Source organism: Colletes gigas, unplaced genomic scaffold (assembly GCF_013123115.1).
Source record: "Colletes gigas isolate AHSC1104 unplaced genomic scaffold, ASM1312311v1 Colletes_gigas_Sc00022, whole genome shotgun sequence".
Lineage (NCBI taxonomy): Eukaryota > Metazoa > Arthropoda > Insecta > Hymenoptera > Colletidae > Colletes > Colletes gigas.
Window position 1 is genome coordinate 182,758 of NW_025106651.1, and position 1,104,165 is coordinate 1,286,922.

A 1,104,165-nucleotide genomic window follows, 5' to 3' on the forward strand; every position below is an offset into this window, starting at 1 on the left:
TCTACTCGCTGTCGAACTCGTGAAAAAGGACACGAGAGATAAAGTAAAGACGAGAACGAGAGAGAGAGGGAATGAGATACGTAAACGAGAAAGAGGCAAAGAAGGAGAGGACGAAGGACACGGCTGTTGCATCCTGGCGTAGGAGTGCATCAACAGGATCTCGCTGGACCAAGTAGCTCCCGCAGTGGTGGGGAGAAACGAGTCTGTGGTGGGGAATGCCGATCGGGCCGGTGGTGGGGGAACGGAACGAAGAGAAGACGAGTGGAGCTCCCTCTGGCGAAGATCTCGTGTCAGTCGAGCCGTGTGCCGCGTCGCGGTCGTGTTGTGTTGAAGTGCCGTGTTTCGCGTAATCGCATCGAGCACGAATGACGCTTTGTTTGCTGTGATTACGGGCGATGTGAGTTCAGTGAAGCCGTTATTAAAGAGATTGTCGTCGCGGGCATGGTCATTGAGCAGTGAAAGAAACGTCCACGCGCGATCAAAGTACGAAAAACCAGGCTCATCGTTTCGGTCGGACCGCGTGCTCTCCCTACCGTGTTGGTCTTTGCTCTTTTGGGGGGTTTTCAAGGTTACGCTTTCATTGCCGGCACGAACGATCCGGGCCGTTGCTTCTGTCTGCGGTTCTGCTCGTTTTTTTCTGTCATTCGCGCGCGCAACGGTCCTCCGTGCGATCGAAAAACTCGTGGAAGACGGATTCTGACGTTGGCCTATCGCGTGTGGCGCGGGGCACGGGGTAATTTCGGTGAGTTTTGTGCGTCGTCGGTTTACAGGTTGTTCGTTCCGGTGTGCCGGGAACAGTGAAAATTGTTCGCCGGCAGTATTGCCGAACGGAGCAGATGAGATTCAACGTCGATGGTAACGGTGTCGAAACGGAGCTGATCGTAGTCGTGCGACAGGAATCCCCAAGGTCACGGAGGAAAAAACACGACAAGACATCAGAATCATAATAACGACAGAGGATAAAACCTAACTTCGCGAACCGTTTCGTATTTACGTGGGATCATTAAACAAGACTCGAAAAGAAAATCGCGCGTATAACCTCTTCGCGTCTCTTTGTCTCGGACCGGTGCGTCGACCCTTGAAAAATTTTTACGCGTAAAAAGCAAGGACAACGAAGCGACGAGTGTTCGGGGATACGGAACAAAAAAAAAACGAGAAAAAAAGATTGATTTCTCGTCGCGCGTGCGGGCGAACGAGCACGTTGCCGTGTTTTAAAAGCCCCCGTCGGTGTTTCTAATTCGCGACCCCTCTGGCCCGGACCGACGATTCGCGTACGTTTATCGAGACACGTGTACGAGCAGTAGTTTCGATCGCGTTTCGAATGATTGGCCTCCTCCCCCGCGTCGGTCTCTGCTCGTTCGACCCTCGCGGTGCTTCGTGAAATAGATCGAGACAGGGACACGGAGTACGATTAACCGCGTTTCTTCGTTTAATTCCTACCTGCGCGTCGAGTTCCAGTGAACCGGAGTGGCCTGGGCACGGAAGCGCCCCCCGGAAGATCGTATCGACACATTGGGCCAGTTCGACCGTCCTCGCCTCGTAATGAGCTAGAGTCGAAGATCGAACGTGACTAGCGACCCTCCAATCGTCTATCGGTATTCTCGGAGGAGCCGTTAATCGAGGTGCCGCCCGTTACAAGAAAGAAAAAGAAAAACCCTCGATCGATTCTATACCGAATATCGTATGTATGTGATTCGATCGTCGTAATCGCGAACGGACGTCGATTCGAGGATGTCGCGGCGCGCAGCATCGGGATATAGCGCGTAAGGGGTTAAAGAGCACGACAGAGGGGGCGATTTAAAAAAAAAAAAAAAAAACGGAGTCGAACACGCTGAACGTAAGGAAAGGGTGTGTACCTCGAGGCCCTCGCGGTCCCCGAACACCGACAGACATGACCATGGCCAGCAACATCGTGGTCGAGTGGCTGCGTTCGCTTCACCTCGGCCAGTATTCCGAGTCGTTCATCGACAATGGCTACGACGACCTTGAGATCTGCAAACAGATCGGGGATCCCGATCTCGACGCGATCGGGGTGTTCAATCAGACCCATCGCGCCCGGTTGTTGCAATCGGTCAAGACACTGCGCGAGGAAGGCGCAGCTAGCGTTTACTTTACGCTGGAGGAGAGCAACGACTGTCTGTGCGACAACGTCAGCTCCAAGTCCTCGAGGACGTCCTCCGAGAGACCACCCAGTGATAAAGAGGCGCAGAGGGCCTCGCCGACCGCCAGCTCCTCCAGCGGTGGTCAGGAATTAACAAAGTTCGCGGACGAGTACGAGGAGGGAAAGGCGGAGCTCGTCAGAATCCCGAGGATGCAGCTCAGGATGTTGCTGCAGGAGAGGCTGAGACACGACGGCATCAGGCTGGCCTGTCAACCGTACACAACACCGGTGAGTCCAGACCTGTCTTTGTTTATTCGTAATTTTGCTCGTACCTGCGCGGTACGTTTAAGAGGAACCGGTCATTTACACTCCGGGACAAAAAGATAGCGCAGATTAAAATTCCCATAATTTTATTTTTACATTGCAACTGAAATTTCTCCCTGAACATTATTTCAGAATAGGTTTATTAACAGGTATAAGTAAAATCAAATTGAACTGTCCATCTAACTTTAAAGAATTGTACTTTTGCTAAAATGTAGCGAGACAAAATAATAGCACATAAAAACTTAAAATATTAACAAATTTATGAACGATATTTTGTATTTAGTATTTTTTTGCACCTCTTTTAGAGTTAATAACGGCAAGCACGAATTTTTAAGAAAAATCGACGGGGTGTATTGTTAAAATCTTTCGGCGAAAACAACATTTTTTCAAATTGTTCTAAAAAAATTATTTTCAATTGCAGGGGTCAGTTACAATCATTTTTGGTGAATAGACATACCTTCGAAATCCTACCCATTTTCTAGATAACAATTCGAGAAGGTGTGAAATTTTTCAACAAAATTAAAAAATTTGAAATCATTCTGGAAAAATTATTTTCGGTTGCAGGGGTGAATTACAATCGTTTTTGGTGAATAAACATAGCCCCGAAATCCTGCGCATTTTCGAGAAAAAAATTCAATACGGACGTCACTTTAAACGTTAATAACTCTTTAACGGAGCCTCAATCAGCAAATTAGTATCCTTGATTTTCGTCTTATTTTGGCCTCTAGAATCTCCCATTAAAATTTTTCCCAGGGGTGGCTGAATACCCTGTATATAATTATGTTATGCATTCTATTTTTTTCGTTTACTCGAGTGTAGGAATTAGTGGTGAAGATGTCTAAAAGAAAACACGAATTTAGAATTTCCTAAACCTCTTTTCAAACATGTGATTAATGTACGCGTTGTATTTTTCCCCCATTAAAATGCGTCTCACATTCTTCACGTTAATATCTATACCAACACTGCGCAATTTGTCTTGCAGTCATCTTTGAATTTGATGCCGCCCTTAGTATTGCCCGTTTATGGCGAGCAGATAAGCTTTCCGGACGCCCGGAATTTCTTTTTTTCCCATAATTTTCTGGATCTTTTAATAAATTCATAATCACTTTGCGACTTCTGTTTGTAACTTTTGATATTTGGGCTACTGAATACTGCTTATCCTTCAATTTCAGTATGGTCTGTATTTCACTAGCACTGAGTTTCTTTCCTCGGCCCATTTTTATTAATATATTGCCTCTTTTAACCAAAATTAATTACAGAGTGTTATTACACACTTTAATAATTATAATTCACGTTCGACGTTTGTTATTCCGTAGCTCATATACAAAAGGGAAACGTAGATTTTGTGCTCGTGCTATCATTTTGTCCCACTTGCGTACCACAATATTTACGTTTTGTTGATGATATTCAGCACGCTGTACGTACAGACATGTCCAAGACTAGTAGTAACATAAAATGTGTATTTCAACCAGTTTTTAATACAAAACTATAAAAAATGTAAGATGTGCTATCTTTTTCCCCCGGAGTGTATCTTTCTAAGGAGCTTCGGAAATAAAAAAAAAACATTTTATAAGAAGAAGATTGCGCGAGAGTAGCGACGCAAGATGAACGACGCGAAATTCCGCCGGACGTTTATTATTCGTCGAAATATCTCGTGTATCTTGTTAATTTGTACGACATCTTGTTAATTCGGTGTTTCCGTTGGTACAGAGAAGCGATTTGTTGGATTATGTCTACCGGTATGCTTTCGTCGTTTTCATTTGCGGGGAGATTTGTCGAAACTGGGACGAGTCTGGTTCCCAAGCGTGGATACAACAAAATATTGGAAATCTAGATTACAAGGGGTGGATACGAACGAGACGAGGTCTTTTTGAATGAAATTGGAGTCAAATGTAGGGCATGATGAATCGAAACAAATCCAACATTATTAGCCTATGATTAGCTGTTTCGAAATGGCTTTGTATGGGAACGTTCGATAGATTGATTAACTTTGCTTTCGCTCCAAAGTTAGTCTCGATCAAAGGGATGAAAGAATTTCACGTCTTTGTTCTAGAATCGATAGTGCAACGAAAATATTGAATTTTTTTTCATCAACTGCGAATTTTCGTTTTCGAAATTTGTATAAAACTATTCAATGGATTTAATCAAAATGTATTTTTAAAATAACAATAGTAGATGAACCGTTAGTAACCATGGAATTTTCGACTATCGTTGCTTATTTTATGGATATTATTTCATTATTCTAATATTCTATTCGCAATGAGAAAATTAAACAAATTTAATTCCATGTTAGACACTCTTTTCTGATGATATTGGAGCATGCAAATTTAAAAGTTTATATATTTTTTTCCATTAGTTCGTAGTTTGAAGTGTTGAAAATAGCATGAAAGTGGTCCCATATCGAAGTTCGTATTTTAAACAAGTTATAGCCTGTTAGCGCCAGCGGTACACACGATCGGATATTACATTATGGGATTTTAAATGCGTTTTCTCGAAACACTGTTTTCATAAAACTGTGTACACGATAACTGCGAAACAGGTTAAATTGATTACTTTTGCAATTAATACCAATATTCCTTATAACATTCTACGACAGTTCACGAACCATTTTTCTTTATTCAATTTCGTTCGTTAGTCATTTAAAAAATAGGCAACGAATTTGTCCTAAATATCAAGTTTCAAATTAATATATATGTCTCTCGTAAACAACAGTATATTCGAAAGTAATAAATATAATTCTTAATTCCAATAATTTTTACATTCAGAACGTGTAAAGTATACGAGATTGCAGGAACAATATTTTTAATATTTTTGGATGTATTAATTAATATTTGTGAAATCGAAAACAGATCAAGTTATATATGAGAGTATATACTTTTTAGTGGATTATTCTTCATATTTTAAACGACAGGTATAGGAGTTCATAAGGTGAAAATTACATCTTGTAGAAAACTAGATTATTTTTATGTACTGGAAGGAGCTATAAAGAATGTCGCTGAGTGATGTTTACGATGTGAGAGAAATCTGTCCATACGGTCGTAAATTGCATCTTTATGATAGCAATATTATTAAATATTAGATTATACGATGCGAAATCCCGTGATAGTGATATAACAAAATTCTATTCAAGGAATTCGTTTTAGCGTCACAGTTTAGTGGCAAAATAAGCTTCGTTGAGATTTAATTTATTTAAACGTATTAAATATTTTTTATTCAACGTAAAGCAGAAAATATTCAGATAAAGAGTTAAAAATTCTGAAGTGTTTAGTGTTATTTATCGCGTTCAGCTATATCAAAGCTTATTTGATTTATTAAAGTTTAAAGCTCTTTCAGCAGAGGAAATTTTAAATTGCTCTACTTTAGTTTCAAAATGTAGGGCAATCTTGTGAGAAACATCTTCAAGGAGAACGACCATGGTTGAAGTATTGTGAAATTTCACGCGGAAGTCAGTTTATTAAATATCTATGTTCGTCCATTCGTTATTATCGAATAATAGGTACAAAGTAAATATTTATTTTCATGAGTGTTACGTACAAAACTCAATCGATGATGTATATTTCGAGTTAGAATACGGTACATGAATATTAAAAGTCCGTTAGAAAAGTTTAGTTTATCAAATGGATTATTTTTCGATGGAATGTCTGTATAACTAGCACCGTTTATGTCCACTTGCAAATATTAAGATTGGGCTGCGAACCGAATTATTAGATTTTGGAACAACTATTCGAGTTAGAGGTTCTTCAGAACTGAAGATATAATGCAGAAAACTTGTAAGCGTCGCGAGACACGCCCCGAGAACGCTGGTAATCCTGTGATTCATTATTTCGTTACATTAACCAACGCTCAAGATAAGACAAACCGCGGTGCGAAATCACATATTTTATGTATATCTTATCAAACGCTATGATATAATTAACGAGAATTTCGTTAAGGAGCTACGCTTTCGAACGAGGGAAATATATACCAGTGCTCTAAAATACTCGTTTATTTTCACGATTCGGCCATGACTTTTCTTAACTGAGATAACGTTTAATTTTCAGCATCTCTGTACACAATTTCGTTTTAAAATTATAAATTAATCGTACAGAACGCTCTAGTCGAAATATTTCAGGAGTTATTATCAATTGCTACGATTAGTAAATGTAATTAAATTATATTTTAAGAAGCTACTTATTGGGTTATTAAAATTATCGTGCTGATCGTTTCGAAACGTTAAATGAATTTCTTTCGAACGTGGCTTCGGTATCGAGGAAAGTATTGAAAATTTTAGGTATGCCAAACGTGACCATATTCAAGTGGCCGTGTATTTTCAGAATTTTTGATATTGCCTTTCTCTAAAAACAGAATCTCATACGCAACATATTCTCTCCGCATTTTCCACTGAATAGTTAACGTATGAGAAATCTAGAATTTTTACGTGCATTCCTAGAGATCCGTTAAAATTGTTTTCTTGCGCAGTTTATTCGCTCACATAACTTTGCATAATTATCTCTTAATTTACTTTACGCTGCATCCTTACAAAAACCTGCAAAAACAGCAGTACCCCCTACTTTCTGCATTTTCCGTTAAAAGCAGCGTCATTTGGGCAACGTACTTGTTTTCGACTTCTAATCGTTAAGAAAATTAATAGTCACAAATGAAAATTATTAATCTTCGAAGATCGTGTTCCTCATTACTAAAATTGGAGCAGAAATGTTATTTTAAATATTTTCGAAACTCGTTCTAATTATTTACTTTGAATTTCCCATTGCCGCGTACATTTATATACGATAATAACACAGAAATATTTTTGTTTAATAAATCTCTATTTTCTGGCGTTCGCTAAAAAGTTCCCTAGGAGCAGGGAGGGCAAAGTTTGAGAAACACTGGACTAGGTTTACGTTGTCGTGTCGTTGTCGCGATTGTAAGCCTGGTCGGTTGTTTCATCGACTTGGAAACAACTGCAAAGTTCAGTGTCGTCGCTAGTGATTCACACAACGCGGCGACACCTTTCCCGTATCCAGCGTGCGTTAATTAGCGAGCGTCGAGCCGAATGCAGATGGATAGATAGACGACTTATATCGAGGAGCCTTTGGGTAGTTTTATCACGGGGGATAAGTCAAGCTGTTATTTACATTCGCGTCGCGACGTTACGACCCCGCGTTTACGTCGTGGCTCTTATTTCACCGGTTTATTGTCGCGGGTGCTTAGCTTATTGGCGAAGGTGGCGCTTATACAAATCGCGACGGGCGTCGAATTTGAATGATAAAGGGCCAGCTCTAGCGGCGACTGTAAATTACGCGGGAATTACGATTGGTTCCAGGGATCGGGAAATTTGCGAACACGCGCGTTACGTTTCGTTATGAGTCTTGAAATTTTAATTCCGATTAAACACCGTCGCGCGATGATTAACGTCGAACTTATCGAAGGTGCATCGAAGAATTCAAACGTTTTGCGCCTATGAAAAACAGTATTTAACACCGGGCTATTATTGAAATCGCCATCTCGTATAACTCGCGAAGCTCCTGAACATTGCTGATCGATAAACCAGTTGGCGAAAGTGCAAATTAAAACGCGGGAAAATCTAGGAATTAGCCGGTTAAGGGCGATTATCTGCAGATTCGCGTTATCTTCAGACGGAGCTGTTTTAATACGCAATGGGGCGTACAAAAAAGAATTGAAGGGAGAAAAAGCTTTCGTAAATTGAATAAGGTTTAAAATAATTGATCTGATAAATGTGATTAAATTTTTTCTATTTAAATATAATCCAAACAATCGAGAAGAGTTTAAAATTGAATTGTGAGTGGAAATATTTGGGAAAATAATGTGAGTAATGTGAGAGTTATTAGCGATTCGTGTTTTAATTTTTGAGATTGCCTGGAGTAATTAATTTTAGAATCGACGTTAGAGTGGTGAGAGAAGTATAATTTTGGTGGAGCTTTTGTGAATATTGTTTTTGGGCTGCAAATAAGGTCGAAACTTTATAAGAATAAAAAATCGTATGCGTCACCGTCCACCAGAAAAGCCATTATCCTCATTTCTCATAAATGTTTTGGCTTTAATTTACCAGACACGACCGATGAATTAAATTCGGACGTTTGAAATGGCTAAAGAGTATTCATAATATTTGATAAATCAGATAAATGTACATTGTATTTATATCATTAGAATCTCTTTCCTTCTTGAAAAGCGAATTCGAATCAAATTTTTAACATTTGCAATATTCGTCAAAATATGAATATGATATAATTTTTCAGCGTATATTCCTTTTAAAGGATAGTCGTGGAATTTATGCATCCCATGGAATTAATTACTTTCTGTTATTTCCCTCTTCAAGTTGATGTATTGTTACGTTATTATGTTTTTAACATATTCCGGGAATTATTTAATATGCCGGTAGGTATATTCGCGAGCCACCCCATTCACGTTACAAACGCCTGCTTCAAGTAATCCTTTTAAAATCTATCAAATAATTATTGGATCGCGATGAATATTATAACTATATATCGCATAATCCAATTTTGGACACGCACGCGTACGAATACTTTCCGTTGGTTTTAGGCACTAAATCAATTTCCCTGATCTTTATTTGCACAAATTAATTTGTACGCGGAAACGTATTTCGTTTATGTGAAGTAAAATTTCGAGTGTAGAAGATACGCTTAAATATATTATATCTATCTTTCATTAACTTCATATTACCATATAAATTGATATACTGTGTAATTTTGCCGGATTCAGCTACCGTTTCAATATCACAGATGGAATGCCAGCTTCGATATCGTCGACAAATTACAGACTTTCTTAAATAAAATTGTCTGCACATTGTTCGTAAAATCTTACGTTTTAAAATGACGAATATGTTCCAGTCAACAGTTTGTACTTTAAATATTATATTATTCAATGACGCAATTCTTTTATCAAGTAATTAAAAGTGTTTGTTTATATATCATTTGGTACTAGAATAAATTGTCAATTTCAGATGTAATGTGCGCAGGGGATTTACTATAATCGAATATTAATCCTTAAGTGCGTTTCCCAAAGTTTAATACACCACGTTTAAATTGCAAATATGTATTCGATATTGTGTAAAAATAATTTAAAAGGTTCGACCTATATTTTCGTACTTTTTATTCGAAAAAATGGCTTGCAGCCAAATAGGGGAAATAATGATAAATGATCATAATAAAGTAGCTACCTTCTAAGTTGTACAATACAATTTCCAAAATACTTTACTATAATAACGCTCCAAATATATATTCAGGTTATAACATAGTTTAAAAATTCGTAAATATTACCAAAAAATATTTAAAAATTCAAAGTGATCGGTATTCGAAGTGGCAAATGGGAGGGATTGGAAATTAAAATACATAGTTGTACGATTCGAAAAAATGGTTTGTAGCCAAATAGGGGAAATAACGATAAATGATCATAATAAAGTAGCTACCTTCTAAGTTGTACAATACAATTTCCAAAATACTTTACTATAATAACACTTCAAATATATTCAGGTTATAACTCAGTTTATTAAAATTATACGTAAGTAGTACCAACAAATATTAAAAAATTGAAAATAATTGGTATTGAAAGTGGCAGATGGGAGGGATTGGAAATTAAAATAAATAGTTGTACAATTTGATGTTGATTAGTTAATCTACGATCCAAGTGATTCGGTTGAATTTAATAACGACCGATCATCGTGGGCTGCGTGTATTTTTCAAGGTATTAAGAAAGCCCGCGTGTATTAGTCTCGTTCTTGGTGCTCACGCACACTTGCACGCAAATGACCGCGGCGCAAGAAAAAGGTAATAAAAGTAGCCGTTCTCTCTCAGAGCACGGTGGTCCGGTCGTCACTTGCTCCTTTTTATCCCTCCGCGCGCGATACACGCGTTTTCGGGCGTGTGTGCGCGCGCGTGGTAGATCCCAAGCTCGCGAATGCATCGATCTTCGTCAAAATGATACTTACCACCTCCGGCTTGGACGCATACTTTCGTATTTATTGGTTCAATCCGGAAGGTCCGATTTGTAGGGCGCCTCGGTCGCGTATCCGACCAATCAACATTCCAAGCATAGGGACCACGTAGCCAATTACGGTACCCGCGATACAATCAGCACCACTATGCGCCTATTTATTTGTTCAGTTGCTCGTTTATGGTGCAACCAGTAAACACGTCGTGAATATTGCATCGGGTACGCGAAACATTTAAAGAAAATTTCGCTTCGGAGAACTCGAGCAGCCGCACACTAGGCTACGGGGAGACGTAATCGAGTCTTCCTCTTGAGGAGCAGGTTGACCTTGGAACGTATAATATGGTTTCAACGCCTCGATACCGCTCCGCGATGAGTTTCAATTCTTACCGACGCGAAGATCAACGTTGTTAACCCGTGATCGTTACACTTAACCCCTGAAAGATCCCACAGGGGGGTTCCATCCGGTCGTATCACACGCTCTATTAAATATTTGGTCATTCTGAAAGTTTTTAATAAAATGAGAGAGACAAGTACGGTTATTCGTGTTAAAGAAGTTTGAAAAAATGGAGAACTTGTAAGACCTTCGAATTGTGGACAGATTCGCTTATTTCATTTTTGCCCTCTTCTGCCTTTTATTGTTTACACGACGGAGGATGGTATATGTTTTATGGAGTCATTTGTGGCAATCCCGTCTAGAAATTCAATCCACTCTAGACCTGGTTGAATTACACTACTCGGTACAATAACCATCAGAATTTTCATCACTCTCGATCGACGTTTCTTTTGGTTTGATCTTTTATTCTTCTCACAGATTCACCTTTCTTCGTCTCGCTTTTTATGCTTCCATTCTTTGCTGGTTGCAGTCGTCTCTTTCGCAGTCTTCTATAACTTTTTGCTGTTTATTCTTTCACGTCGATAACTTTCTTTTGCTTATATTTCGCTTTCCAAAACCAAGCGCCGACAATAAACCATGCTTTACTGTATCACCTGATCTGGATCTTCTTAACAGAGTCTTTTTTGATATTCCATACTCTTTGAACGTGGCATTTGGACTCGTTCCTTTTAGTTTTAAAAATGCTTTTCTGAGTTATCCTTCTGTTCATATTGCTCTGGCAGAAATATTTGCTTTCCTTTGATACACCCTGTGCATGTCCTGAAAAATGTTAAGTTGGTGGATAAATAAATTTTGTCCATGCACGATGAAAATAGGGAAGACCAATGATAGTTAAAAGTACGTAATATTTTTAAAAATTAATAGGAAAAACATTAACGCGAAAATCCCTCAACAGTACTTCAAAATTGAATTTTAAAGTTTGAAAATTGTTTATGTACATAAAATACATTTTATAATATCATAAAATTTCGAACTCCACAACATTTAACACGATTACACAGTAATTCTTGCGCGATGCACAGTTTATTTTAACGCGTATTAAAAGCATTAATAATAAATATAATGCATTAAGCTCTACGGTATAATGAATTTAATTTTAATCTATCAGCAGTATGAATTATTTTCTTTCTCCTCTTTTTTTTATGAGAAAATTATTCCTAAATTTTTGAAGTACTGATATAAAGTCTCGAAATAAATCTTTCGAAATTTGAAGAAGCATTCTGTTCGACCAGGAGTTTACCGAAAGAAAACAAATGGCTACAGGATTAAACTGCAGGGACTTAAGTAGCAGCGTCTAGCTGTCGAAAGAACAGCAGGACAAAATAATAAATCAGAATGAAGAAACTAAGTAACTATATTAGAGAAGAGTCGTACTAACGGTACACCTGGGTTCACGAAACTGGCCCACTTTTATTGTGAAAAAATAAAACGAACTATGCAAACAATAGCAACACGGGCTGACATGCGACTAGGAGTTAAGAGAATACCAAATGGGTCAGCTCGGTGCAATAACCCATTTCTCTACGGTATAAAAAAATAATTTCTCTTGGGTACCCAGGACACAGGTGTACCAGTTTCGGGGTTAACCTTCTGGCTATTGCAGACGCGTGTAATGCGCGTTGAGTCGATCAGTGCACAAATCCAGGTGAACGCTCACGAGCCACAGTTGGGCAAATTTTGCTTTCAAACGGCGCGGCGGTTAGAACTTTTGTATTCGTTCGAAAACTAGCTTTCGTTTACGTTTCGTTCGTAAAATCGTTCATAGGTTGGAATTATTTAATAGATTCTTTTAAACAGGCACCCAGGCGAGTAAATGTTATTTTAGAAGCGAATCTAAAATTTGTATTTGCTGTTTGCATAAATAGAATTGTATCCTTGTAATTATACAACTTTTAGATTTAAAATTATTTTTTGAGTTTGAAAATATCTGTAACGGATAAACGCGCCAGCCAAATAGTATTCTGTTGTAAGAATAAATTTTATTTCCTTTTCGTCTCAAATTTGAAAAATTGAAAGATAAAACTTTATTTTTAGGCTAGTGTTTTTGGGATGAAAGATCGTCCATTATTCGTTTGGCTATCGATGCTTTTGCGTGGGTTGTGTTTTGTTTAATTTGTATTCATGGCAGGAACATTGAATGATTGTGCAGCTGAATTATCGCCTGCAATCATGATTACCAAATGATTGATGAAGTGGATTTCTGATATTTCAGGAGAGAGTAGTACAGCGGCCAAGTTCTTCGTATGGTACAACTGTACGCAGACTGGCGGTAATAGCGTTTAAATATTTGAACGAATGTTCAATCGATATCCCTTAGCCTACCCCCGTCACAGTTCTTTCCGAACCGTTCGTTCTCTTCTTCTTTCCTTCCCGACTCGTTCTACCTTGCAGTCGGCTGGTCGAGCACGTTTCAGTGAAATATCAAACGCGGCGAATGAGATTCTCTTATTCCGGAAGGAGTACGGGACGCCGGAGGAAGCGTGGAACGGCAAACATTATACTTTATTCGACGACAATACTGCGTAATTGATCGAAGATAGTTGTGTTTATCGACGCTGTTAAGCTGTCGTTTCGTAGACGGTTTGTCTGTGTTCGACAATGAGTTCCAATCTCGGCTACAAGTACATATTTCGGTAAACGGAATTGAATTTGCCCGGAATACGAACGCTTTTTCGAATACGTGATTTTGGCTTAAATTCAAAACTCTTTGATTACGTAACTATTGGCTTATAACGGCAGCTTAATTCAAGATAACATTCTACAAAAAAATTTAAGGAAATAGGACATTCATTTGCCTCTTATCGTTTACAGTGTATGAGAGTTTAATATAAAGAGGATTACGTTGAAATATGTATATCTCTTTAATATCTCCTACAATGAAAATACTTTTATCGTGTACTATGCTCCACAAAGTTATTCGACCGTTTTAAGAAGCATTTTGTTAAATTTCTAAAACTGTGAGAAATAATTTCAAAATAATCCGATATCAGATAATCTGGTATATCCTATATAACAACGGTGGCCAAACCGCGGCTCGCTAGCCGCATGCAGCTCTTCCAGACAATTACTGTGGGTCTTGTATGCTTATCCAATTTATCAAATCCAAGTATCGTTTGTAATCAATAAATCAACGCTTAATGGAATTGATATAGAGTACAATTACAGAATCTGAACCGAATCTTACTGCTAAAATAGCCTGTGATTTCTAAAATTAAGGTTAAACTTGAAATTCATTTCTGTCAAAATCAGTAACGTTACCCAATACGGTTAAAATTTTATATGAGATATTTTCTGCATCGTAACGATCGATATAGACATTTAGGCAGTTTCTTTTTAGACATCCTCTATATCCAACATGTGGTTTAAGAAGGTAATCAGAGAAATCTTGGATATTTGATAGAGCCATTCGTTGCACAAATAAAAGATTCTTGGTTTTCACAATAAGAGCCATTAATAATCCTTCCTTATTTTCTCTGCTTCCGCTTTCTTGCTTCAGTGACTGTTTCTTTTAGCATTTCGACGATAAGATTCCTCCTCGCGATGCTGATATGTACACAACTCCCCTCATCCTTTCCTCATTTTCCCTTTCTTTCCACGAACGAAAGGAACCGTAGCGTTTTCCGATATCTCTGAAAGGATACGATCAAACAAACGTTAATTAAGTTGCATCGCTGCGAAACGTTATAATAAAACATTGGCAACTTTTATACGGTAAGAATTTATTCTTATCACGCGAACAAAACGTCATTTATTATTAGCTATCGAGATAAAAACATGGCCAAACGCTGTGATTTTCATTTATATAACGGAAAACTTTTTGTCTAGGTAAACTTTTATTCGTGTCACTTTTATTCCGCAATAAATTCCTATCTAAATAATCTTTTTTTGTTAAATCGTTCTTGATGAGGAAATGCCTCACAAACACATTTTATTTGATATTTTCAACTTTCTCTTGTGCGAATACGAATAAAAATTGGTAAAGAAATGTATTCGAACAAAACTCAGTTTTTGCTTCCACCGTGATTTAAGGGCGTTTTTGCACGAAGGGTCGAGTCAAGTCGCTAAAACTGGGTTACTGAAAATACTTTTCCCTCTGTCTTATCATTTGCAACCGCTCTCCGTGCGCTTTTCATTGTTATTCTCTCATTTTCATTCCGGTTCATGAGAACGAGACAAGGTTCGCGCGAGCCCCTGAAAAATGTTTAACATCTGTGCTGTCATTCTGGCGCGTTCCTATGGTAATCCAGCCGTGAAGTAGTGCACATACAAGGATTCTGTGGGCCGATGCGAGACACAGGGGGAACGGAGACGAGGATAGGATTACGCCAGGTCGACGGTGTGCGTACACATACACGTAAGTGTAAATCGAGCATACGTTTGCCAGAGATACAGAATCCATCTGAATATCCATGATGAGAGTAAAAGTCTGAACGAAAGAACCCCTCTTTGTTCCTTCTCTCCTTTTCCAATCTCTCTTTTACCCTCCGTTTGTTTTTCCCTTCAGCGTACAGGCGGTCAATGTCCATCTTGACGATTTTATTTCCAACGCAGCCTTGTTTCCGTCCGAGTGTCGTTTGGACCACTTGATCGTCCGACTTAAACAAACAAGCAAGTATTTGCACGAATCGCGGCGAATCAAACGTAGATTCGTCCGATGCTTTCGAGCATCCGTTCTCTATACAAACCCTTCCAATTTTCCAATTCCATTGCACACGTCTATATTGATACGAACAAAGAAAAGACGCTGGTGATACCTTTTATCGAAATTATTGGAAACTATTTCGTCACGTACACTTCCTGGCCAGCGAAGATAATGAAAATCCATTTATAGCGTGTCGACCTGGCGTCGCTTCTAGATGATAAGTTAATCAATAGGAACAAAGGTTCTTACGCTAAGATTGACAAACGAGTATTTCATCGATTACGTATTTATCGGTTCGCGCGACACACGGTTGGAACGTTCCTCGAAATAAAAATTTATGTTCTGCTATCGTTCGAGTTCAGAGTGCAGCAAGGTCGATCGTTGCGTGTTAATTAATGTGTACACAGCCTGGTAGAATTAGTAATGCCTCGTTCGAAAATGTCATTAGTCGTTCCTGACGGTCCAAGTTGGCATTTTCAGGGAATAGCAGCGAAATCTCGCAGTCGTGTAATGGTCTACTTAGATTAGGAACGCAAATGCGTAGAGAGGATGTTTCTGCCGGAGGATTTCACGATATATCATTCTTCGTCAGTTTATCCAATCCTCCATCTATCTGTCTCTCTTCTCTCGGTTTATACGAATCTGCTCGTGGAAATCGAAGGCAGACTATTCAACTGCTGGCTTGAAACTTTTCGAAGACAAGGTTTCGAGGGCTCGATTACGGGTAACTATAAGCGTATGCTGGGGTAGGTTATTTTTATCGGGTCAGGATGCCGGAATTGCTCGGATGCTCGAAGCTCGATTCAGAACGGATTTTACCCGATTAGAAATTAACGTTCGACTCCTTCATATTCCACGTGCCAGCTAAAAACTGGAACGCATAATATATTCATCGACAAATTTGGATTTGTTCGAACCTCTTCCAGAAGTTTTAATTATAGATTCTTGCAATTGATCCGATTTTACCAATGTTTTATACAACATTTCTAAGTCAGAGAATAAGTGTTCCGCGATTGCTAAAAGAAAATAATGGACAGAAGAAGGAATTGGCTTGATGGCACGGATAGTTTAATTGGTCGAAGCAGTCGCCCGGCAAGCGAAAAATACGGATTCGAGTCCCAATCCAGTAATCCGATTGGCCGGTTCTTTTGTCTCCTGCAATAGGTATATTGTTGTGTTAGAGTTCGATAACTCGCGATGGTTTGGGTTACGTGTCCGTGTGTGTGGGTCAATCTGTGTTGTTTGTTTCAGTCGAGAGAGAGAGTTCCGAGTGTAGAAACGCGAGTTCGCCAAACATTACGAGTATCACTGTTCCTTGATGAGAGTTGTTCTATTCTCGAGCGTTCTTAGTTGCTCCGGAACCGAGTTTTAATGGGAAATGTTGATAGTTCGAGCGGGTGATGAATATTTCTATCGGTCGGTTTGTTGATCGGGATGACGGATCCTGCAGACGCTAACTCGAGGAAAGTTCGTTGAAATTCAGTGACTCGGTACGGATTAAGTAATCACTGTTAGAAACGATCTTAGCTAGGGACACGTGTTTCGACTGTGTTTATGAGTTAATTGTGGACGCGCTAAACACGAGCCGGTTTGAGCAATAAAGTAGATTAGGGTTAGGGACAGAGCAATGGGAGAACAGCGCCCGTGACTCCATTTTCGTCGGTTTCTTATCTAGGTACAGTCTTGCCTGAAAACTACTTAGCGTCAGTTTCAAGACATCTTCTTTCGACTTGGCCAATTTATTGGTAATATTTTATTTGACCTATTTTTCGTATTACACCGAGTTTTATGCTCTGGCAGACTATCTGCTTATCTTTACAAGGGGCGTTCAAAATTACCACATTGCTCCTCCATGCAGGCCTGCAAACGTTTTATCATTGATCTTATCCTTTCGACTTATCCAGGTGTTACCGTGGCCAACTGGCAACCTCGTTCATTTCCCTGGCGGAGCATTTCAACATTGTTAATGGACACTTCCAGAGTTGCGCGAATTGTATTCGCAAACAGCGAAGAAAAATTTCAGACCCGTTCGTAAACTTCCATTTGCGTTACGTTCATAAATTGAAATCCATTCGCGGATACTTTAAAACCGAACGAACGCTATTTCCGAATAAAATTTGCCCGATTCCAGTTTCAGATGACCACACAAAAAAAATCCAATGAATTCAGGTCCTGGAACGAACGTTACACTCGTTGGAATTGGGAAATTGAATTTCTATTCGCGTCGACAATAGTTGCGGAATGGTCAATTTCATGTATTTGTTTAAAGTAATGGAACTACAATCGTTCTTTGGTAGGGTTTTCTTTAATCTTTTACATGGACGAAAGTGTCCCTTTAAAAAAAGAAAATCGTTTCGTTTTGATGAATAATTTTTGTTCATATATATTTTCATATGCAAGGATAGGATTAAATAAAGTAAAGAGCCTTCTTTCTAAGTTGTGGCTATTTGATAATGATCAGTAGCAAATTACCTTTGTTGAAGACAGAAAACTAGTCGCCTATAGTGTAATGAAGGTATTCCTTTAGAAAAGAGGAGAAAATCTATCCACCTCTCTCATATGCATCCCCTTGATAGAATTAAATAAAATAAATTTGAACCTCCCTCCTATGTCGTGGCAATTTGAAAATGATCAGTAGCAAATCATCTCTGTTAAAAATAGAAAACTAATCGCTTGTAGAGTTGTGAAAGTTTTTCTTTAGAAAATAGAAAAGAAGAGAAAATCTATCCACCTCTCTGAAATGCACCCCCCTCGATAGGATTAAATAAAATAAACTTGAGCCTTCCTCCTAAGTTGTGACTATTTCAAAATAATCAGTAATAAATTATCTTTGTTAAAAACAGAAAACTAGTCGCCTGTAGGATAAAGAAAGTATTTCTTTTGAAAATAGAAAAGAATCTCACCTCTCTAATTCTATTTACCATCCTATTTAGAAAATAGGAAAGAATCTCACCTCTATAACCCTCTCGATGGGATTAAATAAAATAAATTTGAGTCTTTTTGCTAAGTCGTGGCTATTTGAAAATGGTCAGTAGCAAATCACGTTCGTTGAAAGCAGAAAAATAGCCGCTCACTGTTTGCGTAAGCGAACGAATCGGTCGTTGAGCATCGAAGAAATTGAATCATGGTGTACAGAGATATTTTTCCCTCCCCAGCTCATACATGCAGCTGCAGTTAAGTAGAAGCATTAACGTGCACAGTATTCCCCTGTCGGGTCGGCGGGTTGGCACGCAACGCATGCAGCGCTATCTAGGCAACATTAAGGACTCGCCGGGTTGTATTACGGTTGCCTGGTAATAAACATGTTTAATTGCAACGCTAATGGTTAAGGCGGGGGTGCAACGTGTCTCTTGTCCCTGCAACAGTCTAAACCCATTGCGTCGGCTTTGCTTACCGCCAGAATGCCATCGTTACCGTTGAAAGGAAAGGAGGAGGGACATTGACAATCGATCGTGATGGAAAATACGATCAGATCGATCCACCCGCCGGCGCGTTCGTCTTCTAAAAGCTTTATCGCCGCGATATTTCGTCCGTGATCAGGGTTTATTGGCCCGCCGAGAGTCTGTATTCATGTAATGTTACCGACACTAGAAGTTTCCTGTGAGTATGGTTATAATTGTTCCGGGGAGAAGCTGCGATCAATTCCGCGGTCTGGCGACAATAAGAGCCGTTTATAATCAACCGTTGTCTGTGATACATTATCGACATTGTGTGGATTCGCTCTTCTCGCCTCGCGTAAACGATTCATCGTGCAGGATTGCGCAGAGTGTTCATTCGCAATTTTTTTAGACATTTTTAATAGTCTGAAATATTAGCACTCGATAGGTATTGAGAGCAATATTAAAAATAGCCAAAATAGAGTTTACTTTTTTTATTCGAACTAATCGTGTCGATTTCTCGATGAATATTGAAAATCTATTCCGGAAAATAGCTAAGATTTTCCACGCTTATTTAGAAAGCTATTCCGCTTAATTAGAACAGGAGATTGCAGCACTTGACATTAACCCTGCGAGGTATACGCAATTGCGAGAGCTAGGAACATTGGTTTTTGGTATTCGTTTCTCCCACTCCTTTCCAAAAAATTTATCGTTGGGCTGCAACGGTATTTCGTGCAAAAAAGCAATAAAGGCGGTACATTATCCGCACTAGGTAAATGTCCTAGTAATCGGACGGTCAAAGAAAAATAAAACGTTGCGTTCCCTTGAAACTAATTAAAACGATCGCGTTTGTTATTGATCTTTTTAAATTCTTTCCTACAACATTCGTTTTCGAATCCTTCTGTTTGAACAAATTATTTTAATTGATAGGAAATCAGAAAAATCAAGCGATATCGGATAAAGTTTTTTTCTTTATTATTTTAATTATTAAATGTATACAGCTGTAACAACACAAATATTAACTTGTAATAAATCATGCGGTTCCTATTCCTCGGTAAGTTTAATCGCTTTTCCAATTTAGAGCACACATGCATGAATAGTCATAGAAATGCAGATTTTGGACCGGACATGTGTATAGAGCAAATTCTCTGATTATTATACTCGTGTAGATTTACCTTTTACCTTCGCGTAACTTATTATTATCCTCTTCTTTAGAACGCGTCGACTCTTCTGAATGTTTCAGACAAAGGAGAAATATGTAACGCAAACTTTGTACGAAATTTTCACGCGAATTCTTCTAGACGAAAGTTTATTTCAAAAATCTGGCAAACACTACTTGACATGGATTCAGTTTTATTCAACTTTTAACGACATGTTGCTTGGATGAAGTTAAAAAATTTTCTAAAGGTAGAAAACTTCAAAAACACTGAGGGTTTGCACCTTTAATAACGACGCTCTAGATGCATTCTCAACATGATTTAAATTAAATTTAGTTCGGTCGTATCGGTCATTTTTATGTCAGTTTTGTTACATATTGGTAAACTTTTGAACGAACTCATATTTTATGCTGTAATAAAAATAAAGAAGAGGTAATTTGTGCAGCCCTCTTTTCGATATCTACACGATTCGAAACACGATTCGTTTGTTTAAAGCTCGCTAGAGTCTAAATTAAATTGTAATTCCTCTCAAGATTCAATTAAAATTCGAAATAGTCGTAGATATTCGTACGTCAGTGTTTACGAATGAATAAATAGAAATAATAATTCGTGCAGGACCAAATCTCGATCGAGTACGCATTTCACGAACGTTTCCGGAAACATCTGTCTCTGGAACGAAGGAGCAAAGATACTCGAATCCCAAGACTTAGGTGCTTTGGCCTAAGAATTCCTCTCCGTCTCTATCCCGTTCCATCCTCGATACCACATTAAAAATGCTGTAACTGGTAAATAATTAAATCGCGACGCGCGGCGTGCAGCTCTGCGAGACGACTCGAAAGCACGACGACCATAAGTGATTTCGCCTCGCAGTGGTCGACTGTTATCAAACCGAGTATATCGGTAGCGTCACGCGCTGAATGCCGATAAAATCGTCGGCAAGTCACCCTTATCAGCTGTAACCGATCGATCAGCCGAGAGGGTAGCCCACTCCAAAGCTCGGACCCGCCGTGAAACAAAAGCATAGTCTCGTTACCGAGGATTAAGCAAGACCGACGAAGGTAAAAAGCTTCGTGAACTAATACCCAAAGAGGGTGACGGCGGAGAGAAAGGGGGAGCGTGCTAGGATAGATTTCTTTTAAACAAGGATTCCTGGACTGGGGGGTACGATCAGTAGTCGAAAATAGGCTTAACGAAGGGTCTAACAGCTGCCTGTTTTTGATCACGCGCCGGTTAATGAACGACTGTGAGAAAAAAATTAGTATGTACGACTTGATTTGGCGTGCTTGGGAACTTTAGAAAACTTCATTACACATTAATTTCAATATTAAACACAGCAAAGCTAACTTTCCAAGTCGATGGATATTTCGTCGGGGTAACTGAACTTTGCATTTTATTCGCGAGGAATAAAAGTGGTGAAACGATGTCATAATTGCGGACGAAAATAAATTTAACGCCTTTCGTTGTCGTAAACAAAGTGTTGAACCCAGCACGAAACACTTGCGATCTGCTGTTAACACACGGTAGAGAAAATATTCTTGTTCGAAGTTTGTCCTAGTTTATAACAATGTTGGTTGGGAACTGGGTTGAAAATGTCAAAAATCGTGTAAAGTCTATAATTAAAATACAGTTTTAGTTCGATTGTTTGCCTCTTGACTTGGAAAACAGCTTCTCGGCGGAATAGTTTGTTCCAGTTTTCGTAAGGAACCTGTACATCAACTTTGTGATTTTGGTGCTTCGGTCGAGAAACAAATGTAAGGACGAAGACAAACACAGCTTTAAATTTCAAAGTAAATTTCGAAGTTGAGATGAATTTTTAGTACGTTCGCTGTAATCATTCGCGAAAACTGGGACAAACACATTTCGTTCATCCTATACGCGATCAACGCATATTCTTTCCGGTGCTTTTGATGAGGCGCAGTAAACATTCGTTTGTACGCAGAGATACTATGTTAACGGCTTTCTGTGAGCTTGCACGTCAAAAGCGACCTCAGTGTTCTATTCTCTCCATTGCTGCCGCGAGAACGCTGCCTTACAGGAACAAACTCTGACTTCCTGTATTATTCGAGCTGTTTGAACCATTATTATATAGAATGTATCGGGCAATTCCTATATCGTGAAACGAGTACAATGGAGCCTCAATTATTACAAGATATTGAGTCTGAAAGTTCCGTGCAACAATGTTATATCCATACTTGTTACTTAACAACCATCCCCTACATTTTTAATCGTGACCTTATTTGATAAAGATTGAAACTTGAATTACAGAATGGTATATCGTATTGAGAGAACAGAGTTCTTTTCTATTTCGCGACATATTATATTATTATTATTGAATTAAATGTTATTAAGTACCAAAAATGACCACTTTGGAACGTCGTTCTCTCGACTTTCGCGGAGGAGCGCGAAGATGGTGCGACGATTGGATTTTCCGTGGATCGAGCGTGAGAATAACAGTAAGTCGGGAATCTTTAATGCCATTCCGTTAACCGGTCATGAATTATTACTGTTTCCACGTAGTTTCGTACGGGCTGCACAATATATCACGCCTCCTTAACTTCGTTTCGCAGCGAAGCTTCGAGCAAAGACTCAGCTGCTGCTGGATATCTCTCTTACCGGGGGAAGATTCCCTCCGATTTGCGAACGAGGCAGATTTATTTCTGCCTAGCGGCCAGAAAAACGGCGCTGCGAAAATCGTTGAAACTGCACCGTTCGTATATGCAACCTTCATCCTTCAGGACGACGAGAGGAAGACGTAGAAACGACATTACTCGGCTTCCAGTGACCGAGATCTCTCAAGTTTCTGATTACATCCGTGACTTTCCTTATTCTTTTTTGGAATCCATTTTATCCATAATAGAAGGGCGAAACGTTCCATAACGTTTCACGGACGAATTTAAAACGAATCTGTTTAAACGTGGATTATCGAGTGTCCAGAAAAGTTGGGCAATTGGAAATTTTCGGAGAAGAGAACGCTCAGAGTAACTAATACGTGCAATTTCACTATTACCCGAACGTGGCTCGATTACATCTATTGCCCGCTATCGATCTTCCCTTAATAATCTCCTTCGCCGTTAATAAGGAACACTATAGAAACACGTGTGGGATCTTCCAGAGATCTTCCACAGGGTGTTCCGCCACCCCTGGGAAACATTTTAATGGGAGAATCTAGAGGCCAAAATAAGAGAAAAATCAAGAATATAAATTTCTTGATTGAGGCTTCGTTAAAAAGTCATTAAAAAATTAAATTTAAAAATTTTATATCATTCTGGAAAAATTATTTTCGGTTGCAGGGGTCGATAACAATCGTTTTTGGTCAATACATATATCTCCGAAATCCTTCGCACTTTCGAGAAAAAAATTCAGGAAGGTGGACAAATTTTTCGACAAAATTAAAAAATTTGAAATCTTTCTAAAAAAATTATTTTTAGTTGCAGGGGTCAATTACAATCTTTTTTGCTGAATACACGTACCCCCGAAATCCTACCCACTTTCGAAAAAAAAATTCCTTACCGAAAATTTATGTAATGTATGTTTAAAAAATCGTAACTTCTGGACGGATCGACGGATTTTAATGATTCAGAATTCAAACAATGAAAAATCAGCGAAACTTTAAACGTTATTGACTTTTTAACCAAATCTCGATCAACAAATTCATATTTTTGATTTTCGAACACCCTGTATACTTCTTAGTTCCATTCACTTATTTTTATTGAGTGTTCTGTCACTGATAAAATATTTCCTGTGATGAAAATTCATTTTCAGAATCGTTTGTTTCATAAATTGTACACTTGTGAATCGCTTGAGAATTTAGTACAACGTTTATAAATACATACAAATATTTGTACAATATATATAATTATTATTTTAGTTTTGATCACTTTCGATACTTTCGCGAATAACTCTATGTTTTCTTTCATTTAACGAGCATTAAAACGAAATCGATTTCAAACAAAATTGCCCTCAAACGACTAAAGTTCTTATTCGTCGTCTATGTTCCGTATGAAAAGAATTTCAATGATCAAAGTAATGAAATTTTCAAGTACAGGGGACGGTTAGAATTTTTTAAAATATATTTTGCTACTTTCAGTTTTCTCGGTACCCTTGAACGTATAACTTTATCATGAGCGATTGAATGCTGACCGGGTCTTTATATAAAATATTTGTGCCTCGGTTTTCCTGTCCAACAAATACAGATACTCGCGGAAAACTTCTCGCGGTTTGACACTTATATCAAAGTTTGCGAGTCGGTTCGTAGGAAAGGAACCCATAACGACGCAGACACGGAATTCCAGTTGCGGAACTTTTGCCATGCCGCACACGTAGAGACTTCGTTTCGCGCGGCTCATTCTTATAAACGTGCCTGTATACTCAAAGGTACAATTAATTCTGGCGAACAGCTGCCACAATTCGTGGCTCGAATTGACATTGTCCATGTACGGCGCGCTTAATTTCAACGATATGACGGCACACCGAATAACCAATTAACGAGAAATGCTTCACAGGTCATTCCGCGGGAAACAAGGGACACGCTGGGGAAAAATACGCGACGTTATCGAACCCTGCCCTTTTCGTATTTATGTGTCACACGATGCGAATACACAGCACGGAATTCGAACAATTTCTTTCGGGGGACGAACATTGCTAACATCGGCATCGTTGCATGACTGATTATTATTTTAAGAAGCAGTCTCGAAGAAAAACTATTCAAGATGCTAGCTTGACTGAAGAATTTTTAGATAAACATTTTTGTACAAATTTCAAGTCGATTCCTTAATTGCATTGACATTGACTCCTTGCATTGTTTTTTCGAAACGCTAACTAGGTTTATCAGAGACAGGAGATCTTTAAAAACAGATACAAATAAAGCAGAAAAGAAAGAGCATATTCGGAATTTTGTAGAAGAAAAACGATTCAAGACATCAGCTTGACTGAAGAATTTTTAGATAAACATTTTTGTACAAATTTCAAGTCGATTCCTTGATTGACTTTCGCGTAATAAAATGTCGAGTGTTTTAAAAATTTCCTGATTTTTCTTTGCATTTTTGAGTCTGTCCATTTTGTCAATACTCTTCTTGCATTGTGTTTTCGTAAGGCTAACTAGGATTGTCAGGGAGGTCTTTGAAAACAGATACAAATAATCCAGATTTAATTTTCCAGTAGTAGGCTTTAACTGCATTTGCTAATTGCATTAGTATTCTTTAAAAAATGTGGAACGGTTGAAGTGCGGTGCATTAAACACACTTTGCATAAGTGCTGCATGACCGTATGGCGGCAGGTGTTGATTGCGCTCACGGCGGAGGAACACGGAGGCCGATTTCGGGCGGTATTGTACCCGCGAGGAGACGGTAATGGCCCTTTAACCTGTAACCCCGAAATGATTACGGACTTAACCGATGTAGATTACAATAATTTGTGCGAAAGAAGTGCCGGTTTCTCATCCTCGGATCAACCCTCGTTGTTACCATTGGCAAACCTTTGCCACGCATTCGTTACGGTTCTAATCGTTTACCGAGTCGCTTCCGGCACGGTTCAAGCGTTATCTGAACGTTTTATCTGTTTTGAAGGTTCGTATCTTGCCTGAAAATTCTCGAGGGAGTAACCTATTTGAACTTCTGCTTCGGGCATTTCGCACACTGGATATATTTATGTGTACCCGCATGACTGATAAAGGCGATTGAAACTAGATTCAGGGGCCACTTCACTTTACAGTGAAATTCATATTTGCTGAATCGTAGGAGCTCCTTGGTTCCTATACATGTTGTCTCGATAAATAATTAGATCCGTAGTTGGTCTAAAGTCTCTGGTAGATACCCAAGTAGTGGGTTTGAGGACTTTAGTAGAATATCATGGATTCCTAGTTCCTTCCTTAGTAGGTCTGTAGTCTTCAGTCGAATCACTAAAGTGTCTAGGTGTACTGAGTGAACCTCTATAGCGTGACTAGTCTCTAGTTAAAGCAGTAAATCCTAATGGTTAGGTGCTCCACTTGGCAATTGGATCTCTAGTTGGTCTAAGATCTCTAGTTGGATTGCTGGGATACCCAATTAGGTAGTTAGATAAGGTACTTAGAACACTTAGTTCCTAATTAAAATACCAGGGTGTCATAGATAGCTCTCAACTTGATCATCGAATCCTTAGTCGATCCAAAGTCTCTAGTTAGACTGGTAGAGTATCTTAAGCAAATATTGACCGAAATAGTTGGACTTTTAATAGGTCTAGAGTTTCTAGTTAAACCACCAATCTTCTGCCGTACACATCCAAGTTGGTCATTGAAAGTGTAACTTAGTTTTGGATCTCTAGCTGGATCATTAGTGTCAGAAGTGGCACTCCATAAAGTAGCTATACCTCTAGTTGAGATTTAGATCCCTAGCTGAACCTCTAATCTACGGTCTCTACTTGAATCGTGTACTGTGCACTTACGCGAAGCATATTTGATTTATTATAATACGAAAATTTCTAGTAGCAAATATTGGCTGTATGGAACTTTTTGGAGAACAGCGTATGTTTTTGAAATTTCGTTTAGAATTTCTAACACACAATATTATTTTAACGCCATTTAATTTCACGACTTTTCTTGTAGTATACGTGCAATGAATTTTACAATATTCACTTCTATTCTTATTGTTTGTTTATACATGAAGTGTTGGTAGATTTAGTGTTAACTTTTCTTAATGCTTGGGATTGATAAATCAGAAATACGTATGTTTAGAATTATAGTCCGTAGAATTTCGTTTAAGAATAGAATTCAAGGATTCAGAATCGAATAATAATAAAAATTGAATAGAATGGTCGCTTAAAATAAATATTAATCTTTATTCCCACCACGTTCTTCAATTTCGTTTACCTATCCAAGTCACTTTATACGTTCCGTCGAACGTTCGGATGCCTCGGTTCACTTCTTACTCTTTGACCGATGAATCGCGCGAACGGTATGCGGATGGAAATGATATTATCGCGGTAAAGCGTTCTGCAGGCGATAACTTCTAACTCGATGGTTCGTAAATAGCACGGCCACATAGCGTATTTTAAGAACAATGGCCTAATATATTGGCTACGTTTGCGTAAACACTTTTCTTCGTTTCCGGGGGCTACTAAGCAAGCCCGATATCGGTGTATCGCGTATGTACCGTAATAAATCGCGTTTTACAACTACTGTGTACGTCACGGTCGTTCGAAATGGTCTATCAATGCGTGAAAAATGTTAAACAGTTTGTTGCGTTTATCCTAATGGCTCTTGTGGCGCGAACCAACCGTTCAGCCGTTTGTGTAAACACGCAGGATTTATATTTCTATCTCACTTTGCTGTTATGCACGCGATTATACAAGCATTGTATAACTCACTATCTTTGCACTTCGGTTCAATCGTTGCTCCAGCAATTGTTTCTCCATCTGATCGCAGTGACGGAATCTTATCTGATGCACATACTCTTCTAGTCAGATAAATCTGTATTTTTGTACAGTGGGCTACGCGAAGCGTTGGAAGCTTTTCTCGTGTACAGTGCTGCTCAAAAGTTTGGAGCATCCTTCGATCTTTCGAATAAATTAATTTCTGTTTTCGATATTCATTTCACTGAACATATCCTTACGTATTAATCCTTTTATGTATTGGCAAACAGATTTCTAGAGTTATAATTGACATAAACAAAGTATTATTAATATGCATAAATTCGTTTACTCAAAATGTTGAAAAGTAATAACAAGAAGAAGGTGATTTTATTCAAATGAAATATAGCAGACGTATAGTTTAACAGCGTTCATTGTGATTCGTTCCATGAACCGGTATCTAGAGTACAAGAAAAACAGAATTCTAAACCATAAATCGTGTATCTTAGCATGGGTTTTTCGAACGCTTTTCACGTCAATACCTTTTGTATGATTCTGAACCTTGGCGAAAAACCGGGCAGAATATGACATCACGTTTGATACGCGGCACGTAGATCGCGCGCCGCCTCTGGAAGCGAAGTTCCCCAATGGCATGTATTAAGGGGTGAGTCTTAGACGGTTATGTAAAGGGGAAGGTCTCGTCGTTTCCCTTGTCATGCGATAACAAATGAAAAATTCGCCGGGTAGAGGGTGTCTGAAAGTGGTCCATCGCAATCTCGAAATCGTAAACGGGGATAATATTCTTTGAACTTGTCGACGTATCTGCTGGCGTGCAGTTGGCTGGACGTACGACATGATCGCCAATTATTTATTTCAGACTTTAGGATTTTCGAGTTGCACTTTTTTTCAATAACAAACTACAAAGAATAGAGGGATTCAAAGGAGCAAAGGAATACATTCACAAAATTTTCATTGCGATATAAATAGTATTGAAAGACTTGTAGAAATAGTTATAACAGTAGGAACATCTCAGCGCTGAAATGTATTTATTCTATTCTGTTATTTTAACACTGTCCATAGACTATCGATTCAGCTTATTTTTATAGTTTTAAACATTTTCAGTGACTTATTTTCCATCATTTTTGTTATATTACTTCCTACCTGTCCGAACTATCAATACCTATCAGTTTCACCGAAGGTACTGCGCTAGTACGCTACAGTAACCACGAATATATGAAACAAGCTGTCAAATTTGATTTTTTCGAAAACGTAGGTTCACGCGAGAACAAAATTTACTCCACAGTTTTAAACTTATTTCTGCACGAAGAAATACCTTGCTCTATAGACAGAGTAGGTCAGCTAAAGCGTTACTTATTTTCTTGGGAACTTTTAGAGATAAAAACAAAATTATTTTTCAGCATTTTATGGGTCGGTAGAATCTTTTATGTAATGTATGAAGCACCACTCTCAGCGAGTAAGAGGCTTGTCTTTCTCGGGTTTTTAAATAGGACGGTATATAAATTTTTATTATTCTGGGCAGCTCCTTTAACGACAAATAATTTCCTCATAAAAAGGTTTTTATGGTTTGCATAGTCCAGAAAATATGATGAAAAATTTTATTCTAAACAAACTGGTCGTGTTTCATCGTCAATTTAACGTTTGCATAGTGCAAGATACTTGTCAACATATTTTCAGTTTTCTATAAAATGTTTTGCAAGTAACACGTACGAACTCGATATTCGAAAAATTGGGAAATATTGTGTACACGAGGAGTAGTTCATTTGTAACGCAAAACCATTCCTCCTTGATGCCATAATACGGTTTAATAGGGTGAAATCGCCCCTTGAAAAGAATGCAAATTTTTCATTCTCGTCGAATATCTCGGCGAATATAGTACGGCGAGAGATATCGAAAAAATGTTTCAACAAAGGTTTTATCTTCTTTTTGCATGTACGAACCCGTGAGCAAACGATTATCGAAAGCCGTAATTTAAAAAGCATGGATTTCTCGATGATCATTCGTTCGCAGTTTCGCGGATATCAGAAAAAAAAATGTGTAACTTCTATTGAGACTCTTTTTATATCCATTTCATCGATCTGTACATATTTTATGTGTCTGGAAAAGGAATTTCTATTTACTTTAATATACTATTCTACTTAAAATCCTTTTCAAAGTTTATCTTTTTGTTCTTCAATTTCCTTCTCAAGGGTTAGTTTATTTTTGATTGTTGTGAAAATAGAAAACCTACGAATTTAGAAATTAATAGTTACTGCTCTTTGAACAGTATTTTAAACATTATGCTCAGAGACTCTCGAGATTGACGATTCACTTATTTTAAGACATTATAGCATAAACCATAGCTTCATAAACACTCAAACTCGGTGTCTCCGATAGACAAAGCTTCGCATTACGAAACTTTGTTCCATATTTTCGATTCATTTTCTCGTGTACCGTTTGCACGGCCAGCCCCCGGAAATTACTCGAGCCGGAGTTGTCCGGAATGAAGTTACGTGGACAAACGATTGTTTGTTGGTTTCTATTCCGTAATAGATACGTTACTCGTTAAAACAAATTTCCTACTTTCGCGTGCACGGTCGGATGCATGAAGATGACGCTTATTAGAACGGTATTGCATCGCGGTTTCAATACAAGCTGTCCACTGAACTTTGCACGGCATGCATGGGATGCAGCAGACCGCGGGGGTAATTAAGGTGCACGGTAGATATAAATTATAGAGGAAAAGGGCAGTAAGGTCCCGCAGACCGTTTATTAATTTGTAATTGCGAGAGTTCCGCGTGTAGCTTGCCGAAAATTACAGGTCTGTTGGGACTCATTGCTACTACGAAGATTTAGTACTAACTAGACAGCTTCTTCCGGCCTCCCTTGGTTGCATGTAACAGAGCACAGCCGGGTTAATATCAATACGCCGTAGCTGGCCCCGTCAATGCTTTCGCACGCTACGTTGCTGCAAGAGAGCCTTTGTGCTACCTGTCGATCTCGTTCCCATGTCGTTACCGGTGCCCGTGCTACATCATCGGAGCCGATTAACCGGAGCATTCGAACGTGACGACTTTTATGTTTCCTGATCGCCACGCTAACCCGGGGGGGCTGGAGCAACGAAACAGGCCGAAGTTATTGTGCAAGATGGCACGTCGTGACTCGACACGGATAACTGGCCAGGCTCCATTTCGGCCCTCGCCACTCGTACAATGTTGAAAAATTAAATGCCACGCGTCACCAGGTAATAGTCGCATACGTCGTTGCCCCCTCGAAACCTCGGGACCACCTGTCTCGAAACGATTTTATTCGCGAAGTCCATTTCGTGAGCCGGAGTTCGAAGATAGCAACACTGTACCTTGGAATTTAGGATTGCATGTCACCAATCACATTGTTAATTTCCAAGTCCCAAACCAGTATCAACAATCGATTCAAGTTTTGTCGATAACCGTGATTTAAAATTTACTTTGTTACTGTGATGCCCTCAGGTTTGCTAGGGGACTCATCGGTAAAAAAAACACTAGCAGAACAATCTAGTATTTGCGAGAGAGACGAGTTGAGCGTAGCCCTCTGTTGGTGAGCGCGGGAAGTATCACCACATTACTCTAAAATCGAGTAAATTAGAGTCCACGTATTACGTTCGCTTTATCGTACGATTTAATTTGCAACTTTTAAAACTTATTTAATTTTTAGATAATAACGAATAAGATTATTTGCGAACGTAGTAACTGTAAAGGGATTTGAGTTTGCCAGTTTCATGGAGGGTTCAGTCCTGATCTAGAAAATAGCACTCTCGATTGTTTTAGACGCGAACGCACCGAAGTGTTATAAGAATTTGTTTTTTTACGTCGATCACCGTCACCGGCAATAAATTGTACGCAGCCCGTAGGACATAATCCACTGGTGTCAAGTTTGTTGAACGCGATGACGATAGAAATTCTCTGCCGCTTCCCATCCATCGGTTTATAGAACTGCTTCTCTTGATTGCCACGCACTATATCGGCGTTCATACCGCGTCGCTACACGGGTATTTGGCGGCGAATTCTACGGTAGAATCGTCGATGTCCTCTGTCAGGAAAATTGAGTACTTTCAACCTGTCGAATGTCCATCAATAAAATGCGATACAATTATTCGATTACCGAGTATGTACACCGATTCCGTGCATCGTTGGTCCCCGTAGCCATTGACGTTCGATTCCTCGAATTTTCTAGTGCTCGTTTTTCGAATCAACACATTTCTCGTTAGAGCCAAAAAAACGAATTCTCAAGATCAGATGTTCAAGAAAATAAATTTACATAGGGCCCTTGAATTTTAACGAGGCTGTGAAAATAAGTTCGACAAATTATAGGTGTGCTGGTTTCCAATTGTCTAAAAACAAAGTTTCGTTTTCGCGTACAATTTGTTCGCGGTTTTACAAAGGATTCGTCGTCGTTGAACGAAGGGGTTTCGCGGTGATATTGCCGCGGGTCTGAGTTAAAAATCTATGCCAAAGTCGTATGCGTTTTTCAAAGTCTGTTCCGTGTAACTCCTGATGAAGCGGCATACATTACGGGCGAAATTTATGTGCATGAAAAATTTGAAGCACGCCACCGCCGTTGTCCAATACCGGACTACGGAGCAATTTGCCGTGTTCTAATATATGGATTTTATGCTACCGCTGCCGAAACGGTGACAGAAATGTACCATGAGGGATTAAATAAATGCATAATGTACAATGTAAAATACTATACAAAATTATGTGGCATTACATATTTCGAGGATTTATTTTTTCGAGCAACTTTTAAAATTCTTCTTCTAAACGTCCCTTTAGAAAACCTGGTGTTCCTTTTTTTTTTATCTTAGAGATACTTAAGATTGTTAAGTTATTTAGTATATTCTACAACATTTTCAGGAATATTTACAATGGTATTTAAATAGGTATTTCGTTTCACACAAAATAGAATATATTTTGCTCTGTTGAATATCAGTTGATAAAGTTTTCCAAATTTGTTTAAACTTCTCAGCGCGTATAATATAATAATAGAGATTATAGAGAGAACATGAAATAAAAGACTTGAGTTGGTGTTTGTACGGCATGGTTAAACTAGGCCAAATACGAGAGACACATAATTGTACTGTTCGAACGGTGAATATGTTCTCTGTTTTAAGATTTGTCATGCGTAATGTACTTATTATCATAAAAATTAAAATGTGCGTTTAAAATGAATTTTTCTTAATCCTTTAATACAAACGGAAGCAATTTGGAACATAATGGAATACGCCATTTTTAAACCGTTCCTCATTATTTTATTCCATTGTGAAAGGGTTAAAGTGTCTGAAAATTATTTTCCCACGACGGAGCCTGCAGCTTTAAATTTACATTGTTGTAGTGAAGTCAACCAAGCAAAGCACCAACGCTGGTACAGTAGAACCTAAATAATTGCTGGAAAACGGAGTTGAAAATTCCTACGATAATCGAGGTTCGTGCAATAATCAAAGTAATCAATCCAATCGAAATAGCCTTCTCTAACACGATATATATTTACGAACCAATTATTTTAATCGCTGGTAATCAATCCATCTACGTACTTATTAATTTACTGTAACAAACGTGACAATCGATAATCGAGATTTTATTGTACATTCATATTTTCGTAAATTCTGAAAGACTGTTTAAGTAATAATAAATATACATCAAACGCTTCGAATGGAAATAATAATTATTCTAGATCGAAAAATAATCGATCAAATATAATCGTTCCGATAATTTAGCTGGAGGACAGAGTATGAAACGCTTCGAATGTAAATAATAATTGCTCTAGGTCGAAAAATAATTGGTAAAAAATAATCGTTCCGATAATTTAGCTGGAGGACACAGTTTTATCTAAATAATTATCTACGTAAAGGTTTGTTCGAGGCTATTCAAAGAATGTCCAACTCAGCACCCGATAAAGCAGTGAAATCGAGAATTATAATGAAATATGAATATAATTTCCCATAGGATAGGGCCGTTAATATCGTTTCTCGTCTCGACCGCATTTTCGCCCTCTCATTAACGGTGACGCCTCAACGAAAATGTCAGTGACTTCTCCAACCACTACTTACCGCATCTCTGTCTTCCACGACGTTCTGAAGTTTTACCATTCGCTCCCTTGATTTCGTTACGACCATTCCCCTCGCATTATGATGCCATAACCGCAGCTCACCCGTTTTAACGAGTTGAAGAAGTCGTCTATTCGAGCGATTCTTAATCCGCGTATACGCTTGTCTGATTAGTTTTACAGTGAGCGGTCAGATTATTAGTTGCACGCGTCGAAAGCACGTTTTAAAATACAGAAAACAGACCTCCGCGATCGGATTAAAATTACCTTGCAAAAATATTCTCTATCAACAGTTTCTAGATCGTAATAAGAAACGTACAAAAAGTATAATCGATGAAGAGCCAAAAGTTAAGCACCGTTGCAAAAAATCGATTGCATTTCTGCCTGACGTTATTTCCGATAATAATACTTGCACGCGTCCGCGTTATAAACGTGCTCGTATTGCACGCAGCTGGATATGCAATTACGTCTGAAAAGTTTGGGGTCGCGCATCGTTTCATACCTCTGACTAAAATTGTTACACGAAAACAGCTTGCTCTTTGTTAAATTGTGCGTGCACATCATTTTCCAGACGTTAGAAGAATACACAGGAAATTTTGAAAAGTCTCGTCGTACAATTATGTTTATTATAATTTTTCAAAGTATTCTCCGTCGCGGCTTTTGCACTTTTTCTTGGCCGTTGCAGTACACGCGCGATTCTCTGTAGCAATCAACTGATTTACGACTGCGAACCAGCATTTTTTGCTTGATTCTTGATGCATGGAAATAATTCAAAGTCAGAGAAGCGAGGTCTGGACTGTATAACGGATACTGAATTCTTTACACCGTGTTCGCGTCACTATTGTAAAAGTGTCTCGTCGTCGTTGGAGCATCATAACGATACAATTTATTTTTGTCACCGGTTATAATAAAATTTCTCAATTTCGACGTTTCTTGCATCCGCCTCGAGCATATGAAATATTTGTTAAATACAGTTTTTCAATGCAAAATTAAGCGCCAGTCTGGTGCATTAATTCTTTAATGCATCCTCGAGTTGCCTCGTACAATATGGAGAGTTTGTTCAATTAAATTTTGAACGGCAGGAACGTTTTCCGGTATAACCACTTACGTTGGCCTGGCCAAAGTGTGGATCGCTCTCTAAATTGAAATCGCCATTTTTAAAATCTGTGTACGATCGCTCAATAGTACTTAAAGTAGAGAAAACGTCGTGAAACGTTAATAACATTGTCTTGTGGCCAGCTTTAGTCGATAACTCTCATTTAATAATGCAAAAAGACTCCATAATCACAGTTCCTGATTTTATTTAACGAATAAAAATACCGATCAAAATTTTTAGACCATTCACAAAAAAGAGAAACGAAAATTTGTTACCACAATGTTTACGTAGCATGAATTTGTTATAAGATTATTTTACAATTTTCATGCTTGCTGTCTCGTCGCGTCGCCTCGATCGATGTTGCTATATTTCAATTTGCTCGCGTTGAAACAAGCGTAACAGTCGGTGGAAGTTGCCTAGTCACGGCTCTAGGCTGGCTGCAAGCAAAATTGCGTCGATTCACGATCACGCAAACGATCTTTGAAACTGGACTTAAAGAAAACAAAGTTGTTCCATTGGACGATCAAGAGCTTAGGGGTAGCACAATGAGCAGCACAGGTGCGGAAGAGCAGCTTGCCCGATTTGTTGGTGCACCAGACAGATGGTACGGCTATGCAGCCGGCTCATCAAAGTCTTTTATGTGCATTGCTATCTAAAGCTTCGCAACGGAGATGGAAAGAGTTCGAGACAAAATAAAATACACACACACGTAGACGTACGACAAAAGAGTAGAGGCAAAAAGCAAAACATTCATTTTTAAGTTTTTGCCACTTTACTTCCGTAGACTTTATCTTCATCTTAATTGCTCGAAGGCAGGAAGTCAATCGTCAAGGTTCGTTTCGGTTGCGTCCTGTAGAAAATTGCAGTTTAAATATTATACAAATAATCAACGGACTTCACGACCAATTTTAAGTAAAATTGTACTTTTTCTGCTCTGTGTAGTCATTGCTACGAAGCAGGGAAATGTAGGGCATACGAAGAGCAGCTTGAGTGGAAGAGCATTGTACATTGCAACAAGCATCTACGTAGGCACATGTTTGTTACAAAGCTGTACATTCATCCACTACTGTCTCGCTGTATGAACATTCTTATGACTCGTTATATTTGATCGTTGTCTGTTTCAAACACGCATCGTGTTTTCAATTCTCTGTAAGTACGTTTTCATTCGGGCGTACCCTTCAAAGTTAGGAATGTCGAGAGCTTTGCGTTTTGTGTTCGTAATTTTATTCTTGTTGCGATTCGACATAATAATCGAGCAATTAAATTTTTATACGTTCGTAGCGAAACATTTCATTCAACGACCCCATTAATAATACGCATTATTTAATTCCAAGTATTAGATACATCTCAAACTCTTTCCACATATTTCGCGAGTGAATTTTTACCTTTGAACATGCTTCCTTTGCTGCGACACGCAATAAAGTAGCTTTCTAACTCCGTTCACTTTAGCAATTTGTCCCTTTGAAATTAGAAAAAGTACCTAAAATGCAGAACTTGGCAACTTTCGTGACTTTTGTTGGCTCGCAATTTCTGCGATAAACTACTTTCATGTAAATTTTGAACCGCGAATATTTTCAGCGCCGAGTAAAAATTTTTTATCTTCTGCAGTTCGCTAAGAGTCTTTTCGTAAAATATTCTTTACTTTTTCCTTAATTTAATTTCTCTGTTTCTTGTTTAATTAAATTCGTGTGTTTCTTCTTGTAATTTAATTCCAGTGCCATTTTGCGCGGTGTCCCACGCGCTGTACCATAATGTCACGGGATCCCATACATCACGCAATCATATGATGTATTGTTCCTCCCGTCTACCTTTCGCGATGAACGCCATAACAGTCGCCTTCCATCTATGACCATCATGGCGAGGCATCCTTACGAGAGTTTTATATGGTTTTCTGTCCGAGTGATAGAATAGACACGGCCATTCGCTGGGTAATTGATTTCCTCCTTCCTGTCTATGTATTCGACAATTGAAGACCTTCATACAATACAGCCACGTTTTTACGAGCGATTACCTTGACATAATTTCCCGATAATAATTTTCAATTGCTAAAAGATCCATTGTACACGCTATAAAATGAGTCGTTTCATAATGAATACGAGGAATGCAATAACCAAAGACGATTGGAAAATAACAGAAATTTTAAGGGTTGTTTTGGAATTGAGGAATTTTAATGCGAAATAAACCAAAACACCTAAGAAGTTGGTGTTTTTGATCTCATTTCAGATCGTCCTATACGTTCCGCGTGACTGTACTTTTGATTTTTCTACTTGGCATTCCCGTTTCGTATATCCAGAGGCGATGGAACTGTGTTATTCATGAAACTCAGTTTTAACGATCAATACTGTGTCCGGTTTTGTCATATTTTTATATGTTAGGTTGGATCGTTTGCTACTAGGCGAGCAACGACAGGTGTACGAGTTATTGCTCGCTTATTACGAGACTGCAACGTGTGACATTCGTGCATACAAACTCACATTTTAAAAATCAATAAACAACTTGTTGTGTACTCGTCGATAGCAGTGTTTGAGAAAAGAGGAGGAGAATTTTTATTGTTTTTTTTGCTCGTTTAATAAGATCGAGTCGAGGCTACATAGGCAACATCCTTCGTATTTTCTTGAAATTGCATCGTCGCGATTAGCAACTGCAGTAACCAGCTGGCAGGTGGAAGACTGTTTCGGGGGCCGCACGTGCGTAAATAGCCAGAACAAGCCGCATCTCATTCTGGTCCTCGAAAACACCTGAGCCGTGAGCTCAGCGACCGGGGGCATTAGTCACGCTTAAAAGGAACGCCGCGCCGTAGCCTCTGTTGCAACCAAGTAATCTGTGATCTTCCTTTGTCTCGGGGCGCTCTTTGTTCTTAGTAAAGAGACGTAATCAATGTCGTTGACCAGTGACGATAGAATTGCTCCGATGCGTGATGACTTCATACGGTTCGAACCATGCACTTAAACAACACTGTCGTTATTGATTTCGTTCGAATTATCTTCCTTCCAAAAAATTATTTTCAAATTTTTTTATTCAAAATTTTATATATGTAGTATATATTAGGTGTACAAATGAATAATACAAATTATTCTAAGCAATTATGAAATCAATTTTAAAATTAATTGATTTTCCCGCTCTTTTGCGGTTATACAGTGTGTTTGGGAAAAATTTTTCAAATAGTTCTAAAAAAATTATTTTCGGTTGCAAGGGTCGATTACAATCATTTTTGGTTATTATACATATCCCTCAATTCCTACGCATTTTCGAGAAAACAATTCCTTACCGAAAATCTAACGTGAGGAAATCATGCGAATCTTTAAAATGTCATAACTCCTGAACGGATTGGACGATTTTAATGTTTCAAACGGCAAATAACGCGTATTTTAGTGAAGAATATGTAGAAATTCTAAAAATATTCTGAAAGTTGATCCTTGACCCCGCAAAATAAGAAAAACCCCATAAAAATGCTCCAATTTTCAGACAGCCATAACTCTTACAATAGTGAATATATTTCAATGAAACTATTTTCTGGGATAGAGCTCATGGGTACCTACAGAAAAGTATTAAACAAAATTTCTGTACAGTGTCAAACAAATTTATTAAAAAATCGACAAGGGATAGGTGCCTAAATTTCTCGGCGAAAAAAAAAATTTCAAATCTTTTTAAAAAAATTATTTCCAGGTTCTGTGGTCAAATACAACCATTTTTGGTGAATACACATACCCTCGATATCCTACGCATTTTCGAGAAAAAAATTCGAGTAGGTGGACAAATTTTTCGACAAAATTAAAAAATTTCAAATTTCTCTGGAAAAAATATTTTCAGTTGCAGGAGTCAATTACAACCAGTTTTTGTCAATACACATACCCCCGAAATCCTACGCACTTTCGAAAAAAAAATTCGGGAAGGTGGACTAATTTTTCGGCGAAAAAGAAAATTTCAAATCGTTTTGGAAAAATTATGTTCGGTTGCGGGGATCAATTACAATTATTTTTGGTGAATAGACATACCCCCGAAATCCTGCGCATTTTCGAGAAAAAAATTCAGTTCGGGCGGAAGTTTAAACATTAATAACTTCTTAACGAAGCCTCCACCAACAAATTGGTATTCTAGATTTTCATCTTATTTTGGCCTTTAGAATCTTCCATTAAAATTTTTTCCAGGAGTGGCCGAACACCTTGTATAGTGTTGACATATATCTATTTAAAATGACATATAGTTTGATGTTCAAAATAACAGATGTATTCAGTTTGGTAAAGTCGAAAATGGCAACAGATATCCGAAAATGGTTTGACAACTTTATCGTGTTCAAAGATGTACATTTTTTCCGGGATGGAATTTGTCAGCTGCCTGAAAGATGGCTTAAAGTTATAGAAAGCGAATACTTTAATTGAACAATTCAATTTAGTTTCTTCTAAAATAAATATTGAATCTAGCTGAAAAAATTGGATTATTCATTTGTACACCTGATATCAAATTATAATCCTTTAAGCTCCGCACCGGACGATGAAAAGAAGTCGTACGAGCGATACATTTTTCCGGTTTCAAAGGGACGAAAATATTGATATGAATTTTAATTAGGAAGTTGTTAAAATGGAAAGAAAGAGAAAAAACCCGGAAAAGAAGTTCTTACCGGCGAGCGTGATGAATGAGGAACAAGACAATGAGACAGTAGGTGAGTGAAGTGTGCCTCTTGTTCGCGTATGTAGGTTACAAAATGTGTAAAAGGAATTCACGGTGACACAGAACCGAAGTAGAAATTAAGTTTGTTATTGGAAAATGCATGAATGGCACGAGGAATCGAACTTACACAGAGGCAGGGCCGAAGTATCGGAAAAATGGTGTAAAAGAACGGTCAACGTTTCTATTCAAATTCGCAGCATTCATTGCCAGTCCCGACAAACTAATTTGTATGAAATTTCGAGCTCTCGGTTTACAAGGTACCAAACGTTGGAGTTTTAACAAGTCGAGCAAAATGAATCGAACTTGTTCTCGATATCTGTGCTCCAATTCGAGATAACACTTTGCGATTCCATTTTTACAATATCGAACGTTTGAAACAAATATTATTACCGAACACGAAATAATATTCCAAGTCGAGCTTTGTATCTTCGATCTCCTGTCTCGTTCTCCGGTTCGAACGAAATTCTGGATTTTCGGAACTTTATTCCGAAAAGCATTTGTTACAAAAAGCACGAAACGCTGTCGAGAAAGATAGGAATGGAAATAAAGTTTACGACAGTGTACGGTGCACGCGTGCTGTGGACTATCGAGCAACTGCCGCGCAATTTCTACTACAAATTACATGACAATTTATTAGGATCAACTCAGTTGCCTGTGCACGTCCAAACTTAGTACATTTGTTGTCCAGAGAGACACGCAAGTCCTTCGATAATATACAAAATTAATCATACATGGAAGATATAAATACAACGTTATTCTTGATATTTGCCATTAATTTTCTAGCAGTAATCGTTAGTTCAAAAACATACGAAGAATTTTGTAATCTTAGACGTTTCAAACGAATTTACCAAAGACGAGAAAATATAATTATATTTAAACCTGCAGTTGTATGTGGCTACTCTTCTCCTTTAATTGGATTTATATTCAGCGAGCAATTTTCTACCGTACTTTTTGCGAGAACAGATGATTAGATACGAAGGCAGATGCAGAATTATACTGTGTAATAGGAAAGATAAGTACGAGTTTAGCATGGGACATTATTAGAAGATAGCATGGTTCGTACGGCGTCCAGTCTTCAAACTGGTCGTCCAAATCGTCATGTTCGTAATAGACCCTGCTATCGGAGGGAAAATCAAGATGGATGCTCGGATAAATGGGCCGACATTAGCTGCAGAGCTAAATGAAGAACGTGGGATCGCAGTGCAACCAAAAAACTTGCGAAACGTACTGCGACGAGAGGACCGCGGTTGACGAGTAGCTAAAATAAAGCCGCTCGTTAATGATGCAAATACAAGGAAAATTCTTCGGTTTACCAAGGGCTGTATTTCGAAGAAAACTGAGTACGGAATAAACATCGGGTATTCCTATAAATTTTAATAATTTCAAATTACGAACGAACGTGTTTATTCGATCGAACTTAACGTAGTTTTATTTTGCACGAATTATGAAAATAAGTAAGCGATCGGGGATTATTAAATTACTTCTTAATTTCTCGGCGGAGATTCAGTAAATAAATATTTCATTCGATATTTTGGTTGGTTCTCCTCGTGATAACAATATTTAATTAAATAATTAAATTTATCGTGTACCTGTGTGATTATATGCAATTATATTTCATACCTTCGTATGAAAAAATCTTATTCTTTCTTTTCGACTTGTTGCTATCAATGTATAATTCTGATCGAATTTGTATCGTTCATTTTTACTCGAAGACTGGGAAGAACATTACATGGAAAAAGTCATGGAATAAATATCTAATTTATAAAACAGTTGTCGTTTAAAAAAAAAAAAATTTGATATCCATTCAAAAATATTACATACGTAAAAATTCGACGTACGTTCTGGTTTTGTTCGTCGCTGTAGTTCGTTACTCGCTCAGTATAACTCGTCGTATCAAACAAGCTTCCTATGAAAAAATCTTATTCTTTCTTTTCGATTTGTTCTCATCAAGGTATAATTCTGATTGAATTAGTATCGTTCATTTTTACTCGAGGACTTGGAAAAACGTCGCTGTAGGAACATTACGTGACAAAAATCATGGAATAAATATCCAATTTAAAAAACAGTTGTCGTTTAAAAAAAAATAAAATTTAACGTGCATTCGAAAATATTACAAATTCGACGTGCGTTCTGTTTTGTTCGTCGCTGCAGTTCGTTATTCGCTCAGTATAACTCGTCGTGGCTCGTAGTCCGTGTAGCCAGCACCTAAATACGTTAACGAGAATTCTTTCTAAGGAAGCGTACGACTTGCGTTTATCTGCCGTGTTGGCTTGTATTATTTGTCAAGTGGGCGTAGAATTTTTTTCGCTCCGTTCTTTTGCGCTATCCCCTGATGCAAAGGAGGATTGCGTGCCACAAGGATAGTTAGAGGGCAAAGTGGTTTTGCTCATGAAGCTAGAAAATGAGGGCGAGCGAGAGAAGAGCGAAGATACGTGTACAAGGAGCATGCAGACATGCAGGAGACCTCTCGTGTGACTCGGAGACCAGGCCGGATCACACTAATTAAATCATACTCAGTGCTATCATACTGGTAGGCTTCTACACAGCGTATGAGCTGCCTTCCTATGGTTTTATCTTTTGCCGTTTACACCGCCTCGTCCTTTTGTTACTTCTTCTTGCTTTATTTTAGATTCTGTTCCTCGCTTGTATAACCAGCCATCTGTATAGGTGGTATTCCATGTACTTCGTGCCACTGACCCTTCTATTTCGCTGAAAAAAAATTCGGTTCGTGCTACGGAGGCCCAAAGAAATACTGCGATCTCTCGTTAATGTTCGCTCGACGCGCACGTTATCGAGGGAGGCAAACATTTTAACAACTCTTAAATAACTTGCTCGAAAACGTACAAAAAGCATACTTTAAACTGACAGTATTCACAGCATTAATTATTAAAATATTTTTCATTTTTTCCCCCTCGAATACCCGTAGGCGTTCATAACATTTACTTTTAATACGACGCTTGAAAGAAATGACGAAAGCTGCTCGCGGCAAATACAAAGTCACAGACAGTGTAAACAATCGCGCGAAACACGGAAATTAAAGTCTTCATTGACGAATAGCGTCTGCGGGACCGCGTGTATTCGTTCTCATGACTTTTTCAATTAAAACATCGCTAGCGGTTAAATAAGCCGAGCAGCGGGGGCTCTTATGTACCTCGCGCGCTCTCCCCTCTGGCCGAGATTCTGCCTGAATCAACTAACCCAAATTAATTAGTTTTAATAATTCATGAATCGCATTCAAATGATACGTTTCCCTCTTCCCCGCCCGGTTTGTGTAACTAAACGTGGCCATCCATGGAAATTACTACATTTTTCTGTTGATTGACTATTCATTTCGGTTGGTTTTTCTATCCCTCCGCGTCTACGTTCCCGGCTTCCAGAGTACACGCGAGTGTCGTGCACGCTGACATTACTGCTAATTGGCACGTAATAAGCCTATCAAACGCTTATGTTTTAGGCGAAACAACCATGAAATCTTCTTAGTCCTGTTAAACGATTGGCGTCGACGATTTGACTCGGTTGCAGTCGCGATGTCGTTATTGTCCCTCGATTATGGAGTAGAATTTTTAAACGATTTTATAATTACACTTTGTCTTATTAAAATTGTAAGGCGAAAAACAAAAATTTATGTAGCATGGACGGTAAACAATTTCCCATACAGTATGTTCAAATGTTTAGTAAATCAATATTTATCAAGTGTCATACTTTTAATAACGCGCGTGGTTCCCTTTTTGTCAATATTTAATTTAAATATTTACATAAAAAAAATTTGTTTTTAAAGGAAAAAATTTTAAAGGATTTTCTGTAAATATACGCACGTATAGCTAAAATGTATTAAATATCGTTCGGATTTATTTCTGCGCATTGATTCAACGAAAAACTATGAAACTATTTCGAGCAAAGTAGAATCGGTAATGAATTCGAGCCAGGATATGGCAGACATGCGTTTAATGCGTGGACTCGCCGAATGTAATTTAGCCAAAGCAAGGAAGTCTGTATGCAGATCGTTTCCCCAGTAGACGTCTGCCGAGTAAGAAACCATTTCAGAGATTACACGAACGTCTTTGAGATACAGGTTTGTTAAAAAAAAAAAGATTCTCCAGACGGTGGTAAACCAGTCAATATCAGAACTGTTAATCTCGAAGAGTGGATCCTGAGTCATTCGAAATAAATGATAACAACAGTATTCGAAGAATAGCGGCAGTAGAGAATGTTGGATACCGGACTTTGCAAGCCTAACTGCTTTATCCGCGACATGTTCGACAAGTACAGGTACTTAACGAAGACGATCTGCTTGTCGGACTCAACTTTTATACTTGGCTCCCGCAGGTGTCTGTCATCGATCAAGATTTTCTGTTCGTTGTTTCCGTTATCGAACTCGGTGATGGTCAGTTTCATGATACTCGTCACAGGGGCGAAGAACATTATCGAGCCACAAAAATTGAGTGTAAATTTATGGGTAGGGATAATTGGCGATAATGTGATGGAATCTGGTTTTCTTGATTGGGAGAGTAACTGGTCGATTTTATGTCAATTTCTTGTGTAATCGATTGCATGAATTATTGGAAGAAGACTCATCGGATATTGTACGTCGCGTGTTGTTTATGTATGATGTTCCAATCGAGTAATCAGAAAATATATTTCTTATTTATATAACCTGAATTTTTTTGAAATTATCTACACACTTACGTACATATAAGACGAAGAGCAAAATCTATAGAATTTTCACAGTGAGAAATTATAAATTATAATTGCATATAAACGAACTTTTTGAGCACTTTTTATTGCCAGGTCTTCCTAAAGAAAAAGATACAGCAAATTCAGATCAGTTTGGTGTTTAAATATCCAGAAAAGTAATAGAAAAATCAGGGATAAAAATTAACGACTTGTAATAATTCGTGGATCGTAACGAAATTGTACGTTTTCATCGTATTTAAACGCGGAGAATCAGCCATGAAACTGTACATTTTTCTGTTGATTGAGTATTCATTTTGCCAGGCTTCCACGTCCCTCGGTGCTTCCGGTTTCTAAAGTACACGGTGACGCGGGGTTGACGCGAGTCTCTAATGGAACACGAGTCACCGAGTACAGCGTATAGCCACCGAAAAAAATAATCTCTTGAAAATTCTGGCGCGGTGTACCGCGCGAAAATTACGCGGCCAACGAAGCGTGCCGAACACACTCCGCGCTCGTATTTCCATTCAATGTCCGAGCTCCAATTACGGGGCGCAATTGCACGCGCCAATTCGTACTGCCAAAAGAACATTTCTTCTCCCTTGCGCTCCGCGTCCGCGTCTCTCGATGCGTTTCGCTCCCACCGATATCCCATTTGCTCTGTTTCGCTCTACACTTTCGAATTGAATTCAAAGCCGTTTCCAAGATCACCTCTCGGGCGGCGCTGAATTTGGTATAATTAATTGTTAAGTGGCTTCGTGTGAACGATGGATACTGAGAACTCCGGGGAATGCTCCTTGACTAACAAGGGAAGTTAGGGAAACCCGGGAAATTCAGAAAATTTTGAAACATCGCCGCCCGCGGATAGCTGGTTCGTACTACCGAACATTTTCCGTCGATGCCATAATACGCCACGAGGGGGTGAAATCGCTCTTTGGAAAAAGGAAATTGGTTACTTGGTTGCGGAGTAGCTACAGAAGTTGAAAGAATAATTGTTTTTCCTAAATACTTGCAAACCATTTTTCGTGTCGTAATTATCACCAACAATTGAGTTTATATCTTTCTTATCGCTATATTCTATTTTCTATTTAATGAATAGGATGGATTTTGTCCATAGCATGGATTTTGTGATAATTCTTTGTACGCTGTTTTTCCATACTTCCCGCGAAATTAAAATATTTCAAATCGTTCTGAAAAAAATATTTTCAGTTGCAAGGGTCAATTACAATCATTTTTTATCAACAGACATACTCCCGAAATCCTACTCAGTTTCCAGAAAAAAATTCATTACTGAAAATATAATGTGAGGCCAGAAATGGTTCCTCAATCATATCTTTAAAATATCATAACTTCTGAACGGATTGGACGATTTCAATGTTTCAAAATGCAAACGACGCGTACTTTAGTGACGAATATGTAGAAATTCCAAAAATATTCGAAAAGTTGATCCTTGATCCCGCAAAATGAAAAAAACCCAATAAAAATGGTCTAATTTTCTAAGAGCCATAACTCTTACAGTAGTGAATATATTTCCATGAAACTTTTTTCTGAAGTAGAGTTCGTGGGTGCCTATAAAAAAATATTAGACAACATTTCCGTAGGACGTCAATCAAATTTATGAAAAATGGAAAAAGAATTTTTAAGAAAAATCGATAGGGGGTAACTGCTGAAACTTTTCGGCAAAAAAAAAATTTCAAATCGTTCAAAAAAAATTATTTTTAAATGCTGGGGTCAATTACAATGATTTTGTGTGAATATATATACCTTCAAAATCCTTCGCACTTTCGTGAAAAAAATTCAAGTAGGTGAACTGTCGACAAAATTAAAAAATTTCAAATCGTTCTGGAAAAATTATTTTTAGTTGAAGGGGTCAATTACAATCATTTTTTATGAATAAACACACCCCCGAAATCCTACGTACTTTCGAGAAAAAAATTCTTTACCGAAAATATACTGTGTGGCTGAAAATGTTTCCATAACTTTTTAACGAAGCCTCAATCAACAAATTAGTATCCTTGATTTTCGTCTTAGTTTGGCCTCTAGAATCTCCCATTAAAATTTTTCCCAGAGTTGGCTAAATACTTTAAATATTTTTTCGTTTACTCGAGTGTAGAAATTAGTGGTGAAGATGTCTAGAAGAAAGCATGAATTTAGAATTTCCTAAACCTCTTTTCAAGCATGTGATTAATGTACGCGTTCTATTTTTTCCCCACTAAAAAAAAGATGCAGCTATTGTATACAATTTTTTATAGAAATGAATATTGTCTAGTTATTTTTGAACGAAGTGCTCACATCATCTTGGAAGTCAAGTCTCACCCTCTTTGCTTCTCCCCTTACATTGTTTCAGGAGATCCCCGTCTCTTCCAGGGTATGTAGAATTTTTGAAGTGAAAGGAAGTTTTAAAATATAAATGGACTTCCAAATGCAGTTTCGCAGTACTCCGTCTGAAAGCCAGTATAATTTTACGGGAACGAAATAAAAAACCTTAAAATCGAGAACATTGTACATAATATTGAAGATTGCATCAGTAACTAGAAACATGGAAAGTCGATTTCGTATCCAGTTTCGTATAATTTGAAAACTGGTCACGAATTTATAAATTCGATAGCAAGAATTTTCTAGCTTTGAAACCCTCCAAATAGGTAATTCGATAATAAGAGTTGGCTCGATAATGTTTCGTTTACACAGTATTTGCATATTCCTTGTTACCACGTTGTTTCGAGTTTTCCTTTATTCCGTTCCAACGTATGTGCTGCAGCATTTGAATGGTCAAATATGCATGTGCAGATGCTTCGATACATATAACAGCCGTTATACTTTCCTTCGATGTATATTCACGCGCACCTTATCGAAACGCAACTGATTTTCTAAGATTTTATTTCCTCGGTATGGTTATAAAATTGCACCCGTTTTAAAATAAATATCTCGAACTATAATAGAATTCATAAAGTAGGACAAAATATATAAAATATATATTTATATTTTTAAAAGTTGGTAGAAACGAGATCCAAGTATACTTATTAAAATTTCTTCTCGCAGATTATATGGTTTAAAGTAGCTATTCGCCGCAGACTGTTTCACTGTTTTTACCCCGAGAATATTTCCGTTTTTCTCACGTGGTTCTGAAATTATTCCGTACGTCCCATAAGTGTCACAACAGGTTTCGTCGTTCTTTTATCCGAGAGGCTCTATTTTCACAATACGTTCTCGCTAACGGACCAAAGTTGGTTTTTCTCATTCGAGTCTCCGCCAGAGTTTGTATATTTAGGATTCACTACTGGACCTTTATTTTTGTAATTAACTCCACGATACGCGTAACCAAAGCCTGTACTGCGTTTCGAAACGTTTGAATATACTCGTCGAAGGGGCGTGCACAAGCAGAATTCAAAATTTGTCGATTTTAATGTCTCGTCATACCACGTCGCTTGAATTTCACTTTCACGTTGTTTTTTCCTGTTTCGTCGGCATTCTTATTCCGTACCCGCAACGGTGATTCGTTAAAAATAGGGAGATACGAATTTTGTGTCGAATCCAAAAATACCGCGCCGTCTATGCTCGAATCTGTCGCATTATATCGGTGTGCACGTGCCCCATGTACGCGCGGACAGGAATACCGAGATGCCAGGGTGTACGCTTCGGATTCGGTGGCTTGGGTAAACGTCAGCTGTCAGCGATGTGCATACGGAATCTGTAGCAAAGAGAAAGGCTCTGGCTGAAAAGAGAAAGCCATCTTGAATAATGATCGGGAAAGGAAGACGCGTTCGCTGCACAAAGTATTTCTGCATACCTTTCTTAAATTTTTTTCTTTTCAAAGGACGCCATGTCAGCGAAATTCCTACAAAGTATTCTATATCTCCCTCCTACACCAAGATCTCACCACCAAAATCAAACAATAATTTATACATTTTTTATTTGATAAATATGTACAGGAGTGTCGTAGTTTGATGTATTTTTAAAAGTATTCTTGACATACGTTGCAATTGACAAAAGAAGATTAAGAACATTATCTACATAAGTCTATTAAAATAGCGTATTATTAATATTTATATAATAGTACATAGTTTGAATAACAGAATGGGTAATGTTCGGGCATAATATTGCTCGAATATGCACGGCTGAAACAACATCAGTCTAAATTGTGCATTACGATTGGAAATTGGTCGTATATTCATTATAAAAATATAATGAACATACTGTCTTCATTATCGGAACTAATTGGCAGCCACGATTGACCGTGCAGGAAAATTATCTGATGGTACTTGCTTAGCTTTGGTTTTGATTTTGGATTTTCCATCTAGGAACGAGCACATTAACATTATTTATTAGTTTTATGGTACCGTTGGCTTGATGGTCGCATCAAATGTACTTTTTCTAGAGAATTATTCTGTCTAAGGGGAGAATAATCTCAGGCATCTGCAAGAAAAGCTTGCACCTTGAGACATGTGTTTACCAGACCCAGTCACTTTTTATTAGAAACTACGATGTAATTTATATGTCGAAACATTAGGCTACCTAGGTTTACGACCTAGGTTTTATTATCCCCACAAGGCGCAGGTTCTAGGCCGTTTGCCAGACTCCTGTTTGCCCTTTCTCAAGGCATATACTGGTCAACGCTCCCGAGAAAGGAACAGTGTTACGAAGATGGTCGATATAACCATTATTTGAATGCTTCTTGATTTGGGTTCGTTCCACTAACGATTCGACGTAATCGAGAACAAATACAAGAAAATAAATACTTAGATAACAAGCTTCAATAAGAAAAATTTCCAAACACATTTAGGAAGGTATAAAGTTATTGCAAGCTTGTCGAAAATGACATAATTTACTATAACTTTTTAACGAATCGAAAGAGTAATTCTTTTTTTCCTCGAGTGCTCCTCGTCAAACGTTCGCAAACGACTGATTTATCTTCCATCGACGTTCCCTACAATGCGATTATAAATTTACAAACTCCCCGTTATACCGTTTACAAGGTTCAATAGCAGAAAGGACTCGAGGGAGGCGAAAAAACAGATGTAAAATTCGATAGAAATAATAATGCTCGAAGGACATTGGAGTTTCGTTGTTGTAGCCGAATCAATACGAATTAGATTCCATCTGACCAATCCGCTGGCAGACCCTTCCCGTTTCTGCTCGTTCACAATGGAATGCGCCCGCGGTATTTCAAGAAGCAATATTGTTTCTTCGTTTAATTGTCTCCCCGATGGCGACGGTCGATTTAAGAAGGGAATTCGCCGGCGACGATTTACCTTTGTCGCTCAGTGACGAAAACGTCCGTAACAGACGCGGTATCCGGGGCTACCTCGCGCCTTGAATTCCACCTGCAGCCGTTCTTGCCCCCGGAACACGCGGATCAAGTGCATCGGCGGTGATTCGTGGTTTAATTGGTCACCGGGTTCTCGTTGTGCCTTGGAACGCTTCCTCCGGGCAGTCGGAGCTCGTTTCGGCGCGATCGCTCCTTTTGTTCTTTTCTCTTCTCTTTTATCTTGTCCCTTCCTCCCTTCCAATATCGCGGTTTTTCTTCCTGGCTTTTTGTTGTATTTTTCTGGCTGGCTTGTTCGCAAAAGTGCCGCTACGCGTACTAGCGAACCGACGCAGATCGTTCCCGATAAAAGTTTCAACGGATATTTATGCGTTTCGGCTCTTTCGGAACCCACTTCGTTGCTTCCACTTGCAATACTCATTATTATATAATATGTTAAACATTATGTTTACTAATCCAAAAATATAACGTATAGTATTCTTATACTAAAATACAGGGCAAAATAACTTGCTCCCAGCCAAAGAAAAACAACAAAAGTGGCCTCGAAGAGTCACCTCGAACTAGCGATCTTGATTTCACGTGTATCTAATATATACGTGTACACGTGTAATTAACATATTCGTATCTTAATCCGTGTACTTTTCAATACACGGGTACACGGGTATTGAAATACACGGATACACGTGTATTGAAATATATGGGTACACGGATCATAATATCTATACATGTATCCGTTTATTGAGGTTCACGGATACACGTATCGAAATGTACTGTTCCACATGTATTACCCGTACCGCAAGTTTTATTTTATAATTAAATATCAGAATATTTAGATGTGTAAATTGTTTGTGAAAATAAGAAACATTATGGTTTTGGTTAATAAAGTTCAATTTATTAAATTTTTGTTTTGAGATAAGAAAACTAAGGTGTTAACATTCTCTGGAAGCAAACGGTTTTTTTTTTTGTTACAATATTTCCAGCCCATGAAAAGCATCGTTCCGACATCGCCGAGGTTGCTGGAATTGTTAAATATTTTTTGGCAACTTCGGAAATTGCTGGATATTTGTTTGCCCTAGCTTTCCACCATTCAAATGGATTTAAATCAAAGCGTAATTGTGGCTCGGTCATATATGTTTCAATTTGAATATAAACATCATTCTTATCGGTGATTTCGTTGTATAAAAAAAAAACCAAAACAAAAATTTTTCTTATCTCAAAACAAAAATTTAATAAATTGAACTTTATTAACCAAAACCATAATGTTTCTTATTTTCACCTACTACCCAGTAAATTAAGTCTCATAAACAATTTACACATCTAAATATTCTGATATTTAATTACAAAATAAAACTTGCGGTACGGGTAATACATGTGGAACAGTACATTTCGACACGTGTATCCGCGAACCTCAATAAACGGATACATGTATAGATATTATGATCCGTGTACCCATATATTTCAACACACGTGTATCCGTGTATTTCAATACCCGTGTACCCGTGTATTGAAAAGTACACGGATTAAGATACGCATATATTAACTACACGTGTACACGTGTACACGTGCATCTTCAATACACGTTCAAAATCAGAAACTCTACCTCGAACTAATAATTCCCTCTTCTTCTTACTTAATTGATTCACACACGTATACAAATTCTGTCAGTGAGAACTGTGAAATGAGATAAAAAAGAAAAAAATGCCCAAAGCAAGCATGGAAAAAATTGAACAAATTGGAAAACTCTACAGTCATGACAATTTTCAATTATGAAAATTTCAAAAAAGTATTCTGTTAAAAGTCAACGATCTATTTGAATGTATAATGTCTGATCAACCAATACATAGTGACTCCAAACAACTTACAAGTAACGATGCAAACGTGCAAAAAATATTAACTATGTCTGTGGATAAAGGGATATTGATGCATTTAATGACAAACTGTGCTTGATGTTCGAAAGGGTTCTACAAGAATTCTATAGCTATTCCTATGATAAAGCATTGAATATATCATTGAACTATCAAATTAGTGAACTATAAATTCAACTCACAGATTTAACAATCTAAACAAAGTTATGGACGATGATATGTTCATTACAAAGCTAACAAAGCAGGCGAAAGAAAATGTTACAGGTGTAACAAGGTAGAACACGTGGCTCGAGACTGCAGAAACAAACTGAACGAGGAAAATAAAACAAAGTACTTCAAGTGCAACAAAGCTGGACATTTTTGTTTCTCTGTAAAACAGCTTTGTATTTATTTGTTTTCAAGCATCTCAACGTTATTATTGGCGTATTTCTACGCATCTTCACCTCAAGAATGGATACGAATGACTGCCTCATTGCTCTAATACGCCACTATTTCAATTATAACGGGGATTTAATCGTTATTCTAACTGTTACGAAAGGAAAACAAGTGCTTTAGAATGCTGCTAATCCGCTAGATGTAATAGCATTTGATGTTCAGCTACGTTTTATTATGTTTCTCTGTAAAACAACTTAGTATTTGCTTGTTTCCAAGGAAAATTGTAAGTATTAAACAATGTCAAATCTGTGAAAAAACTAATCACACAGAGCAGGAGTGTTATTTCAGAAAAAACTATGCCAAAGAAATAGATCATTCAGCCTCCAGGGATAAAGTGGCATATTTGACATTACAATTAAAATTTGAAGAGTAACCATTTGCAAACATTAATCAAGTTGCATCTTCTTTCACGTAGATCAATTTTTGCACACTCGTAGATCTACGAAATAAGGGCAATTAGTTTGCACATTTTCCCTCTTGTAGCCACCTCTGTATACGTTACTCGTTATTTGTTAGCGTCGCGTCTCCGCAGGGTAGGCGTAATACGAAACTCTCCGCAAGGGGTGGAGCCCCTAGTAATACTATAAATTACCTATTATTTACACGCGGTGCGAACCGATCGCTATCGTTTCGGTTGATTATCAACTCGGTCGGATTTACGAGTGTGATTCGAGGCTGGCGAAGTTTAAATTAGAACAGGAACTCGGACGACCCCACCGAAGTCGTTCCAGGGTTTGGACCGGGTAAAAATATTTGCATTTTCATCGAAAATATCCCGCGTACGTGGCTACGCGGGACGTTATCGGTTAAGGTTACCATTTCCTATGAATCAGTTGACGAAAATACAGCGACAATATTCCGTGATAGACGACGCCGCGCGAGGGGTGCACGCTCGATTCATTGCGGCAATAGTCACGCATCGTGGCGAGGTGTCACGCCACGTTTTGCTTTGAACTATGGTCTCGTTCCTTTCTGCCACGGATGAGTCGTTACCATGATTCCCCCTCGTTCGCGTTCAACCTAGTTTCCCTGCAACCACGGAGAACCCTCCGGTTCTCGATGGCACTCCCGGCTTGGGGGTCGAATAAATCACCGGCAGTCTAAAAAATCTCACTTACGATCTCGCTCCGATGCAAAGAATTGCTCGCCTTGCTCCTTCCGCGGTGCTCGTCCCTTTATCTTTTCCCTTTCGCTCCAGATTGTATTTCGCCGGTTGGCTGAGGTGGAAAGATAAGGTGTTAATGTTACGGACCGTTGGGACTCGAAGAGCAACACGGATCCTCTATCTTTAGAACCGTGTTTCGAAGCGATAATTGTATGAGTCTTTGTTAAGAATTTCTTTGGAAATTAGTTGAAGTGTCGGGTTAGATTGTAAAGCAGTGGTTGCTGGTTCTCGCTCTTTCATTGCAGCCCGTGGGCCAATGATACGCTTCTTCTTTTCCTTTTACGAACTATATTCGTCGTATTCCCTTGGCGTGCCACGCGGTCGTTAAACGAATACAAATCAATTAGAGCTTATATTACTATGAGAATCGTTTTCGCGAGACAAGGATGCAATCTCTGAAAATTCATCGAAGATTGGAATTTCTACTCGTGTTTAGTCTTTATAAAAATAAGCATCGTAAATACAAAAATTTGTATTTACTTATATATTTCATTTATTTTTGAAGCAATGAATAAAAGCGCAGCGTTACGTTAACAATGATTTAGCTAGCATTTACTGAAACAATCGCTCATCGTTAAGCTATTATTAAACATTCAGTTGCTTGGTGCGTCGAGACAATACAGATGTGGCAATCAATTTTGACACGGTTAGTTAATTAGTACTCGAATTAAACAGACTGAATGTTCACATTTACATGACAATTGGGTTACACTGGCTGCAGTTCTAGTGGTCTCTTTATTACTTGGATGGTGGAAAAGTGACAGTGGCGAAAATAAACATTTACAAATCGTCTACTGGTAACTGTTTATGTTTATAAAAGACTTAGCTTTTGTGTCAAACGTTAGCGTAGTTCAGGCTCTATTTATCTGAATTTATGTGACCATATTTTGATAAAGAAAACTAAACTAAACTATTTATTATACGTCTATGAAACAAGCTTTCTTTGAAATATTCTCCCATACAAAATGAACACTTTTTAAATAAATTCAGGCGTCAAGGTTAAATAACTCTTTTTCCTAACGATTCTCTTCGTATAAAATGAAGGATGTCGCATTTGGAAAAATTATGAAAAGAATCGCAGGGAGAAGAGGGGCCGTTAAAAATTGAAATAAGCTTGGAATTTTTGCCGGTCGTTGAATTAATTGAAAATCCTGTTGTACAGTGGACGCCAGCTGAAAGGAAGTTGTACATTGGACCGAGTTACGTCGCGAACGTAAGCGTTTCTTCGCTTCCGTAAATGGGGAACCGAGGATCGAGTGGGGGGACGAGTCGACGACGATATCTGGTTTTGCGCGCGTATATACGCGGCGGTCCCCGTCGCCATTGTCCTTTTTCTTCGCCGGGGCAGACCGTCGTTTTTCACTCGTTTTAGAGTCTTTTGCTCGACTCGTTTCTCATGCTCGCCATGAGCAGGCCAATCGCTACATGGGCTAATTCGGCCCCTTTCTTCCAGTATACCTACTCGTATTCCCGATCTACTTGGCCAGCGAAAGGGGAGAGCCGGACTTAAGCCCGTTAAATGGAATTAATAAGCTTTACTATGCATGCACCAGCCCGTGAAATACGATACCGGCTGGTGGGCTCGTTAGAACGACCACGGGAAGGCTTTGTGCCTTCAAGGCTAACTCCCCGCTCTCGCTTCCACTAAAACTCCACCTTCTGTCTCCTGCTCCACCCTCGATATATGCAATTCTGCGCAAAAATCTTGGCGCTCCTTGTTGACTTTACTCTTGCCACGATAACCGAACCAACCAATTACTCTTGCCATACTTTCACTAAAAATTGTCGTTGAAATCGTTCTCTAAACCTTCGTTCTTTCAACGATTTCACGTTGACTCGAGCTTTGAAAATCAAAAAGGGAACCGACAATGTGGCATCTGGTGTGCATAAAAACTGCAATAATCAAGGTAACTCACCTAATTAGTTACACAGAACATACTGTTGTCACAGGAAACCGTTCGTGGTATATCACGAGACGGAATCCGTTAACGGTTCAGCGTTGCACACGTCGTGGTTTGCACACGGCGTGCAATCGCCCTTTTCGGTTAGGGCGATCGTCGATTGTTAAATCGAACCGTTCTTAAGACGAGCACCGTGCCGTGCGTTCATCAGATCGTCGCGAGTTCGCGTCCAGACACAACGCAACAGATCATTATGTGTTTCAACTTATATAATAAAGTCTTCTGCTCGTTATCGTTATATGTGCCTATACTTTCGACCACAGTGCATCTCCTATTGCTATCCCATTAACAATACATACTCTCACTAATGCCTTTAATCTTTCTTTACTCTACTTGTCGACTCCATATAATGAACAAGGTTTCCATGCAATAATCGAGGCTAAAAATTGTTGTTGAAAACGTGCTCTAAACTTTCGTTCTTCCAATGATTTCACGTTGACTCGTGCTTTGAAAATCAAAAAGGGAACCGACATTGTGGCACCTGGTGTGCATACACACTGGAATTATACAAACTGCAATAATCAAGGTAACTTACCTAATTAGTTACACTGAACATACTCTCACTAATGCCTCTAACCTTTCTTTGCTCTACTTGTCGACTCCATATAATGAATGAGGATTCCATGCAATGATCGAGGCTATACTGTACGTAGAGTGTAACACGTGGCTATGATTAATAGAAAATAATGATTCGATAAGTTTTTCAGAGCACATGCACTAGCATAAATGATCAATAAATACACAATGACTTCAAATAAACTCGACTAGACTAACTAGAGACCTATAATACTAGAAACTGCGGATATCACCGTCAGGGAAAATAGTAAGCTCTAAATCTATTCAATAAAACTCAAAAATTTCAAATGGTAATTCAAATTCGGTCCTTTATTTAACCCATATACACGTACACGGTTCGATTTAAAAAAAAAATCCTGTACGATTACTATGTGCGAAAGCGTCGTTACACTTGAAATACGAGGTCATTGGACCTTTTTGTGCAATTAAACTTTTCCCTCTGCCATTTTATTTCTATTTTCAACGGAAACAGACGATTTCGAATTGCGTGATCGACCCGTATACGCAAACGAGTTTTTCCGTTTCGCTGATAATAAATTTTTCATTCCACAAACGTTTACAATTTATTAAACGATAAGTCAGGATCGGGCGGACGTATCTTTTCAAATCAAACGAAACGCGTTTATTAAACGTGCCTACCGGTGCCAGTGCAGAAGCGAACCTAAGTATTTTTGATGTTTCTAAAATGCTGGCAGTCAGAGGACAAGTTGTTTAACAAACTGGCACGCTACGGAAAGGTCTACAAGTACAGCAGAGAAATGCTGGAGTACTGTACTTGGCGTACAGAAGCATGCTTGAAATAATATGTTCTTTTCTGTGTGATGTAGAGACTTTCAGTCGAGTGCAAGGAGCCATCAATTTAAGGTTCTTCAAGAGCATAATAGTTGCTAAAAGACAAGAAGCAACATACAAACTTTTCTATTTACTTTCCAGTAATATAAAAAATTTTCGTTTAAATTATCTTTTTGACGTAGAGACATAAATATATTGAACGAAGCAATTACATTCATTTTTTAATTTTACCATTAATTTTATCGACGATCATTGGAATGAAATTTAGTCTATACTTTTTGAATAAACAAAGTTCCTGAAGACGGTCCTCGACACGGATCAAAGCGTCGAACGTTAAAACGTTAAAATCGAAGGCTTCTATTTTCTATTCGACATCGTTACTTTGTCGGAAGTATATTAATTTATGTTGTTATCGACTGGAGGTGTATATCAGGGACGAGAGTGATGAATACCGCGAGCGAACGAGAAACAGCGATAACAAGTGAGATGTAATTAACACGACGCGAGCAGTTGCAGAAAATTGTGGGTTTAACTTTGCGACAAGTTCCGCGGCAATGGCGTACCCTCCGCGGCGGGGCAACTTTTCCTGTACATATTTTCGCCCGTTGGCCGCAGTTTCGAGCACGCAGAAGTGGCAACAGTTTTAACTGGGTTGCCCCATATAAAATATTAACTAATCGGGAGCATAATTGATGCGAGAAAGTACCCGCGGCCGGTCGAAGAGCGAAGACAATCGGGTCACCCTCGAACGACTCGCATTACCGAGGGATTACGATCCGACCAGATGACTTTTAATTCTAACCAGCTTAGGAACTTTTCTCATTCCATGGTGCCGCGAAAGCTGCACCAGTTTCTCGCCCAGCGCGGCAGTTTCATTCGCTATGCAACCGACGTATTTCAGTTATCCAGCCGGTCCAGATACGCGCTGGCGCCGATTGGACCCAGGAATTTTCGTCTTTCAAGCAGCCGCGAACTTTGCACCGCCACGAAATTCACGCGTCGGAGGGAAAAGCAAAGAAAGTTGGTCCGCGATACAGAGTCACGTCGCGATTCCACCTCGGTGAAAGATGAATCGTTTTCTGGGGGTTTTTTGCGCGTCGCCTCGTCTGGTCTCGATTCTCTTTTCTCGCTTTACAGCTTTCTTGCCTTCCAACCTTTCTCATCGGATAACCCCGTCGCTTCCTTAAGACTGGCGTGGCTGAATTTCGAAACTTTTTCCGCGATTCCGTGCCCCTCGGTCTAAGGCAAATAAAAACGGAAATGTATGAAAATTGGATAAAGTCAGCCGTCCTGTGGATGGATGTACGGAGCTGTCTCTGAAAAGAGCACCGGAAGACGTCACGCCCCCTACGTGTTTGCTTGGATGTGTACAATCCCGTAGAAAAATTTTAAATACAGCCCCTTTCAATTTTAACCTTCTTTTCTATTCGACGATATAAGACACGGTAACGAGTCATTCAGACCATTTGTTCAGGTTAAATGTTTTCGTCGACCACTCGTGGTCATCCTCAAAAATACTACAAACAGCCAATTCACTTTAATGCGCTCACTGTCGAATCAAAGCTAAAAACCAATTGCAAAATTTCTCACAGAGAATTTTTCTAATTACATAATGGTAAATCCTGCCACCCATATACAGGGTGTTCGGCCACACCTGGGAAAAATTTTAATGGGAGATTCTAGAGGCCAAAATAAGATGAAAATCAAGATTGCCAATTTCTTGATTGAAGCTTCGTTAAAAAGTGATTAAAAAATTTCAAGTCATTCTGTAAAAATTATTTTTGGTTGCGAAGGTCAATTACAATCATTTTTGGTGAATAGACATACCCCACAAATCTTACGCACTTTCGAGAAAAAAATTCAAACAGGTGTGAAATTTTTCGTCGAAAAAAAAATTTCAAATCGTCCTAAAAAAATTATTTTCAGTTGTAGGGATCAGTTACAATCATTTTTGGTCATTAGATATACCCCCGAATTCCTACGCACTTTCGAGAAAAAAATTCCTCAACGAATATATAATTTCTGAACAGATATTTGTCCGAAATTTCATGCAAATCTTTAAAACATCATAATTCCTGCACGGATTGGACGATTTTAATGTTTAAAAATGCAAACGATGTGTATTTTAGTGAAGAATATGTAGAAATTCCAAAAATATTCGAAAAGTTAATTCTTGACCCCGCAAAATGAGAAAAAGCCCATAAAAATGGTTCAATTTTCAAACGTCCATAACTCCTACAATAGTGAATACATTTCAATGAAACTTTTTCCTGGAGTAGAGCTTATGGGTACCTACAAAAAAGTATTGCACAACGTTTCTGTAGGGCGTCAAACAAAATGACTAAAAATCAAAAACGGATTTTTAAGAAAAATCGACAGGTAGCTGCTGAAATTTTTCGGCGAAAAAGAAAAATTTTTAATCATTCTAAAAAAATTATTTTCGGTTGTGGAAGCCAATTGCAAGCATTTTTGGTGAATACACATACCCCCGAAATCCTACTCAGTTTCGATAAAAAAATTCGTGTAGGTGAAATTGAAAAATTTCAAATCGCTCTGGAAATAATATTTTCAGTTGCAGGGGTCAATTACAAGCATTTTTGGCCAAAAGACATACCCCCGAAATCCTACGCATTTTCGAGAATAAAATTCAGGATAGCGGGCAAATTTTTCAAAAATTTCAAAGCGTTCTAATAAATTATTTTTAGTAACAGGGATGAATTGCAATCATTTTTGGTGATCAGACATACGACTGAAATTCTACTCAGTTTCGAGAAAAAAATTCTTTACCGAAAATATAATGTGTTGCTAGGAATGTTGCCCTGATATTTCACGCGTATGATTAAATCGTCACTTCTGGACGAATTGAAGTATTCTAATGTTTCAAAATGCAAACAAATCGGTATTCTTGATTTTCGTTTTATTTTGGCTTCTGGAACCTCTCATTAAAATTTTTTCCCAGGGGTGGCCGAACACCCTGTAGATCTAGCTGGTCAGTTAAAATGTTCAAAACAATTTTTTATTTTCTCTGTGACTTACATTATCCACGATTACAATAATGTCTACTCTTGTCAAATGAAAAAGTAACATGGTTCCCGATCGAATCGTCCTCGTGTCGCGCAAAACGAAGAGTTTCGTGCCGTAAACGGGAAACGACAGCGACAACGCGACGAGCACTTGCAGCGATCTTCTTTTCCGCGTCCCCGGGACCCCACCCTCGAAAGTTTCCGCAAACAATTGCGTAAATATCGCGAGACGTGTTCGCGTTGCGTAAACTCGGCAAGGTGTACGGGCGCGCGGGGCGAAGCGTTTATACGCCGGGCGGCGCAAAGACCCCCTTTAATCCGATAGATTAAAGTTTCTTTTGAGGAGGAAGCGCGAAGTCACGCGGAAGGCAGCCGCGAGTGAAAGATGAGAGGGGATGGCGACGTTGGAAAAATATCACTGGCGACTCAGCCGCGCTCGCCTTACTCCCGCGCTATCGATTTCACCCCTTGCAAGCTCGTACGTTTTGCATATCCCCGCGCGAACGTCGTGTTTTTCTCGCCCTTGAGAGAATTATTTCTTTCACCTCGGAGCGGCAACGGTGCGGTCGAGATTCGCGGCGTGCTCCAAAAACGGTTACAGGGAAATTCAAATTTACGGTCCTCCCTCACGGGGGTGTGAATTCGACCGTGCTTCTTGTCCTCCTTCGCGAAACTTACAACCGGCCGTTTGCACACGCTCGCGATTCCTGATCGCGGAAGAACGTCAGGTTGGCACGGGGATGTCGCGCGATAGTGCCAACTCACGTCGAATCGGGTTTATACAGCTTATTTATACCGATCTCGTGCCACCCTTATTTGGTGTGCCGCATAAGTGTTGGATACACGGGATGCAATCGAGTACGGCGCTTATGCCGAATGTGCACTCTCGCGTTTTGCTTGTCGTGCGCATCCGGGGAAAATAAATTTCTTCTCACGGGCCAACTTCGATGTAGGGTGCCTTGGTAATACGAGAGGCCATTGGCTGATCTGTAACCGAGCTGACTGATTGCACTTGTCGCGATACAATTACGGTAATTGCCGTCTAATTGCGGTGTAACCGTGATCGTAAATCTGTAAAGCGTGTAATAACTGTCCAATTCTCGTGCAATTACATCGCGATTAACGGTATGATTCCGGGTAATCGTTACGTGGCAAATGTAATCGGATTTTAATAAAACATTAAGAATTATAAAAAAAATAATAATGTTGACACTGATTCTTCGCTGATTAAACGATTCTCCAAAGTTCTAGTCTTGAAATGGAATTTTTTTAAATAGACTTTTTTCGTTGTTAGCTAGAATTACTCTGCGTTGTCTGACACAACCCACAATCTGTATTCATACTTTTGTACCAAATTATTCTATAATAAATAGCTGTGTCTGCAGCTTCGTTCGCTTCAAATCTGATTAAAAAAAGAATTAAATAGACATAGATATACAACTCGGGGGCCAAAAGCCTGGGGTAGAAAACGTTTTAATAAATCTAGAATTACAAAGATTACGAATTACAATACTTGTGTAATTATTAGCTTTCTCAACAGTTCATTATAATTTCTAGTTTGCAAAGTTCCCAGAAGCTTTCCATCGGTTGTCTTTACGAATCCACTGTTACAGCACAACACTTTTCTACCACATTTTTACGTCCACCGAGTCTAAAAGCCCAAGCTTTAGTGGACGGTAACACGGCTAGCTATAATTAGTACCCGAAATGTTCTCCGTCGGATAGTTTTTCACGTCGCGAACTCGCAAACCGCTGGCGCAGTGTTAAAAACTTTTTCGTACACCACTTCCGAAGTATGTATACCGAAAAGTTGGAGAGAATGACCCTGGATGGTATTCAGATTTACTATTCGGAATGTTTGAAGAAGGTTGTTTCGCCGTTGGTCAGGATTTCGTTCGCTAACGACTAATACCATTACGCTAAAGAGCATTTTATTCTCGTTCGATAATTATCCAACGCGAGAAGCAACTTGTAATTATTGTTTCGCCATGCAGATCCTCTGCAAGATTTTTGCTTGTCGAGTAAATCGCGTTGCAGCGAATATTTTAATTGCTAAATAATACGGGTTTTCGATCTACGTGGGAAGCAAACGCGTACCGGTGCATTAAATTTCATCAGGGTAATCGGTCGATTGAACGACTGTTATCAAAATACGTGAGTTAGTATTGGATACTTGGCGTTACAGTATCCGTTGGAGTCATTAACGAGCGGCGATGAGCAAAGTTAAAGGACTCGTCGTTGCATCGATGCACCAATAACAATAACTCGAGTCCCGCGTATCTGGTTATTTTGCATATTCGAATAATCGAGTACCGGTTTCTCGTCGCGATGCTTTTCCCTCGCCTCGACTCCGACGGCCAACGGCTTGTCAACTTCTCCGAAATTTATTTGCTTGCTCTAGCGACTCCGTCTAAGCACGTTGATTCGTACATCGGGCGCAAAACCTTGGGGAACTGTGAGATTTACGTAGCGAATTCGTAGGTGGTTTTCACGTTGGGTCCGGCTATCCGCTATTGATCGACGTACCGTATCCCGGCCCTGTATAGGGCACCGTAATTGGCAATGCCATTACTTTTGTATTTCAGCAAACATAATGCGATTATGTGCTTTTAACGCGCGCGTTAGACGTTCCAGCGGAACGTTTATCCCAACAAAATGTAAATTTTCAGCGAGCGGATACGTTGGGGGATTAATTATTCGTAACAAGCCGGCATAAAGGGCGTAACACCTTTTCCCCGCGATAATTTCTCGTTAGTTATAAATGAGCACCGTCGAACGGAGGATGAAAATTACGAAATTGAGAAATCGTTTTTCCGCGAGTATAACGAGTCCAGCCGAGCAACGTCGAATCGTAAAGTTATCAGCCAGCGGCCGCGGCTACGGTGAATCTTTCCGAGGGAAACTTGAAATGAAATCATTTAAAACCTGTCACGCGCTGCGTTTCGTACCGGTCGGCCATTGTGCGGTTCATAAAAGGATCACGTTGGACTTTCTCACTCAGACTTCATGCGGAGTTTTCTAACTTCAAATTCGTTATCGTTGCGTTTGTGATAATCTGTCCGAAACTCCGCGGCTAAACGTGGCTCCGAGTCCGGATTTACTTGACGGTATTAAGTTCGTTCGTCGTTACCATATCTCCTCCCAACAATAGGCTAATCTTCAAATCCATTTCGTTTGGTCTTCATACTCTCTGGATGTTGCGTCAAAGTTGCTTGGAAATCACTTAATATAACACTATTCGAGGAAACAGATGATCCCTCGAATAGGGGAGATCAATGAGAAGAAGACTTTTTCTCGAACTTTTATTCACAGAAATCATGCATAGCAAGATTGATATTAATATTCTATAGTGAAAAGTAAATATTCAAATCCTCCAAAGACTCCATATGAATCTCTTATACTCTCTGAATGTTGCGTCAAAGTTACTTGGAAATCACTTAATATAACCTATTCGTGAAAATAGGTGATCTCTCGAATAGAGGAGATCAATGACAAGAAGACTTTTTCTCGAACTTTTATTCATAGAAATCATGCATAGCAAGATTGATATTAATATTCTATAGTGAAAAGTAAATATTCAAATCCTCCAAAGACGCCATATGAATCTCTTATACTCTCTGAATGTTGCGTCAAAGTTGTTTGGAAATCACTTACTGTAACACTATTCGTGGAAACAGGTGATCTCTCGAATAGAGATCAACGAGAAGAAGACTTTTTCTCAAACTTTTATTCACAGAAATCATGCATAGCAAGATTGATATTAATATTCTATAGTGAAAAGTAAATATTCAAATCCTCCAAAGACGCCATATGAATCTCTTATACTCTCTGAATGTTGCGTCAAAGTTGTTTGGAAATCACTTACTGTAACACTATTCGTGGAAACAGGTGATCTCTCGAATAGAGATCAACGAGAAGAAGACTTTTTCTCAAACTTTTATTCACAGAAATCATGCATAGCAAGATTGATATTAATGTTCTATAGTGAAAAGTAAATATTCAAATCCTCTAAAGACGCCATATGAATCTCTTATACTCTGTGGATGTTGCGTCAAAGTTGCTTGGAAATCACTTAATATAACACTATTCGAGGAAACAGATGATCCCTCGAATAGGGGAGATCAATGAGAAGAAGACTTTTTCTCGAACTTTTATTCACAGAAATCATGCATAGCAAGATTGATATTAATATTCTATAGTGAAAAGTAATTATTCAAATCCTCCAAAGACGCCATATGAATCTCTTATACTCTGTGGATGTTGCGTCAAAGTTACTTGGAAATCACTTAATATAACCTATTCGTGGAAACAGGTGATCTCTCGAATAGAGATCAACGAGAAGAAGACTTTTTCACAAACTTTTATTCACAGAAATCATGCATAGCAAGATTGATATTAATATTCTATAGTGAAAAGTAATTATTCAAATCCTCCAAAGACGCCATATGAATCTTATACTCTCTGGATGTTGTGTCAAAGTTGCTTGGAAGTCACTTCATGTAACACTATTCGTGAGAATAGGTGATCACTCGAATAGAGTAGAAGTTATCAATGAGAAGAAGACTTTTTCTCGAACTTTGATTCACAGAAATCATGCATAGCAAGATTATTAATATTAATATTCTATAATAAAAAGTAAATATTCAAATCCTCCAAAGACGCCATATGAATCTTCATACTTTAAATCTTATCAAAGACAAATATACAATCGTATGACGACTAATAATTACGTATTTAGGAACGTAAATCCAAATAATTTTCCAATGGAAATTCATAGATTTGAATTAACACGTTGACTGCAAAACACCTTGACACCAAAACCGTACAATTTTTCAGAAAACCAAACTTCGATTTCAGCCAGATTCAATTTCAGAATGAACTCTTTTAGTCCCATAGTGGGAAAGTCTTGTTACCTGCATATGGGTGACGTGGCAGTCAAAGTGTTAAACATGAAAGCACCAGAAATCTTGACTCTCTTCGAAATCGAAGACATTGAAAATATATCAAGTGAACTAATTATAAAGAAAAGTTAATTTAATGTTATCGTTCTTTGTCACTAACTCGAGTTTTCCTTTCTGTTTCAGGTAAGTCACGATACCTTCTGCTTTCAAAAGAGTTCCTTATCGCAGGTATTTATTATAATAACTGATTGTTAAGTATGCAGCTTTAATTTAAAGTAGAAACGAACAACAACTTCCGTGATCGATTAATCAAACCTACAGTTTTCCTTTGGTTCTCCTGAACTTTTCTCTTTCTGTTTCTTCCACTATCGGGTCATTTTATAAGCTCGTTGCGCAATTATGTTACTGTTTGCATTACGAGTCCGTATTGTTTACGTTAAGAATCGTTTCTCTCATTATTTCTTCTGTTTGATTCTCCCGTGCCAGAGACGAGAAACCGTGCTTTTGATACGGTTTGACTTCGTTTAAAATTTAGATTATCTATCCCCGTAATCAGACGGTTACGAAAATGTTTCGAGCACAGAAATTAATTAAAATAATCGCTTTGATCTTTAACCTTTTACGTTCGTTTCTGCAACATCTCATTTTTACAATCAATTTCTTAAAATGGGTAGAATCATTCGTTTTGTATGAACGAAATTAATTAAAGTTCTTTAGATCTGTTACTGCAAGAAAATTGAAGCTGTTTGCAATACATTGGAAATGCTAATGCATAGTAAAATAGCATGCAAATTTTTAATGTTAGACTTAATGATGAAGTCACGCATCATAAACGCAGTGCACATACACAATTATGGTTGCTGTTCGTAAACCTCTATCTCATTAACGAGTATCGTAACTGTTCGCTCTTACTCATTAAGGTGGAAGCAGTGCAACTTTTAATTATAATTAAATTCGTGTTTGCTCGTTAAAACAAATACACTCAATTTTCAAATTATGTAAAACATTGTTTTATACCCGTGAGCAATGTTAAGAAGATATCAATTACTGTACGGCGACTGCGATAAATATTATGTTTACTGTTTTCTCTAACGTTTATATTGGAAACAGACTAATCAATCGTCTTCGAACAGCGTTTGTATTCGATATCCCATCGATTGGTTGTTTCGACGTACGAAGTTTAGATAGTTCTGTAAACTACATTTCTAACTCGTACTCCTACGCGTGCTTGTTAAATCCTCACCAACAAATTAACTACGATGGAGTACGTGTTAGGATTGGATAGGAGACGGAGTAGTAAGACATCCTGATTTCTCGTGCTGCTATATTTACAAGAATATATAGACATAGCCGCGAATAATTTGACTCATATGGATGCTGAGAACTTGTAGGTTTGGCTGCACCTGTTATCTCGTGACGAACTGTAATTTACTCGGAGATTGACTGAGATTGATTAACGTTTCCTCCCAAATTCCATCTTTGCGCGCAATATTATATAAAATAGTAATACGTCATCAAATTTTCACATATTTCAATTGGGAGTAAATTTTATTAATACAAATTAGCGTATAAATAAAAATATGGGACGAGAGAAATTTTAAATATAATAGAATTTTCTTTAGTTAAAACTGAATGAAAATGCAGGAACGTTCGTATATGGCCGTTCATAGATCCAATATAATATATTTCAACGGTAGTTTCCAAATACAAAGCGGGTTACGACAAGAGGCCTAAGGCTGACAGTAATTGACGCTAAGTGCTGAATACCAAGTAGCTGAGAACTGACTTCTAGCAACTCGACAGCAAGTATGATATGGACTAACAATGAGCACGTGATTGATTGTGAGTTATGCCTAAACCAATACTGAAACGAGAGTGATGTTATCTATTGAATCTGTTAGTGCTGTGGAGCAAACACAAGTCAGCGATCCAACGAGAAGGATTTGACATGCGTTTCAAAGAACAGAAAAATTAAACAATAATTAACGTTTTTTCTGTCGCTCGAATTTTTAAAAATCAAAGATAGAAGAGGAGAATTTTTGTATGAATTTAAAACCAAACTGTGCGAGTCATTATATTAGTCGTTTTTTATTTAATTCAATCATTATATTTTTTAGTGTGTCTAATTGTATTTTAATGAACTTATAAAGAAGGCTTTGGAAGAGCGAATATTTCATTCTGTTAATATAGCTCTGTCATATGGAATTATCTACTCTTGCTTTTTTGTAGAAAAAGGAATGCACACATGTAATTTTGTGCACGAAGTAAGAAATCTTTAGGAATATTATCGTCATTTTTATGAACAGAAAAGCGATTTTGAAGAACGTGTTCGAAATTGGAACGTTCTTTGAAATAAATTACAATATAATGTACTTTAAATACATCCATTGAGATAGCAAAAAACCAGTAATATGAAAAAGGTAGAAAGAATTTAAAGAAATTAGTTACGAACCCACTTTTACTAGGGAATCATAAAGGATGTCGGTTAGAATTTAGTACTGAATTTAAAAGTAGCAATTTCATGTTGCATGGCCACATCTGGTTCAAGATTATACAAGGTGAAGCAATAACTTTGTTAACCAGACCGCGTCTCTGTTATTTTAACCGATAGGAAAAATTGATATTACAGAGGTTTATGACGTCCCGTAACACGATGAAAATAATTAAAATGGATGAAGACGACATGCTGTGCTTCAGAGCAAATCTGAAATTGTAAAGGAGAAATAATGCACTGATAAAAGGAACAGATTTAACAAAGAGGAAGATCGATTTCAGACTTATTATGAAACCTCCATTTCGTAACATTTGTACGTATAATCCAGTTTTATCACAGATCAGTCGTAAATCAATGTATGATCATATAGTATATTCAATAGGGATTGTTGAAACTACTTTGTGTATGTAGCGTCAAAGTAAATGTCAAAATAAACATAGAAGATAGCATAAATTATAATAATGGTTAGGCTCATAGGATAGAGGATGAAATGCCCTTTAAAATGAGCGTTCGTACAAGCCGATAGCGTAATTAGTTCCGGAGATATGAGGATTTTAGTTTCAAGTCGACGCGGTGGCTAGTTCCGGAGATATAAGGGATCGAAGCGTTTGTTTACGTTTCATTGAGATCAATGAACTCGCGCGCGTGACCATAGTAGACAGTGCGTAGTAAATTCTTGGAAATACTACGACTTCCTGGTCACGTGACTGTCTCGACTCACGCGCGAGCGAGAGGTACGACGTGACGCGTCAGACGGAGACAGAGATAGTCAAATTAAAAAAATACACTTTTCTTTACACGATGATATTTCGAAAACGGAAAGTCGGATCGATAAAAACCAAAAGCCATTTTAAAGGGGAAGGTTTACCGCTGCTAACGATGGCTTAATAATGGAGAAAATATTAATAATTTCGAAACTGCGCGTAATTAAATTTTTAGTAATTTTAATACACGCTAGTAGTCTGTTTTAACACGGGAAGAGCCATAGCAGAATCTTACAAAAATTACGATATCTCCAAAACGGTAAGTCGGATCGCCAAAAACCAAAAACCATTTCAAAGGGGAGGCTTTACTGCTTCTAACAGTGGCTCAATTATTATGAAAACACTAGTAGTTTCGGAACTGCACGCGTCTGAAGTTCAACTAATTTTCACAATCATTGAAATTTATTAATTCACAGAATATTGACTATTACGGGTAACATTCACTCATTTCTTATTTTTTGCTGCGATAAAGTGTAGGTAACACCAGGTAACACTACGCCCTGTCAGCTTTCTCTCAACTATTTTTAATACGCGTAATTAGACTATTCTATGACAGTGGAAACTGAAAATTCTCCCTTTTTATCTCTGCTATACATATATTTCCTATTCACACCGGAAGCTAACTAGAATTTGATACCAAAACTTTGTCCGGTTTTTTACAAAAAATTATACATTTTTTTACCGATCATATCGTGGTAGATTTAGTGTCAAATCAGCTCTCGAAACTTTCCACCGTCAGATGGAATTTTCTGTTTTATTCTATTAAACTCTCCGATTACTTGTTCGATGGTATTGTTCTATTGTCTTTGCACGTAACAGTTTTTGGGGCCTGCGAGAAAACGCACACCGCGTATCAGATGAATGGGGATCCGTTGAAATGGCAGATAGCGGAGCACACGTGCGTAGGAAGTCGAACGCGTTCGACACTAATTACGCTTTGACAACGTTCGCACAAATTTATACGAATTCTAATTAAAATTTCATTTCGACGTAGCGAAGTGTAATAACCGCGGATCCGTGTCGTCGTGGCGCTTTTTAAGCTGGCGGCGGCTGCTGCCACAGTTGCCAGGCGAAAACTAATTAAGCTCTCGTTTAGTTACAAACGCGAGTCGCGTTTTAAGCGATCGTTGCCATCGACCTGTTCTCTACGCTAATTTCTCGAATTATCGACTGACAAACCCTTGATCATTGGAATTTTTATCTAAACATAGTGCTCTTCAATCGGGGGCATCGTGCTGTTGAAATTACACCTAATCCACGCGATACACGATAAACTAATTCCGCTCGAATTTCGTGCAAATATGCATGAATATTTGTTCACAGTTTCATCCTTTATTTCTCAATATCAAATCAACGATATATTTTTGTATTTATTGAGGTAAAGGAAACAATAATTTGTTCTTCGATACTCTCCAACAGGTGTATCGCAGAGATAAATTGGTGTTTACATTAAAAAGGTAAATTTCTTATTCGTTTCCATCATTCTTATCCTTATTGAGTAATCATTAATTCGATAAATATATCGTGTTATTATCTCAGTCATTGTTTTAGTCTCATTATTGTTCGATTGTTATTATATATTGTTATGTTCTTAAGGGGCATTCCATCGAGCCAATAGATCAATTTATCTAATCGGATCGCCGTGTTCCGTGCCGATAGATAAATTTGTCTGGTCGATTATCGTGTTGATCGGATATAACTTTATAGTCGCGTAAACCGTTAGAATTTGTTCGATGAGAAAAACCGCATATAAAAATAAATGCAGTGGTTTATTATGTGGCTCGAAAGAACGTTACATCGTTGGGACTTCGGTGTACAAGCGTGTCGATTAATCGAGGCGATTGTGTGTCGCGTTTCAGTTTTATCGTGCTCGAGATACATTCGCACTGTGGTGCACCGCGGTCGATATTTGTAAGGGATTGCACTGTATTTCATGGACAATGGCCGTGTGGCAGTGGTGAATTAGACGGTCACGTCGTTATCAGTGTGTTTCTGCAGCACTTTGTGCGTTCACTACCTGTGGATGCTGCACCAGGATTAGGAGACTTTAAAAGAAATGTAATATAGGAGGAAGGCTGTTCGGATAATCGACTCGATGAACAATCATTTCATAAGAATTTTTCGATAGTAAACCTCTCTACATTCCATTTCAAAATATCAATTCTCGTATTTGTCCTACATTTAAACCTTAAAGCTACGTATTTAAAATTATTTACCAAACTCTCATCTATATTTTCAAATCAGTGAACATAAATGGTCAAAACTTCAGGATTTAATTTTCACGGTTAAATACGAAAGGTAATTCCTTAATGTAGAGTAAGTTTTAAATGGTAAAATACGACAGATTTTTTAAAAAAAGCTTCACGCCAAAACCCTTGCTGCAGTGTAACGTGCACTGTGACCGGCGAAGAAAAAATGCAACGCTCGGTAGAACATTGAAAACCTTCACATAATGCCTCATTTAACCTTTACTGCGTAGTTTCCAGACCTTTTCTGCTAGCGCGAGGAGTTGTTTCGTATCTTTTGCAAAAAGAAAGAGATCTTTGAGGGTTGTTTTTTGTACTCGCCTTATTACTTTCCTTTCCTCGTTCATCCCTGACATTTCACGACTTGCTAAGGGGCTAGCGATGCAATAAAATTTACAACACAGCCAATGCGTCTGTCCACGCTTCCATTGTTCTTCTTCGACTGAAATTTTATTCCAAGACAGTGTTAGAAGCGCACAGCTACGTAGGTGGATCGAAGTTGGAAAATTTGTACTTTTTCGATTCCATGTTATTTTACGTCATTTCCTCCGGAAGTCCTTCGACGCCTTACAGTCCTCTGCTTCAGGATGTCTTTAGAGTGGCCTAGATACAAGCCCCATGTACCAGGCGCGCCTTGAAGTAGACGACAATAGGGTGTCGAAATGCTAACGCCCTGCGCGTCACGACCACCAGCCATAAAACCGGAGACTAAACGCCTACAAACACGATCTATTGTCTCCGATGGAAGCTGTGTCCAGGTCTGAATGTTCCAGAGACACGTTTTCTTCGCAGACGCTCGAAAGTAAGTTTCTCCGTGGAAGGAATAATTAAAATAAGCCCCTGCGGTTAATCGATTGGAATAGAAATAACGTACGTAAAGGGTCACGTGGTCGTGGAACTAGACGACAAACGGATAAAGACAGAAACGGCGCTCGTGGTAGGTGAAAAAAAAAGAGGAATCGAACACACACAATCCCAAAGCTGCAGCAACGAATTTGTATGGGATGTCGAATCGTCGCGTCACTGCTATGTGTTTTAATTTGACGTCACTCAGCACGTCAGTACCATCTGGTGTTGCGATGCTTCTCGTCGCCTCTCGTCGCGTCTAGGCCGCGCCAGTCACCAGGATTTAATATCAAACCACCCCCGATTTCACCCTCTCGCTCGCGCGGACCCTTCTAGCCCTCCCTATTTCTGTCTCCGCGAGGCAGACCGTCGGATTTTCTGCCAGTGCACAACAGTAAACGCTGCATCGATGTACCCTGCATATGCATAATCGAACCGCGGAAAGGAAAAGTGACGTTTATGAAAACTCGATGACGATACTTTGATCCCGTGTCCTCGGTTTTTTCGTTGCTCTTCAGTCGTCAGTGACCCCTAAATTGGGACTAGTGGTTATTTCAAGCCATTTTCCAAGCGTGGGTGTAGCCTAAAGGTAGTACCTCTAAGAAACGAACTTTCAAAAATTTATATAATCATCGATTTTTGCAAAATATTGTTTGGCAGATCTGTTTAGCTACTTCCTCCGGAATGAATCTCTTATCTTTTTCCCCCGTAACCAATGAATAAATAAAGTATATGAAAAATCGAGGAAGGAAGAAACGCGACAAACCCAACCGTTGCAAGTTATTCGACGACAGAAGAAATCGTAACGACACACACGGTGCAACGATCGATGTATATAAATCGTTGACTGAACAATGTATAGAAACGAAGGCGTCGATACACTCTTAGCGACCGGAACGGATTGTTTAAAATGTGTCAGTGTCACGTGCCGGGGACGGTTATAAAATATTCCATCGAGATCGAGACGTAGGTTGAAAAGATTTCCAAGGAGCCTGCGCGGTTAGCTCTGCCAAATATACTGAAGCAGTAGAAAAGTATAGTACGTAGCGGTACGTGACCCAGGCTGGCCGATTTATCGATGTCACGTGCGGGGATCATTCTTTTGGCGAGATTATGGCCGTCGAACGCATTCGACGTTCACGGAACATTTGTAGGGTGGTTTGTATTTTAGGATGGTCGTATGTGATCGCGTTGCCTGATAAGCTTTAAACTGTAAAATTTATCGTCGAGCGGAAACTCTGTGGTTCCAAGGCTGGGGTTTTGTGTTATAAGTAGCCAATTGTAGGAATTGGCCGCTTCGACGAGCTCGATCACTGAACGGTTCTTTTCAAAAGATCACTTCACGGCAATATCTTCTCGCAAGACACTTTCACAGTGATTCTTGTTTCTCTTTGAAGGCGTGTGGTTTATCAGAACTGCGGATCCACAGTCTCAAGATCGAGTTAATAACAGCTTATGGTTGTGTACCGCCTTTGTATCGTATATTTTTTCTCTCTAATCAATATTTAATTTCTTTTTGCGTACAACGAATGCACGTAAAAATGTATTATTATTGTAACGAGGTAGGTAATTACGAAATTTCAAACTCGTCATCCGTGAGAAAGTTCGGAATAATTAAAATCGCGAAACAACGTTAGTGCAAGATTTATGTAGAGAATTAACGTTGTTTTACGGGGTTTCAATTAAAAAGTCGTACCGTGTAGCGGAACCGAAAATTTTTGTCAAAGTTTCCCGTAGCGTTTTCTTCTCATTGAAACATAAACAGCGAAACAAGAAACAAGTTCAACATTTCGAACGGCTAAAATATTCTTGAAAATTGAAGTTAAAATATTACGAATTATTAGATATAAAAATTCAGAGATTTTAACTTGGAATCAATAAGATAAATCAAACTCCATGGAAAGTCACTTGTAGTTATTTTATTAATCATTAAAAATATATCAAATGTATCGAAGACAGAAACTATAATAGGAGAAATTTTTGGTTGCAAAATGAAATGGTAAATAATTGAACTTATGAACTACGATTGTAAATAAAGAGCAAGAAATGCATTATTTACGAAGTAGACATAAATATATAAACGTCCAGTGAAATCGATTAACAATAGAGCATAGAGCTGTTGAATACAATAAAGGAAATCGTAAGAAATATGACGTCTCGGCTTCGTATCAACGCATAAATCATGACAACATAGCTCTATGGAATGTCAGTAGCTTGCTGAAAGTTCTTTTATTAACCGCCGTTACTCGTATATCAGATTGCAACGGACGCCTTCAACCGTGTCGACTCCTACTAGTTTCTGGTTCCCAACAAAAGTTTTTATAGAACTTTTAGCACTGTATCTAAACTTGGTCCAACCAAACTGAAAACTGACACATGGCGCTGATCTGTCGAGCAAAGTTTGCATCATCTTCCGTGTCTCGGTCAGAACAGCCATCTTCGGTTATTCGAAGAGGTATTCTGTCGGTGAATGTATTCATTCCAGTCAATTTAGTTATCTTTAGGCAAAATTAACATAAACAAAGAGTAGAAACAGTACGATAAAATTCAATCTCGAGTTCCAAGATCAAAATGAGTTTTCACAATAGGTTGTTTCGCAAATCACGGTCTACTCGAGCGCATAGGTTTCAGATAAATCTTTCTTTTTTTTTTAACGATCCACGCGTCTTTGAACGATGCAATAATGATGGTGTTGTCGCGTCGTAACAGTGCACTCGTAAAGCCAGCGGATGTAGCTGTTCATTCTTGAGAAATTCGAATTTTCCGTTTATAGCCCGGTGCTATAAAGGCGCAGTAATTGGACAGCAATTTGTTCGCTTCGCCTGTACGTTTCCCAGTCTTTATCAATTTACAACTTGCAGGACCAGCTGTAAATACATAGAAAACTTCCCCAAACGACATCCGAGAGAATCTTTACGCTGGCTTGAGAAATATTTAATTGTTTGAGAGAAATAAGACACGTAACTGTGATTTGTATTAGGCATCTTTCTTTTCTTAATTCATTTTATACCAGTCGAAAAGAACTAAACACACTATTTGTATATTTCTGATGGCAATAGAAGTCTCTGACCAGCGAAATGTGATATTACCCTTCTCGAATGGCCGCCAATTGGCATCGTCTGCATATATTTAAACAAGTGAAACCGCCATATGGTGTCATCCGCCGCGAATGCGTTAAGTAGCCAGGTGCATAAGTCCGTATGGGTTGAGAATACTCGGAAACATTCCCCCATCCAACATACTCGAAGCCCGCTAAAACGAACGTCGTTAACACGGGAAATGATTACCCGACCGGGCAATGTTTCAAGAAATATTTTCTAGAATTCCGAGGGTCGCGCGAAGAGTATCTAGAAACGGATTCCGGCGAACGTGTTAAGTTTTCGCGACACGGTGGGTAAAAAGTTTATTTTCATTTGATCCGCGACCGCGCGCTACGACCACGCGGTATTATAACATATTTGCATCGAACCACGAACTTCTCCTGGCCGTGACGCAAATGGTACTCGAAGTTTTTCCAGCGGTTACTCGTCGCCAAAAAAAAAAAAGTCCCACAATATGCACCCTCTTATGAACAGCGGGCCGTAAAATGTGGGTGACAGACGCACGGGCCGTAACGAATGAAGTGCGCCGCTGTAAAAATGTGGTTTTATAGAAGCAACTTCACATAATGTTTAAGTAACCTGGACGACGCATCGTCCGCGCGGAAGACGGCTCGCCGGGGCTGAAAGGAGGAGGACGGGGCGTCGGGCGAAAGAGAGAGAAGAACCTCGTGTGGGTGCGCCCGTAAAAAGGAACATCGTGCATGCGCCTGCACATCGTAATATCTGCCTCTTAAGCGTCTATACACTCGGTCGAGTTCGTTTTCTTCTCTGGTACCGACGTCTCTCCCCCTTTGGCTTCTTTCCTTCTGTCCCTCTTGCCTCTTTCTTTCCGCTTTCTCCTTTTTCGTCGCGTCTTGACTCTATAAACCGGCCATAAACCCTTGACGACAGCCTGGAATTTCTCGGCGTCACGATTTTACTGAACTCTATTGATCACCATAGCTCACAAACGCGGCAACGGCCGACCGATACACAACCGACGATTCCGCGCCGGCAGTTTTCGTGCCGTTACACCCTCGGATGTTTCGCTTTCGCGACCGCTTCCGGTGCTGTACGCGCCTCCTTCCTACGCCGAGATTGAGCTGCCTCGACGTTAACGAGCGCAGTATAATTTTTTAGTAACGACAACGTTTGCGTCGAAAGAAACTGCTAACATTTGGCCCGCCATTTTGGTGAACATTCTAGGGACGTCTCTCTCTTGACGGATTATTCGCATCAACGGTTTTGGAATTATTTATATTTGAAAATTGTTCTCCGTTGTATACATAATAAAAAAAAGAACACTTAAGGTTTTTTTTTAATCATTAAAAAAATATAATCAAAAATCTTTCTATTTTATTCTGAAAGTTACCGCACAACGTTTGCAAATTTTGTACACACTAAAACTGATTTAATTGAACAATCATTAGAAAGTCTAAAATTATCCTTGTAACGTATTGTAATACTTGCTAAATAATGTATTTATTTACTTTCACATCTTCTTGCTCTTGTTTCAGTTCCCTTTTTCTTGGCATTAGATAAAGGAGATAGTTTCAGAATTATTTTGTAAACATTATAATGAACAATTTGGCCAATATTATCATTGTAAAACATTCTTAAAGTATTAAAGCTAGTCGCAGAATTTTTTCAGTATTGTGAACACACTTTAATATGTAATATTTATTCTGTACGTTAACTTGTTTACCTCTTTTCTCATTTCATTTTCAATTCCACGCAATGGGAATAATATACCAATTCTTTTAACATTAATTAATAAATTGGCGCGACTCGACCCAGAAATCATTGGGCTTTTCGAACGAAGCGACGATTTTGCACGTTCTTTTCCATCCCAGGCATCGTGCTCATCGTGTCCGATTATCGTATAAAATGCACTTCTCATGCGATGTAACCATTTTCCTCAAAAGTGGATTTTATTTGATTCTTTGAAGTAACAAAGTGCTTATCTTCGTTCGTTTAAGCTTTTGAGCGTCACTCGACTCACGCAGAGTTCACTTACCCGATTTTTTACTTTGATAATCTTCACTAAGTGACGAGCGACCGAGTGAAGTGACTAACGTTCACCTGCGAGAATATTTCCCGTGCAATTTGATCTGGATTAATTGTTTAACGATCCCTTTTAAAATTTCAATGTTTGCAGCTTCCATCGGCTTTTTCTCCTTCGCTCAATTTGATGTTGCATACCACTAGCGTTGAATTTTAAACACCAATGTTTTATCAAATATGTTTTTATTGTCTAAAATTTTGTAGAAGAATATTTTGATATTCGAAATTATTGAGATGGTATTTGAACAGTTAGTAGTCTTTGATTCTCCACTTTTCGAAAGTCATAAATTCTTATGCGTAATAACATATTTCGAAGAACGCGTATATACAAAATGTTTTATATGCATCGTGACGTAAATTAAGCATACGGGTCCCATAAAGACCTCAGCACCTGGAAAATCGCTTTACTGCCAGCTATATCATAAACTGGAATTTTTGGATGGCTTTGCACCAGATGCACCTGGGCCTGGTACTCGGCAGAAACATCGAAAGCAACCATAACACTCGTAGCGTGATATTTACATTTATTCGTTGTTATAAAAATACACTAAATTGTTGTAATCTTACAAAACGTAAAACACATCAACAAAGAAACAGGCTAAAGACTTTTCTTGGATTTCTGTTTATTATATTAAAAATTTCGAGGAGAAATATTTCCCTTCACTTTCAGATATTTTTTTTCTAGCAAACTTAATTATTTAGTATTACATTTTTGTTCAAGTGTGTACTAGACGGATTGAAGCGTAATAATAATAACAAACTTAGTATTTTTTACTGAAATTTTAATTTTTTTTGTTATACCTTTATTTAGAATCGTATTGGTTTACAAGAAAATTATGGAAAACTTCTTCCGTTACTGGAACGCATGCTACTCGAACTAGCTTTTAGGGTATTAATTTATCGGACCAACGGCGACACTTCGTGATAAAGGGTCGACCATTGTAATTAATCCCAACTCTGTGCCGCAACAATATGTAATAATGGAAACTAACCCGTTCAGCCATACAGTTTTGGCAATAAACAGGAAGAAGATTAGAATTCTATTAGGAGCGTTTCATTGATGTAAAGCGAATTCAATTGTTTGAGTTTCAAACGCAAACGAGTATGATTCATGCCGGTTCGTTAGAAATATAGTTTAATTATCACACGAGCATATTAATTAACTTTGCCGTTTCACACGCAGAGAATGACCATTGGCGTAATTCCGTTGAATTTTCGCCACGGTGTACGTTTTGCTTCATTTGTGATATACCCTGCTTTGCTATATACATATATACTCCGATTGTAGTACGTTAGAATAATAGCGCAATAACATGTACAAATAATCTCCCCTCTTCGCGAGTCTGACCAGATACCGAGAAAGCGATGATTAAAAAGCTGGAAACTTGTTGCAGAATTTTCTCGTCTCATTTTAAACCGTTTGAGGTTAAAATTTAAAAAGAATAAATATTTAGTATTACCTTGGAGTTTCGAGCCACTGCTGCGTACCATTAACTTTGGATAACGACGGATCTTCTATCGATCATTTTTAACGCGTACCAGCAATGTCCTATGAAATATATGTATTTGGACCAATTGTATTCCACTGCGTGCGCAATAAACGCTTCAACGATAAATTCATAGACTCGCAGCAGATTTCGTCAGTCGTGATTCAACCAGCTTCAAATTCGTTTCAAACTCGTGTCATAGTTATATTTACGGTCTTCCATAAATCAACACCCCATAATACAGTCTATCACCTTTCATCATGGTATAACGTCCATTTTAACTTACGAGGGAATCCCCTGTGACTAATACACTTCGATTGTTATTAAACATTCTACAAATATTCGTTCGCATAATCGTTGCACGACATTATTCGAACGAAATATTTCTTAAAATGTTAATAATACCAGGTGTGCTGTCGCATTATTGCAACAGAGGGAAACGGTTATACTTACGGGTTACACATTTAATTCCGAACGTTATTAAGAAACTAATATTCCGGCGTACCGAAAGAATACAAAATATTATTTCCGCTCAACGGCCATCTTTGTTAAACCTCTTAATTAGCAGCCGCGCTTCAACTAAGTAAGCCGCTTAAGAGCAGGTGGTACAAATGCTTCTTAAACCGCAGCTACGACGCCACGCTTAACATCCTAATGTGGATTTATATTTAAACAGTCTTTATGTAAATTTCTCTTTTGCCGAGAAACGTTCGTTGGTTCGGTTTATTTCACCTGATCGATCCCACTTGACATGTATATTCGTGCAGGCGTACGTAAGAAATTACTGGGGCGTTAAATTAATTTTCGAGTATCGATAATATACGTAGAATTTTATTTTTTCGTTTAATCTGCAGCAGACGTATATACAAACATTAATCTGTTCGTCATGAAGATTAATCCACATCCATTTGTAATTAATATCCTAATACTAACTTTCGAAAAACATTTCTTAGTATACAATAGAATTATTAAACTAGATTCAAGCTTTGTTATTAAAACATTAATTTACGGATGTTTTAATAAACGAAAAATAAATGCAAGTTAGTTTATCTACAAATATTAATCTGTTCATTATGAAGATTAGTCCTCATCCATTTGCAATTATTTTCCTAATACTAACTTTTGAAAAACATTTCTTAGGTATACAATAGAATTCTAAAACTAGATTCAAGCTTTGCTTTTAAAACATTAATTTACGGATGTTTTAACAAACGAAAAATAAATGCAAGTTGGTTTGTCTGATCGAACAAATCTAAGATTTTCAATTCGTTGATCGGAAATGAAATTTGTTCCACTGTGGTTGGCGAATAATTTGAAGCCGCGATGGGTGTCGAGGTGTGTATGACCCCTTAAAATAAATCCAAAGGCTAATAGAATGCATTGTTATTCTCATCCTGGACGCATCCTCCGCGTTCGTTGTCTCACTTTCCCCATTCACCGATGTGTTCGCGATACGAACACTACTCGAACAATGCCCACTGAAGGATTTTGTTGCGATTACGAGTTTCGAGCATTCCAGCTCAGTTCCGGTTCCTGAATCGGCCTACTCACGATCCGCGGGCAGGCATTGTTTGCGGCCAGAGCATCGCTCCGCGAATAATTACGCATTCGACAAGAATGTGAGAGAACGGCACGATTGCTCGGCCACTGTTCTCGTTGCGGCCGGATTACCTGCACGCAGATCTCATGCGTTTGCTATCGTTGCGTCGAAAATCGGCCGACTGACCGCACTGACGCACCGACGATCCTAATTTCGCCGAATAATTCGCACCTATAACCACACGCAGCTATGGCGCTAGACGTCAGCCGCAATTTTCGTCGTTCTCATAATTTACGGCCGAATCTAATTGCGGCGAAACGATTAAACGCGAGCGCGTTTCGACGCCCGATTAATATTGGAAGCTCGGACGAGGCGCGTTAAAGAAGTCGGAAGATTGTTTTTGGAACCGGAAAACACGATTCTAATAAGAAATTATCTGCTGAAATTTCCTTGTTCTTTCCACACCGTTAATTAAATGTGTGATTGAACGGAAGATCTGAAATGTTTGGGGCCTTGTTTGCTATTGAAGCATTTCAGAGACGCTGGGACATTCAATAAGCAGTCGAGAAGTGCTTTTCCCAGGGTGTTTTTCCATCTCTGAGAAAAATTTTAATGAGAGATTCTAGAAGCCAAAATAAGACAAAACTTATGAATACAAATTTGTTGATTGAGGCTTCGTTAAAAAGTTATTAATGTTTAAACTTCCGCCCGAACTGAATTTTTTCTCGAAAATGCGCAGGATTTCGGGGGTATATCTATTCACCAAAAATGATTGTAATTGACCCCCGCAACCGAACATAATTTTTCCAAAACGATTTGAACTTTTTTTTTTCGCCGAAAAATTAGTCCACCTTCCTGAATTTTTTTCTCGAAAATGCGTAGGAATTGAGGGGTTATGTGTATTCACCAAAAATGGTTGCAATTGACCCCTGCAACTGAAAATATTTTTTCCAGAACGATTTGAAATTTTTTAATTTTGTCGAAAAATTTGTCCTTCTACACGAATTTTTTTCTCGAAAATGCGTAGGATATCGAGGGTATGTGTATTCACCAAAAATGGTTGTATTTGATCACAGAACCTGGAAATAATTTTTTTAAAAAGATTTGAAATTTTTTTTTTTTCGCCGAGTTTAGGCACCTATCCCTTGTCGATTTTTTAATACATTTGTTTGACACTATACAGAAATTTTGTCTAATACTTTTCTGTAGGTACCTATGAGCTCTATCCCAGAAAATAGTTTCATTGAAATATATTCACTATCGTAAGAGTTATGGCTGTGTGAATATTGGAGCATTTTTATGGGGTTTTTTTTATTTTACGGGGTCAAGGAGCAACTTTTCGAATATTTTTTGAATTTATACATATTCGTCACTAAAATACGCGTTATTTGCCGTTTGAAACATTAAAATTCTTCAATCCGTGCAGAAGTTATGATATTTTAAATATTTGCATGAAATTTCGGGGAACCATTTTTAGCCTCACATTATATTTTCGGTAATGAATTTTTTTCTCGAAACTGAATAGGATTTCGGGGGTATGTCTATTTGCCAAAAATGATTGTAATTGACCCCCGCAACTGAAAATAATTTTTCCAGAACGATTTGAAATTTTTTAATTTTGTCGTAAAATTTTCCAATCGGCATGGAACTTTAAAGGTTAATAATTTTTTAACAAAGCCTCAATCAACAAATTTGTATTCTTGTTTTGGTCTCTAGAATCTCCCATTAAAATTTTTCCCAGAGATGGCCGGAGACCCTGTATTGGATTAGGTGGTCTACCACCACAATAGTGAATGTATGCACATTGTATTAAAGCAGCACCACAATTGAATAATATATAGTAAAAAGAAATAGAAATTGTCTTAGATTACCTTTCGTAACCTAGTCGGAAAAATTATTATTGCCATTGAACATTACAATTAATACCTTGTACATTCTTACAGTTATTTTGTACATTTGTCAGACACTCATAGAATTGGTGAATTTACGACGAATTCCAGGACGATCCTTCCACCTGAAAAGCAATGCAAACATTCGAAAGACTATAATAAATATCTCTGTCACTACGCGAAACACGTCGAGGCTGGATTAGATGGAGTGTTGTAAAAGCAGATCTATTCGCCTAGCACCTCATAAATGTACTTAAACCGGTCCTGTTGGTTGTAAATACAGACGAACATGATGTAGAAAATTTTGTGAATACTCCCATGCCAAATGACGACACCTATTGAAGGTATTATTTCTACTCATGTCAGTTTACAGTCTTAGTAACATTTGTAACAGCTATTTTTTAATTCATAAGTCACATATGTATTTTCTAATACCTAAAATTCGCAATAAATATGTCGTAGATTCTACCGAACGCTATGCACAAATAAGATAAATGCGACGACATTCTTGTTAAGGTGTACGAAAAAATCTTAATGATCGTGAAAAAGAAAACGAACAAGTCTTAATAAATATGGACCGTGGAATAATTCGTTCGCAAATTATAAAACGTTGAATTTTTATTTATGAGGCCAATTAAAGAACGTGGTGTATAATGAATCACTTGGTACGCCAGGAGAGTTAAAGCAACAAATTTCATACTATTTACGAAACGTATGAAAAAGATGTTCGTCTTTGAACGAGTATAAAATTGTCCGAGAAAACGTGCTAAGTATAACTTATTGCCCCTAACAATTCGAACGCAAATGTTGCTCGTATTTGTTAAACTCCTTTTGGTCGCTTTAATGTCTACCGTATGCCACTAACGTACGGCGATAAATTTTTTTCATAACCTGCATATTATTATACAATGAAGTGACCATAATTGCACGGAATGTGGGACTTATAATAAATTGTCTTCAAGTATTCGTTGCGGTCTATCGAGCGGAACATATTTCTCCCATGTAACATGTTTTCGTACGATCGGAAAGAAAGATTTCACGATAACGATTTATAGGAAAAATAAATTATAGATTATAGAAAGAATTCTCTATTGGATCGTTAAAAACGACTTTCTGAATTTCGATAATATATCCACGTTTCGACAATGGTATTTAGAAATTTCAAAAATAAAAAATAAAAATTCGTGTTATTAAAATTATAATAATTATGTCGAAAAATAGACGATATTGAAATTTATTTTAACTACCCTCGTTTTTGACGGTAGATTTAAAGTGTACAATAACTGAATTTCGATAATATATCCACGTTTCGACAATGGTATTTAGAAATTTCAAAAATAAAAATAAAAATTTGTGTTATTAAAATTATAATAATTGTATCGAAAAATAGACGATATATAAATTTATTTTAACTACCCTCGTTTTTGACGGTAGATTTAAAGTGTACAATAACTGAATTTCGATAATATATCCACGTTTCGACAATGGTATTTAGAAATTTCAAAAATAAAAATAAAAATTCGTGTTATTAAAATTATAATAATTGTATCGAAAAATAGACGATATATAAATTTATTTTAACTACCTTCATTTTTGTCGCTAGATTTAAAGTGTAGATTAACGTTCGCTGTTATGGCTTCTAAGAGAAATTCTAGATTAAGCCATGAATTGTACTGTCCAATCGAATGCGGCACGTTGAGAAACGATCGGTCACTTTACATGTTACGTGGCATGCGTGTAGCGACACATGTTACATACTTACACGCTACAGCCGCATTCTAGTTCCTCTGGCAGTAATCGTGCGTATAATTACGCGTTCGAGAGGAATGCGAATAACCTGTAACTAGACCGTATGCAGTCGTAAATACCGCCGTAGTTCCGGACGTAACGCGTTACAGAAATCTGCGAATTAATTGTTACCTGTTCATTTATTTGCAACGCGCGCGCCGAATGAATTTGCAGCGTTCCTGTAGTATGTCTCGCGAAATTACGAAATTCTCGAAGGGAGAGAAAGAGAAAGAGAGAGACAGAGGAGAGAGGCGGGGTTATGTGCGTGTTTGTGTGCCTGACTAATACCAGGAAGAAATTTTCACCAAGTTTCCCTCTGTTCGTGACAAATTGCACATTTGCAATAAAAGGTGTACTCCGGTCTGTCAAAAGCAGTCTTCATTCTTCAACAAATTTCAACTGCAATTCGCACCAAAATTCATACCAATGAAAGATTGGAGCAATTTTCTGAATGTTCGCTCCTTTTTATTGCGTTCCTATTATTGAACTTCAGCCACCCCTTGCAGTTTTCAATACCCCGGGAGCTCAACAATGCAAATAATTTTACTTTATTTGCAATATTTTCTTCGAAAGGAATCGTTCAGTCGAAACGTAAAATATATGAATTTACTTGTACAGAATTGGAGATTCTTGGATTTATGATTTTCTGAGTTTCAGATATACCCTTGGAATGCAAAACTCTATATGTATTTATTTTAGCAATTTATTAGAAAATAAATTCAAGGATCTTCAGTCTTCCGCAAGTGTATTTATGCAAAAAGAATTATTTTCGAAGAAAATTTTATTCAAACAATTTAAATAATACCACCGATAAAATTTCGGAAAGCGTATGAAATGAAGGTTTAAAGGTTAAATAAATATTAATTTCACACGCGTCAACGTTGAAATTGAGAAGTTGTAATTTCCCTTCCTTGTAATTATTTGAATAGTCGTGACGACTAGGAGTATATTTATGGTCGATGCGTGCCCAAGTATTGTATTTAGTGGGTTATGTTAGCCAAAGGTGCAAAAACGACCTCTTGGAAAATATTAGCGTCCTCAGATCCAGGCCGCGAGCCTGTCTTTAATCCACGATGGGTTCCAGCGTCCATTACAGATAATGATTCCTTCATTAAAATCGACGTCGATAATCCAGACAGAGGACCGCGCATACCGATGGAGATAGAGCCGTGATCGGGCCGAGAAATTTTCCTCGCGTCGATTACATGCACACGGCAGACAGCTAGACAACAGGTATTTTAATTTAGTCCACGGCACGGTCATTCGACGATTCAATTAAGGACAATAAACTCGTGTCTCCTTCGTTGTCCTCCGTTTTCACCCCCCGTGGAAAAAGGATCGGCCATTATCACTCGACTAACTGCACTTCAGAACTCGTTCAATTCACACTGCGGCTCTTTTATCCTTCAGGGGAGCTGATTACCCTGCAATTTTTATTGGAACGACTCGCGTTACAAGTTTAAAACGAATTTCACTCGAATCGAAAACAACAGTAAGTAACTTTAAAAACCAATTATTTCGTCGTACTACACGAACACCTGCAGTTCCGTGCACGCGACTGCATTATTTATTTGCTTGGAAACGATTGGAAATAAAACCATACAGTATTCCGTACAGTATCTGTATTTAAATTATCATTAGAAACAATTTTTACAGCATTTTAACTGCATTATTTGTTTGCTTGGAAATGATTGGAAATAAAACCATATAGTATTTGTATTTCAATTATCATTGAGGATAATATTTATTAATTGCATTGTGTTTTCCACGATAAAAAACACTGTTTAGATATCATTTAATATTTTATTTGAGGTGCTTCAAAAAATTCTTGTACCGAGTAGAATCCATACATGGATGGAAAGCGTTATAATTTAAAATGAGTATAATTTGGCCTTCCATGTACTTTGATGTATTTTACGTTCACTGTGTGTGTGTTTTATAAAATTAAATTACGTGACACAACGTGAAAGCCTTGTAACACTTTCTTATAAAGTGAAATCAAACGGATTAAAGTAGAAAGCGTGGATAAGCGATTGTAAACATATTATCGTATGATTTTGTACACTGCATCGGTTTCCGATTAATGCAGTTAATTACACCTTGGAATAACGTTGTGGGGAATCTGGTTCCAAAGATCAAAGGAAAAGGAGTCAGAATACGGATTGGAAGTCATAAATTCATCGATTGCGTGATAATAATTACCCCAGGTTATGGCAAGCGAAGAAGATTGCATAAATCGTTTGAATAATGCAGGAAACAGTATCAGATTTCACTTTAACGAAAATCTGCTCGATGTTATTTATGGGCTGTTCTAAGCGGAGACTAGATATATCTCTTTTATACCTATTAGCAGTCTACCGGTTAAAATTACCAGTTTTCATGCTTCTATTTTATCGATATAGCTATCACTCGTTAATAAAACCCAAGCACAGTCGAGAATATATCATTGGTTGACTATAATTGGGGCAAATACCGTAATATTATAATACGAGTTAGACCTAGCGATTTATGCATGATCATCGATGCATATGACATGCACTAATCGATTATTAATTTATAAGTAATGGGTTCCAATTAATAATTCATCGCCACGAATGCAAATTTATTAATCCAGTTTTTATCCTTAATTATTTTCTACGTTTGCGAGATTCTTTGCGACCAAATCGAACGATAGAACTCGTCGAAGAGGATGATTTCGTTTTGTTAATATAAGAATCCTTGCGTCTGTCGAAAACGCCATATAAAGAGCGTAATAAATTTCACGATAATCAATCTTCCTTACGATGTTGCTCGAGCTGCTGTTAGACCACTCTGCAACAAGTAACGCTGGAAATATCCGAAACAATTATTTACGCGAGAATATAGACGATTAATGTATCTTTCCGCGGTTCTTGATCATACTTTTTGGAGAGCTGGTTCTATCGTTCATCGGAAAGTTCCATGACTTACAAACGCTGATAAAAATTCTCATTTATTTCAGGTAAGTTCTAATAGCCCCGGCTGTCTGTTCTCCTATCCAATCTTCGAAAACCGCGGTGAGTAAAGATATGATCATTTTTCAAAGTAAGATATTGCCGGCGAAGTTCACGAACTTGTTCGTCGGATTCAGTGTTTCTGGCGCTTACGAGAGATTCGCGTGTACGTTATCGAGCTTCATTCTAATCGTCAGCTACCTCTCTCTCTCTCTCGATGCACGAAGACCGGGTTTAGAACGCGGCCGTTTTTCAAGGAAACAACCGTGAACGTGAAATCGAGAGTCAACCGCGACAGAAGTTTCATATTTTATCGTTCGTCGGTTTACGTAAGCGCGAAACTACGGTCGCGCGGTTCTGTTACCTTAACGATCGAAACTTTATCGGGCATTGATCAACCCGGGCAAGGTCTAATTAATATTCATGACTTACTCGCAAAAGACACTACGGTTAATGTATATTTAATTAGAAAGCAGCTCCGGAGGATCAGTCAAGGTTTTGCTCGAGTAACGTCGAAGATTCATCGATCCCGTTCAAGATTTATCCTCGCGTTTCATTTATGCATATCGCGTGCACTTTCGTTGAAATGCTTTATCGTATATTCGAAAGTATCGATTGGAATCTGGTCGACGCAATTACCATTGCATCGCAATGAGCCTCCTATTAGTATGCGGAACTGTAATCGCAATGTGCCATTTATAATGCACGTTTCAAAAAATCGTATCGAGTTCCGGCGAAGGTCGTGTGTTTTCTGTGAAAGCAAACACTGGTATGAAATCACGTTCCATTCGACGTTCCACCGCGCAAAAAGCGAAATCTTTATTTATACTTCGAATGTTTATTTGCACGGCAACGTGAGGGGAATAGACACCGGCAATTTTCTTATCCAAATGAAACTTTTGAATACGAATGGAAAGATAATGCGCTGCGAAGCGTTGTAATTTCGTTCCACGGTCCTTTTATTTTTTCGTGGCACGCGTACGTAATTTATAGGCATTGTGGTAAATTTTATAAAGGAAATTTACATTTTATTTTCCACCGTGAATGAAATTATTCATTTTCATCGAGATTTACTTCGTATCTCAATACGAGGCAAATTATTACAATTTTCCATCGCGTACAGGGTTGTTTATTTTTGTGTTTCTCGAACAGAGTACGTATGGAATTTTATACATTATTATTTCAATTCTTTGTTTTGTTATTTAAAATTGTATCTTCTAGCAAACGAAACTTTTATGACTCGATGAAAGTATCCTGGTGATTATCGACACAGAGAGTAAACATTAATAATTACCATCTAAAGTTTTTAATGAGATTACGTTTCCCATGCATAATATTTAAAATTCCGCCCATATTTGAAGGGGGAGAGTTTCCCGCTGAATCTATCGGATAATTAAGTCGATTAAACATTCGTTTGCTGCAAGAGGTGTGGTCCGTTGAAATAAATTGCACAAAGAGACGTGGTGCAGCTGTGAAGCGCTGTTTGTAAATGTAACGTATTACATCGTTATATTTTATTGTGTATTTCGTGTCGGTGTACAAACATAACGAAGCGTGGAAGCCACAAAGATCGAGTAAAAAAGGTTGAGGAACGTTGACTTACACGAGTAACTTACTGGCACCCGAGCGCAAATATAGTAGGCTGTTCTCGTATCTTTTGCTCGCAATGTTCACGGAGGGTCTTCGACTGTTTACTTTTAAACTCGTCACGTTGTTCATGCTCAGCATTTAGGCCCAACACAGGCGTGACTGGTGTCGTTACGAGTGGGTTAAAATTGGCCTCTAAGCGTCGCACGCGCGAAGGAACTTAGAATAGCCACGACGTAGCGCAGTTTGTTCCGTATTTATAACAATCCCTGACACGGTACGGAATAAAGATATCATCAGGCAACGACATAATCGTCCGGTGTGAAAGGAGAATTCGCTACGCTCGGATCTAGAAAATTGCCAAAGAACCGTGACTCGTCTTACGCGACTATTATCTCGAATACGGCTACCATTGTACGAGTTACGGCTTCTAATATCTTGGTAATATTGGGCGGATTACTATCCTATCCTTTTAATTTCTTGGAGCGTTTACGAGGCGCGACCACTCTCGAGGAGGCATAGCAAGCAGCTGAGCGAAATTGCTTACCAGCCGTTATTCGATACGCTCGATTTCAAACGTTCCAACGATGGAACGAAGGTGTAGCATAGACGGCTCTACCATTATATACAACGATTATTGCCCCATCGTTCGTGTACTTTCACCGCGCCATTACGGAGTAACGTTAAATAGAAATTGATCGTATCCTCGCGATGTGTGTACTAATTTTGCATGCAGTATAGAAGATTAATTGGTTACTTGCGTTACATCACTTGGAAGATTTCATATTCTGTGCGTTGCACAGTAATGCCTCGGACGACGACCAAATGCGTGGCTCCGATTAGTGACTGATCGAGAGACTGTGAATTCATATTTATAATATCTTCACGATAGTATTGTGAGCAAGTTTTCTCGATGAAATTTAGTTTTCAAGTAAATAGAATTTTAGATTCATTCGTGATCGAACGTTTTATTCATAAATTGGAAGACGCGAAAATTAACGCACGTGTCCGTTGTTTCAATTTGTGGTTCACGAATTTGCCCAACTCTTTTCGCCGCAAATCTGACGTTTCTGGGTTCTCTGGCCACCTGAGAGGTTTCGTTGAAATCGATGCTCAACGCCCCGTGCGGTTCCTTTATAAGTATTCTGTCAAAATTTCATAAGGAGGTAGCAAATGAGAAGACAGTAAGCCCCCCCGGATCGATAAGGAAAACGAGAGGGAGTGGTAAGCTGTAACGAGGAAAGCAAATCGCGTTAGGGATTTCAGACTTCTCGGAAAGCGATGAGCTGTCGAAAAATCGTGATTGGTCCGTTCCAAAGGAATATTCGTCGGGGGGTATATCTCGTGAACAAAATCAGTTCTCGCTTTATTGTCGGCAACACGTGTTGCACGCACACTTGGCGGTCCACTTTTAATTTGTGCACCATGCATCAATGTCAGGTTCTCGGCTATTCGTTCCAGCTGCTGCTTTTGCGCCTGTGGACACTTCGTCAGACTCTTGCCAGTCTGGGTGGACCAGCCAGTTTGTCTGCATGCCATCCTAATAACGGGATCCACCAGGGCTAAGGACGCGTTTCTCGATCCATCAATAGCTGTTGCATTCTCCTTTAAGGCCATGCTTTTACGGATCTTTCAAACGATTGCCATCGGTATCTTATCTCGAAGAGGTTCACGGATAGACAGTCTTATTTTAATAGACTACACGGTAGAATGTTCTTCACGATTTTCACTAATCTTTAACCAACGTCGACGATTAGAAAAAGTCTCGGATCTTCGAGGTTTATCGTTCGAAAATGTAATTTTGTTCCGTAAATACGCCGCGCGAGAAAAATATTACTCAGAATTAAACTTGGACGCGTTGATGTGAGATGAATTTCAATTAAAGAGAAATTAAAACCTGATTTCAACCGCGGTCGAGGATAAATGCCTTAGATACTTTGATATGAGATTCATATTAATTTAAAAAAGTGATTCGAACAAAATTACAACGGTGATTCAAACGTGACGTATTCATTTACGTAATAATTATGAAGAGCGTTCCTGTCCGTGATGGATTGTACATTAAATTTAAAACGTAGGAAACGTAAATACAAAGCGTCGAAACATAGTTTTAAATTGTAAACGCGTAGGATTTTAGTCTACATAGTTTTATTTCTCTTCGAAATTTGCTGAAATTCTTTTCGTAATCTTCGTTCATCCGGAAACTCGGAACATTAATTATTATGTATCCTTAATTAGGATCTGACATTTACTAAAGGGACGTATGGAAATTACTTAATTGACGATACAATGAAGCTTAATGCCTGGCGAATAATTACTACCTTGCCTAATCGAGGCTACGCGTCGAGTCACGTCACTATATGCATACAATATTAGGGTGTTCGAGAACAGCGGAAGAATATTAGGGTCGATTATTTAATGAATTATTACAATGGTGTAACTACAATGGAAATTTAATGGACTGGAAAAGGCACTTATAAATTACAGATGCATGTATACTAGTGTGATTCACAACCTTTGGTCTCTCCTAGTGTTATATCCATATATGAAACTTTGTTTTATATTCTAGATCACTTTTTTTTATTTACTTTTGTGTTGTCTCAACAGAAACTTAGACAGATACATGGAACAATCGAAAATTAAGTACTTCTATGCTATTCCTTATTAATAATTGGACTCCAAAACAAGAATGGTGAAAAAGTGGAGGTAAAATGTGGTAGTAGCGATTATTTTAAGATGCATAGAATTCTTAAACGTCAAAATATGCAACAATTCGGAAGGTTCAATGGATTCTATAGTCTGTGCAGAAAATATTGTGCACCCACACCAGACACGAGCCCCACTCTCGTGTTATACCAGCTGGCCTCTCTGCTTGAACGACAGAGTGTTTCAGTCTCTCAAACACAACTGTGGAACAAAGCGAAGAGACTAAAGTAGACTGATGGGGTGGCCGAACGGGATGGTGGGGATAGCTGTACAGTGACATAGAACGGTCAATATTTTCTGCCCCGTGGCATCTCGAATGTACAGTAACGCGAAGAATTTAGGCACTTAACTACTTTTAATCCTGGCCATTTATATCAATTTACCTAACGACGTAAACTGTGATTCCTCCTTCAAGACGCTTCCCCGAGATTCTCGAGTTAAGTAGAATTTGACGAACTATCAACAAGGATTCAATTCACCGCAAAAATTTTCATAGTAAAATTGCGTCGATTTTAAATTTCAAACAAAATTCTTGAAAAATAAATAGAAGTGGAGTTTAAATGATCGACGAAAGTTATTTTATTAAATAACACAAATAGTTTTTTACTGTATAGTCCATAAAGACACTTCATTTATGATATTTCAGAGTTAATTCAGGGCTGTTAAACTTTTTTAGAGATCGTCCGATCGAAACTATTTGCAATTTCCACCTTTTTCCATTTACAAACACGTGCTATGCAGGTTTCTCGTGCCGCGGGAATCCGACATTAAAACAGACATTCGCGTTTACGCAAAGAAATTGCTGGAAACTGTTTCTTCGGTAGCAATGCATATCCAATGAGGACGTCTCACGGTCCGTCGAAGTTGTTGGAAAACTTTTAAAAGTCTCTCGAATTTTATAACGCGAGGCAACCATACAGTTCTAAAGTTTTTGCACCCCGGGCGAGGGAAACGCGTGTCATAATCGTATCGTAAACAAGGCTCTCGTCGTGTCTTCATAAATTAAAACGCGGGAAAGTTAAATCAGAGATCGCGCTGGCACTTCGCGCCCCTCTAACTAATTTAACAAGTTTCCTTCTTTTACGGGTGATTGGATGAATCCCTGGGTCACCTTTACTGCGGACGTTCACTCCCACAACGCAACAGGGCGGTGGTGGTTCCATAAATCTGATTTGCCATTGTTTAAAGCAATTGCTGTTCGCTGGAAAAAGTGTCCCGGTCTGAGAAACAGACGACACGAGTCATAAATTTTGCAGATGGCTTTAACTCTCCTATTTGAGGACGGAAGACTGCAATTATTATTAAAAACAGCGCTAGGTCGTGTTCTGTACTTGTGAAAGTACGAAGTTCTGTTCACGTTTTATCAGATAAAGAGATCGATACATTTCGAATAGGTTCAGGAATCTTGTAAATATTGATTTAAGGAAGAATATTTTGCAAAGACGATCGAGTTATATTTTTTAATTTTAACAGAAAGACAGCCTTGTCGAGGAACGACGAGAAGGTCAGCGATGAAAAAACAGATCAGAGAGAACGTTGAGAGTAATTTAATGATATCGCGACTGGTTTTTGTTAACTCGGTTAAATAATGGGGTATGAAATGTCAATGTGAGCTGAAACGCAGAATTCTGTGTACAGCTCGAGCAGGCTTTCTCTCGTCCAATCCCTCGACTCTTCCCTTTCTTCCACGACCTCGTGAGTCTGTCTTTCTTGGCACCGACGTCTCCTCTATTCTCTATCTCTCATTTTCGCTAGTTCTCCCAAGAAGCCGGCTATTTACTGACCGTCGACGCGGGTGGCACTGTGGTTTTCATGATAGCAGAACCGCAAACGAACCGAACCAACGTCCACTTTCCATTCCGCGCGACTATATTCTCGGAACTCGCGATGGGAATTCTTGATATCCTTTGGAAGGATCGATTAGCTGAAAATGAAGAGGTACACGTGGCGGCGGATGCTGTCGGTGCTCGTTATTAATTTCGCTGACAAGAAACGAAATCGTTGCGTTACCGAAACTTTTCCCCTACGAAACGCGTCTTATTTATCATGATTTATCGTACGATACGAGCAATGGTAATTTATTAACCAGATATCGTGTGCAATAATTTCTAAAAAGTTCAGTAGCCGTTTTAATCGATCTGAAAATGAACTTTATGCAAAACGTTCTTGTATATATTTCGATGGTTCGCAATGTTTGTTTATAACGAGTTTAACAAACGTTCAAAATGAAGTGCTAGCGCCAGCTACTCAAAGCGAAGGTATCAGCGTCGAAGCTGCTGTCCAAAAATAAAACAACGATCAGGCGTTTGAATTTAACTGAGCCAACACAATGGGCCGCAATCTTTATTGCCTTTCATCTTTGTACAGTATAAAATATCCGCCTCACAATGGCCAGCCATCTAGCGGTCCGTTGCTGCGTGAAATGCGAACCTAAACGACTGGCTATTCGTGGACTGGCGCGTCCTATCGTTTCCTGAATTTTCCACCGGATCCATTTCGGTGCCTCTGACGCTCTCATCGCCTGCTTAATCTTCCCTCTGTTCCAATCTGGGGCCATTTCTTTTCCATTCCTTCCGTCTCGATACACGAACATTTTCTTCCGCGTGATTGTAACATCATAATGGACGGTCGGTTCGACTTTGCCCCTCGATTCACTCAGGGCTCGCTTGTTCGTGTCACATAACGATGAACTTTTCGTTGGTGGTGGATTGTTATTACGGTACGTATTGTCTGGACGTTTCTTTCTGCACGAACCTCGTGGGAAATGGAAAAGGGGGAATTCATTCTAATTGTATTCTGATTATGATTGAAAGTAGAATAGCACTTAAAATATCTTCTCCATTTTTCGATCTCCAGAGAATGTTTCAAGGCAGACACATTCCATTCCTATTCAATTTTACAGCGGAAGCACCGAAGGTTTGAGTCTTATAAAATACTGGATATCAGTGCTAACTTTGGCACGTTTGCTCTGCAATTGTTGAAAATATTTTATCATTTATTAATGTCAATTTTATTATCGAGTATTTTAGTGAAACACTTTTCTGCTCCGCGGAAATCAATACACGTAGCTTTATATATATTCTCGTCTTTTATTTATATTCATCTCTGCCGCTTCTAGTATTACAATTTCTAAAATTTGAATTTGTGGAATGGTGAGTTTCGGCTTTATCAACTTTTGCTGCGTTTGTTTGAGCAGGGAGAATGGTTCGCGAAGAGATGGTCCCGCAGCAAGTACCGAAGTAAATTAATTAACTGGCTGCAGTTAGAATACTGATTAATCACTTCACGCTTGCTTTCGCAGTGTTGTTCATTCTGTAACAGTCCCAGTTGGGTTCTAACGGCTGTTGTCGGCTAGCGTTACATCCGTAGGCTGGATCATTAATCAACAGTCAAATCACACTGCGAGTAGCGATATGCGCTTCATCTCCTAACCAGCGATTATCCCCGCGAGTTTTGATACGCGTAACAGTGCATGTTGAATCCAACGCAAATAATTCCTAAACACAATGCTGGCGTTCAAACACGTTGTTGTTGGTTGATTAGCCTCCGACGGGGTCAAGAAGTTATTCTGTTCTTTGTTTCTGCAGCCAACCAGCAATGTTAATATTATTCTTTATAACTCATTGATTTTAAATGAATATCAGAGTTAGTGCACGAAGAACCTTCTTGAGTTTGTTTTCATTGACTGCTCGAGTATTTGCCCATAAATTAACATCCATAACAGCTTCCTTATTCATACTAGTTATATTGATGATGCTGATACAAGACTCAATTAGAGTTAGAACTTGAAAATTTTTGGTTTTTAATACTTCAGTGATTCCAAGATTTATTAAATATAATTCGAATTCTTTACTTCGTGCCTAGAAATGTTTTATAATTTATATTTCATTTCATGTTCCTAATGTTTGCTTTATTCTCTTTTATTGATATAGAAAATTGAATTAATCTTTTCCAATGTGACGTGTGTTCTTTTAAAATTAAATTACATTGCACAAAAAGAAACTAACATTAAATTTTTCATTTATGGTTGAAAATAAAACGATCAACTACAATTCTTCAGTTTGTTTTCATTGATTGCTCCAGTCTTTGCCCATAAATTAACATCCATAACAGCTTCCTTATTCATACTAGTTATAGTGATGGTGCTGATACAAGACTCAATTAGAGTTAGAATTTGGAAATTTTTGGATTTTAATATTTCAGTGATTCCAAGATTTACTAAATATAATTCGAATTCTTTACTTCGTGCCTAGAAATGTTTCATAATTGATATTTCATTTCATGTTCCTAATGTTTGCTTTATTCTCTTTTATTCATATAGAAAATTGAATTAATCTTTTCCAATGTGACGTGTGTTCTTTTAAAATTAAATTACATTGCACAAAAAGAAACTAACATTAAATTTTTCATTTATGGTTGAAAATGAAACGATCAACTGCAATTCTTCAGTTTGTTTTCATTGATTGCTCCAGTCTTTGCCCATAAATTAGCATCCATAACAGCTTCCTTATTCATACTAGTTATAGTGATGGTGCTGATACAATACTCTATTAGAGTTAGAATTTTGAAATTTTTGGATTTTAATATTTCAGTGATTCCAAGATTTATTAAATATAATTCGAATTCTTTACTTCGTGCCTAGAAATGTTTCATAATTGATATTTTATTCCATGTTCCTAATGTTTGCTTTATTCTCTTTTATTTATATAGAAAATTGAATTAATCTTTCCCAATGTGGCGTGTGTTCGTTTAAAATTAAATTACATTGCACAAAAAGAAACTAGCATTAAATTTTTCATTTATGGTTGAAAATGGAACGAGCAACTGCAATTCTTCAGTTTGTTTCCATTGACTGCTCGAGTCTTTACCCATAAATTAACATCCATAACAGCTTCCTTTTTCATACTAGTTATAGTGATGATGCTGATACAAGACTCAATTAGAGTTAGAATTTGAAAATTTTTGGATTTTAATATTTCAGTGATTCCAAGATTTATTAAGTATATATTCGAATTCTTTACTTCGTGCCTAGAAATGTTTCATAATTGATATTTTATTCCATGTTCCTAATGTTTGCTTTATTCTCTTTTATTGATATAGAAAATTGAATTAATCTTTTCCAATGTGACGTGTGTTCTTTTAAAATTAAATTACATCGCACAAAAAGAAAGTAACATTAAATTTTTCATTTATGGTTGAAAATAAAACGATCAACTACAATTCTTCAGTTTGTTTTCATTGATTGCTCCAGTCTTTGCCCATAAATTAACATCCATAACAGCTTCCTTTTTCATACTAGTTATAGTGATGGTGCTGATACAAGACTCAATTAGAGTTAGAATTTGGAAATTTTTGGATTTTAATATTTCAGTGATTCCAAGATTTACTAAATATAATTCGAATTCTTTACTTCGTGCCTAGAAATGTTTTATAATTTATATTTCATTCCATGTTCCTAATGTTTGTTTTATTCTCTTTTATTGATATAGAAAATTGAATTAATCTTTTCCAATGTGACGTGTGTTCTTTTAAAATTAAATTACATCGCACAAAAAGAAAGTAACATTAAATTTTTCATTTATGGTTGAAAATGAACGAGCAACTACAGTTTAAAATCGATGAAAGATTAATTTGAGACGCGTGTGTAAAATCTAAAATTGAGTACGAGAATACAATATCACGCGTGTATGAGGTTGATTGGCCATGTTTTCTACCTAGTGTAACAGTTTGCTCGACGAAGCAATCCTCAATGAAGAGACCACAGCGATGAAACGTTTAATCGCTTTGGTGCCTAGCCTTTGGTTATTTTGCGTTGCCTGCAATTACGATTAATTTCGATCAGTTAATCGGATTATGAACCATATTGGTTACATGCAGTTATGTGGTGTACCGTCTATATTAGTTGGAAAATTGAATCATAACGACGATTATTGATTAGAGTCTCCTTAGTTTAATCGGGAGATAAAATCATCATCTAAAACGTTATTTACTTTGAATGCTTGACGCGTTCTTGATTATTGTTGTCTAACAATTTTTTAATTTCGTCTTTATAAAGTCATATTGACTTTGAAGAGAAATATTGAAAAATTCTTTCCCTCTTAAAACATTCTGGAGACTCGGGAGAAGGTAGAAACCGCTTAGAGCAATAACAGGAGTAAAAAAGACGAGACATGGCTTTCCGGACGAAGTAAGTAAATATTTTCTCTATTTACGAAACAAATCAACGAACATACAATTTCTACTAATTATCAATATTCATTTCTATTCACAGTGATTACACTAAATAAAATGGAATATATTTATTACGCGACTGAAAAAGAATCGATCGAACGTTTTGCTTTCTTTATGCTATCCTTCAGTCAATAAAAATAGTTGTTACTGTTCCGTTGTAAAACACGCTGTAAACATCGGGGAATAATATTTTTCGCTCAAAGTGTCTCGAAAACGTGTAATGGTCTTTTCTGCGCCTGGCTCTTTTTTTGGAAAAAGAAGAGTGAAATAAAATAACCTAAAAATGCCCGCTCATTCAATTGCTTCCGTACTGGTTGGATTTCCGACCGTATTCTATCAGCACGAAATCTAAAATGAAAAAGTTCATTCTGAATTTTCCAATTTATTTCGAAACGAAAAATCGTACTTCTCGCTTATGCTGCTTTGTACAACGATTTTAGTAAAATTTTTGACACGAGGGGATCGGACGAATTATTTCTAAATTACTCAAAATGTTCGGAAAGGCACGACAAAATTGACAGTTAGTTTAAAATATTTTAACATCTTCTTGACATATTTCTGTAAGTTTCTTCTGTTGGGTAATTTTTGTTGCCATTTTTCTTTTCTTTCATATTTTAGATTATGATGTGTGTGTATTCTTATAACATAATTTCTCTGATGATCGCTAAAAAATTAAAAATTGTAGTTTCTTCGCTCAACACTTCGTGTGATCAATCTCTGACAGAATCCAATTCCATTGTAAATGTTGGAAATTAATCACATTCGACTATGTTGCACAGTGACATCGTTTTCGAATAGAGTTCCGATCTTACACGCGACGTATGTTTTCCACGCCGCGTTATCCACTGTCCTTTGTATTTAGAATTGTTGTATAGAACTCACTTTTCATCATCGGTAACAATCCAATCAAGAAATGGGTGCTCTGCTGGTCTCGCTATGAGGCACAAAATGTTCGTGCGTTGTATACAGTTCGCCCACTGACAGTTCATACGGAACCAATTTCCCAACTCTCGATACTATTCCAATCATTGCTAAGAGTTGATGCATTACTCGTAGAATTCAGCTTTTCCGCTACTTTCTCTGTGATTACTCGTACTTCTATTTCGATTAGAACTTTTAAGGCTTTATCGTCGAACGCCAGCGATCAACTGGACCTCGATTCGTCAGAAGGGTCAAAAACGTTCATCAGTACAGCTCACAAATATTTTTAATTGCCTGTGTATCTGTATTTTAATTTTGCGAAGATACATTGAGAAGTTTGCGCACATACCCATAATCTCATAAATATAATTCTTGTCAGTAAATCTGTTCTCAGTTTCTACGTTGAAATGAACTTAACGTGGAATCAGTAATTGTTAAAATAATGTTAGGTTCGTCATCTTCCATATTGCGACAAGACTGAGTAATAGCGTCGTCTCTAATGTCAACTTGTAACTAGTGAAATAACCACTATTATTCTTGTGGTAGAATACTATCTAAATACTGCGATACCAAGGTTTACGTGCAAAACACAAGTTCAGATATCAGTGTTCATTTCGTTTAGGACAAGAAACGACATTGTTTACGGGATGACCTGTTGGAATCTGGGCAATAGGAAAGTAAATTGAATTATAACGTAGCAATATAATGTAGTCGCAGTTGCAAAACACAGGATTACAACAAAGTGTACAAGTTGGTAGTAATTGATGCTAAGTGCTTCCAGCAACTCGAGATATTCAACACCAGAGATATTTGAGATTAAATGATCTCTCCTCCTAACTTGGTCTGAAAATCTTTAATTGCTATATTATTATTATCCTATTTTATTTAGAACTAAGTTATTGACTTACATTTTCTCTTTCTTCATTTATTTTATTTGTAACAATATCATCAATTTACTAAGCTTTCGGTATACAAAGCATTTCATTAGAAACGTTTAATTAACCCTCGATTATCGTGTGCTGTAAACTGTGAAACGAAAAATAGAAAATGTTTTTAAGAAATGTACTGCTAGGGGGTGAAATTATAAGCAAATGTAACGATTACGAGAAGAGGTTGGTTAACCAACTGACCTGATAATAAAAATTATTAGCCAACGAATCCTCGGTAATCAATATTTCGCAACGAATATGCCTACCAACGAGAATCACAGACCGCAAGCAGTTTAAGCGACTTATTCAATGCAGCCTGTCCAAGTGTACGGATACGTGTATGCACGTACACGCGAATGTAGTTATAGCGAACCGTAATTACGTCGCGACAGTGTGTAATTCGTGCATACTCCCCCACGTCTCGTTCCTGCCACTTTTTCTTTTACACGCGTAATTGCCTTTACGCTCCTATAATTGGCCCGGCAAGCCGATAGAACGAACATTCTTGTAATCACAATGGTGCCGTCGCAAAAGGCTGAGTCTTGGCCGGAGACACTTTCATTAAGAAACAAGCGGATCTTCTCTCTCTGGGTCGGTCTTCCCGCCACACAAGGGAAGTTCGCATTTTTTCCACAAAAGAAAATAAGCAGCACGCCGACGGCGTTGGCTGAGCTCTGGTGGAACCGCATTGACGATCCAAAACACGCGATTTGGGATTTCTAAATTTGCAAATCCCCACTCGGAAATTCTGCACAATTTTCCTTGAAATCGGTCTCTTTTCTCTCAGCCGTTTCATGGTATTTCTATTCTGAGCAAAAGCAATCCTGTCGAATCTTATTTTGTAGATTTTTAATTTCTAATGTCTGAAAATTCTGTTTATTTTGTGATTTACTCCGTTTTGTGTTATTTTTATTCCGAGCAACTGGGGTAAAGAATCTGTAACAGCAATCCTGTCGAATCTTATTTTGTAGATTTTTAATTTGTAGTATCTGGAAGTTATTTTGTGATTTATTCCACGGTATGTGAGCATGCAAGCTCTGTAGAAGATAAAAGTTGAATAAAAATATGAGTAAACTATTCGAAGGACCTTTCAAAATTTAAATTTAAATTATACATGCCTCGTTTCATCTTTTGAAACGGAATGAGATTTAAAAAAATTTACTAATAAATTACAATTTAAATGTTCTTTAAATGCTCAAGTGGGTAATCTCGTAAATTCTTGAAGCGCGTGAAACGAAAAAGATCGTCCAACTTTAGTTGAAACTCGAGTGACGAGTGTTTTCTTGTGCATTCGAGGAATGGCCATCCTAAATGACCGCTGGGTTAGGGTCACGTGGATCGAGCCGGGATGAAACACGTAGGTGGAGAGCGTCTGCCAAGTCCAACTAGTGCCTCCCAGGTAAGTGGTCTTCGTCTGTAAATGGCTATCTCTATACAGAAACCCGTGTAAGTATACATTGCCCTGCAGCCCAAATGTTTGCGCGCACGTGTGTGCTTAGACAGGTAAAATAGCCATAGATACGAATGTTAATGATTAGAGGTGTTACAGTCGCAGACTACTTCGACAGAATGCATTTTCCCTGAACTCGAATCGTATAATCGATCATAGAAAGAGACTTGTCTGGATAAAACTGATTAAATAAATAAAACGAGCAAACAAAATACATTTTTCAAACGAGTTTAACTTGTAAATAATAGAACATATTAGGGGGCAGGAATTCAAGAAATACTTTCGGAATGTTTCAAGAAGAAATCACGAAGAAATTGTTCAGAAAATTCTTGTTACGCGACGGTGGAACTGAACATCTCGAACGATTCTTTGAACGTTTGGAATTCGAAGTATCTCGTAAAGAATACATTCTACGAAGACCTTCCCTGAATACTTTTGAGCGCAGGATGACGAGAATCGACCTGTCCAAGGAAGTATGTGGCTCAATTTCAAACTGGATGACCGAAATATTGAATGGTTCACTATAGAAACTTACTAAACAGTTTCTCGACGAACGAATCGCGTCGAAAAATACGCGTCAAAGTACTATGGTATTTGTTCATGACAGATTGACTTAAATTCGAATCATGTTTGTAAAAACTTAACGAGGTACTTGCTCCTGAATAAATTGCTAGAAGCGTAGAATCACGTACGAGAGATCACACGGGCGTAAGCACACAAAACGAAATACATCGTCGGACCACCTGCTCGCAGAGCCAAGCGTCGTTTCGACGGAATTTGGCACTCTATTATGTATAATGGGGATACTTCAGCTTCTCCCTCAGACGTTGTTTGCCGTCTACCTATCCGCCTGTTTCTCGACATACGGGAACGCCGCCATTTAAGGTCAAGTCAACGAAAGAATCGCCTCGTAGCGAAGTGTTTGAAGACATTTTGGATTTCACGGTCGCGAAACAACGTTGTTGATCGTAACGGATAATAAATACGAACGAAGACTGACAAATAATCTAACAACGAGCGCCCACGCGCAACGCCTACGAGAAAAATAGAATACCTTCCAAAGAAATCCGAACTTTCAGTCTGCAACTACTGCAATCATCTGTTATCGACAAATCGCTTACTCTTTAAGCGCTGGAGATTTGAAACGCTGGAACAAGAATATTGATTTCATCCACTGTTTTGACGTTCTAGAATTATTTATTAGATGCCTTCCATACATTGGGGCAACAGAATTTTGCAAAAATTATTCTGGATATATTTTATTTGAGTAAATGCTTAGATAACGATATTTATTTTGTATTAAAATCAGGTTTAGCGAGAATTAATAAATATTAACACTTTGGCTGCCATGTCAGGATGATAGGATTTTCCACTGTGGGGCTAGAAAAATTAATTTTTAAGTTGAGGTGTCGAAGGAAATAAATTTGGATAGGATTTGTGAATTTTAGCAAGGTTATGAAAATAAGTACTCGAAGAAATTTTAGGTCGTGTGCTTTATAATTGTCTAAAATCAAAATTTTTTTCATTTGTCAGTGAGCATATGAATGAAAGATTTGTTAGAGTAAGAATTGATCGTGGTGTGTTCGATTCCATCGCTGCAGGCATCGAATGCTGCCGAACTTTTGAGCATCCAAGTATCCGACTCGGCGACCAAAGCAGGAAGAGTTCCCCTCGAATGGAGAACTGGTGGGAGGTCTCCGAAGTCGATTCTTCGGTTGACTCGACCTTAGGCGCATTCGTACGACACTAGCCTACCTGGGATACACACTTTCACCCGCGTTGTACGAGGGCCACGTTTTATTGCGAACACTGTTTGCGTTTCGCATGCAAGTGGAGGGACGTAAAGCATCGGCGATAGGGGTCTTGCGTCATCCATCAGAACCTGATCAAGATTATCCTGTGACCTATCGCGCTGGACTTCCGTTTTCTGTTTTCTTCTATCAAGTTCACGTATCATCGAATCTCTTCTTGATAGTCTACCCATCCTTTTTCGGGCCGATAAAGAACATATTTCATTGCTTTTAATCTGATAAATGCACAGCTTTTAAACGCCTGATCTCTCCGGATATAATAAAATTGCCAATTTATGCGCTCGAACATCGCGATAAACCACTTCAAAAAATGTTATTATACCAACAATGGATACTGAAACCCTGAATGGCATTTAATTTGAATTTTCTAATCCCTAAGGTTATTTATAGAATTTTTACAGAGACAATAAGAAGAAATATGAATGCCTGATCTCTCCAGATCTATTATAATGATATTGCCAATTTATGTGCTCGAACATCGCGATAAACCACTTCAAAAAATGTTTTTATACCAACTCTGGGTACTAAAACCCTGAATGGCATTTAATTTGAATTTTCTAATCCCTAAGGTTATTTATAGAATTTTTACAGAGACAATAAGAAGAAATATGAATGCCTGATCTCTCCAGATTTATTATAATAATATTGCCAATTTATGTGCTCGAACATCACGATAGAGCACTTCAAAAAATGTTATTATACCAACTCCGGATACTAAAACCCTGAATGGCATTTAATTTTAATTTTCTAATCCCTAAGGTTATTTATAGAATTTGTACGGAGGCAATAAGAAGAAATACGAATGCCTGATCTCTCCAGATCTATTATAATAATATTGCCAATTTATGCGCTCGAACATCGTGATAAAGCACTTCAAAAAATGTTTTTATACCAACTCTGGACACTAAAACCCTGAATGGCATTTACTTTGAATTTTCGAATCCCTAAGGTTATTTATAGAATTTTGACAGAGACAATAAGAAGAAATATGAATGCCTGATCTCTCCAGATTTATTATAATAATATTGCCAATTTATGTGCTCGAACATCACGATAAAGCACTTCAAAAAATGTTATTATACCAACTCTGGATACTGAAACCCTGAATGGCATTTAATTTGAATTTTCTAATCCCTAAGGTTATTTATAGAATTTTGACAGAGACAATAAGAAGAAATATGAATGCCTGATCTCTCCAGATTTATTATAATAATATTGCCAATTTATGCGCTCGAACATCGCGATAAACCACTTCAAAAAATGTTTTTATACCAACTCTGGGTACTAAAACCCTGAATGGCATTTAATTTGAATTTTCTAATCCCTAAGGTTATTGATAGAATTTTGACAGAGTCAATAAGAAGAAATACGAATGCCTGATCTCTCCAGATTTATTATAATAATATTGCCAATTTATGTGCTCGAACATCACGATAGAGCACTTCAAAAAATGTTATTATACCAACTCCGGATACTAAAACCCTGAATGGCATTTAATTTTAATTTTCTAATCCCTAAGGTTATTTATAGAATTTGTACGGAGGCAATAAGAAGAAATACGAATGCCTGATCTCTCCAGATCTATTATAATAATATTGCCAATTTATGCGCTCGAACATCGTGATAAAGCACTTCAAAAAATGTTTTTATACCAACTCTGGACACTAAAACCCTGAATGGCATTTACTTTGAATTTTCGAATCCCTAAGGTTATTTATAGAATTTTGACAGAGACAATAAGAAGAAATATGAATGCCTGATCTCTCCAGATTTATTATAATAATATTGCCAATTTATGTGCTCGAACATCACGATAAAGCACTTCAAAAAATGTTATTATACCAACTCTGGATACTGAAACCCTGAATGGCATTTAATTTGAATTTTCTAATCCCTAAGGTTATTTATAGAATTTTGACAGAGACAATAAGAAGAAATATGAATGCCTGATCTCTCCAGATTTATTATAATAATATTGCCAATTTATGTGCTCGAACATCACGATAGAGCACTTCAAAAAATGTTATTATACCAACTCCGGATACTAAAACCCTGAATGGCATTTAATTTTAATTTTCTAATCCCTAAGGTTATTTATAGAATTTGTACAGAGGCAATAAGAAGAAATACGAATGCCTGATCTCTCCAGATCTATTATAATAATATTGCCAATTTATGCGCTCGAACATCGTGATAAAGCACTTCAAAAAATGTTTTTATACCAACTCTGGACACTAAAACCCTGAATGGCATTTACTTTGAATTTTCTAATCCCTAAGGTTATTTATAGAATTTGTACAGAGGCAATAAGAAGAAATACGAATGCCTGATCTCTCCAGATCTATTATAATAATATTGCCAATTTATGCGCTCGAGCATCACGATAAAGCACTTCAAAAAATGTTATTATACCAACTCTGGATACTGAAACCCTGAATGGCATTTAATTTGAATTTTCTAATCCCTAAGGTTATTTATAGAATTTTTACAGAGGCAATAAGAAGAAATACGAATGCCTGATCTCTCCAGATCTATTATAATGATGTTGCCAATTTATATGCTCGAACATCACGATAAAACACTTCAAAAATGTTATTATACCAACAATGGATACTGAAACCCTGAATGGCATTTAATTTTAATTTTCTAATTCCTAAGGTTATTTATAGAATTTGTATAGAGACAACATGAAGAAATATGAATTATTTATTTTGAGGAAAAGGAAACAACATTAGATGTGCCATTCTTTCCAGGATATAAAAACATTTCGCGATCCACGGAATGTGTCAATAATTGCAACAAGTTTTAAGCTTCCCCCGCGTCACGTTCGAACACAAATGTCTGGAACGTGCGCGAAATTACCAATAACGTAGAATTACAATCATAGCCGGGCGATCTAAACGCGGTACGACTGCTCAAGCTCCAGAGAAAAGTCGGAAACTGGATTATCTATTCGAATCGAGCAGCAATTTCCGCTGGATTACCTTTGGTCGCAATCCGCTACGTAACTATGGAACTCGTAAAAGATGCATCGGTACCTCTTGGCGCGTATTGCGTTCATCGCGTCACGGCTATCAAGTCGATTAGAGTCGGACGTTCGACGCTTCTTTGTCCAAAATAGCTGATTCGTTCGACTCGATTTTACCCTCGAATTCCAGCCGTGTAGCATCGCAATGCACAGTCTCATGACGCCCTGCCGCGTTGGTGGTAGTTTCTTTCTACCCTCTGACGATTCCCCAAACCCTCCTGCCATCCCCCTCCTCTCGCCACCCCCTCGAAATAGAATGTTTCGCACCAGCAGAGGAACCCCGACCGACCTTCCGGAAATCAATAGTTACGCGAAGGACGAGCCCACCAGGGGTACGCTCCCTTTGCTCTGTCAAATAACGCAGAAAAGTTGCCCGAACAATCGCGAGCCGTTAAAAGACCCAAATCGTCAGGCACTTTCCGTTTCTTTCGCGATCCAAATTGTACGTTAATCGCGATCGAACGTCTCTTCCTAATGCCCTCTTGGTACCCTCACGCAATACTAACGTTTCAAAAATAAGTGTCTCCCAATTATTACCATCAATTCGACTCGTTTCAGATCCCATACTTGAAATTATAGGAATTTATGTTGAATTTTATTCATGCAATGAAAAACTGTAACACTTTTTTTGAGATCGAAACTGTGATTTTAGACAATCGTAAACTATACAAATTAAAATTTCTCTTGTTAATTATTTTCGTAACTACATTAAAATTCATGAATCCTATTCAAATTTATTTTCTTTAACATTACAGCTTGAGATTTAATTGTTTTAGTTTCAAAGTAAAAAGTCTTGTCACCCATATACATATAGATGACGTCAAAGTGTTAAAAGAAAAATCTTATATGTGTAGAATAAGAACCTACACTCGCTGACAGAGGGCGAGCTCAACCTGTACCATTCTCACAAGCACTCGATCATCCACCTATTCCTATTATATACTCTCCTTGATTCACCATCGAATGTCTCGATATCTGACACAGAGACTGCTAGAGTTTCTTTACTGATCACTAATTTCTGAATATTTGATTCTAGAGGTGGAAAGTTCTTGATTCGCCAATTATTTGAATATAGTCTTGTACGTAATTGTAATTTGATCATTTCCATCTCTTCGATGGAACGAAGATTGAACGACTTTCACATTAGGGGTTGACAGTTGGAATCAACATTGGATCAGGCAAAGAGCCCCCAATGTCCATCGTCTCTAACTTTGAAAGAGATTATACTTCGTTAAGAGATTAGCGCAGTCCCGCGTCTCCGTTTCGATCTTCTTTAAGATGGTACAATTAATGATGTTTAAACTTTTCTAACTGCCGTCGGAATTTTACGGTAGAGAAAATGCCCGGAGAAGTTTAATTAAACTTCCTTGGAAGACGGAATACCTTGAATTAAAATGTGATAGCGCGTAAAAACTTGGTTAGGTAATTAAACGTCGAGACAAATTTGCGAAAGGGATCGCCGTCTGTTCTGTCGATAACCTTAACAGCGCTTAAGTGTCGCGGATGACCTCGTTCGAACGAATAATTTACACGAATCTTCGTTTCGCTTGACGTTGTAGGCCAAAAAGGGGGAGCGAAGATGTATTATACTCGTTTCAGAAAAACCAGTTCGCCCCGGTGTGTTCGATATTTAAATGTCAGGAATTAATTGCAGTTGAACACGACGCTTTAAATCTCGTGTTCATTGAAGGCACCCTTTCTTAATTAAGATTCAAGTGGGACCTTTAAGTGCAGAACCAAGTCCAAATATTACTATGTGGAATATCCATTCTGCTTGTACGTTACGCTGAGAAAGTGGACGAGGGAAATCGTACGATTTCGAGGAACAGATTTGTCGTGTTGCGTGGAATTATAATTTTTTAAACTTAAAACGATTCTATAAATGCGAAAAAATTAATAAATGACAATAAATGTGGTGTAATTCGTAATACGAACAAATAGGTATAATCATTCATTTAAAAATAAATTGACACTGAAGGATAAATTGGTTCACGAGAGACTTTCTTTTTGGTGGTAAAATTTATTCGAATACCTGCTGAATATACTTTACACGTGCTATATGCATTCACACTCCATGAAAACATTTCAATAATTCTGCATGTTAATTGGTATTATATTTCTGTGGAATCGCAGCATGTTTACCTGAGTAATGAACCACGTTTTCATATTTAAATTACATATTTATTTCGTTAAATGGTAAATTAATAAGAGTGTTCTTACTTGTGTACGAGTCTGAATGCCTTTTTTTAGTAACAGTTCCAGTACGCAAAACGGGTAAATTTATCATATTAACGCAGAAAAAAATTAATTTGCGTTCCAATCGAAGTAATCCTTTCATTTGAAATTTGTTCGATTTAGATTCTTTATTCTCACTTTATCGAAACGTTCGGAACGTATAATTACACCGACCGAAGTCGTAAGATGCATCCACGTATCTGCGGAGATCTCGTTGTCTGCATTTTCTTCTGCTTTTGCCGTGCCGAACACGAGAAACGGACGACGTTAAACATCAGAGATTCTCAGTCATTTGAATACAATGTCGACGGCCCATAAATTTTTCACCATAAATTAAAAGGCAGGTAGACAGAGCACCCACGCTCTCTCGATTTTTCCGTCCGTTATACCATCTCGGTCGTATTTTAGTATACACTGGAGAAATAATTGTCATCTGAGAAGGACATTTTTTTTGGTACTTTCTTGGAAAAGTTACTTCTCTTGCGTCAATTCCGTCTTTAAATTTTATCGTTGCCTCGATACTCGCAGGTATCTTTCGTTCTTCGACTTCGACTTCGACTTCAATACACTTTCTCTTTAAATATTTCAGTCGCGAATGGACCGTTCCGTGTATCGTAATTACAAATATTATCTCTGTGATTGATAATGAAATTCGATGATCGACGACGAAAAATCCAAATCAGATCTTTGTTCTAGAAACAAATTGTAACTCGATTTACAATACAATTAAATGGATTTAAAATCAAAAGCTCCTGTTCACATTTTCTATATATTTTTCGCGATGTATATATTACCTGAAATTGTACAGAATTCATAACGTTAGGTAAACTAAGAAAGCAATTTAAAAACTTCGAAATGTATTAAATATTTTCCCAGTCTTTTCGTTTAGAAATTGCATTTCCATAATATTAGTATTATTATTAAAAATTCCTTTATGGTAAAATAAAAAATTGAATTGAATTAAGCCACTTTCGTGAATCGGAGACTGCACAAAGCAGCGAATCGAAAATTATGCAATAATTCGAGGATGAACATTATAATATTAATTTACGGTTTGAACGGCTTCTTATCCGTAAAACTAGTGTTCATCCGCTTGCGAACATTCTTGCACAATACGCATTTCTACTTCTTGGGAAGCGTATAGACACCCACGTATTGTGCAAGCCGAGACGACGAGGCAAGATTTTTCTCTCTTGTTCCTGACAAAAGGTTCATGATCCGAGATAGAGCGGTATAATGTGACGTTCGTATGGGTGGCCTGCAACATGGGAAACGATGAGAGTTATGCCCAAGAGCATTGTCAAGTCTCGACAGTTATCTACATTGCAGTCTCATTAGAGTTTGATGCTTAAAACGGCGCCATTCACAGTGGAATTCAAAAAGAAACGTTCAAACTAAATTTTAAATTTCCCCGGGTCCACTGTCTATTTTCTTCTCAAATCGTGACGTTTTCGTATGAAATCTATTAAATTTCTTGGATAGTCGCGAACACAGCAGCTTGGCGAGGGGACTCGTTGGATAAAAGCTCGTCCACGTGATGTTTTTCGTAGATTCCATCAAATCAAAACAAATAACAGGGAACGTGTTGGGGAGTGGCTGCAGAATGCCGCGCGGCTGCCACGCGAACAAGTCATGCGTGGAAACGTGTTTCGCGAATGTGGGCCCGTCCGTAAGATTTCAATAACCATTCCATAAATAGCTCGCGGGATTTCGAGGTCTTCCCTAAAACCTCCGTCGACTTAGTCTCCTTCCGCACGTACGTTTCCCCGCGTCCCATTTTGGCAGCGCGCCCATGTAAATGAAAACAAGTACTTTCCCCGCGTGTGCCGGTTTTATTGCCTTCTTGATGCATGCCTTTATAAGCGGAACGAACGGTTATTACTCGGGCAACTAGATCTATAGATACACGCACGGCATGTATTTAGAAACGAATTCGTGTGTCGCGGAACTCGCGTGCAATAACAACTTTATTTTATAAGGGCGAACCGTGTAACTCGATCTATCCGATCGTTTCTCATTATCGATTGTTCCTTCTAACGCTCATGCCACGGACAATCTACGATCGCTCGAGAGATATCTCAATCCATTCCAATTTCTCGCTTGCACCGCTGGAATCTTGTATCGAAACTTTTTGGAAATCAATTTTTACAGCCACGACGAGTGGTGAGTTCGATGCAAGAACACTGCCATTTCTATAGTTGTTGAACTCTGATTATCAAAAGTTTTTGTTCTTGCATTCTCTGTATTGTTCTCGCGAACAATGATTTATTTGATCAATTTTATTTTGGATCACATGCACTCTCGTGAAATTTCTGTATTTTTATTTTAATATGAAGGTAGTATTTGTATTGTTCTTGCAGACAGTGATTTATTTGATCAATTTTATTTTGGATCACATGCACTCTCGTGAAATTTCTGTATTTTTATTTTAATATGAAGGTAGTATTTGTATTGTTCTTGCAGACAGTGATTTATTTAATCAATTTTATTTTGGATCACATGCACTCTCGTGAAATTTCTGTATTTTTCTTTTAATATGAAGGTAGTATTTGTATTGTTCTTGCAAACAGTGATTTATTTAATCAATTTTATTTTGGGTCACATGCACTCTCGTGAAATTTCTGTATTTTTCTTTTAATATGAAGGTAGTATTTGTATTGTTCTTGCAAACAGTGATTTATTTAATCAATTTTATTTTGAGTCACATGCACTCTTGTAAAATTTCTGTATTTTTCTTTTAATATGAAGGTAGTATTTGTATTGTTCTTGCAAACAGTGATTTATTTAATCAATTTTATTTTGGGTCACATGCACTCTCGTGAAATTTCTGTATTTTTATTTTAATATGAAGGTAGTATTTGCATTGTTCTTGCAAACAGTGATTTATTTAATCAATTTTATTTTGAGTCACATGCACTCTTGTAAAATTTCTGTATTTTTCTTTTAATATGAAGGTAGTATTTGTATTGTTCTTGCAAACAGTGATTTATTTAATCAATTTTATTTTGAGTCACATGCACTCTTGTAAAATTTCTGTACTTTTATTTTAATATGAAGGTAGTATTTGTATTGTTCTTGCAAACAGTGATTTATTTGATCAATTTTATTTTGAGTCACATGCACTCTTGTAAAATTTCTGTATTTTTCTTTTAATATGAAGGTAGTATTTGTATTGTTCTTGCAAACAGTGATTTATTTAATCAATTTTATTTTGGGTCACATGCACTCTCGTGAAATTTCTGTATTTTTATTTTAATATGAAGGTAGTATTTGCATTGTTCTTGCAAACAGTGATTTATTTAATCAATTTTATTTTGAGTCACATGCACTCTTGTAAAATTTCTGTATTTTTCTTTTAATATGAAGGTAGTATTTGTATTGTTCTTGCAAACAGTGATTTATTTAATCAATTTTATTTTGAGTCACATGCACTCTTGTAAAATTTCTGTACTTTTATTTTAATATGAAGGTAGTATTTGTATTGTTCTTGCAAACAGTGATTTATTTGATCAATTTTATTTTGGATCACATGCACTCTCGTGAAATTTCTGTATTTTTACTTTAATATGAAGGTAGTATTTGTATTGTTCTTGCAAACAGTGATTTATTTAATCAATTTTATTTTGGATCACATGCACTCTGGTAAAATTTCTGTAATTTTATTTTAATATGAAGGTAGTATTTGTATTGTTCTCGCAAACAGTGATTTATTTAATCAATTTTATTTTGGATCACATGCACTCTTGTAATATTTTTGTATTTTTATTTTAATGTGAAGTATTTGCATTGTTCAACTAACAGTGGAAATTATCTGGGTTAAGTTATACGGTTTGCCCAGTATAAATTTTGTAATGTGGCTGGGGTGGAACCGGATGTATATTCTGATTTCGAGCGGGTTATACGTTACCCTTGCTGCTTTGCTATACCAGAATGGACATGGGGAGAGTTAATGTTCGACGGTCCAAGAAAATTTTATTGGAAAACTCAGAGAAGCGTTTCAAAGTATGAAGATCTATCGTTCTCGGTAAATTTTCTTGTATTCCCGCGCCCTTTTCGGAACATTAGCTCCGTGGTTTGTCTTTGGTTTCTTTTTGCTTCGATTTTCTTTGCCTTTCTACCCCTCGATTTACATCGTGGACGAATAAATGTTTTATTCAGCTTTTGATTTTGAAAATATCGCTTCGCGAATAGAAATTACTTTATGGATTATACACTCTTTCATAAATGCTTTGGTTCGAATCACGTTATCGTAAGCGATACGATTTTTAATTAATTTGTTAGGCCAACAATATAAAAATTTTATCGTGTCCCGTAACTAGGCCAGCTTGCATCCGATCATTACTGCAGCGTGAATTCCAGGAGTCCCATTATCGGGACACCCAGGTATTTTCTAATTAAAATAATCTTGTTCGAATAAAAGGATATTAGATCAACTTATTTTAACAAATTGAACGCAGAGGGGATTTTGCAGACAAGAAAGTAAAAACTGCATTGATGAAAATTGTTTCGATTAATTCTGTTTGGCAGAAGGAACATTTTATTTTCCTTTAATTGGCCAATTATTGGGGACAATTGCCCTATTAATTATTACTTTCAAACACACACACACACGCTCGCTGAATTCCATAAGGTCGTAAACCTTCTTCGCGAATTACACGGTGCTCTGTCATGTGCGAAATTTCTACCCTACGAGCAATACCACCCAGACCCATTAAAGGGAAGGCACGTGTAAGAGCAACGACCCGCTCTTCTTTCCGCCATTAAACACGCGGTCGATCTACTATCTGATAACTTTTAATATCCGTTAATGATAGCGTTACAGAAACGATCATTCGGTCATTATAATTTATGACACTCGCATATGACTTTTGAATATATATATTTATCGATACCAGTCCCCCACCCACGTGTTTAATTCGTTCCACTCAAATAGAATCGTATAAATATAATATAACGTAATTTCATGACGAGTTTTGGATGAAAGGAGCCCGGAATTTTGTACTGAATTTAACGTAATTTTACTGAATGAAATAAAATCAGTACTCAAGAACATCTACAAAAAATTCTAGAAAACTGGTGCGCGTAAAATGATACGAAATCAGTAGTTTAAAACATCCCTTCCTATTTATTACATTAATAAAAACTGCGTTTTCTAACCCATTTATCATTGTATGCTAAATCTCGCCTTGTAAAGCATTTTACAAATAAAACACACTAGTCACGCAAGATTAGGTTGACGCGTTGCGTGTTGATTATCGTGATAACAATATACACACATTCGCAACACTAGGTCATTACACAAGTTGCAGAAGAAATTCTATCGGTCTCTTTCTGAGTGAAAAACTGCCCCGTAATTGAATATTGCTCGATGGGCAATCAAAAGTATAATATAAGATCCCTCGGTCATCCTAGCGTAAAATTTATGCTTTTATTATACTTGGTTTTCCGAAGGTTTCACGTGAAATTTGAATACCAAATTCATTCCGTTCTTGTCGTATCTACAATTTCTAGATTTTATACACAGGTTCAGTATTCGAACCATGACATATTTCTAATGGAAATTGACACAAACCGTACAGTATAGTAAATATTTTGAAATTGTCGTACGTATCGTCGTATAAAACTAATTAAATTATTAGATTTAATAGCATATTTTAGGTCACAAAAGTATTCGAATTGTACATTTAACATTAGTTAATAGCAACATTAATTGGACTGATCAAACGTTTAGTATGAAATTGCCCCTCCTTTTGCTGTTATTACAGCTCTAAAACGGTTTTTCATAGAAAAGAACTTTGATGTAATACTTATGCTTATAGACTACCATAAATATTTCAACAATCTTCTGTTTCAATTTTTCCTTCGATGTAGTAATTGTATTTCTTAATTTTCTTTCCACCTCATCCCATACGTGTTCAATGGAATTGAGATCAGAATTTTGTGCTGGATGTGACAATGTGTATGGAATGTTGTACAGTAACTGTTCTTGAATAATTTTTGCCAAATATTTCAGATCATTGTCCTACTGGAATTAATAATTTTGCGGTAGACCCAATTTACTTAGACTATCTTTTAAATTTTCAAATATTTCATTTTATCTACAATCCCGTCGATGAATGCAAGATTTCCAACCCTATTTGCTGCCATGCAACCCCTCACCATCACCGAACCACCATTATGTTTTACAGTTGGCTGTAAATTCTTTGATTGTTCGGTGTCCTTTGTCCTCCATAAATTTTTGCGGCCATCACTGCCAAAAATATTACATTTGCTTTCGTCAACGAACAATACTGTACTCCAAAAAGAATAATCTTTATTAATATATTCTTTGACATATTTGAGGTGTAGTTTTATTTTTTTATATATAAATTCTGGATAAATATATTGTTTAAACTGCGTTGCCACTATTGCAGCGAATTTTAATGCACAAGTAAAGGGACCTTTTTTAACTTCCCGAATTAAAATTGAATTTGAGAGTTTCTTCGTTATTAAATTTTTTAAAAATATAGCAAACAGTGGATTTACTCCTGTCTATAAATTTTACAATTTTATTCATAGATTTTCCTTTTTTGTACCATTTTACTATCGGTTCCCTTTCTGACTTGTTCATTTTGCAAAAATTCAATTTTAAATAAATTGCATCGCGAATTTTGAACAGTGTTTCTCCCAGACCAACTGTGTATGAATTGTGTTTGTGTTTATTCGCCGCTGGCTCAAAATATTATTAATACGACGGTTGTCCTTACAGTTCGAATACTTTTGTGACCTACGATATGCTATTAAATCTAATAAAATTGAATTAAATTTTTACATATTATTTTCACATTATCCTCAAACGCGATATATACGGAAATTTCAAAATATCTGTTAAAGTTATGTCAAAGACGTGGTTTATTAGTAACAAAATGAACATGTTCCCCTTACCAACGACACATCAAACAACGACCGATCGTGGACAAAAGACGATCGTCCTCTCGCCTCGCTCTCCGCGCTCTCGTGGCGGCCACACACATCCAATTTTCTTTTGTTACTTCAACAATATGTATTTACTATACTGTACGGTTTGTGGCATCGAATCGCGCGCCAGCCGCGAAACGACACGCGACTAAGTGTGTATGAGTGTGTGTATGTTTGTGTGAGTCGAAAAGTGTGTAAGATGGAATGTTTGTAAACGATTGTATGATTGGCGAGAACGAGGACAGAGAGTATGGCAGAACGAGTGTGACAGAGATAGAGGATGAAAGGAATGGCGAGCGATTGGAAGAAGTGTACCAGAGTTTGAACGACAGCGACAGTGAACGGTATTGCGAAGAAAATTATTAATAAAGCAGTTGTATTAAATACAAGTGATCTCTTCAACTCTCGGTATCCAACAGGTTTGTGTAAATTTCAATTAGGAGTGTGTCATCGTTCAAATACTTTCGCGACCCTGTGTATTTTATAATTTCTAAAATCATATCTTACCGTACCCGGCATAAGAAGTCTTTAGAAATTAGCTTCCTGGTGTGAACATAGAAATAACCAAGAGTAAGAGCAATATTTATTAGTCTACAAAAGCAGTTAATTTATTTAATAAATCATAAACGTATAATGGAATATTTAATGGAAATGCTTTTAGTTCTTCTCATCTTTGGAGCGGTGCTACAGGTCTAGGTAAACTGTTCATTGTTTGTTTGATTAGTTAGCATTAGGTTAACACCACCTTAGCCTCTAAAGCTCCTAAAGTGAAACAGTACTCTCAGTTTCCAATACTCTTCAGCAGTGTTTGATCGTTCGTAGTTGGGTACTTCAATCTGCGCTGAGAATACTTGCAGCCCGAATTTCGGTTAAACGCTTCAACATTCTGAAGCTGGTCGTCTCGTGCTATACGTTGGGAGGCTACTCGCGATGGAAACTTATTTCTAGACGCGGTGATTATTGGCATACTTTGAATAGAATCATATAATATTCCAATTTCAAGATTTTGATTCTCTTCAAGTAACGATTTTAAACGTACATATACGTTACGGAAACTAAATTACATAGGTTGTTAGAGTGTTGAAATCAAGGTTTATGACACGCCACTTTTGGGGATCTAGCTATTTATCGTTTCGCTAATGAGCAGTCTAATCCTTAATTTGAAGGACCATCGCTGGAATTTAACAATGTCCTCTTACGCTCCAATACTAACGACGTGTCATAAACCTGCAAGGTTGCCAGCGACGCAACTGTTGCCTTTACCTGGGTTTTTCGAACGCGGGTGATGTATGCACCGCTACGACAGTCCTGAGGTATGTCAGTGGTTCGTGGGCGTTTACCATTTTCGGAGAAATTAGCAAGGTCCTCGTTGGTTAACGTCCAACCACTCATCGATTAGGAAAAACTTAGACTTTTCACCCTTATACATAGAAGGAGTACACGAGGAACGGCGTTAGAGCCTTGCTGGTGCAAGAAAGTACTCTTAGTACACACATTAAAATTCAGTGTTTGAACACGTATCATCTAAAATACAAAGTTAAGCCGGACTGGTGCGACACACGAAACACCAAATCGGAACATTTTGAGGATTCGCGACGACACAGTTGATAACATTATTCTTTTATCTACAGAAGATACTATAGTGTACATACATAGTGTATACTTGTAAAATTATACTTCATCTGGTATTCAAACGTAGAAGTTCCAGTGTATTACTTGTCAAATATTTAACAAAAATTTGATTCAACACGCTTGCTCATAAAATATTACAATTGGTAAATTTCTATATTCTAAATTTTAATCGTTCGTGAAAAACTGCTCGCTGCAACGAAAGATTTACACAATGCGAATTTAGAATGCCTAAAAATATAGCCAAGATTAGCTATGGGACAGTCGCATGGTTCCCCCGTATAACAGTTCACTGTCGAGAGGGTACCTCCGTTCGGGGCCTGTAGGTAGACACGCAGGTATATAAGTCCTCTCGACAGCTTGGGGGACGTACAATGAGCCCTTTTTCTATGTGTAGGTTTGGATGTTCGGATCGTTCAGAAAACTTGCTCTAACGTGGACGTGCGCGTGAATTCAAAGGCAGGAACCAGTTTGAACAGCGTCAGTACGTTCTGCGCCTCCGAACTGCGAACGCGTGTACCGAAACTCGCAAAAATGCCAAGGTTTTCGGATAGAAAAGGGACCAAGTATAAGCCTGGTAATAAGTCCAAAAAACGACAGTTTTACGGGAATCAATACACGCCGAGGGAGTTTGCATCCGATCGAGCATGCCACCGGAGACACCGTTAAACATTAAAACATAAAAAGTTGTCAGCGATCCAGTCAACGTTAACATCGAAGAAGTTGTCAGTGATCCACTCAGCATTCAACCTGAAGAAATTGTCAGCGCTCTTACCAACGAGTACTGCACGTTGCATTGCGACTCTGTATTTACAATGCTCAGTAAGCTCGTTGTCTGTAGATCGTGTAAAGGCGACGTGATGTTCGATCGAAAGTATAACGCCGATTCGGGCCTCGAGATCGTCGTGAAGTGTTGCAAGTCCACTAAAAAGACGGTTATGTCACCTTGTAATACATTTTCTTGCAGATCGTTGGCGAATTGCAGCGTCCAATTACATTTACGTTAGCTGGAATCAATTTGTTTCGCGGTGTTTCGATCTCGTCGTGAGACAGCGAGACGTATTATTTCGTTGTCGAGAATCCACGTTGCGCCGCGGAAGCTATTTTTGAACTGGTTTGCACCGTGGAACGCCGTGGAAAATGGGAAGAATAAAAATGCAGAAGCGAGAAAGCCGCCTTTATCGCTGACTGTTTCCCGGAGATGGTGGTCGTTATCAAGTCATGTTATTGTAAGTTTTGCGTGTACTAGAAAAATAGTACTGGTAGCTCGGAATACCAGCCATGGAAAAGAAACACACGTGGATGAGTGCGCTGCAAATCATGCCAGAAGTGCTGGGAGGGGAAACGGAGGAGGACGCCGCGGAAGAAATGTTTGCACGATCGGGGGAAAGTCTGCGGAGCAAAACGTAGAAATTACGCGCGGGACGGTGAAAACTTTTAATAATCTTTGGAGAAATCCATAATCTTTTTACGAAGAACCTGTAAGGAATACGACGCGTTAACAAAAAAATTATAGCGACTCGGAGCTGCCGAGGAAGATAAGAAGGCCGCTGGACGTTAACCTATGCATTGATAGAGGATTCTACCCGGTGTTGCAAAGTATGCACAAAGTCATTTTGACAGGTTTTTATCGTAAATGCCCCGCGAGACTCCGGCAGCACGTCCATTGTCCTACCGGAAAGGATAGCTGGTGTAAGTGGCGTCGCACCGAGGTCGAAGGAAGTCTTTACGAGTTCTCTCACGAACCTCTTCATAATGATAAGGTACAAGAGGTACATATAGGAAGATTTATTGACGAATGATTCATTCGAAGGATGTCTCGGGCACGCGTAAAATAACAATGGAAACGTATGATACGATACTTATGGTTCACGGTTCGAAAATTTGCGATTTTTAATAATAGATTTAAGACTTGCTTTAGCATTTTTCACCCGTTATCGGAATAAATATTCGCACGTAAACTGAAATTTTCGGTCGAACTTGGGGACATCGACATATTAACTTTTTCAAAAGTTTGTCGTAATAAAGTGTTTAAAATAATATTGAATGTGAAGTAATGTATAAGTTAGAATATGTAAAGTTATTTATAAACGAAACGTGATAATAATACGATGAAGTAAATACATATTAAATAAAGAAATTAAGGAGGAATTATTTATTTTATAATAGGAACATTGTCATTATATAGAATATAGTAAATAAAAAAATTAGAAATGAATATTTATCTATGTTATATTAGGAACATTGTCATTGTATAGGATTTGTTCTTCTTTTCTTCTCTTTATGTTTGCAGTAGAAATACTTAACAAATCATTTATACTTTTCTGGTTGGAAACATATCACTTTGCCTCCATTTCACCCAGCTCAACTATTTATTCTCCCGAATAAAAACGTTTCATTCGTGCTCCTCGTAGGTTGAAACACGGCACCCATAAAGCGTCATTACTGTTCTCTAAAATACCCATTGCTGGAGAACAACCGCGTCTTCTTGGAATCGGCCTTCCCCATAAATACAGTCAACATTGCAAGAACAAAAACACGGAAGAAACATGGCTTGGCCTATATTTGTACCATGTGAAGCACACCGCTAGAGGACCCAACATATTTAGTGTATTGTCCTATTTCGTGAAGCCCCTGCCCCGGTACGATACTATACGTAAAGAGCAAACATTGTGAAATAAAATTTATTTTTACGAGACTTCTTTTCTGAGAAAATTCACTTTGGAAATTGTACGCGTGTAGTCAACATTACTGGAAATTAGTTTGTATTTTTATTTTTACGTATAACAATTTATAGTACATGTACCATTTTCTCCATATTGGGGATCTAGATTTAATCGATTGTTCAAGTCAAATCAGAATTATACAACTTTGAGAGCCGTATATCATTTGTGACATAATATGTTGGAAATTGAATTCAAAAAATTTTGTTAAGACAAAATAAAGGAACGTAAAATCACGGATAAAATCGCGAGTAGTTTTGAATGCATGGACCGTACGACGGGAAAACGAAAGGTCTAAGACGATACCGTAAAAAAAAGTTCGTAACTAGCGAGTCGGGGGAACTAAGTGTTAAAAAATTTCAATTTTGCGCCGCCGGAACTCTTTCCCCCTGTTCGCTGCTCAATTTTAATGACGCGGTCATGCAAAGGAAGTAGAAAATAGTTCCGCTTGCAGCCCCGGAGAATTCAATTTGTCGTGTCTGAACTTCCAGCTGGCTCCTCCACCCTCGTCCCTTTTCTTTTTTCGCTATTTTCATTGAACTCGTTTTTAATATTGCCCTTCTCTGGCTCCATTTATACATATGTATGAAGAGATTTTAATGTTCTTCCGGCGTATGGGGGCGTCCACACGGCAAGCTGACATTATTACGCCCGACGCGCTTCGCTCTGCTGACGCAGCTCTTCCCGAAGATCCCGCAAGAATTTTTACACGAATATATGTATATAGAACAACGCCTACGAACCACTTTATTACACCGTTGTAATACGGATTCAGCTGCGATCTTTTCATTTTCGCTTATCGAACTAACGCGGCGTCGTATCGGTTCGTTCGAACACCACTCGATTATCAGGTCGCTCTTAACGCTCCTTCTAACTTTCCTAAAATAATTTATTTCCCCTCAGAATTTACAATCTCTTTTCAATGTTTATCCAATTTTTATATACAGTAGAAATGTACGGGTTTGGAGGCGAAGAGTTCTACGTGAAAAAAAAACAAATCAAAAATAATAAAATATTTTCGTTGGCTGCTTCGTTTTTGAGATAATTCAATTTGTAAATTTGTCGACGGCCCACTGTTTTTGCTTCCGCTGAACACAATTTCAAAGTTGATTTTCTTGAAAATGAAAACGTTTTATTTTTTATTTTTGACGGCGGTGCAAACTGTTCATAGTTTCATTTTTCTTATGTTCTTTGCTAGCGAAATATCGGTCTGTCTAACGAGGAATAGTCGCTAGGGGCTTTCAGTATAAGTAAATGTAGCTTTACGACTGTAAACCACAAAACGTCCGTCAATGTTTCATGTTTAATCTTCTACCAGTCGTTGAAATCACCGCAAGCAACGTGTTTCAAGTTCATACCGGGCAATTCCGTTTTTCTTTTCTAATAACGTAGAACACACTACGTTGCTCCGAGCAGCGACAAAACTTATGGTAACTTTTGATGAAACAATATTTCGAAAATAAGAAGAAAAAAAATTGCAACATAGAGAAAGTAATTCAGATGGATCGTTAAGGGATATGGTAAATAGTTCTCGAACTATTTATTAAAAACATAACGCGTGTCTGTGTAAATATGTTATCTCAGGGTATGAATTTGTATTATACCCGTAACGATTACTTGCGAAATCGCGTTCGAAAGTGAAATTGAAACTTTCAACGCCGGTGTACCCAATAAGTACAATTAAAGTCTTTTAGATTGGCAGTGTTCCATCGGTTCCAGCCTACTAATACCAAGATCAATACAGCGCGTCGCCGCGTGTCGAAAAATAATTAATCACGATAGAAAGTTCCGCGAAATTGCTCGGCGGAGCAAATCGCGGGGACCAAGAAACTTAACCGTAGAAAAGGCGCGCCAAAGGCATTGGCCTGCAGATGGTTAAGCGGTGTCACGGCCCAGTCGTGATTTATGTAGCGGTGTAAGTCGTTGAGCATTATGTAATTAGCAGTAAATCTGGTAATGCGCCGTACGGTGCTTGACTGCTGCAGTAGACTCTAATTTCTATGCTGCGAACCAATCGCATTAGTGCCACGCGGCTGTGTCTATGTTCACCGTTTTGCCTTCTCTTACTCGTTCATGCGCGGCAGATATTTAAGTCGTTAAACAACTACACCCGACTCGCTGGTCTTTACCGCCCTTCCACGTTCTTACAAAGTTTCGTGATCTAGCTTCCTCTTAAGGGTGCGTTAAATGCGTTGAATGGCAAGGATCGGTGCCAGGCGTTACTTAAATTGCTTGTAACGTCGAGACAGGAACGCTTGTGAAACACCCGATGCATTCATTGTTCGGATACTTGTATAATAAAGCTCCCTGTATCCGAACACCAATTATCCGACAGCGTTCGGATTCTGTTGCTTTGATTTTGTAGGAAGAAAAAAGTATACAAATTTCACTCGCGTGCAGTTTCGAAGCTAGTCATGTTTTTTGTATAACCGAGCCATCGTTGGAAGCAGCAATGCTTCCTCTTTAAAAATTGTTTATGGTTTTTGGCGATCAGACTTACCGTTTTGGAAATATCGTAATTTAAATGAAAGGTAGTTTTTACAATTCACTCTGCCTCTCTGTCTTAGAACAGTCTAGTAACGAGTAGTAAAAATGCTAAAACTAGACGTGTACAGTTCCAAAACTACTAGTGTTTTATTAATTATTGAGCCATCATTAGCAGTGGCAAAGCCTCCCCTTTAAAATGGTTTTTGGTTTTTGTCGATCCGACATTCCGTTTTCGAGATATCGTAATTTAAGTACAAGGTAATTTCTCTTAATTCGACTGTCCCACTGTCCGGCTCGCATATAATAGCCTATTCACGCGTATTAAAAATATTAAAACTTTAGACGCGTGCAGTTCCGAAACTATTAGCGTTTTGTTAATTATTAAGGCATTGTTAGCAGCGGCAAAGCCTCCCCTTTAAAATGGTTTTTGAATTTTGTCAATCCGACTTTCCGTTTTCGAGATATCGCAATTTATATAAAAGGTAATTTTTTCATTTTCACTATCTCTGTCTCCGTCTGACGCGTCGCGTTGGACCTCTTTCTCGCGCGTGGGTCGAGACAGTCACGTGACCAGGAAGTCGTAGTATTTCCAAGAATTTACTACGCACTGTTTACTATCGACGCGCGCGCGAGATCAATGAACTCGCGAGCGCAACAGTGAAATGTAAACAAACCCTATCTCCGAAACTAGCCACCGCATCGACTTGAAATTAAAATCGCTATATCTCCGGAACTAATAAAGCTATCGGCTTGTACGAACGCTCGTTTTAAAGGGCATTTCATCCTCTATCCAATGACTATACCAGCTATTATAAATTTTGCTGTCTTCTATGTTTATTTTCACATTTATTTCGACGCTCGACTTGAAACAAAAATTGTCATATCTTCGGAACTAATTACGCTATCTACTTGTACGAACGCTCCTTTTAGAGGGCATTTCACCCTCTACCTGACAGATATATCAACTACTACAATTTATGGTGCCTTCCACGTGTATTTTGAAATCCAGTGCGATCGAGCATATGCAGTTGGATAACGTGTCTAGTACTCATCAATTCCGCTTGTGTTGGTCTTTGCAGACATTGACGGCGATGCTGTATTAGCCGTCTTAACTGGTTCTAACCAGTCAGAGGATAGAAAGATTGATGGAAAAGAGATAATAGAAGCCATCATCAATATTTGCATATACCGAGACAGGTATGGATAATGAGCAATGAACGCGTTAAACAACTTGTGTTCAACCGAGCATTTCTCGACTGGATTTTAAGACCATTTACCTCGAAGACGAAGCCTCCTACGAGCAAATTTTATTCCACATTTTCCTTTTTTCTTTGAATATAGAGAATAAAGTTCAGCCATGCGCTTCACTCGTCAGTTATCTTTTTAACCTTAATTAATGAGATCGTTACTTGCTAAATGATCCATTCCACGGACATTATGGGCACGCGTGCGTCATTCGAATTCGCTGAATTCTTTAATACCTTAGCCCGTTGCTGGTCCACCGTGCAAAGAGAATACGAATGCATTCTACGGGAAATTTATCGTTACCTGGCTTCTTCTCTAACCCCATTCCTCGATCCGCCGTTTTCTCTTGAATCACCTGCTCCAGCCGGAGCTCATTTCTCGCGCACGGACGATTTATTGGATTCTCATCCGTCGAACGTGGCTCCACGAGCACGCTGTCTAATTCGAATCGCTCCCAACGCACGAATGGCCGCCACGATTAATCGCTTTCTTGAACAGGTGGATGTGGTCGTCGGGGCTACCAAAAGCTCTCCCTTTCGCCGCTCGATTGTCCCCGCTTTTGTTTTCTCTTTCGTGTCTCTTTCTTCTTCGCATTAAGCCAGTCGAAAGAACGCGTTGGGGCCGTTCGATCGTGATTCCAGCGAGAAATGAGTCTCGTCCCTCTAAAAATACGATTTAACTCCGAACGAGTCGAAATTAGCCAACTGCACTCCAATTTGTAATCAAAGTCTTAGCTGAACAAGCCATAGTCAAATTGTGTTATTGTCTTTACACGTTTCACCCGACCAGAAAATAAAATGTTGAGATGGGAACCATGACGCCGTAGGGGTTTAATTTTTTGCAAAAGAGTGTTAAAAGCTTTAATCAATTAGAGTGCACAGAGATGCTTGCAGGCGTGACTGTGTGTTCCTTTCGCTATCCAGGGCCCCTTAGCTGACTTAATTCTCCCTCTAGGCGTTGTATCGTATTCTTTTCACAGTTTAATTATCCCATTAGCTGAAACATTAACAATCTTTTATGAGAAAATCAAACATTTGCAACACGTGCTCTCTTTCAGAGTAGAATAGTACAGATAATATAAAAATTGCACGCTGACAAAATTGCAGATTCATCCCCAAAAACCGTGATGGAACCAAAGGGTTAATTTCTCTCTCAGAGTAGAAAAGTGAAATTCTTAGATCGATTTAACGAATATTTGTACATAGTTCCAATAAAATCAATCACCAGGGTTTCCTCGTGAGAGCAACGCTCCGAATCGAGTTTCCACTCGCGATTTACTTTTCCAGCGTAACGAAATAGATCCCTTTTCCAAGAAGTCGGTCGCTAGGGATGAAAATTGGATTGTCTACGATTACGTGGAACGCAAACGATCCTGATCCAGCGAAAAGAAGAATCTATCGCCGGACTCGAACTTCCCCCCGAAAGAAAGTTTTGCCATCCATTTGTCGGGGATCGGAGAGTAACCGAATTTTCGAGCGATTAAAGTTACTTCTACTCGCGTGTTTCTGCTCGTCGTTGAACAAATATTAATTGGTTCCTTTTCGCTGTTACACCTACGCGGGATTTCTAACCGTTGTGCATATACGCGATGTTTACAGTTGCGTGGCCCCGTTTGAAGAGCGTTAACGCGATAAAACGGGAGTTTCTTCCGTCGCTTCGGGCCACCATCGGGGAACACCCGAGAATTTCTCACTCTCGGAGAACAAACTATCCCGGGGAAATTTGTGTGCAGGGAAAACGTTGGTCCTCGCGACCCGTGCACGTTTCTCTCTCCTCGTCGCGAAAGTTGAAAGCCCACGGTGGAGACACCGACACCCGCGTCGCGCCTCTCCTTTTTCTTACTAATGATATAGGACTTAATTGGTGCAGCACTCAACACCGGCGAATTAACGGTGAACTCAGTGCCGTCATTAACATGATGCATTGCCCAAGCCCCCGGCTGGCTCAGACTCCTCCACTCGACTTGACTCCACTTGATTCCGCTTCGTGCGATGCCGTGCATCAGTATTCAACTCGTTCTTTCTTCGATCCGCGCGAGACACGGTTCCGAGGAAAGTTGTTTTCGGTGTCTCGAGTACAAATGGCACAATCCCATTCGAATAGAGATCGCCTTCCGGTGGATTCCTCTGATAGGCGCGACGAATCAGCGTCCCCGCGATTTGCTTCCGTTCGATAACGTAGAATTTCAGATCGATTCTTAAATCAACTACCGTTCACCTGCTATTTATAAATTCACATACCCGTTTGTTGATCGCAAAATCCATCGTTGTCATCTGGGGGCGTTGATTTCTGTACTTTATGTCGGATAGGGTTTCCTTAGAAATCGTCGCTGGATCGTGATAGATTGAAACACGACTTCGCTTTTATCGACTTTAATACAGCTGTATTTGACTTGATTTGCGCTTGCATAGTCGATGGCTGCCATTTCCCTGTAAATTTGCTCTTTATCGATTCCACGAAGGCCGCTGAGGTGCGTACGGTAGCTAGATTTGCGGTCTACCGCGAGGACCGCAGTTCCATCACGATTTTTACCCTGACAATTGCCGCACTTCGGGGTGTTTAACTATCCTTTAAAGCAGACCGATACGCAATTATTATCCGAATACTCTTGCCCCACTTTCCGTGATATATTCCTTTTTACCACGACGCTACTTTTCCATTAACCCTTTGTGGTCCAAGATATTTTTCCTTATTTACAATAATGAAAACTCAATTTACAGTAATATATGCGTAGGAGATTTGTATCGAATATTTGTGCCGCGCTGTAGTTTTGTTGAATGTTAATTTATGTGCTAAAGGGTTGAAAGTTCGTAAAGGAATGGGTAACCAGGGACAGTGAGAACGAAACGAGTGGTTGTGAAAGACAGACGTGATTCTTATATGATACTTTATGTAGAAAGACTGTGTGCTTGGTATGTTTCAAATTCGTTTATATAATTACTCGTATAAATACTCTTTGTTAAACCCTACATATGTAATATAAATGATGTAACTTACACAAATATATTTTGCTATTTATACTTCGTAATTATAATGGTATCTTCTCACTCTCCAACGTGAAGGCTAATGTCTTACAAAAATATGTCTATTATTCATTTTGCAGAACATTCTATAAATTATTGGGGCGAGGCTATTGATCGTCTAGGATTTAACCTCGAGAACGTTAAAAAGCACTGCTTTAAGACCCGTGATCGTTGAAATCAACCACACGACCCTTTAAGCTGAACATTCCAGTAAAAAATTAATGAGATCGTGTACATCAAACTTTGTTATTTCCGTTCCTTAATGAGATCAGATAGTAAAGTATATTTTCTAATAGTTTTGTGATTTATGACCGGCACAATGAGGAAGAACTTCATTACGGGGCTGATTAATAAAAAAGTTAATTGCCACATCATCTTTCCTACTTTGCTTCGAATTTAGCCCTTCCGCGAACTAATCGCGATAGAGAATGGGTTTCGGCGAAATGTAATCTAGATAAGTCACGGGCGTGTATTACACCGTTGATAATCACAATGAACGGGGCCACTGAAAATCAGATTAAATTTTAATGGATATGTTTGCGTTGAAACTTGGTAACAGAAATTTGCTTATCTCGTTCGGACGTCGAATTGTAGGTGAAAAGCGAACAGCGTTTTTGCAGCTTTAGATTCAATGTCTGTCATAATTACACATCGCGAATTAAACTAGGTGAACGATGAAATTGGATCGCAGTTGAAACGTGCACGTGACACTTTTACATTTGATGGAACTGTCGCGTAGTAAGCTCTTCTATAATAGGCTACGGGGAAAAATGTGAAAACTCGGTTATGTGACTTTTACATTCTTTGATCGAGCATAGAAATTAGACGCTAGACATTATCTGACAGTGACTTTTATTTGTATAACGATTGACAAATACTGCATGGAATAACTGATTTTTTGAAGTAAACGGTCTGATTGGATATTATATTTTAGCAACATAATACTTCATCTAAAATAATCATTTATGGAACAAGTAATCAGGAATGTTAAATAAATTGAAAGTAAAGCATTGCTGATATATTTTAGTAATCAATAATTGATTCTAAGGATTTAAGCTCTTAAGGGGCCATTCTACCTTGTAGACATGAAAAATACGTGTTTCTTTGTGATTTTTTTTTTGCGGGTTATTAAAGAGCGATTAATTTCGGATTTTGTAGATACATTTATTATATATTTAGCTATATTTACGAATTTTTGCAACGCATAATATCTATTGATTACGCTGTTTTTGTTGATCATCAAACAACAGTTTTTACGAACGGCACCCGACTGCGTACGTGATATCTTGCAAACAAGTTATTCGAAATCCTAAAACCAACGATATTCTTAATATAGATGAGTGTGGTTATAGCATGAACTAGGATCTTTTCAAAAAAACAAAAAATGGCAAAATGGCAGCTATTTTACGAAAAAATACTGAATATTTTCATATATTTGGTTGCTTTTTTGTTAATAAAAGAAAAAGTATTGCATATATCGCAATTATCCTAGTTCATGCTATAGGGAGACCAGTTCTGAAGATACTGTATAAATTTGATGTTGATATCTTGAATAGTTTTTTAGTTATCACGCACGCAGTGCCGAAAAATGTAGTTTCGAGAAAAACAGCTTTAAAGTTTCATGTCCAGTTGTTATACCTGCGCGCGGTACATTTCAACAGGCTATAACTTCGTTAGTTTTTCAAATTTCAATTTAATATTTGGTGGACATATTTTCGAGACTACATACTAAAGGAAAATGCAAAAAGAAAAATATCGATTTTTTTAATCCCACAAGGTAGAAAGGCCCCTTAATACTGTTCGTGAACATTCACTGCTCGTAGCACATTTCTGTTTTCTGGTTCAGCTATTCCTCGGTAGTTTCTAAACTAAAATAAAATAACAGAACGAGTCGTTAAATAATATCTAGTTATTTGAAAAGTATCTTGGATAGTAAAATAATGGAAAATAAAAGAAACAATTGATACAGAGGAACTTTGATTAAAGACGACTATGTTTAAACCGAACTATGAATGTGTTCTACTCCAAACCAGTTCTCCATTCGTGTTTTTGGTAAGCATGTAGACAGCACTTAGAAGAAAAACTAGTTATAATTAGGACATAATTGGCAATTTTATTATCAATACAAGAATGAGTAGAATTGGATAGTGAAATGACTACTATTAACATCGAACGTCTCTATTACGCATTATACATAAAGATAAATGGCCAATATACGTAAGCATGTAAAAGGCAAGATGCAACTAAAAATGTTGGTATAAATTCCAATTATACTGATCCGAAGAGCCAGGATATAATCATGAACTTGTCGAGAATAGAGTTTAATAACCTTGATCAGAAACCCAACCTCTTATACAGGTTGTTCGGTCATACCTGGGAAAAATTTTAATGTGAGATCAAGAATATTAATTTGTTGATTGAGGCTTCGTTAAAAAGTTATTAAAAAATTAAATTAAAAAATTTCAAATCATTCGCGGAAAAATTATTTTCGGCTGCGGGGGTCAACTACAATCATTTTTGGTGAATAGACATGCCCCCGAAGTCCTTCGCATTTTCGAGAAAAAAATTCATTACCGAAAATCTAATGTTAGGCCAGAAATCTTGCCTTAAAATTTTATGCGAATCTTAGAAACATCATTTTAGTGAAGAATATGTAGAAATTCCAAAAATATTCGAAAAGTTGCTCCTTGACCCCGTAAAATAAGAAAAACCCAATAAAAATGGTCCAATTTTCAGACAGCCATAACTCTTACAATAGTCAATATATTTCATTGAAATTTTTTTCTGAACTAGAGCCCATGGGTACCTACAAAAAAGTCTTAAACAACTTTTCTGTATAGCGTCAAACAAAATTATTAAAAATCAAAAACGAATTTTTAAGAAAAATCGACAGGGGGTAGGTGCCTAAATTTTTCGGCGAAATTCAAAAGTTTCAAATCGTTGTAAAAAAATTATATTTAGTTGGAGGGGTCAATTACAATCATTTTTGGTGAATAGACATACCTTCGAAATCCTACCCACTTTTGAGAAAAAAATCGAGCAGGTAGACAAATTTTGCGACGAAATTGAAAAGTTTCAAATCGATCTGAAAAAATTATTTTCGGTTGCAGCGGTCAATTACAATCATTTTTGGTGAATAGATATACCCCCGAAATCTTACCCACTTTCTAGAAAAAAATTCGAGAAGGTGTGAAATTTTTCGACGGAAAAAAAAAATTTCAAATCGTTCTGGAAAAAATATTTTCAATTGAAGGGGTCAATTACAATCATTTTTGGTCAACAAACATACCCTCGAAATCCCACGCATTTTTGAGAAAAAATTCTTTACCGAAAATATAATTTCTGGTCAGAAATGTTTCCCCGAAATTTTATGCAAATGTTTAAAAAACCATAACTTCTGAACGGATTGAACGATATTAATGATTCAAAATGCAAATAATGCGTATTAACGGAGCTCTAAAGCCCCAGAAAAATGAACCGAGAAAATAACTTTTAATAACTTTTTAACGAAGCCTGAATCAACAAATTGGTATTCTTGATTTTCGTCTTAGTTTGGCCTCCAGAATCTGCCATTAAAATTATTCCCAGGGGTGGCCGAACACTGTGCATACTGATTCAAAGAATCAGTTCATGATACCGAAGCTCTCAAGAGAAGAGTTTAATAATCCGTGAAGAAAAACTTCTCAGCTTGCTTAAAAGCAACGAGATTCCGCGTCTCAAAGAATTATATATTTTAAACCATAAAATTGTAAATGCACGTTATAAAGTAATTCAGAGCCCTTAGTTCGCAATATCAGATTTACCCAGGAAAGCCAGATTGCTTGTATTTATTTTCGTGGTTTGCTGGGTAAACTTCTCAGGTTTCTCGAAAACAACAGCATTCTAGAGGGAAGATATTTTGAACCATAAAACTGCAAACGCCTGGTGGGAAAACGAATTCCTCCGGGGTCATGTTCATCGGAATGTTATCCCTTCATTTGCAATATCAGACTCATGCACGGCTACCGTCTATCGTTGATCAACCCCTGGAAGTAACGGTGCATTCATTCTCAGGTTGAGGAATTCTCGCAACATTCGCAAGCTCACCCTTGTCGGGATGAAGTCGGATGAATTTATACGAGTGCTCGCCGATTCTCTTCCACGGCTCTTATTCTCTTTTCGACGTGTCTCTATTTTCTTCTTCCTGTGTTCTGTTGCTTTTCCTCCCGATCCTGCATCGCCGTGACTTGAAGGATCGACCTGTCTTTTAGAATTCCAACTTCGTTCCAACACCGATACTTGTTTGTCCACTTGTTAAGAGAAATGGACATATCGTGTCGGTCGGTACTTAGGATGTGTAGAGTTTGCAGCGGTAGTCGGCCAGATCGCAAATGTTTCAGGAACTTTGTACTCGGAAATCTCTAGAAATGTTTGTGCAAATAATTTTCATTATTGCGTTACTCTTTTATTCTCTCGATAAATAATTCAAATACACGTTTTGTGTATAAAATTATACCGGAGAGGATCCAAACGTAACGTGGAAAAGTTTGTATTTAATTGTCTAAACTCTGCTGGCGAATGTGTTACGTTTACTTTATTTTCTGACATATTACTGGGTTATAATAATATCCCAGTGAAGACTGTTTCACCATTAAATGCATGGATATGGGTTACGAATGATTCTACAGATGTACTAAAAAGGTCGGCTGTTACGTAGAAACCGACGAAAGTTCTCGACGTGTTTAAATGAAACTCGAGCGCGAGAGTAGCCTTTTCACTGGAGAGTTACGCGTGCCCTAAAGCCACGTCAAGCACGCTCGGCTGGATATCAGATCGAAAGTTCGTGTCTCTCCTATTTTCCGCGAGAATTTTCGGTGTGGATCACGGCTGCGAAATCTTTCGAGATTTCTGCGAAGTTACGGAACTGGTTTCCCCGAGCGGAAAATTCGACACGGTTGCTCGATCAAGCAGACCATCCGTAGACGATTAGGGAAAGCCCTGACAGATAAATTGAGGGTAATTAAGCTTAAGTCCTTTAAGGTTTAAGTTTAAATGAAATATCCGACAAAAAACGACTTTCCCAAAGCGCGCCTGCTAATTGAAAGTCTGAAACCTGGTTGTTCAAAGAACGAGTGGAAACTTTTTCGATTACTGTTTCATTCTCGATGAAAGTATCGAAGAAACGAGTAACTTTAGGCGAACGGAACGCGAACAAGAAAGATCGAATGATGTCGTGCTCTCTGTCGAAAAGTTTATGTTACAAAGTGAAAAATGTCCAGATTGAAACAGAAATTTTGTTAATAAATTTTAATAATTTCAACGCGTTCGCCAACTCCCTGATATACGAATGTTACGAGACACGAACAAACATGGCCACCGTGGCAACTGAAAGTTCTGTCGCTCTCACTTGGGAACTCTATATCTATGAGAATATATTTAGAAAAGAAGAAAAAGAATTATAAAATGATAGATAATGCAAAATAGCAGTGAAGGAGTTTTCCAGAAGAATATTATCACGCTTTTGAAACATTGGAAACACTACTGCATATGAATGTCACGTGACACGAACAAACATGGCCGCCATGGCAACTGAAAGTTCTGTCGCTCTCACTTGGAAATTCTATACGTATGGGAATATATTTAGAAAAGAAGAAAAAGAATTATAAAATGATAGATAATGCAGAATAGCAGTGAAGGATTCTTCCAGAAGAATATTATCACGCTTTTGAAACATTGGAAACACTACTGCATATGAATGTCACGTGACACGAACAAACATGGCCACCGTGGCAACTGAAAGTTCTGTCGCTCTCACTTGGGAACTCTATACGTAGAAGAATATATTTAGAAAAGAAGAAAAAGAATTATAAAATGATAGATAATGTAGAAAAGTAGTGAAGGATTCTTTCAGAGGAATATAATAACGCTTTTGAGACACCAGATGAAGTTAGTGCAGCTGTGCGCCATATATGCGCAGTATCACAATACCACCGATCGCACGACAAAGCGGATTAACATTCCTAAACATGCAATCCCAGACGCGATTGTACCGTATGCAATGAATCGCATGAATATAAACTAGCAATATCCTGTCAACAGGCCTACAACTTTTTAAAACAGGTTATCAATTTGAGAATGAAACTAAATATTAAACATTTATTTAAAGCTTTGAAGTATGCTGTAGTAGAATACTTTAATAAACAAAAATTCAATCTAAAAAAAGAAGGAGTAAAGAGCAGAAAATAAAATATTTAATTTACAATATTTTCTTAGGTTAAAATTTCGTTTTACAGTATATTTTCTGAACGGACCCAACCGCCAGAGTTTCGTAACATTTAAAGTATATACGTGTGTAAAGCCCAGGTATATTTCGGGCAAAATATTTTCCATAATTGGGTTTCTTGATAACATTGAAATTGCATCCAGGCGAGAGATTTCGCGAGGAAACGGAGTGTGAATCAACGAAGTAAGAAATGACCGTACCGGAGGCACTCGAGTTGATGCTGCGGCAGAAATTAGGCGAGTTTATTACGAGAAAGGGAAGTTGCTCGGAGATAGTAGTGGCGGGTTTCGTTATCGCAGATTTGTGCAACGGAGCAACACACGTTTTCTCTTCCCTCCTCTCCATTACTGCCCATCTTTCACCTTTTCTCCGCGTTTTCGTTCCTCCGTCCGGTTGTTCTTGTCGCTGAAAGGCAAAGAGATAGCTCAAGACGAATGAAGCGAACAAGGAGCAAAATCCTCGCTGAGAAAACGGCCGGAAGATCTGGAAAACGCGGTGAATGAAGAGAAACTGGCTGAGAATAACACTGCAAGCAGCCATGAGCCATAGAACTATTAAAGACTCATTGCCGCTGCGATGCTGCCTCCGAGCTCCACAAACTTTCCTTCTTCGGAAGAAACACTTAGACGCCAGATTTGTCGGAAACGATCACCGGACCAAATTGTTCCAGACCAACGGTCCTGAAATTGTTTGGAAAGAGATCTGAAATATAATGAATTCGTACTGCGTACGTACCTACGGTAGACGTACAAATTCGTTCGTGAAGCAGATCAAATTTTCAAACAGAGGCATCTCCCGATTTACGAACGAGTTCAATTTGAGAATTATTCGTTGTATATAAAATGGAAACTAAAAATATCCAACACACAAAATAACAATTTTAATTTTAATAAATAAAAATGACAAATGAATTATTATTATACACTGTTTAACTCGTTTTTAATTTTATTTTCAAATTATTTTTGCATGTTACCATATGTTAATGACTTGTTTATATGCACCGATCATTTTCAATTTAATCACTATCTGAGCCCTCAATACCGATTACATGCACGTGTAGCAGACTACGAACCGAATACCTTCCTTTGCATAATTACGGTAAATAATTGTGACCCATTAACGATCGAATTATACTGATTTGCATTTTCTTTGTTTCAGGTAAGTGGAACAAGCTGTTGTCTGGCGAGCCACCCGTGGAACTGCGGAACCTAATTTTTATTATTCGCGTGAGAAATTATCAGATTTTAATTACCTTTGGCGAATATGGGATTTAAAAGTTGGTAGCATTGAATCAGCATATTGCTCGACGTCTCATTCACGCGTTCTCAAGGCAACCGAGTTATATCAGCGATGGATTTCTTTGTCGAAATCCTCGAGCAGATTGTTCACAGCTCGTGCGCAGGAACGAGTCTTCTGAAGCGCATGTGAGGTATTCATCAGCATGATAGAGTTTTTATTAAGGCTTAAAACCACTTACGCGAACAAAGCATTCAATTTCTAAGTTGGAATACAGGTCACCCAGAGAGCACAGAATATGCACGAATATTAGGTTTAGCGTTTTTGAATGTCATTTCTCTTGGATTTTTCTTTTCATTTTCACGAACTAATAAAATATTTCAGTCGCGGGTTATTTTTTATACTCGTCCTCTTTCTTGCAGTTCTACTTTTTTAAATATCATTTTTCATATATACAGGATCGTTACATGTGTAGTATTATTTCAAAATTAATTTCTATCAAAGTTAACATATACAGAAACGATTTTTGATTGTCAATCTGGGAAACAGAAAATTGATTCCATTTTGAAATTATAGTTGGGAGCATTTTTTTTATAAAAGAATATCTATCCAATCGTATGGAATACAATCTATTTTTGGGGGCTTTTTCCATCATTTTATTATATTACATTTTTTTTTTTTATAACGATAGGGGTGTTAAAAAACTCAGAAATTATGGTTGAGCCACCCTGAATCTTGGGTCAATGTTACCCCAAGGTGTTAAGAATTTAGTAGAAAAGTTAGTATGAAACAAATTTAATTTTCAAAATTAATTATATATTTTGGGTAAAACTCTGGTATTAGATTACACGATGTAGAAATCTCATCAGACTGTAGACTGTTTTGATTGGGTTCCTAATTGGTTAAATTACCTAATAGAAGGGTAACGTGCCGTAATACATCACAAAATGAAGTTTAAGTGTTACAGTCTGCGTAAAATCAATTGACCTTTCAAGGTCACTGAGCAGTTATCCTCATTGTACCGTTAGGTTACCCCACTTTTGCATCCCTCGTGTCTTCCTTTTAAGTCACAGTTATGTTCGAACAAGCTATCATTTCGAAGAAGTAGCTATGTCTGACGTTACTCGTAATTGAGGAAATGACCTTGAGAGGCCAATTAATCATCTACCAACTATGAACATTATCTACACATACGTACAGAAAGTCAACGGAGTAGAACTTCCTTTGGTACACATAAACAACTGAATTCTATACACTTGAAAACATATTTTCAACCCACCTTTTGGTCAATATCTTTTGTAAGGATTGTCGAGGATGGTCAGAGAGACGTGTGGATGGATTCAAATACGCGAACACTAAACGTAAGGATATAATTATAGTATTTAATATTTACTAACGATTTAACATAAAGAACATAAAAGAAAGACATAAAACGTAAACGTAAAAGATCATAAACGTAAACTGTGACTGCTCTCGACTAACGTTCGATACAGAGTGACGTTCCTGCAGTCAAAGTCGACCCTTCCTTATTCCTATCTTATAATAATGATCTAAACAAAACACGCGTTCGAGACGCAGTCCCTAAAACGTATTTTAGCTTACACCTAAACACCTCACTCGATACCTACTCTAGCTTAGACTAAACACTCCTATCGACGCCAACGACAACGGTTCTCCGAACCACACACATACACTCCTTACACTTTATAGGGGTATAATTTCAAAATATAGTAACAAAATATAATCGTTTATTCAATCAGAAACCCACAATATTTGATTGGATTGCAAAATTATTCGCTGAATCTCACCCTTGCATCCTGCTTAATATATTTAGAATAAACAAAATAACAATTTGAAGACCAAGTAAATTTATCTAAAGAAATAAAAAAGTTTCTGTAATAAGAATTCGTACATTTGTATGTCTTAATCTTCTTTTTTCGATAAATATTTTGAAGTACTTTCTTCGTAAATGCGATATTTTCAGAGTACTGATAGTTTGCTGAAAAGTACATACGTTTCGAAATGTTCACGCGCGAATCAATTATCTCGAAGGACACAAAGACTGCGTTCATTGACGATAATTATCACGGAGATTAGCTTCGATGTAATGCATATTCCAGCAGATTGGCACTCTGAGGACCACAGAGACTGTCAAATTCCCGCGGGCGATGTAATTCCTGATCGATAATAATTATGCGATACATTGTGCGCGGAACGCTTATCCCTGTCTACGTATACATGTAATCTTTGCCTCTTTCTCTATCATTCCGACCGCCATTTCAACAGAGAGTGTGGGTATTACAGTCGAGAGGGTTGAAAGGGAATTTCCACTCCCCCTTTTCGCGGAGGGTAAACTGGGTTAATTTCGCACATAACAAGACCTCCTCGTTGGATCTGTACGTGGAAAACCAGTTAGAAACTTGAAAATACAAAAGGACAGGTTAAATTAATGATCGATTCTCTGCTTTCTGTTTCGTATTTTTCGTTGAAACTGTTGCATTAACTCGTGGAATAATTTAGCGTTACGCAGAGGGACTCTACGATTCTGATAAGCTTTTAATTAATGCTGGACTCGATTGCAAAATGAGTACAGATAAACTGTAGAATAATAGAGGCTTTTAGAGAAATATTTATATTAACAATTCTTCTCTTGGTCAATCTCTGTTAATCTTGGAAACTTGACATCATAGAATTAAACATTTTCAAGCTTAGATTAGTTTATAAGGTGTTGAACTACTTATGTGTTATTTTCTTGTACCTGTCAGACAAAAAGAAAAGTTTATGAACAGTTTGGAAGTGATTGGAAGTTTTGTATGGTTAACTTGATGTAAAATTTGCACGCAAGAGCATTGAAATCCCACCATTATCATTACACGACTAGTTGCGAGTACATTCAATACTGCAATATATCGTCCGATGACACGAATAGGTATACTATTTCCCTGCTACAACTTGATGCAGTAAAGCCACGTTAGGATTGAATTGCGCCGATTCGGAGAAAATAAAACCGAACCTTGCTGGACTGGTTTACCGAAGACTATGGAAAACTGATATGGAATGTGAACGGAATTACAAGAGGTATCTGCTTAGCGAGTATTCGAACGTGACTGTAGGATAGCGTTTCCCAAACTACGGTCTGTCGCCTCATGTTTCGTGCGATGCAAATATATTGTAAAAAGACGCGATTAATAATCTTTCCATATCTAAACAAATTTGTCTCTACTTTTCTCGACGATTTAAAAAATTGATCTCGTTCAAATTTCGGTTTAAAATGCAAAATATTCGATGTTTTGGTCACGCGTAAACGTGAAATCGTCGTTGAAGGTTGTTGGTAGGGGCTAATCGGTTTCACTTGAGCATATCATGATCAGCGTGCAAGTTGAAAGGGGAGGATTCGCGAATGCCTGAAATCGTTGGCGATAAATTCCGGTAACAGACCGCAACTGTCCTTTGGCTGATCCGCAGTTCGGATGGAGCTCCTTACACGACTTTACCCCGTTCCACATGCCGTGCTCTATTTGCACGAGTAACGCAGAAACATCACGCGTTCCTGTGGTACAGGACATGCTGGCCCTGGTTCTGCGTTAAAGACAGTGGGGGAAGGTCCCCAAGCTCTGCCGCTGACGCCGAATACCATTTTAGGAGATGGCGGTTCATTAGGGGCTACGAACGTTTATCGTACAAGTTAGACAACATGGTTAATGACGACTGCTTGAACGAGAAATCTAGAGTAGAACCTGAACAATATTTTCACTTCCATTTGCAAATCCACTGTGAGCAAAATACCTCTTCTATGACTAAAACAACAGTTTCGATACCAAAGAATAATAACGAAAATTAGAAGTAGATTAAATATACAGTGGCGGCCAGCTACTTAAGACCGCTGGTTAGTTAAAGAAATAAACAGTGTTAATATTTTATTCATTGTATTTTTCGTATACTAAACTCATATGAAATATATTTTGAAGTATGTTATACCATAATATCGCAATAATTTTATTTACAACACAATAGACTGCAAATATTTTTAATATTTCCTCAGATTAGGTCGTTATGACAGCGAACAACTACTTAAGACCAAATCAGACTAATACTATAAATACAGGTTAAATTAATGAAACTTGTTAATTGCGGAAAAATAAAACTTAGCAAATAGTTAGTAACGCGTTGCACTCCCTTTTTGTCGTATCACTTCTTCACAACGTCTTGGCATAGACTCAATTAAACGGCGACAACGCTCGACTGGAATATTATTCCACCCTTCTTGAATAACAGCGTACAATTCATTTAAATGTTTGGGCTTTTTATATTTTACATGTTTCTCCACATCAATCCATAGCATCTCAATAGGATTGAGGTCTGGAGATTGAGAGGGCCATGGTAAAATGTTTACATTTTGCTGACATAAAAATTGTTTAACCCTACGGGCTGTGTGTTTCGGGTCATTGTCGGCTTGCAAAATCCAGTTATCTGGCATTTGATTTCTTGTAAATGGGAGCAATACCTCATTTAATATATCAATGTATTTGTATTGATCCATTATTCCTCCAATTCTATGAATTGGGCCAACACCTTGTAACGTAAACGCTCCCCAAACGTTCACTGAACCTCCTCCACCTTTCACGGTTGATTTTATGCATTTTGGTGAAAATTCCTCGTTGATACGACGTCGAACATACAATTTGCCATCTGACCCCATTCTATTAAACTTGGACTCATCGGTAAAAACAACTTTTGACCAGTCTGCTATTGTCCAGTTGCGATGATTCTTAGCGAACTGTAAACGAAGCTTTCGGTTTCGTTTGGAAATGAGTGGCTTCTTGCGAGCGATGCGACCCATAAGATTAAATTCGTTTAATCTTCTTCGCACTGTTCGAACACTAATTTTCCTGATAATTTCGACACCAGATTCATTGAGAACTGGTCCGGCTGTTTTGTAACGATCCGCTTCAGAGATGCGGTGAAGAATGCGATCTTCTCGCACTGTTGTATTACGAGGCCTTCTTTTACGCGACACGTTACAAACTGATCCTGTCTTAGATATGTATTGCATTGCCTGTATACACGCCGTTTTCGAAATATTTAATTTTGTAGCAATTGCTGAAAATGAGTATCCCTCATCTCTCAATAATTTAATTTGAATTCTTAGTTCTGGAGTAATGTTCTTTTCTCGACTCATGATTGTTGACTGATTAGCAGTTGTTTGCGATCTTGAATGCAGTGATCCATCGCAACCATGTCAACAGTAATGGTAACTAAGGATCTGATGCAACTATGTAATGTGAAAATCAGCAAAAAATGAAAAACACAAATCGGTCTTAAGTAGTTGTCCGCTGTTATAACGACCTAATCTGAGAAAATATTAAAAATATTTGCAGTCTATTGTGTTGTAAATAAAATTATTGCGATATTATGGTATAACATACTTCAAAATATATTTCATATGAGTTTAGTATACGAAAAATACAATGAATAAAATATTAACACTGTTTATTTCTTTAACTAACCAGCGGTCTTAAGTAGCTGGCCGCCACTGTATATACTTTTGTACTGCTGTATTGTATTTTTATTCATTTCAAAAAAATTCAAATTCGAATTTAGAATAAAAGGAATAATAACAAAAATTAACTGTCTTTCTTGTACGTATTAAATAGGCTGCAAGAATTAAATATCCTTTGTTCCTCTCGTAACGTCTTTGTTTCCTTTTCGTAATTAAGAATCTCTTACATGGCGCGTAACCATTTTAATAGTTCCACTCTATAACTATAAACTGCGTGGGGTTGAACAACTTGTTATACGGCGGCGTCGTGTTCAATGGAAGCATTCGCTGTCATAAAACTTGGCATACTGCAGATTTGATGAACGTCAGATTGGAACGTGTGTGGTCGTTCAGCGTCCAGTTAAAAAGACTCGAAACGGAAATATCGAAACGTTACGAAATACAAGAGAGAAACGATTTTCTCCCCGACGAGGTTTTATAGTTTTCAAACGTGTTCGAAATTGGACAACGCTATCAAATTTTCGTGAAAATAAATCCGGTTAATTTATTATGAAAATCGATAGAACGGAAACACGAGTGGACATGGTACGGAGAATTTCGAAATACCGAGTCTACTGCTTCGGGCGCACAGAAATACGCGTACACCGTGCGATCTATTTCATTCGTTCTTTTTCTTGTTATCTGGGTCACGTGAAAAATTCGCAAACATTCGGCAGCGAGATCAATTACCACTCAATCACGATTCATGCGAAACGTTTTGACGCATAACGCAAACACGTCAGAATGTAAAATACGCGTCGACATTTTCGCGTTATAGCTTGCGATTTTGTCGCATGCTGTGCCCTGACGTTGCGCAGTTTGTTTCGAGCAGTTATTTCTATTTCCATCGCTATACGGGATAGATTAAACTAGACATAAATAAGAAAAAATCCTCAAATACTCGCTAAATTAATAAAGAAAATTTCACTGTTCCAGTTTCCAAAATTCAAACGTTTTATACTTCTTTTCGAAAAAACGAAATTATAAGCATTATTTTTGTCGTCTCATAGCCAAGTGGGGATAATATATCAAACTAATAATTCGACTGGTGGAACATGTTGGTCGTAATTATTATTAAAAATGTAATTGCAATGATGGTGCGTAGAACTTTTTTTGAACATCGGACGCGTTTGAAGCTGCTCGACTCGAAGCACGAAGTTAATACCAGCCCATGTTCGCGGCGCGATCGAATGAGCGCCGACTACGAGGATATAATCGCATTGCCCAATTCCCATCCGGATCGACGCTGACAAATGACTCGTCGACCTGATTACTGTTGGGATTTTAACGCAAGCTTAATTAGACGCTGCAGCTCTCATGACTGATCGAATGGGGCACGACATGCGCAGCCACCCACCCTTTCTCTATTTCGCGTCTCTAACCAACACTTACCGCTTCTCTTTCGTCCTCGTCTCTTGTATCTGTCCTGCTATTGTAACTTCACCGCGGTTACATTAATCCGTAATATTACAGGCAAACCGAGGCATCGCCCGGAGCCAGGGCGGCTTCTTTTGCCCATTCAAATTACAGGGTGCTGGCTACGCGAGCTCATTAAAGATACGTCATTACACTTCATTAATAATCCGTTTGGATGTTAACTTCTGCTCGCGCTGACGTTAATTTTTTTGTACCTTTTGGTTGTACTCGACGATACAACTATCTGATAATGGAACGGAAGTAACAATCCGACAAGCGATGTTGGTTTCGACGATAGAGCTCTATTACGGTATTATTAGTGACGGGTATGATACAGAAACAATACTATCGATAGGAAATCATGGAATATAATCTGGCATCGCGTAACATGAAGCGCGGAGGCATCGAACAGAATTGTTACCCATTTGATACGAAATAGACGATACCCATTCAATGATTGGAAACCAATTTTGTACAATACTTAAAACAATTTTATTCGATAGAATAGCGATTCCCAGTCCTCGTCAGATGTAAAGTAATTTTCCTGAAATACAGTGGACAATATTTCTACATACAGGGTATTCGGCCACCCATGGGAAAAATTTTAATGGGTGATTCTAGAGACCAAAATAAGACGAAAATCAAGAATACCAATTTGTTGATGGAGGCTTCGTTAAAAAGTTATTAACCATTAAATTCCAAAATTTCAAATCGTTCTGGAAAAATTATTTTCGGTTGCGGAGGTTAATTACTATCATTTTTTGTGAATACGCATACCTTCGAAATCCTATCCACTTTCGAGAAAAAAATTCGAATAGGAGGACAAATTTTTCGACAAAATTAAAAAATTTCAAATCATTCTGGAAAAATTATATTCGGTTGCGGGGGTCAATTACAATCATTTTTGGTCATTACACATACCCTCAAAATCCTATCCACTTTCGAGAAAAAAATTCCTTACCGAAAATCCAATTAGGTGCCTAAATTTTTCAACGAAAAACAAAATTTCAAATCGCTCTGGATAAATTATTTTTGGTTGCAGGAGTCAATCACAATTATTTTTGATGAATAGACATACCCCCGAAATCCCACCTGCTTTCTAGAAAAAAAATTCGAGAAGGTGTGAAATACGACGAAAAAAAAAATTTCAAATCGTTCTGGAAAAATTATTTTCGTTTGCGGGGGTCAATTACAATCGTTTTTAGTGAATAGACATACTCCCGAAATCTTACGCATTTTCGAAAAAAAAATTCAGTACGAGCGGAACTTTAAACGTTAATAACTTTTTAACGAAGCCTCCATCAACAAATTGGTATTCTTGATTTTCGTCTTATTTTGGCCTCTAGTATCTCTCATTAAAATTTTTCCCATGGGTGGCCGAACACCCTGTATAAGAACACTGTGATTTTTAATAAGAATTTAAATAAGTTTGATGATATAATGAAAGAAATGCTAGGAAATAATTAAGGTGTAGTAGAAGATGGAAAAGTAATGTATAGATCTGGAAACAAGATATTATAGTTTAACACACGGAAATAATTCCTCATATCAGTACCAGATATTTATAAAATAAAGGAATATTTTGCAGAAAATCATAGTGTTCTTATAGAAATTTTGTTCACTGTAGTGAACTTGATTCTTCGATGGAATAACATTTTTTACGTACGTTTTAGAGTAGAATTATATTTTGATTTTTTGAATATTAAATAGCTGTCGGATCAACAATTTTCAAAATTGTAAAAATATTCTTCCTCATACGTTGAAATATTGCTCCAATATATCCTTTTAATCAAATCTGAGACGTCGATAATAAAGGATTCTATATCCGATTTGGAAAGGATACAAATCACATACATTCATAATAGTATTAATATCTTCTCATTGTTATATAGTGTATCGATTCATTACAACAGTATGAGCATCGAAAATTGATACTAACTGTCTAAGATTTCAATACATCCTGTGAAGTACTCCGTATCGAATTTATTGAAAATGATGAATAAATCGCAAAAATTGACGAAATTATACCCATATTTCAAGCATATTTTTGGTGGTGCATTAGAGTGACCTTTAGCTGTACGCGATCCATATTTTCTTTACGAATTTGTTTCCACTCCCGAGATTGATTGCAATTTATAAACGTAATCCTTGTCAAATTTGAACTCGATCGTATAATGGAAAAACGTGCCTCAAAGCAAAGCAATTTATTTGTGATTTTCGTCCGATCGAACAGTTAAATTTGTACTTGTTCATTGTGTAACGTTTCGTTCTGTAATTAAAATATAATATTTATTTAACGAACGGCGGGTAAACGGTTACTTTATTTTTATATCTGAACCAATTTGTTTGGCCTCACCCTACCTCAACAATTTAAATTTATCTCCTTTAACAACTTTAAAATTATTTTAATATTTTACCTAGAAAAAGGTGTATCCAAAAAATTTGAAATAGGAACTTTGAGGAATTTAATTTTAATCCTATCACTGCTCACATTCTAAAATGAATTTGACCTAATCGAGGTAGAGTAACAAAATTTTAAGAACCAGAGCTCTTTCAATCCTTGCACATTTAGGAACTATTTAGCCTGGCAAGCACACAACTCTTCCACGGTAATTTGAATAAAATTGTGTACGATAGTAGAACTCTGCCTATGGGGATTACGAGGGCGATTTCAGGTATGCAAGGCAACCAAGCTTTCAAAAAAGGAGGCGTCAAAGTTTTGAAAAGGCCGTTTGGTAGTTTAGTACTAATGTATCGTTTCAGCGAAAGCGGTCGTTGCATTGCGGTACACACGAGCGCGTACTAACTTTTTCATTCGATTTCAAATCCTCACTGGAGCAAACGTTTTTGTTTTTTGCATTTTCAAAAATTTCACCAGATAATTTTATTTACCAGCAGTGAAATAAAGTACTTGGTGAACGTGAACGTAAAAGCATACGTAAAACGACGTGTACATAAATCGAGAAACAGTTTAATTGGACGCAGACATGCGCAACAAATATTGAAACTCAGCATCTTTGCAAACGAAACTAAGTTAAAGCATTTTACGCAATTTTATTTCAAGCCAAATAACGTTAAATTCATGTTGTGTCCAAGCTTGCAATTTATAAAGATGAAAAACATGTTCTTTCAGTCTAAGAAAATTGTAGCTTCGTTCGTTCGATTCAAATTACCTCAACGTCGTCAGAAGTATTTGAAACGATCAGTATATTCATTCGAAGTGCCTGGTTTTCATAAAAATTATTCGAAAATTTGTTTCGTGACGTTCAAGGTGTTTAAATGGCATTTAAATTACTGTCCCGTTTCCTGGACTTATTAAATTTTTAAGCGAACACGGGCTGCATAAATTCACATGTATTCTATACTGTATGCACTACCTGCTATTGGTTTTATCCAATTCTCACCGGGCGGAATTCCACTTTGAGGGTTTATTTTATTTTTGAGTGCGTTTTATGAGATACATCGTTCCTGCATTTTCGTTGTTGACGTTTATTGTGCATTGTGACCCCGAATACCGAAATAGAGGGAAATTCGTTTTGAAACAAATTATAATCAGTTTTGAATAGAGGTTGTGCAGAGCCGAGGGATAATTTATTTGATGCGCGATTCATTTCGAGATAACATTTAAACGTTGTGTCATTTACCGCATAGCTGGTAGTTGTCACAAAAAGTAACTCGTTTTAATCTTCCTAAGCGTTTCGTTCTGTACCTTTGAAATTGTGTTAATCTTTCAAAGTTAACCAAATGATTATTTAGAGATAAAGTTAATCCGATGTGATACAGTCAAAGTGTCCTATCTAGTGAGGTCTGTACTTTCCTGTTTGCTCATGTAAAAGTTACGTAACGTTGGGTGTGTTAAATATGTACATTTAACTAATTTTATGGCAATGATGTTATGTTGCCTTTCTAACCAATTAATGCTTTAACCCAAATATACTCGCTTACTTAAACTGGGAATTTGAGAGTGATCAATCGAATGAGTGATCGAATACTACGAAAAGGACTAAAAAGTAAATGCTCTATTTTAAAATATTTTTAACTATCAATCTAAATAGAGCGTAAATTAAATTTTTACCTTTTACGAAATGAACTTTCTATGCAAACCAAACTCGACACGAAGAACATATGAAAATGTAATAAATAATTGTATATTGTATTATTTTATATTTATATAATACATTAGAATATGCAGAATGTGTAAAATACATTTCAGTATACAAAATTTTGCATATTATGCACATTTTGATGTATATTTTGTATACATTAATCTAAATATTCTGTCGTATCACATCTGTTTAATACATATATTTATATGTATGGCGTTCAATCGTGGGACATTTTGATTCGTCGATGTTGTGACTTCGAAATCATTTATTAACGTTTTATATTTTAATTTTTCATATTAATGTACATTTAAAAAAAAAATGCATGCAATGAATTGCAAAAATAAAAACGGCTCTGACTAGTTTCCAGTGCAAAATGTTTGTTATACGAATAAAAATTCACTCAGAATGCAATGACGCAAAAAATCAAATACGATTAAAAACGGTCATTAAAGTGCTGCCATTCGTCTTTTTTTAAATTATAAAAATCGAAAGGTACAAAAAATACTACAGTTACACGTAATTAACGATTTACAGCGATATAAAGTACGAAGGTAATAGGATATTTTGATCGAGTTTTGCATATTTTTCTTAGAAACATTGATAAATTCACGTGTTCAGGAAGTGTAGATGTAATTTACATAGCAAGAAATAGTTCGTTGTACCGGTTGTTTTACATTTTGAGAGTAGAAAAATCCGAAGAAACCAGGTCAGATGAATATGGAGCAAGCTGAAGCACGGTGACTTGTATGTTGCCAAAAATTCTTGTAGAGAATTCTATTTTATGAGATTGGCGAATATTCTATCCTTGGACAGAATAATTTATAAACGTCTGCAAAGGAAATTCTAGGGGAATCCGACAGTCAGTTCCAAACATTTTCTCGTGCAAATTATTTTTTATTTCAGGGTCATTCCATGCGAAATCGGACACTTTTCGGAGTACCATGTCGGATTTTGTTCTACTTTGAATATGTTGTAGTCTTTAGTGATATATAAACGTATCTCGAAGGATTTTTAAAAATTTTAAAAATTGTTGGTTTTACATCTGTTTGAAATATAGAGCTCACTTTTTTCAATAAATAATAGCTGCTAAAGTAAGGAAGTTATAAAAATGAAATTTTAGGTACTTGTAGCAGACCCATGGGAGTATCAAATAAAAATTATTTCAATTAAAAAAAAAATTTTTTTAACTATTTATTTTGCAATTGTTTACAACAAATGTCATTTTTTTATAGCGGGGACATATTTAAAAATCTGAAAAAATGGGCATATAGTCCTGTTTGTCCCCTTCACGGACCAAGTTTTAAAAATACGGACACTTTAAAATTGGCCTTATAAAAATTAATTGAATGGAACGCTGCGTCGCGTCGTGACATGCTGGCTCGACCGGCCAAGTCGCGCAGTGCCTGCAACCGCCAAGCGGCTATACCTGCTATTGTTATACATAGGGTGTTGGACTGCTGGAAAATGTAACAGTTATTGGACACTCACTCTTTGTCAATGACACTTAGCATTATACACATTTATGTTGTCAATATTCAATGGGATAGGATGTTCAATGTTCTAGTGGGATAGGATATGATGGGATGTGATGGGATTAGGTTCTGGTTAAGAAATAATGGTTGGATTGTACCAATGATCATCTACCGGATTAAATTGTTTGTTATAAAATTACTTACCTCATAACAGCTACAACTGTTGATTTTTCACTGTCTGAATAAATTCGGGCAGTTAAATGCGTTACTTCTTTAGTTGGTGTAAATAAGTGAAAATTGCGTGTTCCACAGATTGTTGTAGCCAGTCCACGCCTTTCCAGCAAGAATTCCGAATGTTTCTTATATTCTTCTGTTGAGCTGAATTGCAAATGTATGTTTTTAATATTGGCAGTTGCCCAATCAAATAATTTTTGTGGTGTCGTTATCTGGTCTTCCAACGGTCTTTGTAAACTAGCTCGAGCAGCAAGACGTTTTAAAGAACCACCAGTACCATTTCATGCATTTTTGCCATGCGATGTTGCAAAGTAATGCCATTCGGTGTTGATTCCAAAGTCTTCAAAATGAAAATTGAGAATTAATAAATTATATTTATTTTTGTACTGTGATGATGCTCCGTTAGAAAAATATTTGATTTCCTTGATAGTTGTGCCATGTGTTTCCTTCAAAAATTCCACTAATTTCTTCTGGTATAAATGGACTGCAGTGCTGTCATGTTGGAGACAATCCGAAATAATTACAAAGTTTTCATGGTTTAAACAAATATCCACCTGATAATATGCAATGAATGTGTGTATTGTCGCCTGTTTGTTGGACCAATGATAATTTTGGATTTCGTCTTGGATAGCGAAGGAATAATTTTCCGCAAAATCGCCGACGACAACAAATTCATCAGGTCCTACATTTTCTTTAGAATATTTAAAAAAGCTGCTTTGACTTCTTGCAATAAAATCGTGAATTTGCAACTTTGGTAATCGGATTTCTAATTCATCTACAAACTGTGTTGCTGTTAAAAATGTACATTTTGAATTCAACTCAAAAGAAGAATATAAGGAACATTCGGAATTCTTGCTGGAAAGGCGTGGACTGGCTACAACAATCTGTGGAACACACAATTTTCACTTATTTACACCAACTAAAGAAGTAACGCATTTAACTGCCCGAATTTATTCAGACAGTGAAAAATCAACAGTTGTTAATTTTAAAGTGTCCGTATTTTTAAAACTTGGTCCGTGAAGGGGACAAACAGGACTATATGCCCATTTTTTTCAGATTTTTAAATATGTCCCCGCTATAAAAAAATGACATTTGTTGTAAACAATTGCAAAATAAATAGTTAAAAAAATTTTTTTTTTAATTGAAATAATTTTTATTTGATACTCCCATGGGTCTGCTACAAGTACCTAAAATTTCATTTTTATAACTTCCTTACTTTAACAGCTATTATTTATTGAAAAAAAGTGAGCTCTATATTTCAAACAGATGTAAAACCAACAATTTTTAAAATGACTACAACATATTCAAAGTAGAACAAAATCCGACATGGTACTCCGAAAAGTGTCCGATTTCGCATGGAATGACCTTTCATCGAAAGAGATGGTTTTATAAATTTATAAACGTGGCAAATTTAGAAGTGCGAATAATGTATCCATTTTAATTCTATATTTTCCTTAACTTGGTAATCAGCTTTTCAGGAAAAAATATTCATATCTAAAATAGAGACTAAGAAACGTATACAGTATTCAAAAGCACGAAATCTATGAGCGAAAGGTCAATCGGTTTATAAGTCAGACTTTATAAATTACAGTTTGAATTTGTGACAGGCAAGATTTACAGCCAGTTTTCGCTAACTAGGAACAGTCCTTTAATAAATTACAAGCCTTTAATCTCGCGAATTCCATCGTACAGATTATTCGGAGGTACAGATGCTAATGAAATTTCTTGTAAACATAGAGATAGGAACCAACAGGAAGTCCAATAATTTCTCGTGCAATGCGTTATTCTTAGTCCTCATTAATTCATCGTCGAAGGCCCAAGACGTATGAACACGCATACCAGTTACGCAAGAGCATTCTTGCAGGAATAAAATGAATCTCATGCATAAACAAGGCGTTTTGCGAAAAGAATTTTGGATTATATGCTAATTCATGGGCACATTTTTTCACCAAATGTTTCACCATATGAATCTATCGATGCATTCATTTATTTATGCAAGACGTTCATGATTTATTAAGAGTTTTAAAACTCTGTATAGGATTAAAAGATTTAGATTTTAGATTCGAATGATGCTATAATTTCTCTGTTTTGCATAGTGTACACGAATTCAAATAGTAACATTTTACGTCTTTTCGTATGTACCCGAATTCAACAAAAGTTTCCGGCAACTCGCGTAATTCCGTCCGTATCTTTCATAAATTGATTAAAATCCTCGAAATTAATCAACGAAGTTGCTCTGTAAAGCAGCTCCTCTACCGCCGACTGTAATACAGAGGTCTTTTTCCTCGACCTAATATTTATTCTTGCCTCGAGAGAAAGAACGGCAGAGAGAGAGTTATCCTTTTCAGCTTAAATCACCTAATCAGATGCCTCCGTTTCAATAAAAATCTCCATTATGCCGCTCGGCTAATTTCAGAAGCAAGATTCTTCTACTCGTAGGCAAATTAGCTTGAGTTTGAGCACGCTACTACGAATGATTTAATCACTTAATGAGTTGCTTTGTAAACGCCAGCGCACGCCTCTACCGTTAGCTATAAACGACCAACTTATTTTTTTAAATCTGCTATGAAATTAAAAAATTGTTAGTTTGCGTGCAACGATAACTCGAGTCGCGTTTATAGCTTATAGGGCGTTCAAATCGAAGCACACTTTCTGGAATATTTATTCTATGTTTATATCTGAGTATACAATCACCCTTTTTCTCATTTTTCTAGCGGGATCATCCCCTGAAAAGTTTAGAGTATATGAAATACATTTAATTTAATACTGGATTATACATTTAATTTAACACTTTCTGGAATATTTATTTTACATTTATTTCTGAGAATACAGTCACTCTTTTTCTCACTTTTTTTAAGGGATCATCCTCTGAACAGTTTAGAGTATACAAAATACGTTTAACCCCTTAATGTTCATGTCCGAGTCTGACTGCTTTGTAAAACAATATTTGTTTAATCCAACGGTTTAAGGGATGATAATATTTGTTTTCCTTCAAATTATACGTTAGATACAACATTGTAATTAACAAAAACCGTATTTTTAGAAACAAATCCAATAAAGAAAACTGATCATTGTTGGTTAACTCGAAAAATATGAGCGTTAAGGGGTTAATTTAATACTGGATTATTTGTCAGTTGGATGAAATCTCACCGGACGATTCGTGGATTAAGAACCGATTTACGTTATTTCGTTGAAACGGTCGCGGTGTCTGTTGGTTGGAGTCACGACGGAGCCAGATGGAGTTGCCTGAATTCGTCGTAAAAAAGTTAGACGAGCCGTTTCGAATTTAACAAAACTTTTTCTATTCCAAAGGCCAGCGGGCAGCCACGGCGAAGAAGTTGACCGAAAGTTTCTAGCTCACGTGCGAGGCGACTTCGAGTGGAAAGGACGAGTCGTTAATTTCGTCATTCGTCGCATCCCGCGGGCCCCAGCACGTTGTTCCTTCAGGTTTACAGGTCTTAACTTTTCCTCCTTAACTCGTTAATTAAGGACAAAAGCATGGCGGTGCAGAGACCCGGCCGGGATGGAGCCGAAGAAGCGAAGTTTTAATAACATTACCGTAATAATACCGTCCGCCCCTTACTATTCCTTCTTGCAACGTGCCCTAAATTATCAAAGGATCCCCCTGCCTCTGCGCCCCTTTCCACCCCTCTCCCCCTTTTCCCTTGCTCATCCCTTATCCCCGTTTGTTGCACTTTCCCTTTCGACGAATGTGCCGAGTTTCGCTCATTCGAACTTCATCGTACCTTTGATTTTACGAAATACTAACCATGGGCAGAAGGGTAAACGGTAGACAACGAACGAAACGGAGAAACTTGTATAAAGCAGGGGTTCGTGGAGTGGTGGGAGGAAAGGGGTTTGGAAATTTTCTCCGCTTCCGCGGGACGAAAGTTACTGCGGACGGGAATAACGGGAATTCACATTGTTTCTCAATTGCGCGAGATTCGTCGAACACGAAATTTCAGCTGCGACTATTTCGGGGCTCGGGACCTCGAACTCTATTCATCAAAGCGCGGGGGCGATGTCAAATTGAAAATCCTCTTCTCCTCGATTTACGAATTTGATGCGCCCGAACAGCGTGCGGGAGGAAAAGATCGGGTAAATAACTTTTATTAAACAGGATCGGGCCCGGTAACTTTCATCGCCCGTAATTAACTCCATTATTTTTAGAGTCGCGAGAAAAACTTTATTGACGAAAGTTGCCCGATATCGGGGAAACGATAACGCGCCGGTAATAATTTTTTTTTGTTGCCCGGACGGTTTCAGGAGGTTCGCAGATCGCAACTAGTTTTACTTATGGACCGATAAACGAGGGATTCTGGACGGAAACAATTTCGAAAAAATTCGTTTTAATTCTTAAGTGCATTATTTCTACGAGTGTAATAAAGTGTGCTAGAATTGTCAATTTGTATGTCGCAATATCGTGGAAAAATATTCTTGATTTGTCGGGCTCTTTTGCGTCTTTTTGTTAGAAGCAAAGACTTCTAGAAAATCTAGATGATCATGATAGATTACATTATTCGTTGATCGTACAATAACTTATTTTTTCTAAGTCAATCTAACTGTTTCATTGATCGATTGGAGGCCTGCGGTTGGCGGCCAGTGATCCGTGACATGAACATTATCGTCTTAAATAGACGATAACCACAAGACACACAACAGTGTGTGTAATCTGACTCTTCGATGAAGCTGGTCTGCGATGCTAGTGAAACTTCGAGATTTTTGAACGACAAGGAAACCTCAAACTCAGGATTGTCGCTTTGCAATTCAACGCAAGCTTGCAAACACCTTAAAACAAAGTTTAGACAATAATTGCAACGCTTATAAGAAATTCTTAGATTCTGAATTTACTGTTGACAATGATAAAATTGCGTTCGAGGTTTTTTCCTGTCTCAGAAGTTGTGGTCTTTCGCTGTTGCTGGTTGCGTGGACATGCGTCAGCTGACTCACGGGCGAGTGTAGTGCCGTAGCCATCTAGAAGGACCCACTTACCTCGCGGTCGACGTAATAAATTAACGACATCACGCGATACTGCTAGAGTTCCTTCCAAACTTTTATAAAAGACTTAAGATGAATCGCTGTATGACATTAAACCTGTCTGCTTGCTAAAGTTCACAAGAGCCTATCAAAAGCCGCTGGGATTGCCAAGCGGAGAGGATGAATGTCCTTTTATACAAATTCGCCTATAACTATCACCCACGCGGGCTCACACACAACACGGTTACCTTATTCGGGTCGGCTGACGTCTATGCGCCTGCAGTATATATAAGTCATTAGTTTCAGCCATTAATAACTCGGACACAAAGCTTTAACGCAGTTTCATCATTCTTGATTTTGTGGTTTATTTTGGTACCTGGAGTCGCCCCTTAAAACATTTCTTCTAAGCAAATATCTAGGTAAATGGATCCAAAAAGCTTGCATGGGAGGGGAGAAGTATGTAAAAATATGACTTTTGGAGAACTAAACAAATTAATTCTCAAGATTAGATGTTAAATCTATAAATCTAGATCTCTTGAATTTTAACGAAGCTCCAATTGTCCAAAAATCAAAGCTCCGTTTTCGTGAACAATTTGAGACAATTTCTGACAGTCAACCAGTTAAAGACGTTTTGTCTCCCGTAGTGTGGGACACCCTGTATACCGCAATTAGAGAATGGCCACCAGCTCTCGCTAGTGTTCATCAATGGTCACCGATTGTCAGGAGCGATAAGCATGGGTCGATGGGTGCTCTGGATGGTCAGGCAGAGAGTATTCAAGGATGAGCAGAACATAGAACCGATATCGAGAGTTCGACTCGACGGTTACACGAACTGGAAGCTTCACGGACTGGAAAATATTAACACAGTTTATAAATTTTAACGTTACAATGAACACGTTACTTAAGAATTATGCAACATTTATTAATCTATACGAGTACATCGAGCTTCGAAGTAAAAGATAATTACCGAAGTATTTAAAAATAACGAAGTTTTGAAACGCTGAAAACAATAGTTTATATTAAAATAATAGATTTAATGTAATTTTTCAAACATGTACTATTTAATCTTGTTTAAATTTATTCGTACAAGGAATGGCCATGAAAAAGAACAGATTTGTTTAACGAATATCTCGTGAATGTAAACGTGTGTTGATTTTTATATATAAGACTCGATGACGAGTGAGTAGCCTCGTGATTGTAAAACTTGATGTAATGAACTTGTCACGACTGAGAGTCGTCATTGTACGATAAGGGGTTAATGTAATCTGGTATCATTAAGATCGATGAACGGATTCTAAAATTTGCGAGTCACGATAGAGGGCAAGATTATTGGACTCGTTTCTTTAAACAGCGAACGAAGCAACGCGAAGTAGCACTTAGCGTTCTAGAAGGGATCCCGCGAAGATAGCTATCAAAGACTATTGGCTATAATCGTAAACGCCGTTTCGCGTACGTCGCGTTTCGCAGATGTGACGGAGGCTGCAGCTGCGAACCGCGTCCGCAGTTTCACCTTTATTGTCTCACTTTCGCAATTAGCCGTTGCAACGGGAGAATCATTTGGTATCAACAGGTAACTCGGACTAGCGTCGTCTCTGGTTAGACTCCTTGATAAAAACAGAAGCAATAGACCGGTGTCTAGCTTTGAAAATGTGTTAGCGTAATTGCGCCTTTCGCGACGAAAACAACGGCCGCTTTGTTACTCGATCCGTGTAGTCTGCCTAGTTTCTTGCTAATTGAAAATCCTCGTTTCGTGAAATTCGATAACGCGACTGCAGCTTTGTCGTACGTTCGATCGGAGCGCGCTGGTATTTTGCGTATCGTTACCTTTGGACTACTTTTTTTGTCAATTCTACGATCCGATCTAGTTTTAGTCGGTGTACGGCGTGTCCTGACTCGAGTATCTTGAATATTTCATTTACTTTCGATGGTGGAAAGTTCGTCCTTTTACGGGGCACAACGATGAAAATACGACTATCGAGGAACGGTAGTCAATTAACGATCAGGTCTCGACAATTGCTGTTCAGCTAAGCAATTAAAACAGCTCTGATCGATGACCAGCGACCCATGACACGAACTCGGTGACTGGTGGCCAATGATCCATGGCGTGAGCACAGATACCTTGAACAGATCTAAACTACACAACGCATGGTATTATCGGTGTGTCGTTTAATTCCTGAAGGATCCAACTGCACAATGCTGTCGAAACGAGAAAGGTATAATTGGTTAAAACCAATGTGCAGATAATACACATTTATATTTACATGTGTTATGCAGGGTGTTCGGCCACCACTGGGAAAAATTTTAATGAGAGATTCTAGAGGACAAAATAAGACGAAAATCAAAGGCAATTTATTGATTGAGGCTTTGTTGAAAAGATAAAAATTATAAATAAAATTTGTACACCTACACGAATTTTTTTCTCGAAAATGCGTAGGATTTCGGGGGTATGTGTATTCACCAAAACTGATTGTAATTGACCCCCGTAGCTAAAAATAATTTTTTTAGAACGATTCGAAATTTTTTTTTCTCCCGAAAAATGTAGGCACCCTGTCGACTTATCTTAAAAATTAGTTTTTCATTTTTAGTAATTTTGTTTGATGCCCTACAGAAAAGTTGTCTAATACTTTTTTGTAGGTACTCATGGGCTTTACCTCAGAAAAAAGTTTCAATGAAATATATTCACTATTGTAGGAATTATGGCTGTTTGAAAATTGGACCATTTTTAGGGGGGTTTTCTCATTTTGAGGGGTTAAGGATCAACTTTTCGAATATTTTTGGAATTTCTACATATTCTCCATAAAAATACGCGTATTTTGCGTTTTTTAAAATGAAAATCGTCCAATTCGTTCTGAAGTTATGATGTTTTAAAGATTTGCATGAAATTTCGAGCAAACATTTCTGTCCAGAAATTATATTTTCGATGAGGAATTTTTTTTTCGAAAGTGCGTCGGAATTTGAGGGTATATATAATCACCAAAAATGATTGTAATTGACCCCTGCAATCGAAAATAATTTTTCCACAATGATTTGAAATTTTTTAATTTCGCTGAATCTGGTCATTATGGAACTTTAAACATTAATAACTTTTTAACGAGGCCTGAATCAATAAATTGGCATTCTTAATTTTCGTTTTATTTTAGCCTCTAGAATCTCTCAAATTTTTCCCAGAGGTGGCCGAATACCCTGTATAAAATATACAATTTTACAAATCTTTTTATAAAACAATAATGAAAGATTAATGGAGATAAAATTGTTTTTCTGGTTTGAATATTTCCATGCAATTGCACCGTACGTTTTACAAATATCTAATTCGATCGTGCACCTTTGATTTAAATTTATTATGGAAATAACTTGATACCCGAGCTATTTAAGCATGGTTTTTTCGATGAAAATGCCTAATCGTTATCAGGAGTCCTCCTTTGAAAATTACTTTAGCCCGCGTAATAAAGAATTCCTCGCTCGACAGACATCCAGACAGCTGTATTCTTTCCCTTTGTGGAACGATAATGAAGGCCTTCCGAGATTCTACGTGACAAGACGGAGGTTAAAACGTGTGGGCGCGCTCGTTTCAGCCTCGGTGTACCTTAGGACGGAGCCTGGAATTGAATTCAAATTCTCGAGCGGCTCGTGTTTGCACTGTAAACATTGTTCCACGATGTAACGGGCGTTGTTGTGTGAACGTGTAGCGCGGGCTCGCAAGAAAGGGAGTTGATAATTGTGCCGAAGGTGCGCGGGTTGCTGTCTCCGCCGAAGACGGAACTGCTGGCAGTTCAAGTAATAAAGATAAACAGGATCGTGCGAGGGAACTAATAGACGGCAGACAGCGGAAGCTCCAAACAAAGACAAACGGAGTGCAGTGATTTTTGTATAATAAAATAAAGCCTCCTAGGGAATTGAAATTAGAATTTTCGATTTCGAAGTAGAATGAAAGTGTGGCTAGACAATTTTTATTATTCAGATTCTTCCACAATTAGCTACTATCAGAAGTTGAGGAATATAATTAACGATTCTCAATCTTTAACTTGATCTTTCGACCGTAATCGCTATTTGTGACACGTTTTTAATATACAAGATTTCATACCATCGTTGGCGATTAATTTTAATTCTAAATTTTCATTCTCACGGAATATTTTTCTCAAAATTTGCATCGTACATATTAATGGTTTTCAACAATTTTTCATTTTTATTTTAACGTGGATGAGGGGCGAACAAAGGCGCGAGTTTAACCGTGCAATATTTTATATAAATTTGAAACAAAGGGCGCAATTGTGTGGGCTCCATTATATCCGTCAAATGGAAAAACAAGGTTCCAGGCGTTCCAACACGAAAAAGCTTCAGAAACGACCGTGTCATATTTCTAAATAATACTGTAAAATATTAAACATATGCCCCAGTCATCGTTATACAACTGGAAAGGCGATGATTTTACAGGATAAAACGAATAAAAAATCTTGAATGAAATTTCAGCGCAAACGACCAGTAAAAGACAGAGAAATTTTCAAATTTAATTATCTCAAAAGCAAAGCATCACATTAATTCCCTTTGAATTAAGAATGTTTTAATTAAATTCATAAAAGGAATGTAAACATATTTATAAAATTTGCCTGAATAAAAAATTCAATGATACGATAGCGGCTGAAAATAGGAGATAATTTTCTCATAGAGATTTCTATAGCTCGTAACGGGGCAAGAAAAGACGGATACTTTGACGCCACGTTGAGGGAAGAATTGACGAGCCAAGAGAACGTCACGATCGTTTTATCGCTTCGACCCAATCGAAACTATCGACTCTGCTGGGTTCGTGATACTAGCTTGATAATTCTCCGCTGTTCGCTTTCGATCGTACGGACCATCTCGCTTCAACGTCCCCTTCGGGCGTTGGTCGAACTTGTTATCCGCTCGACCGGCGTCTAATCGTCGAATTATTAGTCGAGATTTGTCGTGCTGACGATCTGGAAACTCTTCTAATTCTATGGGGCGTCGATAAAGTGGCCAGTTATTTTACGGTATCTCAACCCTTATTTTCTCGTTCGTTAGCACCGACTGATTGCAGCGACATGCGCGACCCTGGGTCATTCACGACCCATGCTACTCATTCGTCTGCACAGGAAAAAGCTTTCGACATAGAAACAAAAATGATTTAAAATAGATACGTACTGTTTACTCATTAATTTAGTATAACGATGCTATTAAGAAATTGAATTGTACTCGACGAGTATCACAGATACAAACGCGTAAAACTGAACGATTGTCGGGATCGATACTATTTTTCCAATATTTACTAGCAATAGCGAATCTACTAACTGAAATTGAATAAAATCGTTGTTGGCAATAACCATCCCTCGAGGCGGGAACCCGAACGTGATTTATCTGGAAAACTCGTGAATGCAGGTCGTGTGGACGGAAGGAAGCATCAGTTCGGTTTATCTTGTCCGATAAAATTGATTAACGTTGACGCGAGGTTAAATTACAGACGATACACGATTCGCCATTATTAGTGATAAATCGCTGGTTGCCATCTCGTTTACAGGACGCGGTCTGGCCACTTAAGCGGTGCGACGCCGCTGTTTTCGCGCAAAGTGTACGTTCCCGTCTTCCTGTTTCCTACTTCTCGCCATCGGCTCTCGAACGGGGAATAAATGAGCTAGAGTTTGCAACAGGACAAGCCACATACCTCTTTGAGGGTATAAAACACTTTGGCTTGCGTTAACACCTAACCCCGCGTCATTAATCGTACCTTCAACGGTCCGAGCTCGCGTAAAGGTTAGTATGTTACTTGATTTTCTTTGGACGTTTAATAGGAGCCACGTTTCTCAACAATATTTTCCATTCTCCAACGCGATAACCCCAGAACAGGAATATTCAACACGTAACGGTTCCAAAATATTTTCTCATTAAATCGTTGGATACTTCTTCCAACACTGACATCGAAGAAGTGTTTTCTGAGTGGGGCTATAAATGAAAGACAAATATAACAACTTTTAATTCCATTAATGAACGAGTTTCGATATGCATATCTTGTCCTAAAGGTGGAGATTTTGGACATAAACGCAGTACGTAATCATTTTCCGTTATAAGGGTGTTTCAGAGTCCAAAATATATTCAGTTCACATTTTTACGTGCTAGTATCGTATAAAAAATTATAGAAATTTTTTTTTCGCTCGCAATGTGATCAATTCTTCGACTTCCGCCGAGAGAAGAACGGTAATTTGAATAAAAGATTGTATTTTCCGATTTTCCGACGCGTTTCGAGTTCCCGGAGGTTCCTTTTATATTTATCGCGTCGATACAACGGGGCTTATGCGCGCGATAAAGGTCGATCGAAACAAATCTCAAGCTCTCCGAGTCTGAAACGCACGATAAACGATTCCTCCGGCACGATGAATTCGCCCTATACTCGATTGAAAATTTACGACAGAGCGCGAGCAAGGCGAAAGAATTCGCGTCGCTGTACCGTCGGTGAAGGTGAAAGACGTTTTTTATGAGAATTATAATATTCTAATTTTACGAGGGCTCTTTCCTTTACGACGAATTCTCCTTCCGCACGTTTATGCCAAAAATAAGCTTTTATTTTCCATAAACCTTAGCGCACGGAATCGACGTAAAGCTCGTAAAGGCGGAGTATATACACCGAGAGCGTTAAACCTCTTTCCTTGTCTATACGTCGATAAGACCTCGCATGAACTTCTGAGCAAATTTTTACGAGATGTATGTTTTTTTTTTTTTCTCCCTTCGACGCGCAACGCCGCTCGCGTGGTACTTAAAACAACGCAAGAAAACTCGGGAAGAAACTGTTTGGAATCTCTGTTGAAACTGCCTGCGTTTTCTCGTTTATTTATGCATCTCTCTGACTTGTTTGCTTACAGCAGCGCAGTTTTGAAATTAAAGAGCTTGAAGCGTACCCCTCGACTTTTATATTTCGAGCCATTTTATAAACGTCATTTACGCAATGACGTTCGCGAGTGTTACACAGAATATTCCAACGCGTATGATTTTTCAAGTGCCGTACACGTATAATTCTCTGACCTCCATTTCTGATTAGTTCGTAAACGTTAATAAGGCAACTTTTATTCCAGCACGACTGTTGTCGATCAATTTTTCTGCGAGCTTCCTTGTTTTATGATTTTTAGATAGTAAAATAAGAATAAAAGGGTTAAAACTTGGAGAAGTTCGCTGCTACCGAATATAATTTAAGTATTCAAAAGTTACTGCAGTTGTGGAGTTCGAATGATTCTGGTAACTTAAAACATTACGTAAGCCCGAATTCTTCGAGTGGAAAATTACAGAAATTTTGATAATTCAAATTTAAGTAGCTGCAACTTTGTTCGTGGTTCGGTTGCCTTGTCTTTGGCAAAAATCTTACTTTACGATGGGAACGCTCGTCTTCTCTGTGGAAACGTTTTTGGTGTAAAACAATTTTTTAATCATCGTTTCATAGAACTTATTCTTCTTAATATATTTTTTAGAAGAATTTTGAACTTGTAACTCAAAAAATTCTAGAGAGAACGTTTTCTTTTTATCGTTAATTCTGATAACGTAAATTGCCCATATGTTATCAGCGTATTTATAGAAATACAACAGATAGAACACCAAGTGATAGTAAAACCTTTCAGCCCTACAAAATGTGAATTTTATTTATTCTGAAACAGCAGTAAACCTTATTAGACTCTCATATTTATATAGTCTTCATTATATATTACTAATCGTCTACTATCACGGTTCAGCATTTTCTCTTGATCTATCATTTACAATTTCCTTTCCTTCATTTTTTTCGTTCTCAAATTAGATACCTTTTATAGTATTTATCAATCGTTGAGAGAGGAGCACCTGGGCATCTTGATAGAAACATCGTAGTGGGTATAGACTTTCCATGTGTCAGTCTCAAGTTTTATTAGACCTAGATAGATACATTGCATTCTCTTAAAAAGTTTGGACCGCGGCGCAGAGTCTAGTAGAACTCGACACGGTTGAAAGCGTCCGCTGCAATCTGATATATGAGTAACGGCGGTTGATAAAAAAAACCCCCCAGCCGAGCTACTGACGTTCCGTGCAGGTATGCAGGTTTGATTTATATGTTGATTCGATGCTGGGACTTACTATTTTTTAGAGTTTCCTCCGCTGCTTTCTATCGCTCAGAGCATGGGCTATTGTTAACCTCTTCAAAGATGAATTATTTCGTTCGAAATGCGCGATAATTCAAACCGATATCGATCCACGACATGTTGTCTCGTTCAATCATTGGGAAATATTATATAATTATTTGTAACTTTTCCGTGGCTTCTACTTTTGTCCAATCTGAGTGAAATTTTGTTGATATGAAACTAACAATCTTTAATATACGGTATACACAAATTGTTATTATATTCCCTGAGAATTGGTTTACGAAACCTGGAATTGTCGATTTTCTGAAAAGCATCGTTGCGTGTGTAAATGCTTCTGCGCGCCCAATTTGGAAATTACAGTACAAATTAGACATGTTTCGAGAATTACCGGATCAAGAACCCTTCGAGCGAAGTAGTTGCGAGATTTAATAGCGCTGCAAGGGACATGTTTGCCTTCGTGCACGCGAGTAACTCGAACGCTTTTACAGGGCCGTTAATGACGATAATAGGGTCATTGTAGCATTTTCTAAGAATGTTCCATACGATCTAGTAATTAACTCTCGTAATTTCCAAAGATCCCATTTTCTTCGCGATATTTTTCAAACGCTATCTCAAAACACATGTACCAGTTATTTATGAAACACCAAAGTGGACTAATTACGTGTCGTATACAAATATTCGTCGCACAATACACGTTTTACTTACGTATATGTTGAACATTTATTTATTAAATAAATACGACAGAGTCTCGACCTAAGTATGTATTTAATTAATGTAGTTCTTGGAATTGTTAGATTATGGGACGTATGATTTTAAATAAAACAATAATAATTAATGGTAGAATTTCACTTTTATTAAATACGTAAAGGTATGGTCCGGGCCACGATATAGCGAGGTCATAAATTATACTCTTGAGGGTTGGGACCGACTACTGCTGCGGCACTTAAGGCCATACATGACATCTTGCTTGAGGGTGCCTTTCTGTGTCCATACTGCACTACCTTTTTTCATTTTCTACATACATATATTATAAGCAGGTAAATTAAGATATTAAAGACTTGAGTAAGAACTTTACCTGCTACGATACTTCTAAAAATGGCGACACGAGATAAAACATTTCTTCGTACGGCCCTGACTATAGTCTAAGGCCCTTAGCTGCTTGTATTTCTGGCAATTCACTTGTTTCGGGAGCTGAAACGTGTAAACTTTGACACCTACTCGAGTTTACGACCTCGCTATATCGTGGCCCGGGCTATATATTTTCCGTTCTCCAAGAGATCTGTTACCGAACTGTGCATTTCACCCGCAGAAGAACGGCGAGAGTGAAACGCAGTTCGCTCTAGCGACGAACTCTTATCTTTGTACAATAAATACCATGAGTTCGTAGAACCCATGGCCAAAACTGAAAGCAAAACTCCAAACATATACAATCGTCACTGGAGATGATTTTTGTAACAACGTGAGACGGTGAGGAAATCCAACTGTAGTTTTACGAAACGAAAATGCTGTTCTTAGCTTGGCGGTTTTCTGCTAACTGAGCTTGAGACTCGGAAAGAAAAAAACGAGGGGTGCAATAAATGGATACAAATTTTCATTAAAAATACATGTATGCAACGCTCATTCTCAACAGTATACATTGCTGCGCGTTCTCGAGAAGTTGGCTAGCTATTGGCGATTGGTTGAAACAACGACGAAAGTGGGGGATGGGCGGAGCAAGCGACCGTTGGCTAATTTCTCGCGAACGCGCGGTAGTAAAGTGTAAATTTACATGTAGCGTACGTTTTAACTAAATTTGAATAATAACCGTAGTCCACTTAATTTTGTCGTCGACCGTAATTGACGAAATATGCGAAAAGTCGCGGTTTCTCCCCCCAATTCGCGGGCCGAAGGGACGTATTTTTCTGGGCCTCAGCATACGCGTTTATGAAAAAGATAGCACATGTAGTCCAACGAGCATCCCAGAATAACAGCGCCGGGGTCAGCTGATTATGCGCATAAATTAGCGTGCACTCTTATCGGACGGCGACATGCGGTGTAATCCGGCAACTGAAACGCATTAACAAATGTCAAGTCGATAGGTGGGAGAAGAGGAGGCCGGGAGTAATCCTCGCAAGAGCGGCGCGCTTTAGATGCCACAAATCAAGTTTCAGACCTCGTATCTCGTCGCGGCGATTTCTCTCGTTCGATCTCCTCCTTTCTACCTTTCCTTTCCGCCTTTCCTTTCTCCCCCTAGGCTTTTACGGCCGCAGATCAGAAATCGCTTGTTTCTGAATCGCCGAGCGAGACTCCGCGAGCCGATGCACGCCACGGCTTCTAGAATTGCGAACCGCCCCGGGGGAAAATATGCCCCTTGAATCGATTATTGGTATTAGAACTTATTCTTTTCGTTCGTTGGCGAATGTCATTTACCTCGAAATAGTTCCCCGCGAACGGTTCATTCGATAAAATCGCTGAATAATAAATGGAACTTGATAAGGGTAAGAGGCGTAACGTTGGGAGCGCCATTTTATGTGGACGTAGACGAGTCACCCTTGAATATAAAATAAATCAATTCGAGTCTTTTAACACTTTACTTATTATTTGTAAAATATTCTTTTTATTTTAACACAGTGAATGCTCTATCAGGGTTAATGTAATGTTTTATTTATTTCGGTGTGAAATTACAAGTATCTCAGCAGGTTTCTTGTAAAATTGAAAATAAATTTTCGCGTCGAATACAATATTTAATAGTTTAAAAGTTATTACTACACAGCAGATATGGAAATTTAGTTCGCAACTATCTATATCAAATGTTGCTCAACAAGATCTGTTAGAGAACCGAATGATTGTTTCGATACATTGAAATTGACAGAAGCATAACAATGAACAATTGGTTTGTAAAGATTGGCACTGTATCAAGCTCGCACAAATTGGCAGTAGCTGGTATTATACGAGAAAATAAAAAATAAATACTTCCCGAATTTTTGCAACTAATAAACATTGAACAGATACAGCCAGTGTTGGGTAAAATGTAATTACTTCTACAAAGTAATTGCACTGTAATTACGCTCTCATTATACAGCAATTATCACGTAATTGATGTGTAATCATAATCTCAAATCAGTAAACCGTGTAATTACAATCTATAATGTAATTATTTTATAGATAAAACTCAGATTGAGTTTTATCTGTACTTCAGTTTTTTTATAAGTATATACATAATGTTTATATAAGCTCGATTAAAGTTATCATAAATAATGAACGCAAAATGTTGCATCGCAAATGCTATCAAATAATTATGCATATATTGTTTCTGCACTATGTAAAGACAGTTTCGTTTCAAAGAATGAAGCTCTGTCAAATGTCTGAGGAAATCAAACACAATATTACCTCTCAAAAAAGAAAGCACGAGATACAGTTAACAGCAGCGAATTGGAAACTGTGACAGAGTCTGAGAAACAGAAAATTCTGTATTTCGTTCGAAATTTACATCGACAGTCTCTCATTTTTCACCAAAAGTAAGACCAGCAATCGATATCCATGAAGAAGTTTTTCAGAGTTCTCGAAGTTTGAATCCTTCAAGGCTCGAATGAAATTGATCCGCGTCGAAAATAAAGACGCCAAAACTCCCGAAACCTCTTTTCAGAATCGACCAATACCAGTTGTGACAAGACATTCTGCCTGCCTACTCCATCTTACACAAGATCGCGATACATCCGTAGTAAATTCCAGAAAAACGGGTTCCGTGGAAAAACCGAACGTCATTGGTGCAACACATCTCGTACAAGCAACATCGATACCAATTAAGTCTTAACTCGCGAAGGACTTTCCAAATAAAATACGCCGGTTACACGGGAATCGCGAAGTTAAGTTGCTACAGGACGCGTAGATTATTGCAATGTATGCAATGAATAATTATTCGTCCGCAGAGCGACTGTTCATTTAACACCTTGTGAACCGGTCTCGAGCTAGCGTGGGATTGGCCCACGCCGGCAGACTGTCGGCGAAGCCTTTGTAACTTATAAAACATGATAAAATGCATCGATGCGTTTCCATAAACAAACTGGTACGAGCACGTTGTGATTACAGTGTTGATCAAAGATTAAGTTACAAAGGTTCCGCCGACAAGAAAACTAAACAACGCTCCCGAGGAGTTGCTTTGCATCGCGTAATCGTTCGATTGTTGAGCTGCAAACTCGTGCCAATTATTTTCCCAACGATTTATGGATAGACGCGAACATCCGCTGAAAACGTGAAAAGATAGTTTCCGTCCAGATTCGTTCTGGATTTTTTACAGGCTTGGAAGTCAGAACATCGTTCAACGAGACAAGACAGGAGACGGATAATTCTGCTTTTATTTATCGATTGTTGATGTTCACGATCCTTTTCGTCAACAAAGTAGAGGACAAAGGTGGCGATTTGGGGGCCCGCGAATCGAGCTAGACCCTCTCCCCTACTTTTTCGTTTTGCTCAAGCGTAGAAGAGCTGTCCCCACTATGTTGACTCTGCAGAGTTGGGACGAAGGATTGCTGGGTCCTTCTAGTGAGAAACAAGATGGTGGAAGAATCGGTTGGTTGGTAGTGGAACTGCTGTTGTGACTTTCGGTGGAAAGTGCGTCATCCCTGACCTGGAGCAAGGAAGAATACAGTCTTTGGCCATTGGAGTCTTCGTCGAACAGAATTTTGTGTTCTTAACAAGTGAGGAACGCCATGGTGGGAGTATAGGTTGATTGCTAGTGAAACTGTTGTTGTGACTCTCGGTGGAAATTGCGTCATCCCTGACCTGGAGCAAGGAAGAATACAGTCTTTGGCCACTGTAATCTTCTTCGAACAAAATTCTACGGTCATCATTTACCGTAAGCCTTTTTGTGAGTTAATGTTTGTTCAGATCGTAAAAAGTAAAGTCATTATTGGAATTTATGAAACCTGGTAACCATTGACTTTTCATATAGCAAGTTAATCTTTTCTTAAAATTCACGTTCAATTTCTGTGTGTTATATTTAAAAATATTTTATTAAATAGGATAAGTTTATAAATAAAATACTGACATAGACAGTATCTCATAACACTGAGAAACTTATACAGTATGAAACTGTTCTCCAAACAAATTTTCATTCTAAAATCCAATCAAATCTATTGTCAGTATTTTGCTTCCAAAAGATTCACTTTTTGATTACATCATCACGAGCTCCATTTAGAAATACATATAATTCCTATTATTATTATCAAGCGTCCCCGTTACGTACACGCAAAAGTATACGCACGACTATGAAATAAAATTTATTTGGAATACGTGCGTGCACGAGAGGCAAAGTACGACGAAAAATGCTGTTATAAAACTAACCTCATTAAATTGTACGGATCCGAAAAGTGTGCAGATTAATTTAGAAAATTCCTATCAAACGAGGGGTCTTTATGAAACCGTGGTTATAAACGAATATTCTAATTCTCTAAAACAGGAATGGCTGGCGCGCTCTCGTTGGCTTCGCGAATTTACTATCGCGCCGCGACATCGTTATTTTCTATACTCAGATAAGCTCTCCAGAAATTTAGATAAAATATTACGTCTAGTTTTAATGGTAGAATACGTTTCCGTAAAATTATACGTCTATTTTCGTCCGATATTCGAATTAGTCGAGATATTCGTGTCGGGACCGCCGATCAAAGTAACTTTTGACAGCATTAGCAGCCAGTGGAGTTTGTCACGTTCCAAGGCACGGTCAACCGAGTACCTTTAACAGATGCACGAGAATTCTCCTCTATGAAATGAATGTTCCCTAAGCGGATTTCATCGTACGGTGAAATACGCGTGTTGGGATGGTAAACTTTGCAAAACATTCATCCATGTTACGCGGCTGAAAAATATTACTTTCCATGTAAACATTGGTCGCCAACGTTCCTCGTAATATCGCGCACAAACACGTCAATCGATAAACGTTAAAATCCCAATATGGGGCATATTTTTATCGCGAAAAGTACCGAACCTGACCGTATCTCCGCGTTTAATCTAGTTATATTTAATCTAGTCCCGATGTATGAACAAAATTTTATTACTACGATTCCACGTTTCCGAACACCAACGATTACTCGTTTCAAACTGGCCCTGGGAATTCCCTCGAACGTTCCTGCGATCGAATATTTCGAGTGTAATTCGAATACTATTCCAATATCAATATTACAATACCAGTGACTGTCACTTTTCAGGAAAGAGAACTACTGAAAATGCTTTCATTTATTTAAAAACTGTACAAATATATTGAAAAACGTAAAATTCCGAATATGAAACGGTACGCAGCGACTTTAGTTGGCTAGAAATCGGATTTATATGGCCAATACGCACTATTAAATTTGATGTTTCCCATCCCGAAGGTGAAGAAACGCCGCGTTGCAGAAAATTGATTGCGCTCTCGAGCGGGTAAAAAAATGGAAAACAGTAAAATTATTATTCAAAAATTTTTTAGCTTCGGCGGTAAAACGATTTCAATATTTTATAGTCTGCTATAAATTTTCTACCACCTCGCGTTTCTCTACTCCCAGGTACGCGGAACATCAAACTCAATAATGCGCATTAGGCAGACAAATCCGATATCTGTTCAACAGCCTGAAACTATCAGATGCAATATTGTTATCTACGCATACTAATATGTTGCAAGATACAAACTAGCTGTCGTACTTGTATCCGTTTACACGTGTTGATCGTCTTCTAAACATTATCAATTTCAATTCTGCTTTGTTCTACTCACCGAAACGAACAACTCTTTTAAATTTGATTATTTCATAGGCACACAATATATATATTAACAATGATTTCTGTCGAGGTTTTTACTGCACAGTGTATTATTTTAATTATATATGTTTTATTTATAACAAGTATTGAGAAAAACAATTAGCGGTACAAACTGAACTATAATCGATAAGTGATCCAATGAGATTTACGATTATGTTTTCTCTTGTTGCTCCTGAAAATTTCAACAAAGATACAGCTTATTGAAAATTTGAATGCTTATTTTGAGGTTGTAGAATCGAATATGAATATGAATTTGAATCGTTAGATACAATGAGTTGTTTTAATGTTACCTTTGTGGTTCGTTAAATGCGTTTATCGGCCGTAGTATAATGCGGTATTAAAGTGAAATAATAATGCCCGAGTATTAAATTATTTAAATAGTCCGTGGCGTGTTCCTGACCTATTCGTTGCGTGTTAGTCTTCGAGGGCTGTTTAGATCGCGAGTCGGCCAACAATTTCATAGATTTAGCGGTCCGAGCTTAACGCGTTGTCCCGTAACAGACTGTAATGACATGTAACTCATAAAATATTCACAAATCGTCGCGTATACGGGAAAGCTGGCCCCCGAAGATACACGAACGAGTACTTACACGCGGCTGCGTCCAATTCTCTGTCAAAACCGCATTAATAATACATCGATTAATTATCCGCTTACATCAGCGTACACGCTCGCGCTCGTCTAACATTTCCACGAACGTGATCAATTTCCATCGACGCGGCGTGCTGGTCTAGCCGAAACCGCAATTCATAGCAGCGATACGCACCTTCGTTGAATTATTAATGGCCGCTTCACTTATAAATTTACTTTACGGCCGAGTGTTAGCATAAAATGAAAGGCGAAACGTGGCTCGCAAATTTAAGTATTCGATGACGGCGAGTTTTTTTCGCCATAAACTGTTGCCCAGCGTAGAAAATAACACTGAATCCAGAAAAAGTGATAATCGTATTCGTCTCAAACTGTTTCACGGTTTTGGTAATGCGAAAATTGAAAACGTCCCTCGCGAACAATTTCTACCGTCGAAATCGTGTCACCGTCATCGCTCGCGATGGATCTATAAAACGTCTGGATCCCTCGTTTCTCTGATGCTCTCCTCCAGTTTCAATTTGTCGAACCATATCAGGCTCACCCTTTTCTAACGTACCCTCTGATCAATTGGAACGTTTCACGCGCGAGGAAAGCAAAGCAACGCGGAGCCTTTGTTTCCTCCGCTTTGGTGGTTGTATTCCTGCACAGAGAACATAATGGAAATAAATTGTCTCTAGTTTGAGACTCGTGTCCTGCTGGCTTTCTTTCCGCATTTCTCCTTCCTATCCGACATTAGCCGAATTGACAAAACCGGGGATGCGGGCGACGGGTATTTTCTTAATGAGAAACGTAGATAGAACCAGAACGAAGGGGAACGTGTAAAAAAGGGTTGGTTGATTTTAACGCGGGACGACCAAGAGATCATTAAAGACATTCGACAGGAGGGACTTCCTGAGACGGAGTCGGTGAATGAAATTTAGGTCTTAAGTCCTTGATGCATCATTAATGTAAGGGGTGATTCTGTTGTGTTTATACGTTAGTGAAGTATTTCGAGCGAGAGGCGAAGCTCTGTCAGGATTAGAGGGGACCTTTCATGAATGTTGTATAGCAGTGGTTCGTAACCTGGGATCCGTGACTGTCTGTAATATTTTTAATTTATATTTAATAATATTCCTTACTTATCGAGTGTAATCTGGTTTTATTAGTTTAGTAAAATCCGGGGAAACAATCTTCCTTTTTAAATTCTTGAAGGACTTTGGCACACGCTGCGAGGAGCTATAAAGAATGCCCCTGAACGATGTTTACGATGTGAGAGAAATCCGTATTTTCACCCGCGAATTACGTTTTTACGACAGCAGCGATATGTATTTGTTATTGGTTTATGTGTTAGAAAATCCTGAGCAATAGTGAAGGAGCGTTTTTCGAAAATGTATTTGACATATTTATAGTATCGAGAAGCTATAACGTTTCGAAGTTTACAGCTCTGAAAACCTTTAAATTTATGAGTAAATATTTATAAATAAATTTACCAATAATAGAAAACAAAGCAACATGGCCACACGATTGACAAATACGAGTCGATATTAGTTCGAACGTTTCTTCATTCGTCCCTGAAGAGATTAACCTATATTCCAGACGATTGCTGTTTGCACCTTTGCCTTTTTCATCTTTTTCCACGTGGAAACTGCCTATTTTTATTATTTTCATTCAAGATCGACAGATATTACGAATCAATATTAGTTTGAACATTTCTTCATTCGTCCCTGAAGAGATTAAGTGATATTTCAGACGATTGCTGTTTGCACCTTTGCCTTTTTCATCTTCTTTCCCGTGGAAACTGCCTATTTTAATTATTTTCATTTAACCGTGTTTTTCTTCTTAGCATATTTGCAGTTAGAAACCCCTTTGCTCGTACTTTGCAAGCCAGTCTTGTCCTCCCGCGTCGCCGGTACTGGTGAAGCAATTTCTTCCTTCAAGAATCCCATCTCGGTGATTTTCTTGTATTTCACCGGGGTAGAAGCGTCCCAAGGCGGGAAATAATTATGCAGTTGTTTACCATTCAACACCGAAGGCAAGATAAAATTGTCCGCGGTTTCAACGTCTTGTTACTTATCGGAGCTTCGCAGGAAAATGTTTCGCTAATTGCACCCTCGCGAAGCCGACACCGCCTTCTTTCCAGTAACGAAGTCAATTTGCAGCACGGCTAGAGTAGAACGACAAATCGAATTATCTTGGTTGGCTCGTTGCGCGATGGACGCTATGGGAGAGTTTTTGAGTTTTTCAGTTTACGTTTCGCAGTTCAAATTGACCGAATAAACCTCCATTTCATAAAGGGAATTCGTTTCGTGAAATTGTAATTTCATAAAGTCGCGTTCGTGTGCTGGTTTTGAAATTTTTATGACGTGTACCAGCAGTTTCCAATCATTTTAACAAAATAACAGAAAAATTCTATGCCCTGGTTTAGTGGTAGATTGTAAACAAGATAAGAAAAATATAATCCCCTATTTGTGTGTTTCAAAATTAAGAGGCCCATGTTTATAACAAACAGTGAATATTTGAAAGTCAGATAATTGTTTTAATTTTCTGAAAATGTATCTTTTAAATGCATCTTTTTAAATTTTAAGACACAGGCCAAAAATTGTTGATTACGCCACTGAACGTGGAGTAGTTGTAATAAGTAGATCGCTTTAATAACCCGTTTCATTGACGAGTCGGTAGATACAAGCTTAATGTTAATGAAGATGATTAAATGAAATGCAAATTCTACATCATAAAAGGATTCTCCTCATTACAAATTGCATATGAATTTATTAATTACGCTTCCAATCGAAAACAGCAGTAAAATGTAAGCGTACAATTGATTGCGAATTTATCGATTACTTTTATGATTCAATGCAACTGTAAAGTATCAGCATTCTCATTGAGAATTAAATAATTGAACGTGCACGGGTATAAATGCTTATTTATACATAATATACAATAATTTATTTATATTTCAGTCGATTCAAGCAATCTCTGTATTCTATATTTTTCTAATTCAGGATATTTTCCACCTCAATTTTTAGGTAATTTTCTCAGATCAGATATTCTCTCAATTCTTTAAAAATTATCAGTACATAGTATCAGTAGAATGATAGAATTCTAGAAGGATAGAATTTTTCTAAATATTTAGGTTCAAATAACTTCCATATAGTCGTGCAAACTATTATATCTATAAATTGAATTTCGAATTCTTTGTGAAATCAACCCCGTCGATAGGTGTTCCGTAACCCGTCGTGATATCGTTGATATTTCACCTCTAAAATTTGGAATTTGAAAAATTCGAACTGCGTCGAAACTTTTCTAAAAAGGAAGAAATTGCCTTACATTTTGTTAGTAGTAGTCAGTAAATTTTCATTAATGTTACTCTAATATAAATATGTAAACGGTGCACGAATTATAAGTACTCAAAGAAACGAATATCGATATACAATTTATTTCCTATTTCAAACAGTATAAGACCTACATATTAACTGTTTAAATCGTTTCCAATTTGCTCTAGATTAAAAAATTTAATTACTTTGCATCAATTTAATATACATATAGTGCAATCTCGTTTATCCCATTTAATTGGAGGACACGTACCGATAATCGATCACGTTTTAACGCGAAAAAGATAACTTGTTACATTATACTATTTTAATTAATTGAAACGATACATTTATAATTTAATAATTTCTTTAAATTTTTTATTTCACAATCCATAGGTCGATTTGCATAACTGAGTTTTATTTCGATTACCGTCTCGCCACTTTTCATGTATTATTTCGTTCGAATAGAATTTGCATAATTTTGTTTGAATAATGTTTGGTGAATAGCTCGAATGGGGAAAAGTAAGTGTTTGAATGAAAAGATGTCTCGAGCTTCGCTTTTGTTATTACTGACACATCGTTCTCGACTTCTTGCGTTGGGTCTTTCCAGTAGTAAAACAAAGATTAATGACCACGAACTCAAAACGTGGCAACGAAACAATACAAAACTTGGGGAAGGAAAATTGATGGTAGTATTGATTAACAATCAACATGTATGTATACGTATGGAGGGTAATTAAGAGTCGATGAACATGTCGCCGTCAGAATAAAAAAAAGAAACGCAGAATCTAGGAAAATATTTTTCTTGCACATTTCGATGACGCTATCTCGACAGATATGGTTACAAAAATTGTTTGCTTATAATATTTCATTCTTCCAAAACAGTAATGTTTTTCTATCGTTCAAATAAAATATTTCAACTGCTCAAGTTACACGGAAGTCTGTATGTTCGAGCATTAAATTTCCGACGTTTTGTCGATATATCGACAAATTCATACGATAAGTTGTCAATAATCCAGATTCTACAGCGCAATAAATTACTGATAATTAATTAGATCATCCGCTGGTAGGTACTTCGATCTATAAACAAAAAAGAACGCAAAGTCTAGGAAAATATTTTTCTTGCACATTTCGATGACCCTATCTCGAAAGATATGATTACAAAAATTTGGTTATAATATTTCATTCTTCCAATACAATAATGGTTTTCTCTGACATATTTTTCTATCGCTCAAATAAAATATTTCAACTGCTCAAGTTACACGGAAGTGTATGTTCGAGCATTAAATTTCCGACGTTTCGTCGATATATCGGCGAATTCATACGATAAGTTGTCAATAATCCAGATTCTACATTGCAATAAATTATTGATAATTAATTAGATCATCCGCTGGTAGGTACTTCGATCTATCTTCGCTGGATATTTTCATTGCCGGGCTTGTCCTTGCCTCTAACGATTCAATTATTCAGACGCGACAGGAGGTTTTCAACGAATTACGTTGTAGCAACGATATCCAATAACGATGCTGTTCCCTAAGCAAAGAATCAAGAAAGTTATCGTGCCGATCGTCCAGTCGGTGGACTTGATAATGCGAATTCACGCAACCAGCACGCCGCCGGATGCGGGGCGCGTGGCCTGTGTTGGTACGTGCTTGACGAAGAGAAATGACCGACTAGGCCAAAACCATAAATCCACGTACAGCGGATTAATCGCGGCACGGTAGTGTTCGCGAAACTTGTTGCCAACTAAACTAATTTAAACTCGTTCAAATCTGCCGCCAAGACCCACGTCGAGCCTATGACGCCGCGCATTTCAACGTTCGCGAATGGATGTGGCTTCCGCTATCTTCGCCATCAAGGTGTCGCGCGATGCCCTTGAAATATCTTCGATGCCCCAGAATATATTCTGCGTTTCGAAATTTTATCAAAAGGGATGGATTTTTATCTAACAATAAAAATTTTGTTCGTATGACAATATCTAACAATTATGGAATTATCTAATTCAATTTAATATTTCAATCCCAAGTTTTACTACGTCAGTCTTTTTCGTTGTTGTGAAACATGATCCAGAAAAGGTTGAGAAACGCGTCTAAAGCAAGGGTTATGTTTCAGGGTAGTTTTAGGATATTTAGTCCAGAGGACTAAAGTGTTTTTAAAATGGGAATGTAGTAACCATTCAAATTTGGTCGTGCAAACAATTGAGTATTAATTGACAAAATATTATTATTGATAGGAGTAGGTACATGTTTTCGGCTATTAGACATTCCACGAAAATGTTCTGCAAACAATAATATTTGAAAATAGTAATAATGAAATTTGAATGCTTAATAAACGGTAGGAACTATTACTAACTCCGATCAAATTGAATTGGAAAAGTGGTACAAACAAAATACGATAGAAGTATGAAGCGAGAGTGAAATTTAAAAATGTGTCGTAGAGAATTGATTCGTTACAGGAGATATTATTATACAGGGTGTCTCACCCGATTTTGACATCTTCATTTTCTCGCTATTGTTACTCGTAACAAAAAATGTTTCAGCGGAGGCTTGAATGGTATCGAGTGGAGCATATTCTGATGTTATTAGTTTTTTCATGAGTGGACGCGTAAAGGTCATACAAAGGTCAACTTTGTTTTTTTAAATGGAACGAGGTATTTTTTAATACATCAATCGATTCAGCTGGACAATCGTTATAAAAAAGTACTAACTGTGTAACGTCGAAAAATTAGTAGTTTAGGAGATATTTCAATTTAAATAATTTTAAAACACCATTACTGTTGTACTAAGACGTTAGCGTTTATTTACAGGAATAGTTCAACGTAACGACCATTTACATCACATGTCATTACTTAAGCTATATAAAAAAAGTTATTTAATAACAAGAATAGTTAGTTTTTAATTGGATAGTGAAAATTGACTATAGTGATATCTTAAAATGAAATACAATGAAATTCATATGAAATAGACTTATGGTATAAAAAGAAGTTATTTAATAATAAGAATAATTTTCATATATCCAATGAAAATTACTAATAGATGTATGTAATTTTTAATTGGATAGTAAAAATTGACTATAGTGATATCTTAAAATGAAATACAATAAAATTTTTATGAAATAGCCTTATGCTATAAAAAAAGCTATTTAATTATAAGAATAGTTAGTTTTTATTTGGATAGTAACTACTAAATGAACGTTAACGTCTTAGTACAACAGTAATGGTGGTTTAGAATTATTTAAATTAAAATATCTCCTGAACTACTAATTTTTCGACGTTACATAGTTAGTACTTTTTTATAACGATTGTCCAGCTGAATCGATCGATGTATTAAAAAATACCTCGTTCCATTTAAAAAAACAAAGTTGACCTTTATATGACCTTTACGCGTCCACTCACGAAAAAACTAATAACATCAGAATATGCTCCACTCGATACCATTCAAGCCTCCGCTGAAAAATTTTTTGTTACGAGTAACAATAGCGAGAAAATGAAGATTTCAAAATTGGGTGAGACACCCTGTATTTCGCGCATAGGATAAAGCGATAACAGAGGACTGAAAATACGTGTAACATTTATTTTTAATGGAGATATACGCGCAGAAAAGAGAGATGTAATAGCGTCGACTACGCGGAGACGCAATAATTCAATGGCGCGGGAAAATCATCCCTCGACCATTCTAATATGGGAACCGCGTTCTCCCATAGGACTTTATTACGCTTCTCTTATGTGAAGAATACTTTTTCTATGATAATGTTGTGGCGCGGGATGGCACGTGGAGCAACCGTGGTTACCTTGCGCCAAGGATTCACGGGAAACTCGATTGACTACAATTGCGTATTCCGAGCGCGAATTTAACGCGAATATGCCACTTTCTGCTTTATGACTTTACCGTACTCCGAAGAAATTTCAAAGTAAATCGTCCCTTTAGGGGAATATTCCGTTCAGGATGATCATCGTCGACCCAATTCTTTCCATTTCAAAAAGAAACTCAGTGACGTACGATGCAATGGTAACTTTCGTGATCATACATTTGTAGTCGTTCAGAGAAACGTTCTGGATAATTTGTGCAATCCATTCGAAACATTTTTCTATCTGAAGCCAAAATTCTTCTTTATCGCTAACTCGATTTTTTCTTTCTGTTTCAGGTGAGTCACGAACAATTAACTTACGTGAATTCAAAAGTAACTTTCAGAGTAAGTATTTTCCATATACAGGGTGTTCGGCCACCCCTGGGAATAATTTGAATGGAAGATTCTGAAGGTCAAAATAAGACGAGAATTAAGAATACCAATTTGTTGATTCAGGCTTCGTTATAAAGTTATTTTTTCGATTCATTTTTCTGGGGCTCTAGAGCTCCGTTAATACGCATTATTTGCATTTTTAATCATTAAAATCCTTCAATCCGTCCAGACATTATGGTTTTTTAAACATACACATGAGATTTGTGGGAAACATTTCTGGCCACACAGTATATTTTCGCTAATGAATTTTTTTCTCGACAGTGCATTTGAATTCGGGTGTATGTGTATTCACAAAAAATTATTATAATTGAACCCTGTAACCGAAAATAATTTTTCCAAAACAATTTGAAATTTTGTCGACCTACTCGAATTTTTTCCTCGAAACTGAGTACAATTTCGAGGGTGTGCCTGTTAACCAAAAATACTTGTAATTGACCCATGCCATTAAGAATAATTTTTCCAGAACGATTTGAAATTTTTTAATTTAATTTTTTAATAACATTTATTTTCGTTTAATTGGGCCTTTAGAATTTCCCATTAAAATTTTTCCCAGGGGTGGCCGAACAACCTGTAGATTATACGTACTATATTTATTTAAATAACACGTTCTTATTTTTATTTATAATAAATGTTGTCAAATATTGTTATAATCGTAACGTAAGAATAACAGAGATACTAATAGAAATTTGTTTAACGTGCTTCGCGTTCAATTTAAAAAAATAATTCCCCGCTGTTCGGGTATTTTTGCTCTCCGAAGCTGAAGACTTACAAATGCGTAACACGGATATATCAATCGTTTCCGGAGAAAATATTCCGCGCTTTGCTTGGCGAAAAGCTTTTAACCAATACAACCGAAGCTGCATCAACGAAGTCAGTTGGGTGGTCCCATATGCTCCAGAAAATTCTGAAAAACGTTTAATGCTTATGCCTGCTGCTCGTGACAGTAATTTCGAAATTTTCGGCGAAAGTTATTCTCGCGAACGCAATGGAACAACAGACAAGTGCAAGAGAAAAATTTTCACGAGTTTCTGTACGACGCGTGCTAATTACGATTCCCAATTATATCCCCTTTTCCGTTGTAATAATACACTTCGGTTATCCGGAATACTCGGTTGATTTTTAACGAATTTTGTCTGATGAGCGGGTATGAAAAAAGCGCGAGAACGGAAAGTTTTCAACTTCGTTTTTAAAGTTCGTAACGGAGTTTGAAATACTGAGCTGAATTACTTTACTTTGGTACAGGCGAATTTATTTTCTTTTCGAACGCGTCGAACGGAAATATTTCAAGGCGACGAAACAGTCGGAAGCGAACGAAATAATTTGGAGTCTTTGTAACGCTTGCTAGTTGATTGAAATTAAATAAAAATCATATACGCCGGAAATAGAAATCCTATTAAATGAGAATATAGTATTATAATGTATCGTTTTACGAATTATTTCTGTTCTTTCTTTAGGGATCTAACGTTATTCGGGAAATAAAATTCTTACCTTCGTGTTTAATTTGGTATTTAATATTATTTGTAATTTATTGATTCGGGATATCTTTCGTTTAAAATTAGGATACAGTTTATTGTCGTAAATGTTAGAGTATAGCTATAGTGAAGCGAACGTAAATATCGACTTGGGTGACCTCCTGCCAGCTGTCCTGTTCGTGGGAAGACTTTTTCCTCTTATTGCGTTGGCCGATGGCTTGGGTGCTGAGATTTTGACAGCATTCGATAAAAGTAACGATAGGACGGGGCGTGTCTCATGTGTCTTCATTTATATGAGTATGCTTGCAAAGCAAACCTTCGATATTGAATTCACTGATACTCGAAAATGGTAATAATAATAATGAACGTTATTTGATAAACATGGAATCACGAAACGTTTGTTAGCCAAATCTAAATTAACTAACTTGACGTACAAAGAATATAATTAATTTCTAAACGTTTCCCCGTTGTAAAAGAGTGACTATCGGTACGTGTCATCGACAAAGAATGGAAACGGTTAGGCGAAGATCCTGGTCCAGGTCGTTCACGGGTATCTGGCCGATCTTTGAAGCGATGTGTAGGAAAATTCCAATATAGTGGTCGAGCATAGACTCGTGGAGGTGCAAGCTTATGCACCGGGTAGATCCGAAAACATCAATTGCCAAGAATCCTGGTAACCACCGTAACGTTTCTTATCCGAGATTTCAGCGGTTTCTTCGAACAGTTAAGCGACAAATAACCGTCGCAATCGCGACGCTTTAAGTGCCGGCTGGTGGCCCTAGCCTCCTATAAGGATCCTGAGATCGGATAGCTGGTGAAAATGACTCGGTCGAGGCTGAGCAGCGAGTAAACGGCTCCTGGCCGCTAACTTTATTCCCAACACGTGAGATTAACTCGACTCCAGAGCCCGTGCTTTGAACTTACACCATCCCTTTCCCCTTCTAGCCAACCCCTTAACCTTATTAAGCCTGAAGCCGAGCTAGTATCCTTTCGAGACCGTTCGAGAAATTGGGACGGTGGTGAGTCCGCTTCCGTGGGTTCGTTAAGCTGAAACCACTGCGAAACCGCCTACAACCGCCAGTGAGCAATAATCTTCTTCCCTTCTTCGAATTCTTCGTCCTTTCTTCGCTCGTTTTTCCGTTTCATCTCGATCGAATCTTCTTTTTTTTTTCTTCTCTCCCCTACTCCGCGCGCGCGCGCGCGGTCTTCTTGTACGTCCCCGGCTCTCTCGACTGAAAAATATTTGGACCGAACACGACGACGACGACGACGACCTTTTCAGCTGGAAAGCAAACAGCGGAGCCTAGTTTTCCCGCGGATCGATCAAGAGAATCGTCCCGGAACGCGGAGGGAAAAGGAACCGAATCACTATGTAAAATGGAAATTTCCCTATGGTTAATGAACGGTTTAAACATAGCCGAAGATCGAGGCGGAATTCTTATTTGAGGGAACGGTGTAAATATTGAGATGAGAATACACGGCTGGAGAATAGGCTCGGTTGACTTAGGTTCTCGAGTACCCTACGGTGAGGTTAAACATGTCAAGAATTTATAAAATGACTTCCACTCGCTATCCATAATCGTTACATGCGGGCAAAGAAATCTTGAACGTTCGATGGAAAGATAGCACTTTTCAACTTGATGAGGAAGTGTTTGACAATGGTGTATAAAGGTAGATTGATTGTACCAGTTCGTAAAAATTAGAATCACTTTGATACATCCAATTTATTTAGAATATTCTTATAATATAACAAAAATACTTCCTTCGTTTTGATAAAATAAATAATGGCCATATCTAGAAATCAAAGTTTTTATATCCTGAATGTTCAACAATGGTAAATAAAGGTATATTGTTTGTACCAGTTCGTAAAAATTAGGAACACTTTGATACCTTCAATTTATTTAGAATATTTTTATAATACAAAAAACTCTTCCGTCATTTTAATAAAATAAATAATGGCTAGGTCTAGAAACCAAAGTTTTTATATTCTGAAAGTGTTTAACAATGATAAATAGTAATATACAATAGAGAAATATATTAATTATACCAGTTGTTAAAAATTAGAAACACTTTGATACCTTCAATTTATTTAGAATATTCTTATAATATAAAAAGTACTTTCTTCATTTTAATAAAATAAATAATGGCTACATCTAGAAATCAAAGTTTTCATATCCGTGGAATAGCCCTTTGTTGATAGAATAATTGGAAATTTTCAAAATAGGCAAATCGACGATGCTTTAAAAAAATATTCTCTCAAGCATAAAAAGAGAAATTCGTGAAGATTAAAGTTTTATTCCAGCGCAACCTATCGACACACTATAGAGAGAGGTTCTTTCTAAAGAAATCAATCGAACGATTGCGTCCGAGTTATTCCTCTCGCTATTTCGAAAAGTGCATTTATGTCTGACTGCCGTCCACTCTGTACACATACTTCCTTTACGCGTTGCACTTTTCGAAACTTAACTTTCACAATTTTTCTGAATTTGCTGAAAATCGAATAGCCACTTATTCTATAGACTCTGGACTATTTATTTACGGAGAACAAAATTTTTGCAATTCTTTGATCGAGAAGAAAAACGAAGTTCGACGCGGTTAAGAATAGAGATCGCAGACATTTACAGGCTCTAAAATTTATGAATAGGAAACTATGTAACGCGCTAGCTATAGTGGAGAGCACAGTGCACTGTAGGCTAAATATTCCCCCTCGTCTCATTACCATTTCTTGGCACGCGTCGCCACGCTGTCAGCACTTGACATCATCTCTTAACCCGCGTTTAGTGTCGCGATAGAAATATCATGAAGTTGAACAAACCTTGCTTCAAATTTTGTCCAAGTAAAATTTAAGTTCAAATAACGATAAACAACGATCAAATCGTTTATTTTAATAATATATAACTCCTTCGTTTCAAAGAACAAAAACAACAGAGTGCTCAAATTAATTTCATATGCGTTAGGATAAAGCCTGCCTTACTAAAATATAATCCAGAAACTAATTTACTAAGAATCGAGAGATATAGCTCTTCCGCTCGAAGATGTACAAATATATTAAAGAGCCGCGAGTATGTTATTTTGACATTACACCGTTTGCATTTATCACGAATATCCGTGCGACGAACGTGAAACGAGAACGTTCTGTATTAATTTAACAAAGACATTCTATCCTGGGTGTATCACAGAGGACATATTTCATAGTTTCCTTTCACTCCTGGCCCAAACCAGTGTCTCTGCCTTTCGTACAATGGTCCCCGGTTGGAAATCGATCGTTATCACGAAAGAATCGCAATAACGCAATTAAGTAGCCCGCCGAAGGTGCTTTTCTGCTCTCGTACTTGGCATTTAAATAAAATCAATTTGCGCAAGCGTAGGCAAATGTTGACTCAAGGCATTTCAATGTGGCTAACTGCATGAGTGAGGACGAGTGCTCTTCTGCCACAAAATGGAGGGAAATTGTAGGTAGGAACGGCTCTGCCCGGCGTTTCGAGCCATTTGCAAACCAAATTGCCATTATTGATGGTAATAACCATACAGTCGCGTCTGTCTCTCCCCTGGTCTGGTTTCTTCCCCTGATGATCCCCTCGTGTCCTTCAGATATATCGTCAGTCGAAATGTTAACAATATTCTTTTCTGTCAATACCCTCACTATCCAATTATCCGTCGGTCATACCTACTCCCAATTACGTCGAATTTTCGATTCGTCGGAATTCTATCCCGAATTCTAAATAATTGAAATTGCGTAGAGAAAAGATATGTGTCCTACGTCGATTTTAGAAATTTATATGCGACGTCGTTTCAACTATTTCCGGGTGCTATGTGTTTACAAAATACTAGTGAAATTGTACACGCATAACGTGAAAAGAAAAATTTAATTGAATTTTTAATTTACACGTCAATTAACTTGTCAATGCTTTAAATATAGTCCATAAAGTTTCAATTTATTTTAAATTTTATAAATTGTTCACAAATTTTTTTATTGTAGTAGTAAACTTAATTTACTTGTTAATTTACTCGTCAGTTCACTTGTCACTACCTTAAATATAATGCATAAATTTTCAAAATTGTTCGCACACTTTTCTATATTCGCTACAAAGCTCTCTATACAACGAAATTAATATTGTCTGTATCGTTTCATGAAAGTACACTGTATAAAAATCTATTGATACAATTACGGTCTCGTGTTCCTTCCGTAACTCGATGGAACATAATTTGTTACGCCCCGTCCCCACCGTAAATATAAATTCGCTTTGAAACATGACTAACGAATCAGTGGCCAAAATACCTATCGTGGGTCTTCCCAAATTCCAATTGCTGCCCACTTAGCCACGTGCCGAGTATCGAACCGTGACACAGAGGGTGGAAAGAAAATCCGACTCTGAAGGGTCGAACACGGCGAAGCCACTGATTACAACCACGCCGCGAGTTTTCGATACGTCAATCACCATTCAGAACGAGCCAATAAGACGTCAGAAGTACGTCTGACGCCGGAAACGCGAACATTTCATAGCAATGAAGCAATTTCTAGAGCCTCCATTGTTTGCTCGATCGAATAAAGCTGCCAACTCTTTCTGAATAAAAGTTATTCGCGGACAGTGTAGAAATTACTAAACCGATGAACGATCTTTGTTTCTTAAAAATGAAAGGGGCAGGTTAGAATATTAATTTTTCAAAGAGAAATCTCTTGTGAAAATTGTTTGCATTAATCATGTAGATCGTAACGAGGACCGACGCGATTGTACCCGCCGATGAAACATTTATTGTTTTCACTCCGTCCGGGATAGTGAGTTATTAATTGTCGATTTATTATTAACGACGAATCCATTTCCTAGTAGTTGTACGCATTAATGCTAATTATCCTTAATTGATCGACGTGGCTGTATTAGTTTTACGTGTTGCCTCGACCGCTGAAATTCGAGCGACGAGCTTTGTTTGCGATTCAATCGGCAAATACGATTCTGTGATCAAAACAGTCCAGGAAGAATTTGTTGGGTATGCGTAACTGGACGTGTTGACTGTTTTCAGCTTACGTTGTTACGCGCTGGTATGGGGCAGGATCAATTGGAATTAAATCTCTAAAAGCTTCGTCAATTTAAGCCATTGTGACATAGTAAACACGCAACTTGAACGATTCTCTGATTGTGTAACATTACTTAATATATTTAACTAAATTTGAAACCATCCATCCTGTTAGTGACGCGTGATCATTGGAAATACGAGAATTGTAACGAGATATTCGTTTTTATAAAGGAGTCGACGTTTTGAAACTAGTTTTGATGGTAGAAAATTAGTTAAAAATACAACGAAATTCATCTCAGCTTCAAGATCAATTTTATTGAAAACGAAATGTTTTCCTTACATTTTCTGTTGCTATTATGTTTACGTTGATATCGTATTATGTACGCTTCACGAATGTTTGCTGCTTGAATATTGCTCGACGTTACCCCTTTTTTTCGGCTGTATGGCACTCTTGGAACGCAATAATACTCACCGAACGAATATTGGTAGATTTTAAAGTTTCTCCGGAAAGGTACACGATCTTTGAACGTCCTAATATTCTACTAGTGTGGTCTGGTCGACCAGCAACGAAACGTCAATCGTCTCTCTAACGGAACGTTCGGTCGAAATTAAGCAATAAAATTTATTTCCTCGGTCTTGGCGAGTCTTAAACCGTCTCCTCCGACGCGTCAGGAACGTATTCGTTTTATCGCCGTGAGATCCTGTTACCTAGTAAAGAAAGGTAGACACGTGGGCACAAAGGAAATGGTTAAAAGCGAGAGGAAGTGGGGACTTGTCTCTCGCGTTCCTATATCGGCGCGATTTCCAAGCGCAAAAAGCTGAAATGGAGTTTGCGTGAAAGGGTAGAAAAGGGACAGGATTGCCGACCGATCCATATTTTACGAGAGCAAATAGGAAACGCTTGAGCGGGAGACGCGGAGAACACGATGAAAAAAGGGGTGGTTCTCTCTTTCTCTTGATCTCGCGGCAATATGCCCGCGATTTCTCGCTCTGCTCTTTTGTGCCCTCCGCCTCTTTCCCTCAATATCAATATCTTCTCCCGGGTTCTCAGGTTTCGATTCTTTTTTGATCCTCGTGCTCATAGCTTTGCGGCTCTGTTGTCGCGTGTAAGTTCACCACAAACTCCGTACCCTCTCGACTGGGGAGATTGAACGCGCGGAAGGAACAACGACAACCAGTCAATTGCATTTATATGAGATCGGTGGAAGAATTCCGGAGCTCACGAGTCTCATAACCAGCCACGAATTAAGGGAGGGCACCAGTTTAATTACCAAAGCAAACGTTTACGGGCACACGAGGTAGAATCATTTTTAAATTAAATCGGTAAATTTGAAATCGAATCTACCATAATTCCCGTCACTTTAGAAAAAATTCGAGCAAAAAGCAGTCATCCGGTCAAATTAAAGGAAAACCTTTCCTGCGGTTCCCGGTTCCCGGTTCGCGTGTTCGGGTTTTTAATAAACCTGGAAAATCAATTTGTCGGTTCTTTCTTTTGGCCAAAGGGCAGTTCTTCGAGTATTAGCTGGCACACCACGTGCAAATTTACCGAGTCCCGAAAGAGTTTCAACCCGACCACGAACGGTGGCACGAAGTGACCCTTCTGGTTAATGGAATTCTTCGAGTGACGTGCACGGAAATGCCGAGTGTTGCGTAGAAATGGCCTGAAAGCTCCGTCGGGCTCATAAGGCGCGTTGATTTGAAAGGAAGCTAACCGAAGCGTGAAAAAAAATTGCTGATCGACGAAGCAAAGGAAAGCAGTCGAATAGTAACAAGTTCTATTTCACGTTTTCCTTTTAAACAAGCTTGTATCGTCATCCTTCCCATTGGTAACCGAATATAGGCAAAATTCTACTTTGACTTTGTTGAAAAAGAAATTCTGAATTTATTAAAACCGTTGAGAATAAGCATTGCATGCATGCATTTTTGATGAAAATTTGCATCCATTGGCGCAGTCCCCTCCATTGCAAAGGTCAGTACTACCTGAGGAGGACCTCTGAGCCTCAAGCTAAAAACAACATTCTCGTTTTGTAAAACTACATTAATTAAATGCATACTTAGGTAAAAACTCTGTCGTATTTATTTAGCAAATAAATATTGAACAAAAACCTATATAGATCTGTTTCTGGAGTATTCTGCGCCATCCATGGAGAATCCAAGCTTACAACGTGATGTTTCTCCGTCGTTTTTAACGATCGCTATTAATTTTCACAGCACGCGAATCTCGTTGAAACCCTCTTGCGACGCCATCGGAAAGAAGCTTACGACGCTAAGTATCTTTTCGTTCGATTCTACGACACGTTCGATTTAATTCCGCGCCGCTCAAGGATTCCCTGTTCCGCGGAAGGATTAAAGACTGAAACAGAATATTCGAGATCCCATTATGATCAGGCTTGGCCGTCGACGCGAAGATCCATACGTAAGTTGTTAATTTCGTCGATCGATTCGACCGACCGTACGTAAAGGGGCTTCGGAAAAATTAACAGTTAGAATACGAAACCACTTGCGCCATACGCTAATCCAGATTCGGGAGCTAAATTGGTAGCCCGCCGATATATTCTGCCACGCAATCGGCCGGTCCGTGGATAGGGTATTGCGTCCTGAGCCATCTAAAAGTAATTTAACCCGGGTATTCGAGTGCAGCCGTTAAATCCACGGTAATCAAACGCGTCCCTAACTGTGTCGGTCAGCGTTGGTGAGGCGAATCAGTGACTTCGGTTCCTGGCACCAATACTATCATCGACGATTTTGGTATAACCTGGCTGATCATCGGGCAAAAGGGAAAAGAGCTAGGACGCGACTGTGGAAATCAAGTCGATGAACTCGTCCACCCTCTGCTCTTTTTTTTTGTTTACTCTTCCTGATACCCCTTTGCTCGCCAGGCGAATCTTCTCTTTCGTTTTTGGCGTACAGGATTGCTCGTACCTCGGTTAAATTGCTTATTATTAATTCGACGATTTGTTTTTGAATATACGATCGCTTCCCGTTAGGTTTTATCACTTCACGTTACTAATCTTGAAATTACACCCCGTTTATCCAACCGTGTTCCGAGAATAATGCAAAGCGCGATCGACGATCGTTCATAATCGAGCATCTCGTATGTCGTAAACTGTTTTTAGAAGTCATCCTCTTTGTCCGCCAAGACGCGTCGTATCAGCGTTAGGATGTTGCCAATGATAACTGCGAATAATCTTAGCTTCGCTGACGACAGAGATATCACGTTTCGCCTCGATCCATCTCCCGTTCCTGTTTGATCTCTGGAGAGATTAGTCGAGTGACACTGAAGAACTGTTTCACTCTCCAGTGCGCTTCGACTAATGTGGCTCGACGATTGCCGGGAAAGTTACTTACCAGCTTCCCTTCCGCCCCTTTCCGTTTCCTTATTCGAGCTGCATTCTGCTTTTATTCCGTAATGGAAGACGTCATTGAAGTCATCGACGAATGTAAACGGAACTGCGACACGTCGCGTTTCTTTCCACGAGTATTTACGCAAATTCAACGAACCATCAAAGGCTCTAAATTTGGATATTTCAAATCTGAAATCTTTCATACAATTTAATTAAACGGAGAAACAAAATTTCTTTAAATTAATTAGAAGTGCAATTGTGTTCCCAAAGTGAAAACTTTCTTTTCAAATCTTTGATATGTACTATTTAAAAATTATAAAACCTCTCGTTGATGTGATTTATTTCAACCTACAATAAATCTACCACTTATTTCGGAGCAATTTTCAAAAGATTTGAAAATCACTGACTCGGAGAGTCATTATTATGGATTGCGTCTGAGCAGCTGTCGCGGTTCATCGGTGATTGTGTTAGCTTTGACCGATTCCGCGAAGTTCAAACCTAGTTAACCGTTTCCACGAGCCAGCCCGGCGACCCCATGATCGGGATCGACCGTTGGATTCTTTTCGATTGGCCTATTCGTTGTAACGTCCGATGGAAATCGTTCCGAAATCGCAGCTTGTCAATCCTCGTCGTCCCACACCTGGCACGAACAAGAGAAATTGGACGCGTTCGCATTGACAAATGGTAGCCCAGTTTTTGGAAAATGAGTTACGTCGCGTCCACTTGTAATTATGTCACCGATTGTCCTTTGATGGCTCTATTCGAAATTGAAATGAAGCCGATAGGTCGTGTTGGTGGAGAAAAAATTCTCTTTTCATTGATCGACTGTTGCTGCAGCGTTTCCGATGCGAGCACGGGGCAGAGGCGATGTAAAAAGTACATAAAATAGTCCCTGTTTATACGAACAATTTTTCCAGCAATGGACGAAATTGAATTTATCTCAACGACTGTTTATGTTTCTTGTTTGGACTGTATTTGGTGCTTGGACTATTCTTTGTTGGGTCAACACCGCGAGTCGGTTAGTAATGTATAAAATAGACTCACGGATATTTATTTATAAAAACGGGAATAGGAAATAAATTGTATTTGTATCCAGAAAGATAACTGAGAAAAATAATCGAATTTTTAAACGAAACAGAAGAGAATTAACGGAGTGGGTTTTATTCGGTATTAGAGGGTAGAACGTAGAAGAATAAAATACGTAGTGTTATGTATAATTCATTTGCTCACTGTGAAAAATATTAAATTAGAAATACAAAACAAAATAAACGGGAATTGGAAATGAATTGTATTTGTATCTAAAAAAATAACTGAGAAAAATAATCGAATTTTTAAACGAAGCAGAAGAGAATTAACGTAGTGGATTTTATTCAGTATTAGAGGGTGGGATGCAGAAAAACAAAATACGTAATGTTAGGTATAATTCATTTGCTCACTGTGGAAAATATTAAATTCATAGTGAATTTTATTCAGTATTAGAGTGTAGAATGTAGAAAAACAAAACAAAATAAACGGGAATAGGAACAAATTTTATTTGCATCTAGAAAGATAAGTGAACAAAATAATCGAATTTTTAAATGAAGCAGAAGAGAATTAACGTAGTGGATTTTATTCAGTATTAGTGGGTAGAATAAAGAAAAACAAAATACGTAGTGTTATGTATAATTCCTTTGCTCACAGTGAAAAGTATTAAATTCGTACTACTATTATTATTTGGCTCGATACAAATTATCATCGCGGGATCCGTTTTACATCGCACGAGAATTCCTGGAATCAACAGTTGCAACCACAAACTTTGTCAATAAGTACTGTTGACGTTCATGATTGGAACTGAGCCAATAGATAGCTCGTAGTAGTTTCCACAGTGAAATACTCTTAGCATTATATCTCATATCCGTCGTGAAACATTTATTATAAAGTCTGAGAAATAATATTACTTTCATGCACAATGTCGACGTGGCAAGAAAAATTGCTGGAAAAGAAATAGTGAGTGCAAAAAAGAAGACGCTTTTTCAAATAAGAATATCGAGGCTCGCGTGGATCCTGCAGGAAAATATAAAAACCGGAGGTATCGATGGAAAATATAATTTGATTATACGGAAGTAAAACTAATCGATTTTCGTCCGATGGACATTCGTGGTATTGGAAAAGAAAAGGGAAATCACTTTTGCCGCGTCATCGTTAAACAAAGAGTTAAATTCGATGGTGATTCCAAAATGAATCGATACGCGTACAAAGTTATTTCGGGTAGAAAAATTTGGGAAAAAATTGATTGAAAATTTGTTTTATTGGAATAATCTTAATTTATCTTACTTTCCTTGGTATCTATCTTAATCCTTGATTGCTTCCGATTATATCTTACTATTCTTTCTCCTATTACACTTTTTCATTTAATATTTCAGAGTACCATATTCACACACTCTCTGAATCTCACTCCACCGGTATTTGTCTTCCTCAAAATTCCCACATCTTGTTTTTCCCATCAAATTCTGTTCTCCATCTTCGCCGTTCTTCTCCAGATGTATTCACCGTAATGGTTCTGAATCTTTTCGATGTCGTAACACATTTTTCATTGTCAGAATGAATGGTAGATCACGTACCAACTGGTTCAAATAAAGCGTTACTATTTTCTCAGAAACCAATGAAGATACAGAAGTCATTTTTTTTAAATTAAGTGATTCATGGGACCTAATCTTTTTATGTGCAACAAATTCTTTCAAAGATATCTCCTGGATGTAATTACTTCTCTTTCCTGTCAAGTGTTGCAAAATTGTTGAGAAATTCTCTGAATGGCTTATTATTCTTCGGGGATTGTTACGTCAGAAATAGCAAGGCAAACTGAATCTCGTTGAATCTCTTTCGCCACCTGCTACTCACACATTGTATTTTTACGTTTACAACCAGACACGATGTAATAGAATTCTGAGCCACAAATATTATTTTTCTCGGATCACCGCCATTCGCAGGCAAACTGTAAACCGGTTTGATGCTTTAAAGAGCTGTCGATACTCGTTTTTACGATAATTCGGTTTCTCGTAATAAATACAAATTTTCATACGAATATAAATACTAATGTGTTTTACGTAATTTAACCAATATAACTGCCTTGCTTGTTCCGTGTACCGTTATCACATATCCGGAGCGATGTCACTCTTATCCAGAGCACGATATCCAGACACCAACGTCACTATCACCGTGAAATCTTCATTCCGTGGCGATGTCCTTTAACGACGGAAATATGTATGCGAGCGCAATTGGTCTGAAGGGTAATAAAAAATTCACGAACGTCCTCTATAGAACGTAGTATGAATTCATTGGACCATTACTTGCACAATGAAAAGAAGTTATGCCATACATGGAATAGTAGTTCTCGGTAGGTGTCGACCCGTGCTTGATTGGAAATTTTATGTGAGATATAAACGTTCGACATTTTGCAGTTACGTGTCTGAATTTTAACACGCTTGTTTTCCTTCTTTTCTCGTTCCTTCGGAAAAGGAGGAATATATTAACATTTATTTTGACCGTGAATTTGTTGATAATATCGAAATACTTCATGCATTAAAAATTTGCTTATACCTGAAAAGGATCGTGTATTTCGATTTTTAAAACGTTGCAGCTTTAAATAATTACAACACGTTTTTTATAACAGTACATGCATATGCATGTGTCGTAAGCTGAGAAGCTTAACTGGATGAAATAAAAAATAGAAAAGGCTGATGTTTGAAAAAATGGAATTGAATCTTTTGGCTTATGACACATTCACCATAATTATGGTTACTTTGACGGAAAACAGGTATAGAAAAACCAGACAATTGTACGTAAAATCAGTGGAACTATTTCTATATTCGATTGGAAATTCTATTTCACTAATGGGCAATTTCTATCGATGTCGTATCAGTAAATCAGTTTGGAATTTTATCGCGACATGCACGCAGGTTATTTTTGTAGACGCATCGAGAGTATCATCGATTCCACTGGTATACTTCCTGGTTCAGATTGCATCTTTCCATGTTGCGCTGTACGCGTCACATTTTACGCTCCAAAAAATTCTCTCTGACGATTTTCGAGGTGAAACGAAGCCAAAGTTGGCTAGTCGTAGAATTCTACACGCGACTCGTAGATAGGAACAAATATTGACGCGTAAGGTTAATTACACTTATGATCCCGCTGATGGATGAACGTATAACAATATTTGGGAACAGTGCCAACATTTGGGATTAACATGTACGAGCTCAAAATTTTGATCTTGATTTATACTCTAGCATGTACCGTTAACTATCTCCTCTAAACCTTATTCGAATTTTGATATGGAATTTCTATTTTATTTTTGAAAATGTGGAAATCTAATTTCAAAGGACAATGTTAAGTCATAGAGGGGTTTACTGACCCAAGAGCGTACAGCATATGCTATACACCGTTGGAAAGGTCTCGCCAAGGCGAATCGACTGATACCATTTTTAACTTCGATATCAGATGGGATAATGTCGAAAAATGGCCTCAAAGTTCGAGATTTTGCGGTTTTGAACAAAAGAAACCGAGGGGTGTAAGCGATACTCTAACAGATTGGGACGGCAAATGTGCCCCACCACCTGCATTTCAGTGCCGTGTTGGGCCTGCGTTTGTCGCATGGGCCCCGTTCCAAATGCCCAGGGCGAAATCGCCAATGGATCAGTTGTTTTTCATGAACATAATATATTCATGATAGACGATTCGCAGGTATGAGTTGGGAATGTGCAGGTTAGTATTCAGTATTCACATCATTATGTTTCGTTCAATCAATGAAATGTCACTCCATTCACTATTGTAAGTGACGCATTAATCTGAATACTAACCTGCACATTCCCAACTTATACGTGCGAATTGTCCACCATGAATATATTATGTTCATGAAAAACAACTGATCCATTGGCGATTTCGCCCTGGGCATTTGGAACGGGGCCCATGCGGCAAACGCAGGCCCAACACGGCACTGAAATGAAGGTGGTGGGGCACATTTGCCGTCCCAATCTGCTAGAGTATCGCTTACACCCCTCGGTTTTTCCTCAGGTGCCTACCCGAGGTCCCTCGGGCCGGATGGGCTTTTACTACCGGTTTCTTTTGTTCAAAACCGCAAAATCTCGAACTTTGAGGCCATTTTTCGACATTATCCCATCTGATATCGAAGTTAAAAATGGTATCAGTCGATTCGCCTTGGCGAGACCTTTCCAACGGTGTATAGCATATGCTGTACGCTCTTGGGTCAGTAAACCCCTCTATGACTTAACATTGTCCTTTCCTGTTTGAGATTGTAGTATGGAATATAGCGTAGAGTAAAGCAGAAATGTCATAATTAAACTTTAATGATTTCATTAGATTTTATAGACTGACAAATTAAACATAGTTAATCAGTTTTTGTGATTGGTATGAATCTTCGTGGCAAATAGGTGTTCACGTATGGCGTAGGAAGAAACCTAAGTGCTTTTGCTGACATGAATGCGAGTAGGGTTGATGCTCTATTATATGCATAAGGGTGCTAATGGAATGTTATTGCCGGCAATTTGGCTCACAATGTCTACTAAGAAGAAACTCGATGGATTGAAATTCCTAATTAGGCATTTCCCATCCATGTCATCCACAAGAACCCATTATTAACACTGAACCTACCGCCACTCCATACATACCCATTCCTACCATGACCAGCCAAACGACCAGTTTTTCTTTTTCTCTTTTACAAGGCAACGTACTTTTAATTTTTGCTTTATATGTATAGAAAGTTTCTGGAGAAAATAATTATGTTCGAAAAAATGCTATATACATATTTAAATTCTATTTCGATTAAATAAATAATTTATAATCTAGTTTACGGTACAACTACCATTTTTACTGCAATTATATCTATTCCTTTCCTATAAAGCAAAATAAATAAAATCACAGTTTAAGGGACACTGACATTTATTGAGACATCCGCTATGTCTGTTCGTCAGATTTCTATTAATTTTACTAAATCTAGAGTGAAAATGCCAAATTATAATTTTAAATGTGGAAAGAAAACATTTTCTTTAACACTAAACCTACCGACACTTCATCTATACCCATTTTCAATTAAATAAGCAATTTATAGTCCAATTTTATCGCACATCAGTCGTATGATCAATAGGAATTTCTTAAACTTCTTTGGGCATATAACGCCAAAGAAAATGTTAAAATAAGCATAGAAGATGACATAAATAATAATAGTTGATACGGTCATCAGATAGAGGATGAAATGCCCTTTAAAACGTGCGTTCGTACAAGCCGATAGCGTTATTAGTTCCGGAGATATGAGAATTTTAATTTCAAGTCGATGCAGTGGCTAGTTACGGAGATATAAGGGTCCAAAGTTTGTTTACGTTTCGTTGTTGCACTCGCGAGTTCATTGATCTCGAGAAAGAGGTCCAACGCGACGCGTCAGACGAAGACAGAGATAGTTCAAATTAAAAAAATTACCTTTTACATAAATTACGATATCTCGAAAATGGAAAATCGGATCGACAAAAACAAAAAGCCATTTTAAAGAGGAAGCTTTACCGCCGCTAACAATGCCTTAATAATTAATAAAACACTAATAGTTTCGGAACTGCACGCGTCTAAAGTTTTAGTAATTTTAATACGCATTGTTATACTGTTTTAAGACAGTAGAAACTGAAGGTTCTCTCCTTTCATCTTTACTATATGTATGTTTCCTATTTTGCCCGGTTTTTGACATCAAAATATAAATACTATAATAATTAAATAAGGGTCAACTTCTTTCGAATAAAAGTAATTTAATTGGACCAGAAAATATTAATAATATTTTTTTAAGGAATTATTCGTCCCCGATAATCAGTTCTTTAGATAATAATGACTATAATGGTTGGACATTGTGCACCGAGGTGAACGAGAGGAGAGCTTTAGACGCGGGCAAATTCAATGGTCGATCGAAGAATGTACATAGGGTGAACGGCAAAGTGAAAACACCTTGATTACTTCCGATATTACTGGTGCGATTCGAACGTTTTCGTCCGTGATAATTTAGTTCTGAGGAACCGTCAAATTCTTCGTAATACAGTTTTCACAAGTTTTTTTGGAAGTTTCTAATGTCATATTCGATTTTTAAACGCGTACCACGAACCTTTTTTTTACCATAATTATTCGTATTTTACGTTTCTATATAAAAGAAATTAAATAACAATGATAAAAACAATTATTTTAATTAATTTGTGAAGAAAAGAACATTTTAGTTTTGTTCTCGACCCTACGATCAGCGAGGCAAGCTACCTTATAAAGGAACGCGTATGAATACATTTGTAAATCGTTCCAGATTTTCCATTTACACGTAACGTTCCCCTTTGTTATTTTCCTTACAAACGTTCCTCCGCGAATCGTCTAAGAGAATGGCGATATTTCTCTTGGAACGTTAGCGCAGATAAGCAAAGTTCGAGGCGAACGTTAAACGTCTGCTGAATCGAATTTGGCGGAGCGATAGAAAACGACGGTGCCAAAACAGAAGTGTGTATATACCCGATGTCGATCGAGCCACGAGTACGTTTCCATTCGTTTACATATGTAGACGTCGTAGTAGGTATCTTCGCCAGCAGTCTCGTGTTATCGTAGCCGTACAGCTTGCTGTATTCCACGGCTAAGAGTACCCAGTATCTCGTATGCAAATTCATCGGCGGGCCCGTATAAATTTAGCATACATTTCTTGTTTTCGGTTAAAAGACAAAAAGTAAGACGGAAAGGAAGCACGGGACGAAGGAAACACAAGGGAAAGGAAGAGTGAAGGAAACTCAAAGAAATATTAATGCACGGAATTGCAAAATGAATCAACGACGAAAATAAGGTTGCACCATTGTATCTCGGGGATGAAACGCAGTCGAAAGTTTTAGTTTACCATTCCCATGGGTGAAGGATGGCGGATCGAAATATTTTATAAAGAGTGCAAGGTAGATTGGTGGAACATTTGGGTAACGTAGGTTTTCACAACTTTCGCTCAACTTGAAATACAAATTATGGGCTTACTTTGTATAGGTATTTGCGAATCCTATTTCGTAACAGCAAAATAGTCGCGTAATTAGTGGTCATTGTTGCACCTTGCAAACTTAATGCGCGCAAACTATGTTGACGAAGGAGGAGAAATGCGTTGCCTGAAATGGTACACGTATCCTCGAGGCCTTTTGTTTGCCTTTGCCCGACCTTCTTGTCATTCGTTTGGCAAGAGGGAACGAGAGATCATCACGGGAAGAGGAAAAGGCCGAATCGCGAGTCTCATTTGCAGTTTTGTTTATTGTGCGGTCTCCACGAGTGTCGTTTGTAACGGGTCAACGATGCATTCAAACACGAAGTCCAGAGAACCTGGGCTCAGCGAACGGGGAATGCAAACGCGCATCTTCTTTCCCTTTTTTCACGGACCTTTGTTCACGGATAATTTTAAGAGTGGTCGTTTCAAAAGAGCATGCATACGGCACTAGCTATTAACGTATGTTTGTTGTATACATTTTCATCGTTCCGGGGAACGTCGAGAAATGCGAAATTTTTAGTCGTGCAAGCGTCGCATACGTTTCAGATGGGCAATAAGGATAGATGTTAAAAATTAATTTTTATATACTCTGAGCCGACACCTGCGAAGTACAAAGTTGGTGAGGGGTGCAAGAGTCATGAAATCTTTAAAAAATTTATTATTCGTTTTACGTTAGATTCTGTGAACCATTTTTGAGTCTGAACGTATTCAATCAATCATAAACATTTTTATTATTTTTCTAAATACACATGTGTAGGAAATCGAATGTATGACTGCGCTGTAAGTGGTGTATATACTCTAATTTATTATTATACTAGATACTAGGTATACATTGATCTGCACAATAGTTTTCCGCACAATGTTCTTTCCGCGCTGGCTTTACCTCTCCGTTCTTTTCCCTCGACTCGCTACTATTCGACTGCCCCTGTCGCGATGACTCTCGTGTTCTTTTCTTCTAATTCTTAAAACTAACCCCTAACCCGAGTTTTCCTGGTAGGGGAACACCGACCCATGCGGCCTTGCCAGGCCGCGTCTGGAAAACGTCGGCCCAAGTGGCCCGGTCATAAACTACGTAAAAACTGACCTGAGCTAAACTAAAACTACGCTATTATGTCCTTATGTCTATCTTACCAACTAACGTCCTCTTTCTCCCATACATTCACACTCCTACACTCGGCCATCCTGATACGGATATCTGGCCTCAGATATCGCAGAGTTTTATTCGTCACTCGCTCACTTCACTGTCACTGCACAGATCGTCGATATCTTCGCTTATCCACGGCTTGATATGGTCCGCCGCCGAGGATGTCTGTCGTGGTCCCTCATGTTCGCCTATCTTTGCCACCATGTATCGGTCATTGCGCAATACTTTCGTTATTTCGTACGGTCCGAAATATTTTGCCGCGAATTTTAAGCCTGGACCTTGCTGAGTTCTTTTTATTGCCACTAACTCTCCCTCGCGATATTTCCTGCTTTCTGTCCTTCTCCGATTGAAATATTTCCTATTCTCTTGTTGGATTTTCAGAATATTTTGTCGCGCTTCCTCTCGTAGTTCGTCCCGACTCTGCTGAAACATGTCCATCCATTCATATTCTAACCATTCAATAACTTGAGGATCTTCTCGCAATCTGGCATTCACTCCGAATAATATCTTGAATGGGGTGTTTTTTGTACTACGGCTTGGGGTGGTATTAATGCAAATTTGGCAACGGTCTAAGAATTTATGCCACTCTTCGGGTTTTGGCGCTGACAATTTCGTCAGTAACGGTATTAGGGTACGGTTGACTCTTTCTACCTGACCGTTGGCCCGTGGCATACCTGCTGTGATTAGGACATGGGTTATGTTTTCCTCTTTGCAATAATCCTCGAAAACAGCTGAAGTAAACGCGGTACCCCGGTCCGACACTATTCTACGAGGGTTTCCGAAAATAATCGATTGTTTTTTCAGCCGGTCTATTACCTCAACCGAATTACACGTTTTTGTGGCATAAAGCCAGACAAATTTCGCGAATGCGTCTATTACCACCAAAATATAGCGATATTTCTTTTTCGTAGATGGGAGCGGCCCTAAATGGTCTACGTGGAATGTGTCCAATGGTAACTCGCCTTTTTCTATTGTATGCAGAAACCCTTCTGCCTTACCTCGTTTCCTCTCTGCAAGGATGCAATCGATACAATTTCGCAATACTCTATCTATCTTTTCTCGCATATTTCGGAACCAGTAGTCTTTTCGCAATAAAGCCTCTGTTTTTTCGGACGAGAAGTGGCTTGTTTCATGCGCGCGTCTAATTACTTGTGCCTGCATCGATTTCGGCACGACAAAACGAATATCATCGTCGATTTCTTTAAATAGGACGCCCCCTCTAATCACAAACCCCCTAATTTGCCCCGACTCTACCGATTCTATTACATTTCGCAGTTCCGAGTCTTCCTGCTGCGCGCGTTCTAGTCGGCCGCTCATGCTATCCCTTCCTTCGTTTACCAACATGCATGACGGAAGAGGGTTGCGACTCAGGGCATCGACGTGCCTGAGGTTTTTACCTGGACGGTGTTCTATCGTATACTGGAACTCCTCTAATAATAAAGCCCATCGCGCGACGCGAACGCATAAATCCCTTTTCCGCATTGTCATTGCGAACGCTTGGCAGTCGGTAACTATTCTAAAGGGTATTCCTAACAGGTATACGCGAAATCTTTTTAGGGACCTTACAATTGCTAGCACCTCCAGTTCGTAGCTGGAGTAGCGCTCCTCTGCCGGAGTCGTTTTGCCGCTTGCAAAATATATCGGATGTAACTTGCCGTCGTGAACATCTCGCTGCAATAATATCGCACCGAAGCCAAACATAGATGCGTCGGTGTGCAGTTCCGTCTCGGCGTTGACTTTATATAATTTTAAAACTGGTTTGTTAGCCAGCGCGATCTTCAACCGCTCGAACGCGTGCCTTTCTTCGCTGCCAAAACGGAATTTCGTCTCTGCCTTCAACAGATTCGAGAGAGGTCGAGCTATTAACGAATAGTGGGCAATAAATTTTCGGAAGTAGCCTGTGAGACCGAGAAAACTCTGAACGTTCTTAAACGTTTTAGGCTCGGGGAAACGCGCTACCGCCTCGACCTTTCTCTCCGAGGGACGGACCGTGCCGTCCTTGACAATATGGCCTAGGTACTCTACCTGCTCACGCAGAAATCTACACTTATCCCAGTTGATTTGAAGTCCCGACTCACTTGCAACTCGCAATACTATTTTTAATTTCCTCAGCCCACTCTCGCGGTCAACCGACGGGATAATTATATCGTCCATATATACCGACACCGTTTTGTTATCTATCAACTCTCTAAACACCGCGTTAACGAATCTTTGAAATACCGCCGGCGAGTTACAAAGACCGAACGGGACCTTAAGGAACTCGTACTGTCCATCTGGTACAATGAAGGCTGTGTACTTTCTGTAATCTTTATGTATTCCCACATGAAAAAATCCGTTTTTCAAGTCCAGCGTACTAAAGATCTTCGCGCCTTGGAGCAAGTCTAACTGGTCCTCTATAAGCGGAAGCGGATATCTATCTCTAACAATTTTTTTGTTTAATAGCCGATAATCTATACAAAGTCTTGGGGTTCCATCCTTTTTCTTTACTAGCACCACCGGGCTAGCGTATTCCGAAAACGAGGGTCGGGCAATACCGTCGCGTAGCCATTCTCGAATTTGATTATTGACTATGTCCCTTTCCGACGGGGACAGCCTCCTCGCTCTTTGGAATACTGGTTCGTCGTCCTTTAAAACTATCGTCATCTCTACTTTAGTTTCACGCAATTTATTAGGTTGGTAACTATTAATGATTTCCGATACGGCATTTTTATTTTGGGCGTCCTCTATATACGAAATATCTACCTCGTTAATTTCGCACGCGAGATCAATTGCTGCAATGCACGGAACGTCTTCCGCCTCAATTTTCCGAATTATAATTTCGCCCTGCTTCGATATTAATTCTACCGCGTCCAAAAAATCTGTGCCTAATAAAAGTTCGTGCGACATTAGTCTATCCGGTATCACGCGAATTGTTATGGGGTAGGAATTTCCATCTATGGATGCCTCTGCTTCGAATTCGCCGACTGTTTTGTTTGCTCCCGAACCTATACCCCGAAAATAAATACTACTTCTACTCAGTTCAGGTACTCTCGGTTTAAGCGCATTATATTGACCGCAACGCATTAGGCATAAATCGCTGCCGGTATCAATCAGGGCGGTTACCTCGCGCTCGCAAATGGATACTTTTTTAAGATATTTCTTACAACATGTTCGCTGTACCGCTAGGCTTTCCTCGACCGCAGGCGTCCTCCTTTTCGGGCAATTCACCGCAATATGTCCGAACTCCCTACATTCAAAACACTTCGCTCCTTGGCTTCTCCGATGGCACTCGAAGGAGAGGTGATCCCGGTCACCGCAGTTGTAACATCTTCCCGACGGCGCGTTTCGTACTTCCCGCTGCTGAGGTTCATCGCCTCGTCGTTGCACCACGTCGTCTCGCCGTTGAACTCCGTCATCCCATCGTTGAAAACCGCCATCTCGACGCTGGAATTCGTTGTCCCATCGTTGATTGTCCGGCCGTCGGAACCCATACGATGTTCGCGATATCGGACCACCTCCGCGATGATTCGGACCGTCGGATCGCTGCATTCCCGCTTCACGCCATTGCACGCCACTAGTTTTTTGCCCGTATGCCCCCGTGTTACAGCGTGCTTCTCTCTGGATAGTGGGTGGTAACGTAACACCTCTAAATCCTTCCAAAAGCGACGCCTTCGATCTAAATTTTTGCAATTTCGCGTGGTTTCGTAACGAATGGTCTGGTATACCGTCTATTAGGTATTCGATCAACTCGCCTTCGTCGATCGAGATGCGATTGGCCAGAATCGATTTTTCGTGGAAATACTCTGCAAATGTCTCCACTCTTCTCCACGTTCGCCCTTCAAACTCTCTGCGCGCTGAAATTCTGCTTTGACGATCACCGAAAATGTCTCTCAGCTCCCTCACCATATCGTCGATTCGCATTTCGATGTGCTCTGGTTTTGAATGGAACCACTCCAGAGCTTTGTTTTTTAGTCGCGAAACGACTAATAATTTCGTCGCATTGTCGTCCAGTCTATACGTCGACCGCAACAGCATTAGCTGCTTTTCCCACGCATCAAAATTTTCACCCTTTCCCTCGAAATAGCTCAGCATGGCCTTCATCGATTCGTCTATTGCCACTGCTGTTCGTTGACCGACGAAAGATGCACCCTGGGGAGAGGACGCTCCACCCATGTTTAGCCTATGCATTTCACGCATCATCTCTAGTTCGCGCTTTAATAATTCTATTTCGCGTTCTGCAAGCACCTTTTCTCTCGAAATAATGTCCATACTACGACTATCACTTGTCTCACCTGTCGGCGGAGTCTGCAGACTCGGGGTGCTTGCACTGGCTGGCGCTTCTACGCCTGAATCCTCATTTGGGGCGGATCTATCCGCATTCTCTGGCCGTTGATGCATCCAAGTTCCCTTCGGGTCACTCATCATGAGTCTGCTGATCAGTTCTCGTTTTAACCCAATGGTACTCAACCCTCTCGCTTTTAAAATGTCTTTTAGCTGCACTACAGTGAAGTCACACGGATTTTTATTCATTGCACATCACGGCACGAAAATTTACATTCACAGCACAACAAAAATAGGGTTTTCTGCACAATTGTCACAGTTCTCACAGTTCTTTGTTCACTTTCTCGTCTACACCGTAACTCACGTTGCTCACTCAATCCCGGCTCGAGCCCCCAATTTTTGTAGGAAATCGAATGTATGACTGCGCTGTAAGTGGTGTATATACTCTAATTTATTATTATACTAGATACTAGGTATACATTGATCTGCACAATAGTTTTCCGCACAATGTTCTTTCCGCGCTGGCTTTACCTCTCCGTTCTTTTCCCTCGACTCGCTACTATTCGACTGCCCCTGTCGCGATGACTCTCGTGTTCTTTTCTTCTAATTCTTAAAACTAACCCCTAACCCGAGTTTTCCTGGTAGGGGAACACCGACCCATGCGGCCTTGCCAGGCCGCGTCTGGAAAACGTCGGCCCAAGTGGCCCGGTCATAAACTACGTAAAAACTGACCTGAGCTAAACTAAAACTACGCTATTATGTCCTTATGTCTATCTTACCAACTAACGTCCTCTTTCTCCCATACATTCACACTCCTACACATGTTTATGAAAAAAACTTGTCTGGTGTTTAAATTATCCCAGTCGTATATTCTGTAAATAATGTCGTGAATATATATCGGTTGAAAACTAATATTAATCCATTGTATAAAATAGACACGTTTGAAACAGTTTGCTGCAAACACGCGTGTCCCGGTAAACAAAATATCGTCTCGACGAATTAAAAACGAAAGACTAGCTCGAGTCGCGATAAACTTCATTGTAAAACGAAGCGTTCGCGAGATATGTTCATGGAAGTTTGCCATCGTTCGATTGCGGATCCTCGCATGACCACGACTCATAAATCAGCAGAGTATTTGAGGCGTGTTTGTACATACACACCTACTGATAATCTATCGATCGAAACGGCACGGAGATTTTTCGTGGCGAGTGGTAGATTCATCGTGGAACATTTTGGCGTGCACGATTCCTTCATTTTTCATATTGAATCGAATTTCCGTAATAAAGCCGAGCGAACGGAAAAAGGTTTTACGATAAGGGGCAAAATGTTCAAAGCTGTGCAGGCATTATTTGCGTACGATTTAATGTGACACGTTCGTTGGCCAAGACAATTTTATTTGTTAAATTAGCAGAATAAAAATTGTAAAAATTTATTATTTATTTTGAACGTTGGCAATGTGTATAATTTTATCGGTTCCGTGTAATCAAATATTTCTAGTGATAATATACCAAACGTCGAAGATGTTTATGAATAATTTTGTTTTGGATATTGCAGAAGCGATATTAAAGATTCGACAAAATTCACGAAACCTTTGCAACGAAAAGAGAAATGGCAGATTCGCTGTGGCACGTCTGCGATTCTCAGTTCCCTGTCTCGCGAAGCAACCTTTTCGAGTTAATGGCGTAAACCCGAGAAGTCACGTGCGTAAGCAACCGGGCCAAAGCGAGTTCATTTTAAAGTTGCCGCCCTCCGTCTGATTATTACGTGTTACTGATAGCATTTTGTTGCAAAAGATTACACGCGGCTGGTCCGAGTTAATTTTGTCGCCTAAAATATTTCCTTTTTTTGGGGATTACGAACAAGTACTTTCTGCAAAATTCGCGTACACGAAATCGGGGATAGTTATGTAAATATACGTAAGATTCTTAGTGTTATTTGTTGCTTTGTGATTTTTGTTTTACTGTAATATTTCACTCCATTTCTATTATTACTCATCATATTTCAAGAAAACTTTAAAAAGTTTTAATATTCTATAAATTTCAAACTGAATTAATAATCAATATTATACGTCACTATTTAAATTTAGCTGAATGAAACGGATAATTTCATACTATCATATTTAATTTGATTCAATAATTTTGAATTCTATTTCGATCGGGTGAAAAGTTTGAACCAGTTCGTAGAACCGCTCGATATATTTGGACAATTCGAGAATAGAGTAATTATAATTGCAGTAATTATAACGTTACGTGTTAATTCGTATTAATATCGTATGTAATAATTTAACAAGCCGTCGATGACAAATATGGTAATCGTTCAACCTCATAGTGTGTCTTAAGCCTCGTTGCTTATCAACTGATTGAAACTTGTGTGCCTTGAATATCGATTGACTGACTGAACTAATTGACGGATTGTTTCCGATTCTAGGCTGAGATCTGGAAGATTGATCGATACCAATGATTGCAACTACTGTCCAATGATAGCGTCGTAATTAGTAAGCTACTGATCGGCATTAGAATTTTGAAGCAACAGAACATTGACATCATATTCCCTGAAAATTGAGTACTCAGTAATCGATGGAATTTTCGTCATTTTGTGGATTTTAAATAGAACAGAAATTTCAACTAAAAGACAGATGTTTCTTAACGTATGCACTTTGTTCTGAATTTCACATTAAAACTAGGATTTTTGAACAGTCTGAGACAGTCTTAGTCGCAAGACCTTCATTATGTCACCAGACTTTGGCTTCTAAGGTTTCTCGAGAAGAGTGAGTACCCCTCACATCTGCATTGCGCAGCTTTCAGTCTATTTGTTACAAAGTAGCTCTGTAAGCCATAGAGAAGTTCGCTATAATTCAGCTGTACATTGGAAGGAAACAGGTTTCTTCCCTGTCTTGCGCCAACTTAATATAATGCGTCTCTTTGAAACGTGAACATCAAACAAGTTCACCGAAGTATATCAATACTACTGAATATCAATTCACTTCAAAGGGTTTGGTTAAGATTCATTCGAATAAAGGGTCAAATGCACGAGTTTTTGTGTTCGCGATATTCTAGGTTAATTAGCATCCGTCTAGTAAAGAAACAATCTAATTGATAGCCTTCGCGACGTGGAGTTACAAACGGAGATTTCTGAAACACGAATAGCTACGTTTATTGAGTTTTTAAATCTAGCAACATTTTCGTCTCTCCCAAATTTCAACAGTCTAGTTTGTCGGGAAATAAGGAAAGTGCCTATGACAAAACGAACAACTCAGGGATCTTATTATATAGATTATAATGGCGCTGCTATTGTAACTTTTTAAGTCAGTGAAGACTTCGAGGAACTTTTTGCTACATGGCCGAACAGGATACTTCTTATTTACTTCTTTCAGTTTGAACTAAGTTTTTGAGTTGTACGTTTAATCTGAAAGCCCCTTTGAATCTTTACTTTAAGACCAAAGGAATCTTACAATCTCTTTGATTTTAAGAAACGTTCGTTTACAAAAGTTTACCTAAATGGATGTTAACTCTTGGTCCCTTAAAAGCTACTTCTGGACTCGTTTCGTAAAACGAAACAATCATTTATACATTTTTAGAAAAATATTCTTCGCAGATAAAACGAATATTTGAAACAAGATGAAATATCCTGTAGAATATTATTTTTCTTCTTCTTTTGTTTTCCAAGATAAAATATCCACATTAAATCAAACAGCCACAAAGAACGATGTTCAGTAAATATATTGTGAAATGAAAAGTATTCCACGGCGAAAATAAAATAGTTTCAGTACTGCAGTGCACAGTGTCGTATCTAATGAATGTTCGCTGTATACATTTATTTCAATTTTTTCAGGAAAAGGAAAGAAACAAATTTGCACAATACCACGTACTTTTCTTAGTTCTAGTAATCGAGTTGCGTTGGAAAACGTCTTTATACGTGGATTCTATTTTTCATTTCAAATATTACTAAATGAGGTGCACACGCCAATTGTTGCGACACCAGGGATGCTTATAACAGAGAGAGAGAGGAAGAAGAAAAGGGCAGGGAATCGGCAAATGAAAAGTTTAGTTACACCTGCGAATGTATGCGACTTCATTATCTCCTTTTTCAGTTCGGTGTTCATCTCGCATCTGTCGCTTTATTCCATCCCACAATGCTCGCCCATTTTTACTCGACATATTCTCCTTTCTTCCCGCTGTCTGATCATTGTCCCTGTTTTTCGCGGTGCTTTTCCGTTTCCATCGTCTTGCCTTTGTTCGACGAGTTGGCACATACGCGCGCGTTAGCGGCGATACGTTACGGAACGAAAGATCGTGATGCGCCGCCTAAGTAGAGGAGACAATCGCGTACCGTGAAACAAATCGTTGGCCAACCATTCCTTTTCTAAATTGACAAGTCACTCGAAACGCGAACCCTTCTCGACATTCTTTTATCAATTTTTTTATCGTCCACAAATTGTATTAAACTTGTACACAAAAGAGATACGTTCATTTTCGGAATATCGCGTTTTTCAAATACAAAAGAAGAGAAACGTAGCATTAATTCTCGGTTTATGCAACCAGAATTGAATAAGTCGATTACTTATTATAATGTGTATTATTGTTCAATAATCGAAACCTAAGTGCTTCGAATATTCATTAGGTGTACTGACTGATGGAAATTTGATTGGTTTCGGTTCTAGATTGAGATCTGGAAGATTGATCGATTCCAATGATTCTGACTAATGTCTGATAATAGACGCAAAATTAGCGAGCTACTGATCGACTCTATTACGGTATCACCTCCCCCTCTTAGACATGGATTTCAACAGTATCTCTCTTGTATTACATAGTGAACTAGCAACTTTCCTAATAGATTTCGAAACTCCGCCTTCACAATATGTAAAAATTGAATAAATACTTCTTACAAAAATTTCGTGAAACGATTCCATAATCTGACGTTGAACTAACATATTTAATTTGCAACGTGTGTATTCATTCCACTTTATTGAAACAAGTATGATTTAACACTTTCACTGCCACGTCACCCACATATAAAAAAAATTCTCAAATTAAGACGTTGAGAAAAATAAATTTGGATAGAATTTACGAATTTTAACAAGGTTATAAAAATAAGTACTAAAACAAAGTTTAGGTTACGTAGCTGACAATGGTCCAAAATCAAAAATTTTACTTTTGCAGAATATTATACGGTATTGATCTGGCAGTGAACGTGTTAAACAAGAAAAGTTCAATTTTGATAAGAAACCTCAGCGAACTATAATTTTCGTTTGGACTCGAGTGCAAATATTACTGTTAACGCTGTGTTCGGATGTATGAAAAATAGTTGTTCGAAATTGAACGAAAAAGCCAACGAATCGTTGGCGTTAGAAAAAAAAACCAGCATGGCGGTGTATTTCCACCTGAATGCACCAGACGCATAACACGACGCGTTGATGGCACTTGGTCTAGGCACGATGCGCATCTCTCGCGCGTGGAGTGCACACACTGTGCAACGTGAAAGCGCACTCACGTCTGAGATTTTAATTCGCGCAAGGACCAGCGTAAACATTACAGTGGTACGTTCGCGAAACCTTTGATGTCGCTGGCGTGCACTATCGTCGCATCAAGATTCAATACCGCGCAACTATTCTTTTTATTTTTCCCTTTCGGCGACACGTAAAAAATATACGATCGCACTCACGGGCGTGAAACCTTCGATACCCGAACGTTTAATAGCGATCGATTTCCATCAAACGATAAATGTGTGCATCGTATTCTTTTTTTTTTAAATTGACCGTGATTTTGTATTCTATTTAAAAATTTTGTTATCATACTTCACAACTTTCGTGACTCACACTATCAATTTTATCTTTGTAATATTCGTGGTATAAGGAGTCTCGACCACAACCATATACTAAACCTCCAAATTAAAAATTTTTCAGAAAATGCAATCGAAGCACCAGAAATAAAAATAGAAATAGTAAAAGAATATACATCACTCTACAAATCTATTTAATCATGGTCACTAATGGCCTCGTTGTCGATGCGACGCTAAGCTTTCAATTAAAAAAGAAAATATTCGTGACATAAAACAGGTACAAGTAAACAGATTTTCGTGAAAAACGCAATTGAAGAAAATCATTTAAAACAAATTTATATAGCCAGTGTTTGCTAGTAATAGTAAAGAAATGGAAAAGCAACGATTCAGGGGCGGATGGTAAATATTCTTTTTCGAGATAAGGTTATAGAAAAGCGTTGGCGAGGATACAGGTTGTTAGTATCCACGCGTGCAAGCGTATATTTGATCGGATAAGGGAATAGCTAGTTAGCTGATGGCGGTAAAAAGGATGGTCGATTGTGGGAAACTGCAAGGAGATCGGATTTGGCCGTTATTGCCCCTTTGAATCGAAATACCACGGTGATCGTTCTCCCTGTTGCTGGCTGCGCTTCCTTAACCGCGTCTCCTATTATTTTTTACTTTTTTCCCCTTCTCGGTACGCTCGTTGTTCCGCCTCTCTTTCTTCCGCCCTCGTCTGTAAATCTAGGAGCGAATGCGTCTCCGTCCGGATTACAAATCGAAAGCAGTTTAGCTACTCGCCTTTCATAAAGAACAACCAACACGTACGCACAGAGACGCATTCCCCGGGTCCAATCTCCATCTTCCTTGCTTTCTCTATTCCCAATCTGTTTCCCTTCTACCTGTGCATTTATCCTGTTTCCCTCCGTCGTTCTGTGCTCGCTTCGCGTTTACATGCCAGCAACCGTGGCCCGATTATATGAGAGAAATAAATTGAGTTCTACGTGAAGCGACTTGACGATTCTGGAGTATTCCTACTCTAACCGCGAGTCTGAAGCGGCCTTGGGGGAATGTTAAGTGGGTCCTCGCCTGGTGACGAATACTTAGCTTTTATTTATATTACTTGTACGAGAGTGTTCGGGCACCGATCGTCGCGTTCGTCGTTATGGAAAATTATTTTTCGGCGGAACCGCGTACCCGGAATATAAAGCTGGCGCTGATTTACTCGACGATATATACATGTACATAAATTCAACCGTGGAATGCTGCAAGCGGGGGCACTGGCGTTCGCTTATTTTTGTTTTAGCTATTCCTCCGGCTGCCTTTCGTTATTTATCCTTTCACGTCCGCAAACTCGATGGACCGTAAAATAGAAAACTGTTTACGTTATTTAGTAAAATCAAGGGCAGGTTTTTAAATTGAATAAGAAATACTTAGTCCACCCTAGTCCAGGGATCGATTCTTTTAAATTAAGCTACGATTTTCTCTGTACGCCTGTGAGCGAGCATTTTAGGCGACCGGCTAATAGGGCCGTTTATTCTTCCGAGCAGACTAATTGGTGCAGCTTACCATTACTTTTCACTGAATGATTCACCTGTTTATTTGAAAACGATCTTTGAATACGAGTATTTTAAAAGTAAACGATAGGTTAGCACGTTGGGAAACAGTAAATAAATCTTTCGGCCAAATGTGTAAAATCCAGAAGTAATTGTATATTTCTCAGAATCGTGAAAATTTCAGATTCATTTATATCAAATATAAAGCTGAGATACAAAATGCAGAAACAATAGCTTAAAAATAATTACAAATGCTTTACATAGAGCATGTTCGGCCACACCTGGAAAAAATTTTAATGGGAGATTCTAGAGACCAAAATAAGATGAAAATCAAAGATACTAATTTGTTGATTGAGGCCTCGTTAAAAAGTTATTAAAAAATTAAATTAAAATATTTCAAATAGTTCTGGGAAAATTATTTTTGGTTGAGGGAGTCAATTACAATCATTTTTGGTGAATAGACATACCTCCGAATCCTACCCACTTTCTAGAAAAAAAATTCAGGAATGTGGATAAATTTTGTTGACAAAATTTAAAAATTTCAAATCGCTCTGGGAAAATTATTTTAGGTTGAGGGGGTCAATTACAATCATTTTTGGTGAATAGACATACCCTCGAAATCCTACCCACTTTCTAGAAAAAAATTCCTCACCGAAAATGTTTGGCCGAAATTTCATGCAAATCTTTAAAACATAATAACTTCTGAACGGATTGGACAATTTACATTTTCAAAAATGTAAACTACGCGTATTTTGACGGAGAATACGTAGACATTCCAAAAATACTCGAAAAGTTAATCCTTGACCCCGTAAAGTAAGAAAAAGTAAAGAAAAACCCCACAATAATGGTCCAATTTTCAAACAACCATCACTCTTACAATAGTGAATATATTTCAATGAAACTTTTTTCTGAAGTAGAGTTCATGGGTACCTACAAAAAAGTATTAGACAACTTTTTTGTAGGGTGTCAAACAAAATTATTAAAAATCAAAAACGAATTTTTAAGAAAAATCAACAAATTTTTCGACGAAAACAAGTTTTTTTAAATCCTCCTAGAAAAATTATTTTTAGTTGCGGGGGTCAATAAGAATCATTTTTGGTGAATAGATATACTCTCGAATTCCTACGCACTTTCGGGAAAAAATTCATTACCGAAAATATACTGTGTGGCCAAAAATATTTCTATAACTTTTTAACAAAGCCTCAATCAACAAATTAGTATCCTAGATTTTTGTCTTATTTTGGCCTCTAGAATCTCCCATTCAAATTTTTCCCAGTGGTGGTCGAACACGCTGTATACCTCCAGTAAAGGATCAAGATTTTCTTTTCAAAGATCGAACCTTTGACCATCGTTAAAGGCATCGTTAATACTGAACGGTACCAACAGAGATTACAAAGAAAGAAGACAGTAAGTTAATTATTTCAGAGGACTGGCACGCGTGCCGCTGTACCGCCTATTTTATAATATAAAAAGTTGCTGGCTCATCTTCAGCAATCTCAGCGTTTGTGAGGGGTCGTATATCATCGCAATTTGGCGTAAGCGGAATTTAAAACATCGCAGAATTCTTCTAGCTCTGCGGTACGCTTCGCAATTTTCAGCAGCAGCAAATGTCCTTGCCTCGAGCCTAAATAATTACGCAAACAAGGAATCAAAATAATATTTAAAAAATGAACGTAGGCTCGTAACGAATCGAAACAAGGTACAGACTAAGTGGACAGATGAAAGTAGAAGAAAAGTTCTATAAAATTATACTTAGAAGGACAAGTTTCAAAATGTCTGGGAAGGGTTGTCCCGGGGCAAGATTAAACGGATTAAATCAGTTACCCTCGTTACCACTTTGCTCTCTGCTGCACCAATCTTTTCCAAGTCATTTTAATTCGATTATCAAGAGCAACGAATTTTACTTCTCGACTGGCTAACGAAGTTTCAAATTCGTCAGGAAGCATTCGTGGAAAACACAGCTACCGAGGAAAAGTAAAAAAGTAAAAAAAGTATAAATAAAACAGAATGCATTAAAAAAAAACAGAAAATGCTTGCAAGTTAATTGGGAATAAAAATTGTCAGGAGGATCGACAGTAATTGGTTAATAATATTATTAAATTCAAAGGTAGATCGTGGATTGCACGCGTAGCGTCGTTTATGCGCATTACACGAGGGATCGGGTAGCGAGTAAATCTGAAATAAAGATCCACGGTAGTGCAATACGAACAAATGGCGGAACAAAGCAGTCTTGTAAGCCGTCGGTAGCGGGCGTATCGCGACTCAGGTGCACCAATGAAACTATAATATTATCCCACACTCTTCATCTTCGCGCTCGAGGCGAAGCGTAGCTTTACGTGGGAGCCCTCGTTCGTCCTGCGGCGCGCGTTACGTCGTGTGTGCACCGCGAAAAGGGAGGATCCATAGTGCATCGTGCGTCACATTAAACGCTACCACCAATCTAAGAAGATGGAAGATCGGTCTAGGGGCTCGTGCACAGCCTGCAATATTGCTAGTGACTTAAGCCTCGGAAAATTGGCTCATTTATCTCGCTCGCGGGGACACCCCCTCTCCCGCGCCCGACGCGGTATCACGCTTGGAAAAACATTTCCGGCGAGATAACGCCCACTGTCTTCGTTCTTCTCCGTTCGCTTTTCTCCGTTTCTCGCGGTACGTTTTGCATCGCGGCGGACAAGCACCGACGATTAGATTCCCTCGTAAATTGTGGATTCGTCGGGCTTGCACTTTTCTTAAATAAACGAGACGCGTTTGTGCCTCGAATTTTTGAACTTGAACCGTTCCAGCCTGGACCGTACGGAACGGTCACCGAGATTCTGTAATTGTAGCGGGGCGGGGTTGCGCGAAATTAAACGGTCGAGGTAGATTTTCGGCGAAATGTTTTAAAGAATCGCAATGGTTAGGTCTGGGGCACGATGGGCGACTCGTGAGAATTTAAGTTGCAAATAAACAACGATTTAGGGGTTGTACTCTGCTGGTAGAAAGGGTACGGTGCTCTGTTGAACGAACTGCTTTATAGAATTGAATCTCTGCTAGAGCTTCAACTTGTACTCTACTGTAGTTTGAAGAGCAAAATAAAACTGAACTGGTACTCTGATAGAGTCTAAAAAACGATATAAGAATATAAAATGGTACTTTACTGGAGTTTAACAGTTTTCAATGATTCTTGATAGTTTTGAAAATTGGAGAGCAGTGTTATCATACGTCATATTTATAAAAATAAAATACAATAAATAAATATTATTTGAATAGTCGCATTTATTAAAACGATAGAAGAATATAAAATGGTACTTTAGTAGAGTTTGACAGTTTTCTGAAAATTGCAGTGTAGTGATAGGATTAGTCATATAGTTTAGGAAATTCTCCTAATACATTCAGGGATTAAGATAACTCAGTAAGTAGTGTTTGCAGGTTAGAAGTGATCCTTAGATTACGATGCATATATTCCATAATTCTAAAGTATATTATTTCAGATATTGTATACTTCAATCCTCAAGTAAAAGAAAGGAATTTCAATTTTACTGTTTTGTAGAAATAAGTTCCTATTGAATTTTGTAATTTTTTATAAGAAAAGTAAGTTCTATGGTTCGGTTAAACATTGTTGCCACTGTAATGAAAATAATAAAATCTGAAACTGAAGTGCAAATGATTTTTATCGAATATAAAGTGTAAATTGACGCTTTTGAAGAGTACCTAAACGAAAAGTTTGAATAAACTGACAGAAACAACTTTATAGATTGCTGAATGGTTAACGAACCTTAGGCTACGGACAATATTGTAAGGTAATCTGAATACTTGATCACTTAATTTCAGAAATTATGCAATCTAGTAAATACTCAGATAGTTGAAAATATTCATGCATCATTCTACTCGCATAGAATTCACCTTGTGGCAGTATTAACAACTAAATATCACTGATTTTTTGTTGATACGCGTCGAAGTACTAGTGAAGTAGTTTAAATAATTGCAACTAATGCATCCAGATTAAACTGACAACACATTTCAAGCACAGTATCCTAGTTCAAAGCATTAAGTACAATACAAAGTTACCACCAATTTAAAGTTCTTACCGAACAAAGGAACTTAATCCAGGAAACCATGCACATCCTCGAACCACAAATTCTGAAAGCGATTAAACGGGTACACCCTCTTGGAATCATCGATTTTTTAAGTAAGGAATTACTATATAATTATAAACCAAGGGTTTCAAAATATTCTTGACATGTTTAATTATTTCTTAAAATAACAGTACAATTTTCATGTTATTTTGAAATATTACATTTTTTAGAAAAATGTTAAAACCCCTGGCGTATAATTATATAATAATTCTTTGTTTAAAAGATCGACAACTTAACGGTACACATAAAAATCAAAGTTGATTTTTCAACGAGAAACAAAAAGCTGTTTGTTAAACGCGTAATGCGACGAAATATCGGATTCAAGAGTTTTTGAGCTCATTCGCAAGTTCAAAAATGCGTGGCGAGTTCAACGAAGAGAAAAGTATGGTTAAGGACAGTCGAACGAGCGGAAACGTGAAATGGGATGATTAACCTCGACGGGAGTTTCCAGCTTCCAGCTTTCGCCTCTTCTTAGTCTCCCATCTCTACGCAATTTTCGTCCCGCGACGTCAAAGTTTTTACAACGTTTTCATCTCGACGATTTTCCCAAAGTTAGCTAACAATCTATTTTTTCCTTCGCCGAGAGTGTCCAGACGTCTGAGGTTTTGAGAAATTTCCAAGTCTCCGCCATTTTCTGCGTTCGGTCCAGGGAAAGCTCTGAAATATTTTCTTTTTATTAAATAGCTCACACATTGTGTTGAAACATCTGTTAATTTTCTTATAGATTTCATTTAATACTAGAGCAAACGTTCGTTTTGATAAATAAAAGTAATAATTGTCTCACGCTATCAACGTGCACGAGGGTTTTATATTTTTCAAAAAGAAGATAAACGAATATTAAGAATAAATTTTATGCAATAAACGTAGCAGTGATTAAGCGTAGTGGTTTTGGTACTGGTTTAACAAAACTCAGATTTTTAAACTTGGTATCGTTCAGGGAACTCTAATTAAACTGTAATTAATCTAGAGGCCGTCACAAAGCTCTGTCGAGGGCAATCGGTGAGTACAAATTCAAAGTCCCCTGAAGACCATCACAAAGGCCAAAGTGTATAATGATCGTGGTCGCCACGAAGACCGAAGTGTTTAACAACTTGCGGTTATACCGAAAACCCAAGTGTATGTTACTCCAGTTTGATGAAATCTAATTCCTTATTTCTTGAACAAATAAGCTTCATTACAGAAATTCGATAGAATATAGAACAATTAAAAAACCAATTTTCTGAATAATTTTGCTCACTAAGAGTATCCAGAAGTTATTAACTGTTATATTCCATAAGCCTAGATCAGGTCTGGTTTAACTAGAGAGTTTCAAATGGCTAAATGTGCATATAATATAATTTTATTAGAACGTCGGGAACCTCAACAAGTGTTATAGTTGGTTTCAATAATTTACTTAAGGCGATGTTCACGTGTTCGATAGCCTTGGACATCCGGTTGAATTTGACAATGACGCTATAATATCGCTGGTGGAATTTGATCCAAGATTAAGTATACAGGAATTAGCAGACTCGGATCTACATGGTCCACAGAAGCTGCATGAAATTGGAATGGTGTCCAAGCAAGACATACGGATTGTCAAATTCAAACAGAGATTAGGAGCGCACAATTTGCACTTCGTTGCTGACAGGACTGCGTGGCGATCTGTTTCGTGACAGAATTATTACAGACGAAAAACAAACCCAGGGCGATCTTAAACGATCCAATGGCTTTGGGCCAACGAAAAACCATTCACTGTGAATTGTTGCAACCTAGAGATACAATTACTGCAAAGATTCATTGCCAGCAATTAGGACGGTTACGTACTGTAATTCTAAAAAAAAAAGACTGCACTCGCGAGCCGCAAACACGTGATTCTTCCAGTATAACGACGCATGATTTAACGAGACGAAAATTACTTAGTAGAAAATAAAGTATCTCACTTACTATATTTGTTTGATATTTATTTTTAAATTCGCGTTTCGTCAATGTTTGAAAATTAAAAATTCCTCGAAGCGTTAAATTAATTTAGGGATCAATAGTGGACGAACTTTGGTCATAGTTTATTACCAGTCAACAGTGCATTCCGCCTTCCTTATCTGAAATAAGTTTGACAATGGGCAAACGACCAATTTTAATTGAACTTTGGCGAAAAATGGATGATTTAACTCCACGAGCTAGTTCGATGGCGTCTCGATTAACCTTCTCGTCGTTCGTTTTAGAGTCCCATACCCCGGGACCACCAATAAAGTAATTCCGGTCGATGGCGATTGCATTAAAGACGTCCCTCTCGCTGGGTTTCCAAGCGCGCCATTAAATGGAAGTCCAACGTTTTCTGTCGAAACGATACTTGCTACCTTCAAAGTCACTCTTGTACCATTCAGGGAATAGCCAATGTAAGGGGCGTTTCCGAGCTTAATAGTCTTATCTTTTTTAATTGCCATTACGGATCATCGAAACTATCCTTCACTCTCTTCCATCGTGTCGCATAGATAGCTGAAGGAAAACTAAATTATCTCTCAATGAACGTCTCCTTTTTTTAGCACTTTAGTTGCTGATAGTTCGGTAATTAGAGTCTGCAGGCATACATAAACGCGACGATCTAGATTCACCAATACGAATCATGGCGAAGCATTACTTTTTTTTTTTAGTTCGTCTTATTAGAGTATTTGGATAAAAATTTTCGATTTTTATTTTATTCCATTCTATTCACGCGAATTCTTGTTGGGTTGTGGCTGTTGATTAATTTTCCATCGGTAAATAACGTTTTTGTTGGGTGAATAATGGGCTTTGCAAAGTTTGCTGACAGAAATAGCGTAATGTAAGGAGGGAAACCAATAGGTGTACAAAACAAGGGCCCCGACCTCATTTGTCGCGGACATCAATTAACGTCGATTGCGATCAGTTATGAATGCGTTTATAATATGCGCCTCACGCTCGATGCAGCGCGGCTTATTTTACCTGAAACGCAGGAAATTATACAGCTGGCTGCTTCGTTTTCTCCCTCTCCGTCCTTCGCGTTTCAACGTTCGGTTCTCTCGGTCTCTGTTCCCCTTTCGTGTACCTCTGCATCGCGTATGTAACAAAAGAGAGACAGTGTGAAAGGCCAAATGAGTGAGTAAAATGACCGCGTGTGTGTACACATACGCGTATATAACAGTGTACGGAAGAGGGAAAAGGAGAGAGAGTGATTGTATGAGATGGTCGATGTACCCCATGGTCTACATTTTACATAATTTCACGTGAGCGTACGTGTAATGAAACAGCGAGACGCCTGTTGCGAGTAACACGTAGTAATAATACATCGTTAGCTCGCGAGATTTTTCTTTTTCCATGGCTCATCTATTGTTAGGGTTTCAGAGTTTCACACTCGAATATTTCAATAAAAAGTAACGTTGATGTAAAGGTAAACAAGACTCGTGCTCCTTTAGCGATCCTTCTCCACTTATAATATACAAATTTCAATTATTGCCCGGTGTATAATAAAAGTGTGGAAAATAAATTTAAAATAACAAGACGGTGTAATATGAGAAGTAAATGTATTTATTAAATTTTAATAAACAGGATAACGATGCATTGCTTTTTTTTTATTTAGAGGACGACCAAAACTTTTTTCGGTAGATCTGATGTTTTCGTACAAACGAGAAAACTAAAAGCGACGACGTGAAAACGTATAGAATCCGCGATGCTCGGAAAAGTCTGCAAAGAAATTACATTCGTGTCATAAAAGCCTATCGTGCCCCGTGCTTTTCACATTCGTTTTCTTTTTCGTACGTTCTAGTTCCGCCATTCTTTCAATAAGATATCCTGAACTTTCAGCTGTAATTATTGAAGCGTAATATTCACACGGGCAACTCCCGTCGCATTTAACCGTAGTCTCAGCTTTCAGTGTTTAATGGATCTCCGTTAAACATCGATGTCTTTGGCTCGACGAAACAATATAGATTCTCTTTGATGGGTTTCCCGATACGCCGGTTCTATCTGATTTCCCAACAGACGCGGCAAAAGTGCAGTCAATCGGAAAACTGTTATTCCGAAAGTGGAAATTAAATTCAGAAAAGTTTCGTTATGGATGTTTAGTATAATATGTTATCGAGCAGAAATTAAATAAGTCGATGGCGGCTGTTCGCTTTTAACATATATTAGATAATTTTCTGTCTGATAATTGTTTTTCTCTCTTTCTCTATCTTTATAGTATGTAGAATGTAGAATCAAATGTAATATAAAATACAATGCTTTATGAAATTTTTTTGGGAAGACAAAAGCAAATGAATTTATTAATTTGGAATGTATTTAATTAACAACTTCTATAAAGTACAACTGGACAGTTGAATGTGATATAAATTCCTGTAAGAAAAACATTGTATATTTGCCAAAGTAAATCAGACCAATGAACAATATTTTATTACCATCGGTGAAGCATTACAAAATCCAAACGTCTCGTATTATCATTCAAGGGATCATTTTCAAAAGCCATCGAGCTCCAGCGTCGAGCGTCATCCCATTTATTCATTTTACTAACTATCTACGCGTCTATCTATCTATCTATATATCCAGCCGTTCGTCTGTCTCGCCTCCATTTTTTCCTCTGTTGTGTATTTTCCAGCCATAGAAAGTCTTCCGTCACCGAGATTAATTCTTCACTGGCTGTCCTCAACGTTGACGCGTCGCATCAGTCGACAATCCTTGTCACGTTTTTCGAATTTGCACCAGTGCCCGCGTACACAGGCTCGAAACTGTCGATTAATGCTCTCACACACGTTTCCCGCTTTTTATTTCATTGTTCCCACGTGCAGACACACGTTCGTTCCTCGAACAATATTGCTGTCTTCCGGCTGAAATGGAATTGAACGCCGCCTTTAGATCGATACCGGGCGAAACTAGAATCGCGCGTAGCCGTGTAATCGCGCATGAATATCTAACGCAGATATATTATACAGGGCGTTTCACAACGCCTGTCATCTACAACGGTGCTCCGGGGACACGAAAATAACGAAGAAAATTCGTACAAGCGTGTATCTTACATAAACTTGTTTCTTAGAACGACACTTTGATATACTCGTTTTATTAAAAATTTCAAAACTTCGCATTAAAAGACCCTCATTGATTTTAATAAAATTTGACAGAGTAATAGATCCATACATACGATAAGCGTGACCAGAATTATATGGTCAGCCAATTTTCAGAAAAGTATAAGAATAGGTTTTTCCAAATTTAAAAGAACAAGAGTTACAGTATGCTATAACAATATGTGTAAGGTTTGTTTAATTAAAAATACAAGTTTAAACTATTTTCATTGCTTTCGTGTCCCCTACGATCGATGTACCACACGTTATGGCGCGTCCTGTATAAGCCAGAGTTATCGTTGCAGTTATTGGAAAATTTACTTAACAGTTTTTTCAGCATCATTGCTGTGAACGATCGACATTGCCAGCCTGAACAATTAGCAGTTAACAGTAGTATATAGCTGGCTATTAATATTACCGGTTAATCGATAGGAACGTATCTTCGACGCATGGGCTCATCAAACTCACGGTTCCCAACGTATTCGTTCTTTTCTAACTGCGGAACGTCACGTTTGTCGATAAAATTTTTAATTATCCGCCGGCCCCAGTCGATTGAATACGTATCAACTGCAGTCTCGAATACTTATTAATCTCGTCTACTTACTTAATCTAAGAGAAAAAGTGTCAGAGGGGCTAACAGGAAACGTCTGGCAGCGTCTTTAGGATTTTTATAAAGCGCTGCCTGGTTTTTAGAACGTCCGAAAATAAAGTACAGGTATTTCCTTAGCGACGGTAACTCAAGTTTAAGCGACGAAACTACCCTTCAAACTTTCATACCCTAACTCTATCTTGGAAACTATTGGAGGTACACGGAAGTTTTTAAACAAATCCTGTATGCTTTTGGCGGGAACTAACGTCAGTAAAAAAATTTACAAAAAACTTGAAACTAGAAACTGGGAACTAGCCTGGAAAAAAAGTAGAGTTTTCAGTTTTTATTTATATGTTTAAAAAGAAAATACGCTTGGACAAATTTTTTGTTTATATATAACGTTGTAGTTGAAGTTGAAGTTTCTTATATCTTTGGTATGTTATTAAATTGTCATTCGATTCGTATATCGTTAGTAGTTTCAGTTCTAAATGCAAGTTCCGCCTCAGTTCAGTCCTATTTCAGTCTGAATCGAATCTCAATAGTCGAACATCAATTTCAAATTCGAATAGTTTAGTTTGAGTTCGAATTAAATTACATAATTGATAGTCCACCTCGTACCTCTCATTCAAGTTGATTAAATGTTAATAGCTAACTGGTAGTTCAGTCTTTTCGTGTATCTTTTTTAAAGTAAAATATGCAGATGTAAAATATATTGATCATCGACTTGTATAATTTTTTCATGTTTTGACGGGGATTAAAAAACGATTCTTCGCGTAGGAACACATAATACGAAAATTAGTTATCGAGGAAATCGATTTCGAAGATTCGTCAAGTTCGTGTGCGATTCGCAATCAGCACCTGGCTGACTTGTCTGTCCATTAATCACTGCTTCTACTTGTGTTGGTGTTTGTTAACAGTGACGTTGGCATGATATTATCTGTTTTAAATGGCTGCACCCAGTTCGAACGTGGTAAAACGGACGAAACAAACAATGCCACCGATGTTTGCTGAGCCTGACACAAGTAGAAATGACTAGTAATGGACAGACACGTCAACCAAGTACTACTTAATCGCATGCTTGCTCGACGAAGTTTTTAGATCGATTTTCACGAAAACTAAGAATCGTATGAAAAAATTTCACGCGACATTTTCGATGCAGTTTCTGAGGTTCCACGCTGTATATTTTGGAAGAAAGTACGAGAAAGTCACATAACAGTACAATGTTTTTACGTACGATTAAACGTATACTTTAGCTTCTCCTAACGATAATTTTGCATACTAATCAATCAATTGATTCTGCATACGCATTTTCGGAATTTTACTTCTCTCTTTTCGTTTTTATTATTTCCTCTTCCTTGTTGTTAATGCGAGCCTGGGTTTCAGTAATTTTTATTCTCACGTGACAAGATTGGGATCGCCAATTTACTTGAAAGCAAAGTAGGCAGCGATTGTTATCTAAGCTGACATGTCGTTCACACTGCATAAACAGTAGGGGAGTTGGATGATTGCGTTACTGTTATCCAGCGTAAAAATGATCACTTAATAACATTGTTTCCGAGGTATTCGTGTATTAAAAAATAATAATAATTACGAAATGAAATCCAACAATCTCTCGACGAAAATTACATTAGCAAGGAAATATTTTTAGTTGTCTATTAATTTCGTCCTGGGGAGTTCTTTACACACGAATAACAAAAATATTTAGAATATTAGAAATAATTAAAATAAGTATTCCAATATAATTTCGTGATATATTCGTGTCTTCACGTGGCCACGGTACAATAGAACCCGGATTATTGCTAAAGAAGTTGCTAAGCAGGAAATAAAAAATGTTCAGCCCCTATTTGCCTCAATAATTGGGGTTCTACCGTGACTTGAAAGGGTCTCGTCACCGGTGAAGTTGATCGATAGACTCTACCAGTAAGAAAGACCCAACAGAAAATATTCCTACAAACATAACGCTTGGGGTCAAGCAGGTCTTTTGAAATCCCCTTTTAATACTCGAAGAAAAGACCAGTTATTCTAAATCCAATAACCTCCTGGTAGAACAACGTTCGCGATCTATGGATCAGATCGCTAAGCAGAACTAGGCTCAACATAACGCGACGTATTATGACGTTCATTAATATGCAATCGAAACGGAGTATTTCTTCTGGTTTTTAAACCGAAAGCAAATTCCCTCCGTGGTCACGATACGCCTGTTCGTTATTCAAATTTTTCCCGAACGAACATCGTCGAAGGGCGGTCGCGTGACTTCCAGATCGGGGTCAAGGTACGCAATAAAAAACATGACAACGACTCGTGCTCGTTACGAATTCGCAATCCGCGAATGTAAATGAAAACTCTCGCCGTGTACTAGTCAATTTCGTTTCGAATCCTCGGGAAAAGCCTCGCGCCCAGGATAGTTTCGCATAATTGTGCAAATGAACCTCGGAATAATTACTGGTCGGCGTTTCGGTTCGACGAGCGACGAAAAATCTTCAAACGAATATTTTTGCTGATTGGACCATCGGAACGAAACAATCGTACGAAGTATTTGACACTGGCAGCGTTGGCTGAACGCGTAGAGGAAACCCATGCATGTTCCGCGGCCATTAATTCTACCACTCCTCTTTCACTCCGTCTTTCGTACATCGATATACACACAGCCTACGATCGGCCGCCAGCGGTGGTAATTCTAGGATAATTCCAATTTCGAGTGGTGATTTTGTTGCGCAATTCGTGTCGAGGAAGGAATGTGATATCGTGCCCCAATGGCGGAGCGTCATGCGAGACGTTGAAATTATATCTATATTTTGCTCGAGTTTCTGCCTCGACAGTCTGCATATCTACTAAATTAGCTAGTATCAAAATACGTGTGCTCATGGTGATCGATATTAGTTTCGATTTTTGAGAAATTTAGGAAATATTTAACCCCCGGAGGATTAATGCAACCATCTATGATGGGTCGCATTGACCCATGAGAAGTATACAGATACGAAACGATTCGAAGAAAGGAAAAAGTAGGATCGGGATATAAAACTTTTTTTCAATTTCTTTTAAATGTTTGAAGAGGCATACTCTCGATATGTGTACAATAACATGTTGCTCGTTCGATATGATACGACACAACGCGTGCTGGAGTTAAAAGCAAGTAAAAGTACCGGATCGAAATTCCTTTGGAAAGATATCGATAAATCTTCAATATCTATAGACCTGTCGCAAGTTATTCGTAGGAAACGAGCGCGGATTCGACAACTTCCTATACAACAGGAAAAGAGCTGCTTCCCATTCTGAGATATCCTGACAGTTTTATAGTCCACACTTTCCACGTACGAAATAGCGTTCTATACGAAAAACGTGCTCGGAACTCGACATTGTGATATCGAATGCAATTCACTGTCCAACGAAGGCCCTGTGTTCCCTGCAATTCTAACCTATTTTACTCTAGTACTATGGAATCGCCTTCCCCGCGTTGGGAATCCAGAGCAGTCATTCTTCTAGCTCAGTTGCCCGTGTGAGCGTGTGTACTTTTCCTAGGAAAAAGATTCATAGCGTTTTGATGAAAGAAATTTCTCCGTTTATACGATTAAATTGGATCGAGCAAGTCGGGATTTCAAGCTGTATTCATAAACGTATTCGAGAGAAATATTTGGGTGTCACAATATGAAAAATATTAACACAGTAGTGCGTCCTAAATTGTGATTTAACATATTACAGAGTTAATGTATATTTTCAATTCCAAACAGTAACATTGAATGAGCACGTTTCGAAGGAAATATAAAATACGAAATGCAACGGGTATAACTGTAAAATTTAACGAGTAAGCACATTCTCTTTGTAAGTGCCCAGGACAATAGAACCTCGTATCTGGCAATTAAGGATTAGCACAATTGTACCGATTAGCAGTCTTTGAATACTCGTTTGCATAGATTTTCTTCCATTACATATTTATGAGTACAGGGCCACCAGAAAGCACGTTCTCACAAACAATTACATTAGCTGAAACAGCAACTCGTACGGTATATGTTTGCAAACAATAACGAAATTAAGTTAAAATAATTGCTCGAATATTGTAAATAAAACATCCTTCCAAGATTAATTCTTATTTTAACATTAATAAAAATAAACTTTGGAAGAATATTTTTTAAGATTGCTGTTGGTAGTTTTTACAAATGTAAATAACGAGTTTTAAAAAAAAACATGTACAAGTTGTGCCTACGTTTCCATAGTGTGTTTCATAAATTTTCATCGTACGAAACTTTTATTTTGAAAAATTTCGTTTCGAGTATGGGTTAAAAATATCGGATGGAAACAGTTTGTTATTTGGTAGTTAGTTCTAGGTAATACGTGTATAGTTGCTAGTTATGATCAGACGTCCTACAATTCTACGTAAGGTGGATACAACATGCGAACGCGCGTGCGCACTTATGAATTACGAAACGCTTCTGGAGGCAGACCTACAAATCGTCGATGCGATACGTCTATGGGAGAACGTATACCAACATCCCCCGACGTTGCTCCGATATTAGGCTATATTTTCTCGATCCAGGTGGTGGTTGCCCAAAGTCAATTTAATCGGGAAACCGTGTATAGGTATAGGGACCAACGGTCGATCTCCTGAGTAAGCCAGTTTGCAATGGTGTATCCACTCTGTCTCGTCCTGCTTTCAACAGGAAAAACATACATTTGCAACTGAAACTGAATCTCTTTCGCTACGATGGGATTCGTATATTTCAGTATAATTAAAAAACGCGCGAAGATATTTCACATTCGAAATAGCAGAAAAAGACGTTCAGAACTGTGCAGTCGAATTGAATTTACAATACGAACGTAGTTTCGACGCGTTTCAAAGAAATGGTTAAATTTTCCTTTGTGTGTTTCAATTTGTTCATTTGTAATACTTTGCTTTTCGAGACTTTAGTCAGGGGATAATTAATTTTTTTAAGATATTAACGAGCTACACGAATTCTTTTAATCGTACATTTTATATTCCAAATGGAAGTTCGGTCTGGGTTTTAAAAATTGGACGATTTTTTTTTCAGATATCTTTCTTTATACTTTGACAGGCCACACGAATCCTTCCAAGTGTAAATGATTGATTTTATCGAACTTGTAAATCGTTACGCACCGGTATGCGAAAATAAAATTTGTCTTCACGGTTGGCATGACTCGTTCTGGTCATCGAAAGCGAAAAAGTCAAAGAGAAGAGACAAATTGAAAGAATTCAATTTTTACATCATATTCTGTGACTTTTGTCAATTTTGTAAAGCAACGTGCAGCATAATTTTGCATAAATGCCACGATTAATTATCAAAGACTCAAAGATTTGCAGAGCATACAAAATTTAGTAAATGCTCCATTGATTTGCTCGCTCTTTGTATTAATTTTGGGCCTCGGGGCTTCAATGGAGAAGAAAAGGGAAACGCGGTGTGATTGCTCCTGTATTAGAGCACAGAAAGCGTAATTGCGAGGAAAAAATCACTTTGGACCTGGCGCTTGCCTCGCTGACTTCCTTAATTACGAAAGAAAGCAGATAAAAAAAACTCGGCGGAGTTGCTGGGGAGGAGAACGAAGCGTAAAACTTTCATCTGAACGAGAGAAGTGTCGATACTTGTCCAGTAGAGAAGAATCTGATAACTTTTTTTTTCTCAATTTTCATTGTCGCGATACAGCTTATTGTTCTACTTTCATTATTGCTCTCATTCCCAGTCCCTTTGTTGACTTATTCTTCGGAATTGTTTGGAGAGCCTGAAGTAGCCCCGATAAAGCGAATTTTACCCGCGATTAATATCGGTGTCTGTGTTCGAGAGATTGGAAAGATCATGCTAGTTTAATGGAAATTATCTTTCAAATTATCAAACACGTATCGCGTTACGAGTAATATTTGCCTACTCTTGATTGGGAAAGTTGAATTTTGATTTATCAGTCGTTAAACGTTTACCTAGCGCAAACTATGTTGTTCATGTATTTATCGATTTATGTAATTTTCAGTTTACGTAACGCGGACATAGTTTGGAAAGTTTAGATTAACGTTTACATTGCTGATAGAAATCATTCGTTCCGTAAATTGATTTTCCAAAAGTAATTTGCGGTAAGATGTTGTATCAATATTTCATTGAGTAGCGTTAAACTTTATAAAAGAGAAGAAGAATATACATGGCGGATTGGTTTCACAGTTATTTTATTATTTCATTGAGAATATCGTGCTGAATTTGATTTCAAGCAACGTGCAAACACAATTGACAACAACAATAAAAATTGGTTGAAAATATTCACAGGTTTTTGATGACACGAAGAGTGGAACTAAAACTGATTGCTAGAATATTTCTGTTGTAGAATTTGAGCATACAATGAATTGAAACGTTCGATAGAACAATTGGAGACTTTATATTGAAGGAAATACAAAATGTATACAACAGTATATTATACTCGAAACAAAAATGATTAAAAAATTAATTATTTGCTAAAACCAATCTGTGCACGTTTGCAATTTATAGTTTCGATAATCAAGCAAAACGCAGGTGATATAAGAAAAGTGTGATCTTATTTATTGGTAAAGAAGACATGGATTGCATTATTGTATCGTACTTTTCCTCGTTCTAGACTTCGATTTGATCATCCTTGCGGATCAGAGAGACATCGTATCCACCGTGGAGCCCATAGACGTGCAATCGAAAACGGGTCTCGGGTTGAACCATGATACATCGCTTGCCTTACGCCGTTGTAGATAATCGCGGCTCATTAGGCCGGGTATTATCTCATTAGGCAATAAACCTACCTAGCCGGTTAATTGGCGACAGCCCCACTCTCTTCCGGTTCGGTCGCTGGCGATCAGAGAGGAGCCCAGCCGTCGTTGATCTCGCCAATCCCCGAACTGTATCGTCCGCCGCAAACGGTTTCCTCATTAACTTCTCCTCGCGTTCTACTCCCCCTTTTTCTCTTTCCCTTCACTTTCCCCGTCTCCTTCAATACCTGTCAGTCTCTTTTTTGGTCCATCCGTCTGCGTTCTGTCCAGAACTGCACCTGGGAGCGAAACAGTCATTCCCGCTCTGTCTCCGTCGTCACAGTACACGAACGATGCAGTCGGGGCAGCCTTATGCTTCGTCGTGCACCGTCTAACCGCGATACCGATGCAATATGGCGCGTGGAACGAGCCAGAAATAGCGTGAAGAACTACACCGACAGACAACACTATCCTCCTTTAGCTAAACGTCCAAACTAACATTTTTGAACACACGAAAATCTTTTATTTTAACAGTTTTTGCTACGCCATCTTGTCCTTCACCGCCAAATAATCTCACACTTGTAATGAAGTTTATTTATTTAAATATTTTAAAAGAATTTATTTTTTAATCATACTAGTTTTGAAAAATTCAGTATTTATGAATTAAATAAGGCAAAGGGTGGATGAAGATGGCTTAAGGAAAGTCCTGACAGTGGTTCGATAATTTAAAAAATATATTCTCACATTGGTATTAAAATTAATCGCATTCTATATTATTACTTGGGTACTGTTTGGTGCCTTCTAAAAGAATTTATTTTTGAATCATACTTGTTTTGAAAAATTCAGTATTTATGAATTAAATAAGGCAAAGGGTGGATGAAGATGGCTTAAGGAAAGTCCTGACAGTGGTTCGATAATTTAAAAAATATATTCTCACATTGGTATTAAAATTAATCGCATTCTATATTATTACTTGGGTACTGTTTGGTGCCTTCTAAAAGAATTTATTTTTGAATCATACTTGTTTTGAAAAATTCAGTATTTATGAATTAAATAAGGCAAAGGGTGGATGAAGATGGCTTAAGGAAAGTCCTGACAGTGGTTCGATAATTATTTGAAAGTCAACGAATGAATCATCTGGAGCGATTGAAATTCAACTATCAGATATTTTGTAATCAGGCTCAAATATATCAAATATTATTTTCTAAATCTTATATTATGGATACTTTCTAGGGTCTCGTGGAGATTAATAGATTTTTTCGCGTTGCAGTAGCAAACAAAGGCAATTACGTTTTATTCGTATAGATGAATTGACAGTCATACAGATTTCAACGAAACAATTGTATTTACCATCAGCTCTCGCCCGCGGCTTTGGATGCGCGGACGACGGTTTAAAAAAAATCCATCAATATGAAGTTTATTCTTCGTTGGAGAGTAGCAAGTAAATTGTTGTATGCATAACACGCTTCGCAATCGAAGCGAGCGAGTACCGAAAGCATTTATTTTATTTATTTTCTTTGCTATGTTATGGAAAGTTTATTACGCTTTGAGATTTATTTTTAAGTTTACTTAAAATCCTTTCGTTTTAGTGATCGAATAAAGCGTAGTTTTCAAAACTAGAATCAAGTAGTAAACATTATTCTATGTGTATTCTATTAGAATGTTTTATATGCGCATCTATTGTACAATCCGAGCCAGTGTAATTGGTTCTGTTCGACTGTTTGCAAACAATGTTATTGCGGCGTTGTTGACTATCCTGTAAACAGTACTAATTATTGAGTAAATTGGTGGCCATCGACCCTGTTACACAACACTTACAGACACATCATCTAAATTTCACGATGCATACGACCTCGTCAGAAACCCAGTACTAGGAATGGGTAAGTCCTTTATGAATGTAACTTGGGCTCTGTGAAAATTAAGCAGCTGGACTTCAGTGATATCGAGTTTCCTAAAATTACAAAGTGCACCGAGCACTGTGTAATCAGATCGCATTGAAGACACTATATCGTAAACATCCATAGAATGCTTAACGTAGAAGCGTGTTCAATGCAGAACGACGTTTCTATTTGAGACTTTCAATTATGAATCATCGTGTTGCGGATGATGTCCCGGAAGCTTTTAAACTCGGTGAACCTCTTAGACCAAAGCTTCGTAATCATGCTTTCAAGCAGTATTTTAATTAAAATTACGTATCAAAAATTGATTTTTCAAGACTTATTTAAAACATTTTTATAATTACTCTGGGATCGATTTTTTCAACATCTAGTCAGGTCTTAGATTGAAAATAAGGGGCTTAAATATAATACGTTATATTAAAAATAGAATATTATTGATTAGAGTATAGTCTTTGTTTGGGAATAAGAAAAGACTCGAACGGAGTTTTGCCATGTCTTGTCACGTGTGAATCGTCCCCTTAAAAGACTGCCCACCTGTAGATAAACACCCTGTGTAAAGTCAGGTCTTAAATTGAAAATATAGAGCTTAAATATAATACGTTATATTAAAAATATAATATTATTGATTAAAATATCTTCTTTGTTTGGAAATAAGAAAAGGCTCGAACGGAGTTTTGCCATGTCTTGTCACGTGTGAATCGTCCCCTTAAAAGATTGCCCACCTGTAGATAAACACCCTGTGTAAAGTCAGGTCTTAAATTGAAAATATAGAGCTTAAATATAATACGTTATATTAAAAATATAATATTATTGATTAAAATATCTTCTTTGTTTGGAAATAAGAAAAGGCTCGAACGGAGTTTTGCCATGTCTTGTCACGTGTGAATCGTCCCCTTAAAAGATCGCCCACCTGTAGATAAACATCTTGTGTAATGTTGACGCTTTCGCGACGTCAGAATGATCTAAGAGCATCGCGTAATACCATAAATTGCAGTTTTTCGTAGGTGGCCGCGGAGAAAATGGATTCAAATGGAAAACAGAAAGTCAAATATGCAACGGTGATGCAATTGTTTTTCCAATATACCGTGCAGGGCAAGACAAATGTCTGGTACCTTTTCCCTTTTGAGCGTATACGCCACGGGCTCGAATATTGCGGCACATCTCCTAAAAAGAACTCGTTTCTTTGACCTGGTTGAGCACACATCGGTAAACAGCGTCGGAGGAACACGAATGAAAAGGGGGAAACGAAGTAAATCGAGTATCGGAGACAAACAAGTATCGAGTACGAGTTTTCGATAAATAAAAGCTAGTTTCCAGGTGAAATTACGTTCTTAAACGGTCATTACTCGGAGGTGGGGCGGAACAGGCGACGTTCATTCAGGACTAAAAGTGAATTGGCAGAAAAAGCTGTTCGTCGTCTACTTTTGGTATGCGCCGATACAGGTGAACACCGCACTGCAGCTGTCTCTAGCAGCCTTGAGTTTTATTTATACTACCTGCAATATGCACGTGTCCTCGTTTTTTTTTACTTTCAGACGCGCCATCTGTGCCACGTCGAAGTTTTGGTAAAAATTGTGGCGGAGGTAAAGAGAAATGATTTTAATTTAAAATTATGTCGGTTTAAGAATCTCTCGTTGCACAACGTAAGTCATGTAATATAATGTTTCAGTTTGCTCTACGAGCCATACAATCCTTTCTTTTAAGGTTTATATAAAATAGTTTCTTTGTATTCTTTTAAAATTTTCCTGGAAAGGGCAGAACACCACGACTCGATACGTTGAGATAGATCAAGTTACCTTCGTCACTGTTTGCTCTTCACAAGCAATCCTTTCTACACGATTAATTAGGATTGAGAAGGGTCTAAGAAAACGCGAATGGGCAAATTGGTCTTAATTTCTGGTAAAAGTACTCGAGACCATTAGGTAACATCAGAAAAGAGACTTATTTAAAAAATGTACAAAAATTGATTTCCATTAAAAAAAAAAAATAAATTGCATTATTTGAACGAGTGATTAAATTAAGGGTCTGAGAAAACACGATTGGATAAATAGGTCTTAATTTCTGGTAAAAGTACTTACTCGAGGCTATTAGCTAACATCAGAAAAGAGACTTACTTAAAAAATGTACAAAAATTGATTTCCATTAAAAAAAAAAAAATAAATTGCATTATTTGAACGAGTGATTAAATTAAGGGTCTGAGAAAACACGATTGGATAAATAGGTCTTAATTTCTGGTAAAAGTACTTACTCGAGGCTATTAGCTAACATCAGAAAAGAGACTTACTTAAAAAATGTACAAAAATTGATTTCCATTAAAAAAAAAAAATAAATTGCATTATTTGAACGAGTGATTAAATTAAGGGTCTGAGAAAACACGATTGGATAAATAGGTCTTAATTTCTGGTAAAAGTACTTACTCGAGGCTATTAGCTAACATCAGAAAAGAGACTTACTTAAAAAATGTACAAAAATTGATTCCTATTTGGAAAAAAAATAAATTGCATTATTTGTACGAGTGATTAAATGCTAGATAGAGTCTGGATACGGTATATAAATTGCAATAAATAGGTCTTCTGACGCGAGAATTAAATAAAAAATTACGGGCGAAATCTATCCGCCAATTTGGAAGTAATTCACGCGATGGAAAAAGTGTAGCTAAAGAAGGTGCAGTCAAGTTTGCCGTGAAAAGAACTGGATTAATTAACGCGGAAGTCTGTAGTCTTGGTTCTTTCCTCGCTTACCTAGCATGACCCTCATCTCGTTCCTTGTCGGAGTCTCCGGCTGCGGTGCTCACGCGGACGACCGCTTTTTACTGGGAACGCTATCTTCGGAAGAGCTACTTCAGTTTTCATGACTGATCAGTGGCTTAGCACGTTTTTATCAATACGAACGACACATTTCTGCGTAATTAATTACGCAATTAGCACAGTAATTAATACCACTTTCTCGGTTAAGAAATCGTGTTTCTGCGTACGAATAATTATCGCGGTCACTATTACGAACACTGTTCGACGCGATTGAATTTAATGTGATCCTTTCGATGAGGAAATTTTAATTTTACTCATTTTCAACCGAAAAATTGTCGATCGTCGAACTGCTGGAAAATTGTGACAGAAATTTTTAAAGGTATTTTTCATTCAAAGTATTATAACCGAATAAGAAAAAGTCGTATAGCAAATTTTAAGGAGTGGTTGTAAAGGGAGGCTTCTCCTTTAAAACTCGTTGCAAATCGAATCGCGTAAAAAATTTATTAAGCTCTGTAGAGTCGTTTGAATTTCGACAGAGGAAAATTTTAATTTTACTAATTTTCGACCGAAAAATCGTCGATCGTCGACCTCCTGTAAAATTGTGACAGAAATTTTTAAAGGTATTATTCATTCAAAGTATCATAACTGGAAAAGAAAAAGTCGTATAGCAAATTTTAAGGGGTGGTTGTAACGGGGAGGTTTCTCCTTTAAAACTCGTTGCAAATCGAATCGCGTAAAAAATTTATTAAGCTCTGTAGAGTCGTTTGAATTTCGACAGAGGAAAATTTTAATTTTACTAATTTTCGACCGAAAAATCGTCGATCGTCGACCTCCTGTAAAATTGTGACAGAAATTTTTAATGTATTTTTCATTCAAAGTATCATAACCGGACAAGAAAAAGTCGTATGACAAATTATAAGGGGTGGTTGTAAAGGGAGGCTTCTCCTTTAAAACTCGTTGCAAAACGAATCGCGTAAAAAATTTATAAAACTCTGTAGAGTCGTTTGAATTTCGACACAGGAAAATTTTAATTTTACTAATTTTCGACCGAAAAATCGTCGATCGTCGACCTCCTGTAAAATTGTGACAGAAATTTTTAATGTATTTTTCATTCAAAGTATCATAACCGGACAAGAAAAAGTCGTATGACAAATTATAAGGGGTGGTTGTAAAGGGAGGCTTCTCCTTTAAAACTCGTTGCAAATTGAATCGCGTAAAAAATTTATTAAGCTCTGTAGAGTCGTTCGAATTTCGACAGAGGAAAATTTTAATTTTACTAATTTTCGACCGAAAAATTGTCGATCGTCGAACTGCTGTAAAATTGTGACAGAAATTTTTAAAGGTACATATTTTTCATTCAAAGTATCATAACCGAACAAGAAAAAGTCGAATAGCAAATTTTAAGGGGTGGTTGTAAAGGGAGGCTTCTCCTTTAAAACTCGTTGCAAATCGAATCGCGTAAAAAATTTATTAAGCTCTGTAGAGTCGTTTGAATTTCGACAGAGGAAAATTTTAATTTTACTAATTTTCGACCGAAAAATCGTCGATCGTCGACCTCCTGTAAAATTGTGACAGAAATTTTTAATGTATTTTTCATTCAAAGTATCATAACCGGACAAGAAAAAGTCGTATGACAAATTATAAGGGGTGGTTGTAAAGGGAGGCTTCTCCTTTAAAACTCGTTGCAAATCGAATCGCGTAACAAATTTATTAAGCTCTGTAGAGTCGTTTGAATTTCGACAGAGGAAAATTTTAATTTTACTAATTTTCGACCGAAAAATCGTCGATCGTCGACCTCCTGTAAAATTGTGACAGAAATTTTTAATGTATTTTTCATTCAAAGTATCATAACCGGACAAGAAAAAGTCGTATGACAAATTATAAGGGGTGGTTGTAAAGGGAGGCTTCTCCTTTAAAACTCGTTGCAAATCGAATCGCGTAACAAATTTATTAAGCTCTGTAGAGTCGTTTGAATTTCGACAGAGGAAAATTTTAATTTTACTAATTTTCGACCGAAAAATCGTCGATCGTCGAACTGCTGTAAAATTGTGACAGAAATTTTTAAAGGTATTTTTCATTCAAAGTATCATAACCGAACAAGAAAAAGTCGAATAGCAAATTTTAAGGGGTGGTTGTAAAGGGAGGCTTCTCCTTTAAAACTCGTTGCAAATCGAATCGCGTAAAAAATTTATTAAGCTCTGTAGAGTCGTTTGAATTTCGACAGAGGAAAATTTTAATTTTACTAATTTTCGACCGAAAAATCGTCGATCGTCGACCTCCTGTAAAATTGTGACAGAAATTTTTAAAGGTATTTTTCATTCAAAATATCATAACCGAACAAGAAAAAGTCGAATAGCAAATTTTAAGGGGTGGTTGTAAAGGGAGGCTTCTCCTTTAAAACTCGTTGCAAAACGAATCGCGTAAAAAATTTATAAAACTCTGTAGAGTCGTTTGAATTTCGACACAGGAAAATTTTAATTTTACTAATTTTCGACCGAAAAATCGTCGATCGTCGACCTCCTGTAAAATTGTGACAGAAATTTTTAATGTATTTTTCATTCAAAGTATCATAACCGGACAAGAAAAAGTCGTATGACAAATTATAAGGGGTGGTTGTAAAGGGAGGCTTCTCCTTTAAAACTCGTTGCAAAACGAATCGCGTAAAAAATTTATAAAACTTTGTAGAGTCGTTTGAATTTCGACACAGGAAAATTTTAATTTTACTAATTTTCGACCGAAAAATCGTCGATCGTCGACCTCCTGTAAAATTGTGACAGAAATTTTTAAAGGTATTTTTCATTCAAAGTATCATAACCGGACAAGAAAAAGTCGTATGACAAATTATAAGGGGTGGTTGTAAAGGGAGGCTTCTCCTTTAAAACTCGTTGCAAATTGAATCGCGTAAAAAATTTATTAAGCTCTGTAGAGTCGTTCGAATTTCGACAGAGGAAAATTTTAATTTTACTAATTTTCGACCGAAAAATCGTCGATCGTCGACCTCCTGTAAAATTGTGACAGAAATTTTTAAAGGTATTTTTCATTCAAAATATCATAACCGAACAAGAAAAAGTCGAATAGCAAATTTTAAGGGGTGGTTGTAAAGGGAGGCTTCTCCTTTAAAACTCGTTGCAAAACGAATCGTGTAAAAAATTTATTAAGCTCTGTAGAGTCGTTCGAATTTCGACAGATGAAAATTTTAATTTTACTAATTTTCGACCAAAAAATTGTCGATCGTCGAACTCCTGTAAAATTATGACAAAAATTTCTGAAGGTACTTTTCATTCAAAATACCATAATTGGGCAAAAAAAAATTTTAAGGTGTCATTGTAAAGGTGTCTCCTTTTAAACTCGTTGCAAACCGAATCACGTAAAAAATTTATTTAGCTCTGTAGAGCCGTTTGAATTTTAACGGAGGAACATGATGCAAAAAGGTTTGATAATTTTCTTAAATCTCGAGGAATGTATTGTAAAAATATAGTATTTTTTGTGCTAATGTATGTTCTGTATAATGTCGATAGAAATAGAATTAACCAGCGGGGCATTAAGAGAAATTCGATAACAGAGAACGTTAGAAGCGATACTGTCGACTCTTTTTGCTGAAAGGCTGTTCTCGAGCACGGCGCAAATTGATTTTAACAATCGTCGACTTTGGAACGGGGAAAGAGTTAGATCGCATAGGTCGAAACTGAAAGAACTGCTAACCGTATTAACTGAACTAACATTAAACCCAATGAATAGTAATGAACTCGATGTACCACTATCCGACGAAATGAACATGCAAGCAATTTTTCTGTTCGGTTTAAAGAGAAATTACTAATCATTGACTTGCAATCTTCTAATGACAAAATACCTCTTTAATTAAACCGAAGCCAAGATCGTTGTTCTTTATAACTAATTCAATTTTTCCTTTTTGTTTCAGGTGAGTCACGAAAGTTCAACACAGTCGAATGCACAGCTAATTGTCAAAAGAAATGAGTCATCACAGGTATTTATCATTCATAGATACTATTATTGCAACAATTCTACAATCAATTTTCAACTTTCGTACTAATACTTTTCCTTCTTCGTTTCGCGTAACTGTAAGTATTTAAATATTTAAACACGCCACCGAGTAATACTTTAAAGCATGTTTAAACCCAAACAGAAGAGGGGACAACAATGAAAATTAAATTCTAAAAGGCAAGTTGAAACATCTCTCATTTTCATAATTCCCTTTCCCGGGGCTACCTCAATTGTTCTCTCTTAAATACACAATCCTACAAATGTTTACTTTGTACTCGCGCTGTTACCAAAAACACGCTAGTTTAAAACATAATAACTCTGAAAGTACCCGTGCCGCATGTACGAAACGCGCGTAAAGAAATGTAGGTTATCTTCGTGCATACAGCAGGATAATTATAATAAAGAATCACCTTTTCCCGTATAAGGTCGTGAAAGCTCATAAAAATGTTATTTGACATGTTAATGCTTTCGCACTTGAAAATACCGGGTCTTTATACTCTTCTATCGACCCTTCCTTTTCCCGGTGTTATTATTTATGAACTTCTACATTAACGTCCTTTTTCACTAGTCTCTATTCTCCTCCCAGCAATTTACTCTTTCCAATATCCACTTAGTTTCAAATATTATATCTCAACCCTGGACGTGATTAATTTGTTTTATGGCTAATCAAAAATAAAAAATTTGTATTTTATTCTGTGACCTGTACGTAGATATTTTTAAATTAAAATATTTAACTTCCCTGAAGAACAAATTCACATTTGATTTTTGCATTCATCATCAATCACGTGGTTAAAAATAATAAAGTTTATAGTACAATGTCTATATTAAAATATATTAAAAATAATTCATTTACTACATTCAAGAATTACTCAATTTTCAAGTTGGGAAACAAGCGATTGTTAAACAAAATATCAGTGTCCTTGTTTATGCGCTTTTGATTGGAAAAACCACTTACTTCCGAAATTGAATTTATCAAATCCAACATTTCCGTTACGACCCTCTTTAGGGGCAAACAATCAATTTAATTTCAGATCGAAATGCATTTTACAACCATAAAAGTTGCAACACCGTTTTTGTTAATAACCAACCGTGCAGAGATATTAAATGTCCTCGTATGAAAATATCATGCTTAGATCTCGCATAATTTCCTCGGTTCACAGAGATTTATTTTATTACCGTTCAGGATGTTTTAATTCCAGTAGTAAATGAGTGAAGACTTGGATCGATTGCGTTTCAATATTTACCCAGCGAAATGTTTTCCCTCAAAAATCCGAATTGTTATCCCGAAAGAAACTTTGTCGAGCAAACCGACACGAGTTCGAAAACGACTTGCTCCGTGTAGGGGGTGGGTGTGGAAAAAAGTAACGGAGAATGCGGTGGTAAGATGTTCCCGTAGGAATACAAATTGCACTTTTACGAGAGTTAATCCCAGGCCACAGCGCCGGGACGAAATCAAAAAGTTCGCTGATATCTCTTCAGGGTGAATATACATTTCGCGGAGTATGGAAATACTTTCACCCCGACAACGAACAACAGTCGTGCTGGCAATGTTGAAAAGCCTCTCGAAAGGTCGAGAGGTCGAGAGCTGCCAGAGATGTCTTCCGTAGTTTGCCCCGCGGCTGGAAACGTCGCCAACAGAGTCTCGGTTTGTTTCCACGTTATGCGTACTAAACTTGTAGTGTTTGAGAGATCCCTCGATGCCTCTAAAATTCGATACGCATTGGAAATTTAATATATACCGTGATAAAATTTGCGTAAAGTGAAATTCACCAAATTTCGAGGGATTAAATTAATTCTGAAGATGAGATATCGATAGAAATAAATTTTCTTATAATAATCATTTCTAAAAATCGACGTTTCGATCGACTTTCTAGCAATTAGAGCATGATTCTTCGTGCATTGAGATATTTGATCCTGGATGAGAAGATCAGGTTTCTGATCTTCGAATCTCTCCGAAATTGATTGCACAGAATCAGAACTTAAACGGTTGCGAATCCACTTTGAATTAACTGACTAATCTCTAAGCAAACTTGCGCCATCGAAGCCTGATTGCTTTAGCAGTTGTCGATCTGATTCTGAATAAACTCAGAACTACCGAAGCCTAATAGTAGAATCTACGCTGAAATGCTTTCCAAGCAACGTGGAATAATTTAAGAAAAGAGAACTCCGCATTTCAGATTTTTCATCCTTAGAATCATTAGTAATGTTCGGTTATTATTCCTTTATTGCAGATGAAACTCATGCTAACTGGAACGTTATTATATGTATCCCGGAAAACGTAGTTCGATTAGGATAGTGACTGTAATTACGCAGACATTAATGGAACGAAACGATATTACAAAATTCGCCATACTTATTCGCCTCGGGAGATCGAGATGCTCGAGGAATGTTTCATCTCTAGAGTGCTTGAATCCTGTTTGCATCTCTGATGATTGTGCCATTCCTAAGTAATAGATGACCACTCGAAAGTTACAAGTAACTCCGCCACGGTCTCATAGATAATTCTTGCCGCGACAGGAATCCCAAAAGACACTGCGCGTAGGAGGTCAGAAGCGTTCGGAAGCCCTTATTAAATATTTAATCGTACCGTTCGCATTTCCGTGTCTCGTCCGTTGATTAAACAAGAAAATTGTAAAAGTATTTTCTACTCTTAAGCGATAGAAATTAATATAACGGGGTTACTAATTGCCCAAGGATGGAGTCGACGGGTCCTACCGGAAGTTTCCACTGTACTTCGGAACTCCTGTGTACTTAGTCTGGATCACGTGTCCTGAATCCTTTTGGTCTTAGATGCTCGTGGACGTTGCTAACTTTGTCCTGCAAGGGAGAGTCTACGGACTTACTTTTAAGCGGGTGACAATTAAACGGGTGTTATTGTTTGACGAGTCTCGTGCATAGCTACGAAGTTACAATTAATACTCCTTTAATAAATGAAATATAATACCTGAATTGAGTTATCAACTGAAAACAATTCCATAATGCATATCTAAATTTCTTAATTTTTAAAACTTGGAATAAAAACGGGTCCAAAATATTGATACATGACAGTCGCATAACGTTGCAAGAACAACAGAAAATACTGGTAACAGGTACGAAAATATTTGAGGTAAACAAATTTGGAAAATTTAAATGGGTAAACAATGAAACGAGTAACGGAAAAATAAAAAAAAAAGGGAATAAAAGCATCGATAAAGATTATTGGTATAACTCTTTGTTCGACGTATCAAGCGGAATTTAAAATAATTGGTCCCGATAAATGCAATTCAATTTATCGTACATCAATCATAATTAATTCGATCGAACGGCTCGGTTATTTTCGAATAAAATTAAGTATTTAAACCCGGCATTCTTGAACTATTATTTATTATATTCGTTCGTTGAATATATCCGTGCTCGATAAATTGACTTACGATATTCCGACAAGTTGACTGGCCGAAGTTAACGACAAAACTTTGCGATTGAGGGAAACGTACGCGCATTGTGTGGGCTCGCGAGCACAGAACCGAAAGTAAAAACAATTTCCGTTTCCATTTAACACATTTAATTCTCCCTGAATGGACAACTGCACTAAAAAGCGGAACAATCGATGCCTTTTTTGGGGGCACAATCCAGTCAATTGTTTCTCAGAAGGCATTGTTAGAATTTGCTCGATCAAGTGGCTCGAAATCAACGTATACGGAGCATTTGTAGCTTGATCGATCGAAGATTTCCGTATTTGTTATCGAGCGTGTACGGTCTCTGGTACAGACAGCGAAACCGGCTGCCAGCACAACGACATCGACGCAGAAAGAGAGAGAAAGAGAGAAACTAGGTACACCTGTCCTTTTTTTTTCAACATTACTATGGCTATTAATTGGTCCTTTCTCTTCCGACCAGCGTTTTCACGTGCTCACTTTTTACTTCTTTCTCTCCCCCTCGTTCGCTCTAGGCCACTCGACGCTGGGTCTGACCTATAAATCAAAGCGTGTTTGCACGCTCTCCGTTTGTCGCATAGACGACTGACCCGAAATTCCAGTTTAACCCGTTCGCACTTCTCTCCGTTTTCCTCTTTCGCTCTTCGCCCCGATATATGTATATTCCACGCTCTCGCTCCCCGTCGATTTCACTGTTTTACTCTCTTTTCCATGTGCGCTCCGATTACCCTTTAGCGAGTGCTTCGATGCGGAATTAGAAGGCATGTGAAAGGTCTTTTGAGACGGAGCGCCTCGCTTCCGAGGCTGTCTTGCTATATTTATCGTGCGAATTAGCCTCCAAGAGGTAATTCGATACCGCTATTTTGATTCAAATTTCCTTTTTCATTCCCAATTTTTCCTCTTTGTCTCCTGTGTCTTTTTAATACGACGAAATTATTAACCCCTTCCTCATTTTATACAATTTGTGAAATTCAATCGCATACAAAAATATAATTTAATACTAATTAAATTACAAAACTTTTTCTCTACGTGTTACTCTTAGGGTATCTCGAGATTTGCATTTTGAGCCCCTTTATTACTATACAGGGTGTTCGGCCACCCCTGAGAACAATTTTAATGGAAGATTTTTTAGGCCAAAATAAGACGAAAATCAAGAATGTCAATTTGTTGACTGAGGCTTCGTTAAAATGTTATTAAAAAATAAAATTAAAAAATTTCAAATCATTCACAAAAAAATTATTTTTAGGTGTTGGGGTCAATTACAATTATTTTTGGTTAATAGATATACCCCCGAAATCCTACACGTTTTCGAGAAAAAAATTCGAGTAGGTGCTGAAATTTTTCGACTTCAAATCGTTCTAACAAAAATTATTTTTGGATGCAGATGTCAATAATAATCAGTTTTGGTCATTAGACATATTCCCGAATACCTACGCGTTTTCCAGAAAAAAATTCTTTACTAAAAATATAATTTCTGACCAGAAATGCTTCCTCGAAATTTCATGCAAATGTTTAAAATATTATAACTTCTGAACGGATTGGAGGATTTTAATGATTTAAACGGCAAACAACGCGTATCTTGGTGAAGAATATGTAAAAATTCTAACAATATTGAAAAAGTTGTTCCTTGACCCCGTAAAGTGAGGAAACCCCCATAAAAATGGCTCAGTCTTCAAACGTCCATAACTTCTGCAATAGTGAACGTATCACTATGAAATTTAGTATGGATGTAGAGCTCATGGATACCTACAAAAAAGTACTAAACAAAATTTTCGTAGGACGTCAAATAAATTTATTAAAAACGAAAAACCAATTTTTAATCAAACTCGACAGGGTAAGGTGTCCAATATTTTCGGCGAAAAAAAATTTTTTCGAATCGTCCCAAAAAAATTATTTTTAAGTGCTGGCGTCAATTAGAATCATTTTTGGTCATTAAACATATCACCAAATTCCTACGCACTTTCGAGAAAAAATTTCCTCACCGAATATATAATTTTTGACCAGAAATGTTTGGCCGAAATTTCATGCAAATTTTTAGAACATCATAACTCCTGAACGGATTGGACGATTTTCATTTAAAAAATGCAAAATACGCGTATTTTAATGGAGAATACGTGGGCATTTAAAAAATATTTGAAAAGTTATTCTTTGACCCCGTAAAGTAAGACAAATCCAATAAAAATGGTCCAATTTTCAAACAGCCATAACTCCTACAATAGTGAATATATTTCATTTCAATTTTTTTCTTAGGTAAAGCCCATGAATACCTACAAAAAGGTATTAAACAACTTTTCTGTAGAGCATCAAACAAAATCACTAAAAATGAAAAACTAATTTTTAAGAAAAATCGACATGGGGTAGGTGCCTAAATTTTTCGGCGAAAAAAAATTTTTTCAAATCCTCCTAGAAAATTTATTTTTAGTTGTGGGGGTCAATAACAATCATTTTTGGTGAGTAGACATACCCCCGAAATTCTACGTACTTTCGAGAAAAAAATTCATTACCGAAAATATTTCTATAACCTTTTAACAAAGCCTCAATCGAGAAATTAGTATCCTTCATTTTCGTCTTATTTTGGCCTCTAGAATCTCCCATTAAAATTTTCCTCAAGAGTGGCCGAATACCCTGTATCAAAGGATAATAATATTGGATATTATTGTTAGCCCTATATTATAATCCTTCGTTTCTCGATGTTTTGAAGCATCCGAAAATATTTCATAAAAGGGTGGCAAAATATTACCATATTTTGTACGTACGTGTGTCGACCCTTAGTTATATTCCACGAGCTCACCAAAAAATTCTAAAATTCTACTTTACTACCAGGCCTGCGTTTCAAAGTAGAAATAATCAGTGTATTTCAAATAGTATAAAATAGAACAAATTGAATTCGCGTTACAAATTCGAATAGACCCTAGGAAGTTACTAAAATGCTCTCCATGTACATCTTAAACGTCGTTCAACTTGACGAAGTTACATTCATCGGGAGCCCAAAGAGTCTGCTCGAAGTTTACACTCGTGTTTCTTGCAACGAACAATCTTTCGTCGCGATTAATAGCAATTAGAGGGCCTCACCGCGAGCAGGTTGCCACGGGCAATCGAAGTTTCATCGATCTTACTTTATTCCGTGACTCTTTCAATTGGGGATTTAAACTACTAAACGATGGAATCGCGTACCATCGATCTTCCCGCTTAATCCGAACTGCCAAGCGTTTACTTGATCAAGGAAAATTGGGTAAAAACGAGGAAGACGCGCTGCTTGCCGTCCAATGGCCCCAGGGGTGGTTCGTACCCCTATGGGTTGGTCCGATTGAAGAGAAAGATGATCGACGCCCTCCGGAACGAAGTCCCCTTGCATTCTGTCATGAGACCACTCGAGCGTGAACATGACTCCGGATGTCTGACCATGAGAGAGGATATTCGCCAGGGGGACAGACAGATGCGCGTTGCCACGCATTCCCTTCGCGATCGAAGCACCTTGAATCCGAACACCGGAGGACTGAACCGACCGTACGAAAGAGACGGGTCTAGATCGAGTACAAACGAAACCACTAACCCTTAAATATTAAAATCCTTACATCAGCGAAAACAGCTACGGTCGAACTACGGTTTCAAATTACCATCATCGTCAGTTTTTCGAATTCAAATACGAGGGCTTAAATAATTCTTTAAACTTCAAATTTCAAGAATATTGCTAAAGTGGACTTGAGATGTTCTCGGTAGTTACACACCCTTGAACAAAAGAGGACAGTAGCATCGCTCGAGAGCATCTTATTTAAATGCAAAAATGATGGAATCTTTCGGAGGAATTTATTACCCTCGTTTCCGTTTCCATTGAATTTATAATTTTATCATGTAACAAAAGGAATTCCGTGTCTTAGAACAAACAAATGGTGAAGGTTATTTTTTATTTCATTATGTTATAACTAAGAAAAATTACATTTTAATGAATTTTTTTTGGAGGAAACTGTATACTAACCGTAGAATTTATCCGGAGGTAGAAATATAATTTTACATGACACTAAATCGCAGCTGTTGAACGAACAATAAGACAGGGATATTGTTCGAGTGCAAAAAAGGCCATAACTCGAAAACGAGGTCAGATAGGATAATCGTTCGCATGAACTTTTTTCATTAGTGCCGTATTCATCCCCCGAAGTTTCATCCACATATTTCTCTATATCTGGTCGAGTAAGTTCGTAATTTTTTTTTTTCTAACGTCGATTTGGATTTATTTCGTGCAAGAGTCGTTCGTGAATGATCGACGCAGACGGAAGAGCGCAAGGGCCAAGGCTGCGCAGAATTTATTATTAATTTGCGAGCACGCGTCGGGATTTGTTTAACAACCTGTTAAATTGTATGGAATATTCATAACGTTACGAGAAAATTGGAGAGGTATCGAGCGAGACACTTTTTGTTTCTGTTCGCGCGACGCCCGTTGCGAACACGTCGACTACAAAACGATTTATGTAAACCGGCTGCAAACTCGGGCAATTGCGATAGGCTAAAAATTGATGGAATTTCGCGTGCCGCGTACATGTTCCCTGGCTAAAAATGAAGAATGAAAGACGCGGTAAAAATATATAGATCGGGACGCGTACCCGTTTGAACCGAAAATTTTCTTCTGGTTTACGGTGGAAATTTTCTGCGCGGCGCACAATGGCCAACAACTTTAGTTGGTGTATAGTTTAAGGCATTCCTTATGATTTATGATGATCAATTTACGCGTGCAAGCTCAATTTGAAATAAATTAGATTTTCTTGCTACTCTTCTAAGTTTCAAAGATGAGTATATCTTCTTTGATAACATCGAGAAATTTGATTTATGTTCAACAGAGAAACTAGGATCGTGAAACAGAAAGTTTATCTAATTTTTATTATAATTTCGAATAATATTCTTTCGCTGAGAAATGTACCATGGATAAGAAACTGCTTTCAAGGATTTCATTTTTGAATCGTAGATCGAAGGAAAAAAATAAAATTTTATTCCGTGTTCATCGGAAAATCCCACGAATAGCGAGGCGGCTAAAATCGCAGAAAAACACATTTTAAGCAACGGCTATAAAACGCTCCGCATAAATTGCCGTTTTTAACGACGTGGCGCAAGAAAATAAATTAAATTAACCGCGTTTTAAACTCGTTTGGTTTAAAGGGCCCAGCCAGGATACACGCAGCATTTAAATGGTCTCACCGCCAGGAAATGGGATACTCTTCATCGCCGGTAATTTGCTGCGAAAACATAACAAGTATATAAAAGAGTATGTGTTACACACGGAAACAATCAAAGCATGTACGGTGGAAACGATAAATTCGTCATTGGATACATGTAGCTGCTCGCGTTTTAAGAATTAGAATTCTCTTTTATTATTTCGTGCCACGAGAACACCTCATTATCTTTTCCTAACACTCTGGGTTCGCTCAGAATTTATACTTTTAACCCAATAATATTTTTATTCGAATCGATGTCGAGCAATGGACCATTTAATATCTTTTGAAAGTTATATTTTTATTTAAAATTTATTTCTTTAATTTATTTACTTTCCTTTGGTGGCCGTCGATGTTGAAAATATATTTAAATGCATCAATAATATTTGTGAAAATATTGAAATCGAATTGATTAGGTGTTTTTGAGGGAGCTGTACCTTCCGAAAGCAACATTTGCTCTGTTCATTCCACCATCGAGTAAACAGATATTCGCCATACGCCAAACAAACGACATCCTGCCACAAGTGCATTCGCTTCCATCCATCCTAAACTCGGGGAAACTTAATTGTCAGTAGAATTAATCGTGGCCGCGACGGACAAATTCGAACATCTGCAATCGAGGAGAAAGTAATTACACGCGTCGAAGAAAATTCAAGAACCTCGCTCGTGACAGAGTGTAACATGTTCCACGGTGAACTACACGGAGTATTCCGCAGACAATCTTGTGTACGCCGACTACACGTAACAAATCGAAATTCTTTTACAAGCAAACTTTCTTTCGCGTGTCATCGTTTATCACTGGCACTTGGTGCAACGGTGCATTGTAAATTTGAATTTTCCAATATCGATACGTTTCACAAACGAGGTACAATTTACGCGAGACAAGATAGTAAATTTTCGCAACGACCACGTGCACACGTATGCAAATTCCCATACTGTCGAACGATCTTAGCATCGGCATTAATTTTCGTTCGATGCTCGTACTGGCATTATTTAAGATATTTTATTTCCTTTGTCTACGTTTTACAATTTTTCGTTTGTTATTCGTTGGATAAAAAGGACAGATTTTTAACTATTTTAGGTCTCATTGATTATCTATTATTTTCTACAATATTCGATCTATGTTTACATGGACGTGTCTCATAGAACAGTTGCAGTCGAAAGATCGTACAAACAAACCGCTACTCTGTTCTGAATCTGGCTAGCTAAATTTTTAATCTCGAGCCTCGGAGCTCTTAGAAGATCGTCTATACTAGCCAACTCGTAGCTACTTCATCGCGCGCATAATGTAAACACTATACCCATGTCGCCCCTGGCGCACCATCCGGCAGCAAAGGAGAAAAACCGAGCAACTAATTTCACTTTAACCAAGTTTCTTACACTTAAGACATTGGCCTCCGCCTCTCTCAGCCCCGTGCCCACCTTAAAGTAATCAGTATTACTGCGGGGGGAAATATAACTCTTCGCTTAATAATAATCCTTAATCTAATTACACGAGAAGTTCGCCGTTAACCGTATTCCGCGAACTCTCGTTTCAAAAATTCAACGATATCTGTATCGTATACCATTTTAGCGGGATCGATAAATTTGTAATATTTGTGGCGGTGCCTCCCATTCTCGCCACTAGAGGGCTCGCGCTCTCACAAGCGCTCGACCGACCGATACATTCCTCGAACGACTTCCCAATATCCCAGTCGTCTAAAGCAGGGCCTGTTAGAAAGCTTTACTGATGACTATTTAAAATTATTAGTACAGGATGGAATGAAAAATATATATCAAATTCTATTTTCTTCGAAACGCAGAAATAAAACTGGCGAATATTTTTTTTACGAATATTTTCTTTAATTTGTAAATTTGAAAATTAAATTATTTGTACTCCAGAAGTCGTTGGTCGAAAATATTTGTAAGGAAAGGTGAACGACAAGTTTGAGAATCGCTGCTCCAATCGGATAGCTTTATCCCAAAAAGGCGTTCGTAACGTTTTGCAAACTGTTCCCTGTGGCCGTACGAATGCAGTTTATTTTTGCTTCTTCCAGTGTACGCGTTAAATTGAGTATTTTAGTGGCGAAGTTATTACGCCAAAAAGATAAGGGAAGCCTTACTGATAATAGGTACAAGCAACGGTGCAGCTTGCATGCCTTCAAAGCTATCGCGTGAGGCTCATTTGCGTTGCATCTAGGCACCCGATATTTATTATCCAAAATTGATAGTGTCAGCCGTGCTTTCCTAGATTGGCCTGCTTTTATGTACATACATGAAGTCATGATTAAGTCGCTAGCGGTGCTATGTACTCCTCTACATACTGGAGCACACGTACAGGCACTTACAAATCGCGACAGTGGAGTCTTTGTCTCGCAGAAATTGTAATTTCTTAAAAATTTCCATTAATTTTTATGAAGAATTCATAACTACCTTGTGTATTATACTTTCTGTCGGTGCAGTAAGATGTTTAACGATCCTGAATAATTGTGTTATCTTTAGAAATATGTAACGGTGTTTAAAAATGTTTATATTACATATAACATTGATCGATGGATTCTCTATAAATTAAAACAAAATTTTCAAAGGATGGAACACCTCGATTTAGTAAAAGATCCCTTAAGTGTAATGTTTACTTTTTAATGGACTTTTGTACAGGAACGGTGCTTGAAATACTAAAGTTAATGATATACGGTATCAGATGTAAACGACGAATAGTTTAGAAGATATTTAATATTAAAGTTTTACGAAGCTCTTTATCTTCAGTAATATACTTAATGCTCATAGATAAGCTCCTAGCGTGGTTGGTATAAACATTAATCTACGTTAATCAAACGCGCGTCAAACTTTCGTTAATACATGGTATGCATTTTAAAAATAAATTTCGTAAAAGGAAACTTTAAAATTTATACAATAAAAGCTACTTTCTAATCGGAAAAAGATTTAGATACAAATATATATTTTAAGATATTTAACAATTCAAATAGATACCATCTATTTTTAAACTTTGAAACGGAATTTAAAACTAAACGGTTTTAAAACTTAAAATATTATATCGTTCGTACGAAGCCTGTGCATAAAATATGTGAATTTCAGAAACATCAGAATTTCTCTGTCATCGAAGTACCCTTGTAAAAAATAATCTACCAAAGGAGTGACTTGTTGCGGTGTTGTAATTAAGATTAATAAAGTAGTTGACCAGCCAGTCAGATACCATCGCAAGCGGGTGTTAATTACTGTTACCCGTGCACTGGCGATGAAAAAACATAAAGAAGATTAATGCCCGCTGCCCCAGATATATTATACACACGAACGCACTTCGAACGCTTTGCGGTAAAAGTAATTACTGACATACGCGAAACGACGAAGAAACGAGAAGGATGGGATTCATGAATGGTCTCTTTGCATCTCTGAATTATTCCAAACGAATGTGCGGTCGTCAGTCTATTAGGATGTTCATTTTGCGCGGTGCTTCAATCCTTCGGGCCATTACTTTCGCTGCGTGAAAGAGAACGTGGTGTTTCACAAAGAAACGATTCAAAGTATTTTTAGAACGTTAAAAATGACGAGTTTTCAGCGTGGAAAGAAATCGTTTCGCGACCTATATACCGTTCGTATGACATTTTCATGCGAACATGTCTACTAAAATACTCCAAGAAAGTTCGTTGCAACGGTTGAAAATTTCATTAGGTACATCCTGTCGGAGGAAGTGCTGCATATTTCGTGTCTCGGATTGAAACGAATAAAAAATTACGGGACAGGATGTGATCGAATAGAACCTTATAATAGGAATACTGATATTTTATATTTGAAACTCTCGGTAATAATGAAACGGGAAACCAGAAACTTTTAGAATGGTTGGGAGACAAGAATTCTAAAAATATTCACATTGTATAGTAATGATTCTTAAGATGAATATCACACCCTGGTTGGCACGTTCATCTTTCATGCAGCTGAAGCGAAATTCGATAGCTCGTATCGTGTTTCAAACGTCGTCTATCACGCTTCACTGGTTCCTAGGGAGATCCCCCCAGTTGGGAGGCATAGAAACGTTCAACTTACGAATCACGTGTTCGTTTTAAGAATCAGTACAATTATAGAAAAAGTGACAATTTTATTTATCTCACATGTTATTTGTGCACGTGACCACTGTGCCCTGTCGTTTATTATTTACTGTATTAATCAATATTCTTGTTAAGCCAAACGGGCAATAAATAATTTATACACAGAGTATACCAATAATTTCTGACGATACATGTGCATATATGTCGGAGAAATAACTTCATCAACTATATCTACTATTAGGTCCTCTCAGGAAACCAAGTCTTTGTCTTTGTCACTCTTTTCATTTTGTGTGAAACTTTTAACTAAATAAACGATCATCTAATAACTGGAACACACACTTTAAAACGGATGAGTTCTTTGCAGGAATTCTTTTAACTTTTATATCACACGTCTTTATCGTTCGAAAACCCTTTTTATTCTATTCTTTTCTTTTCGTTCATTTCTTTTTTTTTAAACGTTCTGGTATTCAGACGACCAATTGGACTACCTTCAAAGGTCACATCCAAACGTCAACGCCACCTAGACGCAGATTAAATTTAGGTATCGATTAGAGCCAACATAATTTTATTTATTCAACGTGAAGTAACGTGAATTTCGATAATAAAAACTTTCTAATGGATTACCACATACATTTTTAACATGTATCCGTTGCGGAGGATCGAGTTTGCGATCGAATCCTGGGCCATGTACGCTGCATACTGATTAAATCACCCTTGCAAGCTGTATCGAGCGTATCTAAAAGACTTTATATCTCAGACGTAGAAGCCATCGGGAAAGTCGATCGATTCGATCGATTTTTGCGGTGAAACAGCGATCTCGTGATAACGACGAAGGCTTTGGAGAAACGCTGTCATGGAAGTTTCAATCCGCCGTAAAATGAATACGTAACGAGTTACCGCTTCTGTATTAACGTGACGCACGTTTCATCCGGGGATTTGATTCCGCGGAGTAATAACCCTGGCACGTTCGCCGCGCGAAAGCTCACGTCTTACTTCTTGCTCGTTTCATATAACCTCTGCCCGAGCGTGCGGTATCGCGAGTATGTGTTACACCTCGGGGCTAACAACTCTGTTGGCATGATCATAAAACACAGTAAACGGCGCGCAATCCTAAGTAAATGAAAGAAGGCTCCGTGTGTTGTCCCGAAACGCAACGATATCGTAAAGTTTTCACGCTCGCCTCTTATTAATCCGAGAAACGAAATTGTCGCCGCCTAGACAGCTGTTGCCCGTCGATTACCGTGGCAGTGACGGATTTTTCAAATTAATTGGAGAGCGAGAGCGCCAGAAATTTTTAACGATTTCCCGCGAAAACGCCCGCGCCAAGCCTCCAACGCGAGCGTCGCGCGAATTTACGACTTCTGTTTCGCGAACGTATTAAATTTCGTATCGCGTTGCGAGTGTAATTTTGCGAAATGACTTCGCTTAAGCTCCGTACCTGGTAACACAATGAAGCCGCGTCGCGTTTTAGTGGTTATTTTAGCACTTGGCTGGAATTTTAGAAGGATTTCTGTAACCGAGCCGCTCGCGCGTCAATTAATGCGCTTGTCGAAGTTAGGTTGTCTGTTACGTTACCAACGAATATTTCGATCGAATTATTAATTAGGATTCCGTTTAGTTAAATCGGTCGGAGAACAAACAGGTGATATAATAGGAGTTCGCTAATTTTCCCCACCATCTATCGATTTTTAGGTCAAATAACCGGAGTTCGTGACCGACGTTTATTTCTCCAACAGGAGTTCGAACACATAGGTTGAGTCTCCTCAGATTTTTATGAATTATCGGAAGAGTAATTTTCAAGAATAGTAGAACAGTTTTATTGTCCCAGTGTTTGTCATTGATATTTATTCTATAATAAGCAAATGTATATGTATATGGATCTTAACGTGAAATTGTTTGCGATTAATTCCTAAAACTACACTGAAACAAGGTTAACAAGGGAGCACGGTAAACCAGAAAATTTTGAAAAATTGTGCGCTAGTAATATAGGTTATTCATGACACAAAATCATTTTTCGTTCGTGCGGAATTCTATAGTTCGTGGAAGTTCACCTCTTGTCAAAAATGCAGATTTTTCTTTCCAGTGACGTATTTTAAAAAATGGTGAAAAACGTTGAAAAAATATGTATTCAATAATCGAATCCCTTTTTTCTGTTAAGCGAATACTGGCTGTAATATCCAGAAAACAATAATTTGACAAACACGGATTTTTCGATAATTATCTGCTTGCTATTCGGTAGATTCAAAAATATAGTATAATACTATATTTTGGACAAAACTTTACGTTTCATATTTAGTCCATTCCTGTAGTCAAGTTTTAATAAAATTGTCGAACAGAATGCTTGTTCCAGCCAGTATATCGTGCAAAATAAGAATTAAAACGAAGGTCTTAATAATGAAAAGAATTTTTTTCTTATTTCTTGTTTTTTAACGCTACCGTAGACACCCTTTAATTTAAATAAAATTCATCGTCATGTAGTGGAATCCATGTTAATTGTGCCTCTGTTGTTCTCTTATCAGCTTTATTTCTCGAGTACTTTTGAATAATTAATGGGAACCATTCATTATATATTCTCTGAAATGACACTGAATTGATTATAATTGTACCTTTGGACGTTTAGCAGTTATTAAATTCTTACGAAAATATTAATTGTCGCAGTCAATAATTCGGTCATATATTTTGTTTACATAAATGAAAACGTACTGTGAATTGTTTCTCTTTGAATTTTATATTAAATTGCAATGGACGATATTGTACATAATAAAATTGCCCATCAATTTCAGAAACTCAATCCCAATAAATCTAGTTGGCACGTAGCATGTAACCTCGTTACAATTTTTACACGTATTCAACACTAGTAAACAAACACTTTTCTAGTATCATGTGCAATTGAATCACTCTATGAATGATTTTATTTACGAAATTGGTTTCAATCTGCCCTGGTAGTTTTCGATGTTTCATTATAGACCCCAGAAAGTAATTTCACAATAACCTAGATGAAATTTTAAAAAAGCAGACGTTCCAAATACTGATTTTTATAACAATAAAAATTCTGAAATCACATACATACAGTGGCGGCCAGCTACTTAAGACCGCTGGGTAGTTAAGGAAATAAATAGTGCTAATATTTTATTCATTGTACTTTTAGTATACTAAACTCATATGAAATATATTTTGAAGTATGTTATACCATAATATCACAATAATTTTATCTACAATACTATTAGCTACAAATATTTTTAATATTTCCTCAGATTAGGTCGTTATGACAGCGAACAACTACTTAAGACCAAATCAGACTAATACTATAAATACAGGTAAAATTAATGAAACTTGTTAATTGCGGAAAAATAAAACTTAGCAAATAGTTAGTAACGCGTTGTACTCCTTTTTTGTCGTATCACTTCTTCACAACGTCTTGCCATAGACTCAATTAAACGGCGACAACGCACGACTGGAATATTATTCCACCCTTCTTGAATAACAGCGTGCAATTCATTTAAATGTTTGGGCTTTTTATATTTTACATGTTTCTAAACATTAATTCATAGCATCTCAATAGGATTGAGGTCTGGAGATTGAGAGGGCCATGGTAAAATGTTTACATTTTGCTGACATAAAAATTGTTTAACCCCACGGGCTGTGTGTTTTGGGTCATTGTCAGCTTGCAAAATCCAGTTATCTGGCATTTGATTTCTTGTAAACGGGAGCAGTACCTCATTTAATATATCGATGTATTTGTATTGATCCATTATTCGTTCAATTCTATGAATTGGGCCAACACCTTGTAACGTAAACGCTCCCCAAACGTTCACTGAACTTTCTCCACCTTTCACGGTTGATTTTATGCATTTTGGTGAAAATTCCTCGTTGACACGACGTCGAACATACAATTTGCCATCTGACCCCATTCTATTAAACTTGGACTCATCGGTAAAAACAACTTTTGACCAATCTGCTACTGTCCAGTTGCGATGATTCTTAGCGAACTGTAAACGAAGCTTTCGGTTTCGTTTGGAAATGAGTGGCTTCTTGCGAGCGATGCGACCCATAAGATTAAATTCGTTTAATCATCTTCGCACTGTTCGAACACTAATTATCCTGATAATTTCGACACCAAATTCATTGAGAACTTGTTCGGCTGTTTTGTAACGATCCGCTTTAGAGATGTGGTGAAGAGTGCGATCTTCTCGTGCTGTTGTATTACAAGGCCTTCTTTTACGCGACACGTTACAAACTGATCCTGTCTTAGATATGAATTGCATTGCCTGTATACACGCCGTTTTGGAAATATTTAATTTTGTAGCAATTGCTGAAAATAAGTATTCCTCATCTCTCAATAATTTAATTTCAATTCTTAGTTCAGGAGTAATGTTCTTCTCTCGACTCATGATTGTTGACTGATTAGCAATTGCTTGCGATCTTGAATGCAGTGACCCATCGCAACCATGTCAACAGTGATGGTAACTAAGGATCTGATGCAACTATGTAATGTGAAAATAAGCAAAAAATGAAAAACTCGAATCGGTCTTAAGTAGTTGTCCGCTGTTATAACGACCTAATCTGAGAAAATATTAAAAATATTTGCTGTTTATTGTGTTGTAAATAAAATTATTGCGATATTATGGTTTAATATACTTCAAAATATATTTCATATGAGTTTAGTATACGAAAAATACAATGAATAAAATATTAGCACTGTTTATTTCCTTAACTAACCAGCGGTCTTAAGTAGCTGGCCGCCACTGTATATGAAACAAGCAATGAATAAAGTAACGAATAAAAAATGAATCCATATTAAAATTGCCGCTGCCTGGATTTCGGAAATATGAAATTTCCATTATTAATCTGGTTTGCATAAAAACGAGATATTTTTCAAAGCGCGTCCATTTTCATCGCGCGTTTCTAGTACGTTATTTTCAAAATGTAGGTTATAAAGTATTGAACGTCGAAATTGATAAACCTGATTTCAGCTCATTAATTCGCGCATTTGCATCATACGCATTGTATTAGCAGCGTAAGCGTGAATATTGATAAATGCATAATATGTGGTGCGTCACTACAAAATTTCGACGTGCAAGCATTGGATATATAGGGCGGAACATATATGTATAACAGGTGACCTAAACATCTCATAAAACAAGAAAATACCATAAACAATAATCAAAATTAATTGAATCGACCAAACGTGATTTTCTTCTTTCTCAATAAATAACATAACATATATTGCGTGTGAATTTGTTCAAATTACAATCTATTTTATAAAAAAAATTAATTGTTCTGGTGGTCCGTCTTGGATTTCTCATCTTGTGTATATTCTCGTTCGCCTATGGGAACTGCAGTACCGCACTAATTATATTTGCCTTAATGAACGAAATTCAACATGATGCGTCTCTGCAAACTGATGAACTGCGGTATTAAGTTAAACCACGAAATTCTAGCTACGTTCCCTGCGGCATATGATATCGACTTCACGTGAGGCGATCCTTATATCCTACGAATGCTTTTACAGATTGTACGGTTGGATTTTTACGCGACGTATCGGAAACGACTAACGCAAAATCTACGTTGAATCGAATCACGGCGACGCACAGTGTGTCGCGTAAATGGGAATTCAAAACAAAAATCATAGCTTCTAAACTAGTCAATTTTCGACCTAAGACCTCTTACACTTTTTTGAAGAGAATACAAAGATGCATCAAGTGATGCACAAAAATTATACATTTTTGTTAAAAAAAATTGAATCGACCTTGATTTTTTGTTGTATAAAAATTGTTCTGCTAATTTCTACTATTGCAATTTCTTGTCAAGTGATTGCTGTGTAACTTTTGTTCGAAAAGTTTTTTGATTGGCTTAGAGGAAGAAAGAACATTTTTTATTAGATTAATTCCGATTCTGATTCGGAACAGGTATCAGTAATTGCAATAATGATTTTGATCGTTTTCTCTGTTTCGGGCAAATTAAAATTTAATGTGCCCTAAATTAATATGCAAAAAATCATCGAGGTATTTTTTGGTATTTTTTTTTAAACTCAAAGTTGATAAACATTTAAAAAATTGGGACCAATTGTTAATATTGTAAAAAGATTGTTTAACAGTTTGGAAGATACTATAACACAACTTGCAAAAATCAAATTAAAAACACAAATTTTCACTAAATGGCACATGTTTAAGAAAATGCACCGAAAATTACTGAAATCTACGTTCCTTTATTAACATTTTGAGATATAAGAATTTATAAAACATGGACTTTAGTTTGTTGACTTTTGTCCATTGCTAGACACACTGTGCGACGTAACGTGCTTGGTGTTCAGTTCTCGTACGACCAATGTGTTAGTTATAATCGACGCTCATTCCCCAATTGTTGAAAACAATGAGCGACGAAGTAGGAAGTGTTAACGACCGATTAGAGCTGGGTATGTCTGCGGATTCTGTCGACTGGACTAGTTCTGCGAACGCACACCGTAACAGGGCCTTTCAGAGGAAGCTTAAATTCCGCGCAATAGAGTATATGAGCTAGACTGCGATCGAGGAAAATGATACATGAACAGGTCTGCGTGTAATACTGAATTGAAAGGGATAGTACCATTGTCAGAATATATATCAGATAAATGGTACAAGGGATTCAAGGTTACTATTTTAATTGATAATGGATGTGGTTATCGAAATTTTTATTCTGAGTATTTGCAAACTGGAACAATGGTTGAATTTCGATGTAAAAATGGACTCTGATCTTATTTTAATTTTGGCAGAAAAACAGAGTTTTAACAATGATACAGAAATAAACTCGTACAGTGATTAATGTTTATCAATATAAAAATGAGCTATTATGCATAAAGTTTGTGGACTCGAAGGATGAAAGAAATCGTTTGTTTAAATTGTTAGACCCAGGATTCGAGTTTGGATCTTCTGCTTATCGAGCGACTGCTTTAGCCAATTAAGCTAACCAAAACCATCCGCGAATCCTTCTCTCATAATAATAATTCTCGTAATCCACAATGGCTGTCTAGTAGAGATTTCTCAACGCGAGAAATGAAGAAACCATGCAAATATTTGTTTCCTTAAATTACGATTTTCGAGCCGAAAGCGAGTATCATTTGTTTTGTAAAAAATTTTGATAAATTATATCATTGTATTACATTATATTCGATGTCAAGCCGTGTACGAAAATAGTAACTCTCCATAGAAAATTAAACTGAAAACGTGCAGTGAAATTTTCGCAAAACAATTTTCTAGTGAAACAAGTTTAAAAATTCATTAAACTGTACGTGCTTTTGACTGGCCAGGAGAAATCCAAAACTGAATATACGTTTTCCTGTGTGTTGTAAAAATTCTCTTCGAAATACTTTAAATTGAAATATTTAAAATTGTAATATTTTAAATTGTAATCGATCAGTTTTTAACATTTTCTAAAGCTTAATTTCTTCGATAGAAAAATCTAGATTGGATTTGGATGAAATTTTACACGAGCATTTTCTTCGATTCTTACGGCCAGGAAAACGATATTTACTATATTCGTAAACTGCTTAATGGAACATTGAGTTACACTTTGACCGAGCAGTTTGGATCGAAATAAAAGATGCATTCGAGTTACAGCGAATGATTGAAATATCTGTTCGAAACCCGAGGAAGAAGTACATCTAGCAAGGGGAAACTGAACGCAGCTTTGTTGCGTCCCTAGATTGAAACCTAAGCTCGTAATCGTACCAATTTTACGGATATTTGCTCGATAAATTTCCGAATCCCAAGAAGAATAACCACGTATATCTTATCTGGGGATTCTTATATCCCAATAAAATCAAGAAGAACAGGGCATTTTTCAGACTGGCTGTGGAACTTACTTGCACGATATATGTCGGGTAGACCAAATGCATTTCTCGCATTTAAATATAGCATTCGGAGCAGTGAAACTATTTAACTGTAAAGTCTTCATTACTGTTATTTATTTTACTCGAAGAACAGTTTCGCAAAACAAACATTGAAAATGCAGACGAACCAATTATTTATTCAAAGGAACGTTAATACTTCTAACATTTTAAATAAAGTTACTATCGTTGCAATTTTTTTTAAAAAAACAGATGCATTTTATCTCCTTTACATATCACGTTTGTATCTAGCGACCCCCAGTGTATAAATTTACTTGCAGACGTCACAGCTATTCAAAGTGATAAGTGATCTAGCGTCTCGTGCCAGTAGAATAGGGTTAAAGAGCTCCGTGATAAAAAGCAGTGATCTATAAAGCAAACTTCGTCGACGATCGGACGCGGGGTCTCCTGGTACGCGTGAAAAGTATTTTCATGGCGGTTGTCTCGATCGCGAGTGTGTAATTGAAGCAATTTCACGGATACTCCTCCACGGGCAAGTCGAGTCCCTTTTTGTAGAGATAATGACTAAGCCTAGGCTAGGTAATCGATCTCCGTCAGACTGTCTGTGCCGTCCCGTCTCTCAGCAGTCTGCTCGAAACCGCTTGGTCGAATACACAAAAGCAACCTAAGGCTGGCTTTTCCCATTCCTGGTCACGGTTAAGCCAAACGTCTTTAAGTTCGATCCTGCCCTCCTTCTTTCCAGCGAGCAGAGCTGCAGCTACTGGTGGCAAGAAAGTAATTAGTGCCGCTTTTGGAAGCGAGAACTTACTGCACGAATCGGTGTAAATCTTCCGCTAGACCGGAACGGTAGACTAATAGTTACGGGGGCGAACTAAGGAAAAGAACTTTGTTGTTGTAGAACCCAGTTTTGTTATTCGCGTTTAAACGTCGCTGTAACTTCGCTCTAGGTACGAACGAGTCTGTTTGCGCGAAGCATATTGAATCGCACCGATTTGGTATTAATTTTCTCGCTCCTGTTTGTTCCCTTTAAATCGACCCGCTCGAATGTGTTCGAAACTGTCGATGACGTTGAAAAATATTTAACAGCTTTTCTCTCGTGCACGGACCTAGTGTAAATTTCTATTTTATTATATTAAATGAATTTTGAAGAAAAACTGATTACTTAACGAGTTCGGGAGAGATTACTGATGTTGTTTAATCGATCCGACGAATTGCGTTAGGCAGTTTACACGATTTCGCGCTTTGAATGATCCCACGTATTTTAATAGTAGAGATACGCGTGTAAATACGTTCTACTTTATAGCACGTGGAGTGCATAACATTCGAATTTCCGTTTGTTTGTTTCCTCGAGCGAATGAATAAATTAACTCCCATTTACTGTTGCGTTTACGTATTTAGGATCGATACTAAAATTGTTCCTCTTATTTTGCAGGTAAGTTGCTGCATTCCTGGTTCCGTACAAAGCAAGTACCAGTAAGTGAGTAATATTTTTTATTCGACGTCTAACGATTAACGAACATTTTGCGATCTCTGAATATTTGAAAAATGAATTTGATCGACTGACGGGAAACCACTCGACGGGGAAATGATATCGCTGGTAAATAACGATCGACAACAGTGTTATATTACACTATTTTCAATATTTTCAATCCTATCATCCGTGATACCTTTCAAATTCAACGCGCCGAATCATCGTTTCTCGTTTATAATCGGATCAGCAAACATTCACGGATCGAATCTCGCAAATATCGTTCGATCTGTCCTCGGCTCGTCCGACAAGATAAGAAAAATGTTTGTCCCGGCGTCGATATCTGACGTCTGAAGAGAAATAATTATATTTCTGCTAGTTATCGACGTTTCCTTTCGTATCCCGGCAGCGTGAATGTATCTTTCCCGAGGGAAAGCAGTAAAGCCCGAACTTTGAGAGAAATTCCGTAAATCTTGAAACCATAGGATATTCTGGTAAGAACAAGGAGAATGTCCTTTGGGTTCCCTCGGCTAATAAGAAACTATTAATCCAATTGCAGCGGTATCAACGTCGCACCGGCTGCTTTTAAGCACAGAAATAATTCTGCCGCTGTTATCGTCTGCGACCGTTCTATGGACGATGCTCTATTTGCAGACATTCGATACGTATGCTTCTGCATGTATAGCACGCGCAATCATTCACATTTTATAGTGGAATTCCTGAAATTGGCTTGCTGCTAACGGCAAAAGCAGAAAATATGTTAAGACCGAAATAGGTACTTACCGTTTTAGAGGATACCATTAAGACACTACAGCCGGGATCGCGTTCGGGAGAGGAACTTTCACAAAATGTTATCAGTATTTTATAGATTTGTTTCGCGAATTGATCGTACCAGTCGATTTTTATAATTCTTACTACTGAAACGTGTTTAATTTCGTTTTGTATATTCAGTATATCAAAATAGAGTGCATTCATTTTTAATAATCAAATTGAGGAACTCTATATAAGCGAAAACTATTTCAATGATTAAGAACGTAACCTTCTTTTAAGCCATATTTCGTAATTTTGTTAAGCAACAAAGGGATCACTAGCAAAGGATACGCTGCATTCTCTGAACCACAATTTCTCAGTATGACTATCCAGTGATTACTTTTTGATATGTCCATTAACGACACCTGCGTATTCACATGTGCACGTGTATGCCATGGACACAGTATATCGATTATTTCTGGAGAAACCATCTATTTCTTCCCCGAGACGATGAATTCTTCACCACCGGACTGTAGGCTTCGCGTTCCCCGCCACGAGAGTAATTGTCGTCTTATCATTATCCCGAAGACACTCGGCTGGTCCATGCCCAAAAAATCTTTTCATCCTCTATATACTGATACATATATACCTACCCACACACACACACGCGCGGTTTTATATAAATATATATATACATATCAGTGTACGTATAAATAGACTGTCTCGAGCAGCCACTCCGCCTTTTTCTCTTTCCTGAGAAGTTGCTTTGGCACCAGCAGCAACACAGACCAGAGACGACGTCGGCGTCGGCAGCATCTCTCGAGGAAGGGCATTGTTTTATTCCGACCGCGTAGCAGACACTCCTTATCCACCCCCGCGCCTAGGCTTCTTTCCCTGACTGCCACTCTCGACAATTTACCCCGTCTCGATCCCCTCTTCGGTTTTCCACTCTCCACCGACTCCATCGTCACCCCTTCCCCACCCCCTATCCACCTCCCACTTGCCCCTCCAGCCACCCTTCCGATAACGCCATAGCTTAATGACGCCGAGCGCGCCTCAATATCGCATTGCGTATACCCCAGGATCTACTAAACGGTGCTCTCGATGCTGTTTCTTCTCCTTCTCCCTCGTTTCGTGTCTCGTGCTCCTACAATACTCTCCCCCTCCCCCACTCTTCGTCCCTTCGATCAGACTTCGTTCAATTTTTTTTTTTTTTCTTTTTTTTTTTTACAGTAGCCGGAAAATATTTTGGCAAAGCCAGGCTTAATATGTGGAAAAGCTAGACCGGATATAGCAACGGCTTATTGCCAGTTGTTATTTTCGGTACGGGTTATAACAGGGGCGGCCGATCGCTGAAAGGATAGACGCGACGCAGGGGGATAGACGAAGTGGAACCGGAGAATATTGATCGCGATACAGCGGAGTCTCGATAATCCAAGGTAAACGGATTGATTCGAATTACAGGGGAGTCGTATTAAAACGAGCACAAGATTGTCCGCGAGCGAACAGAGGGCGAAAAGAAACGCGAGATTTCGGCGACGAAGGAACCGAGAACTCGGTCGTTTTCTTCTTGAAAAGTGGGTCGAAAGTTTAAATATAGGAACGAAGTAGTGCACAGGGTATGTGACAACAATGAAGGAAGTTCGTATAAACACGTGCCCTATCTAACCTAGTTCGGAAATTATAGTCGCTCGTCCGCCCTGGTAATTCTTAATTCGATTAAGAGTCGAACTGCTCGCCTTGTAATCTGGAAAATCTAAAATAAGATTTATACGTGGCGGTTCTATGTGAAAAAAACGAGTAAAAAATGTGGAATAAAATTTTTTCATGCGAGGCTTCGATTCGGAGAGAAACGACTTCGAAGATTGGGTATGGTGCACCAGGATATCTCGATGACGCGTGCCCCACAAATTTTCAAAGTTGTTTTCCTTGGAAACGAAGCCTCGAATGGAAAAACTTTATTCTACATTTTCGATTTACTTTTTGACGTAGAATCACCACATTTAGACTTCACAATTTATATACAATAAATTACAGAGAGATCCACTCAAAGTACGTAAGAATGTATACAATAGCAAAGTGAATGTGCATATTTTAAAAAGAAACGAGAGTCAGAAACAGCATTCGACCGCTTAATACGACGAAGGTGTGTAATTACTAGTGATGACTGAGAGTTCCATATTCACAACGGTGTTATGTACGAGAACGCCCGATAACTCTTCGCTGCCTTTCGACCTTGTTGGCTCTTCCGTTCCAGGAGCCGGTATAGTTAGTTCCGTAGTTAGTCCAATAGACCAATCAGTATCAGAACTGTTAATCTCGAAGAGAGAAATCGTGAAGCACGTTGAAGGAAACGATGGCATCAGTAACCAAAGAGTAGCGGGATAGGAGAATGTCGGACACGTGGCAATCACGAAGGTTTTACGAGACCAACTGCTTTATCCTTCCCGTGTTCAGAGAGTATAGCCGTTCAAGGAAGATGATTTTCTTCCGAGAGTTGACTTTCGTACTTTGTTGCTGCGGATGTCTGTCGCTGACCAACATTTTTTATCGAACTTCTTTTTTACGATCCAACGACTGCAAGCTTGCACTTGAGCCGATGGCCATTCCGAACGATTCCTATAAAGGTAAGCAGCTACGCATTATTGCGGCACAAAGATGGCTGTAACTCGAAAGAGAGGTTAAACGGGGGACGTGTTTATAAGAACTTTCTTCCTTGCTTTCGTACCCCTTTCCAAACCAGTGAAATAGGTTCCACAGTTATTTTCGTAAGCTCCCTGAACTTCGTTCTATTCAAATTTATTTAACATGCCAATTTCAATCTCAGAATGAATTGTTTTAGTTCCCTAGTAGGAATGTCTTGTCACCCATATACAGGGTCTTCGGCCACCCCTGGGAAAAATTTTAATCAGACATTCTAGAGGCCAAAATAAGACAAAACTCAAGAATACCAATTTGTTTATTGAGATTTCGTTAAAAAGTTATTAACAAAATTATTGTTAAAAATTATTAATAAAATTTGTCCATATACACGAACTTTTTTCTCCAAAGTGCGTAGGATTTCGGGGGTATGTGTATTCACCAAAAATGATTGTAATTGACCCCCGCAGTTAAAAATAATATTGTATGAATGATTCGAAATTTTTTTTTTCCCTCGGAAAATGTCGAATTATCTTAGAAGTTAGTTTTTCATTTTTAGTAATTTTATTTGATGCTCTACAGAAAAGTTGTCTAATACTTTTTTGTAGGTATTCATGGGTTGTACCTCAGAAAAAAATTTCAATGAAATATATTCACTATTGTAGGAGTTATGGCTGTTTGAAAATTGGACCATTTTTATGGGATTTTTCTTACTTTACGGGGTCAAGGAATAACTTTTGGAATATTTTTAGAATGCCCACATATTTCCCATAAAAATACGCGTATTTTGCATTTTTTAAAATGAAAATCGTCTAATTCGTTCAGGAGTTATGATGGTTTAAAGATTTGCATGAAATTTTGGGCAAACATTTCTGGCCAGAAATTATATTTTCGGTGAAAAATTTTTTTCTTGAAAATAGTTAGGATTTCGAGGGCATGTGTATTCACTAAAAATGATTGTAATTGACCCTCGCAACCAAAAATAATTTTTCAGAATGATTTGAAATTTTTTTCAATTTCGTCAAAAAATTTTCCTGTCAGTATGGAACTTTAAATGTTAATAACTTTTAAACGAAGCCTCAATCAACAAATTGGTATTCTTGATTTTCATCTTATTTTGGCCTCTAGAATCTCACATTCAAATTTTTCCCAGAGGTGGCCGTACATCCTATACATCCTATGTATAGGTGACGTGGCAGCCAAAGTGATAAAGAAGCTAAAAATTAAATCTTACCAAAATCACGTTAATAAGACTGTTTCAATTAAAGAGTATGACATATGTAAATATCGCCAGAATAGATAGTCTGAAAAATTTGTACCAAAATACATATTTAAATCGCAAAGAAATGGTAAACTATAGAATGCTTAAAAAATGTAGCAGTTTCAAGTATAGGCGCGACAATAACTGTCGCGCGCGTTTAGGGTTTAAGTGGAATACCCAACCGTTGAAACGCCGGACGTCGGCGTAGAAGCGATCGCTGTTATTTTAAAAACTAGGATCGTTCGTTTCGCGAGAATAAATTTTTGTCGATGTTTTGGAGCTTCGAACCTGGCACAACCCCTTAATAGACGCCATATACGGTATACGGGAGTGATCCATCGATACGAGGCAGAAAGCTTCTTGCTGGCCGATTTTGTCGAAACACGCGCGAACATCGTTGGTCCCGCTACTCGATCCCCTTGCAACCATTTCAAAAGCTCCCTCCCCGGCCGCTATCCCCATCATTGCCACCTGCTCACTCGGGAATAACCATTTTACGAGCGTATCCGCGCGGAACTCGCGTATACGCGTCGGCGAAAAAAAGCGGTAAACCGCTTTCGCTGCTTGCGGATTGAAATGTCGTGTCCGCCGGTGAGCCGACTACGCCCAGATGCTACCGAATCGACGATAACGAGAATTAGCGTACTATTCGCCTTTCACGTTTTTTTCCTCCCCCTCTTCTCCCCCCGTGAAATAATGGCTCCATTGCCAATATAGAAAAGGGGATTTGTTGCGCAGAACAAATTGACAGCCTCGTCTGTTGGATACTCAGTTTTGATCTTCTAGAGCTTGTATAGTTTTGGCACATACGCGTATAGGAGGCTCTGTATCGAAACGAACGATGGTACTAACAAGACTCAAAATCGTATAATATATTTTCTAGAGAATATTAACCTATACCAACGAAGTTACGAGAATCAATGAATATTTAGATGCCTTCTAAAACTAATAGTGTAAAAGAAAACTTGATTATTACAGTCTTAGTAGTCGACTTTGTTTCTTGTATTCGAATGATCGCGCGTAAACACATTCACGCAGGCGCATTCACGCTGCACTCAACAAGTCCCTACATACATATATATTTCGATGCTAATGATACTGTGATCCAAGAACGTGGTATTGTTGTGGAAATTAATCCCTTCGTACAGAAGTTTATGCAGATCTAATTACTATATCAGTGCAATTTTAATTTCAATTTTAATTTACTAATGAACAAATTTCACCCTCGTCGGCGCAACAGCACGAATTTAGAGGATGTCCCGATGGAATTGTTATTTCATAGGGATTTATAGGACCAGTCACGTGTGGATTAGTCGCGTTTAGGGTAGATGTTTCGAAAAGTCACTAGGATTCCGCGTACCTTAGCGCGTGGAACCAAGAAACGGACAGAGTAGATGAAGGGGTAGCTTGAACTAAGCCACATGCTCTTTGGACGGGACAAATCCATGACGTCCACCGTATTTACTTTGAATTAAGGTCTGGAACACTGGCAAATGGCTACCCAAATCTCCGTGATGTTGACTACTTGCCTCGTTTAATATTATTTATGGTCAGAGATGGGTAGAGCAAACAGACACCAGGGTTAAACAAGATACAATGTTTCCAATTTAATAACTTCTACAAATATAGCTGTTTTAACGAATTAAAAATAAAAGTAACGTTTGAAACTAACGAGCATAAAAGCTGAACTATACCTTGGGCGTTTGCTTTTGTTTGCTGTCTCTATTTATTTTTGCGTTCTCATTCGCGTGTTTCAAACACTTGGATCAGTATAGAGCTGAATCCTTTTGCTTTAAGTTGTCCGTAGTTCTTTGATAGTTCGTCAAACGTCAGCAAACATGGTTTTCAGCTCTTGAGGAAGTCAGTGCTTTTCTACTGACTCGAAAACTCACTTTGCATGACCGAGCTTAGTAAGAAGTTGGAGATCAAACTCTTCCTATCCTCTTTTCACAGAATACGAGTCCTTCGAAGAAGTCGATGCCTTCGTTTTCTGTTCCCATACGCTTCTACGACGTTCCTTAGAGAAAGCAAACCGTGCCATACAGGATGTCGGTCCTTTTTTTCACAGTTTGATTTCTCGAAAGACTACTGCGATCTTTCGTTGCACCCGTTTAAAATAAAATTATTGTTAATCAAGTCTATTTAGTAAATTTTGGTATCGGTACCAAACGTGTGTTATGATTCAAAAATGTGTATCGAGATGTTCTATAAAACTACAGATACGCAAATCGGGTCGAAGTGAATAATTATCGCGAACGGGACGTGGCACAGTTTTCCCTTTGTTTTAAACATGCGAGTTCTTGATTAAGGAAATTACGTACACGGATTCCTCGTGCTCGTTGCGTTGCTATCGACCTATCAATGGCGACGAGGCACAATGAAACGAACAGAAAGCGAAATTGTTAGATTTCCAATTGTTTCCTGCCGCTATTCAGCTTGATTCATGGACTCCTGAATAAATTTCTTAGCTTTCAAAAAAGTCAATATAAATTATACATAATTGTAAAGAATACTGGATCTTCATAATTTAGAGGAATAATATTTTATTTTGTGATATAAAATTCCTTGCAGTTATAATACAATTAAATGCACGGCAGGATTAATAGATGTCTAGTATCCCAGCAATTCTAAAATAATGCTGCGTAGAAATTATGTAAAGATCAATTTTATTCGCGGCTTTAAATTAATTCAAATGACGCGAAAGCGCAATCAACAGACTCGTTTCGAATAATGCGCTCAATCAGTGATTTCTTTTGGTCTCCCGGGTATTTAACGTTCCTATGTATTATTCATTTTTGTAACGTTCTCAAGAATAGTATTCCGATCGAGAAACGAGTCTCATTGCCTTAAAAATTCACGAATTCTTCTTTGATCTTTTTTCGGAAAAATAAAATTTTAAATCTATGATTCTTTTATTCCGCAGTATTCACTGATAAAGCATAATATTTTCGTTTTCGTTGGATGTGTTGGTACGACTCGATGCTTTGTGCCATATTCTTTTCGAGGCTCTTTGCACGGTTCAGCTGCACAATGGTACAATTAAAAACTGACTTCTCTGTGCAATCTCTCCCGACTAATTGTAAGACCGTTAGAAACGCTACAGCAAAATGTCGAACAAGAAAACGTGGAAAATAATTGCGCTCGGGTTCTGGGTTACAGTCTTGTTTGATGATACAGCCATAATTAATTTGCTAATTAAGTGAGAGTGCTCGCGGTGGCGCGTGTACCCCAATAACCTCTATGCAAGCTCCATTCTGCGTTAGTATCGAACAAAGGTTAGGACGTTAACTTAGTTGCGTCGAATTGGTCATTCTTCGCATTATATTTAAAGGCTAGAGTCGTTTTTCCCCCAATTTGTTACAAGTTACGCCGGGACCGTTTCGAAGGAGAAAATTGGACGCGAGGACACCCTTGTCACGATTTTAATTGGTTGATCGTGGAAATTAATTCTCTGATTGATCACCGCTTCACTTCCAAAGGGTTTGAATGAAAGGTTTATCGATACTTTTTCCAATACGATGAGACAGTTTTTCGCAGAAGTGTTTATAATTTTACATAAATCGATACACCTCGAAGTTATGTACCAAAGGTCGAATGTTTTGCAAATTGATTTCTTGACATCTAAGCAGGCTTATTAACACTAAACCATTCCCATCAAATCAAATGACCAGTCTTCCTTTTTCTCTTTTACGAGGCAACGTACTTCTAATTTTTGTATAACATGTATAAAAAGTAGTGTTTCGAAGTTTATTCGTAAGATATCCTCCTCTCTTATGTCGCATAGTTTTTCTTAGAGCATGAATTCTAAGAACCTGCACAAAAATATTCAATACTTTTACTCTAAACACAGCTAGCATTAGTACTTTAACTTCGTACAAAAAATTTACAAACTATGTCGAAATTTCGTAATTTTAATCGGATAGAAGATAAAACGCCCTTGAAAACGAATTTTGTTTCACTTTAATACCGTAGTTAATTCCGGAGAAAACAATTATTTACGAAAAAATGGCGTAGTAATTATGCAAACACCCAGTATACAAATTTTAATTCATTTTCAATTAAATAAACAATTTATGAATTGCTGGAAACTTCTTTGGGTATGTAGTGTCAAAGTAAATGTGAAAATAAACATAGAAGACAGCATAAATTGTAATAGTTGTTAGGTTCATCGGATAGGGGATGAAATGCCCTTTAAAATGAGCGTTTGTACGAGTCGATAGCTTAATTGGTTCCGGAGATATAGCGATTTTAGTTTCAAGTCGATGCGATGGCTAGTTTCGGAGATGTTCCGCGCGCGAGTTCATTCATCTCGCGCGCGCGTTAATAGTAAACAGTGCGTAGTCATTTCTTAGAAATACTACGCCGAAACTAGGTCACGATAGTCACGTACGTGGGGTAGGTCAGCACGACGCACGTGCGAGCGAGAGGTCCGACGCGTCAGACGAAGACAGCGATAATCAAATCAAAAAAATTACCTTTTACATAAATTACGATATCTCGAAAACGGAAAGTCGGATCGACAAAAACAAAAAACCATTTTAAAGAGGAAGCTTTGCCGCCGCTAACAATGCCTTAATAATTAACAAAACGCTAATAGTTTCGGAACTGCACGCGTCTAAAGTTTTAATATTTTTAATACGCGTGAATAGGCTATTATATGCGAGCCGGACAGTGGGACAGTCGAATTAAGAGAAATTACCTTTTACATAAATTACGATATCTCGAAAACGGAATGTCGGATCGACAAAAACCAAAAACCATTTTAAAGGGGAAGGCTTGCCGCTCCTAACAGTGGCTCAATAATTAATAAAACTCTAGTAATTTCGGACGTGCACGCGTCTAAAGTTTAACTATTTTTAATACGCGTAGTTAGACTGTTCTAAGGCGGTGGAAACTGAAGATTCTCTCATTTCGTCTTTGTTATACATATATTTCCTATTTACATCGGAAGCTAACCAGAATTTGGTACCAAACTTTCTCCAGTTTTTTTTACAAATAAATGTAAATCATTCGTGGTAGCCTAGACAGACTACATATTTTTCTTAGAAAACAAACAATAAGAATAGTAGTAGATATTGTAAAATTCATTGCACGTATACTATAAGAAAAGTCGTGAAGTCAAATGGCGTTAAAATAATATTGTGTGTTAGAAACTCTAAATGAAATTTTAAATACATTTAAATGGTCGCGCTACGTTTAGTGTTAATAAGTAAACGTCAAAAAGCTTGTCCTTTTAATAGTTTAAAATGTTTTCGTGTCTATTTTTCGAATCCTATTATCAGAAACGTAAACAAAATAAATTCTATTTTGTGTTATTAAATGCTATTGTACCGAAGATGGTTGAAGAAGTGGAATCGAAAACGTTTCGCCACGATAAATTATCTCGTTCGACTAACGATTTATCGATTCGTGTTAAAGGGTTAAGGCACATGCTACTCCAACACGTCACGCCCACGAAGTCATATATTCCAATCACATACAAACACATCCATCACCGGCGTGTAAAACGTACCAACAAGAAAACCTGAATGTTAACACAGAGAACATAACAAGACACGCGAAAAGGCATTCAGTCACGTGCAAGTAGATAGTGTAACATGCAAACGTATCTGGTAACAAAATTTTTCCGTAATAATTTCTAATTACGAAATTGCGCGAGGAATATGCAATTTGAAACGTATTTACGTGCAATGCTTGCTTACATACGTTCGTATCTAAATTTATATATCGTTAGATGCACATAAGATTCATTTGTAACAGTAAGTACCTGCTAAGTACTGAATAAATGAAAATTCTGCAGCGAACTTTCATCAGCAAAGTAGATCTTCATTAGTCGATGCGATTATTAAATCTGTTTTGCATTTTTACAATATGCAAAAGCCCAAGATAAATCGTACGCATAGTATGCAAAACTAGGAGCAGGCAATTGCTTGCTAATATAAGCAATTTTATATTTATATTTACCTCAATCTAATCTGTACTCTTTCGTTTTAGTGTGCTCGATAAATTAAAATCGTGAAACAAACGTCCCATCAGGGTCAAACCGTTAATCGTTATTAGTCGATACGGTTATTAAATTTGTTGCGCAGCTAACGCCACTGGTAACTTCATGCCAGCTATTTGTCATTGCTAATATTATACTTCGTTGCTGTTGCGTAATATAAATCAGTTTTGTTATAATCTACCGTGTACCAACGATGACAACGTTCGTTCTACGGTATAATATCATCACCCATCCATCAGAACCTAATTTCAACTAGCTCGTCCGATATTAATTTATCGAGAGCCGTAATATAAACAGGACGATGTTTTTCGACTACGCCCGGGGCGTGTAAATTAGAACAATTAGTTATGGATAGACGATTATATAGCTGCACGCGAAAATCGACAAAAATGGCGGAACCAAGTGAGACTTTATTATCTCGGGGGATACGTCGACCTTTCGTTTCATCGGGGACTGGGCTTTATAAATTATTACCAGCGGAAATTACGAGCGCAGATTTGCCCCATCGACGCTCGCGTTAAGCATGCTTAATGCGGTATCTTATAATGTTTTCATGGACTTCGGAGACTGAATGTTCGTTGTACTATGAATGTTTATCGGATGATATTGCTTTTTAATACCCCTTCCCCAACTTAAACGCGCGCTATCGCTGGAAAGGTTAAAACAACGGTCGATCGTTAAAATAAATGAACCTTCTTTCTTATATAAGCTCTTTAATGGAAAACAGTCACTAAAGGTGTGAAATCAATTTATAAATTACTTGGTCGAAACAATTATACATTACTGGAAATTTATTAAGAATCAATAATATTATTCTAAAATAATTTTCAATCATTATGACATTTGTTACTTAATAGTTGAAACAATTACACGTCACTGGAAATTTATTAAGAGTCGATAAAATTATTCTAAAATAATTTTCAAAGTACTTAAAGCGTTCTCGTAAATTTATGTAGATGCATATAGTTTCCTCGAATTCAGTTTGCTCAAAGAACACGGAAAAATTATAGGATCATTTGACACTGCAATATATTTCGCCGCGAGCTTGTTTCGCCTAATTTATTGTTACGTATTATATGCCAGTGCATCATCTTGCTGATACTATTTCAACAGCAAGCGTTTGTAATGCAAACATGAAATGTCTTATGTTCTGAACTATTTACAGTCAGTGTCTGCAATAATTTCCAGGAACGTTGGAAAGCTAGAAAGCTCTGTACCGGTGTGGGTTCGCCTCGCTAGAATGTAACATTTTTATTTTTCGACGTTTCAACGAAACAGAATTAATAGCGACGCCTGAAAACTTGTTTCGCGAAGTCATGAAATTTAATAATAACCTCATTTGACTCTATTCACGGGTAAACTCTGATAGGTCCGACGCCGACTGTTTCTGCGACTCCATAGAAAGGGAATTCAATTTTACGCTTCGGTTAACTTCCGAACCGAACAGTGTTCCTTGTCAAAATAGAAAAATTACGCGTCTCGCGGGTAGTTGTTTCAAGCATCATACTTGAATTTAATCATACTACGCGTTGCACTCGTTCAAATTCTCATACATGGTAGGAAATCTTATTTTATTATAAGAATATTTATTAGTCGCGGAATATACGCAGACCTGGGAATCGAAAGCGTTAATATTTGGCTGCCGGCGCAGGCTTTAATTTCCAGAGGGATCTCGAATAATCTCACAAGTCTGGAATTAAATAACCCCAGCAGCCACCGCCAGAGTTGAACAAAGAGACGGTAATTTTTATTAAAAATGCGGGAACCTCGACGCGCGGATGTGGAAGATTGCAGGAGTAATTAAGTTCGAGGAGTGACTTCTTTACGGATCACGCGCCATTAATCGACGAAGTGCATCGCCATAGACGTACCCGACACACAGTAGGTTTCCACCGGCTACCTCGAAATACGCTACCCTAAGCTCTTGGCGTTCCCATGGCACGTTAGTCCCCGACGTGATGTCGACGCGACTGATTCCCCTTTCCTCGCTCCCCCCGTTCTGTTCTTGGAGCTTTCTATGTACACTTTGTCCAGGTGATGGACTGAAATGGGTCTCATTCGAAACCTCGGCAGGAAAGTTAAGAGTGTACATACACCCGCGACGTGGTCGTTGCTTTCCAACGCTTCTTGCGTTCGTTCCGTGCCGGGGCCACGAGTTCTCCAACCTATCTCAGTTTCAACTGGTTCGTTCTGAACAGTTCTAGCGCGATCGTTACTACCACAGTTGTTTCTCGGCCGCTATCGGGAGGCAACGGGACTCTTACTGTCTCTGCAATTGATGCCATCACTGGCTCGAACGTTTAGCCAAGTTCGCCGGGTGGAAAGGTGTCCAGCGCCGAGAAAGCAAAGAAGGAGAAAGAAAGACGGAATTGCACGGTGAAACAAAACTCCGCGAACGTGTATTGCCTATTCGCAAACGCGCGTAGCATTCGCGTCGCAGCTGCCACGACTGCCGGGGTAAAACCATAGCGAAAAGTTAGCCGGCTTTCGCTATTTTTCCATGCCATTAACGACCAACTCGAACGACCTCTATCAATGGCTTTATGGCAGTTGCCTTTTATTCCCTTTTTCCAACAGTACCTACCCTTTGGCTCCATCCACGCCCTTCACTTTCTCTTACGGCGTATCTGCCAACAGTGCGCCGCAACATCAATGCCCCTTTTCTCTGGCTTTTTTCCTTTATTTTTCATCCTAGCCAATGTCCAGGTCTCTTAGCGAAATTCGGTACAAGCAGAGATCGTCGACGAATCCCGTTGGAAATTTTACAATGAACCAGTTCGATGCTTAAGATTCGTTGTGGATGGACCGTAGTCAACTCTTGGATGCGTAGACCGTCGATATGGATTTTTGAATTCGTGAAAAAATTTTAATATTGCTCCTTTAAGGATTCTATGACCTCATTGAAACTGAACGAATTTATAGCTATCAAAGAAAACAGAAATAGGAAATACCAGTAGAAGGATCGTTGCCATGAAAAATTTTAATATTGCATCTGTTATCAAAGAAAAGAGAAATGAATTTGAAGACTGAATACATTAAGATTACACGTTTCTAATTATTGGACATCATTTGCAGTGAACTAAATATTACCTGTATCACACGCTTGCTAAAATTGAGAAGTGGTTTAAATATTCGCCTGTAAATGGCTATGGATAAGATCTACGATATTTTGCAATAATAAGCTGGATCAGGGAGTTGCGCAAATAGGAAGCAACAGATAACTAATCGTGCCCGGGGGCAACTCGCGAAACGCAGAAGTTATTTGAAAGGTATTTATGTTCGGAAGAAACGGTCCAGAAGACCAATTCTCATCGAACGTTCACGCAAATTCGTTTTGTAACATGGTCGTAAAATAGCAGCAACTATGGGAATTTTTGTAACTCTTAGAAAATTCGATACTATTTCCGAGTCTTGCGCTTGAAATGGGTCACTAATAGGGATCGCTGTAATGATATTATTTTGAGAATACAAGTCCGTGCATTTCAGTGGCAATTAATTGTATTAGTGCGTTCGTAAACAATAAATGTAACATGAATATGTGAAAGCAAACGCGGTAATCGAATATACTTCGTACGTTTAATAGAGTTTAAGTAATTACATGTTGAGCTATAGTCGGGTAATTTAAAATTATATTCGACTACATTATGACAGACAGATCTGGGTTACGTATGTTTCGCAATTATAGCTGGATAATAATTATGAAGATTATTATCATCAACTAAACGTAGTTATTAGATTATGAATACATTTGATAATCTCGATAAATAATAATATTGATATTGTCAGGTAGATAATGCGGAAATTACTGTAAAATCATGGTTAATCTCTTCAGGGATAACCACACATTCACTGATTCACAATAAGGTTTAAATGAATGAAAGAACAGGTATATCATAGACGAAAACAGATGAAATTCTGTTAAAAAATTAACTGAAATCCTGTAGAATCTTGGTCCAAGAAAGACGCATAATTATTGAATTACCAAATCGTGAGTTCGATTTTATTTTTAAAAAGAATAATACATCCTCGAGGAGGTTAACCACAGAAGAAATATCGAAAAATACTGAACTGTACCAGCAGCAATGTGTACCAACACTTAGCAAAGATTGGAAAAGCATCGAGTGCTGGGGATATGAGTTCCGCATGAACTGTATCCAACGCATGAACGTTTCTGCTTCATAGCGAAACCGACGAAGCACCTATTTCTTTACTGGATTGTTACCGGTGATGAAAAATGGGTTCCATACAATAATCCTAACCGCAAATGACTGCGGATAACGCGAACGCGAGGCAATAAACCTATATCGAGTTCACGACCTGAACTTTATACGAAAAAGACATTGCTGGCGTGTCCAAGTTACGGGCCATTTTTAACTTTTAAGTTCGCAGTTTACACGTTATAAATGGTTCGTAAATTTTACTAATCGCTAAAAACAGTCACCACGGTTTATTCTTTGCTCTTGTTTAAAAATATGTACCTAAGAAAACTCGTTTTTATCTTGCTTTTTTTAAATTGACAACGTCTAGCAAACGCATGCAAACCTACCTCTCAGTGTTTATTGTTTTTTACTATAATTTGTAGTAGTAAGAAAAAGGACCAGGAGTTTTGAAAATAATTTGTTCAAATATATCAAAGGAAGTTTCACTTAATTTTTGTATCTAAGAAGTCAAACGTCCGTTGGAAAATTCCCGGTAATTTAACAATTTACAATATATAGGCAAAATGGCGTGAAATGAAAGGCGTGTAAATATCGTGCAATTCGATCAGTAAGCCGTAGATTGTTGTTCGACGATTCTAGACCGACGTAAGAGCAGCTCAACTCGGTTAACCGCAGAAATGTCTACGTCACGCTCTGCAGAATTCTACAAGCTTGCACCTGTGATTCCTATAACTGTGACCACGACTGCAAACTAGCATATGGATTCGTGGAAGCCCTAGTGACGGCCACGCAAACGAACCATTATCAACATTCGTCTTCGCGTATCGATCGGTGGTTGGATTACTAAACAGACGATCAGATTTAACCACTTCAGGAACACTGACACGTACGTTCGTGTACATTTGGTTCTCGTTGTTAATTTAAATATTATTACGCGAATTGGTAAATACGGGACACATATTCAATTCTCGTTTATTTTAAACAAAATCTATTTTTTCGAACGATCAAAACCGAGAATATTCTTACGGAAATTGATATAAGTTTTTCTTCTTATTGTTTCTTTCCTTTTTATTTCATAAGAGCAACGTAAATTTGTCAAACAATTCATTTGGCGCAGAAATTAAACATACATTGCACGAAACGAGCCCACGAATGTGTATAATCCATACCGTGATTTCTATCTTGAAATGCATTCTAGAAGAACCTTAACCGGTAGACGGAACAAAGATGATAAAACGAACAGCTTAATCGGTCTTATCTATAACGCACGTATAACACATACGTAGATTACACTATTCAACCTACAATCACCCCTGATGGAGAACTACTACTGACTTGATAATGGTGTTAGATAAATTCGGCGATATTCCTCACCGGGTTTTCCAGTGAATAATTATGGCAATACGTTGTGTTTAAATTCACACTTTATTCAACAGCTCTTTTAAAGATAGCATCGGAATAATGGAGATGAGTTTCATCCCTTACGCTCGACGCACCACGACCAAGAAAAATGCGTTTCGTTTAATTTTGCCTGCTCTACGAGTACTTGTATCGGGTTTTATCAGAATTAGCATTCAAAAATTGACCACAGTTTCTTGTTAGTCAAAGCATAGTCTAGAATTATTTTACCATTTAAATCTACTCTTATTCAATTTCTATTTACTCATTCCTATTATCTTAAAATATTCTTCATTTATTATTTTTATTGAGAACATACTCAACGTTTTATACGCTCCCTCGTATTGCTAATTTAAGTTCCGTATTTTACCTTCGACGGGAATTCAACAATTCTTTCCTGGACCCTTTAATTCAAATATACATAAGTTGGCCTTTAATTTTCTGTTCCTATATATAATTAACTTAATCGTACCTTTTCCTTCTCGCCCGTCTTAATTGAATTCCGTATTTTTTGTAGATAATTATAAAGCACCGAGAAAGATCCGAACCCAGAAATTCGAAACAATTACATTATTACTAATTCTTTGTTTTCTCTTTTCTTTTCAGAAAGAAATTTAACTGTTATCCGATTTCCCCCTAAAATTTGCATTAATCATGAACCATTAGGGACAGACGCAAACGGCAAAGAAAACGTAATTCTTAATTCCCCCCACGACGTTCCGCGTCAACTTCGAATTCAGTCGATGCACGAAATCAAGAGCCAAGCTCGTAAATCTGTTTTCTCAGCTGGGGTTTCCCTCACGGCCATGGCCTTTTCTAAGGTTAAAGTTTCTAATCCAGACTAGCCCTGAGAAATCCGTATACATAATGGCGGCACGTTCCAGACCCCGGAGCGTCCTCATTGAGCATTCCTTCTACAACTCCCTCCTCAATCGTCTTTTTTCCATCCAATAATGTCTCTTTTCACCTTTCTGTCTCTCACCCCGGGTAAAAATTCACGGGAATTCTTATTCCGAGCTGTTTTTACGATCGAATCCTATCTGCTCTATGAATCACACGACCGTCAGCGCGAGCTTACAACCCCCTCCCCCCTCTCCCGTATCCTCGGGATTTCAAAGATACTGTTCCGAAATTCGGCGTTTAATCATGGAAATGCTAAGGATTTACGAGTTGTCGTTGAACGACCGAGTTCGAGAAAGTGTTTTTCGCAGCCGAATCGCTTCTAATCGATCGACTGAATTAGTTATTCCGCTGGCAGGAGTTGTTTCTGGCAAGTTGCTTAATGCTTTGGGCGTCGGACATGCATATTTAATTTTCGCTATTTATCTTACATCGTGGAAGATATTGGGAACTGTGTAGTTTTCGAAAAAATAACAACCTTGAATTTACATTTATTTTCGTTGAACCATCCCCTACCATCGGATAAACATTTAATATCAGAATTTCCTTGGCATTATCAACAAATATATTCGAACTGGAATCGAAAAGAAAAAGTTTGGAGATTCGTCGAGCGCTTTTCGTAGAATTCCAAAATTCTCAAGGACAAGCCACGTGGTTTTCTCAATCCGATTGTAATTGACCAGGTAATAATACGACCGAGCATGTCGTTAAAGGGGAACTCGGCGCTTTCCCTGCCACGACTGTTACATCTTGCGCTCCCTTTTCACCTTCATCTTTGCATATTCGCTCCTTTCGTCGAGTTCCCGTTCATTGGCTGCCTGTTTCAGGCATCCTGCCTGTACTCCTCGAGTTTCTTCCATTATCCGTCGCGTAATGCAGTTTGATTTATTCGGGCTCTTCGGGCCGCTTCGGATAGTGAAATTTTTTTCCACGCTGGAAGAAAGAAAGACGACGCGTGTGCCTTCGTTCGCTTCGTACTCCTTTTCGTCCGCTCCTCTTGCTTCTCTTTTTTTTTTTTTATCGCAAAAGCATCGTCATGCCCGGCAATATTTCACAATTACGCGGCTTTATGGGCCACCATAAAGATACGCGGTGCGTGTCGGTCGCGTGATGGCCGACCCGACTAAATTTTTATTACAGTCGCGAGCGTGTAAGACCCCTTGAGAACGCGCGGTTCCTTCTCGACTCGCGTATCGAGCTTCCTGCGATTCTCCTTTGGTACAGAAGCGTTCGAGTCCCATCATTGCACGAAACGTGTCACCGCTGCCCTTCCTCTGTACATAGAAATAAAATTTACAAGTCGACAGTTTTTCGTTGTTTGCACGTGACTCGAGAGTTACAAATTTTTTAAATTCACTTAAATTATTTTCAGAATCTAGACTCCATGTGTTGCCTCAATCTTAACCCTTTCCCATACAACGACGAGTCTGACTCGTTCCAAGTTCTTGATGTCAAGTTTCACAATTGTGGGGCGACTCACTCGTTATCAAGTCTGACATATTAAAATTAACACATTTTTATATTCACCGTTCCATTCCTTGTACGTGTTAAACTTTTATTATTTTAGACGACAAGCAAATTATTTTGTTACTGTTACAACGGCTCACGCTTTACTTCGAGAGCATTCCTCACGACGCGATACATATTTATATGAATACATACAAACATACCTACATACATACATACAAACATACATGGTAGATATATTTGGATAATAGATATCAGGCGTTTGTTTATTTCGTACGTAGATTGCGTACTGCCTTATCAATTTCAGTTATTCTTAACAGTACGAACAAATTTAAACAAAATTAAACAGTATATACGTTTGACAAATTATTTGAAATTAAATCGTACGTCAAGGGGTTAATGAGAATTTACTCTCTTGTTCCTTCAGTTTGATACATAATTTTATTTCCGTTTACGAATAAGATTGTCAATAGTGTCTTTATAGCAGTGGAGTTTGATACGATAGACAGCTCCTGGAAGTTCTATGAGTTCAGATTCTCAGATGGCTCGGTACTAGTTCAAAGTGCGGTAGATTCTAACGCTAGTTCGAATGCTTGACAGGCTTTGAACCCAACAGTTACGGCAAGTTCAAGCGTAGGTCCAGTTCTATGTCCAGAAATTCCAATATGTCCAAGTATTTGACTAATTCGGAGTCGTGAAGTTGTTGCAAGTTCAACCTTTGTTGGAATACAAGCGTGTACTTGCAGTTCTTTGGTTATTTTAAGTATCGTAACGTGAAAGTGACCGCTAAAATTTGAAATATTCATTTCAATCAAGATATTTGGGATGTTGTGTTCTGCGAGTAAGACTAAGACTGGACTGTTGTGTGACCGGGGATCCACGGATGCTTTGTCAAGAAGTTATGACGGGAATGGGAACTGGGAAACTCGGTTGAGATTCAGAAGAGATTATAATAAAAATCAATATTTTGCGAACACTCGATATCGTGAGTTTCTTTGCAATTTACTCAACATAAACTTAAACAATAGTTACAAATTTTATGACAACAAAATCGAAGAAAGAATACTTCAGCATCCAAGATAAATGATAGAAACTAAACTCTGATAAAGAAATGTTTATGTTATCCACATAATTCTACGTTAAAAATATTTTTTCGTACCTGAATTAGCAGTTGCTCTCTTTAAACAAAATTTTAGTAAATTTGTTTGTTTAGTAAATAAAAAAACATCACATTCCATATTTTTGTCATAACTTCTTAAGAAAGCATTTGTGAATTTTTCGTTACACGACATTTTGGTCTTATTGTTACTTGCGGAACACACTGTTGAAGTACGAATACACTGCTGAAGTGGAAAAATGCGAAACACCCTGCGTATAATTAAAAATTATAATAAAACTCATAATTGTTACGAATAGTCGTTTCTTCCTGACAACTGTACCAGTTGTCTAATTTCCCAAAATCGTGCTCGGAGTTTTGAGATCGGGTCAAACGGACTCCCCCAACAGCGAGAATCAAAATGCATAAAAGTTATTAATTTCGAACGGAGGTGAAACGTCACGTTCTTATCGTAAATCCGATCCACGTTAGTACGGTGAACTCCGGCCGTAGCAAAATCCAAACATTTCTCTGGTCCGTCGCTCTTTCTCGTGCCTCCACTTCCGGCTTCTGTTGGCGCCTCTTTGCGAGGCTCGTGATGACCCTGCGTTTGCCGACGAGCTGCTCGTCCGCGGCATGAGAAATTTAGATTACCGGTCGTGCCCACTTCGTTGCCTGCATTCAGAGCCAGTCGAACGTCAAAGAAGTGTCGGTGCACAGGTGCATCCACCTCCAACCGTCCTCCTCTCTCGTCGCTACGAAAAATTCGAAAACAAATCACGCGTAAAATCGAATTCCATCGCCGGTAAAACGATTGCACCAGAGGGTGATTTTACTTTTCCAATTTGGAAATTTAATTGTCGCGTAAGTACCGCGTCCGCGCCTCGACACGCAACGGTTATTACCGAACCTGATCTATTGAATGCGATAGAAATTTTCTCCTTGCTGATGAAAAGGTATAATTATTTGTTTACGAGAAGTTAAATGCTTATGGAAGGGCTCAACGAGTGTCCACGGATTGAATTCTATAAAGTATGAACGTGTAGTCTTAGCTATTTTTAGAAAAGAAAGAAATGCTGACATTTGTTTTCATCCCCAACAAAATTCTATAGGGTCTTATCGTCCCTTAATAATATTAAAGCACTTTTACTTAAAATTATATAATAAAGACAGTTTATATTTAACTAATTCTTTCATTCCAGATTTCAATTAAAAACCTATTGTTTATGCTACCTTTGTACAGTCAAAATACTGCAGCTATTTAACATTTAATTGAGCAGAACTGACTTTAAATTATAAACAAAAAGACATGTTTTTGATAAACAGATTTGATAATCGGTTAGTACCGAACTTGATCTATTGAATTTCATCGATAGAAATTATCTCCTTGCCGATGAAAAGGTATAATTATTTGTCTACGAGAAGTTAAATGCTTATGGAAGGGCTCAACGAGTGTCCACGAATTGAATTTTACAAAGTATGAATGTGGGAGCAGACATGAAGGTTCTATTAAACACGTACAAAACTACGATCAGAAGCAAATTAGACTACGGATCTATTATTTATGGCTCAGGAAAGGAATCTACACTAAAAAAACTGGATCCTATACATAACACCGCCCTGAGAATAATAACTGGAGCCTTTAGAACTAGTCCCATACTAAGCATTTTAAAAGAAGCAAACGAACCTCCGCTCAAACACAGAAGAAAACTCCTCTGCATTATACAAGCGATAAAAATATCTACTACCCCAAATAAATCCTGCTTTAAAAATACCTTTTCAGACCGCTACATCACAAAATACAATAATAAAAAACTGACTCCCAAACCTTTTTATTATAGAGTCCACAAACTTGAAGAGGAACTCAATATAACATTTTTCCCTACTATTCCACGAAGAAAAACCGGGATACCACCATGGGTCATGCACCCCATCGAAGTAAACATAGACTTAACAGTATACAAAAAATCTGACACCAATCCTGTAATATTTCATAACCTAACCACTGAAACTATAGATCGCTACAGAAACTATATCCATATCTATACTGACGGATCAAAAACTGAAACCGGCACGGGATACGCAGTAATCACCCCGGAATCCTCACTTTCAACCAAATTAGCACCATATACATCAATTTTTACGGCTGAAGCAACTGCCATCAACCATGCTATAAAAATCTCTTACATAAACTCTTATACACACACTATTATTTTCACTGATTCAATGAGCACTTTAGAGGCACTAAGCAGCATACCATCGGATAATGACATCCTCCTCCAAATTCAGGAAACAAACCATGAAATCACAGAAAAGGGCCACAAAATAATACTCGCATGGATACCGGGACACGTAGGCATTCCAGGAAATGAAAAAGTCGACCAGATAGCAAAACAAGTAGCCAACTCACCAACTAACTACCAAAATATTCCCACCCAAGAAGATTTAATTAAAGATATCAGAAATAAGTTAAAATGCCAGTGGGAATCTGAGTGGAGAAACACAGCTCCACCACACATCAAAAACATAGATGACGCCTTTTTTACAGAAAACACAGCAACTATTTTAACTAGAAAAGAGCAAACTGCTATAACCCGAATAAGAATTGGACACTCCAAAATCTCCCACTCATACATATTATCAAAGGAACCCATCCCAATATGCGAACACTGCAACACAACAATTACAACGGACCACCTAATCCTTGACTGCCAAAAATACAACATTCTTCGCCGTAAACACAAGCTGGAACCTCAACTTAAAGAAAACCTCACCAACAGAAAGCTACACAAGCTACTGGGATTCATCAAAGAAGCAAAATTAATTGACAAAATATAAGGAAAAACCCACCCGACCGACGCCGCTAATAACCTCGCAGTGGATGCGGCGTAAATAAACCATCAAATAAAAAAAAAAAATTAAAAAAAAAGTATGAATGTCTTAGCTATTTTTAGAAAAGAAAGAAATGCTAACGTTTGTTGTTTTTTTGACGCGTTTCACATACAGATTTGATAATCAGTGGTTATCAAGATACGAGCAGTTGAACGTTTCACCCGACCATTTTCACATTCGCGTAAATTCGCGGATCCAATAAGTTATACCCTTTGGTTCGTACCTTTTGTTTATTTTCCTTTAACGCTATATTTACATAGAAACGGCGGGCGCTATCCATATGGATAAAACACTGTTGTATCTGTCTGTTCGCTACCTCGGGGCTGGAAAATGGCTGCTACGATCGCGATGGAGCTCCCGGAGCCGTATTTGTTGGTCGATTTAAAATCTAAGGTACGCGCTATCGCAAATTTCTTGTCGCGTGAGGGGATTGTGGTAAATGCTATAACGCGTACGATATATCGCGAACCTGCTTCCACAGCACGGATGCAAATAATAAAAGTTATCGGAACGTAAATTAGCATTAACTACGAACTTCGATGGAAAAGTAATTACGAAAAGAATTCTACGAAAATCGTGTGAATTTTATCTTCCGTTCTATAAGTAAATATGTACACGATATCCTCGATATTACTTTTTGACCCGCAACGCCCGACGTTTCTATTACTCGGCCCCTCACGGAATAAATTTGCGGACCCCTGTTCTATGGGGAAGATGCGAAACATATTTATAAGACGTTCGAGCCATATACGGGATGTTGGAAACATGAAGAGGCGATTTTACGTGTTCGAGGCTTGTTTGCTTTGAGATCTATAGGTAATACAAAATTTAGAAAAGATTATTTTTGCGAGAAAATGTTTTTAGAAACGCTTGATTAAATTCTTACTGTTTGGAAAAATACGAGGATCGTCTGAAAAGTTTTGAGCCTCGACATGAAGGTTTCTCGTCAAAACCATTTTGGTAATACAATGATATATGCTTTGACAAATACCAGTGAAAATTTCAGCACTTTTGGACGCTCGGTTGTTGTTTGGTAAAGCTCACGGGGCGGTTGCCATTACCAAAATTCACGAATTGCGTTTCAAATTGATTGTCCACCCTATTCACCAGATCTGGCCCCCTGCGATTTTTTCCTCTTTCCTAAGCTTGACATATTGCTTGGATGACAAAGATTTCCATCGAACGAGGAGTAAATGCCTACTTTGCAGGACAAGACACCAACTACTATTTGGAAGGGTTAAAAGGGTCACAGCATCGCTGGGAAAAGTGTATTGACTTATGGGGAGACTATGTTGAAAAATGAAGCTATACTTAACCGGAAAAATAATTGTTTCTATCTTAGGCTCAAAATTTTTCAGACGACTCTCGTGTATGTTGCGACACTTGGGTAGGAACACATTCCAATAAAGAAAAAATTAATTCAAATCTTGGGTATTTCGCGTATTTCGTGTTTGTAGCGATCAGTACCCCGATGCAGAGATAATCGATCTTCGTTTTTACGTTATTTTGGTTAAATTACCCTTAAAACGTTCGACGTTCGAATCAAAACGCTCCGATCACGCAAAGTGGAAGCCGTTAAACAATTTGCAAATTAACGCTGTGCACCATTGTTTCAATTAAAGCCAGAGGCAAGCCCCCACCGACTCGTTGGGCAGAATTTAACGACGGCTGATCCTCGAACGGTGATTCTCTCGTAGGATGATCGGCGGTCTAGGCGTCGCGGAGCATGCGTTGGCCTGAAGCGTATGCATGTTTAGCGCGCACAGACGTCGTATTTCCTGATCATTATTGCGCACTGTCGTTCCCCCTCCTCCCCCTGCCCCACCCTCTCGGTCTCTTATCATTTAAATATTGCCTCCGCGATAGCTGGTGTCGACGAAATGCCCCTGCGGTAACGCCGTTCGAGCGGCCAAGGAACGCTTGGCTGGCGTATCAACAAAACGATACCGGTTAAAAATGTAGCGGAACGTAAAGAGAGCGCCGCTGAACTTTTCAATAAAATACGCGGTACGCAAATATCCCGAGACTGTGGTAGTTACCACTACGCCACGGTTACGTACTGCCTCGGAACTTTTCAATATCTGTTAAATTATTCATTCGCGCGCGTGTTTCGGCTCCGTGTCGAATCCTTCGTGCTCGTTTCTCTTCTTTCCCGAACTCGAGAATCGCGCCGTTCAACGTTCTGGGTTCGATTCAATCGGAACAATTAAATTCAGGAAAATAGTTTTTCATTTTTAATAAATTTGTTTGGCGTTGTAAAGAAAAGTTGTCTATTACTTTTTTGTAGGTATCCATGAGCACTACTTCAGAAAAAAGTTTCATTAAAATATATTCATCATTGTAGGAATTACGGCCGTTTGAAAATTGGACCATTTTTATAGGGGCTTTATTAACCTTACGGGGTCAAGGAACAACTTCATCGATATTGTTAGAATTTGTACATATTCTTGACTAAAATACGCGTAGCTTGCAGTTTGAAACATTAAAATCCTCTAATCCGTTCAGAAGTTATGAAGTTTTAAAGATAGGCAAAAAATTTTCGAGTAACGTTTCTGGACTGAAATTTGTATATTTTCGGTAAGGAATTTTTTTCTCGGAAATAGTTAGGATTTCGGAAGTATATCTATTGACACAAAATGCACGTAATTGACCCCTGCAGCTAAATATAATTTTTCCAGGACGATTCAAAATTTTTTGTATTCACCCAAAACTTTCAGCACCTACTCGAATTTTTTTCTCGAAACTGCGTATGACTTCGGGGGTATGTCTATTCACGAAAAGTAATTGTAACTGCCCCCCGCAACCAAAAATAATTTTTTTAGAACGATTCGACAATTTATTTTTTCGTTAAGAAAATTCAGCAGCTGTCGATTTTTCTTAAAAATTAGTTTTTTATTTTTAGTAATTTTTTTTTACGCCCTACAGAAAAGTTGTCTAATGCTTTTTTGTAGGTACCCATGAGCTCTACCTCAGAAAAAAATTTCATTGGAATATATTCACTATTGTAGGAGTTATTGCCGTTCGAAAATTGGACCATTTTTATGGGGGTTTTCTCATTTTACGGTTTTAAGAAACAAGTTTTCGAATATTTTTGGAATTTCTACATATTCTCTATCAAAATACGCGTTGTGTGCATTTTGTAACATTAAAATCCTCCAATCCGTTCAAAAGTTATGACGTTTTAAAGATGGACAAAAAATTTTCGGATAACATTTCTGGACTGAAATTATATTTTCGATAAGGAATTTTTTTCTCGGAAATGGTTAGAATTTCGAGGGTATATCTCTTGACAAAAAAATCTTCGTAATTAACCCCTGTAATTAAAAATAATTTTTTCAGAATGAGTTGAAATTTTGCAATTTAATTTTTTAATAACTTTTTAACGAAGCCTCAATCAAGAAATTGATATTCTTGATTTTCGTCTTATTTTGGCGTCTAAAATCTTTCAGTAAAATTTTTCCCAGGGGTTGTCGAACGTGGTATTCATAAAATAAATGTATACTTTTTCGACGCTGTTCCCTATATATGTTTGAAAAATTATTTGGAATTAAATCGTACGTCAAGGGGTTAAAAGACCGTGTCTGGTACGTGCGAATATTGCATCGAAATAATATTAAATACATCAAGAACGATCTTGTAAAATTTTTGATATCTTATTTACGGAGAGTTTATAAATCATATCTAAAAAGTAGGAATAATATTCGTGTACTTTTCATAAAATATTCTGATAGAAAATATACAGAACGTAGATACGTGCGAAGTGTTTCGATAAGGGAGACAAATGCATAATAAAACCAATACTTTTGTAAACCTAACCAAACCTAGCCCATCGAATTTTAAAAGACCGAGTCTGGTACGTGCGAATATTGCATTGAAATAATATTAACCCCATATTTCAACGAGTCTGACTCGTGATGAAGATTTTGGCCCAAACATGAATGTCACGAGCCAGACTCGCGGACATAGTCGACCCAAACGTAAACATCACGAGCCAGGCTCGAGGACAGTAAATGACGATCGTGATTGAGTTTTAGTTCCTATCAGTACGCCTCAAGAGTCGGTCACGATTCTTATAATATCTGTTACAAAGCAGTTCAACATCAGTCTGGTAATTACGTCGAGCTGAACGGCACGGTAAGGAACGATCTTGTGAAATTTTTAATATCTTATTTAGAGATAGTTTATAGATCGTATTTAAAAAGTAGGAATATTTCTGTACTTTTCATAAAATATACCGATAGGAAATAAACGGAGCGTAGATACGTGCGAAGTGTTCCGATAAGGCAGAGAAATGCGTAATAAAACCAGTACTTTTGCAAGTTGTTAAACGTAAGACGTTTTCTCACGTCGTGCTCGGGGGTCGTGGGTGTGCGTGGGTGGGCCCATCGGCGGGCAAAAGGAGGACGAAACCAGAGCGAAAGGGCACAAAGGAGACGATAATTTTTCTCAATTACGGTCGCCTAAAGAGATTTTCTTGAAGAGTAAATGTTATCCGCCGGCTTAAAACGCCACTTTGGTTCGCGCGCCCGGCGGCTGACAGTGATTTAAAATTGCGGTTTTTTTTAATAACGTGTGCGTTAATGCGCAAGAGTGCGATGTCCTTTGGCGGATTAATTGAGTTTATAGTTAATTTTCGACGAACGTGCCTCTCCGCTTTAATGACTGCGCTCTACGCCCCTTTGGCCGGCTCGTGTGTACTGAGTTTGCACTTAGTCTCCGTTGCCTACGAGTCACCCTCGTTCCGCGTGTGATATGGTATGCACACTGCCGTATGAAACTTTAATTGTGTCATTATGGGATGAAAATTTGTCCGCGTTCTCGGCTCGAAGCGATACGACGCCATGTGGCTGCGTAATCATGCATTCATTTCGTATCCAGCCAGTTCGGACTAATGGGATTGTGGCTGACCATAATACCCGATATTGTTTATCCTAGTTTATAATTAACTAATGATTTCATATGCTTCGAATGCCAGCTGTTTTAAAGGGAGAATGGTAAAATTCTGAATCGCGTGCTGCTGGTTAGGACAAACGGAAAGTGACGCCTCCATTATCTAAACTGTATTGCAGGTAACGGAATTTGACAAAATTTTATAACAGATGGCCAGCGAAACCAACGTATAGCAATTTAGTCGCGACATTTATTGCGTCGAACGGTTAAATTTAAATCTGTTTATTGTGTAATATTTCGTTCGATAATTGATATTTCTATTTTTATTTTGCGAGAAACGGTTAAATAATTGTTCATTTTATGAGTCACTCGACAATTGGCCATCCGTAGAACACAACTTGTTTGAATTATAATTTTGGAAATTGCTGGGACGATCGTATCGTTTATAGACAAATTCTTCCGATCGCATGTTTGTTTCGCTGCATTTACTTCCTGTTGGTGCATAAGAAACCTTTCGAGCGTCGTTGATTTCCTGTAAAAGCCATATTGAAGTACCCCATCTGACTCAGCAAGAAACTCTAATCGTTTTAAAGAGGAAACGATCGTTCTCGCGTGTACATTAATTATTTTTCGAACTAAGATCATCGTACACTTACGGGATTATTTAAATAGAAGTTACTTATCGTATTAAACGCTCATCGATACATTTCATTCGTTAATACATATTTGAAACAATTTCAATTTCAGACATTATACGCACGTTGGCTAATGTCATTTTCCTTGTCGATATTTTTACTAGAATATAAACAATTTTCAAATGAAATAAACTTCAAAAGCGATTTAATAATAACTATCTTAAACTGCGATTAAAAATACAAAATGTCTCACAATGCAATATACTCGACGACGACGAAGTTACGTATCTGTGCAACAAGTAGCGAAAACTTTGTTATAATTTGCACTTTTTAGAATTGTAATGAGGCTGCATCATGAGATTTATTACAAACGCGGAACCGGGACAGTGTTTCATTAGCCAGTGAAATTTTTCCAACAGGAATCAACACGCCTTTTATAACTTATTTTTGTATGAACATAAAGATTTGTCATTCTCATGAAAAAAGAATAATTTTAACAGAAAATTTGAGGGACAACGCGAATGAAAAGAACCTGATTGTTGGACGTGAAAATACCGAAAGCATTAAAGATCGAACAGTTACGGGCAAACGCGTTGGGATTTATAAAGATATGATTTCGTTCGTTGTTTCCTTTAATTAAACATACCCACGGATTACGCAATCTGTTCCCTCAATTCAAAGCAGCCTGGAAGCGCCCCGTAAAGCATACTGCGATACGAAATCAATCCAGGTCATCTCTGCTTTGCAGCACAGTTATAGCTTCATTCCTAGGCGCTGCGGATAGAAACTCGTCGTGTATCTCGCATGCAAAATCAAGAGAAGAGGTACAGAATATTTATTGCGCTGTCTTATCGTTGTATGGGAAAAGCGAACAGCAGTAAACAGAAGGGGAAATTCTTCAGTCCAACGGACGTGCGCGCCTCTTCGTTGATATAATCGTTCCGTTTCTCTCCCTTTCCTCGTTATCCCTTCTTGCGTTGATTCCTCCCTCCGCCGCTGCACTTTTCATCCACGATGTATCAACTTTCGAAAGAAACTGAACGGTTTTTCTTGCACGGTCCAACGGAGCCGGGAAGGACGGAATGATGCTTTGACTGCGTTGAAACCTACTGAACGATAAATATTGAAAATCAAAGGTAAGGAACGGACCGGTAATTATATCGTGGAACACAATATTGTATCGTGGGAAGAAAACGTCGGTAGACCGTCTATGAAGTAATAAAAATACAAAGTTTCGACGATCTTAAAAGGTTCTGTAGTTTAGATTTATTTTTCATTTACTCACAATTTACTCTCTTCGATTAGAAATCGTTTGAAAATCAAATGTAAGGAACGAATCGGTAATTATAACGTAGAACACAATATTTTATCGTGGGAAGAAAACGTCGGTAGACCGTCTATGAAGTAATAAATATACAACGTTTCGACGATCTTAAAAGGTTCTGCAGTTTAGATTTATTTTTCATTTACTCACAGTTTACTCTCTTTGATTAGAAATCGTTTGAAAATCAAATGTAAGGAACGAATCGGTAATTATAACGTAGAACACAATATTGTATCGTGGGAAGAAAACGTCGGTAGACCGTCTATGAAGTAATAAATATACAACGTTTCGACGATCTTAAAAGGTTCTGTAGTTTAGATTTATTTTTCAATTACTCACAATTTACTCTCTTCGATTAGAAATCGCTTGAAAATCAAATGTAAGGAACAAATCGGTAATTACATCGTGGAATACAATATTATATCGTGGAAAGAAATAGTCGCTAGAAACGTCTACGAAGTAATAAAAATACAAATTGAGAAAACATGAAATTGATAGGTTCTCTTTATTTTTATTACATTGTCTAAAACATTAATTCTATTATAAAGGATTTGAGTGGAATCTTGTGGACGATTCGCTAAATGTTGCGTCGAGTCTGTACATTTTAAAGCCCTTCGGATACACGGTTGTATCTTTTCGTGTAACAGTTTGTTCTTGGTCGAGAAGTACATCTGGTAGTGCAAAAGCGAGTGTCTTCGCATTGCTTGTGAATTACCAGGTAGATAGTGTCTCCGCCGTGAAAGTTTGTACGAAAGTCCGCCACTGTCTTTATCGCACGTGTGAGGGTTCCTCGCACGATAGGGCTCCGGGTCTGTTGCGACCAACAACCTGATCAGCGTCGTCGTACCGGAGTAGATTAAAGCAAACTGGTGTATCAGAACTTTACCTTTAACGCTATAAACTTCGTTATTGTATGCTGTCGTTAAGTAGAGCCCAATCTAATATATACCGACGGTAAAATACAGTCCGAGATTACCGAACACGAACATTTTCTTTGCTTCTCTCTTAGCGATAGGCGTAGACGATACGTGATTCGGTTTATGCGAAGACAAAGTAGTTTCGTCCTATCTTCATTATTAGATTCTACCACATCCACGCGACAATCGCTCTATTCCAATCCCAATTTCGATTCTGAGACGAATTAAAAGTCTACGTTCTGTCAAATTTGATATTAAGTAATTTAAGCGAACCGTGTTCAGGGAAAGCAGAGTTTGTAAACGTGAAATTGAAAATATTGGTTCCTCCGATTCCCAGAAATGCTTTTTTTTGTCAAAAAGGTACTATCACGTATGATCGAATACTTGAAACAGAATCCAGGTTGTGAATCCGTACGTAGAAAATTGCAAGGTATATATACAAAGCATTCAATCATACCTGTCTCGTGTTGTCAGTGGACAAATACTGACAGATCCAATTTAGAATCTGTAGGGTACTCAGCAAGGGAATTTTTTGATGAACCGGAAACCCTGCTGAAATTGCCAGTCCATGATTTCATCGCGAAAAATCGTACCACTTATGTCAAATATCGTCGAAGATTTTGCAAAAAATTGCTTTCTTATTCGATATGAAATTCAGAGATATAATAAACAGATGTCAAGAGTCTTACAATATACAAACAAATATAGTGCACTGTGAATCTCAGTTTTCGTCTCGAAGATTTTGGAATTAACGCAGAGTTTAATTAATATTAACAAAAGAGGTTTGATGTGTCTAGATCCACCTCGTAGCAAATCTTTGGCAAATCGTCCTTAAAAAAGTTTGGAAAGCACTGCCCCTCGACTCGATCGTAACAAATACAGTGCATTGTAAATCTCAGTTTTCGTTTCGAAGATTTTGGAATTAACGCAGAGTTTAATTACTATTAACAAAAGAGGTTTGATGTGTGTAGACCCACCTCGTAGTAAACGTTTGGCAAATCGTCTTTAAAAAAGTTAGGTGAGCACTGCCCCTCGACTCGATCGTAACAAATACCGTGCACTGTGAATCTCAGTTTTCGTTTCGAAGATTTTGGAATTAACGCAGAGTTTAATTACTATTAACAAAAGAGGTTTGATGTGTCTAGATCCACCTCGTAGCAAATCTTTGGCAAATCGTCCTTAAAAAAGTTTGGAAAGCACTGCCCCTCGACTCGTAACCTAAATTTCAACGGTGGTCGTGCGTTTTTAACGAGAACGGTGACGCTATCTCGGAGCATGAAAGATCACCATCGCGACGTAACAACGAGTTTCGGCGAGAAACGCGGAAAAAAGCGGGCAACGGGAAATTTCACATTCCTCCGGGTAAATTATACAGTCCGCAAGATTGCACAGGCTCGTTTCTTCAACGTCGTATTCGACTTCCTACGTCCGTCCTTTCCTATTTCCGCTTTCGGCTGTGCTAGCAGGGACCGGAAGCCGTGTTTCACGCGGACGTCCGTCCCTTGGTCGGCTTGCGGCCCAAATGCCATGAATTATAACCGCGGAATAACAGCGTGGTTTTCAGAAAATTCACGAGAAGGAAGAGGACGGGGATTGCCAAGGGGGGAGGTACGTTCGCTGTTGGGGCTGAAATCGCAGATCCTGCGGGGTGACAACGGTCGGTCGGTCCTTCTTTATTTTTGTTTTTTTTTTTTGCGCTGAACGCAAACTGGCGAAACATTCTGGCGGCTGAGCTGTATCAGGAAATCGTGATGTGTAACTGAGGAGATAATGCGGACCACGGAACGACGACAGCGCGAATGCAGGCAGCAAATAGTCTTCCATCCCTCGTGTCCTGTTTATTCGTACTCCAATTCCCTCCAAATACCAGCGTTGAATTATATTTAAATCGTTTATAAAATACGTTGAATTCTGTGTAAATTCTGAACGCTATGTGCAGAAAGTGTTACGTGATAAAAATATAGTGTTTTCTCAATCTTAGAAGGACTTCTCAAATTTCTTTAACAAGAAATGTATATTAATAGTAAAAATTGAAAAGAAAAGTACACCAAATCGAAACTAAAGTCAATTATTCGTACTCTTTTAAATTATAAGGTTGAGACGCTGTAATGATTCTGTATCTCGAACGTTGACGAATGGCGTATAGCTTAGGATGAACACAGTCATCTATAATGTGAAGTACGTGTCATTGGAAGTACGCGATAAAATCAAATAATATACAATTCCCATATCACATTTATCACCATATCACGTTTAAACGTTTGGTATATTTCTAGATAAACAATTAGGGATATTTGTAATAGATACTAGGATAGAACAAATTTGCAATTTGACCCCTTTAGTGCAATCCACGTAAATTAGAGTTGGGCAAATTTTACTTTCAATTTGCGTTTCCTTGACAAAATTAAAATCCTATAATTTTAAAATTTATATTCGTTAGTTACGAATGAAATTCGTCCAACTCTAGGCCATTAAATACCGTAACGAGATAATAATTTCAGAGTGGAGGAACCAGAAACTGTTAAATATTTGATATTTAGTCACAGTCTCGTTTTCTAAGATTACTTTAAACATCTGAAATCTAAGTTTGACAAGACTCCTTTGGTACCTCCGGTCGGTGCTCAAGAGGGAGCACGACATTTTTGAGGAAATATTGAGCAGTTATTAGACAAGGAAGGCCGAACGTAAGAAGCATCAAAATGCTAGAAGCTTTGCTGGCCAAAGAGCATCGAATGGACGTCAACAGCATAGAGCAAGGGAAGCAAAAGGGGAATCCTTCAATAGCTTATTCGCACGACCAGTCAGCTGCCTATCTTCCTCTTTCTCTTTCTTCCAGTTTCTTTCCTTTCCCGTGCTTTTTTCTCGCCCTCTCTGCCACTTCTATCCCACTGCCTGGACCCACATCGTTATCTTGATGGACGTACCAAGGCGGTCACTCGTAAACCTAATAATCCTGGTCACTTCTGACAAACGATGCCGTCAAAATGTAATTCCGACACGCTCACTCACTCGCTCGGTCACCCTCGTCTAGAATTCCAAATGGCGGCGATGCCTTCCTCGCGATCCGTGCCCCTCGTTCTTCTTCTTCGGATTTTCTCCTCGTTCGCAGTTTTCGCCTGCCCTCGATACTCTTCGTGGCTCGGTTCAGTGACGAGATTTGACAAGCAGACGTGACTATCGCTCGTTCGTTGCTGCCTATCCTAATAGCGGGCGTTGATTTGTTCTTGTCAACGCGAAATTCTCATCATTTTTGCCTCCTGACCCTCGCAAACATTAACAATAACGTGTTCCATTACTTAAAATTATTTCAAATATATTTATGCCCTCGTTTTAAATATCAAATTTTTATTTCGAATTTAAATGTAATATTTACTTTATATGTTGGACACTAGATAATGTATCAAATTTAATTGCCACCAAAGTAGAGGTCTGAATTGTTTGAAATTCTCATCATTTTTGCTTCCTGACCCTTGCAAATATTAACAATAACGTATTACATTACTTAAAATTATTTTAAATATATTTACGCGCTCGTTTTAGATATCAAATTTTTATTTCGAATTTAAATGTAATGTTTACTTTATATATTGGATACTAGATAAAATCTCTTTAATTGCAACCAAAGTAGAGGTCTGAATTGTTTGTGACTCTTGATATTGGATCAGTCGACACGAAATTCTCATCATGTTTGCCTTCTGCCCCTCGCAAATATCACACATTGATTAACAATAACGTATTCCATTACTTAAAATTATTTCAAATATATTTACGCGCTCGTTTTAGATATCAAATTTTTATTTCGAATTTAAATGTAATATTTACTTTATATGTTGGACACTAGATAATGTACCAAATTTAATTCCAACCAAAATAGAGGTCTGAAACTTGTGAATTGTTTGTGACTCCTGATATTGGATTAGAGAAGCATCTAAGACAGAAAGAGATTTATGCTCCGAGGGGAACCGCAGGTAATTATTTCATTCATGAAGACGGATACTTTGGAGGGTTATTTGCGAGAGACGTACATGAAGACGAAAGTCATAACGCGTAAGCAAAAAAATAAGACGAAACGAGAGGATGAAACACGAGTCACGTACTGGGTAAAGAAGGTATTCCAGCGGCATACCAATGTCACAGCCACCAAAATTATAACGATTCCTCGTTCTTTTCTATTTCACCCCCGGGGTATCCAAGTCACTCTGAATAATGTCGAGTCGCGCGCTTTGTAAATTTTTATGCATACATACTGGGAAATGAAATACCTTTGAGCGTGCGTCCTCTCGATACGAAAGCACTTGTGCACGGTCGACGCCTAATGCATTCCTGCTCGGTGTATAAAAATGGCTTCTGTGCCTGCCGGAAATTATTGTCCTCGCCCTGGGTCCATTTTGACCCATGCAAACTGCTTACTTAAGAACAGATGAACAATCTTGTCGGAATAAACTGACGAATGAAGAGTTTGCAAATACAGTAATGCAGAAATTCAATCAGAAACTGTACACTGGAATATGAAATAACGAAATTTTAATTGAATAAAAAAATAATATAACAATTGCAGATTTTTAATGAATTTCAAACCCAATGTAGAATAGAAAGATTTAAAATAAATACTGTGGTAATTATTACAGATGTTGGTGAATTTAAAATATTAGTAATATTTCACCTCACATTATAAATTATGATTTTAAAGTTTTTTATATTTTTTTTTGGCCCCGCTCCATTTATGTACACAAAAAATTGCTACATCGTAGAGATGTACTCTAGACTTCATGTTTATAAATAACGTAAAATTTATACTTTATCGTGCATATTCAGGACCGTAATAATAGCGATGACGGTCCACGAAAGTGGAGTAAAATAATTTTTTGATCGTTGAAACTTTGTATCCATGGGTTTTTGGGTCACCGATAACGAATCTGCTACAAATGAGAAAACAAATCCAATAACACAGGAAACGAATTTCAAAATGTTTTAATGCACGGGAAAATGAATGCCCGGGGAATTTTTTGGTTGCTAATGGCGAATTTAAATTGACCTTTGCAAGTCCAACTGGTGGTGTTTTAGGAAGCAATAAACTTCTGTTAAAAAAATTGTTTAGTTAAAAATCAAACTACTTTTTTTTAATGACGCATATTATTAATAGTATGTTAACGACATACAGATATATATTTCCTCAAGTACTTCCATCGTAGGTAAGCATCGAAACACATACAATATATTTGTTAACTGTACTACAATTGCGAATATATTTTCTTTTCAAGATCCAAGTTCACCATTTACTAATAATTTAAATTTATTTTATAATACTACAATAAATTTTATCCAATTAACAAAATAATATTTTGATTATTTGTTAATTCATTTATTTTATTAACACATAAAAAAAATTAATAATAATTAAAAGAATGTTTAATCTTACAGTTCAATCATATTATGTAAGACGTAAGAGCTACACGATTATTTTTCATACACAACTTTGTTGCATTAATGTTCTTATAATATAAATACATGTCGATTAAGTGACATACACGAATTAATGTAAATTAAAAGTAAACATTTTACTTCGCATCATATTCTGGAACAAATATTCATCCATGATAAACATAAAATATTTCCTAAATATTTAAAAATAAATATTCTACTTCAAATATTACATAAAGATTCATTTTATAATGAGAAAAAATATATTTTCCTTGATATGAAATAAATATTATCTGTATATTAGGGAAAAATATTCTATTTCTAATATGGAATAAAGATTCATTTAATATTCAGAAAAACATATTTTTCTCGTAACATGAAATAGATATTTCCTGCATATTTAAAAAAAAATATTTGTTACTTAATATAAAATAAATATTGTATGTATATTTGAATATTAAAAAAAGATTGAATCTCTTTCTAATATTATATGAATGTGTATACAATATTTTGTGCTACTAGGGAATGTAGATATCTGTTGAACAAATTATCCTTTGCTTTACCAGTTGTATCAGCGGGTTAGCTTGGGTATCATCCGCGGATCACTGCTTTCGCTATAGCCGGCAATATTTCTGCGTTAATTACAAACACAATTCCCGGAGAACGAATAATTAACGAGACAACTTAAAGACCGTGAGACGGCAAGCTTTAAACCTTTCGTGGTAAATTGTTTTTTCCACCCCTGAAGGATGCGCTGTCGTGACAAGGAAACACGACACGCCTCCGATTCTCAGCGGCGCAATTTTCGTGCTAACAACATTCAGTGTCATAATTAAAACAAACATCGTTAAGAGCGATGAATATCTTTGACATCGATGAATATCTTCGACCTTCGCTGTCTTTTCTCTTATTCATTTATCATATCCTTTGGCCGTGCGAAACGGAAGATCTCCGTTGCAATTAGCTTGATCGAACATCAACCCCTCATTACTGGTTTCATAATTAAGACATACATCCTTCGCGGCTAGCAAGACGCAGACGATATTTCAACGATAATTCGGTGAATACAGATTATAAAGCGTACTTTCTTCTTGAAAATATGCAATATCAACTTAACCTAAATCCTGTTACAACCTCAAGTGTACCACGTTCTTACAGGAAACAAGAACTCTCATTTACAAGGCAAATTAGTCTCGTTTTGCGTCACCATAAATATTAGACTTTATTCTTTTCATTTAAATAACAACAGGTGTATGAGTCGCTGCACGAATAATTAGTTCTGTCCAAAGCGTTTATTTAGAAGACTTGATGAGAACTTTTGTAAAAGTCCTGTCTTAAAGAACAGTGTGATATTTAACGTGCTCCAGTTAAGTAGGATAACTTGTATACATTTGTAGCGTTTTAATTCGATTGTAATTCCTCTTAGACACCTTGCCCACGCTGCGCTTAATTTAATTTTAGATTTGATCTATTTCGTTCTCGGGTTTAATAATTCCTACGCTTTATAACCTCTCGCCACGTGTTCTTTATACGCGTGGAAATGGAACTCTCAGAACTTTAACGAGCATACGACACCTGGACTATCCTTTATGGCGAATCATTCTATATTATTTATACCTTTACAAATTTCGACATAATTCTTCACCTTTTAAATGTTATACAGAGTGTTCGAGGCTTCGTTAAAAAGTTATTAACGTTTAAAGTTCCGCCCGCAGAATGGCAATTTACGAACAGCTGCGTACGCGTGATAGTGGTTCTCACTCACAAAACTGTAAGGCTATCGATACGTCAGAAACTAGAGTGTCTCATGCTGAGTGAGAACCACTACTACAGACGGAACTTTAAACGTTAATAACTTTTTAACGAAGCCTCAATCAACAAATTGGTATTCTTGACTTTCGTCTTATTTTGGCCTCTAAAATCTCCCATTAAAATTTTATATTCCAGATAATTGAACTATATCTACATATCAAGTGATAAAATATAAGAATATAATCACAGATCTCTGGCCACACATTATATTTGCGGTAAAGAATTTTTTTCTCAAAAATACGTAGGATTTCAGGGGTATGTGTAATCACCAAAAATGATTGTAATTGACCCCCGCAACCGAAAATAATTGTTTAGAACGATTTGAAATTTTTCCACTTTTCGATCCCCTGTCGATTTTTGTAAAAATTCGTTTTTCATTTTTAATAAATTTGTTTAACGTCCTACGGAAATTTTGTTCAGTACTTTTTTGTAGGTATTCACGAGCTTTACTTCCAAATTAAATTTTAATGAAATCCATTGACTATTGTAGGAATTATGGACGTTCGAAAATTAGATCACTTTTATGGGGGTTTTTTAACTTTACGGGGTTAACGAACGACGTTTCGAATATTCTTACAATTTTTACGTATTCTCTATTAAAATACGCGTTGTTTGCATTTTTAAACATTCAAATCGTTCGATCCGTTCAGGAGTTATAATATTTTGAACATACGCATGGAATTTAAGGGAAACATATCAATGTATGGTCAGACATATTATATTTTCGGAAAGGAATTTTTTTCTTAAAAATGCGTAGGATTTCGTGGATATGTCTATTGAACAAAAATGATTGTAATTGACCCCCGCAACCAAAAATAATTTTTTCAGAATGATTTGAAATTTTTTAATAACTTTTTAACGACGCCTCAGTCAAGAAGTCGAACGTCTTGTATACAAAATTATTGTTATACCGTGAGTTTCTCCCATTCGAAAGCGGGATGCAATCGATTCAAACGTTCGTCAGAAATTCCATCGTGCAAGCACGCAAAACATTCCACGAGAAACTTAAACCGCATTATGTTAACATGCATTGTTTTATCAAACTGCGAGTCCGGTCCGCGACAGGACATTTCATCCGAAGTTTCTCAATTTTGCATAGCGCCGCGGCGTCCTTGGAATGCAGAAAACGCGTAAATAATGTTAATTGAAACGGTTACTTGTCCAAACGGACTAGGAATAGTTTCTCTTCACGGTGACCGATATTCTCACAGAATGTCGAAGCTATACGCGGGCGCGTGAAATTACATTCCCGTGAAATTGCGCGGAAGAATTCGGAGAAAATATACTTGCTGTATGGGTACCGCAACGGAACATGTTATTGACCGTAACCACGATGACGCACAGTGTTTAATCGTGGCCACGTCGGTAATTTGTTTACGATATAAACGCTCCACTCATCTGAATACATCCATCGAAATTGTATTCCGCTGTCAAAATAATGTTTGTGGAAAATTCATGCGTGCAAACCGCGGAATTATTCATCGATCTCTTCTCTTTATACGCTTCGGTGAAATTAATCTCCGCCGGAAATATTCGGTTGTTGTAAAAGTTCTGTCCGCTGTACGTAAAACTGTGGTTTCAGTTCTGAAAACGCATTATATTCGGGATTGAGCGTTCCTTAAAATCATTCGCGTTTTTCGACAAACCGTTTAAAAATTCACTGCCTAGAAAATAATTATTTTTTCGATTGTTTTCTTTGTACTTTCCCGATATAATCTCCCATCGAGTTTTATGCATTTTTATGCATTTCCTGTTTACGATACGATTCGTCAGAAACTGTAAAATAGTCTTTTGGTCATGAGTCCATTGTGTTGATGAAAAATTGAAAATAATTCGATAGTATGAATATGAGAGAAAGTATTATAGAAAGAATTTGGCTCATTAAGGAATTAGATGCAAAGCATTGGATATGCTTAAACTCTATATAATGATTAGAGATGCATTAAAGCTCGCTAGCTAGTCTTATGATATTCGAACTTCCCAAACCTAATTCTACCGCGGAGTCAACTATCATTACTCTACCAGCAATGTCCTCTGAGGGTAGTAGTTGTGGGTATTGTGATATGAACAATTCAATAGGTTTACATTCGGATTTCTAGATGGCCTTTGATGTGCTATCTTCACCCCTTTGAGAAGTTACTTACTGAAGTGGTCAGGTATGGAACGCAGCATCGTATCAAAGGTACCCAATTAAGGAAAAACCACGTTACGAATCCTCTGATCCATTATGGTTGTCTCGAAAGTCTCCCCTCCCTCGATTTTGAATATTAAATTATGATCGAGTCACAGTAGCTGAATCCTAGCATGATTATTAATATAAACTCCGCTTGCAGTTTGGACTTTCCCAAGCAGTAAATTAGTAATGCGTTTCAAGCGTACAAAGAATAATTAAAAAGTAATTTTCTTGTTTCCCGAGGTTTCGGAAATTATAGAATTACTCTTTCGTTACTTCGCGATTTTTATTTAATATTTATTGATATTGTTTGAACATGACAAGTGACACAGTGACAGTGGACTATAACATAGCGTCTTTATAAAATAATACTATCTAATAACAAGTGGTAAGAGCTTGTTAAAGAACTGCGAAGGATAATGCTTCCTTCTATCTCCTGACACGTTAGCAGTTTCAAGCCCTTCTAATCTGATTCAAAACAAAGTTTCTCTGAAATAATGGTGTTCTCCAACGATGCAGAAAAGTTCTTTGTAGTCGCTGTGCTTTAAAACAATGATGTTTAGGCAAAATAATAGCTGTGTTCACGGTGATGCTTCTCCACATAATGATGTTCGTTCAGACGTAAATAATCGGTCATCTTTTGTAGTCCTTTTAATAGTATATCGGTAGGGGTGGGTTAATATTATAACAAACTTTGTTTCTATATATCGTACACAGTTAGTAATGGGTACTTGACACTAATGCAGCAATACAGAACGCTCAAATCGCCGCGTATCTTCGTCGGATGCATTCAGCTGGGTCGAAGGATATTTCAACAGAACGGTTTTTAGTGGCAGCATAAGTGGATCGAGCGAGAAAATCTTTTCTCTAGATCGTGTCCTGCTTCCCTACGACTGTCGTAACCAATAAACTCTGACTGCACCCCTTTACACGAAGTTCGTGATAGCGGCAGCTCCGTAAGTCCTCGCAGCGCGCGGACGACTTGGAAAAGCTCGCAGAGTTCTTATCTGTCCACCCATTTCAGCTCGCTTCTCTCTTTTCGCCCTCCCTCCCACCACCCTCTCCACCCACCTTCTCGTTTCGCAGCTATTGTGATAACCATTTACATAAGGAATCCCGGAATTACGGAAGCCAGTTACCGCAGACGATATAACCTAACACAGGGTAGAGGCGACCAGACAGAGAAAGGCATCCCGCGTAGAGAACAAAGTCGTTGGTTTCCTGGTGTCTGAATCTTAACTTCTGGCCAGGATACAGGAAGCTTGGATTACCTTTTGCGACCGCGCAGCCCACTTTCCTGCATGAACTGTTCCTGGCTAACCGTTTCGTCGGGAAATCCTCTTAGCCCGATCTTAATGAGGCCACTGGCGACTGCAATTTTAAGCTAATTGAATAATTTTACTTTTGAGCTGGTCCGGGTTCAGCGGGCGTGTTTTGTGTCCCGAATGAGGCCGCGGGTACCATCGTTGCTCCCGCTCGTCGCTGGGGATGTTAACGTAATAACGTTCAAGATGAAGAGCGCTTCCATATTGAGAGATATCCCGAAGAACTCTTGATCATCGTAACCCGTTTCCTCTTTCGTGTCGTTTCAAGCGAATTCTCTCTTGTATTTCTTGAAGAATATTCTACTTTCGAGCAATGTCGCGCTCAATCCTCGGCTGATGGCTTCCTTGACAGATTTATTTGTCTGTAGCCTCTACTTTATTTAGAAATAATTGAATCAATTTCTACTATCTCCCTGTCCGCATTACGATAGTTTAGCAACTATTAAAAGTATACAAATTTTACGGGCGAGTAGTTCCCAAAATTATTCACGTGCTATCACAATGTCTTCTCTTTGAAATGATTTTTGGTTTTCGTCGATACGACTTTCCGTTTCGGGAATATCGTAATTTTAATGAAGCGGTAATTTTTAAAATTCCACTCTTCGTCTTACAAAGGCCATTAACACGTATTAAAACTACTAAAACTTTAGACACGTGCAATTCCGAAACTACCAATGTTTTATTAATAAATGAGCATTGTTGGCAGCGACAAACTTTCCCCTTTAAATTGGTTTTTGGTTTCTGGTTTTTATCGATCGGACTTTCCGTTTCGTGAGACGTGACTGTCGTGACCCAGTTCCGTAGTATTTCCAAGAATTTACTACGCACTGTGTACTACGATCACGTACAGTCATTGACCTCGCGCCGACGTCATCAATGAAACATAAACAAACGCTTCGGGCCCTTATATCTCCGGAACTAATAACGCTATCGACTTAAACGAACGCTTGTTTTAAAGAGCATTTCATCTTCTATCCAATGAATACACCAGCTACTATAATCTTTGCTGTCTTCTATGTTTATTTCCACATTTACTTTGGCGCTACATACACAAAGTAGTTTCAGCATTTCGTATTTATCATACGAGTAGTGTACGATGAAACTGAATTATAAATTGTTTATTTAATTGAAAATGAACTTAAATTTGTATATACAATTTGTGTAATTACTAAGAATTTGTGTATTTCATCCCCTATCCGATGAACCTAACAACTATTATAATTCACACTGTCTTCTATGTCTATTTTGAAGCTTAATTATTAAATAATTTCCAGTTAGATTTTCTTTTGCAGAAATCGTTAACATCTGCAATGTTACGTTGATTTTTATTGCTCGTTTTGCAGTCTCTTTTGCAATTTCAAGTACAGTAAAATCAAAGAAGTAAACTCAGCTCCTAAGAAATCGAAGCGACCCGCGTTTTTCGATAGCAATATATACGCAAATTTCTATGTACCTATTTTTAATACAGCAGGCTCGTTTCGGGGGCGTAAAAACGATATCGGATAAAGCATAGAGTTCCAAGCGGTGTGCGAAACAAGCATAAAGATTCGTACTTCCAGACTTGAAACACGATCTAAAATAGACATCCCGATCAAACTTCCGGCGGAATTTCGTGTGGGCGGAGCGGTAAGCGTATTTGATCGATATAAAATTGGCCGACAAACGCATCGTGCACGCGAATAAAGTAACTACAAACGCGATATGCATTTCGGTCAATAGCACTTGGTCTAGAAAAGAGAGAACGTTTGGTCTGCTTTTCGTTTTTGCTTGGCGAATAAAATCGTTGAAGAAAAAGATAAAAAGAATCGCTGGATACTCGCAAATAACGTCATTATATGCTAAACGATTGGCTCGAAGATGTCTGTAGTAGCTGGAACAACTTTCCAGAAATGGTTTCCTACTTCGGACTACATCCAGTCGCGATGATTGCGTTTCCTCTCTCTCTCGATTCTTCTATCTCCTCTTTCGAATCTGGCGATTCAGTAAATGTTTATTTAGCCTCCCCTGTTTACGGGCCGAGGGCTGCAAATTAAAAGCAACACCGCTGATGATTCAGAGGGGTCCCTGTCGTTCGATTCCTCCTTCTTCCTCTAGCCTTATCCGCTTTCTTCTTAACCGTGAACACCTCCTCCTTTCGTGGATCGAGAGACCCCATTTCATTCACACTGTTCGAGACTAGGAAAACGCGATGAGTGTTCTGAGTAAGAGTGAACGAAATCGAAGATCTAGGAAGCACGCTTTCCTACAGAGGCAAACAAATATCTTTCTAGCAAATATTAAAACAATTAGAAAGCTTGCAGCAGACAAATATTTAGTTAAGATGTCCTCAAATTTCGTTTCTCTTGCTCAACGTTAGCTGGCACATCTTCAACTTTAAGCTGGAACAAACGGGCCGGATTTTCTACAACTGTTTCGGTGTACAGTGGTTCGAGTACTAGTTCCTTTTAAAACCGGATAAAAAAAGCAGCAGCCAATTGTTTTCGCAATTACTTCGCTGAGGATCGACGTCGCTATTGTAGTCAAAAGGATAAGACCATTTACTCGCAAGTGGAAGTTGTCGAAGTCATTTTGTTGTCAGAAAACTTTCCCGTTCGCGACAAAGGCGTCTCTAGTACTTTGTTATTTCGTTCTGAACGGCTTCGTCGCTATTTTTGATATCGAAAATTCTACGGACTTCTGACTCGACGTGTATAATAAATCTCTACGTCTTCATTTTTTTTAGACCTCCTCAGGTTCAACAAAATTATTTTTCTACTCTTTATCATTTTATTCTGGTAGAGTTTATAGCCACTGTTTTACATTTTAGCAATTTGTTCTTGTCAGAAAATTATTATTGGGCTTTCCTTGGAAGAAAATTCCTTATTTCTGTGTTTTAGGATTTCTTCAGGGATCTTATTAAAAATTGTTGGAATATGGAAATTCGAGCATGGGGTTAATCGACATATCTATTATCATACAATAGACATTGTATCGGTGCCATCTAGGCTTTGTACAAGTGCTGTGTCCGTTGTCAACACTCTGAACAGTCTTGTGTCGGCAGTTAAAGCAAACACGTCTTTCTTTGTACATAAAGTGTTGTAAAGATACAATTGTGATCTTACCAACAAAAATAGATAATTTATATTGCATTGTAGAGAGTATTGTGATATACCGAAACGGGTTATGAGGCTTCCCTCTGTCTAATGCACCAATAATCCCGCACAAGGGGGTACGTTATCGTCGTGATTTTCCTTTTACGTAAATTTTGTCGATGTACCGTACGCGTTCCACGGCATTGTTATCGTTCATATGCATACGGTTGTGGTTACGGTGCACATTTGTCTCTTCGCGGGTACTTCTGTCGGAGTAAGATACGCTGCTATTCAGCCATTCATCCGTGTACCTCGATTCCGACGTTGATCGTAGCCGGGCGTACAATCGGAACACGATGTGTGACAATAACAGGACTACCGCAGCACTGGCGATTCAATCTGCCTGGCAGAAATTCCGTCTGCAACGCGATCGGAAATACGCGAAGTGTGTCGAGCGTGAAGGTTCAATTCTCGGATATTTATTTGTACCTCGAAACGACAATTTCTTCTTGCATCCCCCGGGTAAATGTCGAGGAATCTCAAGTAAAACGCAGGATGCCCCAAGACGAATGACGTTTAATTTCTCCATCGTTTGCTATGTAAACACCGGTAGAGTGAAATTTTTTACTAAGTTCACTCAGTGAGGAGCAACATTTTACTCGAGTAATAAATGTCCGATTTTTTGCAACGAGTGAAAACGATCTTTTATTTATTGCTTGAAAGTTTTTTGTTGTATTCCTCTTGATCACTCTTTATTACCGTCGGAATACTAGGTTCCGTACAAAAACAATTGGCTATTCGTAGACTTAGACTAAACTTTACGTGTTCGTGAAACTGCCAAAAATTAGAATCTGCTTTTAGGGAAAAGCGTGGGATATACAGGGTGTTCAGCCACCTCTGGGAATAATTCTAATGGGAGATTCTAGAGGCCAAAATAAGACGAAAACTAAGAATATCAATTTGTTGATTGAGTCTTCGTTAAAAAGTTACTAAAAAATTTCAAATCGTTCTGGGAAAATTATTTACGATTACAGGGGTCAATTACAATCTTTTTTGGTGAATAGACATACCCCCGAAATCCTGCCCACTTACGAGAAAAAAATTCTTTACCGAATATACAATGTCTGACCGTGAATGAAGATTCCCCTGAAATTCGGCAAAATTGAAAAGTTTCAAATCGTTCTAAAAAAATTATTTTCGGTTGCAGGGTTCAATTACAATCATTTTTGGTGAATAGACACGCCCTCGAATTCCTACGCATTTTCGAGAAAGAAATTCAGTAAATGGATTTTGTCGATGAAATAAAAAATTTCAAATCATTCTAAAAAAAATTATTTTTAGTTGCAGAGATCAATTACAATCATTTTTGGCCATTACGCATCCCCCCGAAATCCTACTCAGTTTCGAGAAAAAAATTCCTTACCAAAAATATAGTTTATGACCAGAAATGCATCCCCAAAATTTCATGCGAATTTTAAAAATGTCATAGCTCCTGAACGGATTGGACGATTTTAATGTTTCAATAGGAAAACAACGCGTATTTAGGTGACGAATATGTAGATATCGCAAAAATATTTGAAAAATTGATTCTTGACCCCGTAAAGTGAGAAAAACACCATAAAAATGGTTCCATATTCAAACAACCATAACTCTTACAATAGTGAATATATTTCAATGAAACTCTTTTCTGAAGTAGAGCTCATGGGTACCTACAAAAAAGTATTAGACAAATTTTCTGTAGGTCGTCAAACAAAATTACTAAAAATCAAAAACTTATTTTTACGAAAAATCGACAAGGTGCTGAATGTTTTCGGCAAAAAAAGATTCTAAATCGTTCTAAAAAAATTATTTTCGGTTGCAGGGGTTAATTACAATCATTTTTGGTGAATACACATACCTTCGAAATCCTTCACACTTTTGAGAAAAACATTCAGGAAAGTGGGCAAAGTCTACAAAATTTAAAAATTTCAAATCGTTCTGGAAAAATTATTTTTGGTTGTGGGAGTCAATTACAATCATTTTTGGTAAATACACATACCTTCAAAATCCTACGTACTTTCGAGAAAATAATTCTTTATCGAAAATATACTGTGTTGCCGGAAATGTTTATATAACTTTTTAACGAAGCCTCAATCAACAAATTAGTATTCTTGATTTTCGTCCTATTTTGGCCTCTAGAATCTCCCAGTAAAATTTTTCTCAGAGGTGGCCGAGCACCCTCTATATGTAAAAGTGGAAAAGGTGGGGGGGGAGGGGGGGCGAGACAGAGAGAGCTACCAAAAATGAGTCAGTGGTCAAGATTGCGGGTTTGAGTCAGGATAAACAATGAAATCACCAAGGAAAGGAATTTGGAATGTTTTGTAGTTTTGTATGAAGAAGATATGTGATACAGGGGAAAAGGAGAAGATGAGGGGGAGGAGAAGGAGTTAAAAGAGTAGAAAGGAGGGGAATAACTGGAGTAAGGAACAGGAGACAGGTGGAAGTAGGAAATAGAGGATTTAAAAAGTAGATGATAAATGGTGTTATTACAAAACCGATAGTGCTAGTATCGCACTCCAAAAAAATATAGAATGGAATAGAAGATATGTGATACAGTTTGCTAAATTAAAGTTCTGTTTATTTTTGCTGGTACGCGATACAAAAGTTTATCGTATTCCGAGTGAAAACGTATCTCCAAAACGATATGTTGATCGGATGTTTGGCGTTGGGTTTCGTGTAAGCCAGGGACCATGACCCGTAATTTATTCGAGCCTACTCGTATCCGTTTGTTCGGAGGAAGCGGTGACATGTACGATGGTAGTATCCAGGCTTGTATGGGTGATCCTGGGCACGATAAAGTTTCCGTTTTCCGTATAAATAGGCTGCGGTGTCTCACTCGAGGTGCAGACTCCGGTGTAGCCCTGGACACGGTGCAGGCGTTAAAGCGGTATCAGTAATTACCAGCGAGTTGGCAAACAACTAGGCCAGGAGCTCCTGCTCCCAGAGACGCGCACACGCAGGTACTCTCGTAACGACGGTATAGTCGTACGAGAATCAACTAGGCCGCCCAAGGCCATTGATGGCATATTCCCACCATACCCTTCAACTAATCCACCGTATACCGCCTCATTTTTCACCCGCGCTCGCACCTATCTGGTCGTTTCATAGATCTTTACATATTTTTTGTTTGGGCTTCGAAACATTCTTATTGTCGAGCAGCTTAGGACGCTTTCTTTACTCCTGTGAAATATTAGTATTACGAGGGTTTAAGACTTTCCAAATTACTTAATAGCACAGAATTTACCGGACTTGTTTAAATTTAAGAAATTTATTATTTATTTGAAAAATTTATGTATACTAAAGCCATTTACGTGACGCACACAATAATAAATTATTGTGTTGGTAAGTAAGTGTTGTTTTCTTTTCTATTTGCTGAACAATCGGCATCACGAACTTTGTGGAAGCCAACATTTTTCATTCGATAAAAATGAAACGTACGAATCATCCACATGCAATTCGATCGACGATCTCTGATTTTTATTGACTTATATTTATGTTCGGGGGATGTGAAATTATCCTTAAAGTTGTGGATGAGTTACACATATTCGATTGAAAATTAACAGAGGTGGAGGACATAATTAAATGTGGGGAATTTCTTCTCGAGAGCGTAGAAAAATTTGATTTACAGCGGGGTCAAGTTTCTCTAGAAAACCCCTAATCGCATGGGACCGTGTTATTTTCCTCTAAGCCTCCGGAAGCACTGTCGTCAAAGCCGAATGGCCGACCTGACCCGAATTCGTCCATCAGCGTCGTGCATCCGGAACAAAATTGTTCAAATCTTCTTCGCAGTGATCAATCTGTCCCAAATGTTTCCATCTGAACACATTAGGAAAGAAAAACACATTATAATGGCTTTGAATATTTACATGAAGCAAAAAATATCTGACTGAATTCTTCATACATGAACACGTGGAAATAAGAAATGATTGTTGACATGTTGAAATGACTTGACATCATTTACAACTCTATTCAGGGTACCAGACAGCCAGATTGAGCCTTTTTGTAAAGGGTTATTAAAAAAAACAAACGGTTAGGTATAAATAATTTCTCTTTTACACGATGTTTTGGTAGCTTAAAATGTATCCGAACACAAAAATACGAACACTCAAACAAATACAAATTATTTTTATTTTGTATTGATTTCTCTTCACCCGGCGAAACGAATCGAATATACAAACCAGCAAAATACTTTTATTTTGCTGTTATAATATATAATGTAATGTATAATAATATATACTATACACAAGTAGCTTTTCATTGCTCAAGTCTTCATAAACGGGTAAAATTACTATAAAAACATCATCAGGAAGTGCTGGTTTATGTTTATAGCTGTCCAAATTATTTTGAGCCTTTGATTTGTCTGCCACTTATTTTTCACCACAACGTCATGAACTTAGGCATTTAGTTTTCGAATAGTATTACTTTCAAAACAAAAAATTAAAATAATCGATTTTCTGACTGGTCCCCTTAAACGTACAAAAACGTGTAAAATGGCCTGATACGAGCTTACCATTTCTCAAATAGAAGCATACTGGGCAGCATGCGAAAGTACGAATTGCGCTTGGTGTGACAAGTAGTTGGGGAAAGTGCTCTTGAGCGGCCAATTAGTATCGTTTCGACCGTAGGAAACTCTGAGAACTGTCCTCGCGGCTAGATTTTAACGTTAATGCCGTCATTTGACGATTCAGCCTCAAATAAACGCATCTGAATACGACTCTAGCCAGTGTCGATAAAACATCTACGTCTTTATATCGTTGAAGCGAGCTTGCGAAGAAATGTTACGATTAATTGTCCAGATAGAGCAACATTCCACTGATTACCCTCGTAATCTCAATTTTATCGAGATTTAACAATATTGTATCATCTCGTTAAGCTCACGGATATTGCCAAACACACCCTGCTTTCCCAACGAGAACAAAATATTTCTCAATACTAAGTTCTCTGATGTTGCAATCAGACTGCAGCAAGACGATAAGAATCTCAAGAACTGGTGCAAGATCAATCATCTGCGTTTAAATATACAGAAATGTAAAATTCTGCGTTTTCATCGTGACTGTTACAAGATAAACACGACACAGGTTTAATGCGTTGCATAGAATAATTCGATTAGTTCTGAATAAAATTATTTACCACTGTGTTAGTCGTGGTTCGGGTCATTTTCAAAAATTGAAAAATGATAGGACCGTGTTTCATTTTGTTTTCGAAGTTATCACAATTGCGTAGACGCGTTGTTCGTGCACCCGACGTCGTCTCAACACTCGCATAACTGCTGATTCTCCCTCAGCCTGGACAAACTACACGGTGGCATCGGATGATACAGGCCCTCTATCCGAGTAGCACTCGCGATCGATTTTCATTCCTCGCTAGTCGTCGTGTACCCTGTCGCGTCTGTTGTACTTTACCTTTACACGTTCCCCCCGCCCTTCTGTGTCTCAGGGGTGAAACGGAGAAGCAGTGGGCGGTTCGGTCGGAAAGCAGGATGAGGGACCGGAGAGGAAGCAAAGGTCGGTGTAACGATGAATACGATATTTCATAGAGCGCCCCTCTTTTGGAAAAAGCCTCGGGGCAAGCTTTCGAAAGCACAAAGACGTCGCGGCGGGTGTCGCGCTCGTCTACACGTGTATTATACGGGGAAAGCTCTGCGTACGCGCGAACCGCGGACAAATGCTGGCCAGTCGTAGGACGACGGTGCGTGGCGGAGGTGCACCGCGTAGCAGAAAACAGCCTGGACGGGGTCACATCGGGATTAAATATGCATCGAGGCTGCGAGGGTGACGGTGATCAAGGCTGGACGATCATCTATCATACATGAGACGTCGGAAACGCAGTGGCCTACCAGGAGTCGAGGGACCTTTGCACGTGGAAGCGTTGCGGTGAACGCTTTAAAGTTTGATTCACCGTCTATTGGTGCGTTGGCTTCGGGCCTCCTACCGAATTTAATCTTGAGCTTCGTCGGTGAATTTTTCAACCCCCGAGCTTTGAGTTATTTCCTACGGTGGTGAACCTATCTCTACACACGTACTCTCGTTTCCCCTATTTCGAGCGTTTAGCTGAGTTTCGCGATTAGATGTTCTTAGACTCTTGTCTTTTTTTTACTAGGCTACCTCGTGGAAATAGAAGTTGAGAACGTAGAATGATATTTCGTTTTTGAGATAGATGTTTTGGCAAACTATTTTATTTATTTATTTATTTTGTTAAAATAGTATAAGCAATAATGTTTGTGTAAAATCCACATTTGTAGTTCCTTACATATTACACCTTTTGTATCAAAGGGTTTATTCCCGTTATGAATAATAATAATGCATACTTTGACAAAAAAATTCTGCCACGGTAGACACTAATAGAAAATAAGAATTCTCAAAAGTAGCTTCAGTAATTTCCGTAGACGTTCGAAGATGGCACGTTCCGTAGAACGAATTCTTGAAATTGCAGACCGGAAACTTATATTACAGCAGACATAACTGAAAAGTAAAATTTCTTTCCATCGTGGAGCTTTCGCTGGTAACAGCTTTGCTAATCCAACCGTTCCTCGCATTACACCTAATACTGAAAAATTCATGGGTTGTTGGAATTAAGCTGTCCAAGTTTGAAACTACTTGTCTAGCCTCGTGTTACAAATCAGAATTCATACTACTACTTTTAAAAGTCAAAGAAGAAACTTTACTCTGACTTTTTTTTCCGGATAGTCTTCCGTCAGAAGTTTTCGGAATTATCGATCCGAGTCTTGGGGGTCCTCTAACACTCGGCGTTCCCGTCTCTCGCTCCCCGCATTTTAACGTCCCATAATCATTAATAACCACTTTATCAACTCCACATCATCCTCTGGAGTGCCAGGGCTCCGGTGGAGAAGTACTTCTGAACTTCCTCATTTTAAATTTGTACCCGTGACACTCAATAATATTCTTACAGCCCTTGAACACAACCAATCCAACTAACTTCATCTGGCTTCCATGACATTTCTGCTTTTAAGAGCCTCTGTTATGACAACTCCAAACATTCCTGAAGGGTACCTGTTCTTATTCCGAAGCCGCAATCGAGTCGACAACGTCCCTTCATTTTTCAAATATTGTTTTGCATAATATCGTTATTATTTGGGTGTGTCGTGACAAAAGCTTCGAAACACCATTTTGTGAAATCATTTTCACACCAACTTTGATTCTACGTAACATTGCGTGATTTAGAAGTCACGTAGCCACTATCTAAATATGTGAAATCGCGATGTACTTGGAACCAGACTGGAATAGTTTAACCCAATTAGGAAAAATAAAGCCACATCTAACAGATACGTGGCAGTTTGACGAGGTATGAAAAGGTTTCTTACCATGGAAGGAGCTGCTAAGTAAGTTCGATGACGAACGAACGAGGACGAGCCATGTCAGCGCTAAAAAGGCCGAGCCAAGCTTGGTCGCAGCCAACACCCGCGACATCCGGTCGGCCCGTTCGGAATAATTGATAGAATTAATTGTATTCTTAGCGAGTTAGCCTTTCGTCGGCCCCGGCGCTGAATCCATTAAGAAATGGAAAAGCCTTGGGTGCAACGATTACCACTGCGACCAGGGTGATAAAGAGAGAGACAAGAAAGGGAAAACGAGCAAGAAAAGACAGAGAACGGAAGAATAAAGAGCAGAAGTGGCAGGCACACTGCCAGCCAACCAGCCATCCAGGAGGCCCAATCTTTTTTAAACGCCCCGCTCATTCATCGCGGCCAGACAGTCTCACGATTATAAAGCGCAAATCCTTTTATTCTCCGTTTCGTTCCGCCTCTGCTCTTAGTTTTTTGTCACCAGCTTCCATCACTTCCTCTGGTCAACTCCCTCTTCTGCTTTCTATTCCGGCCTCTGTTCTTCTTCCTCTCCGATATTGTTCCCAGTCGCGAAGGCTATTTTATTATCTAATTACTCTCATACGCTTGGCAAAAGCACCGTCGCGAATCCGACGCTGGGCTAAATGCTGGGCAACTTAATTAGCGGCCTGTCGACAGATCCTAGTGGCCTTACCACGGTGTAAGAAACTAATGGATTCATCTTTGCGCGCTGACGCGTGGTCATCAATGATGCGAATCTGATTCATTAACGTTACGTGTGTACGGGAGAATGGGATCGTGGCGAACAGCTGGTTGCACTGAAACGATAATTACACAAACTCTAAAAACTATTACAACCTTTTCACATATCTAAATAGTTGAAATATAAATACATTTAAAAATTCGACCAATTAAATTTTATAATAAAATATTCTTGTTGATAACGGTCTTAAATAAGCTTTATCGTATAAAAATTATAATTTTCCTTCTGAAAAGTCCAAATGCTTAATTATTTATTAATACAGTTTAAATAAAAATTGTCACAATTGTCAAAAAAACAACTAACTGCATAAATAGATCAGACAATATTTCAATGGTAATGCATTTTCGTTGCAACAACCCAAATTAGCAATAAAATATTGTTTAAATGTTTTTAAGTTGCGAAATAATTTCGCTATATTTCCGGTTTTCTTCCAAGAAGGGAATTTCTCTTCTTTCGTTCCCTTGTGATTTGAAGTTCGCGCAAGTCGTGCAGACTGCATCTGACTAAAGAAGTTCACGAATGTCTCCTTTCCTATTACCAAAAAGCCAAAGGATGTAACTTCCGTTTCGCCTTCCATTCTTGTTGTTCGTTTGAAAGTTGTGCGCGCGGATGAGAAGAACCTGGACGGAGGAGGATGCTTTATATATCATTAGAGATTCAGCATATTTCGTCTACCCATTATTCATTGTGGTTAGCTTTCCTTTGTTCTTCTATTATGTACTTCCTGCGCCAGGAGTCCACGGTATACCAACTGCTTTTTTGCCCGCTACCGAAGCCTTCTTAATGCGTACATATGTATACATACTGCTTGGTTGCCAAGGGGTATCGTTTATTGAATGAAACCCTTAAGTCCGCGACTTTTTTCTGCAACAAAAAGCCCTTCGCCCGGCATCTGCAACGAAGAACAATATGAAATTCATCGGGAACGATTTTACGACTGTCTTTGACGCTGTGAAAACGTTCACGAGCACTGTGTTCGAACCAGTTAACCGTAATCAAGTTCCTCGTTACAACGAGAAACTGATAAGGGAAGTCCTTCCCCTGTACTCCTTTTTATTTCTTTGTTTAACATTTGTATTGTGCAAATGTAACGAAACGAGAATATAAACGTGATATAGAACGGGAGTCTGTTAAAGCGAACATATATTCTTGAAATATACAAATTAACAAAAATGAAATATTTACGAGGGTGTTTGACACTTGAAAATAAATGTGACGCGAGGAATAATCGACTACTGGTTTCTCTTTTAAGTGTTAAAATATTTGTCGATAAATACAGAGAAATTCTGAAGAAATTAAATGGAAATCGCAGGAAGAGCTTAGTGGAAGAATAAATCGAGCATCACGATTATTATATAAGAGTGCTTGCATTTATCAGGATGAACTGTTATAGCAGAGTACAGACGTGTAGGAATAGAAAGTTCGAAACTTGAACTTATGGTGAACTAGAATAGACGTGTATACGCGAGCGAGGACGAGTGCAATGGGCATTAGCAAAGTGGTACTACGAGGCTGTAGAGATACGGTACTAAACGGGTGAATAACGTTTTGGAGACTAGACAGCAAAGTTGTGGAACCCATCTCTGCTTCGTGTACAGCCAGGACGATTTTATGAAGACGGGGGATAAATGATCATATTTATGAACACAGTAGTAAAACGATGACATCAATTTTGGGCACTCTCAACGTAGCAACTGCATTGCAATAATTGAATGGAGAAATTAAATGGAAGCGTTTATTTTTTGGGGAGAGGGGGTAAAGGTATAACATACATAGACAAACATAAACACCATAAGAAATGTTAACATTCTGCTAGAAACAACAAAAGATTACATACGTTTAAATATGTTTGAACCCCTCAAATATTTTCTGACAAAAGTATTTTACACTTTAAAATTTCTTTCGCTGCCGTTTCATTCATCAGTGCAAACTACTTGGTGAAGTTTCTGCCATTGCTATGTAAATCGCCGTGTGTAATTGTCCGATAGCGTGTTAGCCGGCTTTGCAGTAACATAGTTCTGCAAATGGTAATATCTATTAGCCCTGCAAATCTTTTTCCGATATCGTTTGTAATTTACAAGCACACAAATGGAATCAAACGGGTGGTTTCTTAATTTTCACTTGCAAGTTAGACGTTCGATTCCACGAAGAATTCAGTGATCAATTCTGACACGATCGCAATTAATATTGTAAATAGAAGGGATTCGAGTGCAAAAGCAGCTCCAGCCAATTACGGTAATGCTTCTAATTTGATCGAAGTTCCATAAAAATCGGACACGCGTCTCTCGTAGAACTTCTCTCGTCGAGGGAAACTTTTCTACCTTCGATCTGACAGCGTTGTCGCATATTTTTGCGAACCATTGAAACGGCTGGGAAGTTCGATCCAGCGGAATTCCATTATATCCACTTATAAAAAGTAACTTTTCTGGAGAGTTGTATGAAATTTGCATCGTATCTCAAAACGAAATGCAATTCCGTTGCTAGCGCGCACATATTCCTCGTCGCGTTCCAAATGTCACCGCATCAATACGCTTTGCACGTGGCACTATCATCCTCTCTCTCTCTCTCCCCTGTCTCTCTCTCTCAAACGTGGCTACTTCCATGGATCATGGTTGCACAGCAGACGTGGTCCATTTGTTATTTACCGCGAGCGCGGGTTTGCACGACACGCAACGCTACCTTAGCCCCGGCGAACAATGGAAGTTGCCCCATGGATCGAGGGAAACAATCGTGGTTGCACGTACACGCGCGTAATCGCGATCGTGTGTCAAAATTAGGCGCTCCGTAAAGACCGATAAATCATTTTTGTGTCGACATCCGTTTCTTAAGCCCTCTATATTAACGTAATTATTTCACAGCTCCAAAAACGATCTTTATCTCCTTTCGAATTTACATGCTATTCGTCAAAATCATTTCTGTGTATTTATAATTATAAAGTCCATCGCGCTTTCGGTCTATAGGCGCACCAAAATTTAAGCTGCCTTTGATTCGAACGTATTTCATAATTTGTGCAGTGGCTAATATCGAACCCTGATGTGCAGAGTAATTCTAGAAATTGAGACTCCTCGAGTTTTTTTGTAAATGCAATCGTATTTTACGTTTGTACTAAAAGGAAAAACTCGATCTTCGCGTGGAAATTTGCAGCCTCGTAAATTTCTGTAAACCTGTAAACATCGTCTCGCGAAGTGAATTAACCGATGTAATCAAAACATCGGGAGATATTAAGGATCGATTATGGTTCAACCGAGAGGTCAACTTTCGTGCATATATCACGGTTCGGTATTACCCGTTACTCAATCTACAGAGTTTCAAGATTGATGACGACCCATTGATTAACATCGATGCAACGCAGTATTCTTTAATTTTTTAAAAGTCCTTCTATTAATTATATTTTTTATAATTTGTTCGATGTAGAAATGTCTCCTAATTTTCAAATACCAGAATCGTTTATATTACAACATTTTTAAGATTCATATACACGTGTTCGTTCTCAAATTAAGGAGATGAATTCTCGCGAGTTTAACCCTCGAGGATTGTTGCATATTCGAGTTTGTCAGTTTGTTGCTGAGTGAAAGTGGACAACGGAAAGAGATGAAAAGTTTCAGATTCGAAATTGGGTTAGAGAAGAGGTGCGAATTTCGGTGGCTGCGGTACGTATGCCATTAATGAACGTCGAGTTCAAAGGGAATACAGGGATGAATCGAGGGAGCTGTGTAACGAGAATATCACATACGAGATTAAGGCATGTCTATACACAGGGTGTTCCATTTTAATTGATCGACGCGAGTGTCGTTAAAAATTGTCTGCGGCGACACAAGCGTGCAAATGAACTTTGGACAATTGATTATACAACGTATTGTTATTCTCCTGATAAATAAGAATCCTTAGAAAGGGAGGAGACTTTTATTTTTATCTTCTTAAAATGAAATTTCTTGAGTCTCTCCTTTGATATTTGAGTAAATTTATTTATTATTTTGAATTTTGTTTCAGTGTTTTATCGTAACATATTAATGAAATAATACTAAACGACTATATTTGATTTTGCGCGACGTTGTTCGAGCCATCAAGAACATAAATATGCGCATAAGTTAATGTATTGTAAAACCCACGCAAAAACAGCTCGTCCTGTCTGGCGTGCAATTCTTTTGTACTTGTCAATATAATAGACGTAAACAATGGGTGTCTGGAATTCAATTAGCACCGAAGACAATGGTCGATGTTTATATCTCCCGATCAATTTACCAATTGCGTTTCGTTATTATCATTTTTATTTCAGTAAAAGATTGCAAAACGTCCCACTAACATTTCTCAAGCTAGCAACGAGCGTTTTATTTTATTCTCTCGGTTTCCAATTACCTCGCTGCCATTGTTAATATTTAATTCGCCATTATCGGGTTCCGTTTACGCTGCCCGACGCATCGAAACGTTATAGCGTTTCTGGTAAACGCGATCGGTTAAGAATGTCGACTCGAATCCGTGGCTCTGTCGGTGAAAATACAGTGGCTGTTCCAGAGCTAACGAGTGCCAGAGGTGGGAGAAAATTTATGACTTCAAAGCCTGTAAACTGCCTGGAGTGGAACCTGAACTGGGATTATTGTTACGTGTTTTCACCGGATGTCGCTTTGAGGATCAAGCGCCTGGAACATATTTGCCAGCGGCCTGTGGATCTCGTTTCAAATTCAACGCGTATAAAATTTAAAGCATTATGAGTCTTTGAAAATGACAGAACCATGGCACTTGTTAGCCAGAGGCGTCCAAGATGCTGAAAACGCTCGTGAGAATCGCAGCGACCCAGACATCGCAATCATTGTCTGCCACTGGTTCCCAGAGTTTTCACTTTTGTTTCCAAGAGATAAATAACAGTAGTCAATTTGTGGAACACTACGTTCTTGCAATAATTGAAGGAAGAAAATATGTACACAAGTTAATTCAGAATTTATTCTACCCTATATAGTGGTGTAATAATTTTGCTTGAGTTTCGTTTACCAAACATTGAGAAATTAATTTGGAAGGTATATTTGTCCAACGAGAATCGTAAGAAGACTAATAAAGATTCTTATTAAATTGCTGTGGCAACGATAATTCCATAAGTGTCAGGAAAAATGAGAGATCGAGCATAAATAGCAGTAGTCAATTTGTGAAGTATTTTATAGCGATGTAATAATGTAATATAATAAGAATGGACGCAACTTTTACTCGAGTTTCATTTACCAAACATTGAGAAATTAATTTGGAAAGTATATTTGTCCAACGAGAATCGTAAGAAGACTAATAAAGATTCTTATAGATTGCTGTAGCAACGAAAATTCCATAGGAGTCAGGACAAAAATGAGAGATCGATCACGATCGGTAAACTCGTTGTCGTAAAGCAGAATAAAACTTATCGCGCGGTGAAAAGATCGTTAACACGCAGTGGAACATTTTATTAGCACTTCGGTTCGGATCAGAGCCATTAATGGTCGTCGACCGTTTCCATACACCCCCGCGTCGATTCATTGGAACAGACTGTACTCGAGAAACATCGTAAATTGCGATCGATAGAGGGAACGCAAAATAATTGTTTCTCGTTACACGATCAAATATTTGAGATCGTGTATCCTTTTTATATTCTACGTACACGAAATTAAATTTTCATTAAACGAGCATTAAACGCGCATTACTTTCGAGCGAAGGGTTTACGATGATTGGTATCTGTTACGTATTTCGAACGAACGAAATTATACGGTACATAAATGTATAGATTTTTGATAATACACAATTTATTCGTAAATGTTACCTAGCTGCAGAATGTACGTGATACTTCGTTTAATTAGCGATACGAAATTGTTAATATGGTATTCCACTCGTCCGAATAGTTGCGAAAGTTTTTTAATAGCTCCCATTTAAACAGTTCAAGTGGACGTTTTTTTTTTGAAAAATAGTTTACACGTTATAAGTTCGAACGAGAATGGACGAACAAAAAGTTCTTGAAAGTAAAAGTTTCGGTTCGAGCAGAATTAAAGTAAAACGAAGGAAGTAGTAAATTTTCTTGCGTTGGAGAGATAAATATTTTTCGTTCGTCGAGACCAAACGAGTTCTCGATCTGTATATTGTTACGTTATAACAAATACTGATTACTCTTTATAAAATAATTGTGTTAAAATATCTATTTCACACAACACAACAAAAATCGCGAAACATCACGTTGGATGCACAGCGTGTCTGACTATTGACAGACCAATATCACTTACGCTCTGTTTTTCTCCATTTTAATTCTTTCAAACACATTATATACTACATCTTGCTATATTCTTACATAATTTTATTTCATACACTATATTAAAAATTATTTCACATAAACATATTACACAAATTAACAAAATTCATGTGCTGAAAAACTTCTTGTACGAAAATTATTAAAACACTTTACATACTCGAATTATATAAAACATATAAAATATTGTTTACTTGAAACATAGTCAAATTAGCAGTATGAATATATTTCCAGACTCAATAATTTTCTAAGTGCTCATATAATTTTACTATTTCTCGAGTGTTTAAAAATGAACTAATCTGATATTTTTATGTTGCAGGTAAGTTGCAGTACTCCTCGTTTATTGGACTGTGATCAGCAGTGAGTAAGTACTCCCACTCTCGCGAGAATAATTCCTAATACAGTACTGTTCTTCGAGTTGTCGTTTAGTCATTCCCACCATTTCCTGAAACTGCTCGCACGTATTCCAAGAACGTAGAAACGGAGAGAGTGCTCACGAAAGGAATTCTCGTCTACAAAATTAAATTTCCTAAGTACATAAATCTACAATGTTTTCGTACTACATCTCTTGAATCTACCATTTCTTGGTCTGTACCTGACAATTTAACTCTTCCTTTACGAGAAAGTTGAAGAAAAAAAGCAGCTGGAAACTATGACCAGCGCGTTTGCGGGTAAATGTTAAAAGGATTGGCGAATGAATCACGAGGACTAGTACAAAATCGCGTGAGCAAAGATAACTATAGGAGTTAAGTGCAGAGGGTGCTCCACGTGTCACGTTCATAAATCCGCATTAAGGTAATTAAACGAATTAGGAGTTGCGACCTCGTATCTTTCGGCCACCCTTTGCATGGCTGTTTAGTAAGTTACGTATTAATATTTTGGGTCCCACTTGAAAATGTGTTGCAATTTGCCATTTTGTACGCGCGTTGTCTACAATTTTAATCATATCTCTCGTGAAATTTGCTTCTTAATAGGAAATAGGATTTTACTTTTATTCAAAACAATATTTCTAGAAGCTATTTCGAGACGCAGGTTGCATAATAAAATCGGTAAATATTATCAGTAATATTTAACAACGAGAAAACAATTTTCTTGGACCAGTGCTACGCAGATTTATAGGTGTATAAATAGCTGGAATGACGTATATGCGAAGTGTATTTAATTTATGCCGCGTTACGTAGTAGAGGCAACAATGAACTCATTTGCCGTGATAAAGCTGCAATAGCTAGGTGTGTACGTCAGGATATAAATCTCTTGCTCTTACTCGATCTATTTCTTATGAAGTTAGATTATTTTCAATAGTATATTCAGTCGTTTTATTAAATTAAGGATACTCACTACCGTGATATGCACAATCAAAGGTACATTAAATTTTCTATATTTATCTATCCTGTTTATCTAATATTTTTAATTAAAACATTATTCAAAATAAGTCGTACACCTGAGTAATTCAACGTCTACCGTGGTACCGTGTAAACTGTAACTTTTAAGCGACTAATCCGTATGTAAAAATCCATTACATTGAAATCTAGAAATCGAGGTAACCAGGTGATAGATCCCACACGTCCAATCCATTTATTTTAAACGGTTCGTTTAAAAAAGAAATTGTTAAAAGTGAGATGTACCATCAGTGCGACTAATTCTAATATAAAATATGAAACATCACGTAAAATATTGCGCTTTTCACTAATAGTAGACTCAAAATATGCAAAAATACGCACAGTTCAATTTAAAAGCCAAGTGTGAGAAGTTAGAAAATGCACTTAGCGCTCTCGAGAGATTAAAAGGGATAAGCTACAGAGATATAAGGGATTCACCACAGAGTGTAGGGGATTGCTTCGAAGATGCGTGGATAAAAAATCCCGCACACAGCTATCGTTTTGCAATGAAATTGGTAGTATGGACCTCACGGTGCACCTGAAGGATTTGGGGCCACCGCCTGCAAGATTGCCAGCGTGGATACACCCACCATTCCCGTTGGGACGTATCACGTGTCAGCGCGATCACCCTACCAAGGGGATTCCAAGGAAAGGACAGCGCTATTAAACCCCATCTGGCGGCGAAGTTGGCAGAAAAAGAAAACCCCCAATCGAACCTGGTGACATTAGAATCCTGCACTCGTTGCTAGGATATCGAGACCAGAAAGAGAAACTCTGTTCGATCGTATTAACTTATTAAATACGCAGGGTAAACGGTGCACGATCCCAATATAATTTTATGCATTGGCGATACTCCTTTATTTCTCTACGTGGTTGAGATCTCAGAAAAAGTTAATAGAAGAACTATTATTCACTTTCGTAGAGGAGATTGTTGAACTTGGTTTATTAACAGTATAATAACAGTGGACTTTAGCGTAAGCAGCAATATATAAATTTTATTAGACACGAAGATACAAACAGAACGAACTGAACAGAATGAACAAAAAACAGTTAATGAGGAAACAAAAAACGCATTATCACAGATCGATAATATCAACGTCACTCCGCGTACTTCATTCATTCGGATATCGTTGTTCTCCAACAGAGATTCTGTTCAATCGTATTAATTTATTAAAAACACAGGGTAAACGGTGCACGGTCTCAATATAATTTTATGCATTGATGATACTCATTTTTTCTCTATGAGGTTGAGATCTCATAAAAAGTTAATAAAAAAACTATTATTTACTTTCATTGTACAAATTCGTTCAAGGTAAATATCGACTAGCACGAATTCTTAAGCAAGAGAAGTAAATTGAAAGGAGATATCGCGATTATTAAACCCAATTTTAGAATCAGAACGAGTGTACTTGTTCTGCATTATGTAGAATTGAAATTCTAGGCGTTACGAGCACCGTGTTTGGGTCCGAAGGCACTAAACCCCGTTTACGGTGAACCGGACAGACCGAAAAGTTCGCGTTACGCATATACGTTCGTCGCAAAACGATGTTTCGAGAGGAAATGAACGATTCCACATGGACTACTATTCCGATGCGTGGACAAAGTTGATTGCGAGTCCACAGTTAAAGCGGAACATTGTAATCCGTGACGATCTCGCTTTTTACGAGCTCTCCGCGGCGTACGCGAATAATGGAATTGTAATGGCACGAAAATTGCGGAATAATTAAAAGGGAAGTGGCCGACATTTTTTAAGTCTCTATCTTCAAATGGTTTCGTAATTATTTTATGGAACAGTTTTTCTTTTTTGTCCCATCTTTTCAGTGATTTTGCTTTCTTTCTCTTTCGTCGTTACGCCGTTAGTGGCCCTCATTGTTGTGAAGGATGGGGTGTACAACGGCCGAGCATGATTTCACCGTCATAATTTCAGACGAGCACTTTTCATACACTTTGATGACGCCGGGGAACTTCACGCTGTAATTCAGCCACGAATGACTCGCTGTTTCTTTTGATTCCATAGCCGGGGGGGATCGCGATCGAATCATCGACCCTTATCCGAGCGCGACATATTTAGGAAACTGGTTAAAAATATTTCTGACACTCGAAAAGTAGCTCAGAGTAATTAAAATGAAAATACTCCAACTACGAACGCGATAATAGTATAATAAAATCGACCTCTAAATTATTACCCACCCCGTTTCTATTCTTCAACGTTACATCGTTACGTGTCATTGAATTCGTCTCGACGTCCGCGTTCGCGCGACATAAAAATTGATGTACATCGAGAAATTTATCGCAAATTTTTCGAATTAATTCAGCCCATTGTTTCCTTACGAAGAATCGTAAAACATTTTTTCCTCCCCTCCGTGTCCTTGCGCTGTTCGTTGGCAAAGGGAAATGTTAAGCGGCGATAATACGTACACCCCGTATAATCCCGTGAAGTGGAAGAGGAATCACCGGAAGCGGAGTGAGGTCGTTGCCGAATTACTAGAGTTATTTTTGCCGGTGACGGAGCGATTTGCATTTAAACAAGCCCGCCGTGTCCCACGGGATTGTCGAGGCTACTGGTAATGGGGTTATCGCTGTCCCGTCTGTTGTCATCTCGACACCAAAGCAGGGATCGATTTACCAAGTATCGACTTTACTGCGGTTTTACTGTCTTCCGCGAATCGTTTGCTCCGCCACCCGGCGACCTCTTAATCCACGTATCCGTGCAGACGTCGAGCAAGAAGCCGGCTCCTCACGCATTTTTATTGGGCTATTATTCCACCATAATCCAAATCCATCGGCAGACCGCTGGCAATATACCAGCCACCATGCTGGATAAAAGGCCTGGCGTTTCCTGAGAGCACGAACGACGCCGGGTACCGTGGAAGGGGGAATATTTGCATAGATCAATAGCTTTCATCGCTGTGTGCTCTTGTGAAGAATTAGCGTCGTGACTGGGGCACTTTCCGAGACGATCCACCGCCGTAAAACCCGTAGATTACTTTTATTTCGTTTATTACCCCGTTAATGTTTGCGCGTTCCAATGCGATTTTGAATTAAGAAAATAGCAGAAAATACTTTAAACGATTCCGTGAGCGTCCTAACCCCTTGCCATACAATGACGAGTCTCACTCGTGACAAGTTCTTGATGTCAAGTTTCACAATTATGAAGCTACTCACGCGTCATCGAATCTTATAAATTGAAATCAACACATTTTTACACTCGCGTGGTATTCGTATAAAACGAAATTAAATAGTATATGTTGGAGCTACTCACTCATCATCGAGTCTTATAAATTGAAATCACCACATTTTTGCATTCACGAAGTGTTCGTAAAACAAATCTATTCTTTTTCGTGACCATTGTACGCATAAATTTAAACAAAATTAAATAGTATATGTTTGAAAAATTTCATTACGTCGTATGTCAAGGGGTTAATTGAAACTTTCGTTAATATGTACGTGTTATTACTGCGTTTAAAAAGGAATCGCTGATGTGCTTCCAAAACCAAACACGACGTTATAGAGCGGTGAAATTTGGTCAAACAGTTTATAAACGCCTCGTGCAATTTCTGCGGTGGTTATGCAAATAGAGACAGAGAAGTTTCCTGGCATAGAGCAACAGTTAGGAGTCGAAAACAGAAGACGGGAACCGGGATTTTGCTCCGGTTAATCGTTATAATAATGCACCGTGCGTAATTTGCACGGAATAAATTATCAAATTTTGATTTATCACGTGTGATCTTGCATTGGAGAAAATCAGATGCACGAACATCGTCTTTCAATTTCGAAATTTGATTCTTTATTATTAATAGACTGCGGATATTTATGCAAATGCATGTTTCTAGGAAATAGATAAAAGAGTGAAACGTAAATAGAAGTTTGTTTCATCACTAGAGGTCCTTAAAAATATAGTTTTTATTTTGCATATTTTGCATATGGCATATGTTTTGCATATTTTTTTTAAAAACATATGTTATATATGTTTATTGCATTTCTTTTCATAAAATAAAATATGTCAAAACATGCTTATATGGGCTTTTGAACATCTATTTTAGTCTATTAATTCAACGTTTGTATACAATAGTCATGGCACAAATGACATCATAGCTATTTATACATCTCGTGTTTGCCTATAGTGAATCATTATTACAAATAGTATTAATCAATAATTCTGAAATATTCTTGATAGATAGGTTCTACAGAAACGAACTTTATGAGGTCAGATTGTTAAAGAACAGCTTGTAATGTTGAGTATTCGTTTTCAGCTTGTAAATTGACTTTAAGTAATAAACGTCATCAATTAACTCTTAACAATATTGAAAAAATATTCGTAATATATTGTAATTTAAATTATAATTGATTATTATTATGTTTAAGTAATAAAAATTACTTGAACATATTTTGAATCTATTTTGTTTATTCCTGTATATTTTGGCATATTATTGATACATATTTGACACACATCACTTACATGTTTTGACACATTTTATTGACATAAACATCCTCAGTCTAATTATTAGTCTTAAGACATTTGAAATTTGAATTGACATTTAATTTCTATTATCTGAAAGCAGATATTAGTTCGTTTCTTCGACAATTCTTGAATAAGGTCCCAGAGACTTCTTACCTCGAAACATTAATGTCTCAGCTAGATCCTCCAGAACAATATTCCTATTCTTTAGGAAACGGTACGATGAATGTACGCTGCACGACATAAAGTCACCAGCCATCGTCTAGCGGCCACCCACGAGGGTGCATGGTTTATGTCGGGGCTCCATTCAGCCGTTGACCCAACCATAAATTCTCCAAAGGCGAAACGTCCGGTTGTCTTCCTTCGAGACGTCTTTGAAAACGCGTTGACATTAACTCGGTCAAGTCGATAGGTTTTCGCGTTTTTGGGATGGGTACCTTTATGAAAGAATCATACCTAAAATTAAACAGACCACTCGTTCATTCATGGCTCGGCTCTCTATCACAAAGCTACACGCTCACGGTGCCCTGGCGCAGTTACCGTTTGGCATAGTCCACGATGCACGCTGCATCCTCTTAATACGATGCTCGCTGCACCCCTTTAGCCGATGCTCACTGTACTTATCATACATAGCGTACTCTACCGCATCGCATACGGTGCTCACTGTATCTACCGTACACAGAATCCCATCCAGGCTAATAACTTCTCGATTCCGGGTCACCGTTCGTCCACATTATCATTTTCCATCGGCCTACACTTTCAAACTCGTTCGTCAAACGGACTGGCATTGTTCAATGACTTTGTCTTTCATCTTTCTTTCAAATCGAATAATTTGCATTCAATTGCATCGTGGTGTTTGCAATTGTATGACGTCTTACGTAAAATTAAATGTAGTTTATATCAGAGGGGGAAAAAATTGGGAAGCAATCGTAAACGGGTTTTCGGTGAAAGCAAGTAAAAAACAAGGTATTATACATTTTATTGTTGACGTTTCTAATATCGAATATGTTAAGATACCTTCCAAATCGCAGAGCAAAATTGGAAAATTGACCAGTGTAATCGAAACTATGGTTCTATTTTAAATTAAGGGATGAGTTTGACAGTTCTAAATATCATAAAACAAACGTATTCCCAGTAATAATATCGTGGCTGCATTCCTCCCAAAGCCACAAAGGAGATTTCAAGGCGATACGCGGTTTGCAGTTACGTGTGTAATATCGTCTATAACACAATCAGGATCAATTCATTATTCAATCAGTCTTCGGTTACCTAGGAAACAATCAGATCTGCATTTGCAAGTGATTACGTTAACATAGTGGACACACACATTGTAGGTTGCGCAAATATCGAGAATTAGTTTGAAGCGGATGGATCATTTCATATAATATTTCATTACTGATCGGTATACGCGTTTGCAATATTTATTTAAATTTTTTTTTATCTTGTTTGAAGTCGTCTGCTTATCTGAAATTAGACTTTTGAAAAAATGTCTACCTAACTAAAGGTTTGGATTAAATTAATGATAGCATAGTCTAAATTTGTAATTTCTTCTCTGTATTCGAGTTTCATTTTTTTTATTATTACCGTTATTTCGAGTATTATACAGCGTTCTCCTGGCGCAGTATGCAATTGCAAGATATCGACTGAAATGGTACTTTCCAGTAGCGTCGATAAAAGATTCCACGGTTTTTTTTCACGACAGTTGCGTTAAGAGCAGCTACAATCGGATACGGTTTTAATCCCTAAGCGCCAAGCTACTTTTTGCGTGCGAATTGCTAATCCAGGGCTTTATTAAAGACTGTTCTTATATTACAGTCGGACGACTGCCGTCGAATATACATATATAGAGGATGCTTTAATGAATAATCTAACGACTTCGTCGTAAGCACGTACGTACGCCCTGTCCATCCTAACCGAGTCGCCTACATAATCTGTTTTGCATATTTCGAGCTGCGTACGACGGGTCGATGTAAATGCGTGCGGTGCTCCGCCAAATGTTACATGAAACTAGCCGAATATTCACTGGGGGCCACTAATTAAGTCGAAACATTCGTCCATTTAAATACAGATGCACCCGAACGACAGTCAACTTAACGATGCTGGGGAAAACGTGAATTTATCTTGAAGTTCGAGCGTGGGTGCGATCGTGGGCGGCCAACAGATAATACTTTATATTTCACTAAAAGCGTGGATCACCAGCCTCTTCTATTTGTGCAATTTTAACCAGCTCTAGTCACGATATTAATTTTTTAAATAACAGTTGAAATAATCACAGTTTGATATAAAATTTCCCGAGAAAATAGTCTTTCCTGCAAATTGGGAAATTTAATCATCAAAAGCTGTAGTTTCGATATACAGGGTGTTCAGCCAATCATGGGAAAAATTTTAATGCGAAAGAATTTTTTTCTCAAAAATGCGCAGGTTTTCGGGGGTACATGTATTCACCAAAAATGATTGTAATTGATCCTCGCATCCGAAAATAATTTGTTCAGGGTGATTTGAAATTTTTTAATTTCGCCGAAAAAATTAGACACCTACTCGAATTTTTTTCTCGAAAGTCTGTAGGAATTCGAGGGTAAATCTATTGACCAAAAATGATTGTTATTGACCCCCGCAATTAAAAATATTTTTTCCAGATTGATTTAAAAAAAATTTTTTTCGCCGAAATATTTAGGCACCTACATGAATTTTTTTTTCAAAAGTCCGTGGGATTTCGGGGGTATGTCTATTGACCAAAAATGCTTATAATTGACGCCAATAACTGAAAATAATTTTTTCAGAACGATTCGAAAATTTTTTTTCCGCCAAAAAAATTCAGTATCTCTGTCGATTTTCCTTAAAGATTCGTTTTTAATTTTTAGTAATTTTGTTTGACGTCCTACAGAGAAGCTATCTAATACTTTTTTTTAGGTATCTATGAGCTCTACTTCAGAAAAAAGTTTCATTAAAATATATTCACTATTGTAGAAGTTATGGCTGTTTGAAGATTGGACCATTTTTATAGGGTTTTTTTAACGTTACGGGGTTAACGAACAACTTTTCCAATATTTTTAGAATCTCTGCATATTCTCCATTAAAATACGCGTCGTTTGCTTTTTTAAACATTAAAATCGACCAATCCGTTCAGAAGTTATGACGTTTTAACCATATGCATATCCGGGAAACATTCCTGGCCACACATTATATTTTCGGTAATGAAATTTTTGCTCGGAAGTGCATAGGATTTCGGGGGTATGTCTATCCACCAAAAATGTTTGTAGTCGACCTCTGCAACCAAAAATAATTTTTGTATAATGTTTTCAAATTTTTTAATTTCGCCGAAAAATTTCTGTCGGTTTTTCTAAAAAATTCGTTTTTCATTTTTAATAAATTTGTTTGACGTCCTACGAAAATTTTGTTTAGTACTTTTTTGTACATATCCATGAGCTCTACTTCCAAATTAAATTTTAATGAAATCCATTGTCTATTGTAGAAGTTATGGCCGTTTGAAAATTGAACCACTTTTATGGGGGTTTTTCACTATACGGGGTTGAGAAACAAGTTTTCCAATATTCTTAGAATTTCTACATATTCTCCATTAAAATACGCTTTCTTTGCATTTTGAAACATTAAAATCTTCCAATCCGTTCATAAATTATGATGTTTTAAAGATACGCATGTAATGTTAGTAGATTCTGAAATTTCTGGTCAGACATTATATCTTCACTAAGGAATTTTTTTCTCGAAAGTGCGTAGGATTTCAGGGGTATGTCTATTCACCAAACATGATTGCAGTCGAACCCCGCAACTAAAAATAATTTTTCCAAAATGATTTGAAATTTTTTAATTTAATTTTTCACTAACTTTTTAACAAAGCTCCAATCAAGAAATTAATATTCTTGATTTTCGTCTTATTTTCGCTTCTCCCATTAAAATTTTTCCCAGGGGTGGTCGAACACCCTGTATATTCTGAAATAAAAATTCGAAGTCTCGATCCGTGCAATTTAAACAGTACACTTTGGCACTTCGATCATCGAATGATTCCAAACGCGAGATTTTCGTTATTCTTCATTCGGGACCGAATTTGATTCCACTTGAATCACTGACTCTGACATTTTCGCGTCGTCTCCGGAGGATCGACCCAGTAACGTATACGTACATCCGCGCAATTCGCTGGGGAAATTCAGCCGTCTATTCCGACGGTGCGTAAACTTTTGCGAAGGATCTTCCATCTGTCGATTGGTCGGAAGGAAAGAGGAGCCAGCGCGCTCGGTGACCCTATGGGACTCGACGGGGCGAACGAAATACCTATCAGAGGAACGGTGGGGATTGCAAAATCAGCGGAACACGGGATTTACAATCGGCAAATATGATTTGCCAGCGGGCGCGGCTCTGTTCGCCGAAATAATTTACGTCGCGAAACGCGGACAACGGTGTGTAAATTTTTGACACAGTTCGTCACGGAACGCGAAGTCTATCGTACGGGGCAAATGATTACGAGGCAGCGTCCAATGAGCCTGAACGCGCGCACGCCGTGACGAAAATAAACGACGTATGTCAACGAAGATTACGTATCGAAATACGTTAAATAAGCAACTTTTTTAATATCACGTACTGAAATCGTTCTCGTCGTTATTTTGTGCGTAAAATTGACACGGTGATAGATTAACGGCAAAAAATATTCTCCTGTTTTTCGTTCGAAAACACGTTATTTTTCCAATAATTGCTGGACGTTTTTATGCAAGTCATTTCTGGTCGAATATATCAAGGTGGTAGAAGTAAAATCGTTAAAACAATATTCATATTTACTGGTTCTGGTGTTGTTTAGTCCAAGGAAGCGTTTTCTTTCCTTTCAACGAGAATTCTATTATTTTTATTTGATATGAAAAACATTTAATCAATTCTCCGTATTTATTCGTGTATAAAATTGAATTCTAAGTTTAAAATGCATTTCCTTTTAAGATCTTTGCGTCTAAATGGATTATTCCAGTACAACATCGAGGCCAGTAATCCAAGGAGCACCTCGATTGAAAAACAGGCGAAGGTTTCGCCGTAATAACACTCTCTTATAAGTCCAGACGCGTCTGTCCATGTACCCAGGCCCATAACGATACCGTGAGAGAGGAAGTAGTTTGTAATGTCACTCACAGTCGAAGAATTAACCTTTGAAACTTAAAGTATTCACCGCCTTATATGGACTTTGTAGGACATTTCAGAGTAGATGATGTTGCCATGCAAGGATTAAGGAAATTCAACGTATTCTCGGAGCCAGGAATGGAAACGGCAATTAACCGAGCAAACAGAACACTACCACTCGTTTAAAGAGAAAAATAATCGTCGTGTAAAACATATATTTGTAGCGTTTACAAGTCACAATTAATCTCTACAAGTCATTCACGTTATTTTCTATAAAAATTTTCGTTGCTTCAACTGTCGGTTTTCAATAAATTCTTTATTAGAATTCCACACTTTATCCGGAGAGGATAGATTGGAGCATCGAACAGAATCTACGCAACGTCGTGGTTTTCGATTTTCGAAAGTATTCGAGATGTTCGTGACTTGCACACCGTGGAACTTCAAGCATGGTCTTCGAGCGTATATCTTAAGACTGTGTTTACTCAAGCCAAAGTCCCTGGACGGCAATTGGCACATCGATTTTCTCAGAACTCCTGTCATGAAGCAACGTACTCGCAAAATTTACTCTCGTTTCCTTGCGATTTCCTTGTGTTCGATATACGATGCTGAATCGTGTGAAGCGAGGATTTCCTTCAAGTAATTTAGTGCAAAGTGTTTCTCGAGGAAAAGAAATTTCAGACGCAAAAGGACGCATGTATACATATAGTGCACATATTATATCGCATACATTTTATTAGATTCGAAGCTAACAAAACCAATTTACAGCTTGTGATATTAGGAATTGACAAATTAATATAATTGTAATGGCTGTTTAATATGTTTCTAAATCTCGAAATTGAAATTTGAAACATTTGCGTGACAAGCAATATTTCTGCGGTTCTATTTGTCAATAAACCTTCAAATTTGATATTCAAGCGAATATTGATTAACAATTAAATACTATTCCTGAACATAAACGTACTCGACCATTAACTTTACCATTATTGAATGTATACAATAAATTTAATCCATAATAATACAGAACAAAAATATGTAACGTTGTAAACGTAAAATACATATCTTTTTTGCAATTAAACTAGAAAGTAGAAAGTATATTGAATGACAATTTCGTCGTCGTTAGTAAATTTAATTCCGCATTTATTCACAATGTGCTTTTATTTCTAAAAAGATTAATTGTCGAAGATGCTCGGTGACTCGATGAATTACTCTCGAAACGCAACGAAACGTATTTAATAAATAATGGCTCGCTCGTTGTTTTGATAACCTACTTTAAACTTCACGTATCGCGAGGCGCTAACAGCGCATATGACGCTGCGTTCCGTGGAACGGTGTTTTCTCGATCGTTCTTAATTATTTGGTAGGAAAAACGTGGTGAAGGGTCGTTAAGCGCCGTGCCTTGAACTCCGTCCTTAAAAGACCAAACGAAAATGTGCCCTGAGTGAAGTCAGAATCCTTTACGAGAAAAGCAAAAAGAAAAAAAAGCATTAGCAGCGGAACGAAAAGAATGCTCAAACCGCTCAGGGTGCGCGCAGGGTATCGGGGATGATTAAATACCACGATAACTCATGCCACGGGGTTATATTTTCAAACTGTTGCCGCTTCCCTAAAAAGTACAGACAAACGCTGGAAACAGAAAGCAAACATGTTCCCAAGAAAGTTCGTGAAGTCGATTATTTGACAGAAAAAAAATATTTTTCAAAGCCAGCCTCGCTAAACGTCACCGATCTTAGCAAATGACAGTATCTACTTTTGCGACAGGTTTAAAGAAAGTTCACGGAACGAGTTATAAATATAAAAGTTGCGAAAATTCAATTGTTTCCAGAGTTATAAGTTCGGAGTTCTTGGCGATTCTCAAGTTTAATTGCCCGACAAGTACTAAGGTCTATAATTCCGACAAGTTTATATTGTTTCAACAAGTTCCAAATAGTTAAATATTCAACGGTGCCGAGCCCAAGAATATCTTACGAACTTGTATAAATTTAATGTGTTTTAATCATTTCAAACGTCCAACTCGGATTTCTAGCTAAATTAAACGCCTGACGTTAACGTCAGTTTTATCCTACGGCTTAAAATATCACTCCATCCTGCTAGACGTAATTAGTGTATCCGACGTTTCGATTTCTGGTTCGATTTTTAAGTAAAAGCACAAACTTTTAAAATACGTGGTTTAAAATATATTTAAAATTTAAAAGTATTCTATTCAGCAATCGCTCATTTGATTTCTTAAAAATAAATTAAACTAATTCTGTCGCACGTTGCAATTAATTTTCGCCAGAAAAAAAGAATATTTGTCGGTGTTACAATAGTGCTTCGTTGCACCAATCCGCGTTACGGATATTTGACTGGAGTAGACGCCGGCTGTGTAATTAAAATCTCGTTTGATTCTGCGAACAAAGTCTCGTTCAAACTTCGCGCGAACTCCGGCGGTTCGGATTTAATTGCAAGAAGAAAAGTCGAACCGCATTAGACGTTTTCGGGTGCCAAAAAGTGGCGAAAAAACAATTTGCGTCGCTTATGATCGGTTTCTTTATTCGAGTTACGGTAGTTGGGGTTAAAAGCGAAACGCGTAGCGTAAATCTGGCCGTGTATTCTTAACGAACACGAGGTTCCGCCATGCTACGTAAGCTAGAAGAAACCAAAGCAATTGACAAAAGAAGAAGATAGAGGAAAGGCAGAAGAAGAGGAAAAAAAGGGAAGGCCTTTACTTCGCAAACTAAATCTCCGAGGAGTTCAAAACACCAAGGCTATTCCACGCACGTATCATCGCTCCCACCTGCAGCCTCTTTCGACCCTCTTCAACCCTGTTCACCCCTGTCTCTCAACTCCTTCGAAGAAGCAGCCGAAAGAGATGGAATGTGCTTTCCTTGGCCTTCACATACGCGTCCATCCTCGTCTTTCTTCCAGCATCGCGTCTGATCTTCCTCGTCGCGCTATCACGTCTCAGACATGAAAACGGCTGGTCGGCGCGGGCTCGAAACGTTTCGAGGCTTTCTAAAAGATGCACGCGTTGCCTCGTGTGTATAGTTGGCGGAACAAATATAGTGACGTACTCGAGGCACACTCGAGAAGTTTGTTAAGCGATACCCTTGCGGAGTACAAGCCACCAAATGTGTTTTTCCTTACCGAGGAGCTGTCTGTTTACCCCTGAGCTGTACTTAATGGATCTCGGGCTTTATTTTTTGGCGTAAAACTTTGTTCTTTCACCATTTTCAAGGAACGTTTTTCTTCCGAACACCGAACTCTTCGCACGCTCCGCTATATTTCTGATAAATTAATACCCGAGTTGCTCGTTTAAATTAAACGCGGTGAAACAGGTCAGGTTGATTTAATGGAAGATTCGTAGCGAACTAGGGATTGAGTACGTGTGAGGATCATTAGGAACAGTCGAATCTGAAACGAGGGTAGTGAATTGCTTTATTGGAAATGTGGTTTGGGGAACGAGTTCGTTTAAGGGCTTGAGAATTAAAAATTGTTAAACTTGCCTTATTAATCGTTTCGTTATACTTAAAAATTTCGAAAAGATAAACTGCATTTTTTAAACTGATTGTACGCAAGGTGAATGGGGGATCTCTTGTCTTTTTCAAACAAACAAGGAAGTATTGAACGTACTCTTGAAATCAGACTAGATACAATGACTCACTTTGTTCATATGACACTACCATATCCATCCTTCCGGACCAGTGACTCTCAACGGGAGCCATATGGTCCCCCCTATGAGCTGGAACCTATTTCTTGGGGGCCACGAGTTGAAGATGCAAATATAGGAAGCCACAGAGAAGAACTAATGAGCGGACTACGACAAATATTATCAAAATACCCTAATAATACTATATACAAATATATGATACTAAATGTGTGACACCATGTTGCAAGAATAATTTCACTAAAATTATAAAATTACAAAATATTCATTACGTTATATTACGAATTCAGCAGTGAGCTACCAGTCGACAAAACTTGAGAAACAACCCAGACGACAGTCGTTAAAAATGAAGAAACGTGCGCAATTACGCTTGTAAATTTACACGAACACGTCTGCAACTCGTTGTACTTTCCTCTATTTGTCTTTCCATTTTATAGTTCCCAAATCCCTGAAGCGTCAGCACCTAACAAGGGTCAACGCTCGTCCCGTCCCTGAACTTTGACACCCCCTACACTCAAGGTCACCGCCATTTTCAATCCTCCCCCCTCCCCCCAGACTTTTCACGACCGCTAGAATTTTTCCATCGAGGGACACGCGCGGTTGAACGCACGTTCTCGGGGGTTCAAGGAAAGTATTTCAGACCTTGAAAACGCACGATATTTCGCTGATGAAGCGCCGGGGCAAGTTCAGACGAATCGATAACAGCGTACACAATGCCACGGATTGTGCTTACTGGCCTTGCACGTGTAGCACTCGCGAGCGACGGAAATTTCTTTATGGAAAAGATACCGCTGACTCGAGCGTGGAAAAAGGGTGAAGACGTAGTCCAAGGGCTCTGTTTGCCTAGCAAGTTCCCTTGGATTTTCAGGGAAATAGAATTACCTCGAGTAAATTGCGATTCGATGCTCGAACCGCGTCTCAGATTTGCGAGAAAAACTTGTTCCCACTGTCGCGAAGTTTTTTCTGTGGATATGTAAAACCGTAACTCGAGGCACTACCCGCTAAATCTGAATTTTTTAAATTCACGATACGATGGAATATTTATTCTGTATAGGGACAACTTCGAGAGTTTTAAGATTCTTTAAAAAACATTTGAAACTAGGTTAAACACATGCGTAGAATTTTACATTTGTTTCATAGCACGCATGATTCGCGCGTCATATAACATAATTAATTGTACGGGGATGTTTAATCAGTGTTACGAAGTATTTACTTTTTAGTCGCATATGTTCTCTGTCCTGTTTTTAATCGCCACTGAAACAACAGTTGTAAACGTCCAGTATCTCTGTTAATTAAACAGTTTCTAAATGTTAAACGTTCTAGTTTAATTTCACTTAATAAACATAAGTTGTATAATTTTTTACAGTCGAGGAAATAATTTAAATCTACTGCGCTTAACGAGACTTCTTAATAAAATGCTGTGCATAATGCAAGGCGAGGAAACAGTAAAAGTTACTGTTTTTTTAATAGCGACGGACTCGTAGAAATTAGGTGTGTGCTAAATTGTGAAGGTTCGTTTTCCAAAAACAAAAAAAACGCAAGGGTACTTTAAATCGTTCCTACGTCGGAAAACGTGAACATTTGTAACAGTCGCACCGTTTCGGAAGGAATCCTTCTTTCTCGCACTTCGGTAAGAAAGTTCCCGTTTAGACGCTCGCTTTAACCTTACCTCGAATGTTTTTTAAGGAATTATAGCACTCCCGAAGGAGTCTTTAAACGAAAAAAATATTTACAATTGTTTGCTTAGTTTTAAAGAATTTTTTAGTAATTTTTTAATAATACCTGCATCTAATTTCTGTGATCAAGCATTTGTAAAATTGAGTAAAATAATATTTATTTTTGTCGCGAGTGTGCCATGAAGTATATTTAAGATTAAATATGTATCTTAAAAAGATAATGGTAACGAGAACGAGTGAAATATATAGGTTAATCGGCGTGCGTCGCGTGTTCAGTGAATAATCTCATTAACGAATCCATTATTAGATCTCGGATCATCCTATCCATTAGCCGAGTGGCCATCTCTTGCAGCAATTGGAACAGTTTCCATCGAAACTAAAGATCAATAAAATCGATAGTTATGGTCTTAATTCTTCAGAAATTTTCTGGTCCAGGAATCTTCGAAGCAATTTAGACCTTCCTCGAGGCAAACTTCTGGGAAGCAATAATTTTATAATTCGTACTCGCGGATTAATCCAGTAGAAAAGTTCGTAAAACGAGACCTCGAATGCGTCCAGGCTACACCAAAAGGCGGAAGGAAGGAGGTGGGAGCGGAGAAAGAAAAAAATACTAGCCGGTCCACTAATTGGCCAATTCAGTAAATCTTTGGCGAATCTTGAAATTTCGCCGGAAGTGCCGCGAAGAGTCTTTCTTTGTGGAAGAACCGTAGGAAAGGGAATGAAAAGAAGTTTAAGGGGAGTCTGTGTGAAAGTTAGGGGCAGAAGTTGGATGACTGGACCGGGCTTATACGAGAGAACGAAGTTGAGCAAAAATTAGTGTCGCGTAATTAACTCTGAAGAATAAATTCGCATTAAAGCGGCGGCCAAGGACCAAACGAGAAGAACGAACACCAGAACGGAGCAAAAATCGCGGCTGGTAGAAATTAACCATTTTAAACGTCCCGCCGTGTAACGAATGAACCCCCAGGCACACTCGTTTCTTCTGGAAAAATACGGAGAAATGCCTGTTCCACTAGTCGTATTGGCCTTTGCCTTTTCCCTCTTTCTTTTTCCGTCTCTACCCGGAACGTTCTATCGACGTGTTGGATTAGGGCTTTGAGCGCTCGCAACTGATGATGTAGCGTTGTAAAGGATGGAGAAAAATGTTTATAGTGTTATCGATCGAACGGCTGCGAATTACATGTCTCGAGTACGTTACGTGCAACCGAACAATCATTTATCATAATTAACGACAGGAGTTTAGAATGCCCGTCGTTAAATGAAACTCCATAGCAGTAAAAACCTTCAGGCGTGTAATTTACGATTCTTAACTGTTTCGACTGTGAAACGGAGCCTTTTCCAACGCGAAAAAATCGTTTCTAGTACTCGAACAATTTCATTTTCAACTCCTCGTAATTATCAGAATCAAAATGGTCAGACATTTTTTTCAACGTTCGTGATAATATTTTTCGGTATACAGCAAAGACGGAAATTGAATCCATGTAGTTTGGGAAATAAAATATCCGAGCACGAGGAACCCGTAGAACATTTGCTAGTTAGTTTCTGGATTTAGTAGTTGATTGTTAATTGCGAAATTTCGGAATCAGTTCGTGCTCCGCCAAAGAGCTGTCTATTTGATCCTATTCCCGCAAGTTCTGGCTTCTACATCGAGAACCCACAATGTAGATCCCTCGCTCGAATCGCTCTGTGTCTAAGACAGACACTGCCAGCCATCGTGATATCACTAGTAACGAAGAAGCAGTAGTTAGAAAGACGACATTGCGTGTTTCATTCCTTAATTGGCTCTCCAAATATTTTTTATAGACTTCTCTGCCAACGAAAATCACTTCAGGCATTTTATTATACAGATTTTGAATTTTTGAAAAACGAATAGCAACTGTTTCATGCAGCAGTCCCTGAATCATTTAAAGATTATGCTTCACGTCGTTAAAGACTGGTTATTCCAGTACACTTTTCCAATGATCCACTTAGCGGTAGAATATAAACGGATTTCATAACAACCAAGATACTAGAATTGCTAGAAAATGTACCCATTCATGTCCCAAGAAGATGGATTACGGCCATTATCCATTTTCTTCGGAAGCAGCGCTGAATTATGCATTTCCAGAAAAATAAATTGAAAGAAGACGTTGGTTGACCACCGTGTTCACCAGATATTACTCCACTTTTTCCTTCGAGACTCTGGTAATTCTAATGTCCGTAACTTCCAGAAGTAAAAACATTTTGATACGTTGCAACTTATTAAAATACACGACCCCGGTGTTTCTTCCTTTTCTACATAAAAAATTTAACCGTAATTTTGACGCATTTTCAATTTAAAGGTATTCAAATTATACGTTCCAAGTCTCTATTCAAATATAGGAAAAGCGATTGTAGAATGATTATATGGTTGAACATTCAGTGAACAAAGATTCTAATAAAGGTTTCACTGTACCCAAATTAAATACAAAGACTTTTTCAGCGCGAATTTATACTCCTGAAGAAAATCGGAAGTTTATCGAAACGTGGAGCTAATATGTATTTCAGGTCTGGAATTGAATTGTTCGAATACGTCAAAAGAACATTTGGCTCCCACGACTCGTGTTTTACGTAAAAGAACGAAACAAAGGGAAGACGAAGGTATCTGGTTCGTTTATTTGGTAATACGTAGACTGGTTCTTCCTTCTCGTGCATCATGTTCACTCGCTACTGAAAGCTTGGCGGTGTCGCGAGAGGGAAATACACAGCTCCGATGCGGCATCAACGGGAACAAGGATTCCAGTACGAAGGTGGCGGTCGGTGGTAATGGTATTACGTGCACAATCAACAAGGCCGACCTGGAAATCGAATAATGCTGCTGCAGTGTCTACTGATATGTATCGCGTCTCTGGCTAAATCCGCACCTTAGTGTGTACACACTTCCTTACCTCTGTGTTTTGCATCTCGTCGTGATTTGATGTTGTTCTGCTCCGTCTTTCTTCTTCGACTGGCTCAACGCGATATACATACATACGTATGTACGTCTGCGTAATCTAGAAATTGATTCGCGTAACTATGCTCGCGAGAAAACGCGTGTGCTTCGCGAAGATCAGGAGAAAATTGCAGGCTACGACACGTGGAAATAAATTACAAAACTCGACGGTCGAGCATTTTTAAATTTTAAATTTCGAGCAATGTATTCTACTCGGCGCGATATGACGAAAGAGTAGGTTGAAAGAGAAAACGATACGAATAATTATAACTTTTTTAATTTTTATACGGCAATTTTATGCGATATAAACGTGCACACGAGCTGTACGGAATACGTACGTGTGAAAAACGAAACATCCAACGAGTTTTTGCAAGAATAGCGTGGCGCCCCGATTAACAAAACTCGCGCGGCTCGATTCGCGTGTTTTTCGTCGGTTCGTGCCGAAAGTGTCAACAAGTAAATTCTAACAGAAGGCGCGCGCATAAAGTTACTTTGTGTGGCTAACACCATCTCCGTCTTCGTCTCTTTTCGTCCTTTGTCTCTCGAACACCACTTTTCCTCGATCCCCTTTTCTCTCAGGCGGCAGTGTGTAACCGGCACCCGCGAGAATAATGAGAGAAACCCACGGCCAGACGGCTTCTCATTAAAGACGGCACATTCAGGTGTCAAGTTTGAAATTTTAATTAGTAAAAAACCAATCCAATTCCACGTCACGTCTAGCTCACGCCCTCGTCCCACGGCTTTCTCGTTCCTGTGCTTTTTCTCTCGCTTGTGCCCGGGAACGAGTGCCCAAGCCCCCCTTCGAAAGCTTCGAACCTTTCAATTACTAGCGGATCTGATCGGTTTTTCCTTCAAAGTTATAACTTCGTACCTTCTGCGCTCGCGTACACCAAATCCGAATAGATTTCGAAAGATAACCTTCCTTCCTACGCAAGTGATACCGCCTTTTGAAGGTTAATTTCAATGTGAAAAATCGATACGACAAATCGTACAAGGTATACCAAACTCCGAAAATTTCAGACGCCATTTCGACACGTTGAAATAATAAGATAAATTTGTCTAGTTTTCGTCTGGCATTTTTATAGTTTTAGCTTTCGTTGCAACTTTGGAAAAAATAAATTTATGTTTATGTTACATTAACTCACAGAGATGAATCTTCATTTTAAAAATGAGTCAAAATTAGGTTGGAAGTACAGTAATAAATGTAATAGATTTTGATTTCATCTGACATTTTTATGTTTCGATAGCTTTCGTTGCAACTTTGGAAAAAATAAATTTATGTTTATGTTACATTAACTCACAGAGATGAATCTTCATTTTAAAAATGAGTCAAAGATTAGGTTGGAAGTACAGTAATAAATGTAATAGATTTTGATTTCATCTGACATTTTTATGTTTCGATAGCTTTCGTTGCAACTTTGGAAAAAATAAATTTACGTTTATGTTACATTAACTCACAGAGATGAATCTTCATTTTAAAAATGAATCGAAGATTAGGTTGGAAATACAGTAATAAATTTAATAAATTTTGATTTCATTTGACATTTTTATGTTTCGATAGCTTTCGTTGCAACTTTGGAAAAAATAAATTTACGTTTATGTTACATTAACTCACAGAGATGAATCTTCATTTTAAAAATGAATCGAAGATTAGGTTGGAAATACAGTAATAAATGTAATAGATTTTGATTTCATCTGACATTTTTATGTTTCGACAGCTTTCGTTGCAACTTTGGAAAAAATTAATTTACGTTTATGTTACATTAACTCACAGAGATGAATCTTCATTTTAAAAATGAATCGAAGATTAGGTTGGAAATACAGTAATAAATGTAATAGATTTTGATTTCATCTGACATTTTTATGTTTCGACAGCTTTCGTTGCAACTTTGGAAAAAATTAATTTACGTTTATGTTATATTAACTCACAGAGATGAATCTTCAGTTTAACATTTTAAAAGTGAATCGAAGATTAATAAACGTAATAGATTTTGATTCTTAAATTCAACTGCATCGAGCCACGAATAATTCGGGGCACGCCAGCGATATTTTCTTTCCGCGCGGAAACAAATTTAGGACGGAGCAGGTTAATGCAACATTCGGAGAACACGGAAACTTTCCGCGAAACCGCTAGTTTCATAAAGCTCCGAGTATAACATAATACACGAAGGAAGCTATTTGGATTCACGTGTACCGCGCTAGCGAGTCTCGAACTCGTATCGGCCGTTCGAAGTGCCGAGAAATTATGCAAATGGCACGCCTCCCTCGAGCTAATATAAATTTGCGCATAGGTTTAACGACACTTTGGCCAGAAAAATATGCTACAGCTTTAAAAAAAAAAACTGCTCGCATAATGAACGCAATCAATTCCCGAACGCTAAACAGGGTTGTGACTAATTTCATATTCCGGCCGAGAAAAGGGGAAAGAACGAAAAGGGAGGACAGAACTTAATCGCGAACGAAAGTACGACGATCCAATTTTCATTTCTGTTCCGCGGAATTACATTTTCCCCTTGGATCCTATCTTCAATCAAAGAAAAAAAAATCTGTACACGCTAACAGCGCGAATTCCTATTATCAGAATCGAGAAGCTCGCTTCCCGGTGCGATGAAATTTATTGTTGGACGATTTAAGAAAAAGAATTTTAAAGTCGTTGGATCGCGGAGGCCGAACGTGGAAAATATCAGCTTCCGTCTCCTTCAATTTTATGCTCCGTGTACTCGGTTAATCTTAAAATTCGTTCTATTGTTCCCCGAGATTATTCGACTTAGTGTTTGCTTTCCATTCCAGACGTTCATGCGTAGATATTTATATTATAAAATTGCACCGGGCAATTAAAATGAGAGATGAATTTAATGTAAAAACTGGGAAGTATAGAGAGTTTCTCCTCTGTTTGGAATTTTTAATATATTCTTGTTAAATTAATCCTAAGTATTTTTAAATTGAAATTGAGAAATTTGAAGGATGGCGTCAACTTTGGCAAAAAAAAAAACGCGAACACTTTCATTAAGCCGCCAAAAATGTACACGGACTGTTAACTAAAACGTCTCCAAATTTTCATCCATTTTCTCGTCGGACGTTCCACTTCTGGAAATTGAAGAGGCTCTTTTCTCAGGAATTATAGAGACGCGACGGACGTTTTGATCAGACAGAAACAACCGTGCGCGATGTACGAAAAACGTGCAACGTGGCGTAAAAAGGGAGAAGCCCCGAGCCAGCAGCAAAAAGGGAAACGCACGGAGCAGAAATTTGACGGTCTTCCCGACGCGTACGGCTGCTTCTATTAACTTTAGGTGCCCCGAATCGCGTCGACGTACGCGTGACAATCAAACGTCGTGATGTTTATGTTATCACGTCGTAGCGTTCGGAATTCGAGGAAACAACGTTTCAACGCGGACAGTTCGGTGTCGCCGGGAATTGAACGCGTGGACCGGACACCGAAACTATCGCGACGCGACAAGTCGTTCTCCGTCGAAGAACTTACAATGCCGGAAATCTCGCGCGAGCCTCAGAAGCGAAAGAATGGTCGTAGAAATTGGCGAAAGAGACAACACACGGAAGAGAGACGCGTTGGATGAAGCTATTAGGCAAAGAGGGGAAAAAAGAAGGAACTTTTCCGGTTGTGCGAAGACTTTAAAGCCCGTTTAGACTAGGGGAACGAACGCTAAACTGACAATAGCGCTTTTTTTCAAGGCTGTGCTTGCTACACTTAACAATGCTACAATCCATTCCTGCACACGTTGTGCTCACAGCTGTCTATCTGTCTCACTCTCTCGTTCTTTCTATCTTTAACCGTTCTTTCCCGTGTATACTCAAACGCTCGTCCAAATCATCCTTTCGTATCCCGTCTTCTCTGTGCGTACTCGCTCGCACTCCGGGCATTATTTTTCACCAGCACGGCGCATCCATCCACCGGCGGGAGAAACCCTCTGACAGCTTCTCAGGCGCCGGGTCTATCTACGAAACGCGACTGTCGAAACAATGAGCAATGCATTTTTCTGATTAAAATTTAGTCAACGACCAGCTGCTGCATTTTCAGGCGCATCTGCGCCGCCGCAGCGTTCGATGCACTCTAGCGACCTTTCGATACAAAACATTCGAGATTGGAGACAAATTTTCCGCGAGTATTCGGTGAACGTATTCCTACGGGGCTGCGAATGAAAGATATGAAAAATGGAATTACAGTACTTCTCAGTGGGTCACGAAGAATATTACCAAAATATTTTAAAGATAGAGTGGGAGTCAAATATTTTGAAATATATGTTTTAAGACTAATTTCGATACTGATCTAAATGTTTTGCTTAAAGAGTCTATTCACTATTGTGGGAACAAAAGAAAAATTAAGTAGTTTGTATTTACTATTAGAATGAAAATTTTTCTTTTACGCATCTCAGAATATATTTCTTCCTTTAGTTCAGTCGACCTTCTAAAAGGAAGCTTACATATTTTTGAAGCATTGTTTTTGTTACTTCGTGAACTTTCCGATGTGATATTCCATGTTTACAAAGCCCAATTTTAATATTTCTCCCTACCATCGTCGTTTCGTAGGAGTGAACAATGGCTAACTAACAAAGGAGGCACGAAAATTAACAAAATGAAACATGTATATTCGTCCGGGATCCCATTGTTCAGTTATGTTATATGAATCTTGCAAATGTATGAATATTTATTTTCTGTGCTTGCTCAGAATTTAACACTTTACATCGGTTGTTTTTAAACTTTCTTATTATATAAACATGAATGTAGTATCCTATTCAAAGCAAATATGATAATAAATGTACCCCTAACAAGTACAGTTTATTTTACGTAAACACGGAAAATTGGCAGCATTGTTACAAAATTTTCCCAGTATTAATTTAAAACGTATCAAATTTTCTTGCTTTCAATTGTCAGAACTTCTAACCAAATACATATTCACGTAATTCCTCACTCATTGTCACTCATTATCAGTTTACCTATTAAAATAACTCTGAACATTACGAAACAAAATATAACATCCCTTGTGTCAATATCTTTCCACTCACTTATCACATTGTTTCCAACGTTTCGATGCTTCATATACAGCAAATTAATGTAAATGAGTGGAAAAGACGAAAATTTAATTCATTATTTTTGTGTAATAAATAGAAAATGTGGAGTGAAATTTTTTATTCGTTTAATGCTTTACTTTCGAGGATAATTGAATGTGAAAATTCGTCGTGGACGCGTGTGACTGAATACGATTTGTCCAGAGCGTGTCTGTCCATTACTCCCTGTTTCTACTTATGCTGATGCCCAGGTCGTAGTCTAACGCACGCGTGCCCGATGAATTTACAAAATTTATTTCTCGTAAACGAAACATTATATGCACAAATTTTATTTTACATTTTCGATTTATTTTTACACGTATAATTATCTTCCACTTATAGTCTAAAGATACCCTAAGTAAAAGAACATCAAAATGTGCTGTCGTTCGAGCCAATTTCTATATTCATTACAATCAGTATCAACTAATAAAATTGATAAAATTACAGAGTATGTTTAAAAATTAATAATCTTTATATAAGATTGTACTTATACCACATAGATTGAATAGAGTATTTTGATACTCTCGTGAGAATAGAATCAATTAACATAAGATCTCTAAAGCATGGGATATAAATAACACGAAGGGAATCCGGGTACGCCATCGTATTTTAACATCAAAGAATTTCTGGTCAAAATCCTCGTCAATTTCTCCAGTCTTTCAAACAAGAAGCTTTAGTAGTCTGTAGCATCAGGAGAGCTCCTTCTTCCCTCCTTCTTTCACGATTTCCTCTTGGACGTCCTTAACCGCCAGGGTTGCGTAAAAATTCTGCGGTTCTATGGGCAGAAAACTTGAAAAAGGGCGGAGAGAAGCCTCGATGCTTTGTGAAGGGTCGAAACACGGAAGAAAAAAAACGATTCGGATAATGTAGACAGAAGACGCGAGCACAAGTATAAGAGACCAAAGAGAAGAGGCTGGAAGGAAAGGAAGGCAGACAGATGGCGGAGAATGAAGGATCGGTCGGGCAAGTAGAGATTAAGGTGTCGACTCTTAAGCCTGACGCCGAAATTCTGACGGCGAGACCTTCGTCGAGCTGAAAAGGAATGAAATACCTACCACCTGCTACCCGCTACAGCTTGCCCTTCGTAGACCAGTCTGCTGCACATTACTCGTTGACCTCCGTCTCGTCATACTTTGCCTTTACTTTGCGCCATCTTTCCGCGAAACTTACATTTACGGTCGACAACATTTGTTGTTTGAACTAACGACGTCGTATCTGAGACGAAATTTGTTTTTCGGGCAGACCGAGACACAGTTTACAACATTCCCCGGATAAGTGGCACAACTCTTTCCCGGACAATTGAAACGGAACGCTCTCTAAGAAAGTTCTTATCGAAAAAATCATTTTCTTGGAAATAAATATGTCATTTTGTCAGAATAAATTATTTTACAAGAAGATAGCTACGATGAAAATGCATTTCCACTGTTATGTTTTTCATAGTGAAAATAAGTGATATTTCTCGATGAAACGATAAGTTCGCTTTAAAGGTCTAATTATCCTCTATAAATTGTTTCGTATCTCTCACCGAGATAAAACGCGAAAACCGTCGGAATCATAAAGGGTCAACTTTTTCAGGTTTCACCCTCGTAATTGATCAAGATATTCCTTGCACGTTCGGAAAGTTTTTTAATGTTTTAAATTGCCCTCGAAGATCTCCCTCGCCAATATTAACAGCGAACAAAGTACCGAAATTTCCAACCCACGCAACGTTCGAAAGAGAATTCGCGGGTTTTTAAAGCGCGATAGGTGTTTTACGGCTCATAAAAGGGAAATAACCCTGGGCGGGAAACTTTGAAACGAGTTTATTCGTGAAGTTGGTCGCGTATCGGGTTGGTTCGATTTCTCGGCCTATTAGAATACTTACCACGCTTTCGGTGCGATAAAATCAGGACCGAGAAATAATAGATGCGCGGTTTCGATTAAACTCGTTGTTCCTTCCCTGACCCGGTACTCGATTAACGATGAATTTGAATGATGCCTGGCGACAGAGGAACCCGATTTTCAGCTCACCTCGCTTTTCACGAATTACATTTCGTAATCGACGAAAGGGAGAGAGAAGGAGAAGGTAGCAGAGGCGAGTGCATGAAGTATATGTAAATAATGAGGGTGGGAATGAATACGTTGGGAGCTGTGGCTGCACTAATGGCGGGTGCAACGGTCGTTGAAGGGCTATCCGAAAATAATTCCGTCTCGCCAGGAGAATCCCCCTCGGGCCACCCAATTATCGTGAAATGCCTACCTACTACTTCGCGCTTCGAGCTTAAGCAAATGAAGAGTGACGCTTGTCCGCGGACAATACAACCACCGATAAATCTTGGTTGTGAAAAATCGATGCTCGGTCGCGCGAACGTTTCTGAGATCTTCGTTGATTCCTATGGATCTTGGTACCCCTTCAATTTTATTGTAAATATACTTGTCCCTCGATTGGTTTTATCCTACAGACTCCTGGAGCGCCGCTGTTCTCGAAGAGAGGCTCGAAGACGAAGTAAACAAGAGATTTTATTCTTATCTTATCTTAACAGCACTCAGTTTTTGTCTTGCTTCTTTTTGAATATTGATTGATGCAACATTAAACTACAGCGTGATAGAGCTATATCGCCCCAACAGTATTAAACTTTGTTAAAAATCACATGGCCCCGGTGATAGCCTGTAAAAGTCACATGAGGCCACATTCCCGCCATTCACTGTCTCGCATTCATTATCTATCCACGATTTTATTTGACTTATTGCTTGTACTATACTCATTGCGCGGACGTAAGACAACGACAAACCAGATGTATATTGTCATTCGATAAGGATCGCAAGAATAATTCATCACAAGAACAAGACACCTTACACGCAACCGTGCAAAAACGAGAGGCTGGCTAGCGAGTTTGATCGGTTATAAAATGATCTCCTTCCTACGGACCCGCCTTTCTGAGTTAGGTATCTAGGAAATTATACTACAACTAATCAGACTCTACTTTCCTAGGCGTACAGGAAGTAGATTACACTATAATCAATCAGACTCGTTAGCTTCTCGTATCTGATATCCATTCCACCCATTCTTCCGTTTGACTTAATCGTATATTCAGCTTTGTATTCGACGCGATAGTACATGAAGTGATAATCACACGAGACGCAAGTGGCTCTTTGTGTAAATAAGGGGTGCGTACATGGAGCCATCAATCAACATGAGTTGGCAGTATTGTATGAAATTCCTGCGTTAATTCGATGGTTTATGCCGATGCTACTCGCATCGATCGCAACGAGAATCGATTAGTAGACACGTTAACTCAATGTATACGTTCGCTAATCAGACACCTTCTGAACTTTTCTTCCTAGGCACCGTACAAGAAAATAATTTAAATTGATGCCGGTGAATTACTCTGTTATGCATTCGTTTCGTTTCTTCTCGCAAACCGATTTTCGCCAGCCGCGCAAACTAGTAACACGGAACAGGAAGACGGGAGTTGAGAAGTCCCGGGGATTCAATCGGCGAAAGTTTATCGACGACACTATTCCGTCGCACTTCGTTTGCAATCACGGCTGCATATATAAACGCGACGAAACTTTTTGAAGCGAGTCGAGCCGAGAAGCGTGCGTGACGATCGAGCCGGGGTCCCGAGGAGAAGATGTAAAGATAGGAAACCGGGGGTTAAGCATAGCAAAGAGGAAGGGTGAAACGATGAAAGGAGAAGGTGGGCAAAGTCGCCTCGCGATACGCGGTTAAACTCCACGAGCTAGGGAATGGCGAACGCGGAGGGGAGGGGGGCAGCTTCTTAACTTTTCAATTTCCTACCTCTCTTCTGTGTTCTGCTGGTCGATTCCCCGCCTCCTTACCAGCCGGTCTGTCCAAACGATTACGACGAGTCAATAGGAATTGCCTCCCTGGCTCGTGGAAAATTATTTTTAGGGACATCGTAACCACTCGCGAGACCTACGTCCCAGTTTCAATCAGAGCCATCTGGATCTTTCTCGTAGTTATATTTTTATTTTCGATATTTTAGGTTCCTTTCGAAACTTATCGCTTCATTTACATTGCTGCAGTACCAAGTTTCGCAATCATGAGGCTACTTGTCATCAAGTCTTATACAGGCTGTTCGGTCAACCCTGGGAAAAATTTTAATGGGAGATTCGAGAGGCTAAAATAAAACGAAAATCCAGAATATTTGGTGATTGAGGCTCGTTCTCACCACAGACGAGGTATACGAGTAGACCTTACATCCAATGTATTTTTTCGACCCATTTTTCTGGGGCTCTAGGGCTTCATTAATACGCATTGTTTGAATTTTGAATCATTAAAATCTTTCAATCCATTCAGAAGTTATGACGTTTTAAAGATAGACATGAAATTTTGGAGTGACATTCCAGGCCACACAGTATATTTTCGGAAAAGAATTTTTTTCTCGAAAGTACGTAGGATTTCGAGGGTATGTCTATTCACCAAAAATTATTCTAATTGACCCTAGGACCCAAAAATGATTTTTTCAGAACGATTCAAAAATTTTTTTTCCATCCAAAACTTTCAGCACATACTGGAATTTCTTTGTCGAAACTACGTAAGATTTCAATGGTATGTCTGTTGATAAAAAATGATTCTAATTGACCCCTGCTATAGAAAATATTTTTTCCAAAACAATTTGAAATTTTTTAATTACACCAAAAGCTTTCAGCACCTACTGGAATTATTTTCTCAAAACTGCATATGATTTCAAGGATATATCTATTCACCAAAAATTATTGTAACTAACCCCCACAATTAAAAACAATTTTTTTAGAACGTTTCCAAAATTTTTTTTTCGCAAAAAAAATTCAGCTACCCCCTGTCGTATTTATTAAAAATTAGTTCTTGATTTTTAGTAATTTTGTTTGACGTCTTACAGAAAAGTTGTCTAATAGTTTATTGTAGATACTCATGAGCACTACTTCAGAAAAAAGTTTCATTCAAATATATTCACTATTGCAGGAGTTATGGCTGTTTGAAAATTGGATCATTTTTAGGTGGTTTTTCTAACTTTACGGGGTCAAGGAACAACTTTTTCAATACTGTTAGAATTTCTACATATTCTTGACCAAAATACGCGTCATTTGCCTTTTTAAACTTTAAAATCCTTCAATCTGTTCAGAAGTTATGATGTTTTAAAGATTCGCATGACATTTCGGGATAACATTTCTAGCCACTCATTACATTTTCGATAAGGAATTTTTTTCTCGAAAGTGCGTAGGATTTCGGGGGTACGTCTATTCACCAAAAATGATTGTAATTGACCCCTGTAACCGAAAATAATTTTTCCAAAATGATTTGAAATTTTTTAATTTAATTTTGTAATAACTTTTTATAACGAAGCCTTAATCACGAAGTTGATATTCTTGATTTTCGTCTTATGTTGGCTTTTAGAATCTCTCATTAAAATTTTCCCCAGGGGATAGCCGAACACCGTATATAAATCGTCACATATTTACATTTCGAGATATTCCTAAAATAAATATATTCTTTTTCATGGCTACTTCCTATATATGTTTGAAAAATTATTTAGAATTAAATCGTACATCAAGGTATTAAAGCACTGTGCACTCAAAACATTGACGTATCTCCTTTGGGAATGAACATACGAAAAAGTTGATGTAAAATTGAGATTATGAAGAGAGACAGGACTCAGTAAAAGATTTAAGCAAACCAAACACTGTCCAGCTTAGGTACGGATGTTGGAAATAGAACATGCATAAAGCTGGCGTTCAATGGCGAAGAGCGCAAATCGGGTTTGCCTCCCAAGCAGGAGCGACTGCAGTCTGAGCAAAAGGGAAAAAGGTCCAACCGTGAATGGTACAACGCTTTCTGTACGGTAACGTTTGGTCTGCATGCGATGCAGCTTGACGAGCAGGTTTGCAGACACCGATTCTATACTTAAAAGTTTTATTTCCATATTGTTGCACCGTAACGGTATATAGCCGAAGCGAGCGTACGGAAGATATTCGCGGTTTGAGGATTTCGAAATTTTCGGATATAACCAGATGTCATAAATGCTACTAATTAGACGGCAATTTGCTGGATTCGCCTGCACGTTCTTCGGATCGATGCGCTTTATGAGTTTATAACTCGCGCGACCATCTGCAAAGGACACGGCCAAAGCGGAGTCACTTTGCTAAAACCGATCAAATTGCTTGAACCAATTGCAGTTGGTACCCATTTCGGACCGATAAGCTTTTAAAATTAACAAATTACCGTGCTCCGTCCCGATAGCGTGGTCAAAGATTCTAAAAGTGCGTTGCAAATGTTCCACCGACGTCAATTATGTTTCGATTGGTTGTACATTTCGTAATATTAACCGACCATATTTACCAAACGTATCCCCAAAGACGTATCTTATTGTTGGAAGATTTATGAGAATTTGCTCGTACAACGGGTCGACGGTAAACAGAGTTGAATCGGTTGTGTCCACGGATGATCGGTCGTTTTGATAAAACGAGCTTTAATCACCACTCGATTATCCGTTCATGGACAAAATTTTAATTTACGAGCCAGTAAAGTTTTAAAGAGTTACGCTGCTGTGGAAAATTTGTTCGCTTTATGTGCTGTCGCCTCGAAAGTTTCCAGTTTGATCGTTAAGCCCCCTCCGAAGGAGAACGATGGTAGCTAAACGGAAGACAGAGAAAAACGGGGGATGTAAGGGGGATGAAGGGCGAGGGAGTAAGAACTGCAGGCGAAATACGAGGCAATGAGGATCTGTCATATTAAACCGACGGATTGGAATGTTAATTAATACTAGCGAATTATCGATAAAACCGCGAAAGGGGAAGAATGGGAACGAAGGAGAAAAGGGGGATGGTACAACTATAATTCGTTCTGTTCGTTTCATCTTTCACGCTTCTTTGTTGTTCCTTTAATACCTTCTTAACCTTCCCATCGATTTTCGAGTGGATCAGTGGTTCTCAAACTTCTTAATCTCTGGAGATATTTACGCTTCCAGAGGAGACTTCGCAAACACTTTTCAATCGCGTCGATCCTATCTGTCGAAGCTAACCTCACGGGTTCTATGCGTTTGATAATTAACCCTTTCGCTTCGAGCGCCGGATATATCCGGCATCCGCGCGATGACTTGTGCGTACGAGCGCCGGATATATCCGGCATCCGCGCGACGACTCCGTACGGTGACGACTCCGTACGGTGACGACACTTCGGCGGACTGGACTGCCGAAGCGAAAGGGTTATTCTTTCGAAACTATACACTGAAACGTGTTTCGTTTTAATTTCTTATTACGCGTTCCAAAATTTCCTAGATATAAAAACGATCGTAAAAGTGATCTGAAAATCGTAATTTCAGGCGCGTTAGAATAGATTATATCCTAATGAAATATTGACGTTTGACACCTTTGCGTTGGATACAACCACTTGATTTGCGGAAGGGCCTATGAGCCAATACGTATTGCATTGTACGAATTCACGCTCTCGTGATTCCCATTGTCCGCTTTATTGACACCTGCGTCTATTTGACAGAACAGTATCAAACATAAATACCAGGACGAGTAGTTTCTGATATTTTGATCTCCAGTTTCGATCGAACAGACATTTTATACATTCAGGAAAAGAGTTTTATTTCTGACACAATTTTAAACGACGTAACTTGAATTATTGCAGCGCGTTTTTCACAGCCGTTTTAATTTTTGCCGACCAAGTCTGTTCAGCGGATGAAACACGTAAAAATAATTCGATGTGCATTTATGAATTACGAGTAGTTCGAAAAAATAGAGTTCGATAAGACATTTCTGAATTACTGCCACGTATATTTCTCGTATTTAGCCCGGTATTGCGCGACATCAACGATCGCGTCCCAGGAAAGAATTATTCGTCCGAAAACTTATGAGTGGTTTCTGGACGGACTGTGTATCTCTGCATATGACTGGGTCATTTCTGCACCGCGCCGAAATCGCAGGAAAAATGTACGCTGTCGTGCACGTGAATTTTGCAATGCACTTGACCTGTAAACTTCGTTATACGTCAATCCCAGTTTATGTCCGTGGAACGCATCGTGCGCGTTCGAAAAATGAAATTCGAATATAAAATTCATGAACATCGTAAAACGGAATTCATCAGTGTACGATTTTCGTAACGTCAAAGTAACGAATACATCACGTTTCGTGTAAGGTAAACATCAAGATTACATTCTTATTTTCCATGTTACTTTAATGGCTTCGATCGCTACTTTGAGAGCTGCATATATATCCGACCTGGCACTCTGCAATTATCATAATTATTATAACGTCTTTATTACACGAATTAAAAGAATGCGTACGAGTCGTATCAAAGTAATTGCATACTCGCGCGAACGCCAACCATAGCTGCAGACTGCTTTTAAAGTGAAACCAGTTGGCATTGAAGCGCGTTTACCCGAGTATTATAATTTTGCTTGGAGATAATTACGATCGAGAATAATTTTAAATGCGGAAGAGTTATAATACGAAATGAACGAAATAATTAAGTTAAGTATCAGTTACGCGAAAAGCTAAGAAGAAAAATAAAATAGCTTTGCGAGTTGTATTTATTATTCGAACCTCACGAATTTCCTTGAGGAAAACATTCATCCTCAACTCTGCTATAAATTTCCCCAGAAGGAAAATGGCGTAAAAACCATAAAAATTCATAGCTGCTAACATACTAGAATTGAAACAAGTATGCCATCCTGTCGTGCTGTGCGTGAATGAAGATCATATATTTTATGAAATACTAGTTTCTCCCTTCGTGAAACACAGCAGATGGTTGAAGTTGTATTTCTACTTATTTATATTATTTATTTTATCTTGAATTGCATTATTTAGACCAAAGTACAACTAGGCAAAATTTCATTTAGATTATTATAGGGAAATCACAAACACACAGATTTTAAGTTTGACATGAATAATACAATATTATGGTATGGAATTCTTTTTGCACAAAGCAGAAGCTAGAATCGCATTTCAAAGACGGTCGAAACCCATAGAAGTATACTCTAAATCCGTGAAATATACAATAGCCAACCAGATGACGATGGTGGGCATGGATGACGACGCTCATAGTGTAAATAAAAGCCAACTCACGTTGGTGAAAGTATTCTTCTTCGCCATTTCCTCCACTTTTTCAACTCCTCGTCTTCCGTTCTTAAGGCTATGAAAGAAAAGGACTTAGCTTCTCCATGGACAGTACCAAGCCGAATCGAGCACCAGCAAAAGTGGAATTCTGAAATATTAATGTAACTTCCGCCCAGCAGCGTAAGCCGATTCTTTGCTCTTCTCGTTTTTCTTGTTTCTCCTCTTTCTCCTCATTTTTTTAACGTCTTCTCGTCTTTTCTTGGACCGCCTTTCTGAATACCACACAGACGCACCATCCTACGAAACGAAGAAGATGAACGATACACGTAGGCCAAACGTTACATTTAGAGACAAGTGGCGGAAAAGAGGGAATTTTAACTGGAAATGTTAACTGTTGAAATAACTGAAACTCGATAGCTCGGCAAATCTAACTATCTCGTAACTAAAAATTAAATTTTGATCTTTTATAGTAAATCAGAACAAAAACACTACTGGATCAAAGGTTAATATTTTTCGAAATGGTGGAATCATAATAATCTAATTAGCTTCATCTTCAGAGGGACTTTTATTTTATTTGATAAATCAGTTTGTCCGTGACTCGATTATTTTTGGTGACATTTTGTAGTCAGAGTCAGTAGACCACATTGTACCTATACGTGAAAAGGCACCCCCTGACGTTCGTTTTTTTTTCGAATGCCTGTTTCAGGAAGGTGAGAGGGGTTACTTGGAGGGGCTCGCTTCAAGATATGCAGACCTCTTCAGAACACATTACGGAGACGTCCTGGAGCCACTCGAGGAGCTACGCCGCCGTGAAACAAATGCTTCCCCCCGAATGCCCAACACTCAACTCACCACCAGTCATTCACAGCCCATTTACGTGCCTGGAAAATACTCGGTGAGTAAATCCATCTCTTTTTCTCTCTCCTTGATTTCTGCTCTGTTCTTCTAGTTATCTTTATGAGTCTCTTTTATTTTTCCCCTTTGTTCTTTAACTTCGCTGAAATTCTCCGGTACGTGCGTTACGTAATTACACCTATTTCGTGTTTTCCACCGTCGACATTTTGTCGCGAAACGATAAAAAAAAAAAAATATTCGTGTTACATGACACGGCCAGTTCGTAGCAATTAATTCATTGTCAGGGGGAGCAATTTTTATTTTGAATTTCCTTTATGCTCGACGTTTCCCGACAAACATTTCGTGTTTGCAGACTTGCAAGTTGCTTCGTTCAATCTTTTTCTGACTAGCAATAATTTTATTCGTGAACATTTTTCTATGTATGTTTTTCATTCATCAGAAATAATCAAATCGTTCGTGCTTTGGAACGTAATATTTCTCATAGCAGAAATTCAAAACGATGCAGAAATGTGCCTCTTTGCTTGGAGCAAACTGAAGCGTGCCAATCTCCGTAAACAAATGAAACGTGTGTGCTTATCGTAACGCGCGCCGACATAATAACAGCACTTTATTTAATGCAACCGAAGTGTCGAGAACTGATTTACGTTTTCGTGAAGTGTTACATATGAATGAAATTCTCTTTTATCATTCATGCCCGAACGCGAATTTCAGGGGCAAGACAGCTCCTTCAATATTTGACACTGACAAACTGGAAAAAGGAGAGAAAGCGAAAGGGGGATGGGATATAATCGAGAAAGTCCGTAACCGTGTGAAGATAATATTTCTTTTCTTTCATTTATATTTATCAGAACGAAATTCTTTATTTATAAATTACTTGTCTTCTCGATATAGTAATCCCTTTTTTTATCTTGTTAGAATTTATCAGAATTTGTCAGATTCCATATTTAAAATTGCAGAACACGTAAATATTATTTTTTAACAATTTATGTTGAATTTGTTTGATGCAATGGCATGAATACATATTCTAATTAAAAGAAAAATCGTATTTTAAGGTAATCGTCAACATGAATGGTATCAATAAATATACACGCGATCAATTCCCGTAAATCTAGTATTAAAAAGGATTCTCGTGTTATTAAAGAACGCTTGTAAACATTTTATAGCAATGAATGTTTCAAATATTTTATTACAACTCGTGCATAATGATAAATTGCTGATAAAAATCACCAATACAGTGCTCGTTTAAATATATCGGTCAAATATTCAATTTGATTTTGTAGAAATTGAATTGAAATTGAATTTCGTGGCGCAAATGGATGCCTAGCGCGCTTTCTAGCCGTCTTGCGGATATGATATCCAATAATAAAAGTAGTTTGACCTTAATCGAGGGTCGAGACATCGTGGTAAAGACGTTATCGAACGCTTCCTTTCAGTTCCGTTAAATGATAGCCCCCTAATGCCACGCAAGCAAAACTCGTGGCTCTAGCCGCGGAAAGAAGTAAAAGCAGAAAAACGGGAGAATGTTCTCGATTTTTGTGCAGCCCTCGAGCTGTCTCAGCGACAAGGAGGAGGACGAAATCTATGGGTTCGGATACGGAGTCTTCAGCAGGCAGATGCTTCAGCATCGACAACAGAAGCTGGCTCTCGCCGCGCAAAATACTACCGCGATGACACCGGCCGGACATCAACAACCTTATCAGAGGTAAGAATTACCCCTTATTTTACTCGATCGTTACCCTTTTTACGGACCATTTATTGGAAACATAAATATCCTATCGAGATTCCCAAACTATCGGCCCCGATGTTAATTGAACTCGGTAAAATATTTACGAACAGGGTTCCATAAAGTCTGAATCGCGAAATAAACTTAAATTAATATTCGAAGTGTCAAAAAATATAAGCGTGCAATTTATAAATTTTCTCTTCCCATTTTCCGAATTAGTGGAATAGAACTCATCCAAGTTCGAAATAATATGGATTTCGTGAAACCAAGATCCTTTTTTCGCGACTGAAATTTTACTGTTCGCGCGCAACAGAATTGTCGAGTCAAATATTTCGCTTGCAAGAGTAATCGTGTGGTCAAGTGGACTCGCGGGATATTTTTCAATGTATCTGGTAAACATGTTTTTAGTTCATCATGTTAATGAAATATAAACTAATTGGGGCCGTCACTCGTAGAATAAATGTATATAAGTGGATATCGGAGTTTATCCAATTCCCGTGTGCAAGCAGCACAAAATTATTTTGGGGTAACAATCGATTGACGAGCGCTTGACTGAGTTAATTATACGCCTGTGTACATTAATTCCATGGATGGTGCACGATGAGTAAATATTATACAGTAACTCGGCGCGCATTGATCGTCTTGATGATCCATCGTGAAAATCATCAAGTTTTTATAAAAACTCCAGTTTCATCTACTTTGTCGAGAAAGTTCCAAAAGTATAAAATTACTCGTTTCTACGTAACACATTTTTATGCCCAAATTTAATACGTCGATGTATCTCGAAAGAACAATATCAAATATTATAAAACATTTTGAGCCCTAAAGAAACGGTGTACAAAATATCATTTCTCCTGACGAATGTCGAATTTATTTTTCTTTATTATATTTCATACAGAAATTATTACTTCTATTAACAGAGAAGTCACTTCAAAATTTGTCTTTAAACCGAAGCAGAGAAATTTCGTCGAATGCAAATTTTATTGCGACCGTAAATTTCAATTAATAATTAAAACGAAGTAATGAACTTCGTATTCAAGGCTCTGAAAATAATTACAGAACGTTAAAATGATGTAACTTTGCCGTGTTTCGTTGCACACTGTTAATTTCGCTCAGAATATTTACCTTTGTAGCAAAAGCACTATTATTTATTATTTATATAAGTTTTATAGTATTTCTAAAGAGAAACCAGAAAAACGATCGAGGTCTATTTACGATATCCTTCGACAAAAACTTGCAGTAATTAAAGTTTTTATGAAAGAATCGTTTTGTAGGATCTTCGTAAAGTCGAAGCGTGACGTTTTCTGTTCATTATCGCGTTTAGAATAGATTAGACGATCGTCGTAGAATTCATTAGCGACGGGATAGACGTGTTCGAGTGACGAATGGGTCGCGTGCGTTAATTATTCACGGTTATACTCACGAGTGCGTGATGCCCGTTTGTTACACGGTTAATGATGCATTCTACGATTGCACATCACCCGCAACCGACCCTAACAGATCTTTTTTAATTGAACGTTCACGCGTCCAAGCAAACACAATTATCACATAACATGACTAGGTGATATTTCACTTTCCTATTTATAAAAATAGCGAGAAAAAATATTCAAAGTTAGACATTTTGCAATATTAACCTATTAACAAGCATATTTACTCCGACTATTTTTCACAAAAACAAAGAAGACACAGTCGCATGCATCCAACAGTAACGACGATACTAAACTTTCTTATTAATAAATTGTATTACATTACCTATGGTTGTGTTTATAAAGAACCAAAAACAAATTTTTAAGTAAAATCGATACAGGGTAAGCGCAGAAATTTTTCGGCGAAATTAAAAAATTTCAAATCATTTTCAAAAAATTATTTTCGGTTGAGAGGGTCAATTACAATCATTTTTGGTGAATAAACATAGCCACGAAATCCTACTCAGTTTCGAGAAAAAAATTCCTTACCGAAAATATAAATTCTGGACAGAAATCTCTGCCCGAATTTTCATGCGAATCTTTAAAACATCATAACTTCTGAACGATTTGAAGGATTTTAATGTTTAAAAAGACAAACTACGTGTATTTTGGTCAAGAATATGTAGAAATTCTAACAATATTCGAAAAGTTATTTCTTGACCCCTTAAAGTAAGAAAAACCCCATAAAAATAGTTCAATTTTCAAACAGCCATAACTCCTGCAATAGCGAATATATTTCAATGAAACTTTTTTCTGAAGTAGTACTCATAGGTACCTACAAAAAAGTATTAGACAACTATTCTGCACAACGTGAAACAAATTTATTAAAAATAAAAATCAACAGGGGGTAGCTGCTCAATTTTTTCAGCAAAAAAAAAATTTCGTATCATTCTGAAAAAATTATTTTTGGTTGTGGGGATCAATTACAATTATTTTTGGTGAATATACATACCTTCGAAATCCTACGCAATTTCGAGAAAAAAATTCCTTACCGAAGATATAATGTCTGACCAGGAAGTTCAGAATCTACTGAAATATCATCCGTATCTAAAACATCATAACTTCTGAACGGATTGGAGGATTTTAACGTTTCAAAATGCAAACAACGCGTACTTTAATGGAGAATCTGTAGAAATCCTAAGAATATTGAGAAAGCCGTTCCTTAACCCCATAAATTTAGAAAAACCTCATAAAAATGGTCCCATTTTCAAACAGCCATAACTCCTATAATAGTGAATGTATCTTATTGAAATTTATTTATGTAGTAAAGCTCATGAGTACCTATAAAAAAGTACTAAACAACATTTCTGTACAGCGTCAAATAAATTTTTTTAAAAATCAAAAACTAATTTTAAACAAAATTCCTCGTTTTTGTCACTTCATGTGTAGATACAGCCCAATTATCCAGTATATGTGATTTCCCCGGCATTGTCCCAGTCCCGAGTACACCTGATAATCGGAATTTTACTATACAACAGTGTAATCTCGAACGGATTCTAAATTTCATGCGAGAAAAGACTTAATTTTCTTCATAAAATTTGCGTGTACCGAGTATTTAGAACTGTTCGAACCGTCGAACAGCTGATACAAACTGTTGGGAGTTTGAACATTTCGTGGGCGACTGTACACTTTTGACAGAGTAATGATGGACGCTGCGATTCGCGCGTAAATCCAGCCGTTGTGACAAATGTGTCGCGCGTGATTATACTCGAATCATGTTAATGCAACATACTGGATACGTGCCATTTCTATTCCGCTGTCCAAATGTCTGCGCCGCCGTTAACCGTGAATGCGTCTCTTTCTCGGGGAACCATGAATTTGTGCAACTTCTCGACAAAACGGTTCGCTAATGAATTTTCATATCAATCAACGCGTCTTACGACGATGTCTGAAATGTCTGGGACGAAGTGGAACGCATCGCGAATGCCGACAATCTCGAGTTCTTACGTCTATTATCTTTTCGAGTGTCCGGCTCTATATGATCCAGCACAATAGTCGCCGACTCGTAACTCGTAACAATGATTTCAACCACTCGTGTTATCTTAAAGTAGCAGAAAGAAAACTCGAGCTTATTGACCAATTTATTTCATTTCCTTCCATGGACTGTGATACTGAAACTGTACCAGCTCCATTGGGCAACACTTTCATGAAAATGGTCCATCCTCAGAAATGGAGTTGATAGCTTCTTATCTGTTAGCAGGAAGAGAAGAAGTTATTGTACGTCGTTTCTTCTTATCTGTTTCTTCTAACATTTTTTTTAAGTTCTTTATCTGTTCATCTGAAAGAAATACAAATTGAAAGTATGGCAAATCATTTTTTTTATCTCTTGCCTCTTTATGTGTACCTATAAAATATGATATTGGTGATGGTTTCGACAATAACAGTATATTTTGTATTAAAATCAATATTTTACCGTCGCGGTATTAAAAAAAGTAATAAATATGATTTATCAGGATATATTTTACAATGTGTGTAGTACGAACGTAGATAATAATGAATATGAAGTCACAAATTCACAGAAAAAAAAGTGTAGAAAATAGAAAGAAAATAAATAATTGGAAATGACGTTGAAAAATGTAATATTGTATATTTCACATTATTTAGTTGAAAAAATAAGTAGAAGTAGCTATTGAATAGCAAAATATGTTGAAGTCCAAAACAAATCTGCTGATTGAAGACAACATTCCTATGCACATGCAATAGAAAATCCTTAGATCTCAGAAATCCCTATTTGCCTTCCATATTTCTTGGAAAGAGATCACACAATGAAAAATATAGAAACAGACTTAACAATTCATGTAATCAATTCTGCAGACAATCCACAATAGGATCGAAACGTAAAATCTGTTGGTCTTCTTCTCAAAACATAGATTCTTTTATCAATATGAAACAAATCTTTCTCTAAATAACGATAATTTCATTAAATACTAATTTGAAACAATTTCTAACAGAGTTTATATGCCGTTCAGTAAACATCGGAGCAGTAAGAAATTATTTCACTGGAATAATTGTGACGATTTTCCATTCGTTCGAGACATACTGTTCCTTGACGTCTGTATCTTGTATAAATTGTAGAATAATGAGGTGCTTTGTCAAATCGGACACTTCAACTCGAGCAGACAATTCGACGTTGTTTTAAAGTCGCGGGCAGTATCCAAAAGAAGTGTGTGCCCCTTAGCGCCGCATTACGAAGGCGTGGACAGACGCCCTTAAAAGTAGGAAAAATTTAATCAACGCTACTTACTCTCTTTAACATAATGTTTCTCATTATTTGGTCATATGAAACTTTCGTGCATTTTTATCTTAAATATAAATATTAAACTCCGGGTCCATTTTCACGCGAATCTACAGTGCAAGTTTTAATTTTTGCGTTATTGTATTTGTAAATTCTTTGTTCGCTACCATCGCTAATTTAAGAAACTTGGAATAAAACCAGAGCTTCACGAGTCTGGAAGCACAGTACATTCTATAGAAATAAAGAGGGTTGTAAAGTTTGACAAGGAAATCTCAAACGTTAAAGCAGTGCAATATTCTAGTAATTCGCCTAACGATTCACGTCAAATTATAATACTGTTAATAGCAACGGACGCTGCTCATTTGACTGTAATCGGTAGAACAATTACGAATTTGTTCAGGCAAGAGAAACCACTCTGGGCAATCGTCTGTTACCCGATGCGCCAAAGATAGGGGAGAACAGAGGCCAGAGGAAACATCGAGAAGTCCCGTGGACGTGGTGTCAAAGCCAAAGCAGAATTGCATCGTAGTTTGTCCGTTAAGATGTTAGCTTTTCGTCAAAGACCGCTATTAGTACGGAGTTAGTATTACAGAACGATGTATCCGGATACGAGCGGATGATACATCGTCATCCATTATCGAGTCTGTGGCATGTGAACTGCCGATTGCTTTGTGGGACGATCAATAGAATGGGGACCGCTGGATCGGACCAATGAGGCGATTAGTCTTACTGAACACGACCCTTAGGCGGAAATCATTTTGCGCGCATTCCGCCGTAATCGACTATACGAGATCAGCGAGTCTCCTCTTCCCCTGGGGAATACTTGAAATAGTTGGACAAATACCGCGTGTAAAGAGAACGTGACAGTTGGGCTTTGGCTACTTTCGACGATATCGAACGCTGTACAAATGCTCACTTCAAGTTCGTTGTTCCTCGCGCGCGAGTAATTAATTCCATCGATCGAAATCCCAAGTTCTAACGATGTTTCATGTTAATACGCTACGATTAGACTGCGAATTTATTCATATAAACGTTTAACCCCTTGCTCTACGATTTAATTTCCAACTGTGCGTGTCAAAAGCGACACCAAGGTTTGGCCCGGTAGACTTGTCACGTCTCTGAGACATCATTGAAAGTTAAGGGGTTAAATAGAAAAAATGTCTCCTCTTTCACCTGGGGAATATTGAAATAGTTGGTCAAATACCGCGTGTAAAGAAAACGTGACTGTTGGGCCTTGGCTACTTTCGACGATATCGAACGCTGTACTAATGCTCACTTCAAGTTTGTTGTTCCTTCAGCACGAGTAATTAATTCGATCGATCGAAATCCCACGTTCTAACGATGTTTCATGTTAATACGCTACGATTATACTGCGAATTTATCCAAAAAATGTATTGTTTGCTCGAAACATTTTTATGTTCAACCGTTAAAACTGTCTTAAATAACGTGGCGACTGTACACCGTAAATTAACATTAATAATAATATTAATATTTCATTTTGCACAAACACGTATATTCTGGATACGTTGAACACATGTTTTTTATATACGCGTACGCGATAAATACATAAAATCCGCAATCTACCGATAACGTACAAGCTGTTTATAAAATAGTGTTAGGGGGTTTAACTACATATTTTCGAAATCGAAACGATAAATTACTATATTACACGTTCGCCGCGATATCGCGACGTGTATGCTCCGTATCGTAGTATTTCATTCCATGCGAGCCATATTTCATTGATCCTTCGTTCCGTGCTAAGAGGATATCGCACGATATCTCCATAATTATTTTATTGTTATCGAAATTTATAGAAGGTAATTGAAAAGTCTACGTTACCTATTTTCCATACAATACCAGACATTAAAGATTAATTTATTTGATTACGTTTTTGTTAAAATGTGGTGCGGCAATCGACGACAAACTGGTCGATTATACTTCAAACGTAAATTAAATTGAAATCAGTAGTGATGTTGCTTGCTTTTATCTTTTAAAATAAATAAAGTACAGGTCGAATTATTATAACCAAACGACTATCAGTTAAATATACTTAATTGTAAGCATAATCATAATTTTTTTGTGTTCCAGTTGCCTGAGCCCGAGATCTGCCTTCTTTTACGAGTTCCCACCAAACGGTAAGTCGCCTGATAAATTTCACACGTTCAATTTTTCGCTACTTTAAATGTAAAAAGTGACAGGAGGATGCATTATGTTAGCTGTGGAAGACAAGTTGTCGAAATAGGAAAACAATATTCATAATGTTTGTGTTTGTCTGGCGTAAATTTAACACAATCTTAGGTTTGACTACTGTTAGTAATTCACTGATTCAGGATATTGTAGAGAGCTAGGAACTTGTGAATATGCAAGTGGATCAGGAAACACCTCAACCTTGTTAGTTATACGAAGTGTGCCGTACACCAGGCATTATGAAAATTGTAATCGAAAATTTTGGGGGGATTAATCATTTAGATTGTTGCTTGGTGGAAAATTAATACGTAACGTTGAGATCGTTAATTTTGTTGGGATCCTTTTCAGAAAGAATTACGAAAACTCCTTGTTATATTGCATAGTTAAAGGGTTATGGTGAAAAATTAAAAACAAGTATTTTAACCTATATCGATTGTCAAGACTCGTTTTGGAACTCTGGTCAGTGTGAAGACACTAAAGATGGTTGGAATGCCGCTAACTGGATTTAAGCAATTAGTGAGTAGTATTGTAAAATATCTGAAGAGCATTCCTGGGAAATTACGGAGAGAAAACTATGTGGAAATGGAATGCAGTTTTAGGAAGAAATCCCGTTTTCTAAACTATCTCGCGGAAACGGTGGAATCTCGCGAGCTGAAATTATCGAAGGACCAACAGGAAGTTGAAGTATGCTACAAATTTAAATATGACCCGATCGCATCGCGTAATGTCGAAAACTCATTGTCTGTTCATAGATTAATCTCACGATAAGCGTCATCAATTAACGCTGAATATTATAGAGAAAATTCCCGTAATTTACTCGAAATTATCATTGTCAATTTTAACGTTTAAATAATTATCTTATGTCAGCATATTTCCAATATATATTGCATACATTAATATATTCCTGTGTTTATTGACATATTATAATTGCTTGTTTCACGCATGTTAAATGCATATTTTACTGGTATAATGTCCTCTATTTGCTCATAAATAACGAAATAGTTGACGGCAAATTTATCGAGAGGATTATTTTTTTCCACTGTAGCAAAATATTTACTGTCATCTAGATTCTCAAAACTGTGGATCAGTTCCTCATATCGAATAAATTTTATTTTTTCTCAAAATAATTTTGACGTAATTATCGAGATTATTTTATTTCCACTGTAGCAAAATATTTACTGTCATCTAGATTCTCGAATCTGTGGATCAGTTCCTCATATCGAATAAATTTTATTTTTTCTCAAAATAATTTTGACGTAATTATCGAGATTATTTTATTTCCACTGTAGCAAAATATTTACTGTCATCTAGATTCTCGAATCTGTGGATCAGTTCCTCATATCGAATAAATTTTATTTTTTCTCAAAATAATTTTGACGTAATTATCGAGATTATTTTATTTCCACTGTAGCAAAATATTTACTGTCATCTAGATTCTCGAATCTGTGGATCAGTTCCTCATATCGAATAAATTTTATTTTTTCTCAAAATAATTTTGACGTTATTATCGAGATTATTTTATTTCCACTGTAGCAAAATATTTACTGTCATCTAGATTCTCGAATCTGTGGATCAGTTCCTTATATCGAATAAATTTTACTTTTTCTCAAAATAATTTTGACGTAATTATCGAGATTATTTTATTTTCACTGTAGCAAAATATTTACTGTCATCTAGATTCTCGAATCTGTGGATCAGTTCCTCATATCGAATAAATTTTACTTTTTATCAAAACAATTTTGACGTAATTATGGAGATAATTATATTTTCACTGTTACAAAATATTTACTGTCATCTAGATTCTCGAATCTGTGGATCAGTTCCTTATATCGAATAAATTTTATTTTTTCTGAAAACAGTTTTGACGTAATTATCGAAATTATTATATTTTCACTGTAAGAAAATATTTACTGTCATCTAGATTCTCGAATCTGTGGATCAGTTCCTTATATCGAATAAATTTTATTTTTTCTCAAAACATTTTTTGGAAATTGTCGAAAGCGTATAAACCTTGATTTGAACGTTATTTTCGAAATATTATTCGGGAATATAATGGGCGCGACCGTGCTCGCGGTTGTCGCTAGAACGAAATCAATCATTCCGAAAAGTTTTCTCGTTCTATTCAGCTTTCCAATTTGCATCGCGGTATTCTCCTCTGTAACAGCGTAATTCGTGTCACATTATCAATGCCACGGCATTGTACGCCGAACTGCTATGGACATCCGCGCGGTACATTAAGTGGCCGCGAAACAGGGGAACAGACAAAGAAACCAGAGATCTGGCCGGCCGTGAATGCAGCTCGGATTATTTAACGCGCCGACTAAGGCTCTGCACGATGCATATATTCGCTGAAGCTGGTATAGACGCTTATTCCAAAAGGGAACATCGCTCGTTTGTATACGTCGCTCCTGGTGAAATATATATAAATGGCCCAACAATAGAACAGCGCGAGCGCCATCTTCGTTCTTGCTACCATTCACGGAGGCTGCATCGTTATGCAGAGCTCGCCACGCGTCTTTGAGATTCGCCACTGCTGGACCGGTTGCATTTAATGCGTGCAGCTGCTTTTACCTATGTGTGCAGTCCTGTATTCTGGACAACAATGACACCCTGTACCCTTATCTGTCCGTGCGACTCCCGGATAAAGTCACCCATAGAATATGTGTTTATAATCTTCAACGTGGATTGGACGTTAGAGATAGACAAGTACACGCTAATTCGAACGACAGATTCCACTGTATCGAGAAAAGGCGCCATCTTTGTTTTTTGAAAAGAATTTAGCGATCATTTCGCTAAACACGCAAAAGGAATTTAAACAAATTAAATATATACACACACCAGAAAATAATCCGGCGCTTTAAGTAGGGAAATACTTTAGGTTACGAAACGATTTCAATTCGCGTTAAAATATTTCCACGAGATTAATTTCTCTGTGCCTGTTTGGTGCATGGTGGGCAGTATGTATTCTCGTAAACAGCAATTACTCGGAGATAAACTTAAGGATTCGTTCATGTGTATTTATCGCACAATCTTACTACTAGAAATTATTGCACACTGCAAACACAGAAATCCGTGTAGATACTACGATACAAATATCTCTTTAAGCTATCTTTGCGTTCTATGTTTACATTCCCAGGCGGAATTTACCAAATATAAATAACTTACTTAAGCAGAAGACAGTTCAAATAATGCTGTCCTGAGCAATGCCTTGGAATTGCTTATGAAATACGGATGAAACTATTAAGGTAAATGTAGCAATTAGCGACACGTTTTTGGAGAATCGTCACTTTCACTGCATTTTGTTACTTTTACTTATGATGGAAATTCTATTCTTATCGCTGAACAGTAGTACTGTAATATTCACTATTTCGTGTTTCACTACGACAGAAGCTTTTATACGTGCCGCGCGAAAACAAGCATTTGCGTTTCACATTTTAATTGACTATTGCTATCAATTAAAACTTTCAGCTTAATTCGTAAGCGCATGTTTTAATTTGTACGCGGTGAAGTTCCATTTTGAATAAAGGCATCATTAATGAACAAAAATTCGTCGAGCGTGATAGGAATGAAATTAACAGAACCTTTCATCGCGTAATTCAATTCCACATCGTGATTAATTGCAATTACACGCTTTTAATCCACGCGTTTGTTACTATCGACTCCCGCAGAAAGTTCTGTCATTTATTTGACCGAGCATTTAAAAGTTTAATGTTCATTTTCCGTTATCCTAGTCAATGGCGGTTTCAGACTTATCGGAATCTGAAATTAATTACATTTAGAATCCCTTTCCTTTTCTCAAATATTTTGTTAAAGGCAAATGCCATTATTATAAAAGTATATATTTATCCTCCTATTACAGCAGATAAACGCCTTTGAAAAGGAATTTTATTTTAAGTCGATACTAGTACTTAGTTCCGGAGAAAACTATTATTTACGAAAAAGTGCTGGCTCGTAATTGTGCAAACATGATATATGCAAATTTAAATTCATTTTCATTTAAATAACGAATTTATAGTCCAGTTTTATCGCACACTAGTCGTATGATCAATAGGAATAGCTGAAACTATTTTGAGTATGTAACGTGAAAGTAAATGTGAAAATAAACATAGAAGACAGAAAAAATTATAGTAGCTGGTATAGTAATTGGATAGAGGATGAAATGCCCTTTAAAACGAGCGTTTGTACAAGCCGATAGCGTTATTAGTTCCGGAGATATAGCGATTTTAGTTTCAAATCGATGCGGTGGCTAGTTTCGGAGATAGGGTTTGTTTACGTTTCGTTGTTGCGCTCGCGAGTTCATTGATCTTCTGCGCGCGTCAATAGTAAACGTAGTAAATTCTTGGAAATACTACGACTTCCTGATCACGTGACTGTCTCGACTCACGCGCGAGAAGGAGGTTCGATGCGACGCGTCAGACGGAGACAGAGATAGTTCAAATTAAAAAAATACACTTTTCTTTACACGACGATATCTCGAAAACGGAAAGTCGGATCGACAAAAACCAAAAGCCGTTTTAAAGAGGAAGGTTTACCGCTGCCAACGGTGGCTCAATTTTGGATAAAACACTAATACTTTCAGAACAGCGCGCATGTAAATTTTGACTATTTTTAATACGTGTTGTTAGACTATTCTAAGACGGGGGATCCTCTCCTTTGTTTACAGAAATATGTAATTTCTACGATTTGTAGAAATAATTTGAGCAGAATGAAACAAAATAAGATCGATAGACCGTATCAACATCGAATTAGATTTTAGTTTGGAATAAGAATAATTTTAGAAAAGCACATGAATCCACGCCAGATTTCCACGGGTGCAGTGATAAAATAGGGTCGCCCTGGAACGTAGTTATGCTGAAGATAGACATCGAGGACTGCAAATAAAATCAAGAGGGAGGGCCACGTCGTGCCATTGGAATTTTTCAAGATATCGAAAAACACTTTAGATCCCATATTGGAGAGGCGGTTGGCACGCGGGCCAAAGGGGTTAGCTTTTATATTTCATTTCTATTGACTACACCCGCTATCCTCGCCCCGTCGAGTTCACTCTTTCCAACGATATGAATATATAATTGAGGCCAACTTCTTCTCGTACTCCCTGTAGACATATGCATCTTTAACGACAGTCCTTTCTTCGCAGACGTGCCCTCCACCATTCTATTCCTCCATTTTATATTTGAATATCTGTACTTGCTTTTGTTGAATCCTAACATTAACAATATACTAGCGTAGTAGAAAGAAGACAAAACGGATACAACGAAAGTATTTCCTAAAAAGTGATAGAAATTGTAAAAGATTTATTGTAAAGTACCACATTTCTTGTTCATAGATATATCTGAAGTTCCTTTCTGAATTTTTCTTTGCCACTATAAACACTCGAGGTGTACTCAGAAAACTATATAATAAGAGCTAAAACTTCCTGGGAAATATGTATGTGTATGTAAACTCTTTTCAATATTTACAAGTGTAATGTCGACCAAGTAAATAAGTATGCACTCTCTGCACCACTGTCAACTAAATTCCATGCATTATTAATAACGTATTATCAATTCAAATATACCATTAGAGTTACCAACCCAGAAACATAAAAAAAAGTACATGAAACACTCTTGAAAGGAAGATGATGACCCAAGGGGGCCAGAAGGAAAGGGGAAACTTTATTTTGCATAAAATATATTAGATACTCGAGAAACTAACAGAAATTATTGTAAATATTTTAATTCGAATGACGGCCTTTGATTAATATCTTCTCGAAAGTCAAATGAATTAAAAGGAAGGGTCGCAAACAGTGTTAGTAATTTCTTTGCGTTAAGTTTCTGTCTTCCGTGGACGCCTTACGGAATCCTAATGTGACTAGACAGAGAACGTGCCCTAAGTGGTATGCGTTTAACGGTAATTCCACGTAAGAGGCGTCGATGTCGGACTGTTACAGCCTTTAGCATTTGTCACAGGGTACAACTAGTTACCGAATCCCGGCGCAGACCTAACCTAAAATTCGAGAGGCTTACCAGAATGCGCAAACACTCTCGCTCGGCTTGCTTGCTTGGCGCCAACTGTGACAGAGCAAGCATGTTTGTTCTAACTGAAACCCACGCGATGGTTGTCTGTAGCAGTGCTATAGGAAGAATACATTTACGGTATACTGCATTTACATCGAGCTTCTATCGCAACCGATATATCCTGGTAACTGTTAGACACAGTCGAAGTGTAATGATCGTACTGTTGATATAGTTTTACTAGGAATGAGACCGAATAGCATCGTGGAAAGTCTCGATAAAAATGTCACGTACATAACGCACGCCTTAAACGCGCATAGAAAGACAATTTTATCGTCCACGCGACGAATAAATATTTATTGTTCGAATAATCTTTTGAATACCAAGAATTTGTTCCTGATTTTGACCGTAGATAATACCGTTTCTCTGTTGAAGATCGCGTGTAACAAAGAATTTGCTCGACCCCGAGAAATATTACGAATCTTTACACGCGATAAATTAACCGATAAAAATTTTAATAGCGAATGGGAATTCGCTTTAGCGGTCGACGTTCCATATGAAAACTTATCGCGAAATACGAACGACGCGTACGAGTACTTTTAAGAGACTAAAAAATTAAGCTTTCTATATTAAAGTAGAGACGTTGCCCTTAATGCGATGAAGACGATAAAGCGGTATAAGCTTATCTTTCTTAGTGGCACATCAATCGAAGATGGAAGTAATAAAAAGATACGAGTATATGCTTTTAACGTCATTCTTCGCCACTTTACAGCTTATATCGATCGTATCTCACGTAAGTATCGTAAAACAAAGCACCGCAAATGAGAAAACTTTTTGATGCCCACTAAATTTTACTTTCCGAGTAAAGAACGTTTTCGCATGGTACGCTTAGAAGAACCACTTTCGTATAAAACATATGTTTGGACCACAAGAATTTGAGGTCTAGACGTTACAGTAAAACGTCAAATAATCGAACTTTAATCTGTTCCTCTTTGGTTTCAAAATTTAAACTGTGATTATTAACGTTCAGCTATACTTTAGTATTGATTAGAGTATAGAATTTACAAGATATACGCCTTGTAAACTGCATCATCCAATCCCCTAAAGTCGAAAATAAATTCGATGGGTTCAGCTGCTCAGTCCCCGATGCTTTTAGCTATTCAAACTCCAAAGCTTGAAATGTTTATCCTCCACTAACTACGTAACAGTTTTTTTGATGAGCCGCGTCGAGACTCAAAGTGACTATCAGACACGGAGGAACATAAAAGACCAGGAAAAGAGAACAAGTGATGGAACAAAATCGAGAAAGAGGCAGAGAGAGTGTGAACTAGACGCTTTTCAATTCGTGCAGACACGTGACGTTACACTTCCGTATAGCGCACAAGTGCTTCTTCCTCCCCAAGCCGGCTTTCCCCTCTACTCCACGAAGATAGGGGATGAAAAAAGCGGCGTTCGTGACTCTGTATAAAGGGTGGTCCACCAGAAACGGAACATTTACCTAACTTTCCTCGTTTTCGAGGAGCGAACAACCATTTTCGATTCAATTTTTATTTTGAAAGCGAGTCAAGATTGGAAAGACTGTCCTGAGCGAAATTAATTCCCCTCGTTTATTTACATTTGTTGAAAGTATTTGCTACTAAAGCGAAATGTTTAAATATATTCCAATCGAAGTCAGATAAAGTAAATTAGATCCAGAAGAAAATATAATCCTGGGAATGTTTAAATCTCAGTAATTCGATCAAATTCACATTCGTGAACGTAAGTAAATATAATCATCCCTTTGCTACTAGGGTGTCCCGGAAAATATGGTTCATTTAAAAATCTTTGCCGAAGTCTATGCACATTGTTGAAAAAGCTTAAGGTCTGTGATGATTATTTTTATTCTCGAGGCACTTTATTCGATCAGATTGTATACTCAGTTATAAATCACTAAAAAACAAGTTGCAGTACCTTTTGTGATCCACTCTATGCGTATGCACCATCAGTCAACGTGGTGTTGTCATGGTAACAACACTGGTTCGCGCGTGCCGCTAGCCACAAAAGTAAAGGCGTGAAAAATAGGGAGAAGAATAGAGAATGACGACGTGCCAACCTCTCGACAGGACTCTTAACCCTAGCTACCTCGAACCGAGATCGTTTGTACCTGTAACACCATCCGCCCTCATACGTTGTTCATTCAGGTTTCATATATCCTTTGTCACGCATCGCTTTTTCCTTACCTTCGCGTCACTCTCGGCCCCGTACAATGTCAAACGTCAGGTGTCTTTTGGTCACTGGAAGCTTGGATACACAACCATCGAAGAATTAAATACTAGGATAGTCATCCTAGGTTTCGTAATAACGATACTCGAGAGGAAAACGTTCGAGTTTGTGGCTTATTAAAAATTAACAGAGACGAGTACGTCATAATTCTTTCCGACGCGTGCCCATCGTTTTAATAATATTTCAATTCAACATGAAACAGTTTATTCATAAAGGTCCACGGAAAAATAGGGGATATTAACATTCTTTTGTATAATATATTTCTATATGTTGTAAATTAATCGATCTTGTAATATGTCGCGTTTTGGCCAATACGCGTGGTTTGGTGGTGGGGCGCGGCCGGCCTCGTGAAACCTCGCGTTGAGCGGCTCTCTTTCGTTACGGATCCGTGATCGTGTCAACATCACCGTCTAAGGAAAGAAAAGGACTCGTCAAAAGGCTTCGACACACCCGGGAAAGGATCTTCCGACTCAGGTAGCTCCAAATCCAGTTACGTGGCCTCTTCTCCAGCAATCAAGGCCACTGCCCGCCACCTTCTTCTTAAACAGAGTAAAACCAATTTGATTTCTTTACGATTCGACCAGCAACGTACCAAAATAAGTCGGAAGCCAAGCGATAAATTCAGCCTCGTGGTTCTGTTCACCTTCCTGAATAAAGTTAGAGTCTTAGAAGGGACACTGATATCGCTGTTAATAATTTTAAGAACGTAGACGATAGCAGCGATCGATCCGCGTACTTTACAACTATGCAAATTCTCTAATAGTTCAAATTGTTTTTGCAAGTAGAAAAGCGGAAGGGAACTTGGCTTCATTATGCAGTAGACTATCTATAACCGACGTTCTTCACAGTACCCTGGATCTTATTCATACTTTACACGCTGTACTTTTTACCTGTCTTCCCCCATCCTGTCTTCCATTTACCTTTGAATTGATATACTTTCAGAACGTGATAATGTTCGTTGATCGATGGTGATATTATTAGAAGTATGGAAAAGTTATTTTTGTTGTCACTTTATTTTTATGAATCGTATACAGTATTAGCTTAAAAGCTTTGCATCGATCGAATCAAACGATTATTTGAAAGAACGTCTCAGTCCAAGCTAACACGTTTACTGTCCATGATCTCTATATGGGTCATAGCGTCGCGCTATTAGATACACCGCTGAGAGGTCGGACAGTGAACGTAAAGGTGGTTGGCTGAGTGGTAGGAGCAACATGTGGTCCAGCGATGTCGTGCAGCAAAATTACTTTTCGCGTACGTTGGCCGGTAAATGGTGTTTTCAGTTCGATTTCGCCAGCCAAATGATTCGGTTGATGATCATAGTGTTCAGCAGTAATCGTTTCACCTGGATAAAGGAGCTCGTAAAACAACACATCATTTATGTCCCACCGACGCGCGAGTCTAGCCATAAACGTCTGCTTTTAGGATCATCGTGTATAATTCATTTTTGGCTGTAATTAATTGCACGCTAATATTCAAATTGGACGAAACAGGAAATAAGGGATGAAAGTGTTGTTTCGCAATGAATTCCTTGAAATAATTTCATCGAAATTTCATTCTCGAATTTTTTCTTCGTCGAAACGTGATCCAGATGTTTAAAAAACTAGTTATCAGTTGGTGACAGGTCCGGGCGAATAAGATGGATGAGGAAGAGTTTCGTACCCGTAGCTAGTTTACTTTTTGGACCTATAGATATGCAACATGCGCCCAGGCATTACGGTACTACGCCATATCGATTGGCCAACGCAGCCTGTTTGACGCATAATTTGAATTTCATGGCAATATTTGTCCGCATTTATGGTTTCATCAGATATTATAAAGGAATAACGAACGATACCAACTACTAACCGCTATGCGGTAACCATAACATTCCTTGGGTGAAAATTCGGCTTCGTAATGCTCATTCAGTGTCAAACGATTGCGTAAATAAATATTCTTCAACCTTTTCGGTTCGTCAATTTCACCCATCTTTTTCAGAAATGGATACTTAACCCCTTACCGTACAATGACAAGTCTGACTCGTGACAAGTTCTTGATATCAAGTTTCATGAGGCTACACATTCGTCATTAAGTCTTATATACTAAAATCAACACATTTTAACATTCACGAGATATTCGTATATCTATTCTTTTTCGTGGCCATTCCTCGTACGAACAAATTTAACACTAGAACTACCAACAATTATGGTGTATTTATTTGCACCAAAGAAATTAAAACGATAGATACTTGAAGAACTGTATAGTACAATGGAAATAAGTGTTTATTAAGTCTCTTATAGAAAACTACGGTAAATTTTCAAAAATCCTGTCGAGTAAATTTTGTACAATTTTTATTAGAAATTACAAATAGGCCATTTTGACCATTTCGGTAGTTCTAGTGTTAAACAAAATTAAATACGTTTTAAAAATTTACATTAAATCGTACGTTAGGGGTTTAATTCGTGCAATACGTAGCCGATAAAATCAACAGTATTTATATTTTTATCTGTTCGTTGTGAAATATTTCACTCTATTCTTATCCGGATAATAATTTTGCCAGTCTTTGTGAATAGTATAGCGATTTTGCACACTATCAAATGTCATTGCTGCGTGAGAATGAGAAGCGCGCCGGTTGCGGAAGCCATATTCCCCTCAGGCCGACAAATCCGTGAAGCTGAGTGTACACATGCACGCACTCACGCACCATCCGGATTGCCCGCCAACGTGTTTACACGCGACACGCGTCCTAATCTGCGTTTTCACACGCACTTTCAATTTTCGTCTCTTCTCGGTTCTTTCGTTCGGTTTTTAGTTCAACGATAATTTCGTTCTTTCACGAAATTACCATCCAGAATCCTTCGCGCAATACAAATTTATTTACCGCGATCAGTTTCCTAAAAAAGCAACATAAATTTCATTTCAACATTCTCGACAAACCAAACTGTCTCACATTTTTGCCCGATCTTACAGCTTTAGTATAGAGCGAGTTACGCGTGTATCCTTATACAGTAGTACCTCGATTATTGCTCAAGAACCTCGTTCCTTATAGTGTCGACACGTGGAGAGGATGGTCGTTAAGAAACAAGGTTTGTGGCACTATTGGGAATAGACTACTGCTTCTTAAATTGGTTACTTCGATTCTCTTTTCTACAGTTTTTGTTTTTATAAAATATACAGGTTTAACTTTTAAGACTAAGATTGTACAAATGTATTATACGAAGAAAGAAAAGTGAGGCTTGCGACTAAAGAAAGATTAATCTTTTACTAGAAGGAGAATAAGTTGAGAAATGTTTAAATATATAGTATCGTAATTTAAATTATTCTTCCGTCGTCCGTACGGGTTTTCTTGCCGAAATTACATTTCATCAATACTCGCGCTGCGAAAATAGAAACGCAGATTGGTTATTTACAAAGGATTTTTGATCTGGAATAGGAAACTCACTGTGTTTATTCGTTAGGTCCATTCCCCTGCATGGCTTGGCTCTCGTCCAACTTTCACGCCCTCCATCTCTTCTCTGTCCTTTTCTCTCAGTTTCTGCAAACTCGTGTGCCACGAGCATCACATGCAGCCACTCTTGCCCCAACTTCAGGACGTAACCTGCGTAACTTACAATCCAAACTATCCTACCGATAGTGCTCCAATGTTAAATAGATTGCAACTGGAATCAGTCGTTTCGTTAAGTGTATTTGCTCGTGCAGGCAACTAATCTCATTTTCAGAAACAAAGAAACGGGAAGTGAAAACATCGATCGTGTATGCTCTTTGAGATAGTTTCGAAAACAGTATACACGAATTTTCGTAGAATTCGATTGCAAAGCTATTTACTATTTCCTAGAGTGTGTTTAAAAAATTTTACTCCATTATTGCTACGATTAGAGTCGTTTGATTTATCAATCCACGAAAATACATAGAAAATATAATTTTACAAAATGGCTGCTATCTAAATACTCAATATCAATTCTTCTAGATTAAAAATATACGTATTTGATTAATGTTACTTATCCTGCAACTATTAGGTTGACGCTAGTTTTTTTAACTTGAAATTTTTAATATTACCCCTTAATTTCGCTTTCAGAAACAAAGAAACAGGAAGAGAAAACATAGGATGTGTTTAAAAAATTGTACTCTATTATTGCTACTATTAGAGTCGTTCGATTTATCAATCCACGAAAATACATAGAAAATATAATTTTACAAAATGGCTGCTATCTAAGTACTCAATATCAATTCTTTCATACATTTTTTGACTTCCAGATTAAAAACATACGTATTTAATTAATGTTCTTCAAATAACCTATCCTGCAGCTATTATGTTGAAGGTTTTGCTTCGCTGTGAATTTTCACGAAGGTATTATTTGTTAGAGGGATGCATCGAGATTTACGCCGGGGGTATTTGGGGCTATTCTCGGAACTGACCCCTAGTATGCGACAGGAAGCATCCTTATGTCAACTGCCGGAGGGTCCAAGGCACGGCCATTGTGTCTAAAAATCCCGAATGCTGGCGGCACCCTCGCCACATCTGGCGTACAAGACCTGTAAACTAATTTTCACGTTCGGCTTTGAAAGCACTGTCAAGTCGGGGTCAGCGAATAAAGGTTCGCCATTTGCATCGACCTGACTACAAACCTGCGAACCGTAACGATTCCGCAGTGCTTATCGATAGCGCTGTAATGGTAGAGAAGTATAAAAAACGTTGATATCCGACATAAATTTCGTCTTGTTATACCCACGCAAGAACCTTTTATCTTTTCTCCATTGTGAAAATATCCCGATGGGAACCTTCGTTGGTAGAGAAAGATCGAAGAAATAATTTTTTTAGGTAAAGAGAACGAAGTTAATTCGAGATACTTATCTCGCTGTTAATTTGAATTCGTTAAGTGTTCGGGAAGTGTTAAAATATAAATTGAATTTTTCCATTCGAGACTTTCGTGCATGACATGTAATATCGATATTTTATAAACGAAGTATTCATTACCGGTGGAATTTATTGTACGGTCGTGCTAATTCGTTCTGCACTTTTCCGTCGCGTTGAAGCTTAAATAGCTTCCCCGTGGCATCTATCGGCGATCATCATATATTTCTACCGATTATCGCGTTATAATTAATAGCGTGATTTCCACTCCGTTACCGTAGTACTCGCGCGATATCGAGAAAGTGAAAAATGGATAGTCCGATAACATCGGCATACTCTCGTCATTTATCTTCCTGTTCATTTATTCGATGTCGTTAAAGGTGGGCGACTTTAAGCCGGTATTAATCTGACTCTCGACGTGAAAGCTCAACGCTGGCTTCAAAAAGGCGCCACCATGAACTACTTTCAATATTCATGCACCCGGCCCCATTATCATAAAACAACCTTCGAATTTGACCTTATAAAGCAAGAAAAATCCTCGAATAATTTCCTTCCGTCAGGAACAAAATTCAACGAAGCGAACCGCCGTGCATGGAAGTCGATCGAACCGGGTAACGTCGCGATAACGAATTTCAGTTGGCGGATAACCGGTTTCGATACTTCGTATTTTCCGCTAGAAGGTGATATTTGTGCCTCTTCTTTGCACAAGATAATCAGTGACTATTTATCAGCATCCTTAAATCATTGCCCCGTTACTGCCGAAGCTCACGTAACATGGACTGATAAATACACATCGTTCATTCCACGAGTTTTACCAATTGTTACTGCCAGATTGCGTGTACACTTTGTTATCGAAAAGCCCCCGGTACGTTTCCGTTCCTATCCACGGGCAGCGTCTATCGGGAAATAAGCGAAGATGGAGAATAGTCGAAGGGTTTCGTAGAGGAGCATCCTTAAACGCAGTGAATCGTCGAGGTAGAAGAGAAAAGGAGAAGAGGAATGCCATTACACCGTCCGCGAAGGTATAACTCGATGCCTATGCGAAGTAAGAATAGTGGAAAGAAAGGAGAAGGAAAGTCTAATAACGCTAATTTATTCATGCTTATAGCTACGCTTTCGCCGCTCAAGGATTTTCATAACAACAAATTTCTTCTGCCTCCCCCGCGAACCACGTAGACATTATTAGCACATATGCGCCGAGATTGTAATGAAACACGCGTACAAATTTAACAAATTCTTTCCCGCTCCATTGGGGACGAAGCGTGGTAATTCACGGTTATTTGTTCCCCAGATCTGCTCGTGGATATTTAAGTTGGAAGAGTTACAGCTTTTACTTCGCACTATATTCGTAGATACGGGCTTTCCCGGTTCTTCTCGCATTAACAAAATAAAAGGTATGCATTTTTGCTAGATCGAGAGATTTTCAACCTCATTTTCGATTAAATCTTTAACACCGAAGAACGATGGTTGAAATATTAAACATTTGAATGCTTTTATTTTTATTCTGCCAGTTTATCAGGCCCATATTTAGCATAAGTTTGCACGATTGCCATCGAGCTTGAGCGGAATTAATCACGGGGGATGAAATTTGTGGATAAAAGTTTTCTCTGTGCTTAAAGGGCCATTATACCTTGTAGGTAAAAAGATGTTTGTGATTTTTTTTGCGTACTATTAAAGAGCGATTAATTCCGGATTTTGTGGATATATTTATTATGTATTTAACTATATTTACGAATTTTTGTAACGCATAATATCTATTGATTACATTATTTTTGTTGATCGACAAACAACAGCTTTTACGTATAGTGCTCGACTGCGTAGTTAATATTGTGCGAACAAGTTATTCGAAATCCAAAAACCAAAGATATTCTTAATATAGATAAGTGTGGTTATATCATGACGTACAATCTTTTCAAAAAAACGAAAAATGGTACAATGGTAGTTACTTTACGAAAAGGTACCGAATACTTTCATATATTCGGATGTTTTTTGTTAATAAAAGAAAAAGTATTGCATATATCGCAGTTATCTTTGTTCATGTTATAAAGAGTCCAGTTCTAAAGATACTACATACATTTGATGTTGATATCTTCATTAGTTTTCATGTTATTGTCTACGTAGTTTCGAGAAAAACAGCTTTAAAATTTTACGTCCAATAGTTACATTTGTGTGTGGTACATTTCAACAGATTATAACTTCGTTAATTTTCCGAATTTAATTTAATATTTAGTAGATATATTTTCGAGACTACATACTATCTTTGTTCATGTTATAAAGAGTCCAGTTCTAAAGATACTACATACATTTGATGTTGATATCTTCATTAGTTTTCATGTTATTGTCTACGTAGTTTCGAGAAAAACAGCTTTAACATTTTACGTCCAATAGTTACATTTGTGTGTGGTACATTTCAACAGATTATAACTTCGTTAATTTTCCGAATTTAATTTAATATTTAGTAGATATATTTTTGAGACTACATACTAAAAGAAAAATTCGATTTTTTTAATCCCACAAAGTAGAGAGGCCTTTTAATAGAATACCACTACGATAATCAATGAAATATATGAAGTTTATGAATAGTAGAAGGGCGATGCAGGTTATTGCAAGCATACACAGAAATATAAGCGGAACACGAGAGAACAAATAGGTGATGGCGTCACCGGGGAAGACAAAGTCTACTGGTTTTATCGCGGCTCGCCGCTGAACAAGCAGGGATTTCATCTCTCACGCAACTTCAGGATTTGATGTATGTGTCGCCCGGAACATTTGTTCGATACCCTCCAAAGTTTTTTACCTTTTCTTTTAACCACCGCCTCTCCATCCACCGTTCTCTTTGACATCTTTCCGTTCCCGGTTTTCACCGCTCGCCGATGCTAGTCGCCACCCGCGACGAAGAAAACGTTATTGGACCTTTCGTATCCTCCGGTCAGGTTTATTTTTATTCCATACGATTTGTTTCATTGAACACGACTTGTGGTTATAGGTCGGACAATATATTTTCAATATTGCGAGTCGACATTCCCGACCACAGTGCCCGTGAGTCTTTTGTATTCTTTGCTTCTATGGTTTCCGTTCGCCCGCTCGCTACTCGCTTTAGTAAAATACGAACGATTCTCTTTGGAATTCAGCGAATACTTTACAAGTGTCGCCACCAGGACCCAACTGTTTTAGAACTTTTTGGAAAGGTAAATAGGTTTTTAAAACGCGTTTCAGAAACATTAATTTAATTTTACGGGGTTGATCGATATCTATCGGAAAATTTTTCGCTCATTTTTAGTTTTAGCAATATCGGGAGTATAATTAAAAATAGTTTAAATGGAATTGTGCTCGGGCTCAATTTCACCGGGGAAAACGTTGGAAACATATTGGCGGTGCTCGTATGAAATATAGTAACACGTATAAAAACTTTAATTTTAAATAATGCATGAAATTCGATGCCGCGTGCGATAAGGATCGCTCTCGCCAGCGACTGTACGAGCCGACGAGTTGCGTGCGCTGAATAAACAAAGGCAGTAGCATTCTAGGGAAAATTGGTAGCGTACTAGTGGAAGTTACTGTATATTGCAACTCTCATTTACGTATTGCAACTCGAAAGAGAAACCCAAACGACCTATATTCCTATTGCACTCCATTCTTATTTTTTATATCTACATTCATTCTATCAAGTATCTATAAAGTATACATAATTTAAAACCGTCCATATTATAATAAGAAACCCAAACGACCTATATTCGTATTGCACTCCTTTCTTATTTTTATATCTACATTCATTCTTTAAAGTATCGATACGTAATTTTAATAAGATATTCGAGTGTCTGTCCTGGAATGTCCGAATCCTCGTTATCGATATCATTATCGAGACGAAAAGGAAATATTCGTTAGTGAAATATTGAAATATACAAATAAATGATTCACAGTAAATTTATAAGTATTTCCTTTCATTAGATTTGTTTGCGCTGTATCTGATATTGCATCTTGCTTGATCAAAGTTAATCCGACAGATACGAATAATCGAATATTTCGAGCGATAGCGTGGAACATTTCCGACTGGTACGTCGCTAATCTGCTAAATATGCAGATACAAATAAATGATTAACAGTAAATTTATAACTAGTTCCTTTCATTAGATTTGCGTGTACTGTATCTGATATTGCATCTTGGTTGATCGAACTCAACCCGATAGATGCGAATAATCGAAGATTTCGGGCGATAGCGTGGAACATTTCCGATTGGTACGTCGCTAATCGCTACTTGATGCCACATGCCAATTAGCACTACCAACATATTCCATTTGACGGTGGCAGACAATTATGTCGATTAAGTAATTAGTCGAAACAGTCACAGTTACGCGGCGACGGACATTGAGCGATGCGTAGCAAGTTGGTTTATGAGTTAGCCTAACAATGAGCGGCGAGTCGGAACCTCGAAAGCTCATAATACGTTCCAGCTTTCCAACATTCGCCGCGCAAAGATAGTTAATTAGGTGGCGTTGTTGTCGGTGTTAATAAACGGATGCGTTGACACTAATACAATATACTGTCGTAGCCAAAGGGTTAGAGGATTGGGCAGGTAGGATAACCAACGGCATACCTGAATTATGCATTAATGGATAGTGATGCTGCGGCTAATCCCGATTCATTCGATTATTTGTGAGACGAGGAGTAATAGCTGAGGCATCGCCATTGAAACTACGAACTTATAGAACATCTCATCCAGTTCTCGTTAACCCTTTGCACTCCGAATTATATTTCAATTTTCTTATTAGGCCACCCAACGCTTTTAAGTGTTTTATTTGAAGTTTACGTTAACTAAAAAATAGGACAATTTAAACAAATAGAGGAACAAGCAAATTCAATTAAATATCTGTTTCATTTACACTACTGCTGTATTTTCTAATTTTCAAGTGTATGATATGTATCTCTTTGATTTGGACTTGAAAGAATGTCGAGTCACACTCGACATAGGAGTGCAAAGGGTTAAATAGCAAGGAAACAAATTAACCCTGGTAAATTAAAAAACAAGATACACACAGAAGAACTATTACCATCTCATATTTATTAAACGATACAGTGAGAAAACAAAATTTTTTTAGCAAACTTTTCCTAGTTATTTCCTATTGTTCTATGGAATATGAGTTTCTGTTTATACTATATTTGTCGTGTATTTTGTTGTTCCAGAGCAAGGACAGAATACAGGCAAGAAGAAAACGACATTTTCGAGACTACTCCGTGGGCTGAAAACGCACAGGAAAGAAAAGCAAGGCCAGGTTCAAGGTTCTCCGAGACATACTCGTACCAGGGTGGGTGTGCCACAAAGAGTAAGTGTATCTTTGTAGAAATCTATGGAACCGGTTCCATAGAAGCGATTTATTATTAAAAAACAAAAGGAGCCTTACATTCCTTGAAGAACAAATAACGTTTAGGTTTTATATCGATAATGAACACATAGATGCTTGCAAGACCTATAACTCTTTTGTTTTTTAAAAATAAAAATTGTCCGCTCGAATTCTCTGTGTATTTTTGTACTTTTTCCATTAGTACAGGTTACTTCCAAACACGTGGAGTGTATTATACATGGATTAATCGTCCAACGACGATGGAACAAGTTTGTATCGATATATGCTTACTAAGAGTAATGTAAACTCGAAAACAAAGGACTTTCCTTTGGTGATTCTTCGTACACAAATTCTTTTTATTTCGGAGCTACGGTACAACAGGTACGTCGCGCGATGTACACACAGAGATCAGTCACATATTCCCCAGCAGATACTCAAAGACATTCCTCTTGCTTTGACCTTGGTACAAAGTAGCACGCGGCCGATAGTACTTGGAATGAAATTTCCTCGAAAGCCCTCGATAAAGCACTCGAAACCTCTGACTATGCCGGAATCAGTAGCCCACTCTAAGTCACTCATTGCATGAATCTGCAGTGAGAATCAATATTAACTTTACAGTACTGCGCCTTTCGTTTGACATCGAGGTCGTGAACCGATGCCTTTAAACTTTTTTTAACAAGGCATAACGCTGACGACGGTGACACTAATTCCTCTGAAGTAATTCGAAACGACAGTGAGTGTAACCTAATTCATATGTAAATACACACGGTACGAGGGTGCGGTAATATTATTCCTTTATACAATTATTATTCAACGTGTCTACGGTCTACCTTTAAATTATTTTCTAAATTTTACTTATCTAGAAAGAAATACTTTTGTTCTTGATTCGTGGGTTCATTAAAACTACGTATAAGCACTGCTTTCAATTCTAATTCGTTGAATGTTTTCATCGACAATGGACATGTAGAAACATCCAATTTCATCTTCATACGTGACACTTGCGTGAGTGTTTTTTTGCTCAGTCCATTCATATTGTGGCAGAACTTTTTCCCCATATTCTGCTGATTGCCTCCGATGGAATTCGATCTCTTGTGCATCTTCAAACCACGAAAACCGAATCACTGATCGCTGTTTTTCTTTGATGCAAATAAAACATAAAAAGTCCTCGTTTGTTCTGTTGATCTTCGCTAAAAAATTATAGCGTACTCTTTTCAACTAACCATATTCTATTCTCGTTAATGTTCTTATACCTCCGCTTCTGCCTGCAATCACCTAAGATCAACTTCAAAAGAAAAGTTACAATCTTCCGTTCTGTAGTTCTGAAATCAAAACTCATTAAACGAAGAACAATCGAACTCTTGCACTGTTGAACTTTCCAACCTGACTATCTTTGGTACTATCTTGTATTTTAATCTAAGATAGTGAAGAGAACAGATTGTACTAATTTATCTTACACAGTGGAGTTCTGATTATCCGGAATGTTCGAATAACCGGAATATTTACCCCGACTATTCTATGATAAATGTTACGGATTATATTTTACACAAACAAAGAAGTCCAGCATGACGTTGGTACTAAATAGCTGACGAACAAAGCGTAAGAATCTTATATATTTTACTTTTATTAATAAATTGTATTACTACATTACCCATAGGTGTGTTTATTCAAGATGAAAAACAAATTTTAAAAAAAATAGACGGAGCGTAGATGTAAAAATTTTTCGGTGAAAAAAATTTTTTCAAATTGTACTAAAAAAATTATTTTCGGTTGTGGGGCTCAATTACAATCATTTTTGGTGAATAGATATACCCCCGAAATCCTACTCAGTTTCGAGAAAAAAATTCATTACCGAAAATATAATTTCTCGCCAGAAATCTCTGCCCGAATTTTCATGCGAATCTTTAGAATGTCATAACTTCTGAACGGATTGAACGATTTTCATTTTTAAAAATGCAAACTACGCCTATTTTGATGGAGAATATGTGGACATTTCAAAAATATTCGAAAAGTTATTCCTTGACCCCGTAAAGTAAGAAAAACCCCATAAAAATGGTCCAATTTTCAAATGACCATAACGTCTAGAATAGTGAATATATTTCAATGAAACTTTTTTCTGAAGTAGAGCTCATGGATACCTACAAAGAAGTATTAGACAACTTTTGTGTAGGGCATAAAACAAAATGACTATAAATGAAAAACGCAATTTTAAGAAAAATCGGTGCCTAAATTTTTCGGCGAACAAAAATTTTTTCAAATCATTCTGGAAAAATTATTGTCGGTTGCGGGGATCAATTACAATCATTTTTGGTGAATAGACATGCCCCAGAAATCCTACTCAGTTTTGAGAAAAAATTCTTTCCCACAAATATAATGTCTGACCAGGAATATTCTACTTTTTAAAACATCATAACTTCTGAACGGATTGGAGGATTTTAATGTTTCAAAATGCAAACAACGCGTATTTTGGTGAAGAATATTTAGAAATTGTAAGAATATTCGAAAAGTTATTCTTTAATCCCAGTTATCCGACATATTTGATTTTTCGGCATTGCCTCAGTTCCGAATATGCCAGATAACCGGTGTTTTAAATCTGAGCTGCATCCAGAATTCAGGATGATGCAACAAACGTTCTTACCGCTTGCAACTGACACTTTTCATTTGTTAAATGATCTGACCCGCGAGGTTCGTTGGTGCTAACAATTTGCAGCTAGTCAAAGAATCTTGGTGCACCCTTTCTTCCGTTGACCCTATTCAGATGCAAGAAGAAATAAATTTCTCACGTGCAGATAGAGTCTAACCGCCAACGTATACTGCACATACGTAGTATCTGTATTACTATCATGAATACTGTCGCCAGGGCTGCCCCAACCATTGTATGAATTCGCTCTGTGACCACAGTCAGAGCTACGTTTCGCTGCATGGCAGGACATCCTGTATCTGTAATGGAAGGCAACCGACGAGTTCTCGGAGGATAGGAACCGGACCATGATTCCAACAGAACGGAATATCGCAAACTGTCAACAGCGGTACGTCTGTCTCTTGTCGACACCATTCACCGCACATTGCCATTCGTCTCGTTTTGGCCTGACCGATGTCAGTAACTCTGGAACACGTGTGAAAATCTAACGACGGAAGACATTTTGGTACTTTCTTCTTCGATTTCGACGGAATACCGCTGGCAGATACATTGGACATAATTTTGCAGAACTGCGGAGTCGAATATACGTTTTCACCTTTCATTTAGAATTTTCCTCTGTACAAGTTATACTAGCAGAAACTAAAATTTCTGTGCCATCAAAAAAATTATGATTGCACATAAATAAAAGTGTTGGCATAACATTGTACAAATTTTGTAACGCTGATACATTGAAGCGAGGATGTATAAATTTTCATAGACTATTATATAAATTCTGTGCACAAGCAGTTTGTGTCGACAAATAGTTTCGCGAAGCAGGAAACACGGGTCTGGCATTAAGAAGAACACACTTAATATTTCACGTTTCTGCAAAGCATCTCCGAAACTCGACGATGCGGCTCCATTGTGAATTCGTAAAATTCTGCGCAACCGCGAATCCTCGTATGAATACTTCAAAATTTACGAGGTATTGTTCAGGCCGCTGCCTCGCCACGGAAAGAATAATCTGTATTTCAGCGTTTTTTGCTCGTTAAGTGTTCCACAAATTGAAACGCACAAGGGAAAGTAGAATTGTTGAAACTAATTAAACATTTCCTGGGAGCAATTGGCTAACAATGTTGTTTGTGTACTCGTTTTTCAGTTACATTCCCGTTTAATTAATATTAGCTTCGTGAATATTTCTTACTTGAAATCGAATATCGTTACGCAAAATAACTGTTTATTTTCGAGTGCTGTTTGGATCACTTTCAACAAGCTTTTAGCGGAAAATGCACGATTTAAAAGAAAAATACGATGGAGTTGCAATTTTCTTTTTACGTTATCAATTATTCGCAAGAACAACATAACGAAAACGGCACGATAATTGAATAAAATATGAACACAGTGGATAGGTTACTTTATATTTACTTTTAATTATTGTAAATTTCGCGTTGACGTGCTGTTTTTATGAATTCCATCAGCTAACACTTCCCTTCTGTATTTCCGTATAATTCCCTGGTTCAAACGACTAACGAAGCGACCGATCCACCGCATCGTGTGCAGGAATAAACGTCGATCCTTGATTACGTGGCGGAGGTGCAGCACGAGCGTATTGGGAAAAGGGCGGAACAAACGATTTTTCTGCGGAGAAAACGGACGGCCAGAAAGTGCCGCGCGGATAAGCAATTTCCGTGAAGGTTCAGCTTCCAATTCTTGGCGTTTCCGGACACTTTTCTGGGAAGGCTCATGGGATGTTTTTAATGAACGTATTTCGAAGCTTCGATCCGGTGAAAATGGAACGTGGAAGGAAGCGTGTACCGGAATTTTTGATTTTATGAAATAACAATTGTATCCTCGCTACGTTCCCATTTTCTTTTCTTACATCGATCCTACCGGAAGTTTGTTCGAAAATGGGATGAAACATATTGGAAAAGATAAAGGGTAAATCATAAATGCTTTTCGTAATGAACAAAACAGGTCAATTGTGATTATAAATAAAATGGATGGCTTTGAACATATGGGGTAGTTTCTGGAAGTTCTTTTCTTAAATCGATCCTATCAGAAATCTGTTCGAAAGTGGGGTAAAACATAGTCATATTGTAAAAGATAAAGGTTAAATTAGAAATGCCTTTCGTAATGAATAAAACAGGTCAATTGTAATTATAAATAAAATGGATATCTCTGAATATGAGGGGTAGTTTCTTGAAGTACAAAAATAACAGCATCGAAATACAATATATTTCTTAGGTTGAATTTGTATAGTACACGCAATATTTTGCGTAGATATTTTGCAATACTTTGTGATTTAAAACTTTCCAATCTAAAAAATATAAGATCGAAAATAAAATCCTACTTATGTGGGGCATGGGTTCGTCGTTATCTTTTATAATCCGACTATTCGCGATATTGACTGGTAAATAGATAAGGGGGTTCGACGAGGCGTTCACGAAAAACGTTGCCCCCGAACCGCGCGCGTGAACGTGAATTAATCGACGTGGTAAAGTTTGTTTCTAACTCGATAATTAATTTGTTCCCATCGGTATATTTCGGCGGCGACACGTTAAAAGTGAGCACGAACGCGTTCAAACGAACCGTCTAGACAGTCCGCAATCGATCAACCCCACTTCAGAGAAATCTCACCGTGAAAACGACGTCGCGTGAACCGCGTGACGTGTGCGTGCGAAATTGTGCGCACAACTCGACGCCTCGAAAACACCAGCGCTCGGGGGCTGCCGTCGACGCAGCCCCGAACTATTCTTCATCGGGTGTTTTATCCGACCGGATACATTTACTAATTAAAATGCGCCGCTCGAGGAGCTCGCGGTGGTTCGCCGCTCCGTTTTCGCCGTTTCTCGCCGCCTGGACAAGAAAATTACAGAACCGCCGGTGACATTGAGACTTCCATCGGGACGCGGGAACCGAGGACACGTCCGGTGAAAGCTGAATGGGGAAAAAGAGCGACGAACATTATGTTAGCTCGAAGGGGGCGACAACGACGGGGGAAAGAGATAGAGGAGGGGGAGGCCAGGTAGAGAAAAGGAAAGAGCTCAAGGAACGACGAGGGTGACACACTACATCGATCGCACCTGAAAACATCCCCTCTCCTACTGTCGCGGATTTGTCGCGAACGTTTCTTTGCTTATCGTCTACTTTCTCTCCACCCTTCATTTTTTTTCTTGCGAACCCGCGCCGCCGAGGGAATCTCGCGAATCTGTCTGTGATCCTCTTAGCATCGGTTATACGTACGCTGAAAGTATTGCCTCGATGACTCGTACAACCCAATGCGAAGATTCTTCCACTACGAATACATCGGCAGTGCAGAATACACTCTTTTTTATTGTGGTCGAAAGAGTCGTACTGGGTCAGACGTTTCAAGTCTTGATAAGGGAACGTCGCAAACTGTCAGCTGACTTTGATATCAGTCTAAATTCAATTAAAAACAACGTGATTTCAAGCTTATTATTTGTTATTTTTACAAGTTATACGTAGCAAAATAAAATACGTGACTTTGTAAAGGGATGTCTTCTCACTAGAAATCGAAATTAGCAACAATGAAATATAGTTAACTTGGATCAATAATATTTGTAGACAGTTTCATTAAAATCGGTGTCTGATATCGCAATGTACTCTTGTAAGACAAAATTACTCGACACTGCGAGCATGCTCGCAGTGTTACATCCCCCTTAAGGGGGTAGTCTGGTCTACACAGCGCAGATTTAAACCTTCTTTGCGTATCAGTTTAAAAGAGAGGTTAACCTATCGATTTCAAACTGTGTACACGTGTGCGTAGATACTTCTAGCTTTTGCATAAATTTGTTCAAACATCTATGATTATTTATTCTCGAGTTACACACTGTTGCATTGAAAAACATAATGTGGACGTTGTTCGATGATTTTTCAGTTTCAAAATAGTGAAATTTCTAACCTCCTAAAATCTTTCATATTTTGCACGAGTGTATGTGTTCATGTATGAAACAAAATGTTCTTCTCTGTAATTAATGTTTATAGCAAATACTCGATATTAAATGTATAGTAGGGTATAATATATAGCAGGGATAAAACATGCTAATAGTATCGAGTGTTTTAATTTTAACACGATGTTTACCAATTTTCCCTATACCTGAAAGAAGAAAATCGATGTCATCAATAAAATAATTTCAATTTCAACGACTTCTCTTAATATTTATAGCAAATACTCAATATTAAATGTATAGTAGGGTATAATATATAGCAGGGATAAAACATGCTAATAGTATCGATTGTTTTAATTTTAACAATATGTTTACCAATTTTCCCTATACCTGACAGAAGAAAATTGATATCACCAATGAAATAATTTCAATTTCGACGACTATGGGCTGGCGTGGAAGATTAGAGGTTCGACTATATTTAGAACGGTCTGTATTTACGAAGCAACAGGAACCCGAGTCGCAGACATTAATTATCGCGAAACAACCCTTCGTATGCGAGAGGCAACCGATCAAAAACACGGTTAACTGCCTGCACATGGTAAGATCGTCGCGACGGCGTGAAAGATGCCGCTATGGAAGCGAACCAGAAGCGATAAAGTGAGACGTGTGTAACCCAAGCGACGCGGGGTGGCCGCACTGCGCGCCCAATGAATATGAAACAGTCATTAGCGCGCCAATCCGGAATCACTTAGGTACGTGCAGCAGACAGTAAACAGAAAAGCAAGTGTGGAAGTTGTTAGTACATTGAAATGCATTGCCTGGAGACCATTCTGAACCTTAAAGCCGCCTAGTCTCGCGGTTATCATATTTTAGAAATTCGAGCAGCCCTGGAACCGAGAACGTCGTGTCGCCAACAGTAACTTGACGGTTTCTTGAACGAGAAAACCGACTTAATTCGATTCTGCTAACGCTATGTTACGCTCGTACCATTTACTGCATACTTTATTAACACAGATCTGAAAGTCAGCGACGAGGAAATAAATGAAAGTGTTTTTACCTGTCCTTCTGTTATTTGAAAAATGAAAAATTCTGCGCATTAAGATCTAGGGAACAAACAGTAGGACCTATCCATCTGTTAAAAAATCGTTCGTTCAGAAACTGTCGAGCTATCCGGTTGAAACGTGGCGGTGTATCGTCATCCATAAACCACGCGTGACGTACAACGTCTAATAGAAGTTCTTCCAATAAATCATGCAATTGATTACCGAAGAAATAGAAACAAAATCGACCTGTGAAACATCCACCTGGGGATATAGCTTGCATTACATTATCGTGAATTATTCTTACTTATTTGCACTGATTTATTATCGGTAATTTAGTTAAATAACCTGTGTATTTTCTCCAAAATAAATTGATACTCTTCCGTCGAGGAAATGCAGTAACTTTCGAGGATTTTGGAAATAAGGGAGAGAGTGATAGGATAGGGCAAGGTTTAGGAAGTTTCGTAGAGAACACGAAGGCTAGGATGACGCAGGGTTCATAGGCTACGGATAAGTGTCAGGGAGTGGGTGACGCAGTGTTTGCAGGTGAGATGTCACACGTAGATTAGGATTTGGGTAAGTTACACACAACACTGACTAAAAATAGGGGTAGATCGGCGACTACGGATTTTGTAGACTGTGAGATTTTGCATATAACTACTGTGCATAGCACTGATATATTTAGCTATATCTAGAATCATTGAATAAAATATTACTGTTACATTTACAAATATAAATTTTACCTTTCTGACAATGTCATCTGGTTGATTTCTTTTCTGATCACTAGAAGTTGTTTTCCTAGCAAGATATGATTCTAATTGTCTAAAAGGTATTGGTAAATAAATGCACTGAGTAAAAACTTTTCTCAGCTATATGTTATTCATATTTTGTAACCTGTGAATATATCAATTTTGTTCTGCAATCTGCAATGAAGATATACCAAGAGAAATTTTTAAACGTTTTGAAAGTGTAGAATTATTTTCATAAATCGTTATATGCCTGAAAGTACAGACAAATATTTTTTCCTTTACTAATGGAAGTATTGAACGTTAATACCAAGAAAGTTATATCAATGAAAGGAGCTTTGAGTTTCGTCTCGACGCTGAACTTAGAAATTTAAGTTGCTCGTGGCACGCAATCGTTGTCTGGCTGTAAAGATACAAAACGAAAATGGACTGTCGCGCATATATTATACGAATCGCCTTAATTTATTACCGAATTACGTGCAATTTAAATGCTCCGCGTCGATCACGCGTGCGTACGTATGTGCGTGGTAGCTAGGTTGAGAATCGATTTCCGCAAACTGCCAACAATGCACGTGCACAAATTCGTAATCGAAGCGACCACGTGAAAAGAATATTCGCGGGACATGAATTTTTCGATCATTTTTTTTTTCAAAAAATAAGGAAACAAGCAAACCGACAGCCGATTTTCGCAATACAGAAAAACGCTCGTCAAAGGGTGAACCAACGCGTAAAGTAACTCTATCCTTCCGGTTCCGATACTTGCTTAAAACATTATACATTTTTTCTATCAATTATATAGTAGCCCGTAAATTTATTATTTTATTATTTGTCGACATTTTAAAAAATTGTTTCGTACAGCTTCGATCTACTTTTAAACAAGGAATCGTATTACGCCTGATTGTGCCTCCAATCGTCGCCCACTCTGTATATTTAATATTATCAAACCGCGTGATTACACGCGCTGAAGCTGACGTTGTAAGCTAGTTACCACAAGGCGAGTTGCTAAATTTGCATGAAATATGATCATACACCTATGACGTACACCTTCCCCGCTGCATAAAACATTTTGACGAGAGTCGTAGCTCTTTTCGCAACACCGTCCATTTGCATCGAATGATGCGTCCTGAACTGTTCTCTATCGCTTAAGAAGGACACCTACGCGTATATGCATTTATGCGATCAGATTATGCCGCGCAAAATAATGGCTTGGTGGTGTTAGAAAAATTTGATTCGACTCTCAAAACTGTGCGTCGATATTTTACACTTGGGCGTATAAAGAGCAGAGGATATATAACATATTCAATACAATTGAATATTAAAAATTAATATCAGAATGTGCATAGTACATAGTAGGTAAAAAAATAAGAAATACTTTTAAAAGACTATCTGCTATAGTGTTATTTTATAGTGGGTCAGTTATCGGTCAGAATATTTGAAGTGTTTGTACCAAAGTTGAGTTAAATCCTTGAAAATAGAGGATATACAGGGTGTTCGACTACCCCTGGGAAAAATTATATAAAAAAGAATATCAATTTCTTGACTGAGGCTTCGTTAAAAAGTTATTAAAAAATTAAATTAAAAAATTTCAAATCATTCTGAAAAAATTATTTTTGGTTGCGGGCCTCAATTGCAATCATTTTTAGTGATTACTCATACCCCTGAAATCCTACCCACTTTCGAGAAAAAAATTCGAGTAAATACTGAAATTTTTAGACGAAATTAAAAAATTTCAAATCATGCTAAAAAAATTATATTTGGTTACAGGGGCCAATTACAAGCATTCATGGTTAATAGACATACCCCGAAATCCTGCGCATTTTCGAAAAAAAAATTCTTTACCGAAAATCTAATGCGAGGCTAGAAAGAAATGCTTCCCTGAAATTTCATGCGAATCTTTAAAATGTCATAACTCCTGAACGGATTGAACGATTTTCATTTAAAAAAATGCAAACTACGCGTATTTTGATGGAGAATAGGTGGCCATTCCAAAAATATTCAAACAGTTATCCTTGACCCCGTAAAGTAAGAAAAACCCCATAAAAACGATCCAATTTTCAAACAGCCATAACTCCTACAATAGCGAATATATTTCAATGAAATTTTTTCCTGAAGTAGAGCTCATGGGTACCTACAAAAAAAATGTTAGACAACTTTTCTACAAGGCGTCGAACTAAACTACTAAAAATGAAAACCGAATTTTTAAGAAAAATCAACAGAGGGTAGGTGTCTAAATTTTTCGGCGAAAAAAAAATTTCAAATCGTTCTGGAAAAATTGTTTTCGTTTGTGGGGGGCAATTACAAACATTTTTGGTCATTAGACATACCCTCAAAATCCTACCCATTTTCGAAAAAAAATTCGAGAAGGTTTGAAATTTTTCGACAAAATTAAAAAATGACAAATCGTTCTGGAAAAATTATTTTCGGCTGCGGGGATCAATTACAATAATTTTTGGTGAGCAGTCCTACCCCCGAAATCCTACCCACTTTCTAGAAAAAAATTCAGTACAGCCGGAACTTTAAACGTTAATAACTTTTTAACGAAGCCTCCATCAACAAATTAGTATTCTTGATATTCGTCTTATTTTGGCCTTTAGAATCTCCCATTAAAATTTTTCCCCGGGGTGGTCGAACACTCTGTATAAAATATTCAATGCAATTGAATATTCGAAACTAATATCAGGAGATGCATAGTAAATAGTAGGTAAAAAAATGAGAAATATTTTGAAGAGACTATCTTCTATATTAAGTGTTATTTTTCGATGGGTCAGTTATCAGTTAAAATATTTGAAGTGTTTGTACTTAAGTTGAGTTAAACCCTTGGAAATATAATTTGTAAAATCTTACCTCGACGGTTGAGTAGCGGATTTGTTGAGAAAACAACGATGACCACGACGATCGGGAGTCTAATTTGCATGCCAAGTGTACCGGAACCTCGTGAACTTGGAAGCGCTTGTTAGGTAGCGGGTGGTGGCATCCTGATGAGCGTGCCAATACTTGGTAAGCTTTAGTGCCATTCGTTGGAAATCTTTGGCGCTAGGGCAATCAGTCCAAGAGAATTTCGCCACCACATGAGCGTAAGATCGAACTCCAATAGTTTCGGTCGATCAAAATAAATTCTACTCGTTTATTGAAAACGAAACTCTTTTAAGCACCTATTATTGTAAACTATTTATTCTACGTATCACGTAATTGATACTGGTTATCAGTCATTTGCACCAAGAGTTGAGCTATTGGCAATGATAGATCAACCACAAAAGATTTTTTGTTGGTCGAATGTAACCGAAAAAATATTTCCGTCATCGATAACGGTTATGAGCAACATACAATAATAAATTTCATTCGTTATCAACGGTTACCGGCAACGAAAACAAATTTCGGTCATAAATAATGACTATCGTGTAACCGAAAGCTTAGAAATCGATAGTTTTTAGTCGTGTTGCTTTCCGAAAGATTTGCTCCAAACTTGCTTTAAACGTCCGTTTTTTAAATTTAAATAATTCAGATCACGTTCTTAAGATACAAGCTTGTATTAGTATTAAAATTTCGATCATAGTTTCGAGTCTTTCTCTTAAAAATTGCCTATCTGTAAGTAAACGATCGACGTAGAGAAGAGAACAAATATCCTGACACGTGAAGCACTGATTTGCCAGATAACTTTATTGGGAATTCGATCGAATGGAATAAAAAGCTCTGCTTGTGTATTCGTTCCACCCTTGCACTGGCCATAATAGAGTGCATTAGAGAATAACCACGTGGAAAATGTTTTACCAAACCGAATAGTAACATCCGTTCGAGCATGGAAAGTAGGGAGGGCAAGATTCAAATGTATCTTCGCTCGAGTTCCTAACACTTCCATCACGCTTGTGCGTGTTACAGACAATGTACTACGTACCATGTACGTGTATATTTTCCAACTTCCACGGTAAATTCCCACTCGGTGTGCGCAGAGTGTGTGTTCGTGTCTTCTGGTACCAGCGCGGGTGTCGTCGTCGCAAAATGAGCCGTAAAGTCTGTAGCATAACTAACTTAGTTTTCTATATCGTTCTTGTTTCTCCTGCTGTCGACGACATCGTACGTCGTTGAATAATTATGGCCGGAGGAAAAGGAAATTCAAGATTATTGCTCCGAGCGTCACGATTTGTTGTGAAAAAGGAGCTCCGAATGAAATAAATGCAATTCTGATTAGACACAGAAATCTTGACGCTTCGATCGTCGGTTGCAAGCCTCTTAAAAAGAAAAACGAATTACTTTGAGCTTAACAAAATAAAAGATTTGATGAGTCCAACGTGTATCAGAATTGTGGCACTTTTGTAACGATAGCGTTATATTAATTTTTATTTTATAGAGAGCTGAAACCCACAGTCGAAACGTTAGGATTATTTGGAAATTACTAAACAAATTCTCCCATTTTGGCTCTGCGACTGTGCATTGCCAATCTGAATTATTCGATCAAAAGCAATCTTTAAAATCGGTCAGCTATGTGAATACTCGCGTTTTATAAATAAAACTCGTTGAGATTTTGTTTCTTTCGTTACCATAGATTAACGAAAACCTGTCTCGCGACGACGAACGAATTCGGCTGCCTCAGAGGATGGGACGAGAAGTTGATTAAGCTGCCTCAGGTGCAAATTGAGCTACCTAAGGAGCTAATTATGCTACCTCAAGAGCTAATTAAGCTGTCTGAGGGCCAGATTCAGCCGCCTTGCTAAAAAAAATGAACAACTGATTAAGCTGTCTCAAAAAACAACACTCTGCTGTAACTAAAAAGTGGATGAAGTTCTGCTGTCACGTTCACTTGAGCTTTGAAGACTGGCTATACTAACTTTGAGCCATGCTTCGATTCGTTCGCAGTTCGAACACGGAATTCAATTTACTGCTATATTTATTATTATAACAGTATCGTCGTGTTACGTATTGATTTTTACAGGAAACGAAGGGACAACGCGAGGGTATATGAGAGTTAATTAATATTGTGCTTTTCTGTTTGTTGGCAGGTGGATACGCCAGATAGCGTATTGCAGAGTGGATTGGGTCTAGGACCAGACATGGGAAACACGATTCTACGTTCCATGGTAGATCCAAGGGATTACGACCGATTAAGATACCTACAGATGAACGGTGGACAACCAAACAGCTTCGAAGAAACTATACACAGGGTATGATTACGATAATAAATGAAAATAAAAGAGGGAGACATTGTTATTAGACGTTGCATAGAGAAAGCAGCGTGTCTGAACAAAACTGGAGGATACAATTAATTTGAGGTGTACGATATAGTATGTTGTTTAGAAAGAAAACCTGTCCTGTATTATTAATCAAACTTCTCTGCTCTTTTTAATCATTTTTATTCGAAGTCAATAAAAATATCAAATTGGCTTCTTCATATTTGAAACTTCTTTTCTTTCTTCGTGTTTTACTTCACCTGCCAAGAGTTTTAATTTTCTTTTGTTATCTATAAAAGACAAAAAGTAGTGGACTGTTTGCCTTAATAAGAAAACTGTTAACAGTTTCTTCCGTATTGCAAGGTTCGTTTATTTATATTTATTTCGCCCACGATGTTTTGAAAATCCGAACATATTATTTGTTCTCATTTTTAAACCGTTGATCAATGCAATTGAGTGGGTTCACTGTTCTTCGTATTTTGCAGCTGAAAGTTCAAGAGGCACTGAGGAAGAAAGAGAGATTTCACAAAGAACACGAAGAGGTGAGTGCAACTCAAATTAAAGTTCACCCTCCTTTATTGTAATTAACTGATTAAATTTTATTTATACGAACGATAAAGGGAAGAGCATGGGACATATTTATAAACGAATTTTGCGAATGCAGTGCAATGAACGTAGCCAATTTAATTACCGATCCTAATTGTTTATCAGAGTATTGTTTATCAAAAACAGGACGTATATTTAAAGAAGAATACAATATGTTTGCTAAATAATATTGCGCAACGCATTCTCTACATTTTTATTTTTAATATTTCGAATACATTAGTTCTGGTGAAAAAGAAACATGACTCAGCGACTCGTAAAGAAGAATCACATTTGCACGCAAGGTTCCGGGACGATAAAAAGCCCAGTTCCGTCAAATTATGGCACGAGACCGAATTACAACGACCTTTTAATATGTACTTATGTAATAATAAATAATGATATAACTGACATATCTGCAATCACGCACATATGAATACAGAAGCAAATATATTACCCTTAGAATATTCATTGCACCTACATTATACGTGGAACGTGTACATTGGATATTTAATACACCTGATAACGTGCATGACGTGTGTCCAGTAAATCATCTGACTGTCAAGAAGGTAATTTCTCGTGAAACTGCAAGATATATGTAGATCGTGCTGTTTCTGTATTAATGGCGTAGTTACGAAAAACAGTGTTCGATGTACAATTGCTATAAAACAATATTGTTTTTGTTATTCGTTTACCAAATATTTCGATTTTTGAATTTTTTAAATACTTGCAGTCCTTGTAATAATTCCAGGATAAATGCTCCAATTTTATTCCGAATAACTGGAACTATTTCCCCACCGTTGCTTCATCCGAACCCACTCTCGTCGCTTCCCATTCTCTGTCTTTCACAGTTTGTAACCAGCGACTGTTATTTACGAACATATTACACCGGGACAAAGATTTTTCAGTTTATCGGGTGGTCCTCGCGTTACGCGCACCTCTTCAGTTTATGTTATTGTCAAGAATTCGCGCGTGTCGTAAAATTGACAGTTTCCTTTCGTACACGGTCATCGCGATAAGAAAGAACCTATTTCGATTAAACCAATCTGTGCCTCGGCTCGTTTATTTCCCTCCTTCAATTCTCTTGTGCATTCCCTGGATCATCGACAAGCCCCTTCTCGTCGTTCGACCAATATTGGCTCTGTGAACGAATGGTTTTATCCGATACAAAGATCCCCCTTGCTCCACAACCCTCCAATCCGCTACTCGACAAAATTCTCACAGGATGAAATTTGCATGTGAGCGCTATCACTTCGCTCCCGTTCTCCTACTCTCTTATACTTTCTTCTTCAGTGCTTTTCGACAGTTGCTTAGCTCCGTCTCTCTCTCTCTTTCGTTCCTTGTTCATGGACTGTCTATCTCCCACTATCTCGATACCTCTTATTATGCAAAGTAGTCGGATCGGGACGATATCATCATAATCGTCAATGTGTACTGCGACGTTACGTCGTGAATTTCTTATGCGCAATCGCAGTGTTGCCGGAAGCGTTTCTGCGCTCTTCTTATTCGCCCTGGAAGGCTATTTCCTCGATTCCCCCGATCTCTTTCCTTTCGTCGCCGGTGCGTGTAATTTCTGCACGAAACGCACAATTATTTTGTTTTCAACGTCAATATCTTTCATGGAATTTAATTTTAATCATACCTAAAATACGATACATTGCAAACTACAGAATTCGTTGTGTGACAAATAATGTCACAATGTTATGTCAGACTTGAGATCCACCCCTCTTCCTCCTGTGTCACAAGTTGTCACATTTGAAATATACAAGAATATTTATAGACCTCGCCTTAAACTTAGTATGTGAGCCAAAGTCACACCTCCACCTAGCTCGTTTTATGGGACAATTAACATCACAGTGTTATGTCGCACTTTAGATCCACCCCTCTTCCTCCCATATCACAAGTTGTCACATTTGAAATATACAAGAATATTTATAGACCTCGCCTTAAACTTAGTATGTGAGCCAAAGTCACACCTCCACCTAGCTCGTTTTATGGGACAATTAACATCACAGTGTTATGTCGCACTTGAGATCCACCCCTCTTCCTCCCATATAACAAGTTGTCACATTTGAAATATACAAGAATATTTATAGACCTCGCCTTAAACTTAGTATGTGAGCCAAAGTCACACCTCCACCTAGCTCGTTTTATGGGACAATTAACATCACAGTGTTATGTCGCACTTGAGATCCACCCCTCTTCCTCCCATATAACAAGTTGTCACATTTGAAATATACAAGAATATTTATAGACCTCGCCTTAAACTTAGTATGTGAGCCAAAGTCACACCTCCACCTAGCTCGTTTTATGGGACAATTAACATCACAGTGTTATGTCGCACTTGAGATCCACCCCTCTTTCTCCCATATAACAAGTTGTCACATTTGAAATATACAAGAATATTTATAGACCTCGCCTTAAACTTAGTATGTGAGCCAAAGTCACACCTCCACCTAGCTCGTTTTATGGGACAATTAACATCACAGTGTTATGTCGCACTTGAGATCCACCCCTCTTCCTCCCATATAACAAGTTGTCACATTTGAAATATACAAGAATATTTATAGACCTCGCCTTAAACTTAGTATGTGAGCCAAAGTCACATCTCTATCTAGCTCGTTTTATGTGACAATTAACATCACAATGTTACGTCAGACTTAAGATCCACTCCTCTTGCCAAAGTCACTTCCCCATCTAGCTCGTTTACGTGACAATTAACATCACAATGTCACGTCGCACTTGAGATCCACCCCTCTTCCTCTTGTGTCACAATTTGTCATATTTGAAATATACAAAAATACTGATAGACCTCGCCTTAAACTTAGTATGTGAGCCAAAGTCACATCTCTATCTAGCTTATTTTATGTAGCAATTAACATCACAATGTGACGTCACACTTGAGATTCACCCCTCTTGCCAAAGTCACTTCCCCATCTAGCTCGTTTACGTGACAATTAACATCACAATGTCACGTCGCACTTGAGATCCACCCCTCTTCCTCCTGTGTCACAATTTGTCATATTTGAAATATACAAAAATACTGATAGACCTCGCCTTAAACTTAGTATGTGAGCCAAAGTCACATCTCTATCTAGCTTATTTTATGTAGCAATGAACATCACAATGTTACGTCACACTTGAGATCCACCCCTCTTGCCAAAGTCACATCTCCATCTAGCTCGTTTTACGTGACAATTAACATCACAATGTTACATCGCACTTGAGATCCACCCCTCTTCCTCCTGTGTCACAATTTGTCATATTTGAAATATACAAAAATACTGATAGACCTCGCCTTAAACTTAGTATGTGAGCCAAGGTCACATCTCTATCTAGCTTATTTTATGTAGCAATTAACATCACAATGTTACGTCACACTTGAGATCCACCCCTCTTGCCAAAGTCACATCTCCATCTAGCTCGTTTTACGTGACAATTAACATCACAATGTTACATCGCACTTGTGATCTTCTCCTTTTACTTCTGTGTCACAATTTGTCATATTTGAAATATACAAAAATACTGATAGACCTCGCCTTAAACTTAGTATGTGAGCCAAGGTCACATCTCTATCTAGCTTATTTTATGTAGCAATTAACATCACAATGTTACGTCACACTTGAGATTCACCCCTCTTGCCAAAGTCACTTCCCCATCTAGCTCGTTTACGTGACAATTAACATCACAATGTCACGTCGCACTTGAGATCCACCCCTCTTCCTCCTGTGTCACAATTTGTCATATTTGAAATATACAAAAATACTGATAGACCTCGCCTTAAACTTAGTATGTGAGCCAAAGTCACATCTCTATCTAGCTTATTTTATGTAGCAATTAACATCACAATGTTACGTCACACTTGAGATCCACCCCTCTTGCCAAAGTCACATCTCCATCTAGCTCGTTTTACGTGACAATTAACATCACAATGTTACATCGCACTTGTGATCTTCTCCTTTTACTTCTGTGTCACAATTTGTCATATTTGAAATATACAAAAATACTGATAGACCTCGCCTTAAACTTAGTATGTGAGCCAAAGTCACATCTCTATCTAGCTTATTTTATGTAGCAATTAACATCACAATGTTACGTCACACTTGAGATCCACCCCTCTTGCCAAAGTCACATCTCCATCTAGCTCGTTTTACGTGACAATTAACATCACAATGTTACATCGCACTTGAGATCCACCCCTCTTCCTCCTGTGTCACAATTTGTCATATTTGAAATATACAAAAATACTGATAGACCTCGCCTTAAACTTAGTATGTGAGCCAAAGTCACATCTCTATCTAGCTTATTTTATGTAGCAATTAACATCACAATGTTACGTCACACTTGAGATCCACCCCTCTTGCCAAAGTCACATCTCCATCTAGCTCGTTTTACGTGACAATTAACATCACAATGTTACATCGCACTTGTGATCTTCTCCTTTTACTTCTGTGTCACAATTTGTCATATTTGAAATATACAAAAATACTGATAGACCTCGCCTTAAACTTAGTATGTGAGCCAAAGTCAGCTCGTTTTCAAGTAAATTGGCGGTTCCAATGTTGTAACTTAAAGTGCATTCGCTACTTTTTACCACCCACCGCGGACAATGTGACTTCGTTTCTAGGAAACGGAGCAAAGAACGAACAAACGATTGTTCGTTTCGCGGTAATTACGAACGGGTTTCGAGTGTTAATTATGCGAAACTACCGATCCGGCGCGAGCAATGCGAGGAAAGTTTGTCCTTTGAAAAAATTTAAGGGAGCAGAAGGGGTCTCAAAAAAATTGGTCAAAACTGGCTATTCCGGCCGGAGGCTAGTCAGCGAGGCAGAAAAAGGCCGAAAGAAATAAAGCGAGGAGTTTCCTTTGAGGCTGCGAGCAATATGTAAATAAAGGTCGGTATCCGTGTAAAAGTTTTAGTGTCACTTCCTCCTCCTCGGGTTTACTACTCCCCGGAGGTAGCCACCTTTCTTTCCTCTCTATTCTTTGCCTTCTATTTTCACCACTAGCCGGTTGACTTCTCTTTTGCGCAAGAAACTGCAGAATCATCCCGCGGGCGACCACTTCACCATCCACCCACGGCATCGTCCTTTCCTTCCAGGGCATTGAAATGAATGGGAAATGAACCTGCGATTCTTTTATTTCCTGCCAACATAATTACCGTCAGAAATTAGTAGCCGGGGCTGCTTCATCGATTCCAAGAATTCACAAGAATCGTACAATCAATATACATATATCTATATTAAACTCAGATATTTTTAGCCCCTACATAATAACATATAACACTATCAGTGGCTGGTATTGCTGTTTTAGAAAACAATGTTTCGTAGGGATATTCAATTCCTATTTATGTTGTATATAATGCACGATAGTTAAATGCCCTAATTTATTCCATTGTTATGCAAGATTTCGGCTTTAATCTGGAGCCTGTAGGTAATACCTCTAGAGGGCTATTTGCTTAAACGTGTTCCCACAGATCCATTAAGCAAATGTCTCCGTTATATGGGAATCAATTGTAACATCTGATCGCGTCTGGAGTAAGATTTGCTGAATCTGCCTTACGGTTAAACCTGCCAGCACCCTAAGACGACACCCCTTTTCCTTCAAAGACCGTCTGCCTCGACGAAAAACTTGTTTGAAGAAGAAACACGCCGGTCCCTATCTGCTAAAATCCTTATTTATATTATTATATGTCTTGGTTACCTTGCCTACCAGCCAAAATGGTTTTGCACTTTCCGAATTTTGGAATTTGTACATGATCAAAAATATTTTTATTCTATTTGTTCTAATATTATTTAAATGGATCTACGAGGGCTCGTTTTGAGCTTTAATTTCCATTTCCTCTAATCCTTCCGAATTAATCAGTGAAGGGAAGACTGTGGAGATTAATAAATGCTTTTTCTTCACGAGATCTTCGATGATGATAATAGTAGCAGATTCGTCGTTATAGACTATTTAATAGCGTAATCGCGTTTACGAGTGAACGTTCAACTACGCCCCCATTATTGTTCTCTTTCAGATACTGAGGGACATTCGGCAAGGCTTAATGCAGCTTGGACGAGACGGACGGGGTCAGCTCCCTGGAGGTGAGTACATCGAGAAGCAACCTCTAAGCTAGTTGTCACCTTGTCTCTCCGCCACCTATAGCGTCTCCTCCGACCCGTTGCGCCATGTCCTTGGTACTATCTTTGTGTACGTACTTCTGTTGCAATACGTGGGTGTGTTTACTTTCGACAAAACCTACACGCGACAACCGACCTGAGAATCGACACACTGCACGGGGCTTAGCGAAGACGCGCCCGTTTAATTCTGAGACACGTTTGGGTTAATTAACCTTAGATAATCTGACGGTCAGGAAATTTTAAATTAACGCTGGAACGCTAACACCAAAGTCGAGCAAACTCCAAACTAAAAATTAACGCTGCCAGAACTCAAACGACAGGACTAAAAAAGCAAGAATATTATTGTTCAAAGTGATAACAACACGTTGGTATTCTAAGCATATAAATCTGCTAAAATATATAAAAGATATCGAGATCAATATTACCAAAAGTGAATGTTAAATATAATACTTGAGACTTCTACAGCTTTCTACACTTTCTATGGAATCAATGCCTAATCCTATCAGTCCCGTGACTGCTCTACATAGATTGGTTGCCCCTAATGCAAAAAAGTACGCTTTATCACGCCCTCGACAGATTTATTTCGAGTATATTTTTCCGATTCCTCTCCTCCCAGCTTTTTTCAGGAAACCTTGCCACTTCGGGATAGAATTGCCTTGTGGACAAGAATTTCTTAACAGGGAAAAGTTTCCACGGAAAAGTTTCGCTTTTGGATGGTATTATACTGAATCGTTGAGAGGAAATGTGATCGCCTTTATGGAGAATGTTCGTCGATATATTTTAAACTTTCCTGTTATGGTCCTCGAAGCATTATAATACTATTGTTTATTTAATAGCATATTAATCGTTCTTAGATGTAGCAATAATAATGCTGACACGTAATCTATTAATGTATTTATCAGAACTCAGCGATACATTATAAATAGACAATTTTCATAAAATATATATGCCTGTATTTTGTAAGATACGCTGTTAGTTTGAACATACAACGAAACAAATTTATGTGGAATAAAAAACAAGGGAACAATGTTCACTGCATTTAGGTACAGGCTCGATGGAGTAGGCAGTCGTCGAATTTTCGAGACATTTCAGGCAAGACAAGGAAAGGAGTTTAAATGCTGCAGAACTACAACCTGGGAATAAGTCCTCTTTGTCTTAGAGTTCTGACGCGAACCATAGCGGATTAATGAAGACTGAATTATTAGATAACGTTAGTACAGAATCCCTTTCATGAAACTAACGTCGACAAAATACACGAAAAGATATATTACCGTTCATAAATATTAGCCAACCCTTAAAAAGCACGTCTGTCGTTTCAGTATCTCGTACCGAATAAATATTTTAGCGACAATTATTCCAATTATTATATGTCAAGTCGAGCTACATAGAAATTCCCGGTAAAAAAGATAAATTGTTGCTGCATAAATAAATCGGAACTGCGGAATGAAATTGTTTCGTTTCGGGTTTCATACTCGAGAAAATCGATGTGGAAAGTTCTTGGGTTTCGGGTGGAAATGAGCACGCCTTGACCAACATGCCTGACCATTGCTCGTTACTTCCACTTGCGTTGATTTTGTACACACTAATGGCGGTACGGTATTATCTGCTTTCCGTCGATATTACTATTTTCTAACTAGGTAGAACCAGTTAAAACTAATAATACCACTGTTAATGTTTACAAATACCACCGAAAGTAGAAATAATGCGTAATGGCCGGACACATTAGCCGAGTTGTAATCGCACGCGTCCCCGACGAATATTCAAATTCAATTATACCGGAAACAAAGCCACGCGTGAAAACATTGTAACTTATTTCTATATGAGAAATCATCTCTTAAAGAGTAAGACCACGCATCGAAATAATATTTATCTGTACTGCCCTGAAACGCTAAAATAAAGTAATACAATTTAATAAAGCAAAAAACTGATACGCCGTCTCATTTACCAAGGAACAACTAGTGAGAGGATGATTCTGTTTGGAAAAAATAAAAATTAATCGGGTATTCATGCAGTAGAGTGCAATTTGGACAACGGCGTAAGTAGTAATAGTCGATAATGGTCCGACGCGCCAGACAAATCAGTGACTGAACAAGCATAAAATTCGTAACACTCTTAAAACGGTGTCTTTTTTATTAGAAAAGATATTGTTATGTTATTAATAACACGTAACAAGGATTTTCAAACTTTTACTGTAATTTGGCTGCATAATCATAAAAGAATTCATTCGTTAAATTAAATTTAACTAGCCAGTGAAATGCATAGCAATGAAATAGTACGAAATTACCAGAATGTTAAAATGTAGTGGTCTATTTATGTATGAAGATATGTAATTGTTTTATCCGATCGTAATAATTTGATCAGCCGCTGTAGATAAGAGTTCGCTGAACGCTTCTAAGGATTCCAAGGAGGGAGAGAAAATATATAAGACGTCGTAAAGAGAAGCAAATAGTGTCAAGAATAATCTTCTTGGCACCCTTTGAATTTCGTATTGCCGATTTATCACTGACTCGGCGGTTTTATTTGCTATCGCGTCGTCGGGGTAGGTTGGAACCACTGTACGAAGCCTCTACTGTATACTGGCTAATCCCGTTATCGTCAACACCCGTCGACTGCTTTCTCTACGCCTCCCTTTTCCGATCTCCTCGTTTTTCTCGCGTCCACACGCACGTGCGTGTTCCTCAGACAATTGATTTCGCTCACTTGTTAGTCTTTCCACCAACCCGCGCTCAAGGTCTTCTCGGGTCTCAGATTACCTCGTATTACCGCCATCTTGAAGGAAAAAATATTACGAAATCTTTTTCTAAAGAATTTCTACCAGAAGCTGTTGAACAGGTTGAATTCGTTCGTTTCAAATATCATGAAAAATGTACTGATTAGTAATTTTCACGTTTCTTCGTCGTCTAGCGTTCTGTTTAATAAAAATAAATGTACTGAATACAAAGATAATAGAACAAAAAATGTGCTTTGTCCATATAAAGAATTCTGATAACGAAAGTGTCATGTTTTATAGTTTACGTTGAATTAATACGAATCGTATTGTTTATTTACAGACGACACTTACATGTACGACGAAGATGCACGTTGCGGAGGAGGATTAGGTCCAGGTCCTGGAGGTCAACACTGGTACGATGAGCCCCCTTACGAATCCGATCCCGAAGATTTTCTTATGGGAGCAAGTGGTGGCGCAGTACCAACTGCAACTATCCAAAATGGAAGGTGAAACTAACGAAATTATCTCTAGCCAGTTTAATAATTGTGTTACTATTTTGCTTCAATGTTTGAACACACAGAGATCTTAATACGGTGACATATTTCTGAAAAATATTTATTCGTAGGAAACATTTTTTAGTAATTTTTTTAGGAACAACATTTAATATAGAACACTAGTACACATGTTACTTCTATTTCGTAAGGATATATCCGTATAAGAATCCAACAGGTTTGTTGCTAAATATTCGCGACACGGTGGTTGAATTTAACCCACTGCTCTGATTTAAAACGCATCGTTAATTGTCTTCGAATTATTAATCTTCTTTCCCGCGTTAACGCTTCGATTATTTATATATCGGCTGCTGATTCGTTTCAGAGTGTGCTTCACACTGAATTTAAGGCCGGAAAACAGGAGTGAGGGAATCATATCGCTTCGGACCGCTGGAGACATTAGTTTACCTCGAGATCGTTCCAGAAAGGGGGCAACTTCGATGATGCGGGGGCTTATTGTGCCGCAAGGTCACAATAATCCACCGACTATAATACCACTGACGCATTCAAGGGCATCTCGAGAAAGCGGAGATTACGCGAGTAGCGACGTCCAGGTAAGTTCGCACGAGAAATATGCCTCAGAAAGACATACGCGTTCGTCAGGGGCAAAAATAGTGTGAAGTCTCGTCGACAGTCGGTTCCTTTCAAAATTTTGAGCACACGAAACGCTTATCGTAAAATACGATACTGGGTACGATCATATAGATCGTAACTTGTTCTTATCAGTTTGTATTTGCGGAGTGAATCCTGGTAAATTTCGGTAAAATTTTTATAATAAAATTATATGATACATGTATCAATAGAGTTACTGTTGAAAAAACCTGTTGAATTTTAAATTTAATTCTACTAATTTTGGAATCCATTTTGTGACATATGCAATTTAATTTCAAACTCTATTAACTAAATTAAATTACATATGTCACAAAATGGATTCTAAAATCAGTAAAATTAAATTTAAAATTCAACAAACTTTTTAAACGTCCAACTATATCGCCAAACAAGAATCCTTGTCCTTGTATGTTTCTCTGTTGAATTTTAAATTTAATTCTACTAATTTTAGAATCCATTTTGTGACATATACAGTTTAATTTTACTAATTTTTGAATCCATTTTGTGACATATGCAATTTAATTTCAAACTCTATTAACTAAATTAAATTACATATGTCACAAAATGGATTCTAAAATCAGTAAAATTAAATTTAAAATTCAACAAACTTTTTAAACGTCCAACTATATCGCCAAACAAGAATCCTTGTCCTTGTATGTTTCTCTGTTGAATTTTAAATTTAATTCTACTAATTTTAGAATCCATTTTGTGACATATACAGTTTAATTTTACTAATTTTTGAATCCATTTTGTGACATATGCAATTTAATTTTAAACTCTATTGACTAAATTGAACTCCATATGTCACAAAATGAATTCTAAAATCAGTAAAATTAAATTTAAAGTTCAACAGGCTTTTTAAACGTCCAACTATGTCGCCAAACGAGAAACCTTGTCCGTTTCTCTGTAAGCCCCTGTATCGATATTCGGATTCACTCTGCGTCGAATCGTTGTTTTTGTCGTAAATCCATGAAAACCTATTAGAAGGTAGCTGTTAATCCATGTTCAAATTACATTAGTTTCTGTATGGGGAGAAGCGACGCGTAGAGTGGCATACGCTGTCCGTCTTCGTTCCTCCTCCGTTCAGTACTATCTGTCTCTCCTTTTCTATCGCGGAAAGGTGCCAACATAACGCCTACGTTTTCGTGGGTACACGTCAGGGCGTGATTGATTTAATTTTCGACGGTGTATAGCGTGAGTTTGAGACTGTCGACTGTGTCGGTGAACACGAGTAGGATTGACCAACATTCAGCGGATGATCTTCACCCTGATCATCACCATCGCAACAGTCGTCACGCCCACTACGAACAGTACCACTATCGACATCACTATCATTGCGAACAAGCCAACATTTAACCCAATTAACGCCTGCCATGACCGTCACTACCACCACTTACACTGCCAATATTATATCCCTGCTGCTATCCAATGCGCGTTATATCCATAGAAATGTTTGTACTTGCCTACATATTGGGAGTACGTGGCTGCAATTACGCGCGAGCCCGGATATATACGAATTTCAAAGTATAATTACCTTTCGTGTCTAATATTCAAAAATTCAGGTAGTGAAAAATTAATTAAATACGAGATAAATGTAAACCGATTCAAACGGGAGGAAATAGAAATTAAAAAAATCCGGAAACGCAACGTTTAACCTTCTCGAAAACCGTTTCAGACGTAGCTTCGATGCGAGCACGAGAGTTTAAACAATCCACTTTGTCCGAACTATTCCAAGTAATTCGCTATCTTCTAACGTCGAATTGCGATTATATTCCTGGAAACACCTTCCTATTTACCTAATGGAACAGAACCAGAGCGGCATACTAATCCATTTAGTTCCTTGCGGGTACGCAACCTCGACGTGGAAATTTGCGTATAGGTATATGCATCGGCCATTACACTTTTACGCGCGCGGCCCCGTTCACGTCGGAGGAACAAACATCAACATCTTCGATCCGGGAAGTACGAAATTTCTCCAGATTAAATGCATAGCCAAGTACACGGGCGTGGTATTCATGAATATTGATTTTTCGTGCCGGTTAGCTGTGTACTGTCAAAGCTTTCGTTCGCGGCGCGGTCTCGCCCGTACCACCTTTTAACAAATCTCTCTCCGAATTCCGCAGATAGACCCGATATCTCTGCAAACTAACGTACAGTCGCGCGCGTATCGAGCCGAGCCAAACGATAAGTCCCGTCCTTGTAACGCGATTTTTCGTTCTATTAGCTTAACGAACGGAATCGTTCCGTTCGTGGGCCGATCGTTAAACTCCACGGACGACAGATTGCTTGAAAGGAATCAAGTTCGACCCCTATCTACTGCAAGGAGCTATAAAGATATGTCTCTAAGTAATGTTCACATAAATTTCGGTTTCACGATAGCGATACTGTTAGCCGCTAGTTTATGCGATACGAAGCCCCGATCGATAATGAAACAATATTTTCCTGGGAGTTCTGATCGCTAAGCCTGAATTCCACTTAGAGCCGGCAGGAAATAAATCATCTGGAGTACATGTTGTTTCTTTAACTTGAAATTAAATGGCGAGGCTAGACTCGAAAGTTTCACCGTCTTAGAAAGTACTTTCTCGGAACAGCGCCAGTTTATTGGCTTTACAGTCGTTACGCATCGTTGTTATTATGCTATTGGCAGCGCGGAATAATTATCCACTCCCTCCTGATTTTAATGAATTACGACTTCGTCGTAGGTTGCCTATAAATGGTATTACGGTAATCAGGATTGACGTTAAGTAGAAGTTTTGAAGCGCATAACCTGATCGTGGCAGTGGAGTATGTCCCCTTCTTCCTTCCTCTGGTACTCGACCAGCTCTGACAGTGTCTATATATCTCTTCCTACGTCTCCGCGCGTATGCTCTGACAAGCCGACATTATGTTTACCACTATCTCCTGTGCCCTGCAGCTCCTATTTATTTATTTCTCAACGTGCAACGTCTTTTCATTAGTCTACCGAGTGGTCGATGTGGTTTTACTGCATTAAATAACACGATTGCACTATCGGACAATCTCGTGATTCGCATTATCAAAACGAGTACTCGTGTATAACCTTTCAATCCGTCACGATTTATTTAAACAACACATCAGTGTATGTTTTAAACGAAGTTTAAATTTAAACCATTTTTAACGGGATTAAAATTATTTATAAATTCCGGATACAAATGATCGGCATCTGTGATAGGATACTATTCGTACGACGGACCCAACAGTCTATCGTGATGAACTCTGCGATCGAGAAGAAAGTGAACTCTTGCCTCTGAGGTATTTTCAACTTACAAGGAAAGGTCACAAAATGGGGTCGTCGATTTTAATTAATCTCTCTTTCTCAGTCATTATGGGAGAAGAGAGGGTGTCAAAGTAGACTTTGAAGCCATTTAAGCTCCTTACATTAAATTTACATTAAATTTACGTGCTTATAAAATTCTAACATCGATCGTACATATTTTCCATCTATTTATCGTGGTAATTTATCTTACTCTTTTTGTTGAGAATATTATTCAATAGAGCAATACTTTGTTCCCTAATATTTTGTATATTATATAAATATGATTATTGAGGCAATATTTTGTTTTCCATTTATAACAATTTTTGTCAAATCTCAATCAGCATAAAACGCATTAACCAAAGGCACATTCCACTAATCAGCATGCTCTTGACACTGTATAATTAAATTTGTTATTATCCGTCAAGCGCAGCCAGACAGTACGAAAAGTTTCATCGTTAATTAAATTTATGACCTACATTCATAGCCATTCCTCTCGTTTATTTGGAAACAGTAAATTGTTTTGATCGCACATTAAGATAACGTGTTCTTTTCGTACACTCGTGATATAAAAGTCACAAAGGTGCCGCCAGGTATCTACTTACGCGCCCTAATCTCTAACCCAGCGCGGTACCTGACCTTCCTATGATAAATCCTATGTTAGCACGAAACCGGTCCATGAAATGTTAGGGTAGTCGCAGAGTATATAGACCTTGCTTAAAGAGTGTATCCTTTGTTCGAAGAAAAGGTATTAACAAAGCTCCATAGGGTGGGAATGACTGATGGCTTCCGATAAGAAGATTGCAAGGGATAACACAACACTTGCCTCGCATCTTTCTACGAGAAGAAAACTATGCATGCGCGTATAAAGTGCTTACGCAGGACTGTGACAAGGCAGCTCCTGGGCCCCGACAATTTAAAAGAACGTGATCAATTACTTCAACGTGTTCGTATAAAATTAATTGCCCATCGAGGTTATTCTCCACTGAACGGAACAGTACTTTGAACGTGAACCAGCAAAGAAAAAATTTCTACGTGCAACGACCAACCCAAAATCATGAACAACGAATGGCTGAGAATGCAATATTTCTGAAATTTAATTGAAAGTATTAGAACGCGTAGTACACTGCTCTCAATCTCTGCTACGTATTAGGATATCCTATTGCAAGTCGAGCGCTTTACGTCACGAACAATATATTAAAAATATGTACACGAGGGCATACTTTCAATTCACAAGGGAATGCTTTACCTGAAATTTTCTTCGAGGCATGTTTAGATAGAAATTTCATACATCTGACTATTTCTTCTTACTACTTTCACGTGATTGGGTTCTTTTCGCTCTGTACAATGTTCATATACTTCATTCTCACTTATTCGTGCGCAATTATCATTTCAAAACGAGGTTCCGATGCGTGTTAACGAAAGCGAAGCCTCGACAAAAATATTTATAAAATACATACGATAGGAGATTTACTGAAGAACTTGCAACATTTTTCTTCCCCTTAGAGGAGCTTGAGAGAAGCTTTTTCAGGTTACATGTTTTTATGAGCAAAAAACCTGTAACGATTAAAAAAATAATATTATAATTTCCTTTACTTTTAACTTTCCAAGCTTAACGACTCAGTAATGATCTAAATTTGTATTTTAGATTATTCAGGTAAATAGTTGATGAGTTTGATGCTTGTCTAGAAGAAATTGATAGTAATAAATTTAACAAAGTCATATCGAATAAAAATATGATCAGAATAAGTCAGCTGCAAGTCCTTCAGTATCAATGTATTGGAACCGATCGAAATAATCAGACGAATCAAGAAAGAAACAATCACTTAAATGTTACCCCCAGTTTTATCTTCCCTGGAAGCTCATAGCATGCACATATTCTGGGCTGATCCTCGTACGTGCACGTATGGTAACTATTTTTATATCCAACTCATACTGTATCCTCGTTCTGGCGTTCTCTCGGTCCACGCTACCGATGGTACCTTCACGTTTGATTTTAATCTAGCCTCCATCTTTCGTAACGACCGACCTCCTTCTAACACCATCCGCGCGCAACTAGAACCAAACTAAAGCCCGCTTCTCCTTTACATATGCGTGATTAGAAACTGTCTCTGTGAGTATCAACGTTTTAGAGCCGGAGTAGCGGCGAAGAAGGACTGTCGCCGAGCCAGAGCAGCGACTACGAGGATCAAGAAGAACTTGAGAATCAGCACTCCGCCACCGTACACGCAGTACGTGACATATACAAAGTCCTCCTGTCACGAATGTCTCCTTTCTCTGTATCTTCTGTCCTTTCTATTGCTGCACTGGTAAAGTGTCGCATGATCGTGGCTACGTAGAACGAAAACTCCTCTATATGTGTGCAGTAGAAATTACTAAGTAGTACGCGCGGTGAAACGCTGCTGGGCTCGTGGGAAAGCGATGTCTGTTTTAACGGGGATCAACCGTTTCTAATAAGCTACTTCAATTTCTCGACGATGATATCATTTTACTGTCGTCTTGATCGAATTTATTCTGTGGCAAACATCAATGATATGCTTCATCCTGAAAATCTGAAATGTGTTGTCAGTAAAAATATAATTATTATTTCTCTTAAACGAATGCATCTTTTCAAATTGAATCTATTATCGCGTTTGTTAAGAAAATAATATTGGCTGAGTTAAATTAGGCATCTCCCTTAATTTCACGTAGAAAACATTCGACATTACTTTTTCACGAACCCAATGTGAGCATACCCATGGTTATCGTCCACTTAAACGTAGGATGCTTTTGTTCGTTAATTTTGTTTACATGTGGTCTGTCCGGTGGGGTAAGTTAATTTTTTCGTATCGATGACTATCTTCACTCGTCTGGTTAATTTCTAATAAAAGAAACGACTGATGAACCATGAAGCAATCCCTGTCGAGCTTAACACCAGACCGATGAACATAGTCAAAAGTGTGTTTACAGCCGAATGCACGCAAGTTTTGATCATTCAAGTTTACTACCTATTCTTGTGCCGCTTCGCTGAATCGTAGTCGGATGCATTCTACTGCGTAGTGGCGTTTCGTTAAAAAATATACACGCAAAACGCAAAGGTAGACGTTTATATAAACATTTTCACGAGTTATACAATCACAACACGTGCGTCTACTCCACCGACAAGTCGACAACGACGTCGTGCAGGCTCGAAGCCAAGGTTCAACGTTCTTTGTGAATCTTCCACGATCGTGCCGTATATATATATACATATATATATAATCGTTGCATGTTCTCAAAACTTTACAGAACAGTCGTTCTAATTTTCAAAAGTGTCCGATTAATCCTATATCTTTTGTAAAAAGACTTCACCGATTGATCTTCCTTCGGACGAGGAGCCACGCGGAACGGACATCTGATTTGTAATAGAAATATACAGGGTGTTAATGGAAGATACTAGAAGCCAAAATTAGACGAAAATCATGAATATCAATTTGTTGATTGTGGCATCGTTAAAATGTTATTAAAAAGTTAAATTAGAAAATTTCACATCATTCACGAAAAAATTATTTTCGGTTGCGGGGGTCAATTACAATCATGTTTGGTGAATAGACATATTCCAAAAATCCTATGCATTTTCGAGAAAAAAAATCGGAGTAGGTGCAATTTTTTGGGGAAATTAGAAAATTTCAAATCTTTCTAAAAAAATTATTTTCGGCTGCGGAGGTCAATTACAAACATTTTTTGTCAATAGACATACCCCCAAAATCTTACGCACTTTCGAGAAAAAGATTCCTTACCGAAAATATAATGTCTGACCATCCATTGATATGTTTCACTGAAATTTCGTCCGTATCTTTAAAATATGATAACTTTTGAACGGATTGGAGGATTTTAATGTTTAAACAGACAAACGACGCGTATTTTGGTGGAGAATATGTAGAAATTCCAAAAACATTAAATTAGTTGTCCCTTGACTTCGTAAAATGAGAAAAACCCCATAAAAATGGCTCAATTTTCAAACGTCCATAACTCCTACAATAGTAAATGGATCTCATTTAAATTTAGTATAGCAGTAGAGCTCATGGATACCTACAAAAAAGTATTAGACAACTTTTCTGTAGAGGGTCAAACAAATTTATTAAAAATGAAAAACAAATTTTTAAGAAAAATCGACAAGTAGCTGTTGAAATTTTTCGGCAAAAAAAAAAATTTCAAATCGTTCTGAAAAAATTATTTTCGGTTGTGGGGGTCAATTACAATCATTTTTGGTGAATACACATACCCCGAAATCCTACGCACTTTCGAGAAAAAAATTCGAGTAGGTGGACAAATTTGTCGACAAAATTAAAAAGTTTCAAATCGTTCTGAAAAAATTATTTTCGGTTGTGGGGGTCAATTACAATCATTTTTGGTGAGTAGACACACCCCCGAAATCCTAGTAGAAAAAAATGCCTTGCCTAAAATATAATTTCTAGCCAGAAATGTTTCTATAACCTTTTAACGAAGCCACAATGAACAAATTATTTTCGTCTTATTTTGGCCTCTGGAATCTCCCATTAAAATTTTGTCCCAGGGCTGGCTGAACACCGTGTATATTACGATTCGTTAACAGGTTTCGTTTTTAGGTAACGTGTCGTCGATATTTTTTACGACGTTTCAAAGTAGAATCGTCCGAGGTTTGAAGCACCGTTTCGCGTGACTCCTCGATCGAACGAACAAACAGCCGTTACGAAACTCCTCTTTTCATTTTCATCGACCAACGAAAGGAACGCTCCCGAGTGCCCGGCGTTCTCCAATTCTCTGTTAAAATTTCCAGTCGGAAGCTAGCGTTCTGCTGGAGGGCGACGCTAGGGCGCGGATCGCAGGTCGAGCGAGGAACCTGCGACACGACGTGCAACGCAAGATCTCGAGGCTTCGACAGGATCGCGCCTCTTCGGAGGCCTTCCCGTGCAGCGCCAGCAGCGTCGAGAGTCTTCCAAGCGGCAGTGGTTCCAGTACACAGGCCCTCGTGCGTGCAGGAAGCAATCACAGCTCGATATCCTGCGAGGACAGAGACGCCATCAGCCCGACCTCCATGGGACCCGTGCTCTGCAGGGCTAGAGCGCTCGTGGACTACACGCCTAGCCCTTACGACAAAGATGCGCTCAAATTCAAGGTTCGTTGCTCAAACATTCGACGATCTTGTCGATCACCCAGTAATTACGCTCTAGTCGCAAGAATTATCATTAAAAGCTAGATCAAAATCAGCGTGATATAGATTTCTGCACAGTACTTTAGTACCAAGCCTTTTGGACTCGCCTGTAGAACCGTAATTCGATAAAATATCTAAAATTAAAGGTTCCAGCTCCGAAGAAAGACTTGATATTGTCTGAAGTTGCTTCCCTTTTTTCGAAACTTTTCGTGGAAGGACCAGTGAATACGAAACCGAACTCGAACGTTGAATATCGTGTTCCATTCGCGAGAATCCGAAAGTCGAGGAGTTTTCGAGGTTTTTGCACGCGAATAAAGTATCAAGCAAATTGCTACGGCGCTTTTGTTGCAGAAGGGAGACATTATCGACGTGGTACAAATGAACAAGAGCGGTCTGTGGAAGGGTATCATGCACAACAGGATAGGCCACTTCAAGTTCATAAACGTTGAGATACTGAACGACAGGGTTACAAGGCGCGGGGAACCCGAGGGGCGGGGGAAGTGGGGCCAGAGGTACAGGCAGAAGCCCGGTTCCGTTCAAGAGCTCTTGCAGAGAATGAATCTTCAGGTAGAGAGCAATATCTTGCTACAGCTCGAACAAACTGATTCGCATTTGCATTGCTTCGAATACAAAGCAGGGATCCAGCTTTTATACATTTCTTTATTCGTTGGTCCTCTTTCTTTTCATGCGTAGCCCTCCCCCACCGACCTCTCCACCACATACCTTTTATATCGCGTACAGCTCACGGTTGCACCGTGGCTCGCGACAAGTTCCTTTTTCAGCGACACTTTCTCACTTTTACTTTTCTTCTTCGGTGAAGCAAGCTGTTCGCGAATCGGATTAAGATTTGCGAGGTCGTTAAACCGCATGGAAATGTTCGAAAACCTACGGAACGGTTATGAAATAGTAAAACGTCTATTGCATATTTTCGTTAACTAAAATGTGCATTTATATTTAGTAGAATTAAATGGATATCGAAATATTTTACTCCGGTCGAGGACCGTATTAATTTAGCTGAGGATCTGTAGGTTACAGACCCCAGCTATATTATTATATTTCAATCATATGATCTCAAGATAGTTATATTAATATCTTGCAAAGTTATCGAAAGCGTATAACGGTATTTCAAATAGTGCTCTATTTTATTCGAAGGAACACTCGCAGGATAAAAATCTGCTGCGTTTCTTCGTGAATATGTACCCGTAACTTTTCAAGTATATTCCACTGAATATTAAGAAATATATACATGTAACTTCAACGTGACGTGTGCTGAGTACGTTACTATGGAATTGCAATAGCAATATTGGATTTCAATTTTACCCGAGATTGAATTGATCGACAGAGTGGAGTGGTCAAACTATTCTTTGCGTCTCGCTCCGCTAGGATGTTATCTACGAGGTGTACTAAAATATATCATAAATTTATCGCGAAGACCTGCAGCACCGGAAGATACAATGTTTCCAATTTTTGAAGACCTGTTACAGCTGCAGGATATTTTAAAAGAATACTATAAAATAATGTAAAAGAAAATTTAGTCCGAAATAATCAATTTAAATATTATATGAGCTGTGCATTTTCTGCAGCTAATTTCACAAACCACGAAAAAATGCGTGGTACAACCTTATTCCGTGGAGTAAATGAAGTACCAGGTCGTTTCAAGTACCTCGTCCTGTGTGAAAACTCATCCTCACGGTAACGGGAACATTTCTAATTGCGTTTGCATGTTAACGCACCGTAAGAAAAAATGTAAATGCGATTTTTTGTTCGAGACAAGAGTTTGGAATAGAGGGGGGACGATAGTAATGGGAAATCGAACGGTGTATCTTCGCAGGAACACATTCCTGTTTTCGTGTTGAACGGATACGAGGACCTGGAACTCTTCAGAGAAATAGAGCCCGCGGATCTCGATTATCTGCGTATACATCAGCCAGAACATCGCGCCAAGATTCTTACAGCGGTACAATTACTGCATGATCTTCAATGTGAGTTATAGCATGTTTATGTTCATATTATAGTTCTTTTATTCTTTAAAACATGATCTTAATTTTAAATATTACGTGACTTTTATAGCGTGGAATTGCCATAATTAGAATAATTGGAATCCTTTTTATATTTAGACGCTACATGCTATTGCCAGAAACTTTAGAAAAGGGCATCGTTCGTTTGTTAAACACTTTTTCGTAATAGCAACTTAACACTAAACCTACCATGGTCAACTGACCGATTGAACAATTTATATTCTTTTGTAAAAAAACTGGACAAAAGGTATCAAATTCTCGTTAGATGTAAATAGAAAATATATAGCAAAGATGAAACGAGAAAATCTTCAGTTTTCATTGTCTTAGAGCAGTCTAACAACGCGTATTAAAAATAGTAAAAGTTTAGACGCGTGTAGTTCCGAAACTATTAGTGTTTTATTAATTACTGAGCCACTGTTAGAAGCAGCAAAGCTTTCTCTGTAAAATGGTTTTTGGTTTTTGTCGATCCGACTTTTCGTTTTCGAGATATCGTAATTTATGTAAAAGGTAAGTTATTAAATTCCACTGCCTTTCGCTTCCCGTCTCAGAAAAGGCTGTTAACGCGTATTAAAAATAGTAAAAGTTTAGACGCGTGTAGTTCCGAAACTATTAGTGTTTTATTAATTATTGAGCCACTGTTAGAAGCAGCAAAGCTTTCTCTTTAAAATTGTTTTTGGTTTTTGTCGATACGACTTTCCGTTTCGGAGATATCGTAAGTTATGTAAATAGTCATTTTTGTAATTCGACTATCTCTGTCTTCGTCTAACGGAGTCGGACCTCCTTGTCGCACGTGCGTGGTACTGACCTACCCCACGTACGTGACTGTCGTGACCTAGTTTCGACGTAGTATTTCCAAGAATTTACTACGCACTGACCAATGAACTCGCGAGTGCAACAATGAAACGTAAACAAACTTCGAACCCTTATATCTCTTAAACTAGCCACCGTATCGACTTGAAACTAAAATCGCTATATCTCCGGAACTAATAAAGCTATCGACTCGTACAAACGCTCATTTTAAAGGGGATTTCATCCCCTATCTCATGACCATATCAATTTTTATTATTTATGTCATCTTCTATGTTTATTTTAACATTTTCTTTGACGTTATATGCCCAAAGAGGTTTAAGAAATTCCTATTGATCATACGACTGATGTGCAATAAAATTGGACTATAAATTGTTTATTTAATTGAAAATGGGTATAGATGAAGTGTCGGTAGGTTTAGTGTTAAGGAAAATGTTTTCTTTCCACATTTAAAATTATAATTTGGCATTTTCACTTTGGATTTAGTAAAATTAATAGAAATCTGACGAACAGACATGGCGGATGTCTCAATAAATGTCAGTGTCCCTTACTGTGATTTTATTTATTTTGCTTTATAGGAAAGGAATAGATATAATTGCAGTAAAAATGGTAGTTGTACGAAATTCGTAGATAACTGATTTCCTTCTACGGTGATGCTTATGCTGATGCTGATGTTATGTTTTATATTTTCCTGTCTGTAATACGTCAGTAATAATTTCTTTTTAAATCCGTGTTGTTTATTAATTCTCGTGATCTAAAATTGCTTACTTTAATTCAATTCACTTTTAAATTCGCAACAATTATTCAAATTTCATCGTCAATAATAAAAACTGTTATTCGTCTCATCGCAATCAATAAGGCTGACAGTTATTAGCAATTACACAGACAGGACGATTTTTGAGGCGACAGTCACAGGGACATTGGGATTTATCGCAGACTTTAATTAATAACTATTGAATTCCACGTATTCAACGCGTTCAAATATTTCTCTGTCATAAAAGAGATGTTTCAAATTCAGACGATCAGTTAAACAGCATTTAAAAAAAATTAACTAGCTGCAGTTGTTGGAACATCTATCCCGTTAATAGCAGTCTCCGGGTGTTTCAACTTTATTCTAAACAATGTCTCTCGAGGCAAGGGCACGGAATTATACGTCGATTTTTGTTACATTCCAATAGCTGGAAGCGAAGGAGATTTAGCTTCGAGTTCGGAGGGCGACGAGGTCAGTCGATTGGTCTTAACTTCCGACCAGACATCCGGCCACTGTTCGCCGTTCAATCGTCGCCAGTTCCCGCGGGATTCAGGCTGCTACGACGCTCACAAGAATCCCACCAGTCGACGAACCGTAAGCCCGGAGTCGGCTACGTCCACCAAGCTGCCCAGAGAGAACAATCTCGACGCCACAGCGTCGGCGAAGAGCGTCGGTAGCGTCAGCACAGAAGGAAACCCCGCGTCCGACAGCAAGGACGACTTCCATCCGAACATACCCATCGTTGGCAACATCGCTGGCCAGAAGGAGGGTCACTTCGACAAGTCGCCGTTGTTGCGCGGCGGGAACATTCGTTTCATCTCCAAAAAGGGAAACTTTGGGGAAACCGTGGTCATCGAGGACGCATGCGACAGTGGACAGAAGCTTGGAAGTTTGGTGAAATACGTGGTGGGAAGCAGCGACATTGGCCTCGAGGGTGCAGGCACTGTGCCTGGTCTTGGTCAAAGGGGTTGCGTCAGCGAAAAATCCAGCGACTCGGGTGTCAGTTCATCCAGCATCAGCTCAGCGCCGCCACCCAGGGACAAGGCACTTGCCAGCGTTGCTTCAGATTCGCCTACAAAGAACTTTGGGAACTTCACCAGGGCGTCGCCTACTTCTCAGCCAGCCAACAAGACGCAAAACGGCGACGCCAGTTACCCGTGAAGAGTAACGAGTGACAACGTTTAACGAAAATTGGAAACGTTTCGATTTACCTTGCTTCGATATCGTATGTCCGGAAATTTGGTCGTTAAAAGACTCGTCCGTTGATTCGTTCGCGATAGAGTTCAATGATTTTGCAAGTGGTCGGTGTGCGACGTCGCCTGGACTGTTCTGCTATATCGTAAGTACTCTATATTTAGCAGGGTATGCTCTTTAGTTTCACCCAAGTCCGACGATAAACTGATCCTTGAAAAACGTTTTCCGTAACTGGACGTTGGTTTGAATTCGTTGCAGCATGGGATGAATCCGACGATACCAAAGTAGGGTTTTAAAGTCTCCAGTAGTCAGCAATAGAGATCTCTGCAACACTGACAGTCCTGTATTATCTGAGCTCGCGATACAAAAGTAATAAGAAAGTTCTCTTTACTTTGAGCAAATTTTATTTACGAATAACGAGTAAACATTTTAGAATCACTCACCTGGATATTGCTTTAAAAAGTCCTTTTAGGAACTAAAATATTCACTTGTCATTCGTGAATAAAATTTTCCGAATCCTATTAACCATCGTATATAAAATATTCGTCTGTTTTAAAAGAGAAGAACGATAACAGCATCAGAACAGAAACGAAAAAAAGACTCTGTGATTGACAAGTTTCAGTAGATTTATTCACAGGAATCTTTCCATTTATTTTGTATCGCGAGTCTAATCGCGGCTAAACACATTCGATCCACCCTGTAAATAATACGCATAAAAGTTCGTTCGCTTTAATTTCGCCTCATATAATACAGAATTGTATCCCAAAATACATCGGATCGAAAGAAATAACGAGGTGCCTTGGTACCCTTTGTTGCCTTAATGATCCTTTCTCCTCGTTACTCTATAATCAAAGGTATGCTGCTACCGTTTCTTTTTTATTTTTTTTTTTTTTTTAGCAAGTATTCCAACTTCATTTGTCCCTACCTAAATTTTAACATCAAACAAAGGACGTACTCGTTATTCCCATCTTGAATTTTTTTTTAAATCTCTGCAAAGGAGACACAACCAATGGGGAAAGGTGTAAGAAACAGAATTTAAGCAGTTTTAACGAGGAGAGCCGCGGCAAAGTTTCTGCGAAGTTCGTGCCGTGCGCGAATGGAACAAATTTGACGGTGAAGTTTGAATGAAAAGGACGAGGAATGAAATAACGTCACTGCCGATCACTTCACGATCTCGTCTGTTGTTTTCAACGCTCGTGTAATTAATAATAATAAGCGAATATTATGTGATACAATAGCAATATACGTCCCCCTAATGTGTAGATAGGTAAAGTGAAATGCCTGCAATAAAAGGACCGTTGATGAAACGTTAAGCGAGAAATTGACGGCAAGGTAACGCGATGGTTTGACAGTTTTATTTCATTTTTCTCGATGAAACGACTGATTTTTAGATTAGTGACTCTTAGATTAAAGACTGCCAAGTTTTTCTACGAGAAAAAACGTCGTTCATCCTTTGGTTTCTACGCTGTTGCTACGTTTTGTAGATTTACACTGATAATGAACAGACGGCACGTACGAAGAGTGAACCGTGCAATAATAGGATTGATGTAATGACGCGAAGTATGAACACTTTCAGTTGTCAGTTAACCCTCTACAACCCTGTAGAATTCTAAAGTAGCTATATATTTATATTTTCAAAGTTTAATTTGATTTTTTCTTTATCAATGTGTATAATCGTGGGGTAGAAGCAATATTATAGCCAATGTATTTAGGAAGATTATATTTGATTATTTTTAGCAACGTCCAATTCTATAATTTACTACGGATACCAAAATTGATTAGGGTCGTAGAGGGTTAAATGTTTCCCCTTTTCTCTCGAAATTCAAGTATGCATGAAGATCAAAAGCAACGGAATTTGGTAAAATAATGAATCGAACAAACTGTGCAAAATTGAAATAACTTCTTTTCTCCCCAAGAAAATTACCTCTTGTACTAATTATCTAATTTGTTGCTCTTGATTATCTGTATAAAATTTTACATAAAAGTTCTCAACTTGTAACAGGGTGGGATGTACAATAAGGAAAAAATTGTTCGAGCGCAAGAGCAATATTGTCGTAGAGTTTGTGTCGTGTTTCGAACAGATGCCAAAAGTTTTAGAGTATTACGTTCATCAGACACCAACCACGATCGTTTGAAGATTATGTCGTTCTAAATTATTGAATTGTAAAAATACATCAACGATCTTCAAAGTTCGAAAGCTATACTGCTTCTGTCCAAACAATTATCAAAAACAACGGAGAATCTTGGGTGTCCCATTCTGTATAATGATACGATTCAAGTTGTTGAAAACATTGCTAATATTTATGTTGCAAAATTGCAGAGTCTACAGGTAGACCTAATTACAAACTTCAATTTGAATTATTAGAATGACGTTTGGAGTATAGAAATACGTGTATGTATCTAAGGATATTTTGATATGTATCGAATAGGAACCAATAGTAAAATATTGTAATTGGGTCTGTTTTCGATGTTAAAAATTCTACGTTGCTATTATAATACGCGATTATCTAAAACATACATATTTGCAATCTGCTTACGATCGAAATGCTGCTAGTAGCATTACTTTGTACGATTCTATAAGACAACTAGCTCGTTTTAAGCAGTTTAATTCATTTTTCTAGTGTAAATGTCTCGCTCCAGAGTATTACACTACTAGTACACGATCGACAATCCCCATCATCGATGCAACTTAGTTCTTCGACAAGATGGTAAACCTGTACATGTGTATATTTACCATGCCACGAGAAACGTTGAAAGTTACAAAGTTTTTGTATGTACATACAATACGCATAGAAACCTAACGATGTTTTATATTGACCCAATCTTTGCCAAAACATTAGACTATACAAATCTATAAATATACGTACGTTATATATCACACCGTTGGATCTTATGTACATCTTTTGTATAGTGTAAAATGGTGGTAGAATCGAAGGCGTCACGAAACGAAATCAGAAATGAAACACGGAGGTTCGTGAAAAATGGGTTGACGGGATACAATTGTCGAAACTCGATTTAAACGCTCCGGATATATTGCATTACTGTAAATAGAGCATGTACTCATTTCGAAAGAGCAACTCGATCATTGTCGAAAACGACAGAGACTGATGAGCAAATGTTAGAGATCTTATAGAATTTAAGATGCATGTTCACCTTCTTCATTATTATCGATTTACGAGTAGTTGCGGGAAATTCACCATTTTTTCGAACGAATCCGTTTCCCTATTTCGTACGACCATTAACGAATGAAAACATTGTGCGTAAAATGTTGTCGTCCGCGGCTCGTCCGGTGGATGGTACGCGACTCGATTTTGTTAACTCGTGCTGCTTCCACAACTACGACTGATTTGCTGTGTCTCTTTCGTGGATACGTCGCGTCGTGTAACTCTGTGTTCGATTCACGAGAATTGAAACGCGTGTAGATGAATAAGACGAACTCCGGTTATGTTGATTAAAAGTATGGTGCTCTTGTCAACGGGCACCGATATTTCAGCAGTGACTCTATTGAAAAGTTTGACAGTTTTAGCAAAATAAATTAGCGAAATGAAATCTTTATTATAATATACACGAATTACGATAACGCTGTAGCTTATCCGTTCCATTGAGAGTAACATTATTTGTAGAGAACGTGTCAGGAAAACAATGGGAGAGAGAGAAAGAGAGAGAGAGTAAAAGCTGGAAGAAAGGATGCGTGAAAGATGTTAATTGACGACTACTTTATGAGAGTACGAATAGGCACGATAGTGATTTTATTAGCTCGGGGAGTATGCAGCATTCGATGTACAAAAGAAGATTCATTCTAATAGTAGACACAATAAGCCGTAATCTAGATAAGTAATTCGAGAGAAGAGCTTCGAAAGAAAAGTTGAAAGAGCTGAGTGCGTCTGTGTTCTGAGTTGGTGCGCAAAAATGGAGACGGTCTGTTTTGTCCAACGATGGAGCGTGTTGGGGAGGGGGGATAAAAAATGGCCACCGTCAGGGAAACGTCAAAAGCATTGTGTCTAGAAGGTCGTTAAAATCGCTAGTGAAACATGATTAAGCATCTACTTAGCGGTCTAGTCTATCTATTCTTGCGAAGTTTACAATTCGACGCGATATATGATGTACATAAAAATAACGAAACAGAATTAGGAAATGGCGATCGTGTCAGCGCACGTCGCTGAACATTTTTATATGCTAATTTTGTATTTATTCATTAATTGCGGGGTTTACAGAGGTCACGAATTCGTAATTCTTATTGTCTCTTGGTTCTCGTATGATTTTCAACGATAAGTGCTAATTTATTGACGGTGAATAAAAATAAACGACGGAAGATGCGGTCGGTTTCTTTTCGTACCTTTTCGGAAATTCCTGCAATCCTAATTTCTCTATTTTCAGACTGAGAACGATACATTCACTTTCGATGGGAACAAGCTTCAGGACGCTGCGATGGTAACTTTAGATTATGAGATTATCAGTACAAAATTGACATTGTAAAGTTTGGTATAACTAGATGACCATCGACATATACGCGTGAAAAGTTTAAAGAAGTTTAATCCTTACACCCGTTCCCTTAAAGGAATCTTCTAGTTTAAAACTTTAAAAATATCGATCCTTTTTTTCGTGTAGTTTGAGGTCTTAGAAACATATTCTGAAATTAGATTGTAGGTGAACGCAGGGCACTTGCTCGAAAGTGCCAAAAGATTTAACAAAACTTGTATTCTTATTCGTGTTTAAAGTTTGTCACAGTACTTCCTAGTGAAAAATTTCTCGAAGGACGTGGTCATCAATGTGTTAACGAAGAACGCGATGTAATTAAACTAACCACTGAAGTTCAATAATGAACTTGGCTACAGTAAACACAATTCGATGAAACTGTTGTATGTCGCAGTGCCCAACTTTAATACCTTTTTTTTCGAAACTACTTTTTCCGAGCTCGTGTTTGATTCGAAAACAACAGTGATCGTTATAATTAATTTCTGGAGAGCGGAACAATTTTATTTTGTCTTAATCGTTCGATTATTTGGACAATTGCCCTGTCATTTGCCATATTATTAATATTTCATTTGATATTGATACATTGACGGCAAACGCGAAGCTACAGAACATTAATTATCGTTCATCGTTATTCCAACGTTTCGATAACCCAGAACAATAATCAATAAACATTTTCAACATTTCCTTTTTATGCGTGAAACTGTTTGATTGCACGTAAATACAGTTTAAATAAAGAATTTTGATAAGATTTTTTAAATGGTAAACATTCGGAAGTAGGTCGTGTGAAGAAAACGAAGGTTTCATAAAGTTGGATTGAATCTGAAGCAAGTTGGTCCCACTGTTTCCATTCGCTATTTATCCTGTTACGTAAAAATGTTTCCCAGATTATACTTGCACGCTTTCGGAGGTGAAAAATGCTGCAAATACGCTGTCGGAGAACACGGCTGGCCTTTTGAGTGGGAGCTCGTTCGCCAAAAAGTGTGTCATAAAAGGGATGCTCGTCAGTCGGATGAACTTCCAAGGAAAGTGCGATAAAAAGCATTTAGTAATGTATGTAAATGCACCCTCTGAGAATCATTTCGAACGTAACGGCGTGTACGTGTCCATTCGTAACCTTTATTTCGGCTCCTAAGAGAACCGAAGTTACTTTTAGTACAGCGGATTATGACGGTAATAACTCGACGAATTTCTTTCCCCGTTAACGGTGTCGACCCACGTGAGTAAATTCGTTGCCCGTTTGGCTCGAAATCTAATATAACTTTTAAAGTCGCCGCACGAAATTACAAAGAGTGCCGGTGATTTGGTGCTGCCTCGTGAGATTGCAAACTTCGTCCAGTTTGATGACCTTTCTCGCGTTAGTCCGCATGATTCAAACACACGTTCGCTTTTAAACTGTGTTCAATTGTTCATAACATTTAATTAAGACGTTCTATCGATTCGTTAGAACAGTAAATTCGCTGAATAAATTAATTAAATGAATAACTTGTTATAGAATTTTGTCCAGAAGCTAAAAATAATTTATCCTCGAGGGTAACCGACGTATCGTAACAAGAATGGGTAGAGTCAATAGTCCTGACCAAGTTGCAGTCCCTGTGTTCAGGTTTTTGCAACGTTCCCGCATAGCAAACCTGCGGGTCAGCTGCTGCATGTTGGACGGATGCTGAAATACAAACAAAACAGCCTGACAAATAGCATCGCACGATTCGCCAGCCACGTACGTTATTGTCCTTCGAGAATTATTTTATATTTGTTATCTCTCCGAGCCAGTGCATTGTCTGTTTTCGTCGATCGTTCATCTCACAGGGCAGCAATTTAGCAGGAATTGCTCAGGTTGCATTCCAATCCGCGGCACTCTGACTTAGCAACCCAGTGACGATTCAGCAGAATCTCATCCGCTGACTGGGAGCATCGACCCATAGGTGCAGTGACCCTAAAGCTAGCGATTTTTCGAGGCAAGGACCGTTCTAAGTAGCAACTTACCCCTACGATCGTGCAAACAACAGCGTACTAGCATGACGGAATTGCACGTTACGATTGTGGTAAGCATTTACAGGAACTCGTCAGCGGTGCACTTAGAAAAGATTCAGAAATTTAATTCGTAAAATAAAAGAAAACAAATTATGTCGTGTAAGAAGATATCGCTCGTAAATAATTTTTAATTGCACCGATTTTTGTTCCCTTCAGAACCATTCGAATTATTTCGTATAGTCGTTGAAACAGGGTATAATTAGGTGTGTTTTTCTGGCGAATCGTCCTGTATGTTAGCCCCCTGCCTTGTTTGCAACCCACAAGATATCTGGATGTTTCCATGAAATACTCGAGAATGATACTTGGCTCTGGCATCGGTAATTACATCCGATCCACGTTAATTAGTGCAGCGTCTGTTTTAATTCTCGGCCGTGTGCCAGCATGTAACACATCCGACAGTGTGCTTTGTGGGTGCTAGGTAATTCCTGACTCTAATTAGGAAACCGGCATAAACGTTTGATTCGAGACAAATTGATACGAATAATTTCGATCGGGGAATCGAATTAATACCCGAGTTTATGTATTTGGAGATCAATCAAAACCATATTGGAATTAATTCGCTGTGTTATGCCAAGGGCAACACGTATCATGAATATTTTCTACGGAAAGTACAACGCAGACGCTATGCAAGATACAAAACATTTTATTATTATTTTTCGTGTTTCTGATTCTTACACGTTTCTTTTTATATAACTGCTACGCTCTTATATCGCTTCAATAAAAGAAGGAAACAGGCATTAGGGGTAAAGGCACGTGTTGATCAAGAGAAAACGAGTCGCGAACGCGCAGGAGAGAAACCTTCGTCAAGTGGACGAGAAAATCGTTGATTGCGCTTCCTGCTTTCCCATCATTTCACAGGATGCATTACAGCTCCTAATTTGACGGAAATTAACACTGACGAAGAGAAGTTGCCGTGTTCTTTGTGCACAGAAACCATTCGTTATTGCTTGGCTTTCGCACTTTGCGCAAAATGCGAGACACGATTCCAGCGAGTCGAAACTGGCGATTACGATTGATCTATATACAATTCAGCAGAAAATTATTACTTACTTACTTTTTCATTTTATCTTATTCTTTCGCTTCCTCCAGACACAATTCTATCAATACAATTGCTCTTTTCACTAGCTTAACGGGTAAGCTCTAGTAACACTTTTGGTTTAGCAAAGTTTTCAAATGTATTTTCAATGGCCTTATGTATATTGGTTTTCCTAAGTGTATTTATCTCGAATACAAATGCTGAGCAGAAAACCAGCGTTGTCGTAACAAGGAAAGTTGTAGCAATATTTACAGGATTATTCCTGTAGCGAATAGCTAGTGCCGTTGGATTTAGCTGTATCTTTGTTAAGAGCCGGTTTTAAAACTCCGCATAAATCTATGGGGCACATTCATTCGTTTTAAATGGCGTAAAAGACCGCAAGACATCGCAATCCATTTAGCGCATCCCACTTTCCGGAATTACGACGGAAGAACGTGAATACTTGCTTATGCGTGTACACAGCGAGGAACGAAGAAACACCAGCGACGACAAAAATTTGAAGACATTCAACGTTGCTAATACATTGAATAGCGCAGAATATTTATGAAAATAACCATTTTCAACTACAAGTTTTCTCGCGAATCTAAGGAGAATAATTCGTTATAGCAATGTATTACGCAAAGTAAACCTCTGAGTAAATACTGAATAAAAATATTCTGTGTTTGCTTCGATTCGTTGACTGTTTTGGTGGAAGCCCTCGTTGCCTCGAAGCGGCGTGAAAATTTATAGACGCGTCGAACGGCATAAAAAAAAAAAATTAACCTGGTTTTCTTGAAGATCATATAGGTTCTTTTCAACCGATGAAAGGACTATCTTCATCTTTGCTTGACTGTAAATAGAGGTAAAGGTCCACGAGCATTCAGATTCTTCGTATTAGCTGAAGGAATAAAAAGCAATTGCTGCAGGATCCGCAACCTAGAGGCCGTCTGAATGGATATCTCTTCGTTTTCCTTCGCCCTCGCTTCCCCGATCTTTTCTTCCTACTTTTCCGGGCAATGAAAACGTGGTTACAGTGAAAAGCATCCTTCCTTTCGACGGAAACTTTAAGACGCAAGAGAACAAGGAGAGGAAGGTGAAGTAGACAGTCCTGGGCGATATTTGATCCTGAGCCACTCTTACTGAGCTCCAACGTCCGATGGCGAAAGCATTCCCTTTTTCGTTTGGGCCTCTCGATATAACTGCTCCCTTTCATCCAAAATCGTCTATTTCTGTTTTCACGGCTGATAGGTAAGGTCCATGTGCTTACTTGGATAGAACAGAAAGGAAACTGGCCGTGAATGTAACAAAATGTGACCATTTAATGTTTCGACGAATTTATCACTTTTATGCACAGTGAATTCCTTATTGTTGTACTTGTACCAATCTATAAATGTGTATAAAGTTTGTATAATTGTCGTTAGACACTTTGACGGCATTCCTTATAAGATGGAGGCGATAGCAAGCGCCGAGCAAATTCCTAGGACACTCGAAATCACGGCGTTAATTCCGATGTGTCTCGAAGTGGCTGAGCCAGGTTTGCGGTGCGCGTGATGCATACAGGTATGAAAAGAGATACGTCAGTGTGTATGCGTATAGAGAAGTTCGTAAAGAGTGTTGATAGTCCGGTATTGTTGGTGAATGGCGTCGGTAAGCGTACAAGTGGTAGGAAGCGGCGAGACGAAGGGCCCTTCTTGTTTGAGCGCTGTGGTGCTTGTGTCAGCGTTGCTCCCCACCACCCTATCTCACTCTACGCGAATAACCACTACAATTCATTGTTTAAGAGGAGACAATGAAGTGAACGGCAGCCGCCATATTCCGGTGTTTGTACGATGAGTTCCAGTGTCTTTGATCGAGTTTTATTGCCTTTAAATCCTCCTTGATTAAAAATCTAGACAACGTTGATGTTAATGTGGCTCAAACTAACACGGTTATTTTTGCAAGGGAAACGAAGAGAGAATCAATTTTTATCGGTACAATTATTCTACACATTTTATTGTGAAAAGACGACGGAGTCAAAAGCGAAACGTTACGTTTCCCGGTGCACTAAAACATCCTTTAAACTGTAGACCGACAATTTAATAGTTCTGAAGACTTATTTACAATTCAAATTATAAGTTAACTTCTTTGTGAATGATTCTAGCCGCTATCGTAATAGAAATCGAAATCGACTCCGTTGGATCGATCTTTTCAGTCGACAAGGACCGACTGCCTTCTTTTTGTGTCTTTTAACCTCCTGCAATGCTAACGTAACGTCGGAACTCTCAAGCAAAATCAACAAAGAGATTACTCGACGTAAGCTTGAAATTGTACTTAATTAACAGAAAATGTTACAATGTTAAAACTTATTACGAACATGTATTCTATTTGACCTATTTAGCAAGTTATAACTATTTTTGTACGCTAATAACGTATGTATTCAAAATGACTGCCTTAAGGCCAAATGTACTACTGCTATAATATTATAATAATACTCATCATTAGCCTGACAAAATTCACATGCTTTGGTACAAATATATGGGCAGGGATAATTGGACATTAGGGTAGTCCTTAGCTACTCTTGGTGAAAATTTTTTTGCAAAATTTTTTTTACGCCGCCCCCTAAAATTGTTCCATTGGATAAGAAAATAATTCCCGTAAAAGATGAAGTTGATCGGATAAGAGGAAGACGTGGCACATCCGCGTCAAAGTTCCAATAAATGTGAGATTTCGTATGAACGGAAAGGTATGAAGAAAAATATTAGAATGATGGTTAAACGTTCTTTTTGTGCACAAATATTTATGATAATAGTGCTACAGTATGATTTTTTCAACATAATAACTAATTAATATTTATATCGTTTTAATTATTTATATTAAATTTTATGTATTTTAATGAAAGTGACCATTCTTTTAATTTATTTCTTATATTATTTGCAAGTTAATAATAATATTAATTTAAAAATGGAGGAATGTTCGTCATTAATATTTTATATTTAATAAGAAGATAGTATTTTTAATATGAAATTGTGAATATTATATTATAATATTATATCATAAATAGGTGAAAAAAAGAAAGCACAGATATTGAATTTACACACTTTTTAATACTTGCATTTAAAAACAATTTACAAATTCTTCATTAACGTAGTTTTTTTTGCGTCTGGATAGCGCTTTCGGTAATCTGAAACTATTTGCAGTATAATTTGTTTTTCCTCTTCATTTCGCGATAGTACATTATTAAACTCTAGCATAAGTTTCACTCCTCGTTCGGCCGAATCGTTAGCAACTCTTAAATTATTAACTATATTTAATCCAATATTATAATTTGTATCATTTTCCCATTCTGAAGGATCCTTATTAATAAAATCTGTGGGTATCTCAAATCTTTTAAAAAACTGTAACGTTTTTTGGGAAACAAACCCTTCAATACCAGTGTTGATGTACTGAGGTACATTATTCGAACTAATTATTAATTTTTTGACGTCAGTATCATTCAGAGTATCTAAAGCTACTACCATCCGTTTTTTAGCGTCATACGTAATGTTGGAGTCAAAAAAGGCCAGCGCTGCCGCTTCTGGTGTTAAGTGCCATAAATGATTACAAAATTTATGCAATGCTCCGCGACTTACATTTTTATTAATTGCACTATATGCATATAAGTTTTTTAAAAACTCGAAATCTTGTCTAGGAGCTTTTGCAGCAACTGGAGCTTTAATCCATGCTTTCAAATACGGTTTAATCAGAAAAATACAAATGTCGCGGATTCCATTTTCTTCATCTTTTGTTAAAACAAATTCGTTCCGAAATAAAAATAGTTTTAAAGAATATATAGCCTTGGCCATCCATCGAGCATGGTGAAATGCTCCTGGTATACGGAAGGAAAACTTTGGAACTGTTCCATTAAGAAAAATTATTGATAATTCTAGAAATTCGCGATAGTCTTCTCGTGGTTGCTTAAATTCCAAACTATATGAGGCAAAGTTTATTATTTCTGCTACATTGTCAACGGACTCTTGAACTATCTGATCGTCAACTCCCGATTTAAAATTTAATTTATTGATTTGAGACCAGGATCCTTGAAAACGATAAACGATCCGAGTTCTATACCTGGGCACCTGTGACTGGATTTTCAAGACTAAGGGTCTTTCAACGTCTATTCAGTGTCCAACGTTGTATGTCATATTTCGGTGCTGCTACGGGTCAGTTAGGCTTAGTGTAAAATAGTCTTATATTGTACAAATGGAACTTGGGTTTTAATGCACGTACGAACAGAACAATACTAAATAAGTAAAGAATTATGTTATAGTCCTCAAAATATGAAATATTTCATTGAAATTTTCAGAAACACGCCACTCCTTACGCTCAGCGCGCGGTTACTTCTATTTCAAAACTTCGCATGCGATGTGCCACGTCTTCCCGACCTTCAATCGATCTCAAATTTTGCACAGATTATTTTTTCATGAAATGGAACAAATTTAGGGGGCGGCGTGCAAAAAATTTTATGGTCGAAAAATAAGGACCACCCTATTGGGCATACTACAATCTGTATTATGTTTCTCCTGAATTGGAGAGTGGACAGAAAATGTTTATCTGCGAAAGACATTTGCAAAGTAAAATATGAAAGCCATATGTGCATTATGCAAATTATTTAAAATATAAAATACATTACTCAACCTGTTCAATGCTGAAACAAATATTCATTCTGAGTCTCACTTCTCTAAATTTGCTTTCTACACGAATATGCACTTTCATGAATAACCGTGGGCTACTTGTTCTATATCGATTAGTGGAATTTAACAGAAATCAATGAAAATAAACTTGTATATAGAGTGGTCGTGAACGATGGGATGAACAGAAGGAAGTCATGTTCTTTTCTCGAGATTGACCCACTTTGAAACAAGCCGAAATCTTTCCGTTGTCAGTCGATATCAGAGACCACGAAAAGGGATTTGTTTGCCGGCTGGCAACTTTTATGGACCCAGGGAACCCAATTTCTATCACGACTAACTTTTCAATCGATGTTTACCTTGATAGGTGGCCTATATCCCATTTTTGCTGAACAGACTTACTGCATCAGATAGCTTCCAAAAATCACGGATGCGAAAATTTTTTTCAATTTTACAGCTGGCGAGAATCAATCAAGGAATAATGTCCAAACAACATAGATAAGAAAAATTACAATTACATATATATATATTCGTAAATACACAAACTGAAACAGCTGTCTCAGTAATCGAACGTGCCCCAGTGACCGGACCCTTGGCAATATTTTTCTTCGATATCAAGAAAACAGAATGCATGTTACAATATTTTATGTATCATAAGATATTATTATAGATTAAATTGCTTATTAGATCAGTCATTACAATCTGAAATATATAACTTAAGTTCTGTTTTCTGTTTAATCAAATATCTATTCTTTATTTTTATGTGTATCTGTAATAATCAAAATTAATAATTGTATTATTGATAAACGTCAATAAATATAATTACATTGCAGGCAAACCATTCATATTTGTATCGCTAATGTTATTTTTAATCATGAATAATACGATGTAGCGTGTCAATATGGATATAAATCATCAGAATAATTCGCTTACGCCTGCTTTTCCAAGTAAAAGTGTAAACCAATATATAACATTGCAAATAGATACATTTTATTTTAATTATGATAATATCGGGAAAAATTTATTTTTTAGAAATTTATGTTACACAATACAAGGCCGAAGTAATAAATAATTTATATGGAAAAACCTTGTCCTACAGTATTTTTACACATTTTGGTTATTTCCAAAGATAACCATATAAGGACGTTCTTGATTACTTTCAACAATATTATTTAAATTGTGAAGCATACAAAAAAATAAAAATTAATATTTCGTTATTCCATTTAGAAATAAGTGAGCATAAGTAACGATGCATTTTTATGCAATATAGATTTATATTGGTATAGTATTGTTCTTATTTATTAAAATACTAACAATTCCATTTCAAAATCATAAATACCTTGCTTTTTATTCAAAACACACTTACTTTAAATGCTATTTCCAGTATAGAATTTTATTCTTACCATGAGAGCAAACTCTTTCATGATCACCAGACGTTCTAGTAACATATAATTGGCACTATGTATCAGACAGGCCAGATTCTTTGTGTACGTGCGTTAAAAACAATGTCGGAAATACATATCATCGGTTACCGATAATGCCTTGAAAATTAGCCGGGATTTTCCCTTAGAAATTGGCAGGTTGCTGACACTACTTTCAAAAACTAGCACGCATTCATACACTCTTCGATCGAGTTCTACATGGACCACTTAAAATGTAACCGTCAGCTCTCGTACCTGCTGCCAAAATCAAAAATTTACTTTTAAATTTTTTTCTTTTAAAAATTTTATAAAGTTTTCAGAGTTTCAGGGCTTCCAAGGGGTTTCAGGGCTTCCAAGGGGTTTCCGGACTTCCAAGGCATTTCAGGACTTACATGTAGTTTCAGGGATTCCAAGGGGTTTCGGGACTTCCCAGGAGTTTCAGGGCATCCAAGTAGTTTCAGGACATCCAAAGAGTTCCAGGACTTCCAAGGAGTTTCAGGGCTACCAAAAATTTTCAGGATTTCTTAGAAATGTCGTCATTTTCAGGAATTCGCCGGCGGCGGCAAAAATTTTACAGCCTTCCGAAGGAGTTGTAGCGGCTAACTCGCACAACAAAAGAAACATTTGGCGTGCTAGCATGGTTTACGATAAGCAAAATCGAAAAGGCCACTTTTGAGAAAGCCGTTTCTTACGAGTTTTATTAGCCGGCATGTTTTTCGTCGAAGGTTTCGAACGGCCTCAGTGGCATATTGCACATGTCATAAACCATGCATTTCCGAAGGGCTGCAACGCCAGGTCAAGCGACCCTCGGCGGGTGACATCACCAGGCCTAGACTTGGAGGAAATTCCGCTGCATTGCCAAACTTCCGCCGACAAAGCTACCCCCACCGGGTCACATCGCCTTTCCCAAAAAGCGCGTCAAGGGCGCAAGGAGTAGGCGGTGACTTCGGAATTGCAAGATGCTTAATTGGTTAACTTCGACGCATCAGTTGAACCAATTAGGCGACTGCAAAGAGTTCAAGGAAAAAGTTATTTTGTACAGAAGTCAGTCTTCGCCACGACACCCAGTGAACAACACCTTCAGAATAAAGAGTACAAGGCGAACTTTGCGATTGCATTTAAGACCCATTCTTATCCTCTCACGCAACCACTTCAGAGTCTTATAACTAAGGAAATGATTTGGAGAGGAAAAGAAAGGTAAAAAATTATGAGAACACAGAATTCTTTGAAATTGTATCATATATTGCCGTTGGTTAATATTACACAAACATTAATACATATGTATCATGTCAGAAGTTGCCAGCAACGGTCAGCAGTGATCAGCAGTGGTCAGCAGAGGACAGCAGAAGCCAGCAGAGGCTGGGAGAGGCTGGCAGTAGCCAGTCGTAATCGTTATACGTTGTGAGAATTATCAGGAGTGGTCAGCAGTGGTCAGCAGTGGTCAGCAGAGGCCAGCGGCGGCTGGCAGAAGTCAGTAGTAATAGTTGTACGTTGTCAGAAATATAAGCGGTGGTCAGCAGAGGCTGGGAGAGGCTGGCAGTAGCCAGTCGTAATCGTTATACGTTGTCAGAAGTATCAGCAGCGGTCAGCAGAGGCCAGCGGAGGTCTATAGGAAAATTCAAAAGTACATGTAGTCGTATCTTGTACCTCGTACTTTTTACCTTATACTTCAAGTAAAAAGGGGTAAAACAATTGTATGACATTACCTACTAACTCAAGTTAGCCAGCAGTGGTCAGCAGAGGCCAGCAGAGTCTGACAGAAATCAGAAGTAATTGTTACACGTTGCCAGATATATCAGAAGTGATATCAGAAATAGTATACATACTTATGTACGCTCATACATAGAAATAATAAAAAAAAATTTCTTTTTTTTCAATAATTAAAATTTGATCAGGGGTTCTTAAAACGTGTATTTCCGTAAAAAATATTTTACAACGTTTTTTTTCATTGTGGTACTTTGCTAATGCGAGCCTACATTGGTATACTATTCATACATACGTTACTGCTTTCGGTCGCGCATGCGAAAGAAGGCAGTCCACCTGACATATAGGTTGGGTCAAAGAAACACGCGGGTTAATATATGTAAACAAATTTATTGTTTACTACAAATCTAAAAGACGCATTATTATCTTTATTTCATCTGATACACTATAACATGTGAAACTTGTACAGTTAATTTTATTTAACATAGTTCTAGTGAAGTTTAAATTAAAAGTGTTAAGTATAACCATGGCCGAAACATCAATGCTAAAACGACATTCTGTAGGATCTGTTATACATTTCAACCCTTCATGGGAAAAAGCATATTTTTTTACGGAGCATGACCATAACGTTAGATGCTTAGTGTGTTTGAAAAGCCTAAATCACGTGAAGAAATATAATCTTCAACGACATTACAATACGTTCCATGCCAAGCAGTATTCTCGGTTCACGGGTGATGAGCGACTCGCGGAAATTGTACGATTAAAGTCCAAATTAATGGACGCAAAAGAAGACGTACTTAGTGCAGTAAGTTATTTTAATGTTTGGAGGAATATTACCTTGAAGATCAAAAATAAGGCTGTCTTATTTCACCAGTGTATTGAAACTATAAGTTTTGGAGAATGTTAGTAACAATTTTTATAATAAAATTTCAATAAATATAGAAAATATGAGCCTTATATTTGACACTGCTCCTTTTGTATTGTCATACAATACACGACTTTTCTCTAGTATAAACTGTTTGAAATAAAAGAGGTTAGAATTCTTGGAAACTACACATTTGTGAATTTTATTGAAAACTGATCAGTTTTCAAAGTATTTCTCTAAAGTGGTAGAGAAACCAAATTTCCAATCGATTGGATATATTATAAGTATTGATCATTTTATGACTTATCGTAACTCATGTCTTCCAGAATGATAAATAACATTCCTACAGCAAATATAACTTCTTCGGTAGCAGTTTTTACTTATTTGTGTAACAATTTTATCATGTATGTTGATTCTTGCGCATAGAGGTTGACTACAGCAATACATTGGAAAAGTTCTGTCTCATAGTATTCTATTAACTATTGGTCCAATTTATATATTCAGTGGTAACACAATAAATAATAAAGATTTTGCTTCATCACTAAATATTCAAATATCAAAATGAACTAAGATTTCTATAATGAGAACTTGGTATTGATTTTGTAATTTCCAAATGAAAACATTTAAACTTTTGTTATTTTGCATGAAACCACTAAACCAACGTTCCATAAAATCTTTTTTGCTCAAATCTTCATAGATCAATGTTAATACATTCATCAGCTGAGAAACCATGATCAGCTTATGATTATATTTGTTAAGTTCTTTTTAAACACTCGCTCTTCGTTAAATACACTATTATTGAAGTTTTTACCTCTATCTCACCAATTCTTTTACTATTTGTTTTACTTGTTTTTGAAATCATTAAGTGGTGTTTCTCTTTAATTATAGAAACATTTTAATGTCACAAATTCGTTTAAAACATCTAGGGGCATAATGCATCTTGCTTCTAGGTGGATAATAACCCGACTGACGAAGCCGCACTTCGGGCAAGTTATCGTATCGCATTAGAAATTGCAAAATCCTCGTGCTGTTTCCTGAACGATGATTTCGTGAAACATTGTTTGCTCTCAGTGGTAGAGGAAATGTGTCCGGAACTAGTGTACAAATTTGAGTGCATCGGTATGTCGGACGACACGATCACACGTCGCATCTATGAAATGGCCAACAACGTTACCGAACAACTAAGCAACATTATTCAAACATTTATTGCATATTCGATAGCTGTGGATGAAAGTACCGATGTGTCCGATGGACCATTACTTGCAATCTTTATTCGCGGTGTAGATAAAAATCTGACGGTCACCGAAGAATTATTAGATATTTTCTCTGTAAAGAAAAACACGTCAGGGGAAGATGTATTTTTATGTGTAGAAGAGGTAATGGAACAGAATAATTTACAATGGGATAAACTAGTTTCTGTAGCAACTGGCGGAGCTCCTGCAATGGCGAGGAGACACAACGGATTTGTAGCCCGTCTTCGAATAAAATTGCAAAATTTAGCAATTCCTCACGAAGTGATTGCAATACGTCACAGTGTCGATCCGCAAAATTTATGCTCGAAACGCGTTCATTTGGATGATGTAATGTTGCTCATTGTTCGGACAATGAATTATATACGCTATCACGGTGCAACGCACAGGGACCTTATAATGTTTCTGGAAGAGCTTGATGCCGAATACGGCGAACTGCCATACCATACAGAAGTGCATTGGATTAGTCGTGGAAGAATCCTAAACAGATTTTTTGAACTCCGCGAGGAGATTCGAGTATTTATGGATATGATAGAGCAACCAGTTCTGGAACTTCACGACGAATCGTGGGTGATAGATTTGGCATTTCTGTCCGACGTGGTTGATCATCTGAACATTCTGAATGCATCCTGGCAAGAAAAAGGGAACTCAATTATGAAATATGCTCACGATGTATCGATGTTTCGAATACAGCTAGACTTTTGGATAGAGCTTCTGTATTTTGGACGTGTTCCAGACTTTACCAAGTTAAATACAATAACATCCTTAAATCTTGAACGGCACAAAACTATTTTACAGAATCTTCTGAGAGATTTCGAAACTAAATGTGAAGATACAGTTAAATTGATGGATGAGTTGAATATAATAGAGTCGCCATTTAACATTCGTGTGGTCATATCTGATCCTCAACTACAATTGGAATTATTAGACTTGAAATGTGACAGGGCATTAAAAGACAAATTTCAACAGAAGCACAATTTATTGGACTTTTACAACAACCTTAATCAATGTAGATTTCCCCAGCTACACAAGTGTGCTGCAAGGATCATAACGATGTTTAGCTCCACGTACATTTGCAAGCAATTGAGTTCTGTTTTAACTCAGACAAAATCTATAAACAAAGCTGGAATCTCGAATCATAAATTCTTTAAATCAAGACTAATATTAAATATGGCCCAATCAATTGTTCCTAATATTACAGAGCTAGTAGATCGCGAAAAAGAATCCAGAATGCCGAATTAATCTTGCGTGAAGTATTCAGGTATGTAAAATATGAAATAGCGGACTATAGGGTGTTCGGCCACTCCTGGGACAAATTGTAATAGGAGATTTTAGAGGCCAAAAGAGGACGAAAATCAAGAATATCAATTTGTTGATGAAGGCTTCGTTAAAAAGTTATTAACGTTTAAAGTTCCGCCCGTGCTGATTTTTTGTCTCGAAAATGCGCAGGATTTCGCGGGTATGTCTATTCACTAAAAATTATTATAATTGACCCCTGCAACCAAAAATAATTTTTTTAAAACAATTTGAAATTTTTAAATTTTAATATTTAAATTTTTTAATAACGAAGTCTCAGTCAAGAAATTGATATTCGTCTTATTTTGGCCTCTAGAAACTCCCATTAGAATTTTTCCCAGGAGTGGCCGAACACCCTGTATATGTATAGTGATACCTTAAAAATTGGCTGGTTGCTATCCCCACCAGTTCTTGGAACTGGTTTCCTGCTTGTCCTGCCAACCAAGTACTATGCGTTACTGAGAACATGTCAGTTTGAAGGAATGCGGGTCTGATTGGCTATGTTTCACGATGTCTTGAAACGACGATCCACGTATAGGTACCTCTTGATCCCAGGGCCGTCTCAACTGACATCTTCTTATCTATCATATTTTATACTGTGTTTAATATTAATATTTTTTATGTGTTTTTTATATATAATTTTAAATAAACTGCGAGAGAGAGAAAGAGAGAGAGGGGGAGGATTACCAGAAGTATGTTCACAGTTGTTAAATTATTTGTATTGTTAAATTATACGTCTATTATAGTATAAAAGTATATATAGTATACATTTTATATACAGTAACTTTTATTAATATTCAGATACCATGCTATATCAGAAATTATTGCTACAACAGTGTTATTGAATTTATTGCCTTGCAATATAATGAAATATACATTATAGTTAGTAAAAATATAAATTTGATTTATTTACAGCATATAGATTATTACATAATAAACGAAAACCCAAATAATGACAAAATTTAATTTTATAAAAATATCCGAATATTAATAAAAGACACTGTCTTTTGCCAGATGCTGTACCTCATCAAATAGTAAAGTTTATTTTGTTAAAAATACATTTTTTGCTTTCACTAACTCGACGAATATTTTATTTTGAAATCCTAAGTTCGCGTTGCGTACAAAACGGCCGTGTGTCGTCGCAGCTAACTAAAACTTTATCTAAAGTTTCTCAAGGAAATTTATAAAATTTTCCAAACAACTCTCAATCGGTTATCTACTTTATATTTATATTCTTTATCCAGTGTTCAATTGTCGAAAAAGTGTAAAAAAAATGTACGTAAGTGTACAAATTAGACGCGTACGTTACTGAACGAGTTCTCCAGCTCAAACATCCTCTATTGAATAGAAGGACGTGTAAGATATTCAGACGGTTGTCTTACTCTTTCCACTCTTTCTCTTTCTCTCTCTCTTTCAGGTGAAGCTGACTGTACCTGAAAGTCTAATGAATAATAAGGGAGCTAGCTACAAGCTGTCGAGAGATTTTATCGAGCCCACTGTCAACATCCAACTAATATCGCGTACAACGTGGCGGATTAATTGGAACTGCCCCGAGCTCTAAGCAGCATTTTCATGGGTTTAAATCGCGTTCGCACGACACCGGTGTATCCAAACACTATGAACCTTAGGCAACGAATAGCCTTTGAGAAGGAGTCGTGATAACCAACGACCCAGAAGCTGTGCACAGCGTAGCTTCAGGGAATAGGACGGCGTCACACTGTAATTTCTCGTTTCTTACCTATGTTTCCCAAACGGACTTACTTATGTCATTCGCGTGTTGCCTTTTGTCTACGAAATAAGAAGATCGTTTGACGGCTATTGCACTTGAGTAACGACGCGACACGACTTAGCATGTTAACCCTTTACGGACGGAAAGGGTACAAAAAATTCATTATATTTTACAAAGAAAATTCTATTTTATAACTATATTGCCATTAAATACAATAACATCAAACTTTTATTTACCATCTGAAATTGTTCGTATTATCGTGTACGTATTTGTTTCAAAGTACACGAAGATGCCTGTAACATACGTGTATGAATAATGCATACTTATTTACTTTTAAAGTACATCATATCATTGTTGAACTCAATCAAACAAAAACCAAAGTACTCATTGAACAATTTAAAAACAAAGGACAATATTAATCCTAAAAATTGAATTGCTTGGAGAATAATAATTGTACGTAAAATCAGAATAAGAATTCCTATTCTGTACATATGTCGCCATCTGTCCATTAATGCGAAGTAAATACGTCGAGAAACACGAGAGCTAAATTCACTCAGTTTTTCCACAGTATGATGAAGTTTGACATGTTCACAGCATAGTTTTTCTGTATAAATAAAGAGAATATGTTTTAGTTACAAAATGATTTTTTTATAATTTATCTTGTTCAATGTACCAAAAATACCATCTTACCTGTTTCATTTGTATAGAATTCTTCATATGTTGCAGGTAAATATTTATCCAACATTAATTCAGCAAGATCGGTACTACTATCCACAGTCTTTAAAATACTAATTCCTGTTTCAGTCGACATGACTTTATCTGCCTGTTGCCAACTATACACCCTAAAGTAATGAACCTTGTAATAAGTAAGTAATGTCATAGCTCTAACTTTATGTTTAGTTTCTTGCTTTAAATCAGTGAATGTTTTAACAGCAGGTCGAAGATGTTTAAAAACAATTGACTTGGTACGGTTTAAAATCTGAAACAATGAATATAAATAATTTTCTTTTAATGAAGAAATGTTTGAGCTATACAAATAACCACAGTATTAAATATAAGTGTTAGAATTTATATACCTGATTTGGTTCCTCCTTGATTATTGGTAGGTTTACTTCTACATAATCAAGCCCTTGACAAAGTGTTTTGTCAAGAGTATAAATTGGCTTCTCCATTAATTTAGCTAGTAATAATGATTTTTCAAGTACATTATTTACAACATTTTCCACTACATCAAATGCCCAATGAGTAAACATATTTGTTCCTTTCATGCGATCATATACTTTTGTAGATTTGTCCCATAAATAGTTCACACTTGGTATTTTACGAGCTCGCTGAATAGCTTGCATTTTATAATCATAATCCATTAATTCTACTTCCATATTGATAGTTAACAGTAAGATCCTCTATTTTAGATAAAACAAAAATTCTGACTATAAACAGAAAACCTACAATACATATTAGAATACTACACTTTCGAAAATGAATTGAAATTGTGATTTAAATAGTATTTCAAATTATAAAATTGAACTAGAAGTTTCTGAAAAATAATGGAAAAGTGTAAAAACATAGCAACACTTGTCAAACGTTCTTACTAAACATATGGACAAAAATATGAAGTATTTACAATATCAAAACAACCACTACACAACAAAGAAAAGCAATTATTTGTTATATGATACAATTATTACTATTTGAAGAAAGGTACTTACTTGTTCTATGTTGCTTCACTCAGTAACAAACTGTGCACCTTGATCTCTGAGTCATTTCACTCTGGAATTTATTTACTCGACAGTCAACAATCGCGATTTAAATTATTTATTCTTCTTCTATGAAGTATCATTAGCCTTTCACATTTTTTATAACGCGATATCGTTATTCCTTAAAAAAATAGCTTTAGTACGCTAGTACTGCATCTTTTTAAACTGAATTACTTTAAACTTTAAATCAGTTGTGTGCTCACAAGATTTGAAATCATAATCATCGATTTTGTTGGTGAGGTCAGAGTTTCGTAATCGTGCATCCAGGGATCAAGTTTCGTCGTTTCTCTTGAATTTATGCACTAAATATTTAGCAGTTGTTCCTTTCGTATTAAAATTGATTGAGAAACAATAATGTATAAATTATATTGAAATTAAAATGTCGAGAATCGAGAAACACTTTACCGATAATGTTTCCATTAACAATATTTACTGACATTTACTTTGAACGATCTTGTATATTTGTTAATACACACATTCACTGATTTGTATATGTCGTTGATAATGTATCTGGTTTGCGAAAGAAAGGTGAAAAGGGCAATGTATGCAAATGTGTTGGTACAATACTATACGTATAAGTAGATAATAATTTGCAGAATAAGTATGCACTTGAAATATTGCGATTGAAATTTGCAACAACATTAAAAAAAATATTAGAAACGCAACTGATCCGTTTAATTGATGCTACAAGTTAGGTTTTGCTTTTGAACGAATTTGCGAAGAAATGAATATTTCATTGAAGGTATATTATTCGTGATAGATATGTTCTATTCAGTTTTGCATTTCCCAAATTGTACTTTACGAAGTTCTGGGGTTATACGAGGTCAAACCTATTTTCATAATACATTAATCCTTCGTTTGAAAGCAAAATATCTTGCATGGAGGAATTTTTGGATTAAATTCTTGGCAAAGCCCAAAGGCGAATTTAGAAGTTTTGCTTAGAGGGAGACGAAATATATAAAAGAAATATTTTTGAACCTTTTACATGACTATAAATTTGTTTAGAATTAATTTATTAATATTTTTATCCGATAGTAGTCTCAATAATCATGTTCACATTAATTATTCATTTATACACATAGTCTTCCAATAAGGTGTGATTTCAAATATGACACACTTTCATAATTATTCTTTTAAAAATTGAATAAGAAATATTTTTGAAACTTTATCGATTTGTAAATCGCTATAGTTTTATTAAAAATGTATTTTTTCAATGTTTACACAATGTCTATCATATAAAAATACACATTGATACATTCAATAACAGGATGCCCGAGTTGTATGAAATACGTACAAAAATATTAATGCTTTATAGTTATGCAACTACCAATAATAGATTTTATCGTTCTAATTCTACCCTTTCTTCTCACCAGCTGCACTTTGTGCTTCTTTATTATCGACCTGTTTCTCGTTTAAACTCAAGTAATGTGTTAAGTGGAGAATTGATATAACATTTGTTATGTATGCCGACAGATCCTCTTTCTTTATAGTCCTTAATTGTGCTGCCACTGAATGGAAAACACGATTTGCAGTTTTCGTCGATAATTGGCCGATTGTTTGTACAGCATGGAGAACTTTGTTCTCTTCGGCCGATACGGGAGCTGCAACACGTATTTTACATATATACATTTCTTTATAAATATTTGATGTATATTTGTAGAATTTAATGATAGATCTCTTGTTAGTTATTTAGGAAATATACCTGGCGTGTCTGCTTCTCCCGCGACTGGAGGGAAGTAACGATCCAATAGACCATTAATGAGGACGCTTGTATTGTCCACGCCTTGTACAGCCATACTACCATATTGTGTATTTAATAACTCGTTAGCCTTTACCATACTGATATCTTTGAGTGTGGACGCTTGTTGAGTCGCTGATTCTTTTGCAGCGTGAAGTTTTTCCATAGTTGGTTGCAAAGAACTGCTCATTACTGCCTTAGCTGCTTCGTATATCTGTAATGGGCAAAAAATATTTCTCAATAATATTCCCTCCTTTCCTTTAATATCCTGTGTTTAAGAGGTATGGTTGTAAAATAATTTTGCATATCAATTAAAATGTACACTTCGACGTTGACTCGAGTTACGTAAATTTCGGATTTGCGTACATGTTTCTGGTACAAGATATTTTCTATATCATTATTAAGAATTAAACAAAATATGGAGTCAATAAGGATAACTTTTACATTTTAATTATACATCATTTGGGTTACTTTATCATTGTTTTCAAATAAAATTTGTAGTTAGTACAGTATATTAATACAATCATTTTTAAATTATATCTGATATTGAATGATAAGAAATCGATAATATATTATAAAGTAAAATTAACTGAATATACTAGGGTACATTGAGAGAGAAATACAACATTATGATTGATTTAATATTGTCAGAAAAAATATTAAAAAATCTTGATTAAATATGTATATTTACTTGTTCTGGAGGCTGCTTCATCATTGGTACTTTTTGTTCCACAATGTTCAAACCCTCGCACAATTTTTGGTCCACAGCTGAGATTTGGTCTTCAAATTTTTTAGCCAAAGGTGCTGTATAAGGTGCAGCTGTAGCAGTTGCATAATTAAGTCCAGTTTCTGCACTAGTGAATACCCAATTGATTAAATCGTTTGAACCTTTCAAATAAGAATATGTGGATTCTGTTTTTTCAATTGCCGAGTGTACAACAGGAATGTTTTTCACGCGATCAATTACTTCGAGATGAGGCGTGCTTTCTGACGCGACACTGCCTTTAACATCTTTATCTTTGGCTTCTGCCATTTTTTCTGAAAAGTATAACAGACCATTAATAATTGTATAGTAAGTTATATTAATAGTGCTCAATATTAATGCATTTTGTGACAATTATAAATACATATGTAACAAAAAATCAAAAACATGCAAAATTAAATCAACATTTGAATGTACTATTTTGCAATAAAATTTAATTGCATATTACTTTGTTTACACATAGATTTACATAATTGCAATATGTGCAACACATAAAAGTATTAATTGTAAACAACTGGTGTGTCAATAACAAAAAAATAAAAATGAGTCATATAATGTTAAACCACAGTATAGTACTCAACTTGTCAGAAGATTATGAGCATAATTCATGATTCATCTACTATAAAGAAGAATCTATTAAAATTAACTATATAGCTAGAGGCTGTTTAAGTAATGAACAAGTAATTATGTTTATATATTATATAATAATAATTTAATAATTCGGATTTTAGAAAGTTTAACAATTTCTCGTGAACAAAAAGAAAACTACTGATAAATTTTATGTATGTAATTTTGAAATTTCCACAAAGTTTTTCATTATGTAAAATATAATATTTTCGGATATTCCTCCGAATGGCAATACAAATATAGAATTAAAATGGTAGCCTTCTTGTACTGGAAAGATATTGATCTTTATCATAAAACATTCAAGCTTCTTTTCAAATATATCGTATGCAATCAATAACAATCGTATTACGTAAGAAATATTGCTTATAATAAGAATTAATATTTTATTGTACAAGTAATTTAACAATTAATTATCTGCCTTAAAGCCATAGATTTATTATCGATTAGCGTTAGATGGATAAAAGAATAAAGATTATTATAATTGGTAAAATAATAATGACTCTGTTTAAAAAGCTCTCATCTGCTAAATACTACATCTAAATTATTAAATATATAAATATACATAGAAATCCTACGAGCACTGACATAATTTATTATGAACTGTAGTAATTACACAAATATATTCATGTGAAAGGATACAAAAGTTATTGATATTACATTCAAATATGTTAAAGAGATACTTGTTCAATTACTAGACATATTTGTTAACTAATTGTATTATTATTTATATACTCACAGTATTTGATGCAACAGTTTGTAAAATATAGAAACGGGAACACAGTAACTCATTCACCGGTATGCGCAATAGATCTACTGGCACTGATGTATGTATGCTTCTGAATCACTATGCTTTAAGTAGGGGGAAACGTTCAAAGGAGGGAGTAAATACTTCTCAGGGCCGTAAAAATGGTGTAGTTTTATCGATTTAAGATTTACAAATGTTAGTGAGGTCAAAATATTTAAACTACATGAGTTTATAATAATTGCAATATCAGATTTGAAATGGCGAATCATTAAGAAGCTTTATATCATAATAATTATTGCAATTATACATATTTGCCTGAATGTAAGTAGTTTACCAATTGTATGCTTCATTTATTTTCTTAATAGGTTAAAAATCCAAATTAAATAAATTATGACTAAAATTATAAAAATGGAGTAAGTACTATACTCCTGAAGTATGTATCTAAGAAAAGATTATGAATATAACGGTGGATTTACTTGTAAAAAATATTAAATTGATTTAAGTTAATTATGAAGATAAATTTACCGAATACGTAATGGTTATGTTTCTTCTACAAACATATATTTCTGCGTACAAATGAAATCTATCGAGGGTTCTTTGTTCCGTATATACAGCTGTGAGTTTTATTGATGTGCTTCTGCGCAGATACACATCTACGTGCTCGCGTATGCTATGACGTGGCGTTACGGTGATATTTATTCTCATCTACGATCATTCATAAATGTTACATTACCTTGTATAACGCTATAATCATTCGAAGACTCGTAATTAGAAATTCTTTTTTTTCCAATCGATCTGACACAGTATTTTATATTGCAATACATTCGCTCCGATTTACATACGACTTTCTGTCTATAAATAACTTCGTCGTTCATTTTCGTAAACTGTCATCTGTGTTCTATGAACCATGCTTTATTCTAGTCATTATGTCTTCTACGAAACATGATGCAAGCTTGCAATATTCTATTAATCCTTCTTTCGTTTTCGAAATCTGGATATTGGCTGCTTTTTTTTATTGAAACTTTTTAAACAGCCTAATAGTAACACAAAGGCTTCTAGTAACTTAGTATAAACGTTTTAAACACATCTTTTAAACATTGATTGTTACAAACGAGAATGTCTTTTAGATGTCTTTTTTACATCGTATCTCGACCGTAATTGACGTTTACAAGACGTTACTAAGACGTCTGCACCGTTTAAGTCTCAAGGGTAATTTCGAAAACCGTGTCGAATAGTATCACGCGACACGATAGCGTTTCTCTTGTTTCACATCAAAAAGTATCAAATCAATATAACGGCATTAGGAGCTGAAACATTAATTTGAGCAAATCCATACTGTCAGTTGAGCTATAGCATCTATTGGGGTAGTAAATCAAATCAAAAAATTAAAATGTATGTTATAAACATAATTGCAACTGTATAATATTTGAATATCTATGTCTCATTTATGAAGCAACAGGCCCCTCTTCATGCAGAATGAATTAAACAAATAGTAACGGAAGACGAAATTTTATTTTACCAATGAACTTATGTTAATTTTATTTGTGTATGCGTGGCATATACAGAATTTATAGTTTTATATTATATACATGTGCTGAATGTATAAACGATAATAAATAGAAATGTATATTCCTTACTGATAAAATAAGGCTATACGAAACGATGATCAAATAATTTACAATTTCGTGTTGTTGTTTTCCTACTGGCACTAATATAAAATGAGTTTAATATCTTAAATATAACGCGTGTGTATATGTATATATAATGAAATTGAAAAGAAGTTACAAAAATATAAACAATAACAAAATGCAAACAGAGAATAAATACGAAAATAATGATATTGGAAAAAGTACTTTTCTTTGAATTAATAGTAATGAAACATCAGTTTACTGTTTCGATACTGTTTTTGCAATATCTTTTGAAGTGGATGTGTGAACCTGTACTTTTTCATTTATGGCATGCAGGTATTGTGTAAGCTGTAGAAATTGTACCAAAGAGCTGATGCAAAATTTGAAATTATCTGTGTTAATAGTCCTCAAACGATGTATAATATTCGAGTACAGTCGACATGCAGCTTTATTAGATAAACGACCGACAGTTTGTATAGTATGGAGGAGTTTGTCTTCTTCATCTGTTTTTATATCTGAAATGAACAGAAACAAACGATGAGTAACGTAGATTATATCGATTAAATATAATACTAAGCACACACAACGATCTACCTATTGACTCTTCATCTCCTGTCGCGGGAAAATATTTATCTATAAGTTTATCAATGAGAACAGCTGTGTTATCCAACCCTTTAACAGCCACACTACCATAATGTGTTTCTAAAATTTGATTTGCCTTGCTCCAGCTCATATCCCGCAAGTTGGAAGCTTGTGCTAGTATTAAATAATTAGCTAATGTAATGTGCATAGATGCTGATTGAACAGTCAGTCGTGCTAACGAGTACGCGTTCTCCAAAATCTAAAATAATGCAAAATATATAAGTATTAATGTACACATTTTCCAAAAATAATTTCAGTATTTTTTATTCACAAAAATTTAACTTGTTCTCCTTGCAAAACTTCTTGCGATTTCTTTGCAAAATATTTCGAAGTATTTAGTTTTACATTTTTTTACGTTTATGAAAAAAAAAAATGTTTAATTTCTAACCTGCTCAGGTTTTTCCTTAACCATTGGAACTTTTTCCTCAATTTTATCAAGCCCAAGACATAATGTGTGATCAACAAAGTTTATAGGACTCTCAAATTTTTTGGCAATGGGTACAGCAATAGGTACTGCTTGTTTCGTAGCATTACTTAAAGATGTTTCCGCGGTAGTTAACACCCAATGTACTAACTGATGAGAATCTTTCACGCGCAAATATGTCTCAGCAGATTTAGACATCACACTTTCGACTACTGGAAGTCCCAAAACGCGATAAAAAGCCAAGACATGAGGTAATGACACAGCTTCAGTCGTCATTGTTGTAGCTCTTTATAGAATTCGTAGGTGACTCCAAAATCTGAAACAATATATTAATTATGAAAACCGGATCACTCCATTTCGAACTTATATAATTATCTTTGTAAATAATAATCATTGGAACAACTGTTTAAAATAAAGCTGAACGTATTTTACATCTGGAGCTATAGCTTATGCAAAAACAAATCATATGTAAATCTCACAGCTTATGCAAAAATGACTTGAAACAAAATAATTAACAAAAATAGTATCGATACATAAAGAAGAAATCTTGTTAACAATAATATGTCTGCTCCAAAATACATTTAGTTTAATTCAAAATAAAATTGTTATTATTGATAATTTTGAAGATAATTATGTTTTTATTTTGGGTAGAGAGTCTATTATAAACAAACTATAAACTTTATAAATGCTTTATCCAGTTCATCTGATCTATTAAACTATTAATTAATTAAAAACATACAAATGGCAAAAATAGTGTTTCATTTATTCTCCGCGAAATTCTGGAGTATATCAGGAATGAATTTAGAAGGCAAGTAATATACTGTGATATCGTGGGGGTCAATGAACTTGACGGAAATAATGTCTGCACATGTGCATATATCCGCCACATATAGCTCTATGTTCAATATTTTCTCGATTTTTGCTTAAACCATGATTTTACACAAGATTTCTCATGCTAAAGTTTATTTATATGCTGAAACCAAAAATTATTAGCAATTATTTCGGGAAAAGGTCATTTTCACTATCATGTATACTATTCTAATAATAGATACTTATTGTTTATATTAAATATATTATATTATTGCCATGTTTATTGATGCTATTATTACTTTCATATTAACGTATCGATCAATGTCACTTCATGATCGTTTGGAGAAGAAATATACGAATAGAATATATTTGGAGGAAATTAAAGTTATAATACACATTAATGACATATTTGTAAATTACAGAATAACGTCTCAAATTAACTCGTACGCGTGTTGGTTTTAAGCGTTCAAAACAATTAATAATAGATATGTACATGTCTACGCACGCGGTAAATTCCGACCTTCAGAAAGTTCTGAAAGCAAAAGGAAAATTGTTTATAAGTTGTTCAAGATTAGATTGCCTGCCACGGTTATTGTGCAAGGCCCTTTGCCGTGGTAGTTTAGTAAAATTCACTTACGATTGCGTTTTTATTGCCTTGATGTCCTTACGGTGTGCGTGCAGATTCGTCCGTGAACTGTCGCGTATGGCAAATGCGTCTCGTTGTACGCTGCTCCAATACTTATAACCTGTCTGCCGCCTGCGCGTTGAGGTTCGTCTGAATTAGCCAATGAGAATCAACCGGTGACAACCGTCCCGGTGTTTAAACATGTGCCATGAGGTTTCAAAGTCCGCTGAGGCGACAGAGTTTTTCACGTTATCGGCGTTTCTGGCCTGTCACGTAAATGCGAATGAAAATCACAGATTAGTCGCGACAACAGTGAGGACTTTGTACCAACCAATGTTTTCATGAAATTGCGCACGAGTGCTTAGAAATTTAGAGTAATGCTTACAATATTTCGAAAAACTTATTTTCAACGCGCTTTAAATATAATAAATACGAAACACGAAGTATATTTGTATTATTTTAGCATGTATTTTCCACTCGGTCTTTAATTATTCACGTCTATCCAGTTCCTAAAATTCTAACGCTTACTCTTACTGCACCAATTATAAATTTTCTTTTCCAATTTATTACTCTTAGCCATTTAATTGTCATTTCGCAATTGCTGCCTTCTAAAATTGCCTTCGTACTACAGTTTAGTCTGTCTGAATCATCACATTTCTCAATGAAATGCTTTAGTATTCATTTAGCATACATAATGTCACTTGCATAGGCTACATTACCTTATATCCTTGTCGTCTATATTTTTACATTTAGTCCTTGTCTGTTAATATTAATATTCTGTAAACATATTTATTTTTGTTTTGCAACAGATTTATTCCTTTCCGTACTGTATCAGTTTTGTCTTCTGTGTAATGCGTAAAACTACTTACTTTATTTTTTATTGTTTTCTACATAATAAATTGTAAACGAAATTAATTTCAATATTTATGTCGAAAAAGTATTCGGACACCTAATACATGTCACTGCTTATTTGCTTTAGAAGGACCGTTTGTAAATTCCTCATAATTATTTGTAAACATCAAGCGCGTGTCACAATTTAATCGAAAAGGACGTTCGCGTCTTCTCGATAGTCGTGATAAGTGAAAATTAATTCAAAATTAAATGCTTCTAATTTAATTGTAAAATTGTTTCAAGAAACTGGCAAAAAAGTACACGTGAATATAATTCACAATGTTTTAAGACACGCTGTTTATAATTAGTGGGACGTAAATTGTTTTAACAATTAAATAGTTAACTTTTACTTATATAAAATTTTGAAATAGAAATTAAGATTTTATACTGTATCGGTTTTGACAGAATTTTGCACTAATATTATTTCTTCGTTTTGTATCTCGTCTTTTCTATCTAATCTCCTTTTTTATACATTGAAATCATGTAAGGTTAGGTTGTTAAACAGTAGTTCGCTGAACTTCGCTGTTTTACCTTTCTTCCTCTACAGTATCTGACTCAATGACGTTGATTTATTATTTAATACGAAAACGATAGATACAATTGTATTAGAAACTGTTATCTAAGGTGTAGTAATCTAAATTACTTAGATAATTTGAAACAGTATTTAAAATATTATCTCGGCAAGGCGTATTTATTTTACTTCCATGCGTCATAACGGAAATAAATGATACAGTCTGGTAAATTGGGTAGTTTATTGTGGGCCATGTCTGATTTCACGAAACATTATCTTTAATGTCTCTCACATATAACCAAATATTCATTTAGCACAATGCAGTAATCTGTGGTCTCGTAAATATGATATTTAAATATTGAATAATGACAGAAATATTCGTTTTAATTAATTATTTGAGTTTCTGATGAAAATTCAGTTTCAATATAGATCAAATTTAATGCTACATATGAGAATCATCGATAAGGACACAAATTATTAACTCCATCCGGATTACACTCTTCCCAGTATTTTTTCTTTTACTTCAGCTGACCAATCAAAAGATCTGTGGTCAGTAACCGACGATCTGTAACGTGAACATTTGCATTTCAAGCAGACGAGAACTACAAGAGCCAATATCAGTATGTCATTTGATTCTTTGTCGAAGATACATGCCATGTTGGAAACTTCAAACAGTCCTCTATTCGTTCGTTCGACGAATCGCGGCGGAAATACGCGAAATAAATCTTCTCTGCGATATTACAACGGAGGAAAAATAAATCTTTATTTCTACACTTTCTTACCTCTAAACATTACATTTGTGCACCAGAAATAGACATTGTTAATTAGGTGTTAAACGTAAGAACTGAAGGCTAATGCGACACCGATATACTGTGCCGTCGATAAAAATAAAAGAAATCAATTGCTTATTTATCCGAACGTGAGGAATACAAAGTTTTGGAGTCGTGTCATTGCGGCATATTGGACGCAATTAGCTCGTGAAATTTCGATCTGAGATCTTTCTTGTTGTCATTGACCTTGAAATAAAAACAAAAAACACTCTTGTGAAGCAACTATTAAACGCGACTTTGTTACTCGATACCATTTACTGGCGGATTGGAAGACATCGACATGTGGTTATTGTGGTTTTGTTGATGGCTCTGGACTTGTGTTACTTTAGAAACAGTTGGACGACCAGCTAGGAAAGCTGCGAACTGCTCCTGTAAAAGCAATGCCAAGATGCAACGTTGAATAAATAATAATTACTGAAATTATGAATAGATTCAACATTTTTAACGGTGGCCAATGGCTTATTCAATTTATTAAATCCAAATTATCCTATATTTTCATTTTTTTAGTGGAGCCAAGAAGGGTTTCTAATAGGTGATATCATATGGCTCTCTGCAAAAGTATAATTACTTTGAATTCAGTAACACCTAAGAATTAAGTTTGAAGAGGAAAGCCTTCCACAACAAGATTTAGCGTAACTCCGATAAAACGTTAATATATACTTCACAACTTCAAGTTTCAATTATTAAATTTTATCATAAAATGTCATGACAGGGAAATCTGTTATTAAATTCAGAGTTATGTAAATTTTGTTGTCCGTTTACAAGTTGCTTAATTGCGACAATGACGATTACAAGAACAAATTGATTAGCTTTCACGTACCAATAAATGGTTTGTAGTTGCATTGAGCCTTTGTATGGCCGAATGTAAAACTGATAATTGCGTTTTCGTTGCGTCTTTTCTACCGATGACGGGTACCATCTTAAAAAGATCGTGTAAAAGTATATTTGTAACAGTCTAAAAATGTTTCAGTTTCGAATTTAATTTATAACATTGACGATACCGACCTTAAGCGTAGCCTCTGCAACTGTGATTAGCTGGTGAGAAACGTTAACAAGAATTCTGCCAAGATCGCGCGGGGATCTTCTTGCTAATGTTGACGTGCCATTTACAAGATGGACAATACGGCGTGCAGACTCACGAGTTAGTAAAACTAACAATTGTTCCAAAGTGGCTGGTCGAGCTTGATTCTCTGGTTCGGGCAAACTTAACGTTGCCCACAACTCTTTGGCTTTTTGATATGCTAATTTTGGATCTGTCGCTAGCTGCAAGACGTACAATTCTGTATCTTTGCGCAAAATAGTTGACATTGTGGTTGAAAAATTTTCCCAGTATTAGTTTAGAGTGTACCAAAATCGATATTCAACCCAGTTAGTTTGCAATATATCGCAGCATATCGTAAAATTTTCCTTAGTGCCTTGAAGGAAATCTAATAGATTAGCTAATCAAGACCACAGAGAAGAAAGGATGAGAATTCATTTTTTGTTTTTGAAATTTCTGTAGATGTGAGTGTATTTTCTATTCTAGAAAGATAATGTTATATTGAGATCTCCACACAGAAGTCGCCATATTATATTTAATGATTTTCTGACAAATTATTCCAGAGATATGAAGCAAAATAAACGCCAATATACATACATATGTGAAATATGATACGGGTACAGTAGAAGCTCCATTTTCCGATTTAATAGGGAGACACAATAGTTTGGTTAAAGGAATTTTCTGATAATAGAAAACATACTTTACTCAAATGAATTGTTTCTTATTTGAGGTGAAGAAACAAACACAATACCGTTTAAAATGATGAAATAATTAAGCATAATTTGTAAAGAAGTAAGATAAGTAGCGTTTGTTTAGTTTAGATACGATGTATTTATATCTATGAAATCAAAGATTTAAATGAGCCTCGAACATCCTTCATGATTTTTTGTTAATTTTTTATTTCACCTTCTCTAGATAATATCTACTTACCAGTTCTACAACGTATAAAAGCACGTGAATGCATTCTGTTCCTTGCTCTTTAAGGGCTCGAGCTTCTGCTAATGTGCGACGCGTCAATCTCTTTTGTAATTTTCTAGAGAATCTAGCGCCATGCTTGATAGTCCGCGTAGTTTTACTCACAGATTCGATTGGAGCATTCTCTAAACAAATTTTTCTTATTAAATAATTATTTTACAGCAGGTGTAACGAAATATTTTTACCATGCCTTTATAAGATTCTTATTTTATCATTTCACAATCTTATCATTTTATCTTTTAAGGTCTTCAAAGTGTTGTCAGTATTTACATGGTGGATAACAATGTACATTAATAATTTTTAACGGAATGCTTACCATCTATGACTTTATCCGTAGGATCAGCAGGCAAGTAACGATCAACGTATTTGTCCGCAACAGTTATAGCACCGTCTAACGTGTCTACCGCAGCGTTCGCAGCTTGACTTCCTATCTGCTTTACGCTTCCGGCCCGCATCAATACAGGCCTAACAATTTTGTTGCTCACGTATTCCCGTGCGTTGCAGTATATCTGAGCGATTAAAATGAATGGAAATATACGAAAAGGAACACAGCAGAACGTCTAGGGTGTTTAATTACAAGCGGGCAATAAAGATTGCTCGCCTGTAATTAAACATACGATAGACGGTGCAAAGAAAATATTTTATACGTCTACGTATCTGAATTGATATTTGTTTAAAGAAACAAAGACTTTTTTTGCATTCTGTTCACGTGCGTAAACTTACAAGATGGGGAGGTAGGTGCACAGCCGGTACTCTTTCTTCGACGATGTCGATACCTTTACAGAGCAATTGATCGATCGTCGTGATGGCTCCGTTTAGCGCGTAAATTGCTGGTTTTGCCGATGCCGTTGCGATCGCGAATGATTGTTCAGCTGTGTATAAACTCCAGCTCATTAAAGAATTTGACCGCTAAACATTAAGAGTGATCGTTTCGTTAATTGATATTTAAGATGATTTTGTTCGAGTGAAACACTGTTCGAAAAACTATTACTTAATAATTTCTTGAAAGTACGCAGCCAGTGTTTACCTTTATTCTATCGTACACATTACCAGCAATATGTATACCGTTCTCCACGATTGGCAGACTCGAGATTCTGACAACGGATTCGAACTGTGACAGATCAGAGTGCCGCCTCTTCGAATTTGTTCGCGCCATTTGTAAGATCGTTGCTGTAATTAATTAAAAATCGTTTTAGAACTTTTAGAAACACAAGTTTCGTTGCACAAAATTCCGCGAAATATTTGTGAAACATTAGGTGTAACATTTAATTTAGTTGGAACTATTTAGTATGATAGGGAAGTGTGTTAAGAAAGACTTAGGAGCCGAGAATAATTCGAAACTAATATCTAAAAAATATTACAAAATATAGATCGCAGGGTCTATTACGTCGATTGAACATTCTTCCACCACCGTGTTTATGTTTAGCATTTTAATTGTACTAGTACATTAGTATGCAAAGTAGCCTCAGATCTACAATTGCAGAATAGTCAACTTAGCCGAGTACTCGTAGGTACATTGATCTGTTAGAGCATAAATAAAATATTGAGCAAACGTTATGTCGCAAGTTAGAATTATATAATCGGTTCATAAGACTTTTGAGATTAAAACTATGAAATATACAACGTTGTGTGTTTAAATTGGAATAGAAACACTAAATTATTCAAATAGATGTTAATAAATTAACGTTACACTACGAAACGATGCATATTTATATTCACTCAAGCAACGAGCGCCAGTGATTCATATTTGTTCAGTTTTCACTAATTTCTTAGACATGTTACATAACTACTCAATTGTACATATAAGAATCTTATTTTTCCAGTATTTCTAGAAAATTTATAGAAAAATAACGCGAAGTAACAGCTACTGCGAAGGAAACAATTAGGTTTCTAGCAAAATGTATACAGTTCCAAGACGTGTGGAGTCAAATCATAAAATTAATATATAAAATTCATAGTTCACATTAACTTATGATTCTACTGCTGTATCTTTACTGATGTAGTGACCTAAACAATATATCAGAATGTTAGATAACATTTGTATATCTCGTTTAAGAAGAAACTTTGCACCTTCCTTAGCTAAATTCATTCATGGATAGTAAATAAATATGATTAGGATGGTCAGAAGCGTAGTAAGCGGTAAATATAAATTTCTTTCCAGCTCATCCTAGATACAAGAAATCACACGATATTATCAAATGTGACGGACATTCTTTTTTAACGATTATATACAGGGTGTATCATAATAAACGAGAAATCTTATTGAAACTATACTAAAGAATGGAATAAAAATTAGAGAGACGAATAATAAAATCAACATTGTACATACATCATTCGTTTGCATACTTGTTAGTTATTATGAAACGTACAACATTCGTTGCAATAATTCCAATTATAGATTTCTCTTTACTGATCTGTACATTTTACACTGACTATTTTAACACGATAAAGTGAATGTTATTACTATTTTAAATGATTGATAATTTATATCAGTCATATACTGTAAACTTAGAAAAGTCTGACTCTATTCGTTCCATTCGATGACTAACTACACGATAATGGTTATCAATTTTTCTTTTCATTTACCAAGATAAGATTGATGAATGGATTATTAGATCAATGAATAACAGAATATACCATGACAACAGAGAAAATCTTTATAACAATTTTACCAGAAAATTCTAAAATATTGTCTACAATTACAGTTCGATGTTAGTTCAATGAAACGAATGGTAGCGAAAGCTTGACACGGAGGGTCATGCTACAACGTTCTTCTCGATCATTCTTTTAAGAATTTGAACAACTTCAATCATTCAACCGGCCTCTTACTCAATAATAAATACAAATTAGCTTCGATACATTTTCGAATATGATAAACAAGTGATTGTTTCACACTTTCGATAAACGACGGTATGTACATGATTTATGATTCTTTTCTCGTATTTCTTCTGGTACAGTGGAGATAAACTTGATATTTTGAGTGCTTTGTCGGAAGAAAATTAATTAGAAAACAGAAACCATTTTGAATATCTTCTCAAGTATAACAGGTATGTATTTGTCCTATTAAAACGCATAAAAACGTATTTATTATTATTCAATGTCATTTGAAGGTCAACGTATCGCATGCGGTTGCATTTGTTTTTTTTCCATGAGCTACATCTTTACATTAATGAAAACTAAGTCGAATGAAAAAATAAGTCGATTAAAAAATTGTACGCTTATCGGAATATTTGCCCCTCCGAAACAATCTTTTCCATTGACAAATATTCTATCGTATATAAATAATGCTTATTTTCAATTATACTAAGTTTAGTCGTAATTCAAAATCGATTCGCCCAATTTTTGAAAAAGTCTTAAAGTCTATTATATTGTATTATGCACTCTGGACAAACAAAATTTGTTAATACATTTACGAAATATTTCTACAACATTGTACAATTGTAATTCTATTTTTGAAGACCATTAAAACCAAACAAACGGTAGATGGAAAATGTTTGAAAACCATTGGCGTAGACGAGCCAGCCCCCGGCTAATTGGAAACGAAAACAATTTATGCTTTTTTACCGGTTCCGGAGCAATTATCTCCGTTGCATGTTGACAAACTGACGTCACGCATTTCAAACTTGCTACGATAAGTTCATTTTAAATGCAGGTCGATACCCCTATTGCTATCACTCTTGTCGAAGCACCAATATTCAATATCTTCGTGGCGTGAACACGAAACAGCGGGGTGGGAAGAAGTGTTCGCAAACTCCAAGGATAATCGTATCTAGGTAACGCAACAAATGCACGGTTCTAAGTTTTTTATTTCTTCTTCTCTTTTTTTTTAACGTGTTATGCTCGTGTTAATTCATTTGGAACGATCTCAAGAACGCGCAGGCGAAACGCGCGAGGCGATACATTCGCTTTGGAATCAATATTGAATCGAAAAGCGAGCGAAAAACTAACTCGACGGATAGCTAACTCTATTGATTGATGAATACTCACCTCAGGGTTTGGATCGTTAAGTGGACCGGCAGCGGAGGGAGGATCTGATCACGAAGAAATTATATAACGGAACGTAGTAGGATGCAAAGTCAGATGGAATGGCAGAAAAGTTGGTGTTTCGTCGAAGAACACGCCACTAACTGCACGTCGCAGAGTGCGAAACAGTATCTCATCGGTTTGACCTATGACATGCTGATACAGGCGCGGCAACCATGTTGCCTTACAAATGAAACTTTTCACAGTTTCTGCTACGTCTTCTGGTCCAATAGGATCGATAGCAACGTCCATAAGAATTGTCCAATACTAGGGTCAGTCGTTGACCACTACCAAATACCTGTAACAATCGGTGATGTTACAAGAGAAATCGACAAAATGCTGGAAGCAACAGAAAGACCAAAACTATAGTTGCGTGTGTTTGATAAATTGCGATGGTGGTATAAATCTATATAGGTGTTCGTAAAAAAACGCGTAGTATTTTATAATAACGTTGATTTAAAAAATAAGTAACAGTTGTCCATAAACATAAAGTTCTATATAAATTGACACATTTTGAAATTACAATATGAAACAATTAAAACTTCTTATTATATTTAAACAAATTTAGGAAGTAAGTTCACGATTGTATATTATTTTTAATAGTTTCCATTTAAAATGTATATTGTATAATATTCGTATGACAGTACTCTTGAAATGGAACGTGGAAGCTAGAAAGTTTCGTTAGGGAATCACGGTAGGCGTTCATAGGTAATAATAGTCTCGGAAAATTTATAATGGAAAAGAAAACTACGCGGAAAACTCGAAATTATCGCCAGTAGACGTTCTTAATTGCTATACAAAGTCCACCACAGCGAGCACCCATTTGCATATATGGGATGGTATGGTAATCAGCTGGATACGTGTGAACAGAAATACATCTTATTTTTTCACAGCACACTTCGCATTCTGAAAAGAGACATCGCGATTCTGTCGCGTAACGCAGATACGCTCACGATAAGTATTATCTTATGGTACGAATAAATATGTACACGGTAGTCCGACGCTACTGGTGCCATTTCGAAGCCACCGTGTATGCATATTAATTTTAAATGGGATTCATGTACACGAATTTATTTATTGCAAATACATGAATGTTTTATTTACATCAACGAAAAATTCGAACGATCGAAAAATATGTAACACACGTTATGAATTATCTATGTACAATAATTGTGCGTAGCTGTAGAAATCGAATTGAATTATCTTTAAATCTAATCAGATTTTTAAATGAGAATGGAGTACTTAGACACCAAATTTCATTCAACTCTATTTAGTCGTTAACAATTATGTTACTATACATACACGTGAAAATTTTTTTTCTTAATTGTTGGAACGTGATTATGTGATGTTAAAACATGTTTTTATCAGATAATCAGTTATCAAGGGATTAACTATTTAATGCACCGTTGAATTCTTAGTACTTTCGAATGCGACACGTAAAGAATCACCTGAAATGGAATTCTATAAATCAATAAAATCTCGTACTTACGTGCTACGACGATCAGAATTATTTGAAATACATGACAGGTCATCAACGTCAAATTTGTCAAAGAACGACACGTACAACCAGAGTATTCGCTGAATTCATCACGCATGACGTATGATATGTAGGGTGCATCGTATGGACTATGATCGCTAATTATTGAGCAAGTTATCACTTTGTAGTCCTAAGAAAATATATAATGAGACACTTATAGATTGTTCTTTTTATCAAATTTTGAAGATAATTTCAAACCTGAAAACCAAAAAAGGTTTAATGCTTGTAATGTTTGTTCAAGATCTTGTGACAGTGTGCTTGTAAATTCCATAGTGGGAAGTTACAGAACTAAATTAATCTATCCTAAACTGTGTTTTTACTTCATTAATTTCGATTTAATGGTACAGATAACGAAGGAGGTAAACGAGCTCTTGTACGTTACTTGGAATGGATTCATATTCTAATAAAATGACTATTAATTTCACGTTGCATTTGTAATGCATGGTTATAAAAAGCTGTAACTTAATAAATTATAATCATTCAGAGTATACAATTTTATACATAGCTAGTTGATATTCTTATTTAATATAAATACTAAAAAATATGTAAATATTCTAAATAACTAACGAAATAATACTAAAAACGTTTTATCTAATTTATTACCATACTAGGTGTTTCTTTATACATTTATTATTTAACGTTATTCTCTGTTTTTAGAGAAACATTAGTAATTTTAAGATCATTGAAGCAACGAAAAACAGTTGAAATCCTACTGCAAATTAATAAGTTGAATATCATCGGCGTTAATGTATGTATTTAAAATAATGTCATAAAAACATGATGTGTTCGAGACGCTGCAGCAGATTGCAATAAAACGATGATACCTATATTTAGTTTGACATATCGCGACTCCGCGTGTGATTCAATTAATTGTTTAAAAGGATAGTCGCCGAGCACGTTATCGTTAATTTATTTTTTTTATTTATCGCCATTACAAGACGCTTTCTCGAGAAAATAGACTGGGCGAAATGATTTGTTATCTTCCATTTCAACGGCAAGAGAGAGATAAGGTTAATACAATTTTTATTTTATTTTTATTTTAACGCGTCCCAAGGGTTGAAAATTAGGTTGAAAAGACGCAATAAACGTCATACCAAGCTTTATTATTAGCAGTAAAATCTTGTAGATTTTTTCATTATTAATTTCAATATGTTCGCTAAAAAATAAAATATAGTAACGTACAAGAAACATAATAAAATCCAAAAATCTACATAAAGAGAATTGTAATTTTGTCTATGATTGTAAAATTTAATTTCATCAATGTGTAGGCGGAATTACACATTTTTAGAATTTTTATTTATTTGTTATTTGTGTTCTATATATCAGGAAATAGAATAGGCTGTTTGTCAATGCATATTATTCTCGGGTCTCATTTGCAGCTTTTTTTTCAATAATAGGTACAATTAAGTTGTTAAGTGAACTCCTGAGTAAAGTAATCGTCCTTTCGTCAGATATGGAAAGGTCGGATTAATAGACATTCGTTTCGATGGTTAATGGAATAAAGGTTTGCCACCGGATTCAATCGAGTAACTAGCAATGTCAAGCGGAAAATTGCTGGCATTCATCTTGAGAAATCACTCGAGTGACATTTCAATTAACAGGAATAGCACCATTGCAGTTTTCTTTATGTTCATTGATGATAAGCGATAGCTTTCGAAAACTTTAGCTAATTGTTCGTGGCTTCACGTATGTACATACGTATCCGCCATTACGTCTTTAAAAAGTGCCATTAAGTAACAACGCGATAAGATTGTGTGTATCCATTTCTGGTTATATTCCAGATGAAAACTGTCGGAAATCGAACGTTTATTTTGGCATTAATAATATTTATTCGAAACGACGATCGAAGCCTTTAAAAAGCTGCGAGTACCATCGTTTCCATCGAACGTTTCTCGTTTTTCTTCCTTTAATATTATCTTATAAGAAGTATGAGTAGAAAAGTGTGAGACGAATAAAACAAGTATCTATTTTTAAAAAGAAATCTTCCATGTTATGACCACTAACGAGAAACTGCTTTGTGCGAAATATACACTCGGTTTTATTCATTCCTTGATGGACACCAATAAAAATTCCTTCAACCTGACAAAAAAAATTAAAAATTAAAGCATGAAAATTATAAATATTTGAGACTGTATTGAAACTGGACATTTGAATACGGCGCGTGGTAATAGAACGCAATTGCCTGGGACGTATGGCAGCATGCATCGCGCTCCTTAATCACAACTTAGCGAGTTATTTTTAAAACGTATTGTAATCGAGGTTGGAAAGTGATTATTGTTCGGGAATCCAAGAAGAAAACGAAGTTGATAGAAAGGAAATGAATCGCTTGAAACGATTACAATGCCAGGGTTGGAACCTCGCGAAGGTTTATTACGTATTAAGTAGACAGCGATCGACAAAATTTTATTCGAACAATACTGTTAGTGACCAAATTATTAATTTTAATTATTAGTTTAAAATATACATATTTCTGAAGAAGGCCATGGAGTTTAAGCACAACGAATCGACTAATTTCTTTATCAATCAGAAAGCAGCATTTAGTAGAATTTAAATTACATACGTAAATGAACATGTCAATCAGAAACATTTAAAGAAGTGAAAGGGAGGTCTAAATCAAAAATTTTCTTAAATTCTTTGTTACATCACCTGTCACACGTTTCGCGTTACATGCTATAAAGTTTCATCTTTTCGGTTCATAAGAGTTAATCTCCTTAACAGCCATTTCCTTCTTAGGTGGTCAAGTTGTTGACATAACCGTTTGCAGCGACAGTCTCATGATGAATAATATAAGGTTGGAAAGAAAGTGCCCATGAAAATTTACTTACTTTCGCACAATTTTTAACGCGTAATATTTTTTTATATTTTCTGAAGATATTCGTTAATGAGACTGGTGGACTAAATAAATAAAATCTGAACAATTCCACTAAACGTGACTCGAGATTCCCAAAAAGGTAATTTTTCATCTCTTGACCACCAATTCTTTCATTAAATTAATTTACGCAAAGTTACTCACCCATTGGAAATGTGTCGATTACTTCGATCGATCGAAAATACGCTCGACATCGTCGCTAAACGAAGTTTTCGAACCTCGCGTGACCACTTTAAGGAGCACATCGTGAGGAGAGATTGACCAGATCGTCGTCACGTGCTAAACGTGACTGACTCGTTACGATGTCGAATCTCGCGACAACCGTGCCCAATTATATCTATTTATCAATCGGAACGAACTTCCGAGCACACCGTCTCATCGTTCCAGCGGTATCAACACTGGTTCCCTGCCTCTGTCCAAGTGCGTGTGCCCCCTATCGATTCATACGAATAGCGTCAATAAGGAGCCATCAGATTCGTTTATGCAGGACATGTCTCGGTGTAACGCGTCTAATATTAGCCTCAATCAGAGCCAATAAAGGAGAAAATAGCGTCACACGTGTTCGCGCTATTATTTATCGTCCGCAACGTACACGTGACGCGATTCTTCATGAATATATAAAGGTATCTTGATCTTGAACGGACCTATATTCCGACCAGGCATCCTCTGCAGCGCGAGGCTACGCGAGAGATCTCGCACGTTACAATCTCCGACGTCCATCGATTGTTTATCGTGTGATTTTTACCGCGCAATAGCCGTAAAATTTATTATCAGCAATCGGTAGAGTCAAACGAGGATTTAGGAAACTTTGGCGCTCATCGAATCTTTACTGGTTGGAGAACGAAGAAAATTAACAGGATGCGTACCCTCAACACGCAACAAATCCTCAAAGACGAGGAGTGCTTCGAGATAATCCGCAAGAAGCTGCACAAGGACTCGATGGAGGATTTCTCGTTGATCACCTACGAAGTGGTGCCCATAGACAAGGTGAACGGTTACATGGGTCAATATTTTACCTTGAAGGCCACCGTGGCCTGTCCTCAGTCGCCGTCGGAAACGAAGAACATCAATTTCTTCACGAAAACACCGCCGCCGTTGACCAGTCCGCAATACGATTTTCTCCAAGAATATGGCTCCTTCAGGAAAGAAGTCGCCCTTTACACGACGGTATTTCCAGAGGTACTGCACGGTCCAGAGTTTAGATGTATTCCGGAGTGCTTCCTGGGGCTGGAGAACGACGTGATAGTTTTGGAAGACATGGCCAACAGCGGCTACGAAATGACGGACAAATTTAAACCCTTCGATTTCGAACACTGCAAGATTTTGATGAAAACGTTAGCTAAATTTCACGCCAAGTCTTTCATCTTCGAAGAGGTGTACCAGAAGAATTTGCACGACGAATTCTCTCACTGTATGCAAGAGACGCTGTGGCCCCTTAAAGATGGCCGCGCGAAATCAATGTTCGACGCCGCCGTGAAGGGCATAGTCTCGATGATAGACGCGATACCCGAGCTGAACGAGGATCAGAAGAAAGAATTCAGGACGAAGATGATCGATTTGTCCACCGGTCATGCTGGCAAACTCTTGCCATCTTCGAAACACAAAAATGTACTTTGCCACGGAGACTTGTGGGCGAACAACATTCTGTTCAAGTACGATAACGAAGATAAGCCTGTGGAATGCTGTCTCATCGATTTCCAACTGGCTAGGTAAGAGTCAAAGGATCTGAAAGTTGCTTCAAAATCCCCTTAAAATTTAGCTTCGATCGCTATTAACTGTCAAAAGCGGTATCACGTGGTGCTAGTTGCTCCTAATAAAAGGGAAATCTTGACATGCAAAGGGTCAATACATTTTTCAACAGCCATTAACTCTGGAGTATCGATGTTCTAGACTCGTAGATTAAATAATACTATGGAGGATAGTGCAAAAACTGGAGAGGGTGATGCAGTTGAAAGACGTACAGACGGATGAGATTAGACATAAACTTGGTATTATTAGGTTTTAAGAAGAACTTGCAAGTGTTTGCGAGACAAGATGGTGCGTTTTCTGTAAGTCTTGCTTAATCACAGACGTTGCAAAGGCTAGTGTGACGTGTCATGTGTTTTTTTCAAGGTTTTGTTTTTCTGTGGTAGCCCTATATTGAGGGATAGAGGTTCGTCTTGCATGCTAGTTGCAGTCCTGTAGACTCTGCGAAGGTTTGGTAAGGCTTCTCACTGGTCAGCGTTGATGCATGACGCTTGCAACCCAGTATCTCATTTCCAAGCAGTAGTTTACGATGGTGTTGAGAGTACACATGTTTACTTCTTTAATAATTACGAAAAAGATAATCTCTTGTCAAGGTGGAAGTTTTACAAAAAATTCCATTTCTGTTTTTAATTTATCATCTTCTGTCTTCTGTCCATACAGTGGGTCCAATGATCACCTGCTACCTATTCTCTCTCTTCCTATCTGTACTCGTGCATTCCTCCTGTTTTCGTATCTTTTGTCTGTGACTCTTTCTCAATTTATTGTCCTTTATCTGTTTTATTAATTTAGCGTGGTCGGCGTCGTATCAACCACTATCTTGCCTTTTACAATAACTACCAGATGTCGTCTGTTAATTACGATGCGTCATACACAAGTTTCCATTCCTATCTGCCATGTTTTTTTCACGATCGCGTTAACCTAAACTTACAGTTCAGTTATCTATGTCTCGTGCTTCCTTGTTCCCCTTTACCTTTTAATTCTTCTTATTATCCGCCGTCTGAGATTTCTGGTTTCGTTCTGTCTCCACTCGTTGGTTTTCCGTTTCCCTACATAAAACTGCGTACAAACTTTCCTATCACATGTTACACACGCCTTCTCGTATCTGTAACTCAAATAGCGACTCCTCCAGCTCTTGTATCTATCAGTCGCAAAGATATATAGGTATTCCCAGTTGAACGATTCAACCTATATTTAAAAATTATTGTGGTCACGTATGTATATAGGTCAATTGTTTTAAATATTACTGCTAAAACTGATTAAATCTGCAGATATTTTAAGCTAAAAAACTTTTAAAAGAATCATATTTCACACGAGGCAGTACCAGTACATAAAATCTTTTCTCCTAAATTGTGTCTTAAATCATTCCAGAGTCTAAACTGGTATTTCTTAAATTATTATAATGTATAGAATTCTGTTATTTAAGCAGGTCATTAATTACGTTATTACGTCAAAAGTTATGTTCAATACAGTAATTATAGGTAAGAAGTTTTAATATTTGTTTACTTAAACTGTTAATTATGTTATTTACGTCGCTGTGATTCCACGTCGTTAAAAAAGACACTTAACAGTGTCACCTCTCTAACTGACACACTTTCTACTTCTCTAATTCGCGTAGTTATTCCCACCATTTCATAGAATTGCTCAAACGGAGAGAGTTCCTATTATCGGTGTGATTCGCGATTGCTCAACTCTTTAACTGTCGTGCTTCAGTCCCGAACATGTGTTGTTAACTGTCAATTTTTATAGACGCGAAGCTTTATGTATATATTTAATTATTTCGTTGAAAATTGTACACTCGTATTATTAAAATTTTTTAAATTTTTAATACAAAAATTCCAGATCGTAAATATTCTTCCGAAAAATGGGAACAGTTTTTCAAAACTGCTCTTTCTTAGGAAAACAGGAAGTATTGAATTTGATCGTTTTGCTAATAACGTCTCTCTGGCAATTAATTATCTAGTTGTTTAGACTACGATGCTGTTTTGTAGACAAGTGATAGCAGCATTCTGTTATTAAGTACCGGCTTATATCAGAAAATTTTCACTTTTTGAAGACGTTCACGGACAGAGATTAACAAGCATTCAAACATGTTCAAATCTAAATGCAACTATCAATTTCGACTCGAATTCTACTTAAATAATAAACAATCAATATTCGAGGACAATATTTTCAGTAAAAGGTTTCTTTACGTACGAACGAGTTGATTTAAAGTCGATAGTGCAATAGCACCAAATACTAAATAAATTCTTCCTTCCAGGTACAATCCACCTGTACACGATATTCTCTGTTTTCTCCAATTCACAACGACTCGAAAGCTTCGCGAGGAACACAGTCAAGAGTTATTCGAAGTTTATCACAACTCAATGGCGGATGCTTTGAAAGAAGCGAACCTAGACATTGCGACGATTTTCCCTTGGAACGAATTCATCGAGTCTATCGAGGACTTGCGACTTATGTGCATCGTTCACGGTGTCCTGAACATACCGATCATGCTGTTGGAACCCACTGCGGCCAGCAAGTATTTTGCAGACGAGCCACATCTTCTGGAAAGTGTTCTTTACGTGGACAGAACGCCCCTTATTTGCGAACAATTAGATAATGTGCCCGAATATCGGGCCAGAATGTTGGACGCTCTTTTAGAGTTATACGATCGTGTGGCTGGATAAAGGCACGACGAATATTAGGACTTATTTTCAATGTAGATGCCAGAAACGCGATGTCGATCGAAATCGCTAACTTGGAACGTGAGCGATGAGCACAGCGAGAGTCTCGATAGCTCCAGGCAAAAACAATAAAACGAGTATTATTAGTCAAACGATTTACACCATTTTCGTTGGAAAACATTAAGCTTAATAAGAGTTCGTTTCAATAACGATTGGAATTACAAATATTTCCATTAATATCATATCGTTGCTGACGATTTGTTCAAAAATATACCTTGTTGCACAACTAGATGTCCATAGGTAGAAACACGAATCGTAGATTTTTGAGTAACCAGTCGCTGATGTTCGTCGAATTTATGCAATAACGATGCAACTGTTATCTGTCGATGACAGTGGTTGCTGTCGAAGATAATTAACAGAATGGGTTTTAGCAGATGTCGCTAAAACCAGCACTGACTGATGACAAAGTTTTACAATTACAGAAAACTTATTTGGTGAAGGTGCTTACGATAGATTAATTAATATACAGAATTATTTTATTACTGTTCTAAAAACCACTGTACTTTATATTGTTAATAAAATACCTTAAAATTACATAGATATTGTATAATATTGATTATACTTACCCGTAGTTAGAAATTACGATAAAAGAAAGGGAATGCAGAGAGTCGATTAATAATAATCGCAGTAAGTACTATAAATATAACGAATTCAAAATCATGAGGGCATGGATTACTCCGTCAGCGTGATATGAACAATAGACGCGATAGAGGAATAGGCTTATGCTTCAGAAAATTACGTATTGGAAGTCGGAATTGCGCATTTCCACGCTGCCGGTCTCATCCTCCTCAAGCCATGCTTGTAAAGTACCTGTTTTTTTATTAAAAAATGACGTGAATCCGCTCGTTGAAATGTGAGGCATAAGGGGGCTCTGGAGTTTACTTTTATGTATATAATTATTTATATCATCAATTATAATGAATATATAGTTATGTACAATATTGAATCTCATTCTTTAACAATAACATCAACAACATGATTAAACAACGTTCCTCATTGGTACACAAATTGTAAATGTACAGATAAAAAAGCATTAGATGAGGTCAATGAGGCATCGAAGGTGGCGTACGCTCAGCGTGCCTTAATTTTTTTCTCTTTATACATTTTATAATTCTCATATATATTTCAAATTATTTTGGTATTTCGTTCGATTTGTTTTGTTCTTCATTTCATTTTTGTGGGTTTCTTTATCGTTAATTATATTATACTTCGTTTAGATACACACGTTCCACATACACACAAATGCGCCGCGTGTATTCGTGCGACGCATGAGAATACGATTACGGGGGATGATATCGATTGAATCGGTGCATGATTTAATTATTAAAGAGAGTGCATGAATAATTTGTATTTTGCGAGCAGCTAGGCACGAGGTTCCCGTCCAGAGAGTGAAAGAAATCATGTGTAAAGAACGATCGTTGATCCTCTCCGCGTGTATCGTACGTAAACGGGCATATTAACGCATTTACGATCTCGTACGGTTAAGAGAACAAAAGAAAGAAAAAAGAAAATAGAAAAGAAAAACGACAATAATGGGGAGACATATCGAAGTTTAGGAACATTCACGCTTTCACGAAGTAAAATTCTACCGCCTGGCTCGTCCCACGCGACGCAAATCTCGATCGATCATCTAAAATTCTACACAAGGCTCCGACAAATTTCATCGTTTTGTCACTTAATGCACCACTTCCACAAAATTTAACGCACGAATTTTTGTTTCGTATATAATCGCAGCAAAGGCGAGGCAGGGCTATCGAGGATCTTCTATCCCGGGTGTACACAATTCTAATTGTTAGCTACGCTTGGCAAAGAATTCGACGAATACAAAATTAACTCTTACAAACAGACCATTTTTTTTTTTTTCTTTGAAGACAAAACATCACGATCGCGAATCGTGGTTTCGTTTTTTTCGTGTACGTTTTGTGAATCCTTCTTTTTTTTTGTGGGACCTCCGCCCGCGCCTCGAGAAATCGAATTTCATAAAAGGAAACAAAATTCTGTTTAAAATTCTCGATCATGCTTTCTTTCATGAATTTTCGTTTGTTGATCTTTGTATCTATCGGCAGCAACGTTAATTACGGCGGTGTCAACGAAAGTCTCGACTTGTTTGACGAAAGAAGAGAACTACAACAGTAATTCCTTGTTAAAAGTCTAGATTTTCACATCGATAACAGTTTCGGAATCATAATTCAATTTCACCTGATAACGAAAATAAAAATGTGTAATTATATCTTGGTGAGAGTATCGTCAATGGATTGGTAAAGTTTTCCCAATGAAAATGAGTACAAACACGACCTAAATTGGATTACTTTTTCAGAAATTATTAATACAATGTATAACTAAAAACACTTGGAACAAGGTCGTGTGTGGACTCATTTTCGTCTCGAATCCAAAGGGAATCAAAATAAAGATTATTACCAATTTGAAAAACCTCACCAATCCAATATTATTGGTAATATTCTCTCGAAGATATAACGAAGAAACAAAGAAACTTTATTTTGCGTTAGTGATTACCACATTAACACACTTTATCTCACTTACTCTCATTCTCGAACGAAAAGTCTTGTAACTTTTATCGAGGAATTACTGTATCGTCTTTACCTCGACTGCCTTGGCACTTATAGCGAAATATCCCGAACGTATTACGACTTATGGTCGCCAGACAATGTTGTAATTGATTTTATCCGACTTTACGTCAATGATATTTATTATCACTATTACTACCGCTTACGAATATCAATGAATTCTTTATCTAACACTCACTTCGTCAAAATAGTAGACGTAAGAACACAGATTCATGCGATAAGCTCGATTCCATCACTACTTTCATTGAATGTTGTCGAACTGTTAACGTCCGAACCATCAGCCAAGACAGTAAAGGATGAAAGATTTTTCAACCGGACAACTGATAGGTTTTCCAAGTCAGATCTTTCGTTGACTGTATCATAGTGTTCTTCGTACAAATCTACTACGCGAAACTCTTCCTTTCTTCATCGCTGAAAGATTTCTCGACGGTCGACGCGAAGAGACGTCAGCTAACAGAAAATAGGAAAAAGAGAATCTGATCGCTGCAACTAAATACCATACGCGTGAAATACTCGATTCTCGATTTCCATAACCACTACTGGCTTGCTTTCGGTTTATCGCGTCAACCAATGGGCCTTCTATCCTTTGAATTTTAGCGCAATTCGGCTTTCACAGTTACGAACGTCATAGTAGCAGTGCTGGACAAATTAGTACTCGAAACAAAGAACAGAAATTGTTTTATGTATGCTGTATATACATCATCGATCGAATTACCATGGTCAATGTAAAATTAGAATTTCTGCAAATGTACAGCAAATAAAAACTAGTTTGAAATATTTATTTGATTCTGCAAATCTAAAATAAATATTTGAAGCATGTTGTATCGTCCATTCAAAGCTTTTAGCAAACGAACAGAATGATCCCCTAATCGTACGGTGCAAAGAAAGTTTTTGAATATTCATAAATTTGCACACAACCTATTTAATATAATTAATTCAATATTTAGTTATATGTAAATAAATCTATACATATACATTGCATAAGCGAATGTGCACAAATACACAAAGCTGTTTTCGTTAAATAATGTTTCTTTCGAAAATGTCATTTTTTTTTTATTTGTCAACGTAAATCAAACGGTTGCGTTAGATATAAATGCATAGTTTGTTTTGTCGCGTACTCTTTCGATTGTTTTCTTTATTAAATAATATTCCAAAGAAATAATATTTGAAACGGTCAATGCATGTGCACAGATTTCAAACGTTACAGCGAACAATCGTTTCCTTCGAAGTTATCGTTTCAATCAGAGCATTTCAAATAAATATTTCTAGTACACTAACCTATCTCACGTAAAATCAATCTCGTTACTATTTTATTTAACCAAAACTACTTCAATGGTTGCCTTTCCAATAGTTTCCATTTGAAATAAACCCAGCAATACTACAAACATCATAAGAATACACATCAACTAATTCGTATTGATCGATGGATGTTGCACGTGTACTAGTAATCAAAACGGACGTATCAAACAAAGGGAATATCTCCTATTATAAAGTGCGCGATCAAACGATTCCTTGCACGCCGGCGAATGTATGAAAGGTACTCGTTAAGTTTCTAGCGACTCGATCATCTTGCGCGTCGAGCGATATTCTTATAATCAAAAATCTATCGCGATCAGAATCAATCTGTATAAAACTTTCAAGCATTTACACTCACATGGAACCAAATTACAAACGTATTCGTTTAACCCGACGAAAAGGAAAAAAAAAATCCGAGCTCGAAAGCGCGTCGGTGTCTTTTGTTTCCGTCGATACCTTCGTACTTGGATCCGCAATTGGTAACAGGAACGCATTCTCATTAATCTTACAACTGCCAACGAAAGATCGAACGACTAAAGAGATCTTCGTAGGTCGAGAGAAACTAACCGATACGAATTTAAAGAAAAGAAAAGAAAAAAAAAACGAGTCAGAGAACAGGAGTACGGACGACATTTTGTGCGGCTGACGCTGCGCCTACTCTTTGCATTCGACAAGAGCCCTTCTCGCCTTAATTCGAGCCCGTACATAGAAAGTTATATACAACGATAAAACACGAACTGCAGTGGCAGTGAATAGTGCACATGAATATTGCAATCAGCAGCAACGGCGGTGGCGGCGGCGTCTCGTTAATTCGCGATACACGGCAGCGTCTACCACAGCTACGTACTTTGTATTCTTTCTTGTTCATGCTTGTAAATTCGCTTCGTTCCGTTTTGCACCATTTTATCGATTCAATCTAGCCGAATGCCACGACGATCGAGCGCTGGATCGACGTATTTCGATGTGTTGTATCGTGCTGGTCGTTGTCACACATCTCTTCTTCTTTTTTTTTCTTCTTTTTGTTGTTTTTTTTTCTACTTTTTTGTTTTTACTCGGTTTGTTTATTTTCATCCTCTTTTATTTTTTGCGTTTGCACTTCCCACAGTTCCGTGTATTGTCGTTCGGCCGCACGCGAATCGCTTCCCCTAGTTCCCTTTTTCCGTCCTCGTCTCTTCATGCATATTTCCTTTGGGTGTCGTGTCGTTTAGGCGCGTGTGCCTGTGAATTTGTATCGTTGTGATCGTGTTGTTTTCTCGCGTGTATGAGTATCGTTTGTGTATAACCGTGCGCGTACATACTTCTCCGTATGTTCCTCGTACGTGTGTGTCGTTACGTGTGCGTATTTCCGATTCGTGTTAGCACGCACACGCCCATATAAAAAGTGCGCGAGTGCTTCAGAGTGAGAAGGGAGATAGATAGATAGAGAGAGATAGAGACAGACAGAGAAAGACAGAGAGAGAAAGAGATAGAGTGTGAGAGATAGAGAGATAGAAAGAGAGAGAGAGCGAGAGTGAAGAAGTATCCGTGTATAGATGTATCCGTGTATTTTCCTTACGTATGTATACTTCCATTCATCCTTATATGTATATATACATACATGTATGTATACATATACATATGGATATACATGCATACATACATATCTGTATACGTGTATGAATGTATGTATATATGTACATTCGTATATACACATACGTGAGTTTCACAAAAATATATAAAAGAGAGAGTGTCTATGTATACACACATACGTGCATATATACCTATAATTTATATATATATCAATATATAGTCGATTTATACTCAAAATCGTGTGGAAAAGGGTCTTTTATCATGTATATATATATGTATAAATGTATTATAAATATATATATACATGTGCTTGTATAAATACATATATATACGTTTATGTATAGAACCTGTACAAAGTACTTGATTGAAATTTTCGTCCTTAGCCACAACACAAGACACGAGGTAAAGGTTACACGTTGCCCCGCACTCCCGTTCACACGCACTCTATTATATCTCGGCACATCGTTTGCAAGTGATACGATCTAAAACTATCTATACAAGGTGATTCTTGCAACCAAAACAAATCATAGTCCTTTTTTTTTTCTTTCGAAGAAAACCAGAGAAATATATTGTATAATTTAGTAAAATCTACTTCTCGCAAATTTAATCCTTTTCCAATCACTTTTACTCGTTTCATTAAACGCCTTCACGTCAATCGGTTCTTTGCATTCTATCGCGTGTAAAAGTACCGAAGCAAAGAGAAGCAGCAACATCTTACGCGTCTACGAGAACACACAGTTTCATAAGTCTAGATGCTTTATCCGCACGATTCAGACCCGTTCGACTCGATGCAATTGTCGATTGATATCACATGTTTTAAGAATGCTGTGAAAGTATGTTAGAAATTAACGTCCCGATATAAAAAAAAAATTCAAATACCTTGTCAGTCGCCTTCCTTTAGTACCTTTCTTGAGAGCTCGAAAAACAGGTTGATCTAAAAAGCATTTCGTGTTTTCGAAAGAAGGGATGCATCAGCACACGAAACAGCCGCAAGTTAGACCTCACTAAACCATACGATATTTTCCTTTACCAGTTTTTTTGTCTTGTAGCTAAGAGTTGCAGTCTGTTACAGTTGCAGGGACCACCCTGCATATGCATGTATACACATACATGTACATATATGCATACGTATTTTTCTTTTGCAGACAAGGCAAGGTACAAAATCACGATATGAGAGACGAACACACGACTCTGCCCTGCGAAGTGAACAATGCTTTTACGTTTAAGGACAAAAATGTCTTGATGAAATCGATCTGAATAAATTTTTTTCATATCTCTTCCGTATCTTCCGCGGTTTCTCCTTTTTCTTCTTCTTCTTCTTTTTACAGTTTACTGTAGAACGACAATATATTCATCTCTTCTGTACCTATTTACATTATCTTGAATGAGCTACAGCGATGGTATACGTTAAGTCGCAAAGGCGATTACAATTCCTTAGCGATCAGCCTTGAAGATGTTCTCAAGCGTTTAAGATTAAGCTGCTTGCTTCGCATTGTTTTAGGTATATATTTTCTCTTCTCCTCTGTACTTTATTCTGAAGGGATGGGGAGGGGGATTGAATCACACAGTTTTACTCTTCACGGTAAGCCGTTCAGTCCGTATATTGCCTTCCACGGAAGGCGATATATTTTATATCTTACGAAGATTTAGAGAGCGTAACGTGTAGCTACCCTCGGACCACGTTTCACCATGCCGCTTCCCGTTTCCCTTCGATTATTTCTTCTGTCTCGTCGCAGATCTTCATTGATAATTATTTATTTTTTTTTTTTCTTTTTTACCCATGCGTCACGATGTTTTGTCTCCTCTTTGCTACGACCACGTCTCAACGTAAAAATGTTCGGTCACGATGTAAAAATGAATCACGCAGCGATGAGTAACAAGGAACGAAGAATACTGCGGACACTATGAAGGGAAACTGATCCAGCTGCGAGTATCGAGAGAAACATCGCTGGCAACACGTGACCAGCGGAAAAAACGGACGTGCTGATGACTTGCTCTATGGACGGGGTTTGCGATAATTCGTTGAGGACACGCGATGTCGTACCAAGATGCCAGCCAACGAAGATTAGATGGATCCGTAGGGTTGACGGACGGCATGATGGCTTCCTTTGTACGATTATATATAGGAATAAGGTCCGTCGGTGAGGGCGCTACACAGCAACAGTCAGGAGGCCTCGTCCTTTCCTCTAGTTCCTCTGTTTGGCTTGTATTCGAGACCTGGATCGAACTGCATTAACACGAAAACCTGTCGATCATCAAAGAAAACAACAATACGTTACTGATTTGTTGGAAGACAAACACTGGTTTAAACATCGATCAAGTTAATTCGACGTACCTGATCTGTAGGTAATAACGTAAAATCGTCCGGTGGATTCGTGATGACGTATCGCTTGGACGAAGCATCGCACGACGAGCTCGTGTCCCGAAACCTAAAAAATACAAACGAATATTAATGGTTGAGCCGACAGTGGTCGATGGAAAACACGGTTACACGCTATGACTACATACACCATGTACGATCGAACGGAACTAAACTAAATTAAATGCTGGCAACAGTAACTAAGCACTAAACAAATAGATGACACAAAGACAATCGTAAAAAATGATAGGTATTTGTTGGATGAAGGCAACTTACGATCGACGTTTCTTTTTCATGATGCAAAAACGCAAAATGTAAAAGTATGCGGCAAAAAATCAAAAGTTACATAGTAAGTACGAGAATGGTACGGTAAAAAGATAATTAACGGCAGTGTAACAATTGCGGCAGCCATATGAGAAATCTTTGAGACAAGGTACGTGTACAATGTTCATGTACAGTAATCCAATAAATACCATCGAGAGAAGGAAAAAAGTCCGGTACCTGTACCTGTACAGACCAATGCACAGCATTCCATACGACTTTAATGCCGCGACAAAGAGGTCACCGTACTTGCCTCCTTCGCCATATTGGGCCAATGGCCCGTCATACAACGCGATCTGACCAACTCGACAACGATCTCTGTTGGCCAAGCTATCCGCCGTACTGGAAGCAACGTATACAAATTACATATCAGAGTTATGGTACTTGGACCATCGATTGACATACGATTCTAAGTGATATTTACCTGTAACCACCCCTTAAACCTGCTCCTTCAGCCAGGATTAATTCTAACTCGGGCGTTGCTCCACCAGTAATTAGAGACCGGATCAAAGTCAGCGCATTTTGGTTAAAATAAGTCTGTAATTGATAAATAATGTACATGTACGAAATTAATACGAGCATCAACCATATTTTATTATAAAACAGCGTGTATCGTTGTGGTGGTGTTGGAAAAGTGTGAAAGGAGTCGTCTCATCGAATGGACTTTTCGTGCATTGGCTTTGAACGACGAGGATTTATGGGGACTGGAATAAACATGACAGGAGCGTGTCGTGTGCAGGCGAAAGTATGTCTACACTTCGGAAGAAAGCCGATATGAACCGTCTATTTTTCAAACGTAGAATCGAAGCCTTTGTCGCCATTGTAAACGGGTTTTAAGTCGCGCGACGGTTTCGAGATAGTCAGAGGTTTCGGTTGTAATATGGCACTGATGGATTCACAGCAGTTAAAATGACACATGTTGGCTTCTGTCGTCACGTTAAACGACTGTCACACACGCAGACATTCACTGTAGTGGTGTACCTCTGTCACTCATTTCAACGTTAGCTTCCACACCCCTTGTTATTACAGTTGGAAAATGTCAAAACAAATAAAACAGTGGCTCGAAAGAGAATCAAGTACACCACAGTCTATTTTTAGTCCCACGTAATTCGAATCTCGCACAATCACAATTCCGGAATGATATTTAATGTACAGTAGAGTTCTAATTATCCGGCACCTAGAATATTCTTCGATAAATGTTACGGATTATGTTTTACACGAACAAAGAAGTCACAGCCGCATGTATCCAGCAGTGACGTCAATACAAAACAGTTGACGAATAAAATGTAAAAATCAAAAACGAATTTTTAAAAAAAATCGATAGGGCCTAAGTGCAAAAATGTTTCGGTGAAATTAAAAAATTTCAAATCATTTTGAAAAAATTATTTTTGGTTGCGGGGGTCACTTTCAATCACTTTTGATGAAAACAAATACCCCCGAAATCCTACGCACTTTTCAGAAAAAAATTCATTACCGAAAATATAATGTCTGAACAGGAACATTCTACTGACACTTTTCATCGAAAGAAAAAATTTCAGATCGTTCTAAAAAAATTATTTTCAGTTGCAGGGGTCAATTACAATCATTTTTGGTCAATAGATATACCCTCGAAATTTTAACCATTTTCGAGAAAAAAATTCTTTACCGAAAATATAATTTCTGGCCAGAAATCTCCGCCTGAATTTTCATGCGAATCTTTAAAACATCATAACTTCTGAACGGATTGAAGGATTTTAATATTTAAAAAGGCAAACAACGCGTATTTTGGCGGAGAATATGTAAAAATTGTAGCAATATTAAAAGAGTTGTTCCTTGACCCTGTAAAATGAGAAAAACCCCATAAAAATGGTCCAATATTCAATTAGCCATAACTCCTACAATAGTGAATATATTTCAATAGAACTTTTTTCTTAAGTAGAGCTCATAGGTACCTACTAAAAAGTATTAGACAACTTTTCTGTAGGACGTCAAACAAAATTACTAAAAATCAAAAACGAATTTTTAAGAAAAATCGATAAGAGTGCCTAAATTTTTCGGCGGAATTGAAAAGTTTCAAATTACTCTGGAAAAATTATTTTCTATTACAGGGGTCAATTGCAATCATTTTTAGTGAAAACACATATCCCCGAAATCCTACATACTTTCAAGAAAAAAAATCTTTTCTTGAATGTTTCTGTAATTTCATTTCTGTATGTACAATCCAATTATCCGGCATATATGATTTTTTTTCATTGCCCTAATCCCGAGTATGCCGGATAATCGGAATTTTACTGTATTAAGAAAATTAAAAATTACATTAGTCTGTTCTGTTTTCCAGTTATAATGCTTCTAAATTCTTTTAATAGAAATTGATATTCATTATCCATACAATTGATATCTGTATCCGATTATTGGTATAATTTATTGTACTCTTTTTTTTTGTTATTGTAAATAAACAGGGTAGTTTCAAATGGTTCATCTCGGTGTTCATCTCAAGCGTAGACACATTTTGATAAACTAAAAAGGCGATTGAATCCTACTTTAAGGCTAGCTGTGTGTTAACCGTCGAGTTGTCAACGTTGTATAGTCAGTAAAATTAATCGTAGCATTATGGAACGTCTTGTCGCGTTGCATAATTAATTTCAGCTTTAAGTACACTACTGTATATATAGCAGGGAGTTTGTCTATCATCATATTTACCTGTCCATTTACCTGTCCATTCACTTGTGTTCCTACATTATTAAAAACTGACGCGAATTCTGAGGAATCGTTTGCTTAGTATTCAGTGGAGTATTCCTTGTCTATTTAATTTATATCGATTTTTTAACACCACTAACCGTCGACATTAACGAATCTAACACGCTGACGGCAAAGGCAGTACCGCAAGCGAAGGGTTGGGTGAGGTAGAGTTCCGTGTCCGGATCGTCGTCGTCGTCCTGGTCAAGGAACTGCACGTTGCTATCGTTTACGAGTTCTGAGAACGAAATAGGAATTTAGAGACATCGACGCTCGCACAGGCAAACGAACCAAGTCGTGTTTTCGATACCTGTTATCATTGGCACGTTTGCTCCATAAACGGATCCTCGCCGCTGTAAAACGATCGGGCTGCCAACTGCGGTCAAATTACCTTGCTCATTATTCGCTGGAATTGCCACTTAAGATTTAATTGTGCGTACGCAACAATACATGGAAAGTAAAATAAATAGTAAAAAATATGAATAGGTGAGTCAGACGTTGTTGTAATTCAGAGATCGTCGCGACGATGCATACCTTGGCTGAGCACTCCAATCGTGTCGTCGAAGGTCATAGCCTTGATATTAAGGGACGCGAGGATAGCCTCCTTGTCGGCGAGGGTGGGGTCATCATTGCTAGGCACTTTAGCCGACAGGATGCAACACATGTCGCACAGATTTACGTTTACGGCGCGCAAATCTGCTCTGCTTAGTGGTGAACCCTGCAAGAATCGAGCCCGATTTTATATATACGATCTAAACGTGACGTTGGTGACGAAGTTAAATTTCAGCGATGCCAACGACGTTTAAACAACCAGGAAATATTCTTTACGTTTAGCACCGATATCTTTGGTAGATTCTGCAACATTTTCCACTCGCGGCGGATGTAGTCCACAGACCCAACTATCACTACATGTTTAAGCTCGTGGTAATGGAAATTGGAAGCTCGTAATGGCATGACGAGGTTTCTCAGTCCGATGAGGGGCGAGTCGGGATCGGCGAACAGGCAGACGACGACGTGCCCGTTGAGGACCGTCATGGCTGCCTGGTTACGATCCAATATGCAGTCTTCGAGGTTACGGGATGGACTCCAATGGAACATGCCCGTCGAATCGTACTTCATCTCGGTCTTCTCAAAATCGAAGTCCTTCGCCTGATCGTCGGCGATTCCGACTTGCAGACCGCCGTTGTTATTCACGTTCGTGCCGCCCGAGGCTCTGCTTGTTGGCCTGAAATTAGTTTTAACGCGCGGTCTTAACGATGTCGATGTCGATGTCTCGATATGAATAAAAATTCGAAGCATATATTTGAACCGTATCAATAGGCGGCACATAATCGTTTGCGTTGAGTTACAGAATTTGCAAAAAAAGTAGCTTACTAGTAACGGATCAGTAATATGTCTACAACTAGCATCGCTTTAGTTAAAGTTTACCGTTTTAAACAAAACGAATCTAATGCTTTAAGCTTAATCAGCAGCCATGTCTGGAAGTACAAGTTTTATAAAATATATTTGCATTAGCAAAGGACATTCAAGATCATTCAATTAATGCTTCTGAAGAAGAAGGGGTACTAGAAACTGGATACTTATAAATACAAGAGGTACATAAGGAACTTTATCCGGAACAAACTTGATTGCCACCAAGCAAATAATGCGGTTTCGACGCGACGATGCGTTGTTAATTATCATCGTGCAATTCGAACCGCATTAAATGATACGTTTCCTACTGGTTGGCTTGGCTGAGGTAGCCGTATTGAGTTTCGACTGAGATCACTCGATCTGCCACTCTTAGATCTCTTTCCTGGGATGAAAGAATCTACCATTCTTAATAATATTGAGATCATTTCTGAGACAAGAAACTATTTAACTTGGCCCTTTTAAATTGTCACATGCACTGCACTAATTAACAAAATGATTTTGAATGACCTAAACTAACGCAGCTCATCCTTTGTATATTTTACCATGAGGAATTATCTGCTCGTCGGCTGTGGTATGAATAATAGAACACCCTGTATAGCATCACATGCAAAAGCAACAAAACGTAATGAATTAACAAACTTTTGAGTGGTTAAGTAAACCATTATGTTTTTTTAAATGTAACTATTTGCAAAATCATGCTCAGTGACGGATCTAGAAGAGCTCGAGAAGAGGGGGGTTAATAGAAAATTCGAAATTTCGATAAATCAGTTTTAAGCAATTAAAATTCAGATAATAGATATGCTTGGCCATGCTTAAAAGTGCCAATCATTATGGATGTAAAATCATGCAGATATTTTACACCTGAAATGGTTGAGTGTTTCATGTTCATTTGTTAACCCGTGTAAATTCTATAAATGATATGTAACAGATTTTACTGATGACTAAAGACTAATTTCTTTTAAATTTTAAAGAAAACTCAAGACTAAGACTTTATTCAACATTAAAAACAATTTTACGAAAGCTTCCACAGATTTCCTAGCCTACAAAAATTATTATTTGGTAACCTGGGATTCGCATCAATTGCTATGAGACAAGAATGCTATTTTATTACCCGCAAGAACTAACTAAGTATCATAAAAATACCAGAATCATTATTTTTTTAGAAGTAATAGGTACAATGTATACATACTAGTTATCCATGGATACGAATAAAAAGAAAGCCTGCAAACAATTTTTCTTATTTGTTAAGTGATCGATCATAAAATTATTTTCACACTTTATATCTCCTTCGCCTTCGATGCTCTCTATACGAAGAAAACAATAAAGTATCTAAAACTATAAACCACAGTGTGAGTCGGTATGGTTAAAATTGAGATTGACGAACGTTGGAAACCTGTAAAAGTATACATTCGCATGCAATTAGCTAGCAAGCTTTCGCGTATGAAAATTACACGACTAAATATAATCACAGCAAACATCGCGCAACAAACGAGAGTGTTAACGAATAAAGCGTACATGAGTTTTTTCACTTCGTAGGCGAGATGGTAGCCAGGGTATGCAGACTCCTCTTGCGATCTAGAATCAGAAGGATTTTGCAACGTTGGATTTACTTTCGCATAGAACAACCGTTCCATTCATTCACGACGATTTATATTCTTAAACATATCGTGGTTAAGGAATTTCAATTATTTAATACGATATTCTTCGTTCAAAAATGAGCTTATCGTACTAGGTGAAGACATATATCAACAAATATGCAAAGCGAATACAAGAATTGTAATTTCATCTAAAATGGACAGACGAAAAGATCGCTAAAATTTATTCGAAACTTCTTCAGTGAAGTCCAATCGCAAGAAACTTTAGCAACGCCGACTTTCCGCTCGTCAGCGTCTCTGCGTAATTAAGTTTTCATAGTTCGATCCGCATGCTCGAGATCTTGCCTATCGAAGAGAGAATCTATAATAGAAATAATTAAATTTGAAACCACGTACCTTTGATTGTACGGTTGATTTGGACTTGATAAACTGTCGTTCGTCGCTCGATTTACGTTCGGTTTCACCTTGTTTACCTGCTTCGTCGAATTCATCATGGTCATCCCGACGGAATTTCGATGATTTCTCATGGCTGAAAAAAAAGAACGTTCTCGCATTAATAGGACGATCGGTTAGAAACAGAATGCTTAAATAACACTTTCGGTTTTGCAGGCACGAACAATTCTACTTATAATTTGAACTATTTTAAAAGACGTACTAATGAATAATAAAAAGTTTCACAAAAGTTACTATGCAACGTATATGTCGCTTAAAAAGATTCAAATCACGCGCAGAATATTTCTTCGTACCTTCGAAACCGGAAGACTCGTTTAAGCGTTTCGAAACATCGATTACATTTATAATACAAAATAACAATATCCATCGGCGAAATTAATTACATAATTAACTTTAAAACTGTACACTGCTCTAAGTTAAGTTCCCTTTATCTTCTAATTCTTAGGGCAGTGGAAGCTAGTTACGTCTCAAGGCGTTCAATTTCTAGATCAACTATGACTACTTTTGAAACTACGAGTACGAGAACTCTTTCAGATATTTGAACGGGCTTACGAATATAGAAAAGAAATTCAGAAACAAACGGCTCCAGTGTACAGTTTATCCATTGTTAGTGTACAGTTCTATTGGAGAAGATAAACGTCGACATACATGTAGATAAAATAAAATGCACGTCTAGTAAACGATAGAAATCCATTTAGACCGTGGCGATTCGTAACAATGCGCATTCGTGTTCTTTTAACAAGTGTTTACGATTAAAACAGTGCGGGGGTAATATTTTCGTGGTCCTTGTGCTGCGATGTCAAGAAGCATTGGGATACTCTCGTGGGGGTAACACAAGAAAATTAACGAGCATTAGGGGTTCATTCGAAACTCACCGTTTGGGTCGTCTCGTTCGCGACTGACCTCACCTACAATTAATACATTAGCATTAATTCGTATCTAGACTTCTCGTCTAGCGTAGCTAATAGACAAAGCAACAATGGTTAAGACAATTACAGTGTGTCACACTGATCGTGACCTAACACCCCCCCCCATTATAGCGCATTATACTTTTTATCAGCAAGAGCCTACAGTCCCATGCTTACAGGCACGCATACTTATCTCTTGCACGTGCCACCTCGTCAATATTAAATGGCCAGAATTGCAAATGACTAGCAAACGGTATAGTTTCCAAGAATACATCAAATATTTATTCACTATGTAAATTATAAATGTCCTACTTTCGTCTTATTGCTTACTAATTAAATACAAAAATCACATAATTATTTGCTGTTCGTTTGGTAAATGGAAATTACTTGCGTTCAATTTTAAAATATTTTAAATTATAAAATAATCTCCTGTCAGTTATAATAAGGTAGTGCAGCGATGTATTTAATATCTGAGGAAACTTTAATATCCTTCTGGACAAAATTTCTGAATAATCTTGGAGGCAATAAGCCTCGAAAGAAGCAATTTAAGATATTAATGAAAACCAAGGAACGTTCGCGACACAAGCAATTTCTAGCCATTATAACGCGTGCTAAGTATAATAATAGCCTGCGAAGGATAATAAAGAAGCGGTTAGGCGCTCGTCACGATAATCAGATGAAACACCACCTGTACGTAATAAATCGAGAAAATTAAATAGATCATGGAAATGTGCCCTGTCTAACGTTACCATGGAAAGAAATTTTAATAACAAATATGACCAATCTACCGTGCTCTCTACAACTATCAATTCATTGTTTTGCAATCGTTAATGTGACACAAATAGAACGCACATATTTAAGTAAGAATAAACTGTTAATATATCGAAAACAGATACAAGTGACACATATAACAAAAAAAGATTACTCTAAACATCCTAAACCAAAATGTTCATATATTTCAGACATATAAAATAGACAGAAAATACTGAATCGCTCAAAACATTTGAATTTGAACAGCATTTCTCAAACTATCTATGACGTTTAGACTAATACCAAGATCAGATTCAGAAAATAAATAAAAATAAATTTATGGCCCAGTCGAATATTAAATTTCTATATTACGTAACTATTCCTCAACGTAAAGAGTGAGAAACGCTGATGTTAAATTTCTGCTATACTACATACGCAGACGAACACCACAATAAATTTACTGCATTTATTTAATTACACGGAAAGATTCAATCATCGCGTGATTCTAATAAAATATCTGCTTTTATTTGAATGGCAATCGGTAATTATTTCCTCGAGTTATTTGGACTCTTTTGGTAACCAATACTGTATTATTATTTCGAATAAATTAATTACTGTGTCTTATTCATTCCTGTTTTTCCGAAACTATAACTTTAACCGAATGAAGGCTACAACAAAACGTGAGTGACGCTAAATGTGATATAAAAGCTACGAAATTTGATGATACTAGTACGTTCACTAAGCGCTATGTAAATAATAAATTCTAATGAATACTACGAGAAACAGACAATAAACGAAGAGAAAGAAAAACGAATAATGGTGCATTGACTAATGACTCTATAAAATTGAAAATCAATTTCTGTGATCTATGGTAGAAATTAAAGGGAAACTACAAAGAAACGAAATCAACTAATTAAACAAATTAACTTAATATACGAACTATAATGTAACTACTGTAGCTACATGCACTCATCAAGACCGGAGAAAGTAGTAGACAACAATGATAATTTATATTTCGTTTCGATTATAAACGAATAATTTATTCGAATAACTCTATAGTTCTTTCCTACTTTCTCCAAAATCGTTACAAGAACAGAGTAGGCGTTTTCCGATACATGTTCATCAAACATAAAACAGTATTGGATTTTGCTTAAACAAACTTAGTATTCAAATATTCAAGATAAATATATCAAATATAGTACTTAACTTATTGACCAAAATAGTTAGATCAAACAGAAATTCTATTGAAATAATACGTGAAGCTTTTACAATTAATTCGTTCAGAATAAATGCTATCAATATATAATAATATGAATATCACTTGTGTTTATTTAATGGAAAATACTTTCTACTGTTACAGATACTCTCATGAAAATATTTCCAGATTACGATTTTCCTTAAATATTGCTCAAACCCAGTACTGTTTAATGCCAAACAAAGTTTCTCTGAATTACTGAGAAATATCGGAATTGGCCATTGAAACGTAATTGTGATTATATCGCGAATGTTTACACACGTATGTCATAGATAAATATGTTGGATTACTTGAAATATGCAGATAATAAAATTTTTAATTCCGTATATTCCGGTATATTCTGCAAATCCTACTTATTTCGAAATGTACAATATATAAATAAATAAAAATATAATACACGTACAAAACATGTGAAGTATATACAAGTATATGATAATATTTGCAAATAAGAAGTGGAAGGCATTGCATTATAAAAGTATACGTTTGCATAAACATCCGAGATGTAGTAGTGATACAGAACCAAAAAAAAGAAAATCGGAAACCGACAGTGTGAACAGTTAAAGATCGAGAGCGCAGTACTTCTCGTGAAGCGGCTTTTCGAATTGTCTCGTACGTGAGATTCATTGAAAGCAATTGGTTACAGTGTACCAATATATCATGTGATTTATTGAAATAAGGAAGATCAGCTTGCGAGATTGTAGCATGGTTTTGATTGAGGTGTACCTGTACCTCTTACGTGAACCATCTTGGGCAGTTCTGGCGGAGTGAATGTAGGGGGAGGATGGTGGTCGTCTGTAACAAACCACTACACATGTTAGCTACCCTAACTAATAATCTAAGGCCTAATAACTACTCTATCTCTATCACTGACTAGAGTAAAGCTTCGTTCCAGCGTCGAAGAACGAACAAATTTTAATTCAAAGTCCGATTTTTCATTGTACATTACTTTACTTTGTTTTGCATAGGCATTTATGCGAGTACAATTGCCTCCAAAGTGAATTAATACTTCCATAGCAAGAACCACGCTTTGCACGATATCTTCACCGTGCCAAGCGATCGAACTATGGAGGATCAATCACCTGGGAGTCCTCAGCTATTGTACAAACTGATCTCACGCTGCAACAGACCTTAGTACTAATAAAACTGTCTAAGTATTACTGCCTAATCATACATGTATTTGAAATCTACCGTTCCCAATGCTGCTCGTGGCAACGCGGACGAGCGAACAATTAAAATGGACGATGCATTATGTGCACGCTAGAGGAACAGACTTCGAGCAACCGTGAATCTCCTCCGCGTTGTACAAACGTGATCTAACGTAATGCTAAAGTACACATGTTCATTATACCATGTTAAGCGCTGTACGCAGGCAAATACTTAATACATGCCAAAATTCACAGAGCCAAAGAACGACGATCGGCCGTGTCTCGGTAACATCGTGCCAAAGAAAAGTGATGCCTTGAGTAAAACCAAGATGGCGGCCGCGTTGGACGGATCCACGAATAAACAAGAACGTTCCAATATCGTAGGCGGGTATCTTTGTCTCTGTCAAGTGCTACTTAATCGTACTTAAAGCATGCAGTGATAACTTCTTACGACGTGGATATTTACTCGACATTGCCAGTGCACGTTTTAATCGGTATAAAACTTGTGCGACATACTGGAGGATTCGAAAGAGTGCTCGATAAATCGTAGAGTTCTACCGTGTTTAAGCAGAGTTACTAAAGGTGATCCTTGTTAGGAAAGGACCGGTGTGAAATTTGTCGTTTGCAAAAATGTATTTGCGAACGCAGATCGTTATTTTTTCTTGACTAACTAGTTTCATTTCCCGTTTGGTCCGGGTTAGGCTCATAGCATCAAGCTAGACGTAACGTAGCGTCTGTGAAAGGCCACTTTGCACATTTGTACAGATCGACGTCCTATGCAGGATGAGACCAAAACAGGCCACCTCGATAAATCCTTCGTCCTCGCGATGGAAAATAATCGAGAAGTTATTTGGCTACGAGTTGGACCAACAATTATTTTGATTGTAATCGTAAGGCACTGTATATTTATTTTTGGTCTTTAATCGAGACACAATGTTTTAAATTCAATTGAACGAGTAATTGAAATCAAAGTGGTACTTTAGAATATCTCGAAGTACTTTTTACGTATTTTTAGGATACTTAACTTGGAGCCAAACTTTTGTTCGTGAAATATTTTTCTACCGTGAGACGAAAAGAGTTGTTCAGGTGATCTGTTTTAAATACCTAATCCCGTATAGTTAGCATTCTAGTACGTGATTAATTTTCACATTGGATTCTACGATGCTTAATGTCGTAGGACATGCAAGAGTATATAATACACTTTTAGCATATTCATAAGGGAAAATACCGAAACCAGAAATTCGAAAAATACGCGGAACCACTGAGGAACAAGCGGTGAACGTCTTGAAAAGTTTTTTTATCTAAATTTAAATAATTCATATTTTACTTTGATCGACAAATAGTGAAAGTAATTAATCTAAATATTCAAATATTCATTTCGAATTGTAATAAAATTGTTTAAGCGACTGAGGACCTTCGGTAATATTTTTCATACATTTTTAAATATTTTCTATCGTCAAAGAATAATTTAAACCATAGGAGAGAATATAAAACAGTAAAATTTTACTTATCGCGACGTCCCTCGCGCGCCGTCAACGATTCGTTAATTTTTTGAATCTTGAGGTCAGGGATTGTCCCTTAAAAGCTCAGTGATATTCCAGCAGAAAAAGTAGGAAGAATAAAATAAAAACAGATGTGCAATAGGTGGAACTCTTCTTTCAGCGGTATCGATCAAAATAATACAGCGTTGCTCTGTAATTGATGATGGCTACGTATAGCCTACTTCTTGTGATCTATTTATTTTATGCGTCTTCTTATTATCACGAATCTAGCGGCAGTGAAATGTATTATATATTATATTGTCCATATAATATATATTACATATATGCGTTATTATTATACACCCGTTCCGTGGTAGACTTACTTGCATACGAGAAGTCTTCACCTACGTGGTAGTAGAGGACGAAGAGAAGAAAGTTCGAACAGATAGACACATAGAAAGTTAGTTAAAGGGTTCCTTTCTTGACTTTAGGTGTAGATAGACTGTATGAATGTTTTACGTGTATACGTGTTTGTGTCTGTATGTACGTGTACGTGCACGCGTGTCTGTGCGGTGTATCGTTGAGACTAGGTATGCATGTGTGTCATAGATGCCTATGTATGGCGATACACATTAAAATATATACACGCATGGATCACAGGTGAGTTACAGATGAGAAAATAACTTGTGTGAGGCTCTGATGAGCGATGCGAGTGAAAATGTTGATTCTTCGTCTTTTTCTATTACATATTTTATACGCACATTGCAGACATAACTGATTCTCTACACATTAACGTGAACATTGAAGTCTCGTTGCACAGACTTATTTTGTTCCCAGGCAACAAGTGTTAACAATCATGTGCGTTGGATTATTGATGACACATCGTTTAGATTGAGTCGAATTAGGAATTACGGAATACGCGTTGAAGAAGAAATATTAAATTCACTATTAACCCAATTGAAGCAGTTTTTTACGTAACAATAATCGTAAATTCAAATTTATGCGATGTTTCTTCATATAATGATATTATTGACCACGTGGGGAAAGAAATATTTCAAACGATACTTTGGAAAAATAGAGTCTTTTATTAGAGTTATTGATCCTGATAGAAATTAAAGATTACTGTCCGTGACAGAAATGACTTTTTACTTTAATGAAAACGTCTGGTTCTTCGAAACGTATTTCGTAATAAGCCAAAGCACACTAGTGGTTCATAGGTAGTGTAACATGTACGATTGTCCACACATTTGCAATGATGTTGAAAAAATTTAAAGGATCGAAGCAAGTTATCGAATTATCGCGGAGCAACGTCCCCGATATTGTCGTTAATTCAGCGACAAGACGAGTAAAAAACAACGCAATAAAGAACTAGCTCTAAGATACTCTAAAAACACGTCGAATGATCAGATATCGAACATCGATGCAAGATTATAGTTAAAAGTAGTTCAAGACTCAAGGCAATCACATCGCGCGAGTTTATAGTCGATTAGTTTTAATAATTCACTCACAGCAATAACCATCGAAAAGACACAAACCTCCAGAAAACTACATTCAAGACGACATTGATAGAAATATGTAATTTCAATTGAAAAAAAAAAAGAAATGGAAAACATCACATCAATAGGATTTCAAAACACTAATAGTATTCTACTCTGAAATCAATTGTTAATTAGTTCGGACGAAGTTACACTGACTAGCACAACAATTATATCTATGTGTTCTAATTGTCAGTACGAAATCGAGAAAATACTTATGTTATAGAAATAACTGTAAAAATGATCGATTAAACATTGTGCTATTCTTGTAAAGTATTCAATGCGAATCTATTCAATTTTTATGTACTTCCAATCACCGACGATCGTTTCGCGGTTAATGCTTTTTTAACGACGTTGTTTCATCAACATATAGAGGATTATAACCCAAATATCATAGCTCTGTTTTAAATGAAAATAGAAATATCTAAAAAATTCTGTTATCCTATTTGTTCCAAGTGCATCAAAATCTGTGAGAGTAATAATACTTATTTTATCAACTGCAGGTATTTTTTAATAATAGTTTCTTAATACTTCATGCATGAATATTTAAAAGAAAATAGATGTAAATACAAGCAAATATTATTATGACATTTAGTCTTTCTCAAAATATAGAAGATCAGTGAACGTACAAAATCAAAATTAAAATTGGTGAAACAACGTTGATGAGAACACTATCGGTGAAACGTTTGTCGGTGATTGAAACTGCATCGATTCGTCTTTTATTAGACGTTCTGTTGAACTGAATTTTATTAAATTAAGTCTTAACGAATTTAACTCTCCTAATTTATGCTTCAAACATATACGAATAAATCATTAATCGACTGTTGGAAATTTTGTTAAATTTTTTACGGCACTACGGCCGGTGTAAGCAAACAATTGCGTGAGGTAATGATTCCAATTCGTACATTTTTGCACGCTAAAACGTAAATAATTAATGTGTGTCGAATGAACGATGAAAGGAGAACTCTAGTATGCGTGACCTTCAAGTCGAATAGACTCATTTTATTAAATATCACTTTTAAATTACTATTATTGCCACGAGCATGAAATTCTAATTGTTCAAATTTCTCAGTCATTTCGAATTAAAGGTCTGATTGAATCGATGATTTGGCTAGTTTTCAGACGTTGGAATGACAAAACAAAAAGTATGATATAAGGAAATAATATGTGGAATAGAATCTACACGCGGGGGATACATACTTGCTCTTCCAACCATTTGAACAGCTCGCACGCCTTTCCGGAATGTGGCCACTGCCCGAAGGGAGGAGAACCAGAGCTGTTAGTTGTCATACCAAAATAATGTCAACCTAGATGCAGGAGGTGGCAACAGGTGGAGAGGGTCTATGTGTAGATCCAGTCTCGATCGATGGGTCACGTATTGCAGTCGTTCTATAGCAGTGAATTTGATACTAATTTTTAAATGTCTGGCGCGACAACCGATCGAAAACGATGATACACGCGCGCGCGTCATCTATCATAATGGAAAGATCATGTAAAGGTTCGAGAAACGGACATCCAAACGTATTCGAATTTCTATTGCAATCGTTTTAGAAAGATTACTGCAACGTGACAATCGACAGAGAAGTTTGTCAATAAACTGCTGATTATTGGTTAAATGACTTTGGTCTATTGTGAGGGGGTTAAAAAACACACAAAGGTACACTGTCCACCTCATTACGCAGTGGTCACTAGAACTCCTATTGGGAATCGTATTCTCTTACAAATTAATAATAATTACAGTGCTAAACGTTATTGTTGTGACATTGGTGAATGATGTTAAATGTGCGTAACGTGTGAAGGGAGAATGGAGTATTTTGAGCCGTTATGTTCGATAAACCCTGGGCATTGATCACCATCATCCATGTAAACTTAGAACTTAAGGAGTTTATACCGAAGGCATTCGCTTGTAAGCCATATTAAAGTTCGACGTATCGAAAGCTGCAAACGCTTTCGGGACTTTCACACCGTACACCATCGATCTCTCTTCTTCGTGAACGGGCTCACGGGTATTCGAACGGAACCTTCGAAGATCGCTGTAAGTCTATTTAGTTCAATTCGTAAGTAATAAGAAAAAATTCACCATTCGAAATTAGTTCTAGTTAGCAATTTCTTAAGTTTCCTCTTTGGACCGAAAAGGCAGTCGATTCTTTCTTGCTTGAACGCTTCTTTAAATTTTATTTATTTGATCTGCGTATTAAATGAGTACACAAGTTCTACTTATTTTGTCTGACGCCGCAATGAAATAAAAATTCCAGTTGTAGGTCTACCATGACTACACATAAATCTGACTTTACTTAGTTAATGAAATTTTTAATATACGTACATACAGAATATGTATTTAACAATTCCGCATGCAGAAAGTAATACGAAAACTTTAGAGAGATAAATTTTACTATTGGTTCTATAGGACCAAACGTTCCTCAAATATTCTAAATATTTTTAAACGTAGAACGAAAAATGGTGTAACGAATCATTTTCTTTTTATACTGTATAATTATTTTGTTGGGAAAACATTGAACGCCTTAAAAGGGATAAAGTTCTATACAGAAACACTATTTAACACGATATAACCATAGTTTTATAATCGATGAAAACATGCAAAGAGTAATCTGGAACAATGGCGAGTACAACAGAATAAAAGCATTTGCTACGAAAAGTAGCCGCATTTTAATTTCACAAGAAAAAACTGGTAGAACTTATGCACTCATAAAAAGGAAAGTGCCATATGAAATTACTGTATTATACCATATACTATTCCGTTCGATTAATATCAAACTAGAGTCTGATCTCGCGAGAATAAAATTTGTTTATTCGCGAAATGTTTCAAGAATTTTCAGTAATAATACATAATTTCACATTGTATGCGTGCGCAAAACGGCCCAGATTAATCACTCTGTAAAAAAATCTTACGATGAAATAATTTGGGCAATTATTGCGGTTACGCCTAAAGATTCGTGGTTCTAAACCAACCTACGAGTCAACACGGTTTGCGAATTGAAAAACATCCAAACAATTCGTTCAACATCATTTTCAAAATTGACAAAATCGCTTAGTAGAGGAAACGAATACTTTCTAACCATAAACGTGAGGAAAGTACTTTAACGATGCTTCGCGTGAGCACACTGAAACAACGGATAATTATTGCCAAGCCTGAAACGAGCAACTTTGTTAATTAGTGAAACGTAACAGCCATGAACGTGTAGACACAGAATATACGATTCGATAGAACGTGCTTAGCGTAAATGCGTATCTGCAGAAACAACGATTTCACGTGAGAACTGAAGCCAAACGCGTATTAAACGCAACTGTGTACAGGTTGCACGAAACGTGTTTATCGTGTTTTTCACGTATAAAATCACTTTAATTGGCAGACACTTGTTTGGTATGCTGCAAAAATTTACCTTGATTTTTATATTCGAGGTCAAACTTTTTCTCTTGGTTTCTATTTGTTCCTTTACTGTTTCAGTATTTATTTATACACATCATCCCTCACATTTCTCAACCTGTTTCGTCCAAAAAGTATATATCAAATGTTAATGAAATTTGTGTACATAGAAATAAAAGAATTTAAATAACTTCAAAATTTCAATAATTTTTGGTGAAAAAGCAATTTTCTCGCGATTTACAACTTCTTGTGAATTTCTTATCCTCGTATAGATTAAAATACGTAGAAATAAAAAAACAATTTGACCTTAAATTTAAAGATCAAAACGAAGCTTACAGTTTAATCCTTTAACAAATTCCCACCAATCCAAGCGTGTGAATTTATCTGTGAAATCCGCGACAAACAATTTTTTACATACTGTACATTCTCGATAAGTGAGAGAAGTATTTGTATCGCGTAAACTTGTGATTTCAACAATTGGTAAATCACAAAATGAAAAGATGGGCATAACAAGGCACTGCCGTTATTAATGGTCTTCGTCCGGTTCGAACTCGACGTTCCTGCTTCAATTAGAGAACGATGCTCGTCAAATTTCAGCTCTAGCAAAAGCCCAGCGAGAACAATACGAACCGAACAATGTCAAAGAGCATAAAGTTCAAAGGTATTGTGGAGTAAGTGCATGTAAACGTGGAGTATTAAATATTGAACTTTGATTTTGCGGTTTATTTGCATCACTTGTATCATCTTACCTCGTTCAATGTAAAACCAACGAAGCTCTGCTTGAGTCAATCGTACTCTCCGAATACGTTATTGGCGAATACAAACACATACACAATATGCAACAGATATGTTTACCTATGTTTTCCATGTTTGACTCAAACAGAGAAAATTTGTCAGAATAACGATCGGGTTTCACGTCGTCTACTGACCCGCGAACAAGTTTTGGCGCCTCGAAAACGCTCTTTACGATTATTCTGACAAAGTTTCGAAAGTAACTCGACGGGATTATGCATTGGGATCAACAGGACAGAGAGGAAGGTGCAAAGACGCGTACCGTCGAGGTAACTGCTGTAGGCAGTGTTTCCCTTCACCATGCCAGTCTGCATCATCATCATCCCCACATCTGCAAAAATCGAGCGATCGGCCCGGATACACGTTTGTGAATAAACAGATAGGGTCAATACTGTCCAAGTAACTCAAAGTTTGGGAATGGGGAGGTTTATTTGCACAGCTAAGAAATGTCGCAAACGGGGGAACTAAATACGGTCATGGTCACTTTCCTCAGATTCGTACGTTCGTAATACGGATTAATATAATTAGACCACTGAGAATCATTAACACTAGATTTACGGAAGCCGTCAATTTGACGGGTGTCTGATTCCATATTTAAAATTGCAGAACGCGTAAATATTATTTTTTAACAACTTATGTTGAATTTGATTGGTGCACTGGCATGAATACATATTCTAATTAAAAGAAAAATCGTATTGGAAGGTAATCGTCAACATGAAAGGTAAATCTAGTGTTAAGAATGAATGTAACTTGGCAAATGGTTTCTACGGTGAGTAAATTTAGTCGCGTTCGCGCACGAATCCGAGAGTAAAGCAGTTATTATTTACAATTTGAGTTATCTTCTGGCGGAGGGGGGCACAAGATGCTGAAAAGTAAAACACAGAAACTCGCCCATACATTTCGGATACCTTCGACGTGTTCCTAGCCATCTTCGAATACTCTCGCAGCCTGAAACGACTGAATCGTCGCCGATCAAAATAAGCGAAAAGTTCTCGGTAAATCTGGCAACGAAAATAGATTTCGTGAGAAACTTGACTGCCCAGGGTTTAAAATTCAATCGTGATGGACACTGAGTTCTGTATAGAACAGTGATCTAGATGAGCCCAGGTGAACCGTGTACATGGATGTGTATGTTAATGTCGTGTAACAATCGTAAACAACAAGTTAGGGTCTTTTAGATTAAATCTGAACGAAGGCCATTTGCACGAAGGTCCGTCGCAATGCCTTCGGTCGTCCTCGCAGAGTCTTCGAAAATTACCCTTACCATAGAAGTATCTCGGAACTGTTCGATATCACGGAAAACAACGTACACCGTGTGTCGGAATTAGAGCGTTTAGCGCAGAAGACGCGCGGCTAGTTCGCAATCAGTCGGCCCTATGGGCCGGCGAAGGTCTCATCAATGACAGCTGGCACGCTGAGAGTTCTCACACGAGCGGAGAAAAAATATGTTAAACAGCCATACTGGCAAGAGAAATAGAATAAGGGAGAAAGTGAGAGATAGAGAGATTCGTACGAAGCTGTCATGCCGTTTAGGCATAAAAATATCCGGAATTTGGGATCTAATCATGCATGCAAGACGAGCGAGAAGAGCACACACTAGAGTGCAGGCTAATTTGGTTGATTGGCCAGGTGGACATGCGCCAACTGACTGAACTATAAAAGGATTACATTTCACGTGTCATGTACGAATGGTATTTCATTTTTCACGTCGCTCGATTTAAGTACCAAAGATAGAAAAACGCTGACAGTTCGGTCAGGATCGAACTTTATTCGGACGACACGCAGACTTGTACGAACTGTATTCTTTAATCGATATTTTTAGACGTAGGTAGAGAGTTTATTTGAAAAATTTGGATTAGAATTGTTGGTTCGTACAATGGCCAATAAAAGGAGCGTGAAAAACGAATAATACCGAATCGGTGGCATCGCAATCGCCTTGAACAGTGTCTTTCAATGAAGATTAATGGTGCCATAATCTCATCGCCATTATTATCATCATAATGATCGTCACCACTGTCTTAGCGTATATATGCAAGATAATGGTTAGAAACTCGAGGCATATGTACACATAAGTAAGACACAGAGAGATAGAGATATGCAAAGAGACAAAGATATAGGCAGATAAAAGATGATAGAAAGACAGGGACGAGGGGGCTGGGATCAAAGAGGGTCAGTAGAATGTGAGAGAAACGTTTTAGAGGCAGAAACGTAGAGAATAAAATCAATGGTGATGAGCAAGTGGGGTGAGAGAAATTGTTAATGTTTTATGGATACAGTTTATGTGATAAACTGATAATAGAAAAGGGATTAAGAAGATATAAAAGAAAGAACAAAGACGTAAAGGCAATAGTTATAGACGATAGTAAAGGCTTAGCGAACGAGTATGAGACGTTACCTAAGTCCCGGCCCCAGGAGCGCTGCTGCTGCCCCACTAGATCACAATATATCACAAGAGGATGGTCATAACCATGTCACTTCGTTAATTGTCGCAGTAATTACTGCTACGGCTTTTTTCGTAGCATAGGGTCGCAGGAGAAAAGAAAGTGGTCAAGGGGTCGAAGGAAACATGGATAAAAAGAGCTTCCTGTGTGATTCGCCTGGTCTTACACGTAAGTCTATATTAAGTCGTTAACTGTTTGCGAGTCACACAAATTCTTCGGGTACGATGCAAATAGCCATAATTGATCTTCGATAGGGATTAAAATAATCGACTGACGTGTGATTCGCAACATCTTCGATATATCTGGCCGTATAGCTCTACGTACACAGATATATCGTTAAATTGTCATGTATAAAAGTATCTCCGGTAAAATTGGAGGTCGATTAGTAAGAGATTCGATAGCAGAGAACTCAACAAGAACTAAAAAATAAATGAAGAAACTGTTAAGGAGTGTCACTAGACTAGAAAAACTTACAATTTTTGCACTTGCATTTCTTGATCAGAGTTTCATCTTTAATATCCTCGTGGCATGCTTTGCAATAGAACCACGCCCTGAAAACATACAATCATCAATTATTTTCGAAATTTTGTACAAATTAAACGTAAAAATTTGTCAATATTCTTTATGGTTCCAGAGATATTGACAAAAATATAGAAAATTTTATGAAGAGGTGTTTTATAGAATTTTTTTTTTTGCAGTGAAAAATAGTAGTGTGATTAAGTTAACGTGTACTTTATTTTTGCAAAAATTCAGATCTTTCAGAGTATAGCAATTGGCGAACTTTTCTTTTCAGCTAACGCGTTTGCTCATTACTTGTTATTTCCATTTGCGTCGGTGTTCATAAGCGTTACTGGTTGCGTGGTATCATCTAGTTCTATCTATTTAGCTCATAGTCAGATTGATGGATAATAGACGATACTATACTGCCACAATCGCTTACGAACTCCAATGCAAGTAGAATTCGTGAGTAATGGCCAGACGCGTTAGTCACGTACTCATTCGCGTGCGTACGCAACGAATTTTCGAAATCGATTTTCTCGGGAATGAAGCCTCGGAGAAAGATAGTTAATTCTACATTTTCGATACACTTTCCACGCCACTTAATATTATATTTTCTTTAACACTGATATATAAATATTAACTATTATTGAACAGAACTATTTAACGTATTCAATATAACATAGAAGGTGTTCGGCCGACTCCTGGTAAAAATTCTAATGGGAGATTCTAGAGGTCAAAATAAGACGAAAACAAAGGATACTAATTTGTTGATTGAGGCTTTGTTAAAAAGTTATTAAAAAATTAAGTTACAAAATTTCGAATCATTCTGAAAAAATTATTTTTGGTTGCAGGGGTCAGTAACATACATTTTTGGTGAATAGTCATAACCCCAAAATCCCATGCACTTTCGAAAAAAAAATTCGAGTAGGTGCCTAAATTTTTTGGCGCAATTGAAAAGTTTCAAATCATTCTGGAAAAATTATTTTCGGTTGAGGGGGTCAATTACAATTATTTTTGGTGAATAGACATGCCCCCGAAATCCTACGCAGTTTCGAGAAAAAAATTCAAGTAGGTGTGAAATTTTTCGTCAAAATTAAAAAATTTCAAATCGTTTAAAAAAAATTATTTTTAATTGCGGGGGTCGATTGCAATCATTTTTGGTTATTATATATGCCCCTAAAATCCTACGTACTTTCGAGAAAAAAATTCTTTACCGAAAATATACTGTGTGGTCGGAAATGTTTCTATAACTTTTTAACGAAGCCTCAATCAACAAATTAGTATCTTTGATTTTCGTCTTATTTTGGCTTCTGGAATCTCCGTTATAAATGATGTAAATAATATTTATCTAACTTTCCTAGTTTTTAGTGAAACAAAGAGACCTTGCTTTGCAGTTGAAATCTGTATTAATCGTTTCCTCTTGGTATTTTGTTTATTAATGAAATTTCATCCTCACCGCTTCACTTCATCAGCAGATTGAGCAATGAAGAATCCCTGAGTATTTGCAACGATCTTGGCACCACGTGGATTGATCGAGATCTTACTGTCGCAGCCTCCTTCGCCCTTTATCTCGATCGCCAGCAGCAACAGCTTCAACTTTGTGAAGCATAACCTAGGACGAAGTTTTGCATAATATTCGAGATTTGTAAACAGCTTCGCGAGAAAAGAAAGCATTATTACTTACATTCACGAATACGAAACATTTATTTTATGTAATAGTATGTGTTCAAGCAAGTGCTGAATAAATCTGACAGAACAGTTATCGTTTGTAAATTAAATCTCGTGACATTCGTGTCTGAACTTTAAGCGCGTTGAGTATAAGTATTACAAAACAATTTAATAAATATTGTAAAGTAACTCGACACTCAGTGTCACGTGTGTAAACAGTGTCGTTTGAATTTCGTAATCGTAAGCTATGCGAATGACACTGTACACGTTAACTAAAAGCGATAATACGCGTTATGCCGTACATCTTGAACAAAGAACACAAACAATCATTAATATCTATCGCGTGAACGTACACAAACAGTAAAGCATACGTGTGGTCTATTAAACAAATAATGGTTCACCAGCATGCGCATCTGTATGATTCGTTAATATTTAAAATGAAAATTATTGCGGACTACAAACTGTTGCAACCCTTAGTAATACACAAAGCATTCCTTTAGATGTAATGGATTCAAGATGCGAACACAACAGAAAATAATTCATTTAAATGTTAGTCCATTATGATCTTTACTAATTTCTATTTTATTTTCAATGGAACTTTTTAAAGTAAAGAAAATAATTCAATTGATTGAATCTATATTATGTCACAGGAAATAATGCAAATTATTGGAGTTTGCGAGCAAAGTTCTAATGGACATGCGAGTATGAATTTTTTCGCTGCTTTCAGGTCCTGAATCCTTAAAATATTTTTCATGTAAAAAAAATGCAAACACTGATACGTGTATTTTTATTTTCGTCGTGAAAGAATTAAAATTGTATAATACTTATATCTCATATTTTTTAACATTCATAAGCTCATGGCGGGTCGTGTAAACGTCAAGCATTTCATTTGAAATTTTGCATGAATCATACGAGATATTATATCGTAGCAGGTGCACGCGCCCCTAGCATTACAAAGCTCTCATAGTTCGTTCGTTGTCCTTTATCTTTATTCATGAACGCATGAATTTTTACAAAAAATTGTATCGTTGCATTTGTATCGTCGATATAATATTGGCTGAAACGAACGGAACCGCGAGGTTCTGTTGCGCTGTTTCGGCAGAAAACGAAATATTAAACAGGTATGCAAAGCAGGTGTAACAGCAGGCGGTATAAAGCGGGAATGTTCGTATAATAGAACCGTAAATGTATAGTAGCTCGAGTCATGCGAAGATAGACGAAATTCTAGTGCGGTCTAGACTAACGCTCTAATATCCTATGCTACTCCAAAATTCGAGAAACAGGCCAACAAACTAGTCCTCCTGTTGTGTTCAATCGGAACGCGTATACAGGCACCGTGTGACATAATAATAATACAGATGTCTAGTATCTAATACAGCAAAAGGGCTCGTACTTGATGGATTGTATACTTCCGCACACACAAATCAAAGTTGTGACGACGAATCAGACGTGTACAAAATCAACAGATAAAATGGACGAAACAATATCCCTATACACATGTAAAATAGCAGTGCTGGGTAAAATAACATTTGGAACGTATAAACGTAGTGCGTTTATATATGGTTTAAGATAAGAAACTGTTTTATACCAATACTCCGGGCACACCATCAACGAACATTGCAAGAAACAACTTTATTTTACGTTGGAACTGCAAAATCAAATAATCCTCTGAAGTAATTACTCTGCAAAAATTACTGCTTCAATGGCCGTAAACAAATCAGATACTCGTCTAATATAAATATTAGAAATAATAGTATCATTTTGATTAATTTTTATGTACCTGTTTAGTAAGAATTAGTTTTAGGTAATATTTTCAGTGATCATTCTAATTTATTGTATACGGCGATCAGTATTTAAAATACCGTCGTAAATAATTGTTGACGATAGAAATAGTTCGGTAATGCCCAGCATTGACAAGTAAATAATACATGCAATAAATACGGTGCAAAAAACTGGGTCAAATAGGGCAACAGTAATAAAATAGCAAGGTAGACGTCTCTAAGGACTCAAAAAATACCATGTGATTTTAATCTGTGTTTAAAATTGTCGTAAATATTGGAATATCGAATATTGTATTTTTTTTTTCATGTACATATATATGCCATAAACTATTAAAATAAATAATACCCGGATAAATACCAATAAAAACGGCATGCTTGTGCATACTCAGCTGTTTAGCTATTGGGTTAAGTTTCGAAAAGTTATGTTTTTATATAAAATTAATTACATTAGCATAAATACTGTGTACTTCTCTGTAATATTTTATTATTCTTTCAGAAATGAATATTCAATATATTGTAATATTAACAGCGGTATATTTCTTTACTCAAGCAAATCTGAATGAAAAAACGGTCTGGCAGTAAGCTTTATTCTCAAACGAAATATGGTAGAATTGGTTTATTTTAATTTTGCATTAACCTCTAGAAAAATAAAAACTCAGGCTATATGAATCCCAACAGAGTCATGATTCAACAAATAAAAACTCTGCAGATAGAAATAGTATAACGTTTTCAATTAAAACAAAAAAGTGTTGGAATTTTTGGAACACTGTACACGATTGATTCAATTTGCCCAAACGTTCAATGTTAAACTTTTTGCCATTTAGTTTGAAATCGTTGATATTGCAGTTTTAATATTGTTTAATTTATTATAGATTTTTCGCGAATTAACCCAATGATTTCATGAATTAACCAGAAAAATTACCTAATATCACGTAAATTAGGGTGAAAAGGCAGAAAAGAGATGAAAATTATATTTAGATACGAATATCGTTTACCGTTAGTCACATTCTAGTACTTATCAAGTACCTAGCAAATTATATCTATAAATTTCAAAAATTGTTTTATTAAAATGATATAGTAGTGACATACTCGTGTCGTACTTGTGACGTACGATCACGGACTCACCTATGAAATTTCCCATAATTGATGAATATATGGTAGAATTAAAATTCAATATATTTTATATAATAAAGAGCAGCAGGCATGCGTGTACAACGAACACTTTTTTTTTTTGTTGTCGTGGGGAAGATTAAAACGCTACACCAAAGAACACTCGCTATGGCAAGGACAAAACGGAAAGAAAATTCATTTCCCAAGTATCCTTAACAAATTTGTCAAAAATATTTACGCTTTATGCGTGTCGATAAAATTTTTTCGTTATTGTGTATCGTATGATGCCGTAAAGACGTCAGTATAAAAATACATGATACGTTCTTATGGGAGGCATGCAGATTTCATCGATCTAGACAATTTCCAAAGGTTAATTGACCTATATAACTGGTCGTTAAACAGTGACATACGATCTACCGTCGATTTATTGGAATCTTTGTTACAAAATGTCTTAAACGTGAGATAATTGCTTAAAATATATGTTTAGAACGAGTCGTCTTAATTTCCTTAATTTGAGAAATTACCACCCTAATTAAAATATTTAATTAAATAAATAGCAAAAATGAATCGAAAATGTGGAATAAAATTTTCCGATACGTGGCTTCGTTATTTAGAAAATCGAATTAGAATTCATCGATTACGCGTTCGATTTAGCACCGCTTGGTAATCGCGTCTGACTATTATACGCACTTTCTACTTACGTTTGCAGATAGTGACGGTGATATGTTATTAGCTGATTCAATTTATCTAATCTAAATATAAGATCGTAATAAAGACAGATAATATCGTTTATAAATGTTTATAAACATTACAAGTAGGAATAATGAATAACAAACAAACAATTTACCTAAATTGTACATAATCCCGCGCGCAATCCACGAATTTGTGATATCGATTTTCTCGAAAATAAATGCTTGTATCAAAAAAATTTACTCTTCATTTTCGACTTATTTTTTACAGAAGGTATCGTTGTATATCTAATTTCATCACTAATCCCAGAATATCGTGTACAATTTATTTGAATAGCACGTGATTCTTGTAAGCCATAAGCATGAATTTTAAAAAGAAATAATTTGGTACTTAATGGATTGAACCATTCCTAACACCACTGTATCGGAAATTGTTTTAATCGGTTAATCGCCACTAGTTGGTTAATAGGAACGTGCGTGTATTTGGTTAACCGTGACCGTATTATCGGTACACCCACGTATTAACCAGATGTTCGATTACTAACCGGATAATCGGGATACTTGAACATCCGATAAAATTGGTAAAATCGGGAACAATACTAGGAACGTTGCGAAAATTATTCGATCCGGAAATACCAAGATTTTTAAAGCTTCTAAAATATTTTTTCTGTCACCGTTTGACTTCCTTGTTTCTAATCAACCTATCAAAATTGCATACATGTATTGTAATTTATGCGTGTACGTGTGTAACTAATTTTATCGATGAATAGAGAATACAAAGCAATAAAATATGCTTTATACAAATATGGAGGTGAAAGAATTTGACCATTTTGTTAGAACACAAAATCGTCTTGCATTCTACGCGTCTACAGCTTAATTATATAACACATAATACTATTCCGTAATTTTTTTTACAAATTTAGTGAACAGAAAAGCAAATTCTCCCAGCAGTAAATATTATGCAATTCGCTCAGTGTTATTTGATCCGTGCAAAGAGAAGAAAAGAGAATGAAGAAAGATAGACAACTTACAATTTCTCAAACAGCATGACAAGAAATTTATTTAAGAGATTCAAGAAAAATGAATGTACAGAAAAGTCACATCACCGCTGTTGCATTTGCAGAAAGCGAGCACACAAAATATTGGCCCTATTAAACGCTTGTTCTAAATATTGTTATAGACACTAATTAAAAGAACGCAAACGCTTGCACCTGAAAATTGATAAACGTAATGAAACTTAAGAAATAATTAAAAGGAATGAAATAAGTCGCCCGCAATTGGTTAAGAATGTTGTATAGTGTTATATATTTTGCTTGAGTGTGACTATAGAAATAGCCATTTCTGTGTCGCATGATAGCTTTCGTAAACAATTTATGTCAAGTATTAACAATAGGTACTTAAACAGTAAAGTGTAGGATATAGACACATTTTTTTTATTCAAAGTCTTTCTGCTTTTATGGCTGACTGTGTATATTTTTCAATATTTTATTTTGTCTGGTCTGGTTGAACATAATTGTTTTACTTCAAAGTGTTGCACTAACCGCATCAAGATTATGTGTGTTAATTACATGGGCTTGGTGTATTACTTCCTGCGTATTATTATTACTTTCATCATTAAATTCCAAAATACCCATAAACGAACGAAAAATTTAATTTCAAAAACTTGGATGCTTTTAATTAAAATATTTTTATCGTGCGGTATCTCACATGCAATTATGTAACTCTATATAGTGTATTGTTATAAAAATTCTAAAAACAGAGAAAAGATTTCAGGTAGTAAAGATAGGTCGATCCATGTGCAGATTTAAAGTGGCTATTTCCATAACGATTTTTTAAACGGACGGTTACTCCCAAAAACGAGGTACGCGTTAACGATAACTTCTTTTTATTTTTGCGACCTCCATTCACTTCTAAAATAGTGCTTACAAGGACACGCTAACAGTGCTTACGACGGTACGCCTAAGTTGCTGTGAAATCTGCATTCGTCCCACTATTAACTACTTCTATGTAGCGTAAAAATATTGGTAGAAAAGTCGAATAAAAAAAAGCAAAGTATTCGTTAAAAAATACAACAGATGTTACTGGTAAAATGTACGATCGTATGCGTATAAAATGTAAAAAATACATCCAAAATACCAAAGTACCAAAACCAAAAAAAAAAAAGAAAACGAAAAAGGAAAAATAACAAACTACGCTGACTAACAATATTGGTAGAAGAAAAGGAGTCTTTCAAGGAGCAAAAAAACCGAGGTGACATTCGTAATCCACGTACGAGTGTATGTACATGTTTCACAACGATGTCAGAAATACACAAAAGGTGTGCGAGATCCAGGATTTTAGACAGAGAAAGAATAATCTCGCACTCGATTGTCCGGTCGAGTGTTCTCGTGTTATGTGACCTGTTTAGACCTTTGATGTATCATTACTCGATTCTATGTGTGTTTCTGTACGTTTGCGTGTGCGTGTGTGTGTGTGTTCTTTGTATGCATGATATTGTCCTTGGTATTCAAAAATGTTTGCGTGTGTGGCAGCCAATGGCAGCGAGGACTTACTCGCTGGCTTGGGGAAATGTCATCCCGGTAAAGGACGGGGAGAGTGTTTCCGTGTACATCTCGCAGCCCGTGCCCTGCAGGTAATCATTCTGCCACGCCTGAGTATCCGGCGACTGAAACACCAACCAATCAGGCCCCACGTCAGCAAACCTTTCAAGATCCACGACGGATTGGATGAACTTAGCACGAGGAGGGATGCCGACTCCCGGTCTGCTTCTCCTCGTGCAGGCAAACAAGGCAGAATACGCTCTTCCGCAGGACCACACTGAGATAAAGGGAAACATTTCTCGAGTCGAAACGTTTATCGAAAACAACGCCGACGTATAATCATGTACGTCTTAAAAAACAGTTTCTGTAAAAAAGTCGTGGTTAAAGTTCCCAAACGAAACGCAAAATCCATCGTTTACTTCTCGTTGACTCTACCATTTCCAGGGCGATTTGAAACTGGACCACCGAATTACTCTTTTATGCTTGGAAATAAAAATATTTTAGGCAGACGTTGTTTGTGAAAAATGATTTGACCCTATTGCTCGCTTTAAATTTCACTTATCTTTTGAATGAGACGATAGGAATTTATACTGACAGTAATATTTAAGAGTTTTATATTTAAGAGATTTATCCGGTACAACAAAATAATATTTTCGAATTACTGAAAATGCAGTGTAGTTACGTGCATTTTTATTGCAAGCATTTGTTTTCGCGAAAACTGTAGAAACGAATACTTTTGTATGATATTGTACATAAATTGGAAAATTACCAAACTCTCTGTTCGTTAATCTACAAATTTAAATATCGTTTAAGGTGATTGTAAAATGTTCTATATAAGTCCATCTACTGTCAGGTAAATGTCTAAACGATTTCTGCCAGAAATATTTTCCTCGTCTCTGAAACTAAAAAAGAGATTCGAATGGTTCATCACCCTGTGTGCTAATTCGGCTAAATTCGGCCCTTTCCCATTTTTGTCTGAGTCGAAAAAAGGAGAACAGGAGTTCCTTTCAGAGTGTACACGTCGGTCGTCAGTCGTGGTACAAGGATCGCGTGGCTGGGAATCAAATTGACTTTGATCGGAAAGCGCACACTAGGTAACCCTTTGCTATCCTCTATACGAACAGCTTCTGACGAAAATAGAATGCTAGTATTGAACACTTCGGCTGTATATATGATCTTCGGCAAACTGCTTTTGGCCAGGTTCCCGTTGACTCTGCCTAAGTACGATCGTTAATCGAAAGATCTTCTCTTGTCATCGGTCATTGTCACGATCGTTATAACATTCGCGCTCGAGTTTTTCGTATTCGCGTATATATAAATATATATATACAATATATAAATATAAGCATGTTTTCATGCACGGTCTGGCTTGAGTTTTAAAGCTCTGTAGACCTGAACAGCGCTCTTTCATCGACACGACATGTAGCGAGCTCGATACTCGTTCCATCTGCAAGGCTGAAGTCGCCATTCATTGGCGAAACGAGCTGTTAACGAGATCGAGATGAAACCTACTGTACACGGACCCTAATGCTCACTTATTATCCACTTGTTGTTAATGCATGTTATTGTGATTTCTCGTTACATACGAACAACATTCGAGTCAATCAGTACCGCGGAGTGTCGGATCGATGGATATGAATAATTGACAACGAACGCTCGCGGATCGCCGGAACGAGATAAGTTCGTCCAACTGGAGATATATAGGATAATACGTCGAGAAGAGAACAATTTTTAATGGGAAACAAACATTGATCGAATTTTCCTGATAGAATCTCTGCGACAAGTGAAAAATCGGCCAAGTATGCAAGCTGTTGGTAGAAAAGTCTCAGTGGTTTTTCCCACTACTATGATTCTATTCGAAGCATCCACGTGATACGGCTTTATGAAACGTTTAACACATTTTCACGTACTAGAGTTAAATTTCCATTGATAATTTATGAGAAGTGTCCTGCATATACTAGCAACAAATACCAATGTAAATTGGAAGTAATAGTAAGTGACCTACTATATTTATATCAATTTCAATTTCAGCTGTAGATTTAATTTTGTACTTTCGATCGTGTATGCGTCGTGAGGGGGAATTTTTAATAATTTCGTCAGTTAATCAAGCAAGGGGATTCTTAGCACACGAAAATGTGTTACATTATTTTGTTAAACATATTATTATGTACATTATACCGAAATCGCATGTATACAGGGTGGAACATCAAGATGGGAGTACCTAGTTATATCTGTTGCACACGAACACATGGAAAAAACCATTTGTAATAAAATTAAACTGTTCGATCAGACGCACATAATAATAAGAAAATAATTCTTTTTCCCTATTATTTGTAAAAGATAAGACATTTTCATCGATCTGTAACATTGTACCATTCTACTCATCAAATCTCAAGATATTTACATTTTATTAACATATCTGGAAGCCACCACAGGTACTCAAAATGATGGTCATTGACATCAATGTAGAACTCTTAATAAAAGATCTCTGCATTGTAGATGTTGTAGATTCTTTTATCGTAAACAATATTTTTAAGTTTACCTCTTACATAAAATTCTACTAGAATAAGATCTGGAAACTGGGTTACCACTTTATAGATTCCTTTAGTTCGATCCAACATTGGATAAAGTTTATATCCAACGCTCTTGCAATTCTATAGTAATGCATCGACCACCCGTCGCGCTGAAGGCACGTTCATGTTATACTATTCAGTCCTCTAAACGTTCCAGTAAAATTTCTTGAATAAAACATGGTTAGACGATCCTTGATGATACAATTTCTTACGAAACGTTCACAGTTCATGGCTCTTCCTTTTCCGCTTCTTGTAGCTATCTTAAATTTCCAACGGTAAGTGCATACAGACTATATGATTAGTATAGTACATTTTTGAGATCGATGAATTCTTCTCTTTATCCCCTCAAAAATCGATCACTTTAAAATCTTGAAGAAATTTTATTTACGTTTCTCTGAACAGTTTAATCTTATTTTGGACAGTTTAATTAATGTGATTCATAAACAACGATGATAAATTGGTGTCCACGATCGAATGACCAACCCTGTGTTTAAGAATATCCATGAAAATTCTATTCTACAAGGTCGTATATTTGCGTGCAATGTCATAGACGAATGCGATCAATCAAAATTGTTGCAAATCAAATCTGGTAATTACGTTCGTAAACGTTTCTCTGTAACGGGGTAAACCAGCAAGCTTACACGCCATCGATTGTCCTCGACGTGTCTAGGAAATCTTTGATTATCCATGTCCGTGCAATCCGCGGTATCCGATCGAGTTTGAACCGTACATGGAAGTTGCGAAAAACGGGTGAAATTACTGTAACGTTACTAAAGCGATGAAGGGGTGGCTTACATCGATTAGGTGTAGAGCACAGATACGGTACTGTATAGTATAGTTGACACGTTCATATAGTATATGTATATACAGGGTGGACCGTTTGAGTGAGAATACCTAAATGTCTCCGTTGCTCGAGGCCGTATGTAAAATCTTTTTAGGAGAACGTTGAACCAAGAAAAGATGTACAAAAATCATGAAAGAAAAAGAACTATTGTCTAAGATTATTTTTTTTTGTTTCCTCAAAATCATATATATTGTTTTAGTCATGTTCTCTAGGATCACTCTGTGCATAAAAGACAAGAAAAGATTCTTTCAAAAATGATTGCTGTACACAATGGAATGTTTGAACAACCTTTAATTTGAAATCTACTTTTGATATTCTTACGTTTAGATGAATGAAACATAGAAACAAAAATGATCTTGAAATCTTGGAAAGAATAACTTTAGGAAAACGTTTTCCTCTGTCACTATATTTGCCACTTCTAACAGTATAACTTTGTCCTGAGCAGCCTTTTCATATATCTACAAGCAACGGAGATATTTAAGGTCGAGTCAGCCAAAGAATAGACTTGGCTGATGGGAGACGTTCCAGGAACGAGAGCCTCACTCTCTACATAACTCCTACTGTCTTGGCTGCTTGTAGCGAAGTATTCCAAACACGTCACAATTTTGTGATAGACAAACAATATAATCAGTATTTAAAATAGTAAATATACAAGAACTCTTGCAAATGATCTCCAATCGAAGAGTAACAAATAATAATACTTTTTCAGTGAGTGAATAAGCTACTAAGCTTTTTCGGTGAAAATGATTCCAAAATTCATTCTATTTTTAAATATACATGAACCATTTTTAAAAATATTTCAATTAAATAAAGTCGAGTTTCGATTCATTTTTGCTAGGATAATATCAACAATTGTCGACACGTTTTCCTGTTTTCTCTTTCTAGAAATGTTCTCCAGTGGCAAATGCTGCCCTCTTATTGATCAAACAAATCTATTCATCGTGGCGAGTAACGTGTCAATAATTTCATATCGATGCAACGAAAAATATAAAACTTTAGTTTTTGTTATACGGATACAGATGGCGGAGATTTCGAAATTTTCATCGAGACGAGAGTTTGAACTTTCGAGGGGAAGTAACTCGTAAAAATAAAGATTCACTGCGATATGCTCGGTCCCATCACTACTTTCGTTGAATGCTGACGAACTCTGAGCATCCGTGTCGCCAGCCAAGGCAGTAAAACGTGGAAGATTTCCCCACTACCGAGCAAGTGGTGGGAGGTCTTCCAAGTCGATTCTTTGGTTGACTCGACCTTAGGTGTTCTCATTTAAATGGTCTAGCTTGTATATACAGAGTGTCCCGAAAATCCCTGCGAACTTTCATGAAAATAAGCGAATTTCAAACGACTTCATACCGACACTTTTACGGGTATATTTTTATACAAGATGCAATCATCAAATGGAAACAAAACCGATCATTAGTTTGCTTATTGCATTTAATTAAGTTCTCTGATGCGTCGTTATCAAATTATAAAATCAACTTTAATGGGTTACAGTTATTGTAGTTTGTATAAAAATATACACGTGAGCTTGTTGTTCAGAAATCTGTTCGAAATTCGGCCCATTTCACCAAAACATGTAGAGATTTTTGGAACACCCCGGAGATATATAATCCATATAATGTATATATAGCACAGTGGAGCGTAGTGAAAGACATAGGCGAGGCAAAGCTTCATCCTTTTTTTTTTTTCTTTCTGATTCAAGAGACTACCGACCCTTCTCAAGTGATTCCACCGTCGTTAACGCGGGCACGAAAAGAAATGGTTGACCGAGTCCATGTATCTCTGAGACACGGATTCTCGCGATAAGAATTCTCGAACAAACTGTATATATGTGTTTTTCTGAAACGAACATTTTAGCTTTGGTGCTCGAGATTGTATGATCATTATCCGTGGACGTACAAGGGTAAGCATTTGCGAGACGAAGAAACTTTTCCAACGAAAAAATTCATCGACTTCTTCGAACGTTGGAACAGCCATTGCGTTATGGGTGAAATGGTCGTGCTTTAATTCAAATTACGAAGGCTCAGGCTTTATTAATTTGTTAATCGTTTTAATAAAACGTAGACGAGCAAAAGTTACCCATAACTGTTAATCGAATGCTCAAGTAAATCGCAAAATAACTGTTGCAGGACGAAGACTTTACTGGCCCAAAAATTCGTAAAATTATAAAGCTTTAGAATCAAAAAATTGATTTCCAAATTATTGTATTTAGAGTCTCGAGGTAAAATTCGTCAAATTGCACACATTCCTTGAGATTTATAACTTGCTGAATTCTCGAGTCGGCGGTCTTTCCTTGCGAAAAACAATTTAGCTCGAGTAGAAAACAATTAATTTTCGGTCAAGTAAAACTGATATTAAATTTCGTTGAATGTTAAGAATGCATGGACAGGTACTTGCAGGGTGTTTAATTTTAATCTATAAATGGATATGATCTCAGAAAATACATTGAATTGAACAAATTGAGTATGGTGAATTTGAAGGGAATCGAAACAAATCGTTAGCATTTTACAAAGAAATTTTTTAAGTGGAAAACGTTACGGATATTCTATGATCATTTACAAGTAGAAAGAATATTATAAAATTAAACCATGAATAATTTTGAGGAAGTATATGATATTAAACAAGAAAATAGTAAATAATCATTATCTCCTTTGAATAATTTGGTCACATAACATAGTCTATTCTAAATAAATTTTCATACCATTTAAACAACCACGAATGAGTTTGACATATCCAGAACGGTTCCACCATAAGATTTTCCTTCGCGAAATTCCAACGAGCGGCTCGATCTCCTGCAACCTTGGCACAATCAATTTGCTCGAATTAACGGTGCTCCTGTCCAGTTAATTTATAGATGAAAATACAACACCCTGAGCTACGGCACAAAACGAACGCGCAGAACCACAGATCTCGTCTCTTGAATCAGATATGCAGTTATCTGGTGGATGTTGGATTGGTCATGAACCGACTTACTCAGTGGCTTTGGCAAAAGGCATTCCAATGAAGGTAGGGCTCAGTGTTTCGGTGTACATCTCCATTCCGGTTCCACGTAGGTAGTCATTCTGCCAAGCCTGCATATCGGGCGACTGGTACCAATCAACCAACTATTTCTAAATCACACACGCTCCTATGCATGTACGGATTTCTCGCGTTTGTCCACAGTGAAACGACCGTGTATCGTTCTCGCACGTCGGCTCTCTTTGCTCAACGTTTCGATCCGGCGACAAATAACGAAAGAACCCGCGGCCCCGATGCACCGAACGCGCCCGACAAAACTATCGACAAAATTCGAAACAGTGATGTGGTGGGGGGGGGAGGAAAAAAAAGAAATGCTCGACCTGCGACATCAGTTTCTGAAAACATCACCGACGAGGAAAAAATGGTTTCGCACGCGATCACTGTGAACAGCTCGACCATGAAAAAACCTAAGGAACATTTTTCACACATGCATAGATAAAGAGAATCGGCAGATTATTCGTCTGCCGGTGAACGACATTCTACTGACCGTCTTGAAAGAACGCATAGCGAAGAGATTGGCCATCATTGTGCTGAAACCCGGGGCCAGACAAGACTGTGCGATGAAACCCAGCTTCAATTCGGCTAGGCAAATTACGTCGTCGCCCTGTTTCCAGTCCCATGATGGAATGTTTAATAAGTAGGCCTGGAACAAATTTCAATTTCTGTAATCAAACAGCCTATATATAGAAAATATTCTTTTCAAAGTAACGATACACGCGGTAGTCGCGATTTATTGTCTCCTATAGAATGATTCCTATTGCCATTTGAGACACCAATTATCGAATATTCTGTATATTTATGCAAAGTCAACCACATAGTTTTCTATCCCTGTTATTTTCATTTTTCAAAGTTCGATATTTCGGTAATTTTTATTTCATAAGTATTCAAAGTCAGTTTTACTTTTATAATTTGTTTCAAATGTTCGGCCACCACTGGCAAAAATTGTAATGGGAGATTCTAGAGGCCAAATAAGAGGAAAATCAAGAATATCAATTTCTTGATTGAGGCTTCGTTAAAAAGTTATTAAAAAACTTCAAATCATTCACGGAAAAATTATTTTCGTTTGCGAGGATCAATTACAACCATTTTTGGTCAATAGACATACCCTCGAAATCCTAACCACTTTCGAGAAAAAAATTCGAGTAGATAAGAAATTTTTCGACAAAATTAAAAAATTTCAAATCGTTCTAAAAAAATCGTTTTTAGTTTCAGGAGTCAATTACAATCATTTTTGGTGAATAGACATACCCTCGAAATCCTAACCATTTTCGAGAAAAAAATTCGTTACCGAAAATATAATTTCTGGTCAGAAATCTCTGCCTGAATTTTCATGTGAATCTTTAAAACATCATAACTTCTGAACGGATTGAAGGATTTTAATGTTTAAAAAAGCAAACAACGCGTATTTTGATAGAGAATATGTATAAATTCTAACAATATTAAAAAAAGTTGTTCCTTGACCCCGCAAAATGAGAAAAACACCATAAAAATGGTCTAATATTCAATTAGCCATAAATCCTATAATAGTGAATATATTTCAATGAAATTTTTTTCTGAAATAGAGCTCATGGGTGCCTACAAAAAAGTATTAGACAACTTTTCTGTAGGGCGTCAAACAAAATTACTAAAAATCAAAAACGAATTTTTAAGAAAAATCAACAGGGGTAGATGCTGAAATCTTTTGGCGAAAAAAAAATTTCAAATCGTACTGGAAATATTATTTTCGATTGTCAATTACAATCATTTTTGGTAGATAGACATACCCCCGAAATCTTTCGCACTTTGGAGAAAAAAATTCAGGAAAGTGGACAAAATCGACAAAATTAAAAAATTTCAAATTGTTCTGGAAAAATTATTTTCGGTTGAGGAGATGAATTACAATCATTTTTGGTGGATAGACACACCCCCGAATTCCTACGTACTTTCGAGAAAAAAATTCTTTACCGAAAATATACTGTGTGGCTGCAAAAGTTTTCTATAACTTTTTAACGAAGCTTCAATCAACAAATTAGTATCCTTGATTTTCGTCTTATTTTGGCCTCTAGAATCTCCAATTAAAATTTTTCCCAGGTGGCCGAACACCCTGTATAGCCATCGAATGGTTTCAAATATGACAATTTATACGAAAGAGTATGCTATTGGATTATATGTTATTTATTTTTCAGATATTTTTGTAGCTGACTCTGAGATAAATTTAACGACGAGTTTGTGTTATCAGAATGTATTATATCGTACCAACCATATTGCAACTGAAGTTAAAAACAATTCAACGACATCAACACGATTTTCAAACGATCTTGAGTATTATCACATATTGAATAGACACTTTGGAAATTACTGCTTTTCAAAGCAGAAAATTATAGAGTTGTAGATAAAAAAGATAAAACTGACCTTGATATAATTAATTAAGCTTATCCTGTATATTATAATAGACAAATTCCAAAGGTATTGTATTTTTTTAAAAGGGATGTGCAAGATCTATCTAATTTTTCTAATAGCTACGAAAATACGTTTCGCTTAAATAATCGCTAAAAATGATATTTAAACAAATAATCGAACCCACATTGCACACTACAATATAAGTTTCATCAAACGTATCAGTATTTGATGGATGGAGTTTTGATATTATTTTTCAGAACTAATATTCATATTATGAGAAACTATTACTAGTTGTCTGTCAAAAGCTAAAAACAGGTGCTACGTTACAACGTAAAATTGATCTCAAGGTAAAAAAAAATGACACTAGATCTAAGTTCCTGCGTGAAATACTTTTTAACAGTAATACCTTGTTGTGATATTGCATTAATTGAATGATAACGCGAATGTCATCCGAATAATTCTTGATAGAGATTACGCGCATGATGTTTGCCGCGTCTTCTGCGTCCGGATCTTGGCAGTACTTGTTCGCCAGTACCAAACACGCGTCTGCCTCGTGGACCTAAAAAGGATCGAGAGGTCTATATTCCACGTATCGCTTTCGACGTATGATTATTAATGAAAGTAAATGTAATTTGGGTGGGTCAGGAGTCAGAAAGCAGCAGCAAAGTAGAAATTGTTCTTGAACAGATTGTAAACAAAGGAATCGGCGCGAAAGAAAAAAAGAGTACCGCGAAAGTAATTTCAGCTGACCGATTTTTATTCTGTACAGGCATCTAACATGTAACTTTAAAACGTATCGTTCGAGTATATGATACTTTATGTGTTGTATCGTATCGGTAACTAATGATATTTTAATCTATATGTATATACTCTAGGTCTGTTAAAATCTGTATGAATAATCGCAAAGAGGTGGCGTTCGAAGTAAGTGAAACGTGTGATCTTTATCAAAAGTGGTGCATAATCGGTAAAATAACAAATGGAGGGATTCGTCATCGACGTATCGAACATACTGGGGAATGCAGCTACGTGCTAAGATTCCTTGCAAGCATTAATTTTAAGCCAATTTCTATTATGTGCCGCAGGTATGCAGAAACAAATGTTAAGTAACATGTCAAAAGGCGGGTATCTAGCCAGGTTATAAGGTAAATCTAAGATTTCGTTAAAAATTAAAACACAACATCAAATATAAAAGTTAATACTTCAAGTCTCTTTCATGCGTTTTCTCATATTTCTGTCCTTTCTTCCGTCATATTTTATAACATGTACTCTCGACGCATTTTTCGAACATTAATATGAAAGCAAGTCTCAAACGACATTCCTTAAATACGTAAACGATTAACTAAAAGCCGAACTGCTAATGTTCGCGGGATCAAAGCTTTCTTAGCATGCCCATCGTTCGTCGATATAGACCTATTAACCGATCAAAATAATACGATACTATGCAGACAGCCAAACAACGTATTGTGTTCCTTTACTGCGGGGTGTATTACATCTAACAAAGAGTTATTACTCACTGACGTAGAGTAATCTAGATCTCTAATATAATAAAAGAAAATAAATATATAACTCCTAGAAACAACGATTCGTTTAAACTAATCTTTCCACAAACACATACCCACCTCGATCGACAGCAGGCATGGATCTATCCAGTAGGTGCAAACAACCTTCAAGGAACTTTTTCTAATACAAGTTGCCATGTCAAAATATACGTGTGCAGGCACACGTTGGAAGAAACTAATGATATTTTACTTTCCGCTGTGACGTCTCTCGACGTCTCTCGCCCTCGGTGAGAGATAGCAAAATTAGGAGATTTCTCGTCAGGAGAACAAATTTATTCATCTAAACGTACAGCATGGACACTAAGAGCGTAACGCGTTCAATCGCGGATAGTCCATGGGACACGCATCGCGTGTTTCACCGACTCGATTCGAACGAGCTATTACAGACTGACGAGACACGAAAGCAGATGACAGCATAGGAAATGCGTCAAAGGGGTTTCATGAAACACCGTCAATGTGCACAGAAGGAAACACACAAGCAACAACCATCCTGGAGTAACAGCATTTTGTCCTGTTGCAGAAACGTCGGTTCTCGAACGACTACTGATCGTTTGGAGCGGCAACCATGACACTATTTTACTCATCATTAAAGTTGTCGACATATTGCATTTGTATTAAACAGAACATTGAACGTTTGTGTGTAATGACAATAATAATGCGTGCTAATTACGGGGCACAGTGGCTGATACTAACATCAAAATCAAGTATACAGACTGGTTGGAAGAATCGTTTCAACAACCACAAACCTTCTACTCGCTTCTGAAAAGACACAATTTTCTATAATTACCATTCAGATTTAGCAATCGTAACTGACGCACCAGTGGCTGTATTTAGACTAAAATCTCAAACACAAAGTTAGTGCAAAATATTGCATTGTGAAAATTGAAAATTAAAGAAAAATTTTTCGACAGAGTTATATGTGCCTCAAACGTTGAAAACATTTGAAAGAGAATGATTATACAAATATAATGCAATAATACGCTCAAAATATTTTTCGTAAATTTTGACAACGCTAATTTAGACTGGTCCACGCACAGTTTCGGTCCAGTTCCGGCCAATGTCCTATCCAAGAGATTTCAGATTGAATCAAAGTGTCATGGCGACCGCTGCCGTAGAAACGAAAGGGCAACGACAATTCAATGATTTGGAGGTGTATCGACAGATGGAGGAGATGGGGGGGCGGTGTTGCGGGTGAACTCGCACGATACACAAGTTGTTGCAAATTAGTCAGCGAGATTATCATACACTTACTTCGTGGTTTTGGGGGAAGGAGAAAGGGGGGTTTGGAGATTCTTTTTCTGGACGGTTGATGTGAGACTCACCTTGACGCGCTGTAGATCAATGGGATTCATGATAGTCCCCTGAAAGAACTCCACGGTGGTGAAATGCCGCTTGAACAGTCCCTCTAGCTCGAGATCTGGTGGTTTCCTAAACGGCACCGGCCCGACAAAACGACATGTTTTTCTTTATAAAAACATTCACCTCTGGTATCGGACTGCGCCTTTCGCGAGATATCGCCGAACAGGCCGACGTAGGTCGACGGACATCTGACTTATAATGTAACTAAATGGTTCGAATTGCTGTCTGCGCCAAGCTCTCGAGGGACAGCAAAAAGGCTCCTTAAGATATTACCCAGATTTATAGGTAAATAGATATATCTATGCACGTTTATACTGTTATTCATCTATTCTCTAGTCAGTCAGGAATACGTAGCCTCCCTCGTGGGCCATGGATACACGAGATGTAATGTGATAATAGATCTAAGTAAGTCTCTACTGCACGCTGATTCGGCTCCATAGCTCATTACAGCATACCATGCAGTCGCAGGCGGTTGCTTTCTACGTTATAATTATACTATGTTATAATTATATAATTCGTACATATATGTATGTATGTATATGTACATATGCTATCCACGTATATACGTATGAATGTATAAATATGTACATGTATGCCTTGTACTATATACATACCCCAGTACCGTACAATATTGTTCTTTCAAAGTGATTTCTACGATCATCTGCAACATTTGAATACGTACGATAAAACGTTTTCAATATTATTATGGTTCGATGCCATTTTATAGCACTCTTAAAGCCACTAACATTATTTAAAAATTGCTATGTATTGAGGCTCGTTCGTGATAAATGTTTGCAAGAAAGGTTGCAAGCTAATTTCTATTCGTTTCGAAAAAAAGATCTTTATAAAGAACATAGTTTTAAAAACTATTTTAACTGTACCTCAAAATCATTTTATTGAATAACAATTTGCATCATCGAAAATTATTTTCAGCTACTCGCGTAATTCACTGTCGTAATGAGAAAGTAACAATATCAAACGTACAATGGCGTACTTTCTAAATCACGTCACTGTGTGTCCATGACTTTATATGTACAGTTATGGATATTCTTGAAACATTACTCATTGGAATTTTCTAACGAATGACTATCTTACGTGTTAAAGATTATAATATTCGATATTATTGAATATATTGAGTACGTCCTCGCAATTGCCAGACAATCGTATAAATCGCTTCGCAAGAATCGACTTGTACGTACGTGTACATTTATATGTAATGCTACACGGTGCCACAAAATTTTGCATTCCCCTAAAGATAACAGTTGACACTTCCCGGTAGAATATATTCCGTATTCGAGAATCGATCGCGTTACGTGGCACCGAGTGACTTCATATAATTTATAAAAAGAACGAAATAGAGGAAGAGAACAAGAAAGTAAGAAAGAGTAATCACGAAAGAGAGAAGTATGAGTAAAAATAGAGAATAAATGAAGAAAACAAGTGGAAATAGAAAAATCCTGGCGTTCAAGTGGTATCAGTACGTGTTCATATGCACCTAACTCCAGCATAAGTGTAACCGGTCGTGTTGCCAACGAGATATCGATTATCTCGATGCTAGTAACACCGTGACAAACGATGCCGATTGTTTCTACGAGCTTACAGGACGCGTCGTAACCATGAATATACACGCTATACGGTGTGTGTATTTTCACATTGCTCGCAGTGTACGCATCAACGTACGTCATAATGTGAACAGATCTAGAATCGTTTGACAGATCATCACGTCGAATTACGTCCAGGTGGATAACCGCGCGATAACCTAAAGAACTGCAAAGAAATGAGAAGCGCGAGGGGCCACGCGAGGGTAAAATTGGTTGGTGGGAGTTGTATGGTTGGTGGAGGTTTTGTATGATGGTTGTTCTAGGGTTCAGGGTACCTTGACGCGTTCCAGATCCACGGCATTCATCATGGTGCCCTGAAAAAACTCCACGGTCGTGTAATGCCTCTTCAGGAGACCCTCCAATTCGAGATCTGGCTCTTTCCTGAAAACACAGACCACTCCTTACGACAATGACGATCAGACCTCGTATTCGTTCGATCGTAACCGTCCACCGACACCGTGTGTCTCCTTTGGGTTTATCCTTTATGTCAACGCTTCCTGTCGACTGGTCTCAAACCGTCTTCCGATCGAATAATCAAACACGAGCTGTTCGCGCTAAAAAATTCAGAACGAACGGTGAAACGCTGGATCGACGGTGTCTGATCGCCCTTGGCCGTTTAACCGCAGAACAACTTGTATAAGTGGGAAACCTATGCAGGACGCAACCAACACTTACCCTGTTACCCGTAAGTAACGACATCAGACGTGTATATTTTTTTCCTAATAGTGTTAATCGATATCGCATTGCTATTTAATAAACGTGTGCTTATCGGTAACGATTACAGTAGCAGACTTACTTAATTTCATATTGATCAACGATTTATAGCACGTGTAACATTATACTTAACGTAAATGACAGGTGAGAACGATGATATGTTCGTTTGGAAAAGATGAGGATAGTTTTTGGCGATGGTCAAAATTTGAATACATTGTACAAGATCGATATCGTGTTCAAATTTATGCGTTAAGTGAGATAGGGAGATAGAAGGATGTTTGTAGACGTCCTGTATAATCATCTGGTAAACTATCTATGCGGTGTAAGCAACAACGAGATCATCTGTCTATGCGAGAATGTCTCCGACTATGACACGTTACATAAATTATAGAGAAAAAAAAATTGGTGCCAATAGAGATCGATTATACAGGCTTTCGTGGACTAAATGAGCCTAGGAAAGTACAGTGCATAGAGACTGATTTGGAAGCAAAAGTAATATCGATGGTCATACCTATGCAAGAAGACAACTTCCACGTCAACGTCTTCGCGGTCCTCGTGCAAGAAGTCCTTGAGAAAGTGCGAGACTGATTCGTAGGTGATGTGGCCACACACGACAATATGTCTGCCAACACAACGAACGAATTAGATTCCACTCCCGCTGAAGTTCGAGAAGTTTAAAGAAGAGAAACTTACAAGCAACTACCATGTACACGTTCTATGTAATTACATACGTCTCAACCAATTAAGGATCTCGTTACGTTTTTCTCTCTACGTGTGCTGACCGACTGCTTTTACTGTGTTTTCCACTTGCTTTTCTTCCTTTGAACATGCCCCTCGAGGGCACTTGTCGTCATACTGCTCGAGAGTGTAAATACGGTCAAATGAATACGCGCGAAACGAACGGGTTAGCAGAACGGAGAGAGAGAAACGTGAATATCGTTGAGAAATCTAAAATTTTTAGCTCTTTCTTGTGCCAATTTAGTCTGCTGCCACAATAACAAAAAAAAATAAAAATAAAACAATACTCGAGTTAAAGTTCTGTGTCAGTTGTTCGAAGGAAATAGAACCATTTACAATTTAGAACGATATAAACGTAAATCGTACATCGAGAAAAGTACAATTTCTCTGACAATCAATTGAAACATTTACTACGTGATCGCGTAATTCCCGCTTCATCTATACGTATTATATTAACGTAGATAATTAATGGACTAAACTTACCGGAACTGCGATAGGAATTGGTGTGAGTCGTTTTAACCAACTAACGTGATCGAACAACTACACACAAGCGCGCGCGCACACGCATACGCACACACTCACGCACACAGACGCACACACAGTAAGTAATTTGTACTAGATATACAATATACAGGAAAAAAAATAAATAAATGATAAACGTGACAAGAGTTAGATAAAATACGTAAGAGTGCAGGCTCGTTCGTGTCTCGATCCTTGCAATCAAATACAAGCACAAAACTCGTTTCTATTCGTGTTAATTCTACGTGCGATGTACATTAATTAATGATATATATACTTCTTGCTGTTTTACAAGCGAATCAGATAAATGGTGCCTAAAGTGATAAGTGTTATTGCGTCAAGTACAAAACTTCACCATGACCATTCCATGCTCCACTTTTTTCTACTCTGTAAATAGTTAATGCGAGGCTCATCATGAACTCAGCAGACACCCGCTGTTTGCACGATCGACTTGTCTTTTTGTTCATTTTAATTTTTTTTTATATATCTCGCGAACAAATCGGCCCCTTCTCGGCAATACAAGGGAACGTAAATGTTACGTGCCACTGAATCCAACATGGGCCCAAACACATGATTGACATTAAGCCCTACTAGACAAGGTTACTTTTAAAATCTATCATACGGGACCGACGTTTTGTTTGTATAAATGTCAAAACGTGAGTGTCGTGTGTACAATGATCGAAGTTACGTAGATATCAGATATCTAACCGTTCTAAAGAGGTGCGTGTCGTTCGAGTCCTATTGCCCATGTAGAGAAAGTACCCGGCAGTTCAAAATGCTCGCACGTCGAGTATTGCAAATCGAACGTTACTCGTCGCCGATATCCGTCGATCGAAACATACAGTCAGCTTCCAAAACACTCGTGGACGTCTCGCGGTTTCTCTGTGTCTCGACACGGCGGAACGCATCGTAAAAAATGCACGCAAACCACGCCTGACGAAAACTTTTGCTAACAAAAATCTCATCGTCGACGATAGCACGTGTGAATGACAATCTGTTAGGAGTAACATGAATACATTCGACGAGCGACGCCTTGTGTGCCTCAGGTGCTATGACCAACAGTAACGTCAGAGACGATTGTGTGTAGAATATCAAGATGGCTACGAATCGTACAAGCTGAGTCGTCGAGAACAGGAAACCGAAACGCTTCCCTCGGTTTTCGAAGCAAAGAGAAACACCTTTAACGATCGTGACGAAATTCTTCGCTCTCGTGAGCATTTATACGAGTTGTGAACGTCGCTCTTTTCTTCGATCTATAAATTATTATCGAGCACGTCTCATAACATAACCTTGAAATGCGCTTAACGTCGAAAATATAGAACAAAGAAGCCTTCAATGCCTTGAGATATACACGATGTTCCAAGGTAAGTGCTGGTTGAAAGAACGCTTGTACTACTTCTAACGCAAATAGTTGGTGAAAAAATGTTCCCGATCGGATCGAATGTATCACGCGATTATTATGATTCGTTTGAAAATGTTAAATTCATTTTAGCGTTAGCTGAAATGTACGAGGGACACGAATATATTCGTAACTTGGAACAAATGCTATCGAGAGAAAAGAATTATGTAGATTTTTTTTTTTTTGTTTATCTTAAAAACCGAAGAAGATACCGGGTGTTCCGTTCGCGACGACTCGTTCTGCACATTCGTACGCGTGATCGTGTATGAGTAAGCGCTACACTTACATATTTGATGGGACTAACAGCCGCGTTACCGGTGTTGTTGGTTTCCTTGTCGTTTTACAGAAAATTACATTCGCAATGACACAAATCATGAATAATGATCAATTTGAAAAGAACGTACAAACAATTGTATCACTCTTCCCTAATCTAACAACTTGTTTTCTGGCTCACTGATAATCCCTTAAATCAAACATAAACTACGCATGACATGTTATGGTTAGCAATATACATATGCGTATACATACAGCTTCATATATGTGTATTAATACATATATATATAAAGCGTATACAGGGTGGGTCATGTAAACTGTTACAAAGAGTTTCCGGCAAAACTCGAAGTATAGTGGGATACCTAACCTTTCGTTAGTATGTTACGAGTGACAGGAACTATTGTTACAATAAAGGTTATTGTTTGGATCTTATAGGGAACAAAGGGGAACCACTTAGAAATTTGTCTGTAATTTATAGAGTCGAAAGGAATAATTTTTATAATGATTTTTTAGGTATTTAAAGATCCTGTCGTTCAAGAAATATTTAGTCGAATGAAGCTTTTGTATTGATTTTAAATATCTTGCAAGTGCAACAAATTCTAAAAATTATCAAACATTTAATATGGCTTCTTCAACTATACAAAATAAAACAAGTAGCATAAATATTTGAAATTCTATATGTTAAAAAATACGAAGGTAGTTCCCCTATTGTTCCCTAACGGATTCAACAATGTTGCCCTGCCATGTGAAGGATCATAGTGAAGCAAATTGAAAGTTGTTCTTAAAAAAGCAGAAAACAGAACAAGTCCGGATTTAAGACCTAACGATAACAAGGGAGGTTCGTAAAATCACGTGTAGCGAAAACTTGTAATCGTTTTAACATTTGTTGTCCTTTGACAATTATTTCTGCAAGCATGGATCGTATGGTCAGTGATTGCTCGATCGAGAACATCGAATCGTTTTATTAGTGTACAGAACAGGGGTGTCGAAAAATCCAAAAAAATTAGTCGAATCTCTTCAACGCATTAGGCAGTTGACGCACATTCAGGCTTATTATCAAGCTAAAGATTATCGTATCGAACTCTTTCTTAACAAATTAAGGAAACATTTTCTGAAGCATAAAGAAGATTACAGCTCGCAATCGGTACATTTTTGCTTTGTGATACCGAGTGTACATATTGTGTTACAACCTATACCTATACATATAACAGCTTTCGGGACAATAATTTGTAACAGTGGCCCACCCTGCATAATACAACCCAAGGCAGAAGTTCACTTTTCCACTTTCCTTTCTTCAAGAATTACACGTAAAAACGATAATTAATGCTGTCTAAAACACCAAGGTTATTACACTCAAGTGTTATATTAGGTCACATATACATATACGTACACACGTATGTAGCTCGTAATAAGCGGTAGAAAAAGAATAGCAGCGATTCCACGCGAAAAAAGAATAAGTATAGAATATACTTGAATATGGTGAATTTTTTTTATTCGAGGCTTCGTATTCGAGGAAATTAATTTTTAATACACGTTTGGTGCACGTGCACTCGACGGATCTCGCTGTCGACCACTCTATTTCCGTCGGTATTTCCTCTATTCGGTAATCTAGGACACGCAATAAGACAAGACCTCTACTGTTTAAAGCCTTCGATTTTATCCCTGCAGAATCCTTCTTTTTACATTCCAATTCGTCCCGCGATATCGCAGAGAGGCAGTCCGAACGAATCGTGTTCGTTCTGCTCTTTGAATCACACGCCCGTCGGGATGTCGATGATTGGGATATCGGTCTCTCTGGTAATTAGCCACGGCAGAAGCATAACCGTCACATGCACCTAACGCATGAGTTATATCCGTATTCTCTCGAGTGCTGTATCTAGACATATCGATAGATTGATGGAAACTGAGAGTTCCTGCCGCAGGGTAAAAGTAACTTAGCAGAACCGATATTGGCAATGTTTAGAAGCGAGATCCGTTGAGGGAAATAATCGTCGAGTGCCTCTTTTAGAAAATTATTTCATGTTTACTATACATATATTTCGTCGCGTAGAATCATCATTTTTCCAATTTTACCGCCTACGTATAATGTATACATACGGGTAATATGTATATAAATATATATATTTAAAATGTGACTTAACAAACACACACACACACATATATGTGTATAATGTATGCATTCAATGTAGGATATGCAGGGTACATGCTGGGCGTTGACCCTTTGCACTCGGAGAGAAATACAGCTCAAATATTTACTTAGCACGTGCTGTCTAGTCCGCGTCCATAAAATACGTCCTCGCGAGTATTAAACTCCGAACGAGATGTTAAGAAGTAACGCGTACCAGCGCAAATTGTTTGAATTGCGCAAATTGTTCGAACGATATTACGCGATACGCGCTTTACAGTTGCGGGCGATTCTCTAATTTATGCTATGTCGAAGTAGCTAGGCCAAAGTAGCGCGAGTTCTACGTCAAAGCTGCGGAAGCGAATTACCCGATTCGCTTCTAAGATAATTATGGTCAACTCAGCGACTGTGTCGGCGAAGAACAACGCAACAACGAGGAATTAGATTTGACGCATGGTGGAACGTTGCCACGGTCAAAGTTGCTCGACTCAACTGTGAGCAAATAACGTTTTGCAGTCAACGAAAACAACGAATCAATCCAATTATTTTTGCTCGTGTCGAGAAGGTGAAATATTTATTTATGAAAAATCGCACGGTACAACGTCGTAATTCCTCGTTGTAAGATTGGATGAAACTAGCGCAGTAAAGCCGTATTTGTCCCAAGTGCAGTCAGTGTGAACGAACAAGCTAACACCAGTTGCTGGGTACGGTAGATCTGTGGTAACAATAGGACTAGCTGGTTTGACCGGTTGAAGGTGTTGCTGGACGGAGTGAAGGACGTACTGTTCAAGGACTGTCTCTGGAATGGCGACCGTCGACTGACAACTAATACCGGGAGCAGGTGTGGAACTGAAACTCGTCGATTCTAACACTGTTCTCTAAATATAAGTGTGTATAACAAGAAATAACGGGCAGTTCAAGGAGTATCTCAGGCTTGTCGGTAAGAACGTGGCGTGTATTCTGTGTGACCGTGAGAAAATAGAATTGTAATCGGGGTGGTGAAGGGATCTGACATCAAGGCAAAGTGTGATCGTGTGTCGGTGTTCAGGTGCATACGATCAGAAAAATGTGGCACAGAGTTCGTTTGGTGTCGTGCTAGAGGTAGGAAGGGCAGAGGAGGAGTCAGACTTACATAATATACAAGTTGTTATCATACGAGAAAGTATCGGGTAGTTGATAGTAATCAGGGTTGTGAAAGGTGGCTCAACTCGGGAAAGCTAGTTGGTTGGTTGTGTCTCTCACCTGCGACCTCGCTCGTTCTTCAAAGTGCCGCCATACTTGTTTCGCGTCCCGATCAGGTCAATTATCTCGGGGATACAACTGGCGAATATGGCCTACACCACGTGATAGAACAAAACACAACATTCGCATCAATACACTTGTGTGATAACGGTTTGCAATTTTTTGCTTTATATTTCTTTTTTTTTTTTTTTTTTTTGCATAAGTCTTGGTCGTGCTATGTGAATCGGTATCGTCCCGTCGTGTCAAGGTAATCGCTAACGCGTCGAATGCTGGTCGTACCTTATTTGCTCATTTTTCTGGGGGTGGGGGGGGGGGCGGGTGACGAAGGGGTGGGAGGAACTTTGCATTTATGAACGGAAGTAAGTTTTATGGTTCAGCTACCGGGCTGCGTAGCCACTCATAGTGACACGATTAATAGTGCTGTACCACTATGCGCGCCACGGCCCAAATAGTTAATATGTATAAACGTATACATATTACGCATATATATATAGAAACGAACACGTTCCAAATAAAGGGCGGGGTAGGTAGGCTACCTACACCTAGGTCCTACACTCCTACACCTAGGCCTAACGATAACTACACGTGCCGACACGTCTACCTAGTCCATTGGCAGGTAGGTCATATATTCATTGATCTTTTACGCGTACTCTTTGGTACAACAGTTTGGTTCTTAACAATTCTTTCATTCATCTGGCTTTTTACAACGAGGCTGGTTGAATCTTCTAATTCTGAACATGTCGTGCACCGCTTCTGCCTCTCGGTGGATACGTGCGGACGTCAATTACGATTGAACGAAAATGTTTTCACTTAACATGTTCACGTGATTCCGAATCTCTTTGTATAATACGTAAAAAAGAGGACAGAAGTTACCAGTAATGCAGGGGTTACCATGAATACGCTGTATTGTCTCACGGAACTTGCAAAGAGCGAAAGAAAAGATGTTCCCAGTTGGAATAGGTTACAATTTCACGAGACAAGTTTCCGATGTGGTAATATTGTAATTACAGTCACTGCCACATGCGTTCATAATACGTACGTCGATGCACTATTCTTATTATCGGACGAATAACGCGCTAACTCATCATAAGAGAGCAGTTAGCGAGCGATGTTAGCGTCTGTTCGATGTTAATCACTCGTCTACACTAGCGTTTGACACAATCGATGTAACGTATGCAAAGTGTGTAGAACAGTAGAAACAAAAAGATATTGTTGCCTGATCGTGGTATTCGCTTCGATTATTTCCTTTTACCGCGTTACGACGTTTGATCTCTTTCTTCCTCCTCTCCAAGAGAATGCACGATGCTCTCTATTCACGTGTGTACACACCAAATATGGTAAACTGACGTCCCGGATGACAATTCTGAAGCAAGTGCACGTTCTAAAACGCTACAATGCTTTTTTCGGACGGAATCGCCGATCGGCCCACAGAACTCTCACACATCGGGTGTGCTCGATGGTCGACACACGAATGATTTGTTCGCCAGAAATAAGATAAAATCATTTAACATTTGAATGAAACGACTGACATCGAGTTTATAAGTATCATATTATAAAGACCTTAACATATCGAAATGAAAAGTTACTGTAACGATGCAAAACTAACGCGACCTGTATCGGTGAACTCGTAATTTCTTTCGAGTAAAAGATCGACTTCGAAAAATTATCTTATTCGTGGCATAGAAATATCATTAATGGACGACACTTTCACGAAATACCCTGAGTATCACAAATATCCATCTTCGTCCCGGTTATCTAGGCCAGTGGCTTTCAACCGATAGCACTATGAATAGGTCAGAGGAATTTATGAATATTTGAGAGTATCTTTTTCGACTCGTACATATGTAAATACGAATAGCGTTACGCGAGACATTTGTTATGTGATCGAAAGTGTGCCGTGGCTCGAGAACGGTTGAGAACCGCTGATCTAGACCATGCACGTCCACTAATAAACCAGGCCAATAGACGATCGATCTCGAACGACTAAATTATCCACGAAAAAAGCGGTGCGTCTGCGGCAACGAAGTCTGTGAGTGTAATCGCGTTATATAATACATTTGCAAAGTTATAATTTTCGTTTTGCGAGAGAATCGAAGGAAAGTGTTTCTTGGGACATGGGCTAGTGTCGATCTACGCATGTATATTGTTTCCTTTCCGCTTTCCTTTCGCTCGGTGATGTTTGCCAATTCGAATACTTATATACATACGTATATACGTTTTCCATACACACGTAAACATATACGAGTGATATATACATATGGGCATATAGTATGTGTGCACGTACGCGTGCGTGCATACACATCGTGCACGTATATTATATATTTTATAATATATGTACTGGAACGTGTACGTACGCACGCCTACATCTAACGTGTCGACGCGACGATCGCGGCGGAAATGGTGACGTTTGGTCATTTCCCTGACACTTCCCGTCTCAGAAAAGAGTTCATCGAGTGGCTGTGACTGAAATATTCGTGTATCATTTCCAATTTGTACGTACATATCTCGTATACACATGTTTATGTATGTGTATGTAAATGTCAAAGAGAGGGGCAGAGAGAGAGACTTGTTTTCTCGATGTGACTGAAACTAGACTATCTATATGTCTGAACGAAGAATGGGATGATGAACGAGCGTTTCACGGGAAACGCCGAGAAGGCTGTTGCAGTGATCAATAGCACACATTACATTTTCATCCGTGCCACGGTGTTTAATATCCGAGGAAAACTGAATCGATAGACACTACTGCGCGGCGAGAACGTTACCGTGTTCGATAATCGTCGAACCTCAAAAACTGTAGGACCATCGAGGTGTCTCTAAAGTGCATGCAAACTTTACGCATCGTCTGGATAACGAAACGCAATCACGAAACGACGTACCTTCGACGTTTCGTGTCATAATGCGCAGAATGTTTTGCTTTATTTCGATATTACCGATCAAACGGACACGTAAATGCCAATGTCTATGATCACGTGTCTACATCAATTCAACAAAAGGATAGAAAAGAAAAACAACTGTTCACAACGAATGGAATAGAAAAAAAAGAGAAAAAAAAGAAACGTCCGACAGAAGTTGAACGATCTCACCAAACCGTCGAACGTTCAACGTGATAATGGACATAATCATGCTATCAACTGTTTGTTTCTATTTGTTTCATCATGCGAAAACGTTTGGTATCTCGTGCCTGACTTCGCGCGTTCGCCTTCTCCGCGTTCGGCCCGTTCGACGCTGTAGGTAAATGCAGCATTGTGTCTCGCAATTATTATACGTGCAATTTCTACTAATAAAATCCCTAAAGAGCAGCCGCATGTGCCTACGCCTGCACCCCCTCTACTGCTGTGCTCTAGTTCAAGTGCCAAGTATTGTTATTATATCAAGCAAGAGAAAATCACGTCTCGATCGACGATGATAAAGGCTCCTTCTCCTTTCATTCGTGCGTCGAACAAGAGAAGTCGCTCTTCTCTAAAGAAAAAGGCCATTCACGCGATGGGTTCTCGATCGCTTTTGGAAATTCTACAGGCTAGCCAGAGCACTATCGCATGCCACCAAGAAACTCAATTCGTGAAGAGAGAGGGGACAGAGATAGAGAGAGAAAGAGAGAAAACAAAAATTGTTCACGGGTCGCCGATACTTTCTTGGAACTTTCGCGATTCGTGATAATAGCTTTTTCGTATTTCTCGCAACGATCGATAAAGCGCCAGACATTTTGTACAAGTATCAGCGACAACCGTAACCTGCCGCTTCACGACTCCTCTTTTCGCGCGTTTCTACTGGCCACATCTACGATCCAACGATCGTCCAAGATTGCCGAACGATCTACGCTACTCGAGTAACAAATGTGCTTGACCGCTGTAAGACGGCGGATGTGTACTGCTCCGGAGAATGATTTAAAATGTGATTCCAAGCGAAGAGAAGACGTTTCATTTTCATAGATTTCTTTCTACTTTCTTCTCCAGAAAATTGATCACGATTCGCTAAGTGAACTTGCGCAAAAACCCAGTCGCGTTACTGTTTCATAGAGTCTTAAGGGTTCGGGAACGTGGTGAATCGAATCCCTGCACGACGTTTAAAAATCATCGATGAATCGAGGACCAAGTTCTGCGAGGACTAAATTCATCGACGGAAACGCATAAACAGCGATCACTGCGTTTTCACGAGGAAGAAACGTTCCTGAAACGATCGAACGATCGTCTTGCTGTACTCATCGATTTCTCATTGTTGCGTCCACGTAATCGAAACAGTTGCGCGGAACAGGAGAGGATGATTCGAACAATGGCGATGTACGGTCTCCGGTGCACCAGAGAGTGATTTTAATAACTGGGAGAGGCTATAGCTCTTTTCGAAGCGACGACAGGAAACATTGGTGAAGGGCAAAAATTGATCGACCGAACGAAAATCATTTTACCGTGACATGATCCTTCCTTTCAAACGCAACAGAGCGAGTACACGATGCGTTTGCGTATGTTTTATGAAAATATGCACGATAATGCGACAAATACGCGTAAGCACATTAATGTTGAGTCATTGAACAGAGCGATCGTTTCAAATGTGTTCTCAATTATTTACCATTACGTTTTCTCAAATACTTTAACGTGCTTGCTTATCTCAGTTTTAATAATTCATATTTTTTTGTATTGATGAGAAGATCAAGAACGTTTATATCAGCGCAACACATTGTGAAACATGTAACATATTTAGTACGTAATACTAAAACATTTAAACAGTTACTGCCACAAAATAGACTTCTAACAAATAACGCAAGATACGTTGCAAATGATCTTTTAAAAAAATACAATATGTACAACGCTTCTAAAGAAAGTACGATCACGTACTGTTTACTTCTACTTTACGTCTTTGTTCGATCGTACAAAATTATAATGGTGAAGTGACGTAAAGGCTCCACTCCTAGTCAATGAGAAAATTATAATATTAAAAATGATGATACACTAAGCACGGAAACGGATAAAAATATAACCAAAAGTTTCAAAAGTTACGAATCTATGAAGGATTTAACGAAAATATTTTGAAAGCTTAATGGAAGAAGCAGCGAGAAATGAGAGAATGTCACCAGGTAAAAGATGGAAGAAGAGCAGTGTATGAAAAAAAAAGAAGGAAAAATAGGGACAGACTGTGGAGTAGGTGTCATTGGTATGAAATTTGGAATTAAAGTGTATGAAAGATGTATGTACTCTGAAAGTAAATCAGAGTTCATCGTTTCACATTTAGTTAGCAAAATTCATCGAGAGGTAGAATGACGTGATCGTACTTTCGAGCAGAAAAATAAAAACGACGACAAGAGCTTTTTAAACGTACAAGGTGTTTCAAATTTCGTGGAACTCGCTTCAGAGGTATAATAGAAAACGAAAGCAACGAAGAGTGTTCGTATAAAAGTTCTATCTGACTTTGTTTCCAAGTTACCAGCCATTTTTATATTCCAGTAATGTTCAGCTGCTTATTGGAACCATTGTCGTTAAGATGAAAAATGTTCAGACCTGTTTACCTCGATTCGTAGATCAATTTTATGTTAATTTCTTGAGTAATCAATCGAGCAAACTATTGAAAGAGGTACTACGTGATGTTGCACGTCGAATGTAGTTTATGCACGACAGTGCGCTGCCATATTTCAACATAGTACCCAGAAACTTCTTGAACGAACGAGTTTCTAACGAATGGCTGGGTCGTGCAAGACTTATTGCCCGACCTCCTCGTTTCTCGGACTTAAATCCTCTAAGTTTTTATTCCCGAGGCCACTTGAAGACAATTGTTTATTCAGCGCTCGTTGCCAGAATTGAATTACTTCGTCGACGCGTGGAACAAAACTGCCAACGAATCGAATACGTATTTTTGCAAAATTGGTAAACAGTTCCGAACAATAGCCGCACATTACTGGAATATGAAACTGAATATAACTCGGGAACAAGTTCAAACAAAGCATCTATTATGTTTACGTGAACCTTTTCGCTGTTTTTATTCCCCTTCTCCATCGCTGATGCGGATTCTGCAGATTATGAAACAATGTATAATGCGAGACGAAACACATTTGATAAAGCGGACACATTAAACATCGGCATAATAAGTAACTGGGAAATATGCAGTTTTCGACAGCGGGGGAGAATATTTTTTAATGTACGTGAAAAAGTATGGACAGCAAGGAGTTTCATTGTAACATGGGATTAATTCCAAGAGGAATCCAAATTTCAAATCCTACGAATAGGACGAATCAAGAGGCATGGATATGTTTCGGTTCTATGAACCAATAAAATGAAATGATATTTAGGAAGTAATGAAATGTAAACGACGAGACAAAAATCATTTGTGAATCTTTGAAAGATCCAACTCGATCTCACATGTTGTGGAAACAGTATAATAGGAGATTTTTAGTACTTGTCATCCACGTATGTTTCGTAGTTTTTAGTGATATGCTTTTAGCATATAACCCAAAATGCTTATTTTGAGAACAGACGAATACAGGTTATTAATCGTAACCTGTTGCTAATGATAAATTGTGATCGAGATTATCGAATATTTTGGTAAAATTCAACGACGTTATACAAAACACACGACGCGAATCAGACGCACGCAATACAGTATGTAAGAACAGAGGTTGTAATATTAAACGTACGACGAAAATTCGTCGAGGGCTTTCAGCAGAGCTGTTCAGAAAATTTGTAGAGTTAAGTATAATAGAGGTTTTCGAAAATTATTTATAGGAAGGGAAGCACAGAAATTAAACAGAGGCAATTATGTCGTTTCGAATTAGATTTAAGGATGTATAGGCTCGATGGATGAACAATAAAGTTTCTTTAGGAATTGAGAGATTCCAGAAGAAAGCTATAGAGCCAATATATGAAGTAAAGGCTTTAGGAAGGAAGGCATAATATTATAAAATGTATCGATATTGCATATTAATAACGCTTATTTCTACATTCTTGAGGATAGTACACATTATAGTAAGATAGTCTTCGTTGAATCATTCAACACTCTTCACATACATATTCTCTATCATTGCTTAAGAAAGAGCTACAGTCCAACCCGATTTTCAGAATCACCTTGTGCATAGATGGCAATTCAAATTAAACTTCATATTCTTTAACCTTTGACTATGTGTTGTGATTCAAATTGGTAGCTAAATGAACAGTTTTTAAATTATTTTAACGCAAAACAACGAAATACGAAATTATATAAATCATTTGAACAAGTTCAAACGAAGAAAGTAAAAAAGTAGTAGTTCTATAAAGCGTCATAATCCGATAAAATAAAATGTAACTATAAATTTAAACAAACGACGATGCCATCGTATTATATTTGATCTCTGCAGAGTTTTTCGACTTGGTTCTTGTTATGTTTCTTAAATATTAATTTTATGAACGAATAAATTCATATAGGATCTGATATAAGAATAAAAACTAAATTCTAAATAAAATAATAGAAAAACTGCTTACGTAGCTATTCTTCATACGAAATCATACGTCGCAAAAGAAACTCCCAGTAAGACGTTCAGAGACATTTTTTGGCTCATTGTGCGTGTGGCAGACGTAAGACAAAGCAAAATTTGCGTGATCGGACGACCAAAGCGTCCATTTTCTATACTAAACGAAAGCTAAGTCATAGAAAAATGTGCTTGTATGCGCAGATCGCTGCCTCGTGCCAAAAATAACCGATATCTTGTATTGTCGAATAATAAAGAGTAGAAGGGTTGCTCGACCGCATCAAAACAGAACCATACTTGTATAAATCGCAGAAGAAAGAAGATATAAACAGTACGTAGTGAAAAGCGACAAAAATATAATTCACGACTCTCGCGTATTGCCTCGGTGAATTGGATAAAACAAGAAGCCTCTGACGAATCATAGAAATACATGAGGAATACGAACTACTTTTCGAAACCGTGCGGTGAGGCAGTCATATACATATTACGATGTATATGTGTATATAACAAATGTATGTATAAAGTTTGCTAAAAATAAATAGACAGATAAACAGATAGATAGATAGATAGATAGATAGATAGATAAATGGATAAATGGATGGGTAGATAGATTGATAGACAGATTAGATAGATGGATGGTTAGATAAATTGATGAATTGATAGTTGGATAAATAGTTGGATAGAAAGATGGATAGATACAGGCGAAGGTAAACTGGCTAATGGATGGGCAAATATATGTGTAGTTAAATCCATAAGTCCATGGATAAATATTTGGGTAGGTAGATGGATATGAAGCAGGATAGACAAAAGGGTGCATAGGTAGACTGATAGACGAACAGATATGTAGGTAAGTAGATGGTTAAGTAGGTAGGTAGATAGTTATGCTATATAGATAACTAGAGAGAAAGAGAGAGAAAGAGAGAGAGTTATATAGATAGGTAGGAAGATCGACAGAATAGAATAGGTGAGTTGATAGATAGGTAGATGGATAGAGAGGTACGTAGATAAATAGATAGATAAATATATAAATAAATAGATAGATAAACAGATATATAGATAAATAGAAAGATAGATAGAAAGATAGATATATAGACAGATAGATGAAGAAGTAGAGTGAAAGAAAGAAATATGCAACAATAATATATTGATCTCATCTACTATAGTGTGTATATTAACATATGTGTATATAAGAATAAAACACGTGTGTGTATTCCTCTTTTCACAAAAGTCCAAGCATACCATCACGTGTTACCAAGATATTTACTAACTGGTAAAAAGTGGGTAAGAAAAGCGGTGAGAGTCAGCACAAGGTATGTTAAATAAACGGTGAGCGAAATGGTAAATAGGGGCAGTGAATTCCAGAATTTGGGGATGCCATTTTTCTAACAGTTACGGATCAAGGTGTAAAGGTAAGGAACATTTACGCCAGTCAGAGAGAAAGTCTGGATAGCAGCCATAAACCTGTTTCTCCTTTAGAAAAATTTTCACAAAAACTGGAAAAAATACGTTCTTTCGCTATCGAAGGAAAACATTAAACTAACGCAGTGGAATCGCTTCTCTATCGCTATACAAAAACTAATACAGTATAAAAAATCCAAAACTCTACGAACGATGCTAGAAAACCCGAAAATTTCAAAATTTTTGCAGTCTTGTCTTCCAAAAAATCCTCAGTATAGCTATAAAAATATTACGCAACAAGTACCTTTCTTTCATTTTTAATTTCGATATGAACGAAGATGACAAAAAGTGCAATTTGAAATAGAAAAAAAAATACATAAATACGCGCACGATTTAAAAAATTTCTCGGGTCTAACTGAAGAATCGAACACTTTGAATTTCAGTGTCGAAACGTTTAAATTGAAGGAAAAATTGTAAAAAAAAAGAGAGTAAACAGTTCACTTCGCTATCCAGGTTGACTTCGCTCCTCCTCGCATCTATGCGACTACTAGGACAATAGTTTGGGGGCTAGTTTCAAGGGGTATCTTTGGCTGGCTTCCACGTAGGTGGATTTCTGGGGTACCTGCGTCCACGCTCACGCTTGTACTGGCCACCGTACTTGCAGCGGTTCGCGGCGAGCTCCGTGATCTCTGGGATCCAGCTGGCAAACACCGCCTACACACCCACAATCATCCGTTGCCGTCAGAACAGTGCCCTAACTTGAGTTTTTTTTGTTTTTTTTTTATATTTGTTTTTTTTCAGTGTATGTGTATTTTGTTACATTCGTTTTCGTTTCGTTTACTGTCACACCGTTATTGCATTTTTTTTTTTTAATTTCCCGAACGCCTCTTTACAACGCCTAAAACGATGCACGCTCGCAACGCTTCACTCTCTGCTCAATCGTTCATGACAATTTGGCGAAAATGATCGTCGTGCAACGTTCGAAGAAAGACAACGATATTCGGGTTACCGACGAGGCTAGTTACGATAACTACTCTAGCACGGAAGCTACTTTAACCCATTGAAGGCCGTAGGATTAGAATACAAAAGCTTTTTGATTCTTCTGATTCCCAAATGGTCTTGGATTGATGGTAAAACCCTTAACTGAATAAGTTTTACCTACCTTGAAGCTGAAAAAACACGTCCCGCTTTTCGGGGACAGTGGCCATCACTCTACGAGATCATTTGAGATGCAAAGATAGTTAGAATTGGATCCCGGAAGTAAGGCGGCCGTGAATGAGTTAAAGTCGCGCATCTGATCAAAGCGAAAGTATCCCCTATCGGCGAGAAGTAGCCATCGATGGAAGAGAAAATGATGTGACAAACTATTTCCGACATCGTAACAAGAGATTACGATCTCGAATAACTCTAAATATTTTCTACAATTCGTTTTTAAAAACCAAGTATGGCCATTTATTTCTGGAAATGTTAACTGTTGCTCGATCAAGGTGGACAAACTTTTATACATTTTTCATAATTGGCTGAACGCAATCTACGGCTATAATTACGGTACACTAAAATCTGAAGTTAAATAAAAACAAATATTTTGCTATTAAATCGTGATCTCTTGTTAGGAACCTGTTTTCACTTCACGATCAGCCCTATCTCCAAACATTCATTACCGTACATTCCGAGCATACAAACCAGTTCTCACTTCTCTTCAGTCACTCTTATTTGCGCATTTAGAAGCGCAAGTTTGCACGTCTCGTGTACGTTCGATTCTGTGATACGTTGATTAAAGTAATTGCACGTAACGCTTTCGTCAGAACAATGATATCGATCACGCGAGAATCAGGCTAACCTGGAAAGGTAAAACAAATAAAATTGTACCGCATGTGCCTCCAGTTCCTCGATCGTAAAATAATAAGTAACCATATGCTTCAGAAAATAATAGATAAACACGGGTTTGTTGTACTACGAAAATACAGTGCCGTTAGTTCTTCTATGGACATATTGTTTCACGTTAGAGTGCGATGATCCTTCGATTAATAGTCTAGTTTTTATTAGTCTCTAGACGACCGCGACGCGTATTTCGCGTTCGCGAAAGAAACAAGTGTTGTGTAAAGCCTCGTAAAAATTTCAGTCTTCAAGTAACTGGCATGCAGGCTCTATTGTAGCGTGTGATGCGGACAACTTGCAATCTGAGTGGTGCACAAACGCGTCGTTAACATTTCTGCGATGGCATCATTCGCCGTCAAGAGTGCTCGTACGTGAATCAAAACGTAACTGTGTTGTCCAACATAAAGGAATACAAGGTGGAAAGTAAACAAAAACTAGGGCGGACGTTGCATGTCGCGTATTATTTGTACTTTGATCGCATATGATAATGTATAGAAGTTTCGCGTGGTGTACTTTCGGTATCTGGCACAGAAACTCGTAGTAACCCAGCTGTAGGAAATATAGTCGTTCGCTCTTTAACGCGATTTTAAGCTAATTCTTCTACGAACGCGAACACGATAGAAATACCCTGCGTATTTTCCTCCAGCTTGGTATTCCGTGTTTCGAGCGAACCGTATATATTTCTTTCCAACACTAATAAAGCAATGTCCGTGTACGTGTATGTAACCATACGCTAGAGGTAGCAGACTAAAGTGGCAAACCGTGCAATCTTGGTGAGAAGTGTGCTTTTGTCGCAGTTGAATGGATCCTGAAGAATTTGGAGAAAATTCGTAGCGGAGCGAAAATAGAATAATTAATTTCCAATGGTATTATAAGTTCGTTGGACGAGATCACGTCGATCTACTCTGAAACGTACGTTTCTCCAAATTTCTTTCAGCAGAACTTGTAAAATTGTAGACTTTAATGTTTTTTCGATTTATCGGATGAAGTAAAAATTTTATGTAAGACGCCAATTCTATTTAACTTCTTCATGTACCACGTTACTTCGGAACGAATAAATCCCATTGTACTGGAACTATGTACTGGAAGAATTGATTATAAGACTAGTAACTACTGCTGCTGGAAAATTATTCTCCAAATAAAAATTTCGAATGACGAATAAAAGACAAACGACAGTTTGTCCATTACTCGTTAAATAGAAATTTGAACTTGAATTTTGGAATGAAATATTTATTATTTTGCTCATCTCTGGTTTCTAGATACCATAGTGTCACTAGTGGATTTTTTAGAATATATAACTTCAAGTTTTCTAATATACGAGATATTCCAAAACGATGGAACAAGTCTAAATATGATATCTTTTCGTGCCAACAGAAATTAAAAAGACCTGCAACATTTTGCAATCTGAGTCTCCATTTTTAAAATATAAAACTCGCGTTCTATCGTATAAATAATTATTAATACCGATAAATGTGTCGAGGTGTACTACAAATTATTAAACACAGGTCATCCGCCTACTTTTATCATTAGTTTATTACTACGAATTCGTCAGATCACGCAAGTTTTATTTGCTTGCGCGAATATGAACGTGACTCATGTCTTTCATTCTCGAGGGTTAAATGTCAGGTGACTTAACACGTGACTGCACGCACATATCCACATCAAGGGAATTAATTTTTGTCGTTTTCAAAGAAGGTTACATGTCAAATGCAACTTCGTTTCGAGAAACTTCTACTTGTTACGCGGTTGAAACTCTAGATTTTAAAAATTGTGCAGTATTTTTTAAGTAAAATTTTCCATTCTATAATTAGAATTTTCATGTAATCAGTAATGAATGAACGCTAGTTTATCTTTTATTCGTTATTCAAAATTGTTAATTCGGTAACGATTTTATCTATCTTTGATATTCACCCTATCTTCACTACGAACGAAGAATAAATTCATGGAGTACACCACCACCACGGGATTGCTTCCCGCGAAGACGTTTAGAGCCCGCAGGGAACTATTATCCGATAACTTAAATAAGATCCCTGAGGTCGGAAACGCTGGTCCAGCCCCTTCACCTATTAGGTGCCCTCGTGGACTCGGTTCGTCGACGATCCTTGTCATCCTCCCATAGCCTTACTTCTTTCAAATAGTATTAGATGGCACCCGATAGCTAGGCTATAGGCCTAGACTCTCAAACCCACCTCTTCGATCAAGCCACTCCCTCGGGGATCTTATTAAAGTTATCGGATAATACCTGCCCGAGGCTTACTCTCTGTTGTTCTGTCTTGCTTTCGTACGATATATTTTATTTACTCTTATCATTCACTACCTCTGGATAATACGTGCTGTCTGGTAAGAATGGTCAGATGTTCTCCACATTTGAATATAATGACATTTTGCTATCTTTTAAGTACAAAATATACTTCAACAGTATGGAAAACGATGATCTAAATCTTAGCCCTTTGCGGATAAACGTCGACAAATAGTTATAATTAAATAATGGTAATATTTCTTTGTATTAAATGCACTAGATAAAACATTTTTTTTGGAGTTAGATAATGTCTCTTTTACTCTGTAATATAATACAGTAGTTCGTTCGTATAAAATGAAAATTTGTAAGCTCGTTAACCTAACTTAACCACGTGTTATCTCAGTATCGTATGTTATCTAAACCTCTTATGAAGGCCGACGTTTTCTCGCCAAACAGTTCCGTCCACAAAGAGTTAATTGCCTTGACCGGCCAATTTATTTGGCGGTGACTTTCGCACGAACGTACAATCGAGACAATAAGTGTCGAGTTTCCAAATAATAGGCAATCCTGATCTCAATGTCGGTTCATCAAGATAGTTCCCTTGACCAGCACGTGACTGCGCGCATTTTTCACAATTAAAGTCAACTAGATTTGCACTCTTATACTAGCAACAATAATTCAAACTTTACAAGTCATAATTTCAATCATCCCCAGTACTACAATAGCACGGAAAAATTATCCAAACTGTCGTAAGTTATCAAAATGTGAATCAAGCAACTTTAACAGCCCTTAAAAACAGTTAATAAACTCACAAAGGAGTAAGTGTAATTATTTTGCATTACTCTTGTAATTTTAATTATTTAAATCTCGAAAACAGAGCCCTAGGTTGCAAAATGCTACAACAATTTTCGTTTACCTTTCGCACGCGAGTATCTTATTTTATGATTTGTTTCACCATTTTGAGTCTCCCTGCGTGATATTGTTTGTTGACAACAAACGAAGCTCCCTTCATTTAAAAAGAGGAATAATGTACGAAATAAAGACGTTGAAGACAATTGGTACTTCTTAAACGTTACTATACGCTATTAATCTTACTTAACACTAAACCTACCATGACCGATCATCTGATCGGTTGAACAATTAAAATTTTTTTGTAAAATACCAGACAAGATATGGTATCAAATTCTGGTCAACTTCCAATGTAAATAGGAAATATAGCAATGAATGAAAGAGGGAATCTTCACTGTCTACTGATTTAGAATAGTCTAGCAACGCGTATTAAAAATAGTTAAACTTTACACGCATGCAAAATGCGTGCCTCTTTGAAATGATTTTTTGTTTATGTCGATCCGACTTTTTGTTTTGGAGAGATCGTAAATTAAATGAAAGGATAATTTTTCAATTTCCACTCGACGTTTTACAAAGGCTATTAACGCGTATTAAAAATACTAAAACTTTAGACGCGTGTAGTTCTGAAGTCACTCATGTTTTCTGCCTAACTGAACCATCGTTAGAAGCGGCAAAGCTTCCTCTTTGAAATGATTTTTGGTTTTTGCCGATCCGACTTTCCGTTTCCGAGATATCGTAATTTATGTAAAAGGTAATTTTTCTAATTCGATTGTCTCTATCTCCGTCTAACGTGTCGCGTCGGACCTCTTTCTCTCGCGCGTGAGTGACGTAGCACGTGCAGTCAACGACCTTGGCAAGGCTGTAGTAAGACAGTTCATTGACCTCGCGACGTAAACAAACGCTTCGAACCCTTATATCTCCGGAACTAGCCATCGCATCGACTTGAAACTAAAATCGCTATACCTCCGGAACTAATTACGCTATCGGCTTGTATAAACGCTCATTTTAAAGGGCTTTTCATCCTCTTTCTAATGATCATAGCACCTACTATAATTCATGTTGCCTTCCATGTTTATTTTGACATTTACTTTGACCCAAAGAAGTTTCTTTCTTTCTTCTTTATCACAGTGCGATAAAATTGGATTATGAATTGTTTATTTCATTGGAAATGAATTTTAATTTGTGTACGGGGTGTTTGCGTAATTACAGGTGTTGTTTCCGGAACTAATTATGGTACGGACGGGAAACAAAATTCGCTTTTAAGGGTGCTTCATCTTCTATCCAATAAAAATTAAAACATTTCAACGTAGTTTGTAAATTTTCTGTATGGTGTTAAAAGAGATAAAGAAAGACTTTTGACCAGTCATGGTAGGAATGAGTATACATGAATTGTCGGTAGGTTTAGTGTTAAGACTTTTAATTGAACTACTATCGGAATGTACTTTCTTCTTCGGTCATTCGACAAGTTTTACGACATACGAACCATAGTTCTCCAAAGCAATTAAGTCGGTACCTGCAATTTGTACGATTGACGACATCGTAATGAAAGCAATCTTCATAATTAAAATATAACAGAACTATTAATATTTTATAACAAATAAGAATTTATATTTTATAATACAGGTCGAAATAAGTATGAAACTTTTTTAATAGGTTGCATTTAAAATATTGAAATGGCACTTAAAGCGTAAAAATTCTTACATTACATCTTTCGACGAAAATAGACAAATAAATATTCTTATGTAACAGGAACAGATACTTTGTTCATTGATACCAAAAAGATTCTTTATATCTGTTTTATTATGCAAGATACCCGTCCCATAGGAACAGTTTAAAAAAATGCCCTCTGTGAAAGAATTTCTTCCACGAATAAACACAAGTTCAGTTCTTTTAAACACAATTTAAAAAAAATGTTAACTATATATTTTGATCCCCACTTGATTATCATACTTAATGATTTCTGTAACTATTTACGAATCAATTATCGAAATTATATAAATCTTAACAGAAATTTTACATTTAAAATGTAATATTTCGTGTACCGTTTCGTGAATAGTTATCACAATCGCTGAGTATAATATCATTATTGTTAATAGTTATTATGTTATTGTCATCAAACTAACTTTGTTATATTCTATCGTAGAAAGTTGCATTTAATTCATTGCTAAACTAATCTATATTGATGCGCTCGATACTTCGTTACGATGATGTATTAAATTACTAACGATGACATTACTTGTTAATGTTTTTCTGTCATTCTATATTACTGCATTCCGAGGTTTCATTCTACGAAAAATAAACTATTTCAACCGGTTAATCAGCACTACTCGGTTAATGGTAATGTGCGTGTATTTGGTTCACTGTAACCGTATTACCCGTATACCCGAGTACTAACCGGTTAATCCGGTACTCGGGTACCTGATAAAACCGGTTAAATCAAGATCACTAATGCGTACGCGTCTATACGACCATACACTTGTGTGTTGTGTGTGTAACGTAAGAATAACACGATTCCGCGGAAACCGCGTGCGACTGATACGGAAAACGAGTATATACGTTACAGGTGTAAATACATACGGAAGTATGTAAATATATACATATACACAATGAAAGTAAAAAGTTAATACACCAAAGAGACAGGATTGAAGGATGTAATTTTATAATAATACCTCTTTCCGTGTTCCCGCTTGTATTCGCCGCTGTACTTGGACCTACTGCCTACGAGCTCTATTATCTCGGGTATGCTACTAGCAAAAATTGCCTGCAAATAGAAATCATAACTGGAAAACACTATGCCACTACGAACCGTTAAAAACAAACTGGGTCATCTATGTGTAGTTGCAAATTTTAGAGCGGGACTTTTCTTCAGATATAACACGCATCCGCTGGATCCTCGGATATACGTTGCAGCAGAACGAGAAAAGGAGAGGAAACGAGGAAGGGGGGCAAGAGAAATGGCGGTTTCTTTGGGGCAACGACTGCGTTTCCCTATACGTTACGCACGTGTCGTTGTATTCATGAAAAAAGTGCCGATCACTGTGTCATACTCGCGCTCGTATCGAGCAACGAAAGTGACGCGACGTCTGATGTCAGGGGAGATCCGACGACAATGAGACTAGAATCGCGAAGATACTATAAATCTTGCGATAACTTTCGCCGCAACTTCGTCGCGAGTCTTTGCCACGCGCTCGATAACAAAAGCATCGATAAATCGCCGTTGTAATCTTCTAAGACTCTTACAAAAGACCGAAAAAGAGAGTAGAAAAATGTTGGTTCATGCATCAGAATTTTAGAGGGCTTTAAAGTTCACAGAGAGAGAGGGCGCCGTATGAAGTGTTACAATGGCTACATTTGCTCCTACAGCTATTTCTCGTCAAGTAAACAAGCAGTAGTAGTAATGTTTAGAAGAATGTTAAACCTACAGAGAAACGTACAAGTGAAATAGAACAGTTCCCGCAGTTTGCTTTGGCAGTACTTATAAATGCAACGTTCGCATCATTGCAGCGAGCAATTTTTCATGTGCTTAATTTCGTAACTGGCATCGTTATTATAGGCGCAGCATCGATGCTACGAAATGAATGTATTTTCCAGTAGATATAACACCGAGAAAAGATTGCAAAAGGTGAAATTCACAGTGATAACATTTTTTTTTCAGTATTCTTGACAGTATTATAAACATGTTCGAGCATATTTTAGTACAAGATGTAAGATAATGACGTATAAACATAGATCTGGATATTAAACATGTCCAAACGAAACACGATTCTCTGATCCAAAACTGCAAATGACTTATCTATTTTTGTTACTGTTAATAACGTGGTCTTCTCTTGTCATTTTTTTCAACTTCTAACGAATTCATTGTAATATGGCAAATATTATGAAACGTATTATTCTTATTAAAGCATGATTATTTTCATGTTGGACTGTCGAGAGATTTTGTGTAAACAGAGCTGTCACTCTGTACTTCAACTTGTCGCGTACTTATCCCCGCCACTTCCTACTGTTTAGACCGATTCTATTACTCATAGCTTTTCACTGTCATTCAGAATTGTCCTAGGAGTGATTGGAATACAAGCACCTCGAATTTTGACACTATTCTTCAAGCCAAATTAATTGGCTGTTCAAGGCCATTGAGAAGTAAATCCCACCATACGATCCATTTCATTCTTTATGTTAAAATCAGAAATATCAAGACAATGAGGAATAAAAATGTGAAGGTAAAAGATTGATAGGTTTCAATGGCAATTTGGAGTCGAAAAGATTATATCGCCGTCTTATAAATCCAAAACATACCTGCTCGAGTATTCAAAGAAAGGGGAAAAGACGGTAGATAAGGAAAAGAGGAAATAAAAGCAATCGAGAAAGGGAGCAGACATAAAGAGACGAGAAAAGGGGAAGATAGAAGCAGTTGAGAAAGAGAGGAGACAGTGTGTGACGTCGCTTGCAGCCGAGGAAGTGGCCTTGAGCAACCAGTTAATTTGGCGTCGAGAACACTACGCTGCACGCCTGCTCGCTCCGGAATAAGGGTATATCACCTCTTACGTCAGGTAATGAAGGCTTGCTTTCAATTTACCGAGACATTAATGTCAAATATCTTTGCGAATGATGCGAATTACGACTAACGTTTCAGACCATATCATCGGTTCGTTACCACTCTAAATTCACCACGAAAAATTCAGTTGAACTCGACGATTTCGTTATTGCTTTCACACTTTTCATTACGACAGTGTTTTCTTCTCTTCTTTCGTGCCCATTGAATCTGCGTTTCCTTCCAGATACAATTCTAGAGTTCGTTGGACCTTGATTTTTAAGTCATTGATTCTTTTCAAATATAAACTATTTGTTTGATCATTATTTCTCGCTGGTGGGGATATTTGTTAACGTAGTCCATACAATGTACATTTCCATGTACTTATCGTTAATTTATATTATCTGTTCAAGTAATTCGTTATCTAAGTTATCCAAGTAAAATTGGTTAGTTAATCGAGTCCATTATTTCCATATTTTGTTAACTGCCTTCTGCAATGTTATAGCCATCATTTATTTAACACAAAACAAATAAGTCATTTGCAATGCTGAAACAGAAAATCGCATTTCATTTAAACAAACCTTATACTCGCTCTAACGTTTATACGACATTTCTTATTTACTTTACCGGAGTAGTGTAATAAAATTTTATTCTAATACCCTGTATTATTTTTTAAGTACATATTTTGGCAGTACGATTTACAACCAAAAATGTTCAATTCTCCATGAATACATCTTCCTGCAGATGCGTAGTACGAATAGTTAGTAAATGATGTTCATCAGCGCAGAAAATGTAGTGAAGTTGAAGAGGAAGTGATAACGAAGGCAAAAGTTTCAGTGAAAATGTACGTAGGCAGAGAATTACAGAAAGGAAACAATGGAACAAGTCACATTCTTGGATATAAAGCAGAAAACAGAAATCAGGGAAGCTTGAGCACTGCGTTTCGACTAATGGTAGCAAACGAAGCATACTAAAACATCTAGAAGGTTAAATATATATGTCTTCGTGCATGTTTAGAGTTAGGCAGACCCCTACCTTTGTTGTTCAAAATCAGGTACCAAATTTTGCATTCAACGTTTGGATACGTGCATTCCATTTTACCATTTTATCATGGTATTTATCAGTTTGTTTTAATATACAAGACTGCAACGAGGGAAGCGCTACTACGTTCTTGCAATTTTACTAAATCTAATGTCTTTTAATACTGTAATACTACAAGAATCAACGACCCACTGTGATCTGTTAGTGTAATTCCATTAATAAATTTCAAAGTGGCATAATTTCTGCTCAAACATTTGGATCTCATAGTGCTCCCTTCAATTTTGAATCATGTTACAAGTAATCCACAAATATGCACTCTCTTTCTATTGTTAGACATTTCAGGCAACTAAAGACACTGCGATTAAACAAAAGTTCACAATAAGATAATGTATAGTAGGAGGAGGTGTTTGTATATCGAATTTTATTGCGTCGAATTTAGAAGAAAGTAAAATAATCGTAATAGATGTTGATTTTTCGAAAATTTCCCTAAACGGGAACACTAAATGAAAATTATAATTTTATAAAAACTAGTTTCTATAAAGCTTTGCACGTTATATTCTTTGAATAGTGTTCCATTTCTTGTATTTAAAATTAAATTTTTCTCACTCTAAGTTATTGTTCTTTCGTACATGGACACCCCACACAGAATACCGTAACAAAATAAAGGAACGACGAAGCTCGGAAATAAATTTTTAAACTGTAACTATAATTTTTAAAAATCTTATTAATATACTAAGACTCCAGGACTTTATTAATAAGGAAAGATTCCCAAGCCGGTAGTTAAAACATTATGAAGCTTTAGAAGCACGTAAAGAATATTTTACTAAGACACTACGTTATTGTTTTGTCGAAAGTAATTGCTTAAACTTTCTCGTACAAATTGATTATAATAATTTTAATGAAAATCTTGCGAAACTCCATTAACTGAAACCTTGTATTACGAAGTACTCTTCATAATTACGAAATTTTTCAAAAAAACATGTTATGCCACTAATTAGAAGTTCATAATAATGTATAGAGTAACAAATTAACTAGATCCTATAGAAAACGTATTAAACATACTAAATCTTCTCGTATTATTTACGGTTAATTATTTACAGTAACATACTCATATAATTAAAAAAAAAGGCAAAAGACGTGTAACTACTTTTATTTAAAGCCTCAAATTAAAATAAACATTTCTCTGTAGAATTCTTTGACGTTAATTATCGTTTGGATTTATAAACTGAAAACAAAAAATAACTCAGCTTTCATTTAACCAACGGATGAAATATACAGGGTGTTCGGCCACCTCTAGCAAAAATTTTAAAGAGCGATAGTAGAGGCCAAAATAAGACAAAAATCAAGAATACTAATTTGTTGGTGGAAGCTTCGTTAAAAAGTTATTAACGTTTAAAGTGCCGCTCTTACTGAATTTTTTTCTCGAAAATGCGCAAGATTTTGAGGGGTATGTCTATTCACCAAAAATGACTGTAATTGAACCCTATAACCGAAAATAATTTTTCCACAACGATTTGCAATTTTTTAATTTTCTCGAATAATTTCACACCTTCTCTATTTTTTTTCTCGAACGTGGGCAGGATTTCGTGGGTATGTCTAATGACAAAAACTGATTGTAATTGACCCCCGCAACCGAAAATAATTTTTCCACAACGATTTGCAATTTTTTTTCTCCGTTGAAAAATTTAGGCACCTAATTGGATTTTCAGTAAGGAATTTTTTTCTCGAAAGTGCGTACGATTTCGGAGGTATGTGTAATGATAAAAAATGATTGTAATTGATCCCCGCAACCGAAAATAATTTTTTTTAAACGATTTGAAAAATCTTTTTTCGCCGAAAAATTTCAGCACCTACTCGATTTTTTTTCTCGAAAGTAGATAGGATTTCGGAGGTATGTGTACTCACCAAAAATGATTGTAGTTGACCCCCGCAACCGAAAATAATTTTTCCAGAACGATTTGAAATTTTTGAATTTAATTGTTAATAACTTTTTAACGAAGCTTCCATCAACAAATTAGTATTCTTGATTTTCGTCTTATTTTGGCCTCTACTATCACTCATTAAAATTTTTGCTAGAGGTGTCCGAACACCCTGTATAATGTATCACCAAAATATCCTTTACGTGTTGTCAAAGTTTCATAATTTTCCTTGCAGACGATTTCAAAAACGGACGAATTCATTCATTAATTTTTCTTTCGGTCTACAATCCAGTTTAATTCAACATCTCTTACGTACAGAGTATATTGAATTCGGTTTGAAGCGGTTCTTTGATGCTCAAATCGCATATAACACATCGGGTCTCTGTGACATCATACTTCCAACCAAGTGCCAAACAGCTTGAGAAGGTTCCAAAACAAACTCATCTCTAAACGGTACGAGGACATTGTTTCCATTAATTATCAATAAACAAAGGAACTAAACGGCTTTACCGAAAAATATATGAATACCAATAATAATTTCTTATCGTTCGAATAACGGTAATTTTGTCAAATATTCTGAATAAGTGATCGAGAAAAGTGTCCTGGAGTGAGAAACTGAATTTTAGGTTGATTTCTAAATTCCTCCTACTTCGGTACGATTATTTGTTATTTTCTGTTAAAGAAACGCGAAGCTTCGAGCGAGCTTGCAAGATTTTCCCCCTCGGTAATCGCGAATCAATTGTCCAGGGTGTTCGCGATCAACAGAAAAGGAAAAGAACGTCGAACGTTTCGCAACGGCAGTTTGGAAACCAAAGACAAAGCGGCCAAACGTGTGTTTATGAGAGTAACGTTAGCAGCATGTTAGCGATCGCAGAAAACAGACAGACATACAGACAGAATGAACAGTCATAGATCAAGCTCGCACAGACACCAACATTATACTAAAACCGTCAGACTTCGTGCCTTCTGGAAAGACGTGCCTCGAATCGCCATAATACACAGACAAATCTTCCTACGCGCTGGAAAATCTTTTTTAGCAGATCGCGTAACTCGTGAACATGAAATGACTCGAGGCTCGTTCGTAGGTAGGGACCCTGCTAGCACAAGTTAGTTAGCAAAATGAATAACCAGCGACAAATCAAATCAACGCGTTGATTCGATTTACCACATCGTTGACGATGATCGATACACTTGTTGGAAAATTAAAGGCAGACAATGAGCGTGACGAGATTCGTAGAACAAATTGAAACGTAGAAAGGAGAGTAAAGTATGTTATAAGGAGTTCAGACATGTTGTTAAGATACAATGAGCATCATACCCAGCCATTTTCTTTTGGTATTAATTCAGCGAAAGTTAATTGTTGCTGCTGCAACAAATCGGATTCACATTATTTCGCGATAAAGTACCGTGCCTCGCGACGATTTTAGTTTTTTCCGTCACAAGGTAACTGTGTGCACGAAAAAGGCAATCAGTTCTACAGTCTCAAAACTTCTCGATGTCGCTTAACAAACGAACCTCTACTATAATTGCACATGATGTTCTATGCCATTCTGTAAATGGATGTATCTCCAAAAGTACATCACGGTGAAAAATATTGAATCTAATGGACACGATAAGATAATTCCATATCCTTGTCTTTGTATTTTCTTCAACGTAAGGTCTCTGTTACTTTTCTTGAATATCAACCACGTTTCTTCTAACGCAGGACGAATGAACATAATAATTTTTAAAATCTGAGAATAAAACAATCCAATTTGTTTACAGTCTGACGTAAGATCTGTTATAGATGGTATAGTATTTAACGAGAGGAGATCGTGACCAAAACGAGTGATATACTTATGTCAGTAATGTAATGCTGCATCTTCAAAATATTTATTTTCTTCGAAAGAATTATTTTAAAATTTTCTAAAGACTCTGTCATTTATGTTCATTCAACCTGAATTAAGAGAAATTATATTCGTAATATCACTACAACTATCCAATATCTTCAATCGAACATACTTTTGAGGACGCCCACTACAAATTAACCCTTTTGCGGTCGGAATTGTTAATCAACCAATTTGAAGAAACTTTACTTCATAAAGTGAACTTGTACACAGGAAACAAATTTATGTAAATTTGTGGTACGAACCAATGATGGATAAAATGTAGTCTGATTATACTTGCCACGATTGCTTCTATAGTGTAACTACATTGCAACTGTACTGTAATTTCACGGTAATATTACGCTTTAATGGTTCACGATTATGATTACATGGTTATTATACAATTATTACCGTGTAATTACAATGGTATTACAGGGTAATTACTTTGTAGAAGTAAATACTGATACAAACTTGTATCTTATACATACTACCACACACTTACACATGAATATCATACGTATTCACACCGCAAATACATATGCACGTGTAAGTGCAAGATAGTAGAATTCGCTCGTCTACATCATTTAAATAAACAATTATTCGAATAAAGTTCTATCCAGATTTTTATTCGTTAAAGGTGAATATTAAAAATAACGAATAATCATCCTCCAGATAAATTATTCAAATAAAATTGTTTTATTCGGATAATTATCCAAATATAGACTCGTTAACAACAGAGCCAAGTTCAATATTTTACTCTACGTCCAACCCTAGTTGAAATCCACGTAAGCTCGATATCCGAACGAAACTGTGACAGTCTCTGTCGCTCGACATCCGATCGCAAAGAGTTAAAATGGGACATCTTGTGCAATTCTCCACCATCGTTAACAATGGCCTAGTATGCTCGAAACCCACACGTGTGAGCGTTGAACGAAAGTAAACTCTCCGGAAGCCTGGGCAGTCAAGAGACAGCGTACAGAGAAAAAGAGTTTTCAGCAACTACGTATAGAGGAGTCTCTTCTTCTAATCACCTTGCCCCGAGAGACTTTGAAGCGCAAGGTGCCGTCGCGATCCGCAGTACAGACTCTTCTTTTCATACGACAGAGTGAGGCGTGTAGGTACGAGGACGATAGAAGCTCGCCGTCGGAGACCGCCATGAGTGTTTCGTTTTTTTTTCGTCTAAATATTCTACACCGCCCTTTATCCCGTTTTTCCCCCCCTTTTTTTTTAGTTTTCGTGTCTCAGGTTCGTGCTTGAACCGGGGCCAACGCGATAAGCGAGTCATTTCGAGGCGAGCGTCGTCGTTGGACTAAATTTTCCTTATACATTTTAATACGTTCCTACATTTTCTTCCGCACGAGAACGAGGGTGGTGTAGTTTGCGCGAAACATCAGGACGATCCCGACTACGGCCACACATAGAGGTATAGGCATAAGGCACAGGTAGCCAGTATCGCTATAGAGAACTCTCGAGCTCTTACTCGGTACTTGTTCTTTACTTATCCATTCGGTTTTCCTTTCACGTATTATTTCTTTTTTTTTTTTTTTTATTTTTCGTTTTCCTTTCATTTAAAGTTTCTTTTTTCTCGTTTGTAGCAAGACGAGACGGTCCAAGCTGGCGTGCAGGTGGACCGACCTAGCGCGAGCTGCTTTTGTAAACCGATGAGAAGTTTCTCTTTTTCGTGACATATATAAAGCTGTTTTATATATGCGACTTGTAGGGATGGGGCACAATTTAAACAGGTACGATTCGATAAATGTAAGAAAGAGAAGGTGTAAAGCTGCTCGGTGACCTCAGCTGGTCCTTTTACGTTCGTCTTCGACGTTTAACGAAGATTCGACTCATGCTTGGTACAGTCTTTTGATTTATTTTGTCTTTATCCACTCTACGAAATCGTTAAAACAAATAAATTACATATTCCCTGATCTACGATCGATAGAAATGAAACATTTTACAAAGAGAACACGAATAAAAAATCGCGCAATGCATATTGAAATATTATTTTCATTAATATAAATTTTGTTGTGTATCTTTTCTGAGAAAAATTCTAAAATTCTTTATATTATTTACTCGACTAACGTCTAAAGGAAATAATTAAAATACTAACAATAAGTTGACTCTGTCGTTCGTGATATTAAAAATTACCAGGTCACGTCCAGTATCTGGCAAAGATGAGTCGAATCTTCATATTATCGAGAAACTTTTAGGCTATTGTATGCCACGTAAGGTTTGTCGAATGTGCCACATTTCAAATGGACGGTATTTCTACGTATCCCGATCGTAAACAGTGTAAGCTATGATGCTCTAACGACATTCGTAGACAAACGTTACGCTAGACGTGCCCGCGTTTAAACGGCGATGCTCAGACATTTGTTACATCGATGCAGCAATGAGTTTCCCGGAGTAAAATCGAATCGGGCTCTTTCGAATACCGATGTTAATACACAAGTACGATCGATAAGCCACACATGCTCGCGTATGCACGTACACTCGCGGCGCACAGCATGCTTGTCGCAGACACTGCGCATCGTCGTTCAAACAAAGCAATCGATTTCACGTCGAATGACACTGTCCTCTGGTACTCGCTCGGTTATACGGAAAAATGTATTAAATCATCCCACGGGTCGTGCAACATTTCCCTGAAATAGGACGGCTGGGCGATAAATGTAACGCGTTCCGAACAACCTGTCGAATGTAATGCTGACAAATTTAATAGATAGGATCAGGTAAGCCAGTGCAGTTTAAATAGGCATTCGAGCAACTTCCATACCGCTATTCGTTGAATTCAACAGCTAAAATGTAGAACGTTAGGTCAAAATTCGAAACTGGCTCCAACTTCAAGACAAAGTTAAACATGATTAAAAATACTAGTAGAACGATGGATCACGATACTCATTGATTGGACCACATTAAAACGACAGCTGTTTGCCTCTTTACTCTTTACTTTATCTTAAAATGAAATTAACAAAAACAAATAATTTTGGAAGTCAAGTTTCTTCTTTCTTCCTTGTTGATATGTTAGAGTAACAAAATAAGTGAAGCAAAAATTTTCCATCGGTAAATTAATTATTTAGTTTATTTCTACCACGCTAGCTGAGAGTTAGTTAATATTTGGATCATTGAGCGAAAGTCGAGGAGATTTATGCATTTTTTTTTTGTTAACTATGAATGACAGCAGTTAGATTTTAATGAACTCTTTAAGTAGCAAGGTAACGTTAGGTTTGTATCGAGAAATGATTGCATTGATTGTTTGGTAGTATATGCAAACAGCAATATGCTGAAGCTGCGCTTTAAGCTACTCGACCGAACAATAACTGCGGAAGTGTATCGCGAGCAATTGAACCGACTGAAGTCAGCAATACAAGCGGAATAGGAATTCCTCGCTCGACGGAAAAATAAATTTGGATCGAACGGAATAATAAAATTAGCGCAACGTTCCGATCAGAAATTTACAATTACTTGTATGAAAAAGTATGGAGTCTGAAACCTGAAACGATGTTAGAAAGGTAATAAAAAAAATATTAAAGAAAATAAGTAAATTATTGCGAGAAAGTTCAATTTAAATGAACGAGGAGAAAAATTTGCATTGTTTATGGGATGACTTAATATTTCTGGTCGTTAAGTGGACAGAGCAATATCCTCGCGAGAGGTCCCAGTTGAGATCACGAGTGCAGGTCGTGGAAATATTGATGGTCGCCGAAGGACCAACCGGAGAACACTGTGCATTCGAAATGTTCACCGTCTTGTGTGTTTTGGGGGGGAGGGAAAGTAAATCTTGCGGCCATCGTTTGTCTCGCCAATTTAATCTACTGATGTACTATTGGTGGAAGATACAGAGTGAACTCCTAAAAGCTGCGATGGTTTGAATACAAGTAACAAATACAACGAAAAACACATTTAGCGTTTTGTGTTCACGAGAGTTCATTTTACGTACCCCTTCAGTATGCCTCGAAGTGGTTCTTGTGTATCTTCCACCACTAATACGGTCATTGGCAAGACAACGAACGTGACGGTTCTATTCTAACGAGACGAACTCTGCGAACTGTTCAAACACTAAGCTAAACAATTGCTACGATCGTCGTAAGATTTGTTAACGACGTGGCGCACGGTGGTCAGAAAATCTTAAAATCCTGGCCAAACTGACATTTTGTGAACTTAAAAATCCAATAATTAAATATGGAACCTAAAATGAATACACTTTAAACTTTGATGCTTGTTATTTATATCGTCTTTTAAGGTTGATCTTTAAAAAGTCAAACATTACTTAGAGTATATGCTTAAATCGGTAATGTCGATAACATTTGTAGATCGACTGATATTTCCTTGCAACCATAAAGAACCGTATATATAAAGACTATACCCAAATGCTGACGTGCATATAAATAGATATAAGTGGGCCATTCCGCGCCAAATCGATCACTTTTGTACCTCGAGGTCAGGAATTTTGATGATACTGAAATACGTTCAAATCCATACGAAATTACAAAACATCGAAGTTTGCAATTTCATACATTTTACTGTTAGATTAGCAAGTTTGAAAAATAAAAAACAAATAGACAAACGACAGAACGAGATTAAACAAAGATTCAGGGCAAAATTGGTTTGATTCTTGATATTATAACAGACGGCAGCAATACTGCACGAGTTTTAAAAACTTCTGCATTCAATGTATCTATAACTGGCATGAATGAAATATTGATTATTTGCTTCATTGTTTAACCGATATAAAATGCCATCTTCCGCGCACGAAATACTTCCCCACGGTACCGAGATTATTTCTGTCGCATTATTACCAATTGGGCAAATTTTCTAATAAAGCCATCAAAAAGTAGCATTTTCTGTAATTTGAAAAAGATTTGTGAGATTTCCAACCACTGCACAACCAGTCAAAATAAATATTAACGTTTTATTTATACAATAGAAATACTACAAGTCCCGTTTTAATTTTTCACAAAACTGTTTCAAATAAAAGTTACTTTCGAAGAAGAAATAGCTTCGAAGATAATTGTTTTATGAATTACGTACGACAGTTACATGGTTAGCAGAGTTCGTCCAAATACTTCTCGTCGAAAACGAAATTGCCTGTTGAAAATCAGTAACATAAGACGTGACTTGGAACAAAAATAAAAATATCTTTTTACTCAGGCTATTCAGTCTTTCGCGCGAGATTTCCTATAGTGAACTACAAAGGGCTGTTTATTTGGTATACATATTGAACTTCGATACTTTTGGCTATGTAAAACAGAGAAAAAGAAGGCTTACCAAACCGACGAGTAGAAAAAATACTAGGAATGTTCGGCCGAGGATCGTGTGGCAGTAAACGTCGCCATATCCTACCGTGGACATCGTCACGATCAGAAAGTAAACGCAAGTCCAATACGAAAGCTGTTGCGGGTTCTTGAACTCGAACGGGTCCCCTGAGTTTTCAAGCTGCAAACAAACGAACACACGTAATCCAATATCCAATGGAATGTAATGCACTTTGGGCGAAAACATTGCTTTCAGAAAAATATTTTGAAGAGACTAACTCGCTCAACTTGAACAAACATAAAGATAAGATGGTGAGGGATTCGTGGTATAATAAAAAATGTGGTGACTCTTTGAGTACAAATAAACTAAAAATGCGGATTGAAATGTTTTTCGTACAGGAAAGTCGTTTTTGAGAAAATGAATCTTGAAAATTGGACGTGTGTGCCATGGAGTACGACTTGACTAACATGTCTGATCAATACTCGTTATTTCTACTTATTTTTCTTATTATATTAGAATCAATAATGTCAGTCATAATCGTATTTTCTCGAAACATATGAAATCCATAATGTGTAAATTATATATTTTTAGTGTATATGGACTTTGTTTTTATATACTGCACTAATACACTTAAGAATTCGTTTGTGCTTCAAATTGACATACAAAGTTTTGAGTCACCAAGAAACAATGAGAATGAATTGTCCAAGTATGTTCTACCTGTTTGTCGAAGAATTAGCTTGAAAACAGAAAACAATGTCTCACCAAATGAATGATGCCAGCAGCTGTCAACCAGACGGAGATGAAGATTGATACGAGTTGGGCGAGACGAATGGAGCTCGATGTCTTTAGAATGTTTAGGTACTGGAGGATGTCAGGGACCGTCATCAGTCGTAGGGCTCGGAGGAACCTCAGTCCGATCCACGTCCGATCGAGATATATCGACACGAAGGACGGTGCTATCGTAAAGTAGTCCACGAACGAATACATCTCCAGCATGAACCACAGCTTGTCACTGGCAGCGATAAACTATTGCAAAGAAAGAAACTATTGCAACATCACCTTCGTTGAGTGAGAATTTCATGGAAATCAAAATTTTGCATCGAGTACTTTACTACTTAATTTATATATATTGTATCGTCTCTATTATTTGTAAAATTGCTTGACTTTCATGATCTAATATGTATCACAATTATGAACAGAAATAAACACTCAATCAGAACTTAATTTTTAAGGTAAGAAAAATACGAAGATGTTAGAAATGGTGGTTTGCACTTACGCGTATAAAAAAGTAGACCATAAAAAATATATTGAAAGCTAAGTCTATCTGCTGAGTAATGTTGTTGCTCCATTTTTGGCAACGTTCCACCTCTTCGCTGTAACAAAAAATTGTCACATAACGCATATTAATTTATAATTCTTTATGAACTTATTTCAAGTTTAGAGAAAAATGAAAATATAATAAATTCTTACGTGTTTGTTTACTTTTTTCTGCTAGAAATGTACACACTTTTTAAATGCTAACATTAAGTATATTAAAAATTTGTTCAAATTACTCAAATATTCCATTTCAATTCTAATTTGACACAACCGTACAATCTTATACGGGATTTTGTTTAGCGAGAAAATCAATTTTGAAAATTGGTTAAATGCACGTTCGATTTCAAAGATAGCTTAGCAAATGTGTTTCACCATTAATTGTTACCTCTATTTATGTTGGTGTTTGTAAACATTGACGTTGGAAGAAATGGTGAGTAATTAACAAACACATTAACCAAATTATGTTCAATTGAAAAATTATTCCATATTTTTTCTTCACTTTTTTTAAAAAATACTATATTATCTTTCCGATTTTCTCGCTTATGTAAATATCTTGAGGGCGATACTGAATGAAATACAATTGACAACTTTACCGACAATACTGCAATTAATTTTCTTACCTGGAGGCATCGATGAAGTATATTATAAGCGACGCTATACTGAGAATGAAAACTAACACCACCTGAAACACAAAAAAAGGAAAGCCAATTAAAACATCTATTCAAAATGAAATAAGCAATCGTTAGAAATAAAAAATAAAATATGAAGTGAAGTAGTTGTAGACTATAAACAAAATTGAGGAGAAAGATAAAAGAAAAACGATGTAACGATGATCAGAAATTTATCTTCAAGAGAGTCGAGTGCATTACACCTAGTGTTACGAGCTCGATGCTCCTTTTCGCGTTCAAATTATTTTTAACCGGTTGTTAGCGCTCAGACCTCGTTGGAATAGGCTAGCCCAGTCGTTTCCGTGTTAGCCTGAGCAAATGGACTCTAAAGTTCAGGGTTACCATGTGCTGAAAATCGTAATAAGAGCATTGTCACTCCTCTGCGAGCTAGCGAATTTCTACGTCGTCGATCTAAGTTCTAATCAAATCTATCGCCTATATAATAGTCGTTTCAGTGAATCAAAAGTTTCGTTCGATATTCGTTTGCTATATACTTTCGTATTTAATTATCCCTCTAGAAAAAAAATGATGTTCTTACGAATAAAACAAAAATGTAACTATTATTATACATACTATACAAATTACGTAAATAAATAAATCTTACGTTAATACGTTTAATAAATATTTATTATTTATTATGTTTTAAAACTTCATTTAAATAAAGACCAATTAAGCATAAATTTTTTACCTCGAAATTTACAATTCGATATTCAATAACTGATCAGTTCTAATGGATAAATCTCGTGCATATTAACACTTAAATAAACGATTCAACGTTAGTATCGAAATATTGTTTTCGCGCGAAATGATGTTTAATAAATGGAAAATACGACTGAATTAACTGTCAAGCTCGTGAAATAGCGTTTCTAATTTTGGCTGGAAAGCGCAAAATAGTGTCGGCGAAGTCGAAACTTTTCAATTTCGAAAATTGAAAATTCTTATCGATCTCATCCGTTGGCCATTCTTAGCTGCCAACTGACCCATTGACCACCCTTGACCACTAGTGAGGACGTCCCACATCCCTACTCTCTCTATTTATATAACGTATCCCAATTTACCTACTTATTCAATTTAACCTAACTATCTGTCGCTTTTATTTTACATTTATGCTACCTGATCTGTGGTAATACTTGATTTTAAAAAGAGTAAAAATAGATTCAACAACTTTAGATTGCATTGAGAAACACGACGATTTTAACTACGAATTGTGAAAAGCTCGAAAAAAAATTATTTATTCGAATTATGTTAAAATTAATTTTAAAATGGCTTCGTTCTTGTACAAGAAATCACCCTGCCGTTTATGATGGAAAGGATAAGCACGAATCGTTTGTCGATGTAAACTGCCAGCTTTCGACTATGCAAAAACGTATTGTAAGACGTATTTCCTAATTTCATTCCTATTGATACGTCAGAAGCCACGCTTCCTGTATCCCCTTGTCAGATCTCTTATAAAGGTAGATGTATTTCCGATACGTGTTCAAAAGAAGAATCGCAATCACTCGACAAGGGATATCCGTTTTCTCCCAGCTAAAGAGATCATTTCACATGGAAAAATAGTCGTCTATTTATCTGCGCGCTATAATTGGAATTTAACCTTTAGTCGACGTCCAAGCAAGTGATCCAGCCGACCTACATATCGAAATCATCCTCTTTTTTGCTGTTTGCCGCCTATTTTTCTCCAAACGGTTTGTATCGGGTTCGATCATATCGGTCTTATTCGTTATTTAATTCGTCCCCGTCTCTATCTTTGCGCTGACGACAGGAGAGCTTTTAGACCTGATAGCCGTGCTTGTCCTTCGCATACACCGTTGCTATGGCTGGAACCCCTTACTCAGTTTTCTCTCCCTCGGAGTATTGTGTTTATATTATATTTATATCAAGCGCTTACACATAAGGCAGCAACAACCGTAGTTTAAAAAAATCAACCAGTCGCTGAAGGTCACTAACGAGAAGAAACCATCTGTAGTCTTCGATCAACCCATGAAAAATTAACATTCACTTCTGATTTTCCTTCTTTTTTTTCTCTCACTTTTAGCACAAATGCTAATTTTAAAAAGTGGAACATGATGTAGCACTCGTCTATATGTTTAAAAGTTTCATTAAATGAATTTTTATATATTTTTTAAAGCAAACAATTATCTCGACGATTAATTCGCTTAAGAAGATATTATTTACAGTCACAGCGACGGAATTAGAAAATTAGCACACGAACTGTTCGATAAGATACATGGATATTAGACTTAGAATTGCTAAGTTCAGAGCGACGAAAAGTGCAATAAATGATCGTTTAGATACATAGTTTATTATCAGAATGCATGTGGCTTACGGTCTAAATTGAGTATGCTTGCGAACTCAATTGCTTGTGCTGAAGCATATGATGTAATTGTGTTTACAGAAATCTGGCTCAATGCTAACATTTCGTCATCGGAACCTGGTCTTAGACCGATGCATGTGCAATGCGCATTGCAGAACACACTTCAAGGTCTAGAAAAGGGTCGATTTTTATATGGTGACGTGCACGAACAACACTGACGAACTGTCAAACCATACACGCGAATTTTTTCCTAAGAACTAATCATAAACTTATCCTCGCTAATTCTCGGGACAATCTGCACCATCTGAACAGATTTAGGGGATGGTATCTTTACGAATTTTTTATAACAATACTATAAGTTCAATTAAAATTAATTTTTTACTACGAATAAAACGTATGATAAGCTATAAGATGGAATTTCTTACGACTGTATTAGACGCGTGTGATCAAAATAGCGTTGATTTTAGTCACGGTGCCCTAGTGTCACTGACTTCGACTCCAGTAATGTTCGAGAATTCAAGAAGAAATTTATTAAATTTTAATATCAGTTTTATTATACTTCGGAAATTACATCGTACGATAGGCAACGTAATTAAGAATATCAGTGCCAAATATCATCAAAATCGGTTTAATGGTAATTCGAGTTATTACTGGCGCCAGTACAAAAGACGCGTTTAATGTTTGGCCATCAACACTTGGACATAGACGCCTTGAGCGTCGTATTTCTGTTATTACTACTATCTTTTACGAGACCATTTGTATATTATTTTTGAAGATTGAAACTATCATTCTGTAGAAAGGAATAATAAATTGAAAATTGGTTGGGTATGCCTGCAATAGAATCTACGAATTGGACATCGATATAAGTAGAATAAGTACTGTAAAATTTCAATTGGCCGGAACATTCGGGTCTGAAACAATACCAGATAATTGGATATACCTACATATAAAGTGATAAAAATGAGGAATTGGACAATTTTTATGAGGGGTTTCTCACTTTAAGGGGTAAAGAAACAACTATTCGATCATTCTTAGAAGTTTTAAATATTCAAAATACGTGTTGTTTGTATTTTGAAACATTAAAATCCTCGAAACCGTTCAGAAGTTATGATATTTTAAACATACGCATGAAATTTCAGGGAAACATTTTTGGTCAGACATTATATTTTTGGTAACGAATTTTTTTCTCGAAAGTACGTAGGATTTCTGGGGTATGTGTATTCACCAAAAATGATTGTAATTGAACCCTGCAACTGAAAATAATTTTTTCAGACCGATTTGAAATTTTTTTTTCACCGAAAAATTTAGGCACCTACAAACCCCTGTCGATTATTCTTAAAAATTCGTTTTTTATTTTTAATGAATTTGTTTGATGCCCTATAGAAAAATTGGCTAATACTTTTTTGTAGGTACCCATGAGCTCTACTTCAGAAAAAAGTTTCATTGAAATATGTTCAGTATTGCAGGAGTTATGGCCGTTTGAAAATTGGACCTTTTTTATGTGGGTTTTCTCACTTTACGGGGTAGAGAAACAAATTTTCCAACATTCTTAGAATTTCTAAATATTCTTCACCAACATACGCGTTGTTGAGCTGTACTGTAATGAACAAACGTGTCCCATAAATATTAAAATGCAATTATCCTGAAAACGAAACATTCTACGAACAAATTTTATTTCACATTTTCGACTTCTTTTTTATGTAGAATCACCCCTGGGACACTCTGTGTAAAATGCTGGACGATCCAAAAAGATAAGAACAATTAAACTTCATTCTCCAATAATCTAGAGCTTACGATAACTTTCAATTAATTTCTAACAAAGTTCCATAGGAAATCAAAATATTTATGTCGAGTGTAAAAGCAGCTAATTTTCACACAGTTCAAATTGACTCCCTTTTGTAAGCTACTCGCGTGTACATATTTACTGTACTATCTACTTTATCGCTATTCCTTTCTTTCCGTGTTCCGTTCGTTTCCTTCAAATAAACGACCGGGTCCTTGTGTACCTGACCTCAAGTAGATGTCACGAATGCCGCTACTTTCCTGTAACTTTGAGCATTTCTTTTTAGCAAACTGCACTGTACGATTCTGAAAGGAACGAAACTGGCTGTTGACCTGAAGTTTTCCTTCGACAGAGAAGTGCTACTGGATTCAGTAGCCGAAAGAGTGGTTTCAAGTTTCATACCACTTGAGTATATCCGGAGGAGTTCACTATATCGCTTCCACCGATTGCAGTAAAACATGTTTATATATGGCCCGTCTTTCTGTCTACCTATACGTATTTTATTTCTGAATTTTCCGATGACGCCACCCAACATCAAACGATGTTGGAGCACATGTTTGACATCCCATCAATAAAGAACGTAATGTATATTTTCAAGTGTACGGACACCATCGCAAACATATGAATTGATATCGTTTATCGCGTCTTGAAGTCCTAGCAGACTATTTTTCCATTTTTTCTACTCTAGCAAGAAATATAAAACTGGTGAGGATATTCAAATATACGGAAATTTATAAGTGAAGTAAACTCATGTATTATAATTGTTTTGTATGTCAGTAATTTATGTGGTGCGTCGAAGTTTCCGAAAAAGTATACTTTTTTTCGTTTTTCAGAGAAATTTTCCAGAAAAATCCATGCCATCGGTAAGCAAGCAAGAGATTAAGGGCATGGAACTTGCGTTTCATTGTCACGAAAATTCTACGTTTCTGTCGAACACGTGCACTTCTAACGTCTTACTGCCTTGTCCTCAATAGCGATTGACGTATCATAAAACCACGACAGAAATGATTCGCGTTACGCATAATTAAAAATAGTCCGAACGAGGTCACGCTTGGTCTCATCTTTCCGTTGGTAATAGTTTCATAAAGGCGAGTAATATAAAAAATTGAAATTAGCAAGAACAGAGCTCGCAACGGTGAACCGAATAAAAATGTTTACACTAGCAAGCAGTTTATTGTTTACCGTCATCGATCGACCGTTTGGAAAAACTGAAAGCACGAAAGAAATAAAGAAAATAATTCTGAAAGTCCCATATAAACAGAAATCCATTAGTAAAAAACGTAGAGCGAATTGAACTCTTTCCATTAGTCGTTCGAACAATTTATATAAACACATTTTTATAAATTGTACAGCAGATTAAAACACAAATTTTTTCATTCGTGGTTGTTCCTATTCGAATACTTTATCCCATTTCTTTCACGACTATACATTTTCCACGGATGTTTTAACGACGACCGCAAACTGTCGGTCGAGAACGTCGAACAATAAACCGCCGGTTACGACTACAAACAATTTTCTCTGCGAATTTAGATTTTTATTAGCAGATGAAATTCGATCGCGCGTTTATCACTCGTGTCGCTCGGCTGTCGAACACACACCACGTGGTACAAGAATCTCGAGTGAAAATAAAAAAAAAAAAGAGAATGTAAGAGAAAGCCAAATGGTAAATAATAAAATGTATATTCCGCATATTCCGATATACTACGCTTGTTTGACGTATTCTGCATAATCTGATGCAATCCGCACGTTTGAAGTTTTCTGCATATTCCGATATACATAACGAACGTGTAATATATTTATCGTAGGATTAAAATAAAATATGCTAAATATAATGTGCATGCAGTGGAAGTCGTTCTTAGAACGCAGCGAAATATAATAAATATTGTTTTCCTCTCTATATCGATAATACATTTTTAATTCCCAACGTCTTAACTTCTTATTGTGTAAATACATGATTTTTATCATTTGGGAACATTCCAAGGTAAATTTGAATTCTTTTAATAACAGTTAAGGAAGAAATTTTGTATTCAGTAGTTGCTATGTTATTAATGTCAGATTTGTTAAATGTGAAATCGTAAATGTTTCTGTGGGTGGTTCTTCCGTTCGCACATGGTTGCTTCTAGAATCTATGGGATTGTTGTTTCATAGAGATTCGGACGATTTATCGCATAAAGGTTAATCGCATCTACGTTAAATGTTCAGGAAGGTCCGAACCACTAGGTCGTAGAGTCGGCTGCATAATGATTAGCACGCGAGACCGAGAAGCGTGTCGAGAAGGAGGAAGGGTAGCCACTTACCCTTTCGACGGAACGAATCCCCTGTCGGTCAGTGGTGCCACTACATGGAATGTTTACAGTTTCTCGTAGAATATATTTGCGGGTCATTCAAAATTTAGAATTTATTTGGTAAGTGGATAAGATAACAGGATAATTGTTTCACTGAACTTAACTAACTTAATATTTTACCTCTTCTTAACCGCCACACGATTCGTCGAAAGTCAAATCGAATGTTAAATGGTGGCTTCGTAAATGTAAACAAAATTATCGTATAGGAAAAGTGCATTTAGGAGAGCAATAACGCGGTTCACCCCTTTTCACACTTGTTTGAATTACGTAAATAATACTAATTCGTTCGAAAACAATGAAACACGTTGGACTCCGTAGAGAAAATTAACAGCAAGGGAAGACGAAAGAACAACTACGTACATGCATTTCATTCTTAACTAGGAAAGTAGATTATCTGTAATAGGCCTTGGCACCTTGAAACTGTGTCAGTCGAACGAAGATGGGTGAGGGTTAGTGTCAGATCGAACGTTTTACTTCGAATGGGCCAACGTACAGACGATTATTTCCTCTACTTCCAGCGTCATGACAAATTTGTTATATTCTTGGAAACTTATACTGGCTAGTTGCCAATCTGCCGCTAACGACTTTTCTTCCAGATATGATCTACCTTCCAAATTCAACCTCTTTTCTAAACTCCACTTCGGCGTTGCCTCTACCTCCATTTAAATGCGAATTTACCTTTTTTTCCATTTGGCTAAAAATTTATTTCGTCATACTACCAGCTGTATCCTTTTTTAAACTTGTAGAAACACTGGAAATTCTACACGATAGAGAACTGGCAAGTCTATAAACGGTATTTATAAATATCGTTCGCGAATCGACATTTAACTTTTTTAAAAATCCTAATTCAATCAAACGTTACAAATTTTGCTCCGTTATTTTTAATAATTATATGGACGTTATGAACGTAAATGGTGATTTTACGTACGAAAATAAATTCAAAATAGAGAATGAAGTTGTTTTAAAATGAATTTAAAGATTCATTCATTACCAGTGCACTTGTCTATCTTCAGGCCTGAAGCTCGTACTAATAAGCGATGCTAATGTCATGATAAGTACTGATAATGCATTTATTCACGATTCTATTGATTTGCATTTACATTATTGAATGAATTGTTCAAAGGGACGTCCTTGTTGGTGCATACAAATTCATACTCTACGAATCGAAGAACCATGGACTGGTGCTATAATGTTTTGCTATAATTGATCAAAGGCTAGAACTCTTTCTTTGACCTGCAGAAAATTTACAGTGTTTCTTTAACGTAATGCTTTGTGCCTTTCAAATGCAATTTTGCATAGGTTGTTCCCAATTTTCCCATAAAATCGTGAAACACGCAATGTGGTTAAACTCGTTTCTTCATTCTGTCTAGAAGACATAGATTTTCTTTTCAAAATGAAACAACAATGGAGATATCTGAGTTAACCAAAAGAAGCGATTCACTCTCCATATACTTACATTCTCCATATTTTACATAACCCAGCGACACAAGCTGAGATTCTTCAGAACATAAAGTGCCTCGTCGAGTGAACGGTTGGTCACATGAAATTTCTATTTTTTTTTTTTATTTTCTTTTTTTTTAAGAGTCAGGGCGCTTGACCCAAATCGTTTGTAACCACGAGGATAGAAAGATAGAGATAAAGACAAAGGCAGCGGGGAAAATAAAACAGAACCAGAGACCGGGCAGGAAGAGGCGGAATTACACAGAAAGCGATTGTCGACGTTGTATTTATAGTAGAAACCACTTCCGTCGTGAGGATTGTTGTGACGTTCGGCTCCTGAAATTAACTTCCTTGCTTGGCTGATGCAGCCGCGTTACTTTACAATGGCGGACTAGCACGAAGGGAAATAGTATTTGAAAATAATAAAATACAAACGTCTACGCGACCTGTTTATGGATATTCATATTTAGTGATAACCTGTGTACGACTCTAAGGAGCGCTGAATTTACGAATCACGAGTAAAAGAAACTGAAAGCCACGTACAATGGGTGAGACGGTGGTATTTTTGACGAATACAATTTTTTTTATATTCGAAACTTTGTTTTCGAAAAAAATCAATTTGACTGACACGCTAATACTCGATATTTCTACTATACTTGTATCCACTGATTCTATTTAACGAGAAATTTTTATTTTTCCACAAGAAATCTTGACTTCCATCACTCCGTATAATCGCTCCTTCTAATTTCAGTTTACTCAAAGTATCGATGAAAATTCTATTCTAATAATTAAATAAATTTCTAACGTTTGATGTAAATATTCTCGATTTACATTTCTCGCCAAGCGTTTGGATTAAGTAATTAAAATGAGCAGTGTTTAAATAATTAATTGCTATTTCTTTTGACTAATAATTTCCGTTGAAGATACTGTTCGGTGATTATATAATTTTTATTCCGACGCGGAGCCCAATTTCGCAAGCATCCATCGTCGATAAAACCGTGGTCAAGAGCCACGGGCACGCTTGTTTGTTTTCGTTCTCTTTTTAGCGTTGCGGTAAGGTCTCGTGCTGAGTTTCTACAGACATAGCGAATTGTTATTTCGTAGTTTGTCTGCTCGCGTTCGAGGGCAGACAGCCGATATTGCACGCGTGAGTTCGTTCGCACTGTCACAAATCATCGAGCAGATTACACCTCGCCGCTCCGAGTGCTCCGTGCCTGAGTGTCTACGTCAAAATCCGATATGTAGAGGATCCTCGCCAAATCGGACCAGGAACCAACGAGAACTGCAACCTGTCTCGCGACAATGTGTTCAGAATCATTCTAATAGTAATCGTATATGCAAAACTCGACACAAAATAAAAAATTTGATTTTCATTTCCGTGATTCTATCAAAGCAAAAATCTACACAAAGAAGAAATCAAAAATTCTTATCAAAAAATGATAAAATTAAAAATTAGAATACATTGACGATCGTCCATGTTGCTCTTATTCACAGTGCAACGATGATGTTCATTTTCAGCAGTACTTAAGATAATAATAAACAAATAACTTGTATTTGAACCACGCCACGATTAATTTTTACCAAACCGTTTGCACGCAATATTCGATAAATCCTTATTTCCCTCGATGGAAGATTAACGAGCCACTGTTATGTCAATGTCTTGAGTAATCATTGTCAGTTGCATAAATTATTGGAAGAAGTTCCATTAGATGTTACACGTCACATGTGATTTATGCATGGCCATGCACCATATTATTTCAGCCAAGTAATCGGACAGTTCTTGAAGGAACGACTTTCTAACGGATAGATAGGTTCTGCGGGACCTATTGCCAAAGCTGATCCGATCCCCAGATTTAAATCCGCTAGATTTTCATTTTTAGGATCGCTCGGAAACGATTATTCATTCAACACCAATCGCCAACGTTGAAATTTACACATTTGATTCACCAATCTTTACTCAATCTATCCTCGCGTAGCAGTAATGCACACCTTGCATGACACAGTTCAATCATCAAGTTCTGTCTAAATCTGTTCGTACCTGCGCTACTAAATTACAAACCTCCTTTTCCTACGTGTACGTCTACTATTGCAACTCTCTTCCAGTTAATGTATTGAAGATTTATAGATTTCTACACCCCCATTAAATATGCAATTTGTAGTTTCATTCCCATTTCCTGTAATACTACATAATCTCTTACTTTTTGCACTTATCCGAATGCTTTCATTCGTGTTATACTATAAGTTAAGGTTAAATTGGTTTACAATCTTTCTATGCAGACTTTGCCTTTCAGTTTTTATTTAGCGAATAAAGTCGTTAAAATCGTGCACTGAAGTGTGTTCCATATACCTATTACGATACATTTTCTATATTGGTAACACGATTGTGCCTCCGACAGTCTTGTTAGGAATTCAGATAGCACACACATGCTTCCAATCTATTAATTGTTCGTTCCAGTTTCCAAACTTCAAATTAAAAGGTTACAAAAATAACTGACGTTTCGTTCGAATTTTACCGGTGGAATCGTCGGCGAGGCTGACCCAGCGAACCTTGCCTTACAGGAAAAAGTTCTTTAAGGAACTTGAAAAGAAGTTTCTTATGGAAACAGATGGTTCTCTGTAAAATGGCGTTTCGTTCCAGATTGCCGGTCGACTCATTTTCTTAAAACTTTTTAAAAGAAGAAATTCACCCGCCGTTAAATTACGATTTATATTCTTATTAATTGCATTGCAGGCGATTAACGTGTTTCAGTTTAATTTTAACGATCCTGATGAATAATCACGAGTCTTTAAATAACACCTCTAATGGATTATTTGGTTAAAACCTGTTTCTACAGGTTCATTAAGTAGCTGCTCCTTTACAAGAGCCATTTTCATGCATAAATTACGTCTGAGACAAAGCTGGGACAAAAGGTCTTTTTACTAGGAATACTTACTTAGGAATTTTCTACGTTTATTTTTAATTTCTATGCATCTAATTACATTTCTGTTCGCTTCCTTGCATCTTATTTGTAATTTTTCTGTCCTCACAAATAGCACTCTAGTATTTTTCAGAAAGAACAGGCAAACTATTCTAATTGTTTATTATATCGTCTCGAAAGAGGACCAGTAATGATTGAAACATTGAAAAGGGTAAAACTATTCGTCTTAATAATGGTAATATAAACATGGATAAAGATATAAATACTTGTTTACGACGGAGCTTGGAAAGAACATTCATCGCGTTTAGAGTTAGGTGTACTATCGACACTTTCTTCCGTTAGAAGTAGACGATATTAACATTTACGATCGACTCGAGATTGGAATCGGTCTACGTCGTAGCAAGTGTGAGAATTATCAATCTCAATCTAAGCATTTTATAGCTGGGGCAGCATTTACCAATACAGCAGTTTATTGTACCATCGAGTGGGCGGATATTCACACGCGTATGGGCGACCTAATGGAAACAGCAGGGAATCCCAGAGTGTATAGAGAAACCTTTCCTGATGTATGATGTCCTGCCAAAAATACATTTAGTTCCGTCCATCATCGGCTTAGAGAAAATGAGTCACTCTTACCCAGTACAATTAACCAGAGACAGGACAGACATATTCAAACACTTGCAATCGAAGAGGAAGTGATTGACCTTGTCAAGGAAAATTCAAGACCAATTCCATCGAAAACGTAAAGAATTCTATAAAAAATTCTGCAAAATTATTCTTTTTGTTTCGTCATAGAACGACTCTCAAATCTGTTCATATAAATTCAGAAATTTAACTTCAGAACCTATAAAAATTTCTATGTCACATTGTACTTTTATCTGTATTGTCTTTATTTATAATTGATAATTTTGTTGTTTGGTTTATGAATGTCCTGGGTTTAACAGACTCGATGCAATTAATCGTTTTATTTGTTTTACGTATTTATATAGAGAGCAACCCAGATTACACGTGTCTTCCAGCATTTCTGCAATAAATATTCGTTTTCAATTTCCGTCACGTTTTTCCCGTCGAACGCACACAATACTTGGCAACTGATCCGACTACACGTGCGCGTCGCACGCTGCGAATATTATTCAACAAATTCTGTTGTGGAACGAATGATTAAACCGCTACACGGAACTGTCAGAAACATAACAATGAACAGCTGTTGACCAGTGTAAAAATTGCTACGAAAATGTTGGGATTCACAAAAATTGACGATAGTAAAAATAAACTATAAATGCCTTCTGAGTGTTTCCAACTAAGGAACTTAGTAGAATTTATTAATAAAAACATACAAAAATCTATCTGTTAATATACTTTACTAATATAATATACTTTAAATATGGATTCGAATTCGACTCGTGTGATTTTTTGTGGCGTTCATCGAAGGATTATTAGACCTACTTTTTATCTATTACAAATAATATTTTATAAATCAAAATTTTATAATAAGGCTAATGGAATAATTTAGACAGATTTTTGGACCAGAAATGACTGAATTATTCGAGGACATTCCATTAGAGATACGCAATAAACTATGATTCTTGCACGATGGAGCTTCAACACCTTTTATTCGCATTGCTCGAGAATTACTCAGTAATAATTACCGCCGATTGGCAGAGGAAATCGTGTGGCCTTCGCGTTCCCAAATTCTCTGAAATTTTATTTATGGAGTCATCTCAAGAATCACGTTTGCAATATTCCTGTTTTTAGACTGTAACGTACAGAAAATCTTAGAATTAACTGTGATAAGAACAAAATGAAAAACAAAGTGCAATGAGTCAAAACAACGACTGTTAAGACCGAAACAAATTAAGGCGTTGCAACGAATATAAACTAATGCAAACCAGATCTATTTCTTGGCCAGGAGGCTGAAATTAATTAATAAATGTACACGTATGCTTGTTTCTATCGCGCAGGCACTTCGAAATCGTGTTTTCGCCACTCGCACCAAATTTCGAAACGGTCCGGAAATTTTTGAGCATGTTCGAAATAAGTAAACAAAAACTGTTTGCGTGTTGGAAAGGAAGAGTTTGTTTCCAGCGCCATGTTTATACGATCTCTGCCAACCTTAAGACGAACAGAATGCTCTTCTAAAGTTTGACCATATATTTCAGTCGCACCCTGTACATCTATTTTCTGCTCTTATTTTCTTCTTCTTAGATATAAGTTTAGACACGGTGTGCGTTAGCACTTTGGTAGGAGCAAATATCCCACAGAGTCGCTCTAGTCACTCAGGATGAATCACGCGATCCAGTTGGGACGTAACCAATAGCGAAGGTGATATTGAAAGTACCTAATCTCTGCCAGAGATTGAAAACAGTTATAATATCGATTTCGTGCTTGAAACAGTTCTGAGGGGCCGGTACTCGAGATGACTGTCAAAAAGAATCGAAATTACCGAATGTATCTGCAATGTTAAAGGAATCGACCGCTATTAATAAAATTTTCTTCCAAACCTCTGAAAGGATTACAAACAAATTGACTCGGTACTTTACTAATAACGATAAATAAATTGAAAGTTACACGATGCTTAGTAAATCGTTCAAAAAGTAACAAGTGACCCTGTTCTTTTCATTACTTTGTGTGACACAAAATGTGACGGTGAAATAATCTTTTACAAAAACTCTGATTACCGAACCTGAACTCCATCCAAAGGCATTATCTCTAGTTCTAGTTTATATCGGTTTCTAGTATCGGTCTTGTGTCTGTTGTGTATCGATTCTGTAGTTGTTCTATATCGGTTCCAGCATTGATTCCTTATGGCAACGGTTCTCAAACTTTTTCGTTTTGAAAAGTCCATTACATTTCTAAAACTTCGTACAGTATTTCTCACGCCTTATGTCTTTCCATTATTTTCTATAGGTATCTCTTGTTTTAAGAAAAAATTTTAACATTGTTTTGAACACGAACGTTCACATCCGAAATTTTACGCCTAGTTGACCACGTGCAATTTTTGGCGACAATCCTGTAGCATCGTTGAGCGTGAGCACAACGATTCTATTTTTCATAATGAAATTGAAAGAACTAGATTAAGATTAATAATTCAAAATAAGGGAAAATAAGTGAAAAATAGCAGAGACAACGCAAAGGAATCTGCGTGTCCCTGTAGGTATACAGGGTGTTCGGCCACGTCTGCGAAAAATTTTAATGGGAAATTCTAGAGGCAAAAATAAGACGAAACTCAAGAATACTAATTTGTTGATTGAGGCTTCGTTAAAAAGTTATTAAAGAATTAGATTAAAAAATTTCAAATCATTCACGGAAAAATTATTTTCAGTTGCGGGGGTCGATTACAATCATTTTTGGTCAATAGACATACCCTCGAAATCCTACACATTTTCGAGAAAAAAATTCAGTAAATGGATAAATTTTTCGATGAAATAAAAAATTTTAAATCATTCTAAAAAAATTATGTTTAGTTGCAGGGGTCAATTACAATCATATTTAGTCATTACATATACCTTCGAATTCCTACGCACTTTCGATAAAAAAAATTCTTTACCGAAAATATACTTTCTGGCCAGAAATGCTACCCTGAAATTTCATGCGAATCTTTGAAACGTCATAACTTCTGAACGGATTGAAGGATGTTAATGTTTAAAAAAGCAAACAACGTGTATTTTAGTGAAGAATATGTAGATATTCTAATAATAATGAAAAAATTGTTCCTTGACCCCGTAAAGTGAGAATAACCCCATAAAAGTGGTCCAATTTTCAAATGTCCATAACTCCTGCAATAGTGAATATATTTCAATGAACACATTAACCACAATTGCATGTCTAAAATTATTATTTCTCACTAATAACAAACACGCGTTGATTTGAATATTAATCTTGTTTCTATAAAACAAAAGTACAAGTAGTAATTTTGCTCGAAACCAAGCGCAACAATTGCTGTTTGGAATTTATTTAGGATGTTGAACACAGAATGACAGAAGGGAGGACGCTGCATCTACGTTAGCGTGACACTGTCGTTTCATTGCCGATAGATTTTCAGGGCTTATTTTCGCGTTTATTCCTATTAATAGTTAAGTAAGAAAAACTCGGTCGAATCTGGCGTCGGCGTGAAACGACGAAAACTTGGGAGTATGCCATCACGGGATGTAAAACTTCTTGCCTGGCAACGAGTCGTCCTTCTACTTTTTGCCACTTAAAATATTGTTAGTACGTTTTAATTCGGGATGCCCTTATATTGGCCGATTCAGTGTACTTTGGAGCCACGGCGAGATAAAGACTATTCACCTCGTTACCGCTAGGCACGTACTTGATACATATTCATTTATTTGCAAATTACTCAGCACCGTTTTTATAACGATGTACATACACGATTAGAGATTCTTTAGGATCGTTTCTTCTCGCTTTGGCCTAGATTATTGTCCGTAACCCACGCTGTAGTTGGTACACGATTATTAGCATGCACAATGCGATAGCTTATTGGTAAAATTCAAATCAATTTGCGATTTTTATGCAACCTGAAAATTGAAAAATTAAAACTCCAATTTCTGAGTTAAGAAGGTAGAATAAAGTTTGATTGAAATAGGGATAAATAATAATGCTTTAAAAATAAAATATGTAAATAACCAATTGCTTAGAAAACTTGTTAAACTACGGTCGAAACAATACTATAATACAAAACTTAGACTTAAGAATATATCATCAATGAAAAATAAAAATAAAAGAAATAAAGTGTATAATATATCTTACCACTTTAAGAACAATTGCATAATACAAAAAGGAATTATATTTAAAAAAATTTGTTGGCCACAATACGCGTCGAAGTCGAGAATGTTACACTGAAAAGTGCACAGAGACGGTTAATTTGCAGAACAGCAAAATATATGTCAGTGTTATCGAAATATAAGGTTTTTAATATTTTATCGTGGGCATCGATCGGAAATGTTTGATAGCGTCGCCTAGACACTTCGACTGCACTATATGTATCTGACGATACGAAAATAGCGAGGGCAACTCGTGATGAGTCTCCTCGAGACCAACGCTAATTCGCACGCTAAAATAAGAACAGCAATCTTTATTTATAGTGAGTTACGATAGGTCAGATTGTCGGTTTTGGGGCAAATGGTACAACGCCTCGATGCACCGAAAACTATTATACATTCGACGAAACGATGGACGATGAAATCACGGCGTTTCATCTGCAATTAAAGCGAGCGTCACCTCCGTTTTTGCATTCGCAAATGAGTTATTTCTGAGCATGCTCGAGCATTTATTCTTGCATCTGTGGCTACGCTTATCGCGCTCGACTCTACGATCTAATACAATTACGCGCCGTTACGCGCGATTTAACGCCGATCGATGCGTGAGCGGCGAGAATTCACATTGGTTAAGGTATTCGAAAATACTTAAACTTCTACACGAGCATTCGATTACGTTACTTCTTTTAAAACAATTTTAATCTTCCGGATATTCGATCTAAAATTTAACTATCCGCGATATTCGACGATCAATACACGTCAGGGTGTGCGAAAAAATTATTAAGAATTCAATTTCCACCTGAAAACCAGCTTCGACGTGTCACGAAATACTTTCGACAATGGCAGCCTAAGTCGAACAGCGATACACCGACGCGTTAGAAGATTTGAAGGGGGCTTAGAATCTTTGGAAGATGATCCATGCTCAGGTCAGCCTCGAACAGCGCGTAATGAGGAAAAGTTGTCCGTGTTCGCGAAAAAAATCCTTGCTGATCGCCGTTTAATCATTCGAGAGGTTGCTGACGAGGTAAACGTCTCCCTCGGTTCGTGCCTAACAATTCTAACCGAGGATTTTGGCATGATGCCCTTTCGATCCAACAATTTTTTATTAAAAAAGGAAAAAAAAAGATTTCTATGGAACTCTGTCCATCGTTCTCCCCAGACACTGACCCCTTGTGACTTTCCCCTGTTACCCGGAATCAAAATGGAGCAAAAAGGGAGGAGATTTGATGACGCTGACACAATTAAAGCGAACGTGGCAGGGGAGCTCAATAGCCTCTCACTAGAAGACTTCCAGCATTGTTTTCAGAAGCGGCATGAACGTTGGAACGAGTGTATATTATTCTCAGTAGGGGGCTGCTTTGAAGGAGACTATTACTGTTCAGCTTATACGTACTAAAAGAAAATACCCTCTGTGCTGCTCTAAGTCAAGCAAACAGATTAGAGAATTCGAAATAATATGGGTAATATTCGTCAAAAGCTTTGATGCGATGAATGGGATTTTTTTTATACCAGTTTACTTTGCATGTTGTAAGTTATGGCTCACAACAGCTGGTATTATGATAACAAATAAGCGTTAGGTTGTTTTCTTGCAAAGCTTTCGTTCAAAGTAAAAATATATACTTTTCATTACTTTAAAGAGGAAGATAAGGATGTTTCTACAGGTATTATAATACTATTAACGTAATGAAACTGTCAAGCAGGCCTTTTAATGCCAGTAATAATAACTAATTATTTACGACTTGGTCGATATTGTAGGCACTGAGAACTCTATGAAGTGTTATATTCTCGTTAAAAATTCCGTAACATTATTCAAACTTATATGGTGTTATTTTATTTCACCTTAAAATAAATTGTTAAATTAAACCAAATAAAATTAAATAATACTATGGAAATCCAATGTTTCATATTAATTAAAATAAGTATCTACTTTGAAAGAAAAAATAATAATACAGAAAATAAATAAATAATACTGTCTTATGCTGTAATTATGAATGTTAAAGATTTTTGAAAAAGGAATTTGTATCCCTCTGTACCTCCTATTTCCTGCGTGTCTTTACTTTTTCTATCAGCGTCTTGTTTTGCAATGCATGTGACCTTTTTAAAGAATTTCATATTCACTTAGTTAGTGGAACGTAAATTCTGCCGATCCGTACCGAAAACGTTTCTTCATAGAAGAATTATGTGCACGAATGACTTCAGGATCCACGGCATTCTCCCCCCTCCCCCCCTGCCGTTGTCCTTTCGAAGGAGCAATTGGTTGGAAAAGCTTCCGGCAATGAAGAAGGATGAGCCACGAATGGTGGTGATAACCCAGTAACCTACATCTTTGTTGCCATGCTCCAGGCTGGAGTCTTTGGATGCTGCTAGCGTCAGAGGTGAATCTGGCGATAGAAGTAGCCCATTTACCAGAAAAGGACAGACTTATTATTGTTGAGGTTACTTGAAATCAGCGACGGACAAAATAGTCAAAAATTTTTTTAAATTAGACACCTATTTGCGCGTATCATTTTTCCAAATGGATTGGAAATGACAATAGAAAATTTATTAGTGATTTATTACTACATAATTTTGTAATTTTAAAACAAAGAACTTTTAAAAAGAAAGATGATATAAACTAATCTGTTTTCTGTTGACTCAATACGCGAAATTAATCGTCGAATGGCAGAAAGTTCGACAGTATATTGTAAGACAGAGCTGAATCACTTTCATCAGATTTTTATTTTAATGTATTGAACTAGATTTTCCAATAGTCTTTCTATAAAAAAGTAGCAAAGCAATTAACGATCGAAACGAAAAGAGTACATACTTACGAAGTTTAAATATTGGACAATGCTCTGACCGAATAAAGGGAAATCATGAAACAAATTATGATCGTTGAACTACTAATGAGAAATACGAGTTATCGTTTAACGATACAATGAAAGAAAGAAGAGTTAAAGAAACGTAAGACGCAGTTTCATCAACGACCGTATTTAATCTTCTAATTCTAACGTGAAATAGTACGGGTCAAAAGTAACCCAGTTTTACAGACACACGCTTAAAACGAATACTATTATATCACAAATGTTTTCCAATATATAAAGATAACGTTAATCAGTTATTCGTACGCTAACATTTTATTTTACAATTTTAGTTTACTTTTGCACAGGAACTCATTCCATGGCCGATGTACTTGTATTTATCGGTCCTATGAATAGAAAGCTTTTACAGAAAGAAATCAAATGGTTCTATTTATAGCTTAATAACCAGGTGGGAACGCCTTAAAAAGGAACCTGAATTACGTAATTTCGATACTTGTAGTCAAAGTAACTGTGGAAACTCCGATACTCTGTGGAAGGTATACTGCGAGGTACTTGAGACACACTCAAATGGCAAAGCGATACCCAAATGATAAAGCAAGTGCTTTACATACGTGTGTGGAAATTGCTTCACACTTTCAGGTCCAAAATGCAGCATAAGGCTTACCGTGGTCCCTATTTCAGAAACTTTATGACTACACATCTGGTGTACATTTTTAACTACTTCACAGTAGGTTTGAGGTTAGGTTTTATAATAGCATTTTTAAGTACACTTTCTCTCGCGCACACATTCTAGTTTTATTTCACTTTTATATACATTCCTATATTTCCACGTGCGTACAAAGATAATAATAATCATTGCACATAAAGGATCAGAGATCGTTGTTCCTTCGATGAATAAATCAAGAAGTTGAAGCAATGGTTATACAGGAGCATAATAATTCATCGAAAACATGATTGCGTTTCCAGAACTTCGAAAGCACAAGCACAGCGTTAGATGTTCCAAACTAGAAACTCATTATAATTAAACTTTATCGAATTGTACTTTCGAAATAAACATTCTGAATTCATGATCGTATTTTCGACGAATTGTAACGGTTTTGTAAAGCATTGTTTTAATCCTATCGTTTGTACATTGAAACGTTCAGAAGCGGGCACGTTTTCAATTATAAAACCCAGTTCTATACAATAACAAAAATATTTGCTCCGCCCGTACTGTAATTAGTAGATAGAAGCCTTATTCGGGTACAATAATTCTTGCGCCAGCCACGAACGAAAATTTATTCGGGCCATTATTCGAAAAGTTAATGAACGTTCATTAATGGGTAGCCCACGTGCTTATTTCGAAGCTACCGATATAATCAGGCGGACCGTTTTACACAACGTGTAGCGGTAATATTCGAAATTTAAAGTGCCGCTCTCTGGAATAGTGCCAACCACCGAAATCGATCGATAGTTAAAGTACACTAGCCATGCTTCTTCATTTATTTATGCTGCTTGTACTATACGTTCCCGGGAGGTGGTTATACTGCCGTGGACTCGCATTACGTGTATGCATTCGATGCATTGACATTTGATCCGAAAACATATTTTCCGTATTTTTATCGTCGTTCGAGCGAACAAAGAAAAAATAGAACATTTTCAATCCCCGGATGGCGAACCTGGGTCAATACTCGATACTTCAAACTATTTCTGCCAGACATCGATCAGGTTTCGACGGCCATTTCTCGCAGGTGTCAGTCTTTTAGGTATCGAATACAGGAATTTTACGAAAAATAAATCTTTAGAAATTTAGATAACGATGACGATTATGATTATGATTATGAAGGTTCATCCGATAAAATTGTATGCAACGAATAACACGAAAATAAATATTATTAATTTCTCTACTGTGAATTTATTTCCTTGTCACAGAATAACAATATGTAGGAAAAAGATATAATTCATATGCTGCATTATTCGAATTAGTATTCCCTACCAAAGTCGAAGGAATGTTAATCGATAAAGGTTTGAACAGATATAACTAAATTTATGAGAACTGATAGCGAAGTGTTTGATTATTCATGCTGTAATTACGTTCAATAAGAGTCATATTTCGTGAGAAGTAGTTTATCGAAAGAAGAAAATGGCGCGTTACTATGGTAACAGCAATGCCCAAGAAAACGGTGAGAATATAGCGAAGTAGAGTTTGCGAAGAAATAAGAAGAAATAGGGAAGAGAGTGGCCTTCTGAAGAGGCCTATATCTGCAGGCTATGTATGACATTAAAGACTTCTTTTCAAAAGTCGCAGACTTTCTGTATCGTATTCTGCTGCATTTCAACACTTCTTTTCCGAAGTTTGCATCGTGCAGAGAATCCACCCACACGGACGTTGAATGACCACGTACGTTCCAACTTACCATTCATCGAAGTTCTAGTAAGTCAGGTTTTATGACAGCGTCGTTCTGATATCCAACGTGATCGCGTTGTACAAGTTGTAGAACAACCCGACACACCCTATAATTATCTGTCAAGTTGGCGTATCAAACACAGTTGTACAACTTACGGTATAACCAACTATAAAAAATTCATATCGCAAGACGAAACTTTGTTGTCTCTCCTGCCTTCTTCACGACATTAAAAAATATAAATGAATTTCTCCCGACAAAGAAAATATTTCAACCTGCGTTTAATTATGAAAGAGAATACCTTTTCAGTTTGAAATACAATTTGCTTAAATTGAAAGTTTATTCGAACGCAACTTCTCCAGAATTCTACGGTCTTTCATCGTTCGTATAAACACGTTTGTATCACCCACAGTGAACGATTAACGTGAATGCTAATAAACTACAGTCGCGAAGGCACGCCCACTGCCTTGAATTGCATTCAATGCAGAACCCTCTCTCGCAGCAAATGAAACGCGTATATAATCCTGCACAAATAGGCATGTATTATATATACACCGGTTTTGTCTCTGCAATACCATTATGACGCCGTTCCCATTTATGACTTTCCTATGAAACGGCCCAACTGTGTCTACCCTGGCACTCCGCGTTAAACCCAATTTCGAAAAAGCTTCGCTGGCCGAAATGCCGCGGTGCAATCTGCGCTTCGCCTCGCGTTTCAAACAAACGATTTCGTCCGCCATCTTGAGACAAAACGAAAGAAAAATCAAACTCAAATTCACTCCGGGAATTTCTATGGAAGTTCGGAAAGCTTAATTGCTCCTCAAATCGTTCAACCGTTTTATTAAAAACGTTCCAACCTTAATCTGGGTCGTCATCAGAAATTAATATAAAATCGTGTAGAAAGAAATTATTTTTAAAGATCAATATTACCGTAAAAAGATTCTAAAATTTGCTTTCAAGCTTTTGAGCTTTCAAGAACGGATGATTTATTATTTTCGTAACATAATTTAGCGAGTTACGTAAAGGCGTGTTTTGATACATGTAATGATACGTTTAAATTGCCTCAACAATTGGCGATCTTCTTAGAAAGCGCACGTTTTCGCATTCATTCTACTCAAAGTGACTCCCGTCGAGTGGTGAAACACTCGAACCACTTAAGATGAAAAGAACCGGCATCCGACTATATACGCAAATATCTCAAATATCAGTCCGCAGATACTTGAAAATAAATCAATATGATCGGACCCGAGTAACGAACCGTTCGTTTCGAATCTTTCACAAATCCATTCGTCACTTTTACGTGTACAGTGAAATCAGATTGTAACATGTCGAATGCCCCTTTATGATATTCGTCCTGTTCCGATGCACAAATTGTCCGAAATCGTATTGTCGCTTCGTGTTCCGTCTCCGCCGCTAATTTGGTTTAGTGCAACAATCGAACCCGTCTTCTGCTGCGCCTGCAATTAGGTCATAAGCACGGTCGAAACGTTAGTTGCTAGCTAACGTCCTTTGTAACGGTACGCGACGACTTTACGTGCACCGAGTCACCGGATTTCCCATCCCTCTCACCCCTTCCTTCAGCAAACTGATTGACTTCTCGCGAATTTTCCTACAAATCAACTGTTGCGTTGTAACGATAGTTATAGATTCACAAATTCGATGAATGTATCCCCGTCGTAAGCTCTGTTCCAAGTGTTTGGTCGTTGTTCCGTCGCAAGCGCGAGTCTATTGTAACAAAATCTGGACAATTATCATTTTACGTTTGCTCGATATAATCGACTAATAATATAACACTCCCGTTGAGTTTATCCTGTGTAAGCCAGAAGGATAAAAAAATGTTTAATCATCGTCTTTAACGAAAATTTGTGGTTAAAGTTAGCGATATTGTTCGAAAAGGTCGTCTCTTGCAAGCGATGCAGACTTACAAACGACACCACTAATTGGCCATAGCAGCATGCACGGTCTCCACGGTTATTTTAGAAGTTGCTTCTGTCAGGGAGTTCCCCAAACTATCCAAATTTCTACGAGAAACTACGCAAGGCCATATTTTCTAACTCTCACCACAGTTTATAATCGTTCATAACTGGATTCGAACCTGTTCTACCAATGGGTCAGTTATTGTTTTGTGGGGGATATCGAATCATGTTGTGATATGCTATCGTTTCTTAAAATCGAAACCAAAGTTTACAAACACCTGAATCGCCTAACATTTGGCAATAGAGTAAAATCATAACAAAATGTCAATTATAAATTTAATTTAAATTAAATTATAAGGTGTGAACTATAAATTTCTAAAGAAACGCTGGACATACAACTCCAACGACTGCGCGATAATCCGTCGCTGCTTTCCGGAGTTTGATCCTATCTGCATTAAACAATAATAATTCAGGGCATTGAGAATCTATGGTCAACGTTTAGAATGTGAAATAAAGCTATGAATTTGCAATATCTAAATCTGACTCACCTTTCCCGTTGATTAATAACTGATACTGGACTAATAATGAGCAATAATAATTAATAATTCATCGATAATAATCGATCTTTCCGGATATCCCTGGAATTTATAGCCTCGAGAGGATCTCCTGATTTGGCAGGAGCTTCGCGCCTAATGGCTCGCGTTTTGATCAAAATTTCCTTTGTTCTTCGAGTGGGATCAGTGTCACACCCCTGATTGAGTGATTTATGGCTTAGCGCGGTACCGAAACCCTGCAACTCGTTGAATTACCCAACATTTCGGACGGTCGAACGAATCGAGGGACATCGATCGACTCTCGATCTCTAAAAATATGTTCCCGATACTCGTACGGAAATGACAAAGACGTGAAAAATACATTTCTGGATCGTTGCTAGGCGGAAAATTAGCATTTGAAAATGTCGCTTCGAGCATTATTTTTTAAAACATTGTGATATAAACACTGACACTGATATAATTATTTAACTGTGTCAAGAATTCTTTGCAATAACGCGACAAACGAACAACAGTCATCGCATAATTTGAGAACTGCGCGCAGAGAACGCGTGTGCGATGTAGTCAAGAATCGATAAAGTCCTTCGTCAATGCAACAGCGTAAAAATACATTCGTGCGACAATGCATGCTCAAGGCAATATGGCATTGAATTAACGACATTACGTGATGCTCTTATCACATCGCCACTGACTACTTAAACGAGAAATAAATCGATGAATGAAAAAGCCAAGTTCGCTTTCTTCGTCGTTCCACTAATCGTGCATTATAATTTTCCAGTTTAATTTCAGTTTTCGATCGTTCGTACCCTATATTTTAATATACTATGAAACGGTATATCGTAAAAACGGCATTATTATTATTATGCAAAGAAACAAAATAACTGGGTTAGATTTCAAAACAGCGGTTCGCGCAACCTCATCTACTCTGTCTGCATTATTCATTCTTGTTACGATCTGTATACATTCGTATGTCTTCATGTAAAATACAAGAATAAAGGCGGCGCCATTGTTACTATTGTTAAAAGTATTCCTGTGTGAGGCCAGTATTATTAGTTATATGGCCACGACAGGTATACGAGATGGGTGGTACAAATGGGTCTAGCTGCGTAAATACACCGAAAATGGAAAGAAAAATTTGTTTAAACGAGCCTCCGTTTTCGAAAAAATTAACTTTCAAAACTAATCCCTTTGGATCTAAATTTTAGGCGTGACTTTTGGTTCAATTTCACTAACTGAGCACTCATTTTTAGCAATCCTGAACAATTTGTAAATTAATAGTTTAAATATACTGACAAATGCCATTGCGTAATTCTTAAGTATAAAAAATACAGTGTACACTATAAGATTATTAATTTTAAAGTATCCTGTACACGTGTGTTAGCGTCAGATTCGAAAAAATACAAATCGACGATTATGCCTGACCATTATCTGTTATTTCTACTTAAATAAGCGTCTATAGTTTATAAATGTTGATAACGGTATTTGAATATCTGTATTCCGTAAATACTACTATTTTCTAATCAGTTAGAATCAATTATAACAGATAATACCACAGTTAATGATTAAAAACAACAACGCAAGTAGAAAAGGTGGATAATGATCAGACGCGTTCAGCCCGAAATTAATAACTCGATACAATTTCTGTTTCCGCCTAACTATTCTTGCTATTTTATCACTAGCACGTTTGTTAGCAATAATTCTACACTACCTAATCGCTACTAAAGACAAATACGTTCTACATTTATCTTTCTAACGTATTTCAAATTATTCGACTAATCTACGTTTACGAGGGACAGTTATCTTTAATCCCCCTTTTGAATCTACTTCAAATTGTATATTCATTCACATTTCTTGACTGTGAACACTTGTAACGTCGCCAAATTTCTTTGAAACTAACGCAAATTTAATGCGCATGATTCTTTAAAGTATTTAATAGCTTGCAATTCACGTAAGCAAAAAAATCTCAGAAACAGCATCGAGAATTGTAAACCAAATGAGGTTTTCTATAATTCGATAAAACTTATTGCAAGAAGTAAGACATACGTCGCTTGCTTTAGAGTACAATACAGCTGTTCGTTCAAGTAATAGCAGCTACCGGGAAATCGCAGTTGGATTAGATTAGAGAGAAACCTACGCCGTTCTTTGTAAGACACGTTGCCATTACATAAATGTTACCTACTTAACAAGTATTTGCAGAACACAGAAAGTAAGTTTAAATAACAATAGAAAATTATTTAAGAACGCGTGGTAGCTGTCATTAAATAATATTATTCGTGCCGATAAGACAAAATAAAATTAAAAATAAAAAGTAACCATACACGTATCGAAACACGGGGGAATTAATACATGTGTGAATTCAATGTACAAAAATAATGAAAGAAATTTGTACAAACATTTGTTAAATTTAACCTTGCGTCCTATATATAGTTATAGGCACTTTTATAACTCAATAGTTCTCAGTCAAAACTGTTATTTATAAATGTGTCAACCGTTTATACGCTCTTAATATTCTACAAATCACGTCAGTTTACTTTCTGAATAAATTCTGTGCCTATCAGTTACTTTTAATACGTCTCTGTGAAAGTTTTCGTGTATAGCGATACTGTATTAAAGTGAAGTGGAGTGCACGAATGCAAAAATGGGAGATATGCGCTTAATATATGGTCTTGTTGATTGCAACGCTGTTTTGGCAAGCACGTGCACACGAAATCTTTTCCTAATAGACGTTTGCCAAAAATAGGAAAACAATCGAAAAACTACGTGCTCGTGGAATAGTGGCTCGTTCTGAAAACATGCTTCTATCGGTGGTAGATTTGCATGATCTAAATAATAATGGTAGCACTCAAATTGTTGCAAAAATGGAAAACATGGTACTCGTGATTATTTAGAAAATACTGCACGATTAATGGTTGCACGCCATCACAAAAACAAGACATAAACATCAGTTTAACGTTTAACGTATGGGCAGAAATAATCGACGACCATTTAGTCAAAGCATTTTTTACAAGCGGAAGATTAATTGACGAATATTATGCCAACTTTTTATGAAACGAGTTCAATGAATTGTTGGAACATTTCCCACTCGAAATTGTGCGTCATATGCGGTTTATGTACGACAGTGGCTCGTCTCGTTTTAGTCGTTTGGCGAGCTAATTCTTAAATGAACGATTTCTAAATAAATGGATTGGACGCGAGAGACCTATCAACTGACCACCTTGATTCCCAGATTTAAATCCGATGGATTTTTAGCCGTGAGCTTACCTAAAGTTTACAGCCTACGGTACGGGTAGATTACGTTAAACTATTCTGACAATGTCTTGAAGAAGACCTGGACTACTGCGTGGAATTTTCGAACGTATCGGAAGGTCAATGAGAAGACATTTAGAAGCTTGTATTGAAGCCCAAGGGGATCACTTGGAGCATTTTCTTCGGGGAAAGGCTTCTACGAAGTCTCTAGGCTAGCTCAGTGTATAACAAGAATTATTGAAATACAGGAATACTTATTTGCCAGAAACGAGGTCAACTGAGACGAATGTGCACAGTTTAGACGTGTTAATTTTAACATAAATGCTCACACATTGGATCATTTCATATGTTTTTACACAATTAATAACACGAAATTTTGATCCAACGTAAGTATAGCAAAGCATAGCCTTACCGATCCATAACTGTTCAGTCTTCTGTAAATAGTTAAAATAAAAATGAGCAAGGCGAATAATATCATTTAGCCAAATAGATTTTTTCGTGTACAATTTAGACAAATAAAAATACGCAGACTTATGAAACGATCCGATGCATAGTACACATATTATTTTAACATAAAACTGTACTGAACTCGCCGGATACCGAGGATCGTGAAACCCACGAGCCACCAAGAGTACTATAAAAAAAACTATTTTGCGGAAAAAGTTAGTTACCCGCGGTTAACTAAGTTGCTAAGGTCTGGTTCTAGACCCAAGAGAGTCTGGAACTTTTCTTCCTTGTTTTGGTGTTAAACAGAAGGACGCCATTCCAGCAACTTCAAGGCCTTCAGACTACCAGATTGGTCTATTGCATTTAACTCCCATAAATCACACGAACAACTTTCCAGGTACACCAGAACATTCGAGTAAACATTTATTCTCGCATTTAAACACTTCTAGGTTTACGAGTTTCTGGGATACTTAGGACAAAAATTATGAGTCCATTTGTGACAAACGTTACATGAGTCCAAGTCGTGACAATAAAAATTAAAAAGTATAGAATAGACAAAACGTATTTTTTTCATCAGCTGATGTTCGTGTTTAAAGAATAAAAACTACTGTCAAAAGTTCATATTTGATACTTTCTCTTAGTTCCATTAAGATTTGAGACGTTTCAGTAAATATTTCATACGGAAATTTGAGTCAATACTTCTTGAACGTGAATATCAACCGATAGAAAGATGTTTAATATATCTCAATGCTTTGTTTATATGCTAAATTTCATAAAAAATCGAATACTACCAATCGATACGACGCTTATTAGGAGAAAAACGTGCAACAACTTCGATGCTTCCCACAGTTCCGATAAAAGCAATTCCAGGTAGGATCGTCGGGAAAAGTTTTAACGAGATGCGTTCTAATTGATAATTGAAAACGTAAAGGTTCCTAACGCCAAATTTGTTTGAATTGCACGTCGTCGTTCAACCTAGAAACGCGCTCCTTACCACAATACACATATATGCTCTATCGAATTAGGACAAACTATAGAAATTAACTACGGGCATAAAAATGACGCAGTGCTTCCAAACAAGTGCACACGTCATGTGAACGGTAACTGCAATGGTATTTTAAAAGTAGATCAGTGCTAAATCCTGCAACGTTAAAACTTCCGATCAATAAACACAATTGCTGTATATCTAACTCGTGTTTAACTGAATTGAAAAGCAACCATAAATGGAGTTATTAACCTCGATTGTGCGTATGTCGAATGAAACTGTTATAGTCGCCGTTAATTGGACGAGTGACGTTACTGCATGAACCATTCATTATGAATGCGATGTATATTCATTTATCTTTGCTTTGAGACACGCTTTTATATTTCAATAGACACAAAAATATTTGCAAGCCTTAAAGATGCAAGGTCCAGTGGTTATTCACGCAGAATGCATTTCACGTTGCTTTTACTGAGATTTGGTTGGTTAGCAATCATTCTAACAACTATTCAACGATCAAAACTAACTGTTGAACGCGTCCCACATTCCCTTGAACGACATGTTCGACATTTCTTTCTTTTTCGAACCTCTTTAATATAATTTTCTTTTCGTTTATGCATTTATGATGGCCTTCAAGACTGAGAAAGGCTAAACACACCCCCGCAAGAACACGCACTGCGTAGAAACTGCACCCTACTTCAATCGACGACGTGTCTGGTTCCACGAACGAAAACTGGGTCACCAGCTATGTAATACTTGGCAAAGAAAATATAGCGAGGTTTAAAAAACTGTAGGAAACGAAGACGATAGTGTCCTTGAGTGTGGGATATCAACAATCCAGGGACGTATCAGAATTGATCCCTGTTGGACATTAGCACTTTAATCCTCTACAACCCCGCGTGACTCTAAAGTGGCATATCAATTATCTACGTTCTGTGGCATTAAAGGCAATAATATGAGTGGATACAATTGCAAATGTGTGTTTATAAAAATTTTCTGGAAAGAGCTGGTTTCAAATTTTCAAAGACATCCTACGACATCCCGGAATAATAATTTTCTAAGGAACGTGTTGTAGAAGTACGAGAAAAGTAAAATTTTATAACAAGGATTGAAAGTGATCTTAATCCAAATCCATTAAGTGCAGCTTTGTAGTTAACAGACAGTTTTTCAGCGAGAAAAAACACATTTGGTCGCTTGTTTCTAGCAAGGGTATCACTTAACAAACCTCTCGAGCGTGCCTCAAGTTCCTCACTATATGTATTTGTTTCACCAACTATACAATACTCGTACCAAGTCGTGTAGAGGATTGCACTCCATTCATGGAATCTAGCTACATGCGTATAAGTACTCTAAAAATTTCACAATTTATGGAAATTTTTATGTGCCCTCTTCGAAACTACTAAAAAAGATAATCTGAATGTTTTTTGTAATTTAGGCTATCAATTTTTGATAGTTTCGTTCATGGAAAACTTTAAACGAAAACAACGAATGTCTTGTTACGACTTAAACCTAAATAAGGTTTGGGAAATGCTAAGTGACAGCAAAAATGTAGTAATAAATTGCGTGATGAGACAAGATGGCTCAAGATAATGTAACCTGGAAGTTGCGAACGTGAGGTGGCAGAAGACGTATAGAACAAACGTGCAAGAGTTGTATGTATGTAGCACACGATGGAAATTCTGTGCAATAAATTGTTGTACCAAGAATGTACATTAAAGACTATGAAGGTATGTATGGAGAATGAAGTACGAAGCATGCAAACGTTATCAGTGAAGTCTAATCTAAAATAGATTAATGACTTTTGTACGTAACCTGACTCACCTAGGGCTGGAATTTCAAATAATTTTGTTGTCTTTTAAGACACAGTAAAAGTTTGGAGTATGTTAAAAAGCTTTTTAAAAACGTTACACTACCATTGGATAAAATGTAACCGATATTTTTCCTAATGTAATCATATAGTTTTTTTAAGTAGTTATATACAATAAAACGACAAATTCAACGATCTATAACGATGTGCTGTAGGAAGAAAGAAAGATCAGTTCCGGGTTAAGAGGAATGTATCGCCACGAGTAAGGAAAATGTGGATAATGTCGATTAATTTTTGCTTAGTCGCAGGTCTCAAGAAGGCTGGCTAAAACGTCTGACCCAATATCATTCGCAACTCCTTCCACGGCAGATCTTTCTTTCTCCCATCAATACCGTTCCGATGACCTGGTCTCAAGATATTTCTAATAATGTTTCCAGATAAATACCGGGAAAGACGTTAGATCATAAATTCGTACGTCACCGTGCAGTTCACGTTTATTTTCATACACGTGATTGAGTACGATAATCGAAAGCATTCCATTACTACTTCAAACAATCTAGTATTATTATTCGAAATTTTTAATGGATAACACTACGTTACACAGTGATATAAAACACTTCTCCCATAGACACCTAAAATAAAAATTTAAAACTAGAAACTGAGATAAAATAATCATGATTGTATATCGAGGAAGCTGTGGTTACTGACATTACACACGTTTCAATTAACAATTTTATGAGCTCCCTAAAATCTAAGAATCTTCAAATTTGCGAATATATTATTGGTTAAAATATTAGCAACATTGGTACAGTAAAAGAAGAGATTTAGAAATATCGGTTGAGCTTTTATAAGAACGAGCTAATAAAAGATATTACACGGAAGGTAAAAGTGATTACGAAATCGATATGAATGAATTCAACGATTAATACTTGGCAAAGCAGATACAATAATTGGATAGAAAAAAATGCGACAACACGAACCGTCAACAGTTTATTGGGTCAGCATGCCTCGCTCTGAAGGGTACTCTCTATGTACAATCTATACTGTAACAGGAGTTCTCAACCTTCCATCTCTTCGACTATACATTTCCAAAATCTGCTACAGAAATTCGTAAGATACTCACCTAGGAATTATTGTGATTTTAATACTTGTTGAATAGACTTACTAAAACAATTTGTTCATTCCAAACTAACAAATTTACACGTTTAATGCAAATGTAAAAAATATCAAAGGTAAACTATTAAAAAGATGAACGCTCTAGTTGTTTTCTACTACGAAAACTTGAATTCGACCCTTTGCACTCGATCTTTCATTTTTGAACAGTTACATCGACTCGAAGGAATTTTACTATGAGAAACACATTCGCGTATGGCATGTAGAAATTAATATAGAAGGAGAAGCTACCAATTACAGTTTTAATTGAACTTAATTGGTTCTGGATTATTAAACAGAATGTAATAACGACGGTATTCGTATCTGAAGAGAAATCTTCATAGCCGCCACTATGGCGACACTCGAGTACGAAGAATTAAAGCCGAGCCAATTCTCATTCTGGAGGAATTTGACAAATACCACGACATAAAGTCGAAACGATCCGTTTAAAGCTCTGGTCCAGTTTAATTTTTGACCTGAAACGACACGGCTTGGTAACAAGCATAGATGAGCAATATCTTGAAAACAAATCAGAGATAGGAAAAATTCTCACCTAAATAATAATTTTGCCCATCGTTGAACCAATTGCAATCGCCTGCACAATGAAAAAGAAATTAAAACGAATTTAAACTCGGACTATTTTAACGAAAGATGATCTACTGAATTCTGTACACCTATTTTCTAATCGTAGGTTCCATTATAGTAAGGCGATTCCGAGATTTTGTAATAAATTGTATAGGAAGGTACGAGAGCAAGTGAAAAAGTTTTACAGCACAAGAGGCCAAGATCGTTGCAACTTGACAGACTTCGCTAAAAGTTGCACGAGTTGTACCGTGCACTCCTAAATTTGTCAGGCACGACTCGAAGGTCGTAAAAACAAGTCAAGAATTGGGCAGTATTTGTGACCCACATGGACAACGTGGTGTAGCCTACCAATGAACCACGATCCATTATTAAGAACCTCTGGTTTGGTCGAAAAATACGTTTATTCGCCAAGGCTCCGGACATTCTACGTTTACATTTTACAGTTTACATATATCGACATTTACTACTTACTAAAACAGTCAACTGCAAAAGAAACCACTATATTTTTAAAAACACCTTCCACGAACAAAGGTTCATTATTTATTAGTGCTCACCCTCAAGAATTATTTCCTACTCACCAAATTCAAGTCGTACAAAATAAATTCTCGAAAGTCGTATCGTCACAAATTTAACGACTGCTCCGTATATAAATGATTAGAAAAGAATTTAGAGGATAATAACATTAATGAAAAGAAAATAACACTAAATTTACAAACAGAAAACACTAGTAAGAAAATTCCTATGCCCAAGAGAAAAACAATGGAATCCAAGGAACTGGAAAAGAAGAGGAAGATCAACAGTAAAGATTAGAATCTGAATTATTATTACGTGCTGTGCAATGAAGATATTAAAGGGCAGTACAATAGAACCTCCATCATTCGCACCTTCGTTATCTTAATGTTTTATTACCTATCCGACTATTCTCCTTTTTGAACGTTTTATTATCCGAACAAAGCACCCTAGAATATTTCTTTTTCCTAGTGAAACGTATTTGTTCAACCGCAAAAAATAATTCATAAATGAAAACTAAGATTGTGGAAGCTAGAGTTACCAATGATGGGCAAAATTTTATTCGAACTTATATTATCGACGCAACCAGTCCATTAAAAGAACTCATTTATATAAATTTAAAGCCCCCATAGATACTAAGCTCGGAATAAATGGCTCAACTGGATCTATCTCTGGTAAAGTCCCCATTTCAGCTACAGAAATTCATTGTTATGTACTTGCATGAACACAAATAGTTACACGTAGCCTCTCTTATCTCTGTTTACATTTATGAGCGGTTTCCGCGAACCATGAATTCTCGAAATCATGCCTTGAAACCCATCTCTCCCAAATTACGTGCTGCTACGACAAATACAACTATAAGTATCTTCCAACGTAAACGTTTCCGTAGAAAAATACGAGCCGTTCAAAGGTTATTGAACAACCTTTGAAGCAGTCTTAGCATTACAACAAGGAATCAGATAGTCAAAAGTAATTCTACAGAGTTAAATATGCAGAAAAATACTTGTATTATTTAGTAAATTAAACAGAAATAAATAATTTGTTACGCAATGCTTTCAATATTGCTGAATTTTCTTTACATATTTTCTCTAACAGTGCAAGAGATCAACTACTGAATCTAAAAGAGGTCAAGCACTAGCTCCTCGACAAGTGTCAACTACTGAAACATTTTAAGGTTTTTGCAGAAAATTTGGCATAATTGCATAATGCACATTTGATAAATTATAGCGTTGTAAGGTAATCAAGTAAAAATCTTCATCTGGTTTTGTAAACTTATATGTAATACATAAGCTTTTATGTTCATGTTCTTTTAAATGGTCAATTACTGACACGCTTGGCCTGTTCCAAATTCACGTTGTTATTAACCCTTTGTTGCATAATGTATTCGTTTAGGAAATCGATAAAAATAATCCGTGTTAAGTGCGCCGAATAAATTTTACGATGTTTCCTCATGGGGACATTTAACATCTCTGCAGGTTCGGTACATCGTTATTTACTTTAAGCATTTACTAATTAACGAACGTATAAATAACGAGGAAACAATTATTCCTCATCCAGCTTTCAACAGAAGTTAAGTTAAATAGTAGAATAAACCGTTAGCGAAACAATTCTTTTTGCTAAGAAACGTGCTATCCATTTCGTTTTAAGTTCACGTTGCTGTTGTTATTAAGATAAATTGTACAACAAACCGTACTCTGTTTTCAAGATAATCTCTTCCTGCTAAATCTCCTAAAGCGCCAGGCGGTTTTGAACATTTGGGCTTACACCCAAATAATTACTACTGTAAGCTCGAACAAACACCACGATGAAGAGTTACATATACTCTAATCGGGAAGTACATTGTCCGCCTAGGTTTCACGTATTTCACGTTCGCGTAATGTTCAATGAGAAAATTTTACAAAGCTTGCAAATAATTTTTGGACATTGGTCTTAGGTTCGAGCAAAAATGTTAAGATAATAAAATCGGTAATAAATCGTGTATTCAAATCTATTTGAAAAACAATCTCCTTGATTTGACCATCCGACAACCACGTTCACTGAGGAAATTTTACAAGGCTTGCAAATAATTTTTGGACATTGGTTTTAGGTTCGAGCAAAAATGTTAAGATAATAAAATCTGTAATAAATCGTGATCTATTTGCAAGGCGATTTTTTTGATTTGGACATTGGTCTAACATTCGAGCAAAAATGTTAAGATAATAAAATCCGTAATAAATCGTGATCTATTTGCAAGGCAATTTGTTTGATTTGGGTAGAAATTGCTATTCTAATCGAGGTTGTTGCCGTTAAAATAAATTGAATGTACGATCTGTTTGCAAGGTAATCTCTTTTTGCCAAGTCTCGGTGTAAGATCGGCGAAAGATTTGATCGGGGGTAGAGGCACTTACCAAGATACGTCCAGTGGTGGTTTGTCCGGAAATTAGTTCACCGGCCCAGTCCTTGGCTTCGGTCATAAAAGTCCCCTCGAACTCTTTGCCCTGGCGGCTCGTCTTCTGCTCTTTCTGCTTCGGGTCATTTGGAGCGAACTCGGGTTCCTTGCGACAGCAGAGGAAGGCGAACGCACGCCAGAGGAGCACGATCAGCAGCCCGGCGAGGAAGGTGAAGATGCTCGACAGCAGGAAGCACCACCATTTCCGCTCCTTTAGGCAGTCGTCTACCGGGGGCTGCTCGGTCGTCTCTTCGGTCGTCATCACGGCGGATCTCTGCTGCCCCCGGGTCACACATTCACCGGCGGCTATCAAAAACGGTGGCCAGCGGGGCACACTTTATGCGCTTCATAATTTCGTGCTGCCACGGGGCGCACGCCGCGCTGCAACTCCGCAAGCTTCCGCGGCTCGTTGCAGCTACGCGACCACGAGCTTTCTTCGCGGTCCGCGCGCACTAACCACCGGCCGATCTCTCTCCGCCCCTATCTTTCCGACGTTTCCTCCGTTTCACCGTCTCGTACGCACTCACTGATCACCACCCTCTCGGCCTCCTTACCCGAATTCTCCCCGACGGTGTCCACTACTTCTTCTAGCAAACACCTTTATCGTCCCCCCTCGACCCCCCCTCGTCCGTCGTTCAATCTCTACCGCTCCACTTTTCCTTCGGGTTGCCTTTTCGGTCTCTCGCTTTCGCTCGCTCAATCACTCACTCACTCTTTCCCTTTCGCGCTTCCCTTACTTTCTCGCCTTCGTTTGTCCGTGGGTCCTTTGGCCTCCCCTCGAACGCGGACCGATCGCACCTGGTCTCCGTACACGGAGTTCACTGATTTTTCTCGTCCCTCGCGCGCCACACTTCACGGATTCACAGTGATCTTGATCTTTGTTCGTCGATCGACTGGCACTGCTCGCACGGCGCCGCGCTCGATGATTCTCCGGGCATACTGCGTCCGTCGATTCCCGTTCGTCTCTTTAAGGATCCGTAGAGCCCACGGATTCTCGCGGGTCCTCCTGTCACCGCGGTGGTGTTCGGTGGCCGAGGATCACCACGGGTCGGTGTCGTCACACTCTGCGGCAGCTTGTGCCGCCGCCGCCGCTAATGCTGCAGGTAGTTCCAATCTCGAAAGGAGGAAATAGAAAACAACAAGAAAACAACCCACTAACACCACTACGTCATATACATACGCGTGTGTCCACGTATATACACATACATACATACATATATACGTGCATCATACATACGTCCATACATACATATGTATATATATACACATTATATATTATACATATATATATATAAATAAATAAATAAATACATGCACGCGCACGCATCACACGTACGCGCACTCGCACGCACTCACTCACGCACACACACACACACACACACACTCATATATCACATTATATGTATATATTTATGTATATATACTTGTATTTACATGTGTATATTGTATTAAACGCGAATCATGGACCGTACGCGACGAAACGCGCTTTCGATCACGACAACACGGAGAACTTTGCTCTATCTATACGCGTGTCCCGCTTTCTTAACCTACTCGACTGTACCACCGACGACGGCGACGACGACAACGGCGATGAGAACGACCGAGTGTCCGGACGACCATACCACTGCTCCGCAGCAATCAATACGCAACAATGGACCGGGACCAATAAGCTCGGAGCTTTCCCTGACGTAGACGCACGCTCTCTCGCTACGGTCTATCTCCCACCACTTCCGGCGAACTAGTGACGAACCTTCCCGCCAGAGACCGCCACGTCGGACGTGGTTACGCCAAAGCACATCTAACCCCTGTTGCTGCATCTACTGGCTCGACAACCGACTGAAACTGTTACAAATGGCCGTGCATAAGTCTCCCTATTCCACTGCGTGATTAGTTTCACCCAGGGATGGTCAAACTCTATTTTTAAAAGCATTGGAACACCTTATTAATTTTTATCGTGTTTCTAGTCGAATTGCTTAACGATATCCGCATGTTTTATTCGGTGACTGCAGAGCAACCGAATACTTCCGTTCGGCTTCGATGTCGAATACAGAATATACAAATATCTTCTAATCGTCTAGCCAGTGAATACCAAATACATTAATATTTTTATATTCGATAGCTAAGTGTAAAACAGTTCATTCGTTTTTTGGTATTCAGTACATTTTAATCCAGATGAATAACGAATACGTGGAACACGAATAAATTTTTATCGGTACAATTAAATATGTGTAGCAGTCGTGTGCATACGATATTAATGTGCTGTTGATACTTTGTTGCTTTCATAATATAAATTTTTTGTCAGTGTACAAATAGAATATTTTTATTTAATCCTATGAAATTTATCGATTTTATAACACCGCATTAATATCATATAAATACGTCTTGAAAAAATGATTTATTTTTCATTTATCGATTAAATTGAAAATACCGTTTTCAGTATTTGACGATGCATTAAATAAAAGTTACAAGAGTATTTAATATGCAAGAATATGAATAAATTATCATAGAGTACAATATGTCAACTTATTCGTCACTTGTTCTAAGCATTGAATATATATATTTAGTATTTAAATGCATTTCAATCACGGAATCGTTCGAACATGTCCATCATTCCTTGCTTTTATTGCAACGTACGCGTTTCACTTTTGAATTATTGAAACGCCAACTATGATGGAAACTATTCCCAGCATAATAATTTCAATTCTATAAAATACAAAATTGAATTTAATTATTTATAATAAATACAAGAAGCATTAGAATTAATACGATAAAGTTAAATTAATATACACAAGAATAATAAATGAGAGCAAAGTGAACAAAAACTTTCATTTTCCGAGTTTATCGGTCATCTGTCTCGATACATTGTTTCAGTAAATATGACAGAACGACAATACATACATACATGTTTGTTTATGTATTATATCCTCAATCGATATTAAATGCCATGAGATTGATTTTTACTCGCAACCTTTTACTGTATGATTTTGTAGATATTATTTTCTTTTTGCAATTTTCATTAAATACGTACTTAATGCATGAAATTTGTATATTCTCCGCTCTTTTTTCCTATAAATCTAAAATTATTTATTTCATTTCAATTTTTAAATTATTTTCTGTTGTAATAAGATACTATCACTATGTTTAACTGTGTTAACGTTTGGCGTTATTATGATTTATATATATGAAAATGGCTGACATAAAAAAGAGCATTGAAATGTATTACTTTAAATAAATTGGAATGAAAAATAAACTTTAATTCCAATGATCCTAAAAAATAATTTAATCAACTTATAACAATTATATGTACGAAATTATAAAATAATAGTTACTATTAACCAAAACGTATATATATATATATATGAAAGTATAGAATATCAATGTAGTACAAATTGTAAAAAAAACTATTTATTTATATAATCTTACTTCATACTATTATAAATATAAAAAATGTATTTATTTACATAAAAGATATTGTACATATTACTTCTCCTGTTCGTATTTAGATCCTATAGATATTTCTAGTAATATATAATATATATAAAAATGTTTTTTAATTTAAAATATTAAAATGAACTTTATAAATTTTATTACGATATGAAATGAATAATGAAATTTAGTACGTAACATCTCAATTGACATTTATATTGAGTGTAATAATATTACGTACAGGTAAAGGTTATCCTGTAACGATGTCCATATATTTTTATTATTATTATTAAATGATAATTACTATTATTATACCATTTAACTGTAATTAAACACAAATTATTAACCTATCTTTTGTACGTAGTACTGTAAGTCGTCTTATCTTCCTATTTTTGAATCAATGGTAGCGTATTATTAATACAGAGTAATGAATCGAATTTTAAACATTAATTTACACTTTGAATTAGGTAATGTACGTAAAATTGTACACAAATATACATATGTACGTACATATATTGTACAACCGTAAACATAAAATCTAAGCTAAACCAAAAACGAGGGAAGAAAGAATAAATCATTTAAAAACAATACACATTTATTGAATTAAACATGTCCGAGGAGAAGTTTGAAAGGTACTTTTACAATCTATATAAGTTTATGTATTTATAAACAAAATCTTTAGTATACTTAATAATTAAATGTCTCTTAGTGACATATGTAACATTTTTGAGGTTATGTATTATTATTTTTCCTTCTAAACTGTACAATTAATACACTCTACAATAAACATATTTTTTATAGTCCAATCGATAAAGTAGACGAAGCGCAAACTGAATCTATTGAAGATAAGATAAAAATAAAATCTGATGATAAAAGTAAACAGAAACATAAACAGGAAGAGCTCAGTGAAAAATCTAATGGTCGCAATAACAATGAAAATGGAAATTGTTATTGGTAATTTATTTAAAGTTCATATATAAATAAATAATACAGGAAAGTGTACGACAGACTTATGAACTTTAATTATTTTTTTTTAGCGGGAAAGAAAGAAATCTGAATATTGTAGAATTGTTATGTGCTAGCTGCTCAAGATGGTTTCATGAATCTTGTATTGGATATCAATTGGGTAAATTAGTACCCTTTATGATGAACTACATATTCATGTGCAAAAATTGTTCTCCCACTGGTTTAGAAAGTTTTAAAAAGAATCAAGCACGTAAGAATCTATTCTATCCGTAATATTTTACTAATGCTTTCATTTCCTTGTTGATTGCAAATTTGTTGTATTGTGTATTTTGATATTTTAGCATTTCCACAAATGTGTGTAACTGCATTAGCAAATCTATTGCAAATGTCTCAGAAAGACAATGAACAAAGAACACTTTTTCATAAAGATAAAGATATTATTCCTTTCATTGAATGTCATTGGGATAGTATGACTACAATGCCACGTAGAGTCACTCAATCTTGGCATGCCACTGTAAGTAATATTTTCATTATTAGTAACATACATTAATTACATGTATGAGTACAAAAAGATGAACATATCAATATCTATGTACTTTACTCATGGATTCATGATTAAATTTAAACAATAGATACAGTATATCACATAAAAAATCATTTCATCAGTTTATATTTAGTAAAGTTATTGTATTTGTAAATAATTATATATTATGATATAAAAAAATTTAATATTTGTTAAAAAAAAAATTATTTATTTATACATCATACATACGCTAGTTTGTTAATATTTATATTGCATATTTCTTGCTCTAAAACCATTAAAATATTATTTTAAAAGAAGTAAAACATATGTTTTAATTCAGATACATAGAGCACTGTTAAAAGATGTTGGAACATTATTTGCAATTGAAGAAACTGGTCCAGATGGTCAATTATTTGGACTTATAAGTTCTGATCTTCTAATGATTAAACCAAATTATGAAGCCATGATTAAGGGTGGTCATTTAAAAGTAACTGAAATGGGCGTTCAACATGTTGGTAAGTACAATTCAGAATCAAATATACTATAATGTCATTAGAATGTGCAAATGTTTTCAAAATATATATACAATAAGCCGATTTATTTCAATAATATCGATATTTTCGCGTAAGTCGAATTGTGTATACATATGTAGTAATGTAGTGTGGGGTGGTCCCACACTTTTACTACTACTTTAAATGTTTATAAAAATATTTATATCGCGCCTATGAGGTATGCATGTACTCAACTATATCATGAATAATGCATCTCTATAAGTCATTATTTCTATTTGTAATTACATTTAAAAATAGCAACAGCAGCATAAGTTGCTTCTAATCAACTACTCTCTTAATGAATTCTCAATTACTACCAATTAATAGACTCTTAAATATATAAATTGGTGTATTGTTTACAATTGTGCCATTATCAATTTTTAAAAGTGCAAATGGAAATAAGTTATAGATAGATCTGACCAGATAAAATCTAGCATAAAAGAATAATAATATTCCATCTTTAAAACATATTTTGTCAGAATCATATCCATTTTAATCACATCATGAATTATGTCCCATCTTGTGTATATCTACTTTTATCATTAGATTCTCAGTTTCTGTACTTTTATTTTAGTTAGTTCTTATCTTATCCAGCAATTAATCAGTGCCATGATATCATATGTCATTCTGCTTAATCATAGTGTCTATAACACAAATAAGTTGTACTTTTTAATAAATTCTATAGTGAAAATCAGCATTAATATATTATATAGAACAATACCTGCTATAAGTAATTATCATTATAGTATGTAGAAAACTTTACAATTCAAATTGGTTGCAATTTTTTCATTATTTTCTTGTGTTAACGCACACTTTCAACAAATAACATATTAAAATTAGTTACGCGAATAGCTTAATAAGTACTATTATGGAAAATTTAGTGCCACTTAGTGGAGGACTTCGTGGTCGCAATGCAAAACGTAAATTTCCTGGAGAAGGGGCAGGTACAGGACCTGGTAAAAAAGGGAGAGGTTCAGATATGGCAGCTCCCAAGTTACCTGCCCATGGATATCCTCTTGAACACCCTTTTAATAAAGATGGATACAGATATATTCTTGCTGAACCTGATCCTCACGCACCATTTAGACAGGTTTGTTATAGTAATTTGTTTTTATTATAATTTGTAAAGTACAGCAATTCAATATACAATATCATGTAAATATATTGTAAAGAGGTAAGATTATTTTATAGGAATTCGATGAGAGTAGTGATTGGGCTGGGAAACCTATTCCAGGATGGCTGTATAGAGGTTTGAGTCCTAGTACAGTTTTACTTGCATTACATGATCGAGCTCCCCAGCTCAGAGTTTCTGAAGATAGACTTGCAGTCACTGGTGAAAAGGGCTATTGCATGGTCAGGGCCACACATAGTATGTCAGAAATATGATCTAGCTACATGATTCTTTTTTTTATTATTTTAATAAGTATAATTTAAATCATAACAAAGTTTGACGCTTTATATACTATGTACTACATGACTGATATGAACATTTTTAGATGTAAGTAAAGGAACATGGTACTGGGAAGCAACTATTGAAGAGATGCCAGAGGGTTCTGCTACTAGGTTAGGATGGGGTCAAGAATATGCTAATTTACAAGCTCCACTTGGTTATGATAAATTTGGATATTCGTGGAGATCTAGGTACAATTAAATAGATGAATATGAACTTAAGTACATTAAATTATTTATATAAGAAAAACCTATTGCTCATGTACTTCTTATTAGAAAAGGTACACGGTTCCATGAAAGTAGAGGTAAACATTATAGTAACAGTTATGGAGAAGGTGACACTTTAGGGTTCCTAATAACTTTACCTGATACACATGATGCTTCACACTTACCAAACACATATAAAGATCGAGTGAGTAAAAGATATATGTATGTTTACTATACTTTCATATACTACTTACAAATTAACAAATATTTGCAAATTAGCCTTTAGTAAAATTTAAAAGTCATCTTTACTATGAAGAAAAGGATCAAGTACCTGAAGCACTTAAGGCTCTAAAACCTCTAGATGGTAGTAAAATTACATTTTATAAAAATGGTGTAAATCTAGGTGAAGCTTTTATTGATATCAACAAAGGAGCTTATTATCCTACAATATCCATTCATAAAAGTGCTACAGTTTCAGTAAACTTTGGACCAAATTTTAAATGTCCTCCACCTGACATCGCTTTTAGAGGGGTATGTAGAATATTAGATGAAATAAAAAGATGTAAAAAGTATAACAAACTTTTAAAGTATAAGTATTTTTATAAATATATATCTTACAGATGCATGATAGAGCAGAAGAAGCAATTGCAGAACAATCTATGGCTGATATACTTTATTTCACTGAAAATGAGGGAAAGTTAAGACTGGATACTTTTGCTTTATGACATTAATGTATTTTTTTATTTCATTTTATTCTTAATTCTATTTTTATTAAATATTTTTAACAATACACATTAATTTGAATTCATGAATTTACAATTGAAGAATACACCTAATTTGGGGTACTATACGTGATTTGAGCATGAACATAATATAATTTAATCAATCATCTTCCAAAACCACCCTTACAAGCTGGACTTGGAGTTATTTTACTGTTGTCTTTCCATTGATCAGCTGTTTTTGCCTTTATAAAAAAACATTAAAACCAATTTATTCTGAGATTATATTTTGCTATAATCTGGCTCTATTGAACTCTACTTACTACTATTGATAATGCATGCACTCCACCTTCTAATTCTGCTTCCAATAATTGATTTATTATTTGATGACGCTAAATAAATAAAATTATATTTTTCTCATAAATTTCCCTGTTTTATTGGGGAAAAATACTAATATATGGTAAATAGTATTCTATTAAATTCGTCTATTTAAAATATAACTTATACAATGGATATACCATTAATGAAAGAAAGGTTCTGGTAAACTCTATGAACATTTTTTAAAAAGAAAACAAAATTGAACAAGACATATTTAGGTTATGTTAACTAAAAAGTCAGTCAATATTTTGTGTAATTTTTTTCTGCCTTTTTTCAAATATTTAAATGGTGTCATATTTATAAGAAGAACTACACTCTGCAGGGACTGTGCTTTAGTAAGGTATGTTGTATGCATGTGTGGGTATATTTGCTATAACACAGAACCTAAGGCAAGAACATACTTGTCCAAACCTATAGATAGTTCTGTACACAATTTAAATAATATAGAATTATATTCTTTTTGAATGAACATTCAAATTCTTACCTTAAGGAGTGGTTTATCTTTAAACACATCAGTCACAACAATTACTTTAAAATGTGTTTCAGATCCTTTAGGAACATTATGCATATAAGATTCATTTATTATTTCAATATGAGATGGATTTAAAAAATCAATTAATTTCTTCCTTATTGAAAGTTCTATTGGATTATCTTGTATTATAGTACTCATATTTTGTAGAGAAATAATAGCTTTTGGATATTTAACATGGGATACTTGCATACATTTTATGTCTGTAAAGTTAAATACTATGTAATACTAAAATAATATAATATTATATTCAGATAATAAAAGAAAAGTGACTTATTTCAAAAAGTTTTTTATCAAATTATTCAGGAACAAAGTATACATGTTCAATTAAATATATTTTACATTGTATTTAAAATTATTTGGCTACACTATTTCATTGTATCGTGACTTCATATTTCTGTATGATTAGAGTATTATAATACATAGTACCATACAAATTTATTTTATTGTTACTATAATATTTATACATTGATGTGCAAAGAAAATGTATATATTATGTGTGAACATAATTCAATATAATATTCTTCTTTATACACTACATTACGTAGCAAATAACGTAGTAATAATAAAATTTCGGTGTATTCGACAAAATGTAACCTGTATCTTTGACGGTCATATAAAACAATACCAAAACAAAATGTATGTATAATAATAAAAATATACAAAAAACCACTCACTTTTTCCTATTAATACTGTCGTTTTCAACATTTATTAAACTGTATCACTGCTATACACGTGTTACGTTATTAAGAGAAATTATATAAAGATATCAAATAAATCTAATTTTCAATTATCTCCTAACCAAAACTAGCGTTACTACGCGACTACCAGTACCCAATACAAACCAGAGACAACTGTTCACTGCGTCACTGCTCCTTCACTTTTCGAGAGCAAGAAAGAGATGATCACATTCTCCTTCTTTCTCTAATTCCCGAAACTGTCCGAAGCGCAGTAGCTCTCATATATGTGGCTGTTATTAGTGTGCGTAAGTGGTGGGGCAGTTTCCTCTGGGCCACTGGTGGCACTGGTATAATATCTGGTAAGGCTGAATGCTCGCGACCCCGAGTTCGTGTGTCATAAAGAAGCATTATTTATCAAGTTGCAACGTTCTTCTATATCTTGTCTGTGCTAATATACAATTTTAATCTTACCTATTATAGCCCTATTAAGTATTCTTATAACAATATCAAGGCGTATTACAAATTTACGTAGTATCATAATTACAATATTTTGTGAATTAATAATGATTTATATACGTGATTTATAATCTAAAATTACATTAAATTATCATAAAAGCATATTGGTGATTCATGTTTAATATGAAATGAAAAGTTAAATCTATTTAAAATTATTGTACAAATAATATGTAAGTGTAAGTGCAATAGCATTTCCATTTTGTATTTGAATTGATAGGTATAAATGAGATTTATTTATTCCTCATTGTAGAAAAGTGAACAGTTTTAAGTAAATCAACAACATGACACCAATGTTTTATCAATACGCACAAGCCTCCCAGCGATCAAAACAAATACATGCACCACCAATTCGTCCTGATATTGTAAGTTTCTTTAAATATAGTTAAAGTATTTTTGAGTTCTGTTTGTAATATGAACAAAGTTACTTATTCCATATGTATCTTATATGTATTTTATGTGTATTATTTTCTACTAAGTTGTATATAAAAGGAAATTATGTAGCAATATGTGTATAATACTCAATCTTTGATTTTTAGTTATATTATTTCATTATATTCTTTAATTGTTTGAAATATGAAGTTATACAATATTAATAAAGAATGTCAAACACCATTTTGTGCTTTTGTATTTATTATTGTCATCTTATTACTATTAAGGAAAAGTATATTAAAAAACATAAATTTTTAGAGTACGGCTGGATTTATACAAGTGAAATTACAAAATGATGAGCCTATTTTTATAAAAAAACAAGTTAATTTCTTATCACCTGACAACATTTTACATCTTGTTGTTAATAATAATATCATTGTTATTGCTATGGCTAATAACATTCTTCTGCGTATTGATATAAGACATCCAGATAAACCAGAAGGTAGAGATTTCAATGTTTTAATGATATATGAAAAACATAAATTTATGATATGGAATATTTCATGGAACATTGGTTTCAGAGATTGACATATCTAAATATGTAGTAAACATGAAAATATCAGGAATGTTTCTTGATCCTTTGGGTGATCATCTATTAATTACTTTGGTTGCAACATCACAAAACAACAACCCATCAGAGTTATTTTATTTACATAGAAAAACAACAAAATTAAAACAGGTAAATGAGATGATTAAGCAGAACAACTACTTTAAAAGAAATATATATTCCTCAAGATGTTTTCATTTAGGCAGGGAAATTCAAAGGGCATGAAATTACTGCTGTTGGGTGGAACTTTTCAAATACCTCTGAAACTACTACAGGCCCAATTCTCTTAGGAACTTCAAAAGGTCTTATTTTTGAGACAGAAATTGGTTTAGACGGGGATAAAATATTTAATACATGTTTGGAACAATATTGGCGTCAGGTATAAATAAAATATAGATTTAAATTTCAATTATATCATTATCTGTATACATTCTCAGTCCATGATACTAGAAGTATTTCCCTTATATCATTATTCATTATTTCCAAAGCTTCCTAACTATTTACCTCTTTATGGTGCTAAAGAGGTAGAAGGATTGGTGAGTTAGAAGTTAAACTTTCTGCATGTGCAAAACACCTGTCGTATTTTTTGTTATAAATTCTGATTTTCCATCTTCATGATATTGGCTTGTCAGCACTATATTGCTTTTATATCATAAAATCATAATCTATCATAACGTAAATAGTACATAATATTATTATATGTCCAATTGTTGATCATTATATATTTTAGGTGTTTGATATAGGAGAAAATAGTAAACCACCAATTACTGGTTTAGAATTCCACAGAGTACCAAATACAGATAAATATATAATTATTGTTACTACTCTTATACGTATTTATCAATATATTGGATCAGTACAAAATGCAGATGAAAAACCATTATTACAACAAGTTTTCAATAAGTATTTGAATATGGAAGGTAAATTTTTGTTACATACATTTACATCAATAATTGTATTTATTATAATTACCTATAATATAATATTTCTAGAAAGTTTTACCGATGTAATAAATTCTTTGCCTTATTCTAAAATGCAATTTTATTATCCTGCACCTGGTGCATTACCAAAGTCATTTGGTTGGCTAACTGAAACTGGTATACTGTATGCACAGGTAAAAGTTATTAAAATTCTTTATGTGTGGAAATTTGATATAAAAGTTTAATTTTAAAACAATCTGACTTTATTTAGGTGGATCCAAAAGCAGATCCAAAAAATGTATTAATAAATCGACAAATGTTAAACTCTCCAGAAGCAAGTCTTATGGGAAACAACATGTCAAGAGTAACAACTGCCCCACTGTCTTTTATTTTAACAGAATTTCATGCATTGTTACTTTACCCAGATCATGTAAAAGGCATATTTCTTTTAAATCAAGAATTGATATTTGAAGATATCTATAATGATGTATGTATAATGAATATTAAATATGATAACATAACTATATATATCTTGAATCGGGGTTATATAATCTAAATAATTTTTATTTTCATAGGCTTATGGAAGTTTGCTTAACATTACTACAGACCATGTAACTCGTTCTGTATGGGCTTATAGTGAACGGGCAGTATTTAAATACAAAATTAATAAAGAAGACAGAAATGTGTGGCAGGTAAATTAATATGTGTATTTGGAATGATTTTTACCGGTATCTCTCGAGTTACGCGGTTTTGGAGCAATTTTATTTAAAAAGAAAATATATATGTAATTATAGATGAATGTTTTTAAATGAAAAAGATAATAGATATTTCACAATAGTTTGTATATTTTTCAGAATATTTCAGAGACTAATTCTGAGTCTCGACTTACGCGGAACCAATTAACCGCGTAACTCGAGAGATATCTGTATATATATTAATAATTATGTGTATTATTCTATTCTTATACAGGTTTACATTGATAAAGGCGAATTTGAACTTGCTAAACAATATTGTAAAGATAATCCAGCACATATAGATCAAGTACTTGTAAAGCAAGCAGAAATGCTTTTTAAAAATGGAGAGTATGTTGAATTTTATATATTAATACTTAATTATATTATGTATGGTTATAAACTTATTTAAACACTTATTTACAGATATGAAAAGAGTGCTTTCATTTATGCAGATATTCATTCATCATTTGAAGAAATTTCTTCAAAATTTCTTCAGGAATCGCAAATAGAGGCTTTAAAAACATTCCTTAAGAAGGTACTACATATTTTTTTTTTAAATTATTCAGTTTGATTATTTAAAATAATACAAATATCTATATTTATACATAGAAACTTGAAGGATTGAAACCACAAGATGAAGCCCAAAGAACTATGATTGTTGTATGGATAATTGAATTATTTATGAGTCAAATGGGTACAATAAGGAGTACTAATACTTCATATTTAAATGATTCCCAATACTTAGAACTGCAGAAACGATTTGAAAATTTTCTTGCAATACCAAAAGTTGAGGTAATACTTAAAAAATACTGCATTGTTTTATGAAATAATGATCTTTCTAGGTGTGTAAAAAACTATTTTAATTTTAGGAATGTATAAAAAAAAATCGTAATACTATATATGATTTAATAGCACGTCATGGCGATAAAGATAATCTTATACGTTTAACTATAATGCATTGCAATTATGAAGAAGTGATACGTCAGCATTTATATAAAACCAATTATTTAGAAGCTCTTGAAGTATTAAAATGTCAAAATAATAAAGATCTTTTTTATCAGTTTTCTGGTATTCTATTGCAAGAATTACCACGCCCTACAGTGACTGCCTTGAAATCACAAGGTTCTTTACTAAAGCCATCAAAACTTCTTCCAGCTTTAGTATCTTGTAACAGTGACGAAAAACATGTAAGATCTATACTTTACATTTTATTATTATTATTTTCATAAGGTTTCTGATAAATAAAAAGTATTTGGCAATGTAGGCAAAGGAAATAATCAGATATCTAGAGTTTTGTGTGTATAAACAAAGCTGTCAGGAACAGGCAATTCATAATTTTCTATTGTCATTATATGCTCGTTACAAACAAGACGAAGTAATGCGTTACATCAGTTCACAAGGTGATTTTTAGAATACATATTTTAATGTGAAATATTTAAAAAAAATTATATTTTATCGAAACTCTTGATATTTTTTCAGGACAAGATATAAATATGGTACATTATGATGTGCACTATGCATTACGACTATGTCAAGAAGTTGGCTTGACTGAAGCATGTGTACAGTTATCTGCTTTGCTTGGACTCTGGACAACAGCAGTTGATTTAGCTTTGACAAGTAGTGTTGATCTTGCTAAACAAATAGCTGCTATGCCTTCCGATAATGATGATGAATTACGAAAAAAATTATGGTTAAAAATAGGTAATTCATCAAAATATAAATTTGATGTTTTGATGATGATCTTAATTCTTATTGAATTTAATTTCAGCTGAACACGTTGTACGAGAAAAAGATGATATACAACTAGCAATGAAATTTTTAGAAGATTGCGATATAATTAGAATAGAAGATATACTACCATTTTTCTCAGACTTTGTTACCATAGATCACTTTAAGGATGCTATTTGCAATTCATTACAGGTGAAATAATTTGATATGTAATATGTTATTACTTTATTAAGTATCTATGCAATTACTATTATACCTTTCAATCACAATTGACAGGAATATAATCAACATATTCAAGATCTCAAAGAAGAAATGCAAGAAGCAACAAAGGCAGCTGAAATTATTAGAAAAGATATTCAAGAATTTAGAACAAGGTAACTAGAAAATACAATGGTAGATTGATCGATACCATGATATAACTAAACTTTCTTTCAGATGTACATTTGTATATACAAAGGACACATGCAATATGTGTGATGTTCAATTGTTATTACGACCTTTTTATGTATTTCCATGTGGACATAGATTTCATAGAGATTGTCTTGTAGCTGCATTGATACCTATGTTGTCAATGGATCAGAGAACAAAGCTAACTGACCTTCAGAGACAACTTACTGCTCTTTCAAATAATCCAGAAGATACTACTTCAGTTGGATCAGTATCTTTATCTGCAAAAGATCAAATCAAGGCTGACATTGATGAAGTAGTAGCCTCTGAATGTTTATATTGCGGAGAACTTATGATAGAGTAAGTTATTTTAGACCATATCAAGTATTACGTACCGTTTAATTCAAATTTTAAAAGTAGATTGAAAACCGAAAAATATTTGATCCGTGTTTTGTTGCTTTAACACTCACCAGTTTACAAAATATTCAGCAATGAAGATTACATTGTTTAACTAATTAATCCAAATTTTTCAACTAATTAACCGTTTACGAAATGCACTTAAAAATGTAATCGTCAGAATTAGTTGGTTAACCTCGATCGATTACTGAAATCGATTTACTTACGACTATTGGCTTTGCTCCGTTGCCAAGGAAACCGCACGTTGTTAGGGCAAGTACAAACGAACATTTCGTGTGGTTCCCTTGTTGGTGCATTAAATTTTTTATAGAAATTAAATAACTATTCTGATATTCGGTTTAATACAGAAGTGAAAATTACATTATAGGTCTATAGATAAACCATTTATTGAAGAGGATGATTATGAGCGAGTAATGAAGGAATGGGCATAAATAGTAAGACGTGTCATTTATTTGTAAAATATTCCAATACTCATCTACTTTGTATGGTATACATATTTATAAAAATTATTGCTTGTAATAAACAAAATATGTATTATACAGTTTTCGACATGAAAGCTATTTATTTTGTATATATTAATTTGTAAATGCAAAAATAAAAAGCCAAGGAAGCTATAAAACAATATAAAATAGATATAAGTTTTTACATACAGGTGACAATATAAACACACGTAATGTACTAAATTTTAATAAGAAATATTTTATTTCAATTAATTTTAGATATATTGTACTGATTAGTAACTTAATTTAGTTGTAACAACGATTCAGCTTGCTTATTTCGTTTACTCACGGCTTTGTTACCATGAATATAATACCGTAATGGTTTATTTGACCACTCTGTTCCATAACTGTCTATACCTATTCTAGGGCATTTCACAATTTTGATATTTTCATTTATGTTGCCATTTTCAATCCACAAACCTTTCCAGGAACACATGGAGTATTTACTATGCTTTTTATGAAGTTGTAAAGCCATACATAACTTCGATGGACCATTACACAATTCATGTGTTTTTAAATCTTTCAAAGGTTTTTTTGGTACACCTGATTTTCCCTTTGAAGTTCGTTGATTGGCCATGCATTCAATACCTTCTAAGGGTTCAAGAGCTCTTATCAAAACAGCACACCCCTCACCTAAAATCTTACCAGAATATTGCTGTGTGGAAGAATGTAACACATGGAAGTTACAAATTATTAGATATCATAGGCATGTTCTTCAGATTCAATATTTCTTTGAGTAACGCTAGAACTTCCTAACACATAGTATCGCCACACTTTTTGTTCATTATTTTCCAAATCGTTATTAAGATTTACTGCTACAATTGTAGTGGATTTTATGTAAGGATCATATTCTACCCATAAATCATTACATTTGTAAATTTTTTTTTCGTTGAAACTATCTTCATCAATAACAAAAGTTGTACAAATTTTGGACGGACTGTTACAAAGTTCATGTTGTTTAATGTGTTGAACATTTTCCATAATTCTTTTTTCTTTTTTGTCTTTTTCTAATTGCATATTTCTTAGTAATTCCATATAATCAAGACCAAGTATTGGTTCCACTGCTTTAATTTGTATATATGCTCCTGATTCTAAATATTTTTTACTATAATACTTGATATGCTTTGCGATAGTATATTTAAAATTGTGAGTTTTGTGACTAGATAATTCTATACTTCTTAAATCAAATGTACAAATAATTAATACAAACATTATTATTTCAAATAATATCATATTACTCTAAACAACAGCTGATATGTTATATTCTACATATGTTATTACATACAATTTTAAATAATAATGTATGTACTGATTATCTGTGCATTTAATTTGGTTTCTTAACTTGCAAACATCAATTGTAATTTTATTTTACAATTCTTAGTAATTTTTCACTCACCTTGACTAGATATATTGAAACAATGATACATGCCATATGTCATGTAGACATAGATGGTACCTGGTGACATATACATAGGTATATTACGAGGAGTAATTTTATTTTGATATGTATGTGATGCCTTATCAATTACACCTAAATAACCTTCAGTTTCAACAATTCTACCCTTTAAAATAGTTCCATTTTCAAGATGACGAACTAGTACTTTCCCTAAATAGGAAAACAATTTACCCATTTTGACCAAAAGATATTAAATCTAAATTATATTAAAGGTCAAATAAGAAACCATAGTTAATGGAATTACCTAATAGATTTTGAGCTAATTCTTCACAAGGAGAATCAAAGAATGATAATGGCAATCTATTAGAACATATCTCTTTTTCCCAACTAGTTAAAGGTGGATCTTCTAACTGTTTCAACTCTTCTTCCATCATTTTAAGATCTACTACAGCTCTAGGTTTATTTTTTGTATTATGCATATTTGGTTTTAATTCTATACTGATTTTTTTATTTCCTGTACGAATAAATTATTTGAAAAATACATATTCGGTAGGATATTTAAACTTTAATATTAAACTGACTCACTGTCTCTCAGGCTTTTAAAATTAAGTTTAGTTTTTTCTTTGTGGTTAGAATTTTTAACATCTTCTAAAGAGGGTTTACTAGAAGACTTCATAGTATCAATAAGTTCACTTTGAGGTTTTAACATTTCTGATGTGTTGTTTAATTTCTGGTTTTGTAAATTCTTAGTTTGTACCATTAAATGATGTTCATTGTCCTGATAAAAATATACGTGTCTCATTTATGATAAATAAAGTCATGTTATTATTTCGATTCATTCTACTGAATGCAGAGTTATTATAAAATAATCGTGTTATAGATTAAAATACGCAATGAGAAAGAAACATGAGGTTCGTATAGAATAAAAGTAATGCAGTTGTTAGATTGTTTACGAAATTTAAAGTAAGATTTTAACGAACCTTTGACTCTGTTTCTGTTTCATCCTTGATCCCATCTTTGGCTGATTTTGCCTTTGAAACAGCCCGCGTTCTCTTCATTGATGAAACTGAAGACTCGTGACGAAACGCTACAAAACTGTTAAACGTTTGGCGAATAATGTTTTCTACAAAAAACAATACAAACTATGATATAGCTTACGTTAATAACGTCGGATCAGGTTACGCGGGTTGCAAAGAATGCTACATTTAAATACCAACTACAATGAAGTTTCTCGTGAAACAAATGTCAAAAATCAGTACTACCACTACACAGGTGTAATTAAGATGACCAGATATGATGATAATTTTTATTCATGCATCTCTGATGGTCGTGTAATTTGAATGTGTTTCCATTCAAAAAAAGTGTTCTAAATTTTTGCACTTTACAAACTAGTAAAATATATTTCTGCGTCTTTGTACACAAATACAGGTCAGTCATAACAAACGTGTTAATACATACGATTTTTCGATATTCCGTAATTGGCGAGGTTCTTTAGACTAGATTTAACAGGCAACATATACTTGCAGTTCAGAAGAAATATTAGTTACTAGAAAAAGTTAAATTTGACTTCTTTAATTACGTACAGATTACTTTTCGACTTAATACGCGCGAATGTTACGTTATCGAATATGTATTTTCAACTATTTCGATAAAAATTGTTTTCAACGCGAGCGGAATCATAGATTACGTTTATCAATCCTTTAAAGTTTACTTGTCTTGTACTTGTCGTAATAGAGTGAAATAAGAGGCAGCTGTGTTGAACACCTGAAAGAGACGTTCATGTTTTAATTGTTCCAAGATACACAGCCTCGTTAATACTTACGCTTGTTAACGTATTAATAGATAAAGTTTGAAAGGTTAATGCTTTGATACTGCAATATTGTTGCGTTCTAACGATTATAAAGTAAAGCTGTTTTTGATAAATTGGCGGTAAACTGTACCACGATACGTTAAGATAAATCGTGTGACCTATTCGCTGACTCTCATTAACGAGAATTTCGCCGGCCCAACACCATAATACAAGTTGTATCCACATTGATATTAAATAAGATATACATTTTAGTTGATCGGCTCTTGTTCCATTGTTATCAGTAACCGCGAATCCACTCAAACAAATTTCCACTCCGCTCGTAAGAAGTTGCACAAATATGATGGGGGTCAACAAATTATTGACATTGTTCACCACGCTATACAAAAGTAACACAGCCCCGTTAAACGTATTAATTTACGACCATAACAAAAATCTAAATTAAATTATTAAATCTAAAAGTCCAAATAGTGCAAAAATTCATCGAAAACTCTTTTTCCTAGTGTTCCAGGCCAGAAATTATTTTTAACGTAAACGAGGTGATAGAAATTAGAAACATGTTTACTTAATCATTCGTTGGTGATGACAAATGCACCTGGTCAAATTTTCTTCCAAGTTACTTAAATAATTGGCATCCATAGACTCGCAATTTATTTCAATTCCGATTTTATCGATCCATGTGTTAATTAACTTAAACTGACCGCATACGTGCAAAATTATGGTCACAAACGTGGCGTCCAAACCAGAGATCCCTGCACAACAAATCATGGACGATATGACTTGGCAAATAAAAGCGATCTCGAATTGAGGAGAGTCCGTAACGTTAGTTCCGTACCTGATTGTAGCATCAGATATCATGAAAGAAATATTCAGGGTATTTAAAGGAGTATATAATAAATAAGAAATGAATTTTACCAGACTTCAAAAGGTAAATGACGATTTTTGTAGGTGCCGTTGTTGATATTGTACTCGATTTTAATGTAATCGACTGCAGCCGCAATCGTAAAAGTGAACACGTTGCATAGACAAGAAAAATAAAATACTATAGTAATAGTTCGTGCCTGATAAGCTAACTTTTGGTAGGATTGTCTTTCTTTGAGGTCGTTGGAACTGTCCCATAGATCTCTTAATTCGTTATAAAGCCAGTATACTCTTTCTCTTCTTGCCACTAAGTAAATCATTTTGTACAATAATTGTCCGACAGTGGTTAAGACGCATCCCACTCCTGATTTAAAGAGAAGAAAATTGAAATATGCAGATAATTCGAATACATTGTAATGTTCGAGACGGAAAGCGTACTTATTAACAATTAAGGGAATACATATTCTGGTTTAGAAGATCCCAAAAATTAATTTATTAATTCATTGTATAGATATTTATTTTTAACTTTCTTCCGACTTCCGTCATTTATTACTTTCAAAGAGAGATTAAGAACTGTTTAGCTACTCGGTTGAAATATAGCGATGTATCTTCATATACAGGGTTCGGCTATCCCTGGGAAAAATTTTAACAGAATATTCTACAGGCCAAAATAAGACGAAAATCAAGAATACTAATTTGCTGATGGAGGCTTCGTTAAAAAGTTATTAACGATTAAAGTTCCGCTCATGCTGAATTTTTTTTCTAGAAAGTGGGTAGGATTTCGGGGGTAGGACTATTTACCAAAAATTGTTGTAATTGACCCCCGCAATTGAAAATAATTTTTTCAGAACGATTCGACAATTTTTTTTTCTCCGAAAAAGGCACTTACTCGAATTTTTTCTCGATAGTGGGTAGGATTTCAGGGGTATGTGTATTCACCAAAAATGATTGTAATTAGGCCCCGCAACCAAAAATAATTTTTTCAGAATGATTTGAATTTTTTTAATTTAATTGTTTAATAACTTTTTAATGAAGTCTCAGTCAAGAAATTAATATTCTTGATTTTCGTCTTATTTTGACCTCTAGAACCTACCATTAAAATTTTTCCTAAGATTGGCCGAATACCCTGTATAAACCACACGCGACGTATGTACATCTAATGGCACTTCCTCCAATAATTAATGCAATGTATTACTCAAGAAATTGACATAAAATCGGTTTATCAATCTCCCACTAAGGAAAACAAGAAGTTATTGAACATTGTACGTAAACAATTTAATAGAATCAGTTTTAGTAGCCCAATTTCTGATCAGGAATTGTCGAAGTACAATGGTGCTTCGGACAATGGTGCTTCGTATGGTTCAAACCAGAATATTCCCTTAAGGATTAGCACTTGAACGCGTTGATAATTGTTATGAAATATCTCTACATCGATTTATTACCTGCTAGCACCTGTATGTCACCCCAATTCACCACTATGGCCAGAATTTCCGGTACAAAAACGTTACTGACCGCAGTTAACGCGAACAACAAGCGAAAATAAGCGAATAGTTTTCTACTTGTCGAACTGTTCTCGTCGATAGGCCACATCCCGGCTATACTGCAAGTAATCTTATTCGGTAGTATATAATAATCGATCGACGTATTGGACGATTCTTTCATATTTTCTCTTCAAATGCGTGGATGCATATCTATTAGAATATCTGTGAACTTTTTCTCGCGTGAGTCTGGATAAAGCCTCATGACAGAGAATACTTTACAACATCGATAGAGTATTACAGGGCAGACACCAAATGATAGCTTTATTTGCGTCCCCCTTTCGCTACAAGCGCTTGCAATATTAATACCGTCGCTCTGCATTTTGCATACCTTATCTGTTTCCAATTTGCGGTCTGACGAATAGATAATGTTGTAAACAGATAGCAGTAATAAATTGTAGCCCCGGATAAGAATACTTTGAACAACGATGATGAAATTTTAACGACGGTAAGAGTCAATGTAACATGCTATGCAGAGGGAACAGCAAGAAAGCGTCAGCTTTTATTTTGATTTTCTTCGTGTATCTATCTATCGCGAGTTATAACGTCGGCTCAACCTAATACTTATCGAAATGTCCTTTGTTCGAAAAAAAAATTGCGAAACAAACATCTGTGCGTTGCCACGCCTCCGTTCGATCCGAGAATGCGAAACTTTAGTCAGTTTGTACAAAACGCTCCAACGGGACGCACGTTCTTTTGTATTTAACAAGTTTGGACAAAGTTAAGTTGACTTACAAATTTTCGATTCACGATATCACCAATATTCTTAAAAATATTCAATTATAACGCTTCGTGTGCCCCACTCTGTGTAGTTTCTGAAGACTATAAATATATCTAAAAGATTTCAAATAAACTGTTTAAAAGAAGTAAATATCATTAAAAGCAATAAATAATACATTTATTAAATAGTAATAACTTTTTCAATGAAAATGTTAGAATAGTCGCTTGTTGACCTATCGGGTCTTTGCTTTTGCAGCAATTATTTGTTTATAAAATGAAACATATCTAGGGGGTTAACGTCCACCTAAATCTATATACAAGTTTAATAAATTATTCTCTTTCCGCGAGGGAAACTTTTGACGCTTGGACGTATTGTTATTTCTTAGTCGAGTGCTGAATTTCTAAGAGACTCTTACCCACCGTCTCAGGAATCAGAAAATAGGAATACAGCGCCGAGATCAGCATGCAAATAGCGTAAGTCCAGTACACAAATTTTTCACCAACCAAGTCCAGATATGGTTGATAAGTTCTCGTGCTGGTGAAAGACATTAAAGCGTTGCTAGAACCCACCAACAGCGAAGCCACAGTTTTCAAATGCGCCGGGAACATTTCGCCCAAAAGGGTGTTCGGAATCGGTTGCAGTCCGATAGCCACGGAGATATTGAACGACAACAGAGAGATTATAGGCAACCACGTTAGCTTGCTGGCATCGTACTCCAGAGAAAGAAGATGAAAATGCAGGCCCAACACCGTCAAGGCTATCGATGTCCCGATGCATGAGATGATTAGAAGAGTCTTTCTGCCGAGTCTATCGATCACCAACGTGGTTGTTGAACCAGCCATGATGTTCGCCAAACCAAGGATCATCACCACTAGGTTAGGCGTTATGCTGACCTGGGTCCTTGTTACGATTATCTCTGCGTAGGCGCAGATGACATTGTATCCGCTCGCATAAGAGAAAGCATAGAGACCAAACGTGATCAAAGCATTCTTCAAGTTACCTGAAACGAGTGATGGCAAAATTGGTTAAAAGCTTGAAAACTATTTGTCAGTGAAAGGAGGATAGTTCTCTCGAAAAGAAGCGATATATAGGGTTTGGCGAACGTTTAAATAAAGAAATTCATTAATACTTGGTAAAAGGAACTGCTTCAAGTTTCGTAAAACATTAGTTCCAGCCCCGTCGACAAATTCCTGGAGCTCTCGCATTTCGGCTTTGACGTCAGCTTTTCGCCTAAACCACTTCAAGGATGCCTCGGCCTTGTCAATATCCCCATGCAGGAGGTAATGGTAGGGTGATTCGGGTATCATAGTGAAGAGGATCATGAAGAGGATATTCGGAACGAGACTCACGTACCCGAACATCTCCATGGATAGATAAGGGCCCATTGCATTGCCCAGGAACATACCAACGGCAGCTGCGTTCACGTTCATGGATATCTGAAGACGTGACCATAGATACGACTTTATCGAACGAGTAATACGATTGGTGATACTTGTATCGATAAAAAGAAACCATACTCTATGGCATCGCTTTAGGTAACTAGTTAAGTCAATGCAAACTGCATATCCATTTTGTTCGACCCTTAACGCGTTGACTGTTACACCACTGATGCTAATGTTTTAAAATTATGCAAACAAAGAATCGAAGAACAGACCAAAAATTAAAATAGCTATTTAGAAGCATATCAGAAGCTATCAGGCGTCTCTTCTTCTAGAATTCTAATCAGACATATCAAGACAAAAATCTAGAACGATACCCAAGGAAAGTTTTATGAAATTATGCTTGGTAGTCTTGTTAACAAAAATTCCAGGAAAAAGTGTTAAATTGTTTACTGTATTAAAGTATCGTATCTGATCTTCGATATCGGATAATTTTTCGTCGCTTCTTATAATACGTAATTAAGTTAATAAGAATTTACCAGTGATCCACGGATTCTGGGATCGGCGATCTCGCCCAGATACATCGCGAGTGCAGACCATAAAATTCCTGACCCGATTCCTGAGCAGAACCTGGACGCGTAGAGCCATATGACCGATGTGGCACAAATACTGAATACCCAACTTGAGGCTAACGGCAAACCACCAAGCAGGAGTACCTTCTTCCGTCCGATGTACTCTGAAGATGATGGTGTGACATGTTAAAGTTAGATTTTCCTGACAACAAGATCACCACAACTCAGAACTAATAATCGCATGATTGGATTATTATAATTTGTGATTTATCTTAATTTTTCGTATTTATCACAAACAGCCACAGTGGATTTTAAGCTTATTTTCTCAACAGTGGTACCATTTATAGAACTCGAACGTTCAAAGTTGAATTAATTTGTGGAAAATTTTTATATCCACCGATCGATCTGTGCGAAAATTACGATCACTGTTAGTATTACTTTTCTACGTACCACACTTTCATATCACGCTTTTCTACGAGTGCTGAGTCGTGGCTGCCTTGTTCTTACTGAATTCTCGATTAACAATGTTCTTCGCCATTGTTTGCCTTGTTTGGTCACCTGATTGCATTCTGCAAGATAGGATCGATCGAATCAACGAGATGTATGCACGTTTAAAACGGTTAAAAGGAATATATTTTGTCAATAGTGTTTATTTTGAATTGATTTCCTGTTCTGTACTATAGGCACTGTTGCGAATTATGACTATACAGGGAAAGGTTGCTTTATTTGGACCGCTGCCTGAATCGAAATTAGTACAGTTAAAAAGAAATCGAATCAATGGACTGCACTGTAAAATGCACTGTACATTTGAGAACAAACAAATGCATACATTCATATTTGCATTGACGATTCAGAAACCATAGACAAAGACTAGTCGTTATCTGCAATAACGAACAGAACAAACATAGCGTCTCTCATGAAGATAACATATTTACTGCTGAATCGTGGGCAATTCTAAAGGCATTGGAAACTGCAAAAGTAAAACAATTCAAGAGAATTTTCTTCGATGTTACTAACGAGAAGTGCACGATGAAAAACATTGGCATTTTGCATCAAAATATCCAGTGACTTCTGTTATCAGTTAACTTTTGTTCTTATACATATAGAAGAGAAAGAGTTAAGATGCACTACTAAACATGCAATGATATCTACTTTCTTCGCTTTCTACAGGTGCCTGCTAAAACAAAAGTATAATTACGGACCAAATATTTAGGTTCAGAATGAAGACAATATTTCTTATCGCATTTTTATATGATCTGTCTAGTTTAGCGATTTACAGCAACCACACAAGAAGCAAAGGGAATATAGTAATATTTTTGGTGGAAAATAAGGGCTCAAAGGTGTCCATTATTTAAATATGAAACTTAATATTTTATTCGTAAATGTGTTTGTTGAAAATATTAGGGTTGAAGAAAATGTCGTTAGCGATCTACTCATGGCAACTCTTCTCTGTTTTTAAGAAAATCAACTTCTTTAAAGACTATTTAGTCTTCGATTAAAACTGAAGATTTACGTTTCAACGGACATGTCTGGAAAGTTTTTCAAGTTCACGTGATTCACTGCGACGTATCCGGGAAGGGTGGGTTAATGGAGTTGACTAGACGAATTTTCTTTTTGACAGTGAAGGAACTACCTTACCTTGACACACTGCACTGAGCAAACAGCCGACGAGCCGGCCAAGATTTAAAAGGGAGGCCACCCAGGACGCTTCGGTAGCTGTCAGTCTCAAAGGCACGTTCGCTTCCGTCGATGTCAGTTGAGCCAAGTACGGCGATGCCCAGCCATTCGCGAGACCACTTACCACAACAGCTAAGCTGACTGTCACAAACGGCCATGAAACAGTTGCGTCAACAGATGCGAGAGTAATTTCATTAGCTTATTCATAGACATAGGCCTATCGAAATCTCTATGTAGAGGGAACGGGACAACTCGATGCATTAAGGTGCTTGCACTAGCAGTCCGCAACGGGTGACCAAACTCTTAGCTACACGCGTTAAAATTGCATTTTTAAATTGACAATGCCAAGCTTGGACACTATTGGGAATGCTTGGGAACAAAACAAATATTATAAAAGAAATTACTTAGACTGCCAGTTGTTGGTAGCATCTTAATGCATTTGTACGTTGTTATTTTGTATCAAGATAGCCAATTACTTCCGTTATCATTCAGCCTTTTATCCTTAACATTAAAGTATCTGCTACCAAAATAAAAAATGTCTTGACTGCAGATAGTAGTTTCAGGTTCAGAAAGAGAATTACGTCAAATATTACGTCAGAAATTACGTTGAATGAAGCAAATGAATTTCGTAAGGGTGTTCTTGGCAACCTTATAATAATTTTCAGTAGGAAATCGAGCGGTTCAAGGCCAAGGAAAAATTCTGTACTCTTTAATCAGACTTACGCGTAACCGCAGCCGTCCATTGCGGCCAGATAGTAATGTTTTTAGCTTCATCCTTCTTTGGATCCTCGATGGGCATCCTGTATTTTTATAGGATGTAAGGAACGTGCAAGGATGCGATGTGCCTCTTGGTCGCACGGACGCTGTTTCCCCGACTGATTCATGTGATTCGCGAAACTTATACCAGGAAGGCACCGGTTGAGATCGGAAAATTTGCATTTACATTCCGATAAGACGTATGATGTATTTATGCTGTCTGTATGCCAGAGTTTGATTACTTGGCTATGCCGCGTGTGCTTGCTCTTGGGAGTGGTTTAAAGTCTGTTATCGCGGGATTCTTACGGGAATATTTTTCTTATCTCGGCTTATTAGACGAGAAACGTTACTGATTTTTGGAAAACATCAAGACACGTAAACGTCGGCTAGTCATGATTGACATTTTCGCCGTGTTATCGCAAAATCATGTCAGAAATAGCTAATGACAATGTCAGGACTAATTGTTTCGCTGCGAAATTTATTAGACCTGTATGGAAGATTAACGATAAAATTATTGTGAATAGATTATACAGCGAATAATTATTTATGAGAAATTGTACAGAGACATTATCGTTTAGTTTGACAATTTTATTGTATTTATATTCATCAAGCTTGTCTTTACATTTGTTTTCTTTTATTGTACTTAGGATAGTACATGCAATATCGTGCAATATATTTTCTTGGAAGTTCTCAAGAACTGTGGCAGCAAAAGCTTATTGTGACTTTAGAATTCATTAGAATCTTCATTTAACATAATATTTTAGATTAATCGAACCACTTATTCATTGTTTAAAGTAGATTGGTATGGAAATTCTTGCATTTGTCGGCAACTGTTGTTTAAAAAACAAATATTTCTTCGAAATATATTTCGAATTTTAATGCACGAAATGCTTTGTGTGGTTCACTCTGTATATTTCTTTAGTGTAGATTGTTTTTAAATCGATTAAACGAGTATTGCATTTTGTGGCTATATTATCGCTTTTCCGTGTAAATTGAATTGAAAGTTAATTAACGGTATTAGTGTTTTTCATACTCAATTATTTTTAAGTATTTTTTTCATTTCAGAGTAAAAATTATTTAAAATGAAAAAACAGCGAGCACCTCCGAGCAATACCAAAGTTCCAGATCTTTTGAGTGCTTTTGTAAGAGGAAATCGTCTTCATGGAGGAAAAAGGTAAAACAAACTCAATTAAATCTATAAATATATGTTCCGTTTTTATTTTATCTTATACATGTACATTTATAAAAAGAATTGTTTAACCTACATTAAGCAGACTTGTGATATTTATAACATTGCACTACAAAACATGTCGCCAGCCAAACAAGTCTGAAAGAGTTATTAATGTCACAACTGCCACCCCCTCAGTGTCAAGCAGATTTCGTGCCCTTAATTACGAAATTAGGAGAATCGAATGAATCAGGTGTCAAGGTGAATAAAGTTTCTGCAAGTTACAGTAATAGTAATGGACATAAACAAATTGGAGAAATGTTGGACAAAAATTTTAGTAGGTTGAATGGTAGTTGCTCAAATATACGTGTATGATTGTTACATTTCATACCAATACACTATATCGATTTTAAAATATAAAAAAAAATTATTTTTAATTTAATTTAAAAAGCAACAGCGGAGGATACAGAAGCTGTAAAATGTTTAAATTGCCTAATGAATGATATAACATTATCATTTGATGGCAAATGGTTAAAAAGTTATTTTGAAGTGCCACTAAAAATGGCAATCAAAGAAATTGTAGCAAAGAAACCTTATGATCCAGTCAATTATCTTGGGTTTTGGTTATTAAATTATAGAAAATGTCAGGAAAACAAACAATGGCAATTAGAGGCTGATCACGAGCTTCATTATTATCGATCTTTGATACCAAAACCAGTAAGTAACATTAGTAAATTCGTATTGGAAGTGTTACTTACAAAGTTTACGCTTTTATACGAAAGAGTCGTTGTTTAAAAATAATGTATTATAGGTACTTGAAGTAGAAGAACAGATTTCAATAGATAAAGGGGAAGAAGAAGAAATAGTACGAGACTGGAATTTTAAATATTATGATTCTGTGCATAGTACAGTGTGAATGATTTTATTATACACATTATTGATTTATAGTTTTATATTTACAATTATTTTCACTATCTTATAAATAATTGAAATAAAACTATAAAAAGCATGAATCAAAGTTAAACGGTTACGTTTGAACAGATATAAATTTAATTGTTCAATTGAATAAACGTCACGAATAAATTGTTATACGCTGGTTTTATTGGTTATTAATTATTGAAATAAAATGTTGCCCATTTCTGCTTCTTCTCAATTACCAGACTTATACTCAATTGAGGCGGCGTGAAATACATTTGATGGTAAAATACGTAAAAATTATTATGTACAAAAGAGCAAAAAAAGAAATGATCTACGAAATAAATTGAAAAAGGAATAACAAATCGTATTCAATCGTACACATATATGATAAATTTTCAAATACCATTATATCGAAACCGAAGATTTATATAAAAAAAATGTATAGTTAAATTTAAAAAACAATTGAAAGCACATACTCGTGTATTGCACTTGCACCAATGTATAAAACTTATGTCATCAAAAAATTATCCTGCATGTGGGATTTAACTTTTTCCTCTGTGAATTTTTTGTCTCTTCGCTTATAAAAGAGCTACAGTTTGCCCTAGTTTCTAGGATCACCTTATACAGAATATAATCCATTAATTAATATGATAAAATGTAATATTTCGTTTTCCACAGGTGCATATATTTTCGATATGTTTAACATGTCTTTTTTAAAATGGATTTGTAAATTTTCATAGACCGGAAATTCAAGCAATAGAAGTTCGTGGACATTTGATCATGCTTAAAAATTTGATTGTTTGTTCGCAGATAACGATCACTTTAGACATTCGTTTGACGCGCATAATTGTTTAGTAATACAAACTGAACATACTTTTTAACAATTGTTGAAGTGTTTAATCCATTTCAGTCCCTTTTTCAGAATGTTCCACGAGACAGAACAATTGTGCTTACATGCTAAAATTTGTAGAACAACAGTTAAACATTAACAAATTGAAATGTTTATTTCACCCCGTGTTTACCGTCCTCGATTCCGCGCAAACAGGCCGCTATTTGACCATAAGATACCATTCATCCTTTAAATCCACAAAAACTACGTCGACACTTCCTCTAAGCATCGTCAGATGTCACTTTCGACGTGGCCGTCAGTTCGTGGAAGCTCGGGCTTTTCCGTCGTCGGGTCCACGGTTCCCATGCGAAGCTGCACTCAGTCCGAATCGCGCAGCCGCCCCAGTAGTTTGTTGCGCGGTTGATCGAAATACGAACGAATAGTCGCGAGCACGGGCGCGCGTTAATCGACAAATACCACGTCTCGACCCCGTGTCCCGTCTTATTTTTCAGGTATGATCGAGGAACGCATAGAAGAATGACGCTGGCGTGGCAGTACGCGTCAGCGAACGGTGTAAAGAGGCACGCTTTGTGCGCGATTCGATTGTTATTGACGCGAGGGTTGGTCGCGCGGCCATGCCAGTGGTCGGGTCAGAGGTTTGATCGCCAGATGGCGCGGCGTACGTCTCGGTTCACCCTGCCTGCGCTGGAATGCCCTCGGCGAGGAGCCTGTCGACGCTGTCGTCTTTCGTTGGATCTTTTTTCCACGCCACGATCAGGTGACCGGCTCGTGACCGTTTCCGCAACCTGCGAACCGATCCCTCGACCGTTAACGATCACCCTTGAACGGACGCGCGACCCCGGAAACGGATGTTAGAACGGATGCGCCAGGCGGGTGGTCCACTTTACACATACGGAGGTGGTGTGTTGTGTTGTGCACTAGAAGGCGGTTCCAGTGGCAGCCCGCTCGATCCTAACCAACCGTTTTCTCGTTCGACGGTGCGATATCGACGAGGATCAGTGGCCAACGGGGCGCATAGTGCTGTCGCGTTGCAACCGTTACGATTAATCCCGTGAAAGGAAGACGGTGGTGCTGGGGCGATCGAGTCGAGGCGGAACACGGGAGTGTCGTCCACCATTTTGGCTGCGCGAGGTTACTCGATGCGTGCACCGTTCTCTCCGCACGTTCGTTATTTTCGCCCCTGGCCTCGCGGAGAATCGTTGACGATGCGCGTCGCGTTTACGTACGGTCCGAGAGACTAGAGTGGACGGTGCATGGAAACTGGTGGCTAGGTAAAAATGGTCCCGTGATAACCGACGTTTAAATGGAGCAAGGCGAGGGCTGTTTTCCTCGTCGCAACCTCGAAGCTGTCAGCTGGTCGTGCGGTACCTCTGCAAATTGACCCAGAGATCGTTCGGCCACCCTAATGAGCCACGGGATTCGCATACAACGTAAATCGAGACACCGCGCATCGACGATCTACCGATCCAGCCGAATCAGAATAAACGGCGTGGTCGGAAAGTGGGTTACCGTGAGTGTCGTCTCTGCTGGCCGAGAACCGACGACGTTCGATCACTGTGACCGTGTTCGTGTTCGGGGCCTTTACACCATATTCGGGGACAATCGTGCATCCAGCGCAGCTGATCGCCAGCAACGTGCCACCAAGCCGAGGAGGAGTCGGGGTTAACACCTCGAGTGCCGTTAACCCCGTTTTGCGTGGCCATCTCGCGGCGGGGGACTCTTTCCGTCGCGATTTCATCGCGAACCTACGTGTTCGCGGATATGTGAGATGGGCTAAACGATCGGGGATCGGACCGACGACCGGTCCAGTCCAGGAAACGCGCAATGAAACGCGGGAAACGATGAAGACTGTCGGGGACAATCGAGCCGCGGTGCCAGTGTGAGTCGATGGACGGAATGACGGGTCGGGAACGTTCGCTCGGACGATCGGTGATCACGTTCGATGGATAGGCGCGACTCCGCACGGTACGCGTTAAGCGCGGTGAACACTTGTTTTCGAGGGAGTGAGTGACTGTCGAGGGATCGCGGGGATCGAGGCATTCGCGCGGACAGGACGCGATGGAGACCGAGTGACTTTTTTTTCCAACAACATCGCCCGACCCCGTTTCGCCCCCGGATGGGGATCCTCTAGAGTAGTTCTAGATGTTTCGTGCGATTCGTCGACCAAGTGAACTGGTTCGGTGTGCTCGATCAGTGCTCTGAGTGTGTGCCGTTTTTGTCGACGGTTTGACGAGGATTACGCGTGCTGCGCACCTTGCTCTGCCCACGTCCGGATGTAAGTAACTTTGCACGAGTTTCTCTTTGATCGGTAGCGATGGGAACGAGACTTGTTTTGGTAACTAGGATTTGTTTACGTTCGAGGTTGATACTTTTGTGGTCGGTTATCTCGAAGAATGCGTTCGAATCGTAGCCTTTCGTGGTCAGTGACCCGATTTGGTAAAGCACGAAATTTACGAAATAAAATCGATAGTAAACGACCAATGTTGTTTGTTATAAAGAAAGTGGCACTCGGAGCGACACGTGTTACGTTTGTTATTTATGTTTTTGAATCGATTCTATCGATTACGTCGAGTTTGATATCTGTTAAATTATTACAAGTAAAAGAAGTTGCGATACCATTTGATAATTACTTTTGAATACGTACATAATTGGTAACTTTTCAAAATTAATCACCTGTTGTTCTGAAGTATCGCGAAAGAAAATAACAAGCGCATGTTTAATGTTGTTTACTATACGTAATAAAATGGTACAGGTAAACCTCCTATAACACGGTAGATAGATTCCTAGAAAATGCCGTGTTGTGTGAAACCGTGTTAAATGAGATCCAGAGCCAGTATAAAGAGGGGAGTTACGTTCCGAAAACTTATTAAAAACAAATATTTTTTTTTAATTCTACATAAGCAATTTAATTTTGATGAAAAATATTAATGTATGTATAACACAAAACAAAAAATATTATTTTAATTTAACGCAACTTTAATTTAATAAATTATAATTTGTTTATATTTTTTCATGTAAAGCCACTATAGTTCATTATTCCTTCGCGTCATTATTTTAGGGTAATTTAGTTTTTAAATATGTTAAACAAAAACCATGTTATCCAGTGCTGTAGGAGTACAGTGTTATACAAAAGTTTTTGAAATCGTGTTATAGGATGCCGTGTTGTAGGAGGGCTATCTGTATTTATAATGACACGTGTTTTGGTGTACTTAATACATTTTTGGTTGAAATTAATTTATTGCTCAATTATTGCATTCAAATCATATCGGTGCCTATTAATTATATCAAGTTCGATATTTGATTACATTCATAAATTACGGCTAATTAAAGCTGTAACGGTACCAACAATATTACAACAATTATACGTATATATATAATTGGTAATTTTTTAAGGTATGAATTCGAACGAAAGAAGCAAATGTATCAAATACAACGAAAACAATAATTATTTTCAAATCATACTTTGTAAAGAAGAATTATTTAAATGAATTAATATGGTACATTTCCATATAATATTAAATTGAATGGATCAGTTTATAGAAATTATACGAAATAATAATTGTTTCATTATTTTATTACAAAAGTGCTAAATGATACCAACTATAATTGAGATGTAAGAGTATAATTAGAAATTTGTACAAAGTATTAACGAATATCTTACAGGATCAATCCCATCACTATTGTCTACATATACATTTACTTTTGAAATTGATACTTTTGTATCAAACTATTCTAAAAAATCACAATAGAATGTGGTTGACCATATCTTCTTTGATAATACGTACGAATGTCTTTTCTTCATTCTGGTCATCTTTACTATATAAATATATAACCTTTTGGTTTGTTAGGCTACATTATATTGTGATTTATGTTATAAGCAAAATATTGATCTGTGTTTATTTCATTTTAAAGGATGTGTTTACTGTTACGAGATTTATCGAGTCACGCGATTATTATATGATACATATCAGTTACATAATGTTTGAAAACTAGTTGTTTACATTCGTGACTCGGTAAACGTAATTCGTAACTCCCTGAAGTTACATTTTTACGTTCGTGTCTAGTTTGTTGCCATATTTTTACCCTTTTTATTAGTAAAATTGTGATATTATAATTCCAAGACAATGTTCTGTATCATTATGTAATATAATTTAGAACGAAATTTCATTTTAATAAATCCGCCGAGAGGGATCTTTAGGTATTCTCTTAGTAGATGTAACCATTTTTAATAGACTTCAACGCTAATTAATTAGGAATATTAGCGAATAAAGATACGGTGTCAGTGGATGTTAATTAGCAATTTTCTGGTACAGAAATTCCTTCAAGATTTTACTACGGTAAACTAAGTATTCATGAAGCTATATCCTGAAACTAATATTGAGATATGGAAGGTTCTGTGATACACAGGGTGTCCCATTATTGCAAGTACAAAGTGCAATAATTTCCTTTACAATATCTTCTTCATTTCCACTTGTACAATTTCAATGTATTTTATAGTAATATTATTTTTCCATACTTCCAAGACCTAAATGCAATGATTTCTTCGATAAAAAGAAACATCCATCCAAGTTGTTCTACACGCACTGCTTTATTATTTTCGCTGAAAGTGATATTGAAATCTTTTCATTACGAGGAAGAAGACCCGTTTTCTTCGACGTCGCCTCGAGCGTTTAATCGTCGAGTTTTCAAGCGATCGTAATAAAATATTCACGGTTGATCGAGAATCGATGCCTTCTCTGCACGCGGTTCTTTCTTTGTCGCGAAAGTTGACGAGGTTGTTGGTGGTTCCTTTATGGAACGCGAACGTTTCCTCGCGGAACCTCGTAATGAAACGGCGCAAACGTTCTCGCGAAATGACTCTTTAATAAAATACCCCTTTATCGCCACTTTGCGGAACCTTCGTTTGTCGTTTTCGCGACATCCACCGCTCGACCGTACATTGAAAGTTTAATGCGAAATCATCGAACACGGAGAGCTGGCTGGTTTCCAGTTTCTCCCGCGACCGTCTCTCAAATCCGTTCTCCTACAAGCCTTTATACAGTACTAGTTCCCGTAACACATGTTCAACTGTGTACGTGACATACGTTGCGGGCAAAGGTACCTGCATAACCGTGCTCGGTACTGAATTATTGGAAATGTAAATTGAAAGTCAACGTTGCTTAGAGACTCGCGACGAGGGTGGTCGCGCTTGACGGGGAAACGTTAACGAAGTCGATTTTTTCGAGGCTTCGTTGGATGTATTAGGTAGGACACTGTCGCGTCGCGAGGAAAAAAAAGAAGAGACCTGGACCTGGTCCCATCAATTGACCCTCCAACCCTTTATAGTCGCGTTCGTTGTGTCGACGCGTCTTAAAGCGCCGAACTGCTTTGTAGTAGCGAAGATGGCACGTGTGGACTCGGTGGGAGCAAAGGGCGCGTCTGTATAAATAGAGGACCCCCAATCGCGTAAGCAGTGTCGCCAGACACTTCAGACAAGTCACATCACACATGTTAGTAGATTCGTTACAACACTAAGTTTGTTATAGCGATCTAGTCTCTTTTTCATTCATTTATTCTCGAAACATTCGATTTCGTCGTACCAATTTTCTATAAACATTTTTGTGTTTACAAATATCTTAGATATCTTAAATCTCAGAGTCTCCTGTTTAACATACGATTTAAATTTTTTAATATTTATATATTGCAGAATGTATTTATTTTCAGTTTCTGTTTAATACGAATCTACATTCGCGAATTAATTTAAAATGCCCACCTCAACACTTCAATATTTGAATACACCGCCTTAGGAAATTAAGTGTGTTATCGCGATCTAATCTCTTTTTCATTCATCTATTCTCGAAACATTCGATTTCGTCGTACCAATTTTCTATAAACATTTTTGTGTTTACAAATATCTTACATATCTTAAAACTCAGAGTCTCCTGTTTAAGATGTGATTTTAATTTTTCAATATTTATGTATCGCGAATGTATTTGTTTTCAGTTTCTATTCAATACGAATCTACATTTGCCCATCTCTGTCTTTGTAACAAAGGTACAAAGTTTTATTTAATAAAATTTTTTCTGATACATGGACGATGATTTCTTTTAGGACTTGAAATTACAATTTGTTTACACAGTTTTTGTTCGAGAATACATCAAAGCTTATATTTCAATGGGTTTAGATATGAGGTTGCCAGAATTTAAATCTTTGGCTTTAACGAATGTTGGAATGTTGGTTACCAACCAAAGCTGAGTTGTTTTCGCTTTGTGAACGAGTGCGGTATTTTGTTGGAAGAACCATAGTTTTCCATTCAACAAGGTATCGCACGGACTCTTTCCACAGGCTTCGCAAGAGCTACGAGCTGCGGACTTTATCGGTTTGTTTGTTAAATATCTCTTCTATCGCACAGACTCTTTCATCGGTAAATAACGTTTGTGTGTAACTTCGTTTAAGTCTGAAGCGATTGTTTTGCTGGAATTCTTCTTATCTCTTTTTATTTTTCCGTCAATGAACGATCAACACATCTATTATAGGTATCCATCCTTAAATTCTAATGAATAATAAAGAAATTTGCATGCTGAAATATTCATTTCTTTCGCGTACCGTGTGCTAGAAACGGACAAAATTTTATTCAAATGAGAGATAATCAATAAAACCAACGTGTGACAATTTATTCATAACGTTTATTTGATCGAAAAGTTAAATTTTGATTCCTTTATTGCGAAATATTTTGTTTTACAATTGACAGTTTTATTTTTAGTCAACGGGTGACTGTTGAAAGGGGTATACTTTGTATTAAATATGCGAAATTTTTATCTACATAAGGGTTTTCAGTTCACAATCTGAGTTTTGAAAAAAGATGAACATTTTCACGTTGAGATTTTTAGAAAAAAGCTGGTTATATTATTTTTAACAAAACAGATGTGTTCTATTTTTGTTAGACTTAACAGAGCTCTTTCTTTAGTACTGTATATGCAGTATTTAATTACTGTTCCCATTAGCTCCTCTGTAAGTGTTTTTATCAGCAACCGATTGTACCCAGTAGATAACGGCTTGTCTTGGAGGCTTGTTCTGCCACCTTTAAATCGATCAGTCCAACAATAGACGACACTTGTCGATTCTTCGAACTCATTAAAAGTAACTTGCAACAGCCGATCAATCTCGAATGTCCCGTTACCTGGTTTTTAAAAGTGGAGTATAAAATTATTATAGCGTTTTATCTGGCTACAAATTTTAATACGCGTGAAATATGGAGCGTCGTGAAAGCGTCCATACGCGCTATAAAATGTAATAATATGGCCAATTCGAGTTTTAATAGTACTACTTTAGATTTTATAGTAAAATTATATAATTTATCAGTCACACGAGAGGCATGGATATGAAGTGTATTTCTGCTTGATGCAATAAACATTTTCAGCAGTTTATTAGAGAAATAAAAGAATGAGAGGGGTATCTTATATTCCCTGACAGAGATTAATTAAGCAAAGTTAAATACTGCTTCGTTATCTAAGTTTCGTACCAGTGAAAACATAAGATCATTAAATTCACAGAATAATTAGCAAAAGAAATATATAGAAAGTTGTCATAATTATGATAAAAACTTCGATACAGTAAATTTCTTCGTAAAACTCATTTAAGATTGTTTTAAAATTGTTATTCAGAGAGTATTAGGTGCAGGGAGCTTTGTGAGAACTTTATTCTAAAGTTTTGTTCGTTTTAGAGACAGAAGCTTTGAAGGGAAATACAATAGAAGCTTTGGATACAAATATATCGAATTAACTTGTGTAAATTTGTTCAGAAATTTTTTTTATTTTTTCCAAGACTTACGTGTTAGGAATAATTCATGTTTGAGATACAAGCAGATTCAACTATAAGTTAACGAAGCATTATAAATTTGCTTATCGAGAAAGAAATAATATTGGAAAATATTATATATTTTTGTAATTTTAGATGTTTGGTTATTTATTTCCAAAGAAGGCTCAATGAGAAGGATTCGAAAGCGTTAAAGCATTAAATTTATTTGATAGAGGCTATTCAAACATCGTTTATACATACGTACAAACAAGCATGATATCTTATTAGTATCGGGAAACAAATTTTTAAAAATTGGTGGTAAATGAAGAATACAATTTGATCAAAGGATATTGATTTTGCGTTTGCGGAACCAGGCAGTTTCAGTTCGTACATATCAGTGCCATCTGAATGAACAGTAAAGAACGAAATTGAAATATAAACGGAGCCTGTGACCCGTATAACAATTATGCTCGTTTGGAGCAAATGATTTGTAATAAAGCGATTTTTAACATTGTCTTGGATTCCACCCTTTCAGCTAAATATTCTCTCAGAACGTTTCTCCGGTTAAGAATAGACTTGAAACTGTAATAAAACAATCAGTTCTAATTGAAGTCCTAAATTACCCAATGGTTCTTTTATATTTATATTTTTTGTGTGCAGTAGAACTCTTCCACTTGCACGACTTCGCAATAACGCCGATTTCATAGGAAAGAGGTAATCTCTGTCTACTTACGGACTTAATTATGTTTGATGATGTTGTCTGACCTTATTTGTGCAGCATCTACTGCCGGAAAAATCCTTTAACCCGATTGGCCGACCTATTTCAGCGTTAACTACTTCATGATTTATCGGACCGCTCGTTCGTCATTGTTGGTGGATTCTCAATTCAATTGTTGTTGACTATGGACCGAGTGTATTCAGAACTAGTACTGATTTCGATAAATTTGTATCAGTATTACCGCCGACATTCGTTGTACGTGTTTCGTTTGGAAATGATTACGATTCTGGCTGTGCACTTTCCTTGTCGCGTTCTTCGTGATTTTGTTATCGGTTCCGGAAAATTTGAATTGTTTAATGGTACGAAGCCCGAATGCTTAAATTATTTCCTTTTCAGACGAAGAGATATTAATACACCCGGTATAAAGAAATTAATTTGTTCGAGATATAACGAGCATTTCGTCAGATTTCGTGAGGTGATAAATAATCAAGTAGTTTGCACCTGTGACTTGTCAGACTCTAAGTGAAATAGGACGGTGCAATAAATCTTGATAAGCTCGTATAGTTCGGGTAAATTAAAAATCACTACTGGAAAATACCAACAATTATTCCACATTCTTCATCTAATATTGTCGCTTTCTTAATGAGTCTACTTAGTTATTAACTTTAAAACAGCAAATGATTTTTTTAGGGGTTTTTATCGCGAAAATTATTGGACGTATCTATTTCAATTTTCGCCTGTCTATTTATTTATAAAAAATACTTTTTAACGTTCAGTTTGAAAATAAATGATGTACTCAAATAGAGACAATTCGAATAAATACGAGAACATGAGGCAGAGTACTCGATAATTGACTTGATCGAATGAAACAAAATTGAAAACACTGTCATTAATGAACCCGAGTGTTAATAAATATCATTTGGGATTTCGACACGAATAAAATTTTTGCATTTAAATCGCGAGTTTCGATTTTCAGTTCCAATAGCTTAAATGTTACGAGTAAGTTAAATAAATATTTAAAATTGATTATAAATACAATTCGATTAGGTTTTCTAATTTCCTACGTATTCTTGAATTTCTTTCATAATTTAATATTATTGTTATTGCTCCCATTTCTCTCGAATATTTCATATCTACAAGTTGTATAATTACGCTGACGAAATTAAGTAAAATGTAATTCTAATGTAAAATGCATTATTTCGATTCAGGTGTATCGTGTAGTATATCGATGTTTGTATTTAGTGTGATCGATAACATCGAAAACGCTTCAAGGATATTAATTAGTTATTTTATAACGGTCGGAAGTAAAATGTACGCAATCAACTGATTACTGTTCCATTGTCGCGATATTGGAAATTCGTTGTAAATTTTAATACTGCATGAATAGTGAATTATTGAATATATTAATGCACACGGGGATTGTGTATAGTTAAGCAATCTTGCAACGAAGATGAATATTTCATATGAGTGAAATATCTTTATTTATAAAGGATAATTCGCATTTCGATTTGAATTAATAATGCATGTTACTGTTCGATAGGTTCCTTTCCCCAGGAAATAGTATGTTTATATTTCCGTAGGGAGTATTAAAAGCAACTGCTCTCAATGCTTTTGAGGGGGAAAATGTATTTTTGTCGCAATACTGGCCCGCTTCTTCGTGGCTTTCGCTTGTCTTTCTTTCTGTTCTCTGTTTCATCCTCACTTTTATAGTTTCATTTCTGTTTGCCTCGTTTCTTGTTCCCCTTTCGTTTCAAGAGATCCAAGTCCCCGTTTCATGCTCAAACTGTCGTGTTACTTCCGTTGCTAAAGAGAATTTTAAGGCGGTGTGGATATTAGTTTCATTCAAAATTTGTCCTCCGGCTCGCTCCTTTAAAATTGACTCTCGCGAGGAACAAAAATTTGAAATTAATAGTACTTTACTTTTTTATTACCGAGTACTTATACAAAATAAAAAAATTAAAAGCTGTTTTTGCGACGCATTTGAAGTTTACGCGTATGAAACTGTAACTCTACTTTTTACTTAAATTCTCTATTTGTTTAAATTGTTAGAATCTATTCTAAGATTTTATTTGTCCTACACTTTGCTCAGGTTTGGAAACAAAACGACACGTTTGAATGTTGCTTTGATTCTGAATTTCGGTATGAATTTTGTACAAATTATTTCACAGTATTTAACATTTACTTGTTTTATAGGGCATTTGGTGTGGTGAAACGGTGAACGTTCTTCTTTATGCATGAACTTTTAATTGGCGTTAAATTATTTTATGTCAAACGAGAAACAGCGCATCTCATTTTTCATTTATCTTCAAGGTTTTCTGCCTATTGAACGCTTTAATTGCTGGCGCGATTTAACGTTGCATTCTGCAACGACAGCTAAATTAATGCTTGTTAATTCACTATTGTATACAATAGCAATTTAAAAATCGATAAACCACAACAATGTATTCCAGCCGTGATTAATGAACGCTTCCATGCTGAATAACTTAACATTATTCTATATTCTAATGCTACTAGTACATTCAATTCTACATATTTATGTTTATTACCGAAATGCATTAACGAGTCAGTGCACGCGAGTAAACAATTAAAAAACTATGATTAAACAGGAGAAAATAAAGTTCACTTTTGCAAGCTTGTATGCATTTCTTACTTAGGGAGACGAAACTCTTATGCTGATTAGTAAACTTATTGTTAGTCGAGTTAGAATTGGTCAATTTCGCGGTTCCTTCTGGCGAAATCTATTGTACTGCTGGAGTTGAAGAGAATTGTCCCAAGAGGTCACGCGAGGTAAGAGCTCTCGTAAACTGTGTCTTATATTTGGTTCAGTTATTTTTGGTCCAGTTGTTGTGTCTTAGGGAAGGAGTTTCAGGGTCCGAGAAAGACATAAATTTTATTATTCCCTGCGTAAGATTTTTGATTGAATTTCTACATTATTGTATTTGTAAATTCTTCATTTATTGTTGTTACTAAAAACCGAAACTTTACGATTCTAAAGTAACTAGTCTAGTCAAAATGGTCCCGGGATTAAATTTAGACTTTCAAACGCTTCAAACAATTCATTTAATGGATATTAATATATAACAAAAATTGCAAAAAATTTGTTTCAAGGTTAAAACTAAAACCATGTCGATTTTTCTTAAAAATTCGTTTCTGATTTTTAATAATTTTGTTTGACGCCCTACAGAAAAGTTGTCTAATACTTTTTTGTAGGTACCTATGAGCTCTACGCCAGAAAAAAGTTTCATTGAAATATATTCACTATTGTAGGAATTATGGATGTTTGAAAATTCGACCTCTTTTATGGGGTTTTTTTCATTTTGCGGGGTCAAGGATCAACTTTTCGAATATTTTTGGAATCTTTACATATTCTCCATTAAAATACGCGTGGTTTGCCTTTTTAAACATTAAAATCCTTCAATCCGTTCAGGAGTTATGATGTTTTAAAAATTTGCATGATATTTTGGGCAAACATTTCTGGCCAGAAATTATATTTTCGGTGAAGAATTTTTTTCTTGAAAGTGCGTAGGAATTCGAGGATATGTCTAATGACCAAAAATGATTGTAATTGATAATTCCGCATAAAGCTATCGAGGAAAAATTGACTGCTCTAAATATTGAAACAAGATCGAAAATCTCCTTCATCAGAGCGGGAATGACTGATCCAGGATATTCTCACATCCTTAGCTTCAGGAGGCAGGTTTATATTAATCCTGTGGGGTGAGTGCGTGTACGTGTGCGTGTGTGCGTGCGGGCGACCAGGTCATGCTGCGACAGACCGGCGCCGATATGTTTGGGAATCCGTTAACGGTTCAGCGTTGCACACGTCGTGGTTTGCACACGGCGTGCAATCGCCCTTTTCGGTTAGGGCGATCGTCGATTGTTAAATCGAACCGCTCTTAAGACGAGCACCGTGCCGTGCGTAGATCAGATCGTCGCGAGTTCACGTCTGAGAGTCTTGGCGAGTTGCGTGCGAGAAGTCGCGTTGTTAATAGATACACACATATATATATATATATATATATATACCAGCGTGCACATTTTATTTAACCTCCCCGTTTCCGAGAATCCTACAATCCTGAGGATGCCGATAGGCTTCCTGAATCTTTACAAATTAACTACGATAACACGGCGTACTGGATATATTTCTCAACAGAGAAACTAACTTGCTTCTTGTGCAAGGAAGAAGGCCACGTAGCAAAATATTGCAAAAATATGACTCCTAATCAAAGTTCACCAACCAAATTGCAAGTCGAATACCCTTCTGCCGAAAGGGCATCAGTCCCATCGTTAACGAGAAACCTTCCTGATAGTGGGAAAGAAAACAACATATTGAAACCACCGGATAACTCTTTTAAATTGCCCACAACTACCGCTTATAAACGAGCTCCTTCAACTTCTGCCTCTTCTCACGACGACACACAAGGGTTGAACACCACAATAAAATCCTCAGCTGAAACTACGCCAGCTGTGAAATTACGCGATATTATCAAACCGCAGCGCAAAAAGCCGAAGAGTTCACTCCCAGCCCAAGAGATTGTTAAACACTTAGATCCTGTAAAGCAGCACATCATTGATCAGGTTTCGAGTCTTCCCATTGGATTTGAAAATTTAGTAGACTTTCTTGAAAGAAGCTACCGCAATACTAACCTGAACGGGTTGGCTCAAGAATACACAAATGACATTCCGGGTCTCATCTGCATGCTGACAAACACGCATGGTCGTATAGAAAGCGGAAAACTCAAAAACCGAATCACCAGAATTATCAAAAAACTGAATAACTCAAATGACAAGACCTCCTCTAAAGAAGATTGCAGTTCTTCAGATGATTAACAATGGCCCTGCAGCAAAGAAGACAACACCCACATCAAAGATCATCCAACATACGCTTCCTCTTTTGGAATGCAAGAAGTATAATGCGGCGTGCGGAAGAACTCGAGCTTATTCTAAAAGCATAGACATATTTGCTTGTGTTGAATCTTGGTTAAAACCCAACAAAAATCTTCAATTTACAGGTTTTTATACATATAGAAAAGATAGAGTGCATTCTCCTGGTGGCGGAATCGTGTTGTTGATTCGTAAAAATTTAGCCTTTACGGCGATCACAAATCTATCTGCTCCCGACGTCTCTCTTGAGATTTGTGGTATAAACCTCACAAACGTCAATCCTTGCCTAAAAATTATAGTGTGCTACAGAAATCCAGGTCCCGTACTTTCTCAACTTCAATGGGAACAAATCATAAGTAATGTAGATAACGACGAAAATTGTATAATTATGGGGGATTTTAACTCACACCATAAACTATGGAATTGTTCCAATACTGATAGCAACGGCCAAAGACTTTTACAAGCCATTCAAAATTATAATCTCTTCCTGCATAATACAAATACATCTACACATATAGATGTTTACAGAGCCAAAAAGTCAAACATAGATCTCATTTTTTCTACATTGAATATAGCGGACAAAATATACACACGAATTCACGACGAAACTTGGGGTTCTGACCACTATCCTATTTTTGTGCATATTGACGCCGAAAAAACTCTTTATCATACAAAGTCCTTCAAACTTAATTCTGTTCGCACTGACTGGGAGAAAGTACTTTTACACTTAGAAAATTCCTATACAGAATTCTACTCCTCCGAATATGACCCGCTCTAGGCGAGCGAAAAATACAAAATGTTTTTCAATTTAATATCTAAAGCTATCCGGGAATTCACACCAAAAAAGAAGGTCGCTGGTCACCTTGTGCACAAAAATCCAGTTCCGTGGTGGGACAATGACTGTAATAAGATCATAAGATTAAGAAGAGCTTCGTATAAGAAATGGGAACATACAAAGGAACTCCATGACTTAATCAATTATAAGAAAATAGTTGGCCAAGCTAAAAAACTCTTCAAAATGAAAAAAAAAGATAGTTTCAAAGAGTTCGCAGAAAGCATGAATATCCGTAGTAATACAAAGTTCTTTTGGAACAGAATTAAGGTTCTTAAAAATAAATGGGTCAACACAAATCCGACACATGTCTCAGAAAATTTACAATGTGACAATCGAGTTTTAAATGCTCTTAATAAAATAAGCCCTCCATGGGTCCCGACTGATCCTGGATACAGTCCTGCTTCCGAACCTAATGAATTTCTTGATGCACCTTACAATCTTACAGAATTCAATGTGGCACTAGACTCGCGTAATCCAAAGTCATCTCCAGGTTTAGACGGAATTAATTACGAAGTAATTAAAAAACTACCATTCAAATATAAATTACTCCTCATAGATATCTTCAACCAAATGTTTTTCACAAGTGATTATCCTACTGAATGGAATCAATCCTTTATTCATTTCACTAAGAAAACAGACAACAAGAGCGTTCGACCCATCGCTCTTTCTTCATGCTTTTGTAAATTGTTCGAAACCTTAGTTAAAAATAGACTGCAATGGTGGTTAGAACATAAGAACTTATTACCGATTAATCAAACTGGTTTTCGCAAAGGCCTATCATGTATCGATAACTTGGTCAATCTGTCTTTGTACATAGAAGACGGCTTTATTAATAACAAAAGTACACTGGCCGCTTTTCTAGATATTCAAGGGGCTTTTGATAATGTAAATAATGATATCCTGATTGACAAAATAGCTTCTATAGGATGTTCAACGCTCCTAATAAAATTTATTAGATTCCTTACGTATCAAAAAGAGATATACACAGGTGTCACAAAGGACGAAGTCAGAATTGTATACATATAAAGGTGTCCCGCAAGGAGGAGTACTTAGTCCTCTTCTTTTCATAATATATATCTCGGAAATAACTGCGAACTTACCCAGAAATATTGCTGTATCTAAATTTGCCGACGACATTGCAATTTATTCTAAAACCTCCCCTCTTGAAAAGTGTACTAACTCCATAGAAAAAACCTGTTGAAATTATCCAAAAAAGACTTTACGCCTTGGGCCTTGAACTCTGTCCCCCAAAAACAACGCTGCTCCTTTTCAACAAAAAAAATATAAAACCTGGCCAAATTGAAATTAAAATAGACGAGCATTTCATTAAATCGAGTGAGTCAACTCGATTCCTAGGTATTATGTTCGATTACAAGAAGTCCTTTGAATCTCACGTAACTTACGTTTGAAAAAAATGCATGAAAGCCCTTAACGTTATAAAATTTTTATGTGCAACCTGGTGGGGATCAGACCCAGAAACACTTCTAACGCTCTACAAAAGTCTAATTCGCTCTCATATTGATTATGGGTGTTTCGTCTACTATCCCAAGACCAAAAGAGCAAGAGAAATATTGGAAAAAGTCCAGTTTTCGGCATTACGGACTGCCCTAGGCTGTCGCATCAGTACTCCAACGAACATACTGTTAGCAGAATCCAAATTACCATATATCAATGATCGTACTAAATTCTTGTGTAATAATTTCCTTATTAGAGCCATTTCTAACACCTGCACACAATCCAACAAAACAATAAAACAATTTTACTACAAAAATAAAAATAAAGCTAAAAACCTCAAAGGGCTGATGGAACATTGTATTATCAATATTTTTAGTTCAATTAAAAATTTATCCATAGAAAACCGGTACAGTATCTACCGTCATGAATATAGTACTATCACTACCTCAGTCCCAGTCAATACCGAAATTGGCTATTTACTTAAAAATTGCGACTATCCAAATTCAACACTGGACAATTACCTATCAAATAGTTCTTCCTATTCAATTTATACTGACGGTAGCAAAATATCAGGAGCCAATTCGGTAGGGTCAGCTTGCTTCTGTAGTGAACTAAACGTATCAATTGTAAGAAGTTGCCCTACTACCTTATCGGTTTTTACTGCAGAATGCATTGCACTGAATGATGCTCTAGATTTAACTCTTCTTAACACAGAACACAATTATACAATCCTATCTGATTCTCTCAGTGCTCTTCTTTGCCTCCAGCACCCGAAGATAGACATAAGAATTAACCCTTACATCCTCAAAGTAAAAAAAAAATATAATGAATTCAGACTAAGAACGGTTAATGATAGCCATATAGAATTTATTTGGATTCCATCTCACTCGGGTATTTGGGGCAACGAAAGAGCTGATGCAATGGCCAAATCTGCCACTATAGAACATTCCGATAAAAATATCAATATCCCAATGACAGATTTCAGAGAAATTTTAAAACGAGACTGTATTTCAAACTCCATAAGACGCATTAAAGAACAAGGGAAGGAAAAAGGAAAGGAGTATTTTGAATTCTTTTATAGAGAACTTAAGAAACCGTGGTTCTGGGGCAAAAAACTCACACGTGAGTTTACTACTACAATCAACCGTTGTAGATGCAAGCACTACAATCTTGCCGCTTCCCTGTCTCGAGTTGGCATAATCAACTGCGCGAGATGTAATTGTGGCGCCGAGAAGCAGGATCTTAATCATGTTGTTTTTCAATGCCCTCTGTACGAGGCACAGAGAGTCGAACTCATGGAGGGGTTCAAAAACGCAAATCTGTATCTCCCTCTGGACATGAGATCCCTTCTTGTAAGGCCAAACATTGTAGCATGCAGTCACATACATCGTTTTGTTAAAAAATGTAACTTACAAATTTAAGGTATTCACACCACATTACTCTTGTAAACCGTAATACTCATGTATAGCGATATAACTCTTACGAGAGTTTCACGAAGCTAATTAATAAAATGTCGAACTTTACAATTCGTTTCTTAGACACTTCTAATTCACTTAGTTTTTCATACATATGCATATTGTTGGTGACAATATAGTATTATAAAAAAATTCGGTGGCCTTTTCAAATAATGACACTAACATTTGAAATGGAGACAAATAATACACATTTTAATTACTGCTACATATAGCAATATATTTAAGTAAAAAATGTATTCTGATGAGACACATGATATTATGATGATAATTCCGTCATAGTAAAATTTCGAACTCTTAATAAATATTGTGATTAAAAGAAATGATCTTACTACAATATCTACTGCTAAAAAAGCATTATAAATAAATCTCGAAGGAAACTAAAGAAAAGAGGATAAATTTGAGTATGTACTTACCTGATCCATTTGGTAATTTCATCATTTTTACGCTAAGCATGTATCACTTTGTAAGCATAGAACACATGAAAAAGTCACTGATTTCTCAAAAACGATCAAAAATGAAATGCTCCGAATGTTTATTTCATGCTTTTGTAACATTCGTGGCGAATACATTGTGTTTACAATATTTTCATTTTATGTGGGTGTGGATCAGTTTACGCTCGCACGTACCGGAGCAGACGATTATTTCTGTTATTTTCGCAGTAGCAGTTAATTTTTTTTTTAGGAATAAAGTTTTCAAAATTCGAGCAAAACAAATCCTGTAGCTCACTGCAGTCATAATTAAAAAATGGAATGAATATTCAAAATGTTTAATTAGATATAATTCAAAAAGTATCATAGATATAAAGATGTAATTTGGTACAATTCAAGTGCATAGTAGGTAAAATTGATTTCATCACTAATCATTTAATTACAAAAAACAACAAAATTATAAACGACGAATTTAGAACCGTCTAGTCGTTTACAAAATTAAAAAATCGTAAAAAGAAATCATGCCAAATCATGATCCATATGTTTAGTTAAATATATGTGTATAAATTTTTCATTACGGATATACTTTTTAAAAAATGTTTTATTGCCGCATTTTCGAGGCAACTGATCCTTCGAAGGACCCAGTCGTTTGACCAGCAAATGTTTCGAAAACTATTTATCAGGGACACACAGGACCCACGTCGAATCGAGCTTCGACACGCAGTTTAAAACCAAGTTCCCCGCCGTCCTCCTTTCCCATTTCTTCGCCCCTCCACAATTTCGCATCGAAGGAACAAAGCAATTTGTCTCCTCGTTACACATTTGTCATCGATACTGTTCTCCGATCAACTGCAACGAACCACTCTCTCTCGTTCGCCCTCCTTCTAGAATATCGTGGCCCGCTACGATTTATCAAGGGAGGACACGAGAAAGAGATAGCGATGGAAAAGAGTGCCTTTCGAAGAACAAACGCTCACGAATTTCCTCTGACGTAAGCGCGGACCGTGAAGCGATTATTCTTTCTCGCGGTGATCCTCATAGACCTATCCCTCGGAAGCCGCGCTCGGAGTGCCGTTTTATCAATACCAGTGCGAGAGTACGAACACAGTTAGCGTGGCATTCATCCGGATAGGTGTACGTGGAAATGTAGGCGAACGCGAACGCGAACGGGGCTGTATCACGGACCGTTTTCATTTTGCCAACTGAATATGATTTGCCATGAGGATGGGTATGTAGGTTAGCGCTTTCGTGCTTCCAGCTACGTGCTGTAAAGCATTATATACCGCGGTGGAGTGCCCGTCGAGAGGGGAGCTAGCATCAGCCGGGCTTGCGACCTTCTTTCGTCTTCGTCGGTTATCAACGACACCGCGGCTCCTGCGGAATAAAGTGTCGCTTCCTGTCCGAGAACGCTCGCCAGAACTGGGGTAGGGGTGCTGAAAGAAGGGTCGAAAGTGGCTCGAGGGCTACCCAGGATCTTTCATCTTTGATATTAAATCTCGGAATTTAGAACCATCAGTTCTCAGAGTGCTTCGAATATTGTCAAATAACGGCCCCGAACATTCCAATTGTATTTCTTTGATTTGTATCGCGACACGTCGGCCAATCACCACGTTTCGTGACAAAAAATATTACAAACAAAAGTTGGTCGATACTTTGTCAGCAACATAGTGCTTCTTTCAATAAAAAATCAGGGTTATCCTTAATTTTTTAAATGGTATATTGTTTAGATTCTTTATTACTGAATATACAAAATCCAATGAAACATTCCTCGGTAATCCATGTACTAGATTTTTAAAGAAATTAGAATTAACTTGTCCTCTTCGTCTCTTACAAACAGTTTAATAGAATTAATTGCTTTATTCAATTAATTTAATTGTATATTGTTTACATTTGGTTTCTTAACGTGTAAATCATTCGTAAATGTAAATCTTTATTACTGAATATACAAAATCCAATGAAACATTCCTCGGTAACCCATGCACTAGATTTCTAAAGAAATTAGCTTGACCTCTTTGTCTCTTACAAGCAGTTTAATAGAATAAATTGCACTATCTTGATTCCCGATTAAAAATTATCAAAATACAGAAATGGTCGTAACCTGACAAGCCAGCGTAACACAGTTGCGAACAAAATTCAACATGCAGTGGTGGGTTTGATATTTTTTCTCATTGGTTATTAAATAATTGCGTTTTGAATGTACAGAAATTGGGTTAATGGAGTTTCAAAATTTTGAGACTTTAAACCCTTTGCGTGTATAAATCAGATATCACGTGATCCGCTGTCGTTTATTTAACGCTTGTGATGATGCCTTCTGTGATTTGACGTCGTCCCTTTGATATTGTGAACGTATTTATTAAAATATTTTCAAGCATATGTTTTACAATGTTTATTTCAGATACGACTTATATTCTGATCCAATGATTAGTAGAGTCTGTTAGAATTACATATTATGCTTTGAAATATTTCACGCAAAGCAAAACTATTAATATTTTATATGAAATATAAAAATTTGTTTGACGTCCTTTTATAGTAATGTTATGAGAAAGAAATTCTGTTAAAATGTTTCATTCATGACGCAGAATTTTGAGTTATTTTCTTTAAAGCATTGAACAATTGACGTCGAATCGTGAAGTATTTTATCGTAAGTGTAAAATGTACAACACCATGTCCCGAGATATTTTGTCCTAAGCGTTGAAGGAACGACATCAGATCGCAATATACCATGAGTGTGAAGAGGTTAAGTGACGCTTCCTGTTCGAGGATGTTCGAGAGAATAGGGACGGCAGTACTAAAAGAAGGGTCGAAACGAGCTCACAGAAACCTTCGGTGAGTGGTTCGAGGGCCACCAAGATCCTCCATCTTTGACATTATAGGCTTGAAACTCAATATTTTACAAATAAAAAGTTAAGATGTTAAAGTAGTTAATCCAATTTCTATTACCTTCAATGACGGTCTGTCCGTACCCTCTTAACACGACGACCTTTCTGTCCCTGTCTTGTGACGGCCCTGATACTACTTTACTGAAACCTAGGATTAGAAACCCTAGTATGCCAATGAAAATTGCGTATTGATTATTTAATGTGACGCAGTAAATATAACAGGAACTTGAGGCTCAGTCAACGGTCTAGGAAAATATTTAATTAAATCAATTATACATACTGCTGTTTCTAGAGTTTGTATTAATATTATCCTTGAATAATATATCGTAGGAGAAACAGGAATTAAATCAGATACGAAGTCAATGTGCTTGCGAAGATAATAGACTGCAATTAACTGTCTACTGTTTTTAGAATTGATATTAATATTATTTTTAATTGGTATATCATAGAAGAAATAAGAACTAAATTAAATTCGAAATTAATGTGCGTAGCAAAAAAAAACATCCTGAAATTAATTGTCAATTCATTCACGTAGCGTGCACGTTTCATGCCAACTCTAAAGTCAGTTATGCACGTTGTCAGGGAGTCGATACACAAAATATTATTTAACCGCGGAAGAAAATAGTGCAGCTCCAATTTTCGCATGTTCTCCGCGAATTTAATTAACAAATAGTCAGCCAGTGCTTTTCACGTCTTTCTCCGCGTCCTACGCTTTTGCACACTCGCGCAGAAGCACGAATTGCGATTGCAGCAAATTGAATGCCCTCTCCTTCTCCCTCCCACGCCGTTTTTCATTTCCCTCCGACTCTTCTTGGGCTTTCGCAACGCAAGTGCTTCACGTTCTTTCATTTTCTACGGGACTGGCCCTTTCTTTTAATTGAGCCTGTAAATCTGAACAGCTGGTCGTGCCTCGCGGGTTCAAACAGTAATTTCTTTTCTGTTTAAATACGTTTACAACCTCTTTTTTGTACGTCGTTGAAAGGAGTCGATTGCTAAGGTACAAACAATACCGCTGTAAAGTATTTGATTATACGCTCCGCGCAATTCTTTATTTCTATTTACCTAATGAATGTGCTCCCATGTTTGAACTTATTTGTTTCGCGAAAAACAAAAAGGATATTGTTTGCCGTATCAAATATCAATTGGTAATATTGTTTTCTAAAGCGCGGTTAATTGATCCTTCCAGAATGTGTTTCACTTTGTAAAGGCCAATTGTATACATTTTAGAAAAATAAACAATTTATAATCAATTGCTGAAACTTCTTTGGGTACATAGAGTCAAAGTTTATTTCAAAATAAACATAGAAGCTTAAATTAGAGTAGTTGTTACGTTCATAGAATAGAGGATGAAAAGCCCTTTAAAATGAGCGTTTGTACAAGGTGATAGCGTTATTTGTTCCGGAGATATAGCGATTTTAGTTTCGAGTCGATGCGGTGGCTAGTTTTGGAGATATAAGGGTCCGAAGCTTTGTTTACATTTCGTTACGGTCGCGCGAGTTCATTGATATCGCGCGCGTAGATAGTAAACAGTGCGTAGTAAATTCTTGGAAATACTATGACTTCCTGGTCACGTGACTGTCTCGACTCACGCGCGAGAAAGAGGTTCGACGCGACACGTCAGACGGAGACAGCGATAGTCGAATTAAGAAAAATACCCTTTTACATAAATTACGATATCTTGAAAACGGAAAGTCGGATCGACAAATACCAAAAGCCATTTTAAAGAGGAAGCTTCGCCGCTGCTAACAGTGGCTCAATTATGGATAAAGCTCTAGTAATTTCGGAACTGCACGCGTCTAAAGTTTTATTACTTTTAATACGCGTTAATAGGCGTTCGTAAGACGGAGAGTGGAATTTGAAAAATTACCTCTTCATATAAATAACAATATCTCCAAAACGGAAGGTCGGATCGACAAAAACTAAAAATCATTTCAAAGAGGAAGCTTTGCCGCTTCTAACGATGTCTCATTTGTTAATAAAATATTAGTAGTTTCGGAACTGCACGTATGTAAAGTTTAACTATCTTTAATACGCGTTACTGGACAGTTCTAAGACAGTGGAAACTGAAGATTCTTTTCTTTCATCTTTGCTATGTATTTCCTATTGATATCGAAAGCAAACCAGAATTCGACACCAAATTTTGTCCGGTTTTTTACAAAATAATATAAGTCGTTTAACCGATAGGTTTAGTGTTAAAGCGTATCTAACTAACTTTTTCATAGCAATTTTTGACGGCTTTGACGACATTGTGGGGCTGCCTAAAAGGCAATTTTGAGCGTCTCGTTCATTATGTTCAATTTTAATACAGACCGGAGTGGTATTATTTTCGAGCGTCGTGAGTTAGTTTCGTAGTAAATGGAATTCTCGTTTTCCCGCTGAGAAGGGTTTCCTGCCGCGTTCCCTTTATTTTCCGTATAACCACTTCGCCTTTCCCTTTAACTCAATTTCCGAACTTGAACAGCCAACCAGACGCGACTTTATTACGCGGGTATACTGCCAAGATGACAGGTGGTGGTACAATCAGGCGTGGGATGATTTTTTGTGTAAAAATAAATTGAACGCGTATATGAAAATTTTATGACACGAGCATTCGTTTCTGAAACATTTCCTTTGTTTATAGAGAAGATCAATATCTACTCTACTAGTTCTTGTAAAAAATTATGGCTCATATATTATCGGTATGAACTGATATAATTTTGCTATAACAAGAAGGATGCGACTGGTTGAAATGTTTATCGAAAGTAATTTGCAATCATGTCATTATTAAATCGTGAAGCGACTTGTACGAGTAAAATTTTTATAATTAGGATTCAATCAGAATCTATGGACATTTAATTGCATCAAGCGTAGTTTGTATCGATCTACTGTCTAAAATTGTTTATTACGTCGAAGATAGGGGACGGCACGCGACGTTTCACGGAGATTGATTACTTGCTGAGACAAACCCGACTTTGCGTGGTCTGTACATTTATGTACATATCCCGGGTCGGCCTTCGTTAGCATTGTTTGTCTAGAGATTAATAATCCCCGTGCCCTCGGAGAGTCTTCGTTGGAGTTGCGTTTAAACGTTTACCAACCGTAAATACACAGATCCAAAGCGGATGAAATGGATCAACTCCGACCCTATTGCACGATTGTCCTTGACTTACTAGTTTTTACGTAGTTATTTCCGTTTCTACTGGGAACAATAAAACATTTTCAAAGACATCGATCTTTCATACAGTCGAAACACATAAAATTATCGATTGAATATAACAATCATCGTTAAAAATAGACATTTCGAGGATTCAGAACTTTCTTACAACTTAGGGATTCGAATACCAAGATTGCTGCACAGTTGGACTTTTTGCAAACATAACTTTAAGAACTTGGGCGTGCAGAGATTTCAAATTTCAAGAAAACAGTACTTGGAAAATTTGAAAGTTCAGATCACCAAGTTTACAGAAATTAGGTTTCCCGTAATTTAAGACTTCGAGCAGTCTTGAACATTGTAAGATATTTGAAGTGTGAGGCCAAGGGTGATATTTTCTATTTAAGATATAATTGTCTTGCTTGATAAGAACTTCGAGTCAGAAATCGTATTGAAATACATTAATTGAAAATATTTTATTCTCCAATTTCGCCAAACGATTTAAATTTAAATATTTTATACGTCAGTTAATTACATGATTTGGATCTGGGTCTTCGAGTTACGCGATATTTATTATTAACATATTTCGAAAAGCCTACCTTTAGGGATTAAATATTTAGAAATTCGGAGATGTCGACCGCGTGTCTACGTCAGTCTGCAGTTCTCGCGTGAATCGGAACAGTGGCGAATTCAGGGTGCTGGGGCGCGTTATCCAATTTCGAAAATAATCTTCCGTCGTAAAAAGGAGTAATGAAACAAGTTCGTCGGTAGCTGGCCAAGGAAGTTAGCTGTCGTCATAAAACACGCGGATTTTAATGAACAAGTTGGGAAATTTCAGTGAGAAATAAAGTACGGCCGAAAGAAAGTCTCTCGAGGGTACGTAGATGCTCTCAAATTATACTGGAAGTCCCGCGAGCGGAGCTCGAGAAAGCGATGCCAGAAGAGTGGAGGCCATATTTTACTTTATTGCGAACGTGTACAGACGACGGTCTTCTTCCTTGTCTCCTGTGTCCCGAACAACAGTTTGTTCTCGTCCCTTTTTCTTCGTCATTTCTTTTTTTTTTGTTTTTTAATATTCCTCCACGACCAGCTATGCCCAGCTAAATCTTTATCCCTGCTCTCGTCGGCTTTCCTCGACTTACTCTTGAGATATTCCGATCGCGGTTACGGTCGTTTGAAGGCAGATTCTCCAATGTTCCTTTGGGGGATATTTTATCTTTCGTCGTTTTAAGGGACCGTTTTGCGATACCTTTTGGGAGATAATGACTTTTTGTTAAGACTTTTCAGCTACTTCTCCGTGTACTCGTGAAATTATGTGGCTCATACAAAGGGACGTCTTGCCTCCCCTTTCGAGACGCAAAATTTAGATTCACCTTTCAATGTTTAAGATACTTAATCATCATAATATTCAATGAGAATAAAAAGCTCCCTTTGTATTTTCCAATAACTCAATTATTGGTTTCTATGGTTGTTGTGCAAAATCGAAGTCTTACATCGTTACGGGTAAACGAGCAGATAGTTTACAGAGTCATTAAGAAACTCAGACTAGCTTAGAGTTATTTTTCCATTTACAGTCGTTGCATTCTCGAAGTGTTTGTTCGACTTGTTCGCGCTTCCAGTTTAACAGCGCAACGAAGAATGTTGCTAAGGGTACAGCTAGCTGCACGAAACTATTTTGAACAGTTATTGTGGGTTAGTATGGTTTCTCGGACATCGCGGAGCAAGCATTTCGAGTATCGTATCAATTTTCGTCTTCGAATTTGCTCGTAGTGCTTATCCTTAAACTTTTGTTTCGTATCTTCAGAAGGGACGAAGGTGTCCTAAATGTTTATACGTATATCGTGTACGTTTGCAGATATTTGGATGAAGTTACAAATTCGTTCCACGAACTATACCACACGTGACTGTAAATGCAAATGCGGAGTTCCAAATGAAAATGTAAATTGAATTTCTAAATACAGGCTGTGGTATTATCGGTAGACTGTAAATTGAAAAGAAACATTCTTTTCCATTTTTTATTTAATTATAATGGATCTGGCTTTATGTCTCTTTATTTATTAAAACCAAGAAAGCTTGAAAGGACATTCAGTATTAGCCAACATTGCTCGACGTATTCAGAAAAAAATAGAGCGAAAATCTAGTTGGAAGAAATGACCCCCGGGGCCGCAAATTAATTGAAACGCATTAGGGAATCTGTATTTTCCAATTTGTATGCGAGAGCGGAATTGGATTATACCGTTTCGAGTCTGAAACTTCTCGTTCGTTTCGAACAAAAAGCCACACTCGCGTTGCTGACCGAAAAAATCCCGAAATTACCTGCGTAATTTCAGGTTTTCCATGTAGTATTAATGAATCAAACAGTACTTCATTAACTGCGTATGCTTACAGCGCGGTAATTAGTGACGTATTTCATTAAAGTATTGAGTCTATATAATTATGGTAATGTAATTAAGGAATGAACACGCAAAAATAAGATAATTGTATATTTTTTTAAATTAAAAAAAAGAATCCTCAGATATCACCGAATTTTTCGAGTTGAAAAACTACCGAACGCAACCCTTTAAGAATCTCCCTTGTTGGTATTGTACAAAATTTCATCGAGCCTGTTTTCCAAGGGGTACTGATCTCAGCGATATTGTCCACTTGGACAATCTCCAACTCAAACATTTGCCTGTGCTTGAACCATGAATTGATTGACATATGTCGCGTACGGAATATTCTACGGTTCGCAGACTATTATCATCCGAATCTAACGCATCGATGCATCGATGATATTCTGCAACGAGTGTTGTTCCTCTCCCGAGCGTGTCTCGGTCTCGTTAGCTTTATGTAATCACGTTCGTCGGATTGCAGCCAGATTGCGACCGACAGTCGGTCGGGCATTAGTGTACCTACGCTTCATTATCGCAAATAATTGATAATTCGACAATAGGATGGATCATCAAGGTGCAGAAATAAAATTTCATAGTAAACGATTTCTTCCCCCCGTGCAGAGTAAATTAATAACGGGTTTATCTCCGTTAGCACCTCGACTTATATACTCTCCAGACAGGTACATACACATAATCGTCTTTTATTATGTAATGATAATAGAGTCATAAATCTGCTGGGCTGTTCAACAGACTGGGCCAATTATCAGATACGAAATAAACACTGTATCGTGGATGGTAGTAATATTTTTAACAATTTCGTCATTTTTCTTCAGTATATTAAGTTTAGAATTATTTTCAATTGTTTCAAACACATAACTTCTTTTTAATATGTCTTCTTAATATATCTGTATTTAAATGTAAATGAATTTCGAAGCAAATGGACCCGAATACGACAGTGGGATTAAAGTACTTTACTCGGTGATAAAGTCCTTCCGGTAGATAATCCTTTAATTATATTGTACGGAGCATTAGCCTGAAGTTATTTGAAGTTCCGTTCGCGTATCAGATAAGAGATAAAATTATAATGAAACTATAATATTGATTAAGCTGCAGGTTGTTTCGTGATCTCTTTGAACTTTGACTTTTAAGTCGATTTCTGGAACTCTGTTGCATTTAAAAGGAGTTATGTGAGACGGACACTATTGAAATCATTGCTTACATCCTTTAGTCAATTCCTCTAATATGTTAAATAGATAGTTAGAATTGTGAAAATTGTTGGAATTTATATAGAGAATTGAAACCGAAATTAAACATTCATCGAATTCGAATTAGTGAAGCTCTTTTTTATTTCATATAGCAATCATTAGAATTGGCGTTTTAAATATTAATGGATTTTGTATATAAGTATTTTTCAAATAAATATTCCTCCGATTCGACGTTTACTATATTTGACAAATATTAACATCGTTAAAGTCTCAGTATAGAGATTCAAGCACATTTCGATAAATCATTCCTCAAATACGCTTGATTTATTTTCACAAATATACTTTTGGATGAAGCAGAAGTTACAACGATTCAGGTCAGAAGTTCACGTTTGCCTCGGCGGAAACGCATACGCAAGGAAATGGAAACCAAAACGTTATAAAAGTAATGCGTTCCTTTCTTCCCTATAATTGTGAAAATATTTTAATATTTCTTTCCTATACGAAGCGTTCTACTACTCTTTTTCAACTATTCTTCTGAACACATTTTAGTATTACATAAATTTTGGTAATAGTTTTTATTAATTTGTTTTTCTTAACAGCATTTCCATGATCTAGGCCCTCTTATTTCCCCCAAGCAATTAGATTTATTATTTCAAATTGGTATAATATCGAATAATTAAAAATTTGATTTTGTGAACATTTTTCAGCAATGGAATTCGAAGTCGTAAAGAATCTGCAGCATTTAAATTATTTGATATTTCGCGTTGGCGCAGCTGGGATCGATCGATCTTTTGAAGTTCGGCTCGATGCGTAATTTGTGTTAAATATTTTAGTTAACGAAATATAAATTACTGGGTACTGTATAGTTTCCAGAATTATTCAAACACGTCTTCATTCATGGAAGTAGGAATTTCTGGAAAGCGTTACTCGCAGACTACGGTATGCAATAATTTAGGGCAACTCGTGTGAAATAGTATTGCAAATAACGTTTCATAACTGCGAATATTGTTATACGAAATACGCTCCTTGAACTATTTATTGTTCGGTGCAATTTCAAACGCTATCTTAACTGCATCTGCAAATATCCATGCAAATCGCGACAGATACCGCGGCTGCATGTGGACCGAAGTTTTGTTCGTGGCCAAGTTGAAAATTTGGTTATAACTCGCCGAAAGTCTCGTTGTGAACTAAACCGATTCCAACTTACAGTAAGATTCAGCTGTAATTAGAAAAGTTTCTAGCAACAGAATGTTTCTCTTGTTTATTACCAATTTCTTCGCGTCCCTCAATCTTTTTCTTCAAATTCTCGACGTCGAAAAATCACGAAGTTCACCGTTTACGAAACCAATGCATTTCGATCCCGAGCTCGTAACAGTTCCCCGAGACATTTATATTTCAGAATTGTTCGATGCCGGGAAGCTGGAAATTAACAAACTTTTATCTTCGTTACTATGAGGCAATTAGTACAGATTACGAGAGCAATGTTGGTTCTTCGCTCTTGTCTTAAACAAATTCTTTATGTCATCATGTATATGAGGAATGAAAAAAGGTGGTAGTAACAATATTTGTTTAATTCTTTCATAGTATTTATGGAGCACGATTTAACATCTTAATGACGTGACTAATTTTATACCAGACAATCTCTGTTATCTTGTTTCTTCGCGTTGTTCTCTGTAGAAAGAAAATTTAAACTGAGTTAATACTGGTACTTATTTGGTTCTTTTGACGTAATTACAGTGTATAATATATGAGAATTCTTGTTTACAATATTGGATGCTTAGGAAGAGAACGTTGGACATATATTTCGAATATTCGAAATTTTATTCTCGCAGTATTTCATTAATATTTATTGTACGCATAATGAGTAACCCAGCCCTTGTCTCTGTTATTAAATATTTAAGTATCATGATATGTCATCATTTCTACAACGAAAGCATCGCTGTTTTCTGAGAACTGCTTAATCAATGCCCATATTTTTCCTTGTTCCAAATATCGTAAATTAGAATTAGTACGCCAACAAGCGGTAATACAATGGTAAACATACTAAATTTAAAAATGAAAGTGAAAGCAGACGTACAGTATCTGATTGCAGACACGGTGCACGATATGTCTGTGTTATTATTTCAAGCTTAGCATTAAAATTTCAAGACATCGCGTCTGTCCACTAATCACTTTTTCTACTTACACTGAAGTCTAATTACACGCACACCCGATGATTCTGCAAAGTCTAACTCTTATTCCTTTTTTCTGCAAATTGTCCCATAAACGAGATCGTCATTAAAATTTATTCTCAAACAGAATCAAAACTATCTGACATTAACGAGATAATTCGTTTCTCGTAAAAATTAGGAAGAATTTGTAAGAACGATCATTTCTTTTTCGTTGCTCCGTAGATTATCTCATAAACGAGATCACCATGAAAGAATATTCTCAAACAGGACCAATGTTACCTGACGCTAATGAGATAATCCACTTTAAATGAAAATTAGATAGAACTTGTAGTGACGACGAGGGTCAAAGATCTTTGATCATTTTTCGCTTCGTTGCTGCCGGAATTAGCCGATATCGTGTCTGCAAATGGCGTCATTCATAGGCATTCAACGAGCAGCAAACGGATGTAGGACGCATAGTTATGGCGAGAACGCCGGAGTTAGTATTCACGCAATTCATGGATCCTGCTAGTCAGGTTTTATCCAGGACCGAGAACTCGATAGGACATTAGGGATATTACAAACGAATGAGCTGCACACCGTTAATCAACGGTAAATCGAACCCCATCCGTTGCATTACGCGACCTTCCTCATAGCGTTCGTTCCTATAATTCATAGCGGGGGCGTGTAATGGTTGTATGTTGCGAAGATGGTTAGATCAAAGTGAGCAACGCTACCTTGAATAGAATTACCGATGTCAATGAGTCTTGGACACGGACACTGATCGATCTCAAAGCGGTTGGATCGAACGAAACCTTTAACGTTTTGCCACTAATAATTTGCTATCAAGTTTCAATTTACGATTTAATTTTTGTATATTGTTAAGAGTTGGAAAATAAAATGGCTGAATTTTTGATAGCACTGTGAATTTCCATAAAATGCATAGTAGGTGGTTGGATATTTGTCGGTCAATATGGTCGATAGTTTTAATGGTTATCAGGGAACTTTTTCGCAGATGTTGAACGCTGGACAAACAAACGGTACTTATTTCATTTGATTTAGTGCCGGCCGCGAATTTATGCTATTTCCTTATGAGAGTACTTTTTCTCTCACTGGTTGGCGCGAATAAATCTGAAAATAAGAAATTGCACGGCAAAGCGAAACTTTTCAATGCTCCATTTTTCAAGACACGGAAAGGTTTCTCTGGTTTCTGGGCCAGCGGAATAGAAGTATTACGTTTTTCCTCGCCGTTACCTTCCTCTCGGTAAAAATCAATAGGCAAGGGAATGAAATAGAAATCTCGTAGATGCGAATCCACAGAAAATTGAGAGCGATAGGATACACACCATAATTAATAATTATACAAAATGTTCGAAAACATAAAACTTGCAAAGCATAGTTACCGTAACACATGACAGTACCAATTAAAAATTTACAACAATAAAAATGTTCTCTTTTAAGACAGAAAATAGGAACATATTGCAATTTAAATTATTGCACATCCAGAATATTTGTTTTTAATTAACATTCGCTCGATCAACATTAAATTACATCGAAAAGGTTTCTTTACTCGCTCTAATTGTTCACTTTCGTGTCGCAGGTTTTTCGTACTTTCTTCCTTCGCGATTGGTTAATTAATAGAAAGAAAAGATTTCCACAATGGTGGAGCAATTTGTGGCGAGCTGTTCGCAACAATGCAACCACGCGTTTCCCTGACAACGACGTTCCTATTGTTTGTCACGTATGCGGTCCTCCGGGGAACTTAATTCAATATTCCAACGGAAATTACGGTTTTTATAAAATGCTCAGTGGTACAATCTTAATGAATTTCCTCGTGGCATTCCCGTAAACAATTTTTACGCGCAATTATACGTTACATTCGCCGTGCATTAATGTAAACAGAAATCCAACGGTAAATTCTCTTAATACGTTGTGCGTTTGGAGGTTTAAATTTTCAAATTTTATTCTTCCTGCGCAGCAACCGAAGCAGATTTAATTAAAATTTTACGGAAATTTATGTTGCTCTTGGCACGGACGTTTTCGAGGAAGATGTTATGCTTCGTAATTATGAAATCACTTTTACGTCGACCGGCACAAACGTGATTTTCATCGAATGAGTGAAAAATATTTTCGTAGAAAATGTCCAACGGTTCGATAATTTTCAAAATAATAGCTGGTAATATTTAAACAATATTCGTGGCGCTTTTTCTATCGAAACCCCAACATATTTCGCTTATAATGGCTACGTAATCCGATAATTGAACATTTTTTAGTTACGAGTCTTTTTACGTCATTTTTCTTGCGCGAGGATGTAATATATGTGACATTAATATGTTTCAATTACAACGGCCTCATTTTTTATGGCAGGGATTCTCAACGGGAGTCATGTAACCTCCTAGTAGGCCACGCTGTATATCTTGGGGGTCACGGGTGAAAAATTTAGTAAAACGGAGCGCCATAATATTTGTGTGCATCACGAAATTCAATTTATTATAATTTATTAAGTATATACTTACCGATTCTTTTTACGAACCGCAATTATGAAAGATCTGGCAAAGATAAATTTAACACAGTGCCAAGAGACAAACATATTTGAACAATACTGTTTTATGATATTCAAATATGAATAATTGTATATGCACATCCAATAGGTGTTCGATGCATATGCATAGAGTGGCAATCAACGTGTTAATTAATTTTTCAATTTGTGGTGAAGATTATATTTCTGTAGAATGCTATCGTCGCACGTATACACATTCCATCAATATTACGTAAGCATAAGGATATTCGAAAATGAGAATGGATTCGATGTGTGCGTCACTGCCCTCTTTTCGTGAAATCGATACACGTATCGCGGCACACGTGTATTTTACCCAGGTGCTCTATGGGGTACGTGTATTCACGTAGCTAGATGCTAGGTTGCTTTAGCTTTTCAACAATGGCACGCCATTTTGCTTTGCCTTCTATCGTTTGCTTCCATAAATCGTGGTTTGTCCTTTCATCTGTATCAAAATCCTTATTCCAGAGGTGCATATTGTTTATACAAGTAAAACGTTCCATTTAAGACTTTGAAGTCAGAATTTGTTATTCTCAGTTTTTAATATTCCTGATCAAATCTCACTTTTGATCAGAAAACATTGTAATAACTTATAATATTCAACGAATTGGGATATTGTTTTTCATGGTATTTTCATGGCATGGTATCAGCATTTCATTCTGTTTCTTTGAAACGATACTTCTCTATGTTCTTGAATACAAGGTCTATCAATTATTTTAGTAATTAACGACGCCCTTTTAACAACCTCGTTTCAAATTAGCTGTAAGATTCAATGAATAGATTCCACCAACTGACGTAATTTGTATATATTCTAGTAAAGGGAAGGACGTAATAATGTGAACAGTACTTTGCAGCATAATCCCTTTAGTACAAGGGAAATGTTGTTTTTAATCAAGGATTCTAAGCAGACACCAAAGGGAGCAGGTGGATAATCCAGTTAACTTTTATGTTCGTGAAAACGGGAGGGTCGTTGATCGTTCTTTCGTAGCAGTTTTGTTGCTTCCTTCGTTTTAACCAAAGGGAGTTGAAAATCTAATGGTATTTCCTATTCCATATTTCTGATAGAATCTCTCAGTGTTTACTGTATTTACATGTAGTATTTGTTTTTAGATATCTTTCTCTTTATCCAACAGTTTGAATTGTAATGCACTATACATAGACTGGTTTCTAAAAAATCAGAATTTAGACATTTGTAAAACAAAACTTAAGCTGTTACTCAATTTCGACGATTGATACTCGCTAAACAGTATTCTTCCAATTTATAAGCTCGCAAATGTTTGAACCTCCTTTCCTCAACACGTTCGACACATCAGCGTTCACTGACCTACTGCGTCTCCTATAGTTCCCACCAGCAATAAAACAGTAGCCTCCTCCAGCGATGAATCAACGTTAATTACAAAAGCATCGATATTTCATCGAACCTTCCCTATCTTCAGCCACGTTACCGAACGTTGGAAGGCTCGCATAGCGTTCTAGCAATTAGCACGTACATACGAACGACCGGGTGAATACCTGTCGCGGCGTACCGTAATCCGAATAAAAGCAGCACGAAAAGGGATGATAGATTACAGGCTTCGTTGGCTGCCAGTTGCCAGAATATCCGTGCTCATCTGACATTCCAGGAATCTCTTCGTTCGTCTTCCTGAGAGAATGACAAACTTCCGTTATGTCGATGGATCACGGGTCCCCGCGAATCCACGAATCAAACTTTTTAATGGAAAGGACTTCTCGTCGCCGGGTCGCGGGAACTATTTTTCGAAAAACGATATTCCAAGTTTCCCATCCACTTTACTTGACCCCTGCCACCCTACGAGGGAGTGATTTACATCGCGGAAGGTGTCACGGGAAAACCAGGAATATTACCGGTTCTACAGGATGTGGTTGTGAATTATCTCGGGTCACGTGAAATATCTTCAGACAGGTCTAGGACGTGCTTGTAAGACCTTAATGCCGTTAGAAATTTCAACGCGCGTGCACACGGCGGAGTCGAATTAAGCCCAAGAAATATTTTTATCGCCAGGTCACGCATCAAAGATCGCGCGGCGTACGAAACTTATATAATGTTATTTTTCGTGTGTAACTTCTTAGAATCGCGTTGAAAATTTCTTCTTTTTTTATGGAACAGAGTCTCCATAACGCTTATTTTTATTGTCGCGAAGATTGCAATATTCGTTTTGTTATTTCTCCGACATCTTCGTCGGCGAGAGGGTAAATCTATTGTAACGGCGAAACTGTTTCCCCCAAAATTCCTCCTTACGACACTTCAGGATCCGGCGATAAGGTATCTTGCATTCTCATGGGATTACCGCAACGCTCTGTTCCTTATCCTTTCTTCTTGGAATAACCCTACTAGTATTCGAGATAACACACACATACTCAAGCACGCACGTTCACGAATGCAGATCTTTTGTGAAACACTTATTGTTAGTAAAATGTCGCTCGTTTCGTTTCAATTGCCTCCGCTTCTCTTCTCATAGATTCTGATAACAACAGTACCTACATTTAGATAATTTGGTTAGCATTTGGCGTTGATCGACTGTCGAGCCTATGATTCTTTAAACGTAGAAATTGGATTTATATTCCCTACTATCTTAGTTGTATATGTATTTTTAATTTTAAAGTGTTTAAAGACTTTATTTATTTAGGAAATTCTAGAAAAGACTTTGTTTACATTCCCTACTATCTTTATTGTATATGTATTCTGAATTTTAAAGTATTTAAAAACTTTATTTTTTAAACGAATCTTATTTTTATATATCAATGAGAATTTTGTTATTTTAATAAGTTATACTGTTTGTATTTTCAATGCTTCGTCAATGGGAAATTTTAATTATAGCGAACGCATAGTTGCAAGAGCAGTGGTGCAGGATATTGATTCACATCCTATATCTGCGTAATACTTATGACATCCCCTGATACTAAACACTTGTATGCACGCTCTTCTCCCATATCTTCGCCTAAAAGTTTGCTCGGAGAAGCTGAATGTTTAATCGATTTCGTCGCCCTGTAAGCTGCCTCATCAGTCCCGCAGCCATGTTTGTTTAACCGCAGCTCTATCGAAGGTACATTTTAGGAACATAGGCGGATTAATATTTCGGTAAAATCGTTGTTCACCATCGACCAGCGTACCCAGGAACGGGAGAGGTCGGAATTAGCATAAATTCACGCAACAACGTGGCCTCGCATGCTCCAAGTATCACGCGACCGCTTTTGGTACTTAGTTTCTTCTCTATTCTTTACAAAAATTCCACGCGACAGTTATTTGAGCTACTAAATACGTGTAATCTAATCTACGAAATAATTAATAACTATATTATTACTGTTCTTATACTGCAATTATGACACCTTGAATAATTTTGGCAGCAATGTCCAATTTATGTATAACAGATTAACATGAAAATCGTTGGACAAGAATAATTTTCATTATATCTTCATATATTTCTACAAGATTTTATAATAAAAATTATTATGTAGGGTCACGCAACCTTACATTTTCTTTATATTTTTTAATCTTTATAAAATCTGAAGCTAAAGATGTAAAACTAATTTCTGCAAAATTTCAGCCGCTTATCTCGATTTAATGAACTTCAACGTTTAATACCTCGAAAATTGTTTCAGCTACAGGATTCAGATTGTATAAAAATTAGTTTGTCATCGTTGCTTAAATATATTTAGGAAAATATAAAGTCGTGGGTTTGATTCGATACTTTATTATTCGGTTTGTGTATATTACATAACATTAGAAAAAGTTTATATAATGCGAACGACCCATCGACTCCGACGACCAACGGCCGCATGCAAGCGATCTTTATCGACCTTAGCTCAAGATAAAAATCGCTACTCCGCTTTCAAGTGAATTGGTGGTCTCGATTTTATCACTTGAAAGCGGGAGTTACTGTACCCCAGAATGCACACGAATATGTAGAGTCGAGTGTACTATTGAGACCCGAGAAGTACAGTCTTAGAATTCCTCGGAATGTTGACTCCTTTCTTACAATAGAAAACTTTTCGATAACATTAAATGCACTGTCAAGAAGATCTTCTATATTTACGATCGTCTATTCGCGGAGAAAGCAGTCTGACGGCATATTGAACATACTAGACACATATACAGAGTGTTCCACCACCCCTGGAAAAATTTTAATGGGAGATTCTAGAGGGCAAAATTATTAATAAAATTTGTCCACCTACAAGAATTTTTTTTCGAAAGTGTGCAGGATTTCGGGGGTATGCCTATTTACCAAAAATTATTGTAATTGACCCCCACAACCGTAAATAATTTTTCCAGAATGATTTGAAACTTTACAATTTCGGCGAAAAATTTAGACACCTACCCCTGTCGATTTTTCTTAAAAATTCGTTTTTAAAGAAAAGTTGTTTAATACTTTGTTGTAGGTACCTATGAGCTCTACTTCAGAAAAAAGTTTCTTCACTATTGTTAAAAGCATATTCACTATTGTAGGAATTATGGCTGTTTGAAAATTCGACCACTTTTATGAGGTTTTCTCATTTCGCGGGGTCAAGGATCAATTTTTCGAATATTTTTGGAATTTCTACATATTCTTCACTAAAATACGCGTCGTTTGCATTTTGAAACATTAAAATCGTCCAATCCGTTCAGGAGTTAGGTTGTTTTAAAGATTTGCATGAAATTTCGAGCAAACATTTCTGACCAGAAACTATATTTTCGGTATGGAATTTTTTTCTCGAAAGTGAGCAGGAATTCGGGAGTATGTCTAATAACCAAAAAGTATTGTAACTAACCCCTGCAATTGAAAATAATTTTTTTAGAACAATTTGAAATGTTTTTTTTCGCAGAAAAATTTCACACCTACTCGAAAGTGGGTAGAATTTCGGAGGAATATCTGTTCACCAAAAATTATTGTAATTGACCTCCGGAAATGAAAATAATTTTTCTAGAACTATTTGAATTTTTTTTTTAACCGAAAAATTTCAGCAGCTACCTCCTGTCGATTTTTCTTAAAAATGCATTTCTCATTTTTAATAAATTTGGTTGGCGCTGTACGAAAATGTTGTCTAATATTTTTTTGTAGATATCCATAAACTCTATTTCCGGACTAAATTTCAATAAAACTCATCGACTATTATAGGAGTTATGGCCGTTTGAAAATTAGACCACTTTTTTGGGGTTTTTCTCACTTTACGGGATCAAGGAACAACTTTTCCAATATTCTTTGAATGTATACATATTCTCCATTAAAATACGCGTTGTTTGCCTTTTTAAACATTAAAATCCTTCAATCCGTTCAGAAGTTATGCTGTTTTAAAGATTCGCATGAAATATCAGGGAAATATAGTCAGACATTATATATTTTCGGTAATGAATTTTTTTCTCGAAAGTGTGTAGGATTTCGAGGATATGTGTATTGACCAAAAATGATTGTAATTGACTCCCGCATGCAAAAATAATTTTTTCAGAATGATTTGAAATTTTGTAATTTCGCCGAAAAATTTTCCGGTCAGTATGGAAATTTAAAGGTTAATAACTTTTTAACGAAGCCTCAATCAACAAATTGGTATTCCTGATTTTCGTCTTATTTTGGCCCCTAGAATCTCTCAGTTAAATTTTTCCCAGAGGTTTCCGAACAGCCTGTATATAAATGGGAATAATATGGAAATACACTCTGCTTGAATTGAATAACTTAGATATCGACACATTTGGGAATCGCTGTATCATATTTTAACAACGTGCAATACAAACTTCGATGCTCATAAATAGTTAGGACTCTTTATAAACGATGCCCAATAGTCAAATAATTCACTCGTTTCAACCTGAAATCTGGTGGTCCTGATTTGTTTCCAATAAAAACACGAACCACTGCTATGTCGAGCTCCTTACCTCGTGGCACACCACGGGACTATTTTTCTAAGTCCCCGGCGCTACCTTCGCGAGAGATAGGCAGTAACAACATATAAAAATTTATCTCGATTCCACGGTCCGTTATGTGAGGAGAACGGAAGACTTATCTGTCTCAATTTCTCTTCCCCGGTGCCAGCATCGCCAGGACGAAAAGCTGGCTGTTTGGCGGCTCCAACAGCCCCCTCGTTCTACGTCGCGTCTTCTTTCAGCCCGGGAACGTTGCTAAACGACGTAACTTTTATCGGCGGGCATCTCGACTTTGCAAACTGAGTTGTTACGAGGAAGACGGCGTCGCCCGATGGCCAGACGGTCGAGGGAGGCTCGAAGTCGTTTAAACTTCTATGATGGTTTGACGCTCGGCACCTCTTCCTTCAAATTGCCCCGAGCATAATCGCTGGGAAGAATAACAGGTTGAAGCAGGGGATTTAACTATGTGCCAGTTATGTTCAATGCTCGAACACGATACTTGCGCACCTTTCGCTACGTTGCGTATAAAAGTCGATTAGACACAGCGTAGTTCGTGTTATTGTCGCTAAACTTTATAAAACGATCCTCGTCTTATTTTTAGAATAGAAGAGAATCGATCCACTATATTCCTATTATTTGATTTCCTGTAAACTTCTAAGATTTGCGTCGTCTCGATTGTGATGTTCATTGCTCGAACACGATACTTGCGCATCTTTTGCTACGTTGCGTCTAAAAGTCGATTAGACACAGCGTAGTTCGTGTTATTGTCGCTAAACTTTGTAATACGATCCTCGTCTAATTTTTAGAATAGAAAAGAATCGATCCACTATATTTCTATTATTCGATTTCCTGTAAACTTCTAAGATTTGCGTCGTCTCGATTTCAAGCCAACGTTTAGTATTTTTGGTCCGTATTCAATAACAGAAAACCACAGTACACTTTCAATCCACAATGAATCACGCGTTTATCTACAAAATCTGTCTGCGTATGGGCGCGGCGTTTTAATTGTTTCCATTGCAAAATCACAATTATAACGATAAAGCATACGATCCGAGTCGAGCTCGCGTTTTACAGTCCCCTGGAAATTACGTAAACAGTTTTATTTTCCACGGACACGTTCGATGCGGAACGCCGATTCGTCGTGCGCCGAATTGGCTATTTGTTTGCATTCAGCCGTGGGAACGATATATAATGCTGCAAATATTATTCGAATATCGCGACGGATCATCCAACATCTGGGGCTACTTCCAACTATCGTAAAAATTGAACTGTCATCAGTCACGAGAACGTATATCCATCCTATAAATTGTATATATCGTTCTGCTTTCCCTACGACAACAAAATATTCGACGAATATTATTTTAATCAAAAAATAGTTACATTATTTTAGCATACACTATTCGAATATTTATAGAGGAAAGTGCATGTCAGATTTTTATTTTGAAATTGTTACTATTCACCTTCCAGTTAAAATTATTAAAAAATATTGTACAGCAGACTTTGACGAGCTGCCATATGTATTCCCTAACAGCGTATTTTGACTTGGATGGACGCTTTCCCATCAGCTTCGCGCGTCGCGGCTCGCATAGTTATTAATATGCAATTTGTTACTGTCATTCGTTCTCTTCTAGCGGGCGTAAAAAATACGAACTGCAATATTTGTGCGTGCAATTGCGGGCCGTCGGTGACGCGGGAGCTCCGGAGCCATCTCAGTGTAATCAACGAATCTGCATGGCCGGGGGTTACAGTGTGCAATTCAATCGAATTTCGTTGGATATTTCAATATCGGGGCGATTCGGGCAAATTTCAGAGGGAAAGCCTGGACGCGCGCGTTGCCAATGTGTGTTAAGCCCTTAAAAACTGATATCGCCGCTGCCGCAGCGAAACTTTCGGGGACAACAGCGAAGCAAATCGCGTTAATACGAAAAATTTAATTCTTGCGATTTATACGAATCTATTAAATATGCAATCGGTGGATACGCTTTGCTGGTACGCTAAAATTTCATTTTTAAATCCAAACGAATACAATATCCGTTCGTTCGAAGCGCAACCGACCACTATGATTTGCATTTAGGCGTTCTATCGGATAAATTACAGTGTAAAAAGTATTCGTACAGTGACTGATTACGACTGAAATGCTGAATAATAATATTTTTTAAATAAACATGTTACATGTATTCTCCAAAGTCTGTAAAACAACAATATCAAATAAACAAAAGAAATATTCATAATGCTTATATAAATATAAAAAAAATGAACAAAATAATAGAAATGAACGCTTAATAAGTATTCGTACAGTTACAATTTATTACATGTAGGATTTAAATTTTGTTGTGTGAACATAACGTAATTAGCATTTTTATAACCCACTATACTTGTACGAATAGTTTTTACACCCACTGTAGATCCTTTTATTAATTTTTCATACGCACGTAATTTGTCATAGCTGAATCGTATGTTACTCAGATTTTAACTTTTACATTATAACCATGTTCGAGGCATGTTTAAATAATAGATATCGCAGAGTCCACGCTGAATATTTTAAAGTACTTTCGTCATTATGGAAAGAGCGACGCTCCAAGTATCTGGATTGATAATTTCCCAAGCGACCCGCAGTCTGAACCCGACGGATGGGATTTTTCGAAAATCGGGAATCACGACGCAATGGGGGCGGCATAATTAAGGAGCAGTTTCTGCTTATAACGCTTCGATATTTAGAATTCTGACGGCATCGCGCGGTGTTTCGGAGTCCCGGATGATATTCCGACGCACGCGATCCCCGTCACTTCAGCCGTCACGATCCGCAGCGCGCAACAAAACAAATCTTCATCTCGAAACGAGCGACGGGTGTTGGTTTCACAGGGCCCTGGTAATTACGTCTCAACACCTGACAGTTATTACGATCCTGTCCCGATGCCTTGTGCGGTAGACCCATGTGGCATCCGCGGCTATTAACGAGGAGGATATTAACAGGATGATGAAATGAAGCACAAAACAGAGGTTAATAATTATTATTGCTTGACGAGCTTCCGGTTCGCGGGATGCAACAAGGACGAAAGGAATAATTAACGTGTCGTGGAAGAGATATCGAGGCTGTAAAACTGAAGTAATGAATTTCATCATTGTCGAGATATGATTATACTGCGTGGATTAAGCCTGTTTGATAAATTAGAAGAAAATCTGAAACGCTTGGTTCGAGTCTCCTATCGATTTTTGATTCGTATAATTAAATATCAGTGGACAGTGTTAGTAAGCAGGTTAATTTATTTAATTTGTGCTCGTACATTTCGTATTACTTATTATTATACAAGCTAACAGGAATCACATAAATGAAATATTTAATTACAATACCAGCATTTATTTTATGACAGGTAATGTTTATTGCTTGTATTCTATTTCGTTGACAGATTTTGTTATTTAAATTGCTGTCCAAGCACGAGTAATTATTTTGTTTGTTGTTAGCTCGTTGCACGCTTGATTACAAATAATTACATTCTCCCCCATAAGGTATCATTAGCAGAAAACGTTAACATAAATATACAATTTGTATTATTAGTATAATTAATATTAACAACCAGCTGATCCCTCGTAATGGTAATGGAATCTGCAATAACGTGAACTAGCAATTACCGTTCGTATTATTATTGATATGATATCCACGTAGAATTTCCAGGAAGGCAAACAGGTTCGATCTAAATTAACAATTTATGCTAACATTAACCCAAAAACTGTTTCTTTTAACGCTAACTAAATTTCGAACCCTTTTTAGCGGATAACTAAAGATACAGAGGCTCTTCTCGAGCAAAAATTAACATGGAAAAAATACAATCGACAAGTTTGCTTAATAAATAGAGTTTGGAGTCGGACGGTTTGGCGTAACGAGTGTCTCTGGTGGTTTCAGAATACTTGGCATGCGTAGGCCGAAGGAGGAAGCGGGGGGAGAACTGAACAGGACCGAGGAGCATGGCGTAGTGCTCGTTTCGGGGGTTGCTGGCAGATCAAAGGACGCGAAAGAGGGTCTGGCCGCTCTCGAGCGATTCGAGGGCCGGTGAGCATCGCGACGGGGCGAGCAACCCCGTTGCCTCGGCCAACGTCTAACAACCCTCCCGTCTGTCACCGTCGACGAACAACAGAACAGGTAGGGATGCAGCTTTCTATTCCTTCAAAAGAATTTCTCCTCGCTCGTTGCATTAGCCCTTTATGGATACACGAAACCAGGAAACAGGGGTTCGTACGAGTGTAAGGATAACTGAGCTTGTTAGCGCCTGCCGACTCCCGGGGTTCACAACACGCTCCCGAGCCTTTTGCTACCTTTGGTTCAAGGATTTTAGTATACAATTAGCACGCGTTTAAGGTAAACTGAGAGCATTCTGTCGGGAATGAATCGAGTTTGAAATTTGCATTTTTACCGTGTAGAGCGAAACAGCTAGTTAATTGTAAGGGCTCGCGACTCGAGGGCCTTCGTTACTTGAATTTACTTTTATCGTCCTGGAATCCCGGTGTAATTGGCGTATTTAGAATTTGTTGCAACCAACGTAATTCATAGAATGGCTTCGAAGATACGCGGGTATTGTAATCTGGAATTTTCGAACATCTAAAGGCCATGTCAATGCTGTATTCGATATTAAACAACTGTGGAAACCTTCTGCAAGTAGAAAATTTGGTTACAGCTCGCTCACTGTATCGTTCGATGTTAAATATAGTTACGAGTTTGAATACGTGTACGCGTGTGTGTACAAGGTGGCACCGAAACAGGTGATCCCACCTTGGTAGCGTATTTTACTAAGGATGAAAAGGGGTCATATAAACATAGGTGTGGAAACTCTCCCTTTCCGAGGTATAAACGTGCTATAAATCCCGGACTTTCCGAGGGGCTAGATATAAAGTACAGCACTGCCTTGGTAACTTACGAGTCGAGACCATTTCCGTTCAATTACGGAAGAAAAGTAATCCTAGCCTTACAAGTAGAACACTTTTTTTTAAGGTTCGATACGGCATCAGATTTTTCTTTGTTGATACCTTCAAGCAGTAGACTTTTCAGATAAAACATATAAATGGAAGTATTGTCTTTATTGCATAGTGTTCTGTTGTGTTGAAACCTCTTCAGGTATGATATGAAAAGTTAGTAAAAACAAACGTCAAGATAGGAATGTAGAAGAATACAAAGATACAAAAGGTTCTGATTGTTGTCTAACACGCTTATTATTAGTACTTTTTCATGGTAGAGTCTCGATTATTGCACAAAGGATTCGTTGGTTAAACTGTATTGTCAGTAGAAGGGATGGTCAGTTAGCTACGAGTGAAATTAGAGGGGAAAGTAACTAGTACACCATAGGTAGTGGAGATATATTGTGAAAGTGGGGTTCTTTCATTGGATTGATTACCTTACTGCAGGGATTTTCAGATCCATTTTCCTGCAGTAATCAAGGTTCTACTATATTGACATTTACTACCTTGGATTAAGTCCGACTCACGCATGTACCATCCAACAAAGAGAGCAGGATACATTGAGAGCGAACGGGGTATAGTAACAGTAGTGAAGATGACTGTGCTTCAATAATCGAGGGAAGAATTCGGTCAATTGGCGAGGTAATACTGTATACTAAAGTGGATCCTTCTTCTTCTCACTAAACTTTCCCCCAACCACCCGTTTATAACAATATAAATCACATTAACCTAGTTACAACTATTTAAAGCACATTATTTATTCTAACGATTTGAATCTTTTTAAACGTTGCTTAATAAAATGAATACTATAAACTCGATGCACTTCTCAATAGTTAGGCAATTTACTGAATATTTAAAACGACAATTTTCAGTAATATTGAAAATCGCAAGAATCACAGTTCTCGTGGTAAGCTTCATAAAATTACAGAATCATACTAACGAACCTCAGAAATGCTTTCCGCGAATTCAAACATCAAAACATTACGCCGTTTGTTAATTAATAAAGATTGATTGAAACTTTAATCATGAATTCTCTGCTGATCATTTGAACATTTTATCGAACGTAAACGGCTTCTAATCAAACAAATTGTACGTATTTGTTAAATCGTTGGATGATCATGTTTATTCGAAACGATCGATATTCGATGCTCGTGTAACTTCATTGCATTTATACAGTAATAAACGTGGCTTATATTGCGCAGATTTAATCCAATGCATCCGTGAAAATCCGTACGCAATATATTTTCAACGAAACGTGATTTGTATGCGTTGTGGGGGCGATAAATAGACCTTTTCTTTATTAAATTTTACCCCGTGCCGTTCGATATTCATTTCCCAGTTATTCATTTCTTTATCAGAAACAAAATTTACGAAGTTTAGGTTCTAAAAAGTGTTGCCATTTTTGTCTGAAATCTTTACTTTCAACAGAGTGTTCGGCCATCCCTGGAAAAAATTTTAAGGGGAGATTCTAGAAGCCCAAATAAGACGAAAATTAAGGATACTAATTTGTTAATTGAGACTTCATTAAAAAGTTATACAAACATTTCTGGTCACACAGTATATTTTCGGTAAAAAATTTTTTTCTCAAAAGCACGTAGGAACTCGGAGGTATGTGTATTCACCAAAAATTATTGTAATTGACCCCCGCAGCACAAAATAATTTTTCCAGAAAGATTTGAAATTTTTTAATGTTGTCGACACATTTGTCTACCTACAAATTTTGTATCGAAACTGCGTAGGATTTCGAGGGAGTGTCTATTTACCAAAACTTACTGTAATTGACCCCCGCAACCGAAAATAATTTTTCCAGAATGATTTGAAAATTTTACCTAATTCTACCCCCTCGTTGATTTTTCTTAAAAATTCGTTTTTCATTTTAATAATTTTGTTTGACGCCCTACAGAAAAGTTGTCTAATGCTCCTTTGTAGGTACCCATGAGCTCTACTTTAGAAAAAAGTTTCATTCAAATATATTCACTATTGTAGCAGTTACAGTTGTTTGAAAATTGGACCATTTTTATGGGGTTTTTCTCATTTTGCGGGGTCAAGGATCAACTTTTTCATTATTGTTAGAATTTCTACATATTCTCCACCAAAATAAGCGTTGTTTACCTTTTTAAACATTAAAATCCTTTAATCCGTTCAGAAATTATGATGTTTTAAAGATTCGCATAAAATATCAGGGAAACATATCAATGGATGGTCAGACATTATATATTTTCGGTAATGAATTTTTTTCTCGAAAATGCGTAGGATTTCGCGGCTATGTGTATTGACCAAAAATGATTGTATTTGATCCCTGCAACTGAAAACAATTTTTTAGATCGATTTGAAATTTTTTTTTCGTCAAAATGTTTCATGCCAACTCGAATTTTTTTCTCGAAAGTGGATAGGATTTCGGGGGTATGTGTATTCACCAAAAATGATTGTAATTGACCCCAGCAACCGAAAATAATTTTTCCGTGACTGATTTGAAATTTTTTAATAACTTTTTAACGAAGCCTCAATCAATAAATCGATATTCTTGATTTTCGTATTATATTGGCCTCTAGAATCTCCCATTAAAATTCTTTCCAGGTGTGGTCGAACACCCTGTATATGTATAAGACATAGGAACGCGTGCATTCTCATTTATTTATTTTTTATTTCATTCAACGTCTTTATTGCATAATGTATCTCGTGCTGAATATATAAAATAGTGGCGGGGATAATCGTTCACGTTTTATCGAGGTTGAAAGGCGGCGTTTTATTAAGGCGTTACTGCATTTCGTTTCTGGTGATCGCTCCCGGAATTCTACAGTGCACACGCACACGTATTTCCTAAGGATTTGAAGAATTTGAACGTTTCGAACCTCCCTGCCCCCTCTATGGTAATGGTATGCCCTCAAGTATAGGTACCGCGGTTTAGAGAGTGAATTTTGTGGTTTAGCATACCGACCTGACATACCGCCATAGAACGTTTGGCGACGCGGAGACCGCAATTGCGGCCGGGTCGTCCTAACACCTTCAGCAGAAGCCATGTTATCTATGCGGTAATAAGGAAACTAATGTCAAGTGGGAAAAACATGGGCGGGATCCAGCGAGCTTTTAGAAAATGAAGAGAGATACCGAGGAGTCAGGAAACACAGGGACTAGGCGAAGACGTAAATTAATATAAAAGTGTCATGGACGGTAGATATACAAAAGCGAAGAGAAAATACTCTCTTCGGGCGTATCTGTATTTATATATCATTGTTTCTGTGTTGGACACATATTGGTTGCAAGTTGTTTGTCGAGAAAAAAGTATTATGAATCTTGTAATCTGATTTGGACCGACTTATAGAATAATGAAAGCTTCAGGGAAACTAGAGGTTATTTAAATTAAAGATAAATATAATTTGAATACTCGACATTATTGTATATACTCGAGTGTATGAATATTTTGTAGCTATTTGTAGCGTTCGAATATCTGCGAAATATTCTAATATTACATTACTTGAATAATCCATCGTTTACGAAGAATCTAAATCAGTTGGGTAGGAATTTAAGTTGACTTTGATATTAAAACAGAATAGGAAAATCGATAAAGATATGATTTTGCTACCGAGTTGTTGAGACGCAGTTGCAAATTTCATGCAGACAATATTAAATTTTCGGTAATGGGGACATTAATATGATAATTGAAGAAATATGCAAACGAGAGGGAGGTTCGAACGAAGAAAAAGTCTCGTAAGAGAGAAAGAAAACCGTGGGGCATAGTTCGCGGAGATCGTTACGAAGTTACTAATTCTCGAGTGCAGATTTCATTAAGCGGTTCGTTTAAAATGTAATGCCTCTCGGGATCCGCGTATTACGACCCCGAAAACCACTTCTTGCTTGAAATCCGAGGGTCAATCCTCGAATCACCCTGCCTTTGCTGAAGAATCCTTCAGCGCGAGGGTTGTATACATTTTTGCTCCTAATTCTGCTCGCAAAACGAAGGAGAGCTGTAGAGAATACAAAATTCAAATTTCGAAACCACTACTTTTACCTATTTAAGCGAGAACGGTTGTACAAACACAATTTCTTTGTTTCAATTAAATAGGATTAATTAAACATTCATTTGTGCAACCTATTTTTATGTGATTTTTAAACAAATTTGAAACCAACGAAACGATATCTGAAACCTCCAATTGTATTTCAACTTTAACAAAACATGAATGGTTGTCGATTTGAAGAATAATTGTTTTGTGTTAAACATACATATATCAAGCTTTGAATGGATCGTGGTTCATCGCAAAATCCACAATGGTGCTCACGTGAACATATGGTCATGGATTTTAATTAAAATATCTTCTTTCAAAGAATTTCATTCTGGAATATACTTTTCGGAGATTGCAAGTTGAAATTATTTCTTCAAAATACTTCATAAATTTTAGTAACGACGTAAATTCGAAGGAACTCGGTTCTTCTACGATTATTTCTTTAATCCGATGCACTGAAATTCCATTTAATCGTCTCTGCCTCGTATTATATGTATATTCGGAGAACAGCGCGGGCGATTCATTTGCATTTATAATGCGTACGATCCGGATTGCGCTCTAGAGAGCGATAAACATTACATAATAAATAGAACACCATAATGGGTAGTCGTAATTGGTCGTTATATATGAGTAATTTGGTCCGTAGATACGAAATTGGCGTCTGTTAGTAAAAACATTTAAATGTACAACTATACGAACCCGAGGAAAGGAATTATTTTCTTCGCTGTAACAATCTTTTCTATATTTTCTATATTCTCTGTTTTTAAAATTCTTAATCAATCGCGCGACATCAGTGATATTTTACTGCTCGAGGATATAACCAGTTATATTATACGTTCGTCGATAAAGACTGCGATACGAGTAATATCGTAAAAGGTTTTTCTATTATCATAATACGTTCAACGTAGATACAGCATTGGAGAATATTGAAATCACACCCGATCGCACACGATCGTTAGAAAATGTTAAATATAGGGCACATGAAAATGTCGAAAAAACATTTAAAATTTTGATACTTAAAAAAAGTTTAATATTTTGTGAATTCATTTCGAAATTAACTTTTAACATTGAAGCTTTTTTTAAAGGAAAATTTTTAATAGCAGTCGAAGCTGCTAATTCTGCTAATTAAGACTGAAAGTAATGTAGAAATAATCTCAAGAGATTACGTGATAATACTTGTTTACTTTTCGGATTTAAATAATTAAGAAAAGCGAATTCCATGCCATTTTCCCGTCAGAACTACAAAGGAAAATAATAAAACTGAGAACTAATCTAGAAATGTATTTTCGACTTCTAGGAAGATTCCCTTTTAATTTTAAAAATTGTTTTATGTTCTTCCTTTAACTCCGGTGGAAGAAATTGGAAAGAAACTGTCTTGCCCTAGTTATGGCTCGCTTTAACGATAAGCACCAATTATCTTAATTTATAAAACACTATCGGAGATGTTTTAGTTATAACAGCTCAGTCGAGCGTTGAGAGATTATTCGATCGATTATTTAACAACACAAAATACCGAAAATAAACGGACTTCGGTCCTCGGTCTTAGCTAAATTTCATCAATAATTTATCCGACCGTAATGTTTAGCTCACGCTTCTTGGATTATCGACGTTCGCCGCGAAGAAACTTTTACACCGAATTAAAAACTTCGATTAAAAAATGTCTGAGCTCGTCGTTTCCAATTTCTTCGCTGGCGTATCGACTTTAGAACGGGTCCAAACAGTCTCGCTTCAACGAAGAGGTCAAACTTTCTTTCGAACGATAATTCTAAAACTAATTAATAATAAAAATGATTGAAATAAAATTCAAAGGTTTAAAGCTGCGTATAACACCAGTTACATAAATGTAAATTCTTGTAAACATGCGTATATTAGCATGTAAAGTTTAATTTTATTCTTGAATATTCTCAATGTTTAATTTTAGTTTGACATTTAGCAGTGCGTGAATTTTAGTTGCAATTTTATCGACTTCCAGATCGGTGCTTTACACCTCCGAGTTTTATTTTAATCTACAATAACACGTATCCAGATCTTTGGCCTCTTTTCTTACCACCTTAGAAGTAATTGGTTTTTAATTTTTCACACATATCTATTCTAAACTTAGATAGTACGCGAGTGTACAGAAATAGTAAAAAGGTTTAATGGGCTGAAAACGTTGATAACAGTTGTTGTATGACAAACTGGACTCGACGATTGATTGGATCGAAGTACATTGTCCAGTTAGATTTGACGTAGAACCGGAAAGGGTTGAATCCACTTACCTCGGGTCTCTTCGTCGCGCTAAAACAAATAGCAAACTGGGATGAAGGAATTAATCTCTGGTGATTACATGTCCCGACACGTTAATGTCCTTTGGTTTTCCGTGGATAATCGAAGAATACGAGCGTCGGAGGCGGGGGCGTGAAGCGAAAACGCATCACGAACGAGTGACAATGAGTCAGAGAGGTTGAATGTAATGACTAATTGCGGAAACATCCATTACTTGGTTTTGTGGCTGGGAAATGCGTCGCAGAGGAAGCGCATAATTTCACGAATCCCTTCACAAAGGAATGCCTCAAAATAGAACAATAGCGAAAAATGTGTTAGTCGTTCTATTTTTAGCACACAGGCTGGCCCATAGAAATTGTTACAGCTGTTTACTCAGAAAATGTTCTCTTGAAAAATGTCTTGTTTCGTATGGCAGAACTAACTGGAGCTCTTTGTTCCATCAAATTTATACAGTATTCTTATCACAGTCCCTTAAAAAATGAAAATTTCAAACACATTCTTTTTTGGAAACATTTGTCTCCTTAAAGTGGAAACACAGTGGCAGGACGTATATTAAGCTGGCGTAGCCATTTGAAAAGGCCAAAGCAAAATTAATACGATATTTTTTTGCTATTTATTTGCTAATTATTTGCCAAAGAATTAATTTTTTTGCTCCAGCCGTTTTTGAGAAACAATGGCTACGCTACCGTAATATTAATCTGGCGTAGCCACTTATTGTATCTCTGTACGTAAGATAGATATCAATACCATTCTTGCGGCATATTTTGTTGCTAATTTATTGCTCTTAATCCACTGAATATTAATTTTTTTGCCCCAGCCGTTTTCGAAAAACTGTGGCTGCTGTAGCTCACTATTAACCTAACGTAGCCACATGTTGTATCACAGTAGGTAACAAAACTATCGATACCATTCTTGCGGCATATTTTTTTGCTAATTATTTGCTATCAATCCCCCGAATATTAATTTTTTTGCCGCAGTCTTTTTCGAGGTCGTTTCTCGAAAAATACTGCAGCAAAAAAATTAATATTCGGGGGATTGATAGCAAATAATTAGCAAAAAAATATGCCGCAAGAATGGTATCGATAGCTGTGTTAGGTACAAAGGCGTGACACGTGGCTATGCTAGATTAACGCTGGTCCAGCGCGGTCGTCGTTTCTCGAAAAAGACTGCGGCAAAAAAATTAATATTCGGGGGATTGATAGCAAATAATTAGCAAAAAAATATGCCGCAAGAATGGTATCGATAGCTGTGTTAGGTACAAAGGCGCGACACGTGGCTATGCTAGATTAACGCTGGTCCAGCGCGGTCGTCGTTTCTCGAAAAAGACTGCGGCAAAAAAATTAATATTCGGGGGATTGATAGCAAATAATTAGCAAAAAAATATGCCGCAAGAATGGTATCGATAGCTTTGTTACCTACTGTGATACAACATGTGGCTACGTTATGTTAATATTGAGCTACAGCAGCCACAGTTTTTCGAAAACGGCTGGGGCAAAAAAATTAATATTCAGTGGATTAACAGCAATAAATTAGCAACAAAAGATGCCGCAAGAATGGTATTGATATTTGTCTTACGTACAGAGATACAATAAGTGGCTACGCCAGCTTAATATTACGATAGCGTAGCCATTGTTTCTCAAAAACGGCTGGAGCAAAAAAATTAATTCTTTGGCAAATAATTAGCAAATAAATAGCAAAAAAATATCGTATTAATTTTGCTTTGGCCTTTTCAAATGGCTACGCCAGCTTAATATACGTAGTGGCAGGATTGTTTTAGTTAACAGTTGTTTTATATCGAATCTGGATGTTACCTTGATTTATTATTATACATAATTTATAAGTGAACATTTAGGGAACATTATTTAATTAATGATGCAGTGTTAATATTAATACAGTACAATTTCGACTATACCTACATATGAAGTGATAATAACGAGGAAGTGTACGAGTAGACATTATATCCAATGTATTTTTTCGACACATTTTTGTCTGGCTTTAGAGCCCCATTACCATTTTCCTGTCACTCATAACATTATCAACAGGTTACAGAAATGAATACAAAAGGAAGTGAGACAGAAAATGAAATTACCGAAACATTTCTGGCCACACATTATATTTTCGGTAAAGAATTTTTTTCTCGAAAGTGCGTAGGATTTCGGAGATATGTGTATCCACGAAAAATAATTGTATTTGACCCCCTCAACCGAAAATAATTTTTCCAGAACGATTTGAGAATATCTTTTTTCACCAACTTTCATCTGTCGATTTTTCTTAAACATTCGTTTTTCATTTTTAATCAATTTGTTTGACACTGTACGGAAATGTTGTTTAGTACTTTTTGGTAGGTATCCATAACCTCCACATCCAAAATAAATTTCAATCCAAAGTATTCATTATTGTAGGAGTTATGGTCGTTTGAAAATTGGACCACTTGTATGGGGGTTTTCTTACTTTACGGGGTTAAGACACAACTTTTCCAATATTTTTAGAATTTCTACATATTCTCCATTAAAGTACGCGTTGTTTGCCTTTTGAAACATTAAGATCCTCCAATCCGTTCAGAAGTTATGATGTTTTAAACATGCGCATGAAATTTCAGGGAAACATGTCAACATATGGTCAGACATTATATTTTCGGTAAGGAATTTTTTTCTCGAAAATGCGTAGGATTTCGAGGGTATGTCTATTCACCAAAAATGATTGTAGTTGATTCTCGCAACCGAAAATAATTTTTTCAGAACGATCTGAAATTTTTTTTTCGCCGAAAAATTTCAACACATACGCCCTGTTGATTTTTTTTTAAAGTTCGTTTTTGATTTTTAATAAACGCAACCATAGGTAATGTAGTAATTTATTAATAAATAATAAAATATATACAATTCCTACACTTTATTCGTCAACAGTTTTATATCTCTTTTTTAACGGTTTATAATCAGTGTATCTGGTTTTCCTCCTTGTGGAATTATGCAGTTCTTAATTGAATTATAATACAGTATAATTTCTGATTTATAATTCGCAGATGTGAAAGACGTAGAGTGGTTGAAAATGAACCCAATTCTGATTAAGGGGAAGTGAAACAAAAGCAGCGCAGCTTTCGTAGCAATCATTTCGGTAACCGAGTAACTTAGAGGAACGGGCTTTGTCGGACAGACGTGTCCAGGGGCGGAAGCCATTGGTTGCAGGTTCGTTCATCAATCGGTGCGCTTAAAATGAACTGCGCTCCGCGTAGCGCATTTCAACCTCTCGCTTTTCCTCCTTTTATGCTCGTCCCGTCTTTTTTCCCCGCCGTCCGGTATTGTAGCTCTCGGAACACGGTGAAAAATCTCGATTTCTACTGGCTGCTATCCGCGAGCGAGCCGTAAAATTCGCATTCGATGGTTAATTGCACAGACTTTGCAGTTCGCGGTGGAAAATTGATTCTTTCTCTTCGTTCCACGCATCGCCGTGGCGGAAGAACCGTCAAAAACGAACCGCGCGAGCTTTCGAGGACTCGCATCCCTCTTTCTTTCTCTGCAATTTCCCTTTGCATCGTTTTGTGGGGAAGAGTTTTTGCACGGGGATAGAATGGAACGTCGCGTTACTCGATTAGTTCCAGGACGGTATAGACGCGAATAGATAAACGACTTTCGTTGTAACCAACGTCGATGTAGCCTCGAGTTTTCTCCATTTTTTACTTTTCCTCACAATTAAGATGATTGATTCTGGAGGACTTGTTTTTATCAATCGCTGCAGTTCGGTTCGTCTGTGACAATGACGAATCGTGATTGAATACGTGTTTCGCGTAAAAATTACACGTTAAATTGATTCTAAAAAGGTCTAAGGTCTTTTCATTTCTTTTTAACACATATATTAGTAAGATATTCAGTATTATTTTTCTTCGATATTCTTATATCATCCAAGATATTAACCCTCAAAATTTCAACGAAAACGAGCAACGCGTTCAAAAGTTGTTGACGTTTTAATGGTAATACTTTGATAGACTTTGTCACGAAAATACGATGAAGCAAAGTGCAACTACTAAATTTTGTTTTAAACTTGTGAATACGGTCAAACGCTTGAAATCTGCGAGAAAGTTTATGGCCATAACTGTAGGACCCATACGTAAGTAGCTGAAGTACATAGTCGCTTCAAAGATTCTCGACAGGAGTGGCAAAAGAATTTCGAACTGGTAATGATCCAATTCGCGAAGTTTCAAGTAAGTTTTAGTAACCTGGACCGCAATGTTTGTAAGCGTTTCTTTTATTTTCTTTCAATTTTTATTTTTTTTACAAAAACTCACTAGATTTTGCTATATACAATTGTATGATAAATACATCGATGCAGTTATTTAATTGTAGCACAGACGAGGTATACGAGTAGACCTTTCATCTAATGGACTTTCGTGGCCCAATCTGACTGCCATACCGACCTGAAAATTCGGAGGTGATTTTAGCGTCCTCTTCACATGGATGGCGGTCAGTTGAGAAACTATTCACTGAATTAGTATTGATAGGCAAACAGCTGTAGTGTTGCGTAAATACACGTGAGTTGACTATGGAAGAGATTACAATTCATTTCTAAATCTGTTGGTAATGTTGCGAATGACACGAAAATGGTAATGTGATTTCGAGACCTCATAAAAATGGGCCGAAAAAATACATTGGATGAAAGATCTACTCGTATACCTCGTCTTCTCTGACAATACTCTAGAATCTTTGATGAATCAATGAGAATCAAAATTAACCTAGTGAAGAAGTTCTATATTTATGATGACCTATGCAAAGCGGATCGCAGCCAATTTGCTAATATTATTTAATTTTTAATTAATAATTGCATTACCCAGCTAAGAGTGATACGATTATTAATTAAACGCTAAATAATATTACCTAGGTCTCACCACGTGGAGGTTGCTGCGAATGGAGACCCGCCTTAACCGAATCCCAACCACCCTCCATTAGTAAAGATCTTTTGTGACCAGCGATCGTTGGTCGAAGAAGCAATAAACGAAAGTGCAACCATCGAAGGAAACAACCAACGAAAGAGTTTTTTGAGAAAGAATTTGCCTCTAAATTCTCATCAACAAAACAGAGAAATAGACCAAAATATTGCCTGCCTGATATAATAATTAATATAGAGAACCAAACTCTTGCCTAACTATAAATCTAAATTCATTTACATCCTACTTATCTAATCATCTAACAAAATACATAGAAAATATATTCTTCCTTGTTGATCCTTCAACGAAGATTTCCTGAAACATACTGTTACATTCTACCTAACTATAAATCTAAATTACTAAAACATAAACTAAGCAATCTAAAACAAAATACATGAAATACATTCTTCTTTCTTCTATCTTCTATTTATCCCACGATGATTTCCTGAAACACAAACAACGCAATATCAAACAAAATTGTAACAATTCTTAATTGTTACTTCTACAAACCTAAAACTTCCATAGGAATATGCTCTGTAACAGAAACTTGTTTAATAAATTAGTAAGAGAACAAACAAAAATTTGACACCTGCAAGAAGCATATGCCCAACACTGAATCTGTAAAACTTCAAATATTACAACTACAGGCAAGTGCAGTGAGAATGTAAAAATAGTACATAATATACGAGGTTACTTTGACTCTAAAATGTATTCGTCGCGAAATATCTTCTTGCACGTCAATCTAATGATATATTTTAATAAGTGAAGAATCACCCAAAGTCGTCAACTCAATTATGAAAATGAATTTAATTATTGAAGAATGTAAAGAACAATCGGAAGCTACTAATTTGACGCTCATTCTAAAATGAATATAATTATAAGTATTATACAAGATATTAAAATCATGACTCTACTTTCGATTGATATTACGATATTTCTCATATTAAGAATTGCGGCGTGCAAAAACATCGCACGCTTAAATAAAACGCGACGCGACACGTGCTCATAGCGTGCAGTGAGTGTGGGTATCAAATTGATCCCCCCCGGCCTTGATTATTAGAAAAGCAAGTCACGCCCCTGACCCACGTCACTTTGCTTCTCTACGTACACCGCCGGGTCCTAGAGGACACACGATCACAACAGGACCCGACTTAGTACTCGAGAAAGGACCTAAATCAAGAACTCTCGCCGGAAGTTACGCTCTTTTCCGTATAAAGAGGAGATTACTTAAGCTGAACCAAGCTGCACCAGAGTTGAAGCGGTTACAGCTATCACACCTACTACACAGGTGATCACATGTTTCATTCAATCAAACAGAGGTGATCGAGCAAAACTCTCCGGTCCTTTCAGTCGAGACATAATCTCGGAAAGCGAGAACCAGAGAACAAGCGAACGAGAGAAAGTTATACTACTCATATATGTATATGTACTCATTATATATTCATTTTAAAATGAGTGTCAAATTAAAAATAATTGAATCTACTATGACATTTGTCAACTTAAAAATCGCGGTGTGCAAGAAGATTACAATTTTAAGCAAAAGGTACTAACTGCACTTGCCAAAGAAAGCACGTATACAACCAGTCGAAACTTAACACCTTGCCTTACGATTTAATTTCCAACTGTGCGTGCCAAAAGCGTCACCAAGGTTAGGCCCGGTAGACTTATCACGTTTCTGGGACGCCTTATTCATGTTTGGCCCGGTAGATAGATATTAGCAAAATGTTACAAGAATTTAAACTGAAATGTAAAAATAAAAATCTTATATTAATCAGTGTCATCGAAACAAATATGATATATGCATCGATACAATGTTATACATATCAAATTCGTAATTGTAATGAAAGAAACTTGGATTGTGACACCAAGTTGAATCAACACCAAACAATGAAACGAAATGGAAGAATCAGCAAAGTACCTCCGTAGAATATTACGAGAATTCGAGCAAGAAAACAATATTACATTATTTTATCCTGCAATATTATACATATCAAAGCTTGAATTCGCATCAAACAAACAAATAAAAATAATAAAATATAAATAAGTGGAGTAGACTTACTACTTGTTGTCAGTACATAGGGTAGTTACCATTGAGCCAGCTGTAAAGTAAGAAAATATTCATATTATAGCAACATCGGTTAGACAAACAAGGCAAAATCAGTTCATTGAAGCAAAATTGGCATCAAACGATAGAATAGAAGAGGGGAGAGAATTTTTAAACAGTTCTTACCGTAGGCCATCACCGTCCGGCACTGGTCAGTAGTGGTCAGTAGTGGTAGGAGTACTAGTCAGAACTGGTCAGCAGCGGCCAGCAGAGGTCAGCAGCGGACCCCGGTTCTCTTCTGGCTGTTTGTACATTCTCGAATTCGCAACAAGACTGCAGAATTCTTCGCAGTGACCCTGCTTATATGTCGAAGATGATGAAAGGGTAGAGAGACCAGTCAGAGCTAAAGTTAAAGTTAACAGTTAAGACCGTCTTGTCTACAAAGAAACTATTTCGATTGGTCCCACCTCTTGACCATTTCTGGATCTTCACTGGGCCGCTGACCTTGATGCCAACCTCACTGTTGACCACCAGTGATCATAAGCTAGTCATTGTTGATCATCGACCCATTAAAACCATTACGAAGATTAAAGCCTTCTTACGAGGATCCCCTTACAATTTGATGCATGATCTTTTTAACATTTTGTTCCACTTTGGAAGAGTGTATCTCGTTAATTTTTGTCTTTTTGTACGTCAGTTCGAACAATTGTCATACCGAGCGAAAAATTCTAAGGTGATTTTAACGTCCTCGTCAGTTGAGAAACTATTCACTGAATTAGTATTGATGGTCAGACAGTTGTAACGTGTGCGTAAATACATGCGAGTTGACTATGGGGAAGGGATTGAAATTCATGGTATGTTGCGAGTGATACGAAAATGGTAATGGGCCTCTAAAGCCCCAGAAATGTGGGCCGAAAAAATACATTGGGTGAAAGGTCTACTCGTATATCTCGTCTGTGATTGTAGGCGATGCATTTCGACTGTAGGTTCTACTTCCATTTACCAGCGCAGCACCCTGTTTTACCGCCTGCTGTTATATAGGGTGTTCAACCTAATTTGACTACTTTAATATCTTGTTTTTACTGCAAGGTAACATCAACGAAGCGTTTATAATAATTTGTCGACTGTAAACAATTCAATTTAAATTTTGATTTAGTAAAAATAGATGTTAGTTACATTTTAATTCACTGAAACGAGCAAAAATTTGAACCTTTATGCTCACCAGACGAACATTTTAATACGATTATTAGGTGAAAAGTAAGAAAATTGAATACATTTGGAGTTTGAACGAAGTTAAACGTTGACTGTCGTGTGCGTTTAAACTCTCTCGGAGCCAAGAGATTTTACATAATTTGTAAAGGGATCAACCCTCGGTAGAAAATATGAAAGAGGGACTTGGAGTATACAAATGGGGGCAGCCAAAACGAAGGTTTTATTGCCTGCTAAGTGCGCGCTTACGCTCAAACTCTCATTCGTCAGTTTACACGCCGGGAATCGTAGGAAAAACATGATACATTTTTCATCAAAATTGTTCTCATTTTGGTAATAAGAGCATTAATTGAAACAGTTTAGTTTATTTTCACTTTTTTCTTATCAACGTTCCTCTCTTTATAAATTAACGAATACAAACTTCCTATTTATTTTAAGGTATAGTACAATATAAAAAGTGTGCAGAGTATTTAATTTTCGAAATAATAACCAAATTTGAGAGATAAATTAACAGTTGAAATGGTAGGGGTTAAATAAATACGAATTCGAGCCGAAGATATTTTCGTCTGCAGTCGGAAATGCTCCAAAAGTTAGCCTTGAAATTCTTTCGAGCACTGTCTGGGGGAACAAAGCATATTGCTGAATACTCGTGAGGTTTACCTTCGGTGAAGAAGGGTCGAATGGAAGGTTTCAGATAGGATGAATGCTCGAGAAAGTTGGAATACTTTCGAGTGGCAAACTTTCGATGGTTCCTTTCTGCTCGGGGATGAAAGGGGATGCCAACGTGACGGGTTAGTTCATTTTAATTGTTGGAATTACTGGTCAATTATGCAGACTTCTTTTGACATTCGACGAATTTGTGCGTGCCTCGAAGCAATTATTAAAATACACAACAATGGCGGTCGAAACGAATCTACAAAATCAATTTTTATTTTATATAATTTTATTTTGTACTTTCGATTCACTTTTATCTGTAGAATGATGTCATTGCAGTTTGTACTATCAGTTTGCTAACATTTTGTATATAAAACACCGTTTCTATCGTGGGTGTGGCTCTTGAGATACATCTTCTAATACATGGCTCTTATCGTGACAAGGTTTGGCCATTACTGGTATATAAATTTCCACTCTGTAATTGCTGGTAGACGACTATGCCTTTAATTAGATGTGTATCTAGTAGCAGGGCCAATATATGAAATTAACTAGTGATATTTTTCGGTTCATTTAATAACAGAAAGTTAAAAAAGAAGCAACCCGATAACATTTACGTATTCACCTTTAGAGCAGTACTAACGCGACTGCTAGAAATAACTGGCTTTAGTAATGCCGCAGGACGTGGAAGTTATCTGGACGTTTTTATTTCGTAGAAGAGCATTAGAAACGTTCAGGAGCATTATATCGATTTTCGATATGACAGTCTTTCTTGCACGCAGGAGGTGTCCTATCTCTGACTGTATGATACATAGAATGTATCAGTCTTACGTGACTCTTTTTTAAAAACAAGTTTTTGCTCTCGCATGCAAACGTTTCCATAAATTTAAGCAGATTCTCTTAAAACCGTTCGAGGCTACGGACATCTTAAGCTACGGGTGCTCGAAAGCAAATTTATTTATATAAGAATGACACATTTCCTATTATTTTCCCCGGAAAGTTTATGCCCTAGATTATTCACCACGATATTTCAGAATTAAAGAATTTCGTTATCAATCGAAGGATAGCTCGATAACAAAGTATCGAACAAAGTATTTTGCACGCGATGCAAACATTTCCATAAATTTAGGATACTCCGAAACTTTATTTCTTTGAAAATTGCATATTTCCTATTATATTTCATATAAAAATTTCCTGGCATTTTTTTCGTGAACAAATATCCACATTTGTATAATTGATATTAAGAGTGATAATAAATGCAGTAGAAAAGAAGATAGTTTAACGACGAAGAGTTCATATCGATCTCAATTCCAATCAATTTACACGTACGTATGTTTAGAAATGCTGAAAATAAAATTTTATTATCCGATCGTGGCAGTTGTACCGTTAAACAAGGAAATGGCTCGATTAATTGAAGTCAGCAAGTTTCGCGATTCGACCAGGCGCAATAAAGCTGGGTAAATAAACGAAGAGCGCGAAGTAGCCAACAGAGTATTATATTTTTAAGGCGACTATTAAAATGGAACGAGAACAATGGACACGTTCGGCTAATAAAATATTTTACTCGGCGGGAGATTAAATTTTTCCTCCTTGGTCGAAGCGCGCGTTCTCCCAAGTTCGTTATTCAAAACGCGTGTTAGAATCTCGTAGCCGGTCTTATTTCGACTCGTATCCGACGATGCACACCCCCGGAAACACGGAAATGTCACGAATTGCAGGTTCGGGCAGATTGAATGAACCATGCAGAATGTTCGTGCAATTTACCGCGCGGCGTAATTCTACTACGGATTTCAGACAATTTAAATTGTCTTCTGCGGATGAAAGAACATTATGGGTGGGTCGGAACGCGGGGACCTACTTTCCCTGGTAAATTACTATCGTGAATCGCCGACTTCACCTTTAGGATGCAATTTACCGGGAATATAAGTCTTGGCGGTATCGACATGTAATGCTCTTCCGTTCGGGGAATACGACTCGATCCAACGAATTTCGAACGTACGGACCGCTTAAAAGCTCCGAATTTTTCGACCAACAATTTTGATGCTACGGAAGAAGAAAGGAATCCGTCGGCAAAGCTGTTGTTTTTAATCCGTTCGAAGTTCCCCAAGTTCCAAAGCCGTTCAAACACAGCGTTGTCACCTTTTTACGTAAAAAAGTTCCCCAGGAATATTAGGCAAAATGGGTCGAATAAAAAAAGTTTCGTTCCAACCATAAAATAAATGTGTATTTATCGAATCATGGCGAACTACAGCTCTTATGCAATCTACTCTTTACTTTACGACTCTGTTCGTGGCAGTTCCCTAACAAACTCTTCCAGTAACTCTCTGACTTTCTCAACAACTCTCAATCGACTAACGAACAGACAACTCGCTCTTCTATTGCCCTATTGTCTTAAGGGGTCTACCTAGTTCTCGGGACGCGAGAATTGAACGATGCTCGAGATTTTTTTTAGAGAAAGCTATTGCCCTCGTCAATTTGAAATTTTGTATCTCTGTTTATTAACGTTGATACTACCATTTATTAAATAATAATTTATCACTTTTCCATCCCCGACCAATTTACGATAAAACGAAATACCAAAGGAGAACGGTTCCAGGATCGAGAAAATCGTCTCCTCCGGTGTAAATGCAACCGTTTGGAACAATGTAGCTTTTTCTGTCGCTCGTGATCGTCCCACGAGCGCCGGTGAGAATCAACCCTGAGGTACTCCTTTCTACCCTGCTGTCTTTACTTATTGACCAACCCTCTTACATCACAGCAAACAGCTTTTATTATCGCGTAAATCCAACGCGCAACCGTTGTTCCGACAACACGGTCGTTTCGTCGGCGACTCCTCCCCCGTCCTAGAAATGGAAAGCACTCTACCCTTTTAGCTTTTAGATTCGTAAAACGTATCGAGGGTTATAACCCGGCAAACATTGCTCTCCACGTGTACGGAACGACGTAGATACGCGAGAGAAGTTTCTCGACCGTGGTGGATAGCCTTGAGAGGCTTTCACGAGGGGCCGATCGAGTCGAGGGGCGCCGGATGTTTGCGTCTGGAATAGAGCGGAAACGGGACGTCGTTTTCGAGTATCGAAGACGCCGGGGGCGACCGAGCCCGGTGAGCCTTATCTCCGTCGGAGAGGGGGATTTTCTCTATTATACGTTTCTAACCGTGAGCCGCACAATCGCTGATGCTCGCAGCTCGGTTAGAGCCATTGTAAACAGAGCCATTTGTCAGCTGGTGGCTACTAGGCGCTATCCTAACCATCCTTCTAACATGCCACCCCTTCGTCCCTTTGCTCCTCGCGTCAACAAAGTTCGCTGCATGAACCTCTCGAACAATGCTCGGCGTAAGATGCGGCACAATGCTCTTCCCCAAAACGTGTCTATTGTCGGGTCGCGATGTGTGAAGGAGGCTTAACGCGCGCACGACCATTGTTGCTGCTTTGAGCCGTCTAACAAATTTCCGCGCCGTCGATGCTTCTGCGTCCATCGAACCGCGCATTTAACTCATTTTATAAATTGAACGTTCCACAAATTTTCCATTTTACTATTTAACCCCTTCTTCTTTTATTCCGATTGTTTATCTTTTATAGAAGTACGACCTCCTTGTTTTTCAATTTTCCATTCGCAAGATTAGAATTTCAGGGCACAGTTTTGTAGTTTGGAATATGGTATACGCTTCAATGAACTTGTTGGGATAGGTTGTCGTAGGAAAACACTTTTAGTGGGGTGACAAAACTTTCTTTATTTTTCGTTGTTTTCGGTTAGAGCGCGCAAAACCAAGTGTCGTTATTCTTCGCTCGTCTCCATGTCGACCCCTCGGTTGCACTGGCAAAACTGTTAAACAACCCTGATTGGTTAACCCCGCGCGTTGGGCCTTTCCAATCAGGGCCGTTTATTTTTCCCAAATCACCGCCTATTTCTTACGCCCACGGCGTGCTTGTTTTCGAAACGGCGTGGTGATTGAGGGGGACGACGTTGCGCCCTCACTGCAAGATTTCCTTCGGACCACCCGCGCTGGGCCCACTTGGCGATACTCCGATGCCTACGCGTCGAGTGTCCTCTGGAAATCCCTAATTTACGACGGTCTCTATTTGCTGTTGAGGGACTTAGGAAAAGAATTTACTAAACGCATTCGATACGCGAGTCTGGAAAATATCTTCCTCAAAAACAGCTTCGACGAACGAGAGTCGTAAATTACGTGGGCCGTTTGCACGAGAGAAAAACTTTCCCATGTGCGCACGACCGGTCGCTACAAACTCAATTATGGTGTCAATTCGAAAACCACGTACAAAATTGGTCTAGCCTTTATCTGTACCGACAACATTGATTAATTCTCATATTTTTCAGTTCCAGCTCATCGAATTATGTTTACATTTTTCAGACGTCATAGACTAGTAAATTGATGCATTAGGGAAGTCTCTTGATTAAATTTCTGCAAATATATTCCATATTCTAAAAACTTTGTGATATCAGAGAAAAGTTGTAAAGTTTAATAATTTGTATTCGTCGCAAACATACCACGGGTCAAAGGGCGAAGAAAACAGAAGAACGTTGATGTTTCTATATCCGAGACATGTGCGGACCCTTCTTAACTTAGGAATATTACGCGAAAAGGGAATGGTTGGTGGTCAAGGCCATGTAACGAGGGAGGCCTTTGCTGGTCCCAAGGCTGAAAGCTTCGAGAAACTTTCATGACTCTGACAGATTGCGTTAGGATTTATCGTGGGCGATCATTTGAGCGTTTGTTCCAGAAAAATTGACCTCGTTTCGCGAGATATATGCTTTTAGGCTGGGTATATACGCTTGCGAAGTATTCGTATAATTTTGTTTGATGTTTATTGGCTTTCCAAGAAAAATGTCATAGACTTCAAAGATATTCAACGAAACGTTTCTGTGGCAAAAATAACCATGTAAATACAGTCTTCTGAGTATTTATTATTTTATTTATTGAAATATTCTCGAATCTTTGTGTTGGGCTCTTTTTAAACGAAACATATTCATAGTTATAAATCTAAATGAATTACGATAAAGAGGTACACGAATTGTGAACATGTTCTGCGAGTTAAATATAATACGAACCATCGATCCATCGCTCTGACAAGTTTCTATTTACAAAATTATATTTAGGTATTTATGCATCGTGCAAGAAGGTAATGTCAAATTAATAATTTGAGTCAAATAAAATAAGAAACATCGATCCATCGCCCTGACAAGTTTCTATTTACAAAATTATATTTAGGTATTTATGCACCGTGCAAGAAGGTAATGTCAAATTAATAAATGAAGTTATAATATTGATTGCTGTCGCACGAATAGTTTCCAATAAACTCGACTTTGTTGGGCACGATTACGGCGACTGAAATAATCCTGGGAGAAAATAAAAAATGCAACTAACCATAGCACACTCTGATTGAATATGCTAAGCCGTGAAATCTACCGCACACTTTCGAGGTTATATTGATTTATCGAAAGCAACCCTCACTGGGCACGCTATTTATTAACTAATACCGTCAGGAACAGCACCCAGCAATTTAATTTAACTTTAACTTCACTTTCAGAAATAAAGTAAAGTAAGATCAAGTTTTCTCTCTAAATATGTTTGGAACTTTTCTCACTATAGGTAGTATATATTGTTTTTCGAATATAATTCAAAATTTAAATCAGTTTCAAGTTAGCGTAGCTCGTTGACATAAATTAAAGTCGCGAAAATGAAGAGAAAAATAAATATACCGTTTTCGATATTAAGAACAATTTTTATTTCGACCTGCGTTGAAGATCTTCAAGACATTATAACAAAAATCAAAGAATTTAAAATAAATAAAAATATCAATGCGAGCTAAATATGTGTTCAACTTGACGAAGAATTAAATGTAAATACATTATACAAATTAGAGTGTTATTATTCTGAAATTGAACTATTCTTCTTACTCACAATTTTGACGTACTTTTCAATACTATATTACTATCTGTTACATCACCGAAGGATAGAAAAGATCCCCGGTATCGTCACGCTGTATAACATTGTTATCAGTAGTTTATCGCGGCTCGGTCGGAAATTCCGAATTCCAGAACGGTAGAAATGAAAAGAGAATTTCAGTATTCGATAGTGTGTGTGAACACACGAGATCGTGAGAAAATAGCTGCAAGCGTTAAACGTGGATTTAACGGTCGACGATGAAAAACGCCAAGGTTCGGTCGGTGAACGATTTCGAGAGCATTATCAATGGCTGCAGATGCTTTTGCCGGATCGTTTACTTTACGCTCGATATTATTCCTTCTCTGGCGGGGCACATGATAAATGAACTGTAGAACCATGAGGATTTCCCCGAAAACTTCCGTAGTCTTTTTATCTGCCAGAATACAGGCTATTTCGCGGAAGACTGCCTCCGAATTTAACCTTCGTCCTTGTTTATTATCCCTCGAACCATCCCCCGCACGGCAGGTCGAAGTAAATGTGATTCCTTGGTAGGTACGTGCTAAGCTCTCGGTTATTTGGACTCGCTCGATTTACCAGCAATTCTTATCGACCCCGTTCTCGCTCTTTTAAATGAACAAAACGAAAGTTTCCTTATTTTTCCCCTCTGTTGGGCCATTGTGACGCGTAACGGAGGAATCTGTGATTCGATATATTCATGAAAGTTTACTTGGCCTTCAGGCCTTAACCTTTGGAGAATCATAGAAGACTGTAAAACATTTTTTTTCCTATACTCGCTACACACGATAAAAAAGTTTGGTTAGTAATAACGTGAATTCATTTACTAGATATTAGAGGTGGAGGAAACATCTTAAATCAAATATGAATTGTTACAAATTAATTTTAATTAAAATCTAGTAACGAAGTTCGCAACGAGAGCTTCGAGGATTTCAATTTGTTTTCTCAGTCAAAGTTGGATGCAACTTCAACGAAATAAACTGAGGGCACTTTGATTTCGAAAATTCCTCGGTTCACTGATTGATTGATTTTTCCGGGGCTGGAAAATCGAAGTGCAGTGAGCTCGAAGATTACAATTGCTTGAAAAATTGCGACGCTTGAAGTTTCTGCCGAAGTGAGTAACACGGAATAAAACTTTTTTTATTTTTCGGCCGCTTTAAACCGATTAGACGCATCGAAACATTTTTGTTATTCCGTAAGAACTCGACCGCGAGAAGGGGAATAGAAAAGTTTCGAAACTGGATCAGCTGGTTGTTCGCGAGCGGCTTGAAAAACTCGCTGAAGTGTCGAGGTCGATGAAGACGCTATTCCCGACCACCGTTTCGTTTGGGTCACGGGTTATACAGATCGAATTCGACGGTGTTGGCGACTCGTTTCGTTTTTGTAACACTTTATGTATCGACAAGATTCATTTTGAGGAACAGCACATTTTCTACTCGTAGCATCGATTAAAAGATTTTTTTCTAACGGTTATATAAATGGTTTTATTAAATTGAAGTCAGAGAAGTTTATTAAATTGACGTCAGTCGTCGATGGAAACGATTGGCTATATTTCTATCGATTTCTGTAGTCAATTTCGAAGCACAGCTGACGCTACCAAAAAGCTAGGATTTGCAACACAAAGAAAATGTCAGAAGTCGTTATCGTTCATCCCTGTTCCACGAAATTCGTGGTATAAGAGTAAATTCCCAGGTTCCTCTGGCAACTATTTCGCCTTTCGTGGACGATCGAGCAACCCACATCGTTCTAGTCGACGCTGCAGAAGAATGATTCATCTGTTGTACAAGAGTTCGAACGATCAATCTATATCAATCGCAACCGCGTGATAAAACCGAAAGCAATTTCTTCCTCGGAGATAACTGCTTTTCACCCTCTCCCATTTTCCATCCTTACGATGATACGACTCGGCCGTTCAGTTTCATCCTACAGAAAATGGAGGGTGGTTACCCATACATCCAAAGTAATACCCTTTGGTGCATCGTTCTGGATTGAATTTTCTTGCGACCAGGTCTTCGAGCTGCTTTGTTTGCGAATATTTTGCTAGCAGCAACGAAATCGACTGCCTTTCTCGGTGTATCTCCCTTCGTTGCAGGAAAATAATCTTCCCTTAGTTTTCCTTATCCCAAGAATGCTTCCCCTATTTCTGCAACATTATATAAACGTCAGGGAACGTCTGTCCGAATTCCAAGATCTTATTTTCGCAAAACAAGCTATAGAACTAATTCAAAATAAGGAGTTTCAATTTATAAAATTCTGAAATATTTTACACGAAAACGAACGAATCCCTTTTCGAGATGAAACATTCGTCGAATCGTTGGTTTTTAATCTCCGTCGAAAAGCAGCTTTTTCTCTCCTAGCAGAGGTTTTCTACGAAATGTATTTTCAGTTTAATATGGTATATTTGTATATAAGATAAAAAGGAACCGATCGGTTGCAAACGTTCGAGGCATTAAAATAGTTTGATTTGGGGATCGAGATCGAACAGCATCGGGGAATATTTGCAATCCTACCGATGCCCCTGCTAAAAGGGTTCCTTTTTTCGACGTTCGTCGGAAGAATTCAAGTTGTGTCGAGTCCGCTCTTGAACTCCTAACGATTATTCATAACAAATATTCTTCGATTCAAAGTGGTGGGTAAAATAAAACGACGATCGAAATTGGGTTGCAGCTGAGTCAAATGTATTCCTTTTTTGACCTGGAAATCGCTCAGATCTATCATATTCTTTAAACAATTACTGAAACTGAATTAACATGAAGTATATCATGTGGTCTGAGTGGAGTGTTATAATACAAGCTGTAAATTTATGTGGACTGCATGGTATATTCCATTTCTATCGCTTTTCATCTTTCTTAACTATTATGTAATTTACACATTATTTTTCCCCAAAACTGTACTTGTTACCAAATAATAATAATTTTGTCCTTCCTTCTATTACTAGCAACACCTAATATCAGTAATACAGAGGAGAAGAGTGACTGGTCTTAAAAATCATACAAAGACTATAAAATTAATTCTCCATTCGTAATAAAAGTTCTACTCACAACGATTATGTCTGTACGCAGGTCGAGGACCGTGGCCAGCGGTAATGCACATTCGTCCGTGCATTTCCGTTCGCGCAGCCAGAATCGTTCGACCGGAGCGTACGTTCCATTATGGGAAAATTTGCTTATTCGAACACTTGTATCCAGCTATTAGCTCGAATAGCGAAAGTTCTATACCGCGTTACCCGTACTCTTCGCAATCCGCCGCGAATTCCGGAACAGCCTGAAAACTGGCCGTCCAGGGAGTCTCGACGTTGCGTCGGGTTCACGGCATAAAAGAGGGAGAAGAGCAGGAAGGGCGAGCCCGCAGGAGTGGATGAGGGTTGTTTAGTTGCCGGGCGTCGTCAGACGCGATATTCCTTCCCCCATTAGGGAAATGAATTTCACCCCCGTCTCTTCCGATCGTTCCCCTCGCGGACTCGTGGAAAAACTTCTTTCCTGGACAACCCCTCGTCCTCCGGCGTAGCTTCGCTTCCGCGATGGGAAGCTTCTTCCGCCTCTCTCGAGCCGTCTCGAATCCTTATCTCGCGACCAGACAACCCTCGCCGTTTGCGCCGCCATGCCGGCCAATTATTTTCTGTAATTAACGAGCTTCCTCGGACGGATACGATTGTATTGCGTGCTCTCTCGTGCCCGCCGGATCTGATACAAGAACGGGGACCGATCGATGCATTTTCACGAACAATGCGATAATTGTTTACCTTCCCCCGACTGCTCGACGCTAAATTCAAGGGGTTTGACAATGACGCGGCTGCTATGCGGACTCAGAGGTCGCGTGTATTATATTAGTAGGCCAGGGTAATCGAGCGAAGGCACAATATAAACCGTACGAGTCGGAAGAAAGTGTACGTGACTGGATTGGAATTCTATATTTGAGAGAGATGCTGTTCAGGGGGGAGTTAAGTTTTATTTTCTGTAAATACGATCTTTTTATCGTGCAGGGTGTTAACAAAATATGTTCTTGGATTTTCAGGGTATTTAATAATCACTGAATTGTGGAAAAAGTACTCAACACATCGACTGCAGTGAAATTCCATTTAGAGGGTTAGTTTAGTCTAACATTAATCTTTTATGGGTTGTTTGGAATTAAATTAGGGAACAAAATTGTGATTATATTGAATTTTTTTTCGTGTAAAAATATTTATAATTGTGGAAGGTATAGTTAGTTAAATGGAACCCCTTTTATTGAGTGTGTCTTCACAGTCGCCACGAAATGAAATATTTCACAGTGAAGAGATACAAATTTAACAGTACCAATCAATTGCTATGCAAAACATTGAAAGATATTTATGTGCAAGGGATGAAAACATAACAAAGCACTTGTTCTCCGATGTATTATAAATTTTATAAAGAATTTTGTTCGCGCCGTGGCATTGAAGTATTGATATTGGAAAAACAGTTCGTCCCTCTGGACCTTCTGAAACTTTCATGGGTCCATTAGGATCGAAGGTTCGATTTCTACGTAGCGTTGAAATTTTCGAAGCTTCTTTGCCATCGTTTTTTTCGCATTGCGAGCGAGACATCATTTTCGAAGTGAAAAATTCATCGTTCTCGATAAGCGGGTCGTGACGCAGAATCGTTGCGAACGTTGTAACGATCGGCGAGACTAATCGGGCGTCGTAAACTCGGAATATCTAGATATCGGCGGATCGATACGTCACAGGCTGTGTGACGTGTAGCCATTTTTTTCCCAAAGTTTCCCCGCAGTCGGTTGTTCCATTAGTTTCGAAGAAAGTTTTTATGGGTCACGGTACCAGCGCGTACACATTTTATTTTCCTATTTTATTCTTCGAGTATCGGTGGGCGACGATCATTTATATACCAAATATTTGTCAAAAGTCATTCGCTTCCCCGCGTTGGAAGCGTTAAAAAATAACAATTCGTAGCGATACGAATTTTGAAAAACGTTATGTTATCTCAACCCACAAAGCACCAATTGTTATTTCAAGGTTGATTTTTGTTTTGTGTAAAAATCCTGTGATATTCGAATGAATTTTAATAACAATATTTATATCCAATAAATCGAAGAACTTCTTCAGATGAAATTTAGGATTTGAGTTCATTTATAAAGTTGTTTATAAATAAGTACTGTACAGAGCTGAAAAGAAGATGATTCTCTTTCTATATTATTTCTAAAACTTGTTTAAGTCCCCAAACATTAATCATTTTATTCAATATAATTCCACATGCAGTAATACGATACTAAATACTTTTACTCTTTTGTCGTGAAACCTGAAAGTTTAATGAATATTATGCAGAGAGGATCGCGAAGCACGCGAGGCGTAATAAAAATGTGGATTACCGTATGTGAATGCTAATTACTGCTCCAAATTAGACGTTAAATCAATGCATGAAATTTACGAAATTAGTTCCGTCGTACTCGAAATTGGAACGTAGTCGAGTGCAAAATTCAGTACGAAATCTGCGAAGGATATGTTAGTACGTTTTAGTACGATATGCTAATGCGTTCGTCGTTTTCCCCTGAATTCAGTTTGCAATTTCATATTTTTGGTACGATGACGTGGACGATTGCAACGAGCGTAATTAACGTGGAAAATCTGCACCAATGAGGAAAGAGCATTACGGCTGTGCTATCGTCGCGTGATATTCACTCGTTAAAAAAATTTGATCAATGTATTGTATCGTCAGGAATAAACGTTTTGATATTCGCTAAAATCACGTACTAACCATTTGCGAATATCGTTTCATAAAATGTTTGCTTAATGCGTTCAGAACGTACGCAATTTAATTTTACTTGTTTTCGGAGCTTTTAAAACGTGTGCACAAAGTATAGGAAACAGTAAGCTCGCGGTTTGATAGTTTAATTTTTCCTGTTCGAAGGGTTTCCGTCTTTTTCTATTTTCAACAGTGTTTAGAGTTAATTGAGTTAATAGAGGTATTTCGGGATTATGTACTCCTATTTCGAGTGTTTCAGACTCCCTCGGTTCATGCATTTTAGATTCTCTTATTTTAGGAATTTCAAATTTGTCTATTTTTGATTAAATTAAGTAATAGACGAAGTTTCTCCAAAGTAATAGGTATAAATATTTCTCTATTCTAGGAATTCAAGATTTTCCTATTTCAGGGTTTCGTGATCCCTGTATTTTCAGATTTGTATTCCGTCAGGCAATGTTCTATTTAGAAATAACAAGGGTTAGCGATGCTTTCGAAGTAAGCAATTTACGCTTGAAGATATCGGCCATCTAACAAGAACTTATATCTTTTTAATGTCACTATTTGTACAATTCATTCTCATCGTGCTCTCGATAAATCGCGTTACTGTTTGTGCAATTCATTCTCATAGTACACTCGATAAAATCGAGATTATGAAGAGGGTTCTCTCGAGGATCAAAGCGTAGAAAAAGGAGTTCTGACGGAGAAGCCGAGGTCTAAAAGAACGATACGTAAACTCTGGGGCTCCTGAACACCTTTTGTATTTGTGCAAGAGAAAATCAACGTATCGATCGATTACTCGTCGACCGAGCCAGGGGCTCTCGAACTGATTATCCCAATCGTTATATTATGCTGTCTGTAGTCGTAATGTCGTGTATTAATGAGCGCAATTAATCCCGGAGAATTAATGCGAGCGACAGCCGTCACGCATTCGCGTTCGGCGCAGGAGGGAGAAACATTGCTGTCACCATTCACCCTCTCCCCATCGTTCGCTCCTTTCCGCGATATTATTTATTACCAGCAACGCGACGACCGCGTTATATTTCGCGGGAGTCACCCTTTATACCCAACCGCGGCAGCAGGAAGTGCCTTTTGCATTTCCTGGTTTGGACGTTGCATTTAATTGCATTCTCTCGTCAGGTATGTCGCCTATGAGGACCCTTATTTTACGACGCTATTACAGGCCAGGTCTTCGCCTCGACAACGAACAGGAATTTCTCGTTTTGATAACATAATAGCCCCGCGGATCCGTTATTCATTCCTTTATAACGACCGCGGAGAAATTTTCCCGGGGAATATTCATCGTCAACATTCGTCAATTCTTCCTCGAAAAAATTGTTGGTTCAAGTTAATGACGCCATCAATGGTATCTTGAGTCGAATAATTTGCAATTTTTTAATATTTTTCTCGAGAATAGTCACGATGTGTTAAACTGAAACCTTTTATGGTAATTGATATACTTATGAGGATATTGTATGAATTTTTTCATGTTTTTTATCGTAGTAATAAACGAGTAAAATATATCTTGGAGTTGCAGAATGTTATATAAATAGATTGTTATTTTGTAATTTCATTTAATTTGTTGTCTCAGTGAAATGAAATTGCTATTGTTTCTTTAGATAGGAGCTTAATTAACTGCATGTTTAAACGTGTGTATATTTTAAATATTTCAATTTTATTTGGATCCTTCTTACAATTAGTAGCAGGTAGAAAGAATATAGCTTCATTCTACAAATAAAAAGAAGAAAATAAAAGGTACGAAACACAGAGTATACAAGACGAGAGAAGAGTCTAAAGCCTGTAGAAAATAAATGAAAGAGACTTCAAATTAAATACTAATGAAATTTAAATAAAGATTGCTTATTATATTTCAAATCAATATTTGTTCGTTCAACTAAACATCTCTTTCTTCTCTCTGTAAGTAAAGAAGAAATATCAGAGGATGAAATTAAATGGTATTATATGTTCTTATACCTGATTGCACTCTTTTTTAAAATAGAACGTAATAAGATAGATATGTTTTTCTTCCACAAATCGATTCTTCGAGTCACTCTGCATCTGAAAGTGTTATGGTAATGTCACCATAAACTAAACTGTTTACGAGATATTTCAACTTTCTTAGTCATACGTGCTTTTATTTGTTTCCTTATCTCTACGACCTTATTCACGCTTAGTATCATAGCATACGTACTACTAAGAAAGTTGAAATAACTAGTGAATTGTATACTTTACATTCGTATTACTATAATACTTTTATACGCAGAATAATCAAAGGAATTGTTTTGTGTAAGAAAAATTATATAGTTTCATTTTGCAAAAAGGATATAATTTGCAAGTATATTCATGCATAAAAGTGCTTAACATTAACAGCAGCAAAAGAATTTTTATCTTTTCTAATTTCGAACAGAAAGTAGGTTGTATTTAAATTAAACTAGCATTTAATCTAAACTCCTATGTTCTCCTCCCGAAATTATATTTCTATAAAAAAGTCGTCTAGTTTTCTTTTTACGTATGTAGTTTCTGTTTGTATTTGTTACCATAAAGAATTCAAACGAAATGAGATTGAAATTTAAAAACGACGTGTTTCAATATACGCTGAATACATTACTCTTTAACTTGAAATCGTACATTAAAAACATTTATTGCCAGATTCTTCAAGTTGTTGGCTGACAACATTTAATGAATTAAGCCGTAGTATATACATTTAAAAAAGTGTAATTTGTGCAAATTCTATCAGGGAATGATTAGTAACTTCCGTGCTGGAAATGAGTTAGGTCTGGAGTCCCGGAAGTGGAACAACTTCAAGCCAAGACATTGTGATTGATAGCTCTAGATGGAATTTCTCTACCTTAGAGCACGCGTTGATGGGATGATTCGAAAACTTGGTATAGAAACATTTAAATTCCCCGAGTGGAGAAATATCTTTGAATAAAAACGTGTTAACTCGGGAATATAATAGCTGCTATACAACTCAACTGCAAAATCCCGATCGACGCAAAACGTTTTCATAATTAAGACTTCAATTTTCATCGACTAAAAATTCAGCGAAACTCGTCCCCACGAACGTCGCGGGCGACGAACAAATTATTTGTTTGCCACGAGCTAGGTTTGACGTTGACTAAACAGTCTAAAACGAGAATTGTCCAGCCGAATCGCGTTCGGTATAAGCGTTCAATTATTGGATTTTAATTCGATTCAAACGTCACAGTGGCGCGAGACGCAGACAATATTGTTGGACTCGAATAGCTCTTTTTTTTATTATACCTGGTAGCGTTGACTTTTTGTCGTGCGTTGAATCGATCGGTTTGAGAGCGTTGAACTTTGGCAAGCGCTACAATCTGGTTTACCACGTTACAGTGATCGTTCGTATAGATTCGATTAGGGCTGTTTATATACGAGTCTCGGTTCGATCCTGCGCTAAAAGCATTCCTCTTTTTCTGCGTCGCTCTGACATGTAACTATGGTGCACCGATCGCCAACTGGATTGCTGGTCGGGTGTTCTTTGTTGGCCTGGCAGGGCGTGGTTTACGTTTGCGGCAGGGCGTCCCATCGAAACGCGTTTTAATAGCGGTTTGTCGCACCAGATACACGAACGGTTTGGGATTCGAAGCGTACGGACGATTTGGCGTCGATTACTCTTATCGATTAGAACGTCAAACACGCCTATCGGTGATTGCATCATCTCGTTCGGTTTTTAGTAGTTTTCGAACGATGGATTTTCACTTTCCAGGCACCTAAGGAAGGAACTTTTTCATTATTTAAATCATCCGTGGTAGCAAGCTGACGTCTAGAAATCTCAGAATAATGGAACGGAAAATGTCACGGTGTTCGAAATACAAGAAAGAAACGACGTAATAATTTTAGTTCGCACGTAGAAAGAGGGACACTGGACACATACGAAAGAGAAATTCAGTTCAAGCGCGAACTAGATACCGTTAATTGCTTTCACACGTGTGCTGGCTGCGTTTCACTTACGGCCGCGTTAAAAGCAAAGCTTTTACGGGCGAGCTTCTTGTACCAGATGTAAGACGTCATTACGTTTCCTGGACGAAAATTTCACCTTTTGTATAAAACAGAACACTCGGCCTGAGTAGCTGGTTAACTCCGTTACGAGACTTTGTAAATAAAAAAAAAAAAAAAAACGTGCAAAATGAGATCTGTATATATTACTCAACTAGTTTTAAATTACTGTTTAACCCACGCTTTGGGTATTCGCGATCTAAATCGTCTCTATTATTTTCGAAAGTTAGGTTGTACAGTGGGTGAGCGAACGCTTGACTTGTTTCGATCCAGCAAATTCTCAACGACTCGAACATTGAAACATGTTATGTTTCAATTCCTAGTAATAAGGTGCACGCACTCTTTGGCCGCCACGCTTTGTACTTTCAGAAACGCAACCGTGATTGCGGATCGTTCAATCGTTGCCGTGCAAGTTGTGCAGCGACGCTGGAAATTGGACGCTTTTATGTTGCTCGTTCCTCTGGCGCGTTACCTGATTCTTTCTTCGGCGCGCTGAAAGCGACATACTTTGCACCATTTTCCAACACAAATCACCGTTCTACGAAATATGCTTTTCGAGATAAAATGATTCTGGTCCGCGTATAGCTTCGCGTTACTAAATATACGAGGACCACGGAAACGAGAAACTAAAAGTTGCGATTTTTCACGAAGAATTTCTCGTGTCGACGCGAAGATTTGATTACGGAACGTTTTCAATTGTTATTTGTTATTATATGAACATTATTGCTTTGAAAATGTTTGCTTCCATGAAAACAGTAGAATTACATGCATTATCGATTCTTTAACAATAATAATCATTGGATTTTATTCGTTATAATACGTACCCACAAAGACTGAAATCAAATATTTACGAGGGGTAGTGTATACTTGAAAGCATTTAACGGGGGAGAGCTTGCACGCGCATTATCGAATTCATCGATTACGTATGAAAATGACTTTATACTTGGAGAAATTTTCATAAAATAATAAATTAAAGTATCTGCACGCTCGAACAGGACATACTATTTTTACATACTATCAGACTAGTCCATAAATTCGTAGCATTTATTTTTGATTATTATTCGCAACGTTTTGCTCTTTCAAGATAAAATTTTGTTTATTCTGTTCGCTTGAAACCACGTTGGCTTTGAAGAATAATATCGAGGAAATGCATTTTAAATTTTATTTTTCTTTCGAAATTCTTGCCTTTTTAAAACATTCTGCAAACTTCAGAAAAGGTACTGATTACTCGGGGTAATTACACGGAAGTAAAAAAGCTGAAACGTGGCTGCATCGGTTGAAGTCGGTACACATCAACAGTCAAGAAACAAATTAGTGAACGTAACGTTTCTACTAATTGCTGGTATATTTACCAGACTGGTTTTATTAAACAGAGAGATCAACGGAAGTAAGTGACTCGTGATGCAAGTAGTACGGAATAGTAATGCAATTGGCAACATAAGCGAACACGAAATTATGGACTGACCCGATACGTCGAAACAGTTGACTTCCTAGGTTTATGGACCAAGTGTTTCCCTTAGGATGCAAGTTCCGTGTAGTAGCTCATGACAGACAAGCACCATAGACGTATATCTGTCATCTTGTTGTCCATTCTCAGGATCCATCGTCCCCGAGGAAGTGGTTCTTGAATACAAATGACTTTGAAACATCGAATAATTGTTCAGATATCAATGTACCTGGAGCAGTGTGCGTTCTTTCATTAAAAAGACGTTTATTAAGACATTATGTATTATAAAAATGCTGTACTGAAAATAATTAGAAATATTGCATCACCTTTAATGAATAATCTATGAATTTAAAACACTCGGTTGACATTTCGATAACAATAAAAGTTCAAACTAGCGTGTATCAAAAAACATATCGAATAATTGCTCAGATACCAATGTACCAGGAGCAGTAGACGTTCTTTCATTACAAAGACGTTTATTAAGACATTATGTATTATAAAAATGCTGTACTGAAAATAATTAGAAATATTGCATCACCTTTAATGAATAATCTATGAATTTAAAACACTCGGTTGACATTTCGATAACAATAAAAGTTCAAACTAGCGTGTATCAAAAAACATATCGAATAATTGTTCAGATACCAATGTACCAGGAGCAGTAGACGTTCTTTCATTACAAAGACGTTTATTAAGACATTATGTATTATAAAAATGCTGTACTGAAAATAGTTAGAAATATTGTGTCACCTTTAATAATAAATAATCTATGAGATTAAAACTCGGTTGACATGTCGATAACAATAAATGTTCAGACTAGCGTGTATCGATAAGCACAGGAAGTGTACATGACAAAATTTTGATACTTCGTAAAAATGTTTAATTTTTTTAGGAATGTGAAATTTCTTGCCGCGAACTTGTTTGCGTCGAAGTTCCTCGTAGACGGTAGTCGCAATAAATAGTAATAAACGAAGAGGAAGACACGATTGTAGACTGCAAACGAACAAAAGGATGCGCCGTTTGAAAGAAGAATGAGGGTGGGTTTTGAAGGAATGCTCGGACAAAGACCTGGCATCGACGAGTACTTCAATCCTCTCCTCGATCCTCGCCGGTCTACGGAAACGCATTTCGCCAATCACCGACAAAATATATACACGGTGACCCGTAAATATCCGCGACCTGTTCGACCCTTCGAAAACTACCCTCTCAGCAGGAAAGCCCGGGGCTTTTTCACGAAATCGTACGGGAGACTATGCGCGATGCCAACTATACGTCCACGCGAAAAAGATGCCTCATTCTTTTGATCGTGAATCTGTGTTCTCCGTATCTTTTCTCGACGATTTACCCCGTTGCTTAAATACTTTATTATTTACTATTAACTTAAATAAAAATTAATTTTTATAAATCCAGGCTTATATAATATCTGATAATCTGATATTTGCAATGGAATTTGGTCATAATATGAATTAATGTTTTTACAAAGTTGCAGTAAATATATTCTCATCTATTAAAAGAGTAAAAATCGTAATCTATCGATTATGATTCCTCCAGGTCTCTATATTTTCTTCCCGAATTATTCGTTATCTTCTGAATTTCGTGGCGAACGGGATATCGTGTTCAGGCGGGTTCTGTTAATTGGCCGTATTTGTTTTCGGACTTGATAGTTGCAGTTTGAGCATCTGCGTAATAGGATATATAAATCCATATTCGATGATATAGGAGCAATTTGAACTACTTTGGTATCTATCCTACCGCTAAACTTGGTTAATACTTTGAAAGTAAAACGGAAGATCTATGGGTCACCGAACTATTACTTAAGAATAAATAAAATTGTTTGAATTGACTTTTGTGATTTTATATCCATGGACAAATTTTAAGAAATTGTTCTAAAGTATAATAATTTCGTTCTACGTATGCAAGAAAATTGTTACGTCGTGGCGTTCCTATTTTACGAGTTTATTCTCTCTTTGCAAAGTCAAAAAAGAATGAATTTCGTCCAATGGATGCTATTAAGAACTTTATCGCTCGATAAAAAATAGAATGCATGGTCTAGAATGCGGCACTTGGGCTTCAATAGTGGCAGTTTTACGTTCTACGAAAAATATATGTCGCAGAAAAAAGAAAATTAAGAATTTATAGGAAGAACGTAGAACCGAATCGTTTTACAGCACGCCTTTTAAATTGATAAAAAAGTTATACAGGGTGTTCGGCCACTTATGCGAAAAATTTTAATGGGAGATTCTAGAGGCCAAAATAAGGCGAAAACCAAGAGTATCAATTTGTTGATTGAGGCTTCATTGAAAAGTTATTAACGTTTAAAGTTCCATACCGATCGGAAAATTTCTCGGCGAAAAAGAATTTCAAATTTTTCTGGAAAAAATATTTTTGGCTGCGGGGGCCAATTACAATCATTTTTGGTCAATAGACATACCCCCAAAATCCTACTCAGTTTCGAGAAATAAATTCATTACCGAAAATGCAACGTCTGACCATACATTGACATGTTTCACTGAAATTTCATACGTATGTATGTTTAAAACATCATAACTTTTGAACGGATTGGAGGATTGTAATGTTTCAAAAGGCAAACAACGCGTATTTTAGTGGAGAATATGTAGACATTCCAAAAATATTCGGAAAGTTGTTCCTTGACCCCATAAAATGAGAAAAATCCCATAAAAATGGTCCAATCTTCAAACATGCATAACTTCTATAATAGTGAACGTATCTCAATGAAATTTAGTATGGAAGTAGAGCTCATAGATACCTACAAAAAAGGACTAAACAAAATTTCCGTAGGACGTCAAACAAATTTATTAAAAATCAAAAACAAATTCTTAAGAAAAATCGACAGGGGGTAGGTGCCTAAATTTTTCGACGAAATTAAAAAGTTTCAAATCATTCTGGAAAAATTATTTTCAGTTGCGGGGGTCAATTACAATCATTTTTGGTGAATAGATATACCCCTGAAATTCTTTGTACCTTCGAAGAAAAAATTCGTGTAGGTGGAAAAATTTAATTAATAATTTTGTTAATAACTTTTCAAGGAAGCCTCAATCAACAAATTGGTATTCTTGATTTTCGTCTTATTTTGGCCTCTAGAATCTCTCATTAAAATTTTTTCCAGAGGTGACCGAACACTCTCTATAACTAAAATATAAAGAAAATTATAGTTATATTATGTTCTATCTATATCTATTCGTTATGCAATATGTTATTATAGAATACAAATTGTTATTTTTATTTGTCGAGGAACAATTGAAACGAAATTTGCATCCCCTCTTTGGTTGAAAATAAGTAGTAACCTCGGTGCTCGTCATTTTGTTGAACCGTATACAAAGTCCGTGATTTTAAACAAACTCGATGGTCTTTGGCAAGCGTTTCTCCCAGATCAATACAGAGCGCTCTGGTATTGGAAAGCCATCTTGTCGTCTCTTTGCTCTCAGTTTTCTCTTCATGTCGTTCGTACATACTCGAAGTAGATTGTGCATGGCTGTTGGTTTGCATACGTCGCTCGCATGGCATTTTTGCAGTGTCACGGTGTTTACATTCTATTATACTTGACACGACGTCTGCTCGTATTCACAACACCAATACACTTAGCAAAAGTTTCTATTAAGACACTTTCTACGACCACGATAGAAGTTTAACGCCGTAGTTTCGTCTGGCTATACTTACTTTCTCGAGCGAAGTGACGCGTAATACGTACAATTAAGTATTCTAGAAGAGAAGTACGTTTCAATCTAATATATTATTTTGCATTTGTTGCAGGTACGTGGCGTTTTCGAAACGAGAATATCGCACGTCGGAATATCCTTCGACCGTAAGTAAATAACCATATCTTTGCGGCGAACAGAATCTTCTTTCTTTGAACAGTTGCTTTCCAGTATTTCTCTTGACATTTTACAATTTTCATTTTTGAATTTTACATACTTTACTATCGTCTTAATTCATTTCAAGTTTTCTTATTACACGCAATTCTTTACTTTTTATTTAAGAAATTTCGTTGGATCGAAAGATTTAAAAATATAATGTTACTGGACCGACCAAATCTATGAAAATGTCCAGAGAATGAAAAATCACATCGTTTGATCAGTGACTTGTCAATATTTATTAATTATATTTAATTATACTAATCTACTGATCTCGAAGAAATAAATTCTTATTACGACTCTGTAAACAATGATCATAGAATATGGAAATTAATAGATGAATTCCTTGTTTAGCTAATTTAACGTAAGCTAATTATTCATATACTGCCAAGTCACGATATTCAACGTTTCAATTACCATTATGTTAACAGCAATTAAAATTGGATATGTTTGTAAGCATAACGTGTAATGGATCATTTGTAGCAACTTAAAATCGAGTTTCAACGCCATTCATTTTACAATAACAGGACGAAAGGCTCCCCCGTAGTCAACATTGACATTCGAACAGAGTCTGAGCGCAGACTATTTGCCCCTCGCTTTTATTTCCCGTCATCATTATGCTTTCAATTGACGCTCGCGATTCGTTTATCCCTAATTGCGCAGGAATTTCGGTTCAATGGCCGAGCCTTCTCGCCACCTGCTTCTTGTTACCCCTAAGTACTTTATTTTAATTAATAACATCTCGTCGCCGCCGAAGTGCTTGAATGCAAGAGCGGTTTTTACGAATTAAATTACTTCGCACGATGAATACGCGCAATTAATTAGAATAGATATCCTGGCGGTTGCAGGATCAATTGTTCCCCCGGGTTCGTGTTCTGGTTGGCAGCAGGCTACGTTTCTTTTTATCAGCGAATTTATGCGTAACGTACGATTTCGTTGCTAATTGATTTTATATCGCGCGAAATCCCCGTGATGCATGACTGCGAGCTGATTAATAATGCAGTCGCAGCGTTCGGCTAATTTGATTTCCGGCCCGATGAAAATTGTACGATTCATTCGTTGCCTGGAAATTTCAAGTATCGATCATTTCATCCTACATCTTCGAGAGAACTTTGTTTTACATTTAATTCTTCGACTCGGTTCATCGTTATTTCTATTATTATTTGCATAGTTTAGAGTAGTCCTTAATTTGTAGTATGTTTACTTTTCTGATTCCATACGATCCGAATTTATTTATTTATGGTCATTTACTAGACAATCCTTCGATTTGGTTATTTTTGTACAAGCAGTGTTTTATACATATATCTAGCATTGTTGCGACGCAGGATGACGATCTGTCCGTGGTTCAACGGATCGTTTGCGTTCGCTATTCCTCGTTCAACTTAATGCACGAAGAGTCGTGATGTGATAAGATTTTAGACTGAGGTTAACACACCTTTTGTAACAATGTTTTAATGTTTACTATAAAACAATATATATACAATCGTAGAGTGTAGTGAGTGGTATTTGCTGTTTCTCGGTGAGTTCTGTCTGAGTTCTGTTTGAGTTCTGTCTGAGTTCTGGTCTGATGGATGTGTGTTAGCGTCGTTGTCGAGGAGGTTAAGGTTGGGATTGGCTGCTGATATTTTGGGGAAAGGTGGATTGTAAGAATTAGGATTGGTCGGTTGTGTTGTGAGGGTGGATCTGAAAATGGTCTTGAGGCGGAGCTTGAATGTTTAAATATTTTGGGAAATGTTGTTCGGTTAGGGCTAGCAGGTAATGGGTTTATTGCGGTGATGGGTACGTGATGTGCAGCTGTTGGAAAGGTCAAGTTTTTATGGGGCAATACTGGTCGCGAAGAGTGGTAATTGCCGAGCCTAAAAATGCTCGGCTGCTACGACCTTCTGGAGCTACCTGTGTTGGGGCTCAACAAGCATTAACAATTGGAATGGTCTATTCTATATGCAGTCCTTATTGTATTTATTCGATTAGGTATGTCTTCTATTCTAATTGTTCCCTTATATTCTAAGTATATTTCGTTGCTCTGCAGTTTACATACAACATATATTTCGCTTGTCGTACTTATACAATCCCTGTTCCACTTGCTCTCCGTACACTTCCACTATTCCACTTACCCAACTAATACAATTGTACAGCTCTTATTCCACTTATTCGATTATATACTACACGTATTTCACTTGTTCGATGATACCATGCACCTATTTCACTTGTCTGATCACATACTGCCCCTATTCCACTTAGCCGATAGTTTCGTTCGTCTGATCACACGCGCAGCTATTCTACTTAAAAAACTCATAATCATGCATTTACGAATAAAGCATAAACGGTAGTTAGTTTTTTGTGTGTTTATTTGTTAATCGCGAATGAAATATACTCTACTTGGTTCGTAAACAGCCACTATTCCGCTTGCTTAATCATAGAGTGCTCTTGTTTCACTTATATCGTACCTGTCCTACTTGCAAACTTTATATTATTAAATACTGCGAGCAGAAAGACAATTATCGGTTAAGGAGAATGTTGTGTAACGAATAAGTAGAACGTGGACAGTTTTAATTACTTTTTGTTTAATTACAAACCATACAAAGGCCGATTAAACCATCTAACGCAGCATGACTCATATTTCTTTTTAGATCTTTCTTTTTACAACATAGATCGTATTTTTGTGCATGGCACACAGTTCCCGTTTCACTTGTCCAATTACACAGGGCGTGGCACTTAAAACAGGTCAACCGTATAATTTGTTTATTTATAAAGATAGAAGAGAATGTTTGAGTTTGGAAAGTTTCTGAGTATCCTAGAAAATTAAATATTTTCCTTTACGATTGTCCTATAGGTTACAAACATTCCCTTCCACCTTCAAAAATGAATTGATATTATAGGTAATCGGTGTTAAGTGTTCGACTTTCTATGCAGCCCCTATTCCACGCGAGCGATAATGCATAGCCCCTATCTAATTTGCGTGGACGTATCGCCCTTATACCGTTTGCCCGATCATATACTGCCCCTATTCCACTCTCACGACCATACTCTGCAGCTGTTATACTCGACCGATCATACACGCCCCTTATTCAACTTATCTAATCGTATACAGAGTTTATTCCACTTGTTCTACAAGAATATAAAATACTTGTAAATTGAAATTTGATCTTTAGTATATCTCTACTCAAAAAATTCTGTATTTTACGTCGAGGCACGATTGTATTTTACGTATGCAGTGCTTGTTTAGATAGTTGTATTCATCAGTTTCTGCGAACGTCTTTCGATACTCGCTAGTTCGATTCGAATGATTTATTCGACGAAAATCATCGTGGAACCAATTATCGTAATTCCGGTAAGAGATGGAAATTAACTCCCTCTTGTCCAGTCCAGGAGCACGATCGAAAGCACTCTCTGTCGAGTTAGCGCACTCCGATACGACCGGGCTTTCGGTGTGCTTCATGTCATAGGCATTGATTATATCGAACTGATCAGGTTCAATATTTCCACTCCAGCTTGATAAATAATGAACTACCGACCCGCGCAGCCATAGCAACAGAATTTTTGAAGTAGTATTACGAAACGAAATTATCAAATGCTACTTGTTTAATAATGTCGGCAGTTCACAAACGATAAATTAATTTTGAATTTAATTCCGTTCGAAAGCTTAATTTTGCCGAATTTGACGTTCACCGGCTAGTACGAATCTGAGCTTCTCGATTTTATTAAAAAATTTTCATCACGTTGTTCGTGTACGTTTACGAATTGAACCCACTTCCTGTGGCTTTTGTTCAGGAAGTGCATATTACTGAGGTAAAAGGATGTTATAATTGAACGTTCAATCGTTACTTTTACGAAACAGTTACGCGCGTCCACATCGTTGGCTGAAGTCTTTGTTAATTTCTCTAACATCTATATTTGTGATCATAGAGCGATTCTTCCATATGTAATTATTGTCATAAACGATAGCGAATCCTCCTTTGCCACTTTTTAATGCATTAGCGCGTACCACGATGTTAATTGTATAATAATTTCGATTCCCTTACTAAATACCGTACAGATAAAGATTATAATCGCCTATTCCAGAACATTCTGTATACAATTTCACCATAATCTATTTTTAATCTTATCAAGGGTCAGTATGTTGTTACGAGGGTTTCTGGCTTCGCTCATCCTAATTATTTGTAACAATTTCTTCCGAGGGTCACCAGAAATGATTATCTTCGAACATTGTTCTTTCGCGTGAAGTGTTTCTCTACGAGCAGCGGTCGTCGTCTGGAAAAGTAATTCTCGCGGGACACAAAAACCACATCGTCCCGTGCAGTTCGTAAATGCCACATCGTCGCGCCCAGGTAGCCCGCGACGCCGGTGAAATTTCCCAGAGCCTCGCGGCTGACGCACAAAGATAAAAGCGGCTGAAGGCAAGTTTCATCAAACTTTTCCAACTTTTGGTCTCCTGAACGTTACGTCCGGAACTTTTCTTGATTACACGAAATTAGAGGAAACCTCTTACCGCGGAAGCTCGTGAAATCCATTCGTCCAGGATCGCGATGAGCGTGGTATGTCGTTCTGCCCGAGACGCTACAGGATGGGAGGTCTGTAGGTGGAGAACGCTTAGCTTGATATTGATCGACCTTCTCCCTCCAATTCCGCCTCCATCCTATTCCATACTTCCTCGCTCTTTCTCCTTTCCACTCGCCTGGTTGCCTACAGGCTCCTCCATTTACGTCGGTCCTAAATCCTTCCAACCACGTTTGTTTCTACTACTTTTCGACCTTCGACGGAACGGAAAATATGATTTAACGTTTCCTGATCGCGTCTCGACTATTTGAAAACATTTCAATAATCATAAACTTTTGCATCAAACACTGGTGTAAGAAATTGTGAAATAGTAAACAAACTATTTGAGGGCATATTGCGTGTCCGTGAGATGTTGGCTAGAGGAGCAGCAGAGGGGTTTGCTCCGCCTATCCCCCACTCTCGTTGTCGTTTCGACCAATCGCCAAACTCTGAGCTAGAGTGGGGAACCAATCAGATCCGCATTCCTCTCGCTAGCCAACTTCTCGCGAACGCACAGTACTTCGTATCGTCTTAAAATCTTCAAACGTTACTGTATATCGATAATGGAATCGAATCAAAAGGAACGAGAGCCACGTGGGCGTACAGATGCTTAAGTTGGCATTATAAACTCGTCGATAAGAATGTCGGTACATAAATTTTAAGGATATAAATAATGCAACGCAAGATCGTGGATATACTGGCATTTCCTGTAATATGGACTTTCAACAGGTAGAAGGCACTATTCGTATCTATCGCGATTACCCGGCCACTCATGCGCGAAGACAGAAAAGAGATCCGCAATTTATCGAGTTTTGTAAATGGCGGAAGGGTCGGTCGTCGGCCGTCGAATCCGCTCGTTTAGCTTGGATCGCGACGATAATTCGTAGATCGACGGTTCGTCCGTGCAAATACGTCAACTGTCGGTTTTCATCTCCTCCCGTTCGGACTCACTCAAGCTAAAACTTGGTTCCTTATCTCGCTTATATAGCATTCGCTCGGTACCAGTTTTATGACACGCCGTCGCCGGGGACTTTTTCATGGATGTCCGCGTGCTTTTGTCTTCCCTCCCTCCCCCCGTCGGTCTACCCTTTTTCCCTTTATTCATGAACTCGCGGAGGCCGCTTTTATTCGACAGATAGCACGAATCTCGCTTCAATTTTCATCCGCGTGGCGCGTCTTATACGCTAGTCTCTATCGGATTCGTGCGAAGAAGTCGACGTAATAATTTAACGTCACCGATGTTTCTCGGACGGATATTGTGTTACCCTCGGGGCACACAGGGGGGAGGGGGGCATTTGCATATTTCGTAATATGTTGCACTGGCATCGACGGAAACGAAGATAACGCCTCCGACGCCGCGAGCAGCTTATTTTTCCGCGGCGTACACCGAATATTGGAAACGGCTTACGCCCGCGTTTAGAAATGGAATTTTTAATGTAATTCAGGCGATACGTATCCTTGTTACATCCGGTTAAAGTTAACGAAGTTTACGTTGCCACTTCCCGTACGAATTTTTCCCCGGGATTCCTTTGGATACAGGCCACGAAACAATTATGGAACTTTTTTAATAATACTATATTATTACGTTATACTCCGTTATTATTTTTTAAGCTCTCGCGTTATAAGTTTTAACGAGATCAGGCAAATAAAATCGTCCTGGAAATGAATACCTTAGCTCGAACAGAATTTACGAAAAAAAATGGAAATACCCGAGTAATTCTGGTTATTAGTCCGAGGCATGTAAAGAAATCTGTTCGAACATGCTACCGGGAGGAAATGTTCTTTCGTGTCGTCAGGATCGAAACGTTTTCCTTGTGCCTCGTCAAGTACGATTCTTGTAATTTCGTATTGTCAGATATGTATTCCGTATTGCAATTGCATCTGGTATAGTCGATTAATCTGGCACGCGGGAAGGGCATTTTAATGCGATTAAACTAATTTCGCTTTACCGAGTTAACGGCCAGCTTAACTACTCGTCGAATAGATTAAACGTTTACGGTAATGCAATATTAAAATAGGATTCAACAAAGTCAAAAATCGCTTTGCAACGAACCATTTCAAACTATTCGTTCGTATGATACGATTGGATTACCTCGTTCTAACTTCGAAATGCCCAAGGAACACGAATTGGCAGCTTCAATTGGATGCAATTAAATTCAATTAAACTTTTCATTAATCTGAACGAATACACCTTTAAAATAAAAAATTGTACAACATATTCTACGTATTTCAAATGAAATTATAAGAAAACACGGTTTCCAAATATTAAAAAATAATTATAAAAACGAAGTTACTTACATGTTCCAATAAATTGTTATGTATTCGACTGTGGTCGATAGCATTGGAAGTAGAAACGTGCTTGTTCAGACTAACGAAGAATTTAATTTTATTCAACGAACAAGCAATTACTTAAGTCAATTGCATTTCAAACGAATTACTTATATTAAAAACATGTTCACAGAGGAATTTTTTCAGGAATATTGTGTTTGTTCGTAATTTCCATTATCAATTTAAAGATGATTGAAACTGCGAATGTAAAATTCGACGAGGAATCAAATTTTGTTTAATTATATTCCTGTATATTTTTAAAGTGTTAATTTTCGATAACTTCCTGCGCAGTCTCGTTTTAATTATCGTTTCCAAATGATGGTGTACGTAACCGTTGATTTAAGGCAGACAGTATTCAGTCTGAATCGATTTCGTGCTTCGCTTGTTTCAATTTTGAAGGGAATTGATGGCGTCCGTTGATTACCGAAGGTACCGATCGTTCATTTACACGCGATCTTTATTATCCGTGAAACGTGTCACGTGAAATACGAAGTGCTCGCAGTGTCTCTCGTATTCACACGGTCGAGGTAAAAGGTGTCATTTTTCAGCCCTTTTGACGGACGTTCGAATAACAGTCGGTGAAATAGTCGTTTCGAAAAACAACGTGGCTCTTTTTCCTCGTTCGATGCATCAGGAAGGAATGACCTGTACATGCGCAGCGTTGTTCGCGACTGCAATAACCGCCCCTTAAAAGTAGATTTTCAACGGGAATGGAGTTTTTACGATTTCAAGCTTTACTTCATCGATATACCATATCGCGTCGTCTTTTTGAGTAAAATACGACATGCCGCCGTTCCTTTCCGTGTAATCACATTGTTACAAACAGCCGTTTTCCTACGTATTTCATTTCTCATTTTGCGAAAAAGATTTATTGTCTATCGTAAAGACAACTCCTGGCTGTAAAACTGTAGTTTAAAGTAACAATTAACCCAGGATAATTTGTGCGTCTGAAATTTAACGTACGTAGTATTTGCAAACATAAATAGGAGAATGTTAATAAACGTAAATTCCAGGATCAATTCGCTTCTCTATTAGTAATCCATCAACTCACCTACATCATTGTTGTTCTTTGGTGAGCGCTACGTTTCAGCAAACTTTGTACCCTGAATTCGCGAACATTCTGTGTACCGTGGCTTTAATTCCATTATTCGGTCGATGAATGTCCTCGGGCGATGATGCATAAAGAACTGGATCAAGAGTCTTTCACCCCTATTTCACCCTAATTTCAAGTTTCCCAACCTCGAGTACAAAGTTTCGTTTCTCACGCCAAGAATGTTAACGTACTTTCCGAAGTTTTACTCGCCGGTAAAATAAGCGAAGAAATTATTCAGAAAATTTGCTATTTTGACGACGAAAGCCGATAATAACCCTTCGTTATCGACAACCTCGGATTTTTTAAATAATCGTTCGAGTCGTCGGGAAATTCGTCCTTTTAATATCGAGAATCCACGATAATTCTTAGTTATCGACGACCCTGGAGTCTATTTAGGAATCGTTGAACAGAGTGTCACGGAATCTCCATAAATTTAATCCTAGAATGCCACACCGAAGTCTATTAGGCTTCAGTCTATTTTCTTGTCTTCATATCTTTCCCAGTGTGACGTTTAAGTGCCTAACTCTACTAGGGCAAATGTCTACGATCTCAACATTGTGGTTGATACGATCCGTTTAATTATAATCCGAAAATATCGACAAGTTATTGTAGCTTTATCACGAATAATGAAAGACTGATGGTTTCAAATTATGGGATTATGATCCTCCGAGTCTTGGAACTCGACATCGACGTTTCAGTTCCTGAAACTTAATCCTAACGATCTTGAGTCGTGAAAACCGATCCTGGTTTAAAGCAAAATTCATAAAGCACGGCGTTTTATCAATCATAAAAGATAATGTATTGAACCAGATGTGGACGAATGTGGCTGTTGCTGGGCGGCGCCATTTAAGTTCTTGGCGGCCATGTTGTCGCTGCGTAGTTCTTGAACGCGTGTCACTGTACTGTGCAGAGCTGAAATGATGATTAGTGGAACGGCAGAGGGACAAAAAGGGTTTTGACACCCTTCTAACCTTCATCATTTACCCCTTGGTGACACACTCTGACAAAGTAGGTCTGAATTTAGTAGACACGATCGCTTGGACCAAAAATAAACGACGACCAAAAATGTGTGGGCGTAGAGGTGCAACTAATCAACTGGAATACTACCCGCATTCCTTCCGTTCATTATCTTTTCACCTCTGAACAGTACTTGATTTATCGCTGAGTATATCCATGGTATTGCAAAACGTCACGTTGACTTCTGTTCTTTTTCTAGACCCGACTTTCACGTAACGTTTGCCTCGATGAAAGATGTTTTTAAAGTAAACGTAGAAAAGTATGTAAATTTTTAAAACGGTATGATTAATAGCAATTTGGAAGGCTTCTTTTTAATAAGAATACAAGTTGAGAAACGTTGGTCGATATCTTGAAATATCTGTGACATCAAAATTTAATATGCTATTCGAAATATACCTTATCGATGATGTTAGACCAATTTTAAGAACTCTGAAAAATTTCTACGGGTAGAACACCGAGAAGATATTTTTTTAAAATCGATTTTATTAAACGTGCACGCTTTCACTTCGACTTCCATAAAAATAAGCCGAGCGTAATGGTTGGTCGGCGAATACGTTCCCTTGTGCATGAAATAATAACCGCGCCTTAATTGATTTGATGTTGTAAACACGCTTTAAAAGCTTTTCAACGACTGGTTGCGCGGCAACGCGACGCGAACAATGTATTTAATGGACCGAGAAAAAAATGCTCGTTAAACGGTCTCTTCGTTCGACGGGAGCCGCGTTTCAGGATATTCCGACGGTGTGCGCCGATTTCTCGCGAGACATTAAGGACAAGCTAAAAGCCGTGGAACCGAAGAAAACGCAGTCGGGAAATAAATCGCACGTACATTATGATCCTCGATGGAGGCCAAGCGATGCAAGGAAACGGTCCCGGGTAGAATTTCGCGTACGTAAAACCGACGGTGCTGGGTCGTATAATTTTAAATCAAATTCGAAAACACGAAGGAACTTTGTCGTCGTGGGTGAAATTCGTCGCGAGCGTCATTTCGTATTTACGACCGTTCGATATGTCGATTTGGGGGGATAGTAATGGCCAATATGGAATATTCTATCTCCATGCGAGCCGTGTTCAGCGATTGTCGAACAGATCCCTCAGTTTTAGTACCACGGAATTATTACCCATTCCGAGCATTAAAATAGACAAAATATTCAAGTATTCCTCGCGAATAAAATCTATACTCGTAAATTACGAACAGGACGTATTAAGATGTAATTACTGTGGATCGTATTGGTCCTGGACCGTGTCAAATGTAACGTAATTTGAGTTGATGACACGTTAGCTGCGAGTTACATCACGCTCGTACCCTGCAAAGTTTGCAGGTTGTAAGATTTAGATTACATTAGAGGTACACCATGCAGAGTTCAGACTGTGTCAGTTTTGCCTACGTTCAGTTCAGACTTCACCGGATATAGTCTGGCTATCCTGGACTTGGATTATGTTAGTTTAGAATTTGCTCTTGAGTGAATGAGATTGCACTAATCATAGGCGGTATTCAAGGTTAGTTCATGAATTTGGCTCGTGGTCTGCTTTAATAAATTCCAACACACGTATGAAACTAATTATATAAATAATATTAAAAGACAGAAAGTATTTTAGTTAGAGATAACGGAAAAGGATCTAAAAAAGGGAGTTATTTCTGAATCGTACCGTCGCGTCGCGGCGGTACTGGCCAGGTAGTCGCGTGAGTTTTCTTTTAAACTCTGAGGGGTTTTAAGGCCCTCTTAACCTTCGTGGTACGCGGGTTCCTAGCCGTCGCTCGCCAAATTAATCTTGAGCGACTATTGAATTGCCGGATTGTTTCGAATCGAAATCCGAATGTTCTCTTTGATGTCGAATCACGAGTTGTTGCTCACGAACCGCTTGAGCTGAGTTTTCGCGAAATGATCTTCGAACAACGAATGGTTCACGAGACGATTGAACTTTCTAAGCTGCGATTTCTTCGAAGATCGAATGACGAGTGTTCCCGAAACGATGGAACTGCAGATTTTGGAACGTTTACTCTGAGGTTTCGGCGACGAGTTAAAGAAGATTTCGACCGTTGTCTTCGAACTTTTAGCGACGAGTGTCGAAGTGTTCGGAGCCCGTTTTCTCCTCGGCTCGAACCCCCTCCGAGACGCGATTTTGGGGGTTCGTCAACCGATTCGCGTTGACTTTTTCCGTTTATCGATTGGCCATCGACTTGGGGGAGGAGGATCGATTTTCCTGCCCCGTTGGCCAGGAAACTCCTCCCTCGCGCGATCGTGGAGGAGGAAGAGTCCCATCTCACCCTGGACGAGGGGGACCGAGGTTTCCTCCCCAAGTCGAAGGCCCCGTTAATTTTGCCGAGGAAAAAACGGGACTCCGAATTACGCCTAGCTACACGTGCGTTGCAGACGTTTTATGGCTGCATTGTTCCATGAGTTGGCGACGGTTGTTGTAGAGGACCGTGCCACCCGCGGAACAATGCAGCCCTTCGTCGGTCAACTCGGGCCTTGCACTTTCGAAAAGCTAAAGCGCTTGAATGCTTTACGATGAAATTTGCCAGATGCGGAATGGTCGAAGACTTTTTCGACAAAGTCAAGGTTCCGCATCTGGCACCATAAACGAGCGGAAAACCCCGAGCTGACCGGACGGAACAATTTCTATCTTTACGATGAACTGGAAAAACTAAATAAGATCAACAGCGTGAATTATTTTTCTGCAATTGACATTTATAGCGAATTCATTTTTATCCTATCGACGGATAAAAAACGCCGTTGGAACGGAGCGGCTGTGTATTCAATTGAATTTAACTTTCCTCGCTCTCGAAAGTTTACTCTCGCGTTCTCTGCATGCACGCGTTGTTGCGAGACGCACACAACCGTTCACCCCGAAACGATTCACTGGCACGAACTCGAGAAGAGAGACGGAATCGAAAGACAGAATCAATTCGACGAAGCCGTAACTTCCTGGTCACATGAAGAACAGCAATTTCGAAGAACCTGTTCGCTTGTTTGTAGATCATATTAATAACGATGCGCCGGCGGAGTTCCGAGAACCCTTAGAAACACTCAACGAAACCAATTGGTAATCTTTCGTCCCAGTTATTCGATTTCGTTTTGCATATAACTTTAATGCTCGCGGATGTATTGCTTAATTGGTTCCATACTATCATTACCACGAAGTTCGCGGCGCGGGTTTAACGATTCGAGTCAATTAAAGAGAAGTCGTTTTCCCGTTTTATTTCTCCAATCTACTGTTAAATGGAGGTCAACGCCGTTGTTGGGATTCGAAGTGCTCGATAAAGTTTACTTTTTAGAATAGTAAAAATATAGGGGAAACTTTTTATTTTCTTTCTTGAACAACTAAAATAAATGCGTATATTGGCGCGTATACAGGGTGTTCGGCCACCCCTGAGAAAAATTTTAATGGGAATTTCTAGAGATCAAAATAAGACGAAAATCAAGAATATCAATTTGTTGATTGAGGCGTCGTTAAAAAGTTATTGAAAAATTAAATTAAAAAATTTCAAATCATTCACGGAAAAATTATTTTCGAATGCGGGGGTCAATTGCAATCATTTTTGGTCAATAGACACATCCCCAAAATCCTACTCAGTTTCGAGAAAAAAATTCATTACTGAAAATATAATGTCTGACCAGGAATGGTAATCGAAAATTTTTTGCGTATCTTTAACACGTCGTAACTTCCGAACGGATTGAAGGATTTTAATGTTTCAAACGGCAAACAATGCGTATTTTGGCGAAGAATATATAAGAATTCTAATAATATTGAAAAAGTTGTTCCTTGACCCTGTAAAGTTAGAAAAACCCCATAAAAATGGTCCAATTTTCAAACAGCCATAACTCCTGCAATAGTGAATATATTTCAATGAAACTTTTTTTCAAAGTAGAGCTCAAGGTTACGTATAGAAAAGTATTAGACAACTTTTCTGTAGGGTGACAAACAAAATGATTACAAATCAAGAACGTATTTTTAAGAAAAATCGACGTAGGTGCCTAAATATTACGACGAAATTGAAAAATTTCAAATCATTCTAAAAAAATTATTCCAAGTTGCGGGGATCAATTACAATCATTTTTGGTCAATAGACATACCCCTGAAATCCTACCCACTTTTGAGAAAAAAATTCGAGTAGGTGCCTAAATTTTTCGGCGAATAAAAGAAATTTCAAATCGTTCTAAAAAAATTATTTTCATTTGCAGGGGTCAATTACAATAATGTTTGGTTATTTGACATACCCCCGAATTCCTACGCACTTTCGAGAAAAAAATTCCTTACTGAAAATATAATGTCCGACCATACGTTGATATGTTTCCCTGAAATTTCATGTGTATGTTTAAAATATCATAACTCCTGAACGGATTGGAGGATTTTAATGTTTCAAAATGCAAACGATGCGTATTTTGGTGAAGAATATCTAGAAATTCGAAGACTCTTCGTAAAGTTGTTCCTTAAACCCGTAAAATGAGAAAAACTCCATAAAAATGATGCAAATTTCAAACTTAAGCGTTAATAACTTTTTAACGAGGCCTCAATCAACAAATTGGTATTCTTGATTTTCGTCATATTTTGGGCTCTAGAAACTCCCATTAAAATTTTTCCCAGGAGTGGCCAAACACCCTGTATAGAACCATCGCTTAGGCTGTTGTTGTTGCAGAATGCGTATAATTTCTCGACAATGTGTCTACGTGGAGATGGATTGAAATTTGTTTGCGTAGTTATTTTGCTTCCGCAAGCATTCAAGATACTCTACATAATTAATGCGATGCAAAATTCTTTGGAGATAACGAGCAACAACCACGTATAGTTTCATCCATAAATTTCATGATCCCCTTCAGGATAAAGAATATAATTAACACAAATAGTTCGAGTCAATTATTTCTAGCGATGTTTGTAAAGTCGATGAAACATACAATGCAGTTCATTATTCTTCTGATTTTCATGATATCGTTCTCGATTATTTTTCGAATTGCAAACTGTCACTGTATCTTTTACAAAATTATTTCGAAACGGCGTAGAACACTTTGCAGGACATTCACGCTTCTGTTTCGTCAGTAGAAATATTTCTCTCAGGGGCGAGGTTCTACGAGAGCAATGGAAAATATTTAAGTGTTTCCTTCTCGCAGAGCGGATAGAAGTACCGTTCAGCTCGATAAATTTTAAATCACTTTATCTTCGCGGTACAAAGCTGACACAGTCATTGTATTCTTCCCTCGGGGGTTGCTGGAAGAAATGGCAGTACATATTTAAGATTACCCTTTAGGCTGCTTAGTAACACTTCATGAAAGACTAATGACTCCCGACTGGACGACAGAGTAACGAAATGTTGTAATCTTATGCAGTTTTATCTACTCGTCAAAAATACTTGGCATCAATGTTATTATTAAATGATATTTAATCATTAGTATCAGAAAACCAATTTCATTTACGTTTAGATTCGATACTTTTGTATCATTCTTAGAATAAATATAATTATATAATCCATAAAATGAAATATACCCGAAATGAACCCGACTTAGATGAATTACCGCAGTGTAATAACAAATACGAAAATCATGATTAGATTTTCATTCTGAGGTATGCAGGAATTTAGTTATGAGTTACGCGCGTAAGCGCACACGCAACACGTTCTGTCGTTCTGTAAACACGCAATGTTTGCCAACGATAGGACTCACAATGAGGTGCTGACAAATTATTGACTAATCAATTATACCAACGAAATTGTTTGCAACATTAACCATTCCGTATCACGCAATTTAGTGAATACGTTATGAGTTACGCAACGCGTATTATGAATTATGCTTAACTTTCCAATGTCACTGTTTCATACGTATTTGAAGCACGTTCGTTTCGCACGAACGCCAAGAGACGAAACTAGAATGTTAATAATAAAACAGTAGGAATTGTTGCGGTTCCGTTATAAATATCGTAGTTTCGGAGAATGAAATTCATAATTGCCACGAAAAATATGTTCGCCCGAAATGGGATAGAAGTCGGCACTACAAAGTAAAGTTGTTTTAATGTTGAAACGTTTCCGCGTTCCGAGTTTTCGTGTTTCCCGCATTCTTTGGACGAAATTGTGAAAAGACGTAAAGTGGAAAGCACATTTGTCCTATGAATATGTAGTTACTTTTCGTTCCAATTTTGACTTTAACGCGAAAATCAAGTATGCAATACCTTCGCAGAGATAAAATTTGTGTAACATTTTATCTTTTACGAAACGTACCGTCGCATGTTTTCACCTTTTGAGGACGGGACCATTTTTCAAATGGGACGACAGGTCAAGAAACGACGTAGAAGTATTACATCGTAGAGACTATAAACTTTATTTTAAGCTAACAATATTTTTCTTCGGTGCAATTTCGTATGAATCGAAATTATATCTTTGTATACTCAAAATAATGTAAACATTTGCATCTCTAATTTTCTCGTGTTTCACATCGTGCAAGTATTTTTCCCCCGAAGACTTTGAATGTATAGGGTGTGTGAAACATAGACTAATGGGTGCTAATGTCGACGGTGCTTCATGTTTGTACATTGAAAAAGAGAACCATTTTTTACCTTTTTGGCGTTTTTTTATTTTGACTCCTGAGGGAGAGTCAGAGGGTCAGGGGGTCAAGGGGTAATATTTGAGGGCCCACAATACTACTATTGAGTTTTAAGGGGTCAAATAAATGGACAGTGTACAACAGTGCTTTTTACACCCAAATATGCTCAAACGTGGTATTCCAGAATAAGACGCACTATTGTTGACTTTTAATTCCCCGTATTTCGGAAACTGTTCAATTTACGAACTTGGGCCCATTGGAACTTCTCATCAAGACATAATGAACTATATCAAATCAAAAGTTCAGCTAATTTAACTGGGGGCCATTTTCCATAAGATCTGTGCGGGGTCCTTTCGTAAGAATCGAAAACATGCCTTTATGCGCTCAAAATAACGTAAACATTTATATTTCTAATTTTCTCGTGTTTCATATCGTGTAAGTATTTTTCTCCCGTTTGAATTTATATTGTGTGTGAAACATAGATATCGTTTCCCAAGATATGCAATTGTGTCAGACGTCTTAAAATCTAGCGAATCTGTCGTGTTGTCGCGTAATATAGATACTTTCCACGATTGTCTCGAAGCAAGTGTGCATAGTGCGCAGTACCGTAATAGCGATTCGATGGATTCTCGTAGGAATATGCATTCTCTCAGGTATACACGGACATTATAGCGTAGAGGGAAACTAATGGCTGGCACGCCGATTAATTGACAACTGTCCCGTGCACGTCAGTAGGAGCTTTCGAGGCTGGTGATTCCGATACGTATATCGGAGTAACTCGGTGTGTCGAGTATCGAAATCAATTCGATCGGCGGCAAATTAATTGGCAACGGAGCGTGTCGCGGCTTGCGTAGCGAACAGAGAGATTGCCCTGCCGAGAATTGACGTATCGTTCCGCGCGTACCTGCAATTTCCGAATTACTTAGAATCCACGACCGAGCCGCGGAAACTTCGTCTCACGCTAATCAACGCCGGATTTCACCGCGATTCGCGGTATCGATTTTCAGGGAATTTTCCGTGAATCGCCCACGCGCCAAGTAAGGACTATCTCGTCTGTAAGTTTTACAGAAATCAGTGTGTTACGCTCGAGCAATCGGTCAAAGTATCTTGTTGGATAGAAAAGCCGCGCCTTCGAAAGTCCATTCGTGAATTCTAGAAGCAAACACATACTTTCGGTAAATTAATTGATTCGTTCCGGGTTCGAAACATCAAATGAAAAGGATACAAAAGTTAAATTGGCGTTTCGTTCAGATTTTGCTGGCGGACTCGTTAGAAAGGCTGACCCAGCGAACTTTGGTTTGGAGTAGAAGCGTAACTTTGCTCCCTGGTGGGTGAAACAAAGTAAAATAAAATATAAAAATTGTAACGTTGTTTTGCTCTGGCGAGAATACAGGTTAATACGAAAGTATCGTGCAACTTTATTTGGAAATAACGACTAGCCTGGGAATACTACATGATTATTTAATAATACAATCACTGTTTCTTACTATGTATGCAATTATTTGCTTTAGTAAAAAATGTTCACATTGACAATTTCGACCTTAAATAGAAGCTTACAATTGTCGTACAATAGGGTCCCTCAATTTATCAAAACTTTCAGATACACGTCAGATTCGTTAGCAGGCTTGTATACGTTAACGAAGTATTTTAACCCAGCAGTAGGTGCCGAACGAACAATTGTTTTCAAGTGGCTCGAGAAATAAAAATCCAGCGGATTTATGTTTCGGGGGAACGAGCAGACAAGGCAGTAGTTCCTGCACGACCTATCCATTTGTTAGGCAATCGTTCGTTCGAAAACTATCTGGCTACTCGACTAAAATGTGGCGGTGCACCGTCATGCATAAACCACACGTGTCGAACAACGCCAATTGAGACGTTTTCTAGCAGCTCATTTAATTAATTAATTAAAGGATTGACATTATTTATTCAATTTCAGAGCATCGAATCTTTAAATCTGATTTTTTTAGAAATATTAAAAGTGGAGGGACCATTTCGGCAAAAAAAATTTTTTCAAATCGTCCTGAAAAAATTATTTTTAATTGCAGGGGTCAATTACAATCATTTTTGGTCATTGAATATACCCCCGAATTCCTACCCACTTTCGAGAAAAAATTCGAGTAGGTGTGAAATTTTTCGGCGAAAAAAAAATTTCAAATCGTTCTAAAAAAATTATTTTCAGTTGCAGGGGTCAATTACAATAATTTTTGGTCATTTGATATAACCTCGAATTCTTATACACTTTCGAGAAAAAAAATTCCTTACCGAAAATATAATGTCTGACCATACACTGATATGTTTCCCTGAAATTTCATGCGTATGTTAAAAAAATCATAACTTCTGAACGGATTGAAGGATTTTAATGTTTCAAACTACAAACAATGTAAAGTTGTTCCTTAAACCCGTAAAATGAGAAACACTTCAAAAAAATGATCCAATTTTTAAACTTAAACGTTAATAACTTTTTAACGAAGCCTTAATCAATAAATCAGTATTTTTGATTTTCGTTTTATTTTGGCATCTAGAATCTTTCATTAAAATTTTTCCCAGGGGTGGCTGAACACCCTGTATAAAAATGCAATAGTGCTAAAAAAAGAGCAAGAATTGCACCTTTATTTGAATTTAAACGTTGTTATAAATCTATTTTAATTCGATGGAATCCTGTACGCTTCCGTATTCAGCCTTTTTTGGATCGCTCTTTCTATAAAGACGTTCTTTTAACCAGCGAGCGACATTATTTAAGTTCCGTCGCTAAAAGGTATCACGAAGTTCCCGTGGAAATTCTATAGAGAAAAATCCCCATCTGCATTCGTACGAGACTGATTTCGCGGCTCGTTGAACCACATTTTTCGAGAAACGTTTATTGCGAAATTATGGCTCCCGGGAAATTTATTCCCGCGTAGCTCCGACGAATTTCAAACCCGTGCCGAATTCACGGTCGTTTATCCCGTCGCAAGGAGAGTTTGCTTCGCCGTCTCGCGAGACGGCAACCGATCCGCCGTAATAATCTGCTCGCTCGAAACACATTTTGCGGAGAAGTTGCTTCGTTAACTTTCACGAATGTATCCCGCGTTGCTGATTTTACCAGCGACTGTTCGTTTCCGATGTGCATCGTGCGCCGAGCAACGCGTATCGTCGAAATCGGCTATGCACACGCGTGGAAATTTTCGGACGGCTCAGCAAAAATTCCACGATATCCGGGACCCGTTTCGATCGTTGGTCGAATGCCCAGCGAGTGGCGGATGAAAAATTACATCCTGTTAAAGCGGCGAAATTTTTGATCAGACACGCTGATTTCCTTCCCGACGGATCATACATTTTTCATGCGATTATTTCTTTTTGATTGCCAAACGCTTGACCGCGAACCTTTTCGATAGGAAGACTCGCCCAGATATACGAAACATTTTTGTTACGTTCAAATCCTTTGAATCATATTTCGCCACGAACACTACAAAGTCGTCTAATTCAAATCTGTCAAAATTAGAGTTCAAGAGTCTCGAATAGCTTCATAAGTCAAACCTGGAAGTAATTCCAAGGTTTAAATAGGATTCTATCACGAGTTCTTATTAAACCAGATTGAAAGCCAGGGTTAACAACGGATATCTTTATCAACGATTTAATGAAATTGAATTTCGAGGATCGAGGGTATCGATCGATTCGTATGGGGAGGACAGCGTCTTTTCCGGCGAAGCACAGAAGGGGAACTTTCCTCTCTGGGAGATGAGAGATACGTGTTCCGTAACTCAGCCACTATTTCCTAGCCGATTGGAAGGATTGTTTCCAAGGGACCCGCATAACAGTTTGATATTTTCTTCCCCCGGAATCCGTCTGAAACGTTTTCTGCATTTTCATCAATTCTTTATGCGGCACGTAAATGGATGGTCTTCGTGTCGAGCCCCGCGCAATGCATAAAAGCAAGCAAATAAAAGGAAGACGAAATTTCCCTTTCTATCCGAGGGAATTTTATGATGACTGCTCTTTTATCTGTAAGGGACTAGAACAACAATTTTATTTCGCGTTACTTTCCCCTTCCTGTGCCCCGCGGAGCATCGCGAACGCGAAATGCACTCACGGATGCATGGAATTTTTCAGTGTACGCAGAAGAAAGTATCCCATTTACCTTTTCTCTATTCGCTAGTGACGGCAGCTTGTGTCGCGTACCGCGACGTTCTAGTTATGCCTCTGGGATTACACAGATTACGAACGTATAAATTTACACGTCCCGTAGTAATAGCAGAGAGTTCCAATCTCGAGCGATCTTTATGGAATATTTTAATTTCTACCGTCGAAAGAATGCGCCCGGAATACCATTCCCAACGGCTACGTTTGAACAACTTTATTTACTATTTCTCTCGCTACTGGAAACGTTTTTAAAGAAGCCCACTCGAGCTTTATAAACGTCTTCCGGGCTATGATTAATTCGAAACGATGCCCGGGAAAGGTCAATTAAAGTAATTGACATAAGTAAATGAACTTCTCTTCCGGCCCTCAGGCGTCTCAAGATGTCCGGCGCGCATCTGCGCTTTCAATTTAAGCGTTTCAGCTACGCTCGCCCGCGTTTCTACCTGATCATATAACTTGGATACATGTACATACGCTTGACAAATACAAAGTTTCTGGAAAACTTCCCCGGGGGCTTCCGAAAGAAACGGATACGAGTCCATGACGAGGAGGAGGACAACGTTGAAACGAAACATCTTGTTGACTGGACTGTTTACCAGGCAATGCTTAATGAACCGTTTCTTCCATTCTCGAGTATAAATTTTTCAGATGCACTCCACAAAGGACGTTAATTAACAAAAATAAATTTAAATAAGACTCACGTATTTCAATATTACAAAAATAAATACTACCTTTATGCATGTAATTTTCAATTGCCTAAAAATAAAATTCTAGCAGAGAATTTCATGAATTTGATCCGACGATCTTGTTGATTATTCGTTAACAATGTAATTAGGGTTTTAAACTATGAAAAGGTACAACGCAAACTAAATAGGACCCACGTATTATCAATGTTACAAAAATAAATACTACCTTTATGCATGTAATTTTCAATTGCTTGAAAATAAAATTCTAGCAGAGAATTTCATGAATTTGATCCGACGATCTTGTTGACCATTCGTTAACAATGTAATTAAGGTTTTAAACTATGAAAAGGTACAACACAAACTAAATAGGACCCACGTATTATCAATGTTACAAAAATAAATACTACCTTTATGCATGTAATTTTCAATTGCTTGAAAATAAAATTCAAGTAGAGAATTTCATGAATTTGATCCGACGATCTTGTTGATTATTCGTTAACAATGTAATTAGGGTTTTAAACTATGAAAAGGTACAAGGCAAACTAAATAGGACCCACGTATTATCAATGTTACAAAAATAAATACTACCTTTATGCATGTAATTTTCAATTGCTTAAATAAAATTCAAGTAGAGAATTTCCTGAATTTGATCCGACGATCTCGTTGACCATTCGTTAACAATGTAATTAAGGTTTTAGACTATGAAAAGGTAAAACGCAAACGGGTCGTACCACTCTGTAGCCCGTATCAGCGTCGAATGGGTTTTCTTCAAGAATTGGATTTTCTACTTTCGTGAAAGTTGGTTGATATTTGGAGGAACGATCGATTTCTTTTCAAATTTGTCTCGAACGGTTCTCGCGATGGCAGATGGAGGCCCGCGAACCCGAAACAAGGGAAGTCCTCGTCAATTAACGTTGCGTCCGTAACAGCAATGCATCAAAAGCGCATTGCGAGTGCGCGTCAAAATCCGAATCCATACTTTCGCAGTTTCCAAGTCGCGCAGCCTGGAAAACTGGGTCGCTTATCCACGGCAGTCGCAGATTAACGGGATCTCGCCCAGCTAGCGTTCGTTGTTTCTGCGACATTAATAATTATTAATACCGGCAATTATTATGCCGGCATTAGCATGTTACCGGAGATAAACCAGAAACATTGCTTCCATATTCCGTCGTAGGACGCAGCAACCACGGCCCATAACAGACGCGCAAGCGCGCCACTGTGTTTCCCTTGTAATTTATCTCCAGCTTTGTATCCCTTACATCTGAGCAAATCGGCGTATCTCTTTATATTTCTTCCTCCGATAACTATTTTATCGTTTCGAACCAGCAATCACCTCTGATTAACTTTAACTCTTTTGTGAAATTTTATAAATTTTACTACGCTAGATAAAAACATGTGCAAAGAAGAAATTTCATCGACTGCATTGAAAACTGTTTAAAATTTAAACGAGAAGTAGCTTACCTAGAAAGGGCGAAATTGCTTATCAAAATGTAATATCAAAGAAATATTAATCTACCAAAATTAATTCGTTTCAACAAATGTAAACAGTTAATATGATTATACAAAACTTAATATATAAGTGAATAATTATGCACGACTGCATGTTTATTAAATTTAATGTAAGATTTATGTTCAATGTTATTAATATAAATCACAATGGTTGCTAATGGCTTTTACGCTGATGGGACGTTAAATAAATACCGTCGAAATTGGCTATAACGAGTACGAATATAATAGCATCACGGGTGTAACGAATAACAATGCTATAACGATTATTTATAATTTACGCGTTCCCTCATGGAATTATTTCTTTATTTTTATTTATTCGTTTAAACTCGCATCAGCTCACAACCCATTAGTCCCGTTAATAAATCTTGGGCTTTTTTCAGTAACGATAAAGTTGGATTATCAAAGTAAACATTCTGTATACAAATTTAAATTAATTTTGAATTAAATACAAAATTTATAGTACCTACAGTTTTATCGCACACCAGTAATCAATAGGAATTGATGAAGCTTTTTTAGGTATATAGCGTCAAAGTAAATTTCAAAATAAACATAGAAAATAGCAAAACTTATAGTAGCTGGTATAGTCATTGGATAGGGGATGAAATGCCCTTTAAAATGAGCGTTTGTACAAGTCGATAGCTTTATTAGTTTTGGAGATATAGCGATTTTAGTTTCAAATCGATGCGGTGGCTAGTTTCGGAGAGATAAGGGCCCGAAGCGTTTGTTTACTTTCTTACTACGGCCTTGTCAAGGCCGTTGACCGGCACGTGACTCGTAGTAACTAGGTCAGTCGGCCACTCGGTCACGAGTCACGTACGAGAAAGAGAGGTCCGGCGCGACGTGTTAGACAAAGACAGCGATAGTCGAATTAAGAAAAATTACCTTTTACATAAATTACGATATCTCGAAAACGGAAAGTCCGATCGACAAAAACCAAAAGTCATTTTAAAGGGGAAGATTTACCGCTTCTAACGATGTCTCATTTATTAATAAAATATCAGTTGTTTCGGAACTGCACGCATCTAAAGTTTCTAGTATTTTTAATACGCGTTTATAGGCTTCCGTATGCCGGGGAGTGGAATTTTAAAAGTTATCCCTTCACATAAATTACGATATCTCGAAAACGGAAAGTCCGATCGACATAAATCAAAAATCATTTTAAAGGGTAGACCTTGCCACTTGTTACAGTGGCTCAATTATGAAGAAAACTTAGTAGTTTAGGAGCGATACGCGTGTAAAGTTTATCTATCTTTAATCCAGGTTGTTAAACTCTTCTAAGACGTACATTTTCTATTTACACCTAACCAAAAGATACCAAATTTTGTCCGGATTTTTTTATAAAAGAATATAAATCGTTCGACCGGTAAGGTTCAAAAAGTAAAGCTGCAACTGGATTTTTCCGTTTCGTTAGTATTTCGAAATTCTCGAATCGTTTCGACGACAGTACAACTCGGTTCCGCGAGCTAACTCGTGCAACGTACATTACCGGACACACGCGGGACGTATTGTTGTCAGAGTCGTAGGGCGGAAGGGACTTCTTTTCTGCCGTTGAAACGAACGGCATTGTATCTGGCCGGCCGTGGTCCGAATTTTCCCTAAAACCGATTCGCGGAGGTTTCTCGAGAGGCAACACGGTTCGCAGGCACGGTCGCTGTTGGCGTGCACGGCTGGTCCGTTAGCGTGCTTAATTTTGCGACGCCTTTGTTCGCCACGGCACGACGACGTCCCGTCCGACGACGACGACGTCGCCAAAGAAAATTAATTTTCCGTGCATCGGCGGCAGGTAGAGACTCTGCGGCTTCTCTCTCTCGCTTTCTCGAAGGAAAATTTCGACGGCCCTCGCTCGACGAACCCCCTTCGTTTCCGTCGGAATGGAAGTAATCGAAATTCGATCCCGTCGGGATCAGAAATGAAGGGACCGGTTATCGGGTTCTTTGGTTGAAACGCTAGGGCGGGGCATGATTGGGAACGGAGGGCGAGAGTAATTCGATTCTGTTGCTGCGAACATATTGGATGATTGGAGGGAAATTTATGTGACTCCGGGCTCCTTCGAGTTTCGACGTTGCTCGGTGGAAGTTTAGAGTCGCCGTTAGAGTGGTCGGGACGGGAGAAATTGTGAATGGGGGCGAACGAACCGGAGGAAATTGTATTGTCAGCGTTAGCGCGCATTGGACGCATTCTGTTGTGTCCTCGAACATACCTGTTTAGCCCATAACTGATATCGTGAATTCGCAAAATGCATACCGGCATTTGAACGTCTCAAAATATACTAGTTACGTAAGCGTAATCTTAAATATCATAGCCTAATCGGAGTATCGAATGTTTGTTTTCGATTTGTCCCTGTTTAAAATATTGCTTACATCTTAACTATTATTCGAAAGGGAAGTTTTTCTCTTATGGAAGAAAGAGTACCGAGTTCTTTAAAGATATTTTTTGTTAGCAGAGGTTAAAAAAGTATTCATTGTACTCACAGCTTGCTTTGGGAATATTTCGTGGAAAATAAAAGGTTACTTAGTCTTCACTGACCAAGATATTTAATTCAGCGAATCCTCAATTTAAGGGGTTAATTTGTTCTAAAGCTTTGACCCGTTTAACCGGAAACGGTGGAATATTGCACAAGAAATTGAAGTTATTAAAACAATGTTCTCACAAAAGCTGTTTCCGTTGTGAATATTATTCGTAACAATTTGACATAAAATTGAGGAGAATAGATCCTATAGGAAAAAAGCTTCTATGTTCTATGTATTATCAAGAATTTCCACATATCGCCTTCTGTTTCGTTCGAATCGAAATTAGCAGGAAACATAGTCGAACGGAACAGAGTAGATTTCGTAGAAAAAAAGCAGTCAAGAATAACTGCGAACGTTTCGATTAACTTTTCGTTCATTTGCTTGGGTATTTCGTGAGCCCCGGGTCTGCGAATCCCGGGAAAATTCCAGGCGTGATTTTCAGCGTCGGAATTCGGTGTTCTTTCGGTGCTTCGAAGAATCTGCGGAAGTTCGACGTTCCGCACACCGGTCGAGGGCAAAAAGATTGCCGAGAACTTGAAAACGATAGCTTAGTTACCTCACGGATGAAACCGTTTCTACTTTCGTGAAATCACGCGTCGAACCGTCTTGGAACAATAAAAAAAACGAAGAAGAGTAATTGCTTAATTTGTTCGAAATTTATACGGATTTCAACGATTAACCCTTTGCACTCCAGTGGCGCCGCTATGGCGACAAACATGATACGTACCATAGCTGGATTGAAGTTTCATTTATGATACAAATTGAATTTAGAAAATATATAAATAAAATTCAAATTATAGGTATTCATATACATGTTTGTGGAAAGAAGAATATTTTTTTATTTTTAGAAATCACGTCACAAAATTTAATTTGGTATTGCTAACCGTTCATATTAATAAATACTCTCGGAGTGCAAAGGATTAATGTATGCACGGATAATATTTACGCGAGCTTGTCCAAGCAAACTCTTCTGGCAGTATACTTCGTCTGGGCGATGAATTCCTTTTCCCCCAGACGTGACAACGACTTATTCTTTCTTATTTATCATGCATTCAAGTACCATGGTTCATTCTCCTACTGTTCCGCACATTACTGTAATTCATGCCCCCTCATAATTCGTTTCTTATCAACCTACTACTCCGAGCGTGCAGTAACCGCATTCATTGCTAAACACTACTAATGATAACTCTCTATTATTCTCCTTCTGGTTTTGCTTGCTCTCTATTTTTCCTGACGCTTTTGTTTCTGAAGTTCATATTTTACTGCTCAGCTCCTTATCTTATTATTCCATTTGTATATAAATTAGGTCGTCGCATCATGACGAATTTTGTATTGAGAATTTCGAGCATTACATTGAAGACAAAACAAACGTATCATCGCTATAAAACCATCATTTACTATATTTTCAAATTTATTATCCACTAAACAGTGTTGCAATAAGTGACGAGTTTAAGATTCGTACACCAGCTAATAAAAGATTATCATCTGACCTAATTTTTTTTGCACGAAATCCTGAATGGGCAAATTACATGTCTCATTATCCTCGGTATAATTTTCTTAAATGCTCCTGGACGATCAGCGAGGTCTTTCTTTTGTTTAAACTGTCGTATATACCTCTAGCTTTAGACATACTGACCCAATTTTGGAAGAATATGTAAAAATCTTTTTTTGATGGATCTCTTACCTCCTTTCATCAAATAATATTCACAATAAAAAGACAACAATTTTATTTGAATGATCACACGAATAAAAATTTATTTCCATAACGCTCAATCCCACCTCAAAACTTTCCACCTGATCTCGATCATCTTTTTAACAACAATAACGATTTTTCTCCAACGCACCGATATTACCTCGATCTCGTTTTAGGCGGCACAACGATTTCCTAACTTTCTATCATTCGTAGCAAACAAGACGGTCGAGTGTCCCGTTAAATTAGAAACAGCAACAGTTTCGCGAAGAAGTGTCCTAACGTTCTCGACTCGATCTCGGGGAAGGAAATGGAGGCGAAGTAAAATGGTTCCTGGGAACGACCAACGGCGGCGATATAATACTTTAAAGTTCGTTTGGTCGGAGCTCGACGGCGGTCGGGCTTAAAACAAGTACCTGTCCTAATCCCGTCGCGACGATTGAACGGCGAATACCGAGAGGGGAACGGCGCCGTGTGCCAATTGGAAGCACGCGGAAGTAACCCGTTTACGCGCACAAACATCCCCACGAACTGGCGGTTCGTTGGCATAAACATGGACGAGCACGTATGGGCATGAGGACGCACACGAGCTCGGGAAAGATGTTCGTGACAAGCGGGACTGGACGTGGATTCAGGGAAACTGCGCACTGTTGTCCCTTGAGAATTCTAAACAGCACGGAAGGGGAGTGAGAGAAACAGGGTATGGGGGGAAGGGGGAGGCAGGTGGACGAGAAACCACGGCGCAGCTTCGCAGCACTCGAGCACGTTTGTTAATTAACGTTAATTAATTAAGGAGCCTCGGTGTCCGACTGCAGGCACTTCCTCTCGCGATGTATAACCGCCAACGGGATTACAACGTCCTTGCATAACCACTAAATCGTTTCTGAAGTTTCCGGAGGTCCTGAAGCATCGGGGACGTACACTTTGAAAATAACTTTGCATTTTACCCGACAGACGCGAAGGATGTTGCAAGCAACGAGCTTTCTTTCGTTGTTCAAAGTTAAGCTAGCTGGGGACGCGGGTGTCACGAAAGGGGAAACATTGGCGTGGTGTTTTAATTTATCAGTGAATTTGCGGTTGGTAAGAAAGTTGAGAATGACAGACGGAAGAAACGCGGAATATATAATTGTTTCGGGTGTTTTTGAAACGATGATGTAATCTGGGAAATGGTGAATCTACGTGAAAAGATAAGATCAAACGTCTAACAAATTATTACTGCAAACGAAAGCATTTTGTCGAAGAAGAATTACATTTATTAATGTAACAACATTTGAAACTTCAGTTATTCTGCTGACATAATTGTACCCTAAGTATTGTATTCTATCGCAGTCACAACCTAAGAAATTAGAGACACGCGTAATCAATTAAAAATTGAATTAAAACATCTTTGACAAAGAAGTGCTCACAATTATATTTTTCATATAAAATTGGGAATAGAGTGCTTGAGAAATCAATTTTCCCACCGATTCCTTCCATCGTGATTCTATCACAATCACAACCTAAGAAATTAGAGACACGCGTAATCAACTAAAAATTAAATTAAAACATCTTTGACAAAGAAGTGCTCACAATTATATTTTTCATATAAAATTGGGAATAGACTGCTTGAGAATTCAATTTCCCCACCGATTCCTTGCATCGTGAGTGTATCACAATCACAACCTAAGAAATTAGAGACACGCGTAATCAATTAAAAATTGAATTAAAACATCTTTGACAAAGAAGTGCTCACAATTATATTTTTCATATAAAATTGGGAATAGACTGCTTGAGAAATCAATTTTCCCACCGATTCCCTCCATCGTGAGTCTATCACAATCACAACCTAAGAAATTAGAGACACACGTAATCAACTAAAAATTAAATTAAAACATCTTTGACAAAGAAGTGCTCACAATTATATTTTTCATATAAAATTGGGAATAGAGTGCTTGAGAAATCAATTTTCCCACCGATTGCTTCCATCGTGATTCTATCACAATCACAACCTAAGAAATTACAGACATGCGTAATCAACTAAAAATTAAATTAAAACATCTTTGACAAAGAAGCGCTCACAATTATATTTTTTATATGAAATTGGGAATAGACTGCTTGAGAATTCAATTTCCCCACCGATTCCTTGCATCGTGAGTGTATCACAATCACAACCTAAGAAATTAGAGACACGCGTAATCAATTAAAAATTGAATTAAAACATCTTTGACAAAGAAGTGCTCACAATTATATTTTTCATATAAAATTGGGAATAGAGTGCTTGAGAAATCAATTTTCCCACCGATTGCTTCCATCGTGATTCTATCACAATCACAACCTAAGAAATTACAGACATGCGTAATCAACTAAAAATTAAATTAAAACATCTTTGACAAAGAAGCGCTCACAATTATATTTTTTATATGAAATTGGGAATAGACTGCTTGAGAAATCAATTTTCCCACCGATTGCTTTCATCGTGATTCTATCACAATCACAACCTAAGAAATTAGAGACACGCGTAATCAACTAAAAATTAAATTGAAACATCTTTGTCAAAGAAGCACTCACAATTATATTTTTTATATGAAATTGGGAATAGAGTGCTTGAGAATTCAATTTCCCCACCGGTTCCTTCCATCGCGAGAGTTTAGTAGGATTAGAACGTGTCTTCCAATTCCGGATTGTCTTCTCTCTTGAGGGAATAATCTGGAACAGTCATCTTGCGAGCGAAATAATATCCAGATGACATCCAAGTTCGTTTAATTAAAATTTTCGTCTATTTCAAAATTAATTCCGCGCCTCGAGGAAACGATCGACGTTCAAGCTGCGATGACGTAAAACCTGTGCTTTTATCGCTCACGTTCCTCGTCCATGGAATACACTCGTATTTGTCTCTTGTCTTTCGTCGTCGCATTTACGACGTCGGCCAAGAATTTTGACAGCGAACGCGTTTCGACGAATAACTGTTGCTGCGACGACAACTCGGACGTGGAATTCTTGCTCGACGTAAGAATCTCGGGACGGGTTCAATGTTCAGCAAGGCGAATGGGTCCGAGACAAATGGCGAAGCCCTTTAATTTTCTTGAAAAGATGCATTCGCCGTGGAATTGCAGCTCCTCTGCGAAATTAACTCGGAGCTAACAACCATCTGACGAGATAGAGCGGATCTTTTAATTAAAGAGTCACGTGGATGAATTTGGCCACTCGACTAGCGAATCTCGTATGAAAACTTCAGCCTAGAATTGAGTTTTCATAGCAGATTCCCGCAAAATTCTAATTTGCAATAGTTTGATTATTTTACAAAACATCGTATCGTTATACCGTAACGAATGCAAAAGGAAGCACAGGATTAACAAACAATTTATTATCCGAATTTTAATTTCTTCAAGTGATTTCAAAATTTTAAGATTTATATTTTTATATAAAGTCAGTTGCCCTAATGTAGAATACGTTCCTAATTTGGAACTCTACAATATTAAAGAATCGAAATTTTGCCTGTTAGAAATGGAACAGGAATAAATTTATTACACGTGTTATCATAACCAATATATATTTAATATAATAACAATTGGTTTTGTTAAACACACATTTCTTCGTTGTCAAAATACGTCCATCATTTTTCCTTGTAATTGATTTGTTCTCTCGTCCAATTGTTTTCATTTCCTTCTAAATATCTTCATACTTCAATCAGAATAAAATCAATAATTCAGTTTGAGTTTTTCAAGATGATCTTTGACCTAATATTATACATAATAGGATTAGTGCAATAGCTTTGTATTAGCTCGATTATTTCTTCAAATATAAATATAGTATTCCATATTACGAGCACTATGAGTCTGATATGGAAAATGAGGACATCAGTAAAAAAAGTAAACATTTCCTAAACCGTTGTTATATTTTAAATTTTTACCAGTCAAAAGAGCATAAAATTTCCTATAAATTTATAATACTTTAGTTTTTAGCAAGTGAAACATGTGTACAAAAAAAAGCATTCCATATTAGAGCAACTGACCCTATACAATTTTTGTTTACTCTTTCCTTCTCATTTCGAACTCTTCTAGATCCGTTAGAGTCATTATAGATGAAAGTTTCACATCATGTCGTAGATAGTGAAACACACGAAACGCGTTGGACAGTCGACTGTCGCGAAAAGAAATTTATTCTCGCTATTATCACGCACGGAAGAGTTTGGACGCTGGTGCAACGGCGTCGAACGAAGTTTTTCGTCGCGTCGGTTTTGCTCGACGTCCTTTCGAAAGTTGTTGCCTTCGCTAGAAGCGATTTCGAATGCGCAGGTGTCGACGGACCAGCGCAGAGGTGTGTTCAGCATGCCGTTGAAAATGGGGGCTCGGTATGCAAATGCGATGGGACGTTCCTCGATTTGTGTCATTTCCGATTACGTTTCCGTAGAAATTCTACTGTCGCGAGTTCGTTGAAACGTGCTAAGCGGTAATAAGTTTTAATGTTTTTAGCATACAAATGCATGGGCAACGCGAACGTTGCAGACGGTATTATTTGTGATTCTGGCTCGAATTATGCACCATTTATCGGCAAACATTTAATTGGGTTAACGAGCTTGAAACGACGGAGGGTGGATATCAAGTTTAATACTTTTTTCCCCCGCGACAAAACGTATTAATTTCTCATCGACATCGATATTCGTAAAGCGGAAGTAGGAAAAAGGCTAAGCGTCGATTAATGGTTTTCCGACCATGGAAATAAAGCAATTTAGTGGTTCGAAATAATGGTCAAAGATAAACATAGGTTGACCTACTCTGTAAACAACTACCCTCGGAAACTTATGCTCCACTCTTCCCAAGAGTACAATATATTTCGATACAGAGGTAGACCAAATAGATGATGCATATTCCAAGTAGGGTAATAATAATATATTCATCTTTCCAGACTACTTTTGAGTTTGACTAGAAATAGTTGCAGTTTTCACGGAACGTATGCACGTAGGAATGGAACGGTGTACGAAATATCTCACGATGTAACTGACAAACTTTTCCAACATACAGGTCACTCTGATTCGAACATGTATACACTGTGGGATACATTTGCATCTGTTATCAGTGGTGGCGATCTAGTTACTGATAAAAACATGGTCGGTTCATAGAATTCCATTTCTATGTTTCGACTAGTCTATTTCATCGTTTCATTGGTTAAAGATCTCCAAAAACTATGCATTTGAAACGCGAGGATAGTAGATATACAAACGATATATTTGTTGAAAAAGAAGAATCGTGTTCGATCGAAAAAAATTGTCATTTAAAAAAATAGAGGTATTGCAAACAAGTCTAGATAAAATACAGATTTATTTAAATAAATTTATATTAAAAATCATTCTTGTTTGAAAGAAGAAACTATTAATCAGACTGATACATACATAAATTAAAGTAAATACAATGCAAAACAATACGAATAATACTCGAACGAACGACGGAACTTTTTTAGATAATCCACACGTTCCACGATAAAAAAAAATACATATATTCGAAAAATATCGCGAGCAAAGCGAGGCAATGGCTGTTTAATTAATGGCGTTCGTGCCACCGAGTTGTAAACTAAAATTCGAATTTGTAAAGCGTGTATAGCCGTTTCCGTTGGCGTCATGAATCCATTGTTGCGACGCAACACTGATTCCTTTGTGTTTTCTACGCTGCATGTTAGTTGGAAACATTAGACTCTTCTCGTTCATTTTATCTCAGGGCTCGTTAATCTCGGGGCGTTCGGCGTGCCTAGCGTATCGACTCGAAGGAACCCCCATGACACTCGCGAGAGGGAAATGCCCAGGGTGCTGGGTGTTCGTTAAGCCTGGGCGCAGTTTTGTCTTCTCACGAGCTAAAGGGCAATTCGCGTGACCGGCCAGGCCAACCCCCAATTTCGTCCATTTTTCTTCCTTCGTTCTCTCTCGCTCCCGCTTCTTATCCACGTTCTGTCTGCATACAAGCTGCACGCCTGAGATATCAGCCCCTAATCGGGCGCATTAAATCTCACCCATTACGAATTTTCCAACGGCATCCACGGTAGCCACGGCGTTCAGACCTCAATTACACCGATTTCTTGGGGAACGAGCAAGATAAACGAATCTCGAGGATGAAGGGTAAGTGCCGCTAATCATTTTACGCCTTCATTAATGAAGCCTAGATAATGCAGCGACCGCTCGCGTTATATCGTAACACAGTTCGACGGAGTGCATTTTATGTCGTTAACCCTTTGCCACTCCGTGGGGGCGATTTTAAGCGATTTTCTCGAAAATGCTCCAGCGTTACGAAAACCCGACGAAAATTCCCGCTTAAAAGTTGTCGAGGCTCCTTAACAAATTTTCAATTATTCTGCGTCATAAATTAATTCACGTTCAGTTCGAAATATCGCGTAACGATTCGACGTAACGTCGATTTAAAACTCAACGAATTCGTTATTCAATTCGCGTGATGCTCCAACGGTAGCAGGGAGTATGATTTACAATCACCTAGCGACCGTAGATCATTCGTAAGATCAATTTCAGAGCATCGGTAGGTTGGAGGGATGGAGGGGGGGTAACGCCCTGCACTTGGAACCCACCGATTACAAATTTCTCCAAACATGACGCTATTAGCTATAACAATATCGTCACGTACAGCCGTGGGCCATACATTATTTCGATAAAATCGTCGCATTAGTAACAGTTGATAGTGGGCGAGGGGGTTTTGGTGTACCGGGGTATGGGAGAATGAGAATGGAGGAGAGAGGATGGACTCGTGCGAGAGTTATTATCGCGACTTTTCGCGATTTATAGTACAGCCGTGAGGTATACGCAAAAAGCACGGGCCCGTAAATTTCGCGATGGCAAAAAGAGAAGGCGATATCGCGACGCCGGCAGCACGTAGAATCTTCGTATTAATGTCTTTTTAAATCGTCGCCGCCGTTAAAACGCGCACGCGCGAGCAATTAACGCTTAAGTGATTATCGGTGATCGAACTCTACGATAGATTTTCAACGGGTGAAACAAGCATTGGTGTATCCTCTTTTTCTCGAGTATCTCCGCACACACTGGAGCAACATACACCGAGTGTACCCTTTAACTCTTCTTTAGTCGTGTTGATGACGTCTGTCATCCACCCCTATATGTCTTCTCATACTTTCGAAACGGTTTGAGCTAGGAAGCTCATGCACAAGAAAACATCACGTCTAATATTTACGTTGCTTATAACTTTTGCAGCATTTGAATATCGTAACGATCGACCGTACTCGACGAGATGAAGTTTTCTGCACAGCGTTGCGAGTATAGTTCGTATCGCGGTTGTAAATTCCTAAGTAAATTACCGAACGCCTACGAGTCATCAAGATTAATGATTCCGTTAGTGGAAATGAAAGCTTCGTTTGCACGGAACGTGTACCTGGACGATTGATAAAACCAGATACCATGGAAATGGTTACTGAGAAATTTGTTGTCCCCGTATGCGTGACTGGTGTCCTCCCCCCAAGCCTCCACCCTCCGACACTAAGGGGTGGTCCTGTCAGCCAGGAAGCTACTGTCACTCTTTATCATCGCTTTTAACGATCAGGTGATGTATGCACTTGCTGACAGTCCCTGCGAAACTCGACGATTTCACGCTGTTCTCATAAATCATTTGTGCCTTCGTTGAGGTTGCAAATAGCGTCTATGCGCACGGTATGCGATATTTTCAGAAATCCAAAACGATTAATGCTAGCATTGTTAGATTCGTACGAAGATAGATTGCTATAAATATTACTTTTTCAACGTCGTGCAATGTTAAGTATGCATTATGGAATGTATCATATTAATTTTTCTCTCAAAAACCAACCCCCATAAATGACAAGGTCTTTTTCCTTAACAACGTATTCAATCTTAATATCTGAAAATGTCGTTCCAAGTATTTTCTTTCAACTCTTCTTGCTCACTTTGTATACTTGCATATGAGTTTCGTTAAAATTTGTATTTTAGTGTTCACTTGCGTTATGAAACTGCAACGTGCATAAATGCTAATTTAATTACATTTCTATTAGGTTGTATTGTTTTCAATAAATTTTTATTAATATTCTCTTGCGATATAGTAACGTGCAAATTTATCAGCACGAGTTTCATTAATTTTTCATTTTCACGTTTTCGAACAACGTTTTCAACGTAGCCGTCCAAAAACTGATCTTCCAAACTTGACGTATCTTTCTATTTTTTAATGTTTTTATAAACTGTACCGTCGATACACAATGAAAAAGAACACGTTTCAAAAGCTTGCCAGACAATCGAATTATGCGTAATTCTATATCGTAAAATTCAATGACGCGTATTACGAAACGTAGGAGCAATGCTGTCACGAACAGTGGTGCTAAAAATTTTAATTAACGTAGTTAATAACACTCACCCGTTAAGAAATAATATTGAATTTCAATAGAACGATAATTCTCTATTCCGTGTGGAAGGTTTTCATAGGTTTTTAATTTCAGTTTTTATTTTTTTTCTGATATTTCACTCTCTAACGTGTTACTCGACAAATTAAAATTTCATTCCTGCGTTTAATAAAAGAATATTTGTGGTTTTGCGTTAATTGAAAACCGAAGGAAACGATATATGGCGTCTCATTTGTGAAATATTGTTTAGCGGAAAATTAAATATTTGATATATTCACGAGAATTTATGGTCGAAAATTTTTTCAATCAGAAATTAAATAATTGTAGGGATACTGTATGAAAAGGCACACGAAATTTCGTTAATATTCGTAATGATACATTGATACAACCTGTAAAATACTTCCAACATTTAACAAATTCTGGTTTAGCATTCGCAAATAATCAATTTTCCTTTTTACATTTACTTAAATTTTGCTAACCAAATAATGAAATTTGTTTTTCGCGCTGCATTACACGTGTTCTCGGAATCGCGGGTTCAATGAATCCAATTACTGCGTATTTTTATTTATTTTGTCTGTTGGGTTTAAAAAGAAAACGTCAACATGTTTTCATCTTCTTTCAAAATTTATTCGATTGCTGGAATACGTAACGCGGCAACATAAACTCTGTGTCTGCATTTTTTCTTTTTGCCTCCATAGAGTGAAAAGTATCGAGCGAGGGCGGGCGGATTAATTTCTAGGGAATTGATTCCCGGGTCGATTTTGGTAAAATGATATTGGTCGCGTGCATTCGACACATCAATTCGATGGTGATCACTGTCAGGGATCGTGATGCGCGTCAGCATCCACATTTCACATATTTTTTCATACCCCGACGATTTCATCGGTTCTATGCAAGGAGCGGAACAAAAGGTTGCAAGTTTCTGAAAGGCGTCATCTGCTCTGTCGTAATTGATTTTTTTTTTTTCAATACGCGACGAACTCACAAAGGAATTTTTAATAAAAAAGTTGATTCTTTGCGCTGAAATATTTTTACCACTGGAATTGTTTGATACAATTTTTATGCAAAACTAAGTCAAGCTTGTGTCACTGAAAGTATATACATTTCAAAAATAGAATTTTGATCGACAACTGACGTTTAAAATTTCTTTTTACTAATTTACTAAGATAATTGAATTAGAACGAAAATTGGTACACATAATATAGTTTGATAAAATACATATATTATTTTTCCTGGTTTTCTCTATTATTTCGATATGTTCGCGACAATTTTTGCTAGGCCAAAAGTTGTTAGATACATAATCTATTTTCATTTTTAAGTAAAGTGTGTTTCCAAAGTGTGATCACTTATTCCGATGGCACCTTGTACATCGAACAGAACTTCAAAACCTGTCGCTTAAGAAGATTACGTTAAAAGCTACTTGACGTAGGCTGCTTTATTCTGTTTCCATAATCCTGCCGTTTTACCGAGTCTTCGCGAAGCCGGGCATATTCTCCCGTTAGCGAATCGATATGTATTACGTTCGCTAGTTATAATCATGCTCCTTAATCGTCACGTGTAAATTTTATTAAGTACTTTCGAACTTCCAGGATTTACAGAAGAGTTTCGAAAAACCTGCTACAATTAATATGCATCTTCTTCGATTTTATTTTTGTGCCAATTTCCTAATAAAAGTTTTCTAAAAGAGTAGTAAAAAAAATAGAAAAATGTTTTTGTTTATATCTCAATAATTTGAAATCCATAAAATATAGTTGGTTAATTTTTTAGCGAGTTCGAAAAATTGTGTAAGTTATTTGAGCAGTAGTCGCGTTAAAAAGGATTTAAGGTTAGTTTTATGATAATAAAATAATTTTGATAATTCAATTCGTTTAGAATCGAGAAACTTTCGAATCGACATATGCCATAAGGGGTGTGGAATATAGTCAACGCTTGCTTGTGTTTCGCTAAATTTCCCATTCTCTCACTGTCTCTGTTCAAAATCACCGGAAACGAGGTTTCGACCTAGAAACGTAAATGCAATCACTTCGAACGTCCAGTTAATTACCAATCGGATGATATATCATTGGAAAGTAATTCTAAACCACAGCTATCGGAATGTTATTTATTGGCGTCGTGCCTCTCTATTTGCGAGCGTGCAAAAGACAGCGTCGTTCATCAAACTTTGCACCTTCCAAGAATGCTTAGGTTCGTTCTTATTTTTATTTAAAGTTATTTAAAATAAATTGGACTCTCTGATACGATGTCATAAATCCTCATAAAAAGAGGAATATAAATTAAATTTTTATATATTCCGCAATGAAAACTTATAAAAACATGAACATGTATAATAAAACGGGACCGTTAATTATCTAAAATGCTCATAATATGCAGAAAATACTCACCAATTTTTATTCATACTTTTCTTTCATTATTTCAAATAAATATGAAATATTCTTGCAATGGAAATTTATAAAAACATGAACGTGTATAATAAAATACCGTTAATTACTTAAAATGTTCGTAATACGCAGCAAATGAAATGTCCAGCAATTTTTATTCATATTTTTCATTACTCGCGATCTGTTACATCCAGTGAGATAAAGAAACTAAGAAGTAGGACAATGCATAGCACTTGAAAGTAGATTAACGATCAAACGTCGCGCGTGTTATTTATAATTTCTCGATTCCTTACGATTCCGTTAAATTGCTCGCAGCCGAGGACCAGAATCTCGCATTCCTTAACGGTGCACAGGTCTTAGCGACGCGAATCCAATCGAAAACCGTTCGACGAAAGTAACAAACTTCCAGCCGATAAATACCTGTGCAACGTCGGCCAATGAACCGTTAATAAACTCTTTCGGTGTTCCAGCGAGACCTTTTCTTTCGAGAACAAAATCCGTACGACCCACTAAAATTCCTCTTTCATCCTCGGATGCACGCGATACTTCGACGAACGATTTCCAGAGCGCAGCTCTGTGTGGATCGTCGGTTGCATTGATACGCACGCGGGACGGAGACGCGGGGGCGTGTTACGTCGGAACTTTCGTGATAACGTGCTCGTAACAGGCGAGGTGTAACTTTCAGCATAGTTGGCTCCGTGCTATATGCCCGCTGATTACCCCGGCAACTCGTACACGTGTACATCCACGTTCATAAGTATCAGGACACCCGATATCTTTGAGGAAAATGCGATGCTCGACGAGGATTATGTGCGTGGGTGGTTCGTGTACGAAGGGACATAAATCTTTTCACCGTGAAAAAAAAAGTGGAATTATTATATCCCCTGGCGTGGTGCAAAATTTGTTTCTTTTTTATACGTGAAATGCGAGAGAATGTGCTAGGTGTGTGTCGTGACCGGGGTAGAAAGGGTGGGGGTGGGAGACAAAGAGGAGTATTCTTCGATACTGTATCTTCAAAAGAATAAATAGAAATAATTAAAAGTCCACAAGGTTTATTCTCACGGATAATAAAATGTGAAATTTTTGAGTAGTTTCGGTACTTGTAATTTTAACGAGTAATAAAACAATTAATCTTTGCATTCAGTACATTGCTTTTTGTTTTGCAAGTTATATTATAATTGTAAACGTAGGCACGACTATAGTCATTACGATAACCAGCGGGGCGTGTCGATCTCGTTCGGAAGCTTATGCTTCATGGATCACAGTAAAAGGGATTTGCGTTGATACAGCCCTCCTGTTGGCGAGACATAAGGGGTGCAAGAAGGGTGTATCCAGTTATGGCAGTTCGAATTTCAATCTCCCAGCGAATTGAAGTTTTTCGAGGCTGAAAATTCGAATCATTTCGAACGCTGTTTCAACTGAACGAAGTTTCAAACTTTGAAACGATTCAATGTTGTCTAAAATTGTGAAGATTCAGGTCACATAAATATAACCATTGCTATATATTACACGTATTATATTACGATAAATACAGCAATATTAATTCATAAACATAAATATTTTTGAGTATCAAATTAGTTTTGCAACAGTCCAGAAAGAAAACTCTTTTCATCCCTTTTCAATAAAAATAAAAGCATTTGAAAGAAACCAGAATTCCATTTGGCTACAAATGATTACCATTTCTGTATAAATTCCCTGAAGAGTATTTACAACAAACGTAAAACGTATCACTGAAATAATCGCTTTCCTACGTTCGTTGTCGCCCCTAACGCGAACAGATTTACGCACACGGGCGCGTACCACGTTTCGTTAGATTAATTTCGCCGTCGATAAATGTCCTCGTACTTATGGACAGGGTTGTACGTACGTGGGTGGTAGTACATAGCTCGCGTCAGGTGTGCACGAGCATTTCCCGCGCGTATACACGAGGTATGAGAAACAATATCATGTGGCAAACGGCTAACGAGGCTACTGCGGCTACAGGAAGCACGATCTTACCGACAGAATGCAGCTTCCGTTTTGTAATTAGAGGCGGCACGACGTATTCCGAGAGATATGTTCGCGTGTGCCTTCGGTCGAGGCATGTACCGCGAGCGTGCACGCCTATTAATTCCGAAGATAATTAAAACTGAAGCGACTTACGCGTTATATTTTTTTTTTTTTCCCCCTCCTCTTGCTTTTATCGCCCGTTTGATTTACGGTGGACCCTGGTACAGCCGACGCCGCTGCCGCGAAACGTGCTTCCTCCCTCTACGCGCCGTGACCCATGCTTATGGCGGCTGTATAAATTTTACGTTCTTTTTACTTTCGCGGGGCCGCCGTTCGAAGCTGTTCCACGGTCGTTCTAGAAATTTAGGATGGCCAAGCCACTCTTTAGGGGGAGGAAGGCTTTTTTCTGACGTACTCTTCTGCATCCTCTCTCCTCTTTCACCCTCTTCACCGAAAAGGGTAGCTTTGGAGAATCGGAAGCTTTCGCGATACACTGGGATCAGGGAAATTATTTCTCATTCTCTAAGACTATATTTCGTGTTCAATTTCGCCAAAATTATTGAGAAAAATAGTGGTGAAAAGAGGAGACTTTGAAAAAGAGAAGCTTCAGAGAATCGGAAGCTGTCGCGATACACTGGGACCAGGGAAATTATTTCTCATTCTCTAAGACTATATTTCGTGTTCAATTTCGCCAAAATTATTGAGAAAAATAGTGGTGAAAAGAGGAGACTTTAAAAAAGAAAAACTTCAGAGAATCGAAAACTGTCGCGATACACTGGGATCAGGGAAATTATTTCTCATTCTCTAAGACTGTATTTCGTGTTCAATTTTGCCAAAATTATTGAGAGAAAGAGTGGGGAAAAAGGATACTTTGAAATATGTTGTCTTTTGAGAAGTAACTTTGGGATTGTAGCTGAATTTAATTTTAAATTGTATGTCTTTTACCCCATAACAACTACATTAGGCGGTTAAGACTCAGAATCATCAGCTTTCCTGAATCATAGAAGACAGCCACTTACTTTAATGACTTTTCTTGACTATCTTTCCGAATGGAATTTATTTTTTATTAGAGAAGAGACCCGACACCACGTCGCTACGATGGTTCTGGGGGGTTTTAGGCTCTGAATAAGTAGCTGTCTCATTGTTATCCGAGTCATAAAGGAACGGGTACGGGAGATCCGCCAGATTCTAGTTGACGTAAAGAAGCTTTCTCTTGGGTCATTTTTGTTGCTGAAGCCTAATACAGCTCCCCCAGGGACGCGACCCTTTCCAACCATAGCGTACGTCATTCTGCCCCCTAAAGCCTAGGTGTGTCCAGCCCAGAGGCCCATAACTTCCTTGGCAAACCACTAACATGGGGGTTTGGATTAGGAATAACTAGCCCTCTCGCTGCGATCCGAGTCATAAAGGATCGAACCCAGGAGTCAGATTCTATTTAGTTGTCGCAAGGAAGTCTCCTCTTGGATCATGTTTCTTACGTCTTATACAACTCCACGTATATTAAGCTGGCGTAGCCATTTGAAAAGGCCAAAGCAAAATTAATACGATATTTTTTTGCTATTTATTTGCTAATTATTTGCCAAAGAATTAATTTTTTTGCTCCAGCCGTTTTTGAGAAACAATGGCTACGCTACCGTAATATTAAGCTGGCGTAGCCACTTATTGTATCTCTGTACGTAAGACAGATATCAATACCATTCTTGCGGCATCTTTTGTTGCTAATTTATTGCTGTTAATCCACTGAATATTAATTTTTTTGCCCCAGCCGTTTTCGAAAAACTGTGGCTGCTGTAGCTCAATATTAACATAACGTAGCCACATGTTGTATCACAGTAGGTAACAAAACTATCGATACCATTCTTCCGGCATATTTTTTTGCTAATTATTTGCTATCAATCCCCCGAATATTAATTTTTTTGCCGCAGTCTTTTTCGAGAAACGACGACCGCGCTGGACCAGCGTTAATCTAGCATAGCCACGTGTCGCGCCTTTGTACCTAACACAGCTATCGATACCATTCTTGCGGCATATTTTTTTGCTAATTATTTGCTATCAATCCCCCGAATATTAATTTTTTTGCTGCAGTCTTTTTCGAGAAACGACGACCGCGCTGGACCAGCGTTAATCTAGCATAGCCACGTGTCGCGCCTTTGTACCTAACACAGCTATCGATACCATTCTTGCGGCATATTCTTTTGCTAATTATTTGCTATCAATCCCCCGAATACTAATTTTTTTGCTGCAGTCTTTTTCGAGAAACGACGACCGCGCTGGACCAGCGTTAATCTAGCATAGCCACGTGTCGCGCCTTTGTACCTAACACAGCTATCGATACCATTCTTGCGGCATATTTTTTTGCTAATTATTTGCTATCAATCCCCCGAATACTAATTTTTTTGCTGCAGTCTTTTTCGAGAAACGACGACCGCGCTGGACCAGCGTTAATCTAGCATAGCCACGTGTCGCGCCTTTGTACCTAACACAGCTATCGATACCATTCTTGCGGCATATTTTTTTGCTAATTATTTGCTATCAATCCCCCGAATATTAATTTCTTTGCTGCAGTATTTTTCGAGAAACGACCTCGAAAAAGACTGCGGCAAAAAAATTAATATTCGGGGGATTGATAGCAAATAATTAGCAAAAAAATATGCCGCAAGAATGGTATCGATAGCTTTGTTACCTACTGTGATACAACATGTGGCTACGTTAGGTTAATATTGAGCTACAGCAGCCACAGTTTTTCGAAAACGGCTGGGGCAAAAAAATTAATATTCAGTGGATTAAGAGCAATAAATTAGCAACAAAATATGCCGCAAGAATGGTATTGATATCTGTCTTACGTACGGAGATACAATAAGTGGCTACGCCAGCTTAATATTACGGTAGCGTAGCCATTGTTTCTCAAAAACGGCTGGAGCAAAAAAATTAATTCTTTGGCAAATAATTAGCAAATAAATAGCAAAAAAATATCGTATTAATTTTGCTTTGGCCTTTTCAAATGGCTACGCCAGCTTAATATACGTTACAACTCCCTAGCCATAAAGGAATGGCTCAATCGACAAAAGCAACACTTTGCTGTACAAATAACAATGTTTCAGTTATTAAATCATTGTTTCAATGTTACTAGAATTTATTCATTCACTGTTATCAGTCATTGACACTGGCTATCGATTCTCAAATCTTTGACAAACTCTTTTTCCGTGAGAGTCCACTCGTACGTAGTTATTTACTCATGAATTGTTTAAAACATTCGACTGTATTCGCATTAGCATCGATATCTCCCCCGTTGCCATCATTTAGTAATCCCCGACACACGTCAATCTCTGTTAGGAATCAATACTAATTGAGAAGTCCTATTCCTATCGCCAACAGAATCCTCTATTGTCTCTCGCGTGCCTAATTTGCGCCGTGACAGTGATCTGCTAATTATTTCGAGTAATCTGCATTTACAAGATCATCCGATCGTCGCGACGCTCCAATCCTCCGACATAATCTAACTCTTCCTATCAAATAAATTTATGGCCCGCATACAATAAATTTAATCAAAAGTTTCGAAATTGGCTTGAACTCGCGAAACATTAAGCGATCTACATCGCCCGGGAAAACGTAGACAAGAAGAATGACACGTAGGAAGATTGTCCGCGATTATACTTGCAGAGAAGTCCTGGGCTCCGGTGATTGCAAGGAGGCAAAAACTGGACGATTTTCACTCCCTTGGCGTAATCTTCCTTCGTTCCTCCGAATATTAAAAAAACAAAAGGAGAGATAAACAGCGGAGAAGAATGAGAATCGCGGGGGCGGGCGCATAAATACTAGGTCATACGTAGTTCGCGCGCGGTTGCACGTTTAACCGTTTTTCTTTCGACGATAGGGATCGCGGTCGATCTATCAATGCCACGTTTAGTCTCGAGGCAACGCGCAGAAACGATATTAATAGTCGTTCTAAATACCGAAGAGCGTTTATCGAGGAATTAACAGCTCCGTTCCGCGAGATTTCGAGACTCGAGCGCGAGAATAAAACCTTGCTGGATTATCGGTTCGATAGCCTTCACTCGATAATTCCGACGGAGGGACGACACTTTATCGCTGCATTTTTTCCCAACCATAATCTTAGTGCCGGTATCTCCATATAATAGGAATTAAAACGGGGGAAAATACCACCGTGGAATTTTTATAGACTATATAATCCGCAGACTTATCGTATGAGTAAAGCTCTCCTCGATTTCTATTCGATGGCACTTCGTTTTCACGAAAGTGGCGATCCATCGTAGCGAGAAGCTGCATTATTTTAGGATTTTTTATCCTCAAATAAAAGAAACAAACTTTCAACCGTATAGAATGTTTTCATTCGCGAGAAAAATTAAGAATTATCGCCAACGCTACAATTTCTATTTTATGGACTCCGATATAAGTGTTAGTTTGGTAATCGAGAATAATAAATAAATTTCCTTAACCTATTTGCATCGTAAAAAATAATGAATCTTGATCGTCAGCATATTCGTACGAGAATAAGTAAAAAAGTGATATTTTTTTTATGAAACGCTTTACATCAGAGTAATTTCAGGTCATTACGTCTACTATATTATTATACAAGTCAGTTAAGTGTACCTGTACTCGATCTTTCACACTCGGTGCATGGTCATATTGGTACCACTTTTCTAATACACTGCCAGTGACCAACATGCTGTAATTACACCAGGAGAATTATTTTAGATACCCTGCAAGTTTCCTTGTAAACAGAAAATATTTTTCACGCGATAATAGATCATTTTCGAGTAGAAAAAAGTCTGATTCCCGTTTCTCGATTACTTCGTGAGCAGAGATTATTATGCATCAAGTAGAAAACTCTTTTAGAAAGCGTTTCTCCGTGCAATTATTAATGCGTGCGTTAACGGGGCACAGGAAAGGCTAGATCGAAGGGAAAAGGGTGGTACGAAAGTATTTCACACTCGCGATGGAAGACAAACGATATATTTATGAGATACGGGGCGTTCGTTTCCGTTTCATGCAAACGAGAACCGAGACGTGTGTTTTTGAGAACGCGAGCCCTGAACGGCCATTCGAGGAGTAATAACTGTCAGACTGAAAAGTGGGTCGTTTAGGGGCGCGAGAAGGCCGCAACGTTTTATTTGTTGGTCGTGTAACGTCTATACTAAGACGTCTGTCCAGCGTCGTGTATTCTCCAGCTGGACTCGTTATTCTTCGCCATCGGAAAGTAGGTCGACCGGTATTGTTTGATATTATTTATCGCGTTCGTTAATTCTTTCGCTCCTCTTTTCCCCCCTCCGTTAGTTCCTTCGACTGACCTCTGCCTTTTCATGGAATCTCGATCAATTAAGTTTAAGAGAGCGTCGTGTTAGCAACGACCCCTATTCACGCGAAACTTCCGACCAAGAACTGCTTCCAGAATAAAGTTTCGCCGTCTCTTCGACTGTTCTTTGTTCGGTTTTATTATTATTATTTATATATAGCCCGATAATGCGTGTAGGATTTCGTATGGCGCGCATGGGGTCGAAGTCTAAAGAGAAAACGTTCCAAGAATAATTTTACAGGAAACGTGATTTTGTTCTTTGAGTCTAGCATTGTTTCGCTTCGGGGGTTCAATTTTCTTTCTGTTTAAGAGAATTGGGAGCAACCACAAACCTTAAACTGTTTTCCTTTACGTTTCACGGCGCTCCACTTTTGTTATCGCTCTTTTGCACTTGAGTTATTTCCTGAATTTGATTCGGTTGCCTCTCATGCATAGTTCATGATATTAAAATTTTAATCTATTCATTACGTGGACGGTAAATACCTTATCTTGTAATTTCGATTACAGCCACTACTTATTTTTATTTACGCGAAGGTAGCCTGCTGCGTTACGTATTGTAACACATTAGTGCCTGACTTATGATTGACACGAACTACTTGAAGATTTCTCTGCGTTTAAAGTATTGACCGAGAACTTGATGATCAACTTTCATATGCTTGTGGAATTCTATTTTACAGTATGTGACGATAAGAGAAAACATAACAAAATTTATATTTAACATATTTGGGAGTATTTAATGCATTGCTACTTTTAAATTGTATTTTTGAAAAAATCGAAGTAAAGTTTTGATTACTCAATAATATAGTTTAATTATTTTCAATATTAACGTTTCTAGTGACAAGACTAGGTTTTTAAATTATTGTAAGTATTGTAACATATTAGTGTCTGACTTATGGTTGACACAAACTACTTGCAGATTTCCCTGCTTTGACAGTATTGACCGAGAACTTGATGATCAACTTTGATACGCTTGACGAATTCTATTTTACAGTGACGATTAAACAAAATATAACAAAATTTATATTTCACATATTTGGGACTATTTACTGAATGCTATAATTTAATTATTTTCTATATTAACGTCCCTATTGCCGAACCTAGATTTCTAAATTTAATGTTGTCTCAAGGTCATATTATATACTGATAATTAAATTATAATATTGAGTAAAATCGAAGATTTACTTTTATTTTCTTAGAATTATAATTTAAAACTAGCAATGCATTAATAGACCCAAACAATAAATATGTTAAATATAAATTGTGTTATATTTTCTTTAATCGTCACATACTGTAAAATAGTTTCGTCAAGCATGTGAAAGTTGATCATCAAGGTCTCTTTAATTCTTGAAACGCAGGGAGATTTGCAAGTAGATCATTGGAAAAGGTCATAAATACATCAGGTGACCATAAGTCAAGGTGATTTGACTTTTATTATCGAAACAATCATTTTTCAGAAATTTTTAATAACTATCTAAATGGACTACCGGAAACGTTTGACAATGGCGATCAAACTTAAAGGATATAGCTCATATTATCTTGTAAAGGGCAGTTTTTTCCGGTGCACATATCGTAGGAGTAACATTACGCGGACTATGTCGCGTTCGAGTGTCCACAAAACCCGCGGCATAGTCCGCAAAGGCTGATCGATTTCGCATGAAATGACCCCTCGGCCATTACCCGCTTGTTACCCGAGAATGGCCACTGTACCCTACAGGACGACGGAGAATTCTCGTGAGCGCGCAAACAATCTCACCGGTCTCTTTCATAAAGAACAAAGCTGGGTCCAGGGACGCGGTGGAATTCCCATCGACATTTTTATTCAGTCTGTAATACGTTCTCGCGCATATCTCCGGGCACGATGGGGCCACGGTGATCGGAAGCGCGCGCGAAAGGAGGCAAAAGGGGCGGGGGTTTGTGGAAATGTATGGAGGCGCAGGAAACGGGTCGAATCGTCGAATGTCCCCCGTCGAAAAAGGACGTGAATTTATTGCACGCCGGCCGTGGGGGCGGGGGAACCGTGAATCAGGAAAGCAATCGGCGACGGAAGTCGAACGAAGGGTGGCCGTGGGGCGTGTCGGTGTGTCGCTTATTATACTTTCTTATTATTTATCGGCCCCCATAAATAACGGGGCCGATGGAGGCTGCGAGCCACGGTGAAGATTTACGGGGGTCTCGAATTAGTGTCATCCACCGTGGTATTTTTCACAGGCATATTAATCCGGGTGCACTTACACTGTTGCTACTCCCCCGCGGCTCATCCTCTCGAGGAAAGCGGAGCCGAGAGAATCCATTAGCACCAATCGCCTCCCTGAATTCGATTCCCCTCGTACAGCCGGCTAAAACGTTGAAGTAACGCGAAAGGATGCCGGCCAGATGATCACCCGCGGCTTTATGGGATGCTCTCGAGCGCGATAACTATCCCAACCGGCTGGGATTATGGTGGTGTTATTTGGAAGAGGCTTTGCCTTTCCTGCGATGGGTCGCTGACACGATCGGGACATCTATTACCTGATTTTTTCGCTATATTCGTCTATTCAGAGAATGATTCATTCATTTATTACCAATAGACTGTGGGTCTTTATGCAAATTCATAGTTTATTAATAGAATTAATGAAATGGGAGGTATGTAGGGAGGTGTCTCATACCGTAAATATAATAATTCGTATCTCACTTGAAGTATTTCTTATATTAAAGTGCATTCTTTCGTTTTTTGAGAATCAAAATTTTCCATAGAACGACAATTTGCACAGAGTTGCGTGGGAGTGATAGTAGTTTTCACCACAGATGAGGTATACGAGTAGACCTTACATCTTATAGACTTTCGTGGCCCAATCCCACTATCATAATGACCGAAATTGAAAAATTTCAAATCGTTCTAAAAAAATTATTTTTGGTTGCATGGACCAATTACAATCATTTTTGGTGAATAGACATGCCACCGAAATCCTACGCAGTTTCGAGAAAAAAATTCCTGACAGAAAATGTAATGTCTGACCATACGTTGACATGTTTCCCTGATATTTCATGCGTACCTTTAAAACATTATAGCTCCTGAACGGATTGAAGGATTTTAATGTTTCAAACGGCAAATCACGCGTACTTTAGTGAAGAATAAGTAGAAATTGTAACAATATTGAAAAAGTTATTCCTTGAACCCGTAAAGTGAGAAAAATCCCCTAAAACTGGGCCAATTTTTAAACTGCCATAAACTCCTATATTAATAAAGGTATCTCATTGAAATTTTTTTCTGAAATAGAGCTCATGAGTACCTACAAAAAAGTATTAGACAACATTTCTGTAGCGCGTCAAATGAAAGTATTAAAAATCAAAAACAAATTTTTAAGAAAAATTGACAGGGAGTAGGTGCCTAAATTTTTCGACGAAATTGAAAAGTTTCAAATCGTTCTAAAAAAATTATATTTGGTTACAGAGGTCGATTACAATCATTTTTCGCGAATAGACATACCTAGGAATTCCTAAGCACTTTTGAGACAAAAATTCAGGAAGGTGGACTTTGTCGACAAAATTAAAAAATTTCAAATCGTTCTAAAAAAAAATATATATGATTACAGGGGTCAATTACAATCAGTTTTTGTCAATAGTCATATCTCCGAAATCTTACGCACTTTCGATTAAAAAATTCGAGTATGTGGTGAAATTTTGGTGGGAAAAAATTTTTTCAAATCGTTTTGGAAAAATTATTTTCAGTTGCGGGGGTCAATTGCAGTCATTTTTGGTCAATAGCTATACCTCCGATATCCTACACACTTTCGAGAAAAAAATTCCATTACCAAGAATATAATGTCTGGCCATACATTGATATGTTTCCCTGAAATTCCATTCGTATGTTTAAAAAATCATAACTCCTGTACGGATTGGAGGATTTTAATGTTTCAAAATGCAAACAACTCGTATTTTGGTGAAGAATATGTAGAAATTCTAAGAATGTTCGGAAAGTTGTTCCTTAACTCTTTAAAGTGAGAAAAACTCTATAAAAATGGTCCAATTTTCAAACGTCCATAACGCCTACAAATTGGTATTCTTGATTTTCGTCTTATTCTGGCCTCTAGAATATCCCATTATAATTTTCTCCAGGGATGGCCTAACATCCTATATAGTGCAGGGGAAGCTTCGATCAATTTGACCTTGCCATATTATCAGTTCGGTGTGCAATAATAAGACAGCTTCAAATTCAAAACTTTTGCTTCAAGCAAACTGGTAGCCTCAGAAATATCTAATTTTTAAAGAGACAGTCACGTCTACGTTCGAAAACTAATCCGCGAGGTTTCATCATTGGAATCTTTCACATTTTAACTTCACCGTTATTTAAATCCACCGGATAATATTCTTTCAGGACCACTTTGTCGATACATCCGAATCGAAAAATTGAAGCGAGCATAGATTAAAAAATGTTATTCGTTTTACACAATGAATCGTCGGATTATCAATAGGGCAATCGTTCTCATATTTCGCTGTTTTCAGCATTGAAATTAAAGAGCTCGTTTACTCGAACTTTTCATCAGGATCTATTCACCGTCGCCGGGAATGGAAACAGGCGCATTCGAGAGATCGATGCTACGCGCGGTTGTTCCCGGGGTCTTTGCAATTTGTTTTTCAAGATTCAATCGGACCCGTTGGAATTGAACGGCGATTCTTTTTGAAGCTTCATACATCATTAATGATGGCCATTTAGTTTGCGATGCCCGTTTCCCGCCGCGTCCCACGGTTATTCTGAAACTTAGGTCATTCCGCGAAGCTGGAATAAATGGTGCCTTCAACATTGATTTAATACGGCCCTGGCTATTATGTTCGCAGGCCGAGGAGGAAGCGAGGAGTAAATCTATCGGCGGGAATTATCCTCGGTCGAATCTGAATTCGCTGTTATTTTCACCGCGATGAAATATGGCGGTACGCGTGACGTTTTGCGTCACATTCGAAGGTGGTCTTTAATAATTGTGCGGTGAAAAAGCTCGGCGGGGCATTAAAATGTCAGAGATACGACTACAACGTAAATAAATTGCTTTCTGTTCCCGTTGCTACTAAGGTTAAACGAAATAACTGACTTTACGTTGGATTCGAAGGCACGAAGAAAGCTCAATTAGACGTTGAAACATGAAAAACGATTTTTATAGAAGTACGTGGGCGTCCTAATCTCTTCTATCGAGCGCAAGGTTAAACGAAATAGTAAATTCGATATTACGGTGGAACGATTTTGTACGGAAGAGTTGATTGTCGTTCGTAGTTTAAATTGACGGTAATTACTTTCGCGAGTACGATGGTTGTGTCATCGAGTTTCGGAATTTAAACAGGAAAGGTGGAGTCGAGCGTTTCTTTGTAATTCCGTTTCGGAAAACTTGGCAACTTTGTGACAGTACTTTCGTGTCTCGTGAAACTTTTATGTACTGTGTTCCACATTGTACACTCGTAAAGTCAAAATCAAAGAGGGACAGAAGTAAGTAAAGTAGAATAAGTTATGATTCGAACAGAATTACGAAAGGGCGAGGTGGAACGCTTAGCGAATGTATTATTTCCTTAAATCCTATACAGAATGATCGGCCACGCCTGAGAAAAATTGCAATAGGAGATTCTAGAGGCCAAAATAGGATGAAAGTCAAGACTACCAAATTGATGATGGAGGCTTCGTTAAAAAGTTATTTACGTTTAAAGTTCCGCCCGTAGTCTTCGAATTTCTAGATATTCTTAACCAAAATACGCGTCGTTTGCATTTTGAAACATTAAAATTTTTCAATCCGTACAGAAGTTATGATTTCTTTAACGTACGTATGAAATTTCAGGGAAACATATCAATGTATGGTCAGACATTATATTTTCGGTAAGGAATTTTTTTCTCGAAAGTGCGTAGGAATTCGGGGGTATGTCGAATGACCAAAAATTATTGTAATTGATCCCTGCAACCGGAAATAATTTTTCCAGATTTTTCTGTCGATTTTTCTTAAAAATTCGTTTTTCATTTTTAATAATTTTGTTTGACGTCTTACGGAAAAGTTGTCTAATATTTTTCTGTAGTTGCCTATGAGCTCTACTTCAGAAAAAAGTTCCATTTAAATATATTCACTATTGTAGGAATTATGGCCGTTTGAAAATTGGACCATTTTTAGTGGGGTTTTCTCATTTTACGAGGTCAAGGAACAACTTTTCGAATATTTTTGGAATTTCTACATATTCTATACCAAAATACGCGTAATGTGCATTTTGAAACATTGAAATCGTCCAATCCGTTCAGGAATTATGACGTTTTAAAGATTCGCATGAAATTTCGCGAATGCATTTCTGGCCTCACATTAGATTTTCGGTCAGGAATTTTTTTCTCGAAAGTGCGTAAGATTTCGGGGTTATATGTAATGACCAAAAATGATTGTATTCGACCCCTGTAACAAAAAACAATTTTTTTAGAACGATTTGAAAAATTTTTTTTTCGTCGAAAAATATCAGTACCCGAATTTTTTTTTCGAAAGTGGATAGGATTTCGGGGGTATGTGTATTCACCAAAAATGATTGTCATTGATCCCCACAATCGAAAATAATTTTTCCAAAATGATTTGAAATTTTTTAATAACATTTTAACGAAGCCTCAGTCAATAAATTGATATTCTTGATTTTCGTTTTATTTTGGTCTCTAGAATCTCCAATTAAAATTTTTCCCAGGGGTGGTCGAACACCCTGTTTATTTGGGTTTTGAATAAGAGACAACGAGTTGTGATTTTTAATAAAAAACGAGATGATGAACTGTGCATGTGTTGGTTCTACTTGGAGACCAAGTTAATGGCGACAGTCTCCACGAACGATATCCCGAAGACAGACACATTCTACGTTTTATAGAACCGTCTTTGGCACGCGCGTTCGTAATTGTAAACTTCAGAACGATTCGCGATTGCATACGCTCCAGCTGCTACGAAGTTTCTTCGTCCATGGAACTTCGGTTAACGCGATGATAACTTCGTCATCGCGGTTCGCCGATTTCGTTTCTGTGAAACAGAAAGACGAGGTCGATAGTAGTTGCGTAGACTCTGATAGTCGCAAGATTATACAACGGTTTCTACAAAAAACATGAACGAGCAACGAAAAGTATCAGTTCAAATTAAATTCTTCTCCGCCTGAAAATATGACATTGTCTCACTCTTCGCGTCAGACCATGCGATTTTATGCTCTAGGTTGCTGTTTTATGACTATGTGTAAGAGCTGACTTCATTAACTTTTTTGGTCATTTTAACCATACTACTTGTTGCAATATTTGTTGTACACGTCGCGTTGTCACCGGCAGTTTTAAAACTCCTTTTATAATACTTCATCAGCAGTTTTATTCATGATTGGTATCTCTACAAAAATTCAAGTGCAAAGTTAACAATGCAGGTTTTATGTTTTCATCCGAGCAATGATTTTCTAATTAAAATTTTTCCCTGTAACGTTCTGTTACAATATGAATTATATTAAAAATCTTAATATTATATTACAGACTTCTACGTTTCAATTTAAATAAATGGAACTATCGACAATTATAATGTATTTATTTGTACCATAGAAATTAAAACGACAGCTTCTTGAAGAAACGTATAATGCGATGGGAATAAATATTAATTCATTCTCTTACAAAAAACCACGGTAAATTTTCAAATATCCAGTCGAGTATTAATTTTACAAATTTCATTAGAAATTACGAATAATTGCTAACTCTTTTGGGTTGATGTGTAAAAAATTAAATAACCGAAATAAAACGTTAGCGAAGAGTTTCGAAAAAAAGTCGACGATAAAAGACGGTTCCCTGATAAGTTCGAAACTGTAATGGTCTCAAACGAAGCGGATTCCGTCGAGACGATTCGCTTTCATAGATATTGTGATTTCCGATCTCTGAGGTGCAGGTGATATAAGGTCAATCTCGTTTCCATTCGCGAGAAGTCAGGACGTAACCTCCGGTATCGCAGGGCGTACGTGCAATTTTACACCGATGGAGGATCGGGACAACTGATTTACACGGACGGGCACGAGGATCGGGGAAAGCTCCGATCGAGCAGATTTTCTTCGCGTCGCGGACGCTCGTCGCGACCACAGACCGTTGAAACGGCGGAACGATAAAACGGGAACGAGCTTTGTATTGGAAATCGCGTAAATTCCCTCGTAAAATTGCGGAAGAGCGGCACCGCAACGAGGGCGGTGCCCAAGTAACGACGAATCCCGGGTACAGAAACGGCAGGTAAAAGAGTGCGCGGACAGTTTTTACAAGAACAAATGTCAACACGCTATAAATTCCGGGGCGTATCTGCCGATCGAATATCCACGTGGTAACGTATCCATCGATCCGTCCTACAATATTCTTTTTTATCGCCGTGCTCCCGTAAAGCCGAACATGAATTTCATATTCCGGTAGGCAGACACACTCCGCACCGACGATTGGAAGCTTGATTTCAGTCCACTTTACGATTTATCCGAATCCGACCCTCCTGTTCAAACGTTTCAATACCTTTTTCTCGATCATACTGTCTGAAAACGTCTAGGAAACATGCTTTATTACTATTCGTGCGCCCACGTAGCTTCTGGTTCATGAAATGAAACGAATCTTTGATGTTTACTATCTTAAAAACTGTTGGGGGAGCAAGCTTTCTTAAATTATCATTGTTTTCGATGATATCGTACATGGTCGTTTGAACTACGTCAATATACAGGGCCTTTGACCACTCCTCGCAAAAAAATTTAATGGGAGATTCTAGAGGTCAAAATAAGACGGCAATCAAGAATATCAATTTCTTGACCGAGGCTTCATTAAAAAGTTATTAAAAAATTTGAAATCATTCTGAAAAAATTATTTCTGGCTGCGGAGGCCAATTGCAATCATTTTTGGTCAATAGATATACCCCCCAAAATCCTACTCAGTTTCGAGAAAAAAATTCCTTACCGAAAATGTAACGTCTGACCAAACATTGATATGTTTCACTGAAATTTCATGCGTATGTTTAAAACATCATACCTCCTGAACGGATAGGAAGATTTTAATGTTTCAAAATGCAAACAACGCGTATTTTAATGGAGAGTATGTAGAAATCCTAACAATATTGAAAAAGTTGTTTCTTGACACCGTAAAGTGAGAAAATTCCTATAAAAATGGTCCGATCTTCAAACATTCATAACTTCTACAATAGTGAATGTATCTCAATGAAATTTAGTATGGAAGTAGAGTTCATAGACACCTACAAAAAAGTATTGAACAAAATTTCCGTAGGACGTCAAACAAATTTATTAAAAATCAAAAACAGCTTTTTAAGAAAAATCGACAGTGGTGCCTTTTTTCGACGAAATTAGAAAGTTACAAATCATTCAGGAAAAATTATTTTTAGTTGCGGGGGTCAATTACAATCATTTTTGGTGAATAGACATACCCCAGAATTCCTACGCACTTTCGAGAAACAAAAATTAAGGAAGGTTTTCGACGAAATTTTGGAACGGATTGGAGGATTTTAATGTTTCAAAATGCAAACAACGCGTATTATAATGGAGAGTATGTAGAAATCCTAACAATATTGAAAAAGTTGTTCCTTGACACCGTAAAGTGAGAAAATTCCCATAAAAATGGTCCAATATTTAAACGGTCATAACTTCTACATTAATAAAGATATCTCATAGAAATTTTTTTCTGAAGTAGAGGTTATGAGTACCCACAAAAAAGTATTAGACAACTTTTCTGTAGAGCGTCAAAGAAATTTTTAAGAAAAATCGTCAAAGGGGGTAGGTGTCTAAATTTTTCGGCGAAAAAAAAATTTCAAATCATTCTGGAAAAATTATTTTAGGTTAAGGGGATCAATTACAATCATTTTTGGCGAATAGACATACCCCCGAAATCCTACGCAGTTTCAAGAAAAAAATTCATTATTGAAAATATCATGTCTGACCATACCATTGATATGTTTCCCTGAAATTTCAAGCGTATGTTTAAAACATCATAACTCCTGAACGGTTTGGAGGATTTTAATGTTTCAAAGTGCAAACAGTAGTATTAAAAACCATCGTAATACACAAAATACTTTCAACCCTTTGGCACATAAATTAACATTCAACAAAACTACAGCCCAGCACAAATATTCGATACAAATCTCCTGCAGAATTCTAAACAATTTCTTTTTCTTCTTCTATACCAGAGGATTCCTTCGCCCCTAAATAATAATAAATAATAAATGAATGATAGGCGACCGATCAAGTGACTTACGCTTATCGGAATCGCATGAACGACTCGTGGAAATTTCGAGGCAAATCTGGGTGGAAATTTTCGTTGGTGAAATTCGCATGCACGCGGCCTGAGCGAGATTTTTCAATTTCAGGCTGCATGGAATGTCGATTCGAGACGACACTTGGTCGCAGAATAGACTTCCCCTCTATGAGAAGCTTTCAGCGTGCTTTCAATATACGCTGTTCGCAATACAAAGTTCATTCCCCCCGCTGGTATTGTTCGTATCGGCGTCGTTCCGTGGTCCCGCGGGATCTGGCGCAGCGTCAAGGCCACGTCGAGAAAATCCGTTTGACGTGACTTTCCGGCAATAAATCCGCTGAACTGGTTTCCGATCGCGATGCGCGGAAACACTTCCTTCCCTGGATCGCTACGGCCTGGGTAACGATCGCCCATCGACGCTGAAAATTTGTCGTTTTATCCCCCGCTTCGACGCTGCTGCGTTTACGCTTGACGCGCCGCAGGAACCATCGATGACCCTCGAATCATTCACTTTACTTCTTTTTTTTAATCTCCCTCGTTGGTTTTGCAAAGGTCTAGACTGTGATCGATCGAATTGAAAAGTTGATTAGCATAGGAAGAACTAGCTTATTCTTCTTGTACCGATCGCAATGGATTCCTCGCGAATATTCAACGGGCTATGTTCGACCTTTATCGCATCCAATTTTATTGAAACTTTTTGTGAATGTAAAATGGGTTTTCCCTTGCTTAATATATATGTTGAATATTTATTTTCTAAATAAATAGGACAGAGTTTCTTAGCTTGACGGTTTTCCGCTAACTGAGCTTGAGGCTCGGAAAAAGAACAAGACGCTCGGGAGGTGCAATAAACGAGTGTTCTTCTCAGGTAGTACTGACTTTTGCAAGGGAGGGGACTGCATCAATGGATACATATTTTCATTAAAAATACGTGCATGCAATGCTTATTCTCAGGAATATGTTTAAATCCTGCGGTGGATTCAAAGGACATTATAAAATACTAAACATATCAACATTACTTTTTCTAAATTCATAAAAGGAATCGAAACGGTAGCGTGCAATTGTGTTAATAACGACGATCGTAAAGCGTGAGCATATCGAAAGAACCCCGAGGCTCGTTTTGAATTTTAGAGCCTGAACCACTTTCCCCCGAGAGGACATATCCGCCAGAGAAAAGGACTCGGTCCTGTTCGAATGAAAATCCGAGCTTAAAGGAGCACAACGTACTCATCACACCCAAATGTACACGTCCCTCTTATCGCCATTTACCTCTGGAAGACTGGTGGAATGCGGAAATGGCGGCTCTGGAATATAGGGCGAAGGGAAAAGATTTCCTCGGAGGTAGGAAGAAGGCAAACCTTAAAGACGAGATACAGGAAGGGGAGGCGATTGTCAAGAAATAGGGCCGTTTTAGCGTCGTCCACCGAGCGTCCTCGTTCCATGCATAACAAAGGAACGTTGTATGGCCCAAGGATAATCTTTCCAGAAGGATTACGAGGACACTTCAACTTTCTGCCGTTGCAAACCAACGGTAACCGGGAAATTCTCGTAAACTTCCACGAATGGAACAACGGCAGCCAACCGCCGCTCCAACGTAACACGATCCGTCATCGTGTTTCGTGTTTTTAATTGAAAGCCTGAGAAAAACATTTGTGCCTACAAATTTTCAACGAGTTTTCGCGACGCGTTAGAGACACTAAACCAGGCGCAGAGATTTTGTTTCAATGGAATAGGCACGTTGAAAGTTACAGGCGAAAACTTGCATCGTGTTCCTTTAGAAAGATTTTCGTTTGATATTTGCGGTGCACAGCTGCAAGAGTATCAAACTCTTATAGTAGTTTGGTGCTACTTAAAGCATTAAATGTTTTATAAAATATTTAATAGAATTGTTACGAATTAAATTATCCAAATAATTCTTGTTATAATATTTTAATGAACAGTCTAGAAAAGCGTATTAAAAGTACATAAATTTTACACGCGTGTAGTTCCGAAGCCAGTCATGTTTTTTGCATAACTGAACCATCATTAGAAGCGGCAAAGCCTCCCCTTTAAAATGATTTTTGGTTTATATCGATTCGTCTTTTCGTTTTGGAAAATTTGGAGATATCGTAATTTAAATGAAATGGTAATTTACACGTGCGGTCATTGACCCCGCGCGAAATGTAAACAAATTCTTCGAATCCTTATATCTCCGGAATTAATTACGCTATCGACTTGTACGAACATTCGTTTTAAAGGGCATTTCATCCTCTATCCGACGAATATATCAACTATTATTATTTATGCTGTCTTCTATGTTTATCTTGAAATTTAATTATTAAATAATTTCCAGTTAGATTTCATTTAATTTCAAAAGCAACTATATTCAAATTCTAATTGTTATTTAACGTTTTAATCACGTTTCACGTACTTATAAATATTATCAACTAGACTGACCAACAAATCATAATATAGAAAGTTCAATAAAACAGATTGAAACTTCAAAACAGATTTCAACAGAATATCAATATTAATCCTTCTATTGAATACAGGGAACAGAATCGAGGATCAAAACTTTGGAACAAATTTAGAGTTACGAAAGGGCACGAAACTTCAATTTTATATTCTAAAAATAATTTCTTATCGTATGAGAAAAGAGTAATTTTCTGGGTCTTGAAAAAATATACCTTTATTACGTTAATTTCTTTCTTACGGTGAAAGAATTAAATAGAGAAATAGAAAATGGTGGACTCAATGGACATGTTTAACGACGAAAGGCGCAATCTTTCGCGAGTACACACGCCGTGCATTAATAGGTTTTCACCAAGGGCTTTTAACGATCGAAGGATCTCATAAAATTGGGAATTAAAAGGTGCCAGAGGGCAAGAAGGCCAAGCATTTAAATGGATTCAATTTGGAATGATGCCAAGTCTGACTCTGTGCGTCAGTGCCAACCGACGAAGGATAGACGCTCGTAAAGGTTGCAACTCGGTTCGTTGAACAAATTAATAGCAATCCCGAGGAACCGGCCTGCTATTAGTATGTTCGAATACGATTTCCTTGAATGATCGCGAGTGCCTGATTTCTGCGACGTTCCTTGAATTCTCGACGATTCTCATGCGCCACGATTCCATTCGAAAGTTTCACTGAATGGGCATTTATGGACAGCCATTGCGAGAGCTTATTATCGTCACTATTACCATTATCAGCTTTTGTTGCACTGTATAACACTGGGATATCCTTGAATATCTGGTTAATAGAAAACATTAGAACCCCACTGAAGGTTACGGTGCGTATTGGATCAAAATAGTTTCGAATTGCAAAGAGTTGTTCGTGTTCAAAGTGATTTTATTTATTAAGGAAATACGTATTATTTAATAGTTACTCTACTTATTACCGTAGATAGAATTTTTGTATAAGAAGTTCGTTTCCTGTGCTGTCAGTGGAAGTTTTTAATTCGAATCCCACCTCTGATGTTGCAGAGTGGAATGGAATTTAAATTGCAGGATTATATAACTTTGAGCTCTCCCTGAGGATCACTTAAGATTAAAGTTAAAAATACCGTCTGCGTTAAAATATTCTGCTGACTATACTACAATGCTGCAACCTCAGATAATTGCACGTCGCATTTAAGACGTTACAGAAAATTTTTTTGTCTAAACTGTGTCGCAGGTTACATATTCTCAATAAAGATGGGACAAAATTCTAATTTAGATCAAAACATTTAATCCAAATAAAAAGTGCACTGTACAAAAATATAAATTTTATTAAGAACTCTTCTATGCATTGCTCTTGTCAGTTATCTGATATTCGAACAACGTTTCGTCCATCTTAGCACCCACAACACCATCGATTTACCCAGTCGCCGGGGTTAATTCCCGCGTACCAGCTCAAATTACTTTTGCAGGGGGACTAATTTCAATCAGCAAAAATTAACCAACCGTTTGAAAACTAATTTCGTTCGCAAACATTGCTCCCAAGTGCCTTGAACGCGGAGGATCACGAGAAACGCCATTGTGCGGTGTATGTGTACCGCGTCGGCCTATTCATCGCGTTTTACTACTCCAGCCCCCATTGAAACGTATCCAGCGCGAAGCAGCGCGAGAAAACACCGGTCCAATTTTCAGAAAACCTCTCGCCCGACAATGTGTCTGTAGCCATCGAGACGGTTAATGAGGCCGGAAATAAGAGACGGCAAATTACGAGAGGTCGTCGTCGTCGGGGCGGCTATTGGCACGTATCGATTGTAAGGCCGATACGTCCGAGGTCACTTCCTTTCCACGGTTTTGTTGCGAGGTTCACGGGGTTCCCACACTGTGGGTAACGAGCTCGATGGGGAAATAAAAAGTAGACGTACGTTTACAGCCAAGGAACACAACTCCGCCGTAACGAGATTCGAATGCGTCGCGATGGCGCTTTTCGCAAGTGACGACTTTTTACGAATTATCTGCTACGAGAAAACCATTGACGATGCTCGACCGGTTACAGTTTCTTTGCAATGTTCGTGTATCCGTGTGTCACGTGAAACGAATTGTCCTGTAACCTTGAATGTACAAGTTGTCTCACGAAATGGTGTACGTTTGAATTTTGTACGTATTTATTTGAAACTAGCTTTTGTCCGCGGCTTTGCTCTCACAGGAAACCGTTTAGTTCCCCCCGGAAATAGATATTGTTTCTCCATTAAATCTTTTAAGCCCTCTATAGAGTTTTAATTTTATGTCATGCCGCCATCTTACATTTCAAAATTGATACCATTTTCGTAATTAACGTCTCAAAAAACCTTCATAACGACATTCATATCGATATTTAGGCGTATTTACACCATTGCAACGGTTTAATGATAAGATAATAATTACATACTTACATGTTAAATTTGAAGTTTCTAGATCCATTTACGGAAATAAGGCAACTTTAATGCGAAATAAGTGTATCAATGAGCATTAAGACCAAGCATCAGGTAAATTCGACCACGAACAAAATATGTCTCATACAAACATTGCAACCCCTTTTCACCCCTTCAGAGATTGAATTTTTTAAAATGCCGAAATAGGTGTTTGGTTAATTATATCAAAGAGCATTAAGACCAAGTTTGAAGCAAACCCGACCACAAATAAAGTATTCCTCGTACAAACGTTACAACCCATTTTCTCCCATTTAGAGGTTGAATTTAAAAAAAAAAAAAACCGGAATAAGTGTTTGATTAATTATATTAAAGGGTATTAAGACCAAGTATGAAGCAAATCCGACAATGAACAAAATATGTCCCATGCAAACGTTGCAACCTCCTGTCATCCCTCCAGGGGTAGAATTTTTTAATATGCCGAAACAGGTGTTTGATTAATTATGTCAAAGAACATTAAGACCAAGTTTCAAGTAAATCCGACCACAAATAAAATATTCCTTATACAAAATTTGCAACCCCTTTCCACCCCCTTAGGAGTTGAATTTCGGAATATCCTTTCTTATTTCTTATATATATCATAAAGCAAACCTCTGTGCAAAACTTCAGCTTTTTATGTCCAAGGGCTTAGCTTGGGCGTTGATGAGTCAGTGAGTCAGTCTTTCATTTTATATATATAGATAATTATGAGTTAAATTAATAGTTACAGAGAAGTTTATTCTAACGAATTTGTGCCTTACATATTGGTATCTATATAAATAAAATTGGAACTTTGCGTGTAGTTTATAGAGATAATTTGATGACGCTTTTCGCAAGTGTCGACGTTTTACGAATTATCTGCTACGAGGAAACCATTGACGATGCTCGACCGGTTACAGTTTCTTTACAACGTTCGTGTATCCGTGTGCCATGTGAAACGAACTGTTCTGCAACCTTGAATTTATAACGAAAGTACGTTTAGATTTTGTACGTATTTATTTGAAATGATTATGAGCTAAATTAATAGTTAGGGTGAAGTTTATTCTAACGAATTTGTGCCTTTCATATTGGAATCTATATAAATAAAATTGGAACTTTGCGTGTAGTTTATAGAGATAATTTGGTTGGAAATCAGTAGTGAACTATACCGTTGAAATAAATTGCAGCAGCACTCCATCCTATTAAAAAGTATTCTCCCCACTAACATTAATTAGTGTTTGGCGACACCAATCGTAGATTGCGTGTCACGTCTCCATGAAAAACTGTAACAGTAATATATGAAATATACCGTACGCCGGGTGAAACGTATTACGTTTACGACTTAATTGCAGCCCGGGAAGATTTGAATTGCAAATATGATTCTGATTTATTTGGACGGAAGGAACCCTTTAATGAAAACAGAATTTACAATTGGATAGAAAAGAGATTAAAAGTCGAGCAGTACAAAAAGCGTGAAAAATATACAGAGAATAAAAATTTTTTTTAAATAATTTAAAACGTATAAACTGTGATAAAGACGGAAACGTTCCCCTACGTTCACAGCGAACTTGACCGATGTTTAACCTTTGAAACGAGATATCGTGTAAGAACGAAGGGCACGTATTGTTCCACAGTATGAAAAGTCAAACTTCGTACGTGGAGCTCGGACTGAACATATTCGACAATCTAATATTTATATTCGACAGTTCGATATACCCAGAATTCTCAATAACGTTACGTCAAAACTTCTCGGCATTTTCTTAATCCGGAAGTTACGGCGGGAAAGGTCGCTTCCGGTATCTTCTCCATCTCGTTTTTCCCTATTTCAGTTCCCGTCCGTTGACGGCAGGAGCCATTTACTTTCGTCACGTCAACGGGTAGGATCTCCTTCGTTTCTGCGTGACGCAGGGAGCGATATGTTCCGAGTCTCGAGTTTGGTATTCCTGTCTCACGGCGGAAACCCGAGAAAAAAGAAGGGTACTCGATTTTCTTTCACTTTTCTTATTCCTTCGAGGATCAAGGGTTTAGGGAATAGCTTGTTGTGTATTATTTCCCTCGTCCTGAACTTCGAAGGATTAAACTTTCGTGTTTGTCGAGCGTTGGATCGATGAAATACAGTTTTTATTGCGTTGGGGGATTTGTTCGCTTCAAAGAAATTATTTGGAAACTGCGGAAGATTTGTACGATTTTCCCACCACGGTCGAGGAAAATGCACTGTGATTAATAATTACATTTACCGAATAACCAATAATTACGACTAACGAATACCAGAAATAATCAACGGAAACTTAATTACCGGGCATGATTGATAATTTATTCATAATTAATTATGAACCTGTGAATAAGGTAATGAGACGTTAACAAAAACAGAAAATACTTATTCGGAATATGTATATCATGAATTAATTTAATGAATAGATGGCTTGTTCTATTATTATTCTGCATTCAGTAAACACCGATATAATATTTCATTGCTATTAATTACAAGTTGCAGATATAGTATGTGGATAAAATTCGTACTTTAAACCGGTACTGAAGCTTTGTATTTAATTTTTGATACACGTAGGTGTATTTGATTTTCGAAAATTATTTTACAATCGATTCGAGTTACACCGTGTCGCCATTTAAACGAACCAGGATCAATGTAAGCCGCCTGCCATTCTAAATTCACAAATCGTAGGTGTAATACCGGACGATTACGACTGTTTTTTCTAGCGCGAAGGATTTGCCACGTAATGCCATTAAACGCTTAAACGACGGTCGAAGGATAGCGCGGAAATTCGTGTCCGATTGTTCCACTGGCAATTCACGAGAGATTTGCCGGGACACGTTTTATGGGTAACATCAGCTTCCGTTATTGGATAATACTTGAGTTACACGTGTTTTGATGCATTTCGCGTCTGTTTTACGCGCGCTGGTTAATTAATTCGCAATCGAGCGTGAGTGCATCGAAACGATCGTTTCGCCGAGCACTGCAAGATAAGTGAACGGGGGGACTGTCGATTACTGTCATTAGAACGTTGCTGAAGTTGCAGCTATCGGAAGATTGCATTTTCTTGCTTCGGCGAGCCTTCAATTTTCGATTTTAGTAATTCTCTACCACTCGTTCTCGCGATAAAAAAGAAGATTCGATACTTCGATCTTCAAAAAATAGAATGTTCTAAGAAGTCCATTTACGTTATTACCATAATTGAAATATAAAATTGAATTATATTGATGATATAATTTTTCAGTTATGGAAATTATACCAGTGAATAGAAACGAAAAAGAAAATTATAGGCCGTTTAATTGGATAGACAACAAAAGTAGCAGTATCGAGTATAATATTTAAAAAGAGTCTAATCCCCACTTAATACCTCGTCAGCCTGTATTGTTCTGTTCTAATAATTGATCCATATTATCCCAGATTTAACTCTGTAATTAAATTGAATATATTCTGGCTTAGTTTTCAACCTAGGGACGACATATCTGTATCCATCGTGAATAGCACCTAGTTGCGGCTGTCACTCGGAAGATTGTATTTTCTTGCATCGGTGAGCCTTCAATTTTCAATTTTAGTAATTTTCTACCACTCGTTTTCCCGATAAAAAAGAAGAGAATTACGGACGATTCGATACTTTAGTCTTTAAAAACTAGTATCTTCTAAGAAGTCCATTTACGTTATTATCGATTTGAGAAAGATTCATTTTATTAATAATGCGTGTGTCTAGACGCAAGGATGATCACGCTGGATCTAGACGCAAAATGAAACCGAGGAGGTCGTTCGGCCGTTATTTTCGTGGACGCAGTTACCCGGATAATTTGCATCTTTTTCTGCTCGTCCTTCCGCGAGCCACGGTTCTTTTCATCGTCGAGGAACCGACTTGGCCGAGGACGAAGTGCCAAGGTGGGGGCGGAGACGAGACAGTGCTGTGGCAAATTTCCTGGCGATTCTTATCGCGAGCAGAGAGGGTACGTTCGTTCGTCGTTTGTCGAGGACGAGACGAAGAGGGCGTAGTTTTCTTTCGCCAGGACGTACCTTTAACTCGCTCCCTTACCTTTGAGCGGAGACAAACGGTTTTCGTAGCTCGCCTCAGTTTTTCGGGCGCAGTTGCAGCTACTCGAGTCCCCGCGTTGCGGGAAATTTCTCGACGTCGTCGGATATCCTCGCGTAATTGCTGTAACACGAATTGCAGTTCCTTCGAGGCAAGTTCAACCCATTAATACCAATCTCGTTAAACTTCCCGGGAGCCATACTTCTTTTGTTTAATCAATTAATTTTAGCTTCAACGGCACGGTTTATGGACGACCAGGAGCAAACTAGTCGAGTAATTTATTTTTGGAATATTTTTAGCGCGTTTTCTAGCTCGAGCATTCCGTGAATTCATAATTTGAATATAATAAAATTTAAATAATGTTTTTTTCTTGCAATATTCTGCATCAAAATGTTTGAAAAAGTGTACATATTTGATGGAAGATATTGTATACAGGGTGTTGGGCCACCCTTGAGAAAAATTTGAATGGGAGATTCTAGAGGCCAAAATAAGAGGAAAATCAGGAATATTAATTAGTTGAGGCTTCTTCAAAAAGTTATTAAAAAATTAAATTAAAAAATTTCAAATCATTCACGGAAAAATTATTTTTGATTGCGGGGGTCAATTACAATCATTTTTGGTGAATAGACATACCCCCGAAATCCTACGCAGTTTCGAGAAAAAAATTCATTACCGAAAATATCATGTCTGACCATACATTGATATGTTTCCCTGAAATTTCATGCGAATCTTTAAAACATTATAACTCCTGAACGGATTGGAGGATTTTAATGTTTCAAAATGCAAACAATGCGTATTTTAATGGAGAATATGTAGAAATTCCAAGAATGTTGAAAAAGTTGTCCCTTGGCACCGTAAAGTAAAAAAAAAACCCCTAAAACTGGTCCAATTTTTAAATGGCCATAACTCTTACATTAATAAAGATATCTCATTGAAATTTTTTTCTAAAGCAGAGCCCATGGGCACCTACAAAAAAGTATTAGACAACTTTTCTGTAGAGCGTCAAACACATCTATTAAAAATTAAAAACGAATTTTTAAGAAAAATCGACAGCGGGTAGGTGTCTAAATTTTTCAGCGGACAAAAAAAATTTCATATCGTTCTGGAAAAATTATTTTCGACTGCAGGGGTTAATTACAATCATTTTTGGTCATTAGATATGCCCTCGAAATCCTACCTACTTTCGAGAAAAAAATTCAGTACGAGCTGAACTTTAAACGTTAATAACTTTTTAACGAAGCCTCCATCAACAAATTAGTATTCTTGATTTTTGTGTTATTTTTGCCTCTAGAATCTGTAAGGAGTGTATGTGTGTGGTTCGGAGAACCGTTGTCGTTGGCGTCGATAGGAGTGTTTAGTCTAAGCTAGAGTAGGTATCGAGTGAGGTGTTTAGGTTTAAGCTAAAATACGTTTTAGGGACTGCGTCTCGAACGCGCTTTTGTTTAGATCATTATTATAAGATAGGAATAAGGAAGGGTCAACTTTGACTGCAGGAACGTCACTCTGTATCGAACGTTAGTCGAGAGCAGTCACAGTTTACGTTTATGATCTTTTACGTTTACGTTTTATGTCTTTCTTTTATGTTCTTTATGTTAAATCGTTAGTAAATATTAAATACTATAATTATATCCTTACGTTTAGTGTTCGCGTATTTGAATCCATCCACACGTCTCTCTGACCATCCTCGACAATCCTTACAAATCTCTCATTAAAATTTTTCCCAGGGGTGGCTGAACATCTTGTACATTACCAGAAACTTTTAATGATTTACTTTATCAGTCGAAAATGGTTGCATATTTTGTTTCAACGTATGAATTAATTTATTTTTGGAATATTTTTCACGCGTTACAAATATACTCTCGGCGTTCGAGCATTCCGTGAATTCATAATTTGAATACAATAAAATTTAAATAGTGTTTTTTTTTTTATTTTTCTTATGTCTCGGAATATTCTGCGTGATAATGTATTGTACAATGTTTGAGAAATCATATATATTTGATAGAAGATATTGTATATATTAACAGAAGCTTTAATGATTTACTCTATCAGTCGAAAATGACTATTTTGTTTCAATGTATGAAGTAATGAAAGAGTAACAGAAACGATTTCATTGTTTCTCTATTAATATCGACTCAACTTAATATTGATGATACTGATTATTGTCCATACGACGAATTATAACAATCGACAATAGTTCACTCTTCGACGTAGACCTCTATGGTTCCAATACAATCCTATCAGCAGTTTGCATACCCTAGGGGTGGATTCGAGGACCACTTCCTCGTCGATGACATTTTCTTTCCCCGCCTCGGAGTATTCTGCGTCAAAATGTGTTGTACAATGTTTAAGAAGTCGTACATATTTGATGGAAAATATCTTATATATTAACAGAAGCTTTAATGATTTATTCTATCAGTCGAAAATGATTATTTTGTTTCAACGTATGAAGTAATGAAAGAACAACAGAAACGATTTCATTGTTTCTCTATTAATATCGACTCAACTTAATATTGACGATACTGATTATTGTCCATACGACGAATTACAACAATGGGCAATAGTTCACTCTTCAACGTAGACCTCTATGGTTCCGATACAATCCTATCAGCAGTTTGCATGCCCCAGGGGTGGGTTCGGGGAACGCTCCCCCGTCAATGATATTTTCTTTCCCCGGCGGATAATGTCGAAGATTTACGAAGGAATTCTTGGGGTTCCCGTCGAATATCTACGAGCACTCCCTGGAAGGAGATTTGACAAATGGTTTTATCCGGCAGTTGACGCCTCGGTTGACGCGTGTACGTGCACGTGACATGTGTCGCGTGTGTCGCCTCGTGTGACCTCGGTCCCAATGGGAACCTGAGAATATGTCATTCCTCGACGTTCGTGAAATGGATGGTGTGGCTTGACGCACCCTCGATGCTGAAATTTTGGACGGCGACGAGGTGGGCGATCGCGTTGCTGGCTTGACAGTCCTCCGTGAGATTCGCGCTGGCAAAATAATGTGCCGACAACCGTATTACGGATTGAATGAACATCGATTTCGATTCAATTTAAAATCAGTTTCTCCCGACCACCCCGTGCACCAAAAGGCTGAGGGGGCGAATGACGCGGAACCAAATTCAGATTTAATGATCTCGACTTTCCGTCAAGGTCGTTTCACTGTGATTAACGATCTGGAGGTATCGCGAAAACTCAATTCATTTCTCTCGTAAATTCTACCAAAATTAGTTACGTACGAGGGTCGTTCAATAACTCCTTAGAAAAAGATAGAAAAACGAATTATTTTAGGTAGATTTTTTATAATCTCCTTTTAGCTCTATATACTTTACTAAGCGTTTCTCCAACTTTTTTAAGCCATCTAATAAGCAAGATTTCGGAAGGTCCTCAAAATAGAGATCTGTTTGGGCGGTGACTTTTTAAGTTTTAAGCGCAAAAGTTAAACTTTAATGACTTTTTAAGTCATTCTTTTAAGTTTGGAAACAAAAAAAAGTTACTGAGGGCCAAATCCGGTGAATACGGTAGACGTGGTAATAATTCGAACTTTAATTCCATGATTTTGGTCATCGAAACTGCGTAGGTGTGCACCCGTGCATTGTCTTGATGCAAGAGGAAGCTTCTTGCTTCAATCGACAATAAAAATTAAACCATGTGGTGGATATAACTGAGACTGTGACAGCTGTCTAGTGAGTCATGATGCTTACTAAAAACAAACCATTTTCACGTATATTAAGCTGGCGTAGCCATTTGAAAAGGCCAAAGCAAAATTAATACGATATTTTTTTGCTATTTATTTGCTAATTATTTGCCAAAGAATTAATTTTTTTGCTCCAGCCGTTTTTGAGAAACAATGGCTACGCCACCGTAATATTAAGCTGGCGTAGCCACTTATTGTATCTCTGTACGTAAGACAGATATCAATACCATTCTTGCGGCATCTTTTGTTGCTAATTTATTGCTGTTAATCCACTGAATATTAATTTTTTTGCCCCAGCCGTTTTCGAAAAACTGTGGCTGCTGTAGCTCAATATTAACATAACGTAGCCACATGTTGTATCACAGTAGGTAACAAAGCTATCGATACCATTCTTGCGGCATATTTTTTTGCTAATTATTTGCTATCAATCCCCCGAATATTAATTTTTTTGCCGCAGTCTTTTTCGAGAAACGACGACCGCGCTGGACCAGCGTTAATCTAGCATAGCCACGTGTCGCGCCTTTGTACCTAACACAGCTATCGATACCATTCTTGCGGCATATTTTTTTGCTAATTATTTGCTATCAATCCCCCGAATATTAATTTTTTTTGCTGCAGTCCTTTTCGAGAAACGACGACCGCGCTGGACCAGCGTTAATCTAGCATAGCCACGTGTCGCGCCTTTGTACCTAACACAGCTATCGATATCATTCTTGCGGCATATTCTTTTGCTAATTATTTGCTATCAATCCCCCGAATATTAATTTTTTTGCTGCAGTCTTTTTCGAGAAACGACGACCGCGCTGGACCAGCGTTAATCTAGCATAGCCACGTGTCGCAACTTTGTACCGAACACAGCTATCGATACCATTCTTGCGGCATATTTTTTTGCTAATTATTTGCTATCAATCCCCCGAATATTAATTTTTTTGCTGCAGTATTTTTCGAGAAACGACCTCGAAAAAGACTGCGGCAAAAAAATTAATATTCGGGGGATTGATAGCAAATAAATAGCAAAAAAATATCGTATTAATTTTGCTTTGGCCTTTTCAAATGGCTACGCCAGCTTAATATACATACCATTTTCAATGCTACAAGCATCAGCTCTTGGATTTTCTAAGCACTTATCGAACGACCCTCGTATGAATTTCGTTCTTTTACGTTACCATTGTAATCCAGAAGTGGTTGATGATTAAATTCATCGTTACAGAGATCTTTGTAACGACTGGTTTCCCACCCCGCGTGTCTAATAATTTCTACCCAGTTCTCGATACTCGGTCGAATAGTTAAACGTTGTTCGTCAGCTGCAGCGGGGACGTAAAAGCTAGACGATCGGAGCGAAAATCGCTCGGCTATGCAGATCAGGCGACGCTTTCGCGCGACTACGTGGTAACCAACCGCGAGAACCATCTGGTCATAATGTTCGGTGCGAGAACACGAGTGTTTCCAGCGGCGTTGTTGAAGGGGAAGAATCAGGCTGGAAAGCGATCGGGAACGGGGCGCAGGACAGAACGAGGATGGGAACGTGCTGAACGCGCTAATTGCAAAAACTGCCTGCAGCATCGTCCGCCGCTGTCCTACGGCTCGTCCTTCGCGGAAGAAAGAAACGGAAAGGCACGTGAAACACGGTATTCGGTCAGCTTGCTGGAAACTTTCCACATTCTTCGTTTACGTGCCAGTGGAAACTTCTCGTTTAATTAATTTTTCCCTCCCTCCCGTCCTTGAACGAGGTGCCCTCTCGCCAAAATTTGCCGTACAGGTTTTTCGATCGGCTGGCAACTGCTGCTTCCATGCAAATAGAGAACTTCGTGTCCTTCGAATTTTTTTAAATACATATGCACCGAGAATTACCGGGTTAAGGTGAAGGAAAAACTCTGAATTTGTAAAGTTCTCGTTCTGGAAGCACGAGCGTGACTCTGACGAATTTAATGATGTTTCTAAAGGGAGCTCGAGAAATATAAAAGGTTGTACAGTTTATGTAATTTTATTGGTGTTACGTTTAGATATTGCTGGTGAACTTGTCGGTAAGACTCAGCAAACTTTGCCTTAGATGCAAATTATGATTCAACAGGATCCGACTTTGGAACGTTTGAATGGAATTATTAGTTGTGAGATAACTTAGTTCTGGTAGAAGCTAGGCAAAAGGACGAGGTTCTGTAAATTGTTATCTTACAATTTAATCGTAAAATTAAGAATTACTACATTAGCTTTCTTACATAGTGAAAAGGAAATTTATTAAATATGAATACTATTGAAGAAAATTAACGTTATTATAAATCTATCAAATAAAATACTGTTGTTCTAAATATAAATAAAATTTTTAAATGTATAGATCACATTGGTGAAGTGTACGTATTTAATATTCACTGGCCTAGTTAAAGCTAATACATTATCTTTTATAACTGGCGTTCTTGTTCGATAAGTAAATAAATTATTTTGATAAAGCAACGTAAGCTAAAATTCCATTGGTTGAATTAGAGAACAAATATGCAGACAGCTTCCATATTCTTAAGTGTCATTGCTGTCCCAGCAATCCAATTATACTTGAACGCATTGCATACTGAAATGAGTTTCTATGTACAGGGTGGAACAGTCAACGCTAGAACCTGAAATATCTGCGTTGAGAACAACGAACTATAAATAATTAAACAAAAAAATAAAATTGTTTCGATTACAGAATTTTAACTCCAAGATGATGAATATACTCTTCCCTACTTATACAAATATCGTTTAATATTTCATTTGGGGTAGAAGCGTTTAATTATTAGTTCGAAATTTCATTTCATTTCTAAGAACAGTCGACACTTTTCGGGTCACCGAAGGTAACGGGAATATTTTTAGTCCCAACGGAATCATGGAAACTGATCGAAATGTATATTTACGTCATAAAAATACCGGAGAAATTAACTATTTACGAAGTTAACGCAAAGCGCATCGAAAAGAACCACGTAAAAACGAGGGTGGGTATATTTTATCGACTCGCTTCGCATCGGGTTCGAGAATTCCGATAAACTCGTTAGAAAATCACGGTGTTACGTTTTCCTGGCGCGTTCGTCGGATTTTCATCGGAGATTTCAGCGGGCACGGGGAAAATTAAAAAATTTCTAACCCGTCCCGTCGTTATACGATCTGCGGGGAACGTAACAAAAATGGCGTATATATACGTGTCTCGACGAACAGTTCGCTCTTTCGCGGAACACCAGCTGCGCTTTATCTTTACGACGCGGTCTATGCGTGTCGTTTTCCACCTTTCGCCAAGTTTTTCCTCTCCAACGCGATAGACGCATTGCTCGAACGACTCTCTTTCGCGTATCAGCGATACCAGCGTGCAGCGATAAATGTTGCTTCCTCCTAGCGATCCAGGAAAGAATATTCCACCGTTAGACACAGAAATCGCGGCGAGTTGATTCGCGAACATGTAAAACGTTTTATTAACGCTTCGCGGAGCGGTTTTCCTCTTCCTTTTTTTTTTTGTCGGAGTCGAGCGAACGCTGGAAACGCGTTTCGTTACGACCGTTTCGAACGCCGCGAACTGCCAATGAAGTCTTTCAATCGTTCGCCACAAAAGCCATTCCCAAACTCTTTCTTTTTTATATTGTCGGTGTCGTTTGCAGTCGTTTATCGCTTCTTTAGAGTTATTTCCTCGCGATTGCAATTTCAGTTTTCAGTCGAAAGTTTCACACGTTTTCGAACGAATTATACGAAAGCTGGGAACGAATCTTGGAAATCTTTAGTATCGGACACTTTACTTTATTTAATTAGTTGTTCATGGATGATTGTTTTACTCTGGTTTCAAACGCAGAATCTTGTCTGAAATAATAAATCCGATATTATTCTTTCAATCGAACAACAAAGGTGTCTGTCTTCTCTGGTTCTGGCTCCCTTTTTATCATTAAGAAGCACAAATATTCGAGGTGAACATAGTAATCGGATCACCCTGTGCACCGAAAGTAACGTTGAGGTGGAATAATTATACCTCGCGGCGGCGACAAGTTATGTTTTCTCATAAAAACAGGCTCCGGAAGCGAAAGAAGTAATCGCGGATGTGTAAGTAGGAAACACGAGCGTGAAATATATTCTGCGATTAAATGACACGTTTGCAAATAACAGGCATAAGGTGGTCGATATTTCAGCCGGGGCCGTCATCTTCCTCGGGGAAACGTCTGATCAATTACACGGTTCATTCTACTTGCGAGTGATTGCAGGTTCTACCCTTGCCTCTAATATATGACCAATTACACTCTCTCTCGCTCTCTCCGCCTGCACCTTTTGTTACCGCAATATGATTGAACTACGAACTGTGTAGTGTTACACTCTAATTTCTTGGCAAGGAATTTCGTATCACTTTATCAGAAAATTATACCGGGAGTAAGATGAATACGAGAGAGCTCAACCCGTTAATTTTTACCGTTTAATTGCCCGTTGATTGAATTTCGTACCGAAGCTTGGTCGAACGCTGCGACAATTAAATGCTATTTAAAGATGATTTTAATTCAATCATTGTTTGTGTTATGGTAGACTGTAAATGCACGAATTCGCAACGACTTACGAAATTTTCAAAATTTCTATACGTCATGCACAAGTTAAACTTGGAGTTTGCAAATCATTCCATAGTTGCTAATTGTAATAGTTATGCAACATTATTGGCCAACAATTTGAAATAAATATTTTAAACTATGTTACACAGGTATCTGTATTTTCCACGTCTGATTTCTGTTGCTTCGGAGCAGAAATTGTGACCATCGAGAATCTCCCTCGAAACAAGTATTAATTAAAATGTCTCGCAGCAAAATGGACGCGATTAAAATATGCTCTCTGTTAAATTCCTGCCTTTCAATTCGCGTTTCGTTTTCGACGGTGATCGAAACCCGATTATATAATTTGTTTAAATAGCCGACGATAAAGCGGAGCGTGGAGGGTTAAACATTTCAAATAACAGTATTAACTGTTCTTAATGGTGCAGTACGGTGTATTTTTAACGGTGGCTATAAAATAAAAGGAGATAAAAATAAAGCAGGATTCAGGGTATTAACAATGAGGCGGGACCGTCAATTTCGTTTTCACATTCACGCAAACGCGTTGTAAAAGTTTCATGGGCCGGGGGCTCGTGCCATCCAACACTCTTTAGGGGATTTAAGCAGTGATCGATGAAATCGTTGCATTTCGCGGCAATTCGCTGCAGCCTCGCCAGTGGTTACGAACGACCGCACGCGTCACTCGTTCGGACACGTTGGACCGTAGCGAAACGCGAGCAAGCATGGCCACAATTAATTTGCAATTGATTATACGGGCTGCGTTTTAACGTCACGTAACAAGCAATTCGTATCAGCCGCTGGTCATATTTCCGCATTATACTTCGTCGTCAAAATATTCAAGAAAATTACGTAGGTCCTAGCGAAACGCAAATTAATACGAAATCGTCCAGAAAACAGAATATTCTGTCCACCATTTTAAACGTGGTACCTTAAATTTCACATTCGCAATCAGCTACCTTCAACCCTCCCTCCAAATATTGATTTTCGTTTATAGGTTATTACTTCATATACAGGGTGTTCGGCCACCTCTAGCAAAAATTTTAATGAGCGATAGTAGAGGCCAAAATAAGACGAAAATCAAGAATACTAATTTGTTGATGGAAGCTTCGTTAAAAAGTTATTAACAATTAAATTCAAAAATTTCAAATCGTTCTGGAAAAATTATTTTCGGTTGCGGGGGTCAACTACAATCATTTTTGGTGAGTACACATACCTCCGAAATCCTATCTACTTTCGAGAAAAAAAATCGAGTAGGTGCTGAAATTTTTCGGTGAAAAACAATTTTTCAAATCGTTCTAAAAAAATTATTTTCGGTTGCGGGGATCAATTACAATCATTTTTTATCATTACACATACCTCCGAAATTGTACGCACTTTCGAGAAAAAAATTCCTTACTGAAAATCCAATTAGGTGCCTAAATTTTTCAACGGAGAAAAAAAATTGCAAATCGTTGTGGAAAAATTATTTTCGGTTGCGGGGGTCAATTACAATCAGTTTTTGTCATTAGACATACCCACGAAATCCTGCCTACTTTCGAGAAAAAAAATAGAGAATGTGTGAAATTATTCGAGAAAATTAAAAAATTGCAAATCGTTGTGGAAAAATTATTTTCGGTTGTAGGGTTCAATTACAGTCATTTTTGGTGAATAGACATACCCCCGAAATCTTGCGCATTTTCGAGAAAAAAATTCAGTAAGGGCGGCACTTTAAACGTTAATAACTTTTTAACGAAGCTTCCATCAACAAATTGGTATTCTTGATTTTCGTCTTATTTTGGCCACTGCTATCGCTCATTAAAACTTTTGCTAGAGGTGGCCGAACACCCTGTATATTGTTGACTGGAAACAATGCGTGAATGTGTTGTTAATAATATTATATTATTCTACTACTGTTCTCTACAGTAACTTGTTATATCATTCCATCTCTTTTAACGCGTTATCTGTCGAATCGGTTTCGTGAATTCTTTCCTAAGAATCGTTTTCGTATTTCCATATTTATATTTTTAATCTAGCGCGTTGATTTTTACCCAAGTTGGCTAAAAGATTTTGCATAAGCTATGCGTACAACGATATTGGATTTTCACGTGGCGTTATTCGTGTGTAAAAGTTAAATCATTATATCAATAACCATTATATTTATATACTTCATTTACAAATTGTCGATATATCGTCAAATCGTTCAGGATACCCATTCGTTGGACAATTCTACGTCGATCCGCGTTTGTGAAATAAAAATATACGATGAAATTTGATCATTTCACATTAAAACGAGCATTGTTCGAAATAATATCTCGAATTTTGCTGAAATTGAAATATATTATATTTAGCGGCATTTAAACGTTGCATGATTTCTCAGTTATGGAAATTATACCAGTGAATACAAACGAAAATAAAAATAATAGGCCGCTTAATTGGACAGGCAGCGAGGGTAGCAATATCGAATATAATATTTAAAAAGAGTTTAATCTCCACCTAATACGTCGTCAGCCTATATTGTTCTGTTCTAATATTTCATCCATTTAATCCCAGATTTAACTCTGTTATTAAATCGAATATATTCTGGGTTAATTTTCAACCTAGGAACGACATATTTTTATCCATCGTGAATAGCATCGCGAATAGTAACGCGACAGCCACATTATTTTTCGACACGGACATATTACATTTTCCTCAATGTCAAACTACTTGAAAAAATGTCAGTTGTCAATTTATTCGATAGAATATGTCATGTCAAGTGATGCACAAATTTTTTTTACTAAATTGTATAACATATTGTTGGGTTAATGAAATTGAATACTTTAAACACACAAAGTAAACTTATTTATTAAACTTGAAAAAATGATTTAATGGAACATGTCATTGCAGAATAAACGATACGTACTACTTAGCACAAGAAAAACTCTCTATTCTTTTTGGGGTATACTCAGCGTCATCTTCGGAGTATGCAGGGGAAATCGTGATTGAAATTCCAACACATATGATAACTTTTTGTTTATTGCTTCGACAAAGACAATCAGCTATAAGACGTATTATAACAAATGCCTGCAGTATATAACTTTTTAAAAGTCAGAGATACTCTTTCGTGCTTACATGCATAATTTAATATACTCCTGAAAACACATAAATAACGATCAAGAATATTCTTACAACTGTAAACTATTTCCTAAGTAAAAAAACTAAATTTTACTGATATTTAGAATCGAGGCTAACGAGCGAAATTCATGGTGTTTCAGATGTCCTGACAGCGGGCCCCGGGCCACCAGGATGCCGACAGACGACGACTATGGCCGAAGAGAACGTCTCCTACTGCACCAACACCCGATCACTCAGTACGGGTCCTCGTCATCTCCGGTTCCAGGAACAAACGCCGGCACATCCGGAAGCGTTGGCTCCCAGATCGGTTCCAACAATTCGTCGGACTGTTATAAGCAGCAACAACAACAAACGGATCTACGAGTCAGCTCGAATGTCTCGAACGCTTCTAGCCAAGATCGTTACCAATCTGACCAACAAAGCGAAGGAAACGAGCACGTCGATTATGGAGGCCGGGAACGAATGTCGGGCATCGATCGTTACGACAAGTCGACGGACAAACCGTCGATCGACGATTTCCCCAAGTCCTGCGCGGAAACGCGTTCGATACAGTCGAGCTGCGAGCGATTCGGCCACTACCAGAACCAGGAGAGATTCGGTCAGTCCTCCCTGCAGGTGCATCATCAGTACACGGCAGGTAGATCGACCGCGCCTGGACAAACGTTATCGCAAAACGTTCTGGTCGAGTGTTTTCCGCGGTTCAACGAGCTCGGCGGCCTCCATGGCGATCAGAGACTGTCTCTGGCCCCCAGCGAGCGCTTTCAGCAGGCCGCGAACACCGTCAACGAGCTGGTGTCCGCAGGAAACGAGTATGCGAACACCAACATCCTGGTGTCAGGCTGCGCGACGAGTCCTTTCTCGTCAGAGACGTTCCCCTCTCCACCATCGCCGGCGCCAGCGAACGATCGCTTCGTGCCACCACCGCCTCTGTCGCCCAGCCCAAGCGAAAAGTATGCCTCGACCCAGAGTCTGGCTGGTTATCCTGCTGCTGATAGGATTCTGCCCCCAGGTTCTCCAAGCACCAGATACGGCGGGAGTACCGCGCCAGCCTCACCGATGCCAGCTAAGGAACGATTCACCTCGGCGGAACGATTACTGGCCAATCAGCAGTCGTCGAACGCCATGCACGAGTCCAAGGATCAGCAACGATACACTGGGGCCAGCGACCGGCTGTTGTCCGGCTCGTCGCCGGTGCTGGGAAGCCTTCAGGTCAATCTACAAGGCGACAGGAGCAGCGTATACACCACTGGCAAGGATTCCACTGGCTCGCGATACGGCGCCATATCCACGGACAGACTGCTCTCTTCATCGCCTATACACGCCCCGGTGCCAGAGAGGTTCGCGAGCAAATCGACGGACAGGTATCTCGGAGAATCGTCGGTCTACGAACGATACCATCGGCAGGAAACGACACCGATCGTTCATCACGATCGTTACTCGACGATATCATCGAGCACCGAGAGATTCCTCTCGAACTCACCGAATCCCGAGACCTCTCATCAACGATACTCGTCGACGGAGAGGTCTCTGCAAGTATCGTCCAACATCAATGAACAGAGACGCTTGTACACCGATCGCGGCGTCGAGACGGTTTGCCAAAAGTATACGGACAGATCCAACGGATCGCCGGCGCCCACGGATTTCAACAGATACTCCAGCTTCCAGGAAGTTGGGAACGGTCAGTCCAGATACGTCGCCACCAGCGACCGTTTCAACGACTCCGCGATACAACGGTGCGGCCAGTCGCGATCCAACGACAGATTCTGTGTGTCCAACGATCGCTACTTGGCCACCTCGTCGCCAGGACACGACGGGAAACTCGCGACCACCGACGCGACCAGGTACGCCGTATCAGGATCCTCCACCGAACGGCTGCTCTCTACGACATCCTCCTCGTCCTCCTCCTCCACCGATACCGTCGCTCGGTACCACTCGTCCTACGCGAACACAACGGCCACGCAGTCGTCGACATCCAACGACCGTTTCACCTCCATCTCGCCGACCCCCGAGACGGCGAGCAACAGCCTCAGATCGGGATCAGGAGCCGCGGGAGGAATGGGCGGCTCCAGTTATCAAAGTACGAAAAAAACCGCCGTGGACAAGTACCTCCAGGTGTCCAAGTCTGTGCAAAGCTATGGCACCGACCGCTACACCGTGGGTAATCCCAGCGATCAGTTCGACAGACTCAGTCAGGACCGTTACGACAGATTCTCGACCTCGGTCACCGGTACCACCGACCGATTCGCTCCATCTACCGTCTCTTCTGATCGTTTTCATTCCACTCCTGATCGATACTCTCCAGCGCGTACCGCGGACAAGTACCTGTCTCTACCTAAGCCGAAAGATCGATACACCGGTCGCATAACGCCGATCTCCTCGTGCGGGACTTCCGTAGCCGTCACGTCCTCCGATCGAACCTACAGCTCGTCCAGCGCGACCGGAAGCTACGTTCCGCCGACCGCGCACACACCTGTCGAACGTTACGTGCCTCAACCACCGCCAGAGGTTCTCTATCCGGATAGATACGTCGACAGGTACGTACCACCTTCGGCGCACACGCCCACGGATCGTTACGTACCCACAAACGATCCCGGTGACCCGTACATGAGGCGAGACCTCGGATTCCATCATCATTATCGGCTACCACCACCTGCTGGCTACCCGTACCATCAGTCGCATTTCCGACTTCGTGGTTTCGCGTACGCGTCCCCCGGTCGTTTGGGCGGCAGTCCTGGTTCCAGTAGCTCCAGCAGCTCCGCGTCTAATCAGAGGGACGGTTTCTCCATGTCGCCGTTGCTCAGACCCAAGGTGCGTGCTTCTGCGGTCGAGTTCCCGACTACGTCCACCAGTGTCGTTCGCCACGTGTGCACTAATCCGCCATCGTGCTGTAACGAGGTTTCCGGGAGCGGCCGGACGTGTTGCCAGGCCATCAGGAGGTCCTTGCCGCCGGGGGCGCTGCCCTCCATACCTACGCAGACTTCATGGTGAGTCTTTTTCAACGCAAAATTTATTATAGTAAAATTCCGATTATCCAACATATGAAGTGATAAAAACGAGAAATATAATCACAGACAATTTTTCTGGAGCTCTAGAGCTCCATTACCATTTTCGCGTCACTCGTAATATTACCAACAAGTTACAGAAATTAACACAAGAGGAAGCAAGACTGAAAATAAAATTTTAGTAGAATATTTATGGTCGGATATTACATTTTCGGTAAGGAATTTTTTTCTCGAAAATGGTTTTGATTTCGTGCGTATGTCTATTGACCAAAAATAATTGTAATTGACCCCTGCAATCGAAAATAATTTTTCCAGAGTGATTTGAAACTTTTTAATTTCGCCCAGACATTTAGGCACCTACCCGTCGATTTTTCTTAAAAATTCGTTTCTGATTTTTAATAAATTTGTTTGACGCGTTACAGAAAAGTTGTTTAGTACTTTTTTTGTAGATACCCATGGGCTCTACTTCCCTCCAAAATTTCATTGAAATATATTTACTATTATAGGAGTTATGGTCGTTTGAAAATTGGACCATTTTTATGGAGTTTTTCTAACTTTACTGGGTCAACGGACAACTTGTCCAATATTTTCAGAATTTCTACATATGCTTCATACAAATACGCGTTGTTTGCATTTTGAAACATTAAAATCGACCAATCCGTTCAGAAGTTATGGTGTCTTAAACATTTGCATAATATTTCGGAGACTCATTTCAAGCTAGACATGATATTTTCAGTAATGAATTTTTTTCTCGAAAACACGTAGGAATTTGGGGGTATATCTATTGACCAAAAATTATTGTAATTAACCCCTGCAGCCAAAAATAATTTTTTGAGAACGATATTACAAAATTTTTTTGCTGAAAAATTTCAGCACCTATTAAATGGATTTTTGATTTTGGTTTTCAATTTGTTTGACATTTTACACAAATGTTGTTTAGTACTTTCTTGTAGGGATCCATGAGCTCTATTTCTGAAGTAAATTTCAATGAGATCCATTGATTATTGTAGGTGTTATAGGCGTTTGGAAATTGGACCATTTTTATGGGGGGTTTCTAACTTTACCGCGTTAGCGAACGACTTTTCCAATATTTTTAGAATTGCTACATATTCTCTATTAAAATACGCATTATTTGCCTTTTGAAACATTAAAATCCTCCAATTCGTTCAGAAGTTATGATGTTTTAAAGATTCACATGGAATTTCAGGGAAACATATCAATGTATGGTCAGACATTATATTTTCAGTAATGAATTTTTTTCTCGAAACTGAGTAGGATTTCGGGGGTGTGTCTATTGGCAAAAAATGATTGCATTGGACACCCGCAATCAAAAATAATTTTTTCATAACGATTCAAAAGTTTTGTTTTCCGAAAAATTTAGGCACCTACCCCGTGTTGATTTTTGTTTTAAATTTGTTTGTGATTTTTAATAAACGCAGCCATAGATAATGTAGTAATACAATTTATTAATCAAAAATAACGTATATAACATTCCTAGGCTTTATTTGTCAACTGTTTAGTATCAACGTCACTGCTGGATGCATGCGATTGTGCCTTTTTTGTTTGTGTGTAGTATATTCCATAACATGTACCGAAAAATAGTAGGGGTAAATATACTGGATAATCGGAATTCTACTGTATTTAATAATAGAAGTTGATAGCATTTTGGTCTTAGTACATCATTTACCTTTTATATATTATGCTTATAATCAAGTAGAAACTACAAACGTTGATCGTATTAAGCATTTTTAACACGTTGACTGCCAATCCAAACCTTTAGAATTGTTTACGAAACCAAAACTTTGATTTTAGACAATTATAAACTACATAACTTAAAATTAGTCTCAGTACTTATAACCTCGCTAAAATTCATGAGTCCCATTCAAATTTATTTACTTTAACGTTTCAATTTGAAAATTATGTTAGTCCTGCCACCCATATGTGGATGGCGTGGCAGTCGCAGCATTAATCGTTAACCGCAATAATACTGATCGTTCAATCGTTGAAGACTAAGCGTGTATACATTTGTTCTGTGTTTCTGAAAACGTTCGAGGAGCTTTGAATGATTCAAAAATATTTTCCCTAATCGAAAATTATAAACCCGGAACGCAGTGTCTGGGTAAATTCGGGGAAGATGGGGAACGATTCCAGAGCAGAAGAAATTAGTTGCCGCAGAACTAGAAGTTAGCGTGCAGATAAAAGGAGTTGCATGCGCCTGGAGCTCAGCCGTGTAGCTTGGGATTAAGTAATACAGGGGATCCGGATTACGCGTCCCCGCAATTATACGCCTTTATAATAAAGTTCACAAATTAGAATGGCGGAGTCTTAATTGCAGGATGAGTATTATTTACAGCCGAACAGAAGGGACTTTTCACGAGGGGTTTAGGTGGGAGTAACGTGTCCGAAACGTTCGCACGGTCGCGACTGGATTTCAGTTTTCTTCGATATTAAATCTCGTCGAGTGAGATTACATTCGCGCAGCGTGCGGTTCAACTTTCCACTCGGTACACCGAAGTATGTTATGCGTGAATTTATGGCGCCCTTAATATTCCGATACTGACCACGCGCAAAATATGTTTGATCGTTAACGTGGAAGAGCGCGCCATATTGGTGTTCCGCTGAAATTGATTAAATTTGGAATTCGACGTTAAATTGAGATTTATCAGCCTTCCGGTGAAAATTTCATTCCGGAAAGTTTTTATTCGGTGCTCGTTTGATACTGGCGGCTGCTAAATTTAATAAATTAAAGAAGTTGACTCAGCACGTTCGACGTACATACTTCGTACGCGTTGAAACCGTCGGCTCATTCGAGGAAACTAATCACTCGAATATGAGTTCCGTATAAAATTTCTGAAATTAATAATTTACTTGCTATGAAGAATCAAAGAAGTTGAGTCTTGTTTTCCAGGCGACATATAATTGGGACACGGATTAGTGTTCTAGAGTTCGTAACAGTAGCTGGAATTCGCGAACTGTTTGATGACGCTTTGTTTCACGGTTGATGATCACTATTTAAAGCGTTACATAAAAATGAACTGGAATGTAGGCCGTGTCCACATTTAGCAGTCGCGCGGAAGCTGCGAGTGCAGAAAGGGCCGTTACTTTCGTCGCAGTAATCAGGTTAATGGAGTATCGTGGCCCACTTTATTTTTTCATCTTCATCGAGTCTCGCGTATCTCCGTAACTTCGCAGTGTCCCTTTCCCGCGTTTCAAAGTCAATGATGCATTTCTACCACCCAAAGCTCTCGCTTGCCTATGCGCTTCAGAACCTTGGAGATTTTTTTTAGAAACATTGTCTCTGGTATGCGTGCGAAATTTACTTCGACCTGGAAAAAAATTTAGCCCTTCCCTCTTTAACTCGCGTTACGGTTTCACTTTGAACCGTATCACGGTTTTCTATTTAATTCGTTTAACGCAACAGGGGCCTTCGAACCCGTGGCACGCGAAATGTTTCGATTCGCACGCGATCGAATTCGAAACAAAATGAATTTCAAATTTAATATCTTTTTGTTCGTGTATTTTAGTCTCGGGAAGAAATCTTACTAACTTCTCGGTACTAAAATATAAAAATTTCTAACATTGAAACTTGATGTAAATTATGATACAAGAATTTTGTATATTAAGCGACTTACACTATGGTCATCGTCAAAGTATTATGTATACGCGCAAAGCTGTTGGGGATGTCTAAGAGCAGCGTGACAGAATTTTGCGAGAAAAATTGCACGCTTTTCTATTTACTCCCAAACTAACCCTTTTGAAGGTTGGGGAAACGTCACAATCGGCTTGACCAGCACAAAGCTTTCGGCAAACTCGTACGGAAAGCTCGCGAAGGGGTGGAGTCGATATCCCAAAGCAAACTGAACACTCAGCGGAAATACCTTGCCGACGTAATCTCTTCGACCCTTTCAAACCCGAAAGGTATCGTCGCCCTTCCGTGTCTTAGTTTTCGGCTGTCGGTGCCATCGCGTTTTCCGCTTTCGACACCCCCTGTCTTCCGACGTGAAAATTTGCTGACTAAACGTCTACGTTTTGGTCAAACAACCGCCGACTAACTGGGAATCGTCGCTAACGAGACTCGATTTGCAACGATGTTTCGCGTTTCAAACAACTGCTTTCAAAAAGTATCGAAACTTGTTCGTTCCAATCCTCCGTTAGATGCGTTGAATATTTAGGATGGTGTAACACCGATTGCACGTGTATCAGACACGCGTTTGGTACAGGTAATTGAATTAGTTACACGATATTAAATTGGCTGGCAATAGTCCGACTAATTGCGGCCAAGGCGGTCAATCTTGGACATTACAACCCCAAGGGGATTCAATCAACAATTCAGTTAGCTAGAAACCTATTTGTACATGGTATTGCCGCAGGTGCTATCAACAATTTGAATGTTTATGTTAAAAAAATAGTGGAATATAGTTTAACGGAATTATATGTATTTTGTAATTAGTGGTAGAAATGTTTCCATTGCATTTAAAGAATATATTTGGAACGTTAATATTCTAAAGTAACGATAAGAAAGGTATAGTCTATCTAGTTCTTAATAAACTTGATGCGAAAATGAATTAGATATCTAGAATGACATTTTTTTATACGAGCTTTTTTCTTGAGAAAATAACATCTATAAGATTTAAGTAGAATAGCCAAACGTGGCTGACCATTACACGTGATTTCTACTTGAAATCTACATAATAGCCAACTCCAATAACTCTTTTTAATAGAATCATTCAATCATACTCAAACACAAACGTACTCCATCACTTTTCAAAACCTATTTTTTCGAAAACCCAGTTTCGCGCGAAAACATGTTTTTTCTTCAAATATTCATGTTATTTTTTTACGAAGGATTCTTCGTTTTTTTATTGAACTACAGTTTCCACTTTGTTCTGTACTCCATACCGGCTTTATTGTCCAAAATACAAAATATTGTTTGGATGTTAAAGATACTTTATTACGCCATGGTATACAATTCTTTTTGATTTATTTTTTGAAACACAAAATACGAAATATGCTATTGTAAATAAGAAAAACATTTTAGCTTTAATGCAAAATCAGTGGTAAACGAAATGTCATACATTTTACGTCAGAAAAAAGTTACTTTTATCATCAATTTTGAGATCATACATAGTTTAGCAGTTTAGTGAATATCGTAAGCCAAGCATTTGAATTTTACAGTGAGACGTAATGACCTCAGAAATTAAAAAATATTAAAGCTTTCAGGCTACACCATGCAGCGAGTTTGATATTAAAGCAAAATTCCCCCGTGGTCACGCTACTTTCTTTTTATGCTACTTGCGCGAAAAACACGTTAACATATTCCAGAGACGTTTCCGTGAGTTACTTCTTGTTTACTTCGGCATCTGCTTACGTTTCCTCGAGTCGTGATGCTCCACGGAATGGAACCTCCTGTTTCTTCGTGGTTTCCGGCAGTTTCCGCTATCGCGAATTTAAAATTTCCAATCCAGCCAGTAGCGAACATAACCGCGTTACAGCAGATTCTCATTTAATCACTCGATCAGCCGATTGCTCCGGTAAACATGAAATTAGCAAACTAATGAATGTGCAAGCGCATTCGGAACGCAATGAGCTTTAAATCGTTGACTGTTGTAGAAGATGGTACGTAGTTCGCGATAGAATCGAAACGGGAACGGTTTTTTGCAACAAAGCTGCGGTTATATTATTATGTTTCGATGTTAAGTCTACAAAGGCAATTGTACGCGCATTTCGAAACAAAAACTTGCATTATTAACCAATGAACGTTTTCTTGAAAATGGATTCTTTGACTCTCTGGTTCCCTCAAGGCGCGTTTTTTCCGTGAAGAAACATCGTACGAAATTTTTCTCGACCAGAATACATCCTTCTTCGTAGGTCAGAAAGCTAAAACAACAAATATAGCGAATATTTTAAGCTGACGATCGATCATAGAATACATTTCAGCAAGTTCGACGAGACTTCATCTTTCATGCATGAGAATTTTCGTCTTCCTCGTCCGCCTAGTTTCGACGAAGTTCGGTTCTCCGAACAGTAAGAAAAGATCAACGCGTGAAAGTTTAATCCGCGGCTGCGATACGGGCTAACGAGACGATTAGACCGATGTAGCTATTTTCGAAATTAGAGTAGGCGGGATTACGGTTGCGTAATTTTGCCTGGTACGAAGCATAGTCGGGAAAAGGCGCACTTATTGTGCAAGTTTTGCTGTCTTTCTTCTTGCAAAATCCCTAATAAGGTATTACTCATGCGCTACGAAATAGTTAGGCGATAAACTGGAGTAATGGTATTACGTTGAAAATAGATAAAGTTGTAAATTCCTAAACTGTTACATTAGTCTCTCATAATAAAATATTTTTTTGAACATTAAACGTCTCATTTACCAAAAAATTTAAGATCGTCGTCCGTTTCTTTGCTGAAACGAAACTCGATGGACATTTTTTCGTGGCAAGTTACTTTCCGGCTCGCGTTCCATCCGGAAACGCGTTCCACCAACGCGTAAATTCAACGTCAGCGCAGCATCCGCAAAATTAATGAAACACTCGCAACTCGGATGAACTTTCGATCGAACAAACTGAAAATTATTTACACGCAGACGGTGGTTGCACAATGCCATGCGTACGTCGCGCGTCGAATCCTGCGAACATTACGAGGCGTGGACAATTTATCAACGTCTAACGTGCTGTGCATTTAGGCACCGCCGTGTGCGTAATTGCTGGGCAAAGTGCAAACGCGAATCGGCGGTTTGAGAATTAACAGGATATCGATCTTGCGACGGGGTTGAATGTTCTCCGTTTAATGAAGTAAAATCTGCTCGTAAATCAAATGAGCTTGCTGGGGAACGAAACGAAGCAGGGTAGATTCTTATACGAACCTTTTTAATTGTTTTAAAGTTCAACGTTATAAAAATACTCAGCGACTTTCGACGCGTTTCGTATATAATGAACAGGTACGCGATTTCTCTCAGTGATACTCGAGCATGAAAATCGCAATATTCCTCGATCCAACGATCACCGTGACTCGTCATTAGCGACACCTGCGGCGGCGTCATCCAATCTCGGGTTAATCGAGTTCCATTTCACGCAGGAAAGTCTCGTTCGTACGATTCGACGGGACAAGATTTTAATAACGTTCCAGAGCCAGGCGACGGCGCGGGTGGCCGTTTAATAACCATAATCGTGATGTTTTCAAAACACCGTGCTATTCGTAGGCGGCTCACGGACCGGCAATTTTCACGGGCGCGGAATAAAAGGCTTAATTGGAAGGGATGGGTACGGGACTCACATGGGAACGACCGGTGTCAGGTTGCAATTTCGTCTGACAGGGTCAGTTGGAGCCGCGAACACGACATAATTAGCGAAGTTGCCAACAGCACGTGGAACGTCGTTGTCCCTGGAAGACAACGTCAGCATGCCTCCCTTATGACTTCCGTGTCGATCCAGCCACGAGGGTCCTGGGCTCTAATGCCTTCTTCGATCTCGTACCTGCTCTCGCGAGCTGCCTCTGCTAGCTTCGTTGCTGAACGCAGCATCCTAATGCCTGATAGTCGCTAGAAACTTTTGCTGTCGATACTCGTGTCGATAGTATCGAGAGATTCGAATTTTAGATCATAGGATCCACCCATTGTCTTTCTAACTAATATGGGAAGGATACAGATTAACCCCTGCGAATATTTTGACGAGCTTTGTCTTGAAACTTCAGGGTCTCAAAGTTCAAAGTCTGTATCCTTAGAACGTGGCAACCAGAGAAAGGAGCAGTTGCCAAACTGTTCAAATCTTCGTAACTTTCAGAATTTTTTTAATTCGCCAGAAATCGAATGATACTAATTGTTGTAGGATTTAACAAAGAGAATTGTATTTGGGACAAATGTATAAACGATGTAATTATACAAACGAATTTAAAACACATCACGCCCACAATCTTTTTACATAAATTAATAATTAGCAACACAAATTAATATTATACAGGATATTCGGTAAATTTGAATGGGAGATTCTAGAGGCCAAAATAAGACGAAAATCGAGGATACTAATTTGTTGCTTGAGGCTTCGTTAAAAAGTTATAGAAACATTTTCGGCCACAAAGTATATTATCGGTAAAGAATTTTTTTCTCGAAAGTACGTAGGATTTCGGGGGTATGTCTATTCATCAAAAACGATTGTAATTGACCCCTGTAACCGAAAATAATTTTTTTAGAACGATTTGAAATTTTTTTTCGCCGAAATATTAGGCACTTTCTCGAATTTTTTTCTCGAAACTGTGTAGGATTTCGAGGATATATTTATTGACCAAAAATGATTATAATTGACCTCCGTAACCAAAAATAATTTTTTTAGAACGATTTGAAATTTTTTTTTCGCCGAAAAATTAGGCAGTTTCTCGAATTTTTTTCTCGGAACTGCGTAGGATTTCGAGGATACATTTATTGACCAAAAATGATTATAATTGACCCCCGTAACCAAAAATAATTTTTTTAGAACGAATTGGAAGTATTCAATTTCGCTGAATTTCAAGGGAATCATCTCATTCATGGTCAGGCATTGTATTTTCGGCAAAAAAATTTTTCCTCGTAAATGCGTAGGATTTCGGGGGTATGTCTATTCAGCAAAAATGATTGTAATTAACCCCCACAATCGAAAATAATTTTTTCGTGAATGATTTGAAACTTTTTAATTTAATTTTTTAATAACTTTTTAACGAAGCCTCAATCAACAAATTGATATTCTTGATTTTCGCCTTATTTTGGCCTTTAGCATCTCCCATTAAAATTTTTCCCATGGCTGGCCGAACATCCTGTATAAGAATCACGTCTGTTCTTCACAACCGCTCGTTTTGTTCTCCCCGTTATCTTATTGTCCCTGGCTACTCATTCCTTCACGAACAAAACACCTTCAACCCTTTTGCAGATAAATTAACATACAACAAAACTACAGCGCGGCACAAAAATTCAGTACAAATCTCCTACATTATTTATTTACTTATTGTAAACGGATTTAAGTCCTATTAATGTACATATGGTATAAAAACCATTAAACCATTATAGAACGTGTTACAATTAGCTGCATCAATTTGTACAACAAAGTTTAAATGAGTATGTCATTTATTGGTTTCGATAACGGTACGATTTAAGGGGTCAAAAATACCGATTTTATATGTTTTTAAAGAAAACTAAATGTTTTCGAAGAACGTAGATGTAAAGATGACAAGAGTAGACGTCGTAATAAGTATTTAACGTTTAATAGATCGTCAAAATTGGTCGTGTTAGGAGACTCATAGTTTGCAGTATTCGGTTTCGTAGTGTTACAAACGGATATCATAAATTGAAAAATATCGAAGTCGTATACAGTATAATCAATGCAGACACCTAATGAGAGAAGAGGTTAGATGTTTCCATCCTAAAGATCATATTTAACACGTCACGCTGTACACATTTGTGAACTGCGACAGGCGAAAACCAAACCTCGTCGTTTATTATTTTCAGGTGTGCATTCCCACAGATTAGTATGTGTCACGAAATATCGATTTAACATGTTCAATGTTGTATAAGGGTTAACTCGTGACTAACGACCTGTCATCAGTCTCTATATACGAGCAAATAATGAGTAAGAAGCGTTTGAACCGTGGACAGAAATTACTATGCATGGGCAACATCAATGATTATTTTAAAAACTAGAAAATAAATATAAAGTTATCTCGTAGCTATTGATCTTGAATGATACGATTAATTGCGATACGCCAGTTAGCTATCAAATCTTATATAATTCGGATGCATTAGTATTTTACACAACGAGACAGAATGTATTAATTTTTGAACGTTTAATTATCTCGATAATGATTGAATCGAAGTACACGTGTACCAAAATGGACCGATTCAGGAGTATCAATTACAAACGTAAATGTGTCAACAGTATCCAAATACGTTTCAGTCCTATCACTGTACTGCACGTTATCAAACGTTGTGCCGCGCCATTGCGTGCGGGTCGAGCGATTTTCGCGAAATTATTCGCGAAACCTTGGCCCCGTTGCACGGAATCGAAACCCCTGTTGTGTTCTGCGTTCTGTGTTCCGAACGTTTGTGTTTGCATGATTGCATGGATGGTTTACGCGCGTGGGAGGCAACGAGGTATTTCGTTAAACAGCAGTGTATTCGAAGCGCCCGTATTATCTAGTTTCGATCGGGTGGCTTCCTTTCGTCGATACCCACTGAAAATATGATTTATTTTTTAAACTGATTCGGAAGAATCTGAAAACAATTTCGTCTTTTGGCAAATTTCTGCACGGATGTTAAATTATCGAGTTTCGAGACGTTGATCCACGACATCCGTCAATATTGTAATAAGTTCACCGAGTTATATCATTGCGAAACTTAATTACGAATATTCAAATCGTCTGGTTCCATGCTAGTTCAATTCAATTTTCACAATAATTTTATTCGTCTAGATTTAATTTTATTTCCGGATTCGGACTAGTTTGTTAATAACTTTTGCTGTCAAACTATAATTACTCGTAATATATAATCTCTTATTGTTTTGATCGTATTTAGTCGCTATAATGTAATAAATACTAATTTGACAGAATGGTCTGTCGAAACGTAAAGAAGAAGTAAACAAAATTTAGATTAGACAAAAATAGTAAGAGTTTCAAACACACAGATTTTCGAACGTTATATTAATAATGACTTTAGTATGACGGAAGATAGTACAAGTAGAGTGTGCTAGAAGCAATTAGACGAAATTCAAGACACGTTTTAAATAGGATCGCGAAGTTTCGAAAAGGTCTTGCAGCGTAAAAAATCGATAGCCGAATGCTGGGTTGAAGTTTAAATCACGTTTGCCTTTCTTCTCTTCGTTCCCGTCAGATTCTGCTTTTCTAAAGGAGCAATCGAGTTAATCGTTGCTCGAATTCCGACGTCCTGATTATGCGTTCTAGATGGCAATCCAGCCGGCGAGTTTAATTACTCCTGATAATCGAGTCGATCCTTCGTTGCATCCTTCTCAAAGGACCCCCGGAACAGATTGCACTGACTTCAGGTGCTACGCCGACATTGAGCCGGAAATCAGGGAATATAAATGAGAGACATCCCCTGGCGTCGAGGAGTTGCTTGTTCGCACTTTGACTCGAATTTGAATGGCGCGAAGCTTTCATCGGACCGGATAGAAATCGATTCCATCATTTATGAATAATAGATTTCTCTTAACACTGTCTGCAATGTTAAATTCACGCATGCATAATCCTTTCTTTTTTATCACGAATGCTTTTCACATTTTTTAAAATAACAGAGTAATTGATTGATTTTAAGAAATTATGAGAACTCGTAGTTTCTGACAGCTTGATTCGACGAATGTATAAATATGTTTTCTGTCCATTTTCTTTAGTCGGTGATAAAATAAGTTGCGCGTGTTCAGGAAGACATAAACGAAAATTACATTAGTGAACGTAAACATAAAATATAAATAAGGAAATAGGTATCTGGACGAAGAAGTCATGAAAGTACACAAAACCAGAGTTAATGAAACCCAAATAGTAACGTGAATTTCCGCGTGGTTATAGAGAGAGTACTCACTTTCAGGCAGAAATAAATTTATTGAGCTCGACGTTTCGGGCAATTTATGACCCTACCCGGGAGTAAACACTATAAATAAGAAACGTATACATAATAAAAGCTACACGACGTAAGAAAAATGGTATGTACTGAGTAACCAATGGAATATTAGAAACACGTTAAATAGTAAACAAAAAATCTTATCAAAAAAGTACAAACCAAAAGTAGTGAAATTATAAGAAAACGAATAAAATATAAAAATGTTTGTATAAAATTTGAGACTGGAATGAGAATTTCCGTAGAAGAATGGAAATGAAAATTGGAAAAGTGATTGGAGCTTCAAGACATAATTCGCTTAAATTTCATTAGTCATAACATTTTATAAGAGCGTATCTTTTAACGAGCTGCAAGAAGTCATACGAAATTAAATAGAATTAAAAATTTGAGAGGAGCTCTTTAATTCGTCCCCATAAATTGGTGAGTTCCTTGAACGCGACAAAAGTGGAGGTTGAATTAGGAAATGGACAGGTCTCCGCAACGTTAGTCCACGGTTGCTATAAATTAAGCTTGCGGCTATTTTTAACACCGAACGCGTTACGTGTTGGCCATAATGCAACGTCAGAAATCACGCGTGACGTAAAGCCATTGTCATATGAACAGTGTAGGTTTCTCTGTGGCTACTATATAAACTGAACCAGGAGGATTCTAGAGGTGCCAACAGCGGCCAGTGAGTAGCTCAACTACTCCATAAATTGCAAGACATCAGGGCGACCGTGTTTGTGATGGGAAGTAACGATATTGCCGAAGTCAGATTGCGAGCAGATATTTACTGCCCTCGAAACAATTCGTTACCCTCGTGTGCAAATTTCCGATAAAAAAAAAAGATTCTATCGAACGATCTATAAAGATGCAATACACGGCAAAACGATCTAAAAGAAATCTCGAAAAATTTATTACACGAATACTGTTGTAACTTTAGGGAATAAAAACTGTCGCGAGCAAAAAACTTCGACGATAAAAAAATTATTTCGTGCAAAGAATATTTTAAAAGTTGAAATTGTGTGTTTTGTTTACTTATACCACAGAATTAGTCATCAGGGTAAGATTAATTCCCCGTTTCTAGTGTAATTCGCTAATGATCTATTATCGGGAGTATCTTATCGTAGTACAAGGTTGGTTACAAAGGAATTCGAAACTGTTTTCGATCTGATTTCGATCAGGTTCGTCGATAAAAAAATTATTTCGTGCAAAGAGTATTTTCAAAGTTAAAATTGTCTATTTACTTGTACCACAGAATTAGTCATCAGGGTAAGATTAATTCCCCGTTTCTAGTGTAATTCGCTAATGATCTATTATCGGGAGTATCTTATCGTAGTACAAGGTTGGTTACAAAGGAATTCGAAACTGTTTTCGATCTGATTTCGATCAGGTTCGTCGATAAAAAAATTATTTTGTGCAAAGAGTATTTTCAAAGTTAAAATTGTCTATTTACTTGTACCACAGAATTAGTCATCAAGGTAAGATTAATTCCCCGTTTCTAGTGTAATTCGCTAATGATCTATTATCGGGAGTATCTTATCGTAGTACAAGGTTGGTTACAAAGGAATTCGAAACTGTTTTCGATCTGATTTCGATCAGGTTCGTCGATAAAAAAATTATTTCGTGCATAGAGTATTTTCAAAGTTAAAATTGTCTATTTACTTGTACCACAGAATTAGTCATCAGGGTAAGATTAATTCCCCGTTTCTAGTGTAATTCGCTAATGATCTATTATCGGGAGTATCTTATCGTAGTACAAGGTTGGTTACAAAGGAATTTGAAACTGTTTTCGATCTGATTTCGATCAGGTTCGTCGATAAAAAAATTATTTCGTGCAAAGAGTATTTTCAAAGTTAAAATTGTCTATTTACTTGTACCACAGAATTATTCATCAGGGTAAGATTATTTCTCCGTTTATAGTGTAACTCGTTAATGATCTATTATCGGGAGTATCTTATCGTAGTACAAGGTTGGTTACAAAGGAATTCGAAACTGTTTTCGATCTGATTTCGATCAGGTTCGTCGATAAAAAAATTATTTCGTGCAAAGAATATTTTAAAAGTTGAAATTGTGTGTTTTGTTTAGTTGTACCACAGAATTAGTCATCAGGGTAAGATTAATTCCCCGTTTCTAGTGTAATTCGCTAATTATCTATTATCGAGAGTATCTTATCGTCGTACAAGGTTGGTTACAAAGGAATTCGAAACTGTTTTCGATCTGATTTCACGTAACTACCTTAGAGCTCGAGAGCTTTCCGTGTTTCAGACGAAATCCTTAATCGACATTCAGGACGTTTGCATTCTTTGAATCGCTGTTTATCGAGTAACAATGCGACAGGATTGTTTAGAGATTCAGGACATTTCCCGAGGATTCGGGTGTCCTGCCGCAGTTTAGTGTGTACCATCGGGTCGTATAATGAATACTAATACGTCCCTTGCAGTGCACCAAGTCTAGATAAAGGAGACTGTCATCCCTCGGCAGTGTCTTGTTGATTGAGCCCGGCGCTCGGAAGAGGTGAAACTTTTAATTAGTTAGTGATCCTTGGGACTAAATAATTCCTTCCTGCAAGATGCAAAGCATGACAGGAATAAATTGAAATTGCTCCACGCCCGAGTTTAACATACTTTCGGGTTTAACGCCAGAAGCTTAATGACGGGGGAAAAAAATTCCTACGGAGAATTATAGTCGCCAATCAACTTTATACCTTGACCGATCGTAGTTTGGATAACGTTTTATTTAAATGCTTGCAGACTCCGTAAAACACTTCTCAACTCTGATGTACATTCTGAGATATTGCGTAGAAAATGAAGAAAAGAGACGAGAAATAAATATTAACTTAGAGAAGTTTAAAAAGTAAAGTAAAATACTAGTATTGTAATTTTTAAGTAAAGCTTCGGTTCTTCATCTTTATTATTTTCCAATTTTCTTCGCAGAATTTTTAATTTTTTTCCAGAACTCGATCACCTGGGTTCAGTTCAGCTTTTCGTTCGAGACGAATGGTTCAGTTTTGAACCCTCGATCCTATCTTTAGACGAATAGAAGGGAAGTGCGTCGTTAATCCGCTCGAAATATCAACGGGACGCAAGGACTTTAATGACAGCGAATTTAGAAAATGATTGCTTGAGCGTATAACTGAATTATCGTAAATTCTTTATGCGGAATGGAACGCGTGAATCCTCTTTTGCGTAAAACATATTTGCACAGAGGCGTAGAAACGATTGCTTCGATATTTCATATTTATTAATTACTCGAGCCAAAGTAAATCCTTTACGAGTACAATGGAACGTGGTAAAATCGGGAAAAACGTTGTTCATTTTCGAAGTTCCGTCAGTAAAAATATCCGATCGTAAAAGTAGCAACAATTGTCAGCGAGCGAGGGGCGAAACGTTTATTAATCCTCGTCATTATGGCAAGGTGACAAAGTGGAAACGTGAGCATCGAAGTTTAGGCGAACGGAAGTAACTATATCACCATTTCCCTCTGAATTCTGACCCGTAACGGCCATCCTGGACACGTTTATGGACAGGATAATGGCAAGATCGTCGGAGGGGAAATGCCATGGAATAGGGTTGCGTCGGGTGGACGCGAATATTCTATTATAACTATGAGGAAACCCGCAGGATCCGGGAACTGGGATCCTCGTGCTACTCCCAATTCACTTCTACGTGCAAGGATGGAGCCATCGTTCCGGGATCATTGCACACGCTGTGCTAGCGAAGCTGCATATCGGCGTGATGCATGTTGCAAAACGACAGTGGCCCCATAGTCTAAAATTCGACCAAAAATCAATCTTACCATTCTTCAAAAAATATTTACACAGACAGTGAATATCGTAATGGAGAAATGAATGTTGATACTACTTCAAATTTTATATTTTCATCTATAGATCTGATTAAATTTTTAATAAACTCGATCCTTGAGATTTCTGTAAAAATGTAAAAATTGTTTTACGTAAAGGTCTCAAAGAGAATTAAATTATGTGTGAAATTCCGCTAATTTCACTAAAAATATAATAAAATGAACGAAGATGTTGAAATTTCAGCAATAAAGGTCACTTTATCGCATTTATCAAGTTACGTACGCGTTTGCAAGTTTTAAATCTTGTTCGTATAAATTCACGTTGAATTTCCATCGCTTCCAGGTAGCCAGCTATCCTTGAATTGGAAATACAAATTTCAGACCATTCTGTTGAAATATAGTATCATAGATTGTTACAGAAACACTCCATAAAAGTTGAAAATAATTTAAAACTATGTTTACTTCTCTAGAAAAGTAACTCGTGAGATTTATAGAGCCCTATAAATTGCCCCCCTTTTCTATGTTTTTATGTTCTTATGTCGCTTGAAAACTTTGAAGCATTTTCTTTCAGATTTCGACCAGAAGTTCGTCTTTTTTCTTTTCGCCTTTCTTTGCTTGATTGGTTTTCCAACATTCTTTTGAAACTTCGTGCTTGCTTTATTTGCGGTCAAAGGTCGGATTTGCTCTTGGGATTTTCGCAATCTATAAATCTCTACGTCTAATACATTCTACTCAGAATGATAAGAGTTTGACGTACTATTCAAATAACGGAAATTGAATGTTCTGAAACTTCTGGTTACCTAGGGAAATTTACATCCTACTTCGAAAACTGTAGAAGATGATTCATAGACAAATTTCGTTGGGCATAACTCTGCTTCGGAAATAGAAAATTGTGAATTTTAATCGATATTTCCTTCCTTGGTATTATGCTACAAAAATTTAAATTTTTAGACGTGAAATAAATACCAATTTTCTTGAATCGTGCTAGTAAATAATAAACAAATTGACTTTTTTAGTATGTATCAATGCAAAATAAAATGTTGGGGGTTGGTATATTTATGACGTGTATTGTATAGAAGATTTTATTACGGTGTCACGCTTTCACAATGGGGCTCATTGAATAGTAGTTACATCGATCAGCTTAGCGCAGAGTTCCCCAAGATTCAAGATAAATGGTTCATCTTTTCTAATTTACGTTGATAATCCGAAACCTTGTCTCCGTACATATATTCAGTCGCAATAATGCATGACAAGCCATCCATCCATCACGATGAACCGTAGATAAATCATTATTCGCTATATGTGGTACAGCGAAGGAAGTGTCTTCGCGTTCAAACAGTTGCCAGGACATTTGTAAGGATCCCGCTATAAATTATTCATAACCAAATCACTCATTCCTGTGCACTACATTAAATAGTCAGGCTTTAAAATTTTCGATGTCAAATATTTTTCAGACAGTGGATTAATATCTATTACTTGCATATATTTTTACTCGAAATTCTTCGACGGTTTAATAGACCGTCTTTAAATTTTATCTAATATAAACTTTTTATTTTCGAATCTTGGAATTTTCGTCGATCGCAAATTTCATTGTTTATCGATTTGGTAGTCGCGATAGTTGACCATGTTCCGTCGATTGTTAAGGTATTTGAACGATACGCTCATAATCGTTTAGGATTTTCAGCGGTCGATTGAACCGAGTATTCACAGGAGAACGCATCGAATGCCAATCACCGACGTCAGGCATATGTACATACCCCCGATGCTGAATGTACACATATCAATTTGCATTCAGTATAAATAAGTCGCGCGTATGGACGTTCTGTGCTAAATGTGCCCGTATGGATGGTTCGAATTTACCATTGCAATGTAACATGCAAATCAGCCGTCCGATAACAGTCACAGAATATACCTGAACAATAATATTGTCAACGAAACAACTGTACGCACGGTTCACGTTTATCATGCACGGTTTATCTATTGTGCAATACGATTTCAGGACAATATTGCACGTTTCGTACTTGAAACTTCCTTTGTCGAGGGTAGAAACTCTAGAAAACAACTCTAGAAAACAATCTGATAAACAAAATACTTTTGTTCGATCCATTTTAAATTACAAATTCAAAAATTGTTTTCTGATCAACTTTAATGCAAGGTCTCTGATTTCAGAATCTTTTAAGGTATTAGAATTTATTATATAAAATTTAATTTGTTTTGGATTGAAATGAAGTTTACATTTTTATTTTACTATTCGAAACGGTCGTACCACTGCTTTTTAATATCGTTATTTTAACGGAATAATACGTCCCTCTTCTAGAAACAATAACATTGCAGAACAACGTCAAACGTTTCGAAAATACATTCCTGCGTGACTTCGACACATTTCTCCTTTGTACCCGCCGGTGGATTTCATAATAATACTTAGAGGGGTGTATTCATATAACAAAATGTATGTACGTGTATCATCCCGTGGTATGTAGGTGGAATTCTTGAAGGAGCCGGAGCGCCATGTTTTATGCATACACGACGTTTCGAGGCTTGCTGCGTGAATTTCCGGAGTGTGTGCTATTTTGAATGTACGAGAGGGAAATATTCAAGCAACAAGAAGCCAAAGACGCTTTTGAAATTTAAATTCATAGGAAAATCGCGTGCTCGATTTCTTTGACTTACGCAATAACACGAACCCCCCCTTGTCCTTTTATCGTGTTCTATTAGATTTAGAATCGTTTGAAACAATGAAACAATGAAAATGAATATTGAAACAAATTTAATCGAAATTTATTCAATGTTAATTGTTCTTTGATATGCAGATATCGATTGTTAATACTTAGACATATACATCCGTACAAGAGAAAGAAAATTTAATTACGAAAATGAGGGTACTTATAATTGGTAGGGAATTAGTACAGTGAAAACTCGATAAATGTCGCTACTCCGGGTCCGGTCAGCAACACTTACGGAATAGGAGAATCGTCTTTCGAATTTGATTGTAGTTTGCCGACGCTTCGAACGTAGAAAGAGTCAGTAGCTAAAGAAGAAAGAGGGACTGAAACTCGGATTTATCGCCCCAGTTTAAATATCCGCGTCAGTGTGACCACACTACTGCACAGAAGAAAGTTTTTTATTTTTTACTTTTTGTTAATAAAAATTTCACTATCATGTTGGGGAGATTTCTCTGATTAAAATGAGGCTAAACACGATATAAATCGGTCAATATTTGGTAGCATAATATTGAATTAAATATTGTACTTGCGAGTCTTTCTCTCTTTATTTATCCTTCTTGTGCTGTCCTTTTCTATGTTCGGAAATATCAAAGAACGACGCATCGAGGTGCTGGCTACATTTATCGAACGGGAGGTAGCTATTTTCAAACGGGACGGTTCCACCGTTTCGTAAGTGATCAAAAACTGCAACACTTATGAAATAGGGGGTTTCGTTAGCTACCACTGTTCGATAAATGTACCAATCCACTGACCTTGCGAAGATACGAGTACACAATATTTAATTCAATATTATGGTAACAAATATTGGCCGATTTATATCGTGTTTAGTCTCATTTTAATTAGAAAAATCTTCCCCACATGATAGTAAAATTTTTATTAAAAAAAAGTAAAAAATAAAAAACTTTCTTCTTGTACAGTAGTGTAGTCACACTGACAGGGGCATTTAAACTAAGTGACGAAGGCAATAAAGATTTTTAAAGAAAGCCGCTACGTCTCCGGTTACACTTCGCCTCACTGGTTCAAGGGGGATCCCCCTAGTGGTGGGGATAAAAATGTATCATTTATGGAACAGCTCTTGAGGACATTTATCGAGTTTTCACTGTACGTCGAAAGAGACCCAAATGAAGAATAGAAACGTTTTTATATAATAAACTACACTTATTTAAACTATATATGGTATATTATAATTGGATAACATTATAATAAATTATCAATTGCACGTCTAATTTAAAAAGGTTCCAAGGGTCAAATTTCGACCACCTGTCGCGTTTGGCTCTAATCAGTATCCAGAAGCTAGCAATGTCCACCTGTCGGATTTCCTCACGAAATGTCTGACACATCGCTAATTAATTGTCCGCAGTTTCGATCGGCGGGGAGCAATTAAATTAGGTTGCACGCGTCGCTTCCGAAATTCGGTGTTAATACATTCAACGATTACGTATCTTCTCGGACCTCTTCGCATCCCGAAATACATTTCACTGTTCGAACGAGGATTAAATCTCTCCAGGAGTTTAAATAATTATGGAACTCTTTTTGAAACTAAGAAAATGTCTTCTCTTAAATTTATATATTTTATTTTTCTACAAACGTAGCACAACTGATTTAAAAAAAAATAAATTAGAAATTCTAGAGACTGAGTTCTTTCTCTTCAATGCTTTCTGACAGTTAAAAGTTTAGACACGAAAACATTCTCGCGCGTACCTATAATATTACTTACCTGGAAATTCATTGCGTAAGATTCGTTTGTGTTGACCGACCGACGTTTATCTTCCTTGTTCGTTTTAACCGCAATATCCAGGTGCAGACTGTCTTTGTTGCACTGGGAATCACGACGACTATCATTGCTCCCGATACCCATTCTCTTCTCCGCTATCTCTCTCGCGCTGTCAATGCCATACCATAGCGCTGACTTTCATTTTTAGGCCTTAAAATACCTGTGCCGTACGGAATGCTATTACTATACTTTCGTTGATCAAAATAATTCTCGTACAGCTAATAAAAAAATTTCAAACTCCACTGCTCGTAGTTTTCAATTGCATAATAAAATGTTTATTTCCATTTTGAAAATATACGTATTATATTTTACTAATTCGCATTCCACGTTTTTTAAATTTATTTAGCAAACAATAGATACATTCTGTTTCTATCAGAGACTGTGTATATTAAAGCATACAAGGGATTAAATATCCGATGATTACATTCATAAGAGAGAGAGAGAATTACCTGGTTATTTGCAGTTCTATAATCTTGCTGTGATAAAGTCTGTTTGACACGCAAGTAGAACGTAATCTTTTCTCGCGCTGGAGATAAGATAACCCAAGAAGTGAGTTCACGTATTCGGCACACCCAGCACAATGTTCGCGAACGTTTAGATCTAATTGTAAGTACGTATAAAGATCCCTAGGCCCGCAAGAAAGGAATCACCGACACAGGGATACGGCGATGACGAGGTTGGTAGAACATCTGAAGATCGTGGGTTCGAATTCCCATACTTCCTCCTTTCACTCTTTCCTCGATTTCTACAAACATTCTGTGTGACTACAGGTGTGGCCAAATTTTTAGAGAATGATTTTAAGTGCCAGAATAAGAACAATGAACTAACGTTGAAGCAACAACAAATTTACTTCACTGTTCTGTGTAAAGTTTAATTGTCTTTGAAATTTATTTTTCTGTTTAAAATCTAATTGGGTTTTGAGACGAGAACATGAAACTTAAATATAAAATTGTTGTGAACAGCACCTTTTGCTGGATTAGCTAGCAGAATTTACGCACGTCGACGAGGTGAGAGGAAGAGAGGGGATTGTCAGCACGAGGTGACTGTTCAAAACACACGGCGTTTGCCGATCTTTAGTTCGCTTCTGCGTCCAGCACCGAGCGCGTGCGTTTTTCTGTTGTTTATTTTTGACTAAGACGAGGTTACCAGGGACGTTTAGTTTCTGTGTAAAAATGCAGACACTCCCAATAGAGAATGAAAAATTCAGACGTTCGTTGTACCGGTATGGAAAGAATCATTCTCTCCAAAAATTTGTTTCCAAGTGAATTGTGATCATCGTTTAATTGTACTTTAAAAACAGTGTTCACTGACTACAGACATGTAATGCTTATCGATTCGTCGTCTTCGATCGTGCAATTTTCACAAAACACTATCATAGATTTATGGATTTCTATCGAGGTCGCGATACGTACTACTTTTCTCGTGGAAAGTCGAAGTTGAAGTAAAAGTTACTACGAAGAAATATAATCTATTATAAGCGCGAAACGAAGTAGAAGAGAAATTGTGTCGAGTGTTCTGCGAAACGAGTTCTTCTCGGCGATTACCTTTCCTGCAGAGGATGATGTGTTCTTGGAACACTTTCTCGCTTCCTCCAGCAGTAAGATGTGAGTAAAAGAAACAAGATAACGTCGTTCCTCGGACTGTTATGGTTTTTCCTGCTGCGTTCTTTTTATGCCGTGTAACTGCTGGAACTATTGCGCATTGTTTCAGCAGATATAACGTTATTAATGTAACAAATTGGAAAGACGATACGACCTTTCTGGAGTCCTATATTAAGTTCACTTTGAGCAGAGATGGACAGAATTATATTTGAATAATGAATAAGATCGACACATATCAATCTATTCGTTACGTTCATTCAGTAGAACGATTAAATTTGTATCTAATTCCCGTGAATTTTAAAAATTATTTATACTTATCTTGACGTATTCTCATAGTTGTCTCCAACTGCAGACACGAGTCACTCAACAAAAAGTTGTTGCATTTTAAAATCATGACTGTGTTGCCTTTTTTTGCTCGTGGTTTTACGCAATTTTGCATCGCGACATTCTACGATGTAAATACGGTGCAATGTGCGGTAATTTTTCCAACTCATCGCGTTTTAGAGGAAATTAATTTCACATAGAGAGTGCAAAAGTTAACAGAAAATAACTGGAAAGTACTTACGTAGATACGACGGTGGATTCAGTGCAGTAATGTTTCAAAAAGGCCACTCTGACTTGTGTAAATCAAAAGAATTTATTTAATTAATTGCATTCTTACATTCTGATTTCTTTTTTAAATACACAGTGTATTATGGAACAGTAGAGTACTATGAACACAAAGTCCTGACAGTTTCATACAATTCTTCTAGTGTAACAGTAATTTCCTTGGAAGTGTCCAATTTACTTTAATTCATATATTATCTTTTGTCAAATTTATTTCCATTAACGTTTCAATTTGAAAATAAATTGTTTCAATTCTATGACAAAAACTCCCGTCATTTATACATGGACAACGTGTTGATAAGTTCAGTCTCTATTATTACATTACTTTTTATTAAACAATGCCTTAATAAACACATCGAAATTGATATTCTCGAACAGGCATTTCATCGTACGTGTCAAACGTGTAACGTCTCAATTGTCGATTTGGTATTGGTTATCCGAAGCTGTTACTTGGACGGTAATTCCGGTGATCTCTGGACGAGATTTCGCCTTCCGGTCTCTCAGGTTGTCGCAGCCCGGTCCCGAGGCTGCATTGAATCCCCAAAGAGGATGCCAGTGGCATGAAATGGCGTAACAACGGGCGCATTAATAAATCAGTTGAGGTGGTCCTTAACGGTTAAACAACGACGACTGTCGTCCGAAGCGGTTATTATTGTATCTACGATCGTCCAGTACATCCAACGGTATTGCACCCCGTCGTCGACGGTGATACATGCAGGTGTTGATCCCATTTCCGGCCGTGGGAGCGGTTAACGCCGCCGTGAGTCACGTGCGTTTGATTTACTCGCGCGAGCTCTCTGTCTCTCGCTCTCCCTCGCGACTTCGCAGACGTTCCGGAGAATTCTGTTAAATCATGTCAGGTAGTATGCTTCCTTGCATCACCTGGTCCTCGTTAATAGCCGCGCCCATGCTGTTGCACGGTCCGTTGCGTGTCACGGCGCAGCTAATCGCGTTATTTACCATACATCGAGCGAATTACTCGATATACCGAACTCTGATCACGCGTGTTCTATTAAACAATACTGCTGATGACGCGTTTGTCCTCGGGCGGATTCGATTCCTAGAATCTTGAACGGGTTCACCGATTTTCGATGGTCTCCGATGAGTCTATAGACGGTCACAATTTTAGACAGCGACAGGGACGAATTTTAGAAGGCTTCGTTGTCCACGGGGACTATCGTGGAATCAAACGTTCTAATTCAAAATTTGTTGTTTCACTGATTCACTGGTCTACGATGGTTCTATAGACGGTCATTATTTTAGACAGCGACAGGGACGAATTTTAGAAGGCTTCGTTATCCATTCAAACTATCATGGAATCGAACGTTCTAATTCAGAATTTGTTGTTTCACTGATTTACTGGTCTACGATGGTTCTATAGACGGTCACAATTTTAGAAGGCTTTGTTATCCATTCGAACTATCATTGAATCGAACGTTCTAATTCAGAATTCGTCGTTTCACTGATTTTCGAAAATGGATGAAAGTCAGTCCGTCGAACTCTTCGCCGCAAACACTCGATAGTAAATATTTTATATAACACATTAGCAGTTGACGTGGTATTCGGTATTTTAAAAATTTTCGTGTAAAACTGGAGCACATTTTTTCGAGTGACCACTTTAACGTTTCGAAATAACAGAAAATAAAAATGTAGCTTTATTTTGTCGACAACTGGGACCAATCATTTTTGTAAATGATAATTACTGGGTCAATTAGTTTTTCTTGTAATTCCTTCGGAGCAGAAGATGACGTGTTGGATTTCTAATCCAAAGGTTGCAGTTTCGATCTCGAAACCAGATTATCCACCTTTTCTTATTAACTTTGTACATGAAATTAATTATAAATTCAATAATAACAAACTTTTTACTAATTACATATCAGATTCTTCTACATTAAGAAGTATCTAAACACAGACGTGTACTGTACACCAAATTTTTAAAATTTCCAACTTTTCTTATTAACTTTGTACATGAAACTAATTATAAATTCAATGATAACTAGCTTTTCATTAATTAAATATCAGATTCTCCTAAATTGAAAAGTATCTAAACACACGTGGCCATTACTGCACACCAAATTTAAAAAACTTGCACATATTACTTTATAATAAATATTTCAGAATTAATTCGTGTCTTTTGAGACTGTTTCAGCGGGTACATAATACTGTCCCAAACAAACTTCTCGTCCCCGTTAATAAATCCTTTAAAAGCTCCGCCGTAATTTACAAATCCGTGCGCATCCGTTTAACAGCTTTTGCGCGGCTGATCTTTTACTTATTAATACCTGGAAAACTCAGGCATCGAGAAAATTTTAACGACTGTTACCGGAGCGAAGCATCCGGTTCGCGAATATCACAAGCAAATTCTGCGAGTGAAAGAGCCAACGTAACTCTGTATAATAAGAAGGGGTACTCTGTTCGTCGCGGTCTGCACTTAATCCAGTTATATATTTATAAATATGTACCCGTATATTCGGGTATATGGCGTTCTACAATTTTAAGCGCGTCCCATCCTACCGCCGGATTTTATCTCTTTCTCCACGGGTAGTTTTCCCTCCCGTTTCGTCACTCGCGACAGTTCACGGCAGTTGAACCTGGAAAACGGGCTCATATTCACCGACGGCGAATTCCGAATAAGTTGCGTCTACTGCAAGACGAGAAACTGATTTCGAAATTAAACGCACGACGGGGAGATGCAGGTCTCGAAGTCGCGTTTCAGGAAAGCGGAAAAGCGACCGCGATGTGAATGACTCGTCTGGGAATTAGGCGGTATAGCTTCAGGTGCCTTCGTTGAACGTGTCTGTTGTTAACCTGGGGAAAAGGTATTTGTAGTTGCCGCAACAGGGAAGTTGAAGCTTTCTGTGTCTTTTAATGTTCGGCGCATAGGAAGGCGGCTCTACTATTCCTCGACGATTTCTTGCTTGCTAGAAAATTCAACGATTTCCTGGAAATTGTAGAGCAAGCGACGAATGACGGATAACTTTCGATGAAAACTTAAGTGTGTAACTTGAGACGATCAGAAACGTTGGATATATACTTAACGCTTTAACAACAGGACACTCCGCGTGGCAAGTTTTATTTAATTATTAACGAACGATCATGCCATTTAAACTTACAGTAGAATATATTATATTTGCAGTGAGATTTATAAACGGTATATGCTATTGAAAAATCAGCCAATGGATAATATTTAGTTTGTTTTTATTAAAAAAGCACGAACGAGTTTTCACACTAAATAGAGAATTAGTTCATTGCCTCTGATTTCAGATAGTAATTTCTGTGAAACGATTCGTCAAAATCGTTTACGTACACCTATGCTCAGTTCAGAGTAGAAGTAGATTTGTTAATAGTTTAAAAAACTCAAACGTCAAAAGAGTAAAAAAGAAATACAAAGTATGAAACCTTAAAATCTACATAGCATTTCATTTTTATCTTATTTTTTTACGTTCTTTTCTTTTCCCCTTATTTAATCTACACCTTCCACTTGCTCATTCTAGAGTCTGACGATCATAGATCCGATTAAGTTTTTTAATTCTCGTTATATTCTCTCTCGAGACCAATAAGAAGATTTCGAAGACTTTCATAAGATCCTTTATAATTTTATACCGGTCGTCATACTTTACGTCATACTTTACTTCCAGGCTACATAATTTATATCGAAAGAGAACATAATCCAGATCACCGTCTATTACTCAAACGCTTAAATAACAAAAAATTATTACTCGTTTTTGTACGTATTAAAGTTCGATATTAGTAGAAACTGCAGCCTCGATTTTTCATACTCTTTTCTTATTTTGCTTGCGTTCAAAGTGTTTTTCTGTCACGGTGATGCATAAATAGCGCACGTATGGATCTCGTTTCTTATTCGTCTTGATGATTCTCTAACGAGGCAAGTTTCAAACGGACAATCGATGGCTGCCGTATTGGCGCGGTTGCCTCTCATTATTTATTCCCGCGATTTGAATAAAGCTACCGGAAATGTCTTCGTCCCTTGTCCAATTTTCACTCCGCGCTACCAAACACTTGCCAACTTCACCACTGTGTGTATAATGCCGTGGTTGCTCTTCGCCGACCTATAGGACATACCTTCTCGTAATCCTCAAAGTAGAATTTGAAACTTTCTCGTTGTCGATTCCTCGCTTCATTTATGCGTCGAGTTGCGCGCAGCCGTTAGACGTTGCAGCTCGAATCCCTAATTAAAGCCTGTTATATTCATGGGAAATTCGCTCCCATTCCGGTTTTAAACCAGGAAAATGGTTGTCGGTGTTTTTCTAATAAATTGCTTCGTCAACGTCTTCCGCATATAATTAAGGGATTACATTGCTCCGATTATTTCGAAACGTGGGCAAGCGAAAAATTATTTTTACATGAAATAGTACGACTTTTAGTTTTCCAAATGCTACAATTTCTACAATATATTATATTTTTTTTAAATTTCTGTACCTTATACGATAGGAAGTATTTTTTTTAAATTAGGTAGGGAACATAGACATTTAAAAAAATTGTTTTAAATTGCTAGAAAGAGTGTACCAGCGTCGATCCACAAATCTGTGATATCGGTTTCTTATAGAGACATTTACTAAGAAAATGAAGGTAAGAGTTATGAGTTAAAAGTTCATTGCGTGCTTTCGACTAACGAACGCGATACCTTTCGGACAGGATTAATAAAAGAAAATACACCCTTCTGCTTTTTACATCGTTGAGAAGAGCAGAGGCCTCGTTTTAAACATATTTACTACGCCAATTATGCAGTACGGGGACAAGATTCGCATTACACCAGGTTGAGAGAGGATTTACATTGTAGTCCGTTAATTCCCGTCGTAAGAAGGAAAAGGGGGTGGTGAGTGCTCCGGGGACGCTAAAGCAGTGGTTTTGTCGGTCATTACGATGGGGAAAAAATATGTTCGCGAACAGAGAAGTATTTCTGCTCTCTAAGGAGAATATACGGAGTGTTCGGCCACCCCTGGGGAAAATTTGATGGGGGATTCTAGAGGCCAAAATAAGACGAAAATCAGGAATACTGATTTGTTGATGGAGTCTAAAAGTCTTAAAAAGTTATTAACATTTAAAGTTCCGCCCGTACTGAATTTTTTCCTCGAAAATGCGCAGGATTTCGGTGGTATGTCTATTCACCAAAAATGATTGTAATTGACCCCTGCAAATGAAAATAATTTTTTTAGAACGATTTGAAACAAATTTTTTTCGCTGAAAAATTTCAGCACCTACTAAATGGGTTTTTGATTTTGGTTTTCAATTTGTTTGACATTTTACAGAAATGCTGTTTAGTACTTTCTTGTAGGTATCCATGAGCTCTAGTTCCGGACAAAATTTCAATGAGATCCATTGATTATTGTAGATGTTATAGGGATTTGGAAATTGGACCATTTTTATGGGGGGTTTTTAACTTTACGGGGTCAACGAACGATTTTTCCAATATTTTTAGAATTTCTACATATTCTCTATTAAAATAAGCATTGTTTGACTTTTGAAACATTAAAATCCTCCAATTCGTTCAAGAGTTATGATGTTTTAAAGATTCACATGGAATTTCAGGACAACATTTCTAGCTAGACATCATATTTTTGGTAATGAATTTCTTTCTCGAAAGTGAATACGAATTCAGGGTTATGTCTATTGATAAAAAATGATTGTAATCGACCCCCGCAATTAAAAATAATTGTTGTAAAACGATTTGAAATTTTTTAGTTTTGTCAACAAAATTTCTCACCTACTTGAATTTTTTTCTCGAAACTGAGTAGGATTTCGAGGGTATGTGTATTGATCAAAAATGATTATAATTGAACCCTGCAACCAGAAATAATTTTTTCAGAATGTTTCGAAATTTTTTAATATCTTTTTAACGAAGCTTCAATCAACAGATTGATATTCTTGATTGTAGTCTTATTTTGGCCTCTAGAATCTCCCATTAAAATTTTTTCCAGGGTTGGTCGAACATCCTGAAATACAGAGTGAACCGTATATATACGGAAGTAGACTAGAAATTCTATCCAAATGAATTTTCGAGAAGATCAAATTTATTTTTGCTGAATTACTCTGCGTCCAATTATACCACCCTTAGCCCGCGCAAGGAATATTGCAAGGGCCGCCAGCGATGCAGGATAAATCGCGAAATTATGCGACCAACACGCAGCGAGCTTTTTCATTCGTAAGAGGCTGCACAAAGCGGTGGATGGGAGGGGGTTGGGGAGGAAACTGGGGAAAGAGGGAGAAAAGCATCCGACGGCGTTCTCGATACACCGCGAGATACGTATGAAATATTCATAGGATTGTGCGAGTCACCCCTTTCGTTACAGTGAATCGCGCGACTCGACGTTTGAGGGGGCGGACGCCGCCGCGTTCTCCTATAGACAATCTTGTTTTCGAGGGGGATGCAAATCGGGCTCAATGCGCCGAGTTCGAAATTCAGTTTCAGATAAAGTTTTGAAAACCGGAAGCTCGCGGTGGTTTGCAAATAAGTCACGCAAATACGCTGATGGAAATAAAATCGCGACGAGAGGAACCGGTGTTGTTCGATACCGTCACCGAATGGTCGATTCGCGTGTGATTTTGGCACCAGTTCGGCAAACATTCGAGATTTTCGCGTGGTTTGTAGTGGATGCAATAATTATCAGGTTACACGATGTCAAAATTTCGGCCACCCTTCGATCGTCGATGAAACAAGGCTTCGTTGCGCGTACTTGTTTCGATGGACACTTTTGCACTTTTATGTCGAATGGATCGTGCATCGTTTAGGCACGATGGCAGAACGAACTCATCGGTGAAGATTTAAATGAGTTCAGAAATTCGTTTCATTCTCGTTTCGAGGATACAAAGGAAGTCGTTCGACGAGTTCAGAGTTTTGCAGTTGAGCATCTTCGCTGAGTTCAAATGAGTTAAAAGGTTTAAAGTCCCCGGAAGTTCTGATAGCTTCCTAAGTTTAACATTTGAAAATTCAAACAGTTCCGAAGTTTCATAGTTTTGAACGTTTTAGTCGTCAAAGTACGAAACGCACATAACTGTCAACCATTCAGCGGAGAGTGTCGCATTAACGAGCTCTGACCCCTGTCTACGTCTTTTCCTTCCGATCTATGGAATGGGGAAGTATTGTAATCGAGAAAAATGACGAAAAGTTTCCCATTTTATATATATATTTTAATACGATCGCGATTAAAAGGCTGAATTGCTCGAACTTTTCCTTTATCTCCTGTGAAAAGGAAAAATTAATGGAGATTCTACAGAAAGTATTAATATATTTAACGTTATTCTACTCTGCATACAAAAATGCAAGAAATCGATACGAATTTATCATATTACATAAGTTGTCCAAGTTTCCGTGTCCAAATTTTATTAATACTAAAACATGGTCTTAAAAGCTACGAAAACATTGATATTACACGTAATGGAGCTTCCATGCATGGTAATTAAGACGTGTTTGACTTGAGTAAACACGCTTGATACACGGTCCCTAGGACCACCTACCAAAGTCGAATGTCATTTTAATACTCGAGTGACACACGTAGGAAATATCGGAGGATACGAAGAATTTATCAAGGTAGTAGACAACTATTGAAAAGATATTTATCGTCGTTATGAAAGAAAAAAATTCCCTTTTTTATTTTTTATTTGAAAGGCATAGAAATAGAAGTAGATCTTCAGGTTTACAATTTGTGAAGTGTCTTCCTCTCATAAATCATAACAGAGCCGTATCCCTTTAACCGTAGAAGAGAAGAAGTTGCATTTAATCGGCGTAGAAACAGCTTTTTCGAAGAGAACGTAGCGTTAATTAGTTATTGTCAGTTCACGTTGACCCTAACTGCGTCGTCCCATCGTTACTCATTGAAAAATGTGGTCTTGCTTCGAGCGTGGATAAACGGGAAAAAGCTCGTAAACGACGCGCGAGCAGAGTGGCGGGATAAATGTCAGAAGGCAGTGACCCTAGCGAATAAGTATGGTCTGACACGAGACAATGAACGTTTGTGACGGTAATCTCGGAGGAAATGAGTCCAGGGACTTCTTCGCGATAGGGAAAAAATTCTATGCCGTGTTGTGTGCGCCTGTGCGCGTTCCAGCTGACGCATGGTAATTACTTGCATCGCGATCCAAGTACAGAGGACGAGTCTAAACGTTTTGCGGCGTTCGCTGAAACGTATGCTGAACTGGGAATTACGATAAGGAAGGTGGTAACTCGCGCTGAAATATTCACGACCGTTGCTAGCAAGTGGGATTGTTTTCTCCTTTGCATTGATTTTCAGTGAAATGTGTTCACAAGTTCTGGACCCTTCACAAAATGAAGAAATAATAAAAAAGAGATCAAAGTAATATGTTAGTGGATCGTTAGTAATCAAAATGAGTGTTTTTGGCCCTCTTCAGTATGAAACTTGTAAATATAAAAATAATTAAGAATGTGTAAAGAATAAAAATTTTTAGATATCGTTCATCTTTTTTTAATTTTAATAATGGGTAAATTAAATGAAAACTTTTTTGGACATATTTACTATTGCAATTTATTGCCATGGACGTACGGAATAACTTTTGTTGAGAACTTTTTCGTTAGATTAGCGTAAATTCTGGAAATACTGTGGCGACCGTTACGACGAACACCCTGTGTATATAATATAATATTGATGAGTGTAAAAAAACTTTGTTACACCTATTTTATAACTGATGGAAAAGTAGAACAGTATTTTTATAAAGTTAACGTTATACGTTTGTGTCATAATGTCATGGGTATAATGAAAATTCTGAACAATGGCAAACGCTCAACTAATTTTTATCCGAATGTAAACTAAAGACCTCGCGAGTATGGGCATAAACTTCCATTAGATTAAACAAATTTATTTTTAATTAAAAAACTAATTAAATGCAAATGTTTTATGACGTGATCTGATATATGGGTCTACAGATTGTGCGTAGAATTGCAAATTTTCTTTCAGATTCATTTACAATTCTTATTTCGACTCGTAAGACCTCGTTTATGAGCTAATAATAATAATATTAACGTCGGTAATACGCTTGCATAGAAAAGAAAAAGAAACATATCAGATTCTCAGTAATATAACAGATAATACTCAGAGATATAAATAGACTGGTATTAAACTCAAGAGTTCTATTAAGGATCACAGAAACATTTTTAAAGGTTCGATAAGAGGATATATGTAGGTACAATGGCGACAGGTAACGAGCTATAGTAATGGGTAGCAGAATGGAAGGGAAGCAACGAAACTTGGGCGCATGATGAATAGGAACGGTTAAATCGAATGCCTATCTGGTACTATGCAGAGTCGAGAAGTTGATTTCTGGAAGGAATTGCGAATCGCACTGGGTCAAATATTTTAGTCAGTCATCGAAAGCCTGCGACTAAACAAAAATTACTCGATAAAAAGAAAATTCAAAAGAAATTAATTCAAATAACAAAGATACAGAAATGCCTTGGACTTGAAGCAAACTTGTAGTGAATTGTGAGATTCATTTGATACATGGAGATTCTACATATACAGGGAGATTTTAGAAGCCAAAATAAGACGAAAGTTAAAGATACTAATTTGTTGATTGAGTCTTCGTTAAAAAGTTATAGAAACATTTCCGGCCACACAGTATATTTTCGGTAAAGAATTTGTTTCTCGAAAGAGCGTAGAATTTCGGTGGTATGTGTGTACACCAAAAATGATTGTAATCGATCCCCGCAACTAAAAATATTTTTTCCAGAATGATTTGAAATTTTTCAATTTCGTCAAAAACTACCCCCTGTCGATTTTTCGTAAATTCGTTTTTGATTTTTAGTAATTTTGTTTGAGGTCCTGTAGAAAAGATGTCTAATACTTTTTTGTAGGTGCTCATAATCTTTACTGCAGAAAAAAGTTTCATTGAAATATATTCACTATTGTAAGAGTTATGGTTGTTTGAAAATTGGATCATTTTTATGGGGTTTTTCTCATTTTACGGGATCAAGGATCAACTTTTCGAATATTTTTACGATTTTTACATATTCTCCATCAAAATACGCGTTGTTTGCCTTTTTAAACATTAAAATCCTTCAATCCATTCAGAAGTTATGATGTTTTAAACATACGCATGAAATTCCAGGGAAACATGTCAATGTATGGTCAGACATTATATTTTCGGTAAGGAATTTTTTTCTCGAAACAGCGTAGGATTTCGAGGATACGTGTATTGATAAAAAATGATTGTAATCGACCCTCGCAACTAAAAATAATTTTTTAAAAACGATTTGATATTTTTCAATTTTGTCGACAAATTTCATTCCTACTTGAATTTTTTTCTCGAAACTGAATAGGATTTCGGGGGTGTGTCTGTTGGCGAAAAATGATTGTAATCGACCCTCGCAACTGAAAATAATTTTTCCAGAATGATTTGAAATTTCTTAATTTAATTTTTTAATAACTTTTTAACGAAGCCACAATCAGCAAATTGATATTCTTCATTTTTGTCTTGTTTTGGCCGTGTGCACGGTATGCTGGTGTATGTTATGACCGTTTGTTACTCAATTTTCGAAATTAATAAGGGGTTACAAAAAGTGATTTCCATTACTATTTAAGACCCTGCTCTCTATGTTCAATCGAATGTAATGAAATTTGGCACACTTATTCTTAATGACATTCTCTATCAGTTGATGTATCCATTTTTTTTTTAATTATTTCTTGATATATGATAAAAAAACGTCGTCATTTTTATATAAGTAATTTTATTGGCTTATTAATAACAATACAACGACCTATCTCTTAGGTATCAACCCAAAGTAAACCGACGATACATCGGTCTGTGGCGGTTTTATCCCGTAGGATATGTCACGTCGGGATCTGGTAAATCGATAATGCACCGTCGTCGTGTGTGCCTGGCTCTCGCATACCTGCATCCATTCTACTAGCTCCTCAGTCACTTTCCTCGTTCCTGCTGGTCCGTCTCGAAAGGCAGCCTCGTGCACTGTATCCCCGGATTCCATAGAAGTTGGAGACAGTCTTCGTTGAGAATGGTTGTTGAAGTATTAAAACGGAAGGGGAGGGAAGCAGACGGCGAACAAGGCGCGCAACCTTTTCATAGGCTTCTTTGACTTCTCTCGACTGCATCTCAAAGGATTCGTCGAGAGTCAGGGACGTAGACGGAGAGATTGCCGGGAGTGCAATCTCCAATTTCTGAAATTGGCCATTTTCCGCTTGGCTCGACCTATTTCCTTTTCGTTAATTCCTTACGTACCTTCCATCTATTCCATCTCCATTAAGGATCTTATTTCGATGGGACAGCAGGACCTTGGCGGTATCGTCGCTCGTCCAACGAAGACATCCTGATTACGGTCCGATCGATACACCCTGCGTTGTCTGGCGGCTGGGAATTATTTACCGCAAACGTTTCTGGCGCAAGTTTCAGGACGAATTCCCTCGAGGCTTCTCTCATACTTTCTTCAAGAACGTCGGGAGTCCTGGTACGTCCTGACGAGTGTAAAGACGTGGACGATTCTTAGTTCTTTTTATCGATTTTCGTCGCAGAAGAATATTTATTAGGCAATCAAAATTAAATATTACTTTTCATATAAAATAGTTTTCCCAAAAATTCGGCAAATAACATGTTATTTTAGATGTCAACTGCCATGGAATCAACCTGTATAATTGGCAACGAAGGATTAAGGAAGTTTGAAAAGCGTTGAAATAGTTTTCGTTATTTCGTAAATGTCAGACATTTCAGAAACTTCTCTCTTCTTAAATTCTGTTAGAAACCGACAGAACTTTGGTCGTTAGCTTCGAATATAACGAGTCAATTTGTAACTCATGACGATTTATCTTTCAATCTTACTCTGGTACTTTTCGTTACCTAATTAATGTCTTATTTCGTTAGAATAAGATAGAAAAGTTAAAGTGCTGTTTTATTAATATAAATTTTGTTTCTTTCGTTATAGGTTCATAGAACGTGAATGCATAGGAAAAGTCCTTTATTTGGACATTAGAAACAACTCTGATTTTTTCGTAATACATGGTTTTTGTAATCAGGATAAACAGTGGTTTTCGTACCTATATACGCGGTGATATGCACCATAAATGTGGATCGTTAGTCCCAATGGGCTAACTCGCCAGCGTTAGCTCTTAATTGGGGAAGTCGAGTTGTTTTACGGCCTACTTTTATATGCTACATTAAAACTTCATTACTACATTAGAAATTCATATTTGAATTCGTAAAATGTTAGTACGCCGAATAACAATAATGCCCTTTACACAAACGACATATCTTCGTTATTTTTACGAGAACGTTTCTGCAGCCGCGAGAAACAGAATACAAGAAAATGAACCGTACAAAGGTAGAAAATTACAGTCGTGTCGGTGTTTCGAAACCTACCCTTAAATCGGTTAGCAGATTTGATCGACTACGATTTAACACTTTAACTGCCACGTCAGGATTTACCACTATGATACTAGAAATATTAATTTTCGAGTCAAGACGTCAAGGGAAGTAAATTTGGATGGAATTTGTGAATTTTAACAAGGTTACGAAAATAAGTACTGAAACAAATAGATTACGTAGCTTGCAATGGTACAAAATCAAAATTTTAATCTTGCAGAATATTATACAGTTTTCATCTGGCAGTGAACGTGTTAAACAAGATCCCCAATATTTATTCGTAAACGTAATATAGAAATTCTTTCCCGATCGCGGTCGAAAGTTGTCGATAAAATGTAAATATGCTCTCCATCCGACCAATAAGCACGGAACCGTAGAAAAGGAAACAAAGCGAAACCAGTTCGCCTGTCGACCATCTGCGACGCGGTTTTGCCTCGCAAATTTTTTTGTACTCGTTCGAGAGAATCACCGTTGCTGTTATTCATGCGACGGTGCGTCATTATCTTGGAGCTATCTTAAGCGCTCGTTTTCATAGTCGACGCTTATTGATTTAACTTTTAAAAAGCAAGCACGCGAGAAACGTGGACCGCGGGGGTGTGCGTGTCTTCGCGTCGGAGGGAAACAGACGATACCTGGAAAGAGGAACGAGAGCGGAAACGACGATGAGCACTAATTGGATTAAAATTTCATCGACGGGGATACTCGTGCAGTTTTGCTCGCTCCCTCTCCTAACTTTCACAGCGCCAGTTTAGCCCCGACTTTCGCGTCGGTTTGCGAAATAATAGCCCGACGGATGTTCGAGAACTATGTCACGCGAGGTCGGCGGTTCTGTTGAGATTTTGCGGATCAGAAAGCGCATAATGGCCACGGGCGGGCTCGCGCAGCCACAATGCCGAACGAGCCGTCAATTTTTCGCTGAATTGGGTAATCTGTTTAGGTCCTTTCTTTCCTGGCGCTCGATCGACCGCGTAACGTAATGAGGCTGTACTCGAACATCCGTGAAAATGCTTTCCTGGCGTCGAGGGTTCGTTTAAAACGAAAGTGAACGCGCAAACGTCGAACGAATTTGTGAAGCACGTGGCGAGCTCGAGAGGAGTCGCTTCAAAGGGTTCGGAGACGAGTGTCTTTTCGTTGACGCGCGATTCGTTAACGCCTAAACAGAAAACACTATTAACACAGGCCAAACGTGGATTGCGTTCAACTTTCTAGCATTTGTTACGTTTTAAAATTTTATTTATATTATCGTCTTCCATTCTTTTCCTCTCGATAGTTTTAATCTTCTTTCATTTTTTCTAATTTCTTTCGATTTTATCTTAAACCTCAGCCTACTCTTTGCCCAACTCTTTCTAATGAAAATAATACTTCTTAAACGAAATAGAGTTGAAATGGATTTAATTTATATTATCATCTTCCTTTCTTTTCTTCTTGATAGTTTTAATCTTCTTTCATTTTTTCTAATTTCTTTCGATTTTATCTTAAACCTCAACCTACTCTTTGCCCATCTCTTTCTAATGAAAACAATACTTCTTAAACGAACTAGAGTCAAAATGAATTTACCCATTTTATTTTTTTCAATAGCATAGTAACGCTGTTTTTCTTAAATATTGTGTTAAAAAATTTAATCGTCTTATGAACGGTTATCTGTACCAATTGACACCGTTTGTAACACATCTAGCTCATAATTGCTATGTCGATAACCGATGACACTGTAAATCAACTTATTTTGTACCGTTCAAATGAAATCCAAGCTGTACAGAACGTATGAAATTGATTATTGACATACTGTCGATATCTGAGACGGTCCAATTTTTTTTTTTTTTAATGTTCCTATTATGGACTAAAAGTTGCAGTTACAATACACTTCTGATTCTAAATACTGCAAAACCCACGCAATCATTTGTGGTTAAAACAATATTATACAAATCCAGCTATAAGAATTTAAAAAAATACAGTTTACTATAAAAGGGTCATCATTTCGATTTGACGTCTAAATACAATATTGCTTGTTTTACGAACATTTGAGCATTTGCATGGTGTAGTTTGTATCTGATTTTAAAAACAAGCAACCTGAATAGTCAGAAATTGTCCTTTACAATATCTTGAAGCATTAGAATTCCGGGGAAACGTCATTCTAGAAAATTTATGGTCCTGAAAATGCATCCGGACCACGTAACCAGCTTTTGTACGGATCACCTTGCACTTTTATCAGGCATGGCACGTTTCTAGCCACTGTATAGGCCTCCTTAAAGACGCGTCGAGCAACTTTACGCGCGTTCTCGCCGCGACCAGTAACGACTGTATGTTTTAGTCGCGTTTTACGAGCATAATACGACTCGAGCGTCGAGAACCATAACGTTTTCATCGGTTTCCCTCCCCGACGAATACTTTTTCGACCAAAAGACACATGGGCGCCCATTCCTCGTAAAAATGATACTCCTTTCTTTTACGAAGTTCCCTCGTGCAGCCCTTAGATTCTCAATCGAGTTTTTATTATGATGATTTCAGTCGTCGCCACGTGCCCCCTTGCTTCACCGGTAGGTAGTTCATTTCCGATCGAGAATTGAAGCAGTCCGGGCTACGGTCCCCTCCTTGGTTTCTACTTTTACTTTTTTCTCCAACTTTCACTCGAACCCCTTCGTGTTACTTTCTTTTTATCGCTCGGTGCCGAGAAACTTTCGCGAAGTGTCCCGAGACCGGTATGAAAATATTACTGGCGCCCCAGCGAATATCTGATTTCCCAAGTAGCCGTAGAATTTGTACTGAAAACTTACGATTAAATCATTTATACTTAGTTGATACTTAGTAATATCCTTCTTTCCACTTATAAAAATTGTAAAATTTAAACTACGTATTCTATTGAGTAATACTTCCTCTCCTGTCAATTATAACATTTCAGAGTTTAAAACTCGCGCCGTACTTTCATTGGTCATGCGCAAACCAACCATCTACGCCTCGAAGTAGATGTGCAATGTTTACGCATCGTGCCGTAATTTGACTACAAATTAAAGTATATTTACATCTGTGAACTAGAATGTCAGTGATCGAAGAAAACTGATTGCAACTGATGAAATAATTAATCAGTTTAAAAAGTTATTCTGTCATAATAAGAACGAACGTGGGCAGTACCATGTGAGAAGTTTGTTATCAACGCGTTTCTATCATGTTGGGCGCAGCTGAAACCAACTTCTCCAGCGACGCAAAAGAGAAATGGACGATTCCAATTCCGTAATCGGTAATGTATAGACAGTCGAACAGTATTACAAGCCATTACTCTCAGTTTCTTAGAAAATCCTCGGTACTTTACTCGCTAGGCTACACCGATCAGCAGAATCTTGGGCGGGAATGCTCTTTATTTCCGTTTTTTCCTTCTCTTCTTTCGTGTCTGCAATTTTCCTCGTCCCAACTGGTTCGACAAATTGCCTAGAACGACGATCCACGATTGGGACGATGATATGCAGTGAAAAGATTTATTTATTCCAATTTTAAAATACATACGTAAATTCTATAGTCTTTTTTTAATTGTACAATACGAGTTCATTCTCAGAAATCACGTTTCTTACTATTTATTTATTTTTTCTCATATATTTATTTTCAATCAATGGTATTCATTTAATTTTATATTATAAATATGTTTCTTCAAGATCAAGCGAATGAAAGTTTAATATTTGATGGTTTTCTCATTGTTGTCCAGATTGTTGAACTTCTTATCATGAGCACATAAGTGTGCTTGCTCCATTGTCCAAGCATCAAACTCCTGCCCTTCGTGTGGTTGTGCTGAAAGCAGTGGCTGTAAAAGCATCCTGTGTAATTCTCTTATTTACTAATTTTGCTTTTGATCTGCAATTTCTAGCAATGTGTCCTATTTTACCACATGTAACACACTTAACTTCAAACCTCTTTCCTTGTTCATTTTGTGTAGTATTTCTCTGCATTCCTTTCTTATATGATTTACCTCTACTAGACAGTAGTGCTTTTTCTGCGCCTCCTTCTTGTTCCTTTGTAATTTCAGCTTGTCTTGACTTCTCTTCAAGTATTTTATTTTTCAATTCTTCTAAAGATGGCATTTGCTCTCTTGATTCGATTGCTACTCACAAAGTTTCAAATTCATGAGGCAATTAATTTAACAACCAAATAGACAATAGATTTTCTGGCAATTTTAGTTCACATTCCTCGAGCTGCTCTGCTATGTTCATAAATTCATTTATGAACTGTGTCATGCTTTGATTTGACGCTTTCTTTAGACGGTACAACTGCTTGAACAAAAAACATTGTCTCATTGGGCTTTTAGATTCATATTTTTCTTTCAATACTTGCCATGCATCTGCAGAGGTTTTTGCCCTTTTAACATAATTGTATTGGTCAGGTTGTACGCTGAGAATAATTGAATCCAGAGCTTTCTTATTGTTCGTAGCCCATTCCTTGTAGTTCTCTTGAGGTCTGGAAACGCTTCTATGTATCCCCATAATCCATTGTAGCGAAGTATGGTGGGATTTCGAATATTTGAGGACTGGCCCACGAGGGATGGGCAGGGGTTTGATTGGATACACAAGGTTTCCACCTCCTTTTGAATATGTATAAAATCGCGAGGCATTAGACTTTCCAAGTTAGAATAACACAAGAACTCCATAAGAAGACCAGTAAGAACATTGAAATTTAAACTGTTAACACATGTACATATTTGTAATTAAATTCAAGTGTTGTAAATAGTATTGAACCTTCTATTTACTAAATAAAACGGCTCCACGAACATAGTGGGAGCCTACACTAAGAATATTTATAAGTAGAAGTTTTTGATAGTAGGTTCCCCTGAGTATTTATAAAATCTGTAAAAACAATTCTGATATTTTAAAAATATTACGCTTAGCTCTGTTTCAAGAGTCGTTGTTTTTTTTTCAGACAATAAAGTACATTTCAATTTTTCCAACCTTTTAATTATAATGCGTCTCGAGATGGTGTTTTTTTTAGAAATTTCCGTTTAGTTCGCTCGTCGGAATTTCCCGAGGATGCCTAAGTGGTTAATGAATTCTTTTTCTGCGACTTTCGTATTTTTTCGTGGATTTTCCTGAATTTGCATAAGCGTCCGACGGGCCGCCCACTTCTTGTTTGCTCAGTGACCGAGCCTTAATTGAACAATCCGATCAATTAGGCTGAGCGGCGCGATCTTTGCATCGCGAATACATCTGGAACTTTCCCCGTGGATTAATTAACGGAACACTCCCACGAGGGAGCGATTTATATAGGGAACTAATTAATACATGCCACTCATTAACGGTACGCGTGAAAATTAATGCCTCCACGCCCTTTGAGAGGAAAAACAAACGACTTTAAGCTCGCTTAGGTTCTCGGTAATTTCAGTTCGCGGAATTTTCGATTTGGAATCGCACCAGCTCTCCTAGATAAAAACTACTCGATTTTACGCACAATTAATTCCATTCCGAGCTCGAGAAAGTATCGGGAAAGAGATTCTCTGGAATGCTTAAATTCTTTTTTTGTGCGTGTATAGGAAATATTTCGGAAACTTTTCGACTTTATTTGTAAATTCTGTTCCTTTAATCCAGTCTCGGGACGAAAAGCTATCGGGAAAGAAAGTTTCGAAAACCCTCCGTGGAAGGTGATAGTACTGTATGAAAACAGAGTTTGGGAAATGTCTCTCTTGTTACATGATGGAAAACCATCTGTGGTATTTCGTGTTGTAAATTACATCAGACGTTCCCACGAGGGAAAACTCATTTGAAGTTTAGTATTATTATAGAAATCGTTTACGTGTATTTCTTTCCGCTTCTTTTAGTGATTCACTTGCCATGTTATTGCATTTAAATGGGAATAAAAATTCCAGTTGTTAGAAGCATTTAAAATATCTGAGGATTCATTTTTTATTGAATTTTTTACAATGTACCCACTGTTGTAAATCCTTACAATTAAGGTTGAACATTATTCACGTTAATATGAAACACTTTTCGGATGTTAAACTCATCCTTTTCAATATATTCGTTGTATTACTGCGCGCGTTAGATTTGTACAGAGGTGAAACTTGAAAACCTTGATTATTTGTGCAATGAAAGACCATAGCGCATGGAAATTCATTTGGGAATCAAACGTTGCAAAAAGATCCATCCTCATTAGTACGGTGCAATCAACGAATATCGTTTAATTTAAACAATCGATAGGATAATTTGTTGCTAATTGAATAAAATACGCAAATTGTATCTCTTAATCTGCCTATTATTAACGATTGAATTTTTATATTGTGGTCCTCATAAGAAATTAATACTATTTATTTATACATATTTATAAAAAGGAAAAATAGAAAGGAAAAAAAGATTGAAAATTAATCTTGTTAATATGGTGATATCTAATGTTTGCGTTAGATTAATAATTTTTTTCTCAATGAAGGTTAGAACATAAAATTCCGAAACGTTAATAAATAAATATGCTGCTCGAGAGTCTTAATTTAATTCATTTTACCGTATCACAAAATTTAAATTTGATACAAATAAGATACCATATCTTTCAATGTAATATTTTGCAGATATCTATTGCGTTTTGGAAATAATATTAATTAATTATCTTTTACCAAGAAATTATTAGATCTTTTTGTTAAGACGTAGAATGTTTCGTGTGTCGGTTACGTGCGGTACGGGTAATTTGTATCAAGCCTTAGGCACAAAATCCATCTGACGTTTCAATGTCTGTCTATGTTACATATGTGAAATGGAGCTTTTATGAGCTGAATATTCAAAGTTATGAATGAAAACGTGCATTTGCGAGCGTCAAAAGGTTCAAGAGATAGTTCATTTTTGAAAAATGGCGTCGTCTCCGGGGACTGCTCCAACACAAACAAAAAAAGTTCAGCTTTTTATGTTTTACATCGTGTGGAGACACATTCTTTCAATTTTTCCCCTCTTATTTACATCGTGGAAAATACTAAGTTTTGCTAAATATGCGATAAATAGCAGGAGCATAAGAATTACATTCTATTTTTTAGTTTTGGTAAAGGAAATCGTCAAGTTAGAAATAAACGTAGGAAATATCAAGCATACATCTAGTTTATTTATTCCATTATATTTTTTATTTAATGTACATAATGGGAACCACTACTATATCTTAAAAATAGAATGTTTCGAAAATAAACAATTTTCGAATCGAACGTGATAAAAAATTGACATTTTACCAATCAAAATAAAACTTTACTATCCGTTCCCTGTACGTCGCAGTTAAAGCAAAATTGCAAAACAAGCAAAAATCGTGAACGTTTCTATTTCATAACAAAAATAGAGGTGATATCGATGATAGTACATAGGAAAAATATCCAACTCGCGCTAGTACGAGGATGATATGTACACGTATGTACTTTGCAATATTTCAAATTTAAAGAATGCTTGAATTTTATACGTCCAACCATATAAGTTAATAAATAAAAAAAAATTAAACAAAGCATACAAGTTCGAAACTTTTAAAGTACAAGTGAACTGTTTCCATCGGTCCTATCTAAGAATGGAAACATTCAAGCTCGAAACGAGTATGCTTCATAGAAACGACACAATACGGGGTACGTTCTTTTTTTCAACGTCGCTTTTTTCGAGGACGCTTTAAGGGAGGAAAAGAGGTTCGGGAAAGGAACGAAAGATAAGCTCGTGGAGCGCAAGAATCCCCATGGGAGAAGGTTAATCCCTTCCTACGAGCAATCTTTTGTATCTTGCCCTATCTTCTAGACCCTAATGGATCGGCACGACTGGTTTTACGTTGTACCAAAGGGGTTGTTTTCCGCCGAGTTTCCTCTTCTCCCGGGCCTTGTACGTTTCCTTTTCTCGCGCACAAACCACAAATTCGGGAGTTTCGTTTGTCTGCGGGTTCCATTCTCCTGTTCCTTCGAATTGGCGAAATGCACCGTGAACTACCTCGATGATGAGACTTGGACGATTGTTGGGAAGACGTTCGATGTAAGGCGAAATTTCGAGACGGGAACCACCAGCGAGTCGAGTGTTTATTCAACCAACACTGAGAGGTATAATGTAGGTAAGCTGGATATTCGGAAACCGAAACCGATTTTCAACAAAACCGTACATATTTGCAAAGATCTCGTCGTCTATCCGTAGAATTTAACGTAGCTAAAACTCATTAATCTCGAGAATAACAATTGCAGTACTCGATAGACTTTTTTTAAACCGAAGATGTTTCGTCAAATGTACGGTGTGTTTGTTTCTCATAATTAGACTGCGGATCTTTATGCAAATTCACATTTTTATTAATAGAATTAATGAAACGGAATCTTCGCAGAGGGCTGTCTCAACCCCTAAATATAATAATTCGTATCTTACTTTAAGTATTTCTTATATTTTTGCATATTAAATGCATTCTGTAGTTTTTTGAGGATTAAAATTTCCCATAAATGCATAAACATCCGCAGTCTGCTCATAATTATTTCGAATTACTCTACTAAATATTCTGTACGAAAGCTCTTTGTAACATTTTATAGAGATTGTGTCCAAGATTGACGTACTCGTCGTAGAAAGCTTTTTCGAATATTTACTTTTCTATTAATGTATTTGTATAATATCGTTTAAATGATCGAACCTTTTACCGTAGCGAAATCCCCCAGGGTTCTGCAGCTTTATGGTTGCGTCCGCTTCGGCCAATATATTCGATAGATCCGAAGCACAAACGAACCGTTCGCTCTCGCGTGGTCACGTAATCTACGGTTTAAAATAAACAAACGTTTCGCGAGGTAACGGGCTGGAATACCCAGCGTCAGCAACAGTGACCAGTGACGTTTATCCCGGAAGAAAATGGATCCTCGAGCCGGATTTCCGCGACAGAGTCCGTACAGCTATTTTGGCGCGGAAGGAACCGCGAAGTCGAGAGGATCGATGGTATCGACAGCCTGTCCTCGACCGTCCTCCGATACAATCCCAACCGGACGTTCGCTCTGAAAACCCGATTCCTGCTGATCCGAACTTCCATTGAATCGGGCCTGTTCCACGTGCACCTGCGAGGACACGCGGGCTTTTCCATCATTTCCACCGTGTTCCAACATATTTCGATTTAGACGTCAAAGTTAGACATTTATAGCGTTGAATTTTCTGTAAAATTCGGCTAATCGAAAATTTTCTAGGTAGTTTCAATCGGGTACCGATAATAATAAACGATTTTAAACTGGTTTACCAGATTTAATTCTTTTATATAACAATTTGAACAAGCCTATAGTAGGTCCCTTTATTCTTAGTAAAGTAAAGTTAGACATTTATAGAATTTTTTCTAATGTTCGGCCAATCGAAAATTTTCTAGTTAGTTTTGATCGAGTATCGATAATAATAAACGTTCTTAAGATTGCTTACCTGATTTAATTCTTACACTATATAAAAGTCTGAACAAGCCTATAATAGGTCTCATTATTCTTAGTAAAGAGATTTATAGCGCTAAATTTTCTGTAACATTCGGTGAATTGAAAATTTTCTAGGTAACTTCGATCGGGTATCGATAATAATAAATGATCTTAACACTAAACCTACGGAGACCGGTCAAATGACCGTTTTTTAAATTTTGTATAGAATTTCTAATACACAATATTATTTTAGTGCCATTTAACTTCGATAAACGCGACTTTTCTTATAGTATACGTACAATAAATTTTACAATATTCACTTCTATTCTTATTGTTTGTTTTCTGAGAAAAATATGTAGTTTGTCTTGCCTACCACGACCAGTCATCTGACCGGTTGAATGATTTATATTTTCTTTTTTTTTTAACTAGACAGGTATCAAATTCTGGTTAGCTTTCGATGTAAATAAGAAATATATGTATAGCAAAGACGAAAAGAGGGAATCTTCAGTTTCCACTGTCTTAGAACAGTCTAACAAGACGTATTAAAAATAGTTAAACTTTAGACGCGCGCAGTTCCGAAGCTACTAGTGTTTTCTCCGTAACTGAACATTTGTTGGAAGCGGTAAACCTCCCCCTTTAAAATGGCGTTTGGTTTTTGTCGATCCGACTTTTCGTTTTGAAGATATCGTAATTTATGTAAAGTGGTAATTATTCAATTTCCACCATCTCTCGGCCCGCCTTATGTACAATATCCTAGTAACGCGTATTAAAAATACTAAAACTTTAGACGCGTACAGTTTCGAAACTACTAGTGCTTTATCCATAAATGAGACATCGTTGGAAGTGGTAAACCTTCCTCTTTAAAATGGCGTTTGGTTTTTGTCGATCCGACTTTTCGTTAGGGAGATATCGTAATTTATGTAAAGTGGTAATTATTCAATTTCCACCATCTCTCGGTCCGTCGTATGTATGTACAATAGCCTAGTAACGCGTATTAAAAATACTAAAACTTTAGACGCGTACAGTTTCGAAACTACTAGTGCTTTATCCATAAATGAGACATCGTTGGAAGTGGTAAACCTTCCTCTTTAAAATGGCGTTTGGTTTTTGTCGATCCGACTTTTCGTTAGGGAGATATCGTAATTTATGTAAAGTGGTAATTATTCAATTTCCACCATCTCTCGGTCCGTCGTATGTATGTACAATAGCCTAGTAACGCGTATTAAAAATACTAAAACTTTAGACGCGTACAGTTTCGAAACTACTAGTGCTTTATCCATAAATGAGACATCGTTGGAAGTGGTAAACCTTCCTCTATAATGGCGTTTGGTTTTTGTCGATCCGACTTTTCGTTTTGGAGATATCGTAATTTATGTAAAGGGGTAATTTTTCTTAATTCGACTATCGCTGTCTTCGTTTAACGCGTCGCGTCGGGCCTCTCTTTCTTGCACGTGACTCGTGACCGAATGGCCGACTGACCTAGTTACTACGAGCACGTGCCGGTCAACGGCTTTGACAAGGCCGTAGTAAACAAACGCTTCGGACTCTTATATCTCCGGAACTAGCCACCGCAGCGACTTGAAATTAAAATCGCTATATCTCCGGAACTAATAAAGCTATCGACTTGTTTGAACGCTCGTTTTAAAGGGCATTTCATCCTCTATCTGATGATCATATCACCTAGTATAATTTATGCTGTCTTCTATGTTTATTTTGAAATTTACTTTGACGCTACATACCCAAAGTAGTTTCAGCACTTCCTGTTGATCGTACAACTGTTGCACGATAAAACTGTATCATAAATTGTTTGTTTAATTGAAAATTAATTTAAATTTGTTTTTTCGTAAGTAATTGTTTTCTCCGGAATTAACTACGGTATCGACTTGAAATCATGTTCGCTTTCAAGGGTGTTTTATCTTCTTTCCGATGTATAATTACAAAATTTCGACGTAGTTTGTAAATTTTTTGTACGAAGTTAAAGTTCTAATGCACGTTTCGAGTAAAAGTATTGAATATTTTTGTACAGGTTCTTAGAATTCATGCTTTAAGAAAAACTATGCGTCATAAAAGAGGAGGCTATCTTACGAATAAACTTCAAAACACAACTTTCTATAGGAATAATGCAAAAATTAGATTGCTTACTTGATTTAATTCTTTTATATAAAAATTTGAACAAGCCTATAATAGGTCCCATTATTCTTAATAAAATCCGTGTTTATATTTTTTTCATTTATAACCATTGTGTGGCTTTTCATTTGGAGACACTTTTACTCGTTTTAGCCATGATCTTAAACTGTAGTCGATCGTACATAGATATACAAGTTCGAAAACGGATATAACGTTTCAGATTTCGGTGAATCCGTATCGGAACATCGCAGTGTAGTAATTCGAAATTTCGACCAAGAGCAAGTTCCTTTACATACAGTGGGCACTGTTAAGCTATGTCTGTAGTTAAAGCACGCTGCAACGTGTAACGATGCCATTTCGAGTGCAATTTTCGTCTGTTTATTGCGCTCGTATTTTATCTTGGAATTTCCTTAAGCGCGTGCTTCTTGCAGAGTTGCCCGCGCAATCCATGAGTACTAATTGGCGGAAATTAACGAAGCTATAAGTGGAACGGTAACAATCGCGTGTACGCGTAAAAATGCAAGCTTGCAATTCACGACGATCGAAATTAATTAACTAATTGCACAAGTATGAACTTGAACTACCATTAAATGTAGAAATATTTTTTAAAAAGTCTTGTCTTAGTACTTTGAATATACTTAGTTAATCATTTACTTTAGAGTTTAGTTCATGTTAACAATCCAGAATAGAATCTACAAATTTATAATCCTTCCAGCCATTATAATTGGTACGTGTTCGTATGCTTAAACTTGATTCTGCGACATTACGACGAATAATATTTTGATAATACATATCATATTTTGTCTACGTATGCCGGTAGAATAGTGTTTCATTTCACTTACGAGCGACTTGAAGGATTAATTAGATCGCATGAGCCGTAATGAGATAAAGGCTTTGCATGATAAAACACTGGTATCTTCCTCGACTGTCTACGCGGAACGAGCATTTTAATTCATTCCGGAAGGCATGCGTATTTAATCAAGCCATTTACTACTGCAAATAAAAACGTAACGTCAGATACTAATTTCCTCTTAGAGGATTTTCATGTTAATTCAATATTAAATTGTAATCGTGGCTGTATGAGTCATTATACGCAAAGCTTCCAGATTGAGGAAGCAGAACGTGTGTTAGAGAAGTTTGTCAACAACTTTATCAGAGTTCCTTGTCTCGTAACGTAACACATATGTACGCGTTCTTGTAATACGCATCTGAGATTTCTAACTTACGATACTGTACTTTGAACATTTAGAACACAGATATACAGTTGAATTTACTCCAACGTGATACACACCTAATGCTTTTAATTTTCTTAAATTACCATGGATTTTAACATAGCTAGACCAGTTTTTTCACGAACTTTATAAATTACAATTATATAAAATGCTTAAATATTCTAAAATGAATTTTTAAAGCTCGCGTATGTCAGACTTTTTATTGTTAGTTTCGTAATACGACAGTTAATTTACCCTGCACAGCTATTTTTGACGAACAACATACGTTTCATGAATTGGGGAACATCCTGATGGTAGAAATTAGGCGGTACCGGTAAAAGTTGGGTATTTTTCCTTTCCTCGAGCTCGATAGCAAACAGTCGTCTCATAAATCCAGGAGTTTCCGTAGGGAAAGATAGAAATTAGTTTAACGATTCGTGAGGACTGATACGCCCGAGCGGAAGATTCAGAAGCTGGAGGAAAGTTTATGTCGTTGGCAAAGTTTCATTCACCGCCAAACGTAGGTCGAATATCTCTGTACGTCTGGAAAACCGTACCAAGAGCTTGCGATGCTCCTCAAAAACTTTGGCTGGTCGTTTATCGGTTAATTGGTTGTTGTTAATTAGTTCGATGCACTGGATAAGTAAGAATCATCAGAAGTAAAGAGAGATAACTTGATTATTCGACTGTTGTTCCTTTCATTACCGTGTTTACTGTTTCTTTTCTTTTAAACGTTTTTTATCAATTTTACTCGTGAATAGCACCATACATCGAAAATGTTTTGCTTCCGTATTACTTCCGATGATCGACGTTGACTTCTAAATTACATTGACTGACCTGTGGCGTTTATGAATCACTATGACTCGATCAAGCGTCAATCAGTTCGGCGAGCAATCAAGCCTGACTTATGCAATCGTTCGAATCAGACTATTGTGTTGGATACTCGCGTGAAGAGATCTGCAAATTGGATGGACAATGATTAATTCGGAGCACAGTAGTCGATTTATGTGTAATTCCCCGACGCATGGCGGCTTTAACGGACGACGATCGACAAACGAAAAAAACAATTGAAAAAATAAACCCGCTGGCGAGTTTGCCCAACTATTTAAACGACTCTCAGAGCGAAGAATATCGTTTCGAGTTTAAAATTTACGATCGACGGTGCAGTTACTTATATCCCAATGGACGGTTACGTCTGTTCGCGTAAGAAAAGAAGGAAGAAGAAGCAAGAAAGACGAGCCACCGAGGCTAATACTCTAACTGCTAATATTCCCCAGCTTCTATCCCTTTGAATCTTCTTAACGACGGCACTCGACCAATGGGAAACGCGGACTCCCGGTCTTCTAAAGGGCAAAGAACGTTGGCTGGGCCGTCTGGTTCGCTACTGAAACTGCATTTACGTTTATGGTGCACGCGCGGAAAGTCGTCGGCGCGTTATTCAAACTCTTTCATCTCGGCAGAAGCTTCGTTTCGAGCCAGGTACGGAAGAAGGGAAGAAGGACGCTGGTGAGTGTGAATTATGAAGTTCAGAACTCCAACGACGGACAAAGGGAGTGCTTTGTGCGGTGTCCTATGGGGTCCCAGAGAGGGATTTGCTAAGACGGTTCGCCCTGTAAGGCTGTCTCGAGGGTCTTCTCCGGCTTGGATAAAGCTTAAATATAGCAGGAACGATGAATCTTTAAGAACAGTCTGCTACGCTCGGATACTCCCCGCCACAGGACCCTCTGTACACTCCACTTCCTTATTATTGAAATCGGTTCCCAGATTTCGGCTGAGAGGCCCAGAGCTTCGCGACAAAGTCGCTTTCAGCTTTGCGCGTCCCTCGATGAAACCAAACGCGTCTCCCGGCTCACATTTCTGATGAACGCTTAAACTACCCTGCAAAGTACGAACTAGAATTTCACGATAGGTACCTCTATTATACTGCTAGATGTATTTGCTTCGCTCGCCCTCAAATCCGCTTAATATTGGTTAATATTTGTCTCGTACTAGTCTAGATACCATAGATATACGGTATAATTTTACTATAAAGAATTAGTCAATTTAAATACCATGGTGTCATTCATTTTTTGTTGGGGAGTGGTCTTCCAACGATTTCTTTTTTGTCAAATTCATTTTTTTTTATTCGATTAGCACTGTGAAAAATTAAGAAATATTGTTCTAGGACTGGATACTTACATTCGAAGTACTATAACTAGAATGCGGATGTTTATGCAAATGCATATGTCTCTAGGAAATAGATAAAAGAGTGAAACGTAACTAGAAGTTTGATTCATCACTAGAGGTCCTTAAAAATATATTTTTTATTCTGCATGTCTTTTTATAAAAACATACGTCGAAATATACTGCATATGCCATATACAGGGTGTTCGGCCACCCATGAGAAAAATTTTAATGAGAGATTCTAGAGGCCAAAATAAGACGAAAATCAAGAATACTAATTTGTTGATGGAGACTTCGTTAAAAAGTTATTAACGTTTAAAGTTCCGCTCGTACTAAATTTTTTTCTAGAAATTGGATACGATTTCGGGGGTAGGTCTATTCACCAGAAATGCTTGCAATTGACCCCTGTAACTAAATATAATTTTTTTAGTATGATTTGAAATTTTTTAATTTCGTCTAAAAATTTTAGTACTTACTCGAATTTTTTTCTAGAAAGTGGATAGGATTTCGGGGGTATGTCTAACCACAAAAAATGATTGTAATTGACCCCTGCAGCCAAAAATAATTTTTTTAGTACGTTTTGAAATTTTTTTTGCGCATCCTACACCTGTCGATTTTTCTAAAAAATTCGTTTTTGATTTTTAGTAATTTTGTTTGACGTCCTATGGAAAAAGTTGTCTAATACCTTTTTGTAGATACCCACGAGCTCTACCCCAGAAAAAGGTTTCATTGAAATATAGTCACTATTGTAGGAGTTATGGCCGTTTGAAAATCGGACCATTTTTATGGGGATTTTCTCATTTTACGAGATTATGGAACAATTTTCCAATATTTCTGAAATTTCTACATATTCTCCATTAAAATACGCGTTGTTTACCGTTTGAAACATTAAAATCCTCCAATCTATTCAGAAGTTATGTAGTTTTAAAGATACGCATGAAATTTCGGTGAATCATTAGATTTCGGTGAGGAATTTTTTTTTCGAAAATGCGTAGGTTTTTTGGGGAATATGTAATGACCAAAAGTGATTGTAATCGACCCCTGCAACCGAAAATAATTTTTTCAAAATAGTCTGAAATTTTTCAATTTAATTTTTTAATAACTTTTTAACGAAGCCTCAGTCAAGAAATTGATATTCTTGATTTTCGTCTTATTTATGCCTTTAGAATCTCCCATTAAAATTTTTCCCAGGGGTGGCTGAACACCCTGTATGTTTATTGCATTTCTTTTCATAAAATTACTATAAATAACAATTCAACGTTTGTATACGATAGTCAAAGCAGAAATGTATTAATCATGTATTAATGAGTAATACTGAAGTATTCTTGGTTGATTTATTTGATTAATAGTATTAATCAGTAATTCTGAAGTATTCTTGGCAGATAGGTTCTACGGAAACGAATTTTATGTGGTCAGATTGTTAAAGAATCTAAAACAATTAAAGTATGCTACTTCAGCAAATTCAAATATGTCCCAGTCACATCTTGTAATGTTCAGCCTCCGTTCTCAGTCTATAAATTGACTTTAAGCAATAAACGTCATTAACTAACTCTTGACAGTATTGAAAAAATACTCGTAACATATTGTAATTTAAATTATAATTGATTACCATTATGTTTAAGTAATAAAATTACTTGAACATATTTTTAATATATTTTGGCATGTTATTGATACATAAATATGTCACTTACATGTTTGGACATATTTTATTGACATAAACATCCGCAGTCTATAATATTTCAAACAGCACATTTTATTTTCCAGTTCTATTACCATCGAAATACTTAATTTATTTCATCTGCAAATAATTTCGAAATTAATACTGACACGCGTTCTCGTTTCAAATAAAAGTTGTTTCGCTTTAGGTTCTGGATAGATTAATTTCCGATTGTTTGTCGACGACGTAGGGTAACAAATCACAGGATAACCGTGGTCTACAATTTTTATCAGACGACGAAAGGTCGCGAGAACTATCGAACACCGGTCACGTATCGAGCGCAAAGTGTTAATTCGCATTCATATCAGCGGCGAGGAACGTACGCCCGCAATTTGATCAGGTCGAATATACGACTCGTCCGAATGTCGTCAGCCGCAGCTGGAGCTTCGAGAATTTTTCTCCATGATGCTACTTCGTGCAGTTTCCACGGAATTTTACATTCGTCGGTTACGTGACCGAGCCACGGACATTTTTAAGACCGACATCGGGGGTAGCAGCCAAAAGGAACTATAAACAGAAACAGGAGAGCGAAAAACGCAGGTGCTTCCGGGTCGTGCAGCTTCGTGGTTCGTTTGTGTTGACTGGCGTGTTTTCGCGCGCGTGTATTTCCGGCCAAAAGTAGCCTGTGCCTGGGCGTTTTCACCGTCGAGGGAGAAAACATTGTCGGTCGAGAAAAAAGAAGCGGGATGAAACGTGTTAACTGTAGGTGGTTCCTTTCCGTGGAAAGTGGAGAACTGCACTCAAGATTTTAAGGAAGAATTACTCTGGGTGAAGTGATTGATGGACAGTCTCGGCGATTTTTATCTTAAAATGGTTTCTCTTGATTTCCACTTGCACGGTCATTTAAAATCCCATACGTTGTTGTTCCAGCTAGAAATTTGAAAAAAGTCCATCGATTTTAATTTACGAACGAAACCTAAATGGAAAGTTTACGAACTCTAATTTACGTTGGTTACAGCCGAATAAAATTTACCAAATTCTAATGAAGGACTAATTTAAAGTTCAAAGTTAGCTGCAGCCAACACGGTACATATATTTCGTTATTTATTTTAATGTAAAATGACGGACTGTGGAACAAGCAAACGATGGATCAAAGTCAAAATTGAGGATGTATGCTTTTAGTGTGAATTTTAATTGGATTTCAACGCAGCGATGGTTGTTTGTTATATTAATGCAGTTAATGAGGACAAAATTCCCTAGTTATATAAACAAATTTTAGATCCATGACCCAAAAATTATGGGGTCTCGTTTCAGATTTACTTGTAGACTTCTAAGAATTTGGCCATTTTGGTTGCAGCGATCTATGTACTAAATAGAAATGGTTTGGAACTGTACTATTGATCGAAATTTTGTACGTGGTCCAACGATGGAACTAATGGAGGCGTTAGAGAATTTGTGATTTTTAGGTCTAGAACCACTGTACATATCAGGAATCTTTTGTCAGCTCCTGGATGTCAATTCTGGAGGATCAAGTGTCTAGTCATCAATTGCAGGGAAAGACATTTATCAAACAGCTGTAAAACCGGAGTTGCACTTCAACGCATCACGCGTTGAAGTACAACGATGTAAACGTGATTCTCGAGTGTGCTTTCGATGTGTTTGGCATCTGTATTCCCCCTCGTGCAATGTAAGCCGCGTTCCCGGCGCTAAAACCGAGATTTTGTTGCCGGTGCGTTTTACACGAAGCAGGCTGATAAATTTCTAAGACACGACTGTTGAAGTCTTCGTTCCCGTGGATGTGACTCGCCGAGTGTTCATAAAAGATGGAAGTTTCTCAATTCTTTCGTCGAGTATTGTCCTGGAATTCTTACTTTGGGCAGCGACCTTTTCGATCGATACAGTTTTGTTGCAAAGAAGAAATTTGTAAATTATCCATAATCTTCATAAAGAACTTCGTAATTGTAATAAACTACAATTTATACACTTCTGCTTTATAGCTCGTTCTACTATATTAGACCTCATTATACTCGAACTTTATATTATCCAAAATTAATTTTATAAAAGTCAGTATCGACCAGATGAATGAAATTTTTGTTGAACTCTTCCACCGTTGCAAGAATAAAAGCTTTCGTGTATCGTGGTCTCGTGGAACGATCGACACAATTGATCCGTTAGATCGTAATCGATAAGCAGCTCGCGAATGACTCGTAGACGAAACTAGTCCTCCGTTCGACGGGATTGAAAAGAAGAAAATAAATGGAACGGATGCACATGGGACCGTGGCAACCGTCATCCATTTTCAAGGGAATATTAACCATGCTACGCTTTCAGCGGCGCGAGCAAATGCTCGGTCGACCGTGTACGGATATATGCATAGGCAGACGAAGAAAAAGATAAAGGACCGCGGTAGTTCATTTCTCAAAAATGCCAAACGGAATGAGCGCCGCCATTTCGCGGACGCTGCGCGCAAAGACACGCTCTTCGGTAATTATTTCTTGGCTTGTCATTTCTCGGTACCGGAACCCGTGGCCCTGGAAACATCTCCGAATCGAACATTAGTTCCCTGCTCGTCGAATCGTATCGTATCGGCAATGACACGCTAAGGAAATTTGATTTATGCTTACGAAATAAATACGTTCTGCCTTTTTCTTTGAAGACGTTGAGATTTCATTCAATTCTTGCAATAAACAATGAACCGTCCTACCAATCGCAATTTTATTAAAGTGAGTTGTAAGGTCACTTCCGCGAATTCCGCGACGATGTAATGGGACGGAAGGACTGTGAAGAACCTTATTGAACACAATCTAATTTTATTTATGATAACAATAACACTTATAATAATAACTAGTAATTTAAACCCTGTGTAAATGATATGTTCGGGTTGAGAGAGTGATGTCGTTTCGAATCTGATTTTTGATGAAGACTGCCTGCGCGGAGTCTGTCGGTGGTATTTAAAGATGAAAATTCCGTTGGAAGGGGAGTCAAAATTTGGGGGGTGTCTTCTAACCGAGGATCCGCCTCCGTACTTGGAGGTATTTATTTTGAGTTTAAGGATTGAACCTGGGCTGGCCTTGGTACGGGCGGAAATGACGGTCGAGCCCAGGTGATGACCACCGGTGGAGACGTACGCAATAGAGTCGTAGGTTCGCTAGATTTGTAAATCATACTTGCAAGGCCGTAAGAACCGTAAAAGAGAAAGTTTCTGTGACTTCCAAAAAATAATCTTAAAAGGACTGATGCGACATCGACTGACGTACGAGTTTATTGCTGGTACGTGCTTTTAAGGAGTTTAGAATTTTGCGGCACAATGGGGACTTTCCGAAGCTGTGAAGGTTCGGAACTGGACAAACAATTACTACGACTATAATACTAATTTATTGTACAGGTAATCCCGTTAGAGTACATATACTACAGAAAAATAAATCAATAAGAATTGTAAACAGTATGGTTTATAATATGGACAACAAGTCTTTTTCGAATTGGCTCGGTGAACTTGAAAATAAATTTAATTGTGGATCTAGATTAGAGGGGTGGTGCAAATCTAATAAATTATAGCTTAATCTTAATAAATGCCGTAGTGCTAACTTGAACATTTTCAATTACTCTTTTGGAGGCACCATTCTTAATAATCCTGACTCGATTCATGATCTCGTGGAACATCTCGAACATATCATCTCTCGTGCTTTTAGGTCTTTAGGTCTTATTCATAGTACTGCTAGACTTTTCAATATTCGAACACACTAAGATTACTTTACTGCACACTGGTTAGATCAATTTTGGGATATGAGTCCTTTTAATTTTTACACTTGGCTGCTGATCATAGTGGTGATCCTATACCTAAATATTCTGAGAATTACAATTATGTTCTAACCAAATTAAATTTCACCACGAACACTTGAAACTAGCTGACTTACTCTTTGTCAACAGGGTACTTAATGGTTTGATCTCGTGTCCGAATATAATTGAAAAGTTCAGATTTAATGTTCCTTCCAGAATATTACGTTGTTCTGAATTATTTCACATAGAGCACCAACGAGCACTGTATGGCTTCCATAACCCTTAAAATCATTTGTTTTTAATCGTTCTATTCCATCATTTAACCGTTTTTTACTCGGCATCTCCTTGTAATTATTCACAATTAGTGTTATACTTCATATCTTTCAATTTTGTATTTCGGTTTATCTTTGTTATTGTTGCGCCGGGACGAGGTGTTTCGCGCACAACTCATATTAACACGGAACAGATTAACGTAGAACTGAGAACGTGAACCAACTAACAAGAACAAGCTTTATTCGAACAGTGCACAATTCTAATACGTCAGCTCTCTATGAGATCTCACGTAGTTCTGATCTTTCGAATCGTTGCCGGTTCCTCTGGCAACCGGAAGGAACGGGCTCTCGCTTCCGCTCGTTCGGAGGAGCAGGTTTCACATCGTTGCGGAACAGTCTTCACGTTGCCGCAACGATGCATCTTCAGTCCGTCGCAACAATATGTAACTATCTTCTATACTTGTACCTCTTTATTAATGGGTATTTAATCCCGTGAATAAATAAATAAATACAAATTGATAGTATAAATAGTGATGTATAATAATAATTCGGGAGTGAAAGGGTTAAAAAATGTTGTAACCTAATAAGAAAATCTCGACTGCTACTCTGTACGTGTATTGTTTTCCCCTTTCACGATGTAATAACGACAATGTCGTTGTTACTATCCTGTCTGAAATATTTTATTCCCCATTTTCGATTTATCCCCTTCCCGTACTTTAACGAGCCTGACTCGTGATGAAGATTTTGACCCAAACATGAATATCACGAGCCAGACTCACGAACAGAAGGTCGGCCCAAACGTAAACATCACGAGCCAAGCTCGAGGATCGTGATTAAGTTTTAGTTCCTATCAGAACGCCACAAGAGTTGGTCACGATTCTTACAACCTCTGTTACAAAGCAGTTTAGCATCAGTCTGGTAAGTTTACCGCGCGTGGACGCCTATCATTAGTAAACTCAAACACTCCCTGGCTTGTCTCGCGTTTTTTACGTTCCCGTACATCGACGATAATCCTAACTCGCTATCCGAGCTTTCTTCCGGTCACTTTCAGACCTCAGAGGTAACTTTCGGGGACTGGCGATCGAGGCGCGTGGCGTGTTACGCAATAATTTGCCGTTTGCGTTCCGTTCGCCTCGAGACACCTGGAAATTACGCGAAAAAAGAGGGAATTCGCTGTTATGGGCGCAACGTTCTGGAAAAACCGACCTATGTACGGCGGTCGTAGTTTATAACCGAAAGTGGTCGCGGTCGGTAATAACCAGACAGCGCGCTTTTAGAGAGAACATTTACGATGTACATACATAGATCCCGGCTCGTACGCTCGCGTCCCCATTCCTACGCTCGAAGCACATCTATATTTTACTTACCATATCGTGCATCAACAATGTAGAAACCACTTTTGCTTTTTGCACGGAGATACGCGGCGCACGCCGCTAAGATAGACTTCATCTACCGATCGTAAATCTAGCCGTGGAATTTTTGGCTCAGCACGAGCTTCGAGTCGACTTTGCGCGATAAGACGGCTACGGCAAGTCAGAGATTTTCTTAAGCGGGGCTGACGTATTTATTTTTACCGCATTACGTCGTCTTTCATATCGAATTAGACCCTCGTTACGAATAGCAAACGATAGATCAAGGTAAAAGCCTTTTTCAAAGGATACGGTTATTTCTTTTATAATTTCCGTTGTTATTGATATTGAGTAATGTGTTTTGGTATACAAGTAGTGTACGTTGAAAGATATAAAATGATATACATGGTGTTAATGAAATACTTCAACAAATAAAGATATTTACAATAATTTGGGCGCATCAATATTTGTTTGATCTACTGTGTCAAACGCTATTTAATGGAGTCAGTATTCTCGAAATTGAGGAATACTTGTTCAACATTTGCAGAGCCTTCACGTAGGACAAATGTATTATTCTCTTAGACCTGCCAACCAGATTTTCCAAAGAGTCTTAAAGTGAAAATCCGAACTCTGTTGGAAGATAAATTCGATTCGCGTAGACAGAACAAACTTGCCTTGCTAGAAAACACACACCGGAATAGAGTCGACTATTGTTTCGCTAGATTCATTTAATTTAGTTCCGAGTTTTCTGTGTTTTAAACAACTGTTATCGAAACGGAAAAATATTTGTTGAAATCTTCAACTATCCGCGATTCATTTAATTTAAAAATACGTTTAATGTACGACGCTAGCGAAAGTCGGGGATTGACCTGAATTTTTGGTGCCCGACAGGAATAATTTGTGCATTAGTATTGTAGGGGTTACTCTAAATCACGCGAACTAATTTGTAAGCGACTGTATCTCCGCGTCTGCCAGAACATGTTTCTTTGCATTTTCGAAACTCGTACGTGACGCTAATTTTTAGGGCGCCACTTTTTGCCAAAAAAGTTCGAAACATTTTCAGAGAACTTTGTCGTGTAATTATGAAATGTGAATTTTCATGTTTCTGGTTTTTATAGTTTCGTGTATACTTTTTACTCTCCGCGGAACTCATTCGTAATGTTTAGGTGGCCCGGAAGTAAACGAGTATCTCGTACGACGTTCGCTGTGTCCAGCGAAAAGTTTTTATCGAAAATTTGTTGGAAGTTCGAGAATCGTATTTTTCCGCGTGCCTTCGTTTGGATGAAAATTTTAAGCCGTCGCTTTACCGGTCCCTTGATTAAATCTTCTCGCCCACGCCTTCTTCTATATGTAAATGGTTCTGTATTATTTATGCACAGATCCGTATTATACTTACACGGTGCAACGATATACGTTTTCCTATCTGGGGATATATGTCGCCAGCCATTTATTATTTCTGTTTAACGTTTTTGCACAACTGCTTGTGGTTATCTTCGCGATTACGAAGGGAGGATAATCTGAATTATGCGGGGAAAGGACATAAATTACATAGCGAAGAAATTAAGAGACTAGTCCGTGTTCAGATAATTCAGAAACGATTTGTTCTTTAAAAATAAAATATTATATAACGTCTCGTTATTATTTTTCAACATTTTGCAAATTCTTGCGGGTAATGAGATTCGTGCACTTATTCAGCTAGCCAATCCATTAAGAAAGAACTCTACTTACACAATCTACCTCCATTACCCGATGGCTCATGCATAACCGCTCGTGTAATTAGCTTCTTTTTTTTACCAGTAATCAGCTTCATCTTAATCGAATAGCTTCTACTTTTTTATTTAATTTCTTGCTGACAAGGTAAATGTCCCGTTCTCTACCGATTTTAATGTATTTCTATAAAAGTTCATTCATCCTTTTGGCAATTTTGTGTTCGAAGAAGTTCTTTGTCCACGTGCCTTTATCCTTTCTAAAACGATCGATCGTGGCGATTGGTTATTGTTGATAGAAATTCTCGTAAAAAATGTTTGCATTATTTTTACCACGTCTACGGACTTGAGTCTCTTTCGTAAACCATTAAGCAAAGGGTTGAAACACGGGTAACCCAGTTAATTCTCGGCTTCCGCCGCTGAGCAGAGTTCTTGGCGTCTCGCGCTAATTGGATCGCCACGATGACGCAATGAATATTAACGCTCTAGTCATTTACTCGGCTATGTGGAGCCCATTGAAGTTCATCAAAAGGTGTATCAGTAATGTTGTACACGAGGTGCTTATGTAATGACGTTCGCGGGGTTGAATGTTAAGAGATCGATCCATCGAACGTTTGGAAATAATTGTTATTTTTAAAATCCGTGACACTCCGATTGATTCGCGTTACGTAAGCGAACGAACCTCCATATTAATGAACTGTTTGCAAATTGTCTCTCGCGAAGAGTATGTGACGGATCCATCGAAGAGCAAGACTTTTAACGAACTCTGTACACCCCGGGTTAAACAAAGCTTTTCATATCCCCGAATGAGCCCAACTAATTAAATATCCACGTCTGTCGAACGTTGACTGTGTAAAATTAACTTTGGAAGTTCGTTACTGATCTAGCATGCTGCCACAAGGGTTATAAATATCTGACTCGAAGTTTCACAAACAATTCAAAACTTAAAGATTAACAATATTATTTTATTGGAAGAAATTAAAATGCATTTTATACTTGGTAGGAGTAACGTAACGGTTGACATGTTCGAGGTGTTATTGTATGTAGTATCTTGTTCTCTAGGGAGAAAAAGTTATTACAATAGAGAAGAGACGTGCAATTAGAAGAGTGTGTGTGTGTGAGATAGAGTGAATTTTTAGCGTTATATATATGTGTTAAAATATATTTGTGAGTTGCAATCGTCATTACCTATTATTATATTTGTTACTAACAACGCTGTTTGTAACAGAACTTACGATAGGTATATTTTTTCAAAGATTCGAGAAGGTTATTTGACCGGGGAGAAAAGAAACTGATCGAATATTACGTACGTTAGTCTCGTTTTCATCTCGAGTCGGGGCACCTGCGGTGTTTCCCAGCAGAGCCTCGAAATTTGTGGCGGGCAAAGAGTTCGTGGTCGCGTGATCGGGGAAAATAAAAGACAGAGAGATGTCTAGGGCGCAGTGGAAAAATTCCGAGACGACGTCGCTCGATAATGTACTCGGAACACGATAAGACACTCGTGACAAATGAGGAAAAGAGAAATCGGCCGAAGGCGGCGCTGGACTGGAGCAAAAGGTCTGCACAGGATGAAAGACCGCGCGGAGAATGTGGAAACACCCTGGCAGTGTTTAAACGTGGACAAGGGAGGCGGAACAGCCGGCTGGAACGAAGAACACGACCGGGCAAGAAGTAGCTGGCGTGACACGATGTAATTACGCGACGGAATCGGGGAATAGATAGACACGCGTCTGACAAATTAGTTGGGAGAAATACCCCCTTGTTTGTGAGGGTCGCAGACACGTCTCGATCGAAATAGAAAATTTTTAGGACCTTCAGGTTTCGGGGAAATTGACAAGGAATATCGAAAAATAAATACTTGCACTAGTGCGTAGTTTTATACAGGGTGATTCTAGAGATTCTAGAGGCCAAAATAAGACGAAAATTATGAACATCGATTTGTTGATTGAGGCTTCGTTAAAAAGTTAGTAGAAAATTAAATTAAAAAATTTTAAATCCTTCACGGAAAAATTATTTTTGGTTGTGGGGGTCAATTACAATCATTTTTGGTGAATAGACATACCCCCGAAATCCTACGCAGTTTCGAGAGAAAAATTCCTTACCGAAAATATGTCTGACTATACATTGACATGTTTCCCTGAAATTTCATGCAAATCTTTGAAACATCATAACTTCTGAACGGATTGTGAGGATTTCAATGTTTCAAAAGGCAATCAACGCGTATTTTAGTGAAGAATATGTAGAAATTCAAACTATATTGAAAAAGTTGTTCCTTGACCTCGTAAAGTATGAAAAACCTCATAAAAGTGTTTCAATTCTCAAACAGCCATAACTCCTGCAATAGTGAATATATTTCAATGAAACTTTTTTCTGATGTAGGGCTTATTGATACCTACAGAAAAGTACTAAACAAAATTTCCGTAGGACGTCAAACAAATTTGTTAAAAATGAAAAACAAATTTTTAAGAAAAATCGACAGGGGGTGCTAAATTTTTCGACGAAATTGAAAAGTTTCAAATCATTCTGGAAAAATTATTTTCGATTGCAGAGGTCAATTATAATTATTTTTGAAATGTTTCTATAACTTTTTAACGAAGCCTCAATCAACAAATTAGTATCCTTGATTTTCGTGTTATTTTGGCCTCTAGAATTTCCCATTAAAATTTTTCCCCGGGTTGGCCGAACACCCTGTATATTGAAACGTCCAATGCGTTCGTCGAAATGAATTTAAACAAGATAGCTAATATTTTTTGGTTGAACGCGAACGTAAAATAATTCATATTATAGACGATCTGTTTGTCGAATTCAATAAAGGAGGACGCGATACGCAGGCAACTGTAAATATCAACAGACTCTATGTATTTATTTTGGAGCTGAAACAAATATTTGAGGACCAATAACTTTAGTTACTTGAATATATTGAAAGTATCGTTTCGCGTATTTTTGAGAATAAACGAATTGCTTTGCACGAACTGGGACGCTGATTAATTCATTTGATAGGAAGGAAAAATCGTGCAAGATAATGATCGATTTTCGCGTTCTTTGAATATAATTAAACAAATCCGAAAACCCATGAAATATGTACAGTTTAGATTGCAAGTAAATTTTATATTATGCTGAACTATTCATTTCAAAATTATGATTGACAAAGATAATGAAATTCATTCTATGAAAAGGATTGTAAAGTAATGTAATGTGAATGCTTTCAATGGCTTTCCTGATTGTATTTTACTCTTTTTTCAATTCATGAAATCGTGGCTTTACGCTAATGATCAGAGCGCTGCGTATTATAAATGGCAGACATTGATATTCATGTAACCAACGGAATTAATAATGGCAAGTGAAACCATTTTATCCAGCTCAAAATTAACGTTACTGCTTATAATATTATACGAGAAAGTTTATTTAAGCAAAACCGTACCGCTGGAAATATTTCACTGGATTTTACGAAGAAAAGTTTTTTACATTTTCTGCGTTCCACTAAAAATCCTTCACGATTCAAATTACTGTGATGTTTAATCTGATAACCATAATTCACCTAGAATCCCTGTTTAACATAAAAATATATGAAATTAGAATATATCATTATTTTTTAAATTCAGTTGGGTAACAGAAAATGTCAAAATAACTGTCACGACGAATTTTACTTTAAATCTACCGAATATTGTTTAAAAGGTATGATCACTCTTTCAAAATGATCAGGAATTTCTGAAATTCGAAATACTCGCAATATTGACGTATGACGTTAGGAAGCAACGAAGTTGTTATATTTCTTTTTTTGAATTTCTTTTCCACGAACACGTGGAGTGTTCTTTTCAATAAACATAGACATTCGAGGCGTTCAAAGCTTGGGGAAACATCTGGTGTTTCCGATATCGAGTTATTGCTATTCGTATAAAATTACACTGGCATATTTCTCCGTGTCGCGAGTGCTTTTTTCGCGAGAAAGAATGGGGCGTTATCTGTCGGAAAGAATGTTAGAAAAAGTCACGATAAACAAAGCAGAAAATATTCTTGTTATCTGTGCTATTTATTCAGGAATATCCATTTTAAGGTCGAGACGGCGTTTCTCTTGTTTCACCGGGTTTATCTCAGCTGGGGAAATGTGGGGCCATTTCTGTTCGTTCCGTTTTGTTAAAGAGCTCTAAACTAACGCGCTACAACGAATAGGAGTCGGTCACTGATATCGCGAATTAGAGATTTCTCGTATTATACTTGCCTTACGCGAATCACGATCCGACGATAATTTAAAGAACGATATTAATCGTTTACAATAAAAATAATACCACAATAATCGAATACATTAAGGAGTTAAACATTTGTACCGAAACCTTTTAAAGATTCTCAAGTGAATATTCTGGTTTAAGAACGGCAAGAAAATGTTACAAGGGTAGAAGTAATAAACTACAGTTAATAATGCAGTTCATTTGCTCGAAGGTATCTACATGACGACAGCCATGTTTTAAAAACTTTTCAAATTTTTCCTTTTACCGTTGTAGAGTCGCGATAGTTTTCATCGAATTTCCGTGTTGCTCGACTGTTCTACGGTACGTTCTTCAGCGCTTGTTCCTAACACTCAGCAGACGTGATCTGGGATCGAGCAAGAAACCCTGTGAATTAGAGATACCCAGTAAATTTTTTAATCTACAGACTCCTTGGTAAGTGCAGAGTCAGGTAAACCTTGCGATTTTTATGTCCGCTTTTACTGCTGAATTCTGATTACTTTTCCCTCCTATACAATTTTTAACACCCTTTCTGCCCCCCTATGTTTCCATTCAGCGCCTCTTTTTATCCCTTCTCTCGAAGCTATTTAGAATTTAATCATTCGGCAGCTTTCTTTCGAGTATCGTTTTATTTTTATTCCTATCGACGAGGATACATTTTCTAATTCGAGTACGATTAGATTAGAAAGGAGTCTGATACTTTCCAAAGAACATCACATCGGAATTAGCGAAACCGTTTCGAAGGTATCTGATCGCGCAGTTGTATCGATTACTTAACGTGCTTTGCACCGTTCAGTTCGATCAGTTTATAGCATTTAACTCGAGCTCGGCGATATTCAAATAATAAGCACGGAAACCAAATCGATAGGTCCTAATCTCTAATCCAAGCCGCAATCTCGCGAGAATATGGTTTTGGTGGTGGGACTGCGGCTCTATACCAGAATTCCATGAACGGTTGGCATAGTTTCGAACGATGGTATTTAGTAATTGCCCTATTGCCATCGGAGCGTCGTGTTTCTCGTACACGAATGCTCCAAAAACCCGATCTTTCACCCAAAACAGCACAAACGTAACTGTCCCTCGTTATTAACTGTCCCAAAACGAGTCTAAAATTTATAATTTCATTGTGCGTTGGTTGCTCGATGAACGTTCAAAGAGCTTAAAAAAACGCGAAAATGTACATTTATCGCATCAACCAGAAACAAATTCGCGAACCCGACTGCCGGTGCGTTCTTGCATCAATAATTTAAGTACCTGATCCCGACGAGCTTCGCGATGAAAACTTCTCGCAAAGAATAGTATAATTAAATTAAAATTGGAAACAAACGATCTTTCGCGCTTTCAACTTGGCAGTTATTTTAAGACCGGCTTTCAACAATTTTCCCGTCCAGTGCGCAATAATTTTCTTGCCGTTCTCATCACGCGTTTTCGCGCGGCGAACTCGAGGAAGTAGAAACACTACGGGGCTAATTTTCTGCTAGAAATCTCATACTTAAACGATCGCGTGAATTTGTCTCGACTTACTTCGTAGAACCTCTTCCGTACGCTTTTTGGACAATTGCCATTTCCCGCGTTGCGTAGATTTCGAGACTGTCGGAACAATGTTCTTCCAAAAATCTTGGGAGTTTGGCACAATTCGTATATCGTGGTTACTTTGGAAACAATGGCAAAAGAAATAGTTCTTTTTTAAAGACAACCTTTCATTGAGACTGTTGTTTGGACGAAATTAAGACGGAACTCTGTCGGACGTTGTATTTGTAATAACTGGAGCGTTTCCGTTGGAAGCGTTCAGTTGGAACGTTTTCGGCGTTTTCTTGCTCAAATTTTATGCAACTCTGGCTAAAATATTTTCCTCTTGCCAACGAGCCTCCGTTGTCCGTGCTGCTTTATTCCCGAGAAACGCAGCTTGAAATTCGATTCGAGCGGAAACGGTACTGTTTCACGAGGTGTTAAAAACAGCCCAAGATGAAGTTGCAATAAAATGCATCCTGTGCTCGTCAAATTGTTCGCACGCCCGGCCGTCAGTTGCAGTTTTACGATGTCGGTTGGCGTGTGTCGTTTCAGTTTGAAAGGCTGATAACTCTGGCGGAAAAAAATAGCTGCGATCTCATTGATGTGAGTGGTAATGAGAATGAGACAGCTTTCTATACCATCTACGCGTTCACCTTTGAAATTTATTCTCTTGCGTCGCGTTGTTTTAAGAAATACCCTCAAACAAGTTTAGATTAGTTGAGGTTTGCGGCTATCTTATCAACTTCTATCATCAAGTTCCATAAAATAAATGTCTCATTCTATTGTAATAAATCTAGCTTTAAAACGAAAATATTCCATAAATTAATCATTTATTTCCAGTTTTAGATTCTTCAGTATTCACGGATAAAATAAATAAAAATTGATTTATTATTCGTTTCGAAAATTGATTAAAGTAATGTGTTTACTTACATTCAAGTGTCGCTAAAAATAAAACTTTGAAATCTGGTCTATCTGGACTATTATATCAACGTCTATCATCAAGTTGCATAAAATAAATGTCTCGTTCTATTGTAATAAATCTAGCTTTAAAACGAAAATATTCCATAAGTTAATCATTTATTACCAATTTTAAATTCTTCAGTATTCATGGATAAAATAAATAAAAATGATTTATTATTCGTTTCATGAATTTATTAATGTGTTTACTTACATTCACGTGTGACTGAAAATAAAACTTTGAAATCTGATCTATCTGGACTATTGTATCAACTTCTATCATCAAGTTGCATAAAATAAATGTCTCATTCTATTGTAATAAATCTAGCTTTAAAACGAAAATATTCCATAAGTTAATCATTTATTACCAATTTTAAATTCTTCAGTATTCATGGATAAAATAAATAAAAAAGATTTATTATTCGTTTCGTAAATTGATTAAAGTAATGTGTTTACTTACATTCAAGTGTCGCTAAAAATAAAACTTTGAAATCTGGTCTATCTGGACTATTGTATCAACTTCTATCATCAAGTTGCATAAAATAAATGTCTCATTCTATTGTAATAAATCTAGCTTTAAAACGAAAATATTCCATAAGTTAATCATTTATTACCAATTTTAAATTCTTCAGTATTCATGGATAAAATAAATAAAAAAGATTTATTATTCGTTTCGTAAATTGATTAAAGTAATGTGTTTACTTACATTCAAGTGTCGCTAAAAATAAAACTTTGAAATCTGGTCTATCTGGACTATTATATCAACGTCTATCATCAAGTTGCATAAAATAAATGTCTCATTCTATTGTAATAAATCTAGCTTTAAAACGAAAATATTCCATAAGTTAATCATTTATTACCAATTTTAAATTCTTCAGTATTCATGGATAAAATAAATAAAAAAGATTTATTATTCGTTTCGTAAATTGATTAAAGTAATGTGTTTACTTACATTCAAGTGTCGCTAAAAATAAAACTTTGAAATCTGGTCTATCTGGACTATTGTATCAACTTCTATCATCAAGTTGCATAAAATAAATGTTTCATTCTATTGTAAAAAATCTAGCTTTAAAACAAGAATATTCCATAAGTTAATGATTTATTACCAATTTTAAATTCTTCAGTATTCATGGATAAAATAAATAAAAATGATTTATTATTCGTTTCATGAATTTATTAATGTGTTTACTTACATTCACGTGTGACTGAAAATAAAACTTTGAAATCTTATGAAATTGGTCATACTGAATCTTTCAAAAATGGAAAATACAAAGTAGAAAATAACGGATAATTAAACTGAAATAATAATTCAGGTCTAAAGGTGAACAATATTAAAAGAGAACCAAGCAGTTTAGAGAGAAAGTTTAAACAAACGACGCCATCCTTCTTACAGTTTAATTAGATAGATGAAACAGCAGAACCGCTCTGAATTATTTACAACGTCGATATTCTTTGTTTATTTACCATTTAGTGGTTTGAGTCAGGTCAGTGTATGCGATTGAAAAATTAATGTGTAATAATAAATTCTCTGGTGGTTAATATTCTACACTTGACGCATGAAATTTTACCAATTAATCTCGACTGATTTATTTACTGTTTAATTACCCGCGACATTGCGTTGTTTCTAGACTAATTAAATGAAGATTTAATGTGAAACACACACACACTTGTCTCTGAATAATTTCTATACGTTCTACAAAAGAGCGTTTCATATAAAAATGTTACATTATAGGAGTTAACGAAGATTATAAATTATGAATGATTTTTATCAAACAAAAATTTTAATTTTGGCTTTTGGTGTCGGAGAAACCTTCGCAAAAATTGATTTTTAAATACTTCTAATATTCGGTTATTATCGAAGCGTTTTATTTTGCGATGTCAGCTTGTGTTGGTTGGAATACGCTGGATAGAATTTCGTCGTTAAGTCTCTCGACATGCTTTCCGTTAAAGTAGGGAACTGGGACTTGACCGGAGCAAAGGCAAGGATGTTTAGTTTCCTTGAATGAGAACAATGGAAGAGTAGAAAAAAAAAACAGCGCGGAAAGTAGGACTGATTGACGTTGCACGTGAAACTGACGGTTGCAGTACGTTCGCGGAAAATGCGTCGGGTTAAATTTTCACGCGCGTCTACGCCAGAACAAGTATTCTCGAATTTGTTGCCGTCCACCTGATATTCTTTGCTGCACGTCACTCGCAGCCGGAATGAAAATAAGCTTAAACGAGGGCGGGTCGACACTGATTACGTTCCCTCGAGGGGGCGAGAAACTGACCTTTTTGTTCTATTGTCTGCAAACACATTCGTTACATGGTAAATCGTCGATTATCCGGGATAAACGGGATGCACGTGTTACGTGAAAAGTTAAAAATATTCCATAACATTTAATTGAAACGATTAACTCGAATAATTTCTTAAGAGAAATTATATATGAATTTAGTCCTGAGAATTTTATGTATTCTCTTTACGAGCGCAGGAATATAAATTTTTATAACTAAAACTCCCGCTTTTCTCTTCGCGGAACGAGTAATTTATTACGAACAGGATCGCAATAGCTTGTAACAATCATTTCCAATTTATCAAGTTTCGAATAATTCGAAATTTTGCAACTTGTCGAATAACTCTTGTTCAGTACAATCTGTGAAATTAACGCTCAAGGTGAGTTATCGCTCGAAAAATGGGAAAAAATAATTTGTTCGAAACGTATTATGTGCTCCCAATAGCGTGATGCATAAGATGAATGATTATTCGTAATACTAATATTCTATACACAAATATGCTTATGTATGTGTGTTTGTTTCAGGTGAGTATCGACTTTAAGGAACACCGTCTCGTAATTGAGCTACCATGAGAGTGAGTACAAATAAATTTTCATCGACGACGGTAAAATGGAATAAATGGTACACAATCGTCGCGGGTTTTACACTAATGTGTCGAGCGGCGAGTATATCGTGAAAATTTTACAACGGAAATAACGCTCGGATCGAATTAAATGATATGAGATTTACGCGAGCAATGTTTACGAAGTCTACTTCCCAGAAATAACAATCACCGTTGTTGTAAGTCTTTACAAGTTCCCCCTACTTCCTTAATTACTTTCAATCAGAGTACTTTTTTTACCGAAACGTGCAATTCTTAATTACAGTACCCGAAAGTAGAGGGAATATTCTGCGTTTCATTATAAATTTTATAATTAGAACAGCGTTAATGCACATTCTGTTTCGATTTAAATATTTTGTTTGTATCAGCGTTTTGAGACGAATAAGTCAAATGACGAAAATGAATGGACGTCGCGTTCAGTCCAGAAAATATTTTTTTTTCTTTTTTTGGAGGAAAAGAAGACTCGTTTGGGAAAGTTCGTCTCGAGAAAAATGCAGCTTCTCTCGAACTAGCTAAAGCTTCGATAAAAATCATACTTCGCCACGAAGTATTTTATAACCAAACATCATTATGGGGGATTGCTGAAGATAATGTGGCCCCGTGGACGAGGTGAAGTTCTAAAGTGATCGTATGTCTCCCTAGAGAGGAAACACATGTTCGGTCCCATAACAATGGAACAGACGGTTTAGGTTAGACAGCATGATCAGATAATGGAGCGCCAAGAGTGCATTATACTGTATAGTCAAATTATGCATTTCTGAGGGGTCTGCCGTGCTTAGTTGTTTCGTGCACGTGCGTACGTATGCATATTCGCATTGACCAAGCACGTTAAACGTGCACGAATTTATTCATTGACAATCGACTCCCTCCAAGAGTTTCCAGGGAATAATATTATTAAACAGTCTCGATCCTCCATTTATTATTTTTCTATTTTTTATTGTTAAAGCATGAAATTCAAGTTACTGTCCATATTATTTAACACTTTCGATGTTTATCCATGTTTGGGCAACAAGACTCTTAAAATATAGTTATTTTGGAAGAAAAAGGTTTATTGCCTAGAAAAATAACTTTAATAAAATGTCTGCATCGAGGAAAGCAGAATTTAGTTACTATTTAGTAACTCGAGTCTAATAATTAAAAATACGTAAGATTGAACATAACCATATCAGTTTTGAGCTATTAATTCTTGTATTGTAATATTATTATAATCGGATTTAATGATTAGCCATCTTTCAAAGGACGGACATTCGATAAATTAATTAAATTAATAGGAGAATCGTGCATTATTTAGTTTTATCGAGCGAACACCGTAGAATTAATTCAAATATATCAAAGTGAATGAATTCATTAGTGTTTGCTTGATAGAATCAATTAACATACAATTCCCATATACGATTCATCATGTATAAGCATATACGAGCAAGTACAGGAAAAAACTCTGTCTAATTAATTAAATTAAGTAGCAGGAAATGAAGCTCCGGTAAATGTTCCTAATTTTTTCGTACGGTTTCATCGGTGAAATCCATTATTCGTCGAGAGGCTATTAAACGAATTACGTAATAATTACGTGTGTATTAATCGGCCTGACTTTAAAATCGAATTTCAATATCTGTTTCAATAATAGATGGTGATAAATGCGAACGATACGTTCGCGATCGATTCGAAGTGAACCAAAGAACACAATATTAATTATATATTTTAAGGCAGAGAATACGAAAATAATAAATTACAATCGATTAGCAGCCAAGCGGGACGAAGATTAATGTAACGTTACGTCGAAGATTCTCGAAAATTAGAAGCGATTGACGAGGAAACTTCCAATTGACAGTTTATTAACGACGCCCAGGGCGAAGGCTGAACTCGCGGGAAATCGCCAAATGAGTTTCCAAGCCCCGTCTTTGTTCCACTGTAAGTTCCACGGAAAACAGCAATATTTTTCACACGTCTTTTTACGCTCTTTCTTCGAAACCTCCCCTCTCGAGGGAAAGAATAACCCTCTCCTTCGGTGGGATTCCTCCATGGATACCGGAAGCACGGCGCGAGGCCATCCATAATCTTTCTCTTTCTCTTTCTCTTCTCCTTATTTCAGAAGGGCAACGCTCGAACGCAAAACGCCTACTTTGCGGCAAGTATGCGCATATTTTCGGGATAAAACATCGCGGTCTCGCGGCAGCATTCATCGGAAGTCACCTCAACTTTTCCGGCTGCTTTGTTCCTTAAAGCGAGGGTAAATTAGGGGTCTGGCTTAATGTCTTCTTAATGTCCTTCCGTCGCGAAATAGTCTCCGCGTTCCTCTCGCGGGAAGCAAAGCTTTAAAGGTTTTTTTTTTATTTTCACCGTAACGGTAGAATGGGTGAATTTAACGGACGAGGGAACTCGAGAAAATATTTAACACCGCGGCGAACATGATCGTTAATGTCTAATAGTATCGAAATGAGCCCGTATTTAAGATAATATTCCGTCAGTCGAGTCAGTTATTTTTGCTCCGACGTTACTTACGGGTCATTCCACAAATCGATCACTTCTTTCGACGGATATCAGGGCTTTTGTTAAAATTGAAATATGACGTCGACATCAACTTGGGGAGGGAATCATTTTCCTAGTTTAAAAATTCTTCAACATACACAGGATGTTAAGCTTCGTGATTTTCACCTGTTTACGTTATCCGAGCAACTTTGATCTCCTACTGAATTGCCATTTTATTTGTTACTATATTTTTATCGCCGATTTTTATTGAATTTCTATTGCTCAATAATTGAAGCAGTTTTCCTGGTAACGAGGATAACGGAGAAACTTTTTTTTTATTTCAATTCCGGTTACGAAAATTCGTATGTTGCGATCTGCTCGAAGGTGAATCCGAAACGAAATATTCTTGAAAATAATTGGTCGCTAGTCGAGTCTAAATTGGCCCGAGGGAAAGCTAGGAAGTCTGAAGAGTTGTATTGAAATATAGAAGCACCCCTACATCTTTGAAAGATATTTTCAAGGCATTATGTCTGCCGGAGATTTGACTCTTGAGACAGTTACTTATCAGAAAACTGCACAGAATATCCATCTCGTAGTTATTATTAACAATTCCTGCAGGAACTTCTTCTTGGACTCACAAAATTCTTTCCACTGGTTGTTTAAGATAGGTTAATCAGTTTTCTTAGGTTAATCGATCTTAAATTTTAAATAATAAAATTACAAGCAATGATACGTACTTAAAATATATTTTATATCGTTCCAAGGATGTGCATTAGGTATTCTAATATTTATAGATACTTCAGGAATATCGGAGTCAGCTTTTTTAGATTAGTCGATATTAAATTTTAAATAATGAAATTACAAGCAATGATACATACTTAAAATAAAATGTGCACTAAACATTCTAATATTTATGGGTACTTCAAGAATATTACATTTGTCAGAGTCGGTTTTTTTTAGATTAATCGACCTTAAATTTTAAATAATAAAATTACGAGCAATGATACGTACTTAAAATATATTTTATATCGTTCCAAGGATGTGCATTAGGCACTCTAATATTTATAGATACTTCAGGAATATCGGAGTCAGCTTTTTTAGATTAGTCGATATTAAATTTTAAGTAATGAAATTACAAGCAATGATACATACTTAAAATATATTTTATATTGTTCCAAGGATGTGCACTAAACATTCTAATATTTATGGGTACTTCAAGAATATTACATTTGCCCGAGCAGCTATTGTTTGGTTGAATATTAACTTTGGAAAGGTAGATAGTAAGGTTATTATTTAAGAATCAAGAATGGTCAGGAAGTTTGTAGAAACTTCCCAGAAGAATGTTCAGCGCCCGAATATTCGGAGTTCGAATTCCTCCCCCCACAAATTCGTAGCGATGCAAGCGAGATCTCGAATTCTGTGGTGTACAAAATCCACGATCGATGTACCGAGCATCTCCTGCAAAAATTCTTTGCAAATTCAAAGCTATCCCGTATTCACTATCGTTAAAAATCTCCTCTTGCAACCGTAATCATTTTACTAAAAATATTGCCCTTAAATATCAAATGATTAATTAAATTAAATATCACATGAAATTATAATTCAATTTGGATTTATAGTAATTAATAATCAGTCTACGAACTGCTTTATAATGAAACTCTCCTTAAGAAAAGAATATCAAAGTTACAATATAATTGTACTCTAAAAAAAAATATTTACAGAAGCTCGCAATATTATTTTTTCATTTTTCACTATAGGCTGAATAAGTGTTATTATTAAATACTTTCGAGTACCAGTCTACTAATTAGCACATCGTAATCGAGAAAAACTTTCCATAAAATTATTTTCGTACGCTGCACAAGTACCTCGAAATTGTTAGATGCTTTCAACCAGTTATAGAACGTAATTTAGAAAACAATTGCTTTTATCCAACCTACAGAAAATAAACATTAATTTTATGAAAAACAGTAATTTGGTATTTAACGGACGAATTTAATCGGTCGTGAAGTTTTGGAGTGATTTCCTCCCAGAATGTGCTGCATCCAAATATTCCAAGTTCGAATTCCTCTTGGGCGGATCAACGGCGATAGGTCTCAATCCCCGCGGTTTACAAAATCCTCGATCGATCCCGCGTCTCCGTTGGAAATCCTTGGTAAATTCAAAGCGATCGCTGGGTTCTCGCCCATCTGGTTTCCAAGGATCGTTCCTGGTCGAGGCTGTAGCCTCTACCCTTGTCGTTCCTCTCGCTAATGCGTACTTATTATGACCGGCGTGGAAACGGTGAAAGTTTTCCAGTAATGCGACCATCCGTTCCCAAAGTTCCCGAAAACTAAACTTCGGGATTATCATTAGGGGCGGCGAAACACGAGAAGGGTGACAACGACGGCCAAGACGATGTTTTCCCCATAATTATGCGACTGCTGGTGCCGTTTCGGCGGCGAACACCAGCCAAACCTGTATCCGTTGCAGCAGACTATATCCCACGTTTGGGAACGGTAAACGGTAATTTATCGATAGTCGAGAAACTGCGTATCGCCGCCATCCACCGAAAATTGACAAAATGCATCGTGCCCCCGCGTTAATTGCTCTGCGAACTCGTTGATTATTTAACGTTGGTCGCTTCATCGAAATACGTAATTATTCCAAGAGAGTCTCGAGCGTCATTGCCGCCCGAGGAATTAAGGAACGCGTCGAAGAATCGAACACCAGTTTCGTTGGGCTCGCTAGATACGCGTGTTTACAATTCTTGCGTTCCGGTGGCCAATTGATATGGCCAAGTTTAGTAAATAATTCTGGTCGCATACTATGAACGTATTATTTACCGAAACATGATAGATTCCCTTGAATTAATTATTTAGTCCACCCTTCATGCAAGCAGAATATTGAATTCAACGCTAATATATTCGATACGTGTAGGTTTGATATTTATAGGCGATAAAGAAACACCCAATAGCTAAAATAGACCTTCCTCGTATAAGATATTCTGTTAAAAAAAATTAACTTTGAAAATTTATTGGAAACGCGTGCGATTGAGGGCGACTCGATTGGTGCTTCTGACCATATCTCGTTATTACCACTTGCGTTGTCGTTTCTAAATATTCATGGTGCTCCAGTACTTTGCATATGTATGTTTCTCATCCATCTTACTGTCTTCTAACTAGTAAGGGTCTGTTGAACCACAAAGTATCGCAAACACTATTAATTTATCCAACGCAAGTAGAAACATCAAGTAATAGTCCGACGTGTCAGTCCAGTTTATTTCAAGTTTATTCCAGTTCTGAAGCAACCATTTCCTTTTATCGAATCAATTACATGTTTCTGATCTATAAAAATGTTTCCAGTGTTGCGTGTAATCGCGATTACCGTTTTTTATCATTCTGAAATGGCCGGAAATGTTGTTCGCTTCATCGAAATACGTAATTATTCCAATAGAGTCTCGAACGGAGTCGTGAGATTGATCGAGGACTCTGCCGATGCTAATTGGACCAATTGTTTATGGAACGACGTGCTACGGTCGCGTCGCCGTAAGTGTCCTATTCTGTGATTTTCTCGGGCCTCTCGTGTTTTGACAGTGATTAATCGGTCCATCGATTAAGGCACTTAATGCGAGTGAAAATCTCAAGTTCGACGCACAAAAACGGACGGCTCCGTTCGTTATCTCCTCTTATCGTCAGACTTTATTTTTAATTCGTCGTTAATCAGAAATTCGATTGCATTTGGAATTCTTCGAGGCGTACGCCGTTAACGTTCGTAGAGATTTTAATAAAATTTCATAGGTAATTCAAAAATCGGAGATTCACGAATGCTACCTAACCCTTAACCACGAACTTTAACCCTTTGAGCGCTATGAACGCGTATATGTGTAATCATATTGTGGGATCGGGAAGATAATGACTCCGCTCTGTTCCGTTCCGCACAATTTTATTGTTGCTGTCGTACAACGACGTGACTCGTGGTGCGGGTTACGCTCGACTCTCTGGTACGATCATCGCCACCGTACCAAGAGGCCTTCAAAAACAAAAGACGGTCAGAGACGACGACAACGGCTTTTCGGCTCACGCGGCTCTGGTCGTCTCGTGTGCAACCATCGTCTCGTGTGCAACCATACATTGTAGCGGCTTCGAACGGCTAAGGCGTATGTGGTGCCTTGGCCGCCACACTACCCCCCTGCCAGTAATTGGCACAATTACGAAAAATTGACCGACTACATTACCACTACCATTTACTCTATTATATAAAATACGTTATCCTAACTAAGATTTACATTACAGTATTTGAACACAGTTGAAAAAAAAAAGGAATTTACATGGAGTTTAATATATAATACGTAATACCTAAAAATACATGAAAGTACATAAAAGTGATGGAAAAAAATAAATGGTATATGATACTTATTATAATAATGCGCAAGCCTTAAGTACTACCGCGTAATTTGAAATCGATCGGGAAAACGTACGCGTCTACCTGAACGCGTAACACGTTGCTGTATAACCGGCGCATTGTCAGGTACGTTTGTTTGTGTGACCGGCTGATTTTCTATGCTCACGGGATCCGGTCTGTTTTCTGCTAGCATATAAGCAGGCTTTAGCCTTTCAATTGATATATTTATTTCCTTACCTCTAATGTTTATTGTAAATGTTTTTTCGCCTCGGCGCACTACGGCGTATGGACCTTCATAAGCGGGTTGTAAAATAGTTTTGGCTGAATCTGTTCGGATGAAAACATGTGTTGAACTGCTAAGATCTTTGAAAACGAATGTACGATTAACGGAATGGCGTGATGCATTAGAGGGACTCAATTTAGAAAAATGGTTGCGTAGTCTATTAGTAAAATCGGAAGCATTTTCTGTGCCTTCCGCTGAATGCGAAGACAAGAACTCTCCCGGTAATCTTAATGGCTCGCCATAAACTAATTCCGCTGAGGTAGCGCCGAGGTCTTCTTTCCAGGCGGAACGAATACCGAGTAGAACCGTCGGAAGTATTTCTGTCCACTTGTCGGATCCGTGGCACCTTATAGCCGACTTGATCTGTCGGTGAAAACGCTCTACCATCCCATTGGCCGCTGGGTGATACGCCGTTGTGCGAAGGCGTGTGGATCCAATTAAATTGTTCAGCGCAAAAAATAATTTGGATTCGAACTGCCTACCCTGATCGGTGGTAATCCGTACGGGAGCACCAAACCGCGCTACCCAACCGTCATAAAAGGTTCGAGCTACGGTTTGGGCCTCCTGATCGACCATGGGGAAGGCTTCCGGCCACCGCGTATATCTGTCTACACAGGTCAGACAATACCTGAAACCTTCGGACACCGGTAAAATTACTATGTCTAAATGAATATGTTCGAATCGCGCAGAAGGTTTAACAAATGTAGCCAATGGTGCAGTCACATGACGGGAAATTTTTGATCTTTGGCACGGTATACAGCAACGTGTCCACGTGCGAACATCTCTTTTAATCGACGGCCAAACATAACGTTGCGTTATGAGCTTGATCGTCGCGTTAATACCTGGATGTGATAATACATGTAACATATTAAAAACTGCACGTCGGAAAGGAGGGGTGACATAAGGTCTTACATTCTTAGTCGAAATATCGCAAAAAATTTCGGAAGACGTGCCAGGCAACGAGACTTTGCGTAATTGCAGGCTAGATTCGCTATTCAACAACCGCTGCAACTCCTCATCCTGGGCTTGCGATTTTGCCAATTCTTCGAAATTAATCGAGTGGTTAACCGTTTCCACTCTGGACAGTGCATCGGCAACGACGTTGTCTTTACCGGAAATATGTTGAATATCTGTAGAGAATTGCGCAATGTAATCTAGGTATCGGAATTGTCGAGGAGAGCATTTATCTAATTTCTGTTTGAAAGCGAAAGTTATGGGTTTATGGTCTGTAAAAATCGTGAAATGTCTGCCTTCGAGCATATGTTTGAAATGTTTTATTGCTAAATAGATAGAAAGTAGTTCCCGGTCGTAAGCTGAATACTTCTTTTCGGCAGATCCTAATTTCTTAGAAAAGAATGCTAATGGTTGTCGTTCGTTGCCGACGCACTGATGTAAAACAGCTCCTACGGTGTAATCAGAAGCATCGCAGGTAACCGACAATGGAGCGTTGACCGCAGGATGAGAAAGCAGGGTTGCGTTTGCTAAACTATTTTTGGTATTTTCGAAAGCCTGACGCGCTTCCGAAGTCCAGGCTATCGAAGTCTTGCCCTTTAAATTGCCGGCTAGAAGGTCGTTCAAGGGTGCTTGAAAGCGAGCGGCATCTGGGATAAAACGGCGGTAAAAATTAAGCATTCCCAAGTACTGCCTCAAATCCTTCGCGTTTTTCGGAAGGGGAAATGACTTTATGGCTTGTACCTTGCCGGGCAAAGGTTGAGTGCCGCTTTCATTTACCCGATAGCCTAGAAATTTAACTTCTTCCTGTCCGAACGTGCATTTATTCGGATTAACAACAATGCCATAATCTTTTAATCGTTTAAATAATAATTCTAAATGGCGCAGGTGATCGGCTTGGGATTCTGAGGCGACCAAAATGTCGTCTATATACGCGTAACAAAAATCGAAACCGCGTAAAATTTCGTCGATAAAGCGCTGAAATGTTTGCGCGGCATTTCGTAACCCGAACGACATGTACGGGAATTCAAAAAGCCCAAACGGCGTTGTAATGGCCGTTTTTCCGACGTCTTCCGACGCAACCGGAATCTGATTATAAGCTCGGACGAGATCTATTGTGGAAAATACCTTTTTGCCACTCAGTTGTTGCGCAAAATCCTCAATGTGACGCACGGGGTATCGGTCGGGAATTGTCCGTGCGTTTAACGCTCTATAGTCACCGCAAGGCCTCCAAGCTTCTTCGCCCTTCTTCGGAACCATATGAAGGGGTGCTGACCACGCGCTCTTCGAAGGACAAGCGATGCCCATCTTCACCATCGCGTCGAACTCCTTCTGGGCAGCCCTGAGCCGGTCCGGTGCAAGCCGCCGCGGCTTGCTGGAAACGGGTGGTCCAGGGGTTGTCTCGATGTAATGCACCGTTTGGTGCGTAGTCCTCATCGGGGTGCCGCTAGGCCGTGTAAGTTCCGGCATCTGCATCAGGAGCTGGTGGTAAACGGTAGTCCCTGCTACTGTCTTCACCGACGGCGTTTCATCCTCGGCTCGTGTTCCGCGGACCGTTAACGACGTGGTCCGATCGACGAGGCGACGATTGCGGATGTCCACCATAAGATCGAAGTGATCGAGAAAGTCTACCCCGATTATGGGGTTTTGTAACATCCGCAACCACGAATCGCCACACGAAATCCCGTCGTAGGCCGAGGTGCAGGTTTAACGACACTGTCCCGTAGGTGTTAATTACACTCCCATTCGCCGCCGCCAGCTGGTACTCCGATCTTTCTCGCAATCCGCCTAGCAGGCGGCGCGGAAAAACGCACAAATCGGCCCCGGTATCCACTAAAAATTCCGTCTTCGAGCTGTTGTCTAAGATGAAGAGGCGGCGTGATGCTGGATTTGTGTCGCTGGCCGCCATCAACGACTCCCCAGGTCGTTTCCCTGATCCGTGGCGTTCCAATTGCACGGTGCAACGCACCTCTGCGCGGCCGGACCGAACCGCCAATGGTACCAGCATTTCCCTTGATGGTCCATTTGTCCTCCCGCGGGCCGCTCTCGCGATCGCGATAGAGATCGTCTGCGGTAGCGCGAGTTTGGATGATTTCGGTGGGTCCACCTGCGACGGGAAGATTGCCCCTGGTCCACCAAGGATTCACGGATGGCAGAAATTTCCTGCCTCAAGGAAAGAGCCAATTGTGACATCTTAATGTTTAACATGGCCTCGATGCTCGGGCCCGGCGGGGGTATTTGGCAGGATGCAGATACGCTCGTAATCGCGGCCTCCGTGACGTGTACCCGCGGTGTCATCGTATCCGCAACAGCGTCTGCCAACTCTGCCACCTTATCCAGCGGGGTGTCCCGCTGCGTGGCTAAAATCACCTGCATATTAGCAGGTAGTCGGCCCATCCAAAGCGTCCGCAATACACCGTCCGAAAAAGCCGTACCGGCCAATCCGCGCAGGTGACGAAGAAATTGGGACGGTTTTCTGTCCCCGATTTCCTCGTGTTCCAATAACCGCCGCGTTTTCTGTTCCTGCGACGCACTAAGCCGGCGAATGAACTCATTTTTTAGCGTCGTGTACGGATCCGCGGCCGGGGGATTCATGATAATGTCTCTTACTTCCGCGGCGTGTCGCGCACTTAACGCGCCGAGAATGTACCCGAATTTCGTGGTCTCCGACGTTACATTGGATACCTCAAAACTTCTCTCTACCATTGAAAACCACATCTCCGGGTCTCCCGGACAAAACTCGGGTATCCGTACAGCGACGCGATCAACTGCCAACGGCACACCCGCGGATGTCCCTGCGTTAACGGTAGGGTCAGTCATTTTACCAGTCTTAGTCACAAAAAAAAAAAAATAGTTTCACCGCACACACACACCGCGCTTACTATTTGTCAGACCGTGTCCTTTTCTTATGTCCTTAACACTATACACTTATTTCTCTACACTAACTAATATTGTCCGTATACAAAAAATGTCCAAATTTTCTTAAAAAAACTTTACTTGCGCGGCGAGATCACGTCGGGGTCACCAATGTGGGATCGGGAAGATAATGACTCCGCTCTGTTCCGTTCCGCACAATTTTATTGTTGCTGTCGTACAACGACGTGACTCGTGGTGCGGGTTACGCTCGACTCTCTGGTACGATCATCGCCACCGTACCAAGAGGCCTTCAAAAACAAAAGACGGTCAGAGACGACGACAACGGCTTTTCGGCTCACGCGGCTCTGGTCGTCTCGTGTGCAACCATCGTCTCGTGTGCAACCATACATTGTAGCGGCTTCGAACGGCTAAGGCGTATGTGGTGCCTTGGCCGCCACAATATAATCATTCAATGTGTGCTATGAACACATACAGTGGGTGTAAAAAGTATTCGTACAGTGACTAATTACGACTAAAACGCTGAATAATAATGGTTATTAAACGATATTCTTTGAACAAACATGTTACATGTATTCTCCAAAGTCTCTAAAACAACAATATCAGATAAACAAAACAAGTACTTATATTGTTTATGTAAATATCAAGAAAAATGAACAAAATGAGATAAATAGACGCGTAATAAGTATTCGTACAGTTACAATTTATTACATCTATGATTCAAATTTTGTTTCGTAAACACAACATAATTAGTTTCAAATATCTCATACAGTATCATCCTAAGCATACCGCTTACAATACAAGAATGTGGATTGCATATAATACGCCAACACATTTAAAAACATTATTATTCAGAATGTTACACAACATATTGTGCAATTTACAATCAACATATTTTGCAATTTTAGAGTTAGCCCACAGCGCGCCTTAAAGGGGTTAAATTTAAGACTTTTATACGGGAACTTCGAAGACTCGAGCTTTACGCGTCTCCGGATCGGGGAGATTGTTTCCGTAGATCGTGGACGAAGAACGTTTCGAAAATAATTATATGCGACTTGTCGGAGCTTCGACGGTTCGGTGTAACGACCGTGAGCCCGCCGGACAATCCCGAAAACCGATTTTCGTTCGATAGAACGTGTATAATCCGTTGGCCGTCGTCCAGGGCCTCCCCCGTTCGACAGATTCTGTTTTCCTGCGTTTCGTACGATCGCGAGTAGCATGGAAATTACAACCCGGGACTGATGGATACCGTGTTTCAGAGTTTCTCCTAGCTCGTTAAAAGTTTCCGCCTGCAGGGAAAAATTCGATACGGGGGCGGGCGCGACCCTCGCGCTGAACCGGCTCGAACCTTTGTGAACCGAACAGGAGATCCATTCCGAACGGTATCAACCGAAGTTGGGGACAATTTTTTTCTGCAGTCACCGGTTCGAGCAAAATGGCGAGACAGGGGCACGCAGACCGATTTCGTGACGTATTTGTGTATCAAACTGCGAAGGGGTCCACGCGTTTATTTACGGCTCATGGAACGTCGAATCGGCCCTGGAATGGATTTTGATACGAGTTTCATTCGTCGATGGGATGTCGATGATAGATCATATTGTTTGGTCGTCCCGTAAGTCAGGATTTAACTATCGTGGACCAAAACGCATATTCGAAGACAGTTGTTTCTCGCCACCCTCTTGTAACGTGTGTGTTGGAAAAAGGGGGGTCGAATGGAAAATATCGCTTTACTAATTTTAAATATGGATGATTAACTTACCTAAATTTAGATCGTAACCCATTAGTGGTGGATAATATTTTTCTGTTTCTATAACGGGAGATTTTAGAGGCCAAAATAAGACGAAAATCAGAGAATATTAATTTGTTGATTGAGGCTTCGTTAAAAAGTTATTAAAAAATTGAATTAAAGAATTTCAAATCATTCTGGGAAAATTATTTTCGGTTGCAGGGATCAACTACAATAATTTTTGGTGAATAAACATATCCCCAAAATCCGACGAACTTTCGAGAAAAAAATTCATTACCGAAAATATACCGTGTGGCCGAAAATGTTTCTGTAACTTTTTAACGAAGCCTCAACCAAGAAATTAGTATCCTTGATTTTCGTCCTATTTTAGCCTCTTGAATCTCCCATTAAAATTTTTCCTATGGGTGGCCGTCTACCCTGTATAGACTGAAACGAACAAATTTATTTATCACTGCAAATTACTTTTGTACGACCAGTGGTTTTATACACAACGTATAATTTAAATCTAGTTATTTCAATAGTGGAACATGAAATATTTGGATACCACAAGCTTGGAACAATTCTGTTTGGAAATTAATGTAGAATGATTTGTTGTGCAGAATTTAGGGTTGATTATTATTAAATCTGATATATTGTTTGATGCACAATGCTTCGAACGAGGTAAAACGAGTAGAATTTCAAAGGCAATACCGACTCGTTAACGTCGAAATCAAAGTTAGTCAACTAATTTACGATTAATAATCACAACAGTCTTTATGAATGATACATAGTTGCTTTAATTTCAGGCAAAACAAAATACAAATTAGTGCATCCTGCATTATGCATGCGTTTGTCGTAGTAAAATATCAAATCTGTTAAATACAGAATCTTGTGCAAAGCGCTTAAATTGATGTCCTTGTTTGAATTCAATTCGCGCTAAACAATATTAAGCTTTCTATTCGACAATATTGCAGTGCATACTGTTCATTCATACTTTCAGTGTATGATCTCTGTCTTTAATTCATACTATACAGGGTGTTCGGCCACCTCTAGCAAAAATTTTAATGAGCGATAGTAGAGGCCAAAATAAGACAAAAATCAAGAATACTAATTTGTTGGTGGAAGCTTCGTTAAAAAGTTATTAACGTTTAAAGTGCCGCTCTTACTGAATTTTTTTCTCGAAAATGCGCAAGATTTCGGGGGTATGTCTATTCACCAAAAATGACTGTAATTGAACCCTACAACCGAAAATAATTTTTCCACAACGATTTGCAATTTTTTAATTTTCTCGAATAATTTCACACCTTCTCTATTTTTTTTCTCGAAAGTGGGCAGGATTTCGTGGGTATGTCTAATGACAAAAACTGATTGTAATTGACCCCCGCAACCGAAAATAATTTTTCCACAACGATTTGCAATTTTTTTTCTCCGTTGAAAAATTTAGGCACCTAATTGGATTTTCAGTAAGGAATTTTTTTCTCGAAAGTGCGTACGATTTCGGAGGTATGTGTAATGATAAAAAATGATTGTAATTGATCCCCGCAACCGAAAATAATTTTTTTAAAACGATTTGAAAAATTTTTTTTCGCCGAAAAATTTCAGCACCTACTCGATTTTTTTTCTCGAAAGTAGATAGGATTTCGGAGGTATGTGTACTCACAAAAAATGATTGTAGTTGACCCCCGCAACCGAAAATAATTTTTCCAGAACGATTTGAAATTTTTGAATTTAATTGTTAATAACTTTTTAACGAAGTTTCCATCAACAAATTAGTATTCTTGATTTTCGTCTTATTTTGGCCACTACTATCGCTCATTAAAATTTTTGCTAGAGGTGGCCGAACACCCTGTATATATTGTTTATTACATTTACTAAAGAATATTTAATTCCCTCTCATGCAACGTATCGATCATCGAAAATTCACCGTGAAAATTCAAAAGCCGAATGGTATCGTTGTTGCAATTACAAAGAACGCCGGTAACAGTTAATTTTTCCGATTCTCCCCGCCATTAAACTCATTACACGGAATACCGTACGCATCTGAATTAATCGCCCTCTTCGATTCTGATTATTCGACGCTAACTGGCAGCGTCGCATTAATTAAGCGGCAAACATTTGTTTCGAACGCGCTTACGACGTCCGAATCAGTTTAATTCATTAGCGCGGTTACGCACGGGCTCGTTCAACGCTGAAAAATCGAGGAACACGGTACGGAACCTTTGTTTCGCCAAAGATAAAGTAAAAGCTCGCCGTAACAATAAACAGTTTTAATTGCGAAAAGCACGGACCACTCGCGGGTCCTTTTGTCCAGCGGTTTCCCGTTGGGGATTTCGTCCGTGGCGAAAAAGAATTTTAATCAAAGGGACGCACGAAGTGCACGTTAAAATATTACGGAAAAATCACGGAATTGGTTTTTATTCGACCAAGGACGCTCTCTTTCGGTTTGAAAATCTCAACGATTTCGACAATCGTACGCGGCGAAAATGTAACGCTACGAATGACGAGCATAAGAGGAGGTTTCTAATCCTTCATTTTCGAGAACACGAGGGCTCGCAAGACTTTGCACCTTCAACGATCTTAAGGCTCGTACTGATTTAAAATCCTTCAAAAGCTTACGACGACGTCGGACTTCCGGGAGTCTCAAAGTTCTTGGCAACTCTTTACACGTTTTGACGTCGCGGAGTTCCGATACGACTGAGAAGCTGATGTCACAGACGACTTTTCACTTTGCCCTGCTTCGAATAATGTTTGGAGCAGGTGGGATGTCACTGCCGCCCGAGGAGTTAAGGGAGTCGTCGAAGAATCGAACTGTTTGCAATTCTTGCGTTCGAAACAAGTGATTTCGGTGGTCAATTTATGTGGCCAATTTTAGTAAATAATTTTGATAGCATACTATCAAGGTATTGCTTACTGAAACATGATAGATTCCCTTAAATTAATTATTTAGTCCACCCTTCATGCAAACAGAATATTGAATTCAACGCTAATATATTCGATACGTGAAGGTTTGATATTTATAGAGGATAAAGAAACACCCAATAGCAAAAATAGACCATCCTCGCATAAGATATTCTGTTAAAAAAAATGAACTTTGAAAATTTATTGGAAACGCGTGCGATTGGGCGCGACTCGATTGGTACGTCTGACCATATCTCGTAATTACTACTTGCGTTGTTTGTCAATATTCACGGTGATCTAGTACTTTGGATATGTACACTCCCAGCCATAAAAATAGCACATGTGTGCTATCTTTAATTTCTCACTGACACACGTACAATTTTGGGTTTGTAACGCATAATATAGTAAGCTTACGAGCTCAGAACATGCGGATCGTTGCAAAGAGGTCGCGGCATCACGGCGTTTTGTTTACAAAACAGAAACAGTGTTGTATTCTAGGAACGAAATGATAGCACACTCCGTCTACATGTTTATAAACTGCACAGTATTTCGCGATCTCTTAGGTATTCAAGACGCGAAAGTATTGCCTAGTAATTTACAAGAATGGGACGGGGGAAAAAATTAACGATATCAGAAATAAAGCATATTCTTGAATTGAAAAGGCAAAATTTATCAGTATCTAAAATTTCGAAAATAACTAGCAGAAGTCGAAAGGTAATTTATAATTTACTTAAAAACGTGGAAAATTATGGTAAAAAGAAGAGTAGTGGAAGACCATCATCGTTGTCACAACGGGATAAACGAACTGTTTTGCGTATAGCTTCCAATACCCAGTGTACAACAAAACAAATCATGCAAAAGGCTGGCGTCAATGCAAGTGTTTCAAGTGTTCGTCGTGTATTACAATCATGCAAGCACATTAGAAGACTAAAAATAAAAAAGAAACCTGCATTAACTCCACGGCACAAACAAGAACGTTTACAATTTGCCAAAGATCGAATACACTGGAAGAAGAAGTGGCGAAAAGTGATATTTTCCGACGAAAAAAGATTTAATATAAATGGACCTGATGGTTTAAACTATTATTTCCACGATCTAAGAAAAGAAAAATTGTCAAAAATTCGGCGAGCAATGGGCGGTGGTGGAGTAATGGTGTGGGCGGCCATCGGTTACTTCGGTAAGACGGAAATAAAATTTATTCATGGAAAAATGAACAGTAAATATTATTTGGATTTGATAAAGCAACAAATAACAAAGCATGCCCTACGTATATCTGGGTCTGGATTCATGTATCAGCAGAATAATGCAGCGGTACATACTGCAAAACTTGTAAAAACCTATTTTGAAAAAGAAAAGATACGTGTTTTATCATGGCCTGCGCGCTCACTGGATATTAATATTATCGAAAATTATTGGAGTCAACTCAGTCAAGCAGTTTACAAACATGGGAAACAATACGAGAATGTCCACGAACTAAAAGAAGCTATTGTCGCGGAATGGAGCACTTTAAATCAAGAAAATATTCAAAAATTATATAAGTCGTTACCAAATAGAATGATTGAAATCATAGAAAATAAAGGAGGATGTACACATTATTAAACAATTAATGAATAATTATATAGATTGATAATAAATTAAATAAATGTTTATTTGCTTTATAAGTGTGCTATCATTTCGTCCTTCGTATACAACACTGTTTCTGTTTTGTAAACAAAACGCCGTGATGCCGCGACATCTTTGCAGCGATCCGCATGTTCTGAACTCGTAAGCTTACTATATTATGTGTTACAAACCCAAAATTGTACGTGTGTCAGTGAGAAATTAAAGATAGCACACATGTGCTATCTTTTTGGCTGGGAGTGTATATTCCTCATCGATCTTACTGTCTTCTAACTAGTTAGGGTCTGTTGAACCACAAAGTATCGCAAACACTATTAATTTATCCAACGCAAGTAGAAACATCAAGTAATAGTCCGAATTGTCAGCCCAGTTTATTTCAAGCGCACCATTTAGAATCAAAATATTTCCAGTTCTCAAGCTACCATTTTCTTTTATTGAATCAGTTACACATTTCTAATGTATAAGAATGTGACCAGTGTTGCGTGTAATCGCGATTACCGTTTTTTATCATTCCGAAGTGGCCGGAACTGGGCAACTTTCTCCTATCCCCGGCATTTGTCGAGGGTTCGATATCGAATTTCGGCATCTGTGCGCTAAAAATTGGCCAAATTTGAATCACAGAAACGTCAGTGACAGTTTGATCAATGGCATCTACGTCAGATACGCTTTCAAATTGAAATCTTCTATAGAGATCCTCTCCCCCAGATTGATCAGAATTCAGCTTCCGGGCATACAAGATACCGATTAATTACGCTGCCCTTTATCAGATCGCATTGAATATTATCCGGGCGCCCACACAAATCTGTCATCCCGACGGATACGCGTCTTCCATCGAATCGACGGAAAGCCTGTTAGGGGAATGCCCGAAGGTTAAATCCAGACCTGCAAAAGCGTGGCTCGTTAATCTCCAGGAAATCTTAATCTCGGCTCGAATACGAAATCGATATTATGCAAACCAACGTCGATAAATCCTGGGTTTGGTTGGCCAGACTAAGGCCCTCTTTACGGTTCAGGCATCGTCGGTGTACCAGTTGCGCGAACTGCTTCTCGTCGATTGTTGTTAATCGTTATGGCATCGTAAAGCCGGTATTACGTTCCCGTTATCGTTGGTTTGAGTGATATCTCGCGAATTGGATTCTCGGTTTCTGTGATCTTCCAGCGGACTCGCATTGAAACCGAACCAGTCAATCGTCGATAATTAAACTTGGTCCTGTGGTACTCCATTCTAATTTTAGTTTGCGTAAAATTGTCAAACGCGAGAGAAGCCAAGAATAAATATCCTTTTTAGAATTTGAGCGTAAGTTCGAACGAAACAGCCTTTGGATCGCTTTGAAATTTCGTAAAATAATAATACGGGTCTCGAACTCATCCAGCGTTTTTGCTTTAACACGTTGACTGTCAGTCTAAAATCCTAAAATTGTTTACAAGACAAAAACTTTGATTTTAGTCAATTGTAAACTACATATATGGGTGACGTGGCAGTCAAAGTGTTAAATCACAGAGAATATTATTTATTTGGCCAATTTCGACCTTTCTTCGAGGAAGAAAATTTAAGATCATTCAAACTTTCGTTTCCATTATAATAGTGGCTCGAAGCTTAACAACTGTAGGAGAATATTTTTCTTCTATTAATTCGAACCCACCACTTATCTCGGGGGGATGAAATTATCTTTTTTCTCGGTGGACACCGCGGAAAAAGTTTGGAAACCACGGGTATTCAGAGTGATTGATGCATAGAAATACCTCAGGGAGTTCGTATACGCGTCGAAACGAATAAAAAATAGCTAGACACCATTGTTGCAGAACCGTCCCAGTATTAGTTCAGAACATAACAAATTTTTTTACCAGTAACAGTCAGAATTACAAATTTTAAGATTATAAGAAAAAAAAGAGAGTCAATCTTTACTATTAAATGCATTAGCATTATCAAGATTGAACTTTTATTTTTGTAACCTTTCCTACGAGATTCTGAAATATGGTACTCATTGAATGTATTACAGGCTCGGTTATGCTCCCGGGGAATTTTTAATAAGAATGCCCAAGACGTAGTCACGTTTCCAATATAAAATACTCCTACAGGTCTGTTGATTTGCATATGGGTTTAAATAAACTTTCGTGAAATAATAATAAGAAGTACAGCTTAGAAAAAAAAGGAGAAAGATTTATCGTTACGGAAGTCTTGTGTATACTGGCGTGCAAAATTTAGGGAACGCTAAACTTTCATCGAAAAATTGCTGATATTTAAAGTGTGATAATTTCGTAACAAAACATCATACAACAATCAGTCTGAAGTCGTTCCAAAACTAGAAAACGACTAGAGGATTCTGAAAATAGAGTCTCAAGGCTTTGAAACTACTTCAGAATGATTGTTTTATGATGTTTTGTTACGAAGTTATCGAACTTTAAATGTCAGCAATTTTTCGATGAAAATTTATTGTGCCCTGAATTTTGCACGCCAATGTACTTCGTACACGTTCCCGTGGTATTTACACCGTGATAATGCATTATTGATTCGAACGATGAACTATCGTCTATATATTAAAACCGATAATGTTGTTTATTTCGTTTGGAGTAGTCATAACTTGGGCGCGGAACTGGATAGATCGCAATTTATGGGCTGTCGCGGATAGTATTGATTCGGTATCGTTCCTATCGCCGGTGTACAGTAGTTGTATCGTGTCTACGGCATTGGCTCTCTCCTCAACGATTCGTCACTGAACTCCGGCAGTGCTTCGATTTTCCCGGGGACATAAATATTCCATTCAAAGTCAAAAGCATCCTTAATCCAACAGTTGTGTCGCTAAATTTATCCCCGGGTATAAAGAGCTTATCCTACCGGCTATCTATCTCGACTATCGACGCCGCCACGGGCTTTCAATCCCCCCTTTCCCCCTACCCCGGATGCCCTTGCCACGTTCTTTCATCCCTTACTGGAAAGATGAAACGTCGGTGTCCTAAACCTCGCCCGCCCTACCGGGAGTTCGATCATCCGACGATCGATTTATCCCTCCCTCTTGATGGTTAACCAACCTTCTGGAAACGCGATAATCAGTTTCTGACACGTCTTCCCGCGCAATACACAAAGAGGCTCCAAGTGCATTCCCCTTTATCGGGGACCCTTCTCTTTCAGTCGCGGTAAACAGTGACTTTCCTCCCTGATCCGCAAACGATCGAAGGTGGATTATTGTTCGGAACGAGATTGAATCTGGATTAACGGCTACGAAGGATATTAATGCCGTGATACTTGGTTAAGATCGAGGAATTTCTGCTACGAACTTGTCTTGGCGAACATCAACGATGGTTTACCAGTGTTCCAAAGCAAATATTTATCCCTTAAAGTTTGTGCTCCTTGGCGCGTGTGTGACAAGATTCTCTGTCGATACTCGGGGTAAACTTTAAACATGTTTGCAAGGAATTGCATACCTTAGATTTACAAATGAAATTGTTCCCGGGAAACAGTCGAGGGTTGTTCAGTCTATTGAAGAGTGATCGACCGAAATATGTACTGAAATAGAACATCGTAAGTACTCTTTCGCTCGAACGAACGTGATTATCTGTGTCCTTTTTATATTTCATAATATTGTAGCAAAGTTCCTTTTTTTAATCAACGCTCATTACCTCCTTGAATTATTTTCTTTGCATACTTAGTATATTCGATGAAAGGATTGTTTTGTCAATTGTTACTTCCATTGTTTGCGACAGACAGAATATTCACTTGGTCCTGTAGATGTTACCGTCACAGTTTTAGTAGAAGGTAATAGAATTTTATGGGAAATTAATGGCCTATATAACCACCACTGCTTCCTTCCCCCTGTATGAGGGCTTCAAAGTGGCTACGAGCTGTGATAGATTTTACAAAATTAACCTTCCAGCGGGCGCGCCTAATATTTTAACACGAGCGAGCACGTGTCGTCATTTTTACTACTAACATTTTATCATAATTGGAAATAATTTATTTAATTACTTCAAGCATCATCAATTTTTTAAAAACTGCTACGTGTTAATTTGATTAATAAAAGCAGATAAGTGAACATTTTCCAATACTTCTCAACGAGTCTGCGTATGGCCACATAAATTATACTTTAATTAACTCTGAAAAGATTCTCGTAGATCCTCGAAACTTTATTACATTATTGGACATTGAGTAATCGTTTTTCGTGTCCGTGCAGATACATTTGCCCCGAAAATCGACTCATTCGTGTTGATATAAATTCACTTCGAGCAATTAAGTTAAAATATATTACATTATACAATGGCGGCCAGCTACTTAAGACCGCTGGTTAGTTAAAGAAATAAACAGTGTTAATATTTTATTCATTGTATTTTTCGTATACTAAACTCATATGAAATATATTTTGAAGTATGTTATACCATAATATCGCAATAATTTTATTTACAACACAATAGACTGCAAATATTTTTAATATTTTCTCAGATTAGGTCGTTATAACAGCGGACAACTACTTAAGACCGATTTGTGTTTTTCATTTTTTGCTGATTTTCACATTACATAGTTGCATCAGATCCTTAGTTACCATTACTGTTGACATGGTTGCGATGGATCACTGCATTCAAGATCGCAAACAACTGCTAATTAGTCAACAATCATGAGTCGAGAGAAGAACATTACTCCAGAACTAAGAATTCAAATTAAATTATTGAGAGATGAGGGATACTCATTTTCAGCAATTGCTACAAAATTAAATATTTCGAAAACGGCGTGTATACAGGCAATGCAATACATATCTAAGACAGGATCAGTTTGTAACGTGTCGCGTAAAAGAAGGCCTCGTAATACAACAGTGCGAGAAGATCGCATTCTTCACCGCATCTCTGAAGCGGATCGTTACAAAACAGCCGGACCAGTTCTCAATGAATCTGGTGTCGAAATTATCAGGAAAATTAGTGTTCGAACAGTGCGAAGAAGATTAAACGAATTTAATCTTATGGGTCGCATCGCTCGCAAGAAGCCACTCATTTCCAAACGAAACCGAAAGCTTCGTTTACAGTTCGCTAAGAATCATCGCAACTGGACAATAGCAGACTGGTCAAAAGTTGTTTTTACCGATGAGTCCAAGTTTAATAGAATGGGGTCAGATGGCAAATTGTATGTTCGACGTCGTATCAACGAGGAATTTTCACCAAAATGCATAAAATCAACCGTGAAAGGTGGAGGAGGTTCAGTGAACGTTTGGGGAGCGTTTACGTTACAAGGTGTTGGCCCAATTCATAGAATTGGAGGAATAATGGATCAATACAAATACATTGATATATTAAATGAGGTATTGCTCCCATTTACAAGAAATCAAATGCCAGATAACTGGATTTTGCAAGCCGACAATGACCCGAAACACACAGCCCGTAGGGTTAAACAATTTTTATGTCAGCAAAATGTAAACATTTTACCATGGCCCTCTCAATCTCCAGACCTCAATCCTATTGAGATGCTATGGATTGATGTGGAGAAACATGTAAAATATAAAAAGCCCAAACATTTAAATGAATTGTACGCTGTTATTCAAGAAGGGTGGAATAATATTCCAGTCGAGCGTTGTCGCCGTTTAATTGAGTCTATGCCAAGACGTTGTGAAGAAGTGATACGACAAAAAGGGAGTGCAACGCGTTACTAACTATTTGCTAAGTTTTATTTTTCCGCAATTAACAAGTTTCATTAATTTAACCTGTATGTATAGTATTAGTCTGATTTGGTCTTAAGTAGTTGTCCGCTGTTATAACGACCTAATCTGAGAAAATATTAAAAATATTTGCAGTCTATTGTGTTGTAAATAAAATTATTGCGATATTATGGTATAACATACTTCAAAATATATTTCATATGAGTTTAGTATACGAAAAATACAATGAATAAAATATTAACACTGTTTATTTCTTTAACTAACCAGCGGTCTTAAGTAGCTGGCCGCCACTGTACATCCTTGGAGAAGGATTAATATTTAGATTTCGTTGCGCTATTTTTTGTGGTGCGAAGGTTGCACAATTGTGTTGCCCAAATCTTCGATCTGAAATGGGGCGGTGAGTCGGATTACGTTTACCAGCCAATTAGAGAAGGAGCAGGAGTCTCGATAAACCGGATAGTCGGATGTCCAGATAAGCAGGCTTTCAGGGCCGACGGTGTCGTGCTGGATTTATAGAGTGAAGGTATTCTCGAGTCGTAAATTCAGGTGCACAGGTTGATAGGCAGAGTCACGAGGAAGCAAGCCTTCAAGTTCCGCTTACAATCGTTCAACCACGGGATAGGCACTCGCGTGCGTCGTTATCTAGGCTTGTTGTTTTAGTCGCACCGCTTTCTTCCGGGATACGGTTGATTGCCTAAATGATGTATCTTCTCATGACAACCAAAACCTCCGAGCATCCTCGAGCAAACTTTAATACTTATACGTCTAGATTTTTAAATTAAAGATAATATTTTTTTTTTTCCTTCACGAGTTTAGAGTCGCATCAACACCAGGGGTTATTAGCGACTATTATTGCCCCGATTTATCTGTCTATGGTAGTTATTTGGTTAAAAACTTGAGGAAGAAACTTTATCGGATTGGCGAGGGTAGTGTCGCAGTCTTCATAGATTGTCAAGAATTTCGACGGTTTCACAGAATACTAGTAGTATGTTCTGGAACGAGGGTGAAGTGGTCGCCTCAGTGATGTTGTCCATGATTTTCAGGCCTCTTCTGACTTGATCGTACTTCCTGCAATCGAGGATGATGTGGTTAACCGTTAAGGGTGTGCTGCATGTTTCACAAAACCTGGGTTGACTATTATTTAGGAGGTGCGAGTGAGTTAATTTGGTATGTCCAGTTCTGATTCGGGTTATCGCCACTTGCTGTTTCCTATTGAATTTTGAATTTGTTGTCAGATCGTAGAACTTGTCGATTTCTCTATGGAGTGGGCTCGCTTTATATTTCCTCCATGTGTGACTCCAGTCCTGTTTCCACAATGATTTAATATGTAGGGTGACATCTCTAGAGGTGTTGATTAAGGGTTGACCTTCCGCGTACAGGGTAGATGCAACTTTAAAGATAATATTGGAATTGTAGGACTATGAACAACAATATTTAACTGCAGAACATTTAGTCTTTATTCGTAACGCGAAGATATATCTTAGAGATCCGTTCTGTCTGAAATCGGTGTCTAAACTCTTATCTTTGTGTAATAAACACCATGAATTCGTAGAACCCACGGTCAAAACAAGAAAGAAACTTTAGACATACACAGTATGTCGGAAAAATAACGGAACTTTTTAAATTTAATGAAAACTGCCAATGTCATCTATTGAAACAATATGTAACCTGAAAGCTGTATATTTCCTCTACAAAACAAAAGCATCATTATTGGAATCGACTAACGGATTGTCAAGTTATAACGGTTAAAATGGCAGTACCTTTTGTCAGCGTCCCAGAAACATAATGGAACAAAGAGCAAATATTAAATTTATGACAAGAGTCATTGAGGCGATTCCGCAAAATGATATAAAAAAATTTATGCTGGCACTAGTCGAATGTGTCCAGCGATGTCTTGATCCAGAAGGGATGTATTTTGAATAAAAAAAAAATAATTTTGGCAAAATAACTAATTTTCTTCTTTGAATTTAAAAAGTTTCGTTATTTGTCGTCACTGGAGATGATTTCTGTAACATCATAAGACGGTTAAAAAATTTAACAGATAACTCAATGATCGATCATCTTGATTAGTTTCAATAAAAAGTGGATATAATGAAACCTAGCATTCTAATTTCTGATGATTTTAAAAAAATTCAAAAACGTACAAATTTTAACCATTCATTGATCAAATATGGAGGTATATAAACATTTCTCACGCGTGAGATCCGTCGTGTTGAACATCGGACGATTCGAAGTCGTTCGTGAGAAATCAAATCGACGCAACGAGGAACACTTTACAGTCGTTGATTTCATTTCACGGGTACCGCATTATTTTCTAGCGCCGCGAGCACGGTTTTTCAGTAAACATCGTGCCGGAAGACAACGAACGGCGGCTTTAAATCAAGCGTAATTCCCAAGACGACGGAGCTCCTGCCGTCCACTCGGAACGAGGCGAAACAAAAGGTAGAAGAAAAATTCTGTGGAATCGAGGCTTCGTCGAACGTGTACTCCTGGAAATTGCGTTAACTTCCAAGTCAATAAACCCCCCCTCCCTCTCGTCGGATTACGTTCGGAGGCTCGAGTGCAGCGTTTAATTGGCGAGATTCCTGGCGAAATCGGACATTCAGAAACGCGAAAAAAACATTTTCTAAATGTTTACATGTTCACCTCAGCGATTGTCAAGTTACGTATAAGATTTTATAGATAAATAGAAACTTAGTATGTTTAGAGTATGTTTACATATCGAAGGCTCGAGTGGAGGCGTTTAATTGGTGAGATTCCTGGCAAAATTAGACATTCAGAAACGCGAAAAAACATTTTCTAAATGTTTACACGTTCACCTCAGCGATTGTCAAGTTACGTATAAGATTGTATAGATAAATAGAAACTTGGTATGTTTAAATCTTATGTATATAATTCCGAAAAAAATTCAAAGTGAACGCAATATGGGTGGAAGGTAGTCTACACCGATAATAAATTGCGAGATTTTATTTAGTAAATTTCATCGTGAGCGAATGGATGTTTCGAACGGTATAAAAATGAACAATAATTTTCGCGAAACGCATTGTTGTGGTTTTTGTTATGGTCTGTGGCGTATAATACGAGGCGATTGGCCGGGCCTCCATCGACGCGGGAATTTCTCAACGCTGTTCTCGCTCCGTCGAGTTTCGTTTCCATCGACGTTGCTTTTAAGGGAGTGTGAAATTTTTAGTCCGTAAACAAGAGACTCTCGGAAGTTTCTGTATTCAGTTATCTTCAGTTAGCCTTCGCGTGTAACTTAACACGTTCTGTGCCAGGGAACTTCCTCCGCGAAAGTCTCGTCCCATTATACTCCACGGCTGTGTAAATGCAATTTGTCTTTTGAAGTCTTCCGAATTCGAATTACAGCGTCAGCATTCGCGAACCAACGTCGACGGTCCGCCATAAAATTGATACGGTGCGATAAGAACGGACGAATAAATCTTTGCTATGTTTGCGCGTCTCTGCTACCAACTTCGGTTTTACGGTGAATATAATTCGTGACGCGAGTTCAACAGAAATCTTTCGTTTCGATGGTGGATCAGGGAATTGTTATTTATTCGAGACTTCGTCAAAATGTGTTTTATATTTTCCTGTCGTATTGTTTTAATTCTCTGTACGAAACATGATACTTTTTTGGAACAGTGTTCGTCGTTACGTAACGATGAATGCAGAATATTTATATCTGCGTTTGCTTATTTTCTATACAGAGCGAAAATCTGTGCAAGGATAAACCGCAACCACAAATAGCATGCGCGAATTGCACTAACATGCAACCGCAAATAGCATTGTTACGTAGAATTTGCCACTCGTTCGTTCGCCAACTAACTGCAATTGAATTTTTCTGCAAAATTGCGGGCCGTTCTCTGGCCCGCTGTTTCGAATTTTTGAAGAGATACTAACGTTTCTACGCTGGAAGGCATGTTCATTGTCGTTTCAGCATAGGTGTACATAGCCACCTCGCTAATCTAGGAGCGCTGTTAGATTTGAGCTGGAGGCTACTTGAGAGTTTGCTTCCTGGATAGCGGGACTGTTTGTAAATGTTGAATCAAATTAGGACGTGTTAATAGCGCGTGTTTAATCAACAGGCGACAACTTCGAGCACTTTAATCTTTAACATTCTCGGCAAATATATTCGACCTAGAAGAATTCGTTGAAAATTTTGTTAATTTTTGTTAATAAATCTTGTGTGTACTTAATTCCTCTGCCATATATTGTAAATTTATAACGATCATTTATATTTTATGATAAATTGATGATCTGCAATTTTTTATTTTGAATCTATATATATTTTTTACTCGATAAATTAACCCTAGGAGAAGTTTTGAAGTCCCAGTAACTTTTAGAACATTATTAACATTATATTTAGAATATCACAATTTTTAGATATTTGTGTTTATGTTATGAAAAGCTAGATTTCATCTACCTTCCGTCGATCGTAATAAATATACAGGTTGTTCAGCCACTCCTGCGAAAAATTTTAATGGGAGATTCTAGAGGCCAAAATAAGACAAAAATCAAGGATACTAATTTGTTGATTGAGGACTCGTTAAAAAGTTATAAAAACATTTCCGGCCACACGGTATATTTTTGGTAAAGAATTTTTTTTCCGAAAGTGCATAGCATTTCGGGGGTATGTATATTCACCAAAAATAATTGAAACTGACCCCCGCAACCGAAAACAATTTTTCCAGAACGATTAGAATTGTTTTTTCACCAAAACATTTCAGCACCTACCTCTGGGTCGATTTTCCTTAAAAATTCGTTTTTCATTCTTAATAAATTTGTTTGATATTCTACGGAAATTTTGTTTAGTACCTTTTTGTAAGTATCCATGAGCTCTACTTCAAAAAAAAAATTTCATTGAAATATATTCACTATTGTCGGAGTTATGGTCGTTTGAAATTTCGACCACGTTCATGGGATTTTTCTAACTTTACGGTGTCAAGGAACAATTTTTCTAATATTCTTGGAATTTCTAAATATTCTTGACCAAAATACGCGTCGTTTGCCTTCAGAAAAATTAAAATCGTCCAATCCGTTGAGAAGTTATGATGTTTTAAATATACGCATAAAATTTCAGGGAAACATATCAATATACGGTCAGACATTATATTTTCGCTAATAAATTTTTTTCTTGAAATTGCGTGGGATTTCGGGGGTATGTCTATTTATTAAAAATGATTGAAATTGACCCTTGCAACCGAAAATAATTTTTCCATCTCTATTTGAAATTTTTTAATTTAATTTTTCAATTACTTTTTAACGAAGCTTCAATCAACAAATCGATATTCTTGATTTTCGTTTTATTTTGGCCTCTAGAATCTCCGATTATAATTTTTCCCAGGGGTGGCCGAACACCCTGTATAACTCGAGCGTTTCATTCTCAGTGAAAACGAATGCAACAATACGGAATTCTTGATTTCGCGGAAAAACGAGTGGTCCATCGATAAGACGATTATTTCAGGGCTTTATAAAAAGCTAACTCGGCGAAGATTTTAATCCCGAACGTGCATTCTACGGATCCTTAATATTCGCCATTACGTAGCAGGCATAAATTACGAAATAAGGGAGCCGCGTCTCGTTATGCTTGCCCTATACCCCCCGATAGCATGTGATTTATGCAAAACAGCATGAATAACCAGCGCAGCCGACGAGAAACTCTGCAGTAGAATGCAGCAATAAAGCGCAGCACTTGGTATAGTGCAATTCGATCCACAAAAATCGAAACTCCGAGCCATCGTAAAAGCAAACGATAAAACTTCGTAGAAAGAAGGTGGCCAATGGCAGCTTTGGGATTGTTGTTTACATTGGAAGCCTTGTACGAATAATCATATTATGATTTAGCTTTGTACTAAATTTCTTTTCGGCCCATTGATTACCGTAATAAATAATAATATATATTCGATAATAAATTCTCTTAATATCGACGTTTCATGTTTCATTTCACAACATGTTATTTATTTTAACTGACAGTCAAAAAATCTGTAACTATAGGCATTCGACTTGTTCAATTTGCATAGAAAAAAAATATAAATCTAACAAAAAAATAAATCCTAATAGAATAAATTCTTTGATATATTTTGTAGAAAAATTTCATATTCGAGGCTGTTGTTCCTCCTGAAGGGTCTGCGACAATGTGCATAGTTTTTTTTTAAAGCTTTTCGTTTTTATATTTATAAAATATAAGTACCAAATTCAACAGAGAATTATAGCTTTCTATTACTTTCTTCTTTAAGCACTCAAATTTTTTTGCGACTCGTAATTAACTCACCAAAGAAATTGATACTGAACAGAATCGGTTATATTAATTTTATTCTCGTGATTTGTTAAGAGATTCGACGTATTCGCTTTAACAGAAACGAGATGAAATAGTGTCCTGATAGGGAACGAACCTTTGCTCTGCAAGTATTTGTTGTAGAATTAACGTTGTTTACCGTGAACTCCTCTTTACTACTTCTCTGGTTACTTGTGCTCCTCACAGCTTTCGACTTTAATTATTTAGAAAATATTTAATGAGGCAACTTCTCTTCCCCGTTAAAGAGTGTTAAATCAATTGACGCGAACTTGTAATATCCCGATGTAGCGATAGATATTAATTGCAGACCTCGGAATGTAGAAGATCAACGTTAATGACATAATTACGTCGACACTTTGCTGAAGAGTAAACTTACAAGGGAAGACCTCGTTAAATCCGATGGGATTAATTAATATAAATTAAGAAATTACGCGTCAGCATAAAAAAGAAAAGGGACCGCGAAGAGCAACCGATAATTGGAGATTTAAAATTTTTCAGCAGAATCTTCTGTCGTGAAATGCAACGTAGAATATTCCTTCGACGTTCGTTATTCTTTTCTACGGTAAAGCACGTTGTTGCTAATTTATTTCCCGTGGTTAATATCAAACGAGCCGATCGCGTGTTCTTCGTAATTCTAAATTTACGTAGCCCTGTAGTTTTTCCATCGCGTTAGTTGAGATTTCAATCGTGTTTCAACGTTCTTTGATATCATGGGAAACTTTTCGAAGCTCGAGTACACCGATCGAATCAATTTATAATCGTTTGGGGAAAGTAAAATAAAGGGTTGGAAAAATTGGAGAACGCTGTTGCATGTTTTTGTTTTCTCCCAGAATACTTGAGCGTCTTCCTTTCCAGTAGCAACTTCTGATACAAACACTGCATTATTCATGGCAGTGCACGGCTTGTCTACGATTTTGAGATCTGGTCGAGGTTTGTATCTGCCAGTTGAATAATTAACGCGGATAAGTTACCCGCGGCTTGGCGCGCCACGTCTTTTCGCATTCTGAAAACTTCCTCGTCGAGGGTTTGCGGACTTGTTTTATCCGCCAGTATTCCCTCGCGGACATTAAGGGAAAGTACAAGAATTTTGGCTACCGTGGGGAGAAATCAGAGAGAGAAAGGGGGGAAAATGATATCAACGAACAAATCTCTCTTTCCATGGAAACTTCTTCCGGATATCCTGCAGAAAAATTTTCTTGTTTGACGTCATTGTTTTTTCGCGTAGATTCCGAGAAACTGTGTTTCGTTTTACGAGCATAAATATATTAGTTTACTCTTTCAGTCTTTCGCCGGATTTAAAGCGACATTCGAAGAAACAATAGTTGTTTAGAATTGTTCTAAATGTTTCAGACTTTATTTACTCAATATTAGTTCATCGTTTGTGACAAGAAAAGAAACAAATTCCTTTGAACTGAATAGTTATGATTATATAATTATATTACGCGCGTAGAAACGTTGCTAAAAATAGCTTGTTGAAAGAATCACATGTATACAGGGTGTTCGGCCACCTCTAAGAAAAATTTTAATGGAGGACTCTAGAGGCCAAAATAAGACGAAAATCAAGAATACCAATTTGTTCATGGAGGCTTCGTTAAGATGTTATTAACGTTTAAAGTTCCGCCCGTACTAAATTTTTTTTCTCGAAAATGCGCAGTATTTCGGTGGTATGTCTATTCACCAAAAATGATTGTAATTGACTCCCGCAACCGAAAATAATTTTTCCAAAATGATTTGAAAATTTTTTTTTCGCCGAAAAATTTTTCCACCTTCATGAATTTTTGTCGCGAAAGTGCGTACGATTTAGAGGGTATGTGCATTCACGAAAAATGGTTGAATTTGTCCCCAGAACCTAGAAATAATTTCTTTAGAACGATTCGAAATTTTTTTTTCGCCGAGAAATGTAGGCACCTACCCCCTGTCGATTTTTCTTACAAATTCGTTTTTCATTTTTTATAAATTTTTTTGATGCTGTACGAAAATTTTGTTTAAAACTTCTTTGTAGGTATCCAGGAACTCTACTACAGAAAAAAAATTTCATTGAAATATATTCTCTATTCTAGGAGTTATGGTCAATTGAAAATTGGACCATTTTTATGGGGGTTTTCTCACTTTATGGTGTCAAGGAACAAATTTTCGAATATTCTTGGAATTTCTACGTATTCTTGATCAAAATTCGCGTTCCTCGCCTTTTGAAACATTGAAATCCTCCAATGCGTTCAGAAGTTATGATGTTTCAAAGATTTGCATGAAATTTCAGGGAAACATGTCAATGTATAGTCAGACATATTTTCGGTAAGGAATTTTTTTCTCGAAACTGCGTAGGATTTCGGGGGTATGTCTATTCACCAAAAATGCTTGTAATTGACTCCGGCAAGCGTACATAATTTTTTCAAAATGATTTGAAATTTTTTAACAACTTTTTAATGAAGCCTCAGTCAAGAAATTGATATTCTTGATTTTCGTCTTATTTTGCCCTCTAGAATCTCTCATTAAAATTTTTGCCAGGGGTGCCCAAACATCCTGTATAATAAACATCCAGAAATATGTGATGTATCTTAATATTCGACGATGTTCGTGTTCGCGGGATTAAATATACGAACTGTGGTCGTGGTGAAGGTTCGAAAAATAGAAGGACGTTGTTCTTCGCTTTCTGTTGAAAGGCAGCTGGCGGACAGTTCGCGAGCCCACGTATTCTGCCCGAACGGATACGATGCATATTAATTCAAATTTTCGTCCGTGGCTATTTAAGGCAACCGGGATTTCAGTGTCTGAGCTGACAACAGAGCTCAGAATTTCTCGCGATGTTGTCCGTCGTGGCGGTATCTCGCGATAAAAATGAACAGCGAACGGAAACTCGGTGCATTGCTACTCTCGTCTGTCTCGTATCACGTGGAAATTATCAAATGGAATCTGTCTTTTCACGAGAAACTGAAAGGTACCTTTTACGACGTAGCCGTATCCCGTGGAAACCAGCTCTTCAGCGTCGACGCGCAACCCCGCTCGTAATAAATGTGCGTTATGTACACTGTGTGCCAGAAGGGGCGAAGAAAATTGATAATGCGGATTCAGATAACGCCACTAAGTGCAGTTTTATCGGCAAATAGAAACTTCTTTCCCGATAAGAAACGACCCGGAGATATTTCTCTCGCAGTTTTGCAACCGGTTGTTGCGCGTAAGTTTCCAACGCTCGCCGTCACCGATCCTAACGATGACTCGTTATTCTTCCTCTCGAAGAAACTTCGAGCTCTATTTTTCTTCCCGCGGATTTCCATAGGGCGGAATATTTGCGCGTTTTCCACGCAATCCGGTTCCCCCTTCTGTTAACCGCGTCGCATCTGCCAATGACGTCTCTGTTTCGCGTGATTTACACTCGCTTTTTATACTTACACGCGGCTTCCGGTCGCTGTTGGTCCCCCATCGCGACGACGATCGATCAGAGCTGGGATTCTCAGTGAAAATTTTATCGTATTATTGCTCGGTTATACTGCGACGACAAGTTAAGCCCAAACTGTAACGTAAATTTTAGTACGAATTATATTATATTTTAACTCAATGATTTTCGTAAAATAAGAATACGTAAGGTCGATCGTGACCTGAGATATTAACCTTAAAATAAAATAAAAGAAGCAGTTAATAATAAACGCAATTCACGTTTGCAGCAATTTTATACCTCAGAGAAATATACAAATTAAAATAAAATGCTTGGATTCGAGAAAATTAAACATGTTCGAAAAACAAAAGAGAATTTAGTTTTTTAACGAAACTTTTGATTTCTTCTTATTTTTATTTTGAGCTACGCTCTCAACTATAATATTTACGGAAACTATGATGTAACTTGCTTCACGAATATCTAACCAGCTCTATGCCACCTTTTAATTGGATCGAAACAACAAGTTAAGCCTAAACTGTAACGTAAATTTCAGAACGAAACATATTACATTTTAATTCAATGATTTTCGTCATAGTGAAAGAGAACACAAAATTAAAATAAGAATACGTAAGGTGATTCATGACCTTAGCTATTTACCTTAAATAAAATAAACTGAACGAAACAGTTAATAATAAACTCAATTCACGCTTACAACAATTTTATAGTTCAGAGAACTACAAAAATTAAAGTAAAATGCTTGCAAACGAGAAAAACAAAAGAGAATTGAATTTTTTAACGAAAATTTTGATTTATTCTAGGAGGTTACGCTATCAACTCTTCGCGAAAACTGTGATGTAACTTGCTTTACGAATATCTAACCAGCTCCCAGGACTTCGAAATGCATGAACCGTTACTAATCAATAATAATCGTGTTAATTATTAAAGTTGAAGCGTTTGGGAGAGTAGCGATAATTTATGACCCAGTCGTGGCACGATGTGTAACGCCTTATTAATACGTTGCTCGAGCGAGCAGGGCTGCTTAATATATTAAAATCAATTCACATTTATTCCGCTTAAGTTTCGGTCGCGGTGAAATTACTCGGGGATCGAATGAGAAATCTTTTATTCGTCTGGAAACGAAATTCTTGGGCAAGCTGTTTCCATTTCGTGCTGCTGGACTTCTCCGCGTCGCGTCGCGGGTTTGGGGGGAGGGGAGGGGGGTGTTAGAAGGAATAATAAATCGCGGGGCAAAACGGTATGGAAAGAGAAAACGTCGGTAATAATAGTTGGAAAAACTCGTGAAAATGTGACGCAGTGACGGAGCCATGAAACGCTGAAATACTAACGCGGTATGAAATACACAAAGTTGGCAAAATTGGGTTCTAAGCGAAGTTAATCCCTCGGCACGCTTAACTTTTGTATGTGCATGGAATATGAAATTTCTGAACTCGCGGGAATTCAGCTTTAACGCCACGTTAATCGTACATCGCTTTCGATGATAACGTAAAACAGAGACTCTTACGAATTAGTTTCCTACCCCTAAATCTTTCCTACTTCCACTCGCTCAAAGGATGAAAGACTCCAAAATCGGACCCAAAAGGCTCGTTTAGTAACTGAAATGCGTGCAAGTATATTTTTTAATCTTCTTTCGCACGATTTGAAATTCCTTTATGATTTATATTAAATATTTAAACTCATTGATGACTCTGTCACAAGAATATTTGTAGAATATAATGTAAAATGAACGATAAATGTCTACGTAGATCCGAAAGGAACGTTCTGACGAATCAGAATATTGTCAAAATGAAATAGTTCGGCACGATGCAGGATGTTCTGTTTTTAATTTATCTGGCTGCACGAATATCGTCTTCCTTTATTACAGCCGTAACGCGTCGGCTATAAAAAGACAATAGTCATATTGGTCGAAGTGCTGCATGGTTATCGTTTTTCCCACGTGCTGATGTAGCGTCTCTCGTGGATTTTGCGAATGGTAGGACACCAGCAGTAGAGACGTTTCCGGTGATCCTTGATATCGTTTATTGGTCTACAGATCATTGCGAACGGAATTCAACGCCTGCAGTAGTCGTTTACAGCTGTAATCCGATATTACAAATTTGTCACGGACTATATTTCATAGTCAGCGATAATATCTGATATTGATCTCCGGCCTGACACTGTCAATCTCAATTATTCCAGCAGTCTGCAGTTACTTTCCCACAGTAACTGTTATTGCCTTATCCCAATTTAAACACTTAAGATTTCTTCCAATCCATACACGGTTCAAACATGAAATGAATAGTCGTTCGAATAAAATGAATTTATTTCCCATTTATCTGTTCGATAAAAATTTATCACATTGCGCGTCCTATTTAGAGGACATTTGGAACAATATTTTTTTATCGATGTTAAAATTTATTTAAGCACCATATAAATGTAACATTGAAATCCCGAGTAAACTGTACCGTATGTTTTTATAAGCCTTTTTAAAGTATATTATTAATAAAGCAAACATTGTATCCTGGAATAATTTTGAAATTGAAGAAAAATTAATTTGGTACTCAACGAGTTACCTATACGTGTAATTTTTCATAGATTTTTTTAAAGTTCATAGCAACGTTTAATCGTAGAAAAGAATTCGAACGTGAGCGGTGTAGCAGTTTCGTCGTGTTTTTCGTTGAGATCGATACTAAATATTGTTTGAAAGCTGACATCGCTGTATTCAATTGCAATTACACGGCGTATCTGGCCATGTCAGTCGTTATTGTAATCGGTTTCTATGCGATGTTTACCTTTATCGTCGATCAAACGAATGCGAGCGTTTCGATGCGAGAAGCTGCCTGCAAACACATGGCGATTGTTGTCTAAACTATTCTACAAAATGCCGTCGAAATAAAATATTACGGGTGTACGTATTCGCTATTGTGTAACCGAGAAAATTGCATGTCGCAGTTCGCGCGATAAAATCATTTACCTAAGTGAAAACGAGAAGAAAAGTATACAGCTTGCATAGAAGAGAAGTAATTCTATTTTAAGTATAGATTAACTAATTCGTGTCGCGAAACTTTTGTTAGAAATTCAACTTTTATACGACAGTTGACTATAAATATCTTCAACCCCAATATAAAAGGATCCGAACGTTCCTTTAACTAACGTAATGAATAATTGCACACGAAGTTCTAATTTTAGCCGCGAAAGAATATTTAATTAAATAGTTTCGCTCGAGCATTGCATCGGTAATGGAAATCCAAATATTAATACAACGTGATACGATTTCGATATCGCTTGACAACAGTGTTACGTCACAATCGTTTTACTTCGCCCTTCATAACTTCAGCCCCTCTTCAAGAATACATCTATAATTACTTTATAATTAATAACGCGAAGTATTTGGTAATAAAACAGAAACTGAACATAACAGCACTTAAGAGTTTAGTAATTTTAATAAATTTTCATTTCTGTTCTACCGCTAAATGCTTATTGAATTCGAAGTACATTTCAGAAGGAACTTTTTAAGAGGAATTAAAAATCAATTCGAAGCGTTCGAATAATACTACTCTCACGTTGCTTCGGGGGTTGAAGTAAAACGATTCTGGCGTAACGGAAAAAAATAATTATTAAATAAGCACAAGTGTCGTCCCTTTGATCTCTCGTGCTCCGCCATTGGGCAAATACCCCATCGAAACATTCAGTAGATCGAGATCTGCGTTCGTCAACAGTGGAATATGCACTACTGGCGCGTCCGCGCAAATATCGAGCGGCTCCACTTCCCTTGGTCGTGGGTTGAGGCGAACATGCTCGAACTCCGACGATTTCGCCCGATCTCAGCCAACTCTGACCGAGGCAACTCTGGGTCAGGTCAACCAGGTCAATCGCCCCGGCTGTTCGTGTCGCGAGAGACCTCGATGACTTGGCCCCTTGAATCCCTGCGCTTTGGATGTCGTTGTTGCTGCGAGGAACGAGCTGCCGCAACCCGGGCGTCGGAGACAGTGAATCAAACTCTGTTTCGTCGAACATAAGAATAGCAATTATAATCACGATCTTGAAAAGACGCCCTCACTCTCTGTTCCGGCTGAATTCTTATTTTGTATCCGACTATTGTTCGTCCAGACTCTGAAACTGAGGATCGAATCGCATCACCTTGTAAACTCGACGCTGTATCCTAAATTGTCTAACTCGAAGAACCGCGCGTTACTTGATTATCGTCTTACAGTTTCGTGAAATTTTATTCATTAACAGACCGCTGTAAAGTATGGGAGTAATATGTAGAATAAGTATTTGAAAAATCATCCAACTTACCGTTACATTGTTTTAAAAATTAAACAATTCGTATGTGCTCTGACGAGCATCTACAAACGGCGGTTTTTTGGAAAAGTATTGTTTGGACTTTTTGAGGGATTTTTTCTAATTTTAGGGTTCGTCCGTGGTTTATACTTCTTTAGGATTACTTTTAAGAAGGATTATGAAGTATACGAAGTTAAACTTTGAGACAGTTATCTCTGCTTTACCTTGCATTACGTAAACATTCATTTTCGAAGTTCTTTTTCTTAACTTTTATTAATAATGTAGCGAGTTGAATCTTGCCGCGCTGGGAAGTCGTCTCTGCATGGCAACAATTATCGCGTCGCTTTTGATCGTCCAAAATTAAGCAAAGATTATTTTTCCTAGTTTTTCGTTTCCAGACTAGGTAAATCTTTTAAAATGCTATTTGAGTACTAAAGTAAATATACAAAAACAGTAAATATATTTATTCACAGGTAATTAGATTTTAGTATCTCTAAGGATATTAGGAATTAAATTATGCTATGTTTTACGAGAAAATATGAACAGTTTACTCTTTTGTATCAAAACGAGAAACTAATTGCTCATAACAATTTACCGTTTGATTTTCAATCATTTGTTTCGATTGGTTTAACTAAGCCAATTATATCAGAATTTTTCTTTAATAGTTTTTATGTTTCAAATTTCATATAAAATAAGGACTCCTATTTTTATATTACTTCGAACCATCCGTATAGTCAATTAAATTCGAGATTTCACGCTCTGTTTAACCGGTACCCTCTATCAAACTTATTCTTAACTATTTTTTCAAAGTTTAAAACAGTCTTGAGAAAACATAATTTAAGTTTCACGTCGGATCCGTTATAAGGGGTTTTTCCCCCAGCAGATCCTGCCTGGGACGCAATTAATAGTTTTAACAGATTCCTATTTATCAAGAATTGAGAACAAATTTAGTGTCGAGGGAGGAAATAACATCTTCAAAAATCCTAAGAATCTACGTCTACGATGTCAAATTGTTTTAAATTCCGCGACACGAAGTCATATACTAAAATTGTTGTTCAACATTCAAATTAAATTTCTATATAATATAATACTGAAATACCGTCAGTTCTAATTTTTGTTTATTTGAAATACTTGATGGTAGGTAGTAACAGAACTTCTAATTCGAAGATCTTCTCTTCGATGTGAAGTTTATTCTATACTTTTCCACAAATAGAAGACTTTTCAAGCAATTAATCACGTCTAAGGCAGGATCTGTTAGGGAAACCTCGTTGAAGATTACGATTAATCGATTCGTGATGGAACGCGGTAATATTTCTTCTTGTAGCTAAAAAATATGTTATTTAACAGTAAATAGTAATCCCTCGAAAATCAAGCTTTTCATAAATTAAAAATTATGAAGTTGAAGACCATGGATAATTTCACAAATTAATTGGCATTTTATCCAGATTTCTGTAGTATATTTGTCAATCAGATTCGGTGTTTGTGGTGTCATGAACATTGTGTTTTAATTTTAAAAGAGTCTGAAATTAATTCTGTACTGTTCAATAACCGTATCTATAATACAAAATCGAGTTTTATATTTTTTAGCTATTTTCTGGCCAATTTATGGTTGAAAATTGTACGCCATGATCTTCTTCATAGTCTCGTAGGACTCCACACATTTATCCGTCGTGATCTAAGCGAGCGTCTATAGGGAATATACAGTAATTTCGATACACCGTTGTCTACTCACCGACTCGTGGAACTATATGTTCCTGGCTCTTGAAAGACAGAGACGATAACCAGCAATTCTTAGAATCGGCCAACTTTCAGCATGATATTTTCCACGCTTCGTCTTGAAGAGGGCATTCTCGTGTCTTTAAGAAATTTTTAATTAAATAGTAATAAATATAACTCGGTTGCATTTAAAATATTAATCACAAATTTTATAATTAAAAAATGAATATACCAATATCAATCGATTTTAAATTTATGAAATTTAAATACATGCACAACTTACTGTTGGAGTCTAAGTAAATAATTTATATGTGACTTCATTTGTTAAATATTTGCATTTTGTAGAGTATTTTTGTTACTTTCTCTTTAAGTTTTATTTTATTTTATTAGAGGTTCATATTTCTTTGCCAAAGAATCCAGTATTTCATATTCTCAATCGCCAAGCAATTTTTTGTAGTCAGAACTCCTAAGAATGAGCCATTATGACACAAATCATCAAATTTATAATATTGCAGTTTCACTGCGAGCTCCATTCAATAGATAAAATCGTAATCGACGATATTCGTTACAGCAATAGTCTCGTAAGAACGTCACTTATTTAAAAATTGTAATTAAAAATTAATCGACTGGGTTAAGATTTACAGCTTCGTGCAGATTTATACCAAAGCCAGCGTTATTAATTTGTGATATTCTGGGACGAACTTGCCTCGCGTATATATGGAGACAAAGAATTGGAAGGCTGGTTTGATCAATTAAATTGTCCAGGTTCTCGAGGAATTTCCTCTGCCTATGCCCCATATCCGAAATTGCTGTCGCCTACTAATGCATAACATTTATGAGCATGTGATGTCACTTAAGGAACGCGTGGAACATTCCATTCCGTTTCAAGCTGTTACATGGGTTGTATAAATTAATAAAGAAATTATAAAGATCTAATTTATAGAAATATTAAAACTGAAAAATCTGTCTTGCTTATTATACGCACAAGGTTTGCTAGTGATTATTGCACAAATATTGGAATTTTCTCTTCGATTCCGTTACTTCGATTGGCTCACTCCTTCTGAAGGTCTTCGCAGACACGCCCTGAAAAAGAGGGCAACAGGGTGTCGAAACGTTAACCCCTGCGCCTTACGAGGACGTCCAGAATCATAAATCTGGAAGCTCAACGTCTTCAGACACAATCTATTCTCCGCAAAGGAAACTGTTCGGGTCTGTTAAACAGATATCTCGAAACATAAATTTTCTTTTCTGATAAGATGCATTGGGATAAGTGCACTTATGTATTTTTTAAAAATTCTATTTAAAAGAAATCGAATAAACATTTTTTCTATCTCCTCTAATAAAGAATGAATTAAATGAAATTTTATTATTTTCAGTTAAAATAGTATTAATGTGACGAGTCGAAAAATATTGTAATATTGTCTCTGTTAATTTCTGTAGCAACGTTATATTGCGTTTCGTTGAGATTTACATTATAATATACCTACCCAGCGTTATTTAATATCGTTTATCGAGATACATTTGTCATGGCTGTCGGAGATGTAAGGAGACGACGATTTGTTTCACTCCCCACGATTGACTTTTCACATACGACGTATCCGGAATTTTCTCCCCATCGGTAATACGTCGCCATTGAAACGAGCATAAATACGAAACGCCACAGAGGAAGGATTAAATATTAATAGTATCGTGGGCCACGGTGTATCGTGTATTTTTCATTAGATGCCATCGCAGGAAACATGTAATGGTGTAACAGACGAACGGAACTGTTTTCAGACCACTTTAACTCGCGCAGAACGAGCGTGACTCCGCGGTCACGCAAGCTGCATCCCCAAGTCACGGATTGTCTAACTAGAACCCAGACCAAACAACGCAAAATTATTTCCACGCTCGAAGTTATTAAACTGCGGAGAAATACTCGATTTTAATTTTAATCTCAGCCCGGGGTTAGTCAGTGTTGCGTAAAAAAACCAGATCTTGGATTAATAAAATGCACGAACGTCTGTTTCGCGTTTGCCTCGTCGACTTTCAAATTTATTTTTCATACAGCTTGAACTCACTTTATTAAGAGAAAATTCAATAAGCAAAGATAAATAAATTGCCACGTTCGACAAAGAAGTAACGCAAAGAATAATTTTGCACGACGACAAAGTACGGTCAGACGTTGGAAATCAATTTTATGTTTGAACGGGATTCACGCGTTCGAACTTTTTTTTTTAAATTACGATGCAGATAGGATCGGTTCGAATCTGAAATTGATGCGACGGTGTTATAAACTGTTGCGTTATTAATCAGTCGACTGTGATACTTCCGGATCGTTGGTTCGCTGGCGGCCAGGTATTAAAGTTCACGAACATTTAAATTCCCCGCCAGTCAGCCTTTAATTTTATTAGTTCTCGGTCATTTCGAAAATCTGCCACATCCGTTGACCGGTTCAACATTATCGGGAAAATATTGGATAACATGTTAACGGAATTGCGACGCCGCTACCAAGTGCAACGAAAATGCTCGATCGATTAAACTTGAGTCGATTAGTAAATTATTTCCATCGTGAATATTCGCCAGCCTCGGGATTTATTTGTTATTTGTATTCGAGATATCGTCGAACGATCGACGATATTTTTTAATTTTTTTTTTTTGCTACTGTATTTAGACTATCGAAGAAAAATTGGAGCAAGGTGATTAGAGTGCTGATTACCGAGACAATAGTCCTTATTTCTTGCTGGTATTGAATAATTTTCTTCTGACAATTTATGTCATTCAGTCGAAGGTAAAAAATTGCTGGTAACAAGAGCCAGATAAACTGTCCTTTATCCGGCATAAATTATTATATTTTCGATGTTTCGGCCATAAATGATCCTTAGAAAATAGGGATATACAAGTATGTTCCTGTTGGTGTAGATTTTTCTCTCATTATTTGATTAGTGTGGTAAAATAAAGATCCAGAAGGTCGTAAAATTGAACTTCAGAAGGTTTATTTGGATTTCGTGAATGGTAACGAACGATCTGACACTTTTCACGGTGAACCTTCGTTAAGATAACCATCGGAGGAATCGAAATTTCATTCAACAGTGGGTATCGCGATTAATATCGCAGTGGAAATTAACTATCGCGGAAGAATGGAACCGCTCGTTTCCTTGGCAATGTCTTATGAGCTGATCCACTTTCTCGAATGATGTCGTCAATGATTTATGAGACACTGAGCTCCATCCTGCGTGATCTCTTCCATCTGGTGCCATTTTGTCAGAATACCATCGGTGTAAACACGCTTCCACGAGAGCGATTGGACGTTACGTACGGATAGGCATAGAGTATAAAGGGTTAAGCTATTCCCCTGATAGCGAACAAGCCTCATCTTACTCTCTTAATTTCTCTTAAGAGTTACTCTTTAATTATTCAATACACAAAATATTCTTATCTTAGAAAGTAACAAAGCTACGAATAAGATTTACATATTTCTAACAAAATATTTGCACGTTAAAAAAAAGAATTATCAAAGCGACGTTAATTTTTAAAAATAGTAAATATACAAAGGAATACTTAGGAAATGAAATCGAAATATTTGCAGTTCACAATATTTGCTTATATCTATATTAAATTAATGAAATAAATTTTAATTCATTGTTTCATTGGATAAAAAACGTTTCTGACTGTTCTCTGTTTAATTAAACTGCAATCTTCTGTAATATAATTTTGAACATAGCGATTGAAGGGATTAAATTACTAAGTAAACGCAGATTCGATAATTTTATAGAACGAACGCCAGTGTTCCTCGAATCAGTCCTGAAATTTTCACCGGATGGCTCGTACAGTTTTCCTGGTAGCAGTCAATGTAGTTTTCTAGCAATGCATTGGAAATGGGAGAAGGTGGAAGCGAGAACGCGCGAATCGAATCACGACACACGTATCGCATTCCAGCGAGCGTGTCGAATCCTTCTCGGCTTGGTCCTGCGAAGGATCCCGTCCTGACTTTCCATTGGTCCGATAATAAAGACAGATCGCAGGGCACGAAAAGGACTCACGCGTGACGGAAATTTCTAACGTCGTCTGACGAGTTCCTCTTCGTCGGTGCATTCTAAATTCCTCTTGATACTCGCACATGTCTCTCTCTCTCTCTCCGCGTTGTAACTTGTACTGTCCACGAATTCCAAAGGAGAATACTTAAATATCGAAAAGAGGGCATTCCTGGAGATTCGTGCGATACGTATTCAGGATGGTACGCCTGAAATAACGAAACCATTTCTAACAGAGGTTGCATAAATAATTGGACGAGAAAGTAAGAAATTGGGTCAAAGGATTAATTTGATCGAATGGACGCATTCTCCGCGTCTATTTTCGTTGAAATTGTGATTATAATCGTCGACAATTCATATTTCGACCCACATATGAATAATTCTTTTTTACCTGAATTTTAACGATGGAGATTATTGGAACGGTCTCGCTGCTATTTTTATTTTGTTTCTGTATGTCGTTGACATAGATAACGACTCGCTCGAATTTCGAACATTTTTCACCCTCTGTCGTTTATTTCGAGGTTGAAAAATTAAACAAAGCATAGTTAAATCGATGCGATCGCTTTTATTTGTGCTTTAATTTTATTTCAGACGCTCGCGTCTAGACTCGTCGAACGCTATTCCTTTTTATACATAAAACATGGATCTTTCAGGGAATATTTGCTGGGTCAATCTTATCAACGAGTCTATTAGCCTTGGTTGAAACGGCAATTTTTATTTTTAGAACCTTTTCTCCGTGGCTCCGAGATACGGAACTCATTGAATACATTTGAAGCATGGTTGTGCTCTCGGAATTTTTAATAAGAGCTTCCGAGGCATAATCATGTTCCAAATACAAAATGCTCGTCGAGGCTTCGTTCTTTTAGATTATTTTTTCCTCCCCAGTCCGCATACACGATATTTAAACCCCTCGAAGTAACACGATATATGTAGGGGACGAGTGTTTTCCGTCGTTTCGCATCGATCGTGAAGAACGGTTGAGTGATCTGAATGTGTCGACTCTAATTGAATGATTAAATGTATGAGTGCGTTGGCCATAGTGATGAAACGTTTGGAAATGTTTGGAAATGTTAAGAACATTCGGGAAAGATTACCGGATGTGGAACTGGTAAGGATTGAATTGCGTGAATGTGTCGACCCTGAACGATTGCATGATTGGATGTATGAATGTATGAAGTATGGTAACGAAACGTTGTTGCGAAACGACGGGAATGTTCTGGAAACTTCTCCGGATATGAAACCGGCGGATGTTCGGGACGGGAAAGGGTTAAAAGGACGCGTCGAGAAGGCAACGAGGTCTTTTGCCGGTCGATTCGACGACGAAACGATTGTACGTGACGGTGATTACGATTATAACGATTTGGTGAATATTATTTGTTTGGTGTTTGTTCTGGTGTTAATAAAGTTCCTTGTTCCATGTTTTGTTAATTCGCGAGTTCTGACTAAGTGATTAAATTACAATTTTAATCCTACATATATGATATTTTAAAATCAGCAATTCTGTTTCTTCGCGTATTCGAAACTTTTAATTTTGCACGATGAAAATTGACCACAGAAGGATTAGATTTCACATACCGTGAATCCTCTTCGCGTTTCTGTCTCCGCTTATCAAACCCTCGTCATCTCAGACGTAACTTATTTTTATCTCCAACAAATTTCTTTCTACGTTTCGCGTCCTTTTCAAGCGTAGTACCTTGACATTACATCTCTCCCCCTGTCTCTTCTTCCCGATCCTATTAATTTCGCTGGCAGAAGTTTCCGAATCAGCAGAAATTCCTTCTTGCTGAATATCTTTTCCGCGACCAAGGAGGCAGATTAAACCAGATTAGATCAGAAGACGACTGAGGAACTTTTGCTTCTCGTCGGCTCGCCGGGCACCGTTAATTTTCGGTTTCAATTTTCGAGCCAGACCAATGCATTATGTTGCTTTCTTGCCCCTCTCAGGCCGATGACAAAGTGGCGGCTGTAATTCATCCGGAATTGCATTTCTTTCGCGTCTGCCGCCGCATCACGCCCCCTCCTCGCGTAACATTGTCATTTTACTTAACGGTCGCCGCTGCGGCGAAGATATTGGTCGTTGACATTGTCCGAATTAAATTCGGCATTACGATCCTCAATCCCTCGAATTTTCTCAAGAATTCTATATACACTTTATATAGTGCCAATAAGCCATTTATTATTCGCTTTTGTCGTTTTCACCCAACCGTAGATGGATTCTAGGAAAATATTAATGTAAGTCGATTTACATTAAATAGAAAATAATTCTTTCGACTCGAATAAGTCGAAGACTATACACAAATCAATTTGTAAGGATTTTTATCATTTTGATAACCATTATCAATTCAAGATATCCCCGATGAAAGCTACACAACTCGATAAAATACTACACTCGAAAAATCAAGTAACAATATTCTTCGAAGTATTTTATTTTTATTGTTCATAGAATATAAATCATACTGTCAATAGTAGTTTGAAAATTGATGAACGAATTTAGAGTTATAACGAATCGAAAATTTATTAAAAATTCCGCGTGTCGTTCGGAGCAGTTTTCAATATAATTTTAATTCGTTTAATGAAGTTTATGTACGAGCGATTTTCGTTGGTCATTCGCGCGCGAAAATTTTATAGAATCGTGATTTCATTAACTTGATCATTGGTTAGCGCATTTATGAGATACGGTTTTTGGAGTATCGATTAATACTTATCGTTTATTTCCGATGAAGTTCATTGTTCGCCAAATAAACCTGGGCACGTACAACGGGTGACTAAAAAACGTTGTCTTTTTCCAAGAAAATGAAAGGCCTCGTTGTGGAATATTAATGAACCTTGTCATCCCGAATATTAATGATCATGATAATGAAAAATGATCCGGTTTGCGACGTCTAGCGGTCACTCTTGTACATATCCGGTTCTTGTACATTTTTTGCGGACCGTTACAGTTTTTTGCCCTCCGGGTTTCGTTTTTGCTGACAGATTTAAGTAAAAATTTTAAACAGACGACCAGGATATAAATGAGGTGGAAAAATTTCTGATCCCCAATTTCAAAACAAAACGACACAATAAATATTTCAACAGACAATACTTGAGAATCTTTCTGAGTATCTTTTATGTTTCTTGGTAGTTTTAAAAGTCAAGAAAAGATTTGTTACGACAATAAAGTCGTCGTTATCAAATTTATACACTTGGCAATGCTTCGACTATTTCTATTTTACGACTGAGAAAAGTTTGAGGACCAACCTAAATGTCCCATGTTTTTTATTCCATCAAGTTGAAAACTTCTCCTGTTCGCAGTATCCCATTTATAAACTAAATTTCGACGAAGGTTTGCTAAACGAATATACCAAGATAAGCAAACCAAAATAGAATTCGGTCCCGACATATTTTCTATTTCGAAGATATCAGCAATATTGTATCATATCCGACATCCGCTTTAAGGTATCATCCTTTGTTCTCTCTGCAACATTTATCGGGTATCCGATATTTTCGGGAAACGAGGTTCATCGTCGTGGAGGTTGTACAGTTTGGGACAAGCTTAACTGAATTTCTCATCGTCAAGCACTTTGACAGTGTTATCGCGTTTAATCGGCATTCTATCTGCCCTCCTCTGATGTTCAATATCTGAGAATCCCAACGATAGAGTTGGAACATTGCTATTCAGTACAATTTTAGTCAGCCTTTTCTTCAAACAGTTTGTGACAACATTCTTCACTCTTTTTAGATCTCCTTGAGTCGATAGCGGCATCCTTTGTCTTTCAGTTTTATCAGTCTCCCTTTTAGAAGACGATTATTGCACACCCACGACGTTCAAGCAATAACATTTGCATGCACCAACTTCAATCAAAATAATAACTCATTAAGCAAAATCATTACCCTGATTCTTAAAGTCTAATGCTTCTGTTTAGTCCGAACCGAAAGGATCGTTCCGGAGTAGTAAATTTGCACGTGGTGTGCCGACTAAACTAAATTTCGAAGGACCACCCCTTATTCAGGGGACTAACGAGACGTTTTACTATTCTATTGTATTTTAAAACTCAACAAAAGTATACACTGATCAGATTAGGAACGGCTAGCGCACTATCTGTTTGTCAAATGGTAACTAAGTACGTAAGCAAGCAAGTAGGCAAGTAAACGACTAAGCGAATAAGCGAGTAATAAGCAATAAGGTCGAAATCACGGCATGCCGCCGTTTTTATACTGCTGACTTTGGGGCGGGGGTGCGACGATGCCGACGTAGCTTGGCGTCCAAGGTGGAGGGTGCTACGTTTGGCAACTCCGGGGACTTTCCACCGCGTGCGTCAGCCCTTGGGCCCGCGTACAAACCATCGACGAAAACAAGGGAGGCCCAAGGCGAAGAGCCGCGCACGTGTGGGCCATCCGACAGTCTCTTGGGGCTGCAACCACTCGAGACTGCCTTCGCCAACCAAGTTTATGACACTTTGTCCCTTTTGTTTAGCGAAACTCTAAGATATTTTTTGCCCATGCTGGCCTTGACGAAACTCTACAAACGCGGTTCTATGTCATAAACCTGGTCGACTCACCGAAGCCCAAACAGCTTCTTATAATTAAAAGTAATTATCAGATAAATCCTTAAATTCGTAACTTTCAACAGCTTATTTTCAATAATTAACATAATGTTTATTATTATCTCTAATGTTTTAATGTTTCAAGTTTGTTGAGTTCGTTCGAAGGAAATACGGAAAACCAATGACAATTTGTTTCAATACCGGTGTAATACTTTATCACAATGTACGTGTATCGATATTGAAAAGTATGTTTATTACAGTTGTCGAGGGAGCAGTATTGTTCTGGCGGTCATTTTGGAATTTTTACAGACGAGTTACATTGCCTAGAAACAGTCTGTGACAATATTCTTCACTCTCCTTCGGTCTCCTTGAGTCGATAGTGGCAAACTGTCTCCCTTTTAGAAGACGATTATTGCACACCCACGACGTTCAAACAATAACATTTGCATGCACCAACTTCAATCAAAATAATAACTTATTAAGCAAAATCATTACCCTGATTCTTAAAGTCTAATGCTTCTTATAATTAAAAGTATTTATCAGATAAATCCTTAAATTCGTAAGTTTCAACAGCTTATTTTCAATAATTAACATATTCTCTGCCATTATCTCTAATGTTTTGATGTTTCAAGTTTATTGAGTTAGTTCGAAGGAAATATTGAGAACCAATGGCAATTCGTTTCAATACCCGTGTAATACTTTATCACAATGTACGTGTATCGATATTGAAAAGTATGTTTTTTGGATCAGCCCTGCGATCAGACCAAAGGAACAAATCGACGTGGTAAAATCGAGCTGGCAGTAATTTTACGGTTGTCGAGGAAGCAGCGTTGTTCTAGCGGTGATTATGGAATTTTTACAGACGAGTTACATTTCGGTTTCGTTTGCTATCGTTTCCTCGTTATCACCGACGCGATTGATAGTGCGGTTGCCTGCGGCGTACCTTAACACGAGCGTCCGGAACCCCGCAAATAATAATTACGATCGCGTGCGAGCTGGTTATTAGCACGAGTACCGGAAACTGCTTCTGTTACTAATGATTATGTTCGTTATTCAAGTACCAGCCATTAACGGTGCCACTTAATCAGCACCACTTTGCCAACACATTGCTGATCCGGCCGAATCCTAAGAACCCGTGAAAATGTCTGATTGGTGAAAGTACAACGCGCATAATGTGTATGCATCGGTTTCAGCAGCGATTTTATTTTTATTTACAAAGGAACAGCTCCACCATTGTTGATCACAACCGCACACCAACGTATTTCACGTGTTCGACGAGGATAATTTAGAATCAAGGCTTTCTACCGATTTTCATTAAACGTGGATGCCCGTTCTGAGCGGGGACATCAAAATTGCCGTTCCGAAAACGCGCAAAATATATTCCAGCTGTCCTCCGTGGAACAGAATCTTCTTCGTAAATGGCAGAAATATTTCAAGCCACTTGGAACGCTGTAGAACCTCGATCGAACTCGTATAACGGAAGCTATTGGAAATGTTCGTGTCTATCAACTTGGTGTTCCATGGTTCACAGTTTAAAGAAAAAGAAAATGGAAACACAGATAAAAAGCATTTAAATGCAAAAAAATAACCTACTAACCTCCTAACCCACGGATTTTACTTCGATTGTCCAGGCAGAAACAGCACAAATTTATTGGACAATAATAATACCAAAAGTAAGTGCATTCTTTTTGTCAAGATGTTTCGTTGAGATGGATCTGTGACAAAGATCGAATAATACTGAAAGCAAGGATTTTTTTGTTACGAGCGTTTCAACGTTTCTTGAGTCAGTGGAAAAGATCGTTGAAATTTAAAGAGTGCTGCAAGTATCTGCAATAATAGCCGCATTGCGTAGAACGTTACTGCAATCGCATGATGTAAATACAGTTTTAGATTGAACAAGGGGCAAAACACCTTACGCGTTAATTTACTATAACGCGTGGAATGTTAATACCTACAATCAACGTGGAAGAGTTATTATACAGTGACGTATACTCCCGTTCATAAGTCGCCAGAGGCTTACTAAATACGAAATGAGAACGATTTAACAATATTAGGTGATGTAAATTATGAAACGAACGTGACACTTGCTAATTCTTTACATTCTAGGAACGCGTTAATTGCATTGTACATGAATAATCTTAAATTTTCTTTTCATTTCATGTCTAACAAACAGTACAGCTGAAACGAATAATGTTGTCAAATTAAATCATTTGCTTAATCCATCTACGACCTGTTAAGTCGAACAATAAATAGTTCTATCAAAATAATACTACTTGAACTAGTTTAACAAAAGTTCCATATTGAAGAAAGTAAGTCACGAAATCTTTCATCGAATTTTATAGGTAATATTGTTTAACGTAAGTACACTTAACTCTGACACTGGCAATTGTCATAGAATTTGCATATTTTACATTAAAATTCTAATTTTGTGCGATAGTACATCTGTCAAGTATTGCAGAAGTTTCGGTAACAATGTTTTAACTAAAGCGTAGATGAAGTTATTAAACTTCGAAATTGACGCTGTAAATTCAGTCAGAGGAATGGTAAATATAGTGAGACGCATAGGGCAACTACAATTATATTTCGACACTTTTCCAGTAATATTCTTTATATTCTACAAAATGTATAATTAAATTTAAATTGAGTTTCAATTTATTGCAGTTATATTTTCGCAAAAAAATGCTTCGAATATCAATTGGTTGTGTTCCACTTTTTAATTTTAGAAATACAACGCTTCGAACATTTTTATTAATTTTACGCTCGGGGCACGAAGATGTTCCCGCTACGCAATTTCGCGTTATGAAAAGGTTGAGAAGCGCTAGTTTAAGCAAATTAACCCTTCGCGGCCCTATGTCTATAGTGTCTAGACGTAGTATTTCGTTCCACCTGGTCCCACGTCGAGACAGTCTAGACAAAAAAATTCATGGCAACGTGTAAAGGTCACAGAGGCTTATGAGAATAATTTCTCATAATACTAAACGTCCATACACGTTTGTAGACAAACCTTTAATCGTTTTCTTTTCAATTTGACCAATTAAAGATTCCAAATAAATTGTAAAACATATTCCCATAAACGATTGCTTCGTTTGCATTAAATATGTTACTGTAAATTGGTGTTCTATTACTAAAATATGGTTACGAAAAAATTCCCATGAAACAAAAATGAAATGTAATTACTGTGACATGATAAAAACTTCAGATATTTCGCGTTCGTCAAGCTATTAATATCCGTTTTACTGGCAAAGTAACCTGTCCATATAAGTTTGCAGCCAAACCTTTAATCGTTTTCTTTTCAATTTGACCAATTAAAGATTCCAAATAAATTGTAAAACATATTCCCATAAACGATTGCTTCGTTTACATTAAATATGTTACTGTAAATTGGTGTTCTGTTACTAAAATATGGTTACGAAAAAATTCCGATGAAACAAAAATAAAATGTAATTACTGTGACATGAAAAAAACTTCAGATATTTCGCGTTCGTCGAGCTATTAATATCCGTTTTACTGGCAGTAACCTGTCCTTATAAGTTTGTAGACGATCCTTTAGTCGTTTTCTTTTCAATTTGATCAATTAAACATTTCAAATAAATTGTAAAACATATTCTCATAAACGATTGCTTCGTTTGCATTAAATATGTTACTGTAAATTGGTGTTCTATTACTAAAATATGGTTACGAAAAAATTCCCACGAAACAAAAATGAAATGTAATTACTGTGACATGATAAAAACTTCAGATATTTCGCGTTCGTCAAGCTATTAATATCCGTTTTACTGGCAGAGTAACCTGTCCATATAAGTTTGCAGCCAAACCTTTAATCGTTTTCTTTTCAATTTGACCAATTAAAGATTCCAAATAAATTGTAAAACATATTCTCATAAACGATTGCTTCGTTTGCATTAAATATGTTACTGTAAATTGGTGTTCTATTACTAAAATATAGTCACGAAAAAATTCTCATAAAACAAAAATAAAATGTAATTACTGTGACATGAAAAAAACTTGAGACATTTCGCGTTGGTCAAGCTATTAATATCCGTTTTACTGACAGTAACCTGCCAACGATATATGTTTGTAACTCTCTACGCTCGTCTCGTTGCGTTACGCGAAAATTGTTCCATTTTTGTCGATACTGACGAACAATGGCTGCGTAAAAATGCATTTTTACTTCTCCCTTAACTCTCCCGTGCAAACGAAAAAGTACATTTCCGCGACGTGGAAATCCCGACTCTCAAACTGTTACGCAATAAAAATAGCCGCGAGCGTGTCTTCGTTAAAAATGGACGAACGCGTCCCGGGCTTAACGCATCTTTTTAACTGTACCTCGTCGTGTACAGGGACCGTAAAACTGTACGCGAGAACTGGAGGATAAACATGTGAGAAATTGACGGGTTGCAGCAGTATTTTGGACCGCTGCTCCGTGTCAATAAATGCGCAATAAAAAAGGAAATTCGAAAGCTATAGTTTCATAACGCCCTCGTTCGATGCTCGATGCAAAATTTTATTTACGGGAGTTCGATTCAGTGCGGAATCGTAACCCGACGAAATGTTGGGTGACGTACGAGTATATCCATATTTTGATTGCGTAGGATCATTGGTCGTACAGAGCTGGGCACTTGCTTGATCGATTTGGGAAATCGAAAGAATTACAACATTTATCATGAAAATGTAATTCTATTTAAAATCAACAGTGCTTTTAAGGACTGACAGAATCCTCGAAGGGTTCAGGAATTTTAATCAATAAGAAAAAATGTTTTCAATCCCCTAAAGTGTTTTCTCTTAAAATAAATAAATAACACTGTTCGCCATGAATTATGAATCATAGACTCGTGATGTGAAATTCGAGGAAACTTCTCTCTCGATCTAATACCGAAGTCTCTCGGAGGGTGAAGTTTCGTGAGGCCACGCGAGAGCGTCGCTTCATCGTGTTTCCAGTTTATTACTCCGGGGTAGCGACGACTACATGGGCCAGCTTTCATCCCCCAGGAAGGAGATGGGTGAAAGTGTAAGCATAAAATTTATAATCACGAACCGAGTGCTTCCTAAATATGACGGCGAGTTCACGGAGTCGGTTACAATAATTAGAAGGATTTTCGAAAGTGGCTGCGCGCGAGATTTACCGCTCACCCTCGATAACGCCGCGTAGGGTGAGTTTGAAGAGTCATCCGTTGAAAAATACCTGTTCCGTCGGCGAATGCTCGGTGAAAAAGTGGGGTAATAATGCCCTAGCGCCATACCCTATCGCTGCACGATTCTGCGTGGCGGAATGGCGGTTAATATTTCGCATTTTCGCTTTAGCGCCGTGGAAAACTGTAGCAGTATTATTTCGTAGCTCGGGGAGTTCGCGGTATTTACATAGAGGGGCGAAATTCGCGTGGATAGAATGATTCAGCAGCGAACCTCTTGGTTCTTACTTACGACTTATGCAAATTTTATGGGTATTTCTTTCTGGCTCGAGGGATGCTGATTTTAATGTGGAAGAACCGTATACAGGGGTTGGCGCATTTGGGGAATATCTCGTGTTAATATACTTTGCTGTTACGCAGACAGATACATTAACATTAAACCTACACTTCGAGTCAAGTTTATTTTGCATGAACAATAGTAGGGATAGAATAAGCAATGGTCAAGTTTCGCCATATTCTAGTCGCGTGTACATAGCTAGAAAAATCAGTAGATTGTTGCATCTAATTAGAAATTAGTGTATCGTACAAATTATATATATAATTTTTGTAATGAAAAAACGCGTAAATGGTATTATTATATCTTTTGGTAAGTACTTTTTTAATTACCTTTGTATTTTGTATATATAGTGTACTGGTTTTTATATAACAGTATAGAAGGCATAAAGTACTATATTTTTTTAATGATTTAAAAAATAACCTTCAGTATCCGAGTACTAGGGGAACTCCCCTCTTTACGAAAAAGGGCTGGTTAGTAATTATGTAACCGTCCTGTGTACAAATTTAAATTCATTTTCGATCAGTAGGAATTGTTGAAACTTCTTTGGGTGTATACAGACCAAGTAAATTTCAAAATAAACATGGAAGATAGCATAAATTTTAATAGTTGGTATATTTATTGGGTAGGGGATGAAATGCCCTTTAAAATGAGTGCCCATTCAAGTCGATAGCGTAATTAGTTCCGGAGATATAAGGGTTCGAAGTTTGTTTACTTTTTATTGTTGACATCGGCTCGAGGTCATTGACCTCACGTGCTCGTAGTAAATAGTAAACATTACGTCACTCGGTCACGTTTGTCACGATTGTCAAAGATAGTCGAATTAAAAAATTACTCCGTCACATAAATTACGATATTTAAAAAATGGAAAGTTGGATTAACATAAACCAGAAACAATTTCAAAGAGGAAGTTTTGCTGATGGCTTAGTTATGCAGAAAGCATGAGCAGCTTCGCAACAGCATGCGACTAAAGTTTTATTATTTTTAATACGCGTTAATAGACTTTCGTAATGCGAACAGAAGGATAATGGAAATTGAAAAATAATCCTTTCATTAAAATTACGATATTTCTTACACGGAAAGTCGAATCGACATAAAAGAAAAATCGTTTTAAAGGGGAGGCCTTGCCATTTCTAACAGTGGCTCAATTATAGAGAAAACACTATTAGTTTGAAACTGTGAAATTTTACTATTTTTAATACGTGTTGTTAAACTATTTTAAGAGAGCGGAGAGGTAATTTCCAATAGTCGTCTATTTTTCGTAGCCATTCGTAATCGTTTTAATGTACTGTAGTAAACGGGAAGCATCGATTGTTTTTCTTTTGTCCCGTAATATGCTACCGAATGGTGCAATTGAGTTGACATTTACTACACGTCGATAACACTATGCTATTTATATACCTGCCTAGCAGGAACTACATATCCCTTTCAAACCGGAAGTTACCAAGCTTACTTATCGAACGACCCGCGTATAAGAAACCGCAGTATTTAACCCTTTGCACTGTCCCCTTTGAGGGGAGATCATAAATTTAGCATATTTCTAGCGATCGTATAGAACGGAGGGTTAAGATTCTAAACATCGATCGAATAAAATAATCGATCCCGACGTTACACCATTTCCAATTCGTTTCTCCGCTATTTCGCCATGAAAGTTTCCGGGACGCAGAGGTTCGAAGGCGTTCTACGAACTTGGAGCAAATTCTATCGAGCAGAGGTACGGTATTTGACTTTCAACGCGTATCCCCAGCGATCGGGTCTTTGGCTCGCCCCCTCCCAGCGATGTTTCCTCGAGCGATCAGAGTCGATCAGCAATTACTCGCCAGGAACGAGTAGCGTAACGAGACGCAGGAAACTTGGCTCGAAAGCGAGCGTGTTAATTGGCTTTAATGATCGCGTCCGAAATAGAAAGGCGGGGACGTGTAATTGCTGAAGGTCCCCTCGTTGCCGCGTTCCAGTTACATTTTTTTCCACGGTTCCGGCTGGCAGGAATTCTAAAGACACTTATTTCGTGAGCTTTGCCCGCCTCTTCGTGTAACAATGACTGCACTTTGCGCGCTAGGTCCGCGCGGCAACTTGACCCACATGCCGCTCTTTTCTTCCTATTTACCTTTTAACTTGCGCGGGTGACATGCGCCGCGATTGACACACAGGCCGCGGGGAAGAAGACACACGCCACGGCCTTTCCAGCGCGGAAATTTCGTCGAGCGCCGTTTTATTCAGCCGCGAAACACTAACGACGACCCCTGTGCACGCTCGATGATTTTATTTTTTTCAGCCGCCAAGCGAAACGCAATTACGGCCAGACCGCCGACTGGGGGTCGGTAATAAGGGTAGATGTATCGGGCAAATAGCCTATGAGAATATCCTTTCACGGTGCGTGGCCCTCTTTGAATAATTAGTACAAAATAAATGCGGGTTTCGACCGTAAGTGACGCTATTACGCGAGCAAGGGCACTCGCGAGCAGATTCAGAGGGAACGAAATTCTTGGAGAGTGTTTTTACCTTGGTGCAGCTGTTTCTCGACTTGAGGATTCGGATAAGAAATTCGAAAGATTGTCAAGCGACGGTCAATGGTGCAAAGATTTTTCGTTCTAATCTGTAATTAATTTTATTTGACGATAAATTGTATTTGAAATCGAATAGTTATTACGTAGAGACGCAACTCGGACTATACTGCATGGATTCAAGTGTCTTGTTTTTTAATCGATACGCTAAAGATTTAAGAATAACACTGTGCAGATTAAATTGTTGGATGAGTTTGTACAGTAAAGATATTTATCAAAAAGTGGAAGATAAAATGAAACATTCTTGTAGAAATTTAATTTTCTTCAAAAAATCATATCTTTTTATTGATAAAAGATAAAAGGGTTTTATCGCACGAAAATGAAAAGTTCTTGAGTTGTATTTCATGGAAAAAAAATATTCTGAAACGACTCGTTGCAAAAACTATAATTACTTTGTGGAATGAAAGTAGATGAATTGTTACGTTTACGTCGTGATCGTTTCGACATGTAAAAATGATATTTTCAATAAGAAAAAGTGCAAGTAATCGCTTGTGGTATTTAATACAATATCTTTTAAGTATGAACGAAATTTGTAAAAAATAATTAAAAATGACGGTCACGGAAATCTGAAAAAGTTGTAAATACTTTAAAATGTTAGAGGTTTTTACATGAAAATTTAGATTTAAAAGAATGGAAAACTGCAATATATGAAGTTCTAAAAAATATTGCAGTTGTATGCTTGAAGGTTAATTCTAATTACGCCCGTCACATACCAGATTTATGTAATCGAAAGATATGTAAGTTTTATTAATAGTGAAATTCCCTTTCGGTAATACATGTATTCGAAGAACATTAATTTAGAATAAGAAAGAGCAAATAGGTGTAGAAATATGTGTATAGGAAGAGAGGAAAGAAAATCTTGTACAATACTAACGAGGAAAAAGAAAATACAAAAGTGCGAATTAAATATTTAATTAAAACTATCTACAGAATCCTATAAATTCGAAAAAAATTAAACATAGCTGAGGTCAATGTTCGGTTTTATATGTTTTTTTTTTAACCTACGCTTCTCCCTCGTAGACAAAAAGATATTCAAATGAAATATTTTCGAAGTACTATGCATCATTAATTTAATAACATTTCTTAACCCTTAATTTATTGCATATTATAAGTAATTCTTGATTTATATTGTCCAATATCAGTTTCATGGAAGACACAAACGTAAAATCGTAGCAAGAAATCCGAACAATTAAATTCTCTGCAAAAGTCCAGCATAAACGATTCAAAGGAAAAAAAGTTTAGTCATTTTACTTCGTTGTAAAGTCTTTGTACATCCAATTTCCTTACTCTCGCTATTCAGTCCGTCGCGACCTGCGGTGATTAACACTGTTTGCAACTTCCGGCTCTCATGAAAGCATTCCGGCTTCCGAAAAGAATAATTATCTTCTCATAAATCCTGCTTTAAGATTCGGATTCTACTTCAATGTCGCGCTCATCCTAATTACTCGTCTTCGTAAAAGAAAGAGAACGACGTTCTTCGTCGTTCGCCGAACCATTCGAATTCTTCTTCTTCGTGCTGCTTATAAATTGTCCCTCGTGTTGCTAATCTAACGAACAACGCGCAACAATCTGAAAGCTTAATATCTCTGTCCGGTGCAAAACCTTTGCTCGTCCATTCGTTTCTGTCGCGCGGACCGGTGAAAAATCTTTGGTTTAAGCCGTTAGAACGGCGTTCTTCGTCAAAACCCAGCGCGCAAAGAAACCCAGGGTCGAGCTACGCAAAACTCCGACCGATAAAACACCGCCTTCAACGCTGGAAGACAAAAATATCAAAGTTCCCGCAGTTTTTCACGGCTGATTCGCGCCGTCGTGCTTTTTGCGGGGCTCAGAGAACCTTTGTCTAGAAAAAAATATGGGAAATTATCTATTCCAGATTTTATAATCAATATTCGAGCGATATACCAACGTTTAAAGCTCTATCGTAACCACTTTGGATCGTTTTTAATTTATATTCATCTTCCAGTGTTTCTTGGAAGATTTATTTTTTTCTTTGAGGCTCCTTTAAAGGACGATGCGTTTTCCTATTGTTCCAATCGACGAGAAAAAAGTTAGAATTAAAACTAATTGCACGTATAACGCTGCTACGTAATTTAAAAATGTAATAAAATATTTTAACGTTGTGAAAACGAATTGCAAAGGGCTAATGAATAAAATAATAAATTCTATATAAATCTGAATAGATGAAAAATTCTAGTATTGGTCGAATCGTTGGACGAAATATAATAAGAAACTATGCGTTACGGGGCAGATGTGCAGAGATTCGATCGTGAACGTTGAGAAGTCGAATGCTCGGACTTGAACCGCGACTATCTGCTTAAGTTTCGACATAAATACGTCGACGCAGCTCGATGCAAACAGGAACCAGCGTGTCTCGTTTCGTTACGGTCGTGCGGGCCGGAAATTAAATGCAGATACCTCGATGCTCATTTCCAGCTTTTGCAGTTAACAGCTAGTTTATCAACGCGCCTTCGTTGCGAGCGGCGAAACTATTTGAAACATCAAATTATTCGATAGCAGCGATTATTACGCGTTGTGTGCAGGCCTGCGCCATAAAATACAGCAGGTGTTAACGAGACTGAATCTAGAGTCTGCGTTGGAATTAAGTTTATTACGCGGTTCTCTTTTCGAGAAAGTCGAATCTGAAAACAAGTGGAGTAGACACACGCTTGTACCGATGTGTCAGACCGAAACTCGTTATTTCTACTTGCGACGATGTTGGGGGAAACATCGATCGTGGTTTTGCCGATATCTGTTCCACATCGATCTTGTTATCTTCTAGCTGGGTAGAAAATAGTTGTCTATTAGCTATTAGTTAATTTAATTTCTTTTGCCACGAATAAAATTTCTTGTTTCAGTGTTCTGAAACACTCTGGCCATGTTATTAGTTGTTTTCTGAATTTCTACGTAATTTTCTAGATTGTTTTAGTATTTTGTCTTGAAAGAAATCCTGATCTTTCTATTTATAGAAATGAATTGTTTATTAGTCGGGAATTCGTGCCTGGAACATTACAACGTTGTCAGTAATTACAAATTTACAGCAATTGGAGACGACTAATTATACTGTAATCTATTTATGGCACTAGACTTTCGTTAGTATCACGGATGCTATCCAATTATCCCCGAAATTGATTCCTCGATATCGATATCGATACACAGCTGGAATTTCGATGGGGAACTGAAGTACGAAATACGATGCAGGAACTTGAAATTTACCGATTACGGTAACTCTTTTCGTTCGATAAACTAATTTCCACCTTTCGCGTGATATTAAACGAGCAAAATAATGGGAAAAAGTATACTGGTTTTAATTAGTTTTAGTCCTCTGATGTGTTTGCAAAAGTTAATACCGAACTCCGTTATTACCGAAAGTTTGATCGAGCCGTAGGTATTTAGAAGTTTGATTTTCGCAAACGCAGAAAGGTCGTAGAATTAAACGACAAAGAACGTCAAGTCCTTTTTCCGCGCGGATTATTAATAACAAAATAAGAAGATTCAACTTTGCTTTCAATGATGTTGTAAAAGGTATCGCGTCGAAAACGTCCATCAAACTATTGCAGATTATTTTGCTTGTTCGGTAAATTTTTTTGCACGGTAAATTTTTTGTCGCGCGAATTTCTACGTCGCTATGTATGGAAATTCGAAAGGAAACCTCGCCGCGGATTGTTTTAATATAAAATTCAACGGGAAAGGCACGCAACGAGACAATTTACGTCTGAAAATTCCCAAAGGGCTGTATCGAGACAGATTTTTAAACTTGAAAAGCCACGTGCGTCGTAATTGACAGGAACGAAGACAAAAGCCTATTTTAATCCCCTCAGTTTTGCGATATTGGTAAAATACAACGGTGTCGTTGTCGTTATTTTTCGCGGTCCCTTTTCAAACTAGCCGTACCAGCGAAGAAACTTCGGTTTTTGCCTGGTTCTAACGGCGTATTTATTGCATCCAACGCGAAAATATCGACCGAACGTTTTTGCGGTCGATACGCAGCCTTTCCCGACTAGGAAGCTGTGAAATATTGCCAACGTGCCACCATTTTCCTTTTTTCTCTATAAATTCATGGTTTCGTACATATAATCAACGATCGAATATTAATATCGTGGAATTATTGGAACTTGATACACGAGTTGTGAATTCAAGAGGCACGTTACTTTAATATTATTTTAATTGAAGAGTATTTTATTTAATATTTCTCTTCCTTATAGATCGGAAAATAAATACGATGCTTCGACGTATGAAACGTACGCTAAAATTACTGCGGACCTTTTTCGTTTTTTGCAACAAATTTTCTATCGGCAGGCGCTGATTTAGTGTTAATTTCACCTCCATGAGAAATAAATTCTAGCGTCCCAAAATATTGGAATTCTGTCGGGGTAATTTGTATTCTGCTCGAGCGTGAACAGGATGTAACACGAAGTAACCGACTTTTCCAGCATTTTAGGTGACTGCTCCATTTCTACCTGTAATTTAGTTTACTACCACTGGTGATGGAACTGATGCTACATATTGATGGTAGTCCATTTATAGCCCTTTCAAATATGAAAACCAAATAGAAAACTACTTTGTTACCCTTCGTGTAGACTCCATTGATCTTGAAAACATCTATTTTCTCCGACGATACGATCGATCGCTAAATTAGAAAACTCAATAATTCGATAATTTCATTCCAAAAAGGTACTGTGTACATCGTGGTACCATCGTACAAATAAAATAATACATTGGGGTCGTTTGATCATCCCTTGAAAAAATGCAAATTTTCCTTTTTCACGGAATAGTTTCAGAACGACGAGATGTATCGAACAAAAGCTTCAACAAAGGTTGCACATTTTTTTTTATGTGCATACAAGGCGTCCAAAAAGTCATACTTGTCAAGTTATCCTCAACACCGATCGTTACAGACGAGTGACGAAAGAAAATAGAACGTATATAATCGATTATACAGAGTTTTCTACGCAACTGTCGCACTATGGTGTTAAAACGATAGAAAAGAATATCATTTGGGACAATTAAATAGTTCCAATAAATACAAATATTTCGAGTTCTCCGTCTGAATCGTACCGTCGCGGCGGTACTGGCCAGGTAGTCGCGTGAGTTTTCTTTTAAACTCTGAGGGGTTGTAAGGCCCTCTTAACCTTCGTGGTACGCGGGTTCCTAGCCGTCGCTCGCCAAATTAATCTTGAGCGACTATTGAATTGCCGGATTGTTTCGAATCGAAATCCGAATGTTCTCTTTGATGTCGAATAACGAGTTGTTGCTCACGAACCGCTTGAGCTGAGGTTTCGCGAAATGATCTTCAAACAACGAATGGTTCACGAGACGATTTAACTTTCTAAGCTGCGATTTCTTCGAAGATCGAATGACGAGTGTTCCCGAAACGATGGAACTGCAGATTTTGGAACGTTTTTGTCTGAGATTTCAGCGACGAGTTAAAGAAGATTTCGCCCGTTGTCTTCGAACTTTTAGCGACGAGTGAGATTTCGATCGTTGTTGTCTGAGGTTTCAGCGACGAGTGTCGAAGTGTCCGGAGCCCGTTTTCTCCTCGGCTCGAACCCCCTCCGAGACGCGATTTTGGGGGTTCGTCAACCGATTCGCGTTGACTTTTTCCGTTTATCGATTGGCCATCGACTTGGGGGAGGAGGATCGATTTTCCTGCCCCGTTGGCCAGGAAACTCCTCCCTCGCGCGATCGTGGAGGAGGAAGAGTCCCATCTCACCCTGGACGAGGGTGACCGAGGTTTCCTCCCCAAGTCGAAGGCCCCGTTAATTTTGCCGAGGAAAAAACGGGACTCCGAATTACGCCTAGCTACACGTGCGTTACAGACGTTTTATGGCTGCATTGTTCCATGAGTTGGCGACGGTTGTTGTAGAGGACCGTGCCACCCGCGGAACAATGCAGCCCTTGGTCGGTCAACTCGGGCCTTGCACTTTCGAAAAGCTAAAGCGCTTGAATGCTTTACGATGAAATTTGCCAGATGCGGAATGTTCGAAGACTTTTTCGACAAAGTCAATGTTCCTTTTCTGGCACCATAAACGAGCGGAAAACCCCGAGCTGACCGGACGGAACACCGTCTGTTCTATTATAGTTTGAAATTATTAAATAAAATAGAAATATTAATAATGTACAAAGCAACGTCTAATGTGTGATTTTTCTGTTTCTTTTATCCTGAAAGTGTAGAAAGAAAAACATTTCATTCTGAATAAAACTGTATGTTTGTATTGTACTAAAACATAGTTTTCGTTAACTTTATTCGTAACTTGTACTCAAACCAGTACGTTTCGATTACTATTCTTTTTTATACTCTTCTTTCCATATGGTCTTCCGTGACAGAGATAAATTGTTCGCTGTGTCACTCGCCGGTTGAGAATTTCAGCATAGCAATCCTGTTCTGCAAAGGGAAAATTACCAGGTCCGATGGAAAAAAAATCTAAATACAGAAGGACGGCGCGGGGAATTTTCCAGCGACAGAAAAGAGAATTTGCTGGGAAACTCGACGACCGACCGCCAATTTCCTTCCGCTTTCTACTCTCTATTCGTACGTTCCACATTCTCGCTCGGAAAACTGAACCGTGCATCGCGCCCACGTTGTCCCCGCGGCCGGATATTAGAGTTTTATTGTCACGAGACACAATTATGTCGATGTTTGTCGTCGTCTCATTGTTTCTGTCTGAAATCCATCTTTTACGATCGCGCAAATCACTGATTCTGCGCTCTACTTATTTTTAGACGTCCCTGATTCCAAAGCCGAGTTTTTACTTTCCGAACCTCAAGGAAAGAAAACATTCTAATCGAGAAAAATTTCTGATATAATTTTTCTACATAAATCAGTTCAAAAGTAACGGTTTATGGGGGGAAACCACTGTTAAGGATTGAAAAAATCGAAATTTTGTTTACCTCTTTTCAATGCTTGGATTTTTAAGAATGAACCTCTAAAATATTAAAATAAAATTCGCGAAAATAATTTGCAGTGAAAATAACACGTCTACCCGTTTCCAACAAATTTTTTTAGACCTCTCACACTGGTTCCTATTATGGCTGTAATAATCAATATTTTTATATGAAATTTTTACAAGAAGTAGTCCAAGAAATATACTTTCGAAAACATTAAACATTCATCAGAGAAAGTTTCATAATTACGGTAAAAAAATTCTTGAAAATTGCCTTTATTATCAGTCGTCACAGTGGTTTTCCCCCTTAATAAAAATTTCCTTTACTTGTCTTTCCGTGAAGTTAATGATTTGAGGTTCGAGTTAAATATCATAGTTAAACATTGAGAACAATGGAAAGAACTTTTATACAACTTTTGAATTACCATTATTTTAATTCTACCTCACTTTCGCTTCTCCTTACTCCCCCTACTGGCTTACATCTACGAACGTGGAAAGTTTAAAGCGAATTCATTCCAATCGGGGATTCCATCGATTCCGAATACGATTCTTTATGGTTTCGTTCGTTTTCGCTTTCGCTTTCACAGCTCCAATTTGTTTCTTGGAAGTCGCCGAGAATTGATTCGATTTCAACCCCTCGCAAATATACGTCGATGACGTCGGAACCGGTACGAAATTCGCCTTTGGAAAATGGAAGATTCAATACGCTTCGCCGAACGAAACATTACACTTTTCACCCCCCTTGAGTAATGCAATTTCCACGGGCAGAGGAGAAAAAAGTTACACTCGCCGCGTAACTTCAAATCGACCGAAAGTTTCTTACGGAAGAGGTCGCCCTCTATTTCGGCAGCTTCCTCTCCGCAGTAACAATTATTGGACTTCCGGCGTCCTCGATTGTTGTCGAGGCTCGGCGGGGTCCGAGCCACCCCCGTTTTCCAGGGGAATCCCGTAAAAGAATGCCGGGACACGAAACCGGCGAGTCATGAATAGATGAGAGGCAGATAAAATTGAAAAGTTTGCCGCGTTCCATAGGGATCCTGTACACACGGTGCCTCTAAGTCGCCACTTTCGGCTACTCCCGGAGCTCTCGGTAGCGCGGACAGAGCTTATAGTTCCTCTCTTCTCCTTTGCCCAGGCGGGATTACGTCGCCGAGCTTATAACCGGCGGACATTCAGCCGCGGAAACGTTTCACCGTCGCCGCGATTTTCCGATCTGACCGCGGCAGAAAGAGCCTCTTTAGCGCGCTTCGCCATCCCCCGCTAAGGGGTACGTGACCCCGTGTCGACAGATTTTTTTTCATCGCTCTCCACTCGAGATCCTTGCTGAAAGAACCGAGATAATAGACGATGGTGCAATCTCGTTGCGTTAAAATTCGGTGTCGCGGCCCGGTTCTCCTACGATTCTACCGCGATAACGGATGCCAAAATAAACGATCCACGAGTGCTCGATTTCGTCGATTTTATCTGTACAGGGTTCAGAAACGGCGGAGCATATTACGGAAATACAGGGCGTGGTACATAACTGTCGTTACAATTTTTCAGATAGGGCAGACCGGGGCTAGAGGTTCCGATTTTGAGAAAAGATACAAAATTACTAGGAAATAATGTAATTACTTTTTCACTCCTAATTTATTGTTAAATTTATTATATTTCAAGATTTTCAGCTCAAATTTAATACATTGCAATAAGTTTTTCGTAAAAACTCGTTTTTTTGTAATCAGTCGAAGGGGAACTTCTTGCCTCGTCGTGCAATGGTGTACCAGATCCTTGAATTCGTCTTGACACGAGTTACAATAATATAAAACAAAAAATATGCAATGCTATTTTTAAAAATGAAAATGATCTTGGCTCTTTATAATACAAAAATTTTCTCTGACATTTTTTATATCTAAACTTGTTGGTGACCAGAAACTGATTAACTTTTGCCTGAAACACTTTTTCATCAGACTATTGGAAGTGCACAAAACCCAGTTCGATAACTTCGATCTAGCAACATTCCTTTAATAATTTCGTGTATATCTTAATATTAGCCAATAGCAACGATTCTATTTTGCCCCGCAAACTGACGATTTACGACGAATGTTGCAGGCAACAATCGCCAGGATCCGGTACAACCGGAACGTCGACGGTTTCCACGAACGGTCCCGATGGAGAAAATGGCCAAAGCATCGGTTTGTATCCGGTGGGCAGCGCTGGTCCGGCTGCGACGGAGGCAGCAACAGCTACGACGATCACGACGACAGCAACGGTGCCCTTGGTGGCCGCTGGCACCGTTGCTGGAACAGGAATAGGATCCAACATCACCAGGAGCGCGTCAGCGCCCACTGCACCGAGACCACTCGTCCAGGTTACCAGTTCTGCCAGCACCCCAGGCTCCCAGAGGCCCAGGTTGAGGAGGACCATGAGTCGCACAGAAACTATCAGGAAGTAAGTTCGTTTTTAAAAATGTATCCTGGTTCTGGCGAACGTAGCTGTCGAGAGCAGAGACGTCGAAGAATCATCGCACTGTGGAATATCAAACTTGAAGAAATTACTTTGTAGATCAAGGATAGGGGATTTCTTTTCTGCCTGCAGAAAATAATTTCAAGTTACTGCTCCACATGATATGATACTTTTGAGTTGTATATACTGTTAAGTAAACTCGGTCAAAGGGTAACTTGACTACATTTGCCATGGTAGGATTACATATAGTCGCACTATAATTGCTCCGTAATCACGCGACAATTACACGACAATTAGACAGTTATTACACGCTTTCGGTATTTACGATTAGGATTACGCCGTAATTGAACAGTAATTATCTTGCGATTACATGTAATCGTATCGCAGCAAATTTAAACACCACTACATTTACTCAATTTCGTTATTAGTGCTAATAGCTATTTTTACTTGTAAAATATTCCTTGCATTAACGACTCAATTATACTATTTCCAAATTATAAATGTTGTGTATTGTTTTAAACGCGAAAATATTATATGGAGTTGTTCGATCATGGAATTAATTTGAAACACGACCAGTTTGCCTCTTTTATTTATTTTTGACTTGTAAAATATTCCTTGCATTAACGACTCGATTAAATTATTTACAAATTTTGAGTTTTGTGTATCTTTTTTTTAAACGCGAAAATATTATATGTATTTGTTCGATCAGAGAATTAATTTGAAACACGGCCAGTTTGCCTCTTCTATTTATCTCACGATGAAATAATACAGCGAGAATGTGTGGCGGAGGGATTTCGTCGATCGAACAACACGAACGGTACTTTATTTTCCGTTCCAGCTACATCAGACGCGAAACAGCACAATTCTTCGGCGTAGACGAGGAGACGGAGGCCACGGAGAGACAAAGATGGTTGGATCGAAGACGGAGAATGGCATCGAGGAAGTACGGCGCCCTTGTTCCGGAACACAGACCACCGGATCCTGATATTACAAGGGACGTGCCAGATACCACGGATGTGCCGGAGGTAAATTCGCCGGTTATTAACCTTTCGCAGTTGGAAACTAAACCTTTGACAAATTTGAGGGAGCATTTCTCTCCCAATAACTTTAATTTCAAACACTGCTAATTGCTCTTCAGACGTTTCTTCCGTGCAAAGGCACAATATTCTCCACACCTTATATTAAAAATAATTAAGGGAGAGTCGCGATAATAAACGTACGCTCTACAAGACATAAGATACTTCATCATGTGTTCCATATTTACTCAACAGAATTTTCTGTACATAAATAGAAGGCAGTTTATTTTTTATGTACATTATTATCTAAACTTTTAATTTATATTCGGTAATAATGAAAGAATTAAGAAGGTACGATTCGAACGAACAAAATGCATTAGGCAACTCTCCCCAGAGTTGGATGTTATAGAGTTCGTTAAAACTGGAGTATGTTTTAGAATATCACAGAGTTACGAATTAACTTGTCGAGAGTGTATTCAGATCATTCTCATGCTAGCACAAAGTTTTCTCTGCAATTGCAAACGTAATTAAAGTTTTACGTTTTATAGGTCGTAAATATTTTCCAGAATAATTTTTATATTAGATCCAACCGAATATGCACTTTTTTATCTATATTTTCGTTCCCACAATTTTCATTCTGCGGTTTCATGGCATAATCTGAAACGTTGTGACTAATAACTGAACAACGTTGTCAGTGATTTTTATTACTCTGAAATATCGACGAAAAGGAACGGTTGCCACCTTTTTACGTAATATATTAACAAAAGTCGTATATTGTATCTCTGTAATTTGTTCCGAAATTCTTTAAAAGACAAACGATACACAGGATATTTGACATTTCGTGAAATAAAGCAGTTAATTCGCCTGGGGCACACGTATCTCGTTCAAATATTGAGTTCTCGGTGGAGTTTCCATTAAAACTTCCTCGGGACGGAAACGCGACACACTTCGCGAAGTTTCGTAATCGAGAGCGAAGTACGCTTCCACTCATTTTTTGCGACCAACAATGTTTGTAAGTTTGGCAATGGCCTTGCGAAGAAACGCGCCACAAAATGACTGTTTTACGGTCCACCGTCGGTCGACGAATATTTACAACACTGTTTTGAAGAACTTTAATAACGCGAAAAGTCTCCTTCCATGTACAGAGTGCTGCATAACACGTGATATCCACTTCAGCGGTAAACTGACCTAAATTACGCGATTATTATATTTGTAATTAACAGTCGTTGAAGTACAACGAGAACCATAGGTCGAGAGCAAGATTATCCCTTAATCTCATCATAGCCATCTTTCTCTTCCACTTACCATGCAACAGATTCTTTAAAATGCCAATTGTTTTATAGTAAAATAAGTATAGAAATACATGAAGATATTAAAAATTTGAAAACTAAATTAGGTGAGATTATTTTACAAATAATGTCAAACACAAAGTATACAATGCTCCTTTATTTTAAACAGTCACTACAAATTATTTTTTAATATTCTTTGCATACATTTTTATTATACTTTTGGCAAATCTGAAAGACACGTCTCTTTATTGAACACAAATGACAACTTGAACGTTTTATCCGCTTTTCTTGTAGTTCTGTTGATGGGCCAGGAGTAGTACTTTCTACAACAGCACTTATAGTATGCTTAATTTTCTATGTATAATTGGTGAAAATGTGTTCTCAAAATTAATAATAATTGTTTTGCCAGGGGGTTACACTGAGAAGATGGCAACAACCGGTAAGACGGAAAGATTCTGTGGCAAGAATGACGCTTTCGGGCCTCCATTACGTTATCGAGGTGAGTACTTAAGTAAAATCAACATCGTGCATGCAATAGTTATAATCTTCGTCGAGAACAGACGAAACTTGAAACTTCATGTAATATACAGAGTGTTTGACCAACCCTGGGGAAAATTTTAATGGGCGATTCTAGAGGACAAAATAAGACGAAAATCAAGAATACCAATTTATTGATTCAGGCTTCGTTAAAAAGTTATTAATGTTTTTTATACCGACCGAAATTGAAAAATTTGAAATCGTTCTAAAAAAATTATTTTTAGTTGCAGGGGTCAATTACAATAATTTTTATTTAATAGACATTTCCCCGAATTCTTACGTATTATCGAGAAAAAAATTCATTACCGAAAATATGGTGTAAGGCCAGAAATGAGTCCCCGAAATTTCGTGTACATCTTTAAAACGTCATAACTTCTGAACGGATTGAAGGATTTTAATGTTTAAAAAGGCAAACAACGCGTATTTTAATGGAGAACATGTAGAAATTCTAAACATATTGAAAAAGTTTTCCGTTGACCCAGTAAAATTAGAAAAACCCCATAAAAATGACCCAATCTTCAAACGGCCATAACTCCTACAATAATCAATGGATCTCATTGAAATTTATAGTATCAAAGTAGAGCTCATAGGTACCTACAAAAAAGTATTAGACAACTTTTCTGTAGAGTGTCAAGCAAATTTATTAAAAATGAAAAACGAATTTTTATGAAAAAAAAAAAATTTCGGCAAAAAAAAAATTCTAAATCGTTCTAAAAAAAATTCTTTCCGGTTTCGGGGTCAATTACAAGCATTTGTGGTCAATAGACACACTCCTATAATCCTACGCACTTCCGAGAAAAAAATTCATTACCGAAAATACAAGGTCTGACTATAACAGAAATGTTCTACTGAAATTCCATGCATATGTTTAAAAAATCATAATTTCTGAACGGATTGGAGGATTTTAATATTTCAAGATGCAAACAATGCGTATTAATGAAAAAAAAAATACATTGTGTGTAAGGTCTACACGTATACCTCGTCTGTGGTGAGAACTACTATCGCTCGCGCGCTTCTATTTGGAAATAGTCGTTCTACAGGAGGAACTTTAAACGTCAATAACGTTTAATTTTCGTCTTGTTTTGGCCTCTAGAATCTCCCATTAGAATTTCTCCCAGGCGTGGCCGAACACCCTGTATAACTCGAGCGTTTCATTCTCAGTGAAAACGAATGCAACAATACGGAATTCTTGATTTCGCGGAAAAACGAATGGTCCATCGATAAGACGATTATTTCAGGGCTTTATAAAAGGCTAACTCAGCGAAGATTTTAATCCCGAACGTGCATTCTACGGATCCTTAATATTCGCCATTACGTAGCAGGCATAAATTTTAAAAACTCGGACATTTTTAAGGCGATAGATGTCGGTTCCCTACGGTAATTTAGTATCAATCAATAATCAAGGAAAGACGGACTCGATCCAGACTCGGAGCTGTTAGGTTTCCGTCGCTCGTCTACAGGAAACGACATATTGAGCTCTGCGAGCGTTTCATTTCCCGCCATTACCGATGGAAATCAAATTGAACGACTAGCCAGTTAATCAGCGTTTCATTATCGTTTACCGACGCAGTGTTCGGCAACGAGACGAACCCAAGTTTCCTTCGAGTTAAGTTGCACGTTTCCCCGGAAGTCTGTACGATCGTTAAGCTAACGAGGTTGCGGTAACCCTCTTCCGGTTTTCGGGCATCGTACCGCGCCAGGGAAGCTTTGATATTTGGCGAAGTCGCACCCAGTGAGTTACTAATTCCGACCATGCGTTAATTACGATAACCGATCCGCGTTAACTCGGAATTTGCCGGAATTTCGGGCTAACGAAGCTCTGATTGATTCGATAACTCCCGTAGCCATTAAAAATACTGATAAGTCGACCCTCGAAATGCTCGTTTTTTTTCTTTTTACACTCATTGGAAGTGAAAATGTTTGTTTCTCATTCTCTTCAAGTGTAAGCTATCAAAACTATTTGATATAGAAAATTCAGGAAAATCAGATATAATTTAAGGAAAGATTTTCAATCGTTAACCATGGAATTCGACCGCATGTTTTTAAATTAAAATGTTAAATCGTCAAAGTTTCTGTAATGTTCTAATAAACGTTTTGGCGAATGAAATTTTAAAATTGGAACGTCCCGTAAACTTTTCGACGGTCAAAGTTTTTTCATTAATACAAATTAGTCCGACGAGCGGAGAGCTAATAATATCGTCGAACGGGAAAATTACAAATAATAACGCGGGTACTGCTCGAATAATTGTACATCCGCGGAGTAACAGTCCGTTTAATTATGCTTGATTTTTATTACCTACCGCTTCGTCGAAAGTACACAACAGGTTTCCATCGAGTAAAACAATCTCGTTCTTCATACCGTCTAACAGAATTCTGGTGAATTCTCGTCTCTGGAACTACCTCGAAGTTATCTCGTATCTTCTTGCTTAATTAGTTTTTTGACTTTGTTTCGAACTCCATCTTAGATGCGCCCGCGGAGATATAAACAGACGTGCTCCCAGAAGTCCAATAAATGAAATGCTTAAAATTAATAGAAGCTCTGAAAACAAGGAACTCCTTTCTTGTTATCAAGAAGAAACTGTTGAAATTATTCTAGGCGATTTAACGGTATTGTACAGTATCTTATTTTCATAACATAACTAAAATCGAAACTAGGATCGATATATGTAATTCCATTTAACGCATCTGCATGATTTCATAAACAAAACTCGTTCCTACAAATTCATCGTTAATTATAAAGACGACGTTGAAGTTAAAATTACACAGAGTTATTTATTAAATACATAGTGATATTTAAGAAATGACAGATTGCATTTAGAAAGTTAAATATCTTCGTAATATTAGAATCTCAGGTTTGGTGTAACCGATTATACAGAAGTAGAAAAGATTTGTGAGCTTCAGTTAATTGTTTAATTTACAGCATACAGTAAGTTAAATTCTCAAAGGGTAAAAATAGTCTTCCTGACTACTTTTAAAGCTGTGTTCAACAAGCAAATCTCACGTCCGACTTCCAAAGGGGGAACGACACTTCTGACGCTTTACATCGAGCTGTGAACATAAGCTAAGAGCGAACTGACAAAGAAAGTAGATTTAAACTAGAGACAAGGACAACATGTAAACACTCTTCGACACTTCTTCGACGGAAGCTTCCTCCACGCTTTTATTCGCTGCGTTTCTCTGTGAGTTACCAAGGTTCGGGAAGTTATGGCTTGAAATACGATTGAAGACGCATGAAAAGGGTAAATAGAAGGGAAAATATAAAGTTCAAAGGGCCGATAGAGCACACTATTAAATCCCTTTCGCTCGAAAGACATAATTCATAACACAATAAGGGTTCTAATGCGGGGCAAAACAATGATTTCTTTTCAATATTCACTATACTATATATTTACACTACGTTAATATATTTTTTGGTCAATTTGATATACAAACGGTCACCATGAATTGTCGATAAAAAGTATTAAGTAGACTACCGATATTTACACTACATTAAAATATTTTTTGGCCAATTTTATATAGAAACGAGCACCATGAATTATAAATTGTCGATAAAAAGAATAGTTTTATGTATTATTCAGAACTCAACGTATTAGAAGGAAGAACGTAGGTCTTTTCTTTTTTCGTTGAGATTACCGATCGACGATCGCGGTGCATTGACGCTTTGCAAAACGTGTTTTCCCAGCAAGCGTTAAGTATGCAACGCTCCCACACGTTCGCGCTGGGATTCGCCGTGATACTCGCGTAGAAAGATCCATTATGGATTTACATAACGGCGTAGCATGCATTTAAATAAGTTGAATCGCCTGGTCATCGAAATAGCTAAGGTCGTGGAGCATGACTGAGGGGTTGGGAGGTTACATCCCCGATCGAATCTTGGTTTCAACCGACCAGAAATCCACGCTTAATGGCCCGTGATACCTCGGGAATTCTGTTAAATGCACGCGGGCATTAACTGTACACGGTGAACGACGCAATTGCGACGCCTCGTTGCTTCTTTTTCCGTTGATGGCGGGAAAAAAACACAGCAAAATTGAATAGCATAACAAGGTTTACCGTTTTGTGACCTCAGTTTTTTTTTCAAATGCAATAGTCGCAACGAATACGTGTACCATTTTCTTTTTAATTTACGCCAAATATTTTTTGATACGATCAATTCTTCGACTCATTCTACGCTGAAGAGTATTAAATGACTGTAACATTTCTTACTGTTTACGAATACATTTTACTCTAGACTTACTATATAGTCTATATTAATAAATGGAATAATGACAGTTTTTGTTAAAGTGCTGATAAATATTCGCTAACTGCGAAAATGCACGAAAATAGTTAATTCTGGACTCATAGTTCTTTAAATGAAACATTTCTGTATACGTATTCATGAAAGTCGAAACGTGTTATTTATATTTCTGGCAGCGAGTCATTGTTGCAAGATAAACATTGATTCTGGGTCTCCCGATCTGGTAGCCACAATGGGATTCGCAAAAACTGCAGCGTATTTATAATACATTTTTTTTATTCGATGAAAATAACGAATATATCGGGAAAGCCCAGACCATCGACCATATTTCTACACAAAAGAGGTCCTGTTAAACGAGAAGATATTCGAATCGCCCTTAATAATTGTGCCCGTACCATTCTCAGGAACCAAATGAGAATATCATTAGAAGAAAAACTCATTAAAAGCTGGAATTTCATAAGTTGCCTCCCTTACAAGAGATTTGTCCTGATTCCAACAAATTCAGGAATTATTTTCGACGACCTATTTCCGAGAGTCCCAGTTACGCGTCACTTTGTCCATCAAATCCGAAATTTTCATACGTTTTTATTTTTCCGTCGCGAAGGTACGGAATTTTTAAAACACTATCAATCGTTGAAAATTTTTAATGTATATCTACACTTTCTTGGGGCGTTATGCTTTCAACTGACATATTCGATCCATGGTTTTTATTTTGAATAAACGTACCACGGATTAGTATCACAGTAGCTAGATACCCACACGACATTATCTCCATTCGTGATAGATTTAGTATGACTGAAGTGTGTTCCATTTTGAAATATGCCATACACGTGCAAATAGAAACTGTATTTGGGTATCATTCCCTGCATAAATTCACCGTTTCGAATGCAATTCTTTTGCATTTTCCAACCGTCTACTTTTTCCATATCAAAGAACCTATTCATCGCGATATCCACAAGTTAATATTACCGGGGTTGAAATTAAATTGGTACATAAAGTTCATTCTATTCTTTATCTTAATCTACTGTTTACAGTTCACGTTTATCTTCCAAACGATCTCTTCGATACACTGCTACCTAGTCAAGCTACAATATTATACGTCAATGATTAAGATTGATTATAGGAGCGCACGAAAGTAATTCCTGAAATACTTTGCCAACCAGTTTGAGAAATGTGGTTCGCAGAAGAACGACTTTAAAGTTTCAAGCAGTAATAAGAGGTGACTTACAGCTGCCCGTAATTAATCTTCTATTCTAACATCGTAAAGTAGTCCTTCTTCTTCTTTAAAATATTCATTTAGAGCAGCTTGTTCTTCTCTAGATATCTTGAACAGTATCTGGATAGTTTCCTATGTTAAACACGTTTTCCATTCATCGATGAATCGTGTTCGTAGCTCGATTCGATGGTACTTTCGTCGATTTTTCGCGAGTTTACCAATACCACGGGCTTGGCCGATGCAGACGACAGAGACGAAGCATCTCCATCGCGGATCTTTCGTGTTTAACCGCAAACAGCGCGAAAATTGGAATTATAATTGGATCGTGCGGAACAATAATTGTTAGCTTGGGACGCCGTTTATTCGGTTGACGCGCGATTCCTCGTTCCCATTCGTCGACGTCGCCTATCTCGTTCTCGTTTCGATTTTGAGATAAATCGGATATGCTTGTGCTCGACGGGACACATACGAAAGTGGTATAGCCGAGAATTGATTATAGGTGTACAAAATGTGCGGGCAAATTAATACCGTGCTAGGAGATTTGTTTTATTTCAATTATAATTCGAAAATCGGACGGTACGTGAATCCCGTGGAATTGATAAGGTTTCAGCGACGAACTATAGTTTGTTAATGGTTGCTCCGCGATCGAGGTCTGCTTGTTTTTCATTGCAAGACTGATAGGAATTGTAAATGTTTTGTTAAGAAAGATAGGACTTAAAATATGTCAAGTTGGAGAAAAGGTCTTTATAGAACTTCAAATTTAATATAGTACAATTAATTCCTACTACTTTTTCAAGCAATCGATCATCCTGATAGTTAATTTGTTATTAATATGGCAGTAAAGTTAATATTATATTCATATGTTTACATTACGTACATTATATCGTTTCAATTCATATTTTAATATGTAATAATGTATCACTGGTACACCGCTTCATGTAATAATCTGAAACAGTATGGAGAAGATAATCCATACAATCTGATTTAATTAATATCGAGTAATTTAATTTCTCTGGCAGACCTGGTTTTTGTCATTCTAGTTAAAAATTTCGTTCTCTTTACTGTATTCTTCTTTATTTTTAACCTCACAGTTTAGTTGGAAAAAGAATTTAAAAATGATATTGATATTTTCTGTCTTGTCATTTTTTCCATTCCTACGTAATTTTCTATTGCATAATATGTTAACACTGATGCAAATTCCATGAAATATCTGTAATTACTTCGAACAGTTTCGCAACGATGGTCATTTATATTCATTTTAAATTAATTAAAATCATTTAATCTCATACTCTCGCAGAGATATGTATTCGCATTGTACGTATTATAATTTCGCTGGAATATTTAATGATAACGTATTGATGGAGAAAATTACACATTTAGCACGAAGGTACTTTAAAATTTTATGAATTTATCGATTTAATTCAAATAACGTGAAACTAAAAAGTCAGAAACATCTCCTAGTTTCTCTTATACTTTGATGACATTGTTCTACATTAGTTACTATCAATTATCCGTACGTCATCTGTTTACTAGCACAATTCGTTCGCCGTTGCTAATCTATCGAATAAGAGCGTCTTATATTAGTTTGGTGTAAATAAAAACTTATTTGAGGCCGGTATTCTGAGAAAACGGTTTTCTAAAAAAAGAAATCGAACGTTTCTTTCTTCTACGTATCTTCTATTTCGATATAGAGCCTTTCCAGAACCGATGTAAAAGGGTTTCGAGCCCTGCTTTGTATAATGAAACAGAACCAATTTTGCCAGACAACTTTGAGAAAGTACGCAATCGCAGATTGGAATAAAAATATGGAAATTCGTCGATCGCTCGCGACGAGCAAAAGCTTTGACGAACACGTGAGAGTACAAAGGGAATTAAAATTGCTCATAGAGAGCTTTTTTACTGTGGACGAAACTGTAGAAGGGACGCAATAGCGATTGTAGCCACGTGACATCGAATTCTCGTATAATTGCGAGATTATTGTTTGTCCGCGGTCGTCCTGCTGTGCAACTAAATAAATGTAGATTCGCCGTTGTAATTTCGACGGCCAGGGAGGAAATTGATTCCCGACAGGATCCAGCTATTGTTCCTGTATCCGAATGCCCCCATTGTAACGGCGTTCTGTCTATTCCCTTCGATCTCATAGCATCGCGTGGTCCTTTATTAACTGTTCTTTGTTCCTGCTGCTTTACCCTCTCATAACACGTGTGTAACGGAGCCTTAACACGAATGCTTTGCGTAGAAAATTTCAACGAAATGGCTATAAACGTTGGCGGTTCTTTGAAACCTCCGTGAACTGAAATTCAACAATAATTTTTATCAAACTTTGCAGGTTTGGAAAATAAAGAATTTATTTCCCAATACCTCTGACCATTTTTAAGATAAATTCTTCTATTTTTAGTTGCTCGATAAACCTGGATAAAGTTTCATAGGAATTCGCGTCAATGATTTCGCAAATATCCTTGTTACCAACTGAATTTATTTGGGAATGGTTTGTAACTTTTAATAGTGTTCGATCCACATCGAGTCATTTTATATTTCAAGACCTTTTGAACTTAAGGAAATAAAGTATGGAAGACGTCAAGTTATTTGAAGCGTTATCGAATCACTGACATTATTTTCCCATAATTTTGACATTCACATTGACTGGATTATTTTAGGAGTGGCCCTGCGAACTTTTACTTTATTCATACTAACTGTGGCGAAGCTTCGCTGCCGTTAGGAACTCGGGAAATTCGTAGGAGACGTGAAAAGGAAAGGAGGGGGCGCGTTTCGTCCGGGCCTGCTAGTGGACTCGTCAGTAAGGCTTTCTAGCAGGCCCTGCCTTAGACCAGTGATGGACATTCATGAGAATTATGGTCATGCGCACTGGAGCGCATGATCACTGCTGTATACACTTAACTAGAATTTAGGGTACTGTCGTATCCCAGCAAGGAACAAAATTTAAGGAAGTTACAAGGAAAGAGAAAAAAAACAAAACATTTCCTCTTAATCTACATGAGTATAGCTAGAGAAATACGTAGGGGATCCTCAATAAGTTAATTTTTGTGTGATTGGCGAGCATTTGAAGTAAAAAGTTCAATTTTGTACAAAACATGGAAATTCCCAACATGCACCCCTTTTTGTGCTAAAGATACATCTATGGCAGAAAGCTAACGCATGCGCAAAAAGGAATCCCACGAGGAAAAATTCTAGTGCGCATGTTCAAAATTTCCACGAATGTCCATCACTGCCTTAGATGACTGGGTCATTGGGAAGTCGTTCGAGAAATGTATGTATGTATAGCAACCGAGGGGTCAGGTCGAGCGCTTGTGAGAGCGCGACCCCTCTGGTGGCGAGCATGGGAGGCAACGCCACGTATGTAACTTTCACCGAACTGGGATGGTATTTGTACACATGGTGATTAATTCTATTCTTGCTGAGAATTTTTCAAATATACGTGAACATACGTGTTAGCATTATTTATACGAAAATAACAAGACCTGACATATTTTCGCAGATTTGAAGATATACATGGTAGTAATAATTTATTTTGTAATTTTGGATCTGTAACCACAGTGAATAAATACATAATTCGAGAATTTATATGTGCATTGGCAGAGGTAAATATTATATCAGTCCAAAAAATACAATGAGTTAATTATTCAAATGAATTGATTAATGTAGGATATCGTTTACGACTCTATTTTTGGAATGCCACTGCTGAATTATTTACAAATACACGAAAAGGATCGTTGTTACAACTAAAATTACCATTAATAATTTTCATATTACTACTTTTCTCTTTCCAATAAATTTTTCTCCATATACTTTTGGTTTCCAATAAATAGTACTCTACTAAAGATGGCTCGAAAACGTTTCTCTGTAATAAATTACACGAATCGGTTAACGATTTATCAATTTAATTAATTAAAGAAACTTCTGCAGAAGAAGAAACTACTCTTGGATAATGGAGAAAAAGAGGTACTTGGAATTCTCTTCCCAAAAGAATTAAACCTTCTCGAACAGAATTAATCTGAAATGTCTGTGCAACATAAGTGTAGTATAACGTTCATTAAATTATTTTTTATTAATTCTCTATCGTAGCATATACATGGAATCGTTAACTCCAGAGTCTAAAATTAAGGAAACGGACTATCTTAAAACTGAAATCAGATTTCCTCATGGACCGTGCAAACGACTGTGTGATTTTCAAGGCGTACACGGACACTGTCGAGGGTTATTCTTTTCCAGGTCACGCGTAAAATATTCTAATAGGTCCTTGTGTACACAAACGGTCCAGTTTTTCGTGCTCGAACGACGAGCGAAATACAGCCGGTCGTTGTCCAGATTGTTTCAGCCAGTAGTCGAGCTAAGTGGCAAGTTTTGAAATACGGTCGACGTAGTAGTCTCTCTGTATAACTTTAGTAGACCAAACTTCCGGTGGACAGCGTTCCACGCGGCCGGGAAAATGGGCTCGTGTGCACGTCGCGTTTCCTTCGCTCGTAACGAAGAAAGCCACGTCCTCCGGGCGTTGTTCTGCCGCTAACATTTGAATCCGGAACGAATTTCGCGTCCGAAAAACAGCACAATTCAAAATTTAAACCTTAACTTAGACCTCTCCATTGTTAATTGTACAGGGCGATCGAAATATCTGATACAGAGTATCTCTTCCATAGAAACCGAAGGTAATAATTACAAAAATTTATGGTGCTCTCAAATCATCGAAGACAAAACAGGTTTCCATCAGAGAATAATCTTTCTTAAATAAAGAGAGATTCTTTAAGATTCTTAATTTTCCAATTTTCCGACCCATTGTAGATGCACTTGAAGAAACTAAAAAAAATTGTATAAGAGAAACGAGCCACAACTCGTGGTATTCCCCGTTTGTTTACTGTCTGAAAAAAATTGTTGCGGTGCAATTAACCGAGCGTGGACGTTTCGCGTGCGTTGCAAAATGCATTTCAGGACGGAGCAGCCCGTAACAAGAGGGTAATTGCGATGAAATCGATCTTGTTAGACAGTCCGATTTTCCTGTTCGGCGTCGTCGACGCGTGCACGCGTTGCGGACACGCGTGGTCGGGTCCTGTGTTCCGCAATAATGAATGTATAAATATTCAGAGGCGGGCGGAGCGGAACGGCAAATCGATGCAATTCATTACGATATCTCACGTTGATCCCGGGCCGCTTGATGCCACGCACGTAATGCGTAGACGACGCGAGTCGAGATATCGGGCATGTCTATCGAGTCGCATGCACATGCATTTAAATCGCCGAAATTATGGTATCGGACTGGCAGCAGAATACGAACGGATCGTTGCGATCTTACGGGGGGCTGCGTCGAGCGAAAATATTTAAATATTTTTCACGAAGGGGCGTAAACAACGGTTAAAGGCATTAGGAATAAACTTTATACTTTTTTGGCTATCCCGTTTTTTATCGGATAGAGATCAAATAGTTAAATTCAATAATAATTACTCAAGAGAAATTAATGTTAAATCAGGTGTTCCACAAGATTCACATTTGGAACCTTTCCTATTTATAATATACAGGATGTTCAGTCATCTCTGGGAAACATTTTAATGGGAGATTCTAGAGGCCAAAATAAGACGAAAATTAAGAATATCGATTTCTTGATTGAGACTTCGTTAAAAAGTTATTACAAAATTAAATTAAAAAATTTCAAATCATTCTGAAAAAATTATTTTTGGTTGCTGGGATCAATTACAATCATTTTTGGTGAATAGACATACCCCCGAAAGCCTACGCATTTTTTAGAAAAAAATTCCTCACCGAAAATATAATTTCTGGCCAGAAATATTTGCTCGAAATTTCATGCAAATCTTTAAAACATCATAACTCCTGAACGGATTGGACGATTTTAAAGTTTCAAAAAGCAAACTACGCGTATTTTAGTGTAGAATATGTAAACATTCTAAGAATGTTCGAAAAGTCGCTTCTTAACTCCGTAAAGTGAGAAAAACCCCATAAAAATGGTCCAATTTTCAAACAGCCATAACTCCTACAATAGTGATTATATTTCAATGAAATTTTTTTCTGAACTAGAGCTCATGAGTACCTACAAAAAAGTATTAGACAAAATTTCCATACGATGTCAAACAAATTTATTAAAAATGGAAAACGAATTTTTAAGAAAAATTGACAGCTTAAATTTTTCGGCGAAAAAAAAATTCTAAATGGTTCTATCAAAATTATTGTCGGTTACTGGGATTAATTACAATCATTTTTTGTGAATACACATACCTCTAAAATCTTTCACATTTTCAAGAAAAAAATTCGCGCAGTTGGACAAATTTTTCAACAAAATTAAAAAATTTCAAATCGTTCTGGAAAAATTATTTTCGGTTGCGGGGGTCAATTAGTATCATTTTTGGTCAATACACATACCCCCGAATTCCTAGGCACTTTCAAGAAAAAAATTAGAGTATGTGGACAAATTGCTGTAAATAATCTCGTCAAGAGCGAATGTTAACAATTTTTTAAAAATGCATCGAATTTTCACAAGGTCTACTTTACATAATTCAGAGTGGTAAAAGAAACTCGAAACAAAATTAATTTTTCTTTGAGAATGTAATCGAAAATGTTCGAAAGATATTTACTTCGAAATTTGTAAGTGTTAGAATGAAGTCTCGAAGATCGAATTAACAATGTCTCGAGCAATATATGATACATCATCGTTATCAGAATGAAATCCCCCGTTGTGTTTCGCTTGGAAAATATCCGACAGAAATTTTTACTAGGACGAGATAGAGGGAGAGCCGGAAAAACCTGTAAAATTTCTCTCGTAACGGTGCGTTCTGATTAAAGTATCGTCGATGTTAGTTAATAACGAATTTATTAGGTTTCCGCTAATAAATGGTCCCGCGGTTTCCTTATTACATCGCCGCGTGCCTGCGTGTCATATAAATTTTAATAAAAACTCGAGCGTGCCTCACTCGCTCGTGTGGCTTCTTTGTGCTTGTCGTGCGTGTAAGCGTGTTTGTGCGAGCCGTGTGCACAATACACGGAATGTCGTCATTACTAAATCTTCAAAAAAGCGCACAGAGAAGGGCGAACAGGCGAATATCGCTTTATTCTAACTAGTTAAAGTCAGTTGGAACAGATCTTACGATACCACGATCAAAGTTTACGAAACCCTATCGTAAATAGAGATAGCAAGTAATGGGCAGACAAATTAGCCAATTTGTACTCGATCCACCGTACTCGATGAATTTTTAAAATCGATTCCCTCGAAAACGAAGTCTTACACAAAAAAAATTCTATTCCCTCCAGTGTCAATTTACTTTTTCATGCATATTCGCCCCCTGGTCGTTAGTATTGCATTTTTCAGACAACCCGTATAAAAATTGGAACACGATTTTGTGCCGAGACAATTTCTATACTCTATTAGCGATAATGGAAAGCAAATAATTAATCAATTTCATTATTTTAAATCATAAGTTGATCCTTTATCTGACGTGTCTGAGAAATCATCGATATTTCTACTTGTTTTGGTAATAATAAACATTATTTGTAGTATTTTTTACTTTCTTCGTTTATCTTTCGTAGATCTCACTGTCATATAACCAGTGGGAAACAGTTAGAACAAATAATATCATCGCATTATCAAGATTAACACTAATTTAAGTAGAAATATAAAAAAATAGTCAGACATGTTAGCCAATTCAGGCAATCAATGCTATCTCGTTCACCGTTGCTTTTACGATAAAAGTATATATAATCAAAGTTGTAGTAAATTAACTGTAGAAACTTTTGTCTAGTATACAAAATTTCTGTAAAGTCGACGAAAATCAAGATACGGACACTTTTGTGGTAAATATGCTACAAGGATAAGTAGCAGCAGAGTTCTATGTATTCGAGCGCAGAAAGTAAAACTAAAAGCGCTATACATATATCAAGATACGTTAACTCTTTATTGGATAAGTTTTATTCTAGTTTTGAAAAGTTACAGAAAGAAACTGTTTCTTGGTTATTTATATATTCAGGATTTAATTAACCCTTAAATGCGCCATGTGGTCATTTGGAAACGTTCCAATGTTTCCTTATATAACAGAAAAATAATACTTCTTGCATATTGTCTTTGAATGTGATCTTCCATTCCATTAAAATATTATATCATTTTGTGTTTAATTAACTTTACATACAAAATACTTCGAACCTTGCAGAAAGTGAAATAATTTAATAAGAAAATACATACTGCACCGAAAGAAACGAATTAACGAGTGAGTTTCGAACTGCGCCATACCGTGCAAGCGTTCCTCTAGTTTTCAAATTTCCAAATGCAGAAAATGTGTTTCGAAGAAAATGAACAAGCACCAAACGCTGTATTTCTTCGCTAGTTCCTCGCATTGCAACCATATCTGGGTCGCGCTAATTTTTCGACCTATTCCCCGAACACTGCAGATTTATTCCCGCGAAAGTTGTGAAAGATGCTGGCTTAAGAAATAAATTTAAAGCACCATTGGGTGCAGTAGGACGCGCCAGTTGGGTTCGGCTACGGCGTAGAGTTCGCTCGAAAGTTCTCGAGGAACACTCTATTTTTTCCGCTGTACCTCGCAGCTGGTTTGTTTTATAATTACCAGTTTACGCGACTTCGATTTGTCACTGCGGAATACGCAGATGCTAATTGCGAGCATTTTCGATGCGCTTTTTCGTTTGAACGAAATCGTGCGACGTTTAATCATTCTTTTGCAAAAATTACGTATTCTCTTTTCTTATGGATATAAAAAATAAATTCGTTTATATATTGAGCTAGTTGACATGGGACTTCAAACATGAGAAATTCGTTTAACAAAATTGTAGATTGAGATCCCACAAATAATTTGCAAGTGATACCACGTCGAAATTCCAATTTTTATGGAAGTTACAGCCCGTTGGAGCATGCGATACACGTGGTAGATTACTATACATGTAATGAAATTTAAAACTCGATATTCTCGAAACTCTGCTTTTTAAAACGGCGTACATCGTTAAATGATTTAACCGATTCGACTTCGAATATGGTACAAATTGTTTACAGCATACCAGTGGGTTTTCTAACCTTTTTTCGTACAGTTTACCATTTTTGATAGCTATTTGGTAGGATTTTGTATAATGGACGAAAGATATCAACGTGACAGTTTTTTTATTACATTAGTAACACTGTTCAACGTCGCTACGAGTTGGAAGATCTTTTAAAAATCGAAGGACAGATAACGCAAACTGGGTTTGGTAACTATCCCCAGAAGGATACTTTAAAATGTTGGTAATTGCGCCACTTGGCGGTAGTTTAACTCAAACTCCATTGTTTCTCTAGGCTTCCGATCGTTCGCTAAACGCGTGGTCGAGTTTCCCAGCGAAACTTCTCCCGTTTCTAAATCATCTGCGAAGCAATAAAGACAACAACCTACACGTTTCGAAAGTATATAGTTCGCTAACTACGTGAAAAATATCGAGACACGTATAGTTCGTGTCTGAAACTAAGGGAGCGATGTCTTTAGTAAATCGAGATTCATCGTTTGTTAAACTGTGGAATAAACAAAGGAACATTAATTTGTTTACCACGAAAAATATTTTCTTTGCTCGAAACGTAATTGGAAACAGAAAATCCGTCATTTCGTGGAACAATTACTCTGTGTTTGTTCGATGCAATTTTTCTTACAGTCGCGTCGGTATTTATGTTGACGCTGTTGTATTTCTGGTATTGACGATATTGTTCCATAATTTAAACACTTGTACGCGTCCTTCCGTACATTCTGACATTGTTTACATTATGTACAAGACATGCCTCAGTATACCAGTGAGTGTCAAAGTGAAAACACCGCGTACAATCAAATAACAGTCAATCTGTAAAAATATTTCCTAAATTTGGTTCGCCGGAAAGTAAGTTGACGTAATCAAGTTTTTATTTCATTAATAAAATTTTGCTATTAAACGCGCATTTAATAATTTGATAATGTATTTAGTCTCTTATATAATGTTTTTTTTTTGTTATGTATTGTTATTGTTAAGAATTGGTTACTTGTAGCATGCCGAAAATACGGGAATTACACGAGTCTGAAAGTTTATTAATTTATAAAAGAAGGAGAGAAGGCCAAAGTTTGCAACAGATTGCCACAGATTTTGGGATATCAAAGAAAGGGGTGCGAAAAATTTATAAAAAGATAGAGACTACTGGGAAACCTGAAAATTTAGTTAGAACGGGAAGAAAAAGAAAAACAACTCCCCGTCAGGATCGAGAAATTGTTAAAATAACAAAAAAGGAACCATTTATTACTGCCAAACAGATCAAAGAAGATTTAAATTTGCCAATAGGGACCACTCAAATAAAATCCCGTTTATACGAAGCTGGGTTGCATGGTCGAATATCTAGGAAGAAGCCACACATTTCCGAAACAAATGCTCGCAAACGTTTAAATTTTGCAAAAGAGCATTTTAATAAACCGACTGCATTCTGGGAATTCATAATTTGGAGTGATGAGTCAAAATTTGAATTACAATCAAACAAACGAAGGAAATATGTGTGGAGAAAAAAAGGAGAAGCTTTTAAACAAAATGTTATCACCTCCACCGTGAAACACGGTGGAGGGTCTATAATGTTATAGGGCTGCTTCAACAATGAAAATGTAGGAAAATTAACAGTTATTGATGGTATATTAACAGCAGCGAAATACATCGATATTCTAAAAGAAAATTGTTTCCATCAATTCAAAAATTTGGGCCAGATACAGGATACATATTCCAACACGACAACGATCCGAAACATACTGCAAAGATCGTTAAAAAATTTATCGACGAAAACAATATATTGCTGCTTTCTTGGCCACCGCAGAGCCCTGATTTAAATCCGATCGAGCACTTATGGGACGAACTCGATCGAAAAATACCAAAATCGGACCGCTATACAAAACCAAAATTGATAGCCGCACTAAAAAAGGCATGGGATGAAATACAGCCCAAAACGTTAAAAAAATTAATACACATTATGCCAAATCGTTTACTGGAAGTAATTAAAGCCAAAGGGTATCAAACTGCTTATTAAATATTTTTTTTACTGTTACTTATAGAATTATAATTTACTTTATAACCATTGTCAACTTACTTTCCGATAGACGTTCATTAGAAAATATTTGTTAATGCTATTGTTACTCAAATGAACATAATTAATAAGGTGACATTATTTACTTAAGACACGAATAAATTTATTTTTGTAAACATTTCGTATTTTATTTATTTTTATTGTATCCTTTTACGGCTATTTTATAAAAATGATAAGTGTCAACTTAAATACCGACGCGACTGTATAACGAACGAGATTTGTTTACGCTACGGTTACGATTGAAGCGATTACGGAAAAACACAGGAAGATCGATTATAATATTTCGAAAATATCGTCGATACCGCAACGTTGTTATAAAACAAATGTTTTCTGATGTAGATACGCGGAAAACGTAGGTTAAACATAGTTCAACAATGGACTGTGCTATGCCTCGACGAACGCCGAGCCGGTATTGTATAATTGAAAGCAAACACGGCCGAACGATCAATAGAGTAATTAAACTCCGAAATGAATAATTAGGTGTGCGCTATATTACAGCCGTTTACACACAGCCGTGGAGTTGCTTCGAGATTTATAATAAAGTCTGCTTCGTCGCGGGGGCAGATCCGTCGTAAGATATATGAAACAACGTGGCAAATATATCCCACTTACGGTCGTAATTTTCAAACGCTTGGAACAAATCGCCTCAACATATTTTTATAATTTATTCGACGAGCAGAGTATGAAAATCGCGGCACACGGAAAGTTTCAAACGTTCCAACACTTTGGCTGGAGGAACGATGAATCGTGTTGAGTTATGGAGGCACTCGAGACGCAAAAGAATAATTTGTTTCTTTGTTAAATCTTTGGGAGGAAAGAATAGCGTGGTATACGGTGTAGAGGAACTCGCTTAAAATGTAAAATACCCGTTTGTTGCTCGAAAGAATTGCGGGGACCAAATATGCACAAGTATAATGCATCAGTTGTATGGTTTATTGTCATTTTTTATTCCTTAAGTGTTGAAATATTTCGAAAGTTATGGAAAATAAAAATAAAAGTTTTGATTTGAATTTAATTTTTAGAAACTAGAAACATGATTCTGATTCGAATGTACTGTATAAAAAATAGAAACGGATATTTCATAGCAAAATACTTAACCAACAGAGTTGTATATTTTCAATATTCGGAGATCCATTTTATGTTTGAATGAAAATAAAACACAGTTTCCTTTCAACAATTGATTTATATTATAACGTTTCGAAGCAACGTTTCATGGTATTCTTGTTTCTAAAAACAGTTCTTAACGATAATAATTAAAAATTATTTCCTAGGATTCCTGTTAGAAAGTACAATAACAGTCTGCTTCACGTTCCTGAGTCAAAGAACATTATTTACGCTAAAATTCGCTCCTCGTTATGCATCGTTTCCCAAATCAAGAGTATCGAAACACGTTCGTGCAACGATTTTCAAAAAAAAATCTCTCCGAATAGACGACCAATCGGCAGAAGTAGGCGTCAGGCCACCGAGACTGGTTTAATATTTATTTATTAAAAAGCTGGCTGCGTGCTCCAGCGAACGGTCGAATTCTCGTTCCTATTCCGTCGGGATGCAATTTATTGTCTAGCCGCTTGTTGAAATCCACAGTTCAAAAATTCGCGTTCCAGCGCCCGTTTGCTGCAGTTCATCGAGCGACCCCTCGAACCGGTCTCCGTATATTGTTGCGTCAAATAATAGATTTCGCAGCGGTATTCGTTGTTTGTGTGACTTTGGTTCCTTTCTCTTTTTTTTGTTGTTACTGTGATTTTGAGATTCCTGGAATTTATTCTCGACCGCGATCGACGCGTCGCGCGTTCGACTAAATATTTATCCTCGCCACAGCGACGGGCTAACGAACGAAGTCGCATTTTTCGAGGTCGCGTGACCCGTCGAAATACGGCGTGCCTTAATTACGAGCAAGGACCGATAGGGCAATTAACGATCGGGGGGGATGAGGGGGTTCGCGACCGCATAAAATCTCAACGGATGGCCTCGGCGCGATAAACATGGGGAATGTTAATTCCGACGTGTGGGGCTAGAAATTAAACTCCATTTGATTTTACAACCGGAAGAGCGCGATAAAAAAAAATCGTCGCGCTAACGCTTCATCAGTTTCCATTATAAAAATGGTGCTTCGGGATTTTTTATTGGGGAGATTGATTGTCAGGTTGAAGTTTTTATTCCGCAGAAATTCACCGCTTCGAACCGGGTGAACGTTATTAGAAATTTATACGTTCGGCTCGTACTTCTTTTCGAAGAAATATAAATACGTATGGTCACTTCGAGCCAATTTATTTATTCATTGATGATGATAGAAGATGACGTTATTTTATAGAATCAAGAAAAATGAATATGGATATTGGAAGGTATTCCAATAATGTATTTCTATTTGTGTCTTATAATCTATAAAATTCAGTGATTTCAGAGTCTTTCCTTACGATAATTTGCGAGGAAGTTTCGCTGAATTTATTACGGAAGAACGTCAGGTTTCGATTGTTATTGCATCGTTAAAAATAATGGATAAATTTATATTAAAAAGTAGTAAACAGATTCCTTTTATTTGCTTTTTCACGTGCAATCGTAAAACAATACATAAAATGCTGCAAACGGTTGCATTTTATTTTAATTTCGACGATATAAAATCGATTCTTTTGTATTGAAAGATGAAGCAATTATTTGAATTTCAGGAGTAATTATAATGAAAATACGGACGAGAGATTCTCGTGCAGTAGAACGCAAATGAAAAGCAATAAACAATGTATGTGTAATATATGTATAGTATAAAGAAATGAAAACGTAAAATATTTGGCCCTTCTATACTTTTACACATTATTATTATTTCCAGGTGAAATTAATACTACGTTACGCCATTGTGTTAATCCAAACATAACCAGGTTGCATTAAAAGTATGTTTTTCGTACAACGAAATATTTATTTAATCGCAATTCCAACAATGCTGCGATAAAATAGAAGATTGAGGGATAAAATGCATCCCGTGACACAAATAAATGATTACCAGACGGCTACAAAACAAGCTAAAGAGCGCAGCGGAGCAAATCGAAGAGATTAATCGCTCGATAAAATCCATACCAATATTCCTCTTGTTCTTTCTATTTTCTTCTCTCGTTTAGCTCGAGGAATAAGAAACCAGATTCAATTTAATCGCAGTCTACTGTACGGCTGATCAATCTTCTGTCCTTCCCTGCCCTCTCCCCTCGGCGTCCTCAAATAAAAAAAGACGGAAGAACTTGTTATTTTCGCGTTCGATGGAGTTCGACCGCTATAATCCGGTTGACTTTTCCGCATTGTAAACGCGCGTCGGCGGAAGCACCGAGATTTAACTGCCACGTCCTGCTGTTCCGATTATCCGCGGGCACGCGACCAAAAAAAAAAACAATAGAAAAAATACAAGAAAAAATATCAATTATACCGAGTGTTGTCGCGCCGCGGGATTTAATTTTTGAGGCTGCGTGACGCCGAATTTTAATTGGAACAACGCCACTCGGTCGGCAGTAATTCATATTAATTCCGAGACCTTAATAACCAGAGGCCCGTTGGCTAGCCTGGCGAACTGATGATATTGGATTACACCATTGCTTCATCATTAATATCGATCACCTGTGCGCTCTGCGCGACGAGGTTAATGGGTATTCACTAAGAGCACTCATTGTTTCGCGATCACGTAATTAAACACAGATCTACATAATTCTATTGAAACGATTGCCACAGAGGGGAGCTTGCATAGCCAACCGGGGAACCGAAATAGAAAAACTGGAATTCGATTGATACGTTCGTTCGATATTCGAATCGTTACCGCAGCCTCGATTACGTTGATTGATCCTCGCGTTTTTCGATTATCGAAGATATTTAAATGCATAGACTTTACGCTCGATACGAAGAATTATTTAAATCTGGAGAACCACAGGCATGTTTTCATGTATACTTGACTGGAATATTGATTGATTAAATATGTTAAGAATGGGATTGGATATCCAGAGTTTGTGAAAGCTATGAAACGATACCCAACGAACCAAATCTAGCCTGCCATTTGTGATTTTGCAGCCCCTCAGGGATGAAGAATGATTTTTAAGTGAATTTCACGCTAGAATCAATAGCTTGAGAGGGCTGAAGGGACAAATAACAAACCGCTCAATCTACCCCACAATTATTAATGTTTATTCGCGAGTGTGGGGTGTAGCTACACGTAGGTTAAAGTTACAATGACACTACGACGTCTTTATCAGACTGGCCATAACGCGTCTCTAACAGGACTGAGCTAGAACGCGTCTAAAACAGACTGAGCGTCTTTCACAAAACCTCCCTTCAATATACATATACATTTCCTTAACCTAATAGCAAAGAAAGAGAAAAAGAAACAGGACAGAAAGACGGAAAAACGAAACTGAAAAATACTTAGCGTAGGGAAAGTTTAGCTACAGTGAAAGAGAGTAATAAAAATCAAGAGGCTCGCCGAGTCCGGATCGGGGTGATCCGAGGCCCAGGCGAAACCTTGAAGGAAAACAGGCACCTCCCACGACTGTAGTCGCCAAGTGTTTAACAGGACGACCAGGCTCGCACGAGACCCTGGGAAAATGGAAAAATTGAAAGCATAAAACTATCCTTATATTCCATTCCCATTCATACTCTGGCAAGTGCGTAGTGACTATACAATGGCCGCTACAAGCTGTTTTAATTTTCATACAATGGCGTTCACGTGATACAATCCTGCCTATTCATTTGCGGATTATTATGGATACATTTAGTAGATTAATTTTCCTATCTCCCCAGCATCTATCTGTATGAAAACACATTTTCGTCGAATAATTGCAACTAAACATTATACCAATTTGACGCATTACTGTTTAATACGTTGAATGTTGAAACATTCGGATTTAACGTAACCTGAGAAGTTGTTGATAATTCCAGTGTTCACAAATTAATTTCGATTATTTGTTAACGTGTACATATCAATAATAAATATACAGGGTATTCGACCACCCCGGGGAAAAATTTTAATGGGAGATTCTAGAGGCCAAAATGAGACGAAAATCAAGAATATCAATTTCTTGATTGAGTTTTCGTTAAAAAGTTATTAAAAAATTAAATTAAACAATTTCAAATCATTCTGGAACAATTAATTTTGGTTTCGGGGGTCAATTATAATCATTTTTGGTTTATACACATACTCCCGAAATCCTAGGTACTTTCAAGAAAAAAATTCTTTACCGAAAATATACAACGTGGCCGGAAATGTTTCTATAACTTTTTAACGAAGCCCCAATCAACAAATTAGTATTCTTGATTTTCGTCTTACTTTGGCCTCTAGAATCTCTCGGTAAAATTTTCCCCAGGGGTGGCCAAGCACCCTGCATATATTTAAATCTATGAATAAGCAGATAATTATTCGTAAAGTCTAGCATTTTTATAATTTGTCTTTTCGTACAAAAAGTTTGCCCATTTCTAATCTAGAGATCAACTTTGAATCAAAGCGATTCGTTAAAAAATTAATTGTTGTAGAATCGATCTGTCGAATATTGAATCGAAAGATTCTAAAAGGGGGAGAGATCCGCTACTCTACGATTAGTATGCGGCTATTGCGGGGCATTATGGCTCATAGCCGCGCGAATTAGCTGTCGAAATGTAACATTAGTTACACATACGTATTTTCTGATATGAATAATTGCACGCTTAATTGCATAAAATAATTCCCGAGGTCGTTCGTTATCGGCCGTCGTAAAATAGCATTACGCAAGGTCCGATCAATTGGTCCGCGTAGCATTGTTAACAGACGCGTGGTAGCCCGTAGTTTAATATTAATGAATGACGTTACGCTTCTCGAAATTAGTAACCGCCACCATAATAGCGTTATAGATACGTCGTTCTAATAGACGAGCGCGGAAACGCGTTTCTAGTTTACAATTAGAGACTGGAGGGGCTGTTTAGCGCCCGATTAATAAACATCGATGAAAGCAATAACACCCGGCAAAACGTTATTGCTAATACGTTTGCAACGCGTTCACGCCCTTCCACGCGCAATAAGTAACCTGAACGCAGGCGAAACACTGAAACATGAAACTCGTGAAAATGGAAAAACACAAATATTCGTCGATCGATAAACTGATCATTTTCCGGATATCCTATTCCTTATTTGTTTACGTTTTTTGTATCGATATGTACAATTTCACATATAAATTAACCCCTTGCCATACAATGGCGAGTTTGACACGTTATAAGTTCATGACGTCAAGTTTCACAATCATGAGGCTACTCACTCGTCATCAAGTATTATGTATTAAAATCAACACATTTTTATATTCACGAAGTATTCATAAAACAAATCTATTTTTTTCGTAGCCATTCCTTGTACGAACGAATTTAAACAAAATTAAATAATATAGGCTTGACAAATTATTTGAAATTAAATAGTACGTCAAGGGGTTAATTGAAACTCTTATTTCTTAACGTATAATAAATGTGATTCCTATCGGCTTCCCATAACGATCAAAAGTACATAGAAATGAGATTTCATGCTTTTCTCCGTCCCTCCCCCGACCGAACCATTTGTTTCCAGCGACGTACGCCTCCGGGCAAAAACTGCGGCCTTTTTGCCCTGGTGGAGAATTAATATAGAAATCGGATTTATGAAAGTCGTTTAGGAGATACCGCGGCAAAGAGGGAGGAGATACATTATTGGCAAACCGTTGTATCGTTGCAGTCCTTGACGAGACAACGGCCCAGAGAGAGATCGCAAACCAGACCGGAATCGCGAAGCTTCCCACCGAGCGTAATAGCCTGTATGTCGGGGGTAGAAATTGCGTCGTCCCCGGAAACCGGCCAGGACGAGGAAAGGTCCTTCTTCGACAGGCCTCCGCCGCCCCCGCCGCCGCTTCCGCCCCCACCGCCGCAGCAATCGCAACCACAGATCGAACAGGGCATCGACGGATTGGCCAAGGACGAACAAGACAGCGCGAAAGTGGCGGATCTGCTCGATTCCGCAACCGAAAGGGGAACTTCCGAGGAATTGGTCAGGTGAGACTTCAACAGAAAACACTAACGTGTTTGAAATATTTTTTCTCGTACCATAATCGCGTCAAAACAATGCACAGAGCCACGACCCGTTTTAATTTTTTATCGAATGTTTTAATTTTGTATTTCATTTCATGGAACTAACATAAATAACCTATTGAAGTTAATAATTACGTTTTAAAAACGTAGGAAAATCACACAAGCCTGAATAGTTAACAAATAGCATACAGGGTGAGTTATTTAATACTTTCACCTTAATTTTTCTTGTAAACTACATATTATATAAAAACATGTTTCGAACGAAAATTTTTTGAGGGGCATACAGGGCAACAATTAATTTTTTGCTGTTTTTCTTTTTTATCAAAATATGAAGGACTTGAGTTTTTTAACTACAATGTACAACATTTAATCATGTCATTCGAAAGTCTATTGAATATAGAATAAAAATTATTAAAGTACGTACAGTTAGAAATAAATAGTTACCGAGATATCATCCAGTGAAGAATGATGAAACTTTTGTGTATGAGAATTCTACACAACACTTGTCTCAGTATCAATTTTTATAAACATTGTCTAACATCTAACATGTAGTTTACAAGAAAAATTAAGGTGAAAAAATTAAATGACTCACCCTGTACATTTATCTAGTATGTTTTTGTTATATTTACAAATTATTATTTTTTTCTCCTTTTTGAAAACAAGTTTAAAGCGTTCTGCTTTAGTTTTATCAAGATATGAATAAATTCCAATGGTTCTAATTATATTACGTTCAGAAACAATGCAATAAATTTTTCAATCCACTTTGACATCAGAAAATTCCACGCTTATTCGATATTTTTTCTGCGAAAATAACTCAGTTTTTTTCTATATTTCACATATACGTTTCCAAATAACTCTAGTGCTCGTGGAATTCATCGAATTTGGTTCCAAGAAAGCTAATATTCAATTTTGATATTGAAAGAAATCAGCCCCGTTGAAAAGAAGATGAAATTTAACGTTAGATTCTAAAATTTTATGTTTCGATGATAAAAATTGAGAAGAAATTTTTCAACTTTGCACACGACCTCGCTAGTAAAGGATTTTTAAACAATTTGACGGCTTGGAAGTAGCGCCGTTGCTTGGAGAAGGATTGTCGAGGAAATCCTTTAAGAGGATTTGAAAATTGCGATTTCGAACTCGAAAATGTTTTTTTTAGTTGGGTTTTCGACTACTTTTTACGAAATTACGAAAGTTCGATATTCACTGTTTTTCAAGCGATGCTTTCATTTCGTTTCAGAGTGTATATAATAATATGGATACGATTTTTTGTATTTATCGCACTAACGATTTTCACTTTAATATCGAATCATGTTATGATTGAAATTATGTATTTGTTTTCTCCATTGAATTTTGTATATTTATAAAAAGAGTAAAAAACAATTTTACCCGTTCTATTCTTTCCTACATTTTATGCATGTCTGCTAATTATTTTAAATGCCCAGTATCATATATTTTTCAACAGTAGGAAAAGTAAAGTCAAACTACAATTTTATGTAGCCTTAGTAAAACCCAATCAGTTAATGCATCGGTTCGAGGAAAGGATATCATTCAAAATGTCGCCACCACATACATTCGTACTATTTTTTTTCTTTTTTATGAGTAAAAGGTCTTCTTTGATCATTGCAATTGATCGACATTCAGTTTTTTAAATATCAAAGGCGACTTCTTACTTCGAAGTGAGTGCATAACATGAATACAGTAGATGTTACAATAATGGTGATAACAAGCACTAAGAAATGAAAAAAAGCAAGAATATTCTCAAAATAAATAACAAAGAATTGGCTAATAGCGATTGTCCATTATTTTCCTTTAAATCATAATCTTAAATTTCGTTAATAGAAGTAGGTGAAGGAGAGAATATAGAAAACTTTAAATTAAAGCAAATTCATCTAATCGCACAAAATGGAGAATATTAATGTAACAATGTTTCATCGAAATTGTGTTAGGATATAAACTGAAGAATGAAATAAAATACGATACGCGGAAGTAGAAATAAATATAGTCACTATATACAGTGAAAACTCGATAAATGTCTTCAAGAGCTGTTCCATAAATGATACATTTTTATCCCCACCACTAGGGGGATCCCCCTTGAACCAGTGAGGCGAAGTGTAACCGGAGACGTAGCGGCTTTCTTTAAAAATCTTTATTGCCTTCGTCAACTTAGTTTAAATGTCCCTGTCAGTGTGACCACACTACTGTACAAGAAGAAATTTTTTTATTTTTTACTTTTTTTTAATAAAAATTTTACTATCATGTAGGGAAGATTTTCTAATTAAAATGAGACTAAACACGATATAAATCGGCCAATATTTGTTACCATAATATTGAATTAAATATTGTGTACTCGTATCTTCGCAAGGTCAGTGGATTGGTACATTTATCGAACAGTGGTAGCTAACGAAACCCCCTATTTCATAAGTGTTGCAGTTTTTGATCACTTACGAAACGGTGGAACCGTTCCGTTTGAAAATAGCTACCTCCCGTTCGATAAATGTAGCCAGCACCTCGATGCGTCGTTCTTTGATATTTCCGAACATAGAAAAGGACAGCACAAGAAGGATAAATAAAGAGAGAAAGACTCGCAAGTACAATATTTAATTCAATATTATGCTACCAAATATTGACCGATTTATATCGTGTTTAGCCTTATTTTAATCAGAGAAATCTCCCCAACATGATAGTGAAATTTTTATTAACAAAAAGTAAAAAATAAAAAACTTTCTTCTGTGCAGTACTGTGGTCACACTGACGCGGATATTTAAACTGGGGCGATAAATCCGAGTTTCAGTCCCTCTTTCTTCTTTAGCTACTGACTCTTTCTACGTTCGAAGCGTCGGCAAACTACAATCAAATTCGAAAGACGATTCTCCTATTCCGTAAGTGTTGCTGACCGGACCCGGAGTAGCGACATTTATCGAGTTTTCACTGTACATGGAAGATACTATTATCGATCTAACCTAGATGCCAAACAAATCTAACGCCCGAAATTGTTATCAATAAACATGCCCGTCACAGTTGCAGCTGTATGAAAAATGTATCGCGATTTCACAGGTTTGCACCGCAGAAAGATGAGAGAACGACGATTGACGGACAGGTCAGAAGACCTCGTCACATCTCGAGGGACCATTATATTTCAAGGTGAGAATCTCTCTCTACTTTGCTCGCAATAACTTAGTCCTGACAGTCATTCTACCAACAGTAACAAAATTAGACTCAAAATAATCCCTTGTTCCTTTCCATAATCCATGCAATAATAAATAAAAGTTTGAAATTAATGAAGAAATACGTACAAAATTGGAAATATACGAATACTAAACTTTTACTAGAAAATGCAATTTTTTTTTTTTGTAAATCGTAATTAGTCGTCAATTTAAAACTTCCAAATTCGTACCGAGACTCGACGTCGAATAGAATGTAAAGAATCCAATGTCGAGTGTAAAGTGCCATGAACTATAACGAGAAAGAGATTACAGAAAAACGAGTTGGAGCAGGTCGAGGTACGACGTTTCTTTGGGCGAGGGTACAAGGGCGCATCAGGAAGAAGGGGTGTCTCTTAGGAGGGATCTAACAGGAGCTACTAGAATTTCTCCCAACACCATCGATAGAATATTTGACAACAGTAATAGGCGACAGTACGGCATGGGAATTGTTGGCAGATTCTTCGGGTAAGTTTCTACATACACTAATTTCAAGTTTATTCGTTTGATACCTTGGTAGCTGAAACTTATTAGTTGACGTGCCAACAAAGTACTTTGGTAAACTTTATCATCGGGATACATTACATTACACCACAATTTTTATTATCAAACATAGAATATAAAATAGATATTCTCGTTGCTGATTTTGGATGGACCATTCTATCCATTTATTAGAAATATTTCAACAATTTTTATAGGCATGAATATAAAATAAAACGTGTTACGTTTCAAATAAAATCCACCTCATTCTTGAACTGTGGTTTTTTCTATAAAATTGAAAGAGTAAATCTATTTCAAAGAATAAAATTTTTTAAAATACTACTGTTCCAGTACAATCGTACGAAATGCACAAAAAATATGTTCCGTTAAGTTTACATTTCCCATTGTCTAGTAGGAACGGTACTCGTCACGGTTGCACGTGATCCATAGAAATTTTCATAATTAACCGCACAGTGTTCTCCAATTAATTAAAATTGACGAGAAGTCTTTTTAACGCGTGTACGCTAAATTTGGACGCAAGATACGATTGGGGAAAGTGTGCGAGAGTTTGAAAGGAAACTAGCCTGAGGTTCAGAATCTTAAGGTTTCCAGCTGATATCTGAATTTGTTCCCGGGATGTAACGCTTCAAAGTGTAGCGTTTAAAATGTCCGGAAGCATCGTGACCCAGTTTTTTCCAGGAAATGCGTACGGAAGACGAAATAGCAATAGTAAAAAAAAAGCGTTGACACAGCGTCTTTCGTTGAAAGCTCGGCTTTCGTGTATGGGGTAGGTCAGCGGAGATGTGGGAACGAGAGAACCGACTACGCAGGTGAGAAATCCGATTGAGCGAGCGAGACAGCAGATATTAAAGCAGCGAAAATTATGATTCGCTTCAAACGACGATGTCTAGTCGACGAGAATTCGGATCGACGAACAGCGCTTTAAATGCAAGACTTGCATACGAAAACGATTTTAATACCTTTGTTTAGTCAGAGAAAATATTGATAGAAAAAATATACGGTTGTACGGAGTATTATTTACGATCATCCTGTTAACCTTCGTTTAATGTTAAATATTGATTGAAACGTTTCGTGTTTGTTATTATTATATTTGTACGACTCACGTAGCAGGATTATTTCCGTGCTAAATTTGACACTTTTCAGGGCAACGTTTCAGATTTTAAATTTAGGTATAAACGTACCTGGTAATTTAAAAAATTTTTTAAATTATACCGAAGACTGAAGTCTATGTGTCTTTGTTCTAATTCCAAAATTCATTAATGATTTTTAAAAATTTGATACAAACTGGGTATTTGATGTCACAAAAAGGTGGATGCGTCCGAATTTAAATTTATACGAGAATGAAACAGAAGTACACTGTGAGAATATGCCTGCAGCTTGCTTTCGTCAATGGCCAGGTTAAATATTGTACTTTGTGCAGATTTTATTAAATTCTACGGCTGCTGGTTCAAAAATATGTAACTTTATAAATATTTGTCGTTAAACATTTTCTCATGAATTTTTGTTGTAATATTTATTTACAACGCGAACATCGTATCAGAAAGACACGACTGCAAATACATTCGTGCACACAACGAGAAATCTCTCGTTTCGTATCAGTTTGTTTTAGCATCCGACGTATACGTTTGTTATATATCGATTTTTACGAAGAAATTGATTTTGGAACGGCGAATAAATGAAATTCCGTACGAGTAATTCTAACAGTTTTTACAGTGTTTTGCAAAAATGCTCGCTTGTTTACAATTCATCGCCGTCGAGCCTCCGAGCACAGAAGCAATCGATGCTGAAAGTAACAGAGAAATATGCCAGAGAAATGTTAGAGATTCCAACAGAGAAATTTCAGTTGCCACGTGGAAAAAATGTTTTTTTTTTTAGCACCTTAATTGATCCAGTGTTCCGTGCTTCCGAACCTTCGAGTTCCATATGGCAACGTGTTCGAGCGACGCGAGAAGAATGAAATGCAGAAATTCGTCTTTTCCAGGCTCATTTTATTCCGCAATTTCCACGTTCCACGGTCGCGACGATGATAACGCGGCTTTATTAAAATAACTTTCTCCCGAGCTTTTCTACTCTTCGCTTTAACGATCGCGTAGATACGACCCAGTTGGAGATACACGTAACGCACAAATAACAAACGCGGACGAACGGCAAATGTCAGAAATAAAATGAAACCGTGACTCGAGGCGTCTTGACAAAGCGTGGTGATATTTAAAAAATGTCAGCTGGTTCGTTGATATTTCCCGCACACCGCATACGCTTATATATTCTTACACGAAACGTGATTCTTAAACTCATCGACGCGTCAATAATGGCTCGAATTGCTGGCAGAGAAGTGTGTATTTTTCTCACGTTCGAAATTACTTCCACGGAGAGTGTTTCTCTGCTGATGGTAAATATTTTAGAGAGATTTTTACAGGTCAAAATAAAACGGAAATCAATAACGACGAAATTGTGCTCGAGACATTTATACATGGGAAATGATTTTAATATTAAACATTTTGTAAACTATTAATCGTCTACCCTCAAAAACTGGATCCCATTATGCAACTTTAAGGAATAATAATACTCCCGAAACATGTAATTTTTACACTGGTGGAGCAAACATTTCTTTAAATTTGTTGTACGTATAGTATTGTTGTAAAAAATTGATAAATGCTCATCTCTTAATCCTTTACGTGACAACGGATTTTTATACTAATAAATTAATTCAAAAGTTCATTACTAGTATATTCCAGCAGCATATTCATGAAAAATGTGGAACATTCATTTATTTTACTTTTTTACTTCGGTGGGACGTTTATTTATTAATATTTTTATGTCGACCCAGCTGCTTACGATAACTCTCGTATATCTGAAATTTTGTAACTTTTGTCCGCAAATGTATACCAGCAGGAGTTTCTCCACTTATCGCAGGATGTCATTGTGTATTGATAACGTTTGTATAGAAACAGCGGTAACGGTATCAATGCAAGCGCTGGGAAAATGGTCGTAATTTTTCCAACGTATTTCAATATGGCTTTTATAAATTACTTTTTCTCTTGAATGACAAATGAAACCTGCACCGTGGTTCATTTCGCCGTTCAAAAGACTGGTGGATCGAGTTAACGTTCCGATTTTCATTACGCTCTCGTGTATTAATCACGTCATTAATTCAATTAATTTTAAAATAAAATTATTTACGAAAGAATTAATAAGTAAGGAAAGTCGCGGCAAGCAACGGCAACTGAAATTATTTATACTCTACTTTAACGAAGCCACAGTTGGAGATACAAGTACATTTAGTTTGCAATATACCAATTTTACTGAGAATCATTAGGAGGCACTATTGAAAGTGCTTATTAGCAATTTAAACAATTACTTCGATTCTTCCAGCTCAAAGTAAATCGTTATAGCCGAAGTCTAAGTAAATTTAATTCGTTCAAAAGACCGAGTAACGCGTTTTCTCGTGATTGCAGAAGATCGTTTCGAAAGAGCGTGTCCCAGAAGCCGGACGTCAGAAAGCAGTTAGACGACTTCGAAGACCATCGACCATACTTTACGTATTGGATCACTATCGTTCAAGTGCTCATTTTGATAATATCTTTAGCGTGTTATGGTTTCGGGCCTCTGGGCATGGATCTTAGTCACAGATCGGGGCTGGTGAGTTTACGTCTTGCAATTGTTAGACACTTAATATTATTATATACCAGTTTCAATCGCTCGTGATCGGTTATCCAGATACAGAAACGATATTTTAAAATTTGTCGACCCAACGAAATAAATTTTCACGCGATAAGTTGAATGATTTCGTAGTTTTGGCTGGTAGTGGGCGTCTTGGCGAAACTGTACGAAAATTTCGATTGCAGGTTCTCGTTACGAGCCTGTCGCTGCAGCAAGTGGACTACCAGGAACCAGCGAATTTCTGGTTTGGTCCGCGGGCCGCGGATTTGATTCACCTGGGCGCGAAGTTCGCGCCGTGTATGCGTCGCGATATTAAAATTCTGAAAGAGATCGACGTCTGGCGGGAAAGAGAACGCGACACAGCCTGCTGCATCAGAAACGACGACTCCGGCTGCGTGCAGTCTAGTAAAGCGGATTGCTCTGTGAGTATTTATTTAGTTTTTCCTCCGAAAAATAAAAGATACAAGACAACGAAGATTTTTTTTTGTAATGGAACGTACGAGTAGAAACTAGACTCGAGCATTGTCGTACGTGTTTATAATATGATCTTCTTTTTTGCGAACCAACTGGTCCGGGGACTGAGATCGACTGCTACGGTAAATTTCAGCGACATTAATACGTTGTTCGTCGTGTTTCTTTGGTTGCTATTAAGTCACTGCGTTCGCAGCATCAGTCAATTTTATTTATTACACGGAAGCTGCGTTTTATTTTTGCATGACAGAGTCGATGCTGGTAATATTTAGGCCTCGAAATTCTATAGTTATTTGCTTTCTGTTCGACAAATTTACGTAGAGCTAGGTAATAATTCCTGTATCTTGTGGATATTTTGAAATAAAAAGGAATTAATATTGTAAGTCTCTTCGTAGAAGCCTCTTTAAGTATACTAAAATCTCATCGAAATAAAAAGAAGCCCAGAATAATTTTGAAGCCCAGAATTGTTCGTTCTTAATTACTCTGAAATATCAATAAGAGGGGAATTACTACCGGAATTAATACCTTCCAAGTAATTTTAATAGCATATTACCATTTCGAAAAATTACATAGAGATAGGTAACAATTCCTGTATCTTGTTCATATTTTGAAATAAAAAGGAATTAATATTGTAAGTCTCTTCGTAGAAGCCTCTTGAAGTATACTAAAATCTCATCGAAATAAAAAGAAGCCCAGAATAATTTTGAAGCCCAGAATTGTTCGTTCTTAATTACTCTGAAATATCAATAAGAGGGGAATTACTACCGGAATTAATACCTTCCAAGTAATTTTAATAGCATATTACCATTTCGAAAAATTACATAGAGATAGGTAACAATTCCTGTATCTTGTTCATATTTTGAAATAAAAAGGAATTAATATTGCAAGTCTCTTCGTAGAGGCCTCTTGAAGTATACTAAAATATCATCGAAATAAAAAGAAGTCTAGAATAAATTTTTATTCGTTCTTAATTACTCTGAAATATCAATAAGAGGGGAATTACTACCTTCCACGTAATTTCAATAGTATATTTCGAAACGTTTCGCGAATTTCCAATGTATAGTTTATTCCGATGAATACTTCGACGCAACATATTCAAGGCATTGTGTGTTCTATAATGTTACGAACGAAGTTATGATATTGCATGATGAAATTCGCGAGCATTGTTCCGCGATACAAATCGAACAAAGTGCGCATTGTCAGTAACGCTTATGAAAACTATAGAACACGATATCGACCTGGAAAAAGTGGGGACCTGGGGACAGCGGACCCGGCGGGCGTATAAGCGGATCTGTTTGCGGATTGGATCCAAAGTTTTGCGATGCGCCAGCAAGTGTAGCGCCGTACGAATGGCCAGACGACATCACCAAATGGCCCATCTGCCGGAAGACCAATCCCTTCAACCAACGTTTCAGGTAAATTGAACGTTACCCCCAATATTTCGCCAACTTCTGAAACTCACTATTGTAGAACTCCATTCATCCGACCCCCGTTTCTCCGATCTAATGTCATCACGGTTTTACCGAGCACGTTCCTGAATTCCCATTAGATACACGGACCAATAAACATTATCCAAACTGTCTTATTCCACGACGAATTCGAATAAATGGCGTTCCCACAATTTAATTTTATATTTATTTGCTCACATTCTAACTGAGATTTTTTTGACGTTTCGATCTCTCGATTAGGATATAAGAATATATTTTTTCAGTACTCTATCTGGGTGTTCAATTTTATAAGGCGATATTCCCTTGTAAACAAAAATTATTCACCGCTATCCACGCGTCCCTCCTACGCTATAATCGAGAACGATAATTTAATTTACTTCCTACGCAAACTGTAACAACCTGATCGCAGATAAATTGCAACTCGCGAGGGATCACTGTACGAGTAGAACTCTAACCCTTAAGTAGACTCTCGATCTTAACTGAATTAATTTACTTAATGTTGATTTTGTACCAAATTGGTAAATAGAAATCAACTTTCCCTTATGGCATTTAGAGGATTACATAAATTTTCAAATAGATACATTGACATATATTAAATAATTGTTAGTTTAATCCACGTAAGGGTTGATAATATACTTTGTCGACTTTTCTGAGGAATGGTTAATATCGAAAAAAATCCTTTCCGTTGCTCAACAGTAGAAACGGAAGTCAACGGGCCAACGGAAACTTCCCTGTGGGCCGGTACAAGGACAAAATGGCGGAGCACATGGTGTGCGAAGTGATTGGTCATCCGTGTTGCATCGGTATTCACGGGATGTGTCGAATCACCACGAAAGAGTATTGTGACTTCGTGCACGGTTATTTCCACGAGGAGGCGTCGCTCTGTTCCCAGGTCGAATGTTTGCACGACGTATGCGGCATGATTCCCTTTCTTCATCCCGAGTGGCCAGATCAGTTCTACAGGCTTTTCACCACCACTTTTCTTCACGCCGGGTAAGGTCCACCGTGCAATCTTCTTCGAATGATCTTTGATTGGACAAAACTTTGAACGGAGCTTTGCTAATACACGATCTCGCGTTCCGCTTGCAGAATTCTTCACTTGTCGATCACGATAATGGTGCAGTATTTCTTGATGCGGGACTTGGAGAAGCTGACTGGCTCGGTGCGTATCGCGCTGATCTACTTCATCGGGGCTCTGGCTGGAAACCTGGCCAGCGCGATATTCGTTCCTTACAGAGCTGAGGTAAGTTTCGATCATAATTCTTTAAGTAAAATCACGAATGTGACACTCTGACAAAATATGCTAGAGCGACCCACTAAAGTACGATTCTTCGCCACAAAGTAAACAATAAGGTGAGACGTGGAAAGAAAATAAATCCAGACAGCATTAGTTAATTCCAGTGAAGATAAAAATCAAATAGTACGACCAATATTATGTGTTCCGTTATTTTTAATCGAATGGAAAGCTCTAGAGACATCAAACAGAAACAAATCTATGAGTCAAATAAACGACTTTTAAGTCGTTCTGTAAAAATAGGTTAAAATAAAAAATCAATGTTCGGACCATCCTCCGTATTATTCCGACTAAATAGGAATCGACTGGATCGTCGTTCGTCGATAACGAGAGGGGGGGGAAACTACGGACAGCCTCGTCAGAAATTATAATTCGGAATCTGTCCGCGATTACCCGCCCCCAGGCAACGGTTTTATTAGCTGCGCTGCGAAGTTTTAATTGAATAATCTCACGGCGCGTTTAACGGACCGTTTCATTGTGTATCGTCGATTTAATCGAGTCTTTGACCCGCCAAGGCGAAGTAATTGCTCCTGGGGGCCACCTTTCGCCCGCGACTCATATCCACAGAAAGGGTAAACGGTATTAGAATCGTTTGCTTTACGGCGTCGTTCGCGCACTCCCGTCGTCTTATCGCTCGATAGTTTAACCCTTAACACCTCGGTGAACTTGGAGTTGCGCGTCAATTCCATTCCCGTCGTCTCTATTTCCAACTGTTTCCTTCCACCGGGCTTGTGCGCTTCGGGGGCGAGACTATATAGGCGGTACGAGAATAAAGCGGACGTAAAGCACCGTTCTCGGAGAACTAGTACCGTCCAATTTGTTCCAATTAGTTTGGTTAAATGTGCCCCCTATCCGGGAGAACTATGTCTTTAAGTGATATAGTGTTAATTATTGTTCCCTCGCGCCTCGTTCCGTGATACCCAACGCTGATTTCTATAAGGGGAGAGCCTGAACGCAATGGCTCCAAGCATTCGAATAACTTTTGTAACTTCGGATACAAGAAACCTTAAGGGGGTCCTCTAATGTAAAACGCGTTTTTTATGTTCACTTTGTTATTTTTTTATATAGAAACTATGCAAGTTTTTGCAACATTGTTTCTCATATATATTTATTACACTTTTAGTAATATTCACAAATTTTTACAACGAGAAATAGTAATAATTAATGGCAGTACAGAGCCTCGAAAAAGTGTTCCTAATAGCTTTCATAATTCCAGTCGTTCTGTTTACCTAAGCTAAGAAAATGGAAAAGATTCTTATTTAGGATACATTTTTCTATATTCGGTACTAAAGGGACAGAAAAAAATTGTTAATTAAAAAAATGACAGCATTTTAAAGTTGAAATATCGATTGTTTTCTTGTTTTTAACTTTAGCAGGCTAAAAAAGAAATAGAAAGAATAGTGATTTTGTCTTAATTCTAGTACGGGTTATAGCGACACATGTATTGAAGGTACACGACAAATTTGAACGAAATCGATCGAGTAGATCTGGAGGTGTCATGGAAGCCAATTCAGAAAGTATAGTTTTGAAACAGAAGTATCAGACCGTTCATACAGGTATAGCTCGACTTTAGTTAATTGTAGGAGTTCGATGATATGCTTTTGCACATATATTTCTAAGACTGTATTCTTTAAGAAAATGCAAAAGAAAATATCGAATTTTTTGGCGGTTTACGGTAAAAGACCCCTTTAAAGAGGCAATTTGCTGCATAATGTTAGAGGGCTAATCTGATGAAAGCAGAATTTTGTACGAATTAATATACAAATTACGTAATTTATTAGAGTCTTTACTATGTTTCCTTTCCTACTGTTGGTTTCTTAATTTTGATGCTAGATATTCGTATTGAAATTCTTTACGTTGATGGTTATATTGAAATGCGACTTTTCTTTTAATTGGGAACTATATTCGTTACGTTAATCAAACTCGACGTAAATTGCTGATAAATAATAGTGACAAGTTCTGTAACTTTAAATATGGAATCTGACTCTCGTAAAATTACACTGTTTTTACTAAAACGTCAGAATCGATCGAACTTTTATTATTCTTAGTCCTGGTTGTGGCGACACCTGCCACACTCGCCAGCAGAGGGCTACGCTCAATCTGTAGCTCTCTCACAAGTACTCCTACATATGCACTCCTCTACCAATTATTAATCGATTGCCTTGCAGATGAATCCCACTATCAAGCCCAGGATGAAACTCTCTTTCCTTTTATTTCCTCCTTCAATCTCATCGCTTCCTCAGTACACCAAAAGTCGCCAACACAGCCGTAACTAAAATTCTCCCAACAAATTCCATCGTCTTTAAAATAAAACAGATATCCCTTACGGAATGATTGCAGGTGGGGCCAGCAGGCGCGCACTTCGCCCTTCTGGCGACGCTGATCGTCGAAGTTCTGCACTGTTGGCCGATGCTGAAGCAACCGCGAAGAGCCCTGACGAAGCTGATCGTGATCCTGCTGGGTCTGCTAGTGTTGGGTATCCTTCCGTGGGTGGACAACTACGCCCACCTGTTCGGATTCATCTTCGGTTTCCTGGCCGCGTACGCCCTGATGCCTTTCATCTCGTTCGGCCACTACGATCGCCGACGAAAGGTCTGGCTGATCTGGATCTGCCTGATCCTGATCGTCCTACTGTTCACCCTTCTTCTGACCCTGTTCTACAACGTGCCGGTGTACGAGTGCGAGGTCTGCAAGCTGTTCAATTGCATCCCGTTCACGCGGGACTTCTGCGCCTCGCAGAACATCAACTTCAAGCGGGAGGAGCCCGTATGACACACGGAGCCGTGCTTCGAAGTCGAATTCGAAACATCGTACCGCGCCGGCCAGGATCGTGGTCGATCCTGGCGCAGGCGGCTGCTCGTCCTGGCTTTGCTGTGGTATCCTGGACGGAAGCTGGCGCGGATTTGAAAGTCACGTGGAGGGAATCCTCGAAGGGTTCGATGCACGCCTCCTCCGTTGTCGCCAAAGAAACCTGGATGAAACTCGTGTTTGTCCGTCGGACGAACGACACTGCCTTAAAGTTAAATAAAAAAAAAAAAAGAAGCCCGTGACCCTCCATGGGGGGTGGAGGGGGAGGGGACTTGCAGCCGAGCGGACTTCGTGGTCCTCGATGGCATGTAAATATTAGAAACACGCGCCTTTACCGTAAGCGACCATCGTTCCCTGGTGATCGCGAACGGGATGAACTCTCTGGGAGAGCGAACGTTTTACCATCGGGCAAAAGGACGATGATCGATCACCGGGGGAGGTGAAGCTCCGCCCGTTCGGACCGTGGTTTCGAAGATGGAACGAAGAAGGACGGAGAACACGTGTACATAGTCGGACGAAGGACTCTTGTTACATACATATACATACGTACGACGTAAGGGACGACCTTAATAAGTTTAATTTTAGAGGGAAACGAACGCGAACAATGTTGAAAGTGTTGCACGTCTTTCGTCTTCTACGCGACGCAGCACCCCCGTACCTCCGACGCCGGAACTATCTGTGATGGGCCACGCGGTTGTCTTCGAAGAATATTTTTCATAAGCCACGCGCTAAAGAGGTGCAACATCTAAGAGGTGAAATTACGCCACCACCGGTCACGCGAATCGGACGAGCTTAATTTTAAGGTCGGTGTAAGGGCCGTGACGAGGGGGAATGGGAAAGTGTTAAACGATAAGTCTCCGGTGAAACGAATCAATTTTTTATAACGGCGTGAGAGTGATCGAAAGAGAGAGAGAGAGAGAAAGAGAGAGAGCAAGTGACGGGAGAGATATCAGAACACTTAATCAATTTCCACCAACTTGTACATATAAATAAACTCGTAGACGCGAGGGTATCGATTTAGCGGGGGAGGACGACGGATCGCGGATTTAAGCGCGAGCAACGGTTCATTTCGTTAAAGGTAGACGGGAGAGCAAACGAAACAAAGAAACAAACAAAAAGCACTCGTGACATTCGTGAATGTGTATTTTATTATAACGGGTATGTACATGTAAGAAAAAAACGTTGTCTGAGAGCCGCGAAAAGGAGAGGGAGCGAACGAGAATGAATCTGTTCGTCCGCGTCAATTTTTTTGTCGCGCGTAACGACACTGATATTTACAAAATAGCAATAGCGAGCATGATGTGCCACAACGTGATGGGGATCGTCGCGAGTGAAAGTGAGATTCGAGCAACCTTTCCTATCGTCGACATTCGCGATCTTGTTCTTAGTGTAGCATGCTCGGCGGAGGAATTTATTTCGGTTCGATGGCCGGCGATACGAACGAGGAAAACGTGCTTCTCTGTTTGCGTTCAAGCGAATGCCTTGGATACGTTCGTGCTTTTGCAGACCCGTTGATTTTCTCAGCGTCGAGTCGAGCGTCTTGGACAGAAGGATCGAGTATGGCTTTGAGGTCTTGCGATGCCTTCGCGAGACAGAAATTGAACCCTTTCCATCCGTAAGTAAGCCCTCTATGACCCAAACTGTATTTTATTTTTCATCACAATTAGAACCGTAGGTGTTTAATAATGGGATATGAATCGAAAAACGAGAAGAAGAAATAGTAAAATAGTCGTGAACGAATTGTTTGTAGGTCACACTTTTGTTTTAAAATAATAATTAAATCAGACTTCAAAAATCTAGATAATGACTTCTGAGTCAAGTGGGTTTACGGGGGGGGTCATAACAGAATGTGGTAGAAGAGTTTTGCAACCAAAGTCTAGAGAAACTGTTTCTACTATTGATCATAATGTGGTCGTATTGTGGTTAGAGAGAGTAGTGAGAGTTATTCGAATCCCTTGGAATATAATTAAATTATGATTTTCTAAATATATTAGAATCTGTGTTTCCAATCTAAAAGTTTCCACATCGTTCATTAAAGTAATGCGCAAAAATAAGTTTGAACAAAATTAGTCGTATTGGAATAGACACATCTAATTAAATAAAATTTATCTCGTAATTATTGACAAAACAAAATTCACTGTGCATTCCTATTAAAAACTGTGATATATAGAAATAAATCTACTTAATTTCATAGTACGCAAGTTATTTATTTGCACTGTAATATATTTATTTCTGTTACGAATATTCACAAATGTAAATGTTTGATCAATCGTCGCAAGACCTTAAACCGTACGTGTGATTAACAAACACATCGTGACACTATAGCGAAAAATAATATAAACCTACCAAAAAATTGTAAGGAATTTGAGAGAAAATATTAAAAATCTACCTTAACTTTTAATTCATTTACAAGCATCGATTCCTTCTTTCAAGAACATTCGAATAGTTTTTAAGAACACCAGAAACCTGCTAGGCTGATTACACTATGTTAATATTTATAAATGTAAAGGCATGGTTTTCTATCCTCGTACATGTTGAGCATGCCACAAAAACGAATAATAATTTATGATATGGGAATTATAATAATTATCATAATATTGGTAATTAACATTACCATTATTAATATAATTAAAATTAACATGGTAATTACCTCTGCATAAATATAATACTAATTGGAGCCACGTGAGCGCTATCTCATGAGTATAAACGCACGTTTCTGAAGCATTATAACCGCTTAACGATTTAATAATTAACGATTAATAATCGTATAACTAGTAAACAATTTTTATACATTTCTCTGAATATTCGTTGTTGTCGCTTGAGACTACGAAATTAAAGGAAAAGAAAAACTAAAATATTTCTTTTTTTCGCCAGAAATGCCGTGTATACGGTACAAGAAAATTAAGACCGGTTCGATATGGAAATTATTACTTTATCAATGTAAAATTAAGAAAACCCGTATCGATCGTTTTTGCATTCGTATTCATCGTTTTCCTTTTTGCTGTAGATTAATAGCTTCTTTGATCATGGCAGGCGCGACAATTACGATAATCGAAAACCATGCTCTCGATGGTAAAACCAATTCGTCGTACCTCGACTTAATTCGTCTTTGTATTTTGTATTTTGGACGCGAACTATCATGCTTCCTTTTATCGAATATTTTTTTACCATTCGCCATGCTGCGCACAAGTTTCCACCACATACGTTCTCAACGACCAGTCGACACGTGTTTCTACGTGAAAACCTAATCGAATCAATGTTTATAAAATGATTAAACGAGAATTGATAAAAGGGCTGGTCATGTTCTCGAGGACGCGTTGAGGTAGGCGATTATTCTCTTTCGCAAAAATTGCTATTATCCCGCGAATTAGAGCACACTTAATTGCACACGTTCAGTTGTAAATACAACACGGAGGGTGATTCTTAATTACATGATAAAACATCAAGCAATAAGTCTACAGTCCAGAGCATAAAGCAAGATAAATATTCTACACAAACTAGAATGTCAAAATTTTAATTTCTGAGTTGATATCTAATTTATTAGCGTGTATGTACAGTATGTTTACGTCTTTCAGCTTTAAACGAGAGTGCAATGTTACATTGTTCATAAAAAATATATGATAATCATTGTATCCAATATCGATTAATAAAATTGCAGAAAGTCTAGAGAATGTTCTTGACTTTTTTGGCTCGTTACAGCATACAAATAATCGGCCAAAAAATTAGAGAACGTTCCTCTTAATTATCGTGTATTGATATCAAAGAGCAAACTGATGTACAATTACTTCTTATTACACGAAACTATAAAAACTTTAACTTTTGGCCTATTTTCTTTGAAATTTTATAAAATATGTCGTATAATTCGTGCAATTAATATTTTTTATGTGTTAGAGAAAAGGAAATAAAACATAATATATGTTTGACCTGTTCGATGTTTTTGTACTTCTTGCGTTTTTTACGTTTGACATTTCCTGATAATATTAATAAATATATGACTGGATATAGCTGTGGAAATTTAAGGACAATGTATAGTATTTTCAACGTCCTTAATTTATTATAACACTGTACTCTGGATTTGCCTCTGAGTTATTAGCATATAATTGAGAATGACCTTATACGTTTTCCTTTCTTACCGTAGAGGAACGATATTCCAGCAAAACACAGGAATATTTGGCAATAAAAAACTATCAAAGCCTACTCTACTTTGGATTTAAATCGATTATAATTTTATAATAATCGTGTAAAAGTCTAGGGAAATTTCTGCGAGAGAGACGTCCTGCAAAACGTGAAAAATTACAGGCTCTCGACGAGAATGAAAAAATAAGGACGATTATTTGACCACGCACACAGTATTTGTAATTTGCCTCGATCACGCGCGAACGTATTAAAAGTACGTATACACTGTATCGTGACGTAAACTGTAGTACTCGACGCATTGAATCATCAATATCACGTATTCTCATGATTTTTTTTTACTCTGCCGTTGATTTCCCCTGGAAGAATGCAATCTTCGTTTTTTAAATCTCGCCTCGAAACTCGAAAACACGCGACGCTTGATTTTCCAGCATTAGATTGGCGGGAAGTTGAAAGATTCACTCGCGATTTGGTGCGCAAGTCAGCTTCAATTGGACAGAATCGAATCGCGTAGGAATAAAACTTTTACTTCCCGCCGATTATTTCGATCATCGCGACGAATCATTATCGTTGCTTGGCGGCGTGCGAAGCGTGAAACTCAAATTTTCAACGACGCGTTCGAAACTTTGTGATAAAAGCTGATTTGAGCGAACGAGAACGATGAGTGGGAGGGGGAGGGAGTATGAACGAAATGACACTGGGATTGCAAATAGGGAGGAAAAAGGGGGTCCAAGACCTTCGAAGACACACACACCACCACCACCGATACACTGAAAATTTTTCGGATTATATAAATATATAAATATATAAATATGAGTATATAAATATACACGTATACATAAAGTACGGATTAAGGACCGAGGTGGACCGTGGCGATTGTCGACAAGCAACATATTGTTATTATTGTAAATGTGTCATATACAGGTAATAGCATGTCATACGAAGAAACCAGCGGAGGGAACGAGTAAAATTCGAGAATACCTTCGATATTTCCATACCGATCACGGCGAGGTGGAATGTCGTCTTTCGCCGCGGGGACGATGAGATTGACTGCGTTTACGTTTGCCACCCCTTGGGAGAGAGAGGGTGGAAAGGGCCACGAGGGTCATCAAATAATACCGACGAGTTGCATTCGCTTGGACAATGATTTTCCTTCTGTTTGCTCGTCCATTTGTATCGTGTCGCGACAAAATTCTGGAACTCTATATTTGGTTTCAAAAGCATTCAATGAAATCTAACTAAATTCAAGTACTCTTGACAACTTTAGAAAATTATTTAATTCAATCGAATATATCCATTAAATTGTAAAGAGTTTCAACCAAGTGGTCACTGAATTTTTTTCTCAAGGATCAACTTCGAATGCGAGTATCTTATCAATTTTTACGTATTTCTTTCGTAAAAAAGCAAATCCTCGAATGGAGCTCGACCATGATTGTTAAAACGAAAATCCCCGGAAGTCCGATTCGCCACGGAATCCTCTCTCCTACGGCAGGGCATCGTCCAAAAGTGCTTAACGACGTTTAATTCGAAGGAGAACCATCCGACGTAGAGATTGTGTTTGTTTGACGTACTCGTTCGAGCTACTCGACTAGTCCCTCGACGAGAGGCCGCTAAAAAACACGTGCGAGTTTCCCCGATCTGATTATCGACGCGTGGAACGATTTACATGTAACACACGGAGGCCCTCTCGACGATTCGCTCTCGATCCGTCGCGATGAGGATAACTGAGCATACAAAACACGAAAACGTGACGAGAGAATAATAAATACTAACGACGATAAAGTGGTAAATGCGCGCACCAAAGGGAAAATAATATACAAACGTAACGATGTCTTGTAAATAAACGTATGCGTCGAAAATGGACCAAGGACCTAAATAGTGCAGCTCGTGTAAAATTGATATCCCGATCTCGCTATCACGTAGACGAGCTCGGCTGGTAGGATCGTTAAGTAAAGCTACAATTTATCCTAACGTTGTTCAAAGCGGCGTAAATGCATCCTTGACGCAGCCAGGTAGTCCCGGTGCAAAGAATCGTCGCGAAGATCGGCCATTGCTTCGACTTACTGCCTTGAAGAGCATCGAGAGATTAATTATCGTTCGAGACGATACGTAGACGATTGGCTGATCCGAATTAGAAACGAAGCAACTTTTTGGGCAGGCAACATACATCGACGTAACCATTTTCGCATTTATAAATTTTTGATTAATCGCTCTATACGAAGGTGGAATCGTCCTTTCGATCTTTGAAATCAATGAATCCAGAAATTATTTTCTTGTGTTTTAAAGGAACCCTACGGTAACATTTTTTTATTTTAAAAACTTTCATAGAGTCACGGAACAGAGTTTAACATCAAACGATGCACATTCTGGACAATTGCATTCGCTTTAAACGGTCGATTTTAATCAAGCACTGGAATTTTCGAACACCAATCTAACGCTTAGACAATATCGACACAACTCTAAGCTAGAGTCGACAGCCGTCAAAAACTTGTTTATGCCCTCATGTCGGCTGCAATCGACAGCTGTTAATTGAATTCAGCTCCGCGCACCTACTACCAACGAGCGTTCACCGTTAACGAATAAAAGTTTTTCGTACAGCTATTCACAATTTCATTTTGAACGTTCTTCATGAAACCGGTTCGAGAGCAATTCATACGCGATCCGTAGTGCAACGAAATATTCAAGAAAAATTAGACGCATTTCATTAGGCCAAGTAAGGGCCACCTCTCTTGTTCATTGTAAAAAGACATTAATGAAAAATGCACTGCCAATCAACAGAAAAATGACCTTATCCAAAATTCTGTTCATTCGGTCCACAGAAGATGTAATTTCTAATAATAAACTATTATAAATGCACTTCATCGGATCGAGCGAGGGTCGTAGATGTCGTCCATTGTAAAAAGACACTGAAAAAGCAGCAGAGAAATCTTCACCTTAAAAAATCTGTTCATTTGGTTCGCGAAAGGTTTCTTACATTGAAAAATTAGAAATGAATTTCATCGGGTCGAATCAAAATCGTCCCTATCATCCATTGTAAAAATACATTAAAGGTAAAATTCGGCACTATCATCTAAGAGAGAAACCTTCACTGCCAAAAATCTGTTCCTTCGGTTCACGAAAGACGTAATTTCTAATGTTGAAAGATTAGAAGCATACTTGCGTCGGGTTAAGCGAAGGTCGTCCATGTCGTCCATTGTAAAAAGACATTAAGCTAACAATCGACGCCAAATATGTACAGAAGCCTTCCCTTCCACGAAGAGTATGTTCGACCAGCTTCGCAAGAGACGTCTCGAGGGATTCGAAATTCTCCAAAAATGAATAATCGATCAAAGCCAAAACAGTGTTCACAGAGAATAGTAGATATTGTTCGAGGCAGAGGCTTCTTTCTCGCGACGATCGCTGCACCCTGGATCCTGGATCGTCGTCGGTGCTCCAGTCCGGAGACAGAGCGAATCCATGCGAGAGCAATTTATTCTAATGACAGTCCTCGATCCCCTTTTATATATATACATACATACTTTAAGAAGATTCCACCACAGCCGCGCGGTATTATTTTTCTGTATCCCTGTATCTATAACGAGTGATATAAGCATTAAACGATGGACTTAAGGGTTACGAGTAATACGACTGTACTATTAACGATTATTATGATTACTTCGCCAGTTTTGTTTCCATCTAGTAATCGGTAAGGTTTTCGATTACGATTATTATTACTGATCATAAACGATGCATTGTAATTGTCGCTGTTATATACAATACATACATACGTGCGTATAGGCATACGGTATGTGCACGCGTGCAGACGCGCGCGCCTGGTGCACATACGTACGCGTATATAAGTCTCTTGAACAACATATTAATTTAATAACAATAAAGAAAACATGAAACTCATCTCCTGGATGTGTTGTTGTCTGTTTTGCATTTGCTTCGGAGGCCCGTTAATTTTTTTTCCTTTTTGAATCATTGTCTCCCGCGCGAGTTTCTGGGAGATTGATTTTTACTGTTTTCTTTTCATTTTTCATTACGGGGGAAATTTATCGACGAATTGGGAATTTGATTGTTTCTTTTAACGCTTCGATAGCTTTTTAGTTTTGGAATTTTTGCCTTTTTGATTTCGTTGAATCCATTAACTTCGGATTCGATAAATGATCGTTTTAAATATATGGTGCATGTATTTCAATATTTTGTACGGATATTTTACATAATATTAGGTAATCTATTGATTTGTATTTTTTTCGACAGGTTTTGTGCAGACTTCGCAACGAAGGAAATAAATAATAAATGTTCATATTACTGTGATCATGGTACCATTAATAACCATTGCTAATACGATAATTACAATTTTTACTTATTCTATTTAATTAATATTTATCTAATTGTGATCACCTAAATTCTGTTTATAATTAAGAAAATCAAATTACATTTCATTTTTGTGCCCTTGCAAAGAACAGATCTAGTTACATTTATTAATAATCCGCATGCATTTTTTAAAAATGTTGCACACTAGCTGCTAATGGTAAGTACCTTCACTGATCAAATTTTGTATTTCGCCATTAACGCAATGACTGTCAATCGATTTCGTTAAAGTTTACTGGTCTCTGCGTGTCTCTGTTAACCACTGCTGACCACTCCTAATATTTCTATAGCCTCTGTCAGTCTCTACTGGCCTCTGCTGATCTCTGCCTGCATGTGCTGGTCTGTACTTGCCCGAAGTAATTTCGGACCGTCTCGTGGGAGTCGATAGAGGAAGGCCCACATTTGCCTTCTTGCTCTTGAACAACTGAAATCCAACTGTCGAGGCTGCCAAATCGCGAAACAGGTGGGAGAGAATGACAGTGAACAGATGGTACGAAGAATAGAAAATTTATTCAAATCGCTGTACAAGAATATTTATACACAGGAGATTTACAAAACAAATGGTCGATTATTTGATTTAACGAATGTCCTCCGTGTGTAACGAGTCTTAATAATTAGGAGACGAACGCGGGTCATCGAAAGATGCATTTTTAACAAGTGAAATATGGCCGGTTAATGTCACCCGCCAGATATGTAGAGGCACTTGGAATACGCGGACGGCTATACAGTGATTATTTCTCCTCACTTGCTAGCAATTGGAGGAGATTCATAACCGCTGGTGTGGCGCTAGACAAGGAACGAGAGTTGGCTACAGGTGGTCCCGGGCAAATCAATATAGTTGGCGTGTTTCGGTGATTACGTGAGCGGCCTCGATGTACCTCGCAATACGCAGCCTCTGATCCTAGCCATAATGATCATATTGCACGGTGTAAGCAACTTACTCGTCCTACATACCGTACACCTAGCTGAATTCCACGTGTTTATTGTAATTAAAAAATTCAAATGGTAATCCGACTGAACTCGCGAAACGAGATAGAACAGAATACCCACACGCGTAAGTTTCGCGTTCCGCGGTAATTCGAGAGCACCGTACCGCGGCCAAAAACTGGGCGATTCCCTATTCACGGGCTAATTGAAAATTGAACGTGATAAGTAATAAGCAACGGCGTTGTTAACGTTTGCACGACGCACGTGTGTGCCTGGCTAAGGTTCCAGGTAAGGGACATATTGACAAAAGTCCGTGCTTCGCCGCTCGCGATGCTCACTATACTCTTACGTTACGAAAAGTTTCAAGGCGTAAAAGTAAAGTTATAAACGCGTATTTTATGACACCATATATTATTAATCTAAAAATCGTTTCCGTTCAAGCCTTGAACCTTGAATCGCTTTGTAAGAATCAGCGCAGAAAAAGAAGATAAACAGTATTAAATAGAAAGTAACGAACATATATATGTACATGTATCTAATCGAAACGAATAACTTCGAACGTATAAAGATAATAATATTCTCTGCAGAAACAAATATACTCTTTGTTATCAAACTTAGGCAAACCTTGAACGACAATAATTCACAGGCCCGATGCATATTTGCAGTATCAAATTTATAGTACTATTTGGTAAACTTGTTTGATTTAAGTAATTTGTGTTTATATCACGTGGTCGCTGTTCGTGGGATCATCCGAGTCCTCGTCAGAATCTTGCTGTTCGACGAGGAATTCTGGAAAATTTAAAGCTAGAACTTCTTGTCGCGCCAACTCCTGCAGGTATGGATACAAGGATATCAGTTTGTACTGACTGATACACTCCACTACCCAATCGTGGGCAACTGGCACAGCACGAGCCTTCTTGTACCAGCCTGCTAAAGTACAAACATATCGATGTTAACAATGTAAAGAGTTTATTTCGAGATCTTATTTTGCATAAGATTGCCATTTTATATAGGAATTGGAGATATTGTTACACTGGTTCAAACAACTTTTCCAACTTTCGTTCTTCATTCATTCAACACATTTATCAGACAATCACGCAAATTGCACTTTGCAACCACAGTTTCAAACAAGGGCTGATAAATCTTTGTACGATACGCTCGGTTAATTATATGTGAAATAATAAGCTCACCAATGATTTCGTAGTTGTAATAGTTGGCTTGGACCACGATAACTTTCAACCTCTTCTTTTCAACAGCTAGGGCTTCCACGGTCTCGACCACAGTGGCACCAATAGCACGTAGCAACTCCTAAAGAAGAACGTATTCTTAAGCCGAAGAACTTGGCAGGGATTCAACTGTAAATAGCATAGCAAGATTGGATAGCAAGTAAAATGTAAATAAATGCTTTCCTTAGTCTTGGTAATATATGTATACGGCGAACAGACTTTCATTACAAACTACATGACTTTTGGCTTGCAACATGTGAAACGCGTGCTCGGGAACAAATCTGTAATGTACCGTGACGCTTGCAACTCTTGTTCTCCCGTCGAGGCGGAAACAATCCATTAAGAAAAGGATTTCTAATCGCCTTTGCAATCTTATACTCCAATAACTTTAGTTTATAATACTTAATACTCGTGAATAACAGTCATTGGGAATGTTACAAAATAACAGGTATATAAACGATAAGTTTTATCTTTTCAGAAGCCAGGAAATATTTTTCACCTGATACTGTTCGACGGTGACGTCCACGTAGGGTCCGATGAAGAGGAACACGAAGTCTTCGAATAAATTATTGTTTTGCCTTAACCGCGACTTTCGAGGACCAGCCTCGAGAGTCCTGTTGTCCACCGCCTCGTAGGGTTCCATGTTTATTAATTTCTTCTCCTTCAAGCAATCGGTGACCCACTGGTCCACGACGATCCATTTCCTGTAAGCGATTCCTTGCAAGTACTTGAGCGTTTTACTGGCCCCGTTATTCTCCTTGTCAGCTTTCACGATAACGTGCGTCACATCGGGATCGAATTGAGTCACGTATCGCGCGTTCACGATACTTGCCAGCCTCTTCACGTGTTCAATTTGAGCCTGTCCCAGACCGCTGCAAACGAAACACAACCTTTGCCTGGCAAAGCTCTGTACAATGTTTCCCGACACGTTCGTCGTTCGTTTATCGTTCGTACTCGTCGCTGACTTGAATCCCTTATCTTCCGTGCGCTTCGTGCCGGCCTCGAAATTATTCTTCCTGCTCGTCTGCGCTATCGGCGTGCTCTCGCAAAGAGGATGGATCCTCCTCTTGCAAAGCGGTGTGCTTCTCCTCGAATTCGTTCCAACAACCGTCGACGGAGTCCTCGCAAACTGTTTCATGCCGACCCTCGATATCGGTGATATACTCGAACTACTTTTCGTCGTCGCGCTGGTCGGTTGGGCGCTGCTTTCGATTATTATTAGAGAAAACAAGCGTTATTTTGGCGCGAGACGATATAAAGAAATTCTTTTCTTTATTTAGTTTTTTCGATTTTCCGTGTATCGATTAACGAAGAGGGTTTTTATCGAGAAAAATGAGAGATTAGAATGAACGTGTTAGTAAAGGTGAGTAAAATCTGGTGGCTACGGTGCAGTTAACGAGATAGAAGATGATTAACGAGAAAATACTGTATTTCACATATTACAATTTGAATGTAACTGACAATACAGGGGAAACTACGCGAATGGATAATTACTCGCGCTCGAGAATAACGCAGAGAGTAAAGCAGTGACATAAGTCTCGCGTTACTTACGTCTTCATCTTGTCGTCAGGAGTGTTCTCGACAATGTCGTCTTCTTCGGCCGAGTGTTCGGCGTCCTGGATATTTCAAAGTGGAGTAAATCTTTGAGAATGACAAACAAGGGGTTTTGTTTATCTCGTGAACGGCGAAATGGATAGTCGCGTAGAATAATAAATGCCACGATGGACTAATACCAGCATATAAATGACATTCTTAATCGAATTAAAAAGAAAATCAAACATTCGAGGGTCGAAAGAAAATTCGGCCGTATCGGTTTCACCATGTTTGATACGTTAATATAAGAATTTCCTAGAGAATGTTACGTTTATTTAAAAAACGACTAAAACCGTGCCAGCTGAGATCTAAATAAAAATTTTATTATCAATGAAAGTTGCAGCCCGGGGAGGAATCTCAGATGGCAGTACTTTCTTTTCTAATGCTAATTTTAAGCCTGTAAAACCCATAGACTCTTATACCAATAATTATTTCGTAACTTTTAATAAAAAGGAACCAATTACTAATGAAAAAAAAATAACAAACCGTTCGTTTCGCACCGGAGAGTCCAGTGATCGCATTCTTGGACGGAGTTCTTTGTTCTCTCGTCTCTTTCTTCTTATCAGGCTGCATCTTGGGGTTCGTCGATTTGCCAAACAGATCCTCCTCGAATTGCTTAATTTGCAAATAATGTTGCGTGACGTCCATGAGAGAATCATGCTCGTAACTCGTCGCTTCCATATTTGCGTTCCCAACCGCTTTGTCATTGTCGGCTAATGGATCGCTTGCCGACTTGTCCCAAATATTCTTCCTTGATTCTTTGCTCACTCTCCCCTGCAATTCATCACCGTGCATCGGGTTTCTCTTCCTATCGACGACGTTCGCGGATCCCGGCGTCAGGGTTTTCTCCTCGTCGCTGAAACTTTCGTACAATGGCTCCGATTCCTTGTATTTGTTCTCCTTGTCGGAACTGCAAGATTTATGGAGCTCAGGATCGTCCTTGTTCAGGGATCGCGGCTTGCTCTTGGAATACTCGTTGAGTATTGCTTCCGTGTCGACGTTGGCCATTATTTCGTCGAAGTTGTCGTGCAGCATAGCCTCTCGTCTCTGGTCAGAATCTTTATTATTGTCGCTGGACTCGGTCGCCCGCTTTTGTATGTCTCTTATCCTGTCCACTGTCGAACCAAAGTCCGGAGAATCGGAGTCGAACGTTCCTCTGTTCTGAGAAGAAGTTTCTTGCCTTTTAACGCGAAAGCTTCGTCCATCGGAGCTCGAACCAACGTCGATCGTAGATGGTTGTCTGTACATCGGGGTATAGACTCTGTTGGGTATCTTGGTCGTTAATGAGTCTTTTTTCGTCTCGCTGGACGCGTGCATAAAAGCCGAGGAAGCACGAGTTTGCTCCACTTTTCCTTTCTTCGCGTGCCTATCGGTTGCGTTCAAGTCCTTGTACCAATTGCTCGCTATCGCGTTCAGCTCCATATCGCAGTCGGAGTCCGGAGACAACGGCCGTTTCCGTTTGGTCATCTGAGGCGCTGCGACCTGATCACTGTTTACTTCGTTGCCCAAACAGACAAGTTCCAGAGAATCCGTGCCTGAACCACGCAACGTCGAAATCCTCTTGAACGCCTTCTTCCCGTCCTTCTCCTGGCTCTCCCTGCTGTCAGTGTCCGTATCAGAGCTCAGCAACACCGTTTCCAAGGGCTTGGTACTGGGAATGGTCGAGTTGGAATGGAATTCTTTAGCCACCGTAACATTCTTTGGCGTGGTGGTTCCGGTATCGGTGATCGCCGGCCGTTTCACGTACGTGGCCTTCGAGAAGAAACTATCGCCGGAATGGCAGGAGCCGCCATCTTGCAGATCTTCCGCGTCCATCGATTTCCTCTTTGTTCCTTCGAGCTTATCGCCGCCGTCCGCCCTTTTCCGCTTTTTATCCGATGCGGAAGACGAATCGGGCTGCGAAGATTCGCGTACTTGCTGAGATCTGAGTATCAGAGCCCTCGAATGCACACCCTTTATATCGGAGAAGTTGTTCCTCTTCGCGCTGGAAGCAGCCATTTTGGATACTTGTGGATCGTCGGTGATGGGCGAATCCAAGGAAAGAAACTTCAGCTGGGAGTCCTTCTTTGGCGATAACATCCTGATGGCGGTTTTGGGCGCTATCTTTTCAACAACCTCAGGCTGCTTCTCCTCGTTGTCGGGCAAGGTTATGAAAAATACATCGTTGGACGCTCGATACTGACTCTCGCTTAGGTTAGCCAATACACCTGGCGGTTTCGACGCGATATTCGATGGTCCAGGTTGAACGAACGCAGAAGCTTCTTCCTCTGTTGGCAAAATACTCTCCATTTCATCCTGCGGCGTAACGTTCACCGAGATTCGCGTATTATTCCCGAAACGACACTCAGACGCTAGTTTCTGAGTACTCAGGTCCTGGAATGCCGACGAATTGCACGGATTTTGCAACCTTAGCTCCAAATACTCCTGGTGAACCGATTTCGGCAGGATCGAGCCCAAATGCAAGAAAGCGACGCGTTTCTTACGGCGTTTGTAAACCTTGCCCAACTTTTTGAACGTAACGAAACATTTGTTCTGTCCTTTGTCCTCTTTCTTGTTCCTATTCTCGTTGGAACTCGTGGAGTACACGGAACCAGCATCCGGTCTATTGCTTCCCTCGGATTTGTCCTTCGTCTCCGACGTTAATCTCGTCCTGGCGCTCTCGTCATCATCTATTTCTCGATACAAGTCGCGTTTCACGGTCTCCAGCCGCGCTACGTCGTTCGATTTCCGAGACTCTTCCGATTTAGGGTCGGTGCTTCGTCGTTTCAGAGACAATCTGCTGCAGGTGGGCGTTTGCTCGATCACCTCCGTCCCCAAGAAGCTGTCCCCGCACAACAAATCCGGACTGGCGTTGTTCGATCGGACGAAAGCCTTCTCCATCGACGTTTTCGGAGGCATCGTTCTGCTTTTGTATCTGCGATCCTCGCTGGGACCAGCGACGCCGATTATGTCCTTCATCTGACTATTGTTCAATTTCGTTATGTGCACGTGCTCGCCTTCTTTCAGCGCGATGAACGACGTCCCCTCAGCTTGGATCTCTTGCATAGATGCGTCGTGTTTCTCTTTCGTGGGTGTTTGCTCGTTTGGCAGACGCTTCTCCATGCTTTCGGAAGGATTACCTTCCTTGTCCGTCTCTTTGTCTCTAATTGGTCCCGATTTGATGGCTTCCTTTTCAATTTCGTCGAGCGATCGCGAATATCTGTTGCTCTTGTTCTCGATGCTGACGTCCAAAGACCTCAGCTTTCTCGTTCGCTTCTTTTTCCGTAATTCTTTGCCGAATCGCGCGACGCTGGACCAGTTCTGCTTCACCGAGGGCAGCATGTTGCACGGTGACGTCCTGTCGACATGCTGCCCTCGATGAAGCAGCGCTGGTTCGTCCATTGTTCTCTCCTGATCTTTGGTATCGTCGTTCAATCTCGATGTACCTGGAAGTACTCTTCGATTCTCCGCCTTAGAATACGTTCGATGCGTTTTAATAACAGCCTTCTTCGATTTGGAATTGCCATTTTTGGCTTTCTCGTCGATTTGGGAGACGGAAGACATCGTGGTATCGTCGAGATTGCATTCGTTGTGCATCGGTTGGGTTTTGTTAAAATCGTCCAACGGTTCGTCGTTTGGCAAAGATTCCAGCCAATTTTGTACTTTGACGTCCATCGAGTTCTTCTCGCTGCCGTTGGATTCGTTAGAAGGCAGAACAGCGATGCCCGACAGGGCATATTTGTTCAGAAATTTCGTTATATCGCTGCCCTCGGTGCTGTTCTTCTTACCCTCGCTGTTTCTGGATACCATTTTACGCGTTCGCCCGTAACTTTTCGGCCGAGAAGTACGCGGTGCTTTCAACGCGGACTCGACGTACGAACAACTTGGTCCGTAGTGCTCCTCTGTGTCGGGTTTATGGTGCTCCATGGGGTCCGACGAGCTGCTTTCCCGCGTGCTTTGTGGTCTTGCGGTGTGCAAGGATACTGTAACACGCATAGTCCATTGCTACGAGCACGTTGATAACAACAGGTCGAACTTGATTCTTTCCAGATTTCAGATTGAAGCTTCTGATATTGGGAGCAACGATAAATGCAGTGGAATTCTAACCATTTTTTAAACTTCACAGATAAGTAAAATTTTAAAAGGAGGACCTGTTAAATATCCTTTACGGAAGTTCGACCACGAAAACAGCGCGTGCAAAAGTTAAGACCTCGTAAAACGTTGATATTTTATATAGCTGTAGGAAGCAGCATGATCCCAAATAACGCTAGGACTTAAAGTTTTTAAAGGCTTGAAAGCTGACCTGAGCGGACATGATATCGTGACGAGCAGAGAATCGTATTTTAAGCTTCGTGTTTCTTTTAGCAACAAAGATAAAGCGATAAGGCGTCAGCTATTTTTAACTGGTGATTTAACATATTTTTCAATGCAGTGATCGAATCGATTGATAAAAGATGAAATAACTATGGGTGAATCGGTATTACTCACTGTCGATGCCAGAGTCCAGTTTAACTGCTTCGATTAATTCCTCTAATTTGTTGACGTACATTTCCATGCACTCGTCCTTCGAAATGCCACGACGCGGAAGATTGGTGTTGCACAGTGGACAGAGCGCATTTCTGCTTTGCAACACCGTTTGGATACATTCACGACAAAATCGATGCCCACAACGAGTTCTCATGGGTTCGGATATAGTATGGAGACTGAAACAGAAGTCATATTTTCGCAATACCAGTTCACGTGCATTCGTATTTACTTGTAGAGAATTATCTGATTATGAGCAACAGTTGGAGGAAAATTTATACGGTTTAAGTCTGACAACTTTACAATTTAATAGTTTCTGTATTAAGTGTTCTTTTAAATAGATCAGTAATATTTCACATGATACGTATCATTTTTATACTGCTAACATTACTACTACAAGAATAATAAATGAGCAAATAGGGATCGAGGTTTATTACATCGATTAAATAACCAACACGCAAATATTTAAATCATTTTTACTAAAGTACTGCAGTAATACGGTGGTAACATTATCTTTACAATATAAATATCTCATTCGTATCGCTACACATATATAAATAACGTATATGAGTACACATGGTAAAGAAAAAATTTAATTTAAGGTAGTGCATACTACTTTAGCGTTCATATTAGAACATCAAGATTCCACACCTTAAGATAGATAAATAATAAATACTCTAAGATGCTACTTGTAATATACATGTAAAAGAAATAATGTTTTACATTAATTAAATACACGGTTAAATTCATTATACTCAACTATCCATACAAAGTAATATATTAATCTTCTCATATAAGTAATTACAACTGTATTCGTGGTAAGATGCATAATAACTAATTTTACAGTAACATGTAATTTGTGCAAGTTATACATAACAATGTACAATTTGCAAATAGTAGAAAAGAAAGCATTTAATGAAACCAACTGCTTAAATTAATACAGTTATTTTATAATATGTTCATTACAGAATATTTGAAATGATTCTAAACATAACCTATTTCAAGTTATCGTACACCACATGTGAAAAAAATCATGTACTGTAATTTACTGATTAATGAATAGCGTGTTATGTTTCTTTGAATGAATCTTTGTAAATCAATCATGAACTTACCAAATTGTACATTGTAAGCATTGTTGCATATTTCGTATTACTTCTGACAGTTTGTCAGCAGTAGCGAACACTTGTTCCATTCTCGTTTTGTATCTTCAGAACGTCACATCACAAATGTTTATTGTAATTTTATTATATTCGCTTTATTAATATATCACAATTGCACCCTAACAACAATTTATCGCGCCCATATTTTGTCATTAGACTACGTAATTGACCATACTTATTAACGCGCGCTCGAGGCGATTACCGATTCAGCAACTGAATATCTACATAAGTCTCGAAAATTAATTTTAATTTATTTATTAATACAATAATAGAGTACTCAGTAGTTTAGATCACTTATAAATGCTTCACAATTAACGACAAAGGCCCAAACTTGTCCAGAAACAGTTCTATTCCTGTCAGAACATACTGTTAACTTAAGCTTGACACTGCAACACATATTCCTAGTTTCTACGTTTCTTTGAAGAAATACGGTTTCACAACACATCAAGCATAATAAATAGTAACTTGAGACTATATGTACTTCAATCTCATTAATAAACAGTGTCTAAACCTTATTATTATTATAAATACAGTAGTGTCTACATAAATGACTGCATTCTTGCCCACTTAGATGTCCGTTTAGTTTGTCCATGATGCTCCCAATAAATTATAGTTCGATATCTTCAACGCTAGATGGCGCGTTTTTCTGACACTGTGGGGTCGAGACTTATGGTCTCGTCCGCACAAGAGTATAGAGGCGCAGTTTCCCGTCAAGTGCGAATCCGCCGTAAGGCTGCGCGCGCAGCGCAGCAGGGCGAAAGCGCGTCCTCCCAAAAATGCAAGGACGCTCAAGTCACTGCTTGGTAAGAACTTCGCGAAGAAGCACCTCAAAAAGATAAAGATTAAAACTCCTGTTGCTAGACAAAGACTTGTACGCCTAGCGTTAATAAAGTAATACTCGTTATTGTTGTTGTTGTTACATACACGTGTTCAGTTATTTCGAATATTAATATCCGTGGTGGTAGGGGTGGGCCTACGAACGCACGCGCATAATTCGTGGAAACGAACCACGTGCATCAAGTAAGAATAAACCCACAACTGGTGACCCCGACGAGTCTTTACCGTCGAATTGTCGAGGAACTGAACGAACCAGATCAAGGATCCAGAGGATCCAGAGCAGGAGGGTGCAACTGACGCCATTGGACGCACGTGTTGCTGGATCAGCGTTCCACATCGTGGGTACACCTCGGCGTGCAGCGCAGAGGACAACGTGGACCAGGACACGGGGAACGAGTTCCGACCAAGCGGCAAAAGGAAGCAGAGGGCTGCGTGGAGCGTCAGGAGAAGCGGAGCAAGGTGAGCTAAGGGCAGCAAGATGGCGGTGAACAACGCCACAAGCGACGGCCATCTTGGAAGCGTCGATTCTTACCGCGTCCCCAAGATCCCAAAATTTTTTCGCGACGATCCGATGCTATGGTTTTTGCAAGTCGAGGCTACGTTCAATACCGCGCGGATAACAGATGCGAGAACGCGGGTAGATTACCTCGTCGCGGCGTTAGATCGGGAGGTCGTATCCTCCATTAGGGATTTATTAACGGGGCCACGATCGGACGAGATATATGATCTCGTGAAAACGCGTATTATGTCCGCGTACGCGGCATCGGCGGAAAGCCGGCTCCGGCAATTATTGAAGGGGCAGGTTACTACAGAAGGGAAACCGTCGCAAATACTATACCGGTTGCGTGCCCTGGGCGACGAGGTGATGCGCTCGATTTTCTTAGAGCAGATGCCAGAAATGGTGAAAACCATATTAGTAGCGGCAAAAGTGCCGAAATTGCAAGATCTCGCGGAACTGGCGGATAGAATATGCGAGTCTACTTCACAAAGCAGCCACGTCGTCGCATCGGTTAATGTGAGGGATCGGTCAAACCGCGATTCGATGGAGGCGAAGCTCGACAGACTGACCGACGCGGTGTTAAAGATGTCGGCCAGCTTCGAGCGCCTCGAAAAAGCGATGTCGCGGTCGCGGTCAAAATCACGGCAACGCGGGTTTGCCGGTCGTTCGGGTGAGCGAAATCGAGCGGCTCCGACGCTAACTCCCGCGGTGTGCTGGGCCCATAGCAAATTCGGGGCCAAAGCATACGCGTGCAAGGACCCCGAAAATTGTACGTGGCCGAAACCGTCACCGCGGACGGAAAACTAGAAATACCTTCCCCCGCGGAGACAGGGTGTGAGGGTAGTAATGCAATATTAAACTCAAAACGTCTCCACGTCCAGGACAAAATTTCGGGACAAATATTCCTAATAGACACGGGTTCAGACATATCCCTTTTGCCTGTAGCCAGAAATTGCAAGCCCGTGGCCAGCGGTCTGCGGCTCTATGCCGCGAACAATACGCGTGTCGACGCGCACCATTGAAATCGGTCTACGACGACCGATCACGTGGAACTTTTGCGTGGCAGACGTGCCATACCCGATCGTAGGTGCTGATTTGTTGACGCACTACGGCATCACCGTGGATTTGAGAGGGCGGAGAATAATAGATTCGCTCACCAAATTGCAAATTCGGTGCACGACAAAGAACGTGAACCACGTCTCGACGCACACCGTCGATCGCTCATCGGGAATCGCGGGTATGTTACTCGAATTTCCGGAAGTGACGGGAATATCCCAAGCAGTTCCGCTACAGGAACGTGGGGTATTCCACTACATAGAGACCAAAGGGCATCCGGTTGCCTCGCGCGCTAGGCGCCTCGCACCAGACAAACTCAAAGCAGCTAAGCTGGAGTTTCGACGTCTGATGGAGGCTGGGGTGTGTAGGCCATCAAGCAGCCCGTGGGCCAGCCCCATACACATGGTCCCCCAAAAAGATGGGGAATGGAGAGTGTGCGGAGATTATCGCGCGATGAACAATATTACAGTTCCGGATAGGCATCCCTTACCGCACATTCACGATTTTTCGGTAAACTTACATAAAAAAACAGTATTTTCTTGCTTGGATATACATCAAGCCTACCAGCAGATCCCTGTAGCGCCGGAGGACGTTCCTAAGACCGCCGTGATTACACCGTTCGGCTTGTTCGAATATTTGGCAATGCCGTTCGGGTTACGTAACGCCGGTCAAACGTTCCAACGGTACATGAATCGCGCCCTCGGCGACTTGGAATTTGCATTCGTATATGTAGACGACATACTGATTGCTTCCGCGTCGAGGGAAGAACATATCGCGCACACGCGGACAATCCTTGAGAGACTTAAGAAATTTCACTTAAAAATTAACGTCGAAAAATGTCAATTCGGGGTACCAGAACTAACGTTTTTAGGCCATTTAATTAATACAGAAGGTTACAAACCGACACCCGGAAAAATTGACGCGATTCAAAACTTTGATAAACCCAAGACAATCGTCGAGTTGCGTCGATTTCTTGGGATAATAAATTTTTATAGACGAAGTATACCTCATGCCGCCACTCTCCAAGCACCCTTAAACGCGTACCTTACGCAGTCGCGGCGAAAGGACAAAACAAAAATTAATTGGTCGGTAGAGGCCGAAGAGTCCTTTCGGAAAGTCAAGGAAAGCCTTGCCGACGCGACCTTGATAGGGCATCCCTCGGGGGACGCCGAGACGCGGGTGATCACAGACGCATCCGAATTTGCAATGGGGGCGGTGTTAGAGCAAAAGCTAGAGGATTCGTGGAAACCTCTGGCATTTTATTCGAAAAAATTCAACCCCGCTCAACAGAGGTACAGTACCTACGATCGGGAGTTGACAGCAGCTTATTCTGCTGTCAAACAATTCAAGCATTTCCTGGAAGGACGCGAGTTTAAAATCGTGACGGATCATAAACCGCTTATATACGCATTTATGCAGCTCGCTGATAAGGCCGATCCGCGTCAGGTGCGCATGCTGTCGTATATAAGTCAGTTTACGACCCAGATCGAATTCCTTCCAGGGGTCGACAACATCGTGGCCGATTCAATGTCGCGCATAGAGTCCATAAGACTGCCCACGGACATTGAGCTGTGCGAACTGGCGCAGGCACAAGAGAGTGACGACGAGTTGGAGAGGATTCGAGACGATGCCAACCATCCTCTCAAACTCGTGCGGCTTATGTGGGGTCCGGCCCACACGCGATTGTATTGCGAACAGTCCGGCGAAACGGTGCGCCCTTACATCCCCAGTGCCCTAAGGAAAAAAGTTTTCCATTTGTTTCACGCGCTGGCACATCCGAGCGCGAAGGTAACGGACAGGATAATTCGGCAGAGATATGTATGGCCGAATATGTGTCGCGACGTAACGAGCTGGTGCAAAAATTGTATTCCGTGCCAAACCTCGAAGGTCACGCGCCACGTACGGAACAATCCGGCACCGTTCGTGGCACCCGATGGTCGAAACGACCAAATCCACGTGGACATAGTAGGGCCATTGCGGGAATCGGACGGATATCGGTATATATTGACGATGATCGACCGGTTCTCCCGATGGCCTGAAGCCGTGCCGTTACGCGAAATAGGGGCGCCAACGGTGGCAAGAGCATTTTTCGATACCTGGGTGTCTCGTTACGGAGCCCCCAAGGTAGTCACAACGGACCAGGGGAAACAGTTCGAGTCCCAATTCTTCGCGTCGTTACTGTCGCTCATCGGGTGCCACCGGACTAGAACGACCGCATATCACCCAGCATCCAACGGGATGATCGAGCGGTGGCACCGGGACCTAAAAGCGGCGTTCATGTGCCACGCGTGTGAAACAAATTGGTCGCGGAAACTTCCGACGGTATTACTAGGGTTGCGTTCGCGGGTACGGTTAGACACCAACGCGTCGCCCGCGGAATACATGTTCGGCGCGACTATGCGCATTCCAGGGGAATTCGTTTTAGAGGGCGATTTCACCCCAAACCCGGATATGTTCCTCATGGAATTCAGACAATACATGCGAGCCGTAAGACCAGTACCAGTGGTACATAAAAATAGGAAACGCGTATTTAGATTTAAGGAACTACATGATTGTACACACGTATTTTTACGCATGGACGCGGTAAAACGGCCGCTAAAACGACCGTATACCGGGCCACATAGAGTTCTCGAAAAGATATCGGACCAAGTTTACCGAATAGAAATAAACGGGGCGGCGCAGAACATATCTGTAGAGCGGTTAAAACCTGCGTTTTTCACTCCCGAAAATATGGAAGAACAACCGCCCACAGTAACCGAAAGGTTACAGGTAGAGTCCGCGCCTTCCGCGAGTACGCCAAATAAACTAAGAACGTATATAAATAAGAAACGCGTGCAATTTAATAAATAAGTAGATCTAAGTAGATGTAAGTAAATTGTAAACCAAAATAAAGAAACCAAAGAGCGCTGTTACTCGGGGGGGAGTACTGTGGGGTCGAGACTTATGGTCCCGTCCGCACAAGAGTATAGGGGCGCAGTTTCCCGTCAAGTGCGAATCCGCCGTAAGGCTGCGCGCGCAGCGCAGCAGGGCGAAAGCGCGTCCTCCCAAAAATGCAAGGACGCTCAAGTCACTGCTTGGTAAGAACTTCGCGAAGAAGCACCTCAAAAAGATAAAGAGTAAAACTCCTGTTGCTAGACAAAGACTTGACGCCTAGCGTTAATAAAGAATACTCGTTATTGTTGTTGTTGTTACATACACGTGTTCAGTTATTTCGAATATTAATATCCGTGGTCGTAGGGGTGGGCCTACGAACGCACGCGCATCATACGTGGAAACGAACCACGTGCATCATTTAAGCATAAACCCACAAGGTCGAAAAGAAGCGCCATCTAGCGTTGATGGTAACGAACTATTCTACTGAAAACTTAGGCGTTTTGCCGTAGATATGTGACGCAATAGTTTGAACGATTCCTAACAATATATGGCATATGAATAATGAATAGGCCTATATGAGAGTCTTTTTTTTACCGGATTTGTATTTCAGCTCGTGTGACACCAGCTTCTATAAAGTGCATAGTCTATTCTATACGAGGAAGTTTTTCGTCAAGGAAATAATGAAGAGTAATCGATTTAATGTCTACGCGTGTACATTTGTAAACCTTTATTTCCAACGTTTATTTATAAATACATGTGCATCACTTTAGCGAATGCTGTATAAAGTACAACAGTAATATTATATCCTAAGTATACATTATAAAAATTCAATATATTAAAATCTATTTTGTATGTACATTTGGCAGGTACGTTGAAGCGTGCGCTTCCGGTATAAAAAGACGTTATTTTATTACAAAATATGCGAGGATTATTAAAACATTCAGATTTTAAAGTAACAATTACTATTATCCTCTGTCAAGTATTTTCAACAATTTAATTCTCATCCTTTCCTCTCGCGTGACTGTATATAAAACTATAATAAATTAACACAATAACGAAAGAATATATTAAGATATATTACGCTATAAATTATCATAAAGTGTATAAATAAAAAATGCATATAAATTTTAGTTGCTAGTAACAGGCGCAGTTAATTCTTTTATAATGCATGCTATCGTTAAATAAAGTTTATCATTTTTTGCAATAACAAACACAAAAATAAATTTGATCGATAACGGAGAAAAAATTAATTTACGGTTTAATAAATAAATTACAACGGAATGTGAAATATTTTTCGTTTGTCTAAAATTGGTAATTAATGCATCGTTTTAAATAAATACGAAATTAAAGTACTTTTTACTATATGTATGTTTGCAAAAACTGTATAAGATAAATATCGTTGTTAAGTAATAATTAAAATAATAATCAACAATAACAAGTATGTTAATCATTTTCAATTTTCAAGTTCTTGTTGCAATTGGAATTTTTATAAAAATACACGTATATTAGAGCTTTATTTATATTATGGTTTATGCGCGTTAATATGATATATTTCTCAGTTGTTATTTAATATAGTATGTCTCTGGTGTTTTGATAGGAAATCATTATCGTATCGACTAGTAAATAAAATTATAATTGACGTAGTCGTAGTATTTGCAAAATACATTAAATAGGATACTGGTTTTCTTATTAATAATGTAATATACTTTACGAGTTAATATTGCACGTCCGGCCATTTTATAATTAAGCTACGAGTAGATCCTACGATGGCAATTTTCAAGCAGTGTCGGTCATAATTTTCATTACCTAAATATTAACGTAAAATTGTTTAGAAATTATTAAATAAATACTGCTCTACATTTACGATCGTAGATGTTTTCGTATTATATATTATTATAAATATATTAAATTTCGATAATTTGCAATCATTAGTTACATTAAGATTCAAAATAATCTATGCTAACATACTTATTTATTATCAGAAATTAATAATATAAATAATATAAATATAACAAGAATGTTACTGTAATTATATCTAAATTTTTGTGCCAATCGGTTACTTCAAACAATAAAATTTTAATTCTATTGCTAGTTGTAGCCTCAAGATTATTGTTTAAACAACTGTAGTTATACATTTACCCGCTTGGCGAACTTCTAAACGCGTGTGCGTTTGAAATTTAAATGACTAAACTAAATCTAAATTATTTAGATTATATTAATTTACTGGCCGCATTCGTTTGATTAGACAGGATTTGAAATGTCTGACGTAATGAAACAGATATTATTGCATGCTCTCGATTTAAACCAGTGGTTTTCAAACTTTTTTAAATGAAAATTCCCTTTAACACTAAACCTACCACGACTGGTCGTTTGACCGGTTGAACGATTTATATTATTTTGTAAAAAACAGGACAAAATTTGAAATCAAATTCTGACTAGCTTTCGATGTAAATAGGAAATCTGTAGCAAAGATGAAAGGAGAGAATCTGCAGTGTCCACTATCTTAGAATAATGGGTGTCCACTATCTAAGAATGCGTATTAAAAATAGTAAAACTTCAGGCGCATGCAGTATCAAAGCTATTAGTGTTTGATCAATAATTGAGCCATTATTAAAAGCGGTAATGCGTCCTCTTTAAAATGGTTTTTGAATTATGTCGATCCGACTTTCCGTTTTCGAGATATCGTAATTTACGTAAAAGGTAATTTTTTTTAATTCGACTGTCTCACTGTCTGGCTCGCGTATAATAGCCTATTCAGGCGTATTAAAAATACTAAAACTTTAGACGCGTGCAGTTCCGAAACTACCAAAGTTTTATTAATTGTTGAGCCACCGTTGGCAGCGACAAAGCTTCCTCTTTAAAATGGTTTTTGGTTTTTGATGATCGGACTTTCCGTTTTCGAGATATCATAATTTATGTAAAAGGTAATTTTTCTTAATTTGACTATCGCTGTCTTTGTCTAACGCGTCGCGTCGGACCTCCTTCTCGCACGTTGACCACTAACCGACTGACCGAGTGACGTCATGCGCGAGTCACGTGTGGCTAACGGCCTTGACAAGGCTGTGGTAAACAAACGCTCCGGACCCTTACATCTCCGAAACTAGCCACCGCATCGACTTGAAACTAAAATCATCATATCTCTGGAACTAATAACGCTATCGGCTTGTTCGAACGCTCGTTTTAAAGGGCATTTCATCCTCTATCCTGTGAATGTAATAGCTACTCTAATTTATGCTGCCTTCTATATTTATTTTAACATTTACTTTGACACTATGCACCCAAAGAAGTTTCAACAAATTCCTATTAATCATACGACTGATGTACGATAAAACTGGATTGTAAATTGTTGATTTAATTGAAAATTAATTTAAATTTGTATACAGGATGTTTGCATAATCACTAGACAGCCGATCATGATGGAAATGGGTATAAAAGTGTCGGTAGATTTAGTGTTAAAAGGAAACGAGACAATTTTTGCACCCGAAATCTATACAGAAAGAACTTTCGTTCTTTTAATGTAATTGATTCAAAATTGAACTTATTTTATAACATAAAATCGAGGAGCAATTTGTTTCTACTTTTCTCGTCGAAATTTCAAGCAAACGTACCACGACTTTTACATCGCAACACTTGCACGAATCTTCCCCCGCTTACGGTCGTTAACCAACCCTTAAAATCGCGTTCGAACGAGTTCATGACGAATAAACTATGAACCTTTCAGCGACTCAGTACGTGGCAAAGCGTTTCTCTCGTTGAAATTCGAATAACGTAACAATATTAAACTGGTTCCCTGATAGTTCCACGCGGCGGAAGAACAGTGATGAAACTCTCGGTCTCGCTGTCGCTGGTGCTGAAGTTCATCCTCTCCGAGGCTCCGTTCTCGTTCCTGGCGACGAACGACTGAAGGTACGCGTTCCTCCCGGCGATCTCGACCCCCGAGTCTATGCTCTTCGGGAAGCTGGCGAACTCCGACAGCCTGCGAAAGTTACCAAAGAACACGCTGTCGGTTCCCACGCTCTCGGCGCCGCTCTCGCTGGCTCCATCGCACACGGACTCGGTCTCGTCCGTTTCCGAGACGCTGCTCACTTCGTGACCCAGCAGTCGTTTGCGCGACCCGTTGCTGTCCGTGCTGCTCAGATAGCCGCTGTCCTCCACCTTCGCCTGGGGCTGATGATCGCCGCAGTTGCTCGTCGACTCGCAGCCTTTCGACAGCTTGGTCGATCGCCTTCCGTCGTCTCTTCTCTCCGAATTCTCCGAACGAACCTCTCGAAGGCGACATCGACACAGAAGCCTCCTCTTATCCTCCCGACTAGCCTCGTTCCAACACGTCGACAATCGCTGTTTGCAGTTACCAGAGTCTCCGGGACACGCCTTCCACTTTCCTAGTTGGTGTCTGCAGGTTGTCGTCGACCGTTCGCAGCAGGATTGCGACATGCAGGGGCATGGATCAGTGGACCCTACGTTGAAATGGTCACTGGGGACAGGAGCACCGTTGCTGGTCGTAGGGTCACCCGCTTCGGCAGGACTCCTGTCCCAGCCGTTTTTTGACAGAGACACGTTCGTTGACGGTTTCGCGTCCTTGACGCGCCGCGGGGGTTTCGGGTGCTGATAGATCTCCTCCGTGGGCGGCATCGGGACCACGTCCGGCTGATTGTTGGGTTGTCGTTGCCTCTTGGCCTGTCTGGTGTCGGGCGTTAGGTATTTGCACATCTTCCAAGACATGGTGTCCTCCGCGTTCAACGAGTTGGTGCTGTCCGTCATGTTGAAATCTTTAGCAGATTTCAATCTGGCCTCGTAGATCTCGCGAAGGCTGCCGTAACCGCGCTGCAAACAAGCCTCTTCGTTTCTCGCGGTGGTCTGATCGCGAAAGCTGCCCTTGCTCTTCAGGAGTATCTGAGCAGGCCTCTCGAGAGAATCCACGTAGATTTCGTCGGGCACCTCCCTCTCATAGTTCACGTCGTCGTTGATCTTCAGCTTCATCGGTTTTCTGTCCAACGTGTCCGGCTCGTACTCGGACTCGTCTTGTTTTACGTAGTTCTCCGGTGAATCCTGGACCTTGATGGTCAGATGTCCAGGATTTTCTGGCTCGTATTGGATCTCTGGGCCAGAGTCGTCGCTACAGGCTGGACTGTCGTAGCCGTCGTTCACGTACACCTCGCTCACCAACGAGTAGCTTTCAGACCTCTGCGATGAGATCAGCTCGGGCAGACTGTTGTAATAGTTCCTTTCGAGCACGTCATCGTTCAGCTTCGAGATCGTCATCTCACCTGTCCTGGTGTTGATTACCGCGTTCTGCATCGTCAGTTCCTCGTCCATGGGCAACGCGGTGGACAAAGCTGGGCTCGAATGGTCGGTGGATTCCGGTGACATCGATGACTTTCGACTACACTTCGAACGCTCCAAACTGTCCACCTCGTAGTCCGCCATATTCCCTGATTTCGACTGATGTTCCAGTACCTTCGTGCCGACCATCTCGCGGATCACAGCGTCCATGATACGTTTCGCCGTGTTCTTCGCGTTGGGAAGCTCGTTGATCATGTCCGGCAGCTCCTTTGTCGGAGTCGAAACATCGTTTGATTTCTTCGCTGATTTTCGCGACGAGTTCTCGTCGGGCTCTGTCTTTTCTACTTCTTTGCTGTTCTCGATCTCAGTCGATGCAATATTCTCGCCGTTCAGTGCTTTTGACGTCTCCGTTACAGCAGCGTTCTCCTCCATCTGCTCGATGAATGAGTTCTCGATAGCCTTTCTCACCTTAGCGTTTATGGCGTCGTCGCCGCTGGGACCAGTCGTTGCGTCGTTATTTTGTTCATTGTAGTGTTTCGTCTCCTCGAACATAGACTTGGTGGAACGCTTGGAGATGCTGTTTCGATCGTCGGTTGCTAGGATTTCGCTCTTCGCGACGTGCTGAACGGTCCTCGATAGATTGTCTTTCCACGAATACAGACCCATTCCTTTCAAGCTCCTTATTTCCAGGTCGAAGTCTCGCTTGGCTAGCTCCTTCAGGTACTCGAGATTCTTGGCGAAGGTGCTGGTGTTCTCTTGAAACCTCTTTCGAGTCTCTTCTGTGTCTCGCCAACGACGATCCGGCGTTCTGACGTCCTCCAACCACGCTCTCACCTTACTTTCACCTGGACTCGGTTGATCGGTTTCCGGAAGCACGGATGTGCTTTTGAAAGATTCGGTGCAACCGGGGCATCCTGTGCACCGCTGAGACTTCCGTGACTTTGCGATCGAACCTTGAACCGAACCCGACGACGATCGTTGCTGATTCTTGCCCGCAGAGTCGCATCGATCCGAGTTGTTCTCTTCCGGGATACCTGGATCGTTGACAGAATTTATGAAACTTTACTCTTAACACTTTTATAGCCGTAGTCACGTAGCACGTGATTAATTTTTAAATTTCATTTACACTCTTTGGATTAGATAATTTTTTTATTTTATATAGTTATGACTTGAGCAGCCTGCTTTTTATTCTATTTACCGATGAGAGTAGGAACGAATTTCTTCGCGGCCATTTTGTGTTTGGCAATAGAGATAACCTCCCGTATCTTGAGAAGGAACTCGATGGCTGCTGGAGGGGGAGCCTAGAAAAATACCGGGCTGTCCTTAATTATCTAGGAATTATCCAAATTTATGTCGTACAAAGGAAATTTATTTATAATGCTTGGGTTCATAGTACAGAGTTTTCCAATAAGGTACACCAAATAATAAAGCAACGACCACCAGATTACCTTCCCCAGTTTCTATTTTATTTCAATTCAACGTTCTATTATAGAGAAACCCCGTTACTTTTTTTTTAACTGGACAGCTGTTAACTTACCAGCAACAATTGCCTATCGAAATAAGCGGGATTGAAGTATAATTTTCTTCTCTGGGCCCCGGGTAGGACAGGAATATCTTGTTGATGGGGATTTTCGGCGGTTTCCACGACTCGTACATCTTCCTCCGGTATTCTTTCGCCTAAGAGCGACCCAGAGCCGAAACAGAGCTCGGACTGTTCCAAATAGACGCAGTGAGGGTGGATGACAGCCGATGTTACCTGATGAGAACGCATAGTCATTGCACGTTTTAACAAAGTCGTTCAAATTCGAGAGAAGGAACGTACGTTCTCGAAGCCCTGTTCGCCATCACTGGCCGGAAGTTCGTCGCCAAGGTCGCTCTCCGTCAGGCCGCTGGTGGTGTCGCTCTCGAAGTGTCTCGAAGCAGCGAGTAACGGATTGTTCTTCACCAATCCACTGACTTCACGGCCAGGCGTTAGGTTCAATTCCGGCTCTTCGATAATTTTTCGTCTGGCCTTCTTGCTGTGAAGATACAGGGACACGCTTGCAACGTATATCAGGGCCAGGATTACAGATGATAGACCGATGGCCGTGTACTCCGTGGTGGAGAGCCCTTGAGAGAGTTGCGTCGTTGAAGAAAACGTCACTTCTCGAACGTCTGAGCAGAAACAAAGAAAGTTTTCGGATCTATGGACGGTGGAACGACAGGAATAATAACCCTTTTGGACCACTGCTGATTACTCACTGCTCCTCGAGGGCGAGCCAGCCACCCTGAAAGCCACGCACGGCGTGAACACGTTGGGAAATTTCGATTTCGACGACGCGTCCCTGCAGACTAGCTTGGCTGTCACCACGCGACCCTCAGCTGCTTCTTTCAGACCAGCTTCACCGATCCACTTGACCCAGAGACAATTTGTTAACGACGATTAACGGTGACGACAAGGGTTTAGGGTTTAATAAAGTAAATTTAGGTAAGGGGTCATTCCTGGAAGTTGGGAAAATCAGGAATTTTTATGAATTTTTTTAAACCGAATGCTACGTCTAACGTTGTGTTTCCTTTTTGTAGTTTATTTGACTACATTTTAGTCGTACATTTACATTTTTTGTGAGTAATAATAAAAATACCATAAAGTGACTAATTTTAAATAACAAATATGGTACAACATATTACTATAAATTGTGATCTTGTTATTGTAATACAAGAAATAGACACAAGTCATAGGTTATAAGTGCAAATAGACGAGTTGTGCATGAACCTGCTGGGACGAAACACCTGTTCCAGCAGGTTCATGCAATGCCTCGAATCGCAAGGGGTTAATCGGATTATCGTTCGAGGTAGGATTTGCAGCAGTAAATGCGTTTAATTATGACTTCATAACTGTCCTGGCAGGGTAACGACTTGTATATTTTATACCGTCGAGCGTTATAACAAACTATTTATTTTATACCAACCTGCAGGAATGTCCTGCCCTCGTCTCGAAACAGCCTGAAGGGTGGTTCGGTGTCCGAGAGATTCCTCAGTTCCAACCATCCCGTTCGACCTAATTGCTGAGCGCCAGCAATTCCGCAAACCGGGGTCGTTACACCTTCGTTCATCGTACAGAAAGATTGGTCAAACGATAATAGGAGATATTGCATGGCATAAGGAAGACGTTAACGTTGATGATCGCGTAAATTGAGCCGATGATAGAACGGAAAGATAAAGAATCGTTTACGCTGAACTGTTTAGTCGAGAAATTGATGTTTTTGAATTTGCCGCTCGAGTTATGTGCGTTTAATCCGTAAAGATTATTTTATTATAAGTTTGAGAACTAATTAATATTTGGTATTAACGAACTCACCTTCGAATTGAATCTCTGCGTGGGGGTAGATTATCTGGCCACGTTGGGGCAGAAACACGTATGGCACTCTTTCCACTTGACCAGTACTGCTGACGAAACCCGCGACGTTGCACTCTAGAAAAGCACACAAAGAAATTATTTATTATGCTCCGAAGTAAAATCTTTGGTCCTTAATTAGACACTGGATCTCGATTACAAATTCAGGTTTAACGATGTGAATTGTAAATGAAGTTTCAAGATCTTCCCTGAAGCATTGCTTTTTTTAATGAGTGTCCAAAACCTTGCAGAAGCATGATAACAAAGTTTGGAAGCCGATTATTTTAACAATTAAACAATTTCAATTGCATACTCGACGATTTTATTATGTTTCAATTTCAGGCGTAACGATACACAGTATTTAAGAATTTGAAGTCAGAATTCAAGAAAATAGTAAATATCCATCATCATTATAAATTCCGTGTTATGTTAGTCTCATAAGTAAGGAATTTGTATAAAATTCCTTACTGATTTTAGTATTCAAATTATCATGAAATTATAATAAAAAAAATTACATTCTTAACGTTGAAAAAATTAGAGTTTCCTCCTGCTGTGAAACACTGTAGACCACTTCTGTTTCTCAATTATGAAGATATCCCGGAATTATGGAATGTCAATTCCTCGTTCGAGGATTCCCCGCGTGATATCGAGAGATTATTGCAAAACAGAGTCGTTTAATTCTTAATTAACAGTCACTGACCGATCGAAGGGAGGGAGAAGTCGGTCATAAAAATGTTAATAGTACGGTCGACGACGACTAAATACGTACGATCATTTTTTTTCCTCCTCGTAGTGAATATATTTTTATTCGTTTCGAGTATTGCCGAGGCATCCTGTGTTCGGGGGTTGGATAAGGGTGACAGACAATAAGATTCAACATTTGAATTTTTCTCCACGCGAAAGTAGGACACCATATGTCGGACGTATTATCAGAAATGACGTGTTTATCTCTTGCGTCGTTATAATAAATCTGTTCTTTGCAAATATGTACGACCTCAATGGGTTCCAGAATATCCTGCTACTGCGCAAAGATTGCATGATTGGAATACAAACGAGCGTGTGTAGCAATTTCTTACCAACTGTTCTTAATTTTGTTCACGAAGATTTAACAAAGTTAAAAATTTCTACATAAATAACATCTTCAAGAATGTAAATCCTACATATTTGAGAAGTCTTTCTAAGGTTTTATTAACAAGAAAACCAGCCTGTTTTAACAAATGGTGCCACTATAGTATTATTTACACATAAGAACGAAAAATAACAGTTACCCAAAAGTTTGTTCGAAGGGAATCATTAACAAAAAGTTATTCGTTACTTAAATCGAAGATAATAATCCTAAAGACGGTTATCTCGATTTTCGATTTTAACTACATCATAATGCATTAAAAATTACATCGAATTTAACACACTCTTTTCATACCAGACATTCCTCGCGACGAAAGAGAATTTACGCGAAAGTACATTCGGTTAGACCTAACGAGGTGTCTGCGGTCGATTAGGTATCCCAACAAGAAACTCCTTTAGCAAATACCGCATGTCCGTGCGTTGGAATCACGATCACAAAAGGTAAATCGCGGCTCGTGTTCCTAATGGCTTCACTCATCGCGTGACTTTAACAGGCACGTCCAGTCTGTAAATTAATATGTTAGTTTACTTAATATCCAATAAACGTTTGCGACGAATACAAGTGAAAATTACAGACTAGTAGTCAAAGTTAAGAAAAAGTAAGCTCGATTTGTTTCGCCTGCTGCTCGATCATATCTGCTTCTCGATGCACAATTTGATTGTCCAGTTTATGAATTCGTTTCAATAGGTGCTGAATTAAAAGTTAAAAACATAGAGTGACAAACGTGACGTATTCAAATTCTATTCGTGGAATACAACACGCTTTTACGACATGGTGGATCAAGTAATTAGCGTCGGGATCAAGCGAAACTGTACGATCAGGGTGTCTTCACCTTGAATTGGTAAACGTGCAAATCAATTCAATGGCATTTTCTCTTTTGGTATCCGTGTATCGTCTCGTGCGAAGGCGCGTATCTTAAGAAAGTCGAAAGATGTACGAGACTCTCCCCATGAGCTTTCTCCGCGAGAAACAATGATGCCCTACTAAACGTGGCCAGGCCAATTGGCTAAGTTCGTAAGGATTCTGTTTGTCGAGTGTCTCCTCCTATGGTATCTTGTTGCTGGAATCGCTGGATATGGTAGTCGTGCATGATTTGCGGTACATTGGACAGTGTACCCGACGGAACCATGGGAAAGGGATAAATGTCACGTTGCAGTTAACTGAATTTCAATTTACGCTGCACCAACGTTTAAGTCTAACGACATGTGGTCTATGAATCTTTTTAGGCACAGGTATCAATTTCTTTCATTTCTGTCTCATTTCTTATGCACTTCGCGACTTTCATTATATTTCATGTATTTTAATAAAAGAGCGAAACAAGCGTTACAACTCTAAATACATAAGTATTTCAATAGTTTTCGATATAACTCTGGAACAAAGCGGATGAACCATGAAAAGCAAGAGGTATAATAACATTCCAGGCATCCAAAAGGCTGTGACGAGTATCCTCCAAGGCATCCTATAAAAGGATACACAATAGAATAACCATTTGACCGTGCAAATCGCTGAATCGCCGTTAAAGGAATGCATTCTGAATAAAATGGAACATTTTCCTTTAGAGTTATGTGTCTTATCAAATTAATCGTTTTATAGATCATATATACCTTTTTGAAAATCAAATTACATATCAAATATAAAAAAACCGTCTAGATGACATTGTGTTATATCACAATTGAGTCAATAACAATTTAATTCAAAACCATGGGCAGAAGCTGGTTTACGAACGAATCTAAGATTTTTATTTATCAACGTGATTATCGAGTAAATTTCCACGTGCTTCTTCAGACACTTGCCTTGGAACTCGTTGGTCGTTCCTTCGCCAATTACTTTAATCTTATTCGAACGGATGACTTTAACTCGTTGCATAAATTCGATATTAGATAATCTTAATATTCGACGTCGCACAATTAAACGTGATATACGCCCATTAAGATGGACGCACGTGACAAGTCCTCTCCTCGGCAAATATTCGAAAACTTATCGATTTATTGGGCAACGAAAATCAACTGATGAACTCGCGAAGTTTTATAGGCCGTTAAAGAATCCCGTTTCAAATTTAGAACCGACGACGCGTCTTTTCTTTTCTTCGATTACACGTTTTTTCTTCTCCGAACTTCTCCGGAAATACACATCGTTTTTAATTTGCAATAAAACGGCGTGCCCCGTCGACGCGCAGATTTTCGATATCAATTAAGCGCTGCGATATGTCACAATTATTCTAGGCTTAATGGGGGTACTTGGAGTATTTTACGAAAAATGGCGGCAGTGATTAAGGTCCTTTAAAAATTCATCGATGAACGGCATTTTCCGTTATAACACGTTTTATCCATTTTCAGACATTCCAGTGAGCATACGCAGGTTTAGTAGGAACGTCAAACATTTAAATCTTGATAAACGCGCAAGTATTATCCTATTGCGCTCTCTCGTTAAGGAACCGGTACCCTTTCCGACTCGATTTGCGATCGTGTGGACTTCGGTTTAGCGTCACGGAGCTCCCGACTTGCCAGATACTTTTTCCTAGTTTTTGAAAACTGACAATCGGCCGGGGGAACTCGTAAAAGGAATCGGAAAAACGCTCAACAAGGGAAGCACTTAACTTTGAATTCAATGCAATTTTCCAGGATAATGTATTTAATTTTCACACATTGGTTTATGCTACCCAAGGGTGATACGAATAAATAAATTCTAGAACACAGTGTTAGAGGAACTCTAGCGACTCCAATTTAGTCGCGTTTCGGTAGCGACAAGTAACAGTGGCTAAAGTCGACACGAATAACCCTATTTACACTCTCGCTTAGTTTATCGTTCCGAGGGCCCCCGTTGATTTTACGCAACGTCACACAGAGTGAACGGACAACTTGCACATGTGTCCAAGCGCGTTAACTGCACCTCACCTGTCGGATTATAGCGTTAAAGTATCCTCAGGCTCCGTCACTTTGAACCTTCCCGAGACATTAGTCACGTCGTCGTCATGGGCAGGTCTTTTTCTACTCCCGAGTTGTGTCATCACCGCGATGTCCTTTATATAGGCTGCATCATAACACACGGAAGCCATTTTTTGGACACAAAATCAACAAAAAAAACTAAAACTAATATTAGCATAAGAGAGTTGAATAATCTTTTCCCTATCTTTTCGAATAACAAAACGTTTGGATTTGTTATGCCTACAATGGACACAGTGTTTTATAATCAATTGCACAGTACGCATTTTCGTCGACCGCAATTCTATCAGACGCTTTCTTAAAATTTCCTCAGCTTCGTTATTTCTTTAAACTCCACTGTACATTTTACACCGCAAGAAAATGCAATAAAAAGAAATTGGTATTTTTGATCTCTCGTAGATCATGTATCAATACAAATGGAATTCGTTGAAACGTTCTTTTCATCGAAAGAAACTCATTCTTTCGCAATCGACAAATCACCAAATAAATGGACGAAGGTTGTAATAACGAAGAATAAGAAATAACGCTTACATCTGACTGTACCAAACAGTTTTTCCCAGCTGTGGCACTCTGTATTTCCTTTGTGTGTCCAGAAACTAGGAAGATAAAGTGCCCGAAAGGATCACCATCGTCGGCGTAACAACGAAACTTCGAACTGCAAGGCACGTTTCTCGATTCCTCGGCATTGTACGCATTTGCCAAGTTTGGAGCGACAGATTCTTCGATACTCGAACGCGACTGATTTATCTCCACGCAGCGAGAAACGTATCTCTGATCGACAACGATGCCTCTCGAGAAGCTAGACGACGAGTGCTTCCGAACGATCCAGCTGAATCCTTGATCTTTAGCTTCGTTCGCGGTTGAGCATATAATCTCTTTTTCACAATCGACGGGTTAATTTACGGTTAGGGTAACGTCAGCGTTTACGCCGATCGTTGCTCAAAGGGAACTAGAGACACACTTTAAACAGATGCATTAATAAGCGCGTGTCCTTTTTCAGCATCCCGGCTCGCGAGCTTGTAAGCAATTGAAAAAAAGAAAAGAAAACGCTGAACCCGAGGTGGAAGACCGGTGTGCGGCACGAAGTGGCCAGGGTCAAGCGGTCGTGTCAGACGTTGTCTCCTGCTGGTTCCAAGGCCGGTCGTGTCCCTCCTGCGACCGATAAATAATCGATTCGCGGGATACAGCTGCACGGAACACCCGTAGTCCAACCAAACACGCGGTTCCGCTGATCAAAAGTACCGCAAGTAACAATATCTCATTCCAGCCTCGTGTCCCTCTGTCCTCTCACGACAAACGGATCTTCATTGCGTCAAGATTCCGCGAGCAAGCGCGTTTCGTATCTCGCGGTCTTTTTCACCGCGATAACCGTGTGCTTCGCCGTGGGAACTGTTACTAAAACGGTTTGCGGTCGCGCAAATTCAATAGAGCAAACGCGACGAGCCTGATAACGATCCTCACGGGACGCCAAATAGACTAACAGCCGCAATTTATTTACCATTTTTGCAAAATGATCTTCCCGGCTCGTTGGATCCCATTGGCGATGTCGTCGAACGTGGTATTTACGATAAGCAAATTATCTCATTTTCTTACATTTTATCATTTTAAATTACCTTAACCCTTAAGTGGATTATCCGCAAGTTTAACTAATAATTGTTTAATATTTGTCAATGTAATTATTTGAAAATTTGTGTAATCCTCCATTAGTTCATTATTTTTAAAATGCTTTAAAGGAAAGTTGATTTCCATTTATCTGATAAAACTCAACATTAAGTAAAATAATTCAGTTGAGATCGAGGGTCCACTTAAGGGGCCATTCTACCTTGTAGGCATGAAAAATACGTGTTTCTTTGTGATTTTTTTTTGCGGGTTATTAAAGAGCGATTAATTCCGGATTTTGTAGATACATTTATTATATATTTAGCTATATTTACGAATTTTTGCAACGCATAATATCTATTGATTACGCTGTTTTTGTTGATCATCAAACAACAGTTTTTACGAACGGCACCCGACTGCGTACGTGATATCTTGCGAACAAGTTATTCGAAATCCTAAAACCAACGATATTCTTAATATAGATGATTGTGGTTATAGCATGAACTAGGATCTTTTCAAAAAAACAAAAAATGGCAAAATGGCAGCTATTTTACGAAAAAATACTGAATATTTTCATATATTTGGTTGCTTTTTTGTTAATAAAAGAAAAAGTATTGCATATATCGCAATTATCCTAGTTTATGCTATAGGGAGACCAGTTCTGAAGATACTGTATAAATTTGATGTTGATATCTTGAATAGTTTTTTAGTTATCACGCACGCAGTGCCGAAAAATGTAGTTTCGAGAAAAACAGCTTTAAAGTTTCACGTCCAGTTGTTATACCTGCGCGCGGTACATTTCAGCAGGTTATAACTTCGTTAGTTTTTCAAATTTCAATTTAATATTTGGTAGATATATTTTCGAGACAACATACTAAAGGAAAATGCAAAAAAAAAAATATCGATTTTTTTAATCCCACAAGGTAGAAAGGCCCCTTAAGTGTTAATATAAATTTTATAACGCTCGTATCGAGTTAAAACAAATATGCAATAAGCGAAATTGCACGGGCAGATTTTAAAAATAAACGCGTTTAAAGTCGAAAAAGAAAAATATTACAAAAAGGTTGGAACAGACAAAAATTTCTTTCTGCTATTTTTATCGAAATTTCAAGCAATCGTCCTACGACTTTTACATCGTAACGTTAGGACGAAATTTCCCTTATGCTTATGGTTGTTAGCCAACCCTTCGGATCGCGTTAAAAGGTTCGAGGAGTTCGCGGCGAATAAACTATGAACCGTTCAACGACTTAGTACGTGGCAAAGCGTTTCCCGCCGCGGAGTATCGGCGCTTATCAGCCCCGGTTGGCCATAATTTCACGATTCCTGTTTCGTAGCGACATTATCTATCACGGAGCAGAGAGGCACGCTCGGTTTCGAGGATTCATCGTTGTTCGACGAAGGTCAGGGTTCATCGGCGCGGGGATCGTCCCCGTTGACTCGTTTTCTAGAGGTCGAGAACTCGCCGATCGTTAATCAACGAGTCGTTATCCGACGGTCGATCGTAGAAGGCGCACAAGTAGCAGTGTACTCCTACGAGTAAATGGGGACACCGCGAGGAGAACTGCCGGCGTTAATTGCCCTCCACCGTCGATTACCGTAAATCGTGTTGTTCGGTGGGCTTTCTTAATGAGAAAAAGCCGCGGGATAGTCGGTCGATCTAGAGGAGCTGAACCGAAAGCTCCGTTTCGCTGTGACTGCCTGACGAAAGTGAGAAGAGTTTCGCGATCGTCCTTGCTCCATCGTTCCAAACTGTAAACCATAGTTTGTATTTTTTATGATCGAGCTCTCCCCCAATTTACTCGTGTATATGTACTGAAACGGGAAATAACAAAAAAGAAAATTTTCTCTGAAACGTGTCAGTAATTTTGTGATACCTAAATGTGCAAAAGAATTTCACGTCATCTCTTAGGACATACAATATCATCGAGTGGATTCCGTCTTTCGTTTTAATTTACATACGCGTCGGTCGATATAAATAAAAAGTACAGTTGAGTCCTGCACAGTTTTTAATTATGCGGCATGCGAAAACGTCGCCTCCCGGCCTGAAGTTATCCAATTACAAGAAACGATCGCGTTAGCTCGATCCTTTTTAATCTCCTGTCGCAGCCACTACTAATTTACGCCCGGATTTCGCTCATAATTTTTCATATTTTCAGATAACGATCTGATTTTTGTTACACAGGCACACTGAGTTATTTGAAATTCGTCGACACCGGGTTCGAATTCCTGCACTGCCCCCTTTTGCACCTAACAGTTCCGCTAAATTTAGATGGTATTCTTACTTCGTGACACTTTATGACGGGAAAGAAAGTCATTTTTTTAAAACAATCGATGATTTTCTGATATGTTGTCTTTCGAGATTTTTCTCGATCATCTTTCGGTTGCAATAGAACTGTGTCGAGTGAAGTAATAAATAAAAGAGATCCCGGTTGTACGTGTATATTAATAGCGAACGAAGATTGCAGTCCGAGCATAGAACAAACAATTTTTCCGCGGCGCCATTGATATGACTAATGCGCGCACGTGCAAGTTGTAATTAATATCGGAATTGCGTGCATGATCGGATGATACTGGCTGTTCGAAGCAAGGTTTATAGGTCTCAAGAAGATTAAGGTCACGGTTGTAACGCTGGGAACAATGGGACTTGCTTAACATTCTTGACAATTCAAATCTGAATTTTCATTAAGGAGATACGTTGATCCCGGTACCGAGTAAAAGGCAGCGGTTTGCTGGAGTTAAAAGGATCGTTTGAATGATAATTGCTCAATGGAAGCAGTAACGGAACGACTGGGAATGAAGCTTTGTGCACGCAAGCAGCTGCAGTTTAAGCTTAGCAAATTCAGTAATACACTATTATAAAAATGTGATTTCCTCTTGTTACACTGAGCGTAAGCGTCGATGTTCGTACTTAGAAGAGTTAACAATTAGAAATAGGACAATGAAAAACAAATCTGATTGAAATTAACTGACTCGCAATTTCTCAATTCAAGACGTACACAAAGTAGGAAAAATACTTGATAAAATAGGTGGAGACACGTGTACTATTGTCTTGGGTTAGACATATTAATAATATTTTTCTAGCTGACTCAATAAAATGTGATCGAATTTATAAATGTCTTTTATCCATTTTTTCTCTGCATGTGACCTCTCAAAAGTTTTGTTTCTTACCTCGTTTGACGGGATAAATTGTTTTGAAAAAAACTGCTTTACTTCCCAGGTGTTCCAAGAGAATTGTTAGGAACGAGGTTACGCATTCACGAAATTGTAAGGTATACGCTTAGGATTGCGCGATTGCATCATTACTGCAGTGGTTCGTAAGAGTCCGGAAATAAGGCGAGACGAAGTTACGAGGTGGAATCTCTGTGACCTTTTAGGATGAACTTGTAGACTGGGAACCGTGAGCACACTACTGGTCATGCACACGGAGACAGTTATGAAGTTTTAAGCTTATACTTCCATAATTCCGCATAAAGGATAAACACAGGCACTCTGTCTGAGTAAACGATGCAATTATTCCCAAAGAAAACTTTACGTTGTTATTTACAGCCAGTTACAAAGTTCTGTGGTTGCGGTAGCCAAAAGAATGCCATTCTTGTAACGGACGTATCCTCCGCAAAGTGAACCAGTATCTAATTATGGAAAGTTAATAACTAGAGGGGTAATGAATACTAGAAAAGAATTGCAAATGAGTTTAAACGAGCCATTTACAACGGGACTCTTCGCTATTGCTATTCGCAGGGCAAGAAAATGTGACAAATAGTTTGTATCTCTTGATAATCACAAATTTTAACCAATTTGGAATAAATTCTTTCCTTAGTTGCATCAAAAATTATTACTATTTTGCTTATACATGCGCTGATAATGTATGCAAATGTGGTAGTACGTATCGAATGGTTAGTTGTAAGTTATAGAACGTTTAAGCGCATCCTCGGGTGCAAGTCGAAGGCAATCATGATTTCGATCGGTATTGTGAGAATCCCTCGTTGTTAAGCGATGCCGTGTCGTGCACACAGTTCGCGCCCATGAAAGTTGCATACCGAAGAAGTGGAATGCACAATCGATGACTCTGATCGTGAGCAAATTCATGCAACAATATATTAAAACTCAATATAATTGATTGGAGCTTTCTTTCTTGCTCACTAACAAATCAGAATTACAGTAACGATAGTAACACGTTTTATATTTTTAATTCCATTTAATTTCCTAGGACTGACTTTAAAGCGTTGAACATTTCACAAATTTATAGCGACGTATAACATTCGTCTGTCATAAGATACTTGAGAAAGCTAAAGGACTCTTCGAAGTGGCGTTAATATGTATAATTATCTGTGAATTTCATACAGAGAATTCGTTTGTGGAATAACTTATTGTCAGGCGTAAATAAAATAACGTATTAAGGAAGAAATTACGATGGAGAACAGTATCTATGGTGCGGCAAGGAAATTACAGCGTTTGGCTATGGAATATTAATCCTTTCGCTACGGCATGCATCAAATATAAAGCGATATATGAATGCACGAAGGGTTCTGTAAGATCGTAGGATATCACGACTAGTAATAATGTTCCTGTATATACTTTCCTCGTGCGAACGAAACTGTACTTTGTAAATAACCATCATCCGTGGTATTGCTATTAAATAACGCACATGTTACATTTTTAACAGCCGAGTGGCGGGTTATTTCTGACCCACGCTTACAAGCTTAGCTAATGGACTGTTGAATCTCGCGACCGCGTTCGACTTAAATATTTTCAAATCGATTTATCGGTCACTATACTCCGGTCAGTTCCGTGATAGAATCATTGATTTCAGATCCTGATATGAACGTGCAACGATCACTAATCATTGCAGGGGTTGTAATCCTCGATCACTCTGATATTACAAGGCAAACCTTAATAGACGCCGCGAAGCATGCACGGATCTCGTGGCGGTCAGAAATCACGAAGGCATTCCATTATTATTCATAGCTCGCGATCGCTGAATCACGATTTACAGATTATCAAGCATCGAGCAATTCCCTTCAAACTGTACGTTAGCAACGTAAATATTAAACGGTTTGCTTAATTAAGTACATTCCGTAGTAATCGAAACTTGAAACGGAATATTCGCTTTTCCACTGGATGCAACAATATATCCAACCATATATATTTTTGATTCCTATTAATGATTACTATTATTTATATTATGCTTCAACTAGATCTGGGATGGGTAACGAAGCTTTCCACGAGCTAGAACGCTTCTTCTAGCTGTCGAGTTGTCGAAGAGTCACAGCTACGAGCCAATTAATGTCAGGAAGATCCGACGAGTGAGGAGCGATCGCAAGACTGCGCTCAAACAGAGTTGCAAATGGTGGGAAACAGGACGAGGATAAAATTCGTAACTTAGTTGAAGAAAAAATTAAATTTTAGTTCTAAAAGTGTTAACGTATTACAATAATATTAAAATACTGTGACCCGTTGGCCACTGTTAATTTGTATTTTTACCGGTGTCCGTCTGCGCCCTGGTAACATGGCTTTGCTTTGGATAGCGTCGAAGAAAATTACATGCTCGTTCGCTCGGGACTCACAATGGTGCGATTAAACGCGTACGCGAGTATTTATTGCCGTTAAAAGGCGACAAGGTTTACGGTTACGAGCAGGATGTTCAGAATTGAGAGATTCGTGTGTCGTAACGGAAGGAGCGAGCCACGTGGGAGACGCGGGAACGCGAATGCTAATGACTCGAGATGATTTTCTGAGGCCTGAAGGTCATCGGTTGAGGTCAGGGCGATGCAAGAACATGTGGTGAATGGGGATCGTCTCCGGGTTTGAATGGTTCAGTATCGGCGCCATGCGATTCGCGTTTATCTGGAGATCGAACATGGCTGCAACGATGAGTAATGGAAAACAGACGACGCATGTGTCTGACGAACGCGAGGCTGGTTGTGCAACTCTTTTGCGAGGCAACCTTACGAATCATCGTGCAAGGCGAGGAATACTCTGACAGTACGAGTGAGAAGAGAATCCTTAAACGGCGGAGAGATAAAGGAATCGAAGTTTTAAAATGGAAAGTTAAAGGCTTCTCCAAGTCGCTAACCTTTATGATTTCTGACGAGATAAAGAAAACCTTCCCCCGGTGATTAGCGCAGAAAGAATTTCGAATTTTTACACTACCTATACTGTTACTTATAGATCTCTTGGTAATAATTCTTGACTGATAGAAATTAAAAAATATCAGATCGTCAGGCACGTACTTAATTTTTACAAAATAAAGTTAAGGAATGTTATTATGAAACCTAATAATTTAGAGTGAATTTTACAATCGATCTTTCCAGCTAAGATATCAAGAATTCGATCGAATGCAGCGTATTACCGAGCCGTGTTGCTGTTTTTCTCGCGCATTCGTATCTTGTTCGTGCATCGAAGTCTCCGATCGCCTACGCACCGTCCAGCGGTCTCTCGACGTGTTTTCGCGATTCTCTTGATCCTAGAAATTCGAGATCGATGAGGAGCGTCGGTGCAACGGTCAACAAAGGTCACAGAATCTTCACCCAGTGGCAGAGTGAATATATTTCATGCCTTCGCTTATTTATCACTCGTTACTCGGAGACCAAGAAATGCAAATCCGTGCGAAACACCAGTAATCGGCAATTTACAGCTATGTTATCGGGTTGTAAGCTGTAACCTTGCAAACACTTTTCATTTTAAATCTTCGAAACGGGATTTTCTATAAAACATGGGTATAATATTTTGTTACAAGTTAAGGGACAAGACCACCTTGACCAGTTGCAAACATCGAAACTTTTCGTTCACGTAAATTAGCAACAGTTACTTCATGCACAGTAATAAGTCTACTTAAATTCGTACGTATTGATTAATCGAAACTATGTTTCAACATTTTTCAGTGCAGTTTTCTTGGTCCTCGTCTCGGTCTTCATCTGTCATTAATCACTTGGAAATGTTTGCCAATCAATTACGATGTTTAATTGGCAAATTTAGGAGACAGAACGGTTGTCGAATCGTATTCACTGTTTCGTGTCGTGATGAATAGACCTCGAGGCGTAGCGCCTGGCGCGTACTAAATCAAGTCTGCGCGGATTATAAAGCATGCAACGTCCATGCTCTCGCTGTGGCGAAGTCGCTTAGAAACGTGCGGCACGAGGACGATTTGCTTCAACAGCTGGAGCAATCATTTCCGATGACGCGGTTCGATTGAAAACGGTACGTGCGCGTAACCGCTGGCTTACTTGCGAAAGAACGGAAAACGCAGCGACAGCGTGAGGAGCAGAGTTCGAAACGGAAAGAAAAGTTGCGACGACGGATAATGGGTCTCGCTTGAAATTTCTATTCGAAATTGAGGATCTTGCAAGAGAACAAGGTTCGTTACAGCAGATCCTCAACATATTCGTGTCAACAAAGTCTAAAGGGGGTATTCTACTGTAAACCTTTCAAATATTTTATTGATAAACTCTAATATTTCTTTTACTACTACTCTGAACTGACTTTCGGACGTGATCGGTTTAATCCCTATTTCAAGCCATGATTCTTGAAATTTTTGTGTTCCACCGAGAATATTATACTAAAAAAACAAAACCTCGAGAGTCTCTGAAGCTTAAAAAACAAAAAATTCCTGAATAACACAATGACAAGTAGGAACTACGTAAGTTCCTCTTGATTTGCATTTACCATTTGCACATTTAAGAACCATGTGTCGCACATTAACGTTTATATTTTCCGCGATAACTTTGCAGAAATGCAGACTCCAGACGGAACTTTCGTATTTATCTGCGTAATTTCTTCGATAAAATATTCGCCGTGGACCATTGCGTTGAAGTCTCATCAGCGTTTCTACTTGTGCATTGCAACATTAGCTACTGGCGAGGTGAAGGTTCAAGCTAATGATATACGTGGAATAATGCATGCATTTCGTGCATCGTGCTAGAAGGTGCTACTGGTTAACAGCAAGGTATGATGTAAAGTAATTGAATAATAATTAAGAAAAAAGTTGAAACACAAGGAAACTAATATTTTTTCGATAAAACAGTGCCTTATTTCCTAAACATACACTGCAATAATCTGATACACTCTTGGACGGTGATTTAAAATCTAAGCAAATTCATAAATGGAATAATATTTATTCAATGTATCAAGAATGTATCATGTTAGGTATTATGTGAATCCAGGAGCAAGATCTTCGAATTAAATTCAAGGAATAATTTACAAAATATTAATGGTCAGTGGAACGAAAGTATTAGGAATCGAAGTGTATTCCAATGCGGATTCTGCTAAAGTAAAATAGGTCATGCGTCGCTAGGGGGGTTAAATCTCAGAAGATTCGTCATCGAAGTAGTATCGAAGGATTGTTAAAATCCGATTCGGATGATCGCAAGAGAAACGAACAGTCATAAAACGCACACGTACACTGTACCGTTACAAACTCGATTCTAAAATATAATCGTGCGGATGGGAAATCGACAATGTACTTACTGTACCGATGTACACTATCGGTACGCTTCGATTTCAATTGTTCTTGCAAGGTCTTCTTCAAGAATCATTCGCAAAGAGAGGCTTGGAACACCGTGGAAACCCTGCTTCGGTAGTGGAGTCTCGATTAAGTAACAGAATTTCATCGCAACGAGCGAGCAAATAACTCGATTATGATTTGATCAGAGAAAATCCTGAATTTTCAATATAATCATTCGTAACAGGAAAAGGTACGAACGTGCGTGCACGTGTTCGATTCGATTGCTTTAAATTGAAAAGAAGTCCCTGGGCGTTCGTTTTGATTATCTTTGATAGAAAGCGACTGTGCACGATGAGAATATTAAAAAGACCTACCGTGAATATCATTCACGCAGATATGAAGATCCTCTCGGAAGGTAGGCAGGCCGTAGTTGCACTGGCAAGTACAGGTGGTGTTGGGATGAACGAGCCCTGCTGTCGAAGGGCTACGCGTGTAAGGACTGGCTGTCCCGCTGCTAAGCACCGTGCAAGCTTCCATGCAGGAACCTGAAGATTTAATTTCGGAAGAACTTCCAATATTAACCCTCGATTAAACGGCGGTACAATTTAAAATTTGATATTTTCAATCGTTATTTTACAATTTCAGAAACCTCCTTTATTTCCATCGACTCATAGGATAGCGCGAGTAACTGTACAGATGCGAACGCAAGACAGAAATGTTCCGAACGTGAACTTTAAAGACGAGAGAATTCACGTACTGAGGAAAACGGCACGTATAATCTGGCCAGGTGAAATACAGCTGTCAAACCGTTGAATCGCAATTTCATGGTTAATCAGCCGCGAGGGTTTTTCTAGTCGGCCTTTGTGCTCGACGGCCACGCGCGAAATCCTCAACTTTTCTTTTTCCGCGTCGTGTCCCGTGCGTGATTTCTCTCGAAATCGCGAGTCACGATCGTGCGATTCGCAGTTTCGTTCCCCGGTAGAGGAAACGGAGGCACTTTTCGAACGAGTTACGAATCTCGAAGCTCGACCGTCCGCGTACCGATGATTTAACCGTTGAAAGAGCGGCCAAGAAACGACGACAACGACGCTCTCGAGAGATTTATAATCGTTCTACCTCGCCACCGCTTACCTTCCAGGGTGAAAATATCTCCATCGGAGTGCCTGATGACCGAAAGCTCTTGACAACGAGTAATTTCGAGAACGTTCAAGCAGACTGACAAGACGAGAACTAGAAGACGCATCTTCCCCACAGCATTCTGAAACAAAGTACAGGGAATTACTGTATCTTTTCATGGCGCTCGTCCAACGAGAATGACAAAGAGGTCTGTTCTCCTGTACTGTCGCGAAATAAATCGACCGTTTCTCTCCTATTTAACACAATGCTGTTACCGTGCCTCGGTGAAACGTCGATTAAGTTAATTAATAGAGAAACATATTCGTTGCGATAATTCACCTCTACTTGTTGATTTTCTTTAACGAATTTATTCACTAAAAAGAAATGAAAAGCAAAGTGTTCGTAAAAGCGTTATTATGCATATTAATTCTTAAAAAATTACGAAATTCTATAATCGGTTTAGGATTTGGTACTTTACGTTCGAAGGTATACTATATTTGGATATAGAGATGCACTTTATGTACAATAAATTTTTATTTCTTGGGATATACAAATGCATGTTATATAAAATGTAATACAAAGAAGTTATATTATTACGTACCAAAAAATTATCAAAGGCAGCCTAAAAATATGTGTTTTAAAGTACAATATCCTCTTAAGTGTCTTAATCTAGAGATTAGTAAAATTTTATAGGTGTGATAGACATATGTTTTAAAGTGTGAACAATATTAGCGTAGAACTTGTAATTGTATTTATCGTTTTACTGTATACATATATTCTTCCTCTGAAACGCCTTTGACTTCGCTTATCTTCTACTTCGCTTGTCTGAATAATTTAAAACACATAAATTGCGATTAACATGTAATCGAAAGTGCAAAGATCGTTCAATTCAGTACAACTCGCATAATCACGGAACAGTTGCCAAAATCGTTCCCACTTAAGATAGACTCTATCTTACATCCTCTATTTGGTACTAATTTGTACGCAAATTAATATTGAAAATTCTACCTTGACCCTCAAGACATTTATTATTACACGTTAAACCTTTTAGTAAGAACAAATTAATTTATTATAAGTTTCATAAATAACACAGTGGAAACGTAAGACTTAACCAACCGGTTTCCTCAATCGGTACGAAACATTGTAGTGGTACAAGTTTGAAATCATGATAATTTTTAGAAAAACATTAACTATTATAATAATGGTAACGTCTACGTAAAATCACTTCAAATTATTCTACAATAAATTCATAGAATGAAACTGTGTTGTAACATTTTCATAAGCTATATAAATATTTAACAAAATTGTATCAATTGTATCTGAATATTTAAAATGGTTGTGTGCCAAAAATAATATTATCTGTAAATTTTTTTATGTACGATTTCTATTACTCATTTATTTTGGCAACGTTAATTTTCGATTTTTATACGACTTTGGAGGCACAACCGTGTAATTGTTCTAATTAGAAGATTATAGCAGATTTGGCGTCGACAGCTCCACTCACTAGAACCAAAAGCAGTAATTAATCAGTATTAAAAATTTTAAGTTTGTTCTGTTGGGCACCGACTTCGCGAAACATAACTGTTTCCGTCTCTTTAGAAACACGTTTTCCTCGCAAAAACTCGCATGAAATGTTACTGTAGCATTAAAAATCATTGTTGTCCGCGATTCTGAACGATAAACAATTACCTGCTATCATTTATAACCCATTTAGTGTCGGTTGCGTTGATGGCGAAGATAGTTTCGGTTCGAAGACAAGTAAAGGTGGAACAGACGAAGATTGAAGAGGGGACAAGTCACGGTTGGCAAACAAAATTAAATTTATGGAAGCAATACGAGATCTTTAACTGACCGACTAAGATTTTTATTTGTTTCGATTTATGTACTCGCGGGTAATCGATGCTTTCACGAAGAAGGTACGATTAACGGTGTTGTTATTATTCAATTATAAATTATTCACCATGTTATTTCGTTTTTTAAGTATGCGAATAAAGTCGTTAAATAGAAATAAAATAAAATAGCAACCGAGTAATTCGATTAGGTCATCGCGCGCTCGGAACTAAAATTCATGCGTAATCGAGACTTCACGGACGTATGCCGCGAAAATTACAGTGCACGGCAGCGTGCCCTGCGATGCATGTTACTTCCGCAGTCGAAAAAACAACCACGAAGATTCCTTTTACAAGGTGGAATCATATCCCCGCGACCGCGTGTTCTTTGCAAACTAGGGACGCGTGGAGGCGCGTTTCTAGCAACCAGTGGCGCGTTATCCAGGGGTCGTCAAACTTTTTCTCAAAAGGGCCAACTAATAAGAAGTAATATCATCAAAATATACCTACAAAATTCTAAAAATTCTTAGGCTATTTCGATTTAGACATACACATTTTTAAAATTTGGTCTGTTTGTTAATTCTAGAGGTAACTCAAAATCTACTGTCCATCCCCAATAAATTCTAAACTATAGGTTTCACAAACAACCTGGGTAACAGCTAGTTATATACAAGATACAGAATAAAATATATACAATTTTTCTATCACCAACAAAATATTAGAATCAAAGAGGCGCCACTGCCCGCAGACATAAATTACAACGTTCGATGCATGTCGCGAGCCACGCGTCAACGTTATGCACAATCGAGCCGATGGCACGCGTGAGATAAGCTGACCATCGAGGAGTATGAAGAAGCGTAAGAAGAGGCGGCGAGAATGCCATCATCGAGATTTACCGAAACTCGTCTTTTCTTGCCGCTTCGTAGTCCAACGGGACACGTGCTTGGAACGTTGCAATGATTTTCTTCGTGACTGTGGAAAATGCATTTCTCGTCCGACGAGAAGTTCCTTGACAAAGGTTGTGTGTAAAAATGCACCTGGGATCACGGTATATTTCAAAACCTGTTGCAATATAGTAGAATTCCGGTTATATGGCATAATCCCCCTGGGGTCATTCCATGCGAAATCGGACACTTTTCGGAGTACCATGTCGGATTTTGTTCTACTTTGAATATGTTGTAGTCTTTAGTGATATATAAACGTATCTCGAAGGATTTTTAAAAATTTTAAAAATTGTTGGTTTTACATCTGTTTGAAATATAGAGCTCCCTTTTTTTCAATAAATAATAGCTGCTAAAGTAAAGAAGTTATAAAAATGAAATTTTAGGTACTTGTAGCAGACCCATGGGAGTATCAAATAAAAATTATTTCAATTAATAAAAAAATTTTTTTGACTATTTATTTTGCAATTGTTTACAACAACTGTCATTTTTTTATAGCGGGGACATATTTAAAAATCTGAAAAAAATGGGCATATAGTCCTGTTTGTCCCCTTCACGGACCAAGTTTTAAAAATACGGACACTTTAAAATTGGCCTTATAAAAATTAATTGAATGGAACGCTGCGTCGCGTCGTGACATGCTGGCTCGACCGGCCAAGTCGCGCAGTGCCTGCAACCGCCAAGCGGCTATACCTGCTATTGTTATACATAGGGGGTTGGACTGCTGGAAAATGTAACAGTTATTGGACACTCACTCTTTGTCAATGACACTTAGCATTATACACATTTAAGTTGTCAATATTCAATGGGATAGGATGTTCAATGTTCTAATGGGATAGGATATGATGGGATGTGATGGGATTAGGTTCTGGTTAAGAAATAATGGTTGGATTGTACCAATGATCATCTACCGGATTAAATTGTTTGTTATAAAATTACTTACCTCATAACAGCTACAACTGTTGATTTTTCACTGTCTGAATAAATTCGGGCAGTTAAATGCGTTACTTCTTTTGTTGGTGTAAATAAGTGAAAATTGCGTGTTCCACAGATTGTTGTAGCCAGTCCACGCCTTTCCAGCAAGAATTCCGAATGTTCCTTATATTCTTCTGTTGAGCTGAATTGCAAATGTATATTTTTAATATTGGCAGTTGCCCAATCAAATAATTTTTGTGGTGTCGTTATCTGGTCTTCCAACGGTCTTTGTAAACTAGCTTGAGCAGCAAGACGTTTTAAAGAACCACCAATACCATTTCATGCATTTTTGCCATGCGATGTTGCAAAGTAATGCCATTCGGCGTTGATTCCAAAGTCTTCAAAATGGAAATTGAGAATTAATAAATTATATTTATTTTTGTACTGTGATGATGCTCCGTCAGAAAAATATTTGATTTCCTTGATAGTTGTGCCATGTGTTTCCTTCAAAAATTCCACTAATTTCTTCTGGTATAAATGGACTGCAGTGCTGTCATGTTGGAGACAATCCGAAATAATTACAAAGTTTTCATGGTTTAAACAAATATCCACCTGATAATATGCAATGAATGTGTGTATTGTCGCCTGTTTGTTGGACCAATGATAATTTTGGATTTCGTCTTGGATAGCGAAGGAATAATTTTCCGCAAAATCGCCGACGACAACAAATTCATCAGGTCCTACATTTTCTTTAGAATATTTAAAAAAGCTGCTTTGACTTCTTGCAATAAAATCGTGAATTTGCAACTTTGGTAATCGGATTTCTAATTCATCTACAAACTGTGTTGCTGTTAAAAATGTACATTTTGAATTCAACTCAAAATAAGAATATAAGGAACATTCGGAATTCTTGCTGGAAAGGCGTGGACTGGCTACAACAATCTGTGAAACACGCAATTTTCACTTATTTACACCAACTAAAGAAGTAACGCATTTAACTGCCTGAATTTATTCAGACAGTGAAAAATCAACAGTTGTAGCTGTTATGAGGTAAGTAATTTTATAACAAACAATTTAATCCGGTAGATGATCATTGGTACAATCCAACCATTATTTCTTAACCAGAACCTAATCCCATCACATCCCATCATATCCTATCCCATTAGAACATTGAACATCCTATCCCATTGAATATTGACAACTTAAATGTGTATAATGCTAAGTGTCATTGACAAAGAGTGAGTGTCCAATAACTGTTACATTTTCCAGCAGTCCAACCCCCTATGTATAACAATAGCAGGTATAGCCGCTTGGCGGTTGCAGGCACTGCGCGACTTGGCCGGTCGAGCCAGCATGTCACGACGCGACGCAGCGTTCCATTCAATTAATTTTTATAAGGCCAATTTTAAAGTGTCCGTATTTTTAAAACTTGGTCCGTGAAGGGGGCAAACAGGACTATATGCCCATTTTTTTTCAGATTTTTAAATATGTCCCTGCTATAAAAAAATTACATTTGTTGTAAACAATTGCAAAATAAATAGTCAAAAAAATTTTTTTATTAATTGAAATAATTTTTATTTGATACTCCCATGGGTCTGCTACAAGTACCTAAAATTTCATTTTTATAACTTCTTTACTTTAGCAGCTATTATTTATTGAAAAAAAGGGAGCTCTATATTTCAAACAGATGTAAAACCAACAATTTTTAAAATTTTTAAAAATCCTTCGAGATACGTTCATATATCACTAAAGACTACAACATATTCAAAGTAGAACAAAATCCGACATGGTACTCCGAAAGGTGTCCGACTTCGCATGGAATGACCCCCATGCGTAATATAGTAATACAATTTATTAATAGAAAATAAAATATATAAAGTTCTTCTAAATTAAGTGACTTCTTTGTTTATGTAACATAATCCATAACATTTACCGAAGAATAGTCGTGATAGAACTCTACTTTATCCATCGATTGCATCCCTTCACTAATCTATACTAATTCCAAAATTGATGGATCAATAGAAATATCAATAAACTTTATTTTTTATTGAAAAATAGCTAAATCGAGGGATTCTACGAACAAACCATATTCAAATAACAGTTTTGCCTCTTCACTTATCAAATATTTCCAGTAATTCGCGGCACGCTTCGAGAAAAGGACACTTCCGGATGCTTCGCGTTCGCACGAAGAAACGCACGCCATTCCTCGTATCGATTACTCAGCTTTCCCTCTTTTAATTACTCTCAGGATTGAAGTTTCCTTTGCGTAGCTCGCCGTACGCGTATCTACCATTGCTTTCTGGCCCTTCGTTGCGTATCTGTCGAAATTTACAACTCGATTCTACGTTCTTTACGATTCCATTCAGGCCCGTTCTACGGGCTCCTCTGGCGTTCGCGATCCTACGATCGTTTTTAGCTTCGAAGAATCGCATAATCGACGGCAAACTTGCGAGCTTCGGAAGCTGGTAAGTAACCCGTCACACTTTGTTCCTGGTTTCAGATTTTATTGAATACCAGTAGGGAGAAGTTGCTGCCACTTTATGATCATAGAATTGTCAACGAGAAAGCTATTACAATGATATACGCCACTAGTTTAGCGGGATTTGCACCAACTGATTACCAGTGCATTATTTCGCGCGACAGTGTAATAATTTACGATCGACGGATTGCGTTCTGCTTATCAAAAAGTAGTTTGCATAATACATTGATAGCCGTTGGACGAATCCTGGTGTCGAATGACGCGCGTTAAAACTACACCGTCGTGAAAAGTCGCCTATCAGGTGAAAATTTATGCCCGGACCGATGTAAAAGACAAGACTATTAGCATACAGTATACAAAGATTACTTTATTCAATTTTAATTCGCTACTTGCACCGATGACTCGGTTCTGAATACGACTTCGAGAATATCCTGATAAAGACAAACTGAGAAAAATTATTAAACGTTTCGACAGACGGACAAAATTCTGAGGGTGAAATAAAATTTCAAAAATCTCTACCCTCACGCTTTTAATTTTGAACTATACCTATGTATAGTGAATTGTACTGTCGTTGAACATTTGATAACACCAACAAGACGAAATTGATTACTCGGTGTAAAGACGTATCAGAAGACAGTTCTTCGTGGAACTAATTCTAACCGCAAAAAATAAGTTTATATCTTTCCCTGGAACAAAACATCTTGTTAGAAAGAAAAGTAAATTAAAAATGGACGTTTTAATGTATGACCGACTTGTACATGTAGTTTGCTTGTGTACACAAATTATATTTTTCAAGATTTCGGGCGAAACGATTATTTACGACACGTTGCACCTCCGTCAGCGTGGGGCGCGTACGTCAGTTTCAACGAGACGAGTGATTCACGAGATGAAGTGGCGAACCGGTTGTGCGATTAAATAGCACACAAACCAGTAGGTTATTATTTAGCCATATTATAATTTCTAGAAATGGAGACATCGCGATTTTTGCTAGCTCGATAACAGTGCAAAGTTCTCGATAACGCGCTAAGATGTTAAAACGAGAACACGAAATGCTTCATGTTGATTTATGTGCTTTAAATTCGAGTTATCCTGACTTGCTGACCGTTTTGCCAGATTCCTTGAAATTTCATACGATCCTTCGCGGCGAGCGCAGTCACGGATACGCATGATGAATGTAGCGCAACGTTGGAGGCGTTTCTCGGACCATAAATTATATGCACAAACTTCATCGCGTACGTACAACCCGAACAAGATGGTCGTTAACAAAAATTTTCGGACCACTTCGCGAAATTATTCGAACGCAATTTTTAAGGTAACGTTTTAACGCGATTAAAATTGCAACTTTGCTCGAACAGTTTATGACAGTAACAGGACATTTGTTTCCATTTTCTGAAACTAATTGCAAGGTCTACCAATATAATCAGTATTTAACGTCAGGAGTAGTTAAAACTCCTTCAAACATCATAAAAGATTGATTTAAATCTTCGCATTAGAGAAAATACGGTCGAGTAAAATTTAACGTTGGTGCATGGTGTGGAATCCTTGATACATGTATTATTGGTCCATATTTCTTCGCTGATAACATCATGAATGGTCAACGATATCGGAATGCCTTGGAATTCACGCTACCCTCTCTATCGAACGATGTCCCGCTTCAGCTACGATGCAGTTTAAAATATTTCCCAGAGAATAAGGTAGTAGGTCGTAAAACTCAAATTGTGGCACAATGCATAACGGAAATGTTTGGAGAAAAATAGTTCAGCACGCAAAATCTCATGCCTTGATCGCCTTGTTCGATTAAAACAGATCCGACTTTTGATATAAAAATAAAAACACAACTTAAAAATGTAAGGAAGAGAGTAATAAAATGTTTATACGTTTATAATAGAACGTTTGAACGCTCGTTGGAGTAATTTCATAAGGTAATGTAAGCAAGAAATATTTAAGCGGACTTCAACTTTTTCCTCTATCAATCTCTTACAGCTTGTCCCAGTTCCGGTAATCGATGCGTATAATGCTCCAGCAACGTGGAGATTTCAATGCCTCGCGTAGCCGCATAGGCGATGAACGTATTCGCAAGAAACCGTCCCGTTCACGAATACACGTTATTAACCATTATGCATTTATAAAACGGGAGTCAATGCATTATAAAACCTGCACAAATTTAGACATACCGCATACTTGATAGAAAACTAGCTATTTATTAAGAGATTAAATAGAGTTGTGTAAATCGTATCTCTTCGATAACTTTGTAATTACTGAATTTGAATACACAAATTAGAGATAGAAATTTATAGACAACGAATGATAGTTGTAGAATGTAATAGATACAAAATATTTTGGTAATATACTTCCGAGTTTTTTTAATAATCAATCAGAACTTTCTTTCTTCTTGGATACGCCTCGTAAAACACCGAGCAGAATGAGACGGTTTGTACACAGGTCAGGAAGCTAGGAATTATAGTAAGTAATAATTCCTTACGAGATTATCGCTACGCCGTCTGATTGCTAAACGGAGAACCGCAATCGAGCGGTCCCGATGTTAATGGTCCATGGTCCGACAACGGTGGAACCGGAATCCGTGCAATTAGCCTGCATTTTCGCGGACACTTGTCCACCCGATGATAATCGGCCACGTTCGCTGGCAGCGTGCAACATTTCCGGCTTATAATTCGAGATTATGCAAAGCGAGCAGGTCGCAGATGAGCGCGGATGAAGAGCAGATCACAGCACGAGATCGTACGTGACCGATTGCCAAGCGGAATGTCGCGTTCTGTGTCAAGGTGGATGCAACACGGGAAGATTGCATCGTCGTCACGAATCGCTTGGCAATACGGGATTTGTCTCCGTTTTCGGATCAGCCTACTCACTGTTTCGTGATCCCCAATTCGTTACGTGTTTGGGGCCGCTCTGGTTTAATAATATTCTAACTGAATCATAGAAGAACTTGTTATGTTACAATAACCTTTGAATTTGACACTGGAAACTGTTCCCCGTAAAAGCTGAAAGATTGTAGATATAATAAATCTCGAGAAAAAACGGTATTAGGATTCCACGCGTCACGGTCTTAAATCAAGATCAAAATGAATAATCGATTCAGGGGCTGAGAACGCACAAAGTACACAGTGGACTAACGAATTCTTCATAGCACGTTTCGTGCCCTCGTCTAGCACCTGTTGATCGACCCAACGAAAAGGCTTCATTAAGAAAACCTATGTTCTATATATCATCTAGGAAGATTACACTTTATATAATCGGCTATAGGTAATACGAGAATGAGAAATCGGTAAATGCTTTTGCATAAAGACTTCAATCTTCCGATCGAGAGTATATATTTATGAAACTTGTTATTAATGTTCACCATCAATATAGTTCAATCAACATGTACATTCATCTCACGGAGTTTCCATAATCGTATTAGTTAATTAGCCTATTCATTCTATATCGGCGATTGCAGCAGAAACAAAACGAATAAAACAATTTACGTCAAATTACCTGCGTACCGAGAATTCACTTGCTTGGATGATTCATCGATCTTCCTGTCGAAATTGAATCACTCTCGATCGAGGTGAAGGATCTTTACATGTAGACTTGTCGATTGCTCTAATTATTTTCAATCAACCGTAATTTGGCGCGCTCGAAGACATATTTGATTAATTGGTACTGGCTCTCCATGAAATATGTATATCTGTTTACTATAATTTTCCTGTCAAAGTTGATGCTTTCTAAACGATTGGCATCTTTCTCCATCAAACTATCAAGATCGTTTCTTGTGGTTTTACGATTTGCATCGATTGCAAGTGCTTTGTAACATAGGCGTGCAATATGACGAATTAAGCGATAACAAATGCACTCATAAATTTTGAATTCGAAAAGTGTGATACAATTGTAATCGTGTGAGTGCAAATTTTCATCCTGTTTGGTGAGTTACATCCGATCAAGATATTCAGTATTGATTTAACTAATATTTAATAACATTATTCTGAGAAACGTTACATAGAGAGGGATCATGAACTCCTGTAGGCTGTGTAAAAAAATGATGTCCGTGAAAAAGGAAGATTAAGAATCATTGCGATGGAAGATAGAATCGCAAACGAGATCATTTCCGGTGGATGGAATTGCAGCACCATTTGGCAAGCTACTGTGCAAGACTGCGCAATAGTGTTACCTAAAAGAGATCCATCTCCATCCTACTGACGCGTTTCAACCGAGTCTGATATCGTAAAGAGAATTTAACGGCACAAGATGAGCACACACGGTTGAACACTCGGGTGACTGACGCCCATGAAGAGTTCAATTTATTTTTGTCCAACGCGATAGATAGTTGCGACAGAATTTACGAGAAACAAGAGAGGCGATTTGGCAGCAAGAGTATTAACGGCGATAAAACTGTCATTTTTGGTTATCGAAGGGGCGAAACAACCGTATTACGATTAATTTATCATTTTATATATAATTTTATAGTTCCTGGGTAGCTGCTTCCACCTTAGTCAACGATCCACCGTAGCTCTTTCATGGCGGATTCCTTATTAAGGACACGTCACACGTGAATTCTAGCGTTCGATTCGATTACGTGTTCCATAAAAGTTAATAGAATTGTTAAGAATGATCCTGTCGAAAAAAGGTAAATAAATTGTAAATGATGTATTAGGACTTGATAATAAGAAACGAAAGAGGCCGATGAAATCAGTTCCATGATATAAACGATTGGATGAAGGAGGCAAAGAATGTTAAATAAATCAACATCTGTCATTACATCAAACAAGCAATTTTGTCTAAATCCACCATTAGGTATGTCTGATCTAAACGTTCTTCAGATTGCTAGATGTCCAGAACCAATAGGAAATTGATCACGTTCGATAGAGCCAACGATCGATTCTCGTCACAGAAGACACGTGTCCATTTGGCTCGGTGACTCTCATCTTCCTATTATTCCGTGTCGATCCCTTTAATAAGAGACGAACCGTCACAAATCCATGAGTGTGAGTTTTCGAAATCGAACCGTATCGTGACACGCAACGTGATTTGTCGACGATATTGTCCTTTCTATTACATGACCTCTTTTATATTCTCTATTAAAAAATGGCACAATATTAATTCCATAAGGAGTCTCGCTTTCACTATTCCATTGAATATCAATATTTTTTCTAAAATTCAAACAATGGGATTCGTTGTGCGCGTGTACCGTTTCCGAATAGCGTACGATAAAATTTGCTTGCGAGACTGCGCTTTGTTAATGACAGTTGCATTCAGAGTTTGAAACAATCATAACTCTGGTGTCGCGAAGATTGCCAACGAATATGAAAATTTCAATACATGGACACTTAATCTATCGTGAAACATCTTCCTCGTTCATCTACCCGCATGCAACGCCAGCGTCTCTATTTCACAAAGTATGGTTCGAGGACTGGTCATTCTGGTGAATTTTTTCCTCATGGACATGTATTAATAGTCCTTCCAAACTAGCGTGCATTACAACGTTATTAAAGGATCGTTTCGCAGGAGTTCTTTAATCTTTAGACCGTTAACCTTTGCAACCAACGCGTTGATCGCAATTACGTCTCGATCGCCGTGTTAAGTAATACCATGAAATTACGTGACTCGTGTTGCCCATAAAACCATTGTTTCTAAACAATTCTTGTACGCGTAATAACGGTGAATATTCATAGCGGAATAAGCAAGTACCGTTAAACATTTTATTTTTTTAAGGAATTTCGTAACTAAGTGTATGGACCAAACTGGGTCAAAATTAACCATAAATGTGATCAAGGGAATCTCGTTGTTACTAGTACTGCTATTGTTACTATTATTGGCATTATCAACCTCGTCTTATACATATAAGTGCGACGTTGCAGAAAATACTGTAAATTTCGCCATGTTTGGAATTTCTATTTTTAGAATCCTCGAATTTCTACTAAAACGAGCTGTGATTTACATCGAAATTAAGAAGAAATTTATAAATTGGATACGCTTGATGATAGCAGCGACGAATATTAACAAGTTTTTTTTCTCGTTAGGTACCAATAACTCCCAATGGACGGTCTTGTTGTCCGTAGATAAAAATCTCGATTTTTTTCATCTTAATTGAGAGAATTTAACGGCGTTTAACGCGATTCCGTGAATTACGATCGGTTGAATTCAGAAAGTGGAATGTTACTTTATTAAATCATGTGCTACATTTTATAAACTATCGATAAAAAATCTGTCGATACCTGACACTTCCAGAAGAAGAATGATTTGAAACGCAGGAACGAAAATATATCACCCAAAAAACAACTAGGACGTCCTAGGAACACATTAGATATCTTAATATCTAAAATATTAGCCCAAACAAAAAACATGATATTGAAGAAACACCTTACCGATCGATATCTAATATGACACTCGACATTCCACTATTCTTGTTGTATAAAAAAAAACCAGAAAACATAAGTTATGGACGCCCAGAATAAGGACACGAAAGAATTTCTTGTGGAATTATTGTTCCGTTATCTATGTCTCGTTATTTCGAATGACCGTGCAAGAGGGGCGTAACAAATCTCATGAGCCAATAGTCACGTAACACCGTGTTAGATGGATCTCGGTTAATTTAAACGTGAGAATCTATTCTGATAATTGTCGTTCTTTAATCCAAACTAGTAGTTTGTTAGCTCGTTAGAAAATTAATTAATTAGAAGTCAGTTCTTGGTTGTCAACCCTTCAAGTGCGACGTCCTTCGACATTTGTCCATGTATTTTTATGATAACAAATTAAATTTTATCATCTAAATACCGTGTAGGAGATGTCTTCGACGAAATTCCTTAAAAAAATACTAAAATTGAAATGTCAAACTTTATCGTATCGCTTCAGATTGAAAGTTGCATTGTATCTGAGGGGTTGAAAAGTGAACGATAGTGCAAACTGTTACAATCATAGCGTGTAACCTCTGCATTTGAAATCTAGCTGAACGAGTTCGGAGCGTATCGAGTCTGATGAGACGAAGAAGGATCTGGCCTAATAAAGTCAAACAGAAATGCTTCGACCAGGTAAGGTCGTGACACGGGACGAGCAACGTATTTACTGTTATAGCTTTCCTGACACGATGCTCGAATTACCTAGACACGGCAGGTTCGCTTCGTTTATGAAGATTTAGGACGAACTATTTTCCAACGAACACGAAACGCAGTCTATCTGATCCGGTTTCACCATGTTTGTCCGTAGAAAGTGTCCGTTCACTAACAAGTTGCGCTTATTCCATTTGATTCTGGATTCTGGGTTGATTAGCCTTCATCGAGGAGCACATTTTCGTTTTCGACCGAACACTTTCATCATAGCATATTTCACAATATCGTACGGAACAAGAAGAGGCTCTGCGATTCAGATACTTCCATGAAAATTAATATTTCATGATATCGTATTATCTTTGATCACGTACATTTCATAAGATATCAAATTAATCATGAATTTCGTTGCGGTTCATCCCGCACAGTATACGTATACATACTGACGAAAAACACACGCTTCGACCGGCCATTCGCGTTTTTATTAGCCAATAAATATCAATAATTATGTAAATGACTCGAAACATAATATTTACCAGTCGTAAAGGTGGTCCAATCGCTGGACAGGAATCGGAGGCAATGAACCTCGATGCAACAAGGATTCATTCTGCTTGCAATGGCGCCCTGGTGCATTATTTTGCATCTATATAACGCACCACTGTATTAAACGACTTCCACAACATTTATATTACGCGACACAAGATTCTCGAAGTATTCAAATTGAGCATAACTACGTTACGAAGATTGAGATCTATGAACAGGAGAAGACATTCTTGAAATTTAACTAACACTCTTCATGCAACTTCTAGAAAGTTCTGTAGCATTTGAAAGAGAAAATAATGTCGGCTGGTGTTTGCTATCAAATATTGAATATTGACCAAAGCTCGTTTCGTTTTTCTAACTTCCGATTTCAACCAACGTGCTCGGTCGTAAAACCCTGCCTTCTGCTTCCTCGTTCTAATATCGTGAAGTTTGAACGACCATTTTTTCTTGCGAAGTTACCAGAATTTACTTGCTTGTGCAAACTAACAGGCTGCTGAAGGGAAAATGACCGTAGTTTCGTTTCGACCGAGCGAAAGTCGATGATTTTTCTAGTGATTCGCTAAAGCGAAGTGGAAATACTATATTTTAACACTATAATCCTAAGAGTTGTAAAACCAGCAATTTTTAAAATGTTTAGAAATCTAACGAGATATGTTTTTATATCGTTCAAGACTAAAACATATCCAATTCTCAGTTAAAATTCGACTGTCTGCCTTCGAGTGTTAAATGGCTTGTAAACGAAAACGTGTAGTTCAAAATTCTAAATGATTCAAAATTATTAAAGAATACTGTTAAAGATTCTGCATAATCTGATAGTGTTCATAAGGGTGACACCATGAGTTACGCCGATGGATGATAACAACGACGCCGCCGCGTTACGGTCTAAATCGATTTCAATTTCAACTTAAGATTAACAGCGAAAGTTCAATAGCGCAAGAAAGGGCCAATGAACCAAGGGTAAACGATTCGCGTAAAAGTACGACCTCTCGAGCATCGATCACATTAATCGTGACTTACGCTGAAATCACGTGCACCGTGCGTTGTGTAACCGATCATCAATCCCGCATAACCGTCGCCTTCACGTTCATTTGCACAAGATATACTGCACACACACACAGAGTGTCGGGTTCGTATCCCACTGTTGATTCTCTCGTTGCGGATGGAAACTCGTCGACTTGCTACTACCAATGGCGAACGTCAATGTCCCTCGCGAGAGTTGTAAATATAAACGACAAGCAACTTGTCGATCCGGTAGCCGTGGCATCGAAATCTCTCCTTTGTTGGCAACGCGGTCCGATTTAGTCGCGTTATCTCTGAATTACCAATGCATTTTTCTACCTTCGTTTTCGAATTCTAACGGCCAGAAATTTGCTACGACTGGGAAGAGATCGCACGATTATCCGTGTTTAGAACCATCATCCATCTAACTGTTCGCTATCGTCCATCAAGTTGTTTTTTTTTTTGCCTCGTGATTCAATTCAAATAATTTCACCGAGTAAGAACGAGGAAACGTCGTGTATAGCAGCAAATGGATTCTGGTCGTGAAACGTTTAAACCTTTGCTCTTTGAAAATTTTTCGTGTTACGAGCGACTGACAACTCGATGACAATCTTACGATGACGCTCTGAAAATTAAAACTGTTCTTCCTCCAGTAAAAATTTCATAAATGTATTTAGTTTAGTGTTTATACATTTGTTTCGTCAATTCGATTTGCATTATTATTAACGAAACTCGACTGAATTGTGGTGTATATCGTGTAGATTCTCAAGTAACGATGTAAGGTGCGTTGCATCGAGATACTGAAGGAAACTAGGCGACGTTGGAGAAAGGAAGGATCGAAAACTACCAAAAAGGAAAGTTTGGAGGAGAAGTTAATGTTACGAAGTAACTAGTCAAGAGAAAAAAGAAGACAGTATAGAGTCACAAACAAATTTCACGTCGTTGCAGATATTGAGAAGGTCGCCAAAGGTATTGATGTGCTCGGAAGAAGCAGCAGTAGGTGCTAGAAAATCAATAAAATAACCATTAACTACAGATGTATCATCAAATATTTCAGAAATAGACAAATTACGCTTAAAGGCATCATCCATCTAACTGTCCGCTATCGTCCATCAAGTTTTATCGCCTCGCGATTCAATTCAAATTATTTCACCGAAGATGAACGAGGAAACGCCGTGAAATGCTTAAACTTCCCAAGTAGCAACGCAAGAAAACTTGAATCAAGCGAGATAATAAAGGAAGATAGATTAGGTAGAAGGGAAGAAGAATCGACTACCAGCACAGAAGATCCGAAGGGATTTAATTATAAACCATACAAGGGAAAGACCTAATCTGTTCCATTCCGATTTCAACGTGCTTCGGTAGGATGATGGAATCGCGACAATTTAAAAAATATAAGTAATAAATTCACGGTACAATGTTGCACGCGATACAAATTACGAACATCGGTCTTCTTCGCTAAAATCGCTGGACATTTCATTCTTTTTCTTTCCATTTATGGCCACAACCGCCAACATCATAATTTATAACAAACGTTGACACATACCGCGATCCATCGACTGACTATGATACATACGACGTCAAATTACGTCGTACGATAATGGTTAATGACAGAAGAATCAGAAAACCTTTCAAGAAGAGAAGGATTGCGTTTAGATTCACCGTACGTCCAGCTATTTGCTATCATTCACGGAGTTTCTTCGCTAGGTTTTTTCGATTCGAACAATTCCACCGTGGATGCCCGAGGAAACGCCGTATACAGAAGCAAATTGATACTGACAGCGAAACTTCCCAAGTAGCGACGTTCACGCGGCGGGAGGTGCAATTTTGCGCGAATGGCTTTCATTAAAATCGCGGTCGCGTTCGCGAGGAACGCAGTAAAACCGACGAAAAACGACATCGAGTTTCTTTTGGCGGTTCGGGAATTTCAAAGGGTAAATGCCAGTGACCCGTAAGCGATTCACGAAAACTGGACGACGGGCTCTTTATGCAAATCTCGGATTAAGTGCTCCCGCGATGCAAGGAACGCGCTCGCCGCCGTTTTCGTACGCGGTAATAACGTCACGGGACGCGAGAGAAGACGACGTGGCCAGATAACAAGCTGCGTATAATTACGAAGATCGGGCTCGTTTCCTCGTGAAATCGTACGAAAACCTCAAATGTCCCACGCGTCTCGCTGTCGACATTATCGTGATAGGGTTGATCGATACCTGAGGTCTTCACGCCTACAAAACGTGTTTAAGATAAGAGCAATTAATGAAACTGGCCTCAAAATAAAGTAAATTTAATCTACTTTGAACTTTCTCTTCTTTTATTCAAAGCAATATTTATATAATAGATCGGTACCATCCAAAGCTACGATAGTAGTGTGGCGGCCAAGGCACCACATACGCCTTAGCCGTTCGAAGCCGCTACAATGTATGGTTGCACACGAGACGATGGTTGCACACGAGACGATGGTTGCACACGAGACGACCAGAGCCGCGTGAGCCGAAAAGCCGTTGTCGTCGTCTCTGACCGTCTTTTGTTTTTGAAGGCCTCTTGGTACGGTGGCGATGATCGTACCAGAGAGTCGAGCGTAACCCGCACCACGAGTCACGTCGTTGTACGACAGCAACTATACAATTGTGCGGAACGGAACAGAGCGGAGTCATTATCTTCCCGATCCCACATTGGTGACCCCGACGTGATCTCGCCGCGCAAGTAAAGTTTTTTTAAGAAAATTTGGACATTTTTTGTATACGGACAATATTAGTTAGGGTAGAGAAATAAGTGTATAGTGTTAAGGACATAAGAAAAGGACACGGTCTGACAAATAGTAGGCGCGGTGTGTGTGTGCGGTGAAATTAATCTTTTGTGACCAAGACTGGTAAAATGACTGACCCTACCGTTAACGCGGGACATCCGGGAGTGTGCCGTTGGCAGTTGATCGCGTCGCTGTACGAATACCCGAGTTTTGTCCGGGAGACCCGGAGATGTGGTTTTCGATGGTAGAGAGAAGTTTTGAGGTATCCAATGTAACGTCGGAGACCACGAAATTCGGGTACATTCTCGGCGCGTTAAGTGCGCGACACGCCGCGGAAGTAAGAGACATTATCATGAATCCTCCGGCCACGGATCCGTACACGACGCTCAAAAATGAGTTTATTCGCCGGCTTAGTGCTTCGCAGGAACAGAAAACGCGACGGTTATTGGAACACGAGGAAATCGGGGACAGAAAACCGTCCCAATTTCTTCGTCACCTGCACGGATTGGCCGGTACGGCTTTTTCGGACGGTGTATTGCGGACGCTTTGGATGGGCCGACTACCTGCTAATATGCAGGTGATTTTATCCACGCAGCGGGACACCCCGCTGGATAAGGTAGCAGAGTTGGCAGACGCTGTCGCGGATACGATGACACCGCGGGTACACGTCACGGAGGCCGCGATTACGAGCGTATCTGCATCCTGCCAAATACCCCCGCCGGGCCCGAGCATCGAGGCCATGTTAAACATTAAGATGTCACAATTGGCTCTTTCCTTGAGGCAGGAAATTTCTGCCATCCGTGAATCCTTGGTGGACCAGGGGCAATCTTCCCGTCGCAGGTGGACCCACCGAAATCATCCAAACTCGCGCTACCGCAGACGATCTCTATCGCGATCGCGAGAGCGGCCCGCGGGAGGACAAATGGACCATCAAGGGAAATGCTGGTACCATTGGCGGTTCGGTCCGGCCGCGCAGAGGTGCGTTGCACCGTGCAATTGGAACGCCACGGATCAGGGAAACGACCTGGGGAGTCGTTGATGGCGGCCAGCGACACAAATCCAGCATCACGCCGCCTCTTCATCTTAGACAACAGCTCGAAGACGGAATTTTTAGTGGATACCGGGGCCGATTTGTGCGTTTTTCCGCGCCGCCTGCTAGGCGGATTGCGAGAAAGATCGGAGTACCAGCTGGCGGCGGCGAATGGGAGTGTAATTAACACCTACGGGACAGTGTCGTTAAACCTGCACCTCGGCCTACGACGGGATTTCGTGTGGCGATTCGTGGTTGCGGATGTTACAAAACCCATAATCGGGGTAGACTTTCTCGATCACTTCGATCTTATGGTGGACATCCGCAATCGTCGCCTCGTCGATCGGACCACGTCGTTAACGGTCCGCGGAACACGAGCCGAGGATGAAACGCCGTCGGTGAAGACAGTAGCAGGGACTACCGTTTACCACCAGCTCCTGATGCAGATGCCGGAACTTACACGGCCTAGCGGCACCCCGATGAGGACTACGCACCAAACGGTGCATTACATCGAGACAACCCCTGGACCACCCGTTTCCAGCAAGCCGCGGCGGCTTGCACCGGACCGGCTCAGGGCTGCCCAGAAGGAGTTCGACGCGATGGTGAAGATGGGCATCGCTTGTCCTTCGAAGAGCGCGTGGTCAGCACCCCTTCATATGGTTCCGAAGAAGGGCGAAGAAGCTTGGAGGCCTTGCGGTGACTATAGAGCGTTAAACGCACGGACAATTCCCGACCGATACCCCGTGCGTCACATTGAGGATTTTGCGCAACAACTGAGTGGCAAAAAGGTATTTTCCACAATAGATCTCGTCCGAGCTTATAATCAGATTCCGGTTGCGTCGGAAGACGTCGGAAAAACGGCCATTACAACGCCGTTCGGGCTTTTTGAATTCCCGTACATGTCGTTCGGGTTACGAAATGCCGCGCAAACATTTCAGCGCTTTATCGACGAAATTTTACGCGGTTTCGATTTTTGTTACGCGTATATAGACGACATTTTGGTCGCCTCAGAATCCCAAGCCGATCACCTGCGCCATTTAGAATTATTATTTAAACGATTAAAAGATTATGGCATTGTTGTTAATCCGAATAAATGCACGTTCGGGCAGGAAGAAGTTAAATTTCTAGGCTATCGGGTAAATGAAAGCGGCACTCAACCTTTGCCCGGCAAGGTACAAGCCATAAAGTCATTTCCCCTTCCGAAAAACGCGAAGGATTTGAGGCAGTACTTGGGAATGCTTAATTTTTACCGCCGTTTTATCCCGGATGCCGCTCGCTTTCAAGCACCCTTGAACGATCTTCTAGCCGGCAATTTAAAGGGCAAGACCCCGATAGCCTGGACTTCGGAAGCGCGTCAGGCTTTCGAAAATACTAAAAATAGTTTAGCAAACGCAACCCTGCTTTCTCATCCTGCGGTCAACGCTCCGTTGTCGGTTACCTGCGATGCTTCTGATTACACCGTAGGAGCTGTTTTACATCAGTGCGTCGGCAACGAACGACAACCATTAGCATTCTTTTCTAAGAAATTAGGATCTGCCGAAAAGAAGTATTCAGCTTACGACCGGGAACTACTTTCTATCTATTTAGCAATAAAACATTTCAAACATATGCTCGAAGGCAGACATTTCACGATTTTTACAGACCATAAACCCATAACTTTCGCTTTCAAACAGAAATTAGATAAATGCTCTCCTCGACAATTCCGATACCTAGATTACATTGCGCAATTCTCTACAGATATTCAACATATTTCCGGTAAAGACAACGTCGTTGCCGATGCACTGTCCAGAGTGGAAACGGTTAACCACTCGATTAATTTCGAAGAATTGGCAAAATCGCAAGCCCAGGATGAGGAGTTGCAGCGGTTGTTGAATAGCGAATCTAGCCTGCGATTACGCAAAGTCTCGTTGCCTGGTACGTCTTCCGAAATTTTTTGCGATATTTCGACTAAGAATGTAAGACCTTATGTCACCCCTCCTTTCCGACGCGCAGTTTTTAATATGTTACATGTATTATCACATCCAGGTATTAACGCGACGATCAAGCTCATAACGCAACGTTATGTTTGGCCGTCGATTAAAAGAGATGTTCGCACGTGGACACGTTGCTGTATACCGTGCCAAAGATCAAAAATTTCCCGTCATGTGACTGCACCATTGGCTACATTTGTTAAACCTTCTGCGCGATTCGAACACATTCATTTAGACATAGTAATTTTACCGGTGTCCGAAGGTTTCAGGTATTGTCTGACCTGTGTAGACAGATATACGCGGTGGCCGGAAGCCTTCCCCATGGTCGATCAGGAGGCCCAAACCGTAGCTCGAACCTTTTATGACGGTTGGGTAGCGCGGTTTGGTGCTCCCGTACGGATTACCACCGATCAGGGTAGGCAGTTCGAATCCAAATTATTTTTTGCGCTGAACAATTTAATTGGATCCACACGCCTTCGCACAACGGCGTATCACCCAGCGGCCAATGGGATGGTAGAGCGTTTTCACCGACAGCTCAAGTCGGCTATAAGGTGCCACGGATCCGACAGGTGGACAGAAATACTTCCGACGGTTCTACTCGGTATTCGTTCCGCCTGGAAAGAAGACCTCGGCGCTACCTCAGCGGAATTAGTTTATGGCGAGCCATTAAGATTACCGGGAGAGTTCTTGTCTTCGCATTCAGCGGAAGGCACAGAAAATGCTTCCGATTTTACTAATAGACTACGCAACCATTTTTCTAAATTGAGTCCCTCTAATGCATCACGCCATTCCGTTAATCGTACATTCGTTTTCAAAGATCTTAGCAGTTCAACACATGTTTTCATCCGAACAGATTCAGCCAAAACTATTTTACAACCCGCTTATGAAGGTCCATACGCCGTAGTGCGCCGAGGCGAAAAAACATTTACAATAAACATTAGAGGTAAGGAAATAAATATATCAATTGAAAGGCTAAAGCCTGCTTATATGCTAGCAGAAAACAGACCGGATCCCGTGAGCATAGAAAATCAGCCGGTCACACAAACAAACGTACCTGACAATGCGCCGGTTATACAGCAACGTGTTACGCGTTCAGGTAGACGCGTACGTTTTCCCGAGCGATTTCAAATTACGCGGTAGTACTTAAGGCTTGCGCATTATTATAATAAGTATCATATACCATTTATTTTTATCCATCACTTTTATGTACTTTCATGTATTTTTAGGTATTACGTATTATATATTAAACTCCATGTAAATTCCTTTTTTTTTCAACTCTGTTCAAATACTGTAATGTAAATCTTAGTTAGGATAACGTATTTTATATAATAGAGTAAATGGTAGTGGTAATGTAGTCGGTCAATTTTTCGTAATTGTGCCAATTACTGGCAGGGGGGTAGTGTGGCGGCCAAGGCACCACATACGCCTTAGCCGTTCGAAGCCGCTACAATGTATGGTTGCACACGAGACGATGGTTGCACACGAGACGATGGTTGCACACGAGACGACCAGAGCCGCGTGAGCCGAAAAGCCGTTGTCGTCGTCTCTGACCGTCTTTTGTTTTTGAAGGCCTCTTGGTACGGTGGCGATGATCGTACCAGAGAGTCGAGCGTAACCCGCACCACGAGTCACGTCGTTGTACGACAGCAACTATACAATTGTGCGGAACGGAACAGAGCGGAGTCATTATCTTCCCGATCCCACAGTAGAATCAACTGTAAAAACCAGCACCGTGAAAGCCTTGAACATTTCGACTGTAGAAATGTCTATATTTGTAGGTTTATTTACAGCATATGACCAGATACCGTTTACGAAAGAAGACATAAAATCGACTGGTATAACTTCATTTGGATTTGCTTTAATTTAATCTAACAGGCGTTTGGCTTGATGACGTCAGTTGTTTCATCTTTAAAAGACGGAAGATTAGGCGCGAACATTGTCGTAAATTCCTTCGACAAGCGACGAAAATTAAAGTCGGAAATATTGCTTTATAATTGCCACTGAATATATGATTTTTTTATTACCGTCTCTGGAATAGCAGTTATCAACCTTGAAGAGTATGGGTTCTATTACATATGTAAATCTTATGGTTTGGATATGCACATAAAAATGCGTAATAAACGACAAATTACAGCATGTAAAAATAGACAGGAATTATTTTAAAGTTTCATTGAGTATAAACTATGTTGAATTCGATATAAATTCGAACGAATTCATCACGGTAAACGAGATGTGTAATTATCGAGATTAAAGGACCCACGAACGAGTACTTGAGTCTCCATTGCGCGCGAAACAAACAGCTCGGTCGAGCGAATTGCAGGTAATCGGTCCGTGATGGGGGCACGTCGTGTGATTATCGGTTATTAACTTTAATCGAGTCCTTTTGGTTTTCGTCACAGACTTCGCCGAGTTCCGAATTAATTCGTACGTGGAAACTATAAGCGAACCGTGTAATTAGTAGAACGAACGGATGCGATTAAAGTAAATAGCGTGAGACAAATAACGGGCGAGGAAAGTATGTAGTAAGTAAAATGATCTCCGAGTTACCGTGGACGACGATAAATAAAGTTAAGTGGCGTTTATGCAGCGCAACGCGCTCGCGAAATTTGTTTGTAATAAACATGCGAGAAAATTGAAAAGGAGATGAATAATTGTAAACGCGAATATCGATGGGCGATCACGAGAGACACCGTATCATTAAATCCCAGAGCTCATTTCGAGCGACAAAGTACAGGCTTAGCCGTTTCAAAATGTTTTCAAAATCGAAAAATCTGGTTTAATCTAAGTATGATTAGCCAACTGTCTCCCGTAAGTAGTCCTCAGGACCTAACTTCGTATACGATTACGATTTGGGGAGTTCTTTACGACGCTAATCTTAAGAAACGTCTGTTCGACATTGAACGGTACTAATAATGGACAAAATGTCAACGTGAAGGCGGAACAGTTACGCGTGTTTCTCGGGTGATCGAACCTGCTGGAATTTATATGATAATTATTGCCCTGTCCATGAAACAGCATCGATAAGAAAATGCTTTCGTTGGAAACGTTGCCTTCGAGGAAATCGTCGTTGCGTCGACATGGGTTAAACGTTGATTCACTAAATAAATATCGCTTCAATCTCCAGTTTTTAACTGCTTCTTTGTACTTTGGTACGCGATGAACGAGCACGTTTAGAGAAAATTGAAACTCTCAGTGATGCTTTCCCTAAATCGAAGATCAAACCGTAAAAGTGGGCATTTCCCGAATTATAACGAAAATAAAAATTCCCGGGGTTCATCAAACCCCACCATACCAGTTACGACTTAATGGCGACGAGTCGTAAATTAGTTCAACGCTATAGCATCGCTGTATCGTTCGCACAACTCGAAGAAACACGTTATTGGTCGTCGCGATACTGTCTTTTACGATCGAGTTGCAATTGGCGGAGACGCTTTCGACTTCCATTTTGGATGATCGTTGCAATGTTCGCTGTTTGGGGGGAATTAAGTCTTTCATTCTTAGAATTACTAAATGGAAAAATTCAAGAAACTGCCATAACTGTTGTTTGTGGCTATAGAAAGTGGTAAGGCAGAATAATTAATTTCCTATTGCTCATCGACGACTAAAAAAAGGAAACTTATTTAAATTTCGATTGGGGGATGGGCATGCTGCTGTCACGGGACAGGCGGATTGGTCAGTTTGAATCGTTTTTGATCTGGGAAGGGAAATGGCGACTGGCCATGATTGGTTAAGAAATAAATGACCGCCCTCGAATAACGGGTATCCTCGGATAAAAATCGATCTCTTGGGTGTCGCGGTAATTCCGTTTATCCCTGCAGCTGGTCTTGTAAACTGGTTGGGTAAAATCATAAAATGCCTGAATCTGGAAACCATGCGGAGTAAGAAGTTATGCCACTTTTAGCGACGCAAAAGAAACGGTGTATTTATGGATTTTTTACGGGAAATGCATGGACTTCGTTTAAATGAACTTTTTAACTATGTACAAAGTATTTCTTAAACGTTTAAAAGCATTACTCGTTGAAAAACATTGATCTAAGGGTTAAATTAACCCTGGAACACCCGAGAACATCTTCACAAATCAAACTAATGACGGTAGATTCGTTCAGGTACGTTTCAAAACATAGAAATGAAATAATCCTAGTTCTCACGGTTGATCATGTGAAAGCACGTAAATCGTGTTGGCGCTCCAAAGATTAGGAATTGCCTTTACCCGACTATTATCTCGGTCGAATAGGCAGCGCCTGGCGGTTGGATCATCGTCTACAAAGATTCCATGGTATCATAAACGCGCTGAGGGAACACACACGCTGCCCACGTACACGCGTGCTGTAATACTGTTCGATGATGAACCAGGTGGATCAGGATCAGCGCGTTCCGTTGTAGCACGGTAGCTCGATGGTTGCGTTCGATGTTACCAACCGCATCTCAAGTTCCTCGAGCACGTCGTACGAGCACCATGGAATCCCTCAAGGTCTATAGGGTTGCATTACTGGCGCGAATAAACCCCGTGGGATAGTTATGTGCCTAAACAACGTTATCTCTGGACGTGTTTTATACATGCAAACTTCTCCTTGCCAGTTACGTTCGTAAATTAGAATCGATTATGAGATTTTTTAAACCGACGTTCTGCTTTTTGCTCGTTGAATTTTTAAAGTACAAAGTACGAAGAGCAAAGAAAGCTGTCGAGAATTTGGAATTCTTTGTACGAAGCGACATTGGCCACGATCCTCGAGAAAAATTCGACCTTTATTTGTTAAACAGCTAATTCTGTTTGCGTGTACGTGCGTGTTGAAAACGTTTCCTTGATGGAAACGAGATACGCCGATTCCGTGCGGTGGTTGCGGTACGGAACTCTTCATGAAACGTGATATGATTCAATTGTTAAGGGAAACGAATGTATTTGCAACGGAACGACGTTCGTTTCAACGGCCGTTTTCTTATCAAGATTGTCATGCTTCCATTACCTCAAACTTCAAAGGTAATACTGACTAAATTCGGTACATTTCCCCAAAAATGTCAAAAAATTATTAATAATATTGTCTGTTTCTTGTAACGATATGAAATGCCATGCAAACATATGCCCGACAAAGTTCTCTTCCTGAATTAGAATCTTTGAAAATCATACGTTATAGAAAGTGTTCGAAATGAAGTCTTTGATCAAGATCTTAAAATTAATTAACGCTATCTATTCTTAACATTATTCAGTGTCTAATTATGACTGTTTACATTCCACTATCTCCTCAGAGTAATAGCAATTAATAACTTGGACGCTTCAACGTTATCCTTGACGGGTAATTCGTATACTGAAGTCATTAGACTAATGATCAGCTCATATAACTGTGACTTACCAAGTATTTACGAACTTGTATTTATACATCATTTTATCATTAGAGTATGTCAAATACATACAGTTCGGATAAAATTTCATAGTAAAATTTTGTCAGATTAATTTTGTAACAGCATTTATATAACCGACATAATGCTGTTGAATTATGCAATAAAGACATTAAATAAATAAGTAAATAAGACCCGTAGCAAGGATAGTTAAACATAAATCATTCGTCTGATACCAAGGTTAATAACTCTTTCATTTTCAAGAGTCGATTATTAAAGAAACGAAATAATTGTACATTATGGAGATTACGTACGAACAGCTCCCATAATTTCCACCGTGATTCTGTCCGTGATCGCGTGAAAAATTCCGCGTTCCACCTACCAGCGAACAATGCGTTCGCGGAGACCATAAATTAGTCTCCCAGCGTCGGGGTCCACCTACGACGAAGCTCTTCGCGAACGTTCACACCCGCGGAAATTACAAATGCGTCTCTATAAGAGATTTATAATTCCTCGGGATAACTTCCTCGAAGTCTTTGTTTCGACAGACCGCCCCTGTTAAGTTCACAGCTCCGTGCACTATTCCGACCCGCCATAGCGTAAAGCTATGCAATTCCGAAGCGCATCCCGTGTCTATTGTTGAAAAAACGAAGGGAAAGGCGGAGACACAGATTTATCACCTTCAGTCACTCAGCTCGCCCACAGATATGCCATAGTCCCGGTTAGGTACCGCCTAGTATCTCCCCCAAGACTCATAGACTTTTACGTGACCATCTATGTCTTTGAGCGAGCGAATTGCCCGCCTGCTTTTTCCTTTTCAGGGACGAATTATTTTGTTTGTAACGGAGAAGAATTTAAAGCGATAGTGACTCGTAACATTATATATATCGATAACTTTAACGCGTTATATCATAAGGAAATTTAAGTAGGAATATTTATTCGCAATTTTAGTCTTCCTTGTTATAACGTTTCATAACCATTCTCGTGGAAATAATGCGCGAAAGTAATGAAAAATTGCGAATAATGAATAAAAGATAAACTTTTGTTTTTTATGGGAACTTGTCGAGTGTTGGAAGTAGAGTACTTTCATAGATCGATCTCCCGTTATAACTTACGTAGAAAAAAAGCATTGCTAACGTCGAATACAAAGTATTGATGAACTGATTATTAACATTGTAGAAAGTCATTTTTCCTTGTGTATTTCGATTTCTACTATGATGAAAACTTGTTTGTATTAGTATTTTGTACGATCTATTTTCGCTATTTAAAGAGAACAAAAATGTGTCTACGACAAGGTTAAAATAACTAAAAAAGTGAACGTAAACATTTTGTAAACATTTTTTTTTTGCTGTAATTTCGATTTTCTGAAGCACAATCAAAACATGTGCGTTCATGTCTTCAGCGCGTGTATACAATTGAAATCACTCTTACTCCCACTGAAAGCCGCAAACCTTCACGCATTCTCGAGTAAAATAGTCAATCGAACATAATACCTAGCGTTATTATTGTTCGAGAAAGAATACAAATTTGTAGAAAAATTGTGAAAATGTAACTTTCCTCAGGTATTTTGTGTAGCATTTTTAACTCAAGAGACAAACGTATAAACGTGAATAAGTAAACGTTATCGAATCGAAATACAAGGGGATGTTTGTTTAAACTTAGAGCACAGAAGGTAAGAATATGAACATTGTACGCTGCGCAAGATGGTTTCACGCATTTGTTTGCTCGCTGACAGGCACGTAGAAGTCCAAACGTGTTCTTCAGCGACGACGATAAAGTTCGTCTGGTCGGATCGTTCGTTTTTCCCTCCGCCGTGTTTGTCTATCTTCTCCTCCTTTCTGTTCCTCTCACTCCCCCTTTCGTCAGCTTTCTCTCAAGGTATCGACTTTGACTAAGCAGCTTTTGTGGAACGCGGCGGCAAAGGAATTGCAAATAACGGCTGGAAGAAGTCGCGGGATTCGATGTTCTTACGGTATCAGCTATCTGTATTCATCAAAAGGGCGGCGAACGATGCCGCTGACGACACATGACGCGAGTCACGAAGAAGAAGTGAATCACAGGTATCGAGAAATCTTGACTGATACGGCAAAAACTGACGCGAGGAATCGCGTGCCTTCGAAGTTACCATTCATTTGTCAGCTATTGCGCTTCTTTATTCCTCGCTTGCTAGTAAGAAACCAATATTTGTATCTCCTCTTTGTTCTGTCTATCAAATGATAAGTTGGTAAAATCGTCTTTATGGGTCTTTTAAAATTATATAATCGTTATATTTTTTTTCTTAAAATCTTATTACTGTTGTCATAACTTTTTGCCTCCTGTCACCACCCTTTCGTTCAATCCTTCCTCTAGTGAATCATTTACATCCGCGTATAAATATTGAACATATACATATATCTTGCACGCTATTTTGCACGCCCCCGCTCACCAAACAAACTTGTTCGACAATTTCACACCTCGGAAAGGATCTACAAGCGTCTACAACTGTTCAAAGAAGAATTTTTAACTTTTACCAACCGTCGTACGGTGCAATTCCAGTAACGCTGGCTGTTTACTTCGGTGTGAATCAGTGTTGGGGGAAGATACTGTATCTAGCGTAAGGAAATTACTTTCCTTTGGCAGCGGGTCCCACGTGCACGCGACACGAAGCGCACCGCGATTCGTGCGCGGCACATTCTATTTAATCAAGAATCGCACGAGTCACGCTCGGGAACGTGTGTTTCATAAATTCATGGTGATTATCATCTGTACTTATCTACCGTTCTATTACGAGGAGTCGTCGACTCCGGTTTCGTTCACCGAGTCGAGCGATTGGAGTTCAATGCCAAAACCGGAACACTTGTCACCTGCCTCAATCAAGTGCACGCTAATCTCGCGACTATTCTGGTTCACATCCATATGCAAACGAAGCAGATTCCTCTAAATAATGTTAGATTTGTCAATATTTACTCGACTATATTCTGCACTCCTGGGATAAGAAGATGGTACACATTATTAAGTTCTACAGAATAGGTTCAGAATTCGCTAGATGCAACGAATGGTAGATAAACATTAGCTTGTTATAATATACTACATATCTACAAACTGAAGCACTGTTGTTCTTTATTTTTATCAAGAAAAGTTGTGTCATTAGTTAGTATCGTTCTGTAAAAAATCTGAAATTGCGTACATTCGTTGTATCATAGAAGCACTTCATACTTGTTTGAGGTGTCCAGTTTAAGCACTTTTATTGCAAGTTCGATAGGATTAGCGTTATTACTGTTAATAAGAGATGATTGCGTTTCCACGTCCGAGTTGTAATTGCTTCGTTCGTAAACTTCCCCAAACGCCACCGAGATAACACGACACCATCGCACAACAAACCAGTTTCCATGTCGTATCTTGTGTATTTTGCATAATTAAGGAACGATCAACTTCGCGGAGATATGAGACTGTTTACTAAGTTACGAAGCAATCGCGTCGCGTTTCGTCTTACTTTGCTCCTCGTCCGCTATTGATTCGTTAATTTCAGCCACATTTAATATCCACCGGAATTCCATCGCGTCAGATACAAGATAACCCCAATCGTTGATTCCTATGTCTTAATAACTAACCTCTGACAAAGTATGTTGCTCCTTTCGATAATTAATTACTTTAGAAGCAGTAATGAATTTATATACGTCGATGATGTGCCTCTTTGGAAGTAATTAATTCTTCTTCTTTTACTAAGATTGAGAAGAAATTTCTTTTCTGTTACAGATAAACAAAAATAAAACAAAGAAATATAGATATTACATCAGCACGAAAGGTCAAGAGCCACAATGATTTAGTTAAAGAGCTACAGGTTGCCGACCCTTGCTCTAGAAGTTTAAAGTGACCTCTCCGAAATTTAAATATCGCTTCAATTACGTTATCTTTCCGACCGCTTGTCCATTTGAGAATTTGGAATCTAGCGGCAACCGTTTCTTCTGCTCGAAGTTTATAACCGTCTCTTTAAACTCTTTTGGGAGGCGAGAAACTCATTATTTCGCCGCACAAGGACCGCTTTATCCGTTCAAGATCTGAAACGGTCTATTTTTTTCCGCTGAGAGGAAGGCGGAGTAGACGATAGAGAGCACAAAAAGTCACCTATTATACTTATCGACGATCTGTTATCTGCGCTGCATTAGATGCACCACTGTTTCGAAGATTAAATCTGAAGCAGCGACACCCAGACACCGAAATTTCGATGGCGCAAGTGATTCCTCCTAGGTCGTTTTTTTTTTTCTTTCGGGTCGAAAGAATGCTAAACGCCTCTGGAATTTTACCAAAACCCGGTCTGAACACATTTGAGAAACGCATACATTTCGATCGTTTTTACATAAATTCAGCGATCGTGACGAATAAATGTTTACAGGATCGAAATAACCGTGAAAAGTGGACGATGGACGTGCCACATCCGCGAAACGGGACTTTCTAAGTTATTCAAGCAAAATCGATCGAGTCCATTAGGGCTTAACGTGTCTTGGTTCATGCACAGTGTTCTCCCCTGTTTTAGAGAAGCCGAGTCTTGCACTTACTCTGACAGATTTAGAGAAACGGCCGCCATTTAAGATCCCATTTCCTTATCTAGTCTCATGTCGGGAAGATCACAGTCGAAACGTAACGAATTCAGATACTCCGACCTTCTGTTGTACATTAAGGCTACCAGAAATGTGAATTGAACGTTTCACCGATAAAATGGAATCGGAAAGTGAGGAGGTCTCTTGTCGCCGGTGGTGAACAAGAAAGTGGTCGGTCAATCATTTGAACACCAAAGAAGAATTTCTGGTGACGAGAGGTAGACTTTAATTAAATTAATTAAATCGATTAATACAGGAAATGCTTCTGTCGGGACAGTATCGATCTTAAATTACTACACCATCTTTGCGACATAAAAAAAATAATTTAAAACAATTTGTTTCATAAAATAGCAAGTACACCATCGAACTAACTAATATCTATCACTCACACTGTAATTTAAAAAATGTTATGGACACCTCCTGATATGGAAGAATGAAATGGAAGTTAATGTGTTAACATGACGGAAGAAACTCGACTCGTTCACCGAGATTTCCAAGGAACTTCCAAGAGAAACGAGACTGTTAACGAGCCATTCGTAGCAAATGAGCCTAGCACGTGCGACATTCGCACACGCGATCTTGTAGATCCGTTGAAGGTGATATTTCCTGTTAGATGCGGCTGAAAAATGTGTCTGCAGTCGTGGAAAAACATTGTTCAACCACTATCGTTACGAGTGCCAGTTTAATTCTCCCGGTCTAGTTGCCTTAATTGAATCAAGTCGGACAGCGAAGATCACGTTAGATCGCTTTTTACATCGAACAAAGACTGGTTGGAACGTGTGTAATGTTTTCTCGATTCTCTGGCTCTACAGATGACTTTAATATACTTTCACATTAGTGCAACATGTACTGTTTTCACCGAATCTTTCCAAATCCTACGTATCAGTCGTTTTCTAAATATCTAACTTCTAAAGTCACTTTAGATCCTCGTCTCAAACTAAAATTTAAAGCTGATCACATATTTTAAAAAATTTTTATTTAACAACTTTGTTCACCAAATAGAACAAGAACGACATTTCATATGCGTTAACCTAATATCTTATGTATCTAAAGAATCTTTTATCCTATTAATAAATTACAATACCTAGGAATATAATCAGAGATGCGGTATACGAATCAACCTTACATCCAATGTATTCTTTCAGCCGTTTTTCTGGGACTTTAGAATCCCATTACCATTTTCGTGTAACTCGCAATATAATTGTGGCGCTGCTTCGCTGCGGGTAGAGGATCTCGTGAGAATTCCGTAGGAGGGCAGAAAAGGAAAGGAGGGGGCGCGTTTCGTCCGGGCCTGCCAGTGGACTCATCAGTAAGGCTTTCTAGCAGGCCCTGCCTTAGACGACTGGGATATTGGGAAGTTTTTTTTTTTTTTTTTTTTTTTTTTTGGTCCTTTTCTCTTGTGTGACTGCAGTACCTTGGGCTGCGCCCTATAACCTGCACTTAGAAATGTATAGTTAATGCTGTGTGTAATTTTGGTGGGGTGGTTTTATTGAGTTAATTTCATGTTTTAGGATCGAGGGAAAAGTTTCAAAAACCTCGATGCATTGGTATGTCGTGCGACAGTGGAGATTGGGTGTTAGATATTTGGGATGAGTTTGGGTGTTTTCATGCGGATCTTTAGTGGGAATCCTGCGCGATTGTAGTTTCCTAGGGAGGATACAAGGGGGTTTGTTTGGGTGCTGAGTGTTATTTTCCTGGGCTTTAGTGGCTAATGTCATGAGGTATTCGTGCAGGAGTTCTGTTTTTGCTTCTCTGTGGAGTAGTGCTGTGGAATAGGATCGGGGTTTGTTGAGTATAATCCTGAGGTATTTATTTTGGATTTTTTGTAATGTAGCTATGTGTGTCCTTGCGGCGGTGCACCGGATATTGTGAAGTCGTTCGAGGAGTGTATACATATATAGCAACGGAGGGGTCGGTCGAGCGCTTGTGAGAGCGCGACCCCTCTGGTGGCGAGCATGGGAGGCGACGCCACATAATCAACAGGTTACAGAAATGAACACAAAAGGAAGTGATACAGAAAATGAAATTACAGAAACATTTCGAGCCATCATATTTTCGGTAATGAATTTTTTTCTCGAAAACCATAGGATTTCGGGGATATGTCTATTCACCAAAAATGTTTGTAATTGACCCCCACAATAAAAAATAATTTTTTAAGAACAATTCAAAATTTTGTTTTTCGTCGAAAAATTTAGCCCTTGCCGATTTTCTTAAAAATTCGTTTCTGATTTTTAGTAATTTTGTTTCACTCCCTATAGAAAAATTGTCTAATACTTTTTTGTAAGTACCCATGAGCGCTAGTTCAGAAAAAAATTTCATTGAAATATATTCACTATTGTAGGAGTTATGACCGTTTGAAAATTGGACCATTTTTATGGGGGTTTCCTCATTTTACGGGGTCAAGGAACAACTTTTTTAATATTATTAGAATTTCTACATATTCTCCACCAACAAACGCGTTGTTTGCCTTTTTAAACATTAAAATCGTCCAATCCGTTCAGAAGTTATGATGTTTTAAAGATAAGGACGAAATTTCCGGGAGACATTTCTGGCCAGGAATTACATTTTCGGTAAGGAATTTTTTTGTCGAAACTGAGTGGGAATTCGCGGGTATGTCTATTGACCAGAAATGATTATAATTGACCCCCGCAGCTAAAAATAATTTTTCCAGAATGATTTGAAATTTTTTAATTTCACCGAAAAATTTCTGCACCTAAGTACCTCGTGTCGATTTTTCTTAAAAATTTGTTTTTGATTTTTAATAAACACAACCATAGCTAATGTAATAATACAATTTATTAATAAGAAATTAAATATATAAAATTCTTATGCTTTATTCGTCAACTGTTTAATGTCCACGTCACTGCTGGATGCATGTGGCTGTGACTTCTTTGTTTATGTATAATAATATAATCCGTAACATTTACCAAAGAACAGTCGGGGTAAATATGCCGGTTATTCGGACATTCCAAATAATCGGAACTCTACTATATTTGTCTAACCGCTTAAAAGCTTCGTAATTACAACACGCGGACCGTTTCTACGTTGGATCAGTTTAATTTATAGATCGACTGTGAAATTCACGGACATCTGGTAAACGAATTTCATTCGGCTTCTCGATTGATCTTGCGTCATGCAAATGGATAGTTCGAGGTTCCTACGCGTTCGTTGTTCTACATACTCTTCCGAAGAGTTTGTTTTCGCTTCGAACGAACGTGGTTCCTGTTATACTCGAAAGTGTTGAAATCCATTCGACGGTACGTGTGAATGATCAGATATCATTATGCGGAATCATCTCGCGCCCGGGCTATAAAAAGGAACGATTAACGGGACCGGTTATGAATCTGCGAAATAAAAACTCTGTGTTTGAAAACGTTGCCACGATGAATGGAAAAATCACGTGGATCGTTTTCTGTGACAATAATTTTCTGAAATTACACGGTAAAGTCAATTTAAAAAAAGTCTCTTTCTTTATTAACGACAGGCATACAGTTCCTTTACATTCTCATTTTCAGATTTCACTCCTTTTAAATATTACGTAGAGTAAAAAATATTTTACTTTCGCGTGAATCATTTCGAAACAACTTTCCAATACGTATACCTATATTTCACTCGATTCAATGATAACTTTTCGTGTCACAGAATGTAATGACGAATATTATGGGCCATTTAATGATAAAATAGTTGCCAAAGAAGAACACATTGCCCTAACGGAGACGTTTCAACGTCTCAATTATTAGCAATCGACGGACCAAAGTTACCTTCGTGTTAACGACTGCTACCTACTTCTTTATTTCGTCAGAATCCCCTCGTGGTCATAATTTTTCATCGCCGTCCATAGCAATCGTATTCAGTGCGATCAAACGAAGGATCTTACGCCTATTTCCCGTTTTCGATTGCTCGCAAACACGTTTCCTCTTCCTACGAACAATATTTTTCTCCTTGCGTCACGCGGACAGGTGGCTCGCGAGTTTCTTACGATCGTTCGTTTCACGTTCCATTCGATTTCACTTTTTTCGCCGAATTCCATCGTGCCAGCGATCGACTACCATCGAATCGTCGATTGAGACGTACCGCCGCGGACTTTTACGAGCCGCAAGATTTATAGACTGCCATCGACGTGTTTTTTTTACGATTCTATTCAGCCGATCGAGCAATCGACTATTTTCATAAGAACCGGAACGAACGTTCAATTCGAAGATCCTCCGAAGATTATTAAGGCCATTAAAATTACCTTTAACGCCCGTGACCGACAACGAGGTTGTTATTTCCTCTTCGTTGGTAATGTTCCAACGTTTCATCAAACCAAGTCGATGACATTTCTGTTAGCGAACAGGCTTCGGGGACATTAAGTTTCGTTTTGGAGTGATTGTTTGTCGCGAAACGACGCGAGGTGCGGAAACAACGTTATCGTATCAAATTTTCATGTGTTCGATGGCTGGAATCTCCAACCAAAAATTGTAATTTTATTTCTCCTTCACGATTCTTCCCTCTTAAGCGTCATCCAAGAATTAAAAATTTCTGATGGAAGAAAAAATACATTCACCCCCTTGAGTGTATTCGATGGAACCGAGAAGTGTAATGTAATTCTCGAACGGAAGTTTCGCTGAATTGTACTCGAGCATTTACGAGCATAATCCAGCGAATAGATTCATCCTGAATACCCTCGTTTATCTCAGCACTCGAGGAGACGGAAGAATCGAAGTCGTTCTAGCGAGTAGGAAGAACGACGCTCCTGTGCGTCTTGACGAGGTAATGCGAAAGGACAGGATGAAAGAAGGGCCCCGAGCAGGAACCATGGCTGCTAGTTCTGCACGATACTCGAGCCGAGAAATATTTGCACGACTATTCACGGACCGGCGTCGAAACATTTCCGATGTTACTTCGCGTGGGAAACCGATACCGAAGGAGACGCGAGTCAACGACGGAGAAACGTTGCTCCTTCAAAAGGATACGTAGGGTAATTCTGGATAAAATGATTTAGTCTCATATACTAAGTCGTCCCATAAGTTCCTGCCATTCGATATTCTCAAATTGACGAGGATAACATTTGTAATCTAGTAGAAAACAAACAAAGTCGGTTCAGGGGATTTCTGAAATTGCAAACATACCTATATCAACAGTATATACAAATTTGAAACAAATAGATATTGTGCCAAAATTTGAATATGTTTGAAATGTTTGCTTTAAGTTTTAATATAAAGCTCGTCATTTTTCAGGATCAATGGCATTCGTCGCCGAAGACCTGTTACTACGTATAGTGGATGTTCAAGATTCTTGGTTATGCCAGTTGGCACTTGTAACTGCAAAATGACCCGTTCGCGTTTTGCATAACCAGACTCTATATGGTATTCCTACCCTCTGACTGTGAAGAAATGTCCTTGCAAATAAATCATTCGAGCTAAAATTAACGAGGATTGCAAATTATTTTTATGCTTTTCATGATTCACTGTGATTTATTATCTGTTTGACTGACAATTTAAAGCATCGAAGTTATGGTTATTCCAGTAAAAAATCTTTGGTATTATTGAAAACCTACTTATAAAAGTTTTCTTAAATAAGGATTGTAATTTAAGGTATAACTTTTTTCTTTCTGAAGAAAGCAAAGTGGAATGGAAAATAAATTAATAACAAAATGAAATAATTCAATTTCAATGATTCAGTCAGACGACGGTTGTTTAGTGAATTGCATTTTCCATAAATGGGGTCACTATGACGAAGATTGCCTCTGTAAATTATTGGCAGGAAGTACCAAAGGTCGTCGTTATGAAGTAACCATTTCACATTTGTTGTACGCACGCGAGGATTAACGCAGTCGAATCGCTTTCTATCCTGTCCGACTATTCTCGAGCGATACCACTAACTGGAAACTGTAGGACGTGAAAGTCACGGTCGAGGGTAAAATTATAAAAGCGATCGCAATGTTGCGTCGCCCATGCTCGATAAATATTCCGTGTATTTTCTCTCATAAATTTTCCAATGAAATGCGAACTCGGTAAACGAATAAATCTCGCCTCGATGATCGCGCAAATACAATCCCACCTCCGCTCAAAGTTTATATCACCGTGAAGTAGCGTAAAGTTGAGGTTTCTCCTGTTACGATTTGGAAAGCAAGAAATGCTGGAATAAACGCTAAAAAAACTAGGAGCAGTAGTTCGATAATTGAGAATTTTTTTCTATGAACAGTGAATTAGATTAGAATGAAAATTAGATACATACATTGTGCAATGTAGAATAATCTTTTCAGAAACAGTTGTTTGTTATTTTTTTGATTCAAGACACAATAAAACAATAAATCGTTAACCTGACAGACAAAAATCTTGACAGGCACGTGTCTGCCTCAAAAAACAGTTCGACAACCGACGGATCAATTATCTGGAACGCGTAATCATACTTAATCGTCTAACGTAACAGGCCTGTGTAACAGGATAAAAAGACCAGGGGGAAGCGAGGGAGGCAATTCGTGCGAGCACCGGTCAAAGAACGTCCTCGGTGACGTTGCACACCTGTTCTGATTCTTACAGACCTCATCCACGCGCGTACACCAGGACATTTTCGTCCTGGCTGATTCATGTCCACGGCTCTGGAGACTTTCCTCCTATCCTCGGTCCGAGGGACCAGGAATTCTTCGATCGGGCAACCTGGACGTCCCGAGGACGAGGTTAACGCGTACTCGCGGCTGCACGGTATCATCACGTAGGCCAGTGTTTCTCAAACTTTATCTACCTAATTGAAGGAACACTTACCGCCTGAAGCAAAATTACTTTATTAACGCGTTTCCCGCTCGTATCTAGAATCGTAAATACGACTCGAACGTGCAGGGAGACGATATGATTCTCATAGCAATAAATAGTCTAGTAGTTTCTTTAAATATAAAGCATCCGCAAAAGTTTTTAAATATATAGTATCCACATTTTGAGCAACAGACATCAATATTTGTATTTTTTTATTCATCCAATATGGCTAACTAGATACAAGTTATTCGTGAGTGTTTATCGAATGTAACAAAATAGTGCGATTTAAATGGAAGATTATTTATCATTCTATAAGATGTAATATGTAACTGTTTACTATTTCTGAGAGCTCGTGGAATTCCACCTACGCGTTCGAGGGCCTCGAGGAGTTCGATGACCACACTTTGAGAACCACTGGCTTAGGTTATTCACGAAGCATCGACCACTCGAACGGTTAGTATGCACCGTACGGCGAATTTGCAACAGATGCGACCGGTTATCGACAGTATCGCTTAGAAAAGAGCACCGAGGCCAACGGCTAAAGTATCAGGTCCTGCGAAAGTTTTGTCGTTCTTTCCAAACCGCACATTTCAAAGTTCAATGTTCATTTCCCGTTACTCTATGTTACCAACCATTACACATCTTCATTTTCGTAATTTGTACAGCTGTAAAACAATACCGACTATTTATTATGTATCCAGGAATGGGGGTGTTTACTTTGCTAAATTGAGTGCATCGTTATCGATCCTTTCATTAACAGTGACGACTTTAATTCGAGAAATATTAGGTTGGGGAAAAAGAAATCCATTATTTTGTCGGTAGATGTTTGTAGAGATCGATATCTCGTAAAGTATCGATCAAACAATTTTAGATTTATGCTCTTTGCAAGGTGACATTTCACACTAAAAAATTTCATTTGTTGTTTTTTATTTGGTCTATTCAGTTGTGAGTTACAGGGTGTTAAAAATGGAAGTCAAGAAAGAGAAAATTCGGTACATTTTATAGTTTTTCGTTGATAAAGGCGAAAATGCAAGCCAGGCGGCTGAAATTGTAAATAGTGTTTATGGCCCCCATACTGTAACGGCTAATTACGTGCAATTTTGGTTTCGCCGATTCCGTTCAGGTATTTTTGATGCCAAAGATGCACCTCGCACAGGCAGGTCCGTCGTCGAAAATGTCGATAAAATTATAGAAATAATCGAAGTTGACTGGCATGTTAGTAGTTGTAGCATCGCCCAGGAGCTAAAGATCGACCATAAAACAGTTTTAAACCATTTGCACAAAGCTGGATTCAAAAAGAAGCTCGCTGTTTGGGTGCTACACCAATTAACACCAAAAAACATGATGGATTGAATTTCCATCTGCGAAGCCTTAGTCAAACGGAATGAAATCGACCAATTTCTTAGACGGATGGTGACTGGGGATGAGAAATGGGTCACATACGACAATATTGTGCGAAAACGATCGTGGTCAAAGCGCGGTGAAGCAGCTCAAACGGTGGCCAAACCAGGACTAACGGCCAGGAAGGTTCTGCTGTGCATTTGGTGGGACTGGAAAGGAATCATTTATTATGAGTTCCTTCCATATGGCCCAACACTAAATTCGAATCTCTACTGTCAACAACTGGACCGTTTGAAACTAGCAATTGACCAGAAATGGCCAGAATTGGCCAACAGAAGAGGTGTTGTGTTCCAGCAGGACAACGCTAGGCCACACGCGTCTGTAGTGACTCGCCAGAAACTCCGGGAGCTTGGTTGAGAAGTTTTAATGCATCCACCATATAGTCCGGACCTGGCACCAAGTGATTACCATCTTTTTCTCGCATTGCAAAATTTCCTGAGTGATAAGAAATTGGCATCAAGAGAATATTGTGAAAATCGGTTACTAGAGTTTTTCGCCAATAAGGACCAAGATTTCTATGAGAGAGGAATTATGAAGCTACCTTTAAAATGGCAATAAATTATAGAACAAAACGGCGCATATTTGACCCAAATCGGAAAATCCGAAACATGTTAAATAAAGTCTTGAAGTTCACGCAAAAATAATGGATTTCTTTTCCCCCAACCTAATATTTAAATTCAAAAGCATTTGTTCTATTTACTTCTCGAAACGCACGTGTCAGAGGTCGAGGAAAAGCTCTCGGTTGGGTTAGAACCGGCGCTGGACTTTTTCGTAATCTATCCGTCGCAGGTGGTCGTGGGAAAGTAGCGCGAGGAAATCGCGAATCGTGCCTATAATTCTTGTCATTTCTATCTTTTCGCGCTGGTTCATCGATCTGGCTAAGCGAGAAACGAACGTTTCTATCGCGTGTGCCAAAACCCAACCTAGGAATGAGCTTTCTCCTAGTAATTTATTTGCTATTAACATGCAGGTTCGTCGAACGTGGCTATACTTTGTACGAACCAATATTTCGATGTTCCTTTATTCGAATTAAAATTTAATCATTTGATGACAATAAAAAAATAAAACGAAATCGATGTATCTCCGTTGGTTAACATTTTTATAATAGAATAGAATCGTGTATTGGTTCAATAATAAATTGGTTTTCTCTTTTCAAAGAGCTGCCCGTGGGTTTTCAATTCCGCGAACCGCGTGCAAATTTGTAAAGGCCCGAAGGAAGTAATTTCAGCCACGGATACCTAACAGCTTCGACGAATTTCCCCGAGCGTAAAAGGATATTCCGTCGAGGCTCGCGACACGGGAACGACTATAAAAAGCTGTTGGATCGTTTACGAGGGATGGCCCTCCGGGGCTGAACAGGTCCGCGCAGACGTTTGTAAAAACATTTCGCCTCGAGTCACGGGGACGGTTTGCGCAAAAATGCACCTCCGACAGCTTCTTTTCGCGACAACGAAAGTAAACGAATGAGTGATTGCTCGTTGCTGTTGGTTCTGTCACCTTCTCGTAATTTACGAGTAACAAAAATACGGCGACCGTAGATTTGGATTTCTTGTTGTACAACTTAATTATTTGTACACGAAATGAGTTCGTTCTTTTCTCCTACCGATAAGTTTAATAGAAAATTTTAAATCTATGAGTTTCTGGTTCCCCTATAACTGCTATTATTGTTTTCCAATTCATATGAAATTTTGTATGATTACACTTTATGTTCCAACGGAGAGAAAATATTAATTATAAAGCAGACTGGTTCTCTATCAAATGATACCTTTATATTGTGCATCCTGTATGTTACAATTTTTAATCTAAGGGAAGCATGAACAATTTAGTTTTGTTTCTGTTATAACAAAGTAAATATATCAAATTATAAGAAGCTCTAATTTATTTAAGAAAATGCCTTAATGCAAAACTTATTCGTTCGTCATGTTAGATAGGGGAATATATGAGTTGCTTGAATACCAGAATAATCAATCTGTTTACGTTCAATTATTTCAAATATTTCTTTTTATATGTAAAAATTAATTTCTCAGCCTCCAATTATGCAACACTCTGCAGTGTGTTGCAAATCATTTAAAACATTTACAGGGGCCCTGTTGTCGACGAATTTATCAGCGTTCACGATCGAAGAGAAGCGAAACGAAGACGCAAGGGCACACCGAATCTCTCCATCGGCGATTAATGGGCCCGTGGACGCCAATAATCGTAAATTCGGGCCCCTGAGAGAGCATGGTGTCGTTTAACGGCTGCCTTAATTTTTATTGCGAGCAGCCACACGGATAGCGTTGACGCTTCAATTTGAAGGAAGAACTCGCGCTATCGCGACAAAGACACGCCCGCTACCCTCGCGGCGTTGTATGTTTTCGTTTATTTTTAATTAACATTCCACACTCGCCGGAATTTAATTTTTTTTTAATTTAACGACTTTATTCGCCGCGCCAAAGAACAAAAAAAGAAAATATGCACGTGTCATTCCTCGAAAAGGGAATATAAATACGAGAAACATCGCACTTTATAGAAGCAAGATATGAAAAGGTGTGATTTAAGAATAAGATCGTTTCGCAAACGAAAAATAAATGTAGAAAAGGGCTCCAGTATTTTATGCTCGCAACAAATAGTCACATGAATTAAATTTCACGAGTTTCTATGGCGTTTTTAAATGGCGGAGACAACTTTTTTTACGAGCTTTCGATCTTTCTCTGGTTTCGGAGCGCCACACAGTGGTCCCAAATGCCGAAAAGTTGGCCAAAATATGAAGGAGTTCTTCAATTTAGCTAAAAATTTGTAGGTAGGGGTTATCGAGGTCGCTGATTACGAATCAAAAGTCATAATTAAAAAAAACAAAATGGCGGCTCCGATATAGCTCACACATATGCGAAAGAAATGTCGGAATCACCTGAAATTTGATACATAGTTACTATCGAGGTTGCTGATTACGAATCAAAAGTCATAATTTAAAAAAACAAAATGGCGGCTCCGATATAGCTCACACATATGCGAAAGAAATGTCGGAATCACCTGAAATTTGATACATAGTTACTATCGAGGTTGCTGATTACGAATTAAAGGAAAAATTACAAATAAATAATCAATTGCATTTATTAAATGAAATGACTCCAAAACATCTTACGCCAATTACATATACAGGGTGTTCGGCCACCTCTAGCAAAAATTTTAATGAGCGATAGTAGAGGCCAAAATAAGACGAAAATCAAGAATACTAATTTGTTGGTGGAAGCTTCGTTAAAAAGTTATTAACGTTTAAAGTGCCGCTCTTACTGAATTTTTTTCTCGAAAATGCGCAAGATTTCGGGGGTATGTCTATTCACCAAAAATGACTGTAATTGAACCCTACAACCGAAAATAATTTTTCCACAACGATTTGCAATTTTTTAATTTTCTCGAATAATTTCACACCTTCTCTATTTTTTTTCTCGAAAGTGGGCAGGATTTCGTGGGTATGCCTAATGACAAAAACTGATTGTAATTGACCCCCGCAACCGAAAATAATTTTTCCACAACGATTTGCAATTTTTTTTCTCCGTTGAAAAATTTAGGCACCTAATTGGATTTTCAGTAAGGAATTTTTTTCTCGAAAGTGCGTACGATTTCGGAGGTATGTGTAATGATAAAAAATGATTGTAATTGATCCCCGCAACCGAAAATAATTTTTTTTAAACGATTTGAAAAATTTTTTTTCGCCGAAAAATTTCAGCACCTACTCGATTTTTTTTCTCGAAAGTAGATAGGATTTCGGAGGTATGTGTACTTACCAAAAATGATTGTAGTTGACCCCCGCAACCGAAAATAATTTTTCCAGAACGATTTGAAATTTTTGAATTTAATTGTTAATAACTTTTTAACGAAGCTTCCATTAACAAATTAGTATTCTTGATTTTCGTCTTATTTTGGCCTCTACTATCGCTCATTAAAATTTTTGCTAGAGGTGGCCGAACACCCTGTATACTGCTAAGTTTCAAGCAGAATCAACGGAATCATATTCATTATCAGATATGTCGCTTTCTGTGCTGGATTCTGTTATTAACATTGCCGGTTGAACTAATAAATTTAACGCCTTTTCACAGTGGTCCCAAATCCCGTAAAGTTGGCCAAAAGAGTATCGAATTTTATTACTGATAGTTTATACGTTTAATTACAAGGGTAAAAACACGTCGGATTTCGGAGGTATGTGTATTCACCAAAAATGATTATAATTGAGCCCCGCAACCAAAAATAATTTTTTCAGAATGATTTGAAATTTTTTAATTTAATTTTTTAATAACTTTTTAATAAAGCCTCAGTGAAGAAATTGATACTCTTGATTTTCGTCTTATTTTGGCCTCTAGAATCTCCCATTAAAATTTTTCCCAGGGGTGGCCGAATACCCTGTATAAGTAAAAAATCTAAATGAAAACGAAAGAAAGAGAAAACGAAAGGCAATACCGCACAAATGTTTTATGTCTGTCATAAAGTAAGGCAGGTATAAGGCACAATTTACAGCTTACAGCAGTGCCTTCATATTATTTGATTCTTAGTGCTTTTACATGGCAAATGCGAAAAAATGTTTTAGTTTGGAATTCTCAAATTTTATTAACTATTTTCGAAATAAATAATTTTTCATGTAAATAGTTTAATGCAGATGTATAGTCAATAATGAAGTAGATCAACTGGTTCATTGAAAAATATACAATATTTAATAATGAAAAATTATTTATGCATTAATTTCAAAATTTATTAAATCTAATAATAAATCCACCCAAAATTATACATTATTTATTTTAAAAAATTTTTTTGTATCTGCCACAGTTTCCAAGAAAAAACCGCGTGATTTAGTAACGCGGTCACCCTCCATTATAAAATAGGGTGGTACGACGTAACTTGCAAAAACTTGCAGCTAATTCTTGCAAATTCTGCAAGGTGAAAGTATCACATACAAGCCTGAAAAAAATGGCAGCGGGATCTTGAAGGATGAGTATCTTTTTGCCTACTTGTTTGCGATGCATGCATGAAATTTTACATTTTATTTTCAGTAATGAATGTACCGGTTTAAAAAATTAATGGATAACAATTTTTAATATGTTAGTACTCAGAAATGTTCTACGTACTTCCAGGAACAGCATCCATTTTGCAGAATTGAAATTGATGTCTTCTAAAAAAACTTATGCACTTTTCACTCTGTGGTACGAATTGACGCTTACGCTCTCGACAAACGACTGACTAACGAAGCCAAAGTTTGGATCGCAATTGCCATCCAGGTATAAAAATATGACTCATTTCATTTTCCCTACCCTAAAGAGACATCCTTAAACTGCCGATTCCAACAGGTAAAACCTCCATACCGAAAAATTATTTTTTGGGGTTTTGGCCACGATTTCACGATTTGGGACCACTGTGCGCCAGCTCGAAGGACCCGGTGGACCGGTTGTTTCAGATCGTAAGAAACGATGTTGGTTCCGAGCACATTATTATCGAGATTCTCTTATTGTTAGGAATTTAACGGAACGTTGATTGTTCCCTGAAGCATGTTACTTTTAACGACTGCGAAAAGATACGTGCTGTGTCTCGTTGATTACGGGAACCTTCTATTCTCGATACCTCGATAAAGTTTACTATTTATTTTATGTTTTTTTTATTCGATCGTGAATATCGAGCGTCGAGTCACGATGTTTAATTAGGGGGATCTGTCGAACGTATTAATGCATTTCTATTGGGTTGGTGGGAAAGGAATATCGCTTTTTCAAAGGCCCACAATTATTTTTTGAGAAGGTTATTCCATACTTAATAATCTAATATAAACTATATAACAGTTTTATATCATTTTGAATCCAAAGTGATTTCAAAGTTGAAATTCTCAAGAAAATTTAGACGACAGAATTACTGTGTTATGTTAAGCTTTCTGAACAAGACCCAAAGAACTGTTCCAAGTTTTTGTTTAGATTAGATTGTACACAGCTATTTAAATAATGCTTAATGTTTCGATTTAATGGACATGACAAACCAGAAACGATGAGAAAACGTGAATGTAACCTTGGGGAAAAGTTGTATGAACAAATCAAGCAAAGAGACATGATAAAACAAACAAGTTTAGCTAACAGCTACGCCAAGATGAGCTTACATTCATGTATTCCTGTACAGGTATATCAGATTTCAACATTATAAGCGACTGTTTACGAGGCGAAATCCAAAGACGATAAGATTTATGTCTCCAATTGTTGAAGTGTTAACACCTTCGTATTAATAAGATATGTACATACCACACACAGGTTTCACAGAGCAAACGGAACCGTTAGGCTGTTCACACAATCGAAACAACAACTACAGTGGCTCTTGGCGAGGAAAAAAATATAACAACGCCCGTCGACAGGCAATTTTGTACGATCTACTACCGTTCGCATTTGCATCTATAATATTTCAAGCCCTTATCGACTTTACACACTTACGATAATGTTACGTCGTTATTTACTCGTCTGCTAGACGCGCATGCATTATTCAGTGGCCCAAAAATTCGAAGAAGACGCAGGAACTCGTTTCTGTGATCGGAATTAATCGGACACGAGCCAAAATTCGTCGACGTGATACTCTGTTAGAACGAATTACAAATTTAGAACCGAAAGATTTATTTCAATAACTGTTATAACGTCGATGCATCGGAAAGATAAAGTTGATATTTTTAAACATAATGTATGCAACGAAAATAAATATTAAAAATTTCCATGTGCCAGTTTGCGGGTCCCCAAACATCTGGCTATGTTTTGTGAATTATAAATTTGAATTGAGCCCGCACAAAGGTCGAAAACTCTTATTATTAGATCGAATAAATGATCTTGTAGTTAATAATAAAAATCGCTATCCAGGTAGAATATGTTTCGTTAATTCTATGTGCACCACTGGAAAGATAAGGCTACTTCGAACGATTAGTATTATTACCGTAGAACGTTATGCACACTGATATGGAATTACCTCCACGCAGAAGCTCGAGCAATTAATAGTTCTTGGAGTGCACACATTTCCACTATACCAAGAAGAAACACGTTTCCTGTGAATGATGCTTTTAATATTTCATGCATCCACGTGACTGATTCTATTTACCAGAAAAGAAAGTGAAAAACTAGAAACCAATGCAAATCTGATTTTAATACTTTACCAACCGTACACTTTTCGTAAACACAGTAACACGATTTAGCGAAAACATTCATAGTTTCTGCAATATCGAGATTCATAATATGATATTTTTAAATAATACTCATCGAACCTTTCTAAAATACGATTAATTGATTTCCTTTTTGTACGTAAACACAAACTGATAATTCGCAATAAATCACATTTTTTGTTCTTTAGTTATTGATATTAAAAAGCGTCTAAGTACTTAAGAACACTGGATATAAAAACATCGCGTCGATGGACGATAATAAGCGACTGTGTTAATTGTTGATAGCACTTCCGCTTGTACATGAGCAAGCATACGAATCGCGTGTGCATTCGCAGACTCTCGAGTTTTTTAGTCGAGGATGCACCGCTTCTCTTTTGTTCTCGTGCGAACAATTTTCCGAGAAGCAACGATTTTAACACGCGTCGCCTTCAGTTTTCAATTACCAGCCTTTTGTACGCGCTGATTCATTTTACGTTGGCATTGTTGCTCGTGGAAAGGCTAACGCTAATTCTAGCGTAAGTTACATATTCGTTGCAGCTACTGATTGTTCGAACGTAAACAAATGTCGAAAACTAGACAGACTCGAACAGAAGACAGTTGTTTGAGGAGGATACAATTAGACGAATCAAAATCTATAGTGTAAACATTACATCACGAAGAGAAGAATTTCCTAATTAAAGTAGCGTTATTTATTATACGCAGAAGCATGACTTTACTTAAATTTCTATGACTCCTAGAATATGAAGATTAATAACAAAAGTTTGTAAATAGTCGCGTTCAAGTAGACCTGGCATGCGTCAAGGAACAGTTCTCTCCATGAAAGTTATCGAGGCGCGACGAAACCTACCTACTTGTTGTAATAATGGTTCATTAATTAATATTTATATTCTGCCTATACGAACCATGACGTTTCCTTTTCGCGCGCGTTTCATTCACCGGAATACGCGTTTGCACCGACCGTGCTTCTTATCCTGCTTATTAAAATCGCGATTAAAGCTTTGTTACGCTGCAAAACGGCCCCCATTTCGCGTCATTTTACTTAATGAATGTTTACCGCAGTCTACTTTTTAACGATCGAGATGCTCTGATACTCTCTCCGTTTCCCTTTCGTTTCGTCTCGTCTCCGATAAAGTAAATTACAAAATCAAAATTTATTCTTTCGTTAACTACACGCATAATATCGAGTTTCAATACATATAACGTAACGAAATAAATGTTTCTCCAAAAATAAACTCATATTGGATAGAGTATATATTAATCGAATTCAAATCATCCTTGACCTTAGTTAAAAATCCTCTTCTATTTAATATTTCATAAATTAACAAGAAAATTAATTGAAAAATTGATCACATTTTGCGCATAGTTTGAGAAGCTTTGACTTAGCGGGCGTATTACAAATATTTCAATGTATCGTCTCTCATGCAAAAATAAGACTGAGAATTTCGATTCAAGTGCACAAATGAAGTTAATAATAAATAAAGGAAAATACGCGATCTGATAGCCCGAAGATGAAGTTGGCAGACGATACAGAGCTCTTGAAATTCGATTTCTTCGTCGGAATTCAGTCGATCGGACCAATTAACCGAGGCACCCATCACTTAAGCAATCGCGATAATGAGACTGGCGGTGTGCTTGAGCTGTCACTCACTAAATAACAACACAACCGTGCGTATGGTTATGGCTGGCAATTACGTGGATCGTCCGTACATACGCCAACGCGTTCCTGGCGCGTACGTACGGGCAGAACAATCTCCAGGAAGCTGCTTAAGCCGCGGATAGAAACGTTCGTATTGATCATCACGGCGTGACGACCGCGTCATTTTATGCCATTCCTCGCTCCATGCTCCGTTCGAGAGTACATTTCTTCACCGTGTGAACGAAACGTACACCTAGGAAGCCGAGAAGAATGCCACTGAATGAAATTCAAACTTAACGATGAGAATTTTTAAGAAGGTTACGCCATTATTTCGTATCGCGTAAACTAAGAACCGATAGCACTACCGTTTGGAAGTTGCACAAAATTAGCGTTGGGAACGCTAGATGTGAAACAGAATAATATAAACAACGCCACTAGAATAATTTATAGCCAAGACAGCTTGATTTGTAACCTTGTACAAATAAAATACAATGTTATTAAAAGCATTTCGATTCAGAGTTTCAGCCATCTTCGATACTAAAGGAAGAAAAATATTAACAAAAATTATACTACGATATCAAAGAAAAACGAAAGGTATAGAAATTGTAACGAAACTAAGAGTACACGACATACTGGAATTTACAGTAGAGTTACAGTTTGTTTACTTCTCTTGTTTAGAGTAAAACTATTTGTTCCAATTCTTCGATAATTTTGTACAATTTTTGTCAAGATCATATTCCTTAAACTCGAGGCTGAAACAGAGATTTATCGTGCTTCCTGAAAGTAGAAATAAAACTTCGGAACCTGTCCAGACCTCGACAATCACAATAGAACGTTCCTGATTCTTTCTATGAGTTACGTGGGAAGTTGATCCGCTCTTCCGTCTGGAATCGGATTCTATGTTAATGAAACTAAAACTGATTTCCGTTCATTCTGCCACACTGATCTGGAAAAGTCGCATAAATTCAAATTAAAATACGCGAGGGCGGATGGAGGAAACGTAGCTTATGGTACTCTGGGCTCAAGAACGGAGCGAACGAACGCGCACTTTCCGTTTCCGTCGATGGTCTACATGGAAATTTATGCGTTATTATAGCCAGGATAGGCGTTCGCTTACGTTAACTAGAAAACGAAAGGGTCTGCACGGAACAACGATAGCGGATCGGAAGAGCTTCTTCAGGAGGCTTGCTTAGCATTAAAATTTATTTATAGCTTGTTTACTAATATTTTAAATACTTAAATGGATTAATTATTTGTGTGTATGAGTGCATAGTCAAAAACATTTTACGTAAAATGGATAATAAATGTACTTTTCAAGAATTTACAATACTTGAAGGAAAGAGTGACGAGGGGATGATCGATCCACAATAGACACATGTAAAATTAAAAAGAATTAAACTATCTATTAAATTCGTGCAAACAGTTTTATTTGTTTCGGTTTCAAACGATTCGACATCAAAATTTCGTTGTATCCCAGGACAAGTAGTATTGGCTAGCGTCTAATAAGTAAATAAAAAAACACCAGCAGAAGCATATCGCGGCGTTCGTAACGCGGAAGAAGCTCGTTTGCGCATACTTCGCGGAATATATTACACCCTTCATGAAACATACGACTGAAAATCCGAGCATTCTGATTTTTTCGCGATACGAGAACACTTGGTGCACGAATACTGTGGGACTTGGAGCTCTAACTCGGTGGCTTCCAATATTTTTAGGTGGTCCAACCCTTAAAAAGAAATAGAATTCGTGGAAAGAGAGAAAAGTCAGTGCTTAACAGCTGGTTGAAATTTAAAACAAATATATAAAAAGGATCTATTTAGGCGGACAAAGAACAATTCGAAATGTCAAATATAAGAATTTCATCGAACACGGTTCGTTAGTAGCTAACTGTTGCTGCAGTTATTCTATCCAGCGAGATTGAAGCGTAACAATTTCCAACGACGCGCTGCAGGAGATAACGGTATCAATTAAGCTACTAAATTAATATGCAGCGAGCGAAGAAGAATTACAGAGCGTGTGCGTCGCGCTTGAACTTTCCTGTCCCCGAGGGTTACGTGTAGCATGTTGAATGTTTCTACACCTGAACCTGTTACTCCTGTTAAGGGAACGTTGCGAGTTCAACACATTATTTCACGTTACGCTTGCGCCAGTCTCGAGCGTGCAAAGCGAACTCGACGACGATGATAGATGCTCTCGGAGTTCGAGATTCGAAACCTTCGACTAATTACGCGATATTGTTAGATGGTTAGCTAATCCCCGACGCACACCGCAATCGATCAGATAAATCAATTTCCTTTTCTTTCGAGTGATAAATCGTTCGGGGATCATCGATACCTTCCATCGAGCGCACCATTAATCACAAAGCTAACGTTTCGGCGAAAATCTATGATCGAGTTAATTTCCAAAGTTAACGGTCTCTAAAAAACTGAACATCGACGCGTTAAAGAAAATATAAAACGACGTCAGAGGTGAACAAAATTCTTGTCTAGATAAAAATTTCGAGTAACGAGTAAAAGATAAACTCAATTTATATTTTTTTTTTTAAGTACAGTTAATTGTAGTATAATCAAGCACTGTTTATTTTTATAAACGTTTCGACCATTAGTTTACGTCTTTATCAAGACTTTAAGGAACAAAGAAAATGTTAAAATAGTTTCTTATATTAATTATATTTGGTATTATTTGCGAACGCAAATTCGTTGCTTCTAAAGGAAGTACAATATAGGGAACCGGTTGCTTAAATTGTACCTTCTACGCTATCTTATAAAAAGGCGTATACCGAATTAATTAGCTTTTGGTAAAAGGTTTAGTATATAATACAGACACCTTAAAGATTTGGCTACAATTTCCAGTATTAATTTGCGTACAAATTAGTATCAAGTAGGGAATATAAACTAAAATATCTCAAATGGTGTGATTTTGCCTGCTCTCCTTCACGAAACGCGATTGCATTATCGAGATCTGCGATCCGAGATACGGGTAAATGGACGCGTGAATGACATACGTTCCACCCGAGGCGTCGTGTTAATTTTAATTAATCTCGATGGTCATTCATAAAATTGATTGACTGGCTGATTAATGGAAAATCTCATGCATTATTGACGACTATTTAATTAATCGGACAGCCGCCATCCGATATTTGCAATCGAATCTGTTACTCTGTAAACAGCAGAATACTCTCCGGACATTTCAGCAAAAATAGATAGATCGTTTCGAGCAAAGTTTTAAACAATTTAATCCTAATCTATAATCCTAATAAATGTTATATATAATATAATCTTCTCTGCAATTCTTAGCAAAAGTAGATGAATCGTTTCAGCCGAAACAAAATGGATTAATTTATTATTTTCAAAGTTCTAAAATAGTCGAGTGTATTAGATTTCTAATCTAATCAAAGACGAGAGTCCTGTAAAATTGAACTATCTACGAAATGGCAGAGCGAGAGATTTCATTTCCTAGCAATAGTGATCTAGGAAGATCCGATCTCTTGTTTGATTCCCGTGAAATTTCAGGAAATAACGACCACGATGAGAAACACGCTGCAAATTCGCTCGTCCCTCGCGAGGTGAATTCCGATTGCATTATTAATGAGACGTCAAGGTTGGCTGTAGTCGACGGTCCAGTGAACTTTCCTAGTGGAATCCTTTTCGCACCATTGATGAGAAAATCGTGGGACACTTTATTGTTCGCTGCTAACGGAGTGGCTGGTTTTAAGCGAACGACACAATGAAATTGGAGAACATAACAAGACACGTGCAAACTACATATCCATCGAATCTTAACAACGATCGAAGAACGAATCGAACGTCGTTCTTGTCGACTGGTGGAAAAATAAATTTCTGTTTCTAGAGAAACGTTAAAACTTGAAAAAGAAACCCGAACAGTAACGCGTAAAACGTTTTTCGAAGATAGCTATTTGGGCGAATTTACGAGTCGAACAAGCATGATATTTACGGAGAGAAGAAAGCTGGTCATCCAACAGTTAATTGCAAACAGAAGCTTTAAGAAGCCGGATGGGAACGTTGCAACGATATCTTGGACGTGCTTTTACTTTCGAAAGGTGTTATTAAATTGCGGTAAGTCACCATCGAACGTGCTGTAATTAGAACAAGCGCGTAATTACGGTATTTTCTTAACGAGCGTATTATAACACTCTCTATTCGAGTGAAAGTGTACCCGATATCTTAGCCATCGGCTATGCCTCGACGTAGAAAGGAACTATTAGATCGCTAAACATTCTATCGTACTTTTCACTTCGAACCGGAAACGCCTCGTTTGCCTGGAACTTCTACAGGTTGCCTCGATCGACGTAAACAAGCGTTTTGGATGGTCGACGAGAACAAAAAATTAACGAAAGCGTTACGTCATTATTGCTATGCTCGATTTACATAATAGCCGAGTTACGTGCGATGGTTAACGCTTCCTCTATTATAGTCGAACTGCAGTCTGCGCCTGCTTTCTTTTCTCTGTAATCGGTTCCAGTCACGTTGGGACTCTTCGATTTACGGAGGAAAACGTTACTGAACTCTTACATACAACAATACTTCCAACGGTGGTCACTAATTACTGTTCGTTGGCAAATAGAAAAAATGTGAGTCTGATTGATTGCTAATCCTTGATCGAGATCCCGTTTTGTTCATGTCAAGTTTTCTTTTGACGATTTTAAAATTAACTGCTCGACATATCATTTTCTAGTGCCAAAAATTGTAGTAATAAAGGGGAATTCTCTACAGAGTGAACGGTTTCAATCTGTACCAAAGTAGAATACCACTATTGGCCTTAATTAGCCCCATATCGCGGCGTGTTTTGGTCTCGCGTAACAAAGTGCAGCCAAACGAATTACACGGGACTCGGACAAAAATGACGTGACGGAACCGCGTTCGTAAATTAAGCCTGAGCTGTCAGATTTTTTCTCTCCGTGTCGTAAATAATGTAATGTCGAAGCTTGCCGCGTGGTCGACGTTTCGTGAAGCCATGCACGACGAATAAATAACCGATGAATGGAGCAAACCGTGAGTGGTCCTTTCTTCGTTAAAAGAAATTGACAAAAACCACGCGTATCCGGAAGAAACGAAAATGAGTCGAACCGTTAAGTTCGACTCTTTTAAACGAGTATAGTTAATAAATGGCCGACAAAATGGAGAAGCAACGATGAAAAAAGAAATAGAAACAGGCGAAGAAATGATAAACGTAATGTACAGTATATAAGCATCAGTTAATTGAATTATTGGCTAACCGATATTTTTGTGTGTCATCGATCACGACACTCGATCTCTTGTTGTAAATCAACGCTTAAAGAAGTTTGTCTAGACTCGGAGATGGTGTCTAGACGACGCACATTATGCATATTATTGGGCTGTTGCATAAATACTGTCGGTAAATTAAAACTGGAATTGATGTTTTTTAATTAAATGTTTAAAAGATTGTAGCGTTGAACCTACCTCCTATTCACAGTTAATCTTCGCGTATAATTTTTAGTAGCATTTATAACTGTTTCTTGTTTTCCTACGATACCACTTTCGTAGAAGAAACTTGTAAGATTACTATTAAAATATTATTATTATGTATAGCAAAATCTTCGCGGTGGTCTAGTTAAGTAAAACGGAACTTTATTGCACAAATTGGGCCAGTACAATTTGGACATTATTTTTGCTTTCTATTTCCTTTCAATTTTTGTTTGATGAAAGTTGAATAATTTTCCAATCGATTAGTTAGGAGATTTCTTATAGAGAACCACACATCGTGTGGTCGATCGCACAGATATAATAATTCTTCCTCCTAATAACCAATTAACTTTTTTCAATTAATAGCATCGATTTATAGAGTGTAGAAGTGTCATATTTTCCAATTAATTTTAATATGTTTCTGCGTTATGTATGTACTGAATGCGTTAAAAATGAAAAAGATTAGATTTATGAGGTTTGTATAATACGCGATGAGAATACACAAGAAGAAATGATTTAATGTCTCATAAGCTATTGGCTCGCTGTAAACGTGGAGGCGTGTCTTGGAATAAAAGCTTTTTACAATTGTACTTGATAAACATGTATGCTAGTAATAAAAGTTATTAAGAAAGATATTAGCAACTTTATTTTTTTCAGAGATCGATTTTGTTATTTCATCGATCCACGGCAAAGAGAGCTCCTGCGGGTCCCGTATTCTAATTTAGAGCTTCGAACGCGACTAATAACTGGTATTCGAGATATTTTAGTGCTACCTCGGTTCAATGGCACGATTAATAAATATTCTCCGTGACAAATTATTATTATTAGCTGCGTATTTGTAAACGCCCAACAGTGACTCCTGATGAAAGATTAATGAGGCGATGTATCGTTTAAAAGAAACCAGTTCTCACAATCAGTTTGAACTGTACATTGTTGGATGAGGAACTGACCATGAAATAACCAATAGACAGATACCATCTAAATAACAATCCACGTCAGGGAAAAGTAAACGCTTTGTTAGCAATTACAGAATATTAGAATAAATTTGCAAAAGCCTTTTGCAACTTTGTTCCGTTCAATCAATAGAATTGGATGCAATCGTACAAAATTTTGATCTTGAAAAAAAGCTGGTCAAGGTCAATTTTGTGGCAACTTTCTTTAAAGCTTTTTCCAAGGTATATAATCTCTCTATAGCGATCGTGACCTATAATTTCCTAATACCTTGTACGACAATGTATCATTCGGGGCACCAGGTACGATACATACGTGCAGATACATGCAGATGCATAGATACCGAACGGTAGCTGACCACCAGCTGCGTCCACGTACAGAGTCAACGGGATCCGTTACATCCGGATGCATTATTACACAACGGCGAGACGTAAATTAGTCAAGGATCGATTCTAAATCCCGGGGTGACCATATGGCGCGCGATAGAGCCTTGAACTGAAACTGCAGCTAGAATGAGAGATCAGCCTCGTCAGGCGCGATACGCTGTTTCGTTTCGACAACGAGCACGAGAGGTAATCGACGATGGACTTCCGCGTGATATTCAGTCGCGACAATACGAGGAACTCGGGACATTGAAAAGCCGCCAACCACGTGCTATAGGAGACTCGTTGGTCGCTCGAGTCCCACCATATGGAAGCTAGAGAAATTGCGCGAGAAAGCTGTAAACTCGCTGGCGCTTTGTGCCCCGGCGTGGACGAGACTCCGAAACGTTCGTTGCCGCGAACGCGTTTTACAGCAACGACCATCTGTTCCCAGCGATAATTAAAATGACTATCCGCGAAGCCTAGAGCGACATAAACGACGTTTGATTGCAGCACGGCCCCGTAATCGCGCGCGTAAGAACGAACGTCGTAATCGACTCTTGTAACCGCGACCGTTTCGCCGCTGTCAGATCGTATAATACAACGGCTCTTACATGTTTTGTTTCACCTCGACTATTACATGAAAACTAGGGCCGATGGAAAGAAACAAACTAATTATTATCCGAATAAAAATTCTCTTAAAGTTATTCTTTCAATGGCCAACTATGAAATTACTGATACCTGAGATTTCCATCTACAGGGTGATCGGCCACCCTTGGGAAAAATTTTAATGCAAGATTCTAGAGGCTAAAATAAGACGAAAATCAAGGATACTAATTTATTAATTGAGGCTTCGTTAAAAAGTTATAGAAACACTTCCGACCACACAGTATATTTTCGGTAAAGAATTTTTTTCTCGAAAGTACGTAGGATTTCGGGAGTATGTGTATTGAACAAAAATGATTGTAATTGACCCCCACAACTGAAAATAATTTTTCCAGGACGATTTGAAATTTTTTTTTCGTTTAAAAATTTAGGCACCTACTTCCCCGTCGATTTTCTCAAAAATTCGTTTCTGATTTTTGTAATTTTGTTTCACGCCCTACAGAAAAATTGTCTAATACTTTTTTGTAGATACCCATGAGCTCTACGTCAGAAAAAAGTTTCACTGAAATATATTCACTATTGTAGGAGTTATGTACGTTTGAAAAGTGAACCATTTTTATGGGGTTTTTCTCACTTTACGGGGTCAAGGAACAACTTTTTCAGTATTGTTACAATTTCTACATATTCTTCACTAAATTACACTTAAATACACTAAATTACGCTTTTTGAAACATTAAAATCTTTTAATCCGTTCAAAAGTTATGGCGTTTTAAAGATACGCACAAAATTTTGGAGTGACATTTCTGGCCAAAAATTATATTTTCGGTTATGAATTTTTTTCTCGAAAACGCGTAGGAATTCAGGGATATATGTATTCACCAAAAATGATTAAAATCGACCCCTGCAATTGAAAATAATTTTTTCGTTAATGATTTGAAATTTTTTAATTTAATTTTTTAATAACTTTTTAACGAAGCCTCAATCTACAAATTCATATTCTTGATTTTCATCTTATTTTGGCCTCTAGAATCTCTCATTAAAATTTTTCCCAGGCGTGGCCGAACACCCCGTATATTACGATGAGCGTCAACAACTACTTACGTCTTGCTAATATCTCTCATTTCGATAGTCGTGTAATGTCTATTATATTCGATACCTGAACGAAATGCTTGGGAATTGATTCGTATCGATATTAATGAGCATATCGTTGAATTAGTTACATCACTAATTCGTTCGTAGTGTGCCCGAGGGTACTCGATACAGCTAGAAAGATCGAAGTTAGATTATCAAGGATACAGCGAATGATAGTTTCACTCGGAAATGATGGAGCATAAAAATTGTTATGTTCGTCGACTTTATGAGTTCTTCAGAATTTACTTGTTCCCAGCTCGTAGTTACAAACGTAATCAACACCTTACGAAATGACTGAATAATTTCAGGAGCTGAACGTGTTCATTAGATATACCATTAGCCATCGTGGATAATAAAACTTTGATCGAAGATGACTTTATTGTATGTCTTTTATGTTTCGACTTACTACTCTTAATAGTAATATGCATTTTTAGAGTACTTTTGAATTATTTATTTCGGAGCAATAAAACAGGTGTAGCGAGGAATCAATGGGAATGTAGACACGGTTTAAGTTCTGGCTTGTAACTTTTTAAATATTACGTTTTTTTTGTTAATTAAAACGTGTATATCTTCTTCAAAGGTGAATAAATGCGTAAAAAAAATTATATATTAAAATACGTTGCAGCTTCCAAAGAAAAAATAATCCCCCTAATTCGGTTTTTTGGCAGGCTCTTGTCTAATTTAATGGACGAATTGCAGAGGAACGGATCGAGAGAAAAAGACAAACGGGAAAGGATGGGAACTGGAGCATCGTGAAGAGGCGTGGCAGCTTGAATGAACGCGTATTCCAGAACCCGTCTAGCAGATGAAGGGGAGAGCTACCTAGGCGAGATCCGCAGGCGGCGTCTAGCACGCTCGTGACGTCTCTCTGGTTTTATTTCACGGGTGTAAAGTGGGTGTGTGTGCCGAGTCCGCTACCACGGTGGCCTTGCAAGGTCGTTTCTGTAAGTCACCGTATAGATCGTATCGCGGAAGTAGTGGCAGCCACTGAGACTGATCGAATCGCTTCCAATCTGTGACGTCAAATTCGAATTTTTTCGGTCGTTACTCGATATCCGAAGATCTTCATGACTCTCGAAAGTCTCGGTTGTTGTTCCAACGAGCCCAAATTGCCGATTAAGGTGAAATTTTTAGGGGAAGGAGAAGGAGGTAGTAAAACTTAAACATCAAATTTCAATAATGGTTCTTTTACAGTTTCCAAGACATCAATTAGAACAACACATTGAATTTTGCTCCCCTCCCCCTCCGACTCCTCAAAATTTCATCTTAATCGACGATTTGGGCTCTTTGATGATAAATTAGTAAAAATTAACATATGTATTAAGCATACCAAAATATCTTTAATTGTTTTAATATATTTTTAAATTTTAATCTAAACAATATTCACTAAAAGAGTACAACTAAGATCAAATATAATTTGCAATTCTTTGTAATCATATAGAATGATTATTCTGCCGGTAAGTTCTTAAGAAACTTTCTCGTATAACACCATACTAAGAAACGTTGATTGACACTTAAATTTAACCTTTTAAATAATTGATTTGATGGACATGCTTATTTTGATTGACAATTTATTTCAAATTACATTAACCCTAATACTATCGGAATGTAACTTTGAGACGCATATCAAGTTTGAGTAACTGCAATAATAATACGTAAAATGTTATTAGTATATAAATTTACTTACTGATCCTACGGGTACTCAAAACTTGTTATGTGATTTCGGTAGAATTGAAATTTAAATAGAAATCGATCAAGATTTTCAAAATCCATTAAGTTTTTCAATACCCTGTAATACCGAATAACGTTCGAATTGATTCTAATTTTAACGGTGTGAACGTTTATTAGATTTTCTTTGTAAAACACAGATTTAAGCACCCATCTCTAATCGCAGTTCGATTTTCCACGCCCAGATACAAACGAACGACGGTCATTCTTGAAAGATTTTCAAGGGATTTCGTCGGACCTTCCAACGCCCCTTTTAATTCCTCCGAAGCATTCGGAGCTTATAAGCGGCTAGTTTCGTCAAGAAACAGTAAACTTTTATAGATACTTCTCGGATTAGATAACAGGATTAGAAATTCGTAGCTCATTTTATTACGTGTAGATATGATATAGGAGGCAGCCACTTTGCTAGATCGAATGCCGCCGCGGCGTCCTATTGGTCAAACAGTCGTAACAGATGCAAATGATTTCGATCGAGGCTGCCTCCGACTGTCGATCTTCCTGCCCGATACGAGTTTAACGTAAAATAATCTTCCTGAGCGGAAGGAACGTTTAAAGTTTTGCTTTTTTCTCGGTTCACCCGAAACCTGGAATTTACATGATGATACATTACTACGTCTACGATCGTCCGGCAAATTCCATTTCGCGCGTTTGCCAAAAATTAATCGTCACGTTTCGACAAGAAAAATTCTCAAGGATTTTGCGCATTTTACAAGCAACAAGTATCGATGTTTATCTAGTCTCTTCAAACTGTTTAAAAATGTGCTAATTACATATGAGTGTCAGAGATAGGAAACTTTACTAATTCGAAAAGAAAATGCAACAGCAAATAATTATAAGAAAACCCAATGTAATATTTCAAGCATATATTCCTACAATATGTTATAAACCTGCTGTAGAAAGTTTAATTATCCATATGGAAAGTGAGATTGAAATCTTGTCGTTCAATCGGTGCAAAGGTTCGACGATCTTTCGAACGGTGATCGATGACTGCCTGTCAATTAAGAAACAATAATCACCCGTATGATTTTGGTAGCACGGGTGCTGTCAAATGTTAATTGGCAGGAGCACCAAAGACGCGAGGAAGTGTGATTTGAACCGACTCAATTACTACCGCGCAGGTGTTTGATGTGAGAAAACGTCTAAAGGCATGCGATCTAATAATTCGTTAACTTTCGCACGAGCGAAACTGAGAAATGTTATTACGCGTCCTCTGCGTTCTTTACGATCGGAAATGTAAAATGTCTCAGAGAGATGGATGATGAAGAGATACGAAGAGATTCATTGGCTACAGCTTAGGATATTTGATGAACAATATTTGAGTTTATCTTTTATTCTACTATAAAACATTTCTTATAGATCTTTTTCTAGAATGTTGGAGTTTTGTAGTACAAACCAACTAGGATCGACTAAGTTTTCTTTATTTATACGTACAATCTGTTGTAAACTCAAAATTAATTAGAAGATAGTTCTTTAGTTTCCTTTTGTCTTCCCCCTTAGAAAACTGTCATGTATTTCAAAACAGACGAAACGAAAATGGACAGAAGAGTTACTACAAATTTTGATTTTATTTTTTCTAACCCAAGATTACTTTATACCGGAATTTTTAATTGATATCAACATTAACAAAGTCACGAGAAAAAACTAATAACTCATGAGTAACAACATTGAGTTCATCAGTGACGATATACAGTATCTTTCGAAGGAAGTCCTATTCCGATAATAGTTTATGCAAACAACGTATATGGTTGAATAAATATGTATTTGTTGTGTAAACGATAAATTCAATGAAAAACAAGAATAATTGCCATGAACTGTATACAAAACTACGCTAAAAACATACTTATCCTCTAGCAGATTTTCAATGTTATTAGTTTCGATAACAAAAAATGAATTTCTATACAAAGAACCACCTGGTCTTCTGGTTGTTCTACGATCGATAGGACACGTTGTGTAAATTTACTCGTGGAAACACGAACCCAATAAGAAATATTTCCTACATTTCGATTTCTGACAAACGATTAAAATTGTTTTAAGGACTCACCTGTTAAATTTCAACCGGATTGGACGAGCCATGCGGTAAACCCCATCAGACACAAAGATCTACAGAGACTGGCGATCGATGATCTTCGCGGCACGTGCGCACCGTGTCTGTTAGCCGTTCGGTAGAGCTAGTCTGCCGGCGTTCAATGTGTCCTCTTCATTTCGCGGGCTTCGGGCCACGTGTCACTCAGGATCTTCTTATCCCGACTATTTCGGCACACCATTCACCACTGTTCACCCCAACAACTGCGTTCGTTTCGCGCGAAAAAAGGTCCGCCGATCCCACGACTCCCTTTCAACCTTGATCGCGATCGATACGATTCTTCATGAAGGATCGTGTTTCTCCCTCTCGACGTCCCAATCTCACGGGAGCTCGTGTGGCAGGATGCAACTCCACATGTCGACGATGAATTTAAGCAATTGCTAACCGGGTACGACAACCGGATTGGTGACCAAATCAAGGTATTCTAAATGTCCTGGCGAAACTGTGTCAAGCGGGCACCGTTCTCGCGGAGCTTCGACCTCGATGTCAGGGTCCGTTTATCGATGTTCATGATCGCGCATAAATCAGCAGGAGGCGCCGCGGGAAATTCGAGCAAAATAAAGACGGTTGCCCGTTTATAGAGATCGCTGATTAATATTCTGGCCAAGGATGGCCTGGTCGCGTGTCGGAGGCCCGAAGTCTCGTTCTCTCGCGGCGAGAAGAAAGAGCAGGCAAAGATGGGATCCGGGGCTGGTCGCGTGGAGATCCTGCGGCGCGAGGTGGTACACGTTCCACGAAACGAAAGACACAACGCCAGGTAGGGTTTCGGGATCCGTGCTGGCTGGTGGTCGGGTAGTTTGTGTCCGAGAGCGCAAGCCAAGCTACGACGAGCTTTGCTCCGTCTCCTTTCCACGCGTTACCGGTCTTTCCCTCGTGATTCCTCTTCCCTCTTCAGATCCTGCGTCGCGATCCCCACGGGAACCTCTTTCTCTTTCGATCGCTCGTGGTGCTAGATGGCGCCAACCAGTGACGGAATCTAACACGGTTCGAACTAGGGCTGGGACCAGCGATGGGTGTTCGAGTCTCAACTTCGAATCCCAAGTTTCTTAGGAATACGAAAATTTGAAATACTTGGGACATGATTCGAATCGTAAAACCTTTGAAAATCTTGAATCTTTGGCTTGAAAGTCTTGGAAATTAGTCTTCTTTCACATTCTATTTTTCTTAACTCTGTTCACTTATTTTAACGGGAACGCAATTGATACACCTTAGGTCAGAAGTTTTTCAGACTTGTAATTATATTATTAAGCGATGAGCGTTCGAATCTTAACTTCGAATCCCAAGTTTCTTAGGACTATGAAAATTCAAAATACTTGGTACATCATTCGAAACGTAAAACCTTTGAAACTCTTGAATCTTTAAAATTTCGATGCTTATTGAAAGTCTTGGAAATTAGACTTATTTCACCTTCTATTTTTCTTAACTCTGTTCACTTATTTTAACGGGAACGCAATTGATACACCTTAGGTCAGAAGTTTTTCAGACTTGTAATTATATTATTAAATCCCTTCCAATGAATTAGAAGCATTTAATAAATTATTTAGAAATTTTTAAGAACTTTAAAAATTAAATTATTATTCTCCATAACGTACAGAAAGAAAAAACACACATACTTCCCAATATTGAACATAATCGTAAACGAATATCAAGCTTGAGTGTCTCATTAATTTTAATTATAATGTGATAATCTTCCCCTAAACTATGCTTTTAATCTCCTGTAAAACATAGTGTTGACAGTTACACGCACGGTAGTTAAGGACCACCGATCAAGGTAGATCTCGAAGGATTTACAATTTATAGTCGAACGTTAATGTCATCTCCAACGACATTTGGGAAACTCTAACGATTCCATACATTCTACGAAGAGTCATCTAATCAGCACCTTCGTACTACTGTATACGTAACCAAATTAATGCGAACCAATTAAAAGCACTTGCTTTTTAAAGATAATTTAATTTTATAACTCGTAGCATAATTTTTATCAAACAAATGATGGATTAAAAGTTCTTTAACTGCTATGCGTTATTCGATATATGTATTTTATTAAGATAAAAATTGTATCCATTTCCGGCTACTGTTACCGTGTCAATAGTCTCTCTTTCTCAAGTTGTTTTCTCCAGCTTCTTCATCGTCTACACGTTCTCCAACGACACAATACTTATCTTCTTCGTCGGTTCTATCATCCTCTTGTCCGTTCATCGTCTCCTCGCTCTTTCGTCGTTCATCATCACTCGACGAAACGGTATCCGTCTCGACTACTGCGCTATTGTTTTCCGATGCGTGCGCGTTCCTAATCGGTCCTCGATTTTTATCGACTTTCTTCTCTAAAAGAACTGCAACCGATCCGAGAATCTCACGATTCGTCTATGGCTCTCCGTTGTGCTGTCGACGGTGATTGAAACTCGACTGTCGACCCTATTCCTGTTTCGAAAGACAACATCGGCCGGGACGATGGTATTGTTTTTACGATAATCGATTTAGTAGAGGAGTTTCTCAATACAGATCAAGCATCGATCGTTTTTATGCTACTAGTAATGTCAAGGTTGCTCGTTATTTACCGCTGAGATCCAAGCTTCTTGATTTGAAAAGTTAGTTTCTCCACCTTTCAACTTTTTACTGATTGAGGTAATTAACGAGTTCGTGACGTTAATAAGCACAATATTCTATCAAATTATTAACATGTTAGCATTTAGCTCTTCTGTTTATTTACTTTGTGGACTTTCTGACATTATACATGGCTAAATAAGAAACTTGATATATAGAATTATATTAACTTAATTCTGATCAGATGTATAAATGGTTAAAATACTATAGTATTTGAATATTAATATTCACTGTACAAAACGGAACTCACATTTTCCGAATGCTTAAATACCTCCATCGATGCACATAGCGTATAATTCTGTCATTGACAAATAGAGACAAGCATCAGATACACGATACACCCACTTTTCGCAAAAATTGTATACATAGCACTTGTCACAAACCACTGAACACATAACATTAAGCACGTGAGACAGCGTTCATCGATCAGATACCCGTTACCATATCCATATAGGCTTTCGATCATTAATAAGTTTCATGCGTACGTGTGTACCAGAAATCATTAAACCACGACGCTACTGTTCTCGCATTCTTACTTCCGTTTCTTCGCGCGCGGCTAACGGATGCGACTTGTCCTCGCGGCCACGAGCATTCGTCCTACAAACGAAATAAAATTGCCTAGCACATCGCTTTAACCGTTTGAATAGTTCGCTGAGAACTTTGCTCGTTTCTGCAATTTCTTCAAGCAAACGTCGTTTTATGAAAATGATGTGGTCTCATGCTTGTTAATGGGACAATCTTTAATATATTAGTCCGGCTACATAGGCGATATGTAAAACTCCATGTAAAACTTATGGTACACAAGGTATCCCATGTAACTGCTAGATAAAAACGTCGTGAGAAAAAGTTAAATGGTATTTCACAATTTGGATATACTTTTATGCTTCTTTGTCTATCGATGCACAAGAGAAACGCAATTCAATTTTGAATTAAGTATAGTTTGGTATCAAATTGTTTGAAGTTCTCTTCAGTCCTACTATTGCACTCTGTCAATGCAGTAATTCAAACTTAATAAAGAGAAGTCTGAAAACGGGGCCAACTCTCGCGCGGTTGGGAGCGTAGCGTCGTGACGCTTTTCACGATCGGCGACGGTCGTCGTTCACGGCCGACCACGTGCCCGCTCGAGCACGCAGCCAGGCTCGGTTTCTAGTTCGCGGATTATCAAAGCCTATCATAATCGAGATCGAGCCGCGAGAACAAACTACGCGGAACGTCGTTTTACATTTCGCCGGTTCACCGTGGAGACGAATTCCGCGAAACTATCGACGAGCCACAACGGCGCATTGAGTTTTATGCGTCGAGTCCCAAGGTTGCCAAAGAATGAAATTTTATTAAGCGTTTTATCGACGCAACGACTCGATAACCACGAGCGGTTCTTTCTTTCACGGAACGTAATAGTCGCGGATAACGCTGTTGCCCGGCAATTGCACATCGCCGTAAGCGAGTAGCGTTCACCGAAATGGCGAAGAAAGTGTAAATAACATTTAACCGTACGGGTCAAACGGTGACGAAGAATTCTGAATAAACGCTGGAAGAAATATAGCGAAATGCTCGAGGCGTATTCGAATGGTTTGTTGAGTTACCTTTGTTGGGTAGTAATCGTTAAACATGTTTTTCCCCCTACGGAAAAGCTTTTTATTGGCGACAGAAACGAGAAAATCCTTATCTGGATAAAAGCGATGAATAACGAATAGAGGATTAACAGGTGTTCATCCGTTACGCGATAAATAAAAGTTTCAATTATAGAATGATATAGTGAACGAATAAAAATTGTTAAGTAATTGTAATTTTGCATACATACAAGTCAGTGTCAAATAATAAATGCAAGATTAAATATTTTAAGCGGATCCTCGCAACTCTGTGGATAATGTATGGATCGAGGCGACGAATCGACCGATTCGTCCGTAAATCAACGATTATGATCTCGTGCAGCTTGTTATTTTCGCTCGCGGCAGGAAATGTTAACAAAGGTGGAAAACAGATAAGATCTCGAACGGATGGTAGAGATAAGGTGGAGGCAGCTTGTTAATTGGTAATTTTATGGGGCGATCGACTAACGAAACATTTTAACAAGAAGTTTTTCACGCGACACCGAGGACCGCATAAAACGTTTAATGTGCGTGAGTAACTACTATAATTTCGTAAGGGCCAATGAAGAGTCCGATAAAGTATCGTCGACGATAAATTTTTTAATAGCAGGTTACATAGCAGGCGCGTCTTTCGTCGATCGTTGCGAATGAATTTAAACCGATTGAAATATACGGCGTCCCTCTGATGATTTATTCGTGTTTCCGGATATGATAGAGCGTGCTGAAGTGCCGCTGTAAATATGAAACCTGGGGCCAAAAAATATCTTGGCGACAACTCGGACGTTTTTCCATGATTCTGGCCGAGACTGCTCTTTGCCCGATGAAATAATTTATTTACTTCGACAATAATTTGCTTAAACGATATTATAAATGGAAAAGAAAGTTTCATTCGTTTGGAATCTTCAGTAATATTTGCAACTTTGTTTATTGCAAAGTTTCAATCTTGTGCATAAATAAATTTGTGAGGGTAGGTATATGTAATTTTGTTTTTCCTCACAATTTTCGATATTTTTACGAAATAACGAATGAATAGTTTTTGTATTGAAGCCACTACTTGGATCGTCTGCATTGTCATCATTAGATAATTTATCATAATTATTAATGACAACTAACCATTTCTACAATGTTAGATGTATGATGCTAATCACGCTACGGTTGTCGAGTGCAAACTGAATGAACTCAACATTGCGCAAAAAAATAGATCCAGATACCAGAATATCTACTGTCCGTCCGTGAGAAGAAGACTAACGAGTGTTTCCACCCCCACTCTAGTTTACTGTTGGTGGAAGTCTTCGACCAATTGCAAGAACGCGTTCGATGGACGGGGAATCAGAATGTGAATAGCCTTCTTCTCGCGAATGAACATTATGTATATACCTTATAAGAAAACATCATGATTTTCCTGATTCAACAAAATAATAAATGCTTAAAGTCCAAATAAAATAACAAATGCAGAAATAATCTAATTGTCAAATTAGATTTGTGCTCAAATAATATTAGTTACGAAAAAAAAGCATCGAAAATATCGAATAAAATACAAATTTTATTCGAATAAAAATTTATATCGAAAATACTCAGCCTTGGTACAACTTAATGTACGTATAGCAATAACGAACACGTAAAGAAAATACTTGTGAGCTCTGGTGTGCAAATTAAAATATGGCAAAAGGACAGAAATTGGATAATATAATTAGGTTCGTTCGTCGGTTACAAGTTTCGAAATTTAAAGACCGTCGATCTGGTTGGCCAATAATTTCGCAAACGATCCGCGCGAATAATTCCTTCGCGAATCGGTGTATCGGGGTAGTAAGTTATGAAAATAATTATTATCGGGCATCATGTTACTTACAAAAATAAACTGCAACAGCCAGAATTGCGTTTCCCTCGATCATTTTTTGCGCGCACTTTACGTGAAGAACGAAACTTTTAGGACATTCTCGGGCAGATTACACGTTCAGATTGGAACAGGTATCCGCGTTGCAGTTGAAGATGCCGTTTTTACATGTGTAATCAGCTGCGATGCATATATTCGGCTGGCCACCCAGAATATTAGTAAGGAGTCTAAAATGATAATTTATAGCTACATCGGCTTGGCTCCTCGCCACATTCATAAAAAAAATGAAGTACAGAAATTCGCAAAAATCTTAATTAAATTAAGTACCTGTTAAATTTTTAAACTTTCTCACATTACTACATGTAACAAGCGTTTCCTGCGTGCAGTTGCATGCGACGAAATAATGTCAATGGGCACGTCTGTCGAGAAACTATCTGATAAACCTCTTCCCTGCAGGGCGTGACATACATTTTTATTACTTGCATGCAACTGATTCACTCCAGTTCTTTCAAATCGTGTGTATCCGCGGTTTATCGAACAGTTAACATCATCGTCGTTTATCATGGATGAAATTTCGGTCGAAATGCGAGTGACCAACCTCGGAACACCCACCGTGCCAGAGGCAGGTTTATTAATTTTTGGAATAAAATTTCGAAGACGAGACGATGCTCAGGAGCAGTCTTAGCGACCTAAAAACTCATTTCATCGAGCCAATTAATCTCCCTTCCTCGCTCAACTCTCTCCGTAACTTGTTAAATTTCTACCTCGCCCCAAAAGACTGTCCCTCGGTCCAGAGTAGTGTCGCATTAATTTCTTAATTTCTAATTTATATCTCGATTCAGCAAATAATGATTTCCGGATGAGTTATCGAGTAATAATTTGAGAATTAATAATATTCATGCTAATGAGTTAATTTAATTTATTTGCTCGTGAATAATTTCTCGATTTTACGCGCAACGACAAAAATAAACAAAAAGCTTTACGAAAGATACATTTTTTGTTTCTCTCGCCCGATTACGGTTATATTCGAAATATTGATAAATTCGTTATTTAAATTTTTACCGCGTTTCCGGGAATCTGTCCCACCGCGTGCAGGGACAAAAATTTTCGCCAGGGGCCCGCGCGACCCGTCGTGAATTCAACCGCGAAGCAGACTTTGACAAACGAGGAGCAGAGTTCGCGCAACCGAGATTTCCGATAACGAATCGCCACTCCAGTTATTCCGGTTTCGGCTCCCCGCGAGGACCGACGGTAATCAGCAGAAAGACGGGGAAGGATGTATTTGACCCTGTGCGGGTCACTCGACGAGGCAAGATCGCCCAAAACACGCGAAAAACTCATATTCTACTAATTATCTATCGACTGCGCAAATTCTGCTTTAGTAAATATTGTTTCGTAAGATTTATGGGACTCTGGACATGAAAGCCCCCTCTCTAGAGGGATCAGTTTTACTCAATTAAACATTTCAACTCAATACCAATGTCCGATGTCTCGAAAAACAGAAAACAAAATAATACAAATTCTGAATTGTCATCTTGAAAATCTACACAGTACTGCGGGATTAACGGACGATGAAGTTGGAGAAGTCAACAGAAGGGTGATATATGGTCGGTGGATGGAAGTAAACGATAGAATGTGGACTGTGAAGATTAATAGCGAATCGAGAAATTCGATTTAAACGCGCGCACGGATGATTAGCGCATCTCGCCTGGAGAAGACGCGGGTAACGAGAAGACTCGCTGACGTTCAAGCTTCAACTCGAGGATTCGCGAAACGACGAACGATACCAACGGGCAAAAGTGGTGCTTAAAGGAGGTCTACAGTTAGGTAACATGTGGTAAAGCGACCATCTGTCTAGGAAGCAAGTGTCAGGACAAAGACATCGTTTTCGTTCCTTTTCTCTTTATCACGAAACGGAACTGCCCCCCTCGACGCGCAACAAGGTAGGTAATTATGAGTGACTGGTTCGTGTTAAGCTCCATCGGTCGCTGCTGTGCGTTAATGTCGCAACGACACGGATTTGGATTTGCCTTAGGACGACGACGAGATTATGCTCTATGTGCAGTGTAGGAGACGATGATCGTTTTGAAATGAGGATGTACCATGGGTGGCAGGTAACTCTAATTAGCCAGAAGGTTGAGGAATGGGCTCTTCAGTTCATCCTCTCACATTGTTGAATAGAGTTGAATTATGAACCTATACTCCTGCTAATAATAATAATTATTATTATAATAATACATGATTCTGATGGCCTTAACGAGCGATGAAACGTTCTCGATTTCAGGCTCAAAATTAAATCTTTAGAGTCTAAAAAATGCTACTTCTTAACCCTTTGACTACTAAAACCACCTATAGGCGCTCAGTCAGTTGGTTGAGTACGTGCGTTAAACGCCTATGACCGTTCAATCTGTTGTGCTTGCGTAAAAATCGACCTTAGTCAAAGGGTTAATTTATAAATCAAAATCACTGTGTGAGAGTAAAACGTGAGTTGGTTGCAATTTTAAGCCATTGAAAAAAAGCAGAGGAACGTAATACGCGACAAAAAAATATTATTCTTTACACCTGGTAACAAAAAAACATCCCCGTGATAAGCAAATTGCTTTATAGAAATACATACAGTAAAAAATAACCAATTATTTGGTTTCATAGGTAGTATTCGTTTGTGAAATAGAGGTACGGTAAATATACTCAAAGTTTTAAACGATAGTCTATGACTTTCAATCTAAAGATACATAAGTATCATAACTTTTTTTCAGGCATTGGCCAATCAAGATACAGGAACTATTTCGTTCCGGCTTCTATTCATACCGTAACACGTAATACCGTTTTAGGTAGCGTGTTAATGGAAGATAATTAGATACTGACCGAAGAGGCTGATGGCCAATATAATACATACCTGATGTCCCTTTTATCGCGACCGATCCGAGTATATGGGTTGCTCTTATGAGAAATGTTGCAACCTCGAGAAACATTGTCATTGAGAAATTGTTTCCTTTCGAAATGAACCCAATGCTGTGCCCGGCGTTCCTCGCCATCGTAACAAAATAGCTGTGAACAGAATTAGGCAAACTTTATTCGTTACAGATAAACCATGCAAATAACGAATAACGATTATCCGAATAAAAACGCTGTATTTAAATAATAATCTAAATAAAGATTTATTCGAATTTTCAAATAACTTCTAACTCTCATCAAAACAAGCGCAACGCCATAAATCGTGGCAGAGATAATCATCGCACCTCTCGGATGAACGTACAAGATTGAACATGAAAGGACGAACTGCGAGAATCTGTGTTTCGTACAAGAATACTTGCGTACTTCAGCCAGCAGGTTGTAAAACTAGATCGCTTTTTAATCATTGTACCGCTCGAAATTCGCTCGTCATTGCGCGATCATCTGCACGGGACGTTAACGAACAACCGCAATCTTCGAAGCACTTAACCAATAAACGGTGCACCGTTTACACCTAAACGTAAATTAGCAATACGACGATCAGCTCTTAATTTGCGCGTATTCAGTCGCGATTAATTAACCGATCCAACCGGTATACCAGTGGTGCACAACCTCTTTCGTTATTGGACTAAATAAAATAAAACAGTCTTTCCTGGGGGGCCAAATTTCGGGTTAAGACGATATAAATTTAATTAAAAAGACACTTTGTTGCTAAATTTTTGGGCACGCCACTGCCACTGTGGTTGATAAAGCTTTTGACCGCAGCATACGGAACATGGAATTTCGTAATTCACGTCAGTATGTTGTGACGTAACACGACATACGAACTGAAGCTTGATTAATAATTTGTGTGTGCTGATCAGTCGCGCAACGTCCTTCGCGCATCTGCTTGATTGGCAACCAAGTTTTGCAACACGAATTTTAGTGAAGGAACTAACAAATTGAATAACGGTAGTCTTTTAGTTCATGTTTTTTATCCATATGGGATGAAAAACGGTTTTTCAATGATCCGACGAAGACTTCATTATTTCTAATAAACACTGAATATTCGAGTTTTTTTAATTTTATAATGGATAATACTTGCCAGTTTTGTATAAAACTAAAGGCTAAAAATTCTCATAAATGGGAATGTACAGAAAACTGGCGTCTCTGTATTGAACATTCCAATGAAATAATGGCCCATTTGTGGATCAGGGCAGTTTTTAGATCGACAGAGGAAATGTTTTTTCACGAACCTCGTGTTCGAGTTTACCCAGTTCCTTGAGACGCGATACAAATGTAGGATTAACAAACTGTGCTGTTGCCCTGATCGTTGAGCGACATCTTTCCTGCGACTTTTCGAAACGGTCCCTGCAATTCTGTCTAATAAAGTGAAAATTACAGGTTCTCAATTATTATTAGACATATATTACAGCGTACACACTGAACGAATCGGTAAATGTCTAGTGTGCATGGCGAAGAATATTCCGACCATAATTTGCAAGGTTGTCAGCCTGAAGCTAGAGGGGGTTACCGTAAGCGTGACGAAGGAACAGGTTGCCGTGGCCGGGTTAACGAGTACGAATCTTTCGAAAATATTATTTCTATTCCTGCTTACGGTCAAGGAGGCGTGAGTCAATTATTTCTCTGCGAATGCCGCAAAATATTCAACCGGTCTTGTCGCGAAGCAAATTAACCCTCTTGGCGGCAAGATTCGTCTTGGCGCGTGACATGTGCGGAAACTCGGCGGAAACTTGGCGCTTATAAACGCCCATATAGAGATGGACAAAATTCTTATTTAAATAAAAACTTCAAAAGTATGTATTTACATTAATTGACGCCACGATGACGTTGACATTGGCGTTACATCGTACCCAACTAATTTTCGTTCTCTTTTCTCGGAGAAGTTATCCTCCAACATTTTGAGATTTCCAATTCTCGAAGAAAATTGTTTGTAGTTCTGTACGAACTGTATAGTTCTAGGTGTGCATATGCTCTGTTTAAAAAATTAAAAAATCAGATTATATAGTTTCATTCAAACTGATGCGTAATATTCCGTGTGACCCACTTGCTACATAGTGAGGTCCGTACTCTAATACTTAGATTCTTGATGTTTTGCAAACGCATTAAGTCACCTTAGGACTTCTCCATACAATAACGCTTCTATATCACATGGTCACACCACATTTACCTACACTAACTGTTCACGATATTAATGTATCTCGAGACCAGCGGTATACCAACTTGTAGCGTTTTATCAACCCACTCTAAACTCTTACTTCCTCAATCTTTGATGGTTTTCTTGTCCGACTATTGCGATGTAGTTTATGGCGCCTGTCGTTCTTCATGACTATCTTCTCTTCTTCAACGTATCCAAAATTTGTCTCTTCTGGTATGCTACTGGTCTCGTAAGTTCGAACGTATAACTCATCTGTCCCAAGGTCCCGGCTAGCTGAATATGCGGCAAAGATGGATTCCTTCGTCTTTGCTGCATGGTTCAGGAGGTATTTCAAAGTCTCCTATTTACTTGTTTAATTCTCTCTTCTCCAATTTATCTTTGCATACAAATTCTCTAATCTGCAAATTCTAGTTAAATCTGTCTACATCCTCTCACCCACACTACTAAATATCGAGTCCTTTTTTCTTACGTGTTTGCCTATTATGTATTTCAACTCTATCCCTTAAAATCTTACATTTCAAATATGAAATAATTGTAATTAACGTGTGTTTTATAAAATGATAAATTAAATTAAAGTAACGGCTCTACCATTAACAGTGATCTTATCCTCCTGTTGCCAGTAGTGATATTGTTCCTCCCACAGAGTCTCGATTAAAAATTCTCAATTGAAAATTAAATTATTTTGATATATGATATTTCATTGACTTTAATCTTTGACCAAGTCTCTAAGACCACTAGATGACGATGCACTAAAATTGTTTCTCACGGTTTGGATAAGCTAGTCTGTGTAGTGTAGCTAATCAATCGCTATATCGAATCGTGTCTAAGCAAGATTTGCTAGATTAGCCCTACTGATGAATCCACAAATATCCCTAGATAAAGCATCGAATTTTCACAGTGGGGTACTGCATTCTTTGCTCATTTTTGTCACCGATTTATTTACAATTTCCATAAAGTGCGTTTATCCCTTGATTGTTAATAGACTACGAAATAAAAAGCTATTTGTGTTATTCAATATATGATTGAGAATAATTTCATGTTATTTCTCTATTTCTACTTATTTTCATGATTGGAAATAAATATGTACAGCTATACTATTATAGGATTAAAAATCGCTAAAAATGAGTCTCCTGACTTAAGACATCGTCATGAATTAAACTGAAGAAAAGAACTAAACAGCCTCCTTTAAGTCAAATTTTTATTTTAGTTTTATTAAAATATATTTGCTACGTTTATTTTAATAATTCTGTAATATTGATGCGATATTAATATATTTATCGATCAAAATCTCGTCTGGCTGGAATGTAAAATTCATATAAAACATCGTTTCGCGGAACCAAACGAAAAAACAAGACACTTGTCATTGAATTACGCTTTTTATAATGAAAGCTCGTGTAGTACCTTGTGTTCGTCTGGCGTTATTGGAGAAAATTTTGCCTATCTCTGATGAACATATTGTCACGTCATCAAAGATTCTCTGAATGCATATTGTTCAGCAACGTGAAGATTGAATAGGATCTTCTTATAATCTGCAACAAATATAACGAACACAGTACAATTCTGTAGGCGCTGGAACGAAAATGTTGTATCACTTAACTAATATTATATTTTTCATCGTTATTTAAGATATTAAATTTTTGAAATTTAGATTTAACATAGTTTGCCTTTCGAGCACAGATTTGAGACAAGAAAGGGTAGAAAATTAAAAATGTAAAAACAATAGTGTATATTTCATTAGCGTTCGCGTACCGCGATAAACGTTTCCAAAGATAATATGTAAAATGCTCCAGCCTTCAGTTGCATCGACTGTCTTGTAAACATAGTGGCTAACGAAAACAATAACATGATTTCTGGCAAATTCTCGTGATGCCAGTCTGAGAGCCATTGACTTCTATCCAGCACGGAACTCTGAACGATGAATTACGAGTTAGAATCCGTCGTTTTTTGGAAAAACAATCGTCGAGTCGTTACTTAATGCCTTACCGAAAAGCTCAGCTCATTTCCTATCCAGCAGATGTACAAGAGCTGAGATAAAGCGGCACTTAGGTATATCCCAAACTTTATAATGTCTGAGTTCTGCCCTCCGACCTGTTCCGAACGATACGAATCGATCAGGAACTGACCAGCGTACTCGACCATTATGTCTTACCACGACAGCTTGGAATCCGGTCAGGCAAATAATCGAGGTGCTCGAAAGCATCTGAACGAACATGCTCGAGCTGTAGGTCTTGTTGTAATCGTTGGTCATAGTCACCAATCGCTGATGGAACCGAAGGCACGTCTTGTATTTACGTACGAAATCATCGTCCGCTTCCTTTTTAGCATACCCGACGTCATCATAATTACGTTCGTTGCTAACTATGTCGGTCTGCGACGAAAAATGCATGTATTCCCAATATTGTGACGTATAAAATGTTTAAAATGTGCGAAATTGTAAAAATTATGACGTTTCAGATTAAGCAGACTGTCTTCGCCAGTTACGTCGCTCACCGTTCGTCTTTTGCAGTTCTCGAAATTCACGTTCAAAATGTCGAATTGCATAATGATTAAACTACATACTAAACTGGTCATAACATCCATTGCAACTATCGCCAACAAACCAACAGAAATGGTAACTGTATCTACTGCGATACCAATTTCGCGCCAGGGTGATATTGTTGTGTTGACGGGATATTTCGCTCTGATTGGTAAACCAGTTTCCATCGGTGAGAAAAATAAAAGAGCGATTGCCAAAAAAAATCCTAACACGGAGAACCCTTGGAAAATCACATTGTTACGTATGTAATACTTTTTGGCAATGCCTCTGATGTGTTTAACGTCTAAAAACAAGATAGTATATTAAATTGAATTAAAAGAAAAGAAACGATTAGTCGACGAAATCCGAAAAAACTACACGTAAAATCCAGATTTGAGGCAGTTAAAAGTTATATTTTAGATAGATTTGCTCTACTCACTAGAAAATTCGCTGATATCGTCGGCACATTTTAACACATTCGAAGTCAATCCCGCTATTTTTTCTTGGTAGATTTGATAATTCATAATTTTGAAAATCACAACAACAATTCCTGCAAAAACGCAACCATCGTCGGTAGCGATCGACATATTGTCTATGTTCAAGCAGATGTCTGCGAGGAGAGTGATCGTGAAGACGTACATCGTCAACAGCATCAACATTTTGTAACCGAAATACGAGAATCGCAGAAACAGTGAACATTTTGGATCAATTTTCCAGAGACCACTGTACCTGTACGACACAAATAGGCAACATTTAATTCGAATATTTAATAATCACCAAAATGAAATAAAACAAGATTTTTAAGAATAAAAGCGTTAGTGGAAATTTGTATTTGGAAAAAAATTTTGATCATTTCTGCAATACGAACGAAAGGAAAACGATTTTTATTTACTATTCTAATGTTAGTTAACAAATTTACACCGATCACACATTATTCAATTACTTATAGCTGCACGACTCTCACTTTAAGTAATTAATCTGATAACTTATAAGTTTTCGAAACGGGTTTATGCACTCGTGGCCTGACACTGAAGCCATTGGTAACGCGTCTTCCTAGGAGTCAAAGAATAAAACGACCTTTGTCGAAAGTACGCTGTCTCCTGGTATCGTGTGAGTGCGATTCGCGTCATAGTGTGTACTTTAACACAATCTTGTCACGTTATCAGGGGTTATTTTCATTCAGTCCGCGACGGTGCCTATCCAGAAAATTACGGATAAACGGATATGATGGCACGATCGTCTTTCGAAATTATAGACTTAGCCATGTTGCACGTGTTTGGTCCCTTGGTCACTTCCGCGAATGTCGATAAAAGTGACGATAATTGCATACCAATAGACGACGAAGGTAGGGCTTATTACACATTTATGTGAAGAATAGGCACTGTCTAAAGGAACACGTACCAAAGCGATCGTTTCGAGTTGTAAGTGAAACAGCTGCTTCCTAGTAGCAAATGACTACCCGTTACATTGACGTGTAGAAAATGCAACGTTTGAGTGATTTATGGCATTGCCACTGTTTGTATTTCCGAAACGGATGATTGGTCATTCTATTTGCTGCTATCGATTTGAATGATACCACAGACGAGGTATACGAGTAGACCTTTCACCTTATGGACTTTCGTGGCCCAATCTGACTGCCATACCGACCTGAAAATTCAGAGGTGATTTTAGCATCCTCTTCACATGGATGGCGATCAGTTGAGAAACTATTCACTGAATTAGTATTGATAGGCAAACAGTTGTAGTGTTGCATAAATACATGTGAGTTGACTATGGAAGAGATTAAAATTCATTTCTGAATCTGTCGGTAACGTTGCGAATGACACGAAAATGGTAATGGGGTTTCGAGACTCCATAAAAATAAGCCGCAAAAATACATTGGATGAAGGATCTACTTCTATACCACATCTGTGACAATACTCTAGAATCTTTGATGAATCAATGAGAATCAAAACTAACCTAGTGAAGAAGCTCTATATTTATGATGACCTATGCAAGGCGGATCGCAGCCAATTCGCTAATATTATTTAGTTTTTAATTAATAATTGCATTACCCAGCTAAAAGTGATACGATTATTAATTAAACGCTAAATAATATTACCCAGGTCTCACCACGTGGAGGTTGCTGCGAATGGAGACCCGCCCTAACCGATGCCCAACCACCCTCCATTAGTGAAGATCTTTTGTGACCAGCGATCGTTGGTCGAAAAACAATAAACGAAAGTGTAACCAACGAAGGAAATGACCAACGAAAGAGTTTTTTTGAGAAAGAAATTACCTCTAAATTCTCATCAGCAAAACAGAGAAATAGACCAAAATATTGCCTGCCTGATATAATGATTAATATAGAGAACCAAACTCCTGCCTAACTATAAATCAAAATTCATTTACATCCTACTTATCTAATCATTTAACAAAATACATAGAAAATATATTCTTCCTTGTTGATCCTTCGACGAAGATTTCCTGAAGCATACTGTTACATTCTACCTAACTATAAATCTAAATTATTAAAACATAAACTAAGCAATCTGAAACAAAATACATGAAATACATTCTTCTTTCTTCTATCTCCTATTTATCTCACGACGATTTCCTGAAATACAAACAAAGCAATATCAAACAAAATTGTAACAATTCTTAATTGTTACTTCTATAAACCTAAAACTTCCATAAGTATATGCTCTGTAACAGAAACTTGTTTAATAGATTAGTAAGAGAACAAACAAAAATTTGACACCTGCAAGAAGCATATGCCCAACACTGAATCTGTAAAACTACAAATACTACAACTACAGGCAAGTGCAGTGAGAAAGTAAAAATAGTACATAATATACGAGGTTACTTTGACTCTAAAATGTATTCGTCGCGAAATATCTTCTTGCACGTCAATCTAATGATATATTTTAATAAGTAAAGAAAGACTGGGTATCTTCGATATCGATGACCTCGCCGGAGGTCATTCTCTTTTCCGTATAAAGAGGAGAATATATGCACTCGGTGAGGCCCCACTTAAGCTGAACCAAGCTGCACCGGGGTTGAAGTGGTTAGAGCTATCACACCTACTACACAGGTGTCTCATGTTTCATTCTATCATACAGAGGTGATCGAGCAAAACTCTCCGGTCCTTTCAGTCGAGACATAATCTCGGAAAGCAAGAACCAGAGAACAACCGAACGAGAGAAAGTTATACTACTCATATATGTATGTATATGTATTCATTATATATTCATTTTAAAATGAGTGTCAAATTAAAAATAATTGAATCTACTATGACATTTGTCATCTTAAAAATCGCGGTGTGCAAGAAGATTATAATTTTAAGTAAAAGGTACTAACTACACTTGCCAAAGAAAGCACGTATACAACCAGTCGTTTTACCCCCTTGCCATACGATTTAATTTCCAACTATGCGTGCCAAAAGCAACACCAAGGTTTGGCCCGGCAGACTTATCACATCTCTGAGACATCTTATTCATATTTGGCCCGGTAGACTTATCACGTCTCTGAGACGTCAAACACTTAAAAATGATCTATCACCTAGCTAAAGGGAATTGGACAGAGTATATTAGCAAAATGTTACAAGAATTTAAGCTGAAACGTAGAAATAAAAATCTTATATTAATCAGTGTCATCGAAACAAATATGGTATATGCATCTACACCATGTTATACATATCAGAACGAACATTCGTAATTGTATTGAAAGAAACTTGGATCGAGACACCAAGTTGAATCAACGCCAAACAATCAAACGAAATGGAAGAATCACATAAATTCGAAAAACAATGTAAAAGTAGAAACAGAGAAAATGAACATTCATAATAACCAAATAAAATCAGATAGATAAATAAAGTTGAATTCACATCAAACAAACAAATAAAAATAATAAAATATAAATAAGTGGAGTGGACTTACTACTTGTTGTCAGTACATAGGGTAGTTACCACTGGGCCAGCTGTAAAGTAAGAAAATATTCATATTATAGCAACATCAGTTAGACAAACCAGGCAAAATCAGTTCATTGAAGCAAAATTAGCATCAAACGATAGAATAGAAGAGGGGAGAGAATTTTTAAACAGTTCTTACCGTTGATCATCACCGTCCGGCACTGGTCAGCAGTGGTCAGTAGTGGTAGGAGCACTAGTCAGAACTGGTCAGTCTTGGTCAGTACTGATCAGTACTGGTCAGCCATGGTCAGCGCTGGCCAGTGATGATCAGCAGCGGCTCCGGTACTCTTCTGGCTATTTGTACACTCCCGAATTCGCAACGAGACTGAAGAATTCTTCGCATTGACCCTGCTTATATGTCTAAGATGATGAAAGGGTAGGGAGACCAGTCAGAGCCAAAATTAAAGTTAACATTTAAGACTGTCTTGTCCATAAAGAAACTATTTCGATTGGTCCCACCTCTTGACCATTTCTGGATCCTCACTGGACCGCTGACCTTGATGTCAACCTCACTGTTGACCACCAGTGACCATAAGCTAGTCATTGTTGATCATCAACCCATTAAAACCATTACGAAGAGGATCTTTCTTACGAGGACCCCCTTACAATTTGATGCATGATCTTTTTAACATTTTGTTCCACTTTCGAAGAGTGTATCTCGTTAATTTTTGTCTTTTTGTACGTCAGTTCGAACAATTGCCATACCGGGCGAAAAATTCGGAGGTGATTTTAGCGTCCTCTTGTCATGGATGGCGATCAGTTGAGAAACTATTCACTAAATTAGTATTGATAGGCAAAGAGCTGTAGTTTTGCGTAAATCCATGTGAGTTGACTATGGAAGGGATTAAAATTAATTTCTGAATCTGTCGGTAACGTTGCGAGTGACACAAAAATGCTAATGGATCCCGGGGCCCCAGAGAAACGGGCCGAAAAAATACATTAGGTGAAAAGTCTACTCGTATACCTCGTCTGTGCTTTCACCTTATGGACTGTCGTGGCTCAATCTGACTGCCATACCCACCTGAAAATACGAAGGTGATTTTAGCGTCCTCTTCTCGTAGATGGCGGTCAGTTCAGAAACTATTCACTGAATTAGTATTTATGGACAGAGAGCTGTAATGTGTGCGTAAATACATGAGAGTTGACTATGGAAGGGATTGAAAAACGCAATTTTCAAATGACCATAACTCCTGCAATAATGAATGTATTTCATTGAACTTTATTTCTGAAGTAGAGTTCATGGTTACCTACAAAAAAGTATGAGACAACTTTTCTGTACGGTGTCAAACAAAATTACGAAAAATCAAAAACGAATTTTTAAGAAAAATCGACCAGGAGGTAGGTGCTTAAATTTTTCGGTGAAATTGAAAAGCTTTAAATCACTCTGGAAAAATTATTTTCAATTGCAGGGGTCAATTACAAATATTTTTGGCGGCTGCGAAATCCTACGCACTTTCGAGAAAAAAATTCTTTACCGAAAATATAATTTCAGGCCAGAAATGTTTCTGTAATTTCATTTCCTCTTGTGTTCATTTGTGTAACCTGTTGGTAATGTTGCAAGTGACACGAAAATGGTAATAGGTCTCTCGAACCCCATAAAAATGGGGCCAACAAATATATTGGATGTAAGGTCTACTCGTATACTTTGTCTGCGATGATACGTTCAATAAAATGTTTGTTAGTTCTAAACATCATATTCAATGTCTTTCAAATGTGGTGTATCAGAATAATAACGTTGTTACAGTCTTAAACCCTGTTTTATAATACCGTGCATACTCAACAAAATGTTTTAAATTAAGTACTCCTTTACAGATGCACGACGAAATATTTACAATAAAACAGTTTTATTGTTACGAAAATGCGTCGAGAAATTTGCAAGAAACTCAATACGTCCTTAACACTAGATTTACGGGCATTGATCGCATATATATTTATTTATACCTTTCATGTTGACGATTTCCTTAAAATACGATTTTTTTTTTAATTAGAATATGTATTCTTGCCATTGCATCGATCAAATTCAACATAAGTTGTTAAAAGATAATATTTACGCGTTCTTCAATTTTAAATATGGAATCACACATCCGTCAAATTGACGACTTCCGTAAATCTAGTGTTAAGAAAATACGATAAAATAATAAAAAAAACATTTCCGGTACCGGGAATCGAACCCGAGCCTCCTGGGTGAGAGCCAGGTATCCTAGCCACTAGACCATACCGGATTTTCGACGATGCAATTGCATTATACCGAGTACATATAAGTATAATATCGTATCAAAGTTCTAAAATATAATATTAATAATTTTACATTATATTAAGTGATATAATATTCACAATATACACATTAATATAACAGAAACTAATATAAAATAAGCATTGTAATATCGAATTATATCGTATGAATCGATCATTAAAGCTTAATAAAATGGCGAATGAAAAATAATCTATAATATTAATATATTGTTATAATCTTTAAAAATTGATAACGTAATACATACATGATTTACAACAACAAAAAAATACTCAGTATTGGGAATCGAACGTGGGACGCTAATTCTATCAACGGACAACGGTTTATAGTAGACTTTGATCGAGAAATTAACTTTTATAAAAAACATTTACAAAAAATTATATTTTTAACAAGTAACAAAAAATATTTGTCAGAAGTGGGATTCGAACCCACGCCCTCAGAGAGGACCAGAAAGCCCAGAAAACTTAGTATGAAAACTAAGAAGGTAAAACCTTGAGTCTGGCGCCTTAGACCGCTCGGCCATCCTGACATTTGATGACAACTCCTCATAATATACATGACATGTTCCATAATAAGTTAGCCATATAATAAATTTCACTACATATAATTCAGTTTTCCATCAAAACTATTATAACATGTAATAAGTAGTAAATAAATTATATATGTATATATGAATTGAAAATTTCATAGATTAAAATATACTTTTATTAAATACAGGTATATTCAAAAGATAAATTTAAAAGAACAGTTTGCATATTCATTAAACGATATTGGAATAAAATAAATATATTGTGTTAATATGATTGACAAGTTCAATGAAAAAAAAAATGTTTCCGCCCGGGATCGAACCGGGGACCTTGTGCGTGTGAAGCACACGTGATAACCACTACACTACGGAAACTATATTACAAATTTTTATAAATTTTATATATAAGGATTAAAAATATTATACATCGTGTTTTTTTTATAGAATTGGTCTTTGTTACATACAAAAAAAAAACGTATACTATGAAATATTTTACTACTTTGGATTCTAAACATAATGGAATATTGTATTCGATTTTGCTTGACCGATCTTTCGGAATTTTACGGATAATCAACTCTCGCCATGCTATAAATTCAAAGATTCTTTCTCACAACTAACTAACAAATATGAAAAGGTAGTAATGCAATATAGTGGATTATCAGAAAAATTAAAGGCTCTTCTCACTTAAAACATTATGTCATAATCTGAAACATATTAGTTTGTTACATTATATTATGTGATATAATATTTAGAATATACACATTAATATAGCAGAAACTAATATGAAATAAGCATTATAATATTGAATTATATCGTATGAATAAAGCATTAAAGCTTCATAAAAATACTCTACAATATTAACATATTTTTATAATCTTTAAAAATAGATAATGTAATACATACATGATTTACAAAAAAAAAAAGTACTCTCTATTGGGAATCGAACTTGGGACGCTAATTCTATCAATGTATAACGGTTTATAGTAGACTTTGAGCGATAAATTAACTTTTATAAAAAACATTTACACAAAATTATTTTTTTAACAAATAACAAAAATTATTTGTCAGAAGTGGGATTCGAACCCACGCCCTCAGAGAGGACCAGAAAGCCCAGAAAACTTAGTATGAAAACTAAGAAGGTAAACCTTGAGTCTGGCGCCTTAGACCGCTCGGCCATCCTGACATTCGATGACAAATTCTCATAATATACATGACAAATTTCACAATAATTTAGTGATATAATAAATTTCACTATAAACAATTTAATGTTTTTCATAAAATCTATTATAACACGTAATAGATAGTAAATAAATTATGTGTGTATATATGAATTGAAAATTTCCTAGATTAAAATATACTGTTACTAAATATAGGTATATTCAAAAGATAATTTAAAAGAAAGTTTGAATATTCATTAAAAGATATTTAAATAAAATAAATATTTTGTGTTAATATGGTTTACAAGTGTTATGAAAAATAAAAATGTTTCTGCCCGGGATAACTACTACACTACTGCTTGACCGATCTTTCGGAATTTTACGAATAATTAACTCTCTATGAAAAGATAATTCTAACAACTCTGTACAACTAACTATGAAAAGATACTAATGCAATATAGTGGATTATCAGAAAAATTAAAAGCTTTTCTTATGTAAAACATTAAGTCATAATCTAAAACATATTAGTTTACATTTAGATGAACTTTTACAATGGAAATAAGTAAATTATATTTCTAAAATCCCAAATAAATTAAAACACATGGAGAAATCTGTGCTATACGTAAAAAAATGGTAAGGATAATAGAGGTTAATGAGTATTATAACCTATATTTTATTTAAAAAATTGAGTATTTATTTGTCATTATCACGTATTAAGAATATTATTCCTATCGGCCCTTTTGATTACTTTTGCATATATGTATTGAAATAAAAGATGATGCCAGGAATGTGCCAAAAATATGTTACCTATTAACATATATTACATTTTATAAAATTGCATAAATTATTCTATCAATTACGACATGAGATACATATATACATATAACGAGGGCCTAATATGTTAAAGACTAATACAATATTACGACATATTATTGGCTCATATAAATTGTTTAAAGTTGTTCATGTTTTTACACTAGGAATTATGAGATGTAACTACCAACATTAAAGTAGTGTATTACAACATTGTAGAGAGTGACGTAATGTTAGTTAAAGAGAAAAACGGGACATATATTTTGAAAAAATTCACTTCTTTCTTTTATCACGGTCAGTAGTTTTTTGTATTATCAGTTTATTCCGTTCCTTAGTCACTTTAGTTGTCGGACTTAGAGGACCTTGTATCATCGATGGTGTTGTTCTTTGTATGCCGCCCGAAGTAATTGTGCATGGAGGTTTTAAGCTTTTTGTGTAAGCTTTAACTTCTGCTAATTGCTTTCTCAGTATTTCATTTTCACATTTGTATTTGACAAGTTCAGAATCTGTATCCACTGTTTCATGTCCAGAGCTACTTGTTTCCTCTGCAAAGTGTCTATACATGGCTTGTAATTTCTGTTCATATTCTCTTATCACAAAAATAACTTTTTTCTCAGTTTCCAGCTTGGATTGTTTCAATGCATTAGTTAAAGCTTGTATTTGCCATTCTTGTGTTTCTATAACACTCTCTAATTCTGCAGTTTGAATTTCTAGGGTTTTTGAACTTTCCTTTAAATCTATTACTTTTAGAAAATATTTATAGAATAATGTTTTCATTTCACCTTCCGATAATTTTGCTAACCTCTCCATTAACATTCTCTCTCCTTTCTCGCGTTGTGATTGATTTTCATCAAAACCTTTTCTCCCACAAATCATTTCATTTTTATGTTCTATCATGGCATCTATAGCTTCAATAGTTTCTCCACATTCTAATAATTTTCGTTCTTCTACCGTAGACAAAGTTTTTTCCTTCTGAAATTTCTCATCTAAATCACATTTTTCATCTATCAAACAATCTCTGATACGTCTTAAATTTTGAATTTCATGCCTTAAAGCTTCTTTTTCATCAATATCTGCTGTTCTTTCCAAATCTATGGATTTTTCTTTTAAAACATGGTCAAGATGTAATATTCTTGCACTAACATCTAATAAATTTTTTTCTTTGTCAGGGTGATCAGTTTTTGATTTATTATTACCTTTTCCACTTTTGTTTTCTGATTGCAATTCTTTTAATTTAGAAGCAGTTAAATTATATTTTCTTTTAAGTTCACGGATCTTCTTCTGATCTTCTGCAAGTTCTTCTTCTAACTGTTCTTTACGTTTCTCCTCTTTTTTCAACTGTTCTTTTAAATTCTTCATCTGCTTGTTAGTGTCGATTAAAGAGTGAGTAATTCTGCGTTGCTTTTGCAAAGAATCATGAGCAATACCCTCTATCATCTCAATATTTTTTAACCTTTGCTGATAATGAACTACCTTGTCCGTGTACACATCTTCCTTTTCCTCATGAACAGTCTCAGGTTTTGGAAGTAAGTTTCTTGGAGATAATTGAGTTTTTACACAAGTACATTTTTTCACTAATTCACTTTGCTTGCGACGAGACTTATTTATCACTACTCCAAGTAAATTAATATTCTTTGGTATGTCTGTAGATATACGCATTTTAATTTTCATAGTTGTTTCAAGCTCTTTTATATTTTTACGAGCTCCATCTAAATCCAACTGAATTTTCTTTACTTCTGATTGTTTTGCTTCATTGTTCAATATCAAAGTTTTTAATTCCTTTATGGGTTCTGGTACTTTCTCTGTATCCAGAACATCAATTAATAAATCTGGTGAATTATCATTATGAGTAGTGAGAGTTTTAGTAATAATTGTTTCAGGTTCACAATTATCTAGAGTATTTGTAGTGACAAAATTTGAGGTTTCGTTACTCAAAATTTGATTACGGTTAGGTTTAAGACTATCATTAAATGCTAATATTTCATTACACATTTCAGACCCAGGAAGCATTGAATTTCTTCTAGAGTTTGGATTTCTAAGTGGAACAGGTTTAGCTAGGACATCGCTATTATTAATATTTGTTGATTGAACTGTTGACATAATGCAATTGATATTTGTTTTCCTAAAATGCTCTTCTTTATCTTCTTGAAATTGAATTAATTTATCTGTTTCTATTTTAAATATATTCATATGATCATTTAATTTTTCTAAAAATTCTAAAGTTTCTTCATTCTTTGAACTTGTGTCACTGTCATCATCCTCCTCATCTTCCTCTTCTTCTTCATCAAATTCTTCATTTTCTTCATCTTCTTCATTTACTTCTTCTTCTTCTTCCATTTGCTCATCCTCTATGTCAATAATCTCAGATAATTCGCTTTCTGAACTTGATGAGTTAATTAAACCTACTTTGTTTTTCATTTTGTGAGCAAATTTATGCCTTAGCATTTTATTAATTTAAACTGCCTTCTTTATTTTCTAATAAGCAGATCTCACAATGCATTTCTATCAAGTTAGAACTTGAATTTTGTTTCCCATGTCCTAAATATATTAGTTCCTATAATTTCTACAAAAATATATTTTGCAGTATTTATATATACGTATACGTATACGTATAATGTTAAAAATATATTAAATATATATTTTTATACCAGGTTACAACACTCCAGAAAGTAAAATTCAAAAACAGAATAACCACACTTTTTGGTGGAAGAGCCCAAGCTCTGTTCTAATTTACTTGTAACTAGTATACCCAGATGTGATACAATTTTTACGCATGCGCGTCCGGAAATAGCTATGTGCATAATCAGTATTATGGTTATTAAAATTTTTGGCCTCAATTTCGAGTAAACTAAACAAAGTTTCGTATTCGTCAAATAATGGGGTAGATATATTCATAAAAAATTATTGTCAACTTATGGTATGCATATGTATTGCACGTAACAAGTATAGAAGGGTATGAAAGTTGTTCTTAACTCCTATTGGCGTACAGTTTAAAATGTTAACGCGCCATTAATAGTAACAATGTAACAGTCTAACAATACTAATATCGATGTGTTCCTTATTATGTACAGATTCAAATAGTATATGTAACATGCTCTGATTTTTGAATGATCAATTCATGGTAAGGTGTTACGAATTAGTATAATCTTTACTACGTAGATATTGGTATATAGAATGAATGTATTACCTTACTCATGAAAATAATTGTATCTTCATTTTTCTTGCTATACACATTTACACATATTTGGAAATCACATGGCATCACTGAGCTCAATAAATTTATATTGCTAACATTGTACACGACGTTCACTGGATGATTTAAATCCGTACCGCGCGAGGAGAAAGTCACTACCAATTAGCACAAATCAAGAAGTGCAAGCATAGATGCAATGCATAGAAGTTGCCATTAGTTAAAATATTGTTGGCAGGTGGCGTTAGTAAACACTACGAGAAAAATTTACTGTGTACAGATATTAGAGGTAGTTTTGAAAATAAAATGTGGAAGGAAGTAAGAGAATTACTTCCTCTACAATTTTGTGTCAAAGGATTTCACTATTTTCATCATTACTATGAACTTCGGAAGAAACCCTAGTTTCATAATCAGAATCTACCTAGAGACTTAATTATAAGAATTTGTAGACAAGTCGTTCAGAGTTCAGAATCGAACAGAGTTGATATCTGCTGTTTTTTCAAAGTAATTAGTGTAAAATAATACACATTGAAATGATATTTCAAACAAAGTTATTTCGAAAATATAGATGTCTCATTTGTTCTGTAAACTTGGCGCCATTTTGTTCAGTTTGCTTCTGGAATACTATGGTGTTGGTAGCAGTGTAAGAGTCGTTAATAGTTTTATCCGTGATAACACGAACGTTATTGGTGTCTTGTGTTTTTCTTTGTTTCTACTTTAAATACGTGTTATCGAAATCATAACATGATGTTATAAAGTAATCGACTATCGTACGATGAGTTATGTGTAACAATATTCTCACGACGAATATTACTCGTTAGCATCTCGTGGTTTTCAATTATAACCTCTATTTTCCTGGAGAAGTCTACTTCATCCCGAATTCACAGTATCACAAGTGAGGTAAGTGTTTTGATGGATTGTGTTTCTGTAATTTTATTTTCAAAAATATGTGTTCGTTATTTCTAATAAGTATAATAATATGATTGGAGTACATTTAAAATTTTTATTAAAGTAGCCTAGTCACAATTCTGGAAACGAGTTACATTGACGCGCAAATTTTTACGTCATATCATATTTTTTACGACGTACTTAAAAAACAATTAAATAGGTTTTTCTCCGTGGTCTAGCTCTTAAAATGAGTGATTATATAAGTAGTTTACTGGGCAAACACTTCAATCGTAAAAGAAAACAAATATTTCTTGTAAAGATACGTTTGTAGGTCGATTAGCGTTCAATAGAGTTGCTCATCAATCTCAATATATTTTCCTATTTTGAAATAGTTTTTAATATTTGTTTAACATATTACAAATTTGTATGTAATATTCCTTATAAATATACGTAATGCTTATAAAAATCTTGCATAATAAACGAAATATTTTTCTCAGGAGACATACACGAATATCGTACAGTAAGAGTATTCTGTTTCCTTTTTTCATTAGTATGACGTTATGTTGATCTTTTTTCCTTGTTCCTGTTACACGTTATTTCTCCTCAGAAAACCTTCTGCGATCGTCAAAGTTGGTCTACGTGTTCCATATTTATTATATGTTGATGAGTCTTTCATTTAATGAAATTCGTTTAATAAAATTCGTTGTCATAATAAAATTTATGGTTAATCGCAAACAATTACGTTTTGTAATATCATTGTAACAATGATATTCAGATTTTAAAATAACGATTGCCAAATTAACGTTCGGGACAATTAATATTTTATTTTTTAATAAATCGAAGTCGAAATTTTAAAGTACTCTTCGCGGAATTTGAATTCGCGTCATGTGGTGATACGAGTTGTTATAGTCGGATTAAAATTTGTATACCGATCGCTCAAAGCCGCTTTCTCATGTGTGAGTCATGTTGGGAATTTATTAACTATGTACTTCGGAGCGATCAGTTTTGATTATGGTTGAAGGCTTGTACGAAAAATTTCGTCTCACCAGTTGTAATTCATTTTTCCTAATTTATTATTTACTTTTGAGTTAGTATCGTTCAATTGGAAACTTTGCACATAAAAACAATTCATTTGGCAGTCGACGTCATTGTTCTGACTGTATTATTATCGGTTCACTCGATTCGTTGTAACGAACATTACGTAAGACGTGATATTGTTAAAAGTTGAGACTTGGTGCAGTTCATGCACGTGTAGATTAAATCGACATTACTTATATCGTTGTGCTTATCGAGATCCATTGACACGTTCAAGCAATGCAATCCGTATTTGAAACAAGGTCACAATTTAACTCATTGAGTATCAATGTTCTATTCGCAGGGTATTCAGGAATACAATTTTTTTTAATATTACAGTTTATTTGAATATGATTGTTCAATAGAAAACAATGGTAAAGTTCTCGATTAAAATTACAGATTTACCTAATATTAAACAATTTTGTTGTATTTGGTTAATTTTTTTATTTTCACGTTAAAAAAAAGACACGGCAGTCGCTCTCATGTGATCAGGAATTGGGTCCGTAACAGTACGATGGAACAATGTACAGACGAATACATTCCATTCTCCAAACTTCCTAGCTGTTTGTTAACTAACGCACATCATTCGTCTCTGTTACTTAACATTCGTACAACTTTCTATTCGCACACGAACACTTTCGCGTCCATTTGCCCGTGGCGTTTTGTGTTCGAACGCGTGTGCATCCGCGAACATCGAGCCGACCTAATAATTGACGCTGTGGACTCAAGTTAGATATACTTACGATCGATTTGAATATCTTTTTGCAATACTTGCTAATTTCCTACTTGTTATATGAAACGTAATATATATATAGTGTTTATTAAAAGTTATGTATATATTTTCTTCAAATGTTTTGTTAGGAAACATGGAAAAAAATATAGGATTCGCGAGCGGGAGCTCGCAACCTACAATACCCCAGCCCACAGCTCCACCATCGTATGAAGAAGCTGTAGGAAATATAGCAAGCCCACCACCTCAACCAAATATTCCACCATATCCAGTAGGACCATCTGCAATGCCGTTTCCCTGTAAGTATGGTTTTTACATTGTTTTTAATTCTTAACTAGGCACGTTCTTATTTGTAAACAGTAACGCTCAAAAGTTTGGAGCACCATTCGTTTATTTTAATATTATATGTTTAGGCCTATTTAGAAGATCCTCTTAGGAGATATGATTAATATGATATACATATACATGATATTTGAGGTTTTCACGATTCGAGGCTTCGGGTGTGAGCCCCGTTCTTTCAGAAATTTCATAGTTTTGCGAGCATTGCAGCTAAATTCTTGGGTCAAACTATGCACTGATATTGATATATAAAAAATACAAAGCAATGTTTACTGATATCGATGTATCAGTGTGTCATTTGACCCTTGCGGAAATTAATTGCAATGTTCGAACAAGTTGCACAACTCTGGATTTCTTTAGATAAAAAGTGTGTTAGATATCATATTAATTTATCTCCTTTATTAAATGGATATCTGTACTGCTCAAGAACCAAAATAAAACCAAATCACTTTTTTTTATCTTTGCCATATAAGTAATGTATTTAATTTCATTTGACATAATTAATTATGATTTATTATATTATATATTATGACTTTTTAAGTATCAATACATTTTTCATGTAATCGTTCTTTGAAGATAAACAAGTGTACGAGTAAAAATTACAGATTAATACATTTTCTCGTAATTTCTTAAGAAAGTAACCATAAATATAATCTATTTTTGATCCGAGAAAAAAGAAATACTGTTTCTTTAAGGTATGCTCGAGCGAATCTGTTTACTTGAAATTTCAGTTTCTGTGCCCACGGCGACGTTTCCGCCGAATTATTCAGGGCCCGGCGAGCCACCGGCACAACAACAGACGCAGCATAATGCAAATCCAAACTTCCCGCGGACAACGGAAGTTCGGATCATACAGCAGCCTATGACTTACGCGCTGAGCCCGAACTCTATAAAAATGACGTGTCCGACGTGTCGCGCCAGCATTAAAACTTCCACGATATCGGACCATCAGCCGACCGCCCACATCTGCTGCATTATTCTCTGCTTACTTGGGTGAATATAATTTCATTCTTTTAACATTTGCTTAATCCTGTGCTTTCGATTTATTTCCATTTTAATCCGCATCCGCTTACCTTGATTATCACAGGAATGGGCCCTTTTCTGTTAACTCTTTCGCTCATGTTAAATGTTACATATTAAATTTCATACCTTTGAAAACAGTAGAAAACATTACTTCGCATTTTTTTATGTGTCAAATTTTTTAAAACTATCATCTACCTTCTTAGAGAGTATTTAAAATCAAACTACGGTTTGCCTTCGAAAGTACATTTGCAAACTCGAAAAAAATGAGGCGAAACCTGTAACAAGAAGATCTGTGTCAGAACGGAGGTTGGATTGCATGCACAGACTGTAAAAACATACCTCAAGTTTTTGCATAGAGTGTAAAATGCATTTATGCATATTCAAAGAAGAATAATTTTGTTCTATATCGTACGATGTAGCAATACATCGCACGCAGCAATCAGTGTAGCAATTAGTTTTTATTGCTTTTAATAAATTTCTATAATTCACTACATTAGCATTCATCATTTCTATGAAAATGTTAATGCGTTTCCGAAATTTTTATGCAGTAGTTTCAATCGTTTGCTCGCAATTTGTTAAATTTAGCACAACACGTGTCTGCCAAACGTGCAACAGTAGGAACTTGAATTCAATGTTAAACAGTTTGAAATAATTCGGTGTGCTTGTGTATAACAGTAAAATATTGATCATAAAAAGCGAAATATGAGCGAAGGAGTTAACGAAATTATGTGTCGAATTTCTGTTTTTATTTTTGTTGAAATTTTATGTTGCTTGTTCACTATATTAATCTACAGTGTATGTTTAAAAGTTTGAATTATTTTTTGATCTTTAAAATAAGTAAAACATTACTCTTGCTTATTAAGTAGACATTACTTAATCCTTTGTGAATAGAGTAGTTAAAATCCTTTTTATCCCAGAGAAATCTGTTATCTTTCTCCGCAAATTTCTTCAAAGAAATGAATGTTTATTGGTGTAAATTGTATCTTGATAAAGAAAAGGTTGACGTCATTTGTCTACGCAACAGTATCGAAGTCAAAACAAGTAGATTAGTTCGTTAAGTGAGACATATTTATAAAATGTGATAATGTCTACAACTGTCGTGTTTCTTAAAGAAATAGCAATTTGTAAAATTTCGTTGTTTTTCTCAAGAATATTTACAATATGCAATTTTATTTTATATATAAATAATGTCTTCTTAATATGCGAGAATAACATTTTCAATGAAACAAATGTGGGTACAAGAAGAAAAATCGATGCATGCGTTTGAATGACAATGCACATCAGGTTTGTGGTCTTACTTATTATTCATTAGTTCTTCGTCATTTTACTGTCACGTAGTAAGTTATAAATGTCCACGATCATAATACAATTTCGTTCTCCGTGTAATTTTTTATCGTCACATCGTAAATAAAGGACGTAAAACTGCTAATTCTTTGCGTGGAATTAAATAATGAATTATATTTTACGAAGGGTGTGGAAATAGTGTATCATTTATTTTCCTACAAAGGTATAATTATTTCAGAATAGAAATTAGTAGACACATACCTTGTGTAATGTAGTTTAGTGATATGTTCACCATTTTGGGTTGATGATTCATTAGATAACTGTGAAGCAGTTTAAATGTTTTTGACCCGTAATTATTTAATATAGAGCTTCACTGAGGTCAAACACCTAATTCCTCCCTAGGGTTGCATATTGGTTTATTCTTTATGCGTTTATTGATTTCTTCCAGTCCTTGTTCCGCTCTGACCCAATTTCTCTCAAAGCATGGCTGATCATAATACCTATGTCCGTTATAGTCGGATGAAACTCAATTGACCATTCAAGGCCACTTCCCCAACTGTAAGGCAGGTCAGAGACACATTTTGCGATCACTCCACGACGATGTGGCCCTCTGAAAGATAAACTTTGCATATTTGTAACACAATACACGGCGAAAATATCATTTATATGCATATTAATTTTGAATTAATTGAAGAAAACGTAACAAATAATTTTCATCTATAAAACTCTGACCCAAGTGCTTTCTCTTTTCCAAAGAGAGCGATTTCTATTAAATTTGAAAATTTGGCATAGTAAGAATACCTGTTCAGTGGCCTTGAGCGACCAGTTGATTCTGATCCAACTATAACAAATAGTTCAAGCAACTTTGACAAGATTCTGTGTTGTTTCCCTGGCTTCCAAGAATGTCGCTCTGTGTTTGTGCGTGGTACGTTATTAGTTTCAACGAAGAGATTTTACTGACCAATGGCGTTTTAATTTCAGGTGTTGCCTTTGCTCGTGTCTACCGTATTGCATGAGCAGCTTCATGAGCGTCAACCACTTTTGCCCGAATTGTAAATGTTACATCGGTACGTGGAAGGGTTGAATCAATTCCGGCACTCAGGTTGTTTGTATATTGTTTATGGTCTTTTATGTAATCAGGCACAGTGTTGTAACGTTATTGAGAGTATCCGATATTTCCTTGCTTGTCGCGTATTAAGTTAACACTGATGGTCGTGCGTTTTTGGAGGACAAAGGTCTACGCCCGGCGCCGTCCATTTTCGTTGGCCAAGATTTCCAAACTGCTCGTTGGTTATTTAGATATCATTGCTGGATAATAAATTTTCCGGAATGTCTTGCCACGTTATCGTCACCATTATCCGTATCCGTTTGTCGTTATTTTGTTTTTCAGTCGGTATCGCCACTCGTATTTGAAACCGAATCAGCGTATATGTGTAATCCTCGGTATTGTTAGATAGTTTTGCTAGAATGCGCTTTGGAATTTTGTATTTACATGAAATTGAGAACTGTACCTGCACAAAATTTGGCACGGAACTCGCAAGAGTCAAAACACTTTCGAAGACTGACAAACTCGGGGCAGTCTAACTAGAAAGATAAATCAACGCAATAAATAGAACGAATTTACAATTTAACCCTTAGTCGATCACGCAATTTATTTATTAAGAGCGCCTTTGGGGGCATTAATAAAAGAAGAGTCTTTTTGGTAAATACTCACATCAATATGTTTACTGGCCAGATGATTAATCAATATTACTTACTAGACAATATAATATTAAAAAACAGTTTGGGATAAAAATTTTTTAACGTGTTTCTAGAAATTAGTAATTGAAAACATTATTTACTTAGTTTATTAAAGGCCTAAAAATTATTTCATTTTTATCCGGGTCTTCGTATTTTATTTCGTAGAAAATTGCTACTTCTACGTAGGGTGACTTCTTTATCAAATTTAGTATATAAATGTTCTCTTAAAGCGTTGATTATTACATAAAACAATTAATATAGACAATAATATAAAAATATTGAAAAGATGAAAAGAGTACTGAGATTGAAATTTACGAGTTATATAAAGTGTTATTTATTACACGCAACCAGCTCGAGAACATCATTTTTTAATGTTCTTTACAAACATTTCGCACAAATTATAGATTGACATCAATGATAAGTTGCTCATTTGATTATTTTTTCTTTTGGTTCTGATGAACCAGGAATACTGTTGACTTATTATACTTTTCAATACTTTAATTAACAAATAGATTTAATTATTCTTATCCACTGTGGTTTAAAATGTAGTTAAAGCATCTCACAAAGTACACAGCATAATGCTTCAAGATTAATTATCTTTACTCTAGTGGGTTACGTGTTTGGTAGTTTACATTATCTTAGTTTGGACCCTAGGAATAGAGGAATACCAAAAATGGCAAATATTAATTCCAATTAAATCAGTGAATTACTAGCCAAGCAATGAGGATGCGGTCTGTAATGGTCGTCTAAGGGTTAATGTGTGAACCGTGTTGCGATATTTGATGAATATAATTGTCATTCAACGTCGGGCTCGCGTCTTCCGGAAACAAACTAATATTCCGGATGGAGTACAAGAGGGTTTTGTGAGGGATTGAGTTGCCTTTAGATATTTATTTACACGGAACTAATGCTAGAGATATATACACGATGCTGTGTGATCGACGAGAAAGTGACGAAATTCTAGCGCGGTGATGTGAGATTTGAGCATTGATGCTGGTGGCGGACTAGAATCAAGTGGACGTTTCTTCGTTGTTTGGTATTAAAGAAGACGTTAGGTTTTTCCTGATTGCCTGGTCATTGGTGGAAATTCGTAATTTTCTTTAACACTAAACCTACCGCGACCGGTCAAATGGCCAGTTTCAAAATTTTGTTTAGAATTTCTTATAGTATGCGTACAATGAATTGTACAATATTCACTTCTATTCTTATTGTTTGTTTTCTAAGAAAAATATGTAGTCTGTCTTGCCTATCACGACCGGCCATCTGACCGGTTGATTTATATTTGAACTGGACAAAATTTGGTACCAAATTCTGGTTAACTTCCGATGTAAATAGAAAATATATGTATAGCAAAGACGAAAGGAGAGAATCTTCAGTTTCCACTGTCTTAGAACAGTCTAATAACGCGTATTAAAAACAGTTAAATTTTAGACGCGTGCAGTTCCGAAACTATGAATGTTTTATTAATTATTGAGGCATTGTTAGAAGCGGCAAAGCCTCCCCTTTAAAATGGTTTTTGGTTTTTGTCGATCCTACTTTCCGTTTCGGAGATATCGTAATTTATGTAAATGGTAATTTTTTTAATTCAACTATCTCTGTATTCGTCTATCAGGGTTGGACCTCCTTGTTGCACGTGCGTGGTGCTGACCTACCCCGCGTACGTGACTGTCGTGACCTAGTTTCGGCGTAGTATTTCCAAGAATTTACTATGCACTGATCAATGAACTCGCGAGTGCAACAGTGAAACGTAAACAAACTCCGAATCCTTATACATATCTCCGAAACCAGCCACCGCATCGACTTGAAACTAAAATCGCTATATCTCCGGAATTAATAAAGCTATCGACTTGTTCGAACGCTCGTTTTAAAGGGCTTTTTATCCTCTATCTAATGATCATATCACCTACTATAATTTATGCTGTCTTCCAAGTTTATTTTGACATTTACTTTGACACTACATACGCAATGAAGTTTCAGCAATTCCTTTTGTTGCATTATAAATTGTTTATTTAATTGAAAATGAGTTTAAATACAGGATGTTTGCGTAATTACTAGCCAGCACCTTTACTTAAATAGTTGTTTTCTCTAGAACTAACTACGGTATCGACTTGGAACAAAATTCGTTTTAAAGGGTGTTTTATCTTCTATCCGATGAAAATTAAAAAATTTTGTAACATAAAAGAGAAGGATATCTTGCGAGTAAATTTTTGCCCTGCCACAAGTCTCTCCTTTCCGCGTCTTTGCTTAGCTGGTTTTTTCCTATCATAAATTTGAGCGCGAATTTAAGGGCTGGTCGATTCCGCGTTCTACAAATCAAAATAAATACGAGAGTGGATTATACTACTGGGCTTGCTCTAAATGATGATCCGAAGTCGTGGATTTGCACGGATATGAGATTGGCCGTCATGGTGTTAAAAGACATCTTTATGAAATGGTATGAGAAACACTGTTACAGTCGTACCTCGACTTACGTCCTTGCCATCGGGGGTTTCCCGATAAATCTAGTTGTTAATAACAACACGATCGGCGTTTGTTTTATTTTGTACATTCGTATCCGACGTGTTCAATTTCTGTCTGACTACAAGTTAAATATTGTCTGATTCTCAATATGTACAATATAAAATATTATTATTATTAGATATTGATACAGGAGCGGAAATAATGATGCTACTTCCAAATATCACAAGTGTGATTCAATTCATGGATCACGAATTATTTACTAAAGAAATAATTATAATAGAATAGATAATTGTAATAGATTACCCCTCAAAGTCATTTAATTTTTGCCTCGAAGATTTTTTGATATCATCAACAATTTTAATGATATTTAAATGGACAGAGTTTGTGAGATACTATATAAGTTTTCGTTTATGAATATACATACGCTATATATGAGTAGATCTATACACTTACCTTTGACATACGTCAAATCGTTGTTTTTACTTACGTCCGCTACTCAGGAACCAATTAGACGTAAATACGAGGTACGATTGTATATGACGTTTATTCCTTGCGTGATGATACTCATGATACAACATACAGTATTGCCTCGCTTCTTTCACCAATCTGCGTTAGGGATATTACACTGTTTATGTTCCTTCAACTCGAGCAATCGTCATGAAATTTGACTGTTCCGATACGAGTGTAAGAAAAGAGGCAATATTGTATAATGAGTGATGGTTACGACGTTTATTGATTCCATATTTGATTCGAATTAGATGATCGTGTGCGAGTGTGTCCGTGTGTCTGTTTGTCTCTCGGTGTGCGTGCGTACGTTTTGCAAATAGAATGAGATGGTATTATAAAGATACATTCAAGCGTTGAATTTAAGAAGAGCAGTGTTCTCACATGCATTTATCGTATTTCGTAGTCTTAGGAAGATTTTATCCTGAAAGAAAGGAAAGAGACCTGTTGCGACGAGGTTTATATCTGTCATCTCTCTTTGGAACAATTGATTTTCCTGAAATACGAAGGATACAGAAACGTGATCGTTTGCGTTTCTGGTTGATTCGCGCGAAATTTAGCTTTAGTAAGGGCTCTTAGACACTATGCTCAGTAGCTAGGGATTGGTGTTTGGGCCACAGTTACCGTTGTATGATTTCAACGTAGACACACGTTTTCCTTCTAGCGTTTAGTTTGCCATTCCATGTAAATGTCTTCCGTTGGAAGATGTACTATATTTTACTAGCGACTGTAAATGGAACTTCGTCGTGACAATCAGGTTTGGGTTATGGTGTGGTATGACGCGGATGTTGGAGATAAGCCCTCCATTTTGTGTAGCCTTAGGGTCTGTTTTAGATGGAATCGTACGACTAATTGCAGTAGAGTTGTGCGAGATTCGCGAGTTTACTGTTTTCACACGAGTGTGGGAGAGATTTTATGTTGACGATGCCGTCTAAAACAGGCCTAACACGTTGACTGCCATATTACTCGAATATGGGTGACACTTGACTTCCACGGGGAGCAACGTCATCCGAATATGGGTTATGCTCGTATCGTATCGTGACGTTAGTCCCTATTTTTTCCAGAGTGTGAGGTAGGGCTAATATAATTATAATAATAAAAATGATAAGTACGAATTATCGAGAACCTTTCGACACGTTGACTGTCACATCACCCATTGCTGGGTTACGGTTTTACTTACCCAATCAGAAGCGGAGTCACTAAATATTTATACAAGTACTGTATAAAAGTAATAAAGTATTACAGATGTAATAGACTCTAGACTTATCGAAACATAATCCGACATTAAGTCATTTTGCATTTGCGTGCTTTTGGGCTCGAAGACGTCGGTCGCGAGTAGTATGACCGAATGTAGTCGATCGTTTCAAGTAAATACGCGTGCTGCTTTTAGAAAACCGTGACCTGGTGGTTCTCTCGCGCAAATTTAATGTGACAGTCAACGCGTTGAATAATCGAATGATCGTTTCTGGGTTGTAGCGTCACGTGTGAGTGTATGCATTTATAATGCAGTCAACGAAAGAATCGACTTGATCTCGACAAAATGAACCTTGGGTATCGAGTTGATTAATATTTACAAGCGATAGTAATAATAGTAGCAGTATTAATGAGAATTTGGATGCTATGAATAACGACCATGGAATTGTTTGATGTTCGAATACAGTATCACATATATAGGGAACGAAAGGATGTATTCTTTCGTTGATTCTGCTATAATTGCGTGTGTAAAGAGTGGCGGACATTGTTGTCAGTGTCATTAGAAGAGATACTAGCGACGACGCATAGTGACCAGGTACTGTGTAGCTCTATCTGAACATTTCGACGCTGACAATGTATCATTGGCAGCTGAGAATAATGCCTCTGAGGGGTACATTCGGTTTAAATGATTTTGTCCATATTATCATAGATGCGGCTTGAACTAAGTGTACCCTTTAGTATCTACGGTATATTAACCCTAGAAAGATCTATTATGATTCAAAGTTAGGTTGACACGGGCACGGGTCAAGGGACACTGAACGCGTTAAAGAGCCCCAGAAGTCGTTTCCGTGTTTCTTCCGGTAAATTTCCGTTTAGGAAGGACGATAAAGAGAAGGATGAACCAAGAGAGCGTGTACAGAATGAAAGCTGCACCACTTCCTGTTTGCAACAGTGTTCGCGTATTTTTATTTTTGTAACACGGAAGAGCGATTAGTCGCTCGCAAAGATTGAATTGTTTGAGTCTACGTAACGTAGGAATTCTGTTTTCTTTCCACGAGACTTGGTGCACGAGGACGCGCACGTTTATTGGTGCTTCCGTGGACTTTCGGTGGAACGTACCCCTGCATATTGTAATGCCGTAAATTGTCTCGTAAAAGATGATATTTTTGTGCGAAATATATATGGACCTTGCATGTTTTTGTTTTCGTGTCTCGAACGATAACGATATTCCGTTTAATTTATTTATACTAATTAGAAAGTAAAGACTCGTAAAAAGTCAATTATGTAAAGAGGATCTGAACAAAGAAAAATGGTCTTGTGGATATGTTTTAAACCTTTATTAATATTAATATATTCGGCGAAACATTTTTAGTTGTAACGAATCATGTGTTGTTCAACCATTCACACGTCAAAGACATGCATTTGTGTACCTTACATATGTATATTATATATATACTTTCAGTCGAGGTTTATATTATAAGATTTTAGTATGGAATTTGTTTAAATCGGTTTTTACTAATTTTGTGTTGTCGTTGCGCGTATAACGTAGGCATTATACGTTCGTATGTGCATTACATGTATAATATTTTTCTTCTACGTGTTGGACATAATAAACTATACCTTCGTTTTAAAGTGCGTTCAGGTCTGTATAAATGGAGGCTGAATTTTACGAGATGATAGGTACATATGTATACAATGGTATATTTCATAGTTCATCGTATTACATCGTGATGGAAGTGTGACGAAATTGCAATATAGGTGATTACTTTTTATACAGGGGCACAAAATGTTATTGCTATTTCGATATTGACAAATTATCGAAGAGAAGTCGAAAAATCATGGATCAACAATAAAGTGCTTCGTAATTGTCGTTTATTTTATTTTTATAGACATACAAGATATCGAACAGATCCGAGTATATATTTCGTTCGTATTGAAAAAGTTTGGTTTATATTTTAATAGTTGAAAAATTCCGTACACTACATAACAATATTCTCGATTGCTCTTCGGGAAGATGTTTACTCGAGCAGAGGATGAGTTTCGCTACACACGGTTAGACTACGACGGGCCAATTAAATCCCGTTCGTGTCTGCTACGTTAATCGACGTTACAAAACATCTACAATTAATATTGCAACGTTCTCATTAACGGTACGATAACAGATTTAACGTTATTCAAGAGCACTTTGTTCGTCGTGTGCACATACTATAGTGATAAGTACAAATGAAATATATGTGTATTTTGTTTTTTTTTTTTTAAATTACGAGACGTTATCGAGCATTGTATACGTCGTGTGACAAAAAGACGAAGAAGCCGGAGGTGTTGATACACTTCAAGGGTCTGCATTTCTCTCTATAAAGAATAATATAAAGTTCAGAAACAAAAATAACGGCTAAGTAGAAGAAGACGACGAATCAGTACCTCGGTTTCCTCGTCCCTTACTTTCACTAACTGTTCTACACAAGAGTTTCTAACAAGTCACCATGAGGGAGAAATTGCTGTTGAGCGACAGAAGAGTACTCCATGTCGATGGGTTTGGTGTCGTCATAAAGTGCCGGAGCCTCGCCAAGAATGGTCAAAGTGCCGACAATGGACGCTATTGAGAAGATCCAGAGGAAAAGTCGGTCCAGGACCATCGCCACGAAACCCCAGTCTTGATCCTCCTGTAGTACAACGACGGTTAATTGGAAATCTCAAAATGGTTCAGTAAACTATTATCGTTCAAGACGACGATACTTACGGCATTGAATTCGTCTTGCCGCTGTATGTGGTGCTGAATGAACATCACGTTGTGCAAAGCTTTCTCGAGCTCGAAAGGATACTTCTTTTTCGGAGTGACGTCGCTCAAGGATTCATCTAAACCGGACAACACTGTGGGCAGTCCGTTGTAACCGCCTATGCCACCCAAGAATCTGTTATGCGCGGTCGTTGTATGCAAGCCGTTGCATCCTGGAAACAATTAATTCTTACATTTTTTGTCAAATCTTCTATTTGGAGGACAGCATCCACTTAACGTGCCAACATCCATCTAATCTGTGAATACTAATCGTGCATTGATATCGAAGTTTTCGGAAAGCGTACACTTACCAAGAGCACAAGGATAACGATCTGAAAAATAGCAATATTTTCTATCGTCCTCTACGCAAAGCCCACCACGAGATCTCGATCGATCTATCGCATGATGCTCGTAAGACGGCCGTAAATGAGAATTTGATCGTAAATACATACCGCCGATCCGCTGATGCCGAGCAGAGTCCGGCGAAGACACTATCGGGAAAGATTGCATAGCGGCTGTAACGGCTGCATTGAATTTGTTCTTTTTGCCGGATTTGCCTCTTCCGTGTATCTTGTGCGCGGCGAGATCGTTCAGAAGATCATCAGGTACCCTCATGAACAGCAGCTTTGGTAATTTTCTTATGAAGATCTTTCTGACCCACGGCGCCATTTTATGGGTGCTCGGTTTCCGATAGTGTACGTTTAGTATGATAATCGTTACTACTACGGACACACCGACCAGTGCCATCGTAAATAGCAAGTACATGCCCAGTAATGGCAACGCCAGCGACGTAGATGGTATGATTTCGGATATTAGGAGGAAAAACATCGTCTGCGACAGCAGGATGTTAATGCAAAGAGCAATCTTCTCGCCGGAGTCGGCGGGCAGGTAAAAAGCCAGCACCGATAAGTACGAGATGCTCACGCACGGTACAATCAGGTTCACCGTGTAGAACAATGTTTTGCGGCGTAACGTGATGTTGAAGAAAATGTCGGGATAGGGCTCCACGCAACAGGGGTAGAATTTCTTGTGTTGTTCCGCCGGTACACCCAGTATGTCCCACTCTACGCTGGGGTAGTACTCGCGGAGATCGATGCCAACCTCCACTTTGTCTCCCATGTTTTGATTAATATGCTTCAAGTCGATCTGAGTACAATAATTAAAAATTTTCAGTTGAGACCAGAGAACAAGTTCGGTAAATTTTATCCGCGAATGTCGAATCAAAATATCAGATTCATTTGTAAACTAGCGTTTGATTGCGTAAACTATTTTTGAGGAGGGTCAAATAATAAATTTGTGGGAGTGGATTGGATTTCATCCCTTCAACTTTCAATCTTGATTTTTGCAATAATCGAGGTTAGAAACATAGTATAAACAGTAGTTTTGATAGGATAATGGATCTACGAACTGGAAATGTTTGGAAAGATATATTGTTTCTACCTGAAAACCGTCGTAGGTCCACGAGCCGAATTTCATGAAGCAGGTTTGTTGATCGAAGGGGAAGTATCTAACGTCTATTTCGCAGGACGACTTGAAAATCGCTGGAGGTGTCCAAAGAACTTTTCCGGTGTAATGCAGAATTGCTTTTGTCATTGTAGTCACTCCGTATTCTCCGTCGGCACTGAAAATGGAATAACATTGTCAGTAGTTCGACAATTTTAATTCCACAATTATCAATAACTCTGAAATAGTATAGATTTTTTGATTATCAGAAGAGTATTTAACGTTACATTCGATTCGACGATGTCTCGATCTAACTTGAAGGCTCTTTTCAGGATATATATATGAAGAATATTCCTTATAAAATATTTTAAATAAATCTTGAAGTTAAATACACTTTTTCTTTATTTTCTCTAACAAAACCTTAAACGCAATTTTGTTATTCTTGATGTTTGTTTTATTTTGGTATGTAGAGTCACCTCCTAAAATATTGATGCATTTGTGAGTAAACACTTTGTACACAGTTGTATACATAATTGCAAAAGGTATATTTTTGCAATATATCTTAAAGTATTTTTAAAATACGATACGAATTTATCCTGAGGAGTGCCTTCCACTTAGGCTGTCACGTCGACACGAATAAAACGTTAAATGTTACTCTGAAAACCAGATGGAAGTCCGTACTATTCTCGAGTTATTAATAGATATCAATTTCTGAGCATGGAAGAAGACGAGTTCAGATTTTAATTGCACGATACTTTCCATTCACCGTCGCAAACATTTCGGGGACAACGATCGATGAAACGCAAAGTGTGAAATCGCTGTTCGCGTCGGGGTCACTTACTTGTTGTAAAGGACAATGTCGGGAAGCCATATGTGCTCGCTAGGCACATACAGTTCAGTGACACCTCCGTATTCAGCTGGGTCCCACTGAAACTTATGATCCTGCCATTCCTGTGCAAAGTTCGTAATCGTTAAGTCATCGTACTCGAGAGAAGATACCTAATCTACTCAAGACTTACGTGTTCCAGCCAAACGTTCGTCGTGAGGATTTGATCCTTCAAATTCTGAAAACGTTCACGTTGCTTCGTTACTGTCGCATCCCAATAAACAATTTATTTTTTGATTACGTAGAGCGTTTAAAAGAAAAAAAAACATACTAGATCTATGAGTTGAGAAAGACGAAGTCCTAGTTTAACAATGACGGTGTCCGTGTTGTTGGAAACGGGACGAATCAGTCGATTGTAATTCGACAACAGGTCGTCGTACAGTCTTTTTGCGTCGGGATTACCGTGGCATATCCCCGCCGAGAGGATCAACACGATCACTTGCAGTATCATTTCTGGGCGAACTTAGTCTAGTTATTCACGAGTCCGTTCGGCGCATCCTGTTCTTTGCAAAAAAGTGAACGATTACGATTGATCGCGATACTTTGAGCGTAGCTCGTTGGAGTATAAACTAGATTCTGTGTATGCGCCGCAACGCTTTAACTAAACACCGCAAGCTGCTGCTAGTCGCGGAATTACGAACCTGTTGCGTTAACTGCCGCCAGTCTATATTAATATTTGATCGAAACGAGTGGTTATTAAATTTAGTTTCTCCCGCGTGTGCTCGGAGGGCTGAGTCCCCGGTCGAGGCTACGCGTACTCGAGATTCTCCGAGCGCGGTTCGGCTGTCTGTAAATTTTCTGCCCCGGCGTAATGCAACCGATTGCATCGTTTCCAACCCGCGATGAAATTTTAATGTATTCCCACTGAGCGTCCAATCGATTGCTTGCATTTTGGACGTCTTGTTTCGCGCGAATTGTGATTTTTAACGATGCTCCCCGGGTGATCGTAATTGTTTTCAATTTTCCACCCCCTCGCGAGACTAGAGATGTTGTTCGAAGCACGCACGGTTCGCTACGCACTAATGTTTACAACCGAGTGGAAGAATTATTACGTACTTGCGATTTGGTTCTCTTCGGGCTTGGTGCACGCGTCCTAATGGATCTGATCCTGTGTTCTCCCAGGGATAGCATAATCTATCGCGATCCGTTCGAGGCTCGGCGGCACGTCGACCGATCGTGAACGCGACGAGGAATCGATGCGTCGACTCGCATTACTCGCGCGTCTCGTCTCGCTCGCGAAACGCCGGGAGAGCGCAGAACAGAAATGACATTGTGTACGGCCAATGGACCACTGGATGATGTTACGTGCATCTCAGATTCTGCGGGATCAATACAGTATTGCGCATGCACCGAGCCAGCCGTGAGTGTATGCGCTTTGTGAACGGGCCTTTATGGCGCAGGCTCTGTTCGTAGTACACCGACGATGGAAGAAGACGATTCCTCGCGAACTCTCTACCTCTTCGATGGCTCCTACGCCCTTTCCAGCGGGTTGCCCTCAGTCCTGGACCGAGCTCAATTTTTTACACCCCGCGCGCCTTTCTCGACTGTTCTCACCCTGTTCAGCCGGCTCAATCGACAAATAAATCGGATAAGAAATTAATATCATCAATCGTTACCCCTCGTGCCAATAACCGTTAAGAAAATCGCGATGTTCTCGTTAAAATCTCATAGAACTGTCCGAGATCCTCATTCTTTAGACAGTTCTACACCGATTTGTACGTTGACGTTTTGAAATAAAGTTTACGAACATATTTTTAACTACGAGGACTACAAATATAAAGAAAGCTGATGTTAGATGAATTATAAATTAGAATATAAAAATAATTTGCATGAAAATTTTACAGAAGATATAATTCTTGGTTAAAATCGTTTATTTACTTCTAATGAGTAGTCGTTAGAAATTGATCGCTGGAAGTTTTGTTGTATGTTTTCTACTAGGATCCATTCTATATTGTAGGGGTAGAAGAGGATATTGTGATTGGTCTGTTTAGCTTTCGATTGTCAATATTGTGGAATATTTCTCTTTACAATCTCGGTGAACACAAAGCGTCATTGTTTTTACACGTTTACCTCACTGCATCACTTTTCAATAAAAATCAATTCAGAATTAATTTTTTATCTTAACGGTCTGAATTGGCTCCATAAATATTCACTATTTTAATTGATACGTGTCGCGATATTGAAATTATAATTGGTAATTGTTACGCTGAATATATACGTGAATGAATAATCCAATTAAGCATTAATTAACGATCAACAATGAACGTGCACTTTCACTAGTGAATGTAAACTGAAAACATCAAAATACACATTCGTTAGTCATGTTAGTCAAAGTAGACAGTCATCAATAATTGTATATTTTCAATGATGGTTCATTTTCATGGTAATATATAATTACCCAATGCAAGTGGAAGTATCGAATAATGTACGGATACGTTAGATAAGTCACACTTCAATCGTGTGCATATCTGATGAATTTTCAATGTCAGTTATTTCGAAAATCAGGACTCGAAAGAAAAATATCGTTGCTTGTAAACTAAATTAATTCAAATTTTTCAATACTAAAATCATTGGAAGGGTATATTAGATTGTAATAACTATTTTCTACGAAGTAATAATTCAGATTTAAAATATTATCAATTCTTAGGAAGGATTAAATGATTCGATTCGAAGGAAACAGGGTTTTAAATACAGAAGCGATCTGCAGCGGTATGAAAATGTTTTCGCGTAATTACATTTTAATTTAATCACCTCTATACGTAGGGGGTCGTTTTCACTGAAATTAAAATTGGCTGCTGAGTAAGCATTGATCGCATAAAACGTAATTCCCGACTAAGAATCCTCTTAGCGTAACACGTAGGATCTTGTTGAAACTTGAATATGTTTTCAAAATTGTTGATTTTAAAATTATTTCATAAATAATTCATTTATCCTTTTTATTGACGAATTTTCAGAATTACTGACACTTTAATATTGACCAAATGATAATTAACCGATATTAACGTTGAAGAAGGTTGAACAGAGTAATCTATTTGGTATCTTGGATCCTTATTCAGAAATTAGGTTTAAATTCAATTAACACTCACCATCCAATTTCAGCGTCACTTATCCAATTAGTTCCAAATGTTTATTTTTAGGGTAATTCCGTGCTGTAGGTCGTTAGACTCCGCGCGTGATGATAAACGGGATTATTTTTCCGGGTTTCGTCGTTGCGAAGCACTACTAAACGCGTTGGGGAACCACTTTCGTGCTCAGAGGATAGGGGTAACTGCCCTCTTCTCTTCATAGGGGTGTACGTGTATAGTTGAGGCGTATTATAAGTTGCCATCAAGTATTTCTTTTTTTTATTGTCAAATATTAACGAGATCTCCCGTCTACGAAAATTATAGTGTCGCCAAAATATTCGATGTTTCATCGCAGAGAACCATAAGCTTTTTAACCGGTATTTAGAAAATGGGGCAAGAGAATCGCGCTCGCTCGACGAGAATTAATTCTGCAGTATAAATAATTTTATGCCCGATAAAGTATTCATATACTAATTTGTAGTTTGATCAAACAGAAATATTGGTGGACACGATTGAAATACTATTTGTCTTGCATTTTTCGATACGTACGCTAACAGACTATAAAAGACACACACCTACTAAATGGAATGGATAGTGAGTAGATAAAACATACTGTGATTGCAGCGTCAGGTGATCAACAATTAACGAAAGGGAAATATTTTAACAAATTTTGCTAATGTATATACAAATTTATTGGACCACAATAATTTTACACCACATTTGGAGAAGGTTAGGCTAAAAATTCTACGAATGCATGGGTATCTACTAGAAGCGTATGATCAGACATTCTTCCTAATAAAATTTGAATTTTTTTTCTCATGTAACTCAAAGAAAATCTATATATTCTAAGTCCCCGAAGAAGAACCGTTCAAATACGTTCAAGTGTTGCGAATTATTATGCTCTAAATATTCGAATAAGCACTATACATTTTCAATTCTACTTCCATGCTACTTTCATCCCCCGAAGTGGGTTCTCCTTGGAAGGATACAGCTTTTATACGCACCGAGCGTTTGCACGCGTTCATGTTCGCATATTTACGGGAATTCGTTAACACAGCCAGCACCGTCCACGGACCAATACCATTTTTCTCGGCGACGGAAACGAGCCGTTACACGTCCGTACATTAGAGCACTTTATCCTTACATGCTAGCCGTTTTCTTGGGCTTATATCTCCCCGGCTGGGCTCATCCCGATGCGCTCGCGGAGCTCGATGATAAACGCGTCTGTTTTTCCGGGTTTCTTCGTCACGAAGCCCCTGGAGGAAGGCCGCAGTGCCACTTTCCAGCGCGAAAGAGTAGCTTCCCTCTGGAAGCCGCGCGTGCTTACGTGTGTGTGCACGACAGTGTACTCGCCCTCACGATCGTATCGTGCAAGCTCACAGAGGCACGCTGCACGTGCAGGGGCGTAGGAGGGAGGGGTGCATCTGGCTGTGTCGAGGAATATGTTCTGCACCAAGGTGCATTGAAATGCAGGTCTCCTCTCTGCGCCTCCCCGGCGCTCTTTCTGCCTCGTTCTCCACCCTTGCTTAGCTACTCGAAGTGTTAATGCCAAGATCCCGGGCCAGTAAACCATGGCGAAATTTACGAGGTTATATTTTTCGTTCAGCGGCATGGTATTCGCCCGGGCGCAAGTAAAAGAGAAGAAAACCGAGGACGATTTAAGGCCACCGACCGTACATTCTATGCGCACCTATAGCCGGGGCGACTTAAAAAAGATCCTCGAGGGAGTGGCCCGCGCCCGATGGGGATTTCACCCGTAGACTGTCAAAGGGTGGCAAAAGTTGGCGTTGTATCGTCGAAGAATAGGAATTTTAACATTTATTGATATAGTGTTTCCTAGCAGCTGGGAAAGTTTGTAGAGCTGTGCGCGTAGAACTGCTTTGATCTTCTGTCTTACTTGGAATTGCTACGATTTTGTGTCGAGGGAGGTCACCTTTGTTACAAACTTCTAAACCTTTTTGGATTTCTATCGCGTTTCCTCGATTTCAACGTTTAAATTTATCAAGTAAATTAAAAGTAACGCTCACAAAAATTTGTGGCTGGTCGCGTCAAGGGTGGTTATTAAAATTTTTTGGATTGTTCGAGATATTTGTCGTGGCGAAAAACTCGCGACAAGACTAATAAGTACTCCTTGAAAAACAGTTCACCGCGGTACTGTTTCCCCGTGAAATATACATCTGGTTAAAAGCTCGCTCTATTTGTGTACACGTGTCCGGAAAGGGGAGGGGGACCATAGCTGAAGGCGCTGCAAAATATTTTACGCTTTATGCCTCGTACTTTAGTACAACTGTTATAGGATAGAATAAGAATATTCTGCGATGATGGTTTTCAGGCGAGAACTGCCAATGGCGAAATATCTCAAATAGTTTGCGTTTTATCTTGATTTAAGTCGCGATCGCAACTATACCGTCATGTTTCTTTAACGACTCGTTCGAATTCTCTCTGTCGATTTTGTTAATTGCACGAGCGTCGTGAAAACGTATTCAAAGTTTGCAACGAGAACGATCGGTTTTGTTTCGAGACTGCGTTCAGGCCGGGGTATTACAGATAAAAACGGGTCAAAGGGAGCCGTCGCGTATATCTACGCCATCGCTTGAATTATTAATCGGAAAGTGCTTCTGGAATTTCGTTTCGAGCGGTGTTTCTTGAGCGTGGAAGCGCGTTTGAAATTTCTGCCGGAAGAGCAAAGCGTGTTGCCGGTGGAACGAAGACGAATTTTATAGGGGTGTGCACGGAAGAAGGAGGAAATAGAGGGGAGGAGGAATGGCGTGGGTGGAGGAAGAAGAGCAACGAGGAGGAGTAACAGGCGCATTGTGAATATATTCCCGGAAAGCAAGGGGTAGTCGAAGGGTGTAGGATCGGAGTATACCTCGAAAGTGGTTGGTTCTTGGGACGTAGCGGTAATTAATGTGGTCTCACGCATCGAACACCCCTTATGTTTCTTGCCCTCCGCCCTGCTTGTTCTCGCGTGCTCGAGCACGGGAACTCCCAGGGTCGCGAGATAAGCTGAAATCCCATTATAGTTCCTAGTTGGATCCTCCCGTCGTACTGTGAACAGTCGGCCGTCCCGTGGTTCCTCTTCTCTCTCTCCTCCTTCTTGCACCCTTTCGCTTTCTCCACCTTTCTGGTTTCGTCGTTGCGCTGAAACCCCGAGATAATGGTCAAGGCGTGTTTAAACGAGTGTTTGTGCGCGCTCTGTAAATTATGGCGACCCCGTTCGGGACACCCAGTATGCATACACGAGCGCCGCTCAGAAGGTGCACCGTCGTCACGCCTCATGCACGGCTGATCATTCTACACCCAGTAGTCCGCGTTAACGTTACGATAACACTTTTAATTCCCCCGCCGTCCCTGCCTCGCGCGGAAAGTTAGTTTGAACCAGTTGCTGCTTCGTCGCTGGAATTGTTAGCCCGCATTGCTCAAGAAACGACGTTCGTTCTTGTAATTTTCAGCCTCGCTCCGCCCGCCGTGGACCTTCTCAGCATCGTTCCAATTTGCGACGTTCGTTCGCCGGGTTAATTCCCTTTGGAATTCTGCTACGCGGCCGCTGGAAAAGAATACACGATCGCTCCTCGGCGAAAAGTTCGTCTTGGCGAACTTGATAACGAAGGATTTATACCGTTCGCTACCCACGTCGACTGTTTCGTCGCAGATCTTAGTCCTAGAGTATTCGAACAGCGTTGGGTCGCAGCTTAGGGCCTCGGGGCCTTAACAAAACTCATAGGTCCATTTCTGAATTTCAACCGAGTTTTACAGTTCACATTTTTCTTATAATTTCTTAACAAAGCATTTATGGAGTTTTTGTTATATAACATTTTAGTCTTAGTTTTACTTCTAGAACACACTACTCAAGTACGGAACACTCTGTATACAGGGTGTTCGGCCACTCTTGGGAAAAATTTTAGTGAGACATTCTAGAGTTTAAGTTATTAAAAAATTAAATTACAAAATTTCAAATCATTATGAAAAAATTATTTTTGGTTGCAGGGGTCAATTATAATCATTTTTGGCCAATAGACATATCCCCGAATTCCTGCTCAGTTTTAAGAAAAAAATTCCTTACCGAAAATGTAATTTCTGGCCAGAAATGTTTGCCCGAATTTTCATGCGAATCTTTAAAACACCATAACTTCTGAACGGATTGAAGAATTTTAATGTTTAAAAAGGCAAACAACGCATATTTTGGTGGAGAATATGTAGAAATTCTAACAATATTAAAAAAGTTGTTCCTTGACCCCGTAAAATGGGAAAGACCCCATAAAAATGGTCCAATTTTCAAACGGTTATAACTGTTGCAATAGTGAATATATTTCAACGAAATTATTTTCTGAACTAGAGCTCATGGGTACCTACAAAAAAGTATTGGACAAAATTTCTCTAGGATGTCAAGTAAATTTATTAAAAATGATAAACGAATTTTTAAGAAAAATCGACAAGAGGAGGTGCAGAAATTTTTCGATGAAAAAAAATTTTTTCAAATCGTTCTGAAAAAATTATTTTCAGTTGCAGGGGTCAATTACAATCATTTTTGGTCAATAGACATACTCCGAATTCCTACGTATTTTCGAGAAAAAAATTCGAGTAGATGGACAAATTTGTCAACAAAATTAAACAATTCCATATTGTTCTAAAAAAATTATTGTTGGTTGCAGGAGTCAATTATAATCATTTTTGGTGAATAGACATACCCCCGAAATCCCACGCAATTTCAAGAAAAAAATTTATTAGCGAAAATATAATGTCTGACCGTACATTGATATGTTTCCCTGAAATTTCATGCGTAAGTTTAAAACATCATAACTTCTGAACGGATTGAAGAATTTTAATGTTTAAAAAGGCAAACAACGCGTATTTTGGTGGAGAATATGTAGAAATTCTAACAATATTAAAAAAGTTGTTCCTTGAACCCCGTAAAATGAGAAAAACCCATTAAAAATGGTCCAATTTTCAAACGGCCATAACTCCTACAATAGTGAATATATTTCAATGAAATTTTGTTCTGAACTAGAACTCATTGGTACCTACAGAAAAGTATTGGACAACATTTCCGTACAGCGACAAACAAAGTTACTAAAAAATCAATAACGAATTTTTAAGAAAAATCGGCAAGGGTTAGGTGCCTAAATTTTCCAGCGAAAAAAAATTTTTTCACATCATTCTGGACAAATTATTTTCTATTACTTGAAAATGTGCAAAATCGTTGTAGCAGTTTCCAGGTACAACAATGCAATTAATTGGATCGTAAGAGTCGTAATGAGATACAAGGGAAAAAGCATTGCTCGCAACGTTTATTCTATACCTCGTGCGTGCAAAAGGCAATCTGAGGCAACGACGATTTCACGAGTATCGCGGCTAATGGTGGGTGAAGGCATTACCTAACAATATAGGTCACTAGTCTGTCTCGGTATTGTAAAGCAAAGGATTAACTGTGGTTCGAGAATGATCGTCTCGAGTGGAAACGAATCCCTCATCCGTCTCAAGATTGCGACGCAATAAATTCTCTTGATGAGAAGCTTGTAACAGAGCATGTTTTCTTAGTAACTGATATTTGACCTCTCCGTGCATGCATGGTCAGAATACAACGTTCGTACGGGTACACCCGTGTATCTGAGAATAAAGATTAAACGACTCGGGACGAATATGCTTATATCCGTTGCGCGATACGCGTATCTCTTTCCCTTCAGGTTTTGGGGCGGAGAAAAACCGACATAAATTTCCATGAACGTCCAGCCGCGTATTATTCCCATCGCGGCGGATAACGGAGCCCTGAGATCCTCGAGGAACCCGTATTCGTACGAGCTAGAGTATGCAACGCGGTCGAAGCGAGCCAACTGTTGTTGCCATTTTCTAAGACGTCCCTATAACGTGAGCCAGTCGTTTCAGACTTTATTGTACGTATCGTGCTCGCTGCAGTTTCACGACGCCAGCAGACCCGCTCTAGGCCTCACCTTTAACCGCAATCTTAGGAACTGATGCGGCACGACGACGCGCCTCCGCGTAACCGAATACCGAACGAGGGTAGCGCAGAGGAGGGTAGCTTCCGGCGGCATCGTCGATCGAGAAACGTTACTTCCTTCCAATTTCGAGGGTATTCGTTTTCCCATCCACTGGCTCATGCGGAACGGGAGATACGACTTCGCGGCGAACCGATCGCCCGCTTCACCCCGCTCGCGTTTCCTCCCTGTTTCCTCTTACAGCTCTTTCTACACGTGTGCACAGAAGTTACACACGGTCTCGGATCACCGAATCTAGTCCAACATCTCTTGGTTGTAAACTGTACATCGCTCTCGAATTTATAGAATTTATAGATAGATTCGAAGACAATCTACGCGCGTGCTATCCTTGAGCTTTCAAGGACAGACCAGAACTTGTTCAAATTTAATGAATACCATATAAGCATTACCTTTTAATAACGTAATATTCAATTGCAAAAGTCCTAGTTCATTATGGGTTTATATATTTTTTAATAGAAGGGAGAATCTTAAAATTAAGATATACCAGAACCTCTCGAATTGTCCATGAATACGAAACTTTGTTTTTAGACCATTGGAAACTAGCATGCCCACAATTTGTCATAGAACTTATTTTTTCAGCCTCGTTAAAATTCAAGGGTCCTATCTAGATTTATTCTCTTTAGTTAATTTTTTTAGTCCCTTATCTTTTAGTTCTTTTTTATTTCCTTTGCTAAATCTATGTACTTTCGATGTTACTCTGATATTGCTGTCAGTACATTATGGATGCCCGTTACTGCAATATCAATTATGTATACTGTCTTATTTACTTTGCCACACGATAAGATATCTGGTTCATTATGTGTCATTGTTCTCTCTGTTAGTATCGTTCTGTCGCAGTACAGTGTGCAGCTGTCAATTCTGTGCCACTCTCTCTGGTTTGTATTTCTAATACGGGTTGTATTCTGTAATTAATTTACACGCTACTGCTAACTGTTGGCATACAATACTAGTCATTGTACACCAACTGTCATGCCTGTATTTGTACTCTATTGTAGTTATTGGCATGCACACTCCCGTTACACGTTGGATTGTTTCTGATTTTTTATCGAATACTCCGTAGTGAGTATTTTTAAACCATTCGTTCCATGTATTTCTATCTGTATGCTGGTGGTTAAGATCGTCACAGTGTCTGCCATGCAGAGGTTTTTCTAGCGAGTTTGTCAATATTTTATATCTGCTAGTTTCTTTCTTCCTCTCGTTTTCTGCTTCGCGAAGATTAAATGCTTAATGTACCTTATCTGCAGTTATTTCTGTTTTATGTATTGCCGATGTCATGCTTCTTTGATAGAAATATCACGTCTATAAATCCTCTTTCTCTCAATGCTTTTGGCAGTATTATTCTTCTACGCAAGACTTTAGGTACTATTATTTATATTGTGCTATCTCAGCTATAATGCCCTACATGTTTACAATAAGATAAAAAGTGTGTGAATACTATGATACAATTGCGTCGCAAAGCTATGAGATCGTATCGGCGAAGAGCTGAAAAGGGCTGGAAAAAGGCAACGGATATATTAATGGTACTCCCCGACTTATGCACGCGATCGATATAGTTTTGCATATTGCAGGTAGTTTGATGGTGGCTTAAGTGAAATAAATTATATGTACATCTGAATGGTTTGGAAGGACTATTGAATTTACATAACTCAAGGATGTTTGGGTAAAGATATGCAGGGTGGAGTGGGCCAAGTGATATAACCGGATACGTGGTGATTTTACATGCGAAAATACGTAAAAAAATGTACAATAAAATTTGCTTGTGTAATATTTTGTTTTGGTGATAATCGAATTTGAAAATTTATCGTGTACGCGTGCAATTGAATATGATTTGGCTGGCGCATTTATCCATTACTCACTATTTCCACTTGTGCGGCAGTCTGTTGCAGGCGTTCCCGATGAATTTTCAAAATTGATTTTCCCGAAAACGAAGTACTTTACATGTTTTATTTATCTTTATATGTAAAATCATTTCATGATTTTATAATCTTTTCGCTGAATTATTAATTAAAAAAAAACCTGGAATTATGAATAAGTTCTGGAACAGTTAAATGGAATATTTTCTTCGAGTGCCCAACTTATGGCCCCTTGAGGGTTTAGACAACGCAATTACTAAAGAAGTTGATTATCTATTCAAACAAACTGGAACCTTGTCTCGAACTTTCTATAATAATATTCAGCGGTAACGTACATTTTAGGAGCATTCGCCTGTTTCTTCATGGCGAGCTCGGTTTGTAGTAACTTTGCGGCTTGTTAGTCGAAGGCGTTACGCTTCAAAGGTGCCTTTAACAACAGCTGAAGGTTTCTCTCCGTCTTTCGAGGTTCCCGCGAGGGTTGTCTCGGCCTGTCAGTCAGAACGACATCACTCGACCGAGTTCTGATCTTTCAGCAACGTTGATGCAAGATGTTCGGTCCCTCGAGATCGGGTAGGCCCGGTGGAAAACAAAGTTGGCAATCGGAGGGGGTGAGGGCTGGAAAGAATTCAAGCTCGGGGGAACATCATTACAGAGAGAGGAAGGAAACGGTAAGAGGCTCGTATCCGCGTTGGGAATAATATCGAATAACTAGGTAAGAACGAAGTAACAGGACGGGCGACACAGCTGCTTCTTAAATCCGACCGCCGCGCCGTGTTGGAATGTACATCGCGGAATAACAAATTTATCTTTCACCCGGAATAATTCTGTTACCTTCTTTCTCGTTTGCACTTCCAGAATGTAGACAACCGAGTAAATACGTGAGATGCCGCGTAATTCGTGGCAATACCTTGCGGGATAAATAAAGTTGACAACTCGGAGTAACGTGCAACCATTCCCGCATTTTCACACTCGATTCTTTTGAAAATAACTCATCGTTGCAACAAATTCTTATTATACGTCTCATGGCTTGTTCGTCTTAGGGGGTCAATCCACGTCGAATCGATCACCTTTGGTTAAAATTGGGGGGTTCGAGTTATCATTTTACTCGTTCTGAATATATTAATGAAATACAACACGTTGAATTTTGCGAATTTGTTGTTGTCGAGACTCGACAATTCAGGCAATAATGAATAATTCGTACTAGTGAAAAAATGACGAACGAACGACTGTATTCAATATTTAATTTTATTAATATCGTTAGAATATAATGATAATTAATGATATATTTATGCGTCGAGCATTATGAAATTGCTGAAAAAAGTATAGAAAAGTATTGCACTTGTGATTTTCACAGTAACGTGCAATTAAACGAAAACTTACGTCCGAACAAGAGTTTTAGAACTTGTGATTGAAAAGTTAGGAGTAGCAGGGATAATCGATGGACTCTTATTATGTGAGACTGCCTGGTTATATGAACTACTCGTCCCCCGTTGGGTCCATACAAATGGGATTCCGCTGTAAGAGCTCTAATTGCGCGAATGTCGCGCGAATGCTTTGTTTTTCTTAACAAACTCGTCTCGTTGGATCGATTATAGCTCTTTACGGTGGTGCCGCGAATAACGTTTCCCACCCTGTGGATTAACTCTCGCGCGCCTAACTCGGAAGATACTGATCGTTGCAAACTTACCTTAAGCCGTCTGCTTCGTGCGCTAAGACCTTTTAATTAATCCGAATGGGAATTAGTCGGCGTCGGGGTCGAATTAATGCGTACGCGACAACTGGGATACGATTGCCTCGGCGCACGGTGTATTGCAAACTTATACGTTGCAAATTAAATGAGAGAGGATGCGATGTATTCGCGCGCTCGTTAGTGGTCACAAATACGTCTGCCGTGTGCTGAGGGGCGAATTCGTAAACAGCCGCGGTTCTATTATCCGACAGTGGTGCACGGGACCCGCGACCACTGCAATGTGGAATCAATATTCAAAACGAATTTATTCGTGTAAGTAGGCCATTGGATGAACGTTGTCACACAGGGTGCCCCATTTCGAAACAAGCTGCTAAAATGTCAATGTTATTTTGAGGGCTCTCCCCTTTGGGAATGCTGGGGGAAATCGTTTCCCTATTTTGTGAATTTTGTTGTTAGCATAACATTTTGGAAACGATATTTTAAACATTGACGGTCTTTCACGTAAATTCTTTTCCTGGTTTTCTTTCATTGCTTTCGTAGAAATTAATATATCGTATTACGTTTGGGAAAGAAACCAATCATTGTTTTTATTTATTAATGAACTTAAAAGGACTGCTTGCAAGATTTGTATATTGTTAATATTAAAATATTGGCAGTCGGCTGCTATTGTAATTAAATTTAAAAGTAACAAAGAGCACGGGGTGGCATCACAATGGAAATGGTAAAAGTGTAGATCCAAAGCTTTTTGTGCTGTCAAACGGTGGTCGTGTATGAAATCATCGAATAAACTTCGTCAATCCACGGTAACAATCTCAATCTCAATAAAATCTAATGATGAATATAAAACTTTTTATCTTCCGTGGTGGATGAAACTCAATCTCCCGCGCGACGAGAATGGCTCTCGGCCTGCGGCCATGCGAGTCGATGGATCGCTAGCGCTGAATAAACAAAATCCGTTGTTTCTAAAAATTCGCTTTAAATTGTATAAGTGGGAAATACTCTGTTATCATTCAACAGCCCGTTTGCCTCGTTTTTGGGATTTAAACAAACAGTAGACAATGTTTTAACTTTGTTTTAAACGCTTAATATCTTGGATGATGGATATACCGAGCACACGACACACTCGCATTTAAAAAAAATGCAAGTCTCGAATAATCAACGAATGAAATATTGTGTAGAACAGCGTATATCAACTTTTTGGCTCTTGGCCCAGTTCTAAGTATTTATTTATTTTTGATGCCCTCTCACCGTTGATGTTAGTTGGAAACAATTATATTTAGCGTGGTACAAATAATAAAATAAAGCTTGTTTTGAGTGTGCGATGTTAAACATTAAAGATATTAATATCATCAATTTTGTGCATACAGATACAATAGCTTTTTTTTAATATAAAAAAGATAAATTACGAATATTCGTTTCGTTCAGAATGAAATTTTTATATTTGCGAAACGTGTATTCACATTAATACTGTACGTTTTGAAAAGAAATCACACACTGCACGGAAAAGTTCATTAAAAATATTTTTTGATTACCCGTATCGACTCGTTATATGCATCGTACGAATGTTGAAGTTTCAATCATTTTTATCCATATTATTTTTTCGCCAAACTCTCGGAAACGTAAAATAAAATCGTAACGATCACTGCCCTGTGTAATATTGTGTCACGTCACAAAATCCGAACTTTAAATTGTCATACAAATATTTTTACCGTAGGACACGTTTGATTTTGACGCTGAATGTCATAATACAATTGTTGAGGTGAATGTATTTCTTGACAAAAATGTAGGTTCCTCTGTCTCGTGGAACGCTTCTAGAAACGACGAAAGATACTGCAAGGAAAATAAGATACTGAAATAAGGAAAACTTCAAACAAAAGTTGTATCTACTTCTATATTTTCAACTGAACGATGTAATTGTCAAAGAATTCATATCTTTCAAGTTGTTTCTTTCGATGAAGTTTCCTGCAGAGTTTTATAGCGAAAGAAAAGGTACGATCTTTGTGTAAACTATTTTCAATATCTCTCGTTGTTCTGGAGGTATTCCACGAGGAAGAAAAATGTGCATTTTTGTCTAGGAGTATTTGTAATATTTAATAACATAATTTTTAGTTTCTTTATTTCATATTTCGATCGTTTAAGCATATTGAAAGTAATTTCTTTAGATATTCTGGACTTACTCGCACCCATCCGTCTTTTAATCTCGTTTTAAGTACTTCTTTCAAATGTATCGGTGTCATCCGTATACTGCGATTCAAATTATCCCATAAATTCTCGACGGGATTTTAGTCTGGAGATTGTGGAAGCGGTTGTAATACTTTTGGACAATGATAAAGCAGGTATTCCTGCACAATCCTGGCTTCGAGTTTTGTATCGTGATAGAATTTAAATGTTCTTCGAATACCTATATTAATTACATTTCGCATTCAATTTTTTTTAACTACTTAAGTATACACTCATAAACTATAACGTTTCTTACGTCATGTTTAAAATTGTAAGTTCCTCAGATTTCATTCAGAATTCAGTTTATATCATATTCAAATCAAACATATTAAATTCAAATAAAAAGCAAAATAATGTAAAACCTTTTACTGTACTATATGTATCCTTAAAAATAATTTATGAGTTATTTAAAGTCGTCATGATACGAGACTCACCCTGTATTCTCTAAAGTATATAACCTTATAAAAAAAAAAGAAACTGCAGTCAAATAATTACGATCGACAATTGCGCTGCAGAATTATCGAATTTTGGCTATCTCGAGTACCGCGTTAGCCCTGTCTGTCCAGGACAGACTCTTCGTGTCCGCAACCTCGAACGGAATTAACGACGTAATTAGAGGGGGGCTTGTACGGATTATCGTCCGACACCTTCGAATATAACAAATCAATTTATGGGCTGCGAACGCAAATGCCGTCTCGGTTGGCGATCGTTCTCGCCAGGCCCATGAATTATTGATATCACCGCGTGTGCATCGGTAATGTTCATCGGCGAGCCTTCTGTGTTGCGGCCGCGGGAATGCCTATCGGATGCGCGAACAGTTTCGAATTCCGTTATATTTTCGTTAATGCCTAGCCCCGAGGGGGGCCTCGGATAGGGCGTGTTCGCGTTGTCCAAAGGCAGCGCAGAAACGCGGCAACCCTCGAGGAATTTCTGGGCGTCTGCGCCCCGAAACAAGAACTTCACGCATACCTGTTTATTTTGGAGAATCCCTGTAGATCGCGGGGGTAGACGAGACGAAAGGAGGAGGGGGTGGTATAGTGCGGATGTGGGAGAGAGGCACCCGGAAATACCTTACACATACCCCATCAGGCCAGCGTGCAACGGACTACCGCATATCTGAGGTTGTCTCGCGTACCTGGCTGCATTTACGTACACGCGCTTGTCACATATTTTCCTCGATTTGACCCGTTTCGCTCCGATTAACCGGTGCCCGCTGCGGTCCACGATCACGCGAATATTTCCCTGGATATTTGAAGCGTATATCGGGAACCGATCGCCGCACGAAACGCCCGATTCTATACGGATCTTGTATCCCGTGGAAATATCTTGTCGACCATGAGACCCCGCTGGGAAAAATAACGGGACCTATTACACGTAGAAACGTAAGTTCTCCGCATTTTTTAAAAATTAAATTTTCATTTTTGGGATATTAACCCTTTGTGAACGGGACGCGTTGCAGAATAATAACATGCATCTAAAGACTACTATATGTAACTTTTAAACTCATCTCATGAATATTCCTTTTATTAATTGTACTGAAATAATTATATTTTATACTGTTGTAGTGTGTGATGTAATAGAAAACAATCTCCAAGGTGCAGTCTTCTTCGTACACTCGTATCAACTATTAATATTTATAAAGACCAAGTGACCGTACAGAAAAAAAATTGCCCCAGATATATTTTGAATAACACGATTTTATCGACGACTACAGAATTGTTTATAATTAAAGAATATTCCAGAGAATTTACTAAATAATGGGGATTTGCAGACTTCAAAGTTGGATCGCCCAAAATCTAGCAGAAAGAGTTTCTCGATGGCGGACATATTGGCTATGCTCTGCCCTCAAGGGACGGGTAAAATTATTTCTTGGCAAAATAAGAGTCGAGACGTGACTGTTTCGCTTAGAGACAAGTGGTTACGTTAAGACTCTTCACCGAGAATTTTTACCGACCGTCGAGACGTCGTGTCCGTGGTTCAAAGAAGGATGGGTCTGTTGCTTCTTCCTGCCCTAGAAAAATCGTGCTAAGTATGCAAGGGAAAGGAGGACATAATCCCTCCTGGTAATCGAAAGGAAGACATATATTCTGACTTTGCATAAACATGTTGTTTAGATCAGGGATGAACAACTTAACTCGTATTTTAATCCGTTGTCTCTTGCGATTGAAATTGAAATGTTATTGTTTTTATTGGAAAATTTTTATGGGGAAAAAAGTGATTTTATCATCTGGAAATAAATTCCCAACCTTTCTCCCGGATGATAAAAGAAAAAAAGGAAATGGTCTGAATTTTTAAGACGCCATACTTAAACCTGCCGCATTCCTAAAGTAACCAATTGATCATTAATTACTATGCAAGGTCTGAGTTGAGTCTAGGTTACGTCTGGGTTAGTCAAAAATATAACTGAGGTCGTGCTGTCTGTGAACAGAGGATTCGAACGCGATAATGATCAAATATTCACTCAAACTATTTGTATCGTTCTACTGAAATATTATTACCAATTTTCAAGCCAGGCACAAAAATTATATCCGACTCTTGGAATCCGTACAATTGTTTAAAGGACGAGCGGTATTTATATAAAACTCTAAACCATAAATATAATTTCGTAAATAAAGGAAAATTGATAGAATAACGACTATAAGCACATTTAAAGTAAAATACTCGATTACTGTCACATAAACGATCGACTCTGGAAATATGTTATTGTTTAATTCATTAATTTTTTGGAGGAAATTAATGCTATACAAGTCCATAGTAATCTACATCTAATAGTTCCGAAGATGCCATCAAAAGGTTAACGTTAGTTTCATTTCTTAAATTTGATTTACTTTACTTAAGAAAAATAGGGAACACTTCGTCGATGTTTCCTATCCTGTTTATTTCCCCCCTCCGATCCACTGTCGAGTTCTCGAATTATAGAATCAGTTCCGTTATTTTTGTGTCAGACCTAGCGTGTCTACGTGGTTGCCACGTTTACCAATTTTTCTTTCCATTTTGCAACGAAACGCAGTCGTCGGACTTCGTGACCAGCTGTATAAAATTCACCGCGGTACGTTTCGTGAGAATCGAAGGGCTAGAACAAATTGTGAGAAGTCGCTTCTCTTATTTCTGTGTCGTTTGACGAAGGAAAACGTGCGGCAGCGATCTCTGGGGTCCTCGCTTAAACGAATCACAGTCAATATCGTGCCTCTCAACGGATTCTGGACGCTTGTTCAACAAGTTATAGCAGGGCACGTCGATTGGTATCGTTTCGTTTCCACGATTCTCCTCGCCAGAGGTATTATTACCGGTTCCTTTGCACCCTTAACAATTCAAAGCGCAGTATTTCCTCTTTTTTTCACCCAGGCGGACCCTATGCGCCAGATAACCGTTAATCCGCGCAAGCTGCCGCAGCGTTTCATTATTTCGCTGCCGTGCCCGTAAAGCTCTGCAAACTCATGTTGCCCCGAGGTCGTGGAATTACGAGATACATATTTTTCTGCCCCCTCGAAGGGGCTTTAATCGAACGAATTGTGCTCGCTGATAGAACCGTAACGCAAGGAGCTGTAAGGAATGGTGCTTGAGAAATCCTTTTTCACGCTCTTATGCGTTATGTAACAGGATGCCCGATGTACACAAAAATATCTCGCTTATTTATGACGATAGGACCAAATGTCAAAGGAAAATATTATTCGCGTGGAAGGGTTTTTAAAAAGGGCATTATTGAGAAATGGCTGTTTGTACGATTGGTGAAGGTTTGAACACGTTTGAACATTATTCAAATATGTCAAAAATATTTTATTTAGTGACCCCTGTCACTTTTGATGCACCACTCTCATTGTTGTGTCTTCTTTTGAAACGGCGATTACGATATATCACGAAGATTTCATAACGAATTTTCATTCACCTCCTTTGTCGTATGAAATCGGTGACCTTTCAAAATTGATTTTAACTTTAACGAAAGGAAAAAGTCCACAGGTAAATCTGGAGAGTAAGGGGCGACAGTCGTATCATGTTTTTGTTGAAAAGTCACGAATAAGGAGCAACGTGTGGGCAGGTGCATCGTTATGATGTTACATTTAATTCTTGTCTGTCCATGTGTCAAACCTCCTCTTTCGTTTTGTTTTTTTCAAATGTTTCATGACGATCAAGTATAAAATTCTTTATAGACTGTTTGACCACGTGGAAGAAACCCATGGCAGATGTTCTTTCAGTCAAAGAAAAACAATCAATATCGCATTCACTTTTGAGCAACTTTGATTTTTATTCTTTTTTTATTGTTAGACTCGCGATATCGTACATGGTTTAAACAACCATAAATCCATGAAATAAGACGTAATGTGACTAGTGTAAAACTAATTCTTAAAACATTCCATACGATCTGCGTTGCATTGACTGCCTAGTATTTAAGTAGTTCTGACCCGTCTTGGTCAGACCAAGCACATAGAATGAGAAGTTGAAAGGCCTGAGATAGGTATGACAAATAACAATTACTCTAATGTTATAAATTAAAAGTAGTTTACAATAAATACACGGATTTCACAAATCAATGTTTGGTCAGGTACTCGTAGTGCAACAAACGTATATCAGCAATAAACTTTTCCCACATCGTAATTGTTTTCACACTGTGCTTCAGCAGTTCTAAATTAAATTGCGAGGTTTTATTGAAGCGACATATTGGCTATTTTCTTGGAAAATTGAAAAAATACAATAATGCAAGTGATAACTATTCAGAATGTTTAAAAAATTGCTGGACCTTTTCTCAGTATGAACTCTATATTTTCAAAACGCGCTTAATTAAACTTACAAAATTTAATATACAATATTATTTTATACATTCGTATTCTATTTCAATAAAATGTTGCAAAATAATTTAATTACTTGCAAATTAGAATCTAATTCTCATCCTATACTGATAATCGATAGCACTGTCTGTACCTAGACACTATTTTATTGAGAGTAACGTCGCTGGCAATGTCAACGAGAAAAAGTAAGAAGAGAAAAGACCAATTTCTTTTATCTCCAAACTAGCTAGAGTTCGGGACATCATTTATAGGTTTGTTTGTGACTCGTTTCACCCAAAGTTGGGAAAATTTCATTCGCGAACAACGAATAAAAATCGTTAGATCAATTCGTAAACTTTCCCTTTTCGTAAAGTAGAATTCAGTAACGGATTTTTTACAAAATGAATCTAAAAGTTTTATTCATTATTCATGAACAAATCTCGCCTAACTCTGGTCTCGTTCCAGCGAGCCGTGGTCAGAAAAGTTTGAGAAACACAGCCCCGGTAGACGGTCAAAGATTTTCCTCGTCGCTGGCGCTCTTCGCGGACGATTATGCGTCTTGTTACGATCGTTGATAATGATATCCATTCACAGGACTGACTCATTAACGTCTCTCGCCCTTTAGCAGGGCGATGGACTCTGAAAATCCTCGCGGGGTTTCATTAAAACGTGATAATTTCGAGCTCGAAAAGTATTGCCGAAGAAAGGGAGACAGGGGATGCGGGAGGCTGTGTCCGATATGTCCGTAGCGGATAAGGTTTCGTTTCTATTGTGCAATTTCAACGGAGAGAGAATGAGAGAGTAACGTAGGGCGCCCACTCCCTGTTTTCGCAGCCGTCGGTCCCCGCCCTCCGCAACCCCTTCGTTGGTTCTGCACTCCGTTCAGCACCCTCTGACGAGTCGACCTCGCACCTCCAGTGTCAGTATCGACTGGGATACCTCGTGGAGAGAACAGCAACGAGGAAGGACAGAGGGTAGGCGAGATGCTGAACACGTACAAGTGGAATAGAAAGCGCAGGTTGGATTGGAGCGCGAGAGGGAGAGACAGATAGGGCGGTTCGTCAATTCTCGGCGAGCTTCGTGCACAGTGCCGGCACTCCAGGTGCGCCTATTTCGGCCCAACGAGGATTTACCCGAGAAATGCACCAACCATCCTAACGCATAGCGTCAGAAATTAATTAGAATCTTAAGAATTCCACAAACATTCATGTATTTGCTAGCTATTTTATACCAGGAACTATTTTAACGTGCTTCGTTCTCGTCGGGGGTAGATTCCTGACCTCAAAGAACGTATACCCAATTCCGTTAGATGGAATTGCGTCTATTCGCGATCGCTAGGTCGAGGAACAGACAGGATAGGAAGACGAATGTAGCTTACGACCCTGTCGGCGTGTCGTCGCCTCGAGGATTCCACATGGTCTCGCGTTCTCTCGGCGTCGGTTCGTGGAAACTCGCCGGTCGTCGGAACACCTCGTTGCTGGTCCTGTCGGTGCTGCCACATGGCCGCGCGTCGTGTTTTGCGGGGTTCACGAGCTTTCAGGGGCGGCACCTGGTTGGGTGGGGGGTTGGGGGGATTGTTCGTGTAGATGATCGGTCGCGAGACGGTGTAAGAGATCGGGCGCGCGTGGTGGTTCCGGCGCATGGGTGGCGGCGGCGGTGGCGGCGGCTCGGCTACGTTCGGTCGACTTCGCAAGTCATCGGCAGCGTCTCGCGTCGGGGCTTCCACATGGGTTGGTATTGGCTCCCGGGGCGCAGGGTGGCTTGTGCGGCGGAGCTCTAACCGGAGAGAGACTCTAAGCGTCGAGTATAGCGAGCGAGGCGTCGTTGGTGCGAGAGAGAGGAGAGGATAGAACGAGGAAAGGGCGAAAGCGCGAGCCAGCGAGCAAGAGAGGGAGAGGATACGGCTCGCCACAACACCCCTCTCCCCCTCCGCCCGCGGAACGGGCAGAGCGTCAGTGCTAAGGTGGGTTGCTCGGTCGGAACATTATCAGAGAGAGGGAGAGAGACACGTCCTGGGAGTGCCTGCTGCACCGACACGACTCCCTGGTGCAGGACCCCGCAGCGGTGCAAGGATCGAGAGAACGCGCGCACCGTCAGCGGCGAACGTAGCGAGAACGACCGAGGAGTTGACCAGACCGCTCACACGCGCCTAAACCAGTGTACACGCTCGCAAGCACGCAGCCAGGGAGGATCGCGAGACGGAAAAGGACGGGGAATGGGGACAGGGTGCTGCCAGCTGCCAGCATTCGCATTCGCGTTCGTGGAAACGGTAGGAGCGGTGGCGGCCGGATCGCGTAGCGACTGCTCTCTACGAATCTAACCTAGTGCGTGTCGTGGTCGCGCGAGAGAGCTGCTGGGCACGGTTGGGATTTTTCGGGCGAAAGCATCACGTCACGGCCTCAGTCATGAGAGAATCGGAGCGGTGTTCGTGGCTGGTCGAGACGCTCGCCGCCGCGGCTCAGACGGCTGTATTTCGTTCGGTAGGCTAGAGCGGTGCACGTATGTGTGTCTGTATCGTGTCGAAACGGACAGAAAAGCTGGGAGAGAGGGAGCGGCTGGTGGAAGATAAAGGTGTGTCGTGGAGAGGAAAGTCGGTAGGAGGTCAGCGTGGCTTCAGGGTGGCGGTGGCCAATAGTGATGGTAGTGGTGGTGGTAGTGTAGTGGTGGGTGCTCCGAGCGGTGAATGATCGTCGTCAGCCTCGTGGAAGAGGCGGCCACCGCTTATGCGGGCTGCCGCGCGTGCAGCCGCATCATCGCCAGCGAGTAATCGGAGTCCGGGGTGGATAGAAACGCTGGAGAGGAAGCGAAACAGGAAGAGGAAGGGAGTCGTCGTCGTCGCAGTTGCTAGCGGTGGTCCGGTGGATCCTGTCGGGTGCGTGGTTGTCGCATCGCATCGCAAGGTGGAAGTTCGCGTCGAAGGGACACGAGGAGGAGGAGGAGGAGGAGGAGGACGTGGAGGAGGAGGAGAAGGAGGAGAAGGAGGAGAAGGAGGAAGAAGAGGAGGAGGCAGAAATCCGCAGTCGTCGAGCTGGCGGCTGCCAGGAGCCGCTGGATCCCGCCGGTTATGGCAAGTTGGATCGCGCTGCCGGATTTCTGCCGGAGAGCCATGACGAACGCGTCGAACGGAACAACCAGGTTGCGAACGAGCTCGAGCATGACCAGAACGACGATCTCGACGACGCTGACCACGCGAACGACCACGAGCACGGGGACGAGGATCGCAGCAGTAGCGCCGAGGAAAACGACGTCGACGACGACGAGCCTGCCGAGGAAACCAGTGATTATTGCGAGAAGCCTGTCGATGATCCTGGCTACGCCGACGGTGGCGGTAGTTGCTTTGAACGGCGGTGCCGCAATTTCTGGCTCGCACGGTCTCGGGCCATCGAACGCCTGGTAGCGCGGAGGCAACCGGTCGCATCTCGGTGTGCATCCTCACATTTGTTACTTGTTAGAAGCAGTGCTGTTGTTGTGCCGT

At 37.7% G+C, this 1,104,165-nt stretch overlaps 20 protein-coding genes and 4 non-coding genes across 37 annotated transcripts; 7 read left to right on the forward strand and 17 right to left on the reverse strand.

Moving 5' to 3' along the window:
- The first annotated feature begins 311 nt into the window (after positions 1 to 311).
- LOC122401137 lies at positions 312 to 406,651 on the forward strand. Its single transcript, XM_043403093.1, has 14 exons — positions 312 to 2,389; positions 342,261 to 342,449; positions 343,951 to 344,111; positions 350,922 to 350,968; positions 369,287 to 369,426; positions 382,750 to 382,911; positions 383,403 to 383,459; positions 389,519 to 389,585; positions 392,672 to 392,837; positions 393,208 to 393,436; positions 401,540 to 401,878; positions 402,266 to 402,481; positions 403,746 to 403,896; positions 405,918 to 406,651. Exons 1-14 carry the CDS (start codon positions 1,892 to 1,894, stop codon positions 406,649 to 406,651), a joined length of 3,156 nt encoding a protein of 1,051 aa, XP_043259028.1. The 5' UTR covers positions 312 to 1,891.
- A 15,714-nt stretch (positions 406,652 to 422,365) lies between these two features.
- On the forward strand, positions 422,366 to 426,888 carry LOC122401132 (general transcription factor II-I repeat domain-containing protein 2-like). Of its 2 annotated transcripts, XM_043403085.1 has the most exons (3): positions 422,366 to 422,779; positions 423,790 to 425,350; positions 426,803 to 426,888. In XM_043403085.1, the coding sequence occupies exons 1-2, from the start codon at positions 422,501 to 422,503 to the stop codon at positions 425,329 to 425,331; spliced, it is 1,821 nt and encodes a 606-aa protein (XP_043259020.1). In that variant the 5' UTR covers positions 422,366 to 422,500; the 3' UTR covers positions 425,332 to 425,350; positions 426,803 to 426,888. The 2 variants fall into 2 exon arrangements, with proteins under 2 accessions (XP_043259020.1, XP_043259019.1); XM_043403084.1 differs by lacking the exon at positions 426,803 to 426,888 and having other exon boundaries at positions 423,790 to 425,411.
- A 189-nt stretch (positions 426,889 to 427,077) lies between these two features.
- LOC122401133 (lipid storage droplets surface-binding protein 2-like) lies at positions 427,078 to 429,750 on the reverse strand. 3 transcript variants are annotated; one of them, XM_043403088.1, is made up of 6 exons: positions 429,075 to 429,748; positions 428,824 to 428,992; positions 428,191 to 428,517; positions 427,805 to 428,093; positions 427,351 to 427,718; positions 427,078 to 427,173 (listed from the first exon to the last, which is right to left on the reverse strand). In XM_043403088.1, exons 3-5 carry the CDS (start codon positions 428,491 to 428,493, stop codon positions 427,438 to 427,440), a joined length of 873 nt encoding a protein of 290 aa, XP_043259023.1. In that variant the 5' UTR covers positions 428,494 to 428,517; positions 428,824 to 428,992; positions 429,075 to 429,748; the 3' UTR covers positions 427,078 to 427,173; positions 427,351 to 427,437. The 3 variants fall into 3 exon arrangements, with proteins under 3 accessions (XP_043259023.1, XP_043259024.1, XP_043259022.1); XM_043403089.1 differs by having other exon boundaries at positions 428,191 to 428,559; positions 428,824 to 429,750; XM_043403087.1 differs by having other exon boundaries at positions 428,824 to 429,748.
- Positions 429,751 to 430,037: 287 nt separating this feature from the next.
- On the reverse strand, positions 430,038 to 432,845 carry LOC122401172 (lipid storage droplets surface-binding protein 2-like). The gene is made up of 4 exons (XM_043403136.1): positions 432,736 to 432,845; positions 431,301 to 431,647; positions 430,574 to 430,823; positions 430,038 to 430,472 (listed from the first exon to the last, which is right to left on the reverse strand). Exons 2-4 carry the CDS (start codon positions 431,640 to 431,642, stop codon positions 430,225 to 430,227), a joined length of 840 nt encoding a protein of 279 aa, XP_043259071.1. The 5' UTR covers positions 431,643 to 431,647; positions 432,736 to 432,845; the 3' UTR covers positions 430,038 to 430,224.
- Positions 432,846 to 434,293: 1,448 nt separating this feature from the next.
- On the reverse strand, positions 434,294 to 437,023 carry LOC122401208 (lipid storage droplets surface-binding protein 2-like). The gene is made up of 4 exons (XM_043403202.1): positions 436,886 to 437,023; positions 435,403 to 435,754; positions 434,967 to 435,213; positions 434,294 to 434,887 (listed from the first exon to the last, which is right to left on the reverse strand). The coding sequence occupies exons 2-4, from the start codon at positions 435,712 to 435,714 to the stop codon at positions 434,631 to 434,633; spliced, it is 816 nt and encodes a 271-aa protein (XP_043259137.1). The 5' UTR covers positions 435,715 to 435,754; positions 436,886 to 437,023; the 3' UTR covers positions 434,294 to 434,630.
- A 1,991-nt stretch (positions 437,024 to 439,014) lies between these two features.
- On the reverse strand, positions 439,015 to 449,929 carry LOC122401207 (lipid storage droplets surface-binding protein 1). Of its 2 annotated transcripts, XM_043403201.1 has the most exons (11): positions 449,693 to 449,929; positions 446,632 to 446,809; positions 445,107 to 445,440; positions 442,147 to 442,289; positions 441,843 to 442,028; positions 441,436 to 441,628; positions 441,075 to 441,244; positions 440,111 to 440,368; positions 439,926 to 440,024; positions 439,357 to 439,474; positions 439,015 to 439,291 (listed from the first exon to the last, which is right to left on the reverse strand). In XM_043403201.1, exons 4-11 carry the CDS (start codon positions 442,273 to 442,275, stop codon positions 439,284 to 439,286), a joined length of 1,161 nt encoding a protein of 386 aa, XP_043259136.1. In that variant the 5' UTR covers positions 442,276 to 442,289; positions 445,107 to 445,440; positions 446,632 to 446,809; positions 449,693 to 449,929; the 3' UTR covers positions 439,015 to 439,283. The 2 variants fall into 2 exon arrangements, with proteins under 2 accessions (XP_043259136.1, XP_043259134.1); XM_043403199.1 differs by having other exon boundaries at positions 439,015 to 439,474.
- A 252-nt stretch (positions 449,930 to 450,181) lies between these two features.
- LOC122401206 lies at positions 450,182 to 454,532 on the forward strand. The gene is made up of 2 exons (XM_043403198.1): positions 450,182 to 451,257; positions 453,552 to 454,532. Exons 1-2 carry the CDS (start codon positions 450,407 to 450,409, stop codon positions 453,958 to 453,960), a joined length of 1,260 nt encoding a protein of 419 aa, XP_043259133.1. The 5' UTR covers positions 450,182 to 450,406; the 3' UTR covers positions 453,961 to 454,532.
- A 1,148-nt stretch (positions 454,533 to 455,680) lies between these two features.
- LOC122401209 (calcium-activated potassium channel slowpoke) lies at positions 455,681 to 577,013 on the reverse strand. Of its 6 annotated transcripts, XM_043403203.1 has the most exons (29): positions 576,829 to 577,013; positions 575,354 to 576,508; positions 540,981 to 541,042; positions 540,320 to 540,416; positions 539,806 to 540,069; positions 539,056 to 539,223; positions 510,648 to 510,739; positions 504,863 to 504,973; positions 502,000 to 502,105; positions 499,525 to 499,677; positions 497,227 to 497,382; positions 490,317 to 490,429; positions 483,973 to 484,128; positions 482,490 to 482,566; positions 479,837 to 479,905; positions 476,598 to 476,648; positions 474,246 to 474,266; positions 471,960 to 472,028; positions 469,199 to 469,231; positions 468,267 to 468,399; positions 467,791 to 467,850; positions 465,691 to 466,087; positions 465,397 to 465,580; positions 465,173 to 465,268; positions 464,964 to 465,100; positions 462,572 to 462,684; positions 462,334 to 462,489; positions 461,803 to 461,896; positions 455,681 to 461,712 (listed from the first exon to the last, which is right to left on the reverse strand). In XM_043403203.1, the coding sequence occupies exons 2-29, from the start codon at positions 575,654 to 575,656 to the stop codon at positions 461,632 to 461,634; spliced, it is 3,552 nt and encodes a 1,183-aa protein (XP_043259138.1). In that variant the 5' UTR covers positions 575,657 to 576,508; positions 576,829 to 577,013; the 3' UTR covers positions 455,681 to 461,631. The 6 variants fall into 6 exon arrangements, with proteins under 6 accessions (XP_043259138.1, XP_043259140.1, XP_043259139.1 ...); XM_043403205.1 differs by lacking the exons at positions 479,837 to 479,905; positions 502,000 to 502,105 and adding an exon at positions 503,913 to 504,018 and having other exon boundaries at positions 462,328 to 462,489; positions 465,173 to 465,280; positions 471,966 to 472,028; XM_043403204.1 differs by lacking the exons at positions 474,246 to 474,266; positions 476,598 to 476,648; positions 510,648 to 510,739 and adding an exon at positions 527,110 to 527,201 and having other exon boundaries at positions 462,328 to 462,489; positions 465,173 to 465,280.
- A 2,282-nt stretch (positions 577,014 to 579,295) lies between these two features.
- On the forward strand, positions 579,296 to 583,385 carry LOC122401162 (set1/Ash2 histone methyltransferase complex subunit ASH2). Its single transcript, XM_043403125.1, has 11 exons — positions 579,296 to 579,452; positions 579,622 to 579,774; positions 579,858 to 580,036; positions 580,128 to 580,300; positions 580,650 to 580,824; positions 581,742 to 581,950; positions 582,052 to 582,229; positions 582,357 to 582,501; positions 582,586 to 582,721; positions 582,796 to 583,047; positions 583,137 to 583,385. The coding sequence occupies exons 1-11, from the start codon at positions 579,430 to 579,432 to the stop codon at positions 583,239 to 583,241; spliced, it is 1,728 nt and encodes a 575-aa protein (XP_043259060.1). The 5' UTR covers positions 579,296 to 579,429; the 3' UTR covers positions 583,242 to 583,385.
- Positions 583,278 to 584,977, reverse strand: LOC122401163 (bolA-like protein DDB_G0274169). Its single transcript, XM_043403126.1, has 4 exons — positions 584,820 to 584,977; positions 584,098 to 584,345; positions 583,559 to 583,627; positions 583,278 to 583,480 (listed from the first exon to the last, which is right to left on the reverse strand). The coding sequence occupies exons 1-4, from the start codon at positions 584,848 to 584,850 to the stop codon at positions 583,403 to 583,405; spliced, it is 426 nt and encodes a 141-aa protein (XP_043259061.1). The 5' UTR covers positions 584,851 to 584,977; the 3' UTR covers positions 583,278 to 583,402.
- A 216-nt stretch (positions 584,978 to 585,193) lies between these two features.
- On the forward strand, positions 585,194 to 590,964 carry LOC122401164 (vacuolar protein sorting-associated protein 18 homolog). Its single transcript, XM_043403127.1, has 19 exons — positions 585,194 to 585,508; positions 585,589 to 585,700; positions 586,026 to 586,209; positions 586,289 to 586,446; positions 586,517 to 586,693; positions 587,045 to 587,234; positions 587,307 to 587,428; positions 587,506 to 587,721; positions 587,810 to 587,926; positions 588,204 to 588,316; positions 588,392 to 588,503; positions 588,578 to 588,760; positions 588,838 to 589,155; positions 589,233 to 589,368; positions 589,448 to 589,669; positions 589,737 to 589,888; positions 589,973 to 590,070; positions 590,132 to 590,443; positions 590,868 to 590,964. Exons 2-19 carry the CDS (start codon positions 585,620 to 585,622, stop codon positions 590,929 to 590,931), a joined length of 2,955 nt encoding a protein of 984 aa, XP_043259062.1. The 5' UTR covers positions 585,194 to 585,508; positions 585,589 to 585,619; the 3' UTR covers positions 590,932 to 590,964.
- Positions 590,965 to 591,494: 530 nt separating this feature from the next.
- On the reverse strand, positions 591,495 to 593,623 carry LOC122401184 (DNA-3-methyladenine glycosylase-like). Its single transcript, XM_043403154.1, has 6 exons — positions 593,555 to 593,623; positions 593,377 to 593,491; positions 592,982 to 593,174; positions 592,701 to 592,910; positions 592,397 to 592,606; positions 591,495 to 592,091 (listed from the first exon to the last, which is right to left on the reverse strand). The coding sequence occupies exons 2-6, from the start codon at positions 593,452 to 593,454 to the stop codon at positions 591,694 to 591,696; spliced, it is 1,089 nt and encodes a 362-aa protein (XP_043259089.1). The 5' UTR covers positions 593,455 to 593,491; positions 593,555 to 593,623; the 3' UTR covers positions 591,495 to 591,693.
- Positions 593,624 to 594,103: 480 nt separating this feature from the next.
- On the reverse strand, positions 594,104 to 596,726 carry LOC122401138 (putative odorant receptor 92a). Its single transcript, XM_043403095.1, has 5 exons — positions 596,507 to 596,726; positions 595,119 to 595,428; positions 594,769 to 595,038; positions 594,219 to 594,582; positions 594,104 to 594,160 (listed from the first exon to the last, which is right to left on the reverse strand). Exons 1-5 carry the CDS (start codon positions 596,724 to 596,726, stop codon positions 594,104 to 594,106), a joined length of 1,221 nt encoding a protein of 406 aa, XP_043259030.1.
- An 896-nt stretch (positions 596,727 to 597,622) lies between these two features.
- On the reverse strand, positions 597,623 to 601,895 carry LOC122401167 (facilitated trehalose transporter Tret1-like). Of its 2 annotated transcripts, none has more exons than XM_043403130.1 (5): positions 601,675 to 601,895; positions 600,913 to 601,088; positions 599,242 to 599,438; positions 598,453 to 598,759; positions 597,623 to 598,323 (listed from the first exon to the last, which is right to left on the reverse strand). In XM_043403130.1, the coding sequence occupies exons 1-5, from the start codon at positions 601,692 to 601,694 to the stop codon at positions 597,698 to 597,700; spliced, it is 1,326 nt and encodes a 441-aa protein (XP_043259065.1). In that variant the 5' UTR covers positions 601,695 to 601,895; the 3' UTR covers positions 597,623 to 597,697. The 2 variants fall into 2 exon arrangements, with proteins under 2 accessions (XP_043259065.1, XP_043259064.1); XM_043403129.1 differs by having other exon boundaries at positions 600,913 to 601,092.
- A 3,630-nt stretch (positions 601,896 to 605,525) lies between these two features.
- On the forward strand, positions 605,526 to 932,862 carry LOC122401181 (inactive rhomboid protein 1). The gene is made up of 15 exons (XM_043403149.1): positions 605,526 to 606,918; positions 646,257 to 646,493; positions 757,943 to 760,786; positions 892,397 to 892,735; positions 893,589 to 893,775; positions 895,465 to 895,554; positions 918,811 to 919,124; positions 922,215 to 922,301; positions 922,637 to 922,828; positions 926,317 to 926,500; positions 926,707 to 926,958; positions 928,217 to 928,404; positions 929,179 to 929,433; positions 929,530 to 929,683; positions 932,075 to 932,862. The coding sequence occupies exons 3-15, from the start codon at positions 757,974 to 757,976 to the stop codon at positions 932,504 to 932,506; spliced, it is 5,487 nt and encodes a 1,828-aa protein (XP_043259084.1). The 5' UTR covers positions 605,526 to 606,918; positions 646,257 to 646,493; positions 757,943 to 757,973; the 3' UTR covers positions 932,507 to 932,862.
- Positions 932,863 to 941,556: 8,694 nt separating this feature from the next.
- Positions 941,557 to 950,524, reverse strand: LOC122401126 (breast cancer type 1 susceptibility protein homolog). Of its 2 annotated transcripts, none has more exons than XM_043403077.1 (7): positions 950,394 to 950,524; positions 949,246 to 949,460; positions 945,265 to 948,740; positions 944,737 to 944,801; positions 943,685 to 944,387; positions 943,150 to 943,267; positions 941,557 to 942,886 (listed from the first exon to the last, which is right to left on the reverse strand). In XM_043403077.1, exons 1-7 carry the CDS (start codon positions 950,471 to 950,473, stop codon positions 942,678 to 942,680), a joined length of 4,866 nt encoding a protein of 1,621 aa, XP_043259012.1. In that variant the 5' UTR covers positions 950,474 to 950,524; the 3' UTR covers positions 941,557 to 942,677. The 2 variants fall into 2 exon arrangements, with proteins under 2 accessions (XP_043259012.1, XP_043259011.1); XM_043403076.1 differs by having other exon boundaries at positions 941,557 to 942,889.
- An 8,924-nt stretch (positions 950,525 to 959,448) lies between these two features.
- Positions 959,449 to 1,053,514, reverse strand: LOC122401161. The gene is made up of 12 exons (XM_043403124.1): positions 1,053,301 to 1,053,514; positions 1,052,837 to 1,053,165; positions 1,052,496 to 1,052,714; positions 979,602 to 979,728; positions 978,845 to 979,015; positions 964,328 to 964,441; positions 963,939 to 964,072; positions 963,232 to 963,382; positions 962,813 to 963,144; positions 962,528 to 962,746; positions 962,189 to 962,291; positions 959,449 to 962,024 (listed from the first exon to the last, which is right to left on the reverse strand). The coding sequence occupies exons 1-12, from the start codon at positions 1,053,512 to 1,053,514 to the stop codon at positions 959,485 to 959,487; spliced, it is 4,653 nt and encodes a 1,550-aa protein (XP_043259059.1). The 3' UTR covers positions 959,449 to 959,484.
- A 5,446-nt stretch (positions 1,053,515 to 1,058,960) lies between these two features.
- On the reverse strand, positions 1,058,961 to 1,059,032 carry Trnae-cuc. Its single transcript has one exon. It is a non-coding gene; the product is annotated as a tRNA-Glu (tRNA).
- Positions 1,059,033 to 1,059,468: 436 nt separating this feature from the next.
- On the reverse strand, positions 1,059,469 to 1,059,590 carry Trnal-caa. Its single transcript has 2 exons — positions 1,059,553 to 1,059,590; positions 1,059,469 to 1,059,513 (listed from the first exon to the last, which is right to left on the reverse strand). It is a non-coding gene; the product is annotated as a tRNA-Leu (tRNA).
- Positions 1,059,591 to 1,059,889: 299 nt separating this feature from the next.
- Trnav-cac lies at positions 1,059,890 to 1,059,962 on the reverse strand. The gene has a single exon. It is a non-coding gene; the product is annotated as a tRNA-Val (tRNA).
- Positions 1,059,963 to 1,060,649: 687 nt separating this feature from the next.
- Positions 1,060,650 to 1,060,770, reverse strand: Trnal-caa. The gene is made up of 2 exons: positions 1,060,733 to 1,060,770; positions 1,060,650 to 1,060,694 (listed from the first exon to the last, which is right to left on the reverse strand). It is a non-coding gene; the product is annotated as a tRNA-Leu (tRNA).
- An 831-nt stretch (positions 1,060,771 to 1,061,601) lies between these two features.
- Positions 1,061,602 to 1,064,163, reverse strand: LOC122401171 (kinesin-like protein costa). The gene is made up of 2 exons (XM_043403135.1): positions 1,062,826 to 1,064,163; positions 1,061,602 to 1,062,780 (listed from the first exon to the last, which is right to left on the reverse strand). Exons 1-2 carry the CDS (start codon positions 1,063,997 to 1,063,999, stop codon positions 1,061,828 to 1,061,830), a joined length of 2,127 nt encoding a protein of 708 aa, XP_043259070.1. The 5' UTR covers positions 1,064,000 to 1,064,163; the 3' UTR covers positions 1,061,602 to 1,061,827.
- A 1,243-nt stretch (positions 1,064,164 to 1,065,406) lies between these two features.
- On the forward strand, positions 1,065,407 to 1,074,682 carry LOC122401200 (lipopolysaccharide-induced tumor necrosis factor-alpha factor homolog). Of its 2 annotated transcripts, XR_006259426.1 has the most exons (5): positions 1,065,407 to 1,065,644; positions 1,067,568 to 1,067,735; positions 1,068,507 to 1,068,768; positions 1,071,064 to 1,072,994; positions 1,074,672 to 1,074,682. XR_006259426.1 is itself a non-coding variant. In XM_043403181.1 (4 exons), the coding sequence occupies exons 2-4, from the start codon at positions 1,067,573 to 1,067,575 to the stop codon at positions 1,071,164 to 1,071,166; spliced, it is 528 nt and encodes a 175-aa protein (XP_043259116.1). In that variant the 5' UTR covers positions 1,065,407 to 1,065,644; positions 1,067,568 to 1,067,572; the 3' UTR covers positions 1,071,167 to 1,073,207. The 2 variants fall into 2 exon arrangements, 1 of the variants encoding a protein (XP_043259116.1); XM_043403181.1 differs by lacking the exon at positions 1,074,672 to 1,074,682 and having other exon boundaries at positions 1,071,064 to 1,073,207.
- Positions 1,073,293 to 1,082,354, reverse strand: LOC122401199 (acetylcholine receptor subunit alpha-L1). Of its 2 annotated transcripts, none has more exons than XM_043403180.1 (9): positions 1,082,142 to 1,082,354; positions 1,081,357 to 1,081,583; positions 1,081,219 to 1,081,263; positions 1,081,041 to 1,081,150; positions 1,080,197 to 1,080,377; positions 1,079,209 to 1,079,902; positions 1,078,721 to 1,078,929; positions 1,078,402 to 1,078,643; positions 1,073,293 to 1,078,332 (listed from the first exon to the last, which is right to left on the reverse strand). In XM_043403180.1, the coding sequence occupies exons 2-8, from the start codon at positions 1,081,534 to 1,081,536 to the stop codon at positions 1,078,437 to 1,078,439; spliced, it is 1,626 nt and encodes a 541-aa protein (XP_043259115.1). In that variant the 5' UTR covers positions 1,081,537 to 1,081,583; positions 1,082,142 to 1,082,354; the 3' UTR covers positions 1,073,293 to 1,078,332; positions 1,078,402 to 1,078,436. The 2 variants fall into 2 exon arrangements, with proteins under 2 accessions (XP_043259115.1, XP_043259114.1); XM_043403179.1 differs by having other exon boundaries at positions 1,078,463 to 1,078,643; positions 1,079,134 to 1,079,902.
- Positions 1,082,355 to 1,104,165: the final 21,811 nt, after the last annotated feature.

Bases quoted from the DNA above. Each gene is read 5' to 3' on its own strand.
- LOC122401137 (XM_043403093.1), top strand. From the start codon at position 1,892: ATGACCATGGCCAGCAACATCGTGGTCGAGTGGCTGCGTTCGCTTCAC. The intron at 344,112-350,921 runs GTAAGAATTACC...TTTGTGTTCCAG, and splicing joins CATCAACAACCTTATCAGAG to TTGCCTGAGCCCGAGATCTG. The intron at 401,879-402,265 runs GTTCGTTGCTCA...CTTTTGTTGCAG, and splicing joins AAGATGCGCTCAAATTCAAG to AAGGGAGACATTATCGACGT.
- LOC122401132 (XM_043403085.1), top strand. From the start codon at position 422,501: ATGGCCGAAACATCAATGCTAAAACGACATTCTGTAGGATCTGTTATA. The intron at 422,780-423,789 runs GTAAGTTATTTT...TCTTGCTTCTAG, and splicing joins AAGAAGACGTACTTAGTGCA to GTGGATAATAACCCGACTGA.
- LOC122401133 (XM_043403089.1), bottom strand. From the start codon at position 428,493: ATGGAAGTAGAATTAATGGATTATGATTATAAAATGCAAGCTATTCAG. The intron at 428,094-428,190 runs GTATATAAATTC...TCATTGTTTCAG, and splicing joins TCAAGGAGGAACCAAATCAG to ATTTTAAACCGTACCAAGTC. The intron at 427,719-427,804 runs GTAAGATGGTAT...TTATTTATACAG, and splicing joins ATTCTATACAAATGAAACAG to AAAAACTATGCTGTGAACAT.
- LOC122401172 (XM_043403136.1), bottom strand. From the start codon at position 431,642: ATGGCAGAAGCCAAAGATAAAGATGTTAAAGGCAGTGTCGCGTCAGAA. The intron at 430,824-431,300 runs GTAAATATACAT...TGCCCATTACAG, and splicing joins TGAAGCAGCCTCCAGAACAA to ATATACGAAGCAGCTAAGGC. The intron at 430,473-430,573 runs GTATATTTCCTA...TACGTGTTGCAG, and splicing joins GGGAGAAGCAGACACGCCAG to CTCCCGTATCGGCCGAAGAG.
- LOC122401208 (XM_043403202.1), bottom strand. From the start codon at position 435,714: ATGACGACTGAAGCTGTGTCATTACCTCATGTCTTGGCTTTTTATCGC. The intron at 435,214-435,402 runs GTTAGAAATTAA...GCATTATTTTAG, and splicing joins TTAAGGAAAAACCTGAGCAG to ATTTTGGAGAACGCGTACTC. The intron at 434,888-434,966 runs GTAGATCGTTGT...TGTTCATTTCAG, and splicing joins AGGAGATGAAGAGTCAATAG to ATATAAAAACAGATGAAGAA.
- LOC122401207 (XM_043403199.1), bottom strand. From the start codon at position 442,275: ATGGCGCGAACAAATTCGAAGAGGCGGCACTCTGATCTGTCACAGTTC. The intron at 440,369-441,074 runs GTAAGTAGATAT...TACGTCTTGCAG, and splicing joins TTTTATACGTTGTAGAACTG to CTAGCGACAGATCCAAAATT. The intron at 440,025-440,110 runs GTCGGTATCGTC...GATCTTTTTAAG, and splicing joins TTGCAGAGGCTACGCTTAAG to ATGGTACCCGTCATCGGTAG.
- LOC122401206 (XM_043403198.1), top strand. From the start codon at position 450,407: ATGCGTACCCTCAACACGCAACAAATCCTCAAAGACGAGGAGTGCTTC. The intron at 451,258-453,551 runs GTAAGAGTCAAA...TCTTCCTTCCAG, and splicing joins ATCGATTTCCAACTGGCTAG to GTACAATCCACCTGTACACG.
- LOC122401209 (XM_043403203.1), bottom strand. From the start codon at position 575,656: ATGACGACCGAAGAGACGACCGAGCAGCCCCCGGTAGACGACTGCCTA. The intron at 476,649-479,836 runs GTACGCGTCTTT...CCCTTCGGGCAG, and splicing joins CTACAGCAGTTACCTCGACG to TGGCCACATTCCGGAAAGGC. The intron at 465,101-465,172 runs GTATCGAAAACA...TTTCGTTCTCAG, and splicing joins AAACGTGCCAATGATAACAG to AACTCGTAAACGATAGCAAC.
- LOC122401162 (XM_043403125.1), top strand. From the start codon at position 579,430: ATGTCCGAGGAGAAGTTTGAAAG. The intron at 580,301-580,649 runs GTAAGTAATATT...GTTTTAATTCAG, and splicing joins CTCAATCTTGGCATGCCACT to ATACATAGAGCACTGTTAAA. The intron at 582,722-582,795 runs GTGAGTAAAAGA...TTTGCAAATTAG, and splicing joins CAAACACATATAAAGATCGA to CCTTTAGTAAAATTTAAAAG.
- LOC122401163 (XM_043403126.1), bottom strand. From the start codon at position 584,850: ATGTTGAAAACGACAGTATTAATAGGAAAAA. The intron at 584,346-584,819 runs GTGAGTGGTTTT...TTAACTTTACAG, and splicing joins GACAGTATTAATAGGAAAAA to ACATAAAATGTATGCAAGTA. The intron at 583,481-583,558 runs GTAAGTAGAGTT...TTTTTTATAAAG, and splicing joins TGCATGCATTATCAATAGTA to GCAAAAACAGCTGATCAATG.
- LOC122401164 (XM_043403127.1), top strand. From the start codon at position 585,620: ATGACACCAATGTTTTATCAATACGCACAAGCCTCCCAGCGATCAAAA. The intron at 589,156-589,232 runs GTAAGATCTATA...TTGGCAATGTAG, and splicing joins GTAACAGTGACGAAAAACAT to GCAAAGGAAATAATCAGATA. The intron at 589,889-589,972 runs GTGAAATAATTT...CACAATTGACAG, and splicing joins CTATTTGCAATTCATTACAG to GAATATAATCAACATATTCA.
- LOC122401184 (XM_043403154.1), bottom strand. From the start codon at position 593,454: ATGAAGAGAACGCGGGCTGTTTCAAAGGCAAAATCAGCCAAAGATGGG. The intron at 592,911-592,981 runs GTGAGTCAGTTT...TTATTCGTACAG, and splicing joins TTTTAAAAGCCTGAGAGACA to GAAATAAAAAAATCAGTATA. The intron at 592,092-592,396 runs GTGAGTGAAAAA...AAAAATATTTAG, and splicing joins TTTCAATATATCTAGTCAAG to AATCAGGAGCATATATACAA.
- LOC122401138 (XM_043403095.1), bottom strand. From the start codon at position 596,726: ATGAAAGAATCGTCCAATACGTCGATCGATTATTATATACTACCGAAT. The intron at 595,039-595,118 runs GTAAAATTCATT...TGCTACAATCAG, and splicing joins CATTTACCTTTTGAAGTCTG to GTACGGAACTAACGTTACGG. The intron at 594,583-594,768 runs GTAAACATGTTT...ACTTTTGTATAG, and splicing joins CATCACCAACGAATGATTAA to CGTGGTGAACAATGTCAATA.
- LOC122401167 (XM_043403129.1), bottom strand. From the start codon at position 601,750: ATGCCCATCGAGGATCCAAAGAAGGATGAAGCTAAAAACATTACTATC. The intron at 601,093-601,674 runs GTAAGTCTGATT...CGTTTGTGACAG, and splicing joins ATGGACGGCTGCGGTTACGC to TCAGCTTAGCTGTTGTGGTA. The intron at 598,324-598,452 runs GTATTAATGAAT...CACTCGTTTCAG, and splicing joins GAAGCAGTTCCTTTTACCAA to GTAACTTGAAGAATGCTTTG.
- LOC122401181 (XM_043403149.1), top strand. From the start codon at position 757,974: ATGCCGACAGACGACGACTATGGCCGAAGAGAACGTCTCCTACTGCAC. The intron at 926,501-926,706 runs GTGAGTTTACGT...TTTCGATTGCAG, and splicing joins TTAGTCACAGATCGGGGCTG to GTTCTCGTTACGAGCCTGTC. The intron at 926,959-928,216 runs GTTTTTCCTCCG...TGAAAACTATAG, and splicing joins GCTCTGTGAGTATTTATTTA to AACACGATATCGACCTGGAA.
- LOC122401126 (XM_043403076.1), bottom strand. From the start codon at position 950,473: ATGGAACAAGTGTTCGCTACTGCTGACAAACTGTCAGAAGTAATACGA. The intron at 944,388-944,736 runs GTAAGTAACGCG...AATCGAAAGCAG, and splicing joins CCTGACGACAAGATGAAGAC to CGCCCAACCGACCAGCGCGA. The intron at 942,890-943,149 runs GTGAGCTTATTA...TTTGTACTTTAG, and splicing joins TTACAACTACGAAATCATTG to CAGGCTGGTACAAGAAGGCT.
- LOC122401161 (XM_043403124.1), bottom strand. From the start codon at position 1,053,514: ATGCTGTTGACGATGTACGTCTTCACGATCACTCTCCTCGCAGACATC. The intron at 979,016-979,601 runs GTAAGCGGTGGC...TTAAATCTTCAG, and splicing joins AGATATTTTCACCCTGGAAG to GTTCCTGCATGGAAGCTTGC. The intron at 962,747-962,812 runs GTACGTTCCTTC...CGTTCTCATCAG, and splicing joins GCGAACAGGGCTTCGAGAAC to GTAACATCGGCTGTCATCCA.
- LOC122401171 (XM_043403135.1), bottom strand. From the start codon at position 1,063,999: ATGCTAAGGCATAAATTTGCTCACAAAATGAAAAACAAAGTAGGTTTA. The intron at 1,062,781-1,062,825 runs GTGAACTTAAAA...CTAAATTAAAAG, and splicing joins AGAAGATCAGAAGAAGATCC to AATTGCAATCAGAAAACAAA.
- LOC122401200 (XM_043403181.1), top strand. From the start codon at position 1,067,573: ATGGAAAAAAATATAGGATTCGCGAGCGGGAGCTCGCAACCTACAATA. The intron at 1,067,736-1,068,506 runs GTAAGTATGGTT...TTGAAATTTCAG, and splicing joins ATCTGCAATGCCGTTTCCCT to TTTCTGTGCCCACGGCGACG. The intron at 1,068,769-1,071,063 runs GTGAATATAATT...TTTTAATTTCAG, and splicing joins ATTATTCTCTGCTTACTTGG to GTGTTGCCTTTGCTCGTGTC.
- LOC122401199 (XM_043403179.1), bottom strand. From the start codon at position 1,081,536: ATGATACTGCAAGTGATCGTGTTGATCCTCTCGGCGGGGATATGCCAC. The intron at 1,080,378-1,081,040 runs GTAAGTGACCCC...TTCCATTTTCAG, and splicing joins GACATTGTCCTTTACAACAA to TGCCGACGGAGAATACGGAG. The intron at 1,079,903-1,080,196 runs GTAGAAACAATA...TATTGTACTCAG, and splicing joins GGACCTACGACGGTTTTCAG to ATCGACTTGAAGCATATTAA.